Source organism: Meles meles, chromosome 4, assembly GCF_922984935.1.
Source record: "Meles meles chromosome 4, mMelMel3.1 paternal haplotype, whole genome shotgun sequence".
Classification (NCBI taxonomy): Eukaryota; Metazoa; Chordata; class Mammalia; order Carnivora; family Mustelidae; genus Meles; species Meles meles.
The window spans coordinates 64248771-65360660 of record NC_060069.1 but is presented as its reverse complement, the minus strand read 5'-3'; the positions used below and the strand labels follow the sequence as shown (position 1 = coordinate 65360660).

Sequence of the window (1111890 nt, the reverse complement as noted above, 5' to 3'; positions counted from 1 at the left end):
TTGGCTGCTGCCTTCTTTCCCAGTGAAAGGTACAAGCTGACAAGTACCATGCTTCTTCTTTCAACCCTCCAATAGCTTTCTCCCTCTGGCTCAGGTTGCTCAAAGCACAGATCCCCTCTTTCCCATTCCCAGGTTTGAAACACATAGCCTCATTTCAAAGTACAGCCAGCATCCCTCTACTTTCCTCTGGAAGATAAAAAGTGGGGGTCAAGGGGGCGAAGAGGGCTCTCTGGGCCTCCCTTACCAAATACACTACACTGCCCCTTCTCCCCCTCATCAAGAAAGAAAGAAAGAAAGAGAATCATTTAATTGCTTCCCACTACAGTTTTTTAGTATTATTATTTGAAGATTTTTTTGAATCTTTTTCTGGTATAAGTAATGATACTTATTTTGCAGAAACACATTTTTCTGTAGGAGAAATTAATTTTAGAATTAAGATAGAGGAGATACAAAAATAGTTTAGAAATACATTTTCTACTTTTTCAATCAGGTTTGAATTATACTTATCGAAGATTTACAGGTTTCTGGAATTGAGAAATATTTGAAAACTGATTGTATATTAATTATCCACTAATATTTTCCTACTTAATCTCTGAAAAAGAGAACCATGAAGTCAAAGGAACTGCTTGGAAAAAATTTTTGATGTGTCTCGAACTTAAAGCCATACTTTTTAAATTAGTAAGTTTCACAATCTGAATCTGCCAAAATGTATCAAACTATTTGGTTACATGTCAGGTTCTGCTATGGTGGAGAGATGTAGTAGTTTGCAGCAGATCATAACTTTTCTTGAGAGCAAACAGAAAAACAGTATAGAATACCAAATTGTCTGAGAGTATTGGGATGCTGGGAAGGCAATGAGAAACAGAGAGGGTATAAATTCTATACTGAAGTGACTTACAGCCATTTTTATCCTGGGGGCATTTGCCAATTGGGCATAGGGAAGGAACTGAGAATCTCAGCATTGGAACTGGGGAAGGAGAACTTGGGTGATAAAAAAAAACCAGCACAGCTTTGGGTAGGTATCTGAGGGGCCTCAAATACAGAGATGTTTATCACTTCAAAAAATGCCAGTTTCTGGGCCTTCATGGGGCAGACTAAGTGGAAAGACTCTGAAAAGCAATGCAAAATTTGGCAGTCTTGAGAGAAAGGGATGCAGAAGGAAGGGCCTTAGAGAACATCAGACTTTCAGCTGAAAATTCTTGAGAACCAGAGTGAACCATACATAGAGGTACACTCTTTCCAGGGCTTCAACCCAGCCTCAGTATGGAACAGTTCATGATTAAATTATGATGAACTATCATGTTATCTGCCTAGTGAAGAGAGGGATGAATTCATTACAGAGGAAAATGCAACATTGCATCCTCTATAATATTCTATACATAATTGTCAGTCTTTAATAAAAAATTAAGTATGCCCCCCAGACTCCCCATGATAACATAATCAAGAAACCAAAAGAAAAAGTAGACAATAGACATGCATCCATAGATAATCATGATATTGGAGTTAGCTAAGGAATTTAAAATAACTAACATAGTCAAAACAACATAAAGAATTTTACCAGAGTATTAGAATCTGTAAAAAAGGATCAAATAAAAATTCTAGAACTGAGAAATACACTGAAATTAACTCATTAGGTAAATTAAATGAACTGATTTTTAGATGCAATAGAAGACAGAATTAGTAAATTCAAGGAGCAGTAGAAAATATCTGAATTTAAGCAGAAAAGTAAACTAATGAAAAACGTAGGAAAGAACTTTGGAGAAATGTGGAACACAGTGAAAAAGTCTAACAGCAGTCTAGTTGGAACCCCATATGGAGTACAGAGTGAGAATGAAGAAGAAGTAAGGAAGAACTGCAGTAAGGAATGAAGAGTAATTGTAAAAGTAAATATATATGTATATATGATAATATATACATAAAAATGAATATTGTCAACTGACTGTATAAAACAATAACAGAAATGTTTCTACCAAATTTAAAATGTATGTAGAATTAAAAGAATGGCAATAATGATACAAAAATGGGAAAAAGTAAAAGGAATTAAAGAATTCTAATACCCTAAAATTAGTAATAATTGGGTAAGAAGAATCACTTAGATTGTAATAAGTCAAGGATTCATATTCTAATCTTGGGGGTAAATGTTGAAGACTAGTAAAAGAATGCATAACTCATTAGGAAAAAACTAAATATTTCTGATTAATCAAAAGAAGAGGCAAGAAACAAAGAAAAAGGATCAAATAAAAACCAGGTTAACAATACAGTAGATATCAACCAAGATGTAGCGCCAATTACTTTAGATTTAGAAGTACTAAATATTCTAATTAAGAGTCTAAAATTATCACACCGGAAAAAATACAAACCCCAGCTATATTCTGCTTATGATAGATACACCCTAAATACAAGAACACAGGAAAGCTGAAAATGTAACTGTGCAAAAGGATACAGCATGGAAACATCCACCAGGAGAATGGGATGGCTCTAACTCCAATCAAAGTAGGCTTTACGGCAAGGGACATTAAGTAGACAAAAACTGTGTGCTAGTTAATAATTTATTGTCTCCTAACTCCAGAAGTACTCCCTCACCCTGTAATTACTGGAACTGAATTCAGCATACTACATTTCTCTTTTTCCAGCTGGCCACCAATAGAGGGTACTAGAGAAACACTGCAAAGCTGCAAAAGAAAGGACTTTCCTTTCAAGGGTTTGTTTCAGCCAGTACCCTGTGGATCCAGGCAACATTTTCCAAGAGTCCAGGCAGCATTTACTTCTGCTGTTGTGGCCCTCACAGTTAAGCAAAGGTGTCCTTTTGGCAAATTTCTTCATCACATCCTCACTGTTCACCCATTTTCCAGGCAAAGGAATCTCATTTTAGTTACTATTTGTGGTAACTAATAGTTAGTTACTATTAGTTAGTCACTGCCCTATTAGAAGTCCCTAGTGACTTCCAGGGGCAGCTATGTCCTTAGCCTTGCAGCACCTCCTCTAAGGTTCCACATTCCTTTTCTGTTTACTTTCTCTTAGCTCTAAGAGGTGTAGCCTACTTGCTGTGGGTCCTACCTCTGTAATACTTGGAGTTCTTTTTCTACTCTTTTTCGCAGTTAGCCACTATTTAATTCAGTTAACAATTCTTTGTAGTAAATCTGTTTAATGTAGTTTCTGTTTTCTGACTGTAGCTTGATTGATATAAGGTATTATATACAAAAAGGGGATTAGACTAGGAAAAGGTAATATAATTCTAAATCTGTATTCAGTCAATAACATGATTTCGAAATACACAAAGCAAAAAATTCACAAAAATAAAAGGAGATATTGACAAATCTCCAATCATAGTAAAAAATTTTAACACACCTTTCTCAATAGCTGATTGAATTGCAGACACCCCTCCTAAAAAAATGAAAGAGAAGAAAAAGGAAAATAAAAAACCTCTTAAGGGCATAGTAGTTATGGGTAACACAAGTAGTGAACTGGGCCTATTTGATATATGTAGAATCCTCCTGCATCATCAAAGAATATCAGAATGTGCATTCTTTTCCAAATGTACCTGAAATCTTAACCAAAATTGAACATAACTTAATCGTAAATCAAGCCACAGCAAACTTCTCATTTTATATGGAAATAAAAAGGGCCAAGAATAGCCAAGATAAACTTGAACAACAAAGCTGGAGAACTTAAACAATATTAAGAGAATTATTATAAAGCTATAGTAATTAAAGCATTATGGTTTTGATGAAAGTATAAACAATTAGACCACTTGAACAGAATAAAAAGATCAGAAATAGACCCACATATAAATAGACGCACACCAATTTATGAGAAGAGCGACCCTATAATGAAATGAGGGGAATTATGGTCTTTTTAATAAATGGTACTTGGCTAAGTCAAGTGGAAAAAATAAATTTGACTCCCATCTTACATAATACACAAAAATCAATCCCAAATATATTGAAAAACTAAATGTAAAAAAAAAATCAAGTTCTTAGAAAAAAACCAAAATATTTTCATGACTTTTAGGTAAACAAAAATGTCTTAGGCAGGACACAAAAAATAATAAATTGGAGTATGTTATAAGTAGTAACTCCTGTTCATCAAAATACATCATGAAGAAAATGAAAAAAGGCAGTTCATGGAGTAAGAGAAAATATTTATAATACATATATTTGACATGGATTCATATCCAGAAGGACTTCTATATATGAAGGACTTCTATAAATCAATATGAAAAAGGCTGACAATCTAGTAGAGAAATGGACCCGAATATTTAGCAAGTGTGTACACATGTCATAAAAGAGGATTTCCAAATGGTCAATGGTCAATAAACTTATTAAAAAGTTGCCAACTTCATTAGTCATCAAGGGAATGCAAACTGAAATCCCAGGTCAGATGCAATCACAAATCCACCAGAATGACTAAAATAAAAAAGACAGACAATACCAAGTGTTGGAAAGTACATTATGTAACTGGAACTATTACAGATGGCTTATATGAATTAAAATTTGTACAACCACTTTGGAAAACTGGCAGCACCCCCTTCCTCCTATACTCTATATCTGGGTAATCTTTTTTCCTCCTATAAGCCCAGCGGAAATGCATACTGATGCTGAAAAATACACATGGACAAGAATGTTCTCAGTAGCACTATCCATAAAAGTAAAACATTAAAAATATTCCCAATCAACAGTAGAAAAGATACATAAATGGTGGTATATACAATGAAAAAATATTAAATGGCAGTGGAATAAATGAACTATAACTACAAGCTACCACATGAAAGAATCTCACAAGTAAAATGCTGAGTGATACAAAAGAATATACACTGTATAATTTATTTTTAAAAGGGTCAAATGGCAAAACTAATTTATGATGTTATTAGTCCCAATAGCGGTCACACTTGAGAGGGTCAGTAGTAACTGAAACGGACCAGGAGGGAGGTCCTGGGATTATGGATATCACCATTTTTTATCTATCTCTCATCTATCTACTCATCTATCTCTATCCATCTATCTATATTGAGCTATATATTTACAATTTGTGTGGTTTATTTATTTTTGAAATTTTATTTATTTATTTATTGGCAGAGAGAGAGAGAGAGAGAGACAGCAAGAGAGGAAACACAAGCAGAGGAAGTGGGAAAGGGAGAAGCAGACTTCCGGCCAGCAGGGAGCTCAATGCAGGACTTGATCCCAGAACCTTGGGATCATGACCTGAGCTGAAAGCAGTCGCTTAATGACTGAGCCACCCAGGCGCCCCTGTGTAGTTTATTCAATACACATTATACATCAATAAAAGGTTTACATTAAAAAAATGGCAGGCCAGGACAGCTTGAAATTTCACATATTAAAAACTGAGTTTTCCTAAAGCAAGACTTTCCTAAACACATGTTCTCTACTATCCCACCTGTGTTCTCTGCATTGTCTGTGTGTTAGAGTGATAATGCAGATAATGATAATGCAGAGGAAGAATTTGATACAAGGTGTTTTTCTGCAAAATGCATGGCCACACAAAACAAATAAAATGCAGTTCACACAAGTGGATTGAAAATTATTAGATTGTGTGTGTGGTGGGTTAAGTGGAAGAGATTATGTGTTTCTGAAGCCCCTAAAGAGCCTAAATAAACTGCATTGGACATGGAACAATTTTTTGCTATCATTATTACAACTTTTTAAAGTTTAGTTTTGGTTAAAGAAAAAAGAAAACCCCTCTGTGCTTGCTCACTCATGACCCAATCTCCCTACAACAGTTTGCTATATTAATTGGTAAGTATGAGGATCTGATGAGCAGATCAATGACCTCAGGACCAACCTTATTTCAGTTAACACTCAATCCTAATGAAAAGGTGGGAAGAAGGATGTGTCAATAATTAGGACCGGAGGGTTTTTCAAACTACAGCTCTCTCCCTCCACCCTCACCCCCAATTCCATCCCATTATTCTTGAGAGCAAATTGTAGATAAGAAAGATCTGAAAGAATAAGAAAAATATTGGAAATTGGGGAGATGGAAAGATAAGTGGAAAACAGAGGCAGTCACCTGCCATTTGAAGATAAGACTAAAGCCAGATGACCAGTTTAGTATGGGTAGTATTGAACAAATTCTGTAACAACAGTCACTTGAAGGCCCACGGAAGATAGAATCTCTGCAAGGAAAAGGGGGAAAATGGCACCTGCATAAGAAGAGAAGTCTTCTATTAACTGCAGATTATCTGTACGTTTATGGAATTTGTCAGTGAATGTATGGGCAACACCTGAACGGATTCTGTACATAGGTTGAAATGTATAAATTCATAAATTGTGTCATTTTAAATGTATCTCAAATCTTGTCCCTTAGGCTGGTAATGACCCTCATGTTTAACATGATGTTCCCTCTACTGTTAACTACACTAGTGTATATAAAGAATACAAAAGATGGGGACATTAACTGAGATCTGAACTTTTGAGAATGTCTTGCCTCTAGTACTTAAGGAGATTACATGTCTTCAATGTGTTCCTTCTTCTATTCTCCTCCTTCTCCGAGTTAAGAGTCCATGGACTTTCAATACACACATGTGCACACACACATCTTCCTAAAGTAGAAACTAGGTATGTTCAGCCTGGGAATATATACTGAGAGCTGATTGTGGAGGCCATGGTCTATTGCAATCCCACCCCCCTGCTTTTGTTTTTTTTTAAGGTTTCCAAACGTCTGCTCAGCAGGGATGTGAAGTGGTTATCATGTCACAGGTTTATTCCTAATACTTTCACATTAACAAAATTGAGCTGATTTCTAACAAGTTAAATGCATGCTTTTTTGGGAAAGGAGAGGGGTGACAATACAATGTCTTCCCAAGCTATGACTTAGGTGATCTTTAAAGACAGCATTGAATTCTTCTGCATGAGTTATACTGGCTAATAGGAATTTAAGTGATAACTAGTGGGAGAGCACTGAAGCATTCACGCATGTGAAATCAGATGAACACCCACAATGTGGAATTTCATAAAGAAAATTATTCTAGCAGAGAAATACAGGCCTAGGTTGAGTGCCAGTAACTTTTAAACTAACATGTGGAGCTATCATCCTAATGATAAACAACTAAAGGTGCCTAAAGTAAAGCAAGACCAACATTTTCAAGTCTGTATTTTCAAACACACTTAAAAAACACCAGCTTGAATGGAATTATATACAATTCCCTTTCTCTGCTGAAGGAAATTTAATCTTACTTTCTAAATTTTGGTTGCATATATTAATGCTTACTCTTGAGAGGCACATGTACAACTTATTTAAATAAATCTTAAATAAATAAAGCTTATTTACTTAAATAAGTGATATTTATTAACAAGATTTATTATTTAATAATCAATATTTTACTTATTAAGATTTAATAACTCTTATTTACTTAATAGTCAGGTAGATCAACTAATTCACCTGTGCAAAGAAACGGAAATCAAGAGCTCTGATTTGTATTAGTGATTTTTATTTCTACTCAGTAATTATGATACTAGTCTTTCTGAAACATTTTAAGCAATCTGCTTAAAACTATTTACTTAAAACTATTCTACTTAAATCAATTTATTACTTGTCATGCAATTCAATTCTAGATTGCAATGTGACCTCAGCTTTTACTCATCAAGGTTAAAGGGACATGTTCTAATACACATGTCTAATACACATTTGACATGTGTCGAATCAGCTCAATTACCTTTCAGAGTTGCCTGAAATTTTTGAAATATTAGTGATTCAAATACAAGAATCCTGAATATTTCATACGAGTTGTATAGCACATTATATGGTATGTAAATAAATGTACCCCCAAGGCTTCTAAAATATAGAGATAAAGCTGAATCTTTGCTATCATGCTTATTTTTATCTTGCTATCATGCTTATTTTACAACAGTTTCTCCCATCACATAATTTAGAATGATGTATATAATAATAATGGCCATTGGATCCTCAGTTTCCTCATTTACAAAATGGTGTTAATGACAATATCTGCCTCATGTGGTTGTTGAGAAGAGTAATAAAAGAAGGCTGCCTGATAATAGTAGGTGCTAAGTAAATGTTAAGTATTATAATATTATTATTGTCATTATTATTATTGCTATTATTGCTCAGCAATTTTTTTTTGCTGTTATTGCTCAGCATTTTTTTTTTAAGATTTTATTTATTTATTTGACAGAGATCACAAATAGGCAGAGAGAGAGAGAGAAAGAGAGCAGGAAGCAGGCTCTCTGCTGAGCAGAGAGCCCGATGTGGGGCTCGATCCCGGGACTCTAGGATCATGACCCGAGCCGAAGGCAGAGGCTTTAACCCACTAAGCCACCCAGGCGCCCCTATTGCTCAACAATTTAAAAAAAATTAGACAATTAGGAAAACAACCTACTGGATACATGGATCATGCTGCTTTATCATGTACATTTTTAAATTTAGCCAGAGTGGTGATAAGTCATAGTCATTCTTTAGTGATCTTCCAGCTAGACTGCTATAGTATTGCATTAATATCCCTGAAAAAACATTCAACAAGGCTCTTCTTCATGGGTGCAAAATGTTATAACTTGAATGGTACTTTCCAGAAAGATGACACAATATATTTTATACTAGTTAAGAGACAATATTCTGGGCTCCCTGATATAAAAGGATTTAAAAACCCTTGAGCATTCGGTTTGTATGGCTTTAGTTACCATAGCCTATCTTTATTGGGCACCTATTTATCTATTTTTAACTGATGTGTCATATAAAGGGAAAAAGAAAAGACAAATTGCCATCAAATTCTAGAGAGAATGTGGTTTTGGTAGAGAGATGTGGTTTTAGTCATTGTCTTAATTTGAAAATACTCTCCTGCAGTAAGGAATAAACTGTGAGTTTATGACTGAGATCAGTGTAAGGTTCTCTATCTCATGATTAGGATTCATGTTCATTCATTTTCTTCTTTTAAGTCATAATCAATATCCAATGTACTAGTTTCACTGCTCAGAAGATGAATAACTTTGTGAATTTAGGGCAGTTTCTGTTACAAGCAGTTACTTTCCATTCTGAACAGTGGCAAAAAATAAGAGGCATTTTTTCCTACATGGCTTTTAAAATGATTTCTCTTTGGAAATATCTTTGAAAATGACCAGATTGGAAGTTTTAGCCATTTGGTTATAATAACACTGATGAGTAATAGATTGAGCAGTGTTGAACAGTTACTTAAAGGTCCAGTTTAGGAACAAAAAAAAAAATTTTTCAGTTCTATCTTGATTATGTACTTGTGTTGCACACCACGACAACTCACCAACTTAGGTTGGTTCTATGCACTTGAAAAAGAGGCTTAAAAATTATTTAAACCTCTGTGAAACACCACACAACACAATCTTGCCTTCAGTTGTATCCCCTTCTCCCATATTATTCAAATCAAGACAATCAAGAAAACTATAAAATGTGTACAGAGTTAGGCAGTTTGAAGGATTCTGACCTGTCTCTCACTCCTAGTACACTCTTTCTCTCTTCTTCCTTTATTTACCTTTCACTTTATAAAGCTATTTGAGCTCCTGCCACACATGAAAAAAAACAAAAACAAAAACATAGCTCTGTAAAATATTATTATTGGGTCCCAATCAAATTAATTTTTCCATTTGGAGGAAAACAGTCCACCAGCCTACAAAAATATTTAAGAGAGCACCTGAAAGGCATCCAGGATCTTACTGGTGAATTGTGAAAGATCCAAAGCCTTTTGGTGTGCATAACAACATAATCAGCACATTAAGTTTAATCATAAGGGGTTAAACAAATTTATCAATACAAATAAATTTTCATGCATTTATTTCAAACTAGTGGCTTACTGAAAATGGCAAACACTTAGCTGGTGTTTCAAAAACGAAGACCCTTAATTGATAATCTATAAATATTTTATAGAGGAGGAATGTGAAATTTTAAACAAGGTTGACAACTATTTTTCATTGCTCATGCCAACCACCTTTGCATGATGGTAGGCTGCTTGTGAAAGACATTCATTCACAGATTCACTCGCTCATACATCAAACACCTTATTTTATGCCAGGCATGCTAGAACACATGAATTGAAGACAGTAGTCTTGTGTCTTCGAGAAAGAGAGCTCAGATTGTCTCTCTATCCTACTCAGTAGCACTCAGTATCTTCAGTCTACAGCAGTATCACGAGTCAAGGAAACAACAGCTCATTCCACATTTTTTTTTTTTTTTTAAATTTGGACTCTGAAATAGTCACCGTCTTTCACTTGATTAGAGGTAGATATCCTCAAATTATACACTTTACTGAGGAATACAAATTAGGGTAAAACAAAGCAACAAAAACTCTGTTACTCAGAAACCAATTAGGATCCTAGCCTTCCCTTTCTCGTCAAAGTGGGAATGAGATAGGACTTGTCCTTGAAGGGGCTAGGCTAGGGAACCACATTGGAATTCTCTACCTTCTAACCGCCCGCAAAAAGTGATTTCTAGGCTACTTATTAGGGTTATCTATAAGCAAGTTCCTTGTTCCTCTGTGAGCAACCTTCCTTGTTCCTCAGGTGGGAAGGAATAAAAGGAATTCTGGTTTTCACCAAGTTACTAGAACTTTCTCGGGAGGGCAGCACCTTCGGTCCCACCCAGCCACGAAAGATAAAAACTGGGAATTGAGCACACGTGAACCTCCTCCTACCTATGCAGTCGAGGCTCAGCACAGCGGGGCCGGAGCGAAGCCCTGGACTGCTCCCAGCTGCTTCATCTGCGCAAGCCCAGGTCCAAACGTCCCAATCTGAGGCCCCGCGGGTCTGCGCGTGCGGAGGCGCGCAGGTTTGAAACGTCACAACCCACGCAACTCCGCCTTGTTCCTCCGCTCGCGGCCCCACCCACCATCTGTGGCAGCTGCAGGCTTCTTGTTGACTTTTCTGCAGTGGACACGAATTTTTTTTTTAAATCTCGGAAAAAAACAAAACAAAAAACTTTGTATTTTTGTTTTTGGATTCTAAAAGTAATATGATACTTAAGTATAATTTGGAAAATCGAAAAATATGTACATAAAGTACAAACTACCTGTATACTAAAGAGAAACACTAAGAACATTTATTGTGTATCTTTGTGGTCTTTTTACTACGAAAAGATAGATAAAAATGAAATAGATCGTGGTGCTTCTCGGCCTCTAACACATAAACACGCAGAGATGATATACATAAACTTTACAAAATTTTGTACATCTTTTTTAAAGGACAATATTTTTACTCTAAAATATACATATGTAGGATTTCAAAACCCTGTTTGTATATATTAAGGAGAACAGCCGTGCATCTTTTCACACATTTTAGGAAGAATGTTAAAACATTTGAAGAAATCTATGTACCCTTAAAGATTGCGTTGTTCTTCTAATCGCTGTTATGAATTGTATGACAAACATTCCCTTGCTTTTCCTTATAGTTTAACAAATCGTATATGTATCATTTTTACTGAAATATGGCAGACGTACAGAAAAATTAATTACACTGCAAATGTGTTCAATGAATTATCACAAAGTGAAAACAGAAGGCAACCACCACCCAAATAAAAGGAGTAAAGCATTCCTAGTCCTAGCACACCAGAAGTCCCTCCTCATCATTACCTCCCCTCCCCATTTTTTTTTTTTTACTCCCCAAAAGTAAGGACTGTTCTGGCTTTTAACACAGTGGTTTAGTTTTGCCTCTTTTTGAGCTTTATAAAAATAGTCCAGTCATGGTTTTAACTGTCTATACTGACATCGATTATAGCTATCGTTTATAAGCTATCTTTTACAATATGATGACTTAAATTGGAAGTCTACTCTGTCTTCCTTACCTAACACTAAATAGTATTCATTTTCCATTCTGCTAAAAAATTGTTTAGTTTCTGCATATTCTACTGAATGGGTATACCATAATTTTATTTTTTTAGACGTATAGGTGGGTTTTGTTTTGTTTTGTGTTTTGGTTTTTGCCAGTTTTTCCCAAGCAAGTATGTATGTTTGTGCACATCTTTAGATGTGTATTTTGGGGTTATTTCTTTAGAATTATTCTTATAAGTGGAATTTCTAAGTCAAAGAGCATTAACTTTGTAATGGTCCAGTGTCCTGCTGTCATGTTGATTTACTAAAGAATGATGCTGGTTTATATCCTGCTAATGTTGTGTGATGGTATATCGTTTTGACTTCCCCAACATCAATTTTTCTCATCTTTGTTAATTTGGTAAGTGAGATATATTTTCCCATTGATGTTTGTATTTGCACTTCCTTGATTACCAGTAAAGTTGATTATACATGTCTACTATTAATTTATATTTCTCTAATTATGATTTGTTTATACATCTTTTTTCCCCAGTCTTTCCAAGTTTTGATTTGGTTTCTCCATGAATAGGGAGCTGCTCTGCTTGAGTCCCTTTGAATCAATCAAATGATCAATGAATCGTGGTACTTAAGTCAATAATTAAGTCAATAATTGGGCTAATCATAGGAATTCCTTCAGGGTTTTTAAATATCTGTTGAATTCCCTTCCACTCCCCCCTCCCCCATAGATGACAGGATAGCATTGGCTGGCTTCGATTTTGTTACCTCACTGCAGTAACTAAGTGTGAGGTAAGTCAGGTTCTTCTGTCCTCATATACAGCTGAGGAAAATTACTTGTTCCATAAATGGCTTGTGCAGATTGCTGAATGGGGATTTGAACCTGCATCTTCCCATTTAGATCTCTACTTTTAATAATCTTGAACTAAAAAAAAATAATAATCTTGAACTAAAAGTCTTCCCTCTGTCATCACAGATCAAACAGTTCAGCTTTTGTTAGGTATGGAGTCTATGTATTTCAGATTTGGAAAAAGTTTGCAAAACCAGACAAATGAGTAAGTAATTTCTGAAGAATGCAAAGCACATGAGATTGACTCATATTCTTTAAATAATTAAAGAAAATGAGCTCCCAAAGAGATGATGCCACCATGCATGGCCATGCACGTTGTGTATGGTACAACTCCAGAGTGGGCATCATCCACATCCATTATGAGTGGTATGGAAGCATCCTCTGGGATTGTTCAGTACCACACCTGCATAAACCGAGGCAGCAACTTCTCAATATTTATTTAACTTTTATAATCACAAGTGATTTTCAAGCACAGGTCAGTGTAACCTAAAAATAGAATAAGTGATATTAGATTAGAAACCTCTTCCAGAACTTTGCTTTTGGTTATCAAAACAATTGCAAACAAAAAATTTGATGCACCAATGGTCATTGTTCCAGAAAACATCAAATAATATTAAGGACAAAAACTTTAAAGCAATGCTGTCCCTGTAGAAATATTGTTAAAACACTTTCTGTTGGTGTGTATAAAGACCTCTTATGCGCCAAAAGAAAGTAGGACTTTTTCTTACAAATACTGGGCAAATGCAATACAGATTCTCTTAACACCAGTTACCTGGTGAGCCAGTGAATAGGAAAGTACTCCTATGGATAAGAAAGAGACCATGCAGTTAGTGATGAGCGTTTTATAACAGAAGGCAATTTAGAGACCATCTTGTCTTGCAGTTACCAATTGAGGTTACTTGTTCAGTCACTCAGCATGAAGTTAGGAGGAATGATTACTAGTGTTTAAAGATTGCCCTAACTGAAACTACTGCCTGAGGCTTTCTTGAGTTGCTGTAGGTAGGTGTCAGGATAATCTAGGCATTTTAGTGTTTTGTTTTTAGTTAACCTGCTTTTCCCTCACTCCACCTGAATTGTTAACTATATCACATACTTTAATATTTCATAAATTCAGTCAATAAGTACATAGGTTATTTTGTTTTCAGGGGAGAAGTGTATCATGGTCCTGGAAAGAATACTGGATTCAGAATGAAAAGATGGTACTTAAGCTCTTCCATTTAGGCTTTGAATTTGTAGCATGTAGGTTTTGAATTGATTACTAATTTTTCTCCTCTAAAACTCTATGTGTATATGTATATATATGTCTGTGTGTATATATATGTGTGTGTGTGTCTATATATATATATATATATATGATTTAAGTACATATTTTTAAAAAGAAACATCAAAAAGACTTTCAGGGGTGTCTGGGTGGCTCAGTTGGTTAAACATCTATCTTCAGCTCAGATCATGATCCCAGGGTCCTGGATTGAGTCCTGAGTCAGGCTCCCTGCTCAGCGAGGAGTCTGTTTCTCCCTCTGCACCTCCCCTGTACTCTTGTGTTCCTGTACTCTCTCTCCTCTCTCTCTCTCTCCCAACTAAATAAATAAAGTCTTTTTTTTTTTTTTAAAGTCTTTCCCATTAACTGTAAGTAGAAAACACACACACAAAACTATACCATACATCTCTTTCTCTTTTTTTCAAGTTTTTATTAAATTCTAGTTAGTTAACATACAGTGTAGTATTGTTTTCAGGTGTACAATACAGTGATTCAACACTTCCATACCTCACTTGGCGCTCACGACAACAAATACCCTCCTTAATCTCCATCACGTATTCTCCCCCCGACCTCCCTTCTGATAATCATCAATTTATTCTCTATAATTAAGAGCCTGTTTCTTGGCTTTCCTCCCTCCCTCTCTCTCTCTTTTTTTCCCCTTTGCTTATTTGTTTTTTTTCCTTAAATTCCACACATATGTATTTGTCTTTCTTTGACTGACTTCACTTTGTGTAATACTCTCTAGCTCCACCCATGTTATTGCAAATGGCAAGATTTTATTCATTTATGGTTAATATTACCATGTATGTATGTATGTATGTATATATGTATATATACACATGTATATATAAACACACATATAGAGTATATATGTATACATGTATATACATGAATATATATATACACACACATATACACATGTATATATATATATATATACACACACACATATAGTATATATGTATACATGTATATATCTATACCACTTCTTTATCCATTCATCAGTAGATGGACATTTGGGCTGTTTCTGTAATTTGGCTATTACAGATAAGGCTTCTGTAAACATCGGGGCACATGTATTCCTTTGAATTAGTATTTTTGTATTCTTTGGGTAAATGCCTAGTAGTGTAATTGCTGGATCTTAGGGTAGTTCTATTTTTAACTTTTTGAGGAACCTCCATAATGTTTTCCACAGTGGCTGTGCCAGTTTGCATCCCCACCAACTGTGCACGAGGATTTCCCTTTCTCCACACTATCGCCAATGCCTGTTGTTCTTATGTTGTTCAATTTCAGCCACTCTGACAGGGGTGAAGTGAGATATCTCACTGTAGTTTTGATTTGTATTTCCCTGATGATGAGTGATGTTGAGCATCTTTTCATGTGTCTGGATGTCTTCTTTGGAGAAATGTCTCTTCATATATTCTGCTCATTCTTAAATTAGATTATTAATTTGGGGGGTGTTGAGTTTCAGAAGTTCTTTATATATTTTGGATACTAACCTTTTATCAGATATTTCTTCTCCCATTCCATAGATTGCTTTTTAGTTTTGTTGATTGTTTCCTTCACTGTGCAGAAGTTTTGTGTTTTTTTTTTTTTTTGTAAGATTTTATTTATTTATTTGACAGAGAGAGAGAGCACAAGCAGGAGGAGCGGCAGAGGGAGAGAGAAGCAGGCTTCCTGCTGAGCAGGGAGCCTGATGCGGGGCTTGATCCAGGACCCTGGTGTTCATGACCCGAGCCAAAGGCAGACACTCAACCAACTGAGTCACCCAGGTGCCCCTGTGCAGAAGCTTTTTGATTTGAAAGTTTTCCCAATATTTCATTTTTGCATTTGTTTCCCTTGCCTTGGGAGATACATCTAGAAAAAAGTTTCTATGGTTAATGTCAAAGAAGTTACTGCCTGTGTTGTCTTCTAGGATTTTAATGGTTTCTGGTCTCACATTTAGGTCTTTAATCAATTTTGAACTTGTTTTTGTATATGGTATAAGAAAGTAGTCCAGTTTCATTCTTTTGCATGTTATTATCTAGTTTTCTCCCAGCACCATTTGTTGAAGATAGTCTTTTTACCCATTGGATATTTTTTCTCACTTTGTCAAACATTAATTGACCATATAGTTGTAGGTTCATTTCTGGGTTTTCTATTCTGTTCTACTGATCTATATTTCTATTTTTGTGCCAGTACCATACTGTTTTGATTACTAAAGCTTTGTAATATAAGTTGAAGTCCAGAATTGTGATGCCTCTAGCTTTCATTTTCTTTTTCAAAGTTGCTTTGGCTATTTGAGGTCTTCTGTGGTTTCATACACATTTTAGGATTGTTCTAATTCTGTGAAGAAAACTGTTGGTATTTTAATAGGGATTGCATTAAATGTGTAGATTCTTTTGGGTAGTATAGACATTTTAACAATATTTGTTCTTCCAATCCATCAGCATGGAATCTTTCCTTTTCTTTGTGTCATCTTCAATTTCTCTCATCAGTGTTTTATAGTGATCACCTCTTAGGTTTATTCTTAAGTATCTTATTGTTTTTAGTACAATTATAAGTGTGATTGATTCCTCAATTTCTCTTTCTTTTTTTTTTTTAATTTATCTATTTGACAGAGAGAGATCACAAATAGGCAGAAAGACAGGCAGAGAAAGGGGGAAGCAGGCTCCCCGCTGAGCAGAGAGCCCGACTCGGGGCTCGATCCCAGGACCCCAGGATCATGAACGGAGCTGAAGTAAGAAGCTTTAACCCACTGAGCTACCCAGGCGCCCCTTAATTTCTCTTTCTTCTGCTTCATTATTGGTTTATAGAAATAAACAGATTTCTGTATGTTGATTTTATGTTCTGCTACTTTACCAAATTCATTTACCAGTTCTTGCAGATTTTTGGTGGAGTTTTTCAGGTTTTTTACATATGCATCATGTCATCTGCAAAAAATGAACATTTTACTTCTTTCTTGCCAATCTGAGTGCCTTTTATTTTTCTCTTGTTGTCTGAGTACTGTGGCTAGGACTTCTAGTACTATGTTGAATATAGTGGTGAGAATAGACATCCCTGTCTAGTTCCTGAGCCTGGAGGTAAAGCTTTCAGTTTTTCCCCCACTGTGGATGATACCAGCTGTGGGTTTTTCATATATGGCCTTTATTATGTTGAGTTATGTTCCTATCCCTACTTTGTTGAGGGTTTTTGTCATGAGTATATGTTGTGTATTTATTTCTGATAATGTTTTGAGGAACCTCCATAATGTTATCCTTAGTCATTCTTTTATATATCCTTTGTAAAATATCTATTATATTTGTAACAGTAAATATAATAACTTCTTATCAAAGCCAAAGAGATTAACCCTGTCTTTTGCACATACAGGGTAATCTCATAATCAGACTTGTCTTTAAAGTTCCTTATTATGATTGGCAAAAAATTTGATACAGAAAATACAAGAACTGTCCTTCCTGTTCTTTGGAATAGGCTTAGCAATCGCCTCCTGCTAAAGTGCAAAAGCAATTATCTGTTTTCCCTTGCAAACACAGATTTTTTAAGGTTTGTCCTTGTCTTGAAGTTACAGGAAAAGCAAATTAGTGAGCAGGTTTGATATTGTTGAGCAAATTCAGGGCTACTCCTGAGAATGCAGGCCGAAGCCTCATTATTACATCTGGGACCTTCACCGATGTGTGGGTGCCCTGTGGAGCCTCTGAGGCAGTTTTGCAAATTCCAGGTATAGCTGTGCTTGGTCAAATAGCTATTAGTTTCTGTTTGGAAGTGGGCAACGTTTAACCTTTCATCCTTCTTGTCTGTTTTGGCATCTCTCTCCTGCTCTCTGCCCCAGCTGCAGTTACTACATTTGGGACTATCGGAGCTAAAGTTTAGAAACAACAGTCCTTAGAACAGCAAACACAGGATTTGAATTTTTCAAAAAAGAATTCAGGACGCAAACAAAATAAAAAAAAAATGTTCACATTAACAGAGCATTGGTTTCTACATATTACTGAAAGTTCACACGCTGTTTTTCCCTTCCTCAAACTAATTTGAAATAAACTTCTTAGATTCTACTCCAAATTTGATTTGGATAGGTAGAGCTGAGTCTGGGGAAATTATGCCAGACTCTTCTTTCCCATTCTACTTCTGGTTCTGCCACCTCTGCCCCAGTGAATCCATCCTCTGGCCCCAGGCCATCTTCTTGGAAGGCATCCCAGGCCTATTGGTCTTATACTGCCCTTATCATGTTTCCTCTGCTAGGTTTTAGGTAGTGGGCGGTGCTGTGCCTATATACTGGCTCTTGGGAAAACAAACACACAAACATTTATCAGTAGGGTGTCAATTTTCATGTATAAATATTTCTACCATGGCCCCTTTTAAGTTACTCCCATGAGATCACTGCACATGTCATTGGGAAGAGAGGTGTATAATTTCCTCCCGGAAGCCAGTAAGAGTTGGCTCCAACACACTGTGTCTGTTTGACTTTACAGACACCTTCTGAATTTCAGTCCTAGATGTCTCTAGGCTTTTTGCCCATGATCCATTTCTTTCTTCGTTAATTTTTATGAATTACACTTAGTAGGAGACAAGATTTTTTTTTTTTTTAATTGGCTGGTTAGTCCCAAGCCAGGTTTTTTGCATGGTCGTCGTTGTCACTTGATCCCTCTAATTATGCCCCTGTCTACATCTCTCCAGCCACTAGCACAATGTGAACCTGTTATTCCTTCTTGTTCAGAAGCATATGGCTGCTTGCTAAATTCCTTCTTTCTTCTTAAGGAAAGCTGCCTATTTTTAGCTCACTTGCCGGACAGACAGCAGACAGGTTCTGAGTTTTATGCATGAGGAAACCTTTCTCTGCTCAGCATGTTATTTCCATTGATATCTTTTGATGACTGCATCCTTCAGGAACCTGGGGGAAGGGAGTGTGATCCTGAGAATCATATGCCTGAGATTTTACAATATTAAAATCATATTGCACCTTAGGAAAATATAAAAGATGTCATACAGAGGACATTTTGCCTGTGGGGGAATAGAGTGAGGGTTCATGGGAAGAGCAGACCTAGGCTTGGAGCCAACAAAGGCAGTTGTCTTGGCACATAAGAAGTTTAATGTGTTCATATGTACATGTATCATTTTATGTTGATTGTTTTCCACTGTACCTTCATATTCATAAGCTGTGCTACATATAGCCCATCACTGGGATATAAAGGCTCCTGTACAGTCCTGAGGAGAAACCATCAGGGTGTCCAGGGGCTTCTCTGCTTCCATGGACTCGTAGACACCTCTACTTGTTAAGTGTCTTTTCTATATCTCTGCACCTCCATACCCATATTCTTATTCCTGATTTACCCATTGGTTTGCTTAGCATTATATTGCATGCATTTCAATTAAATGTATATTTATATGAGCTTTAGACTTTCTGAGAGAGGATCAATAAACTTCTCCCTTCCAACCATGCTGTATTTTGTTAGTAGTATCCTGAAGACACCTCTTTAAAAACAAACAAAAATTGTCTAAGACCTTTAAAATACAAGGCTTTTAGCTAATAGCAACAACAACAACAATAAAACCAGAACTCCTTGCAGCTCTGCTATTCCATTACTTTGTGTCCTTGTTCAAGCCATTGAACTCCGAGCCTCTGTTTCCTCAATGGAGAGTGAGGAAGCTGAACTTGGACTTGGCCCTGGATCACTATGCCCTTTCCTGCTGTATATCTGAGTTGGTAACTTTCATGGTGGGACTTTTGGGGTAGAAGGATAAAGTGGGGTTGGGGGCTGATGGGATGTAGCTGGTGAGGAAATGGAAGGTGGTTTTTGAGATGGCCTCTTTCTGATGACAGCCCCCCACAACGAAGGTTGCTAGATTCAGCAAATAAAATAAGAGGATGCTCAGTTACATTTGAATTTCAGATAATCAATGAAGAGTTTTTGGTATCTGTATATTACAAATATTGCAGGGGACATACACTAAAATTAGTCATTGTTTATCTGAAATTCAAATTTAACCTGTTCTGTTGGATGTTGGATGTTGTCTGGCAACTCTACACAACAGCAGATAGCAACATAGTCTGTGTCAACAAGTTGGACTGGACAAGTAGGGCATTTTAGCAAAAAACAGAGCATCAGTTTGTAAAGACAGAGGTGGGTAGTCATTTAGTGCATATGAGCATGGTGAGGGTGGGGATGGGGGAGTGAGGAGGTGTTGCTTTTTCTTTTTTTGCCCAGGTTGTAATACCACTTCTATGATTAAAAAAACAAAAAACAAAAAACAAGACCAGAAAAAAACTGTGTGACATTTTAGTACTGACATAAGAAGTCACCAGGCTAATCCCTGAATAGACCCAAGAACTCTGCATGCAGGTGTGGTTGGAAAGATCAGTTACCACAAGAAGAGAAAGATGAAAGAAATGCTATTCGATTTTTACTTAAAGCAGAAAATACTAATGTTACCTTTGACTCAGGAATTGAATAACTTTGTAGTTTGCATATGAAAATAAAGGAAGAAAAATCATCATAGAAGAATTTATAAGTTTTAGCAAGAGTTAAATAAGTGTCACATTTAATCGGTGCTGCCACAGTATTTTCTTAATCTTCAGCTGCTTGGAAAAAAAAGTCAGTTATGCATTTCTGTAGAAGATTATTGCATTGCTCTCTTTTATTAATCTAATAGATATTTAGTAGGTAGAACCTATGAACTAGATAACAGAAGCCACACAGTAGAGGACTGTGAATGCTGACATTTCTGTTGTCTACCCACTGGCTGGCAGACCTTATGACTGACAGTAAGCAAGAGATGTCCCAGCTCCTGACCTGCCCAAGTACAACAGTTGAACCACATCCAGATTCCATAATGCTCTGCTTCTCATGCTGAGAGACTCTCATATATTTCAGTTCTCTGTTTTAAAATGGATATATGCATTCATCTACGGAGGACACATACTTTACCTTCTCTTCCATATTTCTTTGGGAATTAATCATGTATAAAGTATAAATAATTGTACAACAAATACCTAGCTATGGGATGACTTCATTTTTCATTCATTCAAAATTGGTAATGTAGCCTTTGCTCTGGCCTTGCCATATTGCTCGTGGGAGAAAAAATAAGTCAATAGAAGATCAGATGCAGTATATGTGTTAATAAAGGGCTAAAACACAGGCTACTGATGCATCACTCTGGGGACTACTAACCTATTGCACAAAGTGCATCAGAAAGGTTTTCTGCAGGTGATCATCTCCAGCTAAGGCTGAAGAAATAGGAGGAGGGATTATACAGAGGAAGAGGGCAGCTGAGTAGGTAGACACACACACACTCTAGACAGAGGTATCGCATGTTCTAAGACTCAAGAGGAAAGAGAACATGACACTTTGGGGGTATTTCAAGGGATTCAGTTTGACTGGGAGAGTGGGTGAAGGGGCTCTCAGTGACAAGAGACGAGATCCAGGGCTGAGCTGGGTCCAGACTGAGATCATCTTGATGTCATGCTCAGTAGCTTAGAAATTCCTAAGGACTATGGGAAGGGTTTGGAGTATTTAAAAAGGAGATATGTGTTTTAATATAATCGCTCTGGCTACAGGCTACAGTTTGCAAGAAGGTAGGGAGACAAGCATTGATCCTGGCATGACAGTGGTGTGAATTAGGCAAGCAGCAGTGGGCATGGAGAGAAACAGATTCAGGGTATATGAAGAAAGAATAACTGTATGGATTTTGTGTTTAATGAGAAATGATGTCAGAAAAATTTTATATGTATCAGTCTTAATTTGTACATATATACATACATACGTTTCTGGCTCAAGAAAATGGGAAAGTTTGGGATGCCATTTATGAAGCCAGGGATATTTCCAGAGAATCAGGAGAGAATATATGGGTTTGCAACAGGCCAGATGTGAATTCCAAATGAGTTATGCTCTGATCATGTGAATTTTAGGACTCCGCTGCCTGTCCCAATGGAAATATCTCATAAACAGTTGTTTATATGGGTCTGAGGTTCAGCAGAGAAAACTAGGCTCTAATTCTGGAAGATTTTAGCAAATAGATGATAAATGAATCTATGTCAGCGGTTTAAACCATTCAGGGAAAATATTTAACTTAAGAAGAGAAGTCGGGGGCACCTTGGTGGCTCAGTGGGTTAAAGCCTTTGCCTTTCGCTCGGGTCATGATCTCAGGGTCCTTAGATTGAGCCCCACATCGGGCTCTCTGCTCAGCAGAGATTCTGTTTCCCCTTCTCTCTCTCTCTGCCTGCTTCTCTGACTACTTGTGATCTCTGTCAAATAAATAAATAAAATCTTAAAAAAGAGAGAGAGAGAGAGAGAGAGAGAGAAGCAGGCTTAGGATGCAGCCTCAATACCTCCCTTAAAGGGATGAGCAGAGCATCTTGACTGGAAACCTAGAAAGAGCACTGAACTTTGGGAGAGGAAAATCAGGAGAGTGTCGTGTCATAGAAGATCTAAAAAGGGAGAATTTTGGAGAATGAGAACCAACAAAAGGTGCACGTGGAGCCAAAAGATGGAATGTAAGATTAAGAAGCATTTATTGGAGGGCGTCTGGGTGGCTCAGTCAGTTAAGCAATCGCTTTCAGCTGAGGTCATGATCTTGCGGTCCCAGGAGGGAGCCCGAGTCCTGCTCTGCACTCAGCGTGGACTCTGCTTCAGACCCTCTCCCTCCACCCCTCTTTCACACTTCTCTTTCTCTCCAATGAATAAATAAAATCTTTAAAGAAAAAAAGAGGGAGTATTTATTGGTCAATGAAAAGAGATCATTAGCAAGGGAAGTTTTAGTAGTTGGAGGGTGGGGTGAGATGCAAGGAATTGAGAAACAGGTGGGAGGAGAGTAAATGAAGTGGCTGGTATAAGAAAGGTCAAGGAAGTTTATTTTAACATGGGTGAGGCTTGGGAGGGTCCGTGCTGGCAGAAGAGAAGCGGTAAACCGAAGAGCGGTATTGAAGAGTTGGGGAGGGCCTGAGAGGATGAGCAAGTTCTCTGAGGAGGTCAGACACCTGGGGTCCCGGACACAGTGGGGGCCTGCGAGGGACAGGGAGAGGGAGAGCTCAACAACAAGGAGGCTCTCGAGGCTCTCTCTCTCTCTGAACAAGAGGACAGGTCTTACGCGGGGAGTGACAGATCCGGACATGGGGGCAGAGGTGTGAGGAGAGGGAGAATGTTCGAGATCGGCAATCTGAGATTAGGAGAGTAGATGCTCAGGGAAACCCAGAAGGTTTACCAGGCAGGTGTGAGTGCCCTGTGGGTGTGGGAGCCATAAACTGGACTTGGAATCAGTCTGAACAGTTGTGCGATTTCCTCCATTGGAGCTCAGAAGTGGTTGATGTAAAGGCTGAGAAAGCGGGCAGGAAAATTTATTTAAGGCTAAGGTGTGCCAGGTGGTGTGATAAAGGGCAAAAAGCTCCTGGCCAGAGAGGAAGAACTAAGGACCATGGAGATGAACCTGCCATCTTCAAATGAAGAATTGAGGGTTGAGAGACATGGAGAAGACCTTCACATCTTCAAATAAAATGCCCCTGAAAGAACTTTGGTTTGCAAAGACAGGTGCTTGCCAAGACTTTCTTTTGAAATTTGTAAAACTAGAAATAAATTTGTTATAAATTATATTAGCCATGTTTGAAATACTAAAGGTCTGTAGAAAAATGGTGTATATTGCACGAAAATGGCCATAATATCAGTGGGAATTTATAATGCATAAACATATTTGAGGAGAATGTAAATGTAGCACTTTCCCAAGGAAGGAGCATGTATTACAGATAATAAGAAATGGATTTTAAAAATTGCTACAAGATAACTATTGAAAGCTAGCCAAGAAATTGTAATTGTTCGTTTGTAATTTGTAAAGTCCTTTATCATTTATAAACTTCAGTTATGAGCATAAATATTTCCTAGGATGTTTGGAGTTGGACAAAAAAATAGGGTTACATATGGCACATAAAAAATAAATATTTTTACAATCATTAAAATAAATGACATTAATAGCAATCCACTTCTGAAACAGTTTCACTATTGTCAAGATTATGCATATTCCATATTAGAAGCAAGTGCATTTGGAGAAAAAACATATCAAACAGAGAAAAATCATTGGATCCTCTAGACTCTTTATACATATTACTGTTAAATTTCTTGGTACAAGAACAGTATAGAAATCTTAGTTGGAATGTATAATTATTCTTATATAAGTGCACTTTAAATGGCAATCAGAAAAATACTAGCGAGAATATAATTGCTTAAGTCTCGTAACATCACCGGGATAAGTCACTCAGATTATAGTGGGCTGCTTTTCACTGTTTCACTTAATTTTTTTGCACATTGTAGAAAAAACTGTTTCTCACATATTTTGAATGTCCCAGAACAAAAAGGGGAAAATATACCTTGGCAATCATTCAACCTATGAATATAAATCTGACTGAACTATATTTTAATTCAAATTGTTATTCAACATCCCTAGGAGTTCTATGTTCAGAAATGGTATACCGTTCATATTGGGCAACTTCGTTTCAGAAATACCTTACTGCCTCTAGTGTTGAACACCATTAAGGTCAATTATTGCCCACAAACAAGGCCATGTGCCCGGAAATTACCTTTAAACGGTTTAGAAAAATGAAATAGGAAGTAGATTGTAGGGCATATGCCAGTGGTTGGTGTCTTATTTTGTGGGTAGTGTTGCAAAAACTCTTATTTCCCCTAAAATCTCCTGTTCTGCTGTAATGCGGCTTCTGTTTACATGGTCTACAATCTACACCAAATTTTCTGGGATCTGGAAAGGAGACACTGTCTTTTGGAGTCCACTGATAAACTGCTACCAGAAGAGAGGCAGGTCTTAATTCTTCCTCTAAAAGCCCTCGTCCTTTTGGGTCTATAACATGTACATACAGATATGGGCGCCTTTTTCTCACCGTGGTTGAGTGCAGAAAAGGGAGAAGGTGATAGGAGAGAGGACATCTGTACTTCCACAGTAGCAGCAGACATGGGTGAGTGATAATGAAGAGGGTGAACCACGGAAAGTGGAGGAGGGATGAAATCTAACTAGTCTATTTTACAGTTTTGCCTAGAGGTAGCTACTATCCTTTGGTGCATTAGAAGAAAAAAATGCAAAGTCTTGGGGGCCAAATATGACTTAATATTTATATAAGCTTTAGAGTTTACAAAGGATTTTTCCACAAAATATTTCTATTGGGCAGCATCATAAGCTAAATTACAGATTAGATGACTTACCGAGGTCTTATAGGGCAGAACAGGCATCTGAATTCAGATTTTCTGATCTTAGAATTTACGCTCTTTGCATTGCCTGAGAATGTCCTCTAAAATAAATGCCTATTAGAGTAGTCCAGCTTTTGCACAAAATATAAAAGTTAACTTCATTTAATTCTCCTTCCCCACTCTCATTTCTCCTTTCAGCTCTCTGTATTTAAAGCTTCTATATCCGAGATTAATACCATCCTATTAGCATAATATTTTTGCAAGTGCTTACCTTAATTCTAGAGAGAGAAAAAGAGAGACAGAGAAGAGGAACTTTCAGTGAAACACTTAAAAATTTGTAAGAACACTTTTCAATTACACATAGGTTTTAAATTTTCATTTTAAATAAAAGTTTTCTAGGGTGTAAAACTCATGCTTTATTCTTAGCCTTGCCATGACTCATTCTTTGCCCTTGGACACCTCACTTAACACATTGTAACCTAGTAAAATTTTCCTTTTTTTCAAAACTAGATTGCGTTTGAAGAGAGAAAACTTTAGTTTTCCTTGTACTGTTCTTCTGTTTTCCTAAAGTACTTGAGATTCTGGGTGTCCTGCTGTGACTTGTTCAAGCAAAATTTGTAACAGAAATAAGATTGAAATGTTCCCAGACTTCGTGTGAGGATCTCTTCAAAGAGGCATCTTTAAAGTTGAAGTATGGCTAACCTATTATTTCTTTTCTATTGCCTTGCATTGGGTTATCCTACAACAAGATAACATGTAGACCCATCCATTACCCATGCCCCTGTGAGGCTATACCACCATCTTGCTATGAACAATGAGAACTTAACCACCAACATTTTAACCAAATCTTTGCTTCATGAGTGGGAATAAGATTAAATTTTGATTTTCATTTTCTAAGGTTTTTTTAATTATTTAAGACCTTCTATGACAATTTTCCTACTTATGTTCCATGTCCTTTATCACTGACCCCTTAGATTTCCCCCCCATATTTTTGGGAAATGTCTGCACCTAGGAAATTAGACATTCAATGTTGTGAAAACTAAGATCAAAAAGGTTGATCATTAAATTTGATTTCCCTAAAACTTCTTTTAAATTCCATGTGAATTTTGCAACATGGTCATCATTGATTTTTATGCATTATTGATTTTAATTGGTGTTTTGGTTTTGACACAAATTGTTTAGACATTTGAGGATCCAATAAAAATTTCATTGTATTGGAATACACAAAAGAGTCAGTATATTCAGTAAATTAGATCTCAGGTGGTTGTAAGTTAAAAGTAGATTTAAAGGTGTATGTTTTGTTTTATTTTTGTATAAGTCCTTTCAGATGTTTTTTTGAGTGACATCTAGATGCCAGGCACACTTTGAATGATGTAAATACTTTGGAAAATCAATTCCTGCTTTTGATGTACTAATAATCTAGCTGAAGAAATATTACATTTATATTAAATATCAGTGGGAGTTGAAAACAATATTCACATAAGAGTTGTCACAAAATAGTATGTGATTAACTGTCAAATGAGTGATACAGCTAATAAAACATCACTTTATGAGCTGGGAAGCAGAGAAGGCCTAGGTGGAAGAGGTGGGACAAACTGGATCTTGAAGGGTCTTGAAAATATTTGTTAGGAAGCTGGAAAAAGGGAAAGCCAAGCAGACATGCCAAATAACCTGAGTAAAGGCAGGGAAGTGGCAAGGAAAAGACCCATTTAAAGAAAAAAAGGCTTCTTTGGGAGGGTAGTAGATAAGGTTGATTAGTAGGATAGATCAAGAAAACAGCTAAGGGGCTGTCAGTAAAGAGCCTAAGAAAGGTTTTTTGAAGAGAAATACATGATGAAATTATTGCTAATGGAGGAAAGATCATTTTAAGCCACACAGAATTAAATAGAAGAGATTCATGGAGGGCCATTCAGTTGAGTAACATAGCAATAAAGACTCAAGGAAAGATATGCCTTTAAGAGTGGTAAGTGATTTATATAAATGCTACATTCACTTTCTTAAAAATGATGTGTTTTTGTCATTGTGACAGGCAACTTATAAAATGCCCCCCAATGATTTCCGCCTCTTAATCTTTGGGTAATTCCCTCTCCTTGAGTGTTGACTAAAATAATGGTTCTTCTAATGAGTGGGGTGTGGCCAAAGTAATGGTATGCCACTTTCAAGATTAAGTTACAAAGTGATTGTGGCTTCTGCTCACCCTCGCTTGCCCTTTTTCTGGTTTGCTCAGGGAACAAACCAGCTGTCACATTGTAGAAAAGTCCATGGGGCAAGGATCTGATGATCATGACCAACAGCCAATGGAGACCTCAGTGAGTGAGTGAGTTTGGAAGCTTATCCTCCTTCAGTTCAGCCCTTGAAGTGACTGAAGCTCCAGCCAACCCCTTGGATGCAGGCTTGTGAGAGACCAGAAGCTGAAGGCACCCAGCTAAGCCGTACTGGGATTCTTGACTCATAGAAACTACAAGCTAATAAGTGTTTATTGTTTTAAGACACCCAGTTTTAGGGGCGCCTGGGTGGCTCAGTGGGTTAAAGCCTCTGCCTTCAGCTCAGGTCATGATCCCAGGGTCCTGGGATCGAGCCCTGCATCGGGCTCTCTGCTTGGCGGGGAGCCTGCTTCCTCCTCTCTCTCTCTCTCTCTCTGCCTGCCTCTCTCCCTACTTGTGATCTCTATCTGTCAAATAAATAAATAAAATCTTTAAAAAAAAAAAAAGACACCCGGTTTTAGGGTAAGTTACACAGTAGTGACTAGTAAATCATTACAGAATTGTGTATTTTTCTATCTCTTTCAGTAAAGCTGATCAAATACTATGAAGGACACTCCCACTATAATACAGCAATAATTCAAGCTAAACACTGATTAATGTGTTAGTTGAATCACTAGAATCACAGACAGTAGGATATACTTTGGAGGATGAAATAAACTGGAATCTGAGAGTAGAAATCATACCCTAAAATAAATATTGACTTATTTCTGGGAATAGGGACAAAGACTGTGTTTCACTGTGAAACAGGAGATCAGAAGAGATCTTTAGATGAGGCTAACATGGTCTCAGGTCAATAGTGCCCCAGAAAATACCCCACTCAGGCCTTTACGGTAATCCCCCCAAATTAAATTTAAAAACTACAAACTCACAATTGAAATAAAACCAATAACAAGCAAAAGGGAAACAAGCAATCACAGATGGAATTAATGCTGAGATATAGATCTTCAAGGACTTTAGCAATTGAATTTATCAATAAGTTATGCAAGTCAAATGTTTACAGAATTCATAAGGAAATAAAAATGGAATATAAATAAGCAAACAATTAAGGATCATTAAAAACAATCAGTTATTCTTTAAAAAGAGTAAAAAAACTTTAAAAATATAATCACTGAAATTAAAAAGTAAAAAAATTTTTTTTTTCAAAACCTCAGAGGTTATATAATGTAAAGTAAATCGCTTTTTCTGCCTTCCTTCCCTAATCCCTAGAAAGAACTGTCGACTCCCCAGTCTTAAAGAAGGATTCAGTTCACTTAGTCTGCGGTCTTTTTCTTTTGCCCCATCCCCATGTTTCTATTAGTCATGCTTTTCCCCTTAGGTCTCTTAGTTTAATTGAAAGAGTTATTTAATATATTAATCCTTTGTCATCTGTTAATGTTAGACAGCATTGTTTGCATTTTCACAATGTAAGTTGAGAAATTTAAGTATTCTTTCTTCTTTTCCGGTCTCCTCCAATTCTCAATTACCGAATGCCACATCTTTACATTTTTACCATAATTTTTCTGTTCTTTCACTACATCTCAGTCTTCTTTATGCTTATAGGTGACATATAAAAAGAGAAACAATGGCCGACATATGTAAACTCAGAACTACGTAAATGTTCATCACAAAGCCAAAGTGAATTTGAACCTTTTGAAAGAAGATGCTGTGCTCTGACTTCACAAAAATCTATGCTGCTCAATCAAAAAGGAACAGCGCTAACAGGAATGAGTGAGATTGGGGAGGATGGTGGGAGGGTACATGCAGTAGAATATAATTCTTGTATTTTACGTATTAGAAGATGACCTTTTTGCTCTTAACATTTGAGCACCTGTACGTTTGGGATGCCTCTTACAGTGATTGTTGGCCAGGCAGCAGTGGTCATCTAGTTGTTATTGCTTGCTCATGTGAAAACTTGACCACAAGTACTTATCATCATTATTTTAATTGAATGATTCCCATTATTGGTACTACATTCTTTGAATTTAATTGCCATTTTTTTTTAATTTTTATTTCTTTGACAGAGAGAAATCACAACTAGGCAGAGAGGCAGGCAGAGAGAGAGGAGGAAGCAGGCTCCCTGCCAAGCAGAGAGCCCGATGCGGGGCTCGATCCCAGGACCCTGGGACCATGACCTGAGCTGAAGGCAGAGGCTTTAACCCACTGAGCCACCCAGGCACCCCTTTAATTGCCATTTAAAATATCATCAGGAGGAGTACACTATAATTCAATAATAATACAAAGCTTTATATGCATAAAAGGACAGGAAACAGAGCAGTGCATATTTGCTAAAATGTATGTATAAATAAATCTAGACAAGTTAATGCAATGAGTATAAAATAAAAATTCTAAATAATAAGAAAGCATTGTGCTATGGTTTAATAGGAACTTTTTTTCTTACTGGTTATGATAGTAGTACATCTAATAATTATTGAACTGATAGCTCTATAAAGTCAGTGAAATATGATTTAAAAATGTGTGTATTATAATATGCCTTACTTCTTAGTAAAATCTTTCAGCTTCCTTATTTTACTATTTGTTATAGTGAATCACTCTCTTCTTGATTTTTGTGCAAAACCTTCTAAAAGCCTGGTTGAATGTGCTTTGCAGACCTCTGACAGAAACAACATATGTTCTACCTCTTTGGTCCCTGTATATATTACCCCTTTCTAGAGTAACAGAAGTTTTAGCTGGACACATTTTCAATTTCCCTTGCAACTATGACAGTGTGACTATGTTCTGCTCATATGATGCAAATGGAAAGGATATAAACAATTTCTGCCTTGTGTATAGAGAATAAAAGGAAATTTTCCTCCATCTCTCCCCTTACCACCTTCTTACTTTCCCTCTTTATTGAGGCTGGAAGGTAAATATGGTGGGAACCATCTTTGACAATGAACCCAAGAGCAAAAAAAACCAGGAATTACAAAATAAGAGTAAAAAATAAGTTCTAACATCACTGAGTCATCATCCTAGCATTGGATCATCTGTGTTCACTGACCTATGAGAAAAAAATAAATTTTTATTTTAAGTCAATGTGTTTTAAGAGACAATAGGATTGCTCTGTTAGCATGAGGTAGGATCACAATAGTTTGAAGGAGTAACCTTAAAAACAGATAAAACATGTCAAAGTTTAACTCCATCTTTTTAATAATTTTTCCTGGAGATAGTTTTTGAGGATTAATATAAAAATCTCATTATCTGGTAAGTGTTACTGAACTCTAATTTTGGATACTAGGGAAAAAGTGTACAAAAATAATTATTCCACATGTGAGTATGGAAACCTGAAACTATACAGTATGAGGAAAGCAACAAGACTCCTGCATTCATTAAGGTCAATGCCAGCTACTGTATTAGATACCCCCTGAAAGCTCAGAAACTTGACAAATGTTTAATTTCTTGCTAATGTCAAAATTTATGTTGTGCTGGGGTGTAAGGACTCTTCCCTTGCAAGTTCTTACAGCTCTTTCTATACAGCAGAAGAGGAAAAGGAGTGAGGTGATGATCATACATGGGAAGGTATAATCAAAGTGACATTCATCTCAGGGCACTGGGGGGACTCAGTCAGCTAAGCATGTGCCTTTGGCTCAGGTCATGATCTCAGGGTTCTGGGTTGGAGTCCACATGGGGCTCCCCGCTCAATGGGGAGTCTGCTTCTCCCTTTCCCACTGCCCCTCTCTCTCACTCTCTCTTTCTCTCTCAAAAAAAAAAAAAAAAAATCTTTAAAAATGACATTTATTCCTTCTGCTCATATTACCTTGATCAGAACTTGGAAATATCATGTTATCAGTTAGAGTCCTACTAGATAGAAACCACTTTAAGGATCCAAAATAAGGAGCTGGTTTCAAGAAATGTAATACAGGAAGTTACACAGGTAATAAAAGAGCTGAGAATTCTAACAAGGGACACTAGGCACCTCGGGAGCAGGAAGCTGTTACCTCTAGTTGGAGCAGGTTGTGTTACCAGAATCTAGGTCAGGTTACTTACTGGAAGTGAAAACAATGGTGGGGCTGTCTGGTGGGACTGTCTGCAGAGTCTAGCGCTCTGCTGGGGATGTAGCCACTAGTTTAAACGCCATCCTGGTCTTTCCCTACCTCCCACCCCCAATATTCCTCCGGTATTTCTCACTTGTGAAATCCAGCTGGGAGCCACTAGTGCAAGCCTGAGGAACACAGGCGGGGTGCAAGGGTCCACGTCCTAAAGTGCAGAGCTGATCAGGGAAAGGGGACCACCTCTAGGTAAACAGGTCACAGTGGACACGCTGGCCCACCTTACTACAAGGATGCTAGAGAATAGAGACTGTGTGCCTGTGAGCCAGAAATACCCAAATTAAAGGGAGAGGTTGAAGACTTCTAAAGCCAGCTAGCAAATCCTATTTTAAGAAGTACCAAGTCCACTGTTGATAATTCTGAATATATGATTTAGTCTGCCCAAATCAGCAGTTTATCTCCTGCATTTTAAATAAACTTGGCAGATTTTTTGTTTCTTTTTAATAAGGTTAGTAATTTTGCAGAAAACACTGGGCTATCAAAAGGGCAAAGGTTTCCACTTGAGTTGAATTAATTGTATAAAGTTCAGTTTGTAGTGAGTGGGGCAAAAAAAAAAAGTCTAGAAATATTAATTTCTCTAATCTTAGCACATCTCAGTGTCTTAAATTTTAGATTCTATAGCTGAAATCTCAGTGGTTTCCTACTTTCAGCTAACATCAAGGCTTCTGTTAATATTTGTTAGAGAAGCTAAGAAGGAAAATTTTTTCAGTCTCTTCCCTGGATGTTCATTGCAACAATTTTTTAAAGTATAAAAATGGCAAATTATGTTTTTGTTTCCTCTATTGCTTTCTCTGACTCTATATTACTCTCATTTCATTTTTCTATTTTACTCAGATGACCACTGCATTTTTAATTAACAATTATTGGCATTAGTAAACTGATCTGCAACAAGGCATTGTTTCTAGTTGAGAAGACCCAAGGGCTATTATAATCTAGTAAATAGGTCACCTTAGAGATAAAAGAATTTAGGTTTTAACGTGGCAAGGAATTAGACTAGAGATGATTAATCAGCCACACATATAACAAGAACTATTCAGAAAGTTGACTTTTCTGTATCAACAGTACATATTAACATTGTGAATTTGGGGTGGGCATGATTAAGTTCTCCAAGGAGGAAATAGTGCTTAAGCAGTAATTATTAGAAAACAGAATTCTTTGATACCATAAACAAGTAGATTTGATTTTAATTTCATTCCAGATATTTGAGAGAACCTTAGAATTATGTATCACTTTAGAAAACTTGTGGTTCTTTTTTGTTTTTTTTTTTGAGTTTGCTAGAGGTGGGCAAATACATTTTGAAAGTAATAATGCCTCACTGTTCATGTTCAGCCTATTTCACCAAATGTACTCAAAAAGCCTAGCGAATAGTAATTCATTTTAACTCACATGGTCTCTGTGTCATTTGAAGCTGGAAGATGCTATGATGGTTTTAGTGCTGCACTCCTGACTCCTTGATTTAAATCATAAATATTACTCTCTCATGTTATAGCTATAGAATCCAGATCAAGCAAGGTCACACTCAATGGAAGTTTAGAACAAGGATGGCAGATAGTTTCATCTCACCATCCATGATGAAGTGGCTGTTCAGTGCTGTCCTGAGAGATTCTTTTTTTTTTTTTAATTTTACAACTTTATATTTCTTTTAAACAGAACATAATGTGAGAAGGCAGAAGAGAACATTTTTAAATGGATGCTTAACAGCAGAGTAAAACTAACCACGTGCAGCAACTGCTTGCTATTAAATATACCTAAACAAGCCAAGCTCCAACACTCAGGCAAAAGACTTGAGGTCAGAAGCTGTTAGTCCCTCTTTTTTTTTTTTTTAAATTAAATATCCTCATTTTCTAAAAATAAGCAACCAGAGCTTGTCAACGTTTTTTAAAGTTGATTACTACAAAACCATTGCAAAGTTAAATATACAAACCATAGTACATCAGAGAGACACAATAATGAATGTATAATCAAATGTACTATTACTGATCACAATTTATTTTAAAGTCATGAAAAGCCAGCAACAGTCAGGCTGGACAAATACTTGATTGTACCCATGTTTCCATGGGATGTGGGCAGCGGCACTGAGTAACACAATGAGAGCAACATTTACTTCCTTTCCACCTTCCTGGCAAAATTTTTGTTAGATAAGGCAAAGGATGGGCAGCTATGAATCACTGGTGGTTTGAACCATGCAAGAGCATCAACAACAAAAAAGAGTAATAGGTGTGCAATAAATATCTGATTGCTGAATCCTGGGCTGAAAAGGCAGGGGGAAATATTTTGTCACAGAAGGTAATGGCTGAAAGGCACTTCAAATCAGAATTTTAAAAGATTAATGCCAGAAATAAGCTTTTTTTAAATGTCTTCCTGCAACCTTTGTACAGGGCTTTGTACAGTCCCAAAGACAATTTTCTTTTTTCTGTAATTTTTTTAGGTTGATCCAGAGTGGTCTGCTTCACCCTCTTTTGTTCCACATGAGAGGGGAAACACATAACACTACCGAAATATCTTCCTCTACAGCTCTGGATTATAGAAATGATCAACAAATAACATTTATTTCACACCTAAACATAAATAGCTAAAATGAAGATTACTGTTCACTTTCCTCTTCCATTATTTCAACTCTGTGAGGCCCATAGAGTAAAACATATGCTATGTGCCAGTCTCCACCACAGAAAGCCGTAAGATATCCTCTGGTGTCACGATGCTGACCTTATCATCATCAAACTTAATCCATTCATCTTGTTTCCTTTTCACCCATGATACCTAATGGACAGAAGAGCTAGACCTTCTCTGATGTGTTAACACTGCTTGTAAGTCATAGTATCCAAAATTATTGGAGCCAATGTCATCAGCAAAAGAAAAAAGCTCATATTTAACTTCTTTCTGGGGTCTACTTTTTTTGTCACTTGTCTTTGGCTGCTGATTCACTTTTTTATCTTCTAGATCCTTGAATTTTGATCGAAAAGAGACCATTTTCTCCTCAAGTTCTGAGGTACACAGGTCATATACATCCAACATAAGAGGAAATTTTACATCCTTAAGAACTTTAGCATTCACAGATTCCTTCTCTTTATAAAAAAATCGAACCTCTAAATAGTCAAGGAAGCCGGTAGTCAGCTGATCTTAGAAGATTTGATATATAAAGCATTTCTTTGCAATGTTGGAGACTGTTTAGTGATTTCTTCCTGAAGTCGCAATTTAAGTCCTGTAAAAAGACACTTGACTTCTTGATTGATAAAACAGCTAAGCTGAAGCTGATTTTCCTTTCCTTTAGTGACCTCTTCTTCTTCAGATTCTGTACATTTCATGGTAGTTTCAAATTCAACTCCGAAGAACTGATCAATTAAGCTTTTCTTTTTAGAAGGTGTCACTGCTGATGCAGATGAAGAATCTGTCTCTTTAACAGAATCATCCTCTGTGGCTTCCAGTTTCTGTTGCAATACTCGCATCATTTGTATCCAACATTCATTAGCATCCTGTTGAAGATATTGGCCTTGTTCACCCTTCTCTGCAAACCGTGGAAAAGCCATGTGCAAAAACTGCAGTAGAATAATAGGTGGAATCCTAGAATAAGTTTATCCATGGACTCAAACAAATCTCTAAGGGCTGCAGTAATATACTGTGCTGAAGCCATTTCCCCTGAAGCTCTCAAGGCACCTGCATACCATTTAAGGGCATCTTTGAGTTCAGGCACAGCACGCATACCTTGAACCATAGCATTCATGTAGCAAGTGTTACCAAGGTTTGTCAATCCACATGGTAATTCCATCGCAGGTGCTAACTGTTCTTCTGTCATGTCTTCTACAAAGACAGTTTTAGCTGAGGGTTCCTCAGGAAGAGCATCTGCTGACCCCATCATTAGTAGAGTCATACCATTTTTTATTTTGAGGTTTCCCCAACCATCATCCTTCAATGTTCCTCCTTTCACCATAACTTTCTGTCTGGCCGGCTGGACTCCAGTGAGTGCAAAAAGCTGAGCCTTGAACACCATTGGAGGTTCATCGGTGTTCAATTCTACACCTTCAAATTTCTCCTTTCCCCATTTCACAGTAACGGAATAAAGCGGCATGGCGGCGGAAGAGGCGGCGGCGGTGCAGGAAGGCTGGGCCTGGCAAGAGCGACGAAGGGAAAGGAACGCGATGTAGCTGTGGCGGCGGCCAAGGCAGAGGCGCGTCTGTCCTGAGAGATTCTGAAGCTGCACCTGGTTCAGCAAGCTAGAGTGTGGTGATTAATATTGATGTCTTCTACGCACATGGGAAGGGAGGGGATTTGCCATTCTTGTTTCAATCCTTGAGATATCTGAATTTCTGTTCTAAATGGAAAACTAGAGGAAGTTGGTGCAGATTTTCAGTGGGTAGTACCACACAGATAGCTTTCAAGTTAGCCAAGAAGTATTTATTGAACGTGAAGACAACAGAGTTCTTTCCACTTCTCTAGCTGCGTATAATGGCTTTTTTTTTTCTTTTCCTCACTGCTCCACAAATGACTCTTCTAAACATTAACTATAGTTGAGAAAGGATAATTTTCCAGCTATGAGGTAGTGCTATTCAATCACCAGTATGCAAGTGTCTGAAAGCCTGTTGATAGGACCAATAAAAAATGTATTGGATTGCTACTTTGTGTGTTCTCTCATTTTGTTTCCTGAATTATGAGACAGAGAAATCAACAGAAATTGATACTCAAATAAGCATTTTGTTTGCATGTTTTGCAAAGAGTCGTAAAAAATACGTGGTGAAGAAAGAAAGTAGGACATAATGGAAAATGTGGAAGTTAAATTTATTGCTGGAAAATGTGGTTTTAGAACCTTCTGAGGGCTGGAATTATTTTTAACCCCAGGTGTTTTAGCGTAGGGCCTGTACTTCCTTATTTTAGTGTAAATGCCCCTAATAAGCTTTTATTGATTACATAATGTGTGCCAGCCACTAGGAATGATGGAATATTCACAAATTTGGTGTGTCTGCTGAGCCTATTTTAAATTTTATTGTAGTGCTGGAGATACGAATATGAAGTCTGTTGGGGACTAAGCAAACAGCAATCAAAGACAATTTTAAAATATCCTAATTGAAAGCCTTTTATTCATTGGTCAAATTACTTTTTCTTTCTTCTGCAAGAATTACAGTTTCCCACTGATAATAAATAATGTTCCTGAAAAAATTTCTTTTTATCTTTTTTCTATTGTAATATAATTATTATACAATCAAATGCACATATCTCAATTGTTCAGCTCGATTACTGATTACGTTGACAATTGGGTTCACCATTGTAACCAACTTTGAAAACAAGATATGGAACATTTGCATCACTCGTGGAAAGTTTCCATGGGCCCTTTTTCGGTCAATTCATCTCCCATCCTTCTTTGTTTGACAAGTCATTTTCTGATTTTTTTTTTTAATCCATCGTTAGTTTTTTCTTCTGGATTTCCTTATAAATGCAGATATTCAATGTGTACTATTTTGTGTCTGGATTCTTTTGCCCAATATAATGATTTTAAGATTCATCCATGTTTTTACATGTATCAGCAACTTATCATCTTCATCATCATCATCATCAATCATTTTTTGCTGAGCAGTATTCCATTATATGAATATACCAGTGTTTGTTTATTCATTCTGTTGGTTTATTTCCAGTTTTTGGCTCTTATAAGCAAGATGGCTATAATAATTCTTACAGAAATATCTTGGTGGTCAGAGATTTTCATTTCTTCTACCTAGTGTTTAGGAGTAAAATATCTGGATTCACAGGGTATATAAATTATAAACAGTCCAGAAAATTTCCCCCTAGTAATGGTATCATCTTACAAACCCATATTACAACAGTCATTATCTCTTCTAGTAGTTTGTCCCATTCTTTCTTTCATCTTTTTTTGGCTGTACAATTTATATGTTATACTGTTTGATATCATTCCTCATATGTCAGATACTCTGTTCTTTTTAATTCCTATTTGTACTTTTTCCCTCTTTGTGTCTGCTAGGAAACCTTTTTTGATCTGCTTTTAGTTCACTGATACTGCCCTCTGCTTTGCCCAGTCTGAAGTTAAATCCATCTTTTTTTTTTAACTGACCTACAGTTGGCACACAATGTTACATTAATTTCAAGTGTACAACACAATGATTCCACAACTCTTAGATTACCCTATGCTCACCAGAATGTAGCTACCATCTATCGTCATACAACACTACTGCAATGCCATTGACTGTACTCCCTATGCTCTATGCTTAATCCCTGATTTATTCATTACATATCCGGAAGCCTGTAAGTCCATCTTGTATCATAATTTCTTCTTAAAGATTATTTATTTATTTATTTGACAGAGAGAGAGAGAGAGAACGAGAAAGGGAACACAAGCAGGGGGAGTGGGAGAGGGAGAAGCAGACTCCCCGCTGAGCAGGGATCCCGATGCTGGGCTCGATTCCAGGACCCTGGGATCAGGACCTGAGCCGAAGGCAGACGCTTAACAACTGAGCCACCCAGGCGCCTCCGTATCGTACTTTACACATGTAACATTTTATTTCAATCTCGTTTATAATTATAACTTTATAATTCATGTCTTTGCAGACACTTGCCAATTCTTCATGCCTGTTATCCACTGTTGTCACTATGTTATTTAACTTTTTAAAAATCACGGTTATGTTAAACTCTCTGATAATCTCAATGTTTGAGCTATCTGTGGTCTACTTCTATTCTTTCCTCTCTTGTCCATTGTTCATATATTTTGCCGTTGTTTGCCTTGTGATAATTCATTGTTTGCCACACATTTCATATAATAAGTAGAAGGAACTGATATTAAGTTATATTTCCTTCTAGAAAGGGCACACTTTTTAATTACAAGCTACGAGAGCAGGACCGAGTCAATATGATCTAGTTGAGCTGGGTTTGTGCTTTCTTTCGACATTAGTTTAATTTTGTTTCTCATTGTTTTCAAAAGCTTTGAGGATGGAATAAGGACTTTCCTTTTTGCTGAGTTTGGGGCCAAAGCACTGCCCAGACTCCAGAGATCTATCTGTACTTCAACGCGGGAGCCACCAGCTTTTGAAACCGTGGGATATCTCCATCGTTTACAACCTGGTTGTCAGATTGCTAGATCCTTGGGGACTTTTTTCCCAATCTTGCCCAAGGGTTTCTGAATCGATGGGTGATCTCTTTAGAGATCTGTTACTCCTGTTCCCTCTCTCCCAGCCTTTGGAGCACTGTGGCTATACTCCATGAAGATGCAGAATGCCTTAAAAAGGTTTCGCTTTAGCTTTGGTAATTGAAAGCTGACCTGTTGTTGTCTGCGAGCGCAGGCGCGTGCGTGCGTGTGTGTGTGTGTGTGTGTGTGTGTGTGTGTGTGTGAACTCTCTGACCTCTCCTGCCTTTTTCAGATGATAAATTTCTCTGCTTCCTTCCCCAGTTACCTTCCTCTGAGGGAGATGGGCACTTGAAAAAGGCCCTGAACTTTCCAATGGGGCTATCTCTTAGCTCTCATTCTTTGACACCACCTTCCCCTGTTTTTAGGGTATTATTGCTTATACTTGGTGAACACTCCTGAACTAGAACTGGAAAGTGGATGCATATTTGGTCTGCGCGTGGGGTTCCTCCGAGTTCTACTCTGCCACGCCAGTCTTTGTGTTACCGTTAACTTTTAAATCTGTATCTAATTTCTACCTATCCCCTTCACCCCCACCCCATCCCACTTTCATGGCATTTTCTTTCTCAGCAGCCATGGGTCTCGTCTCTTCCATGAAAGACTTGGAACTTTCTGGATATGAGTTTGTTTAACTTTCATTGTATCCCCAACTTTTCAATGAGTTTTAGGAACTATGATTTTTATAGCTTATCTAACTTTTTGTTATTATTGATTGGGTGAGAGTAACAGTCTCATAGCTTTCTAATCTGATTAGAAAAGAAACTCCATTTATTATATTACTATTATTTTAAAATTTGAAATGCCCTCAGTGTGCATGGCAATCTCTGGTATAGGTACAAATGATGCATAATACAGAGAAGTTAAACAATTACAACTCCGTTTCCACTAAAAAAAATGCTTATAGAAAATCAGATGTTTTTATTCTTCTCTGAGTTTAGCAAACTGGATTTTGTGGTAGTTAAAACATGAGGGAATTCTGGAGCAGGGCATCTCAATGACTCATGCTTTCCTTCTGGTTTCTTGAAATTCAGATTTGGAAACATTTAGCAGAAATATTTTGCTGCTCTGAACTGGTGATAGTATATAGGTCCCTAATTGTCAGTGACTCATTTCACAAAAGACTTTTTCCCTGCATTCTATTTCCTACTTTTCAAACTTCCAAGAAATATTTTTGATAATTAAAGAAGTCCTGTAATTTCATATGTTGTTCTTATTTTACTTTGCAAATTAAGACATTTTTCATAGTCATGGCTGCAGTTTTTTTCAGATATTGCATATTGTAATTATGCTCTTACTCTTTTTATTTCCAAACTTCATATATTTATTTTTGTCTTTTCTTATAAACCAGTGCCTTTAACTGTTTAGTTACTTTCACTGTTTCTTGAATACAATTCAGATTGTTTATGTAAAATTTATCCAAGCATACCCAAACATATTTATTGCGTATGTGTGTGTGTTATGTGTATGTATATATGTACATATATATACACATATATGTATACATAATATATACATATGTACTAATACACATGCGCACATGTTAAAAGAACTTCTGTATCAACATAAAGCTTTTCATGTTCTATTAATATGATTTAGATTCTGAAATTCTGTAACTTGTTTCTTTCATTCAATATCCATAGATTCTTATATATATTGATAGCCCCTTTTTCTTTCTGTTATGGGAATTGTCATATTCATAACTTCAATAGATCATCACAGCAATTTGATAAGGCACCTTGCCCTGATTGAATTCTGCCTGGACAAGGATTAAGTAGCAATTTGACATACGTTTACTTTCCTTTGGTGAATATAAATCTTCCACTCTTGGAATGGAGAATGGGTGTCTTCTTTAAATTACTTTTTGTAGTACTTGTTTGCAAAATCTTCAGAGTAGTTCCTATTCCTAAAATCTCTTTTATTGGCTTTGTATTTTTTGAGCTTTATTAGAATAATGGAAAACAAAATTGCATAGAAACAGTGATGTACAGCTTTCTTTTCTTTTTTTATGCTTTAAGTGTATTTTAGTCTGATTGTCCAGTGTTAGACAGGACCCCATGGACACTCTACAGAGCTGATTTACTCTTCTGGGTTAACTGAGTACAGTTAAACTTACAAAACTTTACTGAGTAAGTTTTGAAATATGACATACCGAAAAAAAAAAAAAGAAATATTACATACCATTGTCAAACAAACTGGACAAAAGTAAATCGTATGTAGAAGCCTTGGTTTAATTAAATTTGAAACAACATGGAGGGATTCTCAATCATTTGGAATTGGTTGCTTCTTCGACAGATGCTCCTCTGACATTGAAAATAACCAAAAACCCTAAACTCTTGACCTGGACAAAAGGTCCCCTTCCCTGGACTGGCAAGTTTAGATATTTCTGCACAGCACAAACACACATAAAAATACAAAACACAGACAAAAACAGGGGTGGCTTGGTGGTTCAGTCCATTAAGTGTCTGCTGTTGGAGCAGGTCATGATTCCAGGGTCCTGGGATCTAACCCTGCATCACACTGCCGGGAACCTGCTTCTCCCTCTGCCCCTCCCTCCACTCATGCTCTCTCCCTCTCCCTCTCTCAAATAAATAAATAAAATCTTAAAAAAACAAAAAACCTACAGAAAAAAACGAAAGAAAAACTACTTCTGTCACCTGAGATCTGCCACTAAGCACTGTACAGCATGGCCTAACGCCCTAAACATCTATTCTTGTGGCCAATTCTATTCAGGCTCCAGGGAAAAGCTTCTCCCTGTCTTTCGTCTCATGTCCTAGATATCATAAGAGACAGCCTCCAGATGTAGTGAAGATTTGAGGATTATGCCTTTGAACATCAGAAAATGACACTGCTTTATAGTACAGGAAGGATTTGAGAGACAGAAGTGCTTTATTGGCAGAAAAGACACATTAATTAACTTGTCAAATGTTTTCTTCCAGTAGCTTGACTGCAATAGATTTTGTAGTATAATAAAGTATTGTTTCTCAGTAGTGATGAGAGTTACTTATTTTACTTATTTTCCTGTTTTAATTCATGGTTTTGGATGTGCTAATGAAACTGCAAAATTTACAACAGTTGCACATGATGATTGAAGAATTTTTACAATAAGAAACTGCTGGTATTTCCTTTGAAATTTGCCAATACATAGATGTAGAGGTAATTGAGGTGTCTTGTGACATCAGATTTTTACATTGTCAGTAAGAAGGCATTGAATGCAAGAATTGAGAATAGTTGTGGTTTTATGAAAAAGTAATGACTTAATTAGATTTTCAAAAAATTAAATATCAGATTTAAGCAATGGGTTTACATTTCAATATTCATGAATTTTAATATATATTTTACAATTGTAATAGGTGACATAATATTTTATAAGAAAAAAACTTGTTTAGAAGATGTAAAAATAATTTTGAATTAAAAATTTGGCAGCATTTGGGACACCTGGGTGGCTCAGTCAGTGAGCAACTGACTCTTGATTTCAGTTCAGGTCATGATTTCAGGGTCACAGGATCGGGTTCCACTTCAGTCTCTGTGTTCAGTAGGGCATCTACTTGAGATTCTCTCTCTCTCCCTTTTCTGGAGGCCCTGGTCCTTCCCCCTCTCATGCACATGTTCTGTCTCTCTCCAAAATAAATAAATAAATCTTTTTAAAAAATTGGCAGCATTTGATGACATATATATAAATTTTGTATACTTTTGAAAATGACATTACTTTTATTTATTTACATTGTTCCCATTCGTAGAACAAATTATGTTAAATCATGATCATAATGATAAAAAACAGTGTTTCTCCTGGTGAAATAAATAAACATAAAATTTATGTAACAAATACATTATTTATTATGTATATCTGTATTTTATTACATATCCAAATATTATTAGCTAACCAAGGAACACCCAGACATAAGTACCAATGGTTAAATTTAGGCTTCTTTTGATATTTTTTTAAAGTTTCAGCCAAATAAAAACTATAACTGTGCACATATTTTTCAGGTTTTGCTATTATAAAAAGGTGTATTTGTCAAGGAAGAAGGGTAAACATAATATATCTAATAATTTATCAATTTGATACATAGTTTAAAAATTATTAGTGGTTAAATATTTAGTATTGTTTTAAATATTTAAATATGGTATGTGAGTCTATTTGTTCTCTGGTCCTGCTAACATTAGAGGTAGAACTGCCGCTAATTCTAAAAATACTAAATGTGGACCAGCCATTATTACATTAAAAGTTAAAAGTTATTAATTATACATTAAAATTTATTAATTTTTTATGTATAAGAATAGTATGCAATTAAATGTCGACTTTCTGGAAATAAACTTACAGAATTATTTAACAGTCGAAATAACATAATGTCAGAAGTTGCTTTAAAATATGATCAAACAAATAATTATAATTTTCCTTGTTTTTATTATCTTTGCTGAACTCTGTTGAAAAGAAAACGAGTAGGATTATGCTCCATTTGTAAATTAGAGTTTGGCAAAATAAAATAAAATATAAAGTCTCTTATCTTATTTGGTCAAGAATTTTATTTTCATCTTTACCTCAGAAATTATTTTGGAAGTCTTTAAAAGGGCCTGGAAGCACTAGAGTACAGAGGTTAAAACCATGCATTTTAAAATGAGTTTGACTTGAATTTCAATTCTACATTTTTACTAGCTTTTTGACTGTGGGTAAGTTGTTTATCCATCCTAAATCTCTAGTTTCTCATTTTAGAAATGACAGTAATACTACTAACACTGATCTCAGCATCATACCCAGGATTAAACAAAATAACGTATTTTGCTTAACACAACGCTTGACACAGAACAAGCAGTCAGTAAGACGCTAACAACTTAATAGCATCAGCAGACATTAGTTTTGGATTATGAAACGATTTAGATATGAAAGTGGTTGTTTCTCTGAGTTTATGGAAACAGATTATTGACAATGTTTATAAAGTATTTTTTTCCAGACACTCAGTTAATTGTAGCTTTAGTTAGAAGTGCAACTTTGTATCAAGATGGACGATACTGGAGGAAATTACACTGAGTGAAATAAGTCAAGCAGAGAGAGTCAATTATCATATGGTTTCACTTACTTGTGGAGCACAAGGAATAACACGGAGGACATTGGGAGATGGAGAGGAGAAGTGAGTTGGCGGAAATTGGAGGGGGGAGACGAACCATGAGGTTGTGGACTCTGAGAAACAAACTGAGAGTTTGGGAGGGGAGGGGTGGGGGCATGGGTGAACCTGGTGGTGGGTATTAAGGAGGGCACCTACTGCAAGGAGCACAGGGTATGGTGCATAAACAATGAATCTTGAAACACTGAAAAAAGTAAAATTAATTTTTTTTAAAAAAGTGCATCTTTTCTTTCTTTCTAACTCAAGTTCCTAAAAGGGAAGTTAGCCTCTCTGGTTTGGAGATGGTGAAACTCAACAATGCTGGGATTCTCAAACTGGAAGCTTGTGACTGAGAAGACATCATTGTCTTCTTGAACTGCAGTGGCTGGTAGTAGGAGAAGAGGGATGAGGTTGGATGGGGAAAGGAAAAAAGGGGAAGGGAGAATAAGAGAGGGGGCTAAAGAATTAAAGGAAGAATACTAACTAACGCTTGGCTCTTAAAAATGGCAGACCATAGGAGAAATGTTCAGATGTTTAAAATAATTAAAGTCATCAAGTTACATAAGTCATATTTAGTATTAGAGACATATATGTATGTACATACAGAGAGAGACTGTAGAGCCAGAACCAGAGATGATAGGTTACACACACACACACACACACACACACAAATACATGTATACATCCATATTCAACAAACCAATTAATCAACATACTAATTGGTAAGGCAGTAGCTTTTATGGTTTTTCTGTAGTATGACATAAATATTAGCTGAACAACAACAAAAATGCTCCAAATACTCTTAGAAAAGTTACATGGGGTTAAGCTACTCATTTTGGATGTCCACTGAGTGAGACTCCCGGACTTTCTTCATATAACACTATACTTCTCAGCTAATACCGGAGGCTCCAAAGCTCTGGGACGACTAGAATAATTCAGAATAGACTACAATTTTAAAATTACGTGAGCTATATCCTCTTGCTTTTCTGAGTTAAAACCTTGGAGTTACTTTCAGTACCATTCCCTCAACCTCACATTCCAGTCCTTAGAAGACACTTGCATCATACCCATGTCTCCTTCGTAATTACTGACGAAAACTGTAACCTATTTATCTCATGCTGACAGTCTTTTCCAGTATCAATTTCTGTATATCATGGGAGAAGCAGGAAAGGATACCAAGGCAAGAAAACAAGGCAGTATAGGTTACTGTGTGGACCAAAAGCCTGTGAGAGAGGGTGAAATCTGTTGCAAGGCTCTGTTGGATTGTCTCTGTGGGTGAGGGTACTAGAGATAGGGTTAAAATCTTGTTTAAAGCTAAACCACAGCAGGTTTGCTAGTTAACAAGTAGGAGAAGACGAGTCTTAAGTAAGTAATAAGTAGCTTTCCGTCTGAGAACAAGCGCTGCAAAGAGGCAATTCCCACACAATTTATAGGGAGAAATACATTAGGGGAGCTGAAGAATTGCTCCCGAGACCCATTACATTTGAGCATGATGGCACCTGTTCCAGTGATCTATAGGTTATGTGCCGTGCATGTATTTTTGCTTTGGATGATCATTGGCTGTGTGTGCCGCAAATGTAAGTTCATGTCCATGCTGGAGGAGCAGGTGAAAGGAAATCTTTGGCAAATGTTCTCTTATTAAAAGGGTGAATTCTTTCCAAACAGGTTGGAAGAAATAAGTCAGATAGGCACAGAACAGAGGAAATCAATGACAGGTTTGTGAATGGAGGTTTGTAACTCAGAGTAAAAAGTAGAAAAGAAAACAGTAACAGCAACAAAATGCAGGGACAGAAAACCTTTCTACCATGGGAGTTTTATCCCAGTTAAGAGGATTTTCTTATATCAGTGTGTGGGATCCCTTGAAGAAACCATGTCCTAGGAGAATCATTGGCTCCACCAGCTGGGAAGGATCTGTTAATAACCTGGGAGGAAAAGACTTAACATGACAACCCTCCCATGATGGGTTAAGAGGCAGTTGTTGGTGGGCTTGACAAGACTGTGAAGGAGGATTTTCATTTCATGTTTAACACGGGAAAAACCAGAATGAAGTGGGACACTATTACTCCCTCTTTGCATCTTTTCTTTTAACTGTCCACAGCTGGCACATAAAGATCTACTCAGGTACCACTCGAATTCTAGCTCACTTTCTTCAGGTTTGCCTTTCTTTCATCAACTTGAAATTTTCTCATTCATCGAGATTGTTTTGCATCAATGCCTGATTCAACAGTTTCTCCCATACTCACACTAAGGTCTTGGTGTCCACCGTTTGACTGCATTTTCTTTGGATTAGGTCACCCTTTCTCAGGCAGTAGATCATACACCCACATAAAGGGTTCCTTCCTTTTTATTTTAATTTTAAAGATTTTATTTATTTATTTGACAGAGAGAGACAGAGCAAGAGAAGGAACACTGAGCCACCCAGTCACCCTTAATGGGTTGCTTCTAGCAACTGCTTCTTGGTTCTCTAACTGCCAGCATGGGCACAAGGTCCTGAAATTCTGGGCAGAGACCTGTTCCCTGGGACACAGCTGGCTGGATCCATAATTCCACTCAGCTTGCTGGCACCAGACTTCAAGGTGATAGAAGTAAGAACAGAAACTTGTAAAAAAGCAAGTGCTGTTATAGAGGTACAAACTAAGTGCTGTGGGAACCCAGTGGATGGAGCAGACTAGGTTTATTTTTATTAGGGTCTCTGAAAAATAAAAAATATCTTACTCCCTCCCATGGGCAAGATGGGGAAAAAGATGGATGAAAAAAGTGAGGGGCTTTTGTTTTATCTAGTTGGACAGCTATCTCCAAAGTAACCAACCATGTTGATTAATGAAGTGAGTGGAGGAAATCCTGAATCACAGCACTTAATAACGAGCAGAGTGGAGCCAACAAGCAGTGACATTGACAAGGACTAGCACTCAGGAGAACAACAGCAGTGGCCGCTACCACTCAGAGACAGCAGAGCTCTACTGGAACTTTGCAGTCATGGTATCAGTTAATCCTCTCAAGAATCTGTGAGCTAGGCTGTTCTTCTTTAATAGATTCCGGAAGGGGAGGAAACTGGCCCAGCTTTGCACGGGCAGTGCGAAAGAGCCAGGCTTTCAACCCTGGTCTGTCCGTGTGAAGGTTGCTTAACCCTTTCCTGGGTTAACTCCTTTTATTCTCACAACAACACAGGGAGTTAGATTCCGTCATCATCTCCCTTTTACAAACAAGAAAATCGAGGCAACTGTATCTCCAAAGTTTGGCTCACCATTAGAATATACTGTTAGTCATAATAATAACAGATAAACGTTTGGTCCAATCTAATAGTAAAAACCTGGTTAGAATAGAAATTAAGGCTTGAAAAAACACACATGATTTATTCTTTTGTGGATCAGAAAAGAGAAGACCTGGGTGGTAGTTCTATTTTACCATTTATTAGCTATATGCCCTAGGGCAAGTGCATTAAAATCTCTGTACCTCAGTTTCATTATCTATAAAGTGTGGAAAATAATACCAGCCTCCATACCTCATAAAGCTTTGAAAGGAAAAGAAATGAGACAAGGGATATGAAATTGATTTGAAACTGAGTGTTATGCAAATCTATGCTTTTGTTTTTGTTATTGTTTTGAAAAGGCAACTTACAGAAAAATACTCAATAATCTGAAAATGGTGCAATAAAAAGGGCTATTTTATGCTTATATGAATTAAAATAGTGCAGTCACATGATTTTAAGGATCCAAGGAGATAGAAGTTTGCCTTTGTAATGAAAATGAAAATTTAACACACTTAAAAGCCAAACCTAATAAGATAACATATGGGCCTAAAGGATAGCAGTGCCCTTAAAATTCCTAAAGCTTTTTACTCCTTCAATTAAAGAAAAGCAAAAATAATGAAGCTTGTGAACAAGGCTACCAGTGGGTAGTCAAAGCACAGAGGAACCCCTCACTAGACAAGTATACAGAGTATTTTAGAGTATGCTCTCTGACTCTCTGAAGTGAGTACAAATCTATTTACGGAATTGCAAACCCACTTAACCAATCCTATTATCCAGCCACAGGATTCCTAAAAGAAATATTATTATCAACGAAGTTTTGACTTCCTCAGGATCAGGGAACATACAATAAGAGGGAAATTAATTAAACACCAATTATGTAGATCTTAAAATTTTTTAATTTGAAATAAAGTTTGAATTTGAATTGTATGGTTTCTTTTTCTTTTAAAATATGGGATCTTTTATTTATGTTTAATAATTACATTCCCACGTTCCTGGGAAAAAAACATCAACTTTTCTTTTTGTTTAATCTTTATACCTACCACAGAGATGACTGTGGATTAATTCTTAGAATTTATTCGAGACAATCTTCTGGGTGTTTTTGTATTTTGAGCCTTTTAAAATTAGGCCCTTCACTCCTATCGAATAAAGGAATTTCCAGTATTGAATACAAAGGGAGGGTCTGTTGGATCCATAGTGGATACCAAGGAATGAGAAATCGATGTAAAATTGGCTACATGCGTCATCTTTCGAATGAGTCAATCTCAGAGTAATCTCTCTTTCAGAGATGTATAGTCTAAACCAGAATTTCATTGTTTCTTTGTTTGGGTAGAAGAATACAAAGAAGGAGTCATACTTCACAGAAAAGCTTATGAAAATTCCAGGTTGTCTCCTATTCTCTAAAACGCTATACATATATGGTACTTAACCTCCTACTATTCCTATTACAAGGGATAAATGAGATTTGCTTAACTATTTTATCGTACACATCTAATAAACATTAGCTATCTTCAATATTAGCTTAGAGGACTCTTTTGCTCGTCCTGACTTTTTTCTCCCTTCTGTGCCTTTCCTTCTCTGCTCCTAAATACACACTTCCCCTCCCAACCTAACTCCTCTGGAGCCAGTTTGTCCTCATCTTCCTCCGTTAGCACCGTAGCCCCTTGCAGATCGTGGCTGCTCTTTTATTCCTGCTGTATTTCTCTCTACAATCTACCAGCACAGTTATAACTTTTCTATGTTTTGACCTTTTCTGCCAGTTCTGCAACGCTGAAATCCAAAAAACTAATGTGGCAACAGCAGAAACTTCCCTTAGAGGGCTGGAGGGGATCCAGAACTGAGCAGGTGAAACCACAGCCCTCCAGCAAACAGAGAGAGAAAAGATTGAGAACACGCCCACTTCAACATACACAGGAGGAGGAAATTAAGTTTTTCCTAGCCAGGAGGGATAAGGCAGGATGCTGACATTTGAGGAATGTATTCTGAATGGAGGCCATTTAATCCTCCCACAGCTCTGTGAGACTAGTATTATTGCTATCATCCTTATGTTATAGATAAGGGATTCACACGGCAGTAAGTCATGAATCTAGGTTGTAGCTAGAAACTTTGGTTCTAAAGACCCTATTATCACCCCTTAAATGTGCTAGTTCCCCCAGCTAGGGAAGAAGATTATCTGCAAAGCCTTGGTAAAAGAAGTTTGAGTTCAATTTGGGAGTTTTCTTTCTACCAACATGCATTCAAAATGTTTTTATTGAGTGGCAACTATGTATCAAATATTATTCTAGGTATTGGACTACTTTATAAGACCATAGCAAGTTTACATCCCCATAGAAGAGAAGGAGGGACGAATGAAGGGAGGAAGGGGGGGGGAAGGAGGGAGGGAGAGGGCGGAAGGGATAAGATCAATGATAGATTCAGATGTACAATTATAGATTAGGTGGTTGGAAAATCATTTTGATAAAGAGAAGTTTAGATTTTATTCCAACTGTGATGGAACTTTCTTTTCCAAAGACTCTTGGGTTTTCAAGATCACTAGGTGACCATACTTCCTTCAACATTGGCAGCAGACTGGAGATTTATGATCCAGATGGGTTAGGTAAGAGGGAATCTGGGGTTTTGGCATTAGGTCAGATGAATATTTTGGTACTGTACTGAAAATAAAAGAATTCAGTAAAAACCTACTTAGTAAAAAATGCAACTGTCCACTGCCATTCCCCTGTGGCTATCCATGCTTATATGCTTAGTGCATTCCCTACTTTCTCCACCTACAAAATATTAAGAGATTTTCTTTGGATAAGCAAAGTAGAAAAGTGACAATACTGTAGATGCTAATTATCATGACTCCCATTAGATGTCTGAGTTTACGTCACTACCTTAGAGTGAAGCCTGCCACTCCCCAAGTTTGTCCATAACCACAAAGTCTCCTCATCTATCACAAGAGTCAAGAGATAATACCGAAAGCAAACAAACAAAAAGAAATAATAGTTTAATTAGGTTTTTAAAAATGAGGTAAATGTTGAAAATAGTTAAAAAGAATTGAAAATGATTGTCTCTGGGAGACAGAAATCAAGGATGAAAAGGATTGTCATTAATTTAAAATATTTATAGAAATATTTGACTTTTATAATTATGCATGTGTCTCACTTTAATACACATAGAAAGTTAAATTTAAAGAATGAACCATTATGAAAATGTGCCCAGATTCATACAGAAGAGACTATTGATAGAACAACTTTTAAAATCGAAACAGAAACTCACTGAGAGGACTGATGAGAAGTCTATCAGGACAAACAGGATTCCCTAGGTCGATGAAGGTGAGTATATGTAGCTCTAATGAGCATCAAGTTTACATTGTCTAATACATAGTTCTCTGTATTTAGAAAAATGACTCTGGATATAGACAGAGGAATATTCAAACTTGTATACACACACAAATAGCCCATAACATTATTTTGCTCTTCCATGAGAGAAGCAGCAATGCCTGATGGTTAAGAGCTCAGGTGAACCAAAACCCTTGGTGTGAAGCCTGTCTTTTGCCATGAATTAGCTATGCCTGATTCCCATCTGTAAAGTGGGTATGATAATAATACTCAGTTCATGGCATTGTTTTAAGGATTAAATGAGTTAATACTTGTAAATTAGGCTAGTGTCTGCCCCATAGTAAACATTACATGAGATTTTCTTAATTAAATAAAAATCAATCATGTTTATTTTTAACATTAACTTTATTAATGTTAGAAGCCCATTCCAACTTTGTTTTAAATCTAAATATTCTAAATATTGGAAAAATCTTTTAAAATATTTCTTATATTAAAGCTCACTGCAACTTATTAGAAGTATCTAGTTTTCTATTTTACCCATGCATATAAAATTAAATATACATATATAAAGCACACATATATCTGCATATGCATTTGAATAACAGTGTTAGTGGAATAAAGTTATGGACAATTAGGTAAAGTAGATAAGCAGTAAACACATTGGATATATTTAAGATAGAAAGCTTTACACTGAAAAGCAGTGTTAATAACTTTTCAGTGTCAGTTTAATTATGGGTTTTTTTAACCTCTTCCCTAATGGTAAAAGTTAAAAGGCATAATAGAGACAATGTAACTGAGAATGGACACCGGAAGTGGAAATTACTATGGGATTAACATTTAATGAAAAGTAGACTTGAATTGGATCCTTAATGGCAACTTTTAAAAGCATTGTGAATCTGTCAGCATGTGGGTAGTATCTGTAGTATTTGTAGGCACCTTCACAGTGTCCCTGCTCTATCTTTTCCATTAAGAAAAAAAAAAAAAAACCCTCTTCTTCCATTAGACAAACAAGAGAAAACGCTATGGCTTACATCAACAAATATAATTGAGCACATGTGAAACTTGTAAGGCATAAAAGGAAAATTGTACTTTGTCTCTGGCCTCGTTAGGGAGGTAAGGCATAAACTGGAGTTAAGCAATTCAGGAAAAGTTCACCTGATATTATAAAACCATAGGACACTTAAGTGAAAATAAAGACTGGTATAAAAAATTAAAAAGACTGGAATTCAGTCCTTGATGGAGAAAGTGGAATGCAGTAGGTCCTTGGGAGATGGATACAATTTGTGGATTCACAGGAGAAAGGAGAGTATATTCTGTTCATGGAGGGTGAAATAGGGCAAGATCTGTTCAGGAAACAAATTTGGTTAAGGGAATAGAGAAGTTGAAAGGACCAGAAATAGGGCTTCTAGATTTCCTTTTTTCATTTAAAAAAAGGTTGGGGGGGGGTGGCCAGGTACAGTGACTTAAGCTTAAGTTTCTCAGGGTTGAGCCCTGAAGGAATTATAAGCATGATCTATGACTTTGAAGCATGGAATCAAGAGGTGTCCCAAACAACTCCAAGGACAAAAACAAATGAAAATCAAAGCCTAGAAAACCATGTCTGTAGTAAAATAACCATGTTCTGGAGAGCAGGATGAAAGGAATAAGTTCAGATAGGCACACAATAGACCAATGCTGGGGAGTTCTCCAAAGTGCTCCTACGCAGAGTAGGGATGCACTTAGAACGACTTGTGACCTCATCTAATGTTGGTGTTGGAGATGTGAAGAACACTGTGCAGTTTCCAACATAAAGTCGGAATGCTAGTTTGGGACCAGATCATCAGAAATCATAAATATTAGGGCAGGCATGAATTTTACTCTGGAAGCAATGATGTTCTCATGGAGACTTGGGTAGAACTAGTTACTATAAGAAAATAATACATTTAAGAAGACCACTTTGGTTATTCATGTATTCCGAGGTAAATGGTGATACAATGTAAACCAGAAAATTAAAAACAGGAATGGAAAGGATGATAAGCATAGAAGAGGTATGGAGAGAGAAGCATTACTAGGTTTCAATGATTATTTGGCTTCTAAGAATCAGATCAAGAAAAAGAAATAAATCAAACATAACCCTAAGGACTTGAAGATAGGTGACAGGAGGAATCTTCTGGGAGAGCTGATAGAGGAGAGGGAAAGTAAAGATTACATTGTTTTCAGCCAGCAGGTGTTAAAAAGGAAAACTGTAAAGATAGTTATTTACTGAATTTAATCAATGAAGAATTCACAGACAACTAAATTTCTTAGGCTTTGCTATTAAAAAAATTTTTTTTTAATCTTTGTCCATTAACAACTGTCGATTCATAATTTTCATTAACATAAGGGTCTCATGTTATTTTCCTTACAAGCTGATAGACGATATCTGGTATTTGAGTCAGCATGAATTAGTTAAGCTTGCCTCTAGTGGGTCTTGATCTTCGTGGAGACAGATGTTATATCACTTTCAGCAGTATCGTGGAGCCAGCTATGAGGATGGAAAGGATCTGACTGAAACCTAAGTTCACTCCATCACAGAAAAATCTTCAGGTTATGGGCCAGTTGTGGTCCATCACACCTTTGAAAGTTTTATAGAGTTGGAAGAGGAAGAGACACTAGAAAAAGAAACAGCAAGATAGTGGCTCATGAGGTAGGTTGATAGAAGAACCAACATAAGATTTGAGAATAGTGTTTCTGAAACCTTAAAGTGCATTCAAATTACCTGAGAGATTTTGCTAAAATGCAGACTTTGATTCGGTAGGTCTGTAGGTCTGTGAAGAAGCTTGGTACGCTCATTTCTAACGTGCCTCCAGGAGATGCTGAAGTTGCTGACCCTTAGACCACATTTTGAGCAAGGCACTAGAAATCAAAAGAGATTTTTTTAACTAAGGAAGGTTTCTGTGCTGCACACTTTCAGTTTGCCTTTTCAGAGCTACTCTCCACCCTTCTCCACCTGACACTGTACCTCTGGAGGCTGACATTTTCAGAGTACATCAGTGAGTCCCCTCACCCCTACCCCGGTTTCCTGTTGGGTTTGGTTAGTGAGGGGAATTGGTTGAAACTGGAAGGAGGGAAGTGAGTGAGATCTGGGTATTTACAATCATTTTGCTATAACAGAAAATCTGAGGTCCTAAAAATCACCACACTGTGCCAAATCATGCAATTAAAACTATAAGGCTTTGGGGGAAGTGGGATCAGGGAAAGAGCACTCAAAATCCTTGTCACACACACACACACATACACACACACACACACACACGCAGGGAGATGGATGGGAACCTAATAAAAACTATAGCACAGTTTTACACACATTAAGTGATTAACACACACACACACACACACATTGTATTAGGTATGGCATTTTACCTTGAAAAGGACTTGTTTGGTTGTAGAAGGGGCATTGTAAAAGTTGCGGAATGTGAATTATTATGAAGTGGTAGAAGGAGGATTATCCAAAATTGGAAGGAAAGCTGTAACACCAGATGTGGATAGACGAGCCTCATAACACACAGCAATAGCTGGTAGATATTTGAGGTGTGTGCATGTGTATGTTTTGTGTTTTCCCTCTCAGCACAGTTCAGCTATGCAGTGTTCTCTGTTCACTTGGTATTTCTTGTGGGTGAAATTGTGCATAAGCAAACATCGAATTCAGTAATGCTCAAATTGTTCCCTAATATATTAACCACATTAGAACAAATGCGTATTTTCAAAACAAGGGTTTTGCTGCAGGTTGCTGCAGATTGTCTGTATTTCTGCTTAGAAATGTAACTTTTGTAGGCATCCTTTCATACAGCTACAGAAATTACTTTGGGTTCTGGTAACCACCATTTACCTTCCCCTTTCTGTGCTAAGGGTGGCAACAGCTGCCTGCAATTCTCTTTCACTTTCAAAGATGTATTTATTCATTTGAGAGAGAGAGAAAGCAAGAGGTAGGGGCAGAAGGAGAGGGAGGGAGAGTCTCAAGCAAGACTCCATGCTGTGCATGGGGCCTGATGTGGGGACTTAATCTCATGACCCTGAGATCAGGACCTGAGCTGAAACCAAGAGTCAGAAGCTTAACCCACTGCACCACCCAGGCCCCCCAGCACCCTGCTACTTCTAACTGTGGGTGATTTCACCACTGACTGTTAGTTTCACTTAAGCTTGCACAAAACTTTGTGTATAGTCCCTTTAATGCATGGCCATCAGTTACCTACGCAGGTTGAGTTTGCTATATGTGTCTTTCCAGTCCTGGACAATGTTTAAATGTGATTACTGATGTGAAGAGATGGGGGAGAATGATGGCATAGTGGAGAACTTTGGATTTAATTTATACTGGTGTCCATTAACAGATATTTTAATGAGCTGGTTCTGCATGCAGCCACCAGAGAGTATAAGAACCTATTTAGCCAGAGCAACTCCATCTCGGTTAAATAGCCATTTTGTTGTTTGTGCAGTAAACTTAAACTGACTCTCCCCCCCAGAGAAACTTACTTAGAAGCAAGTCCAGGAAACCAGCAAAATGTAGTCAGCTAGTTCCTGATAACAGAGCCCAGAATACAAGGACGAGTCAGGCCAGATAGAGACATCTAATCAGTATGAAGTAGTGTTTGTAACAGTGAGAAGGTCTTGCCCAAACCAAAATGACTCCATCTTGGGAAGGATGACGATCTTATTATTCACACTGAATATGTTAACTGACTAAGCCTTCCCAGAAAGTACTGTTTGTAACGGTTCCTGGTATGTGGTAATCTTAAATAACAAGTCACCAGACCGGATGGAACTAGCCAATCAGCAAGCAATACACAAACCCAGTGGGTTGAGATACCAAGATATGGGTTGCAGTTTCACCCAATAAAAGGTAGCCTGCAAGATTGGGAGGGGTCGCTCTCTTCGGAGGCAGCCCTGACCGGTCAGTCAGTCAATTCTTGAGTCTGTAAGCTGGGGGTGGTCGGTCTCTTTGGAGATGGCCCTGGCCGGTCAGTCTGACTTCTAATGCTTGGCATAGAATGAAACTTTGCATAACTTTAACTTTGTTTCAGTCTCATTCTCCTGGCCAATCAGTCTGATTTCTAATACTTGGCATAGAATAAAGCTTTACATAACTTTCACCTTGTCTCAGTCTCGTTCCTTTGATAATGGACCCTAACAGAGAGACCCTTGAAAAAGTAAGTCATATCAAGTAATTCCCTTTTGCAAAACCTTACAGTGGCTTCCCTCTACTCTCAGAACAAAAACAATGGCACTTTCAGTAGCTTAAAAGCCTGATTTCCAGCTGCATCTCTGAATTTGTAATTTTGCAGTATCAACTTGCCATTTTGATAACTTTGTTCCAGAAACACTGGTCAACATATGGTCCTGGGACACAGTAGGTGGGCTTTTCAATAATGTAGGTGTTTGTGGAGGCATCCTAGCTAAAGACATTTGAAGGCTATTTTCTGAGTTTAGATTATGAATTCTAACAGGGAAAAAAATCTCTAAGTATGAAGGCACCTCACTCTTCTGACTGAGTCAGACCATTCATCTGCTGAAAAACTAAGTGATATTGGTCAAATTAACATGTTTTCAAGCTATGCAACTACAACTCTAATGAAAGGGAGAGCTATCAAACTACCTTAGGCTCTTGGAAATCATCCACGAAGTCCAATGTTTGACCAGGAGGGATCATCATCCCTGAAGCTGGTCATCCAGTCATGGGCTGGAAATACGTTAGATCCTCTTTTACATCTTACTAGGATTCAATTATAAATCTTTTTTTTTTTTTTTGAGTGAAAAAAAATGTGTGAGTCTTCCTGCCCAATACTTCGTGTAGGCATTATGACAATAAGATACTATAATTTGTTTCATTAGAAGCAAGATTTGTGTGTTTAAGTTTCATTTCTAAAAAGTTCTGAAACTCAGCAATTCTTCCTCACAAAGCCCCTTCCAGCTTTGCCTGTAGCCTGAACATACCTAGAATCTTGTCTACTCTTCAAGATTTATTTATATTTTGCTGGAAAATGCTCTGTTTTACATTCTTATAACTATCAGCAATACCATATGCTCTTAAATGATTTAAGGTAGACAAAGGAAGGAAGCTCTATTAATGATACAAATAAATTATATTTCATAGTTTGAAAGTTTAAAGAATGGCTTTTTCTTTCTTTCTTCCAACATTCTTAGCTTTGGCTAGGACAGACAGAGTTGCAGTTTCAATATGTTCACACATAAGAAAATCAAGGGATTTTACTAACCCCCCCCCAAAAAAAACAAACCAGAAAATCAAGGGATCTATTTTCTTATATTCTTATATTCGTATCTGAGAATAATTGTTATTGAACTTTCAGGACTAGTTTAAGACTAGTTTTATTAAATTGAAGTCACTGAATTGGCTATAAGACAAGGCTAACTTTTGATTATGATGCATAATTATACAAAATATTTAAACTAGGGACCTATTTTGCTTTTCCTAATTAAATGGTTCAAAACAAAGATGAAAGTAAAACTAGTATGTTTAGAACAATTTTTGTAAATAACACTGATATAAATTCTTATGGAAGATTAGTAGAAAAATGATATCTAAATCATAACAATATTCATTCAATCAGTTTTCATTTATCCAATTTTTATAAAGCATTGATTATGTGGAAATGTACTAAATTGGCAATGAAGAGTGGCATTTACACTACATTTCACATTTCACAGTTTGTATTGAAGGACACATTAGCCTTAAAACTGGTAGATGATGGGCCTTTAGGCAATTAAATTACAGTTTTTGCTTGTTTGTAATGAAAATCTTACCTATATAGAGGATGTTCAAAGATAAATGCTATTCTCCAGTTGTTTACAGAATACTCATCTATGTCTCACTGACTAGAAGCCAGACACTTGAAAAGCAGGAATCTTACAGTTTTTCTGTGTTCCTCAAGTGCCTACCAGAAGTGTAAGGCAGGGAGTGGAAACTGAATAAATACGTGTTGAATGATTTAAAATGATTCATGTAATCATGTGAATGTTTAGTGACTTGAACCAATGAAACATCTGCAAAATTGGAATTTTTGTTTATGTAGATGTTTCATTACTCTTTGTTTTTACTTTTAAATAGAAACAAGCTTTTATTATAATCATATAAATTCTAAGTATTGTGAATTATAAATACTATTATCAAGTTTTTGCGAAAGTTTGATGTGGGAAAATCTTACACAGGAATTATTTCTCTTCAGATATTGTGTTTTCACTTTCAGAAAAGTCAGATGCCCAGGAAAGACACTAGAGGAAAATACTACAGAATTTAGAAGACAAAAAAAAAAAAAAATTTTTAAAACCAGTGACAATATTTTTAGATAATTACACTAAAAAAGAATCAGAACAGCCATTGTATAGTTTGGCCAGGTAGGGGATGGGTATAAAAGTGACATGGAATGAAGTAATTTAATATCTTCATGACAGCTGGCTAAACAGTGAGGCGGGTGAGCAAGAAGATACACTCTGAGGAGGGCAGTGACGGTACTGGGATTAAGCGAAGATCAACAGAGACTCACTTTCTATTCTTGTGTAGAAACAGAAAACATGCAGTGATGGGTGCAACATCTGTTGAATTGTTTTTAATGTGCCAAGCTAGAATGGGTTTTTCAGTTTGAGAAACAGGGTTTAAAAAAAGAAATAAGGAGAAAAATATGGCACAAAATTAGAAAAGAAAATATTTATGTAAAGAAATCTTCACAAGATATACTGTAAATTCCTGACTGAAAATAGGTTGACAGGCAGGTTGATGGCCTAGCTGAGGAAGACACACAAGAGATTCTGGGTTTCATTTTTTCATACAGTGACAATTAAATGCAACAGCAATTTGGTACAGTTGGGCTTTAGGGAAGACATAATTTTTGTCACACATGTTCCTTCTGCTTGCTGATTTATGGGAAAACAATGGCTTTGAGGAAAAGAATAACAGTTATCTGGCTAGGATGAGGAATGTAGCAATTGTAGGGAGGTAGCAGGAAGCTGACAGAGGGTAGTAACTTCTCATTCTCGAAAGTCAGGGAGGATTTAACATCCAACACAGAGCCTCACTGTAAAGAAATAAGAGCACAGAACACAAATGATGTGTTTATAAGAAGCCTAGGGATGATGCCAACTGACATAATTTCTGGGCCAAGCTGAGTATAAATATATGTATAGCCATCTAGGAACCTAATCCAAACTATTTATGTTCGATTTTTTTTTTGTTAATTATTTTTTAAAAGATTTTTAAAATTTATTTAGTTTAGAGAAGAGTGAGAGGGAGAACATATTGGAAAAATGAGAGAGTCTGAAGCTGAGAGCCAGACACAGGGCTCAGTCCCAGGACCCTGAGATCATGACCAGAGCCGAAGGCAGACGCTTAACTGACTGAGCCACCCAGGCGCCCCTATGTTCGATATTGAATACAGATTAGTACCAACGAGTATTTCTTTGTCTTCCTGTCTAACTCTGTTGGATTCAGATCACCATATAATTAGTTGGCTATGTATTCCAGTTAAGTATTGATCAGCTAAGGTCCTTTTACAGTGCCAAACACTATTGTTGACTGAATCTAATCCTGTTTCTGGGATAGTCAGTGAAGAGAACTAGGGTGAATATGAAGAATGAACAACTCACTAAAGGCATTATCTATATTTCTAGGACCTAAAGCTACCAAAATAATGTCTTCTTTATTTCTTGGCCTTTGAAATCCTTCTTTCCTTTGAGAATAATCCAATACATTCATTATAGGTCTTTTAAAAAACCCGTTATTGAACAATTATTAAACAATGGTTTCTGTGTAGTCTGCATCTTGTTTTGTATTTATCAGGAATTCAGAGGTTTTGAAAGAAAATTTGTCTTATTTCCATGAATACTACAGTTGCAATAGTCACATTCATTCCATGCTATGAGTGAAATAGTTTCTGGGAAAAGTAAATCCAAAAAACATTTTAGGAAGGAAAATAAAACAGTTAAAAATCTGCTGGAAATACAAAGCAAAATAGAAACACATTAGTAATGAGATGCTTTATTTTACATGTTACCATCCACATACATACTAAATAACATAATGACAAGGCATATGTAAAAATCTGTACCTTTGAAAGCATATGGATTATTCATAAAAATTACAAAACTAATCCTAGTTAAGTTCCATAACCCAAATGGATCAGTTGCTATGGTAAAAACAAAGGAACTTTCAGAAAGCAAATAGTACACATCCACCACCCTCCACAGCCCCCAGTTTTTTTTTTAGGTAGTGTTAAAAGGGCACTCCATTAAATCTTTAAAATTACTGTATCAAAAGAGGAAAGTAATGTGATTATCTCCATAGATTCTGAAAGGTATTAGATAACATTTAATATAAAAAATGAGAATCAGTTCTTTCTAAAGTATAATGATATATGAATAAACATCTTCACACTATGATAAAATAGTGACATACATTTCTGTAATATCTTAAAATTAGAATATATGACATTTTCATAGTTGTGATATAATGTGTTAACCAAAAGTTGGCACCATGCTTTAGCACTAAAGACAGGAACAAGTTAAGAATATCTACAATCATCTTTATTATTTAACATTGTTATGGAGGTGGTAGCCCATGCAATTAGACAGGAGTACAAAGCAGGATGTTTAAAAATAGAATGTAAAAAGGACCATTGCTATAAGAGAAAAGTGGGTGTTTATCTAGAAAACCTAAAGAACCAGTTAAAACACTATGACAAGTAAAAATTTAATAGATGGCTATGTATAAATTTAATATACAGATAAAAATAAAATTCAATTACAGAACTAAAATTAGAACTAGTTAGGAAATATAATAATAGAAATATTCCATTTACAAAAGCAACACAGTGATTGTAAACATAGAATTAAGTTAGTTAAAAAATATATTTAATGGACAGAAGTAAGAAGATAAATGGAAGATCCATAATCTTAAAGGTTGATTTTGACACATTTCTTTCTGACAATGAATGACCAAGGCAACAAAACCAATTATTGAGAACATTAAAAATTCAAACAGCATAATTAATAAGCTAATTTGATGATATATAATGAACTTGCATCCATAGAAAATGGTCACTCATTTCCAGAACACATGGAACATTTATGAAAACTGAGCAAGCAATAGAACCCAAAATAAGTATTTGCAAAATCATAATTATGCATTCTTTATTTTATAATATCATAGCAATGCATTTAGAAATTGGGAGAAAAACCTTGCTATTACTATGTTTTTAGAATTTAAAACAAGCAAAAAACACCTTTTCTAAGAAATTTATACTCCAAAAAAAAAAGAAATTATAATGTGAGTTATGAAATAATTATAACTGAATGATAAGGAAAGTAAAAATTTGTTAAAGAACACAAACACTTTTACACTTAAATTCATATATTAAAAAGACAAATCAAGAAATGTAATGTTCAACTCACAAGCTTAGAAAATGAAAAATCACAAGGATCAATACAGGTAGAAGGAAAGAGGTAAAAGAAAAGAATGATAAAATCTTTAAAAAAAGAAAAAGGTGGTGGGGTGCCTGTGTGGCTCAGTGGGTTAACGCCTCTGCCTTCGGCTCAGGTCATGATGCCGGGGTCCTGGGATAGAGCCCTGCGTGGGGCTTTCTGCTCAGCAGGGAGCCTGCTTCCCCCCCAACCCACCCAACCCTGCCCGGCCACCTCTCGCCTGCCTCTCTGCCTACTTGTGATCTCTCTCACTGTCAAAAAATAAAAATATAAAAAAGAAAAAAAAAAAAGAAAAGATTTTAATAGAGGGAAATGGAGGTTCTATAAAATCAAACCAAAAGAGTTTAAAATAAAATAGTCAAACAGGGACGCCTGTGAGGCTCAGTGGGTTAAGCCTCTGCCTTCGGCTCGGCACGGGTCATGATCTCAGGGTCCTGGGATCTAGTCCTCCATAGGGCTCTCTGCTCAGCAGGGAGCCTGCTTCCTCCTCTCTCTCTCTCTCTCTGCCTGCCTCTCTGCATACTTGTGATCTCTATCTGTCAAATAAATAAACTCTTTTAAAAAAATAATTAAACAATCTGATAAAATTGGTTCAAAAAAACCAAAAACAATGAATAGCAAAATTGAACAATATTAGAAAAAAAGACACAATCCCAGATTCAAAAAATCTTTACAGTAGCAAAACAAATTTATGAAACAAATAATGTTTAGAATAAATTTAAATCAGAAAAATTGACACAAAAAAGAGAAAACCTTTAGATTTACAGCCATTAAAGAAAACTGAATTGGTAGTTTAAAATGATCAATTTTCATTATTCACAGTAGATGTATTTATTCTATAAAGTCACTGTGAACACTGAATGAAGAAATATGAACCATATTCCTAAAGGAAAATATGAAGTTAGATTTCTGCAAGCCTCTGGTCACTCCTATTTCACCAACGGGTGAATACACTGTCTTACTTTATGTGTGTTTCTCTTAAAGATGCCATTTATAATATAATATATACTGTTGACTCATTAACATTGAGCCCTCACAGCCAAAAATGTTATAACATGCTGAATGAAGTTTATCTAAACCACATATCCTCTTTGTCAGGTACATCACAGCCTTCTTTCATTTAGAAACACTAAGGCAGTCTACGGCCATACCACCCTGAACGCGCCCGATCTCGTCTGATCTCGGAAGCTAAGCAGGGTCGGGCCTGGTTAGTACTTGGATGGGAGAAACACTAAGGCAGCATTTCAGCCTTACATTTGGGGGCCATTTTAAACAACACAATCATCAGCTAAAAGTACAAAAATGTGAAAAACACAGCAGCAAATAGACCACAAAAAAAGACACTTGTGTACAATATGAGCTTGGGAACAAGATAGCAGAGTGTCACCTTGTTTGACCTTAGGTAGGAACATTCTCATTGGGTGACCAAAATTTTTTTAAGTTCTGTGCATGCCTGAGAATGACTGAATATTCACTAAAACTCTAAAAACACTGAATATTCATGTTGGAGTGAAAATAATTTTATGGGGTTTATTGGGGTTAAAAATAAGTTTTAATGATTTGCAGTTTCAAAGATACAGCATTCACTCACAATGGAGGTTGACCGTATATCGAAAAAATTACAAAGCCCAATTTTTCTTCATAGGAAAGATATATAAAACTTCCAACAAATTGATCATCTTTATCTTTTACAAGCTATTCTAGAAAAAAGAAGAAACAGAAATCTTACCTAATTTATAGGCTTAATAACAAAACTAGATAAGGAAGAAACTTTATAGATAGGTCATTTAATAACATAGAGGAAATATTCAAATAAAATATTATTAACAAATCAAACTAGAAAACTATCCAAATAACCAAGCAGATATGAAAGAATAATTTAATAGTAGAAAACAAATAGTTCACACTGTTCACGGATTAAGGAAGACAAATCCTATGAACATCTCAGTAAATGTAGAAATAAACAGAAGGATTGCATAAAACAACACTTTTTTGTCATTAGAAAACAAAACATAACAAAGCAAAACCCTGTCTTTTATTTTCATAGAGCAGTGATTATCAAACTTCAGCATAAATCCAAATTATCTAGAGGGCTTGCTAAAATACAGATTGCTCTGTTCCATCCTTCGCATTTCTGATTCAGTAGCTCTGGCATGGGGTCAGAGAATCTTCATTTCTAATAGGTTCACAGGTGTTGCTGATACTGCTGGTCCAGACAACACTTTGAAAACCACTGCCATTGGGAATTTAAGCCCAGTGTAATCACTATTCTGATTTCTCAATAACAATCAGAATTATGGACTCATACAAAATATCCTATTTTTTAAAAAGATTTTATTTATTTATCTGACAGAGAGATCACAAGTAGGCAGAAAGGCAGGCAGAGAGAGAGGGGGAAGCAGGCTCCCCGCTGAGCAGAGAGCCTGATGCAGTAATGGATCCCAGGACCCTGAGATCATGAACTGAGCTGAAGGCAGAGGCTTAACCCACTGAGACACCCAGGTGCCCCCCAAATATCCAATTTTTAAAAAGATTTATTTATTTATCTTAGAAAGTGAGAGAGAGAGAGAGCAGAGGGAGGGGTAGAAGGAGAGAGGGAGAGAGAATCTCAAACAGACTTCATGCTGAGCACAAGACCCACTTGGAGATTGATTTCACAACCCTGAGATCATGACCTGAGCCGAAACCAAGAGTCAGACACTCAACCAATTAAGCCACCCAGGAGCTCCCAAAATATCCAATTTTTGAAAATGCTGGATAGCCCAGACCAATTATGTTTTAGGGCAATATGTAATGTGTGTATATCCTTTGAAAATTTAGTGATAGATGTTTTGCAGTTTGTAATTTTCCTGCCACTTATGTCTACCTCAGTTTATATTTCTATTGAAGGAGTCCTCCAAAATTATTCTATCGTTCCTACTTAATCATCAGCTGCTTTGTGATTATCAATTTGATAGATGTGTAATTGGTCTCATATCAATGCTTCTAGTAGGTTTACAATACATCCAGTTGGACCGTGTGCTGTTTTCACCTATTTTACCTTTTCCTTTCTTTAAAATAAAATAAAACAATCATTGTGAACAGGAAAAAAAAAGATTTTTGTGATATAGATTTCTGCTCAGTGGAATTAATGCTTCATTTTTATTCAAAGAAGGAAATAGTGCACATCAGAAGTGGAAAATAACTTCGTGTACCTAGTTAGTGTTTTCAGTTATTTATGTGGAAAATCATAAGCAAGAATAGAAATATGTTAAAATGAGGGAGCTTGGTCAGTGCATTAATAATCTTTTTTTAAAGTCCACTATACATAGATTTTATTGTATGTTTCTTATTTCCCCATGTCTTTTCTATGTTACGTTTGTTGTTCCTAATATTCAGAAGTAGAATTTAGCATATATTTAGATAGGATAATCATCCCATCTCTGCAGGTCTAGAGAATACATAAAAACTTTCTGTTCTTTGGCAACATGCTAGTTGATTTTTGTATAATTATTTCATTCTGAAGATATTTGTCACAATGATACATTTGGAAATATATTTTATAGAGCTTAAGTTAATATTTAAAAAGAAACAGTGGTATTTGTAAATCTGCCTCATCAAAAATTTTCACAAATGAAAACTAAGTATTCTCCTTTCAATTTAGTATTTTATTTATTTATTTTTTTTAAGGAATGGGGTAGATTTTACTGTACGAGTAAGTGATTCATGAGTAAAGTAGGATAGAGGATAGAGTAGAGTGTAGAGTAGGATATACTTATGGTGCAGTCCGGAAATGGGGTCCAATGCATAGCTGCACAGAGTGCCAAGGAAACACCAGGCTGGCTCCCAGTGAGCCTTATGTTGATGAGAACTGTTTCTAAAATGCAGAACTCTTAAAGTATGATCAAATATATTTATAATGTACTATTTTTTTCCTGTCTACATGAGTAAATCATGTAATTCCCAAATAAAAATTTGGTAGTTTCAAGAAGAAAGTTGGTATTTGGTCTAAGTTGGAGTTAATCCTTTTCACAGGTGCTGAAAAAGCAGTATTTTGAAGAAATAAGAACTCAGTTCCTTTATGAAGAGAAAAACTGAAAGCTGGGAAAAGAAATAAGTGGAATAAGACATGTTAGAGTGAACAAATTTCATTCATTTCCCTTAGCTTTTTTAAAGGATGAGTTTTCAAGATACAAAGCAAAAAATGACTTTGCATTTTGTATGTAGAGTCGATCATTTGCATCCTCAAGAAATTTATGTTCCTTTCTAATATCTGAAGTAAATTGTATGGATTCCGTGGATTACTGTAAATTCTCAACTGTCATTTAGACATCTTGTACTTGGGGGGAGTTCTTTATCCATGGAATGCTTTTTAAGTAACTTACATACATGACTTTAAAACCTTTTTCCTTAGTTCTCTCTGAAGTTCACTTTTAAAAATTTTATTCTTCTTCCACCACCACAGAAATCTATGCTTTAGTTTTATGTTCTTTTTGTATTCCCACATTTCTGGGTTTCCTTGGAGTACTTTCTGATATCTTTTGAATTTCTGTATCACATCAGTTTCATTCTGACAGATGCAGCCTCTAAAATAAGCTGTGTGATGCACTCAAACCTAAAATAAACCATTATTTGAGGGTTAGGTGCGTCATACCTGCAAATAACCTCATTTATCTAGAGAAATGTATTTAATGCTTATTGTATAAATACCAGTGTTTCAGCGTGCTCTCGAATACCATCTGTCACTTCTTTTCATACAATACATAATTCAATGTATCCCTTATTACATTTTTCGAGATGCAGAGTTCTTGCATGTATCTATACCGACTGCGACAAGAATCCAGGTGTATTATGAAAGTTACATCAAATATTATCCAAGATAAAATTTTAATGCATGCTGAATCAAGTACTTTCTCCGTTGCTAAGATATGCATCAAGGGAAGCTTATATCATTGGCATCTTTCACCAATTTCATTTAAAGTATATTTTAAATGCAATGTTCCAGAAAGTAGAAAAGTAACTACTATTTCTATTAGAGAAATGTCTGTTGGTCTCTGGTTATGCCATGGGGGTTCCTCTGCTGGAGAAGCAGAAGGAAAAAAAATGATAACATTAAATGCTAACACATTGTTGGGAAATGGCATGGTTTTTGGGTGAAACATTTTGTCTTTCCAGATAAAATATTAATTCAATGTACAGTCATAGGAACACAGGTCTAGAATATATGGCACAAAGAAGTTAGAGTAACAAACATTGGTTTGAGTGAATACTAATTGCCAGACATGAGGCTAAGTTGAGGACCCCGAGATAATCAGATCCTCTCCCAAGGAGACAGACACAGCAGGACTGGCTGGAGCATTGGCAGTACTGGCATAATAGAGGCACGCCTGGGGACAATGAGTGCTGAAGGAGATGCCTGATTCAGCCTCTGCAAAGAAGGAGGTACCTTTCAAGGAGGTTTTACCTAAGCTTCATTTTTGAAGAATGAGTAGGAATGAATTGTTTAGGTTGTTTTTAGATCGTGCATCATCTAAGCAGTTTTAGGAAGCAGAAATTCTGAAATCATCTTGCCATGCTTAGTTCTGCAAGTTGGATCAAAGTAGACAGCTCATATGTCTTGTCTTGTCTTTTCTGCCTTCTTAAATGCATACATACACACAATTTTTTTATGTGACTTTACTATCAGGTATATTGCTTTATAATTACAACTATATGATGTGTATGTATGTGTGAAACTAAATGATAGGAATTTTGTATTAGATAATCACTTTAATGTAGCTAAAACTTACCCTCTAAAGCATAATTGCATATTTCTTGTCAAACTAACTTTCTCTCTAAACACAAAGAATAAGTATTCTTAAAACATGACAAAGTCTCTTCAACAAATAGTGTTGGAAAACTGGACTGTAAAAGAAGGAAACTGGACCACTTTCTTTTCCCATACACAAAAACAAACTCAAAATGGATCAAAGACCTAAATGTGAGACCTGAAAACATAAAAATCCTTGAAGAGAGTGTGGGCAGTAATCTCTCTGACATCGGCCATGGCAACATTTTTCTAGGTATGTCTCCTGAACAAGAAAAATAAAACCAAACATAAACTATTGGAACTACATCAAAATAAAATGTTTCTGACAAACCATAAATGACTCTTAATCTCACAAAACAAACTGGGGGTTGCTGGGGGGAGGTGGGATTGGGAGAGGGGGAGGGGGCTATGGACATTGGGGAGGGTATGTGCTATCATGAGTGCTGTCAAGTGTGTAAACCTGGCGATTCACAGACCTGTACCCCTGGGGATAAAAATACATTATATGTTTATTAAAAAAAAAAATTTTGGAAGGGGAGGCGAACCATAAGAGACTATGGACTCTGAAAAACAACCTGAGGGTTTTGAAGGGTCAGGGGTGGGAGGTTGGGGGAACAGGTGGTGGGCAATGGGGAGGGCACGTTTTGCATGGAGCACTGGGTGTTGTGCAAAAACAATGAATACTGTTATGCTGAAAAAATCAATAAAATGGAAAAAATAAATAAATAAATAAATAATGGCCCCCCCCCCCAAAAAAATAAAATGTTTCTGCACAGTGAAGGTAATGATCAACAAAACTAAAAGTCAGCTCAGAGAATGGGTGAAGATATTTACAAATGACTTAACAGATAAAGGGTTAGTATCCAAAATTATATATAAAGAACTGATACAGCTCTACTCCCCCAAACAAATAATCTAACTAAAAATGGGAAGAAAACTTGAACAGGCATTGCTCCAAAGAAGACAGACATCCAGATGGCCAAAATATATATGAAAAGATAATCAACATCACTGGGCATCAGGGAAATGCAAATAAAAACTACAGTGAGATACCAACTCTCACCTGTCAGAATGGCTAAAATCAACAACATAAGAAACAAGTGTTGCTGAGGATATGAAGCAAAAGGAATGCTTTTGCGCTGTTGGTGGGGATGTAAACTGCTTCAACCGCAGTTTGAAAGTGGAAAATGATATAGACGTTCCTCAAAAAATTAAAAATAGAACCACCCTACAATCCCATAATTGCACTACTGGGTATTTACTCAAAAAATACAAAAACACTACATTGAAAGGATACATGGGCCCCTTTGTTTATTGCAGCATTATTTACAAGAACCAAATTATGGAAACAGCCCAAGTGTCTGTCAATAGATGAATGGATAAAGAAGAGGTGGTAATGGGGCACCTGGGTGGCTCAGTCAGTTAAACATCTGACTTTGGTGCAGGTCATGATCCCAGGTTCCTGGGATTGAGCCCCACATCAGGCTCCCTGCTAAGCGGGCAGCCTGCTTCTCCCTCTCTTTCTGCCACTCGCCCTGCTTCTGTGCTCTCTCTCTCTCTCTCAAATAAATAATTTTTTTTTTAAATGCAGAGGTGGTATGGAATGAAATATTACTCAGCCACAGAAAAGAATGAAATCTTGCCATTCACAACAACATGGATAGAGCTAGAGGCTACAATGCTTAGTGAAATAAACCAGTCAGAAAAAGATAAATACCATATAATGTCATTCATATGTGGAATTTAAGAAACAAAACAAATGAGCAAAGGAAAAAAAGAGAGGGAGAGAGAGAAGCAAACCATGAAACAGACTCTTAACTCAACTCTAGAGAAGAAACTGATGGTTACCAGAGGCGAGGTGGGTGGGGGGATGGGTGAAGTAGGTGATGAGGATAAAAGAGTTCACATGATGAAAATAATAATAATAACAATAGAATAAGAGTGAAATATATGTTGAACAATAACAACGAGAACACGATACAGAAGCTGGCAAGTCTACTGGCTATAGTCTGCACGGACAACCTATCTCATTACTGCAGCAGGTTCTTTTTTATTACACAAGTCCCAAAAATGAAATTAAGGGAATAAATACATGCTTGGCCCAGTTTATATTCCAGTTTCTACACTTTTCTATTTCACAACTTTGGAGAGAGGATAATCGGTATCCTAACACACGTATCTTTTTGTCTGATGATGAGATACTCATTTTGAAAATATGCCTGTTGCTATAAACCAGTTTGGTCTTACACCTGGAATAGGTGTTGCTTTGGCTATAAATTTAGTTTTATCATGGATAAATAAAATATTTTAGGAGATGATTTTAATCAGTATGATATAGAAACCTAGAGAAAGATACTCCCTGTGATGAGATATTTGGTTATCTTCAGAGAAGAGCCTCTGGCAGGTTAATAAGGACAGCTGGAGATTCATGAATAGTGAACAACATTTTTCACGATTTATTCTTGAAAGACTTTTTATTGATTCTCCTAAGATCTGTCATTCTAAACTCTAACTAAGCCAGCACAATCACTTCAGGCCATAACATTCAATACATTTTTTCCTTATCCAAATGGATAGTTTCATGGTGTTTTACTTATTTTGCTTACTCATCTTTATTATGATATACTTCACACTTCCAAAAAATATAAAAATAATACACTATTCTCCCTTGAATCTACTATGCAGCTTACCAAGGAAAGCATTACAAATATAGATGAAGCCCTTTTATGTGGCTCCATGATTTCATTGCATAGATCAAGCCTAAAAGTAACTATTATCCTAGAGTGTCATTTAACCTATATGTTTTCATTCTTTTACTAATTAAGGGTATATTGTTTAATATGTAATATCATTTTGCATATTTGACATCATATTTTGCATATATTCTGGCAACTTATTTTTTTTTACTGAACATTATGTTTTTTATTATTTTTCCCATATGTGACTCTCATTCATTCATTTTCACTGCTGTATGATGTATCATTTGATGATTTCACCACAACTATTTTCCATTCTCATGTTGATAGTTTCCAAGTGTTTGCTATTGTCAACAAAGCTACTGTGAATAATTTTGTGTTTATCTCCTTGTGCACGTGTGACATTTTCTAGGTCATGTTATCACAGTGGAAAAATTGCTGATTAGAAACCATGTGCCTTTAAAACTATGAAACATTGGCAAATTGACCTCCAAACCCTCTTGTACCAACTTGCTCTTCCACCAGCAGTTAGGAAAAAATCTGAAAAAAAGACAAATTCATCTCTTTCCTTTTTATTCATGTTGAATGCATGCCTTTTTATTCATAGTTAAATGAAGTGGTCTTGTTTCTGAGCTTGAGGGAAGTATTCTGTTCTCAACCTGAAGTAGATATTAGTTGTGGAATTTTATGGATGCCCATTATTAAGTTAATGATGACTTGATCTTTGTTTCTGAGTATTCATGCAACTGATTGCTTTGCTCATGGGTCACAACTTCCTGCATCATAGACTTTCTAGTTTTGTTCTGTTTTGATTGGTTGCTAGACATTATGATTTTATGTTTCTGAGAGCTCAGATTTTATAATTCTCCTTTAAAGATTATAGTGATTTTTTTTAGAAGACAGTTTAATTATCATTGATCAACTTGACCCTTTTTAGTTTAGTTTTTTTTTATTTTAATTTGATAGAGTAGATATTGAGTAGTCATTTACTCCAGGAATAAATTAGTCTCCAATTACTGTCCTAGTGATCATCAAGGAATGACTTTCTTTCCTGTGTGAGTTCTGGGAATTCTGCAGCTAATAGCACCCTGGCCATTATTACCTGACCTCATGGCGTTTTATTGTATGTGTGTACAATTTAGTGGTTAGCCATTGGCTCAAAGGGATTTTTATACAGATTCCTGGAGCTGTTTTTGTTTGTTTGTTGACTAGTTTCTCTCTCTCTGGAATTCTGCCTTGCAACTTCTACTTGCCTTAGACTTACTGAACTGAAAATATTTTTCTCTTCATAGTGATACTTGCCATAACTGTCATTTTCTTCATTCCATATACTCCACATAATCCATTTTTTTTTTCCCCTCCGGGAGGAGAGATGTTATGCTTGTGAGAATCCTTTCTTTCATTCCCCTTTTTTAGAGATCATAGTTTTACCTATGTATTTTCCAGTATCTAAGAATACGTTTTTACTATATTTTGTCCAGTTTTCTAGTTGTTTCCTATAGGGTAAGTCCAGATTAAGTCCTTTTATTCCATCATGGCTAGAAGCACAAGAGTTACTGTTTTATTTTTTTAAAATAGCCTATTTTTTGAGCAGTTTAAGTTCAGCAAAATTTATTAGAAGGTACTGAAATTTCGCAACATCCTTCCACCCCCACATTTGTACTGCCTTCCCTATCGTCAACATCCCCCACCAGAGTAGTAAGTTAGCTACAGTTGATGAACCTACAATGGTACATCCTTATCACTCAGAGTCCATTGTTTACATTAGAATTCACTCTTGGTGTTGAACATTCTGTGGGTATGTATCCGCCATGTATCTACCATATGTCAGACAGATCTGTTTCAGGGCCCTAAAAATCCTACCTATCTATCTCTCCCTTCTCCATAAATCCCTGGAAACCACAGATCCTTTTACTGTCTTTGTAGTTTTGCCTTTTCCAGAATGCCAAATATTCGGAATCATACGGTATATAGCCTTTTTAGATTTGTCTCTTTAATTTAGTAATATGCATTTATTTTATGTGTGTCTTCATGGCTTGATAGTTCATTTCCTTTTAGGGCTAAATAAGACTCCGTTGTCTGGATGCATCACAATTTATCCATTCACCTACTGAATGAAGGACATCGTGGTCACCTTCAAAGTTCTGGTAATTATAAATAAAGTTGCTACCAATATCCATGTGTAGGTTTTTGGGTGGACAAACATTTTTAACTCCTTTTGATGAATACCAAGGGGTATAATTGCTGGATTATATGGTATGAGTATGTTTAGTTTTGTAAAAAACTGTCAAATTGTCTTCCAAAGAAGTTATACCGTTCTGCACTCCTTCTAGCAGCCAGCAATCAATGTTAGTTCTTGTTGCTTCACAAACTCAGGAGTATTTTGTGTCACTGTTGTGGTTATTGGCCATTCTACTAGATGTTTGGTGGTATCTTGTTGTTTTCATTAGTATTTCCCTGATGACATATGATTTGAAGGATTTTTTCCCCTGTGATTATTTCCCATGTACATATATTATCTGATGAGATGTCTTTTCAGATCTTTGACCCATTTTAGAATCAGGTTGTTGGGGCGACTGGGTAGCTCAGTGGATTAAGCTGCTGCCTTTGGCTCAGGTCATGATCTTAGGGTCCTGGGATCGAGCCCCACATCGGCTCGTTGCTCAGCGGGGAGCCTGCTTCCCCCTCCCTCTCTGCCTCCCTCTCTGCCTGCCTCTCTGACTACTTGTGATCTCTCTCTCTGTCAAATAAGTAAATAAAATCTTAAAAAAAAAATAGAATCAGGTTGTTTGTTTTCTTATTGTTGAATTTTAAGCATTCTTTGTGTATTTTGGATAACAGACCTTTAGAAAATGTGTCTTCTACAATTTTTCCCCCCAGTCTCTGGCTTGTCTTCTCATTCTCTTGATGTATTTTACACAGCAGAAGTTTTTTATTTTATAAAAGTCCAGCTTATCCATTATTTCCTTCATGAATCATGACTCTAGTGTTATATCTACAAAGTCATTAACATGTCCACTGTCACCTAGTTTTTCTCTCATGCTATCATCTAGGAGTTTTATAGCTTTTTGTGTTAAATTTAGGTCTGATCCATGTTGAGTTTATTTTTCATGAAGGATGTAAGGTCTGTGTCTATATTCTATTTTTTTCTTGTTTTGGGGGGGAGGGGCATGTGGATGTCCAATTGCTCCAGCAACATTTGTTGAAAAGACTCCTTACTCCATTGTATTACTTTTGATCCTTTGTCAAAGATCAGTTGACTATATTTATGTGGATATTTTTCTCAGGTCTCTATTCTATTTTAATGATTTATTTGTCTTTTTTTTTTTTTTTTTTTTTAACCAATACACACTGCCCTGATTACTATAGCTTTATAGTAAGCATTGAAGTCAGGTAACCAACTTCATTCTTCTCCTTTAATATTGTATTGGTTTTTATGGGTCTTTGCCTTTCCACATAAACTTCAAACTCAGTTTGTCAATATCCACAAAATAACCAGTAGGATTTGATTCAGATTGCATTGATTCTGCAGATTAAGTTGAGGAGAACCAGCATTTTTACAATATTGAGTCTTCTTATCCATGAACATGGAACATCTCTCTACTCATTTAGTTCTTCTTTAATGTGTTCACAGTTTTATAGTTTTCCTCATATATACAAATTTTGTTAGATTTATACCTAAGTATTTCATCTTGAGGGGTGATAATGTGCATGGCATCATGTTTTGTATTTCAAATGCCACTTATTCATTGCTGGTATGTAGGCAAGTGGTTGACTTTTGTAAATCGACCTTGTATCTTACAGCCCTGTGGTATTCACTCATTAGTTCCAGTAGTTTCTCTGTTGATTCTTCTGCATTCTCTGTATAGACAGTCATGTCATCTACCAAGACAGGTTTATTTCTCTCTTCTCAATCTGTATATCTTTTGTTTTTCTCTCTTATCTTACTGCATTAGATAGGTCATTCATTACAATGTTCAAAAAGATTGTGAAAGGTGGGCGCCTGGGTGGCTCAGTGGGTTAAGCCGCTGCCTTCGGCTCAGGTCATGATCTCAGGGTCTTGGGATCGAGTCCCGCATTGGGCTCTTTGCTCAGTGGGGAGCCTGCTTCCCTCTCTCTCTCTCTGCCTGCCTCTCTGTCTACTTGTGGTCTCTCTCTGCCAAATAAATAAATAAAATCTTAAAAAAAAAAAAAAAGATTGTGAAAGGAGACATTCATGCTCTATTCCTGATTTTAACGGGGAAGTTTCAAATGTGTCACCATTTAGTATGATGTTAGCTGTATCTTTTTTTTGCCGGTAAACTTTATCAAGTTTAGGAAGTTCCCCTCTATTCCTAGATTACTGAGATTTTAGATTCTAGATCTAGGAACCTAGATTCCTAGATTACTGTTACTTTTAAAAATCACATTTTACTGTTGCTGATTATAGAAATTCAACTGAGTTTTGTGTATTAATCTTCTATCCAGTATTCTGGCTTAACACCCCTCATTGATTGTAATAATTTGCCTGCATATCCCATCAGTGTTTTTCTGTGATAATTACAGTTTCAGTTTATTTTTCTCCCAAATCTCATAGATTTTAGCTCTTGCTCTTGTCATCCTGGACTGACAAGAACAGTCAGTATGCTACTAAATAGAAGCAGTAATGGCAGGCATCTTTGTCTTAATTTTAATTTTTAAAGGCAATGTTTCTAGAATTTCAACATTAATTATGGAAATCATTATAGGTTTTTGTCAGATAACCTGTATCTCTCATGAATGTGTTCATTTGTAAGGTGACAGAAAATGTGACAAGAATCTAGTATCTCAAACACATAGAGGTTATCTTTTCTTATGTAAAAATAAACCTAGATGTAGACTTTTTCCTCCCCCTCTCAAAATGCTTGCTATAAGTTCAGCTACCTAGGCCAAAACTCTTTCAAGGCACACTGGGAAAGTGAGAGTTAAGCTTTCCAGCTTACATAATGAAAGACAGCATTGGGAAAGGGGTTGGAAATTTGTATCAGATTAACCAAACCATAGTGTTTGCACATTCATTTTACTTGGGTTAAGGAAGTTCCCTTCTATTTCTGGTTTGATAAGGTTTTTTAAAAAATCTTAAATTGGAGTTCATTTAAAAGGATGTGGTTCTTTCTGCGTAGACAAAAAATATACCCTTTTCCTTTATGAATGTATTTTATTGCATTATGAGAACTTTTAATGTTGCATCATTCCTAACACTTTTAAGATATACCCATTCTGGTCATGATTTATTTTTTAAATACATTGCTGGTTTCAATATGCAGATATATATTTTTAGGAGTTTTATGCATATTTGTAATGGGTTACGGTCTTTTTTTGGACCCAATAATTCAATAAAAACACAATGCATTAATGACACAAAATGGCTTCACTGTTGTTTAAAAACTACTTAATATAATAAGTAGATAGATGCCTGAATGATGATATGACCCTTCTCATTTTTTAAATGCATAAATGGAAGGGAGCTGAAGATTTGGGCTCCTTTGATGTGTTGAGTTTCTGTTCCTGCTCTCTCTTCATTAAAAACAGAACTTAGGAAGAAACTTGCTAAGAAACTAGCCAAGAACTGGGGAGCTATATCTATTTTCTCACTCATGTCTTTGTCTCAAATATTCTGTGTTTCTCTTGTTTACTGGTTCAACAGGACACTGAAATGAAGGTCACCATGTATTAGATTTTGGTCATCATTCTTGGCAGTCTTCAAGCTGAAATCAAACCATTTTGTTCTAGCCTTATTCTATATTAAAAGTGAAATTGGTTTATAATTGTTTCTTATATTGTTCTTTTCTGATTTTGACTCAAACTTATATTAACTTTATAAAATTACTTGAGTGGTTTTCTTTTCTTTTCTTTCTTTTTTTGGTGAGTTTGGTAGACATGCCAATAGAATTACTTATCTTTGCCCTTTTCGTATTTTTTTGTGTGTGTGTGTTTGTGTGGGTTGGAAGGTAGATTTGTATCTACTGATTCAATTTCTTTAATGATCATTGGTGTTTTTAGCATTTTTTTCTTTTTTCCCAAGTTAGTTTTGGTAAGTTATATCTTCCTAGATGATAGGGGTTTTTTTCCCCTTAAGTCTTCAAACTTATTTTTTTTTAAATTTAGTTATAGTGTTATTTTATTTGTATGTCTCTGCTATAATTCCTTATTAATTTTAACTTTTTTAAGAGCCTTCACAAATTTTTTTCTTGATCAATCCTGACAGTAGTTTTATCTCTTTTACTTGTCTTATCAAGAGACTATTCTTTTGGTTTACTGATCCTTACATTGAATTTTTTATTTCTTTAAATTTGCCTTCTTTCTTCACTATTTTCTTTCTTATGTTTTATGTTCTGTAGATTTATTTCTCTCCCTCCCTTGCTCTTTTTCTTTCTTTCTTTTTTTTTTTTTTTTTTTTTTAGTTTTGAAAGATGGATGACATGATAATCATTCATTTATTGCCTCTCAACTCCAAATTCATGCTTTTTTGAAAAGGAGCTTGGCCTTATAAATATTTCTCCTTTGCCTGCCAGAAAAACCTTAAGGGGCATTCCAAAATGGCTTGCTCACCAGATGCCTGGAGGATGTGTTTTGTTTTTGCTTTTGTTTTTGTTTTTTGGTTGTTTGTTTTCCCCAACTGCTTGGTCTGCACAGAATCCCTAGTGCTAGGTGTTTATGGGGATCAGCTTTCTCCAGGATTGGTTGCTATGTCCTTTCTGTAGTTCTTAACTTGGGCAGCAACAGCACAGCTTGGACTGGACACCATGACAGCATGGTGCCTAAGCCAAGATCCCTGCTCCTTATACCCTTCCCTCAGTCCTTCTGGCACTGTGCTGGGGCCTTCAGTGGGCTTGCCATTTAGTGGAACTGCGGCCCAATTTTCATCCCCAGTAGCTGACCCAGAATCACTCAGGTCAAGCTGCATACAGGAAGAGCACTAAATTTCTGCAGAGGGAGGTTTACCCAACTTCAGGTTCCAGTAGCAACATAAGTAGTCCCCACTTCCTACCTGTACCCTTTGCACTTTCCACCAATCTCCCATTGCCTACCTGTCAGCCCAGCTTGCTTATGTCTTAGAGGTTTATTTCCTATAACCCTCCTGCTGTGAGCCCAACACCCTATCTCTCAAATCCACAGTGATAGCTGTTCAATCTGCCACCTGCTCAATTTGTCTGAGCTCCAAAGGGGTGTTCCTGATTTTCTGGCAAGTGGGGACCAGTCCTGGCTTGGTAATCTGGCATACTTCTTTGTTATCTAATTGGCTTCAACTACACCTCCTTTAACAGGATTTGAACCACCCTTTCAAATTTGTGTTTCCTTAGAAATTCTCCCTTAGGAATAAGATTGTTCCCCTTTAGGGTTCTCTATCTTTACAGTAACTCTCCTATCATAATTAATAACTCTTTAAATCAAAATTATATAAAACTTCCTCTAATTTCTTTCTCCTGATTGGACCCCACTTATATAGATACTGACTAAATTTCCTCATGTTTTCTAATAAAAATAGCAAAGGCTATTAATTCCCCTCTAAGAGTGAAGTTTTGCACAAGATAAGATTCTTCTGCTGTAACAAAGGTTTCTAGAATAAGAATTAGCTCATGGGGTACCTGGGTAGCTCAGTTTATTAAGGCGTGGACTCTTGATTTCAGCTCAGGTCATGATCTCAGGGTCCTGGGAACAAGCCCTGAGCCAGACTCTGGGCTCAGCAGAGAGTCTGCTTGAGGATTCTCTCTCTCCCTCTCCCTCTGCCCCTCCTCTTGCTCCCACAACCTCTCTCTCTCTTTCTTTATTTCTCTCTCTCAAATAAACAAATCTTTAAAAAAATAATTCATGTGTGATTTGGAAATAAGAGAATGATGACAACATAATGCACACATTACATTGATTATACATTTTTAAATTGTCAACGTGCCAATATTTTATTTCACCAAAAGTAATAGCAGTAAAACAGAAAGTACACTAAAATAGAAAGCACACTAATACTGCTGAATGTTGCCAGTTGTGGGTGAACACAGTACTGTAGGTGCTACCTGTTCGCTTCATGTTTCTCCCCTGGGCTTATTTTAGTCAAATTCTTCCCCCTGGAATTACTTATTGTGTGATTATTCCTCATTTTTGTGCACTTCCCCTTCGCTCTAATTTAGCTCAATGCTTCCTTATGTCTTCTTATGTTTGCTTATTTAAAAAAAATAAGGTTTCATAGTTACTATAGCATTTACTTAAAGCTAAACCTATCTTTTTAACTGTGATTTATTATTTTATTATGATTTTATTTTACAAAATGCATGAATTTTAGGTGTTTTACTTCTAGATCTATCTTTCTTCTGATACACTGTTATTTTTAGTGGGTGATTTTGCAGAAATCAAAGTTTCAGAGGAGATGTCTATATCATCACACACAGAACATCTATGTTTTCATTTTCTTTCAAGTTCAAAGTTTTCCTAATTTCCTTTGTAACTAATATTTTGACCCAAGAGTAATTAAAACATTTGTTCTTTAGGGGCGCCTGGGTGGTTCAGTGGATTAAGCCTCTGCCTTCGGCTCAGGTCATGATTTCAGGGTCCTGGGATCAAGCCCCACATCGGACTCTGCTCAGCAGTGAGCCTGCTTCCTCCTCTCTCTCTGCCTGCTTCTCTGTCTACTTGTGATCTCGGTCAAATAAATAAATAAAATCCTAGAAAAAAAATTGTTCTTTAACGTCAAAAGGTATAGAAATTTTTCTTTTATTAATGATTTCTAATTTAATTGCACTTTGATAGAGAATGCGGTATGAATAATACAGATTTGTTAGATTTATTGAGCACTGTTTAATGGCTCAATGCATTGGATATTTTTAAATAACTGTTTTCTATGTTCTCATGTGTTATAATTGCTGAATTGAAGGTTCTGTATATGAAGTGCTGTAGACTAAGTTTTGTCCTTCCAAAATTCCTATGTTGAAGCAATGTGACTATATTTAGAGATAGGGTCCTTCGGAGGTAATTAAGATTATGTGAGGTCATAAGAGTGGGGCCTGATCCCATAGAACTACTGGCTTATGAGAAAAGGAAGAGACACTTCTCTCTCTCCATCTGTGCCCAAAGAAGAGGTCATGTGAGCACATAGTGAGCTGGTGGCCAACTACAAGGCACAAGAAAAGGTCTCAGAAGGTAGCATTCCCATTGGCGCCTCGGTCTTGGATTTCCCGGTCTCCAGAACTGTGAGAAATAAATGTCCGCTTTTAAGCATTCAGACAATGGTGTTTTGTTATGGTAACCTGACCAGACTAATACATATACATCAGGCTTATAAATTGTTCAAGTCTCTTTCTCTTTCTCTTTTGTTTGTTTTTTTGCTTGAGCTCTCAGTTTCCAAAAGAAGTGTATCAAACTTTCATACAGGATTGTGTATTTGTCCTCTGTAAATCATTTTGGTTTAATAGTTTTGAGGAATAAATTGCACAAATATCTAGAATTCTAAGAGATTCCTGGTAAGACACATTTTTTAAATTATAAAGTAAATCTCTATAGTCATAAAAACTCTTTTGATGTCAGATTCTGTTTAACATCTATAAAGCCATACTAGCTTACACAAAAGCTTACTTTTTTTTTCACATTAACTTACTTTTAACTAGGAATTTTCTTATATATAATTTTCAACATTTTAATTGCAGCCTATTTGCCATTAAGTTTTACACGCACATTTTGTAGGCAATTTAAAAAAATATGTCCTTGCTATTTCTGCCATGTACTGTCAATCCTGACATATTGTAGGTTTTCTGTTTATCATTCTTTTTCTGTGAGTTGTTTTACTTTCTTGTTTATCTTTTGGTATATCATGTTTGTCTTGTTTTTATTCCATTTCCTCCCTTGTACAGAATTTCACATTTATATACATTCTTTATAGTCCTTTAGTGACTATCCTTAAAATTGTAAGTGATACGTAACAAACTCACAGTTACTCAGTTAACCAGTTAATCTCTACTTGTAAAAAGATGCAGAGATCTTATAACACTTCATTTCTAATTTCTCCTCCAGTCTTACATGTGACTAGTGCCATTTTTTTTAGTTCTATCTTGGTTCATAATACTTACTTAAAATAATTACTGTTATTATTTTTGTTTCATTCAGTCCATGTTTTGTATGTTTATTCACACTTATCAAATTATTTTTTTAATTAGCCCTTGATTCAGTTTCCTTCTTTTTTTTTTCTTTTTAAGATATATTTATTTATTTGACAGAACACAGATGTTCTGTGTGTGATGAAACACAAAGAAACACAAGTGGGGGACTGGAAAAGGGAGAAGCAGGCTCCCCGCTGAGCAGGGAGCCCAATGTGGGATTGGATCCCAGGGCCCTGGGATCATGATCTGAGCTGAAGGCAGACGCCCAACGACTGAGCCACCCAAGCATCCCAATTATGTTTCCTTCTTTCCGCAGTATAATGTTTAGAATTATTGAAGGTCCATTGCGTCTAAATTTTTCCAAAATTTTTTTTCTACCTTGAAAAGTCTTATTTTATAATTGTTTGCAAAGACAATTTCATCAGATATAATATTCTAGGTTGATAATTATGTTCACTCAACACTTTCAAGATACCATTCAACAGTCTTCTATTTTTCTTGGCTTTTGATCTACCTGTCATTCCTTTATATGTTATCCGTTTTTTAACTACAACTGCTACGATCTTTTCTTTCTCCTTGCTGTCCCAAAGTTTATAATTATACTTCTGGGTTTATATTTATTTTCACAGACATCAGTAATGTATTACATTCTTCCTATTATTTTTCTTTAATATCATTTAGATGATATTGAACCTTGTTATTCTATTTTCCAGATCTGTTACTTTTGTTCATATTTTCCATCTCCTTATTATTTCTACTACATTCTGTTTAGCCTTTTTAGAGGTATCTGCCAACTTGCTATTCTCTGTTCACCTCTGTCTGTTCTTCTGTTTAACCTGCTTATTGAGTTTTGTGCTTAATGTAATATTTTTCATTTCTGAAATTTCTGTTTTGTTTCCTTCAACTCTGCTACATATTATTTTTAATGGTATCATGCTCTTTTTTTTTAAAGATTTTATTTATTTATTTGACAGACTGAGACCACAAGTAGGCAGAGAGGCAGAGAGAGAGGGGGAAGAAGGCTCCCTGCCGAGCAGAGAGCCTTATGAGGGACTCGATCCCAGGACCCTGAGATCATGACCTGAGCCAAAGGCAGAGGCTTAACCCACTGAGCCACCCAGACGCCCCCTTTCATGCTCTTTTATAATCTTTTCATAACATTTTAAATGCTTTATATATTTTAAACATATAGTGTATTTAAGTCTGAGAATTCTATGATTTGATATTCTTAGGGGCCTATTCCAGCTGTTTTTCAGTTCTGTGGATTCTTCCTCAAAAGAGTTTATTTCTTCATAAGCTATGTAATTTTACTTTTTAATGTTTTTTTATTATTAACATATAATATATTATTTGCCCTAGGTCTGTGGATCATCAGTCTTACACAATTCACAGGGCTCACCATAGCTTATACCCTTCCCAGTGTCCATCCATCACCCAGCCACCCCATCTCTCCCACCCCCCTCCACTCCAGTTATGTAATTTTAAAGGCAAGTTCACATTTGTTGAGATATCCATGAAAATCATCTGAGGCTTGTTCTAAGATGTGTCTTAAAAGGAAAACATGTTTGTTTTTTTTTTTTTTTTTAAAGTGCAATTGATTTCTACCAACATGGAACTTCTTTATGTTATAAGGTTATCTGGATCACATAAGTAGTTAAATTCAGACCTATGCAAGGGGAACCAGTATTTTTCCTCTTATGCAGATGCTAGGTAAACTCAGAGAAGTTTTTTCTTTTCTTTTTTGGATATCTTTGTTGACAGATAGATTTTTATTTATTTTTATTTTTAGCTCACTCTTCTTCAGGGTATGGCCTTTAAGGATTAAGCTATATGTGAAGGCTTTAGGTCCAATAACCCAACTTGTGTGAACCCTATGTCATATTTCCTGTCTCTGTGAGGCCTCTCAGTTATTGAAATCAACTAATATAGTTTACCATTCTGGTTTTCAGCCCCATAATCTCCCCAAACACCAGTTTTTTGACTCTTCAAATTACATTGCTTTCTTGTTTGCTCAGTTATGAATTTAAAAGATGTTTGTTCCATTAAATCCAACATTTTTAAACATTTTTTATTAGAAACTCTTTGAGGTTATTTAGTCTGCTACATTGTTTAAGTCAAAGTCCACTAGTAATTTTCGAAGGTTTCTGTAAGAAACTTTCACTGAAACATGAATTATTTTTTCACACCTGATTGGAAGGAGAGAGAAAGAATTAATATTTACTGGGTGGCTAGTAAATATTAATGACACTTAGAGAAGTAGTTGTTTCAAATGAAATTTTTCTAAGTTTAAGCGACTGACATCTTGTGTCTTTAGGATCTAACTATAGCCAGCAAAAAGAAAGAAAGAAAGAAAGAAAAAAAGAAAGAAAGAAAGAGAAAGAAAGAAAGAAAGAACAAACCATAAATTAGAAGGAATTTCTAGAAAATATTGTGCTAAATTTTGGAGACCCTGTAAAATCAGTACTGAGAGAAGAATATTGAAGACAGTATTAATTTAGTTCCCACCTGATTTTAAGATAACTTTATTTTTCACTGGGGCTCAGTTCTCTCCATTTCTTCATACAGCTTAGCTCTGATATTGTATTTGGGTTGACTTAATTCTCTGACATGATTTTCTTCATTGTCACAAAATGGCTGCTATACTGCTACTTTTTGCAGTTTTCCATAATTTCAGGCCCAGTGGAAAAGAATGTAAGTCTCTTTCAATAGCTTTTATTCTGAGATTCATTCTGGTTGGCCTCATGGATCCCCTTCTCTCCCAATCATTAGGATTAAGCAAATCCGAGATGCTCTGATTAAATTAGGACCAAGTGATGTGTTCCAACCAGTGCGTGGGGTAGAATTACCTCCAGCAGGAGAACATGGACTGAGAGTGACAGATTAAAATATAGAAAGGTTTTTGGTATCTGAAAATGATATATTTCCTCTACTACCTGACTAGTTGACTATTCCATGTTTGCTATACATATCTATCTGTCTTAATCTATGTGCTCAAAGTGTTCATGTCTATATTGAATGTCCTCATCCTGTCTGAAAAAGCAGATAACTGAAGTTTTATTCAATGCTAAGTTAAAAATCTCTGAATAATATGTATGTCTTGCAAGTCAACTCTAATTCTAGATCCTTGTGGCTTCCTTCACATGGATAATTGGTAAAGGTATTTATTTTCCAAATACTCACTATAAAATGATGGAAAATTAGTGTGATTATTGCAATAAAAGTGTGAATGGGAAACAAAACACAGAGGTTATATATAATAGGTAGCATCCTTCTAGAAAGGCATTACAAAGAGCTGCTGTCCTGGAAGAGGATTGGATCAATTAGTTTGCTATATTCTTTTTTTTTTTTTAAGGTTTTATTTTTAAGTAATCTCTACACACACCCTGGTGCTCCAATTTATAACCCTGAGATCAAGAGTCACATACTCTACTGACTGCGCCAGCCACATGTCCCTGGTCTGGTCTTGAAAGGACCTTCCCATCCATGGTCTTCTATGGTTATTTTGGGGGCAATCATTAGAGTGCATTCTCCAAGTGGAGAAGAAGCATATTAAGAACCATCTTATAAATTTACTGATTCTTCTTCATAGCAGTTTACATTGTTCTCTCCCTCTATTAGACTCTAAATGTCTTGAGGGTAAGGACATGCTTTATTTGCCATTTATTTCCAACATGAAGTACTGCGATGGGTATAAAATAAGCACTTAATAAGTGTTGCTGAAAAAAGTGAATGAGTGAATGAATGAATGGTCTAATAAAGTGATTGAATAACAGTGCTAATGCATTCCTAGGCATGATATGATTCTGCTGTATTTTAAGGAAAATAAGGATAGTAGAAGGATAATAGAAGACCAAAATAAATATTTATTTTATGCAATACAAAGTTTGACATGTTTTGTTTCACATAAAATTACATTTTCTTCTGGGATAACTATGTTTAATAAAGAGCAAGACCTTGCAGAAGAATCCAAATCAGATTTCTCATGTCATAATCCTGAAGATTTTGAAGCACCTTGAGGAAACGCATTTACTTTTTATTTCCAAGTCAATCAAATATCTGATATCATATAAAGATTTAATCAACCATACCTTCATGAGGCTATTATATTTGCTTGGCATTTTTGAAATTGTTTTTTCATGATTGTAAAGAAAGATCTGCAAAGCAGTTGTCCATTTGTAAATCCTATATATGTGTTGCTTGTTTATTCCTTATTCTTTCCACAAAGGTCATAGAAAATTGAATAAGATTATCATCTTCTTCATCATTTTAATAACTCCTATATGAAAGAGAAGGCTAGATATTGACTTGAATGGCTTTTGGACAATCGCCACTTTAATTTGATCCTCACTGGGCTTGGTAACAATTATAAGACCTGCTGAGATTTCAGCAATGTTCTGGAAACTTTCTCTAGTCTTTTTTGGTAGATAATTTCATGATTTTTATTACTTTCAGAGTCATTCCTCATCTTTGAAACAAACTTTATTCTAAAGCAGTGTTTCCCAAGCTTTAATCATTTATAAACTACCTTTATAATTTTTGCAAAATCTTGGAAACCACTATAACTTTACTATTTTTTCTTAAAATTAATTTACATTTTTATTTAAATGTCTTTTATTTAAATACTAAGAACTTTATCCTCTTAGTGAAATATAAAAGCAGTATATCTCTTCATATATAGCTTACTATAACCACAAATTCATCAGAAGCAAGGAAAAATCATTAAACTCTAGCTAGGTATCACTGTCTCTTAAAGTATGGGAACTTGAAATCAAACTTTTTAAATCGAAAAGTAAAGATTAATTCACATTAGAGAGATGTTAAGTAAAATTTAACCTTAAACTGAGGCTTCCTCTTTGGCATTGTTAGTTTGAAAGGAAAGGTAATGATGTTCTTGCTATTTAAATGAATATTATTTTTACCATGTCTTATTATCAAATGACATCTCCAATATTATCTAAAATCATGTCTCTACTGCTCATATAGTTCTTGTTTACCAACTTTGGGAAAACCATTCCAAAGAAATATCTTCAAATACATTTACATGTACATGCATGTATATATGCATATATGTGAAATTTGTGTGTACATAGGGATATGAGATACCAAAAGCTGATAGCATATATATGTGTGTATGTGTGAAAATAAGGGTTAGGGGGGCACCTGGGTGGCTCAGTGGGTTAAGGCCTCTGCCTTCGGCTCAGGTCATGGTCTCAGGGTCCTGGGATGGAGCCCTGCATCGGGCTTTCTGCTCAGCGGGGAGCCTGCTTCCTCCTCTCTCTCTCTCTCTCTGCCTACTTGTGATCTCTGTCTGTCAGATAAATAAATTAAAATAATAATAATAATAATAAGGGTTAGGCATGTAGGACCCTTGGTTTGGGCGTGGGTCCTGATCTCAGGGTCCTGAGATGGAACCCCCTGTGTGGGGCTGAAGGCCCTCTGAGAGGAAAGTCTGTGGAACTTTTTCTTACCCTCTCCGTTTGCCCCTCCCCCCACACGTGCTAGTGCACCTGGGTGCTATCTCCCTCTCTTTTTTTCTGTCTCTCTCTCTCTAGGATGAGTAAAAAAATCTTTAAAAAAAAGAGAAAAGAAAAGAAAGAAAGAAAAGAAAAGATCTTCTTGGTTCTGCTTTAAAACCCACCATCATTATGGTTTCCCCCATGCAGTTTAGAGTAAAATTCCAGCTGCATGCCTCAACTTCTAAGACCCTCCCATGATTCTGCCCCTGCTGATCTCCTGGGGCACCTCTCTCCTTTAGTTCATCAAAGAAGTCACTCTGGCTTCATCTCTGTCTTCATACAAGCCAGGTATTTCCTGCTTTAGATCTTTCTCTATTTTTTGTGAGTTTGTCTTTCTTTCTCTTTTCTTTCTTTCTTTCTTCCTTCCTTCCTTTCTTCCTTCCTTTCTTTGTTTCTTTCTATCTTTCTTTCTTTTCCCCTCCCTTGGAATTGTCTTCCCTTGGGGCTTCACTTGCCTGGTTCTTTCTTTTCCTTAAGTCTCAGATTAAATGTCTTTCAAATTGTCCCTGCGTACCATTTATAACTGGATATTCCCTTTATGTACTATTCTCAGCCTATTTCCTTCTCATACTTACTATTTTGGATTATACCTGTATCTCTCTCCTTGTTCATATTCCACTTCCCTACTGGACTCCAAGCTCTGTGAGGGTAGGGCTTATGTTATTGGATCTGGTTGCCATGGCCTGTGCTGTTCCAACACCATTTTTGGCACATGGAAACACCACATATATATTGAGTGAAATAATCCTCCTCAAAGAGCTGTTTTATTTGTTTGGTAGGCTTCCTTGATGATAATCTCACTTTTAAATAATGACTTTGTTGGGAACGGAGTGTGTGCTGTGTTCCGTATTCAGCAAGAATAAACAAATGAATGAATAGTTTCCCTTAGTTTGTAATAATGCTTAAAACTAATCATAGTGACTGAGCATAAGGGGCAGCATAAGCATCAAAGATATATGGTTTTGGAGCATCAAAGGCAAGGCGGCAATACTGTTTTAAATCTTCTTCTAATGATCTCCTTATAATTATGAATCCCTAAGAAGAAATTCAACTGCTTTCTATGTTTGAAAATCTGCTTAACTATGCTTAATTCTTTTGCTTTGGCTCATCTCCAGACTCTGAAACTTTCTTTGCCTAACTAGAATTGCATTTGGACTTTGGGAGGAAACTGTTATTGTTATACATTTGTAGGTGTGAAGCACCAGCTGCTTGTGGAAATTTGAATTCATTATACATATGAGTTCATAAAAAAAAAAAAAGAAAGAAAGAAAGAAAGAAAACTGAATCTGTGGCTTGAGCCCAAAGACCTGAACTGAATTCTACTACTGGTTTACTATAGAAAATTTAAGCAATGTCTCAAATTTTTGTTGTGTTTGTTACTTCATTAATAAAACAAATACATTTTTTCATTCTTGTCTGGTTTCCAGATGGACCTGACTTAAAAGTTCTGGAAAACATCTGCAAATGCCAATATTTGTATAGGACCCCCACCCCAAACACACACACACACACACACACACACACACACACACACACACACTTCTTTTTTTTCATATTTTGTGTTTGTTATTGTGCCAGATATTGCCGACCGGCTATTAACGATTTGTTCATTGCCACCATTGTGTGCAGTTGTTGCTGGACAATGGCTGGCCCTAAGGTGACTTCATTTCTCAGCCACTTTCCTGTGCATCCCCATGACTGGTGGAACCTGTGTACCTCCAGGCTGAGATAGGTAAGCGTGGGACATTTGATCCCCAGTGTTCTCTTCCCTTAGAACTGCTGGTTGCATGACGCTGATGTCTCTTCGAGCGGTGGAGCCAGACAATTGAAACAGGTTCCTGAATCACAGCTTGTAGGTGGGCTGCCCCAGTGAACCACCCACAAGGAGCACCGATTTTGAATTTCGTGGGAGTGAGAAATAAACTTTCATTTTGTTGTGCCACGAAGCATCAAGGTTTGTCTATTACAATATTTACCCTGATAAATAAAATATAAATTTATCATATGTATGCTATAAATGCATATATGTGTAACAGGCATACATACATTATTATGGAGCTAGTTTAATGTCTGTTTTACCTATGAGGAAAAAGAGACCTTACATGTGAGGAAAAAGAGACCTTGAGGAGGATTAAGAAAATTTACTCAGGAGGTTAGGTTACATTAATTAACAGATAAACTAAATCCAGAGCTTTAGCCATTGTAGCAGACATCAACAAACCATGGTCCTCAAGTCAAATCAGGCCTACAGCCTGTTTTTATAAATAAAGTTTTATTGGAACACAGCCATGCCCATTCACTTACATAATGTCTAATGCTGCTTTCTTGCTACAATAGCAGAGTTGAGTAGTTGTGAAAGAGGCCATATGACCTATAAACCTTAAAATATTTACTATGTGGATCTTTCCAGAAAAAGCTGGCTGATCTGTGCATTGTACTATGCTTCCATCTAGTCTTCATGGTAACTCTGAATACAGGACATGATAAAAAAGGTAGGCTCTAAATTTTATATCCCTCCCATATTTGTGGGAACATAGCAAAATCGTTTAACTTCACTTCATCTTTCTAGTCTTTGTGTTCTTTCTCCCTTTCTATATTTACTTGATGAACAGACTTCACTCTTAACTACCATGGGGAAATGGATATCCAACTTCTCCTCTTGTTTCCAATACCATATAAGACAAACTATAAGGAGGCAGGATTTCAGAGTGAAGTGGTGAAAGAAGAAAACATGCTTTTCCTTTTCTCCTCCATTCCTACCTCAATACCGGGCCCAGGGACATGCCACTTAACGTATTACCTCAAACTTTACCTCAAGATGTCTTGTCAAATGCCCAAGAAAGCAAGAGACCTGTATTTCTACTAAATGCGAAAGATGTTTTTCTTAGTTTTTTTTGTCTATAAAGATTCCATATTTTCTACAGAGATGTTTCTTAACATTTTTACACATTGTCACTGAGGTCATGACCCATGTTTACACTGATAAGGTAGAATATAGACACTATTCAGTTCCTATTTTTATACATATGCAATCCCATCACATTCTTTCCCACTTTACAAAAACAAATCAGAATGTAAGAAAAAGACATTTATTAGAGGATGAAACTTAAATTTATTATACCTCATTTTAAAAATTATATAAGAGCATTGGAAATTAAATTATCATTAACCAAAAATATTTGCCCCATCACTCATAGCAAGCTGCTGTAACACCATGTAAAGATAATTGAGTCTACGTGAAAAAAAAAACCAAACCAACAAAAAGAACTGAGAAGCTCAAAATAGGAAATTCTGTTTGTTTCTGCATTGTAAGTTGTAGTAAAAATCGATTTAAGAAGACAAGACTCAAAGGAAACAAAACTCCTTGGAAAGTCCTTTTGAATTTATTTTAAGAAAAGTCAGATGAAAAACTGTGTGGTACTCTAAGTGGACTTGAGTGAGAATCCAAAGGTAATGTTATCAGAAATCTTGTAGGCTAAGCCATCTTTACGGCTGATAAGAAAAAACAAAGAAGATGTGTGCCAAATAACAACTGAAATGTTTCCAAGACATTGTAACACCAGTGGGCTACAGTTCCAACTTTTCCTCAGTTCCAACTCTTGGAATTCCTGCCCTGGCTTGAAGCTGATAGAGTCTCTGTTCTAAAAGCCAGAGAAGTAGGGTGGAGTTGGAAGGAAAATTTCCTATTCCACTACAGCAAGCATGGGGCATGTTCCAGGCATTTCTTGAAAAATCAGTAAGTTTCTAGAGAATTCTTGTTACATATATGCCCTATAATTGGTTCCATAATTCTTGTATATCATGAGTTAAATGTATTTCTCCAGTTAACCTGAGAATATATCACCATGGAAATCACTATGAATCTGACAAAATGCTTTCAGATAGTGACTTAAAAATGTGTTTTAAAATCCAACATAACACACACACACACACACACACACACATACACACATACACACACACACAGAAACATCCTCTTATGTATTAAAAATAAAATAAAATAAAATAAAATAAAAAAGTAAATACAACTGAATGGCAAGTTAGAGATTGCCTGCACATTTTGCTTTCATAATGAAACAGTGTGCCTTACAGAATGGTTAAGGCTGGGTGGGTCAGTCTTGGATGCCATCTAAGCTGTATTTGCTTAGTGACAAAATGACAACTATGACAACAAAAGCCTTTTATAGATAGTTTCATATATAAGTGCATAGGGCGAGAAGAGGAAAAAGTTTAAGCAATTTAATTATGATGGGTCTGCTGTTATGATTTTCTTTGCATTATCCTGCTTGTGCTCAGTTGAACTTCTTGACTCTTAATTTGGCATTTTTCACCAAATATCCTTTTGCTCATGGTGTTTGACAAGAGTGAATCATACTGATAGGAAGACTGGCTCATTCTTCCCAGCTCAGCATTAGAGAGGTGGTTCCTTCATCTTCCCCCAAGAAACTGCTTCAGAGAAGATAAGAAGGAAGGAGCTTTTTGGAAAGATATGGGTGACTTTGATAGCTTACTCTGAATCTAAGTGGGGAAAAGGGAGAAAGGTAGAGCAAACTTGGTTGAAATCCAAAGAGATTCTATTTTTCTTGATTCTTCATAGGTCCTTCTACAGTAGCTGTGCCCTCCATGGAAGAATTTCTTATCTAAATATCCCAGAGTCTCTACCCTTGTAGCAGGATTATGTTGGTGAGAATGGCTATAGACTATATTTGCATCAGTCCAGGAGGTTGCCCTCAGCACCCACCCTCTGGACAGCTTTGAATTCACCCACACTTTATAATAAATAGAACATTTGCCCACAGATTCATTTTGCTCTAGTGTCTTAATGATCTTCCCCCGGTGCCTCTGATAGACTTAAACATAATAGAAACCAATTTTGACTCTAATTCAATGTTCTCTGTAGGAGAGGATGACTGAAGTTTAATTACAATTCTTTTATACTAAATGTGTGTGCATTCTCTAGCATTTGATGTGATTCTTCCAAAATTTCCATCTCAAAATCAGCCCATCAGTAGAATAGTCACATGCAGCCCAGTTAATTATAATGGAATGTGGTGGTTTGGGGCTGTATTCCAAACAAAATGCCATGGCATCTACAAAAATAAGCTTATAAAAAACTAATAAGCTGAGGGCTTTTGTGCTATTTCAAATGTTTGTTTTATTTTGTTTTTCCTCCTTATCTACATATATTGAAGAGGGACTAATAAAAAAATATTTCCCCCTTATGTAAATATATTGAAGAGGGACAGCCCTTTTCCATCTCTGCAGTCCATTTCATTGCCCCAATCCTCCCTCTCTCCGATGTAAAGCTAGGGACAAAACTCATAGCTCCTCTGAGACCCAGAAGTTCAAAACATATTCTAGACCATGGTGGATTTAAAGCATATCCACTGTTACTTTTAAAGAATAAATTTCCCCAATATAATTTATTTTTGGAAGAGCACATATGGTGGACTATGTATTGAAGGCAATAACTAGGTTTTATGTTTATTTTATGTCTCTTAAATCACAGACCTGAATGAGAGATTCTAAACAGTAAATTATATTTCAAAGACTAAATTGATATTTTGTGTATTACAATGTATGTTTCATATACATATATGTGTAGTGCAATGATTTGAGGCTGTACTCACAAACAACACAACACAGAGAAGTTAACAGAGAAGTCAGAAGATGTCAAATGGTCTTGAGCAACTTCCAGAGGTGTTATAAGAATGGAAACAACTCTGATGGAAATCTTATGAAATGGACAAAGTTCTGTTTATTGGAACTGGTCTGGTATAGGAAGAATGCAAACATATGAACATATTTGATGAGCTGCTTGGCACTGAAGGTGGGAACCAGACTGTGTGCTTGAAGTATGGCAGTTAACAACTGCCTCTGAGGAAGACAAATCTGGTGAACCAGAAAGGTTTTAATTTACTGAATGATGGTGTGAGGATTTTTCACCAAAGCTAAATTTTTAAGGAAAATACAGGAGAGGCTAAGCCCTAAGAAAGTGTTCTTTCTTCTCCATCCTTTTCTCTGGTGCTGTTTTATCTCTAAATAATTGCCAATGAATAAAGAATTTCAGTTTGATGGAGTACCATAGTATGTCCCTGCCTGAGAAGCTCACATGAGTCAATGCGCCTAACCCAGTGTATGAAACAATTTAGCCTGATTAAGGACTTTGGTTCTAGTTTCAGAAGTTGATATAGAAGCAAATTATTTTTCCTTTAAATGAATGTGCTCATACAAAAAAATCCAGAATCATGGGTGAGGATAAATCCCAAGAAAGCATTAATGCCTCTTCTTTCCACTGTATGATCAAAAGAAAGGTCAAAGTCCCTAGTTTAAAACTGTTAACCAGTTGCTGCATTGTGTGAATGGAGGTCTTGGTTCTTAGATTCCCCATGAAAAGATACAATGTGGATCCAGGCTCTGTTAAAGACAGCTAGAAGGAAAGTGGCAAGCACAAAGCAGCTTATCAAAGCAAAAAGTACACTCAAGGTGGGCGAGCAGGCAGGTTCCGCAAGGTGGAAATTATCCCTAGGTTGTTTTAGAATTGGATATTATTGGGTCTCTCTGGACTGGGAGGAGTTGTGATGTACAATGGGGTGGTTTCTAATGGAGACTGCTTTCAATCATTTGAGAAACTCACCCCCACAGGTTAGGAAGGGAAGTTTTTGACACTGCAAGGTTTGCACCCAAATGTCATGGCAGCCTTTCTTCTTGGGGAGGGTCAAGTGGGGGAAGGGGCAGGGAGATATAACTGCGATGCAAATGTATTATATTGAGTCTAGGGGTTGCCCTGGGCCAGAGTGGAAGAGGAAAGGACATGCTTCACACCTGAGACTGTTTATCTGTCAGCCGCAAGGTTTTGGAAGCCACAAGGTCAGGAAGTTGTACTCCTGGGCTTTTAATGGGTAGTTTATTTATTACTGTCCTTGTCTCCAGCTAAAAGTCTCAATCATTGCCCTTCAAGGACTTGGGACTCTGCCTCAGGGCATTCCTTCCGGGCTTTAGTTTCTACCTAACACAAGTATCAGCTAAAGACACTGCTCCAAATGTAACTCAGTGAGGAAAGTCCTGAGGGGGTAGAACTCCGGGATAGGGTTGAGAAAAAAATGAAATCACTACTGTGAGGATTACTGATGTGAATGATTTGGGGATTAAAAGTAGAGAAGTTGCTTCATGTTAGTGTAGGTAAGCAGGTCAGTATTTTGTAGATAGGCCCATGACCTTGTTTTGATAGAAGAAAACCTAAAATTTGCCATAAGGTTACATTGTTTTCCAAGATTTTACTTTGTGAATTTGTGTCCCTTTATTAACTCCATTAATTAAAATTATGATAAATATCTTTTTTTTTTAATATTTCTTATTTATTTGACAGAGAGAAATCACAACTAGGCAGAGAGGCAGGCAGAGAGAGAGGAGGAAGCAGGCTCCCTGCAGAGCAGAGAGCCTGATGCGGGGCTCGATCCCAGGACTCTGGGATCATGACCTGAGCCGAAGGCAGAGGCTTTAACCCACTGAGCCACCCAGGCGCCCCAAAATTATGATAAATATCTTACTTGTAATAAAAAACACTGCGGTGTATTTGTATAGTCTTTTACATTATATGGAGGACATACACACACGTGTGTACAAACACACACATATGTGTGTGTATATAAAATATATGCAGATTCATTTATTACATGGAATTTAAAATCTCATGAATACATGATTTTTAAATCTGTAATACACTCTAGCAGATATATATATCTAACCTAGTTCTAGTTTTACAAGGTACTATAATTTTTTCAGTAAAAAGGCCATAATTGAGTTTAATCATCCAATTGTTATATAGGAAAATTATATAATATATTGACATTAAACAGAATTCATTGATTATATGACTATTATTATGATAAATGTAGACAGAAATATGTAGATGTACTATTTTATACTTTACTCTTTCACAATGTTCACACTCAGTTTATAATTCAAACCGTTGCAGTTAGTTAATGAAGTAATACAAATTATATGTAAATTGTTTCACCTTTTCCCCTACTTATGGGAAAGTAAAACTGCTTCAGTAATAACCCTTAGGAAGAATATCAAAAAACAGCTTACGTAACTAGTATTGGCTTTGGGTATTTATTAGTCTCCTTTACCTCATTCCTGTGTGATACGAATGAAAGAATTTCCCTGAAAAAGCATAGACATGACCGCATGAAGGGCTTACAAGGCTAAACCAGGTTCCTGAATGCTTTACCTCTTGACCTGTCATTTCCATCATTAGAGATTTATTCCTTTGGGTCTTGAGTATTTATTACAAGAGAAACTTACTGAAGTGTAAATATTCCTAGGAGAAATAACATCTTAAAATATAGTCTACTGATGTTTAACAATTAGCTACGTATAAGGTTAAGAAAAGAAATGAGACACAGAATACTTTGGAGGTGGAAGGGGAGAACAATAGTTTGAAAAAAAGGTCAGAGGCATCAAAGATAAAAGATATTATACCCAGATTTTATTTAAGACCAATCATATTGTTCTAAAATTTTCCAAATATATGGAAATTGCAATTAGATAATTGATAATTGAGCTAATAGATAATTGTGTATATGTCCACACTTGGGATTCTGATTATGAACCTCTTACTATGTAAGTGAATAGTAAAAAGTAAGTTTTAGAATCCATGAAGAGAAACTGATTTTCTTCTTATGAGAATTTGCATATACTAAAAACATCATGTTAATCTAGGCAATTTATTTTTTTGGTAGCCCCAGTCTTCTGTATCCTGGCTCAATATTTCCCCAGCTGAAATATCCTTTTCCATTTCTCTACCTCTTCACCCATAGCCAAACTGACCCTTTACTACTAATCTTTAGTTTCCAAAACCTCCCCAGCAGGAAGTGATCATACATTCCGAAATCCTAGGGATTCAGAGAGCAACAAAAAAGAGAGAATCTGGTCCATAGATAACATGGAGACAAGATGCTTACGTCCCTACAGAGAAATGAAAGAAATGAATTTCTAATTTGTATGTGAATCATTGTATTCATTTCTATGAATTTTAAACATCTATAACTTTGTGAATTTTAACATATGTATATATTTGTGAAATCACCACCACAATCAGAACACAGATTCACCAGTGAAACTAACTGGGCCTAGAGATCTGATTTTTGGAAGTTTTTTAATTGTTAATTCAATTGTTGTAATAGTTACAGAAAATTTTGTGTCATCTGTTTCATCTCGAGTGACATTAGAGTTTTGGGGTTTTCAAGCAGTTGGTCCATTTTATCTAAGTGATTAAATTTATATGCATGAGATTATTTGTTAAGTTCCTTTAATATGCTGGGGTAAGTAATGATTTCCCTTTTCATTATAGTATTGGTAATTTACATCTTTTTCTTAATCCTTTGACAATCTTGATCAAGTTTTATTAGTTTAATAACTTCTACCCTACTTCCCATTGATCAAAATTTAACACAGTCATACCTGACTCTGAAACTGCATGTATTGTCCAGTTAGGTATGTGCACATTAGCTAAATATGGAGAGTTCTAGAACTGAAAGGAAGACAGTTTATATTAGGAGACAGAATTCTCTGTCCCAATCATCTTCTCATTCCTGCATTGTTCTATTGTTGTATTGTTCTCCACCTGATTGCAGTAGGATGGGGGGGGCGGGCTGGGGTGGAGGAGGTGGGGTGGGTAACCTATATAGACAAGATGCCAGGCCTGAGGGTTTTCAGGTAGAAGTTCCTGTACCCTAAGTATGTTAAGGAAGCAGCAAAGTCAGAGGACAGCAGCAGACTGTTCTGGCTTGGACCATGAGTAATTAATAGCAATAGTGTGGAGTAGAGTATGGAAGGCTTTGAGTATAAGATCCTGGCATCCTGTCATGACCAAGATGGGACTAAATGTCTCCGAATGACTGATAAGGAAACCCCGCTGGGGCGATGTAATCAAACTTAGGTTGATATAAAGAAAACAAACAATTTCAAGTTTTGTTTTAACTTCTAGACTTTTCCTTGCAACCCAGTTGCAAATAAATACCCACTACAATGGTCCAGGTTTTCTCTGGGAGGCTGATCATATGCATGCCTGCATTTGAATATGATATTCTTATTGAACATGCTGTATCCTTTGCAGTTGAATGTGGCTGAAGAGTTGAGTTTTGGCTAACTTTTCTTTGGTGGCTAAAAGAAAAAAAAAAAGGTATGTAAAAAAGAAAAAAAATTCTTTTTTGACTGCTAAAATTTTTGCTCTCAGAGAGCTGCTAAAAGTTTGGTTAAAAGAGATTCATTTTGTAATAAATGATGCTGACATTTTATTGCCTAGAATATAGTGGACCCTAATAAATATTTGTTGATTATGTAGTGGCAACTACATCTTTATATGTAAGATTGATTGACAGTAATTTTATATTCCTGACTTTAGTAATAATATCTAACTGAGGGCTTACTGCCACAAGGCCTCATTCTTATTTTTTTCTTCTTAAGATTTTATTTATTTATTTGAGAGAAGAGAGAGCACAAGCCCGTAGGGGGAGGGGTGGCAGGAAAGGAAGAAGCAGACTCTCAGGCTGAAATCCATCCCAGGACCCTGGGGTCAAGACCCGAGAGGAAGGCAGATGCTTAACCCTTAACCAACTGAGTCACCCAGGTATCCCAACACAAGGCTCATTCTATCAATAAGTATTTTACATGCCTTAACTTACTTAACCCTCAAACAATTGAGCGAATTGGGTATTATTATTTTTTCCATTGTCCTGATGAAACAGAAAGAGATTATGTAGTTAACCTCAGGTCGTAAGCGGCAAAACTGGAATTCAATCCAGGCAGTCGGCTCTTCAAAGCCCATGCACTTAACATCTGCTCAGGAAATTCTAGAAACATGAAATCTGTACTCTTTTAAGAAAGAAAGAAAATTATATTATGATATTGTCTACAACATTCTCCCATGTCAATCAAATATTTCAAGATAACTTCTATAGAACGGCATTAGTTAAATAACTAGTGTCACCATAGACTGTTAAATGTATGCATTTGTACTGGGGGGACATTTGAAGAACGGACCTCTGTAGAGAATCTTTAATCCTTTTAGAAAATCCTTTGTTAAGACATTTCTATTTAGTGATTGATTTTGTAATTTGCATAACACAGATTTGCAAAACAAATTGGTTTAATTTTCAGGTGTGAAAACTCTCTGGGACTTTGTCGCTTTTCCTTGATTTAGCAGATATTTTGATCACAGAGACTAACATTTCAAATAACATCTCTGCTTTCACAATCAGGGAGCTTTATTTTATAAAGCCAATAAGATGTAATTACATCAGAGGTGTTATTGAAGGAAAAAAAACCCAGCAAAATTAATTTATGTTGCAGAGGGCTCTGGAGAGTTTCACACTCATGTGTATCAACACACAGGACTTTAAGCAGAAAATATGAAACAATTCTAAAAGTTGGACACTTCAGGAACCTTGCCATATGATGAAAAGCAATAGTTTTATCACATATTTTAAGAAAGCAACAAAGAAAGTATTTTACTTTTCGCTTTATCATTTAGCCTTTGCAGCTTATTTCTAAGATATTTTACAGGTCCTTATGGAATGTCTTAAAAATCCTGCATACTTTCCTGCTGCCGCTATAAAAAATTACCACAAACTTTGTGGCAACAACACAAATATGTTATCTTACGTTTGCAGAGGTCAGAAGTCCAAAATCAGTGTCGTAGACTGAAGTCAAGGTTTTGACATGATTGTTTCCACTGCAGGTTCTTGGAGGGAATCCATTCTTTGCTTCTTCTAGCTTCTAGAAACTCTTGGCATTCTTTGACCCATGCATCGTTCCAACCTAGCTAGACCTTGCTTAAACTGTCTTTGACTTTGAACCTCTTGCTTCCCTCTAAAAGGACCCTTGTGGTTATATGGGGCACACGAGGATGATCCAGAATATTCTCCTCATCTCAAACTCTTTAGCTTCACAACATCTACAAAATCTGCCATGTGAGGCAGCATACCCACAGCCTCAGGGCACTGGAACGTGGGCATATTTGCTAGGCTATTATTTAGCTTTCCACAAATTCTAACCTATTTTTTGTATTTTATTTTACTCTGTTCTATTTTTTTCTATTCCTTCATTTTCACCTGTTGAATAGTGTTATTATAAGCTATATTAAAAAGGTTTTTTGAAATGTAAATTAATCATCGGTTAAGTCTGGTCATCCGTTTGTACACAAATATTATGGCCCAATACGTTTAGCAGTCTTCCTCTGCTTTGCTGTCTTGTCCTCCTTGTAACTATTTTCTATGACCCAGAATTGGATAAATAGACCCCTTTTAAAATTTTTAAATAGTATTGTGTTGTTTGGCATCTATCTCTCTTTTTCTAGAGACCTCATGTCTCTCTCTATATATTATATTATATATTATTGTATAATATATAATATTATAATATTATATATTGTATTATATGTTATATTATATATTATATAATATAATATATAAAATACATAATATACATTTATTTAATTTTAACAAGCCTCACTTGTTAAAAGATTCTGAATGCATATAAGAAAGTAATATCTTCAAAAGCTGCCAGACATAAAATATAAGAGTTTCAGGGCTGAATAAAAAGTAAGTAAGAAAAAACCTAATTTAGTTAATATATGACAGAACACTGGGATAATTGTGAGCCAGGAGAGCTAGTCAAGAACAAATGACAGAGGTGTTACGAGCTACTTAGATCATGGATAAGTGTGGCTCTAGGCTCACGCCATCTGCATGTCCATTAATGAAACCTGAAGAACACCTCCCCCCGCCCCTTCCCTTCAGAACTATATAGGAAAAGAACAAGTAGTTTTGTTTATTCATTGAGCATCCTGTAACAATGAGTAATGCTTTGCAAAGGGCCACTGTGGTACAGAAAGAGCAAAATACTGTTTTTTACATTGCTGGGAAAGAAATTTGTACAAAAATAAAAGAGTGGCTGTTTTTTCAAAATCTTTAGGTACTAAAGGTGTTTTGATTTGTTTTAGGAAGTGGGGATGGTGTTGTGGATTTTTTTTTTCTTTTCTGTATTGTGAATTTGAAAGGATCTTTCTGGTCAGAATAAAAGGATGTGCCTGTAATTACCAGCAAAGTGGGAGAAAAATGATGTTTGGTAAATTAGTGAGTCAGTTGAATCTTACTTTGTATCCATTGGTCTGAGAAATAAACAGTTGGAAGAGAGGTTTGGAAAGAGTAAGATTTTACTGATATTCAGTATATGTTGAGACGAGGACAGAAATAATTAGATAATGTATACAATTATGTACCGTGTAATTGAGGTTGAAACACATAATAATAGCACCTTGAAAGAAAAGTCCAGATTTTGATTAAATGAATAACATTTTGATGCTCCCCTATTTGTTTTCTTATTACATATTTTTTAAAAAATCACTCTAAACACATGGAGGGCACATATTGCATGGAGCCCTGGGTATGGTGCATAAACAATGAATTCTGGAATAAGAAAAGAAGTTTAAAAAAAACAACAACAACACATTCATTGAGTGCTTAACACGCACCAGGCAATCTGCCATGCCCTAAGTCAACTAAAACAAAGACCTGCCTTTCTAGGACTTAAGGTCCATTAGAAAAAGACATATGTTTAAATAAGTGCTGTTCTGCCTTAAGATGATAGGTTGAAATTGCATTGCAGAATCTCCACTTTTCCAACACCTTACAATATGAGAAAGTGTAAACTGCAACAATAAAATAATCAACAGTAACCAGATAAGAAAATGAGCATAAACTCATGCAATAAAATTGGCAGTCATAGGAAGAAACATGATTCCAGAATGGAACAGAAAGACTTACCAAGGCTCTGAGCAGTATAGGTAGACCAACAAAGTACTGAATTATGGATACCTCCAAAGTGGAGAGAAGCAAATGTGAGTCCATACCCTTTTATTATTTTCACTGTCCATATCCTTTTATTATTGTTACTGGAGGATAATAAAAACAGCATTTGGGAAGAAACAAGTAGAATTGAGACACTAGGCTGGGTTGGATGCTTTTGAAGAAAATAAAAACTCTACACTATATACTCACTTGGGGGAATACTTGAAAGGACAGGGCACCCTCTGGCACAAATAGACAGAGTGAGCTGTAGTATAGCATATGAAGGTCATGTATTCTGACAGAGTACCAATCTACCTCAGCTAAGCTCAATCCCTGCTCCTGTCAGTCTACAGAAACGACTTCCCATCCCTGAAAGCTACCTGGGTGATACCAACGTGCAGCCAGGATTGAGAACCTCTGGTCTAAGGGGAAGAAAACGTAACCCCCCAAACTCCCAAACAGTCAAAGTGTTACCTCACAGGTGAAAGGACTTAGGGAAATCCAGCCATTCTGGAACCACAAAAAGGAACCGGGGAAGGCAACGCTTTGGAAAATCTTATATATAACCCACTAACACACAGAACTACTGTAGGACAGGCTGCAGAATAAATGGCCTGTGAGCTTCAAAAAGATTAGGATTGGAAAAGACAAAGACTGAGGGTCTGTTCAAGATTAAAGGAGAATAAAATGACATAACATCTAAAGGCAATACTTGATCCTGGATCAGAAAAAGGATATTAGTGAAATAATTGATAATGTCTGAACCAAGTCTGGACATTTAATACTACTTTACCCATGTTAATTTCTTGATTTTGATAATTGCACTGCATTTATATAAGAGATTGTCCCTACTTTTAGGAAATGCACACTGAAGAGAGAGAGAGAGATCATGAGAATACATGTATGTATACATGTATGTATGTATACAGACGTACCTTGTATGCATTCCTCATACAAGGAATGAGAATTCCTTGTACTGCTTTTGCTTCTTTTCTGTATATTTGAAATTATATCAGAATAAAAGTTTTTAAAAATATTATGCAAACGTTAAAACCTGGACAATATTAAATTAATAATATAATTAATGAATAGGGAGGTAGAAGGAAAAGATAGAATTATAAAGGCATTAGAGTTTTCATGTTCCATAGCAGGAAGTTAATGAATACTGTCTGAAATTTAATGTGTTTTGGGAAAGAAAACCAGTCCAAGTGCAGCCTCTTAATGCCTTTTGCAAACTTACTTTGCAAACTTAGAAGTCTTTTAAATAATAATATCTGTTACTGTGAAGACCGATTTGCTTGGTTAAATAGTTTCTTCAGATGTTCTTTAGTTTCTTTTTTTCTTGCTAAAATCACATAACTTTTATCTACAGTATGGCTCCTTTTAATAAAGTCTCAGCCAAACTGGCTTCTTCATACTATCTCTACATAAGCTTTGTATGATGACTTGCATAATAATTACGAAGTGTATTTCTGAGTGATCAAGTTCTGAGTCTTCTTAACACTCATTTTCCTGATTTTCAGCACTATTTGAGTTATTTACAATGTTTGCTTATTTATTTATTTATTTATTTATTAGGGGGAGAGGCAAAGGGAGAGGACTAGAAGAACCTCAAGCAGGCTCCATGCCCAGCGACCCTGAGGTCATGACCCAAACTGAAAGCAAGATCCTGATGCTTAACCTACTGAGCCATCCAGGTGCCACAAGCATATATCATTTTAAACAAAAGTGATTTTCTTTAAAAATACAAAAACCAAAAAAATTAAGATCAATAAATCTTTAAGTGGTTGATTGGGGATGGAAGGAATATAAGTGGTTGCTATTCTCTTCTTTGCATTTTATGTGTTTTTAAAATTCACCATATTTGAAAGAAACCAAGTAATAATGAACAGAATGCAAGACAATTTTACAGACATTGCCTGACAAATGCATATAGTGCACAGTGGGATAAGATACTGGGAAGTGGTCAATTCTGAAGGGCCAGCAAATGCTTCTGATGGATGATGATACCTATGCTGTCTCTAAAAGGTGAGATGTGATGGATAAATGGAAATAGGACCCTGTGGGGAATACAGAAGGAACCACACAAGAAAGGGCCATTTTCTTGAAGTAACCTGGTACATAACCAGTGGGCAGGTGCAGACAGTGTGTGGAGCTGGGGGCTTGGAGAAGGAATTGGAGGCAGAGGCGATTTAGTGGCTGGAAGGGTGGTGCCAAGTAAGAGATCAGGACAAAAATATTAGGAACAGGACTCTGGAAGGCTTAGTATGCTGTATTAAAGGGTACAGACTTTATCTCATAGGCTAGTGGGTTTAAAATTAAGCTCTTCAAGAGGAAACCAGTAGGTAGAGGGCAAAAGGTATTATCTAGAGGGCCGGGACAGGCAGAGGAGAAAGCAGAGTTCCAATGATCGACCCAGATTTAACAGGAGCAACTCCAAATTTATCTGTCTGGCATACTGAACTCCTGCTTTTTTAAGGTTTTATGTTAACATGCTCCAGAATCCATACCTCCATGGTCTCTAATCTCTTGGGGGCAATTAAGACAGACAGCATTTGGCTCAAAGTGTCTTAGAAGGTCTTCTTGGCCAGATTATATTCCTTATCCCATGTTGTCAGAGGGCTAAGTCTGACAGAGAGAGAGGCTTTCACAAACATGTTGGTAGGATACCATTATCATGGCAATCCCCTTTTCCTCTTTTCATACAATTTCAACAGCTCACATCAATAAAAAGGGAAGGGATGGCAGTTGGGTGGTAGAGAGAACCTTATGAAGGTAGGGTGGTGGGGATATTCTGCTAATTTAGCTACCTTTGCTTTTTGTGCTAAGAGGTTTGATATCTAACATAGGCTATCACCATTCCTCATTGTCCCTTAGCAAACAAACAAAAACCCTTATTTATGTAGACCATATATGAGAAAACATATTCTTTATCTTTTCTCAATTAGTCGGGAAAGAAAGGAACAAAGGAGGAATCAGTTAATTGTTATCTGGCCATTCAAAGCCATTCCAAGATAGGGCTCTGAAACGATATGGAGAAAGGGAAGCAGGTTTGACATTTTCTGCTTTACATCAACTCTACTATAAGATTAGATGCTGAAAGATTATTATTACTTTAACAAGTTCCTGACATCTCTTTCTCTCACCCCCAATATGTGAAACCAAGTCTCGGGGTCATGAAAACTCAAGGGAGATATTTCAGGGGGAAATTATAGGACCAGATTTGCATTTGGGAATCATTACGCTGGGTGAAATGATAACATTTCTGTTTTACCAAAATGATGTGAGGGGCACAAAATGGATTATTGCAACAAGAAGATGAAGGACTGAAATGGAGATGCTGCTTCTAAAATACTTGCTAAATGAATGGGTGTAGGCGGAAGAATGAAAGTCTGCACTGAGGCGATGGGAAAGAGCATATTCAGATCATGGCTGCAAGGTCTGTCACAGGGCTATGCAACGTGGCGCACAGACTAGACAGTGAGAAGAAGACAAAGAAGAGAATCTGAGTAGTGCCTAGGATTCTGGCCAGGCCACAGAGCATCATGATGATACCTTTGTTTCTCTTTTCTCTCGCCTTCACTCTCTCCCTTCTCTTCCCTTGCCTTGTCTTGCCTTGCCTTTCTTCCCCTTCCCCTTCCCCTTCTTCTTTCTTCTCACTGGCTTTTCTTTTCTGATGAGTAGAGAAGGAAAGGTGATACACTTTGTTCTAGATGGGTTGCTTTTGAGATGAGCATGGGAAATCTGAGTAGAGGTGTTGAATGGGCTCTGTGAAAAGAATTGAGGAACCATCTAGACTGAAAAGAAATATCTGGGACTCACCAGCATGGGGGCTAACTGAAGCCAATTACAGGGGTCATGCATAGCCAGAAGCAGAGGAAAGAATGCCAAGGAATACCCGTTTACAAAGAAATCAGAGGATGAGGAGCGAACAAAAAAGCCTGAGAAATAATGATCCAGTAGGCAATACATTCTACTCCACACTTACCACAGTGTGTGTTTGTGTGTCTGCCATGCTTTCAGATGCCCATCCTTTCAGGAGGGGAACCATTTCCCATTTTTACTAAACACCTAAAATAGGACAAATAATAGATGATAAATAAATGTTGCCTAGGTGAATACCTATGTTTTCATTAGAACACATATTTTTGATAACTTTATACAAGTTATTTCCCTATGTATTTGGTGGATGCTCATGTTTATAACTTAATAAATTTATCCATTCTTATGTAGCACCTCAATCATTGTAATTATTACCCTTACATAATTGTGGTTAGAGAAACATTAGCCTACCATGGCTAAATTTTGGGAACATTGGCCCGAACAGTAGGGGCACATAACTGGAGACAGCATGCCCACAATACCAATAATGCTCACAGATTTTTCCTGCTTTTATAAATCACTAGGAAGCCTAGGTATCTCAGCAACAACAACTTGACTACTGACATAAAATACTCCTGCAGAGAGTAGGAAAAAAATACTTTTCTTCTGTAAAGGTATTTAACATTCTGAACCGCTCTTATAAATTAATTTGCAGTTGAAATAATAGCATTTCTACAGATGTATTCTGCATCAGTGCAAATCTGGATCAAATATTCAGGAACATCATTTTACATTGTTAATATTATTTTGAGCTATAGACTGTCTGGCTGACATGAGGGGCCTACAGGGGTGATTTCAGAAGCACTTGAAGAGCCCTCTGCTCCCTTCAAATAGAGTCTTCATCTGCTCTCTGACCTTTCTGATTTCTTTATCTTGTGAGATGGCTATTAGATTTAAAGACTGCGATCTAAACACCCATAATAAAGAGGCCATAGCGGCTTTATTCTTCAATAACAAGTTATGAGCTAATCTGAATTGGAAAAAAGAACAAGCACATATTTGAGCATTGTTTTTGGAGGAAATTTTTAGCACCCACAGCATCAATGAACTCTTGTCCATTACAGGAAAATATATTCATGCAATCAGTTTTTATAGCCTTTTGTTATTGATTCTCTTAATCTCAAAAAAATGCCATCCTGGCCATTAAATTGTAAGCTTTTTGAGGGTAGAGACTGCCCCTTGTCACAAGGAGCTAACAGGGACGTGAATACAGAGGGCAAAAAGGGAAATGAATCAATACATTGCTATCATGAAGGGTATATTCTAGAGAAGGAAATGGATAAAGATAAGGCAGTCAGGGGACACCAAAAATCAATGACCTATAAAAATATGTGATACCATAAAATAATCTGGAGAAGAAAAAAAACAAAAAACAGAAGAAGTTTCCTCCCCACCCCCTTGTTTTTGAAGATCTTATTTATTTATTTGACAGAGATCACAAGTAGGCAGAGAAGCAGGCTCCCTGCTGAGCAGAGAGCCTGATGTAGGCTCCATCCCAGGGTCCTGGGATCATGACCTGAGCTGAAGGCAGAGGCTTATACCACTGAGCCACCCAGGCACCCCAAAGTTTCCTTCACTTGAGAGACTATGTCCAAGATTCTTTTTTGGAACGGAGGCTTTGCCACAGCTAAGATGTTTTCTCCACAACGCACAGGAGAACAGCAGACAATAGAAGAGAAAGTTCAGGGAACACTAAACATGATGCTAAGTTTATGCATCATGCTTTTTCGGCCAGAGTAACATCTCTTTGGAGTCCTGGGTTTAGAGGAAGTTCATGGGACTAAAAGTACATGTGACATGTTCATTATTCAAGAAAAGTAATCCATTTTTGAAATTAGTGTGTTGTTTTGCAAACGGAAGTCTAAATACCAACTGAAGGAAGTCAGAAAAACAAATTTTTAGGGAGTGTCGGGGGTTGTCTTTCACAAAGAAAACTGAGTACATTTGATTTAATAAAAATAAACATGTAGCTTTAATTTTACTTTATTGTAAATAAAAATAAACTTTCCAAAAAGTAGAAAGAAATTGTTTGAACAAGGCCAGGTTTTTATCTCATCAACAAATCACTGCGTACACCCAAGTTTCACTAAACCTTTCAAAATTACTATCATTTTTACCTTGGCAGACACAGAAAAGAGAAGATTGTACTTTCCAAATGAGGACAAAGTCATCTCAATAAATATAAGCCATTTATATAAAGTCATATTTCATATATATAAAGTAGAATTAAAATACATAAAGTAGCATTTCATTTAAGGAAAAAATTCACAGGACTAATATTAAAATATTGATGTGATTTTACATGTCAATGTATATGAGTTGCAAAGGAATGTTTACATGTAAACATTGTACAGTGTCAAGTAATGTTTACAATATTTATCTTCTCCAAGTTTCACATGACCCACATTTACAGGTGGATCACCAGTAGGTGGTAATATATTTATTATCTCCAGAAATGAGTTGAAAGGGCAAATGGTAATATTGAATACAAATATACAATGGAGATATAAAAGACTTTTCTTATACTAATTCAACTTTTTATAAGCAAAATATTAGGATACAGTTATGTAAATTTTATATTTGCATATTGGAAACAAATAGCAAATAGAGCATTCTTCCACTAGCATAAGATTATGCCTAAAACATTAACATTTAAATTGCATGAATTTTAATAATGCTTCTAAACAATGTGTTTTTTTGGCATTTATTCAGGAACTGAGTAACACACACTAAAACTTGTTCTGGTCAAAAGATTTCTGGGAACTCTCTTGCCGGTATGCTTATGTCTTCTGAAAACTATGGGATAAAGGAACAAAGAATATGCTAAAATCAAACACTGATTATTAGCCCACCTTAATTTCTTTGTGAACATTAGATATAGAGCTTGATAAATATTCTCAAACTTCATAAATCTGTGTAACAGTACACAGATCAAACAATAGGAAATTACCAGCCCCATATAAACCTGCCCTTACTTCCATCTCATTACGCACTCCCTTCTCACCGTTACCTCCCAAGGATAACCACTTTCCTGATTTCTAACAACATGTTTTAGTTTCTTTTGTTTCTATACTTTAGAGTCACATAGTGTATATTCTTTGTGTTCATCTTTTGCTTAACATTACGTTTGTGAGAGTCATCTATAACTATATGTCATTCATTCTTTTTGTTAAATGGTTTTCCTTTGTGCAAATATATTATGATTTAACTATTCAACTGTTGATGATCTTTTGTGTTGCTTCCAGTTTGCAGCTGTTGTGAATACTGGTGTTATGAATATTCTATGACAAATCTTTTGGTGAACATGTATATGCATTTTTTCACTGTAGACCTAGGAGTGAAATTGCTCAGTCATAGATTATACCTTTAGCTGTACTACAATAGATACTGCTGAAACACTTTCCAGAGTTCTTGTACCTTGATTTTTAACCAACCACTAAGGTGGCCTATCTACATGGGTTCTGTCTATTTACTGCATTTCTGATTCAGTCTGAAATTACAGGCAAACCCTCAATTGTTTCAGATGAAATTCTTTGAGGTCAAGTCTTTCAGACTAAAATAAAGTCCTATAGATTAAGAAATTATCTAATCTACTCTGTGTATCCCCACATAAATGATTCTTGTATTTTTATCTTGGTGATGTTTCTTGTCCAAACAAATGCAACAGGTATAGTATGTCTAGGGAAATGATGATTATGGCTACCACTACTCTTTGTGTACATTTTATTTTCTCAGTACTTTTCACAGGAAACTCAGGTATTATTATCTTCATCGTATATGTAAGGAAAACCGAATCTCAGAGAGGTTAAGTGACTGCCCAAAGTGTGGGGCAGTTCAGGGATCCAGTCTAAGTTTTTTCTTTTCTTTTTCTTTCTTTCTTTCTTTTTCTTTCATTGGTGGGGAGGGGCAGAGGGATTCGGAGAGAGACAATCTGAAGCAGCCTCCATGACCAGCCTACAGCCCAACACAGAACTGCATCCTACAACCCCAAGATCATGACTTGAGCACAAATCAAGAGTCAGATGCTTAGCCAACCCAGCCACCCAGGCTCCCCAGTCTAAGTCTCTTCTTATCCCAATACTCAGACCTTCCACTCTCAGACCTGACAGCGCCATGCCACCTGGTGACTCCTTTTCATGCTGCCTGACTAAATACTGGCCCCTCCTGCACATGGAGTTAAATGTGAACCTCACTGTGGATTGATTCCGCTGTGTTAATTAAGAGTGGTTGCTTTCTGGTAGTTTCCCATTACCTTTCATAATTAAAACATATGCAATATGAAATATAATTTGAAATGTTACATGATCTACCCCATATTGATGATATATAAGAATGAGGTATTTTAGACACCACCAAACACAGACACAGAAAAATGCTCTTCTGTTTTGTTCTTTGTGTTTTTAATAATGCTCATAATGACATATTTTCAAATATTACAAGTAGAAATGTTAATTTTGTGTTTTCACGATTTCTTCCTCTTGTTAAAGCTATAAGCACAGACAGCTGCTATCTGTGACCATGACTTGAAAGGCTTTCTTCCTTAACATTGAGGCTGCATGTTGATTTATAACTGGATTCACCAGTCCTTTGCAGAAACCTTTACAGATTGCCATTCTTTCTCTGCCCTTGTAGTCTCACCATTTTGTTCAAAATGTACCATTTTACTTGTACTTGCCACATTCCAGGCTGCCTCTGTGTTTTAAATGTTTCTACTGCATACTCACTCTACTTCATTTTATCATACAACTACTGCCTGAATGTCCATCCTTTGCACCCATCAAACTTGTGGAGTTTGATGAAGCAAATAATATTAGTAGACTCCAATGTCAATACTCTGGCTTCATTCCATGACCTCCAAGTTGGTGATCCTCTCTTGCTATTTAGTGCTAATTATGACTTTAAATGATGTAGGTGAGATGTTCAAAGAATTAAATGTGATTAATATAAAAGATCCAAATCTCTCATGGACATATAAAGTAGATTACACAGTAGCTTCATTCTATATGTCTTTACTTTGGTCTGAAATAATTTCCTTTACATTTTCATTTTTATCATAATTAAGAAATTATGCTGAATGGCCACATTTCCTCTAAGCATGAATAGAATTAAATCACTGTGCTGTCGTTCTCCCCAAAGAACAAATCTTTGCCCTTGAAAAGGTATCCATTGAGTATCAAAGCATTTTGTCCTTGGCCCTGCACAAGTCACTATTGTCAGCAATGTCTGAATGAAAGGATAAGAACTTCTTATACACTAAGAAGTATAGTAAATTCAGTAATTCAGGATTATGATTTAAAATTATTCTAGGAGGCTGGAATACTTTGTTAAAACAAATGGTATAAAATGTAAAATAGAAAGAGAGAGAGCTATGAATTTAAATATAAATGATTAACTGTGTATGCAGAAGATGTGAATGCCTGACAGAAAGAAAGTCCTATAAAAATTTGGCAGACTTAGTTATTTAGTTCACCTGGAATGAATTACTAGCCAACACTATGATGATAGTTCAATCCTTCTCCATTTTATTTACTGTTTTCAAGCATTACTATGTAGCTGGCATTTTACTAGATAATTATACGTGTTACCCGAAGAAGATAAATAAAAACACTTTGAGTGGTAAATCCTTACATCTTGCTTAAAGTTAAAAGCATATCACATAGAAGTAATTAACTGAAGGTATTTCTTTAGGGAGTTTAATGTATTCCAAGGACATTCCTTTCTGGGCATCTAATGAATATACGAATATAATAAAGAACTCTGTGTTCACTAATTCTTTCTTTGACTATATTCTTTTATATTCCATTTGTTTCATCCATGGTTTTAGCAGTCTTTGTTATTTTATGAAAGCATTTTCTGACACAGTTGATTTGTCAATTGTTAATATTGTTGAAGAAATATTCCTAATTCCAACTATACTGCTGAAGAAACATTCCTAAACACCTGTATCTGTAAGTTGCTCCTGACAGATCACAGAAAACTTTTCCTCAAAGAAATTTTCTTTTTAAATACACAAGTTCTTTGTCTAGTGTTTGACGGAAACTGTGGGGTTATGCATCAGAAACAATAAAAGAGATGATTTCAACCTGGAAATGTTGATAGCTATTACTCACAGGATCCCTCATCTATAAAAGAAGCTTACTGTTATCTCTGTCAAAATTTACAGGTGTTAGTAGAGTTGCACCCTATGAGTGTGTCAGTATGAGCATACTTCAGAATATGTCTCTTAAGGTAGGCAAATAAATGTATCCATGGTACACTGGAGAGAGTTATTCAACCTTAGCTGGGACCACCGTTGGTAGGAATGCTGTAGAAATGACTCTTGTCTTGGATCTCAGATTATACATGGTAAGCTCTTTAGTCTCAGAAAGGGCAAGATTCAATGATTCCATATTTCTGGGCCATTTTGAATATGATTAAATGTTAATTACTTAAGTTGCACATATTGGTATTAAAGCTTTCCTGGTTTCCATTTACATGTGTTAATCCAACAAAACAAAAATTGAGTCTCTTCATAGATCCAGTGGCATATTTGAGCACTTGAGTGGAATGGTGTTTGATGATTGTTAAATGTGAAAAAGGATGAATTCTTAGCAAAAAAACTTAATATTCAGTAAGTGTTCTAAGGCATGTCTTCTACTCTTATCCAAGGGAATGGGATTTTTGTATGCATCTTATGAACACTCTGAGGATGGCCCTTAGGGCCCAGTGAATTTGAACAATTTTTGGACAATTTCTAAGAAGTTTTTACAAAGCTACAAAAATTATTCAAAATTGATTTTCTTCAGTATAATGTAGACATCTAAGAAAAGGAAGACTGGAAATAAAATTTTATTGAATTACTTCCTTTTGGACTATTTTAAAATTGCATTGCAGCAACTGTATTCTCCTTCTGGAGTATGTAGATAAGAAGGGTCACAATTCCCATCTCTTTGGAATCTAAAATGGGTTGTCATAAAGGAATAGTGAGTGAAAGTTAGAGACCATGTAGTCTGAGAGGCTGTAGTTCAGAGATTAAATCCATCCTTAGTTCAGGAAGACCAGGGCTAACAACAGCTAAATACTGAAGGAGGCATGTTTGAAAATATGCTGAGGCTAGGAAGTTTGAGTAGGGGAACTATGAGAACTGAAGCAGTTCATGAGATCCTAAGCACATATAAGATACAGGATGTTTTACAAGAATGAGAACATAGCATTCTTCTATGAGCATTTGGCTTTCCCTTACCAAAAAAAAAAAAAAAAAAAAAAAGCCATACATTTCTTTTTCTTCTTGTACATGACCTGCACACTGAAAACAAAAATCTTTATATTTCTTGGAAATACTACCTCATGCCCACATTAAATTTTGTTTGTTTGCTCTTACTTTTTCTTATTTCAACATTAAATCTTTGAGTTCCTTTGTAAATAAATCTCAGCTAGGAAAACAAGGACACTTTTAGTCAGGTAAATTTATACCTACCTTTTAGTCCTCTTTCACTCTGGAGAAAATTTGCCTACAAAATTTATGATATTGAAATTTTTGGAGTTATGTGTTAAATGAATTCTTTTTCATGGGTACTCACACTCCTTATTATAAAAACAAATAGTTTTGACTTTCTCTTAACTAATTTTATATTTGAGCATCCTGGAATCAAGGCCTCTTAGGCTTGGAAGGAACATTAAACATTATATAGCTCATTTACTCTTATATTACTGAGTCTACAGCATTTCAGTTAAATATCTGTGTGGCCTGAATCAATACTTAAGTGAATGGGAACATATTACCTTTTGAGGTGGTCTATTCTTTCTTTGGAGAGTCTGATCTATTAGAAAGTTATTATTAAACAAAATCTCTCTCTGACAAAATTGGGTGTCCACTTCTCTTCAAGTGTTTGCATGATCGCCATCAGACCCCTACACTGCATCTATTGAGTCTTTCCTTCCCCAGGTCTTTCTGGAATCAGTAGGTCTTTCAATTGCGTATTGTTTTGATTTTTTCACTACTTTTGTCTCTCTCCTCTGGTCCCGGCTATTGGCATATATTATGTTAAGTGTGACATCTGTACCTGATCACAACTGTCTAGAACAAAGTAGAAAGGAATTGTTATTTTGCTGGTTCTCTTAGAATAGCCTAAAATGCAATTAGACTTTTGGTGACCCTGTTTATTCTTGCCTTGCATGGTGCTTACTGTTTACTAAAACCTTCAACCTTCATATTACTTCCAATTCCTAAGGCATAGCTCTTATCCTCTACTTGTTAGGTGCTCAAGCAAAAATTTGCCAGAAATTGCTATTCAATGGGCAATTTGTGACTATCAAGTAATCTTTCCTACTTTCATATACAAGTTATTGTGCCCAGATTTAAGGTTGGAGGGACAGAAAAAATAATTCACTTTGCATTTGTAGTTTTTTCAATTTTTATCCTCTGTGGTGGGTTAGAAAATTTCAAAGAAAAGCTAAAATAAGGTCATTGAAATACAAATAAAAAGAGTATGCATTTGAAAGAGTACCTTTAGCTAGGTATATATGCCTAGTTTGGACTAAAATTACAGCTTCTTTGACATTTCCATCAAGTGCAAATTTTGAGGAAACTTCATTTCTTCTACTTTCTGTGCTTTAAGACACATATAAAGACAGCCCTAAAAATAGTGGCTATTATGGGGGAAAATGTAACTTTTGAAGTTTTAGTCCTAGTCCTAGTTCTCTCTCATTCTGCATCATACCTGGATGAAAGTATGTTATTTTTTGTGGTCTTTCTTTATAACTATTATAATTTATAACTAATGTTAATTTTATATGTCCCAAACTAAGAATAATTATATCATATTTATGTATGCTGATGTGGTTGGTCTTTATATCTACAACCAAAATAAAATCAATATTCTTAAAGTAAGTGGAATGATCAAGTGAAAGGAATCGCTTTTGGTGATTGTGATCCTTCCGGGATTTTTCAGGTTATTTTAGCAAGAATTATCTGAAACAATGACTCTATTGGCTCAGAAATACCAGAGCCATTATCAGCCACAGCAACTTCTTTCAAGATATGTCTCCAAAGGCAAAGGAAACAAAAGCAAAAATGAACTTTTGGGACTTCATCAAGATCAAAAGCTTCTGCACAGCAAAGGAAACAGTCAACAAAACAAAGAGGCATCCACGGAATGGGAGAAGATATTTGCAAATGACAGTACAGACAAAAGGTTGATATCCAGGATTTATAAAGAACTCCTCAAACTCAACACACACAAAACAGATAATCATATCAAAAAATGGGCAGAAGATATGAACAGACACTTCTCCAATGAAGACATACAAATGGCTATCAGACACATGAAAAAATGCTCATCATCACTAGCCATCAGGGAGATTCAAATTAAAACCATATTGAGATATCACCTTTCACCAGTTAGAATGGCCAAAATTAGCAAGACAGGAAACAACGGGTGTTGGAGAGATTGTGGAGAAAGGGGAACCCTCTTACACTGTTGGTGGGAATGCAAGTTAGTGTAGCCACTTTGGAGAACAGTGTGGAGATTCCTGAAGAAATTAAGAATAGAGCTTCCCTATGACCCTGCAATTGCACTGCTGGGTATTTGCCCCAAAGATACAGATGTAGTGAAAAGAAGAGCCATCTGTACCCCAATGTTTATAGCAGCAATGGCCACAGTTGCCAAACTGTGGAAAGAACCAAGATGCCCTTCAACGGATGAATGGATAAGGAAGACGTGGTCCATATACACGATGGAGTGTTATGCCTCCATCAGAAAGGATGAATACCCAACTTTTGTAGCAACATGGACGGGACTGGAGGAGATTATGCTGAGCAAAATAAGTCAAGCAGAGAGAGTCAAGTATCATATGGTTTCACTTATTTGTGGAGCATAACAAAAAACATGGAGGACATGGGGAGATGGAGAGGAGAAGGGAGTTGAGTGAAATTGGAAGGGGAGATGAACCATGAGAGACTATGGACTCTGAAAAACAACCTGAGGGTTTTGAAGGGGGGGTGGGAGGTTAGGAAAGCAGGTGGTGGGTAATAGAAAGGGCACGTATTGCATGGAGCACTGGGTGTGGTGCAAAAACAATGAATACTGTTATGCTGAAAATAAACAAATGAAAGAAAAAAAATAACTTGTAATTCTAAAAGAAAATAAAAATCTTCTAAAAATGTGAAAAAGAAAAAAAGAAATACCAGAGCCATTAAACATAAAGTACAATCCAAATCATGTATTTACTCTGACCCACTGGATCAACAGCAGCTGGCAAAAAAAAAAAAAAAAAAAAAAAAAAAAAAGGACATATTAGCCATTAGTGGGAAGGCCAGATCTGAGAAAAGACTTGGAAAAAAACATGTATTTACATAGACAAAGTTAAAAAGTAGAAATTATAGAGAAATGCAAGAGGAGTTTTCTATGATATGCCACAAACATGTAATATCTTTCCTTAAAGTCACATGTAATAAAGAGTGCCATTACCAATCTTAAAGCACATATCTAAATCCCTGTGTGTAATACATTTAAATGGCACCTTTGAAATACCCAGTTATGTGCTATACTGACACATTTTTCTCTTAAATTAGTGATTTACTCATTTAACGAACGAATAAGGATGGTTCCAGTTCTAAATAAGTACTTTTGGCAACTCAAAAGACATTTAAATTCATTTGGAAAACAAAAGACTAAATATAATCTTAACATTATCAGCATTTTAACTTTAATGTATTTTATTTTAATCACTTAATAACAACTAATGACAGCACTCACCATTTGAATAAAATATTGCTTTGTTTTGACAACACAGGTACAAATATATCATAGTTGCATTAAATTTAGACAAAATCAGCGATAGTGACTCAGAAGAGTGGTTTTTAAATAGTGTCAGGACCTGATATTTCACTTAATGAGTGTAAGTCCCAAGGTCTGACTCTACTGTAGTTCCAAGGTAGTTCATATTTAAGTAATAAAGCAAACAAATATATAATTCTCAAGTTTTATTCATGAATTTTGTTGTCATTACAGGAAAAAAGTAAGGCACTTTTACTATTTTGCCTGTAATAATATCACATACTTACATAGCATTAATTGCTAAATATTGTTATATATATAAAATATGATTATATACACAAAATTAGTTACCTAAAAATATGATGAATTAAGTGTTATTACTATCATCCCATTCTCAAGATGAAAAACCTGAGGTACAGAGGGCTTTATGCTGGCATTTGTGGTATTAATATGAGTGCTTATACTTTTCCTGGATATTTATAAGAATTGCTAATAAACATGTTGATTGTAGTCAAGGGCTTGGGAACAGCCACAAAAAAATACAAAAAACTACACATTTTTTGAACATTACTAATAAGAAGGGAGATTTGGGAAAAGTCAAAGAGACATCAGACATAGATTAAAAAGCTTCAACTGTATTGAGGACCTAAAGGTCAGAATTAGCCTCAATAAACCTACACTTATGGTCAATGCTCATAGTAGGTGCTCTTTGAGAGCATTAATTTTATTGTTTTCTTGACCGTATTGTAAGATTACATTAGTCACCTAGGGCTGCCATGACAAATACTACAAGCTGGGTGGCTTACAAGAAAAATTTATTTTCTCACAATATAGAAAGTCTCAGATCAAAGTGTTGGCAGGTTTAGATTCTCTGGAGGAGAGATTTGGAATTTTCCTTTCTGCTGTCCCACTGTATCTTTACATGGCCTTTTCTCCTTCCTCTTCTTGTAAGGACTTTTTATAATTCTATTGAAATAGAGCTTCACTTCTATGACCTCATTTAACCTTAGAGGCCCTATCTCCAAATAAAATCACATTGTAAGTTAGTGCTTCAACCTATGAATTTTGGGGTTGGGGGAACACAATTCAGTCTATAACAGACATTATGACAAAAAATTTAGGCCCTGGTTAATGAACGTAGCTTTCATGATTTTCTCAATTCCATTTTATTGTCCCTTTATGTAACCATCCGTTAATATGCAAACATTTTAACTATCCATATTTATAGACTGGTATTTTTCTTCCATTTTTAATCTTTGGAGTTTTCTTTTTGAAATAGTAGGTTGTATGTTTTCTCCACTTCTTTCTTCTTTTTCACATAGGAACTGAATTTTGGTGCTTAGCCAAGATGAAATATGAGCTATATCACGTTTCAAAACTGTCTTTGTTAGCATTTTTTAATAATTCTTATCAAAGCTTGAGGTCATCTACAGTCATTTCTCTCTTTTTTATCTATTTATATCAATTTAGGAAACATTAAAGAAATTTTTACCTATCTCTGTTGTAACTGTTATTATGCTTATATTATTTTGAGATGGCAATGTTCTCATGTTAATGAGACAGGAAAGGAGAATCAGAAAAACTGATTCAATCTAACATCTCTTCTACTAACTTCTCCATCTCTGCCACAAGGAGATGAGTCAAACACAATTGCATGAATTTTATAAAAATATTTATCATCTAAGAAATATTTGGATCTTCCTATAGAAATGTACTTTATAGCCTACTTTCTGCCATCAGTGGTTACAATAGAATATGTCTGGCCTAGATGATCCACAATAGTCCCAAATCCCCAAATCCTTTGTTTAGAGTTGTAATATGCTTCACTTGGTAGATAGACGATATAGATAAAGATATAGATATAGATATATAGATTCTGATTTGCCTTTCAACTTTTTAACTACCTCCTGCCATAAAGATTATTATTTATGACTTAATTGATCAAAAAGGCATTGTGAACAATGGTGAGAAATCAGTTATAGCAGCGTAGTTTGTAGATAATTAGGAGTGGTAGGTATTATTTAAAGACAGAATGTATTATGATTAAGTTCCAATTATGGTAACAAAAACCCCCAAATAACAGTGGCTTGGGCAATGTAGAAATGTAACTTTCCTTATGCACGAAAAAAGTTAAACACTCCAAGGCCAGCATCGTATGCCACAAGTGTCACAGACTAAGGCACCTATCCTAATACTCCACCGTACAGAGCCTAGCTCTTTAGTCCAAGATGAAGAAGCCTACAACCCAAGAAGAATGATGGTGTATGGAACCAAAAAGAAGAGGGAAAAGAGATTATGTGCACTATTCCTTAAAGAGGATTCTTGAGAGCTGTTATTTATTTCTTCTTCAGCTCAATCGTCAGAACTGTGTCTGACAAACGAGCTGCCTTAACAAGGCATGATTGCTCCAGAGGTTGGAAAATAAACTCTATTCTGGGCAGCTGTGTGCCCAGCTAAGAATCACTGTATTCTGGAAGAAAGGGAGGATGGATGTGGGGATAGCTGGCAATCACTACCACTGTCTATCCCTTCTGCACTTGAATATCTATGTACATTGTTTTTCCCACATACAGAATAGCCGTACAAAGAAAAATGACCCAAAACTCATCAAGCTACTGTATCCAGTTCAAAGTCTATGTTTCTTGGTAGTGTGTACTTTTCTCTTTGTAGCTGTGTTTTGTCATAGTCCAGTGAATTAAAATTAAAGGTAGATTATTTACTTTCACATATCTAATACAGAGTGATAGATGTGAAAGTTACCAGTTTCTTGGCTCTCCACTCCAAATTCATTCCTGTTGCCTGCCCTGTGAAATGTGTATGAACCCTTTAAATATTTTTGTTTGGCCAGCTGTCACTGAAGCTGTCAGGAAATGGTACTGGAGAGACATCACAGGAGATGAACAGTTTCCCTTGCTCGTTCTGGGTGACTGAAGTATGTGTGGTCTTCTCCAGAACCTTGCTCCTTTAGCTCTGAGCTTCTTTGTGGGCTAGCTCCTACAGCTCCTGCATTGTGCAGTGGCCAGAAGCACCCAGCAGCCAGCTGCTTCCTGTGGCACAGAGCCCCTCTCAAGTGGTTTTGTAGCAGATTGTCTTCAGTTACTGGGTATTTAGGGGGGCAAGTAGGAGACTCTGCCACATATAGCTCCTGTGATTCATACATATAGACCAATATAAGAAGGTTACGTGTTTATAGAAACATTGTAAATTATAAAATAACACAGTTTTTGTCCTTGAACATCATGAAGCTTCTTACTTTCAAAATAAGAGGCTGGTTAAAATTTACCAAGCACTTTAAAGCAATATTGGAAGAAATCATCTTTTTGAGAAAGAAGCTCTTCCATTTGTCTAGTTTCAGAAAGTAATTTCCAATTCTTTTTTAAAAAGATTTTTATTTATTTATTTCAGAGAGAGACAGAGAGCACAAGTATGGGGGGGGCAGAGGAAGAAGGAGACTCCCTGCTGAACAGAAATTTTTGGGGGGGGAGTAGAGGGGCTTGATGCAGAGGCTCCATCCCAGGACACTGGGATCATGACCTGAGTAGAAGGCTGACACTTAACCAACTGAGTCACCCAGGAACCCCTAATTTCTAATTCTTGTTTTATGTTTCAAGAATTCTAAGTAACTACTGTGCAGCAGGGGTTGAGACCCTTTTTTTTTAACTTTTTTTTTTTTTTTAGATTTTAATCTCACTTAGTCCCCCAGAGACTATGCATACTGAGATTCTCAACAGAAGAGAGAAGAGAGAGAGAGAGAGAGAGAGAGAGAGACAGAGAGGGAGAGAGGGGGCTTTTCTTTAGTTTAAGAATAAATAAAAGGACAATTTAATTCACTTATTCACCCAAGGCCATCTTACTAAAAGTTGGTGACAATCTCTTGTTCTTTAAAACCATTTATGACTGTGGTGTAGTTCATACAAACAACATAGGGAATCTAAGATGAGTCATTCAACATTTTAATATGTACACTGCCTGATGTAACTGAGTTTTACAGAAACTGGTAACACTTTGACAGTATGTATTTTTAAAAGCATCTTTTTACAAAAGTCTCAAAGCACTTTGCATTTGAAACATTGAAAGCTCAAAAGAAAAAGTTAGAAATCTCAAGCAGTGGGAAGCATAGATCAATTTGGGAGTAATTACTTCAATTATTTCTAATAAAATCATTTTGTATTAAGTGAAAATAGTCTTAAGTTTTAAACATTCATTGAGGATTAAGAATGGCAAGCTCAAACCTTTATAATTCCACTAAAAATGAGCCCTATTATTCATATTGAGTTAATAGGCTTTTGTAGGTTGGGTTTTTTATTTTTGTTTTTGTTTTTGTTTTTTCTGAGAAAAAAGAAAAGTGTATAATTGCTTGGACTAATCAAGAAGGACAGCCAAATTAATTTTTTCTTAAGTCCAGTCACACTGAAATCATCAAAAACCTAAAAATATAGATGACAATTTCTTCCATTGTTCAGAAATTTTGCATGGGATTCCAACCTATTATTTTTAGTTCAGTGTAATACTGTCTACCTTCATGTACTTGGGAATGATCTTTAGACTTGTAGTGGTTAAGAACACAGATTCTGGAACCAATTTCAAATCTCAGCTCACAAACTGTTAAGCTATGTGATCTTGGGTAGTTCACTTAAACTTTGTGTCCCAATTTCCATCCCTGATTAATAGGAATAGTAATAGCACCCAACTTGAAGTATATATTAAATATATATAATAAGTATATATATTAAATAAATCTATATATTTAAAGTATATAAACCAGCATTTGTCATATAGTTCGTGTTATTTGATTTTAGCTATTGTTATTAGGTTTTTTCCAGCTCTAAGGTTTTATGATTCTGTGATCTTCTCTACAGCCTTCTTTATATGAAAATATACGCTATTGATAGATGCTTTGTGTTTTACAGCATTTTATAAGCATTAACCTCATGCTGCAAATAATGTAACAGCTTATGATTTGTAATATGTGGTTCACACAGTAAGAAATTTCTCTTAATAGAGCACCTTCTGGGAAAGGTTCTGTTTAACTGGAAAGCTTGTAATAATCATGTAAGAGCCACAAGTCCAAATATCTGTAACAAATAGGTCATTTCCCCCCCAACTTTAAATACATGTGTGTGTGTAACGTAAACATACATATGTACATATATAATAAACATACATACACACATGTATATAAACACACGTATACATGTATATATGTATATGCTGGTTAATGATATATAGATAGAAATGTCTAATTCCTCCATAATGAGTAACTGGTGAAAATCTTTAGTCAAAGGAGGAAGACAGAACTCTCTTCTGGAATAGCCCAAGTATAAGAGATTTTTTCTTTGTGAACAGTTCAGATTTTAGTAATAATTTTTTTATTGTTTCCTAGGGCATTTTTTTTGCAAATATCAGCTGGGTATCTGTATGAAAAAATTTTGTGCAAATCTTTTGTACTAAAAAATATGGACAAAAAAATTTTAGCTACTCAATCTAACATCGTTTGATGTTAAAAATTTAAGGCAGAGATTTTGTTAATTTTGTTTTTGTTATTCTGGGTATTTCTATATGTAAGAAGTTTCTATTTTCCCTAATGTGCCTTTTAGATTATTGGGTAAAATCTCTTTTACCCTTGGTTAGAATAATTGATTCAAAATATAGTAATTCTCATTTTAATTTTGAACCATGCAAGTGTGTCACCTATTCAAAATATTTTAATCAATAATTTAAACATGCAAAAGAAATAAAAATATTTCCTAAATTAAGGAATTTGTCTTCATGTGTAAGGCAGTTTTAATAAAATATGAATTTTAAATGAAGTTTTAATAAAAGCCTCTCCACTCAAGACTTTTATTTTTAACTATTTTGTCCTCACATTCTTATAGTCCCTATGACCCAAATTTAAAAAAAAAACTAAATTACATTGTGTATGATAAACTTTTCTTCACTTTCTTAAAAATGTTGTAAATCAAGTGGATGTTTAGGCTGCAGAGTGGAAGCGTAACTTGAACTTCCATCCAGTGATAGTAAAACTTGAAGGATGACAAATTCCCTCACAATAAAAAATGGATCCCAAAGAAGCTGATACAATGTCTGAAAATCTTACAATTAACATTATCCCTTGAGGGCTTTGTGGAGACAACCATTTTAATTAGGTTAAGGCATTATATTTCCTGGGTAAATCATTTGCTACTCAAACACAATAGCATGGATTTTTCCATCTTATTAAAACTCATTAACACACAGTAGAACCCCAAGGAAATGACATGAGATAAAAAAAAAAAAACAAGCACGTTTCAGAGAAATGAAGAGGTACAGAAAGGTCAGATTCATAAGAATTGCCGGGTGCAGTGGGCACTTTTAGACCAAAAGGGAGTATCATGAGGTTTCGGCAATCTCTGTGGCTTCTCCTAAATTTTTCACCACATTAATATTATTTGCATTAAGACTTCTTTTGTTGTTTTCCATTTTTGTTTTTTATTTCATTGGCTTTGATAACTGGTTCTTTAAAACAAGAGCCACCCACAATTGATTTGACCTTGTATTGTCTCTATGCTGGTTAGCCATGATTTCAAATTGTCATTCTATCCTTATATTGCTGTAAGAATTTGGTTTTGCAATACATATCTGCAAGTTCCCATTGACTATTTTCAAAAATAATAAACAAAAACAAATAAAAAAAAAACTGTAAGCAAGATAATAGTAACACACCAATGCATGGAACCCTGAACATGAATAATAAACAATAGCAATTGATGGAGAAAAATCATTTAACAAAATTCAACACGTCTTCATGATTGAACTTTTAGAAAACTGGGAATGGAAATACACTTTATAAATTTCATAAAAGCATATCCAAAAAAGCTAAAGCTAACAAAATACTTAATGGTGAAACACTGAATGCTCTTCCCTTAAGATCTCTTAATGGTTCTTCCCTTAAAGAATAAGATAAGGATATATACTCTTGCTACTTCTATTTAGAATTGTACAAGAAATCTCAGTCAATGCAATAAGAAAAGAAAAATAAATGACATATGGCTTGGAAAAAAAGTAAGTCTCCCAGTTCACAAAATGCAGGCTTATCTATATATAGAATCCCGAGCATGGGAAAACAAAACAAAATACAATTCTTAAAAATAATAAATGAGTTTCCAATGTAACAAGATACAAGGTCAAGATACAAGGTTTTTTTTTTAATGAAAAAACCAACAATTATATGTCCTAGCAATGAACAAAAGGAAACCATTTTTAAAAATAGTATTTACAACAGCTGCCCCAAAATGATATATAGGTATATAAGTAACAAAATATCTAGAAATATGTTGAAAATTACATAATTTTGATTAAGGTAATCAAAGACCTAACTAGAGAAATATATATTTATTCATAAATTAGAAGGTTCAATATAGTAAAGATGACAATTTTATTGCAAGTAATTGGGAGCAAATTAGATGTTGCAGAAGAAGGTACAGTAAACTTGAAGATGTAACAGCATAAATTCAAAATGAAGCAGAAGAAAATAAGGACTACAAAAGAAATTATCAGAACCTCAGTGATGTGCATGGGAAACACTGAATTGTGCAACATACATTTAATTAAAATCCTAGAAGAAAGAAAGGTGTGAGGAAGGAAAAATATTTGAGGAAATTAGGTCTGAAAAGAAGGTGAAAACTACAAACCACATTTCCAAAATACTCAATGAACACACATACACTCTCTCTTTTTCCTTTTCTCATTTGTTTTGTTTCTTAAATTCCACATATTAGTGAAATCATATGGTATTTGTTTTTCTGTAACTGAATTATTTTGTTTAGCAATATACTCTCTAGCTCCATCCATGCTATTGCAAATGGCAAGATTTCATCCATTTTTTGTAGTGAATAATATTCCACTACAGATATGTATCACATCTTCTTTATTCATTCATCTATTGATGGACACTTGGACTGCTTCCATAATTTGGCTATTATAAATAATGTTGCTATAAAAATAGGAGTGTATGTATTCCTTTGAATTAATGTTTTTATACTTGGGGGGTAAATACCCAGTAGTGTGATTACTGGATTGTAGGATAGTTCTATTTTTAATTTTTTGAGGAACCTCTGTGCTGTTTCCCAGAGTAGCTGCACCAGTTTGCATTCCCACCAACAGTGCATGAGGGTTCCTTTTTCTTCACATCCTTGTCAACACTTGTCAGTGCTTTTGTTTTTGGATTTTAGCCATTCTGACAGGTGTTGAGGTGATATCTCATTGTAGTTTTCATTTGCATTTCCCTGATGATAAGTGATGGTGAGCATCTTTTCCATATGGTAATTTTGTATTTTTGAGGAAATTCCATATCATTTTCCACAGTGGCTGTATCATTTTTACATTTTCACCAACAGTGAACAAGTTTCCATTTTCTCCACATCTTCACCAATACCTATTATTTTCTGTAGTTTGATAGTAGCCGTCATAATGTATGTGAAGTGGTATCTGATTATCATTTTTGTTCACATTTCCCTGGTGATCAGTGATATCAGGCACTTTTGCACATGTTTACCATTTGTATATTTTCTTTGGAGAGATGTCTATGCAAATTCTTTGACCATTTTTTTTTCTTTTTTGCTTTTCTTTTTCAAAAATTTTTGGGACATTCTAGGTAATTTGTATTTTTTTAAATATTAGGAATAGCTTGTTAATTTTTTCAAAATAATAGTGGGAGTTGGTTGGTATTGCTTTGAATATATAGATAAATATGGGGAGAATTGACATATTAACATTATTGACACTTCTAATTCATGAAATGCACTATATCTTACCATTTATTTAGGTCTTTATTTTCTCTCAGGAATCTCTTGCACATATCTTGTTAAATGCAATCCAAAATATTTCATTTTTGTATAACATTATGATATGAAAATGACAGGTTTTAAATTTCAAGTCCAATTTTTTTTGCAGCAGAATATAGGACAATTGGATTTGTATATTGACATTTTATCCTGCAACTTTGTTAAACTCATTTATAATTTGGAGTTATTTTTACCAAAAAGATTCTTTAGGATTTGCTACATAAATGATCCTGTCATCTATAAATAAAGATGAATTAATCTCTTCCCTTCCAAAACACAGGCCTTTACATTCTTTGTTAAATAAAGTGGTGAGAGCCAATATCCTTTTCTTATTCCTGAGCTTGAGGGAAACACTTAGTTTTTCAACCTGCAGTAGATGTTAGCTGTAGAATTTGATAGATGTTCATTATCAGGTTGATAAAATTACTTTCTAATCTTAGTTTCTGTGAATTTATGTGTTACAACATTGTTTTGCTTTGCTTATTTTTGTTTGTTTTTTTTTTCAAGATTTCACTTATTTATCTGACAGAGATCACAAGTAGACAGAGAGGCAGGCAGAGAGAGAGAGGGAAGCAGGCCCACCGCCGAGCGGAGAGCCCAACGCGGGACTTGATCCCAGGACCCTGAGATCACGACCCGAGTCGAAGGCAGCGGCCCAACCCACTGAGCCACCCAGGCGCCCTGTTTGTTTTTGTTTTAAGAGAGGAAAAAGAGGGGCGCCTGGGTGGCTCAGTGGGTTAAGCCGCTGCCTTCGGCTCAGGTCATGATCTCGGGATCCTGGGATCGAGTCCCACATCGGGCTCTCTGCTCAGCAGGGAGCCTGCTTCCCTCTCTCTCTCTCTCTCTGCCTGCCTCTCTGTCTACTTGTGATCTCTCTCTGTCAAATAAATAAATAAAATCTTTAAAAAAAAAAAAGAGAGGAAAAAGAGAGACAGAAGAGGGAGAGAAAGATGGAGGGAGAGGGAGAGAGAGAGAGAGAATCTTTAGTAGGCTCCATGCCTAGCGTGGAGTCTGACACAGGGCTGGATTTCTCAACCCCAAGATCATGACCTGAGCTGAAATCAAGAGCTGGACACTTAATTGAGCCAACCAGGTGCCCCTACATGTCACAGTTTCTTACTTCTTGACCTTTCTAATTAGCTTTGATTAGTTGCTGGATATTGGGTTTTATGTTGTTGAGTACTTGGATTTTGCAGTCTTTTCTTAAAGATTATTGTATTTTTTCTGGAAGACAGTTTAATGATTATGAATCAGTTTAATCCTTTTGAGGCCTGTTTTTAAGATTTGACAAGGTAGATATTGACTAGTGTTTAGGAATAATTTAGTTCTACTACTCAAGTATGGCTTTCTGGGGTCTCTACTGACTTCCCTAGGGACTATCAGACAGCTCACTTCAGTCAAGTTGAGTGTTTCCCTTCCCAATGTGAGCTCTAGAATTCTGCAGTTAACAGGTCATTTTTTGCCTAGCTTCGTGGAGTTTTGGTGTATGCATGTACAGATTAGCTATAGCAATAGACTCAAAGGGACTACTATGCAGATTTCTAAAGCTCCTTTTTTTTTTAACTTTTTTTAAATCTCGAATTTTGCCTTTCAACTCCTAGTTACCTTACATTTCCCAAAGTACTTTTTTCTTCACTCAATGAAATCACCATGCCTTGCTTGTGATTGTCCTCTTTCTGCTATCGTCCTGATTGTGCCTCCAGAAGAACCATGGTGCTCGTCGGGCTCATTTCTATTCATTTCCCTCTTTTTCAGGGATCATAAGTTTACACTCTATATTTTCCAATATCTGAAAACAGGGGTTTGATGTATTTTGTCCAGTTTTCTGGTTGTTTCCAATAGGAAGTTCAGTACAGATTCTTCTACTTCACAATGGTTGGAAGCAAAAATCTTGTTACATTTCTAAAAATAGATTTTAGGGGTGCCTGGGTGGCTCAGTCAGTTAGGCATCTGTCTTCACTTTGGGCCATGATCCCATGATTCCTTTGGCTGGGATCAAGCCCCACATTGGCTTCTCCTTCTCCCTTCTCCCTTCTCCCTCCTTCTCCCTTCCCTCCCCTGACTCATGCTTACTCTCTGTCTCTCAAATAAATAAATAAAAATCTAAAAAAAAGATTAATAAAATTAGATTTTATTTTTTTAGAGTCATTTTAGGTTCACATCAAAATTGAGTTAAATTAGAAGATTCCTCATATACTCCTTACCCCATACATGAATAATCTCCATTATCAACTTCTTCCACCAGAGTGTACACTTGTTATAATTGATTATAATATATATAATATAACTTACATGAACAAATCATTATCACCCACACTCAGTAGTTCACATTAGGATTCACTCTTGGTGTTGTACATTTCATGAGTTTGGAAAAATATATAATGACATGTTTGGTGTTAGTGATTCAGATTTAGGCATTTTAATAGGCGTGTAGTGATATCTTATTTTAACTTGTATTTCCCTGATGGCATACGATGTGGAGCATCTTTTCATAGGTTTATTTACCACCTGTATATCTTCTTGGTGAAGTGTCTGTTAAACTCTTTAGCCTGTTTTCTTAATTGAGTTGTTTAGCTTCTTATTGTTGAGTTTTAAGAGTTCTTCATATATTTTGGACAACAATCCTTTATCATAAATACCGTTTGCAAATACTGTCTCTCAGTCTGTGAATTGTCTTCTATTCTCTTGGCATTGTCTTTAGCAGAGTGGAGGTTTCTAATTTCAAAGTAGTCTAACTTACCAAGTTCACAGAAAGAGAGATTGAGAGAGAGAGGGAATGAATATGTGTGTTGAGTCCTCTTTGAGTGACTCTCATTTTTACAGGGCTTATATGCAGGTATGTGGAATCACCATTAAGCAGCATATTTATTAACATGCACATATGTTTTCAAGTGGAAAGAATAATATGGTATGAAGCTATGTACACAAAAAGTCAGATGCCAGTCTTTCCTTTAGTTCTGTAGCACTGGACGAGTTTTTTACCATCTCTCTTTTTTGGTTCTCACATCTATAAATTAGGAATAATAATAATAACCTCCTAGAATTGTTGAGAGATTTAAATGAATTATTATTTGTAAAGACACTTAAAGTAGAGCCAGGCAGGTCTAAAGCTTTTCTACAAATATTAGTTGTTGTTTTTCTCTCTGTCTTTGCTGTACTCTAATTTCTGATCTTTCTCCTCTTCTGATCTTTAATATGTATATGTATGTATATAACATACATTATATGTATATATAATATGTATATGTATGATCTTTAATATGTATAACTTGTGTGATACAAAAATTATAAAAAATTAAATTTGAAAAATGCTGGGAGAGCATGTAGAACAGGTACAAATACTTCCTAAAAATGTAAAAGTCCCCACATTTTTACTAAACCGTCAATATTAAGGTTATGAATTGTTGTGGCTACCGTGATATCTTTGCAAAAGGCTGAGAGTTGGGGTTGTGTGCAGGACTCTGTGTGAAGAGACCTATTGCTCTGGATTAACAATTAACAAGCTTTGCAGGGTGTTGGGGGTTCTACTGAAGTGCCTCCAGGGTTGGTGAGGAAATAGAAGGAGAATGAGTGTGAGTGGGGTCCAGTCTCTCCTCCTCCTTTTTTTTTTTTTTTTAAATTTTGGCAACTTCATTTTTATCAGTTTTATGTAGAACACTTTTGAAAACAAAACAAAACAAAACAAAACTGAAAAAAAAAAACCCTGCAATGGATCAAATGGAAATGTCTACAAATATTTGAAGCACATCAGACCTATGAAGATGACTCATTTGAACATTAAGAAAAAATATGTGCAATGAGCAGAAAAGACTTTTTGTGGAATAAACACTACTTGTCAATTTCATGAGAATGATTAATGAGAATGTTTTTTAATAAGACCAAATACCATGATGACCCAAGATCCATTAATTATTGTAGAAAACTTCTGAATTTTATGGTAACTCTCATCAATTTTCTTAGTCTATGAACAAAAAAATTGTTATCAGATCACCTCTCATGTTCTTGGGATTTCAAAATTTAAGGAACCCTGAAGTATGTCAGTGCCAGTTTTCACAAGACAACTCAATTATAAAAGAACTTCTAGAATTTGTTGTCCTAAAAAGAGAGGCTTTTCCAGACACGACTCACTGAAACTCATTTGCCAGCTCAAGTTGGAGTCTCAGAGCCTCTTTGTGATGCTAAGATTATAAACCAGATGCCTCCAATCAAGATCAATTCCAGGAAATGCTGGCCCAGTCTATACTCAAAAAAAAAAAAAAATGCTCAGAACTTTTTGGACTATACTCATCTATTCATGGTGACTTAGAATTAGAAGGAAAAGGATCTTTCTTTAGAAATCATCCAGTGTTTCTCAAAAATCTTTTGCCATACCATGTTTATTTACCCAGGAAGTAGGAATTAAAAGTGGATTTATAGAGGTGATGATTTTGCAGGGTCTCTTGATTCAGGGAGGCCTTGATAAGTGGCAGATGCTTTATCATGAAGGTTAGTGGGCATGTTGCAGAAATAGTATGTTTTCTCCCTTGTACCAAGTAAGTACCTTTCTGATGATACAGCTTGGAAGTTCCTCTTCAAATCAGAATGATGGGATTTTCTTTTTCTTTTTTTTTTTTTTAAGATTTTATTTATTTACTTGACAGACAGAGATCACAAGTAGGGAGAGAGGCAGGCAGAGAGAGAGAGAGAGGAGGAAGCAGGCTCCTTGCCAAGCAGAGAGCCGGATGCTGGGCTCGATCCCAAGACTCTGGGATCATGACCTGAGTGAAAGGCAGAGGCTTTAACCTACTGAGCCACCCAGGCGCCCCAGAATGATGGGATTTTCTAAGTGGCAGATAAACAACTCATTCTATCTTTCAAATAATCAGTTTTAAACAACCATAGAGAGAAAAACTCAAATGGAGTTTTAGGGCCTAAGCATAGAGACATGACAATAATATGGGTAAGCAGTGAGCTTAAAGGAAGCAACAGTAGTAAGAACAGAATGTTTAGGGGAATTAGAGAAGAGCAGAACAGTCTAATAGCACAGAAAGCAGAAAAGAAGAAAAATGAAAAAGAAAGAAATCTAATTAGAAACAATATACACAAGAAAATTCTTGTCTATCTAAAGATTAAGTTGCTCACAAAGGTGTAGCACAGTTTGCTGCAAATAATGCTGTAAAAAGAAAAGTACAATTTAGTTAGCAAGAACAGGGACCAAGAAGTGAAGGGGTAGCCTGACACAAAGACCTAGTCTCCATACCAGAAAACGATTTCCAGCTCTCTAAGGTAGAAGGAATAATGGTTAAAATGAACTCTAAAGTGTACGTTGTCTTATCTATACTTGTAATGAAATTGAGTACATTTGATTTAACTGCTTGTTTTGATAATAATTTATTCATACTTCAGCGACCAAGAAATTCTGAAATCATTTTTATCTAAGCCCTTGTTTAAGAGTACTAAAATCGCTATCTGTTTTTAAGGATGCTGTCATGTTGCTGCTAATAACATTTCTATTTGTAATAGAAACAAATGAATACAGTGGGGCCCAAGCTTTTGCTATGCTCTAGAATATTGACCATTTACTTTTACCAGAATTAATTTCTGTCCCATTCTGTTGAAGTAACTAGGATATTTTATGTAGTGATGTTTTATTGGTGCCTGAGACATTCTAGACAATAAATGTTTGTGGATAGAGTCAAAGATTGGTTCATTTCTCAATGACCTGCGACATTTCCATACTACATATAAGCAACTGGTACTTAACAGATCTCCAAAAGATTACTAAATTTAAATAAAAGTAGTACTTGTGTTTTCCTTCCTGATAGTTTTTCTAGTCCAGAAAGGTAATTATTTTATTTCTATATGAATGTAAAAGACTTAAAAAAGGAAAATCTTCTTGCATTTTCATAATTTCAACCTATTTCCAAAGTTCACATTGTTGGAATCAACTAACTAAAAGCAAATTGATGCCTGGCCCAAGTTAACTTGAAATGCTTGATTAAAAAAAAAAAAGTAGTCAAAATAGCACAATCGATTGTAAGTGTAGGCATAGTTGATAATTGCAGAGTTTAAAGTCTAATCTTAAATTTGCAAAGGGTTTAGAAACAAAAGTAGAAAAGCCACTAATTATTAAAAGCACTGTAATTCAAGGAATGGTGTTTCACCTATCAGTTTAGATGATTAGGGAATAGTGATCCCCTCATTGTGGTAGCTGTCCAGATAATGTCTTCTGGTAAATATAACTTTCTGCAGTGTTACAAGGTGACACAATCATTTCAGAATGTCAATAAAATTATATTGCTTAAAGGGAAAACTAACCAGGGAATCTTGCATGTCATTCAGCCACATTCACAGTAGATAATTTGCCATCAAGGTCCTACTGCTTCTTCATCACCAGCACAGTACCTCTTACCTTTGTCTTCACATATTATTCCATTCTGAAATATCTGCATTTGTTGGCTTCTGCATTCCTGGGGGAAGAACTACTACCACAGTGTGCAATCTCTCTGAAGAGTGGATGTCAGTCAACGGCCACAGAGTCAAACATTCCCCCCCAGTTCCCTGTCTTGACATTATGACCCAACCTCCTCAAGGATCATTTTCATACAGTTGGAAATGTTTCTACTTTGAATAAAGCAGGGCTTGGCACTGGTGCCTTTGTTAATGATTTTCCCAGTTTTCATCACTCATAGCTATTTTAATGAGGGACATAATTTTAGGTGCAAGAAGCTTAATGCAAAATCTACACTATCTGCCAGTATTGTAGTTTCTCTCACCTGGCACAGCCTCTGTGCGGCTCTAAACTTTGAGGTCTTTATATGCTAACATATTGATATTTTATCATTACCTAACATATTGGTATTTTATAATGGTGCTAATTCAAAGATAATTAAAATCACATTGTTGCATTTAATTATGGCCAGAGGCTCATGAACAAACTCAATTTTTGTATTAAATAATGAATTAATTTCAGCAAATAATATAAATGTTCTAGGTTATGCAAGTAACATTGTGTTTGCAATATTAAATAAATTGTCAGTACCAGTTTGCTGTCATTTTTATCAAACAAGCAGTTATGAATCATTGCACTAATAGATTTTGTTTTTGAGTATGGGATCAGTATTTAGGGAAATAAAAATGTTGATTAATATATGAATTCTATCCTCGGGGAACTTAGAATCTAGTAAGTAGATACAGCAAGTAAACTAAAAAAATGCAAAGATGAAACAGAGAGACCAAAAAATGGGTGTAAGAAATCAAAATTATATCTGCTTTGAGGTTTCAAGTATTAGTGACCTAGGGAACTGAGCATTAACAAAACAAACATGCCAAAAGAAGGAACTGGTTTGATGGGAAGGAGGGAAGGATGAGTTTGGTATTGAACATGTTTGACAGGGTTTGACGTAATTGTTATCAAAGTTTTTGATCTTGGAATTCCTTTGCTCTCTTAAAAATTAATGAAACCTCTGAGGAGGATCTTTCTTTATATGAGTTTTATCTATCAACATTCACAACATTCACAAGGTGAGAAATTCTAGAAATTTATATTAAACAATTTAAAACAACAATCAAGTCATATCAATATAATTAATATATTTTATGAAAATAACCACATTTCTGAAAAAAATGTTAGGGAGTAGAGTAGTAAGCATTATTTTAAATTTTTGAAAATATCTTTAACCAATGGATTAATACAACAGTTATTCTTTTTTTTTTAAAGATTTTATTTATTTATTTATTCATTTGACAGAGAGAAAGGGATCACAAGTAAGTAGGGGGGGGCAGGCTCCCCGCTGAGCGGAGAGCCTGATGAGAGACTCAATCCCAGGACCCTGAGACCATGACGTGAGCTGAAGGCAGAGGCTAAACACTGAGCCACCCAGGCGCCCCAGGACAGTTATTCTTATGTATATTTCTGCAATATCACATGTAATGTAGATTCTGGAAAACTCCACTGTAAACTCTTAACAAAATGAGAATGAAAATAAGGGCAAATAGTGCCCAAGTATGATTATGAAAATAGTTTTATCGTAGTCAGATGTTGGGGTTAATGTAGAGGCTAAAATCAGCCATAACACCTGGCTTGCTAAAAATGTAACATGGGGGTGGGGGAGGACATAACAGAAGGAAAATTTCCCAAAGGCATGGGCCTTTGGAATGCAGAGGCCTGAGGCTTGTGGCCTGTGGCCGGCGGGACCACTCGGCCATTGGAACTCTCGAGGGCGTTGCCTTCCCAAAGCTTTCTTTTTTCTTTTTCTTTTTTTTTTTAGATTTTATTTATTTATTTGACAGACAGAGATCACAAATAGGCAGAGAGAGAGACAGGGAAGCAGGCTCCCCGCTGAGCAAAGAGCCCGATTTGAGCTAGATCCCAGGATCCGGGAGATCATGACCCAAGCTGAAGGCGGAGGCTTTAACCCACTGAGCCACCCAGGATCCCCTGACCAAAGCTTTCTTAGCCCAAACAGCCGCCTTGTGATCTAAGAGATGCATGCCTTGTCCCTTAGGCTATGCTTAGTAAAACACAGAGATTAGCATATCTTTCTAGTAAACAGATCCTCCCAGTTTCAGTAAGACCACTTGCCGCACATTTCCATGCTTTAGAAACAGTGATAAGGATTTGTGATTAAACAGTGATAAGGATTTGTGATTATCCTGAAGGACCGAAGAAAACCGGTGCAAAGAAGAGCAAGAGTTTTTGTCTCTGAGACCGCCTTGCCTTCTCCAATCCTTCACAGCCAAGTTTGTAGTAATCTTTCAACCCTGGGTACAGGGATTGCTGGTCATTCCAGACAGTCAGAGAACATGCTTTATATAGCTCGAGTCCTTCATATATGTTGATACTTGTTCTATTGCTCAGAATATGGTTTATTTTTATAAAATTTCTATATGCATTTGAAAAGAACATATTCTTTTGTATTTATGTGGGATTTTCTATAAGTGCTAATAGGTCAAATGGTTCATAAGAATGCTCAAATCTCTATTCTTACTGATTTTCTGTGTAATCATTTTAATCTATTAATTATTGTGAGAGGGTTTTTGAAGTATCATTGTAATTGCGGATTTATTTTGCTTTGCAGTTATCAGTTTTTGCCTTGTGTGCTTTGAAGCTCTGTTACTAAGTTGTAAGCATTCAGGACTGTTAAATCCTCTTAAAGAATGTAACTCTTTATCATGAAACGACCTCATTTACCCTTGCTATTTCTCGCTTTGAAATATTAAATTGATAGTAATGTAACCACTCTGGGCCTTTTTAAATTAATATTTGCATGGAGCATCTCTTGTCCATCTTTTAAATTGTAACCTATTTTTCTTATATTTAAAGAGTGTTTCTTGTTGGCAAACTTTAGTGGTGAATTGTTTTATATTCAATCTGATTAGCTCTCTTTCTTATTTGAAATATTTAGACCACTTTCTTTAAACATTTTTGGTTGATGCTGTTAGGTTTTAATCTATCATTTGCTATTTGTTTTCTGTTTCTGCCATCTGCTCTTTGTCCCCCACATTTTCATTTTCTGTCCTATTATAAATTAATTGCATGCTCTTATGATTCTATCTCCTTTGTTAAATTATTACCTATAATTCTTTGGTTTTTTTAAATGTTAGTAGCTGTTTTAAGATTTATAATATGTAGATTTAACCAATCATAGTGTGTCCTCAAATGTTGTCAAACCACTTAATATATAGTAGCAAAATCTTACAATAGTGTATCACTTTCTTCCCTCTTAATCCTTACTCTGTTACTAAGTGTTTTAGTTGTACATACGTTATAAACCACTCACTATATTATGATTTTGTTTTGGGGGCACCTGGGTGGCTCAGTCAGTTAAGAGTCCGATTCTTGATCTCAGCTCAGGTCTCAATCTCAGGGTCATGAGTTCAAGCCCCACATTGGGCTTCACGGTGAGTATGGAGCCTACCTAAAAAAAATTTTAAAAAGCAATTTTATTTTAAAGAGATTTATACAAAATTACAAAGTACTTATATATTTATCCACATTGTTGCCACTTTCAAAAGGTGCTTGTCATTTCTTTGTGTAGATTCAGATTTCCACCTAGTATCATTTTCCTTTTTTCTGAAGACTTCCCTTAGTACTTGTAGTATGATTCTCTTGGTGGTGGAGAACTTTAGTTTTTGTACATCTGAAAAAATTTTTACTATTCCTTCATTTTTGAAAGGTATTTTCATTGATTATAGATTAAAAGTATATTTATTTCAGTAATTTAAAAACATTCTCCCTTGTTTTCTAGCTTGCATTGTTTCCAACAAGAAATCTGCTTTCTTACTTATCTATGTTCCCTTATATGTAGTGTGTTATTTTTCTCTGACAATGTAAAATGATTTCTTTTTTCTTTTTTCTTTATTTTTTTTTTATCACTGGTTTGGTTTTTATATACTTTGGTATAGTTTTCTTCATATTGCTTGTGTTGCCATTTGTTGAGATTCCTATATCTGTGAGTTTTTAATTTTTATTTAAATTTGAAAAAAGTTTGGTCATTTCTTCAGATATTTATTTTGTACCTCTCCCCCAACTTCCCTTAGATTAATATTGGCTTTCTTGTCATCATTTATACATTTAATAAGTGGCTTGGAGTTGTTCTGCAATTCACTAATGCTCCATTCATTTCTTAAATGCTCTTTTCTCTTTTTTTTTTTTGTTTTGTTTTGGATAGTTTCAATTACTTCATCTTCAAGTTCACTTAATTTTTCTTCTGCAGCATCTAATCTGCCATTGATCCTATACTTTATTTTTATATTCAGGCATTGTGGTTTTCATTTTGAGAAGTTCAATTTCATCTCTGTTATGTCCTCCATGTCTCTACTTAACAAGTTCAATCTTTCCAATATGTTCTTGAACATAGGGAATAAAGCTATAATAACTGCTTAAATATCCTGATTTGATAATTATTATAACTCCACTAGATGTGGTTTTGTTTTGACTAATTCTTTTACTTACTATGGGTTATATTTTCGTGCTATTTTGCCTGGCTGATCATCTTTTATTGGATGCTGGACACAATGAATTTTTTTTTAAATATTTTATTTGTTTATTTGACAGAGATCACAAGTAGGCAGAGAGGCAGGCAGAGAGAGAGAGGGAAACAGGTTCTCCGCTGAGCAGAGTGCCCGATGCGGGGCTCAATCCCAGGACCCTGAGATCATGACCTGAGCTGAAGGCAGAGGCTTTAACTCACTGAGCCACCCAGGCGCCCCCACAATGAATTTTTTTAAATAGGATGTCAGACATAGTGAAGTTACCATATTGGTTCCTGGATATTTTTGTATCACACTATATATTCTTTTTTCCCAATTACTGAGATTTAATTGGCATATAACACTATATAAATTCAAGGTATACAATGTAATGATTTCATACATGTATGCATATATTGTGAAATTTTTATCACATTGCAATAAGTTAACACATCTTTTACCTCATATAATTACCATTTTATTGGTGGAATGGTAAAAATATGAAAGCTATTCTTATAGTCACTTTCAAATATAAAACACACTATTGTTAACTATAGTCACCATGCTGCACATTAGATTTTCAGAACTTATTTATCTAATAACTGAAAGTTTGTACCCTTTGAGCAATATCTTCCCAATTACCTTACCCCGCAACCCCTAGTAAACCTCATTTCTATTGTAATCAACTTTTTTTTTTCTTTACATTCCATGTATAAGCAATACCATGAAATATTTGTCTTTCTCTGTATGGCTTTTTTCACCTAGCATAATGCCCTCCTAGTCTATTCATGTAATATATATCACATTTTCTTTAACCATCTCTCAGTGGACACATAGATAGTTCACCTGTCTAGTGCTGCAATGAGTAAAGGAATGTAGGTATTATTCCAAGATAATGATTTTATTTCCTCCAGATATACACCTAGAGGTGGGTTTGCTGAATCATATGATAGTTCTATTTTTAATTTTTGAGGAATTCTCATACTGTTTTCTACAGTGGCTGTACCAACTTACATTCCCATCAATACTCCACCAGCATTTCTTTTTTTCCACATCCTCACAAGTATTTATTATCTCTTGTCTTTTTTATAATATCCATTCTAACAGGAATAAAGTGGTAATTTGTTGTGATGATTAGGGTTGATGAGAGATATTGAGCTGATGAATTAGAGATGTTGACCATCTTTTCATTTATTTGTTGGCTTTGTAGGTCTTGAAAAAAAATGTGTATTCAAGTCCTCTGCCCATTTTTGAATTGGACTGGGTATTTTTAGTTTCTGTTTTGTTTTGTTTTTGTTTTGCTATTAAGTTGTATGAGTTATTTAATATGTTTTAGATATCAACCTCCTATCAGATACATGACTTGCAAATAGTTTCTCCCATTCCATAAATTGCCTTTCATTTTGTTGATTGTTTATTTTGCTGTGCAGGAGTTTTTAGTTTGATAGTTTGATGTAATTCCACTTGTTGACTTTTGCTTTTGTTGTGCTTTAGATGTCTTGTCCAAAAAGTCATTGCCAAGACATATCTCAAAAAGCTTTTTCCCTAGAATGTATTCTAGGAATTTTATAGTTTCAGGTCTTACATTTAAGTCCTTAATCCATTTCAAGTTAATTTTTGTATATGGTATAAGATAGGTGTCCAATTTCATTCAATATCCAATTTTCCAAGCACAAAATATTGAAGAGACTATCTTTCCCCATTGAGAATTCTTGGCTTTCTTGTCAAATATTAATTGACATATATATGTGGATTTATTTCTTGGCTTTTGATTCTGTTCCATTGGTTTATATGTCTGCTTTTATGCTACTACCATACTGTTTTGGTTAAAACAGCTTTTTTTTTTTTTTTTTAGATTTTATTTATTTATTTGACAGACAGAGATCACAAGTAGGCAGAGAGGCAGGCAGAGAGAGAGAGGAGGAAGCAGACTCCCCACAGAGTAGAGAGTCTGGCATGGGGCTTGATCGCAAGACCCTGGGATCATGACCTGAATTGAAGGCAGTGGCTTTAACCCATTGAGCCACCCAAGCGCCCAGGTTAAAATAGCTTTTAATAGAGTTTGAAATCAGGAAGTGTAATGATTCTAGCTTTGTTCTTTTTTGAGACTGCTTTGGCGATTTGGGGTCTTTTGTAGTTCTGTACAAATTTTAGGATTGTTTTTATATTTTTGTGAAAATGCCATTGGATTTTTTATGGGAATTCCATTGACTCTATAGATGGCTTTGGGTAGTATAGACATTTCAACAATATTAATTCTGACCATGAACATGCAATATCTTTCCATTCATTGTGTCTTCTTTAATTTATAAATATTTTGCTTTTTTTTTTTTTCTGGGAAGCAACTAAGTTATTTAGAAAGAGTTTGATCTTTTGGGGTCTTCCTTTTGAGGTTTGTTAAGCAGGACTCTAACTGTGCACAGTCTAGCGCTAACTATTTTTCTATTATTTAGGCAAGGTTATTCTGAATACTCCATACAATACCCTGTGAGTAATGAGGTTTTCCAATCCAGCTGTTGGAACAAGCACTATTTCCAGCCCTATGTGACTGTTGGCTCTATTATTTTTCAATCTTTTGGTTGTTCCTTCCTCAGCTACTGAGAGTTTCCTCATTCATGTTCTGACTAACACTCAGATGAATACTTGATGGGTATCCTCGGATGATCTCTGGAATTCTCTATTTGTGCTGCTCTGTTCTCTCTGGTAGTCATCCCTAGCAGCAGCTGTCTAATGCCTTCCTAGACTCTCAGCTTTATCTCCTTTGTTAGGGGGATCCAAAGGCAGGGACTCAATTCCTTTCCCCAAGGTAACAGCCTGGAAAATATCTTCATAAAGTGAGCTGCAGCAATTGTAGAGCCCACCTCATTTTTCCCCCCACTTTGTCAGGGATTGTCCTTCATTGTCTGATAGCCAGTAGTCTTGAAAATTATTGTTTTGTTTAATGTTCCCACTTCTTTTGTCCTCCATTCCTCTTTTAACTTAAGGTGGCTACTTTGACATAGGAAACTTTTTGGTACAAAAGCAGTACCCTTAATCTCATTTTTGCTAGCAGTCCCACAGAAATTTCTGTGGCAAGACACCCATCCTATCTCTTACTATTGCAGCTCCTTTCAATTGCTGTTCCCACTTCTGGAACAAACCATAAAATTGGTTAGAGGCCAGGAGCTCAACAGGCACTATTCTGGTTTGTTTATGGAAAAGTGGTTACTGATATAATTGAGAGGGTTAGAGAAGCAGGCTCTAGTGAGCACCTAGTAACAACTCTTAGACCATAGTATAACATCATTTCTATTTGACTAGGAAAGCAATTGTTACCACTGCTGAGAAATATCAAGTCTGGAAGTGTTAACTATGAAGTCAAACTGCATGTGCCATAATCTATATCAGTAAAATGGATTTCTCATATTCAATGTCTCCTTCCCTCATTTTGAATCCAATTCATAAGGTGTTTAATTGAGAGATGATTTGACATAGTGATTATGAACATGGAACTTAGAGCCAAACATTCTGGATTTAAATTCCACCTTCACTACGTTGCACCTTTCTGTGCTTCAGTTCCATTGTCTACAAAATATTATGCCTATTGTATTGTTTGTGAGGATTAAATGTTAAATGCTTAAACAGTTTCTAGAAATCACAAAAAATGCTAAATAAAGATTAGGGATTGTTTTATTATTGTTGTTAGAAGCAGCATCGATGATAACTTGCTTTATAGCATTTTCATCATAAAAAGATCCACAAATAGGATGTCAGACTGTTTATCCCACCCGTGGAACTGGGCCCAATTGTTCTAGATACCAGAACAGTTATAGTCATTGATGTGATGTAAGTTTCTCATAGCTGTGGATTTAATTTGGGTACACTTAATTTATAATACCCAAACAGATAAGTTTTTGAGACTAAAACACTGTGGACCACTACGTAAACTATAATGAACTCATCACAATCATATTATTATGTGGAGACCTATTCCTGAGGTGGCACTTTGAATATCTTACTTTCTCCTTCCCTTTAGGCATACTGTATATAGGTGAGGTAGTGTAATAAAATGGAGTATGACTGAGAAGAATAGGGAGATGAAAAGAACTGTAACTCTGAATACAAAAAACAAACTTAGAAGGGGTGGGAAAATGGATTAAAGGACAAAAGTCTATATGGTTTTAAGAATACACATTTCTGTGTTAACAGACACATGAAAAAATGTTCATCATCACTAGCCATCAGGGAGATTAAAATCAAAACCACATTGAGATACCACCTTACACCAGTTAGAATGGCCAAAATTAACAAGACAGTAAACAATGTGTGTTGGAGATGATGTGGAGAAAGGGGAACCTTCTTACACTGTTGGTGGGAATGCAAGTTGGTGCAGCCACTTTGGAAAACAGTGTGGAGATTCCTCAAGAAATTAAAAATAGAGCTACCCTATGACCATGCAATTGCACTACTGGGTATTTACCCCAAAGATACAGATGTAGTGAAAAGAAGGGCCATCTGTACCCCAATGTTCATAGCAGCAATGGCCATGGTTACCAAACTGTGAAAAGAACCAAGATGCCCTTCAACGGACGAATGGATAAGGAAGATGTGGTCCATATACACTATGGAGTATTATGCCTCCATCAGAAAGGATGAATACTCAACTTTTATATCAACATGGACGGGACTGGAAGAGATTATGCTGAGTGAAATAAGTGAAGGAGATAGAGCCAATTATCGTATGGTTTCACTTATTTGTGGAGCATAAGAAATCACATGAAGGACATGGGGAGATGGAGAGGAGAAGAGAGTTGGGCGAAGTTGGAGGGGGAGATGAACCATGAGAGACTATGGACTCTGAGAAACAAACTGAGGGTTTTGGAGGAGAGAGGGGTGCAGGCTTGGGTAAGCCCAGTGGTGAGTATTATGGAGGGCACATATTGCATGGAGCACTGGGTGTGGTACATAAACAATGAATTCTGGAACACTGAAAATAAATTTAAAAAATAAATACAAATTTAAAAAAAGATATACATTTGTGTAAATTAAATATTTCCAGTTGTGTATTTAACAGTGGAAACTAACATAATTCATTGCAACTTTGTATGATGATTACCATTGTATTATACAAGATGCAATGGAAAGAGAGAAAAAATGTATTTTATCTTCCTGAGGGAGACAGGACCAAGTACACACAAAAGCAGCTCTTAGGAAAGATAGTCATTGGTTTTGAGGAGCTTAAGGATCTGTAGGGTTAAGGTATTAGAAGACAGATAATTATTAATAATGAATTTGTTGAAGAGAATGTCAGATAAAAGAAACTAATTTTTTTTAGGCAGGAAAAATAAATACAGGGATCAAGGAGTATTTTAAGGTGTGATGCAAGAAATGTCACAAGTAGTGCAAAAATAATTGCTAATGCAAAGAGTTGCGTAGTTCAAAGAGTATATATGTGTCAATGTTGTGAATAGTTTTGACTTCTGTTGAGTCATTGTAGAGATACAGTGACAGGCAAGGTGAAATCTAAATAATGAAAAGAAAAACCAAACTAAAAAAATAAATACTGTTTAAGTGCAGAAAAGTCTTTTATCTTAAAAAAAATTTTTAATACATGACAATTGACCCATGCACACATTATGACAATAATATAAAGCTGTCCTCCTTACCAGCTGCTGAAGATCTTTTGCTCTTTTTACATCTAAAAGGTTAAGGGCAGCAAAACTGCTAGAAAATAATAGCCAGTGGGGAATAAGTTTAAAGATTGCTATTAAATCATACAAGGTATGTTTAATCAAATGTAAAAATGTTTTCCTCTTTCTGGGAAGAGTATATAAATGATGCAAATGAATAAATTAACATATCCAATCTAGCATAAATAACCATATAGTGACTTATTGTGGTGAGGACTGGCAGGCAAAAGGCAAAATATTTTTTCTTAAAATAATTATAATCACTAAAAAATATATTTGAGTATTCACAACATGAAAAATGTTAAAAGTAAGGAAAATTATTCCCCCTCTCTCTTTCTCTCTGTCAGAATTGAAAGATTCTTCTCTCAGCACAGATTTCAAAGCTAGAGTAATGTTAACTTTGGAGCTAGAATTGGTCGGGAAAGTGTCTACTTCATTATACCTCTCTGTACACTATATAAGCTTACTCATAGTACCCTTTTTTCAGATTTCTAAATCCGCTAGTTAGATCCTATTCATTATTTACCATTTACTTTATTTTTCTAATTATAATTTTTTGTACATAATGACAAGATTTCACTGTCTTTCCAGGTTTTCTTTTTAATCTGGTGGGCACTTTTAATCATATTGATGGTTTATCTCACTCTCTCTTTCCTTCCTTTCTCCATATGTCTTTCTTCCCTTTAACACAAATGTTAGACCTTGTCTGTGGTTTCCTGCTCTCAAGTCTCTTCTGTCTCCTTTATTTGCACAAAATGTTGTTTTTCTCAAATTTACCTAACTCTTCAAACAAGTTGTCACTTTTGAGCCATGATTTATGTAAAATATTATGCCCAGATTGATGAGTTTTAATAATTGTATAAACTTGGGTAACTAAATATAACTCCAGGAAAGACAGAGATAATTTCACCCTAGAAACTAACCTTATGCCATTCCTAGTCGTTTTACCACTGAGAGGTGATCAAGAAGTATTCTAAAATTCTAAAACTATTCTAAAAGTATTGTTAGTTATGCGTGTTCTTAGCTTTCATAAAAATAGAGTCAAATAGCATGTGCTTTTTGTGTCTGGATTCTTTCACTAGTATTATATTTTTGAGATTTATTTCTGTTGTTGACATTATTAGTACTTTGTTCACATTTATTCCCGAGGAATGTGTCATTTTGTGAATATATCATAATTTGTTATCCACTTAACTTTTGATGGATATTTGGGTTGTTTCAAGTTTTAGCTATTATCACTGAAGCTGCTATCAATATTCTTATATAAGTCTTTGTATAAACATATATGTTCATTTATCTTAGGTAAATACTTAGTAGTAGAATTGCTGGATCATAGGTTATATTTATGTTTAACTTCATGAGAAAATTTCAAATAGTTCTCAAAGCAGTTGCACCATTTTATACTCACACCATTGAAGAATAAGAGATTCAATTGCTTCACAAATTTGTCAAGATTTATATTATCATTTTTCAAGTGTTAGTTATCCTACAAAATGTAAAGTGATGTTTCATTGTGAGTTTAATTTGTGCTTTCCCAAAGATTAATGGTGTAAACACCTTTATGTGTGTTTATCGACCATTTTGTATCTTTTGTGAAATGAAAATTAAAGTCCTTTGAACATTTTTTAAAAGTTCAAATCACGGGGCGCCTGGGTGGCTCAGTAGTTTAAGCCTCTGCCTTCCACTCAGGTCATGATCCCAGGGTCCTGGGACCAAGCCCCGCATTGGGCTTTCTGCTCTGCAGGGAACCTGTTTCCCTACTCTCTCTCTGCCTGTCTCTCTGCCTACTTGTGATCTCTGTCTGTCAAATAAGTAGATAAAATCTTTAACAAAAAAAAAGTTCAAATCACAATAAAAATATATCACCTCACACCTGTTAGGATGTCCATTATCAAAAAGATAAGAGATGACAGATGTTGGTAAGGATGTTGGAAAAAGGGAACTCTTGTACAATGTGGGTGTAAATATAAATTGGAAATAATGATAAATATGATTAATAGTGTTATGGCAAATATAACATATGGAAAACATTGCAGAAGTCCTTCAAAAAAATGGAACTACCATATGATCCACCAATCGCACATTTGGGCTTGAATCTAAAGGAAACAAAATTTCTATTTCTAAGAGATATCTGTACTCTTATGTTCACTGCAGCATTATTTACAATAGCCAAGATACTGAAAATATCTAAGCGTCCATTGATGGATGAACGGATAAAGAAAATGTGATACACACACATACACACAATTGAATATTTTTCAGCTGTAAAAAAGAAAGAAATTCTGCCATTTGTAATCACACAGATTGGACTTGGAGGATAGTACGTTATGTAAAATGAGTTAAACACAGAAAGAAAAATACTGTATGATCTCACTTATGCATGGAATTGAAAAAAGTCAATTCCTTTTCAAGAATTTTCAATTCCTTTTCAGAATGACTGTGAGGTGGTATGGGGGAATTGAATACTGGTCAAAGAACTTTTAGTTATGAAAAGACTATGTTCTGGGGATCTGCAGTATGGTGACCAGAGTAAATAATACTGTATTACATATTTAAAATGTGCTAGAGCGTAGATCCTAATTGTTCTCCCTAACTCCCAAAAAGGAAGGTAAATATGTGAAGCAATGGTCATGTTAGTTAGCTTGACTGCAGTAATTATTTCACAATGTGTTCATATATCAGATCATTGCATGTCTTAAATATCTATTGTTTTTGTCAACTATACCTCAATAAAGCTGGAAAATAAAGAATATATAAGAATTCTTGTATTTATGATCCCAAACCTTAAGCAGTACTACAAACAACTGTAGTGACAAATTATGTGTTTTATGCATTTTCACCAAAATATTAAATCAAGTTATACATTTTATGAATTTCTACAAAATATAACAAGTGCATTTCTACAATATATTCAAAATATAATATTTGTTTCAGGGGTACAGGTCTACGAATCATCAGGCTTACACACTTCACAGCACTCACCATAGCACATACCCTCACCAATGTCCATCACCCAGGACTCCATCCCTCCCACCCCCCCTTCACTCCAGCAACCCTCAATTTGTTTCCTGAGATTAAGAGTCTCTCATGGTTTGTGTCCCTCTCCGGTTTCATCTTGTTTCACAAAATTCTTATATTATGTGAGATAATGAGAACTTTGACAACAAAATAGTTAATGCATGCTATTATTTCAAAGAATATTTAAGATTAGGTGTTACACAAGAAAATCTGAAATGTTCTAAAGTCTTACAGGTCTTAAATAAAACTGAGTAAGTTTTTTTCCCCCAAATTTAAAAGCAATCCTAAAACTTTATTTGACATTACTAATAGCAGTTTGTGAAGCTGAAAAAAATTTTCTAAAAAGCCAAAAATTGAGATTGTTTTTATCAAGCATATAAGAGGAAAGTTTAAATTATCTTTGTATTTTCCTTATAGAAAAAATTGCAAAACTGTCTTTTGAGACTGCAATCAAACTGTTTGCAGTTAGAAAATATTTGGGAAAAAGATTTGTATAAATATGCCAAGAAGATAATTAATGATGGGTCTATACAGTGTTAGTTTCCTGCGTTTTGTGATGTTTGTAATATTTATCTGCATTTTGAAATTCATTATTTATTTTATTCCTATTTTCATTCTGAATAAATATATCCATTCACACTTAAAAAAAAAAAAAATTCTGCCTGCCCCAAGTTCATAAGGCTATTTTCCTATAATTTCTAGTAGAATCTTTATGATTCCAGCTTTTACATTAGGTCTAAAATCCATCTAAAATTAACTTTTATAGGGTGAAATAGGGGTCCATTTTGTTTTTCATAGAAATCTCCAATTTTTCAAGCACCATTTATTTGTTAAAGCAAACAGACAAAAAACAAAACTCTTTTTTCTAGTTGAAATAACTTCATGCATTGGCAAAATTCATATGTGTGTGTGGATTTTATGCATATTTTCTGGGCTCTATTAAGTTGATCTTTATATCAATTCTACATGTCATGATTACAGTAGCTTTACAAATTGCTTCAATATCAAGATTTGTAAATCCTCCAAATTTTTAATTATGTGATCTTTTTTTTCTGCTTCTTTTTAATCTCCAGGTGGTGCTTCCTATTGACTGATCTCGAGCCAAAGTCAGTGAACAAAAGAAACACTTAATACAGACAATGATGTTGGTCTAATGGGTTATAGACCAGGGTGGAGAAGATCAGAAAAAAGATGTGAAGAGGCAAATAGAGGATATTCAGCATGAATTACCTTTGTGATTTTTGTCTTAGCCATTTAAAAACAGTTATTCTCATAAATAAACTGGTCTAATTCTCTAAGAATCCAAAGATTTTGTAACATATGATAAACTCAACCATCCTACAACTCCATAGTTCTAAAAATACAGAAGTGTCTCAATTTATACATGTTTTTATTTCAATACATAATTTTGAATATATAGTCATTTCAGGTGTTTGTTCATTCATATTATTTAAAGTAGAGGGGAAGCTTTATAAAGTCAACATTAAGAACTTAGCCTCTTATTTTTATTTAGTGACTCCTCAATATATTCAAATAACAATAATAGATATGTTTTATTAAGAAATGTCTGTATAAGGCACACGGTATAACACTTACAGTTAATTTTCTTGTTTAATTCTCATAATACCTATAAGAGAATTATTTTTATAACTAATTTCTTGATGAGAAAACTGAAATTAAACTGATTAAGTATATTCACAGGCATCATATAATGAGTAGTTGTACTTGGATTCAAGTGCTGGGCTTTCTGACTCAAAAGCCTTCTCTCTTGTTACCTTTTTCTGCCTTGATAAAAGAACAAGAAACAACACAAATTTAAAGACTGTCTTTATTGTTAGAATCCAGGGGGAAAAATGAAGAGAAAATAATTCACATTTTCAATTCCAATGTGAAGGTCAACCTAAGTGTTCCTTCAGGCAACTTGCCCAGACTCTACTGTTTCTTCTCTGCAACTGGTTCTTTCACTCATTTGGCACCACTCTCATATTGAATGAGGAATCCACCTTCAACATTTCTGTTTGTGAGAGAGGGAAAGAGAGTATTGAGTTTCAAGCCTTTTATTTAGTTACAGTTATTGAAATATTTGCAGGGATAAGGTGGCAAATCTGTACTCAGAAAAGGGTTGCTTGGTATTCAAAATGGTACCATCTATGTGAAGATAAGAGCATGCTGTTTACAAATCTTTCTTGAGACAAATGCATATGATGTTTTAAGAATTCCTGTCACCTTAAAACCAAAATGCTTTTACCTGTTTTCTATCTACTACTTCATTAGAAGTGACAAAAAATTAAACAGCATGAATCTAGCTTTGACTGACTGGGCATTGTTAAATACAGATGGATAGAAGCCAGCCCTTTCTATATTAGTTAACATTATATGACCTTATTGATCTACTTAATGGTGCACAATATTTCTTCTATTTGCTGAGAAGAATCTGCATGTGTGTGTGTGCATGTGTGTGTGTGTGTGTGTGAAAATTAGAAATAAAAGGAAGATAACAGGGTAGATAATGAATTGGAGAAAAAAAGAGAAAACAGCCCCCTTTTTTGGATCTGTAATCACAGAGCAAGGAGAAGGAGAGGGGCCTTTCATTATCTTTGCAGTAAAGTCTCTAATAGTTATCATCTTAAACTGACATCAAAATAAATGTCTCAAACCAGTCATAAGACCGGATGCCAACAAATAGGCACATAGATGCCATTAACGAATTCTCTGTCATGGGAAATGTTCTAGAATTGAGATGATTTTGAAATATATTATTCATATTGTACCAAAGTAGAGTTTTAATGAAATTCACTCAGAGATCCCTTAGAACTCTGTTATTTTATGATCTTAAGAGTTGTAAGGGTTAATAAGTAATTCCATCTATACAACTATGAATTTATGATGCTGAGAGAAATTTCTGACCATCACTAAAACAATGGTGTAAACAGCATATTCCTGGTCTTTCTATTGCAATTCACAAAAGAAATAACGTTTTAGAATTGTGATATTTAAATATCATTATGTTAAGCAATCCATCTTACAAATGAGAATACAGAGACTCAGAGAAGTGAATTGACTTATTAAAGTTCTCAGAGCTACCTAGTCATAGACTTAGTCATTAAACCATGGGTATTTAATCCAGTGCTCTATCTTCTACATGCTAAAGATAGTTTGTAGTTATAGTGTGCAAGAAAGAGCTGTGAAGTTTAATACTTCTTAGAACATCACTAGATTACATTACCTATTAATATTTTATTCATTTAATTGCTCCACCAATACAGTGAATAAACTAATATCTTTTCCCAGAAGTCATATAAATGTTGCTTCATATTTATAGTTTTCAAATGATCATATGGAAAGAAATTCATATATTTCTAATATTTTACACTTTATATATCAAGAAAGAGATAAAATAGATAATTTTCAAAAACAGAGCATGGGCTCGCAAGAAACTTAAAGTTTATTTGGGTATTTAATAGGTTGTACTACTACTACTAAGTGTGAAGAATATACAATCTCATAATTCAGTTGCATTAATAACTGGTTATCTCTAAATGCTTCACAGCAATAGGTGATTTCAAACATTCTTAGTTGTAGACTTGGTTACCTGAAACAAAGCTTCTTTATAATTCATGATAATCTGCAATCAAAAGCATCAGCTGAGAAGCACTCCACTCCTTGGAGTTCTACGTACTGACTATAAGACCTCAATTCAACTCCATGACTTAAATCCAATACTCTCCCAAGCTTTCTTCAGATATGCAAGAGATTCACAGTCTCATAATGTGCTCTATTACTGGATCTTCTACTTCCACATGCTACTCTCTTACAACATGCAACTCTCTTGCCTATTTCCACCCACAACCACAATTATCTACAATGTCTGCTTCTCACAAAATATCCACAAATATGGCATGACTAAGGTTTTCTGATGTGTTGAAGAAGCTGAGCAAGGAGAAGGATGGAATGGTTTCTGCCTTTCATGCAGGCAAAACCTGTAAGATTGAAATTTCTGTAGTTCTATGGGTTCCTCTCCTAGCTACCTCCCCATCACAGCAGTTAGTTACTTCCTAGGTCTCTCTCCTCACTGTCCCCTATTTCCTTTCTGCACTCCTTTTCCTTTATCTCTCTGAAGGATAAAAATAATCTTTGCTTATCCCTAACAAAGAAGTTCCATTCTTTGCTTTGAGGTCTTAGGAGACCCTTGAGAGTGACACTAAGTAGCTATGGTATTTCTTTTCTAACTTAAACAAAGGCAGTGCTCTTTAGCAATTCTGAGGCATATTTTTAGGTAATCAGTTATTTGTCTGTTTTCCAACTCTAAAGTAACTGCAGGGAGGCTACAGGGAGGTTAGATATCTGGAATCAGCTTATGATAGACCCAAAACCACCAGGAGGCTTTGCTAGAGCAAATTCAGAGCCTCTGGTTCTAGATGAGAAGAGATAAAATAGGGTTTGCAAATGCAAAAATAGGGTTTCCATTCCTCCTTGAGTGTTATTCGAGGTATAATTTAATCAAGGTTATTGTGTGTAAAATTTTAACTTAAATAACCATAATAATGAAAACTACAGCACTTGAGAGTTGTTAAGTCATTTTATAAACATCATTTCAGTTGAGTTTCACAAAAACCTTCTAAGACCAACAGGTAGGACATATCATTAGTTCTGCTTTATAGATGCCAAAAGAATGAGTAACTTTAAAAGTGGAATTTTAACTTGAGTCATTCCACATTTGATTACTCAACTTTACCTACTTTTCCATTTTACCACTATTTCCTAAGTGGTTATCTCCCTCCTGTTTTGAATTTCTCCAGTTTAATACTGACTTTGCAACCAAAGGGGTATTTTTAAAATCCAAATCTTCTCACTTTATATTCTTTATTAAATTGCTTTAATGCCTTCCCATTGCTTGCCAGGTTAAACTCAACATGGCTTATAAATCCTCACAAGCTCTGTCTCCAAGGCGCTCCCCAGTGTTTTCGCCTTTCTAGGGCAGGTACCATCATGCAATTCCTCAATTACACCAACTCTGTCCCTTTGTTCCAGAACTTTATACAGGTTGTTCTCTTTCCCTAGAAATTGTTCACTTCTAATCTCCACCTCCTCTACTCATCATTTTATCACAAATTGCTTCACTTTCCAAGTGTGGATTGGGTCTGGCAGACCATACGACATCATGGCACCACACACTGTGGTGCAACTACTTTTTTGTTCATCTGTTTCAGTTACTTTCATGAAGGCGGTGACTTTATCTCTTTAAAAACACCTGTTGAATGATTTAATTCAGGTGTCAGCAAATGACATTTGTGGGTTACATCTAGCCCACAAGCTAGGGAGTTTTTAAATTTTAGCAAGTTTTTAAATTTTAGATTTTAGCAAGAAAGAGAGCAAAAGAGAGAACAAGAGGGTGAATGTGAGGAGAAAGGGGACATACATGGAACTCGAAGCTAAAGAAATAATTTATTATCTGTCCTTTTACGGAAAAAGCTTGTCCTCTGAAATCTACATGAAACAATTAAGATTATTTTGATTCCAAATCCTTGACTCTTCGAACAAATCAGGGTCCTCCTTAAACATCTTCCAAATACCTTTAAAATCTTTTGATTACAGGGAGAAAATCACTAGGTCTGTTATACGCACATTCTAATGTTAGTTCACCTCATTGATTAATAGCAATAATAAAAACTTCTTGTGTGTATTGCCAGGTAAGAGTGGCTGCTAGTAGCATTAATCGGTTTCATGAAATAGATTCAAAAGAGGTGTCTTAATTCTGCCAAAAGTATGATGAGCTTGGCAGACTACACAAAAAGTGGAAGGAAACTGTTTTTGAGAGCAAAATCAACCTGGTAATTTTGACTCTCTTATACTTTGTTTCCCAAAATATTTTATACATCAATTGAGAACCCATATGCAAAAGAGAAGAAACAAAGCTTTCATTTTAGTTGGCGGCATATCCTCTACTGTTTTTACAAGAAAAGTGTGGTCTAGGTAGTTGTTAAAGGAGGAAACAGTTTTTTACTTGTGCTGCCTTTTAATATGCTTTCAAAGTTGCTATTTAAATAGCTGGCATTCTTAAGGTCTATTATGCATTCAACCACATAGAGTTTTATGTATTTTGCCCCTAGCAACCATAGTCTTTCTTGTCTATATCAAAATGAAGATACTTACGCAAAGGTTTTCACTTTCCAATCTCTCTACTTAGCAAGTTTGCTGCATGCTTGCTGGTTCTTGAAAACATCAATTTACAGATAGGGTGATTAAATAAAATAGGCTCATGTTGATAACTATAATTCTATTTTGAAAACTTTTGGCCCCAGGGCTTTTTGTAAAATCCTGTAAAGATAAATTAATGTACATAGCCTTTTCATGATGAAGGTGTTTTATAGGCATTGAACAATAAATTATGATAGTTATTTCGTTAATTTTCTTTATAATATGAATAAATTTACTTACAGAAGTCATGTCACTGAAAACTATAGCCCAACGGTTTTACAGTGCAATTTGTGAAAATGTGTCCTTTGTTCACTGGGTTGCCTATTGAAAATCTATCAGTTTTAGGATATGGTTTATTCTCTGTTAAGTAACAGTAAGACCTTTCAAAATGATGGACAGCAACCCAGTCAAATCTGGGCTATTAGAATTGGTGGGGGGTGAAAGGGCAAGTTATTTGAGAAGAGGGATGAGATAGACCCTTTTCCGAAAAAGAACAATTAATTTACTTTTTAAAGTGGGAGTAATTAAAATATCGATTGCCTGTAGTCTTAACATATAGTCAGCTAATAAGAAAAATAAAATAAGAAATTCTGATTCTCTGTTAATTTCTATATATTACTTGCAATAAGCAGTATGTTAGTCTAGCCCTGAGACATTCTTCAGTTTCCTTGAAATATCTGTTACTGGGAAAGTAATAGAAAATGCAAAATCTATTACTGATTAGTTCAGAGCTCTTAAATCATAGATTCACCATTGAGGGAATTAGGTGCAAATAGGGCTCAGAATACAGTAAGTCACTTTTTAGTAATTCCCATTCATTTACTTAATCACGTAACATTTTGGAACACCTAATACATACAAGATATTTCAAGATAAATAAGATGCTGTCTTTTATCAAGGAAGAGTTAAATTAGAGCAAATTGTAAATATTATCACTGCAAACAGCATTAGAATAAAAGTATGAAAAATGGGCCATTGAAAAATGCAAACTAGGTAGGAAACAAGTCTATCTAGTGAATTCCTTACAAGGTTCATATTGACCAATCACCAAATAACTAATGAAAGGATAGAAAGAAAACATGTTTGAACTTAACAACAACAACAAAAAATACCTCATGATTTTCCAAAAAGAACATTTAGACACTCTAAATATTCTTTTGTTGTTGTTGTTGTGTTTTGCCCTTGGACATGTAATAATCTAGATTAAGGACTAGAAAGAGCTGGCTGATTACAAACTTAGTTTGTAACTTAAGTTCTTATGATAATTTACTGTACACATGTTTGTTTAGTAAATTGATTTCTAGAATTAGTGATGCAGCCCTGTTGATGTGAATGAAATAGTTAATAATAATAAAAATACTACTATTGTCTACTTTTAACTGAGCTTAATTTAAACTGCTAAGTGTCTTAAATCTATTTTTTTCCATTAAATACTTTCAACAACATGTTGATACTTTTATTATCACCACTTTACTAAAGCACAGAGATAAGTAGCTTGAAGGGCAGATAAGCAAGTTTTTGGTCAGAGGTGATGACTCAAAGATATTCTTTTTTTTTTTTTTTAAAGAGTTTATTTATTTATTTGACAGAGAGATCACGAGTAGACAGAGAGGCTGGCAGAGAGAGAGGGGAAAGCAGGCTCCCTGCCGAGCAGAGAGCCCGATGCGGGACTCGATCCCAGGACCCTGAGATCATGACCTGAGCCGTAGGCAGCCGCTTAACCCACTGAGCCACCCAGGCGCCCTCAAAGATATTCTTTTAATCACTGTATTTTACATAGGTAAAGGCAAAAGTAACTTAGCATGCTTATATCTGAAAAGTCAATAACAAAGGACTTGGGCCCAGGTTTGATATACTATAATCTGGGCATATTAACTCATATTTATTTCTTTGAAAGTAAAATTCAAGACCTTTTGTGTTGTTTTCTCTGAACTGCTAAATCCCAACTGTACAATTTTGCTCTATTTATGTACTCATTTGAACTTGTGTCAAACCAGGAAGGGGTAACTTTAGGATAAAGTGGGAATTCATTGTCCAAGACAAACCCAGATGGAGATTGATTAACAATAATCAAATGTTAGGGACAGAATATTTCTGGGTTAGACTATATGACATAGATTTAAAGATACTAGCTGATAAAGTCATTTTCTCCCCTTGTTTCTCAGAAAAATTTATATATAACTGTTGCCAAGAGTCACAAACTTGCGCAAATTTTGGAGTTAAACATTCCCTTTTTTTTCTCACACACGCTTCTTGGACCTCTTTTAGGAGACTGTATGTCCTTAGCACCTACCCCCTTCAGTTCCTTTTAAACTTTGATTGTAGGATTGCCATGTGTGATCTATCGTATCATGCATTTTGTCTGGACTTCTTGGGGCCTCTCAGGACCCAGACACTTAGTTTTACATTTTCATCAAAAACTGAATTTTAACTATAGGATCTGTATTAATTTCCTATTGCTGCTATAACAAATTACCACAAATTTGGTGGCTAAAAGTAACACAAATTTATTATCTTGTGCTTCTGGAGGTCAGAATTCTGAAGTGGGTCTTTTGTGTCTAAAATCAAGATGTCGGAAGAGCTGTGGTTTTTTTCTCAGAGTTGTAGGGGAGAATCTGTTATTTCTTTATCTAGCTTCTCACAGGTTGCCTGCATTCCTTGTCTCATGGCTGCATCATTTTGACTTCAGCTTCTGTTGTTATGTCTGCTTCTCTAACTCTGACTCTTCTTTCTATTTTCTGTATAAAGACCCTTGTAATTACACTGGATCCATTTAGATACTCCAGAATAATCTCTTCATTTTAATACCCTTTTTTAAAAAAATCTATTTATTTGACAGAGATTACAAGTAGGCAGAGAGGCAGGGGCAGAGAGAGAAAGGAGGAAGAAGGCTCCCTGCTGAGCAGAGAGCCCAATGTGGGGCTTGATCCCAGGACCCTGAGATCATGACCTGAGCCAAAGGCAGAGGCTTAACCCACTGAGCCACCCTGATGGCCCCATTTTAAGATCCTTAACTTAATCACATCTACATTGTCTTTTTTCCAAGAAAGGCAATGGGTTCTGGGATGAGGATGTGGATATCCTTGGAAGAACCATCATTCTCTTTAATAGTATCTTTTCTTTGGGACAACATGTGCGCCAAAACTATGTGGCAAAGTTTGCAAGAAAAGCCAAGCTTGCAACAATTTGTAAAACATGAATAACATTCTTTTCAGTTATAATTGGCTCCAAATAATCACTCTAGTTCTCTCTGATTTTTTCTTTTCTCTTCTTTCTTTGTTTCAAATATCTGGAATAAAGTTATTGAATATGAGAATATAAATCAAGTAAATTTACATATTAAATTATTTTAGTCTTTCCTGTCTTTAGTGCTTTTTTATTCACCAAGGAAAACTGCTTCAGCATCATTATAGAATAAAAGAGAATGAACTGTAACATCCATCCCAATTATATGTCTGAATTACACATGTCTTAGGAATTATTTGAACATCACAGTCCAGTGAAAGGCACGCAGCAAGCAAAAACTGAAGTTTTGTCTTGCTTTTTCAGACCTTTCAAAACATAGTCAAAGTTTGAGGAAGAAGTCCATCTGTTCTTGAGAATGACTCTTGGATGGTCATTTAGTCATTCAAAATGTCCATCTCAGAAATTTACATTGAATTTGGTATTCACTGAAATTCTTGGATCTGCTCAGTTCTTGACCAGAGATGACTTCAGTCTTTCACCAGATGGTACATAAAGAAAGATGAACAAGTTTCATACTCTTGATGATGTTCCTAGAGTTGGCATTATGAAATGGAACTTGAGCTGGAAGATTTTGAGGTTGGGAGTAATCAGAGTAAAATCTATGGCATGTGGGGGTGCCTGGGTAACACATTAAGTTAGGTGTCTGACTCATGTTTTTGGCTCAGGTCGTGATCTCATGTTCCTGAGATTGAGCCTGAAGTCAGCCGCCTTGATCAATGGGGAGTCTGCTTGAGAATTTCTCTCTCCCTCTGCCCCTCCCTCTATACACACTCATGTGCACGCTCTCTCTTTCTCTCTCATAAAAAAAGTCATTTTAAAAAAATCTATAGTGTGGAACAGCATTCAGTTCAAAAAATGAACTGTTCCTTCTCCCTCTGCTCCCTGCCTCTACAAAAACACATTTCTGCACAGAAAACATGAAACAAAGAGATGCTTGCTTTGGGTTGGTTGGTGCTCCAACATTCACTTACAGTTCATAAAATATAATTTCATTAATCCTTATTTTCATTTTCTTAGGAAATCATTGACATGTAAAAGCCATTTTATTATTATAGAAGAAAGTGAGAAACTTTTTATTCCAAAAAATAGGGTTATAAAAACATATTTTATTTCTATCTTTTCAATTTTAATTTAATTATTATTATTATTATTTTTTAGGGAGAAGGGAGGCTGTGGGAGGAGAGGACATGACCTGAGTTGAAATCGATAATTGGATGCTTAACAGACTGAGGCACCCATGTACCCTATCTTTTTAATATTTTTTAAATGAAATAAGGGACATCTATGAATAATGGTTTTCATTTTATTTAAAAAGAAAAAGATTAACTTAGCTTCTTTCTATGAGCTATTGTGCCAATGAACCCTTATCAACTGAGCACTATGAGACCGTGATACTTACATCTTGGAAACTGTCTAGATTTATCATAAAAGAATCTCAGCATTTACTTAGCTAGGTTCAATCAACATCCATTTAATGCCCTACAGTGAACTAGGAATTGCACTACAAACTAGAAGTGCAAATATAAATAAGATATAAACCCTGCCTGCGAGTTGTTTCTATTTCAGCACAGCATTCAAATTCTACTCAAATATAAAAAGAGTACTCCTGCCCAGCGGTAACACTACATAAATAAGTTTGTTTCCTGTCCTGAGGAATTCAGAAGCTAATGTGGAAGGCAGGCAAGTGAATAAGAAATGTGTATTAAGTGAAAGAACTTTAGTATGGACAGGATCAGCAGGCAAATGGCCTTACAGAGTTGGAAGGTATGGACAAACTTACTACAGTCCAAAGTGTGTTTGTCACCCTTGTAGGTCCAGAAACTGAACGATATCAGTGTAATCAGGGGAGATGATCAAACTCTCAAACAAGGAAATAGTAAATTCTGGACACTAGCGAATAAATCACTAAAAATATTCTTTTGCCATGGTCAGAATTCATATTTCCTTTCCAAGACACTCACCTCTCTAATTAACAGGAATAATACCAGAGACTTATATAAGTCGGGGTTACTCTGGGTTAGATATTTACTCATTGAATCCTCAACACAACCTTATGAAGCAGGAAATAGTATCCTCATTTTACAGGTAGGCATAATGAGATGTAGAAAAAGTTAAGTAATTTGCTTAATTTATGGCCAAGAATCGAAAGAACCAGGGTTTTTTTTTAAGATTTTTAAAAGATTTTTAAAAGATTTAAAAAATTTATTATTTATTATTTATTATTTTTTTAAGATTTTTAAAATTTTTTAAAGATTTTTAACAGTTTATCTTTTTTTTTTTTTTACAATTTTACTTATTTATTTGATAGAGAGATCACAAGTAGGCAGAGAGAGTGGGGTAGAGCAGCTCCCTGCTGAGCAAAGAGCCTGATGGGCTTGATCCCAGGACCCTGAGACCATCCTGAGCTGAAGGCAGAGGTTTAACCCACTGAGCCACTCAGGTGCCCCAAAAGAACCAGGATTTTGAATCAGTATATATATATATTTTTTTTCTGAAGTTCTCATTTGTAACTCCTATGTTGCTTAAAGGGTCTTTGGAAGAAACTGATTTAAAAAATGCTTTCTTTATGGGGGTTACTATTACTGATTAAACTGTAATTAACTCTTAAAAAGAGACATGTCTCCCCAAATTATATGTTATTTAAGTAGTCTAAACTTCCACAGCGAAATCTTATTTCCCTGGGTCTTATTTCTTGTACGACCAGATATGCCTTCCATAGAGGCAGGATAATAAAGATGTGAATCAAGTGTTGAGACAAAACAGATGATGTAAATGTTTTAAAGCCTTATCAACAGACATGTGAATTAATGAGTTCTCATCTCTATCATTCCTACATGGTTTATAGTAAAATTCCTCCAAGTGCTGGAGGTGATAGCATATATTGATAAGAACATATTTAATTTCTCTCATTTCAGGATTTATCTGAAAATCTCTCAGTGCCATCCAGTTGTAAAAATGGTTATGATTCCATAAAGAACCCTTCCATTTCCTTGTGTATATAAAGTTTTTGTCTTAATTGCAGAGTTAATGTTATTTCCCGTTGTAGCTATTAGCATTCATCTCTATGTACAATTTGCTTATTACAGTAAAGCTTGGCTATCTGAGACCAGGCATCCTAAAACCTCAGGCTTTGGTCCAATTCTGAAGACAACTGGAGAAAACATGCACACACAGCATCACCTCTGCCCATTTCCTTTTTATCATGGAGACTTGTTTCCTGTATACTCTTGAAATAAACAAATGAACAAGCCTGGATAAAATGAAGACTTGAATGTTACAGCCCCATTTGGTAATTGATTAGTTCTTCAACAGGAAAAAAAGGAAGATTAAAGTCTAGATAAAATGATATTTGTGTGTGTGTGAGAGAGAGAGAGAGAGAAAAGGTAGCATATATTATGTAAAAGGAAATAATGAGATAAAAAGGGAGAAAAGACAAAAGAAGGGAGAGAGCAATGGAAATTAGTAGCATCTTTTCTCTTATTGATGCTAAGGAAAATGAGAATGAGGAGAGGAGGGGTCCATAACTGATTCAGGGAATCCTAATGAAAAACAATGTAATAACGCCAGAGGGGCAAACTAACCCAGGAAATCTTAAATAAAAAAGTTCTAGATGCTAACTATGAGTGGAAGATTAGGAAAAATGTTCAGTCTCCAAGAATTAGAGGCCAAGATCAAAACCAGTATGGATACCAGCATTGAAACCAGACAGCGAGGAGAAAGACAAGTAAACTGATCTAGAGTAAAGGAAAGAGTTTTGTATAATCCTTTACAACTCAGTAGTACTTGGGATTTCCTTTTGGGTCAGCAGTAAGTTCTTGCAAAGGTGGGTAAATAAGTTTTAAAAGGTCAGCCATGAGTTTACCTTTAGTTGTGATTACATATAAATAAAGTGACTGAAGGTTTTGGACAGCAGATACTGAAACAATGATGAGCAGAGATAAATTTTAAAAGGTAATATGATGAAATATTTCCTAATTCTCAAATTTCCATTTCCTAACCGTATAGTATATTACTGTGTGTGTGTATATGTGTGCATTAGCAGCAACAACGCATCAACACTACAGAGTTCCTAACATCATTGACACTTCAAAGCAAGCTACTTTGAAAGTGCTATGTCTCCATTAAACTGTTGAAACCGCCCATCACACGAACCATCGACTCAATGAAGGGTAAGATCACATGTTCAGTAACTACGGCTTAAGACCATTGCCCTATTAACTGTGAAGTGCCGCAAGGCCTGCCTAATTTCCCACCAGCCACCCCAGACTATATCATTACCCGTATTAAATCCTGTATTTAGTCACTATACTACCTCCTTGATAATCACTATACTACATGCTTGATTCCCCTGGATTCTCTCCCTTCATCAATGGTAAAACTACAATCCTAGTTAAATCCAACTCTGTGGCAGCTTCATGCCTATCTCTGGGTAGCTGAATGTGGTTGAAGAAAACACATAACTACACTGTGTTAAAATCATGACTACAACCTCAACTGAGTCCTTAATACCATGTCACAATAATATTACACTTCTGTAATTAAATTACCTTCTCACACTTCAAAGTGAGAGTCATCTAAATCCTTGCTATTCAAAGCATGGTCCATGGGCCTATAGCATCTTTACTACCTGGGGGTGTTTTAGAAAAGCAAAATCTCTCCAGACAATTCTTATGCACATTGAAGTTTGAGAAGCACTGATCTTCTGACTTCTCTCTTATTCTGTTCTAATCACACTGGCTTCCAGCTGTTCCTAAAACATAACCAGGCACACTTCTGCCTCAGAATCTTTGCACTGACCATTCCAGCTGCTTAAAATACTCCTCTCTCAGGTATCCACCTGCTAATTTCATCATCTCCTTCAAGCTTTATTCAAATATTACTATCTTATTGAGTCCTAACCTGACCATCCTCTTATTCTCATTCTTGTCAGAGCTGACAACCCCTTATATGCTCTATAGTTTTCATTTCCGTTGCACTCATCACTTTCTAACATACTATGCTATCTTATTTGTTATGTATAGCTACTTATCATTTGTTTATTTTCCATCTTACCTCTCTTGAACAAGTCCAACAGATAGACATTATTATCCTGTATTACAAACAAAGGAGTCAGGGCTTTGCAAAATTAAGTCATGTGTACACATACATGTGGTAAAAGTATAGTGGTATAGGTGGTACACAGAACTATTTGCTTCTCAATACATTATTCTGAAGGCCTTCAGTCTATCATCCTTGGGCATGTGGAATTAAGAGACACCAACTCCTTCCTTGAGGAGTTCATGGTCTGGTAGAACAGTAACTATATCAGGACAATAATATAGGCTAAGGTAAGACAGAGTTAAAGAGTTTGTTAAAGGAGCACACATATGAAGCATCTTGCCTGATGTTTTGGACTAAAAGTAATAAAAGATTTCCATTGCAGGTGAAGACTGTGGCAATAAGTTAAGCCATGAAACAATTTCATTAAGTCTCCCTCTCTTTCAGGGCACCTGGGTGGCTCAGTTGGTTAAGCATCTGCCTTTGGCTCAGGTCATGATCCCAGGGTCCTGGGATGGAGCCCCGTGTTGAGCGCCCCGCTCAATGGAGCACTTCCTTTCCCTCTCCCTGCCCCCCCACGCAACCTCCCCCACGCTGGTCGCTGGTGCTCTCTCTCACGCGATCTCAAATAAATAAATAAATAAATAAACTCTTAAAACAAACAAAAGAAAACAACTCCCCGTGTCATAAAATGCTCTGTGCACAAGCAGCATACAAGTTAGGTATCTCAGATATTTAATTCTACACCAACAATTACAAAGAAAAAATGAAGAGCCAAATGTTAAAAAGATTGTGCTAATTTTGAAATCAGAAAGGAGAAAAGCAAACCAAGGAAAGAAAATCTGTACGAACTTTAAAATGGTTACTGTAAAAAACTGATCGCAGCAAATAAGTAAATAAAATCTTAAAACCAAAAAAACAAAAAAACTGATAGCAGGAAGAAAGGCTTTCTATGAGAGTGAAGAACAGGCCAGTTCTTAGAGTCAAACAGAAGAGGTTCCAATCCCATTCCTGCAGCTCCCTCAGTGGATGAATTCTTCAGCATCTCTAAGCTATGTATTGAAAAACAGCAACAGTCATGAATGCTTAATTGTACTACCACACTCAAAGGGTTACGGTGAGGATTAAGAGATATGGTAACATGTATTTTGCTTAGCAAGTATTCAGTAATGACAGCTGTTCTTCTTAATCAATAAAAACTATATCTGCCCAATGCCAACATTCTTTAGCTCTCTGTCAGAAGCTTTTGGAAGCTTTAGTTGTGAAGATTCTGAGTCGCTGTGGGTCTGGGGTCCAGGACAGGCATTTGTATTTTTTTAAAAGCTCTGCAGATTCATGCACGATAGCATAGAGTTACTAATGCAACCTCCATGTGCACACTGATTTTCAACTTTATGCCTAAGAAGCTCCCAGTTAGCACCTTGGAAATGCAGATCCCCAGGCCACACTCTACAGCATGTGGGACCAGCGGATGTGGAGCGAGACCCAGGAATGATACCATGAAGCAGGACCCAGACCATACTTTGAAATACACCGGTCCCAACTGTACTTCATATTAATGGTTCTGCATAAACAAATTTGAAGATCCGGCCAAAACTCACTAAAAGGGTAAGATTTTTTTAGAACCCATGTGGTTTTTGATAGGAGAAGTTAGTGATTCAGACAGACACATAACTCCGAAAGTCAGATTTTGCTATTCTGAATCATCCAGAAAAGTATGATTCTGGGACCATGGTATGTTTTTTTCTTCCCACAGAAGTCATTTCTACCTACAGTCTCCAGGAAGCACAAATAGCTAAGCAGTAGAACCTAGGTAAGGGAGACTGGAAGCAGTATCAGGTGTGGAATCAAGTAATCAGGACTCCGTGTTTTCTGTGCAGAGAGGGAACTTTTGTGAGGTAGGACTCAAATGGGAAGCTCTAATAAAATTCTGTTGAACAGAAATGGACCAAACTGCACTCTTCCTGCCAGAAAGCTTAATAAGCTAGCTTCTTACTGCCATAGCACAGTTCAGAGGGGCCCAGAGAGAGTCAAAAGGCACAGAGAAGAGAGCATGCAGAGCAGAAAGGCCATTCCCAGGCAATAAGAAGCTGAGGCTGGCATTTTTCAGAGCTTTCGGAAGAAGAGCAAATCTTCTTAAATCCCAGAATTGTGCAGACAATGGAGTAGCTACAGGTTATAGAAATACCACTGATAAAGCTTCTGAAGAATGTGAATGTAAGACAATTCTCTCCAGGGAGTTTAAGAATTTTTTGCTATTAAAATTAATAACCTTGGTTCTGATCTAATGTGGGACATAAAAAGTGTGAGATGCAGAAGAGGTCAGCAGATGGCAGCACTGGATGAGGAGGAAGACAATCCCTAGGGCCCGAGACAGAACTTTTTCCCTTACCCCCATCCCTGGCAAAAGGGTGCACCTGCACAATGTGATCGTATATAGTTTTTTATTTTCATCCATACAGTGATAGCTTTTTTTTTTTAAACATTTTTTTGGCTCTTTCTAAAATTCCCATGTTCTGTTAGCTTATACTAATCTTTTTGTTTCCTCACATATTTCCATGTAGATGGTTGGTTACCTTAAAAAGCTTATTCCTTGTGAAGCATGCTACACCTTACTCAGGTACAGCCCAACTGCGGAGCAGTTTTACAAAACTGACTAAAGTAGTCTGTTTGGATATTTTTAAAGGGAGAAAGTAATTGCCTTTCTTTGTATGCAATTTTTGCTTTTAAAATTCCATACTCTTATTGGTAACTGTTAGAAAGTATCATTGTTCTAGAACTTTCAATTATGGTAAGTATTTTTAAGACTCTTGGTGACTGTTCATGAAGTTTTCTATGATGGTGGCAAGGGTGGTGATGAAAAGGAAAATTATGAGCCATTTTATTTAATGTGCAACAAACAGAAATAACCAGGAGGTCACTGGGTGACAGCAGGAAAAAAGAGTGGTACCAAATATTACACATCAAATGAAGGAAGATTTTGCACTCCAGAGAAAAAGTAATATATCTAGAGGCAGCAATGGTGAGCTAAGAGATTGCTAAAGTGTCTTTTGCTCTCTGAGGTGACAGAACTGAGGTGAGTATGAATAGGCAGTACCTGACAGGTCTTCAGGGGGAGCTATGCCCTGTTAGTATAAGGAAGTTTAAGGAAACAATGAGTGAAAAAAAATGTAGATAAATATATTTACTACAGAACTAGAGTTCTAGAGATGGATTGGAAGGAAAATCAACTTGGAAAAAAAGAGTCAAAAAGAAGAAAACACTGAATTGTATATGGATAATGAGACTGACAAAGTAGTTTACTATGGTGTCTTGCATTGGTTCAGTGACCAAAGTTAAAAGTTGTAAGGAACATATTGAAAAATGGTAGTCTTTGGGGCGCCTGGGTGGCTCAGTGGGTCAAGCCGCTGCCTTCGGCTCAGGTCATGATCTCAGGGTCCTGGGATCGAGTCCCGCATCGGGCTCTCTGCTCAGCAGCAAGACTGCTTCCCTCTCTCTCTCTCTCTCTCTCTGCCTGCCTCTCTATCTACTTGTGATCTCTTTCTGTCAAAAAAATAAATAAAATCTTTAAAAAAAAAAAGAAAAAAAATTAGTAGTCTTTGAAGCTGCCCTTTCAGAAAAGTATGGCTATTAGATTCGGCATACAGATAGTATATTCCTGAATTCTTCTGCTGTTTTGGTTAGGTGTGGTTTGGTTTAGGGTTTACAGGGTTTTTTTTAATGGTGAATTCTCCTTATGGCTAACACCAGGAAAATATTTGGCTCTTAATCTTCAAGTGTAATCTTTGTTGCTCAATACTATGAACAAGTTATTGAGGTCATTGAAGTTAGATAAAAATGGTCTTTAAATACAATATTTTGTGGGTGCTTGTAGGGTATTATTCAATCCTGAATTCTTACCTCATTATTTCATTTAACCCCTAAACAATCCATCAGTTTGTATATCATTATCCATTTGAGTGATGAGGCTAAAGTAAAAGTTTCATCAGGAGAGACCTTCAAACATTCCCAACCACTTCTCAACAGGAGGAAGACACGGGAAGGCAATCACTTATGACTGGAGTTCTACTCAGAGCTGGATTTAAGGAGATTCTGAAGAAAAGCGTGGCCCACTGTCATATCAGCAGTAGTACAATATCTTCTTCAGAGAGTGATTAAGGAAGGCTTTGATAGTTCAAGAATATACTTTTCTCAAAACACTCTAGCAAATGTTTGAAATAATGAGGAATATTTTATTTTCATATTCATCAGAGAACACATAAATTCAGATAAGTATGCAGACTGATAATGAGGTAGATGGTCATTGTGCCATTGACATTAAAATTATTGATACTTTTAAAAATAATGACAGTAAAAGCCCAAGGGGTTATACAGCAACTGTGAAGAAGGTGATTGTCTAAAGAGTAAGAACAACATCACTTGGCAAGATATGGCCCTTTACTTGATAGCTAAACTTAAATTACATTGCCCAGAAAGTCATTCAGCTTTATGCATTATTAAATCTTTATTTTAAAAAAGAGCAAAAGATCTACAATATGACATTAGACGGGAAGAAATTCCAGTATGCTGTCAGACTTATATCTGGCATCATCTGCAGTGTAGAGGGTTTTTTCCCCCCATCCATCTCCAGCTGCAGTGGGTCTTCCTCAGCTGTGCGCTGGGGGTGATAGTCTGCTGCCTTTCCTTCAGTGACTGATGGCTTTTGTTCTGCAGGATCTGTGGTCTAGGTGGGGCTTCCAGCTTTTCCTGCAAGACCTCTTCCTTCCTCCAGGCCTGCACCACTGAGGGAAGCTTTCTGCGGTCACCAACCCTGCCAGCGATCTTTCTCATTAGCCTCTGTTGGAAGTCTGGAAAGAAAAGACTTGTAAGTGGGTGCAAATTCCCCTTGTGTCTATGGCTCCCAGATTCTCTTACAGATTGCCTTTGGCAATTTATGAATATTTTTAAAGATTTTATTCTTTACAGATTGCCTTTAGCAATTTTTGAACATTTTTAAAGATTTTATTTATTTGTCAAAGAGAGAGAAAGGAGAGAGAGCACAAGTAGGGAGAGTGGCAGGCAGAGGCAGAAGCAGGCTACCTGGCGAGCAGGGAGACCGGTGTGGGACTCTATCCCAGAACCCCAGGATCATGACCTGAGCCGAAGACAGGCGCTTAACCGACTGAGCCACCCAGGCATCCCCATTCATGAACATTTTGGTTGAATTCTTCTTTTTTTTTTTTTTTTTTTTAATTAATTTATTTATTTTTATTTGCTTATTTACAGCATAACAGTGTTCATTGTTTTGGCATCACACCCAGTGCTCCATGCAGTACGTGCCCTCCCTATTACCCACCACCTGGTTCCTCAACCTCCCACCCCAACCCACCCCCTCCCGCCGCCCCTTCATAACCCTCTGGTTGTTTTTCAGAGTCCATAGTCTCTCATGGTTCATCTCCCCTTCCAGTTTCCCTCAACTCCCTCTCCTCTCCATCTCCCCATGTCCTCCATGTTATTTGTTATGCTCCACAAATAAGTGAGACCATATGATACTTGACTCTCTCTGCTTGACTTATTTCGCTCAGCATAATTTCTTCCAGTCCTGTCCATGTTGCTACAAAAGTTGGGTATTCGTCCTTTCTGATGGAGGCATAATACTCCATTGTGTATATGGACCACATCTTCCTTATCCATTCATCCGTTGAAGGGCATCTTGGTTCTTTCCACAGTTTGGCCACCGTGGCCATTGCTGCTATAAACATTGGGGTACAGATGGCGATCTTCTTTTCACTACATCGGTATCTTTGGGGTAAATACCCAGCAGTGCAATTGCAGGGTCATAGGGAAGCTCTATTCTTAATTTCTTCAGGAATCTCCACACTGTTCTCCAAAGTGGCTGCACTAACTTGCATTCCCACCAACAGTGTAAGAGGGTTCCCCTTTCTCCACAATCTCTCCAACACCCGTTGTTTCCTGTCTTGCTAATTTTGGCCATTCTAACTGGTGAAAGGTGATATCTCAATATGGTTTTAATTTGAATCTCCCTGATGGCTAGTGATGATGAGCATTTTTTCATGTGTCTGATAGCCATTTGTATGTCTTCATTGGAGAAGAGTCTGTTCATATCTTCTGCCCATTTTTTGATATGATTATCTGTTTTGTGTGTGTTGAGTTTGAGAAGTTCTTTGTAGATCCTGGATATCAACCTTTTGTCTGTACTGTCATTTACAAATAACTTCTCCCATTCCGTGGGTTGCCTCTTTGTTTTGTTGACTGTTTCCTTTGCTGTGCAGAAGCTTTTGATCTTGATGAAGTCCCAAAAGTTCATTTTTGCTTTTGTTTCCTTGGCCTTTGGAGACATATCTTGAAAGAAGTTGCTGTGGCTGATATCGAAGAAGTTACTGCCTATGTTCTCCTCTAGGATTCTGATAGATTCCTGTCTCACGTTGAGGTCTTTTATCCATTTTGAGTTTATCTTTGTGAACGGTGTAAGAGAATGGTCGAGTTTCATTCTTCTACATATCGCTGTCCAGTTTTCCCAGCACCATTTATTGAAGAGACTGTCTTTTTTCCATTGAATATTTTTTCCTGTTTTGTCGAAGATTATTTGACCATAGAGTTGAGGGTCCATATCTGGGCTCTCCACTCTGTTCCACTGGTCTATGTGTCTGTTTTTATGCCAGTACCACGCTGTCTTGGTGATCACAGCTTTGTAGTAAAGCTTGAAATCGGGTAACGTGATGCCGCCAGTTTTGTTTTTGTTTTTCAACATTTCCTTAGCAATTCGGGGTCTCTTCTGACTCCATACAAATTTTAGGATTATTTGCTCCAGCTCTTTGAAAAATATCGGTGGAATTTTGATCGGAATGGCATTAAAAGTATAGATTGCTCTAGGCAGTATAGACATTTTAACAATGTTTATTCTTCCAATCCAAGAGCATGGAACAGTCTTCCATCTTTTTGTGTCTTCTTCAATTTCTTTCATGAGTGTTCTGTAGTTCCTCGAGTACAGGTCCTTTACTTCTTTGGTTAGGTTTATGCCCAGGTATCTTATGGTTCTTGGTGCTATAGTAAATGGAATCGATTCTCTAATTTCCCTTTCTGTATTTTCATTGTTAGTGTATAAGAAAGCCACTGATTTCTGTACATTGACTTTGTATCCTGCCACGTTACTGAATTGCTGTATGAGTTCTTCTTACCCGTTTGTGTGAGAAGGCATCCACCTCTACATCTCCTCACACTCTTGACCACAAGTAAAGCGTGTTCAAGTCCTGTCTCCGTGTGGAGAAACCTGGCTTTCCTTAGAGTTTATGCTGCTTTTTGCCCAGAGAACTTAGCTCTTTGATAGGTTCAAAGAGACAAGTTAGGTTCAAAGGTTCAAGACAAGTTATGATTTTGCAGTTTACCAGGCATTTTCTTGTTCTTGGGATAGGAACAACACTCTCCATATCTCCATGTCCTAGGCAGAAGGACCAGGCTCTGTCACTTTTCTCAATATTTAATATTTGCTAACTTGCTTTTTCTCTTCTATGTTTTAGGTGAAGTCTTCAATACTGCCTCTGAATTTACCCAGTCTGGCATTTTTTATTTTTCAGTTATTTTTAGTAGTTATAGTTTTCTTCCAGGACCACTTACTTCTCATATGTTTTTGCTCTTCATTTATACCTGATTATTTTTGTCTTACTCTTTAATTTTTATGGCATTATTTCTTCCTCTATCACCTTGACAATATTAAATATACTCAGGTTAAAGCGATTTTTAGATTGCTGTGTTATTTTCAATTTACTGTGAGTGTATTTGTTTCTTAGATTGTAATTTTTGTTAATCGATTTTCTCAATAACAGTTCAATTGTTTTTTGGAATACTAATTTGCAGCCTTTCGGGAGTAGTTGATTTCTCTGTGTGTGTATGTGTGTGTGTGTGTGTGTGTGTCTATGTCTGTCTGTCTGTCTGAGACCATTGCCTCTCTCAAGTGATTTTATTGGTCTCTTTATCTCTGGGTCCTAAGTCCAGAACAAGATCTTATTTTTCTAAAATGGAGCTCTTCCTATACATATAGCAATATTGTGTATCTCATTTCCAAGCCAGGGAATGGCTTGACCCACATCCAGGTGGCACAGCTGCCTCGCACCCTAACGACAGAAGGGAATGTAGGTAGAGGTCACCTTTTTTATCAGTCCTAATCTCTAATGCCACAACACAACATGGCTCTGGTCCTTGGCTGTATGTGTAATGCTTTTAGTCCCTTTTGTTTGCAGTTGAGTTCCTCATGGCTTCCTGAGTTCCTCCAGACCAAAAAGCCAGCGGCTTTGGCTTTAACCCTTCCTACCATTGTATGTTTCTCTTCTATTTTGAACTAGTGGAGATATTTATCATGTCTTTGATATTACTACTATATTAGTGTTCTCCAGGGAAACAGAAACAATAGTTATTTCTCTCCTTGTGTATATGTATGTCTATGGATTTATTATAAGGAATTGGCTCATGGGATTATGGATGTTGAGGACTCCCAAGGTTTGCTGAAGACCCCAGAGACCCAATGGTATGGTTTCAATCTGAGTTTGAAGGTCTAAAACTAGAGAGGCTAATAGTATAAGTTCCACTCCAAGTATGAATCTGAAGGAAGGAGAAAGCTGGTGTCACATCTCAGTGACAGTCAGGTAAAGAGGGGTTATTCTCTCTTACTCTTTTTGTTCTATTCAAGCTTTGACTGCATTTGATGAGGCCCACTCATACCTGGAAGGAAAATCTGCTTTATGATTCAAATGCCAATTTCTTAACATTTAAAAAATATATGTTTAATATGCTAAAAATAATATTTTGTTATTGATATAAATTTGATGCAGGGAGAAACACTTAAACATTGAACCCATAGTGCCATTTTGACCAAAAATCGAGATAAGATCAATTTTATTTCAATTTAGTAACACAACTTGGATAATTGTACATAGCAAATAGTGTATGGTTAACAACATAAATAAATACTTGGGCCAGTAATACAAGTTGGATAATGGTACATAGTAAATAATGCAGGAGATTTTACCACAAAGGTTATGAATATATATTTACAGATAGAGATAAATAAAGATCCCAATCCCAGCAATTACTAATTCTGTGGTAGTTTATGACTTTTCAAATCTTTTTCAAGTTCTTTAAACTCAGTACCTCAGTCTCTTCAGAGATGTAGAGATGGTAGTAAATAGTACTTATTTCATAGGATTAATGTGAAGACCATACCAGAAACCTTGTATTTTTTTGCCCTGTACTTTAATTTCTTTATCTCAGCCATCCTGATTGCAAACATTGTGCACTAGGTTCTTTACATGCTAGCCTTACAAATCTAATTTCATAAACTGGTCAAGTCCATTCACACACACACACACACACACAGAGAGAGAATTACAATATGCTTATTTATAATATTATGTTTAGTGTTTAGTTTTAATGACTATTAAATAAGAATATTTATGCTATTTAAAAAATTAATGTTTTGGTCCTTTGTCCTTTCTAACCTTCAGTACTGCTCTATAATATACACTTTCACACACAATTTATAGATGTTTTTGAATCTTGCATCACAGAACAAATAAAAACCATCAGTCAGAAGCTCTTTTGACTTCCCAGGAAATCTACGAGTTTACCTGTATCTGCACTTATCTCTTAGTTAGAAAGGTGGTATTCTTTCTCTTAGTTTTACTTTGCAGGCCCTTCTGCCTTCCTTCAGAACCATGTTAATCTCTGTTATCATAAACCTGACTATCTCTACTAGCTTCTTTCCATCAACATTTCAAAATCGTCTCTCCAATGATAAAAGCAAAAACCAAAAAACAAAAGCCCCTCCTCTGACCCAATTTCCTTCTTCAGCTACAAATCTATCTCTCTCCTCCTCTTTAGAGTCAAACTTCTTGAATGAATTTTCCATATTTATTTAATTTTCTCTCCTCTTTCTATTAAACACACTTCAGTCTGGTGTCTGGTTTTTGCTCAGATTATTCCACAGTAACCATTTCCACTAAAGAAATCAATGTCCTGACAGGACCCTGTCCAGTCCTTATTTTGATCCCTCTCCTCAATCTGATGCTTCTCATCTCTCTGCCCCTCATCCACTCACTACCCAGTTTCCCGATTCCTCTCTCACCTGCACTCTAAAATGCAGTTGTTCTCCTCTTCTAGGGCCCCTTCTCTTTCCTTTTTACAAACTGTCCCTAGTGATCTCTCCCAGTCACTGGACAGCTCGATCACCATGCATGTGCTGACAATTCCAAAATATATATCCACACTGTCTCCTGGACTTCAGATCCATAATCAATCCCTAGCTGTTTTTTTTTTTTTTTTTTCCCCACTTGGATTTCACAGGCACTTAGAATTTGACATGTCCGAATGGGATGAATTATTTTCCTCCTCTGATACTGGGGTTTCTTCAGAATTACCTATTTTAGTTAATGGTACAATCAGCTGCTCATTTTCTCAAGCAAGAAATCTGGAAGTAATATTGAATTCTCCCTCTTCCTCACCTTTTTCTCCATGCCCTATCAATTCTATCTCCTGAATAGCTTTCACAATTTTCCACTGACATCCATTTCCACTTGCCACTACCCTAGTATATACTACCATCATCTTGGTTCTAATACATTTATTTTTCTATATTTATTATATTACTTATTATTCATTTTCATGTATTTATGTGTTAAAAATGTTTATGAAGTATTTATATGTGTGAGACAACCCATGCACCAAATTTTTTAGAAAGAAAAAAAATCTGCAAATAACTTTACCAATAGGGTAGATGAGAAACTCATAAAAATCACTATGAATCAGTTAGTGATGCCTGCAATGACGGTTTTACAGATACAGTGCCAGAGAAGTTCAGAAGAAAAGTGTTACTTTCATCATGGGGGAAAAGGGAGGAGGATTCATGGAAGAGGGGATATTTGAGCTGAACTTCACACATTTTGTCTTGAGAGTATTGGGTGGGAAATGATCAAGGGAAGGAAGTGCATGGTAAGGGAATGCTCCAGGAGGAGAAAACAGAAGGAAGTCAGACCTATAAGGTGCAAAGTATGCAAATCACTAAGTCTGGCTACCAGGCAGGGTGTTTGAAGGTGTTGAATAGAAGATGAGCTGAGAAATAAAGCCTTAACTTAATTCATGGGTGTGCATTGTTTCTACATTCCCTCCTCCTCTGTACACTGCATTTTACTGGAAATGCATAGAGATGGAGAGGGCCATATTTGTAATTCTTAGCAAACTGATGGAGGGAAGAGATCCCACTGGCCTCTGCAAAGATGAGGTGTGACCCAGAGTAATGAACTGACCCTTCAGTGCACATTAGTCACCAAGTCTAACAACTTCAGAGTTATATTTTACCTGCTTCCTCCCCCCACACGCAACCTTTATAAGAGAAAATTTCTATCAGGGAATCCTATGCTTTACATTAACTCCCGAATCTGTAGGGGCAAATATCTAACACCTTCTAGTGATCCAAATGTTGTAGTTAGCTCGAAGTGGCTGTTACATAAATAAACAGAAATCCTAGCATATATGTATATGGTAAGGTAAAACCTAAAAGATTCCTTTTCATAATTATATCACAAATATCATGTTCTTCTAATGCATTTTCCATTGTGAGAGCATTAGAATAAATATGAACCTGCTACTTCAGGCTTGCAATCTGCTTCATGAATTTAAAAATTGTAATTATTATTTTAGGTATCGAATATAGTACTTTTATTTCTCTGAAACAGAGAAAATAAGAAAGAAATGTGAGAGGGCAATTATCTTCAACTTGAATCTTAAGATACTTAAATCATCTCTTTTTCCTTTACATTAAATATTTATATTGATTTCCTAATACTGTAAGGGACACTTAACACCTCTATTTATATATAAATGACTGGAAGAACACTTTTAAACTTTCGACTGAAGTAGATTATTAAGAAATAGGCACTAGATATTATATGAAGAAGTATTTTGTTACTTTAATGTAGTCCATAAATTACAATTGAACAGATTTAAAACAAACCACAGTTATCCATTATAAACAGGAAAATCCACTCTGAACTAATGTTTGCCATTTTAAATTTAAACCCATCACTTAAAGAAAGGTATTTTCCTATAAAATCTCTTGATTTGGTTTCCTAAGTCTTTTTAAGATCATTTTTTTCTTAAAAGATTTGTCTTTAAAACTCTACTTATTTTCTGTATCTCATTCTTCTTGACTTTTCTAGACAAAAATCTTACATCTAACCAATTTTTTTCTTAATGAATTTAATATATTCCACTTCATATTTCTCTTCTTCAAACATGTTCAATTTCTTACTAAATTAAGGAAGGAAGGGGGGAGGAAGGAAAGAAAGAAAAGGAAAGAAAAGAAAAGAGAAAAGAAGAGAAAAGAAAGGAAGAAGGAAGGAAAGATTTCTTGACTTCACTACTTTTTAGATTTCAAGCCTAATCTTTCTTTTTTTAGATGATCTAAAATTTACATGCTTTACCTGTCTCTTCATTTACATCAGCTCATTCATTTGTTCATCGATTTAATTCAAAACAAATATGCACTGCATTTCAATCACTTTTAAGAGCCAACTCAAATACCTTCATTTAAGCACAGCCTTTTCGGAACTCTATCTCCCCCTTTTCTCAGATGTGCTTCATCTTTTCCCACTGGAATTACCTTTGTTCTTTGTATTCAGTGCATTGTTTTGTTTCATACTGTGGTTATTTGTATGTGTGTTTTCTCTAACCTTCTAATCAAAAGCTCTTTGAGGTTAGTGACTCTGCCCTGTGTGTCTTCTTGTCTCCTGAATGTCTAATGAATTACTTAGACAATTCCCTACAATGAACATTCATTAAGCACCTAATATATGCAATGCATTAGTGTCTAGAATTTATATTTAATCAGGCAGGTTTAGGGGACGAACTCAAAGTAGCATAAACAAACTGAACAAAAGACTCAGAGATTGGGAAGCATGAAATGTGGTTTTGGAATATCTACTCCACTTTTGCTAGATAGAAGGAACTGGAAAAGACCTAACAGGAGAAAAACTGAGAGCAGCATGCGGCAAACTATCATTATCGCTACAGTGTATGTTTGCCCAGAAAGGTTTTTCATGTGTCTTCTTCTGGTAACCATCCTAGGTTCTTCCTACATCAGCCTCTACTGTATGTGTGAATCTTGGTGGACTCTCTTACCTGGTACAGAGGTAACTCGTGTGTTCTGGGCTTGATAAAGCAAATTAGCTCCATTGTCAGTGACAGAAAGGAATGAATTATCCAAGCAAAACCACTTGAAGCCCTTCATAAAATTTCTTTCTGGAGTTAACAAAGTAATTTTCCCTGAGGATGCCAGGTTGAAAGGGAATATCTGGTGTTGTATCTTGTCCCAAGAGTGAAGAGGGGCTGCCTGAAAATAAAACTGAGGCAAACCGAAGAATCAAGAAAAGATGAGAGAAAAACTTAATGACCTCAGTTAAGCCTCTTAATATACACTCATATACTTCTCAGTTACATAAATCAGTTAACCAATAAATTATGTTTTTGCTTTTCAGGAATCTGCTTGTTTTAGTTAATCGGGCTTGAGTTGAGTTTCTTTCAGTGTCATTGTAAAGAGAGTGGATTATGTTGAAAGGTAGTCAGTGTTTTTACCATAAAAATGAAAAGAAAACTGAAGGTCTTGATAAATGTATTAGGTATTGAAGTTATACCTGCATTCTATTTATCCATTCTCTGATTAGTCTTCTTAACTCCAGAGGTCTTCCCTTCCCCTTTTTCTCTACTCAAACTGCTTCCTGCAAAAATGCTGCTAGATTCAATGGTCCTTTCTCAGTCTGCTTTTTTCTTTTTTTTTTAATTTTTTTTTTAAGATTTTATTTATTTATTTGACAGAGAGAGAGATCACAAGTATGCAGAGAGAGGAGGAAGCAGGCTCCTTGCTGAGCAGAGAACCCGATGCGGGACTCGATCCCAGGACCCTGAGATCATGACCTGAGCCTAAGGCAGCGGCTTAATCCACTGAGCCACCCAGGCGCCCTCAGTCTGCTTTTTTCTTGATTTCATTACAGTGTGTGATGATACTGAGAATTTATTCTCTCAATAGAGTGTAAGGCCAAAAAAAAGTGGGGGTGTTGGGGGACTTTGTGCCAGACTCTAATTTGAATCTCGTTTTACTGTGTTTTAGTTGTATGATCTTGAACAACCGACTTAAACGTGGGCTTCGGTTTCCTTATCTATAAAATGAGGTTAGTAAACCCACCTCAAAATTTATTTGTGAGGATTAAGAAAGATAATAAATGGAAACTGGCAGAAATAGATTGTTCAATGTGGGGTAGTTATACGGTATGGAAAATAAAATGTGTAATTTCTCACTCTGTCTCAACAAGTAAATGCTGATAAAGTATTCTGGGTATATGCTTTCATATCTTATTTTTACATTCATGTGTAGCATTTTTATTTTTTTCTTTTATTAGGGAATAATATCCCAAATAATTACTTTCTTCCTTTGAAATGTTTCAGATGTATCTTTACTTTTCCATTCCAATTGCTACCATGTAAGGCTTGACCTGATGACCCAGAAAGATTTCTTAACCTTTATCATTTCCTCTTCTCATCTATCATTTTCTAGAATTTCTTATCTGTAAAATCATAAAGCAAGCAGTCTTTTGTGTTGGACATCTTCCACTTAGTGTAATGTTTTTGAGATTTATTTTTGTAGTGTGTGTGTGTGTGTGTTAAAGATTTATTTGAGAGACAGCAAGTGAGAGTTTGAGTGTGCAAATGTGCTCTAGGGGGAAGGGCAGTGGGGGAGGAAGAGAGAAAATATCTCAAGTAGACTCCCCATGGAGCATAGAGACAGACTCAGGGCTCCATACCAGGACTTTGAGATTATGACCTGAGCCAAAATCAAGAGTTGGCCACTCTACCAACTGAGCCATCCAAGTGCCCCTACAGTGTGTTTTTTAATACTGTAGTCTTTTTTATTGCTGTGTAGTATCTCAAAATATGGATGCAATACACCTTGTTCATTCAACAGTTAATGGACATTTAGTGTGTTTCCAGTTTGAGGTCGTTATGAAATAATGTTGCTTTGAACATTTGCATAAGGATCTTTGTGTAGACCTATGCCTTTATTTCTTGTGGTAAATGCTTAGGAGTAGCATTGCTGGTTTCTATAGTAAGTATATGTTTATCAGTTAAGGATCTGAACTCTTTTCTAAAGTCGGTGCACCATTTTGCATACCACTGGCAATACATGAAATTCCAACCACTGTTCATTACTCAAATATTTTTGGCTCCATTCTGTTGTTCTCCTTTTGAGATTGCTTTACACTGTTTATTTTCTTTAAAATTTCTCTGTTCTTTTCATTGGATGATGTCTATTGTTCTATCTTCAAGTTTCCTGACTCTTTAGTCATTTCCATCATTTCACTATTAAGCTCAACCAGTGAGTTTTTTTAAAAAGATTTTACTTATTCAGCCCTTTTACGAAGATGGCGCCGAAAGCTAAGAAGGAAGCCCCTGCCCCTCCCAAAGCCGAAGCCAAAGCAAAGGCTTTGAAGGCCAAGAAAGCGGTGTTGAAAGGCGTCCACAGTCACACACACACACACAAAAAGAAGAAGATCCGCACATCACCTACGTTCTGACGACCCAAGACTTTGTGTCTCCGAAGGCAGCCCAAATACCCTCCAAAGAGCGCCCCCAGGAGAAACAAGCTTGATCACTATGCCATAATCAAGTTCCCCCTGACTACTGAGTCAGCCATGAAGAAAATAGAAGACAACAACACGCTTGTGTTCATTGTGGATGTCAAGGCCAACAAGCACCAGATCAAACAGGCTGTGAAGAAGCTCTATGACATTGATGTAGCCAAGGTCAACACCTTAATCAGGCCTGATGGAGAGAAGAAGGCATACGTTCGACTGGCCCCTGACTATGATGCTTTGGATGTTGCCAACAAAATTGGGATCATCTAAACTGAGTCCAGCTGGCTAAATCTAAATACAGTTTTTTCATGATAAAAAAAAAAAAAAGATTTTACTTATTTATTTGACAGAGAGGGAGAGAGCTCACAAGTAGGGGGGCAGCAGAGAGACAGAGTGAAGCAGGCTCTCCACTGAACAGGGAGCCCTATGTGGGGCTTGATCCTAGGACCCTGGAATCATAACCTGAGGTGAAGGCAGATACTTAACTGAGGCAACCAGGTGTCCTAATTTTTTTTTTCATACATAGTATTTTTAAGTTCTAGAATGTCCTTTTCATTCTTTTTATTGTATATATATTTCTCTGTTTAAATTTCCTATTTTTTAAAAAAAGATTTTATTTATTTATTTGTCAGAGAGAGAGAGAGAGAGAGAGAGCAAGCACAGGCAGACAGAGTGGCAGGCAGAGGCAGAGGGAGAAGCAGTCTCCAGGATGAGCAAGGAGCCCGATGTGGGACTCTATCCCAGGACACTGGGATCATGACCTGAGCGAAGGCATCCGCTTAACCAACTGAGCCACCCAGGCGTCCCTAAATTTCCTATTTTTAAAATTTGCTGCAAGTATATATTCTTTTACTTCATAAAGGACAGTTTTAATGGCTGTTTTAAAATCTTGATTGGCTCATTCCAACATTTAAATAACCTAGGGTTGGGGTGCCTGGGTGGCTCAGGTCATAATCTCAGGGCCTGAGATTGAGCACCACGTCGGGCTCTCTGCTCAGTGGGGAGCCTGCTTCCCCCTCTCTCTGTCTCTGCCTGCCTCTCTGCCTACTTGTGATCTCTGTCAAATAAATAAATAAAATCTTTAAATAAATAAATAAACAAATAAATAACCTAGGGTTAGGTCTCAGCTGGTTTTCTTTTTTCTTAAGAGCACATTCTATTTTCCTGAATTTTTGTATGTCAGATAATTTTGGGCTAAATCTTGAATGTCATGAATATTAAGTTATGGGAACTCTGAGTTCTATTGTTTTTCTTCCAAAGAGTATTATTTATTTTATTTTAGCAGTAACTATCTGATTTGGTCAATGACTCCAATACTAATTCAAATAAGTCCTTTGAGTTACTATCAATCTGTTACACACAGATGTGGTTTAAGGGTGAACCAAAGATGTGAGCAGACAGAATCTGAGCATCTTCTGTATGTCTATTTTATCTTCCCTGAGATTTTCCCTCTTTCTCAGTTTCCCCTGGATTCAGTCTTCAGATTCCCTAAAGCAAGGAATCACTGGTTTTCCCACTACGCTGACTCCTCCTGACCCCAGGCTAATATCTGCAAAAATGAGAACTCTCTTTGCACAATTTCTCTTCTCTGTGTGTGGATTACCTAAAAGAATATGCAAGCTTCTGTTTGCTTTAAAATGCCTTTTTGTAGTTTTGTGTGTGTGTTATGTCCAGAGTTCAAAAAAATCTTTGACTTTATAGTTGTTGTCTTCAGGAAGGCTAGTCTAATTAGATCTTATTCAGCCATTTCCAGAAACCAATCCTTCATATTAAAAAAAAAACAATAACTAGTGTTTATTCAGAAGATGAATTTATTCAAGCTATTAGCTCTTTATCCTTTCCTCCACATATTTAGTCAAATTGATCCTAAGTAGAAATTCAATCCTCAATTGAGTTTTTCTTGCTGTAGCTTGGATTGTTTCTCTCTTTCTCTCTCCTTTTCTCTCCCTCTCACGTTTTTTCCCTCTCCCCTGTATGTTTATCGATGTTTTACACAGTTCTTGATATCAAACATACTTCTTCTAAAATTAACATTACAGAATACCTAAATTTCAGATATTTACCAGTAATCTCCAGCTCAAATTATTTTTTTCCTGAACTCATATTAAATACAAACTTGAATATTTGAAAGTCATATTCTCATACCTGTTCATTCCTTCTAAGTTCAAGCGTATAGTGTGAAATGGTGGTAAGTTAATTGGATTTGGAATCCTCTGGTTCCATAGTTTCAAGTTTGAACTGTTTTACTTGAATTTAGTAATTTTACACTGAGTTTTAGATTTTCCATCTTGAAGGAAGTATACCAAAAAAATCCCTATTTCATGAAGTTGGTATAATTGGCAATATCATTTACCTAGTTGCTCCAGCTTAAAAATAAAAAATAAAAAAATTAAACTTTCTGTAACATTCCATAGCCAATCAGTTTCTAAGTTTTGTATGAATGCACAACTCTTAATTTCTTTTTGCTGTTTTTGTTGTTGTTGCTACATCGTTGAGAGGCCCGCATCTCTTTTGTGTACTATTGCAATAATTTTGTAACTGGCTTCCCTGACTTTGGTTTTACCTCTGCTTCTCAAAGCATGGCCCACGCTGCTATAGACAGACTTTTCTAAATGGCAAATGTCATCACACAACACTGCTGGCACTTCCCAAAGGTCAGATCAAAACTTCATCACCTGAAACACAAATCCCCTCATTATCTGACCCTGCTTACACACAAGCTCATTTCTTGCTACTCCTCTATAGACCTCCCATGCTCCAGCTAAACAGAGATGCTTGCCTTTAATAATATATTTTGCACTCAAGTGAGCTCATGCCTTTATACATGTTGTTCCTCTACTGGGAATGTCCTTCTCTGGAAAACCTTTTTGTATTGTACAGAAAATCACTATATTGTTTAGGTATGACTCTATCTCACAGATACTGCACAGGTGGAGAAGGACCATGTCTATAATTCTTTTAATCCTTTAATAATAAGGTACTAGGTAGAGAGAGGCACTCAAAGGATGGGTGAGTAAGAATTCATTTACTCAATAATACAAAGCAATCTTGACTTGTTTAAGAGCTAAATACATGGTATATTATAAATGTCATTTTAGGTTTTCATAACTGCTCCTATAAATTTCAAATGTTTAAATAGTTACCAAAAAAGAATTTTAGAACCTTTGAAAAAGAACATTACCTAGATACTGCGTTTAAAATGGTTAAAATCTGGGAAATGAGCAAATGCAGCATTTGAGTCATGCATAATAAAATGCCATTGGCTCTTAAATGAACAGCATATTTTTGGAAGTATGCTAGAGTATCACTGCTTTATGAACACATTTGGGGTTAATATATGCCCATTCTAAACATTATCTCAAAAAAGTGGGGCCTGTGTCCTGTAATTAAAGCTTTAATGTATTTTAAGTAAGACATATATTTTTAAGAAATGTCTTTCAAGAACATCTGAACAAATTCTTAAATCTTTATGTTCAATTGTTGGCTGCAGTTAGAGATAGTAATCATGCCTCCAAAATTGCTATCAGTGAATCAAATTGACCACATTCATTCATTTATTCATTTGTTTAACTATGTAACTATGTACTATAATGCATCAGGCACAGAACAGTACACAAAAGAGACTAAGTCTGTCTATGATTTCATGACATTTACATGATGTGAAGAAGCAAATAACAAACAAATAAGTATAATTAGGTTATAATAAGTACACTAAAGCAAATATAAGAAGTTAAGGAGACAGAGTGAATGAGGAAGAGAATGGTATTTTTGATAATAGTCAGCAAAGTCATCTTTTGAAAGCGACATCTGAACAGAGATCTATAGGAAAGAAGAAGTCATATAGTCATCAGGAGGAAGAGAGAGTCCAGGACAGAGGTAACTGCGAAGGTCCTGGAGTGAGAGATTGGTACCCTATAAACAAGATAGGACAAACCAAAGATCTAGAAATAATGGTGACACAAGATAGACTGTGCAATTGCATTATGGAAGGTACACATTACTTATATTTAGAGTAAGGGAAAATAATTTCTGGCTGAGAGAACCTTTGAGGTAGTATTTTTGAAAGTTTTCAGTAGGTAGTGAGGGTGATTTGGATAGCCCAAGAGAAGAAATGTTGAAATTGAGCTTGGAGACCAGAGAGTTATATCTTATAGGGGAAAAATAGAGATTAGGTAGAGAAGTGATGGGAGAGAAAGCTGAATAAAGGTGAGTGGAATTGAGAATATGTTAACTTTGGATTTTGAGATAAGAAGTTTGTATTTCACATGATAGGAATTACAGATTCATTAAGGATTCAAAAAAAATGGTTTGATTTGGTAAAGGCTAGATTAAAAAAAGATGAATTTGACCATGCTGTACAAACTGCATCAGGAGAGGTGCTTTGCGGATAGACCAGAGTTGGAGACCAGATGGACTGTGGCCATATAGATACTATATACAACCAGGCTATGCCGGTACTCCTCGAAATTAGGATCTGTCTTTTCTGTATTAATAACATCTATATCTTTTGTCTAGATTATAAGAAAAAACTTCCAGGGAAGTATGTAAGTAGTATATTTAGCAAATGCCATAAATTGATAGATTATTCAGCTCTACTTTTTATTTCTTTTGGAGTTGAAATATGAACTTCCACTGCCCCTATAAAATCTTTCACAGTATATTATTTATTTTTAACCCATTTTAAGTAAAATAAATATGGTTTAGGAGGAAAGTTGCAGTAAAATTTCATCCAAGCATGATATTTTATTAATACTTTCCCTTCTCAAGTCTTTTGGGAAAGAAAAAGAAAAAGGTGCTAATCTCCTGCTATGAGTCTTTGGGATTTTCCAAAGAATGAGTAATACTTTTGCTTTTTTTTTAACTTTAGGAGAATATGCCATCTAATTTTCTTTATATATATATAATTACTGGGGGAAAAGATCTTCCCACTTAATGCATTTCTGGACTGAAAGCAAACTGAGTCTATATACTATTGCACCGAGGTATTTGAAAATACACCATAATATATACCTTCAAGCCTAACTTCCTTCCAATATTTTCATTTTTATTTCTGGAAAGGAAATTTTACCATCATGACAATTAGGTCATAAAAATATACTTATAAAGCTGATTTCACTATTCCTCTAGTGATATTTTACCTCACTCCTACTCAATACACTGGCTTTTTCAGCCAATATTTTCAGAAAATGCTAATATGTTATGTGCTACATTCAAATCTCCTTCCCAATCTACAAATAAGAAGATGCATTTGGGCTAATTCCACAAAGTTTTTACTTGTATTTGACCTTACAGAGAGTTCCAGTATTTATTCCAAACAGTATCTGGCCAGTTTAAGGCAGCAACCTCTAGCACAGTTAATTGTCACAATTTAGAAGATCACATGATTGGCCATGTGAATTGAATTCAATTTCTTACCGTTTTATTGATGCCTTCATCCCCTATTCATGAGTTTAATGTTTTCTTTTCTAGCTTGTTATTGACATTTATATGATCCCCTATACTGAAATTAGTTAATAGAACACAGATACAAGACCGTAAGAAAAATAGAAGGCAGGGAGGGTCTAGCAATTACTCTGTAATCACTAATGACTTCCATGCTATGAATGCAACTAAATTTCATCATCAGTTTTTAATGCTAAGCACAAATATCACTACATATACTGATGTTTGAATCAGAAGAGGAAAAACATCACACAGATACCAAAAATAGAGTGAACACTGAAAAGTAAGTTACTCATGTGCCAAGCGCTTTACATGCATTATTTTGGATAATCCTCACAACATCCCTACAGAGTAGGTACTGTTATTATCTCCATTTTGCAGAGGCAGAATTTGAGGTTTAGGGAGATTAAGTAATATGAACCAGGCAATAACAAAGTCAGGGAAGTTCCAGGATTCAAACTCAGGCAGTTTGATTCCAGAATCCCAGGTCTTAACTGCATACCAACAAAAAAAGAAAAACATAAAAAACAAAACTTCTTGCTTTCATTGTTTGGACATCAAATGGTATAGGGTGGGTTTATTTCCCTCAGAAGGTTTGATTGGGAAAGTGGGAAAAATGGGCAAAAGGAGTGTGGCTCATTTGCCTGTATTTACAGGTTGTGATAAATGCTATTTGTAAGGCGATTCTATTTTTTAAAAATTCTTAGCTTTTTTGTAAGACTAACTCATAAAAATGAGATAATAGTGCTCAGCTGATAAGGTGTAGATGTGAAAAGAACAATGAAAAAAGGGGCGCCTGGGTGGCTCAGTGGGTTAAAGCCTCTGCCTTTGGCTTGGGTCATGGTTCCAGGGTCCTGGGATCGAGCCCCACATCTGGCTCTCTGCTCCTCGGAGAGCCTGCATCCTCCTCTCTCTGTCTGCCTCCCTGCCTACCTGTGATCTCTCTCTCTCTCTGTCAAGTGGATAAATAAAATCTTAAAAAAAAAATGAAAAAATACAATAGAACCTATTTAAAATTAATCTCATACTGTAAGTACCAAATATTAGAAATGAAAAAATATTCAGTTATTGTTACCTTTAGGGTTCTGATAGCAACCTCAAGTGATGCATTTAGAAAGTGATTCCCACAGCCTTGGGATATAAGAAAGTATACAAAACTTTGTATCTGTAAATTACAATAAACAGTTTTATCACATTATCTTCAATTCTTTTTAAAATGTTTGATTCTGCAGTTTTTATAATGATGCCCTGTACCAGGCTACCCCAACTGTAAAGTCTCATGAAAGTTGGAAGGATTCAATTAGGCATTTTTATTGATACTGAAATAGATCCTCAGTTCTTATTTTTCTTAGAAAATTCCAGTGAATTTTAGAAATTTCAGAGAACTATTTAGGGTTTAGACAAACTTGCACAAGGTAGGTCTTTCACCAAGAACCAGACAACGCATGTTTTAGTTGAATAAAATTTTACTTTCCTAGGAGGAATATTGAAATCTACTATTTGTCAACACATCACCTAAAGGTCACTTTAAAAAAAGAAAAAAAAAAAAAAAAGACAAGATGGACTGAATTCGAAAACTGTCAGAAAAATGTGGTATTAAATTCCTTTGAAGAAAAAATTATGTCATATGGAAGATTACTTTATAAAAAAATTTGATCACATGCTGGAATCTTAGGTTTCTTATTGTTATTAATTAATTAATGAGCGACATTTCTGGGCAACCGCATTCTAAGTGTTGATTATTTTAAAGTTCCTTTCTTCTACCTAAATTTTACAGATTAAAACATACATGAGATTAAGAAATATAAGGCAAGCTTTTATACAGTAAGAAAAAAAAAAACACCACTTTTCTAGACCAAGCGTCACTGATTTCTTCTGGCGATTTCCCACTGGTGGATTTTCTGGGTTTTTATTGTTGTTGTTTGTATTATTACACGTTGGCATGATTAATTTAATGTTTCTGTTGTCAGGGCCCAGTTCCCCAACTCACTAGTCTTTAGGAATTCACATGGAGTAGCTGATCGGAGGTGGTTGGTGTAAACAAGGTGGTATACTGAGTCACACCCGTCACAAAAGCCAACACTGATGAGCTACGATGAATTTAAAAAAAATCACCTATCCAGTGGCAGAAGATGCGGGAACAGCCAGGAGCACGAGGCCAAAGGCAGTGGCATTTCATCTACACTATCCCACAATTGGGGCTACAACACAAGCCACGGCAGGGAGCCTCCTCTGCCTCTGCCTGTTGGAAACAGAAAACAAGGGGGAGTTTGGTAGCAACAGCTCTACCAAGGAACAAAAACTAAAGAGGCACGCTACAGGCTCGCCTCTAACTCCGCGCTCAGTTACCAAGACGAAGACGCAGGGAAGCCGAACATAATGACGCTGAGAACAGAGAAACTCGTCGCGTCGCGGCCTCGCGGCTTGGCGGCCCGGCCGTTCACTCACACGCTCCTCTGAGTGGTTTGGTGAACGTCCCACGTGACGCCCCGAGCCCTTAACCCCTCCTGCCGCCTCCGGCGCGAGCGGGCGGAGAAGGCTTGGTCGCTGGGGGGAGGAGGAAAGGAGGAGGGCGGAACTTGTAAAGGGAGGGACCACCACCGGCATCACGTTTGCCACCTCCGGACCCGCACCCCTGAAAGCCCACCCCACTGCGATCGCTGCTTGGGCCCGGGGGAGGGAGGGGTCGTGCAGAGGAGGGCATGCTGAGCAATAAACCGGGAGAGGAAGGGGTGGCGGGGGAGGGAGTCCTGGCTCTGAGAGGGCAGGACGGGGTCTGAAAGATGGGTCTAGCTTAATTCAGACTCCTGCACCCGGCAACGCCAAGAAGCGGGGGGTGGGGGAGGAGAGGGGGTTGTGCTGTGTGTGTGCGCGTGTGTGTGCGTGTGTGTGCGCGTGTCTACAGGTAGCAGCGGCGGCGGCGGCGGCGGCGGGGACCGGAGCAGGGGACGATCTGCAGCCACCTCCCCGCCTGTGATTTTTGGAGGCGATTGCTCACTTGGCTGGCGGATCTGTACCCTCAGGAGATCTTCTCATCCTCTCCATTTCCACGCGTCTTAGGCGTCTTCCAGTTGCAAGTGTGTGTTTGGGGTATTTTATTAATTTTTTTTTCTTCTTCCTCTAAATCTCGGGAATTCTGCATATTGAAGCAGGTGGCTTCTGATCAGAAATCTTTGGATGTATTTGGCTTGCCAAGTTTTTCTCTTCCCCGTCCCCTCCCTCTTCAGAGGCATCTGTGGTGCTTTTCTTTTTGGATTTATATGCAGAAAACGTATATATGTTTATATACCGACCGCATAATATGTAAATACATAACATGCGTGTCCAAGCGCTTGGTTTTCATCTCTCTTCCCGGCAAAGCGGAATGTTTCGGAGCCGATGGATAACGAGAACAGTATTAACATTCTTTTGAGCCTGTTTTTTAACAAGGGGAGGGAGCGTGAAGGATTGTTTAACATTCGGCCATCGTTTGGCTGCACACTAAGCATCACGAAGTATTTATGGTTGCAGATCAGGTGCAAACGGGGCTTAGAGAGAAAGGTAAGGGAGCTTCCTGCGTCCGCCGACCTCCGGCGTTTGTCTTAATCCCGGGGATTGCCGAGAACTTCCTACTCCCGGCCTCTCCCTCCTTTTCCCCACCTTCCCCCCAACCCTGCCCTGCTCACTCTCTTCGGTAAGCTTAACCCCTTTCCAGTTCTGAGGGGTTGGGGGTGGGGGGGGTGGGGTTGCGAAGGTTTAATCGTCTGGTAGAGTTTAAATGCTTCCGTCTCTCTCTTTTTCCCAGCCGAGTAACCGAGTTTCCCAGACCCCCTTTAGCTGTTTTAGGAAACCCATTTTGTCTTTTCGAAAAATGTTACCTAGATAGCTGTTTTAAACATCTCATGGTGCCCACCCTTCAGCTCTATCCTCTGACAAAAATAAAAGCAATAAAAAAATGATGAACTTTAATAAGCTGGGTGGTATCTTTAGCACTGGGGCTCGTGGACCCTCCCAAACGCTTGTTTTCATTGAAAAACAGACCAATACCTCAGGAGGAGTCCGCGGTGGAGGAAATTCAGCTTCCGTTTTTGCATTAAGCCCATTCATTTTACTTGGAGGGTCCTTTACCAGAGTTGAAAGCGTTGGAGCTGAGTCTAGTGCAGGAAAAACTACACGACACTGAATTCCTTTTTAGATCCACCCTTGACACCATGACTCGTCCCTGTTTAACTCTCTGTTCAGGGGACGCATTTTTAGACTCGACCTTTGGGGAGAGGTGGAAACTTGCCCTTATTTTTCCCTTCAGCCTCCTTCCCCTCGCGCGTACCATCTCTCGCCCTGGCAGTTTGTAAATTGGCCGTTTTGCCCATCCCTGCTGGTGGGTATTTTCTGCTCTTCTCCACTCCTGCCCCCTCTGTCCTCTCTTCATTGGCGCTTTCGGAGCAGATGCATCTTCTCTCTTCTTGGGCTCTCTACCCCGCCTCTGCCCGCCCCCCCCCCCCCGGCCCCCGCGCTCCCCACCTGCCCCGGCTCTCCTCGCTCCTCCTCCCCGCCTCCCCGCGGCGTCCTGACCCTTCAATCCCGAGTCCCGGCCGGCGGGCGGGGGGCGTCGTGTCAGTGCGCCGACGACCCCGCGGCCAACGCCGCGCGGAGCTGGTGTGAGAAGACGCCGCAGGAAAAGCGAGCGGTAGTCGGGGGAGGAGAGGCCGGGAGAGCCCGTCCGAGCGGGAGAGAGCGGAGAAAGGGGAGAAAGCGAGTGTGAGGCGCGCACGCTTCCCGAGCTCTGGTGGACCAGTGCAGTCGCCTACAACGCCTTAGAGCGGCGCCCCAGTCACTGCAGCTTTTCAGCCTAGAGCTGTGCCCAGGGACCACAGAGACCGAGAGCCGGGAAATCGGCAGAGAGGTACTAAAGAAATGAGGAAAAGATTACGAAAGAGCGGGGAGGGTTTGCTGGCGAAATACGGAGGCAGAGCAGATGGAGGAACAATGCCGCCTCCAGAAGAAAACCCTCGCCAGGAGCCCTGGCGGAGCGCAGAGGAGCTGCCTTCAGCTTCCTGCTCTCCTCCGGCCTCCGGCTAGTCCAGGGGCTGGTTCCGCCTCTTAGTTTGACAGGGATAAGAAAGTTGCTCTTCCCCGCATTTCCTGAGAAGAGGTTTTCAGACCTGCGTGCTTCAAGTGGAGATGTCACTCCCTAGATCCCCTGCGACGGGCAGCTAATAGATTATGCGTTATTGGGCAATAAACTCCCCCAGGAAGAGAAGGTAGTCCCAACATTTAAAAACGTTCTCCCCTGGCTCCTGACTGTCCAGCACAATGCTTTGTGAGTAGAAATGAAAAAACAAAAACCAAAAAACCACCCGCAGTGGATTTAAAATTATTTAGGTTGAGATTTTGAGTTGAGGATAATTTCTTCCAGTGGAGGTTGTTAGTGGGTTGTGGAGATGAGGGAAATTGTGTGTCGAACATTCGGTTCATTTGTGGTTATTCTAAATTACGAGCGGTTGGCCTCCCCAAAGGTATTATACTATTTCCTTTTCATTTCCAGGACCATAGAGATACGTATAGGATTTAGGAAACAGGAATTCAGATAGCTAACCCTGTATCTGTTACTCTGCATCTTTATAGTACTTAATAGTCTCATTTTTCTTTTTTTATACTGAAACTACAGTGGATTATTTTCGCTTAAATAGATTCTTATGCTGTGTATGAAAATTCCAGGGTCATAATGCAGTCCTGAAAAATTAATTGTGCTTAATTTTAAATAGGATCATAGATATAAAAATATCACTAAGGAGAGGTGTGGGTACATGAGTTTGAGTGTAAAGCTTTAAAATGTCTCGGCATTTCAATCAGCCATTGCAACCTAGCAGCTTTTTAAATGAGCTCAGAAGCAAGGGCCAGGCAAATATTTAAAATATTAAATGTTAAGTACAAAAACATTAAGTTTACTGTGCCCTTGGCAGAGAATGAATTTAAGGCTACCTGCACTGCTGAGTGATTGAGTGATTTACAGAGAAAGTGGAAATTAATCATTACTCAGGCCTTCTGATTACATGGTTTGATTAAAATAAGTAACTGTTTTCTGTAAGCCTGCTATTCTACAGTTAGTCTCTCCAATCCTCTTAACATAAGCAGAAATTGAGGGAGTCAATCTTTCAGCAGACTGTCCTAGAGTTCCTGCAGCGTGGGGTGAAGGAAAGCCTTGTTTAGCCCCCCTTCTTTCCACAGTCTCCCTCCCTTCACCCCCAGAGTACTTTCTGTCAATCTTATCTCTGTTCCCACGGTGGGGTTTCATTTGTGAAAATTCTCTTTTATGTCTAGGTATAACATTTTCAAATATAAATGTCTGAATTGTTTTGAAATTGACAGTGGAATATATACTCACAGAAGGTAGGCAGAGAGCTCAGTTTGCTGCAGGTAGAGTGCTTGAAGGTTTGATGACTCTTTACAAGGCTGGTGACTTTCCTGACTTTTCTAAGTCTCTTCCAACTCTGAACTTTTCATATTTTTTTTCCACTTTATTATTTCCACATAGTTTTGCAGGGACTACATCTTCCTTCAAATTTCCTTAAATTAGTTAGTTAGGATTTTTTTTACAAGATAATTAAATAGCTGTAACTAGAGAGTACAGATGCAAATCTAAGCTCTCTGAGTTAAACATTTTTCTTCCTTATAAGTTTTAATGTTTTTGACAGCTTTGTGTGGGGTGATATTAATACAGATTTAGGTATGATTAACAAATGCCTCCCTGGGTTTCCATGTGTTGAAACAAATAATTTTGAACGTTTTTAGCAAAACATAGCCATTGTTTATTTCTAGAATCCCTTTTTATATTTTTGCACAAAGGAATTATTTTATGAATTACCTAACAAATACTACTTTGTAGTTTTTATAAGCAAAACACAATTGGAATTAGCAGGAAGATTTGAAAACACAACAGTTCAACAGTACACTTTTGTCACATTTTTAAAGTATTTTGAAGTGAAGTTTGATGTCTGTTTCCATCTTATTAGATTATAAATAGGAAGAGAGGATTCCTCAGTTATATTTGAATTGTTTTTAAATGAAATCACCCATGTGTAGCTCACCAAACTAATTTTTTTTTCCTAAAACACAGGTCTTGCTGATCTCTTGTTAACAATGACTAATACAGCTTGGATGGTAATGTCCTGGATGCAGATGACTTTCAATTCTTTGTACAATTTACTGCCCCTTACTTTTTAGATTAAAATACCTTCCATCTAGAACTCCTCCCCACTTTTACTCTTTATTCCATTCTCAAGACTCTTACTTGTTATTTTCCCCAATACTACATGCCATTTTATGCTTCCTTCTGGCCCCCCCCCCAACTGTAGGACAGAACATTTTATCTCCTTAGAGTGGTCTTTCCTCCACCATCCTGCTTCATTCCTGTATCCGTACTCCGAACTCCCACAGCACATTATTTCTACATCAGGAGTAGCCCACCTTTTACACTTCCTGATGCTTGGCTTCCTCTGTAGATAGTGAGTTCCCAGAGATAAAATACCATGCCCAATTTATCACTTTATTCAGAATGTTTCACCCCATGTCTGAGCATAAAGTAGACCATAAATGAATGATAAACATATTATTTAGAAATACAGTTGGCTGTGAGGCAGCAGAAAACCTGGCTAACAGTGGTTTAAGCAGACAAGGATTTATTTATCTCACATAATAAACACTCAGGAAGAGAATTAGACTTCTTTCTTCATCTTGGTACTTTTTTGTTATGGTCATAAAATCTTGCTGTGCTTCTGACATCGTGTCTGCTTTTTAGGCCCAAAGAAAGATAGGTCAGAATTTTTTAACTGGCACTCTTGTCATTTGGGCCAGGTAAGTCTTTGTCTTTTGGGGGATTATCTTGTTCATTTTAGTATGTTTAGTAGTGTCTCTGGCTTCTACTCACTAGATGACAGTAGCACACCCTACCTATACAGTTATGATGAGAACTAAGAATATTTCAGACATTGCCAGATGCTCTCAGAAGTAAAATCTTCTTGGACTGGCAATGATTCGTCCAAAGTCAGAGCAAGACAGTTCCTTGTTTCCTACTTCTTCTGTTTGCAATGGTAGTGAGGATCTGTTTGATTTTTTGCTTAATAAACGGTAGAAGACTCTCTGTGTGATTGTTTAAAAAGAAAAAGAAAGAAAGCAAGAAAGAAAAAGGAGAGGAAAAGGCCAAACAAGCCTTCTCCTTGAGCATTGTTTTTTTTTTTTTGTGAGGTGGACATTCTCCCTGTAGACTTCCCTTCTCATGTTACTGCCAGAACTGTGTCAGATGGCTACTTCTAGGTACATGAGAGGTTGGAAAATACATTTTTAGTGTGGCATAGCACGACCTTGGAGAAAATCAGAATCTGAAAAAAGAAGGGGAAGTGGATTTGCAGTTGGAAACTAGAGGTGTTTAGCACTGTCACAGAATAAATGAATATGTAAAATTCACCTAAAGATTTTAGGAAGGAGAAAAGCAAAAAAAAGGAAAGCAAACAGTCATAAAAGAGGGTAGATATAATTTTTCACATGCTAAATTTTAACAAAATGACTTGGATAATACTGTGCTTTTTCCCTCTAGTGATATTTTAGTTGGAAAATACCTGGGCAGAGTGGAGGCATCTTGCTCTTCCTAAGGTGTGTGTGTGTGTGTGTGTGTGTGTGTGTGTGTGTGTGTGTGTGTGTAATGACACCTCATTTCCTTCAGTCTACTGAAGAAAGCAATAAAATTCGCTATTCTTATTTATAAATTAGGTAGTGGTCAATAGTGAGAAGTGTTGTCAAAGAAGACAAAAATGCACATCTAGTGTTTTAATACTCCTTTCTAATATTTGTATTTATAAAGCACATGCTAGTGATGGCAGTAGGTAAAATAATGATTTCTTGTACAGATGTGGTAGCATGGACCATAGTAACTTTAAGTTAGATTGCTCAAGGAACATCTGGGTGGCTCAGTTGGTTAAGCATCTCTCCTGATTTTGGTTCAGGTCATGATCTCAGGATTATGAGATCCAGCCCTGTGTCAGGCCCTGTGCTCATTTTTCTTCCTCTCCCCTGCTCCTCCCCCTGCTTGCTCCTATGTGTGCACTCTCACTAAAATAAATTAACAGTGGATGTGAGGGAGATCTTACTGCGACATCTCTCACCCCATTGATCACCAGGGTTGATTTGGTTGATCTGGCTGGGTAGGCGGGTGTTCCCTTCCTCCCTCACCGCTCCATGTGTGTCCCTCTCAAAGCTGGGCACTGGGTCGAAGAGGACGACCTTCCCCAATAGAGGAGAGGACCATTCTTTGGTCAAGGGTATACGAGTAGCTGGCTCCCCTGTTAGAACCTCCAAAGAAGCTCTCAGGGTCCATTTGTAGGAGAACATAGGGTAGTCAAGATTTCAAGACTCCAGACACATCCAAATGAGGCGCTGCACGTGGCAGTCTGCCTTCATAAAAAAAATAAAAAGAAATAAATAAACGAATCTTTACGAATTAGATTACTCACTGTGGTAAAGAGGTACTACTGGATGTCATTATAGAGAAGAAGTCTATCTTACAAAGATATATCAACATTGCTGTGATGGCCAGTAGTCTTGCCTGATTGATTATAATATTTTTTTCCTGCTTCTTACCTTCGTCATTCATTCTCTGTGATTCTGTCAAATGCCAACTTTTGCTCAGATGTATGTAGAATATAGAAATATAAAATATGGTGTCTGTTAAGAAACTTTTGCCCTCAAGTAACAATACTCAATTAAAGGCTTTAACAGTAGTGACTTGTTTCTCATAAAACAGAGATTCTAGAGGTATGTTGGTCCAGGGTTAGCTAACTCAGCAGTTCAAAGATGTCAGGGCTTGAAGACAACCTTTCCGGTATTCTCTTGGCTCTCTGTCTTGGAAAGAAGATAAACAATATGGTTACCACAGAGCCAAATAGTCCCACTCAAAGCAAAGAGTGTCAGTCTTCTTATGGAAATGAGAAGAAAAAGTTTTCTAGAAGATTTCAGTAGACTTCCTTTTATGCCTGATTGACTAAAACTGCGACACATCCCACTCCTAAATGAATCGTTGGCAAAGAGATAATGCATTGCGTTTATGATTTGATCAATCATGGTCCTTCCCCTGGGGCTTGGAGAAGAGGTCCTCTTTCCCTATGGATATGGCAAAGTCATAGTTAAAATCAGAGCTTTTGTTAATTGGGAGGAAGGAGGCAGTAGCTGTAACCTAGGGTACCTAATAGGGTGTTCCATACACATCATGTTCTGTCTTCCTTAATTTTCTTATAAAATGAAAGGTCTATATTAGAAAACATACACACACATTAAATAGTCTTTGAGTCCATGGACATACATGTCAGGCTGCATGTTTCTGATACAGAATGATTCCTTTCATGACGTTCCAGAGATTTAAAAGAAAAATACTACCTGGAGAATCAGAAAATGTAGGAATGGGCCCTGGGTAGAAGAATTACAAACACTAAATTTGCTACATTACATGTCCAGATCCTAAACCCTTCCTTCTCAACTTATACCTTTATTATATAAAATAACCATAGTTAAACTGGAACATTTCCTCTTTACTGAATAGATTATTTGTGTTTGTCACATGATCTTATAATTCAGGAATAATGTGAGAAATGACTGAACTCTTTTTGCCAGTTGCACTCTTGAAGGACTTGATATTAGTTATGCCCAAATTAAAATGACCTTGCTGCTTTTGATAACTGCTTACTTGGAGGGCCTAGGGGAGGGTTTTCAGTTCACATGCCAGTGAGTGTCTCTCTCATTGAACATTATGATTTTTTTTTTAAACAAGGAAAGCTTTATTTTCGTTCTTTTGTCTGACTTCATGGAAGCACAGAGCCAATTTTGTGTTCAAGTGAAAAGGGGTTCTTAACCATCTCCTTTTACCCTGCCTCATTATTTGAATTTATGTTTTTCACTTAAGCTTTGCTCTAAGATTTTATTGTATTTGGGTTTTTTATCATAAATAATTTGTGCTTCAAATTGTTTCTGGAAGGAGGAAGAATATATAAGTATATATGCATGTACAAACAAATGCTGTCTTGCATTACTCAGTGTCTTGTTCCTGAATGAATGTATGTTCAGAAATTAGGCAATATTGTGTGCAATAAACTGCTGAATTATGCCCACATTAACACGTGCAATTGGATTTTAGGAAAAGGAGATACCAGGAGTGTTTGAATCATTTTGATAGAGATGAACATTGTAGTTCACAGATTGATGGTAAACTAAGGCAGGGAAGGTGGGAAAAGTATAATTAAGCTGAATTCATTACACATATTTTGCTTTGTGATCAGATGGAAATTGTTTTTCAACTTTTTTCCACCTCTGTAGCCTGAGAATTTTTATAACCTCCTTCCTACCCAATAACTTCCTCTCCAATATAAATGAGCAAATAAGCTTTAACACCAAAGCCACCATGTAAAACAACCGTGAACTAGCAAAGAATGGATTTGATCTGTCCTTGTTTCAAAGCAAACTTCCTGATGGACATTGGCTATCTTCTTGGTTAACCATGAGCATTTTATATTGCATTTCCAGCTTCTCATCTTTCTGTTGCCAGTGCTCTATTTTTGGGCTCCATGCTCAAAGCCCTTTCACCATAGCACCCACCACTGACCTGGGCTGCTCACCTCCAGGGGAACTAATATTTGAATCAAACTTAAAATGATAATTAGTAACTCCATCTGTGTTTAGGGTCAGAAACAGATGCCTCTCCTTTTTGTTTTAATAGAAGGTATGTTTGAAAGTGAAAACATAGTGAAATTTGGTGTTAAGTGGACCCACATTTTAGTGGGCACTCTTGTATCAAGTGAAGACCACCGGGAGAGCCTGTTTTCCAAGTAAGCATTTTGTCTCTCTGACTTTCTCTCCTCTAGACTTGGGCAGTATCTCAGACTTCGACATCCACTGTGAAATAATTTTGGTTCACAGCATTGACCCTAGATATTGCAAGTTCCTAAAGCTTCTCTCAGGGAATAAAATGGTTAATTATATACCAAATACACCATGTTTCATCAAAAGTAAGGAACAACTGGTTACAGGGCATAGCCTTATTTTACATACACCTTTGAAAGAAGAAACATCTCAATTAAATCATTACTCAATTCTTTCCTACCACTTAGAATTTTTATTTTATACTTTTATGAAAAGCAACCTAGACTTAACTAGATGTATATTTTTATACTCTATCAATCTTGTACATATATAAAAAGTGTAATAGTAATAAATACATTGGTTTAAGAATGCAAAAAACCTTGTTCTATTTAGATTCTCGCTCTTCTGAATCATTTTTTTCTGACCCAGAGCCATCAATATCCATGTTTTTCCTGACAGAAGTCTCTGTGTGTTGGTGATATGTCATTTTTTCAGAGTGCTCCATGATTGTGTTCAGCATTTCATTCCAAGCAACTGATACCTTCTGAAAGGTTTGATGCTGGTGTTTTGTTGATAATACTGGAAGGTGACAATTGAGAATTTTCAGATGACCATCTTACATTTCTTTCTTAAATTGTCTGGAGATGTCAGGAGCATGGTTGTCTGGTTATGGCAAGAGGAACACAACGAATTTTTACATACAAAAGTCAATGGCAGCTATGCCTCCACTATTGCTTGGCTATAGGAATTATAAAATACATCCTGATTTCAAAGATGTTAAAGGTTAAAAAAAACATGTCAAAATCAATGAAATGTGGCAAGTTTAATGATACATGTGTCCTCAGTTTTTAAGCGAGCTAATGCAGTAATGATTATTAATTAACCAACTATTTAATTAATCTCTACGCATTTGGATATGAGAGATTGCTACGTACTTCTTAGTATGATTAGAATCTAATTCTGTCCCTTCTTATTCTCCACTTAGCCTCCCAGTTTGTAACATATAAGGCATAGCTGGTCTTCCAAATAGGTAATGGTAGCATGAAAAAGCACAAGAGTAGGAATCCAGGGACCTGTGTTTATAGAGCAGGTTCTTCTAGTAACTGTCCCTTCCTATAATGCATTTAATCTCTCTGGACCTCAGTTCCATGTTTAAAATGTACAGTTAGACTAATTGAAATTAAATGTGTCTTTTGACTCTTAGAACTGTTTGGGGTAAAGATAATCAGTAATGAAGAATGTTCATAATACTGATATATATTTAAGCTGGTATTGTATAAACGTAATGATAAGTGTTATTTTAAACTATAAGTTTAATATATATAATAGATATTGTGTAACTTTAAGATTTATTGCATAGCTTTAAGATTTTACACTTTTGGGGGGTTTACCCCTGTATATCTTATTTGTTCTCTGAAACAGCTGTAAGCAGTGCAGAGGGTACAACAGAGCAGTGAGGATTTAGGACCCTTCTCCAATATACTGGATGAGAAAGATTACTGAATAAATTAAAGCCAAATCAAGAATGCAAAAGTGGGACGAGGCAAGGAGAAAATGCATTTTCCATCAGGAACAAAGAAAACTTACGCAAGGAATTAACTATCACTATATATAAATGTTCTGCTTAAAAAGAGAGTCATCAGTAAAAAGCAAGAGAAAATTGGCAGGTAAAAATGAAGTTTCCTTTTTTTGTTTTATCATTACTCAACCACATACCACTGATTAAAAAATATGAATAAAAGGAAGAGGAGTCTTGGGTTACATCAGTCAGATGCTACTATTTGTGGATATATCTTGACAGTTCTTACTGTGCAGTTCCATAGACAACAGTGTTTCTTCTCTGTATTGTATTTGAAAATTGCCACTGCTCTTAAGTGGCCAGAAAGCTGGGTACTTACTTTCTGATGAATAACAAGCTCTCCAGAGGTATGCCACTCTGCTTTCTCTCGTTGTAGTATAGTAACCACAAAGAAAACACCGTTGCCTCTCTCCTACCTATTTTGCCATAAAAGTGAGGTTTTTAGAGCATGAAGAAAACCTTTTCTTTTGACTAAAATTCTCTAAGCTAGCTCCTCTTTAATATAATTAAAGTATAGAATGCATAGTATTGCAGCAAGTAAGTAGATTTTTATTGAATTTAATTAAATTATTTTAATCCTCTATTTAGGCTGCTTTGTCTATTAGAAAAATATCCAGGTTTGTCTGGGTGGCTCAGTGGGTTTAGTATCCAACTCTTGGTTTCAGCTCAGGTCATGATCTTGGTGTCCTGGGATCCAGTTCTGCCTCAGACTCCCTGCTCAGTGGGGAGTCTGTTTGAGATTCTCTCTCTCTCCCTCTGCCCCTCCCCCAACCCATTTTGTATCTCTCTCTAAAATAAATGAATAAATCTTTAAAATAAAGAAAAGAAAAATATCCATGATACTAGCATTTAAGATGGAGAATATGGTTTAATGGTTTAGAATCTTAGATCATTAAATAGGGTTTTGAGATTATATTCACATTGCCATCAATATTTTATGACTGAAGGGGAAAAATCATAATTTTTGACCCCAGAGAATATGTAAAACATGTTGTAAAAAGGAATAATTCCTTTTTAAAATGTTTAAATAAATATCCAGGGGTGCCTGGGTGGCTCAGTGGGTTAAAGCCTCTGCCTTCGGCTCGGGTCATGATCCCTGGGTCCTGGGATGGAGCCCCGCATGGGGCTCTCTGCTTAGCAGGGAGCCTGCTTCCTCCTCTCTCTCTGCCTGCCTCTTGCCTACTTGTGATCTCTCTGTCAATAAATAAGCAAAATCTTAAAAAAATAAAATAAAATAAAAAAATATCCGATAGTATTTACATCTGAGAAGTTGAAAGGGTCAAAATGTTTTTTTAGACAACTATAGGGCAGCCTCCTTACTTTGCAAGTGACAAAGTAGGCCAAGATAAGAAATGTCTTGCTAGGCCTATACAATGATTGAACTTGAACCCAAACATCCCAGTCCTCATGTAATGCCTTCATGCATCAAATTTACACACAGGACATTGATACATATATCAGCATTATATATGATTTTTTCTGTGATTATAGAATTATTAGTTTAGATATATAGGGATATAATTGACAGAAGCTATAAAGAAGGGTGTTTTATTTTAAAAAGGTTTAGTAAAAAATAGATAAGGATATGAACACATGGAGAAAAGGGAGCAAAGCATTGCTTGAAGAAAAGCAATAAAAATTAAGAATAGGACATGTAGCAGAGGTAACTGATCATTTAAGAATTTTTCAAAAGTAAAATAAATAAGTAAATAAGACAATCCACATTAAAAAGTACTATTATAGAAAAGAAAGGTATTTATTGAAAAGATACATCTCAATCTGTGCTTAGTAGTTTGGCTTAGGACATCTGCAAATCAGAAATGTCAATTATGTATTTACCTTGAGATAAGCAGTTTCTCAGAAAAATTGGTTCATATTATTCACATAAGAAGAAACTCAGTTTTATCAGAAAGCAAATTAAATGATTTGAAATGGAAACTATAACTTTCTGAGTATATGTCTATTAATATAACTGGTTAATACTAAATCAATTTGAGGTCATTGATTGATTATCATTAGGCAAGGAGATTCTTTTTTCCATAGCCTGTCCAGAAACTATTTTCTAACCTGGGTTGCCTTTCCCCAAAACCTACTAGGAATGCTCTGCCATCCAAAACATCTTTCCCCTCCGCTATAGTGCTCTATCTAGTCAGTCCTTTCAAAACTGCTGATTACAGGACATTTATAATCAAAATGTCCCATTTGCTTAAGGGATTAGAGGCTCTAGTTGGTGCTAACTTGTCCTTTAACACCCAGTGATCATCCTCATCATTACTTAAAAAATTTCAACATTTCTCTGGCCTAAGAAGTGCAAATTCAAGCTAGATATATTCCTCTGTTTCTACTAAATTGAACATGAAATCAACACGTCCCTTCCAACTCTTGAATCCACTTTTTATAAAAACAGCAGCTCATTTTGGGAATCAGTGCCTGGAATAACCAGTACCTGGAGAACAGAGAGTGAATCAGAAGGGCACGAGCATGTTTTCTATAGAACTTTATAAACATGGCCATAATTTCTCATGAATCGGTACATTTTGACTCTGCTAGTCAGAAATACTCTGGGAATAGTCCCAGTATTCAGGTAGAATGTCATTCCCTCATCCATCTGTCTTCTCTAAAACTCCAGAGAAGCATGAGGCCTCCCAGGACCACATCTCATGGGGCCCTTTTTCTACTGTGCAAGCCTGAAAGGAACAAGAGAGTAAGGTGATGCTACTATAGGGCAGAAAGAAGACCTAGTCACTGGCATAGAATCATCTATCAGGAAGATATAGACAGTATAAAGAATATCTTTAAGTTTGCAATGTCCTTTAAGTCTGCTACACTCAAGCTTGCAAAACAGTTATATATATGTGTGTGTATATATATATACATAATATGTTTACATATATAATATATTTTATACTTATTATGTGAATATGTTTGTCTGAATTTTTCCCTTCCCCATGCAATGCTCAGCTAAAATGAATGAAATGTGAAATAGAAAGTTATTGATGGGGAAGGCCAGGAATATTAGTTTAAACCAGGACCATTGCCAATGAGATGAAGCCTTGGTTCATGCCAATTGCTTACCAGAAGGATGCTTTAGAGTCCCATAGGGAAGACAAGAAACAATTCCTGGAGAGGGTGGGGGGGGTCGAGAAACTGTGTCGTGAGAAAGAAGACTGAAACAAACAAATTTGTTCTGCCTCACTCTTTAGCCCAAAAGGTGATCCTGTTGCTAAGATAACATTAGAATGTGTGATTCCGTGTAGTCTTCAAGTTTTCTTTGATTTTTATGTATCTGTCCAATAGGGGTGATAATGCCAGTAGGGCTTTGTGGGATTAAATGAAGTAATGTATTTAGTACCTTTCCTTGGCACATAAATGTCTCAGAGTATTCTTGTTATCATGATAACCCTCCGCACGTGTACACACACCCATTCTCTGCTCACTCAATAATAACAGTTTATTCCACACTCTTTATATGCCACGTGGTGTTAGGCACAGTGAAGAAGGCAAAGATAAGGCAAGCCTTGTCTCAAAGATCCAGGGGATACTTGTTTTTCTCCCCTCTCCTCCTTCCCCCTAGCCTTTGAAATTAAGGTATAGAATGCTCTACATTCCTGTTTCGGCTAATGGAAGGAAGGATAAAGCATTTAGAAATGGTGAAATTGGCAGCTTTAAAAAAATTCAAGGACTCTATCAGCATTAGAATGTGAAAACATTTGAGTCATAGGCCTGCTAGGGAGTGAGTATTTAATAGGCGCCTTTGTAAAATCTCCCAACTAAGCTGTATCATTTTCTATACATGCTTAAATCTCTTAATTACAAAGCAACTTTAATTATACATAAAGTATGCCTCTTCAATCATGTTTTAATCACACATGAAAAAAATTAAATTTATACCAAAGTTATATTCTGCCTTCCAATTCTGGATTTTTAAACTCTGGCATATTCCGAACCAAAAAATTGCATTAAGCTAATGTTTATGCTTGCACATAATCCCACACTTTCAAGGCAACACTTAAAATATTCAGAAGAGCTTCATAAGAGGGAGTAGTTTAATTCTGTTGTTGACTCAGAGCCATTGTTCTTCACAGTTACAGCTCCGCTGGCATAGGCTACATATGGTCACTTGTTTTCTCAGTGTACAGAGTGATAATGCATTAACATTCTGGCTGGCGGTAGGGGATATGCTGTGTTTTAGAGAAATAGATCAGGGAGGATGTGCTGTCTCCTGGGCAGAAAGGAGGACAAGATCAACACGGAAGAGCCTGCAGATTCCCTTAAATAATCCCTGTGGCTCTAACTGTGGTGACTGACCCAGGAGCCTAGATTTCAAACACTGCTGTCTTCAGGTAGGACTAAATAAAGAGTGGTCATTGGAGATAACTGCAGATCCCAGCCATGGAAGGGGATTTTGCCTGCTTCTTCTCCAAGGCCATTCAGAAATGCTGTTCTGGACCCTTTGGTTGCCTCTTGCAACACGCGTTTTATGACTTCACATTGCTCTAATTGCAGGCCATAGGTTAAAGCGAAGTTTGGGGCTGGTAACTGATGGACTCAGACGTCCATTAGAAGTACTTAAGTAGTTTCTTAGAGCATTGTTTAAGTAGTTTCTTAGGGACTTTGGCCAAGGTTTTAGTGAATATGACTTTTCTTTTACCTTTTACAGTTTCCTTTGGCATATATGAAATGAAGAAAAAAGGCCAAGGAAGATATTGTATCTATTCTTGTATCATGAAAGATGTCACCTTTCATCTAATTTTATTCCACGTGGAATTGTATCCCAAGAGACATTTCTAGTAATGCAGGCCCCGAGGGCTTCTCCTTACCTTTCCCAGCTAATCTGCTTTACTTCTATGATGGTGAATAAAACAAAACAAAACAACTAATACTAGTAGCAGCACCAGAGGGAGCCACTTACACAGCTTTGTCTCAAGCATCTGCAAAGCTAACCATAAGGGTTGAAATGCAGAAATATTAAGATTTTTATTGTGTTTTCTAAAAAAGAACGGCAGAGAAGTTGATGATATGTAAAATCTGTTAGCAGCAATTCCAAATTATGGGACTAGTAGCAACCACTTCATTTCTCCCACTAGAAATATTTGTGAATGGTAATTGCCTGGCTGCAATCCAGAAAGTAAATCATATTTCAAAATGTAAAATTGTATTTGGAGCAAGAGGTATTTTCTCTGATCCTGTCATTGTCCCTTTGCAGAATACTATTAGCAAGTTTGTGTGTTTGAAATTTATGCCAGTTTATTGTTTTTGTAATGTAAATGATGCTACCAAAAATAAAAATGAATAAAACTCTTTAGATGCATGTGCCAGTGCTCAAACACATTCTCTCTTTCCTTTCTCTCTGTCTCTGTTACACACACACACATGCACACACACGTACATATTTGCACTAGTATTTGTGCAAAGCAGTAGAAAAAACATTACTGTAGAGACATGAGGTAAGCTTGTCTTTAGATCCCCTTGCAGGAAAGAGAAAATCAGTAACACCTATAGAAAATAGGCACATGTCTTTGTTAGCACACTGACCTTTTTCATGAAGAAGCAGTCAAATGCATAGTATCCTAGGGATACTCTTCTAATTACCACTCCAACAGAATATTTCAGGGAAATCTATTGATTCCAACTGTCTGTTTTTGGAAGGGAGGTTTCTAGGTCTTCAGTTGTTTTATCTTCACTAGTTCTATCTTAAATCATAAAAACATTGGAAAGGCCATATTGCTATAGTTCTTTAAATAAAAGGGCTTTATTCTTAATACTCCTCAGCCTTCTAGCTCTGATAGAATCAAGTAAAACTCATGATACACAATCACAAGAAAGAATGTTCTGTAAAATAAAATGATCTCCACTGGCTCATGTAATGGCACTTCATTGACCTGATTACAATAAAATCTGCAGTGCATAATGTCGGCAAAGAATGCTTTTTTAGGTTCCTTTCCATGTAACAGTCATTCTCTTCCAGAAACTACTTGATTATTTGTGGTTTGTGCTACAGATGGAAAGGAGAAAATGAGAGTGAAGATTAGTTGCACTTGACTCTGGCAGTATTTATCTTTCTTTCTTTATAACAGTCTTTCATTCTTTTCCTGCATTCCACCCAGCCAAACTGCTCCCCTGACAAACTGCCTGTATCTAATCTATTTGTGAGAAAAGTGGTTGTGGGAGGGGAGTAAGGGGCATGCAGAGTAACTGACCAAATGTCCTGCCTATGGGACTTCAGGTATACAAATATGCCTCATGAGGCAAAGGAGCATATATTGTTTATTTTTTGGTTGTTTTATCTTTCTTTCTGTCAATTTATTCCTCCATCCATGCATCTATTTTAGATTTTTAAAATAGTACTTCTCAGTGCAGAAAGAGGTACCATTACTGAGAACAGGATCCACAGGAATTTTGCCAACTGCTAGGAGTCTGGCACGCATTGATTGGCACTTCTTCAGGGAGGCCTGGTCCCTAGATGTCTAGAGAAGTGCTGTGTGGGACAGTGGGTCAATTGGGAGCCCTGTACTTAAAGATTTCAGTTGATCTGCCCACTCCATGGGCAAGAAGGTAGAAAAATAACTGTTCTCTCAGGGAAGAAGATGAGGGAGGAGGCAGTAGTGGTAGTTGGTAGTGGTGTAACAGGCCACCATCAAAGGCATGAAGGGGTCAACATGAGCTTTGCACAGGGAGGGTGTCCCCCAAGTGCCTCAGTGGCATATCCATACTTCTTTTGCATTGGGATGTGATATATTCGAGCAGGAAGCCCAGAGAGGAGAGGGGCATGTAGGACCCGAAATGGTTATTCTCATACTGTTGGCCCCAAGCTGTGTCTGGCAGCAACATCGTAGCCATATCACTGGCTTAAAACAGAGGGCAATGCCTGAAGTTTGACTTGAGCGTGAGAAAGGAGATGTATATGCTACTTGTCTTAGTTCATTTGGGCTGCTATAACAAAAATACCACAGAGGGGGCAACTGAAACAACATATTTTTTCCCCTCATACTTCTGGAGGCTGTAAGCCCCATATCAAGGTATTAGCAGATTCGGTGTCTGGGGAGAGCCTACTTCCTGGTTCACAGTCAGCCATCTTCTTCTGTGTCCTTACATGAGAGAAAGAGGGAGAGACCTCTCTGTGGTCTCTTGAAGAAAGGCACTAATTTCATTCATGAGGGCTCTACCCTCTTGACTTAATCGCCTCACAGTTTTCCACTTCCAAATATCATCACATTAGGGATTAGGTTTCAACATATGAACTGGGGTGGGAGACCCACAAATATTCAGTCTTTAGGAGTACTCTTATTGGTAGTACTGAAGAAGCTAGGGAAGGGCAGGGGACAGGGTAAGTAGAAGGTCCAGTCCTCCGCCCAGGAATGATTAAGTGGGTATACTTCCATTGGAGTAGAGAAGGAGCAATCCCCAGGCAGCTAGGACACCAGTGAATTTAAGGGGTCAGTGGTCCTTTCTTTGTAATATTCCTAGAATTACCACTAAATTTTGGGTAGCAGAAGACACATAAGGGCTTCGTTTGCCACCTCAAAGGAAATCAGAGCCTTCTGATAAGAAATTAGAAGAGCATTGTGTATTGTGTAACTTCTCCATGATTAGTTCTCTCTTCCCCTCTTTATTTTCCTATTGCGATTAAGAGTAAAATCCTTGAAGGCAAAAAGACCTGAACATTTGTGTCTTTAGGTGGAACAAGGAAGGAAGATTTAGGGAGCAACATCTCACATTGAAGTCAGATTAGTTGAAGCAGGACCACAAAAGGTGGAGTGAACGGTGTTGAGAAGGCTGAAGGTGTAGGACCTGAAAAGATAAACAATGAGAATCAGTCTGCCATGGGAATGGATCCTGGGACAGAGCAGTGGAGAGGCCCTAACATCAGCATGTAAAAAGCTCTACCAAAAAGTCCACCTGGAACCCCTAAAAAAGAAATTGAAATAAGATCTCAAGGTGCAGAAGAAGAGCAGGGGCACTGAAGGAGGAAACTGCAAAGTGAACAAAACTTTTCCTTGGTCTTTGATTCGATGTTTATCAAGCAAAGTCAGAACATTTGGAGCACCTTGAGAACCATTTGTTTTTCAAGCTAATTGTGATTAAAGGGTGATTTCAAATACTTAGATTTAACGTTCTCCAAATAATTAGAGTAACTCAATGGTGTATGGTTAAATTCTGGACCTTCAAGCAGTGCTTTCAGTGAAACCTCTTTTGTCAGCTGCAAAATAGGCAAATTTATAGCTCCCTATTACACAGGGATTGCGATTTAAATCAAAGGACATGGCAGGGGTGGGAGGGGTGATTATTTAAGGCCATTGGCAGGCATTATATCTATTTCTCTGATTCTTATGTTTTTTTAGTCCTCAACAAGTAATTTAGCAGTATGAAGACAAATCTTGCTGGTTTCTGGAAGAAGGATGGAAAAGAACTTGGTGTAGGGGATAGTACACTGGACTTGAAGTTGAATGATGTACATATAAGTTCTCACTTTGCCATGTGTTCAGTTGATGATTGGTGGAAGCTGCTTAACCTGGGTCAGTCTCAGTGGTTTTACCTATAAAATGGGAAACACAGCAAAACTTGCCTGTTTCGTAGTATAGTTGAATCAAATAAGTTAGAGTTGGAATCTGAAGAGGGATTTTATGTACTATTAAGTTCTATATGAAAATAGGGTGCTGTTGAATATGGCAGAGCAGAAGGCACCTTCCTATAGAGGAATCAGGAAGTGGAGGGAGTCAGAGCAGAGGTCTTTCAGTAAGTGGAGCCCATTATATGAGTCCCAGCTTTACCATCAAATTATTTAGCCTCTCTATGCCTTGGTTTCCTTATTTATAAAGGAAGATAAGGATAGCTCTCCGTTTGGGTATATTGGAAAGTAATGAAGAGTAAAGGAGAATGTACATACAATGCTTGGTACAGAACCTGACACATAAGGATGCATAAATATTAGCTATTACTAGGTGTGATTTTTGTGGTTGATGCCACTGAATTTACTTATCTTAGAAATAATAAACCCATGAACTTCACAGAAGGAAATCCGGTAGTCCAAGCACTGTATTTTTATAACACATTCACATCAATTTACCTAAGAAACTTATCTAATTTATTTAGGTTTGAAATATTGAAAGAGAAATCTGTATATTTTATAGCTAATGATGTATAGGAAGTACATTATTATTTTTTTTTTCACTTGGGTGATTTGGTTTCCCAGAATTTAGCATTGCATTGTTGGGATCAATCTATTATCTATCTAGTTCGGTGGATTGCTGCAGCCTTCGGCCCTCATCTCTTGTGTCACATGGTCATGAGGAGGGTGAATGAACATCTGTTTGACCACAATGAAGGAATCCTGAGAACACCTCTTTCCCATGCTATGGTCCCAACCATGATTACTAACACTGTGAAGCAACAAAATCCAATAGTTCACAGATGCTTTACAAAAGAGAAGGGCAAGAAGTGTTTCTTTTTTCTCTTTGTATTTCTACTTCTACTCTCTGCTATTATCTACTTTTAATTTTTTTGTCTTTTTCTTTTCTATTCTTTACTTGGTCCTGTCCACATTTTGCCCATCCTTTCTCTTTTTCCCTTTATTATTAGCATAGATAATTTTCTTTCAAGGACCATTGTAAATATTATTGATACAATTTGAATACCTATAATTGTTTGCCGTTAATTTTTTTCTTATGGCTGCTCATGACTCTGACAGGTTTGCAAGCAAATACTTAGACATGTAATGAATGCAAAATTTATTTTTTACCCTGATCTTTGTTGACCGCTTCTAATTCCCAGCCTCCGGAGTTATTTCCCAAAGCTAATGTAAGTGGAGCAGTAGCTAGAGCTGTAGCTAATAGTAAAATCCCACCTTACTTTCTGACAGTGCAAGGACATGTAGTAGGTTCATAAAGAGCTCTGGAATTTGGGGATGCCACAAGTTAGTGATAACTTGACTTTTGGTTGGCTTCTGAGGCCGCATTCTTATTTTGCTGTTCTCAGTTGGTGAATGGATATCTGCTGGGTTCCTTGTAAGTAGATACTTTGACAGGTCATGTGCCCCTGGGCTTTACCTGAGAGACTGAGGTCCCACTACCTGCTCTCAGCACCCCTTCAAGCTAACTCTTCATCTTTGTGATGATATGCGCTTCACACTTTCCTGTCACCACGTCTGCCCTAGCACTGGATATTTTATTGGCCTTGATTCCTTCCCAGCTCTGTGCCATGCCCAAGGCTGCACTCTCAAATGTCACTCTGAGCTTTTGCAGCCCATTGTCATCTGTTTCTGTCATTCTATCCAGACTCCATGAAAGGGAGGCACTGTGGTCCAAATGTTTGTGTCTCCCCACCCCCAAGTTTGTATGTTGAAATCCCAGTGCCCAATGTAATGGTATTAGGAAATGGGGTCTTTGGGAAATGACTAGGTAGTGAATGTGGAACCCCCAGGAATGGGAGTAGTGACTTTATGAGTCCCCAGAGAGCTCCCTTGCACCTTCCTCCAGGTGAGGATACAAGGAGAAGTCTGTGACTAGGAAGAGGGCCCTCACCGAATCAATCTGGCACACTGATTTCAGATTTCCAGCCTCCAGACTGAGAAATTTCTGTTGTTTTTAAACCACCCAGTCTGTGGTATTTTGTTATAATAGCCTGAATAGACTAAGACAGGAGGACTTGTGGTTTTTTTGCTCTGTATTCCAAGTATCAAGCAGATTGAGATCTTAGCCCTGGTGGGTTCTCAGTAAATGTTTGAAAGACTGTTGGACCACTCTGATGCCTCCCCCACTGGTTTGTTGCCATGCCACTGGAAGACTTTTTTCAACCTCTGCTGGTGGGTTTGCATAGACAGGGTAGTAAATGCGGTGTTTGATAAGTGCAGGTGATGTTAAGTGATAATGTGACAGGGAGGGGAACCTGAATTCAGCCTCTAAAGAAGGGTAGGAGTTTACCAGTTATTGGGGCCCTGGAATGGGATATTAAGATAAGTAAAAGCATGGCTTTATCTAGATCTGTATGTAGTATGGTAGGATAGTTTTGTTTGTTTGTTTGTTTTTGTTTTTTGTTTTTATTCCAGTTGTCTTTGGCATTTGACTCCAAAATGTTTTGCTTTGACCTATGGCAGAGAAAGGGTATTGCTTTTTGAACTGCACGAGTTGAGCTTTAGAATCAGATAGAAATGGTTTCTAAACTAGTCTCTGTTTCTGGCCATTTTATGGTGTCATTTAACTAACTTCTTTGAGCATCAATACATTGCTAAGTGTGCAATATGTTGGTGGGGGGGGGGTCAATAAAGATTCATTCCCTTCCTTTCTTTCTTCCATTTTCTATTCTATTCTTTTCTTTCTTTTTCTTTCTTTCTCTCTCTCTCTTTCTTTCTTTCTTTCTCCTCACAGCTTTTCATTCTTAATCCTGCTTTTCATGGACAGATAATTGGCTTGTTTTCCCAGAAAGTTTGTGATACATTTTACCAGTATTTTTTTTTAAGATTTTATTTATTTGCGGGGCACCTGGGTGGCTCAGTGGATTAAGCCGCTGCCTTCGGCTCGGGTCATGATCTCAGGGTCCTGGGATCGAGCCCCACATCGGGGCTCTCTGCTCAGCAGGGAGCCTGCTTCCTCCTCTCTCTCTGCCTGCCTCTCTGCCAACTTGTGATCTCTCTCTCTGTCAAATAGATAAATAAAATCTTAAAAAAAAAAGATTTTATTTATTTGCGAGAGAGGGAGAGAGAAAGAATACAGAGGGAATGGGAGAAGCTGACTCTCCACTATGTAGAGAGCCCGATGCAGGGTTTGATCCCTGAGATCACGACCTGAGCAGAACGCAGACAGCAGACGTGTAACTGACTGAGCCACAGAGGCACCCTTTACCAGCATTTTGATAGACTATTTATTTCAGGTGATGTGACTTCTACACTTTATCTTTTATTCTTATTCCCCTGTACATTTTTTTCATGATCCAGATCTTAAAACATTAATTTTCATGTTGTGGGCATACATCTTTGTTGATAAGCCATTGTAAATACTTTTTCTGTTTATCTTTGCATTTATTTTTCCCTACTATTTTTTTCACCAGATTTTTTTCATACTTCACCATTTGACTTTTATTTTGTTCTTCTTCTCATATATTCTTATTCCCTAAGATTCATATAAGATAAAGAATTTAGACCTCAAGATGGGATTCTCTGGAAAAAATGGCTGATAAAAATTCAATGAACCATGAGCATATTTTCATATTATGATTTGGATTGACTAAGACATGGCATGTTTTTATGAAGATTCCATTGCAGTTGAACAATCAGATGGTTATAGAATTTGTGGTAGTCAATCCAGAGATATTTAAACTCAGGGAAAAATTCTTCTTAGGGAGAAACAAGAAGGAAAGAGGTGTGGTGAGATCAGATTGATAGTGAAAATTGACTAGAACCTAAAGTTAGATTGATTTGTCCATTTTGTCCAAGATATTTATGGTGCTAATCTCAGTTCTAGACTTTTGGACTATAACAGTGAACAGACCAAAATCCTTGTGCTCATGGAACTGGCAACCTACTTTACGGGAGATAGACTATTTTTATCTTTTTTGTTTTTTGAAGAAAAATGTTTTTTGATATGTTTTTTGAACATATCATTATAATATGTTCAAAAATGATGAGGACGATGGAGAAAATAATAAAGCAGAGAAGGGGTGTGGAGAATATTGGGGAGGAAGAGTATTTCGAATTCAAAATCAGATGGTCAGAGTAAGCTTCACTAACAGGTGACAGTTGAAAAAGACTTAAAGGAGGTAAAGGAATAAGTCATATGTGTACTGGGGAGAAGAGCTCTTCAGGTGGAGGGAACAGTCAGTGCCAAATTCCTACGATTGAGAACATGCCTGTTGTGGGCATCAAGGAAGTGGCTAACGCTGGAGTTGGGGAGTTGTTGGGAGTTGTTGGCATACAGATGGTATTTAAGCCTTGAGACTGGATTAGATCACCAAGAGAGTAAGCAAAGATAAATGCCTCAAAAATGTGCAATTTTTTGAAGCTTAGGCAAGTTCCTCATCCCTCTAAGTCTCATTTTTCATCTATAAAGTGGAAATAAAAGTATTTTCCTCATAGTATGGGAGGAATAAATGAGATAGTGGATATAGAATATGTGGCACTTCACTGGTCTGGTTTCATTCTGTTCTTTCGATGATAACCCAACCTTCCGAGATGGCAATGGAGGACTAAAGTACCAGTACACCAAGGAGCACTTTCTTCCATTCCATGAATTCTCTTCCTTAACTCACATTTCTTCTGTTTTCCAAATTTCTAAATGATTGGTTCAGTTAAGAAAGTATTGCCTTTGATCACAAAGCAGGTATTATCTGTCAGGTATAATCTTGAGACCTTGCCTAAGCAAAGCCGTGTAAAAGTTTATATGCAAAACAAAATATTTATTGCTTACTAGGCTATCATACCAGGGCATGTAGGAATCAAGATCAGAAATGAGGGGGAGGAGATACAAGAAAAGTCAAGTGTTTATTTTGAAGTCTACAAATATGTTCTTGGGATTTCTATAGAATAAATTCTTTTGTTACCATGGATTGAACTGTAACATTTCACCTGTCTGTTTTGATTCCATGTCCATGTCCATATCAACATATGCTCTTATGATTGTAAAATTAAGACTTTTTGTGAGTACAGACTGGTGACCTTGGGGATCCATTATTTGGAATTAGTACTTTGTGTTATTTTTTTTGTTGATCGAAAATGATCTTTTTGTATTAGGTCTTCAATGAGAACATATTCTTCCATGTTAGAAGGTATTCCCCATGGCCACACAAATTACATGGCATTAGTCATTTATGTCATTGAATTGTAATTTCCAAAATGTCCAAGAGAGAAAATCAATTAAAAATAATTTTTCTCATGCATTTTTTAAAAATTGGTCTTCTTCCATTTTAAGACTGTAGAATTCAACAACCATGTAAAAGTTCACTAGTTAAAATTATTTTAAGTAGTTTTTGATATGGGGTCACCTGTGTGGCTCAGTCAGCTAAGCATTAGACTCGATTTTGGTTCAGGTCCTGATCTCAGGGTCATGAGATGCAGCCCTGAATTGGACTCCAGGTTCAGGACTCAGCACCGAGTTGGCTTGAGATTCTCTTCCTCTCCCTCTACCCCTCTCCAGGCAGTCTCTTTCACTCTCTCTCTCAAATAAAAATTAATCTTTAAAAAAAGAGAGGGAGGGATTCCTGGGTGGCTCAGTCGGTTAAATCTCTGCCTTCAGCTCAGGTCATGATCCTGGGGTCCTGGGATCAAGCCTGTTTCTCCCTCTGTCTGCTGCTCCCTGCATGTGCACTCTCTCTCTCTCTCTGACAAATAAGTAAAATCTTAAAAAAAAAAAGAAAAAGGGGGAGGGGAGAGAATTTCATGCAGACTCGGTACTGAGCCTTGAATGCAGAGCCTGAGGTGGGGCTTATCTCAGGACCCTAAGATCTTGACCTGAGCCAAAATCAGGAGTCTGAGGCTTAACTGACTGAGCTACCCAGGTGCCCCAATAAAATAAAATCTTTAAAAAAATTTTTTAAAATATTTTATTTATTTATTTGACAGAGATTTCAAGTAGGCAGAGAGGCAGGCAGAGAGAGAGAGGAGGAAGCAGGCTCCCTGCTGAGCAGAGAGCCCGATGCGGGGCTCGATCCCAGGACCCTGGGATCATGACCTGAGCTGAAGGCAGAGGCTTTAACCCACTGAGCCACCCAGGCGCCCCTTTAAAAAAAATTTTTAAAAAGTTTCTTGATATGATATTCAACTCAATTCTAATAATTAATAATAATTAAATAATCTATTTATATTTAAAAAAGAATGTTTTCCTATTCTCCTTAATTATCTGAATCATATAAGCATTTCTAATTTTATGGAAATAATCAGTCTATAAAATTAGTAATTCATATTTTATCATTATGTAGATACAAATTCTGTTTTAGAAAATATATATCAAATACTAATGCTAATTCTTTTGGGTTGCTTAGTTTTATTTTATGCACTACACAGTAATGTAAACGTTTATAACAGTTTGCTTGCAACAATGACTTGCAATTTTAAAGATATGATGTTGGATCTCTATCAGTTTTATAGTTCTTTTGTAACTAAATGCTTCTGCATGGAAATTGCATAACAGTTATTATAATACAAAATATGAAGAGAATGCACAATATGAAAAAAGTAACTACATTCTTTAGATGCTTCATTTCTTCTTTAATTAAACTTTTTTTTGGTAAATTTTCTCCTTCCTTATGAATTCTTAGATTTTCCCCACAATTTATTTATTTATTTTAGAGAGAGAAATAGCAGGGGAGATGGGCAGAGGGAGATAGCATCTGAAGCCGACTCACTGCTGAATGTGGATCCCAACTTGGGGCTAGATCCCAGGTCCCTTAGATCCTGACTTGAGCAGAAATCAAGAGTGGGCAGCTCAACCAGCTGAGCCACCCAGGTGCCCTCACACACACTTTTAAATACAAATGTGATCTGTTAATGAGCAGTCATACATTTATTTCTCATATTTATATGTCAAATACTGGATGACATAATCATTAGCTCATTGTTTTAATGACATAATTTAACAACTATATGCATTGCACGGTTGTTTGTTTCTATAGGGCAATTCTTGATGGGGAATTTTTGGGGTGAGGGATATGCAAACTTTCAATCCTTTGAGTATATATTCCCAATGTGCCCTCCCTACTGGTGGTGGCTATATATAATCCCTCTGGCAAAAGTTCAGTGTGCCCTCTTCAAGACTGGATGTTATATTCTTTTTAGTGTTAGCTAATCCAGTAGGTGTGAACTTCTCTCTCATTGCCTAAATTTTCAGAACTGATTATTAGTGATTTAAACATTTTTCAAAATATATTGATTTGCCAAATGAATCCCATCTTTTGAGACTTGCCTAATTTTTCCAAACTGGTGTCTATTTATTTTGTTTATGGGAATATAGATCTCCTTTATGGCTTTTTTCTTTGACATTGGGCTTAGATTCTGTTATGCCAAATTACAAGTATGTTATTCTATATTTTTGTTAGATACCTTTATGTTTTGAGCTTTTTACAATAAATTTTCATTTCATCTGGAATTTATTTTGTTGTGAAGTATGAGATAAGTATCTAAATAGCAGTATTGAAGAGCCCATCTTTCCATAGTAATTTGAAATGTTTTCTTTATTATGTACAAAATACTTACATGTACTTGTATCTTCTGAACTTCTTCAGTTTCATTAATCTGTTTATTTGGAAAAATGTTACATTGTTTTCATTTATCATATATTCTAGCATTTTATAATATTGAGCAATACAAGACCCGTGTATTAATCTTATTTTTCAAATATTTTCTTACTATTTTGTCCATTCATTCTTCCAGGTGGAGTGTAGGATATTTGTTAAGTTAAAAATACTATTATTATAATTTTATTAACCAAGTACATTTTAAATAATCTTTGTACTGTTGAATTTTCAGAACAGAACCCAGTTTATCAATTTTTTCAAATCAGTTTTTGTCAAAGACTTTTTATTTTGAAACAATCTTAAACTTATGAAAAAACTGCAAACATAATACAAATGCCTATTTTTCTCCTAAGCCATTTGAAAGTAAGTTGCCCATCTCCTCTTCAAAACTTAAAAAATAAAGATATTCTTCTTCCTAATCACACTATAGCCATCAAAATCAGGAAATTAAGGCTGATACATGACTCTATCTAATTCTCAGTTTTTGTCAGTTTTCCAATAATGTCCTTTATAAATAACAAAGGATTCAGTTTAGAATCATGTTTTTAGTTGCCATGTCTCTTTAACCTTGTTCAATCTGGAATAGGTTTCTCAATCTTTCTTTGACTTCATAAACTTGGTACTTTTAAGATTTAGAGGGCAGTTGTTTGGTAGTCAGTTATTTTGGGTTTGTTTGGTGTATATTATATTTAGCTTTAAAGCATGCATCTTTGGGAGGAATATCACAGAAGTGAGGCTACACTCTTCTCATTGCATCTTCACAGGTGCTGCTTGATTAAGGTGATGTTTGCCAGTCTTCTTCCTTGTAAAGCTTTTCTTTTCCTTTTTGTACTTTTAAATAATTAATTAATTAGGTAATTAACTATTTTTCATCAGGATGTACTCATGATATTCAATTGTATTTAATGGTTATGTTACTCTCGTTTTTTTTTTTTTTTTTCCTTTTCATGATTGGAGTTTCCCATATTTGATTAGTGGGAGCCCTTCAGGGTGGATCTTGAGATCCTTTGACATGTCCCTATCATGCTTGGAGCAATTCCTTGCTTTCTGGCACAGTAAATGCTCCAGGTTGATTTTGTACTTTCATTTCTCCAGTCCTAGAACCAAGCATTTTTCCAAGGAGTGCTGTTTCCTTTTATTCATTATTATTATTATTATTATTACTAATTTGGTTATTTATACTTCATTCTGTTTCTTTCAGGAAAAGAACAGTTTGCAGCAAGTAGAGAGCTAATACCTGGTTTTGTCCTACTAGCTTTTTTATCAAATCTAGTGAGTATATGTACAGGTTTCCCCTACTATCCAAAAGTAGAACATTCCTATGAAAACTTTTGTAATTGAAAGGGCGTATAGTGAAGGATCAGTACCATTAATTGAGTGAAAAAGTTTTTGAGTGTTCCCTGACTCCAAAAATAACCTCTCGTAGGCTTTTCTGATACCTTAGGATAAATCTTGCTGATGAATACACAAAATAATTTGAGATAACACTCGGATTCTCACACAGTTTATCTTGGCTTGATGCTGGGTATAGTTCGTGGGGAGGGAGTTTGGCAAGGCCCCTCTTGCTGCAGCAGTACTGCTGTCTCTATAATGGCTCTCTGCAAAACAAACACTGAATGTTATTTTCACTTGCATTTTTCATAAAAGCAAAAATCCTCTTCAGGTTCTTTTTGATTAATGAACACAGTTACTAATACAGGTCTTTCATAACAGTGAATGGACATAACCTGAACTTTTGAAAAGTGGGGGATACCTGTAATATACAAAATATTTCATATATATATATAAATGTTTTTATTTGCACAGCATATTTGGTGACAAGTCTGATTAAATCAGTATCTGTAAGTTTTTCTTTTTTCATTTCAGTAAATAATTCTTTTTGCATGAATTTCTTTTTATAAAATAGATTGATTTTTGAAGTAGTTTTTGTGCAAAGTTGAGTGGAAGGTACAGAGATTTCTGATATACCCTTACCCCACACGTGGATAACGTCCCACTTTTTTTTTTTTTTTAATTTTAGAGTAGGGAGGGCCAAAAGGAGAGGGAATCTTTTTTTTTTTTTTTCCATTTTACATTCAGTATCTGCCCTATTATTTATTTTTAAAAATTTTTTAATTTATTTTTTAAATTTCTTTTCAGTGTTCCAGAATTCATTGTTTATGCACCCACCCAGTGCTCCATGCAATACGTGCCCTCCATAATACCCACCACCAGGTTCACCCACCTTCCCACCCCCTGCCCCTTCAAAACCCTCAGATTGTTTTTCAGAGTCCATAGTCTCTCATGGTTCATCTCCCCCTCCAATTTCCCCCAACTCCTTCTCCTCTCCACCTCCACATGTCCTCCGTGTTATTCCTTATGCTCCACAAGTAAGTGAAACCGTATGATAATTGACTCTCTCTGCTTGACCTATTTCACTCAACATAATCTCTTCCAGTCCCGTCCATGTTGATACAAAAGTTGGGTATTCATCCTTTCTGATGGAGGCATAATACTCCATAGTATATATGGACTTAAGCAGGCTCCCCACCCAGCGTGAAGTTACACAGAGGCTGGATCTCACAAACTGGAGATCGTGACCTGAGCCGAAATCAAGGGTCATATGCTCACCTCACTGAGCCACCCAAGCTACCCAACCTCCCACATTATTAACATCCTCTACCAGAATGATACATTTGTTAAAATCAGTGAATATAAGTTGAAAATCATTATTCCCCAAAGTCCATAGTTTACATTCTGTGGGTGTTGTGCATTCTACGGGTTTTAACAAATGTGTGGTGATGTATATTCACTATTGTAGTATCATACAGGATAGTTTTACTGATTTAAAAAACCTTTATGCTTTGCCTATTCATTGCTTCCTCCTTCCTAACTTCTGACAACTGGTGATCTTTTTACTGTCTCCATAGTTTTGCTTTTTCCATGAAGTCATATGTTTGAAATTATACAATATATAGAATTTCCAGAATGTCTTTTTTCATTTAGTAGTATGCATTTTTAATTTTTCCATGTTTTGATAATTCATTTCTTTTTTATGCTGAGCATGATTCCATTTTCTGAATATGGTTTATTTATCTGTTCTTCTACTGAAGGGCATCTTGGTTGCTTACAAGTTTTGGCAAGAATGAACAAGTCTGCCATAAACTTTATGTGCAGGTTTTTGCATAGATCTAAAGTTTTTAATTTCTTTGGATCAATATCACAGAGCATAGTTGCTGGATTGTCTGGTACGAGTATGTTTAGTTTTGTAAGGAACTGTCAAACTGTCTTCCAAAGTAGTTGTATCATTTTGCATTCTCACTAGTGAAGAATGAGAGTTCCTGTTGTTCCACATCCTTAACAACATTTGGTGTTGTCAGTGTTCTGGTTTTGGCCATCTAATAGGTATGTAGTAGTATCTCATTTAATTTGTATTTCTCTGATGATCTATGATGTGAAACATCTTTTCTTGTATTTATTTACCATGTGTATATCTTCTTTGGTGAGGTATCTACTAAGGTAATTGGTCCATTTTTTAACCTGGTTGTTTGTTTCCTTGTTGTTGACTTTTAAGAGTTTTTCATATATATTTTTTATATATTTTGGATAACAGTCCTTTACTAGATGTTTTTTGTAAATATTTTTCTCCCAATCTGTAGCTCGTCTTCTCATTCTCTTGACAGTGTGAATGTTCTGCAGAGCAGAAGTTTTTAACTTTAATGAAGTCCAGTTCATGAATTTTTTTCTTTCCTAGATTGTGCCTTTGGTGTTGTATTTAAAAAGTAATTACGATACTGAAGGAGTGACTGTTTCATTGTAGAGGAAAATAATATTTAAAAGCCAGGATCTGGGTGCTCGGTGTTACTGCTGGAGTGGCACTCCCTGTAGGCTTCTCGATAGACAGAGCTGGAGAATACATATTTACACAAAATTTTTTTTAAGATTTTATTTATTATTTGACAGAGAGAGACACAGGAAGAGAGGGAAGACAAGCAGGGGTTAGTGGGAGAGAGAGAAGCAGGCTTCTCCCACTGAGCAGGGAGCCCAATGCGGCTCGAACCCAGGGTCTTGGGATCATGACCTGAGCCAAAGGCAGACCCTTAACGACTGAGCCACGCAGGAGCCCCATATTTACACAAATTTACATCAATATTTCTATATCTTTCTGCCTATCTACTTAAAGCAATGAATTTACATTAATACTTCAAATTCTAATCAAACAGCACAGAATTCATTTTGGTTTTCTTCCTTTCCATATTTATAAATTTCTTATCTGTTAATCAGGAACATGACTCCCAACTTTTTAAAGATATTTACTCATTTGACCAATTCTCCTTCATGAACTCAATATCCCGTTGCTGCCACCACTCCTTCCTCTGAATAAATGTCCTCCTTCTGCCACTTGAGTCCTCGCTGGGTCCCCTTCCCCATCCAGTTTGGGCCCCAACAGCCCATGTCTGGGTCTGCCCCTTTGTAGATACCCTCCTCACCTTGCTTATCTCTTGGTTCCCCACACTGGGTTGTCTCCCTGTTAAACTCTTCCTTACCCTGCCAACGTCTGACACTTTGCTCTTGGCTCTCTTGGATCCATGCCCTGCCCTATGAGGATGCTATTTTTACTCTGCCTTACCTCATTACTTGTTTAAAAAGGAAAATAAGGGGGTGGGAAGAGAGTGAGATCTTTTATGTCCTTCAATAAAATTTATACTTTGTTGTTAGTTTTCTTGTCCAATTCTTAGCTGTTTTATTTTGTTTATATTGTGAACATTTATTTTTTATTTTCATCTAATTTTTAGTTTTTTTATAGTATTTTGCTCCTTCTTCATATGTATTTAATCAAAATTTTCCTATAACATTAATTTCCATATCACTGTATGCATAATTCAATTGATAGAGTCTTTGCATTTGGGAGGCTCTTGGTTTAGTTTGTGTAATTTATATTTGTAGAAAAAAGTTATTTAAATAAAAAGGTCTGTAAAATTAATTGTTTAGTATTAAGATATTTCTGATTTGTATTATGATTAATATGTTATTTTAAAATATAGAGATTGAGGAAATTTAAAAGAATTAGGGCCTTTTAAAAATATTTAAGAATCAGCTAACATGCTAATTGATCTTTAAGCTTAGTTTTTTTCCTTTCAGGCTATAGAAGCAGAAAATATACAATTACAAAGAATTTTAAAATTGACTCTAATCCAAAATCCTTAACCAGATGGTGACCAGGTAGGATGGGAAATTATGAAAACAAAACAATTTATTATTGTTGATTCATATTAAACAATTTTAGGCCTACTTGAATTACTCCATATGTTCTTCCATCAAGTTTCCATTCATTCCCTAAAAATCTCCTAATGTTACCAAAGGCAAAATAGATTCTAATCCTCATATCCTTTCTTGTGAAATAATACATGAGCTCTTTGTAGCAGTGGTTTTCAAATTTTAGCATGCATATGAATGACTTGTGTATGGGGGGCTGGGAATTTGTGTATGGGGGCACATTAATCAAACACTCCAGGTGGTTCTAGAACCATGGGCTTCATTTAAGAAACATTGATTTAGAGTGAGACAATGTGTAAGTCAGTATTTCAACTGGTTCATTTTTGTTCCACATGGAGACAAATAGAAATCTTTTTCTTTCTAGCGAGGACACCAGAATTCAGTGACTAGAGAGCATCCTGTGGTCACAGCTAACGGCATTTATTTAATTTACTTCCAAAGAGTCTGTTGATGTTCATCATTCCTCTAGGACCAAGAGCTAAGTTCCTTGAATGTTCCTATCCTTTCTTAGGTTTTTAGTAAAATAATACCACATAAAGTAGTCTAAAAGGAGTTTCAGAGCTAACTGCTTTTAGTTGTTTACCCAATTTTCAGGGTTTACGAAGCTTTCTTCCAGACAAGAGTAAGTTCAGAATTACCTGTAAATAGCTACAAAATAGTGGTTGTTCCTTGTAAGCTCCTAAGTACAGCACATGTTTTGAGGGAAATTATTTGGTCATTTGGACTAATGCAAAACTGAAAGGGTGGCCTGAAGTTTGCCCAACAATTTAAAATATTTTGGTGTTCAATTCTGCATAACTAATACTCCACTTTCTCTGTTGGTCCCTTTGCTTTCTGTCACTTCTGAGGACCAGAACTGTGAAGCTTGAGGCCACTCAGGTTCCAAATTTGTGACAAATCCCCCAGGGCTCATTGGACTGGCAGTAAGTTCTCGCAGTTTGATTTCCTTTCAACCACTGAAGTGTTAGAAAAGTAACAACAAAGGCTCCCACGGAAAACAGTTGTTTCCTGACTGTCCTCCGTAGTCATGACTTATCTCTTTTCTTCTATGGTTTTTTTTTTTTTTTGTCAAATAATTTTAATCTTTCTCCATATAATATATGGTATGGTTTTCACAAACTGGCATATCCTTTAACTGTGTTTTGAGTGTAAGCCACTATTTTTCACATTCTTCTTCCTTCTATCCCCATCATCTGCCATAGAAAAGTTGATTTTATTTTTAAAAATTTCTTTAGCCTTTTAAGCTGTTATTTTCACTTTAAATATATGGTGTTTTATGTTACAAAGTTAGATCCTCTTTTAAAATAGTATAGATATGTATAAAAACCTCATGTTCACTGAAACATTATTTTGTGATATTTTAGTATCAGTTCAATAAAAAAAAGTCATTTTAGGGGAAAATGTAGTATAGTCTATACCATGCATTCACTCAAGAAAGGAGGCTAACATTTTAAATGAGGGAGAGATATTATGAGGAGAAAATAATGGCTTTGGGGCAGACAGAAACACCAGTACCAAACTGGTATTGCTTTTTATAACTATTATCCAAAAATTGCTAAACTAAAAGATAAGGACAAAGTCAAACAACACATGATCTCCCTTACTAGCAATATTTTCTTACTCCTCTTTTTGTTCTTACTTTTCAGCATGTCTAAAACTCCCTTTTTACTTTTATTATTTTTATTATTTTTTAAAAGATTTATTTATTTTAGAGAGAGGGAGAGCAAGAGTGAATGAGAGCACGTGTGTACACACATGTGACTGGGGGGAGGGGCAGAAGGAGGGAATCCCAACTCTACTCCCGGCCAAGGATAGAGGCCATTGAGGAGCTGGATCCCACTACCCATGAGATCATGACCTGTACCAAAACTAAGAGGCAGACGCTCAACTGATTGAACCACCCAGGTGTCTCTAAAACTCCATTTTTAAATCAACTTATCAAATCCAAAGTGAACCCAGCACTTACTGAAAAAAAAAAAAAAAAAAAGGAAGAAATTATAATTATATAGCCTTTGGTGAGAAAAAAAATCAGTTTTAAATGACCAACATTAAAAGCAAAACAATTTTCATTGTTACTATTCAAAATGCTAATGAAAACATCTAGATATATTTCCCAATATTCAAATTATTTCACAGTATTTAGAAGGAAACAAAGACTGCTATTCATTACACATTTTCTCTTTGCTATGATTAGTTGCTCCCATTCCTTTGCAAATAATGCATGGCACACATAGGAGTTCAGGAAGAAATTTTAATAACTCTGAATGTCCTACCACTTATGACCTATCTCTCATAATTCAAGGATTTCATGCTATAGGGAAGACAAATGGAGAGCATTCTATATTTGTGGCCAGGAGAATTCATTCCCAGGCATGGTTTAACTCTGTGTCCCAGTAATGCTATAATGTATCTACTAGTTATTATCTGTTTGTGACCCCACCCTACCCAGATCCACATTCTGCCTTTTTCTGCCTTGTACTGTCCCCTGAGAGGCTGACCTTGACTTCTATGAGCATTTACCCAGACTGCCTTGACAGCTAGTTTCCTGTTTAAATCCAGTGCATGAAAGTCAATTGCAGGAATGAGAGGTAGTAGGAGAGACAGCTTGGTTTGGGTTGCTTTTCCACCGTTCTTTCCCACCATGTGCCATGGTTTCTAGTAGTGACTGCATCCTCCTACGACTGGCACTTCAGCTAGTCATGGGTCCATCCCTCCTGTACTCCAGTAACACTTCCCCCCCTCTTGCCCTAGGACAAGAAATAACTTTCAGTTGCTATTCTCCAGGTGCTGAAACATTCCTTTTTGGTTCCCTTCACCCTGTCCTTTCTTCTATAAGTGGTCCTTTACTAAAATTCCCTTGGTTTGGCTTCTGATTTCTGCATGACTGACATAGCTTGTAATAGCCATAAGAAATACTGTATAACATATTTGATTGGCAAATTCCATTCTTGGATATAGAAATAAGGTGGGAAACCTAAGAAAGATCCTTAAGATGTGATCTGTCTAGAAAGTACTTGTATTTTTCTCAGCTCCTCCTTTTCCTGTTACTGCAACCAGCTTCTTAGCTGCTGGCATTACCTATCACCCCCAACGCCACTGTGTTTACTGTGGCCATAGCTACTCTTTTACATTCACTCTTGTTGTGAGGACCCCATTGCGTCCCCTGATCAGAAGGTTTTTTTTTTTCTTTTTTTTTTTTTTAAGAGAGGGAGAGGGGAGGGGCAGAGGGGGAGAGAGAATTCTAAGCAGACTCCATGCCAGTGCAGAGGATGTGTGGGGCTCTATCTTAGGACCCTGAATTCATGACCCGAGCCAAAGTCAGGAGTCCGGGTGCTTAACTGACTGAGTCACCCAGGCGCCCCAATCAGAAGCTTTTTAAGGTGGGATGAGGGAAGAGAAGGCTTTTTCAGGAATGTAAGTGAAAGACAGTGGAAGTTGCAGTAAAACATTTGTTGGGATTTATCCAGCACTCCTCTTACTCTGGACCCTTGATAGATATGATGTTTCTAATCCCAGTTGTGCTCTCTGGCTCTAGCTTGTGGCTGGCTTCTCCTACTCTGATTTGACTCTTTTTTTAGCTTATTGGACTGACTTCCTTCTTGTTTGGCTACTCATTTTTGATGCCCTTTAAATTCTACCCTCAGGCTACAATATGCCAAGTGTCACCCAGGAGCTACTATCTTTGTCTCTTCCAGCTCCTGCCACTATCAGTCTTGGTTTGACCTCTGCTAATCCCCTTACTTTGCCCTTCAGCACCTTAACCCTTCATACCTTCCTCCAACTCCACCACACACACCCATGTGCCACCATTTTGCTACTGCTTGGTTTGCCGTCTTTGCCTTCCTTGACTCTGCCTTCCCTATTCAACCACTACGCCATTATTACCACCAGCTCTATTTTCCACCAACTGACAAGTGAATAGTTTGATTCCTTCTCTATTTCAGCCCTTACACTGAGCTCCCAAATATCTAGTCCCCACACATGATGAAGTTTGGTATTTTGAACTGTAAGTGTATTCCAAAAATATAGATAGAGGAGCTTAGTCCTCAAGGATTCATTAGTTTGGGGATTATGGCAGATGTATATGAATATACTTTTCTCTTGAGCAAATAGGAATATACCTTTGATCACTTGGTTATTTCGAAATAAATTTCTTTTAAATGGTGTTTTATTATTTTTTTTCTTCCTTTGGACTCCATTTCCAAACCAAAACCCTATTTGACGATGGAGAAAATCTTATATCCTGAATTCATAAATGCTTTGAGCAGTGAAGTTTCTATAACAGAAATCCAATATCCTGGTTAAACTAGGAGTAGAGTTTAAATAAGGTGATGAAAAAAACTGAGTCTTATACATGTTGTTCTTTCCTATTAAAACTATATAAAAATTATCACAACTTACATGTTTATCTCCTACAGCTCCGATTTGTGACAATGACTTGTTCATTGGGATTCTAGTAAGAAATGACTGGTTAAATTACCTCCTTATCAGCTCTTCAGTGTTGATTTGCTTATTTTCCCCTCACCTTTTCTCTGACACCATTGATTTCAGTCAAGTTATAAAATTAAAAAAAAAAACAAACCTTAAACATTAAAACATACACACACACACAATGAAATGAAGGAAAGAACCAATTGAGAGTTCTGCCAACTTTCTTGAGAAAAATTTCTCCAGATTCTGGACTATACCACTTATCCTGGGATCACAGATCCAGTATGCAGTCTTTCTTGAGCAGTGTGCAATGTAAAATTCTTACTTAAAAATAAAATCAACATGATCATGAGAGCTTTCAATTAAGTAGGAATCATTGAGAAAAAAATTGTTTATTTTTGTAGTTTTACCTTTCAAAGTTTAAGATTACCATCTTTAAGAAAGTCATACAGACACACACACACACACACACACACAAGAAAGTCATATACAAACTAAATTACTTAGGGACCGTTAAAAGTGAAGAGTTTGAAAATGAAGAAAGCTTAAAGGAATTAGAATTATTCAGTAGAGAGAAAAGATGAAGGTACACTTGACTTTAGGGGGTTAATGAGCACTAAATGTTCCTTTTTCTTCCTTGAATGTTAAGAAGAGGGAACAGTGAGTAGTATATGTCACTAAGAAAAGTAAAAGGCATAGTTTCTATGTAAACATTTTTAGAATTCTCTTTTCTGAAGTTCTTCAAAAATAGACTTACCTGGAAAATTTTTCCAGCATTTCCCAATTTACAATTCAGCAGAAACTGTTTTTCAGTTATACTTATTTTTCCAAGGTTTCCTTGATCAAAAATGTTTGGGAAATGTTGCATATCATATTCCCTTCTTGGATATTAGCATTACACTTTCCCATATTACAGGCTCTGAGAAGCTCCAGAAAGATAGGAACTTCTTGAAGTCTGTTTAATGGGTAGGCAACAAAGTTTAATTGTATGTGGAGAGAAACCTCCCCTCCCCCCACCACCCTTAGTGCAGACCACATTCTTTAGTTTCCTCTTAAAGAAGAATTGTTTAGGAAACACTGATTGAAAGCTTGGAGAATGAATTTCCAAACCTGATAAGGCTCCTGATTGACTGATTGACTTTTAAGACTGTATTAAGAAATGATTGTGAACTTGTGGAATTAATGGAGTTAAATGAGAAATATGTAGGAAGCTGTAGAAAGGAAACTATACAAAGGAATTAACTTGAGTTTGAGTAAATGCTTTAGGCTTCTCTTCCCATGAAATGTGTGTACCAGGATGTAAACACAAGGGAAAATGTACTGTTTCCACATATTTGGAGAACCTGATGTTTATTTTACACTCTTAGAAGTATTCTTCATGCACCTGCAAAATAATGTATATGATGTGTATGTTAAATCTGTTACATTGCCAGGCCATGGTGTGAACGCCTGGATGCCTTCTGCATTAATCTTATTATTCTGAAATAAACCTCAAAGAAATTTTTATTATAGAAAGTCAAGGTGCATCTTAGCCCTTTTAACTTCAAAATCATGACAGTTGCATTCAAATTATGTAAAAATATGTGTAAGCAGTAATTAACTTAAATTTGGAGAATGAAAGTCCTTGTAGGTTGGAAAAATGCCAATTACATGTGGGAGCTTAATTCTGTTGCTGGGTTTCCCTCATGCAATGATTTTTGTTGAGTTCATTGTCAATTTACTCTTGCTTTTAAAACCATTAAATACTGAAAATTGTCATGCTATAAAGAAGTAGAAGGGATTTTGAATACATGAAGAGTCTCAAAACATTGTAGTTGTATTTAAAGTTTGTTGAATGGTTATTTTTCCCTTTGAAATACTAATCCTATCCCATCTAATTCTTTCTAATTATTTTAATTCTAGTGTTAACTTTAGTCCCTCCTTTAAATAAAGTAGACTACATTTTTCTTGTATCTAACTAAAAAGAATGCATAACATTCAAAGTGTGTAATCCAAGGGAGGATAGATGCCTATAGAACAATTTTTATAACTCTACTTTGTTATCACATAAATGATTGTGTACAGCTGTCTGTGTCAAAATGTTTAAATTTCATTTATTTCCTTATATATTTTTAGTAATTAATGAGTCTTAACCTTAAGTTCAAAACAACTATAAGATATTATTTTCATGACTATAATGAAACTTCAAAAAAATTTACATTCCTTTTGTTTGCTTGTTTTTTGTTTTAAAGATTTTATTTATTCATTTGTCAGAGAAAAAGAGAGAGCAAAAGCAGGGGGAGTGACAGGCAGAGGGAGAAGCAGGCTATCTGCTGAGCAAGGAGCTTGAGGCTGGACTAGATTCCAGAATCCTGGGATCATGACCTGAGCTGAAGGCAGACGCTTAACTGACTGAGCCACTTATGTATCCCAAAAATTGCATTCTTTCTGAAAGGTGCTTGATTCATTCTGTTAAATTTCTACAAGATTTCATGATAAGGACTATGGAAGATAGTTAGCCAAGAGATCCTGAATCTAAGGATATTAATAACTTGGCAACTTGGCTACGAGTAGTATTTAAAACATCTTTTAAAATTTACAGTCTGCCAGATTAATTATAGTATGACTTGGTTGAAACACTAAGACATACACGCGCGTGCACACATGCATGCACACACGTATATATCTTTGATTAAGCCAGCAACCTTCAGTATTAATAAAATATAACTTTGTAACTCTATATAACGAGTTTAGAAGAAATGATAGAGTGGTCTGAAGTCAGTGTATAATAAAGAATTTGCATCACTTATCTTTATAGAGAAGGCAATTAGTTGTATATTTTAAAGTGAAAATAAAAGATTTAAAATTGAATGCCAAATTTTAGTCTTTTCCCTTTGATAACATAGTGTTCATGAAGGGATAAATTGAAGCTTTTGGTGACTAAATTATTATTTTTTGAAAATGTGCTTTACTCCCATTACTGTGTTACACAACTTTATCATGATTTCCATTGCTTTGAAATTTTTCTAAACATTACTTTCTAATTAGGAAAGCTTTTAATGAGAAGGGAGAAAAGAGTAAACAACATACATTTGTAATTGCAGTATCCTTAAGATTTGGCCTCAAGTCTCCATAGATCACGTGGTTGACTACTTAGAACCACTATGTATTTGCTGGTTTACAGCAGATTTTTAAGCTTACTTTTAGACTTGGACTTTTGATATTTAATTTCCAAATTTCATCAGTATTTACTTTTCTCAATTTATGAATTTTTATTGCCTTTAGGAGGAAGTGTAAACATTAGTGTTAGGTTAGAATTTTTTTCTAGTGAACAATTTCATTGTCTTTTCTCAGTGGAAACCACTAAGTATTAAAAATTATAATGCTATAAAGAACTAGAAGGGATCAAATTTTTTCAAGTAATACAATTTTGAAATAGCTCATTTATACCTTCTCATACTTATTCATTGACAGCATGTCACTCTGCTAAATAACAACTCACTTAACGGACCAGTGAACATACTTTCTTGGGTAATAAGCTATATGTGATTATATTGACACTGGTATTTATTCCCTTATAATTTATGTTCCAGTTTATTTTTGGTGACATCTCTATGATTTTTAATTGAAAAAAATCTCCAAAAAATACGGTTTGAAAATACAGCACATACAGGCACCTTTTTAAAAGTCTTGGCATGGGGCGCCTGGGTGGCTCAGTGGGTTAAAGCCTCTGCCTGGCTTAAGTTATGATCCCAGGGTTCTGGGATCGAGCCCTGCATCGAGCCCTGCATTGAGCCCTGAATTGAGCCCTGCATCGAGCCCTGCATCAGGCTCTCTGCTCAGCAGAGGCCTGCTTCTCTCTCTCTCTCTGCCTCCCTCTCTGCCTACTTCTGATTTCTGTCTGTCAAATAAATAAAATCTTTAAAAAAAAAAAGTCTTGGCAACATTACAATACCAAGATTGTGGAAATTCAGAATTATAGTCATGTTTATAAAAGTCTGACTTAAAACATCTTTTCAGAAAGTTCAATGTCTGCTTTTTAAAGGTTATTATAGAACCCGTTTCGTATTTGATATTGTGTTGTATGCCTCGATAAAACGATTGATAGATTTCTGTGGCTACCTGTCAGTATAGCAGGTAATTCTGCTCATCAAAATGGATAGGCTCTAATATCCATAAAATGGAAGATAAAACTTAGGCTTCTGCTTGAATTAAATGAGCCACTGATGTAATTTCATGCAAGTCCAATATACGTTTATTCCACCTTTACTTCTGCCATTCTTTTCTTCCGGACTTGACAAGGTAACTTTTGCATAGTTGATTTATGATCTGGATATTACAACTGTTACTTTAAGTGCAGATGTGTAGATTTTGCTCTTTAAAATCTGCCTGCCCCTGATTCTTATTATTTTGTAAAAGTAAAATCAAAGACCAAAAAGTCTATGTTCTTTTTTTTACTTTCTTCAATTTGGTGGTCTTAATGAAAATGGATAATGATCAGAAAGGTTCAAATTTGAAAATACCCTTTTCATATTAGTTTAGTCTTTATTTTATTTTATTTTAGTTTAATTTATTCTTTATATTCCCTGCCTTGAAAGGCTAGATGTTCACAATGATAGGCTGTAGAATCATACTGAGATAATTACTTCATTTTTCATACATATACATATGTATTACCTTTTATGGTTCTTTAAAATTATAAAAACCAGTTTTCGGTATTTTATTCTGCTGCTTTAGAAATGCAAACTCCAAGGAAATATATAAAAAGCTCGTATGAAGAATCATTATTTGTCAATAAGTACCTTTTCTTTTATCTGATACTGTGGTAGAATTATCTGTTACATATGTATGACATTCCCAGGTTAATTAAAGCTTAATTCCCAGATGCGAGAGAACTCTGCAAAGAAGTCATACAGGTTTCAAATTATAGAAGCAAAACCTGAGACTTGGAGAGATTAGGTCATTTGCCAATGATCACACAGCTAGTAATTGGCTAAACGCAGTCCAGTTCTAAGCTTGTTGTCCTCCCCATGTGTTGAGCTCAGTTGTTACCCTTTGCACTAATACACTAATGCTTTTAGAACCTGCTGAGGTATGTTAGACAGTTTTCTCCCACACTAAATGGCTTCATATGGCTAAACCTTTGCATTGTGCTTTTTATAGATCAACAGCCTTCTTCCCTATTCTTGGTTGACTCCACTAGGATTTATTTTCTTTATGCTTACACAGGGCAGCTGAGCACTGTAGGAGGAAATCAGAAAACGGGGAAGTTTGGGAACACTTTAAATTCACACTGACCAACTACAGCTGAGCCCTCAGCACAGTCTAGCGATTCTTCTGCCTTTCTCTGGTCTCCCCCTCTGTGTAATGAGAAGTTCAACTTTTCTGCCTTCAGCAAACATTTGATTTATTCACCTCCCCTTACTATGAGCAGATGACTCCTCTTCTGCTTTACAGAGAGAAGAAAAGAAATCAGATAGGAATTTGGTCAACTTTCTTGCCAGCGTTCACATTTAAATTTTCTTATTGCTGCCTTAAAATGAAAGTCATACTTTGTTGAATACTTACAGTAGGAAAACTTTGTTCTAGAGGTTGTGTACAGATAGGAACAAGACAGGATATTTTCTTGGTCTCATGGAGCTGTCTGTCATTCTATAGTAGAGACAGACAGTAAACTCATACACAAGTTAAATATAAATGGTAATTAAAAAATAAGTTCTTGGAAGGGTAAAGCAGGTGATATGAGACACAGTGGCTGGGGTGGGACAAGGCGGCATTTACTAGGGTGGAAAGGGAAGATACCTTTTGGGATGCAATATAATACGGTGATTAAGAACACGGGCCGACATCTGGTTCTACCACTTATAAGCCACATAACCTTGAGCAAGTTACTGAAACTCTTTCTGAGTTTCATCATTTGTAAAGTTGGAACTTTAACAAGACCTTTTTAAAGGGGTTAATGTGAAGATTAAATATATGCAATGTGTTTAGAATAGTGCTTGCTTTATAGAAAACGCTCAGTGATTGTATCTGTCAAATATCACTTAACATACTCAGAAGGTTCATTTGAAGAGGGTGTTAAAGAAGGGGCCATTTACAGAGGTATGGGCTTAGCTAAGAGAACCAGCAGGAGATGGCAATATTGGGAACCCATTGATTACTACTTTTAAGTCTGAAGAGACAAATAAAAATAATGGTGTTATTTACCAGAGCCTGGGGGGCAGGAGCAGTAGCTGTGGTAAAGAGGATCCCCCCACCAACATGTGCTATGGTCGTGGGGAAACTTGGCCACTGTCTAAAGAGTGGCTTGAAAAGGGAGGACCTGGGGAGGGGGAGCATGGGTTCTCTCCTCCTCTACTCCAACCTTTTAGCAATGCTTATTATCAGGGCACTCTAACAGAATTCAGAGAGAAGGGAGTCTAGGTAGGGTAGTCAGTGGAGTTCTTCCTTCCAAGGCACAAAAGAAGGAAGAAAAGGGACAACAGTAGGCGGTCAGATATCATCAGATATTTGACCTGCGGCAGGTCATTCAGAGATCAGGGGGAATAGTGCCAGAAAGAGGGAACATCAATGTCCTGAAGCAAGTTTGCTACATGTTATTGTGAAGATTTTGTGCACATAACTCTCGCGGCTGGCATTCTTAGAGACTGTGTCCACAATGACAGAGGGAGGAGTGTAGTTCAAAGAAAATAAATAAGGGATATGGAGGGAGAAATGCAACTGGAGAGATAGGCAGGACCAGGTCATCTGGGTCTTCATAGGTCATGCTAAGGAGTTTGAATTTTACTTTATATGTAAAGGAAGGTCCTAAGGATTTTCAGTGAGAAAGTGGTTTGATCTGATCTGTATTTATCAAAGACAACTTTGGATACTACCTGGAGATTGAATTGTGGGCATGCAAGTGTAGAAGCAGAGAAGTTGTCACCGTAGATTTAGTGAGAGATCACGGTGGTTCAAACTAGAGTGGAGGTCATGGGGAGAGAAGTGGACTGAATCCGGATGTGTGCAAGTAAAGCCCCTAAGGCTTTCTGGTTAACTGCCTATGGGAGGAGTTAGAAATGAAAAAAGAGTAGTCAGGATGGTTCCAGACTTTTGGTTTAAGCAGCTAGGGGTATGAGATTGGCATTTGCCAAGAGTTAAAACCTCAAAGTAGAAGAAATACATGTGTTTTGCGTATGTGTGTTGGGGGCATGGAGAAGTTGGAGGGGGTGATAGGTGGTAATTACAGAATCAAGAGTTCTGAGGTGTCTAGGAGGCAAACAAGTAAACATATTAAAGAGATAGTCCAGCAGTCAGTGGCCAGTTAAGGCCTCAAATACACATTAGGTGTCATCAGCAAGTTAATGGTATTTAAAACTGTGGAGAGTATAGTTAAAGAAGAAGGTTAAGGCTTGAGCCCTGAGGTCTACCTCAATGTTGACAGATCCAACACAGGTATAACCAGCATAGAAGGGTGAGATGAAGCTGAGGATGGAAGGAAAGGAAGAAATGTAGGAAGACAGGAAGGAAACCAGGAGGGCTTGTGACATGTAAATATATGCATATATAAAAGAAAGGGTTTCAAGAAAGATGGAGTGATAGCCTGTGTCCTGTGGAGGTGAACATACCACTTTCTGCTTTTAGTCAGGAAGCTTACCTTGAAGATAATTCTTTTTCTGTATTATGTATCTTCTGCCCTATATTGGATCCTTCCAGTCATCATTTAAATATATTCAAATCTTTCCTTTCTTAAAAACAAAAACCAAACCAAACCAAAAACTGCACATCTCTTCCAGAACTCCAGATCCAGCAACCTCCCCATCCCTCAGTATTGTGGTCATTTTCAAGAGCTGTCTAAACTCTCAGTTTCCAGTTCTTTATCACTTAGGCAGTTCTTAATCCATTTAATTGAGTTGTGATTCTTTTGGTAGCAAGTTACAAAATGCCCAGCTAAAAGTGACTTAAAAATGAAGATTTAATTTTCTATGTAAGAAGAGACTACATGTTTAATTCAACAATTCAGGGATGTTGAGGCTCTGTGGTCTTTCAGGGATGGGTACAAGGCAGCTACAGCAGTTCTAAGGGTATGTCCTCACACAGGAGGACATGGAATGTTTCACCTTTCATTAAAAGGAGAAAAACCTTTCGAGAGCCACAGCAGAGGGCACCCAGGTTCAACTGGCAAATGCTAGAAGTTGCAAGGGAGGCTGGTACAGCGGGGCTTTAGGATCTTCAGCTTGAGCGGTGGGAGACAGGCTCTATCATCAAGAATGAAGAGGACAGTGACTGTTAGGTAGGCAACAGAATGCTGGCTGCCACACTATTCCAATATTGCTTCCACTAGATCCCTCCACTGAAAGAGCTCTCACATCGATGAATGATAGCAGGTCCATTGTGATTTGTAGTTCTTACTTCACTTGACCTCCTTTTTTTTTTGGAAAAAAGCGTCTTTTGGATTCAGGGGTACACTCTCTGCATTCCTTCCTTACTGTCTAATTCTCAGTGTCCCATTGTTCTTAGGATAAACCCAGATCCCTATCTTAGCCTGTCAGCCTGTGCATGTTTCATGACTAGATCCCCTGCCATTCCTACTCTGCCAAAGACATCACTCCATGACTTCTGCCCTCCAGCCATACAGATCTTCATTCGGACTCTTGAAGTAGGCACCCTGCCTCCCGCCCCAATCCCAACCTTCGAGCCTTCCTACATACAATTTGTTTTTTTCCCCTGGAATTCTTCCTATCCCTTCATCTAGTTTATGCCTGCCTTCCAATTTTAGTTCAAAAGTCACTTTATCAGGGAATTACTTCCTAATTCGCTCCAACTGATCTGTCCTATATTGCCCCCTCTTTCAATATTATAGTTTCCTGTACTTTTATTTTTCCCTTTCATCAGTTTGTATATTTATTAGATTGCAAATGAATGTCTGTCTCTTCACTACTTGATCTTACAGCAATGTCTGTTTTGTTCACCACTTCATTCTTTTTTTTTTTTTTTTTTTTTAGATTTTATTTATTTGTTTGAGAGAGAGAGAGATAGTGAGAGAGAGAACGAGCAGGGGGTTGGGAGTGGAGGGAGAGAAGCAATCTCCCCAGTGAGCAGGGAGCCCGATGCAGGGCTGGGATCATGTCCTGAACTGAAGGCAGATGCTTAACTGACCAAGCCACCCAGGTGCCTCGACACCCACCACTTTATTTTAATGCTCAGCTCATTGCATAACTCTTTTTTACTATATAGCTGTTTAATGAGTGTATAAACAAATTCCATATCTTTCAGCTAACCACACCCACAGTTCTTCTTCCTTGTTTCCACTGTGCTGGGGATTAAGCAGATCCCAGGTCCTCTCAGGTGTGTGTGTACTCACACATATGTGTATGAATGTCATAGCAAGTAAGCTTGGAAAGAAGTATTAACAAATCTCTTGTATAACTAATGCACAAACTCTATGACATTTATTTGGTTGATCAGAACTTAACATACTAATTTTCTGGTTCTTAAGTTTGTTATGGTAAGCAGTGATTAACAGGTGGCTTCTAGATCAGTGAGATACTATTTAATTTCTTATTGAGAATAAGATCATGGGAGATTGTGGAAGAGTTTTCTTTTCTCACATTTTTTTCCTCATAACTGAAATATTTTGAAGAAATTACTGTCTGATTGCACTTAAAGAAGAAAAATAAAACTATTACCATTACTATATTTATGATAATTTTATGCTATAATGATAAGCCATATACAGACCCATTTCAAGAGAGTCTTTATAATAGGTTTGAGTGAGAGCAAGTCCTAAATAATTTGGAGTTAAATATTCTAATAGCACTCTTTGTAAAGGTGTCACATACATATTTTAATTTTATTTAAAAAGCAATTATAATCAGGGATTTTATTTATAAAGCTATTATCCAAGGTTATTGGAAATTTTTGAGGTTTTATTAAAATAAAAATATTATATGAGAGGCAATTATTTTTCTAGCATATGTGGATGAAAGTTGGCAACACAATTATTTTTTTGCAGTAAGAATTCTTAAATACATACCTTAAACAGTAATTTTAAAAATCAATATTTATTAATTAACATTAATTAACACATATTTAGAAAAATACTAATGTAGTCTAGGTACTGTGGCAATAAGTGTTGATTACAAAAATTAGAGTAGAAATAGTTCTACAAATCATGTAGGAATTTTTATGTGATATAATTACCCTTAGGACGAGAATATTACAGGTATTCTTAGTGATTTGTGAAATATTCCTAAGATTGACAAAAACAGACCAAAGGAAAGAAACAAATAATATTGAATTAAAGGATCCAGCATGTTTCATAACTAAGACAACCAGTGTGGCCTCCAGAAAATTAAGGGGGCTTAATTAGTTGAGGAGAGCAGACAAATATAAAAATGACAAAAGGGGCACCTGGGTGGCTCAGTGGGTTAAAGCCTCTGCCTTCAACTCAGGTCATGATCCCAGGGTCCTGTGATCAAGCCCCACGCCAGGCCCTCTGCTCAGCGGGGAGCCTGCTTCCCTCCCTCTCTCTCTGCCTGCCTCTCTGACCACTTGTGATCTCTGTCTGTCAAATAAATAAATAAATAAAATCTTTTAAAAAAATGGAATAGTCAAAGAAAGTATTCTCTAATCTTTATCCTTTCAAATATTGGCATCTCTTCCTCTTGTACCAGTTCAACTAGTTAAGATTGAAATATTAAAATGTTGGATGATGTGACCCAAATATTACCTCAGAGCTCAAGAACTCCAGGTTCAATTTATTGATTATTTCCTGGGAAGCAGTAGAAGTAGAAGTACTTATCAGGGTCAGCAATTGACTGTTAGTATTTTTTTTTTTTTTTGCGTTTATATTATTTGCCAAAAGTTAGATGTAGTCTATATTGCAGAATTTCTGATTTCACGGCCCAGATGGAAGGATAAGTAAATTTTAATTTGGTTGTAGTCAGATTTTTTGATGTCTACATGACAATAAGAGAGAGGTTTCAGGGATAAATAGTTTTGGGGGATAAACACTGGTTCCGGGTGACTTTGATTTTCCCACAATGTAAAGAGCTGTCTAGCAGTTCTCTGTTTCTAGACCTAAAGCATAATTCTGTCCATTCTGTCACCATCTTACTGATGGGTTTGGGTTTGACAGGGACTTAGGAGTTTCCCCAGAGACATCTCTATGGCATCCCCACACATAAAGATGAGAAAGACAGCAGTATGGAGAGACATGAGTTTACTCTAGAAATTATTGAGCTCCAGGGAGGTCCATTACAAGCAAGTCAGATACATCTCCCAGTCAACTCCAAGCAATTAACACCTATATGAGCTCTGATGTAAGGAAATCAATCAAACAGATTAAACTGTCTATGCATGGCTGAAATCCTTGATTTTGAATTAAAAGGATGGTAAAGTACCAAATTCAGTTAGAGCTTTTAGTGGGCACTTGGGGAATTTTACACTCTAGCCAACCGTATAGGTTTTTAGTCCACTTGGGAAAATAAAGGGTCCTGAATGCACTTGTACCTACCACCTCATTTATTTCTGTTTCCATTTCTTAAGCCCTTGCATTACCCAGACATTGTGCTGTGTTTTACATGGACCACATCATCTAATTCTCAAATGGGGAAGAATGACCATTATAGAGATATGGAAACTGAGACTTAGAAAAGTTGTTAGCTTTTCACCCAGTTAGAATATCACTTGACCCCAATGCCTGTTCTTTCTGTGTAGCACCATTTCATAGGTGTAGTGATTTTTCAGTACATATTGGAAGAAAAGAATAATCACTCACAAGTCAACATTAATACCATTCTTCTAATTTTCAAGTTGGTTTTAGATTTGCTCTATAAACATTTGTGATTTAGTCCACAAATATCATCAAACAATGTGCCACACACTTACAAAAGAAACTAGAAAACTTCTTTCCTCATGTGACGTTTTCTTTATATCTTGAAAGCATACTGTAATATTGCATGAAGAATCTCTCTTCTTCCCTTACTGCTCCTTTCTTTTCTTCACCGATTCTTCTAAATTTTTAAAAATTATGTAGGTTAGATTTCTTGCCACTTGATAGTTCATCATTGTATGAGTTTCTTTGGTGCCTCAATTCTTCTGTAAAATGGGCATAATAATAATACTCCATGGTATAGCTATGAGAAATAAATTAGATAAAGCATGTGAAGTTGTGCCTTTCAGACCAGCAATGTTGAAGTACCAGTTTTGGAAGGGCCATTTTCTGTAAGTGAAATGAAATTAAAAAATAAAAATTATAATTAAATGTCAAATTTTTATAAAAATTCCTCAAAGCTTACTCTCATTTTTATAATTTTTTTTTTTGCAGACTAAAAGACAATAATTCCCTGAATGTCAATAGTTCATTGGCCCTGTTTTGAGTAACACTGATGTGAAGTCCCTAAAAGAGTACCCAGTGTATATTAAATTCTCCGTATGTATTTGCATTTCCATTGAAAACAAACAAGGTACCTATGGCACTCTTACTTCGTACTTTTCTTGCCCTTTGTCATCCAAACTATTCCTTTCTTCCTTAGTTTTTTCCCTGTAGGCTTTTACCACTTCCCTCTCAACACTTTTATTGCTCTTGCTCATTTATTTTGAAAGTTCTTTAAAGTTTAACCCTTGGATTTGAGGTTTGTTTTTTTTTTTTGCATGCATTTCCTTGAGTTGTTCATTTCATTAGAATGTCACTTCTAATCACTCCAGGTGTGATCATTAAATCACTCCTCCTGGCTTCTACTTCTTCCTCCCCTGGTTTTGTGTCTTCTCATACTCAGTCTCCAACTCAGGTAATTCTAATTCTTTCTCCAAAGTGACTTTAATCTTTAGCCTTATCTATTGTCTTCCAGATTAAGGCAACAGTCTCCTACTGCTGTCTCTACCATCATTGTATTTCTGTTTTAAATTATTTTGTATGCAGTTATTGTTATTCACCATTTTAGTACCCCCTTTCTGCTTCAAATGATTGTCGTTTATTTATTCTTCTTTATTCCTTGTATTTCTGTCAGGAGTTGATAACTTGGTATTTCCAAGGAAATTCCAAGAGGTCTTTGTTCTTCTGAGGTTTATTTTAACTCCAGCAATAAGTTTGGTAACTAGCTATTCTGTTCAAAATTCAAAATCCAACTCTTAGCTTTCTCCACCTATCCATCATTCATCTGTCACATTTGCTGTTAAAACTGTTTATAACGCTGGTCATACACAATTGTTTTATGTAGGAAAGCCATACTCTCCACCTTGCCCTAATCCCACTGGGATAGTTTCTTTCTTAAATCTAGCTCTGTGAAGAAATTTATCTTTCCCAAACTATGAGCTAAAGATTTCTACAGAGTGCTTGAATTTTTTCCAGGTCAACTGTGACTCCAAATGTACCCCCAAAATTGGTATTACTGATTATTCTGAATAATTAAAACTCTATATTCACTAATAAGGATTATCTTTCTCAAAAATCTCAGTAGAACATTATTCATTCTAAATAATTTGAAAACAAATCATTACAAACTATAAATCAAAGTACGCTTTTTTCCAGTTACATTCAGAAGGATTCATATTCCACATTTCTTCTGCCCTTGAAATCCCTAATTCATCTCTAATTTTTTCTCTGTTTTGTTCAGTACAAATCTATTACTCCTGCTAATGTAATCTTATGATATTTTACACTGGGCACCTTTAGTTCCAAATTTTAACCTTAACCATAGATGTTACCACTGCCCAGAATATGCTCTTGCAGCTTTTCTCTGATTAGTATTCACTTATTATTATTATTACTATCATTGCCATCTTCTCCATCATTGAATAGACCTATGACTCACTTCCTGGGGAAGGTATCTTGGTTAACTTTAGGCAACAGCTTTCAACATGTGATCTGAGAATCCCTCAGAATTCCTGATATCCTTTCAATTACATAGCTGTGGATAGCCAGCTTTTTTCCTAATATATCAAGGAAAACAGCATATCACAGCAGATCAAATGCAGAGACATATAGGGTAATACAGCTATCTTACATTAAGCCGAGCATTAAAGACACACAGAGGTGTAAACCAATACTACTCTTCTCACTGAATATTTTTGTTTTTGAAAAATATTATTTTATCTAAAATATGTTATTAATATTAGTATGAAATGGATTCATTATTGTAATTTAAGGATAAAGCAACATAAATATTACACATTTTAAAAAATTTAGTTTCTGTTATGGTAAATATTCATACACTCTGTATCCAAAATAAAGAAAAAACTCTTTGGAGCACAGGCATACCTCATTTTATTTCACTTTGCTTTATTGCATTTTGCAGATATTGCATTTTTTCAAATTAAAGGCTTTGGCAATGCTGCATTAAGCAAGTTTATCTGCACCATTTTTCCAACAGCATTTGTTTACTTCATATCTATGTACCATATTTTGATAATTCTTATAATATTTCATACTTTTTCATAATTATATTTGTTATGGTAAACTGTGATGAGTGATCTTTGATGTTAATATTGTACTTGTTTGGGGGAACATATAAAACAGTGAACTTGGTAAATGTGTGCGTTGTGACTATTCCACCAACTGGCTGTTCCCCTGTCCCTCTCGCACTCTGTGGGCCTCTCTATACCCTGAGACAAAACGAAATTGAAATTGGGCCAATTAATAACTCTACAGTGATCTCGAAGTGTTCACATGAAAGGAAGAGTGACCTGTCTCTAACTTCAAACCCAAAGCTAGATATGATCAAGCTTAGCAAGGAAGGCATGTTGAAAGCTACGATAGGCTAAAATCTAGATCCTTGCACCAGTTAGTCAAGCTGTGAATGCAAATGAAAAGTTATTGAAGGAAATAAAAAGTGTCACTCCAGTGACTACAGAATGGTAAAGAAGCAAAATATCTTACTGCCGATTTGGAGAAAGTTTTAGTGGTCTGGATGGAAGATTAAGCTAGCTATAACATTCCCTTAAAACCAAAGCCTAATCCAGAGTGAGGCTCTATCTTTAATCTGTGAAGGCTGGGAGAGGTGAGGAAACTGGAGAGGAAAAGTTTGGAAAGGTTGGTTCATGAGATTGAAGGAAAGAAGTCATCTTCATCACATAAAGTTCAAAGTAAAGGAACAAATGCTGCGTAGAAATTTCAGCAAGTTATCCAGAAGATCTAGCTAAGATTAGAAGTGAAGATGGCTGGGCGCCTGGGTGGGTCAGTGGTTTAAGCCGCTACCTTCGGCTCAGGTCATGATCTCAAGGTCCTGGGATCGAGTCCCGCATCGGGCTCTCTGCTCCACGGGGAGCCTGCTTCCCTCTCATTCTCTCTCTGTCTGCCTCTCTGCCTACTTGTGATCTCTCTCTGTCAAATAAATAAATAAATCTTTAAAAAAAAAAAAGTGAAGATGGCTACTCTAAACAGATTTTCAGTGTAGATGAAACAACCTTCTATTGGAAGAAGAGGCCCTCTGGGCATTGCATAGCTAGAGAGAAGTATATGCGCACTTCAGAGCTTCAGAGGACAGGCTGTCACTGTTAGGGGGTAATGCAGCTGGTGGGTTTAAGTTGAAGCTAATGCTTAATTTACCATTTTGAAAATTCTGGGGCCCTAAAGAATTATGCCAAATCTACTCTGCCTGTGCTTTATAAATGGAACAGTGTAGCCTGGATGACAGCACATTTCTTTGCAACATGGTTTACAGAATATTTTAAGCCCACCATTGAGATCTACTGCTCAGAAAAAAAAGATTCCTTTCCAAATACTATTGCTCATTAACTATGGTCTTCCAAGAGCTCTCAAGGATATATACAATTAGATTAATGTTGTTTTCAGGACTGCTAACACAACATCCTTTCTGCAGTTCATGAATAAAGGAGTAGTTTTGACTTTCAAGTCTTATTATTTAAGAAATACATTTTGTTAGGTTATAGCTGCCATAGATAGTGAGATTCCTCTGATGGACTTGGGGAAAAATTGAAAACATTCTAGAAGAGAGTCACCATTCTAGATTCCATTAAAAGCATTTGTGATTCATGGGAAGAGGACAAAATATCAACATTAACAGAGTTAATGTTCTTCCAGACTTTGGAAGAAGTTAATTCCAACATTCACGAATGATTTTGAAGGATTTAAGACTTTAGGGAAAGGAGTAACTGCACATGTGGCATAAATAGCAAAAGAACTAGAATTAGAAATGGAGCCTGGAGATGTGACTTAATGCTGCAGTCTCATGATAAAACCTTAATGGATGAGTACTTGCTTCTTATGGATGAGAAAAGAAAGTGGTATCTTGAGATGGAAACTACTCCTGGTAAAGATGCTGTGAAGATTATTGAAATAACAGCAAAGAATTTAGAATATTATGTAAATTTAGTTGAAAAAGCAGTGACAGGATTTCAATGACTCTAATTTTGAAGAAGTTCAGCTGTGGGTAAAATGGTATCAAACAGCTTCACATGCTATCGATACATTATTTGTGAAAGGTTAAGTCAATCGATGTGGCAGACTTCATTGTTGTCTAATTTTTTAAAATTGCCACAGCCACCCCACCCTGCAGCAACCATCAGTCTGATTAATCCGCAGCCATCAACAATGAGGCAAGACTCTCCACCAGCAAAAAGATTATAATTCACTGAAAGCTCAAATGATGGTTATAATTTTTTAGCAATAAAATATTTTTAAATTAAAACATGTACATTATTTTTTAGATATAGTGCTATGACATACTTAATAGAATACAGTATAATATAACTTTCATATGCCCATGAAAACCAGAAAATTTGCTTGACTCATTTTATTATGATACTCATTGTGATGATCTGGAATTAAATCCACAATATTTCTGAGATATGCCTGTACTCAATAATTTTTAAGGGTCTAAAAATGTCCAGAGACCAATAGTTGAGAACTATTCCTTTGGACATCAAGACGTAAGGGACATTTTGTTACTATATATCTGCTTTTACTTCCTAGCTTCAAGTATAATAACAAATATCCTTTACTGACAGTACTATAGAGAGTCATATTATATACATTATTTATAATCCACATGGTAATCCTGTGAATTACCTTTCTTATTCTAATTTTGCAAATGTGGAAACAGGTTTAGAGAAATTAAAGAATCCCTCAAGTTTTCCCAGAAACTAAGTAAGTAGTAGAATCAGATTGCTGGTTGACCCCAAATTCCTAGTATTTTTTTACTATTTAACACTATTTTTTTATAAATGCATGTTATTCCTGAAACTATTTCCTGGACTATCAGCTGCAATTCTATACACAAAGAGTTAATGAACAAAATGATTATTGAATAGATATGGACAGCCCATATTTTAGGAGCCATTAATGGCAAAGGTTAATCTTCAAATGATCTATTTATCTTTAGAATTATTTTTTTTTCTGAATTATTTTCAGTTCTGGATTGCCTCATGTAGGCAGGGAGATATTGGTTTTGCAAATCAATAGGTTTCAAAGAATGAACACAATTCATTCAACGTCTACTTAAGGTAAGCCTTAGGAGTTTAATTCTATATTAATTCGCCAGTAGATCCTTCACTTGATCTGGAAACATTGCATAATTCCATTTCCCGATAATATACTTAGTCATTTCTCCACAGAGGAATTAAAATTTTCATAGTTATCAGTGCATAATGAAGCTTTGTTCAATTAACTGGCCTGTTGCCATGCTTGCAGGGTGCTGTGTCCTGCAACTCAGGAAACTGACACAGCATCACAGAGGATGCTGGCTTTTGTAGGCTGAGCCAATGTTGAAGACAGAATGCTTAGGGAAAAAAATGAATAATTGATTTTATTTGTTCCTGAGAACTTCTTCGAGGAAGGAGCTCTGCAGGACAACTGACTCATCTTGTAGCAACCTTGTATAAACTTTGTGCTGGGAAAGATCTTGGTAGGTAAGACCTACCCTGGAAGCAGAGAAAAGGGAAACAGCCCAACTTAGCATACAAAAACACAGGAGTCATCTGGGGAAAGGGATTTGTTTAAAAAAAAAAAAAAAAGGGTAATAAATTTGGTTTTAGTCGACTTTGGTGTAAAGGCTAGATGTTTTCTTTTCTTTCTTTCTTTTTTTTTAAAGATTTTATTTATTTATTTGACACAGAGAGAGAGATCACAAGCAGGCAGAGAGACCCTGGGATCATGACCTGGGCAGAAGGCAGAGGCTTTAACCCACTGAGCCACCCAGGCGCCCCAAGGCTAGATTTTCAAATGGAAGTGTCAAATAGGCAGAAATTCTGACTGAGCATAGGGAAAGAACAAGATGGAATTTATAGAAGGAAATGTTTTAAAACTGGAGGTGAGAGATGAAGCCATACTTTTTTTTTGAATGGAAATCACAAAAGGAATAAGCTTAAAATGATGATTGCTAAATCTTGTACAAATCCTATGTTAGACTGAAGAAAAGAAGCAAAAAATGGCAGAAAATAAAATGTGGTAGAACATGAAATTAGAAAATGTGAGTGCTTCCAAGGTCTATTGAGAAAGAAGTTTCAGAAAACAATATTCCACCAACAGTATAGAATGTTCCAGAGAAGGTGGAATAAAGAGAGCAAGTGAATATCATTCTTGTTAATAAGGAGGTAATTGATGACTTGTGGATTGTTGGTTTGGGAGCTAGATCCTATGTCAGGATCACGCAAGAAGAGAAATAAGATGATAGCTTCAGGAACTAATGGAAAAACAAAACAAAACATTATAAATGAAGAGATGAAAATAAGACGACAGGTTCCAGAGAAGACTGATAAATGAAGCTAGCATGATGCATGGATGACTTGAGAAAAAACTTCCATTTTCAGGTTGTGTGTAAACACATGAATATTCATTGAGCACCTATGGCATACAGGCACTGTTCCAGGTACTTGGCGTACATTAGTGAAAAATGTAAACCAAAATCTCTATGCTGTGAAGCCTGACATCTTTTTTGAATACTTACCAAGCTCTTTGCCCTAGGCTAAGTAAGCACGATGAGAAGAACCGTACTGTTGCGTATATGCCATGGTGTACTAATAAACTGGGGAGAAAAAAAACGAAAAAGAAAAAATAAAAAAAACCCTGCTATGTGTTTGAGGACTTCCTAAGGGTAAATATTCACTTTGGTTTCTAGGTAAAATGTGACACCTTGCTATCTCCAGGTCCTGGCATGTCCTGATTTATGTTTTTAGGCATATGAACATATTTCTGCCTTTACTTGATTTGTCTGTAAAATGGAGAGACTTTTTTTTCAGTAATTTTGAGGAGGAAGTTTATTGTTGAATAGTTTTGATAAAACCAAAAACTGGAGAAATGTAAGCTATCAAAAAATCACCATAAGTCATAGATCTTTGTATGTGAAAACAATTTTAAATTAGATGTGAAAAACCACAGAAAATTAAAAAATAATCTCACAGATGGTAGACAACTTTTAGAAATACTGTAATAACACCTCACTTATCTAACATCATCAGGGAATTAGCTATTTCACATAACTGAACTGAATTTTCCTATTAAATAGAAGTCACAGATCTAAACACCAGCACTTTTTAATTTTAAACAAGTTGATGTGGAAACTTTTCAAAATTGGGTTAGAAAATTCCTTGCCTTCTTTATTTTTATAACATATATTTTGAATTCAAAAATAATGCATGATTGTTATAACATTTTAAAATAGAGACATATAACGAAGGAAATAAATTCTCATTCTATTATCTAAAGGTAATTAATATTAACATGCTGGTTTAGTTCCTCTCCAACTTTTTATTTGCATTCATATTTTTGAAAAACTGAAGTATTTTGTATCTGGTATATGTCACATAAGTTTATTTGTGAACATTTTTGCACATCATTAGCTATTCTTGGAACATACGATTTTTATGGCTGCATAATATTCGCCAAATAGATATATTGGAATTATTTTAAATACATGCATACTGTTAGTCATTTAGGTTTTTCCAATTTTTTATAATCATAGTTTGTGCTAAATGCATAGCTTCATATATCTCTGTGTATATCTGTGACATTTCTTTTTCTTTTTACTAGTTAAAGAAAAATTTTTAACATGGTGGATGATTTATCATGTCAATTGCTATTTCTTTAAAGTTTTTATTTAAATTCCAGTTAGTTAACATGCAGCATATTAGTTTCAGGTGTACAATATAGTGATCCAGCACTTCCATACAAAACTCAGTGCTTGTCACAGCAAATGCACTCCTTACACCCCATCACCTACTTCCCCCATCCCCCTCCCACCTCCCATCTGGAAACCATCAGTTTGCTCTTTATACTTAAATTTCTGTTTCTTGGTTTCTCTCTCTCTCTTTTCCTTTTGCTCATTTGTTTTGTTTCTTAAATTATGTGTACGAGTGAAATAAGGTGGTATTTGTCCTTCTCTGACTGACTGACTTCAGTTAGTATAGTACTCTCTAGCTTCATCCAGGTCATTCCAAATGGCGAAATTTCAATCTTTTCTGTTCCTAAGTAATATTCTAATATGTGTATTATATATATATATATATATATAACATAGATGTGTGTGTGTGTGTATTTATATACACACACACAAATACACATAGCATCTCTTCTTTATCCATTAATCAGTCATTGGACACTGGGCTGGCTATCTCCATAATTTGGCTTTTCAGATCGTGCTGCTATAAACATTTGGGGGGTATCTATCCTTTTGAATTAGTATTTTTGTATTTTTTTTTTAAAGATTTATTTATTTGCTTTAGGCAGAGAGAGAGAGTGTGTGTGTGTGTGTGCACATGGTGGGGGCAGATGGGATGGACAAAGGAGGAGAGAGAGAATTTCAAGCAGACTCCCTGCTGAGTGTGGAGCCCGATTCAAGGCTCCATCCCAGAACCCTGAGATCTGACCTGAGCTGAAATTACAGCTGACTGAGCCACCCAGGTGCCCCTGGAAAATGTTTTATAATATAATAAAATGTTCTGTCTCCATCATAGGGTTATCAGGCTTAGGTGTAAGAAATAAAAAATGTTATCCATATGGACATTGGGGAAGGTATGTGACATGGTGAGTGCTATGAAGTGTGTAAGCCTGATGATTCACAGACCGGTACCCCTGGGGCAAATAATACATTATATGTTAATAAAAATAATTAATAAAAAAATTTAAAAATGTTTTCCAAACTTAAAGTAATACTATTTTATTAAATAATATACTATTTATACTTTTTGTAAAGTCTTAATTTGTAATCATCTAATTTTTCTAGCTGCCACTGGTTTGGATATATTAATTTATTCTTGACCTTTCAATAGATATGCATCTTTAAAGTAGTTACTAAAATATCCCTTCAAAGAGAACAACTTTTTCAATTTCCAACTAGGCCTTTGATTGGGAGTAGACTAAGAGAAACATAGCAGTACCTCCCTGATTGTCAGTTAGTTCTCCTATGTCCACTTACACTGATGGTTGTCTCTTCCTCTCTAATGGTTCCTGAGGAAGTAGTCCTAACATAGGCTATTGTATATTTAGTTAGCCAATTAATAATTGTGGTGTTTTAAAATTCTTCTGGGCTTAAAGCACTTGAACCTGTAACCTTTAAAGATTCAGGAGAATATTCCTAGGATAGGTGGATTGGAGCTGGTACTTGGGGGATGTTTGTGAAGTGGAATTAAGTCTTCAAAATGTGAGTATATATACTCTAAAACACCTTTTTTTTCCCCCAAAGGAATTCAGTGGCATTTTGTGCATTCACAATGTCATGTAACCACCACCTCTATCTAGTTCCAAAACATTTTCATTACTCCAAAGTAAAAACCTTTTACACATTTAAGCAATTTCTCCCTGTTTCTCTTCCTTACCCCAGACTCTGGCATCTACCAATCTGAATTCTGTGCTTTGTAAAACTTTCTATTTGGAAGTAATTTCAAATTTAAGAGATGTTGCCAAAAGGACACTTACAGACACTTTATTCAAATTCATCTATTGTTAAAAATTTACCTTCTTACTTCCCTCTTTTATACACACACACACACACACACACACACACACACACACACATTTGTGTGTATATATATATTTTTATTAGTTTTTAAAAATTCAAATTCAATTAGTTAACATATAATGTACTTTTTGTTTGTTTCAGGGGTACAGGTCTGTGGTTCATCAGTCTTATGTAATACGTAGTGCTCATTACAACACATACCCTCCCCAATGTCCATCACCAAGTTACCCCCATTTCTCTGCCCACCTCTCCTCCAGCAACCCTCAGTTTGTTTCCTATGATTAAGAGTCTCTTATGGTTTGTCTCCCTCTCTGGTTTCATCTTGTTTCATTTTTTTTTTCCCCTCTCTTCCCCTATGACCCTCTGCCTTGTTTCTTAAATTCCATATATCAGTATCAGATAATTGTCTTTCTCTGATTGACTTATTTCACTTAACATAATACTCTCTAGTTCCATTCACATTGTTTCAAATGGCAAGATTTCATCTTTTTGATGGCTATGTAATTTCCATATATATATGTATATACCACATCTTCTTTATCCATTCGTCTGTCAGTGGACATCTGAGATCTTTCTATAGTTTGGCTATTGTGGACATTGTTGCTATAAACATTGGGGTTCAGGTGCTCCTTCAATAACTACATTTGTATCTTTGGGGTAAATACCCAGTAGTGCAATTGCTGGGTCAAAGGGTGACTATTTTCAACTTTTTGAGGAACCTCCATTCTATTTATCAGAGTCGCTGCATCAGCTTGCATTCCACCAACAGTGTAGGAGGGTTCCTCTTTCTCTGCATCTCTGCGTCCTTGCACTTACACATCCTTGTCATTTCCTGACTTGTTAATTTTAGCCATTTTGACTGGTGTGAGTTAGTATCTCACTGTGTTTTTGATTTGTATTTCCTTGATGCCTAATGATGTTGAGCACTATTTCATGTGTCTGTTGGCCCTTTGGATGTCTTCTTTGCTGAAATGTCTTCTTGTCTTCTGCCCATTTCTTGATTAGATTATTTGTTCTCTGGGTGTTGAGTTTGAGAAGTCCTTTATTGATTTTGGTACTAGCCTTTTATCTGATCTGTCATTTGCAAATATCCTCCCATTCTGTTGGTTATCTTTTGGTTTTGTTAACTGTTTCCTTTGTTGTGCAAAAGCTTTTAATCTTGATGAAATCCCAGTAGTTCATTTTTACCTTTGTTTCCCTTGCTTTTGGAGACGTGCCTAGCAAGAAGTTACCGCTGCTGAGGTCAAAGAGGTTGCTACCTGTGTTCTCTAGGATTTTGATGGATTCCTGTATCACATTCATCCATTTTGAGTCTATTTTTGTGTATGGTGTAAGGTATATTAAGTTAATTATATGTTAACTATAAACATGTTTATTTTTATTTATAATTGTATGTATGTATATAGGGATAATTTATTTTCTGAATCACTTTGGAATTAATCATCAGACACCTGTGTGGTGTGGACAGATTCAACCTGAGAACTGACTTTCCTTCTTTCACAAGCCACCAGGGCTGCATCTAGAGCTCAGATATGGCTGTGTCTCTCATATGCTCAAAACCTAATGAAGACTCCTTTCTTCTAAAGAGTAATTACAAACTGCTTTGCAGGGCATTCAGAGTGTTTCACACTCTGTCATGAATCTCCTCTCCCACCTAGTCTGCTGCCCCCACTCCCTGATCTGTCATCAGTTCCTCCTATTCTGAGCGGCTTCTGACTGGCCATGTCTTACACCATTTTTCTGGGGATTTCTTCCTCCAGATATAACCATCTCTTTATCTCCTTGTCAAATTTATCCATGACTCAGCTTAAATATTTTTGTTATGGCTTTCCTGACCTTTTCCTCCACTCACTAATACAGATAGCACTTAGAGCATAAGGACTAAAGCATGGATTTGTCTGGCTGAATCCCGGCTCTGTCACTTTTTAGCCTTGTGAGTTTTATCAGTTTCCTTTCTTTTTTCTGCTGCTCGCCTGTAAGGTGAGAATAACAGTATCCACCTCCTGAAGCTGTTATAGGATTAAATGAGATAGCACTTCTAAATGTCTGGAACAGTCTATGGAAAACAGTAAGCATTCTATAACGTGTTAACTACAATTTTTGTAGACATACCTCAGTATATTTTGATTAGTTGTTAATGTATCAGTCTTCCATGGCAAAGTATGAACTTCTTGATTGTTAAAACCCTTGTTTATTCATCTTCTTATCTCTAGCTCAGCCTTCAGTACAGTTTACTCTTGAATCATAAATACTGCTAATTCTACAGGTAATGCTTTTCTTAGAATGGATTACAAGATGTATCTCAAGGCAACACAACCTAAAACAAAGGTGATATCTGCACTGAAGAGCCTTTAGCTCATAACTGCTTATGTAGTCTGTAATGAGCAAATAAGAATTGTAATTTTTTCTAGGAAAAAAAAATCAAGTGAAAGAATAAATTGATCTCCAGAAGAAGAAATACAAGCCCTTGTCCTAGCAGCAATTTACTGAGGGAAGACTACACTTTGGGATACATGTGTTGGTTCAGGTCAGCCCCAAGGAAATAAAGGCAATTTCTAGGAAATGACTCTTGTGCAGTGAATGTGGCATAAATGCCAAGGAGGCAGACCACAAAGAATCACATCCATTAGAATAAAAATTCACAATAAATCAGTAGCACTTCAGAATCAGATAGTTACCAAGGTCAAAATGTATAATGGATATATTAGTTTTCTAGGGCTGCCATAACAAGATACCACAAAAGAGGTTGCTTAAGCAACAATTTATTGTCTCAGTTTTGGAGGCTGGAAGACTGGGATCAAGCTGTTAGCAGGCTTCAATCCTTCTGAGGGCTGTGAAGAAGAATTTGTTCCGCCTCTCTTCTAACCTCTGGTGAGGTCAGCTGGCAATCTTTGGTGTTCCTTGGCTTGTAGATGAGGCACACATCTCTCTGCCTTTGTGCTTACATGGCATTCTCTCTATGCACATGACTGTGTCTAAGATTTCCCTGATCATGAGGGCACAGATCATATTGGATTAGGGCCCCAATCTACTCTACTATGACTTAAATTCATCATATCACATCTGCAAAAACCCTATTTCCAAATAAGGTCACATTCTGAGATTCTGGGGGTTAGGACTTTAACATATAAATTTTGGAGTGACATCATCAACCCATAACAATAGACTTTAGAGAACATATTTAAAGTTCATTGAAGGCAGAATTTCAGTGTATTTGATTTTTGTTCTGCTGAGCCACCAATGAGATTGTTTTTGACGCTGCTTTTCAGAGCTCAAGTGCTAAAAGTAAACAGTTATTGTTTCTAAACTTGCATCTATGATATCTGATATTCCTGTCCGAATAGGTCGGCTTATGATTGCTTAGAGATCATGAACCTGAACTTTGCTGAAGCAGGCAGGTTTGCAAATTTTAGCAGTGTTGACATTCCAAGAAAGAAGATAATGAATTCTGGCTTCCAGAAATTCAGTCTGGTTATTAATGCAGAAGTGTTTTGGATTGTTATAAAACTCACCTAAGTAAAATATTTAGAGGAACTGTGGAGGTCTCATAGAATTTAGGGACTTGGGGAACATACAATCTTTCTTTTAAGGAAAGATAATTACATCCAAAGAAAGAACATAGCATTTTCAGTCCCTAAAGCACAGAGACAGGATGCTGGTTACATTAGTGTATAAGATAAATTTGAAAAAGCTTGGCTTCTCACTGTGCCCAGTGGTAAGAGCTCATAAATTTGACTACAAACTTAAAAGTATGTCTCTTTCTTTTTCTTCTTTTTTCTTAAAAAGAAAATAAAATCTCTATCCTTTCTATTATTTCTTCCTTATTTATAATATCTTTTTGAATAGTTTCATTGTTTATCTCCTTAAATCTTGCCCTATACAGAACATTTATATGTGAGCTGTACAGGAAATGATGTCCTTCGCCCAGAAAGGACATTTAAGAGTAAAATTTGTAGTTAGGAATTATATTAAGTAGTTAAAATGGAGAATAGCTTCATTTAGCAAATTGTATTCTAGTTAACCTTGAAGAATTCCCAGTATTTTGGATTGCCCCTTGGGTAGAAGGAATTTATTAATATTGTCAACTCCCTTGGACTTACTAAAATTAGAATCTACTCAATATTTTTATCTAAAATAAATATTTTTCTCTTTTATTATTACTAATAAAGGAATAGTCTTTACCTGGAGCATGAACACGTAAAAAATGTCACAAGAACACAAGTAATTGGTAAATTTAATTACTGTGCCTACAAGTATTGTTCTTAGCATTTTCAATCATCAACTTAAAAAAATTCCATTGTTTATATAATATTAAGGCATTTTTTTCAACTCTGAGTTGTTTTTTTTTTTAAAGATTTTATTTATTTATTTGACACACAGAGAGAGATCACAAGTAGGCAGAGAGGCAGGCAGAGAGAGAGAGAGCGGAGGAAGCAGGCTTCCTGCTGAGCAGAGAGCCCGATGCGGGGCTCTATCCCAGGACCCTGAGATCATGACCTGAGCCGAAGGCAGCGGCTTAACCCACTGAGCCACCCAGGCGCCCTCAACTCTGAGTTTTTTACCCAAATAAGATAACAAGTTGTTTTTACCATCCTCTTGGGAGTCTTTTGGCTTGATGGATCACTCATCATGAATAATTAAACAGAGTTGGATTGTAAATTCCATCAAAACACAGTATCTCAGAGATTGGTATTTATATCACAAAAGACAGATATGCTGAGGAAGCAAGTCTGCCAGCTCTATATAAAGCTGATTTTCAAGTGTGTAGTATGAAGCATTTTCCATGTAATGAGAAATCAAAATCCTCGATAGCCAAAGAGTCAGTAAGCACACACAACAGAAATCCATGAAAGGTCTGTTATCCTTTCTCATGTTAAGATCTCCTATGAAAAATTCAAATGTCCTTAAGTTTGAGAATTTAAGACATTACAAAGTAAAAGAAATATAAAAAAAGATGTATTGGGGCACCTGGGTGACTCAGTCTGTTGAACATCCTTGCCCTCTTGGCTTCTTCTCAGGTCAAGATTTACCCGCAGGGTGCACCCTGGCCAGCCTAGAGTCGGCTCTCCTTCTCTCTTGCCCTTTGCTCCTACCCTGTTCAGGCACATGTGCAGGTGCTCTCCCTCTCTTTCAAATAAATCTTTTTTTTTTTTTTAAAGCTGTATGTATGTATGTATGTATGTATGTATTTATTTATTTATTTTTAAAGATTTTATTTATTTATTTGACAGACAGACCCGGCAGAGATCACAAGTAGGCAGAGAGGTAGGCAGAGAGAGAGAGAGAAGCAGGCTCCCCACTGAGCAGAGAGCCTGATGCGGGGCTCGATCCCAGGACCCTGAGATTATGACCTGAGCCAAAGGCAGAGGCTTAACCCACTGAGCCACCCAGGCGCCCCTGTATTTATTTTTTTTAAAGATTTTATTTATTTGACAGACAGAGATCACATGTAGTCAGAGAGGCAGGGAGAGAGAGAGAGAGAAGGTGAAGCAGACTCCCCGCTGAGCAGAGAGCCTGATGCAGGGCTTGATCCCGGGACCCTGGGATCATGACCTGAGCCAAAGGCAGAGGCTTAACCCACTGAGTCACCCAGGTGCCCCCAAAAAAGCTGTATTGATAATTACTTCAGAGTGAAAATCAGTACTGTTTCAGAAAGAGTACGTGGCCTTCCTGGAATAATGAAGCAAATTCAGAGAAACTGTTGTTTTCTCTGTTCATTTTGAATGTTGGCCATTGGGTTAAAAGTAGAGATTAATTCTCTAATGTGGAAAGTGAGCATTGAAATTCTATAAATGCTGATTTGCAGAAAAAATGTTTAGAATATACTCAGCTTTCTCTACCTTGACCTTCAAATATGGACCTTGAATTCCAGGAAGAAAAAATTATACACCTGAAACTTTAGTGAAATAATTACCACTTAAGGAATCTGAGAGTGAGTACTGTTCCTTTCAGATAGTGATGCAACATAGTTTCTTCCAAAACACTCTCACTTCTTTCCTTCAGTTTCCCCACTTTCAATTGTCTGTTTGTAAGTAGAATTATTACATAATAAAATAATGGATTTCTTTTTGCATTGGGCAATAATTCCTAGTCTTTTTTAATGTGTGCATTCCCTAGTCACTCCCCAAAGACATATTCTTAAGTCAGCTTCTCAGCATCTTTTTACTGGTCAGGAGGACAAGCCTGTGGTGTGCTGCACAGCTGTAGGGATGCCAGCAGGCTAATAACACAGCGCTCCCTTTAACGAGGTGGCAGGTTTCCTACATCTGAAAATTAAGAATGTTGGTCTCTGTGGTAATTTGGCACAGGGTTGCCTTTTCCTTATAAAAATTCTTCTAGTAACGGCAAAAAGAGTGCCACTGTTAGACTCAAACCTAGAGCAAACTGGAAGTAAAATAATGTTATGAACCTAGGCAGGTCTCCAGTGAAGTTCAGTGTTCTGTGTATAATTTTTCTTCTTCATCACCTCCCCCTTCCCCTCCTTGATCATCCTCTTATTTTGAAGTTGAGTTTGCCTTCAACTAGCATGAGGTAAGATCTTTAGTACTTTATAAAATAATTGTCCTTCTTTTACAGGAAAATAAAATAAACCTGAATTAATACTTTACTCGACACACTATTCTGCAATTCGTACACTACAATTCTGTAGAATACTGCATTATCCTAAAACAATTAATTATATTTAATTAAAACAAAATATGTATATCTAGGGCACCTGGGTGGCTCAGTCATTAAGTGTCCAATTCTTGATTTCAGCTCAGGTCATGATCTCACAGTCGAGAGATCTAGCACAGCGCTGGGATCTGAGCTGGGCGTGGAGTCTGCATGGGATTTTCTCTCTCTGCTTATCCCTTGGCCACTTCCCACCCCCATGCATGCTCTCTTTCTTAAAAACAAACAAACAAAATCTATATCTATCTTCATAGATATAGGTATTACCATATAAGGGTAGATATAGATGATACATATTTAAATATATATATCCACACGTAAAAATATACAACTTTAATGTAATGTTCAAGATTATTTTTAAAAATAGAACAGAAAAACTTGAGAATCAGTTGCTTAATATAATATTTTAGAAGTTATTCTGCCATACTTTAATATGTACATACTGATTGTCACAGCTTTCCTTGATTGTGTATTTATATGTTTGTATATACATAATTTATTATATGTCCTTATGAAATGGCATAAGTTATGCATAGCAAGTTAACATGGCTTTTGATATTCTGATATTATATGTAATCTTTATTTGAGATTTTTATTTATTTATTTAAGAAAGAATGAGAGTATGAGCAGGGGGAGGAGCAGAGGAAGAGGGAGTAGCAGACTCCCCACTGACCAGGCAGCTGATGTGGGGCTCCATCCTAGGACCCCAGGATCATGACTTGAGCTGAAGACAGATGCTTAACAGATTGAGCCACCCAGGCATCCAATATGTAATCTTAAAAAATAGTTTTTACATTATTTTACACACAGAATCAAATTTACTGAAATGAAGTTACACCCTGGCTAATATTATTATTATTAATATTATAACAATATTATATCTATTATTATCTATTATTATATATAATATTCTTATAATGTAATAATAATATTAATTTCCAAAATAATAGAAAATAATACACTTTGTTTTTTACTAATTAATATAAACTGTCAGATGGTCACCTCTACAATTACTAAAATTTATGAAAAATGGAATATGCTTGCAAATGTAATATTGCAATAATTTGTTAGTGTGGTCAATGCTATTTACATATATAACAAGTTACATGCCTAATGCTTTAAACTTTTTCTTAAATGAATTATTCTGTTGTTTTCTGATGAATTAATAAAATACTTTATGTGAGATAACTATAATTTCTACATGTATGTATGTATATGTATGTATGTATTTATTTATATATGTATTTATTAGCATCTGATTTCACAACTGACTTACCTGCTATTTAAATATGTAGAGTTGTTCATTATTGTTTTTATTTCCAAATCTCAACAAAATGTGGAAATTAGAATGAACTGGTCAAAGGAAAACATCTCATATGCTATGCTAATTTTTGTTTACAAATTTGACAGTGTATTAGAACAAAACTTTTTGGGAGCAAGTACTACATCTTGTCCACCCTTGACTCCTCTGATCTTGACAGAATGACTGATATATGATGAGAATTTTACAAGTATTTGAAGCATACATACTGAATGATTTATTTACTTAGTAAACAAAAATTATTACTAGTCATTTTTCAAATATATGTTTCCTCCTTTTTGACTAAGCACATCACTCTTAGCAAAATTAGAAAATTTTGAAAGTGAGGTAAATACTTTAATCTTTGTATCTGAAACAGTTTCTAAATAAACCAACTGCTAAATGTTGTTAGAAATCAGTTAATTAGGTACATTTATGAACTAAGCAAGCATTGTGCTTTAAAAGAATTGGCGTTCAGTCCAGCTAATGGGATGAAAAGCAGGAAGGGAGTCATTTTCTTCTCTGAGAAATTAGTGAAGCCGACATAGTGTTATGATATTTTATGACTGTAGTTCTCTGCCTCCAGTGTCTCATAAATATTGATTACTTGAGAGTAGAGTGAGATAAGCTGGAGAATTACCTCAGGAGAAGGCCAAGAAGAGAACAAAAACCCCATGTGGCCGGAAGACATAATTCAACTCAGAAGCAAGCTGATGTCTCCCTTTGACCAGCAGAGCACAGCCTGAGCAGGGACTTTGTCCTCTAGAGATGGCAGTAATACTAAAAATTGAATATAGGTTTCTAGGGAGGTATTAGCAAAAAGTCAGAATTTTATAATAAGCTATACAAAATTATTTTTAACCTATTAATTTGTATGTGGAAGAAAGTTTTGGATAAGCTTTATATTGCAGCTTTTAGGAGTTAAAATTATTAGGCAAGATAACTGCATATATAATTACAAATCTATTTTTCAACTACTTGAAAAATTATTCTAAAAACTGTGGGGTTTTGGGGTCTTCATGAGACTGCTTGACTCTGGAAGGGGGTTCCAAGAAGAGTAAACAGGATTGATAAAGGCATAAAGGCATGCAGCAAAATGGGAACTGGGTAATAAGTGGATAGCACAGGTGATGCAGATGAGACTGAAGAAGAAGGGCCAGAAGATGAAAGGGCCTGTAGGCTAAATAAAAAATATGTGCCTTATCCATCATTGAAGTGGGGTGAAAAATTAAAGTTGCATTTGTAAGGGTCATTCTCTGTGGAGGGTGAATGGATAGGGCTTTACCAGAGATAGACCAGAAATAAAATACTGAATGTGCTAGAAGAGGTAGAAAATTTATTTATTTGCATGTAGAAGATGGAATCCATAGTACCGATTATGAATTGGAGAAAGGAGGAGGGATCTAAGGTGTTACCTGATTCAAGGTCATTGTGGGAATGGGTACTAAGATAAGGAAGATAAGGAAGAGAGAAAGAACAGGTTGGGAAAGAGTTTGGCAAATTCATGTTTTTATCTGTTGAAGTGGAGGTATCTGTGTAACCTCTGTGTGGAATGAGCATTGGCAGCCAGTTAGACATATTGCTCAGAATTCAGGAGAGGTCTGGACTAGAAACATGGACATGGGTGTCATTTACAAGTAGGTGGGAGATGAACCATGGAAAGTGAGGTGAGGCCACTAATGAAACACTAAATAATGATACATTTTAAGGGATAAGCATAGAAAGGTGGCCCCTGAAGGGACCTGTGATTGAATAACAAAAGAGGAAAAGCAAAGAGAATGGAAGCATGAAAGACAAAGGCAGAGTAAGTTTCAAGAAGTTAGTAATCAACAATGTCATGTGTTAGAGATAGGCCAAGTAAAACAAAGACAGAAAAATGAAAATTGGATTTGAAAAATAGTATGTTTATTTTGACTGTTGCAAAATATATTTCAACAGAGTAAACAGGGTTGAAGCCAGTTTAGGAAGTGGAGTAAACAGGTACAGACTATACTTTCAAGAAGCTTACTTGTAAAGGAATGTAGAAAGAGAAGGAAGTAAATAGAACAGGAGTATGTCATGGAATTGTATGTGTTTGGATGCATTAGAAAAAATGCATCATTTGAAGACATAAGGAAATAAAGGCTATGATGGAATGATTTGGTGTAGCAAAGTTCCTCGGGAGATGGAAGGAATGCAATCCAGAACCAGTGAATATATGTCTAGACTTGGGTAAGGGTGAAGGTGAAGGAAGTAAGAAAATAATGGAGGAAGGAAGTGGGAGGGGGGAAGAAGGAGGAGATGGAAGTGATATATATATAATAAAATTTAACCCAAAATATCACAAGCAAAAGAAGGGAATTTATTGACTCTCATACTTGTCACACTTGTGTATTTCAGTTGAAACTGGCTTCTATAGAGCTAGATCCAAGGGGTCAAGTCATTGCAGCTTGACAGTCATGGTTCCTTATGGTTTATCATAATTTGGTGGTCACTGAGACATCTAAGATTCCACTTCTCTCGTTTGAGTAACCTCACAGGAAAAGACTCTTCTACTCCTAGATTTTGAATATCAAGCCAGAGAAGTGCTCTGCTTGACTTTTCCTGGCCATATGCTTGCTCCAGATCACAGACAACGTGTAGGTGGGGAACCATGTTTGACAGCCCAGTGAAGACTACAGGGGATGGGATTGGGATGCGGCAGGAACCATCAGAACAGTCTGGGACAGGGAAAAATCTGTCCTCAGTGAAGAAAAAGATTTGGTGTGATTTGAGAAGAGGCTTTAGATTGAGGTAATGAATAAACAATCATCTGTATTTTCATTTTTTGGTTTTTGTATATGTGAAGTTAAAAGAGAAGCTATAAAAGTGAGGCAGACTGGAGTCAAGTAGGGGGCAGTGATGGAAATTTGCAACTCAATTTGCAACTGAAAAGAACTAGAAAAGAATCTGACCTGGATATGTAAAGTGAGGGACAAGTTGTAGGGTGTTTATTATGTAAGATAGTTGAAAAGATACCAGAGTTGTTTCAGACGATTCCAGTATATCCTCATGCTGCCACATACTTTTTTTTTTTAATATAAATTTAGGCAACTCCTCTTCTCTGACCCATTATTATTTTCTTTTTTCTTTTGTACAATTGAAATGTGCAAAGCATGTGAATCCCAAGGCTGGCTGCAAACTAGGTATTACCTTATGGATTTGCAGACGCAGAATCAGATGAATGACATTAAAGCGATGTAGAGGACAAATGCATGACTTGCTTCTTGGAAAAAAAAATGAAGAATAGGTTTCTATTTGAAATTAATATCTAACTTCCACTGAAGAGAAAATGTAAAATAAACCAAAGTTCACTTTCCCTTCTCCAGTTTTGAAATTTATTAAAGATCAATCTGCTATGTTGGTGATGCTCTACATATAAGCACTCAGATTTGAATAAACCGATGTAGAATATAGGAAGAGGACTAGGTCCAAGATGTTACTGGTGGGGTCCGGGTAGATACTAAGACAAATTTATAGCAGTTCCTTTACTTATCTCATTACATAATTACCCAATCAAGGACACCAACAGGATTTAGTCTGATTAAATTTGTAGTAAATGTAGTAAATTTTCTAATTTATCAATAGGAAATCTCTAGATAATTTAGCTAGGTGATAGTTCTTGCTTTTTAATTATTCCACTTAATTAGTCAATCACTTATCTAGGTCTCTAAGCTCCTTCAATAAATGTTAGTTGAATTCAGTAACTATGGAGTCTTTGAAACTACCTAGACCTCAGCCAAACTCCAAACTGTTTAGTTCGTTTGTTCATTACAAGAGAAGTAAAGTAAGATCAATTGAGTAATTAGGTAATTAGTATTTCATGAGCACAATGAGCTCGTGTGTGCATGTGCGTATGTGTCTGGGTGTACACAAACCCTTATATCTTATTTATTATGTGTCAGTTTCTAAATACTTCACACATATTAACTCACTTAAATCTTCACAAATATGCCTTGAGATAGTTGCTAGTGTCATTATTATTAGTCTAGTAGTAATATTCTGATATTTCAGATAAAGAAATTGAGGCATGGAAAGCTAACATTTAAACCAAATCCAGAATCCATGCTCCTGATGACACAATAATTATGTTCTATATATGCTATGTTAGAGAGGTTTTATATACAAAATTTCACTTTTTCCACAACTGTTAAGATTCAGTAATGATTCATAACAACTAAAGAAATATTTGCAGTGGAATAACTCCTATTTTAAAACAACATTTATTATTTTTCTGACTACAAGGTCATATGAATCATCATGGAAAAGATATAAAAGAAACTAAATATTACGCATACACTGTTGTGCAGAGCTAACAGCTATTACCGATTTGTTCTATTTTGTTCTGGCCTTCTTATTAAGATAGCAACTTTTTTATTTTATGAAATTTGAATCAAATTTTTAAAGAAAATTTGTTTTGCTTTTTTCATCTAACATTTGATGAGAACCATATATATTTATATGGCCCTATATACTTTTCTAATCAAGTATGTTCTTGTATATAACGTTTTCATATGGTTGTATCATGATGTATTAAATTAGTCTTTTGTCGTTGGATATTTTACGAATCCAGTATTTTATTAACCTATATAATAATGGGATGATGATTGTTATGTATTTTGAAAACATTTTAAAGATAGTTCCTTGATGGGGCAGTTTGGGTGGCTCAGTGGGTTAAGCCTCTGCCTTTGGCTCAGGTCATGATCTCAGGGTCCTGGGATTGAGCCCCACATCAGGCTCTCTGTTTGGCAGGGAGCCTGCTTTCCCCTCTCTCTCTCTCTGCCTGCTGTTCTGCCTACTTGTGATCTCTATCCCTCTGTCAAATAAAAAATAAATAAATAAATAAATAAATAAATAAATATAGTTACTTAGGTGTTGAATTGCTCAGTTAGAATATATGATTTTTAAGGCTCTTGGAAGACACTCCCAAATTGCTCTCCAGTAATATTATTATGCCAGTTTACATTCTCACCAGCAGAGTGTGAAAGTACTCATCTCATCACGCCCTAATTAGCATGAAAAATTTCAATTTAAAAATCTCTAGCACTTTGATACATGACAAAATTAAATTTCATTGGTACTTTAATTTTCATTTCTTTGATATTAATAAGATGAAACACTTTTTCAACATTTGTTAGTCATTTTTACTTCTTGGATGAATTGCTGAGCCCTTTTATTATTTCTTTTTCCTATAAATTGAAACATAGTGACTTTGTTTTTCAGATCCCTTTCTACCCTCTCCAAATTGTCATTGGTCTTTCTGATGCTATTAGGTGATGTTTCACTTGTCGTACTCAAACCAAATGGACATTTATGTGTTGCTTTTAACTCTGATGACATATACGGAAATGTCTTTCTTACTCTTAGACTATATTCATCTATGTACATGTCTAGTGGTTTTATGTTTTCATTTTTATAATTAAACTTTAACACGCCCCAATTTTTCTTTTGTATAAGGTGTGAGGTAGAGCTTGTATTTTGTTTCAAAGTACTTTTGAAATTACTGACCTTTCATGCAATGCAATATTTCATTATATGCTATTATCCCCCCCAGGGATTTACCTGTCTTTTCTGGTGTGAATAATCTTTTGTATTCCTAGCCATCATTGCCCCCATCTCCGCAGCTTCAATACATTATCCAAACTCTTTGAGGTATTTGTATTTGTATATAGGCTTTCCTGTACAAGTGAATTGTAGAAACATTTTTCTGTTTTCTCAAAGTATCACATTGGGATTTCAATTAAAAAAAATGTGTTAAATCCCTTGAAATTTTGAATGAGATCTATTGAATTTTAATGTCTCTCTTGGAGGATGTTTTAGATAGAGTGGTCTGGGAAAGTCTCTCTCCCTCCCATTCCCCTGGGAGTATTGCCTACTCTCTCTGGCATTCCTTTCATGGATGGCTGAGATGACAATCCCAGTTAGCCCCAGTCAGCCAGGGAGTGAGAGAGTATGTGAACCATAAGAAGTAGAATGAAACCCAAAAAACAGAAACTCACAGAAAGTCTATCTTGTTCCACAGAATAAATCCTTAGGTCAAGGCTTCACTCTTTTACCCAGAGGAGAAGCAGCATTAGGAGTTCATCAGTTCAGGGAGCCCATGAACATATGAAATGGAATGACATTTGGTATATCGAAATCTAACTGAATTTTAGCATTTCTTTAAATAATGAATGTAGACATTATTGCAATATATATCACAGATGTTTTCAATGATAGCTATCACAGTTTTCATGCCATTTATAGTTGGAGATAACCCCAACATTATTTCTGCTTGTTATTTTTGAATTACAATAATTACTAGCCAGTAGCTATCATATTTGAGGTCTTATTTATTTATTTAAAAAAGATTTTATTTATTTATTTGGCAGAGAGAAAGACAGCAAGAGAGGGAACACAAGCAAGGGGAATGGGAGAGGGAGAAACAGGCTTCTTGCTAAGCAGGGAGTCCCAAGCAGGTCTCAATCCCAGGACCCTGGGATTGTGACCTGAGCCAAAGCAGATGCTTAATGTCTGAGACACCTAGATGCCCTGATGCTTTTTTTTTTTTTTAATGCATACATAGTGTTATATCAAGAGTTTAAAAAATATTTTGATGGTTGAATTTCAGTTTAACTTCTTTCTTTGTAATGCTATATATTTTATTTACTGTATTTTTTGATATTTTGAGATACGATTTATAGGCTTCAGGGCACCTGGGTGGCTCAGTGGGTTAAGCCTCTGCCTTTGGCTCAGGTCATGATCTCAGGGTTCTGGGATCAAGTCCCACATCAGGATCTCTGCTCAGCAGGGAGTCTGCTTCCCCCTCTCTCTCTGCTTACATGTGATCTCTCTCTCTGTCAAATAAATAAATATAAAAATCTTAAAAAAATAATTAAATAAAACTTAAAAAAAAAAAAGATTTATAGGCTTCACCAGACTATCAAAGTTGTTCATTGCACAAAAAAATGCTAGGAGCCTTAGGTTGTAGTTATCAGTCTAGAGATTTGCAGCAAAAGTTGTGGAGAAAAGTTCTGGAGACTTCATAAATCTCATTAGTTCCCCTTCTATTTTTTATCCCTCCAAAAACAAGGACTCTGTACTACCTGCTACTCTTTTTGGATACTTGAACTAGAGCTCTGAGTCACTGCAGCTCTGAGAAGAGGCATTGTTTAGCTTTAGGCAGTGGTAGGAGAGAAGCAAAAATATAATTCTAATCGTTCCTCGTTATTTAATCCTCCCACACTCATGGCTGGCTGTTTCCTGTTGAAGATTTATACCTGAGCAAAAGTGCCCTTTTCAGTTTTGGAGTTTCTGTTTTCTCAGTTTCTTTTTTAATAATCAACTTTTGTCTAACTTATTTTATTTTAGCTAATTTGTATATTTCATTAATTTCTGTTCAAATAGAATTTTCTTCCTTTCATAATTTCAAATTAATATTATTTCTTAAAAATATTTGTAACATAATAAGTTAGAAATTTAGTTTATTTTTAACCTTCTTTTCTGATATATGCACTTAAGCTTATGAATATGCCTCTTAGTACGGCTGTAGATGTATCCAACAAAATATATGTAGCATTCTTATCATTTCAACTATATATATGTGGTAATTACCTTTGTGATTTCTTCTTTGACCCATGAATTATTTAAAAATATATTCATAAATTTTCAAACCATTATAGGGGGAACTGGGGATTAAGATTTTGTTATTTTGTTCTATTTTGTTGCACTGTGGTTTGTGGAATATCAGTCCTTTGGAGTTTGATAAGAGCTGCTTTGTGGGCAATTTTTGTAGATGTTTTATGTGGATTTGAAATAATATGAACTCACTAATTTTTGTGGCTAGAGTTTTGTCCTTATCCATTAGATAGAATTATTTGTTGTTTCTAAACCCTCCATGTTCTAATACTGTTTTCATTTTGTCTGACAAATACTGAGATAGTTATGTTAAAATTGGCAAATTCAGTTTTCATTTTTGTTGCTTTCTCCTTGTAAGTCTTGCAGTGTTTTTAATGTATTTTGTAACAATGTTACTGGGAACAAAAATGTGAAATATTATTTTGCCTTTCTAGTGTATTGTTCTTTTCTATCATTATATAATTACTCATTTTGCCTCTAGTATTTATTTTTCTCATATAATGTATTTTCTCTGAAATCAATATAACTGGGCCAGTTTTCTTTTTTAAATATTTGCCTAATTTCTTTTTTCATTCCTTTCTTTTACACTTTCTCTGTTATATGTTTTATTTGTTTCTTTTTAAAACAGTATACAGCTGCCATTTTAAACTCATTGTAAGAGTTTATATCTCTGAACTGATGAATTTATTTTAATGTATATTAATCATGGTTACTGACTCATTTGAATTTCTTCTTTTTCTACCTATGTGCTTTATAATTACAAGTTTTTGTTTTATTTTGTTTTTGTTTTGTATGTGTATGTTTTGTTTGTTCGTTTTGCTTTTCCATTCTTCTTGCCTGTTTTGTGTTTGGTGACATTTTTTTTACTCTGTTTTGTATACTTTACATTTCTATTTCATTTTTCAGTATTATACTTAAAATTTTTAACATTCTTACTTGCCAAAAAAGTGCCCAACATTAAACAGTAACTATGCTTTTCTTTCTAATAATGTAAGAATCTTAGAATACTGTTTAACTTTAATCACTACTACCTCACCATTTTATGTATTGTTTCAAGTTGTTTTAGAATTTTAACTCCTTTTGGTAGATGTATACTTCTTATAAGTCATTAAAACCATATTTGAATGGAGAAAGATGATGAAAATTATAAATGATAGCATTTGTTACTATAAGATTTCCTGTGTATTTGGATGTTTTCTAGGCAAGGTTAAAATTAGAGTGCATATATCTGGTTCATGTTTCTACTAAAATTATTAAATTATAAAGAGATTAGAATACGGTAGTGAATTAGTCAAAATTACATATTAAGAAATATAATTGGAAAGGGAAGATTTTTAAACACATTCAATCAGAGTTATTGCAAATATTCACTGTATCTGAGAGCCAATAGAGAAGTAAAAAAGTCTGGAAGAATATCAAAGAATAAAGGAAAACACTAACATCTGATTAAATTATTTGCACTGAATTATTAAAGAAAATGATTGCATGAATAAATTGTTTTTTTTTTCTGCACTAAGCAACTAGACAACAAGAATGGTGTTTTTCCAAATTTGTTGGTAGTAAAACACACAGACTTTTTTTTTTAAATATACTCACACCTCTCAAGATAAATATACTTCATTTAAAAATTCTGGAGAGGAAAATAAATTACCTAAGAAGATGATATCAACCATACAGTAATAAAATATTCAAACAATATTCATATAAACTGTAGTGTTCTAAGCATAATCCTTCCATATTTCTCAGGAATTTATTTTCAGTCATTCCATATTTCTCTCTGCAAATTACACAGCCTTTTGGCTTGTTTTATAAAAATAACTTAGTAAAAATGAAGATACAATTTTCTATATCTGAAAATTTAATTGTGTTAATGAAACCCTCTGTTTTGGGCTTAGAACTTGGAATACTGACATTCTAACATAGCAAATATGAATATCTCTCTACAGGTCCTGACAGAAGGAACTTTATGGATCTTTCTGCCTTATCCTCTAGCTGCAGGTCATTGTCTGTAGTCCCTGAGGCATCTTATTATTATAATACATAAATAAATATTTCCAAGTAGTAAAAAAATAAGAATTCCACTTACTGAATCTGTATTACATGCCATTCTCTGTACTAAAGTTTCACATATAGTAAATTTCATTTATTCCCCAATATATGCCTATGGGTATTATCAACCTCATTTACAAATGAAGAAATTGAAGTTCAGCAACATTAAATATCATGCCCCAGGTTACACAGCTGTTGAGTCACTTGTCTGAGAATTCAACCCAGTCATGTTTATGAGGTATGAACCACAGTCTCTGCCTTCTGGATATGTGCCATATTTTGCCCAAGTAGTGAAGGGATTCATTTTTACATGCTCCCTGGTCCAAAGAATATAAAATGGCATAATTTCAGCATCTAATAACAAAGTTCAATTTGTGTTAATCAGTTGAACCTGCTAATAAAAATGGAGATCAGTTATTCAATAACTTTAATGTGTATTCTTCTCTGTTGCAAGTATCTATGGAGCAAGTGATGTACATGAATTAATATATGTGTAGTAATAATATTATAAAAGCTAATGTTTTTAAATATTTACCTTGTGCCAGGCAAAGTTAGATGTGTCTTACATGCATAAACTCTTTCAGTGTTTACAGCAACTACATGAAAATGGTACCCTCATTACTCATATTTTAGATGAAGAAATTGAGGGATAATGAGGTTAATTATCTTGTCCAGGTCCACACAACTAGTAAGTGGAAAACTGGAATTACAATTCATGCAATGAAGCACAAGAATTTAGATACCCAACCGCTCTCCATAAAACAAGTACACATAGAAAAAGATTTATTTTTTTAAAAGATTTTATTTATTTATTTGACAGAGAGAGACACAGTGAGAGAGGGAACACAAGCAAGGGGAGTGGGAGAGAGAGAGCAGGCTTCCCCGGGGCAGGGAGCCCGGTGCGGGGCTCTATCCCAGAACCCCGGGATCATGACATGAGCGGAAGGCAGATGCTTAACAACTGAGCCCCGTAGAAAAATGTTTAAAACATGAATAATGAATGATTAATTGAAATATATGAAAATCCAGCATTTCCTTTGGGTTCATATTCTTATTTTTTAATTTTTTGGAAGTTCTAAAGATTTATAAAAGTTGTAAGATAACTATAACAAACTTGCATATTGTAACTTCCTAGGTTCAATGGTTATGATGTCCTCCTATACCATAATGATTGATTCATAAAATGTTCTATGAAATCCAGACTCGTCTGTTTGGTGGCTTGTGTGTGTTTTCAACTTGTTCATCTAATTCCTGTTTTTTCAATTCCTTTGCCTCTTTGCCAATATTTACTATTATTAGTTGTGTGTATGTGTGTATGTGTGTTTGGTATTTTGTCATTATTTAATTTAGTTTTTGTCATTCTTTAGTGGATTTAATTTGATTAATTGTAGTTCTAATTTTTAATGTTTTCTGGCTGATGATGTTGAGCAATTTTTCATGTACTACTTGGCCATTTGTGTATCTTTAGAGAATTGTTTTATTTTAGGTCATTTGCTCATCTTTTTATTGGTTATTTGTCTTTTTATTATTGAATTATAAGTGTTTTATATTCTATCCTGCATACTAGTCTTTTGTCAGATATGTTTCACAAATATTTTTCTCAGTTTATTTATTTCCTATTCATTTTCTTAGTTTTTTTTTTTTTTTTTTTTGAAATGTGTAGAACTTTTTGATCCGATGAAGCCTAATATATCTTTCATTTTCTCTTTTGGTTTGCTTCCTGTGACCTACCTAGAAATTTTGACTATCCCCAAGTTATACAGACATTCTGTATATTTCCCTAACAACTTCTAATTTTAGATTTTATGTTTAAATATATGGTTTAATTTATTTTTATGCATGATATCAGATAGGATCTGAAGTCATTTTCTTTTTCCTTATGGAAATGTAGTTATTGTAACACCATTTACTGAAAAGGGTTTCCTCATTTGGTTACTTCTGCATATGTGTCAAATATTAGATGACTAAATAAGTGGAGATTTATTTCTGGTCTTGTTATTCTGTTCCATTGATCTATTTGTCACTTCTTATGCCACTATCCTATAGCCTTGATTACTATAGTATTATATGAGCTCTCAAAATCAGATGGTGTAAATCCTCTCATATTGTTCTTTTACTCAATTACTTGGACTGTTCTAGATGTTTGCATTTTTTTTATAAGTTCTATAAGTAGCTTGTCAGTTGTTTTGGTTGTTCATGTCCTTTGTATATACATATACAATTTGTAATCTGCTTTCAATTTCTGCAAAAAAGGCTGCAGGGATTCTATTAAGGATTGTATTAAATCTATGGAATAATTTGGGAAGATAGATATCTTTTAATTTATGAACATGTCATATTGCTTCATTTATTTAGAACTTCTTTAATTTCTGTGAACAATATTTTGTGGTTTTTGTTGTCTTGCATGGATCTTACACATCTTTTGTTAAATTTATCTTTTTATATTTCATATAGTGATGCTATCATAAATGGAATTATGCCATCTTCATGCTCTCCCTTTGCTGTGCTCTGGTGCACTGGTATCTTGGAAGGAATTTTTTATACTTAGTCTAGCGCCCTGATCTTTGTGACTACCACCCAGGGGTGGGTGGCTCTGGACGTCCGGGAGCTTGAGTTCCTGGTCCATGGGACTGTAATAATTGATGTCACCCAAAAAGGATCTTATACCTCTGTTTGGCACTACAGTTTTTGTGGCTGCTTCCAGGGGACACTTATATATTGTTTGGCTTTGGAGGCTAGTGATGCTTATGTCTATGGGTCCCACAAGGCTATAACCAATGGAGAAAGAGTTTTTAAATAGCTAGTATCCCCAGGGCACAGCAAGAGGCAACAGAGCCAGGAGCTTATCTTTCTCTGAATTAAACCTATTAATTAATCATCATAGCTGAAGCCTGAGGGGCAGGCTTCTAATTAAACATGCATCTAATGGCTGACCTTAATCCTTTCAGGGACCTTGGAGGGCAGGCATTGTCTTTGCACTCTCCCTCTGCCATATTTCTGCCACTGTCTCCTGGAGGGGAGCCTTATGTATGGCTGGTACCTTGGTTTTTACATGTGGTGCTCCAGTGTTTGCAGCTGTTTAGGGATGCCCCTTAATTACCTGGCTCTGGTGGCCAGCAGTGGGGAGGTGAGTTTAAATTTCTATGGCTATCAGAAAGACAGTTCTAGGCAAGCTACCTCTCCTAGGACACTGCCCAGACAGCAGATCGAGTCCCAATTTTTGCAACTTTCATCCAGGGAACACAGCTAGATCACCTGGCCAGAGGGACTTATGCTTGTAGTCCCATAGGACTGTATATGTTTGCATTATGAGCTACTGTCCGAGGGTCTGGCTTCCAAGCAGCCTGAATGTTGGTGTTGAGATTTCCTCCTAAGGGATACTGACTGACAGGTCTTGGCACATCCTCAACTAATGGAAGCCTTTAAGAATATAATAGGCTGCTTGGATAAACACAGAAGTTTGAGAGACAACAAAGAGTTGGGACAGGGTTGGAAGACAAGTTTAAATTACTACATAAGGCCACTTCTTCAAGATTGGGAGAGATGGTTGTTTGATCTTCTATAAGAAGCTATGAGAGTAGTTTCTTAGAGAAATGGAGAAATTTCAATGGAGATATGGAGGAATATGTTCTAAATGAAAAAATGGATAAAACCTCATTAAAAAACCTTGATGAAACAAAGATAACTATCTGATAAAGAGCTCAAAGTAATGTTCATAAAGAGTCTCACTGAACTTGGGAGAAAAATGGGTGAGCACAGTGAGAACTTCAACTAAGATATGGACAATATAAGAAAGTACCAAACAGAGGTCACAGAGCTGAAGAATACAATGACTAAACTGAAGAATAATCTAAAGGGATTCAACAACAGACTAGATGAAGGTTCAGTTCACTCAAAGACAAGGCAGTGGGACACACCCAATCAGACAAGCAAAAAGAAAAAAGGAAGGAAGCTATGTGAGGATAGCTAAAGGGCTTATAGGACAAAATCAAATACACTAACATTCCCGTTATATATAGGGGAATGGAGAAGGAGAAGTGAGAAAGGGACAAAAATATTGTTTGAAAAAATAATGACTGAAAACTTTCCTAGTCTGGGGAAGGAAACAGACATCCAGATCTAGGAAATTCAGAGAATTTCAAACAAGATGAATCCAAAGAGACCCACATCAAGACATATAAATAAAATGCCAGAAGTTAAAGATAATGGGGGAATCTTAAAAGCAGCAAGGAAGAGGCACCTGGGTGGCTCAGTGGTTTCAAGCCTCTGCCTTCAGCTCAGGTCATGATCCCAGGGTCCTGGGATCGAACCTCCCTTCGGGCTCTCTGCTCAGTAGGGAGCCTGCTTCCCCTACTCTCTCTCTCTGCAAAAAACAAAAACAAAAACAAAAAGACAAACAAACACACACAACAAGGAAAAAACAAAACAAAACAAAACAACAAAAAAAACGTGTTACGTACAAGGAAACCCTCTCCACCTCCGTAAGACTATCAGGAGATTATTCAGCAGAAAACTTGTGGGCCAAAAGGGAGTTGCAGAATATATACAAAGTGCTAAAGAAAGAAAGAAAAAAAGAAAGAAAGGAAGAAAGAAACTTCCAACCAGGAATACTCTTTCCAGCAAAGTTATCATTTAGAATTGAAAGAGAGATAATGAATATTTTAGACAAGCAAAAGCTAAAGGAGTTCATTGTCACTAAAGTGGCTTTACAAAAAATGTTCAAGGGTCTCTTTTAAGCTAAAAAGGAAAGGTACTAATTAGTAACAAGGAAACATATGAAAGAATAAGTTATACTGAAAAGGTAAATATCTAGTAAAGGTAGTGGATTAATCACTTATAAATCTAATATAAAAGTTAAAAGACAAACTTAGTGAAAATAACTAGATAAAAATCATTTGTTAAGGAATATGCAAAATAAAAAGATGTAAAATATGACACTAAAAACATAAAACATGGCAGGGAAGAATAAAATTTGAACTTCAAAATGGGCTCAAACTTAAGTTATTAACTTAAATAGACTGTATAAATAGAAGTTGTTATATTTAAGCCTCATGGTAACCACAAAGCAAAAACCTATAGTAAATACACAAAAAATAAAGAGAGAGGATTTTAAGTAATAATACAAAGATAGTCATCAAACCACAAAGGAAGAGAAAAAGAAAAGAAAGAGAGGAACTATAGGAATAGTCCATAAACAATTAACAAAATGGCAATAAGTATATACCTATCAGTAATTACTTTAAATATAAGTAGATTATATTCTCCAATCAAAAAACTTAGAGTGGCTTTGGAATCAGAAGAGACCCCGAATTGCTAAGGAAATGTTGAAAAACAAAAACAAAACTGGCAGCATCACGTTACCTGATTTTAAGCTTTACTACAAAGCTGTGATCACCAAGACAGCATGGTACTGGCATAAAAACAGACACATAGACCAGTGGAACAGAGTAGAGAGCCCAGATATGGACCCTCAACTCTATGGTCAAATAATCTTCGACAAAACAGGAAAAAATATACAATGGTAAAAAGACAGTCTCTTCAATAAATGGTGCTGGGAAAACTGGACAGTTATATGTAGAAGAATGAAACTCGACCATTCTCTTACACCGTACACAAAGATAAACTTGAAATGGATAAAAGACCTCAACGTGAGACAGGAATCCATCAGAATCCTAGAGGAGAACATAGGCAGTAACCTCTTCGATATCAGCCACAGCAACTTCTTTCAAGATATGTCTCCAAAGGCAAAGGAAACAGAACTTTTGGGACTTCATCAAGATCAAAAGCTTCTGCACAATAAAGGAAACAGTCAACAAAACAAAGAGGCAACCCACGGAATGGGAGAAGATATTTGCAAATGACAGTACAGACAAAAGGTTTATATCCAGGATCTACAAAGAACTCCTCAAACTCAACACACACAAAACAGATAATCATATAAAAAAATGGGCAGAAGATATGAACAGACACTTCTCCAATGAAGACATACAAATGGCTATCAGACACATGAAAAAATGCTCATCATCACTAGCCATCAGGGAAATTCAAATTAAAACCACATTGAGATATCACCTACACCAGTTAGAATGGCGAAAATTAGCAAGACAGGAAACAACGTGTGTTGGAGAGGATGTGGAGAAAGGGGAACCCTCTTACACTGTTGGTGGGAATGCAAGCTGGTGCAGCCACTTTGGAGAACAGTGTGGAGATTCCTCAAGAAATGAAAAATAGAGCTTCCCTATGACCCTGCAATTGCACTGCTGGGTATTTACCCCAAAGATACCGATGTAGTGAAAAGAAGATCGCCATCTGTACCCCAATGTTTATAGCAGCAATGGCCACGGTGGCCAAACTGTGGAAAGAACCAAGATGCCCTTCAACGGATGAATGGATAAGGAAGATGTGGTCCATATACACAATGGAGTATTATGCCTCCATCAGAAAGGATGAATACCCAACTTTTTGTAGCAACATGGATGGGACTGGAGGAGATTATGCTGAGCAAAATAAGTCAAGCAGAGAGAGTCAAGTATCATATGGTTTCACTAATTTGTGGAGCATAACAAAGAACATGGAGGACATGGGGAGATGGAGAGGAGAAGGGAGTTGAGGGAAAGTGGAAGGGGAGATGAACCATGAGGACTATGGACTCTGAAAAACAACCTTAGGGTTTTGAAGGAGCGGTGGGTGGGAGGTTGAGGAACCAGGTGGTGGGTAATAGGGAGGGCACGTATTGCATGGAGCACTGGGTGTGGTGCAAAAACAATGAATACTGTTACACTGAAAATAAATTAAAACAAACAAACAAACAAAAAACAAAACATAGAGTGGCTGAATTGTTACAAAAGCAAAACCCATCTATATACTACCTACAGGAGACTTACTTTAGATACAAAGGCATACACAGTGCTGAAAGTGAAGAGAAAGAAAAAGATAGCCCATGCAAATGGACACCAAAAGAAAGCTGGTGTAACTGTGCTTATCATAGACATAATAGACTTTAAAACAAAGACATCATAGGAGGCAAAGATAGGTTTTACGTAATAGTAAAGGGGTCAGTTCAACAAAAGGATATAACATACAGAAATATTTGCACTCACCATAGAAGCAACTAAATGTATAAAGCAAATATTAATACACCTAAAGAGAGAAAAGAAAGCAATACAATAATAGTAAGAGATTAATACCCCACTTGCATTGATAGATAGGTCATTTAGACAGAAAATCAATAAGGAAATATTGGCCTTGAATGGCATGTTAAATTAGATGGATCTAACAAATACATAAAGAATATGCCATTCAAAAGTAGTAATGTACACATTTTTCTCATGTGCATGTGGAACATTGTCCAGGATAGATCATATGTTAGGCCACAAAACAATGCTTAATAAAAATTTAAGAAGATTGAAATCATATCAAGCATCTTTTCATCACAATGATAAGAAACTAAAAATTGATTATGCCAAGAAAACCTGTAAACTTACAAAATGTGGAGATCAAACAAAATGTTACTGAAAAACCAATGGGCCAAAGAAGAAATTTAAAGAGAAATTTAAAAAAAATACCTCCAGACAAATGAAAATGGAAGTGTAATGTACCAAACTTTGTGGGTTGCGGTAAAAGCAATTTTAAGAAGAGAGTTAATAGCAATAAATTCCTACCTCAAGAAAAAAAGAAAAGTCCCAAATAAATAAGTTAACTTTATGCGTCAAGGATCTAGTAAAAGAAGAACAAATGAAGTCCAAAGTTAGTAGAAGGAAGAAGAGAACAAAGATTAGAGCAGAAACAAGTGAATTAGACTAAAAAGATGATAGAGAAGATCAATGAAGCAAAGATCTGGTTGTCTGAAAAGATAAACAAAACTGACAAACCTTTAGCTAGACTCACTAAGAAAAAAGAAAACTCAAATAAAATCAGAAAATGGAAGGAAATTTCACAACTGATTCCACAGAAATACAAAGAAAGGATTATAAAAGACTACAATGAACAATTAAACTTCAACAAATTGGACAACCTAGAAGAAGTGGATAAATTCCTAAAAACATACAACCTACCAAGACTGAATCTTGATGAAATAGAAAACCTGAGCAGACTAATTGCTAGTAAGGAGACTGAATCAGTAATCAGAAACCTCCCAACAAACAAAAGCATAGGACCAGATGGCTGCACTGGTGAATTCTACCAAACATTCAAAGAAAAATTAATACCAATCCTTCTAAAGCTTTTATAAAAAATACAAGAGAAGAAATCTCTTCTAAACTAATTTTCTTAGGCCAGGTTTACCAACACCAGACAAGGATGCCACAAACAAATAAATTATATAACAATATCTCTGATGAATGTAGAGGCAGAAATCCCCAACAGAATATTAACAAACTGAATTCAATAATATGTTAAAAGGATCCTTTATAGACCATAATCAAGTGGAATTTATTCCAGAAATGCAAGGATGATTCAACATCTGCAAATCAGTGTGACATGCCACATTAACAAAATGAAGGATGAAAACCATATGATCATTTCAATAGATGCAGAAAAAAATTTTGACAAAATTCAACATCCATTTATGATTAAAAACTGTCAACAAAGGAGGCATTGAGGGAACATTCTTCAGCATAACAATGGCTGTGTATGATAAGCCCACAGCTAATATCATACACAGTGAAGAGCTGAAAGCCTTTACTCTAAGATTAGTAATAAGACAAGGATTCCCTCTCCCATCACTTCTATTCAACATAGTATTGGAAGTCCTCGATGAGCAATTGGCAACAAAAATAAATAAAAAGCATCCAAATTTGGAAGAAATAAAGCTGTCACTATTTATAGATGACGTGGTGTTGTATATAGAAAATCCTAAACACTCCATCAAAAACTGTAAGTTTGCAAGATATAAAATCAAAACACAAAGTATGTTTCATTTCTATACATCAGTAACAGATTATCAGAAAGAGAACTTAAGAAAGTATCTCATTTATAATTGCATCAGAAAGAATAAAATACGTAGGAATAAATTTAACCAAGGAAGTGAAAGACCTGTATATAGAAACTATAAAACATTCATGAAAGGAATTGAAGAAGACACAAATAAATGGAAAGATATTCTCTGGTCATGGACTGGAAGAATCAATGTTAAAATGTCTATACTACCCAAAGCAATCTACGGATTCAGTGCAATTCTTATCAAAATTCCAGTGGCTCTTTTCAAAAAACTAAAGCAAATAGTGTTGAAATTTGTATGGAATCACAACAAAACAAAACAAAACAAAAACAAACAAACAAACAAAAAACCCCAACCACCGTTGTGCCTGGGTAGTTCAGTTGGTTAAGCAACTACTTTTGGCTCAGGTCATGTTCCCAGGGTCCTGGGATTGAGCCCTGTGTCAGGCTACTTACTCAGCAGGGAGCCTGCTTCTCCCTCTCCCTCTGCCTCCTACTCACCTGCTTGTGCTCACTCTCTCTCTCTGTCTAATAATAAACAAAATTAACAAAACAAAACAAAAAGAACCCAACCACCACCACCAAATCCCCCACTCCCCTGCAAGAAATCCTGAGTAGCCAAAGTGTTCTTGAGAAAGAAGAATAGCACTGGAGGAATCTTGCTGTCTGATTTCAAAGTATATTACAAATCTATAGTAATTAAAACAGTATGGTATTGGCATAAAAATAGACACAGATCAGTGGAAGAGAATAGAGAGCCCAGAAATAAATTGATACATACATAGTCAATTGATTTATGACAAAGGAGCCAAGAATATAGAATGGGAAAAAGACAGTCTCTTCAATAAATAGTGCTGGGAAAATTAGAGACCCAAATGGAAAATAATGAAACTGGACCACTGTCTTACAATATATACAAAAATTAACTCAAAATGGATTAAAGAGTTGAATGTAATATCTGAAACAATGGAACTTCTAAGAGAAAACATAGGTGGTAAGCTCCTTGATCTAGGCCGTGACGATGATTTTTTAAATTTGACACCCAAAACAAATAAAAACAAAAACAAGTAAGTGGGATTACATTATACCACCAAGCTTCTGCACAGCAATAAAAATCATCAACAAATGAAAAGGCGACCTATTGAATAGGACAAGTTAATTGCAAATTATATATCTGACAAGGGGGCTAATATCCAACATATGTAAAACACTCATACAACTCAATATCAGAAACAAAACAAAACAAGCAAAAAACAATCCTATTACAAAATGAGCAGAATATCTGAATAGAAATTTGTCTAAAGAAAACATGTAGATGGCCAAGAGGTACACAAAAATAGGCCCAACACCACTAATGAGAGAAATGCAAATCTGAGTCACGATAAGCTGTCACCTCATATGTGTTAGAATAGCTATTATGAAAAAGACCGGAAATAACAAATGTTGGTGAGGTTGTGGAGAAAAGGGAACTCTTGTGCACTTTGAGTATGTAAACTGTTAGCCACTATGGAAAACAGTACTGAGGTTCCTCAAAAACTTAAAAATAGAACTACCATATGATCCAGCAATTCTGCTTCTAGATATTTATCTGAAGGCAGCAGAAACTAACTTGAAAAGATATGTGTGGGGCGCCTGGGTGGCTCAGTGGGTTAAAGCCTCTGCCTTCGGCTCAGGTCATGATCTCAGGGTCCTGGGATCGAGCCCCACATCGGGCTCTCTGCTCAGCGGGGAGCCTGCTTCCTCCTCTCTCTCTGCCTGCCTGTCTGCCTAGTTGTGATCTCTCTCTGTCAAATAAAAAAAAAAAAAAAAAAGATATGTGTGATCTCATGTTCATTGCAGCATTATTTACAATGGCCAAGATATGAAAACAACCTAAATGTCCATCAATGGCTGTATGGGTAAAGAAAATGTGGCTTATGTATACAGTAGAATATTATTCAGCCATAAAATAGAAATCTTGTCATGGACAGTGACTATGGTACGTACTTTTTTTTACTACTTTTAACATTAGGTCTATTATTAAACTCTCAGCCTATGAGCATGTATCTTTTCATATTGTCTAAATTGAACTTCAGTATTTAATAATTAAGATAAATAATTATTTATTTAAATTGCCATGCAGGGGCGCCTGGGTGGCTCAGTGGGTTAAAGCCTCTGCCTTCAGCTCAGGTCATGATCCCAGGGTCCTGGGATTGAGCCCCACATCGGGCTCTCTGCTTGGCAGGGAGCCTGCTTCCTCCTCTCTCTCTCTGCCTGCCTCTCTCCCTACTTGTGATCTCTATCTGTCAAATAAATAAATAAATAAATAAATAAATAAATAAATAAATAAAAAATTGCCATGCATACTAGTGTACACACACACACACACACACACACACACACATTGATAATCAGTGTAAAATAGAATTTTAGGTCATTTTTGAGTTCCTGAAAAGGCTCATCATTAAATACATTGGCTTTTGTTATGTAGGAATTATGTTAACCAATCTGGAAAAAATTCAGTGTTTTACTGGAATTTGTTAGGTATATTGTAGTCTCTTAATTCAGTTACTTAAAAAAATACTTTTAGAGGATGCTTTGAAATTAGTGGAAATTATTGGTTCTAAGTATATATTTGTTAAAAAAACAACATTCCATATCTCTTTGAGTGTAAAGCTAAACTTATAAACTAAGACATTTTGTATTCATAGACTCTATAAGAAGACAAATAATGTTCAGATATCCATGAGCCTACTTAATTTCTTCTTAGTTTTTTCACATAATCTGAGAAAAATATATCAAAAATTTCAACTATTGTTGTATAAATGACCATATTCCCCTCTAATTCTGTTCATTTTTGTTTCATAAGTTTTGATGATTCCTTATTAGGCCCAAACATCTTTAGGAGTGCTTTGTTATCCTGATGAAGTAACTCATTTATCGTCAGTAAGTGTATCCCCAGTAGTACTCTTTTGAGTTGAAGTCCATTTGTCTATTATATAAAATCCCCATTATGCTTGTTGTTTGCATGGTCTATTTTCCTGTATCCTTCTATTTTATATTTAAAGTGTATCGTTTGTGGCTAGCCTTTGGTTGGGTCTCTTTTATATACATTTAGGTAAACTTTACCTTTTAATTGGGGAGTTTAGTCCATTTTATTTGATGTAATAATTATTATGGTTGAATCTGTCCATACTATTTTATTGTATTTCTGTTTTTCTTCACTTTTTTGATCCTCTTTTCCCTCTTTCTGACCTTCTAGATTATTAAAAATATTTTTAGATTTTTAAATTTAATTTCTTTAATACTTTTTTTAGTTAAATCTTTGTTTAACTTGTTGTGTCTCTAGGGATTCAAATATCTACTTCCTTAATGTATCAGTCTGCTTAGAGTTAATATTGTGTCATTTCACCAAAAGGACATAAATAACTTGAATCCATATAGGTCTATCTACACTTAGCCTCCCACCCTTTAGTTAGTTTAGTTTAGTTGTCGTATATATCATATATACATATACTACAAACTCCACAATGTAATGATGTAATGTTTACTTAAATAGTTATATGTGTTTTAAAGAAATACAAGGAAAAAATGTCTTCTGTAGGTACCTAGTGTCAGTGCTTTTCATTCTTTCCAGAAGATGCGTATATCCTTTTGGTACCAATTACCCTAACATGGAGAACTTTGTTTAGTATTGATTTTACTGTTGATTGGCCAGGGAATTCTTCTTAGTTCACTTTTATCTTTGAAGGATATTTTCAAGGGGTATTCCTGGCTGACAGTCTTTTTTTTAAAAGAACTTTAAAGATGTTTCTTTCCGGTTTTCTGGCCAGTATAGCTTCTGATGAGAATCCAGTGGTCATTTGAATTGTTTTGCCCTGCATGTAATATATCCTTTTCCTCTATCTACTTTGGAGACTTTTTTTTCTATGTGTGTATGTGTGTGTGTGTGTGTCTATGTGTGTGTATGTTTAACAATTTTTTTAATATTATGTCTTGACATGGTTTTATTTGTATATATCCTGTTTGTGGTTTGCTAAGCCAAGCTTTTGAATGAGTAAATTTATGTCTTTACTGAATTGTGAAATATTTGGCCATTAATTCTATAATTTCTGCCAGTCTCTCTACCTTCTGTCCTTCCTAGACTCCCATGCCATATATAGGTCCTTAGATATTATTTTCCATGAGATCCCTGAGGCTCTCTGTTAACTTTCTAAATATTTTTTCTCTGTTATTTAAATTGTATAACTTCTATTATTCTATCTTCAAATTTACTCTTTTTCCTGTTGTCTATGTTCTGCTATCCAATAAGCTATTTTATCTCAGATATTTTAAATTATTTATCCTCAATAGTTTATTTTTTCTGACAGTTCTTTTCTTTTTATCAGAGTTCTTTTATCTCATTGTGTATGGTTATAATAACTGCATTAGATTCTGCTCATTTCAATCTTAAAATCTTCTCAGTATAGATCTTTTTTTTTTTTTTTTGGAGAATGGGTTGTGTTTCTTTGTCTTCTATATGTTGAGCTATTTGGGGTTTAACTTGGACACTGTAAATGTTATGTTGTAGATTCTTGAGTTTTATATCATAATGGAAGTATTGTTATTTTTGCATAACAATATAATAATGATGTTACAGATATGTGAAAAATGATGATAGTGGGAAGTGACTGCTATGGATTTTATTTAGAGTTTTCTTTCTTTAAAAAATTTTGTTATTGAGGTATAGTTGACATAACATTATATTACTTTCAGATGAGCAGCATAGTAATTTGATATTCATAGATTGTGAAATGATAAATGGTTTTCTTTTTAAATGCAGAGTAAAAAGTATTTTCTCAGTTAATACTCAGGTTATCAGCTGGCAACTGATTGAGGGGGAGAATCATTATCTGGATATTCTCATTATGTTTATCACTGGTGAAACTCAGTCATAGTTCCTTTTGTAGTTACTCAGCCAGAAATGGTGAGAATTGAGACCTTGCCATAGACCCTGCTTTCTTTATATCTGGTATAGAACTTAAAATTGTACCTTACTTTCTGAGGCGCTGGTGACAAATGGTGGGTCGACGATTGTTTCTATGTCTGCTTATACTGCTATTTTATACCATCAGAAAATAATTTAATTGCAAAAGTATTACATGATATTATGAGTAAGCAGAGTTCTTATTGAACCCAATTCTACTCCTTCATTGTTGGCAGAGCTATGTCTGACATAAAGCGATAATTGAGATTACAGTTACTCTTAGGTACAACTCCTCAACAATACTGTACTTGGTAAAAAAAAGCAAGTGAAACAACAAAAAACCATTTTCTTAGATTATGGAGAATATTTTGCCTGCTATTTAACTAAAATATGCAATTAACTTTTCTTCGATCCTAAGTTCAAACATTTCCTAGTCTCTGGATGATAGCTGATAAAAATATTTTATCCATTCTCTTTGTACCATCTGCATGATTTAGGACAGTTCTACATGCAACCCACCTTTCCTTCTAAATGTCTTTGCATGTTATAATTTGATGTTGGTTCAGCCCCACCTTTTTTTTCTTTTTCTTCTGCTCCTCCATTTTTGTCTTCACTATATTTTCTCTCCTATTTTTCTTTATTTTGCAGAAAATTAGAACTAAGTAGGTGATTAGATTATTAAAGAAGTAAATATTTTTATCCAAACATGGGAAAACCTGAGATACATTGAACTCATCAGCAGTGGAGAGACTGACTATATGGTTCTTCAATCAGGGGCACATTAATATTTAGCCTTTCTGGTGTTAGCTCATCACAACTGACAGACATGCTTTGGTTGTGAGTTTGGAATATGAATATAAATGTGGCTGAGGGAGAGAATGAATAGAGGATTTTTCTGAATGAAAATATCTAAAACTAGCTTGGTATAGCTAATTAATATTATGCATATGTTTAAACAGAACATAGACTTAATTAGAATAAGGTTTAAAGAAATATGACTTCTTGTTTTAACTAGAGGTCTTATTAATCTTTATTGATTACTAAATCCCTTCTTAATCCAACTCTGAGATTTTGAAGGTTTGGGGTTTCTGTTACTCTACAGCAGCTTTTTACAGCTTTTCTTATTCTATTCTTTAATTTTTTTTTTAGTAAAGAGTAACAATTTCTTCTAAAGTGGCAAGGAGAGAAAGTTATACAGACTTGTGAGGGCACTGTTCTCCACAAATCATCGTGAATACGTTTTCTTTAGACAAAGGGTGTTTTCTGACTTTGTCATTGTTTCTCCAGAAAGCCTGCTTTATATCCTATACTGAACCTCTACAGATATTCGGTAAAGCAGCAGAATCCACTCACAAGATAATTGGGACACTTCTTTTTATGAAAATCTTGGGATTAAAATTATACATATATGTGTATGTACCTATTTTGTAATATAATTTTTAATGCACACTGAATTTGTTAAATAGTCACAGATGATTTGTAAAGTCCAAAAACTCTTCAAATCATTCCTCATCTCTGGAAAAATCTTAAATATGAACTGATCAGAACTTCTGACAATTTGTAAATTGGCATTCCATTAAAATTCAGTCACAAAAATGAACATTTCTATTAGAATAAAATCTGCATTCAAGGCCTAAATAGCCTAAACTCTTTTAAATGTTTGCTTTAAAATAATGACGTTCATTAGCTATGGCACTTGTTTTATTTTATGGTGTCTAAAAAATTAGTCTACATAAACAATGCTGCAATAAATATATTTATGTATATAAAGATATATCTGGTAATATTAATAATAAAAACTCCTTTGTTGGTCAGAAGCTAGGTACTTTTTATAAGGCATTGGCTCTTATTAACACCTTGTTTCTTTTTAAATTTGCAATAATTTACAATTCCCAGCCTGCAGAGTAGTGTGTGCCAGTTTTCTTAAACCCTCCCCGCAGAAATGAGTAGGCTCATTCCTTTAAAAACCTTCATAGAGAGCTTTCTCTAACTCTCAAGCTTGGGTTTAATCCCCTTGCTACAAGCTCCCATGACAGCCTACACTCATCCTTCCACAGGTTCCAGTAATAATTACATAAGAACCTAAGAAATATTAAAAATAAGCAAACAAATAAATAAACCAAAATCTTAAGTCTACTTTTCACACGGAACTTCTTCACCATATTGTAGCAGTTCTGTTTACTGTGTTCCATTTATATTACTACTGTTGTTAGTGATTTTTAATGAGAGATTTTGTGCAGTTTTGATAGATGGGGGAAAACATGTGAAATTGAAAATAATTCCGAAGATGTTAGAAATTTATTTTTATGTTCAGTTCATGTTAATAAAAACCCTCGTAATGTGAAGAATAGATATAGGTATAAAATTTTTATCAAAAGAAAGTGGGTTTCTCCTTAATTCATTAAATAAATGCTGAACAATCATTTAAAGAATATTGGTTGGAAGAGTTCCAAGTTATTACCCTACACGGGGCACTCATATACCTCGGTATGGTCTTGTCTTATAAGTAATAAGGCCGTGTGCCTAAGTACCCACGGTTTGCAGTTCAGTGGTAGATCCCAACATTGTATCCTCTCACTCATTCTTGATATAATAATACCTGTCATGACCTAGACTTTGAGGTGACTAGACATTTACGACTTTATATTTTAACTCAGGCTGTAGTAATTTTTTTCCACAAATATTTTTGCAAGTTTAAATATTTCAAGTGGTGAGTAGTTCAGTTTGACAGCAATCAAAATCTATTATCAAGAGTGGATTTCTATTCTATTCAGTCCTGAAGTGATTATTAATTTTTTTGGCCATAAACATTTAAGTATAGTTCTTGGCAATTTTCCTAGAGACTTGGGAAGAGAGTATCTTACATCTCAAATCTCTGAAGTATATAAATAAATCTCCAGGTCTAAAGGAGTAATTTTGATGAAATGTGATACCTTTATTCATGTGTGAACTCTTAGATGACACAAATTAAGTTGATTTGAGGTTTGTGCCATGTCAAGCTATGTATTTAATAAATGCTTCCAGAGAATATGAACTACTACTCCGATGTTGCCATGATTCTCATTTTTTTATAAGAGAACTACATACTTTTCTAGCTGATTTTTTCTTCCATGTGCACAAATTTTAAATTCATTTGTGTGTGTGTGTGTTATGCCAAATATTTAAATATATTCTTTACGCTAAAAGTGTATGTAGGGATTTTTTCTTTTTATTCTGTGAAATCAGTCACCTGCAGGAGAGGTATTGATAATTTGGTGCAGCATACAAATACTAAGTGTAGAACAACGGGGGAAGAGAAATAGCAAATGGCACACATCACCGAATTTTAATTGACACCTTGTTCCCTGGCAAGACTTATAAGTTCCCATAAGACCTTCACAGAGGGGTTTCTTATTAAAACATTGAGAGGAAGCCATGATCAGGTTAGCAGTAGAAGCTAAAAATGCACTTCCAGGTGTTGGAGACTGGAGCTTTTATAAACAAAAGCTGAATTACAAATGATTGCAATATACTTATGAATTATATAATTTTATAGACCTTTTACAACTTATGATGTCTTATGTAAAGTATCTCCTTTTCCCCCACAAATAATAGAAGATATGTGTGTGTATGCATATGTATACACATACATATATAACAAATGACTATAATTAATCCTAGCTTACAAATGAGAAAATTGACACATAAAGACATCGGATGGCTAACTTGAGGCTTCACAGCTATTAAGATCCATATATAATAACTTGGATACTTAGAATCCTGGGTGAAGCCTATCAAGTAAGTATATAAGAAGCACGATGGCAACAAATAGAACAAATCCATTTGCAAATATTTGCAGACTGCCTACTGTGTGCAAACAGGGAAGGCACTCCATTTTTTCATCGCTCAGCTGCACTTTTTAAACCCGTTGGCTGTTTAATAGTTGCATTTTCATCATTATAAAGGCATGACCCTCTTCTGGGCTTCAAGCCAAATACCGAACAGCATGAGATAATGTGGAAAGGCTTATTCTTGTCATCTGATAATTTGTAAAGCAAAATTGTCCATAAGAAAGATTTCTATAAATATGTTTTATATGAAATAATTTGTAAGAGATTTTACTTTTTGAATTAAACCATTTATTTTCACTTATATTTTAAGATTGTTGATCATTTTGGCCTAAGTTGTTACAGAAGCAGACATTCCTAGTGCCTGCTGTTCTTCCTGGGAATGCTTGTCACTTTGTGGGAACCACGTTATCTTTTCGAGGCCACCTGGGGATAGTTTATTAATTTGTTGGTTTACCAGTCTCTAATTACCCTGAAATACTACTACCATTTCCAAAGGTGCTGCAGAGGAACAGCACTGTAAATCTGATACTTGGTAGTTTTCGCTTTGTGATATCTTTCATGGGAAATTCTGAATGCATATCTAGAAGGGAGCCCTGGCTGGAGTTCTTTTCTCCGTTACTTATTATCCCTGATTGAAGACACTTTGTTTCTTTGCTCACTGAAGAGAGAAAGAAATAACACGCCTGAATTATTGGCAGCAAAATAGTAAAATAGTAACATGAGAAATGTGGTAATTAGGAGGTCTGCAATGGCACATATCTGTCATAAACTGCCAATTAATCTTGATGATAAGGGAGGTAGTCAACTTATTTACCAATAATTCCTCTTTCCAGAAGATCTTGGCAACTGTTAATGGCCAATGCAGTTTCTAACTTTTCTTCTGTTTCATTGAATCACTATGGGCACATCCTTTTTACCTCACTTCAGAATTTTCATCTGTGGACTATAGGGAATATTATTTCTAGCTATTGAGCAAAACCCATGTATTTGCTTATTTATACATTATATAGAACATGCATATAAAACATTGGATGAATTCATAAAGAAATGTGTGGAATATATTCCAAGATTCTTAAACTGATAGCTCATATTGTGCCTCAGCCTTTCCAGAAATAAGTGTTTTAATTTTCTTTGCATGAAATTTATTTCAAACTCATTTGTTCATCAGCTTCAGTAATTTAAAATGTAGCCTAAAAAGGGGAAGAATAGAGTTTGAAAAGTGCATATCTTGCAGTTCAAATGTTCTGATGGTATGAGGACCCTTGAAGTCTCTTGACCTCACATTTGTTCTCTGTCCTAGTCTACCACCATTCACAGCCCAAGGTTATGAAAGACTTGTTTACACCATTTCCATTTCTCCTTTTCCATTCACTCTTCAGACTACTCCAGTCTGGCTTCATATCAACTCTACACCAAAATAGATTTGATCAGACCTTGATGTCACCAAACATCATCTTTCATTTCTCCTAATTCTTGATCTCTCAACAGCATTTGACCTGACTAGCCATTTCCTCTTTCCCTTATCTTTTCTTCCTATTACTTTCATTTTTTTTCTTTTAGAATTCCCTGCAGGCTTGTCTTCTAAAATGTGACTGTTTATTTTCAAAGTTCCTCAAGACTGAAATATACACGTGTGTGTGTGTGTGTGTGTGTGTGTGTGTGTGTGTGTGTGTGTGTGTGTATGGCCCCAATTCTAAGCAGTAGGCTCAGAAATCTATGAACCTGCTTGACATCTCCAGCTGGATGTCTCATAGATGTCTTAAGTTTACCAACTGTATAGCTGAACAAAGTATACCTTCCTCCTGTGTGCCCTACCTCCCTTTAAGATCCAACCTTTCTTTTATGTTCTGAGTCTCAGTAAATGGTATCTCTTTTCAGCCATTACTTGAGTCAGAAAACAGGGAATCATGCTGTCATCTATCTCTTTTTTATCCCCTTTATCAAGTTACCACTTTTAATTTCTGAATCTACCTTGGATTTGCCTATTTCCAGTTTGCACTGCCATAACCTGAATTCATGTCACTCTGATCTTTTGCCTGGGTAAGGTTCTGCATTGGCAGATTCTCACTGAGTATCTGTATCTAATCTAGCCACCACATTGCAGCCAAAATGAACTCTTAAGAACACAGATCTGTCATGATGCTGCCTTACTTAAAACTCTGTTTTGGCTTCCCACAATTCTTAGGAATATGATTTCACATTTAATATAGCCCATGATGCCCTACAGATTTAATCCCTACCACTTTTCTAGCTTAATGTTGTGCTATTCTCCTTTGAAGTGTCTTTTACCATACCAACCACCTTTCCATCTCAGGACTTCATCACATTCTGTTCCGTCAATGTCGATAATTCTCTGTACCCGTTGAACCCTATCTCATGTCCATTTACCAGCGAATGACTATGTATTTTTCAAAACTTAGTGAAAATGTTAGTTCACAGTGGGTTAAAGCCTCTGCCTTTGGCTCGGGTCATGGTCCTAGGGTGCTGGGATCGAGCCCCACATCGGGCTCTCTGCTGAGAGCTTCCTCCTCTCTCTCTCTTCTCTCTGCCTGCCTCTCTGCCTCCTTGTGATCTCCATCTGTCAAATAAATAAATAAAATCTTAAAAAAAAATGTTAGTTCCTCAGATGCCTTCTCTGACCATTCAGGATTCTCTTGTTTTGAAGTCTTATTGGCAGCATATTCCTCTCTATTTTTGAATTTAGCACAATCACTAAATAATGGCTGAAATAACTACTTGTTTGAAGTCTTTCTCCCCTGTTATAATATATGCTGCATGGGATTTAAAAAACTGCATTTATAATGCTCTTGCTGTACAACATTCAAATAGTACCTTGCCATGAAAGCACTTTCATGTATACTTAATTAATGAATGATCTAATGAATAGTGATGATTTAAATAATAACTGATACTAGGTATGTCTAAAACTACTGGCACATAATAGGTACTTAATAAATGTTTATAGATAAATCAATGAGTATAGTTTTTTTAAAAGATAACTTTTTGGCTTAAATAAAGGATGTTCCTGATAAACATTGAACCCTGACCAGATTATAACTATGGACTAAGCCAGACAGGTGCCTCGTGAAAGCATGCTTTTCAGAGAAAATAATTTGAATTCTTGGATGTCAACATATTAAAGCTGATAGTTACCATTTTATGTCTAGGAAGTTTCTTCCTGTCAGTGTCTAGATATTTTAGATTTTAGATATTTTAAAAATGAGGTTGAATAAAATTTTCTGCAGCTTTTAGGTTTAACTTACTTGTTATCGTATTATTCCAGATTTTTTTTAAGCTCTCAGAAGTTCGTGGACAAATTCAGTGTCCTCTGCTGAATAGTAGCATTTCCTTTAGTGATGAGTTTAGATAACACACACTAGTACAGCTCTGTGACTTAATTAACTACAGAATTTAAAAACTTTTTGTATTATGTTCTAGTTGTTGCAAACATTTCAAAATATAATTTTGGGTAACCTCTATTTTGAAATTATGGTAGTTTGTTTTTGACTTGCTACTGTATTTTGTTACTTAATGAGCTAATATGCACATAAAATGCCATATTATATATTTGATTAATTTAAAATATTGATGACTGTAGGATTGGTTCCTTTGGAATGCTATGTGTATTTAACATGAATTTTAAAGCATTATTCTGGGAAGAGGACCTTAGGTTTTATCAGATTGCCAAGGGTTCCGTATCACATAAATGGTAAAGCACTCCTGCATTTTATTATTATTTGGTTGTGTCATTCATTGTGTTTAGTGTTCATTTAGAAAAACTCTTGAGGGAGGGGACTACAATCTTCAAAAGAAAGATCGAAATGAAAAAGAATGCCACAGGTCCTACATTCAAATTCAGTTGTAAAACCTTACTTTTTCAAATTCTTTTGTCGGTAAGTTCCTTACCTTAATATGCAATGTTCTTTTCCATCTCTCTTTTGCTTTGTGCCCAAACTCTACTTGTTTCAGGCTGGAGCAGGTTTTGAAGTAGAGCTGGGTCCCTGAACACTTGCTACTTCACACCTCTCTGCAGGGAGGTGATTCTTTCGATTAAATTTTTCACTTCCACTGTAGGGAATAAATACGTGTTTGTTGATGATGAGAAAGAATTAACTTCAGGCTCACTCTATTCTGGGCCACACAAATCTATGCTTTTGAATAGAAGGAGATTGCAAGAAGCATCCTTATCATTTTATCACACTGAATGTGGAGGAGTTGGTAGAGAAACCTCTTCGTGGCTGGTAAAGGACAATCAAATCTATCCAATTAAAATGAAAAAAAAAAAAATGAGAGCACAATTGCCCTTCTCTTTTAAACTCGATTTTGTTGTTGTTTGAACTGAATTTTCCATTTCTTATGGCTACTAACCACCCAATAAGAGATAATATATTTGAATTCGAGGATTGCCATTGAAAGTATTGTTCCACTTAGTATTTCCACCATGATATATTGGCCTTAAATGAATGAGCAATTAACCATTTGTTTTAGTGAAATTTATAAGTAGTTATTGATTATTTTTGTACATGTAGAAATTTTGTTTCATATATTTATTGATGAAGTTTTTAATTTTTTTAAAAGATTTTATTTATTTGTGGGAAGAGAGAAAGAGAGAACATGAGCCAGGGGAGGGATGGGCAGAGGGAGAAGGAGAAGGACAAGCAGACAACCCATTGAGCAGAGAGGTTGAAGTGGGCTCCATCCTGGGACCTCAAGATCATGAACTGAGCCAAAGGTAGCCACTTAACTGATTGAGCCACCCAGGCCCCTGAAGTTATTTCTAAATGTTTTATATCTTTCCTCGCCTTTATATATACACACATACATACACACATCTGCATTCTAAAAATGATTTAATTATAACAATAAACACTGCATTCTGTTAATTATGATCCACTTTCTCTGACATTTTCAGATTACTAATAATGACAGCAAGTGTTGGAATTGGAAAGGACAATTGGCTTGAAGCAAGAGAGCTGGGTTTGTTTTCTGGCTCTTCTGTTCAGTATATAGTTTTGGAGTCATGGGCAATTTATGTAACCACAGCTCAGTTTACTCAACTGTAAAAAGAGGGTGTTAATACTACCTCATTAATTGAATGAAATAGTAGATGCACATTGAGAGGTACGTATACTTAATAAGTGGTAATGATGGTATTAGTGTGTTGTAAAAGTCTGTCATCAAGACAACTGAATACTTTGTGTTTTTTCCTATATGAAAGGTCTATTCTAGTGTACTTTTGTCTACTTTTAGTGGCTAACATATTACTGCTGAAAATGTATTTGTACCTTGTAGCTTCTTCTTTATCCAAGCCTTGGCCTTTTCTTCCTCTCTGTAATTTTGGTTCATATTTTTTAGTGCTATGATCAGCAGTTCTATCATTTTATAGATAAGTGTAGCACATTTGGTCAGTGAATTAGTGATTTATTTTATGATGCATGTGATTATTTTTTTCTCACAGATCCTAATTGTCTTTTGGATGATTTTATGTTTGTTTAGAGGCTTTTCTGTTTGGTCTCTTTTGAGATAATGGGAACTTCCATGAATAGACAAATATAATCAGTGCTGGTTTCCTATGTAATCTTAAATGTACCTTAGGTCTGCAGGTCACAAAGCTAAGGGGACATCTTTCTATCTTTAGGCATGCCAGAGGACAGTGCATTGGGAAGGGGTGCATGATTTTTCCTGTAGAGTTTCCTTTAACTTACAGTTCCTCTCCTCTGGGGCACACTGCTCCTGCTTTCCTCTGTGACTCTGCTGGAGCTATGGGGCATTTTCAGTAGCTCACTAAGAGAAAAGTCCACAGCTCTTCCATTTGCTGCCCCAAAACAGGGCTCTCCAGTCACCTCAATCTCTTCTCTCTAAGGAAGACAGCCATGGGATGAGGTTGAAGGAGGCAGTATAGGTTCTGGTGGGGTTGAGCCCAACTTAAACTGTATGCTTGGATGGACAGCACATTCTGGCACCCTGACCTCATGGCTCTAGTTCAACCAGCCCATCTCCACCAGATGTCTTCTCACTCATTTTCTCACAATTTTCCTTGAGAATCTTGCTGACTTCCTGACATTCTTACTTCATAGGTCCATAATCCCGAGTCCATCAGAAAGATGTTGCTTCTGAAGTAGGTTCAAATCTCTTTCCCAAAGGTCCATATTTAAAAATATTTTGAGATAAGAGGTTCATCAAATATTCTATAATAGGGGCGCCTGGGTGGCTCAGTGGGTTAAAGCCTCTGCCTTCAGCTCAGGTCATGGTCCCAGGGTCCTGGGATCGAGCCCCGCATCGGGCTCTCTGCTTGGCAGGGAGCCTGCTTCCTCCTCTCTCTCTGCCTGCCTCTCTGCCTAGTTGTGATTTCTCTCTGTCAAAGAAATAAAAAATTAAAAAAAAATATTCTATAATAGATTCCCCTCCCTCTCTGGCCCCCAATTCCAAACAAGGCTCAAAGTAAAATTCTAATATAAACTTCAGCTCTAGCCAAGCCAAACCATGCTGTTACAAAAATAAGTTTGGCAAATCTTGTTGGTTCAACATTTAGATATTTTGAGAAGAAAGATTTTGAAAGTAGTTTTTATCCTATTTGCCATTTGCTATCCACTTAAAATTCACTGTTCCCATTACCCTGTCTTTATGGATTTGCTTTTCTTTTAGTCAAGTTTTTTCTATCAAAAATATAGTTAAATTATACATAGTGTTTTTATGTTAACAAATTTTCCATTTTTCTTTTCACCAACAAACAAAAAATTTATCTAAAAATTTTATGTAAATTTGTGAACATTAGAAATTCTACTTTATGTGAAAATATAAGGTTCATGTAGAATTTTTTTTGAATTTTAAAAATACCATCATATACTTTCTTTTTCTCTGAATTCATGAATTGATTGTATTGATGTGTTTTTCATCAACAAGTTAATCTTGGGGAATAGATTTGCTTTAAAAGGGTTGTGAGAAATATTTGACTTTACTGTTCAAGTGACCTGTGATGTGAAGGAAATAAGCACAAATAAGTTAGGCTTCAGTACACAGAACAGAGTTTTTAGTCCTAGGAATAGATTTGGTAGGAATCACATTCAGCTGTATTGGGAATTTATATAGGGAGAAATGTAGCAAGGTAGATTCCTCACTTAAGAGATCAAAATGTAAAGCAGCCTTAAATAGCTTCTAGTTTGCTTCATTATGATTATGGTGTTAGTTTATCACCATTTGCTCCTAACATTTATTTTATGGCTCTACAGGAAGGATAGATTTTGTTGTTTGTTTGTTTTGTTGTGTTGTGGGAATCTTTTGCAATTATTTTTGGTAAGCTCTTTATTTCTTAATGCCTCACAGTTTCATTTTACAAGCATTTATCCCATGCCAAATCTGGAAAAGGCTTTGTGAGATACTATTGGAGTGACAGAAATGAATAAGATATGAATTAGCTCCTAAACTACTGAGGCAAAAGGACCTATAGACAACTGATTCATCTAGAGCAAAGGAATTGAGAGCTGTAGCAAGTATGCAGAGGGACAGTTTTAAACTGGGTGTGGAGAGGAATATTTCTGGATTTCATGAGCAGATTCTTAAAAAAGAAGTGGGATTTTTGGTTATTGGACCTAGCATTCCACTAATAGCTTGTGAATAATATGCATTATTATTAGAGAACTGGTTTTTGTATTCAAGAATGATGAATGGAAAGAAATTAAACATTTTAAATCTAAAAATTGTGACAGATGAAAGGCACACATAAGCTCTGTATGACATGTACTTTTCTTTGGGAAGCAATAAAAAATCAGGTCAGAGAATAGGGAAGTGGCTTCATCTGCAGGGTTCTTCTAGGAATCACTAACAGTTGAATTAAAATTAGATAATTTTTTCAAATAAATACAGCTTTCATCCCAGTGACTGTATTTAACTCTTAGGCAATCTGTCTAGTCAAGAGAAACATGAAGTTTCACATTTGCTAGACATAGGGAGACACTCCATAGTTGCTCCTTCTTGCTACTGTTTGCTGTTTTGGACAAAACTGGTTAACTGAATCTGGAAGTTTTTGTTTTAATTTTTATTTATTTACTTTTGGGGGAAATAAATCCAATAGATTTTGAATGGCTTAGGCGAAGACATTTATTTTTATTATGAGCTTAATTTTCTGTAAGATGCTCAGAGTGTTTTATGGGCTTATTAGGACATATTTAGAAGTCAAGCAGGGAAAAGGTTTTAATAAAGCCGTGTTTCACAGTATCTTTCTAAATCTCTCACATATCCATTAGCTCAGTTACCAAAGCTCATGCCATTCTGTGATTGTGGAACTTTAATAAAAGTGTTCCCATTCTCCTCTTTTAATTGTTGGGTCTGAGCAAAGTGTTAATTGTCATCAGTACTAGAAAATTTGCACAAAATGGTAAGTCATGTGGCTAAATCCAGGGGAAAAAAAGTAACAAAAAACAGAAAAATAGAGCCATTCCTTAATATTCTGTCTTCATACTGTGGGAGTTTAGCATACTCTATTTATTTCTGTACAAATTTTATAAATCTGTATGCTCTTTTGGTGGTAGAACTACCTTTCTGTTCCTTGCAATAGATACATGGTCTTTGCATATAAAAGATACTTGATAACTATCAGACTGAATCATGTAAATTGCTATTTGTCTAGAGTCAGATACAATCAAATACTAGTAATGTCAGATGGTTCAATCTAAATTCAATGAATGAATGAATTATTCTTTCAACTCATTGTCTGTGGATTTTTATCATATAGCCCAGAACTTTTACTAGATAGTGCCCCTTACTGAGTCTTTTCACTCTAGAACATTGCTCTCCAAGCTCTTGTGGTCAGGAACCCCCATTAGTAAAGCATGCTTAAAGTGACACATCCAAATACGTATTCTTATTATAATTTATATGCATATGTTTTATTGCAATACTAAGGTATTCATGCAATCCTGTGCATCATCCATTAATCACCTGGGTTCAAGAAACACCATTTACTGATGATTTTTCAGATTCCCTCAGACAATTACAAGTTTATTTTCACTGATCTTTAAAATCAATACTTCCTAATGAATTTCATCCAAAAATATAATTTCTGTGTAAAGATTTGATGATGGATTCCAATCACAGTTGGGAATGGGGCATTTCTCACATATAAACACATTAATTAAACAATGAAGGGAAGCCTCATGCGTTCAAGCAAATTCCTCCTCTTGCAAATCTGTTTATTTATTTATTTATTTAAGATTTATTTATTTGAGAGAAAGAGAGGGAGAGCAAGCAGGGGGAGGGGCAGAAGGAGAGAGAGAATCTCAAGCAGACTCCCTGCGGACCACAGAGCCCCACCTGCGACTTGATCTTGTGACCCTGAGATCATGACCCCAGCCAAAATCAAGGACTGAGATGCTTAACTGATTGAACCATCCAGGTGCCCCTGCAAATCTAATTTGAACCATCCAGGTGCCCTGCAAATCTATTTTAATGCAATTAAAACAGCCACTTTTTATTCCAGGTTATGTAGTTTCAATTTGTATCTATTGAATCTTCCATAAATTGCAAGATATTCTATGTAGAATTTATGATTTACAGTTTATTCTGCCTCATAAAATGTTATTAATACTTTAGCCTACATTTATTTCTCCTTAGAAATTCTGATACCATGTATTATCTAATTTATACAACCAAAGTAATCATCATACACTGTTTTTATTGGGAAATCTAAGGTAGGGGTAAAGGTTTGAACTGAATGATCTCCTAAGTTGGACTGTAAGATTTGGTGCTTCTTAGTTTATGAAGGCTTTAAGTCTTGAAAGTGGCCTTTCTCAGTCTGTGCAAGCAATAACCACATAATCAAAATTATTTTTCTATTTTTTTAAAAAGGAAAATAAACAGTTGCTGGAGGACAGTTAGAGAAACGGAGAGTCCAATTCTTCCTTTAAAATTGGCTCCTTTATTCAGTGTGATGATTGATATCACTCACCTATCATTTAACTTGATACTCTTCTCTTGGCAAGGGTTACTCTCCATTAGGCTCAATGGGTGATATCATCACTGTCCATATGATTAAATGACACTTAGTAATATGGATTTCCCAAATTGTGTAATATCTTCCTACTATGTCATCATGATCCCCTTTTTATAGCCAGAACACAGGCAAATTTGGCTGTACAGTGATGAGTTCAGATAGATAAATATAAGAAGGGGAAGTTTTAATTTGGCATTGGCATTGTTTAACATTCATAAAAAATTGTTTTACTGCCCAGATGTTGGAAATTTATTAATTATCATATTGACTCTTGGGCCTGGTTCTTGCAAGAAGTATAGTAGATGCCAGAAGCTAAATAACCTTTTGTCATTCCACTGAATAAAGGATTGTTTGTGCTCTCCAGTTGATGAATTATCTCTCTGCCTTGTCATTATAAAAAGAAACTCATCTTGTTCACTGGCCTGGCAGGAGATGAGAAGGCCCTGGAGAGACCACAGAGAGTTTTTCCTCTCACAAATCATATGTAGGATAGATGCTGTGGGTCCTGTCTGGAAATGAATGTGGAAAGAACCCAGGACAAAGCATAAAACTAGTTAGTACTAGTTGATATATGATAGATTATTATAAATTTACAGAATTAAACATCTGCTTTTACCCATATTAAGTTATTTTAAATCTAGCAATCAATTTTAGCACAGACAAATGTACTTTGTGTGTGCTTTGGAAATAAGGGAAAGCTTAAAATGCTATTGAAGTTAAGACAATACCAGTCGTTTTATAATTATTTTACTAGTTCATGACAAATTTATGGAAACATTTGTTATCAAAGTATATTGTGTATTGAAGAGAGAAAACTAACATTTCTGTAAATTACTATGTTGCCACTTACAGAATGTGTCAAAATCTCCAATTGGATAAACTGTTTTGCTGTTTTTTTTTTAATTAATGAGTAAACTTTATTTTTTAGAGCAGTTTAGATTCATAGCAAAATTGAGCACAAAGTACAGAGAGTTCCCATATATCCTTTGTTTCCTTGCACGCACAGCTTTTCCCACTATTGGTATTCTGTCCCCACACATACATAGCCTCACCTACTCCTGATACCCCACACCACAGTGGTACATTTGTTATAATCAGTGAACCTACACTAACACATAATTATCACCCAAAGTCCATAGTTTGCAGTAGGGTTCACTCTTGGTGTTCATTATGTCAGTTTGAACATATGTATAATGGCATCTATCCACCATTGTAGTATCACACAGAACAGTTTCATTTCTCTAAACCCTCGGTGCTCTCCCTATTCATCCCTCCCTCCACACCCCCAATCACTGGCAACCACTAATTACTGTCTTTATACTTCTGCCTCTTCCAGAGTGTCATATAATTGGAATCATAAGTATGTGGCCTTTTCAGATTGGCTTCTTTCACTTAGTAATATCCATTTAAGTTTCTTCCATGTCTTTTTAAGGCTTGATAGCTAATTTCTCATTGTCTGGGTGTACCACAGTTTATTTTTCCATTCACCTGCTGAAGGACATCTTGGTGGTTTCCAAGTTTTGACAAGTATGAATAAAGCTGCAAAAACATCCATGTACAGGTTTTTATGTGGACATGTTTTCAACCCCTTTGGGTAAATACTAGGAGATATGAGTGACAATCATACAATAAGAATATGGGCAGAATATATGAACAGACACTTCTCCAACGAAGACATACAAATGGCTATCAGACACATGAAAAAATGCTCATCATCACTAGCCATCAGGGAAATTCAAATTAAAACTACATTGAGATACCACCTGACACCAGTTAGAATGGCCAAAATTAGCAAGACAGGAAACAACGTGTGTTGGAGAGGATGTGGAGAAAGGGGAACCCTCTTACACTGTTGGTGGGAATGCAAGTTAGTGCAGCCACTTTGGAGAACAGTGTGGAGATTCCTGAAGAAATTAAGAATAGAGCTTCCCTACGACCCTGCAATTGCACTGCTGGGTATTTACCCCAAAGATACAGATGTAGTGAAAACAAGGGCCATCTGTACCCCAAAGTTTATTGCAGCAATGGCTACAGTCGCCAAACTGTGGAAAGAACCAAGATGCCCTTCAACGGATGAATGGATAAGGAAGATGTGGTACATAGACACAATGGAGTATTATGCCTCCATCAGAAAGGATGAATACCCAACTTTTGTAGCAACATGGATGGGACTGGAAGAAATTATGCTGAGCGAAATAAGTCAAGCAGAGAGAGTCAAGTATCATATGGTCTCACTTATTTGTGGAGCATACAAATAACATGGAGGACGTGGGGAGATGGAGAGGAGAGGGAGTTGAGGGAAACTGCAAGGGGAGATGAACCATGAGAGACTATGGACTCTGAAAAACAACCAGAGGGTTTTGAAGGGGCGGGGGTGGGGGGTGGGGGGGGTGGGGTGGGGGTGGGAGGTTGAGGAACCAGGTGGTGGGTAATAGGGAGGGCAGGTACTGCATGGAGCACTGGGTGTGATGCCAAAACAATGAACACTGTTATGCTGTAAATAAACAAACAAACAAAAAAAAGAATATGTTTAGTTTTACAAGAGACTGTGAATTGACTTGCAAAGTGTCTGTGCCATTTAGCATTCCCACCAGCAGTAAATGAGAATTCATGTTGCTCCACTTCTTCCTCAGCATTTAGTGCTGTCACTGTTTTTTAGTAATCCTATCTAGAGGCCTATCAATTTTTTTATCTTTTCAGAGAATAAGCTTTTGGTTTTGTTGATTTTTCCTATTGGTTTCCTGTTTAGAATTTCTTTGATTTTTGGCTTTAACTTTTATTATTTCTTTTCTTCCGCTCACTTGGATTTGTTCTATGTTGTTGTTGTTCCTTTTTAGTTATTAGAAGGAAGTCTAGATTATTGATTTTAGATATTTCTTCTTTTTGAATATATGTAGTCAATGCTATAAATTTTCTTCTGAACTCTGCTTTCACGGTGTCCCATAAATTTTAATAAATTATATCTTCACTTTCATGTAGTTCAAAATATTTTAAAATTTCTCTTGAGATTTTTTTGTTTTGGCCGATGTGCTATCTAGAAATGTATTGCTTAATCTCCAAGTATTTTGGAAGTTTTCCAGCTATCTTTCTGTTACTGATTTTTTTTTTTTTAAGATTTTATTTATTTGACAGAGAGAAATCACAAGAGAGGCAGGCAGAGAGAGAGAGGAAGGGAAGCAGGCTCTCCGCTGGGCAGAGAGCCCGATGCGGGACTCGATCCCAGGACCCTGAGATCATGACCTGAGCCGAAGGCAGCGGCTTAACCCACTGAGCCACCCAGGCGCCCCTCTGTTACTGATTTTTTTAAAAGATATTTATTTATTTATTTATTTGACAGAGATCACAAGTAGGTAGAGAGGCAGGCGATGGGGAGGGTAGAGAAGCAGGCTCCCTGCTGAGCAGAGAGCCTATGCAGGGCTCTATCCCAGGACCCTGAGATCATGTATTGAGCCAAAGGCAGAGGCTTAACCTACTGAGCCACCCAAGTGTCCCTCTGTTACTGATTTCTAATTTATATCCACTGTGATATAGAGCAGGCATTGTATGATTTTTATTCTTTTAGATATGTTAAGGTATCTTTTATGGCATATAAGGTGCTCTGTCTTGGTGAATGGTCCATGTGATCTTGAGGAAAATGTGTAATATATTATTTTTGGATGAACCAGTCTGTATATGTCAATATATCCGATTGAATGATGGTGCTGTTGAGTACAACTGTATCCTTACTGATTACCTACCTGCTGATTCTGTCCATTCTGATAGAGGGGTGTTACATCACCAACTACAATACTGGATTCCTCTATTTCTTTTTGAAGTTCTGTCAGTTTTTGCCTCTCGTATATCTTTGCACTCTGTTGTTAGGCACATATACATTAAGAACTGTATGTTTTTTTGAAGTATTGACCCCTTTATCATTATGTAGGACCCCTCTTTATCCCTTACAGTTGTCCTTGCTCTTCCATTGTGAGTTTGTAGTGCCTAAATGAAGTAATGAGGAGGGAATCCAGAAGTTAGAATAGGAGAGCTATGAAGCCTTTAGTTGGACACCACGCTCACTTATTCCTCAACCAAGTGCAATTGTGAATTCTGCACACATGACCCCCTGATGAAGTTGCTTGTCCTAAATCCAGTGAGTTAATTTTTAGTCCTTATTTGTTCCCTCAACTGTATTTGACACATACAGGCTACTTTCTTCTTTTTGAAATATTCTCTTCCTTTGACTTTTTTGAGCAATCTCCTTATTCTCTAACTCTTCCTGCCCACTTTTATCTGTTTTAGATATTTTATACTCTCTTACCCCATAAACTGTGATTCCCTTTACGGCGTTACTTTCAGTCCTCTTCTTTTCTCCCTTTGTACACTTTCCCAGAGCAATCACAGTCACTTCCACAGTTTAGATTTCAGTTTTTATAGTTAAAATTTTCACATCTCTACTTTCAGTTTAGGTCAGTCTCCATAAGCTACAGACCACCATATTTGGGTGCTTACTGGAAAGCTCTACCAGGAAATCTTTCAGACACCCTAAACTCGATGTGTAGAATATTAAATTCAAAGATTTTCTTTATAACTTTAGTCTTTTTTCTGTATTTCTAATTTTGGTGCATGATATCAGTCACCATATCATGTTGCTCTAGTGGAGAAATTTGGAATAATTCTTAACTCCTTTTCCTTTTCATTTCTAATATCCATTCAGTCACCAATTTTTGTATTTGAACTCATCAAATATTTTGAATCTGTTCAATTACCCTATCTTTTCAAATCCTTGTTATTATCATATTTCATATTTGAATGGGATTGCCATCATTATCTCCTAATTGGTCTTTGTTTCTCCAGTCTCTCTACTTTCAAATAAGTGACCTTTATATGACCTTGTTGAAGTTTCAACCATTTTAATGTTCATTAAAATAAGACGATGGGTTTTCTGTCCTGTCAGTATATGCACAGGTTGTTTTCCTTGAATGGAACTCATTCTTATGATCAGTTCTCTCCTAGTCATCTTTCTTGCAGCTTAAATGTTGATTTCTCTGGAAATCACTTTATGGACATGCAAAGTGTGTGTGAGGGGCTCCTTCTACAACTCCTATATCGACTCTCTTGTATATTCTGTAGTATAAGACTTACCGCACGATTCCATTAGTTGTCTGACTAGCTGTCTCCTCCACTAGACTGCAAACTCCATGAGAATACAGACCTTGACCTTTTTCATTATTGTGTCCCTTGAATCTAACACAGTGATTGGCATGGAATAGGTGGTTAAAAGCATTTTCTTTCTTTTTTTTTTTTTTTGACATTTTAAATTTATTTATTTATTTTTTCAAAAAGCATTTTCTTTTTTATTTTAATTTCTTTTTTATTTTTTTGTTATGTTTTTTTAGTCACCATACAGTACATCATAAGTTTTTGATGTAGTGTTCCACGATTTATTGTTTGTCTATAACATCCAGTGCTCCATGCAATACGTGTCCTCCTTAATACCCACTGGGCTAACCCTTCCCCCCACTCCACTCTCCTCTAAAACCCTCAGTTTGTTTCTTGGAGTCTGTAGTTTCTCATAGTTTGTCTCTCCCTCCAATTCCCCCCGCCTCATTCATTTTTCCCTTCTTTCTCCTCATGTCCTCCATGCTATTCCTTATGTTCCACAAATAAGTGAAACCGTATGATAATTGACTTTCTCTACTTATTTCACTTAGCATTATCTCCTCCAGTTTCATTTATGTTAATGCAAAAGTTGGGTATTCATCCTTTCTGATGGCTGAGTAATATTCCATTGTATATATGGACATCTTCTTTATCAATACATCTGTTGAAGGGGATCTCAGCTCTTTCCAGAGTTTGGCTATTGTGGACATTGCTGCTATGAACATTGGGATGGATATAGCCCTTCTTTTCATTTTCTTAATGGAGAAATAAAAACTGAAACAGCAGTCAGAAAGCAATATGAGTAACTGCAGGGAATTTTATTGAATTGTTTGCATTTTTGAAGTTCTACACAAAGATTTATAGTATTTAAACAGAAAGAAAGGAGAGGCTACCTTTGGAGATGTTTGGAAGGAAGGGAAGGAAGAGGAGCAGCAGGAGAATGCTTCTTAGGAAAGAGGTAGGAAGAAACGAATTTGAAAGAAGGCATATCTCTTACTCTAAATACTTCAATGTTTTTGTTTATTTTCTTGATCTAATATATACACATGGTGCAAGATTCAAAAGTACAACAGAATGTACAGTGAAAAGTTAATCTTCTGTGTCTCCTCTCACCCAACCATCATTTTCCTCAGCCTTGGGGATAGTCACTGTGATCAGTTTTCTCTTTATCTTTCCCTACACACTCTATATATTTCTAAACACGTATATGTTTATGTGTGTGTGATTTTAAAAATAAATCTTTGGGACAGAAGCATAATACACACTTTTCTGTTTTCTATTTTGCTCCTGCAATTATCTTTATCTATCTATCATCTATCATGTCCTCATGATAGATGTTAATAGTATAATAATATAACATTATATTTTTATTTTTAAACCATCATGGAGCTCCATTATATGGGTGGGCTGTATTTTATTTACTCTGCTCCACACTGATAGAGACTTCTGTAATGACATCAGCACCACAATGTATACTCTATACAAGGATCATTTTGTTCACATGACAAATAAATAATACTTAAAATTAGAAATGTTAGATCAAAGGGTATATATATTTTTAATCTTGAACTGCCTTTGTTTGAAGCTGTACTAGTTACCCTCCCACCAGCTGCATCTTCAACTGCCTTTATATAGGCACTGCCATTAATGCAGTATGTTGCCAGACAAGTTTATTTTTGCCAAACTAATGAGTAAAAATGTCTCATTTTAGTTTTAATTTAAATCCCTGCTAATATGGCTGGGATACAATGTCCTTTTCTATGTTCAAGAGCCATATATTGCTGATTTTTAATTTTAATTTTTTTTTTTTTTGGTAAACAGTCCATATACTTTGAACAATATCTTTTAGTGGGATGGGTCTTGTGATGATTTACGTCAAAGTCATATAGTGTCATAAATAAATAAATCACAAGTCATAAATAAGTCATAAATAAATATTTATGTATATGACATATAATTTTGTTCAAGCATTTATAACTGTAACTGTAATTATTATATAGTTATATATATATTTATAGTTACATGTCACAAAGGTATACATATATGTAGGTGCATTGCCTGTGATATGAGTTGAAAATATCTCCCCCATTTATCTTTAACCTTTCAACTTTGTTCATGGAGTTTTTCCTCCCTTTGGAGAATCTTTTAATTCTATATAGTCCTATTTATCGGTTTTTATTTTATTGCTTCTGAATTTTGTATAATTCAGAAAGTTATTCCTAATTCTAAATTATGTTTTAAAAATTCTCTGTTTTATTTGAGTCATTTATTTATTTTTATATCTAATTATTTAATTCAGTGGAGCTTTGTTTTGTAGTGAAATATGTGGTCATATCCAACTTTTTTTCAGATAGTGTCCCAGATTGTTACAATACTATTCATTGTATGGTACATATTTTCTTCACTGATTTAAAAATGTCATTCTTTTCATATGTCACTGATCATTTGCTAAGTTTTCATCCGTGATTTATTTTTATTTATTTATTTATTTTAAAGATTCTATTTATTTATTTGACAGACAGAGATCACAAGCAGGAGAGAGGCAGGGAGAGGGAGAGAGGGGGAAGCAGGCTCCCTGCTGAGCAGAGAGCCCGATGTGGGGCTTGATCCCAGGACTCCGAGATCATGACCTGAGCCGAAGTCTGAGGCTTAAACCACTGAGCCAACCAGGTGCCCCTCATCTGTGATTTATTTATAGGATTTCAATTCAATTTGATGTGAATCCTCTTCCTTTCTACTTCCTCGCAAGGGAATTATTATAGCCTTATATTTTGATATTATAATAAAGATAGTTCTTTTTCATTACCCTTTAGTTTTTGCTAGCTAGTCACAATTGTTCATTATCCTATGTGGTCTTTAGAGTAGTTTGTGAACTTTAAAAACTTCTGTCAAATATTTTTATTAAAGCATATTAATTAAATAGATTAATTTATGGAATATTAAGAACTATCTATCTTGACAATAATATAGTTTCTATTCTTTTAGTTTTCTTTTTTCCTCAGAAGTTTTAGATTTTTTTCCCTTATTTAGAACTTGCCTGTTTCTTATCATTTATTCCTAAATAACTGGGGTTTTTTTTTTGGTGGGTGCCTGTATGAAAGTTACTGATTTCTGCAATTATTTTTTTCACTGTCATTAATGATTTTTGGGTTTCCAGACAAAATAATTACAGCAATATCAAATGATACACTCATTACCTTCCTTCCAATTTGTATTTCTTTTCCTTATCTAATTGTGTTGGATAGTACCTCGCTACTTATGACAAAAAAATCTGCGAAAGAGTGGACATTGTTATTTTGTTTCTGACATTAAGGAGGATGTTTCTAGTGTAATCTCATTAAGTGCATGTTGTGGGCTTATGATTTCAGATAAATATATTTCATCACATTAACAAAAGAATTCTCCATCCCTTCTTATTAAGAATTGTAATTATCATTAAGAATGGATTATGATTTACATAATATGTAGTATACTATGCAATCTAATATCTCTGTATGTAGTAATAAGAATAATCATATGATTTTTCACTTTTGATCTATTATTATGGTAAATTATACAGATAATATTTTAATATTTAAGCTTCCTCCTCACATTTCTGGGAAAAAATCCTGCTTGATCTTTATTTTTTTTTCCCAAGATTTTATTTATTTATTTGAGAGAGAGAGACGGAGAGAGAGCACAAGCAGGGGGAAAGGGCAGAGGGAGAGGGAGAAGTAGACTGCCTGCTGAGCAGGGATCCTGATGTGGTCTCTCTTGATTGGGATCATGGCCAAAGCCAAAAGCAGATACTTAATGGACTGAGCCACCAAGGCACCGCTCTGCTTGGTCTTCTGATATGCTGCTGAATTCTATTTGTGTTTAGACTATTATGATAGGAATAGATACAAAGTTATGTTGAGAGGGGAACAAACAAATGTGCGACCTTATTATTAATAAACTTGGTCATTTCACTGAAGTAAGGGAGTGATAATCTTTTTTTTTTTAAGATTTTATTTATTTATTTGTCACAGAGAGAGAGAGAGAGAGAGATCAAGAAAGCAAGCACAAGCAGGGGGAACAGCAGGCAGAGGGAGAAGCAGGTTCCCTGCTGAGCAAAGAGCCGAGTTGGGACTCCATCCCAGGATCCTGGAATCATGACCTGAGCCCAAGGCAGTTGCTTAACCACTAAGCTACGCAGGCATCCCAGGGAATGATAATCTTTTTAATTACTAAGCATTTTAAAAGCTCATGCTACAACAAAGTAGTGTCTATTGGAGTTAGGAAAATGAGGAAGACATTATTCCTATCTTCAAAGACTAATACATAGCCACGTGTGAGAAAAACATTCAACAAATCATAACACAGTGTGATCAGTTCTTTTACAGTGATAGCAACTCTGGGGCCAGGACAACCTGGGATATTTGAGGGAGTTGGTGGGGGGGTGTGGGGTGGGGGGGAGGCTCACAGGTGGTGACACAGAATCTAGTTTGGAAGGGCAAGTTTAAGTTTTCCATGAGAAGTGGAAGGAAAGAAATGCAAAGCAGAGGGTGGCACATGGGATATTCTCATCATGATGACATGCTAGAGGTTGAAATCTTCATGTGAAATATATCTGGAACATCAGCTGGATGTGGTTTGCTAGGAAACAAAACAAAGAGATGGATTCAGGTAACCCAGACATAGAAAGAAGTACCAACTTGAATTTAAAGCATAAGCTTTTATAGAACTAAGTTCACTAGAATTATTGAGTATAAAGGTGAGAAGGAAACTTAAGACTCATTTCACTTATATGCATGGCCACCTTGGTTAATAGAGAGGGCTACCTTCTCTAAACTGAGAACTAGGGATTGAGAGAGTATTAGAAGCAACCAGGATATAAAAAGGCATGGCAGAAATCAGTAGGTGCAAGAACCTAAGGAGTTTTAGAACATCATGGATATTTAGCCCAGAGAGGGGTAAGAAATACTTCACTACATAAAGAGAGACATTGAGAATAAACACATTTTGATGGTATGAGATGAAGAAAGAAATGAGATAAGGAGCCTGTATAGGTAGTGTTTAACAACCACTTGCTGAGTGCATGCCAGACACTCCTATATATAACATCTTCAAACTTCACAGTGACCCTGAGAAATAGGTATTTTATAAGTGAAGCATCAGATACACTATAGAATATGTTTAGGTCACAAAGTTGGTAAATGACAGAGTCAGGATTAGAACCCATGCCTGCTTGGTTCTGAAACAGAGTGAGAGAACAAAACCACAAAGCACAACACCACAAACTTGAAGCAATGACTTCTGATATCACAGTCCTATGTATGACTGTGCCAGTGTGGGACTTCTGGGAAGCCAGAGATCAACATAGAGAAGTATTTAAAATCTCCCTGGAGGACTAACCTTTCATCCCTACAAATTGCATCTGTAAGAGCACAGTTCTCCTTGTGGCTACGGTGTGCCTATAAGCATTGGACACCTATATGTGACTCTCAAAAAAGGTGGTAAAGCCTAGAATCAGTATACTTATGGACTGGTCTCTTGTTCTACACTAATGTTTAAGGTCATTAATTCTTGGCCCCTTTTCTGATCATCCTAGTTGTATCTGTTTTTATAGAAAACTTGACCTCTATGCTTTATATGCAAAGTCTTAAGCATGAGGACTTTGTTATTTCCAGAACCTCCCTTGGAAATTGTGAGCCTAGTAATAGAAATAATAATACTTGTGTGGCATTATTATTTGCTTGTCACTGTTCTAAGCACCTTACTTATTTTAACTTATTTAATGCTCACAATAATCTTATGAGGTAGATACTATATCCTCAGGAATTGAGTCACAGAGCTTCTAATGGCAGAGCAGGATTAGGACTCAGATTTTCACGATGAAATTAATTTGTTGAACACTTCCTACATGTCAAGATGTACGAGGCTCTCTACCTGCATTGTTAGCTCTAATTCTTTCATTAACTCCGTGAGGTGGGTATTTTTATCCTCATTTATTAAGTGAGAAATTTATGCATTGTAGAGGGTAAGCAAATTGCTTGTAAGTGGTGAATCTGGGATAATTTAAGCCCAGGCCTGTTTGACTCCCAAAACCTGTGTTCACTCCCTCGGTGCCTGGAGCCTGTCTCTCATTCTAAGCCAGCTCCACACATCCATGTCAGGTCAGGAGAGGAAGAAATAAAGGATAACGATGGGTTGATGGGTTCAATGTGCTGTCATCCTGGATAATGAAGAGAGAAGGTGTGGGTATGAATGGACGAAGAGGCTAAGCTTCCCTAAGGGAGAAATCTTCTCTCGGCTGGGAATAGTAGATATTATTCTCACACACAAAAGCTATTTATAAAGGTAATTTCCAGAGGTGAGTTTAGTTGGATTACTTCCAGATATTAACCATCTGAATGAATTAAGAATTTCTATCATCTTTACTTAATTTAGCACTTTTGACTGAGAGCTGTTGGTGTTGGTCTTTTATCAGCAGAGAAAATATTGTTGATTTAATTGTCACTTAAGGTGTTAATCTGCTGGTTCCTTAATTTCTCACCTTTCTACTCGTAAATCTGATTTGATGATAAGCAAATGCCTACTCTTATGTTTTAATTCTGAAGATAGGGTCTAAATAATTACTTCGGAGACTATTTCTTTACACTTCATCACTTTTCCTTTGTCATTTGTTTAGTGAATAATTATATTTAAAATATTCTTTGGTTTTAGTTGAAATTCTTTTCACTTCTTGATGCTCTTTTTAAAAAAATTAGATTTGTTAAAGTATTTTTGATTGTCTTGGGCATTGACATGACATTCCACTTCTCCAGGTTTTTTGAACCTTTAGAACCTTTGAACCTTTGAACCTTTTAAACCTTTGAATCTTTCTTTTTCCTTCCAAAATCCTTGCTGTTGTTTTTGGCATTCTGTGACTTATACTGCTCTTCACTTTTTTTTTTTTTTAAAGATTTTATTTATTTATTTGACACAGAGAGATCACAAGTAGGCAGAGAGGCAGGCAGAGAGAGAGAGGAGGAAGCAGGGTCCCCGCGGAGCAGAGAGCCTGATGCGGGGCTCGATCCCAGGACCCTGAGATCATGACCTGAGCCGAAGGCAGCGGCTTAATCCACTGAGCCACCCAGGCGCCCCACTGCTCTTCACTTTTAATGTATATTATTGTGTTACAGAAAAATTATGTGTTAATCTATAGTTTTTTGAAACCCACATACATTCCAAAAGTTTTATGTTTACATATATAAATCTAGATAACTATTTGACTTTGCCTTCATCATTTTTTATTGCTATTGCTATTTTTCCAAACACCTTAATGTCAAGATATTTGTAAGAAAATCAGTGAGAATATATAAGGGTGTACTTCTTGCAGAACTTGATTTTTTAAAAATAATTTTGTTTGGTATAAACTTAGAAAAATAGTAAAAAGTATAATAACACTATACTGTGATGGGTATTCCAAAAACTTTCTAGAATTTCATATTACTGCTTATACTCTAAGATATTTAAAGCACAGAACTTTTTGGTATTCAATTTTAAGAAAAAGTTAGATTTTAAAAGTTTTTTTTTTTTAATTTTATTTTGATTTATTTGACAGAGATCACAGTAGGCAGAGAGGCAGGCAGAGAGAGAGGGGGAAGCAGGCTCCCCGCTGAGTAGAGAGCCCAATGTGGGCCTCAATCCCAGTACCATGGAATCATGACCTGAGCCGAAGGCAGAGGTTTAACCCACTGAGCCACCCAGGTGCCCCATATTTTTAAAAGTTTTCTTCCTAAGTTATTTCTAGTTCACATGATAAACTTGATTTTTATTCTTTTTTATTTTTCCTAAAAATTTTATTCATTTTTACCTGTGTGAAAAAATACATACATATTTCTATAGAAATTGTGTTATTAGTCAGTCGAGTTCTCATTTCCTTTATTCCCGCTAAACTTACAACTACCTGTAAATCCCATGCTTTCTTTCATTCAAAGTCAAGGTAACCAATTATTTAAACATGTAATTCTCAATAGATCAAAGATTTTATCTTTGATTGGCAGCCAATCTAAAGCTCTGCCTTACATTTTATTCCTTTAAGCCTCCAGATAGGGTATTTGATCCTTGTCTAAGTCCTTTGCTCTTTTTTGCCCTCACGCCACTCATCTCCTTGTAAAATCCTGCATTTCATTATTAGCTTCACACAGACCCACAAATGGCTGTTTTCTCTTATTAACTTTCCCTGGGCTCTTCAGCTGAAATGGAACTCTATTTTATAGAAGTACATTTCTACTCATACTATTACTATTGCCCTTCATTCATTGCTTCAATTTTCTCTTCACTAGATTTCTTTTGAATTTTCTTTAATTTGGTCCTTTAACTCATGAATTCACCAAAGCTATACTTCCAAATGTCACTAATAATTATTTCTTGTTAAAAACCCATATATTTCACTCTGTTCTTGTAGTTCTTTCCCTCTTGATTGCTTTAGATATATGTAAAACTCTATTTATTGCTTATGCTTTTTCTCAGCCCCAGGACCTATGAATGTTAGATGTTTGATGTCATCTTCAGATATGCCTTTCAAAGTTTTTTTAAACCATTTATATCGTTTGGTCTCTTGAGGACCAACTGTGGATTTTTCAAGGTATAGCTGAGCCTTCTACTCTTCTATTTTCAGGAACTAGCAAAAAGAAGGATAATTGGGACTACATTTATATTCCTAATGTTCTGTGCTTTTTCTTTGTTCTATATTTTCTCATTGCCTAGAGGGTATATACACTAGGATAGCCATTTGTCCTGCTGTATGTGTGTGTTTCTAGAGGAACCTTAGTGATTCATTAGATACTATGTATTGTCTGTATCACCATAATTAGCAAAATCTTCTCTGTCCAATATAGTAGCCAATAGCCATTTGTAGCTATTGAGCATTTGAAATGTGGCTAGTGATTAATTTCACCTATTTCTTTTTGCATTTTTAAATGTGGCTAGTAGAAAACTTAAAATTTCGTATTTGGTTCACATTTTTTTCCCCCCTTGGACAGTGCTGGGCTAGGATAAAGTATAGTCACAACCACAAAATCTTGGTGACTTGTAACTACAAAGGTTTAATTCTCCCTCATGCTACATGACTATTGCCAGGTTGCCTGAAATTTACATTCTGTATCCCCTCACTTTTAAATTCAGCTTGATGGAGCAGCCACTATCCAAGTCAGCCAGTCAGTGAGAGAGAGAAAAAGAGAACTCGGAGGGCCTTGAACAAATCATGAAATGCTCTAACTTGAAAGTGACATTTTATACATCTGCTCTGGATTCATTGACCAACATAAATACATGGTCCAACATGGCAACAGTAGGATCAGAAATTGTGTCTAGAAGATAGAGAGCAAAACATGGCAAATGGCACTAATGAATACTACACAACCTTTTGAAAAGTTCTTCCTGATTGTTTTTTCTCCATTGCTTATAGTCTTTTAATTGCAAAATGGCCTCAGTGTCTGTTTTTCTATAGTTGGGCTATTTGGAAATGTTTTTTGGCAACTATACCATTATTTTTTATAGCATGATGATATTTGTTAGGTAATCTTTAGAGGTAGCTTGAATTATTTTCAGTTTCTGATTATTGCATAACCATTGTTGGAAAAGCCATGTAAAACTGTCATAGTTCAGACTAAATAGGTATTTAAAAATTTAGAAAAGCAGACATTGGAAAGTTACCACTTCTTTTCTTTGTTTATGTATTGCTTTCTTCCTGTTTTTTTTCCTCAAACATGAGGATTTTGTATTTTTCAGAATGCTACAGAGCTGTGTTCCCGTGTGGCAGAGACTTCATAGCAATTCACACACTGTCAAGATCTGTAATCACTAGAAGAACAGAAAATACTGAGTTTGTTGTTACCCCATTAGTGTGGGGGCAACCACTCTTTATATAAGAAGCTGTTGGTGTTGGTGTCACTTGATTCTTCGGGAAAATAAAGCCTGTATTCTTATTTATTCAAATTCCCATTATGACTTTTTCAGAGAATCAATGTAAAATCCTATGTGAGGGGGCCACTCTCAATATTAACAATTAAACCACATTTTTGAATGGTCACCAAAAAAAGATCCTATAAGATACAATTATGGAGAGAGGCAAAAGATGATAGTGAGAGGGGTACAGACTTTGGAACATGGACTTTGTAGCCTGGAAACATCTCTATGCCATCATTTGCTAAGTGACTTCAATCAAAGTATTTAAGCTTATTAAACCTCATCTTCAGCACTGGAAAATGGGGATAATTCTTATCGTATTTGATTGTTATGTATCTAAAAGGCTTCTGAAACATTAATTCTATGGCAAATGCTAGTTGTTATGAGAAGAGCCATAATGTAGCTTCATATCCTAATTTGTGGCAACAAAAAGGGTATATTATTTTTCACAGAATGATTCCTTTGCAAAAGCAGTGTTCTCATTAATAATTTCTTCCTGATGGCATTTTCATTTTACTTTGAAATTTTACAGTCTATTCCAATTTGTCCTTCAACTGGAGTCGTAGCTTTACTATGTATTCTTGAACACATTAGGTAGCCTTTCATTTAAATCACTAGAGGCTTTTCTTTAAGCTGACCCCACATCTGGGTCTCTGACTTTGATCATTTTTCTCTCTGTTCCCCGTACCCCATAACGCTTTGCATATGCCACCTTCAAGGCATTTGTTACATATACCCTTCAACTATAGTCTTGTGTACATGACTTAATTGCTCTATAAATCTTAGAGCAAGAATCTTAGAGCAATCTTAGGAAAGAAACGCTCATAAATAAAAATCAAATAAAAGTAAACAGAAAACATATTCTGTATGAAGTTCTCTAATGCCTTCATGTCAAGTTAAATCTCTAAAAGACACCAAAAGGTCGATGCTATGTTATTCCTGTTTTATTGATAAGGGAAATTGAGGCTAAGACAATAAATACCCAAGGTGACACCAAAAGGAGGGATTTAAATCCAAGTTGGCCTCTGTCTAAAACAGATTCTGAATACTGCCCTCACCCTGCCCACTCCTTTGGAACTCTCCACCCCTGCAACACCCAATATAGTGCTATGATTCATGCTTTTACTTGATTAATACATAAATTCAAATTTTCTTAACCACCAATATACTTTTTTAAGTAGGCAACTCTTACTTACTCATAAAAAATGAGGTATCAAAGTATTCATAACTTAAGACCCACAGAAACCTGTCTCCCATTATCTTAGTGAAAAAAAAAAAAAAGACGAACCAAGGACATGGTGAGAAGGTGTGTTTCAGCTGGCCAGCATCTACTTCCTAAGCTGCAGTGCCACTGTCTTGAGATTTCCTCGTGGCTACATTGTAGGTAACATTCCTCTTTTGTCTCCCCTTTTCTCATTGATTGCCTACCTATTACTTACACTTTTTTAGCTTGCCTATGTTTTGAGGTACCTCATAAAAATACATACAATTTAACAAAATAACAATGAATAGGTGAAAAAGATTGGAGTAAAGCAAAATGAGAGTAGAGAAAAGAGTTATCAGGGTTTTGCTTTGCTCATAAGGATGCAAATCATAAGACCCTGGGCAGGGAGTGGGAAAAGACTGTAAATTTGATGCTTTACACCAAAGTAAAGTAGAAATATAATCATGTATAAAGTTTAGTGTTGCTAATATAGAAAAGACTACTCACTCAAGGAAGCTTTATCCTACCTAGGCATGTTTTGGTATAGTGAAAAATATCCTGTATTACATTCAACATTACTTTTTTCCATGGCTACTTGGTAAGTTTTGCTTTGTGACACAGTAGCACAATGAAACTTACTTATTAAACAGTGTGTGTTCTGTCTTTCCACCAAATACCCATGCCCATCTTGTACTCTGCCACATTTGGACATCAGGCTACAAATGACAGGACTGGGGAGGACATTTGAGTCTTAATGAGATATAAAAAGAAGGGAAAATATGTAGGTAGGGTTGTATTTAGGCTACCGAAGTTACAAGAGGCCAAAACTGGAATGAGATGGTCAAACCAATTTAGGTAGTCACCACCACAAGCATGGGACTCATTTATTTTTGGTGATAATGGACAAGACCTATTTTCTATAACAATTACATATTTTTTAATACTTCCTAACGTTTCAGTATTGTTTCTCCAGCAACCATTGCTAGTCTTTGGTTTTCCATTATCAAAATAACTAGGAAAACAGAAGGTTAAATGGCTGTGGCATTTTTAATAAAAATTTCAAAATACAGCATGAGATTTCAATGTAGCCAAGGGCATATACAGATGAATTTTGACAGAACCGAGAATATATTTACAGTCATCAGGTCAACTGTCATAATCTGAAACTGATTAACTGATTTCCAGAATCATGTGGCAAAAGAAAAGAGGAGCCTAGGTCTCAGAATTTTTACAAAGCAAGGCACTGTGACTATGCAGCAGCAGGCAATGGCCCACAATGAGGCGGGAGAATAGAAACCATGTTTCTTCCTGGAGTGCCCTTTTTGATTGATGTTGTGGCCATAGAAAATTTGATTGCCTTGGTGAATCCCTTTCTCCTTGGTCCCATTTGCCTCTCCTGGACATGTCTGTGGGTATGGGAAGATGGTCATTGATCAGCTGGCATCTTATCTATCACTTGAGTTCTTCTGAAAGATGACTAGGCATAACCCTCAACTTCCTTCTATGTTTTAATCACAGTCAATTTTGGGGATGGTTAATTCTTCCTAATAATGAGGATTTAATTCTAGTTTAAGTGTGATTTTGACTTCCTCTTAGTTTCCATATTTATTACTGTGTTTCTCAGAGAGTTAATCACTCACTGATATGTGAGGGACAGAGTAAACAATCTTTTGACTCTGATGTGTAAATAGTGAAACATTAAGGCAATATTTTCAGTGTATCCAAAGATTATCTATCTCAGAATATCTTCATGTTCCTGTTAAAATGCAAATTTCTGGTTTCCACTCCAGACCTACTGAAGTTTGAGAACTAGCACCTCATATAAATTAGCATTAGCAAAAAAGTAATTCTTACTTAATCATTATGGTTTTAGTTATTTAATGCTTTATTCTGGTATAACAGTGTTAAAAAAATGGCTAGTTGTCTTTCCATGAATTATCATACTCCTTATGGGGACTATAGTCCAAGTAGGTTTTCTCATCTGGGGCTCCACAAGGAATTAAGCCCTGATGACTTAAGACTTCTGTTATATGTAAAGAATTAGCTTCTCTCTTATGCCTCTAGACTCATACTCCTTATGTACCACCTCAGGAGAATGGAAAAAATAATTACTCAATTTTCCGTGCTCTGAAGCTCAGAGGAAGAACTTCATTGAAGAGAATTAAAGTCATTTCATTGATTTTATATATTTGGCATTAACAAAGAAAAGACATTTATATTACTTAGGACCAATTAGAAGCTTGCTATGTCTTTTGTTGTTTTAAAATGTCTTATTACCAAAGTAAATCATGCACATGTGAAAAGAAAGTCAAATAGCATTTTTTAAGTTAACTTTTGCTGCAGTGACAATAATTCCAAAATTTCAGTGGCCCATAATATCAAAGGCTTATTTTTAGTCCATGCTGCATATCATAAGTTGTCTGGGGACTAGCTCTGAAATGTATATTCTCCTTCTTGTACTTAGGCTGATGACTAGCCACCAAAGTTCCTGATGAATATTATAGAAGGAAAAAAGAGAGGGTGGTGAATTGTATACTGGCTTTTATGGTCTTTACCTAGAAGTAGTGACATATGCCACTTTCATTCACAAGTCATTATCCATGACTGGTAATATAGTTCCATACAGTCTCACCAGGATCAGGAAGTGCCGTTCTGTCATGTTCTCAGGTGGCGGAGAACTGGGAATATTTGGTGAATAACACTAATAATTACAAGTTATGTTGAAAAGCAAGTGCTGATTGTCAAAGTCCTCTCTCTTTCCAGGCTCTATCCTCAAGTGACAACCATTTCTATTTCTGTGTTTAGATCTTCTGATGCCTATTTTAAAATGATATATTGATATCTCTTTTTTAATATAAAACATCTACTTATACATTGTGTATTAACTTCCTGCTATGAAAGAAGAGTGTAGTTCATTCACACCATCAACTTTATCCCAGTTTCCTGCTCAGACCCCTCCCCTCTATTATCTTGGCCTCTGAGAAAGTTAACTGAAGATGTACTAGATAGTAAGAAGAGGGTATACTAAGAGAGATGAATACATGATATCAAGGAAAGAATGGGTTTAACTTAGAAGCACAGTAATATGCCATTCCTCTATGATAGTTAGATTCTATCTTAAAGTGCAGTAGGAGAGCAAAATGTTTTGGACAGAAGGCTCTGGGAAATAAGAGGAATCTATAAAATATAAAGAATGATTCCAAATTGTACAAAATTGAGAATATGGTAGAGGAATTTGGTATGGAGGATTTATTTTTTTTTTTTAATTTTTTTTTTCTTTTTTTTACAGATTGAGAGAGAGAGAGAGATTACAAGTAGGCAGAGCAGCAGCCAGAGAAGGGAGGAAGCAGGCTCCCTGCCAAGCAGAGAGCCCGATACGGGGCTCGATCCCAGGACCCTGAGATCATGACCTGAGCTGAAGGCAGAGGCTTAACCCACTGAGCCACCCAGGCGCCCCTGGTATGGAGGATTTAAAGAGAATTCATTCTAAATGACACAGAAGGTATTTTTTTATGGAAGTATTGGACTTCTAGGGGATGAAATATAATCCTAGTTTATGACTCAAGGTTGCAACAAACTACATTTGCAGCAACAGCATCATAGTAATAATATTTATTAAGTTTAAACATTTGGAACTAATCTGTGTAAAGATGGAAGTAAATTTAAGGCTATCAAAGCTTGGGTAGAGCAGAAGAAAGGATGAGGAGAGGGTGGGAGTGTTAATATAATTTTTCATTTGGCAAAATAGGGAATCAGTGAGTATTGTCTATGATTCCTGGCATTTGAAATGGAGATTTACCAATGCAGTTTGAAATTGCAAAGGTATCAGTAATCATAAGTGGATGGAAAGATTAACAGATTAATTTCTAGGTAAGAAAGCAAGAATGGAAAACTTCCGGATTCTTTGCATTTCTAAAAATGTTTTTATTCTACTTTCATAAGCAATTGATAGTTTCATTTTACATAGAAATCTATTTAAAATTTTTTTCATTAATAGTCCATTATTTTGAAGGTTTTCTTCTCTTTCTTTTCATAATTTTATTATTACTATAATCCAGTCTAATTCTTGTTTCTTTATTGGTGACCTTTTTTTCCTCTTAAAAAGAATTTGTGATCTTATCCTTGAACTTCATGTTGTTCATTTTTACCAAGATATATCTAGATTATTTTTTCTTTTTTCCTTTTTTTTTCTTTCTTTTTTGTTTTTTTTGCTGGGCACTTCGATGGGCCCTTTCCATTGAAAGGTCATATCACTCAGCCTGGGAATTCTTCTGATACTTCTTTGATAACTTTTCCATTCTTCAATTCTAGGTGACCAAAAAATGAACATCCTTGTTTGACATATTTTTTACATATTTGACATATTTCCTTCCATTATGTATTTTCTCTTATTTCATATTTTTTTTAAAGATTTAATTTATTTATTTGACAGATAGAGATCACAAGTAGGGAGAGAGGCAGGCATAGAGAGAGAGAGAGAGAGGAGGAAGCAGGCTCCCTGCCAAGCAGAGAGCCGATGTGGGGCTCGATCCCAGGATGCTGGGATCATGACCTGAGCGAAAGGCAGAGGCTTAACCCACTGAGCCATCCAGGTGCCCCTCTTATTTCATATTTTTAATATATATATATATTTCCTTTCTAGAATAGTCCTTAAATGTGACTTTGATTTCTTCTCTTGAGTTTTTATTTTGGGGAAAGTTTGCTTTTTCGAGGAATCCTTTCTTCTTCTTTCCTGGCCCTTTTTGTTGAATCCACTACTTTTTCTATGTATGCAATGTCTTCCTAAATCTTCTTCCCAGATACTAATGAAAGCATTCTTAAAAATCTTATTCTGATCTCTCAATTTTTTTTCTGTCCCTTTTGGAGTTCACTTTTCTCTTTACTTAGTTTGATCTTTTATTTTTTTCCACATTGCTTGTTTCCCTTAAATGTTCATTAATCATTGGTTACCTTTAATGGTTAGAGATAAAGTCAGTAAATATTTCCTGGAGGCTCTGTGTATGTGGACAGAATTGACCATCAGTTTTCTCTTTATGATGAACAGTAGTAAGCCAGCCCTTATACTGGGGTATGGGAAATATCAAATACTGAGTTTTCTTTTAATATTTCCCTTAGAGAAGAGCCATGTTTTGTTTTGTTTTTGTTTTCTACCTTAGATAAGTGATGAACTACTAGGTATTTTGTTATATCAGGTCTTCTATTTAGAGACTGTCATTCAGTCCCCCATTTTTTTTGGTTTCATTTCTTATTCCTCAACTCTAATGTGATTTATATACGTTTGCCCTTTAATTTAAAGATACCGTTAATACAAATGTCAACTAATACTCTAAGTTGACATTACATGCTACCTGAGTATTGTCCTTTCCATTCCAATAACTATCTTTTTGTCTAAATAATTATAGCTGGTCTTAAATGTCTCTAGAATTCTGAATATTTTCTCTAACCTTACTCCATCATGTTCGGATGACCTGTCTTCAACTCTTATTTTGCAGTGGGTGGTCTAGTAGAATATATTGAAGAAAAACTTGGTATTTACTTACAACATTTTATCTACTTCTCTTGCTACCCTGGTTTCCCCACCTTAGATGAAGGCATTACCCAGCTTAATTCTGTCTGATTTCTTGATTCTGTTTGAGATAGCCATTATTGATTGTTTTTCTTGCACACTAAAATGTTAGAAACTATGTCTTTGAACTAGAATTCTTCATCCAGGAAAAACAAAAAAACAAAAAAACATTGCTTATATAGCTTCCAGCTAATTTCTCAACATATGTTCTGATTTTCTACTTTTGTTTATTAGCATAGAACTTAACAGTGTTCTACAAAGATAGCAAAAACGGATATACTGCTAATGAAATTTGTCACTGGATGTGGGGCTTTGCTGGCAGGACTTGGTAAAGATCTTTGAGCTTCTTCAAGAAAATGATTCACTCCCAGCAGTTTCTGCCTATTTGAAGCAATACATGAACTCCTGATATATAGTTATGAGCATATCCATTAACATAAAACCAGTTCTTGAATAATTGTTTTGAAGATTTTTGATAACTTTGGTATGTGTTCCTTCAGTGAAAAGTATATCTGAAGATAGCAAACATTTTATTATCTTATATTCTGAAACATGGCTAAAACAGATTAAGCAAAGTCAGATATCATAAGTGAAATTCTTGTAAGAGTAGCCAAAGAACCTTGGATTTCTGAGAATAAGACATTATTGATAGGATTGATGATTCATTAATTTATATATGAAATTAAAAATGTTTATTGAACTCAAAAATCTATACTAGTCACTATACTAGAAGCTTGAAATAAAATGGTAAAGGAAATAGGTGCAATCCTTGCCCTCATGAAGCTTTGAGGCAAGTAAAGAGAGAATTATAAATCAATGTGATAAATGCAACAAAATATTACTTGAAAGGGGAACACCGATGAGTGACAGTAAACAAAAAGCTGGCGGTCAGAGAAGTCCTCCCATTTTAAATAATGTCTTAGCTGAAGTCTAAATGAGGTACAGAAATTAACTAAGCAAGAGAGTTAAAACATGTGTATTTTAGAAAAAGACATGTAGGAAATTCCAAAGCATGGGTAGGAAAATTCCAAAGCATGGGTAGGTATAACTGAGTAGCAGAATAATTTTGAGTGATTGAGGTATTGTGTTGAATTGGGTGTGAGTGTGGACGTGGGTGTGAGTTTGATAAGTCACAATAATTGCTAAGTCATAATAGAGACGTTGTCTTTATCTGAAAAGTAATAGGAAACCCTTACCTGATTTTAAGTAGGAAAGTACCATGATTTGTGTATGTGTGTTTATTACCCTGGCTGCTGTGAAACAGCAAAGAAGAGCAGGGAGACAGAGGGCTATGCATTTATTTGTGTAAGAGATAAGGAAGTGTCAAAGAGGACAGAGAAAAAAGTAGATGTCATAAAATTTGTACATTCTAGTAATTTATTGGATGTAATGGATGAGGAAAAAGGACTCAGGATGCAGCATATTTACTTGGGCATTGAAGTGGTTATCAGTACCATTCTCTGATAAAAAAGGAATACACAGAAAGGACTGGATTTGAAGAAATCCCTTGAGGCTAGTTTGAGATATATGGAGTTTAAAGTACTTGTGAAACATCCAAATAAAGGTATGTGGTAGGCAGTTAGAAAAATAGGTTTTAAAAAAGATTTGACCTAGATATGCAGACTTGGAAATTTTCAGTATGTAGGTGGCAAATGAAGCCCTAGTCTTCATGACACAATCTAGAAAGAGACTGTAAAGTGGAAAGGGAAAGGGTCCATGAGAGGAAACTGAGGAATCCCAACTTCGAAGAGAGGGGAAAACCTAAAAGACTCTAGAATTAGAAGAAAGAACAGGAAGGAGCCCTGTCACAGAACTGGGGAAACATATAGATACAGGAGGGAGGGCAGGCATCATCAAGAATGTGAAGTGCTACTGACAAGCCAATATATGATGCAGTGTACATTATCTTTTAGATTTGCTACAAGATGGTCATCGATGGCTTTGCCAAGTTTTTATTGTCAAAGATGAACAGAAGCCTTGGAGGTAGTATACAGGCAGAGATAGAAACAAAATACATTCCAGAAGACTTATAACTGAGAAAGTATGAAAGAATTGGCTTTCTTTGAAGCCCTGTCAGGGAGGAATAGAGAGTTAAGGTAGGTTGATAAATAGATTAATTTTAAAGTAAATGTGATGCTTTCTCACAAAATAAAATAAAAGAAAAATGCAAATAAGTTAGATTTCACTAGATTGCTGAGGTCCCTGATTCTTGTCAGGCTATAGTTGCATGACTCCATTATATTTCCTGTCTGTTATGCATGGCTACGATAAGCCTTGGCAGTTGGGTTGTGCTATCGAATCTCCGCATTATTGTTCAACTGACAATGGAATATTAACAAATGTCCAGCATCATTCCTTTACATATTCTTTTACTTACACGCATAAAGTTGAGCAATATATACAAATCTGCAAACGAAAAATTATTTTGCATCTTAAGTAAAGAAAATAATTAAACATCTTACATTCCTTAATGTAATGATCAATATGCTTTCTTTTAAAATAATATTTTAAAATTAATACATGAATATGCTTAAAAAAAACAAGTGGTACAAAATTAAAAGGTATAAAATAAAAATGTAACCTCTTTGTGTAAGCCCCTCACTTACTCCTCAGAGAAACGATCTTTCAGAACTTTTCCCTGAATCTATAAGTAAGATATGCATTCAGGGGAGTTTATCCACATTGGGGCACTTATAATTGAATCTGGGGCCAGAGTGACTTGAATTATTAAAATTGTCCTTGGGTACAGATTATTATTTCTCTTGTGAATATCTCAGTGAATATCAGTGCGAATCTCTCCCCATCTTCTTCTTTTCATACCAGAAGCCACCCCACCATCAGCTGTCAATTGTGTTCTCTCTCATTCTCAACTATAGTCTTGTAAATCTTTTATTCACTCAACAGGATTAGAGCCCATACTTTGAAAGAAGTACTTCATCCTAATTAGTTCCACAGGTGCCTTTCTTTTAAAGGGAAATAGTTTCCACACTGTCTCCAAAAGAATGTTTTTGGGTCATTATACCTTTGATAAATGAACTCACTGCTGAGCTGGGGTTTCCCTGAAGGGTCTCTGTGATGCACAAAAATGCTGTGTTATAACTTTTGATCCATTATTGCCCCAATTTTCTCGATTTATCCAATATTATATCCAGATATGCAGTCCCAGATCTCCAATGAACCATACTGATGCTTCCTTGTTGGTTTTATGTACTTATTTTTCCTCAGGTTGCTACTAAACATAAGTTCTTCTTTTCATACTAGGTATTATGTGTCAGCTTTTGCAGAATTAGATTGTTTATGGCATTGGTATGAGAATAAAGTACTTACAGACAATAGATTAGTGGTTTGAATTCTTCCCAGGCTATCAGTAGTCGAAAGTTGTTAGTACTCTCTTGGGGTCTATATAAAATGAAGGTGGTCTGATTACAATTCCAGGCTGGCAGGAAGGAGCATGATTCCTGTTACAAAGGGCAGGAACAGAAGTTTTGGTAAGGAGACCAGATGTCTCTTTTGAATGGCTTATAAAAACAAAACCTGAACACATTTTAATTTTTTTTCCCAAAAGCTCTGTCCCCAAGAGTAGTGATAATGTTTCATTCCCGCCCACCAATCATTTCCTCCCACTATAGTAATTCTTTAATTTAATAACTTACTCCTTTACTGCTTTCTCCAACACTCAAAAGCTCAAAAGTTCTTTGAAATTGTTTCTGTTTACCTTGTTCCAAAGTAAGGCCCACCAGAAGCACCTTTGTCCCCTCACTTATCTGCAGACACCTTGTTGCTAATGTTTCTCTGGACCCCATAGCTTATCACCTTGTGAAATGGGAACTGTAAATCTATCCTGCTTCTCTAAAATTAACTGGTTGGCCAATATATCAAAGGAAGCTTTCTGCACATTTGACTGAGTCAAGCCAGGATATAACAATAAATATAAAATGGTTCTTAAATGCTTCCTGCATGAGCTAGACTTTCAAATTTTGCATGCCTTAATATAATAAAAAGGTGAAAGAGGAAGTGTTGAGGAAATAAGAGTAAACTGAAAACTGTGCTTGAAAACCACAGTGTTTATATGAGACCAGCACCTAAACTTTTCTATCTGGATCATGTGACAGATCTGCAGTGATTATAGAAATCATATATGATATGTAATATGATCTGCCTGTAGAGATAAAATTAGTTAATTTTAAGACAATTCTCTGAAGAAAGGCACAATATATGATTTAATTTTTGGTGATAAAGGCAGGGTTTTAATATTATTTATTGAAGCAGTTTCAAATTTTTTTGAGCAGGGCCTACAAAAAATGTATAATTTTATATTAGGATTCAGTATACAACAACACACTGACACGTGTGTGCATGCATAAAAAGATATATGTATATAGATAGATTTGTATGTAAATATAAATGATCTGAAATAGATTTCATTAAATGATCCTTACTCTACTATCTGCAGCACCCTCCGATATATTATATTCTTTTCTATTCTGCTGTGTACCATTGAAAAATACCTGGCCACATCCCATTAGATTTATTTTATATCCAATTAATGGGTCATACATTGCAGTTTGAAAAACACTGATCTATTGTGACTCCTTGAGAATTGTGAATATATATCTATGTTATGTCCTTCCTACCACAGTTGCTTTTATTTCAGAAAAAGATTTGTGATAAACAGTATTATGCATTGGAGATTTTTTTTAAACCACTAACTGAATTTCTTTTAGATTAAAGGTAACCACATTTTATGAGTGAAGACTAAAAATATGTTCAACTATCATTGTGGTACCAAATAGTCTGTAACTATCCCTTTTTTCACATGACCATAGAATAAATCCAGATAAATTATGTGCTTAAAAGGAGTATCAGGATTTTTCTTTTACTTATGCTTATCTGTTTCCTGAATAAATGAAAGACTACTTTCTAGAATATTATTCCAGCATATTTACAAGCTCTAAATGTTCCTTAGCAAAAGACAAAAGAAAACATTTTAAATTTTGGTTAAGCAAAGTGATATATAGTATGTTTCATTTTGTGTACCTATTTTAATATAGTGTCAGTGAGTCATACAGGTTTTTTCTCTCTGTTTACTGGTCCATATTCCTGTGTCAATAAAAAAAGTTGCCTCTCATTTTATACTAAAATTTACTTTCTCCCCAAATGAAAACAATGCTTCCTTTTTTTTATTAGATTAAGTTATTTACAGGAGGGATGGTAAATCATGCAATGCTTGTGATAAAAATTGTTTGCACCAGTTCTTTATGATGCTTATATTATCGGTGGAAGATGACTGTGCATATTTCCGAACCAAATTGAGCCAGCTGACAATGTTAACCCTTAGGATTTGGAGGAAAGCCAATCCTTTGTAAATTATATTCATATTTCCTCTGGCTACAATTTACCAACATTTTTCACTCTATTATAGAAGTCAGTCACATAGTCTTTTCTAGAAGCTAACCTTTCCCAGTTAGCCATTATTGGTGACATAACCTTATCTTCTACTTCAATGATGAATTCCACAGGTCACTGGCAGGTGATGGTATTCAAAATGCAGAAGGAGATGAGGAGATTAGGAGGATCTGTGTCACCTGAGTTAGACTCCGAAACCTAGAAAGGAGCCCTAAGTCCTATATTGTTGGCTCAGTCAAGATTTGGCTTTTAATATCTCAGTTGAACTTATCCATGGTGTCTCTCCCGAAAAGTATTGCAATTTGTTGTAAATTTTTCTTTAGCAGTCTTCCAAGTGAAGATTTTTTTCCAAGTGGAATGTGAATGAAAATTATATTTGAAAAATGAAGGTGGATCTAATTTTGGTTTTTAATAAATGTTTGCAGAGGTTTAGAGCAAAGATCATCCATGATGTTCTCTTCTGCCCTTGTTAAGGTATGGGATCCAATATGTGCCAGGCTTGGATAAACTGTACATGTAGGCACACATGCATGTCCAGGTGCCAAAGAAAGGGTCTTCTGTTGTTGTTATATCCTCCTCAGTCTTCACAGAGGATTGAAGCTCAAGAAAATAAGAGAGTAAACTAAAGAAAAGGACTGAAATGAATTCATCAATAAGAATTCTGTTAGATATTTACCTTACATTTCTCTTCACACTCATCACCTAAAATTTGCAAATAACCTAGCAGGCAGTCGAATTATCATATGGCCACTTGGTATTTAAGTGTATTTCTAAAGCTATTGAAAAAATGGTGAAAGTATTTGCCAAATTCTCAGAGTTTACAAACCTATAAATCACATTTGTAACCTGCAATGTGTTTTGTTTTGTTTTAGAAAAGCATTAGTCAGCATTTAACGAAGCTCCATCCACCTGGCTTCATGCTACCAGGGCACAGCTCCATCATGACCCCAATCTTGGGCTTCTCCTCAGCTTTTCTACTGAGGAATTTGGCCTTCATGACGACAGGCTGTTTCAGGAACTTTCCCTTCCCCAAAACATTTTTAGTAGCCCAGTCCATCACATCAATCATAGGAGCCCCTCCAATCTTCTTTTGGGAAGCATTTACGCGTGTCTGTTCCTAACAAGGTCTACAGTTTATCAAGGTTGACAACTGGGCAGAAGCTCTGGTTCCTCTCTAAGTGGTGATGCCTCATAGCAACTTTTCCAAAGTTTAACTTGGGTGATATTTGTCAAAGTTGATCCTGTGGTGATGTATGCCACAAGCATTACCCAGGTCTTCTGGGTGGTTCCAGCACTTGTCTCTGTGGCTGTGGCCATGGCTCATGTGGCCCTGAAGTTTCCGGATCTTCCTCAGTCTGGATGGCATGTTGGCAGTCTAGAGGAAAGAGCTCTGGTATGTCTTTTTGAGACCATTACACTAATACTTACTGAAGTTAATTTTACTAAAACAGACTTTAGTGGTAGACCAGTGACTTGAACAATACAATGCAAACTGCAATATGTCATGAAACATCTTGACATTGAGAGGTTCTGACTCATTAAAAGTTGCACCATAATTTAGTCACTTATAGCTATATTCTGTAAGGAATGCATTTTTACTTTAATTCCCTGACAGTCTTAATTTTTTCTCCCTACATGTAATGTCATCTTCTCTTTTCTCATCCCAAGCGTTTCTCTGGATTTAATCAGATTTTTTCCTTTACTGTACTATCACTTACTCTGAAAAAGGTCATTCTAATTTTTCTAATCACCTCCACATTTGCCCTGCCCTCATCTATGACTTTTATAGCACAGGACTCCCAGATGGAGTAACAGGAGTACTGTTGAAGGAGCCTCTTAGGTAAAAGGTTTAAAAAATGAAAGATCTCAGAAGAATAACCTTAGAGGTGACTTTCAACTCTAAAATTCTAGGATTTTTCCTCTTGGGTACTAAAATGCCTGTGAATAATTGGATATATATGACAAGTGAAAAGAGAGCTGTTTGAATGAACATAAGTAGAGGTTAAGTTTAACAAGTAATACGAATAATCAGCTACACTGCCTATGCAGATTTAAGAGGCAAATTACATGTTTAACAAAACAGAGAAGGAGAGGTGCTCTTAGCTATTTTGTTAAGGACTTGGGAAGTCATTCATTGAGCCCTCTGCTGGCTGATAAGCAGGGCAGCACTGATTTTTAGATAGGAAAGGAGACAAAATTTCCCCCTTGGGCATAAGTTAGTTGAAATTTGTATATGAAAAAGGTAGGAAGAAAGAGCAGGGAAAAGTTGATTAAGATGGCTCATGAGAGCTTCAGCTTGTTTGAGTCTTGGGAATTTATTTTTTACTATCTTTGTTATAGCAGTTGATTCGATCGTGCCATATGGTGACACTGGCAAATAAATTTTACTTATTTTTTAACAGTAAATCAACTTTATTTCCAAAACCATGCTGAGAATTATAATTCTATAAAGCTTTAAAAAGTATAATTAATTAAGAAATATTAGTTTCCTAAACTAAAAATGAAATATAATTTAAAATTACTTTAGAAGAGAAACAAAACCATCTAAAAGTTTTTTCCCTGGCTCAAAATGTTTTCAAGTAGGTTTGTTTAGGACTGAATCAACAATGAAAGTTAACTCACTGTTATTTTCAGGGTGTGGTGGTGATTTTGAGGGAAAATCCAGCACATGAGGTAAAAATACTCCGTATGGAATATTTCTGCCATCCCCAAGTGGAATATTTCTATTATCCCCCCCAAATTTTTATTGTGTTTTTATTCTAGTCAGTCTCCAACACCTGCACATCCCAGGAAGCTACTCTTCTGAATCTAATCACACTTCAATGATCATAGGTTAATATTAGTAAGCAGTAGCATGATTAGTAATCTATACTGATCAGTAAAGATTAATATAATCTTTTAGGATCATTAATATAATCTATACTAATCTATTAGTATATAATTATCCTAATCTGTACTGATTACAGATTAGTATAGATTAGTTTAGATTAGTATAGATTAGTATTAGGCAATACTAAAATAACTTCAACCTAAATTGTATGTTTAGGGGTTGGGGGGTGGGAAGTTGGGTGAGCCTGGTGGTGGGTATTAAGGAGGGCATGTATTGTATGGAGCACTGGGTGTGGTGCATAAACAATGAATTCTGGAACACTGAAAAGAAATTTAGAAAATAAAACTTTTTTAAAAAGAGAAAAAAAAAAGTGTATGTTTGACTTCTTTGGGTCTGAAAGATTTATCTGGGTTGTTAACTTTATCAGTATTGTGTTCCTTTTTTTTTTCTCTTTTTTTAAAGATTTTTAGTTATTTATTTTACAGATAGAGATCATAAGTAGGCAGAGAAGCAGGCAGAGTGAGAGGGAGGAAGCAGGCTTGCCACTGAGCAGAGAACCCCATGTGGAACTCATCCCAGGACCCTGAGATCATGACCTGAGCCGAAGACAGAGGCTTTAACCCACTGAGCCACCCAGGCGCCCCAATGTGTTCCTTTTTGTTGACGAGAAGTATTCTAATGCATAGCATTCTGCTATTTATTTGTTCTCTTGATAATGAACATTAAACTTGCTTTATGTTTTTGGCTTCTATAAATAAAACTGCTATGAATTTTTAATTTCTCTTGTGTAAGTAGGAGTGGAATTCTGGCTCTTAGGGTAAATGTGTAAATATAAAAAACTGCCAAATTGTTTTTCATAATAGCTGAATCTTTCTATATTCCTATAAGCATTGCATGAGAGTTCTAGTTGCTCTACATCTTTGCCAACATTTGATATTTTTAGTCCTTTTAATTGTAGCCCTTTTAAATTGTATTTCCTTGTGGTTTTAGCTTGTGTTATTCTAATGAGTAGTGATGCTGAACACTTTAATGTGTGCTAATTGGCCATTCTTCATGTGTCTTCTTTAGTGAGTGGTCTGTTAAAATATTTGACCATTTTTTAATGTGCTATTTATCTATATACTGTTGATTTCTTAGTATATTCTAGGTACAAGTCTTTATGAGATCAAGAAAAATCCCTGTTACTTTGTTTTGCCGATACATATTTTTAAATCACAAATGGGTATAGGATTCTATAAAATTATTTTTCCATCAATTGTAATTTTTATATGAGTATTAACCATCAATTGATGAATTATATGGAATTTTTTTTAATGTTAAGCTTCCCTTTAATTACTGGGATAAATCCTCCAAATTAAATCTTTTCTATGTGTAGCTAGATTCATTAGGTAATATTTTGTTAACTACTTTTGCATCTATGTTCAGAAGGATTATTAGTGAGTATTTTTTTTCTTGCGATATCCCTATCAGGTTTTGGTATCAGGATGAGCTAAAAAAATGAATTAATATGAGTGACATTACCAGGTCAACTCCACCCACAAAGATGCTGAAAGAGTATTCCCTCACTTTAACTTCCAGGCAGAGGAAAGAGCTTGCACTTTCAGATAGTTGGGTTTATTTGTGGATTTATGCCTAGCAGAGTCCCAGAATCTAAGGTGGTGGAAATACTGCATGATATTTCTCATCCACTGCTGCATTTTTGGAGAAGTACATTTTGGAAAAATTCAAGAGAGAAGAATTGATGGCCCAAACAATGTGTTTTAGCATTTGGATCTCTTTCAGATCCCAAGGCCCATGCTGTTGTCTAAGGCATGGCTGATTTTGACCTTATCTCTGAAAACTCTGTGGCAGACCCACTGTGTGTCTGCCCAGACAAGCATTTAACCCAATGCATAGCAGCTGCTATGCTCATGGCTACCTTATTCAGTGTTTGTTCTTGTCTGGAATTTGCTTTATCAAGGTTTCTTAGCATCCACCATGCTTAACCACACAGAATATTATGATTTTTAATTTATCTTGTTTTTCCTTATTATTTGGTGGTAGGGAAAGTGTTTGATTTTTCCACATTGTATTCAGAAGTAGAAGACGCATCAGTGAGTAAATATTTTATTTTATTTTATTTATTTTTTTAAAGATTTTATTTATTTATTTGACAGACAGAGATCACAAGCAGGCAGAGAGGCAGAGAGAGAGGAGGAAGCAGGCTCCCCGCTGAGCAGAGAGCCCGATGCGGGGCTCTGAGCTGAAGGCAGAGGCTTTAACCCACTGAGCCACCCAGGCACCCCAGTGAGTAAATATTTTAAATGAAACTCTTTCTCTGCAGATATCAACAAAGACAAAGATATATAGAGAGACTTAGGTATACATTTAAAAGAAGGTTTTAGCTTAATAAATGTTTTATGTTCTAAATGCTAGATGAATCATATATATTATATAACTAAATATATATTAGTGGATTTTAATATAATATATGAAATATTTTCTTTCATGAAGAGAATACATGTGATCGTTAATGAAAAACCTTAAAGTATATTATTATTTGACTTCAGTGATAACATTACTTTGTCTGGGTCAGCTTTAGAGTAAATCTGAGCATTAAGACTTTTCTTCTAAGTATCTAAGTATAGAATTTTTTATTTTATTTTATTTATTTGACAGAGAGAAATCACAACTAGGCAGAGAGGCAGGCAGAGAGAGAGGAGGAAGCAGGCTCCCTGTGGAGCAGAGAGCCCGATGTGGGACTCGATCCCAGGACCCTGGGATCATGACCTGAGCCGAAAGCAGAGGCTTTAACCCACTGAGCCACTCAGGGGCCCCCTCTAAGTATAGAATTTTAACAAGGAAATTGAGTGAAAGAAAGAAAGAGAGGGAAAGAAGGAGGAGTGGGGGGTGAAGGAGAGGTAGGAGGGACAGAGGGAAAGGCATTGGGAGAAGAAAAGAAAGAAAGTCAGAAGGAGGGCTAATTGGTTATTTACCCTTGTAACTTTAAAGCATTCAGCAGATTGACTTTTTTTTCCCCCACTGTTTAAGTATCCACCAGGTGTAGGTCAGTATTAGCTTTTCTGCAGACCTTACATTTTGGACTAGACTTCCACTTAGAAAATACAATAGCAGGCATTAAATATGTTTGGCAATAATGTAAAATCAATTGAAATTAGAGACCAAGTACTGTATCATAAGATAAATAATAGTTGTTGAAGACTTTTCTCTGCAAAAGAAGCGAGACATTGCTCAAAATAAACATATGTTTATTATTTTATTCGTTAACTGATTCATTGAATTATTAAAAAAATGCATTGAGCCTGTATGACATATTAAGCATTAAATTAGGTGCCATGAGAAATACAGAGATTATTTAAGACATCTGTCTGTAAGACATTTAACCAGCCAGCAGGAGAGATGAAACATGTACATTAACAAGGATAGTACAAGGTATAATTTGCTGAAGGCTATAAAACATTGCCGAACAATGTTTTAATGGTTCAGTATTTTAAGTGGTGTTGCAAAAGGATTAAGAAGTTGGACCATGGGAAGTTAGCACAGTTGGAGCTTTTAAAGAGTGAAAAGGATAAAGACACTTCAGACTGAAATGTGAGCTGAAGAATAAAGGAGAGCCGTGGAGAAACATGGTCATGAAATGAGAGCTGGTGCCATTTGACCAGATGCTAGGGAATGTGGAGGGGTACAGTTAGGGATAATCCTAGAGAGAAGTAAACAGGAATCAGAGTGTGTCCATGTGTGCATACATGTGTGTTTTAGCAGTGGAGAATGCTGTAAGTGGGCTTAATTCAGCACTAAAGATGACAAGAACTTAAATGTATGTAGCACTTTACTGTTTATGAAGAGCATTTAGGCATCATCTTATTTTATCTTCCCAGCAGTGACCCTCAGTTGTCACTCCTTAGTCTCCTTTGTGGTTTACTCCTCCTCATCTAGACATTTTAACACTGGAGTGTCCTGGGGTTCCGTTCTTGGATCTCATCTTATGTGCTTACACTCACTTTTGTGGTTATTTTATCCAGTCTCATGGCTAAAAACAACATCTATATGCCATCGTTTTTTCAAAGTTACATCATTCCCAAGAAGTTCTTTTAAATTCCTGATTCATATTAGAAAAGATGAATCAGTACTGCATTCTGGACATCTTGACTGAGATATTTAATAAACTTTACCTAACAAATCCAAAGCTAAATAAAATTTTTCTCTTTACAACCTGCACACACACACACATGCGCGCGCGCACACACACACACATACCAAGCCTATTCTACCCACAACTTTCACTCCCTGAGATGATGGGGATTCGCCATTCCAATCATTCTGAAATGTTGCAGTGGTAGAGAAGATTGTTTCCAAACTGGGTCATCTGAGGACATGAACTGGTTACAGCACAAGCCTGCAGCTTTGCAGTCCTCAAACATTGTACAATGGAACACAATGCACCTGCTCTGAGTGAATTACTGTTAGATACAAAATCACAAATAGTATGGGATTATTGATAATGAGCATGCACTTATTGGTTGAAAAACATCAACAGGGTCTTTTAGAGATGCCCTACCTTTACCTGAAAAACGAATGCTTGAGAAATTCATAAAAAATAAGTATTTCTATAGGGAAAGCTAAGGGAAGTTCAGTAAGTATAGGTAAATGTACACCAAAATCCCCGGAATGACTTAAATTTACCTACCATCAAGTAATAAAATTATGTTGCTGAAAAGATAAGAAAAGCCACAACTTTATCTAATTAGGGATCCCTAGCATTGCCAGGACTTCTGATTCTCTCCAATCTGCTTCAATTTGTTTGCCCTTAAAGAGATTTACATTTTACTGAGATCTTTGAAAATGTAATAATATTATGCAACAAAGTTACAGACCTTAGAAACATGCGTGGGTCACTTCTTTTTCTCACACCCTCATATGTTCTTTTTGGATCTATCTTCAAAATTTATAAGAATCCTATCCCCTTCTCCTCATTTCCATTACTGTCACCCTAATTAGAGTCATCAGCATTTCCCATTTGGATTTCTGCAATAGGCTTCTCACTGGTCTTTCTGTTTCTACCTTTGCCCCTCTACATCCACTTCACCAAGCAGCACATTGAATCTTTATAAAATATCCTGCAAGGGGTTTCCATCTCTCCCAGGATAAAAGACAAAATCCTTATAAGAGCAAACGAAACTCTACTATCTACCCTTATTACCTGTCTGATCTCATCTCCTGTGGCCTCCCCCCGCCCCGCACTCTACCCTCTGCAACTGCATTGGCCTCCTTCCTGTTCCATAAACATACAGGCACACCAGGTATTTCTCCCTGCACCGCCAACCCCCCCCCGCCCCCCCGCCAATGTTTGCTTTTTCATCGCACCTTCTACCTATTGTAGGCATAGGTTTCTGTTAAGTGTCTGTATTTATCTCTATGCTTTTTATAGACCTGTATGAAGAGAAAATATAGGGACATAGGATTAATAATGAAGAATGCAGATTTCTATCCATCCTCCTTGTTTAAGTAAAAAAAAAAAGTAAGTAAGAGTTTGCTGATCTTACTGAGAAATTAATGTTTAAGGATATTGTACTTTGTTACCAATTGTATAAAACATGACTAGTTCTCATCAGGATTTTCAGTTCTCTGTCCAGGGTCATGGGAGGATTACACTTCCATGCCCTCTTGAAGACTGATTGTCACATATAACTTATTTTGTCCATATAAGGAGATGTTTACAGATATGCTGTTTGAACATTTAAGAGCCAGTGTGCAATTCTCAGTGTCTCCTCTACTATGTGAATTCTGGACTCATGAGGAGATAGCAGCATCAAAAGTTGGTCCCACCCTCAGTCCCTGAACGCTTCAGTGATTGTGAAGACCAGAATCTCTGCTGAATCATGTTGGACATGGGCATGCACAAGAAATCAATCTCTATGGCTACAAACAATCTGAGATTTTAAAGTTGTTATTATAGTCTAGCCTAACCTCTTTTGAATGATATACTATTATTTTAACCCTTCTATCTTGTTTTACAAGAATTATCTCTTATGAAGAGGTCAGAAAGCTAACAGGAATTTATGAATAAAATCCATTCTTTCACTCAAATTAATATGCATTAGCTACTTCTATTTTTCAGAAATTAAGAATATGGCGGTGGGCAAAATTTCCTGCTTTCATGTAGCTTACAGACTAAAAATAATGGGGTCAACTGTTGAGCAGGAAGAATTATGGGGCCAACTCCTGCTGAGAGGGAAGCCCAGTATGAAGAAGATGAGAGACAAAGAGTGCAGGACAGAGCTGGAGGGGATGTGAGGCTAGGTTATAACAAAGGTGAGGCTGAAAGGCAACAGAGGAGTGTAAGACCAGTCCTGGTAAATGGGCTCTGTGAGGACGAGGAAGAGGGCACATGGCCAGACAAAGAATATAAGAGTAGTTCCCAGGTCTCCCAAATAGACTAACTAGAGTAAGATAGGCTGCCTTACAGATACAGGGCAAAGAGGATGTGAAGGTGAGAGCAAGTATCATGCACTGGGGCAGCATGCAAGTGGAAAGAGGGAGATTTTCTGAAAGTGACTGGCATTGGGAACTGAACACCAAAATTATATTTTTCACACTCTCCTAAATCCCCAAACCTGGACTGCTGAGTTCTCACTCATTCTACTTCGCTGAATCTAGAGTGCATTCAGAAAGCTGGCGCCTACTTGTAACAATTCTGTGGGGCCTAGAGGAGAGCAGGTATCAAAAGTGATAGAAGAAACATAGGCAGTTCCCCAGAGAGGAGGTTTATTACTTGTCCTAGGGAAATAGAAGGCAATTTTAAGATACCTGTCACCACAGATGAAGACGGAGTAGTTCCAGAAGCATGGTCTTGGAATGTGGCTCTTCTTCTTGGTCATATGTATTACCACATGAAGATAAACTGATTTATACTACCCCTGGGTGCTTTGACAGAAAGAAGTGTTCTGACAGACCTGACAATTTCAAATTCAGCAGATTTAGTTGAAGATGAAGCAGATGTTACAGTAAGAATTTTATTAGGACTATAGATATAAGTATTGAAGAACAGTTATTTTGATTGAAGTAAAACAGTATCAATTAAAACTTTTAAGCATATTAGAATTTAGTGAATGAAATTGATTTTTCCATTAATTGTGAATAGAGATTTAATTCCTCACTATGTTGATCGTCTTCAAACTCAAAGCGGACAGAAGTATTCATAGAGAAAGAAGAGGGGCTAAGAGTAGTAGTATTATGTAAAGAATGGGCGTATAAAGGTTGAGGTGTAATGGAGAGATAGAAGACTATAATTAATGGCGCTAACAGTGGCTGATGTCAGGCAGTTATTACACAATAGTACTTTATTATTTCAAATTAATCCGAAGAGACCCTGAAAATATCCATCAATATATCTGGTTAGTAAATGAGTCTTGATTTCATGAGTCTTGATTTCAGTGAGAAGTAACTTCAGGATGGATGTTGAAGCTACAGATTCTAGCTTCTCCTCTTGGCTTTTAATTGTTAGGCATTGCTGACATTCCCTAACTTCAGCTTCAACAGCATTCAAACAAATTGCTTCTTTATATGAATTAGCAGGTCACCAAAACATGTATAATTAAACAAACTGTATGATATCAAGACTAAATTATTTGGGAATTAAATAGCCCTTGCAAAATTGGATTCTTTAGTGATATCCATTAATAAAGTTCTATGAAATCCTTAACTTTGGAAAAAGAATTTACTTTCTAAAATATTATCACTCTCTGCCCTATATCTTATTAAATGCTACTCATCCTCCAGATTTGGCCTTTCTCAAGTACTTACCCCAAACTTTTTAGTCTTTATACCCATCCCACAAATGAGTCAACATTTCCTTATTTGTGTATTATCAATATCTCTGCCTTAGCACCTAACACATGGACTCATACCGCTTTATTTTTGGGGTGTCTTCCTTCCTGAAGTGCAAATCCTTTGAGGCTGAACTGGATCTTAGGCATCTCTTTGTCTCTGGGACTTGGTAGACTGCCTGGTGTGTCTTCAAGTTTTTATGAACAAATGAAATTTAAAGGATTAAAATATTCTCAAGAAGACATACAGATGACCAATAGACACATGAAAATGTGTTCAGCACTTCTGATCATCAGGGAAATGTAAATCAAAACCACTATGGGATATCACCTTATACCTATCAGAATGGCTAAAATAAAAAAGATAAGAAATAATGAGCATTGGCAAGAAGGTAGAGAAAAAAGAGCCCCTGAGCACTGTTGGTGGGAATATAAATTGGTACAGCTATTGTGGAAAACAGTATGGAGGTTCCTCAAAAAATTAATAATAGATCTACCATATAGTTCAATAATTCCACTACTGGGTGTTTACCCAAAGAAACAAAACTGCTGATTCAAAAAGATATATGCACTCCATATTTATTGCAGCATTATTTACAATAGCCAAGATATGAAAGCAGGCTAACTTATCATTGATAGATGAATGGATAAAGAAGATGATGTGTATATATATAATGGACTATTACTCAGCCATAAAAAGGATGAGATCTGGCTATTTGTGACAACATGGATGGACCTAGAGGGTATAATGCTAAGTGATATAGATCAGAGAAAAATAAATACCATATGATTTAACTTATATGTGGAATCTAAAAAACAAAGCAAATGAATAAATAAACAAAAAGCAAATTAGACCTATAATAGAACAAACTGATGGCTGCCAGAAGGAACCAAATTTTCCTGCATTCTTAACACCAAAAAAAAAAAAAACCCAACCCAAACAACAACAACAAAACTATCCTCTGTAAGTTAAATGTATAATGAATGATTTTATTAAGTGTGTCATGAGATGATGCAAATGTAGAAGAAAGGGTTGGAAATGGGTTTCATTCTTTGCCCCAGTGGAATCTTAAATTCATTTAACCCATTTATCCTTATCTATTGAAAAAGATGATAATTCCTATAGCATCTATTTCTTTTATAGTACTGATTTCCCTTATCTACTTTAACCCTGCTTCATGGTTAAGAGAATTGAATAAATGCATGTGTGTGTGTGTGTGTTTGTTTGTGTGTGTGTGTATTTTGAAAAACTATAAAGTGATTTAATCAGTCATGCAGATGCCATAAAACCCCAAAGGATATGGGGTTTGGAGAATTTCTGGGTTGATGGGTACCTGAAGATTTGGGGGAGACTGGTACACATAGAGAGGTCCTTTGCCACACCTTGCCCCATATATCTCTTCCATCTGGCTGCTTCTGAGTTATATCCTTTTATAATAAACTGGTGATCTAATAAGTGAACTGAACAAAGCAAAACATTATAAATATATATGCAAGTTTCTATTTCTACATTAAATATGGTCACTATGGGTAAGATGAGATAAATTAGAGAAAATAGATTCAGCAATTTCAAGACCCCCATTTTATGTCAGAGTTGAGTGTGTGAACCACATATACATTTTACTACTAGTTCAAAACTGAATCAATTTCTTTTCTTTTGGGGTACTCTTAATCTCTGTAAGTTTGGGATACTGACAGGAAAGAAGGGAAATTCTGTTATTTTTCCCTCTAAAAAATCTTTAGAAAATTTAGAAAACTCCCTCTAAAAAATCTATTTTTCCCTCTAAAACAAAAAAAAAAGTTTTTTTTTTAAAGATTTTATTTATTTATTTGTCAGAGAGAGAGAGAAAGAGTGAGCACAGGCAGACAGAGTGGCAGGCAGAGGAGCCGGATGTGGGACTCGATCCCAGGACGCTGGGATCATGACCTGAGCCGAAGGCAGCCGCTTAACCAACTGAGCCACCCAGGTATCCCTAATACAAAAAAGTTTTGTTCTTTTCCAAAATTCTTCAAATTCAAATGTTGGCATTTTTATGTAATTTGAATAGGAGCACAAATTTAATTTTGAATACTGTTTTCTTCACTTACTTTGTATCCTGAATATTTTCTCCTGTTTCTGTGTAATCTCCTAATAATGTTTATCAAGTATATTACCATATTTTTCTTAAATATTTTACTAATTCTGTATATTTTGACTGCTCCTAATTTTGCTATTATAAATTATATTGCAATGAGCATCTTTTCATATGTGGTCTTTCTTCTTTTGGGTTATTGCTAATCCATAAAAGACATAATTAAATCACTGCTCTAGGTTTACCTCCAGCACTCACGAATAAAGGAAAAGGGAGATATTTTCCTTCTTTTTTTTTATTTAAAGATTTTATTTATTTATTTATTTGACAGAGAGAGAGATCACAAGTAGGCAGAGAGGCAAGCAGAGAGAGAGGGGGAAGCAGGCTCCCCACTGAGCAGAGAGCCCGATGCGGGGCTCAATCTCAGGACTCTGGGATCATGACCTGAGCCGAAGGCAGAGGCTTTAACCCACTGAGCCACCCAGCTGCCCCAGATATTTTCCTTCTTAACAAAGAAATCTATTGGGCATCAAAATCCTGAAGCTAAATTATTACAAATAACAATTTAAGATATTTCATGAATAGTCAAAACTATTAAACAAAAAATTGTTTAAAAAAACAAGTTAGGGAAATAAATATAGCTTCTTAACTAAAAGGAATTTCCAAGACTTATTTCTTCAACACTGTGTTTCTTTTCTGAGTACTTTTTTGCCCAAGGTGGAAAATGCAAAAATACAATGGAAATCTTATGGTTTCTAAAAAGTACAGTAAAATTATTCTCCAACCAAGAATATTTTACACTAATAATGTACTGGATTATCCATTCAGTTTTATGATAGCATTGTGAAAATATTTTATTAGACATAATTTAATAAAATTATTATACTAAATTATCCTTAAAACAATGTAAATAAAAGAAACCAAGGGAAAACATGGAATTGTGAACCTGCATATAAATGTTTCTTCATTATGTATTAATTCTTAAAGGAGGTATTTTTTTTTACTTCATCTTTTGGTTTATAAATCAATCTGCAGCCCATGTGTATTTGGTTACTCAGGGCTTCTATTACATAATTTCATTTCAATATTTAAATTCTATAAAAGCTCTTTTTTTCTTATAGATGTATTTTTAGAGAAACCTGTGTTTGTTTTCTTAAAATAGCAGTCCCTTGAGCCTCATTAAGAGTAACAGTTTAAATTTTAAAATATCTATTTTTTTCTTTTGTTTCCTTAAATATATTTCCTACCCGTTTTTTTTTTTTTCCTATTTATCTATTATTCCTTTTTAATGCTATTGGTTTTCCTCAAACCCTTGCTGTTTCTGGTTTTCTGTTCAAATTTATGAATAAAGGATTAGATTGTTTAATTATAGGTATCTGGCAAGGTTTTTCTTGGTGACAGAAAGTTCTAGAGCTGCAAATTAGGAGGTGCTGAGGATCATGGCTGCCCTATTTTCTGGCAGCATGATATAGCATATGCAGCCAGTTCAAGTGAGGCTTGCTTCCCTGGAATGTGTACCACACTGTACCACATTCATGCTTCTCTATAAGAAATTACTCAGAAAATAGCATTTATTCATTCTTGCATTTCTTGTTTATTGTGACACTGAATAGGTTAAAATACTGGTGAGTAAAGGTAGAAAATGTCAAGACTCTCTCCTTCAAAGAGCAATTAGTGAAAGTACAAGTGTGTTAAGAGATAAAGAAAGGCATAGGTTAACTAAGTGTACTACCTAACCCAGTTTGGGAGTGGGAGAGGTAAGGAGTGGGGTGGAGTGATAGTGAGGGGTGGGGTTGGTGGGTAGCATTATGGAGGGGTCTCTAGAGTCAGTGCTGACTAAAGTAAGATTTGATGGATCTGTGGAAGTTAAAAGGGTGAATGGGTTGGGAAAGAGGGCATTCAAAGAGAGAACTTTCCAGACAGGGAAAACCATGTGCAAAAGTTTAGTGGTTAATAAAGAGCATGGTAGAAGCAACTAGACGGCTCAGTTGATTAAGCGTCTGACTCTTGATCTCAGGGTCATGAGTTCAACCCCCACATTGGGATCCACACTGGACAGGGAGCCTACTTAAAACAAAACAAAACAACCCCAAAAACGACATGGTAGATTTGAAAAAAATCACATGGAGGTTAGCACATTTGGAAAAGTAATGTATGGCGAGAGAGTAGCCAGACAGGAAAGCAGGTGAGCAGCTTAGAGGTGGCGGACAAGGCTATCTATACCCACATGATCTAGAAGACATTATGACACAGGAGAAAGAGCACTTGATTAGGAATCAGGAGACACGAAGTCACTAATGCTGTGAGCTTCTTGGCCAAATCACTTGATTTCTGAGACTTTTGTTCAAGCAAATGGTTTTGCTGTGGTGCTGCAAGTTGCCCTGCTAGGGATTGCTGCCAGTGGAAATGGAGGAGCATGGCTCTTGGTCCCTGCCCCCTTCCCTTCTACTATATCAGTTCCATTTTTACCTGAAGTATTTCCTTATAATCTCATGTTTTGTTGTTGTTGTTGAAAACTTAAAATTGTTGAAAACTTGAACCTCCACAAAACTGTTTTGATAGCTACAAGAATAGTCTATCTGAGGTTTTTCTGCCAATTTAGGGAAAAAAAAATAACAATATGTACTATTAGAAGGAACATCAGGTTGGAGGTCCAAGGTTTGATTTTCAGCATGTGGCAAAGCACTGAGCAGCCCGAGAAGTCAGTTTTCCCCAATTTCTTCAATCATAAAAAGGAACAAATATTATCTGCTCTCTTGTCTCAAGAAGTTTTCCTTTTAATCGTCAAATTAAAATTAGACCTATTGAAGTACTTATTGAACTGTATTTTATAAATGATTGATAGATTTAAGGAAAGTATCACCTATGTCGAAAGCACCCATGTGCTTCTATGTATGAGAATCTTACATCAAAGTGCCCTTGGCATGAAGAATCTGGTGATTTAATGGAAGTGTCACACTTCTTATGTCAAACTTTTCTTGGCTCAAGTTCCTGTACCTAGATATGAGATAAAAATCTGGGGCACCTGGGTGGCTCAGTGGGTTAAAGCCTCTGCCTTTAGCTCAGGCCATGATCCCAGGGTCCTGGGATCGAGCCCCGCATCGGGCTCTCTGCTCAGCAGGGAGCCTGCTTCTTCCTCTCTCTGCCTGCCTTTCTGCCTGCTTATGATCTCTCCCTCTGACAAATAAATAAAATCTTAAAAAAAAAAAATCTTTGTACTGGGCAGTTTTCTCCACAGATTTCAAGGTGTATCAGAATGAGTTTTATTAATAGAAAAATTAGTATTAGTGAACATTATATAATTCACTGGAAAGTGATAGTTACCCTACATTTCTACTAATTCACTCTTTGAACATGTATAAAATTGAACTACTATGTATCTGTTGTTCATTGTATGTTCCTCACAGAGTTCTGGAGAGTAGGTTTAGGTGTTTGGTATTCTGTTGGTGGTTGTGCTGTTTATTTAATAGAGTATTTACAAAAGCAGTAGCCCTTTCTCCTGTTAATCCCCAATAGCAAACTTAGACACGTGTTAAAGATCTTTCTCTACACAGAAAGAGTAGGAGAAGGACTAAAGATTGTAGGAAATAGATAATTCTGCCTTCCCACACATATTGTAGCCATTTCCATATGGTAGATGAAGAAAGAGAAATTCAGAGGGAATAAAGTGTCATGAGCAAGTGAAATATTTAGGAATTGAATTCAGATCCATCTGAAGCAAATCCTACACTTATCATTTAAGAAAGCTTTGTTACAATTCTTTGGCATCTAAAATGTACTCTCTAGGTCAGTGTTCTTAACTTGGGCTATAGATAAGAATCATTTGGGAGTGTTTTAAAAACGTTGGTGACCCAGCACTCATCTCAGAAATTCTGATTTAATTGGTTTTTAGGGAGCAGAGAGGCAGGCCCAAGCAAGTACTGGTATTTTTAACCTTCCCCCTTAAGTGATTCTAGTGGGCAAATATGGCAAGAAACACTAATCCTGGTAATAATACAGAAGTGTTTCAACTAGATTTATTTTAGAAACAGATTATTTTGGTGTCTGTGTGAAGGATATACTGAAAGAAAATTAGGTAAGGGGAGTGGAGGCCAGTGAGGAGGCTGGCACAACCATGCAGACATGAACCTATATGGGTCCATGTCAAGAAATCCAGTGGTGGGGCGCCTGGGTGGCTCAGTGGGTTAAGCCTCTGCCTTTGGCTCAGGTCATGATCTCAGGGTCCTGGGATCGAGCCCCGTATCGGGCTCTCTGCTTGGCAGGGAGCCTGCTTCCTCCCTCTCTGGCTGCTGCTCTGCCTACTTGTAATCTCTCTCTCTCTCTCTCTCAATCTGTAAAAAAAAAAAAGAAAAAAAAAAAAGAAATCCAGTGGTACTTGCTATTTCTGGGTAAAGAATCTTGCTGTTACCCGGTCCTCTATAATTTATCTCCCCAAACTTAGTTGGCTCTTCTGCTGTCATAATCTATGCTGACCATGCTTTCCTGGTGCATCTAGCTACATCTTTCAATGTTTGGTCTTGGCTTTGGTTTCTAGGCAGCATCCTTTCCCAGATAATCAGGGAAACCAACTCTTCCGCTAGCAAACCAGAGTGTTGGCTGTGGCAGCCTGGGTGTTTTCTCTCAGCTGATTGGTCATATAAAGAGGTTTTGCTAACTGCTCCAAAGTTGAGTGCTTGGCAATGCCTTCCTTTTGTAGAGCCTCACTGCAGTACATAGGTCTGTCTTCCCAATGGGTGAAATCACCATGGTGTCTTGCTACAGGAGACACCCTTACCCTTTACTGCTCTCCAGGACAGTCAGCAGCATTGGCCCTATGTGAGGCAGGGACATTGAAGCTAACCTAATCCTGGCCTAATCCCTGCCTCTTGAGAAGTGCATGGGGCATCCCTTTACCCAAAGGTAAGCCCTTCTCATTTTGGGAGTCACTACAACTGACCATTCCCTTTATATGAACTCCTGAGTACTGAGTCATTTCATTTCTTCAGTGTCCATACTCACCAGCTCTGAGCTTTCTTCCTGTCACAGTGAAAAGGAAGTACAAAAAGCTTGGATTGATTGATTCATTGATTTAAAGATTTTATTTATTTGAGAGAGAGAGACATAGTGAGAGAGGGAACACAAGCAGGGGGAGAGGGAGAAGTAGGCTTCCCATTAAAAAGGGATCCCGACGTGGGGCTCCATCCCAGGACCCTGAGATCATGACTTGAGCAGAAGGCAGATGCTTAAGGACTGAGCTACCCAGGTGCCCCAAGAAGCTTGGATTTAAATTTGAATGCAATTTTAGCTTAATCCCTTTTTAGTGACAGCAGGTCACTTTGTGTTCTTAAGTTTCTGTTTTCTGTAAAAGTAGGAAAAATTATATGTACCACTCAATTTGAAATATATACTTAAGAATAAGAACCAAATACAGAAGATGTGTAGATATGTCAAACAAATTAAAGTTGACAGTATTTTTGTTATGATTGTTAAATCTTCGTTCCTTCAAGAGTACTCAGGAGCAAAGAAGTAGGTAAAAATGTTAGTCTTTGTGATAACCACATGGGACTATGTATATCCTTATTTGTATATCATGTATATTTTATGATATGTGTATTAAAATATTTAATATATTTAATATAATATGTAATTATACTATATATAGTATTATATGTTTATTAAAAATAAGAGAGGTATAAAGGAGAAGAGAGAATGAGAGGAGGGAGACAAGCTATATTGAGACTTTATTCTCTTTTTTCTTTCTATTACAATTATTATTATTATAATTATTTTGTTATATTGCTTCCTGGTCTACTTCTTGGTATATTTGGGGAGAGAGAGGATAGGGAAAGTTTATCTAATTTTGCCAGGATTAGGAGTCAAAAAAGATTAAAGAACATTGCCATTACATCGTTAAAATTGACTTGAAATGCATGCCACCAAAATTAAGATTGGGTATTGAGTTGTATTTTGATTGATTGATCTTAAATTTAGATTGATTTTGAAGCTTTTATTAAAACTACTCTATTTACAACCCAGATTTCTTTGCAATCCAATTAAGTACCACCAATAAGAAATACCTTTTAATAAAAATATGGCTGATTAATTAAATAGAAATATTTATATTAGTGAATAAATTGAAAATAAGGAGACCTTGGTTTCTATATTGCAATAGAGGACACACAGAAAATTTAGAGTCAAATTTGATTAAATTAAATTAACATTCAGTTTAAAATTTGCTACTTAAATACTTTATATCAAATTCCTTATTTATAAATAACTTGAAAAAGCATCATTGAAAAGCACAATTCCAAAAATAGTCAATGGCTTTAAGTAATCTATTTAAAAGTCCATGGTCTAAGGCAGGCTTCTGCTAAAGCATCTCATTCATACCCATCATTAGACTAATTTGTTTGATGGAAAGGCCTTATTACAAAACAAATTCTTTCAGAAATTTTAACCCTTAAAAATGGAGAAGAGAAGTAAACATCAAAGAACATTCAGTGGATGCTACACAAGAATGATTGTTGAACTTTCAAAGGATCTACTCAACTACATCCAGCCTATACTTCACAATTTTATCCAGAAGAAAATTATGAGTGGTTTTTTTTTTTAATAAAGGGCCTTGCATGAAATCAAAATAAACAGTTAAAACTACATTTTTGATCTGCTATTCCAGTAACTAATAAAAAAGATTTTATCCTTACTTGTCATGCATTTAGTGAACACATGTGAGCATGGGTTCTAGAATTTCGGTTAATGTCAATAATAGTAAACATCAGTTTCTGGACTTCTTTTTTTTTTTTTTAAGATTTTATTTATTTATTTGATAGACAAAGATCACAAGTAGGCAGAAAGGCAGGCAGAGAGAGAAGAGGAAGAAGGCTCCCCGCTGAGCAGAGAGCCCTATGTGGGGCTTGAGCGATGACCTGAGCGGAAGGCAGAGGCTTTAACCCACTGAGCCACCCAGGCGCCGCCTGGAATTCTATTTGAAAACCAGGACAGTTAACAATTTTTATGGCACTTTTCCATGGTGACTCAAAGATATTAGATACTAGTTCTAAAAACACATCTTCAGGTATTTTTAGTATCCCATTAGGTAACTGATTTGGACCTGGAATCTTAAAACTAATTTAAATCACCTTCAGGCTTTCTTATCATTTTCTCACCATCATATTTTTTTCCAGTTCAAACATCATTCTTTTCTATGGAGAAATTGGAAGCCAGGGCTTAATAGTTCTGCTTTTCTCTTGGTCATTTGTTCATATTACATAGTTAGCCCCAAGCAATGTCATTCTTATCCTATACTTGGTTATCTTTTTGCTCTGAAAATCCAGAGATTATTTTTTTTTCTATTATCTTTAGCATTTTTCACAAACATCAGACAACTCAGTATCATTAGGTAAATATACTCTTCTTTCATGTTATTCTTTTGTATAATTCCTTTTTTGATCTTTCTTTTTAAGTATACATCTCAGAAAATTGGCTGTACAACCATCCTGATTTTTTAGATGCCTTTGTGTTTCTTAATCTAGATTGTTATAGGTAAGAGAATATTAGAATCATCTATAGAATAATATATGAATTTTCTTTTTAATTTGTTTCTTACAGTCTAACGCTGTGCTATCCAGTATGGTCATCACTAGTCATATATGGCTACTGAACTCTAGAAGTGGACTTAGTCCAAACTGAGATGTTCTCTAGACACCTACTCAGAAGACTTTTATAAAAAATAGAGAATATTTTATTAATAATTTCCAATAGTGATTACATATCAAAACAATTTTATTTTTATATATTGGGCTAAAGAAAATATGTTAGTATATTTAATTTCACCTTTTTCTTTTGTTAAATTATAGATTAGAAAATCTAAAATTGCATATGCAGCATCAGATAAAGGGCTAGTACCCAAAATCTATAAAGAACTTATCAAACTCAACACCCAAAGAACAAATAATCCAATCAAGAATTTGACAGAAGACATGAACAGACATTTTGGCAAAGAAGACATCCAAATGGTCAACAGACACACGGAAAAGTGCTCAACATCACTCAACATCAGGCAAATAGAAATCAAAACGACAGGGAGATACCACTTCACAACAGTCAGAATGGCTAAAATTAACTAGTCAGGAAATGACAGATGTTGGTGAGGATGCCAAGAAGCGGGGGTCCTCCTACACTATTGGTGGGAATGCAAGCTGGTGCAGCCACTCTAGAAAACAGTATGCAGATTCCTCAAAAAGTTGAAAATAGAGTTACCCTATGACCCAGAATCATACTACTGGGTATTAACCCTAAAGATACAAATGTAGGGATCTGAAGGGGCATGTGCAGCTGAATGTGTATAGCAGCAATGTCCACAATAGCCAAACTATGGAAAGAGTCCAGATGTCCATCGATAGATGAATGGATAAAGAAGATGTGGTATATACATACAATGAAATACTATGCAGCCATCAAAAATAAAATCTTGCTCTTTGCAACAATGTGGATGAAACTAGAGGGTATTATACTAAGCAATCAATAAGAGAAAGACACTTATCATATGATCTCTCTGATATGAGGAATTTGAGAGGCAGGGTGGGGCCTCACGGGGTATAGGGAGGGAAAAAATGAAAGAAGATGGGATCGGGAGGGAGACAAACCATGAAACAAACTGAGGGGTGCTGGGGGTTGGAGGAGGGATGGGGTGGCTGGGTTATGGACACTGGGGAGGGTATGTGTTGTGGTGAGTGCTGTGAAACATGTAAGCCTGATGATTCACAGACCTGTACCCCTGGGGCAAATAATATATTATATGTTAATAAAAAATAAAGTTAAAAAAATTGCATATGTAGCTCATATTATGTTTTTCTTGGGCAGAATGGATTATCCATAAAATATTTTTAATATTTTTAATTAAATGTATTTGCTTCGTATTGCTGCTCTAACAAATTACCACAACTTCAGTGGTTTAAGACAATACAAATTTGTTAAGTTGAAGTTTAGGAAGTGAGAAGTCTAAAGTGAGATGGCAAGGGCTGCATTCCTTTTGGAAGCTTTAGAGGAGAATCCACTTTGTTGCTGTTCCAGCTTCTAGAGGTGGCCAGCATTCCCTGGCTTATGGCCTTTCCTCCATCTTTTAAGCCAGGAGTGTAGCACCCTCAAATCCCTTTCTCTCCATTTATCTGCCTCTGATTTCTGCTTCTGTTATCAAAACTACTTCTCTGACTCTGAATCTCCTGCCTTTCTTTTAGAGGACACCTTGGGCCCATTTCAAGATCTTTCACTTCATCATATTTGTAAAATCCTTTGTGTCATATAAGGTAACATATCCATAGGTTCCAGGGATAGGATGTGAACGTCTTTGAAGCACCATTATTCTGCTCATTATTTTAAGTATGTTAAATGTGCTTTCTTGGTTGGTTAGTTGGAATATTTGAAACTTGGGTATGCTCAAATACTTTAAGAACAGTGACACTTTAATACCAACAACCAACCAAACAAACAAAAAGGCAAGTCTAAAGTGGCATGGTGCAGTGGTTTCTCATCTAGTAGTGCCACTGACCTCAGCATGGCCTTGGTGACTTTAGTCACTTACTTTCTTAGGTCTCTTTCTGTTTAGCAAAAGGATATCTGTGGACTCTACAGAAGGACTATAAAACTGTAATTCTTTGGGCCATAGTTCAAATGGATTCTACTTGCTTTAATGATTAGTTCGAATCCTGGTAAAACGAATTTCAGCCATTAGATGTTTTCTGTATCCTTTATCAGACTTGTACATGATGAGGATGTGAACTGTGAATTAGGCTTAATACATTACAGATAGTCAAGAATTATACTCTTGTTGGATCTTGATTTAATAGGTCAACTTTCTATTAACATGTAAGCTATTTACCCTGGTAATCTATCAACTTTGTGACATAACGAATCTTTCTTTGAACTTTTTAAGCATTACTTTCTCTGAATAATCTCCTTAATTCTAGTAAGGTTTGGGAAATTTTTAGAGAAAAAGCCATAGTGCTTAGGCTGAGAGTCATGATTTTCAGAATGGATGCTGGGAAGATTGAACAGCTTCTTATGCATTGAGTATAATATAGTTTGGCCATTCTCTTTTTAATATATCATTATAATATGGCTACTTCATTCTATTTTTTTTGTTTCTGTGTCAGCAGGAATAATTTTTATTCAAGTACAATAAAAATAAACAAACTCTGAAACCAAATACAAGTGATTTTAGGAAAATTAGTCCTTTTGAAATATTTGTGACATTATTTCTGATTTGATGTGATAAAAAATTAAAGAGGTGGATTTATGTGTTCAGAGATTCTTAGAGAGAGAGAGACAGATAGAGTCGAAGGGAAAGAGAGAGAGATACAGATACATGTACACACGGGGAGAGAGAAAGTTTGAAAGAGAGAGAGAGAGATCCATTCCTTTTGAAGATGTGATTTAAAGGTCTCCTTTATTTAATATGTTAGGAAATTATGAATCCAAATATTTTGGGATAGGTAGATGATGCTTATCAAATCACTAATTGAATAAAAGTGAAAATTCAGGCTATTGTTTATTTTTAATTGTGTAATTAACATAAAATTATCCAGAGAAGGAATAGTACTGACTCGTGTTATGTGAAGTCAGTGAAATGGCAATGCGATTGGGATGTAACAAAACTTTTTCTTTTCTAGATTGAATTACAGATCTTTAATTTTCATGTGACTTTTCCATAATTAAGTCAAAGTTTATGGTAAATTTTACTAACACTGGAAAAATTGACTCAGATAAACTAAAATAAAATAAACTTCAATGGATGTTGTACAATAGGATGGTTTTCTGGTTGTATTTATTCAGTGCCAACAAAATCCTTAAGATCATTTTATATAATTTAACTAATTCTAGGCCACACTTCAATGGATTAAAATCAATCATGGTATAATGGAGTCAAAAGCAGCTAAAATAGAGAATCTGCTATGAAGTTATTAGAGGATTGGTATAAATATTATTCAATTTCACAAATATATAAAAATCTGCATTCTAAAATAAAATATTGTGTAACATAATAATGTAGTAAGCTATTAATGGCTAAAATCTTTGAAGATGAAAATTTACATATTTTTAAGTAAAGAATAATTGTACCGATTAAATATATATTATAGATGTAAAAAAAAGTGCTACTTCAAAAAGAAACAGAGCAGATTCTTAATTATTAGCATAACAGTACTAAAGTTTAGAAATTTTTAACAGTTCATAATGATTTAAATTTGTTTCAAAAAGCTAGATTTATTTCTGACTTAGGACCCTGAACTTTGAACATATGTTTTGGAATCTCTGACTAATCTTCTTAAAGCCCCATTTCTCTAGTTGACAGTCTCATCCTAAAATATCTAGTCTTGATCATTACCTCCTTGGTTTCCATTACAGGTCTTCAAACCATGAAATATAAAGATGCATCTGGTAAATTTAGCATTCAAGCAGGTGTGTTCTCCCAATACATACCTGAAATATTCAGTATCAGTCAAGTGTTTTAAGTAGTCTTTTCTAATTAAGCAGGATTGTCTGAACAGATTCTTCCCTGTAGAGAGAACCTCTTATGAACAGCTACCTTTGCAGTAGTTAGGCCTGTGATGTTGCAATACTTTTTATTTTTATGCCTTTCATAATTCCCAGTTGCCATTCATTTAGATTCAAGTCTTGAGCACTTAAAATGAGGGTACATCAGGGGAGTTGTGAAGATGGTAGAAGAATATATTTTCCCAAGACTTGTTTTAGAAAATCTGTTTTACAGTATTTTTGAAGTTTTCTTTTTTTTTCCTAGACATAGAATACCAATCTCTCATAACATCTTAAAATGTTTACTACCAGGCAGGACTTAATTGATTTGACCTGGTCACAAAAGATGTGCTGTTATATCAATTATCTCCCGCACCCCAAAATCATAACCCTCTTTTCATAATGACTGTTGTTGTACTTAAAAGCAATAATTAAATACTTTGTTATCTGTTTTTTTTTTTTTTAGTAGAACTATGCCATTTCTTTTCATGATCCATTTGGCGTTAATTAATCACTTGTTTGTTTGTTTGTGTAAAGTGCCGAAACCAAAATACGATGTGTAATTCTACCATAGGTTTTAGCAGAGCTGAAATTTTAGTGACAGAATCAAATTGGAATCCCATATTCCAACTGGCACTCAAGTTTGCCAGTCTTGGCCTTTCATTTCCCATTATTGTTAGTCATAGTAATTTTTTATTTTCCTCCTCTCTTAATTTCATTTTCTGAAGAGATATTAGCAAGCCTTTCCAATATAGAAAATAGATTTGTTTTCTTCATGTACAGACTAGCTTCACACTTTGATCCATTAAGGCATTCATTCACTAATCATTTGTACTCTGAGGGATACAAAGATTAAGTAAGTTTCTATCTTGTCTGTAAAGTAAATCACCAGGGAGAGAAATGAGTTTGATTCATATTTTTATCCTCAGTCTTCTTCCTTTCCTCTGCCATGCCTCTTCCTCTTCTTGTTTTACTCTTTTTCCTTCAATGACTACCTTATCCCGCCATATCAGTTAGTACTTAAATACACTGAAAATGAACTTTCAATATTATATTAGTGTATAATATCTCATTTCCAGCATAGATGGTTAAGTATTAATTCAAAATAACTACTAACTGTTTACAATGAACAAATCAATTATCAATTGCTAACTATGGGTTTATGGTGGTTATTTGTTTTAATGTTAACTCTCTTGTGAAATTCTTTGTCCTATGACCAGTAGGCAGGAGGTATTCAACAAGTGGTTGCTGAAAGAATACATCAGCCTCTCCAAATTTTGGATATGACATCTGCTTCTTCCCCCTTGTTTATTCTGTCACTGAAGGGCATTAAGTTGTCCCCTCTCCCTTTCTTTATTACAAAGCTGCTTTGGCTATTGCCTAGGGATGCTGTTCTGAAAATTGATTGATGACTTGTCTAGGAATCTTTCTGGAGTTCAAAGTGAGTTGAGTGAGTTAACTGCTAATCTAACTCATTTTACTTCTAACATTGGGCCCTAAAAAATTCTTTCTTATATTTGATATCTTCTCCAGTTTTGAATGAATTATGAAAAATATTGTCTGATGATTTTGAAATTTGACTTCCAGTTTGTATTTCATATCAACAAAACCTCCTTGCTTGAAATTACATATGTATCTGAAATATTCTGGAGATACTATCTTTTGTGTTGTAGTTTGGCTTAGGGTTATTCTGGCTTTGGTGGTTTCCAGGTAACCAATGAGAACTGAACACAATCAACTGATTGCCTGTTTTACATTTTCAGAGATGTGGTTACTCCATGTGAGATCAAAGGAAAATACAGGAAGGAGCTTATTGAGAACTACATTTTCCCCCTATTTCAACCACATTTTTCTCCATTTAGGTGGTGGTTTTTGCTTGCTAGCTGGAAATTTTCATATCTGTTATAGAAACAAATAAGTATTGATCCATTTCCACTTCTTAGAAATAAAAAGTACTACAAATTTTTAAAAAGAAAGCACATGATGAAATTCCAAAGTCCCATACTATTTCTTTTCACTTCTACATATATTTATCCTATTAGAAAATTTTCTAATGCTGTAAAGGGTTTATGGAGCTCGTCTAGTTTAAATATTTCATTTTAATGAAATAGTTCAGACATACAAACAATTTGTATGTAATAATATAAATGTCTATAAATATCTGTGTACTCAAGATTCAGTCTAAGAAATAAAGCATTGAAGATTCAGCTGAAGTTTCCTAGATGTCTTCCCAATGTCATTAACCTCCATTCTTTCCAAAGATAACCTCTACCGAGAATTTCAGGCTTATCATTATCATGGATGTTTATATATCTTTCCCACATATAAATATGCTCAACAATATGTAATTATTTTTTGTACATTTTAAAACTTGATACATAAATGGTATCATCCCACAGGTATCCTTCTGCAAACTGCTTTTATTATTTCTGCTCCAGATTGCATATTTGAGATGTCCATGCTAACTCAAATAGCTATAGTGCATTCATTTTTCTTTTTATTGCTTCTTGTGTCACAGTATGTGATTGTTCTATAAGTGCTTGCCCACTTATTTATCTAAAGGTGTTTATATTTTTTCCTCCTTTTTCTTTTTTCTCTTACAAGTAATTTTGTAATGGTTTTTTTTCTGTGTGTGTGAAGAGAAATACACAGGAGATGAGAGACTCAATTTTAGGAAATAAGGATCTCCAACAATCTCTAAACTGTTACTGTTCTAATGTGCTTTCCATGGTCTCTTCATATTCTCATCATTCTTTCATATTGCTGGACTTACAAATTTTTGCCAATTTCATACCTATGATATGGTGTCTCATCATTTTAGCTTATACTTCTCTAATAAGTAAGGTATCTTTTTCAGATATTTATTGGCCATTGAGAATCCTTTTCTGCCAATTGACTATTCAGCTTGGTTCATTTTATCCTATCATATTTTTTTGTCTTTATATGTTTGTAAGAAAGCTTTATGTACTTAGATACTAATCCTTCTTTGGTTACATGAAGAGCAAATATCTTCTGTCAGTCTATGCCTTGACTTTTTTGATGTGCATAAATTTTTATTTTTATTTATTTTTATTTTTTAAAAGATTTTATTTATTTATTTGACAGAGAGATCACAAGTAGGCAGAGAGGCAGGCAGAGAGAGAGAGAGAGAGAGAGAGAGAGAGAAGCAGGCTCCCTGCTGAGCAGAGAGCCCAATGCAGGACTCAATCCCAAGACCCTGAGATCATTACCTGAGCCGAAGGCAGAGGCTTAACCCACTGAGCCACCCAGGGGCCCCGATGCACATAAATTTTTAATTTTAATATATCAAAATAACATTTTTTTCCTTTATAGACTTAACTTTTTATGTCTTAATGTTTAATAAACCTTTCTATTCCCATCTACCCCAAATCACAAAGCCATTTCTCTCTAAAAGGTTTTACGTTTTGCTCTGCATCTTTAAGGCTTTGTCCTGCCTTAAATACATATTTAGGTATGAATTATAATTTTTTTCATATGCCTATTTTATTGCCTGAATAATTCACTTTTCCTCACTGCTCTCTCATGCCTCCTGTTATTTATCAAGTTCCCATAAATTCAGAGATATATTTCTGAGCCCTCTATTCTATTCCATTGGACTAATTTTATCCCTGACCCAAAGCTACATTGCCTCAGTTACTGTCATTTTCTATTTAGTCTCAATAGTTAATATGAAAATTATCCATACCTTATTCTTAATTATATTATATGTAAAATTGTATTGACAAGTTTGACCCTTTGTTCCCACAAACACATTTTAAGATTAACTTTTCAAGTTCCATGAAAAATTATAGTGGGCTTTTAATAATAATTACATTATTCATTTATAACATTGAGTCTCCCATCTAGGAACAGGTATGTTTGTTCATTTATTTTGGTTTACTCTTCAATTTTAATAGATAAATTAGCCATGGGCCAAAAAGTCACATAGTCAATTAATAACAAAAACAGTAATAGAAGGAAGGTTTCTTGACTCCTTAATAGCTCATACACTAAGAAGGCTTAATTATTTAGTTTAAGAGTGGAGTCCTTGCAACCATTGCACGCACTCATGAAAGTGAATTCAACTTCCCAAGTTTACTAAGTCCTTGATAATCAGGATGTGGTCAGAGGGCTTGTTAAAAATGCAGAATCTCATTCCTTCTCTTGTCCTACCAAACCAGAATTCTCCTTTTAAAAAGATTCCTGGGTCTTTGGTAAGCAGAGTAAAGTTTGTGAAGTATTGCTTACCAAAAGGGAATCTTGAAATTCATTGCATTGGCTTTTTCTCTAAAACCCGTCAAAAATGCTAGTAGTAATCTTGAGAGGATTGAATTGCTAAGGGTTCAGATAAGCAACATTGAGAACTATATAATGACCCTTCAGTCTTGCTTTTTGACCACAGGTTCATAGCAGCCATCATCGGCTCTGTTGAATGAACATCAAAAGTCTAAAATGAGAAAAGATTGTATAAAAAATATGTATGCATAATTGTATAAGTTTAAAGAAAACAAAATATTAATTTTTTTTTTTCTGAAAGCAGCATGTCTCAGGTAGATTGGGGTTTCTTTAGGTATCTATAGTTATTCAGGGAACAAATATATTTGCTTTGAAATCAGTAGCTGCTCCAGACTGGCATTTTAACTACTAAATGCCATTGGGGAAAACTGTTGAAAAAGAGATGGAATACTGGGAGACAGAAGCACAGGAGATTCAGTCTTTAAAACAAAGAAGAAAGATCAGACGATCTTCTCAAGTAGTCGTATACTATTCCTGTTAATCCCTGTTCAGTCTTCTTCTTAACTACCATAGCAGCCAGTTATCTACAGGGCAGAGGGGGGGAAATAGGTGAGGAGAGGGGATTTAAAAAAAAAAAAAAAAAAAAAAAAAAAGTGAGATTCCCTGCAATATCACTTCAAGCCACTAGGGGTATCTTTGTACCATTTTTCATCCTGCACCGATTTGGAGTAGAAACCTATATTAGGGGAAAACCAGGGTCCTCGGCATTTTTTGCGAGCAGTGCACCCTGAATCCAAAAAGATTTTTTAAAAAGAGGAAGAAAGAAAGAAGCCACAGTTCTTTCGATCACCCGAACAGGGCTACGAAATCGCTTTACTGGACATCAGCGCCAAGGATTCATTTTTGAGGTCAATTTCCAATCGAGATAAATCTATTGGATTAGTAGGATTATCTGATTGCAGCCGAAAGAAGTAACGTTGTTTGATCATTTGTATTTCTTGCCTGATGGTTGGATTTACATGGAGGTGGCTTTGGGTCCCGAGAATTCTGGATCGTGGTTTCATTTGGAGAGAAAAAAGGATCAATCGACACGTTTTGGAAGTGTCCGTGGGTGAATAAAAAAAGGGGGGGGGGGGCAAAACTGGGGTTGCGGCTGCTTAAAGAAGAAAAATAAATAATAAAAGGAAGCATCTTGAATTCTGAAACAAGAATTACTAGTGTTCAAGATTAGAGAAAAGCGTCTAGAAGCTGATAAATACTTTGACCAATTCAGCTTGAATTTGACGGTGAAGTGTTGTAGAACTGTCTCCTTGAATGATTGGAAGGGGACTAGGGGAGGATGAGGGGGCCCCCTCTGTGGCTTGATCCTACTGAGGGTAAGTTTGGGGGTCTTTTATTGGGAGGGGGCTGCCAGGGTTTGTGTGCCGCTGCGCGGTAGGTTCTGCGGACACGGCGCCGGTGAAATGGGGAGAGAAAAGGGGATGTAAAGCCACCTCGCGCATCTCGGGGTGGATCGCTGGGGAGCTGTCTAGATCGAGCTTAAAAACCTTATTTTGTGGCGTTGGCGGGGAAGCCAAGCAACCCTCCGAGGTCTCAACTTTGCATCGAAAACCTCTCCGCTGGGAGATAACCTCTTGGATCCAGTGCTTTCCTCCTAGTGATACTTTAAAGAGAGGTAGCGGGGTGCCTTGGAAAACCTGCTTGTGCAGGGGAAAGCCCAAGTAGAAATCGCGGCTGCTTCGGCCGCGGTTTCAGCGGCTGTCTTGGCTTCTATGGGAATTTTGCAGGGGGAATTGGTTGTTGTCGTGTTATCTTGTTCTCTCCCCCTCCCCCTTCCCCTTCCCGCCTCCTCCTTCTCTCAGCTGAACGCTAAAGGGTTACAGGGTCACTGCATTGGATAGACACAGAAGTGGGTGACGGGCCACACAGGTTGTCTTGTAATTCACTTGCAAGACTTTGCATAATACAGTCCGAGATAACTTTCCTGGAGTTGGAAGAGTCCAGCAAGGCGTTACAGCCTTTATGCCGAGGGCCCGGGCTGGCGAGTGAGCCAGGCAGCCGCTGCATTACCGATGCATCCCTACCCTGGCTGCCTCGCCACTCTCTGCCTTTTCTTTCCAACTGAGCGGTGCGCGCGCGTTCCCAGACATTTTCTTGCAGTTGAATACAAGGATTTTTTTTTCCTTTTTATTATCTTATTTTTTTTTAGCTCTCAAGAAAAGCTCATCATTATTTGCAGAAGGATAATCAATTTCAGCAGATATAATTAAAATTAATCACTCAAATCTGTAATATTAATTGACTTAGGAAACTAAAAGTTGCTTTGGAATCCAGAAAAGCATATTATTCTGAACTAATTTTGGAACACACATAGGTTGTTCTGAACAATAACATATGAAAAACTGATTCACTTAAAATATGTATATAGATACGTTAAATAGACTAATGACTACCCCCCACCCCTATATACCTTCAGACACCTCAGCATTATAATTTTAGCAGGCTCTTCCTATTTAAGTCCAATTCGTTAAATTTTAAATCTTCAGACAGCCAAATATATTAGGATAAGATGGAGATAGGTAATTGCTAAAATATAAAATAATGATTTTTTAATACAATTTTATCTTTTAAAGAAAGGCTTCAAATATTTTTGGGGGGTTTCTGTTTACAGATTATGATATGAATGTAGATACTTTTATGGCTTTAGCATTCAAGCCTCTCCATTATGTGTGAACTCATGAAAGGCAACTCTTCAATGTCATCTGAAACACTCATCATCCCAGTACTTATTTCAGGAATTCCAAATTCATCTGACATCCTGGTATTAAAAGGGGAGTCTTGCCAAACTTTCTTCCTGGTTTTGTGTGTATATGTGTTTCTTAAATCTAAGTTCTGAAACAAGCACAATGACATCCTTTTTTTTTTTTTTTTAAGATGAAATGGCAAAATAGAAAACTTTGTCTCCCAAGGATTCTGTGGTGGAGAAGTTAAATATTTCCTATTTCTGCAGATTTTGTGTAAGCTTGTTTAGAGGTGACAAAAATAGCAAAAAAAAAATAGTTTTTGTAAGCCCAACTGTTAGTTTTAAGGAGATATCTGAGAGGCTCGATTTGCCTTTCTTTTATGCAGCTCTAAGTCACGTGGTTCATGTGCAGGGTGAGCTAGAAGAATGGATGTTCTGTGTATTGGTACATTCTAGCCACTGATCTTGGCCGAACAGTCCAATAGTTAACATCTTTTTTTCAAAGTTTAAATTAGCAAAAAAGAGTCAGCTAGTAAATAACACATTAAATGATGATAGTAAATAATTAATGAAGGTGAATGGGAAGTGAGCTGAATTTTTTTTTTTTCTGGGCTAGTAGAGAATGTAGCATTGCTATACATAGATGGAAGATATGAAACAGGAGAAAGATGGTTCTTTTAAAAGTTATTTTGTAGGGGCACCTGGGTGGCTCAGTGGGTTAAGCCTCTGCCTTCGGCTCGGGTCATGATCCCAGGGTCCTGGGATCGAGCCCTGCATCGAGCCCCGCATCGAGCCCCGCATCGAGCCCCCCATCGATCCCCGCATCGAGCCCCGCATCGGGCTCTCTGCTCAACAGGGAGCCTGCTTCCTTTCCTCTCTCTCTGCCTGCCTCTCTGCATACTTGTGATCTCTGTCTTTCAAATAAATTAAAAAAAAAAAATTCTAGGATACCTCGTTTCATTTTGGGAAAAAAAAAAGTTATTTTGTTTATTTCACAACCATTGAATTGGTGATCATGGCATAGTGCTAAAGCAAAAGATTCAACTTCAAGTGCCTCTGTCATGGATAAGCAGTATCTTTCTCTGTCAGGAATCATCAATACTTTTTACTCCTTCATTTTACTCTCTTTCATCAGTTGATGAGAAAAAGGAAGGCTTTGTCTTATTCTTTGGTTTCTATAAGCAGTTCCTGCACAAAACTTTAGTAACTTTGTAGGTAGTAGATCCACTTTGGAAGGTCAATAATGACAGAAATAAAAGTAAAATTACATACCACAAAAATTTTTTAAACTGTAGCCACTAAATAAGAACAAGGTACCCAGTAATTGAAATGCTCTCTACTAATAGAGTAGATCACTTTAAGAACTACTGAACAACCTGAGAGTTCACTTAGAAAATCAATGACATTTTGCTCTACCTTATCCAAACACATATTTTTGGTCGCGATTATTAAAAGAACATGGTGGTCTTGATTAGCTCTTCCAATTTTGATTCAGAATAACACAAAATGTGGTAGCTCAGGATGAAGGGATGGAAGCTCTCAATGACCCTGTCCAGAAAATTGCAAAAACAGTTCATGACATATGTGACAAGAAATAGCATTGGATTTCCCAAAGCTTATGACTATGGAAAAACTGATGTTGCATTCACTGGAGCTTAGTTTGACAACTGCACCTGTCCCTCAAAAGCCTTCTATGTGTTCTAACTGAAATACCGTACAGTAGGAATTAAGATATTTCCTACAGTTTCCTTCTATGATTTTGAAATGATTAAATACAGTTACATGCTATTCTATGTTAATTGATTTTTTTTTGAAAAAAATTGCTACACACTGTTAATTGAAAGTAAAATGAAAAGGGCAATAGTTTTGAATGATTTGTTGAAATTTAACACATGGCATCCAAAAATGTAAATTTTCCATCTCTTTTGCTCTCTTGAGATATATAAAAACAAAGCAGAAGTTTCAGTTAATTTAAAATTTTAATTTTTTAATATCTCAAATTTGCAAAGCCCAGAAAATTAAAAAAAAAATAGTGAACATTCATGATGAATCTAGAATGTCCTTTTTCTTTTTAATACCTTTTAAAGATACTTTAAAATATTTTGAGGTAGCTAATCTGTTAATCTTGTAGGATAGCAACATTCTCAACTGTTTCTAAGAAGAGTGATTCCTTAACAGCTACATATTTGATTATTTTGAGTTTGTTATTAATGGAATCACATTAATGATTTTGAGTATTACTATGTTGCTATAAAAGGATATGAGTCCTTTTTGCCTTTAAAATTCTGCCCCCCCACCCAAATGGATAAACCCACTTATTTGGTAGTAAACCTGTGTGAGAAAGGTTACCAATTCTAAGCATAACTGAAGTCAGAAAAAACTAGTAAGTCTCTTCAGGCATTTGAAATTATTAGACATTAAATTTTGGGGGTATTTTATATGAATTCATTTTATAACAGTCAATATAATTTTTCCTGTGCCTATTTCCGTTGCATGTATGAGAAATTCCAGTCAATGGCACAACGCTTTACTGCTGCCATTACTGCAGACTTTATAGATCAGAGATGTGTCAGCATGTTAGCTTTAGCAGTAATGCCTCTTTTGTGTGAAACCTTATGGGCCTTGCAGGCAGTCTCTCATCCTGACACTCATAAAACGTTCAAGTCCCCATATTTATTATTTAATTTTCTTCCTATATATAGCAACAGAACACTTCAGTATATGAATGTGTAGCCAAAAGATGACAGGCAAGCGTGAATGGGACTAATGAGTTTTAATAATACACATATTAGGGACTGCTAAAGGAAGTTTAATTAAGAAAAACAAGTTGAGCATGAAATTCATTTTGGAACAAAAGCAAGTTAAGTTACTGCTACAGATGTAAAATCAAAAACCACAGTGGTGCATCACAGGAAATGAAGTTCCAGCCCAAGACTAGACCTACTTAATGCAGTTGACATCTTAGGACCTGACTTGAAGTTGATGAGCTTGGGTTTGACTCATGAAATTGAAGGATATGTACTTTTTCACTTTTCTCTGGTTTCCGTAGCATTTTAGTTTAGTGTTTTAACTATGTATCCAATCACACTTTTCTTACACAATGCTAGTCCCCTTGGGACAGGCCACACAGTAACCTTTTCTTTTTCTGTAGTCTTCTCTAACAGCGCATCTGCAGGCGGTTAGAGCTACTTGACCATGCCCAGGCCATCCTTGTGGGGGTGCTGTAAGTGGTGCTTCAGTAAGAAATCTGCCTCCCTCTCAACTTAACTGCACTTGTAATTCTGTTTAATTTTTGACATAATTTAGAAAATTAGTAGACATATTTATTTGTTTGGTTATTTGTTTATTTGGTAGTGCCAATGGGGAGAGAAAGGGCAGAGGTTGGGAAGCAGGTAGAATATTGGGCAACTCTTTTCTTAGAGTGTGGTTTTCTTACATTTTGTCTATATCTAAATAACATAGTTATATTCTGAAGAGAGCAAAGATGTCAGGCAATTATATGAAGGTTTTATGTATGTTCCTCAACAACTTCCTTTTTTGAAACAAGCATCTAATTGATATACTTATTGTTTTATACAGATGTTTGGGATCACTTAAACATAATGTTACTTTTTTTCTTCCTTGACACACATGGTGGATGTTGAGTCTTAGAAAAAGAAGAGATTAATCATAACCTTTAACAGTAAATTGAGAATTCTTGTTGCCTTTTAAAAAAACGGTTATGGTGGATACTTTCCTACTGTCCTATGAAATACTCACTGTGCTTGGAAAATCAGGAAGGTCCCACCCATGAAATCAATTAATATTGATTCGATAAAAACTAACTTGGGATTGTCACTAGTATGGGTTTTTTCCTTAAGATAACCACTCCACTTGTAATAGAATTTACCAAGAAAATCTTGATTATGGCATATGACATTGACCAACAGTTGTCACAATATTCACACCTAAAAATAGTACTTGAGCCATTTAATAGTTAACCATAGCACTACAAGGAATAAAGTTTCCCTTCAGTAACCATTATGTTTCATGTCAGTGCATCTGTCATTTTTAATTTGAATCTATATTACTTAGCTGTCCAAAACTTTACACACAAGTGACAGGTGTTATCTATCCTTTTTCTTATGGGTAAAAAACAGCCACAAGTTATATTACCTCTTTAGCTATGCCAAGTATTCTAATGCATGTATTATTGTGAGTATTGATACCAAAAGTTCCCATTATTCAGACCTATGGTCTTTAGTAATAACTTCCGGGGAGTTGTTGAATATACAAAGGTAAAATATATTGCCCAGTGAAATAACACAGTAATAGTAGTCTATGATGGCAAGGGTTTTTATCTTGTGTTTCAAAACTGTACCTGGTTGCATGCCTGGGTGGCTCAGTTGATTAAGCGGCTGCCTTCAGCTCTGCTCATGATCCCAGAGTCCTTGGATAGAGCCCAGCATCCATCGGCATCAGGCTCCTTGCTCACTGGGGAGCCTGCTTCTGTCTCTCCCTCTGCCTGCCACTCTGCCTGCTTGTGCGCTCTCTCTCTCTCTCTCTGTCTGTCAAAGCTGTACCTGGCACATTACTGGTGGCCAATAAATATTTATTAAGTGAGTAAAGAGACAGGTTCTAGCCTTGGATGTTAACAACTAACTATGTAACCTCCTGCTTACTATGTGGTCTCTTCATTTTTGCCTTTTTTTTCTTAACATCAATCAGTTGTTATTTGAATTGACAGGTATTTTCAAGTTATATGCAAAATTCCAAAGGTAGAAAGGAATATATTTAAAATATTGAATTTTAATCAAAGACAAATAATAATTGAAACTTTGTAGTGATTTTCATACTTCTTTTTTAAATTTTGATAAATTATTTTATAAGACTTATAAGTGCAATAGGATTATTTCTGGTTATAATTTACTAAAACGTGCAGTAGAGTTATTTTCTGCTATGAAGAAAATGTGATTGCCAAGGAACTTTGGAGGGAGTAAAAGTAAAAATTAGTCAAACACTTACAAACACTTAGAACATAGACAGTAAGATCTAAACTACAATGAGTTTGCTGTTTTGGTCATTATTCGAACACTTTTTTCTTTTTTTTAACACTTTATAATGCCATACTCCCTATTCAATTTCATTTAAATGGTAAACTCAGTTAGCAACTTATGTTCCATGTATATGTTAAATTCTTGTGAATATTTATTCATTGATGTTCTGTTACACTAATGCCCTGTAATTAGAGCATTGTTTTAAATTTTGTTATTATTAGTAGTAATAGAAGTGTAATATGAGGGTGCTGGGAATGGCCAGCAATCCCTGTACCGACGGATGAACGATCACTCCAGACCTTGCTGTGGAAGAGAGGAGAAGGAAGGGGGTCAGCTCTTAGAGCTGAAGACCCTTTGCTCTTTGCTCTCACTTTTACCTTCAAGATAATCACATATTCTTATCACTGTTTCTCAAGCACGTGATGTGTGATAAGGAGTGTTACTGAAACTGAGAGGATCTGTTTAGGGGAAAGATAAAATATGCTAATCTGCGTGTTCTACTAAATATAGTCTAAGGGACAAGGCATACATCTCTTAGGTCACCGGGTGGCTGTTTGGGCTAAGAAAGCTCTGCTGGGAAGGCAACTCCCCAGAGCGTTCCAATGGCAGAGGGGTTGCCAGGCCTGGGCATTCCAAAGGCCCACACTCATCTGAAACCTTCCTTCCTTCACCCCCAGGGGCCTCTGTGTTATGTTTTAGCAAGCCAATTATTATGGCTTATTTCATGTTCTACATTAACCCCAACATGAAGGGAAAATAAAAGATGTGGATGTCTGAAGAATATTGCAAGTGTAATATTCTTTCCCCTTTGGGGTACTGGTTGAGCTCTAAGCCAGGTCAGGAGTGACAGGAAGCCATTATCATTGTTTGGGGCTTTATGTGAAAGGAGTTGGTGGTCTTAGTCCAGTTCCTAGTAGACAGTTACTCCTTAAACAATAGTCACTATAGTGTTTGCCAATTCCAGCAGAAGCCTGGAGCTGAATGGGCACAAAGGTTTAACCACCCCCTCTCTGCTAATCATCCTCCAAGGGGTCAAGATTGACACACCCTGGCACAAGGCCATACTGAGAAACTTAGTGCTGCCTCTGCCAAGTTTGTAGCTATTCTCTGGCAACAAGGGATTTTTAAAAGAGGACTTTAATTAAGCAGGGCACCAGGAATGGCAATTCTCCACTCTTCCCAGGCACAGCAACTCACTAGAAATGAAAATAAGCTTAAATAGTGAATTGAGAATATAGCGCTGCTCTTAGGTTGTTCCATCTTCTCTGTAAAGATAGTGGTGGCCATAATTAAGTTGCTTCTGGAAGCAATGACTTGTGACTCAAGAGTGGCCCCTTTTAGACAAAAGCATCCATTTAATATCAAGGGAAATAATCAGCCCTACCTTGCTGTCTCTCCTGAGCTCTTGAGTGATTATTCATTTTCTTATGGGGGATCAAGGGTCGCCAGTTGGTTTTAAAAATATGTCCTGCAGTATTTTACATATACATTAAAACTGTTACCCATACCTCTTTTTTTTTTTTTTTTTAACTGTTATGCAAGAGTTTTCGGGTCCAAGAGACAACCAAGGAGCCAACACCGATGCAATCACACGAGGGTTTATTTGACAAGCTTAAGCTTGGGCCCAAGTATACCCGACATAGTGGAGTAGGGACTTGGACCCCAAGCTTAGTTAAGGCAGGGGTATTCATGGGTTCCTGTTACTAAAGCAGGGTGGGGATTTCTGGAACCCCAGAAATCCCAGAAACACCCTGAAAGCAGGGTGAGGGTCTCTGGAACTAAAGCAGGGTGGGGCTTAGGGGCTTACTAAAGCAAGGTGGGGGAAAGTTCAGCCCTTGGGCACAGGGGTCTGAGATGGCTGCCTGAGCTAAGATGGCTGAACCTATGCTAAGGCTAAACCTGAGGTGGGATGGCCTTAATTTTTCTCGGCCTCCACATAACATCCTATCTTATGAACTTATAAATTTCTGTCCCTCTCATCCCCTTCACCTTATTCATTTGAAAGTCAAGACTATTAAGTTAGATTTTAGATTTAACAATTAATAGGGAGATTCTGAGAGCAAATGTAGAGTAAAACTTATTTTATGCAGTTAAATGTTAGATGATTTATTTCAGCCACCCCCCCACAAAACAGGAAACTCTCCAATACTCAGCCGTTAGTTGTAATGATGGCCATAGCAGAAATATTCAGATGTGAATGCAGAGGAAATGCTGTCACTTTGATCTCTTTCTCTTTGTGTTGTCAGAAGAGCTATGACATCTCAGAATCCCCCCCCCCCTTTTTTTTTTTTTGTGCCAAACAGTGATGGAATTAGCAACCGTCTATATGGCTATCCATGTACACCCTTGCATAATAAGGAATTTTTATTGTATTTTAATTTGTTTCTTTCTCTTCTGTTTTACCCTCTCTTGCTGTAACTCCAATTAAAGTAATGCCTTCACAGGGTCAGACATCACAGATGGATAAAATCTGAGGGTAGGGTTAATTGATGAAAAATAATATAATAAATGAATGGGTTATTCTCAAAGACTAAGGCCAACCTAATTATGTCATTATTGTGATTATAATTCTTCTCATCCTGCTTGGGATTAGATCTTACATTCTTAAAATAGCCTAGAAATTCTTGAACTTTCAGCCCCTATCCAGCCTGATACCCTACCTTGCCCTCGAGCTACTTTTAATCTCTTTGTCTTGAAAAGACCCAGGCTTCACAGCATTTGGGCTTTATCTTGCCTCTGTCCCGGCACTGGTCTTCCCTGCTATCTCCTACTCATCCTTCAGAACTCAGTTTACCCATCTCTTTTTCAGGAAGATACCCACTTTAGTCCAGACTCATTAAATCTCCCCTCAGAGGGGTACCTGTGTGTTTCAGTCAGTTAAGCATCTGACTCTTAGTTTTGGCTTGGGTCCATGATCTCAGGGTCATGGGATCCAGCCCTGTGTCTGGCTCTATGCTCAGAACTCTTTGCTTTGTGTCTATGCTCTCTCCCTTCCCTCTCCCTCTGCTGCACTTCCACACTCTTTCTCTCAAATAAATGAATAAATCTTAAAAAAAAAATCTTACCTCAGAGCAACGTGCATTATCCTTTTCGGCAAAGCATTTATGACTAAATGTTATCTGTATGACTGATTTACATCAAGTGGGTCTTCCCCATTGAAATTTCGTCTCTGTGAGAGTCAGCTCTATGCCTATTTTGTTTATGTGGGCCTTGCCAATGGCTGCCACTAAACAATGTAAGAGAATGAAGAAGGAGGCTATGCTTATAAATTGCCGTGATAGAAACTACTGCAGATTCAGTTACAAGAAAGGTAACAGGTGCTTTGAGAGTTGAGGGAAAGGAATATTTTTGTGGCTGGAAGGATCTGAGAAGGAAGTACTGATATTTGAGCCAGGCTTTGGGGGATGCTAGTGAGGGTTCCTCTAGGCAAACACTGCCCAAGTGAGCACTTCCTAGGAAGGAAGGTCTTGGTGAACAAGTTGGGCTCAGTTCACTGGCTACTGCTCCCAGTGCTGTGTGCTGCCTTCCATTAGTCTTGTTTTTTCACCAAGATAATCTGCTACTGGGTGTAACCTTGGCAACAAACTCATGATTTTTTCCTGCTGATCTTTGAAATATTATGTTGGTAAAAATTTTTTTCTTTTATTACTGTCAAATTTTAGTTTGCCTTTTCTCCTTAGCAATCTATTCTCTCTTATTTTTTTACATCATTGTAGAGGTTCATTTAGAGTGGAAGTAGCTTAAGGAGAAAGAAAACAAATACAACTGCTTACGTTTTCTTCACATGGTGGGGAGATTGGGATGTGACTCTGGGAAACTATTGAAGCCTACCTACCCTTCTCTGAAAAGGAGGCTCTGGAGAAAAAACTGAGAAGGGGGAAGGGTTTATCTTTAGTCTATTAATTCAGCCTTATCTCCTTCTATCTGTGACAACTCACTGCATTCATAAAACTGTGATCTTGTTTTATTGAAAAATGTTTCAGTGGCTTTGTGCTTCTGATCTTCCATTTAATTATCTGTTACAAGGAGATGGTAATGATCTCTACTTTGTGGTGTTTAGAGACACTTAGATGACGCAGTTAGCTCACTGGCCTCAGTCTATGCTCAACTGGAGTTAGCCATTAATCAAGTTATTAATTAATGGTGGTCATGGCAGAATATACTTGTCACCACATTCCTTCTCAGTAGTTACTTGGTGGTATGGGCATGGCATGGGCCATGGAATCTCTTGAACCTCTACATGATCCAACTCTTGAACTTTGATATTCCTATCTCACAGTAGACCTTTAATAACCCTTGGTTCTATTTCTCACTTTTTCTCCTTGTAAGCCTGGTACTGCTTACCTTTCTACCTCGATACAATTTATCTATTCAACACTAGAATTGCCATTTCTCCTAACCTTTGCTCCTTGAAATTCTAACATTCTTGACTTGCTTATCCCCAGTCCTAACTTATTTCATCTACTCTTTGGCCTACATTATGGAATGTTGTTGGAGGAAGTCTCAATACCACAGTGCTTGGAGATGCTCTAAATTGTGCTTATTAATTAACCCCAGCAAGATGATCAACAACCTTTTTATTTTCTTCCTGTTAGTGTCCTGTGTGTTTCACTTTCCCAAATGTTCAAACTGAGCATATGGCTTGAGTTGGTCTCACTGGAGAGCAAAGCAAAATGTCATGTATCATAAAAGTTCAGGCATGGTCTTTGGAGTTAGGCAGGACTAAGCTTGTTTCTAGGGTCTCCCTTTTCCTATCTTTGTGGGCTTTAGAAAGTTATCTAAACACCTGAGTCCTCATTTTCCTCTTCTCACATAACAGGACACAGCTTAAAAATTTGTGGTGGGAAAAAAAAATTGGTGGTGGGGACTAAATGACATGAAACATGTAATGTAGTTTGGACAGGGCTGAGTGAATAGTTGATTATAATGTTAATCAGTTTGGTGTATTCACCTATATTTTAAACTGAACATGACAACAAAATTGTTTGTGGTTTCTTTCTCACCATTTAATTCACTAATTAAAGTGAGGTAGCAGTCCCCACATTTTTGTGATGATACCTTCCCATGGTTATGATAACCAAATCAAAAAAGGATAAAATGTACATACAACTCCTACATAAATATCTCTATCATCAGATTGCAAATCACACACAGAAATAGACATTAAAAGACGGAAAAGATAAAATCAGTGTTTTTAGTATCTTTTAAATCTTTTTTTTTTTAAATATTTTATTTATTTGACAGAGAGAAATCACAACTAGGCAGAGAGGCAGGCAGAGAGAGAAGGGGAAGCAGGCTCTCTGCGGAGCAGAGAGCCCGATGCGAGGCTTGATCCCAGGACGCTGGGATCATGACCTGAGCCGAAGGCAGAGGCTTTAACCCACTGAGCCACCCAGGCGCCCCAGTATCTTTTAAATCTTGATGCCTTCATTCCATCATTCATTAATATTTTAAGACGTAGAGATTCCAAGAACACAGTTCACAGCTAATGAACTGGATATAACTCTGTATTTCAAGTTAGTTTCTTGATATTTTGAAAATTTTTGATGTAATTGTATATTAGATAGCCATAGTTTTGAGTCTTGCCGTGTAGCTGAAGAGCTTGTATTAGAAGTTTTGTATCTGCTTGTTTCTTGTTCTTATGATTGTATTACTAGTATTTACTTTTACATATATTTATCTTGTGAGAAAAATTTAATTCAGTACTCCTTTTTGTGAGGGTTACTTTAATTACAGGATGACGAAAAATGTGTTAAGTCTACTTATCCAGTGATGCTACCAGTCAAGTTAACTCTAATATATCACTGTATGTTGGAAAGAAACAGTAAGAACAAAATCATCTCTGCTGGCAAACCCACCATGTTATAGGGCTGTAGGATTTCCCAAGAACATCTCAAGGGCTGTACGTATCACACAACCATGTGGAGACACTGGTATTTAAGCCATATATTCATATTAGCACAACTTCATTTCTTTCTCTTTAGCTTTACGTAAAAAAATTATGATACATAGTTCAGCGGTTTACTTTCCTTCTCTCATCTGGTCATCTTGTGGTAGGGTATGAGCACAGGGCTTTGGAGATCCCTGCTCCACAGCCCTGCCAGATTAATTTTCTTGTGAATGAATTTGATAATATTCTTCCCCTGCTAGGAATATTTAATGGCTTTTTATCATCCTGTGAATAAAATCCAAACTCTTTAGCCTTTTAATAAAGGGCTTGCTTGATTTGGCTGTAACCTGCCTTTCTCATCTCATTCAAGGCTGAACCTCATTTACTCTGTGCGCTGGCCAAACTAAACCATGCCCTCCTCAAGCATTACTACTTCTTTCCTTGCTGTGGTAGGTCAGGTTTTCCAGGGGAAACATAAAACAAAACAAAACAAAATGAAACATAAAGACTCTGAGATGGAAGTTTACCTGTGGGAAATTTATTGGGGCTTGTCACTGGGAAAAACACCTGGGAGGGAGGGAGGGAATCACAGTCAGCTCCTCTCTCTGCCCCTTTCCCTAAGGAGCTTCAGGGCCAAGGTGGCCCCTGGTCTGCATTAGGCAATAAGGCCAGCCTTCCACTAGTGTGGACCAGTCATGGGAATGTGAGACATTCTCATGGAAACTGAGCACTACAATATCCACTACATATATTTTCCATGTTTCTAGAGTGATTCTAGGATGTGCCCTCTGTCTGGGATCTCTTCCATGGCCACTGATGTTTGTTCAAATCTGTTTCCTAATCTATTAACTAGAGGTAGGCCTGTTTAATGTCTAATCATATTTTTGTGTGATTGCACTCATTTGTTTATTCCTTCTATTTTTAAGTACTTACTATGTGAATTAATTACACATTAGTTACTTTAAGTGTTCAGTTACTGACAGGACTCATGGGACTCAAATAGTTTATACTCCTTGGACAGCTTTGTTACAGGCAAATAGTACAAGAGAACAACAACAGGAGAAGGATATGCATCCAATGGGGTCTGGACATCTCAGACTCAGGCTTCTTTGTTTGCCCAGTGCTAGGTCACACAGGATACTCCTCGTCTCCAAGGTCTAAACATCTACACTGTTTATGTGAAACATCTTGGTATAGGAATCCCATATCTTTTGGTGGTCAGATTCTCTTACAGTGAACTAGTCACATAAGCATATTCCAGCTACATGGGTGGCCTTGGCCATTGAGAAGACTGCACTGAAACCAGTTACTAGTAAATGCAATAATTATTAAATTATTATTAGAAAATCAATTCCTAAAACCAATGATTATTACTGAGTGCTGGTGGCAGGCTGATGATATATTCTGACCTCAAAATGACTCTTAGATCCATAAGTATAGAATATTATTTACTTTTATTTAATACAGACCATCTTCATTATTCCTGAGTCTGTATTTTCAAATCTGTCTATTCACTAAAATTTATTTGTAACCCCAAAGTTAGTACTCATACTGCTTTTGCAGTCATTCACAGATATGAGCAGAGCAGCAAAAACTTTGGGTTGCTCTATGAGCACGTTTCCAGCTGAGGCTATCCAGGGAGATATTCTGCCTCCTTGTTTCAGTTCTCATATAGAGATGAACAGAGAATAGAAATGGTAGGGGGAATGCCGTGTAGTGCAAGAAGGTCCAGCTCTGGGGCCAGTTGGAGGGACTTTGAATCCCAAATCTGTCATCGGTTAGTGGCGTGGCCTCAGACAAGTCACTCAACACTTTTGAACCTTGTTTTCTCTTTTGTAAAGTAAAGAGAATCAAGTCTACTACAATGAATTGTTTTTAGGGTTTAAGATTATAATTTACAACTATGTGAATAATTTATAACTATTTAATTTGTAACTGAGATTATAATTTATAACTATGTGAATAATTTATAGCTATTTCCCTAGGAGCAATGGATCCATGTTCCCTAATTTGGTGTTTGCAGTGACTTTATAGAACATAACTATGGTAAATAACAACAATCAGCTGTATAGCCCTGGGCAAGCTCCACCTAATGCTGGTGGTTAAGTCGGCGTCAGCTGCGGTTTGCCTGTACTATATAAGGATTGTCAAATAGATTTTATGATGGCTGTGAAGCATTATTTAAAAACAACAAACATTAAATCCTTGCCCTTGAATAAGAAATTCAGTAGTGAGTGTTGGGGGAGCTGGGTTCAACATTAAAACAAATAAAAAGAAACTAAAATAAGCAAGGTAGAAAAGAAATAGGTAATAATTTTATTAAAAGACATGTAATAGACTATGTAGAGTTGTAAGTCAGAACTTTCCTGTTAGTTCCCACCTCCCCATTCATCATCCATTTGTTGAACACATGTCACATTCCAGCCTGCATTAGAGACTTTTTTTTTTAAATGTGGCTTATTACTTTAAAATATTGTAACTACTTAGAAGCAAAAACTCAATTGTACTCTCATAATATTTAGCACAACAGCTTATATGTTGTAGATACCTATTAAATGTTTGTTGAGTGAATAGAAAACTGGATGACTGTGCCACCCACTGTGATTATCTAATGTTCCAGAAAGTTCTCTCTACTCTCTCAACATCATCTCTTTGATCTGGGTTACTCAGGAACAAAACTAGTTCCAGTTATTATGATGAATTAATGCAAGTGAAATACTACCATCTGTATGCCTTTTAAAATATGATTTATTTTGTATTTTATTTTTCTCAGTGGTACCGCATATGCTTCAACCCAAAGGGAGAAATTTTTTGAACTAGCATCTGTACTAACCGCAGTGTTCGATAGAGCTAGTCCTGTATGATTTATTAGACTCGTCTACTTGTCTGGACTGCTGAATAAGGCTTTCTGATTGTGTTATTTTCATGTATTTATTATAAAATATTTCAGACACATGGAAAAACATAGAGAACTGCATAACAAAGGTGTAGGGGTGTGTATGTGTCATCCAACACTGTCAAATCTTAGATTTATAAAACTTGCTGTAGTTAATTAATTGTGTTCTTTTAAGGCCTCACCACAGGTTATCAATCTTAGTGCCAATTAATTACCAATTAATTAATTAATAACATTAATTAATTAACTGCTGGAGTAATTTCATACACTTTCCTCCTTACCCAGGGATGACAAATATTCTGTTACTACATATTTATGAGATCTGTGAATAATATACAGCTTTGTTTTGCATATTTTATGCTTTATTTAAATAACATTTTACTGTCTTTGATCTGCAACATGCTTTCTTTAAGACTTTTGAGATTTATCTAAGTTGATAAATCTAGTGATTTTTTTTTGAGATTTATCTAAGTTGATAAATCTAAATAAAAATTTAGGTCTGGGTCCTTTATTTCCACTGATGTATAGAGTTCTGATTTGTGTATACATCATAATTCATTTATCAATATCAGTTAGTGGACATTTAGGCTATCATGAAGTTGGAATTTTTTGTCACCCATTATTATTTTAGCATAATCCTGTGTAAACACATATGGACAACCAGTCACTGCATTTGATGTAAAATAAAAAGGTAAAAAATGTCAAGTAAAAAAAGTAACAAAATTAAATCTAAACTTCCAATAAGAACAGGGTAACCATTTAAATTTCTGTTTCTATGAAATTGTCAGAGTATTTACCTAGACTCTGTCCTTTCAAAGGAACATGAAACACTTTTACAATTCAATTTTAAGTGCACTAGGATCAATTTTTTAAAAGTGTTAATTGTGAAGTGAGAGACTGATACCAGGTGCAGTGATCAAGAGGACAGCTTTTAAATCAGATGCCAGTGGGCTCCTGGATCTGTTATTGATTTGTGAGAGACCTTGGGCCGGGTGTTTAACCTCTTTAAGTCCCAGTTCCTCTGAGTAAAAAGGGGATAACTATTGAACCCTTGTTATGGTTATTGTAAATGAGATGTAAATGCATAAAAGCAAGGAGTTTGGCATACAGTAAGAAAGCACCGATAAATAGGAAATAAGCCTGCCAACAAATTTGAGAGACTTTATATTTAGATACACACACATATATGTATGAAGACTTATAATAGACTTATTTACATATATGTTTAAAATTTCATTAATTTAAGCAACCCATATTTTTACATTAGACTTGGACAGCTGTTATTATTATAACAAAACTTCTGAGAAATCTTTGGGATCAGTACTGTAATTCTCCATACAGGTAAGCCCATGTAAAATGGGGTGTTTTTGTGAAGCCCAGAAGTGAAACATTATTGGAATTTGAAAATTCACCATGGCATGCAGAGTTCTAATCTTTCACAACTGTATGAAAGTATCACATCAGTGGGCAACAGGAGCCCCTTTCTTTTTAACATGGTTAGGGATTTGTGAGTACAAAAGGAGCATTATTTTGTTAATAATGAAACAAGTGCTTTTTAAAAAAAATATTTATAAACATATAATGTATTATTAGCCGCAGGGGTACAGGTCTGTGAATCGCCAGGTTTACACACTTCACAGCACTCACCATAGCACATACCCTCCCCAATGTCTATAACCCCACCACCCTCTCCCTACCCCCCTCCCCCCGGTCACCCTCAGTTTGAAACAAGTACTTTTTATTATTAATAAGATATCAAGTGTATAAAAAGGCAACTTTTGGAAATCACTGTGCATGGAGATTGGGCTGAATGAAAAATGGTGATGAAGACTTTCAAAGTGCCACCACAGGTACTCTTATTTTGGGTGTCAATATGGTGCTTTTTGTTGTTTTTTTAATTTATTTTTTTATTATGTTCAGTTAGTCACTATATAGTTCATAATTCGTCCTTGATGCCATGTTCAGTGATTCATTAGTTAAGTGTAACACCCAGTGCTCATCACAGCACGTGCCCTCCTCAATACCCATCATCCTGTTACCCTCTTCCCCCATTCTCCTCCCCTCTGAAACTCCCAGATTCTTTCTCAGTGTCTATAGTCTTTTGTGGTTATCTCCCTCTCTGATTTCTCCCTTTGGATTTCCCCTGTGGTCCTCTGTGCTATTGGTTATGTTCCACATACAAGCAATACCGTATGATAATTGTCTTTCTCTGTTTGACTTACTTCACTTAGCATAATCCCCTCCAGTTCCATCTATCTCGATGCAAATGGTGGCTATTCATCCTTGCTGATGGATGAATGACGTTCCACGGTGTATATGTACCACATCTTCTTTATCCATTTGACATGGTGTTTTTTAAATCTTATATGAGACTGGGAAAGACTCCATCATGTTGTGGCCCACCACGATTCTGCACAAGAGTAAGCGTAGTCTACTCTTAACAGAAATGGGTTTGTGTAGCTAAATCTTCAATGCTTGCTGGAGTTCTGGCACAGGAATGGGATGGGTCTAAGCCTGTCTTTTGTATGTTAATGAGCTTTCACAGCAAAGGTTTATGAATTAACACAGATGGAAGTACTCTTGAAGAAAGATATTTATCTCCTTATTGCTTCCTGTGATGGATTGTTCAGAGCTAAGGGAACACCAGGCCTGAAACAAATCTCCTGCTGTCCTATATAGTTTGTACAATCTCCTTTCCAATAACACAGAGTCAGGGCAGCCCCACTGCCAGACCAGCACTTCTTCAGGAATCTTCTTATAATATGACAGGATAGAACCATCTGTAATACAAATCAACACTGGTATTTTCTAAGTAAGCACTTTAAGAGATTTCTTGAACAAGAAAACATGAATTTGCCGAGTTGTATGCTAACTTGGAGTTGAAGTAAGAGTACACCATGAATTGCATTGCCCTGAGTGTTACATTTTATCCTGATGTGTTTTAAGTTGAACTGGGTAAACAGTGTTAGATGTTCTATTAGTGTTAATATTGCAGGATGCTGTGTTTAGGTATAATTATTTTGTAAAACTACTGCATTCTATTTTTTATTGCTCCTTTGATCTCTAGCAGGTAGTGAAAATGAAATTTGTAACTTAAGATATGTTGTCTTTGATGCAGAAATTAATTTCATGTTGCAAATATACTGATTTCTAAAACGTTATAGCTGGATGGTGGAAAAAGAAACCTTTAGTCTGCAAAAAAATGATGACACTTTCTGTTTCTTTTTCAAATGTTGTCTACAGCCATTTTATCTTTTAAAGTTTTGAATCTTAATTTAAGGTTAGGGACCTATATCCAATGACTTGATGCAGACTTTTGAAAAACAGCAAGGAGGTTAAACTTAGAAGGTAGTTGTACTTAAATGATCACCGTTGAACTAGGATTAGTTTTCTTGTTCTAGCACTAGCTTTGTTTTCTTCTAGATAGCACAGGATTGGGGACTACCTCCTTGTTGGTTTGTTTTTAAATATGTATATGTATATATCCACTCTTACAGTTTGTTTACATTCCACTAATTCCCTACCAATGATTTTCAAAATATTTTCTGCTATGTAATTCTAATATTTATATGTGTGCTGATTAGTTCTGTGGTTCCTTGACATGATTGAAGACTATCAATAAAGGGGCAATTTCACATATAACCTTCAGTATTTTAAAAAAATGGTATACTGTGAAATGCTCTTGAAACCATGTATTTTGACAAGGCCTGCTTCCACTTAAACATGTATAAAATCAGCAGGCAAATTTCTCAATAATCTAATAATCAGTTATTTCACCTGTCATCTCACATCAAGCCATAATTTTCCTATGGTAGCATTCAACTTACCTGACTCTAGCCACTGCTTATGTATTTCTGTAGCTTGTAAAACGTCTAGTTATTGCTCTGTCTATTTTAGCTCATTCGTTCTAATGATTTATTTTCATTTTCTTTAGGATGCAGGCCTGCTGCTAACTGGATTTGATTTATAAGAGGGAAATCTACAGTCAATGGCCACTCTTGTCACGTTGCTACTATGGAAAACAGAATGGTCAATAGGATATGGTCTGATAACTAGTGATGATTGAAGATGCTACTTTAGTCCATGTGAAATCGATGGGAGATAGTGGCTGCATAAAGAACTTCCTGAGCTTTTCTTGACAAACTCGCCTTGAAGAAGTCGGAGGTGTATTCTACCATTATACGGTCTTTCTCAAGTGGATACAAATACCTTTGCCTCCCTGTAACCAGACAACTACACAGCTAATGTGGGACCATGGCACTGCCCAGATGCATGTGGCCAAATTATGTTTGGAGAGCAGTAATGGCATGCTTGGTACACAGGGGATTGGGTGCCTCATTGACTCTCTGCGTGTTGGGATGCTTACTTCAGGCTGCCCATGTACTTTCCCAAAAATTGGATGATGCAGACCCACTGGTGACTACCAACTTCGGCAAGATAAGGGGGATTAAGAAAGAACTCAATAACGAAATTTTGGGGCCTGTTATTCAATTTCTTGGGGTTCCGTATGCTGCCCCACCCACAGGGGAACATCGTTTTCAGCCTCCAGAACCACCATCCCCCTGGTCAGATATCAGGAATGCGACTCAGTTTGCTCCTGTGTGCCCCCAGAATATCATCGATGGCAGATTGCCGGAAGTCATGCTTCCTGTGTGGTTTACTAATAACTTGGATGTGGTTTCATCATACGTGCAAGACCAGAGTGAAGACTGCCTATATTTAAACATATATGTTCCAACTGAGGATGGTGAGTTTACTGCAGGAAAAGCAGGGAGATAAATTTATATTTTCTTTTCTATTCTAAGTTCTAACAATATTAATTCACGTGTACTGGTAGCATGCATGGCTTTTCCTGTTGGCATGTAGACATACTTTACATGCTTGCATGCCGCTCTTTTTGTTTATGTGTGTTGGTGTATCTGTTCTTATTATTTTCCTGTGCCTACTCATTTTCTTTCCTCCGCAGCACGCGTATTTAGGTAGAAATGGGCTCCTAATTTCCATTTCCTACCGAATGACTTCTGAGAAGATGCATCAACATGTCTCCATTGCATGTGCAGGCTCAACGAACTGGGGATCTTTCGCACTCAGTAAATGCAGGAGCATATTAAGTTAGATAGTGGTGTTGCATGTTCCGGCGGTCTGTGATGGAGCGCCATGTTATTTTCTAGTCTTCTATTCATTTTTCAGTAAAAAGAATATCCAAGGAATGTGCCAGAAAACCCGGCAAGAAAATATGTAGAAAAGGAGGTATGTATAAAAGTGGAAATAAAAAATGGGGGAAAAAGCTTACCGAGGAAGAAGATACTCTCCCTAAGGATGATTTGCTGATGCTGGAAAGTAAATGGTTAGGTGATATTTGGAATTTCATGAAGCCTGTCAAGGAATAGAAAGATGGTGAAGGAGAGCTGTAGCCGAGTAGATAATATTGACGACGCTCAGTGGTGGTGCCTTGTGTTCTGGTGCTGGTAGCATCGATAGGAATTGAATCTCTGCTCTGAGTTTGTGTTTAGAGGAAAAGATATTTAGGCTATGACATTGCATGCAAGGAGTCCAAATGATGCTGCCTTGGCAACTGGTTGACTTTTTCTCCGAACCCTTTCTCCAGATACAGATTTCTGTTCCTCTTAAAACTGATCAGTTCAGTCACAAACCTAGTTCTTTGCTTGTTTATTCTTAGCTACTTCTGAATGCCCTATGAACTTTCTCATATCAGGGTAAATTTGCCATGACTGTTGGGCAATTACCATTATTAAGTAATGGTATTTTTTTCCAGATAGTGTATATTTTTGGTTACTCTTCAGAAAAGAATGAGGTTTTGCAGATTTTTATACTAAATATTTACAGTCTTAAAATTACTTTAACATTTTTGTATTTATGTTAAACAATTTAAAACATAGGGAAGAACATGATTCAGAAGCTACAATTAAATCAACCTTCAAATCATCCTCTAGCCAGACTGAGTAAATGTAGACACTGACAGCTGCAAGCTTGCATCTGAATGTAGCTTGTCCACACTCCATTTTTATATAACATCCAGTAAATCACTCATAAGAGAATATGATTTTCTAGGGTAGTAAATCATCCAAGTGTTATTTTGACCTTATTCATAACTTTGTAGAATTTCCAATCTTCATACAGAAGTCGTATTAATATTCTAGTGGTGTACATTCTATCTCTCTACGCACTTCTAAAGCTGGCTGGACCAAGTCAGATTTCATTACAACATCCTTGTGGGGCAGGGAGTGTCTAAGCTGTTCTGTTTTACGAGGATTGCATTATATGGAAGAGCTTCATACAACAAAATTCCCAATTGTCGATCAGAGTATTTGCATTAAATTGAGTTTTTTTGTTTTGTTTTGTTTTATTTTTATTTCTTTGGTCATACCAGTAGAGTGAGATCTGACCTTTAGTGTATTACTGATGCCATGATTTGGGTTAAAGGCGCAATATACTTGAGAAGGTGGATATAGAGAGCACAAAGTCTTTTAAACAACTAAAACAAAGTCTCTTGTTTTTCCCCAAATGAGAATAACTGCAGTAATTTACATGCCTTCAACTAATGTATAATACTGCAGTGGTTATTATTATGCAGCTTATCAAGCATGTGTAATTAGCTAAGTGACTTTCACCTCCTATCACAAAGATGTTGATTCACAAAGTCATAAATAAAGATGCTATTGAAGATTGTATAAATAGAACATAATACATGAAAATATGTACAATCAAGAAAATGAAAGGATACTGAAAAGGTAAGCTAGTAAGTGAGAAAGTGACCTTTCCTCTCATACAACTTCAGGGGGAAATAGATTCATTAGAAAATTCTTTTTACTTCTTCTTTGGATTGTTGGTTCCATCAGCTGTATGAGAGAGTTGGGAAAGAGGTGTGAAAGGTTGTGCTTTTTACTTTGGCAAACTTTGAACTGATTTCTAATTAGCCAGAGGATAAAATCTGTAGATACTCACTTCAGTATGTGTGGTTTCTAGTCCAAATCTATTGTGCTTTTATGTTAAGCGGTTTAAAAAATTATTTTGCATTGGTATTTAATATATTCTATTATTACTAAATAAGTTTGTTCTTTTATTAGCTGTCTGTATGTTACCCCAAAGTCTAAGTAATGAAGATTTTAACTGTGGTCTTCTATATAAATAACCTTCTTTAAACTAAAAACCGAAGTTTAGAGCTTGACTTTAAGCAGAGTAGAATTTTTTTCCCAAACTTTTAACTTTTTTTCCTTCTTTATCATGGAGAGTCTCTTTTGGTCATTTCAAGAAATCCCGTTATTCTGGTTCAAGAAAATAATAGTCATTTCATATCTACACATATACCAATATGTATTGTGTATGGATTATAAATTCTCCAGCAGAATTCTAGAAGTTTATAAATGATGGTTCAGGAATGATAGGAATAGATGTGTTGCATTTTATAGTTGTTAAAGATATTTTTGCTAGCTATTATTTATCTCTTTCTTTTTAACTGTGTATGATTACCTTCCAAGGCAGATGAACCTCCCACCACCCCTGTGCCAAGTACACTATAATCTGTGTATACTGTATTAATCCAAACCTATTTCTTAATTGCCTTAATCATTTACTCTTCAAGGGAGGTCAATAATGAATGAAACAAAGATCCTTTTTCCCATAGAACTTATATCGTAGCCAATGAGATTTATCCGAGGCGCGATTATTGCTAATTGAAACAAAGAACAAAGCAAATCTTTTACAAAGAAAAAGAAAATCTTTTACTTCCCCAAGAGATGCTTTGCTATAGTTTTTTCTTAAATATTTATTTATCTGTTTGAGAGAGAGAGAACATGAGTATAAGGGGCAGAGGGAGAGGGAGAGAGAGACTCTCAAACACACTCCATGCCTAGTGCGGAGCCTGTCAAGGAGTCCGAAATGGAGTGAAAGGCAGAGCTCGGTCTCATGACCCTGAGATCACAACCCTGAGATCACAACCTGAACCTAAACCAGGAGTCCGATGCTTAACTGACTGTACTACCCAGGCTATAGTTTTTAGATAGAGCTTTTATAATATTTTCTTGTGCAGTTGAAGGGGAAAAAAAAAAAACATTTTTATCAATAGGCTTCCTCTCATTTAAAACAGGTCCCAGTTGCACTTTTCAATCTATCTTTTTATATTTCCCATGATAGTTTTAGCCATATGTTAATTACTCTCTAGATATTTCTTCAGGGTTTTATCCTTTCAAAATTGAAAGATGAGTGCTTAAAATGAGATGGCTGTCAACACTGGGCCAAATAGGCAGATAACACGTGACAGAAACTGGTATTTGGATGTAGAAAAGATATTACTATCTATATTTTATAAATAAGGAAGTAGGTTCTGAGGTTAAGTGTTCTGACCCAATTTCTATTGCTAGTAAGTGGTAGTTAGGTTTGGTCCTAGTTCTTGCTAATATTAGATGCATTTCCATTATGTTAAATTATCTCTAATAGAGATTTCTATAGCAGAGGCTCACATCTCTCTACCTTCCTGATCTCCCTTTCTTTTTTATCCTCCCTCTCAAATATATTATGAATTCTTTTTATTCTACCTGTTGATTCTATTTTAGATGAACTTAATGCTCACTTTAATTGAATTGGGTCAAGTCCATGATAGTAACTGATTTCCAGAAAACTTGCTAGTACCCATTTTAGTCACCATTCTTAAATCCTACACATAATTTTCTTATTGTCTAGACCAAGATCCCAACATATTTCTCTTGGCTACTATCAGGAATAGCTTTAATTTGCTTATGTTTCATTTTGTTTCTCTAGTTTGCTGTCTTGTGAGAGTTGCCAACAAATAGAAGAGTGGTCAAATATTAGGCAGTAAACACGAGAAGGAGGAACAAGGGACCCAGAGAATCCACAAACAAATTGATTGGCTCATGGATACCCTAGAGTTGTGCAGCTTTGCATTTCTCCAGCACTTTGACTATTATTTGCATAGCTCTTCTGAGATGAATACAGAAGTGATTTTCATTTCTTCAGTGTGAGAAATTCTTAACCTACTTTTCTCATTTACCCCAATTTTTAATGTATAGAAAATTGGAATCTTAATAGATGCCTCTTGCATAATTTTTTACTCTTTGAGTATTTTATTCCTGATTTTCATATGCATTTTACTTTTACATTTTCTATTTAGTCGTCATTACCTGAGATAATATAGACATCATTCAAAAGCCCTTTCCACAGATTTAGGGTCTCTTTGGTTGTTAGTTGAACATAGATACTGACTTTTCCCTAATTAATTATACATAACAATACTCTCTTTGCTGTCAATGTGTTTAAAAGGAGATTATATCCCAGAATGCTCCTCCTTCTGGCTGACACATTTTAAACTAATCTATTCATCTAACAAATATTTACTGAGTCCTTACTCTGTGTTGTTGAGATTACTGCTCTAGGACCCAGAGATACAGCAGTGGGGGGAAAAAAAAGTTCTTGACATCCAGGAGCTTACATCTAGTGTGTGGAGACAAATTGTAGACAATAAACCAATCAACTAAAGCTAAAGTTAAAAGATGTAAGAAGATGAGAAATCAACAGAGTGTGGTGACTCAAGGGTGCTGGCGTGAAGGATAAAAGTCATTTTAAATAAGATACTTAGCATAATCCTCATTCCAACAAAGACCTGAAGGAGATGAAGTGAGTATCTGGAGAAAAAGCAGAGTGAAGACCTAGTGCAAATGCATTAAGGTGAGAGTCTGTGCTGTGTAGTTAAGGAACAATTTGCACTATAGTATACCTGGAAAGGCTAAAGAGAGAGAGGCAGTGAGACTCAGAATTATCTGACATTTTATCAAAGAGGTCATACCACCACAGCAAAGGAAACCATTAACAAAATGGAAAGGTAACCTACTGAAAGGGGAAAGATATTTGCAAATGATATATCTGATAGGGGTTAATATTCAAAATACATAAAGAACTTATGCAATTCAATACCAAAAAAAAAAAAACCCCACCCAAATAATACAATATAAAGATGGCAGAGGACCTGAATAGACCTTTTCTGAAGAAGAGATATAGATGGCTAACAGATATACCAAAAAAATGCTCAACATCAGTGATCATCAGGGAAATGCAAATCAAAACCACAATGAGGTATCACCTTATACCTGTCAGAGTGGCAAGTATCAGAAAGATAAGAAACGACAAGTGTTGGCACGGAAGCAGAGAAAAAGGAGCCTTTGTGAACTGCTGGTGGAGATGCAAACTGGCACAGCAACTGTGGAAAACAATATGGAGGTTCCTCAAAAAAAATTTAACAAAATTATCGTACAATGAGGTAATTCTGCTCCTGGGTATTTACCCAAAGAAAAGAAAAACACTAATTCAAAAAGATATATAACCCCTATGTTTATTGTAGCATTATTTACAATAGCTAAGATATGGAAGCAACCTAAGTGTCCATAGGTAGATGAATGGATAAGAAGATATGGGAAATATATATAATATTATTCAGCCATAAGAAATAATGAGATCTTGCCAGCTAGAGCAACATGAATGGACCTAGAGGGTATTAGTGAAATAAGTCCTCTAGAGAAAGACAAGTGCTATATGATTTTATTTACGTATGGAATCTAAACAAGAAAGAAACAAACAAAACAGAAACAGATCCATAAGTACAGATGACGAATTGATGGTTGCTAGAAGGGAGAGAGGTGGGGGATGGGTAAAAATGAACGAAGGGGAGTGGAGATACAGGTTTCCAACTATAGAATAAATAAGTGATTGGGATGAAAAGTTTGGCAAAGGGGGAAAAAGTCATTCTGGCTGAGGTATTGAGAGTAAATTGCAGAATAGTATGGAGAGACTGGGAAAGCAGATAAGAGGCTATTTTAGCCCAGACAACATATGAGCCTCGTCCAGGCTCAGTCCAGGGTAATAACAATGGAAGTGGTAGAGTCTCAATGTTTTCTGAAGGTCACATTTTTTCTATTAATTTGTTATGAGCTGTGAAAGAAAATGAGTCAGAGAATATTCCTAGATTTTTGATCTGAGTACTTAAATTAATAGATTTGCCATCAAGTAAGATGAAAAAGGAAAACGTAGAATGTTTTAGGGGGAGGCACAGTGGAAAGATGTTGCATACTTTTGGACATGTTAAATTTAAGGTGACTTATAGACATTCAAGTTCAGACCTCAAGGAACTCGTTTGAAGTTCAGGAGAGAGGTATAGGAGGTATAAGTTTAGGAATCACTATGGTACAGAAGGTAAAGATTTGAGGTAAAGTCATGAGGCTGAGTGAGAATAAAAGTAACTGAAAATAGAGAAAAGAAAAAAGACACCAAAGACTAATCCATGAGACCTTTCATTAAGAGGGCTGGAAGAAGAGAAGGAAAACAATGGAGACTGAAAAAGTGTTATGTGTCAAATGGGAGGTAAACCAAGATTTTTTGTTGTTGTTGTCCTAGAATCTTAGTAAAGAAGATGCATCAAAACAGAGATGACATAGTAATCAACGCTACCAAATGAACTTTTGTGGAGTGTGTAAGTCTGACCGCTGGAGTGGGCTAAGAGAAAGTGGGATATTTGGAGTTCCTAAGCATAAATAACTATTTTAAGGAGTCTTGCTATAAGACATATCAGGAAAAAATGGGTACATAAGGAAAACAGAGGTTACTTTTATTGCTGTAGGTTAAGATGAGAGAAATAAAAACATGTTTGTATAGTAGAAAGAGAGCAATGGAAAATAAAGAAGACAGTAGACTGACAGAATAACATTTTTATAGAAAGATGGGATCTAGTACACAGTTGGAGGTTTTGGTTTAAAAAGAGCATAAATAGGGGCACCTGGGTGGCTCAGTGGGTTAAGTGTCTGCCTTGGGCTCAGGTCATGATCTCAGGGTCCTGGGATCAAGCCCCACATTTGGATCTCCACTCAGCAGCAGGTCTCCTTCTCCCTCTCCCTCTGTGATCTCTCTCATCCTCTCTCTCAAATAAAAAAATAAAATCTTTAAAAAAAAAGAGCATAAATAGATAATTTAACATTAATGCTAAGAAGAGTACATGAGTAGGAATCCTTGGGTAGAAGTGGTAGTGGGTTTCTATTTTTATCTGATTGCTTTTATTTTGCTTGATGTGTAATATTAAGAGGAATGGAGATAGAATTAACATTGGTGAGTTCTTAATTTATTCTAGAATGGGGTGCCTTGCTGGCTCAGTCAGTAGAACATGCGACTCTTGATCTCAGGGTTGTGAGTTCAAGTTCCATGTTGGGTGTAAAGATTACGTAAAAAAAAAAAAAAAAACTTAAAAAAATTTGTTCTGGAATTTAGCCTTATTAATTTACTATAACAATCTTATGAGATTTTTATTACCACATTATAAATGCAGGCATGGAAGACCAAAGAGGTTAGGTATCTTGTCCAAAGATACATAATTTGTTTGTGACTGCTTATATTTCCTTTGAGGTAATTTTTTGAACAAGGAATAAAATAAAACAATACAACAGCAACAACGGCAGTCTTGTTTATGTGGGATCCCAGATCAAAAAGAAAATGAAATTGGTTGCCAGTTTGCTAGTAGACAAAAATCACTGCATACTGGAATGATTGCCATGTCAGGTTCATTTGGGGGTTTGAAGATGAATGGAAACCAAATTGCACCAGAGATTTGACTCCATATTTGAATTAGTAATTTGGACAGATGTGGTTAAGTCTTCTAAAAGCTAAACAGTTTAAGTTGGAACTCTCAAATGAAGTAGATCTAAAGGGTTGTAAAGTTTTAAAAGAATAGCATCAATTGTTCCATTGTTTACTGACAGTCAGAGAGAGTCCTCTGAAGCAGATGATTAAAAGACCATTATAGTTGTCCAACTCAATTTCTCCAGAGAAAAAATACCTTTTTTTCTTACAGAAACTGGGGTTGAAGTTGAAAACATTTAAGACTTATGTAACCAGCAAAGAGAGTTCTACCACAAAATAAATCCTTTGTAGAAACTGCTTTTCTTTCTCCTCTCCAATGTATAATAAATAATGTACTTTTTAATGTCTTGTTTTCACATATAGGACATGCTACTAGCTTAATAATTATGATGCAACTGTTGCTTTAAATTACTTCTGTATTACTTAGCATTACAGATTTTGCTGATAATCTTTTGGCTTTCAATATTTCTCCTATGAGTGCTCTTTTTCCTCCCCGTTGAAGTGGTACATGCTAAAATAGCCTAGGAAATGACCAATTTCAAAAATCATCAGCATATAAATTCTCTAGTAACAATTATATAAACTCATTCTAGATTTGATAACCTTAAATTCTGGACTAGATGTGGAAGCATAATTTCTGATCGTAAATTTTCTCATGGCTATTTACAAGAAGAGGACAGAGTACTTCATGTAACATTTCCTGTATTAGTTTCCTAGGGCTGCTGTAACAGATTGAACAAATTGTGTGGTTTACAATAACAGAGATTATTTATTCTCTCACAGTTCTGGATTTGAAAAGTCCAGAGTCAAGGAGTTGACAGGGTGGATGATTTCTGTAGCTTTTGAAGGAGAATCTCCTGGCCTCTCTCTGAGATTCTGGTGGTTGCCAAAAGTTCTGGGCATGCCTTGGGTTGTAGATGCATCACTCCGATTCTACCTCTACTATCACATGACTTCTTCCCTGAGTGTCTTCTTGTGTCTCTGTGTCTTCATATGGCTTTCTTATAGGATACCAATGACAGCATTTATGGGCCATTTTGATGCAGTATGACCTTATCTTAATTACATTTTCAAAGCCCCTATTTCCGAATAAGGTCATTATATTTTGCTAGGGCTCATTGTATTTGCTAGTAAAAAATCATCACAAACTGCATGGCTTAAACAACAGAAGATTTTTGTTTATGGTTCTGGAGGCTAGAAGTCTGAGATCGAGATGTTCACAGGGTTGATTCCTTTTGAGAGCTGTGAAGAAGAATCTGGTGTAGGTTTCCCTCCTCAGGCTTACAGATGGGTATCTTATCTCTGTGTCTGTGCACATGACATTCTCCCTGTATGTATGTCTGTGTTTAAATTACCCCCTTTTAAAATCTGTTTTTTAAGTTGAGATATAATTGACATATAACACCATATTAGTTTCAAATAAACAGCATAATGATTTGATATTTTTATGTATTGTGAATTGATCACCATACCAAGTCTAATTAACATCATCACCATACATAGTAATGCATTTTTTTTCTTGTGATGAGAAATTTTAAATTTACTCTTAGCAACTTTCAAGAATATATATATATTCTTTTCTCTCTTTCTCTCTCTCTCTCTATATATATATATTCTGTTAGATATATTAGTAACTGTAGTTACCAGCTATTACATCCTCATGACTTACTTATTTTTGACTGGAAGTTTATACCTTCTGACCTCCTTCACCCATTTGCCCACCCCTCACCCCCACCTTTGGCAACCACCAATCTGTTCTCTGGATCCATATGCTTGTCTTTTGTTTGTTTGTTAAATTCTACACATAAGTAAGACCATACAATATTTGTCTTTCTCTTTTGGACTTATTTCACTTAGTATAATGCCCTTAGGATCCATCTATTTGTCACAGATGGCAAGATTTCATTCTTCTTCATGGCTGAATAGTATTCCTGTGTGTGTGTGTGCTTGTGTGTGTGTACTATATCTGTGTCACATCTTCTTTGTCCGTTTATCCATCAGTGGACATTTGCATTGTTTCCATTTCTTGGCTACTGTAAATAATACTGCATTGAATATAATGAATAAATCTTTTCTAATTTTCATTTTCTTCAGGTAAATACTCAGAAACAGGATTTACTGGATTGTGTGATAGTTGTATTTTTAATTTTTTAAGGAACTCTCACTGTTTTCCATAGTGGCTGTGCTATTTATATTCTCACCAACAGTGCGTGATGGTTGCCTTTTCTCCACATCCTCAATAATACTTGTCATTTCTTGTCTTTTTGATACTAACCATTATGGAAGATGTGATGTGATATCTCATTGTGGTTTTGATTTGCATTTTCCTGATGATGAGTGATGTTGAACATCTTTACATGTACTTGTTAGCCATCTGTATCTCTTTGGAAAAATACCTATTCAGATCCTCTGCTCATTTTTAAGTCGGATTATTTGGTTGTTTTTGATTTTTGAGTTGTCAAATTACTCCTTTTTTTTTTTTTAAGATTTTATTTATTTATTTATTTGACACAGAGAGAGAGAGATCACAAGTAGGCAGAGAGGCAGGCAGAGAGAGAGAGAGAAGCAAGCAGGCTCCCCGCCGAGCAGAGAGCCCCATGCAGGGCTTGATCCCAGGACACTGAGATCATGACCTGAGCCGAAGGCAGAGGCTTTAACCCACTGAGCCACCCAGGCACCCCTAAATTACTCCTTTTTGTAAGGACACAAATCAGGTGGGGTAGGGTCCACCCTAATGATCCCATCTTAACTAATAACATCTGTAAAGACTATTTTTAAATAAGGTCATATTCTGAGGTTTTCAGGGTTGGAACTTCAACATATGAATTTTGGAGTAACACAATTTTTCCTATAACGTCACATTCTGAGGTTCTATTTGGACATAAATTCTTGAGGATCTCTAAGCACACTTCCAATTTTTTTTAAACTGAATCTCCAGAAAGGTTTCAAAATGGTATTATCATTATACTCATTTCATAGATTGAAAAATTATTGCTTATTGAAGTTAAATAACCTACCCAAGATCACATGGCTGCTAGTTAAGAGTGCTGGGGACTCCTGTTCAAATGAGGACTCAAATGTGAGGGATACCTGGGTAGCTCAGTTGTTAAGCTTCTTCCTTTGGCTCAGGTCATGATCCCAAAATCCTGGTATTGAGCCCCACATCAGGCTCCCTGCTTTGCAGGAAGCCTGCTTCTCTCTCTCCCACTCTCCCTGCTTGTGTTCCCTCTCTGGCTATCTTTCTATGTCAAATAAATAAAATCTTAAAAAAAAAAAAAAAGAACTCAAATGTGATAGGCCCTCCAACAGTTACAGATTCTTTCTGCTCTCCTGGAAAGTTTCCTTAATTTGTTTTTTAGGTATTTTTCTATCAAGATAGGGTGGTATGCATTAGTTTAGATATTTTTGAATATGTAAGTATTTGACTCTGTGACAAAAAGATTCAGATTTTTTAGCTTTCCCTGAATTTTAAACATTTTATCCGGATGGTTGCTTATATGCAAATATAGTTTTAGTAAAAATTAAGATCTCATCAATTTAACATTGTAGTAGCATTGATGTTCACTACTGTTTCATTTGTCATATATAAGCAATTAAACAAAGATGTTTTAAAAATAATTTTTAATTTAAGACTTATTCCTTTGTTTGCTGTAATTCTGTTCATCTGGTATTTACATAATGATAGCATTAGAGCGATTTAATTATAGCCCTTAATTTTCATTAAAGCATGTAAAATGTTGCAAGAATTAGTTTTAAACAATGGCAAAAGATATCTTAATAAAAGGAGTTGGGGTCATTGCAGCCATAATTATGATTTGGAGAATCATAAAATCAACAGTCTTAATTTTCTGCTCCTCATTTCAGGACTAAAAAAAAAAGAAGTATTCATTCTTTTCATCTTTTTTCTTTGAGGCGAAGACTTTTGGAGCATTTAGGCCAAAAAAGAAAATGGCCACCTGTTGTCTCTTAGTCTTAGGAGGATGATACAAAAGCCCTTTCTCTCTCTGTTCTTTCTCTCACAAGAGTTCCTATTATGTTTCCCACAAAACTGCAGGGCTCCTCTTCTGGAATCTTCCCTCTAACTTCCTCAAAGTAGGAGTGGGAGGAGGAAGAAAGGGCATAGAGGGATAATGAATTCAAGGCAGGTATGACACGAGGACAAACGTAACTCTGCCAAGTAGATCAGAAGCATTTGTAAATAGAGCTGTTCTCAGGAAAGGAGGAGGGAGGCCTAGGTAGAATTATTAAGAACATATATGCTCCTTCTGATCTGGATTCCTGGGCCTCTCAGGAACAGATATGTCCCTGTGAAGGGGATCTCTGAAAAGAGGAATGCCGATAGCTAGTGCTACTTTGCCTTCCTGTTAAGTTCCCATTCATCATCTTCCTCCACTGATCCATCTCGTCTTTCTAGGCAGTGAGCAAGTCTGGCCTCAGTTTGTAGCTCTAAGCTTTCATCAGGAGGAACCGATGTGTCCCTTTGGCATAATAATCTACAAGCCAGGCAGATCCTGAGGTTTCTGAGCTGTCTCTGAGCAGGGCAGTCAGGTAGCCCACCAGTGCCTCTGTTGACCTGCTTCCAAGTCCCCATCATCACAAGTCCCCAGACTCTCACACATCTCAACACCACCAGGACAGCTTGGATTTCATTCCTTACACAAATAGGGAAAATCACACTTAGAGTGCCAAGATTTCCTTTAGAAAAAAGAAAAATAAGGTGGGGGGGAGATATCTTTGTTTTAAAAAATGAGTTTGACAGTCATTTTTTTTAGGGAATTAACTATTTCAGTGAAAACTGGAATATCTATAAATCTGGATTCTGAATAGAAATTTTTTTTCTATAATAATCATTTAAACTATTTTGTATTCCAGTTCACTCTGAAAGGTCAAGGATGAGATTTGGGGTTTTTTCCTCTTTGTGTTGTGAAGACCTTTCTTTGGCCACTTGTGCTGTTTAGCAGACTGTTTTCAGGGGAAAAAAAACAATACCTTGTAGAATGTTTACTGGGGCCTCAGACTGCCATTAAGTGGAATCTTTGACTATCAGAGTGATGCTTTTCTCTCTTTCTCTCTTTCCCCCTTCTTTCCTTCCAATCTCTCTCTCTCTCTCTCTCACTAGTTCCAATGTTGCTTTGCTCTGGTTTGTATTCTATGTCCAGAAGGCACTGCCTAAAATTTCCTACATGGCTGTTCCCTCTCTCTCTCTTGAGCCTACTGTAGGCCAAACATCCTTGTCCAGAACTACGGGAGACTCATTTGGGCAGGACATATTTATTTTTTGCCCTCAGGGAGCTTACTTTGCAATGATAGCCCCCTGGGAATAAGAAATCAGACACTTTTGTGGTGGCTATGTCTGTATTACCAAGTAAATGTAAGTCTTGTTTGTATTAAAATCTCAGAACAAAATGAGGAAATGGCTGTTTCTGTGGGGGGAAGAAGAAAGGTAATGATGATGATATTTGGCACTGTGTTCTGTATAATAAAACATTTAATTAAATCTTTAAATGTGTATGGAGCACAAAATATGCACATTAGAATAAAACACATCAGGCATAACCAAAACTATAATTATATCAGCCCTGTGCCTGAGCCCACCTTAGTTGCTCTGCCAAGAAGCAATGCTTTAAAACTTTCTATCCATCTGTTTAAAAAAAAAAAAAAAAGCCTGTGCTGTACCTATACAAATCTCTGGAAAGCCTGAGAATGCTTTGGCTACTGATAGAGCAGCTGCTGAGTTATGGGGCTACAGGCTGTCTCCTCTTCTGGAGGTAAATGAACAGCTGCTGCTCTGTAGTTCTTTCCACACTTCTGTTGAGTGTCTCCTCAGTACAGGGCCCTGTGGTAGGCCCCAGACACACAGAGATTAAAAGGGCATTAAAGAGCTGCCCTCAAAGGGCTCGCTAACTCTTGGGGGTAACAGATTCAGAAACAAAAAAGAACAAGGTAGTAAGCGCCCCAAGGGAGGGAAGCAGGGATCATGATGGGGATACATAGGAGAGATGTCTATGGCTTAGAGATGTCTTATGATAGACAATTGTCCCTGATGTGAACAAATATTGTAGTCCTTCGATGTGTGGCGTGTGGGACCATTTTACTGAGTTACTCCAGATTAAATGATTTCTGTGCTTATTTAAAATGTATGTGTGGGGGAACCTGAGTGGCTCAGTCAGTTAAGTGTCGGCCTTCTGCTCAGGTCATGATTACAGAGTCTCTGCTCCGTGGGGAGCCTGCTTCTCTCTCTTGCTCTATCTACTATTCCCCTGCTTGTGTGCGTTCTCTCTCTCTCTCTCTCATTGTATCTGTCAAATAAATAAATAAAATCTTTACCAAAAAATAGTAAAATAAAATGTGTTTGTGTGGGTGGGTGGGTGGGGGGTATGTATGTATGCGTATCTATATGTCTCCTCCTTTGCCAAGGTATCAGTTGCCTCCTATTACTGCTCTCACATTGCCAGGCTCTGGAAACACTACTGCTCATTTCTGAAGGGGCTGAAACTGTCATGGGTTGGAAGACCGAACAACCACATTTTAAAAACACACAAACAAAAAAAAGTGTTTGTGAAAGATGGGATTGGGAGGGAGACAAACCATAAATGACTCTTAATCTCACAAAACAAACTGGGGGTTGCTGGGGGGAGGTGGGATTGGGAGAGGGGGAGCGGGCTATGGACATTGGGGAGGGGAGGCGAACCATAAGAGACTATGGACTCTGAAAAACAACCTGAGGGTTTTGAAGGGTCAGGGGTGGGAGGTTGGGGGAACAGGTGGTGGGTGATGGGGAGGGCACGTTTTGCATGGAGCACTGGGTGTTGTGCAAAAAGAATGAATACTGTTACGCTGAAAAAATTAATAAAAAGGGAAAAAAAAAAAGTGTTTGTGAAAGAAAAATGAAGAGGCTTAAATGAGTTAGAGACAATTTCATGAGTTGTCCCTAACAAGTATATAGGCTTTGTTCAAAAATCATTTTTTTAAAATATTTTATTTATTTATTTGACAGAGAGAGAGAGAGAGAGATCACAAGTAAACAGAGAGGCAAGCAAAGAGAGAGGGGAAAGCAGTCTCCCAGCTGAGCAGAGAGCCTGATGCGGGGTTAGATCCTAGGACCCTGAGATCATGACCTGAGCCGAAAGCAGAGGCTTAACCCACTGAGCCACCCAGGTGCCCCCAAAACTCATTTTTTAAAATGTTTATTTTCTCCTTAACTGAGGCAGCTGAAGAGGTTGCTTTTGAATACTTGAAGTGAACACCTCACATGATTTTGAAGCTGATTGGGCTTTACTGATTGTGAAGCTCTAGGAGCCAACTGTCTCTCTTCACAAGGTGACCTCTCGGGGGGTATGTGCAGGCATTGCTTACCCCTGGTACTCAGGATGTTACAGACATTATCCTTCCACCTTGGTGTGCCTATTCCCTTCTTCTCCACTTCCTTCAACTTCACCTGGAGCCTCCATCATTTCTTATTTGAACTATGGCAATAGCCTCACACCAGGTGTTCTTATTTCCATTCCTGCTCCTGAATTTCATTCTACATACAGAGCCAGTGGGACTTTTTTTTCTTTGATGTCTGAAATCAAATCATAGTGCTCCTTTCTTTTTTTTAAATAGTAATGCCAATGATAACCTGTGGGTCTGCTCACTTTTTTGTTTTAAAGATTTTATTTATTTATTTGACAGAGAGAGAGATCACAAGTAGGCAGAGAGGCAGGCATAGAGGCAGGCAGAGAAGGAGGAAGCAGGCTCCCCACGGAGCAGAGAGCCTGACACGGGGTCATGACCTGAGCCAAAGGCAGAGGCTTAACCCACTGAGCCATCCAGGTGCCCCCATTGTGTCCCTTTCTTAATCCATAGAAGAATTCCTGTTGCTTTTAGAATAAATGTAGGACTCCTGACTGTGGTCTACAGGATCTTCCATAAGACTCCTGCCCATGTCTGCAGTCTCCTTCCATCTATTTCTCCCTTGCTCTCTACATTCTGGTCTTGCTGATCTCCTTTTGGATGCCAATCTATCCTACCTCAGGACCTTTGAACTTGCTGTTCCTTCTAACTTGAATATACAGTGTCTACCTCTTCTCCTGTCCAAGTTTTCTAATTCAGGACTTGGCAAAATGCCACCTTGTCAGCCCTTCATTGAGCACTCTGTTAAGGTAACCTCTCTTCACCCAGGATTATTCCTTCTATTACATTTTTACCTCCAGATGAAATTATTTTACTCATTTATGTGCTTACATATTTACTCTCTGTCTGCCCCAGAACATTTCTCTTCTTCACTGCTATATCCCCAGTACTCACAAGGGATTCAATAAATATTCATTGAAAACATAAACAGCCTAAAGAAACAATGTACTTTGTTGGAGAGAGCCTTCATCTCCCACCATCTGCATTTATTTGAGTAATACTACACCTGCTATCATTTCTCACCAGACATAGCAAGTAAGAATATATCTCTTCCTCTCTGCTCTGCAGTCACTATTTGTTTATGGCTCCCCAAATGAAGAAAATTTCAAAGCCAACATCAGAGTCCTTAACTAAGAAATAACAATGTTCAGTGGTTCAGTGTCTGACAGATATAACCTGGACTCTGTTGCAAGGGCCCTCAGGGCCGAGTGGCTGCCAACAGCCGAGGCTCTTGGCTCTCTGCCTGTGCACGTTACTGCCAGCCTTATTGCCTCTGCACTGAATTTATATTTTAATACAGGACGCCAACAACGCATTTGTGTAATAGAAGCACAGAGAATGATTTTCCTTTTCCAGGCCAGAAGCTTCATTTTCCCTTCCCACCTTCTAATTTAATTTCCTTTTCCTCTTACCTAACCCCAATTTCCCTCCTGTGACAAATATATCTTCTTTTATAATTATACTTTCTTTTGTCCTTGTTATGCCATCTACCTCTGTAATGGAACTTCTTTCCACTGTTTCTGCTAAGGCATGTCGTTTGGGGTTATGAAACAGGCAGAACGTGAGTACTAGATGATCTAAGAAGAAGTCTAACTAGATTTGTTTAAGGGATTTTCTATATAGCATGAAATAGTTCCTCCAGTCTTCTGTGCTTATGATTTAGCCTTTAGTTGGTTCAAATCACCATAAACATGTACATGTATCCAGGGGGTCATTTTGTTATGTTCTTCTATTATTCGATATTAGCAACTACTGGCTTTTCCAGGAAAACCAGAAGTCACATTATAAAATGGGGCAAACAAGAGGATGAGATGATATTGTATGTATAATATGGACCATAGACAGAGCTTGTGAAACATGGTTGGTGCCCAATCAATGGTTGATAAATGAAGGAGCTTTTTGAGCATGGCAGATAATGGGCAGCTTAGATTGCTGAGATAAATGGAGAAGATATTGGCTTTTCTAGTGGACAGTAGAGGCTGGATTCTGGACAGTTCAGGCTGGAGAGGGATAGTAAGAGCATTACAGACGAATTATCTCTCAAGAGATAAATCCAGTTGGCAAGAGAGGAATCCAGCAGTAACATAGACTAGATCTGTCTCAAAACACATTGCAGTGATGATGGAGAAGAGAGTGTTAGATTCTTGGCAGGGCTGGCTTCATGGGAGGGCGATCCGTGCAGTCATACTGATCCCTGTACTGAGAATGGCTTCATACTTGGTTAAATGTTCCACTGTCGCCATCTTGACATTCAGAATTATTTTTGAACAAGAGATCCTACATTTTCATTTGGTACTGGGCCCCACAAATTCCACAGCCAGTTCGCCTTCCTTTTTGCTGGTATTTCCCCATGCTGCATACCCATTGATATTCATATAATTCTGAGAGATAGAAAAATAGAAACCCTCTGTGAATGCTGGAAAGTTCCATTAAAACTTTCAACTCAAACACTATGAACATTTGTGTTTGTACTCTTGCAGTCCTCTTCACATTTAAGGGGAACAGTGAAAAAAAGATGTATTGTAACTTAGGGAAACAAAATGTCTGTTTTTCTTATTCCTATTTTTATGCATTTGTTCATTTTCTCACAAAACAGTTATTAAGCATCTAGTATGTCCTAGAGACTATTCTAGACACTAGGAGAAAAGCAACTGGATGTGGTGTTTACCATAAGGGGCAAGCAAAAGAAAATAAAAATAATTATTATAATAGCTATCTATTATGCAATACTTACCAAGGACCAGCCGTTGTTTTAAGGGTTTTATACAGTAGCTTGCTTAGTTCTCACAAAAGCCCTATGAAATCATTACTATTAATATCTCCATTTTGCTATTGAGAAGTGTGAGGCACAGATAGGTTATATAAATCATATACATGCCATAGCTAGAAAATGGCAGAGCCAGGATTTAAAACCAAGTAGCAACTTAATTGACTGTGCCCTTAGCCACTAAGTACAACAAATGATAGAGGTGCTGTGAGGGAAGGAGGCAACGGTAATGCATGATAAGAGACTGCGCAAAGGAGGGAATTTCTGGTTTTATCTTGTAGGGAGCTGGTGAGGAAGGTTTTGTCGCAATAATCTTGCTTGAAATGGACTGTAAGCATGGGGAAGTGGCTCTCCACTGATGAAGAGAATGAACTGGGACGAGGTGGGAGGGGCTTGGCTTGGTAGAGATCAGGAAAGTGAGCCTGGAGCCCTGGTAAGCTCCCAGATCTTGTGTCTGAGGAGCTTAGAGGTTTTATATCAGTGATGGCAAGTCATGAAAATTTTTAAGCAAAAACTTGGACATAATCAGGTGAGCACTATGGAAGGAACATTCTCTCCAACAACATTATAAACGGTAGAATCCAAGGATAAAAAATCAAAGGAGAGACAAGTAGAAGATTATTGCAGTGGTGTGTCAGTGACCCCAAGAGCCTTGCTAAAGACAGTGGCTGGGAAGTAGAAAGGAGGAAATGAAGGATAAGTGATTTTTTTTTTTTTTTTTTTTTTTTTTTTTTGCAGCTCAATAGAATTGGGATATTGACTGGTTGTTGGGAGGACTGAGGAAGGCATGAAGCCTACGATGGCTCTAGGAGGTCTCACTGCCCAGTGCCTTCCTTCTTGACTTACTGTCCTTACTTCTCCTAACCAGTCTTTTCCAACATAGCTTCTTCACCAGGACTCAAGAAGGGAGGAAAAGATAGAGAATAAATTATAATAAAGAAATGAAGTCTGAGAAAGGGAAGGCGTCCATGGCAAAGGAGAAAGAGAAAAGGAGGGGAAGGAGAAGATGGAACAGGACAGGATGGAATAATGAACAGATTTTTAATCTCTCATATGACAGATTAAGATAAACTCTTGAAAATAATGCCACATATATGTATTTATTTCACTAAGTCATCTTTTAAAAATAGAACTTGAGGGAAAGATAATTATGTCAGAACAAGAGAGACAGGTGACATGGATGTGTGGCAAAGAGAGGAAAGAGTCATAACTCTGTAACCTACCTTTGATTGGGGCAAGCTTGAAAATGAGAAGGAAGACATGCATAGACAGCAAATCACAAACTGTCAGCTGGAAAGAAAGCAAAATCATCTAGTGAAATGTAAATTGCTAAAAGGAACAGACAGGTGCCTAATTTATGTAGATTTGTATTAATGACTAGACAAATGAACATAATTTTTCAGAACACTGGTAACTCAGAAAATATATGTTGATTGAATTCAACATGTATTTTCAGAGCATTTAGCATGTGGCATGCTTCATGCTACATATTGGAATACAAATCCAGTCTGTGGGTATTATAACACACACAGATACAGACATAGACCCGCTGAACTTAAGTACTTAACATCTAGTATGAAGACGAAGACAAATTATGAATAATCAAATGTGTATACTCAAAGACTGGGGAGGTCATTAGGGGGATGAGATGTTATATGTCTTAATAAAAATGCAGGAACTCATTGAGTGTGAATCAGAAAAGTTCCCTAAAAGAGGTAATATTTTGTATCAGTTTTGAAGGACTGGTAGGTTCTCAGCAGGTAGAGGCATAAAGGCTTTTGTCCTGCCAAAGAAAAGGCAGAGCAGTTAGCAAAGTCTGGGGACAGTAAAGTGTCTTGTTACTTGGATCACAGAAAATACTGAACTGTGATAAAATGACAGTTGTAGTGAAATATTAGAAGACCAAGATGTGTGGTTTTACTATGAACTGTTATGCATTAATAATGTGTGTGTGTGTGTGTGTGTGTGTGCATGCGCACGCATGCACACACATGCACGTAAGGGATTCTGATAATGAGAAATGTGGTTTCAGAGTATGGTGGGCAAGGAATAGGAAGGGCAGAAAACTTAATTAGATTTTAGGAAAGAAAACTAGATAGGAGGTAATGACCCTATAGTTCATATGAAGAGTGGTTGACAGTGGAAATAAAAGATGATGGATTTGAGAGACATTTCAAAGCAGAATTAGCAGAACTGGAAACTGATGGCAGAAACAGAGAGGTGGACAGAGAGCAGGGAGGCACTGACAAAGTTGAGGGTAGATTGGAGACTATATGGTTCAGAGGAAGGTGATGCTGTTAATAAATCATATTTATAGATCTACTTGAGGGGTAGATGAGTGGGTGAAAATTTCAGCAAAAATCGATCGTGTGAATGAATTTACCATTCTTTTATTTCTTCTTTTCACTTTGAAGGTTTAAAAAAAGCTCTTTATGCCTTTGTAGTGTGTTCAAATAAAATAATAATTTCATCAATACGCACATATACAAACACAAATGCTCTGAAAAAATCCTACATTCATTTCTTACTAAAGAGGAGAAAAAAGATGATGCATTCTCTGCACTAAAATGCTCTATTACTGTCATTTCTAAGCTGTGTATAGCTCTAGATTTCCAAAAGAAAAATGAATAGCGTACATAATAGTATTCTCAGAGAAAGGCCACCCACTGCCATATACTGTGTGAGTATGATTCTCATTGACAAGCCAGGATAGAAGAATGTATATAAGGCCAATTGCACAGACTCAGTCTGTTTTTCAAGCTATTTAGCTGTTCACATCAAGTACTGTGTTTATTTGCATGGAAGTGGAATAGACCCCAAGAACCTGAAAGCAGCGAAGCCACATACCTTGCTGTGAGAAGTGCAGATGGGACTGGTGAGGGTTTTACCTGAGACTCATACACCTAGATCATTAAAACTGCATAAACCTCAGAGAAAGACTGAGAATACGGAATGTGGGACATCAAGTAGAAAATTATCTAAAGGAGTGGCAAGAACATCTGGCAAGATCAGAGCATGACAGAAGGCTCAAATTGTTTTTTGATGCTGACCTGCTGCAAGGAGAGAAATCGTCCCAGGAACAAGGTAAAAATATCAAACTCATTTTGAAATTTTAGGGAAAAAAAACTTGGGGTGATCATGCTGATCCCTTTTCATATTGTGATTCAAATAGGAAAACGACTGATTTAGGGAATTTCAGAAAAATAAAGAAGAGAACAAAGTTACTAACCTGACCCAGTTAGTAAACACAGCAAGTTGCCGTATTTCCTGCCCAATAACAGATGTAAGCCTTAGGGGAGCTGCACGCTGCCTTCCAGATCGCTGAACAAATGACTTCTTCAGTGCACTGATTATGCTGAAAGAGTTAAAAGAGCCTCTCACTGCATTCTGCACCCAAGGGAGGGTTGAGTCCTAGGGGAGCGAAGCTAAATGAAGCACCAGACTCTGACTATTCCTGAAACCGAAAATGCCAGGATGCCAGCGTCTTGTCTCATCACCATTCTATAGCAACATCTGACATTTATTCTTCACAGTCCACCTTGTTAGCCATGTCCATGTTGGTGGCCTGCCTCTCACGTGACTCCCACATAAAACCTCAGTGAAGGTTAACCTCACTGAATGTTAAATGCTTCTCGTATCTTCTGTGCTTGAAACGCTTTCGTGTGGAAGTCGACAATACTGAGTTAATGTTGTCAGCAGGGATGCCTAATGACTGTGTCCTCAGGGAGCTTAGGAAAGCTTGGGAAAGAAAGTTAGGACAGGTTACATCTATAATGTAAACGTAAAGGAGTGAGATAATCTTCACAAAGGCAAAAAAGCAGAGTCTGTTAGGGTTAAAAGGAGGGAGGGATGATATCTCATCAAGAATGTGTTTTCGAGGAGTGCCTGGGTGGTTCAGTGGGTTAAAGTCTCTGCCTTCAGCTCAGGTCATGATCCCAGGGTCCTGGGATCAAGCCCCACGTTGGGCTCTCTGCTCATCAGGGAGCCTGCTTCCTCCTCTCTCTTGCCTGCTTCTCTGCCTACTTGTGATGTCTCTCTGTCAAATAAATAAAATCTTAAAAAAAAAAAAAAGAATGTGTTTTCCATGAGTTTAGAGAGTGGACAGTCAGAAAGTGAGAGGATTTAAGGTGACCTGACATAATGCAGACTTGTGCGGATAGATAGGGGATAGAACAGCATCGGCAACAGGAAAGCATGGGGAAGAACAAGGGTGTGACTGTCACGTGGTTGGAGTTAGGTTGGGAAAGAAGTAATGAGTACCAGGAAGGAAAGATCGATTGGGACTTTTGTGAAGGACTTTGAATACCAGTGTTAGGATTTCACAATTAATTAGGTAAGCAAAGGGGAGCCACCAGATGTTTGTGCATAAGAGAATGACATGATTAAAACTGTTTTAGGAAGATTAATTTGGCCGTTGTCTTTGGTTAGATTGATGTTGCAAGAGGATGGTGCTTGGAAAAAAATAGTTAATAGGCTTTTACAATTGTGTCATCTGACAAGAAGTTGATCAGTAATTTTAAAAAAATTTATAAATATTTAAATTTTCCTGAAGTCCCATCAATATCTATTTAAAAGCCATCGAAGATTTGGCAATAAGGAGCGTTATTAGCTTGCTTGCTTTCCTCCCCTTCCTTCCTTCTTTCCTTCTTTCCTTTCTTCCTTCCTAAGGGGGAAAAAAAAGTATGCTGGAAGAACCAGTATGTAAGGTTGAAAGGGGTAATGTGCTCCACCCTCCAGTTTCCTGCCTGCTTATCAGCTGTGGAAAGAACCCTGGATGCCTGGTGTCCTGTTCTGGTTCTGTCCTTGCATTGCTGTGTGACCTGGAGCAAATCACACCTCTTTGGGCCTCAGTTTTCATTTGGGTAAAATGAGATTTAAATGAGGAATAGCCCTCTAGAGTCATTTGAAGATTTCATATTTTCAGATTCTTCATAGGAACAAAATGAATTGCAATGGACGAAAGGGTTAATATCTGTCTGCATTTTCTTCTGCCTATTTTGCCAACTCCCCAAGAATTCTAGGGAGGAGGATGAGTTGAGATTTTAGTTCATGCATGGATTTAAGGTAGCATGAGCTTGTTTCATTTGTTGTTTAAATACCATCTTTAATGCTCTCTTGTCATGCTACTGTTGTTTTTCCCTGTTTACGATAAGCTAAACTTTTGCGGATGCCTGTTCCCAAGTCTTACAATGAATTAAGGGTATATATTCTTCTTTGTATTTAAGAAGACTTGGAATATCAATTTAAATAAATCAACTGTGATGTAATATTGGTTTGTCTTACTTTCATAGGGAATAATTTAAATCAGCTAGATGTGCTGTGTATTTAAAAAATTTAAAAAAATTTTTAAAAATTTGAATTTAATTTAAAAAAATATGAATGCAGCACAGCTACCAAATGCAGTAAGAACAAACAGAAGCTATTGCAATCAGTTGGCTAATGAGTTTAATATAATGATTATAACAGAACATAGAGATTATTAAGTAACCAATGGTAGTGTTTCCAAGACTAATTTATAGCTCACAAGTTGTCCTATTGTTCTTAACTAAGAAGATGATAAGATTTATAATTCTCCTTTATATTCTATTCACTCTGTCCATTTGTATTTTTCTTTTGTGGGGGCTTCAATATAGTTTTATAAAAGGCTTATGAGGACACGATGGTCAGTATATTCCTGTGAGAATCTTCTTGAACTCTGCGGTAACTGTCAGACGTTTTATCCATGTCAGTTTGGTCAGGGAGATGTAGAGAATGAGTTAGTCAAATATTCTTAACTCTACCCACTTACCATTTGCCTGATACTAATTAGATAGTCATCAACTGTTTCTAGATTTGCTCTATTATGTTTACACAGCATTTAACAGATAGAGTGTTAGTCATTAGGAGGCTGGGGATACTGCTGTTAAATGTGCTACTCCCTGTTCTGTTTTTGTTTTTGTTTTTTTTTATTTTACAGAAAAATGGACAAATGAACTAAAATGGTAAAGGATTTGCGTAAAAGCATGTCATCCTGTAGATTAGGGAAAAATACTCTTGTTATGGATTTTAGAGATAATCAAATGACTTTTATCAGTTACTAGTGAAAACTCAGTACAAAATTAAAATAAACCTGTTGGGACTATAACTTGGTTATAATATAAAAGATGATAGAAACATCTGAAACTTAACATGATTTAATTTTTCTTGTAGCTAAAAATATAGCTTTGATAATTGAATTTATATTAGCATTTATATCAACAATACATTCAAATATATGAAGTCTCGTTTGTTTATAGCCTGTAGATTAGTGCTAATAGAACCTTCTGCAGCTGTAGACATATTTTATATCTATTCTGACTGATATGGTAGCCACTAACTACATGTGACTATCAAACACTCAAGACATAGCTAATATGATTAAGAAACTATTTAATTATGTTTAATTTTTATTAATATAAATTAAATTTTAAATAGCTGTCTTTGATTCGTTCTACCAAAATGGCAGTGCAGCTAGAGGATGAATATTAGTATCACCACAGGAAAGATATAACCAGGATTTTCTAATATGAGTAAAAACTTCGTGTCTGTATTTTGGTGATTTTTGAATTTAAAAGGCAATAGCTAATTTTTTATAAGAAAGTAACTTACTCAAATACACTGTGTCACGTATGACTATTTTTAGTTTCATGAATTTTTTTAGAATTGAACGCTCTAAAGTTAACTAGTTCTTGGCAGAATTTTTTTTTTTGCTGAAAATTCTCAGTTTTTCAAAGTTAAGACAAAAGGCATTCAGAACAATTTGTTACATCAAGGACTATTTTATATATAGCAAGTGTTCTTGATAATATTTTTTCAGATAATATTAAATAATATTTAATTCAGAAAACTTTTTTCGTTGTTGTTTCTGGAAGTAATGTTCACCATATTTTCTCCCAAGGATGTATACTACTGTGGGCCGCATACCCTCAGCTATTCTAGAATTGATCCCTGACAAATGACTTCATCATTTGGAAATATTTTTATTAGCTGTTTTTTTCTGACTGGGCTTTCAGACTTGTCACACAGTTTGTTTTTAGAGATTTTAAACTGACCATTATAACTATTGACTTTCCAAATCCTTTTCTAAGACTGCACTTATGATTCATAATCTGTTCTTTATTTTCAAAAACTATGTCGCCAGAAATGGCAAAGCTATCCCAGTGGGAAAGAAAGGTATATTTCCCTTGGGACCTCTTGAAAGTCACTGACTGGGAAACAAAAACATTTACATAAGACTGGCTCATGAGTAAACTGATGGCTTCAAAAGTTATGTATTCTTTCCCTTTTTTCTTTACGCTGATCTTCTATGGTTTTAAGCTGAACACATTATACAGATGCATTTGCAGCTTGTGATTTTCTAGCATATTAACCTCAGAGCCACAATATTTATTATTTGAATATTGCATCATCTTACCTAGTATTGGGTGTTTTGTTCGTTTGTAGCAAACGGTTCATTCTAGCTCTTGGTACAAAACTTCTTACTTTTAAGGTCATTTTTATTTCACTCATGATTTTCTTTTCTTTTCTTTTTTTTTTTTTTTAAGATTTTATTTATTTACTTGACACAGAGAGAGAGATCACAAGTAAGCAGAAAGCGAGGGGGAAGCAGGCTCCTTGCTGAGCTGAGAACCCAATGCGGGGCTTGATCCCAGGACCCTGAGATCATGACCTGAGCCAAAGGCAGAGGCTTAACCCACTGAGCCGTCCAGGTGCCCTCACTCGTGATTTTCTTAATAGCAACTTGAGTTTTTCCTAATCTTTAAGAAGATATATCTTACTTATTTTGTGTAGGTTTTTCTCACAAGGACTCATACTTTAAGTTATTCAAACAGCTGGCTCTATATTTCATCTTATGTGAGACATTTTCTTTCTAATTTCCTGTTTTCTTTTCAGCAAAAAAAAAAAAATCATTCCTGAAAATCTATATGCATTGGTTGAAATCTGCTGTATTCCTGTGAGGTTTTTGTTGATGTTGTACTCGATTCTACTATTTGTCCATTGAACCTCTCTGTTTTATCCGTATTTTTCTCTTTTATGTGAATGCTTGTTTCTCTTCCCGACAGATATTGTTCTCATTTTCTGTCATTTGTGTGGTGAATCAGGCAGTAAAAACCAGTTTTTACTTACCTGAGCCTGGCTTTCCTGGGTGGGCAAGCTTTCTGGAGCCCCATGGTCATCTGAAAAGGTTTGACTCCTCAGCTCTGGGATGACCTTTCTCCATAACATTCTCTTGGTAGCAGAAACTGTTTTCTGTTCCTGTTTATAGGTCTGAGAATGTCATTGGGCATTAACCTTAAGGTAAGCTCACTCAGGTGGGGAAAAGAAAACACACACACATAACCTCTCTCTCTCTCATTCTTTGATTATTAGTGATTTTTTTTTTTTTTACGCCAGAAATTCATGTGGAAATGCCTTAGGTTTTGCCTTATAACAATAGTCATTGAGCATCCAAGCTACACTGAGCAAAGCATTGGTCTTTTGATTGGTTAGAAATGAATAAATCCATGTAAATACACACATAAGGAAAATTCAAGTTTTAAATATACTATCAATATGTAAAATATTGTATAGTTTCTATCTAATAAAACTAAGAAACATCTTAGATACTTTAAGCTACATCTTCATTTTTTAATAAAATAACTTGTTTGGTGCCTGATGTAACTTAAGATTTTGTCCTAAAAAGCTGAGTGTAATATTTTAATTGTTTACTCAGTGAGGTCAAAGCACTTTGTGTAGCATTATACAAATAACCATTTTTACGGTATAAGCAATATTAAGAGTCCTATAGTCTTTTTCTTTTTCTTTATTCTTTAATTTGATCATAATGGTGAGGGACATACCTGAGTCGTAGAATATCTTGTTGCCTTTTTTTTTCTTCAATGAGTCAAACAGGAGGATCTAATTATTTCTTAGTGCATGTGCTTGGACCATATCCCCAGAGTGGGGTTGATCCAATGTTAATTAGATTGGCAAACACCATCACTATGTTCCTAAAAATTAGACTTCCAGAATAGCAAAATGATCAATAGACAATTGTGTTTTAATTCAGCAATAGTTCTCAAATTAAAAAGAAGTATTCTTTATTCAGAGTCTTAGCTTTAGTTATCATTAAAAAAAGAAAATAATAATTTAGGTTCAAAGGAAGAGCCCCGTAACAATAGGTTATAAAATATCCAGTAAAAGGTTGTTTGAAACTTGGGAATCCTTAGATAAAGGACTTTCTAGCAAGTTGTATATCAAGTTTCTATTAGACAACTCTCTTTGAATCATGTATGCATAACTAATCCCTTATCTCCAACCCCTTCACATCTTGCTTAATATTGCTGGTTTAATCATCTGTACCTTCAGTGCTTGGGAAAAAAAAAAAAAGGCTTGACTGTGTTAAAACATTGAAGAAATCAATGTCTATTTCAGACTTTATCAGACTTGTATAATTATAGTTGAAAAAAGCTTGAAAATTCAATCAATTCTTTTTCTAACCTTTATAAAAAGGTTTTTTTTTTTTTAATACTGCATACCAAAAATTTGGAACTTAAAAAATGCTGAAGGTTAAAGAAGGCAGGAGTTATCTGAGAATGATTTTCTTTTTCACAGATAAAGGAAAAGAAAAAAATCCATGACTTTAGAGTAAACTATGTTTCTCGGTTGCTTATGAGACATGCCTGAGAAAGTGAACAAAGGCACAGCCAGTAAAGTGTAATTGGGAAACTAAGCTATTTTGGAAGGTATTACCAAATCTACACAGACAAGGAGAAAAATATTTTCACTGAAGTGCTTAAATGGCTGATATTCTCTCTAAAGTATGAGAAAGATTTCCAAGGTGCAGAACTAATATTTCTTCCTATTGGCATCATGAGCAGTGAACAGTAATCTTTTTTTTTTAAAGTAATGTCCATGACATTCTCTAATCCCTAAGTATAATTATTCACACTCTTACCTGATTTTCTTTAATTTGGGAACAAGCCTATTACATTTAAGAAGATAGAAACCAAAGGCCATTTTCAAAATAAAGCTGAATCTAATCAATCGATCATCATCATTATTATCTCCTCAGAGATGCTCAAGTTGTTATAACATGGGGCTTCCCAGCGGGTGGTTGTGAAGACATTTGTTTTGCTTCATTTCTTTCCCCCAGAGTGTCTGGGAAGTTTAGGTATGAAATTTTAAGGAATAGAACAAAGAGCGTCATCTTGCTTCCTCTTCAAAAATTTGGTACATCCCAGTCTTGTGGAAAATGTCTGAAGTCATCATGAGCTTATTTTATTTTAGAAGATGCTTTTGTTGATGGTCTATATATACTACATATATATGGTATATATACAAGCTCAAAGAATTGCCATTAAACTAAGTGCAGCAGGAAAAAATGACCTTGGTTTACTTTAAGGTCTGTCATTTTGTGCTTCATGCTCAGGTGAAGGTCAGAGAATTGAGTCAATCAGTGATTAGATCCTTGAATACAAGCTGGGTGCTTGAATATTTGCATGCCCTGCTTTAAGGAGGTAGGACTTTTCTTATAGCTGACTAGGATCCCACTGTCCAGTCTTTCTCTCTTGAGATTAAAAGCCAGGGAAAACACCCCAGACATTTGTGTTTCTCCAATACTGTGGGTTCACCAGGCACACAGACAGGATTTTAGATGTCTACACAGGGTTTGCCACGAGGGGTGGTTTTTGTAATTGTTACCTTTTATAAGAAGGGTGGAATGAGGTTACTTTTGTAGGATTCTCAGATTAGTAGGAGTCTAATTTAGCTCAAGAAAATTTTTTTCAGTGGTCAAAAGTTTGCTCTTAAAATACTTTTGAATTTTGGAGCACCTGGGTGGCTCAGTTGGTTAAGCAACTGTCTTTGGCTCAGGTCATAATCCCAGAGTCCTGGGATCAAGTCCCGCATTGGGCTCCTGGCTCAGCGGGGACCTGATTCTCCCTCTGACCCTCTCTGTTCTCATGTTGTTTCTCTCCCCCCACCCAAATAAATAAATAAATAAAATCTTTCAAAAAGTACTTTTGACTTTTGATATCATGAAATATTTGTGAAAGAGATTTGTGGGAATTAAAATCTGAGAAATGGGGATCCAGATCATAGAAAGCCTTGTAGGATACTTTAAGGACTTAGCTTTTATTCTGTTTGAGATGAAGAATCTTGAAGGGCTTTGAGTCAAGGATTGACATAAACTCACTTTCACTGGCTCCTTTCAATCTTAATACCACAGCCACAGTTGATATCTTAGCATGACGTCTTAACATAACCTGACTGGTTATTTGATCATCTTTTCATAGAGTCCAGTTAAAAAGCCTTCTGTGTTATTCATTTCCTTTGTAAAATATCCTCCATGGTTTGGCCTCTGCCAGCTTTTCTAGTTTTATCTGGTTTCCATACTCACCTTTGCTAACTGGACTGCAGTGACTTTGTTCTTCTTTTAGCATTGTTAATGTACTCTTCCCTAGAGCTCTTGGCTTTTCTCTTTCTCTCTCTCTCTCTCTCTCTCTCTATATATATATATGCCCTTCATATCATTAACTGACAGAATGGATGTTTATAATTAATCTGTTAGGAAATGGGAGATTTTGTAAGCTCCTGAAAAGAGGAACTTTGTAGCTCAGGAGCTTACACATGGAGGGAACCTCAGAGGTACATAATTCAAACATTTACCATATCATTCAAAATGCCAGTGTCGGTTCTATGCAGACACCTCTAGTGACAGGCATGGGAACTGCCACCTTCAAAGGAAGCCTAGTCTTCTGAGCTATTAGAAACACCTTTTTGAGGAGAGGATTTCTGGTGAAGTCTTTTAGATGAGGAAAATTAGACTTCTAGGGCCAGCAACAAAAATAAACTTTCTGATTCTTATCTTATAATTCTCATTTAACAGTACAGTATTTATAAGAATAGAGAATATATTGGGCTGGATTTTTTTTTTTCTTATAACCCTTTTGGATCCCCCATAGCTTGTTAAGCCTCTTATGTATAATCCACTTATATTAGCTTATACTTGCAACAGCACCGCAAGGCATTGTTTTGTTGCCCATTTTAATAGAACTTGGAGATGGTGTGATAAATGACAACTTGTCTAAATAATTCCCTGCTAGAATGAAGACAATCTACTCAAGGCTTTATCTGCCAATAAAGGTAACCTTGCCTAAATCCATGTTTTTAATTAAAAACAACATAGGCTTTTACATTTTTCAAATCGCCAAAGAAATACATGTTCTCCGTTTCTTAAAAAAAGCAGACAGTATAGTGCAGGATAAAACAATAAGTCAGAAGTCCTGTTGGCTTCTTTATCTCACTCGATAATTTTTGACAGCATACCTAAAAAATATGGTTAAAAAACAACAAAAAGTAAAGTTAAACAAAATGCCCCTGATATCTCTTATAAAAGAAATGAATGAGTAAATAAAATTTCCTCCTACATTGTCCCTAACCTCATCACACAGATATGATCACTGTGAACAAATTCATAATCCTAAATATATTCACATATGCTACTATGCCTCATGTAATATGCTTTTATATACATATTTCTAGTATCTTTCATATGAATAAGTGTATAGTTCATTATTTTACAAAATGGGGTGAGGTAAGAGATGTTATTCAGCAATTTGCTTTGTTAAAAATTAACAATACATGATAGATTTTTTTCCCCACAGTAATAATGTATACTTTTTTAAAACTTTTTTTATTAATTTTTAATACATACTTAAGAGGAGGAATGTAGCACGATTAATTTAATCATCCCTGTCTTGAAAATATATTTTTAAATACATGCTAAGTATTATTTTAGTTAGTGCATTTATAATTCAGCTTATTTACTATATTTAACAGGAACTATGCTTTAGTTTAGAGATTGTTCCATCATCCCCGTCCAGGAAGAATTAGAACTGAGAAAGTAGGTGTACAGGTACAGTAGTAATATATATTTTTTTTCCCTGTGATGATCTCAATGAGATCTTTCTCTGAGATGAAGAAAGATGGAGCAGGATGGGGCAGAGGAGGGGCTGACACTGAGATACGGAGGAAACACAGTCTGTGAGGGAGCCCTTGAGATGGCGATAGAACATCTAAGTGGACATGGGGAAGACAAGAAGAGAGTGCTTTGCCAGGAATGTTACTGTGATACAAGGATAGATTAACTTAATTTTGGATCTCCTTTAAAATATAACACACTTAAAAAGCTGAAGTTATTTATAGTAAAATTCTGCTTTGCTTTTACAGAGTCCACGAACATTTATTTTGCCTAAAAAACTAAGTTACATAATACCATGAATAATAAGTTATCTGTAGGTTATTGTATGTTCTCTCCTGCCATTTGCTTCTTATACACATACCATCCACTCTCTACAATCCTCTTGTGAGACAGTCATTGCTGTCCCTATTTTATTTTGTTTATGTGGCTCAGAAATACTAAGTAATTTAAGTATATAGGGAGTTATTATCTTTGGAGTTATACTGCTTCGGCAGATAAGGACAAGGGAGCTCTGTTTACTATATCAATGCTCACCAGTTCTCTAGTAAATATGAAATAAGGCATAATGGCATAGAAGTAGAACTATTATTCTGCTGTTCAGTTTTGAATTGAGAGTTTGGTTTCATTTTTTTTCTCCTTGTTAGAAGAAAAAAACAATCACAAATAACTAGTGTCTTAACTGTATTTTCAGTAGGAATATACAAGATTTTTCTGAAGAAAATTATTTCGGAAGATACTTTTCTGGAAATGAATGTTCCTCAGGCTACTCAAGGACTGACTAAAATTTGAATTCTCTTTCTTTGTTTGGGGGCTTTCTATATTTGGAAATAATTTTCCTTTATTTATCTTAATTTTCTCTCTTTACCATTGTTAATTAGAAGACATGTTTTATATCAGTGAAAACCTTGAAATGTCATTCATTTTCCCCCAAATTATTAGAGACTGTCCCTTGACTGTGGGGAGTTAAGTTAATTGGATAAAATGTTTTTGAAAGGACTGGATTTTATGTTAATAAAAGGAGACTCACATTTCTATTGAATTCTTTTACACTTGATTCTGTTAATAAGTAGGTATGGAAGAAGATAGTGACTGAGAACATTGGGCAGGCTCCTGACATGCTATTCTAAGCAGAGGAGAGCTGGTGGTTTACTTACTGGCCCTGCCAAAAAACACCAAGGGTGACAGTGTTTTATATCCAGCTTCTAAGTTATTTTAATTTGGTATTTGGTGAATTGCCTACCTTAGTTTCTATATTTCTACTAAGTAAAAAGTAAGAAAAGAACTTAACAATTTATCAACTTGTTGTTTAGTTGAATATAATCAGTTGGTATAAAGGAAAAATTCCATATATAAATTGTATCAGTGATTCCTCCTACTTCACCGCCACTTTCCTGCATAGATAGAATTTCACATTGGGTCATTTCCTTATGGCACTTCCAGCACGGCTAAAAGAGAAAAGAAAAGGAAGAGGAAAAAATGCTTCCTATCAACCACCTTTCCCCCTGCATAACTAATAGAGCTGCGAAGTGGTTCTTTTTCACTTACGGATATTGCAGAGCCCAGAGAAAAAGACTCAAGATGCAGGAGTTGAAAGGACGCGATAAATCCCTTGTCAAGGATATTATAACCATTGTCTAGATTGCAAAACTGAGGATCAGAAATGAAGTATCTTCCCTACAGTCACAGTTTATCCATGGCATTTCTCTCTCTCTTTTCTTTCCTTCCTTTCAATTTGTATTGTTTTATTAACCAAGACACCCTTCATTCCTCATCCTTAGTTTTTTCTTTTGTTTTGTTTTAACTCTTCACACTGGAACGTTCTTTAGTATAACTAAAAATTTTTAATCCAAGAGAATTAGATTCATGGTCTGAAACCTCAGAGCGTGATTATTGTAATTGTTCATTCTTAAGACTAGCTGGAAAATAGTTCTATGGGGATTTAATGTTAATCTGACATAACTTTAAGAATGGATGGAAGTTGTCTTCTAGAGAATACTGTGACCCTCATATTTCTCTTGAATTTGCACACTATTGAGGCCATTAATAAGCATAGATTATAGTAAGCAAAATTAGAAATCTGAAATAAAGAATTAGGATGAAAATGACTTCTAGTGAAAAGAGGTTAATAGGGTGCCTGGGTGGCTCAGTTGGTTGAGTGACTGCCTTCACCTCAGGTCATGATCCTGGAGTCCTGGGATCGAGTTCCGCATCAGGCTCCCAGCTCAGCAGGGGGTCTGCTTCTCCCTCTGACCTTCCCCCTCTCATGCTGTCTCTCTCTTTCACTCGAATAAATAAATAAAATCTTTAAAAAAAAAAAAGAAAAAATGTTAATAGAGGACATTTGGGTGCTTCCTGACAGTGCTGTGCCTAAAGCAGTGTAAAAAAATGAATAAAATCTCTGCTGTTAACTTCATGATTTAAAGTACAAATAGAAATACAATAAATTCTAGGAAATTTTTTTGTTTCTTTATATTAGTCTAATAGTGAATAAGATAATTGAGGTAACTTTATGATAAATTCATAAGTGAATTATTATCTTGGCTGAACAGCAGACACTGGGTTGTATGGAACACTATTCCCAGCGAAGGACTTTGCTACCTAGGGACTCACCTATCTGCATAATCTGAAGGTCAAGGAAAATAATTAAAAAGGCCAGTAAGATGTTTTAGCATATTATATATGGAATGATTTCATAATTGTATCTAACAGTTTATAATAAAATATCTTAGGAAATACACAGTTTAAAATACTGAAGATAATTTTGGTTTCCCCTTTTTCACTTGTTTTGCTATGAAGAAAGACAATGATCATAATAGTCCATAATTGGCATTTGAATAACATGCAAATTGAATGACACACACTTGATGTGAATAATATAGAAAATTGTTATTGTTTTTTAAAGATTATTTATAGATTTATTTATTTATTTATTTATTTATTATTTTAGAGGGAGAGACTGCGCAAGCAGGCTGAGGGGCAGATGGAGGGGAAAGAGGGAAAAGCAGACTCCCTGCAGGGCATGGAGCCTGACAAGGGGGATGGGCTCAGTCCCACAATCCAGAAACCACAACCTAACCCAAAATGAAGAGTCCAGTGCTCAAAAAAAAAAAAAAAAATGAGTCCAATGCTCAACTGACAGAGCCACCCAGGCGCCCCTAGAAAATTATTTTTACCACTGTTCTTTCATATGTAATTTTTTATATTCATTTGTTTTATTACTATAAAATGGTGAAAGTAATATTTTAAAAAATTAGTCTGGTAACATTTTATTTACTTAAGGCTGTCAATCTAATCAAAATTTGATTTTTATGATCCTTACTGCTTTCACAGGCTAAGATAATTAAGTTAAGATTTTGAGATACTGTGACATTATGAAGCATGTCTAGACAGCACAGGTGTCTGTTCTCCCGTAGCTGAGCCCAGAAAGTTTCTGTGATGTCTTAAAATACAGAACTGAGTTATGGGTGAGAAGATCATCCTGTATTATTATGTAGAACCATGAAAATGTTTTCTTCGGTGCCTAGTTACTATAGTGTGTGCATAGGATATAAACGTCAGTGGGTGCTTCTGCTTCTCGGTGTCTGTTTTGGGTTTAGCCCGCTGGACCAAGATAAAAAAAAAACTAGAGATGCTGTTTCATTCTTTACGTTTCAACATTTGGAAATAGAAAGTTGTGACCCTTTGATGGTAAACCACTCACTGAAGTTGAAGAGGTATGCTAGCTAGTAGGTACATCTGTAGATTTCAGCAGAGACGTTTGCTTTCTCTACATCTTCCAGAGATCTAAAACTTGAGATAACAACATTTTTTTTTAATCCAGGATAAAACTCTGTTTTTATGCCATTTCATGTTTGTCAGTACAGTTCTCTCTCTTTTTTTATTTTAACCAACGAATAAATGGGGAAATGCATTTGTTAGAATATTTCTTTTATGTAACCATAAAGCTGAAAAAGCCTAGCTGTGCCTCTGTTTTGATGTTGCAGGCTGAGAAAGTGTAATTGTGGCTGTGAAATGAAGTGGGTATAAAATGAGTTTGATGGTTCACTCAACTTCAGTAGACAGATGTTAATTTTATCCTTTAGTTTTAAAAGGCAGTACAAAAATCATTATGAAGTTAAAAGGACAGGGGCACCTGGGTGGCTCAGTCAGTTAAACCTCCAACTCTTGATTTAAGTTCAGGGCCTGATCTTAGAGCTGTGGGATGGGGCCCTAAGCTGGGCTCTGTGCTCAGGGAGGGGGGTCTGCTTGAGATAGTCTCTCCCTCACCCTCTGCCTCTCTCTCTCTCAAAATAAAGAATAAATCTTTTAAAAAAGTTAAAAGGATGAGTTGCAGGTTTGTGAATATAATTTAAAAAAATATATATAAGGAGTTTTAAAATAAAATTTGAGATCATATTTTTTTATTTTTATTTTTTAAAGATTATTTATTTATTTGATGGACAGAGATCACAAGTAGGCAGAGAGGCAGGCAGAGAGAGAGGGTTAAGCAGGCTCCTGCTGAGCAGAGAGTCCCGTGCAGGTCTCGATCCCAGGACCCTGAGATCATGACCTGAGCCAAAGGCAGAGGCTTATCCCACCGAGCCACCCATGCACCCCGGGATCATATTCTTCTAAATATTTTGCTTTTATATTTTTAACAGTTCTCTCCCATTACCCATTAAGTATGTGATGTTAGGTCTTTTAATCCTCTGGTATTGTTATTTCTCATTTGTAAAATGACAATGATACCTACTGCACAATTCATGAGCAGCTAGATGAGAAAAAGTGAGAGGATTTTACCTGAAACCCCTTGTAATGAATTATTTTATCAGAGATAGAAGCTCCATGAATGAAATCTTCTTTATGGAAATACTGATTTAAAAAAAAAATCACTTATAATTTCATGGTTATATGGTAATTTCTCCTGTGAAAGCACTGGGAGAAGTAGCCAGAATCACTTAGGAGTAAGGAATTTTTCTCATGTATTAATTTTCATGTACTAATTATAGACATTAATTACTTTCTGAACCGATAGAAGCTATGCATGTAATACAGGAAGGTCTTACCACACACTGAAGGAAATAGTCCATAAATTGGAGAAATATATTTTATAATATTAAGAACTCAAAGAACTGAGATTTAATGAAAAGTCCAAACTTAGTTCCAGGTTTGATACCATCTGTACTTTTAGATTCTACCATACTCATATTTACTATTACTGAAGGGGAATTATTTCATATAAAATGAGATTATGAGATTTTTATTTTTTAATAAAAAATGGATTACAAGATTTTATTTTTTAAATAAATTCATAGAATGAATTTTTAAAATTATAAAAATAGAAAAATAAAATCAAAACTTTAAAATGAATAATTGTTACACTTTTGTATCATTCCTAGCCTGTTTTGTGTACCAAATAGGAATGCTGAAATGATCATGAGTGCTGTAGGGATGGGGGAGGCATTATTGTTGAGCTTTAATCTGTGGTATAAGATACTTTACCAAGTTAGAATTTTATTCATTATATTTGCATTCTGACTCTAAATGTGAATGGGAGAGGACATTAAGAATAAAATATCTAATCGGTAAACACTTTTCTTGGCCAGTATGTTCTTTCTGGTCCACTCCAAATGTTCTTTGTAGTAACCCACAATCAGTACTCATTTCAGTATTTTTTCATAGTTATATCACTTGAAACATTTTAGGAAGAATATTTTCAAGGTGATGTTGTTCACCTTTACCAGAAGGCAAGTAATATCAGGGTGTACTATTACTGGTAGCACTGTATATTTGGCGGAAAAATGCTATGTATTGGGAGACTTGATTAAGATATTGCCCATTGTACCTCACCACTGAGATACTGGGGTGGCACTGATCCAGCTCAGAAGTGGGTAACTAGGGCGCATGAGCCAAATCCAGTCTTCTTCCTGTTTTAGAAAATAATGTTTTGTTGGAACACTTACGCTCAATTGTTTACCTGTTATCTATTGCTATTTTCATACAAAAATAGTAGAGTAGTTGCAAGAGAGACCATATGAACTATAAAGTCTAAAATATATACCCTTTGACCCTTTACATGAAAACAAAACAAGGCACAAACAAACAAAACAACCTTTGATTTAGATGCTTTTAGTGGACTATTAGGAACGCTTTCTTTTTTTAATGTCATAAGTTTATGTCTCTCCTGACCAAAATGAATAACAAAGACTGGATTTACCTCCTGCCTGGAGTAAGCAAAAAACAAAACAAAATAAAATAAGATAAAGTATATGAAACAAGTGGTTATAAGACCATGTATATTAGACAATAAAAATGAGAGAGCAATCCCTAAGAAACAGGAAACAAGCAAAGTGAGTCCTGTAACTGTCTCAACTTACTGCTGCTTGGGAGAGTTTCCAGACCACAGAATAGGGAAGAAAAACCCAGACAGAATCTAGCCAGTTCTCAGAGTTGGAGAGATGGAACACAAGAGGTCAAGGCAGCTCTAAGGCACAGAGGTGAGAGAGCTTCACACATAGAGAAGTGCTCAGGTCTTCACAAGGCCTCCCTCAGGTTTTAGCACAATAGTTAGAGGACGTATTGTAAGTAAGCTATCAGAGGGCAGGAAAAAATTATCCAAAAGTATTAAAGTGAACAGCACACAGTGTGCGCACAGAACTAGAGTCAGTGCGTGTTGCTACCAGCTAGACTGGTAAAACTCATACTCTGTGAGGCATGGAGAATGTAGAGTACATAGGAATGTCTTGTATGGGTAGATGTGGAAAATAATTAGCCCTACATTAAGCACTGCTCTGTACCTACCTAACACTTCCTAAAGCAAGACATCAAAGGACGAACCTGTTTCCAGGTAACTTAACAGAAGCCTGGAACAAAGCTCAAAAATATCTAATAGGACTACAAATGTGTTAAGTACCAAACAAAGTAGAATTAAAAATGTTTGGTGTCTAATCCAGGATTACCAGTCATGCAAAGAAGGAAAACATGACCCCGAATGAGGAAAATTAAACAACTGACACTGAACTAGAGGTAGGTAGTCAAGATGTTAGAACTGGCAGATAAGAATTAAAACAGTTACTATAACTGTATTCTAGATGTCTAAACAAAGTTAAATGGAGACATAGAAGATATAAAAGATCCAAATCTAACTTCCAAAAACTGAAAACATACTGTACGTAAGATGAAGAATACGTTGAGAGATAATGGCAGGTTAGCCCTGCAGAAGAAAAGTCATGAACACAAGACACAAGAATAAAAACATAAGAGTAGAACCTATTCAAAATGAAACACCGAAAGAATTTAGAAAAATGAACTGTGTTATCAGTGATCTGTGGTACAACTTCAAGAGGCCTATCATGTATGTAATTGGAGTCTCTAAAGCAGAGAAGAGAGAAGGGTTACAGAAGAAAACATTTGAAGAAATAATTGTCGAAAATTTTCCAAATGTGATAAAAAATATAAACCTGCAGATCTGAGAAGCTCAATGAACCCCGGTCACAAGAAATATATTAAAAAATGACACCAAGTGCATCATAATCAATTGCTCAAAACCAATGATAATAAGAAAATATAAAAAAAGAATCTGAGAGGGGAAAAAAACCCTTGACATACAGAAGAAAAAGAGGGTGATATCAAGCAGAATTTTCATTGGAAAAAATGCAAGTAAGAAGACAGTGAGCAAAATACTTCAAAGTACCTTTTAAAAACTGTCAACCAAGAATTTTCTATACCTAAAAAAATATACTTCAAAAACTAGAGTGAAATAATGACAGCTTGAAGAATTTAATCATCAGTAGGTACTATAAGAAGTGATAAAGGAAGTCCTTGAGCAGAAGAAATATAATACCAGACAAGAACATGAGTCTACACAAAGAAGTGAAGAGCACCGGAAATAGAAACCACATGAGTAACATGTACGATTTTTTAAATTATTTAAATCTCTTGAAAAGGTAATTGACTATTTAAACAAAACACTTGAAGCGTTTATAACGTGTATATAGATAAAATGTATGAGAGTGATAGCGTTAAACCCAGGAAGAGAGAAATGAAAGTACACTCTTAGAAGATTCTTACACTGTACATAAAGTTGTATAATGTTACTCAAAAGTGGACTGCAGTAAGTTAAAGATGCATGTTATAAACTCTGTATCAATGACTAAAATAGCAAAACAGAGTTATATCTAATATGCCAACAGAAGACATAAAATGGAATTATAAAAATTTTCACTTAATCGCAAGGTAAGCCAAAAAGGAGGCAAAAGAGGCTACGGAACACATGGGATGAACTGAAAATATGTAAGATAGAGTCAAACCTAACCATAACAATTATCACATTAGAGGTAATTTAAACATCTCCATTTAAAAGACAGAGATTGTCAGATTGGATAAAAAAAAGCAAAATTCAAATAGTTTTGGTGCCTAAAGAAATACACTTTACTATAAAAATATAAATAGTTTAAAAGATGGGGAAAGATATGTCATGGTAAGACTAGTTAAAATAAAGTTGGAATGGCTGTTTTAGTATCAGTTATTTATATAAGCAATGTCAGTTTGAGAACAAAGAATATTACCTGGGTTATGTAAAAGCAAAATACAAAGGGCCTAATTCATCAAGAAAATATAACAAGGCTAAACATTTATACCCCTAATAATAGTTCTTCAGAAATACATAAATCAAAACCTATCAAATTTTAAGGAGAACGAATTCAAAACTTGAGTCAGAAATTACAATACTCAAAGAAAAAAAAAAACCAAGCAGTTATGATACTCTTCTCTTAATAGCTGATGAAACCAGTATGTGGAAAATCAGTAAGAATATAGAAGAGCTGAATGATACTAACAACCAGCTTAATATAATTGACATATATAGAACATTTCATCCAACCTAGAGCAGAATAAATTTTTTTCAACTTCATGCAGGACATTTACCAAGGCAAACCGTATTTTGAGCTACAAAACAAGTCTCAATGAATTTTAATTTTTTAAAAAATTTAATTATTTATTTATTAATTTTTATTTATTTATTTATGAGAGAGAGAGAGAGTGGGCGGAGGAGCAGTGGGAGAGGGACAAGCAGACCCCAGGCTGAGCGTGGAGCCTGACTTGGGGTTCCATCTCAGCACCCCGCGATCATGACCTGAGTAGAAAGCAAGAGTCAGATGCTTAGCTGACTGAGCCAACCACGCACCCCCTAAATGAATTTTTAAAATAAAGTCGTGCAAAGCATATTTACTGACTTTAATGGAATTAAACTAGAAATCACTAAAAGAAATACTCTGGAAAATTCCAAAATATTTAAAAGTAAATAATATTCTTATAAATAACATATGGGTCATAACAAATCAAAATGACTACTAGAAGGTATTTTAAACTGAATGCAAATGCAGTATATCAGAATTTATGAAATGCCTCTAAAGCAAATATAGGGGAAGATTTATAACAATAAACTCTTATGTTAGAAAATAAAAGAGGCCTCAAATCCATGGCATCAGCTTCTGCTTCACGAAACCAGAAAAATAGGGGAAATTCTACCCATGTTTGACATCAAAACACTTAGGGGTAAATCTTCCAAAAGATATTTAGGACATGTATTCTAAAAACTGAAAAATATTGCTGAGAGACAGTGAAAAAGACTGAAATAAATGGAGATATCCCTTGACCATTGGTCAAAAAAGAGTCACTGTTGTTAAGATGTCAGTTCTCTCACTGATAATAGATGGATTCAATGTAATGACAATGAAAATACCAGCAGGTTTTTTTTTTAAAAAATAGAAATTAACACCTGATTCTCGAATTTATAGGGAAATGAAAAGAAACTAGAATAGACAAAAACAACTTTGAAAAAGAACAGAGTTGAATTAAAACTACCTGACTTAAAGAAAAAAAAAGTAGTAAGTTGGATTTCACTAAAATTTACAACTTCTATTCACCAAAGGACACAACTGTTAAGAGAGTGAACAGAAATGCCACACATTGGGAGAAAATATTTCCAAATAATAACTCTGTAAAGGAATTATATCCAGAATATATAACAAAAATCTGAAATTGGAATAGTAAGAAACCAAAACACAAAAGCTGGTCAATATATTTGAATATTTCTTCTAAGAAGATTTAGGGGTAAGCACATGAGAAGATACTCAACATAATTACTCACTGGAGATATTCAAATTAAAACAGCAGTGAGATGCCACCACACATATATTAGAATGGAAAGTTAAAAAGACTGACCATGACAATCAGTGGAAGGTGTGAAAGAATGAAAACTTTTGTACATTGCTGCCAGGAATATAAAATGGTACAATGTCCTTGGAAAACAGTTTGCAGATTCTTAAAAATGTTAACAGACATCTGTTTGAGCCAATCATCCCACTCCTAAAAGGTTCATGAAAAGGTTTGTATGTGCATGTTCTTGGAGCTTTATTTGTATTAGCCAAAACCCTAAAACAACCCAAATACCCATCAATAGATGAACAGATAAAAAATTGTGGAATATTCCTAAGATGGAATATGCCACTCAGTAATAAAAAAGAAGAAACTATTGATATATAAGCAACAACATAAGTGAGTTTCAAAATAATTATGCTAAATAGAAGAAGCCAGACTCTTCTCACTGAAAAGAGTATGTAATAGATAATTCCACTTATATAAAACTTTAGAAAATGCAAACTAATCTGTAATTACAGAAAGAATGTGTGTGGTTGCAAGGGGTGCAAGGAGGGGAACTGGAGAGGAGAGAAAAAACAGAAGGAAGGATTATAAAGGAAAATTGTGGGGCGTGATGAATATGGAATGCAAATGATCAAATTGTATGTTTTCAAGTATATGCAGTTTATTGTAGGCCAATTATACCTAAACAAAGCAGTTCAAAAACAATGTCGAGTTCACATTACTGTCTCAAATTCAAATGCAATGCCAGGATTCTTTCTCAACTTCCCCCATTCTGTGTTTGTATTTTCCTTCTCTCATAGTGAAAACTGGTTCTTTACAAGATCAGAATAGTTCATCTAGTTTTCAACAGAGAGAGAGAGAATGAGAATTTAGGATCACATCTGTACCCCTATTACCAAAAGAAAGCCAAAGAAGTTAAAAGTTTAATCCTATATCACTGGTGCCTGATAAGCAAAAGCTGGTGGTAAATATTTGCTGAATGAATTAATGAATGCAATGATGGAAATCATAAACCTTCATTAGCACTCTCTGTGAATTTTCAAATTAAAACATAATTTCACCTTAAAAAGTAAAAATAAAAAAAATTTTCCTGTAGTTCTTTTGGTCCTTATGATATATACCCATTAAGATACACTGAAGTGTACAATTAGAAAACTGTGTTTAATTTACTTAAATTATTTATTTTACTTTGTGCAATAATGTTATACATTTGATATTTAGATATGGTACATTTGTTTGTGCTTGGATTGAATTTTATGATTTGTGTCTTTCCAACCTCTTTAATTTAATTTTAAATATGTAAAACATTTATGTGGCCCACAAGGTAGAACTGAATGAAAACATACTCAAATCTTTGTTCCATAGTAATTCCCTTCACCTGCATAGAAAGACAATCATTTTCCTAATTTCTTTTTGCAAAAGAAACAAATGTATATGTATGTGCATGTATGTGTCTCATTTGTATTTCTCCTTTCTTACTCAAAAGGTAGCAAATTCTATAATATCTATATACTCTCTTGCAGTTTGCTTTTTTGCTTAGTAATACACCTTCCATGGAACTAGAGGGTAGTAATGCTGAGTGAAATAAGTCAATCAGAGAAAGACAATTATCATATGATCTCCCTGATATGAGGAATTTGAGAGGCAGCGTGGGGTGTTTGGGGGTTAGGGAAGGAAACAAGATGGGATCCAGAGGGAGATAAATCATAAGAGACTCTTAATCTTACAAAACAAACTGAGGGTTGTCGGGGAGAGGCGGGGTAGGGATAGGGTAGTTGGGTTATGGATATCGGGGAGGGTATGTGCTATGGTGAGTGCTGGGAAGTGTGTAAGCCTGACGATTCACAGACCTGGACCCCTGGGGCTAATAATACATTATATGTTAATTTAAAAAAGGTAATAAAAAAATAAAACACCTTGCATGTAACATTCAGTCCTTTGACATCTTTTTCATTTTTTTTCAGCTATATACTTTTCTTTCATCATTTTTCACTCCAATCCGTTTCCTACAGATGACATTTAGATGGTTTCCCTATTTTGCCTTTGCAAATAATGACAAAATGAATAACCTTTTGCATATATTGGTTTTTAGTTTTGGAGGTTTATTTCAGGATGAATTCCTAGAAGTGGAATTGCTTTCTCTGTGGAAAATATTACCAATTTCCCCTCCATGTGGTTGTATACTTTACACTCCCACCAGCAATCTGTAGACTACCCATTTTCTTACAGCCTTGCCTTTGTGTGTGTTGCCAAACTTATGAAGTTTTACCAATTTGACAGATTAGGAAGGTATCACATTTTAGGTTAAATTTGTACTTTTCGATTGTAAGATTGAGCACCCTTTAACATGATTGCTTTAAAAATGACTACCCACTTGTCTCAACATAATTTGTTTAGAACATCTTTTTCCCATTGATTTAAGGTAGTATTTTTACGATACACTAAATTTCCATATATTCTTGAGTATATTTTAAGATCTTTTCTTTTATTTCATTGGAGCAACATCATATGGTTTTAACTGTAAGGTTGTAAAGTAAGTTTTCATACCCAGTAGGACTGGTACTCAATTATTATTCTTATCTAGGGACTTCATAGTTATTCTTACATGTTTTTTTCTTATATAAACTTTATCATCAACTCATTTAGCTCAAGAAAATGAAAACAACATTTTTGTAAGTATCATGTTCAATTTATATATTGAACATGGTTGATTAGAGATAGCTGAACATTTATGAAGATGGAGAGGCTAATTCCTATTTCCTTGAATCTGGGCTGTCGATAGTGGCTTGCTTTTCTAACAGAATGTAACAGTGTGATATCTGGACTTAAAGGCTAAGGCAGAGAAAGCTTAGATACTTTATAGGTAATTTACAGGTCTCTTGGGACCTCTTGAGATCCAGACACCATGTTGTCCAGGAATGTTGCTGAGGAAGTCCAGGCAGCTCAGTTGAGTGGCCACATGGATAGGAATCAGAAGTCCTTGCCAACAACCTGGCTGAATCAACAGTCACTAGCAACTAACTAGCCATATAAGTGAGTTTTCTTACAAATGGATTCTATAGCCCAGTGAAGTTATGGCAGCTCATGCTGTGTGGGGCAGAGATGAATCATCCCCCCTGAGCCCCCTATCAAATTGGAGAATTTTGAAGAAAATTAATAATTACTGAAGGTCATTGCTGTTGTGTGTGTCTTTTCTTTAAGATTTTATTTATTTATTTGACAGAGATCACAAGTAAGCAGAGAGGCAGGCAGAGAGAGAGGAAGGGAAGCAGGCTCCCCGCTGAGCAGAGAGCCCGATGCAGGGCTTGATCCCAGGACCCTGGGATCATGACCTGAGCCGAAGGTAGAGGCTTTAACCCACTAAGCCACCCAGGTACCCCGCTCATTGCTGTTTTAAACCACTAGAATTTGGTGTAGTTTATCACATGGCATTAGATTGCCAGAGCAGTTATGTTTCGGAGAGTTAAATCTAGGTCGATAATATTTTAGCTTCCCACCTGAACTAACATGGCATTGTAAATTCTTTATATTTTTGTTTCCCTACTTTATTTTATTGAAAAAAATTGTTGGGAGGATTGTGATGTAGTATATTTAAATAAATATTTTACCTTAAACACATCAACAATACTAGTGACATCTTATAAAACATTGATCCTAAATAGAATAACATGATTGTCTTAATAGAAAGAATAATTTCTGGGGCGCCTGGGTGGCTCAGTGGATTAAGCCGCTGCCTTCGGCTCAGGTCATGATCTCAGGGTCCTGGGATCGAGCCCCGCATCGGGCTCTCTGCTCCGCAGGGAGCCTGCTTCCTCCTCTCTCTCTACCTGCCTCTCTGTCTACTTGTGATCTCTCTCTCTCTGTCAAATAAATAAATAAAATCTTTAAAAAAAAAAGAATAATTTCTAAGAGTTGAAATCAATGTGTTTATTACTTTTATCCTATTTTAAATAAGTATTCAGAGCAGTTAAAATGTTATATGTAGGTCAGGTTCTTGTTATAACAAAATAGAAAGTGAAACCTATAAAAAGGAGAAATTAAATGATTACCCCCCCTTTTTTTTTAAATGGGCATTAACAAAAGCTATATTACCGACACTGAACAATTAGTAAATAACATTTTAAGGAGAAGTCAGGTGGGAAATAAACCCAAGAGTGAGTTAACAATGTGAGTTAACACTTGTGAAAAATCATTATTTAGATTGTAAGCAATATATTTTTTTTATAAACATATAATGTATTTTTATCCCCAGCGGTACAGGTCTGTGAATCGCCAGGTTTACACACTTCCCAGCACTCACCATAGCACATACCCTCCCCAATGTCCATAACCCCACCCCCCCTCTCCCAACCCCCCTCCTCTCCAGCAACCCTCAGTTTGTTTTGTGAGATTAAGAGTAATTTATGGTTTGTTTCCCTCCCAATCCCATCTTGTTTCATTTATTCTTCTCCTACACCCCTAACCCCCATGTTGCATCTCCACGTCCTCATATCAGGGAGATCATATGACAGTTGTCTTTCTCCGATTGACTTATTTCACTAAGCATGATACCCTCTAGTTCCATCCACATCGTCGCAAATGGCAAGATTTCATTTCTTTTCATGGCTGCATAGTATTCCATTGTGTATATACACCACCTCTTCTTTATCCATTCATCTGTTGATGGACATCTAGGTTCTTTCCATAGTTTGGCTATTGTAGACATTGCTGCTATAAACATTCGGGTGTACGTGCCCCTTCGGATCACTACGTTTGTATCTTTAGGGTAAATACCCAGTAGTGCAATTGCTGGGTCATAGGGTAGTTCTATTTTCAACATTTTGAGGAACCTCCATGCTGTTTTCCAGAGTGGTTGCATCAGCTTGCATTCCCACCAACAGTGGAGGAGGGTTCCCCTTTCTCCGCATCCTCGCCAGCATCTGCCATTTCCTGACTTGTTAATTTTAGCCATTCTGACTGCTGTGAGGTGATATCTCATTGTGGTTTTGATTTGTATTTCCCTGATGCCGAGTGCTGTGGAGCACTTTTTCATGTGTCTATTGGCCATCTGGATGTCTTCTTTGCAGAAATGTCTGTTCATGTCTTCTGCCCATTTCTTGATTAGATTATTTGTTCTTTGGGTGTTGAGTTTGCTTAAAAAAAAAAAAAAAGAAAAATAAAAGAAAAATAGGACTGACAACATTGTAATAGGGTTTTTTAAAATAGCTGCTATTCATTTAAGGGAACTCCTGTTCCCTTACGTGTAGCATCTCTGTAGCAAAAATGATAGGTGCTTTTGAAAAGTTTTCAATCCCTTAGAAAGTTCCAAGGTCTAAATATATATATGAACTTTTTGTATTGTAGCAAGTTGTTCTGTTATGTATACACTTAGTACAGATGGCTATTTTGAGAGAGTGTAAGCAAAACTGATTATAACAAATGAATTTTGTATTCCCAAGATTTGTTTTTCTCTCAGTATGTTATCATTTTAAGCTACGTTTTTGGAAGCATATATGACAGGTGTACTTACCAACTGTGCCTGAAAGAATTATGTTTTGAAAAAAATCTACCACTGCAAATCTCTAGCTCCCTGTCCTTTCTTCATGTTGAAATTATTCCTGCATGAATATGTTTACTTCGTATTTCTCAGGTGTATTTATTTATAATTTATACCCTGCCTATTTCCTGAATGATTTTAAGCTAGCTTTTTAAAATTCGTGTATAATAAGACAATTAAAATAAAAATAGCTCAAACTCACATGAGTGTATATGAGGGAGGGGTTCTCAGTGGAAAAGTACATATGCCTTAATTCTTGGTAATTTATATTAAATTTAGTTCTGAACTTCCTGGTAGGCAAGATAAAAAGGAGCACTGATTGATAGAGGTACTATTCCAAGTTAATTAGAGATGATAACTATTTTCTTTTTCTTGTCCTACATTCTGGAAAGTATTTCTTGCATCTTTACCTATCCAGGAAAAAATGTCTTCTAAGGAACTTTTGCAAAAGCTGCAGAGAGGTTCCTCATATCCCAGCACACCCTTAATAATGTCTTTTTAGTAAAAATGTTAGTTTATTTGGGGTTTGGGGTCATTTTGTTTGTTTTTGTTGAGACTTGGCTAATGTAGTCCAGTTGTATTGCCTTCTGCTCTGATGAAAATTAAAATATTTAATAAAGTGTTTATTAAAAGATGGCCATTTTATCACCTGTACTTGAATCACTTGAATAATGTGTTATGTATTTGTTAGTTATTCAGGACCTCATCTCCATCTTCCTCAATCAGAATCTTTGGGACTAGGTTTTTTTTTTTTTTTCTTTTCAACATAACAGAATTCATTGTTTTGTTTTTTTCCCCAGTGTTTTATTTTTTGTTTTTTGTTTTTTTTTTTATTTGTTTATTTACAGCATAAGTGTTCACTGTTTTGGCATCACACCCAGTGCTCCATGCAGTACATGCCCTCCCTATTACCCACCACCTGGTTCCTCAACCTCCCACCCCCCCCCACCCCTTCAAAACCCTCTGGTTGTTTTTCAGAGTCCATAGTCTCTCATGGTTCACCTCCCCTTCCAAGGGACTAGGTTGTTTTTTTTTTTTTTTCCATTTTATTTATTTTTTCAGCGTAACAATATTCATTCTTTTTGCACAACACCCAGTGCTCCATGCAAAACGTGCCCTCCCCATTACCCACCACCTGTTCCCCCAACCTCCCACCCCTGACCCTTCAAAACCCTCAGGTTGTTTTTCAGAGTCCATAGTCTCTTATGGTTCGCCTCCCCTCCCCAATGTCCATAGCCCGCTCCCCCTCTCCCAATCCCACCTCCCCCCAGCAACCCCCAGTTTGTTTTGTGAGATTAAGAGTCATTTATGGTTTGTCTCCCTCCCAATCCCATCTTGTTTCATTTATTCTTCTCCTATCCCCCTACCCCCCCATGTTGCTTCTCCATGTCCTCATATCAGGGAGATCATATGATAGTTGTCTTTCTCCGATTGACTTATTTCACTAAGCATGATACTAGGTTGTTTTAATTAAGCTTCTCAATGTGTTGTTATGAGCACCAACGATGGCAAATCACTTTCTTGGAGAAGTAGAAAACCATTAGTCTTGCCTACTGGAGATATTGTGATGATTACATTAGATAACAAATGTAAAAATATTTGAAAACCATGAAATACAAAAAAGTGTTTTTGTTACTGAAAACATATGGTTTAATAATCTAACTACTAAGGAAGCGGTATGGTGTGGGAGCTTTGGGATCTCACGGTGTCTTAGCTCCTGAATGCCACTCACTGTGGTATCTCAGGTAAGAGCCTTAAGTTCTGAAGATGAGGGTATCTGGGGATCCTCCTGCTTCTTAAATCAATTTTCAAACAATCCTGCTTTTTTTAGACTTGGACTCACCACCCTTCCAGTTACTTGTGTTGCCTGTTCCTGGGACATTTGGAGTTCTGCAGTGCAAATTGGATTGGTTTTTTACCTTCTCTACTGCCAGTTTAGGAGTAAACTTTCTTAGCTTAGTACTTTACTTCTTGGTTTTGTTTGTTTGTTTGTTTGGTTTGGTTTTTTGTTTGTTTGTTTGTTTTTTGCATTTAGCTTCCAAAATAGTACTACTGTCTGCTCTCTCTTCTTTTGTTATAAGATTTTGCCTCTTTCAAAGAGTCTGAATTGTCATTTTATGGCATGTTGGGGTGTACCGAGGATTGCTAATCCAAAGTTTTTGCTTTGAATTTATTCTTTTAAAGTGTAAATGCCTTCCTTTAAAATCATTAGTTGGAAACCTGATTTCACACTCTTATCTTAGAGTGTTTAAAATATGGTGCATATATTTTGCTTTCAGCTAAAAATATTAGAATTATCCCACTCAATCCAAAGTCCCAGGTCCATTCATTTCACTTTCAGTAACATTAAGTAAGTAAATAAATAAAAACACCAAAGCTTTTCTGAAAGAAGGGGCCATGCATAATGGATGTCCATATTTTGAAAAGTCCTGGATGATGATCCTTGCTGGCGATCTTCCCAAAAGTTTCTTATGACTTCGTGTTGTTTTTTTTTTTTTTCTGTAAAAGCTGATAAATGTGATAGCAGATGTATGCCTGAACCTACTATAGGAGTGATAAACCTAAGTTTGAAAGTGAATAAACACTTTCATCGAAATCTAGTAAAGGAGATCGAAAGAAATTAGATTTTATCCACCCTACCAATAAAACAGATAATTAAGGAAAGAAAAGTGGTATAACTTATATGTCTAAGTGAAATTACCTTAGCAGATACAGTGACGACGTATGTATTAGTAGATGCTGTGGGTGTACATATTTACCATAAGTCCAAAATGCCACATCGTACAACTGTTAGAAATTAGGAGGATCTTGGCCTTTGCAGAGCCCCACTGTTTCTCATTTTCCTTAGGTCTGTTGCTACCAGGTGTGTGATTAGGAGGCTATAATGACCTAAAATACTCTTTCATTGACTCTCTGTTGGGTGTAATTACATTAATTACTTTATGGAAAGAGAAGTCACTTGGGACAGACAAGTTTTGATGAGAAATAAGCACTCTGCATTCTTTTTTTTTTTTAATATTTTGTTTATTTATTTGGCAGAGAGAGATCACAAGTAGGCAGAGAGGCAGGCAGAGAGAGAGAGAGGGAAGCAGGCTCCACTGAGCAGAGAGCCCTATGTGGGACTCAATCCCAGGACCCTGAGATCATGACCTGAGCCGAAGGCAGCGGCCTAACCCACTGAGCCACCCAGGCGCCCCAGCACTCTGCATTCTTAGGGTGGAATCCAGGATAGTGACCTACAAGAATCTAAGGGTTTTTTTTTTGTTTTGTTTTGTTTTTTTTAACGTGCTAGGGTAATCTTAGTCTAATCTCTATACTGAAATATTGTTACCACTCTAACCTTTTTGGAAATAGCGTGGAACCCTCCCATTCCATCAGATGACTTCTGATGTGTCTACATTCAGTTGTGTATACTCTTGCAGAGCCAGCGAAAATCAGTCAGGGTGAAGAAGAAGAAAGTCAGTCAAAATCCTCTTCCTACTTCGCTTTGATTCAAAGCTAAGGGTGCTGCTAAACTAAGACTTTCTTGTGCATTATCCTGCTACCCATTCCCCCACCTTCCCCAGAGCCCTCTGTCAGTGTATGAAGGCATGGTGTTGATTCTAGTGCTATTAAACAGTGGTCTCTAAGAGGAGGCCCCCAGTAATCCACTGGGCGATAATATCTTTGTGGTTTATAATGTGCACTGTAGTCTGCTCTCCAGGTACTACATCTATGGGATGTATACACATGCAGGGAATGGAGGTCCATTCTCAAAATGTTTGTAGAACTATTTTATAAAATTAGAAAGCAATTCAAAGAGAATAAATATCCCAGGTAGCCTTATTTGATGCTTCCATGAAGACAGGCATATGATTAGCATAGTTCTTTCACTCCAATAGAAAAAAGTAACACTAGAATTTGAAGTCTGAGGGTGTGTCATTAAGCTGATGAATGCTTTTATTGCTTTTTTATATATATATATATATTTCAGCATAACAGTATTTATTGTTAATACTATTAACAATAGTATTGTTAATAGTATTAACTATTAACACTATTAACAAACATTTAACACTATTAACACGTATGTGCTCCATGCAATACGTGCCCTCCCTATTACCCACCACCTGGTTCCCCAACCTCCCAAGCCCCGGCCCTTCAAAACCCTCAGGTTCTTTTTCAGAGTCCATAGTCTCTTAACCAAAAATTCTTGGCTTACCATTAGGGTCATTGTGAGCAATAAGCAGGGAAAATAATAATAAAATATGCAGTGAAAATAAAACACAAATATGGAAAAACCTTATAGAGTTCAGAAGAGTACCACATTAAGATACATGTATTCTCATATTATATTTGATGATGATGTATAAACTGTTAAAACCAAAGCAGATGAAAGAAAATGCATTTGTACTATATATATATTTTTTTCGAATAAGCAAGTGGAGCTTTCTAAGTCTGTTCTATTTGCTGACTCCTCTTTCTGCTGAAGTGTCAACTCTGTGAGAGCTGAAATGACAATCACTGCATGACATAACCATCTACCTGGCGTATACAAGGGTATGTCAGAAATATTAACCGTGTGGGAGCCATTTAAAAAGCAAGTAAGTTGACCAGAATCATTTAGCTCTTAGAACCTTCCAGAGCAGCAGTTTAAAAAATAGCCTTGGACTGCAGGGTCTTCTTTGCCAGCTAACATATTGGGTTTATTATATAAAAGGGACATCGTGATGCTTTGATCCCTGATTCACACATTTTAGAGCATTGCTGGCTTCAAATCTTGATGTGCGTACTGTTGCTATTTATTTGTGACTTTCTGAGCTTGTTTGTCTGCCTTTTTTGGGTGTCTTTCCTTCACTGCTTTCATCATTTGCATGCTTGTGTTTGTTTTTAGCTAGAGGATATATTTGTGTGGTCCTATATTTTGTCAAAATCCCTTATGACACTAGGCCCCCACTTCAATATCAATCTTTCAGATTAAGTATGATGCCTGAAATTCATATATTTTTGTTCTGAATTTACTTACTTGTATTTAAGTGATAGATCAGCAGGTTTCTTCCTTTTGCATTCTGCTGGTCTATGTAGGTCATCTGTCCTAAATATATAGCAAGAGAAAATGTGGGATATGTTCTAGTAAAATGAGTGTTATTCTTGCCATTCTGTAGAAACCTCCATGACTTGAAAACAATGGAGGCAGGTGAATTATGTTTCACTATGTCAGCCCCAAGCTAAATGGAGCTTCATCTTTTCCACACAGTGAAAGCATCTAGAGGGAATGCAAAGTAGTTTCCATTGTACAATGAATCACTCATTAAAGTTAATTGACATCCGTGGAACACTTGTTTCAGATATCACAGCTATTGGGGCAAAATCTGGTTATCAAAAAAGGCAGAAAAGGGTAGGCCCCCCTACCCCCCATCTGCAGGGTATACATTCTAAGAGCTGCAGTGGATGAAACTGAAACTGCAGAAAATGCTGAACCCTATACATACAATGTCTTTTCCTATGCATAAATACCTAATGATAGTTTAATTTATAAATTAGACACAGTATGAGATTAACAACAATAATAATAACAGACAATTATAACAATATACTGTAACAAAGCTTATATGAATGTGGTCTCTCTCCAAATATCTCAGTGTACTGTACTCATCCTTCTTTCTCTTGTGATGACGTGAGATGCCTACATGATGAGATGTCACAGTGCCATAGCGTTAAGCTAGGACGTAACGTTAAGTTACTGTTGACCGTCTAAGATTACTTCAGTAGGTCATCTGCTTCTGGACGGTGGTTGACCACAGGCAACTGAAGCCACGGAAAGTAAAACTGGCTAAGGGGCTACTACAGTACTTTTTTAATTTTTAATTTTTTTTCAAAGAGTTTTTCTCTTTATTTGAGAGAGAGAGAAAGAGAGGGAGGGAGAAAGCACTGGGACCGTGACAGGGTAAAGCAGGCTCCCAGCCCAGAAGGGGGGGGGGGGTCTAGAACCCTGGGACCCTAGGATCATGACCGGAGCTGAAGGCAGATGCCCAATGGCTCAACCAACTGAGCCACCCAGGCTCCCCTGGACCAGTTTTAACTTGAACCAGTTGTTTGACTTATCGAGGTTTTACGGTGGAAGGGAAATACTGACATATGCCTCTATTGCTCATGGAAACGAGAGAAGAAAATATGATAAAAACGACTTGTAAAAAAAATGTGAAAAAAGTAATTTCATATGCTGTAAAAAAGAAAGTACTTGCATATATAGGAACTGGTGCCAAAAATAAATAAATAAATAAAGTACATTGGAAAGGCACCTTAAAGACTATGCTGAACAAAAGAAGCTCCTAGGGATATTAAAACCACCCACAAATGAATTGGAAAAAAAGTTGCAGTTGAAAGATGACTAGAAATGTATTGGAAGTTGAACTGGGAGCTATTTCGACATGCTGCATTTCTAAATGTGCTGTCTTTTCTGCACTAGTCCGGTAAGGGTCAGTAACTGTGACCAGAAAATGTTCAGGTGTAGAGCAGTGATCGCACAGACTCCTGAAAGCTAAGTTCGTTGAAAATTATCGTTTTAAAATCTGTAAATCAGTGCTGTTCTTTTCCATTATGAGTAGTCTTTTTCCCAGAGGAATCCTGCCTGATGAGTAGGAGTGCATTGTTGGAAAGAACTGAACAAGTGTTTCTTAGGTGTTTTTCCCCTTTAGCAAACCATTGGGAAGATGGAGGAGTATACAGCATGAGGCATGCTGTCATTATATTTATTCTGGGCCTTTTCAGCACTGTAATTTATTTCTGTGCCAAAACAATATGAATTGTTAAAAAATGTACTTCTTCACAAAATGAAACAATTGGACTGGATTCCTATTAAATTATGCACATATCTTACCTAAGAGAATGGTATTTTCTGAATAATAAAAATCATATCTTTTTGCAAAAACAAAATACTTAAAATCCTTAACAGTATATTTTTAAGGGCTGCTCTCCCTGTTAGACCTAAAATGAACTTTTGAAAAATTTTAATTCCCTGAAAGCTCACTACCTCTAATTTAGAACAGATTATATCCTCTATCTCTTGTCTTTATAACTAAGATGCTTCCTTCTGGAAATGAACACTAAAATGGAATCAGTGTCTAGTTTTTAGCAATACAAAATCATTTTATTGCACATAGAGACTTATAGAATAAGTATGGCCGGATCATCACTTTTATGAAAAAGAAATGAGCAGCTTGGGTAAGGGAACCATTAAAATTCTCAAAAATGAGCACTAGACAGAATTAGCAATTCCCTGTCCTGTAATCCTAAGGCAAAGGGTAAGGAAGTTTCCAGTCATTGAGCATCCACTGTGGATAAAGCCCATTTCTCACTCCTTCACATGTGTTTTCATGGACTTCTCATAGCCACCGTGCAGGGTGAGTGGAACTGTATGGTATGTGTATATCTCATGGACGAGGATACTGAGCTCATTCAACTAGTGAGTAGGTCTGAGTTTGAGTTCAAATGTGAAGGCCTCTAAAGTTTAATGCCCTTCTCTCTAAATCACACTGCTTGCATTATTTATTGTTCTTTTATGGTGTTTCTATTTAAACACTTACCAAACGGCTTTAAATTTTCACTGCTCTCTGTGTGCTTCAATGTCAGAAGCCACAACATGCACATCTCAGTACTCATCAAATATTCAGTATTAGTGACTGGCAGGTGGTTGATTCTTACAAATATTTGTTAAATAGATGCCAAGATGGAAAACATTCACCAAGTACATCTTCCTCCATTTGTCAAACAAAGATGGTAGTATGGCATACCTGTCAAAGCGTTTAGATATTCTGAAGATCAATGTTAAGTAAATGTGTAGTTATATTTCTACTCATGCAACAAGGTTTACATAATTGACACTGAAGGCACCAACATGTGTAAACAGTGCTTAACTTCTGTCTACTTGAGTCACCTTACCAAAAAAAAACCAAAATCCTTTAAGTACGTGTTCAGAAATAGTATTGTCTAGAACAATGTGGGAAAAATAAAAAGATACATATTTCAAAGGAAAGCATTGACATGTCCTCTATGTGGTGAGTGCATTTCTTAATGTGCAAAGGGAAAAATAAACTGTAAGTGAGATTTAAAATAGTAGGACCAAATCCTTTTGGTAAATTGTTTCCATAATATGAAGTTATAACTATTCACGTTTTGGGATTCATAATCGGTATTAGTTTCTAGTTCCCACTGATATTATAATGGAGTGTTGCCCAAGTGTTTTGTTTACATGCCTGACCTCTTCTCCAGGAGCACCTGGAGGGCTTAGACTGACTATTCATCTTGTAGCCCTGCAGGCGGTTAATGGGTGAATTCATACTTTACTACGCATACTGTTGTGTGTCATTGAGGATGCAAACTGTGATAGAGTCAAAAAGAATTCATACTTTACTATGCATACTGTTGTGTGTCATTGAGGATACAAACTGTGATATAGTCAAAAAGAAAAAAAAATCACACCTAGACTGGAGACACTAGCCCCAAATCTTTTCTTCAATGTCTCTTGACTTTGAGTTCCTGATAAATAAAATTATAACATTGCAGTAGTTAAAAAAGTCTTTTCCTGCTCTGACAGTGATATTCTATTGACATAGGTAAACATTAGCTTAAGGATCCTCTTTCTAAAAATTAAGTTTTCTATTAATAGGATACACTGATGCAGTTTTGGACCAAATCATAAGCTCTGACCAAAATGTGTATCACTTTATTTTTTATTTTTTAAAGATTTTATTTATTTATTTGATAGACAGAGATTGCAACTAGTCAGAGAGGCAGGCAGAGAGAGAGAGGAGGGAGCGGGCTCCCTGCTGAGCAGAGAGCCCGATGTGGGGCTCGATCCCAGGACCCTGGGATCATGACCGGAGCTGAAGGCAGAGGCTTTAACCCACTGAGCCACCCAGAAGCCCCAATGTGTATCACTTTAAATGAGCTATATTTAGTGAGAGTTAAAAGTTATACTATGAAGAGAATTGAAAGTATGCTTAGTGTATTCATGTTAAAACAGTTTACTGTTTTTGAAGGAAGATTGTGTTAAGTTAGAAACAATACAGTTCTGTGGATGTCAGAGTTTAAGGATCTTTTCTCTTGCACAGATTTATGATTAATAGATCAATCATTCCCTAACAGGAACTCTCTTGATAATGCAGACTTTCTTTGAAAATGATCCCAGCTCTTTTTGGATGTGTCATAGATTCATTGCTATCCTGAGGGTGAACACTCTGCTCAAGTGACAAATTAAAAAAAAAAATTCTGCATTTGAATGACTAATAACTAAAATTATAATAAAGATGAACAACTTTATAATAGTAGTTTTTTATTATATCCATCACCAAACATCTTGAATTTTAAAAATGATGTAGTTTTTAATTGCACTATTAGAACTATTGAAAATACACATTAATGAACAGAAGTGTCATTATCCTAACTCACATAGAAAGCAAATGTTAACATTTTATTGTATATTGCTTAAGATCAGTTCCTTTGCATATATTCAAAATAGAAACTCTTTGGACTAGAAATATAAAAATTAAAGAACATGCACATAAAATAATAATTACATTGTATTTTACACAGCAATAGATTGCAAACATCTATGTATGTCAATAAATCTAAAGGAAATATAATTTGCATGACTGCATATAGCCTTTTATGGATATAACATAATTATTTGTTGGACATTTAGGTTATTTCCAAGTTAACTTTTTAACCAATGCCATAATGGCATACTCACACACACACACACACACACACACACACACATATACAAACATGCACATACACATATACCTTTGTGGGCTTTTCTGATTATTTCATTGGAGTAAATTTATGGAATTAATAAGTATGCACTCTTTTTTTTTTTACATTTAGAAGTATAACTAATTGAAGCTTATAATACATTTCCTGAACAGCCCTCACCCAGCTTCCTTTAACATTAACATGTAGTATAACTATAATGCACTTAACGAAACAGAAAATTACATTGGTATGATACTATTATCTAAACTGTAGGAGTGCCTGGGTGGCTGGGTCAGTTAAGCATCTGTCTTCTGCTCTGGTCTTGATCCCAGGGTCTTGGGATTGAACCCCACATTGGGCTCCCTGCTCAGCAGGAAGTCTGCTTCTCCTTTTCCCTCTGCACCGCCCCCATGTTCTCTCTCACTCTCTCAAATACATAAATAAAAATCTTAAAAAAAAAGAAACATTTTTAACAAAAATTAAAAATAAAAAAAAAGAAACTGGAGACCTTAATTCAATCTCACCCATTTTCTCTTTCTTTTTTCTGTGCTAAGGTCCTGTATGGGTTCCCAACCTACATTTAGTTGTTTCTCTTTAGCATGTTCTAATCTGTGACACTTCCTCAGTCTTTCTTGTCTTTCATGATTTTGAAACTTTTTGAAGACTACCAGTTATTTCATAGAATGTTTGTTCCTCAATTTAAGTTTGTCTGATATTTTCCTATGACTTGGATGAAGTTATGCATTTTTGGCAATAACTCTGGAGAAATCACATTGCATCCCTCACAGTGCAAAGCACCAAGGGTTCTGTGATTTTCTTAGGTCTTACCAGTTGTGATGTTATCCACCTTGAACATGTGCATAGCGTGGTGTTTGCTGTGTTTCTCCACTGTAAAGTTACTATATTTACCTTTGTAATTAATAAGTATCTTCGGGGCGCCTGGCTGGCTCATTTGATTAAGTATGTGTTTGTTGATCTCAGGGTTGGAAGTTTGAGCTCCATTTGAATGGAGAGATTACTTATAAAAATAAAATCTTAAAAAAAATAAGTATCTTGGAGAATATTATACAAATATTCTATTTTTCCTCATTTTTTGCCCACTAATTTTGGCATTCATGAGTGAATCTAGTCTGCAACAATTACTACTATGGCATTTCCCCTGTGGATATTTTTCTGTTTTCCCTCTAACTTGATGCTACACTTTTTAAATAATTTGTTTTTTATTTATAATTGTGGATATTTCAGAAGTAAAATGTTCAAAAACAGTAAAACAAGTATGTATGCATTCCTAACCTGATTTAATAAATTGGTGACATTTGGTACATTATTTTTGCACATGGTTTTTTTGTTTTGATATTTTTTTAGAAATAAAACCTAACAGATATGGGTAAATTCCCTTCTTTTGTCCCTTTACTCTCCATTCCTCTCTGAGAAGTTGGCATTTATCAATCACATGCACTTTTAATTACATACATGCATATATACTTAATCATAAATATTATAAAATATTAATGTATTTCAATTTTTTAATCTCAACCTTGTCATACATATAAAACTACATATACTTTCTCTACTTGCTTTTTATCCATCAACATTATCATTATGTCTTTCAAATTTATCAGTGTTGAAACATATAGGTCTGGTTCATTCATTTTAACTGCCAAATAATATTCCATATATTCTAGGAAATAGAATTATTAAGATTCAACATTTATTTAACATATTTGTTAAGCAGTTACGCTTGGGTTAGAGAATATTCTATTCTCTGACATTAGAGAAGATCCATTAAAGAGAAAGAAGATTTAAATTTTAAGACATATATTGTAGCATTGTTTATAATAACAAAAACTTGGAACAATGAAAACTTCTTAATTATATGTTATGTTTTCACCAAAAAGAAAAAACAAAACAAAACACGGTAAATAGGTGAGGTGATAGCTATGTTCACTTGATGGCAGGAGTCCTTTCACAATATAGTTGTACATCAAATGATCAAGTTATATGCTCTAAATATCTTATAATTTTATTTATTAGTTATGCCTCAGTAAAGCTTAAGAATAACGTTATATCTCATTCATTCATTTATATAATCTACAAATGTGTATTTATCATCTGTTTTAGATACTAGGGATACAGTGCGCTTTCTTTATGAAGCTTATAATCTAGAAGAAAGATACAGGCTTGTGAATAGTAATATACTTGTCTAAATACTATAATTGGCATCTTTCCAGATTATCATGAATTCAGAACAAAGGCAGTGATCTTCAAATTTTCCTTAAGAAGAAATTAACTAGACTTCACAGATGTGATAATTACCAAATCTCAGATATTGGAAGATAGCTCTCAGTTTGATTGGGCTTTCAGGAGAAGAAAAAAGAAAAATAAGGTGTGAGTAGAAGTGATGCGGAGAGGCACACACAGTTAAAATGAGCGCATGAAATGGCAGGTAGGATAGTGGGAAGGATGATGCAGGATGAAGAAACTATACTGAGGTACAAGACATATAGGAGGGGACTTTCCTTTCAGTTCTTGTAGTTTCCTCATGATGGCTAACTGTGCGTGCCCTGGAGGATAACCATGAGTGAAAATCTGGCTTGACCCTTCTTAACTGGTGTGATCATAGGTGGTCCACTTCCTCACTAAGTCTTGTGTCTTGTTTTTTAATCTCTAATATTGGATACTAATACTTGGTTCAGATGGATGCTATGAGAATATAATGATATGAGTAAACCCCATGCGTAGCCCTCAGTAGGTCATCATAAATATCACAGCTATCACTGCTATATTTGCATGCTATGTTTAGTTTTTTCCTATCAACATGAGGAAGTCATTACAGTTATTTTAAGCAACAAAATAATTACCTTTGAAAAATTGGGATGGGGTAATGCTTTATTTTCATTTTGAGTTTAATTGAAAAAAATGATTTCACCATTTTTTCATTACCTTACATATTTATGCTTTTTGTTTGTTGGTTGGTAAGAGCGTAAGTTCTACTTTGGTAGAAAATTTCTATTCTAAAATGCAGTATATCAACTGTAGTCACCATGTTTTACATAGATCCTTAGACCTTTTCATTTTACAGTTTTTATTTTATTTTATTTTAAAGATTTCATTTATTTATTTGACAGAAATCACGACTAGGCAGAGAGGCAGGCAGAGAGAGAGGGAGAAGCATGTTCCCCTCTGAGCAGAGAGCCAGACGTGGGGCTTGATCCCAGGACCCTGAGATTGTGACCTGAGCCGAAGGCAGAGGATTAACCCACCAAGCCACCCAGGTGCCCCTCATTTTACAGTTTTTAGAAAGAAATTTATACCCTTTTACCAACCTCTCCCTATTTTCCCCACATCCAGTCCCTGGAAACCATTTTTTTACTTTATTTCTATGAATTTTACTTTTTTTTTTTAGATTCCACTTATAAATGGGACCATACAATCCTTTTTTTTTTTTTTTCATCTGGCTTACTTCATTTAGCATAATGCCTTTAAGGTCCATCCATGTTGTCACAAATGGCAGGATTTTCTCTTTCCCATGGCTGAGTAATGTTCTATTGTATTTATATATACCACAATTCCTTTATACGTCTGTTGATAGACACTTAGGTTGTTTCCTGTATCTTGGTTATTGTGAATAATGCTGCAATGAACATTAGAGTACAGATATCTTTTCCATACCCTGTTCTTATTTCTTTGGGATACAAACCAAGAACTGGGATTACTGGATCATATGGTGGTTCTATTTTTAATTTTTTTAGGTATCTACATACTGTTTTCTATTGCGGCTACACCACTTTACATTCCTGGAATTACTGCATTCCTAATTTAAGATGGAACAGTGTGGTAGCGATTTGCATAATGATTTGAGGGACTTAAGAGACAGTAAGACTTCTTATGAAGGGGTTACATTTGTTGAGTGTGTAAAGGGCAATGTGGTATAATATGTTAACACATTGTATTAGTTTCCTAGGGATGTTGTAACAGAGTACCATACACCGGATGGCTTAGTTATAACTACCAGAAATTTATTTTCTCACAGTTCTGGAGGTTAGAAATCAGAAATCAAGGTGTCAGCAAGATCTCAGCAACACTCCCTCTGAAGGTGCTAAGAAAGGATCTAGGTTGTGGTCATTCTTTAGTTCGTGGCAGCCTAACTCCAGTATTCTTTTCTTTTTTTTTTTTAAAGATCTTATTTATTTGACAGACAGAGATCACAAGTAGGCAGAAAGGCAGGCAGAGAGAGAGAGAGAGAGGAGGAAGCAGGCTCTCCGCTGAGCAGAGAGCCCAACGTGGGGCTCTATCCCAGGACCCTGAGATCACAACCTGAACCGAAGGCAGAGGCTTAACCCACGAGCCACCCAGATGCCCCAAACTCCAATATTCTTATGGCATACCCCCTGTATCAATGTCTGTGTCTTCATGTGGCTTTCTTTTTATGACACCAGTCATATTGGATTAGGAGCTCATTCTACTCTAGTATGACTTCTTCTTAACTGATTGCAACTGTAACAACCTTATTTCCAAATAACATCACTTTCTGAGGTGCTGGGGGTTAGGACTTCAACATATGAATTTGGAAAGACACATTTCAACACATAACATTGTTCTTTCTGACGTCAGGATTAGATGGTTCTTTCTAGGTCTTCCACAGGACGATGGTAATGATTACAAGTAAGAATTCATAACTACTTTTCAGTTCTAATGTAAGTTTTGTAGTAGAACCAATTGCCTCTGCTCATTGGTGCTATCTAAAAACAAATGTTACCATTCAAATATTGGGCAAAGGTGGGATGGTATCTATAACTTCTCTTTGTTGATACATGTAGTTCTTGGATCAGGTAATTTAAAATTAAGTGATGTCAGGTTTTTAACAAAACAAAATACAAATATTGTTTGCAATATAATTAAAACCATGTGAGGAATATGCATGTGTATATATGTCTGAAATTTGACATGCTAAAGATTAATGTTGTTCTTATTATGATTTTTTCCCCAAATTGTCTTTTGGTTGATTTTTCCTATAAATAAGGAAAAAAGGCAGATAAATCCAAAGTATCAGCTGATTTATTAAAACTGATAGTTTTGACTCAGATCTTGATTTCTATACAGTTAAAAATTACCATCATTATTCTGAGCATTTAGAAAAAGCTTAGAAAGTGCTTAGAGTTGTGATGTGACTATAAATTCTACATCTCAGATGCGACATGGAAAGTGGTAGAGTACTGGGTTGTTTTACTGCATCCATTTAATTTTTATGTTAACTATTGGCCCATTTCTTGATGTTGAGAGAGATAAGTTTACATTTTCTTGGTCTCATTTTAACTAAGAGTAAAGATGAAAAGTGATGTGCACCTCATTCATTTATATGAGGATTATAAGGTATCATGGCAGTTTCTTCTTTCTGGAAAAATACTTTTGGACTCAAAAAATACAGTGCTTTTGAGTGTGATGAGATGAGAAGTAGAAGCATGCCATTTGTTAATTATGAGTTATTTGTGATGTTTTCAGAAATTCCATAAGTACCTCAATTTAAAAATTTAAAAAATGGGCAAAGTGTATGAAGTCATTTTGGAAACAAAATGTCATTACTCAAGGTGTATTTTTTCATATACTGAACTAATAAATAGTTCAGAAAGTCCTTTGCATATTTATCAAAATGTCATCTTCAGGTACTGGTTTGGAAAATTAGTAACTGCTGGAGTGAGTGACTGTTGAAAGGTGTTACTATATGCAGGGGCGCAAGTTTTTAGCTCTTGGCATAAAGCAAAGATGTTAATCATAAGTGCTGAGATTTAAAATGTCAGAAGTTCTAAGCATAAAAATAAAGGCCAAAAGTTAAGCATCTATTGTACTGTAAATCCCAATGTACAAAAAGAAAACACAGTATTCTAAAAGTACTTAAATAAGTATTTACAATATTTACTATAATGGCTAAGAATGACATAGCAAACAGCTTTATAGGATATAATGGCAGATTCCTTAATTTTATTCTTATAAGATGGTTTGCCTTGGCTTTTGGATTGCCTGAGGAATAGTGTATTGTTAGTGCATACTTCACACCTATACCATTTATTCTTAGATATATATGCGGCTATTAATATGTTTGGGAAATGACAGTTTTGTTTCCCTGACTAAATTCTTAGCAAATGGAAGAAGTAGCATAAAACCTCTAATGAAATTATATAGTACTGGATCATATCCCTTAACATAACCACATTGGAAGAGAGAAGACCTGAGTAAGAAATGACTCCATGCTTCACGAGATTTGTAACAATATTTCTCCTGTGACTTTATATTCAGCTTTTTGCTCAATTTTCCAAAATGTCACATATACTTTACCCATTTGCTCCTCCCCATGATGCAGACAAACAAGGTAGAAGAGCCCATTTGATCTGTGAGGAGTCTGAGCCTCTGATATTTGTAGTATCTGATCCAAGGGCAAGCTCTAGTGAATGCTTGAAAGACCTGGGACTGGAATACGGGTCTCCTAGAGGTCGGTGCTCCACTAGAGAATTGTACAGAAAATGATACTTTGAATGCAGATAAGGATTTAGAGTTCAGCAAAGTTCAAACAAGAAAGGAATGATTTGTTTCTAGTTATGAAGTTGTACTTGTCTTTAAGGTTTTCACAGATTAACACTTGAGATTTATATGCTGCCTTTCTTCCAAAGAGAATAGAAGAAATGTTCAAGTGTTATTCATCTATACCTGTGGGATAGCACAGAGTGGTATTGTAGTGAAGAAAGACTGACCCAAATGCTTAAGTGACCTGCATAAGGTTGCTATTTACGGAAGGGTCTGTTCTGATGCCTGATGATGGAGAAATCCTCCATGGGTGCAGGTTAAATCCCGACTGAATTCTCCATGACTTTGGACAAGTTATTAAACCTCTGATAATGTCTGTGCTTCATAGTACAATGAGATTCTGGTGATACCTCTTGGATAGAGTTGACCTAATGATTAAATGAGAGAACACATGTAAATTGCCAAAGAGAGGCCTGACACATTTGAAAAGATAGACATACTCTTTCCCTCTTTCTCCTCTCCCCACCACCCAAGACACTTTATTATTTCAGCCTAAGTTGTGTTACTTCAATCAAATCTATTCCTATTTACCTCATTACCATATTTATAAGTATTTTGTAGTTTTATCCTCAAGTTTAAGCACCTTTTATAGTATACCTCTTTCCTTGTGTTGTTTTATTACCCTTGCTGAAAAGTAGAGGTCATCGTCACTATATAACCGCACAAATGGTTATATATTACTCATTATTCAGGGGACATTTGAGAAGGAGACAGACCTGTAGGGACTCACTATAGGTTTTGCTCATTTTAGGCTTGTCAATAAACAGTTGATATCATGGAATAAAGGAATTTGGAATGACCTGAGTGATATTTTTAAGAACTGAGTGATATTTTTAAGAACCAGGGAGCTGGTTTGTGACAGATGACGTTTTTGTTTAAAGATTAAATGGAGACTTTAGGAAATTTTATGTGTAATTTCAAAGATTTACACTATCTGTATCGTTTTTTTTCTCCAAGCATAATATAGAATAACTGTACGTGATCAAAATGGCATTTTCTTGATGCTGTGAAATGTATCCCTAGGTGACTGAGCAAAATAAGTTGCCAAAACATGTAATGAGCAGTCAAATTGTAAAGAATGTGTTCAAAAACAGTGATTTCAGTGATTCCTATTGAATCATTTCTTTGGCAATGATTAGGTACCAGTACTAGTTAACTCCTGATGCAACTCTTAGTATATAGTGATGTGTCATATCATAGAGGAAGGTTTTGTCTTCCCCTTTGCCATGGTAGATCCTTCCCCTTTGCTATGGTAGATCCGTATGGAAAAGGTTAAGTAACTTGTCCAGGATTATGTAGCTTGGGGTTGGACCCATGCTTGCCTGATACAAAAGCCTACAATCTGATACTATTCTGAATGCTAATATCAGAGCATTAGGGTATATGTCAAGAGAAGAGCCATTAGAATATAGCCTATTTTACTCTTTTTAAAATACTGGTCTGGTCTGTCATGGTAGCATACCTGTTGACTATAATTTTTGTGGTAATATGAAAATACAAATTTTTCAGAAAAGGAAGGGAGTATCGAACATGGTGCCAAGTATCTTACCTACATTATTGCATTTAGTTCTTAGAACAACCCAATAAGCTCAGTGGAAGTATCTCATTTTACACAAGATGACACTGGAGCTTGGAGAGGATGAGCCTCTTGTTAATGTCCCATAACTAGTTAGCTAGGCATCAGAATGCAGTCTGTCAATGACTCTGATACCCATTTGGTTGTTTTGTTCTCTTTCGATTACATGCAGTCAGTCAATAATCATTAGTGTTTAAAGATCTAGGCTAAGGTGATACAGGTTTCTTTCATTTTCTGGAGTAATAAGAGGGAAATGAAAAGTATATGCAAAATAACAAACTTCTTTTGTCAGATCTCTGTAAAAGATGAAAGAAAATATAAAAGCAATCAATAGTAGAATGGTCTTGTCTGAAATGTACATATTTCACACATGAATTACTATTTATCTTATCAAGCATATTTATTGATCCCTTACTGTATACCAAGAGTTATGCATTGGCATTATTATCCCAGTTTTACAGATGAGGAAATGGAGGTTTTAGAAGTTTAAATAACTTATCCAAGGTAACAGCCTTGAAGAAGCTAAACTTTGAATAATGTCTGGATAACTACAAAGTCTGTGCACTTAATCACTGCCATATCTTGGGCTGAAGAGGAAACCCTATAGGGAAAAATGTGGTAAATTTTGAATATGTTATTCAATGCTATAGGAAAATTTGTCAAAGAAATAAAAGACAATCCTTTCAGAAACTCTGTATCTGCATAAGAAACCATTACTGACAAGTTAAGATGATAGTATATTAATGATGGAAGCCCACGAATTATTAGAATAGCTTCTAAAATTTCAAGTGTAAAGACCATTTCTAAAATTATTTTTTCCACCTTAAGGTAAATAAAGACATTATAAAAGAATTAGAGAGTGCCAGTTGAGATGAGACACAGGTTTATAAACTTGGAGAAAATGATCCCGACTAGGATAGATTTTTCTGGCTCCCAGGAGTTTGTAAAGTAAAAGGGATTTGAGATCTATTTTATTATTACAAAAAAACTATTCTTTTCATGCTTTTGCATGATGATATTATTTAGACTAACTAAATTTCTTTGTTTTTTTTGCTTACATTTAGTCAGCATGGTAGCACTGTCTTCTCCATACTGACTAGAAGTTTTTCATTTTAAAATTATATATGTATGCGTGCATGTATGTTATTTTTATGTCTTGTTTTATTTAAAAAATTTTAAATTATGATAGGAAAAACTTAATAGAAAATTTGCCATGTTGTCAAAACCAGAAGTTTTGATTAGCACATATATGCCTTTAATTTGTACAATACATTGATTATTTATATATGTGTTTATTAGTCTTTAAGAATACAAAGTTTTGTATTTGGGACGAGAGGTTTTGTATTTGGTATAAAGGAGGAGAGGAGCAGTAAAAGAGAAGAAATACTGTTGATTAAGGGTTTAGAAATGATTGCAATGATGTCCATGTGGATCTTCATGAAATATTTTTATTGTAACATAGATAAATGTTAGTAGAAAACCTTTTTATTTTTTTTTTCCTTTTTTGGTCCTCTAAGTAGCTGATTTTCAAAATGCCAGAATCTCAGTCGCTTTTCATTGCACATACATCTCTCAATTGACCAGCCACCTCAGTCTCCAGAACTGACCATTTTAATGCATTTAGGAGCTTCAGGTAATAATCTGAGTAATTTATTAGAACAAACAATAAAATAAATCTCCAAGAAACACTTATATAGAAAACCTCCTTTAAAAATCAAAGCATCATAAATAAGAAAAAAGTGATTATAAGTAGGAAGGGTATCACTTTACTCAAGGGTTTTAACCAATTCTTTTATTCTTGGTGGCTGCTAATACTTTATTAACTACCATTTATTGATGTCAGGAATCAAGCTAGATATTTTGTAATATGTAGTTTAATGTTTGCCAAGACATTTGAGGTTGGTGTATACATGGAAAAGGTTAAGGAACTTGTCTATGATTATGTAGCTTGGGATTGAACCCAAGCTTGTCTGATGCAAAAGCCTATGATCTTTCCTATTATGTCATTATGCAGTGTACTAAAAGATAGAGCAATGGTTCCATGGCATACCACTCAGAAATAAAAAGTAATGAATTATTGATGCGCTCAACAACTTGGATGAAACTCAAAAGAATTATGCTGAGTGGGAAAAAAAAAAAGCCAATCCCAAAAGATTACATACTCTGTGATTCCCTTTATATAAAACTGACAAATTTTAATATGTCAAATGTTAATATGACAAAATTATAGAAATGGGGAACAGATTAATGGTTGCTAAGGGTTAGAGATGGAGTGAAGGTAGGAGGGGGCAAGAGGGAAGTGAATGTGGTTATAAAAGAGCAACATAAGGGATCATGTCGGGGATGAAATTGTTCAGAATTTTGACTGGTATAGGATACATGAAACTATAAATGTGATGAAAGTGCATAGAACCACACATACAACACATACACACAAACAACACCACATAGTAACATGTACGCGCATACATATATATACAATACACGCATACACAGAAGTACAAGTAACCTGGGGAAATCTGGATAAAGTCAGGGGATTGCATGAATGTCGATATCTTGCTTGTGATATCATACTATAGTTTTACAAGATGTCACCATTAGGGGAAACTGGATAAGGAGTAATGGGGTCTTTCTCAGTATTTCTTTTGATTTCATGTGAATCTATAATTACCTAAAAAAAAGAAGTTCAGTTTTAGCGGTGCCTGGGTGGCTCAGTGGGTTAAGCCGCTGCCTTCAGCTCAGGTCATGATCTCAGGGTCCTGGGATCGAGCCCTGCATCGGGCTCTCTGCTCAGCGGGAGCCTGCTTCCCTCTCTCTCTCTCTCTGCCTGCCTCTCTTGTGATTTCTCTCTGTCAAATAAATAAATAAAATCTTTAAAAAAAAAAAAGAAGTTCAGTTTTTAAAAAGAACAGGAAAGGGAGCCTGGAAAGAGAAACTTTCAGTGAGCTTTGGGGCCTGTTGGGGTCTTCCTTGCTTTTTAAACAGCCAGAGTGCTGAAATAGTGATGCCTCTGAAAGATTGTAGAATCTGAGCAGGCTAACAGGCAGATCAACAGGACTGAACATTAGCAGGGCACAGATGGAAACTGGAATGACCAAGAAGGCCTGGCAGCGGGCCCTGCTATATTCCAAATCAGTGCAAATCCCATGTGAAGAATTTTAGCCAGTCTACCCTTCTTGGCCCTTAGAGTGGCCATTCAGCCCTCGATAGATGCTAAAATATAGAGATTACATATGCTATCTTTTCCAGTTAATATAACATTTTGTGTGCTTTTTTTCTCTAGGTGAATGTAGCATGTTAAATGTATGACTGATTTTATGTGTATACCTTTGATGTATTTTTCATATAAATTTACATATTGCAAAATGCACTTAATTCAAATAAGAGTTTTATTTTATGTAGTAGTCAGTGTAAACTGATAGTGAGTAAATATCCCTCCTTAGTGTTAAAAATGCCCAAACTTTCCCCACACATTTCAACATACTCCAAACAAAGCTATTGTTATGCTTTCCTATAATTACTTGTTTTCATGTTTCTTTCTTGACTAGACATTGAGTGCTAGAATTGTAGAACACATCTTCATTTCTTTGTGTCTCTCTTCTTTTTACCCTAAGCCCCAATGTCTAGCATAATGCCTTGCAAATAGTGATGCTTAATCAATGTCTATTAAAATAATTTAAAAATGAATTGGGAGAAGAAGTCAGGTTCTATGACATGCCTGACTGTTCAGAGCATATTAAATTTCTACGGGAGGTGAAGCCTACAGAATCAGAACTGAAAGTTCTGAGATCAGAGAAAGAATATTTCTGTAGCTGTCAGACAAGTACTTTGTTGAGGGACCAGAGCAGGAGTATAGATGTTCAGACAACTGTAGAGTGAAAGGCAGCTGACTGTAATCCAGGCCAGAAGAATGACTTGGAGATGAAGATTCACTCTAGCTATACAAATAGGAAATCAATTGATTATACAGGATGCTGTCTTCCACCAGACCCAAAGGTAGTGCCATCCTTCATCTGCTGGAGCCAGATGCTGGAATATTTTTCTGAGATCTGGGCTAGTCCAGAAACATGTACAAAATGTAAGTTTTACTTGCATGTAACTCCATGTATTTCATATTTCTTTTGTCTGCTTTCATTGATCTATTTTCATTTGCTTTAATTTATTAATAAGTTTACCATTTAAAGTCTTCAAGTGGCCTCTAAATTAAAAACATAAGTTAATTTTGACCTCCTTAGCAACATTTTTTGTTTTGACCTGGAGCAGTTTCTTCACCAATGGGCAGAAATATTGTTGCCCACAGACCACCATACAGATTTGATAACTATATAACTGATATGTAAAGCTTATGCATTCTGAGCATATGTTCTTTAAAAATTAATATAGATAGATAGAAATAAAGCTGTGGATATATAAATATTTTCATCCATGAGGAAAAAAAAACCTACCATAACTGGACAGTTTTACTCTCAGCCAGACACTATGTGCTAACCATTTACATAATCTTCAAAACAATCATCCTTTCATTGTACATTAATGTCCACATTTGGTAGATACAGTAATCGAACTTTGGAAACAATAAGCCGTACACAAATACTTGAGATGGGAGTACATTTGATGGCTGACTACAAAATCCTGTTCATTCTGTGACACCGAATGGCTATTTTTAGCTACTACCCCCCCAAAGACCTAGGGTTATATAATTTAATTTTCAGTTATATACAGATTCTGGTCCAATTTTTTTATTTATGTCCAGCTCTGTGAGTGGAATTGTATATGTGTATCCCTCAGCTTGTCCCTTATCTTGCTATATGTGGAAGCAATTCTGATACCAGCTATTGAAACAGTTTCTGAATTGAAATATAATATATCTAGGTTCTTTCCATAGTCTGGCTATTGTAGACATTGCTGCTATAAACATTCGGGTACACGTGCCATCATCAGATGAATGGATAAAGAAGATGTGGTATATATACACAATGGAATACTATGCAGCCATCAAAAGAAATGAAATCTTGCCATTTGCGACGACGTGGATGGAACTAGAGCGTATCATGCTTAGTGAAATAAGTCAATCGGAGAAAGACAACTATCATATGATCTCCCTGATATGAGGACATGGAGAAGCAACATGGGGGGGTAGGAGATAGGAGAAGAATAAATGAAACAAGATGGGATTGGGAGGGAGACAAACCATAAATGACTCTTAATCTCACAAAACAAACTGGGGGTTGCTGCGGGGAGGTGGGATTGGGGGAGGGGGAGCGGGCTATGGACATTGGGGAGGGGAAGCGAACCATAAGAGACTATGGACTCTGAAAAACAACCTGAGGGTTTTGAAGGGTCAGGGGTGGGAGGTTGGGGCAACCTGAGGGTTTTGAAGGGTCAGGGGTGGGAGGTTGGGGGAACAGGTGGTGGGTAATGGAGAGGGCACGTTTTGCATGGAGCACTGGGTGTTGTGCAAAAAGAATGAATACTGTTACGCTGAAAAAAATAAAATGAGAAGAAAAAAAAAAAAAAAAAGAAATATAATATATCTAGTCAACCTGAGTACCCATAGACCTTTAATGTGACAAGAGCAGTTCATTCTCAGAGATTCTGTTGTATCATCCAACAAACATATACTAAATGCCTACTATTTATTATTTAGTACTTTTTCTATGTACTGGGGAAACTGAGATGAAAATGACATGGTTACTTGCTCTTAAGAAACTCATAAACTGGTAGGAAGGGTATGCAAGAAATAGTAACAAAATAATTAGCAGTCTAGGTAAGAGAAAAGGCCATTGGTTATACAAAGAAGGAGGAACTTACCTTTGCTTAGTTATTATGAAGCCATGAAAGAATGAGGGCAAACTTCACAAGGAAAGTGATTCTTGACCTATGAATCAAGAAGTAGTAGAAATTATCAGATGAAAAAAGACCAGAATCATTCCAAATCATCCAAATAGATTACATGGAGGTTTTAGGGCTACTTTAATAGTTTACCATTACTATAGTGACTGTAGATGTAGAAGTGAAGGCCATAGCTGAAGATAAAGTTTAGAAAGGGATGCTGAGGCTAGATTTTAAAAGATTTTGTATACTAACCAAGGGATTTAGTCTTCATTCTCATGGTAATGAAAGCCACTCCTGGGTTAATTTTTTATTAGGATAGTGATGTGGTCAGATATAAATTTCAAAATGATCACTTTGGCAACATCATGGAAAAAAGATCAGAAAAACCTGAAGGTGAAATACTAGCTATGGGACCATAGACCTAATCTAGGTGAGAAATATTGGGGCCCATCAACTAAGACATTGACAGTGCAAATTGAAAAGATGGACAGATTTTTAAGATATATGGGAGAATGTGTTGCTCTATAACATGTTGAAGTCTATGAAAAGCCTATAATAACTGGGTGGTTCCATTAACTGGGAGAGAATATAGTTAAGTAGAGCAAGAGTAGCTGGGAATTAAGTAAGTTTGGTTTAGATATGTTGTTGAGTTTGAGTATGCTCTGAAAACCACCAGTTGGTACTGACCCAACCTGTCAGTACGAAGATTTTCATTCTGCTATGTTCTGTAGCCTAGTTGCAAATTATATACAATTAGATTTTAGAAGCAATCTAGAGTTGATGAAAGAGAAGTAGCAAATGAGGTTATTGAGGTTTGGGGTTAGAAAAAATGTGATTCACTGGGATAAAAAAGAATAAGAACAGAAAGATCTGAAGATCAGTAGAAGAAACCATTAGAGGAAGGAATAAAGAATAGTATAATAAAATATGTTGGCCTCAAGGAAGAAAGACTTTTTCAAGAGTAGATTTATTATATTCCTACAATTGAAGCTGGGGCCAGGAGAATGCCTGATGCAGCCCCTATGTCTGAGTCTGTAATCATTACACCATGAGAAACCAACTGTATGAATACCATGACAAGACACTGACCATGGATGACTGAAACATGGAAACCTGCTCCATGTCCTAAATAGTATGGCAAGTTCTATAACAGAATTTCTTTGGAAAGTACATGCTCAGGGAACAATTAATTATGATTAAAAGAAGAATTCAGGGAATGTTCTACAAAAGAGAAAATATTGGACTAATACTTGGAAGGCGTATAAGATTGTGGTCATGGGAAAAAGAGGAAGGAGTCAGAGGGAAATATTTTGGGATAGCAGATATTTTGAGGCTAGAATGAAAAACGATGAGGATGGAAAGACTTTATCCTGTACAGAGAGTGAGATTTTAAAAGCTTTTTGTTTTTGTTTTGTTTTGTTTTGTTTTCCTTAGGAGGGTTATGAGTTTTGTGCTAATTTATGTGAATTATGCTGCAGGTTTCTTAGAAATTTTACTTATTTTTGCTTATTGATAAAATAATTTGTCTTTAAGTAATCTAGCACTGATTTAAAAAAGAAGATGCTATTTTAGGGATGATCAGAAATACACTTTCAATATAAAGAAATCATCACTGTCATAGTTCTAGAAAATCCTAAAAGTAAATGCACAGGTGAAAGGTAATAATGTAATCATTGAATTCCTTTTAAATATAATCATCAGTTTTTTAGACCAATGTTCTCTGAACATTGTAGGTGGCAAATTTTTAAAATTCTAAACAACTATATTCATTTTAAATTCTAATACCCTGAATGTCAAGTGACAGGATGAATCAAGGTTACGATCCTTGTGTTTGCTCAATGACACCATTTTATGACAATGAAAATATTCCAGCATACATTTGAAGGGTGCAATGCCAAGTAATTTAGGTGGGGGGGGGTTTGGTTTTCAATTCAGTCAGACCTCTGTCATTGGGGTAAGGAAACTGAAGTAACTTTGGGGGTTGAATAATATATATAGCATATAAATATATATTACATATATTTTTATCAGAACATTCTTTGAACTGACTAGTATGTATATATATGAACTTATATATATCATGCATATTGAATATATGTATGAAATATATATTAAATATATGTTATATATTTATATTATATATACGTTTGATATATATAATGTAAGGTCAGAGAATGTTCTGAACCAAGAACTAAAACAAATGCTCCATTTCTGGTTCCAGCTTAAGCAGTTTGATGCCTTAGAATTGGGAATTGAGACATGAGAAACTGGGCCGGGTTTTCTTTCTGCTTCAGGCTACGTTAAAACAACGACAACAATAACAACAACAAACTAGAACAATTCATCTTAAAGATTGCCTGTTTGCTTCATGTTAAGACAATATTTTTCAAGAGAATAATGTTTACTAGTAGGGATTTAAGCTACATATTTTCATTTGAAATTTGTTAGGCTATCAAATACATGATGACAGAATTGACTGTTAACTTTGTATATGTTCAGACTACTTTCTCTTCAGACTATATGCAACATTTTTGTTCTGTGGGATGAGATAAGCAGAAGTTGTTTTATATGCTGAGCACTATTTTTTTTTAATATGGCAAGGAAATAGAAACACGAAATCTTTGCTCCAAGCCAAGGTAACAAAATGACTTTATGGTCAGTGTTTGGATATGAAAGAGGAATAGAAGATTGATGTTTTGATGGATAATAATTGACTCTTAGCTGTTTTCTCATTCTTCTAAAGCAAGGATGAATTTGCACTGATGCTTCCTTGCTGTCATTCTAAATAATATATTTCTGTGGCTCAAGCTGTTATCAGTAATTGTAAGTAGGTATTTTTGTGACAGTCAGTCCTTTGGAGTCTGCATGATGAATCTGTCCTTGGCCTCTACAACTCTCCCTCGCAGATGTGCTTGAGGTTTGCATCTCTGCACTCCCTCTTCTCAGGGGAGATGTGCACGGTCTTTCTGGAACTATTTTTATGGGTTACTCCCTGAATAAGAAGCATTCTAATGGTCTGATCGGTGCCCAAGTACTTACTTGGGCACTGGACTCAGACTATCAGTAACTACCTACTTGATGGATGATTAGGGCAAGTTATTCAAGCTCTCTATACCAGATTCCTACACCGAGAATGGAAATATTGACAGTAACCTACCTCACAGGGACATTGTCAAGTTGAATGATAAGGCACATAATGCCCTCGCTATGGTGGTAATAAGTGCTCAGTGATGGTTCAGTATTGTACTTGCTATGATGTTTGGAAATTCATTTAACTACTTCAGTCAACCTCCTTATTTCCAAAACTATGTGAAATGTACTCACTAGGAACTAAGAGATGGTATAATCCTTGTTTAGTAGGAAAATGAACTATTAAGTTTGTTGGATCTGATTTGAACCTATGCCATTTACTAAGGTTTGTCTGTGGACAATTTGTTTAGACTTCCTTTGCTCTTGTCTTCATTTTCAAAACAGTGATAATACTAATAATATCCACTTCATAGGGTTTTGAAAGAATTAGATGGGAGTGTGTATATATACCACTTTGCACAGTGGCTAATAGAGTGAATTCAAGAAATGTTACCTGTTGTTATTGCTAATATTATTTTGAAATTTTTCATTAAATGCTTCCCTTTATGACATCATCTCTGCCCCTGTAGAATAATGATAGCTACTAGTACATAGAAAATCATGATTTTCCATATTTAAGAGATGAAGCCTTTTAAATTGCTGCCTGAGGTGTCAATGAATTATATACCGGGAAGACATAGATGTTAAAACCTGAGGTTCATATCAAATTTAGATATCTCTTTAGTTGAAAAAAATCTACCGAAGCTATTGTAATTTAAGGAGTTTGCTTCACCATGACAGAATATTTAAAGATTTTTATTAAATTGTCATCCTGTATAAGTTGCTGTTCTTGCAACTGTTGACAGAGATTAAAGCTGTGCTTTTCATTGCAGGGCATTCTGTATACAGCATGCATATTTGTGGTTAGTTTTACAAAAATAAATTTAAATGTTGCTTCCTTCCATTTAGTATTAATATGCAGCTGGCATGTATTTATAAATGATGTATAAGTAGCTATTTTTTGCTCCTTTTAAAATACAGAGATTTCATTTGATTTGCTTTTCTTTCATTTTTATCCCCTTGTGTCCTCAGTGGAAGAAATGATCATCCCTACAATTTCAAGTCCTCCTTCCCCTTCCCCTCCTCTGCTCCCCATGACTTTAATACTGCTTCATGCACTGTGTGTGTGAAAACACCATGCTTAGAGAGTGCTGGTCCTATCTTTCTGGGAAAATTATTTGACATTTCTCCAGGTCCCACCAGGCTTCCCTCAGCCTGTCACAATTGAGGATGAGGAATTAACTCCAGATGGGGGGCAGGGGGAAATCTCCCAGTGACAAGACAGTAACTGTTCCTGGGACTTGTAAAAGGTAAAGAATGAGAAAATACTGGGTTTGATGACCTAGAAGTAGTAATTCAAAATAATATTTCCCTGCCCTTTTTTTCTCACTCCCTATTTTCATGAAATATTTAAATTATTTAACTTCCAGTTACTTATTTTTTTTTTAAGATTTTATTTTTATTTATTTGTCAGAGAGAGAGAGCACACAGGCAGGGAGAGTGGCAGGCAGAGGCAGAGGGAGAAGCAGGCTCCCCGCTATGCAGGGAGTCTGATATGGGACTCGATCCCAGGACACTGGGATCATGACCTGAGCCGAAGCCAGCCGCTTAACCTACTGAGCCACCCAGGCATCCGCTAGTTACTCAACTTATTGTGAACGAGTAATTTATGCTCACTCAATCTTAGATCCCATCCATACAATTAAGACATAGTCATTCCCTTTACTTGGTTAATAAGACCAAATAAAATAATACATACGAAGGCCCAGGATAAACTATAAAGTTAATAAGGGTGTGTTTTGTATTATGCTTTGTACTTTGCAAATGCTTTCAAATATCATCAGTATTTCAGGCTTAAGAGATGCCTCTTGTCACCATTTTGTAGATGAAGAAACAGAAGCGAAGGATACATGCTAGTAACTGTTTATAGAGTTTGAGTTAACCAAGATCCAGCTGATTCCAAAGCTGGTGGTTTTTATTTTTTAATCACAATATGCAAATATAAGATATTATTATCATTACTTAGTTTTATATAACAAGAATACTTTATTTTACTCAGTGTGTTAAAATTCAAGTCTGCCAAAACAGATAATAATTTGGTGTGATTATTAGCTTTTCAAAAGAATTATTTGCTTTGAAGACACAATAGTGTCTTTTTAAACCGAACTTTTTTTTTTCTAGTGCAATTAAGGTACAATTTGTTTTTTTAGAGATTTCATTCATGTACAAATTTCCAGCAACATGTGTTTTGGCTAGATCAGTGCCCCTCAGTTCCTTTTCACTCTGAGCTCAGGCAATAGATGAAGCACATTTGACAAGGATACATGTGAAGGTTAAAAGTCAGAAGTTACATAGTATACTTTCCATGTCTTCACAATAATGTAAATCAGAAGCATACCTGGGTGATAGGATGTGAAAGATGTTTATTGCCCTCCTTTACTTATAGGCAAGTCGTTAGCTCTCTAAACATCTGGGCTTTGAAGAATCAGACCAAAGGAGAATATAGTTGTGATGTCCCCAAAAAACTTTTTTTTTTAATGTGCTGAAGTCCCATTAGATCATTACGCTCATGTGATGTCCCATTTAGAGCATATTGGAAATGACAGTTACTGAATCAGGTTATTGTTTGTTTCTTTGTTTTAATGTTACATGTAGAGGATTTACATGAAGTATCTCTTGGGGAAGATATTTGAAATTTGAAAGTTGGATGTAGTTTAATTGATTATCTATTCATAACAATTTAATATTTTCCTGGTCATAGTAGTTAAGATCATAACTAAGCTATTCTAAAACGTAATCAAATGAACAACGGAATGTTATTCTAAAGCCTTTAAAGGTAAATAATCCTTGTCCTACATCTGATAATTCAAAAGTTATTATTTCTAATAAAGTCCTTTTGTGTTGTGGATAATATATTATTTCATACTGATAGAACTTAATTTTTGTCCCCATTTTAATCCTCTGTTTCCCAGTGTGATGCCAGATGATTCTTTCCATGATATTAGCCCTTATTATTAGACCATCCAAGGGCTTTTCTTTTTCATAATGGGAACTCATTTAATAATGTATGGTTTGTGCAACATAAAAGATAATTACAGGATACCTAGTAGTTGCTCCAGTTGAAAAACAATTTAAATAAGTTGCTCCCAGTATTATAATAGACACATATGGTTTCACTTATTTGTGGAGCATAACAAATGACATGGAGGACATTGGGAGATGGAGAGGAGAAGAAAGTTGAGGGAAACTGGAAGGGGAGATGAACCATGAGAGACTATGGACTCTGAAAAACAACCTGAGGGTTTTGAAGGGGCGGGGGTGGGAGGTTGGGGGAACCAGGTGGTGGGTAATAGGGAGGGCACGTGTTGCATGGAGCACTGGGTGTTGTGCAAAAACAATGAATACTGTTATGCTGAAAAAATAAATAAATAAATGAAAAAAAATTCAATATAAAAAAATAGACACAAAATGAAGCTTATTGGTGGTTACTAATTATGAGACAAAATCATTAAGAATCCCATGGACAAGAAGAGAATAGATTTGAATCATTTTTATGTATAGTTAAGACATGTTCCCAGGTTTTATGAGCTATGTGGGTTGAGGTTACTAATACCTTAAGAAAATTAAGTGCTAAATGTGTCTTAAATACATCAACAATTTAAAGTGTCTTAAACACTATGGTAAAAATGATCCCAAGATTCCTACTCAAACATTTTGAGACCTTAAGTTAATAGGTTTCACTGTTATCCCTCACTCCCTGCATAGAACACGGGCTACCAGGCAGATGTCAAATTTTAAGAAAAGAGGATTTAGGGTCCAATAATCAGAAATAGGCTGGAAGTCAATGATTCAAAATGATGAGCTCTAAGTTGATAGAGCAGGAAGATGGCTGTGTCAGGCAAGAACCCAAATCCAGGAAATTCAGTAAATCAACCTGAAAGTATCAGGATCGGGTGATCATGGGTGTTTTTATATATGCTGTATCGAAAACGTAACCGTGATGAGAAAGCTTAATGTGAGCATGGACAGAGCATTTCCTATTTCTTTCTTTTTAAAGATTTACTTATCTTTAGAGTGAGAAAGAAAGAGATTATGCATGAGTTGGGGGAGGAGAACAGGGAAAGAGAGAGAATCCCCAGCAGACTCCCCTCTGAGTCTGGAGCCCTTTGTGGGGGTTGATCTTATGACACTGCGACCATGACCTGAGCCAAAACTAAGAGTTGTATGCTCAACCAACTGAGCCACCCAGGTGGCCCGTATTTCCCATTTCTCAGCCACAGATATCATCATGTGACTAAAACCAAATTAATACCTGGTTAAGAGGATTAGAACCTGAACTCATGAGGTGTGTGTGTAAAGAAGGGGAGTAGACTGTATCAAGCTAAAAGGTAGAAGGAAGAAGGAGGAAATGAGGCATAACAGATTCCAGCAATCATTGAACATTCTCACTTGTGAAGGTGCTAATGACTAGCAGGTTATCACCAAATCTTAAAAAATTTTATAAGGAAATACACTGACTTAAAACCCAGGACCAGTACTTGTTCTTTTGGTCACAGTACACAATTGATTTTTCACAGCATAACTCTGGAACAATACTGAGATAACTGTGAAGCTGAAGAAATTTTAACTTATTCTTGAAGAGAACTTCAGAGTTCTCTTAACACTATACTGTGATGAGGAACGGAACACCAGGTATTTGGCTAAAACAAAACAAAATAACCCCAACAATGTAATCAGTAAAAATGACTCATTTTTCATTTCAAAAAGGGATTTTCAACCTTATTTTTATTCAATTGCTCTGCTCTTTGAGTCAGAATTACTGTACTCTTAAAATTTTTAAATTCAAATTATGCTCCCTGGTGATTTCCTAAGGATGGTTAATTTTTTGTTTTCATCACTATGTAAATTTCTGCAAACTTCTAATCAAAGGTATGCTGTTGCTTTATCCATGCTTCTCCCAGCTACCATGAGCAACCCTGCTGTCAGTCACCTGATTTTCCTATATGCTAACTGAACTCTTAATAATCTTCTAAAAAATAAAATACAAACTTCCCTGCAATTATAAAATAGTTGTATTGTAGGAGAATGCATTTTTTTATGTTAAACTGTGAAAAAATAAAATGTTTTATTATTGATATGTAAAAAAGAGTTAAGATACCGGCTTCGATAACTGTACACAGTTTTCCTGCTTATATCTGTCCAGCAAGGTACTTGAAAGGTAAGTGAGATGTCGGGTAATTCTTCCTTCTACAGGATTGTTTTTGAATGCAGAACATCCAGCAAGTAGTGCCTAACAATCAATGAGAGAACCTCCCGAATTAAACAAACAAACAAAACACAAGCTAGTGGACACAACCACTGTAGCTGAGAACTGTTGCTCTATACCAGTGTACTAAGTTTTTAAAATCTTGATTAAATTTCAAGAAATATTTGGGGCGCCTGGGTGGCTCAGTGGATTAAAGCCTCTGCCTTCGTTCGGCCCAGGTCATGGTCTCAGGGTCCTGGGATCGAGCCCCACATCGGGCTCTCTGCTCAGCAGAGAACCTGCTTCCTCCTCTCTCTCTCTCTGCCTGCCTCTCTGACTACTTGTAATCTCTGTCTATCAAATAAATAAATAAAATCTTTAATACAAAATAATTTCTAAAGAAAATTTCAAGAAATATTAATTCCTTAAGAAGGGTCTAAAATAAAATAGAATGGTAGAGGATGTAATAGTAAGTCAGGCTAGCATCTAAAATGCCTGATATTCTAGACATTCTGCAGTTTATACATAGAAATGTATATATTTTTTGGTTGTAGACCTAAACCAAATCTGAGTGAGACATTGCTGGCCATGTGGCTTGACTCTTCAAAGCCCTTTTCTGTTAAATGACGCTACATGACATATTGTTATATGGACATGCTTTGTGAACTGCTAAGCCAACTATGAATATTAGCAATTTTCTTATAGAGATTTCCTTAAATACTGACATAAGGATTTGTTAATGGCTCCTGAGAAGGCAATGAGATCCTCTTAATTCATTTGCTCTCTTGGGGTGGTAAGTTTAAGTAAGCTTAGACAAAGTTAATGATTCATTAGGCTTTGGATTTTGGTCTCCCAAAACAATACTGTTTTCTTAGGACTTTGTGTTCCACTGAATGCTGCATGGCTGGGCAGTAGAGAGCGACTAAAAGGTCATTTACATTTTCTTTTTAATCTTTGCAATACACAGGAATCAAACAATCATAGCTATTTAGACAGTTCTTTAATTGTTTCAGTCATTAAAATAAAGTTGTTCATCAAACACTAAACATATGCCAGGCACTATTTATAAAAGATTAAGTGTAGGCAAGTTCCATGGTCTGACTCTTACACTAACTGGACGTGTAGGAAAACTATTTTACTGGTTAGAAGTTAACTAAGTGTTCAGGCTGTTGTAAACATTCAGAATTAGTCTTAAGAATTTCATGGACATATTGCTAATTTCTGAAATGAAGTTTTCTTAAGGTCGTTTATCTCTCTAAAGTGATGTCAGGGAATATTTGGGAAGGCATTATGTATAAGACATGGTGAAAGTTGAGTCTCCATGTCACCATCCTGTTGTCACATTTCATCCCTGCACTTCCATGTAGGTGTAGCAATAATTTATGACTGACATCTGCAGCTGGTACAATTTATATTTTGCTGTGATAGACCTTGATCTGCTCTGACTGGTGGTTGCCTTTGCCTTATTTGGTTCCAAGAAATTCAGACCCTAGTTTATGCCCTGATTCACTTCATCTCTTGCTTTGGATTCCTCTCTTCTTCTTTTCCTCTGGTGGACCACATAGCAAGCCTACTGGTTCTCAGCTCACTATCTTGACCATATGGCATTGTGCTTGCAAGAAGACAAAATCAAACTGAAGAGCCTCTCTTTGCTTGATTATGCCTTTGTCCAAGGGTGTGAGATTTAGGTGTGTTATAGGACAATATAGAGTAGCCCATGAGGTGGCTTCCTCCCAAAGCTGTAGAAACTAGAGTAATGTTAGATGGATAGTAGAAGCCCAATCTGCTTTTAAGCTTTTTCCCACTTACTTGATGCCCCTCCCTATATTTGGACAAATCTGGGAAACGCAAGACACACATCTGCTGAAATGGCTCTTTCACTTTCCTTTCCTTCTTCCCAATAGTCTCTGAGGCAGAAAAAGGAGAATGGGATTTTGTCCTACAGTCTCTTCCTGTTGGCCCTGCCAAGTCTGCCTCTTGTTATAATAAAGGAGGAGCCAAAGGAGTTTCGACAATTATCTCTCAAGATAATGGCATGGCTTCTGAGCCTCATATGTGCTACAGAATCCTATTTTCAGTACAAAAGCTGAACTTTATCTTGACTTTCTTTCTCTTTTTGCATTCCATCTGTAACAAATTCTAATCCTCTCATTCTACCTTGTCCTGTCCATTTAGGTATGTTGGGTGAACTATAAGAAAAATTTTCTGTTCTCAGAAATGCACAATAGAAAAGCATATTAATAATTTTCAAAATATATCCTCAGGAAACAAGGCATTTAGGATACAGAGGTGGAACGGGGAGATATGGTCTCTACCCTTATTCTATTTGGAGAATGGGTATAAGATATGGAAATACAAATAAAATAAATTAGAATTAGTGTTATAAAAAAGTAAACAGAATGTTAAGGTGGGAAATATTGGAGGGTTTGAGAAATTGGGTGGTTCCATTCTGGGTTTTTTTGTTTTTGTTTTTTTGTTTTTGAAAGATAGAGAGGGAGAAGCACAACAAGTGGGAGATGGGGAGAGTGGCAGAAGCATAGGAGGAATTTTATGCAGGCTCTACATCCATCACAGAGTCTGATGCAGGGCTCCATCTCACAACCCTGAAATCATGACTTGAGCCGAAATCAAGAGTTGGACACTTAACAAACTGAGCCACCCAGGTGCCTCTATTCTTTTTATTATAGTTGAAGAAACTGAGACTTGGAAGTTTCCAAAGAGTAATCCTTTAGTTACTGTGAGAGTCGTGAGTGGAGGCTTGACTCTAGAATCCTTGCTAAGTGGACCCATTTTACAGGTGATACTTAAAAAAATAATAATAAAATAAAATAATGCTTCTGGCATAAGTCCAAGTCAGACTGGCTTTTATGAAATGTTATGTTATAAAATATTCACAGAGCCTCAGCTCCAACTACCACCTGCACCATGACCTACTTACATGCGCCATTCCTTTGAGTGTTTTGTTTCTTATTCCTAGAATATCATCTTCTATCACTTCTAGGCACTATAATATTTTGCAGGTCAGACACATACTTATTTGTGAATTCAACTCTGATTAACACATCTGCAAATAAGCTCTCAGCTCTTGAAATCACCTGCTTTGACATTTTTCACATACTGTCTAAGTTACAGTTCAGTTTTCCACTGAATTGAAACCTTCTTGTGGTCCAAATACTGTATACTGTAAGTGTATATGGTGCTTTGCTCACAGTTATCAGGGAATATTTGGTGAATGAATATATAAAGTATGTGGTAAAATCCCAGGATTCTGATTCTAGATTCCATAAAAATCCCTAGTATATAAATGGTTCAAGAACCTCATAATCTAGTTAATGAAGGACATGGTTTCTGCTTGTTTACAGCAACACTGAATGCATGCAAGAATAAAAACACAATGAAGCATAAAAATAGGTATGTGACTAATTTTGTATATGAGGATATCAGAGTCAAGCGTGGGTAGTGAAAAGAGCCAAAGGCAGAAAGATAAGACTTTAAACCATTTTTGAAGTATAGGTTGAACAGGTTGTGTAACCTTAGGGAAAGTGCCTTAGGAGAAGCTGTAGGAATTGCAGAAGTTGTAGAAGGGTGAGCACTAGTTCTGTGTAGACTATATTAAGTTGATATGCATAATAAGTATTAGCTGCAGAATTCAGGGAATGGTTGTGGGAGACGGAAGCGTTGAAGCCTGTAATTAGGAGTTTTAATTACATTCGAAGGATAATCGGGATCCATTGTAGGCTTCTGAGAAGGGGAACTTAAAATCACACTTAGGTAGTATTTCTGTCTTTTGCTCATGCTGTTCTCCCATCTGGATGATTTCTTTTCCTTTCTTCTCAACTTTGGCTCACTTTTTCCTCAAGGATTAGTGGAGGTCTTTCCACCTCTGAAGGTTTTCTGATGATTCTAGTCAAAGCACTCTTTCTAAATCTCTCTCTCTCTTTCCATTCTCTCTCCCCATACCCTCTGTATTTATTACATTCACTACAAAATTAGTTCCCTTAATTCTTTCTCCTTCATTATAAATTAATAATAAATTGACTCTAAAGTATTTTTTTTGTCTTATTCTATGGTCTTACTCAGTAGTTCAGAGATTCTTGTGTCCATATATGAAAAACAAGGTACGTGCAGTTAAGGACCGTGTATCTTGAATACTCCAGCTAGAACAGACCTAGGTTTGTGGGTGTCTAATATGTATCTTTAACTTAAAGTGAGAGAACGTATGACCAGAGTATCAATTCAGAGATAAATAAAGTTTAGAAATTAGAAGGGACCTCAGAGTCCTCTGCAGAGCTTGTGTTGAGATCAAATATAAAATCAGTACTCATGGTTTGTATCATATTTTGACCTTCAGTGATGTTATCTAGCTTGATCATAAGCTAGACTCACCATACTTGTCTCTGAATGATAGTCATCTGCCCCCAAAAATATTCCCTCTAGGTGAAATGTTTTCACTATTGAAGATTTTTGACTATTGTCAAAGTTATTGACTTCTATAAAGTAACTTAAATATAGGTTAAATTCTATTGCGGAAGGACTTTATTTATGTGAAAGCCAAGATTGTCAACCACAATACATCATTTTGTAAATGTAAAATTAATCTTATCGCTCTTAGGTGCACATTAATATCTTACTTAAATACTGTGGCCTTAATATATCGGAACTTAGTAGAATATTTATTTTTTCTGGTTGCAATAATCAGTAAACAACATTCAATGTATGGATAAAATTCAGTGTACTATGTATTCTATCAAATTCTGGCATCATTATAATTCCCTTTATGTTTAGTTGCCAGAGATAGGAAATTCTCATTTAAAATTAACATTTTTTTAAGCCCTTTAGTATTTGAAGAAGAAAATTGTTCTCTTAATAACTTGGTAGATGTCATTACATTACTTTCTTGAGTAGTCACTATCTTTTCAGGTATAAAAGGAGTAAGCTTGAAACCTTATTTGGCACCTGTCACTTCTCAGCGCATGGAAGAAGTCATTTTTACTCAATTTTTTTTTTAAAAAGCAATGATATTCACTTGCATTTGTAGCATAATGATTAACTTACAATTATTTCTACATGCCCAAATACCCCAAGACTACTATATAATAAAGCAAGTGATCAGTTATATCTTTGAAAATATGATACTATGTAGGGGCAAAATAAGACTTTTTCAATCACATTTCTCTGCAATACAGAGGTAAGATTGGACTTAGGAAATATCTACAGTGGGTGTCGAACATCCTTGGTAACATTCTAGTTTAACTTTTATATTGCGTATTTTAGAAATGTGTTTGAAAGCTGAGATTTGGAAGTGCAGAGAAAGCTACCGAGCCCTGAAGGCAAAGATGAACTGCTTAAATTTAATATGAACTAAAATGATAAATGATAATACTTATTCTTAAGAGCTTTTTTTTTTTTTTTTTTTTGCGAGATACTCAGGAGTCTTCAGCTGTATTAACTCTAATCCTCAGAGTACATCTGTGAAGATGGTCTCTGTGAACAGGGTTAAATGTATTGGAAAGGACATGGACAGAAATAAAGAGGGGTCACTTTCCCATTAACAGCTACTGTATGGAGTCAAAAGTACGTGCCTGATTTCAGAAAGAGCCGATTACATAAATATCTTCTCCACCAGTGGGACAGTTCAATCAAATCAAGTATCCGTGCTGCTTCCGTGTGGTACAAATTTGTGGCCTAGAGAATTTTGTTACATGATTTCCTTGAGAATACACTGTAAGTGAGAATGAGCACAAGATTCATGAGAAGGTGGCTAAGGAAGCTTTCTAAGGTAATTTTATAGAAAAAATAATACTGATTTGAAATCTTGAAACAGAATGAGATGAAATGTTGAGGACCTTGTACCATTAGAGGCAATATTTTGGATGAGCAACAGATCATCTATAGTCAGTCCTATTAAGGACTGAGAATGCATTTTAATTACAAAATTCAAGGAGGAACTAAAATAAAACTTACCTACCTAAAAATTTACCTTCTGAAAAATTTACCTACCAAATAGTAGAATTTAACTACTTCTTGAACCTCCATATCTCCAGTCAGGTTATAAAATTTACCTATTTGCCATTATTGCACATTCCTTCATTGACAGCTGGGTAGCATGAATATACAACTCGTCAGAATAAAAGCACAAAGGAGAATAATGGAGAATGTGGGGAAACAAAGAGTAAGTGATCCCTCCACAGGTATTCAAATCCAACTTACAGTTTACAGCTGGACCAGAAGAGCAAACGTTTGCAGGTCCAATTTTAGTCCAAGCTTGCTGATATATGTCAAAGGGTTCACCAGAAATACTGGCTATAATTAGCAAATAATATTTAATGGAGATTCTAAACCAAAAGCTCAAACTTGACCGAAACTTCAAATACAATAAAAAAGTTACTTAAAGTATTGATGTATTTATTAATTGAGTTATCTATTTATTGAAGAGAATTTCCCTCTCCCACCATCACTTTGACAGCTAGGTTATAGTCATATTTTATTAGAACTTTAGCTCATATTAACCCTACTCCCCTGAATTTGGAGGCATGAATTAAAGATACTGTATTCCCTCTAATGCTAGCTGTCTAACAGAATCACAGATAATGTTTGCAGGGAGAAGATGGCATGGAAATTTATGAACAAAAAGAAAACAGGACAATGTGGTTAGGGAGAATGAGAAGGGAAAGTAAATTTCCAAAAAAGTTTTTCTTGAGTTTGTTTAGGGTCTCTGGACTATTCAGATCAAATGATTAGAAAACTATTAATATGGAGGTATTAGTTTAATCCATGCTACAGGATGGAATTTGTAGAGAAAGCCTAAAAGAACGTGCTTTAAGGACAACATACTGTCAAGAATAGAAAGATAAAGGAAAATAATGGGAAGAGAACAGCCCTTGGAAAGCTGCAAAGAATCCAGAGGAAGCTGAATTCTAAAGTATCAACATGAAGTGCTATGAGATAGACCCACCCTGTTAGTGATTTTTGTGGGGAACACACATTCGTTGCTCCTGGTTGCAACTGTTATGAAACTCTGGAGCTTTTCTCTTTGTGCTCTGAATGAAATCAGATCCGTTGACTGTTATATTTATTCTTCAGGGTGTTTAAGTCAAGGATCCATTGTGGGCAGGATAGGAAAATGATACGATAAGATGAACCACCAAATAAAACAGTACATAATGTATAAAAATGCATAATGTTAGAGGTGCTAAACAAACTGAAAATGGTTTGGACACTTGGGAGCCAAGTGAGGTGCTGAAAGCTTGTGACCAGTATCAACAAGTTCCCATTTAAAGTCTCAGTGTGTTGTGTTATGTTATATGGGATACATTTATGGCTATCGTTGAGGGCTTCAACTAAATTGATGTGTGAATTAATTCAATGGGACATCTTTTGTGTGTTAAATTGTTTTGTGGTACCAAAGAAGCAACATTGCATAAGTTTCTGTTCCTCTGTCAGAGTATATGGGTTGGATAAATAAGACTTCCTTTGTGCATAGTTTCTGGTATTTAGAGTGAAAACCTGACATTGCATGGACACCATTAAAAATACTATTTGCGTGATAGACTCCAGCCTTGATTTTAAATTGAAAAGTAAGATTATTAATCTAGGGCCCACAACATACTATGCAGTGCTCCTGATCAGAATATATCTCCTCACTTTTTAAGTAATGGTAGGAAGACTTTTAGCATGGCTATTTGCGCCTTTTCCAGAGACTATTAGCTACCTATGTTGAATTTTATAGTCAAGGAAGGACTCCTATTTTTTTTAATTAGTCAAATTTTTAAAAAATCATACGTTTTATGGCCTAAATAAAGTAGCCCATAAAGAATTCACTTTAAGGTAGTGAATTCACTTTTTCAGGAGAAAAAGAAAAAAATATATACCTTCAGTGCCTAGAAGTACTTTGAAAATATGACTCTATAATTTTAAGTGTTCTAGCAAACTGAACATTATTAGAACGGTCAGTCCCCAAGTTTCGAGGGAGTTGTGTTCTAACATTCACTTCTTAGTCAATAGCTTGGAAATAAAAAACATGTTTTATGTAGGAAATGGTGGTTAGGTTCCCTGACTGACCCACAAAATCCTCCTCAAAAACAGTTCCTCCCACAGGGATACATTCATACCCGGGCTTTTATTACCACCCATTTATTGTTCTGGATTATTGACACAGTTTTAGTGGTAAAACTGGTCCTCATATTCGAATCTTTTGATGCTGTTATTTTCCAATGCTATTTGAGCCAGTACAGTACCTTTAAAAAGTTTTGTTTTTTAAATCTGATACCTGTAACTAGTTTACCAGTCTACTTGATAGTAGATTTTCTCCAAGCAACTATTGTGGGAAGCATATTAGGCTTAATTCAACTTAGTTCAACTTTGTCTTCTTGCAGTAAAACCTTGGACAAATTATTCTCTCTTTCATTCGGTTTTTCTACTGTAAAATGCAGAGAATAATATCTGTATCATAGGATGTCTGTGAGCATTACAGAAAGTTTGGTGCAGCGTCCTGTAAACATTGAAATACTCAATGTGTGGTAGCCTTTTATGTGCAATTCTTTGTGGTACGTGTAAAGAAACTAAGTTCCAATGGACTTTACCAAAGAATGGAAATCTACTGGATAATAAAGCAGTGGCATGGTACAGGAGCCACTATCACCAGAAATAACCACAACCAAGGATTTAAACTCTCTCTCTCTTCTTTTTTTTTAAAAGATTTATTTATTTATGTATTTTTCTTGAGTAGTGGAGGGAGAGAGGTAAAGAAAGAATCCCAAGCAGATTCCCCGCTGAGCATGGAGCCCAACAGGGGAGGAGAGAGGCGCTCCATCTCAGGATGGTGGGATGGTGACCTGAGCCAAAATCAAGAGTCAGACTCTTATTCGACTGAGCCACCCAGGCACCCCTAAACATTCTCTCTAGATCTTCATTTCTTCCTGTCTCTGTATCTTGACTTCCACGATTATATTACTGTCTTTATTCACCTACAAGGAGTTCTGCAGACATTATGAAGTTACGGGCGCCTGGGTGGCTCAGCGGGTTAAGGCCTCTGCCTTCAGCTCAGGTCATGATCCCAGCGTCCTGGGATCGAGCCTCGCGTTGGGCTCTCTGCTTAGCTGGGAGCCTGCTTCCTCCTCTCTCTCTCTGCCTGCCTCTCTGCCTACTTGTAATCTCTATCTGTCAAATAAATAAATCTTTAAAAAAAATTAAAAAAAAAAAAAAGAAGTATCTTGCCAGATAAGAACACACTGGTTGTGAAGGAAGACAGTGTTTCTCTTGAGAATGGACAGTCTGTTGTAGCCACAGAGCAAGCCAAAGTTTGTATCTGGCTGCAATCGCCAATGCCAATCTTCTCATATAATTTAAAAAAATATCATTACCCTACTAGTTTTGGTCATGGAGAAATTTAAAGGTTTCTCTTCAATTTTTGTGCTGTCTCCTGTTTGCCAACCTATAGGCACATTTTTAATTACAGTTAAATTTCCTAGGTATCCACAGAAAAACCTTATCAGGGTTAATATGACATAGACCAAAGATTTGAAGTGGGTCAGAGCAGGGCTCAAGTCTTTTTTTTTTTGGTCAATATTTTGTTCTATGTGTCCTCAAGCACTGAATTTTTTAAGACTCTGTTTCTATGTCTGTTTAAAAAGAAAGTGGAGCTATTTACCTTATACAAAAAGAAAGTGGAGTACTTACATTATAAGACCTTTTTTTGAAAATTAAATAAATAACGCCTACAAATTATTTAGCATGCTGTATTTCAGTATAGGTTAATGATGATAGAGGTGATTGTAAATGAATTAGCGGCCCTTTTTATCTTTTGTTGTCTGCTTTATGAAGATTTTAAATAAGGTTAAGAGAGCAACATGCGAATGTCTATATTGTCTGTTAGAGAGCTAGGGAGAGGGAAAAAGATTTTCAATCCAACTTTTATGCCAATTCTCCCCTATAGGTTGGACCTTGTCTGTGATTAGAGAATTAATTACTCACTTTTTAGTGGCATATTAATTTTTTCAAATTACGGGGGCCATTTTGTAAATGTGTGCTCTAGTACATTGAGGAGTAACCAGTGACCTAAAAGCATTAAGGTAAGGCTTAAAAAGTGAGAAAAAAAATTTATATGCTTTATTTCTTTCTGCTTGCTCATGTTTTAGTTTATGAGGTCCATATATCCTTAAGAAAATGATTGCTTTGTTGATTGGCTTTGTTGCCAAAGTTTGCTGACTTGTGGGGCTTTGCAGTCAAATGCTGTACCACTGAGCAATAACTCCTGACTTGTGGGGCCTTGTCCTCCATTCTACAACTATTAGAAAATCAGTAAATTCTGCTTGATGAAAATGGTGCTCTTGTTGTTTTTTCAAGATATGGAAATTCAGGGAAAAAAGGCATTACATTGCAATATTAAAATATTAAATGGAAGATCCCCCCCCCCCCCATGCAAATGAAAACAAAATCAGGGCTCAGGTGTTCTTCCAAATACCTATTCTTCCACTGATGAGAAATAAGAGACCTCCCAAACCACTCCATTAAATAGATTCTGATTACCTAATGGTTTCATGAACTTTCTAATGGGAGAACAACCATATTCCCTTTGATTTGTAAGGGTTCACCCACTGATGGCAAGATACCTTAAAATGATAGTTGCATTTCAGATTCAATTGGGTACAATGTTTATTCAGTTCTTAGCATATATCTTGTTCTGTACCAAGCCCTGTGGAACATACAAAAGAAATACGTGTTCTCAAAGAGCAAGATGTTTGCTAGATAATTTTTTCCTATATTACCTAAAAAAGTCTGAAATTCTGACTCTGTTGCCCACATAAACAAGGCAAGCTTTCCCAAATGAATGAATGATTAGTTTCAAAAACTCACTTAGGACTCCTGGGCAGCTCAGTCAGTTAAGCCTCTGTCTTCAGCTCAGTTCATGATCTCTGGGTCCTGGGATCAAGTCCCACATTGGGCTCCTTGCTCAGTGGGGAGCTTGCTTCTATCTCTATCTTCTATCTCTATATGCTTCTCATCTGCCTGCTCCTCTCCCTGCTTGTGTGCTCTCTCTCTCTCACAAATAAATAAATAAAATCCTTAAAGAAAAAAAAAGAGAAAAGAAGAAGCCTTCACTTTGTTCTCTCTTGGTATTAGTTACCTCTTTGAGGTTAGGAGAATGCCAGTGATGGAATGAGAAAACTTTTGGACATACTGCAGTTAGAAAACTGAATTCTGGGGCACCTGGGTGGCTCAGTGGGTTAAAGCCTCTGTCTTCAGCTCAGGTCATGATCTCAGGGTCCTGGGATCAAGCCCCACATCGGGCTCTCTGCTCAGCGAGCAGCCTGCTTTCCTCTCTCTCTGCCTGTCTCTCTGCCTACTTGTGATCTCTCTCTGTCGACTAAACATTAAAAAAAAAAAAAAAAGAAAACTGAATTCTTAACAATAAATATCTAGGACCCTCTGTCCTCTTAATCATGGCAAAACCATTTCTTAGATTACTATTCTATTTGGTCCTACCCGTAACAGTGATGAAATCCTTGCAATAGACAATCTTAGGAACATCTATTCATTGTTTCATTGTATAAAAGTGAGAAAATTAATCCAGTTCTAAACAACAATTTTAGATGAATTAATTATTCAGTGAAGCTGACAAATATGTTTTGACTGGAATTATAGAATTACTTTAGTCCTATGTGTACTTAGCTTAATAATAGTATGACTTATATCACTTGTCACAATGCTTCTTATAATTAATTGAAGGTAATTAATATAAAATTAATCTAAATTTTCTTTTATTTGGATTAATAGCATTACATAATTTGTAAAACACATATGACCTCACTACTGCAAACTTTAATATGTTGGTTTTAATTTTTGCTTTTATATGCACCTTCTACTTTTCTACTTTCATTCATAATTGTAATCAAGACTGATAATGGTGTGAATACTAAAATACATTTCCCTTCTCTAAATAGGACATGGCCTTAAAAATATGGGATACCTCATTAAAAAAACAAAAACAGGGGCGCCTGGGTGGCTCAGTGGGTTAAGCCTCTGTCTTCGGCTCAGGTCATGATCCCAGAGTCCTGGGATCGAGCCCCGCATCGGGTTCTCTGCTCCGCAGGGAGCCTGCTTCCTCCATTCTCTCTGCCTGCCTCTCTGCCTAGTTGTGATTTCTCTCTGTCAAATAAATAAAATATTTAAAAAAAAACAAAAACAAAAACAAAAACACCTTACAAAGCCTTACTTCAAAACAGACATATGTATGACTCTGATTTAAAACTTAATGGCAGTTTGAGCATCATAGAGTTGTACATACATAGATATTTTCAACAACTTGATTATTAATTGTTATAATGTATGCTGTTTTTTATTTCCCTAAGTATGAATAAGCATTTTCTGAGAAAGGAGAGATTTAAAAAGTAGGTATAACCTCTATCTTAATTTTATTCTGTATTCTGTCTACTTTTTTTTCATTTCGAAGCCCAAATTTCATGCTGATTTACCAAGTACGAACATAAGATAAAAGAATCCAAACTAAATATTAACAATACAGTTTAGAAATGTACATTTCTAAATTTTAGGGCAAATCCAAAATCAACCTGACATTAGATACATTAGCCTCCTCTTGTCAAGCTCTTTTCTCTTGGTTTGCTTTGACCTAAATTTTCAACCTGATATTCTTATTCAAATGTGTCATGAGGGCAGCCAGATGGCCTGATTTTTTCAGGGCAGAAGTAAAAACTGTTCTGCTTTCTCATGGATTATTTGAAATATTTTGCTCTTGCAGTGAGTATAAATGTAAACTTCCTGTCTCTGTGAACTAAGCAACAGAAATAGGTTTAAAGTCACAGATCTCAGTTCTGTGTCTCAGTACTGAGTCACAACATACCCTCTGTGGCCTTGACTACTAGTTTTCCTTTGTGAAAATGGGAATTGTAATATAATGGAGTATTTTATGTCTTAACGTTTGGGGGAAGAATAATATAGAAAGGTTATAGGAGTAACAGCAGGCAATTTTTTGAAGAATGGGTAATACAGATGCTGTAAATGTTTCCCAAAAAATGAACTCTTTTCTCCCACTGGTGGGGAGAAAATTGCCCACCAATGGAGGGTTAGATGATAAGAAAAGAAAAGAAACAAAACAGAACACTTTGCTGGCCACAGAGGTACCATTTAGAAGTAATAATTTATTAAGTGGACCTTTGTGGCTAAAAAGAGCCAACTCACCTACCAAACTGAGCAAATTTACATTCTTTCTATCAGAAGGATGAAACTCCACGTAGCCAGTTATTCATCTTTTGGGAAATAACTGGGTAAGATATGGGCAATGGAGTAAATCAGCAAAATGAAATGTATTCCCAATTGCCAAAAACCACAGACTCCCGGGAAATATACTAAAATATTATTGTTAATTGTATATCTACAAAGGTTCTTGTAACTGCACTCATGTTAATCACTACTGTGGAAGTGATATATTTCCTTACTTTTTATAATGTTCCATTTCTTGGAAAAAAACAAGATAATTTTAAAAGCAATCAAAAGAACCAGATTAGTTCATTTTAATTAAATCTTACAGAGAACTGCCTTGTTATAGATGTGAATCCTTCTTAGTGGCTTTCTTGAGGTGAGAAGATATACCCAGACCTCCCTCTGTATAGCTGTAATGTACTTTGTACTCTACAGGTAGAAACAAATTCCACCATCATTAGGACTGTATGAAGAAAGCTGAACAGTAGTGGTTTATGTTTTCATAATGAGTTTCTTGTGTTGAGTGCAGAACTTCTGTCATATTTTCATGGAGTTTTCATAACATCTGTACATAATGAAATGCCTATTTTCTCCTCTTTGATGAATCATCTTCAGGCAGAAACCTTCATTTGTGTTTTTGAAGTGTAACTATTACCTGAATCCAATCCAGTCTCTAAAGATTTCTGTCACATTTATTTTCTGCATGCAAAAGACTTTCTATAAAAGCTATGACTGGTGTATAGCAAGATAAGCCAATTACTGAGAAGCCAGAGAAGAGTGCTAATGTGTGTGTTTGGGAGTGGCTAATGGGAATCTTAAAATCCAGACCTCACGGAGGTGCCAGAAAATCCCATTAAAGTTTATCTGAAGTTTTTCTGAAGCTATAGTCAGAATAATGGGCCCACATGCTAATCAGGGGAATTTGCAAATATGTTACTTCCTATGGCAAAAAGGACCTTGCAGATATGATTAATTTAGGTGTCTTAAAGTGAGGAGGTTATGCTGACTTTTCTGGGTGGAACAAATGTAATCACAAGTGTCAGGAGAGATCCAGTCAGAGAAGGAGTGAGGAAGGAGGGAGAATGCAGTGTGGTGCTTTGAGCCAGGAAAGGGGGTAGCCCCCAGAAGGTTTAAAGAGCAAGGAAGTGATTCCCCAAATCCTCCAGAAAGAATGCTGTCCTGCTGACACCTTAATTTACCCCAGGGAAACGGATTTCAGACTTCTGACCTCTAGAACTGTCAGATAATAAATTTCTGGCATTTTAAAGCACTAAAATTTGTGGTAACTTGTTAACAGAAAACTAATACGCAATAGTTTATATGACGTTTCAACTTTAGAATATGGAGTTCTGAAGTTCAAATTAGAACACAGTGATTCAGACTCAACCCTGAGTCATACCCTTCATCCTTTTCAAATAATAGATCTGGAATAAATTGTAGTGATACAAGCCTATTGCCCTTGAGTAACTATAGCCAGAGGAGATAAGTGACTTGCTTAAGGTAATGTAGCTAGTTAGCAAGAGATGAGACTAAATTGTGGGTTACATAAGGCTCTCAAGACCACTGTTTGGTTATTTCTGTCATACTGCCTCTGTCTCAGGGTATGAAAATATTTGCATTCAAAAGGTCAGTATTTAAGAAGTGTTGTCTTTTTATTCTTTTCTTTTTTTTTAAACTTTATTTTTTCAGTGTTCCAAGATTTATTGTTTATGCACCACACCCAGTGCTCCATACAATATGTGCCCTCCTTAATACCCACCACAAGGCTCACCTAACCCCCCAGCCCCCTCCCCTCCAAAACCCTCAGTTTGTTTCTCAGAGTCCACAGTCTCTCATGGTTTGTCTCCCCCTCCGATTTCTCTCAACTCACTTTTCCTTTCCTTCTCCTAATGTCCTCCATGTTATTCCTTATGCTCCACAAGTAAGTGAAACTATATGATAATTGACTCTCTCTGCTTGACTTATTTTGCTCAGCATAATCTCCCCTAGTCCCGTCCATGTTGATACAAAAGTTGGGTATTCATCCTTTCTGATGGAGGCATAATATTCCATTGTATATACGGACCGTATCTTCCTTATCCATTCATCTGTTGACGGGCATCTTGGCTCTTTCCACAGTTTGGCGATTGTGGTCACTGTTGCTATGAACATTGGGTACATATGGCCCTTCTTTTCACTACATCTGTATCTCTGGGCTAAATACCCAGTAGTGCAATTGCACGGTCATAAGGTAGCTCGAAGTGTTTTCAAATGTTGTGATAAGGAGTAGGGGTAAAAGTGGACCTGACAATGAAGGGATAGAGCCAGAGAAGGGTCACTTCAGAACAAGAATTTATATATGTCTCACTAAATTCCAGACTAGGCAGACAGTCACAGACTGACTAGCCATGGCCCCTGCCCTCTTGGTACTTGTTAGTTAGGAAGGCAAAATAAACCAGTGTAATTATAATTAATTGATAACTAACAAGGAACAAGATTCTGCAAAGAAGTCTTTAATCACGACGTCCAAGGAATTTTCCTTATTATCTATAGGTCTTTCAATAAATGATGACCAAAAAAGAATTTAGTTTCATTAAGAGATCTCTGTGATTTTGAGCTGTTGTTCTTGCTCTTCAAAGATTTAATAATTGTCTTTAATTTGGGGGAAGGACATATACATGTGTTTTTCAATGTCTATGGAAACATACTTGTGTGTAGTTTCGAAGCCCTGGTTTGTTGATGACACTTTACTGCAATTCTCTCAGTTTCTATGGAGACACTAACTATTGTGCAGTTAGGGAAAAAGAAGACTCCTCCGCTTCCCTGTGGCTTTAAAAATGTTTTTACTTGTTTTCTTATTCCACAATTTCAGAAACAAAATTAAAACGGTTTTCTTTCAACCAATATTATTTGAATGCCAATAGGATTCTCTTTTATTTCACAAAGACTATAAACATTTTCAAATTAAATACAGTCCAGCAGAAAATGAAATCTTTCCTGACCATCCCATTCTAATGGCAAAGATAGTGTTTTCTCTCTGTGGTTTATAAATCTAGAATTTTCTTGGCATTACATTACTTAAGTTTTTTTTAATAATAACATACATTAAACACTACCAATAACTTCAACTTTGGTATTTTGCACAGCTGTGGTGTGTAGATAACTTCTATTTATATTAACTGAAGTTACATTTGCATACTAGTAGGAAAGTACCCTTTACAGAACCAAATTAGTACAAAGCCATGTGAAAGAACAAATCTTTTCTACTTAGAAGAGGCATGGCAATTCTATTTAATAAAGAAATTTTACATTAACGTTTGTTTCCTGAATTCTGATGGGTCCATTCTGTCTTCCTTTGCATCATTCATTTTAAATAAGTTTTTAAAAAAACGTTTGGTAAACAGCAGATAGGATTCCATGCTCTGAAATCCCTTTTTACACTGGCTTATTTACTGGTTGGGTTTTTAAAAAAAAATTCATTTTAATTCCTCTTTAAAATAGGATTCTCTGCCTTACTAAGGTGTTTTTTTTTTAAGTCCTATAAAATGCTGAATTACATACATATCAGTAAATATTACAGTTGGCAAAAGGTTAAAACCATTCCTAAAAATAGTTTTAAGAAACGAAAAAAAAAAGCCTGAATTTATACATCCAAGTGTATTTCAATATCAGAGTTAAATGTTAACAGTGAATCCATGGAGATGGTGTAGTACTTTGCAGTCCCAGTACTTTTAAGTAGCACAAGGTCTTTCAAGATAATTAGCACAGAATATTGAACCCCACCAGAAATATGGGATTCGTCATTAAATTTAGAGGCTTCCTTATCTTTCTGAGTCTAATCATGTGTGCAGAAGACTAATTGTTATTGGCATGGTCTTTATTGCTCATAGCTTTCTTTTATTTTAAATGGAATGGTCTGCTTTGTGAGAAATAATTAGGTTTTATAGGCCTACCTGCATAGAGCCTTTTGTTGAATGTCTTATGGTTTTGCCAATTCAGATCCTGAGAGCAATTAGAGGCTGTGGCAGAACTGTTCCTTAAATCACACACATATTGTGTTATTGCCTGCTTTTTATTTTTTACCTGCAGTAGCAGATGCAGAAGCTTCAGTTACTTGTGAGTACACAGAGTAATTGTGAGCCAGTGCGAAACTTGGTTTGGGAGGTATAAGCTATGGAGAAGAAGATATTATGTAAGTCTGGCACATGGCAGTGGGTCCTGATGTCTGACATTGTCCCTAAAATAATTATGTTCTCAATTGTAGACGAGAAAGTCTTTATCCATTCTCTGAAGTGACGTGGTAATTCCATTGTCTAAAAGAATGGTCAGAAATTGGCCAAACTGTAGTCTTTTAGTGCGTATGGATTTGTTCAACTAGAATAATTTATTTGCTATCAATTGCCAGTTGGGAATTATTTGTTGCTCAGTGAGGTAAATAATAGAGACACTTTTCAAAAGTGCTCATAACAGTTGTAGCAATCATTTTGTTTATGAGCGAGATCAATTTATGTGATGAGTCAGAGACTCACTGGTGGGATCTGATAAAAGTAGTATCTAAAATCTTACAAATTAAATTTTTTTTTTCTTTTGGAGAGAAATGTGCGTCGGAGTGAAAGTTTTACTGAGTTGTTTTGGTCACTTTGCCTGCTACCTTCCCCATGATGCAGGAAGACTCAATCAGATTACTGTGAACAATTTAATGATGATGAAAATCATTGTCATTTCTATGTTGGGAAGCCCCTATAAAGTGCACATTACCTTGGAGTTTTCTGTCAGAGAGTGGTGACGGACAGGTATTCATTTTTCCAAAACTCTTTCACCAAGTGGCAGCGAACTGTTTGAATACTGTTCCATTGGACTTGAACTTAACAGTGTTTTACTCTCTGTATCTTCAACATGTTAGCCAGATACCATTTGCTCAGGCAACTCTAATCCTGCTACCATATCATCAATAATAGTCAAAGTGCTTTCAATCTTGACAGTTTTCTTTACTGAAAAATTCCTTTGCATAGGCTTTTTCCCATTCCAGTTGACAAGCCATCTTCTCTCAAATCTATGATGTCAGACATTATCAATCCCCAAAAGGCACTGACAACCTTAGACATATGCATGTACAAGTCGATATTATTTTTCAACTAATATCCTTTGGAAACCTTATTTTATTTATTTATTTATTTTACTGAAGTAATAGAAGCTAGAAGAATTTGTGACCTGAATCTAGTGGCAAACCTAAAGCTAAGTTTGGAAAAATGTCATATGAATTTTTAGGATCCACAGTGAAATATACTGGAGAGTAGTTGGGTGGGCATGTCATTTTGGATATATAGGTCATTATGAAACTATTTTCATAGCAACCAGTGGTACTAGGATGTTTTCTTCCTGAACCTCTTTTCCTTCCTTCCTTCTTTCCTCCCCCCTTCCCCTTCCTTCCTTCTTTCTTCTCACCACCCCTGCCTTTCTCTCTCTCTCTCTTTCTTTCTGTTCTTTCCCTGGATAAAAGAAGAAACAGGGAAATGCCTTTATATTACCTGGAAGATTCCATTTTGAGTAATGGATTTCAGATAAGGAAAAATGTGCATTGTTGCTTTGAAGAATATCTAAAATTTTTGAAATCCTGAAACGGGTTTACAGTTGTATAAGAAATTAGCTAATTTAAATTTTATTAAAAGGCAATTTGAGTGATTTTTTTTTTATGGAAAAGAGATGAAGAAGATAGAAAACCTAAGAATAAACTTAACAAGTAGAAAGTTTTATTTAAAATAATTTTACTTTCTTGTCATAAAAATGAGTGGAATAATTATTCTGTCATGGAGAAAACCTGGCTTGTTTTTATTTTGTCTTATATGAGTGTAGTCTCCTTTGAGAGCATGATCCTTTAAACTTGTCCATGCTGTTCTGGACATTTTGGCCACAAAAACCTCTTTTGTATTCAGGTTATGTAGGCTTTATGAAAACCAGTTGTAGTAGTGCTGTTTTGTGGTCTCCAGATCAAATATAACCAAGGAAAAAAAACCTAAATGACATTGAGTAATTTATCACTTTTATGCAATAGGGTTTGGGAAGAATTATGTATTATGAATTATGACAACTTACAGTAACTAGACTTAAAATAATTAAACTAGAAATAATTTGCATACTCCTTGGAAATATTCAAGAAGTATAAGTATTAAATAGAATTTGAAAGTTCCTTGTAGTCCTATTTTCAGAGATAAATATTGTGTATGATTTGATGCAGACCTTTCCATATTTTTGTGCATATGTCATTTATTTTATCTACTTAAATACAGGCAAACGGTATTTACTGTCCTATCATTTGTTCTCTTTATTTAATATAATGAGGATTTGTTAATACGTGTAGATCTATCATTTTTAGAAATAGATGTACTGTAATTTATTGAAACAATTCCATGTGTTTAAGATTTGGACTGTTTTCAAATTTTCTCCATTATAAATACTACCTTAATAAATGTTCTTATTCATACATCTTTGTATAGTTGTTCAATTATCTCCTTAGCATAGGTTCCTGGAATTAGATTTGCAGGCTCAAAGATGTTCAGGCAGCTAATACCGTTTTACACTCCTACCATCAACGTTTTAAAACATCCCTCAGTCACATTGCCTTTAACTATCTTTTTTTCCTGTGTTACTCTGATAGGCTAAAATGTATCTGATTATTTTTTAAATCTGCTGTTCTTTGTTATTAGTGGGCTAATTGTCTTTTCAGCCATCGGATTTAACCGGTATTAACGAATGTGTAATGTATATTTACCTGTAGATCTAGATCTAGGTCATAGATGGAGATGTAGACAGAGATATAGGTACAAACCTAGGTGTAGACATAGGCAAAAAATACCTACTTCCTATTACAAGCATTTGTTGATGCCATTTCATTTACATAGATTTCTCCCTCTTTACCTTGATTCGTTCTGGAAAGCTAAGCTCATATTCCACTGTCTCTACTAAGCCATAGCTTTTCTTTGATTGCTCCTTTCAGAAATTTTATCTCCCTCCTTAGAGCATCTGTGATACCTTGCACGTCTCTGGGACACTTACCTCATTCTCTTTAATTTGACTTAGATGCCTCTTCGCTTCAGCATTAGTAGGTAATAGTTTCTGGTTTCTGGTTTCAGAAACTATCTCTTGCCCATTTGTATCCTCCAGAGATACCTTATGATTTGACAATATTTATTGATTTGGGGAGGGTAGGAAGTCAATATTGTGTACTTATAAATTTTCATTGTTGTCTGCCATAAAGGGTATGATTTTTGTGACTATGGTGTTCTGGTAAAGAACATGGATTTAGAGTCAGAGAATTTGCCACTTAATGTCTTTGTGACTTTGGGGATGTTCCTTATCTTCTATGAAACTCAGTTTAACTCTGTGAAATGAAGGTGATAATAATATAGTTCACAAAGTAGTAATAAAGAATAAGCAATATAGTAGTTTGACAAGTGTTTTGTACACTTTTATATAAACATAAATATTATTATTAGAGCTAAGATGTGAATTTTTATGTCTGTAGAAGATAAATAAGAAGACCAAGTTCCAGGGCGCCTGGGTGGTTCAGTGGGTAAAAGCCTCTGCCTTTGGCTCAGGTCATGATCCCAAAGTCCTGGGATCGAGCCCCGCATCGGGGTCTCTGAGCCCTGAATCTTGCTCTCTGCTCAGTGGGGAGCCTACTTCCACCTCTCTCTCTGCCTGTCAAATAAATAAATAAAATCTTAAAGAAAAAAAAAAAAAAGACCAAGTTCCCCTCTCCCGATGTGTGCCCAGTGATGTGATTCTTAAGAATATAAATAGATAACAAAATTTTGTATGTAAATGTACAACCATATGCATCGATCAGAAATTGTTTAGTAAATGCAGAAAGAAAAATCAACTCGCAAAAGGGTTATGCTTACATTCTTGTATGATAGAATAGTTAAATTAATGACTAAAACTAATTAAGAAACTGAAAAATTATAGCATGCCTGTTACCAATACTAAGCCCAATGAACTGTGAGATAGGGATATGGCAACATTAAAAATTACCTCACCATTGTTGAATATTAAGGCAATTTTGCTACCTACCCTTAGAAATAAAATAGCCCTTGCAATTATGTTTCAAAATTTGTTATTGGTTCAAAAGTTAATGACTTTTATTGTAATAAATGGATCATCACAGGTGACAAAGCACAGTTTTAATTAACAGTGACAGGTAAAACTCCTTACCATCAGATGGAATTTATATTAGCAGTTACAGAAGAAATTATGTTTTGATCATCACAGTTTTACATTGATGTTAAGAGTACTAATTATGTAGTCCTGTCCTTAAAAGTTTTGCGGGGTATGGGAAAACATGTAAAAATTGTAGAATAAGTTTGAAACTGTTAAATATGTTCTCCTGGACTATGTTGATAGATATACTTTCTTTCTTTTTTTTTTTTTTTTTAAGATTTTGCTTATTTTGACAGAGAGAGACAGTGTGTGTAGTAGCAGGGGAAGCAGCAGACAGAGGGAGAGGGAGAAGTAGGCTCCCTGCTGAGTAGGGAGCCTGACACAGTGCTCCGTCCTAGGACCCTGGGATTATGACCTGAGTTGAAGGCAGATGCTTAACCAATTGAGCCACCCAGGTTCCCCAACAGATATGCTTTCATAATAATCTAGAATCCCAGTTTTGATTTTAGAATTCTACTCAACGTCCACATTAGACCTTGGCAGAAGAGGAGGCCCCTCACTTGTTGCCTGATCCATTACCTTTCTACTGCAGGCTCAGTGCTGTACAAGAGATTTATGTACTTCACCTCTAGGGAATCATACTTCTTAGCCCCTCAACTTGCAACTCCCAGCCACAAGAGTCTGTATCTTGGCCAACCTTCTGATCTGGGAGATATATACTTGTTGAGTATTTTACCTTCAGGAGGATGAAACAGGAAAGAGGCCTGCACAGGCCTTGTATTGGGCTCAGGAGTCATTAAGGCAGGAAATGTCAGAGTCTTAAATACCTGGAGAATAGTCTAGAAAAGGTACTGGACACTGAAGATGGACATATCTATTTCGTTCAGTAGTCTCTTTGTCCCCTGAGGAGTGCTGGACGGCAGGGAACCATAGTGAGGTCTTACAAAGTATAGGGCCCAGTACAGGGTCCATCTTACCTAAGTCTAGGGGTGGTAATGATCATATGTGAAACACATGAGTATATTTTAGAGTTGTCAGTTAGATAATGGCACAAATATCTCAATGATGATAATAACTCAAATATGCTGATCTTAATTTATGTGCACTTAAGGGAAAAAAGGCTTTATATTTAAACCAATGAGTAATTCAGTATATTAATTTTATTTTAAGAACAGGGTTCTCAATAACATAATTTCTGTTGTATTGTGGTATTGTTTCTTTTTTAATGTATTTGTAGGGCATGTAGATATTGAGAAATCTAGTTTCTGTATGCCAGAGACACAACGCATATCAAATAATCAAAACAGACATAGCTATAGTCATGAGTATATGCATTGGTTGGGAGAGTCTAGGTATTTGCTAACGGGACCAATAACCAATTCAGTATATTGCACACATGCATATATCCAGAAAAGAAGAAAAATAGATGCATATGCACCAAATTGTTAACAATGGTTTCCTTTGGGGTGGTGTCTATGTTTTTAAAACTGTGTTTGCATTTTTAGTGCCTTTGTAATGTTTTTGAAACTATGGTGTTAACTATAGGCTTTAAAAGTATAAATACTTAATGCAATACTTACATGTTGAAAATTAATATATTTGTCCATCTAACATTAATTTTGCTTTCATGCCATGCCAAACTGGTGATAGACATCTCTTTAATTAAATTTGACATTAGATAGACACAACTAATTATGGATTTTTCAAATTTTTAATGAGTAAATATATATCTAATCTGACAATGTAAGAAAGTTGAAATGAACATACTAAAGATATAGTGGAAAATATTAGCCATACATAAAATAGAAAAGGACCAACAAGGTACCCAGCGTGCCCTTCTTGACGTCTTTGGAACTATAGATTCTGGAATCTCATTACTGCCATGTTTAACCTGTAATCTAATACTCTATTATTAGCTGTATTCCTACTCACATTAAAAAAAAAAAAACTCCCTGCATAGATTTTCCAGGATTAATTTCATTCTTACGTTACTATCTAGCACAGTCTAGTTTTTTCAGCATTCAAATATCTAAACTCAGTTTTAAATGCAATGTTTCTGAATTATTTCCAATTGTTGCATACTAAAAGTAAGTAATATTGCTTAAAAATGACTTAATTTTCTAGAACTTGGTTTATGAGTGCTCTCTAAGTCTATGCCTACAATGTCCATTGAATGGCCCACAGCACACATGTGCCATGCCTCGAATAGCAGGGCTTTTGTTAATGAAATTTTAATATTTAAATTTTTAATTGCCCCTGTAAACATTTTGTTAACTCTCTTTTAACAACAAGGTTCCTTTATATCTTAGACACCTTGGAGGTAATACATACTTTGGAGGCATGTAGTTCAGGCTTAGCAAACTCAGAAACATAACAAGAACCAATCAGTTACCCTGAAAGAACAAATTGGGTAGTCCCTAGGCAAGTCAAGACTCATGGTTCCTGTAATGACCTGGGAGTATGTATACCTCTTAAGGGCATTCAAGTTAAAACTAATATTTTAAAGTTCTATGTCAGTGAAACTAAACACTTGTATGGGCAAAATTTGAATATCTGGCTACAAGTTTGAGACTCTAGAACTCAGATTCCCATTTATTATACACATTTATTTTTCAATATTTAGCTACATGGAAGGCCCCGAGATTGCCATATTGGAGAAATAGGAAACATATAAGCTCATGAGATAAAAATAATCAAATAGCATTGATTTTTATGTTGGGTACCTAGTTTTGTTGAGCTCCTTCTTGCCATCTTTTTGGATTTAAATGATTCAGGGTAATATTTTACAAATACTGCAATTTAGGTGCTTTCTGTTCGAGAACCCAACAGTGGGCTTGTTTGTTTCTGGTGACAATAGAAGAAAAATTAGTGCGTATTTGCTTTTCAGGTCAAGGGCACAAAAGGTAATCTCCCAAGTTGGAACATAAAGAAAGAAGTTCCCTAGTGAAGCACAAAATGTTAAAGCTACTACTTCTGCATGTCTGTGTTTCCTGTGCTAATGTGTGAAGGCCGCAAGACTCATTATTTTTCTATTTCTAAGGTCAGGTCAACCAAAGGCTTAAAAGAAAAAAATGGAGGCTGAGGGGACTTGCTCTTTTGCCAGGTGTATGTCTCCCTGTCATCCTTGTCTTCTACCTGCTCTTAGGAGTGCCCACTTAAGTATTGTCGTTGCTTATACTCGTTACTGGAATTGGGCAACCAAGTTGATGCTGAGTCCCCATGAAATGCCAGCCCAGCTACCCAAGGAGGTAAGGATGAAGAATGGAACCCGACTGGCAGTGAGGCTCTTTGAAATGCCATCCGACATATTGAACCCTTTATATTTCCCGAGAGGAGGGACAGTACTTTTTCCAGCTTGGAGTGGCACTGAGACCAAGCTGATCACTAAGTGAGTCAGAGAGTGAGCAACAGAAAACTGTGAGGGCACAGAGCAAGTCATTTTACTTCTGAGTCACTTTTGTTAAGAACCACAGTGTGCTATTTGGTTCCTGCTTTCAAGCAGCTTTGAAAAGTGAACTCAATACAGATCAGGAAGTACATATTCCTATGGCTGTGCTTAATAATAATTGATAAGGTATGTAATATATGCTAACCACTATGTTGAATGGTTTTGTTTGTTTTTCACTGGCTCACTTAATTCTTACAGTGCGATGTAGGTATATACTGAGACCTCCAGATGAGGAAACTGCAGTTTAGAGAAAGTGAAATGCTTGCCAGGGAACACTTAGCTAGTAAGTAATATCAGAATGATTTTCTTAGTGTGATTCATCTCGCTTATTAAAGAGCTTTAATGTTTGAGAATTTTGTTTTGTACTGTTACAGAATAAAAACAGCCAAAAGGGACTAGGTGAACTATTTGGGAGAAAGGTTTTTATATCCCTTCTATTACAAACAAACTTGGTTTCACTTTTCTATTTTCTGCCCATCAGACGGTGTACAGAAGTTCTTATTTTGCTGCCTGATATTACATTGCTAAGAAAAATTAAATTACCTAAATAAGTAGCATCCATCGTTTTTGCAGAAAGACAGTTCATTAGTCAAGAATATATAAACCGTTCCACACACTGCTTCTGTTGAATGTTTAAATGAAAAAAAAAAAAATCCTTATCCTGTTCACAGTGTTCTTTATATCATGACACTAGGAAAACAGAGTTTCAGACTTTTTTTTAACAAAATATTTCTTTTTTATATTTTGATTGTTTTTCAACTTCTGAACAACAAACATTTAAATAAAAATAGCAGAGTTGCATGTTATTTGAAGGATTTTTAAATGTGCCTAATAACTGAACATGTTTACAATAGCCAGTGATATTCATAAAACAATTCTACCGCTAGTATAAAATTTTTGAGTTATTTTGCAAAACAAATTTGAGTGAGTCTGCCTTTTTACTGGTTTCCTGTCAAGACTGACTGTATAAAAGAGGTGGCAGACGCAATGACTTCGAAGTTTTAGAAGAGGGATTTAAAGGAATTAATCTTTAAAGCCGCTGCCTTCGGCTCAGGTCATGATCTCAGGGTCCTGGGATCGAGCCCCGCATCAGGCTCTCTGCTCCGTGGGGAGCCTGCTTCCTCCTCTCTCTCTGCCTGCCTCTCTGCCTACTTGTGATCTCTCTCTGTCAAATAAATAAATAAAATCTTTAAAAAAAATAAATAAAGGAATTAATCTTTAGAGACCTTTCTAATTTCTGAATTGGACTAAAATAGTTCTCACTTTCTAGTTGGAGGGGGTCATGATTATGTAGATATATTCATTTTACCTAAATACACAAGTGTTTCTCAATAAGATAATTTTTGTTCGTGTGTAAAATCTATATCATCTATACATAATGTCTGCATTTCAGTTTGAAGCACCAATATATAACTTGTCATAAGTTATAAGTCATAAGTCACTTTCTAGTGACTTATTTAAACTCTGGTCTCCCTCTTACAACAGCCTAAGTGTTACTAATGTATAGGAAATAAGAGGCAGCAGGGTCTTCGCCTCCAGAAGACCTTGGGATCGCACCCCTTCGGAGCTCATCAGAGCCCATTCAGGTTTATCCTGAGGGACCACTTGATGTACTGCCTGATACTCCTTCTTCCCAGGGGCTGAATGCACAGTTTCCGCGAGACACCCAACTCCTGCTGGCTTGAGAAAAGTGTTATTTTAATGATGATTATAATGAGCTCCAGTGTTGCTGGGAGCCAAATGTATCCTTAAGTCCAAGAGAGAACGCTGCAATCAGGATGAAGTATAATGTAGCTTAGATTATTATTTGATAAATTGGCCTTTTAATTAGGATTTTTTCCTCCTTGAATGCTCATTTATTGCCTACTTTTCCAAGGTGAATAATTGCTATGTATCTTTATGAAGATATCATAGCAACGGAAGCACACTGAATGCACTGAAAGGAGGGGACTACCTCAGACCACTTATCCTGACACATTAATCAATGAAACTGTGCCTTTGATCCCAGCACCTGAATGCATTTCTAGTATTTGATTTCGCCTCCAGCAACCATTACAAGTTACTTTTTATTAAGTGACTCCAGCCTTAGCAGATGGTTTTTAACCACTTCTAAACCCATCCCTGCACTGTATTGTCATGAGAAGTTCATTAAGGAAGCATCTAACAAAAGAAACTTCGGCTAGACAATTCCGTATGATGATGCTCTAGCAGCCCTTAGAGTTAGTGGACTTCGAGCATGGACTTTAGTCTTTAATAGAATTTGATGTAATCTGCTCTGAAATTGTTGTTTATTTATCATCTGCCAGAATTTAATATGATTGAAAGTTTTATGAAAAAAAGAATAGAGTTAAATATTTTGTATTTTTAAGGCTGTTTAGATCCCTTAGGGGAAGCACAGTGCCTTGATAGTTGCACATTTCCATTTTTACAAATAAAGTATACCAAGTCAGATAATGTTGGGAATGCATGACAGGAGAGAAACTAAAGGTTTTGGTCCCAGCTTGCTATGCAACAGCCCTTGACCAGTGACTTCCAAACTGTTTAGGCACTCATCCGTAGTAACACATTTTGCCTGGTGACACAGTATACACAGTGTATGTTAAGCACTGGAAACATGTTTCCCAGAATTGTATCCTTTGTGCAGACCATGACTCTATTTTCTATTCTATGGTATGCTATTTCACTCAAAAGAAATGCTGGTCACAGATCACTACGACGATTTCACAATTGACAAACAGGTCCCAGTTTAGAGGGAGAGAGATATACAATAAATTTCTGAAATTTCCTTTCAGTTGTAAAAATCTATAACTCTGACTGGAAAATGCATGTAGATATGACTCTCATGTGTTAGATTCAAGTCAGTGAATAGCCTGAATAGGTCAATGGATGCATTGCTTGCCTACGTGATCCCATTCAGTGGGTGGCTCTATTTGATGCAAATTGTTTCTAAAATAGATGGTGAGATGTAACAATCTTACAAATTTTTATTTACTAATTATCAAAAAAGTGCTTATAACAATACCTGAAGCTTTCCGTTACCATATGGTAATGGGAGAGTATTAAGGTTGGTGAACTGAACGTGAAAACCTTTTCTTAAACCATTAAAATTAAATAGTTTCCTATATTGCTGAGCCACAGTTGAAGGTAATTTATGTAATGAGATCCACTTTTCATACCATTGCTATTTTCTTTGCCCCTAGAGTAGACTGGGCTGGCATGGAAACTTCATGAGGACAGAAACCATTCATGTCTTTCAGCCTGTTGACCTTTTTTGCCCCAAAGGAAAGCACCATTCCAGGTCCAGTCTGTACGCTTTTTAGATATTTGTTGATATAAATAGAAATGGATGGGCAAATGGATGAATGAGTTCATTATAATAAGGCTTGTCCTAGGTAATCTGGAAATTGCAAAGTTTTCTTTTCATCTCTGGCTTTTCTTTCAGTTCTTCTTGGACTTGGTCCTCTTAGTAAGTACACATATTTTGGTCTCTTGTTTGACCTAAACTCCTTTCTGTGTCTTCCTTCTTACCTCAACTTTTTAGAAATTTAAAATATCTGCTAGTATTTGGTTCCTGAACCATTTAGTTACACAGTAATTAATTCATGTCAAAGAATGAAGAAATCTCAGTAATGGCTTATAGTATATAAATGCTTCCAGGAGAGTGTACATCTCAACCAGCCTTCTGGGACAAGTCATCATCTTGGATGGTGGTTTTACTAGTCCTGTCAGAAACATATGGGAAAGTTAAAAGAGGATACTTTTTCAGTGGCTTGTTAATAACCTCAAAGAGTGATGTTTGAACTCTCTTCAGAAAATACTGAGACTTATGCTGGGGACAGAGGTTAATGAGAAATAGTGAAAATAGCAAAGCATTCACATATATGATATCATGTATATATCCTTTCTATAGTTTAGGAGAGAGTTTTCTCTGGATTTTGGGGTGCTTTTAGAAAATGCCAATTTCTGAGTTATAGTCCAGACCTATTAAATCAGAATTTCTGAAAATAGGAAACAGGAATTTTTATTTTGTTTTTTAAAGATTTATTTATTTATTTTAGAGAGAGTGAGCATGAACAGAGGGAATGAGAGAGGGAGAGGGAGAGAGTGAATCCTCAAGCATACTCCCCAGTTACTGTGGAGTCCAACATGGCCAACATGGCCCAACATGGGGCCTAATGCGGGACCTGATGTGAGGCCAGTCCTACAACTGTGAGATCATGACCTGAGCTGAAATCAAGAGTGAGGTGCTTAGCCACCCAGGCACCCTCAGAAATCTTTATTTGAAAATAAACTCTCAGCTGATACCTATGTATGTTAAATTGAAGATCCAGATTAAATATGTTTTTCATGTTGAAACGTGTCTGTGATAACTTGTTTGAAGGTAAGCTCCAATGTCCCTTTATCCAGGTGACCAAAAAGTCACTTATTTCTTCTTTTGCATTATGAATGGGCCTTGGGACCGTATGCCATGGAAGGACAATTAAGCCAATAGGAACTCCTAGAGAATTCTAGTGTATTTATCAAATATCCACCTCCATAAAAAGCAGAACCAGCGGGGCACCTGGGTAGCTCAGTGGCTTAAAGCCTCTGCCTTCGGCTCGGGTCATGGTCTCGGGGTCCTGGGATCGAGCCCCGCATCGGACTCTCTGTTCGGCGGCGAGCCTCCTTCCTCCTCTTTCCCTTTCTGCCTGCCTCTCTGTCTATTTGTAATCTCTGTCTGTCAAATAAATAAATCTTTAAAAAAAAAAAAAGCAGAACCAGCTTCCAGTGTATCACAAATTATTTGCTTAAGAAAGACAAAAGATTTTAAATGAGAACATAGGGCAGATGTCTTTTGAATCTTGCTTCAGCTTCAGAAACAAAGAAACAAATAAACAAACAAAACCAAACTTGCATTATACCACACATTATTAGGAAGCTAATTTCACTAAGAAGAAAACACAACACAACTAAATGTATTACTTATATTTTTATGCAAATACATTTTGGATTTTCCGTTTGAGTCTCCCTGTAAGCAAGGGTAACAGAGTTAAATTTATTCCTTAAAGAAATATTATTACTGAAACCTACCAGACAGCAGCCATACTGCTAAGATCTGGAGATGGAGGAATAAACAAAGACTTGGTGCCTGTTCTCAAGGAACATTTGATAATGCTGAGGAGATAACTATTTGTGAAATTAATTTTTAATGATATCTAAGTACAGTTGTAAAGAGAAGTATGTGAGCGGCAGATCAGGGTATCTGATCCAGCTTTGGGGATGAGAGAAGGATGCCTTGAGTAACGATATTTAATCATAGTCTTGAAGAATAAACAAGAGGCAGTTGACCAGGCCAGGTAAAGCCTTTCAGGCACAGTGACAATGTGAGTGAAGGGTCTGTCCTTTCATTCTTCAAAGGTGTGTTTATTTGAGCATTCTTATGTAGCACAGCTTATATTTTCCAAGTAAACTATAGTTTCAGTTGTACATAATTATTTCTTTATTTTTTACTTCCAAATTTTTCACTTCTGGCCACTAAACTCTAAAGTAAAATACGAGTATTTAATATTTGTAATAATAATAACACCAATAATAATAATAAGTTCAGGGTACTTACCCTGTGCAAAGTACAGTTCTTAGTATATTTATGAATTATCTTATTTCATCTTTACAACAACTCAATAGGCTTTTCTAAGGTAAAACACACAGGATAAATTTGATGTAATTATTTATAGAGATTATTACAGTAGGCCTGGAGATAGTAGAGAATTTTAAAAGCAATAAAATATGTTTATTGCTGCTAGAGGAATTATAAAATAATTTTGTATCATCTCTGCAATATAGCAGTCACTAAAGCATGGCTTGCTCTTCACTCTGCATAGCCATTTAATCATCTGAACAGATTGGAAAAGTGGTCCCCATTTGGCCAGGATAAAGTAGCAGGCATGCATTGGAGCTGAGTGGGAAGCTGCTGTGATTTGATGGACATCATGAGTATATGCTGGGCAAAAAAAAGTTCCCAATGGCCCTGAGTTAGGTATTTAATTATTAGGGATTTGGAGTCCTTCACATTCTTCTAGAGTCTGCTACAAAACTATAAATGCCCTAAAATGGAAAGACACCTTAAGCAATGGCACCCCTAAAGAATTAGTAAAATAACAGAATTGATTGTAAAATTGCTCCATAGAGCCTGAGACTGGGTGGTAGACTTTGCTATCGCAACAGCAAGCTCTGTGATAGCTTTGTGAAAGCCATTGTCCTGTACAAGTTTTGCTTTCTTTAGCTTCATAAATGGCCTCAGACCTGCACTCAAATAGTAAGCCATGTGAGACAATAATAAGAAACGTTCACTGTAGACACACCAAATCCAAGGCCACTCATGTACTACCTGCGAGACCTCAACCTAATTACTCAGCCTCTCTGTACCTCACTTTCTTCATCAATATAAGGAGAATGATAATATTGTCACTATCAGTAATAATTTCAGTTAACTATCATAAGATTTTTGTGGAGGTCTACTTACTCATTTATTCATTCAACAAATTCTTAGCACACCTACTGTGTGTCAGGAACCATAATGCTTTTTAATGGAGGAAAGATAGCCAATAAATAAAAGAACAAGAAAAGTATAAAATATAGAAAAATTAATTTGAGAGAGACAGAGATATTTTAAATAAGATATGTAGGGAAAACTTCTCTAATGAGGTAGCATTTAAGTAGAGATCTGGAAAGAGCAAACAAATGAGTCCGACAGGTGTGTATGCAATGGGAGCATATCAGACAGAAGGACCAGCAGAAACAAAGATCTTAACATGAGCATTCATGGCATATTCAAAGAAATGCAAGGGGGTCATTGCAGCTAGAGCTATGTGAGCAAAGGAGAGAATTTTCAGAGATAAAATCAGAAAAGTATCAGGAGAGTAAGAGCATATAAGGGCCTTTAGAACATTCTAAGTTCTGGCTTTTACCATATATCATCAAATTTAAGACACTCTTGAGTGTTAGCTTCATCATTATTGTATGCATACCTCAAGGGAGTAAAAAAACCTTTCCATGTAAGCAATGGCATAAGACTTTCTAATCAAATGTAATTTTTATTTTGTATTTACTTAAAGAGCTCATTTAATCTTATTTTGACAAAAATTTTTTTATAGGCCATGCTAGTCTGTCACTGTCCCTTTGCACACACAATAACTTCTCATTTCAATGTCAAATCACAGTGGAAACATCTTGAAGACATTAAACTCAAGATGTTTCAGCAATGCTTGTACGTCGACTGAAGCTGTCCAAGCTGTATATGTGTAAGCAGTGACACTGCCATCCTGGCTGACAGCAAATATAAGACACTTCTTAACTTCATATATAAAAAATAAATGTGTATTATAGTAAGTTAAATGTGTAGTGTAAATGAGATAGAAATTCAGAGAAGGGTTTTGAGAAAGGGGGTAGCGATTTAATTCAGACATCACTCTTGCTCCCCTGAAGATAGACTGAATGAAATGAACCACGGCGGAAGCAGAGAGTGGCCAGGGCACTTATTTTTAAAAACAGTAATTCAGATGGTTTGTTTCAAAGTTATAGTTCAGACATGGTATGACACGGTCAGGTTCTGATAGATTTTGCATGTAGAATGGACATAGTTGCAGATAATTTTATGTAAGGTAGGAGAAAATAAAGAAATCAAAGTGGTCCTGAGGTTTTTGGCTTGAGATGGGGAAGACTGTGGGTGGATGGATTGGTGCCCATAGAGAAGGTCAACAGTCTGATTTTGGACATGGTACATTGAAATTGCTTACTATTCATTTAAGTGGAACTGCTGATCAGGCCATCAGGAAATGAGTCTGGAGTTCAGAGAAGAGGTACAGTCTAGAAATATAAAATTGACATCAAATGACTCCATCCTGGTACAGAGGCTGTTCAATACTATACATTAGGAAGACATCACCTAAGGTGGTGTTTCTCTGTATTTTTGGCCACTATCCACACTTAAAACAACATTTTACACCAAAAGCATACACAAACTTCACACTGGACAAAGATGTATTATTTCATGTAACTTTATCTTACCATGTATGATAAATTTTGTTTTGTTTCTGCTTCTATTTTTGTTCAAAACCCAAAAGTTACTGCATGTTACTCAGATTGAGAAATGCTGCCTTAGACTGTGAATGAGGATAAAGAAGAGAAGAGTTCCCAGGACTGAGCCTTGGATGCTCTGACATTCAGAACTCTAATTGATATCATATGTACAAAGATTTCAACAATGCCTAGATTAAAAAAATTAAGTGCACAAAACGTGTAAGTTAGAAAATGTAGATTTCTCCCCCAAATATTCCTTGACTTATTTTTATCAGTTTTGTAGTTAGAGGGCTCAGGCTGTAGTATACAGAAAAAGAAATAGGTGTTGTGTTTGTTTTCTTTGATGCATTGCGAACTCCCACAAACTGAGCAGCTTAAAACAACATGCATTTATTATGTCAGTTTTGATGACTGAGAAGTCTGGGTACAGTTTAGCTGAGTATTCTCTTTTAGGATCCTGCTAGGCTACACTTTAGATGCTAACCATGGCCGTGCTCTCATCAGAGGCTTGACTAGGAAAAGATAGAATTCAGAACTCCTCATGTGTGGGCAGCATTCATCTCCTGTATGTTGTAGGACAAAGGTCCACACTGACTTGCTGACTGTTGTCTGGGGGTTACTCTCATTTCTAGATGCCACCTACTGCTCCTTATCATGTGACCCTTTTCCTAGACGATTCAGAGCATGTCCTCTAACTTCTTCAAGGACAGCAGGAGAATCTCTCAAATGTCAGTCAGCTAACGTAGATATAGCGTTATGTAATTATGAGACTGAAAACCTGCCACCATTGCTTTATAGCATAACTTAATCAAGAGAGTAAAATCACTTTTGTCAGACTTTACCGGTTAGAAGGAAGGCATTTGTTATAATCACTCTCAAGGGGAGAAGACTATGTAAGGGTCTGATTAACTGGGGGACATTTTAGGGTGTGTCCTCCTGCCTTTCTCCAGCTTTCTTCACAGCTTGGAACTTGTGGTAAAGTGTGAAATTTCTGTTCTCATCTTGCTTATGAAATAGAATAGTACAGACCAGGGGTAAAAAGTCACGAGCTCTATTCTTAGCACTCTCACTTTTATTATGTGAAGGTAACTAATCTGTCAGAACTGTTGGGTCCACCGCTTCAGGAATGCAGGAGGAACAATAAAAATGGCCCCGTCAGGCCATTATCTTCCAGGCCGCCCTCTTCCTTTACCCATGACTCTCCCACTGGAAGGATGTATGCCCAGGACACGTCACCATAAGTAAACCAGTATCTATGCAGGAAACAGGAACATCAGGACTCCCCACTACCCTCCAATCACCAATTACCTTACCTTATATGGCTGTGAACCTATGCCCTGTCTTAACCCAAATAAAAGACCCACTCAACCCTCTCCCAGGTGCGACTTCCCCGACTCTCCTCTCCTGAGTTGCGGAACCTCGCCGGAGGGTGCCTTGTGCCTATCTCGCCTGGTGTCCTGTGTATCTCGCCTATAAAACCTTACAAGAACCTCAGCTTTCCCATCTTTAAAATGGTGATGGCAAAAACAAACAAACAAACAAGTAAATAAAATGGTGATGGCAGCGTCTTTCCAGAATCTTTTCTCACAGGATATTATTCTCTCAAGAATATTATATGAGGGGCGCCTGGGTGGCTCAGTGGGTTAAGCCTCTGCCTTCAGCTCAGGTCATGATCTCAGGGTCCTGGGATTGAGCCCCGCATCTGGCTCTCTGCTCGGCGGGGAGCCTGCTTCCCCCCCTCTCTCTCTGCCTGCCTCTCTGCCTACTTGTGACCTCTGTCTGTCAAATAAATAAATAAAATCTTAAAAAAAAGTTACATGAAATAATTTATATTTTGATTTTGAGCTATAAAGTGATAACAATATAAAAAACTTTAATCTGACATTGTTCTTTATTATGATGGCTATACTATGGTACTCTGAGCTTTCATTGACTATTAGGAAGGCTATGGCAATGTTATGAATGGTTTATAGCCTGTCACCTTGCTCTAAACCTTGTCTATAGCAAGGTCTCAGGTATTAATTGAATGAATAAACCGTATTTTTCTCCATTTGGTTTATGAGTAGTTCTGTTTATCTTGGGAGCCATAGATAGTTTTACCTTACTTTATAAAAGCATGTTTGATTTTTAAAACCACAAGTTTTGCACAGTTTGTACTAAAGGACTACTTTATTGCTTTTTTTATTACCTGAAAAATGCAACCAAAGTTTTAAATTAATAACACTCAGTAACAGGGAATAGGGATAATAAAAGTTATATTCCTTGCTTCAGAAGCAACTCACTTTCCACTTCCTTATAAAAAAAAAATCAGGAAACTTTTGAGTGGTTTATCAAGGAATTTTTTTTTTTTTTTAAGGAGAGAGAGAAAAAAAAAAAAAACTTCTAAACTTTTCTACTCAGCATCTCTCCACTGAGAGCAAGATTGGAGATTTTCTTGATTTGGATGGTTCCTCAACTCCCAGAAGACCCATATCCATATTTGGGAGGAGAAAGCAGTGAAAAATCAAGGGGAAAGCAGATTTATTAGGACATAGCAAATCCAGGCACCATAAGTATTTCATAGCACCATGTCAGTTAGTCAAAGTGACAAACTTAAATGGCCATTCCCAGATAATTTAGAATAATATACAGAGTTACATACAAAGCTTACTTTCCAGGGGGCATGGGATGGTGGCAAAAACGTGTTTCTTTGCAGACCAATATCTATTTTGCAATTATCTTATTTTAAAGATTTTATTTATTTATTTGACAGACAAAGATCACAAGTAAGCAGAGGGGCAGGCAGAGAGAGAGAGAGAGGAGGAAGCAGGCTCCCCGCTGAGCAGAGAGCCTGACCTGGAGCTCCATCCCAGGAACCTAGGGTCATGACCTGAGCTGAAGGCAGAGGCTTTAACCCACTGAGCCACCCAGGTGGCCCATCTATTTTGCAATTATTTAAAAAAAAAAAAAAAAAGAAAAACTTTAATAAACACATCCTCTAGTGCTTCTCATTTAAAATAACAGAGTCTTGCCAATATCTTCTATTTATGCCTGTCACCAATCATCTAGAGCTAGAATTTTATCTCCTTTTAGCATCTCAACTGATCACCTAGAAACCATATTGACATAGTCCAGACTTGCCTTTCACCATCTGCTGGATATTTCCAAATGAATATTTTTTCAATTGAAATTCACTTTAGTAAAAATTAATTTCTAACCTACAGCCTAGCTGTTGCCCAACTAGTTTCCCTTCTTTATCTCCACAAGTGCATCAACACTTTGCATATGTGCGGCCCACAATGAATAAATATCCAACCTCTTTATCCTCCATTCAGACAAGATATTCTCATACACTTACAAACCCTTCCTACCTTGGCACATTAGTGTAAAGTGCCTTTCGAGATGAAGGCAGAATTATTCTGTATATTTTTTGATGTTGCTGAGAGGGAATTTCTGTAATTACTTCTTCCAAGCAAGAAGTGAACAAGGGCACCTAGGCTTCCTGAAGATGAGGTTTCTTATTTAGTTATAAAAGAAAGTACATTTGGGTAGGTGAGTCAGCTCAGATCATAAACGTCTCTCCAGTTGGACTGAGGAGCTTAGATTCTACCATAAAAAATGGGGAAGAGTGCCTGGGTGGCACAATAGGTTAGGTGTCCAACTCTTGGTTTTGGCTCAGGTCGATCTCAGGGTCCTGAGATGGAGCGTTGTACTCAGCACAGAGTCTGCTCGAGGTTCTCTCTCTCTGTCCTTCCTGCTCATTCTCTCTCTCTCTCAAATAAATAAATAAATAAATAAATCTTAAAAAAAGAAAGAGCCACTGGTGGCTTAGTGATCATGCAAAAATGTGAAAAAGATTAAGAAATTAATCTCTAGTGGTTTGTGTTACAATTCAAATGTGTTGAAGCAGTTGTTGCTTTAAAGATGATTTAATTCATGCTGGTGCTACAGTTAGGTAGAACTAGAAGTGAAAAAGAAAGATGTTAGAGATATGTAGGGGAGAAAAATTACTCGACTTAGTGCCGGGATGTAAGTGAAAAATGCCTAAGATGTGGCTAGGCTATGTAAGTCCTGAGAAAAACAAAACATACAAAAACTTAAGTAGAAGCTCACTTAAGGCACATTGTGAAAACTGGAAAAATTATATTTTTCTCATTGCAGGTCTAGGTAGACATTGTTTGTAGGTACAGAAAGACAATACATAACTGAGGTGACTATCTCTTTTACATTCCTTTTTTTTTTAACTTTTCTCTTATTTTGCTTAAAGCCACATGAGCTTTAGAACTTGTTAAAAATATGTAGTGGCTGAATAGTGCCCCTCCAAAATTCATGTCCACCCAGAACCTGAAAATACAACCTTACTTGAAAATAGGGTCTTTGTAGATGTAATTAGTTAAGATGAGTTATGCTGGGTTAAGGTGCTCTGTTTATCCATTAACTGGTGTCCTTTTAGGACAAGGAGATGCTTCACAGAAATACATATACATGTAGGGAAGAACCCCATGTGAAGACAAAGAGTTTGGAGTGAAGCAGCTATAAGTTAAGGAACACCATGTATTGCTGGGATCCACCAGCAGCTAGGAAGATGCAAATGGTGATTTTTATCTGGACCCTACCAGGGAAGCATGGCCCTGCCTGCATCTTGATTTCAGAATTCAAGCCTCCAAAACTGTGACAGAGTAAGATTCTCACATTTCAAGGCACCAAGTCTGTGGTAATTTGTTGTAGACACAGTTCTTAGTGCTTTATTCAAATGAGTTCACTGAAGTCTGTGTTGGAGGCACAATTATAGTATTATTATTTTTTTTTAAGATTTTATTTATTTATTTGACAGACAGAGATCACAAGTAGAGAGGCAGGCAGAGAAAGAGAGAGGAGGAAGCAGGCTCCCCGCCAAGGAGCCCAATGCGGGGCTCGATCCCGGACCCTGGGATCATGACCCGAGCGAAAGGCAGAGGTTCTAACCCACTGACCCAGGCGCCCCTATAGTATTATTTTTAAATAAGCAAACAGAGGCTTTGAAGGATTTTCACCCAAGAACACTTGCTAGTAACTAGTGGAACCATGGTTCTTAAAATAGCCATTGGACTAAGACCCACCAAACAATGTATCTCTCCTCCATTCCTTCAGGTTCTGAGCAACTTTTAGCAAATATATTTGAAGCAGCTCTGAAAAACTCTTTTTAAACATTTATTTATTTATTTATTTATTTGAAAGAGAGAGAGAACGAGCACGCTCTCAAACCCGGGGCGGGGGGGGGGGGGAGGCGGTGGGTAGCGGGGAGAGGGAAAGGGAGGAGAGAAGCCAGACTAGGGACTTGATCCTACAACCCCGAGATCTGACCTGAGCTGAAATCAAGAGTCTGCCACTTAACTGACTGAGCCACCCAGGTGCCTCAAAAGACATTTTTTTTCTTAAGTAATCAGATTCAGCAGTAGGTCACGGGTTCCTGCCCCAGCTAAGACATTTTATTTCTTTGTTTAGATTTCTTGGGCTTCCTGTCAGCCATTGGGTCTTTGGGGATTACAGTAACTTCATTCTCTTTCCAACTTTCCCGATTCTCCAGACTTTTGTATCTAAAGAATTTTATAATCTTTCAAATTTTTTGCCCAGGGACATAAATTGGGAGGGTGGTTTAAAATACACACACTTCCAGGGTGCCTGGGTGGGTCAGTGGTTTAAGCCTCTGCCTTCGGCTCAGGTCATGATCTCAGGGTCCTGGGATCCAGCCCCACATCGGGCTCTCTGCTCAGTGAGGAGCCTGTTTCTCCCTCTCTCTCTGCCTGGCTCTCTGCCTACTTGTGACCTCTCTCTCTGTCAAATAAATAAATAAAATATTTAAAAAAAAATACATACACTTCCACAAACTTGAAATCACAGTGAAGCAATATGCAAAATATTTGAGCTTCTCTAATGATTCTTTAATTTATCATAATGTCTTTGATGGAATGCAGATCTGCACTTCGGAGATTCTGCTGTTCATGGAAGTGGCAAGTGAACTTCTTGTCTTTTGAAGGAAGATCCCAACAACATTGAATAGAAAGCCTTACAAATATCTTTGAGCCACCCAGGTGCCCCATGTTTGTGAATTTTAAAGGTGAATGCAATTTTAAATTTCTAGGTTGCCCACATTACAAATGTATGCATTGTTGGACTCATAACAGAGTGGTTCTGTAATCTGATCACATACAATTTTTATTGCCAATTTCTGTATTATTATAAATATTTCAAAAGTCAAATTTTTCATTTGTCTCATTTCCATGTCTCTTTGTTTCAAAGATTTCATTGGTGAGACTTAGAATTTCTTTGTGGGACTGGGAAACATATTCTCCTCCACTTGCCCGCTAACTCTGAAAGGTATCTGGTGTTGCCTAAACACATTGGTTTAAAATATAGTCAACAGTTATTCATTGAATGCCTACTATTGACCAGATGCTCTTCTAGGTGTTGAAAATACAACGTTGAACAAAAGAGTAAAATATGTGAATATGCTTATGTATGTGTATGCCTAAGGGATAATTTTACCAATGTATGAGAAATGATAGGGCATAAGGGAAACAGTAAAAAAAAATATTTTAGGAAATATCTTCTAGATAATATCAATGACTTCAGACCCAAACTGTTATGTCTCATGCTTTGTCTAACACAATGCTGTCCCAAATAAATAGAATATTAGCTACAAATTTCAGGCACATAAGTAACTTAAAACTTTTTAGCAACCACATGAAAAGAAATAAAGAAAAATAGGTGAAGTAAATTGTTACAATATATTTTATTTAACTCAGTATTTCCAAACATTACCATTTCAACAAGTAATGTAAAAAGAGATTTTACCTGTGTGTGTTGTATGAAATTCTGTGCTTATTTTACACGTATAATACAACTCAATTCAGACTAGCCATATTTTAGGTGTTCAAAGCCACATGTGTTGACTCTAGTGGATGGTACCTATCTAATGCCTTAATTTTTTTCACTTGCCTTCTACATTTGAATTGGGGACATTGGTTAATTTATATCTTTCTTTTTTGTCCAATAGTAGGCAAATGAAAAAGATGGTGAAAACTTAAAAAAAAATTTTCTGTTATTGTCTGAAATATTCCAGTAAAAAAGCAAAATATTGGACTTATTAAAAGGACTTTTTAAAAATATAAACCTAAAAATGTTCAGAATTTACTTGTAAGAATATCAAATTTTGATATCAGGAGTATATAGTAAAATCTTGGATAAATTTGCTTTCAAAATAATTGAGCAAACAATATTTTCTAAGTATAGAAATTTAGAGAAAAAGCAAACATGGATAAATTTGGAAAAGCCTTCATAAAAGCCATGATATGTGCCTTGAGAGATCCTTTGCCAGCAAGTAAGGGGTTCTGTCTCTTGAAGCAGCTCCGCAGAGTAATTTTAACAAATAACCTGTGACTATTTTCATTCCAGTATCTACCACATTGACTTTTAGATGACAACTTCTGTTTTCCCCCTGGTAGAATTCAGTGCTATTTTATGCATAATTTAGATTATGTTTTTACTAGACAGTTTTAAGAAGAAATAGAGATTTTGTTTTTGTAATTCTTAGTTTCATTTCATTCTCGATGAGTTTATGTTTTGCTGAGTTTTATACATTTGTTAATTAAATTTGATAGTGAAACCTAGCAATGAATTCCGGAGACTGAAAAGAGAAATGAAGCTACTTTATAATTTTACTTCTAATATTTTGTAAAAATCATTTAAATACAAGATGGACTATGTTCAGTTTTTAAATCTTTACTTCAGAGATGCGCAAATAGTGAAAAATGTATGAAGTTTGGCTCCTGAGTCCCATTAGGATTATGAGTTTTCTCATTGTGAGATGAGAACAATACTACCTCCACTGCAGACCTATTTAGAGGATTAAATGAAATAAATATGTGAATAAAAATGAAATAGCATGTGTGAGTATTACAGTAGGTTCTTAATAAAGGTTAGTTAGCCTTTCTCCCTTAACCTCAAATTACAGCTTATTTTTCTGTTAAAAAATAATAAAAAAACACCAACTTCTTTCTTCAGTCTGAAAAACAGCAGATGAAACATTTTTCATTTTTACTTAAGAAAACTAATTTTAAAAACTAGGTTTAAAAAAATACATCAAGAACAAAATCCGGCTCCTATAATTTATGTAGGTGTACCAATGTTAAAGTAAAAAATGCAAAATAGCATGTATTTAGTTTCTTACATTTTGAAGTACTCAAAACAAAAATTGTATATTTTTGAAATGACCATATTGTTCTTTACCAACAGATTAGTCAAAAGATAAAATCACTGAGGAATTAACTCAATAAGAATCATAAAAGAATAACGATTCTGGTTTAAGAATAGCTAATGTATGTTTTTATCAAGGGAAGTACAGACTAAATTACTGTTTACACTCATTCTTATGCACACCTCCAATTTATCAGTGGTTAGGATAGTATTTTAAGCTAGTTAAGATAAAATATTGTCTGTCATTTAAATTGCTTAAATCCCCTTCACTAGGACCCTAAATGCCCCAGTAGGACATCTTAGCATAACTAGATGTTTTCTGTCTTTTAATTACTATGACTAATTTTTTACAGCTCAGTTACAAACCCTTGAAAATAATGAATATGGTGACACAATCTTAATTATAATGGTGCAAATAACACCACTCTAATACAGTGTGAGGCTTACATTGAAAAGGAATTTCCCCGGAATTGAAGCTCCTCTGATTGCTTTCCACATCACGTTTTAAACAAACACTGTGGTGCTTTAGCCATTACTTGGTTGCCTAGGATACACAGTTAATGTAGCCCTAAGATGCTGCTACCAGTTAGGCTTTGAGGCCATGCCTGGAAGTGCTGCATATAGCTGCTTTTTAATTAATTAGAAGAAGGTAACAGCCGCACTTGGTGGGCGGGGGGGGGGGGGGGGGGGGGGGAGTGTTCATTTTGATTAATGAAATAAACAACTGTTTTTTGAGTACTTAAATTAAAAAGTTACTTTTATTTCATTTTAGTTTGATTTTCTGCAAGAGAGCTAAAAGTGACTGTTTTTAAAACAAATACAAAATTGAGTCAGTGACCTAATTCTAAGACACATTCTCCAATAATATAATTTTTTGTTATTGAAATGCTGGAAAAGGTAACTAGCTAAATCACAGGGAGTCATTTCTGTAAGCTTCTTCGTTGGATAGTGGCTTTTATTGTTAGATTTTTATTTTGTCTGTGTGATTAAAACAGACCACAGCTTATTTTTATTAAGGAGTTGAAAAGTTCATATATTATCATAAAAGCATTATTACAAGAAAAATAAACATTAGCAAGACACTGTTTGTAACCTAGTAACTAACGAGAGTATTGATGCTGAACCACAGAAACGGGTCTAAATGTCAATATTATGTGTATAGGTTATTGTATCTTTCACATTAACAACTTATCGTTCAATTCCTGTAGTAGTGCCTTTTTAATGTTTCACCCAAAGTTGTTTTGAGTTTAAATGTGAGATGGAAATATAAAGCTAGTTTTAAATCTTAGCTGATTTAAAAAATCAGTAGTTGTGCCTTATTTATTCCTATGAAGAACTGAATTGTCTTCTTGGCTGATTGGATTGGAAACCAAACGGGAATTGTCTTTGAGTAAGTGGGAAGATCCAGTGCTAAACCAGCAGGTGGTGCTTAAGTTGTAAGTGCATTTAGAGTAGGATCTCCCTCTCTCTCCCCCCCCCCTCTCTCTCTCTTTTTTGTTTTTTTAAGTCATGCAAAACCTTCAGGAATGGTTGCTCTTGTCTTTATGTATTACATAGGGGCATCACATTTTAGAGGGAAAAATACTGAGAGCTTCTGAATTGTCATTGGAATTGATTGGCTTAACTCCTTTGCATTCTCTCAGTTTCTCCCTTCCTCTTTTTTCGGAATCTCTGTTTCCTGTTCTACAGTGACTTTCAGCAGCTGTATGGTCAGGGAGAAAGGACGACATGTTTTCTCCGAAGCAGAGCACCTGGGTGGTGGAAGTGGCAATAGATTGTTTCTATAGTCAGGTTACAAGGAGGTATAGATACAGTCATGTTACCTGCGCGTGCAAAAACTATCTACTTGGGAGAGTTTCCAGGAGGTTCCTAACTTCACCTTGAAAGCTTGGTGCATGTTTATGGTTCTTCTTTTCAAGTTCACTCTTTGGTGCCTGCTCTCATTTTTTGCCTGTGTTTGTTGGCATGCAGAGTTCTTCATAGTGACTTCACTTTCTTTCTTTCTTTTTTTTTTTTTTAAGACTTTATTCATTTATTTGACAGAGATCACACATAGGCAGAGAGGAAGGCGGGTAGGGGGTGGGGAAGCAGGCTCCCTGCTGAGCAGAGAGCCCAACCACGACCACGTGGGGCTCTATCCTAGGACCCTGAGATCATGACCTGAGGCGAAGGCAGAGGCCTAACCCACTGAGCCACCCAGGCGCCCCGTGATTTCACTTTCTTAAGTCCCCAAAATACGTGTGGTCTGAAAGGTAACAAAATTACGTCGTTTGACATTTGTCACTGTATGGGGATGGTATTTATGTACTAAATTCTCTTGAGAGGAGTTGTTCATTCAGGCAAATTTAATAAGAAATCAAAAACCATTGCTTTTTGATGGATTGTACATTTTCTATTTAGAACTAACTCTAGTGAATGAGTATAGAACCTAAATGCTGGTTAGGAGCGTTAATTCCTTCCATAAGCCTACCAAGGATAGTCTACTAATTATACTTAATTATTAAATATTAAATCTTTAAAGATTTAATCTTTAAGATTATCTTTAAAAAGTCCTAGATGTCTATTATTTTCACAGAAATAATCGGAGAGCAGATTATATCTATGTTTCTTAACTTTAGAGAATCCCTTTATTGGTTGCTTTTGGGACAATATTTTGTTTTGTAGTATTGACAGTTTTGAGGTCCTAGGGTCTAATTTACTTGAACCACCAGATTTCTGATGCTTTAGTTTAGGATGATAACTACCTCATATTCCTAAAGTGATAGGTGTGCTGTTTCTCCATCCATTCTGAATTATACTACATAATAATTCAGTTGTGTGGATAGTTAATTCATTTTAAGAATCCATCTGAATAAATCACCTTTTCCCCTCAAAAAAGCACATTTTCTCTTATTTTTTGCTCATTAGAAATATTCCCTGCAAGAGTTAATATTTTTAACCAATTATTGTAGTGTTTTCTTTCTGAACTCTGGTTCAAAGTGATTAGACCAGTTGGTATCAGCAATGATAAAATGCATAAAATAATAGACCTTTCCTTAGATTATGTACATTCATCTTTTTCTATGATTAACACAGTATCACATCCTTTGCTGCAAAGATTTTTCTTTTCCCTCTAAGAATTAAACTTAATACAGTATTTGTCAATTAAAATCAGGCTATGCAAATAGGGGTCTGCTAGGTCTCTGATAAACGGAATGAATTTTGTTTGCCTGTGTGCGATCCACTGGTTTTCGTATCATGTGAATATTCCAGTTTCCATGTTCTTGTGATTATGAATAAACATTAGATGCAAAATGTAGCGATGATTTATTCAAATTCCAACTGCTGTTGAGAGAAATAATAACGAAATCCAAAGTCCAAATAATTTTGGACCCAGGGAGTGAATATTTTGCTGTTTTATACATGGGAACTTATTTTCACATCCTTTCTATGTACGGGTCTTGCATATCAGAGCTAGTGAAACAAATGTCTCCTCTCCCAGTTCATCTTTGGGCATTTGATTTTATTGCAGAACTTGAGACAAGAAATGTAACATACCGATGAAACAATTCTATCTTACGTCCCAGAGCGCTGCAAATCAAACTCAGAGGATTAAGAAAACGACTCCTCTTACCGGTTTATAAGAAGGACTAAAATTTCTTACCAGTTCATGAATTATATTTAACTTTTGAGTCTTCGGCAGCATAGAAAGCTTGTTTTCAGCTGGCTGATTCCTTGCTCACCAGGCCAACTCTCCTGTCTCAAATCTGCATAGAGATAAGTTTTGAGAGGAGCAGAGTCCCTTTGGGGATGAAATTTGCTTTTGCTATTTTTGTTATTCCTTTTTCACAGGAGGCTGTATAATAATTTTCTGCTCTAGGGTCTTGAAATAACATTAAAGATTGACAATTCAGTTAGACTTGTCGCTCTCAGGGCCACAGCTGACTCATATTGCACAGGGAAATGGTGACGTCCACATGATTTTTTAAAAATACATTTTACATAGAAATATTATTTTCCAGTTATAAGTGGCATTTCAAAAATGCTTTCCTGTGTTGTGTGTCATTCACATACTTTATAAAAATATGTTTTATCTTTGTATACCCATACTTCCCTCAGGTAGACTTCGGTCTTTGGAGTAGGTCTTAGAAACTACTTTCTCGGGTGCCTGGGTGGCTCAGTCAGTTAAGTGTCTGCCTTCGCCTCAGGTCATGATCCCAGGGTGCTGGGATTGAGTCCCACATAGATACCCTGTTCAGTGGGGAGTCTGCTTCTCCCTCTCATTCTCGCTCGGTGCTCTCCCCCCACCTCAAATAGATAAATAAAATCTTTTTAAAAAGGAAAGAAAAGAAACTTCTTTCTCAAGCAGACACAAAGCAGATGGAAGCCCAGAAAAAAATGGAAGACTTCATGTTTGAAAGATAGGCAGGGATTGAAGGTAGTAGACTCCCTTGGTTAGAGATATGTAGAATTTAAGAAACAAAACAAAAAAGCAAAGGAAAAAGTAAGAGGGAGAGAGAGAGTCAAAACAAGAAACAGACTTTTCAATTATCGAGAACAATCTGCTGGTGATTACCAGAGGAGAAGGGGTGGGAGGGTGGGTTGAGTATGTGAGGGGGATTAAGGAGTGCACTTGTGATGAGCACAGGGTAATGTATGCAACTATTGAATCACTGTATTGTACACCTGAAACTAATATAACACTGAATGTTAACTAACTGGAATTAAAATAAAAACAAAACCAAAAAAAAGGGATTGTGGGAATAGAGTGAAAAGAAACTCAGCTTAATTTACTTGTAGGCTTTATATTGGCTACTTAGTACTACATACAAAAACAAGAATGCTTTCTACCTACCTTCGATTCTTTTTGCCCTTCCTTCTCTTCCCTGCCTTTTCATACGTGAAGATGAAGTTGCTCACTAATGTCTGTAGCTGAAGGAGGAGGAAATTTATTCTGTACCCCACCCTCTTTCCCCACAGAGTCCTACAAATGTGATCACTGAGCTTAGAAAAAGAATATGAATTCATTATGTATATTTTATATATAATGTGCTGGGAAGGGTGATATCCGGGGGACATGATTTACATACAGGTATGCAAAACCAGTATCAAAGGGATGGAGGAGAAATGAAGACCAACAAAGGGACCAGAACATAGTTATATCTTGTGACTAAGCCTTCTCCCTTTTGTTTTTATTTCTGAACAAAATGTTTTCTTTACCACTTTTGCAGGAGACTTCTCCTTTTTAGGAGTGGGTGGTTGGGAGCTTGGGGAAGACAGCAATGTCAGAAAGAAACCAGTAGGTTACCAAAATGAGTTTTCCCTTGGAAATCCATGTACTTATGAAATATTTAAAGATGCTAGTAAACCATTTATTAAACTATAAAATAATTTTGTAATCTCAACTTAATACATCTACAGTATAATTGTGAGTTCAAATTAGAAATACATCTGTATATGTTTCACGTACATATACCTTAGTATTGACTAGAAATACTCATTATTGATAAATCAGCACTATAAACATTTATATAACATTCTTGTTTAATAATGAGCAATGTTGGCGCATAGTTCATTTTAAAGCTTATCTGAAATTTTAATGCCTAGCAGTAAATCAGAGGACCTATTTATGATTTCATTTTGCCTACTCTAAAATGGCTATTAATTTTTACAAAGAATCTTTCAAATCATAGCCATACAACTAAACCAAACCTTTTTGAATTAGCAGATCCTATGATAAGCACCAAAGCCAAAAACTACTGTGAATCCATTTGAAATTCAGATTTCTTTTGCTTGGAGGATTAGTATGGATCTGTGTTAGCTGACTTGACACACTGGTCAACAAAAGATAATTTCCTGCACTGTAGCATGATTGCTGATATAGAATATTTAAAAAATGTAATAGCTTTATTGAGATATAATTCACATGCCACACTATTTTAAAATGTATGATTCAGTGGTTTTTAGTATATTCAGAGAGTTGTGCAGTTATCACCCTGTCAACTTTAGAACATTTTCATTATCCCCCCAAAAAAACCCCAGATGCGTTAATAGTCACTACCCATTTCCTTCCGAACATGGCCTTCCTAGGCAATCACTGATCTAATTTGTGTCTATAGATTTGCCTATTCTAGGCATTTCATATGAATGGAACCATACAATATTTAATCTGTTGGCTTCTTTCAGTTATCAATTTTTCAGGATTCATCAGTGTTATAGCATGCATCAGTACTTAATTCCTTTTTATTGCCAAATAATATTTCATTGCATAGATATGCCATATTTGATTTATCTATTAGTAGATGGACTTTTGGGTCCTTCTGCTTTTGGCTATTATAAATAATGTTGCCATGAATATTTATGTACAAGAGTTTGCATGGAACACATGCTTTCATTTCTCTTAGGTATATACCCCAAAGTGGAATTGCTGAGTCATATGAAAATGTTATATTTAACCTTTTGAGATACCACCATATTGTTTTCCAAAGCTGTTGCACTGTTTTACGTTCTCATCAGCAGTTTATAAGGGTTCCAAATTTTCTGTATCACCAACCTTTGTTATTATCTGTGATTTCAACTCTAATCATCTTAGTAGATGTGAGGTGGTATTTCATCATGGTTTCAATTTGTATTTCCCTGATGGTGAATGATGTTCAACATCATATTTACTGCTTATTCCATTTGCATATCTTCTTTAGAAATAGATGTATTTAGATCTTTTGCCCACTTATAAATTTTTTTGTTATTTTTACTACTGAGTTGTAAGAGAACTTTCTATATTCTAGATACAAGTTCCCTATAAGATACATCCTTTCTATAAGAGATACTTTCTTCCATTCTGTGGGTGGACTTTTAATCTTCTTTATACTATTATTTGCATCACAAAAGTTTTAATTTTGTTGAAACCCAGTTCACTGATTTTTTTGTGTGTCATTTGCACTTTTGATGTCATTCCTAAAAAGGCTTTGCCAAACCAAAGTCATAAAGATTTGCTCATCTATTTTTTTCCAAGAATTTTATAGATTTGCTCTTATATTTAGGACTATGGCCCATTTTTTAGTTAATTTTGCATGTGGTATGAAGGAAGAGTCCAGCTTCATTCCTTTACATGTGAACACCCAGTTGGCACAATATCATTTGTCGATGAAAGTATTCTTTCTCTATTGGATTGACTTGGAAATGCTTGTCAAAAATCAGTTATTGCAAATGTGACAATTTATTTCTGGATCTTAATTCTGTTCCATTTATCTATATTTTTATCCTAAGCCAGTACCACATAATCTTGCTTGGTGAGTAAGTTTTGAAACTGGGAATTGCGAGTCCAACTTTGTTCTTTTTTAAGATTATTTTGGCTTTTCTGGGTCCCTTGAATTTCCATATGAATTTTAAGACCTGCTCATCAATTTTTGTAGAACAGGTGGAATTCTGGTAGGAACTATTGAATCTATAGATCAATTTGGAGATCATTACTGTCCAAACAATATCAAGTATTTTGACCCATGAACATGGGATGTCTTTCCTTTTATTTAGGTCTTCTTTAATTTCTTTCAATAATGTTTTGGTTTGTTTGTTTTAGTTTTCAGAGTATAAGTTTTACCACTGTTTTGTTAAATTTATTTCTAAATATTTTATGATGACTCATTAGTATTATAAAGGAATTGTTTTCTTAATTCTTAATTTCTTAATTCATTTTCTGATTACTCACTGCTGCTAGTAAAAATTTATTTTTTACGTTGATCTTGTAGATTGCAAAATTTACTCATTTACTAGTTCTTTTTTTTTAAGTAGATTCCTTAGGATTTTACATAACAACATATATCATCTACAAACAGATATAGTTTAATTTCTTTCTGGTATGGTACATTTTATTTTACTATCTTGTCTAATTGTCATGGTGAAAACCTCCAGGCAAATGTTGAATAGAAGTGTCATGAGCAGACATGCTTGTCTTGTTCCCGATCTTATGGGAAAGCACTACTGAGTGCTTGCAGTAGAAGTAATTGAGAACATATAACTTCTCTGTTCTTTAACACTGGATTCTCATATTCATTATCTTCTTAGGTGAGTTTAACAGTTAAAGTTTGGATTATCTTTGCACATAGCACAGAATGAACTGTGGCTCTATTGATAAAGTCAGGACCTGCCAATTAAAATGATACCATTATGATGTCATTAACTCTGGGTATTTTGTAGATGCCCTATGTAAGGTTGAGGAAGCTCCTTTCTATTCCTAGATTAATTAGTGTTTTTATCATGAAGAGGTATGGGGTTTTTCAAATACTTTTTCTGGATATATTGAGATTTTCATCCTTTGGTTGGTATGATGTATTACATTAACTGAATGTAAAACAAATCCAAATTCAAATTCTTTTTTTTTTTTAAACAAATCTCAAATTATTGGGATAAAGCCTACTGGTCACGGTGAATATTCCCGGAATATCTTGCTAGTATTTTGTTTTGGAGCAGCTTTACTTCTACAATACAAATCCTGTGCAAAAACCAGGCTAAAAGATATAATCAGACCATGTATCCACTCTTGCCTTATTTTTATTCTGCATGTTTGGCATCAGCAGCAGAAATGAAGAGATACAAATTTAAAGTATTTGATATTTTTAGCACACATTTACATTAGTGGCATGGCTAAAGGAATACCCAAAATACCAAAATCATGCCAGTACTAACCATCTGGTGATGGCCAGAAAACAAACAAACAAACAAACAAACAAAAAACCATTTTGGATCTGAATCTTGGTATCCCAGAAAGATGTCCCTGTTTCCATTGTGAGGTAAGGGGGAAAATAATTATAGATCTAGAACTATCATCTACTTATCTTATCAATTTATATCTATCTGTTTATCTATTGTCTATCTGATCTCAGAAAATTAAAACATATTTGCTAAGAAATGCCATTTCCTAGGGGTTTAGCCTTTACTTGGTAGGTGATACAGAACCATTGCATTCTTTTGATTGAGGATCTGCACTAGTAGTGGTTGTAAAATGTGGTTAGATGGAAAGCACATGTATGGGTAAATGTTTTAACCTACACAAAAGGCTACCTGCTAAAGGTCCTGGCTCTGACAACCAGCCTAGTAGATCTTCTGGAAAATAAAGGGAAACATTGTTTATCTTGTCAATAGAAGAGGTTTGCTTATATTAATTCAGGATTTAATAGCAAGCTAAGCCATAGGGAGCTGCTGTCAGGATGAAAAACGCCACTGGAATCCTCCCGGAAAAGGTACTTCTGATGTAAAAGACCTCAGGGAAAGGTTTCTGGGGAATCCATAATTAAATGTCACATCACAGCAAGGGCAGAGGGGGAAAAAAATGACTCTACTTGGAAAATGGTAAAATATGAATGTTTGGTCAAAATATTTCTATACTTTATAAAAAAGGCTGACTCTCTACCTGGTGGTTCTGGACTTCCAAGCAAGAAGCCTCAGTGAGCAAACTATTTGTTAAGAAAACAAAGGTAGTGAATACACTTCAAGACATTGTTTATCTTGATAATGGTGGTGGAAATTCCTGAATTCTAGGTGGAATTCTTTCATTACGGATTGATGGTCAGAAGAAAAGTGAACGGGATGATATAACAGCGAATTCTTTCCTAATGGACAGTTTAAAATACATTGGAGATTAAGTAGTTGTTGCTGCCTCCTATATATTCTCTAATTTAGTTTGTTCATTTAAAAAATAAAAAAGCACAAGGGGAAAAAAACTGCTTTGGCTTTTGGTTGTGTAGTCTGATAAGATAGTACTGTGATTCAGAAACAATTCATTTTTCCTGATGAGTCCAACTCACTGTGATAAACACATAAAACACGAAGGTAAGTAAATTAACACACAGCACTACCCCCTAGGAGCTGCCATGGAAGCCAGATAATTGAAATTGCTGGGCATCAACTGAACGAGGTGGTTGGAAGGAGTTCAGTGATTTTGTACTATACTGGCTCAATCATATAGGAGAAGTAATTGAGAATGCATAACTTCGTTGTTCTTTAACATTGGCTTCCCACCTTCATCACCTTCTTAGGTGAGTTTAACACTAAAGAACGGGTTATCTTTGCATGTGGCACAGAGCAAACAGGGCTCTATTGATAAAGTTGGGACCTGCCAATATAAAAGTGGTGTTCTGGTCACAGCTTCTCTCTAATCCTTCACCCAGTTCTCTTTTCCCAAGAAACGATGATTGGAAAGAGAGGAAAATGAGTTATAGACAAAAAGAAAGAAAGGAATAGAAGGAAAAAGAAAATTAAGTGAGGTTTACAAAATGGAGAACATGGAAAATAAAGTTATGGTGACAGGCAATGACTTCTAAAATTGAAAGTGCTTCTTTTGCCTCATATCACGGTTCATAGGCAAGGAAGCATCTATATGTTTTAATTCTTGGATAAAAACAGATTTTGGAATTAAAGGAGAAAAGGAAGAATAATTGTGCTCAAAAACCTGAAAAACTATACATAAGGTGGAAGCAGTGAAGGCTAATGACCAACACTGACAAGAATAACCAAGTAAGAGTAGATGAGATATGAAATTAGGAAGAATTTTTATTATATTCTGTGACACTTTCAACACCTATGGAAAAACAGTTTTGACATTATAAAACACACATTGTAACTATTAACATCCAAAAGCAAGTTAGCAGATTTATGAAAACGCAGCATCTAGATATGTAGTTATAAGGATGGTTAAATACACAGAAAATTGACTTCGTCAATGTTTTATAAACTAATAGAGCCTAAAAATATAAGTACGTAAGTATTGCATCTTAAACATTGTAAGAATCAATGCAGTAATAATCCATTCATTTGCTACTTGATTTTCATTAACAGCCACCAGCTGTGTTCTTGTGCTCAACACAATGTCTGGCACATAGCAGGCAATCAATAACTATTTCTTGAGTAATGTATCAATAACTTCTACTCAGGGCCTTCATAGAGAAGATATTATTGGACCAGCAAATATTTCTTACATTTTTACTGTGTGCCAGAATAAAGGGACCCACAATGTTCCAAGGGGATGATAGTCTTTCAAATGAGCTCTTTAGCCACTACTCTATTTACTGTGGGTTTTGTTCTTTTTTTTTTTTTTAAGATTTTATTTATTTACCTGAGAGAGAGAGTGCACACAGAGGGGGAGTGAGAGGCAGAAGCAGACTCCGCACTGAGTGTAGACCCTGATGCAGGACTAGATTCCAAATCCCTGAGATCATGACCCGAGCCAAAGGCAGATGCTTAACCAACTGGGCCATCCAGGCGCCCTACTGTGGTCTCTTATAACAGCTTTCCAACTCATGAAAACATAGTCATGATCAAGCTAAGAAAGCCCAGCATACAAAGGCTGAGAAAAGTGAGAAAGTTTGTATCCCTGAGAAAGTTAACTGTGTATCTATATACTACATGCCTCTAATCCATGCTCCATTCTTAGAAGCCAGCATCCTTATTCCCTCTAGGCCCTCTGGTGAGCAAGTAGAGCTGGTCTTACATCAATCAGGTCACAGAGATGTCTTAATTCATCCTATGATGTTCTCATCCTCTCTGTAATGTTTATTTCTTCCTCCTTTCTCTTTTTTCCAGATCTCATTCTACTTCCTTCTCTCCAAAGGTAACTATATTACCTCTTCTTAGGGATGCACAGTATATCTATTTTCCTTTTAAAGGATGCTGACAGTTTTAATGAAATTAAAGACAAACAATCATCAACAGGAACACTAAGGAAGACAGAGGAGATAGAAGAACTGAGATTCTCTTTTCATATTAGACCAATGTCATTATACCAAGTAGTAAATACAGAATTTTTCTACACCTCAAGTGACTAAATGCAATTAATGCCTTTTCTAAAGTACTGTTTTTCTTAATGCAAGAAAGTGGGGGAAATATTTTCTAGCTTCTACTATGTGCTGTACATATACTACTACATGCTACATATATTTTATATGCAATATCTTATTTAATCTTTACAGTGATCTTTTTAGGTAGCTAGTGCATTCCCTTTTTACAAATGAGAAAACTGTCACAAAGACTAAGAAATTTCTTTATGGACTCCTAACTAGGTATATTATAGATAGAGCTCTAAACTCTTATGTTCTCTTTCATAAAACATACTTGGCCATATAAGGAAACTAACTTTTTTTTATATGACATATTGGTGCAACAAATTCTACCTGAGTTCAGGCATACATTTCTTCATTTTGACTTGTGCTAGATTCCTTTGCTAGAAGGCAAAATTTGTGATTCTGTTCTCATGAAAGTAGCACCTGGTTTCCCGATTTTAGTTGAGGTTTTAGAAACCTGTTCCCAGGGGCGCCTGGGTGGCTCAGTGGGTTAAGCCTCTGCCTTCGGCTCAGGTCATGATCTCAGGGTCCTGGGATTGAGCCCCATATCGGGCTCTCTGCTTGGCGGGGAGCCTGCTTCCTCCCCTCTCTGGCTGCTGCTCTGCCTACTTGTAATCTCTCTCTCTCTCTCTCTCTGTAAAAAAAAAAAAGAGAAAAAAAAAATAAATAAATAAATAAAAGCCTAGAAACCTGTTCCCACTGGTCATCTCTAATATAAGAAAAGCAGAAAATATACCTAATATTATTCTGAATAAGTTTTCCCTCTAGATTTGGGGTGGATTGTTTGTATTACTTCTATAAAATTACTTGAACATATTTTTTTTCAGTGTTTCAAAATTCATTGTTTATGCACCACACCCAGTGCTCCATGCAATACGTGCCCTCCTTAATACCCACCACAAGGCTCACCCAACCCCTCACCTCCCTCCCCTCCAAAACCTTCAATTTGTTTCTCAGAGTCCATAGTCTCTCATGGTTTGTCTCCCCCCCGATTTCCCCCAACTCACTTCTCCATCTCCCAGTGTCCTCCGTGCTATTCCTTATGCTCCACAAGTAAGTGAAACAATATGATAGTTGACTCTCTCTGCTTGAGTTATTTCATGCAGCATAATTTCCTCCAGCCCCATCCATGTTGATAACAAAAGTTGGGCATTCATCCTTTCTGATGGAGGCATAATACTCCATTGCATAGATGGACAATATCTTCTTTATCCATTCATCTGCTGAAAGCCATCTTGGTTCTTTCCACAGTTTGGCAACTGTGGCCACTGCTGCCAAGAACATTGGGGTGCAGATGGCCCTTCTTTTCACTACATCTGTATCTTTGGGGTAAATACCCAGTAGTGCAATTTCAGGGCCATGGGGTGTCTCTATTTTTGATTTCTTAAGGAATCTCCACACTGTTTTCCAAAGTGCCTCACCAACTTGCTTTCCCACCAACAGTGTAAGAGGGTTCCCCTTTCTCCACATCCTCTCCAACACTTGTTGTTACTATCTTGTTAATTTTGGCCATTCTAACTGGTGTAAGATGGTAGCTCAATGTGGTTTTGATTTGAATCTCCCTGGTGGCTAGTGATGATGAACATTTTTTCATGTGTCTGTTAGCCATTTGTATGTCTTCTTTGCAGAAGTGTCTGTTCATGTCTTCTGCCCATTTTTTGACATGATTATCTGTTTTATGTGTGTTGAGTTTGAGGATTTCTTTATAGATATTGGGTGTCAGCCGTTTGCCTGGAGTATCATTTGCGAATATGTTCTCCCATTCCGTGGGTTGCCTCTTTGTTTTGTTGACTGTTTTCCTTTGCTGTGCAGAAACTTTTGATCTTGGTGAAGTCCCAAAAGTTCATTTTTGCTTTTTTTTTTTCCTTTGCCTTTGGGGACAGTTCTTTAAAGAAGTTGCTCTGGCCGATGTTGAAGAGGTTACTGCATATATCCTCTAGGATTTTGATCGATTCTTGCATCATGTTGAGGTCTTTTATCCATTTCGAGTTTATCTTTGTGTCTGGTGTAAGAGAATGGTCAAGTTTCATTCTTCTGCAGATAACTGTCCAATTTTCCCAACACCTATTGAAGAGACTGTCTTTTTTCCACTGTATATTTTTTCCTACTTTGTCGAAGATTATTTGACCATGGAGTTGAGGGTCCATATCTGGACTCTGTACTCTGTTCCAGTGGTCTGCGTGTCTGTTTTTGTGCCAGTACCATGCTGTCTTGGTGATCACAGCTTTGTAGTAAAGCTTGAAATCAGGCAACGTGATGCCCTGCATTTTGTGTTTCTTTTTCAAGATTTCCTTAGCAATTCAGGGTCTGTTCTGGTTCCATACAAATTTTACAATTGTTTGTTCCAGCTCTTTGAAAAATGCCGGGGGAATTTTGATTGGGATGGCACTGAAAGTATAGATTGCTCTAGGCAGCATAGACATTTTAACAATGTTTATTCTTCAGATCCATGAGCATGAAATGCTCTTCCATCTTTTTGGGTCTTCTTCAATTTCTTTCATGAGTGTTCTGTAGTTCCTCAAGTACAGATCCTTTACCTCTTTGGTTAGGTTTATTCCCATGTATATTATTGTTCTTGGTGATGTAGTAAATGGAATCAATTCTCTCATTTCCCTTTCTATATTTTCATTGTTAGTGTATAAGAAAGCAACTGATTTCTGTACATTGATTTTTGTATCCTGCCACATTATTGAATTGCTGTTATGAGTTCTAGTAATTTGGGGGTGGAGTCTTTTGGGTTTTCCATATAAAGTATCATGTCATCTGCAAAGAGAGAGAGTTTGACTGCTCTTTGCCAATTTGAATACCTTTTATTTCTTTTTGTTGTCTGATTACTGTTTCTAGGACATCTAGTACTATGTTGAACAGTAGTGGCAAGAGTGGACATCCTTGTCGTGTTCCTGGTCTCAAAGGGAAGGCTATCAGCTTTTCCTCATTGAGGATGATATTTGCTGCCGGTTTTTCATAGATTTTATGAAGTTGAGGAATGTTCCCTCTATCCCTGTACTTGGAAGTGTTTAATCAGGGTTAACTCTGTATCTTGTTAAATGCATCTTCTGCACCCATTGAGAGAACCATGTGGTTCTTCTTTCTTCTCTTACTGATCTGTTCTATCACATTGATTAACTTGTGAATGTTGAACCACCCTTGCATCCCATGGATAAATCCCACCTGGTCATGGTAGATACTTTTTTTAATGTTGGATCCTATTAGCTAGGATCTTGTTGAGAATCTTGGCATCCATATTTATCAGGGATAGTGGTCTGAAATTCTCCTATTTGGTGGGGTCTTTGCCTGGTTTAGGGATCAGAGTAATGCTGGCTTCATAAAAAGAGTCTGGAAGTTTTCCTTCTGTTTCTATTTTTTGAAACAGCTTCAGGAGAATAGGTATTATTTCTTCTTTGAATGTTTGGTAGAATTCTCCAGGCAATCTGTCAGGTCCTGGGCTCTTGTTTTTGGGGAGGTTTTTGATCACTGCTTCAATCTCCTTACTAGATATTGGTCTATTCTGGTTGTCAATTTCTGATTCAGTCTTGGAAGTTTATAGGCTTCTAGGAATGCTTCCATTTTGTCTAGGTCGCTTAGCTTATTGGCATATAACTGTTGATAATTTCTGATGATTGTTTCTATTTCCTTGGTGTTAGTCATGATCTCTCCCTTTTCATTCACAATTTTATGAATTTGGGTCCTTTCTCTTTTCTATTGGATTAGTTTGGCCAGTGGTTTATCAATCTTATTGAACATATTTATATTAAATACATCTTCCCCCCAAAACTTCACTGTCGAAATTGCCTGGCTAGACCTATGTTATAATAGCATCTGCTTTGCTACTATGGATCAATACAGGGCAAACTTTGGTTCCCTCAATACAGGATGCCTACCAAAACTTGTATACAACTATTATTGAGACATTTCTCCAGATGGACTTTCTCAGCTGTTGACCCTTAAAGACTCATAATAAACTCACACTTCAGCAATATGTGGTAACAGTTGAGTTTGGTCTAAATTTAATTTATTATTAATATTTGATAACAGCTTTAATATTTAAAATCACACAAATATCTAATAAGGAGTGGTGATACGCAAAGAATCCTGAGTAGCTTGTCCTATAGTGTAGTCTAAATTATGTTCTCTACAAGAATGATTTCATAATGACTAAGTACTCATCAGCTCAAGGGACAAATACACCATTTACTCTATCATGTTATATTTCCTCCTTTGAATGGCTACTACTTTTTATTCATAATACTTCATGTCAGTACTTTGTATTTTCAAATATATCATGTCAAGTGCTCACATCTTTGTTTTCTTCACGCAGATTTTGAGAAGAAAATAGGACTTTTGTTTTCTTTAGACTTTCCTTTTCTTTTCTTTTTTCTTTTCTTTTTTTTTTTTTTTGTCAGCTTTGAAGCAGTATTGCCAACATCCCGTTTTCTGTGTCTTAGGGAAAAATGTTTTATCCTTACTGGGATGGTAGAGGTGAAATAAAAGAGACGTAAGCGGGCGCCTGGGTGGCTCAGTGGGTTGGGCCGCTGCCTTCGGCTCGGGTCGTGATCTCGGGGTCCTGGGATCGAGTCCCGCATCGGACTTTCTGCTCGGCAGGGAGCCTGCTTCCCTCTCTCTCTCTCTGCCTGCCTCTCTATCTGCTTGTGATCTCTCTCTGTCAAATAAATAAATAAAATATTAAAAAAAAAAGAGAGACGTAAGCTACTGGCCTCTGATTGGGCCATTCGATGAGGAAGAAGAATAGACTCTGATTCTCTGGGTAGGTTCTCTGTCTCACCTCGGGGTTAACTCCAGCATATACAATTTCTTTGCCTGTGATGTTCAGAGAAAGACAGTCAGGTTTCCTTTGTTATAAGTTTAATGTTTAATATAGTAAAACCTGTCAAAGGAGGCAGTTGTCAACTGTGTCAGATTTCTGAATACTGAAACATCACCATTTAAAAAAAAACTTAAAATAAGCTAGTTAGGAATTCAGATACATTTCTTTAACATAAAGAGGCAGCATGATATAGGAAGGGGTGGTGGAGAATACATAGATTTAGGTCCTGACTAATCAGGTTTGTATCTGTGCTCCACCCACTTTAGTTATTTAACCTAAGGCCATTGACTTCATTCTCCAAGATTCAATGAAATAGAAATAATAGGACTCACCTTGGATGGTTGTCATGAGAAATACAGAACACATCAGGACAATGGATGCTGCACAGTAAGTGTGCAAAGGTGTTTTGTTCGCTTCTCTTTTTTTCCTTTTCTTTAAACAGACATTTATTGAGCCCCCAGACACTATGCACAGGTTTACGGAACAATGATAAGCCAAAGCAGATAGACTGTCTGCTCACAGGGAGTATGTAGCTGGTGGAGAGAAGCTACAACAAAGAATAGTCGTGCATACTCTATCCCTGGAGCAGGTTCTGCAGAAGGGAGGGAGAGGTGAGCATGTATTTCAGAAGAATTTGAGCCTGTCAAGAAAGGCTGGGAAGACTTCTGTGGGAAGGTGACAATTGAGTTAAGATCTAAAATACAGGTAGGAGTTAACTAGGCAAAGTGGGGAGTGAAGAGCTGTCATCATTGTCATCATCATCATCATCACTACCACCACCATTATAAAATAGGAAACTCTTTTAATTGCAAATCCACCCCAAATTTTGTAAGTCATTGAATTTTGCTGTGCATGCACCTCACATCCTTGTCTTTCTTTCTACTTTTCCCTATGTATGTCCCTGCCTTTGGTCACTTCTGGAGACCACTGATCAGTCGTGGCACTGAAGAGCCTGTTATTAATCTTTTGTCTTCATTGCTCTGGTGGGATGAGACTGATAGATCTCCATCTGCTATTGCATTCACCATCCAACCAACTAAAAATCTTTCTGTCCTTCAGCAGAGTCATATCAATCACTTTTTGCCCACATTACCAACTCCAGATGTTCCCAGTACTGTTAACAGGCCACTTGTAAAACTAAATTGAAACTGGGAGGTACAGTTGGATCGGTGGTGTGCATTCTTAATGGTCCATTCCTGACCAGGGCAGATGAGCCCTGCGTATGAGCAGACACAATGACAGTTCTCTTCATCTACCGTGAAATGTCTATGGGACTTAGTGACTTGATAATTTAGCACTTATCGTGTTTTCTGTGCTTAGAGTTGCCTTGCCTTTGACTAATGACCTTATTACAGTTTGAATGAAGAGAAAAGAGAAATGAGAAACAGACAATAGCTTTTTCTGTGCACTGAAAGAACATTTTTTTCCTTCCTTATCTTCTGTGCTCATCCAAATAATGTGGCCAAATACCATTTCTTTAGGTAGTAAATCCTGGGAGATCCTACCTAGTTTATGTTTAATTGGATTAACATTTAGTAATTGGCTAATTTAATTAAATAAATTAATGATCTTATTTTCTATATAAGTACACTTAACGTTATTTTTTTTCACAGGAAAGAGTTTATTTGTATATTTATTTATTTTAAACAGGCATAAATTCAAGCAAACGTGGAACTTCCTGAGTTGCATCAGAATAAAAATAGAGAGGAAAATAATTTGCACTATTTAAGAACTAAAAAGGAATTTTAAAGATCATTAAGTCCATACCTCTTGTTTATAAATGACATCATGTGGCTTGCCCAAGATCACTTGGCAGGCATTTATGGGGCTCTCCAAGCATCAGGTTAGATGTTTGGATGCAATGTGATGAAGTTATGGTGTGGCTTAGTTACCTATTACCAGGACACAGCTACTCCAGGGGGAAAAAATAAAAGAGCCGGATTTCTGTTTCTTTATTTACTTCTACCAACAGCTTATTTCAATACTGAACTATTAGATTAAAAGAGATTTCAGAGCACTTATAAATCAGACATGTTCACTTCATAGATAAATAAACTGAGACTCAGAATACTGTAATCACTTACCCAAGGCTATACAACTGATTTGCAACCAGGGTACTGGGCTTAATAAAAACTAACTAGTATCCACTGAATGGCTTCTCTAAGCAAAGCATTGTCTTAGACAGTGGGTTGTGCAAATAATTATAAGGTTTGCTCCCTGAGGACAGACATCCTGTTTTCCTGATTCCTAGCCAGCAGAAGAGTGGAAGGCTTATACTCATCCATTTAAAAGTTGATTTCAAGTTAAGGGGACTCTAAAAAAATCCTTCAATTTGTTTCTCATTATTCTCAAGATGAAGTTTAAAATCCTTAATCTAGTATCTACCTGCTCTTCTACAGCTAGCCCTTCCCTTCCTATCAATTCTGACTCATATTTTAATACAGTTCTCTCCACTCACTGGGCTCTAGCCATGAAAACTTCTTCCCTCTCTCTGCTCCTCTTAGGACTTCCACATGCTATAGCCTCTACACTAGCTCCTTCTGACTTGTTTTCAAGTCTGAGTCTAAGTGCCCCTCAGGGAAACTGTTTCTGTCTACTCTATATTAAATCTGATTTGTTATATATGCTCTTATGAAACATTTCAGTGTGTCCTTTATAGTCACAGATGTAATAATAGTTATTTATGTAATACTCAAGATCTGTCTTCATTAGTAGAAGATAAATAATCCCTATGAAACACAGTTCATATCTTTTTATGCGGTATGTCATCCCTAGCACGTAGAGTGGAATGTGGCACATAGTAGGCCTTCAACAATTATTTGGCAAATGTCTGAATAGATGAAAGAATCTCTTAGGAAGATTTGTCAGTGCTCTATTTGATTGGCAAGGGAGAGTCCCATTCTAATTTCAAACATATGCTTTCCATAACCCCTTCTAAATCCTTTAAGAGATGCTTCTTCATGGACTCAATCATTCATTGACAGATTTACTTGTTACCTACTGAATAAGGCTGAGTATCCAAAAACAAATAATATAGCCTTTGTTGCAAGGCAGTTCACAGTCTTACTCATTTAGGGCATGTTCTAATGATATGTGCAAACATTGGGGTATAATAAGTCTCTAAAACAAAATCTTTTTTCTCTTAAAAACATATTTAAGAACCCCAAAGCACATTATTTGTTGGTACATTACTGATGTAGACATTGTTTTATGTTTATTGTAAGAATCACAAAACATTCCGTCCTGAAGGTCACAAGTAATAGGAAATTTCAAGTGCAGAAGAGAGAAAAAAGTTCATTTCTGAGACTTACTTTTGCTGCTGGCTTTCCTGTTTTCACAGGCAGAACATTATATCTGGTCACATGGGGAAAGTGGAAGTAATAATGAAGGAAATGGTTTCCATCTATTATGTGTAGAATAATCTTTGACTCTTGGTGACAGCTTCTGGAAAGAAAAGGCAATGGTAGGAGGGGTTTCCCTCGGAATTATTCTTCAACGTGTGTGAAATAAACTGGTTGAATTTTTCATTTCTTTATAAACATTGACTGTTTTCCTCCCCATATCTAAATGAGAAAAGGAAAATAAGGAAAGGATGGATGTGAGGAATTAGCTTCGTGGCAACAGGATGTGTCTACATATTATCACAACACCTAGATGTAAAGTAAAATATATATATTATATATATAATATACACATATATTATATATATTATATATATTATATATATATATATCTTTTCCCATAAGATCAACCATTAAGTATTGAAAATTACTTGACCATGGCTTTATGATTTTTACTTTCCATCTAGAGTGTTTAGTTATGAGGACATCTACCTGTCTGTAAATGTGGCCATGATAACTCTGGAAAAGATGTTTAAAACAGTTACAACACAGCACTGGGATATTGACATAAGCTCTGAGAAGTAATTCTGATGGTAGCTCCAAATTCAGTGTAGGTGTGTTAAAGACTTTTTCTGTATGAATCTATCAGAGCTAGATAAACTACCATTATTTACTAATAACACTATTGTCTGATATTTGAATTACCTTTGAAAGTTTATTGAGTGCTTTTATATATGTTTTCTCATTGAATCTTCACAATAATTCTCTGAAGTATGTGAAAATAAATATCAGAATGTTATGCTGGCAGAAGTTAATAGACATTATAGTAGAAACTCAAATCCGGATTTTCAGATACCAAATCTTATTCTCTGGGTATAATAAGTCTAAGTCATTAAATATATAGCCATTTATATGGCTATAGAGAGAGAGAGAGATAAGCTATATATAAATATATAGTCCATTAAATATATAGCCAGATAAAAAATAGTTTCAGAAACTTAGTGTATAAACTTTTAAGACACATTGTGCATTCAGATCCTACTGTTGCTCAGATTGCCCCTCCTTAACATCAGTATCTGTCTTGTCTTCATTAGTAGAAGATAAATAATCCCTATGTATGTAATGTAGTAATAAAGTCTTTAGACATAGCTTAGAAATATTTAATGTGCATATGCATTTTAATTTGGTATAATTCTTTTTAGTATTTAGGTCACATTTTATGTATATATTTAAAAATATAATGTATCTAAATATTATATATGATATATAATATATATAATTTATATGATTATAATCATATACTATAATAATTATAACCATATATTGTATATTATAATTATAATATATGTAATATATAATTATTATATAAATGATATATAATTATATAAATGATAAATATTCTATTATATATAATCATATAAATGATATATATGTAAAAGATAAATATTATATATAATATATTATATAAATATTATATATATGTATATTATACACATACACCCCCACATACACACACTGTCCCCCTTAGAATTCATATTTCGGTATCAGTTGCTGTCTTTGGAAATACTTTAAAAGTTACAGGTGAAAACACCTAGCTAATAAATTCAGTTTATATCCAATATTTAATTTGAAATAACTTTTATTAGCATTTAATGCTCATCTCTTAATTAAATAATTATGTGTTAAAAGTATTACTCTTTTTTTTTTTTTTCCCCTTTTTATTTATTTATTTTTTCAGCGTAACAGTATTCATTCTTTTTGCACAATACCCAGTGCTCCATGCAAAACGTGCCCTCCCCATCACCCACCACCTGTTCCCCCAACCTCCCACCCCTGACCCTTCAAAACCCTCAGGTTGTTTTTCAGAGTCCATAGTCTCTTATGGTTCGCCTCCCCTCCCCAATGTCCATAGCCCGCTCCCCCTCTCCCAATCCCACCTCCCCCCAGCAACCCCCAGTTTGTTTTGTGAGATTAAGAGTCATTTATGGTTTGTCTCCCTCCCAATCCCATCTTGTTTCATTTATTCTTCTCCTATCCCCCTACCCCCCCATGTTGCTTCTCCATGTCCTCATATCAGGGAGATCATATGATAGTTGTCTTTCTCCGATTGACTTATTTCACTAAGCATGATACGCTCTAGTTCCATCCACGTCGTCGCAAATGGCAAGATTTCATTTCTTTTGATGGCTGCATAGTATTCCATTGTGTATATATACCACATCTTCTTGATCCATTCATCTGTTGATGGACATCTAGGTTCTTTCCATAGTCTGGCTATTGTAGACATTGCTGCTATAAACATTCGGGTACACGTGCCCCTTCGGATCACTATGTTTGTATCTTTAGGGTAAATACCCAGTAGTGCAATTGCTGGGTCACTCTGGAAAACAGCATGGAGGTTCCTCAAAATGTTGAAAAAAGTATTACTCTTAAAATGAATTTTACTTAGGTATATATGTGTTACATATTTCTAGGTTATTACTTGTGAGTGTTTAGCAGTGGAGAATTAGCTGAAGCATGTACTTTTTGCACATACACAAAGAAAAATGTGGCGATTTAAACTGAACTATCTAAAAAGCCTTTATGGTCAAGATGGAGTATAAATAAGTAAATAACTAGAGAGATAAATAAATACATAAATAAATATAAAAATAAATATAGATTCATGCAAAGTAGAGACTGCATTAGAAAAGTGTCAAAATTTTACCTTATATACATGCTTCAGTATTTTTCATACAATGCTATAGCTCATAGCCCTTACATCATTATTTGAAGGAATGGCATAGCCCCTGGAAAATGATAAACTTCGGACTCAGACCTGTGTCTAATCCCCAGATTCTCACTCCAAAAAGTTTGACCTAAAGGAGCATTTTATCCCTTCTATGAAATAAGGATGATTGATCGCCTGGAATGTTGGAGGAGATGAAATGATTTGTGCATATGTACGCATGCACACATATGGTGTGGTAGTGCCCAGTATGGTGTCTGATCCATACTCAGTACTTAAAATATATGAAATTATGTCCAACTGTCTTCTGTTTAAAGGCAAGGAAGAAAGTAACATTCTTACAGCAATAGCAAGGAGAAGGATCTTTTCACAATGTAATACAGCTTACATCTTACTATGATAAATACATTGCTAACGGTTTATTAGACCTGAATTCTCACATACACTCCAAATTCAAGTCTAGCACAAATTAGCCCAAAGTTCTAGCTCCTCATTCCTAATGTTACTGTTCATGCATGTGATTTAACCTACTTCTACAGTTCTCATAAAGAAAGGGTCAGGAGAAATTCCAAAGTTTCTATAAAGGAGAGGATTTTGGCAGTAAGACAGTTGGAAGAGTGGGAGTTTGGTGTCTAAGTTACCTCTGAAAACTACATTTGTAGATCAAGTCTATTGTTAGAGTAAGATCACTTATTTATTTGCAGAAGTTCAGATTGAGGTGCAAAAAGGCTAATTGAGATAATAAGGTGGCTACTCCTTCCTGCTGCCTCTAGGTATTTCGAATCCGGGTTATTTGTGGCCCTGTGGTTGCAAACATATGAAGTCATGATGTGCATTAGGCATGATTATGAATGACAAAAACAGATTTGCTTAAATGCATGCTTATGCTTTGTTTGCATCTATGTAGCATCTTCTCTGTGGTTGATGTCATCAGATATAAGTGAATAGAATATCTGGGCATCATTCAGTTACAGGTTCTGGTACATGGATTAATTCCTTCTGGCTGCAGTCCCTGTTTTGTCATCTAATTGGATCTGTGGTCATCTTTCCTGGTCACCCTCTTTGACATTAACTTTCTTTCCTTTTTTTCCTTTTTCTTTTATTCATCTACAGTCCTTCTGTTTGATTTCTTTCTTGAGAAAACCAAAAATGCTATAATAGAGAAAGAAAAACATTAGGTAGACTGAATTTTATTTTATGCCTAATTTGTTCTAATTAATCAAAGATAAAAAAGTGAAGGTAAAAATATAAGGTGGAGAACCCTATAATTGAATTAAACGTACAGCTTGCCTTTGAAAAATGTTTCTCTCGTTTGCTCTCTCTCTCTTTTAATCTAAGCATCTTTTTGTGAGAATTTAAAAAGCAAACTTGGCATAAATTCACAGTGCAAAATAATATGATTTACAGCCTGCTAGATTTACAAAGTCATTTTTCTTTATGATCAAATAATTTAATCAAAAGATTATTGAACAGATATTAGGAGCCTTGTTGTCCTTGGGTGGATTAGTTATCTTTCTAGGTCTAGTTGCCTCATCTGGAAAAAAAGATGGTCCTGGCTGAAAGATCGCTAAGGATCCCTTCTCAATGTAACTTTATATATTTCATGTTGGGTTACATGACTTGAGAATTTGACATACTGCTGCAAATTTTAATTCATGTAGAAAAATAACATAATTTAATTAACTAGAAAGACACATCCCCCTCTCCCCTAAATTCCAAAATAAAAGCTCAGCTTTCTAGTTTGAAACAATGTCAGTGATCTCCATTCCACATGCAATACAACATTCCCTTGACTTAGGTTTCTTCTCCAAAAATCAATTGATAGTAACATGTATCTTCAAAACATTTCTCTTCCAACAAAAGATTATTATAACCCATTAAATCTGACTGTCGCTGTGCATGATGACCACTACATATTAACTAAAAACAGTATGAAGTGTTCCTCCAGGATCCGATTTTCTGGGAAAAACTCTGCTGGTGAAAGGTTAATCATATTATACTAAAAACTTCAAAAGCTGTAGTAAGATGTCTGGACAGTGCCGATGTTCTTGCCAAATGTTTGTATACCCTTTGTCTATTCATGCTCAGTTGAAGTAAGTGTCCAAACTAAGGAAACCTGAGGAAGTTTGTCCCCAGTCTCCTGCCCTGTGTCTTCCTCTACTCCGGTCAGAAGTTTGTCCAGCTGGAACTCTGGAGACTAAACTGAATTGATTCTGTCACCCCCTCAGAGGCTTCCAGAATGTGGAACCTACCTTGCCCAGGTTTGGCTTGTACCAAAGTAATCTTCCTTATCCATTGCTCTTCTTCACATAAGCACACCTGTTGTCTCCTTCTACCTCTTGGAGCCTTGCTTGTTACTTTGGACTTCCTGCTGTATTCTATTTCGTGTTATCCAGTTCTTGTGACTTTATTTTGCTCCATACTTAATGCTGTTTTATCACCACACCATCACTTTTCTCATGCCTTAGACAATACCCTCATGCTTCCTAGATTTGTCTTAAACTCAGGTAATAAGATTTCTGGCGAGGGTGTTTCACTGGATGGCATTGCCTCTGCCAATTGAAGGTTATTGAACTAAGATGGAAAACTAATTTCCTTGGCATAGTCAGAGTGTTATCTTTTGTACTAAACAAAACTTAACAAAATATTAGCTTACAGATTGAATGGGATTTGCTGATTTTCTAAGAACTAGAACAAAATACAGTACAAGTAGTAGATCTGTACCAAAATAATTTTATATCTATTGAGAATTCAGAATGCACTTCCGTGCCTCAAAGGAATCATTATGCACACTAATTATTGTTGTACACTGCAGAAATAGCAGTTAGTAGAGGTTTCTTTTGATAGAAGGGAAGATAAATCAACTTCCCTGTAGTTAATTCTTTAGATGGTGCATAATCCTTTTATGTAAATACTGGTCTTCCTGCAGTTTACATTGAGGTCTAAACTCCAACAGAGTTATGATACGTGGACGAAAATTCAAAGCCAAAAAAGTTCTTTGTAATGTACTTGACCCTGGGATCCTTAGAACATTTCAGTACAACTCAGCTGCCTGGAGAAAGAATAGTGCTTTAGAAGCGCTTCAATTATGGCAGTTGGGACAAAAATCACAGTGAGCATATTAGTTCCAGAAGAACATGTTAGCAAAAAAACAACTGAAAGGCCAGGTGTTTGAACATGTGACAGATATGTGCCTTGAAACTGAATTCTCGTTACACACTATGAAATTGTAGTTTTGAATTTCAAAATATGATTCCGTGATGACCAGAATAGAGGCATACCTGTGAAAGGACTGTACTAGGTTATAATAATGGTTAGTGCAAGGAAAGATCATTTGTTTTTTGTTTTTTTTTTTGAAAAGGAAATAAGTGACATGATTCCATTTCAAATGGACTAAATACTCTTCATTTTCACTTGTTTCTTGTCAAGGAGGATCATATAACCATATAACACGTTTATTGATTTTCTCATATACATAAAAATAAAGACAGTGGTCATAACTTGTCAGTTGAATCCAACATTTGTTGATTAATTTTTTAGTCCTGAACAAGGTGGCTTTACCTCAATCCATCTTTATTTGCTGTATGTTTTTGTAAAAGCATGTAAGCATAGCGATCACATCTCCCTAAATGCAGGCGTGTCGCATCCATTCATTTGATTCATTCAAACAGGCCTAAACTAAATTATCTCTTTGAGTAAGGGTCTGGTGTGCAAAGATCAGATGCAGATAAGAGTCTTCAGCCAAGTGGTCAACAGTGTAGATAAGCAAATCAGCAGTTCTGTTGTATATAGACAAGGAAGACCATATCCTTAAAAGAACAGCAGGAGCAAATGGAAGTGTGAACAGTTAAGGGGATTTGGGAATAAACTATAATAATAGCTACTAAGCACTATTCTAGGAACTATGCTAAGAGCTTTAACTATGGTATCTAATGTGAGTCCCGCAACTATCCTCCAAGTTAAGTTTACTCTCCCAATGTTGTAGATAAGAGCCTAAGGATTAAAGGGTTAAGTACTTACCAAATTGATACATCTGGTAAATCATGGAGCTTCGCTCAGAATCTTATTTTCACTCGAAGGCCTATGCTGTTAAAACTCTGTTAATGCGAATGGTTTGGCACAGCTGGAGAGAAGCATTCTGGGAGAAGTGGCAGAATCACAATCTTTACCACACTGATAAAGGCCTTAGGGACTGTGTACATTCTATTTGTATTTTTCTGATTCTCAAAATTTTGTTCGTAAATGTAAGCTGTACCCAGGATTATGATAACACAAAATACCCTTCCTGCCAGACTTCTGAGAAGAAAATAATAAATGTTCCCTGGTGTCTTAGAAATATGGATTTGTATTCTTGACTTAACTTCTCTTAAATGGAAAACATACCTAATTTTTAATATGTAAACTGTTGACCTCCTGAACGTTTCTCATTTCTTTTTGCCCTCCACCCTATTATCAGTCACTTACTCCTACAGGCACACCCTAAATCTTGCAATGTCTTGATGATCTTGCCTTCAGGCATTGCATTCTCCAACAACTAGCTACTTTTTTCCCCTAGATGCTCCAAACATTACATATTCTTCAATCCTACCCAGCAATACAGTTTTTGATTCAATCAACTCTGGTTTTTCATCCCATTAATATCTTCTTCTACCTGCTTAGACAGATTACATATTCTGCTAAACATGACAGGAACAGTCCCAACCATGTTGAATGGTGTGCCACTTTAACCCACTGAGCCACCCAGGCGCCCCTATTGAGTGGTGTGCCACTTTAAATATACTGCCAACTTCAAGGGGCTGCCAGGCTGCCCGTAAGTATATTACAGTTTCTCTGTTCACTCTCTTCCCTCCTTCTTTGGTTGATTTTTCCTCCCTTCAGATCTTCAGTAGTTCCTCTCTTGCCTTCCCTTTAAGCTGATCACCTTGCTTCCTATGTCACAGAACAGAAGCAATGAGAAGAGATTGTCCATTCTCCTCCCTCTACTTACTACTGATCCCCATCTCTGCCCTTATATTCTAAGAAAATGCCAAACCCTGGACTTGTTTACAGGACACCATAGCCTTTGACAGCTCTCGGGAATTGTTCCAGAAAATCTCACCCAACCCCCTTTATAGCACCATCCACTAACCTCTTTTAGATCATTTCCATCAGCTTCTATGCATACTACAGGGCTCAATCCTTAAACTTCTCTTTAAAGTTATACTTACTCCCTTATTAATTTCATCTAGACTCTTGACCTTAAGTATTGCCTATGAATTAATAATGCTCAAATATAAATTCTGCTCTAGGTCTCTCCCTCAATTCAGATTTGAATATTTTTTTGCCTATTCTCCATCTTCAGGTGAATATCTAAATATTCAACCCAAACTTAACATGCCCAAACGATTCTTCCTTCTACACTTGCCTCTTGGTCTTCTTCATCTTAGTTAAGAGCAACTCCAAATTTCCAGTGGCTCAGGTAAAAAACTGGCAGTCACCGTTGACTGATTTTCCTCTCACATCCCATATCTTATCTGCCAGTAAATTGTGTTGGCTATACCTTCAACATGTATCTGAAACTTAATCTCTTCTTACCATGTGTACCCTGAACCAAACATCATCATCTCGCACCTGGATTTTACTTTCCTTCCTATCCTTGCTCCTCTATACCTATTCTTAATTCAAAAGCTGCAGTAATTATATTCAGCCATGAGTTATATCATATTATTCTTCTCCTTAAAACCCCTCCATGGCCCTTGTTCCCCTCCAGAATAAAAGCCAAAACCACACAGTGGTCTATAAGGTCCTCCACAGTTTAACTTCTGTTACTTCTCTGCATCCCCTGCTTACTCTCACTACACTCCAGCCATACTAGCCCCCTTGCTTGTCCTCAAACCAAGCAAGCATACGCTAGTGTTAGGATCTTTGTGAACCTTGATGTTATTTCTAAAAAGAATGCTCCTCCTCCATTGATCAACTAACTTTCTCATGTTTTCACTAAAATATAATCATGTCATAAGTCTTTTTCTAATTATGCTATATGAAATTACAATGCCGCTCTCTTCAAATACACCTTATCATTTCTCTGCCATATTTTTTCTCCAGAGAATGTATCACCATCTATAATACTCTGAAATTTACTTATTTATATCATTTATTATCTGTGTCCCATCAATAATTTTGTTAGTGTAAGAATTTTTTCCCTCTCCACCCGCTGATATATCTGGGCTTAATATGTATTAGGCATGCAGCAAATATTTGATGAATAAATGAATAAATCTGTAGGAAAATAAATGATAGTTCTGTCACAAATACAAATAGTGCAGGAAAATATTCAAAGATGTTGTCCAAGTCTTAGCCCAAGATAGTACCAAGCCTTCTTAAACATTTAAGAGTTGATGAGAAAAAGTTCTTTGTCACAAAAGAATTCTGTAAATAAGTATAGAAGATGATATAACTAGGAAAAATCAACATTTTTGCAATACCAAATGAAGTCACTGATTAAAGTAGAATCATCAGTAGTTAAAACCATTGGATGAAAGATTAATGGGGAACCAGATGTCACCATCTTGACCTACTTTTCAATCTTAGTCTCATTAAAAGTGGGGCAAACCGACATTATGTAACACATTCATCCTGATATGCTGGGAAATGAACTATATAGAATCACTCATGAAATATTCCTGCAAAAAATAAAAAGTTGTACCTGAATCTAATGAAGTCTTTAGTCTTAACTGATGATTTGGAAGAAATACAGGTGATTGTGGGACCAATTAAATGACATTATAATAAAATGCATGCATGTAGAATATAGGACATTCTACTGAAAGAAATATAATTCAGTTTCTCAACTGAGCTAATGATAGGAAAAAAGATGCGGGAAGACAGTTATATTAAAAGAAATTTAAGATATATAACAAATGGCAATGTACAGGCATAGTTTATATTCTAGTTTAGACAAAGCAACAAATAAATGATTAGTGTAATTTGAAAATGGTCTGACTGTTAGATTATACTGAGAAATTTTTGTCAGTTTTATTAGGTGTGGAATGGCCAAGTGCTTATGTAAATAAAACTCTATATATTTTGAAATTACGTACTGAGGCTTATAGGTATGAAATAATATGATGCCTGAGATTTCCTTTAAAATACTTTATATTTTTTTTTCTTTTTTTTTCCCTTTTTATTTATTTTTTTTTTTCAGCGTAACAGTATTCATTCTTTTTGCACAACACCCAGTGCTCCATGCAAAACGTGCCCTCCCCATCACCCACCACCTGTTCCCCCAACCTCCCACCCCTGACCCTTCAAAACCCTCAGGTTGTTTTTCAGAGTCCATAGTCTCTTATGGTTCGCCTCCCCTCCCCAATGTCCATAGCCCGCTCCCCCTCTCCCAATCCCACCTCCCCCCAGCAACCCCCAGTTTGTTTTGTGAGATTAAGAGTCATTTATGGTTTGTCTCCCTCCCAATCCCATCTTGTTTCATTTATTCTTCTTCTATCCCCCTACCCCCCCATGTTGCTTCTCCATGTCCTCATATAACTAAAGAAGAAATAGGATATATGATTAAAGAGTGGCAAAATTTTGATACTTATCAAACTTGAATGATGGGTGCTATGGACTGAATTGTATGTCTTTCAAATTCACATGTTGAACCCCTAACTCCCAATAAGACTATATTTGGAGATAGGGATTTTAGGAGGTGATAAAGATTAAATGAGATTGTGAAGGTGGCTTTAGGATTGGTTGCTTTATAAGAAGAGGAAGAGAAAGATCTCTGTCCTTCACATGCATGCATGCACCAAGAAAGGGCCATATGAGGGCAAAGCAAGAAGACAACTCTGCAAGCCAGGAAAAGAGTCTTCACCAGAAACTGAATCAGTTGGCCAATTGATCTTAGATTTCCTAGCCTGCAGAACTATGAGAAATAAATTTCTTGGAGACATTCAGTCTATGCTATTTTGTTACAGCAGCCCAAGCAGACTAAAACAATGGATATATGGGAATTTATTACATTAGTTTCTCTAATTTTATGTACTTTGAAATTTAAAAAAAAAATCTTCTGCTGAAAGTTTCTAACCTATGTCAATAAAAATAAAATGTTATTTGAAATTAAAATTATGCTTTTGTGATTCTGCCCCCTAGCCCCCATCCGTCTGATCTTGTAACTTTCCTGCTACAGTGTCATCTCACAGCACTTCAGCCTGCGAGAGAAGTCCAAGACGTGCAGCCAGCCAGGCTTTCCCATAATTGAGCTCTAAATGAATCTTTCCAGAAATGTCTCCTTCTGTTCTCTGTAACATATCCTTATACTTCAAGTGAAAGAAAACTTACATCATCATAAAGCCCTTTTTCCATTTATATTTGTAATGATTCTTCTAGTTCAGCTCAATTTTTACTTGAAAATAAAACATAACTAAACAGTTATACCCAGTTATACATAGCTAACTAAATGAAGGTTCTGATATTAGCCCTCAATTTCTCTTTCCTTGGAAAGTGGTCAGCAATTTGAGGGATTACTTCGGATACAACTGTAGGTCCTCTCCCATGACTGTCACACTAGGAGTGCCACTGATGTGGGGTGGTTTCCTAGCTTTAATGCCCTTATTGATGAGTTCTTAGTTTTGCACTTAGATACATGTAAGACGTTCAGCCTATACATATTGTTATTTTTCTTTTACTTTTCACATTTTCCTCCCCGTTTCCACCAGCTACTTTTACACACCCCCAGGATCTTGGTGTTGGCTTGCTACTTTGCATTCTTCCATATTCTTTCAATTCATGTAATTACACACACATGCACGTGCACATGCACACACACCCACATGAGTTTCATCTCTTTGTTTGACTTACAAAATAGCAATATTCTGTCTATACTTCTCTGTATCTTGGTTTTTCTTATTTAACAGTTCATTACACAACTCCATCCACATCACCTGACAGAGATTTGACTCGTTTAAAAAAAAATAACTTCATAACATTTCTCAACAAAGATAAACCACAACTTATTTAAACATTTTCTTACTATAGGCATTCACTTTTTCTTTTCTAGTTTTGCTACCAACACAGTGCATCAATGAACATTCTTGAATATAGTAGTGGTTTTACTTCTTGGGAGTGAGATCACTGGTATAGGTGTTTGAATTCGAACACATGCTTTCACATTGCATTCCAAAAATTCCGTGAGACAGCATTTCTTTAAGCAATGTGTGAGAGTACTCTATTACATGGGAAGGATGTTAGACGTTATCACACTTTGACCATATGCCATCCACTTAAGAAAATTTTTGTATCTCAAGATTACTTTCATCTGTATTTCTCTCACTCTCTGAGTGGTTCATCATACTTCCATTATCTATTGGTCATTTTGATTTTCTCTGTAAATTGCCTGTTCTTATTCTTTGGCCTGTTTTTCAACTGAGATGTCAGCTTTTTGTTATCAGTTTTAAAAGCTTTTAATCTATTAAATATAGTAACACTTTTTTATTATCTGCATTACAAGTATTTGTTTCCTTATCTGTTATTTTTTTAATTTTTTATTTTTTTATAAACATATAATGTATTTATATCCCCAGGGGTACAGGTCTGTGAATCGCCAGGTTTACACACTTCACAGCACTCACCATAGCACATACCCTCCCCAATGTCCATAACTCCACCCCCCCTCTCCCGACCCCCCCTCTCCCGCCAGCAACCCTCAACCCACAATGAATACTGTTACACTGAAAAGAAATTAAAAAAAAAAAAAAGTTAAGAAAAGAAAAAAAAAAAGTCACTTATGGTTTGTCTCCCTCCCAATCCCATCTTGTTTCATTTATTCTTCTCCTACCCTCCTAACCCCCCATGTTGCATCTCCACTTCCTCATATCAGGGAGATCATATGATAGTTGTTTTTCTCCAATTGACTTATTTCACTAAGCATGATACCTTCTAGTTCCATCCACGTCGTCGCAAATGGCTCCTTATCTGTTATTTATTAACTTCTTAAGATATGGTTTTCCATATACAAATTTTAAATGCCTATGTAGCAAATATATTCATTTTTTGTTTCCTAGCTTCTAGGATTTTTGTCTTGTTTTTAGCAAACACTCAAATATCTAGGTTGTATATATAATCTCCTAAATGTCTTCTAAGATTTTTATTTTCTTATAATTGCACCTTCAATCAACAGGACTTGGGAGTGACTGGGATCCAGTATATTTTCTTCTAATGGATAGTCAGTTGTAATACCCATTTACTAAATTAGACGATTCTTTTCATATGAACTGAAATGCCTCCTCAGTGATCCATTACATTCTACAGTATACTGTGGCCCATTTCTGAGCCACATGTGCTTCTCTGCCAGTGGCTTTAAAATTTTACATTCCTGTAAAATCTTCTCTCTGACAAGTTGGAAGTTCCGTCTTCTTGCTCTGAGGTCCCACAGCACTTCATTTTTACTTCTCTTAAGGCAGTTACCACTTCCTACCTCAAATCATGGTTCCTTGTGTACATGTCTCCTTGATTTCACTTCTAATGCTTGAATGGAAATTTCCCATCTGACTTACCTTTGCACCCTTCAGTTTTTTGGGCAACTTAGGAACTTCTGACATAGCTATTGAATGAATGCACTAATAACTAAACAGAAACTGTTAAAACCATAACAGTTTCACACAATTTTATTTATTGTTTGGGTGATAATTTAGTATTTCTTCTGCTCTAAAGAAAAGCACTCTTAGTTCATGTTTATCTGAGTTCCTTTTCTCTACCTCCAGAGAGAATGATCAAGGGTCAGACTCATTTTGTTGTTAAAATTTCATTCTTGGGGGACGCCTGGGTGACTCAGTGGGTTAAAGCCTCTGCTTTCGGCTCAGTTCATGATCTCAGGGTCCTGGGATCGAGCCCGACATTGGGCTCTCTGCTCAGCAGGGAGCCTTCTTCCTCCTCTCTCTCTACCTGCCTCTCTGCCTACTTTTGATCTCTGTCTGTCAAATAAATGAATAAAATTAAAAAAAAAAAAAGAACTTCATTCTGGGTTTCATGAAATGGCTTCTAGGATCTTCCCTGCAGATGTGGTAGAAATTTAAGAAGTTTAGGCTATGTATTTTACTTTTGCTTGACAGATATCTTTTGTTTTATTTAAGTTTTTTTATTCCAGTATAGATAACATACAGTGTTATATTAGTTTCAGGTGTACAATACAGTGATTCAACAATTCTATACATTACTCAGTGCTCACCGTGATAAGTGTACTCTTAATCCCCTTCACCTATTTCACTTATCACCCCACCAACTACCCTTCTGGTGACCATCAGTTTATAGCTAAGAGTCTGTGTCTTGGTTTGTCCCTTTCTATTTTTTTCTTTGCTCATCTGTTTCATTTCTTAAATTCCACATATGAGTGAAATCATATGATATTTGTCTTTGTCTGACTTATTTTGCTTAGCATTATACCCTCTAGCTCCATCCGTGTTGTTGCAAATGGCAAGATTTCATTCCTTTTTATGGCTGAATAATTGTCCATTATATATTTTGTACAGATATATATAGATCTGTATATATCTCACATCTTCTTTATCCATTCATCTATCAGTGAACATGGGCTGCTTCCATAATTTGGCTGTTGTAAATAATGTTCCAATACACATAGAGTTGTATGTATCCCTTCGGATTAGTGTTTTTGTATTTTGGGGGCGTATATACAGTAGTGCAATTACTAGATTGAAGGGTAGTTCTATTTCTAACTTTTTGAGGACCCTCCATACTGTTTTCGAAGGTGACTGCCATTTCATACAATTTTAGAATCTCAACGTGACAGTGATTATAGTCAGGATGTGGTAAGTCTTTGTTCTTGCCTCTCTTTAGAAGTTCTTGTTACAGTGAACAGAGTTAAAGAAATTTTATTTATGTAATCTCTCAGTGTTTTATTCATTAGTACATAAATCCAGACTATCCCTTCATACATAGTACTTTGTACTGTATGAACATTTAGTGGGCAGTTCATTTAAATTTAGTTTTGTTTAATATATTTTTCTACTTATTAAAGCCATAAGTGATATGGGTGAGTTCATCGGTCTGCAAGATCCAGAAAACTTTGATAATGTTAAACCAAATCAGATGAAAGTATATAAGAGGTGGTATTCACTTTTTCCTTATTCACAGCTTTTGGGATGCCAATTTTCCTATAATACAATAACAAATGAAGATTATAGCAACTAAAATTTCTAACTCATTAATGTGTTGGCATTACACAAATCATGATATTCAAGTCAGCAAAATAGGGCAATTAATAGATGTTTACCTGTAGCTACCTAAAATCATGCAGCTTTAACTCTGGCCTATAACAATTTGTAGAAGAAATGTTTGCGGTAGCCTCTGGGTAAAATAAAATGGGAAATTATGCTTCATTTCCAGCCATTTTGTGCAGTACCCTGAGAAATGCTGAAAGCTGACTCAGTCTTGCCCTTTTGACATAATGTTTTCTTTCTTTATTATATTTGGCATATAAACTGAATATAAGCCAGTGTGCAATAATTTTAATACTCAAATTAGCATGTAATGATAACCCTGAGTTGCAGTTCTTGTGTAAAAAACAAAACAAAACAAAACAAAACAAAACAAAACAAAACTAAAACCTGAAGCACTTGTTCTGATAGGGTACTCGAAGTCCACTGGAGTAACACATTATTTTCCCTTCTGTTGAAGAGTGAGAGAAGCTGTCTCCCTGCAGGCTTGCGAGAGGAAAGTTTGATCAGATAAGCTGTGCTTAGTGGCACTGACAGATAGACAGGGAGCCAGGGTCAACAATCGAGTGTGAATCAAAAGTGTAGTTGCACCAGGGCAAAAATTGGGGGTTTCCGATGAGCAAGTCCATTGGAAAGTTCCACCTTTTAACTATGGTTATTTAATTTTGGGAAGCTCCTTCTGAGATTTCTTATTAAATAGTCATCACATTTCTGACATCATGGGACCCTAAATTTTTTTAATAGACTTCTTCAATGACCTTTATTTCCTTTAGAATTATTTGGTCTAGTCTGGTGGCTCCAAAGTTAGCCAAACAAACAAGGTTTTGGTCACTACTGTATACATTGGATAGATGCTCTTTTTATTCCCTTTACTGTTTTTCTCTGATTTAAGCTTCTTTTTTTTTTTAAGATTTTATTTATTTATTTATTTGACAGAGAGAGAGATCACAAGCAGGCAGAAAGGCAGGCAGAGAGACAGGGGCAGGGGGAGCAGGCTCCCCGCCAAGCAGAGAGCCCGATGTGGGTCTCGATCCCAGGACCCTGAGATTATGACCTGAGCTGAAGGCAGAGGCTTAACCCACTGAGCCACCCAGGCACCCCTGATTTAAGCTTCTTAACTGAGGTAGATAATGGAAACTTTTTACTAGGAACAAATCAGTGACAGAATGCCAACCTAATAACAATGAGCCAAGAATGATTAGGCCAGTATCAAAGTCTTTGATTAAATCCTTGGAATGGGCCAATAGTGACATCTAGTTCTCAGAGTTCAGAGCAAAGAAAAAATACCAGAAAGCAGTTGAAGGATTAGAGGAGACTGTAGGAGCAGGAATCTATGGCCTGCTAGTAATTTTAATACTAATCAGTAATACTAAAGCATTATTCTGATTCAATCCTGATTATTTTATTTATTTCTCCAGGACAGGAAATAAGCCAAGGGTGGCTTGGGTGGTCCTGAGCTTAGAGGAGAGGCAGAGAAGTGACTCCCTTGGCAAGAAGGGAAATAACAGAAGGTCAGTGTTAAAGTAGACCCTGGAGAATGATATTCTCTGACAAGCAGACATGCTGGGTCTAACTTGCCTTCCCTGATAATGAAGCACTTTTCTTGTTTTTTAATAAAATGAAAAGCAGTTTACCATAGCAGTGGGTTGCTAAATGTGGTATCCATCATAAAAGTGGTGATGCACATAAAAGTGATACAAACAAATATTTGTACCTTTTAAAAATGATAATACATAAAAAGAAGTGAACAACAAAGGGTTTGAGTGATTAAAATATAAATGAGACAAAATATACTAGAGCTATATAAAATATGCAAATGATGTGATCTTTTTCTTCATTTACTATGTCTTAATGGTGGGGGAAATAATGTACTTCCAATTGATACTAAAAAGCAAGTGTTTTATTATGTTTACTACACAATGAGCCTGCCTAAGGCATTCTCTAGTTATGTTATACATTATTAACTGTTATAAACCATTACTCTGAATAGCACTCAAGAGGCCTGAAAGTTAATGTATCTCTTTAAGTGCTCAGCTCACTACAAGAGAGTAACAGACATTGAAAAGTGACTGCTTGTTCATTAACTCTGATTCTGCAAAGATTAGGGTAAACTTTGGGGTGGGGTTGGAGCATGTCAAGAAACATAAAAGGTAGAAGAAAGGAAGGGGTTAAATTTGTGAAACAGAAATTGCATACTGGTTTTATGATGCTCTAGGTATCCATTTCAATAATTACCACAATTTCTCTAAGTAATAGGAGAGTATGTCTCTGACCACACACACACACACACACACACACACACACACACACACACATCTCTTTGGCAGGAGTGAGAAATGTGGTTTCATGTTTCTCTGGACCACAGCCTGTTCCCTGCTATAGCTGTTAAGAAGTAAATAGGAAAATGGGCAAAGTTTGGGGAACTTACTTCCTTCTTTATCTTCCCCCCAATCTGTTAAACTTATGTGTTAAGAACATTTGTCTGTGCTTCCTATACTGCTAATAAAGAGATAATTAACTGTCAATTATTTAATGACTGCTGTTCTAGGGCATGATGTAAGGGAAGCTCCCTTTCCTTTTATGTTCCAGCCTCCACTAAGAATGTATAAATATATATTCTCTTGTCTGATTGAATTTATTTCTTCAACAAATATTTATTCATGTATCTACTATGTGCCAGATAATATGCAAGGGGCAGGGGGAAAAAAAGATATATATCTATGTCCTTTTGAATAGCATTGGAAAATTAAGAAAAAACAAGAGGGAAATTAATGGTTTGGGGTCTTCTTATAATTAGAGTTTTGGTTTGATAAGGCATTTAGTATTTTTTGGATTACCTTACTCTATTTCTCATGCATTATGAATTTTTTCTTGATTCAGGAAGCATTTTTTTTGATATATAAAATTCCTTATTTCATTTGCACACATGACGTAGCTAAAAGAATTTAATATTGGTTAATGGTTAATATAACTGGCCCGTGCCTTCAACTCTGTTCTCCCTGAACTTCCCAGTGAACTCTCCTCTCTTGTATCATAGAGATACAAGAAAAGGCAGAGAAATGAGGGAGAAAAAAATTGAACAGGGAACACAAAAAAAATGGAAGAAAGTGAGATGAAAAGGAGGGAAAAAAATAATATGTAAAAGGAAGACAAAGACATTCAGAAGTGGGAACACAGGGCACTTAGGGGCTCAGTTGGTTAAGCATCTGCCTTTGGTTCAGGTCATGATCCCAGGGTCCCTGCTCCATGGGACCTGCAACTCTGCCTGCAACCTCCCCTGCTTGTGCATTTTCTCTCTCTCTCTTTCTCTCTGTAAAATAAATAAAAAAAAAAAAAGAAGTGGAAACACAGATTCAATAATGTTAAAGACAGAAGCAGACTCACACTAATTTATCTTTTATCTTTCACACATCAGGCATAGTCACTCGTGACTTCCTCTAGGTAAATAATCATTTATAGCCACATATTTATAAGAATATCTTTACTCTGTCCAATACTCTAACAAATGTCTGAGAGACTGCATTTAAGAAAATATAAAAAATGGATAGGAGCTATGATGGCAGAGTAATAGGGGGATCCTGGGTTTGCCTCATCCTTGGAACACAGCCAGATCAACATAAAATCATTCTGAATAACTAGGAAATTGATCTGAAGATTAAGAAAACAATCTGCACTGTTGGAGGGAGAGAACGTGTCAGATTAAGGTTCAAAGACGTGAATCGGGAGAGAAAGCTGCAGTGACTCCAAGGGGTAGGATTCCATTTTGCAGAGAGTTCAAGGAGAGTGGGAGAAAGCAGGATAGAGAGCAGTGTAAAGGGTAAGGTAGTGTTTGCACAAGGTGCAGTTGTATGAGGATCCCCTTGGGTGGCACAGGGAGATAACACTCCCGTTCCTGAAGTATATTGGGAAGAGGGTGTATTGCCAAGGACAGAAGTCCTTCCAGGTGCCATCAAGTGGCCGTTCAACAGCAGGGAACAGAGGCACAAGTGGAAGGCAGGTAACCAGGTTGCAGCTTTTCACTGTGCTTCCCATAGACTCTAGGCACTCATGTAGGCATAGGACTGTTTTTCTGGGATAGGGTGCCATGCTGGGAGGCTCTCTTCCAGAAGAGGGGAGAGGGTCCCAGCATTGCAGGGTCCTTTAAAATTTGTTGTTTTGAGTCCCAGCTGCTGGCTGGAGATAAAACACAGGAGACCTGTGATGCTGGACATGCTGACAGCAGGCACAGAGTGGTTGAGGGCAGGGATCTGATGAAAGACTGTGACACAGGAGAGAAGATTGCTTTTCTGTGAGGGCTTTCTGAACAGTGATGGCCACAAGTTCCCCCCCAGGGGAAAAAGAGGGCCGGTGATGCCATCTTCCACCTTCTTGTTCACCAGCACTGTGGGACTTCAGAGAGAAACACAGTGCCTCCAGTGGAGGCTGGAGTTGCTTACACCAAACCTGGGCCCCCTGGGCCCAGCAGGGGCATCTTTAAAACAGCAGGTCTGACTGTGAACCAGGGCAGAAAGCCTCTCCCTCAGAGACCAACACAGGCCCTCCTCATGCATCAAGGCTACTGATCACAGAGTGCTCCAAAGCATCAGCATCAGTTCTGGTGGAAATTGGATCAGGCCTTTTTTCATCGTTTATCTGTTTTTTGGGGTTTTTTTTTTCCACACTATTTTAAATTTTAAAAATTTCTTAATTTTTTAATTATTTTTTCCTTGGGAATCAGGTTTATAGTTTTTTGTTCATTTGTTGGTTTGTTTGTTTCCTTTTCTCATTTTTTGGGTAAGGCTTTTTTTTTTTTTTTTTACATCAAGCTTATCTTAACAAACAAATCAAAGCACACCTAGTTAAAGGTCCAAACACTCCCCACTGGAAGAAAGGAGGAACTCTGCTGAGGACTGACCTGTGGGAAGAACAACCAGAATACAAAGCAGAGTGCACACAGCATATACAGAAACACTTCATGTAGTGCCAGGCCTTGGATAGTGTAGGATGCTTTCTTAACACAGTATTACTCTCAGAAGCAGGAAACAAAACAACTTTCATAACCTGAAAAAGACAGAAACCTAGACATAATGACAAGATGGAAGAATTCTCTCCAAAAGAAAGATCAAGAAGAAAACACAGCCAGGGATTTGTTCAAAGCAGATATAAGCAATATATCTGGAAAAGAGTTTAGAACAACAGTTATAAGAATACTGGTTGGGCTTGAAAGAAGCATAGAAGACACCAGAGAAACCCTGGCTGCAGAGATAAAAGATCTAAAAATTAGTCAGGCCAAAATAAAAAAAATGCTATCACTGAGATGCACAACCAACTGGATGGAAGAAGCAGAGGAATTAATAGGTGACATAGAAGATAAAATTATGGAAATAATGAAGATGAAAAGAAGACAGAAAGAAAACTATTAAATCATGAATATAGACTTAGGAAACTCAGCAATTCCACAAAGCACAGTAAAATCCATATCATAGGAGTTCCAGAAGAAGAAAGGTGAGAAAAGAGGGCAGAAGGTCCTTTTGAAAACATAGTTGAGATCTTCCCTAATCTGGGGAAGGAAACAGGTATTTAAGTCCAAGAGGCACAGAGAAATCCCTTCAATATCAACAAAAACAGTTCAACACCAAGACATATCATAGTGAAACTTGTAAAATACAAAGATAAAGAGAAAATTCTGAAAGCAGCTAGGGACAAAAGGTCCTTCACCTACAAGGGTAGATACATAAGGTCAGCAGCAGATTTGACCATGGAAATATGCAGGACATGGTATATTTGATGTACTGAATGGAAGAAATATACAGCCAAGAATATTATATTCAGCAAGGCTGTCATTCAGAACAGAAGGAGGGATAAAGAGTTTCCAAGATAAGCAAAAACTAAAGGAGTTCATGAATACTAAACCAGCGCTGCAAGACATTTTAAACGGAACACTTTGAGTGGGGAAAGAGAGATCAAAAAAGCAGCAAGGATAGAAAGGAACAGAGGCAATCTACAGGAACAGGGACTTTACAGGTAATATAATGGCACTAGATTCATATTTCTCAATACTTACTCTGAATGTAAATGGACTTGATGCTCCAATCAAAAGCCACAGGGTATCAGAATGAATAAACAAACAAGACCCATTGATAATGCTGCTTACAAGAGACTCATTTTATTTATTTATTTTAAATATTTTATTTATTCACTTGAGAGAGAGAGAGAGATAGCAAGTGAATATGAGTGGGGGGAGGGGCAGCATAAGAGGGAGAGGGACAAGCAGACTCCCTGCTGAACAGAGAGCCTGACATGGGGCTTCATCCTAGGATCCTGAGATCATGACCTGAACCAAAGTCAGATGCTTACCAGACTGAGCCAGCCAGTTGCCCTACAAGAGACTCATTTTATTTTATTTATTTTAAGATTTATTTATTTATTTATTCGACAGACAAATCACAAGTGGACAGAGAGGCAGACAGAGAGAGAGAGGAAGAAGCAGGCTCCCCACTGAGCAGAGAGCCTGATGTGGGGCTCGATCCTAAGACCATGGGATCATGACCTGAGCCAAAGGCAGAGGCTTTAATCCACTGAGCCACCCAGGTGCCCCAAGAGAGTCGTTTTAGACCCAAAGACACCTCCATATTAAAATGGGGAGTGGAGAACCATCTATCATGCTAATGGACAACAAAAGAAAGCTGAGGTAGTCATACTTATGTCAGACAAACTAGATTTTAAACAAAGACTCTAATAAGAGATGAAGAAAGGCATTTTATCATAATAAAGGGGTCTCTCCAACAAAAGGATCTAACAATTGTAAATATTTATGCTCCCAACTTGGGAACAGCTGAATATATAATATATAATAATACAATAATAGTAAGGAACTTTAACACCCTACTCACAGCAATGGACAGATCATCTAAGCAGAAGGTCAATAAGAAAACAATGGCTTTGAGTGAAATACTGGACCAGATAGACTTAACAGATATATTCAGAGCATTTCATACTAAAACAGCAGAATACACATTCTTTTTGAGTACATATGGAACATTCTCCAGAAGAGTTCACATACTGAGTCACAAATCAGGCTTCAATCAGTACAAAAAGACTGAAATCATAAGATGCATATTTTCAGACCACACACAGCCACAAGAAAAATTTGGAAAGACTGCAAATACATGGAGGTTAAAGAATATCCTACTAAAGAAGGAATGAGTTAACCAGGAAATTAAAGAAGAAATAAAAAAAATAACATGAAAGCAAATGAAAATGAAAACATGACAGTCCAAAACCTTTGGGATGCAGCAAAGGCAGTCAGAAGAGGGAGGTATATGCAATACAGGTCTTTCCTAAGAAGCAAGATAAGTCTCAAATATACAACCTAACCTTATACCTAAAGGATCTGGAAAAAGAACAGTAAATAAAGCCTAAAACCAGTAGAAGAAGGGAAATAATTAAGATTAGAGCAGAAATAAATGACATACAAATTACAAAAAACAAAAACAAAAAGCAGTAGAACAATCAATGAAACTAGGGACTGGTTCCTTGAAAGAATTACAATTCATAAACCTTGGCCAGACTTATCAAAAAGAAAAGAGAAAGGACCCAAATAAATAAAATCACAAATGAAACGGGAGAGATCACAACCAACACCACAGAAATACAGTCAATTCTAAGAGAATATTATGAGCAAGTATATGCCAACAAATGGGGCAATCTGGAAGAAATGGATGAATTCCTAGAAATATGTAAACTATCAAAACTGAAACAGGAAGAGATAGAAAAATTTGAATAGAGCCATAATCAGCAAAGAACTCGAATCAGCAATCAAATCTCCCAATAAACAAGAGTTCAGGGCCAGATGGCTTTCCAGGAGAATTCTACCAAACATTTAAAGAATACTTATTCTTCTGAAGGTGTTCCAAAAAATAGAAATGGAAAAAACAAAACAAAACAAAACAAAACAAAAAACTTCTAAATTCATTCTGGAAGGCCAGAATTACCAAAACCAAGACAAAAACCCCACTACAAAGGAAAATTAGAGACCAATATCCCTGTGGACATGGATACAGAAATTCTCAACAAGATACTAGCTAATGAAAACTAACACCACCTTAAAAGGATTATTCACCATGATCAAATAGGCTTTATTCCTGGGCTGTGGGGGTTGTTTAATATCCATAAATCAATCAGTGTGATACACCACAATAATAAAAGAAAGGATGAAAACCATATGATTTTCTCAATAGACACAGAAAAAACATTTGAGAAAATACAGCATCTTTTCTTGATAAAAACCCTCAAGAAAGTAGGTATAGAAGGAATATATGTCAATGTCATAAGTCCATCTGCAAGAAACCCACAGCTAATATAATCCTCAATGGGAAAAAACTGAGAGCTTTTCCCTGAGGTCAGGAACACAATGGGGATGTCCACCCTCACCACTGTTATTCAACGTAGTACTTCAGTCCTAGCTTCAGCAATCAGACACATAAAGAAATAAAAGGTATCCAAATCAGCAAAGAAGTCAAACCTTTACTCTTCACAGAGGATATAATACTCTATAGGAAACCTAAAAGACTTCACCAAAAAAAATTTCTAGATCTGATACATGAATTTAGCAAAGTCGCAGGGTATAAAATCAATCTATAGAAATCTGTTGTATTTCTATACACCAATAACGGGTTTTTCAGTCACTATGGAGGAAAGTGGATAGACTATTCTCTGTTCATAGGACATGATCAGAAGAGTGAGGAACTGTCTTCTGTGAGATTCTGCTGATTAAGCAAAATGAGGGCAGAACCAGGGAGGAATAGCATCTCTTCACTTATCTGAAGGAATGTGGAATAGGTATATTTTTTCCTGTGGCCCCAAGGGGTCAAGTGAGAAGACTATAAAAAGCATATTTTAGCTCATTTTTCAGGGAATCATCTCATAATTAGAGATGCCAATAGTAGATTGGGCTATACCAAATACCACTAGTCATAATTAGCATAATATGGATAAACATTGGGTAAGAATTTTGTTGAAATGACTTAGTCATCAGTCATTCACAAGTTAAATGAATTGATTTCTATGTCTCTATTCTAAAACACAATTTTCTGAGTAAGACTAGAAAACAGAAGTATAGAGTTCTCCAGTTTTCCTGGAATAAATAATTTTTATTACCTTATGTAATGAACCCATTAGTCATTTATATTATTCTTATAACACTGTTGCCATGTGATGTTTCTTGTTGAATAATTTTGTCATATTCAGTTGAAAATTATCCTTATGTCCATCATTAGGGTTTTAAGATGGATAAATGAAGACATGTGCCAGAAATTTCACAAGTCGATAGGTGTATACAGATACATTTATATGGAAGAGGCTATTTATTTAGATTCCTTCTGGTTCATGAGGATTAAAAAGAACAACAACAACAAAACCCAACAAGAAATCTGGGGCAGCAGAGAAATTTTAATTTAGTGAAGAATAATATAGAGAACAAAGTGTTGTTAGAATCTAAAATAATGTGAAGAGAAAGTTCTATTGACTTGATAATAAAGGTAATTGACTGGACAGACAAGAGCTATTTCTGCATCCTGGCCTAAGGAGATTGAGGAAAACCAGTGATAATGTCTCTTAAGGAGATGGTAAAATGTCAGGCAAAAACAAAGAGAAAATTTCCCAGCAAGACCAGAAGAAGAAAAAGGAGCTAGAAGTCCTTGTCTTCCTAGAATTGGAATCTTTCTTTCTATTGCCCTCTCCTTTCTCTAGAACCCAAAAGAGTCAGCAAGCAACTTGGTAGGAATGGCATCATGCTCCAGAGAACTTTATATGCACTCTTCAAACCATAAATTCCATTGGTCAAGTCTTTACCTTTAACTTTGTTCAGTTTCCTTAGATTACTAGATTTTTGAAATGACCACTGATACCTTGCAGAGGCCTACACTTACACCATGCCGTAAGAATACCAAGAGAAGTTGTTTCACATATTTTTATTACTACTTCAATGAGAAAAAAAAAAAGTAGAATGGCTTCCATTTCTTTTCAGCACATTTTATTCCAATATATATTTCCATCATCCTTGTGTTGCATCATTTAGTTCCTTTGGGGATAGGTCATGTTTAGGGTTTTAGTGGCATAGAAAGACTTTGTGGAGGAGGAAAAAATCTTCTATTTTCTAATCACTACATACATATTATATAAATGCATACACACACAGAAACACTTAAATTTCATTATGTTTGTCTTTTCTTCTTTCCCTTATATTTTTCTAAATCATTGTATTTTCTTTCATCCTCTTATTTTTATTAGTAGCAATATTAGTAATTGTATTAGTAGCAGTAGCAACAGTATTATAATCTAGTATTGAACAATGACCACACATTAACTGTGTGCTTGTAATCTCACATACATTATGTATAGTCTAAAAATAACCCTACAGTGTCATTATTTCTTCGTTTTATGGTAGTAGAAACAAAAGAAAAACAGGTTAAGTCACATAGTAGGGCAAGGACTTTGCATGGAATTATTCTAGGAGTCAGGGTAGCATTGAAACTAAACATTCACAATTTATAAAGTTAAGAACTGGCCTCAAAGACATTGAAAGGAACAAAGGGTAACATATTTTACATATGCAAATAATAATAAGTAATTTTCATTTGCGTAATTTAGAAATTAGTTTATAAATTGAGGCAGGGTATACGCTAAGTCTTATTTATAATTCTCATCTTGTGTAAACAGTATCAGTAACTAGTGAATTAATTAAAAATTATTATTACCAAATTTTTATTTAAATAAATAATGATTTTAGGATTTTGGATTAAAAGTTATCTGTTACATCTCACCCTAAAATTATCTCCTTCATCGGTGCTCCATTCTCTAGATCAGTAATGATAAAATAAATAGTAATTAGAGTTTATCTTGAGAGGGTAGTTTAAAACTTCAACTATATGTGGCTGTAAATGTTTAATGTGTAATTATCATGTGGAAATAACTTAGTAACCTGGAAAAACAAAAGAAGGGGCTGGCGTGTTTTCCTTCAATGTTGAACATGTGTCTTCTAATAGACACTGAACCAGAAATGTGATTTGGTACTTAAAGCTATACCATAAGCCTAAAGGGATTTCTTACATTTAATGACCAAATTATATTTATAGCTTGCTTCTTTCAATAAGGAGACTGTAGAACATACCTGACACAGATTGGCATTGAACATATGTTGGTGAATAAATGAATAATGGACAACATTGACTGATAGTTGACTTATACTTGGAATAAAAAGTGTTTTCTTGTATATAAGGAATGATAGCCAAAATCTGGGAGGGTACAAAGGTATTTACAAAGGAGGTGGGTATTTTTACTGGAAATAAATGAAAAAATAAGAATGCTAAAGAATTATTGGACAGTTTTGGGTTTTTTTTAAAATTATATTTATTTATTTAACAGAGAGAGCACAAATAGGCAGAGAGGCAGGTAGAGAGAGAGGAAGGGAAAAAGCAGTCTCCCGCTGAGCAGAGAGCCCTATGTGGGGCTCTATGCCAGGACCCTGAGATCATGCCCTGAGCCGAAGGCAGAGGTTTAACCCATTGAGCCACCCAGGTGCCCCTTGGGTGTTTTTTTTTTTTTTTTTTTTTTAAGATTTTATTTATTTATTTGACAGAGAGAGAGATCACAATTAGGCAGAGAGTCAGGCAGAGAGAGACAGGGAAGCCCAGCTCAGTCCTAGGGCCCTGCGATCGATCATGACCTGGGCCAAAGGCAGAGGCTTAACCCACTGAACCACCCAGGCGCCCCTTATTTGGATATAAATACTGAGTCTTCAACATCTCTCCATGATAAATGTGTTATTTGGTTTACTTTATCCAACTATTAGTTTGTTTTAACATATAAGTACATTGTTTACTAAATAAGAATAAACCCAGAGTAAACAATAGTCACCCATTCAATTTGGAAGAGGAAGGCACACATTGATATTTTAATTTTATGTTTTAAAGTGGGTTTTTTGGTATGTTTCTTTGTTTTCTCTATGTGATATGTGATAGTTTGTGTGATAGTTTCAAGATCGGGGAAACTAGTTTAGAAAAATCAAGTCATTTGTCAAAATTCAACAGCCTTCACAGTTGATGCAATTCTATCCATAATCACTTTACTTTATGCCTTTGGATAATTAAATTTTGTAATTTAAATTGTAATTTGTAACAGTTTCCTTTGAACTTTTAAAAATTAATTTTATTTAAATTTCTCAGTTAATTTCAACATCTCAGAAACAAGTTGCTACATTGACTAATTTTTTCCTACCTCAGATTCTCTATCAAATTTATATGTATTCATCAAATACTTAGAAAATTTAATTTATCCTTTAGAAACTGGAAATTAGGTAAGCCAATATATAATAATTTGATTTTCCAATACCTGAGTTTGACCAAAAGAAGAAAAGTTTTTGTTTAGCGAACAATACTTCACTGAGTTTTTAGAGAATATCTGACTGATAGGGTATAAGAGCAGAGATGCTTGCTGTGAAGCTGTCCTTCTCTCTCTCTCTCTCTCTCTTTTTTTTAAGATTTTATTTATTTATTTGACAGACAGAGATCACAAGTAGGCAAAGAGGCAGGCGGGGGCGGGGGGGGGGGGGGAGCAAGTTCCCTGCTGAGCAGAGAGCCTGAAGCTGGGCTGGATCCCAGGACTCTGGGATCATGACCTGAGCCAAAGGCAGAGGCTTTAACCTGCTGAGCCACCCAGGTGCCCCTTATTGAGAATGAATTTACTTATCAGTCATCAGCTACTCAAGATGGTTCAACAGGAAGTGAGAGAAAAATTGCTGAGACAATTAATGCACTAAGAAGTTTATTAATGCGTAGGTGAATAGCCCCCTTCCCCAATCCCAATAAATGATCTTGTGCAGATTTGCTGTTTAGGATCTTGAGAAGATTTTTATCTCAAGGATACACTTAAAAAATACTCAAACTCTTAGAATGGTCATTCATCAGCTTATACCTTACATATTACATGCCAAATATTTCTTCAAGGTGACCTTTTAATTATCTCTTCCTAGAACCTTATATCAAAACAAAAATTCTATTAAACTGTATTTATGTTTTAATCAATTTTCCTCCTTTTATACATACACACACACACACACACACACACACATATATATATAATAGCCAATTAAAAATAGTAAATTATTATTTTAGACAAAAGCAAAACAACCCCAAAACCAAAACTAACATTTGGTTGATCTAAATAGGATTCCATTACTTTAAGAATCTTTAGCCCCCAGATAGTCCAAATTAGGAGGCATAGTTTTAGAGGCACTAATAGCTCCTCCCCACCCCCAGTCTATCTTTTTCACAACTGCCAGTATATCAAATTTACCATAAACCCCTCTGCCAAAAATCTTTCAATGGTTCACTCTTTCTTCCAGGAGAAAGGCCAACATAATTAACATGGTTTACAAGGGCAGCCATGACCTGGCCCATTCCTCATCTTCCACTATTGCTTGAGTTGTAGCATGTGCTCAAGTGACTCCAAATCATATGCTTCCTGATCCACACTTCACCTCCCAACATTCTCCCAAACACATATTGTATGCTGTGTGTTTCTTTCCCCTTGCACTCCTCCACAGAACCCAACATTCAGCTCAGGAATCTCTTTTGAACTTTTCGTGATGTGCTCCCATGACAATACATGTCTGTGTCTGGAGCCATACATGCAGTGTGTACAGCTGTCTGTCCCTCTAGGTGCTTAGCTCTTTAATAGATGGGCCTGTGTCTCAACAGTCTTCTATTTGTGGTGATTCATCCAGTGTCTGGCACAATAATAAAGGACTAGAGGTCGGCTCTAGGCTGGTAAAAATGATACAGACTGAAAGATAGAAGAGTATAAGGTTGAGTTCATCAACTTAACTTTATTCATATAAAGGAAGATTTTATTGGTTTTTATTTCAGCTACCTAAAAGAAGAGTTCAGAGTCATTTAGCTATTGCTATACTTTTCCTTCACACACCCCACTGGAGATATCTAAAAAAAGGTGACATTTCCCCTGAGAGACGCTAGAAAAATATCCAATATTCATGCTGTTTATATTTTCCACATACAAAATTGACAATTTTCAAAGATCAAGGCAGTTAATGGAGTTTTCTAGTTTTTATGTGTTCCAAAGATACAACAAAATTTGGAAGCTACATTCTCTTCCTGGGGTTCTGTGAAATGGTATACCTTCTTAGAGGGAATTCTCAAGTTGGTGGGAGCCTAAAAAGAACTAGAGCAATTCCTTACTTTACAGATGAAGAAATATTTGTTCATTTATCCATCATCCATTCCGTGGTTGAACATGACAGGAAATGTGTGGTGCTGGATCAAAAATGAGTCAGCTTGCTCTTCAGGGAGTTCAGTCTTGTTAGAAATAATGACATGTAATAATGTAATGATACAAGTAAAGTATTTACAGAACTTGGCCCGAAAGGGGTGAGTTGATCTGCATGAAGTTGCATCCACAGATAATTGATGGTTGGTCTAAAATACAGAGTATAAATGAGCATTCCTAACTCCTATCCTTTGCTCTTACTAAAATTAATAGTTTTTAAATTTTGTAACCTATAGAGTGATTTTAAATATTTTAATTACTTCATTGCTATCTCCTGATATGTTAATTTTGGGGGGTACAATATTAAGTCAATAGTTACTACAATATATATACAACTCTAGTTTAGTTCCCATTGATTACTAATTCCTTTGAGAGAAATTACGGTGTAATGATAAAGAGAATGAGCTTTGGAATGAAAAAAATTGAATCACAGCTCTGGTCCACTGCTGACAAGACGTATAAACTCAGACAAAAAATCCGTGCTCATTCTTTTGCTTAAGTTATATCCTCAACTTGCAGTGGTTTTCACCTCTGAATATCTATAATTTTTCAAGTTTCAACTCAAATGCTCTTCTACAAAGAAGCCTTCACTGAGACTGCACAGAGAAATCTAATCTCCCATTTCTTTCCCATAGTGGTTTGTTATCATCACTTTTAGATCACTTATTGCAAACATTTTGCGTTCTACATGTCTGTCTTTCCGTAATACAAGGAGATCTCTGAGCATATGGGGAATGGTTAGCACAATTTTGTACATAGTAGGTTCTTTTTTTAAAAGAAAGGTCTGTTGAACTAAACTAAAAAGAAAATGAGTAACTTTATTAATTTTGTGATTCATCTTAATTTTGCAATTGTATGCCATCATTTAAAATCAAATATATAAACTGAAAAGCAGATGTGGTATTTAGAGCACTGAAGAATATTATAATTCTAGAAAACTGTAGAGGAAGTAGTTTGTTTTGACTGGAACACAATGATAAATTCACTCATTTTTAATTGGTGGAGCAAAAATAATACTCCTTGAGAATTGGAATTTGCAAGGTTTTTATGTGACATTGTATTTTTAAAATAATAAGCTAGTAAACACAGAAAATTGGATCGTCATTCATTCATCCATTCATTTTTTTCAAATATTTATTGAATCTGAAAAACTACTAAGACTTTACACTCAAGAACTCAATATTGTTAAAATGCGGTTGTTGGTTACAGTGTTCACACCTGATTTTTATTTAAATAAATATTTCTATTTGTTAAGCAAACTTATTTTGTACATGCTGTCTTGTAAGTATAGATTCCTTTTGAGAAGATGTGGAAACAAAATATAATTCTAAATATATATGTATACATATATACACATGTATTTATATATACATCTTCAAATGGCTGAGTATTTTAATTTTAGCATTAATGCTATAATTAACTTGCAATCTTTCCGTCTTGAATGTAACCAAAAAAAAAAAAAAAACCCAGAAGTGTAACCTTATTTTAAAAAAAATTGTAATTCCCTTTGATTAATGTACTGATCATTACGATTGACCAGAGAGGGAAAAAACCGATGGTACATTTTTGTTAGTCACACAAATGTGTTTTTCAGTAATCTAAAGGGAGAAATGAAGAAATTTAAAAGATTACTGGCTCTTTTCCATTTTTTCTTGTGTGGATGTTAAAGTTCTTGACTAAAGTATTCTCACCTTAAACTGTGTACCGTAGAGATTTTTTTTTAATTTGAAAGAATACTTTTTATTATAATGAAGTAAAAATTATTTTTTCACATTTTTTTATATTATGTAATGAACTTTTAGAAGGTATCTAGTTTAACATTGTAGTTGGGGAGTCGTAAATATAAAATACACATGTAATTCCATATATAAATGTATATGATGATTTCAGAAGTTGATAAGTACTATGAAATAAACAAAACATGTTAATGTTTTGACTAGGGTTTGAAATTAGATGAGTTGGGGGAGAAAAGGCTTCTCTATAGAACTGGCATTGAAGGTGGATTAGAAAATGGAGTTAGTCACGAGAAGAGCAGAGACGAGAGCATTTTGGTCAGGGAAAGTAGCACATGCAAAGTCATGAGGTTGTGGTATGATTGCATGTCTAAGAAAGAGAAAGGACAGTACAGCTAGAGAACAGCAAGGAAGGCTGAGAATGGTAGTTTCATTCGGATAGCAGTGCATGTGGACCATGATGAACAGTCTGGATTTTTATGTTTTAAGTGATTGGAATAAACTGGAGGGTTTTGAACAAGAGAGGGACTTAAAGGTATAAACTGAAGTTGTTACAAACAAACCTTGGTGTGTGATTACCCTATTTATAAGTCTATTAAAATAGACAAAACAAGAAATGTTAGTGGCTCAAACAAAACCATTAGTAGTAGAGATGGAGAGAACTTATATGAAATGTGTGTCAGAGAAGAGAATGCATCCTGAAGAAAGGGTGCATCAGTAGGCAATCTCCTGCCCCTGGTCAGTCCCTAGTCTTCCTTTATACTTTAAGCTGCCAGGTCATCCTATCTTTTCAACACAAACTCCTTATTCAACCTTATTTTTTTTTTTTTTTTTTTTTTTTTAAAGAGGCAGTGACTCCTGTTTCTGGTCTGTTAGGATTCTCCAACTGCTCTTAATTATCTTATCCCAAATAGCTAGTCTGTGGGTTGTCAGGATTCCCTTCCACTTCTGGTCCTTGCTTAGTGTTGAATACTCTTTCTGCAGTAGTTTTCTGTGAACATTTTGCTAGTGGTTTCTTTGTTCAATCCAATCTTATCTACTTTGATCTTTCCAGGCTTTCTTGATGAGTCTAAGTACATTGGTAGTCTTAGTCTATTGTTTTCTTGGAATATCTAAGTATATAGGAAGTGAGAGAGACTCTAGCTTTTATTTAATCAACTACTGTGACCTCAAACTCCTCTGGTATAACCCTCCCAACACATACACATACACACACACACACACACACACACACACACACACTATGGCTTATCTTATATTGATTTAACATTTTCCTTACTGCTACAGTATTTAAACCCATTCAAACCCTTTACTACTAGTTTTGAAAAATTTTCAAATTTGGTACTTTAGAGCTGAGTATTCCTCAGTTATTAAGAATGTTGTTTAAGCTTTTATCGGTGCATCAAATTAATGCAACCTTAAGTCAATAAAATATTTTTAATTACCTATATTTCCCATTTTTTTCATCACAGTGAAAGTTTACATAAATGAATATGCTTTTATTTTTGAGTATTTACAAGAATTACTAGGTTTTCTAAATCTGTATTGAATTTATAATAAATAATAAAATTACAAATACATAAATCTTTAAAATATGATTATATATACAGATTATATAATTTAGATTGTTTTATATCTTTATAATCTTTGCTATTCTTATATTATAAGTATGAAAATACATGTATTTCTTCTTGTGTGCTCTTTAATCTTTTAATGGGAATGTTTTGCTCTCCCTTAAGTCTTTGGTCTTTGGAATTGAATCCTAGTCTGCCATTCTGTGACCTTGGGTAAAGTACTAACCTCCATGATACTTATTTTTCCCATCATAAAGTTGGGATCATGACTGCTGCATGGGGTTGTGCAAATTTGCAATGTAGCATATTTAAATCTCCTTTTACAATGTCTGATTCTCGGTACTTTGTTACCATTGTTCTTATTGATTCCATTTGTAAACTATATCAACTGGTTTTAGGAAACCCCCTTAACTAAATATAAACAATATAATAATAAATGAAATTTAATTAATATGGGTTATATGAGGAGTTTGGTAAAAAAAAATTAAAGGAATTATGGATTTTTTAAAATTACAATTGCAGGGGCCCCTGGATGGCTCAGTCGGTTAGGCATCTTTCTTCTGCTCAGGTCATGATCCTGGGTCCTGGGATTAACCCCTGAGTCAGGTTACCCACTCAGTGGGGAGTCTGCTTCTCCCTCTGCCCCTCTCTTTGCTTGTGTGCTCTCTCTCTCTCTAATAAATAAAGTCTTTAAAAAAAATTATAATTGCAACTGTATTCCTCTCTTAGTTTTAATATTTAACAATATTACCTATTTGAAGAGATTTTGTTTCCTTACTGTTAAGTATAATCAGTGGACATTGATGATAAAGTTCAATCTATTCTAGTGTTGACAACCTAATATATCTGTGATTACTCCAGCAGTGTGTGTGGGATATCTATCTATCTCCCAGCAATTGCCTTTGAGTATCACATTTTCAGTATTTTAAATGCAAAAGAAGGAAGCCAATTAAATGATTAAAGAGAATTCCCTTGTATATGATCATTCCCTGATGGTATATCAGATTCCCCTGGAAGCAATATGAGTGGTGTGGCTATTATATGTTTATTTTCCTTTATATACAAAAATAATATGGATGACTCTTGGTGATTCTCCAACAAGAGTGGCTGCTTTTGCCAAACTCAATGCAGATATCTCTCTGATCCTTTCTTATGATTCATTGAAAAATAACTCTGCGGGAAAGTCGGATAGATGGGTTTCAGTAGCAGTGGAATAGACATTCATAGTGCAACATCAACTGAACACAAACCAAACTTATGATCCTGATTTTATTACTGCCCTAATCTTGTCGTCCAATCCAGCAAACTGTGTGGACTGTTCAGGTCACACATATAGTTGCTAATGAATTCAAATTTTTAAAAATAAAACCCAGTCAAAATAGAAAACTATGTAACTGAGAAGGCAATAATAGTGATAAAAACTAATATATAAACTTGTCATATAACTAAGTTGTACATCTCAAACTAACATAACTTTTTGTGTCAACTATATTCTATATTTGTTAGAAAATCCTATAATACCTGTAAATTCAGGTTATCTACTCATTGGTTTTGTCAAGTTACTTAATTCTTTTTAGAAGTATCAGTTTATTTATCCATGAAACGGGGATAATAACAGTACCTGCCTCATAGAGTTATTGAGTATCATAAATGAGGACATCCATGCAATGTTCTTTCCCCAGTCCTGAGAATATAATAGATAATAAATGTTAGCTTTATTATATTTTGTCACAACCATAACCCTGACTATACAGTTAATCCTTCAACAATGCTGAGTTTAGGGGCACCAGGCTCACCCAGTCAAAAATCCCTATATAAACTTTAACTCCCCCAAAACTTGACTACTAGTAGCATTCTGTTGACCAGAAGTCTTGCTGATAATACACTATTAATACATATTTTATATGGTGTATGTATTATATACTATATTCTTTTATTTTATTTTTTTTAATTTTTAATTGAAGTACAGTTGACATATAGCATTGTTAGTTTCAGGTGTACAACATAATGATTCAACAATTACATATATTATAGTATTATTGACTACATTCCCTATACTTTACTTTTCATCCCTGTGATTTATTTTATAATTGGAAGTTTGTGCCTCTTAATCCCCCTCACCCATTTTGCCCAACCCCCACACCCCTTCCTTTGGCAATCACCAGTTTGTTCTCTATGTTTATAAGTTTGCTTCTGTCTTTGATGTTGTTGTTATTGTTGTTTTCTTATTCATTTTTGTTTTGTTTTCAAGATTCCACATATGAATGAAATCCTGTGGTATTTGTCTTTGTCTGGGTTCTTTTATTTAGCATAATACCCTCCAGATACATCCATATTGTCACAAATGTCAAGATTTCATTCTTTTTTATGGCTGAGTAATATTCCATTATATATAGTGTGTATACACACACACACACATACACGATATATATATATATATATATATATATATATATATATATATATACCCCACATCTTCTTTATCCATCATCTGTCAATGAACACTTAAGTTGGTTCCATATCTTGGCTGTTATAAATAAGGTTGCAATAAACATAGGAATGCATGTATTTTTCTGAATTAGTGTTTTTGTTTTCTTCAGTAAATGCTTAGCAGTGGAATTACTGGATCATATAGTATTTCTCCTTTTAGTTTTTTGACTTCCGTACTATTTTCCCTAGTGGCTACACCAGTTTATGTTCTAACCAACAGAGCACAGGTGTTCATTTTTCTTCCTATCCTTGCCAACACATACTATTTCTTGTATTTTTGACACTAGCCATTCTGACTGATTGATATCTCCTTATGTTTTTGATTTGCACTTTCCTGGTGATCAGTGATATTGAGCATTTTTTCATGTGTCTATTGGTCATCTGTATATCTTTGATTTGTGCTATATTCTTACAGTAAAGAAACCAGAGAAAAGAAAATGTTATTAAGAAAATCATAAGAAGGAGAAAATACATTTATAGTACTATATTGTATAAAAAAATCCATGTACAAATTGACCCACAAGTTCAAACCTGTGTTGTTCAAGGGTCAACTGTACTTCGAATATCCAAAGTAGTGATCTAATAGATTCTGGAGTGAATTTTATAAGTAAGTGTTAAACTCTATTACTGAACACTGAAATGACTGCTTTGAAGTCATTTTCCAAAACTCTTTTCCAAATTGCTGGTTTGTGAAGTTTCATACAACTTTCCCAAGTATTTATTTCATATATGAAAAATCTAACACATTTGTGATTGATAACAAGAATAATCATTTCATTAAAAAAACAACACCAGTGGTAATAGTACATTCCTAAGGAGTATAAACCTATGAAGCATTAATCAAACTCACTTTTCATTAGAGGTGTTAAAGTTCATCTCTAGTCTCTAAAAGGCCATTTTTGATATAGAGACTGGGATTGCTAAAATATATTTTAAAATAGTATACAATTTCTTTAGTGTCTATTTTTATTTACCACCTTTTTTTTAAGGAAATTTTTTAGGATTTTATTTATTTATTTGACAGAGAGAGAGAGAACATAAGCAGGGAGAGCAGCAGGCAGAGGGAAAAGGAGAAGCCTGCTCCTCGCTGAGTGGGGAGCCCAATGCAGGGCTCCATCCCAGGACCCCGGGATCATGACCTGAGCTGAAGGCAGCCACTTAATGGACTGAACCACCCAGGTGCCCCATTTTCCACATCTTTAAATGGCCTGTAACTACACAATTATATTTAAAAATATGAGTGTCTTGTTCATGTGGGTCCATTTTATCTTTCTAGTTTTAGGAATCTCTTATTTAGTTTGAAATTAGAATATACATTGCCCAAAGGAAGTACCTCAGTATACTTATCACTGTTGAAAAGTGGAGAAGACTAGAGCCTTGGAAAATATGCAGCAGACTTTATTAGGCAATGGTTTTAGGAAACAGAAGTGAATTTTTTGTGTGTGCCAATATTTCTATCTTATTACAGATGGCTCTTTCTGGCAGAGGATAAGGGCAGAGGGAAGCCAATAAATTTGCCATCTTTTCCTTAAGAATATATGAATAATATAGCATATTGCTCTTAAAAATGAATTTTTGCCTTCATTCTCTTAAACATGAATTTTTGCCATTATTCTCTACTAAAAATTGTTTCCTTTAGTTCCTCTACAACCTTAAGGTTGTGCTACATAGATAATAATTAACTTCCATATTTCTTGCAGGAAAAATTGTAGATGCTATTGAGTGGATTTTGTCTCTAAGTCTTTCCTTTCTTAACAATGAAGTGAATGCTCCAAGAATGGATGGCAAAATCAATTTTAACTGGCAGTTGATGTTTATTCAATAAGCAACTTAAGTCACTTCATGTTCTTTAAAAATAAGAAGAAAAAATAGAATTTAGGGTTACCTATTACAATGAATAATATGTATGGGTAATTAATTGATATGATCAAAGATTATGACATAGTTTAATAATTTACAGTGGTAAAAATTATTTTCATGGAGTAAAAGGAATGCCAAATTATACAATTTAATTTGCATGTCTAATACATCCCTGATATAATAACCAATTAAGATGAGTGGGCTAGCATCACATTTAATGTTTTATTAATTAAAATAGCAAATATTTTAAATAAGAATATTCTTTAAATAAGAGGTAATCATACTTATATTCTACATCAATATTCTTTGGAAATAAATAATTAGACTGTAGAAACAATGAAAGTTTGATAAGCTAGAAAACTTTGAGTTTGGATTTTCTGGTTAATTAGATTATTAGTTCAAAAATTCATTTTCTTTTAACACTTTTAAAATAATCTCTCTAGAAAATATTTTTTTTCTGTCTTTGTAAGTACACTGCATTGAACACAGACAAAATATTTTTTTTCTGATTTTATTTTTACCTTTATATAGATATCTGAAAATCCTCAGGATCAACATTCTGAATATCAATGAAAATTACAGTATATGGTACCTGTAACTATTCATAAAGGAAGAGATTCACTGGAATGTTTAGAATATTTGTTACCTTGCCCCCCCTTATTTATTTAAGAAACATTTACTGAATTCTAGTTGTGCCAAACCCTGGGCAGTGACATCAGGTATAAAGATGAATTTGACATGGTCTTTCTCCTTCAAGTGCTCAAAATCTAGTGGAGAAATCAGACAAGCATCAAACCAACTGAAAGCAGCATGACAGGGATAATTAATGTGGTTTGAACTAACTATTATGGAGCATAGGATAAATCTGCATATTACCAAAATTATAGAATTAAGCTTATTTCATTTCTGTTAAGGAGATTTTGAAAAGACTTGTCAGCTGTATAGGTCCCATGCACCAGTTAATAGACCTTAAAGATGAGTAGCAGAATATGGAGTAAAATAATGAAAAATATTTTACTGATTTTCCCTCATCAATGACTATTTTTTTCAAAATTATGTAAAATGTTCATAAATTGACTCTTCATTTTATAACTTCCCATAACCATTTTTCCATTTCTATCAGTTCTTATCTTTGCCAAAAAGTGCTACCCATTTACCTACAAGGTTTCTGAGTCAGGGAATTAAAATACATGAATAGAATTTCAAAATTGCTTGCATAAAAACAGCACACTTTCTAGACAGCTGTCCATGGAATATATCGGTTGTTATTTGAAAAGTCTGTATTTAAACTTAAGGTTGGCACTTCGTCCTTAATTCATGCTGCAATGCTTCTAACTTCCCTGCATAATAACGTGAGTTAAGGAATCAGTGATTGCTATTGCTGTCACTTGGTTCATATATTTAGTGATTAGTCTTACATGTTTCTCTCTGGATACATAAACACATGCATACATGTCTGTGTATATGCCTGTTGGGATCACAAATGAGTTAAAATGTTATGCTTATGTCTAAAGTATGAACTTCAAATCAGATTCAATAGTTTATCAGCTGAAATGATTTCTATGCAAAGTGGAAATAACTGGAAGACTTTAAAGGTTTAGAAAGTGTTTCATGAAACATATACTTTTGAGTTGCCCATCTGCACCTTCAGTCTCACATCCATTGATAACTGAGACAATGGCATGTGTCTTGCTGATCCAACCAGAATGTCGTTCTGAGTGGCTATGTTATTGATGAAGTAAAAATCCAATGCATTTATCCCTGCAGTTTAAGCTCCCCTAGCTTTATAATTAATTGGAGAAATTAAATATTTACTCAAAGTCAATAGAGATTTTGACAAAAAGTCAAAGCTTCAAAGACCAATGAGTAATCTAAGAGAAGCAGACATTTAAAGGTATGTCTAGAGTGTTTACTTGACATGTCCCAAGTTTAATAGCAAGTTAATAATTCTGACCATATGACATGATCCCAGGATCCTGGGATTGAGCCCCACGTGGGGCTCTCTGCTCAGCAGGGAGCCTGCTTCCCTTCATCTCTCTCTCCCTGCCTCTCTGCCTACTTGTGATCTCTCTCTCTTCAAATAAATACTATCTTTAAAAAAAATAATAATTATGACCATATGAGACTTCAATAATAAAAATAATACACATTCATGACTTTAAAAAATGCAAATATTGAGTGTAAGTGAAAAAGTCAAGGTCCAACTTATTTCCCCATATGACATACTATACTCACTTTCTAGAGAAAATGACTTACAACAATTTATTGTATATCCTTCCAGGAAATTTCTTTGTATATTTAAGCATTTGTATGTTTAATCCTTTTTCTATATAAATGGGATGATGCTTTTCATGTTATTATGAAATCTCCCCTTTTTCTTACTTCTATGTCTTAGATAACTTTAATATCAAACACATGGATCTATCTAATTCATTTTAACAAATGCACAAGACTGAATTTGTTCACTGCTATGGATGGATGAACTTGATGGACATTTTAGTCGCCATTTTGTTTTTTTATCATATCCATTTTTGGACTGACTTAATGACTAAATTGTTATCAAGGCCAATTATTCATTTCTGGATTTGAGGATAGGTTGCAATGGTTTCTATGAAAAGCGTTAGGTCAGACATGAGCAATAAAGTTGCAATTGCCACCAGTAGTTGGTGATATGACTTTAGATGGGACAGATTATCTTCCAGTGTTTCCATGATTAGATTTACAAGATGGATCTATTTCTAAAACAGCAACATCAATCCTTGACTTACAAAGTGGTTAGAATACAGTGAAGCAATATCTGTTGAAGTACTTGTTTTTAATGAAATCTTTTTGAAATGTAAAGTAGATTTACCACCCATGCTCTTAGTAGAGTCATAAAATAAATTATCAGCTCAAACCAATGTTACATGACTTGGTCATGGACAAAGAACTTAAGGTACTTCTATAGACTTAACTTGATCTGAGATCTAAGGGAAGTTTGAGATCTCTGAGCAGTGGGCAAGAGATAGAGTGGTTGAATCTGCCTCTCCTTGCCCCTTTGTTTACTGTGAACCTCACAAAAGCAACTCTACTGCGAGGGAGGCTTCGGAAGATTTTAGTTATCCTTGCATATTGTTGTCTACTGCGTATTGTGGATAAGGAGGATTAAGGCAAATCAGACATAGCTCTAATTGTTTTTCTGTGGGACAACTGGGGAAGATGACATATTGAAAGAGTTCACCAGGTTAATGTACATACAATACCTCACAACATTCCTGACAGGCTCATAGGTGCTCAAATGTTTAATTCTCTGAAATAATATAGATAAGCAAATTAACTGTACTCTAGTAAAGATAATGGGTAATGGAATTATAGTAAAGAATATTCTCAGCAAGATACTTTGTTTTACTATAAAACCATAAAAAATTATTGTAGAAAAAACGGAGTGTGTGTGTGTGTGTGTGTGTGTGTGTGTGTGTGTGTGTGTGTGTCTTGGTAACAACTTAAATTGGTAGTTTGAGCAGTGCATATTTTCAAAATGTTCAGATCCTCCTAACAGCTCCTATTTTATGAATGTTTGTATTCTATGGATTTTTGCCCCTGGGAGTAAAAAGTAAAATAAGTGTAGATATTTTATCTATTTGTTCCATGCCTCAGGCAGGCCTTGGGAAGTGAAGAAAGGGAACTGGTGTGGCCTGACGGTTTTTACTGTGTGCTCAAAGTTCACCTTGGCCCCTCTCTTTGTGTTGTTTGTCCCTCATCACCCATGAATTAAAATTGGTATGGTATTGCCTTATATCTTTTTGCTAAGCTTCATTTTCCCCCTCTGATTTAAGTGTTCACAACTAATTAGATTCTTAAAAAAAATCTGAAATCACTGTGCAGCTATAAAAAAAGATGAGGAAGTTTTTCATGTACTGATATAGAAAGATCTCCCGGATATACTGTTAAGCAAAAAGAAAAAAAAGGAAGGGCAAAACAGTGAATTTAGAATGTTATCTTTTATGTAAAAAAGAGAAGAAATTCAAATATATATATAGTTTGCAATTACTGTGTCTATATAAATAATTTCCTTGAATTTGCATAGGGAATATGGAAAGGACACACAAAACCAAAGAGTGCTTACCTGCAGGATCAGGAGCAGGGGAGCTAGAGGTAGATGAGATGGCCCTGACTTTTCAATATCCCTTCGTATTTATTGATTTCAGTGTTTGACTTTGTAAGTGAATTATCTATTCAAAAGATGTGATTAAATGAAAAAAAATGTTTTAAGTCCATAGCGAAGGCGAAACACACTGGAAAAAGCAGGGTGTGGAGTGTGGAGTGTTGTAGCACATTAGCTACTGTTTCCTGTAACTTAGGACGGGTCGCTGAAACTCAGACTCCCTGCCTTCAGTGTCCTTACCTGCTACAGATGAAGAGGTTGCAATAGATTATCTTGTGCTCTAGCTGTCATTTTGAGCTATAATTTAATTGATCTGAGACGGCACATAGTCTAGAGCTACTAAATTAGTGCCACAGGCCACTGAAAGCATGGAAACATATGTTCTAAGGTATTTTTCCATCCAAAAAGCTGTCCTAATATTTCCTAGAAAGGATCCATTTTATACTGTTCTTCTAGCCATATTTTTAAAAGGTAGGAACATTGCATGAAGTAATCTCTCTTAAACTGTTTGATTATATAGCACGTTTCCTTAAAGGATTTTAACTTTTCAACAAAATTTTAGCTTAGAGATATGCCCTGATAAGAGTAATAGAATTATGGAGCACCAACTATGTGCTAGGTAATGTCCAAGGACCTTTGCATCTATAATTTTCACAAAAATCCTACAAAAAAAGGTGTTTCATCATCATTTTTACTTGAGGAAATAGGACTTAGAGACATTTAGGTCACGGAATAGATATTTGATGTGTAAAACTTGAGTGTCAACAGAATATATTAGGAAAGGTAAGGAAGATGAGTATTAACATCTCCCTGTGGAATATGTTTGCAGTAGCCCGGTCTGGAGGCAATAAAAGATTAGATAATTTCCTTGAGTCTTTTCACTGACAGACGGGGTTTGAGAGAGGGTATATATCATGGGAGCTTCTCATCTGCCTAGTCTCCCACAGGCATGCTCAACAGAGAGACAGAGAAAAGTGGACACACTGACACACTCACTTAGTGATGCTCAGGTAAATGGGAGCAAACAAGCAAGAAAAACACACACATGCCATACCCAGAGGCACAAAAAGAAAGAGACAGGGAGAGATACGTAGGGATACATGTAAAAACAAAACACGTGCCAACAGAACAGATATGCAGAGACACCCACTATAAAGCCTCTGATATGGTAAGATGATCAGGGAGGCACAGAAAAAGAAATACACGAAAAATATAGATAGACTGGGACACCAGGTGTCAAAAACACTTAGAAGCAGAAAAAGAGAGACTCATAAATGGAGACACAGAGACATATATACAACAGATAGGAAAAAAACCCACACTTGGTCAGAGAGACATACAAGGCAAAGCAAAGTATGCAAATAAGCGGCGAGATATAATTGGGCGGATCACATATATTCAGAGCCATTTACACACAAAGTGAATGATGTAGGTCCACAAGAATGAAATATATGCTTAACTAGACAGGAAGATTCACACACATTCATACACAAAGCAATACACACACAACAGTAGACGTGACAACCACACACAAAGAGATGCACACACCCAGAAACAAGGAGAGAGACACACGGAGCTTGAAGACAAAAAGACTACGACTTGAGTTCTCACTGCTTCCCTACTTCCCTGGCTCTTGCAGTAGGCAAGGGGCCAACAATTCCTCTTGGCCCAGGCCACAGATGGTGCCGCCACCCTTGGATCACTGTGCTGTGTTTTTATTGCATTTTTATACTTCTGTTTATTTCATTATGTTCTAGGGAGCATATTTCTCTCACTCTTTGACATTTTTACCCCTTAGATATTTCTTGATAATTTTTTCATCTTTCCTATATTATATTCCTTAATTTTCCTCGAAGTATGTTCTGACTACTTCAGGTTGGATTTATTGCTTTATCTAAAAACTATTTCTTCCGTCCAGACTTAGTTTTAAGGCCTAGTATAATATTATATGAGCTGGGAAGGTGCATATTCTTGATAATATGTGGACCTCAAAGAATCTAAACTATGGATAGGATTAAATATATTTTAAACAAATAGAGTGTACAATATTTTGAGATAGAGATTATTTCTTGACTAGATTTCTGAACACTAAAACAAAGGGATAGAACCATTTAATATTTTCAATGACATATACATGTCATATGTGGGTTTGTATATATGATGTATATGTTGGTATACATGTGTATATATACATATATCAATCTGCTATATCTATCATCTACCTATCTATCCATCTAATCTATCATCTAAAGTATTGTCACAAATTATAGCTTTATTTGTTTTTGTTTTTTTTTAAGATTTTATTTTTACTTTATTTATTTATTTGACAGAGAGAGAGAGAGAGAGAGTGAGAGAGGGAACACAAGCTGGGGAAGTGGGAGAGGGAGAAACAGACTTTCTGAGCAGAGCGGGGAGCCAGACACAGGGCTAAAGCCCAGGACCCTGGGATCATGACCTGAGCCCAGGGCAGACGCCTAACAACTGAGCCACCCAGACACCCTGAAACTTTATTGGGAATAGGTCACTGTGTTTCTTCTAGGCATTTTCTTCTCAATGAGAAGGCCCTGTGTCAGTCTCACAAATATTTCTAGCTGATGTATGTCATAACTAAACATGTACATAGTGTTGTCAATTTCAAATATTTATTTAGAGCTTTTCATTTTACTCCCTAGTGAGAGTTAAAATAGGAAAAGATTCAAAATTCCCCAAATAGGAAAAGGGGCTAGATCCCAAGTTTTCTTCAAAGTGTGTTCTAGACCTCATTCAGCATTTCATTGTTGAACTCTAGACTGAACCCTGAGCAATCTCAAAGGGAAGGGGAGGTAGGAATTGTCATTTTTAATAGGATCCCTGGGTATTTTTTATGTATACTCATGTTGGAGAAGCACTGTCTAAATAACTGAATTTTATTGATTTTCTTACAGGGATTAATCTAAAAAAATATGTTCAAATATAAAGGGAGAGCCATGAGGGAGAAGTATTTCACCAGTGAATTTTGTACAATGTAATTGTCCTGAATATTTCTATCTATTCAGTTTTATTTCTTTCCTTTTGTTTTTCTAGATGAACCATTTTAGTCTTTTTATGTACCTGTTCTCTTATGAGTTTTCTTATTGCTCTTCTGCTTAAAAACAAATGTCTATAATAATTAAACTCCCTGCAGAAGCAAATTTCTACTCCATTTCAACAAAGTAATGTTGAAAATCATTCATTCTCAGTGACAAGTTATCTTTAGATGAATCACAAAGGATAAATGAATTCTAATTATAAGCAATGAAAACATTAGATACTATTTCTTAACATGAACCAGAAGAGTGGAGTTTACTACTAAATAAAACCAGATGCATTCATATTCAAAGGAAAAAAATTTGGAATGATAACTTAGAAAACACATATTGGGGTGATTATTCTCTTATAAGAGGGATTTATTTATCCAAATAATTCACCACAGGGTGCCAACATTGCAGCCTTTCTTAGTGTATTTCAGATTTAGAAACATTGATTCATGTGCAAATTTTTGAAACAAATATCTTGCCTAAAGTCAACTGCATATTTTTTATTGCTTTAAATTTTAATATAGCTGTCTCTAGCTTTCTATATTAAAATAAAAATTCTGTGATATTCAAGAATTGGCTGTTTATCTAAATCTGAAATATTTTACAAAATCAGAAGTGATTTCTATATATATTTTTTTTCACTTTTTAAAAATTTCTTTTCAGCGTAACAGTATTCATTGTTTTTGCACCACACCCAGTGCTCCATGCAATATGTGCCCTCCCTATTACCCACCACCTGGTTCCCCAACCTCCCCCCCCCCCCCCCGCCCCTTCAAAACCCTCAGGCTGTTTTTCAGAGTCCATAGTCTCTCAAGTGCTTTCATTGTAAAAATACTAGAGACTTAATGCAGAAGTTTTCATATTTATATAAGTAAATATTTTTTTTCAAAGGCAATCTTGACTGCCAATAGCAAAATATTAGTATTGGATATGTTATCTTTGATAAATATTATTATTCTGGACTATCTTACAAAAAGTAGCTTGATTTGAGGCATTTTAATAGCTTAAAGAAGAACGAAAATGCAGGGAAGGAGAAATCAATAAAACATGGAGCCTCTTATCCCATATTGATTCTTGTAATCCAGCAACCATTAAATACTTGAAAGATAAGCCCCTTTTAAGATGGCATGTTTATATTTTAAAGATCAAATACCTTAATATTGCTCATGGGTTTCCCAAAACACAATTCATGCACAAGATAGAACATAAGCTTTCCGTGGCCATGTTTCCTATTGCAGGTGTTCTTAAACTGAGCATCTTAAATGCACATTGTGAGTGAAATCACCCTCAAGCAATGATTTCTTATAGTGCTGGTGCATATAACTACATTTAAACAGTACTGCCAATTCTGAAAATAAAGCTAGAACATCAAAGTTGGTAAATAATAGAATTAGAAAAAATATTTTAATATTGATATAATTTAAAAGTATAATTTCATCCAGAATATCCCTTTTGCCTTTCCATGAAAGTTTTTGGTGTTTTAAATGGATAAACTACTAGAAATGCTAACTTGTCCCAAACCTGTCAACTCTCTCCTTAATGAGTAATATTATAATGGAAATAAAGAGCTGCTATGGCATTTTGCTTTTAAACTTTTCTGCACTTTAAAAAAAAATAGTTTATTTATTTATTTGACAGAGAGAGAAAGAGAGCAGGAACACAAGTTGGGGGAGTGGGAGAGTGAAAGCAGTCTTCCCACAGAGCAGGGAGCCCAATGTGGGGCTCTATCCCAGGACCCTGGGTTCATGACCTGAACCGAAGGCAGACGCTTAAGAACTTAGCCACCCAGGAGCCCTGCACTTTTTTTTTTTTTTTCTAATGCTACAAATTCAAACTTGATATTTTGTCAAAAAAAGAAAGTGTTTTTAAAATTCTCATTAGCTGGGTAATCAATTTTAAATCTATAATGACTAATTATTAAACATATTATTACATTCAGAATCTTTACTCTTTTAAGGACACCAAGAAAATACCTATTTTTTCTTCTGAATTTGTCTAATGTCAATTATTGTAGTTTTCTAAATGTTGAATTTAGTGTATTTTAATAATTTTTCATATGTATTGTGTCCTTAAAATATGCCAGACATTGTTCTACGAGCTACACATATATTACCGCCTTTAATCTCGTAAACACTGCTATGTTATGAGCTTTTTTCTTTTTTTAAGTAAAAAAACGCCTCCTCACTGAGCATGGAGCCCAACACAGGGCCTGAACTCAAGACACTGAGAGCACGGGCAGGATGCCTAACCAAATGAGCCACCGAGGCATCCCACTTGGTATTTCTGTCCTCAATTTACAGATGGATAAATTGAAGGCCAGAGTTGTCAAGTGCCTTTCCAAAAGTCTGACAATGGGGAGGATGGTGGAGTCAGAATGTAACATTCTTGATATTTTCTTGATAATGTATTCTTGATAGGCACATAGGGATCAGGAGGATTTTAATTAAAAAATATGTACATGTATATGTACATATGGACTTGGTTCATTAAGATAATATAGTATATTTTTCTTTTGAATACATGATGCAGCCAGTCCTTTAGTCAGTCATGATCTTTGTAATTAGCAGTCCCCACTATTTCCACTTCATTTAATGCCCATAATATAAAGCTTTCACAACACACAGGAAAAGCTTTTTGCAGTGTGTTCACAAACACCGTATTATTTGATTTTACAACAATTTCCTGAGGTGGCTAGAAGACATTGTCTTCCTTTTTATAGCTAAAGGAAGGCTCAGAGATATGAAGCGACTTGAATTATATCATATACCTTATCATCTAGGTAAGTGGCAGTGCTCAGACTAGAAGCTAGGCATGTTACTAATTTGGGTTCTTTTACCAGAGAACTTGGCAGCTGTCACTCCGAAATGAGCCTGTTATTGTGGGAGAAACTGCCTCACAGCTTCACCATTTGGGCCCTACTGGGCCTGGGGTCCATACACCTGAGACTAAGTAACAAACTGAGGCTCAAATTTGATGTTTTCCTTTTGAATGAATCACATTTCCTGCCTTTTTCTATGCTTTCTTGCTCCCCTGAGTTAATTTGATACTGCATCCCCAGTGCTTCTGTTAGGGACAAGACATTTGTAAGACTTGGTCCTTCTGCGATCATCTTACTCACATGTCATTTTATCTTATTTTATTTGTCGAATTCTGGATACACAACCTTGCTTCTTTTTCTTCATACCATAGAAGAGTTACCTAGCATATCCTGTTTTGTACTTCCCCACATTTGTAATTGTTTCATCTCCTTTTCTTCCTCATCATTTCAATGAACATAATGACATGTAATACATTAGCAAGCAAGTTTACTCTAAGTGATTAGAGTCTCAACTATACATAGCTCTGTGTGTGTGTGTGTGTGTGTGTGTGTGTGTGTGTGTGTATCATTGAGACACTCTTAGATTTTTAACTGCTTTTCTATTAATCCCCTGAAAGGGTTGTTGGTTTTTGTTTTTGTGGGGTTTGTTGTTTTTTTTTTTACATTTTTATGATACCGTGTGAAAGCTCAGAATAGTCTTAATGGTGTGACTTTCAGAATAATACAGAACTTGTCTCACATCCTGGCATCCGTACTTATTAGATAGAAGATATTGGACAAATTCATAGTCTTTTTTAAGCCCCAGATTACCTCTCAACCCATCCATAAATGGTTATTATAATAATCCTGAGATTTCGAATAGTTGTGAGGAGTTAGTATAATAATCTTTGTGGAGTAGTTGGGGCACCTGTGTGGCACAGTCAGTTAAGTATAAGACTCTTGGTTTCAGCTCAGGTCTGATCTCAGGGTCATGAAATTGAGCTGCACATCAGCTCTGAGCTCAGCGTGGAGTCTGCTTGGGTTTCTCTTTCCCTCTCCCTCTGCCCCATTCCCCGACTTGCACACACACACGCTCTCTCTCAAATATATAAATAAATCTTATTAAAAAATCTTCATGGAGTGCTTAACATAGCATCAAGTTTTTTAACAAGTTCATTAATTTCTCTTTCCCAAACTATTAAATGACTATAATCACTACCTATCTCGTAACAATAGCTAATACTTGGCTTGACCATTCACGTTGTATCAAGTAAGCCTTTTGGTATATTGACTAATTTCATTCTTACAGCCACCCCATAAGGAGGTACAATTATTAATTATATTTATTTTACAAATGAGGAAATGAAGACAGAGAAATTAAGATCACAGAGCTTATAGTAACTACAGACAGGATTTGAAATCAGGTAGCATAGCTTTAGAAACTACAATTTTATGGGACTGACGCACTGCCTACTGCACTAAGGAGGCAGGTAGAAAACTATAATTTTAATCACTGTGTCATATTCCTTGGCTTAGACTTATAATTAAAAATATATGAAAATCCATTATATGCTCAACTCATGACTCATTTGGAAAAGTTCTTTCTACCAGATTTTCATTGTCAAAATATGGAGTTATGTATAACTAGCTGTAAAACCATTCTTGGATGAAGAAGTACTTTAACATAATCTTCCTGGAGATCATTGGTGGAAAGTAATGTTTATATAGTCAACTATTGCTACACGCCTTCTAGGAGGCTTGGTGCTCAGTAGACTTCATAAAGCATGCACACTATTACCTTCTGAGGAATATTCTGGTTAATTTGTATCAATACTTCTCCAAGTGACTGTGAAATACCATAATTACCTTTTTGCCAAAACACTCTGGTGATAGATTATTTGGGGAGAAAGACAAAATATTAGATTCTAATTAAATGTTTCTACATTAAACAGTAGGGGACTAGGTCAAATATAGAAGTTCAGTGAAAATAGTTGTCATACCTTAGAAATTAGTACATATTAAAGCAATTTAATGTCACATTAACACAATTCAGTGATAATTACCATTATTATTATTGTATTCTCTTTATAGATCAGGCACTGAACTAGGTATTTCATTTCCTTGATCTTGAATCCTTATGATATAGTCCTGTTATATGGACAATATGATATTGTCCAACTTTACATTTAAAGAAACTGAATAATACAGACGTTAAGAAAGTTACAAAAATCACATAACTAGTAGATAGCTGAGTGGGAACAACCTAATTCTAAAGTCCTTTTTCTTTAGCACACATTATACTAGGAGGTGTATGTGTGAGTGGAGGGGTGTGTTGTGTGGACGTTTTAAGATTTGATTTGAAGCAATGCATAAAAGAAATGTGAAGGGCAAACAAATATTTAATTGTGCGTCTCTATATTAAGCATTTTACTAGGCACTTTGAATTATTATTATAACCATATTGAGCATGGGGTGGCACTGTGTTCCTGACTCTATGGAGTTAAAAAACATGTCCAAGATTAATACAACTATACATGTGCTGCTTAGAGAGAGAGAGAGATCTGTTTCCAAACCAATTAGCACACAGTCACAATATGAAGTAGTACTAATATATATTCAAGAAAATACATAAAAATACATTTTTAGAGTCATAGACTGCTAGGTTTGGAAGTGTCTTTGAAATTAATCTGGAGGGAATATTAAAATACTAAAATAGCCTAGAGAGGGTATCACCTATAGCACTCTAGGTGGGTGCTGGGAGCCCCTACTATGCCAAACATTAATCGTTTGGTTTCTTAATTATGGTACAGTAAGGGGACCTGAGGAATGGTTAGAGCCAAAGTATCTTAGGTGCCAGAGTAAAGGGATTTCAGGGCTTCTGGACAATAGTCATTTAACCGGTACAGAGCATTTCACTATTTCGTTGGCCTCTATGGCCATATATTCCGCTTAGCTATTGTTTTTCTTTTTTTTTTTTAGATTTTATTTATTTATTTGACATAGGGAGATCACAAGTAGGCAGAGAGGCAGACAGAGAGAGAGAGGGGGAAGCAGGCTCCCTGCTGAGCAGAGAGCCTGATGCGGGGCTCGATCCCAGTGTCCTGGGATCATGACCTGAGCAGAAGGCAGAGGCTTTAACCCACTGAGCCACCCAGGGGCCCCTATTGTTTTTCTTTTAAGTCAAGTTGATTACTTAATTTTTTCACACTTTAATTATTTCACATATCACTCAGTTTAATAATATATACTACTGGGAAATTGTTCCTCTTAACTGTTTTTACTTAATTTGGTTTAAACTCTAAGGTCTTTGTTCTTCCAACTCTTGGTTTGTTTTTAAAGTTTTTCTGTGTTTTTTTTCCTTTTTAAAGAAAATATTTTTTTTAAATTTCAGTTTTAACCTCAATGACATCTAAATAAATGTTGGTTAGAGGAGTACTAAAGGCTTTATAGTTATAATAATGGTGGGCCTTTTGGATTGTGGTTTATTTAAATGATATTTATGCTACATGGGATACCTCCACACCCAATTTTTTCCCTTTCTCTTCTTGTCTTTATTGTCATGTGACTTACTATAAAGGAGCAAACAAGACAGAATGATAAGAAACCTGAGATCTAAACTGAGCTCTGCTTTTTTTTTTTTTTGGATGAGCAGAGATCACAAGTGGGCAGAGAGGGAGGCAGAGAGAGAGGAGGAAGCAGGCTCCCCGCTGAGCAGAGAGCCTGATGTGGGGCTCAATCCCAGGACCCTGAGATCATGACCTGAGCCAAAGGTGAAGGGTTTAAACCACTGAGTCACCCAGGTACCCCCTGAGTTCTTCTTTTAACTAGCTTTGGAGCCTGGGCAAAAATCAGTTAATGTTCTTTTTTTTTTTTTTTTTTTTTTTGAGGACATGTGAAATGACAAAGTTTGATAGTAAGGTCTTTTCCCAGCTCTAACATCCTATGAATCTGGGCATATAATCACTGTATTTATAAGTATTTTTAAATAATATCTAATGTAAGCTTATCATTTATTGTACCAGGCAAGAGGGAGCACAGGAGATTGCATGGTTAAGAGAGAATCAATCCATGTGAAATGGAATGCATGAGGTGGAAAGAGAGTGAAACAGCTTCACTGAGGACAAGAGATATTTAGCAAGGAGAGTTATGTTTGAGACTGGAATCCATCAAGATGTCACTTTAGGGAAACCCACACAGTTAGTCTAGCTCTTTTAGGACTTTAACAGTAGAGGTCTGGTCTTTACTGACTTATTTCCCAGAGAGACCCACTTAGAAAATAATATCTTAAAAAATTACTAGCTCAATTTATTTATCTCACTTATGGAGATAAAATGTAGTAATACCCAGGAATTAAGGTATTTTCACAGTCAGGTCTTGCTGAGCAGTACAGAACTATCTCTGGTTCATAGCTTAAAGACAACAGCAGGCCAAAACATATAATAGAACTCTTTTTTTCCAATGTGCAAAAAAACTTACACGTTGTATTAGAAGAGATTCCCTATTCTTATCATCCTTCTTTCCTTCTCTCTGAGGCAAGTTGATTATAACTAGAACTTTAAGAAATCAACTCTATACGACAAAGAACACACAATGTGAGGGTGAGATCATTTTTGTGCAACAGTGAGAAGACTCACAACCGAAAAAGATATATTCTGGATTTTGTCTCCTCCATACTTTCTTTTCTTTTCTCCTTCTTCTTCTTCTTCTTCTTCTTCTTCTTCTTCTTCTTCTCCTTCTCCTTCTCCTTCTCCTTCTCCTTCTCCTTCTCCTTCTCCTTCTCCTTCTCCTTCTCCTTCTCCTTCTCCTTCTCCTCCTTCTCCTCCTTCTCCTCCTCCTCCTCCTCCTCCTCCTCCTCCTCCTCCTCCTCCTCCTCCTCCTCCTCCTTCTTCTTCTTCTTCTTCTTCTTCTTCTTCTTCTTCTTCTTCTTCTTCTTCTTCTTCTTCTTCTTCTTCTTCTTCTTCTCCTTTTTTAATGAGAGCATATAAGTTTTACAGCTATAGCAAATTTCAGTTATACAATACAATGTTATCAACTATGGTAACCATGTTATGCATTTCAGACCATATCTATTTTTTAAAATATTTTATTTATTTATTTGACAGAGATCACAAGTAGACAGAGAGGCAGGCAGAGAGAGAGGAGGAAGCAGGCTCCCCACCGAGTGGAGAGCTGATGTGGGGCTCGATCCCAGGACCCTGGGATCATGACCTGAGCCGAAGGCAGGGGCTTTAACCCACTGAGCCACCCAGGCGCCCAGACCATATCTATTTTATAAATGAAAATTTTTACCCTTTTACACCAAACCTCTTCCTGTTTCACCCACTCCCCAGACTCTGGAAAGCACTTTTCTACTATTTCCATGAATATGACTTTCATTTTCTTATTTTTAACTTTTTTAGATTCCACATATAAGTGATACCATACAGTATTTGTCTTTTCTGTCTAGCTTAGATCACTTAACATAATGTCCTCCAGGTCCATCCATGTTACTAAAGATGAAAGAATTTTCAGTATGAATAATATTTCATTGTGCATATATATGCCACATTTTCTTTATCTATTTATTTGCCAATGGATACTTAGGTTGTTTCTATACCTTGGCTATTATGAACAATGCTGCTGTGAACATGGGGGTACAGATATCTCTTTGAGATAATGATTTTATTGCCTTTGGATATATAGTCAGAAGTGGGATTGCTAGATCGTTATCATGTGGTAGCTCAATTTTTAACTTCTTGAGGAACCTCCATACTGTTTTCCACACCAGTTTTTGTCCCTATCAGCGGTGTACACGGGTTTCCTTTACTCCATGTTCTCATCAGCACCTGTTATTCCTTGCCTCTTGATAACAGACATTCTAACAGAGGTGAGATGATATCTCATTATAATTTCGATATGCACTTCCCTGATGGTTAGTGATGTGGCGCACCTTTTCATTACCTATTGGTCATATATAGGTCTTCTTTAAAAAAAAAATGTCTATTTAGGTTTTGAATTTTTTTTAATTGGGCTGTTTGGAAGGGTTTTTTGTTGTTGTTGTTTGTTTTGTTTTGTTTTGCTATGGAGTTGTATGAATTTTTTGTATATTTTAGATATTAACCTCTTATTGCATACATGGTTTGCAAATGTTTTCTCCAGTTCCATAGATGGCCTTTTCATTTTATTGAGAGTTTCTGTAGTGTGTAGAAGCTTTTCAGTTTAATGTAGTCCCCTTATTTATTTTTACTTTTGTTGCCTTTGCCTTTGGTATCAAATCCAAAAAAAATTTTTCTTAAGATTTTTATTTATTTATTTGACAGAGAGATAGGGAGAGCACAGGTAGGCAGAGGTGCAGGCATAGAGAGAGGGGTAAGCAGGCTCTCCGCTGAGCAGAGAGCCTGATGTGGGGCTTGATCCCAGGACTCTGAGATCATGACCTGAGCCGAAGGCAGAGGCTTAACCCACTGAGCCACCCAGGTGCCCCTAAATCCAAAAACTTAATGGCCAAGGCCAACGTCAAGGAATTCACTTACTATGTGTTCTTCTAGAAGTTTTATGACTTCATGTCTTACATTCAAGTCTTGAATATATTTTGAGATTATTTTTGTGTATCATATAAAATAGGGGTCTGGTTTTATTCTTTTGTTTGTGGTTGTCCAGTTTTTTCAGCACCATTTATTGAAGAGACTATACTTTCCCTACTATATATTCTTGGATCCTTTGTTGAAATGTAATTGACCACACATACTTAGGTTTATTTCTGGGGTCTCTATTCTGGTCTGTTGATCTATGTATCTGTTTTTTACACCAATACCATACTGATTTGATTACTATAGCTTTGTAATACAGTCTAAAATCAGTAGGTGTGATGCTTCCAGCTTTGTTGTCTTTTCTCAGGATTGCTTGGGCTATTTGGGGTCTTTTGTGGTTTCATACAAATTTTAGGAATGTGGATTCTATTTCTGTGGAAAGCACCATTGGAATATTGAGGGGGATTGTGTTGCATCTGTAGATCACTCTGAGTAATACAGACATTTTAACAATATTAATTATTTCAATTTAAGGACATCAAAATGTCCATATCTCTTTCCATCTATTTACATTCTCTTTAGTTTCTTTCGTTAGTATCTTATTGCTGCACAGATCTTCTGCTTCTCAGTTAAATTTATTACTAAGTATCTTAACCTTTTTGATATTATTATAAATGGGATTGTTCTCTTAATTTTTCTTTCTGATATTTCATTTTTATAAAAACACAACTGATTTTCATATATTGATATTTTTCTCCTGCAACTTTTCTGAAATTGTTTATTAGTTCTGACATTATTTAGGTGGACTCCTTAGGCCTTCCTATATATAATATCATATCACCTGCAAATAGAGGCAATTTTACTTCTTCCTTTCCAATTTGGACACATTTTATTTCTTTTTTCTTGCCTAATTGTTTTGAATGGGACTTCTAGTGCTATGCTGAATAAAAGTAGTGAGAATGGGCACCCTTGTTTTTTCCTGATCTTGGAGGAAAAGCTTTCAGCATTTCATGATTGGATATGATGTTAAGTATGGACTTATTATTTATGGTCTTTATTATGTTGAGATACTTTTCCTCTATACACAGTCTATTGAGAGTTTCAGTGTTTTGTCAAATGCTTTTTCAACATCTATTGAGATGATCATATGATTTTCAGCCTTCATTTTGTTAATGCAATATGTCACATTAATTTATTAATGGGAACCATCTTTATATCCCACTTCATCATGATATATGATCTTTTTAATGTGATGAATCCGGTTTGCTAATATTTTGTTGAATATTTTTGCATCTATGTTCATTGGAGATATTGGCCTGTGATTTTCTTTTCTTGTAGTGTCTCATTAGGCTTTGTTATCAGGTAATACTGCCTCATAAAATGAGTTTGTAAGCATTCCATGCTCTTCAATTTGGGGTAAAACTTTAAGAGAAATTGGTATTAGTTTTTCTTTAAATGTTTGGCAGAATCCAGAAGAAATGTATTTTGGAAAGCAATGGAATGAAGAGGTAAAATCTGGAAAGAACAAGGAGGGTCTTATGGTTCAATCTGGGGCATTTAGTCTAAAATTATAAGAAAGCAGACAGTAAAAATTTTTATTTAAGTAGTGAAACAATGAAAGTGATGTTTAGTGAACACTAATCTGAACTGCATTTTTTTAAAAAAATATTTGAAATGACTTGTTTCCATTTTGAATAAAAAATCTTTTTTTTTTTGCTCATGAATTTCTAAAACATCAAAATGAGTGTTAAACTATATTTAGTTTTCATCTGTCTCGTTATAGCTATTTTAAAATTCACAGTACAAGTTTTTTGTATATGCTCTTGAGTTCCTGTTCCCTTGGAATGCTTGCAATTTTAGTCTTAGAAGGAGTTGAATGTGTGTACATTTTAGCTGATGGTGATTAAATCTTTTTCTTTTTGGGTTTGCCACTATTATTATCTATAGCTTCAAAAACCTATGGTGCACAAAATGGCTTGGGAGATGGTCTAGAGTCTAGATGACAGTGAGAGCAACTATGAGGTTACAGCAATAATTCAATCATGTGATAGTGATGGCCACAGACAAGGCCAATAATAGAGAGTTCTGGGAAAGCATGACAGAAATAAAATTGGAGAAGCAGTGGGAAGTTATAACTCTGAAAGCAAAACCTTTTTGAGGGGTAAAATTGGCTTTGAGGTAGACCTGATGGGCATCCCTATTATGCTGAGAAAGGGTGAGATATCCAAGTTGGTGTCACTCACGGAATATTTCTTTGTATGAATATAAAAGTGGTTAGGATATGTTAATTCTCATCATGTTAAATCTTAGGCAAAATAAATTTAAGTTTAAATATATGTTTAATAGAAAACTTTAAAATACTCATAAAATTTTTAGATGTACTGGCGACTTAGATTTTTCTTTTTGATGATATTCATTTTATTTACAAGCAGAAAATAGAGGAGAGTTACAGACTCCTTTTCTATCATCTCATTTCTTCTCATGAACTATTTCCATCTGATAAGAACATAGTGCAGACCTCTGTGTGAAGTATTCTCTGCCCTACGATTTAGAGTGACCTCACCTCTTTGTGATTTTCTCTTTAAGATTCAGATAGGGCTCAATTTGTCAGTGTGTGCTTAAACCCCTTAAATGACTTCCTATTGATTTCAGGGTTAAGACAAAAATCCCTAGGCTAGAGAAGCTGCGTATTCATCCTCATCTCCCACTACTCTCTGTTGTCCTTTGCCAACCTTACCAACCTCCAGGCTCCCTCTAACGTTAGGGCCTTTCTGCCCAGAATCTTCTTTCCACCCTACCTTCCCAACCCCAACCTTGTTGCTTGCTTTGTACTGAGCTGTCTTTCAGTCCTTGGGCTCAGCTAGGTTGCCTTGTATAACTTCTCATAACCCCAAGACTTTTTTTTTTTCTTAACACAATCTGTAAGTATATGCTTATGTGTGTGATTATTTGCTTTAAGGCTCTTTCTTTGACAAAATTAACTTTCTTGAGGGCTGAAGTCCTGCCTGTGTTGCTCACCATGTATGCTGGTGACCTAGCATAGCGTGTATTTGGAAAAGCTGGACGACTAAATACTGGCAACCATACCAAGGAATCTGGGCTACTGAGGCCATCGCAGACTCATGTGTTACTAAGAGAGCTCTGGGATCTTGTGGCACTTGAGTCCTCACCCAAGTACATCTCTGGATAATGTTTGGAAACCCAGGTCAGTTCAGAGTATGTCTTCACAGAGTACTACAGGATTGATTAAGCATATGGAACATTGTTCCAGATGAAAAGGGAGCATTATCCTGACATTCTTCATGATATAAAACACTGCATGTGCATTTATTAAAAAAATCAAACAAATGTAGTGTTAAGAAAATAATGAGCTTGTGCAAATTTGGTGATGCTCAGATTAAGAGTTAGCCTATTTTATTTACTTTTTAATCTACTTAAAAAAAAAAAAAATTCCCCAGATCCTATCACTTTTGTTCTAGACAGGATTGTTTTTGATTTCAAAGTGTTGTAATAAAGGTAATTTTATGAAAAAGCAACTTGTTTTTCTTATAAATATGAATGAGCTCTTCTCAGTGTACTGAATCCAAGATTTCTCTTTCCTTTTTTCCTGACCTTAACATCAAATTTTCTTTTCCCCAAAAGTCATGTTTTTTTTTAATTTTTATTTTTTCAAAAGTCATGTTTTAAGCTATGCTCTGTTTTTGAAGAACTGAGGGAGTGTGTTTTTTTTTTTTTTTTATGCAGGTGTTTTCTTCTAACACAAAAATAAACACAGAGCTTGTCTGCTTCTTTTATACCCTTGGAATCTGGTCCTTTCTATAGCATATGTACATTTAAACCACTAGCCTAAATAGGCAGCTCTCCTAAGAGATACTGAAACATCATCCATGACATAGTAGTGCCACCAAGATTTGCACAGATATGGATTCTTTAAAAACCATGAATTCTTCCAAAGTTTGCTTCCAATATCTCATCACAGCAGTTTGCATTATATTTTTATTTTCTCATAATGCATAGTTATGACATTGCACAAGAATGCTGTCTTTTAATTGAAAAATTACTAAGAAAATTATTCTCAGCTATGATTTCTTTACATATTAACAAAATCAATGGTTTAATAAGTGTAATAACCTTTAGTTAATAAGTATAGTCATAACAAATTAATGAGTATTATCCCAAATCAGTTGCTTTCACTCATTTCTGTATCCTCAAGAGTTGTGTATTGTAGTTCTATAAAACTCACGAAATTTCAATAGGTAAAATTTACTACCTTTGCAATGACACCAACTGTCATGATATCTGATTTCTTTAAGTCATTGTATTTTAATGTTTATCAGTTTGGAAAAAATCAAATACAGTAACATCTGCTACTTTTATTTGTTATATACTGAATTCCAGCATTGTCTTCTATACAGAGCAGACATAATCAGATTTTTACATCCTTGATTCTAGTTTTATAACAGACTAAGAACATTCCTGAAAATATTTAAATCTTTTTAAATCCAATTGCCCCAGAACAAGTAGCAACATACTTGTATTTTCCCATTCTGTGGAAATAGCCTTAGGAATCCCATGAAGTCAGTTTACCCCAAAGTCTGGTGGGGAAAGAATAGAGCAAGGTCATTAGCTAGGGCTGTCCATGTATCACAATGGAACTCACAACAGCTTAGAGCTCTAAATAATCCTAAAGTTTTTCAAAGACTTGCTCTCTTAAGAAAGCCACATTTCTCATGGCCAGCTTTCTAAGTCAGAAGCTAATAATACCCTCAACCTGCTTGCCTTTTGCAGATATGTGTGACACAAAGTACAGATAATTTCTGCTGAATTGAACACGTAATGAAGGAATTTATAATCAGTTCTAATGTATTTGAGACCTAAAGTATATTAGCCCTTCATCAAAGAGAAGGATAAAAAGCAGCATTAATATGGGTGGATAGTAATTATTTCAGGGCCTCATAATTATTCTCCAGTTAACTACGGAGAAATGCTGATATTTTTATTCCTTTTTTTAAAAATAAAAGGCACTGTGGTCAGATCCTAAAATGTAAGACTGCATCATAAGTCCTTTGTAAAGGCCAACACTTTGAATTATGCTTATATTAATGGCATAGAAACTCTTGGGATTTAAATGAGTTCAAAGTTCATGGTTAGGAGCTCCCTTTACCTTCATGGTTAGGAATTTCCTTTACTTTCCTAGTCCTGTTGGTTCACCACTGAATCTATTTATTGCCTATAGGAGATATAAAATATAGTAATTACACTCACTCCCTTTCAAAATGACAGGAGGTCCACTTTCCTATTAACTCTAATGAGAGTTATGTGTGCATTCCTCAAGGAGGACAGATCCTATAGTTTCAAGGTAAAATAAATCACTTCTCCAGGTTTAGGGGACTCATTCGCTTTATATTTTGGTGCTCTAAGATACCATTTAAACTGCTTAGTACTGAAAATGCACTGTTTATAGTTTAAAAGAAGTATAAGCTATGGTTGGAATGTTGTTAATGATTACTGTACATTTTTGTTGAAGGATAAATGTTTTACCCTTTGGGGAAATAATGTTGATCACTCTACAGGAAATATGGTCTCTAAAATGTAGTTGTCTATGGGGCGCCTGGGTGGCTCAGTGGATTAAGCCGCTGCCTTCGGCTCAGGTCATGATCTCAGGGTCCTGGAATCGAGCCCCGCGTCGGGCTCTCTGCTCCGCGGGGAGCCTGCTTCCTCCTCTCTCTCTGCCTGCCTATCTGCCTACTTGTGATCTCTCTGTCAAATAAATAAATAAAAAAATCTTTAAAAAAAAAATAATAAAATGTAGTTGTCTAATTTTTGCAAGAAAATTAACGACAATCACCTCTTACTATATTTTCTTTCAATTAAAAAAACTTTAACATTTGTTATTATATCAAATTATGTCAGTGTAGAATAAATTAAAATGAGCCGGATATCCTAGATGTCTTAGAAAGAAGGAAGCTCAAAGCAACAGGCTATTTTCCTTCCAGCCTGGGAATAAGGAATCTTGAGATCATGTAGGGATCTCTTTCTGTAATCCACAAGCATATGTTTCCTCTGTTTGAGGCTTCCTTAGAGAAGCCAATGTTGAGTTTTTCAATTTGCAATGCCAGACCTTCTCAGGTATTTGTTTTTTGTGCCTTTAAGCATATGAGATAAAGGAAATCTGGGGTTTTGTTTTCTTTTTATAACCATTTTGGCCAAAAACAGTTATCAGCCCTCTTCTTCCCAGGGAACCTTCAAAAAATCAGACGTGTAAACAATTCTTGATGTTAAGAAAACCCAGTTATGCTGAAATTATGAAGATATTGCTGGAACCCATCCTATGGGAACAATTTAATATCATACAGTAACAGATTTTGTTTAGTATTCAGTTAAGTGTACTTCTTTAGTTGGGATAATTTGACTTAACCTTTTTCTAAGATAATGATGTCCCATCTATTTATGATGCTGAATATCTATATCTATTTGTAACTTTTCAGATTTTCTATAGTAAAAGATGTTCCATCTAGTGCATGTATGTGATCATTATCCCACCTCAGTTAAGAGGCATGCAGTTTCCTGATTAAGACTGCAGCAAAAAAAGGTGGTTCAACGATTCTATCCATGGAAAAGTCATCTCATGGTATATGCAGTATCATTTCCATGGCTTCCTTATTTATGTAGACCCAGAGTCAAATAGCAACTGAGAACTATGTCCCATGTGCAAACAAGTGGCAGATCATGTTTTCATAAAAATTCTCTTGCTATCATATCTTGTGCAAACCCAAGAACCAGCAATAATTCTTCTTCTTCTTCCTCTTCTTCTTCTTCTTCTTTTAAGAGTTATTTAGTTATTTGAGGGGGAAAGGGGCATGGAGAGGATGAGAGAGTCTTAAGCAGACTCCAGCCTGAGTACAGAGCTTGGGGCAGGGCTGAGCCCAAACCCAGAGCCGGTCTCGGTCACTTAACCAACAGCACCACCCAAGAACCAGCAAATTCCGTGTGTGTGCGAAGTATGTAAAACTACTGGCTAGGTTACTGTAGAACCTGAATGATTTCCTGAAGAAGTCCCATGAATTGCCTCGGGTATCCTAGCACAGGAAAGAAAGACACTTCATCTGAATTTTTCAAAAGAGGCCTGAACAAAAGTGATGAGAGTCAATTTAATTGTGATGGGTTTTACATATGTCTCCAAATGTTAGTGAACTGATGATTCAGCAAAAAAAAATTTCTTGAACTCACACTAATGGTTTCTTAATAGAGCCAGGAATTAAGCAAATTAAGTAATTTATCGAAAATTGGAAAGTAGATAGTGGTTTGAGTAGCAATAAATAATGACGACTGCACTTAATCTGTGTTGTCTATTAGTAAATCTATTAGTAAATAACCAATTTCTATACAGCATCCTTGAAAATAGAAATGCAAGAAATAATATTTGTTGAGGTCTGTTCATTTACTGTTTAAGGTAGTTAAAAGAAAAATAAAAAGCTTGAAAATAATTTTCCAAACCTAATATTTTGCGTGGTTTTAAAACTGGAAATATTTCAAATATAGTTTTTGATACAGCAATTTTTGAATTTAAACACAAACTATCTCTATTTTTCAGAAATGTAGCTACATTGTTGCATGGACATCCAAAAACATTGAGGGTATTTTTTGCACTAAGCAGGGTCATGTTAAAGAAATGTAGATTTCTGTGAACTTGCAACAGAGTGTCAATTAACATAGACTTGTTTTCATCTAGGTTTTCTCTTAATGGAATGATTGCTTACAAGAGTGACTATAAAAGTATATCACTCAATTTATTGTGTACAGCTCCTCTGTTTATATTTGGAATGACCTTGAAACCATGACCTTTCAACGAGTCGCTTCAGTTACATCATTAATTTCTCCAATTCCAATCTTTTGATCTTTGCCAGTTAGTACTATTTTTCAAGGCTGTTTCTCTGCACTGATGAAACATAACTGGATTATATCTCTTTTTTTTTCCCCTTCCATTTTCTGGGATGGTGTTTTCCAATCTTTGAGGGTTCTGATAATAGGTATAGTTTGAATTACAAACATAATGCACAGTAATCACTGAAAAGACTCAGAAGACTTTCTTGAAATGTTTAACAATCCTTATGAAGTGTGCTTACAGTTAATGCCTGCCTCTTTTCTATTTATATTATTGAAATCAATACATGACTTTCAGTCTTTTTTTCCCCTTCCTTTTTCTATGACTGTTATTTTATGCATGACAAAATTCTCTTGCTTACTGCTGTGTTTGGCTGTCTTTTAACTTGAGTGTCCTGTGTTTGTAATGATTGCTTTTGCATGAGGATTATGAAATGTCATACAAATTAAATGGTTGTGGAAACGAAAAGAAATGTGGGGCTTCACTTGCTTTTTTTTGTGTGCTGAATATGTCAATTATGTGACACTTAAAATTACTTTCAAATGGCCTTTGACTTCCCCTTTGGTGTGCTTCTTTATTCTAGCAAATTAATATTGTTAAGTATAATAAAACATTTATTAAACATTCACAGTGTTTTAATATAATTATTATCCTAAAAATGATTCCTTTATAAATAACTATACTGAACGTGAAATTGCAAGAGGACATAATTCTGTTATATTACTAAATTGTTTATGAAATGTAAGCCTTGACTCTGTAACTAAATAAAGCTTAATAACCAAACACTGACTTCTATTGATGCTACCATTGCTCTACAGAGTGATGAGATTATCTGTTCATACTTTTTTGCAGGTTGCAAATGTCTTAAATCCACAGCTAATATTTAATTAAAACACATGGGGAAATATTTAATGACAAGTAATTTTAAAAAGTCACAGTTTTGAAAAATGTACGATATAAAAAGGTGTAAAATCCAAGTGTTAATGCTCTTACAAAAAATTAGGAGGAAAAAAAGAAAAGAAAACACCCTAAAAATGTTCATATCTCTGTTTTCCCTAATGTTATTATATTGTCCCAAATTAAAGATGAGCTTGGCCTACTTTCTTTATTGTTGTCACCAATTCAAATTAGAAAAGACACTGAATAAATTAAGTTCTTTCAGCTAAAACTGTTTACTTTTTTTATGCAGTGAATATTTAAAAAAAATCATTTCCTTTGCTTATGATTTGAGTTTCAAACCATAATGTATTTTTTATGCTGGATATATTCACAAACCAAATCTTCTATATGATATTTTGGGGAGAGGGATTCTTTTTTCTTAAACAAAATAGATAATCAACTTTGACTTAACCACTTCCCCACTCTTTTTGGAAATACCCTTGAGAATTTTAGTATTTACATTTATTTTTTTCCCCTCAGTCTTGTTTATTCTTGAATTGTCTTTTTTTTTTCCCTCCATTTCTCCGTTCTCAATCCTAGGTCCCCTTACAAAGAAACAGACAGATGATTTAGGTGATAATGACGGTGCTGAAGATGAAGGTATTTTTTTTCCCACCAAATCTATTTGCATGACAAGGGCCTCAATCACTTTTTCCACCCCTTTCTATTTTTTTACTTCTTGTCTTTTTTTGAAGAGTTGTTTTTAATTCCCGTTTTTGCTGTGTTTTGTCTTCTTGCTTGTTGTTACACATAAATATACATTTTTAATTTTTTTAAAAAAATGAATGTTAAGTTTTACATTTTGATGCCAACCATTAAAATGTTTTAGAAAGAGGGGCATTTTTTTTGTTGTTGTTTTCTTGAACTGACTTTTGATATGTTCCATCCCATGTTTTGACTGAAATTTGTCCACATTCTTTGAACTAACAATCTCTCCCCCTGTAGTCTTTCGGTACCCATTTTGCATGTTTTCTAATCTATGTAAATATTTTACCCAATATCAAAATGTGTTTCATTTTTACCTTTGACATTTGTTTAAAAAGAACCCCATACCCAATAAAATGAAGGACAACCAAAGGCTGATTGATATAAAGTGTTTCTTGAGCAATATAATTTATATGACAAAAATGCTGTTTTCTATTGATTTGCTTAAATATTATATAAATAAATTCAATTGTGTAGATAAGACAGTCATTCCACCTATTTAGATAACTGTAGTAAACACTGTGCAATCACTTCAGTACTCCAGGCAGATTTGATGGATATCCTTTCATTTCAAAAGCACATAATTTCTAGCCTGGGTTATGGAAGTGTTCTGATTTTCTGGGTATTGCCAACTATAAGCAATAAAATATATACTACTTTCCTAATATCAAAATTATTTTCTCTTTCTAACTTTCTTATGACATACAATTCTAATATACTCTGTACAAGTAAGTACTTGCTAGATTGCTTTGACACTTCTCATTCCATTGTGTACCTTTACCTGGTGTTAGGTGGAGAATCCAGAGGGGCCCACTGATATTTTCAGTTCACCTTCAGTCCACTTAGTACTTTTTTTTTTTTTTTTAATGCTAACCTAGTTAAGATTTTTCAAGTAGTGACAAATGTTATCCCAGGTTTAAAAAGTAACTCCCAGAGCCCTAGAAATTAAATCTCATAACGATATCAATAATATAGTATGGATGGCTTTCCAAAATAAAATAACCTACAAGCAGTTCAGCAGAAATGCTAGTTACATGACTTACAACTATGAATGAATATGTCCTTACTAAACAACTTGAATTATCTTCATTTAGATACTTATTTAATAAACTACTTCACATTAGAAAATTGAATTATAGAGGTGAAGTTTTGATTAAATGAAATTTATGATCTCTGATTAAAAGCACATTTACCAGGTCGTCTGGATGGCTCAATGGGTTAAGCCTCTGCCTTCAGCTTAGGTCGTGATCTCAGGGTCCTGGGATCCAGTGGAACCCAGCTCTTTGCTCAGTGGGGAGCCTGCTTCCCCCTCTCTCTCTGCCTGCCTCTCTGCCTACTTATGATCTCTCTCTGTGTCAAATAAATAAATAAAGTCTTAAAAAAATATATATGTTTACCATGAACCCCAACAGTGAAATAAAGATTAAACACAAAGCAGTCATTAATATTTGAAATAAATCATTATAGCTGTCCATGAGTTATCATTTTGAATGTTAAATAGATTAAAAATAAACTTATAATATCAAAATGCAAATTGTGTTTTTTAAAAATGTTGTTGGGAATCAGAAGTTTTCAAACATTTGAGACATTTGTTGACTGTGTTCTCACAGCTTTAAGAAGACTGCTTCCACTTAGGGGCTTTGGGATTTGCTGATCCCTTTGAAAATCCTTAACTCCTAGACATTTGTTATTTAAATAATACTTAAGTATAAAGAATTTCTTAGTGTGTCACTTTGTAAACTCTAAATTTTCTGAAAGAACTCACAAAGTTAATATACATAACTTTCTTATTTAAAAACTACTTTGCTGATTTAATGCACTTCTTCTCTTTTGATAAATAGCATCAAGTAAGACATTTACAAGTTTACAAAAGATACTTCTGAGCCACCATAATGAGCTAAACCCCATAAATTTGAATCTGTTTTACAGACCTCTTTCAATGCACATTTAACATTTTTAAATAGCTATTAAAAATGTACTAAAATCTCTGTTTAAACTGGCAGGTAGTATTCAGGTTAAGTACTAAGCCAGTCAGTCACAAGACTTACCAAATCAATATATATTTTTAAATGCTCCGAAGTATAGAATGTAAGAGCAGTCAGGTCAAGTTGAGTCCACTCCTCTGTGCTGTTGTTTTGGATGCTTGTTAAAACAGCAAAGACATGAAAGATAAATTCAAATATTCTTCAGGATAAAAACAAAAGCAAACAAACAAAAAACCTTTGTAGAAAAGTCTGACCATCTTCTATTCAATTCCTTTTACAATTATTTTGTAGACATGAGTGTGAATAAAAACCAAGGCCAATTTTCATTTTTGATTTGTTCCAAATTATAAATCACCATCACTAGACATAAAACAACAAATATAAACTACTTAACAAATTACTTTTTACTCTAGTCAGAAGTCAAGTTACTTATTCTCCGTTATTCACTGATAACTGAAATCTTTACTTGATTTCTCAGCGATTGAACTCAGAGGCTACCAGGGATATTGACTGGGAGGGGCACCTCATTCACTTAAACTAACCTAAGGCTTCTTAGTGGAGCTCTATTCATTACTTCTAATTCTCCTCTGTGTCTTTACCGTTAGTTATTCTTTTGCCATCTTTAAGCCAATCACAATTTTTATCACTTTTCATGTGTGTTTTATAATAACCAAAAAACTACATATTTCATAAGCTATTTCCATAGTTTCAAAAAGACTAATCTGAAGTGATAAAAATGGGTCAAAGCAACACTGTAGATTCTACCAATTTATTTTGGGAATTTAAGAGATATTTAAAATTCTTTTAACTGTGCTAGGAATACCTTAATATTAATATTTCAGTATTCAGATGCAATTTTATATTTTAAATATAGCCTTTTAAAACTGCTCTTAAAGACTTTTATATATTTTTTAACTAAAAATTATATTTAGTCAGCACTTCTATATTCTTTTGCTGGTTTGGTTTGGTTGGTACCTGAGGTTGGTAGAATTAGTAAAGGGGGACACAAAAACATCTTGAAATATGTCAGAGAACATTTTAATTGAGGCAATACTCCACAATTTAAAAACTATTAAATGCCCAAAACTCTCAATTATTGGTGATTAAGAACTTAATGAGGTTTGTTTTTTTTTTTTTCTTAAGAAAAGGAAACCAGTAAGCATATTTAAGGAGTTATATGACTAATAATTATTCATTATGACCATTAAAGGGAGTTGTGATTCCCAAACCCCGGTTGTCAGGCACAAATAAATCCCCATTAATTGCTCTAGATCTGTTGACATTTGCTACATTGACTTAAAATTTTGGTTTATCAGGAAGATAAAATAGTTACTAAAATTTAAAATAGCGCTCTCTACTCAGATTCCAAGTCTATTACTTTTTTAACTTGAAAAGCTACATACTTTCTTACCCTAAATAACCAGCAGTGTAGTACTTCCCCCTTAACCATCCACTCTTTTCAGAGACTTAGATGCTTGGCAAGGCCTTAAAAAATGCACATAACAGAAAATATAAACATGTTTTATGAACTTTTATATTTTTACTGTACCTGAACTAGTGTTTTAGTCTCTGAGAGTGGTTTTGATTTTAGTAAAGTCAGTAGCAGCTGCTTAGGCAAAGTCAGAAATATTAGGTGAAATCCACATTATTTATAGAGAAAAATATGAGACAAGATTTAGAGGGATGACTTGGCTCTAATAAATTCATCATAAATTACTAAAGTACAGCTAATACATTTGCAACAAGGACATAATGGTTCCTCAAAATTTTATTAAAATGATGACATTAGCAGATGGTATTCAATAGTAGGCTATCTGATATATTATTTAGAAAGATTCTGTTTTTTAAAAATAAAAGTAAATATAGATATAATTTACACTGTTTATATTTATTATTATACTATTATATTTGAACTATTTACTATTTATATTCACATTAAAAAGACCTATATACTATGAAGAAAATAAAGTCTAGGATAGACCCCTGTGATAAAAACACCATCATAAATAGAACTCCAATTATCCTGTAATAGAAATATGACATCTTTCCAAACTTTATTAGCAATTTTAAAGGTTGCTATATGCAAGAATTTTACTTATTTTGATAATTAGTATCAAAATTTGGTAATTTTCATGATGGGACTTTTTAAAAATTTTTATTTATTTATTTGACAGAGAGAGAGAGAAGCAAGTAGAGTAGCAGGCAGGGGGAGAGGAGAAGCAGGCTTCCTGCTGAGTAAGAAGCCTGACTTGGGGCTGGATCCCAGGACCCTGGGATCATGACCTAAGCCAGCCGAAGGCAGTTGCTTAACCAACTGAGCCACCCAGGCGCCCCTAAAATTTTGATAATTACCCCATATAGCATAAGTTTCAGGAGTACTTCAAGCAAAAAGAAATATTGTTCAGAACATAGGACTAGAATCATACATAACTTTCCAGAAAAGAACTGCTTGGTATATTAAGTTCTTAGACAACGTTGAAATCTTTGAGAAATTTGAAAAGACAAATTGGAAATTAGAATCAGCCCAAACTATTCTTAATTCTTTCAAGTCTAATTTTTCAAAGAAAAATAAAGAGATACCACTCAAAATAGCTCATGGGATGTATTGTCATATTTTCAGTGTTTCCTGACAATGTCCACTTCATTCTGTTATTAGGTATAAAATGTGGCAAGTTGTCTCAATGTGTGCCTGTATTGTTTTCCAGGTGAACAGAATGGTTCTACCAAGATTTCATTACAGTTCACAGTTGGTGCTTTGTAATTCTATGTAATTTTAATTAAAGAAGAATTCTGAAACAGCCTCCCTCTGTGCTACCTACAAGCATACAATTAGCAGAGTACAGTGTCTGCTGTGAACAGTCAGTTAATGATTTCAGTTTAATAATTTATTACTGCTTCTTTGGTGCCAGCCATCCTAGAAAAATAAGCTAAAACTGTATGTAGCAAACAGACATTTAAAAATGGAAGATAGTTAAGAATTTCAAAAGGATTGTTTTCTCTGTGTAAGCCTAACATCTCCTCAAGCCCCCACATCTTTACAAATGAGTGAATACCATTTTTCCTCCTAAGGATTTAAGAGAAAATAAAATTAAGTTTTCCTTCTAAATGTAGTTGTGTCCAATGGATAGTTTTGATGTCAAAGTATCCTCCTCTTACTACTTAAAAATAAGACACTCTTCTCAAATACACTCTTGGAGAGGAAGGAGGGGATTATGGTAAATTTATATACTGGTATTAAGTTAAATTTAAAAAAGTCTCTGAATTCTGCAGTGAGCTGTTTTCCTAACTTGAAAATCTGGACAAATGAGTTGAGCTGCCATTTCTGATCCTAAAAGGATTTTTAATTTAGAAAAGTTGAGACATTTATGTTAGTCACCCTTTTCATAGGAAATGTAAAGCAGCATCTAAATAATGACCAGATTTTTCAATGAGTTTATATTATATTAGTCCATTCTGAAAGCTGAAACCTCAGTTGCAAAGAGGTAGGAGATTTAAGTTTGATAAAAAATGCCAAAACCAAAGAACAAATCTACACTTTTAAATGGTGTTTTTAAATATTGTCATTAACAAGAAGAAAATACACTCAATCTAAATTAGTTTCAATTGTGGGTAAAAGACATAATGGGCTATTATAGAATAGTAATGTTTGATGTGTGTATGTATGTATTCATAATCATATACATACATTTATAATATTTCAATATTAGATAGTTAAAACCATGCCAATATAAAATTAAGTACCTACCTCTCTAGAAATTAGGGCATTTTTAATACCAGTTAAAATTATCTTATGGTTCCCTTATATATTATTTCTAGATCCTTATTGAAAATTACAAAATTTGGGGAAAATATCTTAGAAAATCAAACGCAGTCGATTAAAAGAGCTGTCGAAGTTACTTTAACGTCATCCTAAAATTGGGTACTTTATACCTGGTCTTAGCTGTATTTTATTTTATGTCTACATGACAAAATCACAGAGCCAAAATGGGACTAAGAAGAGTATAGGAGTTACACAAAGAGATGAAAAATATAATTTAGTTTGTTTTCTTCTTCCAGAGGGCAGGGTTGGTGGAGTGAGCAGATAACCCAGACTTAACGAATAAATACCATTGAACTGACAGTACCCTACGTACAACAACAAAAGTACAGACTGTACTGCCTAAACATTCATCTGCCAGTTGGTACTTGAGAAGTGAAATGAAACTTTTGGAACCTAAGACACGGTGTCGTAATTATGTTCACAAATTAGAGCATAAATTATTCAATATAATTATGATGCATTCAATAAAATCTTTATGGTAAATAAGAAATAGAGAATCAGAGTGTTTTATTCACAATAGCAGTGATAACATTGTTCTTAGCCTATGGCTCATAATTCCATATGAGGTCTATGACATTGAAAAAAAAAATAGTTCTAAGACCCATTGTAATTCCTCCTTTTTGTTCTTCAGTCACTTTAGAAATCAATCAAAAAGCACTAAACTTCACACCCATTTTCAATATGTCCAAGTTTTATAATTCAGTTTATAATTTTAAACAAAATTTTTAGCTAGAAAACAGTGAATACCTATTGCTCTTTTCATAGTAGCTTTAATATGAGTTGCTGAAGAAACACTTTAACAAAACAGCAATTTGAAGAACTATATTAAAATCATTCTCTTTTGTCCCTAAAATGGAAAATGTATTCTCTGCTTGATTATGTGTGTTTTTTGAGGATAAGGACAATTGCCAACCATTTGTTTTTCAGATATTCGGGACAGTGGGGGTCCCAAACCAGTGATGGTGTATATCCATGGTGGCTCATATATGGAAGGTACTGGAAATTTATATGATGGGAGTGTCTTGGCAAGTTATGGCAATGTGATCGTCATCACAGTCAACTATCGACTTGGGGTACTTGGTAAGAAATCTCTTCTTTTCACCATTAATCCATGAAGTATGTGGTTGATTTGTTTTGTTTTCTTTGCTTTGTTTCACTCATTGTTCTATGCTTGTTGACTTTCTTTGAACCAAAATTTTTGATATTTTTAATAAATTCTGTGTGTTCATAAATTACTTGATGGAAGACAGGTAGGGTTGATTTTAAAATTTGAAGGTAAAAGATAGTGAAATTATTCACATTGTTGAGTGATGTTTTCTCGGGTTTCACTTGATAGCCCTGTGAAAGGCAACAATTGCAGGGCCTTTCTAAAGAAGAAAAAGTCCCTGGACAAATTTTTCCTTCCACTTTTTTTTTTTTTTTTACAATACCATAAAATTGCCTGAAATTTGACATGAGTTTAAAAACAAGTTTATAAGTCTCTTCGAGAATATACTTATGGACTAGCTTTGGGGAAACATTGTCTGTCATTGTGGTATAGGTTTGGGTTTTTAAAAGATTTGTCAGGTAATTTATTTGTCTAAATGTATTTACACTGAATTATTTGATTTGGAAAACATGTTGATTTTATAAGGTGATAAAGAGTTCAAGTCAATAATGTATACACATGTAAAACAAAATCAAATTGGATATCCTTGGTCTTGAAGGAAATTATAGGGAAATATTATTTGTAAAATATCAAGTACTCTGAAATAGGCATATTGTTTTATGTAATAACCCATTATTAAAAGGTAAACTTGATATTTTACTTGCATAATTTTATTTTTATAGTATTGCCATAATTACGGGACTAAAATTACTTTATCATTTAATAAGACACTTATATTATGGTATTTTAGTTAAGATTATTTGCTGACAGAGTAACATTTATCACAAAAGATTTCATCTTTTTAATCTTAATTGTTTTCAGAATCTTATCACATACTATATACTTTTTAAAGGTGTATAATTTATGCTGTTATTTTCAACAAAAGGGCACCTCACACTTTTAATTTCTGAAAGAGTTTTTAAAAAGAATTTATGTTTACTTTATAGTAATTGTTCATATCATATACTTTGGTCTTTGAGGAGCAGTTATTTTTCCTCTTCAGTGTTAGCTACTTCATGTAATTATAAGCCTATTTTCATGTCAATCTTAAAATATTTTAAAAAAAGCAATAGCTTTTGTCGATCAAGTTTGTATGTCTTGGGGAAGAAGATATTTTAGCAATGCAAAGTGAAATCTGGATATGTTTCTACTTTGTTATTTTGAATTTGGAATGTGGTGGTTAATGGATATACTATGGCAAATGTAGGTGTAAAATATTTCTGTAACATTTTTTAAGTACGCTTTAGTTCCAAATAGTGTCTGATCAGGCGTTGCTTCAGATGTTCTTACAATCTCAATAGGCAAGCATGAATGTTTTCCCACCAGTGAAAATTGTATATTGGAAAGTTGTATGAAGAGATATTCATAATCATCTTCTTAATTTTAAATATCAGTGTTGTCAATTGGTTTTTATGCAAGACTTTAATGTGAGAATTTTCAATATTTTAATATATTTTATTTATAGTATTCTTTAGAGCCAGTGGCTTTTATTATTATTCTCATATTTTTCTGAATTTTTTGAGTTAAAAATCCTGAAGCAGTGACTAGTTTGCCAATTGAAAATTTAAAATTAAATGCCACATTCTGTACAGTAGTGTTTTCAAGGACTTGACCATCCACTTAATCATATGTATTTATTTTACCAAAAATGTCTTTTAGCCAGACCTTCTTATGTTGCCTCATTTGTTAGCAGTTGTACTCATATGAAGTAAGATTCCATAAAATGAACTGTTACATTAATAAAGCTTTTTAAAATAAATATAAACCTATATTTATATATAAGTATATAAATATAAATTTATATATAAATATATAAATATATAAAATAAATATTTTACTAAAGTATATAAATTTTAATAAATATAAATAAACAAACCTTAAAAATAAAGCCCATTTTTTATGTATAAGTGACAAGGACCTGACTTCGATACAATTTGAATCCTATATTTATGTTCATATTCTATCCCTAAATACCACGCCCTGAATGACTGAATTGCAGGACAATAGACTCAATAACTAAAAATGAGGAAATCAGTCAGTCAATTGCTTGGTCTGTATAATGTCAAGCAGAGTTGGTGTTGATGATGGATGATTTTCTCAGTGATAGCTCAATATTTGTTCTGCTCTACTGCAATTTAGGATTTAACTTACAGTTTGCTCCTTTGTTGCTCTTAAACCTATCATATCCTGATAACCAGCATTAAGGACCAGGTGTCCTTTCTAGACCTCTCAACATGATAAAGTACAAAACCCTGTTAATGAGCATTTTTAAGTACATCTTGGAACACTGGTTCTGGAAGAGGTGTATGTATCTGGTCACTTTCTTCCTCAAATGTGTATTGGGCTTTGTGAAATATATTTAAATGAATTAATTCATGAGAAATAAATTATTGAAACATTTGTTTCAGCACACTTTACATGTGTGGTATACCACAACCAGAACAACAGTTCATCTGACAACAATAAAGACTATAGGGTTCTTGCTGTTGTTAATAATTTGTCTGACAGTAGCAAGGTAAGCCAAGGTTTCTTGGGTATGGGATCCAAAAGTATTGCTGTTTAGTTTTCATTTGGGCGAGTGCTGGAAAAGAGTCGAAAATAAGATTTGGTCCCACATCAGCGGAAATCCTGAGCTGTGTTTTGATTTGGATGCTTTGGTGTAAAGAATATGAACTTGGGGGTTCAATGTACAATTTGTCTAATTACAAGACCATTGCTCTCTGAAGATTGACAGAAAAAAATCAAGATGTCTGAAACAGGTAATGTAATTAGTGTTGATTTGAATTTGCCATCCTAGAGGAGAAATATTTCAGGCTTTATTTGTTTGTTTGTTTTAGCAATAAGTAAAAACGTGATAATGTTTTAGTAATAAAATTCATACAGCTATCTAGAGGCAAGATTCCAGTTTAAAGCATTTCATGTTGAAAAAAAAATTTTGTTCACTGCAAAGTAGAAGTGATATAGAAGAAAAATTATCTCCTATTACAGTATTGTTCTGATGAACCTAGGAGCAGGTAGGAGTTAGTTGGTCAACTGAGACCTTTTGTGATTTCCTTTAGAGTGGTGACATAGACTACCCCTATTATAATATTGGAAATGCTATTAGTGATCATAAAGAAAGCTGCTAATAAGGTTGAAAAAAGGAAAGGGGGTACAGGGCACTGCCTGCTAATCTCACTTCCCCTGTTTTGTCTGAGCGGTCTCTGTAACTGTACCTTATTCAGGCTTATCCATCCAGCAAACATTTAGACTTTCTTTCACCTCTGATTGTATACATTCTCTTTCCTCAGCCAGTTTTAACTCTCATCCTCTGTTATTTAGCATATTGTTACATAGGTTTTAAAATTACATTAAAACATAATTGTTAACAGAATTATTTTTAAAATTATATCACATAGTTACTAAAACTATCATAATGGAAATTTAGGGAGAAATGTCTTGATTATATGCCCTTAAAGGAGGGAAATAATGTTGAATATTATGGTTGCAAATGGGATAAATATATGTGCTTATGGACAAGAAGTGGAAGGAAATAAGAAATAAATTGCTCACCATTAGGATGGGATATTGTGCAATTAACAGTTTTGAAAATAGAAACTATCCAAACATTATGTTTTCAAATCTCAAAAATGAAAAAAAAAATGCATGAACTAATTTTGCATTAAAAATGTGTCTCAACTGCCTCTTTAAATTTAGAATAAAGTTAATAGTTATTTTTAGAGAAAATGAAAGTCTTATACTACTGTTAAGAACTAATTTAGGCAAACAAGACTTTTATCAGATGGAAATTTAATGTTTCTTTTATCTTGATATGGATATTTTAGAGACAATTATGTGTTCATAATTCTAGCCCATGTGATTTGGAAAATTTTAGGAGTCTAGTGTTGTAGATTAATAATCTTAATTATCTAGTGGCTATACCACCCCTCTCTGGGGAAAAAAAAAAATTGAAGTTCATCTACTTATATTTGAAGAATTATACTTTAGCTTACTTTATAATGCTATATAGGGCTAAATCATTTAAAATAAGCTTTTTTTCCATATTTGAATCTGAGCAGTTCAGCAGCAAGATTTGTAAAGTCTAGGTAATGCTTATGATTAAAAAAGAAAGCATATTAACTTCTGAAGTGGCACAATGTTTTGTCATTATTCTTGGTATTTGCTGTTTTTTTTTTTTTTTTTGCATTATTTTAATTTCTGTTTGGCTCTAAGTCCTAAAACAGACAAATAAAAATCTTTAAATGTGACCATATATTTGGGAGTAGTATATAATAAGATACTTAATTTTTTTTAAAGATTACCAAAACTAGAATTTAATTCTTTTTTTAAATTTTTTTGTTTTGTTTTTTTTTCTTTTTTTTAAAATTCGTTTATTTGTTTATTTACAGCATAACAGTGTTCATTGTTTTGGCATCACACCCAGTGCTCCATGCAGTACGTGCCCTCCCTATTACCCACCACCTGGTTCCTCAACCTCCCACTCCTCGCCCCTTCAAAACCCTCTGGTTGTTTTTCAGAGTCCATAGTCTCTCATGGTTCATCTCCCCTTCCAGTTTCCCACAACTCCCTTCTCCTCTCCATCTCCCCATGTCCTCCATGTTATTTGTTATGCTCCACAAATAAGTGAGACCATATGATACTTGACTCTCTCTGCTTGACTTATTTCACTCAGCATAATTTCTTCCAGTCCCGTCCATGTTGCTACAAAAGTTGGGTATTCATCCTTTCTGATGGAGGCATAATACTCCATTGTGTATATGGGCCACATCTTCCTTATCCATTCATCCGTTGAAGGGCATCTTGGTTCTTTCCACAGTTTGGCGACCGTAGCCATTGCTGCAATAAACATTGGGGTACAGATGGCCCTTCTTTTCACTACATCTGTATCTTTGGGGTAAATACCCAGCAGTGCAATTGCAGGGTCATAGGGAAACTCTATTTTTTAATTTCTTCAGGAGTCTCCACACTGTTCTCCAAAGTGGCTACACCAACTTGCATTCCCACCAACAGTGTAAGAGGGTTCCCCTTTCTCCACATCCTCTCCAACACACGTTGTTTCCTGTCTTGCTAATTTTGGCCATTCTAACTGGTGTCAGGTGGTATCTCAATGTTGTTTTAATTTGAATCTCCCTGATGACTAGTGATGATGAACATTTTTTCATGTGTCTGATAGCCATTTGTATGTCTTCGTTGGAGAAGTGTCTGTTCATATCTTCTGCCCATTTTTCGATATGATTATCTGTTTTGTGTGTGTTGAGTTTGAGAAGTTCTTTATAGATCCTGGATATCAACCTTTTGTCTGTACTGTCATTTGCAAATATCTTCTCCCATTCCGTGGGTTGCCTTTTTGTTTTGTTGACTGTTTCCTTTGCTGTGCAGAAACTTTTGATCTTGATGAAGTCCCAAAAGTTCATTTTTGCTTTTGTTTCCTTTGCCTTTGGAGACATATCTTGAAAGAAGTTGCTGTGGCTGATATCGAAGAGGTTACTGCCTATGTTCTCCTCTAGGATTCTCATAGATTCCTGTCTCACATTGAGGTCTTTTATCCATTTCGAGTTTATCTTTGTGTACGGTGTAAGAGAATGGTCAAGTTTCATTCTTCTACATATCGCTGTCCAGTTTTCCCAGCACCATTTATTGAAGAGACTGTCTTTTTTCCATTGAATATTTTTTCCTGTTTTGTCGAAGATTATTTCACCATAGAGTTGAGGGTTCATATCTGGGCTCTCCACTCTGTTCCACTGGTCTATGTGTCTGTTTTTATGCCAGTACCATGCTGTCTTGGTGATCACAGCTTTGTAGTAAAGCTTGAAATCGGGTAATGTGATAGGGATAGAGGGAACATTCCTGAACTTCATAAAATCTATCTATGAAAGACCCACAGCAAATATCATCCTCAATGGGAAAAAGCTTGCAGCCTTCCCGTTGAGATCAGGAACACGACAAGGATGCCCACTCTCACCACTCTTGTTCAACATAGTATTAGAAGTTCTAGCAATGGCAATCAGACAACAAAGAGAAATAAAAGGTATCCAAATTGGCAAGGAAGAAGTCAAACTCTCTCTCTTCGCAGATGACATGATTCTTTATATGGAAAACCCCAAAGACTCCACCCTCAAACTACTAGAACTCATACAGCAATTCAGTAATGTGGCAGGATACAAAGTCAATGTACAGAAATCAGTGGCTTTCTTATACACTAACAGTGAAAATACAGAAAAGGAAATTAGAGAATCGATTCCATTTACTATAGCACCAAGAACCATAAGATACCTGGTAATAAACCTAACCAAAGAGGTAAAGGACCTGTACTCGAGGAACTACAGAACACTCATGAAAGAAATTGAAGAAGACACAAAAAGATGGAAGACTGTTCCATGCTCTTGGATTGGAAGAATAAACATTGTTAAAATGTCTATACTGCCTAGAGCAATCTATACTTTTAATGCCATTCCGATCAAAATTCCACCGGTATTTTTCAAAGAGCTGGAGCAAATAATCCTAAAATTTGTATGGAATCAGAAGAGACCCCGAATTGCTAAGGAAATGTTGAAAAACAAAAACAAAACTGGCAGCATCACGTTACCTGATAGTTAATTTTATATGATGTTCCAAATATTTTCCTAGGAGGTAGACGATGGAGGCAAGCTGTCCTTGACAAGTCAAAATGTCTTCATGGAATTGGTTTTATTTGAATGAGATCATGAAAAGCAATTTATCTCTGGGATTAACTGAAGGGAAGAGAGAGGCACTTTCTTTCAGTTTCCCTTTATTTATTCATACTTTTTCTACTTCAAAAAAGTGGAGATAATTTGTGACAAAAGCACACATATAAATAAATTGCATAAAGGAATACATATACTATAGAGAAAAGATACAGGAACTTAAGCCATGAACATGCATTGGTATTGAATATAAATATATATCTCAATTTCCTAGAAGAAAGATAAAAAGCATAGTGAACTGAATTTCATAATTGTTACATCTGAATCAATAAAAAGTGCACAGCTTTTTCTCAGTATACTTTAGCAAAATTTATCATATGGCTTGTTTTTATTTGGAACAATGAACAATATGAAACCATGTGATAGTTTTGATGTCATTAGGAAATGCAGATATTCTCAGTATATGATTGCTTATATTAACCCTCTGAAAAGCCAAGGACTTAATAATGAATGCCCACAATTTCTATAATGTCATTTCAAAAGACCTAACCAAGTGCAATTCAAGGAAGATATTTGGTGATTTCACTTATAATAGGATAGAGCTAAAAACCAATTGAGAGCAATGGACAGTTAACTTGGTCCATAGACTTATTTTCTCAAATATCTTATATAAACTGGGTTTTAATAAGGGCTGGATGGTAATCAATTTTAGATTGACTGCTAAAATGAGCTACTGGAGTAGCAATATCGTTTATCTCTTGGAATAAAGAAACTTAAGACAAATAATGTTACAGTGTAAAGTAGACTATTTTTTCACTATTTTATATGCTTCCTCCCAAATGATTTCAGGTGGTTTGCAATAAAAGCAATTATTTAGTTATGCCACCAACTTAGAAATAAACTGAAAGTAAGCACGTCAATTAATGTAGGTGTTAATTAAAAGAAGTTCTTTTTTTTTCCCCAAAATGTATTTTTGGTACAGTCGTGTAGTCACTCATTAATTTATTCATTCATTCAATATAAACTGAGCAATATTATGTATCAGGCATTCTACTAGTTATTAAGGATAATGTGAAAAACATGATAGGCATGATCCCTGCCATCCAGTAAATTACTAACCATTAGGGAAGAGAGAAATTAAATTAATAATTATACAAATGATATCTTTTACATAGATAATGATTTAATGCAAAGTCAACTTTCTTTACAATTACCTGGATGATAAGTACTAGAGAAATGACAAGTGCTAGCCTATTCTAGACACTCAAAAAAGGTTTCTCAAAGGAAATGACACTCAAGTTTCGATTTCTTATATTCTACTGAGAAAGCCTTTATCAAGATTCCCAAGGACCTCCAGTTTGTTAATTCCACTGGCCACTTCTCTGTTCTTATCTTACGTGATCTCTCCATAGTGTAGGAGACAGTTAACTAGTCCCTTCTTAACATGCTTGTTCTTGGCATCATACCAGGATTACTTTCTACCTCACTGTCTGTGCCTTCTCACTTTCCTTCCCTCCTTCTCCTCTTACCCCATCTCTAAATGTTGAAATGCCATTAAGCAGAATTTTTGGCTCCCTTCCATTTCCTCTTTTCAGTGTCTCCCCAAGGGACTTCATGCAATGCTCTAAATCTCCAAATACTATCTCTTTGTAAGTGACTTCTAAAACTGTATCTTTGGGACTTCCTATTCCTCAAACTTCAGACTTATGTACGTCTTTTTAAAAAGATTTTATTATTTATTTGAGAGAGAGAGAGAAAGAATGCCCACATGAGCTGGGGGGGAGGGGTGGACATAGGGAGAAGCAGATTCCCTGCTCAGCAGGGAGCCTGATGTGGGGCTGGATCCCAGGACCCAGAGATCATGATCTTACCAAAGACAGAAGCTTAACCCACTGAGCCACCCAGGTGCCCCCAGATTTATATACTTCTGCCTATCAACACCTCCATGGGACTATCTAATGAATATTTCAACTATAGTGGCTAAAACATGTTAATTTTCACAGGGGTGTATTTCATTATCTTCCAATCTAGATTATTATAATAATTGCAACAAGAGCAATAATAATAGTAGCCACAGTCATTGAGGATTTGTTGTATTCCAAAAGCTGTTTTAAGCGGTCTATATTATTGGCATTATTAAATTTCCACAGTAACCTATGAGGTAGAGTTGTTATTTTCCCAGTTCCGTAAGTGCAGAAACACATGAGTAGAGAAGTTAAGTGACTTATTTGCAGTCATACAGGTCAGATGGCATTAAGTGGTGAAGCCAGGCTTATAACCAGGCAGTCTTCTCTTCCACACAGCACTGTACTAATGGCTCTGGCACTGCCATCCTTCCGTATGATCAAGTAAAAACTGTAGATTTTTCCTGATTTGTCTCTCATCTATGTTCAATAACCAGTTTAGCGCCTCTTACTGAATTGTTCCAACATACATCCTGGATCTGCCTCCTTCTTTCCATTTCCCCCTTTACCAAACTAAGCTGAGTCTCCTTGAACTTCTGTAATTTTCCTCTTTCATTTTTGCTCCATACCTATAATCCATTCTCCATACAGCAAAATCAGATTATCTTTTTACAGTATAAATTATACCAGCTCACTTTTCTGCTCACCACCCTCCACTGGCTTTCCATTAGTCACTTAAAATAAAATTCAAACTCCTTCCCTGACCTATCTAACAAAACCTTTCATAAATCTGTATCATGTATCTTTATCTCTTTGTCTGTTCCTCTTGTACCTGTATCTTAGTTCATCTCAAAATGCTCTACATCTCAGTTCCAGCCATCTTTTGTTCTTTATACACACCAAACTCATTCTCTTTTTAGATATTTTATACTTGCTGTTCCCTCTGCCTACCCCAGAGCTGTGTTGGGACTCATTCCTGCCCTTGTAACCTTGGCTTGAACATCTTTTCTCAGAGCAACCATTCATGTTCAACCAATCTAACAAGAGCCACCATGTACTTTATGTACTTCATGTACTTTAAAAAAAAAATTCTTTGCATTACATTGATCATACCTGATTATTTCCTATTTATATTTGGATTGTTTGATTTATTATTGTCTGGCTCTCCAAAGCCTAAAACAATACCTGACACATGAGATTTGCTCAGAAAATATTTGTTGAATGGATTTAATGGGAATTCAGACAGTCGGCAGGTTTTAATCCAATGTGGTCATTGAGTGGAGGGTGAGGCTGAGTTTTAGGCATAGTGAAAATCTGGGAAAAAGCCAGAGAAAGAGAGAAGTTTGGTGTGTTAAAGGAGCTGAGCAAACCTGGCTGGGATGCTTGGACTAAGACATAGGCAATGTCAGATAAGGTTGAAAACAGGCAGCAGACCATGCAGAATCTCATTAAAGATGTAGGACTTCTAAGAACAATGAGAAACAATAATAAAACATTGAGCAGATAAGTGACATGATTAGATTTGCATTTCAGAAAGTGTGTTGAGCAGGCCTAGACTTTGGTCAGAGTTGAAAATCTGCTACAGGTACAAAAAACATGACTTGTGCCTTATTAAAGTGAGATGCTTGGTAGAGGTGAATCAGGCAGATACTTTGCTCACAGAAGATTGAGGGACCAGCTGAGCCTTGGCTGACTAAGGTGACTATGGGAATCTGTCTTTTATATAAAAAGCAACATAGAAATTTTGCCAATAGTGGAATGAATGAAAATAGAATGAATCAAACCAGCATTTTGCATTTTTACCACAGTTGCTTATTTAAATGACTTTTTTTCTTCTAATCATCTTACATCTCTTCTTTTTTTTTTTAAGATTTTATTTATTTATTTGACAGAGAGAGATCACAAGTAGGCAGAGAGGCAGGCAGAGAGAGTGAGAGGGAAGCGGGCTCCCCTCAGAGCAGAGAGCCGGACGTGGGACTCGATCCCAGGACCCTGAGATCATGACCTGAGCCGAAGGCAGCGGCTTAAACCACTGAGCCACTCAGGCGCCCCTCATCTTACATCTCTTAATAATGGAATGAATCAAACCAGTATTATGGAGAGCTCTTTTGAATTCCTACTTTGAAGGAGTGTGAATCAATATGATCTGTATTATTGCAGAGACTGGCCAATATAAGGTATCACAATAAATTACTGCATTATGATGTCTCCTTATTTGTCTTTCCATGTTATTAATATGGCCTTATTTAAGCTCTTAGTTGTCTAAAAAGGAGTTTTGTTTGTTTTTTATTAGTTCTGGGAGGAAGTTGGGAGTATATGGTTTATGATTTTCTTGAGGTATTAAGATCAGTCGTTTGGAATAAGACCTCAGAACTTGGAATAAAAATTTCCTTCATTCCTAGTCAAGGTGTTCTTCTGGATCCCGAATTGGACAACTATTTTCCAGCACTCAAAAGTCTGCAACTAACAAACCATAAGTAAAAAGATATTCAGTTTCCTTTTCAGAGCAAACTCGGTCTTTCATTTATTCATTCATTAATTCACAGGCATTTGATAAGTGCCCACTATCGGTTCCCATTAGTTTGGTGGGGGGTGGTCTGTGCTCATAGTGTAAAACAAAACAAAACAAAAATCAGACTCAATCCTTCTTTTCTGGAGAAATATTGACATAAGGAGTATTGACATTAGACAAATTAACAAAACTATTGGTACAAATTTCGATAAGTCGTTTTCAAAAAGATCAGGGTGTTAAGAGAAAGAATATTTATGAAAGTGAAATGTAGAATGAAGTCCTCAGGAAACGTTTCTTTGTACCTCTCACACTAGCATAGTTGTGGTTTTTGTTTTTTTTTGTTTTTTCCCCCATGCATTTACAAAATTAAATATTAAAAAAGAGATAAAATTTTTTGAAATAGTTTTAAAAGATGCAAGATTAGAAGCCAAATAAGCCATTTAAACAAGCAGCTGTGGTAGAAATGCAGAAATACAAACAAACAGACCACCCACAAACAACCAGGCACAATTCTCTATTTGAATTTAATGAGCAAAACTGGTTTGTGAAATACATATGCGCAGTGAAAGGATCCCAGAGGAGTGACTAGTCCTTCACTAGTGGATCTATCGAATGAGAATATAACTGTAGGACTTTCCAGAGACCACTGAAGGTTTTCGCCCTCACCTGCCCTGTGTTGCCTAGAAGAGCCATGCAATGTAGTAAGTTAGTCGTGTAACTGATTTTTTTTTTTTTTATGGAGATACAAGTATCTTCTCCTAGTGTCAGATTTTTTCCAGTGTGTTCCAAACCAAGTGAGAGCTTGCATTTTGCTTTTTAGCTTAGTTTTCAAAGGATCCTTTCCTCCCTCTGATGATCCCTCAATATGAAACCAAAGCTGTACTGTCCCCCACCTTCCCATGACCTAGTGCCATGATCCTTGATATTCTATCCACTTTCACTACTTTGCATTAAAAAATGTACTGCAATTTCATCTTCCAGGACACCCTATAATGTCTTTCTCTTTCTAAAGTTCTTCCTTGAATAACTTACTCCCATGAATATTTGGATATTGTTCCTTTTTCCTTTGTCTTTCTATTTTTAATTGACACAGTTCATTTTTTAAAAAATACCTTATATTTGTCTTCTTATTTCTATTCCTGTTGCTACTAACCACTCACCTTGATTACAGGTTTTCTGGCTAAACCCTGAGCCTCCAGACCCAAACTTACATGCCCGATTACCTTAAAAATACCTTAAAAATGTAACAGAACACCCGCTTTCTTTAGTTTTTCTCTGCTTCGTAGCTCTAAATATTTTTCACCAACTCTGGGACCCATTCCAGATTTTCCTGCCATTTTAGGTCTGCTGAAGTATATTGCTTCTCTTCTTAGCAAACTGTATCTTCTATTAGTTTCTGGAAAGTCCCTTACAATCAAGCCAGGCTAGCCTCCTCACCAGGATCATTTCCAACTTCTTCGTGGCAAAATATACCCATCTTGCCCAATCTACATAGCCCAGCTCTTGCCCCACCTTCTACAAAATTACCTCAAGCTGGATTCATCTATTTCTTCTGTCTACCTCCATAGCTTACACAGCCTACCCTTCACTTCTGCATGCATAAAACCAACTCCACTTGTTATTTTGTGTGTATTAACTGCTTAATATTGTAGATGCCTTGCCACCCAAACTAGAAAATAAAAACAAAATAAATAGAAATCTGGTCTTCCAACTTCCTCAAGACTGGCACAGTGCTCTGCATACCTAATTCAAAAGTCATCAACAAACATGCAAGTTAATTCACTTTGTCCTATTCTTAGCATATGCATGTCCTAGGATACAGAGTAGGTACGAAGAGTGACTGATAGTGGAGAATGTGGGTGGTAAAGAATACCAGTCATGCTCATGCCAGGCCACATGTCTAGTCCCATGTCTAGTCCCACAGTAGATGAGGTGAGGTCTTGTTGATGGTAGTAATACTAGGCCCCCAATAACACTAAGCACAAAATGTCCTTGATACTCTGGAGAGATGCCTTGGGTACTGGAGCTGTAATGCATGACAACAGTAATTTATTTTAAACTGAGTAGCAATTTTGAATTAATCATACCTTGATGATTTGCATTATTCTGTTTCCTGTGTAGCATATGATGTGTGAATATGTTGGTGCTCATGAGCATTAGATAAACATGAATATAGTGATGAATGACAAGTCTGAATTAAAATATGTACAATATTAAAGAAAGGATAACTTGATTTTATGTATGGAATGGGCTGTGAAATCTGCTTTTAAACTCAGTTTACAGTTGTTCTTTTGCAAAGTCAAGGAAAAAGGAATTTTGTAGTTTCTTTAATTTTGCCTTTTGATACTTTACTTGTTTTGAATTTAATTACAGGTGCTCAATTATTGCCACAAACAGAGGTTGGGGTGAGAGATCTTATACTGACTGTTGATTACTCACATACCCACCCATTTTATCTAACAGAACAATTAGGACTATAAATTTAATTTTTTTTCTTAGAAAAAATTTTCAAATATAAGACAAGTTATATTTCTCAACTGATCTATGTATGGACAAAGTCACCATTTAGAAACTTCTCAGAAGAGCTGAGGCATATTCCTGAGAAAGACATATCCAAGAGAGCTATTAATTTCTGTCCTGGTATTTGCTAGTTTCTTGCATTTGAGCTTTGCAAAGAGTACATTTTCTAGAAGACTCAGTTCTCTTTTTTTTTTTTTTTAATTTATTTATTTTTATTTGTTTATTTACAGCATAACAGTGTTCATTGTTTTGGCATCACACCCAGTGCTCCATGCAGTACGTGCCCTCCCCATTACCCACCACCTGGTCCCTCAACCTCCCAACCCCCCCACCCCCCCGCCGCCCCTTCATAACCCTCTAGTTGTTTTTCAGAGTCCATAGTCTCTCATGGTTCATCTCCCCTTCCAGTTTCCCTCAACTCCCTCTCCTCTCCATCTCCCCATGTCCTCCATGTTATTTGTTATGCTCCACAAATAAGTGAGACCATATGATACTTGACTCTCTCTGCTTGACTTATTTCGCTCAGCATAATTTCTTCCAGTCCCGTCCATGTTGCTACAAAAGTTGGGTATTCGTCCTTTCTGATGGAGGCGTAATACTCCATTGTGTATATGGACCACATCTTCCTTATCCATTCATCCGTTGAAGGGCATCTTGGTTCTTTCCACAGTTTGGCGACCGTAGCCATTGCTGCAATAAACATTGGGGTACAAATGGCCCTTCTTTTCACTACATCTGTATCTTTGGGGTAAATACCCAGCAGTGCAATTGCAGGGTCATAGGGAAGCTCTATTTTTAATTTCTTCAGGAATCTCCACACTGTTCTCCAAAGTGGCTGCACTAACTTGCATTCCCACCAACAGTGTAAGAGGGTTCCTCTTTCTCCACATCCTCTCCAACACACGTTGTTTCCTGTCTTGCTAATTTTGGCCATTCTAACTGGTGTCAGGTGGTATCTCAATGTTGTTTTAATTTGAATCTCCCTGATGGCTAGTGATGATGAACCTTTTTTCATGTGTCTGATAGCCATTTGTATGTCTTCGTTGGAGAAGTGTCTGTTCATATCTTCTGCCCATTTTTTGATATGATTATCTGTTTTGTGTGTGTAAGACTCAGTTCTCTTAAGAGACTATGTAACATATTCAAACAGAAGTAAGTTATTTAAAAAAAAATTGTGTTAATATCATTATAATTTGCAGCATATTTTTCCTGGCAGAAAAGAATATGTAATGATTTTTTTGTCATTTAATTATGCTAGAAATAAGTTTTTGACTTTGAATGAAAATAAGCTTTAAGAAATATGCATTCTTCCCTTTTAACATAAATAAAAAGATTGCTTAACTAGATAGTATTTTCCCTTGAAATATACCAAAGTTGAATCTGTTTAAAGTCAATAAGAAATATGTTTTTCAGAGTATATTTTTGACCCTTCTGTTTTAAAGCTCATCTGTAATATTTACAAAAGCAGAGAGTTTATAGTCTACAGTTCATATTTGGGTTTATTTTCTAGAAGATGTTTAGAGGGACCTCAGGCATGTGTAATTTTTCCCTGGTCCCAGACCATTCTGCTTGCAAATGAGTACTATCCACATATTTTCTTAATAATATTTTGTCATAATTTGTATAATTGTGATATTTAGAAAGGTAATTAACTGCATATTTAATAAACTTACATATTTTTACCCTTCCATTTTCCAGAAAGTGTTTGTGACAGGTTATGAGAGTATATACATTAAAATTACAATAAAAATGAATCAAGTCTAGAGAAAAGAGAAGATCTGGTAAAGACAAAAAACATAAACTCAAAACATTTCTAGAGTTGATGATTTGCACTCTGATTTGGAAACTCTGCCAAGAGTTATTTATTTCTCATTATCAGGAGGGATGTAAAACATGACAGTTCTTCAGAGAAATCAGAGGTATTCTAAGCACTAATTTTTTCAAAAGAATTTTCTCATGTGGGAGTTCATATTAGGGGACAATTATAAAAATAGTATTCTATGATGAAATGCTTAAAAATAAGCAGCCAGAATCCTGTTGTGTAAGTTTGGTCATGCATCATACTTAAGTGTGTTTTATTTACCTGTAATCACATACCCTATGGGTTACCTCTTCTCTGCTTATTGCTGGAGTCCAGTAAAAGGGATCTTTCAGATTCAGAGCAGATGGGGAGAGGGGAGATTGAAAATAAAGCCATGTAGAAAAATGGATTTTCATGCTATGCTATGTATGTGTTCTATTGGTAAATTTTCTAATCGGATATTTGTTTTGTATGAGAAAACTACCAATTATTTTACTTAGTTAACTGATAAGTATGGAAAGACTGAGTCAGTAGATTTTTTATAAAGAAGAGATTTTCTGTGGCTGGCCCAGATCATCTGCTATTTTTAAGAGGAGAGTATACTTTACTATTTTCTTTTTAAAAAATGGAATCATATGATCAAGAACCCAAATTTGTTGTTTTCTGTCACTCTCTTAAAAAGATCAACTTGTTATATTCTTCTTTTCTCTTTCCTGTCCTTTGCTTTTGGTCCAGTTTTACATAGAAGCAAAAAAATCTTTTTTTTTTCTCAAATAGAATTAAAATTGGATAATTACAATGTAATATCATGGGAGTTAACTCTATATGTCAGTGGTTGCAGTAAGCTCTATAAAACCCAATAAAAAATATCTTCACTTTTTGTTAAATTTGTGTGTATATGTATACCTTTTATAGTTTAAAAAAATTGATCTATTATTCTAGTCTTCAATCTTACAAAACTTACAGACCTAATCTTTATTCCTTTTAGAAACCTCCCTATTCACTTTGCTTCTGGACCAGATGTCCAGTAGAAATATAATGCAGCCATACATGTAATTTCAAATTTTATAGTGGCTACATTAAAGAAAAGTAAAAAGAAAGACAAAATTACTTTTAAAAATTATTTTACTTATCCTAATATTCCATTCAGCCAAAATGTCATCAATTTTAGATGGAATCAACATAAAATTATTAATGGAACACTACACATTTTTCACTCATTAAAATACTTTTATACTTATGGAACATCTCAATTCAGATGCTACATTTCCAACAGAATAAAGTGGTCCTGCAAAAATAATACAGTTGTGTCAGAAAACAATGCTTGACACTGCTTTACTCTTAAAATTTTAAATCAATAAAATTAAATAAAATTAGAAATGCAGTTCTTCCATCACATGGGTCACATTTCAAGTACTCAATAGTCTAATGTGGAGAGTGGCTACTTACTGGACAGTACAGCTCCAGACTGTAGTTACTTTGCTTTTTTTTTTTTTATTATGGTCACCTGTTAGGTGAATTTTTGAAGCAAGAACCCTCATGAATATATCTATAAATTATATTCTATATACCATGGTATTAATTGATTATATATTATAAAAGTACACAGAAGATGGACATTTTGAAGATGAAACAGCACTTTAAAATAATGGGTTTTCTTACTCATCTTTTTAAAAATTATTTTACTGAACTAAAGTTGACACATAATGTTACATTAGTTTTGGGTGCTTATTCATCTTTTTAAACACATCTTTTTAATTTAAAGCTATATGTTTAAACAGACCTTATTATTTTTAAGATATTAGTTTTACATTATGTTATCCAGAGATTTGGAAGACTGTTTCTAATATCATTTAGTATTCAGTTTTAATGACTGTTAGAGCTAAAAGAAGATGATTTAGAAAGACACCAAAGTACACATTTAAGGAGAAGTTCAGTGTTATCATAATATATTTTAAACCAAATAACAATCTTCTTGACTGTTCTGAAGACTAAATTCTTGTCAGATAGGATTAAAGTGTCATAGTTTCCACCTTAGAAGTTTGCTTTGAGCTCATTCTTAACACATTCACACACAAAAAGTTTCAGCTTTGTCCTTTTTGTGACTTATTGGTACCTGTAACATCTTCAATCTGTGGTTTATTTGCAGAAATCTTTTGAAGCCACTGCCTCCCCCACCCCGTAAATGTGAATGTTATTGTAATTAGATAACATAAATGATACATTTACCTAAGCTGACTCATGTAATCTGCAACATGCCTTACAACAATGGAATTAACACCTCAATAAATCTAGTTATTATTTGTCATCATATTATTGACTATATTGCCCAGACTGTATATTCCATCCCCATGACTTATTTATTTGATAAACGGAAGTTTGTATTTCTTGATCTCCTCCACCTATTTCATCTTCTCCAGTCTTTTTCTCCAGTAGTAATCATCAATTTGCTCTATCTATGAATGTGGGTTTTATTTTGTTTTGTTGATTTGTTTTGCTTTTAGATTCCACATGTAAGTGAAATCATGCAGTATTTGTCTTTCTCTGTCTGACTTATTTCACTTAGCATTAATATCCCTAAAACTCATCCATGTTCTGGAAAATGGTGAGATGTCATTCCTTTTTATGGTTGTGTAGTATTCCATTGCGTATATGTAATCATTCTTTAGTCGTTCATCTATCAGTGGACACTTCGGTTGTTTCTGTACTGTGCCTTTGAAAATAATACTCCAGTAAACATAGAAGTACATATATCTTTTTGAATTTAGTGTTTTTATTCTTTGGGTAAATATATAAGAGTAGAATTGCTGGATCAGGTGGTAATTCTATTTTTAATTTTTTGAGGAACCTCCATACTGTTTTCCGTAATAGCTGCGCCAGTTTGCATTCCCACCAACAGTGCATGAGGGCTCCCTTTGCTACATGTTCTCAACAGCAGTTAACATTTGTGTCTTTTTGACAGTGACCATCCCTTGGTGTAAGGTGATATCCCATTATGTTTTTTTATTTTCATTTCCCTAAAGATTAGTGATGTTGTGCAGCTTTTCACGTACCTGTTGGACTTTTGTATGCCTTCTTTGGAAAAATGTCTGTTTAGATCCTCTGCCCATTTTGTAATCAGATTCTTTGGGATTTTTATTATTGAGTTATATGCATTCTTTATATATTTTAGATATTAACCCCTTATTGGATCTATGATTTGCAAATATCTTCTCCCATTCAATAGATTGCCTCATTTGTTGATGGTTTCCTTGGCCATCCAGAGCTTTTTAGTTTAATGTTGTTCCATTTGTTTATTTTTGCATTTGCTGCCCTTAACTTTGGAGTTAGTTCCAAAAGACATCTCTAAGACCAAGGTCAAGGTGCTTACTGCCTATGTCTTCTTCTAGGAGTTTTATGGTTTCTTAAATTCAGGTCTTTAATCCTTTTTGAGATAATTTTTGTATAAAGTATAAGATAATGGTTCACTTTCATTCTTTTGCAGGTAGCAGTTCAGTTTTCCCCAAATCATTTATAGGAAGACAGCTGTGTTTACCACTACACCACCAATATACAAATAACACCATTTATTTAAGCGATTGTCCTTTTCCTATTGTATATTTTTGGTTCCACTTGCATAAATTACTTGACCATATATGCATGGGTTTATCTTTGGGTTCTCTATTATGTTGCATTGATCTATGTGTCTCTTTTTATGCTAAAACATACTATCTCGATTATTATGACCTTGTAGTATAGTTTTAAATCCAGGAACATGATACCTCTAATTTTGTTCTTTCTTAAGATTGCTTTCAATGTGTCCTGTCTTTTGTGGTTCCATACAAGTTTTAGAATTATTCATTCTACTTCTGTGAAAGATGCCATTGGAATTTTGATAGAGGTTGCAATGAATCTATAGATCGTTTTGGATAGAATTGGTCTTTTAATGGTATTAATTCTTCTAATCCATGAGCATGAAATATCTTTTCATTTATTTGTGTTTTCTTTCATCGATATCTTTATATTTTTCAGTATACATATTTTTAACCTTCTTGGTTAAATTTATTCCTAGGTATTTTATTCTTTTTGATGCAATCGTAAATGGAATTGTTTTTTTGGATTTCTCTTTCTGATATTTCATTGTTGTTCTATAGAAATACAACAGATTTTTCGTATTAGTTAGTTGATTTTGTATCCTGAAACTTTACTGAATTCATTTATTAGTTTTAATAGTTTTTTTGTGGAGTCTTTAGAGTTTTCTATGTATAATATCATGCAGTCTGCAAATAGTGACAGTTTTACTTCTTGCTTTCCAATTTGTATGCATTTTCTTTCTTTTTCTTGCCTAAGTGCTGTGTCTAGGACTTCCAGTAATATATTGAGTATGGGGCATTCCTGTCTTGTTTCTGATCTTAGAAGAAAAACTTATAGCTTTTTATTTTTGAATACGATATTAGCTGTGGACTTGTCATATATGACCATTATATTGAAGTACATTCTCTCTCTATCCCCTTTGTTGAGAATTTTTATTGTAAGTGGATGTTGAATTTTATTAAATATTTTTTTCTGCATCTATTGAAATGATCATGTGATTTTTATCGATCATGTGGAATTTTGGAAGACAAGTATTAAATCGTTTTTGAATGTTTAGTACAATTTACCAGTGAAGCTGTCTGGTCCTGGACTTTGGTTCATTGGAAAGTTTTTGATTACCGGCTCAGTTTTCTTTTTAGTAATTGGTCTATTTAGATTTTTACTTCTTCCCGATTTAGTCTGGAACATTGTATATTTCCACAACTTTATCCATTTCTTCTAGGTTGTTTGGTTTGTTGGTATATATTTTCTCATAGCAGTCTTTTATAATCCTTTGTATTTCTTGGTATCAGTTGTAACTTCTCTTTTATTTCCGATTTCATATATTTGAGCTCTCTCTCTTTTTTTCTTAGTGAGTCAAACTAGATGTTTGTCAATTTGTTTATTTTTTTCAAAGAGCCAGTTCTTGTTTCATTGACCTTTTCTACTGTCCTTTTAGTCTCATTTCATTTCTTTCTACTCTGATCTTTATTATTTCCTTTCAGTAATTTTGGGCTTCATTTGTTCTGCTTTTTCTAGTTTCTTTAGGTGTAAAGTTAGATTGAGATTTTTCTTGCTCTTTGAGTTAGGCCTGTATTTCTAGCTACTTCCTTCTTAGAACTGCTTTTGGATGTATCCCATAGATTTTAACGTGTCTTTTTTCTGTTTTCATTTATCTTTACTTATTTTAAATTTGCCCTTTGATTTTTTCAGTGACCAATAGTTGTTGGGTAGCATGTTATTTAATTTCTTCATATCTGTGAGTTTTTCAGTTTTTTCCTTTCATTTGATTTCTAATTTCATACTTTTGTGCTCAGAAAAGATGCTTGATATGACTTCAGTCTTCTTGAATTTATTAAGACTTGTTTTGTGACCTAACATGTAATCTATCCTGCAGAATGTTCCAAGTACCCTTGAAAAGAATATGTATTTTGCTGCTTTTGAGTGAAATTTTCTTTATGTGTATCTATTAAGTCCATCTAATCTAATTTGTTATTTAAGGTCAGTGTTTTCTTACCGATTTTCTGTCTTAAGAATCTACCCATTGATATAAGTGGGATATTAAAGCCACCTAGTATTATTGTATTACTATCAGTTTATAGCTACTCTCTTTTTCTTTCTTCTCTTTTTCTCTTCCTTTGTGGTATGATGTCCTTCTTTAGTGCTATGTTTAGATTGCTTTCATACTTTATTTTGTGTATTTACTATAAAATTTTGCTTTGCAGTTACTCTGAAGTTCACATATAATATCCCATGTATATAGCAATCTATTTTAAGTGGATAGCAACTTAAATTTAAACACATTTCAAAATTGTACATTTTTAAAAAATGTTTTATAAAAATGTTTTATAAAATATGTTATATAAAATATATTTTATATTTTTGGTGTTATAGTTTACCTCTTTTTATTTATTATCCCTTAATTAATTTTATACTTTTAGTAAATTTTACTTCTTTTGTCTTTTAACCTTCATACTAGATTTATGAGTGACTTCTCCATCACCTTTACTATATATTCACCTTTTCCAGGGATTTTTTATTTTTGTGTGTTTTCTTGTTGTTAATTAGTACCATTTATTTTCAGCTTAAAGAAGTCCATTTAACCATTTTTTACATGACCAGTTGAGTGTTGATGAACTCCTTTAGCTTTGGCTTGTCTGAAAAACTTTTTATCTCTTCTTTAATTTGAATAATTTGCAGAGTACAGTATTCTTGGGTAGAAATGTTTCCTTTTAGAACTTTCAGTGTGGCATGCCACTTCATTCTGGCCTCTGAAGTTTCTGCTGAAAAATTTGGCAATACACATAGGGACTTCCCTTGGACGCAACAATTTGTCTCTCTCTTGTTTTTAAGATTTTCTTTATTTTTAAGTTTTGACATTTTAATTATAATGTGTCTTGGTGTAAATCTGTTTGGGTACAGTATATTTAGAATGCTCTGGGCTTGAATGTCTGTTTCCTTCCCTGTATTAGGGAAGTTTCCAGCCATTATTTCTTTAAATAAGTTTTTTGCCCTTTTGTCTCTCTTCTGGGAGCCTTATAATGGGAATGTTCTTTTGCTTGATGTTTTTCTATTGGTGGGTTAAGTCATCTTTAGTTTTTGTTTGTTTGTTTTTAAGATTTTATTTATTTATTTCACACAGAGAGATCACAAGTAGGCAGAGAGGCATGCAGAGAGAGAGGGGGAGGCAGGCTTCCTGCTGAGCAGAAAGCCTGATGCAGGGCTTGATCCCAGGACTCTGGGATCATGACCTGAGCTGATGGCAGAGGCTTTAACCCACTGAGCCACTCAGGCATCCCTGTTTTGTTTTGTTTTTAATTCTTTTTTTCTTTTTACTGCTTTGGGTGAATTCCAGTGTTTTGTTTTCCAGTTTACTGATTTGTTCTTCTGTTTCATCCAGTCTGCAGTTGAACCCTTCTAGTATATTTTTTATTGCAATTATTATATTCTTTATTTCTGTGACTTGTGTTTGGTACTGTCAAAAAAAAAAATGTGTTCTCTTTGCTGAAATTCTCACTGTGTTCATCCATTCTTCTCCCAAGTTTGGTGAACATGTTTAGGACCATTACTTTGAATTCTTTATCAGACTGATTGCTTACCTTTATCATTAAAGATCTTTTTCTGAGGTTTGTTCTCATTCTCTCATTTGGAACATATTCCTCTGTTTCTTCATTCTGCTTGACTCTGTGTTTGTTTCTATGTGTTAGGTGAAACAGCTACCTCTTTGCATCTTGATGTGTGGGAAACCTGAACCCTGTCGGTCAGGCTGAAGCTCCAGCATAAGTAACCAAGCCTTTCTCAGAGGAAGACTGGGAGCATGTTTCTGGCTATCTGTGCGGTATCCTGGGTGTGTGGCCTGCCAAGACTTTTTTCACAATGTCGTAGGCCCTTGGAGCTCAGAATGTCAACCCTCTTTGCCACCAGGGCCAGATGAACATGGAGCATCCTGTGTGTGGTTTGTGCATGTCTGTGGACTTTGGCAAGGCCACTGGGAGCAGGGCATGCTCACCATCATCAGAAAGGCAACAGGAAAATGCCTTGGTTGCACAGACCCACAAACTTCAAAGTGTTGCTCTTTCTGTGTGCATGTGCTCACCCAGTTTGGGGGCAAGAGAATGCCATGGCTATCTGTGCTCAACCAGCCCAGCCCAGGAGCAGGGGATGACTGCAACTGCCCATGTTCTCCTGCTTCAGGAAGGAGGCAGGACAGTACAATGACTGCTTGCCTCTGCCTATCCTGGCAAGGCAGTAGAAGTGCTTTGAGTGCACCTGCCTATACTAGCAGGGCAGGTGAAGAGCACACAGTCAGTGCCTCCATCTCTGTAGAGAGCCCCAGTTGTCTCCTGCCCGCCCAGCAGATGCCCCCAAATCAACAAATGAATGTCCTTCAACAGTCTAGGGGCTTTTCACACTGATGCTTTTGCTCTGGATCCTCAGGCGAGTCAGGCCATATGTGAGCTCTTTAAAAGGGGAATCAGTTTCCCATAGCACTTTGGGCCCATAGCATATCAACCCCACTAGTTTTCTAAGTCAGACATTTTTCAAAGTTCATCTCTCCAGTACAGATTCCAAGGGTTAGGATGCCTAATATGGGGCATCAACCCTTGTTCCCATCGGAGAAGTTCTGCAGGTAAGACTCTTCCCTATGTGGGCCCCAGTGCCAACAATAGGGTTTTTTGCTGAGATTGTGTCTCTCATACCCCTCTCAGAGTAGTCCTTTAATCCTTTGTCATGGAGAGTATTTCATCTAGTTTTCAGATCTTTTTCAGAGGGAAATGATTCATATGTAGCTGTAGATTTGGTGTATCTGTGGGAGGAGGTGAGTTCAGGATCTTCTATGCCTCAATCTTGGAACCCCCTCAAACACCATGATATTCTTAAAGCAGATTCAAAACTTTATATGGATTCTTTCAGCTTTGTGAATATATAAAAACTCCATCCAACAATCTGGCAGTCTTAAAGTAGGCCCAAATAGCCACTTAGACCTCCTCAAACTGTGCCCAAGAGAAGAGTACAGAAAATTGTGCCAACTAAAGAACAAATGTAAGAGTGGGGGAATTAAGATCTCTATTTTAAAAATATTCCTCATTTTCATTCACTTCATAAGAATTCAAAGTATGCTTTATTACATTTCAGACTATGACACTCTGCTGAAAGGGACTGAGAAAGCTTTTTAGCCAAAAAAAAAAAAAACAAAACAAAACAAAAAACAAAACAGTTTTAAGGAATGCTTAAAATGTTGGTAGTATGATTAATTTTTATTTATTTTTTTAAACTAAATTCAAAGTCTGACCACTTATTTTTTTTTTTTTCTGACCACTTATTTTTAAATAAGATGATAATGACTGATAGGAAAGATTTTTTTCATATATTGTGATAGGAAAAAACATAAAAATATTCCTTTTTTTCTATTTCAACTTGATTGTGGGTTTTATATCATTTGTTCAGCCTTGCTATTTTTGTAGTGGCTAATATCAGTAAAATATATTCTATACTTAAAATTTTCTCTTTTATTCTATTTTCCCCCCAAATATAAAGCCTTTTATTAGTCAAAAGTAATTGATGTTTACACCCTGTTCTCCAAAGCTCAGGAAATTCCCAGCCAAATTAGTTGGATGATGATCTCTATTCAATGTGATTTTTATTTACATGGTGCTTGGTATGCTGTCTTCTGCTAATGAGAAATAGATCAGCGAGATTAGATCTAAAGAATGGTAAAACTGAGATCTCCATACTCCTCTTTTTGATCTTTTATATCAGATCCTAAAAGGCTTGAGGTGTTCCAGGTGAAAGATTAGTAATCTTCAACTATAATGTATTCTCTAAGAGAGCCTGATCTTAATCTGCGATTTTGGCTTTTTAAATAGGTCTGTGGTAAAGCAAAATATAGTGCATTTGAGTCACAGCTCTGATGGGAATAGGCAAGATTACCCCACCTCACTTAAGATGGTTGCTTATCTCCTAGTTCTCTCATATACTTGAACCCATGAGACATATTATTGCACAAAACTGATAAATGCATGCAATTTAAGTTAGAGTATAAACAAAAAGCACATATTGTGTGTGTGTGTGTTATGAATAGAGGGATGCTTGCCTCTTAGAATAAGTTATATTCTGCTGCAGGAATAATAAATTCAAAATATTAGTGGTTTAATATGACAAAATTTCTATTTTCTAACTAAAATTCTTCTAGTGATACAGACAACCCTCTTATCAGCTGTCCTCCATGTGACATTTCTGTAACTCAGACTGCCTCGATCTTCCTACTCATTACCCAAAGAAGAGGAAGATCACAGAATTGCACACAATCTTTTCATTGCCTCAGCTCAAAGTAAATGATGGCATTGGCCAGAACAAGTGGTATGGTTCCACCTAACTACAAAAGGACTGGTAAATATGGGGAAGCAGTAGTTTGGGTTATGGTCATTATTGTTATGGGTCATTACTCTTTCTGCAACAGTGCCTTAGTTATGGGTCATTACTGTTTCTGCCACAGTGCCTTAGTCATTTAAAGCAACATTTGAACTTCATGTGTCTGATTTCTCAGAGGTTTATTCTGAGGTTCCATATGAATATTTTGTAAAATCTAGTTTTTAGTGTTTTGAAAATAAGGGCTTCTGGCAAAGGTTTTAATAATGATTCATTCCTTTGAAAAACTATTACTAAATAATTAATTTATTCTAGGTAGACACTGGGGATAAAGATGAGTAAGCCTTAGCTTTCTGCATTCAAGAAGTTTGCTTAGGGGCGCCTGGGTTGCTCACTGGGTTAAAGCCTCTGCTTTCGGCTTGGGTCATGATCCCAGGGTCCTGGGATCGAGCCCTGCATCGAGCCCCACATCGGGCTCTCTGCTCAGTGGGGAGTCTGCTTCCTCCTCTCTCTCTCTCTTTCTGCTTTTCTGCCTACTTGTGATCTCCCTCTGTCAAATAAATAAAATCTTAAAAAAAAAGAAGCTTGCTTATTTGTGGAAAGCATATGTACACCTATAAATTATATTGATAAATACATTCTCTCATTTATTCAACAAACATTTATTTATCACCTATTAGATGTTGAATCTTAAAATAGGGATCAGGACAAATTCTATGGTTTATGATGACTATGGGAAGAAGTATATAGGGAGTAAACACACCAGAAAAAATTTACATTAGAGAGTAATAAGTATTGTGAGGAAAATAGAAGATTATGCTTCTTAGAAATGAAGCTAGAAAAAATATTTTATGTTAAGTAATCAGAAAAGAATGACCTAAAATAGGGCCATTCATGCTGAGACCTGAGGAACCAGCCATTCTAATATCTAGCAACACAGGATTCTATGGGGGAAGACCAGAAAGGACCAAGTTTCTTAAATTGTAATTAATTAGTCTGTGGAAGACTGACCAGAGACACTGAGCATAATATATCAGGAGTAAAATTGTAGGGAATGAATGTGGTGATGGAGGCAAAACCCTGATCTTGTAGGGATTATAAATGGAAGTAAGGATTCTAGAGAGGAGATACAAACAAGCAAGTTGGTCCTATATTCTTAGAGTTGGGCAGGGAGTCAATTAGAAAAACTATTTGGGAAAGAAGATGGATGAGCAGGATTTTAAAGAATGGAATATGAGTCAGCTGGCCCAGAAGAGTTGAGGGTCAATACGTGCAAGGAACAGTATACCACACATTATTTTTAGAATGAAACTGAGAGGAATGGAATAGTAAAGATATATCTGACTGTGCTGAGAATTTGAAGGCATGGACAGCAAAAAAACAGCACCTTAAGCCCCCCATCTTACCTTTCTGTGTCCCACAAAAACATAAGGCAAGCAAAATTGTATCATTTCACACATTAACATTTCACTTGCCTAAAAAAAAGAAAATTAAAGGATATTTTATAATTTTCATAATCTTGAGTTTGCTCAAATTATTTCATTTCTATGACTGGAGCTTCATTATATATATGTACAGTGGCATGATTTGAGTTGCTGTCATATCATATAAGTAGACACTTATTTAAAGTTTATTAATTTTGACATTGCAGTTTTTTTTGTGCAGTGTGAATCTTGCCACATTTTTCGGGACTTAAACAGTTTTGGAGGCCCTTTAAAAACTTATGAGGTTTTTAAAAAAGGGGGGGAGCTGCTGAGAGTATATGACTGGAAACAGAGACCCTCACTTCTATGTAAAAAGACAGGTGCTTCCCAAGTAGTAAAAACTCTTCAACATTCAACCCAGGTCACAGGATAGTCTTTCATGATAGATACTGTTAGATTTAGGGGACACAGAGGCAAATCAGAGGCAAAATTCTCTTCCCTGTTGTGCCTCATATCCTAGTAAGGAGAAAAAAGCAATAAACAAAATAAAATATAAATAAAATATAGAGTATGTTAGATACTGATAAGTGGTAAGGAGAAAAATACATCATAGAAGGTAGATGGGAAACTTGGGGGGAAAAGTAACAAATTTTAATAGGGTAGCCAGAGAAGGCTTTCAATAAAGATCTGATGGAGAGACTATACCAACAGACACTTGGGAGAAGAGTATTTGAGGAAGAGGAAAAAGCAAAAGTCGGAGAGATGAACTGAGAGGGACTCAAGTGTTCAAGAAACAGTGACTGAGACTGCAAATGAGTGGGATAAGCCCTGGAGAGTAGCTGAGGGCAGATGAGGTACAGCCATCTTTAGAAGGATTTGGCTTCTTCTTCTTTTTTTTCTGAGTAATTTGGGAAGGCACTGAAGAGTTTTGCAAAGTAATGTCATGACCTGAATTACTTTTCATCTGTTATCCTTTGGCTTCTGTGTTGTGAACAGATTGGAGGGGAACAAGAGTGTAAACAAGGAGGCCAGGTGGAAGGCTACTGTAATAATCCAGGCAAATCTAGTGGTGGTTTGGACCAGAGTGGTAAGTGTTGAGGCTGTGAGAAATGGCTAGATTCTGCATGTTTTTAAACCAGAGCTGACAAGTGCTGAGTAGAAGAGTCATGATGGTTCCAAGGTTTTGTCCTTAGCCACTGCAAGAGGGACTTCTCATATTCTGAGAAGAAAATGGCGCAAAGAACAATTTTATTTTGTGGTGGTAAAGCAGGAGCTCTGTTTTGGAGATCAAGTTTAAAATGTCTCATAGGTATCAAAGCAGAGGTTTCTACTTGGTAATTGGGGATACAAATCTGGAGTTGAGAGGAGAGGTTTGGACTAGAGGGAGAAAAATTGGGGAAATTATTGGGTTTCCACAATCTAAATAATCATGACTTTCAGGGATTGAATTTCTGGGTAGAGTTTAACTGATATGCTTTCTCAAGTCCTTTTCATTTAGATTTCCATTTATTCTTCTATTCTAGCAGTTAATATTCAGTCCTTTTTATTTAAAGTTTGGCCTAGAACATAAATCATATATCTAATGATTTTTAAAAACTATGGTAACATTTTCTTCTTACATGTAGAAAACAGTTAATTCTTCCCAAGATGCCCTGCTGAGTGGTCATAATATTTTCCAGATGAGTTTTAGCAGGTTATAGAATTACTGGAGCTGATATCAAGTCTTTAGTTTTAATCAATTTATCAATATATTTCCATGTGTTTAAATTATGTTCACTTGGACTTAATCTGAACATGTTAAAAAGATACCTTTTTAGTATGGTAAGCTATGCATACAGTCCAACCTGTACTCATCAAGATTTATAATTCCCTAATTTCATAGGTCAGTTAATAGGATTCCCATTCAGCTCCCAGGCTGTCATAACTTATGACATTCAAGTGTGTGTTTTGGTATGGTTTTAGCCAAGGGAAGTCATGTAGCTAGTGAAGCAGAGAGAGGAAAGAAGATTGCCATACTTGAATCTGTACCATCAAAATGACAAAATGGGTCTATAATAAACAATAGGTTAGTGCTTGATATGCCTACAGCATCAATTGCAATGCACAACAGACAAGTTATTTATGAAATGAGCCTCTTGAAAATATATAGCTCTTATAATATGAATCTCATTTCTATGTCTTTTCCAACAAAATAGATTGGCATTATCCATCTATTTAGAACACATGGTTGCTTTATTATTTTTTAAAATATGATGACATCGTATAGCTATAAAATATTGAAGAAATCTAATCCATGTAACAAATGGAACACAACTTTTTAAAAAAATCTCTGTTGTGATATTCGGGTTTTTACAATTTAGGAAAAAATGTAATTTTCTAGAACACAAAGCATCCTATTAGTGTTATTTGTATATTATTTGCATTATATATAGAAATAATACTAATGATGAATTAACTGCCATATGCCTGTATTGGCTATAAATGTTGGTAAGTATAGCAAATACTCTAGGAGGACCATGTAAATAACTAGTCCATGTTTACCTTGTATTCCTGAGATCTTTATTTACTTTTATATCTACATGAGGATTGAAACTCAGAACTTTCAAGGAGACTGATGCAGAGTAACATCAATAAAGGATATACTTGATCATGAGCCTTCTTTCATAGGAATAGACAGATCATTTCAGATTTTATCTAGAGTTATAATTCCTAACGTGGTCCATTCCAATATCCTTCTGAAAAACCAAAGCTTGCAATCATCCTTACCTGTCCTAGAAAAAAAAAAAATCATGTTTAGTATTGTATTACCTACTTACATATACTTTTTTAAAAAAATATACAGCAACCACATTTTCTATCTATAAAATAAAAGACATAAAAGGAAAATAATTTTTAAAGAAATATGTGTTTCAAAGTGCAAATTTTGTATCAGGACCATGCTACAAAATATGGTGAAGAATTCGTATGTGTTCCCCTATATGTACAACCACTGTGAACGTACAACTACTACGAACACACAGCCAGAAAGGCAGGCTGATAGAGCTGGTGTCTCAGGCACGATTAGTGGCATTACCTTTGGGTGATGCCGTTTTCCAAAATAGAATAAAAGTCTTGATAAATTTTCAAATAAGGCAAAGTATAATATTTGTACTCTGTACAAAGTATCATAACTGTTGTTTTCTTTGCCAATAGGGCATTTTTCATTTTTCATGATAGTGCCATGCGGTGCATGGTTATCTAGCCCACAATATCAGTTAAAAATATATTTACAGGGCACCTGAGTGGCTTAGTGGGTTAAAGGCTCTGCCTTCGGCTCAGGTCATGATCCCGGGGTCCTGGGATCAAGCCCCGCATCGGGCTCTCTGCCTAGCGGAGAGCCTGCTTCCTCCTCTCTCTCTCTCTCTGCCTGCCTCTCTGCTTACTTATGATCTCTGTCTGTTAAATAAATAAAATCTTAAATATATATATATATATATATTTACAAATTTGTCAGATCTTTAAATTGACAACACTTGATCTTGAACTTGGGGGAACTTACTACAGGTTCTTGCTGCCTGCCACAGCCGTACATCATTTATTGTAATTCAACAGTAAGACATACACAATCTGAACAGAAATACTTAGATTCCCTTTTCTTTTTGTTGTTTTTCTTATTTACTTTAGAATGGCCAACGCATCTTTAATTATCAATAGTCTTCGTAGAGCTTGCTCTACGTTCTACTTTATTCTTAAATGAAAGTGATTTCTCCTGACCATTGAATCATTAAAGTTCTCGTGTTTCTTCCAACATATATGCAACATTCTACTAAAATTGGAAAACTTGCCTTACATTGCCTATTCAATTTATTGTTTTTCCCTATATTTCACTACATCATTCCTCCTCAGTTCTTTACCACATAATATAGGATTATTATCTTCTATTATTTGCTACTCTTTAGTCATGCCAGTTCTTGTATCTTTACCCCTACAAAAAGAAATCCCTCAGTTTGAGACTAAAGTTTGCTAGAACAGCTTATATAAACATTAAAAACTAAAAGACATGTGAAATACTTACCTCCTTTTAAAGAACAGAAAGATTATTCAAGATATAAAGTACCACCGTTAGTCACCAATACTAGTACTTTTTTGAATTAATAAATTTTGTTAATTAGGCAAGTATGAAGAGAGTTAACTTCTAAGCCACATTAAAATATATTATTATAATTAGTTTTTATTTTAAAAGTAATTCTTGTATATAGTAAAAGAAATAAATAAAGATTAGAAAAAAAGTTCTGGGTATGCCTCGGTGGCTCAGTCAGTTAAGTGGCTGCCTTCGGCTCAGGTCATGATCCCAGCATCCTGGGATCGAGTCCCATATCAGGCTCCTTGCTCTGCAGGGAATCTGCTTCTCCCTCTGCCTCTGCCTGCCTCTCTGCCTGCCTGTACTCTCTCTCTCTGACAAATAAATAAATAAAATCTTTAAAAAAAAAAAAGAGTTCTGAACAGAGTACTTCCTTTTACCCCGGATTCATAATCTTTGACTTAAAAAATTTTTTATATAGTCAAATTTACATTTTTTTCCTTTGTGCTTTCAGTGTTCTATGTCTTACTTCAAAAACCAAGGTTATTTGGCCTGTTTTTAAAATTTATTTATTTATTTATTTGAGAGAGAGCATACATATGAGAGTAGGGGAAGGCAGAGGGAGAGAATCTCAAGATGACTCCCCACTGAGTGTGAAGCCCAGCATGGGGGTTGATCTTATGACCCCAAGATCGTGACCTGCGACAAAACCCAGAGTCTGATGCTCAACCATTTGAGGCAGCCAGGCACCCCATTTCTTTTTTTTTTTCCATTTTATTTATTTTTTCAGCGTAACAGTATTCATTCTTTTTGCACAACACCCAGTGCTCCATGCAAAACGTGCCCTCCCCATTACCCACCACCTGTTCCCCCAACCTCCCACCCCTGACCCTTCAAAACCCTCAGGTTGCCCCCAACCTCCCACCCCTGACCCTTCAAAACCCTCAGGTTGTTTTTCAGAGCCCATAGTCTCTTATGGTTCGCCTCCCCTCCCCAATGTCCATAGCCCGCTCCCCCTCTCCCAATCCCACCTCCCTCCAGCAACCCCCAGTTTGTTTTGTGAGATTAAGAGTCATTTATGGTTTGTCTCCCTCCCAATCCCATCTTGTTTCATTTATTCTTCTCCTATCCCCCTACCCCCCCATGTTGCTTCTCCATGTCCTCATATCAGGGAGATCATATGATAGTTGTCTTTCTCCGATTGACTTATTTCACTAAGCATGATACGCTCTAGTTCCATCCACGTCGTCGCAAATGGCAAGATTTCATTTCTTTTGATGGCTGCCTAGTATTCCATTGTGTATATATACCACATCTTCTTTATCCATTCATCTGTTGATGGACATCTAGGTTCTTTCCATAGTTTGGCTATTGTAGACATTGCTGCTATAAACATTCGGGTACACGTGCCCCTTCGGATCACTATGTTTGTATCTTTAGGGTAAATACCCAGTAGTGCAATTGCTGGGTCATAGGGTAGTTCTATTTTCAACATTTTGAGGAACCTCCATGCTGTTTTCCAGAGTGGTTGCACCAGCTTGCATTCCCACCAACAGTGGAGGAGAGTTCCCCTTTCTCCGCATCCTCGCCAGCATCTGTCATTTCCTGACTTGTTAATTTTAGCCATTCTGACTGGTGTGAGGTGATATCTCATTGTGGTTTTGATTTGTATTTCCCTGATGCCGAGTGACGTGGAGCACTTTTTCATGTGTCTGTTGGCCATCTGGATGTCTTCTTTGCAGAAATGTCTGTTCATGTCCTCTGCCCATTTCTTGATTGGATTGTTTGTTCTTTGGGTGTTGAGTTTGCTAAGTTCCTTATAGATTTTGGATACTAGCCCTTTATCTGATATGTCGTTTGCAAATATCTTCTCCCATTCTGTCAGCTGTCTTTTGGTTTTGTTAACTGTTTCCTTTGCTGTGCAAAAGCTTTTGATCTTGATGAAATCCCAATAGTTCATTTTTGCCCTTGCTTCCCTTGCCTTTGCCGTTGTTCCTAGGAAGATGTTGCTATGGCTGAGGTCGAAGAGGTTGCTGCCTGCATGCTCCTCAAGGATTTTGATGGATTCCTTTCTCACATTGAGGTCCTTCATCCATTTGGAGTCTATTTTCGTGTGTGGTGTAAGGAAGTGGTCCAATTTCATTTTTCTGCATGTGGCTGTCCAATTTTCCCAGCACCATTTATTGAAGAGGCTGTCTTTTTTCCATTGGACATTCTTTCCTGCTTTGTCGAAGATTAGTTGACCATAGAGTTGAGGGTCGATTTCTGGGCTCTCTATTCTGTTCCACTGATCTATGTGTCTGTTTTTGTGCCAGTACCATGCTGTCTTGATGATGACAGCTTTGTAATAGAGCTTGAAGTCCGGAATTGTGATGCCACCAACTTTGGCTTTGTTCTTCAATATTCCTTTGGCTATTCGAGGTCTTTTCTGGTTCCATATAAATTTTAGGATTATTTGTTCCATTTCTTTGAAAAAAATGGATGGTATTTTGATAGGGATTGCATTAAATGTGTAGATTGCTTTAGGTAGCATATACATTTTCACAATATTTATTCTTCCAATCCAGGAGCATGGAACATTTTTCCATTTTTTTGTGTCTTCCTCAATTTCTTTCATGAGTACTTTATAATTTTCTGTGTATAGATTCTTAGTCTCTTTGGTTAGGTTTATTCCTAGGTATCTTATAGTTTTGGGTACTATTGTAAATGGGATTGACTCCTTAATTTCTCTTTCTTCAGTCTTGTTGTTGGTGTACAGAAATGCAACTGATTTCTGTGCATTGATTTTATATCCTGACACTTTACTGAATTCCTGTACAAGTTCTAGCAGTTTTGGAGTGGAGTCTTTTGGGTTTTCCACATATAGTATCATATCATCTGCGAAGAGTGATAGTTTGACTTCTTCTTTACCAATTTGGATGCCTTTAATTTCTTTTTGTTGTCTGATTGCTGAGGCTAGGACTTCTAGTACTATGTTGAATAGCAGTGGTGATAATGGACATCCCTGCCGTGTTCCTGACCTTAATGGAAAAGCTTTCAGTTTTTCTCCATTGAGAATGATATTTGCGGTGGGTTTTTCATAGATGGCTTTGATAATATTGAGGTATGTGCCCTCTATCCCCACACTTTGAAGAGTTTTGATCAGGAAGGGATGCTGTACTTTGTCAAATGCTTTTTCAGCATCTATTGAGAGTATCATATGGTTCTTGTTCTTTCTTTTATTAATGTGTTCTATCACATTGATTGATTTGCGGATGTTGAACCAACCCTGCAGCCCTGGAATAAATCCCACTTGATCGTGGTGAATAATCCTTTTAATGTACTGTTGAATCCTATTGGCTAGTATTTTGGCGAGAATTTTTGCATCTGTGTTCATCAAAGATATTGGTCTGTAGTTCTCTTTTTTGGTGGGATCCTTGTCTGGTTTTGGGATCAAGGTGATGCTGGCCTCATAAAATGAGTTTGGAAGTTTTCCTTCCATTTCTATTTTTTGGAACAGTTTCAGGAGAATAGGAATGAGTTCTTCTTTAAATGTTTGGTAGAATTCCCCTGGGAAGCCGTCTGGCCCTGGGCTTTTGTTTGTTTGGAGATTTTTGATGACTGTTTCAATCTCCTTACTGGTGATGGGCCTGTTCAGGTTTTCTATTTCTTCCTGGTTCAGTTGTGGTAGTTTATATGTCTCTAGGAATGCATCCATTTCTTCCAGATTGTCCAATTTGTTGGCGTAGAGTTGCTCATAGTATGTTCTTATAATTCTCTGTATTTCTTTGGTGTTAGTTGTGATCTCTCCTCTTTCATTCATGATTTTATTGATTTGGGTCCTTTCTCTTTTCTTTTTGATGAGTCTGGCCGGGGGTTTATCAATCTTATTGATTCTTTCAAAGAACCAGCTCCTAGTTTCATTGATTTTTCCTATTGTTTTTTTGGTTTCTATTTCATTGATTTCTGCTCTGATCTTTATGATTTCTCTTCTCCTGCTGGGTTTAGGGTTTCTTTCTTGTTCTTTCTCCAGCTCCTTTACGTGTAGGGTTAGGTTGTGTACTTGAGACCTTTCTTGTTTCTTGAGAAAGGCTTGTACCGCTATATATTTTCCTCTCAGGACTGCCTTTGCTGTGTCCCACAGATTTTGAACTGTTGTGTTTTCATTATCATTTGTTTCCATGAATTTTTTCAATTCTTCTTTAATTTCCTGGTTAACCCATTCATTCTTTAGAAGGATGCTGTTTAGTCTCCATGTATTTGGGTTCTTTCCAGCTTTCCTCTTGTGATTGAGTTCTAGCTTCAGAGCATTGTGGTCTGAAAATATGCAGGGAATAATCCTAATCTTTTGATACTGGTTGAGACCTGATTTGTGACCCAGGATGTGATCTATTCTGGAGAAGGTTCCATGTGCACTAGAGAAGAATGTGTATTCTGTTGCTTTGGGATGAAATGTTCTGAATATATCTGTGATGTCCATCTGGTCCAGTGTGTCATTTAAGGCCTTTATTTCCTTGTTGATCTTTTGCTTGGATGATCTGTCCATTTCAGTGAGGGGAGTGTTAAAGTCCCCTACTATTATTGTATTATTATTGATGTGTTTCTTTGATTTTGTTATTAATTGGTTGATATAGTTGGCTGCTCCCACGTTAGGGGCATAGATATTTAAAATTGTTAGATCTTCTTGTTGGACAGACCCTTTGAGTAGGATATAGTGTCCTTCCTCATCTCTTATTATAGTCTTTGGCTTAAAATCTAATTGATCTGATATAAGGATTGCCACCCCAGCTTTCTTCTGATGCCCATTAGCATGGTAAATTGTTTTCCACCCCCTCACTTTAAATCTGGAGGTGTCTTCGCGTCTAAAATGAGTTTCTTGTAGGCAACATACTGATGGGTTTTGTTTTTTTATCCATTCTGATACCCTGTGTCTTTTGATTGGGGCATTTAGCCCATTAACATTCAGGGTAACTATTGAGAGATATGAATTTAGTGCCATTATTAGCCTGTAAGGAGGCACCCCTATTTCATCTTTATAAACCAGTCTAAGATAATTTTTCAAATAGTATTTTTATAAATAATTTCTTAAAAGTTTCATAATTTTTATGGTTTATTTTTCAATCAACATAATTGTTCTAGGATTCATTTTGGCATATGGGAAATAAGATTTGCTTTAAAATGTGGAAAATAAAGACCAAACTTTTCCCCTAAAAATCATGTTTTCCTCAAATGGTAGACCCAGTGTCATTTTTGATTACTTTATCTTTTTCCCTTTAATTAAAAATGCAAACTGTTCATATTCCAAACTTGTATTATGTTCACAGATAAATTCATATTCTGGACTTTCTGCTCTGTTTTTTAGATTAACTGTGTATACATATGCCATACTGAAATTATTTATTGTAGTTCTATTATATATTTTGAAGTTGGGCATAGCTAGTCCCTGTCCATTATTACTTTATTATTATTATTTTTTAGAAAACTAACCTTTCCATGTAATATTTTTCTATATGAATTTTTGACTCATCCCATCTAATTTAAAAATTTTATATTTTTATTGGGATTGCATTAAATATTTACTTAAGAAAGAGCACCTTTCATGATGTTGAGTTTTTCTATAGAAAACAGATGTAGTTTTCCATTTGTTCAAGTAGAGCTTATTTGTTTAGTGGATTTTCACATTTCCAAGTGACCTAAAACTCTGCATTCTGTAGCAATGATTATCCCCTTCAGGGACGTGTCTTTTCCAAACACCATGCTACAAGATTTAAGCATTTTATCTCATTTAATTCTTGTACCATGTATTTACTTAAGTGAGGAAATTAAGCATTGGAGAAGTAACTTAGACATATTCACAGTTAAGTGGGAAGCAGTGCTGATTATCAAAGCCAGGTCTACATGAACTCCAAGGTCATGCTCTCCCTTACTACACTAAACTCTATTCAATCTCTCTCACTTATCAAGGGGGAAAAAAAGGAAAAGTGTATCTGCAAACTGATGAGAAGATGTAACAAAGAAGAAATCTTGTGGATTTCACTTGAGAAAATCACTATGCTCTCCATTATACCAGAAGCAAACCAGAACAAAGGTCAATCATCGCTCTGTAGACAAAATATATAGGCTGCCCTATTCTGCCAGTGGATACTTACCTGAATTTTCTGCTAACCAATAATCTCCCTTAATATACCCCAGGAGGAAATATTTCTTACTAATAAGAAGAGTTTTCCCCTACTATATTTGTCTATTTGTACCACTGTTTATCTCGAAGTTGGTAGTGATTTTTCAGTTGACTCTGAACATTGTAAATATTCTATCATAAAAAAACATTGTTATAAATGTTTCCTGTACTTTCATATGTGGTTATTGTTTCACTATCATATCAAAGAAGAAATCATAAGTATTGGTTGTACATAGACAAAAAGAATAGCTCCTCAGTAAAAGATCTGTTTAATTTATAATTGATAGTTTTCCTTGCTAAAATTTTCCTGGAGTGGTAAGTTAATTTTGCAACAGAATTTAAGTTACAAATATTTTCTTTGGGAACACATTTCATTGTCAGTGGTCTAAGTCAATGGATTATTCATTTTTGTAAACATATATATTGAATAATACCTGTTATTGTATGCAATATATAAATAGAAGATAACATATTCAGTGTTTTACACATGCACGCAGACACACACATACACTATTTCATCTATGCCCTCATCTGTCCCCAAGAATAAGTAAAATAATATTTGGATGCAACAGATACATAAAACTTGAGTTTTCATTTTATTTATTTTAAAGATTTTATTTATTTATTTTGAGAGAGCAAAAATGCACATAGGGAAGGGCAAAGGGAGAGGGAGAGAGAATCTCAAGCAGACTCCATGCTAAGTGGCAGGGCCCAACCAACCAATGTGGTTGAACATGGTGTTCAACCTGAACATGAATATGTAATTACTTGCTAGATTGATCTAAAGGCCCTATATCAATCTACTGGGTAACATGATATTTATATCTGAAAAACACCATAATGTGTATTATGAAAGTCATCTAAAATATATTTGCATAATAGATGTTAGCATCTCCTTTGGAACTTCTGATCCTTTTTACATATTTACAGAATGGACCAAGAATTGAAAAGTTGTGTGTTGAGAAAACAATTTTCTTCTTTCCCCCCAAACTATACATGAAAATATAAGAAATAGGAAATTAAGAGTATTCCATTTCATGTTTAATTCACCTTCTTGCTAGTTCATACTATAACTAGTTTATTTTCTGAGGACAAGGAGGTTTTTAAGTTCTTAATGCATGTAAAGTTAAGTAAAACCATACATAGAGTTTAGAGTAAAGTTCTACTAATTTTTACAAGTTTGAAATGTACATACATATTTAAATGTACTCATCATAGAAATTATAGAACAAAGGAAAATCTGCTTCAGGACAGAAAACAAGTCTCCATTCTTTCTGAAGCAATATGAATTGTAAAAGAATGTCTATTATAAAAGAATCCGAAGACTCTGAAAAGCCTTTGTTCCATAATGATATTCTTTAATATAAAATATGTTGAGCAAAAGGAATAGCTGTCACCTGTGGTAGACTCTGGTTATCTGAACTCAGCACAGAAAAACAAACTCAGTGACATGCTGAACATTCAAATTCAAATTCCACTGTATAAGATGTTCTACATTTGTATCCATATATTGAAGTGCTAATTACTTCTCTCAACTGCAGAGCATTTCCCCAGCATACATTAGTATACATTTAAGTCATTTTTCTCTTCAACTATGGCAAATCAGAAAAATATGAAAGAATAACTAAACCAAAATGTGTGTGGCTATGGTGAGTTTCCATGCAGAAGAAGGAAATGGGAAGAGAATGGAGAGACAACAGGTATTCGTGATATGAAATTTTTATATATTTTCAAAGTCATTAAATCAACTTACATCTCTGAGCAGCTTTATTGAGGTATAATTGATACACTAGAAACTGAGCATATTTATTACATACAGTTTGATGTGTTTGGACAAATGCATGTAACCGCAAAACCATCACCACAATCAAGGTTATCAATCAATCATATCCACTATCTCCAAAAGTTCCTTCCTTCGTGTCCCATTTTTATTGTTGCTGTTGTTTGTGGTAAGAACAATTAATATGAGATCTAACATCTTACTAAAAATTTTAAATGCAGTAGGCACTATACTGTACCACAAATATCTAGAACTAATTCATCTTACATAACTGAAACAGTATACCACTTGAAAAACAACTCTCCATTCTCCTCTCCCCCCATCCCTAGTAACACCATTCTAGTCTCAGCTTTCATGACTGACTGTTTAAGGTACCTCAAATAAGTGAAATCATATAGTAGCTGTCCTTTTGTGATTGACATTTCACATGGCATAATGTCCTCCAGGCTCATCCATGTTGTTGCAAAAGAATTTCCTTCTCTTTTAAGGCTAGATAATATTTCATTACTTGTATATGCCCCATTTTCTTTACCCATTCATCTGTAATGGACACTAAGTTGGCTTTGGCTGAAAAAAATTTTACTGCTTTGACTTAGATTTGACAAAATTGGAAATAATGCTACAGGGGTAAATTATAGAGAGTGAAGGCAAAATTGAGTCTAGAACCAGATTTTTTGATTCCCAAGTCAAGGCTTGTCCCTTTATACAGTGCTGGTTAACCTGAGCATTTTGCTTAGTGCAAACATTTGAAATTACATACCACCTGATTAACCTGCTAGTTACACCAGAAGAAATTGAAAGACTTATTTTAGTCATAGACTATGTAAGAATAAAATTTTATTTTTTGTCTGTTTTAACATCAGATTTAGCCAAGTGTATGGTCTTATAAAATAGATATGACCTCCAAATTTTGGATAATTTACATTTATCATATTTTATATAATTTATATCTATCAAATTTTGTTTGACCAACTTCAAATTCATGAAATACTTTATTTTGAAAGTTAACTTTTGCCCTGAATGTAGTGGTTTATTCAGTTACTGATTTAGGTTATCACATTTAGTAAGTAAAAATTTGCTTAGTAATTTTGTATACCCTTGAACAATTAAGTTCTTGGTTTATTACAATAAATAACTTTTGCCAACCCTAAGCTTAAAGTCATTCTGCTAGAATGTATATTTAATACGAACAGGGTATTTGTCTGCTTCATTCACTGCTGGATTCCCAGCCTTAAATTCCTATCATACAACAACCTTTCAAGAAATATTTGTTGAATGAATGAATCATTCACTGCTGCTTTTCCATGGAACTTGTGATTTTTTTTTAAAGTGGCTAATGATGTTGGTAGAGTTTCAGAATATTTCCAAGAACTTCTGAATTGCTTAGAGAGAGAGAAAAAAATTGGGGCTTATGATTGCTGAGGCAATGGATTCTATACTCATAGAATGAAATTGTCTCTATGTTTGGAATCCTGAGAGTGTGCGAATAAAGATGTGATGTGCAAGCAGTCTGGTTTGACTGATGTTTCCCATGAAAAGTCTTACTGATATTGAACTGTATTTTTTTCTTATGCATTTATTCATCTAGTTCAAGATCTTAGAGTGTATGTGTTATTTTTTGTTTGGGAAAACATTTTTCTTAATTTAATTTCGTATTATCAAGAATCACATTTTGAAGAGAAAATTAAACCCTCACATTATTCTTTCTTTAACCTCTTCAATCAGATGACTACTTTTTTTTTTTTTTCTAAACAGATAAGGATACAAGCCAATAAGTCATTTCACCTTTGGTTAATGTAAATAGAAAAAAAAATATCCATCAACATTTTCTTAATTTGTTAAGCTTAAATCGTATAAAAACTATGGTCATTGCCCTGTCATTTTGTTACTTGTTTTTTTTTCCCCCTAGTTTCAAGTTAATTTAGAATGTCTACATGTACATAAAATTGTCATATTCTTAAACAATGAATTTTCACCCAGTGATGATCTGGGTCAAGTCATCGCCAGGATGAGACCCTGAAGACCCTTTGAGAGGGTTTAAGACTAGTGTGCACTCTTTCTTTCTTTCTTTCTTTCTTTTTTTTCCCCCAGGAAGAACATTTAACATGGTATCTACCCTCATAACAAATATTTTAGGCCGTGTGAATAATGTTTAAATCATCCAAACATTAGTGACAATCAGGGAGGAGAAAATGTAAATGGGCAGATAAAACCAGTGCATCACTTCAGGAAATGTGTTATTATGGCTGTAGTTAATAGCTATTATTTCCTCCCTACTTAACTGAAAAGCAACTGAGGCACAGAAAAATAAAAGTCACTTGAAATATTCATATTGCTAGTAAGTGGTGGATGTGGATATTTGAGTCCACAGACAATCTGAGGCAGAGATTCCAACCTAAATACCATGTTGTTTTACAAATTAAAACCTGTTTAGGGTGTATCTTAATACTTAAGTTGACAGACAAATTGATATTGGAAATCTAGTGACAGTTTTTGAAGCAAAAATATATGCCTGGACTGTTATTAAGAAAATAATGGTAGATAATAACTAGGTACATAATGGTGGGAGATGATGAAGAGAATACACAGTTTCTGCAAAGAAAATTAGGAGGGTTGTGCTAAGAAAGTAAGCATGAAAAGGAGGGGAATCTGTCGCTTGTGAGACATTAGAAGATACCTCAAGAATAGATGGAGGAAGGAGGAGCCAAATATGAAATTTTTTTGATATAACCCACACAGTTGTTTAATATTCTTACTTGACTTCACCTTAATGGTACAACCTCATTTCTTCCAGCATTCCTGTATCATAGATGTCATCCCACTCTAAAGATTATAACCATGCAATTTTACACTGTGAGCATAATTTGTAATTATTGCTGCCCACTTTTTTTTTTTTTTTGAGTGTATACACAATTCTAAAGTCCTGGGAAATATTTGAAAACTCTACCAAATTAGTTGTATCTGTATCTCCCAAATCAAATACCTATCAATCGTGATAACTGCATAGTAGTCCATGAAAATTGCTTGTTTTAATATTATAAGGGGATCATTATTTCCATTTGTTTTGAATGGGAGTATATTTTTCCGTTAAGGCATCCTGGGAAGTTTTGAATTTAGCGCCTGAAATAGATGAAATTAGGATTGTCTTGGCATTTGTCAACTGTGTGGGACAGGATAAGGTTGTTCTAGGGGAAATGAGAATTTGTTCAGTCATTAGCATGCCCGTAATTTTAGTTTATAATGAGATAGTGAGGTGGAGATATGCAGTGAGCAATACAGACCAACACTGGTCTGTAATTCAGGAAAGAGCTATTGGCAGAATGTGGATGGCACCCATAGAGAGCATAGCTGAAGTCTTGGATGCAAGGGAAACTGCTGAAGGAGAAAGACTGGAAACAAAGTTTATCAAAAATAGAAACTCTGGAAAAGCTATAGCCGTAGAAGGAATCACAGCAAAGAAGATGGATCAGCAGCAGTGAGAGGAAACACAAAAGCTGAGGGATAGCCAGAGGTTGAATATTATGAAAAAGAGTGATTGGTTTCTTTTTAAGAGTTGTTTCTGTTTTAGAAAAGCCATCTTTTCTAAATTCCAAATTTCTAAATTCTCCACTTAAAGTTCCATCCCGTATTGCCAGGTAAAGCCTCATTGAACAGAAAAGCCTGTTCCCACTAGGCCTGGTTCTGTGGCCTACTGGGGTTCATCCTTGGCAGATAATAGATGACCCAGGGCTCGGTGTTCTCAGATAAGGTAAACTGGTCCTGGTATTTCAGGGACATTTCTGAGGGACACATTCCCAAGTAATTTAGGATGGGAGTTAAATACAGATATAGGGAATTACCTGGGTTGACAGGGGTCAGGGAAGATGGGAGGAGGATACAATGGACCAAAGTCCAGGAATATTCATTAAGGCCACACCAAACATAAGTTTCTTGATTCCCTTGATGCTACATTTAGGACTCTTACCTGGAGAGATGGGGAATCTGACTTCACTGTATGCCATCCTTTTCCATTTCCACGAATGTTCTGAACCATAGAGCATCCTACTGGGGAGAGACTGATATTTTACTTCACCAAGGAGGAAATTGAGACATGGGAAACTAAATCATTTGCTCTAGGGTAAAATGAGTTAAGTGTGCTCACAGTTCTACACCAGTCTGACACTCCTTAGCATCACTGAACTCACACCAATATGTTCCTCTGCCCTCTATGTATTACTAAATTAAATGGAAACTTTTCTCTTAATAGCCACATATATAGTGGATAAACACAGTCCTTATGTCTAAATGAATCAGAAACTACTCTAGAAAATATGTCCCTGAAGTGTTAGTAATTTAAAATTTTTAAAGCCTTCCTTCAGTTATTATTTTTTTCTTTTCTACTGTTCTATATATACACAAGAAAGGAAAATGTTAAATTGCCCATGCTGCTTAATTCCACAGTAGTTGCCTTAAAAAGTGTATTAAAGGTACCTCTCTTACATGTCTTCCTTTATCTGATTAAATGTTTAGAGAACAACTGTTTGAAAAGATGAACTTGCAAAAGACAGTTAAATATGTTCTTGCTTAAAAAAAAAAATACTGCAATGGGAAGGTTGTTTAAAGATATCTTGGGATTGCATTCTGAGATGACAACTGATGAATAGCTTTGTTTTGCTCTTTTTTTTTTTTCCAGAAAGACTGTTCATACATTACTTAGATCTCTCAGTGCCTTTTTCTCACATCTTAAAGATGGTAGGGTTTTTATATTACTTACCAAATGCAAATTAAACACAAAGGGAAAACAGACGTTTTAATCAAGTCCTCAATTCTTCAAATAAATGTTTCTGACAATAACTGCTACCGGCTGTATTACAAAGATCTTTAAAGAGAGTGGTTTATTCCAATGAGAAGTTTTTTAAGAGCTCTATTATTATCTTATTTTAGGCGCCCCCCAAAAGTATATTCATTATAAAACCATATTATAAGTATGTAGAGAAAAAGGTAAATCTTTCTTATATTATGAAATTCCTCCTACTTTCACCTTTTCTTACATTTTTCTAAAATTCATCCTTGGCTGCATGGGCACATTTTTAGAAATGACAAAAAGGTAACTATACCAATTAATTCCTTACAAATGATTTATTTTCATTCAACCAATGAGATAAAAGGAGAAAAACGTACATGCAGTACTATTTACTAGTATAATTTGAACAGTTAGTGAGGATTTGAAGCAGGTTAGGCAAATACAGTGTCAAAGAGATAAATGACATTCATTCAGTAAACAAAAGTTTTCTGCCCACCATGAGCTCACAGTTCAATGAAGGAAGTTAGTAACAAACATGTATATTAGTTTCTCCTGTACTGAACATTTACTCTATGCCATCTGTCTTGCTAATGGAAGAACATGATTTCCTGACTCATTATCACCCAGATTCAGATTATAGATTCTCCAGTTACTACCTGGGAGACCTTGAGTGTGTTACTTAATCTTGCTTTCCTTTCTGTAAAATAGTGATCGTTGTTATATCTAATGTAGTTATGATAATTTAATAAACCGATGAGGCTAACAATCCGAGAAGAGTGCTTGGCACACAATAAGCATGAAATCAATATTAGCTATTAATAACTTGAATCATTATCCACATCTATGAGGTAAGTGTCATAATCTCTGACAGACAGAGAACTTTAGAGAGGTCAAATCATTCTCTCAAGGTTGTATCCTAGAGAGGGGAGTATAATTAAGCTTCATGTACGTTCACCAGACTCCCAATTGCACTGGTCTTTACACTGGTTTTCAAAGGAATTTTAATATTTAGAAATCTTCCAGTCATTCATCTTACAAAGTTTCTTTCCTACTGCAAACGTCATCTTTGTGAATGCTAAAATGTCTTATTTTGCCATTGCTTTTAACATTAAACACACACACACACACACACACACACACACACACACACACACCCCAAAATGCCATTTTCCCCTGAACTGCTAAGAAAGAGAAGATTTGAAATAATCTATCAGCCTTTTAGAATACTGGTCTGTATTTATTGAAGTATAAACAATCATCTTCTAATCTGAAATACTTTGTTGATTTTCTCAGCTGTTTTTCTTCTATTTTAATTGATATTTTATGTAATCTTATTGGGAATTTTTTGCCTCCTCCCGGGTTTTAATAAGATTGATTATTTTATTTTCTAGTTGTTATAAAATTAAAAAGTATCTGTTGATATTAAAGTTAATTAATATTACCTGCAATAGATTTTTTTAATGTATTTATTTTTTCAGCGTAACAGTATTCATTGTTTTTGCACAACACCCAGTGCTCCATGCAAAACGTGCCCTCCCTATTACCCACCACCTGTTCCCCCAACCTCCCACCCCTGACCCTTCAAAACCCTCAGGTTGTTTTTCAGAGTCCATAGTCTCTTATGGTTCGCATCCCCTTCCAATTTTTTTTTTTTTTATAAACATATAATGTATTTTTATCCCCAGGGGTACAGGTCTGTGAATCGCCAGGTTTACACACTTGACAGCACTCACGATAGCACATACCCTCCCCAATGTCCATAACCCCCTCCCCCTCTCCCAACCCCACCTCGCCCCGCAACCCCCAGTTTGTTTTGTGAGATTAAGAGTCATTTATGGTTTGTCTCCCTCCCAATCCCATCTTGTTTCATTTATTCTTCTCCTATCCCCCTAACCCCCCATGTTGCTTCTCCACGTCCTCATATCAGGGAGATCATATTATAGTTGTCTTTCTCCGATTGACTTATTTCACTAAGCATGATACCCTCTAGTTCCATCCATGTCGTCGCAAATGGCAAGATTTCATTTCTTTTTATGGCTGCATAGTATTCGATTGTGTATATATACCACCTCTTCTTTATCCATTCATCTGTTGATGGACATCTAGATTCTTTCCATAGTTTGGCTATTGTAGACATTGCTGCTATAAACATTCGGGTACATGTGCCCCTTCGGATCACTATGTTTGTATCTTTAGGGTAAATACCCAGTAGTGCAATTGCTGGGTCATAGGGTAGTTCTATTTTCAACATTTTGAGGCACCTCCATGCTGTTTTCCAGAGTGGTTGCACCAGCTTGCATTCCCACCAACAGTGGAGGAGAGTTCCCCTTTCTCCGCATCCTCGCCAGCATCTGTCATTTCCTGACTTGTTAATTTTAGCCATTCTGACTGGTGTGAGGTGATATCTCATTGTGGTTTTGATTTGTATTTCCCTGATGCCGAGTGACGTGGAGCACTTTTTCATGTGTCTGTTGGCCATCTGGATGTCTTCTTTGCAGAAATGTCTGTTCATGTCCTCTGCCCATTTCTTGATTGGATTGTTTGTTCTTTGGGGTTGAGTTTGCTAAGTTCCTTATAGATTTTGGATACTAGCCCTTTATCTGATATGTCGTTTGCAAATATCTTCTCCCATTCTGTCAGTTGTCTTTTGGTTTTGTTAACTGTTTCCTTTGCTGTGCAAAAGCTTTGATCTTGATGAAATCCCAATAGTTCATTTTTGCCCTTGCTTCCCTTGCCTTTGCCGTTTTTCCTAGGAAGATGTTGCTGCAGCTGAGGTTGAAGAGGTTGCTGCCTGCGTTCTCCTCAAGGATTTTGATGGATTCCTTTCTCACATTGAGGTCCTTCATCCATTGGGAGTCTATTTTCGTGTGTGGTGTAAGGAAGTGGTCCAATTTCATTTTTCTGCATGTGGTTGTCCAATTTTCCCAGCACCATTTATTGAAGAGGCTGTCTTTTTTCCATTGGACATTCTTTCCTGCTTTGTCAAAGATTAGTTGACCATAGAGTTGAGGGTCGATTTCTGGGCTCTCTATTCTGTTCCATTGATCGATGTGTCTGTTTTTGTGCCAGTACCATGCTGTCTTGATGATGACAGCTTTGTAATAGAGCTTGAAGTCTGGAATTGTGATGCCACCAACTTTGGCTTTCTTTTTCAATATTCCTTTGGCTATTCGAGGTCTTTTCTGGTTCCATATAAATTTTAGGATTATTTGTTCCATTTCTTTGAAAAAAATGGATGGTATTTTGATAGGGATTGCATTAAATGTGTAGATTGCTTTAGGTAGCATAGACATTTTCACAATATTTATTCTTCCAATCCAGGAGTATGGAACATTTTTCCATTTCTTTGTGTCTTCCTCAATTTCTTTCATGAGTACTTTATAATTTTCTGCGTATAGATTCTTAGCAATAGATTTTTTCTTAAACAAAACTCATAAAGAATTGAAAAGCCATTTTCTAGGCATAAGGTGTGTGCATGGGGGCAGTGGAGAGTTGCATATGAGATGAGAAACTAGTTGCAGGGGTGCCTGGGTGGCTCAGTGGGTTAAAGCCTCTGCCTTCAGCTCAGGTCATGATCCCAGGGTCCTGGGATCGAGCCCCACATCGGGCTCTCTGCTAGGCAGGGAGCCTGTTTCCTTTCCTCTCTCTGTGCCTACTTGTGATCTCTCTCTCTCTCTGTCAAATAAATAAATAAAATCTTAAAAAAAAAAAAAAGAAAGAAACTAGTTGCAGAGTCCATAACCTAAAATGCTACAGAGAAGTATGATATATCTAATGATTTAAATACAGCTTATCATTAATTACCGTTGAATTATAGATGTTTTTCAAAATATATTATAGGAGCTTTACAATAATTTCCATAGATGATGAAAGGTTGTATTGTGAGGGGAGGGATGGGATTCAGAGAAGTGCTAAAGATTTTCTTCCTTCAACTTGATAGACAACCATTTTATTTGAATGACTTTATATGCAGTACCAGCTAGAGATGCACTTAATTTTAATTCCTATTGTTGAGTCACTTTCATAAGTCGAAGTTTATAAACATTAAGGGATAAAATGTTTGAGAAACCCTGGTTGCCTTCTCAAGACACCAGAATGCTCTGTGTGACAGTCATCAGAAATAGCGTCAGATGAATTAGGCAAAGCAAGAGACTGCAGAGTGACTGTGATTCAGTGATCTGAATGTGTTTGAACAACCTACAGACATAGGTGGGATTTACATATTACTAGAAGTTTGTTTGACAATTCATCCATCTTATGAATACCAAATCTGTGGTATGCAAAATGTGAAGTTCTTTTTTAGGATTAGTAAAGTGTCATTTAGGTATGAGTTCCATGCTGTCTTAAAATCCTGCTTAAGCCATTGCTAATTGCTTGTCCTTAGTCAAGCACTATGCAACAGTGTGGGAACATGGGACAAAACTGTGATAGAGTGAAAAGAGCACTGATTTAGAAATCATTTTTGTTCTGGCTTTAGCCTCTAGTATGGATTTAGGTGACTCATTTCGACTACTTGAAGCTCTTTCTTCATATATAAAATTATGACAATTAAACAAGATAACTTCTATGTTCCTCTACTGGGATAGAGTTCTCAGATCCTGTGATGATGAAAAATCTCCACTTAATAGATGTGTTCTTTCAGGAGTGTGATTCATTGAAACTGTCAAGTGTATTTGAGTTCAAATGTAATAGAGTTATATTTATGAAATGAAATATATTTATACTTATATTTATCTGAGCTTAATGTTTTCTCTATATTAATGTATTTGCTTTAAGTACATATATAACATTTTCATGCAAGTGTAATACTTGCTGTAGAAAACTCAAATAATGCAGGAAAAAAATATAATGAAAAGTATAAAGATCCCTGGAGTCCCTTTTGTATTTTCTTGGGTCTCTAGTTTCTAGATTCTCTTTTCTCTTATCTTTATCTTTTAAATTTTAAATCTTTTAAAAATTTGTCTTTTAAAATCTTTTAATAAGTCTTTTAATAAATCTTTTAAAATTTTAAATTTATTTATCTTTTAATTTGAAATTTAAATTTAATACTACGGTATTTTTATTTAGCTTTATAATACGCTTTCATATCTGATGAGTCGAGACCACTTTACACATATCCATTATTTTAGTTCATCATTTTCCTAGCTATGTTATTTTTTCTGACAAGTTTTAGAATATTTCATCAAATCTAACCTCCTAAAATTCAGAATAGGATTATCATTAAGTATGTAGTGAATGTGAACATAGTAATGAATAAACAATTTTTAGAAAGTCAAGTCATTCATCTCTAAGAATAAGGTCTCTTCTATTTTCAAGTCTTTGATGTTTATTTCAATAGACACATATATCTAGGTCATATAAATTTGTGGTTATATTTATTCCTCGACTTTCAGGCTTTTGGTTACAGGCATATTTGAGGTTTTTTGTTTTAAAGATTTTATTTATTTGACAGAGATCACAAGTAAGCAGAGAGGCAGGCAGAGAGAGAGAGAGGAAGGGAAGTAGGCTCCCCGCTGAGCGGAGAGCTCAATGCGGGGCTCAATCCCAGGACCCTGAGATCATGACCTGTGCCGAAGGCAGAGGCTTTAACCCACTGAGCCACCCAGGCGCCCCTGAGTTTTGTTTTTTTTTTAATTGTGTATTACAAATGGTTACTTTTCTAAAGTGACTTATAACCAGTCATGTTAAAGAATAATCTTATAATTTCCAATAACTTTTCTAATAACTTATATTTTCCATGTAAACAACTGACAAATTTGAAAATATTACTAATGCTATCCCTTTTCTTTCTCTACTTCTGTTAAATACATCAAGACCAGATTTAGGTCTGTTTACTAACAGTATTATCCACTTCATTAATAATACCAGTAACCTGGAAGATACTCAATAAAAATCTGTGAATGTGCTGAAGATTTGTATCTGAGGGTATTACTTAGGATTTAAACAAGAAAGGGAATCACCCTTATGTTGTGCTTAATTTCAGGAATGCTTCAAGAGTTCTACCATTAAGATAGACTTAGTCTTTTGGTCAGCATAATAACCTACTCATGTCAAAATGTTAAAGAATCACTCATCCATTTCCTATGTGTGCAGTCATTAAAAATAAAATTTTGGGGGCGCCTGGGTGGCTCAGTGGGTTAAAGTCTCTGCTTTCGGCTCAGGTCATGATCCCAGGGTTCTGGGATCGAGCCCCGCATCAGGCTCTCTGCTCTGTGGAGAGCCTGCTTCCTCCTCTCTCTCTGACTGTCTTCCTGCCTGCTTGTGATTTCTGTCTGTCAGATAAATAAATAAAATCTTTAAAAAAAATAAATAAAATTTTGTCAGAAACAATTTTATATCATTTAGCACTTTTCCCCTTTTTTATCTTTAATACAGTAAGTTAGAGTACTTCCAGTTTATGTAGGGTCTAAAACTTACACACTTTGAAAGGCCCTGAAAGTAACTAGTTATTCAGAATGGAAAAGAACAGCTGCAGTGGGAGGGTCCCTTCAGAGTAAAAGATACTGACTATAAAGCTTCATCAAATTCCCAAGGAGTCTGCATCTTGTGGTGAATTATTGAAAATTTCTAATACTTAACTAACCTTGTACTTCTGAGGCAAATTTTGTTGGTCATGATACTATTTGTGGGGTGACCCAATCAAGTGGAGGCCAGTGACACTAACAGTGAAAGAATTCTTCCATGGCAGAACAAAGGAAATGGAAGTTTATTGAATACACTACAGAGGAACAGTGGGCAGGACAGCCAAGGAGAGATTGCTAGGAGGCAGTGGTGGGGGGCTGTTGCTAAGAGAAGAAGGTAAGGAATATGGGCGTGGATGGACTGTTCCCTTTCTGGTACCCATGCCTGGTTCTAAGTAGTTGGTAAGCTAGGGCTGGGGATATATTGAGGTCCCTCACCTAGTGGACCTGTTCGCATTCAACCTGGTGGTCACTGTGAGCCCTTTTACCTTACACAGGCTTCCATTGCTCAAGCTTGTTGCCTAGAAGCAGGCCCTATACTATTCATTAAATATCTTGTTTAATTCTAGTTATTTACAACTTTTGCCTCACTATTCATGTAAAATAGTTCTATAGCATCATTTCTTTCTAAGATACGCTTGTGAATGGTTTTTAATTCAGTGACATGTTGGTTTTGTAAAACCAAAGAAGAATTTTCCTTTTCTTTCTCTGTATTTTCTGTTTTCCAGTGGAACTCAGTGTTCTTGCTTAAACCTAAAAGTCTTTTATATTCTTGGAATTATCAATAACAACTTGACTAGATCTGTTAAGGGATTTTCATAAATAAGAACAACATCATTTTACTTTGAAAAAGGTCATGTTTTTAGTCTTATCGCACTGATGCAGATAAAGCATAAAGGTAAAGATGTTTCCAGTAGTCTCAAGTGAGCTTATTTGTGCCTCTATTATTGCTATTTCAATATGATCACTGATCCCAGACCTACACATTTATACCCATGTCTTCTTCACTTTGCACACTATTGTATTTTTAAGGCACTATCATAATCACATATAACCTATCTCATTACTCAATGCTCTAGACTTTTTCCCAGATTGTAGGTATGGGTTGTCAGCATGGTGGTCCCATCATTGACAGGATAGCAACAAATAGTACCTTTATAAGGCTGGCAGGTAGTAAATTATTTTGTAGAGTGGAGAAATATTTATCTATTTCATACACTCATTATGCTCCCATTGTTGATGCTTCTGGGGCCAAAAGAGAAAAATTAAGTATGAACTTCATATAAAATAGTTTCAGCACATCAGAAAAGTTAAGAAGTGTAGTATGACCTAATTTTTGTACAGTGGTAACTACATTTTTAAATAATAGCCTTAATAACTTCCTCTTCCAAAGCTAGTTGCCTTTTCAGAGGATGTACTTTTGTATTTAAAGTAATAGATCTGGCATTAGATCCAATATAAAAATAAGTATAACAAATACACAATAGAGTGTCCAAAAACTCTAAGATGAGGGAAATTTTGTTTTTACATTGTAGCATGATGATAGCTGAATTGCATAAATGGATGGAATTAGACTGATTCACTTCTTGTATGTATTTAGTAAGTGCATTTTTACTGTCTTTGACATTGTACTAATACGTCTTTTGACAAGCTAATATAATCTTAAAAACTTGCTTACTTAAAAAGAGACTATATAACTTTCATGGTTTCTGCCGATTTTTAGTGCCTTTAAAAATATCATGATTTTAAATATCAAAATAATCTTATAGTGTGGTAGGAACTCAGGGTCAGCAATAAAAATGGTATCTTTTTAAATTTTAGTTAAAATTACTGAAATAATCATTTTATGAGTAGTTATCAAAATGTGTATTTTTTGAAAAATATTTATAAATATTTATTTATTTATTTGAGAGAGAGCGCACACGTGCACATGAGTGGGGGGTGGGGCGGAGGGAGAGGGAATGGGAGAGAGAGAAACAGACTCCCAGCTGAGCAGGGGGCCCCATGCAGGGCTCAGTCTCAAAACTCTGAGATCATGACCTGAGTCGAAATCAATAGTTTGATGCTTAACTGACTGAGCAACCTAGGCACCCAAAAATGTGTGTGGTTTTGATGGTGTTGTATCTTGTTTTATATAACTAATATGTAATAATATATAATTAATATAATATAATTAATATATTATGTAATGTAATATATCATCACACTCCAAATATTTTTACTCAATATGTAAAACACTATCTCTTTGTAAATGTTAATTATAAACACCCTGATCAAATACTTAAGAAATGTAAATGAAAAAAAAAAGGAGGTAAACTTTACCATTCAAATATCTAAATTCTCTTTTTATCACTTTTATACTTCAGAATTTTGTTAGGTTTTTAATTTTTTTGTTCAAATTCAATTAATCAGCATATAGTACAGCATTAATTTCATATATAGTGTTCAGTAGTTCATCAGTGTTCATCACATGAGTACCCAGTGCTCATCACACCACGTACTGTTAAGTCTTTTAAAGTGTACATTTAATATGTTAAAAATAAATCTCTCCACCCATTATTCAAATACCCATTTTCTTTTGCAAAATACATCAATATAGCTTTTAAAAACAATAGCTACTTAGGAACTCATTTAATTAAAGTAATCAAATTATATTTGCTACCTAAATTAAATGTCCTATAACCACTCTTCCATTTCGATATATAAATAGCAAAACAGTGCAAGAATGCCAACTGTAAGCTTTATTTTTTGGCTTTTCCCAGGAAGATCATTTCCTATGAAGCACATACGAAATTGTAAAGAAGGAAGGGTGGGTTATATGAGTATGAATCTGCTCTAACTTTCTCTGTGTAATACTCGCTCATATCATAACCAGAGCTAACTTCTCTTATCTATAAGATAATGAATACTTCAATTAACTTTTTTTAAATCAATGTCTACATTCATTATTTTATTATCTCAGTGACAGCTAAAGAAGAATTTGCATAGTAAATTCAAAATTATTGACTGATTATTAAAAAATATGGAAGTTTAGGGGTAGAGTACCAGTGAAAGTGATATTATATTCACTGGGGAAAAGATATGGAGAAACTGATAACTGATCCGGGGCTCAAAATATAGCCTTAAAATAGAGGGAGACACAGACAAAGATATTATTACAATTTGCCAAGATGAGGTTCAGCAAGCTTAAGATACCTTCTTAGTTATAGCCAGTGGCTATAAAAGTCAACAAGAACAACAACGGCAAAGAAAAAATAACCCTCAGATCCCCACGGGCTATTTTTAAATATATATACACCCTAAGTACAGGATCAAAAATCAGAACAAGAGACACTAAATATTTTGTTCAAAATCATGAAGAGTTATTTTTGGTAAAACAAAGTATATGACTACTTGCCTGTTATGTATTAATACAATATACCACATTTTTTACTATTGAAGGAAAGAATAACAAGTTTGTCACTTTAGATGGTTTAACAAACAGTATTTGTCAAAATGTGGGTGAATTTTTAAAACCATTATTATTAATGGTTGATGTAGTGATATTAAAAACTTACATTTTAAAATTTGGTCTTATCTGCACGTGATACCAAGTTAATGACCAAAGCTAACCCTTCTGAAGGAAAATTACAATACAGCTAATGTGAAAACATTTTCTGCGCTCCCGTTACTTTTCTTAGGATGTTTACATATTGTCAATCATGTGTGTAGGTCCAAATAAAATAAAAATATGTTAAAATACTCATGAAAATATTTTAAATTTTTACAAATAACTGTAGTCTATTGTCTTATAAATGTTCATTTTGGTAAATTAAGCAGAAGCCAACTAACAACAAAAAATTCTTGATTTTTTTAAGTTGAGAATATGTACTTGGCAAAGGAGTTTTATGCACTAAGCCCTACATATTTGAAACATTAATTTTAGATGCCTCTATGGCAACATAATGTATTCTTGTAGTCTTCCAAGACATGCGACATTTTGGAATCTTTCCTAAGAGTCACAAACCAAGAGACATGTCATAAGCAAAGTAAAGGATGACCATGGTTGTTTAAAGAATTGCCAGGACTAGCACTTTTAATACACTTCTGTTATTCAACATGTATAATTTGAATGTCAAGCAATACTATAACTATTTTTAACATGAAATCCTAAGTAATTCTGAGTATTGCCAGTCGCCTCCAGTAGAGGCAAGGCAACATCTTAATTCAACTCTATAAATAAATATGCCAGATCTTTTCTAATCTGTATCATTAACAGTGGCCAGGCTGTAGATTGGGACCATACAGTGCCACATCACATTTAAGAAACCACTTAACTCTAGTTTCCTACATCACATTATTAAAAATAATAGAATGGTACTGTTGAGAATCTTTCCTCTCCCTGAATCTTCTTTACTAGGTCTTATTTATCCATTAAGAGAAAAAAGTCAAGATGTTATTTCTGTCTGTTACTCAGTTGTGTCCAGTATGGTGATCTTGAGGCATTTCTCTTGGGGTACTTTTGTCAAGTGTATAGCTTCTTGCTTTCATACGGATTGAAAACAGAAGCTGCTTTCTGAATGTTACAGAGACTTTGCCTCTAGGGAGTGTTGCTGCAACATGTTCAGGCTGTTGCAGCAATGGTTATAGTAACATTACTAATAAGGAATTTGTATCATTTTGTAGCTCTTTTACTACATATTATGTACTGTATCCTGCACTTTGCCCAGGTTACCTCATTTAATCCTTGAAACTACCTGGGGTATAGGTGGAGTTATACCTATTTTGCAGTTGAGCATAATCACACTTTCAAAGGGTTTAAAAACTTTAAGTTATATAGTCGAGATGGGAATATAAGGCAGATCTCTCTCAGGTAAAACCTATCTGACCATAAATAGATCACAAACGATATTTAGTAACTGTTTGCCAGTAAAAACTCCCTTTGTAGCCAGGAGCTATTGTCCAGCAAAAGCAGAAGTGATATTATATATTGCAGGTGTGACAGCTTGGTTCAAGCTGGGATTCAGAACCAGCTCTGCAAAAACTAGGAGGCTGATGATCCTTCCTGGAGTTTATTTGCATAAATCCATATGCATGGAGCCTGTTCCAAGGAGAGTCTGAATAAAATGAGAGTTGTTTCCTACAAGGAGGTCAACGGAGTGATCGAAGACCAGAGTGTGAAGCAAATGGCATGAAATCCAAATATCACCTGAAAGGCAGACAGATACAATTTCACAGTAGGCTTTGTGAGACTCAAGGTAAAATGAACTTCAGGGCCCATGTTCAGAGGGAAGTACAGACTGCAGGGGGTGGAGTCACCATTCTTCCACACAGAACCTGACAGGGCCTTGGCTCCCAGAACACCGGGGAGTTGGGAATCTAGAAAAGGTTCTTACAGCATTTCCAAGGGCATTAGTTGAAGAAGGAAGAGAAGGAGAAGAACTAAAAACAAGATTCGTCACACAGCTTATGTTCTTATTTAGGACTCCCTCTTGAGCACAAGAGGATTTCATGTTAGAATTATTGGCAAATGTTCTAGAAACATGTAAGAATAACTACCAAGGTCTTTGAAGTTGGCCTTGGGTGAGGGTCCTTAAGTCAAGCAAATGGAAACTGAGAACCATGATAATTTGGACAAGAATTTTATTGTTGGTCAAATTTGAACCCACTGACTGCTGATGCCTGGGATTTGGGGCACTCCCACACCATTTGTGACCAATATCCTAAAAGATGAGAGGACTTGATGCCTGAACATCCCCTAGTTTCATGATTTATATAAAGAGGGTCTTCTCAACCTAAAACTCCCTCCTATTTCTGTCTGTGAGATTTTATCATTTATTTTTCAAAACCTAAGTCAACGCCCAATTTTCCTGACTGCCCTGACTGATTTTCTAGCTCCCCCACTTTCCCATCTTATAGAGTTGATACAAAATAAATACTTTTGGAACTGGCAATAACAATATTTAACAAGCTTTGAAAAGTGACCCATAAGAACAACAACAACAACAACAAAATACAGGAAATTGTATTGCAACCTTGGAAGGAGAAAAGAGATTAAAAAACTTAGAGACTGGACCTACAAAATGGATTCTTTTTATTGGCCTATACCACGTAACTTCAGGATGTTAACTATTTTTTCATTTTACCATCAAAGAACTTCAAGATCCCTTTATTCCCTATCCCAAGCACATTTTATAAAATTGAATCAATAATGATCTAGAGCTAATAATAGAAATAATATGAAAAAAATCCATTTAAAGCTCAGTATTATCTTCATGCAAAAACAACACATCTGTGAAAAAATGTATTTTTTTTTTTACATCTTGCTATTTCAATGACCTCATTTTGCAATTACCTCTTTGTTATCATCTCCACATGCACAGTGAGACTGGAAAGAGATTTTCAACCTCTTCTCTTCCATTTTGAATTCCCAGAGGACAATATTGTGCTGGATTTTAAAAGATGCATGAGTGAAGAAAAATGAGCTCTGTCAGATTTCTCTGCTTTGGCCAGAGTCATATATTTTCCCTATATCCATATGCCAGACAAAACAGAAGGATAGAATGATTTGTCATTTCCTGTTCTGGAATGTTTAATTTCAGATACCTTCTTCAAGGTCTGGAAAAACAGTTACCTTCTATTTTAAAATTATAATCTAGTAATCAAGCCTTTGTAGGGCCTTGGTAAAATGCTATGATTTGATTTATTTCAGGGAGCACTTCCATTTGAATAGGTTTCCAATTTCTGAACTCTCTTATTTATCAGAGTGGTTGATTAAAATGGGTCATGATTTCTAACTCTGGTTATCCCATTGTAAAAACAACTTTAATATCAAAAGGAGTCGGCATAGATGGTTCCCATGATAATTCCTAACTCATACATTATTTGATTTCATTCATTTGGAATGCCAGTTTCAAACCTTTAAGTACTGAGCCCAAATGAAATTTTTATATGAGACTCTTTATTCATCATTAGGACCAAATTGCATGTATAGTTCATACAAGTAGCTCTGGGTTTTTCATTACTAGAGCATCCCTGAAAAATACTTATTCTAGGTCTAAAAATGATCTTCGGATCATTTATTCATGTCTTCACAACCACAGAAACTACACTGGTAATGTCAGTGGTTAATTGAAATCGTGGATCATGTCTTAGTTTGAAAATGTCTGTACTGCTTTCGTCTACAGTAAAGCCTTCTACGGTTTTGGATTGGAGAACATCATAGTATATGTTAAGGCTGTTTTTCTTATTATTAAAAATACATATATTTGATATTCTAGTTCAGTGTGGTTTAATTTTCTTTTGTTGTTGCTGTTGCCTTGCTTTGCACAGCAATGAAGTCTGAAATACTTCAGGGAAAGAATAAAAAAAAAAGGAAAGGAAATCTTCTCAATTCCAGGGATTTGATATTTTGTCTAATTTGACTGTAAAATAATGAGATATTCTAGGCATCTTCCTAATAACTAACACTGTGAAAACTGTGTCAAGCTCCAAAGAATTTACAATCTAGGTCTACCCTAATGAAGTCAATGTCTTCCTGTTTGTATTCTAAGAAGTTTGCTTTTGGGCCTCCTTTTTTTTTTTTTTAGTCTCCCGAACATATATAACTGTGACCTAGCAAATTTGTGTTGATTTGTTTGTTAGTCAATTTCTTTGTACCAATATCCATTGGTCCAGACCTCATTGCAGGTAGAAGTCATGTATTCCAGACTTCCTTGCAGGCCGGAGTCATTGTGAAAGGCTCTTATTTTACTCTTTAGGAAACTATGCTGTCATATGGTGTGAACTAGGGAGGTAACAATAAAAGAGACACTTGATAATATATTTTAATCCACTATACAGTAAATAAAATCAGTTAATTAAAACAGCTTTATCCCCACTGAAAAATTGAAATTTCTTTGGGTTACTGGTGGCTCAGTTGATTAAGCATCTGCCTTAGGCTCAGGTTATGATCCTGGGTCCTGCTCAGTAGGGAGTCTGCTTCTCCCTCTCCCTCAGCTCCTTTCTCTCCTACTTCTGCTCCTCCCCATCCCACTTGTACTCTCTGTCTCAAAAAAAAAAAAGTTAATTTTTTTAAAACTTGAATTTTCTTCTCTAGTCTTTGTTTTTTTTTCACCTGTATATTTAGAGTTGAACCAGATAATGTACAGATCTGGTCTCCTAGTTTACATATTTGAAAGTTTGCTCAAGATGTCATATGGAACAAATACACTTTCTATTTCATTCAAAATTTTAGATTTAGTTGTTCATGGTTTTCTCATGGTATTGTACCAATAGTTACTTTTACTCCTTTTTATTGCTAATCTTTAAAAATTTGTGCTTCTTCTTTATTTTCCTAACCAATTCTGCTAGGAATTTACTTATTTTATAAGTCTTTCAAAGAGTCAACTTTTGGTGTAATAAATTCTCACCATTTTGATTCTTTGTTTTCCTTATCATTAGTTATATTTTATGTTTACTTTTTGTTTCTTTTTATTGTTTGATGTTTATTTTGTTGCATTTTATAATTTTTATTAGAACCTTTATTTATTAGTTTTAGTTTCTCTCTCTTATTAGGTATTTACCATTACTAAATATTTTATTTATTATGTAACATTAACCTTTAGGTGTATCCCAAATATTTTTATAGGTAATATTCATTATTAAGTTCTAGATATTTAGAAATATTCATTATGGTATCTGCTTTAATCTATCCACTATGTAGATGTGTTTTTTGAGTATCTAAATTTCTGAGAATATTTGATTACTTTTAAATTTCCTATTTGATTAGTTTTTCTAATTGCAGTTTGCAGGCTATCAATTATTTTGCATTTGTTCAAATTTCCTTTCATGGCCCATTGTAGAGATACAAAGATTACTTCATTCTCAAATAAAAAATATTTTCTAAAATTAATGAATCAAGGTATAGATACAAAAATAATAGCAGATGGGGCGCCTGGGTGGCTCAGTGGTTTAAGCCGCTGCCTTCGGCTCGGGTCGTGATCTCGGGGTCCTGGGCTCGAGTCCCGCATCGGGCTCTCTGCTCGGCAGGGAGCCTGCTTCCCTCTCACTCTCTCTGCCTGCCTCTCTGCCTACTTGTGATCTCTCTCTGTCAAATAAATAAATAAAATCTTAAAAAAAAAAAAACAAAAATAATAGCAGAAGGGAACATGAGTGTCATTAGTACATTAGTAAAAATGCATTTAAAAGGGCAAAGAAACTGCCTTTGCCAGCGATGTGATCAGGTTGATTTATTAAAAATTCCAAAAGGCAGGGATATTTGCACTCAACCTTCTATTCTGTTATAAAAAGATCTGCTCTCTAGTGAGATGAAATGTAAATAATTTTAATTAATTATAACCTTGTTCTTAAAGAAGGATCTTCCTTAATGTCTGCCTGCCTGTTCTGCTCTGTATTAAAAAATTAAGGAGGACTTACCCATTGATATGATTTAAATGTACACATTCCTAAGTAGGAGAGCACATTCAAGAGACAGGCTTGTGGGATAGAAGCTTATAAGACTGTCAAAGAAATCCATGTTAGTTGCCTATACAAGTCAGAATGAACATAAATGGACAGCCAAAGAGTAATTAGAGTTGGCAAAGTTTTGATAATGTGGATTTATATTTCCTTCTCTATAGTTCAATCATAGCATATGATTAATACATTAATGCCATTGATCTGTTTTTAGTTTTGTTTTGTTAAATAGTCTATTGTAAGTGCTAACTGAAAACATTATATCTCAAAATTTAAAATACACATTTTAAACCTTAACAATATAAAATAATTATAAAGTAACATAAATTGGATAAAAAAATGAATGAGAGTTTGAAAGAAAAGTATTTCCTCTTGTCTTTCATAATATAAAGTCAGTAGATATGTTATTTGGGTAAATCAAGAAAAATTAGTGAAAGTGCAAAAATCTTAAAGTCCTTATGGCAACCCCTACAGATTAAAAATATATATATAATGATAAAACAAATAACAGATCTAGAGTTGAGAGACGCAGAGGAGAGGAGCGATAGTGTTTAGTCTCCTACTAAATTCCTTATTTTTCATACTGATAAGTTAATAGATATTGTTAGGAGTTGCTAAGTCAAGTGATTGGTATATATGTATGTGTAGGTTGTATATATACAACTATAATAATTTAACTATACAACTATAATAATTATAATATTTAGCAAATAGTAATAATAATTAAAATGATTGCCAACAGAACAATTGAAAACATAAACATTAGGATAGTAGAGATGAGAGACTGGAGTGCATGTGTGTGTGTATGTGTGTGTGTGTTACTGAACTTTAATTTTATACCCTTCTATGTAGTTGAAAATATTTAATCATGGACATGACTTATAATAATTTATTTAATATCCTATATTCAATAAAGGAAACACTTCAGATAAATAATTAGCTGCATCTGTGTAGCTAATTGATAAGGAAAGAGAAGTACAATGTATTTATACATTGTATTGTTTATTTATAAGTAAAATAAACACATAATACATATCATTGTATGTATTATGTATTCTGAGCATTTAAAAATGGTAAATATGTATATGTTTGTATTAATAAATGCATGGAAAATATCCAGAAGGGAATACATTGAACTAGTAACAGTGACTGTGTAGAGTTTTATTTTGTATTCCATAGTATTGTTTATATAAATTTTTCACCACTACAATGCATTGATTATATAATAGAATTTTAATAGTAAAAATAATTGAAATCCTAGATAACTCTGTTGACAGGATATCCAACATAACCTAATTACTCTGGGCCTCCAATGTTTAGGTTCTCAGGTCTGTGGGTACAGAAGTTCTCTGTGCCTTGCTCACTGTTCTAACTGCCCAAGTTAGTCCTTAAACCCATAACTACTAGCCCAAGTTAGTCCCCGAACCCATAATACAAACCTTTAAATATTTCTGGAATGAATTAATAAATGTAAACAGAGTGCTTAATATAATATGTGACATATGGTAGGTATGCAATAGATGAAAGCTCGTTTTGTTACTCTGTATGAGCCCAATAAGAATTAATAGCTTTTAGTAATTAAAATTAAAAATCAGATAGCCAAGTGAGTGAAGCTTGATGAAAAATATTATTTTTTCTACTATTTTTCTGTCTGTAGATTTTAACTCATCTATTTCTACACATATTCCATTTTTTAAATTAAAAAGCTTTTTAAAAAAGTTAATGCCAGCTTGTTTCAGCTCAAGATTAAAAACCAAACGTTCTCATTTGTGCCTTTATATTTTTCTCAATGGCATATACCTGTCTTTCTTTGTTGTTCAGATTTAATCCAGATTTCTCCAAAATGGATAACACATTTCCTAAAGCTTCTTCATTATCATCTTTCATATCAGCAAAGCAACGGCAAATCTTTGCTTACTTTTAGTTTTCAGAATTCTAATAAGCAGAGCAATGCTTCTTTTTTCTAAGCTCTATCTATAATAAAATCCTGTTGAGTACAAGATTCTATAATGGCATTTACTTCCTCAATTAATTTCATTGTGAATGTGCTAGAACTTGTGTCAATGAAGTCATTCTGAATATCTTTAATAGACAATAAGCCTCAGTCATGACCAGAGTGAGGAAAGGGAAAAATATGCACAGGGGCTAATTTGATGGCTATGGCTTCAGATGAGTTTCCATTTCCCCTTCAGTGTTTGGACTCAAGCTGAAAGCAAAAGTAAAATCCAAGAAGCTAAAGAGACTTCCCTGTTCTGACTTAGCTTTAAGCAAATCAGTTGTATTACTGGATGGACTGGCACTTCACAGAATGGTAGTGACCATGTTACTAAAACCTAGAAGATGAGGTCTGGAAGTCTTTGGGGAGAAGAGAACGCCATCAGCTATCACTGATGATAGCTTCATCTTTCTTACATTACTGAAGGGAAAGTGATCAGTCTAATTCAACACAGGCAGCTAATTGTCCCTTCAAACCCAGAGTACAATAGCTGCTTCTGATATTTGGATGATGGTGGTGAGAGGAAAATGGTAAGAGTAATGATCTGTCTCAAATGAAAAAATTATGATTAGAAAGGGAAAATTTAACCATTTGCTTTGGTATAAATAAAGTTGTCAATCCAATAATAAACCACTGAATGGCTTGTTTAAATGCAGGAATTTAGTATCATGTTCATGAAATACGGTATTATACTCCTTAGTTTCACGAGCATTAAATATGACAGGAAAAATAACCTCTTGTCTCCATTTTAGAAATGAGGTATAAGTAACATATTATAAATTTGTCCTAGTTCATGGATGTGACAGCTAATAGATGCAAATATTGGCAATTTGCTTAGTAGATTATCATTTACTGTCACTTTTTTAATTAGAATGTGATCTTCCATTGTCTTTAATCTATTTACATCATGGATGACAAATTTCTTTCCCTTAAGCAAAATCTTTATTTATCATAAGGCAGTTTTACCAAAACTGTTACATGAAGGGGAAACCATTATAGGAATCATTTAACTTCTGAATTTTCAGACTACTTGGTATCTTGAAAAAAATAATAAAAAATATTTCATTTTCAATGAGAATGAGAGAATATGAATGTTTTGGATAGGCAAGTGTGCAAAAATAAAATATTTTTTTCTGTTATCTTAAATATATAATTATTTTGCCATTATTTTTGTAATCATGCCATGAAAAATTTGAGTAGACTTAGGCTTTGTTTATGTAAACAACTAAAACTGAAATGCAGGTTAATTCAATATTTCTAGTTAGCTCCGAGGGCCGGAATCATCTCCATGTTTTTAACAGTGGCACATAACAGCTCTTTAACCCATAAAGGGGCAATTCAAGTAAACAGTTCCACTGCTGATGAGTTATTTGTAAAGGAACTTGAGAATGTGAGGAGGAGAGAGATGGGAAAAAGGAAAGTCAAGCAGTCTGAATTGTCTTTTGGGAGAAAAAAGATTACATGGCTTGATATGATTTGATATCTTCCTATCAGCTTCTGTTGCAAGTATAACAGAAAGCATATATAGATGATGTTTAACTAATGAAACTTTGTTTAAATTATTTCTGATTAGGACTGTCAATTTAATGGTATAATTAGCCGGTACTAATTCCAGAGTAGGATTGTGAGTTTAGTATGGTATTTGTCAGAATAAAGTGCTGCTCCATATTAAGTGACATCTTTATTTTATTTTACTTTTTTAAGATTTTATTTATTCATTTGAGAGAGAGAGAGACAGAGAGATCACAACCAGGGGGTGAGGCAGAGGTAGAGGAAGAAAGCAGACTCCCTGCTGAGCTGGGAGCTTAACATGGGGCTCTATCCCAGGACCTGGAGATCATGACCTGAGCCAAAGGCAGACACTTATCCATCTGAGACACCCAGGATCCCTCTTTAAGTTTATTTTAAATAAATAATAAAATAAATAAATATGACCTCAATTGCACTAATTCTTCACTTTTATTCCTTATAATAAGTATAAGGAATATAATAAATATGAGGAATAAAAGTGAAGAATGAACACAATTGAGGTTATATTTATTTATTTTATTATTTATTTAAAATAAAGATGTCACTTAATATAGTCTAGTTTTTAAAAAAGTCTCCTCAATTTTTAACTTACCTTCCACCCTTTGATCCCCCAAGGTCCTAAAATCCAGGTGTATTATGTGATCAGGTATGTATTATTGTTTCAGGGTCCTCAGGAGAGATACTTCCTCACCTCCAAAATGCCCCAACCTTAACCACTTGCTTGGTTCTTAAGCATACATCAGAATAGTCAACATTTATTGGACATATTATGTGCCAGAACCATTTTTTTTTCAAAAAGGCAAACCCCTGTTTTTTAATTTATTTTTAAAAGATTTTATTTATTTATTTAAAATAGTGAGAGAGAGCGAGAGCGAGAGAGAGAGCGAGAGCAAGAGCACAAACAGGGGGGAGGGACAGAGAGAGAAGTAAACTCCCTGCTGACCAGGGAGTCTGATGCAGGACTCAGTCCCATGGTCCTGGGATCATGACCTGAGCCAAAGGCAGCTTCTTAACAAACTGAGCCACCTAGGCGCCCTGCCAAGGACCATTTTAAGTGCTTTATATATTTATTATTATTACTATACCTGAATGCATCCCTATGAGACAGGTACTGTTAAATTTGCAAGCTTATAGATAAAACCTGGGGTACAGAAAGGTGAAGAAATGTGGTCAGGGTAGCCCACCTGAGTAGTGGAAAAGTAGAAAATTTGGGGTTTAAATCCAGGTAGTTTGACTCTAGAAACATTGCCATGAATCTTAAACATGGAACTTTGATATTTTGAACTATCCTTCTTGGAAGGATAACCCCAAATGTAGTTATTAGACATTATTTATACATCCTGGGGAATGACATAGAAGAAGCCTTTGTCGATCATACATTTCACACTGGAAGAAATATGACAAGGAACCAAATGCTAAAATCTTAGAAGGTGAAACACTTACTTCACAACTTTGATGAGAAAAGTGTGTAAAAGCTGTCCTATGCTGTTAGCCATTCAAGTCTGGAGTCAGAAATTAGATGTAGCAGGAATCCTCTTCAGCTGACTGGTCTAACAGCATTAGGCATACAGAGGTAAGGGAGCCCCCTAAAGGAACCAGACACCTATGACCATGTCTGCTATTTTCCTTAGACCTGACATCTTTTCCTTCCTCAGGGTAATTTTGTAGTTTGAGAGGATGATTGCAAGAATATCTTTGTGGGATGTTCTGCAGGTAAATAGGCAGCTCATTACTTTGACAACTTCTTTTTTCTTTTTTGTTTTTCTTTCTTTCTCTTCTTCTTCTTCCTCTTCTTCCCCTCCCCCTCCTTCTCCATGTTCTTCTTCTCCTCCTTCTCCTCTTCCTTCTTCTTCTTCTTCCTCTTTTTAAGTAGGCTCCATGCCCAAAATGGTACTTGAACTCACGACCCTGAGATCAAGAGTTTCATGCTCTACTGATAGATCCAGCCATGTGCCCCAATTTCTGATGTTGGGCACACAGTTGAAAACAGTAATGACAGTAATTAGATAAATAGTGATTATTTTTCTACATTATGTAACTTATATGCTAATTAGCTATAAGCTAATGTATGTTGCTTAGTATATGAATGATTGAATGAGTAATGAGAGAGGGAAAGAGAGGGAGCATAATAATGTTTTGTTGAGGAATTGGTCATATGTTTACTGTCATCTTTTATGATTAAAACTGTATTAGAAATTGAATTTTTGGCAATTGTTTTACATAGAGTTGATTTTATATTCTTAACTGAGTTTTAGTCAGTATCAAATTTGGAACTTCAGCAATACCCAATTGCCTTGTTGGTTGTAAGTGAAAAAGAATCTCACAGAGGATATAGCACCTGTGGTAACACATAGCCAGTGAAGAGACCCATTTTTCAATAAAGCCATGTTTTCTGATTTAAGAATATCTACTAGGTTGGCAGTAGAGATTTATATAGTGGCCGTGTTAGTTACATAGCACCCATCTAGAGATAGCTGTCCTCTGGGACTTAGACACCATAGGGTTTAGCTTATCCCAGAAAGATGTGTAATATTTTTAAAACTTTATGGGGAAAGAGAGGTAAAAATGGAGAAGAGCTAAAACTTAGAAAATTACACCACTTGTAATTCTAAATTTCAGGCTGTAATTCTTGAATGTTTATAGATAGTTTAGGTACAGTAGCATCTTCTGACAGTACAGTCTGTCTGCACTACTAGGAAGATCTGAGCAGCACTTTACAGTCTTTTTGTGATCAGTTAAGCTCTCTTAAAACTGATTTATATAGAAAGTGTCAAGTAAAATTTAAAATGTAACCCTCTCCTGACCAAAATCTATGGAGATGTTATCAGATTCCTGAACAGCAGTCAGTCACTTGTCTCTTCTAAATTTAGTTTCAACCTAGCAACAAATGTATTCCCTGTATTTAACCAGAAAGGAGAAGCATTCATGGCTGATAGCTTGAGTGGATACATCTAGTAAACAGGCTGTATTAGATGAAAATAAGTACATTTTTCTGTATTTGCTAATCTAAAATTCTTCACACAAGATTATTCACCCTGTTAATATGTGTCACTTCTAAGATGTCGCTAACCTTTGTTTATCTTTATTTCTAGGTAATTGATTTTTATGGTAATTTACTTTATGGATAATTATTTTTCAAATATAAATATTATGAGTCTACTCTCCAGGAATTAAAAAAAAACCACTATATCAGTTATTAAAGAAACACTCCATGTTGGTATATTTTCTTACCTCATGGTTTGTTAGTAAATTAAAATATTAGTTACTATTATCAGACAACTACTTATTATGAACATTGTGAACAAAGGTGGTTTATCATTATTATGTGATAGTGATTGGTAGGATACTTAAATTACTTTTAAAATTTTAATAATGTAGACACATTTGACTCCTAGAAAAATCACCTGAAAGGCAGAGTGATGGGGACATATGGTAGGTTGAGAGGTTTCAAATTCACTAACTCAGAATACCTAAATGTGTATGTATGTGTTTCCAAGTGAGGTGGGCCACTGATTCATTTGTTTTGAATTGAGAATTACACTTGCTTTAACTATACCAACTATACCCCTAGAGAATGTTCTGATGTGGCTCTGCCGTTCAAAAAAGTTACTTACTGTCCTAAAGCCTTGATCCTCACATGGACAGTAGTCCAGATCTTGGGGCATCTGGGTGGCTCAGTCGGTTAAGCGTCTGACTCTTGGTTTTGGCCCAGGTCATGATCTCATGGGTCCTGGGATCAAGCAAGCCCAGGATCAGATCAGTCTCTGTGCTTGGCAGGGAGTCTGCTTGGAGGTTCTTTTCCTTTGCCCTTCCCCCTGCATGCATGAGCTCTTTCCCTCTCTCTCTCTTTCTCTAGAGTGAATAAATAAATCATTAAAAAAATAGTCCAGTTTTAGTACATATCTTCTCTTTCTCATGTGCATTTTGAAAATGTAACTTTCTAATATTTCCCAATTGCATTTGTAAATACCATCCAATTCATACCTGTGGTTTCTTTCACAGCAATAATTGGTAAATGGTTAGCAGAAGTCCAACAGTTGGAGGGTCCTGAACTTTTAATCATTTACAGAACTCTGTTGGTCTGATGATTGAGGGTAGGGAGAAGTAAGTGAAGTGGGTGTGTCTGGGCAATGGAAAAGGTGACTGGAGAACTATGGGAGCTGGGTAACCAGAAGGTTAAGGGAAGATATTGAAGTCAGTAATATTTTAGTTGTTTGTGTATATATGTTCAATCAATGACTCTATCTATATCAACATGATTTAGAGGCCAAAAAACACTGTTTTAGCTACCAGAGATTCTGGTATATATGACATCATTGAGTTTACTCAGATTGTTGTTTTCAAGTCATTACAGTACAGTTAATCACAGTATAAAGTTACACCAGTTACAATTTATTTATTAGAGAGTAACAGTGGATTTGGACCTTGTGGCCCTTGTATTTGTGGTATCCACATCTTTGAGTGAGAATAAAATGATTCCCATTATGGTGAAAGGAGAGATTCAACCATGTATAAGGCCAGGTCTGACTACTTAGAAGCTTTACATAAAGAAAGTCTAGAGCTGTGGCTGTCAAACTTTACCTGGCATATCAAACACTGGTGAAAATGTGAACTTACTGGGATCCTACCCCCCAAAAACTGATGCAATAGTTCTGTTGGGACCCAAATTTTGCATTTTAACAAGCAGCTCAGGTGACCTAAGGCAGGCAGTTCCACTGATCGTATTTTGAGGTAGCCTAGTTCCTAGCTGGACTTAATCCCATAGTATTTGTGTGAGATGTTTAGAAAGTATGACGAGAGAGGGGGAGAGAAGAAGTGGGAGTGAGAGAGAGAGAGAGAGTGCGCGCACAAAGAGAGAAATAAAAGAAAAACCTTGGAAACACCCTCAGTTGAACTAAAAGGCAGAAGTTGTCACTCTACACAGAAATAGATCAGAAAAGTTAATTCCAACTGCCTAAGATATCACTTGGCCACACCGTTATTGTTGTTTTTAAGTGAAGATAAATGGTGAATAGCATTAAATATGAACTTTCTAGTTTAAATGGCAGCGTTGTGCACTGCTACTGAAATTGCAACCAGATTTGGAAAGAAATAAAAGTAATTCCTTTCAATTAGTAATTGCTCATATGTGATGAAAATGAGCTATTTTCTTAATACAGAAATGAATATATGCCTTTAAAACTAGTTCTACATATAAAAATGCTACTAAAGAAAATCCATAAATTTAATAAAAAATATAAGCTATCCTTAACTTTGTGATATAATCATTTTTAGGATTTCATATGTATGCTAACTAATGGCCTATGGAAATGTTGTTTGGTTTTATTCCCTGGACATGAGAAACCCATAATCTTTTGTTATGAGGGAAAATGAAGGTTTGCTTTAAATCCATACCCAGAACTACATTTAAGAAGACACCTTATTTTCTATTTTAAATCAAATATATGCACTACAATTATATTATATATAATTTCTATTATAATTTATAACATATATTGCAAACAAGGCTCTAATTCATTGTCTTTTTGACCGGTGTTTTTGTTGCTGTTTGCATCAGATGCTCAACAGAGAACAAATTACAATTTCAGTCTGTATCGAGAATTCCAGCAGCCAGAGGCATCTGATTCAGATAAATTGAGCACACATTTGAAAGAAAGTCTTTTATTCTAGACACGGCTGACTTCATTGCTCGCTGTGATGTTCAGCAATAGATCCAGAGGCTGGAGGAGAGGAAATGCTGACCAGTACAAATACATTTCAGTGTGTGAAGCATGCTAGATTATCAGAAAGTCTGTTCAGAGCAAGTCCTCCTAGGTTTTAGTAGAGATCCTTATTTTGTGTCAAATAACTGTAGAAATTATTATACACGTTATCACGTGTCTCTTCAGACCTATTACTAAGTTGCATATTTATACTTTGCCATTAATTTTTATCTTATTTTAAATTTGAGGTTTTAAAGAAATTCTATAAACATCTCACCTAGTTGGTGACTATTTGTTGAAGGAGTGAATACTTGCTTAGTTTGAGGCAGTTTGAGAAATTAAAAAGAACTAAAAAACCAGAGATTTAGAAGCTGGTTTTAGATAACAAAATTCAGAACTTAATTTACCTCAGAGTTTCTGATAGTTCTAGCAAAATGGGAATGGTTTTGGTTTTGCTCTCTGTTTAAAGAAAAGGAGCATCCAGGTCTGGTTCTGAATTTAAGAACAGATCAACCTCGAATATAGTTGAAAATATATCATTTTTCAAAAGGGACAGAAACAGTCTTCATGCTTCTTATATTAGCCCACAGTGAAAAAGAAGAATGTGAAATTATGTGTTTACTCAGTGAGGATTTTACACTGAGGATCCACCAGAAGCAGGAAGATCTTTTTGATCTTTGTTTCCCTAGGATTTAGCAAAATACCTGGCACATAAGAGGATTTCAGTAAATGTTGCTTGAATTGACATAGCACAATCTCAATTAAAAAGCAGATTGGAGGGGCGCCTGGGTGGCTCAGTGGATTAAGCCGCTGCCTTCGGCTCAGGTCATGATCTCAGGGTCCTGGGATCGGGCCCCACATCGGGCTCTCTGCTCCGCGGGGAGCCTGCTTCCTCCTCTCTCTCTCTGCCTGCCTCTCTGCTTACTTGTGATCTCTCTCTCTGTCAAATAAATAAATAAAATCTTAAAAAAAAAAAAAAAAGCAGATTGGAGATAGATCACTGTTTTCAGTTCTCCAAAACATAGTAGAGCCCTACTAGCAGCTAAACATATATGTGATACCTGAAACCCAGAAATGGTATCATAGGGCCATGTTGGGACCACAGGCTCCATAGCATGTCCAGATAAGCTTCTGACTGAGTGAAGCCTGTATGTTACTGCTTTTGTCACTCTTCCTCTTGTAGAAGAATGGTCCAGAGGCCACAGGTGCATGCCTGCCTGTCTGCTTCAGGTAATATGTAAAATGCCCAGTCATGGTCTTGATCCAGCCAGGAACTTCAAGGACACTGTTTAGGATATAAATATTTTAAAACTTTGGTGGCATTCGAATGACATATGAAATATCTATTATTTATAGGGACTTTTCATTTTCAAACACTTGTGGCAGTTAACTAGAATTCATGAGAAACAAGTTACTGCATGCCACCTGTGGTCTGTAATTGAAATAAATGAAGACAGGTTGGATGAAGCGCCGCCGGGGGTACGGGGTGGGGCTTCGCAGCAGCAAGAGTGGCTGGGTAATGAGACAGGAGAGGGCGATTGCGTGCGCAAGGGCATCTGCCCTTGCCTCCCTCTCAGGCACGGAGAAGGGGTGGGGTAGCGAAGGCAATCCCCTTCATCCGCGCTAAACAGGCAGGAGGACAATTTGATTTGACTGACTGACTGACTAGCCATTTAAAAAAAATGCTCTAAATTGAGCGTGCGGGCAATGGAAGGTCTCTAATGTGTCTCCAGTGCAGGCCTGCGCTGGTGATTTGAGCGAATGTGATTTATATGGCAGTGTCGTTGAACGAGGAGGAAGTGTAAGAGCTGGAGCTACAAATGGCTTCTGGACTACCTCTGCCATCTTCCCTTTATCTCTGCGGGGGCAGACAGGGCCTCTGGGAAAATGCCTGAATGCCCCCTGGATTGGCCTAATGTTGTCTTAACAAAACAAAGTTGTTATTTTGGGGATTTTGGGTTTTGTTTTGTTTTTATGGAATTTACTTTTCTGTTACTTTGACTGTAGGAAAGTCTCTCACCTGGGGTGTGTGTGGGGGTGGGTGTGCTCTTGCCCTCTTGAAGCTCCTGCGTTCCCTGAGGCTAAACAGAGGCCTCCCTGGAAGGAATCTTCAGTGTTTCCGGTGAGCCCAAGTGGCTTCAGGGCTATCAGAATGACTGCTTTTCCTTCCCACAGAGGCCCTGAAGCTTGCTTTAAGGGTTTTAGTGTTCTGTTTCTATTTGGCTTCTCTAAATGTTAAATTCTGAAGTGAGTTTTAAAGCTTATAATCTCACTAAGTATCTGTAGTTTGTATCTCTGCACAAAGGGCTTTCATTTGAATAACGTCTGGAACTTCCCTTCACCCTGCTGCAGCTTTGTCTTTTGTTCTTTATTACACAGAGAGACAGAGAGGATCTAGGAAAAGTTACTGAAAGGAGAAGTGAGCCAGTTCTTAGAGTCTGATAATATGATGTCACCCACACCATACCACCACCAAGTGTCCCCAAACCCCAGGTCAACAATGTCTCACACATGAAGGAACTCAATAACAACTTGGTAAATGTAGGAATGCATGCGTTATGAATCTTAATATATTGTACTTTTAATCTAAAGAATGCTTTAACATTTTTTCTATCAATATAATGAAAATTAACTTCTAACTACTTAAAGTTTTGCCTATAAACTATTTAAAAGATGGAGCTATTTTTAATTCTAGATTTTTTTTTTTTGCTCTGTATTCATAGAAGAACAAGAAATAAGAATAAGAAATAATTTAAAATTCTTATTTTGTTTCATTGTGGAATTTTTTTTCCTTAGTAAAATATATTCATAAATTTTGCAGATGTTTCTGAAGTTGTCTTTCATTCAAGTTACTATGGAGTGGTCATCTATAAAAGTTCAATCTTTTAAAATTATAATCCCCTGAGTAGAAGCCAGAGTATGCCAAGATGCTCAGTGCAGGGGTATGCCGGCTGGGCAAAATGGAAAGATGCTCAGCATCACTCGTCATTAGGGAAACGCAAATCAAAACCACGATGAGATATCACCTCACACCTGTTGGAACATCTAAAATAAAAATGACAAGAAAACAAGTGTTGATAAGAATGTGGATGAAAAGGAACTCCCATGCACTTAACAGGAATATAAACTGGTGCAACCACTGTGGAAAATAGTATGGCGTTTTTCTCAAAAGTTAAAAATAGAAATACCATATGATCCAGTAATTCCATTACTGAATAGAAAGAAAACCAAAACAGTTAATCAAAAAGATTTATACACTGCTGTGTTTATTGCAGCATGATTTACAATAACCAAGACATGGAAGCAACCTAAGTGTCCTTAGATAAATGAATGGGTAAGGGAAGTTATCCCTTATCCATTAAGATTTTTTAGAAGTGAAGAAACCCTAAGAGAGCTATCAGACTCCATTAGGAAAGCCAACATAAGAATTTAAAGGGTATACTGGAAGGAGGGAAGTATACACACACACACACACACACACACACACACACACACACACAGAGGAATATTACACAGACATTAAAAAAAAAAAAGATGAGATCTTGCCATATGTAACAACATGAATAGACCTAGATGTTGTGCTAACTGAAATAAGTCAGACTGGGAAAGAAAAATACCATATTATTTCACTAAGTTGTAGAATATAAAAAAACAAAACAAGTGAATAAACAAGCAAATAAAAAGCAGTATTTATAAATACAGAGATATGACAGACCTATAAACAGAGAACAAACTGATGATTACCAGAGGAAGGATGGGCAAAAGTGGGTGATAAGAATGGGAGATACAGGTTTCCAGTTGTGGAATGAGTAAGTCATGGGAATGAAAGACACAGCATAGGGAATATAGTCAATAACATTGTATTAGTGTTATGTGGTGACAGATGGTAGCTACAATCGTGGTGAACATAGCATAATGTACACAGAAGTTGAATCACTATGTTGTTCACCTGAAACTAATGTGTGAAACATTGTGTGTCAATTATACCCAAATGAAAAAAATAAGTAAAAATATTATTACCTGGATTCAGACATGGTATTTTCTTCCCTCAGGTACACATCCTGCTTCTTGGATTGCAGACTTTGGAATCATAGATTTTACAAAGGGGGGTGGTTCTTTTTGTGTGAGGATTGGCTTAATTTTCTTATTTTCATGTTTCCTGTCTTTGCTCTAGATTTTTGTTTTGTGGTTACCATGATAAGATCTGCATAATATGTCTCATAGATAAAATAGTCCTTTTTCTGCCAATAGCAACTTACCTTCCTTTGCCTATACAGGTTCCATTGTTTTCCTCCTCCCCTTTTATATTTTTATTGTCATAAGTTATCCCTTTTTATGTTATGAGCTTGTTACTGACTAGCATTAGCTATAGTTATTTTAACCCTTTTTTTTCATTAACCTTTATGCTACAAAGTTGAGCACCCTATTCTAAAATAGAGTTATAGTTTTCTGATTCTATCTATTTAATGCCTTCCTCAAAAGTTTTAGTAGTTTTGGTTTTTGTTTGTTTCAGGTATAAGAGCTCCTTTCAGTACTTCTTGTAAGGCATGTCTCATGCCTCATGGTAAACTCCCTCAGCTTTTGTTTCTCTCGTAAAGCCTTTATTTTGCCTTCATCTCTGAAGGATAACTTTGCTGCATAAAGTATTTTTTATTGGCAAGTTTTATCTCTTAATACTTTGAATACATCATTCCAAACTCCTGGCCTGTAGAGTTTTTACTGAGAACTCTGCTGATAGTCTAATGGGTATTCCATTGTAGATTACTGCTTCCACCACCACCACCCCACCCTGGCCACCTTTAAGATTCTTTCTTTATCCTTGAGTTTGAAAGCTTAATTATAATGTGTCTCAGACAGGGTCTTTTTGCATTGCAATAGCAACATGATCTGCTAGCTTCAGAGACTTGTATGTTTATTTAGTTCTTTCCCTAGGTTTGAGAAGTTCTCCACTACTATTTCTTTAAATAACCCTTCCTTCCCCCCTCCTTCTTTTATCCTCCTTCCAGTATACTCTTTAAATTCTTACGTTGGCTTTACTAATGGAGTCTGATAGGTCTCTTAGGGTTTCTTCACTTCTAAAAAATCTTAATTCTCTCTCCTCGTCCACCTGAATCATTTCCAAATTCCTGTCTAATAGACCTAGTATTCTTTCTTCCATCTGATCTGCTCTGTCTCCAGTGCTTTCTAATTTATTCATTTCATTTATTGAGTTCTTCAGTTTCAGAATTTTTGTTTGGTTCTTTTTACAATTTCAATATCTTTGGTAAAGTACTCCCCTCATTAGTTTTATTCCTCAGTTCATTGAACTGCCCTCCTGAGTTTTCTTGTAGCTCATCAAATTTCCTCAAAACAGGGATATTGAATTTTCTCACTTAGATTCCAATCTTCCATGACTGAGTTTATTTGTTGGAGAATTGTCATTTTGTTTTTGTGATAATGTATTACCATGATTTTTCATGACGTTTGATGAGATGTGCCTCTGCCCCTGCATTTGAAGTAGCAAACACCTTTCTTATTTGGGTAAAGTTTTTGCTTACTTTGGTTTTAGCTGTTCAACAGGTTGGCAATTAGAAGCCTTTCTTGTATTTTCCAGCAGATGGCACTATAGCACAAGTTTTTGGTTTCTCCTAACAGGAGTTGCCTGGTGGCTGTGTTTGGGAGCCTGCACTTTTCACACTGTACCCCCATGCCAGAGGGGTTAGCACTATTCTTGCTGCTTGTACCACCAGGGTTTGCGGGGTGGGGGGCCACTGCCAGGGTCATGGGGTCTCTGGTATCATTGTGCGAGAATGTAGGGTGTCACAGGGACTGCCAGCTCTGCCAGGGTCATCAAGTGTCATAGTCCCAGCTGTGACTGAGGTTGACAGGGTTTCAGGATGTGTCCACTGCTCCTGGACTTCCCCAGTCGCACTACCACCATTAGGTCCATCCACCCACTTTCAGATGTACGGATGTAAGAGTCCTGGGATTCTGTGCAGAGGATCCTTTGCAGGGCTATGGATGTCCTATGGGCTGTAACTTAAAAGGAAGAGACAAAGAGGAAGAGTGACTCAGCTGTCATGATGCTGATGTCACTCTTTAAAAGGCAAGGACTGGAGACTACCTAATAGGATGTGCTTTTTGAATAATGAATTTTCAGATTTGTCCCTTCTCTCTTGGTCATTTCCCTTTGTGATTAATGGTATGTTTCTGGAACATAAGGAGGGAGCAATATAATTTTAGATGGAAAAAACCTGATTTCTAAGAAAGTTGCCCTTTTAAGTGAGTGGCTTCGGAATTAGGGAGTGTGCGCACTACAGTAAGTACAACTACTCCTGTCTAATCACTTTAGCAAGTCATCAGGCTTTTGGTTGTCAAAGACACAGTAGTACTGAGGATATACACCATGCCCCCTTGGTTACTTCTAGAGCAAAGCAAGAAATTTTTCACATGCCTCCTCATGTCCTCTCAGACTTTGACATCCAGGACATGACCATTGCAAAGAGTAACACAGAAGGTGTTTGGCAGCTACTGGGATGTGTGCTTTGGTAGGGCAATACTCTGGTCTGAATGTTTGTGTTGTTATCCCCCACCACCCCAAAATCACACTTTGGAAGCCTAATCCACCAAGGGTGATAGTATTAATAGACGGGGACTTTGGAAGGTGATTAGATCATGAGGGTAGGGTTCTCATGAATGGGATTAGTGTTCATATAAAAGAGATCCCTCAGGGCTCCCTAGCCCTTTCGCCATGTTAGAGAACACGAAGACTGCAACCTAAAAGAGGGCTCTCTCTCAACCATGCATCCTGAGCTTGGACTTCCAGTCCCCAGAACTGTAGCAAAAAAATTTATCATTTTATAAGCCTCCCAGTCTGCACTATTTTGTTATAGCAGCCCAAAGGGACTAAGATAGGCAGCAGAGAAATTGTTGAGCCCATAGAAATTGATTGTTGTATATGCAACAGTGACTTTCAGCTCCCTCTTACTTCCATCCAAACCTCACTTGTTAGGCAGAATCTGTGCCTGGAGTCTCAATTCTAAGGGTCTACATTCAAGTCCTGACTCTGCACTGAATTTCTCTCACACTTAGCCTTTTCATTTATAAAATGCACATAATAAAAATACTTGTTTTGTGTTCTAAAAAGATTTGTTTGAAGCATCAGATGTAATAATACATGCAAAAGCCTTTTATCATAAGTTGTGAAATGCAATGCAAATACAAGGTGATAATATGATAATAAAAATAAACATTCCAAACATTGTACTAGCAAATGAAAATTAATGTAGCAAGATCTTTTATTTATTCAAAACAATTTTAAACAAAAAAATGCACCACTATTTTTTAAATGAGAATGCATTTTAATTTTAGATCTCTAATCCAAATATATTCCTAGTAATGGCCTATATTTTAATAGTTATGCTTTCAATAGGTTTTATGATATTAAACATGATAGAGTCCCTAAGTGTAAGAAAACTTCTGACTCTGTCAAATTCTAATGAGAGTTCAGCATTTCAATTCAATTTCAATCTAATGACAGACTTTTATTGGCATACGATTAGCATGTAGAACCTCTAATATGTTTGTAAATGAATTCTAACTACCCAGTAAGAACTTAGGCAATGATTACAAAGAGTTTTGTGCATGTCAGGCTATGGTAGATAAGACTTTTTAAAGCTTACCACATGCCTTAAAAGCCTCTCCAAAAAATCAGAAAATTTTAAAACTGAAGATACCGATTGATTAATATGATCACATTCTAAGTATAGTAACAGTGATAAAGACCTGAAAAATCAAATTGATTCCTCCTGGAAAGCAGTAACATATTAAGAAATGTCAAGTTGGTAGGGGTTCTTAGAGGAAACAAGATGTATAATTTTTGAACAGAGGTTATGATGGCTGTAGAAGTGGGTAATTTTGACAGCATATTGCATCAGAACAGGTTAAATCACTTCTACAAAATACTCTTTCTTCCTCATAACTCAACCTTCAAATATTTATATCTCACAGTTTAAAATATTTGGGGAGTTTCATATTATTTTAAAAAATTAGCAAGCATTAATTAATCCTAATTAATTAAAATAATGTTCAGGGTTTGCATGCATCAAATAATTAACAAGGAGACTTAAATTCAACAATAACTAGAAATTTTTAGAGGGATACTGTTGGTTTATATTGTGAAAGAAATATGGAGTATTGCTAAAAATAGTGTGATTTAAAAGCATTATACAATTCCTGGGCACCTGGGTGGCTCAGTCAGTTAAGCATCTGACTCTTGATTTTGGCTTGGATCATGATCTTGAAGTTGTGAGATCAAGCCCTGAGCTGGGCTCCACAGTCAGTGTGGAGTCTGCTTGAGATGCTCTCTCTCTCCCTCTATCACTGCCCCTTCCGAGTCTCTCTCTCTCAAAATAGATTTTAAAAATAAAAATAAAAGCTATTATACAAGTCCAGAGCTGGGACAGGAAAACATAAGATAAGCCTAGGGCATCTCATGTTGCCAGAAAATAAGAAAAGTACTAAAAAAGGGGGTGGGGGTGCTCAAAAGGCTTAGTAACTAATTAAAAGAGCTCCAAATGGCCACAGTTGGACCAAGTTAAGGAACAAAATGAATAGCAAAACTTAAATACATAAAATAAATGAACAAATAAATAAATTTTTAGATTATACTCCCAAACTGAAGTAAATACCTATGAATCCATACCGACACAATTACATAAGTGGACCAATATATAAATGGGGTTGACTGATGTGGTAGCTGTTCCTAAAGAAGAATTCCAGTGAATAAATGTAGAAGGAATGAGAGAAATAGAGCATCCCCATTAAAACACCAAAGTAATAATGTCTTTACTCAAGATCTACTGATGGATGACAAAACGAGTGAGTAAAAATCTAAACAAAAGCTAGGTATATGCAGTCTCAAAGTATCTCCCTCCCCAAATGTATAATTACAAAAGGAAAAAATAACATTGCAATGAAGGCTTAGCAGACACTACATTAACCAAATGATCAAGGTTAAATTCACAGGTAATATACATCACTATGATGTACCCCAATAAGATGCACTGAGAAGGGCACATCACCTTTCTGATATCTTTTCCAATAATATAAGAATTCAGTCTAATAATAAGGAAACATTAGATAGACTCAGATTATGGGATTGTATATGAAATAACCGATCATTCCTCTTCAAAAGTTTCAAGGTCATAAAGACAAGACTGAGGAACTATCACAGATTGGAGGAGACTAAGGAGACATGACAAATAAATGAAGTGCAGGGTTCTGGAATGGGTCCTTGAATAGGAAAAACATGTTAGTGAAAAGAATTGGAGAAACTTGAATAAATTCTGCACTTTAGTGAATATTAGGCACTCGGGTTAATTTCTTAGTTTTTCATAAATGGTCTATGATTATGTAAGATGTTAACATAAGGGAAACTGGGTGAAGGATACATGGTAATTGTACATTTTTGCAACTCTTCTATTAAGTCTTATATTATATCAAGGTAAAAAGTTAAAAAGTAAAAGCTTTGATAACAAAACTTACATATAAAATTGTAAGAGAATGACTAACACTCAAATAGCAACATGTGTCAGGCATTGCTTTAAATGCCTTACATATATTAACTCATAATGTTTACAATGTTACCTTGATAGCTGTTATTTTAATTAATTAATTAGTTAATTAATTAATTTTATAGCTGTTATTTTAAAGATGAGAATCCAGGCAAAGAGAGGATCCCCCCCCCCAAAGTCAGTTAATAATGGAGCTAGGACTTTAACCCAGGATTTTAACTCTAAAGTGAATATTCTTAACCACTGTCTCATGCTCTCCAGGATAAGTGACTGACATATAGTGATGTTATCTTTGCTTTAAACACTTGGTACTTGGTACTTTAAACATACTTGGTATTTTAAACAACTTGTTACAAATTCAGAATTTGTAACATTTCCTTTTGGATATCCTGAATATTAGCAAATGCTTGTCCTTTGAGAAGGTATTTGCTCTTTAAAAACCATTTAGGGCCAAATAAGTGAGGTAGTTTGAAATAAAAAATAAGGTGTGGTCATGTAAGAATGACTCTGTCTTTGTCTTATTATAGGTTCTATTAAATTATAAAGAAAAGGTTTTAATATCTCTCTCTATTAAATACATAATATGTATACACTGTTTTGCAACTTGCTTTTTCATTAAACACTAGATCATGGGTATTTTTCTGTAGCTATAAATACCCATCTGCCTCTCTTTTTTTTTTTTTTTTTTTTAGATTTATTTATTTGACAGATAGAGATTACAAGTAGGCAAGTAGGCAGAGAGGCAGGCAGAGAGAGAGGAGGAAGCAGGCTCCCAGCCAAGCAGAGAGCCCGATGCGGGGCTCGATCCCAGAACCCTGGGATCATGACCTGAGCCGAAGGCAGAGGCTTTAACCCGCTGAGCCACCCAGGCGCCCCTGCCTCATTTTTGATATGAAGAACATTTAATTCTGTGAATATATCAGATTTCATACAATCAAATATCTGTCTTTGGGGATTTGGTTTTATTTTTTGTAAAAAACAGTACTGCTATGAACACCCTTGTATATATGTTCTTGTATCATTTTTTATTTATACATTTATGAATTTATCTATCCTTTTTCTCATTCATTAATTCAAAGATATTTATTTTTCCTTCTATGTGTCAGTCACTGTTCTAAGTACTAGAGATATAGCAGAGAACAACAACAAAAAAAGGCTTCTCTTGCCCTCAAGGACCTTATATTGTCTAGGGTAAATTTTTGGAAATGGTATTATTGAGTCAGCAGTTAATATGCATTTACATCTCATGGCCCACTTGTCACATTATTGCCTAAAGAAGTTGTAATAATATACAATCCCATCAGAAATACTGGAGAGGCCAGGTCAATTCATTCCTCAAAATGTCCTCTGTTTACTCTTTAGATTGGACATTTTCTGTTGATCTTTCTTCACATTCACTGAGTCTTTTGGTATCTTCAATCTACTGTTGACTCTAGTGAAATTTTATTTCAGATATTGCATTTTCTAGTTCTACAGGTTCATTTTTTACAAGTTCCTGTTTTTCAGCTGATGTATATATTGTTGCATTAATACAGACTGTAGTTTTCCTATATCCTTGAGCATAATTACAATGGCTGTTTAAAATCCTTGTCTACTCATTCTGACACCTGGGTCACTTTAGATTTGTGTTTATTAGTTGTCTCTTTATTGAGTATAGATCATGCTGCTTATTTCTTTTAATGTAATTTGGATTATGCATGGACATGATGAATAATATAGTGTGAAGACTCTGATTGTGTTATATTCTTCCAAAGATATTTACATCTTCCTCTAGAATCTGCCTCTTCACAGCTGTTCCCCAGTGTTTTCAAATCATTTTGCATATTTCCCCAAACTTATAGTTATCATTTTGGGACATCAGCAGGATTTATTTGGCCATGATCAAAAATATAATTCCATGTGAACTGATTCTTGAGAGCATCTGTCAAGTGTATTTTAAAATGCTTTGAGTGTCAGAGTATTATTTTTCAGGCAGACCATTACTGGACATATAAATTCTTTGGGTTTTGTTTAAATTTCATTACTTCGTGGCTGTATCTTATAAGTAGATATACCATTTTTTTCTTGCTCATTTTTAAACCTATTAATGTGTTTGATAATCCAAAGAGGTTTTCTTTCTCATAGATTAAATCAACATTAAAAAAATAATAAATTTACTTTGGCTTTGCTACAAACTCTCTATTCTGTACTTGATAAGAATTCTCTGGAGGAGACAGAACTACTTTTCGTTTTAAAAAATTTGAAAATAAGGCAGAAAACTCAAAGACATCAACTTCTATTTATGACTTTTTTTCCTAAAGCTTAATTTCATATTTCTGGACATGTTCAAACCACCTGTCCTAGTCTTAAAGTTTTATCCTTATGCACTATTTGTAATGAGGCACAGTAGAATATAGATGGTTTCAGATTTATGGCGTGCCCTACATCTGTCCATAGTGATCTTCATGTAGGAAGAATAAATATAACATTTCTGTACTATCTGCTAATACACTATTTTAACAGTGAAGTACTGATTTAGGTTATTTAATAAGGACTTACATACTTGAGAATCAGTTGAAGTTTTTAATACCCACACATACCCATAGAAAATAAAAAAGGAAGTCTCCTACATATGCATATGCATAGGACCCTAGATTCTATCTCTGTCTGTATACCTATTTTTATCTTATATGAATTAAAATCAGATTAATCAATGATCTCCTAATACAGTAAGATTCAGGTAAATTGTCATGATGTTTGTGGATTCTGAGGATCTTCCCTGAGGATTCTAGCAAATATCAATGTTTCACTGTGAAATTGTGTTATACATTTTTCCCTGTCCTCAATTAAATTATTTAACATAATTTTTGTAATCATCTCCACACATAATTTAGAACAATACTCATACTCTGTATTCTGTTGTTTTTTTTCATACATTATGTCCAACTCATTTGAAGTACTTTATGTAAGTGAAACTCAAAGTACTTGTGCTAGATATAGTACATGGTAGAGAAGTAAAAAGAATAAGTTATTTATTGTCACTATCATATTAAAGGCAAGGAAAACATTTTAAGACATATTCTAAAACGAAAATACTTAACATAGTGTTATTAGTTAATCTAGAAATAGATCCTGTTACATATAGGAATTTGATATACTGTATGTTAAGTATATAATAAATAGCATTATAAATCACTGATGAAAAGGAAGGTCATTCAATAAATGGTTAAGGGATAAATGTTTATAGGAAATACAATTTATAATTTATTCACTAAATATTCAGTTGAACGCTTGAATATTTCTGAACTGCTGAACAAGAAAACAGGAAACACAAGGAAGAAATAAACTGTAGGGAGAAAAAAATTTTAATTATTTGAGACATCATTTTCAGCAAATATTAAAAAAATACAAATATCTATTAGCTAAAGGATTCATAAATACTGAAACTATATCAGCACTCAGTAGATAAATGGACACAGACAGGAAGTGATCTTTACAAAACATGTAATTAATAAAGCTATAAAAAACTAATTAACCCTTCTTGTATTTAAAGAAATGTAAATTGAAATGACATTAAAGATCTATTTCCAATCCCCAAATTAGCCATCGTTAAACAATGATACAGTCTTTTATACTATCAGTTGTATTTCGAATGGTAAAAATTTTTTAGAAAATAATTGGAAATTTTTTTAGAAAGCAATTGGAAGTTACATAGTAACATTATTTTTTACTCTTTCCTTGATGAAGAATGTATTAATAAGAAAGAATCCAAAATATGAAAACAACACACCTCTATAGGGATGTTTGTTTCAGTATTATTTGAGATGGAAGTATTTTACACCACCTGGAGGCTCATCAATAAGAAAATATTTAGGTAATTTACGGAACCGCCACACAGACTCTCATGCAGGTATTACACCCAATGGTCACTTGAATCCTATAATGTCATGGCAACATGTTTATTGTATGCTGTTATATGAAATATCACCATACAAAACTATAAAAATGGTCTGATAATAGCTCTGTAAAAGAAGGACACTTATGAAAAGAAAATGAAAGTAAATGCTTCAAAGTTCTAAGATGATATGCATTATGAAAGGACAATGAGTAATTTTTGTTCTCCTTCCTCTACTCCTCAAAGTTGCTGTTATCTGAATATTACTTTTTAAGTGCAAAATAAATGTTAAGGTATAAGAAGAAAAAAAATGCACATCTTTAATACTAGAAATACCCTAATGTGTATTCTACATTTTTAATTGTTTCATCAATTTTGCTAGTCACTGTTTTTCTTTTCTTATAAAGACAAAATGTTTTCAGCAGGGGACAAGTGCAAGCATCTCTGGTTCTCAGGATTTCTATAGTTCTTAAATTATAAACTGAGCCCTTAAACTGTATATAAGGTAAAATATTTTAAAAGTAAAATAAAAAATAATTTTAATAATGCATTTTACCAATAAAATCTAAAATATGGATGACTGTAAAAATCAAAAAAATGGGTGAAATACTTTGGTTATATGAATATCACCCTGGTGTTTCCTTTTTTTTTTTTTTAAGATTTTATTTATTTATTTATTCGACAGAGAGAAAGAGAGCACAAGCAGGCAGAGCAGCAGGCAGAACAATAGGCAGAACAATAGGCAGAAGGAGCAGTAGACACCCCACTAGCAGGGAGACTAATGTGGGGCTCAAACCCAGGGTCCTGGGATCATGACCTGAGTCGAAGGCAGATGCTTAACTGACTGAGCCACCTAGGAACCTCCATCCTGTTGTTTCAACTCAGGAAATTTCTATGAAAAAAGTAGCCTCCTCACTCCTTGGGACATGTAATATGTGCATGACCGTAGACCACTGAAACCAATAAAAGTAACTATCAAACCATCACATGTCTTTGTAACCACACCACATTATGATTCCCATCATACTATAAAATAGACTAGATATAGGAGAGTTTAAAAGAATGGCTTTAAAATGTATGGCTTTTTGATTCGATTTTACAGTTTGTCAGAGGCAAAATATTTCTGCATTTCCTTGATATCAGAGGTAGTCTTGAGATTTTCAGCTTCCAGCGTGTAAATAAAAATTCACCATTGCTATTAATTTTTTTAAGGCATAACTTTTTCATGTCTTCTGGGACAGAGTGTATTTCTTTATATTATAATATTTAAATAATGTGTGTGTGTGTGTGTGTGTTTAAAGCTTGTAGATATCATTCAGAGTGGAGATATATACCTCTTATTCTCAGGACTTGATCACATTTAAGAAAGTTGGGTAGAGGGCAGACCTCCAGTTTTGTTTCTTGGATCATAATGGCTCTGGAATCCTAAATAGTCCAGAATTCAGATCTCAGACATCTGTTATCAGATAATTTTGTCTTTTGAATTCTTGCACCATTATAGCTAAACACTTGATGCAAAGATAAACTCTTGTTGAAATAGGAACTTAACATTTTTAACATAGTGATTATGATAAAGAATATTTGATAAATTTTATCTAAAGCATCAAATAAATATTTTATATTTAGAGCTGGAAAAACTCTTGAAAAGTGTCCTCCAATTCCCATTCTCCATCTCACTAAAATTGAAAACTTTGACTTGCTTTAGGGCAACGGCTAATTAGAGGCAGAGTTCTGACAGAAAACCCATCTCTCATCTCCTGTTCTATGCTCTTTCCAGTACATAATATTGTTATTGAGGATAATTTTAATTCTAATGTTCCATGGTTAGTTTTAAAACACAGTCATTTTCTAAATATATTAGTGAAACAAAATTTTTGCTTTCTAAAAATAGCCAGCTCTGAAAGCTATCATTTCAAGCTTTATTGTTATATTAATAACTGGTTTTTAAAATTACCAATTTGTATTTGTAAAAATTTTATTCAGAAGATTCAAAACAACAAGCACAACATTTAAAAAGAAGTGTCACCACCATCACCAAAATGTGGGTTATTTTCAAGGAAATAATTTATGAATTTCAGTCACAACTTTTTAAGTGATTTTTAACTGATATTCTAACTGCATCCCATTTCTTAAAATAATACAGATATTTAGCATAATAGTTGCAAGTGATGGTGGGACATGTTGGTGCATATGATCCACATACATAAGGCAAGGAATAAAATTTTCGTGAATCACAGTACCTTATTTTATTCCCAAGACTCTCTATTATAAGCATATCTAAACCTTCCAGTCCAATAACAATTGATTTAATAATAGATATCCTAAAGCAAAAGAAGATACTGAGGTGCTTCTGAACCTCAGAGATAAACTAAATAGTACTAAACCTATTTTTACATTATGCTCATTTCAATATAGGTGACTCTTTTGAATACATAATGAATGTATGTTATATTATGATAATTTGTTAATACAAATTTTTGATTCCCCAGAACTTCTACCCAATATAATAGATTGGAGAACATTTATTGTGAAGTGTGTGTTTTTTCTACCCGTAGATTATATACCCACATGATTTTTTTTTTCTTTTTTTTAAGTGTTGAAGAGGGCAGTACGATTTTTTGGAGCATTTCAACTCTGCAGTGTCCCAATTAAAACCAAGGCTCAGAGGTCCTCATTTTGTTACCCTTTTTGTCATTTGCATAAGGACTATTGACAGCTCACCATTTACAAGACATGCACAAAGACAGGCTTATTATGATTTAGTTGTTAATTAACTGTTTTGGCTGGAAACTTTCCGTTGTTAGGGTAGAATACTACATTTCAAACTAGCTATAGAAATTTTTTGTTTGTATTCACTATTTGCATGCAGAATGATTTTGAAACTAAAATTGAAGGCTTCTAATTTTATGCAGAATGACAGCTATGTATTTCCATAAATGTATGAGCATTTTGATATGAAACTGTTATTTCTCATCTGAAGTCATAATTGTTCAGTGTGAAAGTAGGCCATGGGAATGAATAATAATAATAATTTGCCTTTTTGAGATCATGGCAATAATAAGCATAATTTTCAGAGCTGCATATAAGCAGAAAGAGCTTTGCCTGTAGGCAGCATGACATGATGGTTTTTGAGGAAGGAGGATTGTGAATTGCTGACAGGTGGATTACCCATCTTTGCAGCCATCTTGCTTCTCTGCCCTGTCTTTCTGCATAACTATAGCCTCTAGCTAGCTACCTGCCATTGCCTTGCTGAAGACTATGACAAAGAGAACAAAATAGAGGTCAGTGTAGGAATCCCAAGGGGTTAATACCTTTTATTATAAAGTTCCATGGCATGACCATTTAGTTGTGACATGTTGTTTTTAAAGAAATCTGTTTCCTTTTAGAAGAATCAATTTCTCTGGGTTGTCAAGAAGTAAAAAGGTTTTTTGTTGTTGTTAAATGATGTTTTAAAATCCTGTCCAATTTATATTAAAGAAGGTAGCTAGGATGGTTGAGACTGAAAGACAGTGATACATGAAAAGGAATAAAAGAACACAGCAAACATAAGGTCTGGCAACAACCATGATAGTTGTTTGGCTGCCAACAGCAGTAATAAGAACTAGTTGTGCTGGTTGAGAAAGCTGTTTAATTCAGATGCATCCAATAAAATACACATTCTTCAAAAGAGATACGGTGTATGGATTCATACTTTGAAAAGCACCATCACCAATTACTTGCTGAATGACTTGCAAAAAAAACACTTAATTCTTCAAACTCATAGACACAAGAAAGAATGTGTCAAATTGTGGAAAGCAGTAGAGATTTTCCAGAAATAAAGGGCTTACTGTTCATGCGTATGCATTTATGTGTATATGTGTTTGTTTGATTAGATAAGATCACATGAGTTCATTGGGGCTCTGTAGCATTTTCTCGAGACCTAGTCATCATTTTCAGTTACCCCACTTTGCTGTAGAGTACAGTGGAGGGAAGCCATTCTACTTATGTATTAACCTGGCCTGGGAGAGGAAATTCCCTTAGAGAAGCAATGATATTATCATTTAACAGGGGACTCTCTCTCGTGTGTTTGGACCATAATACTAACCATTATTTCTAGGACCTCCCCCTCAGTTATATTTCAGATAATGGTGAGAGGTTTGTTCAGAACCACTCACACACATTTGTCTAATTCCTGGGGGACCAACAGAATGCATTTGCGAAAAAGCTTGCCTAGATCAGAAATGCAGCTCATGTGCCTTTGGTACAGAGATTCTTCTTGGTGCAAAATCCTCTGGCCTTTATGGATATTGCATTAGCATCATGCACAGAACGTTCACCTGCCTTACTCTTGAACCCTTTTTTCTGACCCTCAGCAAATGCTTTTTGGAGATATAAATGTGTGAAAGGTGGTCATTTATATAAACCTGGAGAAATACAAGGAGATAGCATTGGAAGAAAATTGTTATTGCACTCTGATCTTGAAGGAAAATTGATTTATTATTATGAAATAACAAAGTACTCTTAAGGCTAAAACCTTTTTGCCCTACTTCAACCTGACAAAAAGGTTTACTTCCAAGTTATAAACCCATCCAAAGCATGGCCTCTAATGGAAAATCGGAGAGCTCCTTCACAATGGCAATAGAAGCCACTGTGCTAATAAAAGGCTTCATTAAAATATGGTCAGAATCTGTGTGTGATGGCAGTTTTCAGCTACAAATTGAAAAAGAATTGGTTGCACCTGTAATGAGAGAGTTCAATTACATGATCTTGGGAAAAAACTAGAAGGAAATTAAATATTGACTCCTTCATCGATGAGTGTTTATCTTGATGGGAATAATGTATGGACTGGAGAGGAGAGTAGTGGGGATTAGCAGACATATCTTGTCCTCTGTTTACTGTTTACTGCTAAGTAGCTGTTTTCCAACCAAATCATTTATTTCTCCTTGCATGTTTAGTTCCGTGATGACATAAGATGACACAAGACCACTTGTTCCACACTACACAGAAATGTCAGAAAGGTTAACAGGTGAAGCCATAAAAGAACTATGAACTCTTTTAACACAATAGTAATATTATACACTGCTCATTCTCTCAACTATTGATCAGGTGCAATGGCCTCAATAATGGAGAAGAGCAGATACATACCTTGATCTCTCAGTCCCCAGCTGGGAGCATTGTGGGCTAATAACAATATCTCCCTAGATTCTCTTTAACTTGATGTGGTTTATTGTTGGATTTTCAAGTTACCTGAATAATCCGAAAATCATTTAAGATATTTATAGAGCAAAGGGTTTTCAAATACCTTCAGAGTATTTCATTTGATCAAAGCCCAATCCTAAAATAGTTTCTCTTTTTCAGGTGTGCTCTGCCCTTTGCCCCGTACATCCTTCCTCCCCTGTATACTTAGATTGACTTTTATTTTTGCCTCTAAAAAGTCCAAATCCAATTTTGCCTCGCTGAAATATCCACAAACCTTGAACAATGAGGATGATTTACTTCTGGCCAGTGTCCAGGGCCATTCTCCAACCTCCCCAGCACAATCTCAAAACTTACCGGGACAGTAGGTGTGAACGGCCCCCACAGAGGGATCCTGGGGACTGCTCAAATCCAACATACTCAAATTAGAAAGGTTGAGCCTTTCTAATACCTAATGCTCAAATGAAATCTAATTATACTATCCCTAAATAAACCCTCCAGCTCTGTCCTAATCAAGTCACAATAATGCCCATCATGCAGAAAAGACAAAATTGCTTCTAGCACACTGCCTCACACCTTGCAGTGAGTAATAAATACTTGATGAATGAATATGTAGAAATGTGCACTAAATGGCAGAATGTATATTCTATGGCCAAGGTCAGAGCAATTATGTTTTTGAAGTGGGCTTCATGGGGAAGTAACAGGTACCTGAATCACTGTTCTACTTAAATATGTAAATGAAATGGCTTTATTTCAAATGGGTATTTGAGAGAAATCATTTTTACTTTATTAGTAAAGTACTTTTACTTTTAAGTATATTTTACATCAAGGCAATATTTAAATGCTGCAATTCTCTTATTTTTCTGTATCTTCATGTTAGTTTCCTTTTTATGTTTGGGTCTGTGAGAACATACTATTTTATGAGTCTCTACATCATATCCTCCAACAGTTCCCTCATCTCTGTTCTCTGTTTTCATATTATGCAGCTTTTTTTTTTTAAAACAGATATGTTGTATCCTTTCTAAATGTGGTTTGGTAAGATGGAAAGTGGGAGGAACAAAACATTATCGAGATTTTCCTATGCATATTTGGTGTGCATCATTTTCTTTTCACCTTCAGAATAGCACTTTTGGATATACATTAGCTGCCCCAGTTCACAGATGAGAAAACAAAGTTTCAAAAAGTATGTAACTTCCCAGCAGACTGATAAGTCTCAGCAACAGGAAAAGATAAAACAAACAAAAGGTGACCATAAGAAATGAAAAAATAAGAGATAATCTTAAAGTAACCTTTTTAGAACTACAAATTGGGACATTTGCTATGATTTTCAGTTGCTGGACACTCGAAGGGTTCTGCTCAGCTCCTTATCCCATACCATCCCAGTTATGGTTCAGGAACTATAGGATAGGAAAACAGGAGGCAGCAGAGGAAGGTGACCACAGCAGGACAGGGGAAGAGGAAGTGAAGAGTGCCTAAAATTTGCGACCATGACCCCATGGTCAGGTATTAAACTGACTCTAGGTAGGTTGCCCTTGACAGCCGTCACGGTAGGTGGTGATATTGTACTATCTTGGAGATTTAGGGAAGCTTTCTTTTTTTTTTTTTTTTAAGTATCTGAGGTTAATCTGTAGTAGAGTTGTGTATTTCCTGGGTTCCTGCTTCTTGTATACCTGCTAGTTACGTTAATTTTTGGCCCCGGCATGAGAAATCAGATCCAGAAATCTAAGAGCCCTTGGCCCTCCACCTAGATGTCTCCTGCACTTCAAATCCAGCATGTCCCACATTGAATATATTTCCAAACTCTGGTTATTCATCTTTCTTTTTTGACTTTTTAAATGAGTGGTACCCCCATCTACCCAGTCACCCAAACCAGTAACTTGGGTGTAAGCCTTGGAAGGCAATGACATAGTGGCCAAGAGTGTACAACTTTTGCAGTAGATGGGTTCTAAGGTCAGTTGTTGGAGTTTGAAAATTTGGCTCTGATGCTAACAAGTGTAACTGAAAAATTTTAAATTTCAGGTTTTTTTCACTGATAAAACAGATATAACAATCACACCTTTTTCTTAGTGTTATTGTGCAGGTCACATAGTATAATCTAAGTGAAGTGCTTAACACAGTGACAGGCATCTGTTAAGACCCAGCAAAAATTAATTATGGCAATGACTATGATGATTAATAATGATCTTTGACTTTTGCCTCAACCATCCTTTAGGAAAAGTCACCAAATCCTGCACATTCTAAGCACTTTCAGATCTTCACTTTATGTCTATCACTTTACCTCAGGCTCTAATTATTTTTTGCATTACCATTATTGTATGGGCTCCTAACCTGTGTCTTTATTTCTTACTTAACCTACCTCTATTTGTCCTTCATGCTGCATCAGAAGCATAAATGCAATTTTGTTTTCCTCTGCTTAAAATTCTGTACTAGTTTGCCTAGTGCTTATAAATCCCAAACTCCTTTTTATGTCATAGCAAGTCTTGCATGATATGGACCCTGGATATTTATCTAACCCCATCTTTGGCCTCCTGCCACTCACACCTTTGATTCCCCATTTATGCAAAATATGAATGAGAAGGAACCAAAGTCATTTCACTTCTTCATGCCTATACTTGTACCCTTACGTACGCCTGAACTGTCCTGCCATTCTATCGAACTTTCAAACTCCTACACACTGAATTCCCATGAAACACCTCCGCCTCTACTTTCCTACCTTTCCCAATCTGTAAAAATAAACTGGCTGGTTTCTCTTTTATGACATGCTATATTTGGTATAGACTTCCATTACAGCACTATCACAGCTTACTGAGATAATAACCTTTCAACAACAACAGTAATAATAATTATATATCTAGTCTGATCCTCCTGGATGCCAACATCTATCATACCATCTAGCAGAAATCTGAGTGGAAGTCTTGGGGAGCCAGTGGAGAATAGTGGTTGATCCAGAGGAAACACGAAGGCATCCAAGATAGTTAGTTCATTCATTTCCAGAGACTCAGGTTTATAGGAATGGAAAAGTCTTTGGTAGCTGGCAAGTTTTGGGGGTGGGAGAAGGAGTCTCCAAATCATTCATTCCCCTGGAAGATTATATAAGTGGATCCTCATTCTTCTCCGATGTTCATTAAAGATACACTCTCATAGACACTTCAGAGTTTATAGTATATTAGCTTTCCATTGTTGCCATACAAATTACCATAAATTACTAACTCAAAATAATATACATTTATTATTTTAAATTTAAGTCTGACACAAGTCTCACTGGGCTAAAATTAGGTATCAGCAGGATTGCATTCCTTACTGCTGGCTCTGGGGTGAAATCTGTTTCCTTGATGTTTTTAGGCTGTTGACAGAGTTCAGTTTCTTGAAGTTGTAGGGTTTGTGTCCAGTTTCTCAGTTGGCCATCAGCTGAGGGACATCCCTAGCTTCTAGAGGCATCTGACATTCATTTTGAATTGCTCCTGCTTATGTTCCCCTCTTGTATCTCTCTGACCACAGTCTTTTAAAGAACAAATATGATTGGATTGGGCCCATCTGGATGTTACATCTGCAAAGTCCCTTGTGCCATGCCAGTGACATATTTACAGGTTCTTGGGATTTGGACATGGTCCACTTTGGGGCAAGGCATTATTTTGCCCATTCTCTGTAGAACCCAGTAACTGCTGTCAGGCTGATCCTTCTGAGAGATATGTAGAATAAAAGTCTCCCTGGTTCTGGGAAATAGCATATTTCTTGTAAGTTGAGTCCTTTGCATATCTTACTATGATGTATCTGAAAGAATGAGGGAGATACTTGCATCTCTATTGTTGCAAGATCTTGAGAGTGCTTGAGTGAGTTTCTCATGCCCTAGGAAGGGATTTTACTTCCTTAGTATTTAGGACTTTATTTGGCATGTGTTATTTTGATTTACAAGATATAGGCCTGTGGAACAAAGTTGGTATGTCTCAACTAGGAATTCTCTGACATTACCTCTAGTTTTTTACTCTCCTTTCCATTCCAGTCTCTGATTACAGTTCCCATTACCCAACAGACATTAGCATTCTTCTTCATGAAGTGCTCTCCAGCCCTGAAATCTCCAGATCTCTCATTCCAGCCTTCCAATCTAACAACATTCCCAACCCCTTTTCTCACCTAGTGGGAATTCATCTTCTCCCTCATCTAGAGACCATGACTCTCAATTCTCATTTCACTCAAATAAATACTTCCTTCCTTGTCACACTTCCCCCCCCACTTCTTTGAACTGGTCTGTCAATTGGTCTTCCCAAAATGCCTTGATTCTCAAACCTACAGCTAACTACATCCCATCAAATCTTCACATAAAGTACTCTGAAGTCTTAGCAAATGCTGTTTCCAGGATCCCCAGAGATCTTCTTTGTCAGAATCAGTGTTTTTTCATCTAGGAGCAATTCTTTCTTCTCTTCTGCAATTGGCTCCTTCCCTCTTGAAACTGCATTCCACTGACCCCATGATTTTTTTCCCTCTTCCAGTTTTCATACATTTTTAAACTCCTTACTATCTTTCTTGATTTTTTTGTCTCATAATAAGATCTCCCAAGATTCAATTCTATTACTTTTCCTTCTGGAAACCCTCTTAGAGGTCATCACCTAAATAGCACCTCGATGCCTTTGTAACAAAATCATCAAGCACCCATTATCTTCCTAAATAACCACTACATTAAATTGAGGTGGTGAGATTTGGAATCTCCCCTTAAAGGGTACTTTTCCACATTGCTGCTGCCTTCTTTAGTTCCTACAGATCTATCATTAAACAAACACCCTGGCTGTTGCCCACTGCAGCTTTGTAGAACCTTGAAATTCAAATCTAAATATGAATATCTAAGATTGGAAAAGTTGTTTAACTACCAAGTATAGTCTCAGTCACCACCAGACATGGCTCATCCTAATAAGAGATTTTATTTTTGGAGAGCACCCCTTAAATCCAGTGGCAATTTACTTTTCTATCTCATTATGTCTAGGTTAGGTATAATGTCATCCTGATACTCTCATTTGAATGTAAAACAAGTAAAGCATTCTTGCTCTAATAGAGAAGACAAGATAAACAATAGCTATCTTAAAAGAGGAAAGCCTTGCTCACTGAACTGGATAAGCTTTAAGGACTCAGTTCTTTAAGGAAGACATAGATTTTTTTTTTCTCTCCTTGCTATGAACATCTACCACTCATATCACAAATCAATATTAATGGAATAGCATGGTGTTCTTGCCCCCTTTAGACTATGTGAGTCATTACAATCAATCAGATTTGCATTCATAAAACCATGGTGACTGTAAAAAGTTAATATTTGGGAGAAAAAAGTTAAATCATTCATAAAAGAAATGCATTTTGAGATTATACTTGAGTTTCTGTGAACATAGAAAGGAAAAATATCTAACAAAAGGTTATATCTTAAAAGTAAGTTCTGCTTACACTTATAAATGATCATTTCTCTGCTAAATTTCCCTCTCATTGTATGTAATAACTTTAAATCTTACTAAAAGATGTAAACTGTCAAGACCTTTATTTGTAAGTTATCTTGAAGATGTGTTTTAAGTCCAATATCTTGCCATATTTTAATCAGTTGGAGGATTTTCTTTTTATTGTATTTTTGTACCATTATATTTCACTGTACATTGTTACTTTACATTTTGCTTAAGTCAACATTGGAAGGAGTTTTTCTTTGCAGTTTCTCTTTTAGACATGAGCAGAAAAAGTACTAAGATTTCTTGGTACAGTACCAGACAGTGCCGTGCTGAAGCTAGCCCAAACTGGCTTATAAGAAGAGCCAATAGCATGCATATCTTTTCAGTTCTGCATTCAGAGATGGCACCTTGGTGGCTTAAAATGGGCCATGGTTGGGAGTATTCACACAATGGAAATCAGCAAAGGCTATAAATTATAGTTTTTCTCCCCAGAAAGCTGGTTTTAAGCATTAACCAGCATACCATTGATACTGGTGTATATATAGCTCTTCTAACAACATAGTTAGCCTCTATGTCAGAACTGGCCACTTGTTCTGGTTCCTTGTGTTTGTTGTTGTCGTTGTCATGTGTGTCATTGTTGTTTGTTATTTGGCTCAGTTTGTGTTGCTGCTTCTTTTGTTTGTTTTGCAGTTAACTAGGGACTTACTTATTTCTGCTGTAAAACTGTCACTATGAACCGTGAATCCTTTTTTAGGAGTAGGGTTGCGTAGTCCTTTCAGAAGGCACCAACTGCAAGTAGTCACTGTAATAAACATACTGTCAGCCACATAATCAATACACTATCAGAGAGACCCAAGGACACTGAGCATACTGAACCTAAAGAAAAAATAAAATTGTCCTGTGGGTCATTCAGATAGAGCTTTAAGAGAACATTAAAAGTGATTGCAGCAATAAAAATCAAGTTTGATCAGCAGAGAAGTCAGTTGTTTCCAAAAATGATAGAATTATTTAAAAAGGGTAACTGTTAAAATAATTAACATAGAGAATGATGAAACATATGCATCTTTGAAATTTTTAGCAAAATAATATTGCCAAGCAGCCAATTCCATTCCTGCTACTTTTCCTTCAGTGCCTCCATTTCAATCAACATCAAACGTGAATTTTGGTTAGTTGAGCAGAAGCAGAAAGCTGTAGAGGCTTGGGGGTATATAAGCTTAAGTAATCTAAAGGATAGTCTCAAATATCAAAATTTTGCTGAACTTGATACAAAAGTCAGAATAGAGTCTGCATTTATGATTCTTGTAATTGATATGAGCACATTGAAGGTTTTCAAACTGATTGTTTAAAAAATTTCACAGCGACGTGTATCAATTGGTAGGATAATTTAATGTTTTCGCAGAAACATTTTGAATAAGCCTAAAGTATATTTCTTTTCTGAAACTCTTTAATTGGGAACATAAGTGAACTTTGACCACTATTGATCAATTCCTAGTCCAACTAGACTGGCTAGGTTAAACCAGGGCCTGACAAACTATGGCTGGTAGGCCAAACCTGGCTTACCAGGTGATTTATAGGGCCTCTGAATGAAGTATGACTTTTTATGTTTTTAACTGAGAAAAATCAAAAGAAGAGTATTTTGTGACACGTGAAAACTATATGAAATTTGACTTTACATAAAGTCTCACTGGAACATTGCCATGCCCATTCTTTTACATGTCCTTATGACTGCTTCCAGGCCATAATGGCAAAGTCAAGTAGTTGCAACAAAGATTATATGGCCAGTAAAGCTTAAAATATTTACCAAATGTCCCTTACCAGAAGTTTGCTTAAGCAAACTTAAATTACACTTATTTTTTATTTGGTCTTTGCTTCCATTCCTTTGACTTGAGTCAAATTAACAAGATCGACAATTTTCTGAAGGATATCAAAGAGCTACGCAAGTTAATTATGAAACATAAACAAGGAAATAAAATGATGTGTATGCAGTCCACTGAGGTCATAACAGATCGTGTGGTCAGATTTTCCATTTCCTCTCAATTGTCTCCAGACAGAGGCTCTTAAGCAGCTGGTGGATCTTCTCCTCATGTTCCCTCCTCACCAAAGCACAGAAGATAAAAGGGCAAAGCTTTTTAGAAGTATTTTTAAAAGGTCAGTAAAAATAATGCTCAAGGCAGAGATAATAAAGAAGAGACCTTGTAATTATATTGTATTTTATTTTCTGTATAAGCATTAATTTGTCAAACATATACTTTTAAAACATACCCAAGTTTTATAAATTCAATTTTTGGCATTACTTCATTTTTTTAATACAATAGCCTCAGATCAGGGCCTTCTCAGAGACTGGCCATAGCTTTGAGTGCATCTGCTACAGTGTAGATGTGAATATACCCCAATGTCATTTGTCCTGCTTATATGCAAACACAGGTAACCAACCAGAAGAAGAGAACTAATTATCTCCAGATTAAGGCTAGCCAAATATAGACAAAAATGGATTTTGAAAAATCATGAACTTCTCCCCATGAATCCCTTTTTATTACTTCCCTTATATTACTAAATATGGTTTTTGAATAATTCTATCTCCATCTCTGTTCCGTGTAGGTTTTCATAACTGTGGGAAAGGAAGAGAGGCAATCTAACTCCTCATTTTTAAGAGGCAAGATTTACTTAGGATTACCTATCCAAATCTCAAACTATCTTGAGATCTTCAGAGTTTCAAGGGAAGACATATGCAAAGTACAAAGAATCGGGGGTAGAATTGACACTGAGGCAGGGCAACATTCATTTTGACCAAGAAAGTAATCCTAATATATCAGTAAAACAATTCAGGTTTAATTATCATTTGCTTAGCATTTTATCCTGTTAGAAGAGCATGTGGTATATCCCCCATATTGTGGCAGAGACAAGTAGGTAGTTATGAAGTGACTATTTGAAGGTCACAAAAGCAATAACTGACATAAGCCCTGTTTTAAGACTGTCTTCTGACTCCAAATTCGTATCTTTTGCAACTGCTTTTCAATTCTGTGGTGCAGAATTTCAGAAAAACACCTTAGGAATTCTTAGGACGTTTGACATCTGATTTAAAAATAGTCAGTTGGGGAGCCTGGGTGGCTCAGTGGGTTAAGCCTCTGCCTTCAGTTCAGGTCATGATCTCAGGGTCCTGGGATGGATGGAGCCCTGCATTGGGCCCTCTGCTCAGCAGGGAGCCTGCTTCCCTTCCTCTCGCTCTGCCTGCCTCTCTGCCTACTTGTGATCTCTCTCTCTGTCAAATAAATATATAATAAAAATTTAAAAATCTTTAAAAATAGTCAGTTAATGTCATTTGGCCTATCAGAATCTAGAATATAGGGCGCCTGGGTGGTTCAGTGGGTTAAGCCGCTGCCTTCGGCTCAGGTCATGATCTCAGGGTCCTGGGATCGAGTCCCGCATCGGGCTCTCTGCTCAACAGGGGGCCTGCTTCCCTCTCTCTCTCTCTGCCTGCCTCTCTGCCTACTTGTGATCTCTTTCTGTCAAGTAAATAAATAAAATCTTTAAAAAAAAAAAAAAGAATCTAGAATATAGATTTACTTCTCCTTGCTTCCCAGGAAACCCTTCTCCAGGGTTTAGCATGACACTGTGACATGACATGACATGAATGCATTAGGAATTCACATGTGAAAGCTCTCTTTAAGATGTATATGTAATGTACTCTGTGTAGCTTGCAGTGTTATGTGGAGTGTGGAAGGGAGAAGAACAGTTAATACAGAGACTCCCTTCTGAAATCAATAACCAAAATAGAAATGAAAACAAAATATTTGGAAGCCAGTATGATATTTCTGTTGTTGTTTGTGCGAATTTTTAAAAAGAATGTGTTTTCGTTCTGTGGCATTTCTTGCTGTTGCATATTAGATTTGAATAATGTAAAATTGCATTTAAATTTGTTTGCAGTCTCATTTTACAGTTTACTCTATTGGTTAGCTGCCCCCTGAAGAATATTTCTTATTTTGTTTCTTCAAGATTTGCATATTCTGTATATAAAATTTACGTAAATGAGATCCTCATTTCTAAGATTCCCTACAAAATAATAAAGAATTCTATTCTGCAAAACTGAGGTATGGAAGAGTGGTAGCACTCTTCATGGCACTCAAGACATTTTGAATTGAGCGTTTCATTTTGCAAACTCTATTGGGAAATGATCTGTATTTACACAGGGGGCTTAATTTCTTTTTGTAGACGAAGCCTGAAAATGCTGTAGAATTTTATTGATTTACTTTGAGAATCACTGCACTGTCCTTCAAGAAATCCGAGCCGAATGGGAAGGACGTACTACAGTTGCTGTGTCAGAGATGGAGCCATTTGTCTCACAACATTACACAGTATATATTGAAACTTCAGATGTATTTTGCTTGTCTAAAATACAACTTTTATACTTAAGTCATTTTAATGACAAGCTAGAATAAAAACTAATGATCAGATCTTCTGCTGTAGATTTTATTATGGCAAGTTTGCACTTGGCATCTGAAATTTGATTCCTTACTCAGATAGCCCTTGACTGAAGATTATCTGATTTTCCTAATCAGTGTTTATGCTTTTTAAAGAAAACTTCCTATGCTTCCCATTCAGCCATATCCCATATTTTCAACTTCTTATAGCTTGGGGACTTTTTCTTTAGGTTTTTCCAAGTCTCATAGTTTTCCTCTTCCTCTTGTTTAGGACCCATGACAGTTGGTTTAGGGATCTCAGCTTCTGTCTCTGGGGTTAACCTTCCTATAGGAATGGACATATGCCTTGCCCATATCTTCACCTCTCTCTTTGATGGGTGAGGATTTCAGGGTTGACAGAGAAATAAATAGCTGACCCTTGGCATGAAAAATGTGATTTTTAGAGAGTTTGTATGAGGCTAAAGAAAAATGTGACATTTCACATTTACAGGTCAGCTTGATTCCTAGGAATTATTTGCATTTGGACTTGCTTTTCAAAAGGTGGAAAATTTTAAGATTATATTTATTCTTATCTATGACCTTTCAGTAACCAGTGGCTACTCAACCTAGTGTTTAAGCTGGCAAGTCTCTGGCAGCTATATTTTCCTATTTGATCATCGGATATTTTAACAGACTAGATAACTTTACTCTTTGTGTTTGCTTTGTTTGTTTCCATTGAGGTGAGCATCGAGTAGGCATGGAATGGTGCCTTCTGGCTTGTTTCTAGGTCAGCTGAGAACATGATCTTAGTTGCATTCAGTTATAATTATTCTGTGAACCTACAACATTGAGTCTAGAGATGATATCAGGAGCAGCTGTATAACAAATGTGTGTTTTGTGACTGCTGTGTGCCAGGCACTCTTCTGGTGTGGGAAACAGAACATAAATCTCCGTACATGTAGGAAAGGTCTTCCATAGGGTAAGACAGATAACCGCAAGTAAAATACTGTGGCTAGTGCTATAATAGATATACTATAAGAACTCTAGGGTTTGTCCCATAACTTTGTTTTATTAGATCAGGACATTCTATGCAGAGTAAACGTCCTGTGTAAAGGTCTCGACAAGTTTAGCATGGAGAAGGGGCTTGTGAAGGAAACAGTGGCCAGGTCAGGAAGGGCATTGCATGTTTTATCAGGGAGTTATCCTGGGGACTGGGGAGTAGGGGGTGCCACTGATGGGCTTTTAGGAGGACTATGGCCTTATCATATCAGATCTGCAACAATCAGGGAGATTGGTGATTTGATGTAAGGAAAACAGATTGCTCTGGAGAGAAGAGGATGGTTAGGAGAGAGAACAGACCAGAATTGGCTTGGCTACTGATGGAATGAGAGGTGTGAAGGAATCGGAGGAGTTGAGATTTTGTTTTGGGGAAGAGCATACAAGCCAGGGGAATGGCAGGCAGAGAGAGAAGCAAACCTCCACCCCCCCACCCCACCGCCCGAGTAAGGAGCCCGATGTGGGACTCAATCTCAGGACCCTGGGATCATTACCCAAACTGAAGGCAGGTGCTTAACCGACTGAGCCACCCAGGCATCCTGTAGGAGTCAAGGTTAATTGTGGCCTGGGTGGATGAGGAATTTTACCTTAGGAATGTGTGCTCTTATGTTAAAAAACTTCTGCATGATAAAGATGATTTAATCTTTGTATTTTGACTATTTAAAATATATATATATAAATATTTATATAAAATATAAACAAGTTTCTTTAAATTCTTTAACAAGGAAAGCTCTCTACTACTGCATTTTCATATTTCCTTGCTGAAAGGGACAGATGGTAGGCACAGATCGGGAAGAGGTGATTAAAAAGTGAGAATTATCTATTGGTGAGGCCAAGCCTACCTCATCAAGGCAGCCGTAGTCGAGGTAAAGGATCTGAAAGAGAAGATAGGAAGGACCCAGTACCTGTGGGTATATACCTTCTGAAACAATGAAGCGACTGCTGAAAGCTGGGACAGTTTGTCTTCTATTTTAAAGTCTCAAATGAGAGTCAGTGTCAGTCTCAGCCAGATTCCTTGAAATACTGTCATATATTTCAGGGAGCTGTAAGGAGATCTTTTATTACATCCTTTCAAATCCTGATGTGCCCTCTAGAAGTTGGCTTTAAAATACTTGTAGTCTTTTTTCTTTCCCCCAGCGCAGACTCAGAAGGCTTTTTTTTTTTCATTTTTGAGTAGCTACAAAGTTTACTTTTGAAATAGAAATTTGCTTTTCCAGGAAATACTGAAGGCCTTCTATATGACAGTATAATTTGAACTTTAAGAACTTTGTAATATATTCAACTTACATGACTTTATGCTGCCAGTTTTATTTTTTGGAAAGTCAAACTATCCGAGGTTTTTAGTCTGCATATAAATTCTTGTGGGTTCCTTCAGGAGCCATCCATTATTAGTTATTGCATGGTCTTTTTAAGTAAAAGAGGTATGCTGTAAAAATCTCCTCCTTATTTTTTTTCGTCTCCTTTTCTTCTTATCTCTCTCTTTCTTCTATTCATTCAGCCCAATGAACACTTATTCTTGGGATGATACATATGAGGCATTGTTTTACCCTGGAAACTTGAAGAGAATAAGAAAGCTATTCCTATTACCACATTAGAAGAATCTCTCACCCGCTTCTCTATGTTTAACTTTCACCTTTTTTATTTAGCATTTTGATTTTTTTTTCTGTCTTTGTTTTCTCATAAATGCACTATTACTTATATGTGAGTGGAAAGCATTTTTTTTTTACTTTGTTTTCAAGTAGGCAAGCACAAATGTGTGATATGTGGGTCCACCCAAGCTTCTCCTCTTCAACATGGCAGCTGGAGGTAGATGTGGAAGGCAAACCTTGTCATTTCTTCTTCTGGATCACGTCTCCTTCTGGGAGGGAATGTCTTGGATGAGCTCTGACCATGTAAAGACATATTTGCATTTGTGGTCTGCTTGATACTCAACAAAGTGATCGTGATAACATTTGACAGAAATATGCCAACAGACGCAGAACAAGACTGAGCTGTGGTTAGGTAGGTAAAGGATAAGCTTACTAACCCAGACTGCCCAAAGCCGGAGATACCAGGGTATTCCCAGTGAGAAGGCCAAGCTACCCTGGTTTTCTAGGCCCCATAAAGACCCTGATATTACTTCTTCTGCCATTTTCTTGAGATGACGATCCTATAAGAACTTTGGGAAAGCTCTGCTTTCCAGCTTCATGGGATTTTGAACCCCTTTGTCTCCTCCTCGCAATAAAGGCAAGTTCTGGCTACTGCCCACAGCAAGTGATTGATAACAATCCCAGAATCTCCCTTTTTACTTGCCCAAGCTCTCTTTCCTCCAGGGACCATCTCTATTGTGACTTAGTCTCAGATCTGCTGAGGTCTATTCCTACAAGTTTCAAATTCTGTGATTTTATTTACAGATGAGGAACACTGCAAATTCCTTGGTTATTTTTTCGTTCCTATTTTGTCCAGTTTGAATTTGCAACTTCAGCCCAATTGTTAAAACTACTCTAAAGCAAGGAGAGCCAAAGATTTCATGCTAACTTCCAACCCCAGTGTGTACTGCCTGTATAGAGCAACATTAAGTTATGTTAAGGAGAATTCCAAAGCTTCACGCTGGTTCAGTGAGTGAGAGCGAGCTCTGGTCGATCAGGGATATATTCCACAGGCAAGGGAGGGGAATAATGGCATGTGTTCCTGACATTTTCCATCCCTGGCCTAGCACTATCCTAAATCTTAAGAAGAGAGGAAGACATACCTCTCCTGTGGCCCTCACAGGGGCATACATGGGCCTGTTGGATGCTGGCTGTGAGTTATAGTACTAGGTCTGCCAGTGACGATGGATGCGATACAAAATACATCACTTGGGGCATTTCAAGCAAGCACAGAAATGTCTGGTAAAAATAACAGAAGACATGGATCCAGCAGCACTTTCTATAGCAGATTTGCCTCTATGATTGCAAGGAAGCCCCAGTGCACAGCCTTTCCTTGCAGCAAAATGATGTCACCGACATGGTAGGATTTGCAGGGTTCTGAAAACTCTTGCCCTAAGAAAAATAAAAATTTATTCCATCAGTTTGTGAGTGGTGCTTGAGATTTAATCACCAGGAATGTATCCCTGTGGTACACTGAGGAGACTGAACTCTGCTATGTAAATAGATTGTAGAATCAAACAACCCTTGAAGTGAGAAGGGATGCTAGGGACATTGATTTCACTATTGTTGTTTTCTAGTTGAGGAGACAGAGGCACCCTGACCAGTTGAGTCTCTTTAATTTCAAGGGAAAGAAAACTAATATTTATACTCTCATTATTCCCAACTGTGTTCTGGATTAGGACACTTAAATGTAGAGAGTTTGAGTCATGTGGTTAAGAGCACACAGCTAGGTTAATAGCACGGTCAGAATTTGAATCCAAGTTGGTCTGGCCCTTAGACCATATGCTCTTTGTACAAGCTCACACTGCTCTCCATTTTATTATGATTTTTACCATCCACTCCCTCCACTATCCAATTCACCTATGTGTAGCTTACTCTACTGAAGTCTGATTTCTACTTTTAAGCAGACGATAAACTAATTTATGTCTGATGTTAATACTTAGTAAGACTCCATGCCTTATAACACTTATCGTGAGCCTACTTTGTGGTAGTCCCTAGAGATATAGAAGAGATATCACTACTGTCCTGAAAAGTTCCCAAATATTATTACACTGCCATCCGTCTAGACAACCCACCACTTTTTGTGAACAGGTTTGTGATAAATTATAGCTGTATTTTCCATCATTCCCAACATTGAGCCCCTGTGTTTTCTGGGCGATTTGGCTCTGCTTCTCTGTCACACTATACTTCTTTCCTTTCTTGCTCTTCTCTTTATGAAATATTAAGAACGTCCACCTTATGGAGGCTCTCTCTGATTAATTAATAATTGCTTGAAAAGGTCTTTGAAAACCTGAAATAAAAAACAAACTGTAAACTATTTTCTCCTATAGCTTTTGGCATTTTTTCCCTCCCTAGGGCTCGTGAAGGTCTTTCCCATTGTCTGGGTCTAGTTATCATTAAAACCCAAAGAAGTGTAATTGGTGGCATGAATGATCTACTTCTTATCGCATCTGGTCAGGATCAGCAGGCAGGAAAGATTCAAAACCCAGAAGCCCAGAGCTGTGCTTCATTATAAAGAAATGCCACCACCGGCATTTCTCCCATCACTTTCTGAGAGGATATTTGAGTGGAAAAGGTTTGTTATTGTTGTTCTTTTGGTTTTTTGTTTGTTTGTTTGTTCCCAGAAAGTCCTTGTTATTCACACTGAAACATAATGTCAGGGGATACCCTCTGACTTTGAGACACCATTTAAAATATGCACCGTCCCTTCCAGTTGTTGAGAGCATTTACGGTATTTCCGGCATCCAGATTCCACAGAGGATTTCTTTAGCCCACTAGCACCAGGGACAAACACTCTTCTTTCCCACGTCCCTACATTTCTGTCTTAATCCACTGAGCCACCCAGGTGCCCCCCTACATTTCTGTCTTTAAGCTGAGTTGTTTTCTCTCTTCTTATCCCATATGAAGAGTTGAGAGTGACAGTAAAAGGGTTTCTGAGAGAAGGTGTAACTTAACAGTTGCTTCCATTATTTTTCACCTTTCCACCTCCTAGAGAACCAAAAAGAGAAAACAGGGAGCATGCTATGGACATATTGATAAATATATGTTAGTTAAAGCTATTAAGATAAGGAAATAAGGGGATATTTATATCAACGAAATGGGGGGACATTAAATGTTGATACCCAGGCAGGTTTGCAGAGAAAACATCATGCTCTGGTAGTTGTTCTCAGTTCAGGGCTGTCCATTAGACCCCAGCAGGCAGTTGTTGTGACTTAGGAATGGGACTTCCACTCCCAACTCTGAGGCCTGGAGCAAAACAGGCTTTTTGAAAGTCATTTTCATAATATTTAAAGGGCTCAAAAAACGTTTGCATTTCCAAACCTCCTGATCTCACTTATGGTAAATTGTACTACAGAAATAATTCAAAATAAGGGGAAAGCTACATGATAAGAGTTCACAGTTATTTATTGTGAATAAAAATTTAAGCAGCCTAAATATTTAATGGATGATGGTAATTTCTGTCCCCATCACCACCCACCCACCAATATAACACCACCTGCCTGGGTTGGGTTTGAAGCCCATCTAGTGCAGAGCTGGCTCTGGAACCAGGCCGAATGCAGCCTGCTGGCGTCAGATTATCTGTGACTCTAGTGGCTCTGGCAAAGTCAGGGACAATTGGTACTGATGTCATGACTGAAATTACATTTTAAAAAGTAGACATTGCTTGTAAATGACCAGAAGGAAATAAAGAAAAATAGAAAGGATTTGGTTTGTAGGAAAAGCAAAATTGTGTAATAATTATTTTTCTTTCATTTTTAATTCTGTTAACATAATTTCAGTGTCTGTACAAACATTTTTAATGGGAACTATTGGCAGGCTAAAGAGATTTTTTTAGCTTTATTAATTAATCTAAAGATTAAAATGTAATAACATCAAGTGGCCAGAGTCAAGTAGCTTAAACCCAGTGCCTTAAGAATCACCATTTGTTTCAACCATCACAGAGTATCTCTTCCTACCACTGGGACAGGAAAATGGATAGTTCTTCCATTACTGGCACACATTTGGATTAAGACATTGTCTCCCAGGATTAATATTATTCATTTTCAGGAAATGACTAGCATACGCATTTAATTATATTAGCTAGTTACTAAATCAGGAAGTCCTTATGGAATGATTCAAGGCAAGAAAGATTTGATGGAGGGGAATAGAAGAGGCTTCCTTAAGATATAGTAAAAGCCCAGACTCTGGGAGTGGCTCAGTGGGTTAAGGCCTCTGCCTTCGTCTGGGGTCATGATGTCAGGGTCCTGGGACCTGCGTGGGGCTCTCTGCTTAGCGGGGAGCCTGCTTCCCTTCCTCTCTCTCTGTGCCTCTCTGCCTACTTGTGATCTCTATCTGTCAAATAAATAAATAAAATATTTTTTAAAAAAAGAAAAAAAAGCCCAGACTTTGGCATCTGACTCCTGCAAAGAAAAGCTTTGCAAACTTTAATTTAACCCAGGGCTTGACTAGTTAACAGGGCTAACAGGCTGTTAGTCTTCTGTTCCCTTCCAGATACTTCTGTTGATAAATTGCTCCCAGGGGCCTGCACTGCAGATCGCCCTTTATCATAGGACTTGCCCAAGCAAGGTATTGCATGCTTTGAAACTTTCCCTTAACAAACTTGAATTCAAAAGGGATTGTGTGTGTGTGACACATATTTTGTGCTTGGTATAGTCCCCGACATCCTAGACTTTATTATCTCACATCAAGACTCAATTGTTCCATCTCCACTATCAAGCAATCAATTCCCTTGAAGATGCTAATTATTGCTAATGGATGATATTGTTGTCTCATCTATCAGGTCAATGGGTGGATGAGAGACAGGTTTTGATGTTCTGTATTTTTCTTCTTTTCCTTCCTGATTATTGGTAAAGGCTCTAGTGAATGAAGTACTTCTGAAATATTGGAATGTGCATTAATCATCCAGGATCCTACTAAAATGCAGATTCTGATTCAGGGTGATGCAGGGGTGGTGTCTGATTCTGCAGTTCTAACAGGTCCTTGGATGATACAGGTTGTGTTGCTTATCCATGAAATAAACATGCCTGGAAAAGGATGGACCAGGGAATGGACACACCCTGATGGCCGTCGGAGGAGAAATATAGTCTTTTCCTACAACCATATGAATCTCAGCCTTCATCCCCCACCTCCAGTAATTCAAGTTTAACATTAGAAATTTGCTGCTGTTCTACTCTGCTCTACAGAGATTTTCTTTTTTCTTTCTTCTTTGCTTATCTCATATAAGAAAAATTATGGGAATAATAATGCAGAATTTTCCTTAAATCACTTGTGTTTTTTAATATCCTTTTATCTAGGTTCTCTATGTGGTATGCAGCTTTACATACAACCTAAGTGTGTGTGTATATATATATATATATATCTATATATATATATATCACAGGATTTAAAGTTTTAAAATTACTGAATTTTTATAAATAATATAATGCTTTCAGCTAATGTGTCTATTATGTAACTACTTAGGTGCTTGCTTAGAAAAAAGAGACAATTATTTTGGTAAGGATGTAGCGTAAAGAATCTATATTTGGAGTCAGATATTCGATTTTAATTTTGGGCTGTTTTAATTTCATTATAACTTTGGCAATGTTCTTATCTTCTCCAAGTGTTCTCCATCATGTGTAAAATGGGTATGATAACAACGTGAGAGAGTGTTGAAGATGAGAAGAGAAAATTTATGTAAAACACCTTGTAAAGTGAAAGTGTTTTACATAGTTGCTAAATGTTAATTATTATTAAGTTTTCATATACCTTCTTTGGAATCTCAGTATGTTTTGTTACATTTCACATGCCAATGTCAATGAATTGTATTAAATTTAAGTAAAGAAATAGAGTAAAGAAAAAAAAAGCCACCTCCTAAACTCAATTGTACCTCTTGAAAGAAAAGAAACTGTTACAATATCGACAGAGAATTTATTAAGGAAGTAATCCTCTAAACAATAAAAATGTGCTAATTTTTGAAAAATAATTATTTAAGCTATTACAAGCTCCAGTGCTTTTATAGCTACACTTTTTCCCTCTAGTTTTGCTAAACCTAGTAGTTTATCTCAATTATTAAGTGACACTAATACATAAGTATCTAAGAGGTGAAATAAATCCCTATTAACCTTGCGTAGAAGGGTTTCTGAAACAATGGTCAAACTTTGTAAGAATGCAAAAATACTCCTTAAATATACTAATCATTCAGAAACAGTGACACGTATCTAATGAGTGAAAAATATTAATTTCCCTTTACTCTCCCCCAATATATGTAAATGTTAGCAAGCCTGCTGAAAAGGTTGAATCAGAGATTAGCTCAAAACTGTCAAGGAGAATATCAAAACGGCACCTTCTAGGGCATGTAGGCAAACCAAATACTTAGTGGCGACAGGCTAATTTATCATAGTGCAGTTGCCATGGCAACAACAGTTCTTGGAGCCATGTGACCTAAAGCAGTGTCTGTTGACTGGCTCTGACTGACTGTCAGTTCAGCAAAGGTTCCACTGTTCCCAGTGAAAGGGAAGAGAGAGCATTGATACTTGTTGAAAAGGCATAATAATAATAGTGTATCTCAAACCATGAAAGCATCCCTTTGTCTCCTTGACATTTATTTTTATTCTGGTTAAAGGGACCCCTCTAATTTTTGTTACACAAAAGCCCCTTATTTAGTCACAGATTAAATATGTGTTTCCCTGTTTACTAAGAATTCCATCTAAGCCAATAGAGTTACAAACAAATATTTAAAATCTTCTATGGTAATATTTTATTTACAGTGTGCTAAATTTTGAACAGCATCTTTTCCAGTATTTTTCATAAAATCATAAGAAATCTGCTGCATGAAGTAATAACTAAATTTCCCTGCATATAATTTTCTCAGATATTAAAAAAAAAAACAAAAAACAGAGCCTGACAGTGCTTCCCTCTGATCTGAAAGAGCATGAGATCTTTGGGAGGTAGACAATAGGTATGCACATAATTTTTCTTGTCACTTTGTCACTGTTATTTTCATTGATGGGTAAGTAACAAGGCCCACAGAGATATAGTCACACTCTTTGATTCAACAATTCCACTCTTGGGAGTTTATCTTGGGGAAATTCCACTAAATAAAGAGTTCTAGACCTACAGGAGAAAGAATGAGATTTGGAGTCAGATAGATATGAATTTCAAATCCTGGTTCTGTCACAGGCTCACTGAGTGCCCTTGGGGAAGTATTTTACCTCGAGGAGACTCAAGTGCCTTCATTTGTAAAACAGACTTGAGAGTATCCTCCCTGAATGGTGATTGGGGGCCTTATAAATCATATGTGTTAAGTGTCTGGTCTACACCTTGTGTATCTATCAGAGCTCTTGGCATGTGCTACTTCTCAGTGCGGCAGCATCTATTAAACAAAACCTCAGAAACAATTTGTAGGCCCCAGTTAGAAATAGGAGCTAGTAAATTCTGTATTCCTAAATTAGGTCTATCAACAGAATAGTATTGCGAATAGCAGGGGTGTAGAATTATGGGCTGCATAATACACTATCATTACACAAAGTGTAATGATATGAAGAAGGTAATTTGCCCAGTGAAAATGGTATAGGTTGTATGGTCATCGGTGATTTCTGTATTAATATAGAGCACCTCCTTTAAGGCACATTACTATCTTTTCAATTAAAAAAGATAATGAAAGCAAAGAACAGAGAGGTTGGAATCGTGAGGTGAGCCCCTTCTGGAATCTACAGCAACTAGGAGGCATCCTTAAGTCCCTCTTTCTCCTTTACTTAGGAAAACTCATTCACCCAAGCTATGGGAGACACTAAAATGTACTTCTGCTAACACTTTTGAACATTTCCTTTATGTCCCCAGAGCAGTACTGCTTCAAGTGAGAAACAGAAAAGAATTTGTAAGAAAGAATCCATGTGTGAAAGAATTCCAGTTTATGCACCAAGGAGATAGAATAAGTGGAAGAGAAGTGGAAGAGTGAAAGCAATTTGCAAGGTTGCTTAGAAGGTGTGGTTTGCATTTGGAATGTATTTTCTTTCGAATTTCAGATTTAGACCTTAGATAACCTGGCATATGGGAAGAACAGCTGTACGTCCATGTTCTCGCGTTTTCCACAGGACTAAAAAGTTCATTATAGCCTCAAACTAATGATCACAGGAATGAAGAGACACATGATTTTCTAACTGAGCTTTTTTAAGTAGCAGTAGAGCAGTTCACTGAGTGCCAGGTTCAGTGCTGACAGCCCAGGAAGGAGTGAGGAAGACAGATAAGGAGGCATTGACAGAGGCAGCTGGGTAAGTCTCACAGTGAATGCTGACATGTTCTCCTCTCTCAACATTCTAACTAAACTGGCCAGAGTCCAGGTACTATTATCTACTCTGGCAAGGACAGGCCACATTTCACTTCATGCAAAAAGTATGTCAAGCAGAAGAAGTCAGTAATAGCCAAAGAAAAGTGCTTGATGCTTTTTTCTTTCTTTTTTTTTCTTTTTTACAGAATTCTGATCATGACTGCTCTGCTTTAACCACGAGGTGATTCTTAATATACATGAGGAGTGTCAGTTAATTTGTTGTTGTTGCTCTTTTAAAACAGAAGAAAATACATTTTGAAAGATTGAAACTATAGACTGAAACCCTCTCCTGGGGGTGAAAATTCCATCTCATTCATTGTTAGGGTCCTCTCCCTAGACCAGCTACACACCACACTCCAGTGGACTTACAGGATATAATCAAAACAAGAACCCAGTATTAGCCCTCAGTCAAGTATGGCTGCCACTAGCATTCTCAATGACAAGCCAAAAGGGCCTCTTGAAATTTGGCAGCTTTGTACTTCTTTATGGTAATAAATGGACTATATCTTTGGGCTGTGGTTTTTGTCTCCCTAGTTCACCCAAAGATTCATCTCTGAGATCTCATTGCTTTCTGACATGTAACTAAATTCCGACTGTAAGGCTAGCCCCAGACTTCTCCCCTTCCCCCAATCCTTGGGCAAATTACTTTCAAGTTCGAGGGAACCTCTGCTCACTTCAACCTTTCCCATTCCCTTTGCCTCTCTTCAAAATGTTTAGGCTTTTGCAAAACAGAAGCTAGTGACGCTTATAGGCTCTGTCTAATTTGTGGGCAACTTTGTATATCCCCAGAGGCAACAAAAATGGAGGCAAATAGAATAGAGAAAAGGAAAAGAAAATACAGGGAGAGGATGAGGATGGGGGAGAGAAAGAGAGAGTGATCTCTCTCTCTCTCTCTCTCTATATATATATATATATAATATCTAGATATATATATATATAGAGAGAGAGAGAGTATTATCCATTAAGGTGCACACGTTCATGGTCCAAGGCAAAGTACAGAGTAAAAAGTTGTGTGTGCGTGCATGTGTGGTTGTTACTGAAATGTGAAAATGAAAGCATGGAGGCGTAGAGTTGTTGAGACAGGGAGAGACTGAAGCAAACCTAAGCTGGTAACTACAAGCTCACCAGGTTGAGTGGAGTAACGATTCAAGTTGCCTGATACAGGTCCTGGGCACTTGTATGCTAGGTCAGCTCTAGAGATCACTGTTTTATACATCAATAACTATTTCAAGATTATTTGTTTTGACTTTGTTTTAGGTAAAAAGAATGCCGTATCTTGTTTATGATGATGTTCATTAGATGATGTGCCTGTATTTGGATGTGGCATGAAATATTTATAATCTTTGTGCATTTTAATTGATGAAATTATTAATAGCATTAATTGTAACTTTTAAAATCATTTACTCCTTCAATTTGACTTTGGCCCTTTAGATTAGCTGGTTTGGGAAGCTTATTAACAGGGCCAGATCACAGGCATGAATTTCTTGGGACCTGGCTAACTTGACTCCTCCATTCCATGATTATAAATTGTACTTCTAACCCCAGCCTGCCAGTTTTATATGCATTTTTCTGGTCTCAAGGAGTATTTTCTAAGAGTATGTGAACAAATCAATGAAAATTGATTTCTATTGGGAAAAAAAACTCAGATATCATGACCGACATCTCCTGTGTAGCCCGCAACTTTGCCTATGGAAGACATAATTAATTCATTCATTTTCAAGTGTAGCTGTCTACATGGATATCAAGATTAAACAAATTTACATTAAAAACATTGTTTACTTTTGACAGATCTGTAGACTGAAGTCTACATCTGCAGACAGAAAGTTCATTGCTCTTGAGTGATATCCAATTAAGCTTTCAACATTTTCCAAGAGTTTTCAAGAAAAAAAAAATATGTATGTATTCTCCTGCTAATGATCCTTTATTTTACAGTTAACAGGATAACTTCTAGAATTATTTTCACCATTGATAATACAGTCTATTTAAAGTAGTAAAACAAAGAAGGCCTATTTTGTCTGTTAAACGATGCAGATACTAGTGTGAGTTGGAACAGATGTGTCAGAAATAGCAATGGAGAACTGCAGTTCATGCAACTTGTCGTCTGCTGCTCCTCTATTCTGGCCTTGACTAACATTTTATTTATCTTTTTTTTCAAGAATCATAATGCTTGTGTTTTTGTCTTATTTTACTTCTGATATCCATGTAGATTTATTTTCCCCAGATTAATGCTTATGTTGGAAACCTGTTCCCATCTTTCTTATTTTTTTGCTGACTTCTTTTTTGGATTGTAATATCATTTGAGGCTGAATCAAGATTGTGTGGGAAAGGCAACAGAGTTTAAAACGTGGATGTTACGAGCCTGTTTTTAACTTTTCTGAGCCTGTTAAGAATGAGATCAGATAAGCACACTGTATAAACTAATGCTGTGTTAACATGTAGCATGTAGTAAAAGTAAATGTGATTCACCTGTTGTGATTATTTCTTTTGATCATTAGACATTGGGGGTATGCATCCAATTGCCTTTAGCTACCTCACTGTGGCTGACTTTAATGAACAAACTATTGAGAACTATAATGACACTTGACAGCTATGTCATTTCATGTTGTAGCACATCATAAAGCAGTAAATAAGTACAGTTAAGATCCCATATGGCATACATTAAAAAGATTATAAATCCCATACTTTGGAAGATATTAACATTGTATTGAAGATATTATGTTTGTTGTATGATGGAACTCCAAATCCAGGTGGTAAAACGCACCTGTGGCATCCTAGAAATATTCTGTCCATTAATGAGTCATTCACCTGTTGATCACCGTAAGTGAAGAGACCTTGGGAACAAAGAAATAATAAGCTCTAGTTTGAAGAAGTACATAGGGGAGGCATGTAATTACAATGCAGTCTAATTACAGTTGACCCTTGAACAACACAGGTGTGAGCTATGTGGATCCACTTATACATATTTTTTTCATAAATACAGTAGAGTACTGTAAATGTATTTTCTTCTACTTATGATTTCCTTAGTAACATTTTCTTTTCTCTCTTAATTATAAGAATTCAATATATAATACATATAATATAAAAAATAGGTGTTAAGCTACAGTTTATATCACATAGGTAAGGCTTCCAGTCAACAATGGGCTATTAGTGGTTAAGTTTTGAGGGAATCAAAAGCTGCCTGCGGATTTTTGACTGTGGGAGGAGTGGTCAGCACCCTTAAGCCCTGTGCTGTTCAAGGGTCAATGGTTTTGTATTTAGTATAAAATAATTGGACACATGTAAAATTTCTTTGTAAACTTGTCATAATAGTGACATAAATAAAGCATTGCATGAAGGCCATTAAATATGATAACCAGTTAATTACTGGTAATTTTCTGTACAACAGTTTCTGTGGAACAGTTTCCGTAATGCTGTTTTTCCTTATTGTGAAGCCTAAAGAAATGCATATTTTATTGAGGAGTACCCAAAATATATGGAAAATGGAGAAGAAGCTACCTTTTCATAAATGTGCTTGAATTTGATCAGGTTATAATATAGAATGAATGTTTCAGTTTATCCCCAAAGGATATCCTAATCTTATGAGGTTGAGGCCTCATTGCCTCCTGGAGAATGCTGAGAACAAATCTGAAATGCTTTAATCAGAATAATTTTTTTGACGATAAGAGCAAATGAATGGATGGTTTCAGTATTGGACCAAACTGTCAAAGGAAGCAGAAAGCAGGAAAGCAGACTTGTTTTGTGACATTTTGGGTGCTGTCCCCCCCTTCCAACTTCGGTCTACAGTGGCAGAATAATCTGATGTTCAGCATGCCACTTAATTAAATAAATAACTTAGAAAGGGAAAAAGATACACATTGCTTAAAAAATAGTTCTAGAAAAAAAACCTGAGTAAGTGCACTCCAAAGGAAATTTGAGAATATACATGACAGAAACTAGGGCCAAATTTAGAGATGAAAGATCTAACTTGCAGAGTCGGGTACTGCCTCACTGTATGAGGAAGAATTTCGTGGATTTCATCATGAAGGGAGCTTATAAGGAGGGAATAGTCTTTTGGATTATTTTATTTTGTCATGACTATTGGAGTCTGTCCCACCTGGAATTAAATTAACTGTGTAATTATGGACAAACTCTTTGAGGCTTAGGTGCCTCTTTTGTACAAATGGGAACATTAAAATACTTAAAATATGATCATGATGGTGATTGGCATAAGACTAGGCACAAAATCAATATTAATTTAATATTACTTTAATGTTACTTCAATTTCTTACATAGACATTGGTACTTCACCTCTTAAGAAATAACAAGAGCTAGAACATAAATTAAATACAAAAGCAATTTTATGTAAAATTTTTAAAAAATAAACATATCTTTTTTAACCTCTAGATTTTTCTAAGCTCTGACCTAAATGCCAGTCCTGAGTTCTCAACTGTTAGGTCAGTTGCTCCCTGTTAAAAAGATGTTCAGACCAAACGTGAGGCAGAAATGGTGGCGTCCCTGATGGCCTTCACCTTGCTCAAGAAACCACATCTCTAGGACAGGTTGAAATACTATTATCTGAAGTCAGAAAGGAAGCACTCTATAATTCTCACAGAGCAACCTCTTGTTCTTGTTTTGTCTTTCTTTTTGTTTTTTTGGTCTCTTATCTCCATTATCTTTGGTGATGGACAGGGGATTTTAAATCAACAGACTATCATTCAAATTCTTTCCCTTTCTTTTGTTTATCCTTCTGCAAATTAAAGACAAATTTAGTCCCTTGTCTATAAAACTACAGTGTGAATACCTATCTGTAAGGTTGGTTCCAGAATTAAATGAAATTATGTAAAATGCTCATCTTATTGGCACATTGTAAATGGTCAATTATAGTAAATTTTAAAATTATTTATTAATACAAATGATACATTATTACCTATCAAAATGTGAGATTTGTAACTTCTAAAATGTATTTTATATAGGATCTTAACTCTACTTATTTACTGCTTCATGATGTGTTACAAGATGAAATGACACATCACAGTTCTCTGTAGTTTGTTATACATCTCTAAAAATATTAGATGCCACAATTTTTAAAATGTATAGAGCAATAACTTCTAACTTAGTCTAGTTTTCACTGATTATATCAGTTTTCCATTGCTGATGTAACAAATCTCTGACTTAAAACAATGTAAATTTATTATCCTACAGTTTGGAGATCAGCAGTGCAAATATCAAGGTGTTGGCAGGGTTGCACTCCTTCTGCAAACTCTAGTGGGGGATGTATTTCCTTGCCTTTTCCATGTTATAGAGGCTGTCTGCATTCCTTGGCTTGTGACCCCTTCTTCAACTTTCAAAACCAGTGGTCCTGCACCTTCAAATTCCATTTCCTCTCTCTGACCATTGCCTACTTCATCACGTCTCTTCTGATACCCATTTTCCTGCCTCCTCTTTTCCCTGACAAGGACCCCTATGGTTTGTTTTTTTGTTGTTGTTGTTGTTTTTTTTTTTTTTTTTACTTTGTCCATCCACGTAATCCAGGATAATCTCCCCATCTCAAAATCCTTACTTTAATCATATCTGTAAGATCCCCTTTGTCAGTTAAGGCTATGTATTCAAGATTCTGGGTTTTAGGATGTGGATATCTTAGGGGAGCCATTATTTTGTCTACCACAGTGAATTTAAAGGAAAGGTATTTATTTCTTAAGGTCATTAAGGACATAAAATGAAAAAGACTCAAATTTAAGGTTCATATTTTCCTTTCCAAGTGTAAATCAAAAAGGATATAGCAGAAGAAATTTTATTGGATTTTTACCCTATGACAGAATTGTGCAAGGTAATTTACATAATTTCATTAAGTTATTTAACCCACATCCACTTTATTAGTTAGTTGGCTTTACCCTATTTCATAGAAGAGGAAATAGGATTTATAGGGCAATTTGTCCAAAGTCACTCTAATAGTGGTAGAATCAGGAATTTAGAACAAGTCTAGCCCATTTTTAAAATTTACATTCTTAGCTAGATCATGCTCTGCCTGCAACTCACTAGAGAGGTTTAAGGAGATTCCTAAAATATAGATAAAATTTTCAGAGATTCCTATCTTGCTTTACATGGCTAATTACTTCTCTAATTCACCTGTGATTTTATCTTTTCCTAAACTAAACATGGAAAACATGCAAACAGAAAATATTGTTCTATTACATATACAGCTATTAAATATGAATAGTTTTGCTAAAAGACTAATTTTTCTTTCATAATAACTAATTGATACTTTTTACTAAGATATGTATAAATCTTGGAAGATAGTCAATCAGAATTAAAAATGTTAATGTGGATGCTGAAGAGCTTTGTAACTTTATTTAATCAAACAAATATACTGAGATGCTATTAATTTTTTAAGGTTTTGTAGAGGGACCCTAGATTGCAAACTGCCCAGAGTAGAGAATGAGGCATTGAGAAAAGAGACTCTGGCAGTTTCAGTGTTGATCTTGTGATCTGAAAAAAGAGGCTAAATACAAGTACTTTAAGGGGAAATGGAAATAACATAAAGTAATTGAATTATTACTAATGGTTTTCAATGTCCTACTCTACCTATGTAGTAACCTAGCTTACTAATTTTTTTTAAATGCCAAATGAATGACCCTTTGGATTGAATAATACATTACTTCCTAAAGCAAATGTATTAGAAAGATAGTAGAAATATAAGTATTACTTCACCATTGAGAATACTCATATGATAATGCGAAACACAATTGGTTTAAGTTAGAGTTCATAACTCTAACTTTATGTTCCTTTCAGATCTGGGCTGAATGTATCTTTTTGATACAAAACAACCAGAAGGCACAGTCTAGTAGAAAGGCTATTCAATGTAACTGGTGCAGACTGTTCCTTATTGAAGGAGCAGCTCTGCTGTTAATACCCAACAGCTCATTGATTTCAGCCTCAGTCATCTTAAAACCAACAGCTATTTTCAGCTTCAGCCATCTTCAGACTTGTTAGAATATATATGTGCCATCTCATTTGTTATAACTACCTACCAAACTCAAAATATGAATCATTAGTTCATCTCACTTTCCCAAAGATTTGTCAATCTCAAGCCCCAGCTGTAGATTTTAAACTGTTCACAAATTTATTTAAAAGCAACCTAAATGAAGGAGGAAAGATTATAGAGAAAAGGAAGAATTAAGTACTTCAGACCTCCCAACATTTTAAATTATTAGTTTGTTTTGAATAAGAGAGATGGAAGGAGGGAGGAATGTCTGAAAAATCATTGTTCTACCACTTCATAACTGGTTGACAAGTGTATAAACATGTTTAAAATTATAAGCTTGTAGTTTCAAATATTGAATTATAAACTCAAGGAACATAGTATATAAAAATGAATTGAGTTTCAACATATGTGTTTCAATTTCACGATCTATTGTTGACTCATTTTTCAACTAAGATGCTTTCAAGTTTTGAGAATTAAAATGAGTTCAACTTGAAAAATCCTCCAAAGCAACTTGGAATTCGTATAGAATTCATACCAATAGATTTCATTTTAATTTGATGCTTAAGGCATATACAGTAAAAATGCAGTTGACTTTAGTTATCTATTGTTTTGTTTGTAGTGATTTATTTTTTTACTGTGTTCAAGTTCAGTTGATACTGGGAATACATTTGGAGATGTTTAAAATGGCTTTCTTTCATCAGTGTAAAGGCTTAGTTTCTTTTGTTTTGATTGTAATCAAATCTCATTTATTTTATTCTAGGAAATAGTTTATTGTTCAGCAATTCAAATTTAATTGAATTTATAACTATAAATTTTCAATTCAATTAAGAGATTATCAAAGTGTTTTTCCAATAGGATTGTATTATTCTTGTTGAAGGAAGCAGTTAAAGTGTGTATGAATTTTATGATTTGTCCCAAATCATATAGTAAGTGACTGTCGAAATGAGAAAAGAACCTGAAGACTCTTAACAAGTAGTGTGTATTCTCATCATGGTGTTCCTTCTTCTCTATATAAAAACTTGGACAATACAAGAATCAGAAATTGACATCATGATGAATTAGTGCTATTGATCATTACTAATTGTAGTAGGGTTTTTTGAATCACTTGATTGACTGAAACAAACCCTAAGGACATTACTTATTCTTATTTGACACTCATTTTCTATCCTAAGCAGAACATTTTACCCTGTGCCAATGCATTATACCAACAGCTACAGCAAGACCAAATTCAGGGCCTTAGTAACTAGGATGGTGCGAACCACTTCCTAGTCTTATTTAAAATGTGTTGGTAGAGATGTTCCTTCATTATTTGCTAAATTTATCACTTACAGTATAATGTTGTAAGGAAACAGGCCACATTGATCCAAGTGAATACAACCAGAAATCTTTAGGGAAAAATGTAGAAATGGATTTTCTTTCTGACTTGGAATATAAACCAGGTTGTATAAAGAACTAAGTATATATGTTTTTTATCATTTTGATCAATTTTCATTAAGAAACTTTCTTTGGACTTCAAATGGAAAGGATCAAGCAAACGTAGGTTATTTGTCAAGCGTGATAGAAGAAAAAATATAAAATAGTTCAGGCAATATGCCTCCAGTTGTATGTTTATTAAAACAAATTCAAAGAGAATTATTTAATCATTTGTTTGCACGGCATCTTCAAATGAGTGATTTAAAGTGCATGGCCTAAAGGTTTGGAGGAATTGTCTCCTGGAAGAATACAGTAACTAGATTTTAGGGGGACTGGGCACACAGGAGAATTTGATGGCTTGTTAGACATGTTTGTGAGAGGTAGATTGGAATGACTAAGCAATAAGGCAATGATTTCAATGCAAGTCATTGTCTTCAGATTAAAAACAAAAACACATTGAATTGGCAACATGGGCTAATCAAATGTATATCATGTGGCCAGCAAATTATATTAAGTAACATTTTTCAATAATTTGATTCATATTTTCATTTTAATTTTTATCTAACATCAGTTCAAATGATAAAAAAGCTCAATATGAAGAAAAGAAAAATACACTCTATTTGCAGAAATCTTCTTTTAAACAATATAATCAAGACAATGAAATAATTTAAGACACCCAGATAAATGATCTTTTGATAAAAATTTCTAGATAATCAATCAATCCTGGAGGTCAATGGGCTACAGAACTATATATCAAAGGTCACAAACTCGAGACGCACAGATACAATGTTTGCGTACCCAACATTGTGCCTGTTCTGATTATTGATTCCTGCATAACAACCCAATTCAAAGTGCAGTGGCTTACACAACAATTTATTTTTGAGCTGTCTCTTGGTTCTGAGATTGACTTGGGCTCACCTGGGTGGTTCTCACTGGTTCTCATTGTTTTTAGTCAGGTGGTCTCTGTGGTTCTAGTTCTCTGAACACTTGAGTGGGATTAATGCCTAAAATGGCTCTTGCCTCAGATCAGATGCCTCTGTGATCCTCTGTGAGGCCACCCTCACAGCGCCCTGTTAAGGACACTTAACACATGGACTTCTTAACAGGAGCCAGAAAGTAGAGGTTCCAAGTCTTGTTTAGGTCAAGCTATGTAATTTGTGAAGCCCAGTGCAAAATAAAAATGTGAGCCCCACATTCTACCATCTTTATAAATTTTAAGTTGATGAGAGCAAAACAATAAGCCAAATATGGGACCCTGTAATGCATAGGGTCCTGTGCAAGTGCACCATTCACATGCTTCTGAAGTGGGCCTTGGCTCTATTCAAAGACATGTCTGCTGCTGTGTCACTTGTGCCCCCTCTCTGTGGGGGGATGTCATGTATTGATAGGGCATAAAGAATTTATAGCAGCCATCTTGGAGGTAAGCAAATATGGTCCTTTAAAAAGAAATGGAATCAATGGCTGATATTAAAAAGCGATTTTACATTTTTTAAAAAATCCATATTTCTCTCTCCCATTAACGGGAAGCTCCAGAAACAATTATTTGTAGCTGAGAAATGGTTAGTTCTTTCAGACAGATCATGAAAGTTCCATTCCCCATACTCTGTACCTGATGCACTTCATACTCAAGTTACTTCCATGGCCAGTGCAGGCGTTTGGGTTTGAGACCCTTTTGTTTTACCAGCATAAAGTGTTGTTTTATGTTTTTAATGATGTAAATATATATTCTAGTAACTACTGTATAAAAAGCATGTGTATATTATGCTATTTTTTGTGTATTTTAAATTTTGATTTTATACATCTTTTCCCTTTTGATGTCACATTGTTTTCCTCTTAAGATAAACTATGGATTTAATTTGTAAATATGCAAATAAGTAATAAATAATAATTAATAAATAAGTAAATATCATTTACTTAGACAAAACATGAGTAAAGTACAAAGCCTTGTATTATCTAGCAAGGGCTCATTCATACTTAATTTCATATAATAAGTTTTATCACAGTGGCATAGATTTTATATAATTATTTTAATTATGGCTGGTCTTATTTATGGATATTAACCCATAACAATATAATAAAAGAGAGGGGCGCCTGGGTGGCTCAGTGGGTTAAAGCCTCTGCCTTCGGCTCAGGTCATGATCCCAGGGTCCTGGGGTCGAGCCCCACGTCGGGCTCTCTGCTCCGCAGGGAGCCTGCTTCCTCCTCTCTCTCTGCCTGCCTCTCTGCCTAGTTGTGATTTCTCTCTGTCAAATAAATAAAATATTAAAAAAATATATATAATAAAAGAGGCAAATAGGCAAGAGAAAAAGTTCTGACCAAGAAACATCTTACAAATCATATTCTACAGATTTTTCAGAGCTATTTGATGTGGTGAGATAATTAAAAGAAACCAGGATTTGGGTACATTAAAGCTAATGTTGCTATGTTAAATAATCTTTGCTAATGCTAACAGTATTTATGAAGATTTCTTACCATAATTAATTTAGCAATAATATTCATTATATTTTTAAGTATTTAATTATACCTTCAAAATAAAAATTTCTGTATAAATCTTAAGGAGCTGCATATATTTCTTTAAACATTTAACAATATGGAAGCACAATACTTTCTTTTTGTAACTTTAAGCTAACTATAATACCCACATGAGGGGCGCCTGGGTGGTTCAGTGGATTAAGCCGCTGCCTTCGGCTCAGGTCATGATCTCAGGGTCCTGGGATCGAGCCCCGCATCGGGCTCTCTGCTCCACAGGGAGCCTGCTTCCTCCTCTCTCTCTGCCTGCCTCTCTGCCTACTTGTGATCTCTCTCTGTCAAATAAATAAATAAAATCTTTAAAAAAAAATACCCACATGAATAATTAAAATTGAAAATGCAATCCAATTAAAATTGATAAGAAAATGAAACATCTTACAAATGCTACATCATTCACTTTAAAACCAATCAACTCATAATTTAGTTGCTATGGATAATTATTTCTCAACAAATTTTCATATATAATGTTGACTTTATTAATAAATAAAGCTCAAAATAAAAATAGAGCCCTTTCTCTTCATGCATGCAAACATATTTGTTCACACTCTAAAACTGAGAGGTTATGCTAGGAAATAGACAAAGATATTAAACATTATGTTTTATAAAAGTTATTATACTTTCATAGAACTATTCAAAATGTTATCCCAAGTGGGAATTGGTCAAATTTTCCAAGCTGGCTTATTTATATTAATTTTGCACTCTTTAAGAGCTATAGAGTTTTTTCTTGGAAGAGGGAAGATGGCAGATTTGGGGTAAAGTAATTAGGAAAAGAAAAGATGCTAAAAGTTCTTTATGGGAAACAACCACGTTTTGCCTTATTTTCTAATACTGTGCATCTTCACTGGCAATCAATTACAAAGACCAATAAATGTTTTTATTATGGGATAGTGGTAGGTGTATAGTCACAGCAGGGATTTCATACTATGCCTGGGATTTCATACTATGAGCAAATCACCTAGCCTCTGCATTCCTCAGTTCCCTCATCTGTAAAATAGAAAGAGTAATGGTGCATACCTCAGAAGACTTTAACAAAGTGAATAGATTTAATTAAGTTAATGTTTGAAAAGCTTTTTACTACAATGACTGGCACATAATAAGCATTACATAATTGTTGTCTGTCATCATCTTTATCATTATTGTGGTGTCACATACATTTTGTTATTTTTTTTCAATAGACCATTACCTAAAAAGCTAAAAGACAAGATTGATGTTCTAATCCAGTATTTTCAAATTTTATCTCACCATACTTTAAAAATTTAACCATGAAACTTAGAAATGAAGAGGAAAAGGAGGCTGGAGGTGGAAAAAGTCAATTCACAGCCATGGTTGCTAGGGTCTGTAAGAGAGGGCAGAGGAGAGGACAGGTGGTAGAGATTGGACTCTTTCACGGAGGGTCTTGCTGGTTGGTAACTATATTCTTCAAACTAAACTGGCAAACCTCTGGAACGTCCAAGATTTCCCAAAGGCTTCAGAACCAACACTTCTAAAGGAATCAACATCTGTCTGAATCCCAAATGGTCACATATGACCCTAAGATAGATTGGCCTGACAATATGCTTGCTGTAGAAGTATTGTATTGTGCTCCTTTTCTTCCTTTATACCCGCACTTCATCAAGGACGGCATCCTTCTCTCGATCCCTAAAAATCTCAGGGTTAGGTTAAACATTTTCCAAGATGAAGCAATCTTGAGGAAATATTTTTAAAGTTTTCTGAATGATACATGATATAATCTCTCTCTTCTAGCTCCTGAAAGCTTTAGTATGTATCCGATAAATGAATGAAAACAAAACAAAAAAAAAATCTTGTCACACAACAGAGAAAATTTAGGAGATCAGTAATTGTATTGAGAAAGAAGATGGCTGAATAAAAAAACTCTTTTATAAGTCAATTAATTCCCAGTTCTTTCTTTTCAATAAATTTGAAGGTGATGTTAATTGAGTTGTCAGCTGAGAGATCATTAACAGTAATTTTTTATTATAGATTACAATGTGATTTCTGGCACATAAATTGGAAGGAGTTCAAAGAACTGAATGGTATTTTATAACAAAACTCCTTAGATTCTCATTTTCTTATATATGTGAATTAGTTTTCTCAGGATTGACATATATAAAAATAAAAACTAATGATTAAATTGATGTTGAATACTGTCTTAATATAACAATAAAAATAGATATGAATTCAGTTGAAAATTCAGATATGAACACAAGAACTAGTTGAGAAAGTTCATTTGTCTCATTAAGAAATTAATTTCTAGGGGCATCTCGGTGGTTCAGTCCTTGGGCATCTGCCTTCAGCTCAGGTCATGATCCCAGGATCCTGGGATCGAGCCCCACATTGGGCTCCCTGCCTCTGCCTGCCACTCCCCCCTTCTTGTGTTGACTCTCTCTCTGTCAAATAAATAAATAAATCTTAAAAAAAATAAATGAATATCTAACACATCTTTGTATTTATGTTTAATAATTATCAAAACATTGTTTTGATCAAATATATATTTAAAAATAATGCTAAATCTTGAAGACAAATATTAACACTTAGATTCTCATGATCACAGAAATTTTTTAAGTTTTTATTTATATACATATTTTCAGCAGAAATTTATGAGAGGATAATCGACACAGATCTTTCAAATAAAAAAAATTATTCCATTAAAATACAGTGGTGTGGGAGAGGGAAAATAAAAGTTCAAAGAGAAAAAAGAACAATGCACAGTATTTTAACTGGTCAAGCAAAACTTGTTGATGTATTTTACTTTGTAATATATGGTGGTGCTTCTTAATGTGGTGCCATTTATAATCAATTGGGTACAAATAAAAGTTGAAAACAATTATTTTCACCTGCCGATATATGAGGTATATTGGCAATTATATATTTTCAAATATTAAATTTATGAGAAAATATTTTAGATGTTAAATGTATGAGAGCACATACTTTTTAAAATATTCTTTGGGAAGGTATATGGGCAAAAAATGCTTAAGAACAACTGACTGGTAAAAACTTGAAAACTTCCAAAGGATCATCTGGTTCAAATATGACATGACTATTTTGATAATGAAATATTTACTCCATGTATTTCACAAAATTTTACCTGGAATCTTATCTAGAATTTCCTTAGAAATATTTAGTGTTATGTTCTTTAAAAACCTATTTTTGCAGCACTTGAATGGCTCAGTTAATTAAGCATCCGACTCTTGATTTCGGTTCAGGTCATGGTCTCAGGGTCGTGCTGTCAATCCCCAAGTAGGGCTCTGCGCTACGTGAAGCCTGTTTAAGATTCTCTCCCTCTCCCTCTGCCTCCTACTGCCTGTCCCTCTCTAAAACAATAGCAGCAACAACAGAAAACTATTTTTAATTTTTTGTTTTTGCTTTGTGGAAATTCTCTTTGACAATTTGGTATTCTTCCTAAAAATTAAAAAAGAGATAAGACCACACAACACGTTGAAACACACAAAGGGCCAGACCTTTCAAAGTTTTTGGGGAGGGTGGTAGGGGGAGGAGGAGAAAGCCAGGGATATTAATTACAACACTATTTAGTGTACTACAAAATTCTCTTTTGTAAATGTTAATAATATAATACATTTTAAGTACTTAATTAAAAAGTGACATTGTAGAAAGCTGTACATGGATAATAAAAGTAAGCCTTTGAAGTTCTTTGGGAGATGTTGGTATTTTGATGTGAGTTTTGGGCTAACAGTATTTTGAAGAAAAAAATAGGTCATTTATAAAACTCACAGTGGACCTTCATGATTGACAAACTAGCTCAATGCATCTGAGAATGAGGACAGAAATTTCTGAGGCAGTTGCTTTTATTTCACCAATTCAGAATAATTAAAAAGGCATCTACCTGGACCAAGTATTGAGTAGTAACACTATTATTACCCAAATGTTTTCTTTAGCTGTCTGCCTTACAGAACAACCATGCCACTTGCTGGCAGCTGAAAACTGGAGGACTTACAGTCCCATTTGTGGATGCAGAACAAAAAGATAAGAAGAGCTGCTTCCAGAGCAAAGCCCATCTGCACACTAGGGGGAGATAATATTAGATTTCCATCCCCAAATGGATCTGTTGACAAAAATCTATTTATAAATATATTCTAAAGAGACAAATTTGAAATATTTCTATCTTCAAAATCTTTATTTTAAAATATACCACAGATATAAAAGGATGAAAATATATATTCATAGCTTGCGTAATAAGTAAGCACCCAGATTAAGAAATAGAACATTATGGTACCTTTAAAAATGCATTTCTTTTTTAAAAATAGCATCTATGTCATTGTTCTGACTTCTCCAGTTCCACTTAGGATGCACAATTTTTCAAAAATTATAAATGTCATTCAAAACTTCTTTAGCTGTCATTCATTCTTATTTTAGTGCTGTCATTTTCATTAGAATCAAGCTATACTAAAAACTCTAAGAGCTTACTATAATCTAATTCTATCTAAGAAAAATTTCAAATGACTGTGCAATGAAATATCTCTAAATCTTCAAGTCTAACCACTTTTCTAAAAGTACAATTTCATTCTTTAAAGAGTGTAGGGTTTTTTGTTTGTTTTCATGCTATCTATGAAAAAACAAAGAACTGTGTCATAAAAGATACCTCCTCTATATAGAAAAGAGTTATCTCTGCATTCTGGAAAAGACATTTTAGTTTTACTAATTGTAACTTAAGTATACAGTGAAGAAAAAAGCTAGTTTCCCCTAGATTGCTTTATTTCATTTTCCCTTTCTAATGCTAAAATCAAAAGAACAATTTGTAGCCTCTCAGAGACTAAAGATCACCTGAGTATGTTTTGTTGGTTTCCTGCAGATGGATCCCAATCTTATTTCCCACTAAATTCTGAGAGTAATCTGCTTCAAACAAACTTACCTGTCTTATATATTCACATATCATTCTCTACCACCCATCTAGATTCTATCCACATTATTTTTTTTAATCTTTTTTTTTTTTAAGATTTTATTTATTTGACAGAGAGAGATCACAAGTAGGCAGAGAGGCAGGCAGAGAGAGAGGAGGAAGCAGGCTCTCTGCTGCGCAGAAAGCCCCATGCGGGGGCCGATCCCAGGACCCTGAGATCATGACCCGAGCCAAAGGCAGAAGCTTGAACCCACTGAGCCACCCAGGCGCCCCAGGGAGCTGGGTGTGGGACTTGGTCCTGGGTCTCCAGGATCAGGACCTAAGCTGAAGGCAGTTGCTTAACCAACTGAGCCACCTAGGCACCCACCCTATCCACATTAAAATAGTTCTCTTCCTAGATTCATACACAGTAAATTTCATTTATTTGATCACAAGAAATTTTTATTACCTGTACTATCTTTGGTACCTATCCTATGTTGTGTCTTGTATATTCTTTTACATTCCATATGTATATATGGCTACGTGCTCCATAAGGTGAGGGAGCACATGCATACTAGACATTTTAAGAACCTGTGTTTGGGAGGTGGGTGGAAGCAGTGCAGGATACATTATCAGTCCAGATTTTAATATAAGCCTTACCCTAGTGTAACAAACCCAGTACCACCTTCAAAATGTCATTATAGCTGTATTACTCTTTTAGTCCTTGGGTTGATTTTGGTTGGGATAAGGAAAAATCCAACTGAGTCTTTCTTATCACTTCCCCCATTAATAAACTTCAGCAACTCATTCTGTTCTCCACATAATTTAAAAATTCCTCATAACTTTTCCATTCTGTGTAATTAAGTCTATGAATTAATGAATTTGCTTATTTTTAGTATTTCAAGTCTAGTATAGTCTACTGTCACAGCTAAAATATCTCAACAAATTTGAATTCTTCCTTCTCTGTCTTTGAGCCTGAACCAAGCTCAGAAACATAAGGGTGTTGGGGACACAGTCAGTTAATACTGTACATCTCTCTCCATTCAATGTGCTACTGCTGGATGTTCCTGAGCTGCAAAAAGTGAAGAAGAAAAGGAGAGGAAATGGAGTTAGAAATACCTTCCTTGGAACCATGAGCGTTTATACATTTTTCAAGAATGGCCTTCTTTTCAAGTTGGGGGAGACAATTGGGACCATTGAGGGGATCTTGGTCTCCCGCTCTCATTCCATACCTATATGCACATAGACACACACGTGTAAAGACTCACATGTAAATATGAAAAAAACATAGAGACATGCATGTTCATATGTAGTCATTCTGGTGTGCCACCAAGAACAGCAATGCCTTTCTTTATTCTGAGCCAGGGAACATCGGCTGTGGAGCCCTACCCCTTGTGTCCCTCTACCATGCTTTTAGAGTAATAGGAAGAGGGACTACCAAGAGTTTCATACTTCTCTGAAGACCTTATTATGTCCAGCATATGCCTGATATATAGGAACTATAAACCCTTTCCTGAGTCCCAGTATCTCAGGTCACACACAGATTTCTCAGAATATACCAAGTATAGATAGATTTCCATTCCTTATTTTTATTATTGTGACCAAGGAGAAGTTATTCTAAACAACTTCAGTATAAAACCAGATTTGGCATCCTTAGTTACCTACTGTTAACCTTAAGAATTGGAGGGGTGCCTGGGTGGCTCAGTTAGTTGGGTGTTCGACTCTTGGTTTTGGCTCAGGTCATGATTTCATGGGTCAGGAGATGGATTCCCATGTTGAGCTCAATGCTCAGTGGAGAGTCTGCTTGAAAGATTCTCTCCTCTGCCCCTCCCCCCACTCTCTCAAATAAATAAGTAAATCTTTAAGAATTGGATAATGTTCTTTTTTTCTCATACATGGAAACTGACAGTCAGAGAGGTTAATTAATTTGCCTAGTATCAATCACACACTTGTGACAGAGCCTTCTGATCCTTTGTTCTTTGTGGTTACCAGATAGCCTGTTTCAGTAAGCTAGTTAAACGTTGATAATTTCCCATTTTGGCTTATGAAGAAAGCTATGAACCCCTGCTGAGTGGTACATTACACTCTGTGATCATGGACAAATCATTTGAACTTTTTGAATCTCAATGATCTCATCTGTTAAAATAATCTTAATAATGACTACCTCAGAGACTTCTTAGAGTAATCAGATCTATAATACCTAAGGGCAGGGGTTATATCACATAGTGCATGACAGATAAAAGATACTCAACATTGTTTGAATTGAATTAAATCTCACAGATGATAAGAAGATTTTTGCCTTCATTTTCAACTTCATATTTATTTTGTTTTGTTGTTCCTCTCTCTCTACCATCAGTGGAGTGACATTTAGAGGTATTCACAATAAATAATGTATAGTAACTTTTGAGAGAAATACGATTTTATTTTTTATTTTTTTTTCAAAGATTTTATTCATTTATTTGACAGACAGAGATCACAGGTAGGCAGAGAGGCAGCCAGAGAGAGAGGAAGGGAAGCAAGCTCCCTGCTGAGCAGAGAGCCTGATGCGGGGCTCGACCCCAGGACCCTGAGATCATGACCTGAGCCGAAGGCTGAGGCTTTAACCCACTGAGCCACCCAGGCACCCCAAGAAATACGATTTTAAAAGAAGAGGTCAATTATTATTATAAATCTTATTCCTATAGAATTTTGTATTAAAGAACTTGTAGATTTTCTTATGAAAGTCAAGTTCTATATACCCAAGCCAGAGGTCTTATATCAAGTTGGCAAATGAGATACATTCCACTTATTCCATGTTTCATGCACAAAAGTTCCATGAAGTTTTTACTTTTCTCTGATTTGAGAGGAGCAAAATGCTCCTTGCATAATTCAGTGGCTCACAATGGCTTCAGATAGAAGAAGAACTTGTAACAGTTGCGAGATGATCAGCTATCTTTTTGTCATCAGGAGTTTACAATCTGAGCACCATATGGTTGGTGTCATTTATTTTACACTCCTGCATATTCTTTCTTTCTTGCAAATTACCAGCTAAGTTGTATGTTCACCTTAAAGGAATTCAAAAGTATATGGCAGATTGTCAGATTTGCCCACACAGTATCAGATGTCAGACCACCCACTGAGAGTTTTAATTGGAGTTACCTTTTGCTGAGTGGATGGGAATTATGTGACTTTTGATTTTGCAGTTATAATGGAATATTTTATAGATGATCACTGTCATTTACAAAAAGACAAGGAAAAAGAAAAGAGCAACTTAAAATTTCCTCTTCTGGGAGGAACAAATCTTTTTATCAAAGTGTAAGTCTGTCTGATAAGCTCTTTCAAATTAATTCCTCCCTAGAACTCCCCCAGATGACACCTGCTGGCAAAAGACCTAGTAGGTGCTTTCATGGTGAGAAGAGACTATCTATCCCAGCATCTGCACTTGATGCTTTTAGAAATGATGAATGTTTTCGCTAGGAAACCACTCCTCCTGGGAGATTCATGCTTCAACGTCATCTATCAAAAATGTAAATTGCGTATTACTTCAGGTTGGGGCTGATTATTCTAATTATTATTATTTATAATTTTTGAGCACCATCAGTGCTGCACTGGGTGACTCTGGTGGAAATGTTCCAGTTAGAGGAGGAACTGTTATTTTCGTATTTCTTAACCGACATCGATTTGTATGGCTACCATTTTAGCAATAAAAAGCAAAATGTAAAACTGCAGCCTGCTGTGAAGGGAAGTCTACACATTGAATGAACACTGCAGGGACATACTCATAAATATTCATTAAACAGGGTTTCATTGAAAATAAAATTTAAGTACTTAAGGTAATGTAATACAAGTCAGTGAATAGCTATTCTACCTCAGCTAAGGAAGCAGGATAGAATGAGATAATCTAAGAAAGGAGGATAAAGTTTAGACCATGCCTTTTGTACTCTAAACTATGACTTAAGAAAATGGTGATTTAATTCAATTGTCATATCCATCCGGGTGCCTCTGCTGTCCAATCTTCATATAGAAAGTAACAGTGTTTTTTAAACATGCTATCACCATATGAATTGGGGAGATGGTTTGAAGGTCTGGAGAGTTCCTGTAGAAGAGGTAATGACATGTAGTGTCCTGGAAATAGCATCGTTCAAACACTCAAGGTAGCCTGCTTCTTAAAATCTGTGTGCCTATAGTAAGTCACTGAACTCTGTGATGCTGTTTCCTACCTGTAAAATGAAAATGCTGCTGCTCCTCACTCACATGCTTTTGTTAAGGAGAGTGTGTATTTGCAGAGGTGTTTTATAAACAATAAAGCACCATGAAATTATCCATTGTTATAATTCCGTAGTATTCATTTCAGTATACTTGTGGAATGTAGTTCCAGTCTCTGTGATTGCTTATTTATACTGAAATTTTTACATTCATTGCCTCTATTCTCTTATAAAAGATGAATTAATAAGTGAATCCAAATACTTGATCAATAAATATTAAATGAGAGCCGTTTATATCCCAAGCATCATTCTGGAGGCTCAAGACAAAACAACAAACAAAACAAATAAAATAATCCCACCTGCGTAGAACCAATGTTTTATTTAAAGAATGTCAAGATGCTAACATAATAACTACAGAGCAGATTAAATTTCTTATAGATGGGAAGTGGGTTGGAAGAAAATAGAGCATGGAAATGGAATAGGGAGTATGGAGGGTGGCAGAGGTAGAGAAGGGGAGCTGGGCACAGTATTTTTAAAATAGACTGGCCATGGAAGAATTCCATATGGAAATATTTAAAGACATACTTTGAAGTAAGTGAGAAAGCAAGTTTTGTGGATACCTAGGAAAGAGCATTCCAGGCAGAGAAAACAGCAAATGCAAAGGCCCTGTGGCAGAAGTGTATTCCTGGTGTGTGAGAAACATCACTCTCTCCTGAGAGACTAGAAAGAAGTGAATGAGGAAAAGAGTAAGTAGAAATGGATCAAAGAATAGGAGGCCAAATATCATTGGGACTTTTAGGTCACTGAAGAATTTTACCTTTTACTGTGCATGAGTAGAAGAAAGAGAGAGTTTTGAAAGGACATGTGACAAGACCTGACATATATTATCAGAATCAGTCTGCCTTCTTTGTGGAAGAGATAGGTAGCCAGTTAAGAAATTCTGTAATAATTCAAGTGGGAAAAGATGTTAGATTGAAGAAGGGTAGTGAAACTGAAATAGTGAGCATACTAAGATTCTAGATGTCTTTGAAATTTCTGCCAAAATAATCTGTTCATACCTTGGATGAGTGATGTGACAGGAAATGGAAAAGAAGAAAAAAGAAAAACAAAAAACAGGGTCAGGATAACTCCAGGTTTCTTCACCTGAGCAAATGGAAGAATTGGTTTCTGTTACGTGAAGGCAGATTTTGTTTTGCTTTCTTTTATTTTGTTTTGTTTTTTAGTGTGTTTGTGTTTGGGTAAGCATGTGGGTATATATAAGGTCGATATTAGATAAGTTACTTGCTTATATTTTTCCAGTTATTTGTAATGAGTTTTTCTGTTCCTACTGTTATCAGGCAAAAAGTGGTAATATTTCAAATTGATTTATGTTGTTATGGCAATAGGTTAGTCCTTAATATTGTTTTTTTTTTTAAGTTGATTCATAAGAAACAAATTGGGCTATAACTCCTCTTTCTATATCATTTTTTGTTATTTATTGCTTAACTATGTATGTATAGGGAAAATATGTTGGTATGTTTTGATTAATTCCAGTATACTGGAGAGCGATGAGTTATATCCAGTCAGAAAATAAACTCATCCTCAACTCGGCGATCTGTGAGAGAAAAGGAAAGTGCATATTATTTAAAAAGTGTGATCAGATTTTTCTACAAATTAAATCTGGGAGAAGAATAGGAAGACAAAACAGTGGCAATATTACTGTTCAGGGAAACCGCTGAGATAGTAACATCAGCCACAGTGACTGAAGCTTGGTGTGCGAACAGATTCTTTGGGGAAGTTGGGGGGCAGTGGGTGGAGGAACTAAACTGCTAAACGGGTGGAATTCCTAAAATGTTTTTTTCTTCATTCACTGTGATTTGAATGATGGTTTCTTCACATTTCTTCCAGGCTAAAGAGAATGAATGAGTTTAGCTCTCTTGAAGGCTGTCTGTCTGGGTAACTGGCTGAGGACCAGGGAATGACTGATATACGTGCAGGATGAGTCAGGTAAATGTGACTCATGCCAGGCACTGGGTGCCTCAGGGAGCTGCTGTGTTGTAATTTTAACTTATGTGTAAGTGTGGGAGTATCTGTTAAGGTTCTTTTGGTATAAGCCACACAAAGGCAAGGAAAATTAACTTGAGCATCAAGGTGGCTGGTGTGATGGGTGAGGGTACGATATATTGGGAGGACAATCAGAGAATCACAGAAAGTCCCAAACAACAAAATCCTGAGAAGGACAGGTGAGAAGGAAGATCAGGGATTCCAGGGACCAGATCTTGGAAGTCACTGAGTGTGTGAATGGAACACGTAAAAACCAGTGATCAAAAACATGAGAAGGAACACATTTAAATATTCAGAAGGATATTGGAGTCATCCAGGGCAATTATAGAACTTAGACTAGAAAGGACCACAGATGAGATGGTGAAGTCTTTAGAAATTCAGTAAATGGCACGAGAAAGGGGCACAGAAAAGTGCCTGTTGGGATGCTGCATTGTGGAGAGAAGGGACGTGACTTGCAAGTCAGATAAAAATGAGCCTCGTTAGCAGAACACTTTACAATAAACCACATTTTGGCTAAGGCCAGAAGTTAAAAGGAACTGTGCATTAAGGGAGTTTGATGGCTACAGATGGGGATTCTAGAGAGAGGGCATTGGAAAGGAAGTGATAAGGAGGAGAAGAATAGCTATCTTGGATGATGAATAAAGAAATCAGGCATTTGAGACAGTTTATTTTACTTGCCACAAAATTACAAGTGATTCGGACCTACTGGTGCTCAGGAGAACCCCAAGCACTTTAAGAGGAGTCATATTTAATATAATTAGTTATTGCTCCTCCTGGCCTTTTCTATTTCCTCTTTCAGAAACGTATGATGAGATGATAATGACTATCAGATAAATCAACTGAGCTTTCTTGTGATATATTATTTACTTTCCCTTAATGTAGACACAAATCCCATTAGGCTATTTCTGTGTTCTGAATAACATCAAGCAAACTCTCACTGCAATCCATAAATGTTAATCTCAGATATTTCACCAAATCTCAAAGGCTCAGTTTGCTTCTGATAGATTTTCTTTCTCTTAAGATATTTGTCAGATCACGGTCCTTTTTTATAAGTATATATTGTAATCGAGTAAGGATGTATTGCTAAGAACAATAGAATAAATAAATATTTTATACGCTGAAGGAGAAATGTTTAACAGCTAAATAATGCACAACACTGCTCTCAATATTAAGGAAGGTGCAAAAAAACACTGGACCGTTTTCCAAGGCCTTATAATATCCTTAGAGAAAAAACATATACACAAGTAAAGCAACTGTATATAAAGAACAGTTTTAAACGACATCTAACAGTTTACGAGAATCATGAAGGAAAAGGTTGAGGTGTCTTATATTCTGTGGCAGAGAAATAAAACAATGAATACCGAAGTTGCTCATTCTACTTCGTGGTTTTTTGAAGGGGTTGCCAGAAAAAGTTAATAGCTATGTGAATGGTAAAGATATGCATTTGAATTATAAGCAAATATTTTTATTGATGACATGCTAACTATAAGTTGCATTAATATTATGATAAAACTCAAAAGGGTTTTTATTTTTTTAATGAAGGATAAGAATTACTCTGAGCAACTATTCACTTCTCATTGGGCTGTTTAGTTCTTTTCTGTAGCAGAGATCACATGGTACACTTTATCTTTATTCCCAGTAATTAAGATTTTCCCCTTATCTTTTATATCCTGGAAAAACACACTCTATAAATAAGTAACAATTTTCTTGATTTTAATCAGTATTCTCAATTTTTTTTCCCCCCAGAAAACCTCTTAATGGGTCAGTCTTGATCACAAAATTAACCTTTTAGGTAAAGATCAAATCTCAGGGAGGGTGGAGGAACGAAACTGCTAAACGGGTGGAATTACTAAATGTAATTTGCCACCAACATGTCCTATCTAATTATCTGAGGAGGTTGATTTAAAAACTTAGGAATAGCTCTTTAAAGAGAGAAGAGATTATGCGTGCCTATGGTTAAGTTTTCCAGTAAAAGAGTCAACACTTAGTTAAAGACTCATTGCCGTTCCCTTTCCTAAGTAAATTTTATTTTCAGGATTTCATTGCTCATAGCAACCTTGTGAGGTGTATATTGTTATTTCCACTATACAGATGAAAAAGTGAGGCTTAATGGTTATGTGGTCTATCCTAGACCTTACTCATAAGCAAAACTAATTTTTCAGACTAGCCATTGCTCTTAAACTCTGGGCTAAAGTCCCTTCCTTTTAGAGCTCTGGAGTCTTTTCCTCTTTAATCCCAATGCCTCATCATTTGGCGTCAAATCCAAACTATTTCTCTAACACAGAAGTCTTTCATGATCTTGCCCATATCAGCTAAATGATCCAAGGCTTTAAAAAGTCAAGAAACTTGCCTAAAGTCAGATAGCCAAGAAATATCAGAGATGGGATTTAGCTGCTACTTAGTGACTGAGAGATACAGTTCTTAGTTAAAATTTTGGGACAAGAATCAATAGTAAAAGTCTAATCTAAAACTTTTCCTTTATGCAGTCCAGCATGAAAATATGGATTTTTGTACCTGCCCTAAAAGTCAATAGATGCTAGTTTTATTGGAACCCAGGAGAAATGAAAAATCCAATAATGCCACTCTTCCACAGAGTCGGCCAAGTTCTAGTCCCTTGAAGTTCAAAGATGCAGGTTCTAGTTGTTATGAGAATATGGAGTTTACATAGTGCTCCCATGTGTAAGTGTGCACATGCACAGAAACACACAGACACACTTTTCATTAAATTGGTTCAGACCCCCCCCAAAAAAATCTTGTTAAAACCAGAAACTAGATTTTAGATAGAGCAATTAGTTTGTTTGAGATTTTATTTTGGGTGTTTGTAATATGTGTTTAAACCTTTTTAAACCAACTTTTAGTCTTCAAAGGAATGGGTTTTTTTTTTTTATTTTTTTGGTTTCTTGTTTTTTGGGTTTTTGTTATTTATTTATTTATTTATTTATTTTTTAGTAACCAGGACACAAAAAATTATTAGAATTTGTAGACTAAAAGAAAATATTGAATTATACCATGTGGGAAGGTTATGACTAATGCAGATCTTTATTTATTTTTATTTATGTTTTTTTCTAAAGCAGAGTTTTAGACTCCAAAGACTTATCAATCCCCCCAGACAGTGTAAAGCCTTCAGCAAATTCTGTTCTGAGCAAGTTAAATTTTCTTAAGCATATTTTTAAGAGTAATACCTCAGGGAAAACATTGAACTAGTTGCCAAAACTTCTCCTAGACATTGATTCTGTTGTGTGAAATTGTCATTTACTTCGTAAAGATTTTTGGATTTCCACATTACTATTAACCCTGTAGAAAAATGGTTTCCTCTTTTTTATCTTATCTTTTTCAAATGTTTATTATTTTTACTTGCCATTAACAGGTACATAAAGTGTGCAATGTGGTCTCTGCTGCAGATTTATTTTTTTAAGAGTAGGACCATCATAAGGATCAGCAAAAGCCACGCTATAGGTCAAGTCTAGGAGGTTGCCTACTTTTGTATGGCCCTCAAACTGAGAACACATTTTACATTTTTATATGGTTGAAAAAAAATCAAAAGAATATTTAAGACATGTAAAAATTATATGAAATTCAAGTTTCAGTGTTTACATACTAACTTCTAATGGGACATAGAAATATTTATTCATTTAATTATTGCTTATGGCTGCTCTCATGCTAGAAAGGCAGCACTGAATAGTTGAAAAGAGACCCTGTGGCCCTCAAAGCCAACAACGTTTAGTATTTGGACTTACACAATAAAAAATTGCCAAACCCTAATCTAAGACAATGATTTTTAAGTTTTCAAAATACTACCAATGTGAAAGACAGCTGTGTCCCTTTTCTCTGCAGGTCTCCCTCAAGGCCTGGAGTATTCATTATATCAGTAAAGTTGGTAACTTCAGCTATCAAGATGATTAAATAGTTAAAACAAGGACATTTTCTTGCAAGTAAATTTTCTAAACAGAGGCCTCTGTTGAAAGAAAGGTTCTGGAAATCTCATTTTTTAAAGAAAAAAGTTGCTTTTCCTCAGGCTATATGTTATAATCAAAAGAATATGAACTTTGATTCAAATCCTTGTGTACGATATTTAATCTGATTAATACAGTGAATGGGGGTAATTATACCAACTTCATAGGTTGTTGTGAAGTATAAATGTAATAATGAATCGAGTTCTGTGGATAAAAACATAATATTTCAGCTTTGTAATAGATAGCAAATGCATTTTAATCCTCCTTCTCCTTGTCTGCTCAAATGCTGGGTGGGCTCTCTGACATCTTAAGGCAAAAGCTAGATCTAGAATCATGTATTACCGCTTTCACAAAATGGGCTAGGAGTGAGTGGCTGGATTTTGTAGTTTTTATATGTTTCACTCATTTATTCTGCTTTTGTAGTTTGTAAATCCACTCTACATTTGCTTTCTCCTTAAGGGTACCATTTTTCATCTTAAGCATGGCCATGTAGGTGTCTACCTCCTACACTTCCTGATAAGTACCATGCATTTCATGTTTAAGACAGTGTATTTAATTTGCATTAGTTCAGGTCCCTACACCATGAGTTTAGAGATTTCAGGTTAATAAACGCTATAAAAATTATTTCTCTCATTTATTCTGGCATTATAAGGGTAATTACATCTAAGCATGGTGACACTATTTTGAATCTGTATGGATGACCAGAATTATAATGGCAGATGGCAACCCATGGACATTGTTATTGTAGCTCACTGCAGCATTTTCACAAATTTTAAATTGAAATTCTCAGTTGAAATGGTATCGTAAGATTGAAGAAAGAATCTTAAAACAACAGTTGCATAAGCTTTCATGAGTTAGTATATTGAGACTGTCATTTTTTATAAGGCTTGTTTTGTTGTATGACAGTGGTTACAGTATGGCAGCCTGGAAATAAAGACTCTTGCCTCAGGTTTTCATTTAAACATTGGTACTCTTGCTTCAGCATTCACCATCATACATTAGGCAGTGAGTATATTAGCAAATTACGAGATTTTGAAGTGACTCTAGTTTTACTAGATCTATCTTGAATTAATACATTTCATTGTTTAAAATGTAATAGAAAATAAAATGTTTTTTTTCCCTTAATTGCAGTATCATGTAAAATCATGTAAAATCGAACTCATGTGAACCCGGGGACATGCATAGAAACATAATGCAAGTTTTATGAATTAACTTATAAGATAAGCATTCAGATTATGGAACTAATAACTTTCTTTATTCCTTTTCCATCTGCTTCCTCTGATTCCATAATGCAGCTCCCAGACCATATAATGAGCACAAGACCATTGAGATTGTTAGAGATAGGAGCAAATTTAGGAAACATTGACTCTAAGTAAGGACATAAGCTATTAGTTATGAATACATAATCTTCAGTTAATGGACTGTGACTACATTAGCTACTCAGGTGCCTTTTTTTTGTTTTAATTATAAACTGAATTCCTGACTACTGAGTTTATGAAATCATTCACCCACCAGTAAGGGGTATTGAGATATGTACAATGAGATAAAGATTCTGGTTCACAGGACAAAAATCAATAGACTTTATGAACTTCAATAGTGGCTTATATTGGGAGACATGATTTATCAGAATCCACAAGTTCTCAATAATGATATTACAAACAGCAGGCATACCTTGATCAGATTTTTATATTGCAAGTGGTTTATTACTACTGAGGATTAAACATCCAAAGTTATGAGGGTTTTTTTTTTAATGAATTAGAATGTAAAGAAAGATAGGGCTAGTATACAGGAGAAAGCATATAATCTGTGACTTCTCTCATCTATGCCATATCCTTTAATAAGCAATTGCTAGAGATGAACCACTAAAAGTTACTATATGCTTGATAAGCTATTTTGTATCATCTGTATTTATTTATATTTCTGTAATGTTGGGATATTGTCAAAGTGTGTTTAGCCCAAGATAGGGTAGTAGGGGAAATGTCTTTCATTAAATAATTTGAAGCAGTTACTCTGGTCAATTAAGAACATATATGTCAGTGCTTACATTTTACAAAGTTATTACTAACTGCTCTGTTAACACTTCAAAATTTGAAATATAATTTTTATAGATGTGATCCAATAATACAGTTGCTCTGATGTTAAAATAGCCCTTCTAATAAAACTGTATATATGTTTAAAAAAATAACCCTTCTAGGGTTAATATTAGGTAAATAACACTGAAAACAAACATAAATCAGTCATTAAGTTATCAAATGTTTATTGAGCACCTATTTATTGTCAAACACTGGGATACAATGATGCTTAAAAGAAGATGCTTGTCCTCAAGGGGCTGACTCTCTAGCATGGCAAACAGAAAAAAAGAAAAAAGAAAAAGAAAAAAAAGCATACTATTCTGATTATAATTGAGTAGTCACAAGTGAGGTTCATAAGAATTCTGGTTCTAAGCTCAGAGTAGAATTACACTCCCCAGGCCCACGAGGTTAGGTGTGGCCACATGAATAGTTTTAACTGATTAAATGTAAGCAAAATTGTCTCCCCATAGGAGAAAGTGTAAGAGCCAGAGACCACAGTCCCTGCCCTCCCATGTCAGACTGAGCACTGAAGCATGTATTCCTCATAGGACCTCAGCCACCGGGGCCAAGTTACTAGAATGAGCAGGCATTTTGGTGATCTGCATTGGACATGTATAATGACCAAAAAATACTTATTTGTTGTGTTAAGCCACTGAGACTTTAGAGTTCTTTGCTACTGTGGTATAACTTAGCCATCTCGGCTGAAACTATTACATGTAAAACATTAAGGAAGCACAATGAAGGAAATTATCAGCACACTGTTCCAGCTTATAAGAAATAGAATGAAATGAGTAATTAATCATTAGCTTTGTTTCTCCAGTGCTGTAGCTTGATGGGAGGACTAGAAGAAATACTTTCTAGATTGGGCAAGTCTCCTACCTCTCTCTCTCTCTCTCTCTTTTTTAAGATTTTATTTATTTATTTGACAGACAGAGATTACAAGTAGGCAGAGAGGCAGGCAGAGAGAGGGGGAAGCAGGCTCCCTGCTGAGCAAAGAACCCGATGCGGGGCTTGATCCCAGGACCCTGAGATCATGACCTGAGCCAAAGGCAGAGGCTTAACCCACTGAGCCACCCAGGTGCCCCCCTCACCTTTTTAAATTCTGCATCCTGGCTGACCAACTCCTAGAAAGGCAGGTGCTAACAAGTGTCCTCTCAGGAGCTCACAGCATCAGTGATTTATGATAGATGTATGTGGTGCAAAAGCAGAGAGCTTGGGGTGGTGGTCTATACCCCACGCAACTTTTACCTCCCAGCTGAGTCAGGGGTATTTCAGGGTGAAATGAGTGAATTAGTGTTTCCCAAACCTAGCTCATCAATGCAATGGCCCAAGGAACAAATTTTAAAAGTTAAATTTCCTGGGGTGCCTGGGTGGCTCAGTGGGTTAAAGCCTCTGCCTTCAGCTCGGGTCATGGTCTCAGGGTCCTGGGATCAAACCCCACATCGGGCTCTCTGCTCAACAGGGAGCCTGCTTTCCTTCCTCTCTCTCTGCCTGCCTCTCTGTCTACTTGTGATCTCTGTCTGTCGAATAAATAAATAAAATCTTTAGAAAGAAAAAAAAAAAGTTAAATTTCCTTTTTTAAGTGATAGGGAACACAAGGGAAATTCAAGCCAAACCAAAAGGTTTTAAGATAAATAGGATAAATCTCTTCCCTCACTAGACTGTAAACCTTACTCTAAGAAAGGATTAGTGTAAATAATTTTTTTATATGTTTCAAAATATGCACCATATTTATGTAAGTCCAGTGGTTGATCATATTGGAAACTCCTGCAGTAGGTAATCTATAAGATTCCTTTAAGTTCCAAGAGTTTTAGATTCTAACATGTGTCCACAAAAATATAAAATTGCAGCATGGTCCCTGGGTTCTTCATCTAACTACCATCTATTTAATCTTGACAATTAAATGACTTTGACCATGGATCTTCTTTGTGCTGTTCTTTAAGGTAGAGAAGCATTTTGTGGGTTTTAAAATGGGCTTATAGAGTGAATTATTACCAGAATATTTTGTTAAAGCAAACTCCAAAATGCCAAATATGCACATAGGACAAAAATTACTATCCACAATATAGCTTAAAATTTTAGCTAGAAATGTTTATCTAACAGTTCTTGTAAGCAGAGCTCAACTGTGTTGGTCTCAACCAGCAACACTGATTTTCCATGTTCTTCTCCCTTCCGCTGAAAAGAATCAAGTTAAATCTGTAGGGAATGAAAACTAAACAGCCCTTAACATGAAGGTCCATGTCCTATTGCATTTCTCTTGTAGGTTAAAAACATTCATTGATCGCTAATCACCTGTGGTTGTTTACACACAACAGGTTCCCTGGATAGCACAAAACCACAAGGAGGATTATACGTACCACAGGAAGCAATCAATAAAAAAGGCTCATAATGATCTTCCTGAGAGGAAACTGAAAGATTTTCCCTTTGTGACAGTCTGTATATGTGTGATAGGATTGTCAAAACAGACATAAGGGTTTCCAGCTGGCAGGAAAAATGTTTTTAACATTTTGCTTTCATATCCACTTTTCTTGTCTATCTATAATGATATTAAAAATGAAAAAAAAAAACTTTTGAAAATTTCTTTTAATGGAGAATTCAATTCATGCTTTGAATTTTTGCCCAAATAATCATGACACAGGCCTTTGGTCGCCTTTGCAATATTACTGGGTTGTTTTGTTCTTGTTTTCTGCCTTGCTACTGTCTAAAGCATCCAATCGAGTCATTTTTTTATCATCTGAAAGAAGCTGGATGATATTTATCTTAGGGCTTTAAAAGTGGTTCAGTGCATCTTCAATTCAAAAATGATTATTTGGTCTTAAACATAAAGCATGTTGTGTGAAATCAACTAAAATATATTGAAACTTGTGCTTCGAGCACTGGTCTAGGAACACCAAAAAACCCCCAAAGCTATGTATAAATTAAAACTCATTTTTAAAATTTTCACATTCCAATGATTTTATCTTATAGATTCTGGTCTATTGTATGTATTATATCTAGTTCTTTGGAGGAAATAATGGAACCCATTATCTCAATCAACATGAGTTTATCTTTCCTGAGTTTTGTCCTCAAACTGTTAGCAGTTTAAAACTGCAGATTTGATAATGCTCCATTTTGAAAAGCCTATCTGAACAAATTAAATTTTAAAATGAAGTGTTCACTCCAACTACCAATAAGGATGAAGAAAACTGACCCATCTGTGAACAGTTGTGCCCAGGGAGACAGAATATCTGATTTGAAATTCCTTGAGAACTTCCAATAATACCCTGTTATTTCCTGATTTCATAAAGTAGCCTCACAATTTCTCCCCAGATGACACTTGATAGTCACATAATTCTCATAAACAGTCTAAGATTATTGAATCTCTATGAGTATTATTAACCAACCAGGTATTCTTAAAGCTGGCCAGCTGCTTATTATTATACATTCATAATGATATCAAGTAAATGGTGACCACTGATGCCATATAGTCAGTATTTGTATAATATAAATACTGACTATATGGCATCAGTGGTCACCATTTACTTTCCCTGCTTCTGAGACTTCACAGGTCTCACCACATTTTCCATAATTACAGAAAGTTTTTGAAGTTTTAAATGTTACACTTGGTATAGTTTGATAAAGGGTCTTTGGACGAGCTTTCAGGGTTTAATTACGGGGAGAAAGCAGTGGAAGTTCTCTAATTGTTTAAATGTGTATAGACTCTGAGAGTGAATGTCAATATACGCATGCCAAAAAGTTTCGCTTGCTGTTCCAATTATACTAAGATCACAGTATGGAATCATAATTTGCTCCCCAACTACCCAGGCCTTCCAGAACACTGCCTAAAATGAAATCTTCTGCTTATGCATGGCTTATGAAAAATTGAATGGCAGTTCATTTTCACAACACATGACAAACATAAAAGAAATTATGAATTAATTTTAAACCCTGCTTAGCAGCGTCTTATCAAATTGATGGCACCCTTTGTCTCACTGAAGTCAAGCATCAGAGTTGATATGCTTAATTAGAATCAGCCATCTCTGAATGTTTTTGAATGACGGCTCAGATCATCCTGTTGGCCCCCGCCTCCCCATGGTTTGAAGCCTAAAACAAAACAATTGGCTTAAAAGGTTGACTGGATATGACTCTCACTTCATGCACTACATTAAGCACATCAAAATGTATTATTATACTAGATGTTCAAATAAACAAAATCCAAAGACTTTTGAGGGCTTCTTTAGACGGATGGATAGAGATTAGGTAGGTAGGTAGGTAGGTGGGTAGGTAAATAGATTGGGTAGATAGATTTGAAAAGTCTCGAGGGACTTGTGTGTCCTTGGCTCTCAAGCAATTTTTCTTTAGTTTGTTTCAAGAGAAAACAAGATGGAGTTAGAACTAACTGTCCTTCTGCAATAATCTTTGGATTATTCAGAAGTTGACTATGCATTCAATGCATTATTTAGACTTTGCCTCTCCCAATTTGACCATTTCATTATTCATTACATGTCATTGTCACCTTCTAATTGACACTTTGTCATGAATACACCTGTATTATCCATCATAAAAGCATCCTACTTCCTTTTCAGGAACAACAAACACCCTCAGGTGCTATGGGGCACTGGTTTATTGTTCCAGACAGTGTCTCTGATAGAGAGATCTGCCTGCTCTTCCACACCTGGAGAGTTTTGTTGGTCTTTCTTCATCCACTAAGTGTGTTTTGGGGTTTGGATCATTTTTCCAGGGAAACATTATAGTCAGGAATATTAGGAGGTGGGTGGGAAACTATACCTATAAAATTATTATATATATATATATGTATATATATACATATATATGTGTATATATGTATATATATATGTATATATATACATATATATGTGTATATATGTATATATATATGTATATATATACATATATATGTGTATATATGTATATATATACATATATATAAAACACACCTGCATTTTTAGCAGCTTATAATGACTGTTCTACCGTTCTTAGAGCCAAGAGCTATGATGGGTAAAGTTCAGTCACATCTGCTTCATTTACTCGTTAAAGTAACACCAGAAAGAGAAACTCATTCTCATGGTATTGGTTTGAGGCAGAAATTAAAAAATGTAAATATGAAGTGTATTATTCAGCGGGAACTACCCAGTAGCCATTATAAGATGACCGTGAGATAGCTCGGATTAGCTCAGGTGACTATCATGTGGTTCAGATTTTATTGTATTTCCAGCATATTCCAATCTTGGAATAGCACCAACAATTACTGGAAGTGTGCATGGGCTTTATAGCTCAAGGTTTAGTTTCATAGCTTTTTTTATTTTATTTTTTCCAATTTGGAGGGAGGAAAATGTTTTTATCCACTGAGAGCAAAGGTGATCAAAAAGAGATGTGAAACTCTCATGCCTATGAGAGCAGAGTTGTGCTTGTTTCCCCTTGTTCTCTGTACTTTATTACGGCTTCTAATATTACCTTACATGACTGACTTAATCTTCCACAAAAATAGTTGTATTCATGACAACCAGGAATGATACAGATCTGGGAGTTAGTGGTAAAACTAAATTTTCATATATTAATTTGATTAAATTTTTTTTCTACTCAAATTCTCTTTTTGGACTGACAGTTTAGCATATAGGTAGCCCTGACAGTAATAAGAGACATACGATACCTAAACATTTCTCCTTTGGAACCACTTCCTTATTACTCTTTTAAAGGGACCACATACATTTCTCTACTTCTTGTAACTACAACGTAATCCTTGCTGATTGACGCATTCTTTCTTTGGATTTCAGAACTAGACAGTTCTTTAGGTTCTGCTCTGATGGAAAAAACAAGGCAACTCAGGAGTTACCTTCAGTGAAAGGCCGTCCCAATCAATTACATTGGAGCTGTTCTTCCTTCCTTAGGTACTTGAGTATCTGTTCCTCCTTGAGTTGGGGAACATTTTGTGTCTCCTGCTTTGTAAGGGAACTCTAAGAAATTGAAAATGAACGAATTATTTAAGTTTTTGAAAGAATTCAACTTTTGAGGTTAGGGGGTGTGGTTTGTGCTTTTGTATTTTACAGGCAAATTTCCTTCCCTGCCATCTTATTTTTTTTTCACATCTCCTACTATTATTGCCTATAAAAGTGAGAACAGCATTTAAAAGAGCCCAACAAAGCTTTCCAAGTGTGAAGCTGTGACATTTTGTTATTCCAGAACCACTTCAGAAATCAATGTTGTATTTCTACTTAACATTTAATGTTTTGCAGCTGCTAAAGAATTATTCACTAAGTAGTAAAACAGAGGAAAATCAATCTCTTTCTAACATTATTAGTAATAAGTATGTTTGCTTATATTTTCCAAGAGAAGTGACAGGAAACGTAGATAATAAGCAACTCTTTGACAGACATATATAAATATGCCAGCCAATATTAGAAAAAGCAAAATATGAAATAAGGAACTGAAACATTTTATCATTTCATATTTAAAAACCTCATTTCAAGTGTCCAGTTAATATTACAGAAATGTGTGGGTCTCTGTGCAAGGAGAATTAAATTAATATCCCAGGAAGGAAACACTGTATCCCCATCTTAGAAGGAAATAGTCCTTGTAAGAAGAATCATGTTCATATTTTAGTTTTGATAATTCCAAATTGAGCCCAATTAAAATGAATTGTGAATGAGCATATGGAAGAAAAATACCATATTAAAAAAGGACAAAAATTGAACTTTTATCTAAAGTGTTGTTTACACAGGCAGTGAGAAATCAATGGAAACCTTCCCTGCAGCATCTCCTAGTACTCGATGTTGGACTGCACGGAGAAACTGGGAGGGACAGCCTTCTCTGGTCCTGCAAAAGTTGACTGGGATGACATGTTAGCAGTCACCTGTCCCTCTCCGAAACCTAGGGTGTCAAGGGTGGGGTTTGCTGGCAAGGCTAAGGTGGGAGTGAGATGCAATTCAAGCTACAAAGGAGGATGACCCCAGTCGAATCCCACTGAGTTTTCCTATTATCAATTCAGGTTTAGCTGGAAAGTTGTGAAAGTCCCTTGCAAGGCAGTGTTTGCCTTGCCCCATCATCCCCCTGCTATTTGATTGTACATTGTTCCTATCCAGTGCTTTCTAGCTTGACAGCTTGATACACTGTATTGTTTTATTTATTTGTATTTATTTATTTTAAATATTTTATTTATTTATTTGAGAGAGACAGAACGTGACCTGGGAGGAGAGTTGGAGGGAGAGAGAGAAGCAGACTCCCCACTGAGCAGGGAGCCCGACATGGGCCTGAATCCCAAAACCCTGAGATCATGACCTGAGTGGAAGGTAGACACTTAACCGACTGAGCCACTCAAGGACCTTGAGGCACTGTATTTTAGCCATTTGTTTTGTATTATTGTTTATCCTCCTAGATTGTTAACTTCCTGAAAGGAATGACCATGCCAAATTCATAGTCGTTGTCCACAGTTGTTATTCAGTAATCATTATTTGTATAAGTGAATATATAATAAAAAGAAGAGTTTAACCAAAACTTTTAGTTGCTCTGTCTGAGAGTTCTCTGGGTAACTTTATATTTGACAAACTTTGATGGTGAAGTGAAAATGAGACAGAGGCCACTTTCTGAATAATTTTGATCCTTAAATTCCCTTTACCTGGATTTAAATGGAAATTTGATTGGATTGCTTTCATCCAATCTGGGCTTCATTTGACCTGATTTGAAAGTCAGTAACGTGATCTGATAGAAGGACTCTGATCTATGCCTCATCTGCTTGATTTCAGCAGTCTTTTGGAAATTCTGCAATAGATGGGTATTTTCCATCAGATCGCTGCTCTCTTGGAGGGGGTGGTGGGAACGGGGATCAGAAATCTCTCTGGTGATGTTGGTTGCATCTGTGCAGCTAGCAGCATTTCCTCCTACACCTCAATCCTAACAAATACGTTTTTTGATGTGGGTGTAAACCTAATTTCCCTGTGCATAATGTTAGTGCCTCTGGAGTGTACAGAGCTGGCTGGAATCTGCACTAAGTGGTTTGGGAATAAAGGCTTTCCTTGTCATTATTTGCACAGTCTGTAGTATTCAGCTGCCAGCCCATGCCATATTATTTGTGTGATGCTCGGTGACAGTCTGTGTTGAGTTTTAGCTATGATTCTTGACATAATTTAATGAGTTGGAATGCTATTTTCCCCTGTAAGAAATATGCACATATTTTCAATGCCAGTGAAAAGTTGTTTATTTTACACATACATTGTTTTTCCGAATCCAGGATTTTGACTCTTAACACGTATTAACATGATACATTCAGTATATAAATGTACTTTTTTCCCACTTGCATTTCTGAGATGTTTAGTCTTCAGCATAATTGAGGGAGAAAAATGTACCCACTTGGTTGCGCAAGGCTTACTTCTTTCCTTCTTTTCCTAATTAGCTTTTAACAAGCTGTCAGTCTTCCACTCTATATGTTGCATTTGTAAGGAAAAGACAAGGACGAGTTGCAGTCTCCCTGTGAAAGCAGACTGTGCTTCTTAAGGGAAGCATCTCTGGGCTGTCAGGGTGAGTCTTGGCACGACAACTTTGAGTCAAATACAATATGATTTTTGCCGGGTGCCATACGCCCATGCTGAGTACATATTTATGTGTCTGTGTCATCTGTCCCTTTCCTTAGAGATGTCACCAGCCTTTTCCACACAGACCCACTTTCACATAACAGGAAAAGGCCCACTCCATGTTTCTCCTTTTCTACCATTCGATTTTTAAAATAACATTTTTTTCTGTATGATAATAGAAGTAATATTCATTCAGTCTAAAGAAAGGTAAGTGATTCAAAAAATTATAGTCAGTAAATCAAAATAACTTGTTAATCTCCCACACAGATAACCAATTTAATACTTTGGTGCACTCCTTTTGTGAGTTATGTGAGGGCTTTTGTAGGGTTGTATATGTATTTACCTGTGTATCTATATAGAGATATTTATTGTTTTCTTCACAGAAGAGGTAGCATTTCATATAATATTTTTGCAGCATGTATTTTTATTTAACAATAGGTTATGAACATTTCCCGTGTCAGTAAGTATTGTTTGCAGTATGATTTTTATCACACTCTTCCACATGGCATTGGGATGATTTACTTAACCTATCCACCATTAACCGATATTTAGCTTAGTTCTCAATTTTTGCTAGGTTTAAATTACCTCTGTGCGTTTCCTGGATCAGTCTTTTAGGGCAGATTCCTAGACATGGAATTACTAGACTGATGGCTGTATACATGTTGGATCTTTTATATCTATCACAAATTGCCCTACAGAAAGATGAACTATTCTCACACTTCCACGGGCAGGGAATGAAAAACTCAACCTGTGCACAGGCTTCTACTCACTGAGACTCACATTATCTTCAATCATTACCACTATGACAGGTGAAATATGGATCCTTTTTAAAATTTACATTGGTGAGCTTAAATGGGTACCACATGTTTAACGCTCACTTCAGTTTAGATAGGAAAACTCGACTTAGGTAGCAGCTCAGGGCTGTCTTTGGAACAGCAATCCTAAAGTCTGGTGTCCCAGTCCTCTGTAATGGTGCACCCAAGTCGTGTGACCTGTGACAATTGCCTTAACTTATCTAAATAATGTGGATAACAGTAGCAACCATCTCACATATTGTTAAGATTCATATATTCCCACATAGAAAAATAGTAAGTGGGGTGCCTGGGTGGCTCAGTGGGTTAAAGCCTCTGCATTCGGCTCAGGTCATGATCCCAGGGTCCTGGGATCGAGTCCCACATCGGGCTCTCTGCTCCGCAGGGAGCCTGCTTCCTCCTCTCTCTCTGCCTTCTTCTCTGCCTAGTTGTGGTTTCTCTTTGTCAAATAAATAAAATATTTTAAAAAAGAAAAATAGTAAGAACAGTCATGATGTTAGAAACATCCATAGAGCCCTTACTATGTGCCAGGCACTGTCCTTAGTATTTTATGTATGTTAACTCTTCTACTATATTGTGAAGGTATATATAAAGCATTTAATGCAAAGCATGGTACATAGTAAATCCTCATAGTAAACCTTCATAGCTGTTATTTTTTTTTAATTATTATGCTTTTCTCACAGTGTGTACTGCACATGGACTATTATGAATGAAAAGTAATTTTATGAAAACGTCTTCAAATTACCCATATAAAATTGCTTTACAATATCCAATATAGACATTAAATAATGTGAGTGACAATTTAAAATTTATTTCAGCTTACTAGAAGACAAATTTATGAAAAGAATGGATGCTTAAAAATAGGTTAGTAAGTAATATGATTATTGTCACTATATCAAGTGCGATATTCAATGTTCATACTCACTGCTACATTTGGAATACATGGATTAAATGAAAAGAATCAAGCAGATATTAGTGAACTGGAATGGGGGAGGCAACCTATCCGAATAGTTAAAGCAATGATTTCACCAGTTTACTCAATTGTAGTATGTTATGGTAAGAAATCAAGCAACTGAAAGTTTAAACACTTAACTATGTTCATTTGCCTCTCAATGCCTGATGTGTGTCTTCAAGTTGAGATGGGTGACTGTGTTTTAAAATTATCAACATATATGGTTCCGTGAGACAATGGGGAGGCAGCGTAGAAGTTGCCTCTGAGCACAAATTTTGTTTCAGGAAAACCTATCTTCAAATCTCAGGTCCACCACTTAGAGTTGGCTAGCACTGGGAATGTTGCTTAAATTCTCCAAATTCTTAGGATGCCTGGGTGGCTCAGTAGGGTAAGTGGCTGCCTTCAGCTCAGGCCATGATCCCAGGGTCCTGGGATTGAGTCCCCCATCAGGCTCCTTGCTCAGTGGGAAGCCTGTTTTCTCCCACTGCCTGCTGCTCCCCCTACTTGTGTGCTCTCTCTCTCTCTCTTTCTGTCTCTGAAAAGTAAATAATATCTTTAAAAAGAGAAATCTTCAGATTCTTATTTCATCTACAAAATGAGGTAATTACCTGAGAGGCTGATGTGAAAATTAAATAAGGAGGATAAAGCACATAACACAGGCACATAAGTAAACTAAATATTCATTGTTAATTTTATAATTCCTGCATGGACAGTGATAGATTATCCAACATATGTTCTGCTGATGTGTCAAGATTTGACTTTGAGGTATCTGCAGAACATACATGTGGAGAAGATGAGGAGTAGTATGTTTCCCAGCAACTCAGAAGAAAGATCTGAGTTTGAGAAGTCAGTTTGCTTATCATGAGTATATGGGTGAGTAAATGAACAGAGTATAAGTTTTTTTTTTTTTAAGATTTTATTTATTTATTTGACAGAGAGAGATCACAAGTAGATGGAGAGGCAGGCAGAGAGAGAGAGAGAGAGAGAGAGAGGGAAGCAGGCTCCCTGCTGAGCAGAGAGCCCAATGCGGGACTCGATCCCAGGACCCTGAGATCATGACCTGAGCCGAAGGCAGTGGCTTAACCCACTGAGCCACCCAGGCGCCCCGAGTATAAGTTTTAAGAGAAGAATGGCCCCTGAAAAAGTGGGAGGGAATACGATGACAAAGGAAGAGAACATCTTCCATAGGTAGGAAGAATGACGGACAGCATGTGGTTGTGACATGAGAGGAGGCAAAGGTGAGTGCAGACAGATGCATGAATATTTATATGATATTTGTCTTAAACTGTTCTGAAACCCCAGTACCTGTTCTTATGAATGCGGAAAAAAAAAATGTTTTCCATCCTGATTCTTCCTAAAGTTTTATTTTAAAGTGATCCTGTGTCTGGAAGTTTTAGTCGATTATAGTCGATTATAAATTGAAATGGAGTGGCAACCCAGAGAGATTCCTGCTAAAATAAAGGGATTTGGGGAAAATTACAATTAATGTGTTTTAAAAAAACATTTTTTAAAAATGGAAGACATAGTTTGTTAATTTTTTTAAATCATGGTTTTATATGCTAGGGATGATTTGCCCTATGTTAGACACCTCTCTTCACTCTTTTAATTTTAGTCAACTCATGTAAAAAATGGTACTTACTCAGAAAGAAAAAAAGCTAAACAATTAGATAATCGGTATAAATTGGCATTTGGAAAAATAGCTCCTAGCATATTCTCTCCAGACGTACAGTTCCCTTTAAATAAGGATAACATATTCTTTAGATATTTTATTATAGTTGTAAATCTTCAAGGTATAAATACTTTTTCTGAGTGTATTCTTAATTATTTTAATAATTGGTTGCCAAAAGGGGGTGTGCTTTAATTAAGCATGATGCAGCCCTTAGTCATTTTTTCTTTCCTAGCACAAATAATACATTTAAGAAATGTAAGACTTCTCAATCTACAGGGTAGGAAAGAGTAAAACTGTACATAAAACATAATTAGGAAGATTTATCTTTCTATATGACTTGGGGCATTTTGTAAGTTCTACTCTGCTTATTTATGTTTTCAGAAAAAACTTCTTAATAGCCAATGCTATAAATGCCAATTTATATACTCTGAGGTAAAAGAGGCATCTGAATTGTGCTTTTGAAACCTTGTCTTTACTACTTTCAGACTTAATATGATGAATTGTGAAACAGTCTTCAGTTGGTAAAACCAAGTCTTAAAAAAATGAAGGCATCCTATAAATATTCAGCTTAAAAAATACTAAAAAATATATTTATAATATTATGTCAGAAAGTGAAGCGTGACATGGCAATAATCCTAAGATGAAAATTATATAAAACTAGAATTTATAAGAATTTATTACAGTAGATTTGCTAGAGTGTTACTAGACTTGAAGGTGTCAGGAGGAAATCATTATGTCTTGCATTTCTGGATCAATTACTTTTGTGGCTTCTCATAAATTTTGTCTTCTGATTTTGATGGATGTTTAGCCATCTGTTTCTAGAGCGATTTCTGTTTATAGACCTGGAAAATGCTTCAGTGGAGTGCTTATTAAGTGTTAGCAATGGAAAGATGCAAATAGTTTTTATGTCGTTACTGTGGCTAAAACAACTGTTAGGACCATATGACCACTTTATATTGAGCCTTGATATCCTTTTGTTGCTAAGAAAATTAAGGGAATTTGGTAAAATTATTGTTTTCCTCTCTTGTCCATAAAATGCTCCAAAGAATAGTTAACAGAGTAATTTATGCTAAACTTTTAAACTATATTGAACAAATGGGACAAATTGGTAAATACTTTGAAAATTTGTCTCCATGAATGGTAAGACTTTTATGTAGCCATGTTGTTTGGCTTCATTTATAAATGTTTAGGTAAACATTTGCTGAAATAAAAATATAATTACTGAGAACTATAAAATATTTTTTCATGGCTAAAAAATTATCTGGAACTAGAATGCTTAAGTGTATATTGTAAATTTAATTTTATTAAATATATATATTTTATGCAAGGGAGAGTTTAAACAAATATAATCATGTTCAAACTTATTCTTAAGTGGTCCTAAATAATAAACATGTTATTATTTATAAAATTAGATTTTAAAAGAAACTGTGTTTCTATCTAACCGGAAAAAATAAATATTAGGAAAATTTTCTTTGGAAAATTTGTGGTAGTTTTTCAGTTTAATCAAATTAGTCTTATCTACATATATATTGTCTGCTAAAATCAGACTGTAGCTAAGACTTCCCCTTGGCATTTTCAGCAGTATTAGTTATACTAATAATGCTGAAGCCACAACCTAGTTGATCTTATCTCTTCCTCTTCCTAACAGAGTAAATTTTTTAAAAAGATTATTTATTTATTTATTTATTTGAGAGACAGAAGCAGAGATAGCTAGAGAGAGAGCAAGGGGCAGGGAGGAGAGGGAAAGCAGACTCCCTGCTGAATAGGGAGCCTCAGACAGGGCTGGATCCCACGATCTTGGGATCATGACTCTAGCTGAACGCGACTGAGTTACCCAGAATCCCCCCTTTTTTTTAAAGAGAGGGAGAGAGAAAGGGAGTGGAGGAAGTGTAGAGTGGGAGAGAGAGAGATCCGAAACAGCCTCTATACCCAGCCTGGAACCCCGGGGGCTTGATTGCACACCCCGAGATCATGACCTGAGCCCAAATCAAGATTCAGATGTTTAAATGACTGAGCCAACCAGGTGCCCTGAGATGTAACATTTTTTAGAGCAGGTATCAATCTTTATATTCTATATGGTATATCCTAGCAATTTTGTACATTTTAGTGTATGTCTTTATAAACTCACATAATTTCACCACAGTTTAATGTTAAACCATGTTATGTAATTCTTCCACAGGATAATTCCTGCACAGTGTATTAGAACGTGCATGTGTCTGCAAACAAAGGCATACTGTGGTGGACATCTAATATCACACCAGATACGGTATCTGGCCTGATTTTCCTTTCTTTTCCTGATGACACTATTTTGGCACGGGCTTCGGGTACATTAGGAAAAGCACTTCTTTCCCATTCCATACATTTTAGGCATGGCAACTTCCTTCCTACAGACCCCATGATGGGCATGTGATCCAGACTTAGCCATTCCACCCCACAAAGATAGGTTTAGGGATGGGCACATGTCCCTGTCAGAGCCAGTGAGCCTCTTAAGACCCAGACTTTGGTCTGACTTTTTCCACTGAGTCACTGAGATGGAAAATGTAAACCTGGAACTGTTGGCAGTCAGACTGTCCACAAGAGGAGAACTGCAAGGATTTTTGTGACATGGTTTGATTCTTGAATCCTACCTGATATTAATCTGGGGCTACCCTTGATTTTCCTTTAAGTCAGCTAATAAATGACCTTATTTTTGTTTAAACCTGTTTGAGTTGGATTTATATTTCTTGGAACCAAAAGGGGTCTGATGCAGTATTCTGTGCTGTAATAGGTATAGTGATCAGCTACAAAGCAAGCGGCTGGCATGGATATTCCATACCATCCTTATTAGAAGACAAAGACTACAACCACATGGACTTGGTTACAGAGAGCACATATGTTTATTACATCAGAAAAACCATAAGTATTTTTTGTTACCCTTCAGTTTTTTATCTTAAGTACATTTCAAATACTTTATTTTTAAGGTTCTTAAAATTTCTTTTTAACTTCCATATCTTTCAATGATTAATTATCTATTCTGGCATTTATTAGAATTCAGAGTAGCTTAGAATTATTTCTTTGAAAAATATGAGAAGGCAATTAATTGTATTTAATCATGTAATTGTGAAAGGAAGCAATTCATGTTCATATATCAGTTTATGGTACTAGGTTCTCTTACCTAATATTTACCCAAATCTTATTATCATTATTTAAGTCATTTTACCACAAGATAAATTTTGTGTGAACAATAAAATGCACTTACTGTTTTACAGAAAGATTTTCATAAACAAAAGGAAAGACACTGTCATTCTCTGAAGCAAGTTCTGTTAATTTTTAGAATTGTTACCAAAATAGGCATGAGACTAGGTTGATATCCTGATTAATGATGGACAGTTTTGGATTGCCTGGGTCTGTTTCAATTTATATCTGTTTTTCTGATGCAGTTATTAGTGGTTCCTTGTTTTACTATTAAAAGTATCCCAGGGGCACCTGGGTGACTCGATGGGTTGAGCCACTGCCGTTGGCTCGGGTCGTGGTCCCGGGGTCCCGGGATCGAGCCCTGCATCGGGCTCTCTGCTCCGCGGGGAGCCTGCTTCCTCCTCTCCCTCTGCCACTTGTGATCTCTGTGTGTCAGGTAAATAGGTGGAATCTTTAAAAAAAAAAAAAAGTATCCCAGTTGGAGAAAATTATGTGCCATCCCAGTTATGGCTACCAAAGATACCCTAAAGTCAAATGGTAAAGGAAACAGGCTTGGTGGGCTTTCTGCCAATAAAGGAGGTAACAGAAAGACATTTTATAGCTACAAATAGTGTATAAAGAAACATTTGTATATTTTAAAATATAATCATCATTATACTGCTGTAATTTATTGAAGAGAAGAAATGTATATGCTTATTGCTGCATTTTGCTCTCCTCACTAATCTTCCACATACTCTTATTCTTAAGAACCAAAAATCAAATAGGTGATTGGAATTAAGGAGTGCACTTGTGATGAGCACTGGGCAATGTATGGAATTGTCAAATCACTATATTTTACACCCAAAACTTATATAACAATGTATGTCTACTATATTGGAGTTAAATTTTTAAAAATATTTCAAAAATACGGATGGATGACAAATAGATATAGATAACAATGAAAAAAGAAAGAAAGAAAGAAGTAAGAATCAAGTCTGACCCACGGATGGTATGTGGTGTATCTACATCAATGCATTCTATAACACTCTTTATTCCTTATCTATACCAGTAGTCACCACTAAGATCTTCCTAAATTGTCAGTCTTAGATAAATATAAAATAATATTATTGCTATTATCTTTGAGGTACAGAGAGTATAACCATTGTCACTAGAAGTCTGCATTTAAAATTTACAGGAAATTTGCTTTACAAGGTGAATTTCACTTTTAACTTCCTCAATAAACTGTCAAGTTAAAGCAGAATCAGCATTTTGCTACATCTGTCAACTAAGCCAAATCTTGCTCCTTGAGTCATCTCTTCTTTTGTATACACCCTCTATATATATTTATATTCTTTGAGTAGAAACAGTCTACTTCTGAAGCAATAAGAGAAACAATAACTAGTTATTTAGAACTTATTTATAATTTATCATTTATATTAAGCTGTATTAAACTAAGGTTCAGACGCAGAGGACAAACTGAAACCAAGGCTTCTGTTTCTGGACTCTCCCTTTAAATATATTTCCATCATTTTATTCAGATTACCATATCTAGCCACATACATAAATACACACAAATACAGGAATAGTGGGCTAGCTTACAAATATGACAGTTATTCATTGAATCTGGAAATAATACTGAGTAATTTCAGGATATATGAAAATTCCCAATCAACCCACCATAGAGAAGAGATTTGCAAACTTTTTCAGTAAAGCGCCAGATAGTAAATATTGTAGGCCTTATGAGTCATATGATCTCGGCTGCAATTATTTGATTCTTCATTGTAACACAAAAGGAGCCATAGCTAAAACGTTAACAATGAATATGGTTGTGTTCCAATAAAACTTTATTCATGGATGCTGAGATTTCATTTTCACAGAATTGTTACATCATGAAATAAAATTTTTCTTTTGAATTGTTCCAACCGTTCAGAATATAAAAACCATTCTTAACTCATAGGCCACAGAAAAATGGTCAATGGGCTGAATATGGCCTCTGAGACATAATTTGCTGACCTTTGTCATAGAACATTAATACTGTGCCCTATCCAGAGTTTTTAAAAAAAAAAAAAAAGGTAGAAAATTGTGTGTGGCATTCAACAAACTTTTCCAAGTGTGCTTCAAAGTATATGTAATATGTCTAAAAAGAAGTGCTGCATTTTTTTCTTCCCTTAGAAAATACAGATTATTATAGCAGTGAGAAAATTCTATAAAAACAAGAGTTTCTAATTGGTTTTTACATAAAGAGCTCATGACAAATACATTGTCAAAAGAATGCTTTATTATGCTGAGATATGATGTCAGTTTCATGTATAACCAGCTTCCTTGCCAATCAAATAATGCTATAGATAGGTGTGACATCATGTCTGGGCATAATCACAGTTTGACTGATAGGTTGGAATATGGAATATAAACAGGAAACTGGAGAATAATTGCTTGACTTAAGTTTCAGGTAAAAATAGTTGAAGAAGAATATTACTAACATATGAATGTATTGGGAATTATTCTAAACCTATTTCTTCTATAACTCAAGATATGATCTAATGATGAAAAAAACAACCTTGGAAATATTTGATATCATTTAATTTATGTTTAGTCAAATAGTTCATTTTGAATACATTTCTGTTACATATATCAATACTATTAATGTAATTAAAGACCATTCAGAATGCTCAAGAATAAATATGGCTTACATATGAAAGTAAATTTAATGTAATGCCAGTTAATAAAAAATAGAATTTATATTATATTTTTACTAGTGATGTTAATTCCCTTTTTAACATAAAACTACATAGAAAATGCTTTTGTAGAGCTTACAGAGATTTTTTTTTAAGATTTTCATTTATTTATTTGACAGAGATCACAAGTAGGCAGAGAGGCAGGCAGAGAGGGGGGCAGGGAAGCAGGCTCCCTGCTGAGCAGAGAGCCTGATGCAGGGCTGCATCCCAGGACGCTGAGACCATGACCTGAGCCGAAGGCAGACGCTTAACGCACTGAGCCACCCATGTGCCCCAGCTTACAGAGATCTTAATGACAAAATAGAATTACCCAAATTTGTTGAGACAGAGTTCTTTTTTAACTTTATTACAATATTATTATCTAACCTACAGGTCTTATTCATATTTTATCAGTTATCCCAAGATATATTTTTATTTTTTAAATGCATTATCTAATATTTGATATGCAAGAATACTTGAAAATCATTAAGCATAATAAAACGATCATCTGTCAACCAGCCATTCAACTTAAGATCTAGAACAACGGTCAGCAAACTGTGTGCTGTATTTATGTAGTAGGTTGAATCCAGCCCACTGCCCGTTTTAGGTAAATAAGGATTTATTAGAGCTGTCACTAGATGGGGCAGAGGTTAAATGCTTTGTTACATTATGTGGTTTGTCTAAGCCCTTCTTCTTAGAAACAAGATTAAGCAGACATGCAAAGAGACTTATTTAAAGCTAAACAGCAAATTCGTGGCAAATCAAGAACCCAGTTTTTTTCCATAACAGTATTCTAAAAGCAAAGGAAGCAAAATAATGCCAGCTTGTGAACTGAGGAAAGTAACAGTGTCTGAAATTGGCCAAAAAGTCCTTCGTTGTCATCATCTCCTTTTTCTTCTTCCTCCTCTTCCTCCTCCTCTTTCTTTTGTAATAAGCTAGGTGTAAGTTCTTAATGTTGTAATTTAAAACAAATTAAATATTACTTGTAGTTATTGCTATCGTACAAAAATATATTTTATATATTCTCAATTAAACTGTATTTCATGAAACGTTAATTCCTACATGGTGGTCCTGACTGTATATTTGAATATTCCTGAATATTTCTAACACACTAAATGCTCTTACAGTGTAGTATTCCAAATAAAACATGATATTGAGACTTCTTATTGATAAATAACATTAAATATAATCCTCTTGCTCATGAATCCTAAGGAACATTAGTAAACTCTTGCATAGTAAATAGCTTACAGATTTCTATGGGGATGGGAAAATTCATTTTCCCCACTGATTTGAGCATATGGCAGACTTTCTTTTCTTCAGAGAATTCACTATTTCCTACAGAGCTCGATATGCTTTTTAATGAGTTGAAAATATGGTAAGCATCATGAAATGCTGATTTTAGACATCTGTGAAAGGTTATCAATAACAAAAAATATTAGAGATATGGCTATAAACTGTGATTAATGCAATAAAATTACCAAAAGATAACCATTTTAATGAGAGTTAAATACTATGTAACACAAATTTTAAATATCTTAGCTTTAAAAGTCTATGTCTTTCTGAGAGAAACAAATGTGTTATTTATTTGTATGGGTAAGTTGTTTAGGTTAAACCAATACTCATTAATCATTGTCTACATTAAGGCAAAAAAGGCAATATTATAAAAATTTTCTCCCCCAAACAGATGCTCAAACCCTACAGATCATAATGCATATATAAATATCAAAGTTCATTATATTTTAGATAGGTATAGTATATTGGGGGACTTTTGAAATATTGTTCTTTTGTGCTCATGGGTTAAAATCAAATACTGACGTGTGAAAGAAATGGCATCTGACACATATTGCTGTTTCCCTAATATCCATGCTTGTCTTCTTGGAGAACCCCTGATTTTTAGCCCAGAATAAAGGCTGTACTATTTAGATTCCTAGACAATCAATAATACATTTATTGATTCCTAGACAATCAATAATCATAATTTCCCTCTAATGGGACATACATAGACCTTTTTTTTGGTCTCCCTTCTGTGGTCCTAGATATATGTGTGGTAGTGAACCATGTTTTTTTCCAATCAGAAGCAGGAAACACTTAGGATGACAGAGTAACAAAAGAGAAGGAATCTGGACTCCCTAAGGTTGAGCCACCAAACAAGCCCAGACTGAGCATGCTTACCTTGATACATGATACATGTTTTTTATACCTAACTTTTGTTTTATCTATCAAGATGATCATATATTTTTTCTTTATCTACTGATAAGGGGAATCACATGGATATTGAATCCCAACAAATTTTGCATTCTTGAAATAAACTCTACTTGGTCCAGTTTACAATAAATTCAGTTTGCTGTTATTTTATTTAGGCTATTTATATTAATATAAAAATGTGATAACAATCTGGAAATTTTTCTTTTTTAATGTTTCTATAACAGAATTATGCTGGATTCATAAACAATTTTCAGAATCTTCCATAATTTCCATCCTCCTACATAATTAATACATCAGAAGAATATTGGTTTCTTGAAAGTTTGAAAGACATTGCTTTTGAACCATTTTCATCAACATGTTTGCCAACTCGTCTAGTTTCTTCCATAATTATTAATATTCCAAGGATTTTTATTGTGCTGGTGGTTTTTGGTTGATTTTGGCTAACCACCTATATCTAGAAAATCATCATTTCACTGAGATTTGTATGTTAGAATTATATGGATTTGTGTATCACAGGCTCAAACTTCTCAGACTTTGGATCTTTTTTTTCTTCCAAATTATTCTCTTTTTTCCCCCTTCTTTTTCTCAGTATTACATAATTTACAGAAATTTGTCTGTATTATTACTTTTGTCAAGTAATTTTCACTGATTTTTTTTTTTTTGGCTTTACAATTCATTAACTTATTCAGTGCAACTCATGTCTCTCCCTAGTTTCCTTGTTTTTTTTCCTTTTATTGAAATGATTTGTCCACTTATTTTTAGTTTTTCTTGCTTAGTGATAAAACATTTGCAGATAAAATTTTAATTTCTGGTTAAACCTTTGACCATGCCTCAAATTTTTAATATGTACTATTCTCACTGTGATTTTTTACTAATATCTAAATGGAATTTTTATCTCTCTTTGACTACAACAGTGACTTTATGGAGTTTTCTGTTTGTTTGTTTGTTTTAATTTCAGGGGATTTGGGGAAGATTGCAATTTTGTAACTAATTTTTACTTTTACAGTGTTGGGTTTTAGAGAATTTGACCTATGAGCTGTCTACTAATGGAGATTTATTGAGTTTTTATTTTTGGTACTTGTACATGATTAATGATCATTAATGATACATTTGCATGAGGTTTTAAAGCAAAGACATAAGATATATCTTTTAATTATAAACTATGAAAGGAGAAATACATTACATATTAGCATCCTTATCTGTTCAGACTTAAAATAGTGAAGCAAGTTATTTTTTTCCCTTTATTCTAATGTTTCTGTCCATTTTTCCCTTGAAGTTATAAAAGATTTTTCTTTATTTATGTAAATACAACATTCTTGATTTTGTAAATACTATGTCTGGTCTATCTTTAATACTTTACAGCTCATACGTGTTACAGTATCAGTATCTGAAATACCACTTGAGTTTACCATATTGTGTTCCTTGTCTTCACATTGAATTTGGATGATTTATCCTTAACCATTATTTTATTTTATTTTAAAGATTTTATTTATTCGACAGAGAGAGAGAGAGAGAGAGGGAGAGAGAGAGCAAGCACAAGCAGGGTGAATGGCAGGCAGGGGAGAAACAGACACTCCCTGAGCAAGGAGCCCAATGTGGGGCTCAATCTCGGGACCCTGGGATCATGATCTGAGCTGAAGGCACCCTCTTAACTAACTGAACCACCCAGGCACCCCACCATCTTTTTATTTTTATTCTTCTTGTGCTCATTCTTTAGATGTGGATTTATGAATAGCGTTTGGATTTGGTTTTGTAAACCAATTTGATAACCTAATTTCTACGTTTGTGATTCTTTGTTGTTTCATATATATAGTTTACGTTATTTAGCTATATGAACTAGAATATAAATTCCATCAGTGAATCAATCTATCAGTCTGTACTTTTTCCAACCAATCTTCTGCCCCATTACTTCTTGCCCCCCCCCCTTTTTTTTTTAAAGGAGAATTTTTTTTTTAAAAGATTTTATGTATTTATTTGACAGAGAGAGATCATAAGTAGGCAAAGAGGCAGGCAGAGAGAGTGAGAGGGAAGCAGGCTCCCGGCCGAGCAGAGAGCCTGATGTGGGACTCAATCCCAGGACCCTGAGATCATGACCTGAGCCGAAGGCAGCGGCTTAAACCACTGAGCCACCCAGGCGCCCCCCCCTTTTTTTGAGATGTATTGGCTCTATATGAAGATAGAAATATAATCTGATGGAAATAATTAAAGGGGAACCTCAAAAAATCAGTATCCTCTCCATACACTTAAGATATGTAGCAGATCTTGGGTTTGGGAAACCTTTAATGTAGTCCCAACTTTACCAATCACAACATAGTGTAATTTGATTCCCCTTCCATCTCAGGGCAATTTAGGAGTGCTATGAAAATATTGTTTGTACATATAAACTATTTTTTAAAATATTACTAAGTAGATTAGTCATTTGTAATAGTCAGAATATATTCACATATGACTAACTCACTTTCGTGTACTATTAAAGCTGACAGAGAAAACCATTAGATATAGATGTTAAGTATAGGGTGGGTGTAATTTTTGTGAACCTAGAAAAAACCCTATGACAAGGACATAGGACTCAAAGTACAGCAGAGATGGGGATGGCACCCTGTATGCTGCCGGGGAAGGTTAGATTCACACTGAATGATGGGTCCAAGGATTCAGGCTTCTGATGACTCTTCCTCTCCTTTGAAAGAAAATAACTTCACAAGCTAACCCCAAGTTAAAGAAGCTTCATCAACCACTTCTACTTTAAACCTTAACAAGAGCTGACTTTACTATCTACTCAGCTATTCTGAGCTCCAGAAGTGACCCCCAGCTGCTCTGTCATCCGTGGAAATCTTCCTTAACTATCTCTTCTGTTTCTTGCTTCTTTTTTTTTTTCCATTTTATTTTATTTTATTTCTTTTCAGTATTCCAAGATTCATTGATTATGCATCACACCCAGTGCTCCATGCAATACGTGCCCTCCTTAATACCCACCACCAGGCTCACCCAACCCCACACCCCTGTCCCCTCCAAAACCCTCAGTTTGTCTGTTGGTCTGAGTAAAAAGTTAACAGGGAGATGGAAAAACAATAAGCTGTTTTGAAGAGCCTTGAACATTTGTAGTGAGTTCAGGAGCAGTTTTACCTGGGAAGAGAGTTTTTAAAAATGAGATCGGACTTTGAAAATCAAACACAAGACACTGGGTTTACAAAAGGTGAAGTTCAGAATAATATGCACATATTATTCTGAACAACACTAATAATTATTATTAATATTTAAGTATATCAAATATTAAATATTCAGAATTATCTATCTATCTATATACATCTTTAATTTACCTCAATTAAAAGTTAGCAGGAGTTAACTCCCATAGTCAGGCAATTGATGTGTCAGGCATAGTTTGGATGTTAGGAGAGTTTTGTTTTCCCTGTCTTTGGAGGCCTTTTGGGGTCATTGTATGGAGGTGTCAGTAAGTTTCTTAATCAGGTACCATCTTACATTGGAAGCCCAATGAAAAGAGAATTTTGCCTTCTCTTTTACAACACAATGTGTTAAGTCAAACATCCTTTTCAGGCTGAGCTTACTCACCCCAAGTATATGCTTGGTGAAAGCTCTACCAGGGGCTATCACATTTTAGTCAAAGCTTTCCACCCGAATGCTTTGTGTTTGCTTTTACCTGAACAAATTGGAACACAATCTAGTGTGTGGATCAAATATTTCCCAAATAGTCATTTGTTATTTCAAGTGCATAATTTAGTCCCAGAGGTTAAAGTTCTAAAGTGATAAAGAATTTACTATGCAATCAACTAGGAAATTTTCTATTAATACCAAGGCACGTGTTAGTTTCATTAACTAACAAACACATTCTTGGATTTGACTCAGTAACTGCAAAGTTATCTTTCTGATATAGAATAGCCTAAGGGTGACTTCTAATTAAAATTTTGAAAGTTGATGCTCAGTATACCATATCTGTCTGAAATTCTAAATTAAGCTTGGATCTCTTATGTTGAGTTAGTCTATAATCTTTCCTTTCACTGCTATGTAGCCGTTGAAAAATGCTAATTTAGTAAATCAGATCAAGTTCAACCCTAAACTATTATTACTATAGTAAATAAAGTTAGTGGTAGTTATGGTTGAGTTACAATTTATGGAGCCTCATAACCCTACTGGTAATAAAAATAATAATTCCAGCAATAATAATATTCTACCATTTATTACACCCCTGCTGTGTTCTAGGCCTTTTAAATGCATTATCTCATCTGACTCATGCCACAACTGTGTGAGAGAGTTAGCATTTCAATTCTACAGTTAAAGCAGCTGAGGTGAGAAAAGAGCATAGTTTTAACTAATGCAGGGTTGGGAGCCAGGGAGTTAAGTGGGAGGTAAAAGGGGTAGTTAGGAAAAGGGGTTCATTAAAGAACTTTTAAGATATTTCAAGTAATGTTTGTAGGTTTACAAATTGCTTTAGTAATGTGGGTATACCTTAGTGTGGAAAGGTAAAGGAAAACACAGAAGAAAATAAAAATGACCAATTCCATTTTGCACATGTTATACTTAACGTGAGATTTCCAGAAAAGAAATTAGTTAGATGTATTAATTAAATGTAGGGATTTGGAGTTCAGGAAAGGGGTCTGGATTTTAGCTTTGAAATCATCAGTATATAATAGAAGTTGAAGTTTTGGGTACAAATAAGTTATTTTTAACGAGTTTTACAGACTGAGAAGAACAGAAGGCAAAAGATAGGATGTGGAGAACATTAATATTTAAAAAACAGTAAAAATTAGAGATGATATGAGAATTAGGACAAAGTGCTACCACCAAAACTAATAGAAGAGGGATTTTATGATATAGAAAATAGCCGGTACTGTTGAATTCTGGGATCCAGCTTAAGAAGGTAAGGTTTGAAAGGTGTCCATTGGGTTTTACCTATCAGTTCAAAAGTGAGCAGACTAGAGGTAGGCAGGCTTGACAACCCAGTGCTCTAGTGCATTTGGGAGTGAATGGTTGGTGAGTAGGTGAGGAAGTAAATGGGAACTTTATAGAAGCCCATGTATGCAGAGAAGCAAGCAGACTAAGAGGTCAGGAGAAGAGTTTTACTAGAGAAATTGAGACACATTCATCTGGAGAGAGAGAGAAAGAAAGAAAAGAGTAAGACAGAGAAAAGAGAGATGATACCAAAATGAGGTCTTGATGAGTCAACAGGATATCCTGAGAGGGGCAACCCAGATAATCATATAGGGCCCTGAGTGGATGGGATACCGGCTGCTGAAATCAGCTTGAGCCTTGCTTGGCAAATCATGTCAGCTGGAGAAAGAATGCTTTTTTGTTAATAGTCCCAACAAATGTGGCTTCTTTTTCTATTTGGTCTTCTCAGAAAGGACACCGTTTACAATTTACCGTCCCAGGAATAGACCTTTTTTTTTTTCCTAATTTGCGCAAATATTTGCTAGAAGCAGCCCAAACTTGAGCGCTAGGCTGGCATTGTTTTATGTATTCTGAATAGTGATTGACAACTAAGTCTTGCAGTTCATCTCATTACCATACTGAAATCATAGAATGGTGAGAGGACCCCCAGGTTACCTCCTGCATCCTGGAGCACATTCAGGAGGCGGTGGAACTTGCCTAGCACCAGGCAGCTAGTTGGGGCAGAGCCAAGACCAGGATTCACTTCTGATTTCCAGTTCAATGCTCTCTCCACTGTACCAGGAAACAAAGACTAAACTTCTGGTTTGGATGGTAGAATGTCAAAGCACGTTTTGACAGCATCTTGAGTATTGAATTCACCTGATACGAGGTAGAAGCTTGAAATATATTCCTCTTACTTTCTAAATTTGCCCTACTTGCAAAAGATGTATGAATCAGCTACAATGCTGACTTTTAACTTTTAATAATGGTTCTTTCTAAAAGCATTTTTTTAAAGGCATGGTAAAAAATATGGCAGTTCGGTTTTTTTGTGACTGTCTTATACATGTATATATCCTTGAATCCAAATAATTATCATTTTGGGGGGAATTTTACGGTAAGGTTTTTAAAAAGTAAGAATGTTGTTTGAGTTACAGTAAACATTTTCAAGAGGATGGGATTGACAGTCACACAGATCAGATTTAGAGAAAATTTTTGGACTTTGTAGTAACTGTTTAGATATGAGATCTGCATGCCTATGAGTAAGAACATACATAATCATAAAAAACTATACAAAACAACCCTGAAGAGTGGCATGCTGACATCTTGGTTTATAGTTTCAGCTATTGTTTTCCAAATGTGTTTCTTAAGTTATTGATAAGTATTCTCTGCACGAGTCAGTGCGTGGTTAAATGGTGCCATATTTTAGTATACTCTCCCATATCCCATTGTGAAAATATGTAATGCAGAATTAAAGGCCTAAACAGTGTTATAGTAAAGAGCCCTATTAGCTTTGTTGAATCCCATTTTCCAAATTTGTCTGACCACAATATGTTTGTTTTCTGGAACATCTATTAGCATCCCAAAGACAGAGTGATTTTCACTTCGGAGAAATTTTTCAAATTTTCTTAAGTTAGAGTTTTAAAATATTAATATGTTTAAATTTTTAAAATTTGTTTATTTATTTTAAGTAAGTTTTATTTCCAACATGGGGCTTGAACTCAAGACCATGAGATCAGAGTTGCATGATCTACCGACTGAGCCAGCCAGGCACCCCTAAGTATACATATTTTATATAATAAACATGTGTATACGTGTATGTAGATGTTTGGGGGAGCGAAAAATCAGTACAATTATCTGTCTTTACTTGGTCTTTTAGTCTTGCAAATGCTTCAGTTTTGTAAATTTTGTAGTATTTACCTTATCTTCTTTATGAGAATGAAAGATTTTTGACTTTGGATGGCATCAACCGATATTTGGTATAATTATAATTTCCATTGGAATTTGTTTTTTTGTCCCTTTCAGTAACAATAGTACCAGTGACCTATTGCCTGAAACCCCTCCTTCACATACTTACTATCTGATCAAGTAAAAAGTCCAAAGCTCTGCGTTTCAAAGTTCACTTTAGTATATTCAGCTTATAGGTGATAGCATGTTTTTTAAATTTATTTTTAAATCGAAAAAGTGTATGACATGTGGTTAACCTGAAGATGCCAAGACATGTGTATTTGTTTTGATTTGAAATACTGTGGTGAAGAAGTTCAATTTTAAAGGGGCTAGTATCAGAAACAGATATTGTTATGTTATCAAAGGACATATAAATCATATAAATAATAAAGTAAGAGCGCATGGGAATTATTTGCTTTACCTGTTTTTTACATTGCACAAAAGAATACGGGAACCTTTATAAAGAATCACACTGACACCTTCAGTGGCTTCCCGCAGCCTGCCAAATGAAGTCCCTGCATCTAAGCCTGGCATCAAGAAGTCAGCCCGGGGGTGCCAGGGTGGCTCGGTTGGTTAACCATCTGACTCTTGATTTCGGCTCAGGTCATAACCTCAGGGTTTTAGGATCCAGCCCCACAATGGACTCTGTGCTGGGTGTAGAGTCTGCTTAAGATTCTCTTTCCCTCTGTTTCTGCCACCCTGCTGCCCTTGTATGCGCACACGGGATCTCTCTCTCTCTCTCTCTCTCCCAAAAAACAAAACAAAACAAACAAACAAAAAACCAGTCAGCCGCACCTTTCTAGTCATTTCCCATGCCTTCACCTTTACAGATCCTGGGCTCAGTAACCATTGACTCTCCTTCTCCTAAAAGATCCTAAGCCTTCTTATTTTTAAACTTCTGCTTATGCTACTCTCCTCAACAAATCTTTCTCCTACCAAGATTTTACCTAGTTTTCAAGCTCAGTTGAATTGTACCTCCTTTTTTAAGGATTCCCTAAATCATCTAGCCCGAAGTGAGAATTCACCCCAAAGATCTCCCACAGTTCTCTGAACTTACAGAACATCAAGTTAATTGTGTCTTAGCTCTTAGACTGTAAGCTCTGGGAAGTCAGAAACAGTCTTATTCCCCTGTTTCTTCATGGTGTCTGCTACTAAGTTCTCAATAAAGTATATTATATTAATGGTCTCCCCAAAGAGCAAAGTGACGCAAAGTCATTAGGTAAATATAAGGCCATTATTTGCGTTCCTACACCATTTTACCTTACTCAGATCTTCTTTACCTTCAGCCCTCATTCTTCTACCTTCTTAAGGCCTCATATCTAATTTGTCAGTGAAGGCTTTAACAAGATTTTTAATTCCCTTGTGGTGCTTTTATGTTTAAAAATCCTTTAAAATAAGGTAAGTAAGCCTTGGTATTGGTCCAAAAAAAAAGAATATGGGAACCTGTTGATACTAATTTAAGAATTAAAGGTGGTTGCTAAGTATATATGCAGTCCATACATTGACTCCATCCACTGTGTCTCATCAGTCTTAGTGATGAACAACCTTTATGAGTTGTAATACTTGCTTGCTTAATCTGAGAGATTTATCTAAAAGACAAAAACTGAAAAGAACACTGTATAAAATAGATGAAATATCCTCTTAAAATAGTGTCACTACTGCAGTCTTGGCTGTAAACCTTGGTAAACCCCCGAATTAAAAGTGGCTTTGATGACCTAGAGTGTATTTTACAAGGTATACAGAATATATACAGAAGATACACAGAATGACATGATCCAAACATTTAGGTTCATTCAAAGAGAAAAGCCTAGGACTAACTAACTGATAGCAATGCCAAAATTTCTCCACTATATGCACTGAAGACTAATATCTTAAAAAAAAAAAAAATCGTACAGTTCCTGGAATAGTTTCATCAACTTTGCCTACAAGTCATACTTAACATCTAATGGCAAGACAAGGTCAACAACAGCAGGATGCTGGGACATCAGCATGGAAGTCAAGCTCACTGAAATTCAGATACATTGGGCCGGACATGTGTGGAAGATGGGTAACAGCAGGGTGGCGAAGCAGCTGATAGCCTAGCTGAAATGGAGTAATTGTAAGCACAGTAGGCAAAAGAAGTTCTCAAAGGCCTTTAAGCGATGTGGCATAACTCCCGACCGCTGGACAGTGATAGCAGCAAACAGACCATGCTGGTGCACAGCAGTGGGACCCCGTGTGACTTCCTTCTAGTGACTGCCCTGGAAGCTCTAGGACTCTTGCCTGAACTGCAATAAGGTGACTTTACAGAGATAGGTAATGGCATGCTTGCTCTTTGAAGTAGTTTAAATATAGATCAGTCTTTATTGTATTGATCTGAACACAGCTAACATTTCCTCTGAAAAAGTTCTTCTCACAGTCTATGCTTTGGCATCCTCTCAGGTGCCTTTTATCTCTCTTCAGGCACCCCAGATTTGTCAATAACCTATGTTTAAGTTTTCATATTGGTACAGAGTTCAGTGTCTTCGAAATGTTTACTGACTTTTTGTCTCCTACAGCATCTTCATAATCCTTACATCTTGCTTTCAAGGTCTACTATTATTCTCAGTTCTTCCGAAAAACATTTCATCCCATTTCCCTCTGTCTTATCCTGTCTGTGAACTTGCCAGCCACATGAACTCTTACTTTCATAGGAGCTGAGAGGAAAATACAGAGGCCTGTAAATACATATCATCTTATTTCATCCTTGTTTCCATTTCTCTAAATACTTATTTTATTTTTTTTTTATAAACTTGACATAAAGCCTAAGCCCAAAGCACAGTTGATTCGAACATGTTCAAGTTCATGTTTCATGCACTAATGAAGCCAGGGCTCAGGGCCTTGCAAGCTTTGCAGGTAGGTGACACATGCCCTAGTAACATACAACTCCAGAGTGATGGTAAGAAGCTTGCTGGAGTTTCAACCCTTACTCATCCCTTAAACGTTGAGTGGTTCACACTTGTGTTTGTTTCCTGTAAATGAATAAATAAATCAAGTGTAAAATTACACTTTAAATATTCCATAATCTTTGAAACACCTTGGATACTTTCAGTTGCATAATGTTAGAATAAGTCATGTAACTTTCAACATTCATTTGTCATGACCACCATATCTGAAATCTTTTTTTTTTTTTTTTTTTTAAGATTTTATTTATTTATTTGACAGAGAGAGATCACAAGTAGGCAGAGAGGCAAGCAGAGAGAGTGAGAGGGAAGCAGGCTCCCTGCCGAGCAGAGAGCCCGATGCGGGACTCGATCCCAGGACCCTGAGATCATGACCTGAGCCGAAGGCAGTGGCCTAAACCACTGAGCCACCCAGGCACCCCCACCATATCTGAAATCTTATCTAGGAACTATCCAGGGCATCATTTCCCACTACACAAATGCATCTTTTAAATACTGACTGAATTCTGAATCTCCATTTTACCTGTTACATAAGCTATATGGGTTATTGGACTTTTGCCTTTCAAATATAGTTCAGTCTAATTCTTTTTAACAGTGAGATGTAAGATATACCTATATTTCTATTTCTGTATCTTTCTGTATTCCTCAGTTATAGTTCTATAGACAAATTCAGTAGTTTTGAAAAATGAATCAGTGACAATGTTTACTTCTTTGACACAATACTTACTGACACTTGTAATAAACTGTGTTAACTACACACAAAAAAATCCCTTTATATCCAGAAGATATTCAATGAATGCTTCATTGAATATTAGGCTTTCTGAAAAATTATTACAGTATGAACTTTGATGTGTTCACTTTCTCTAATACTCTACAATTACTTAGAAATAATTTTTGATATGACCAGATTGTTAGCTGGATAAAACAAAAATATATAAGGAGATTAAAAAAAATTCTTGTTATTGCAATTTGTTGATATACACTTTTCATTTTACTTATTTTTCTATCCTACTACTAGTCTAAAAGAAAATAAAATTGAGGATGATATCAACATCAAAATATGACTAAACAAATGGAACCAAAAATAAATTTTAAGGAGTTTTGGTTTTCCTGTAGTCACATACTCAAGGATATTATGCTGTGCATTATGATTTCAATCACTTGGGAAAGGATACATACCAATTCATCTAGAAGACAGATTATTTCCTAATAAATTTTATATGGAGTTTATCATATGAAGCCTTACAAGGGGTCTATAAGTGACATAATTGGCAAATGTATTTTGCAGAAGAGAGTATTTCTTCAAATGTTCTTATATCATTCATTTGTAGAAGCCAAGAATTAAATACAATTGGTAAATATATTTGGTATTATCTAAAATTTAGGTAGTTTAGATTCTAAATTAATACCTGGACAACAAATAGAAAACTAGAATTACCCTGTCCCTTGAGCAATCTGTCTCAAATATCCCTGATTTACATGAACATGTTTTAGGATTAGGCTATAGTCAGTTCAGGGCTGGATTCAGTGACAAGTCTCCAAAGTACCACTGTTCTATGATGTTGATTTAATAGCAATCATATCCTTTAAACGTGAGATGTCAGTAGAGAACTAACAGTTGTTATGAAAATTTGGGAACTTGATTTATGTTCTCACCACTTTTGTACAGAAAGATGCCTATGGGTAAAATACAAATTGCTACAAAAAGGAGTTTTGACTTATCCTAAGTAATTGCCCAGTAATTTATTAGAAATCTTAGAGTTCTGCTTCATGAAGCAGATGAAGATATTTGTGCTAAAAATTTTTAATTATAAAATAAAACCTTTTAATAGCCAATTTTATTAAAGCACTATAATATTTTACAAGAGCTACATAGTCATTTTAATGTATTAAGTAGAATAGAAACATTTCTTGTGTTTCATTTCTGACAGAGTTTTGATACCTAAAACAGTAGGAGCAATTAAGATTGGCTTTTCCAATCTCTAAATAACATACTCCAGTCTACTGAGCACCTTTGATAAGGTAAACACCGTCCTTTTCGCTAAAGACCAACAGAGCACTCATTTGTGTTTAGTGGAGGGCAAGACAAATTAAATGCAATATTCTGTGGTAAATTCTACAAGAGAAACTGTTGAGGGTGCTTTGTGAGAACAGAAGAAAGTCATCTGTTAGGCGATGAGCATTCGAGATAGAAAGAATGACATTTTAATGAGAATTGAATCCAAATGCAAGCATTCAGTGTGGCTGCAGTCCACTGCTACCTATGTAGGTAGGAAGAGATTAAGTAGGAAGGGATGAAAGAGCCAGATAATGAAGGGCTTTGCTTCTAATGGAAAGAAAGTTGGATTTTATCTGAAGCTATAGGCATGAATTAAAGCTTGAGGTTTTAAAGAAGGGGTAGATTCCAGAGCTATTAGAGGAACACAGCACAGCATAGTGACTAAGAGTACCCATCTAGATCTGGGTTCAAATCGTGACCTTGTCAACTAAGAGTTCTGTGATTTGGGCACATTATTCAACCTCTGAATCTAAGTGCCCTTATCTACAAACTACCTACCTGATACATAGTTACTGTGGAATAATACATGGTAGTTTTTTGCTACTGATGCTACCTGAGACTTCTCCTTTTTAAAAACTGGGATGAAAGACTGCATGCAAGAGATAAGGGAGGAATTGTGCTACTGGAGAATTGACTGGAAATATAGGAAGAAGAGTGGGTTTGGAGTTCAGCATTTTAGACATGTTAAATTTGAGATAGCAAGTGAAATGCTAGCGGAAATCCGTTTATGAGTTATTGGCAATGGTGTGGTGAATGGTGAAATTGCCTGGGAAGAGAATATAGACAAGAAGATGTCAAAGGTGAAAACCTGGGTACATGCTCTAATATTTGAGAAATGGTATCGGGGAAGAAATGAAGTCTTTGAATTAAGAGAGCGGAAACCATAAAGGGAACTACGGAAATGTGGAGTCACAAAAGTCAAAGAAAGATTCCAAGGAAGGAAATTGCTTATATGTGGATTGTCAAAGGAAGTTAGCTTTGATAAGGGCTGGAAAATATCCATAAAGGCACACCTGGGTGGCCCAGTCGGTTAAATGGCTGCCTTCTGCACAGATCATGATCCTAGGGTCCTGGGATCAAATCCCACGTGGGGTTCCGCGCTCAGCAGGGAGCCTGCTTCTCCCTCTGCCTGCTGCTCCCCTTGCTCATGTCCACTTTCTCTCTGACAAATAAGTGAAATCTTTTTAAAAATATATCTGTAGAAAAGAGCAACTAGGTAGTCACTGTCTACTTTCAGAGAGGAAGAGGGACTAAAATCAAATTTCAGTAGGATAGAAAGTGATTGAAACATGAAGAAATGGAGAAAGAGTACAGAGATTTGACTGAAAAAGGAAAGAGAGAGAGGCATGATGCTGAGAGGGGAGGTTAAAGATGTGTTTTATTGTGTTTTAATTTGAGTGTGTTACCATACATAGAAAGAGCTGGTTAAAGGGAATAAGTGTACAAGAAAGTGATGAAAAATTTTGTGATAGAATTCTATGTGAAAAATTTCCCCAAAGCACTGAGAAACAGTACATGTAAAATTCTAAAATGAGGCACCAGACTTTTTGTAGAAATGTCAATTTAGGTTTTTTGGGCTTCCCTGGGACCATGATACGGGTGTCTGCCAGTCATAGCGCACAGAGGACTTGTATCCAACTCATGCCAAGAAAGTTAAGACCTCCCTCTTCTCATCTAGAAAGAAAGTACTTTCCAAGAATTTTTGAGGGCCAAAGATGTATAAAGATTACTTCTGAACCAGATATAGGCTACAACAGAGAGCTAGCATGGTCTCATTTTGATTCTGGCTTAAATAAACTCCCTGGGGTGGTAAAGGGGTAGGTCTATAGGGAGTGGACTTCCAGAAAATCAGAAGCCAAACTAGGAGCAATTCATTGGTCACATCATAGAGTTGAAGTATGAAGTGCTCAGCTGAGGAGCTTCTGAAGAACCTAAAAATTCCCCCATGAAGAGAGAAAAATCAGCTTCCAACATACAGTAGGGCTGGAGAGCATAAAGCGTCTTACAACAGCATTAATCAGCTAAGAATGTTGCCCCTTCCCTTTCCTAGTGAGAGACAGGAGAGTAAGAAACACGGACTACCCTCTTCCTTTCCTTGATGGCAGGAGATCTGCCTGCCTGCAGTAGGAAAAGCTTTAGCTGGATAAAACTTCAGATTTTTGATTATTTTTTTAGGACTAGATTATTAGTTAGTGATATTCTCTGCTACCTACACATGACCAGAAAAGTCATAGGACTGTTTGAGTTTTTATAGTGATAGTAGTCGAGGGGAGAGAATCCACTGAATAAATGTAAATGGACAAGAGAATACACACAAAAAGTTGTGTTTTAATGATCATAAGTCATGTTTATTTGACATACTGGTACATGTGGCTAAATAAGGTCCTCAGGGAGTGTGAATGATGGAGTCCACATTTAGAAAAATAGACATTGAACAGCAAACTTTCACAACAAATGTGGAAGAGAAGGAGATAATGAGAGAAGATAATGATAGGACTGAATTGGAGGAGGGCAGTGGGAAAGTGGAAAGGGGAGAAATTTGACTTACTGAGCCTCATTTTCTCTAGGAAGTGGTGAGCTTCCCTACTGAGAATTAAGAGTTGTGGAGCTGGTGGGCATGCAGGAGGATTGAAGAGACTGAGGGGTTTGCAATATGGTAGAGCAGTGGTTCTTAAAGTGTGATCTATGGACTAGGAGCATCAGCACGTCTTGGAAACTTGATAGAAATGCAGATTCTCAAGCCCCAGCGAGACCTACTGAATCAGATACTCTAAGGACAGGTGTGTGTCTTGACGATATAGTAAAATGCGTTTGAACAAACACAGCTGGTGATTCTCCTGTGCATTGTAGAGTCAGAGAGCCACTGGGGAAGAGAGGTTTAAAAGCACAAGCTCCATGTTTACATCCTGGAACTGTCACTTATTAATTGAATACCTCTTGCAAATTATTCAAGCTCTTGGTGCCTCCGTTGCAAAATGAGGATATCTAATTACCAATTCATAGAATTCTTGGAAGGTCTATATGACTCAATGCACCTAAGTCTTTAGAACAGTCTCTGGTATATTGGCACTGCTCAACAAAGGTCAATAATTATTACTTTTATAACAGGAAAATAGAATAGAATAGTTAAGTACCTCAGTAAGAATTGGTAGTTCTGATTAGTCTGGTGTACTGTGCTTTGTGACATTTGCCCCCTTAGTGGCACAGGAGTCTATGTTGTGGTCTCTTGCTACAAGACTCTGAGCCCAAGAGCTGTGTTGTCTTTCTTTTTGTGCAGTGTCTTAGCAGCATGATACATGTGCTCAGGGACCGCTTGATGAAAGAAATCAAGGAAGGAAAGGTGGGAGGAGTGAAATAATGCGTGCAGAGCAATGCATGTAGAATTAGTCAAACTCTGTAAGGGTTTTGGATAACTATGATAACTAATTTTTGAGGAATTAAGGTATTTTTTTTAAACACTTAAAGTATTTCTTTGAAGAAATATTGCTAGGAGACCATCAAATGTAGTGGTCTGATGAAGGACAATTTCTGTGTTGACTAGAAAAGTCTGGTTTCTAGTGTATTTGAAAGGAAATGTCAATTCGCACTGATTATTTTTCCATTTACTTAGATCTACATGGCTTCATTTTTCAAATGTTTAATAATGTTTCCCAAGACCCATATCCTTTGATCTTAATGTTAGCCACATAGATGAGTGCCTGGTAGTTCTGTGCTTAGTAACAGTGATAAAACTGCATTTGAAAAATCTCCTATTTGTCTTTTTCTGGTTACTCTCTAATAGGCTGGAAATGTGTAATAAAATACCCTAATGACTACACCTTGAGAACTAAACCCCATCTAATTGTTTTGATGGTTGGGCTAGCAGGATAATTGATTGACACTAAGACCACTCAGTAAACAGCCAGCTAAAAGAATTAGATTAATGAAAACGTATGGTAATTACAACTGTGCAGAACAACCTAGAATCTACAATGTAGCCTCAGGGTAAATAATCAAAAGTCTGATCAAAGAGCAATTAGAGTTAATAAAATTCTTATTGTGCGATTAAGATTAAGAAAGTCTGAAAGATAAAATTGTTAAGTTTTAGGAGGGTATTTGAAAAAGATTTACTTCATTCCTGAAAAAAACGTTTTGGTATTCTAGGGTGATCATTGAATTTTTAAGAGAGAGAATTATCGTGGTTTTTTCCCTTTCAATTTTGCTTAAGAAACATCGAAGACTTTTCATACTGAATTCATATTTTTTATAAAACACATGTACTTTTATTTAAATGAGTCCTCAAACTTTGACTCATTCATTCATCTGACAATTACTAAGCATTTACTATATGCAAGGCTTTAAATAAAACACTGTTGAGAAAAAGTAAAACAGTCACAAATCCTGACCTTTAAAATTGGTGAGGAACCAAAATGTGTTTTTTAAAAATCTATGATTCATGGTGAAGAGGAGTAGAAAATTCTTTAAGAAAGGTACAGATAAAGTACTTGCAAAGTTAAAAAGAAATGGAGCACTGGGTGTTATACACAAACAATGAATCATGGAATGGTACATCAAAAACTGATGATGTACTATATGGTGACTAACATAATATAGTAAAAAAATTTATGTACAAAGCTGCTACAAAAAAAAATAGAGATTTAATATGCCCATCAGAAATAGCATAAGAAATAAAGGTGATTTTTTTGTGGGGACTTCAGAGAAAGCTAAGGATTGCTCCCTCATTCTTAAAAGTTTGAAGAGTCTGTGTTGGCAAAGATAGGGATGTTTTGTTTCACAGTACTCCGTAGGGTGGGCCCTACTTTATGTTTTGTTGGCCTGTGTGTATTTTTTTTTATAACTGAAAGTGTATATGTTTGATTTTATAGTCTCATCTTATTTCCTAGATGAGTGAAACTAGAAGTAAAGCTATGCATCATAAATCATGAATATTAGGGTTTCCCCCTCTTGTTTTGATTCAAGAACAAATAATGCTCTTCTTGGGGCACCTGGGTGGCTCAGTGGGTTAAAGCCCCTGCCTTCGGCTCAGGTCATGATCCCAGGGTCCTGGGATCGAGCCCCGCATCGGGCTCTCTGCTCCACAGGGAGCCTGCTTCCTCCTCTCTCTCTGCCTGCCTCTCTGCCTAGTTGTGATTTCTCTCTGTCAAATAAATAAAATATTAAAAAAAAAAATGCTCTTCTCACAGGCCCCCAGCCCCGAATATTTAAGATTAGGTTCAATAAGCTTGAAATATAGTGTGATCCAAGGTTATACTTCTCTAGAGAAGAAAGAACCCTGGCTAATGGGATTTATACATATCCAGGGCTGAGACTGAGGTGGTGTCAGCATTGCAGTGTACCCACTTCTGAGGACGAATCTGTTTATAACTTCAACTTTCTTTAGATACAGCCATTGTTTCTTCCTGCATGCCTGGGGCTAAAAATAGTCTAGTTTTGGTTTCATCAATTTGGGGATTCAGGATGTGTAGGGGAATGAGTTTATATGGATATTTGATGGATGGGGCTCAACTCAGGGTCTCCTTCAAATCTCTCCCTCTTTGCTCCTCCACTTCTATCTGCCTCCTCCCTTTCCAGTCAGTAGAGAGTAGTTGGTTGGGAAAAGAAGCTGTGGAGGGGAGAAAATGACAAGACAAGAGTTATTGATCAGAAGGTGACAGTTTGATGCCATGCAAACCATGGGATAATATTGATTGCAGAATGGAAAGTTTTTTGATTTCCAAAGAAAGTGAATATCCTAATACAAAAACTTAAAAGTATAATAGTTCTTTGAAGTATGAAAAATAAATATAGGATATCTTTGAAAAGATGAGAAAATGGAGATTCAGACAGCATACCTGACTTACTCAGGGTTTCACAGCTAATAGAGGCTATTATCTAGAGATAGTATCTTATGACTTCTCTTCTGGTGCCTTTTTTACTCTGAAACTGAATGTTCAGCCCTTTCCTGACCACCCAGCCAACTTCCTCCCACCCCACTCAATGCATTATCCTTTCTCTTCTTTTTTGTGACATTTTGTTTTTATATCATTATGAGTGATTTTTCTTATGTTTGCATATTTATTCACTGTTTTCCTCCACTAGAAACTAAGTATCCTGAGAACAATATTTGTAGTTGTTTCTAAATCTGGTTATCACTGCTGTATCCCCAACACCTGGTACACTATTGGTAAATCCATAAGAAATATTTATTAACTGACTATTTAATAGTGGGTATATTATTAAATACAATATATGATATTATAATATATAATACATATTATATTATAAATTATTATATTACTAAAGTGGGGTAGATGGTGATACATCAGGATGATCCCCACTGAGTAATATACATTGAGTGCAACAGGAGATATGAAACTAACATAAACATTCAATAATTCCACATTTGGAGTTTTTATTCTCTTATTTAACTATATTATAAAAGCTTTTGCTCTTCTCCCCCCAGAAAAATGCACATCCAACCTACACGTAAAATTTGGCATGTATTTTTATAAGGGATTTATTGTCTGAAGATATTCGTAAGGGTATGCTATAAAATAAACAATTCAACTGGGTTAACGGTACAGTCCACTAGCCACAATATCCCACGGCAGACCCTGGTGAGTATAGCCATAAGTAAGACGTGGTCCCTTCCTTTGAGTAGTTTATAGTCTCATTTCATGTAAAACTCTTCTGGAACAACAGAATCAGAATTTCAGAACTTTATTACAGAAGACATTATTGATGAAGAAGTCATGGTCAACATATTTAAGTGATTGTGCCACTCAAACTGAAAGAAAAGAGTAGAGCTAGCACTAGAACACAACTTTTCTGGTTCTCAGTCAGTATTTTTTCTACTTTGCAAGACTATGAACTCTAGTTATTCTTTTACTGCTTCTCTATCATAGATAAGTGTGCCTTATTATGAGACAGTTTCTCTAATTTTCTTAATTTCAGTAGTTTTCCTGGGGTACACTAGAGTGTGATTCTGTAAGCCAATGATTCTTTCCTGACATGTGCCCTTAAGGAATCTATGACCTTTTGTGCTGCTTAACTGTCATTTTCTCAAGTAAACATTGGCAGTTCTTTTCATCTTTTCTAATAAATACTTTTCAACCTCTTGATAATTTGATTTTTTTAACCACTTGCTAATTTATTAAGTATATATATATTTTTTATATATATTCATTTTACTGATTTGAATCCAGGTTCAAATACAATATTCCAAACTCAATATTCTGAGCACTACAGCAAAGAAATTCAGCCATTTGCTTCTTCATGCAATCTTTCATTTAAAAAATTTATATTGCATATTTACCATGTGCCAGGTACTATGCCAGGTACTATGGATATAACAGTGAGAAAATACAGTTAGAATCCCTCCTTTATAGACTTTCCAGGCAAGCAGGGTGGAGGGGACATATACAAATACACACACACACACACACACATTTACATCTGTGATGTGCACTAAAATAGAAAACTATCCAAACTATGTGAACCTAAGACAGGGCTATATGACATTGCAAAGTACATCAGAGAAGGTTTCTCTGAGAAAATAACACTTGAGCTGAAATCTGAAGCATGACCAGTTGGTAATTAGACAAATAAAGGAAGGATGATTTCCAATCGAGATGCCGGGGAGGGGGGTAGTACACATGCAAAGATTCAGTGATGGGAGGGGGAAGGAAAGACAAAAGAGCAGTTTAGTAGCATAATCAAAAGTGCAAAGAGTGATAGGGAGATTTATCTGATTTGACAAATGGATAGAGATTGGATCATGGTAGGATCATATACAACATATTAAGGAGTTTCTTAATTCTAAATGAAATAGGCAGCCACCAAAATTTTCAAAGCAAGAATTAAATTTTTTTTTCATACTATGAAGGTGTCAAAGATGACTTTGGTGATCTGATTTGTACTCTTGCAAATCTAATGGTGGTATTTACTGCTATTAGGAATAATAGACAAAGTTGAGACTCTGGGAAAGTGGGGGAAGGAAAATCGTATATCAATTTTGGCCATGTTGAGTTTGAGATGTCTTTTGAAATACCCAGAAAGCAATGTACGGTAAGCAGTTGGTTATACAAATATGAAACTCAGAAGAGGTGTTATTGCCTAGAGATATAATTGTATGAATCAGTTGTAACTGGATGATAATTGAATCTGTGAGCATGGATGAAATCACACAGGGAGAAAATATCAAGTGAAAAAGGAGAGACAGCTAATGAGCAATCTTAGTGGAATGTCAGCATCTTGTGGCTTGAAGGAGGATGACCATGCCAGAAGACTAGAAAGGAGAAGCATGGAGGGGGAAAAAAAAAGAAACAGAAAGAAAGAAGAAAGAAAGAAAGAAAGAAAGAAAGAAAGAAAGAAAGAAAGAAAGAAAGAAAGAAAGAAAGAAAGAAAGAAAGAAGGAAAGAGGAAAGGAAAGGAAAGGAAAGGAAAGGAAAGGAAAGGAAAGGAAAGGAAAGGAAAGGGGAAAGGGAAAGGAAAGGAAAGAGGAAAACCAAGTGACAGCTATCTTGAAGCCAAGGGAAGAGAAAGTACCAAGAATATCAGTAATTATGAGAAACTAAGCAAGGGATAAAGGTCACAAGTCAAATAACAAATAAGTGATATTTATTGATTCTCTGGTAATTATAATGTCTGGTACTGATCAGACAATACCACCAAGAACCACATCTCTTCTTCTGCCTTCTATGACATTGACTTTATCTTTATCCTGATTGATTAGATGGAAGGATGAGTGATAAAGGAATATTACAGATGGATCCCAGATTTCAGCTGTACATCTGATCATATACTGGCATTATTAAGATGAATGATACATAGGAAAAATGGTTTGGGTGGGAGATTTTTAGTTTAGTTATGGGCATGTTGAGTTTGAGAGAGATGTGAGACATCCAAGGTCGATTTTAAATAGGCAGTTAAAATTAAAAGAAAGTGCTAAGTCATGAAAGTGCATGGAATTACCTATAAAGACATAAAGAAACTGGAGAGTGCCTAACACCTAGCACTGAGGGACTCCAGAATGAAGGATTAGGTCCAAATGGAAGAACCATCAAATAAGAATAGAAAGAAACAGTCAGAAGAAGAAATATCAAAAGAATATGGTGTCATTGAAGCCAAAGAAATAGATTTTCAAGGAAAAGAAGTGGCCAACCTCACAAATACTCCCAACAATCAAATAAAATGACCATGAGTAAAATGAAGAGAACTGCCAATGAAGTGAAGACTCCAGTGAGACAAACAACCATGGTTAGTGTAATCGAGCACCAATATCTAAAAACTGTTCTATTACAGCATAATTTGTGCTAAGCCTCATAAAAGGTGGAGAATTTTTCAAGATAAGCATGGGACTAAAAATCTTCCCACGATTACTGGAGGGACACGTCATCCTCCTATATAACCATGGTACTTTTTGTGTCCCTATTCTACTTCTTTCGGCACATCCTTTCATTGATTGCTTATGCATCTGTCAAGATGAGTCCAGCATATGAACCCCTAGAATATTCCTTTCTTTCCTCACTTCAACCACACCAAATATTTTTGAATATAAGAATACTCAATAGTGTATTCGATGGGTTGAAATGAGTTTTCCTATTGGACATCTTAATAATTACTATATCTGTCCCTCTGAAGTTGATCTTTGGCTCTTAGGTAGCAGCAGTGGCATAAATTTACTTCCATCCCATTTTCTGGGTTGAGGCATGGCATTCTTAAAGATGCAGAGATTTAGAAGTAGTGTTGCTCCTCTTTCAAACACACCTACTCAATACAAATACAGTGAAGTGTGATGGCCAAATTTTAATTACTTGGAAAGTGAATTTGAAAAATTATTCTGTAGCATGAACATATAAATATTAATATATTATTAACATATAAATAATTTAAAATATTTTCTATTAAATAAGAAATAATGTATAAAAGACTACATTGAATAAAACAACATTATTTTAAAACATGCATTCTTCTTTTTAAGTTCCCCTCATGTTATTTTTGCCTTTAATTCTTATTTATTATTATTTAATCATAAAATGTTATATCTCATTTTACTTTCCATTATATACTAAAAGTATTCCATGTTGCTATATAGTCTTCATATTTATCATTTTTAATAACTGCACAAAATGCTGCTGGCTTGATGCATTATAATTTACTCAGCTACTCCTCTTTCGTTTGACATTTAGTTTATTTCTATTTTTTCCTCATTATACCTTAATGAACATCTTTGGGAATATAGTTCATTCTTATTGGATTGTTTCCCTAGAATATATACCTATGAGTGAGATTACTAGATCAAAAGATAAAGACATTCATGCAGATGTTGAAACACTTTCAAAAAAAAGATTGTATAATTCCATACTGTTCCAGACTCCTCTCATCTTTGCCAACATCAAGTATAATTTTTTTTGTTGATTACATATGAAATGGCACCTCTGCTTTAATTTGCTTGGTCTAGGGGTGGGAGGTATTTCATATTAGTGTGAATATTTCTCTATTATTTCTGTACTATTAATGTTCCATTTATATTTTGAAGAATATAAATTATTTCTTATCAATTTATTTGAGTTATTTTTTTGAGAAATAAATTCTTTGCAATTTTATTCACATACTTTCTCCAGTCCATACTTTCCCAATTATTGTAATACAGTTAACTCTGGTATATACAACTCTACATAAAATATTTAATTAAATAGTTATATCCCATCTCAACATAAGTCTGTATTTCAGAATATATGATGGACTGAGACCCTAGGGATTGTCATATAAAACTGGCTTGGAAGTCCAGCTCTGAATCCCTAATTGTGCTACTGATGACTCCACTCAGAGTTTCCTCGTTTGGGGGTGATAATGACTACAGTATATCAGTTAAGGATTAAATATAAAATATTTCAGTGTTATGTTCAATAGTTTGGCTACTCAATAATTTAGATTGTCAACCAAGCAAGTTAGGATAACTGATTTTCTTTTGTTTTATTTTACTTTTATCATTTTGTTGTAGATTCAGCAAGAATTTCAGTTGATAGTGTTTGGATGGTTTCATGGCAAGAATGAAAATATGGAATGGTAAAATCTTTAGTGGGAATGATGACCAAATTCCCATATAAGGTTGTTTTAGCTCAAATGCAAAGAGTTTAGGTCATTGCTCACAGGTGTTACTGATATATCATATAACTCCAACTCTTTCTGTATTATATTAAAGCAAGGATCTCAGGGCGCCTGGGTGGCTCAGTGGGTTAAGCCTCTGCCTTCACCTCAGGTCATGATCTCAGGGTCTTGGAATCGAGCCCCACATCGGGCTCTCTGCTCAGTGGAGAGCCTGCTTCCTCCCTCCTCTCTCTCTCTGCCTGCCTCTCTGCCTACTTGTAATCTCTGTCTGTCAAATAAATAAATAGAATCTTAAAAAAAAAAGAACACTTAAAAAAAATAAAGCAAGGATCTCATTGCATTCAGTGGATTACATCTGCTGTGCAATGTCATTGGCTAAATAACGTCTTCTGTTTCTTATGTTGCTACATAAGATTATAGTTTGATGTGCTATTTGTTTTAACATTCTTAGGCTTATCCTTTTTTAAATATAGAATTAACATACCTATGTAATATTATCTGCTCTTTGTACTGAATACTTCTTTGTATTCATTATGGTAGCAAGCATATGTTTACATATAATCACAGTCTAGCAATAACATGCATATTTATATAGCCGTTTATAATTCTCTAAGCATTTTACAAGCATTCATCTTCTTTTTGATTAATAAATGTTGTTTGACTAAAGTTATACACATATGAATGTCATAATACAGAAATCAACTAAATGCCATGCTGCTTTTTTTCTTGCTTTAAGTAAAATGATTTTAATAGCTGATATTTTTGAACCACATTTATGATTTTTGAAACACCCTCACACTCACATTAAAAGATGTCTTTGTTTTGATTTTTATCTCAAACATATAAAGGATAGAGAAGAGATATTAGTGTCCTCAATTTATGGATCGGAAAACTAAGACTCCAAGACATAAATGACATGTTATATAGTCCTATGAATATGAGGTAAAATAACTGGGACTAGAGCTCAGCTCTCTAACCATTAGCTACATTCTAACCATTCATTCATGTATGCCATTCTTTGGTTTGATATAAATGTAAATGCCAAGAGAAGATACTCAGATTTCTGAGGATTAAAAGAAAATAGATGATTGTGCTGAGAAATGTGCTAAGAAGCCTTATCTAAAATAATAAAGAAAAAATAAGAAATTGAAATTACATAATTATTCCATGGTTGTTTTGGTTTGTTTGTTTTTGCTAATGAAAACAAAAAGAAGAAGAAAAAAATGCTTTTAGGATAAAAAAACAGAAATCCAATAGCCTCTCTCTCATTCTATCTCTACCATGTGTCTTTAAGTGCTTGGTCCATAGAGCTAAGAAAGAGCTCACAGATAAGGAGCGGGGCAATGTCATGGATAGTAAGTTTAGAGCATTTATCAGGTGAAGGATTATTGATCATTCTAGAGAATAAGAAAGTTTAGGAATGATAATAGTGAATGAATTGATGGATGGTCACAGCCAGACATACCCTGTATCAATTTCTGAGTCCAACTGCTGCCTGTCATATTGGTAAGGTTGATCCAGTTTTCATCTCTAGTGCTGCTGTGAGTCTCATTGACAACAGTGCTGACATGTACCTACAACAGTTAAGTAGCTCATAAATATCAGACTCTTTTCGAAGTTAAGTTTTGATTGCAGTTTACTTTAAAATATATATTGCAAATTTTGGATCATGCATTACAGTCCCTTGACACCACCAAACTTTTCTTTGTTGCATGGCAACAGGATGGCATTCCATACCCAGGCACCCATCTTAAAAAAGGTATTGGTCACTAGACAGATGAGTAATGTGTGGGCGGTCATCTAAAAATACTGGATAGTGTTAGAATGATAGAGAGACTATTATTGGGCTTTTACTTTTTTCCTTATAAAAAACATTTTTGTTTTTATTACCCTTATTCTTTCTGAAGGAAAAAAAAAAGGAACCTAATACAGAATAATTGAATTTAAAAGGATATGTAATCGATTTCTTTTGTTTTTTTTTTCTTTAGTATTTTTGGATAAGCATCATAGAATGTTTTCCATAAGTGTTGTCTATTTTCTTTTATTTCCCTTCATATTTGAAGGGCAGCTAACATTACAGATTTCCCCTGCTATCTGAAAGTAGAGCATTCCAATGAAAACTTTCATAAGCTAAAATGGCATCAAGCAAAGAAGCAATTACCATTAATTTATATGGAAAAATTTTTTTAGCATTCCCAAACCCCAAAAATAACCTCTCCTGGGCTTTTCTGATAACTTCCAGACGCATCTTGCTAATGGATGGACAGAATAAATTGAGATAAAGCACAGATGCTCATAGACATGATTCAAAGCCATGGTGGCTTGATGCTGAGTGTAGCACCTGGGAAAGAGCTGGGAGGCATCACTATTGCTGCATACTTCCTCTGTAATGGCTTGCTGCCATACAAATGTCAAACACTGTTTTTACTTTTTGTCTTTTTTCCATAAAAGTGTAGGCCCTCTTTGGGGAGCCTGGGTGGCTCAGTCAGTTAAGTGTCTGACTCTTGATTTCAGCTCAGGTCATGATCTCAGCATCATGAGATGGAGCCCTGTGTTGGGCTCCACACTGGGCTGAAGCCTACTTGACATTCTCTCTCCCTCCTCCTCTACTGCTTCCACATGTATGCTTTCTCTCTCTCTCTCTCACTCAAAAAAAAAAAAAAAAAATTAAGTGTAAGTCCTCTTTGGATATCTTTTGATTAGCTAAACCAGGTACACATGTATGTCTTTTGGGAAAGTGAGGTGGCATAATTTGAACTTTCACACCTGTCCTCGGTCTTACATGGGCATGACAGGATGCATAGCCAATTGGCATGTACTGCATTGACCAGTAAGTTACTTTAGACCAAGCTTGACTGTAGAGTGCCCTTCCTTTAAATTTCCTTAAGTTAGTTGATTTATTCCTAAGTTGCCCTAGATATATGGACCATGAGTGGAGAACCATGGTCCCTCTCTACTCAGCAAATGCTCTGTATTTTGGTTTTGAGTCATGTATGTCCAAAGGATTAGTACAAAATTTTGTTAAGTGCTTTTCATGGATCACCTGAATCAGAAACACCTGGATCTTTGTTTGAAAGGCAGATGCCTGAGTCTGTCTCACACTTAGCAAATTGAAATCCTTGCTGGATCCCAGGAATCTGATCTCAATGCCTATTTCTCTTCCTACCCTTTGGTCTTTATGCTCCAGCCTCTTTTAGTCTCTGACTCATGCCTCTCTCCAGTAGAAGCCATGCATGCCTCTTCTTCTGCCTGGGTTTCTCATTTCCCAGTTTCAATGAGTGGCTCCTTTCCTCCTTCAGGTTGGAATTCAGCCAGTTTGACTGTCACCTCCATAGAGCAGAATTCAGGGACTACCCAAAGCCCCTTACCCTCACAAGATTTTCTACTCATCAATATACTTTGTGTATTTTGAAGTATTTGACAGTGTCAAATTTCATTTTTTTACTTATTTCTGAATAATTTTTAAATTTGTCTTTAAATTGTGAGCTATTATTTAAATTTAATTATTAAATTAAATTCCTTTCTGCTAAAATTGAAAGTCCACTAGCACAGGAATATTTCTCTACTTTGTTCACTGCTCTTTTTGCAAAAGGTGCTCAAATAAATACTTGAAAAATAAATGACTGAATTTTAAAGGACAAGCTCTCTAGGTTACTGTCACAGATCTTCAGATTTAACGTCATAGGGCTACTGGATATCTAAGGACTAGCATCTGTTTCTTAATTAAGAACAAAACAATGTGATGGTTCCAGTTCTGGACAAGCAAATCTTCTCAGAGGCTTATCAAATCTGAAACCCCCAAGAGTACTCAGTTATGTGCAGAAGTCCTATGGCTGTGTGGAAAATCACTGGCAGGGGGTCAAGACTTTGGTTTTGGGTCTTGGCTCTGATCATTTATTATGTATATTTATTTGGCCAAATAACCAATGATTGTTAGGACTTCTCCTCTCCTTTGAGACTCCTCTGAGACTATCTTCAGAGTCTACATTTCTGCATATGTAAAACAAAGGAATGAGACCACATTAGTAACCCATACTAGATTCTACAGAGTGCTAATGCTAGTGAGCTAAATATTGACTCACTGAAAATAATGCAAGAAATTTCCAAAGTTTGTTAGTTCAAAAATGTAGGAAATTCCAACTACTATATAGCTCTTTCTTGGAGATACACAATACACATTTGCCATTTTAAAATACTAAAAAACCCTCTGGAAGTAAACCTGTTTACATTTATTTATTTAGCATTCATCAAACTTATCTGATTACAACATTCCTTTTATTCTGCAACAACTATGAATTCCACAAAATTCAGGGTGAGAAATGCTGGAATAGAGCATCCCAAAGCTATCTTCTGGCTTATGTGGTCCCAAATTGTCTGGCATCACACTTCAAACATGCTTGCCATCCACTCTATAAACTCAGCAATTTTCATCTGTCTACACATCTGCAGTAAGAAAGAAATATGGAAATTTGAAACTTTCTGCTTTCTATGCTGAACTCACTTGTCAACATCTGCAAAGCTTAGAGCCATCCTGGATGAGATCAGCCCCTTCTTTTGGATTATGTGTAGGCAGCCCTTCCTACTCTCCATCCTGGACCTTCCCGAGTCTCAGAAGCCATGCAAAAATTAAAAGGTTCAGGACAAAAGAACATTTATCCTGGTGGCAGAAACCCATTCTTGTGCCAGATAATGGATTAACAAAGAAACTTTTGTCTTTTTCTGTAGAAATTATGTGTTGGAAAAACAAAGAATTTGAAGTTTCCCTTGACTATCATTTATACAGTATTGCCATATTTCAGATGACTTGAATGAATGTGCTCAAGAAAAGTTAGGTAGCCCTGAAGTTGTGCATTTGGGAATAAAGTGGTTTTGAAAAGAAACTGTTAGAGTCCCTTATGGGTTGTATTGTGTCATCTCAAATTAAATGTTGAATTCCTAACCCCACTACCTCGGAATATGACCTGATTTGGAAATAGGATCATCGTAGATGTAATTAGTTGGAAGTTAGGTTGGTAAGTTAAGATGAAGTCATACAGAGTAAGGAAGAATCCTAATCTAATATAATTGGTGTCCTTATCAAAAGGAGAATTTGAACACCAAGGAAAACATGCACAGAGGGGAGGTGATGTGAAGAGATATGGGAGTAAGATGGCCATCTACAAGCCAGGAGAATTCTGGAATAGACCCTGCCCTCACAGTCTCTCAGAAGGAATCAACCCTGCCAACACCTTGATTTCAGACTTACAGCCTCCAAAAATGTGAAGCAATCATTTCTGTTCTTTAGCCTACTCAGTCTGTGGTACTTCAGTTGCCCTAGCAAACTAATACAGGGTCTAAATGTTGGAATCAGGTCTCTTGGTCCTACATAGACATTTATCCAAATGACAGATAATTCTTCTCTCCAGAATTCCAAATGTCTGAGTAGTCCTAGGTCAGTGAGCAATCTTGCTCAGACCACTTTCTTTAGTACTTGTGCCCTAGAATTACTGGTATGGCTCAAGTCTTGGAGTAGATCTCTTAATGACATTTCAGTAAAGCCTTCCTTTACTGTTCTAGTGTATTTTGCTTCAGTCAAAATAAGCAAAGATTGGAAGAAATGACAAATATTTAGAAAGATAAAAAGCAATGAAATTACTTTGAAACCTGCTTTGTACAACTCCATAAGGTTGAACAAACAACATTTTGGGCAAAACTGCCTAGATTTTTGAAAGTGGATGTTAGAAGCAGGTAATACAGAAAATTGAAGTGAATCTTTCTGAAATTACTGCTACCACTGCCAACATTCTTTGAGGATTGGTCTAATGCAACTCCTACCTCTTCAGCCCAACACAGCGAGGTCAGAGCTTTAACATGGCACTTGTGACAAAGGAAGGAGTCAAATTGCTCTTGTCACTAATTAGTTCAGCTGTTACTTCAAATTCACTTCGGCCTGTTACTGAATCAAGACATCTAAATCCGAGGGAATCAACTGTGAAAATGCTACTAGTTGGGAAAATGAGATCACCATTTGTATTTTTGCAGTTGGAGAAAGAATTTAATTCCCTTCTTCATTTCTATTTAGCATTAATCTCAATATAAAGCAGTTGACAAAAATATGGAAATAATTATAATATGAAAAGTATCAAGGTTTGAATCCGAAAGTCTGTACAAATTACATGACTTTTCCTATGCTTCGATTCTGTGTTTGTAGTTCCTTCCCATACCTGTTAATACAGCTCACTGAGTAATTTCATCACAGTACCACCATCATCATCTTTACCTTTATGTTCACCAATAAAACAGTCGCTCAGTGCCTTACCCTCTTAAACTTGTGCAAAGAGCAATGTGCAGACCCAGCTCTGCCCTGTAGTTATTTATAATTGTATTGCTGTATTGAGACTATGACGTACTGTGATTCAGTTGGACCTAGTAAAGGATTTAATCATTCTTTTTGGTTTTATCAGCAAAGGAAGGTCTTACTTCCTATTTCTCACTTGTTTTGAGAATTGAGATTGCCGATTAGTCATGACTTTACTGTCAAATGTTCCAAATGCCTTTTCTTATCAATGCCAGTAATTTAAAGTGTATTTACATTTTATTAAAGCTAGTAGTTTCTACTCAGGTAGTGTAAGAGGAGCAACCGTAAAGAGGAATAGCTACATTTTGGGAGAGCTCACTTTTTTCTACCACTTAAGTAAAAAGATACCCAACTACCGAATAGGCCCACTTCTGAAATGTAGCTTCATATGCTCAAGAATACATTTCGTATTTCATTTCCAAATATGTAAGAGATTTGGAGACACAAACATTAAAGTAGACAGGAACAAGTCCATCAAGTAAAGTATAATCTGTCTAGTCTGGAAGCTCCAGTCGGGGGTCTGAGACTCAAGTCATCCAGTTGGCTTTTCTCTGTTGGAAAAGTTATAATAAATGGCCGTCCCTAGTTTAAATGTTTGTTCTTTGTGTGGAATAAAGGCTCTGCCTGAGTTAGGGGCAAGCTCATTCTCTATAATGAGGTAAGAGTACAGAGTCTTTTATTCTCTCTTCTACCATGTTTTCATCAATCCTTTATAATAACCGCTATGTCTTTGCCAGGGCTTCTCATGGCCACTATTTTCAACTGATTCTATGATGAATGAAGGAAAAAACACAGATTGCTTTGACTTTAGCAGGAAAAACCAAGATAGAAACACTTTACTTTCTTAGCACAAGTCTACCTATCATGATTTCCAAGAAATACTAATATTTGTTCCAATAATTATTAATAATGCTTTCTGGAATCACAAGTTTCCAGGCAGAAATTAACCTTTTCTCCTCTACCTTCTTTGTTTCCTACTCGACTTTCCTGAAACCCCTATACCAATAATTCTGTTCTGAAAATATGTTTATCCCAAATAATGTTTATCTATCACTGTCTTCAGTTGAACTGATCAACTCTACTTTAACTTCCTTACTAAATGCAGACCTCTTTTTTCCTTGTCTTTCAGTATCATTGCTCTCTCCTAAGCATCTTATAAGCCTCCTGACATTACACCCACTATCCCCATCATATTACTTCATCATCTCTCAACCGCGTTCTCTCTGGGTCCATGTCTATTGCCCTATACACTTTTATTTTTCTCACCTAGAATGTGGAAGACAAGATAAGGCAGGAGAGACCAGCCAGCTGATTGGCAAGAATCTTCATGAAGTGAACTTAAGGTGGTGACGTCACTAGGCTGTGGTTCAGCTCACTTCATTCTGCCACATCTCTTATAGGTTATTACTCATTAACTAGACCCACAGAGCCTGAGGTATAAGGCAGTTGCTGTCCTAGAATGAGAACCCCAACAGTCACACCAACTCCTGTAAAACATCAGCACGACTTACATGTTCCTTACTGTTAGACAAATCTACATGGGAAGTCACCTGCTGTACTCAAATCAATATGAGTCAGGTTTTCTTAAGGAATGATCTTCAGTTAAGAAAGCTTAAAAAACTCTCATCCACTATAAAGATAACTTTGACAACAGTATCATAATACTTCAAGTCTGTTGCCAACATTCTCTCTTCTATGGGCAGTACTTGAATAGGCAGTTGGGGTTTATTTTTTTTTTTTTCTGTTTCTTTTTCTATATTTCCATATCTGAGCAGTCTCCCTTATGATTGACATTTTTTAAAATTATATTGATGCACTGAATCAAGTTATAGTCTAATTTAGGAGTCTTCTGTAACTTTAACACTACTTTGCATACCTTTAATCTCACCCACTATAATGGTTAGAACATGTTTAAGCAAAAATAACCAAAAATTCCATTCACTTTAGCTTAAACTCTAAAGACATTTAAAAAGAAGCCTGAGAATTTGTAGTCTCAGGGCAAGTATAACAAGCAGTTCAACTATGTCATCAATGACCTTCTCCTACCTTTCCTTTCTTCCATGCTCGGTATTTTGGTTTTGCGCCCCTGATCCTCACAGCTACTAGCCCTCATGGAACATCACACAAACCAAGAAGGGAAAGAAGAGGCAACAAGGCCTCATCTTGGAGCATTGTCTTAGAACCATTCTGGCACTGCACCTCATCCACGGTCTCCCTCACATTTTATTTCTCTTCTGGCAGACCTGGATCACCATCTCAGCTCTAAACAAATTACTGGCATAGAAAAGTAAGAGTGACATAACTGGTTTAGAATAATCATGATCCTTCCTCACTGGCTGAGTACATTACCCAGGATGAGGGACGAGGATGGATTCTCTTAAGAAGCAAGTAAAAATGTCTATTAAATAGTCCAACAACAATGACTACCATACCAAACTCCACTGGGTGACTATATACTTATACTTTTAGGAAAATGTGACCTTCTTTATTTCTAAGTTTTTAGGGTGAGAGGCAACCTAACAAGTTTCTCCATGTGCTGCTTATATTACCTTTCTCTCTCATTTAGACTCTACCTGCAGACTATTTTGTTTACTTCCTCTATCATGAGTGAACACATTTAAAAAGGGATAGGTCAACAGTAACTTACAGAAAAATATATTTTGGTTATACAAACATACTGAAGATTGCAACTGGTTTGAAAGTTTTGCAAATAAGCATGCAAATTTTTATGACTTGCATAACAATTTGTTTACAATGTTCCATTGCCTTAAAGTTTCATTTTTCAGAGGATCTTAATCTATTTTGAATACTGTTTGATGCAGCTAGTATCACGAAAGTTGTTTACTCTATTGGCAAGTTGATTATAATAGCAGTTCAAGCAGTATGTGCCTTCTTGAGATAATGTCATTATAATTTAAAGGGAAAATTAGTAAACAACTCACAGCTGTTTGATATGAAATGTGTGTGTACAGTTATGAATATTCATAAATATTTTATCCTAATAAAATATATTAATTTTATTTTTTCCTAAGAAAAATGGTTAATGATAATAGAATATAAGAAATGCTTTTTGAACCTGTTTTTTTTTTTTTTCCGATTGGTTATCTTTTTAATGAAGAGTTCCTTAAAGTCTTTTGCTTATTTTTCTGTTGAATTCCTAATTCATATTCATCTGTAGAAGTTCTTTATGTATTCCAAATACAAGTTCGTGTATACAAATATTTTTTTTTAACTATTCCTTGGCCTGAGCGTATCATGCTTAGTGAAATAAGTCAATCGGAGAAAGACAACTATCATATGATCTCCCTGATATGAGGACATGGAGAAGCAACATGGGGGGGTAGGGGGATAGGAGAAGAGTAAATGAACCTGTTTTATTTTATTATTAAAATATTTTTTCTACGCATATATTCATTTTTTAATAGACTTGATTTTTAAGAAGAGTTTTGGGTTCACAGCAAAACTGAGCACAAAGTACAAAGCTTTTCCTTGATCTCCCAGCTCCCCACAAATAGAGCTTCCTCCATTATCTACATACTCCACCAGAGTGGTACATTTGTTACAACCGGTGAATGTACACTGGCACATCATTATCATCCAAAGTCTGTAGTTTATAGTAGGGTTTAGTCTTGGCATTATAAATTTGTGGATTTAGACAAATGGACAATGGCATAGGTCTACCATTATAGTGGTATTCAGAGTAGTTTCAGTGCCCTGAAAATCCTCTATGCTCTACCTATTTGTCCCTCCCTCACCCAAATGTTGATTTTTGAAATGTTAAAAAATCTGAATAATTGGTATAATCCAACAGAAAACAATTTTTAAAATCAATAAAAATATATTGTCTGTGGCTTCTATACATTTTAGATTTGTATGTAATTCAGTATCCTAGATTTGTATGAATGTATCAATGTCAAAACATAGTGTACCAAATTCTGTAATTCATTGGAAACCTCTAGAGTAGGGCTGTCCAGCTGAACTTTCTGCCATAATAGCAATGTTCTATATCTTCACTGTCCAATAAAAGAGCCTCTAGCCACATGGGTCTTGAGCACTTGATATGTGATTATTTTCACTAGGGAAATGATTTCTTACTTTTATTAAATTTTAATTAATTTACATTTAAATAACCATATGTGGCTAGTGGCTACTATATTGGACATCACAGATCTAGAAGGAAGTATGACATAGAAAAAAAAAAAACTTCTTTTATATATATTGAAGGGGGTGAAGACAGCCCTTCTCAGTGTGGAGAGGGTCTTTGGTACAATAAACCCAAAATATCAGGATACAGAAGAATTACTTGGAGAACGACTTTTGCACAAAGAGGCTCAACACAGAAATATTTGATCAGTAGGCTTTGAGTGGAGGCTAGGATCAGCTGATCCCAGTGTAAGTGGTCTGAGAACCAGACTTTGAGAAACAGTGTCCTAAGGTCTGCCTGTCTCCTTTTCCCTGTCCAGCATTAGCAGCTGCTCCCACTTGAATAGTGACTTTCAAACATTTTTTGCTTCTTGCCAGCAACTTATAGTATGAAATAAATTTATCATGTCCCAGAACACACACACACACAATATATATATACGTATGTATATTCATGTATGTTTATATAGTATATGTTTATACATATGTATATTTATATGTATATGTTTATATATTACACATAAATAAATATGCATAATGTATTTGCATATATATATACAAAATATATAAATTTCACAAAACTGTATTCACTTTTATTAGTGCAATGAACTCTAGTCTTTTAAATTATATTTCTCTACTAATTTTTTTTTGAATCTGGTGATGACCCATTAAGATAGTTTATGACCCAGTAATGGGTCAGAGCCCAGATGGACAAACATTGTGCTGGATAGTCATGATTCATGCCTGAAGCGGTACATAGGACCTCAGGGCAGAGGTATAGAGATAGGAATTGGACAAAGCTTTTTTTCGTCTGCTCTGTACTAAGCTGTGGGCACCCCCTCATGACTAAGAAATTTCTGATTCAACAAATGCACTGGTGGCTTTTTTTTTTTCTTTTAAATGATTCAAGCATAAGCCACATCTTTATGGTCTAATTGCCAGAAAAATCAAACACACATGTCCCATGTAAGAATTATTTTCATAAGTGAAATAGCTTACTTTTTAAAATGTGGTGATTAATTTTTACAAAAATAGATATTGTGGTGACTTTTTTTTTCCATTTTATTTATTTATTTTTTTTCCCTTTTTATTAATTTTTTCAGCGTAACAGTATTCATTCTTTTTGCACAACACCCAGTGCTCCATGCAAAACGTGCCCTCCCTATTACCCACTATGGTGACTTTTTTTATGCTGAACAGTAAATGAGTAGTTTTAACACACTCTCAGGGTATGTTATGTTAGTTTTTAATATATTCCTTCATTTCTGTAGATGCAGAAAGACAAGCATATATTAGTGGCATACATGTAATCTACAATTCTGTTTATTGTACGAACCCAAATATTTATCTTAGACCCTTATGCCAAATAATTCAACAATATTTGTGCTTATTTGTTAAAAAAAATAACCTGGAAGATATTTCTTTTTACAGCAATCTTAGTCCCCTTATGCCAAATAATTCAACAATATTTGTGCTTATTTGTTAAAAAAAAAATAACCTGGAAGATATTTCTTTTTACAGCAATCTTAGTCTATTTTCTAGACTAGTCTAGACTAGTCTAGACTAGTCTATTTTCTAGACTAGTCTATATTTCTAGACTTCCTATAGGTGACAATGGATCTTAATTTTATCCATGTGGGTTACAAATGGGAAGCAATTAAAATTAATGATTGCATAGTATAACAGGACGAGAGGCTGTTCAATCCCTAGGGATAAATGGCTCTTTGTTATCATTTATTATTCTTCCCGTTTCTGGTTAAAATATGTAAATAAATAGACAAGGGACACGTTATAGGCATTTTCATTATTTTGATGTCCCTGGGACATGTTCAACACTCTCATAATACGTGGTCTCATCACGGTTGGATCCTATATTTAGTGATACAACATTCTCATTAAAATGTCTAAACTTTGTTGTGGAGCATGCAAACCATCTTGAAAATCCAGTGCTCCATGGGTCCATTTGTATGTGGCCAAGGCAACTCACTCATTTAGTTATTCATGTTGCTACTTTTTGTTTGTAAAGGATATAACATGTGTGCCCTAAAGGGTCCACGTTGTGTGCTAACTGTATTTGCGGCCTAATGTCAGATCAAATTTGTACATACCATTCATGCTCCTTGCACAGAGCAGACACAAGTTATCACAGCATGAAATGAAAAGAGCTACTAGTAGTTAGGTCAAACGTTAAGTGAGAGAGAGAGAGAGAGAGTGTGTGTGTGTGTGCACGCACGTGCATGCTTATGTGTGTCTTTGTGTGTCCCAAGAATGCCATAGTAACTTTTGGTCAGTAGATGGAGTTGCAGGTCCCAGGTGGTATTTTTTTTAATACTTTGGTCTACTCAAAGAAGAGTATCCACAGATGTATATAGTTTAGGGACCAACTAAGAGTAGCTCAACTTTTGCATTCAGTAATTTCATAGTAAAATGTGTGCGTGTGTGTGTGTGCGCGCGCGTGTGTGTATGTATATGCCTCCAAATTAATTTAAAAAACACACACACACATTTTTTGTCTCCTATTATTGTAGGTAAATATATTGTCTCAATCAATGTAGATATATTGCCACAAAGGATTTTGCGTGTTTAAATTCTATGGAATAAGAAGAAAATAAATTTTAAAATAAATTTTAAAAAATGAGTGATTTCATATTTCACTTAAAAAATTGTAAAACACTTGGGACGCCTGAGTGGCTCAGTCAGTAAATTGTCTGCCTTCCTTTGGCTCAGGTCAGGAATTCAGGATCCTGGGATTGAGTCCCACATCTGGCTCCTTGCTCAGTGGGGAGTCTGCTTCTCCCTCTGTGCTTCCCTCCTCTTCCTTGCCCCCCTTGGCTCACATGCTCTCTCTCTCTCTCACTTTCTCCTCTCAAATAAATAAATAACTTGCAAAACACATAAGTTGATATGTTGGTAGATATTAGTTAGTGAGAGATTCTTCTTTGTGAAAATTTCTATATTTAACCTTGAGAAAAAGCAAAAAAAAAAAGAGCTTAATTAGTAATGCATTAACTGTGTTTTAAAACCCATTAAAATTTAGTCTCTATCTTGTATCTGATGGCAAAATTTTGAGCTCACATGTGATTCATGCCTCTTTTACAGTGAAACATTTTGTTTCACAAAGACACAGGCAAAATTAAGTGACAACATTAATCCTTTATTTCTCTCTACCAGCATCTAATTTCTTGGCTTTAGGTTATAATCAGGGACAAGTGCTTTGCCTAAAGGGGACAGATATTTTTGTTTTTAAAATTCTGAACAGTTTTTGGAACACCATGAGCTCTTCACAAATGTCAAATAATTGTAATAATATAAAGCAGAAGGCTAGACCAACATCAACAGCTTTCCAGAGGAAATGCCTGAAACTTTATCCCTGCGAAAGAGGAAACAGAAGGAGAGAGAAAAAAGCTAACAGAATTAGATGCCAAACTTTCAAATACTATTAGATACTTTAAAAAATAATATTGACTTTAACCAAAAGTTTCTAATATTTATGTCTATTTTCCATTCGTTACATGTTTGCTTCTGTGGATTGTCATGGAACAAAGAATTTATCTTTCCTATTCCTGGTTTCTTAAAAATTATCTAGCAAGCAGACTATGGTTTGCAGTGTTTGGTTGCATATGAGAAAAACTAACCAGAGCTGAAAGGAGGTTTTATTAGAAGATTGTTCAAGAACCGTGAAACCCAAAGGCCAGAATACCATTGTTCTCAAGGAAGGAATTGCAACCAGTGACTTAGAGCCTGATGGAACTTCTGCTTCTCTCTGTGCCTTTCTCCATTTTTTTCTGTAGACCAGCCTTCTCTCTTTCAAAGGCACATGTTACTCCTTAGCTCCTGAATTCATATGTTTCAAACCCAGCTGCATAAAGACAGAATGAATAAATCTCAATGAATCCCAATCCCAAGTTCCTTAAAGGGAGAATCTGAGCTGGAATAGATCAGGTGCTCCTCGTGATCAAATCAAGTGTGCCTAGGTGGCATCCCATTTTACAAAGTGACTGCAGAGGACTTTCTACTATGAATGAAGTGAGGATTAAGAAAAAGATGTTTGTGAATTGATTAGACTTCCAAAACGACCCTGATTGATGGTAGACTGTTTTGTGTTTTGTTTTTAGTCATAATAGACTTTAATTAGTTCCAAAATACCAACAAATAATATATTGAATTCCCGTGTTTTGTTGTCATTTTTTAAATTGAAAGTAACATTTAGAATCTCAAATGGTGTCAAATAGAAAAGTTCTAGTTCCTACTTTTATTCAATGGTTGTGGCTAGGTATCTACAATTTACACAGTGCTTTCTTTTTTTTTTTTAAAGATTTTATTTATTTATTTGACAGAGAGAGAGAGAGAGATCACAAGTAGGCAGAGAGGCAGGCAGAGAGACAGGAGGAAGCAGACTCCCTGCTGAGCAGAGAGCCCCATGCGGGGCTCGATCCCAGGACCCTGAGACCACGACCCGAGCTGAAGGCAGAGGCTTAACCCACTGAGCCACCCAGGCGCCCCTACACAGTGCTTTCTTACCATCCCCCAAGTCTTAAATTATTTCCACTTCTATTCTGAGGTCCTTATTGCCTACGTAACAGCAAAGAAATGTTATTTTCTTGAATTGGTTCTTTTCAAACTTTCTAGTGCATCAGAATCACCCGGAGTATATGTTAAAATACAGATTGTTCAGCCTTACAACAGAATTTGTCTAAGTTTCCAGATTGTGTTCTTAATCATTATGCCACAGCTGCCTCATAGCATAACTACCTCATGGCACAAACAAACAAATAAAAATAGTGAAGGGTGCTTCTGCCAAGTGGCTATCCAGTGAGGGCTACATTGTCCACCCATACCTTTGCGGTTAAGTCAAGTAATATGATTAGTTCCCATGGTAGTTTGAATAATGGGTCTCCAAAATTATCTGCTTCCTATGGAACCTGTGAATGTTAATTTTGTATGGCAAAAGGGACTTTGCAGGTGGGAGAAAATTAAGGACCTTAAAAAAAAAAAAAGGAAAAAAAATAAACCAGTTTTTAAAACATCTTGATCAACTTCAACCACCTAATTTAAGAAGGAGACTTTTATACCCCAGTGCACCAAAGTAGTGGAGCCAGGCTCTACAGCTGCAGGAGGTCCAGAGCTAAAATCGGGATCCACAGTTGGTTCGTTTGGTGTTATTCCCACTATGTAAGGATTCAGCCAAGATCTTGCCCATTTAAACTATACTTTGACAACTATGTCCTGGTGGGCAACATAATATGGTCAGTACAAATCTCTCAACGATCTGAGCTATGCTTGAGATTAGTTAGTTGAGAGGATCTGCCAAACATCCTGGTAGGTGCTCTTGCTGTACTCATCTTTATGAACGAGGAAAGTGAAGTACAAGAAGGATACAGTTTTCCTGGGTTACCTTTTCAGTAAGAGGCGCACGCAGGCTTTCCACTCAGGACAGCCTGCCTCCAAAGCATATACCCTTTGTACCTCATCCACTGACGTTTCTTTTGCCAGGTTCTCCATTGTCATGTTTCTTTGCATTTGGATAGTCCCACTTCAGAGGCAGCTTTCCCATTTACATAAATAACATTATCTAAGTTTAAGGCACCTTCTTACATCGTTAGAAAAATTCTGTGTGCCTTGACTTCTCTTTAGCAGGTGGCTAAACTACATTTAGAAGAAATGGTAAAGTGTAGTCTCAGAACCAGGCTTCACTTGACTATGTATATGAGATAAAAATATCACTTTTATTAAAGCCCAAATTATGACAATTTCATCTCTCCCCTGCCCACGAGGGATTAGCCACCTATAGTCCAATTGCCTCAGAGTACCCAGAACTCTGATATGATGGGTTCAGGATTAAATCGACCTACACTGTTTTATTCTCATCAGGGAGTCACTGCCTGTCCTACCACAGTTCCCTTTGAGAAAACCAATGGCCCTACTTATCTCAGTACAGGCAACCCCTGAGATATTGGTCTGATTCTGAGCTCTGGACAAAGAGAAAGGGAACATCATTCATTTATATGCACCCTCCAACTGCGCTCTGAATGTTATCACCTGAATCTGAAAGTATTATTACTCATAACACAAGTCTATGGAAGGTCTCTTGCAAGTAGGCTGCGGCTGATCTTGAGCCCCTAAATTCCTATCAGTGGTTCTACACACAGGTAAAGGAAACATGATTACTTCTACAATGGCCAGCAATAGTCTTCAGACATAGAGAATGTGTTCTCCATACTTAGCAGCCTGTCTCTATAGGAGTCATTATTTCCAGAGATGCAGTGCAACTCTGCTTGCTCCATAAAATAACCTTTGTTACTTAATGGAACAGTTGAACTCCTTAGAGATGCAACTGACTAGTTATATCCATTTCAGAGGAGGGTGGCTGCTTGATATTCTCATAATAGAAAGTCTAGTTGGTAGTTTTCCCAGAACACAAGAACAATCTGCCCCAAAAGGGATTTCATAGAGTTTTAAAGAAACTTTTGGATGACATTTTTTTCCCAACTTCTACCCAGCAAAGTTTTAAAAATTCTAGGACTGAATCTCATTTGAAATACTTGGTTGTAGATAACATTAGAGAAATTCTAAGAGATGATCTTATCTTTGATATCTCTGAATCTATGTTGTAAATACCCAGAAATATAATTTCATCTATACATCCTATATTTATGGAAAACATTACCAAGAGTAAGATGACACAAATAATAGAAATTTTATAGTCTATAACAGTTGAAAAAAAATTTTAAATCAGTAATTAAAAGAATTAATATAAAACTTTTCAAGAGTTATAGCTGAAGGATAATTTGCCTACTACCACTTTATATTTTAAAATCCTAGTAACATTTTGGGAGCTTACCTCTTCATTTGCCTTTTGAGCCAATTTATAAGACAAAGAGATCGTTTTCCTTTCTAGTTACACCTCATTTTCGCCTGAAGTTGGTATTTCCCAGCATGATCACTATTTTATTCACAAAAGTAGCTTCAATTGACATTTAATTAATTCCAAAGAATTGAATCCACCCTTGAAGAATGAAGACATATCACTAATAAGTACACAAGGTGAAACATTTCAAAGTACAATGGCATCTCCAAAAGAAAAGCAAAACTTACTTTAAACAATGTGGTAATTGCATGGCTTTCTAGAGTTATTAATGTGAAGAAGTAACAGATGTTTTCTTTAATAATATGGCTAGATCTTTAAAAGCCTATTAAAGCAGGGGATCATAATAAGGAATTGCATCAATACCTTAAATATTTTATCCCTAAACATGTAAATACACATGTGACATTCTTTTGATGTAGGACCAACAACTTGAATTTGTGTCCTGGTCCATTGGTGGGAATTCCTCTCATTCTTTCTCATCTATAATAAATACCCCAACAGCAAATTCTCAGCTTCCATTTCTTTAAAGAGGAATAAGTTTTCAAGAAATTTGCTCACTAATATGAGGAAAGAAATTACTTCTAAATTTTTCCTATTTTGAATTGTGTACTGCCATGCCTAATTCACAGCAACTGACTTGATTTTTTTAAAGCATTTAAGTTAGTTTTAATAGTAATGATTCTTTCTATTAGTATTCACTCTTATTGTTAAGAGAAATAATTTATTTATATACCTAAACATTTCAACTGGCAGAAATAATGTCTGAAATAATTTTGCTATGCAGACAACTCCACTTGGGAAAGCAGAAGTGAGTGAGTGAATCAGAATAAATACTACCACCTCTCAGATCCGATAGGTGTTTGAGAGCAATCAATTAAGTTTCACAAAGATAACAGAGAGTTGCTTAGTACATGGAGTTGGTTAAATCAATGTTAAGAAAATTCTAGTATATTTGTTAAGAAATTGTCTATGTGTTTTATATAAGGTAATATATGTTAAGCAACCAACGTGAGAGCTGCACAGTAAGGGTAGGAATGCAAAGGAGAGAGATCTCATTGGGTGGAAGTGGATAGAGAAGAGATCATGAACTTAGTGAAACTTAAACAACAAGTAAATTTAAATGCTTGAAGTGAAGAAGGAAAGAGATGTAACTGACCTGAGAGGGGCAATGTGGCAACATGTGCAAATCTAGACATGTGTCAGATGTATTCAGTAGTGGGCCAAGATTAAATTACCCTGGGATGGGATAGGGGAGAATGGGGTGGCCATTGGTCTCCCCTTGGGCTCTTCCAAATTCCTGATGATCCAGGGAGCCCAGTCGAGGACTGCCTCTGTGTGCTATGCAGTACTTCAGCCTAATGCACACTCTCCCTCTCCCCTTGCCACACACATAATTTAATTATACTTTGTCAGTCTTAAAGGCAAGATTTCAGTATACTGATATATTATACAGTATATCAATGATTCATCAGCAAAAGGTGTTTGTAAAGCACACAAATCCAGTATCTTTCATGGAAGATAAAGTTAGAAAAGCAGATTGGGGGGCACCTGGGTGGCTCAGTGGGTTAAGCCGCTGCCTTCGGCTCAGGTCATGATCTCAGAGTCCTGGAATCGAGTCCCGCATTGGGCTCTCTGCTCAGCAGGGAGCCTGCTTCCCTCTCTCTCTCTCTCTGCCTGCCTCTCTGTCTACTTGTGATCTCTCTCTGTCAAATAAATAAATAAAATCTTTAAAAAAAAAAAAAAGAAAAGCAGATTGGGGACAAAATTAAAATGCACATCCGGGGCATCTGGGTGGCTCAGTGGGTTAAGCCTCTGCCTTCGCCTCAGGTCATGATCTCAGGGTCCTGGGATTGAGTCCTGCATCGGATTCCCTACTGAGCAGGGAGCCTGCTTCCCCCTCTCCCTCTGCTGCTAGCCCTGCTTGTGCTCTCTCTCTCCTTCTCTCACTCTCTGTCAAATAAATAAATTCTTTAAAAAAAAATGCTCATCCAAACTGCCATGCTAAGATTTTCAGGTTTATCTTTCAAGGTTATGATAGAATGATTTGAACTGGCTATGTCATGAGTTAAAAATCCAGGTTTTAAAAAGATTTATCTTTTTTTTCCCCCTAAATTGTACGAATTTCCACCGGCATCCTTAGTAAATGCAGATGCTGTACTTGATTTTGGAACAGTTCTAATTTTCTTTTTTAATACATTATTATTCAGTGTATTTAAACTAAAACAAACAAACAAACAAATTGCCTTTCTCTCACCTCTACTTCTACCTCTGGGAACTACCAATCTGTTCTCTGTACCTATGAGTATATATGCGTGTGTGTGTGTGTGTGTGTGTGTGTGTGTATGTATGTGTATGTTAAATTACACATGTAAGAGAGATCATTGTGATATTTGTCTTTCTCTGACATATTTTACTTAGCATAGTACCTTCAAGGTCCAACCATGTTGGGGCACCTGGGTGGCTCAGTGGGTTAAAGCCTCTGCCTTCAGCTCAGGTCATGATCCCAGGGTCCTGGGATCGAGTCCCACATCGGGCTATCTGCTCAGCAAAGAACCTGCTTCCCTCTCTCCCTCTGCCTGCCTCTCTGCCTACTTGTGATCTCTCTCTGTCAAATAAATAAAATCTTTAAAAAGAAAAAAAAGTCCAACCATGTTAGCAAGATTTTACTTTTTTTATTCTTTATAATGAAATAATATTCCATTTTATATATAACATAATATGTTATATATATATCACAATTTATCCATTCATCTATCAATGGACACATTATTTTCACATCTTGGTTATTATAAATAATGCTGCAGTGAACATAGGGGTACCCATAGCTTTTTGAATTAGTGTTTTTGTTTTCTTCAGATAAATACCTAGGGGTAGAATTGCTGGATCACATATTGTTTCTATTTTTTACTTCTCAGGGGACCCTCCACAATATAGCTCCACAACAAAGAATTTTCTGATCCCAAATGCCCATACCGCTGGGGTAAAAAAAAACCTTAATGAAGAAGAAATGCTTTAACATGAGTAAAAAAGATGTCTTAGAAATAAAAATGGGGGAGTTTGGAATGAAAGTGAGATAAGTTCATAAAAGCACCTAACTATATCTTTGAAAATACAATGCTTAGGCCCCTCCCAGTAGAATGGAACTCTGGGAGTGAGGTTGGGGTCCAGGAATCGGTGTTTTTTAGTGCTTCCCAAGTGATTCCAATGGTATTGCAAGGTGAGAACTGCTGGCCTAGATGAGACCACTGATGGGTAGAAGGAAGTATGAAATTGAACCCTAAGTTTTTGTTCCCCAGAAGCAGACAAGTGTTAAAGGCCACAGAATTTCCCATTAAATTTTCTGCCTGGTGAGACATTCTACACCACCTACTGGAAAGACGCTTAGAGAAGCAGTGGAGGTGTGCGACATGGTACTGCCCCAACTTGTCTCACTTATGGCTCTGTTTGGGTCAGAAGCATGACTATTCATAGCAAGAAGTTGTTTTGTGACTTCTTTGTTTTTATAGGATTTTAAGGTGAGTTGGGATAAAGATTTTTTTAAAAAAGACTTTATTCATTTATTTGACAGACAGAGATCGCAAGTAGGCCGAGAGGCAGGCAGAGAAAAAGAAGGAAGCAGGATCCCCACTGAGCAGAGAGCCGATGCGGGGCTCGATCCCCGGACTCTGGGATCATGACCTGAGCAGAAGGCAGAGGCTTTAACCCACTCAGCCACCCAGGTGCCTGGGATAAAGATTATTGAATAATCCCTTTAAACACAAAATGTCAATACTTCAGTAAAAGGAAATTGGAGAAGTATATAAAGACCTGTGTCCTAGCTCAGGATGCTTTAACAAAATACCAAAAGCTAAACAGAAATATATTTTTTGGATGCTGGAAGTCCATCATCAGGGTGTCAGCAAGGTGAAGTCCCTCTTCCAGTTCCAAACTTGTATAATGAAGAGCAAGCAGAAGAAGCAAGCTCTCTCAAAACTCTTATAAGGGTACTAGCTTATCTCACTCATTAAGGTACCACCCTTGTCACTTCCCAAAGATCCCTCTTACTAATACCATCATATGTGGGGGAAGACTTCAATATATGGATTTGGGAAGGACACAAACCTTCAGTCCATAATAACCTTAAAGGCCTGTGAAGAAGACTATAGCATGAAATCCAAGAAGTAGCAGGGAATTAGAGGAGGAGTGAGACTGTAATGACAGTCTCTGAATGGAGACAAGTTGGTGAGCCCTTGTGGAGAGGAAAGGCCTCATCTTTGAGGTAAGGAGGTGGGAAGAAGGCCTTAATGTTTCAAAGGAAATATAGTGACATTATTTAGAAGAATAGTATCTGAAGTGCTAAGGACTTTCAAAGAACAGAAAATTGCAAGCGTTCTTTTCTCTTTTTGAGAATAACTTCTTTAATTTTATATGATATGTTTAGCAGGAATTATTTCAGAATAATTGATAATGTTAGAAAAGCACAGTTCTTTAAATCCTTGCTAGTCAATGAGTGGTCTGTGGACCAGAAGCATCAATATCACCTGGGAACTTGCCAGAAATGCATAATTTGAGGTTTCTCTCCAGATCTGCAGTGTATTGTATGCACATTAAAATTTGAGAAGCACTGCTTTGAATTATGGAGTAGATGTATATTAAAATAAAATGATTTTTGAAAACCCTTTATTTTATATTCCAATTCCAGCTTGGCCTGAAAACAATTTGATAAGATTATTTTATCTAATAGGTACTTTTTCTTACAAAAATACATAAAGAATATTTTTAAACTCTAACATATCTCTTTATGTAAATTTCAGTGTAAAAATAGGGTTTGTTAAAAAGAAGCTGGATGGAAAATAAGATTGTTGAAGAAAAAAAACATATCTGTCTTTCTTATCTGTAAAGCCTAAATGATTAGATGCCTTTCCGTGAGTTAAGATGATAAGAGGTGATACTGTTTCACAGTGGAATTTATCAAGAAAATAATTTTATTGAGACTCAGATTTTAGAAATACTTGTATACAATCAATGGTTACATATACTGTATTTAATGGGATTTGTTTGCTATAAGCAAGCTCTGTAATAGTTTACACTTTGCATGGAATCATAGTATTTTAGTGCTGGAATGGATCTTACAAGTGACCTAAACTAATTCACATTCAGTTCTGCAATTTCTTCCTCTGTGTCTATAAAATGAGGTTTTGATTATCAGTGTCACTTAAAATACATTTCTCAGAATTGAATCAAGAACCTGATCCACAAGCCAGGTTCACTTTCTGTGATCTGGAACCTATAGTTCAATTTGTGTGGCCAAAAGATTCCTGTTAGCTTTGTTTTTATTATGTCTGTATTAACATTGTTAGTACCATTGTTTAGAACTATAGTTAATCAAAACTCTCAAAATGTTTTCCCATAAATCCTTGCTAAGAAAGTTCTCTACCAAGCTAGGCTTCTACAATTGATTTCCCAAAAATATAATCGCCACATTACCAGTAGTTTGGGTTTAGGATTAGCTTGATAGTATTTGTCAAGATAAACTTGAATCTTGATTCTATTATTTCTCATATGAGTTATCCTTCCGTGTTTGGTGTCATCTATAAATTTTACACAGTTTTTATTGCGTTATTGAATTAACTGACCAAAATGCTCAAATCTAAGGGGGTGCTCTACTAAAGTCAAGATCTCCTTTGTCTCTGATTTACTAAAAATAACAACTATATTAAAATCAAATGAGTTTGGAAGAAGAGTCTGTGTGATCTTTGCTGTCTTCTATTCAGTTTGTTATTTTCTGAATGCAAAGATGCTAATTTATAAGCAATAGGAAAACAGTATTCCTACTCTACCTTTAAAATGGAATAATACTCATTAAGATATGTACTCAAAATGCAGAAACACTTTAATATATTTGGTCAGACTGCAACTGAGTCCAACTATTAGCATCTATTGTTCAAACAGAGTAAAAGGCTACATGGAGAGAGGGTGAAGTGTGGGCAAGTATCGCTACTGCGGGAGTCATAACAGTGTCTTAAATTATGTTCGTGTTAAATCTCAATCATAACATCATTTTACTGTAAGATTTTTTTATTTAATTAACTTCTTATTTTATAAATTATAGCTTTATTACTTCTGGAGAAAATGATAAAAGCCTGTAAAGATTATTGAATGTATTTAAAATAACAAGCCTGCCTGGGTCAAATCCAATAATTAATATTTCCCTAATGAAAATAAAATGAAAATTTCTTATTATTAAACAGTATTGTATGCTATCTTCATTTATTAATATTGCTTCACCTCTCCAATGTACTTTTTATTCAAAGATATAAAAGTCTGTTATAATTTGAACTCTATTTCATTGATGGACAAACTGGGATATCAGAGGTGTGATGACTTTCCTTGAATTGTATGTCCCATTCATGATGGAGGTAGTTTTATTATAATCTATGACCTCTGATATCAAATAAGATTCTTTATCAAACTGCTGATGGTCCCTAAAAGTGTTTCTAGCTGGAAAATCCATAAGTTCTGGGGCCAGTTCTATATTTTTTTCTTCCCATCATATCTTTAGATTCTAGCCTTAAGTGCCTAGGATGTAGTAGAGGTTCAATAAATATTTTTGAATGAATGTACCAGTGAGGTTTAATATTTATGATGCTTTCACTTGGGAAATGACTCATATTGTGAATTCCAAATACATAAACTTTAACTATTCCTTCAACTTGTTTCTGTTTTATATCTTCTGATGAGCACTCACATAAACCCTCTGCTGCATTTGTGCTGATCTCAGTGTCCACACCTCCCAGCTCTATACACACGAACACATGCCTTGCTCAGTCTTGCCCATATGAAATTACTCATGCTTGACTTGCCACCCAAAATGAATTTGTTTTTGCCATCAAGCAAATTAATAGAGAGAAACAAAACAACAGTGAAATATGTGTATCATCGAATTAGATGCCAGGGTCAGATCTAGCTCTTTGATTTACTAGGTATGTAACATTAAATATGATATTTTACCTAGATATCATATTTTCTCCATCTGTATACTGAAGATTATAGTAGTTTTTACCCCATAAGGTGTTGTAAAAATTAAGTGACCCAATAGTTAGCAAAGTTAACTTATTATATTTTCAACTATATGTAAGACCTTGTTTTCATATTCCCCTGTGCTGTTCAATCAACCTTCCTTGCCAGTCTCCTTCATCTCCTCCATAACCTACCCCTGCTCTCTTCTAGACTGATAAGATTATCAATATTTTCCCACTTACCGAATCTAATGACCTTTCTTAGAACTTGCTCTTGTTTGCCTGATACCCAGTTTTAAAGACCCCACTGACATTGTAAAATCTCCCTTCTCTAACTTCATAGCTTGCTCCAGGAGTTCTTTCTACTTCTCTAGACTGTATTTCTTTTTTATTTTTTTTTTAAGATTTTATTTATTTATTTGACAGATAGAGATCACAAGTAGGGAGAGAGGCAGGCATAGAGAGAGAGAGAGGAGGAAGCAGGCTCCCTGCCAAGCAGAGAGCCCAATGCGGGGCTTGATCCCAGGACCCTAGGATCATGACCTGAGCGAAAGGCAGAGGCTTTAACCCACTGAGCCACCCAGGTGCCCCTCTAGACTGTATTTCTATTTTCAGATCTCCTATTTTTATCCACTTCAAGATCCTAAAATTTTTGTGGCCATTGGTATATAGACATCCAGTCTCAAAAGCAAAATCAGTTATAGTTTTGTTTTCATTGTTTATTCTGTCTCACATTTCCTCCCATATGTATGCCCTTTCTTCCACCCCCAGTGGCATTATCTTTAATCAGGTCATTGGCTGCCTATATTTGAAAACATCTGTCCAATTTATCCTAGTCCTACATATCTCACCCACAGACATGATCCATCTAAATCATGTGTTCTAATTGTGTGTCCTTCTCTTGATCACAGATTTTCAGTTCTTTCCAGTTACCAACCAGCCTCTACTGTTTTTGGTCTATTCACCTTGTTATGGACTGAATTATATTCCTCCCAAAATTCATATGTTGAAGCCCTAACTCCCAGTACTGAGAATATGAGTGTATTTGGAGCTAGGTCTTTCAAAGAGGTCATTAAATTAAGATGAAGTCATTAGGATGGGGCCCTAATCTGATAGAACTGGTGACCTTATAAGGAAAGGGCACTCAAAGAGACACCATGGATACATTTGCACAGAAGAAAGATCACATGAAGACAAAGTGAGAAGATGGCCATGGGCAAGACCAGGAGAGAGGCTTTAGGAGAATTCAAACCTGTTAATACCTTCTTGGAGTTCTAGACCCCAGAACTGTGAGAAAATATTGTTTAAATCACTCAGTCTGTGGTATTTGTTATGGCAGCCCTAGCAAGCTAAAGGCCCCCTTAACCAAAACTAGTTATTATTTCCCATTCTGTGATTTTAATCATACCATTTACTGATCCTCAAATGCTATGACTCTCTCCCCATCAATTAGTAATTTCAAAAACTTCTTCTTTGTGGAACATTTCCCAAATCTGCCCTGAGTCTGACTTCTCAGAGTGCTTTGTTTCACACTCCTTGATGGCACATGTTACTTTATGTCTTGGGATAGGTTATAACTGATCATGTATATATTTATATCCCCAGCTAGGAAGCAGTCTCCCTGTTGACAAAAAGCACGTCTAGCAAAATGTATTTGTATGCATCATCCTCTAGAGTTGCCATACCAACTCTGTGGACCAGGCAGTGCTTGATGTAATGAAATAGCTGCTTGCTCATGTTCCCAGGGTCTCATATGTGAAATCCCATCAATACTGTAAGCCCTAGAAAGTAGGAGTCAGGTCTTCTCAAAATACATATCTGGAGATACAGTTAAGTTATATGTGTGTGTGTGCGTGTGTGTGTATAAAAATCAATGTGTACACACACATACCCACAGATATTTGTGAACATATGAACATACACAAACAAAATGATACTGCATAGGTGTGTAGCAGTTGTTAACTACTGAGTTCTTCAGATTGAATAGAAAGTATAGTGAGGACCTTGACTGGACTACTCTTGGCTAATCTTGAGATATGTGCATGCATGTGTGCGTGTGTGTGTGTGTGTGTGTGTGTGTGTGTATGTTTTACAAGTGCAGAAGAACTTGCTGGGGGGTTTTGCAGCAAAATTTAATTGCCCTAAGACTGAGTCCTAGAAGAGTTCTATATCAGTCAGCTTTTGCTGGGTTATCGTATAGTAATAACCCCCCAAATCTCCATTCTTGCAACAATAAAAGTTGTGGTTTCATTGTGTCTCTGTTCCAGTACCCTCTCCATTTTTGCCAGAAAAATGTCAGGTTGGAGGAAAAAATCATCAAAGGATCTCACAATACATTCTAAAGCTTTTGCTTGGATGTGACATATGTCCCTACTGCTCACATCTCATTGGCCAAAGCATGTCACATGCCTAACCTGATGTCGGTGGTCTGGGAATTTTGTTACGCCTGTAGAGAAGCCCTTTATCAGTAAGGCTTAATTTTTAATACTTTTTATAGTATATAATATAATATATATATTTATATTTATATATAAAATAATAATTTCAAATAATTAAAAAAAAATACGTGAGGGGTGCCTGGCTGGTTCAGTTAATAGAACAGGTAACTCTTGGTCTTAGAGTCATGAGTTCAAGCCCCACAGTGGGTGTAGAGCTTACTTTTTAAAAACGTGAAGGGACACGGACTGGATGGCTCAATCAGTTAAGTGTCTTCCTTCCTCTCAGGTCATGATCTCATGATCTCAGGATACTGGGATTGAGCCCTGCAACAGGCTCTCTGCTCAGCAGGAAGTTTGCTTTTCCCTCTCATTCTGCCCCTAAATCTCCATCTCCCCTGCCCTGCTCCTGCTGGTGCTTTCTCTCTCAAATAAATAGATTAAATCTTTTTAAAAATGTGAAAATCAGGAGAAGTAGAGAAAAATCCTAAATTCTGATTGCTTCCTACCCCAACATTTTTCCTCCCTCTGTTTTCTTCTGTTTACTCCTCATCTATCCTTTTTCCTAACCCCACAGCAAAAGTGATTCATTCTTGGCTCTTTAGGCAGGCACTCAGGGTTATTTATACAGGCATGCCCATCATTAGGGGAAGAGAGTGTTCCAAATGTGTGCAAAATGCTGATCTTCACTCCATGGTACAAATGGTGCTTTGCAGAGTGAGGGAGAAATACAGATTAGTATCAGACAAGGGGAGCAGGGATGTACCTTCTTCATATAATCACCTACCAAATGAGGAAACAAATTTCCTTCATAAAACTTAGGGTCCTTTCACAGTTTTAGATGTTTGGATAGTGTTTCTTAGGAAGAGTTGAAAACCCCTTTTTAAATCAAAGCCTTTTTTTCTTCATTGACTTAATTTCATTAATTTACTCAGTTATTCATCCATGAGTATTGAACATCTGCCCTGCATTACTACATTTAACTATGAAAGATACCAAATAATTATTAATTAGAATATCTATCAAAGGCACTTGTGTGGCTCCGTTGGGTAAGCATCAGACTCTTGATTTTGGCGCAGGTCATGATCTCAGAGTCATGGGATTAAGCCCCATGTCAGGCTCCTCACTCTGTGTGGAATATGCCTGGGATGCTCACGCTCTCTCTGCCCTCTCCCGCCCTCTCACTGTCTCTCTCTCTCTAAAATAGATAAACAAAATCTTTAAAATAAAATATCTAACAGCTACTGGCATTTATTATGTGCCAATCACCATGATACATGCATTACAAGATGCACGATTTCTTTAAATTTTTACAAAACCTGAGAGATACATGCTACAATTTCATAGTAGAAAAGAAAAAAAGCTTAGGAAGGTTACAGGTTACATAACTTTACCATACTCGCTCAGTCAGAAATTGGTGGCATTGTAGCATGACTCATGGTCTCTGACTTCTGAACCCAAACTCTTAACCACAAAGTATACATAGTTTACTTTTTGAGGAATCTTATTATCTAGTTGGTAATGAGTAGAATCAGGAATTTCTAAACATATAGGTTAAATAAAAGTAGTATTTGTAAACTGAGTTCCATAAAAGAATAGAGGAACATGGGAGTGATTAAGTCTAACAGGCAACAAAGGAGGCCTGGGAGTTCGTCAAGAGGGCAGCAGCTCAGCTGAGCACGGAAGATGAGTAGGAGTTCCATTGGCAGAGGGCATGTGTATCTCCTGTAAGGTCAGAGAGATGTGGACAGGACAGGGCTCAGATCTGGGTGATGCCACATAAAGATACTTAGTGGGTTAGAGGAAGTTGGGATCACAAGGGACCTTAGAGGAATTTGAACACTTCTATGGGAGTTAACGGGGAACTACTTCCCCACTGAATCAACTTTTCTATGGTTATTATAGGAAATATGGAATGTCAGCTTTAAAGATGGCTAAAAAACAAGACTTCAAATAAAAATTTTTGTAATCAAAACACAATTCCTTGAAAACAAATTCTGTGATGCTTAAAGCCAATTCAGTCTTTGAAGTCAAATGAGCATGAATGGAATGAGCTATTTGCTTTTTTAAAATGAGGATAGATCTGTCTAATGTAGCTTATAATTTGCCAATTGTATGTAAATTATGTTCCCCTGAATATCACTAAAATTATACAAAGGGAAGTTCCTTTCAACATATTCAACCCACATACTGACATTGTTTTTCAAAATATTATTTGATTTTTTAAAAATTTACAACATAATACAAAGGCATAAAATGCCTCAATTGAATTAAATGTCATTTAAATGATTTAGGAACAATTCTGTTAAGACATCTACACATACTATTTTCTGTCCCATACAGATAATCTGTCCCATCCCACATTTCTTCACACATGTAGTCACAATCCTTCTATCAGATTTTGCGTAACGTTTGAATTGCTTATTAGTTAAACCTTTCATAGCAGGTAAAATGTTATATGAAAACATAAATGAAAAACAGGTAAAATGTTAAATGAAATGAATTTGTGAATTAAAGTTGGGATTCCTCAAAATTTCTTGCTTCTGTATGCAAATGGATGAATTTGTTGATGATTCATTGTATTTTCCATTCAGAAGCATTTTACCTAGTGCCATTAGGTTAGTGTAAAAAAAATATAAAAGGCTAGAAAAATTAATACCATGTCTCTCTCAAGTTTGATCATGGGACAAGTAGGTAAAATCTGAATCTCAGCCTTCAAGGTCAAAAAGAGATTTCTTGCCTGATCCAATTACTGCTCAATTTGATAGCAATAAAGGAGTTAAGAGCATCTCCTATAATTTGGCTAGACTTTCATTATAAAAATAGAACACATTAACAGGAAACCATTAAATACAATTTACGTGTGAATGGCCCCCTCAGTGGAAGCTTTGTTTCTACCATTTACAGGATAAAGTAAAGGTAACTGTTTCACATCAATTACCAGTCACTGCAGACAACATACTTTTCTTAACTCTGTGGTAAAAGCATTCATATTTATATTTCAAGAATGACACAAATCCATTCTTTTCAGTATTAATCCATGTCCCACACAATTACTACCCTGACATTTATTGGAGTAATAAATTAGCTTTAGTGTTTGTTGGCTTTTCCCCTCCTTTGGCCATCCTATTTTGCTGTATTGTATAATGTGCCTTCATTTTTTAACTGACTAGAGAGAAAATGGTTTCAATTTCACATTAGTGAATGTGGCCCATTTATTTTAATTTCCTTGGTACCCCTAAGAGAAAAAAAAAAAAAAAGTGTCTGTGTTCAGAGTTTCAATTCAGAACAGTAACTACAAACACAAAATGCAGACTAACTTTGCAGTTTAAAGCTTCTATTTATTGTCAAAGCTTTAGTTTATGTTTCTTGGATCCATAACTGTTGAAGTGAAATGGCTATAGCTGTGTGCAATGAAGAGACCCAGGTTCAAGTTTAGACTTCTTCTCTCTCTCTCTGAAACTGTAGGGCCTTGGCAGTTCTGTTAACTTCTCCAAGTCTTATGTCCTCATGAGTAAAATTGGGATTCTAATACCTCCTTTCAGAGTTATTGTAAAGGTGAAATAAAATAACATATATTCAACAATATTCATTGTTGTTGTTGATATGTTGTTCCAGACACTGCTCTAAGCACAGATCACAAACCTAAAAAGATCTCTTCTCCTGTGGACCTTATAATCTGTCACATAGAAAAACTGCAATTTTATGGTATAGAGTAGGTTCTAATCATTTCCAGACCTTTTCAGACTATGACTATAAAGTGAGATGGCATTTCCTTTAAATGCCAAATTTTGATAGATGTCAGACAAAAGCTTCTCTTCAAAGCATCATTCAGTGCTTCTCTGAGCCCCCAAGGAGCCATCTGGTATAAACTCAGAGAACTTGCTCACATTTTCTTCCTCCCTCTCCCTCCTCAGGTCACTATGACAGTTAGTTTGTGCTGCTGAACTCGTGCTTCGTAGAGCCCTGTACACCCACTTTTCTATCTTATCTACACCGCAGCCTCAGGGAACACCAAGCCTGCATTACCCTATTGCCCAGTTGACAGAAAAGAATTTACCCCAACTCCATTGTCAATGAGGCTCATTTCTCTAGTTGTTATTTTCAATCCTTTAATTTAATCTCTCTCTCTCTATCTCTCTCTCTTTTCAGTATGAATGTCTGGGAAATCTCATGGGTTTCAGAGGAAATAACTTTTCCTACTCAAAGGAAACATGCCCTTATCCTCAGCTTCTGTCAGAGCAATTAGCAGAATATAACAGAACATCCTTTATCATACATTCCTGACAAATATTACCACGTGTCTCTTGTCCAGTCCATATCCTATTTACATGTCTCCTCCAGTGAAGGAGTTCTACAGTTCTTCCCACAATCCTTGCCTCAATTTCTTAGCTTCAAAGTCAACTACTTAAAGATTTGCAATTCTTTTTTTTTTTTTAAGATTTTATTTATTTATTTGACAGACAGAGATCACAAGTAGGCAGAGAGGCAGGCAGAGGCGGGGCCGGGGGGAGGGTGGGGGGGTGGGGGGGTGGCAGGCTCCCTGCGGGGCTAGATCCCAGGACCCTGGGATCATGACCCAAGCTGAAGGCAGAGACTTTAAGCCACTGAGCCACCCAGCTTCCCAAAGATTTGCAATTCTATCTTCACCATCCTAGTTTAAAAGAAACTGGGGTCAAAATTTGGTCATAGCTTAGCCCTAAGATAAGAGCAACAGATGGTCTACTCCCTTTTATAGATCTTTGTAATGTTTAATAATCTTTTTATTATGAGGTTGAAATTATAGGTATCACTTTTTTTTTTAAGATTTTATTTATTTGACAGAGAAAGAGACAGCGAGAGAGAGAGAGAGAGAGAGAGAGAGAGAACACAAGCAGGGGGAGTGGGAGAGGGAGAAGCAGGCTTCCCATTTAGCAGGGAGCCCGATTCCAGGCTTGATCCCAGAACCCTGGGATCATGACCTAAGCCCAAGGCAGACACTCAAGGACTGAGCCACTCAGGCGTCCCTATTGGTACCACTTTCAAGGGATGTGGTAGAGATGCTAGATTTGGGTATAACAATTAATAATTAGCCAAGGGTTCTTCTTCAGTCTTGAAGATTTTTGATATGCTGTTGTAGAGGAGGAAACAATTTACCACTACCTTTCTGAGCTCTTAGTTGAAACCCTTGTAATAAAAGATTAACAAGAGAAAAATAAGCAAGTTGATTAACAAGTATACATGAATACATGGGATATACCAGGTGAAAAATGAGTAACTGTTTTAGGTGGCTTAGAGTTCCACTTTATACAGTAACTTTAACAAAGAAAAGTAAATCTGTGAAGAAATGACAGGACAAAGAAAAGCAGTTTTCTGCTTCAAAGGACAGAGATAAAAGCTAATTAGTAAAGTTTGTTATGTAAATTCCTCTGGTTCCTTCTCCAAGCTGATCTCCTCTAAAGTTTTCTCTGGGGACTGATTTTTGTCCTTGGTAGAAAAGGGAAGAAGGACATCTGCTTTTAGATGTGAATGTATATCCTATTTTTAGGCAAATGGAGGAGGGAGAAAACTATTTTTTTTTTTTTTTGTATCTACTTTTCCTCAATTACTTTCAGTTCAAAATAATCCCTAGGCCAAAGTGGAATATTTGGGGGTGGCTCAATCCTCAATGGTGCCTTGCCCAATAGAGCACAAAGTTTAGATTAGATAGTGAAAGTGAATCAGATAGTGAGAAGGGAAAGCAGGTACTCTATTGGCACTTATACATGGGGAGTAAATGCCTCAAAATGGTCATCTTCAAATATAAAGAGCAGCTTTTTGCAAAAATGTGAGAGGATACTAAATTCAGAAATGAAAATAGCTTTAAATTGTGATGCACATGACAGGTGAAGTCTTTCAAATAACTCCTCCAGATTTTCCATAAAGCAGTGCATATTGAATGAGTCCAATTCTTGATTAAGGGTATTGGGGGGGGGGATGATAACAGGTAGTTGGAATTTTGAGTGTTCTTGAATAAACTCTTTACTTCCAGCAGTCCTTGCACTGTCAGGATTTTATTATGGAGGATCTGAAATTTTCTAATGCTGTATGATGCTGTATAATACCTCTTTCCCTTGAAATAACAACACAGATAAATTTAAGACCAATATGTTCAAAATTGGCTGAAATCATTTTTTAAAATGCTAAGATAATAGTATTTTATATAATTCAATAGCAATTATATCAGTGAGTGAGTTTATCTTTAAGAATATTAGATTCAGGGGCGCCTGGGTGGCTCAGTTGGTTAAAGCCTCTGCCTTCGGCTCAGGTCATGATCCCAGGGTCCTGGGATCGAGCCCCGCATCGGGCTCTCTGTTCTGCAGGAAGCCTGCTTCCTCCTCTCTCTCTGCCTGCCTCTCTGCCTACTTGTGATCTCTCTCTGTCAAATAAATAAAATATTTTAAAAAAAATCTATAAAAAAAGAATATTAGATTCAGTACAATGTTGTGAACTTGTAATTAACTATAAGGTCATCTAGCAGTTGTTTAATATTGTTGGTAATTGGATATAACTTAAAATTCCACACTAAAAGACAGAATTCAAGATTGAGTGATGCTTTAAATACATTCTTTAAGCCAGAGAAAGCACCTATTTTTCTATTCTCATCTTCAACTAATGTTTAGTGTTTTCTAAAGGTATGGTTGATACACCTACATGTTTTAACTGAAATGAAACTTTATCAAAGATCCTTAAAGTATTGAAAAGTTAACAAGATAGTTAACACTGCTTCTCAAAATTGAAAGCAACCCAAGCCCCATGGGTGGGGGGGGGGGGTGGAACATGGAAATATCTTAGAATCGGTAAACCACGGGCACCTGAGTGGCTCAGTCAGTTAAGTATTAAACTCTTGATTTCAGCTCAGGTTGTGATCTCAGGGTCCTGAAATTGAGTGCAGCATCAGGCTCTGGATTTAACCTGGAGTCTGCTTCCTCCTTCTCTCTCTCCCTCTGCACCTCTCCCTACTTGTGGGCCCTGTGCACTCTCTCTCTCTCTCTCAAATTAATAAATAAATAGGTAAACCACATTGTTCTATGTAAATGTGCAAACATATGATTTATTATTTTTTCCCACATAATAAACCATACTTACTAACATACTAAACTTTTTACTGTATCATCCCAACCTACCTTTTCAGATTACCCCAAATTTTGATTAAGCTTAAATTGCATCTGGCATTTGCTTGTCCTTGAACCCATCTGTATCATTTCTCCCTTTTTACTATCTGTCAACATTCTACTTATTGTTCAAGGCCTTATTTAAGTAATAATACTTTAAGAAGAAATAATCACCTACCTCTCACCTGATAAACTTGGTGCATACTTATATTAAATACTTATTACTATATCCCCATATGATTCCATTTCCCTCTTTACCTTCACGCATTATATTATTATTTTCCAGAGGAAGAGATCATGCTGTATCCCATTCCTTAATCTCTTAATGTCATGAAAGTTAGAACTTCGGAGCCAGACAAACAAGGTAGAATTTTGAATCCTAGTTCACAAGTGTTATGCCCCAGAGCAAGACCCTCTATTTGCTCATCTATAAAATGAAGGTATTAATTTATCTCTTAAGCTTGTTATGGCAGTCAAGTGAGATACCATGTGAAGTCCTTGGCACAGTACCTAACCCTGAGTAGAGGCTTAATAAATGGTGTCAGTATTCTTGAGGGAAGGGGAGTAGAAGGGAGTTCACTTCCAAGTCTGTCAGAGCAGGGGTGAAAGTGAACATGGTAAATTGGGACAGGGCTGGCAAACAAACTGGAGCGCTGAAGAAAATTTCCACCAACTCACATATTTGAGCACTTCTCACAGGGACGAAAGCATAATCTTATTTATTCTGTGTCTCAATAGGACAGTTTTAGTATTATAAATTACAAGTTTGCTCTTTATTCCTATAGTTCTTAAGATGAAAAAATGTTAAGCATTTATTTTAATTCTATGTCCATCAGTTTAGAAATAACACATTATATTCTTACAGAATTATATGCTATATAAAAAAATTTGAATATTTAATCATAAACTCAATATAACTATAGATCGATCTTAAAGGGACCTAGTTTTTATCTATCCAACAGCTCACATTGTAAAAGTGAGAAAACAGAAGACAGGAGAGGTTATGTAGCTTATCCAAGGTCATTACACCAGATAACAGATGAAAAGAACTGGAACCTTGGGTTCTTTGAGCCTTCATCTAGTGTTTTTAGTGTGTAAGTAGCACAACGTAAGTGACACTTGTTCACAAAACACTACGGAAGCACATGCAGAGTTAGAATAAAGAAAATAAAAGAGAACAGAAAATTTTGGAGGAGGAAGAAGAAAGGATATGACTAAGAATGATCATCAGAGGGCTGGCAAGATATTGGAAAACTGGAGAGAAGAATGTTTGAAAGGCTAAAGCAGCCTTGAAGGAATAGCAGATGTGACCATGAGATGGAATACTATTTAAAGCAGCAAGATCCCTGACCTTCCAGGAATTTATAGAATAGAGTATTAAGTTGCAGTAATATGTCCCCAAGAATTCTGAATAATGACCAACGGTATAAGTAAAAGATGCCGCCATTTGAACCTAAATTACGTTTATCTTAAGTTTGAGAAATTGTTGAAAACTTAGAAATGTAGGTTTGTCAGAGGACCTGGAGAGTGAGAGTCAGAGAAACTTCTGGGTTATAACTTACTCTAATGTAAAAGAGTTTAGACTTATATGGGACAGAGTCCAAGGGTACAAGTCCAAGCCCAACTCAGACTGTTACAACCAGTTCCCTATGGAGTCATGTCTTATTCACCATAGCAAAGTAATGAAAGAGTAAGTCGCAGAAAGAGCTGTCTCATGAAAATGACCATGGGACATTGAGTGTACAAGACTGGAGCTGGCAACTGTGACTAGAGCTGGTTATGTTGGCATAGACACCAGCACCCTCATTATTGGGCATCTACAGAAGAGGACATGCCAGAAAAAAATGGCAGCATTCTCTGTGGATACAATAATCGAGTTGCTGGTTTGGGCATTGAAAGCTATAAAGAATACTCCACTTTAGGGCTCAGCAAGAGAGGAGGACATACCTGAAGCCGCATAGCAGCCAAGATGAGTTCCTCACAAAGAACAGTAGAAATTCCCAGGCCACTGGGGAAGAATACCACTTAGAGTCTTATTTTGCCAGGGGCTTTGAGCTGTGTTGGGAAGGGAGCAGAGAAGGGAAGGATAAAGGAGGTGGAGCTAGGACAATATTGGCACATGACTTATTTTAATATGAGGGGCTGAGAAATAGCTTGACAGGATCTGGGGAACAGAAGATGAAGCTCTTGACAACAGAACACTAACATTAGAGGAAGAAGACCTATGAATGAAACAAAATATATTCAACAATTAACTAACTCTTACAAGGCTATACCGGGGGAGGAAAAATACCATTTTATTCCACCCTTCTAAGTTCCTGGCATAGGACCCTCTAACAAAAGAAAGACAAACACAAAAAAGTATATATGTTTATTTAATATAAGTTTTACATGACGTGGGAGCCATCTTAAGGAAATGGAGACCCAAAAAAGTTGTTGACCTGAGTGTTTTCATGCTAATTTTGATGAAGAATGGAGAGTCATAGAAAATGTGGTAGGATGAAAACGGTATAAGCTACGTGTAGTAAACTGAAGAAAAGAGCAAGTTCTGTTTGTTCAGATTCCTCTTCATGTGTTGGAGATAAGGATGCTCCTTTTCTTTGGGTCAAGGAGGGCACTTCTCATGTCAGGGTTTTATGATCTGTTTCACGGAAAAGTCAGAAAATCCCTTCTGTACATGGCATTTCTCAAATTTCTCCACCTTAAAATATTCAGTGTGCCCAATTGCCAGATTTGGGAGTTGCATGTCCTGAACCCTGTCATCTGCTACTCTATTGTTAAGGGCCTTGAAAACTTAGGTATTTCTTATTTGAAGGACGAATTCAGTGGATAGATGAATAGATCGTGGGCTCAGTGTTACTACATTATTTAGCTTTTTAGCTAATGTTGGGTCTAGAGCTGTTTATTTTATTTTTTGAAAAGCTGCTTATTCTCCAGTGTTGTTGAGGACTTTAGCAGAAAACAGTGGTTGTTCCATGGGCATTTTATTCAAAATCAGATTCATGATGCAGATACACATATTTAATCTCCGGAATGTGTATAACAAATCGTTTCTTTGACAGACTGTCAGAGCTTTCTGGTTGGTTTGAGAACCATTCATATGAGTTGTCTCTTTAGCAGAATCATAGAAATCGGTACAATTTATAGTCATTTTAGAATGGACTCATTTAGAAGGTTCTACATGATGTCTCAAGCCATAGCTTCATCTAGAAACATTCTTAAAACAAAAATAAAATTGCCTTTAGAGGATATACACAGGGTTCTCCATTTACATTTATGAAATAGTCAAGTGATCTTGACTAGTTTCTCCCCTTTTTCTTTTCCTCTGCAACTTCATATTCAGACTAGGAAGCACAGAATTGAGAATTACCTTTAATTAAAGTAGCCAAATATTCCAAAGTATAGTTTAGATCCTATACAATATGGATTGTGTGTCTGTGTGTGTGTACATGTGTATATTAACCTCAATACCATAATTTTTAAAGATAGGACCAAACCAATAAAAGTGCATATGAATTTATTTTGGAATGTAAGAAAGAAAAGCTGAAAAATAGTCCTAAATATAAGCAAATATTTGCTAAAAGGATGATGGCCATCATGCTGTTTATAGTTTCAAAATAGAAAACTTCCAAATGTCATAAAAATGGGGTCTTAATTAAAACATATATTCAATAACACAATATATATATATATAAGCAGTAGTAAAAAAATATCTTTTTGAATTTAAGCAAGGAAATGTGTTACCAATATATCTTTATGTTATACAACTAGTTTACAAAGTTATGTATATAGTATGATACTATTCTTTTGCAAGTAAAAACTTCCAAAAATGCAAATATACTAGGTAGACAGAAAGGCATCAATCTCTTCACAGTGAAAGGCATCAATCTCTTCCATTCTAAAAGGACTACAAACTGGACCAATCTCTTTGAACGTCGCATTTTCGGTGATTGTTGTGTTGTTTTTCTTCTTACTCATTTAGGTTTCTAGCATGAATAGGTATCACTTCTTACTGGGAGAATGGGAAAAGGTAGTTTTCACAAAGAAAAAATCTCCAGGGATGCCTGGGTGGTTTAGTCATGTAAGTGTCCCACTCTTGATTTCGCTCAGGTCATGATCTCTGGGTCCTGGGATCCAGTCCTAGGTTGGGCTTCTCACTCAGTGGGGAGTCATCTTGTCTCCCTCTTTTTGTCCCTCCCCCCAGTGTGCAAACACTCTCTCCCAAATAAATTGAAAAAAAAAATTATTGAAAAAAAAAAAAGAAAAAACTCCAAAGGCTTTATTGTTTTTCAGTATTTTATTTAAACTATTTGCATAGTTATGGGCTAGAGCAAATGATTGACGGCTAACATAATAAAAACTGGTAAATAGCAAGCATAATAGAAACCATTCAAACAATAAACCTTGATTCTCACTATAACTCAACGCTCAGTGTGTGTGTCACTAGATTGTATATGAAGAGTTTAACAGTGTTCAATGGCTTGCTCCTAAAACTTGAAAGAATAAAGCCTCTAGGTTAGAGAACGCCTGTTACTGAATTTTGTGCTGTAATATATTGTTATGTTAACTTCTGTTCCTCTGGTATTTTAATGCACATGTCTTTTTGAAATTTCTGTTAAGAAGACAAATATCTTGGATAACATAAGTTCGTAGGTCACACATCCATCTGAACCTGTCATTTATCCAAATTGCAAAGCCATCATGTGTAATTTGTCTCAATTAGCAACTTTATAGTTTGTAATTAACTTTACTGTTAATTGATTCTCTCTGTAATAAATGCTTGAGGAAGTAAAATGAATATGATGTGATTTTTTTGGTCAAAGAGAAAAAATTTAACTTGAGGTTTAAGCAAAAACTGCATTGCCTTGGAAGGACAAATTTTCTTTCTTGCCAAAAATGACTCCAAGTGATTGATGGGAATTTGTACTAGCTCTTTTTAAAGATTGGAAATTATGTAAATGATTTTAGTATTGTTTTATTTTTACTTTTTAATTTTTTTTCTCATTAGAAATGGAATTTTACATAATTCTTTAAACACTGATGTCTAGGTCTTGTTGGACTGCTCTTCCTAAAAGATGTAATTAAATGTAGGGGCACCTGGGTGGCTCAGTGGGTTAAGCCTCTGCCTTCAGCTCAGGTCATGATCCCAGGGTCCTGGGATCGAGCCCCACATCGGGCTCTCTGCCCAGCACGGAGCCTGCTTCCTCCTCTTTCTCTGCCTGCCTCTCTGCCTACTTGTGATTTCTGTCTGTCAAATAAATAAAATCTTAAAAAAAAAAAAAAGATGTAATTAAATGCACTTTCAATAGGAAATCTATTACAGTAACAGTTTGAGGAAGCCTGTATAAATTTGTAAAGGATTAATTTTATATTATATCTGAGTCATTCACTAATGCAAATGCTAATTTGAAAGCTTGGCTTGTTGTTGAATGACTGAATCTATTTCAGTACAGCAGTTTGGGTTATGCTCTTAAGCAGCCGGAGAAAAACTCAGTTTAAAGACCTCATTATGCTTATGAATATATATAGGGATGGGTAAAATGCAATTAGAAAACAATACCAGCAAATTAGCATATGTATCCTTACATGAATATTTGGAATTCAGAAGTAATTTTGTATCCTTTAAGTAGGGCTAAATGCCAAGATCTAAGGGTGTGGTCTGTGTTTTTACATTGTTCAACAGATTCAAAGACAAGAAAGGATTCAAAGTAGTACTCCAGAAAGAGATGAAGCACATGTAGGGAGGAATACATTTTCCTCTTATGGTCCCAGGCTGGGTCTGCAAATTAAACTGACAAAGACAGATTAGCAGGAGAAAAGCAACACATTTATTTAATGTAAGTTTACGTGGCACCGGAGCCTTCATGAGGAAATTAAGACCTGAAGAAATGGATAGCCTGAGCATTTTTATTCCAGATTTGATGAAGAGTGGAAAGTCATGGAAAACCGTGAGAGGGCAAAAGGTAATGGCAATGCACCGGGGATAACAGCAGGGCTTGTTCCTTTGGATTCCTCTGGACTTCTTCCAACTTTGGAAATAGCTACTCCTTTCCTCTGAGGCTAGGGAGGGCACCTTTAGGGAGGGACCCCGTGAGGGTGTTCTGTCCTGCTTCAGGGGACAAAGGGGAGTCAGAGAGGCCTCTCGGCACCTGCCATTTCTATGACCTTCAGGGCAAGGGATTTACGACAATTTAATTCTTTTGAAAGCTCTACTTTTAGGCAAACGAGTGAATTCAGGAACTCAACTGCCTTCAGTTCAAAATAAAACTGTGAAAATGGCCTATGTTGGGGTGTCATATCCTGATCTCCTTGGAGCTTCATTCTTTCCCATAACTGATTTTATCACTGAGTTTATCTCTTTACCCAAACATTGCCCCTGTTTTTCCCCTTGATTTCTTTCTTTTGATGAACTTCTCTTGGCTCTGTTCTCTGGTAGCTAATGAGTTGAGAAGACTGGGCCACGGTGAGGACAAGAAACTTAAAGTAAGATTGTGGAGAGAGAAATACGTGCACAGTGCAGGTCCTCGCAGCTGCAGTCTCTATCTCTTTGTGTCTCTGAGCAGTGATTTCCAAGGACTGATGTTGGTCAGTGATTATGCGTTCATGGGTCAAATGGAAACAAAGTAAGGGCACTGTAATAAAGTTTTCATAAAGCTAAACGTATTCAATTTTAAAATGGTATCCTTTATTTTGAGATTGCAAAACTCTCCCCTTTTGTGAATTAAAAACATCCCTTGTTTAATGAAATGATGGTGTTGGTAGAAGAAAGTTTTCTTTTGTTTTTCCTCTTCTGGAGAAAGCAACATGATAGAAATTCTTTCTTGGTCTTCTAAGAATACATATATATGAATACATATATATGTATTTTAATTTTAAATTGGCTGTTCTACAAAATATAATAATCTTGGAAGCAATGTGATGGAAACCAAGAGAATACAGTTCTTTTTTTTTGAGAATACAGTTCTTCACAGCATTCAGGTGAAAACGTATACCTGGGAACCGCCAACCATGAAGTTTCTAGCCTTGTGGATAAAGCAGATCTAAGAGAATAAATCTGTATGCAGAGAAAAGCAGGGAGAGAGAGATGGAGAGGAAGAGAAAGAGAGTGGGCATGAGAGAGATTGACAGAGAGATTAGGAAAAAGATTAAGATCAGTCGTCATCACATTTCTGGTTCCTGATCTCTGAGTCCAGCTCTTCTCTTAATTTTAGTTACCCGAAATAATTTATTTCCTTTTTGCATATGGTAGTTTGAATTGGGTTTCAGTCACTTGCAAAGAAGAGTGTCCAGGTGAAGGAGTTTCTGGAAAGGGCAATTGCCAGCTCTTTGTGGTGATGGGTCTTTGAATATTCTCTTTCAGAACAATGCCTGCAGGCAGATATGGGAGTGAGAATTCCAGTCTGGATTAGAGGGCACAAGTCTGAGGGGAGGCTCCCCTACTGCTTTTCTCTTACTTCTATAGGCTCCATTGCTTGGTGTCCTGCAGATGGCTAATAGGTAGGTGGTAGAGATCTCTGCCACCTTTGACAAATTTCTGATGCTCCATTTTCTCTAGGTTTCTTGATGAATGCTTGGTTGATTTTCACTTAGAATAATAGGTCTCCTTTAATTCAAGCACTCCCTGGCAGTCAGGTGGGTAGCTCATGTCGCTCCTCAACCCTGATAAAGCATCTCCCTTTGTTTATTCACTTTGCTTTACATAGGGTTTTGCTCTGGGGCTGAGTTGAAATTTAACATATGTTTGTTACAGTGGTGTGAAACAATCTAGAAGATTCCAGAATTGCAAGGTGAGAAGGACACACGAACATACAGCTTTTCAAAAGCTATAAATACAGGAACAAGGAGATTCAAGGCTTATATGATTTGGACACATTATCTTCATATACTTGTCTGAGATCATGTCTTGGAAATCCTTGATTAAAATAGGTCTGGAATTACTTCCATTTTTCTGCCTTCCCTTCTAATGACACATAGTTCTCATATTTCTCTTTTTTTAGGTCAGTTAAATAATAAATCCTCCTTAATTCAGATTTGAATAGTATATAATTTGCACTAAGTCAAATAGGGAATTTTTTGTAAATTTATGTATCTTTTCCTTCATGAAGTAGAAAATGCATTTTACAGAAAAAAAACAATACTGTAAGCATGATTATTAAGGTAATATCTAATTTTGGAGTACTTTAAATCTTCATGTACATGCAAATAATTGATATGCTAATTTTAGAACATTCAAACTTATCTTCTGATGTACCTTTACTTGATAGCACACTGGTAATTATGTATGCCTTGTAGTAATAATTAAAATTTAAATTTTTCAGTCATTCTTACTGAGTATGCCGCAGATAGAGCTGAATTACTAGGGTTGCACCAAAACAAGATTACACCACATAAAAATCTTAGAGTTGTTTTCAAAATTAATCCTGATTGTTAGAGATTCTTCAATTTTTTTCTGAAATATTTAACAGTGTCACATCACAATACATCTCTAATGAATGCCATTAAGCCAACATTTTTGGCCAGCAGTGGGTTATATTGCCTCTTGAAGGATTAATTTCCCATTACTAAGATGCCATTTATGGAATTGCTTGTAGAAAGATGGAAGAGAGAGTCATATTTTTTATTTATTTAATTTTTAAAAGATTTTATTTATTTTGAGAGAGAGCATGCTCACAAGCATGAGTGTTGGGTGGGGCAAAGGGAGAAGCAGTCTCCCCACTGAGCAAGGAGCCTGATGCCGGGACTGGATCCCAGGACCCTGGGATCATAACCTGAGCAGAAGGCAGATGTGTAACCAACTGAGCCACCCAGGCACCAGAGATTTATCTTTTAAAAACATGCAAGAGGGACTCTTGGGGGCTTAGTCAGTTAAGTGGCTGCCTTTGGCTCAGGTCCTGATCCCAGACTCATGGGATCGAGTCCCGCATCAGGCTACCTGCTCAGCTGGGAGCCTACTTCTCCCTCTGTCCACAGCTTTCCCTGCTTGTGTTTTCTCTCTCTGTCAAATAAATAAATAAAATATTTTTTTTAAAAAAAGGAAGAATGAAAGAAAGAAAGAAGAAGAGAAAGAAAGGAAGAGAAAGGAAGGAAGAAAGAAAGGAAGAAAAGAAGGGGAAAAAAATGAAAACAGCCAAGAATATGGACTCTGAAAAGTCAGAAAAGAACTCTTTGGAGTGGAAGTCCTCAGGGCAACTGTTGAAACACTGCTGACCATGAGTAGTAAGGCAGAGGTAGAAACAGGTTGGGGAAATTATGGCTCTAGATTTTCTTCTGGAAAAACATTCATTTGACATGTCATATATTACTTGTCCCTGGGTACAAAGTTTCTCAAGATATTTTGAAGTTGTTAAGTATTTTCCAGCTTGCGATTGCACTTTAAGAATGTTGTAGAACCTGGAAGGGAGCAGAAATGGGCTTCTGGAGGTGCTCCTAATGGTCTCTTTTAGATTTGGGTGTTGGTTTCACAGGTTTTTCACTTTGTGAAAGTTCATCAAGCTATAATTTAGGATTTAGGTGCTTTTTTAAGTTTATAGTATATTATAATTTCACTTAAAAAGGAAAAAAGTCTAAAAGGAAGGTCTATTTGATATGGAAGAATTACACCCATAAATTACTGGGAGAGGGAGTCATTGATAAATAAGGAGGAAAAGGAAATTTAAAAAAAAAACAAAAAAAAACGTAGAAGAGGCAACATGCCATTGTCCCAGCATGGCTCCCTGCTGCAGCCCATATTTACTGAACATCTACTGAGTGCCAGGAATCTGCTCTGTGCAATCCATATAACATCTCATTCAGTCATCTGCAAAACTTGGTGAGTTAAATTAATCATCTCCATTTTACAGATTAAAAAAAAAAAAAAAACCAAAAACAAGGAGTTCAGCCAAGTTATATGATTCTAGGATCACAAACCTGGTATCTGCCAGAGCTGGGGGTCTGCCTGGAGACAGGCTCCTTCTCCCAGGATATATACAGAGCTTTTCGGTAATGGTAGGAGCGCCCTCCTCTCAGGCCTGTAAAACGCTGGCATCTGCTTGCTGTTTGCAAGGCTGAGGAATGGGATACGGGCAGAAAGGCAGAGAATGAGTATCCTGAAATCTCAAGGGGATTAACGCCCATTACTTCCTTTGAGGTGGAAATCCATCATCACAGTGTGGAGAGGCACTGCTGTTAAATTCTCTGCCCTCTGCAAACAGCCATCTGTCTGAGATCTCCCCGAAGTGGCTGCCGTCCAGCATGACTATGTTGCTGCAGTCTTCAAGTGGTTGGAGCACTGTAATGTCTATGTTAATCGCTGGGAAATAGGAGCCGCAGCAGCCAGGCCACTCCAATGGAACAATCCGAATCAGGGTAAGTTTGATTGAGCAAAAAAGTCCTGCTGACTGTGTGATGAAGAGGCAGGGTGGGTGACACTGACAGGCCCCGCAGTCAGCAGCTGCGGATTTTATGTGAAGGTCAGACGGATCCGGAAAATGGGAAGAGCCAACCGTCAATAACATCTTGGGAATGTGGGGGTTCAGGGCATCTCCCCACACTCCTTGTATACCACCCATCACAGGTAGAAACTTAGGAAATAAAACACACTTGTAACATCATCATAAGGCGCAGGTGTGTACATGTGGATACTGATGTAGAGACAAGAGAAAACTCGTTTTTACTGCAAACAGCCAAACAGGGCACCGGGGGTTTTCTTTGTTCACTCCATCCAGAAGTTCATCACTCCCTCGGTGTTCCTAGCATCCCTATTACAATAACGTGAACTTGACTGTAGTTAAACTGCCACAGTACAGAGCATAGATCATCGATAAGTCAGCAAACATTTTTTAACTGTCTACTGGGTATGAGGATTGGAGTGTTAGGTATCTGGGGGAACAGAGAGAGATCCCATGATGCCTGCCAGTAAATGTTAGCCTGCTAAATGAGTAATACTGGTAATGAGCTTTATAGGAGCACCACATCTCTCTTCAGGAAAATAGGTTATCTGCTGGGCAGAATTAATTATGTTTTCAGGAATGGGAAAGAAGTGAGGACTGGGGATACTTGAAGTTTATGGTGCATATGTAACAACTCATAGAGTCACACTTTCTATATCCCACTGAGAAAAATTTTCTTTTTGTACACAAGACAGTCATTTGTATCTGGCCCTCTGTAGGCCATCGCAGGGTATTTCTGACAAAAATAAAATAAAATTTTAAGTTTTCATTCAGAACCATGGAATAATCTGAAGTCTTCTACCACACATCGAAGAGGCTGATAAATGTCAGATTGCCCACCAAAGGGTCACCACGAATCAAGTTGAAAACATCGATGGCTCCCTGAATCCTTTGATCTGCTTATTGACGATATAAGATGACCACTGTGCTGTCAATCTAGCTGTCATTAAGTATTTGGCTCTGTAGTGATGCCATTTGGATTTTGTGGCATCTTTCACTTAGAAATCTTTAAAGAGAAAATAAGTACATTTCATTTTATCAGCATTTCATTGTATAAGATAAACAAATACAAATTAAATGGCCATCTCTAAATCACGCCCATCATTTTTCATGAGCCCATACTGTTCCTTCTTTCTTTGGCCCTTCTGGCCAATAATACCTCTCCTAATAGTAATAATGGTAACAGCTACTTAGTATGATACCTCCTGTGGGCCAGGAATTAAAGATGCTTTACCCATATTATTTCATTTAACTACATTCTCAGGTCTGATTAATAATAAAATTCTACAGAGTTTTCTAGAAATTTAACTTTGAAACACTGATTAACAAGCATGTAGCCCAAACTTAGATTTTCCAAATGAGGATACCAATATTGAGAATTATTAAATGCCTAGTTTATAATCTTGATTTACTGTTACAAAAGTATGACTTATACATGACTCAAAAAACATAACCAAGACTACAAAACATATGCAAAAAGATTAAGATTTTCTGGTCAAAGAAGGATGTTATACCCAAAACTAAAATAAAGGTAGGCAGGTTAACTTGAAAGTAGGTATATTCAGCATCTAAAATTGATAAAGGGAATTGTTATCTTGAATATACTAGGAACTCCTTCAAATCAAGAACAATCCCAATGACCCCAAGAGAAAAATGGGTGAAGTATTCAGAAAGGAAAAGTGCAGAAAGAGAAGCCCAAAAGGATGAGCAAATAAAAGGTGTGTAAATTCACTAGAAACTGGGAAAAAGTGCAAATTAAAACAATGAGAAGGCATTTTGTATCAAATTGGCAAAAACTGGAAAAGTGAATAACTACCAAGATTGGTAAGGATGTGGGAAGCTGGGCTCATTTGGGCTCTGCTGATAGCAGTGTAAACCTGATTAGCCTTTCTGGAGAGGTTATCATCAGAAAGAAGTATTTATAAGACTGCCATACGATGTTGGTTACACAGCAGAACTTGGCTCCACCACAGTGGCTTAACCAACTGAGCCACCCAGGCGTCCCAGTTTCAAACTTTTTACTAGAAATTGAGACCAGTAAAAAAAACTGAACATTTTTTCCCAATATAGTTATATGTTTAGAGAGAGTAAGAAAGAGAATCTTTTTTATTTTTTTTTTTTAAGATTGTATTTATCTGAGAGAGAGAGAGGGAGAGTACAAGTGGGGTGAGGAGCAGAGGGACAAGCAGACTCCCCCCTGAGCACAGAGCCCAACACAGGGCTCGATTCCAAGACCCTGAGATCATGACTTGAGGTGAAGGCAGATGCTTAATGGACTGAGACACCCAGGCACCCTGGGAGAGAATCTTAAGCAGCCTCCATGCCCATCATAGAGCCCGACACGGGGATTGATCTCACAACCCTGAGATCATGACCTGATCCAAAACTGAGTGTCAGATGCTTAAGTAACTGAGCCACCCAGGCACCCGAGGAGATAATTTTTAAAACCCTTAATATCCTATATGTTCATATAACCACATGGTTCATCTAGAAAATAATGAGTTAAAAAAAGAAATAGAAAAAAACCTCAGATAAAATATAAACTACATCATAAACACTCGCCATATAAATGAAGAATAGATGAACATACAACATTATTCTATATTTTACATGCATAGTTCAGGTCATACATCAAGCATAATAGAGTATGAGGTGGGGGGGTTTGGATAAAAGATGGTCAGGGCTAAAAAGGAGGGAATAAATGAATAAATAAATAAATAGCATTATAGCACTCATCATGACATGTGCTATGAACTTTTAGCAATAATTAACCCAGTTCTCTACACTTGAGATCCAATAACCAAACAAAGTCCTCCCCATTATACAGCTTTTTAATAGCAAAGGCAGAACTTGGAGCTAAGTTACAAGACTTTCAGTCCCTAATCTTACCCTCTTTCTGTATTGTGTATTGTTCTTATACTAAATAATGCCACACTACATTCATGCAATAAGGGTTATTATAATATAATCTAAAGACATTCGTTAAGCAACAATTCTGTGCAAGAGATTGATTGATTGAGTCCTAGGTGTTCAAGAAGAATATAGCTTAGAAGGATATGCCGAATAGAACTTGTCTGAGTTAGGTCCAAGTCCATTTAAAAAAGGAAGGAAAAAAAACACCCTAAAAATAGAAATTGCTTTTCACTAACCCTTTAAAGCAACATGAGCTTATCCTAAAGTTTCTGCATAGTATAACCACCCAGAAGGAATTCCCAAAAATGTTATTTACCTGGTTGTGTGCCCAACAGCTATTCATCCTGACATCTGCTCCCTCCAAAACTCATCTCCTGTATTCTCTCAAATCTCCAACCTTTCTCTCTCACACCCTCTTCTCCAACTTTTGGATTTGTTTTAGTTTTTCCTCTTCCTGGTATAGTTACTTCTATTTCTTATTTTGAGCTCTTCAGCTCCACTTATAACCCTAATCGGCAGAACAAAAAGCTAGCAGGCAAGGTCCAAGGGGGAAAGGTTATAAATACTTATACAGGACCACAATCCCTTTGAACCCAGAAGTATTTCCGTATTTCAGATTTTTCAGGCTTTTGGAAGAAATATGGTACATAAAAAATACCACTAAGGCGATTGGGCTGCACTAAAGTAAGAACGATTACAAAATTTTTTCTCTAGCAGAACATGAATATTCACACTGAATGGGATAGCAATGTCAGTTTGAGTCAAGTTTTGGACCCAAGTAAGTTCAGATTGGGTCAAGTTTTGCTGTAAAATGAGTTTTTAAGAGCTTGATTTTTATAGCTTTTTGAATTATGAAATTGAGGATAAGGGAATGTGGTTCTGTACATCAGTCTCAAGGCTCATAATCATGAGTTAATTTGTCTAAAACAAGCACTCAGATGCTTTTTCAAGACCAGAGGAGGCATAAATAAAGAGGGGTGGGGTGGGCAGAGAGATACAAAGAACAAATGTAACAAACAGAAAAGGCAGATAGATACTAACCCAACATTAAGCAATAATTACTTCAGTGGCTAATGATCTAAGCAGACCAGTTAAAAGACAGGTTCTGAGAGGGGATTAAACACACACATACACAGACACACAAGATTTTAATATATGTGTCTATAAGAAACCTATTTTAAATACAAAGACTTAGTTCAAAAGTTAAGGAATGGGGGAAAACATGCCACAATAACCATAATCAAAAGAATGTTAGAGTAGCAATGTTAATTCTAGAAGTAGGCAATTTCAGGGACGCCTGGGTGACTTGGTTGGTTAAGCAACTGCGTTGGGCTCAGGTCGTGATTTCCGAGTCCAGGATCCAGTCCTGCACTGGGCTCCTGGCTCTGCAGGGAGTCTGCTTCTTCCTCTTCTCCCTTCTCATGCTCTCTCTCATTTTCTCTCTCAAATAAATAAATAAAATCTTAAAAAAAAAAAATAAAAGGAAGCAGGAAATTTCAGAACAAAGGAGATTATCAAAGAGTAAGAAGAGTATTACATATAAAGCACCTGCTATGAGTCTAACATCTTGACAGATCTTTTTCACTTAAATTATCTCATTTATTCCTCATAAAAGTCCAATTGGTATATAGCATCTGCTCCATGTTTGAGTATGAGAATTAATAAAAATGCAAAAAAATAGCTTTGCATCAGCTTCCTTCTATTAATATATTGAAATAGCAAACAGAAAATCAGCACTTGAAAAGTGCAAACTGGCACTCAACACACATTATGTTTGTTAGTCTTGTATTACATTGATTATTGTCACATGAGCCTATTGAAAACTGCTCACCCTGCTTGCAGGTAGGCAAGAGACCTAGGGAGATGAGTGATCAGCAGAACCTTTCACACCAGCCTGTTGCCACATATGATATGTGACCATCTTGCTTCATAGGCTACCCTTTCTGGTGGCAATTTCCACTGTTTCCCAGTGGCCTGATGTTGTGTTTACTATGTGCTTAGTACATTTCATCTGCCTGCCAGGTTTGAGTTTGCTCAACTTAATGCAGCTCCTGCCTTGTTTCCTGCTACCATTTATCATCCACAAACATCTCACCCTGCAGAGCAGAGCTAGGAGGAGTGTGGCTTCAGTGTTGCTGGGCTGGCTGGAATCCAGGGTCTCGTTGCCAGTGATCTGCAATTCTACTTAATAATAGAAAGGGCTGATGCTGCGGCTGGTGGAACTGCCTGAGAAATTCACATGCTGCCTAGTCTACATCTGTTATCACTGCCCTGTACTTCAGTATTTCGGGCTACTAACCTCGTTCATGGCTACCTGACCCTTTGGGTCCCCAATTTTTTATACTTCCCATTACAAAGCAGACAGCATATTATTTGGTCTGATGTGGGAAATAGCATGGTTTTGGATACTTTTATAATAATGAGAGAGGTGATGTCTTCTCCTTATTAAGTATACTTAGCAATTCATTAACTTATGTAAGAAACCAAAACATTAATTCCGTATTACAAATATTATTTTAAAAACACTGTCAATCAACTGTAGAATCTTAGCAAATAATACCCAGATCAGACTTCAAAAACAAAATGCAACAAATAAGCAAATAGTTTAGCCTGGATATTGGTGCTGCAGGCCTCCTCTACTCTTCTTGGCCTGGGATTTTTGCACATATTAGTTTTATTTAACACACTCTTATATTGTGATTATTATATGCCAGTTACTCTTTTAAGTACTTTGCATGTATGAACTCATTTAATGCTGTGACAACTGTATGGATCAGGTACTGTTATTTCCCTGTTTTATTGACAAGGGCACAAGACGCTGAAGTAGTAACATATGGAAGTCACACAGCTACAAAGTGGCAGAGCGGAGAGTCCAACGAGGCTGAGGTGCTACATATTTGGAGTTGTAAACATCTCTGTGTTATATCATCTGACACACAATAGTGTATCCCAAGTGGTGAATTTCAGAACTACTTCAAGCCAAACTCTGACTCCTATAGAAACCTTGTATTACTTTCTGTAACAAATCATGAGGATACCCTAGATGTTTACTAATTGCAGAAGTAGAGCTAGACAAGGCCAAAAGGAGTTCAGGTTCCATCCCAAACTAACAATTAAGTGGGGCAGTGAAGATTAGTGAGTAGCTCACAGAAGCCAAATGAGATTTAGAGTGCTGAGAGGAAAAATCTGATAAAAATTCTATTTCCCAGAGTCACACTGACTGGACCCCTTGGATGAACTTCAAAGAACAACAGTGTTAGCTGAGTGGGGCAGCAAGGCAGAGATGAAAGACAATAGACTGGGGATCACAAGTACAAAGTTCTAGTCTTTATCCTATCCTGGAATAACTATAATGGGGAGTCAGCATATAAACCTGTAGTTTCTGGAGTCAGACAAACCAAGTCCCCAACCTGGCTTCCCCATTTCCTGCCTGTGCTTCTTTGAAGGGTGTGAACATAGCTCCTCACCTTCCTTTCCTTCTACCATTTTGAAAATTAACTGACAACATCCAGCTGGATGAAGCAACTTACTTAAATGGAGTTCCTTTCCCCTGGCAGCCAATGAAATTACATGTAGCTAATATATATAAGTACTAGCTTTGTAACTAGGTCCAAGGCTATCTTCTGGGAATACAAAGTGAAGGAGTCTAGGTTCCTGTCTTCAAAAGCTTGGTCTAGTGGGAAAGATAGATGTTTAAGCGTCCTGAGATGGAGATAGGTCAAATTATTAGAGGCTGATAAAGAAAAGTAGTATAGAGGAAGCTTCACAGGGGAGATGTTGTTTCACCTGGGTTGAGAATGAGTGGAACTGCGGGGCCCAGTAGAGGGATGAACAGGATCTGAAGATACACGTGGGAGAAACTGTGAGATCAAGAAGTCTGTAGAGAGATGGATAATGGAGGGGGTAATCCCATGGAATATGGAGGTGTCAGCTTAACCACTGGGAAAGATGAATTTATCAACGGTCCTCAAGGTGTGGTCTGGGCAGCCTCAGCATCACCTGGGAACTTGTTAGAAATGCATTTCTCATGACCCACATCAGATCTACTGAATTAGAAACCCTGGGGATGGGATCCAGAAATCGTGATTTCACAAGTTCTGCAAGTGATTTTGATGTAGGCTAAACCACTGACAAGAAGCAAAAAGCAAAGCTCCTGAATACGCCCTTTTGTAGGACTCCTACTCTCTCACTTTTCAGCTGGCTCTTTCATTGTGTTCTTTTTATGCTAATAGAGACTAATAGGTAAGCCCAGCCCTGATTAAACATGAGGATGTCTGAATCAAATTGTAAGTATGGAAGCTAAGAATTCTTAGGAGAAAAACTAGGGAGCAAGACAGAAACAAATTCTATCTGGCGATTCTGAGTATTTATGGAAAGAGGTTTTGAGCTGTAATTCACATTGTATAGGCATGCGTTCCTTCATCTGTTTGTTTCAAAACTGAGTATTCTTAGTGATATTTTCTCTGCACGCTCAATTCAGAAACAAATGTGCCACCTTTCTGTCAAGTGGGATGACCTCCACCAGTGTGACTAAGTTTGGGAAAACTACCTCTTGATGTTAGAGATCACCATGCTGATGAAAGCAAAAGCAATGGAATGTTCCTCTGAGCCAAAGGCTCCATAACGTAGAACTCATGGAACAAGTATTTTTAGACAATGCCATCACACAGAATATTATGTATTAATAAGCATGGTGAGGAAATAGGAAGGGTAACTATTTAGGTATTAGGTAAGGATCTTAGTTAAGGATGAACTTGATTTACTGTATGGTGACTAATGTAACAATAAAAAAATACAAAAAAACAAGAGCTAAAGAAAATATTTTTTGAAAAAGGATGAACTTGATTTGAGTAGCACAATAAATTTTTGTTGTTGTTGTTTAATATTTTCATTCATTTATTTGACAGACAGAGTTCACAAGTAGGCAGAGAGGCAGGCAGAGAGAGAAGGAAGGGGAAGCAGGCTCCCTGCTGAGCAGAGAGCCTGATGCGGTGCTCAATCCCAGGACCCTGAGATCATGACCTGAGCAGAAGGCAGAGGCTTTTTAACCCACTGAGCCACCCAGGCACCCCTAGGGCAATAAATTTTTTTAAGGGTAAACATATCACTAATGATATTTTTTGCATTTGTTGTATCTTTTGTTTCCTCTGGGGTAAACACATGAAGAGAGTAATTAATAGCAATAGATAAAGGCTGAGAGTGGTTTTGAGCATGTTAATTGGGTAGTAATTTCAACAATAACAAAGTACAATTGACAGTGTGATGAAACATTATTGAAGAAGGGTGTTATGAGGACTGTGGTTTTAATAGACCGAAGGAAGGAATTATTGATGCAAAAAGTAAGGGCAGAGATGACGCCTGATATTAATCCTTCCAGTAATGATAAAAATATATTGAATGAATTTTATGGCACAAATACATTCACAAATACGGAAAATTATGTTTCATATTCAAAGAATGTTATGAGGCATGAAGCCTCCTGAAGAATATTAACTAAAATAAGGTAATAAAGAGAGAACGTGGTAGCTGGTGTGAATCTAGACAACATAATTCTTATCAGGTCTTAACTCCGTAAATCTCATTTGGCTTCTATGAGCAAGTCATGGAAACTTCGCTACACTATTGGATCGTTTTCTATGCAATGTCTAATTATTCTGTTACTAGTGGACAGTTTTGTTTTGTTTTTTTCCCACCCCATGTACTAAGTGAACTCATTAAGGTGTAAGCTGTTCCATCTCCCCCTTGGCTCTAAACTTATTCACCCTAGCAGTAAGGAATTAAACTATACACTTTGCCCTTGTGATGTAGGAAATGGACTCTACTTGAAATACTTCAGAAAAAGGTTCTCCACAGTAGCCACTTCCACAACTTATCCTACAGATGGTCTTTGCATCATGTATGTAGTGCATAATAATAATGAAGTTTAATGCCAAACTTCTTTTATTTTTCTTCTACAAGTACCAGATCTTTCCTGCATGTGCCTTATCTTATGGACTATTTCCCCTAAGGATACCTAGTGAATCTATTATTGGACAATATAAGAAAATCCCTTTCTCCCAAAAAACTAAGAATAGCTACTACAAAGAGTTAAAGACTTGTTTTTGGGAAAAAAAAATATGTTCTGGGTCTAGAGTAATCCTAAATCTCTAAAATTTCTTTCCTGAGTGTCCAGGTTACTTTTCATAAGTCCTACTCATTCTTCTTCTCCTTCTTCTTCTTCTCCTTCTTCTCCTTCTTCTTCTCCTTCTTCTTCTCCTTCTCCTTCTCCTTCTCCTTCTCCTTCTCCTTCTCCTTCTCCTTCTCCTTCTCCTTCTCCTTCTCCTTCTCCTTCTCCTTCTCCTTCTTCTTCTTCTTCTTCTTCTTCTTCTTCTTCTTCTTCTTCTTCTTCTTCTTCTCCTTCTCCTTCTTCTTCTTCTTCTCCTTCTCCCTTCTTCTTCTCCTTCTCCTTCTCCCTTCTTCTTCTTCTTCTTCTTCTTCTTCTCCTTCTTCTCCTTCTTCTTCTTCTTCTTTCTTCTTCTTTGAGATTTATTTTAGAGATTTATTTTAGAAAGAGAGTATGTAAGTGGGGAGAGAGACTGAGCATGGAGCCTGACGAGGGGCTCAATGATGGGTTTCAGTGAGGGGCTAAATGAGGGGTTTGTTGTGGGGCTCAATGAGGGGTTTGGTGGAGGGCTTGATCCCACAACCCTGAAATCACAACTCCAGTGGAAACCCAAAGTTGAATGCTTAACCAACAGAGCCACCCAGATGCCCCAACTCTACACATCCTCAAAGAGTTCTTCCTTCTCCTTTTCTAGGAAGCTTGAAGAACTAAGGAAATATACTTCAGCCCCCTCTATCTTTTTCTGTCCATACATGCACTACCCAATAATACTTGCGTAATTTGCATTTTGAGTTGTTTTTAATTGTTTAAAGTACCCAAGTCTTGAGGAAAAAGGCATGTGGCATTTTTCTTTTATAGGCTCCATGCAAACTATAATAGTCTTGAACATCAAAAATTGCTCATTGAGTGTAAACATAATTCTCTTGGATAGCTCTAGTTTCAGCTGAAGTTGTTGCACATAATATGAGATTCCTTGGGTACCAGAAAACAAGAGAGGATCCCTTAAGTCAGGTCATTTAGGAAGGAGATATCCAGTTTCCAGTGCCAGTTACCTCATAGTTTTTAACCTAAAGATCCTTGAGATAATTTTTTTTTTGCCTCAAAATAGGTGATCTATGGGAAGGACTCTCTAAGATCCTTAGGTTAATATTTGTGTTTTCAAAGTCTTTTCATTGGCTCCAAATGACTTCTTTTTGCCCCTTGAGGATGAAGCATTAAAAGGCATTAGGTAAAAAAGATAAGCCTCAGTAAGTTGGTGAAGCCATTGGAGCTTACTCCTTGCAAAGGACAAAATATAGACACCTGAAAAATGAAAACAGCAATAGAGTGCTTTCCAGGGCCAACAAACTGCTGGGGTTCCTGGCAGTGAGGGTGCCGAATGCCTGGAATCATTTGTGTTCACTGGGCCTTTGTAGGCTTGTGACTGCCTGTGCTTAGGAAGATAAGGAACATTGAGAGGTAACAATTTCTGCTTAAGAATGTGAGAAACTAAAGTAAAATAGACAGGACCTTCATGTTGCAGGAGCGGTAGCTGGAAAGTTTGTTGAATTTGAGCTACTGATAAGCCCAGAATAGAAATAAGACCAAACCTCTGATGTTCCAACCATTTTCCTGAAGGTGATCTTTCTGAGGTCCCTATTCAGAATTCTCAAAATTCAAAGGCATTTTTTTCTGTCCTAATTCTCCTTGACTTGCCATAGCATTTGACATTAACTCCCAACCATTCAGGAGACTCTCAGTTGACCTGCTGCATTCTTCTGTTCTCTTTCTTTTTGTCTTCTCCTTCTCCCTTTTGAGAGACAAGAGGCTGGGGACCAAAATTGGCTGCATGTCCACATGGATCTACTGATGAGCTCCGTGTGTTCTGAGGGAAGTAAGGGAAAAGGAAGTGTGTCACTGGGTGATGTCAAGTGTACCCTTCAGAAGAAACTCTGGCAAGTGACTGCCAACCAGTACAGGGGGATGAGGAGTTGAAAGTCAGGTTAGAGAACCTGAGTGGATTCTAGACTCCTCTGAAAGGAGCTTCCTGTGACTCTGAAGGGGAACGCGGGTGAAGTAAAGGATGAAAGAACCAGCGCTTACTGGAGATCAACATTGTGCAGACCATCTCATTCATTCAGTATAAAAGGAAGAATTGATAAACTACATCAAAATGTAAAACTTCTGCTCATGAAAGGACACCATTGAGAAAATGAATAGGCATCCGCAGAGTGAGAAGAAATATTTGCAAAATATATGTCTAAGATGTCATTGTTTCATTTTATCTCTGAAAAATTCTTTAGGTAGTAAATACAATTCACCCTTTGCCAGAAGATGAAAGAACATCAGAAAGTTTTCATTTTTTCAACAATTTTTATGAAAATATCCAAACACCAATAAGGTTGAAAGAATTTTACAGTAAATATTCATATATCTATTACTATTTCCCCCTTTTTATTGTAGAGTGTATTCTATCCCATTATATCACAGTCTATTTACTAATTCTTCTGTTTTTGTTTTTTTTAAGTAGACTCCCCGCCCAACATGGGGCTTACACTCACAACCCTGAGATTTAGTCTCGTGCTCTACTTACTGAGCCAGCAGGTGCCACTCATTTTCCTGTTAATGGACACATATGCTATTTGCAGTTTGAGGCCATCATGAGTAAAGCTTCTATGGACATTATTGTACAAATCTTTATATAAACATACATATTCTTATCTTACTTGTGTAAATATTTAGGAATGAAATGGCTGTGAGAGATTTCTTCAAAGTGACTGTACTATTTCTATTTCCTGTAAACAATATATGTGAGCTGGAATTGTTCCACATCCTTACCAAAATTGGCGTTATCAGTTTTTTGATTTTATTTTTGTTTGTTTGTTTGTTTTGTTTTTTAATATTAGTCTCTCTGGTAGATTTATGTATTAGTATTGCATTATGGTTTTAATGTTCATTTCCTGGTGACTAATGATTCTGAGCACTTTTTCACATACTTATTGGCCATTCCTCTATCTTTTCTTATTAAAGGTCTGTTCGAATATTTTTGTTCATCTAAAAAATTAGTTATTGGACTTTTATTATTAAATTGTAGAATAGCTTATATCCAGGATACCTGTTCTTTTTTTTTTAAAGATTTTTTAATTTATGTATTTGACAGAGAGAGAGAGAGAGAGAGAGAGAGATCACAGGTAGGCAGAGAGACAGGCAGAGGGGAAGGGGGAAGCAGGCTCCTTGCTCAGCAGAGAGCCCAATGTGGGGCTCAATCCCAGGACCCTGAGATCATGACCTGAGCCGAAGGCAGAGGCTTAACCCACTGAGCCATCCAGGTGCCCCCAGGATACCTGTTCTTTATCAGATATGTGTTTTGTAGATGTTTTCTCCCATTCTGTTACTTACCTATTTATTTTCTTAATGGCATCTTTTGATGAGCAAAAAATTTTAATTTGATGTATTTTATCACATTTTCTTTTATAGTTATTGTTTTTCTGTGCTCTACAAAACTTTTGTCTAGTCCAAGTCATTCAGATAGTCTCCTGTATTTTTCTCTAAAAGCTTTGGTATTTTAGACTTTACAGTGGGATAATATCCCAATTAATTTTATATGTGGTGTGAGGCTGGTGTTGAAATTTATTTTTTTTTCCATATGGGTATCTAGTTTTCCATTACCTTTTGCTGAAGAGACTTTTCTTTTTCTACTGTATATCTTTGGTTTTTCTTAGATACTTCATTAATTTTTTTTTTTTTAATTTGAGATAGAGAACGAGAGAGTGTGAGCATGAGGAGGCACAGAGGGAGAGATAGAAACAGACTCTCCTCCAAGCAGGGAGCCCGACGTGGGTCTTGTTCCCAGGACCCCCCAGACCATGACCTGAGCTGAAGTCACTCAACCAACAGCCGTCAGGAGCCTCTCTTCTTAGAGACTTTTAAACAAATTACCCAAGACTTTACTGCTAGTAAGACAAGAAAACAAAGAAACAAAAGCTAAAGTTCAAATTTGACTAGAAAGGTCATTTAGGTTCTTTCCTCCCAAAATTGTGGCTAATGAAAAATAATGCTAATAAATACAGCCAAAAATTAATGGTCAAGTTTTTAAGCATATATTACTCATATAATTTTTAAATCACTTGTTAAATAAATATTTATTGATACCCACTTAGAAATAAAGAAATAAACTCAGAGTGGTAAAATTTTCCAAAGTCAAACAGCTCATAAATGACAAAACCAAAAAACTTGACCGCATGTCTGTTTGAATCTCTAAACTGCTTTCCTAACCAGTGTGTTCTATTGTCCCATAATGAAGATCAGACATTATGCCTGGTGGGAAGTGACTTAGCACCAGCATTGTTTCTACTACTTAGGAAACAGGCATATTTGACCCTACACACTACCTTGAGAAAGCTATAATTCAAACCAGCATTATTCTAAATGGTATCTTAATGTCTTTCAAGACCTCTGTTTTTATCCTTTCATTATGTCTTATCCTATATTTTACTGACAGTGTTTGAATAAATTTACTTGCAAATGTGATTAAAAACTATGTAGCAGAGAGTAAGTATGGAAAGCTAAGCTTTTAAAATTCTTTTTTTCTTATCAGTTGAAACAAAGTAGGCTTTTCAGTCCTCTGAAATGATTTCTCTAACAGGAGTTCTGATTTCAGATCAGATTTTCTTCATTTCAGGAACTCTGAAAAAAGACATCCTGATGTAGAGTACTACTAGGGTAAAAAATGCATGTCTATTTGTTTTGAGAATGTTTGGACATTATACTCTCTGTGTTTCAACAATAACCTAGAGAAAAAGGTGCTCTCTCAATATGTGTGGGATTTATTGCAAGCACATTAGTAAGAACTGTACCTACTGTTTTGCAAAAGCATGTGAAAAATTGAGGGTCTATACTATATTTTCTTAAATATAATTTAGCGGTGACTTGAAATTGCCTTATATGTAAGAAGATGACAATAGTATTTCTTCAAATGGACTCTAATACAAGAGTTTTGTACTTTAAATAATGGAAAATTGAACACTGGCAGAATAACACATTTTGTCTTTAGTAAGAGCAGGTACTATTGGCTTTAATAGAAGCAAAAAGTTTTTTTTAATTGTTTTCCTTTGCTTGCTGAGGCATCCTGTAGCTCTGCATTGGTGCATGGGAAATGGGGTTCTGCAGAAGTTGTGGGATTTGCTGATCATCTTATAGGAACAGTGGCTCCAGTGTGACATGTCTTGGCCTCCATCTACCTCCTGTTTTTGTGTTTGAGCCGGTATTACCAGGTGCAACAAACATGCTTTTCTGTGCTTACGTGGAATAAAGAAAACAATTTCAATGCAATTTTGTATCTGTTTCCCAAGTATGGTATCTTAGGAAATATAGACATACCTTGCTTCATAAGGTGATCCCTACACTCATGCTGCCTACTTTATAATACTGAGGTGAAGATCAAACAAAATTGTTGAATTAATTGTGGGTCTGTGAAGTAGCAGAGGGTGAATTCCACTGTTAAACAAGGTATTGGGCTTTCCTTCCTTAATTCCATTTACTGTGGCTTTCATGCATTCAACAATTTTTATATTAGGAGCTAATAGTAAGTAACTGAAATTTGGATAGTATACTTAAAGGATTTTTTTTTTTTAAGTTTTAAAGCGAAAAACGAATCAGGCTTGAATTTTAAAATATAATTAAGATAGTTATTGATGATAAATAGGTAGGATTTCTAAATTTTTAAATATTTTTACCTTCACATTGAAAGAAATATTAAAGAATAAAAATAGATGTCATTGGATCATAGAGTCTCTGTATTTTTCTACTTAAGATGTTTTCAATATTTAGCCTATATTAAGCACAAATCAATATTGATAATATTCTGAATCTTAATGTGCATTTTAAACATCATGTTGTCTAATTTTAAATACTGGATGCCTTGTATATTTTTAAGAAGTGCACATTTTTCCACTTCCCCCATGTTGGTGAGAATACAAGGATTTCATTAACAGAAATTTATTTTACTGTAAACCCTAAGATTACATATCTATTCTGTCAAGTAAAGGGCCAAGGCCAGACAGACAATTCTATATGTAAGTGAGATGGTGACTGAGAATTGAGATTTAAGTTAGGATTTAGCAAGATTGAGATTCATCCAAATCCACTTATGGAGTTGCTACCATATGCATATACTATTTTATTTGCTTGAGAAAGTTGCAAAAGATAAATTTAAGACAATTTCTGTCCTAGAGGATTTTACAAGCTGATAGGAGGATATACAAAAATGAATAAATCTTAAATACACACACACACACACACACACACATACACAGGTACACAGCAATATGTATCAAAAAATATAAAGAACAGCCAGAAAAGACATGGTGTGCTACTGCGAGTCTAGAGACCTTGTGTCTAGTTCAATCTCTATCACTATTTTACTTACATATTTTATATTTTTATTATGTTTTATTCACCCAAAATATTCAACGTAGTCCAAAAATAGATAAAATTTGCAAGGTATTTCTTAAAACAAAGATGATTGATGAAATGTATGTGAAGGGAAAATTTTGGTGGGAAAAAGTAATTTGAAACCAAAAGAGTGGGTTGCCTGGGTGGCTCAGTCAGTCAAGCATCAGACTCTGATTTCGGTGTTGTGAAATTGAGCCCCATGTGGGGTTCTGTGCTGATCAGGGAGCCTCTGTAAGATTCTCTCTCTCCTTCTCCCTTAGCCCCTCCCTGGTCTCCCCCTGAAAGGAAGGATGGAAGGAAGGAAGGGATGGATGGAGGGAGGGAGAGAGGGAAAGAAAAACCCAAAAGGGACAGTAGCATTCAAAGTAGAGGCTCAGAGGTATTACATACTTGCTATATGTGGACAAAAACTGGAACATGAACTTTCTAGAAGGCAATAGGAAGATCTGATCAAGTTTGTCACAGAAAGTCTAATTAAAACATTGCAAAGGAGGCAACCCATCTATTCTCAGAACTCAGCAAGGAAAGAAATGATTTTTATCTGTCTTCAAGAAGAGAACATTGTAGGAGAGAGTCAACATCCTCAACACATTATTGTTATAAACACAACAAATTTTATAGAATTGTTTTAAGACATCCTCTCAGATGAGCTGCTGGTTTAATATTAACTTGAACTGCAGATCAGTTGTATTGTGTAATTTTGGACTGGTGCCTTGTCCTTTCTAAGCTTTAATTTTCCCATGTGCACACTGACAAGATCAGATCGATTAGATGATTTAGAGAAGACATTTTGGCCTCATGTGCCAAAGAGAAGTGAAGTCATTTGTGTCAATGATGGAAAGGAATCTCGGAGGAAGATGGTGCTCAGTTTGGTCACATAAGTTGACATCCTAGCAAAAATTTTAAGGAGTCATTTAGAAACAAGGCAACAGAGAATCATCAGGGCTGAAAGAAAAACAAAAACAAATAACCTTGTAGGTGAGTGTCTTGTGTCACGAGGTACAACTATGAGCAAAAGAACTTCTCCTGGAGGGTATATGTGAGTAGGAAACAAGAACCAATCCATGGGTTGGATGTACTAATCCATAAGGAATGCCAGAATTAAGAGATGAAAGAGGAGCCAACAATAGTGATACAGAAAAACAGCGTTCAAGAATTTAAAGAGGATACAATGATAAATGATGATTTTATGAATTGTAATGAAAAAGAATACTTGAGGATAAGATACATTAAGTATGATGAAATATAATTAATGAATTCAAGTTACATACATAGAGAATTTCTATTAGATAAGTAATTATAGATGTTAGGTAACACTGAAGGTTTTGTAAAATATAGGCCAAATAGTTATTGCTTTAAAATATCTTGCATGTCTAGGAAAAAATTTATATTCCATGAATATATTCCATTCCATGAATGAAAAGTGATTAAAAAAACAGAATGTAAGTTAAACTATCATAAATGCCAAAGACAAGTATAATTTTCTGCACTTTTGAAAAAGATAGGTTACATATAGCTAGCAGATCCAGGATGGAATTCATGGAAGTAAAATATTCAAGATGATCCCCAAGGAACAAAGTGAGAAGATTAGATCAGAGACAAGTGTTTCTGAGTATCAGAAGAACCATGCGCAAATACTTGGAAGTAGGATAGTTTGAGGCTTTCAGGTCAGGAAAGAACTAGTAACTGTGTTGGTGAAGTAGAGTATTAGAACATATATAAAGCAGTCATTGCTATATTTGAAAAACTTAGGTTGACACCCTCAATTGCTGATGTAAGAAAAGTTCAATTTAATTTGCTGGACAATAAGAAGCTATTGAAGGTTTATGAACCAGTAAGTGTTGTGACCAGAGAAGTTCTTCAAGAAGACACATATGTCAGTGGCAGGTTGGGAAAAAAAAATTAGGACAGAATTCAAGCAGGGAGAGTCTGGGGTGGGATGTCTTAGTAGGAAGTCCAGTTATGGTGCAGCAGGGGTGGCCTGAACTAGGGAGTTGCAGTGGGAATGGAAGGAAGAGGACGGAGAGAACTAACAACCTTGGCCAGCAATTGAATGTCAGTTTGTAACTACTGGAGAATGACAGTGTGACTCAAGGCTAATTCCCTATCTCCAGTGCCATCTTTCTTACTTAGGAAAAATGGATTACGGTGTTTTGCTTCTACCTGTCTCAGAAATGCTGTCAGAATCGATTATACGTATTTCCCTAAAGTAATCTAAAGGGCTTTAATTTGCTGGAACTGGGCAATATGTAAATACGATTATTCATTATGTATAAAAGAGGATACGGAATGATGGATGTGCCAGGGCAACACGAGAGAACTGTTTAAGAATATTGAGAGAAAAAGAAGCTAGATAATCAATATGATGCTTAATGTGGACGGCTAAAGACAGTGGTAGAAGGATACTGAGTAAAAGGGAAATAGAAGAGGATAATGTGTTTAGGAGTTAAGAATAATGAAAGAGGGCTATGTTACTTTAAATAATTTCAAGAGAAAAAGTGAGTATTTTAGGTTCACTGTTCAATATTAAGCAGGAGAAAGGTGTTTAAAAATTTGAGGCCATTTATAAAAAGGAATCAAAAAAATTCTGCATATAGGTGTACATTCTGAATTCTATACCAAAAATGATCGGTATGTCTATGTTCAGCCGCACTATAGAATAGCATTGTATTTTAAAGACTAATCACTAGAGCTCTAGAGGTCACTGACTAGAATTCAAAAGGATGGGCACTGTTATAAGCTATTGTGGTATTGATATTAGGGGTTAGGCTCTTGGAGTGCCCAGAAAAATCACACTTGGCTCATACCTACATTGATGACCACAAAAAGAAACAAATCTCACTCAGTTAAATTTGGATTTTGAAACTTTTTTTTTTTTTTTTTTTTTTTGCTTTTTCCTAGCATGATTATGTGTCAGATTGACCTACTATTTATCATAGCCTGGAAGTCTATGATAAGCCATTAGAAAACAGTGCATCATTTTTCATTAAATAAGCTATGGCTCAGTTTGACAACTAATGTGGCTTAGTGCAGAGAGAAGGCTCTGCTTTGGTTTGAAAGATGAAGTTGGTCTCTAGAGCCTTTCCTCACCTTTACAGGAACCTTACCACCCCAGCTGTTTCGTCTTTTCTTTTTTCTTTTTTTTTTCTTTTTTTTGTTTTGTTTTTAAGATTTTATTTATCTATTTGAGAGAGAGTAAGAGCTAGAGAGAGAGAGAGAGAGACACCACACACAGAGGGAGAAGGAGAGAGAGAAACAGTTTCCCCAAGGAACAGGGAGCCCAATGTGGGACTTGACCCCATGACCCTGGGATCATGACCTGAGCTGAAGGCAGAGGCTTAACCAACTGAACCAACTGAGCAACCCAGGCATTCAGTGTTTGGTGTTTTCCTCACCAAAAGTTTCTTTAAAACTTTTCTTCTCTCAGCTCATAATATCTTAAAGGGCAACTCATGAATATTGAAGAAAATTCTTGAATCAGAGGAGGGAAGCTACAGTGTTAAAATGGGGACTAGCGCTATTTATTGCTCTAAGGGTTAGAAGTGTTACTTCTATTGTCTCAGTTGATCATGAGGACTCAGCCAGAGACACGAGATCTCTGGGCTGAGAGGTCAGATACTGGAGAGGGTTTGGCTGGCTAGAATTCTACAATCAGTGAAGCATTGTCAAGGGATGCCTCCAGCAATGCTTGTAAGGATGTTGTCAGTACAATTCCTGGAAACCACAGGGGCATTTCACAGGAGGTTAGGATTTCATGGGCGTGTACAATTACCGAATCCACAGTTTTCAGAGTTCTGTGACAGTCTAATGTTTCTTAGACTTGCCTTATGGCCAAATGCAGGAAGTAAGAAACCAAGTAGGAGGGCCTCTAGTTCCTGCCTTCATATTCTACCACACCAACTCTACTTTTACATGTTTTATAACTCTACTTGGGGTTCCAGGTTTTAGGAAACAAGAGATTCTACTCTTCAAAGGTGTTTTCTTAGATAAAGTAAGTGGGATTCAGGGAGTCACCGTGATTCACCTAAAGTTGGTTTCTGATTCCAGGTGCCATTCACAATGTTATAGGGCTGATCTGTGAAGAGTTCGAAGTGGATTCAATTTTATAGCCCCAATTTAAAAGACACTAAATGAAGATTTGGCACATCACCTCTCAGGGGTTGCCAAGTCTGGGGTTTCAGTGATGAGATGTTCCATTCTCTCCTTTGTGTGCTGGTCAGCCACCACATACACCAAAGAGAGCTCCCATTGCTTTGTGTAAATTGGCTTTTGCAGTAGCAGAATTAACTGGCTGCAAGGCAGATTTCTTACAATCAATTTGGAATGGCCCTGACTTTCTTTACCCTTATGTATGGCAATCAACTCTACATGGATGCCTGGAGAATGCTTCAGGGATTGGAGGATATGAATGGGACTGAAAAGCTTACAAACCAGGGCATGTCAGAAAAACTGAAGGAAGAGGCTTATTACAGAACTTGGGCTATAGGGGGAACTAATGGGATCAAACTAATAAAAGGAGATGTTCCTCGAGAGGAAGTGACATTAACTTGTGTGAGAGCCTCAGAAAGACTGTGGAATTATGCTTTGTGTCACTAAAATTTTTATCCCACCCACCCACAGTGGAAAGTACACCCCTGGCAGACTGTTGAACTTCACATGCTTTGGCTCTATATAATTTTCTGTTTGTCTGAATAAAGATGCAATGCAGTACTATTGAAGAGAGATGTAGATTTATGGGCTTGACAGTAATAGCTCTAGACACTTGGGTCCTCTGCCTTTCCGGTGTTAATAAGGATCCTCTTCCTCTCTGTGGAGAATTTTTTTTTTCATGTAGCATAATCTGTTTTAACACATAGCTCAAGGCTCGCAAACTCCAAGCAATTCTTCAGTAAGATGTTAATTTCTTCTTTTACTTGCAGCCTCACACTCATATTGAGATGTCACTGGGCTTGCTGCTGCTTCTTTTTTTTTTTTTTTCTGTGAACCAGTTTATGAATGTTCCAGGTGGAAAATGTAAAACAACAGTATCATTTCAAGCTGGGGCAAAGGAGGGCATGTGTTGCATAGGGACAAAATTGCTCAGTTAGTTTGTAATTAAATTACTAATTTAATTTGTAGTAATGTGTAAGACTTGATGTAATTCTGGGTTATTTTGATAGCATGTTCTACATGTTCTACTTTTCCTTTTTCTCAATAAGAATATTATTTTCTCTGGAAATTTTATTAAAGAGTTAACAAGAGAATTGATCAGTTTTTCTTTTAATTAAGCAAGGGATTTTTTTAGAATGCATAATTTATAATAAATAAACATCAACACTTTAAAAAGCCATGAAGCAGAATTCTGTGGGACCTGCTCATTTTTCAGCTTGAATACATTTTTGCTAATAGCCATATTTTTATAGCACATATTTCAATGCATTAAATGGGGTGATATACAGGTATATTTTAATATGGCAATAAAGATCAAATGGAACTAACCAAATTTATGTGATGGGGAGCCTTGAGGCTAATATTTTACTGTATCATTTATTTAAACTCTTATCTTATTAGTCTTTAATAGGACTAAGGTGAGGTAATTGGGTGCTTCTATTAGAGGGTGTAGAGTTTTAGCATCTGTGTCACTGATATTGATGGGAGAGATCTGTGAGATTTTTAGTACTGTGTATCTGACAACAAAATTCACAATCAAGAGACTTTTAAGAAGATCCCCAATTTGGCTTAATCAGTAGAGATTATTATATTACATTGCTAAATGCTTTACGCAAGTAGCAGCAATGCTTACTCTATCAAAAACGCTTCTGACAAAATAGATGTGGCAGTAATGTTTTATAGTTAACTAATTGCTACCTTATCTGGGGACAACCATTATGGAATGGGATTATTTATACTCCATGCCTATCTTCGTGCAATTCCCAAAGCACATGTATAGGACTTTTTAGATTTATTGCATTCTGTCAGATTAATATTACCTTTTAGCAGGATGGTGGAGTGTTGAAGAAAATGCCCTGAAACTGACATTAAAAAAGTTGGATGAGTCTCTTGCCTTCAAGATTTAATATCATGTAATTAGGGCTCAATTCCTCAATATCTCTGGGTTTCAGTGTGTTCATCAACAATATAAGAGTAAAATTCCTGGAAAACCAAATATGATGATGAAAATGGAAGTATTTTATAAACTGTGAGGCAAGAGACAAATGATCATTGTTATATATTTTTTTCTTTTTCTTTTAAAATTTTTTTTAAAATTTTATTTCTTTTCAGTATTCCAGAATTCATTGTTTATGCACCACACCCAGTACTCCATGCAATATGTGCCCTCCTTAATACCGACCACCAGGGAGTCCACAGTCTCTCATGGTTTGTCTCCCCGTCCTGTTTCCCCCAACTCACTTCTCCTCTCCATCTCCCAATGTCCTCCATTTTATTCCTTACGCTCCACAAGTAAGTGAAACCATATGATAATTGACTCTCTCTGCTTGACTTACTTCTCTCAGCATAATCTCTTCCAGTCCCATCATGTTGATAGAAAGTTGGGTATTCATCCTTTCTGATGGAGGCATAATACTCCATTGTATGTACGGACCATATCTTCTTTATCCATTCGTCCATTAAAAGGCATCTTGGTTCTTTCAACAGTTTGGCAACTGTGGCCATTGCTGCTATGAACATTGGGGTACAGATGGCCCTTCTTTTCACTACATCTATATCTTTGGGGTAAATACCCAGTAGTGCAATTGCAGGGTCATAGGGAAGCTCTGTTTTGAATTTCTTAAGGAATCTCCACACTGTTTTCCAAAGTGGCTGCACCAACTTGCATTCCCACCAAAAGTGTAAGAGGGTTCTCCTTTCTCCACATCCTCTCCAACACATGTTGTTTACTGTCCTGTTGATTTTGGCCATTCTAACTGGTGTAAGGTGGTATCTCAATGTGGTGTTGATTTGAATTTCCCTGATGGCAATGATGATGAACATTTTTTCATGTGTTTGTTAGCCATTTGTATGTCCTCTTTGGAGAAGTGTCTGTTCATGTCTTCTGCCCATTTTTTGACATGATTATCTGTTGTGTGTGTGTTGAGTTTGAGGAGTTCTTTATAGATCTTGGATATCAGCCCTTTGTAGTGTCATTTGCAAATATCTTCTCCCATTCTGTGGGTGCCTCTTTGTTTTGTTGACTGTTTCCTTTGCTGTGCAGAAACTTTTTTTTTTTAAGTTTTTTTTTTACTTATTTCTTTGTCAGAGAGGGGGCGGGGGAGAACACAAGCAGGCAGAGTAACAGGCAGAGGCAGAGAGAGAAGCATGCTCCCCGCTGAGCAAGGAGCCCGATGTGGGACTCGATCCCAGGACCATGGGATCATGACCTGAGACGAAGGCAGCGGCTTAACCACCCAGGCGTCCCTGCTGTGCAGAAACTTTTGATCTTGATGAAGTCCCAAAGGTTCATTTTCTTGTTGTTCCTTTACCTTTGAAGCCATGTCTCGAAAGAATTTGCTGTGGCTGATGTTGAAGAGGTTACTGCGTATGTTCTTCTCTAGGATTTTGATAGATTCCTGCCTCACATTGAGATCCTTTATCCATTTCAAATTCATCTTTGTGTATGGTGTAAGAGAATGGTTGAGTTTCATTATATTTTTCAAAAGTTTATGCTTTTTGTGGTCTTAACACAATTTCATTAACTATAAATGTGCCATTTAAAACTGGCTCCAAGGGCATCTGGTTGGCTCAGGTGGTTAAGTGTCTGCCTTTAGCTTGGGTCATGATCCTGGGGTCCTGGGATTGAGTCCCACTTTGGGCTCTCTGCTCAGTGGGGAGCCTGTTTCTCCTTTTCTCTTTCTCTCTCTCTCTCTGTCTCTTATGAATAAATAAATAAAATCTTTAAAAAAATAAAAAGACTGGCTCCATATTTATATATGGTTTGACATCTTAATTGATTGTACTTTTTCATCTGGCTTTATTGGACTTATATTAGTTTGAAACAATTCCAAGTAAACCTTTGTACACTGTTGAAGTCATGTTTTGATGGAATCATGTATGGAAACAGAACAATAGGGAGTGGGTAAAGCTAAATGATCATTGAACTCCAAGTGCTAACATTTAAGGATTATTTCCCTTTTAGCTTTGGCCCTTCCTTTTTCTTTATTCCTCCTAGAGCCATCTATCTGTATTCTCTTTTCTATTCCCTAACCCTTGTCTTTCTTTCCCCACCTTTACTCTTTAATTCCTCCTTTGTTTCGTGTTGCTGATTTCTCCTTAGGTGTCTAGTTATTAGAAAAGAAAATTCACAACATTGCCTAAAATTGATTAAAATTTTTGCCTTCCTTTGTATCATTTCAAATTCTGAAACTCCAATATAGGGAACATATTTATTCCAAACCCCTTAAATATTTTTTTCATATTTAATACAAATGCAAACAGCTTTCTAAAATTTAAGTAGTCTTAAAAAGATCCCTGGAACTTGTAGGGGCTAATTTGTTCAAAGTATGGCTTCATTGTGAACTCCAGGTATGGCTCCTTCTTCTTTGTCCATTAATATGACTTGACAGTAGAGACAGTCAATTTCATGACCTCTCCCCAGTGCCTAGCTTGGAGCTCTGAGTTACTGAATGAAATGGAAGGTTGACTGGTCAGGTAAACCTACGCCAGAGTTTTACAATAGCACTAATGCATCAGGAAAGCCTCAAATGCTACATGAAGACTAACTAAACTCTTACTATGTGGAGTAACACATGCCCAGATAATTCTATTCAAAAGCATTTGACAGCACAAACCTGGACAGTTGTGAGGAATACAGAGATGTCTAAATTAAAATCAGTCATTGACAAAGAGTTTATAACCCCAAAGGGAGAGATTAAATGAGTTCTGCAAGGAAATTTTTCTGTTGATGATCTGATCTTCCCTTTTCTCTCTTGGTTTCTTGCCATCCCATCTTCCTTTGTGTCAGATGTTCTAAGTCAGTGCTTCTCAAACTGGGTTGTAGGACCTGTTGCTTTTGTTTGTTTTATTTCTAATCCAAGTGGAGACATCCATGGTCCTACTGCACGTGATTGGACACTGCTCATGCCATATGTCACTCACTACATTAGTTCAACAATATAAGAAGTGATCTACACCATATTCAAGGCAAGTGAGTCCACTGATGCATTCATGTCACAACAAGGTCAGTTTCCCATAACTGTTGCTATACACTTACTCCCAATCTCTGAATTTATTTCTTGCAAACAGTCTGCCAGTGAGGTGGTGGATCACAGTTTTAAGCAACACTCTTTTAAATTAGTTGCAATTTGCAAACTGTGTGGCACCCTCTGCCATTCCACTTGTGGTTTCTCCTTCCTGGAATGAGCCTGACTTCTCCTGACTAATCCCTGACTTGCCTGTCAAAACCAGAATGTCAAGTTACCTCTTCCAGAAATCCTTCCAAGGCTATGATTCAAAGCCCCATTACTATGTTTATCTTCTGCATATATCACTTGCATTTGACCAAGTAGGTTCATTTTTCTGAGTATGATCTTCTTTTTTTTTTTTTTAAAGATTTATTTATTTGACAGAGATTACAAGTAGGAAAGTAGGCAGAAAGGCAGGCAGAGAGAGAGAGAGGAGGAAGCAGGCTCCCAGCCAAGCAGAGAGCCCGATGCGGGGCTCGATCCCAGGACCCTGGGATCATGACCTGAGCCGAAGGCAGAGGCTTTAACCCGCTGAGCCACCCAGGCGCCCCTCTGAGTATGATCTTCTTAAAGGCCTGTTTTTCTCTCCAGAGTCTGAAAATGCCTCGTGGTCATCATTGACATTTAATATGTAATAACTGAATATATGAACACTAAATGAACCAAAGAGCATATAAATGGCTCTGGCAACACAGAATAGGGAGGTTTTAGTTCTGGTTGAAGGAAGTAGAGACAGTTTCATTCAAGAAACAGTATTTGAACTAGCCCTAGAGAGAAGAAGAAGGTGGAAGGCATCAGAAGGAGGAACATATTTTAGGCTGCAGAAATGGCAAAGGAAGAAAAAGAAGCATTGATCATGAATTTATGGTCTGATCAAGAAACTGTGACTTGTGCAGCTAGAATTGTGGGCCTCTGGCAGATAGAGCTAGAGAAAAATCTGGAGAAGGAAACATTTGGACTTAACTTGTAGGATGTGTGAAAACATTAAAGATTTGGGGCACTTTAGAAAGATTCATTCATGTGTTCAGTTCACAACTCTTAAGCAACAACTAAATGCCATATACTATGTTCTGTCCTGCTCCTAAAACATAATCCCCATCCTCAAACAACTAGTGGAGTAGCCAGACAAGCAACGATGGAAATTGTCTCAAGGTTTGTGCTGAGAATTAGATGATTTAACATGTGTAAAACACTGGGCACACTGTAAGCATTCCATAAATGTTACCAATAATTGATTGTCCCCATTCTTGACTTTCTCCCCCTTAATCTTATCAATAAATTCACAACATTCTTAATGTCAGGTACATCTATTCAGTAAAATTGGACATTGCATTTGCTTTGTTTGCCACTTTTAGAAGTAGGTTAGAGCCAATTGTATCTGCCTCAATAAAATCTGTGTATAAATTGTGTTTTTCAGTAAGTGCTAATGTGTGTTGAGAGCAGATGACATGCCAAGTATTGTGCTCAGGGCTTTATATGTGTCACTTCTACGATTTAATCCTCACATCCCTATGAAGCAAATATGACTACTTTCTTTTTAAAGATGGGAAACCTAAAGCTCAAATGAATTAAGCTCAAATGAATTTGCATAAGAGAATTTGAACACAGGTCTCTCCCCAGACATCAAGCCCATTTATCCAGAAATACATTTGGATGTATCATAGCGATATGATAAGTATATTGGGTGATTCCTCATGCCTGTGTTTTCATGCTTCATTCTCTTTGAAATGTATTTTCTTGCTAAGAGCAGAATAGGTTTGCTTTCTCTCATTTCCATACTTAGGTTCTGGGGGTTCTGAAGGCAGTTCGTATGGATGGGAAGAAAGTTGAACTTGAACTCGCAGATCTTTTTTAATCTTTTCCTTCTAGGAATAATTTTTTCTCTTTATTGAATTATAGGTAATATAAAATTATTATGAGTCACAAGTCATTTAAACAAATACTCTCTTCGGGTTCTCTTTCCTATGAATTCAGGGTTATTTTACTTTTCTTAAAAAAATGAGTAAACCTTAAATCTTTCATTGGAGAAGGTTTTACTTACAGCACCAAGAAGAATTCAAAACTCTCACCATAGACGTTCTCTAAGACCAGTACATATAATGGGATTTGTATAGTCACTCCTCAAAGATAAATAGCCATTTCTGGCTATTTTAGTTTCCTGTAATGAACCATTTAATAAAACATTAAATTTCTGTATGTCACTTGGAAATAAGCTCAAATGCTATATTTCAGACTTAAGGAAACCATTCTCCTTTCAGGTGGTTTTAATAAATTGAGAAGTCTTGTCAGTTATTATGGTAAACATGAACTTGACCAAATTAATAATAAAGAGCTTCCGATTCATCTCTGGATGCTTTCATTCCCCTGGGGAATACAGTTTTTATAAAATGACTTTTAAGCCATGTATATATTTTTTCACCATTTTTCTACCTTAAGATTAATTACTTGTTGATTGACATTTTGAGTTGGGTCCTATTTCCCTACCGCCTAATTACATCCAATCATTTCATTATCCTTCCATAATTTCATGACAATTCTACTGAAAGTATTGTGACTGTAGAATGATGATCCACAGCTTCTTATATTCTTGTAATTTAGGGTCTATTAATGGCAGACTGGGGAAAGAAAGCCCAAGAATTTAATTGGTTTTAAATTGCCCTTAGATTGTAATTAGTGGAGAAGAGAAGTAAGTCATAATTTAGGTATTTTTTATCACAATAAAATGTAGAGGTGTTGATCTGTCAGGGCACTGTTTTTGGTAGGGGAGAGGGAACCTCCTGGTAATTAGACATGTGTTAATACTGCAATGCTGAGCAGAAAAAAAAAAAGCCTAGCACCTGTGGACATGCTGATGAGCTTCAATAATGGCACAGGGGACTCTGGGGCACCCCATGCTAGCAATCCAGTCCCAGGTCTTGGGGTGGCCAGAAAGAAAGGTAAAACTATAATTGTATATACATGTGAAAACTTTCACCAAGCCATTAGGGATAGAAATGAGTCACTTGGCAACTGGGTTTGAGGAATGCCCCTCCATAAAGTCTTCTAATTCTTCTAATTACAAGAAGAAGCCAGCTCTGGCTGAAAGTAACATTGATCCTGCCATGGTCTTGGTGTGGACGTCAGTGGCAGGGAGGGTAGTCTGACTGCCATCTGCTATGTCTATTAACCGTTGATTTTCACTTGCTAGGTGGGGTCCCTTTTTTCCCCCTCAACTCTCCATCTTGCATCCCTCCTACAACTCACTCCAAATGGGTAACCTTCCCATAGAGAGAAGAAATCATCTTCAGGCAAGGGAACTGAAGTTGTTGAACTCCCTGAGTATAATTACAAAACCAGCTTTGCTTGTGGAAGGTCAACCATTTCCTTTAATTTGCTAAGTCCTTCTACTTCTTTTACAATAGGAAGGAGATACTGTTAGATGTAGAAGAGAAATCTTTTTGAAGTCAGATGTGGAAGGAAGAGTAGAAGATTTGGATTGGCATCATCCCAGGGCATTGATTGTGATTTCAAGGGAAGAGAGAGTTGTAGCTAAGATGATTTCTTTACATTTGCAGTGAAGTGACTGTAGAATGCAGTAACAATACAGATGGCAAGTGGTAACAAGGCAGGTAAGAATATATTTACCAGTACTTTTTATGCCTCCTTTTCAAGTGAATGAATTCAGAGCCTTTTGTATTATTATTCATGTATAAGCAGTCTGTGCATGGGGAATTAGCCAGAGAGGCAGTTTTTATTTTCACAGTTGACTTTCTAGAATTATGAAAATTTAACTGCTTTAACTCCATTACCTGTACACTATTTTGACACCTTCTGTAATGAAATTTTGTGGCAAAGTAAAGCACTTATACTGAAGAGCACCTGTTTCAGTTAAATTAGATAAAAGTGCATGAATTGGACACACTTCCCATCTCATTGCAGATGAATCTCACTTTCACAGATTTTGGAAAAGAGCATTAGGAATGCCATGTTACAGCACTAATAGAGAGATTCATGTACATAATCCTGCCTCTTTCTTGCCATTTCCCAGGGCCCGTCAAATTTCCTGAAACACAGGAAAGAGATATTCACATATTTGTTGAAGAATTCATAAGTAAAGAGGTGAAAAATGAATCAAAAACTACTTAAGGATTTTGTGCCATAAATCCACATGCATATATATTTTAAATATTAACAAACATCTTAATAAATATCTTATGATTAATTTTACCTGACCTACCTTTGCCAGAATATGTAAAAATAGTTCAGAAGTAGGCATGTACTTTGTATGGTTATTGTGAAAAAATGTATGACATATAGGAATCACTACCATTTTCTTAAGATTTTAAAGCAGTAGGGGCACCTGGGTGGCTCAGTGGGTTAAGCCTCTGCCTTCAGCTTAGGTCATGATCTCAGGGTCCTGGGATCGAGCCCCACATCTGGCTCTCTGCTCCGTGGGGAGCCTGCTTCCTCCTCTCTCTCTGCCTGCCTCTCTGCCTACTTGTGATCTCTCTGTCTGTGTGTCAAATAAATAAAATTTTTTAAGAAAAAAGATTTTAAAGCAGTAAATTTCTATGCAGGAATATATAAAGGAATATATAAAATTTGTTGATATCCCCTTGTCTGTAGATAACTTTTATTGCCAAAGGGTCAGCATTTTCTAGTGCAAGATGTCGAGAACTCTTCAAGCAAATGCCAGGTCTTTCACATTTAGCCTTGCAGGCTTGAGGATGAAATGTGAATAATCTCATCTACAAATATCTTTACAAATGTGTGCAACAGCTGTATGAAGAGCAAATGTGAACAATTTCCCTTGCTGTTTCATACATTTCTGAGCTGCCACAATGTGCCTGGTGCTAAGTGAGTACCTCAATTATTCTCCATCTCTGCTTGCTGCCAAGGCTGCCAGCCATCATACTGCTTAGGACCCAAAGCCAATGGCAGAGAGCCTGACAGGGTAAATGGTGCAATCTAGTATTTCTTTTCAGGCTAGTTTAGCTAGTTAATCTAGTAAAGGGATCACTAAGCATTGACTTAGACTATGAAATAAAACCATGAGTTTTCATGGCCCTCAAAGGCAACTTTGCATGGAAAAGATAGTTTGTTACAATTCCATATAAAAGTATTTTCAGTGCCGATGGGAAGAAATGGCAAAGAGGGAAACTACCATAAAAGAAAGGTTTTGGGGGGAATGTGGAGGAAACTTAAGTCTTCAAGTTTTTGGATTGGATAAAGAAAATGGGGGTGCCTGGGTGGCTCAGTGGGTTAAAGCCTCTGCCTTCGGCTCAGGTCATGATCTCAGGGTCTTGGGATTGAGCCCCACATTGGGCTTTCTGCTCAGCAGGGAGCCTGTTTCCTCCTCTCTCTCTGCCTGCCCCTCTGCCTACTTGGGATCTCTATCTGTCAAATAAATAAATAAAATCTTAAAAAAAAAAAGAAAATGTATCAGTTTCCATAACCAATTTTACTCCCTATCAAAAAGTGTATTTAAATAAGATGGCCTTTTCCTCAGAAAACCATACTTGCTCTTTAAGCTGATAGTCATTTTTTTTTTTTTTTTTTTTTTTTTTTTTACCTATTAGGACTCTTGGTGAAAATGTATGTCCATGACTTCTTGCAATATTTGAATCAAGTCATATGCTTTATGATGACCGCCAATACTATTTAAAGAGAATCCATTAAGTAGTAAGCTCTGTGCAAGAAGCTCTATACGGATTAGTTCTACATGCTATTACAAATTGACAGGAAGGAACTGAGACACAGAGAAGTAATTATGCTGAATTCACATGGCTGGCGAGTACCTGAGCTGAAGGTGTGAACCTGGCTATGTATGGCAACATAACCCACATTCTTATTTTAGTGTACACACTGCGTCTAAACACTGCAGGACTTTATGAGTTTAGAACCAGTTTTTGTGGCTTCTGAACTCTCATCTTTTCCTTCTGTAAAACTGCTGGTTAGTGTACAAATTGGAGGAGAGGCACCTGTAGAAATTACTTGTCATTTTTTAGGCATTGAGGATGGTCATCATGGTACCACCAATGTTAGCCTGGAGGTCTTCAATTCAGAGACTCTATTATTTTTCAATTGTGTCTTCACATGGTTCTCTGTAAATACTCTATAATAAAAATTTGAATTGGGGGATGAAAGTTTAGGGCATGCGGTGAATTGGAATGTTTCCCCTTTTCTAATTAACCCTGAACAGACCTCTCTGTCCCTATGTTAGTAGATCACACAATCTCAGTCACGTGTAGTATAACTTGGACTTTTTGAATTGATGTGAAAAATAGAGTAAGAAGAAGAAGAGGTAGGATAGGAAAAAGAGAAAATGGGAACCAACCCTGCAAGTAATTTAAAATTCCAAAAAGAAGAACCAGATGATGTGTTCTCCTTCACTCTCTTTGAGCAATAAGATTGAAAGCAAGAGGAACTAAACTTTTTCTTGAGACTCTTTCCCTTTATGCTCTTCCTCCTCAGGCAAATATTCATTCTTCTTGAAGGAGATTACTGATCAGAATCACATTCTCCCTTCTTCTTTCTTGGCACATCCCATCCTGTCCTGAATTCAACTTGCTTGCTCCTAGGCCTTCAAGATTCCTTCACATTCAATCAATCATTTGAAGAGCTCTGCTGTAATTTTGTGCTTTTCACATTCTTGACTTACTTTACAATGGGATTTTGAGGTGCTTTTTTATGGCTTAAGCCGATAAGAAAAAATATATAAAAGTGTTGGCTTCTTGAGCTTACATCAATGTTGTGAAGTATATAATGAAACCTGTCTGGGTTGGAATTCTAAAGCTATTATCCTTCCACTACTGAGATAGGACACCAAAGGAGCCATTTAGGATCCCTTAGCCTTTTATAGCTTGAGAAATCAGATTCTTTTCCTCTAAAAAAGGTTTGTTGAGGGTATTCAACTTACCACATTGTCAATATTTTGCATTATAAGCCCATGGGAGACATACTGAATCCTAAGATAGGATTTCTCCATAAGGTTATTTTGCCTCTTAAATAAGTTCTCATATCTATTCTAGTGGTGTTTGAAAAGTTTTCACTTGGGATCTTCTGTGACCTTGGTGTTGGGTGCCATTTGTGCATCATTAAAAGGTTGTAATGAAGTTCCGCTGCACACAGATTGTAAAAGGTCAAGCAGAAAGTTGGGAGCCAATGAGGTTGGGAAGAAAAATTGTGCTTGCTGCAGAATTTGAGGGATTCATTATATTGATGCTATGGGGTTTTCAGCAGAGTAATAACTGGGTTAGCAATAGAATGTAAATCTTCTCAGCCACTTAGTCTGAATCTGCTTCTTCTTGATTTGTGGGGATATATTTTTAACAGAGTACAAGGAAAGTCATTACACTCAGAGGAAAGCCAGTGGAATTGGTAAATGCACTGTAGACGGGCCAGCCAAAAAGAAAAGTTGAACCAGAAGGATAAAGCATATCAGCCTTCCTGGTTGCCAGTGTAAGAAGTATTGTCAACCCATATGAAATAATTGTCTCAGAAGAATGTCGCATAAAGGATTACTTTAATTCTTAAAAGGATATACAGAATTGTTTTTAGCTTCAGTGGTTCAGAATTGTGAGTATAGCTAATTAAAATGTTTAAAATAGCTATCAACAGAATTAATTAAAAGGATTTAAGATAAAAATAGCATCAAAATAGCAACTGCTTCAAGCCAATTTCTTTAGTTAAGGACCAGCAAGGTAAGCTAGTAAGGTCTTGACTACTCTAAAAGTGGAGGAAACTCTAAAGTTACTGGTTCCCCATTGAATATTCCTTGGATGCATTTTCTTAAAATGGAATTCTAGAAATTATGTGCAAAAGTGCAGCAGTTGATTGCACATCTCACAAGCGTACATATGGAGTGAGATAATTTCTTCTTTAAACAAGCCCCAAACCATCTGTTGACTTAAGTCAACTCTCCGAATTTTACTTGGAAATAATTGGAAGCCTAGATATTGCACAAGACTAGTTCAATGTGTTTCTTTAATTTATACATGGGCTTTTAGGAGTACTTGTGAAGGGAGAGGGATAAAAAAGCTTTTTCTAGAGAAGAATAAGGAGTAAGATATGTTTATAAAATTAACACTATTATTAGGAGTTTCAACTTGATTCAGCTCCATTGATCTAAATTAAGTGATACAAATTTTTAAAAGAAAATTGACTTTTTAGAAAGCTTTGGAAGTTTGGAAGTGTGGGACAATAAGATATTACTGATAATTTTATCCAAAAGCTTATTTCGTATTTATCAAGTGTTAAAGCCTATAATTAAAAATAGAAGAACTTCATATAGTTCTATTTTCAATAGGTGGCATTCTATTTTGTATAGAAATTGATTTTTCTTTCTTTAACAATACCGTTAAATGACTTCCTTGGTCCAAGTAGAGTTTGAGTGCCTCTTACTGTTTTTCGCATATAACCGTCCCAACATTACTCAAATTTTTGTTTTCTAAAAATTCTAATTGACTAAATATCAACTAAGAAAAAAGTATGATTTAGTGGCTTGAAAGTATTCCTTGAAAGCAAAACAATAATCATATGAACTGGAATGTTATAGGACAGATCTTTGAAACCAGAATGATATCTGTATGTCATTTATATCATTCATTCATATGGTCTCATTTTTTAGGGAAGAAAATAATTTTTCTATTTTTTTCTCAGAAATGTAAGTTTCAGTGAAATCACTACCTTTATCATGACAGAAACATAATTATGTTTAATATATTATTTTTAATCACTTTAAAAACTGCCTTTTCTATTAAAATAAACATACTAAAAACATGCTGGCTGCTAATTGGACAACAATTCAAGTATGATAACAATGTGTAATAAATATTACATTTATTGGGGCTCCTGGGTGGCTCAGTGGGTTAAAGCCTCTGCCTTCGGCTCAGGTCATGATCCCAGGGTCCTGGGATCGAGCCCCACATGGGGCTCTCTGCTCCGCGGGGAGCCTGCTTCCTCCTCTCTCTCTGCCTGCCTAGTTGTGATTTCTCTCTGTCAAATAAATAAAATTTTAAAAAAATATTACATTTATTTTGTTTTCTCCTAAGTATTACTTTACATTAGATACTGATAAGAGCATCTAAGATCTTTGTCTTGGCAATAGTATTTATCTCACTCATTCATTCACTTATGCATCCAACAGTTTCTTAACAATTATTGTAAACCAGGCTGTAGAAAGTTTTCTCTGTGAGTAGAGCCTCTTATCTAGTTAAGAAGCAGATATCTAGGAAAATAATTGCAATCCAATATGATAATGTATATAATAGAAATGTATACTTGTATGTATATCAAGTAGAACAGTTACCAAAGGGTTCTTTGTTTTATGGAGGAAATCAGGGTGACTGAGGTATAAGTGTGATAAGTTAAGGGTATGGCATTCAGAAAACACTCAGGGCTTTAGAATGAATTGATTCACCATATAAATATTTATTGAAGCTCTTCTATGTACTACCTGCTGTATGAGACTCTTTGGGTGTAAAAGTAAAGAAGGCCAGCTTCTTGCCTTCACAGAGCTTACTGCTAAGTAGAAGGGGTGATAGAAGAATAGAGGAAATAAAACATTACGATCCAGTATGATAAGTGCTTCAGTAAAACTATGTATGATGTTTCGGGCAACTTGGAGTCAGGGAGACTAACTCACTTCTTAAGGAAGTGAAGGAAGGAAGAGGAAGAAGAAACTGGTGTAGAGGAAATGGGTTTTCTGGGCAAAGAAAGTTGATCCAAGGAACAGAAATAAAAAAAATATACCAGTAAGATGGTCTGAAAAGGCATGCCAAGGGAGTTTAATATTAGAGTGTGAATTTCAGGGAGATGTCTCAGGATGAGTTAAGAGACAGGTAAGGTTTATCATACTATGAAATTCCTTAACATATAGACATGCAACTCTTCAGAAGGCGGAGCTCTTTCATTTTAATTTCCAGTCTTGAAGATTTAAAATAGAAAGGCAGATATTTGCAACAACATGGATGGACCTAGAGGGTATTATGTCAGGTGAAATAAGCAGACTGAGAAAGACAAACACCGTATAATCTGACTCATATGGAATCTTAAAAAAAAAAAAAAAGACAAATGAATAAACAAACAGAAAGCGGTACCAGACCTATATATAAGTAGAGAACAAACTGGTGGTTACGGGTAGGAAGGCAGGATGGGGACTAAGTGAAATGGATGAAGGCGAGTGGGAAATACAGGCTTCCAGTTATGGAATAAATAAGTCATGGGAATAAAAGGGATAGTATATGGAAGAGTCGATGTTATTATAATAGCATTGTATGGTGACAGATGATAGCTACACTGTGGTGAGCATAACATAACACGTAGAGAAACTGAACCACTATGTTGACACCAGAAACTAAAGTAACATTGGGTGTCAACCATACTCAAATAAATTAAAATTTAAAATAAATAAATAAAATAAATAAGACCTTAATATGGCATTCTTTCTCTAAGGACAAAATGACATAGAAATAAAAGAACTAAATAACATAATCAACTACCTGATTATCTACTATTATATTGATATAGTGAAATTTACATCATGATAACAGAACATATACTTTCTCAGGTGCTCTTAGAACATTAATAAAAATTGACCATTTATTGGATTATACAGAAAATTTTAGTGTGCTACATAAAGTTTTAATAATATCCATATTTTCTTATCAATACATAACAAAACCAGAAACCAGCTTAAAAAGGCTTGTTCTACCTGAAAATATAAGAATTATCTATTAAACAACTCTTGAGGGAAAAGGAAAATATAAACTGTAATTTCAGAATTTTCAAAAGTTAATACTATTATTCCACATATTCAAACTCATATACAAATAAAGCAGTGAACAGAGGAAAACTCATAACCTTAAATATTTGTACCAATAAAGATGAAAGAATGATATAAATTAATTTCTCAACCCAGAAAAGTAGAAACACAACAACAAATCAAACTGGGGGAAAATAAAGAGGCTGAAGCTAATTAAGTAGAAAAGGGAAATAGTAGAAATAATAAATACATTGAAAGTTTGGCATTTTGAAACATCTACAAATTAACTAAACCACTATCTGTCTTGATTGAGGAAAAATAGGATAATAAAAAATAAAAGAAGTAAGATATATCATGTTATATATTGAAGCAAAAAAAACCTAAAAATTAAGAGACTACTTTGTCTAACTCTGCAAATAGATTAGCAAACTGAGACAGCATGGGTAATTTGCTAGAAAACACAGCATGAATGAACTGTTGCACATTCACACAATGGGGTACTATGAGACCATGGAAAACAATGAGAAATATCCCAGTATAAAGATCCAGAATTGTTTCTAGGATATATTTTAGATTTAAAAAAAAAAGTTTAAAATTGGGTTTTTAAAAGTATTTTTTTAATTCATTAATTTATTTGACAGACACGCAGAGAGAGAGGGAACACAAGCAGGGGGAGTGGGAGAGGGAGAAGCAGGCTTACTGCGGATCAGGGAGCCCAGCGTGGGCCTCCATCCAAGGACCCTGAGACCATGACCTGAGCTGAAGGCAGACACTTAGCGACTGAGCCACCCAGCAGCCTTTAAAGTGTATTTTTAAAGCAAATTTGAATAACTAGATAGCATAATGACAAATTTAATAACTAAATAGGCATAATGAGATCTTCAAAGGACTGTTACAGCAGACTTAATGCTAGCTTCACTACTATACACATGATTCTTAGACTAGGTATTCACAGACTTCCTAATAAAAATTTGCAAAGGCAGTTAGTTCTTTATTTTTTAATTCTGTTCCCCTCAATTAGAATACATAACCTAGTAATGAAAGTAACTTAAAAGTTGTGGACAGTTTTTTTGCTTTTATTTTTTAATGCCAGAATTGTCTGGTTCAAAAAAAAAAAAAAAATGAAAGTATATCAAGATAGGGTATTTGACCTCTAGTCAATTTATTTCAAATATGTTTAAGTAACCTGTCAGTTTATTCCAATTTATTCCAAACTTTTTAAAAAGTTCCTTATTTAGCTTTTGCTGTTGACTCTGATGTCAATTTCATCTAAATACAGCTTTTAAATGAGTATATGGATACACACACATACACACATAAGCATCTCATAATTTTGGTTGTTTTTAGGTTATAGATAATTCTAATGTAGTGAAATAACTAGTCTTGTCAGCAAAGATGTATTACATGATCTGAAGGTAAAATCATGTCTCTGTGACATACTTTTTCTTTAGTTGATAAACTCAAATTGGTCCTTGCTAGGAGCAAGGTGTGTTTTGGCAGGACTTCATACCTGAATGATTTGTTTATGTGGGAAATTATGACCTATACACAAAGGATCAGAACCAGCAATCTGTTCAAATGACTGTTCTGGTGTTAGAAGAGAGATTTGATAGGAAGTAAATTTCTCAAATATTCTCACTGACACTAATGTGTTTTTCTCAGATTGTGATGCTCTTGGCCATAAAAATAATAACGCAAAGAAATGTATTGACACACTTAATCTAAAACCCTTTTATTCCCTGTATTTCTGAATTCTTTGCTTAATAAATATTGTAACTATTTCTTTGTTTCACTGAAAGAAGTTGCCTTAAGTAACTCTTTCAGATAAAGGGAAAAAACAACAACAACAACACAGTCACAAAGGAAAATAGGTAAATAATGATGCTATCTTTAAAATTGTCAGAGTTGGCAAATCTTGATCTTTTTTTCTTCTGCTGCTGGGAGAATAAAATAAATGTGATAAATCTACCTTTCCACCTCCCAAACCCCATTAAATTAATCATAATGCAAATGGGAATTTAGTAAAACTTAAAATGTATTTTGAGGATGTATTGTTACTGACTGTCGAGGCAATCTGAAGTATAGTAACTTTTGTTTCTATGGAGTATTTAGAAATAGTGGATCAATAATTATAAATTCAATATCTGGAATTGATTTTCTTCTGTTATATTAGAGGTTTACAATGGTTTTGTTTAGAAAATGTGACTTAAAAGTCTACGTGGTGTTACTTCTTAGTAACATTGCTGAATTAGATGTAGCTTTAATTGGGTTGACAAAGGCAAATCTAAGTAGAGTTCTATGAAAATAATTATTCTCAGGTCTCCTCTACACTGATGAGCACACAATGTTCTACTAGAGCAATTTCGAATTTGTTATACTGTGCAGACCAGCTCTGTTGCTGAGTTTAAGTTATCTGGTACTACAGGGTGTAGAAGCCCCCAATGTCTACACTCAGACACCCCTAAAGAAATGGAACCATCGCATTTGTTTATTTGAAGAAAATAGTTTGGGGCATTTGGGGGAAAACTCAAAAGGACATAACTATTAAAGAAAGTCAATGTGAAATGTTCAAGTACAGAAAATTATCTTGAGAATCGGGACACAAAAGTCCTGAATAGCACACCCTAGTCCTTTACTTTGAAGCTCCACTGTATTTCTTCTCAGCAGGCTGGCCCGAGGCAGAACTGGGAAATAGGTGAGGTTTGAGTACTTTTTTTCCCCCTTGTCTCATTCCTTCTAGCAATGTATGTGCATTTGCATTTTAACTGGGCTCTTGCTTTAAGTACTGGAAATTGGCATTCCTGGCACTGTGAAAAGAGCTGAGAGGAAAAGTGTTTCTATGTAGGATGACTTTTAGAGCTCCTCTAAGTTCACTATACAGTGTCTGCTTGCTCTTAGTACTCTAGGGCCACATGTTGATGGTAAGTTATGTAGCACAGCAAAAAAGTTGTATGAAATGCAAACATTGTATGAAATACATAGACATCTACTGGCAAGATTTGTCTGTCCCAGGCAGCTACTATGAGCCCAATGTACTAGATAAGCTGACCTCTGCATACCCTCCTTTCTAAACCATGTGTGTGATTGAGTTGAACCTAAGTCTATTTTGCACTTAGAATTAGCAAAACATTATTTGCTTATCAGGAATGTTCACCTTACCCTCATTTTACTTGTAGGCTTTCTTAGTTCTTTTTAAAATTTTATGGATTTAGAAAATGTTGATGTACCTGAAAAGTTATGTTTGATATAGAAATGATCGAAGTCACAAGTTTACTTTAATGGGCCTTAATTCTGCTTCATTTGAACTTTTTAAAATGATACAGACCTAAGATAATAGATGGAGTAAAAACATATTTTTGATTTTTAACGTGAAATATCAAACTAAAAACGTTTTGTTGAACAAGTAAATTCCAAATTAAGGTGTGTGAAGATAGCATGGTGTGATACTAGACATTTACTTACACCTATAACATACCAGCTATGGAGAAAAATGAGTAGGTGGGGAGAAAAGCATTATTGCTGTACGTATGAATGCATATGTGTGTAATTCTGTGCTAAACTGTGGGATGGTGTCAAGAAGGATGTGGAATTTCATAGAAGGTCACATTGGAAGACAGGAGACTTGCATGAGCTATGGAGAAGTAGAAAGAATGGGGCTTAGTGTTTTGCAAAAAGTATAGAATCAGTAATATGTCATCTGTAGCAAAACCTCATGGGGAAGTAACGTTAAATACTTGGGAAGAACTTAGTTGTCTTAGATGCTAAGCTAAATCACTGAAAGTGAGTCCTGAAGGTTGTAAGCCTGGGTGTAATATGATCTTGGTGTAAGGTGTAATAGTACCTTGGAAATGTAACTCTGACAGATGGAGGAGACAAGTTAGAAGGCTATCATAGTGACTGGACCAGTGGTGATAATGGGAATGAGAAGGAAAGGAACACTCTGGGAGACATTTTGAAAAAGTAATTAATGAGACTTCTGTTTATATAAATACAGCACGTGAAGAATTTGGAGGGAGGCTATGATGTCCCTAAGGCACCTACTCACATGTGTAGTGTACATTTTCTTCCTATATATGGTGAAAATAAAACCTTTACTATCTAAACACACATTTTCTGAAGCAAGAGAATACTTTAAGGTTGGATTGAAAGAGAAATCCAACCAGTTGAGTTGGTAGTAGTACCTGGAGGAGACTATGTAGGGAGCGCACTGATGTTGCAACTGTCCAGATAGCTTTTGCATGGAGATCAGGAGAAGATAAAGAAACCATCCTAGTGTGCCAGGTAAGTGACAGGAAAATAGTTTGAACCTCAGTCTTGTTATTTCTGAGAAAGCTATATAATAGAGTGGTTATTAACATAGAATTTGGAGGCTGAAACCAGGTTTTGAGTTCTCATTCTAAAACTCACTACTTAAATGACCTGTGTTGAGTGACTTAAACATCACTGAATCTCGGTATCCTCATCTGTAAAATTAAAACACAATAAAATAGCCCTACAGGGTGATTAAGAAGTCAAAATAAGGCAGCTAATGTGCATTACTTACTGTAGAGTGTGGCATATAGTAATTGATCATTAGACAAATATTAGTTATTACTGTGGTGTTGTTACAATATGGACAAATAAGCAAAAGCAATGACTTTGTAGGTGGTTAGAAGCAATGTGGAAGTCTGACTTTTTCTGCAACTCTCAAAGAAAAATAAGACTGAAAAGCTGAATTAAAAAGAACCTAGATAGAATAGACTGCCTAAGATTTTTTTTTTATTAAATTGAGGACAAAGCACTGTAACTGTGCCTTGTAGTTGGTTATTATTTGCTAGATAATTTATAACACACACCTCACAATCTCTGACATTTTAATATAGAAGTTTGTACATTAAATATCAGAACATTCATTTAAAACTATTTTTATTAGAATGTCAAGAATGGCTAAATATATAAACTGATAAATTGCTATGAAGTTGTACTCATTAAGAGTAAAGGACATGGCTAAGATATGAAATTTTTTTTAAAAATGGAAGTCTGAATAGAAAAACTTTTTAATCTATTGGTGACTAGATAGGAGAATGACAGAAATTCGAGGAAACTTTCAGTTTTCTGTTACTATATCATTTGATTTGATTTTTTTTAAGGATAGCTGAAATTTTTATCTTGAAAGACAGAGAAATATTAATCGAAGATTAAAGGATTTAGGTGTGTAGGGAAATAGAATCAATTAAGGCAGAGGTGATGAAAATTTAGTTTTGTTGCGTGGAATTTAAGGCAAGAATAGACCATTCCTTCTAAGAAGGTATCAATTGGGCATATGGAAATATAAGTCTGGCAAGCAGGTAAGAAATATTCTTAGTTCATTCAGTTATTCTTTCTTGGAGAAACCATACTGAGAATTTCCAAAGATATAGAAATCTTTTTCTGCTTTTAAGTAGCTTATACACAGGTTAGATGTAGTTACAGAATCAGGAAAGCCTTTTAAAGGAGTTGGCAATGAAATGACTTCAAGAAAGATTTTGATAGGAAGAGATTAGATAGCATTCCATGTAGAAGGGGTCTGGATGAATAAAAGGGTAGAAGAGGTGTGAGGTTGTTAACAGGAAAGTAAAAATAATTATGCTGTTTGGCTGCAGAAATGGACAAATATAGCATATTTGGAAAGTAAGTCTAGGATAAGAAAAAATACTTTCATATTATTGTATTTAATCCTCACTGTTACACTGAATGGTAGATGCTTGCTCTTCATTATACAGATAAAAAATTTGAGAGCCAGGGAATCATTGATTTATCTAAAATCACTTAAGCAGAAAGTATGATATGAGAACTCCCAATCCTGAAGAGAGATTTTATGTCCTTGGGGAAAGGATCAAAGGAGAAGAAAGTTTTGATCTTGGGTAAACTGAAAGATAGTATTGTTATAGAGAGACGAGAGAAAGTCAGTGGAAAACTAACTTTGGCATGATGACGAAGAGTTTATTCTGAGCTGGTTATATAATAGATGACACTAGGACATCCAAACCAAGATTGGAAAATGTAGACGTAGGAGTTATAAGTTGACAACTTATAATAATAAAACTATGAACGTAGTGGACACATCAAGGTCACTGGTGGCAAAATAGAGGACTGTGTTACAATGGTGGTGTCTAAGCTGAAATTGGGCAACACCAACATGAATGCTGTCTAATTGCTTCCCACAGTGTTTGCAGTCTGCCGCAGGAACATATAAAGAAGACACTGTGGGTGAGGGAAGGGTATTGGTGTGCCTGCTTTGGCAGAAAGTAAAGGGTCAAGTATTGGTTTGGGAGCCCCCACAGAAGGAATTGACCATGGAGTCCAAAATGAGTTCATGACCAGAATAGCTGTGAGGAAGCTACTGGTATATGAGTAATTCGGGAATAGACAAGTGAATCACTAGTATTATTCAGTTTTCATTCTGGTGCAGTGTATTTGAAATATAAATGACTGAAATTGAAGATGACATTAAGATATATTGCTGCTCCCAGTTTCAAGGGTATTACACTCTCTTAATAAAGTAAATGACTGAATGAAATATGCTTCCTTGTATGGAACTTTATCCAAGTCAAATGGCTTCATTACGTAAATAATTCTTTCAGTTACATTTGTATAATATTAATATAAAATATATAACTCAACTGTTTAATTCTCAGAGAATAGTGGGATCTCAAGAGAGATTCTCAGGAGAATAGAGAATCAAGAGAATAACAAATGAATAAAAAATTTTTAGATGTAATGCATTTAAAAAACATTGGCTGTCAGAGCTGGACCTACAAAAATTTTAAAGCAGCTCTCTGTTTTGTTTTGTTTTCAAATAAAAAAAAGCAAATGAAGTTATATTAGGAGTATAGAGGACAGTTCTTTCATACCAAATAATGTTCTAATAAATTATAAAGCTTATATGCAACTTTTACATATTTTAGTATTTTATTTCATTAAGATTAAGAATTTATGCTGCAAATACTTCAGTAACTTTTAAAAGATAGAATTTCAGAATTCTTAGATGTGGAAGCCACTTTAGAATACCTAAATTCAGTCAGGATGAAGGTTTAAGAGCGTGTATTTTGAGCATAGCGCTGATTAGATTTACCTAAAGTCGTTTCCTCCACTAGTAGAAAATTCTAGACCTTGAAATCACTCCTTTGGATTAAGACACTTACTCTCTGCTTCAGTTCTCTTCCTTCTAGAAATCTGTGTAGGTAGCAGTGAAGCCTAAAAGATTATTTTCAATATTATGGAAATCCTCATGAAAACCTTAATTTACTTCTTCACATTTGGTCGAAAGTATAGCAAGCCTAATTTCATGCTAATGAGAAGCTCAGATAACTTTAGTGATATCACCTAAAGCTCTGGGACGTGGCTGGTGGAGCTCACACACTCATCTGAATCACATGTCTTGTCATCACAGCATCTATTCTGATCAATTGCTTCCACGAATATTAAAAGTGTTAGTCAAAATCTTTCAAAACATAAGATCTACGGCTGAAAGAATAAAGCAATCCTTTATAGTTTGAAAAAAAAAATAAGAACCACTATTTTTAAAATATTCATAATATCCTGACTTAAAATGTGAATGTTGCCTAGATTGAAGCAATGACGAACTATTGGCTCCCACCCAATTTAAAAGCAAAGGTTGGTTTACTCCACAAACTAGCAGGAAGCAGAGATGGATGCAATATGCAGAAAAAAGTGTCAGTAAAATTGGAAGCAGTGGGAAAGGTCAGGAACAGGATTCTTCCGGGATCCTGTTTGTAGCAAAAGTTTGTTTGGAGCCTGGTGCAGAAGGAGCATCTCAAAATAGGACTTGATTCCAAATGGAGGATTGAGAGTGTAAATGACAATTCTCAGATGCTTCTGCTTAGGACTAACTTTGCTTAAATACTTGGAAAAATAAAGAGAATTAAGCAGATCTTAGGAATCACAATTATTGCCCATTTCCTATTAGCAAAGATGATGGCATACTAATATTTATGATTAAACTTCTATGGTTTAGGTGTTCATGATTATAATTTTCACAGTAATTAAATGGTATCTATTTTAGTAGAAACATGGACATGAAAAAGGAAATATTTAGTTTAAAGCTGTATCTCATAGTTATAAGGAATTAAAAGATGAACTCTTCTGAGGTATTTCTTATTTTCTTGTCAAAAACATTGAAAATATGGAACAAAATGCAAGTCAGTATTTAGGGTCAGACATGGATTTAACTTCATGCTTTAACTTCTAGCAAATTACACGAGGTTTACTTTTTCTAAGCAGTAGAAAGTAAGGTCAGCAGAGTCAGTGTTGACAGCAGAGAATCAGCAAAACTAACGTAAGCTCCTGGGCCTCCCCAATGAGGTATTTTAGTGGAAACAATTGTGGATGATTCTCAGTGAGTAAGGTCACAAAACACTTTCGGAAAACGCAACCATTCCTTTTAGCCCAGCCTAAAAAACACCAGGGTTAAGCAGGCTAAGACATAGCCTTGCATAGATACATGCCTTTGACCATCTACTCCTGAGCCAGGAGCTTTTAATCAATCTTAAGATTATACAATGCATTAATATTATTGCAAGTGTATAAAGTTGTCTTGTTCACTTAATTCTGATCAAACTTCTCATCCATGACTTCCCAAGATTACTTCACCGGAACTGAGTACATTCCTAATTTTAGCGCTATGGAACTCGAGTAAAGTTTAGCTACCAACAGGTCTCTTGGAGTGAAGCTAATAGATCTTGGATGGGCTATAAAAGCTATTTGACAGAAAAATATGGACTCTACTATATTTGGGAATATTCATCCCAAATTAGAGTGGAATTTAGAGGGTCTTTTTACAGTGGTCTAACTTAATTTTTAACTTGTCTAAAAAAATGCACACACTTTCATTATTATTTAAAAATATATAATAAATAAATATTATATAATATATAACATATATAGAAATTAATATTTAAAAATATATATTTCCATGTCCTAGGATCTTAGGAAATTTAAGATAATCAATAATTTGTTTTAAGGATGCATACTGTCAAGATAAATTATTACATGAATACAATGATTTAAAACCCCGTAATATTGGCTAGTCGTATTCCTTAATCAATTGATAAACAGCCAATCAATTTAAATGATAATCAGAGCCCCCAGATTAGACACAATTTTGATTAAGTGGTCCTTTAAAGTAAATGCCAGACATGATTGAAAATGTCACAAAATTTATTTCTGATACTTATGCTAGCAGTATAACTTGTTAAAGAATTACACATTCTAGTTGAGGGCAGAATGGAACCACATCAAGTAGATATTTCTGGAAATTAATATGACTTTTCCTTGAGTTTTTACTAATAGGCCTGGTAAGCATTTATTCATTTAGGAATATCTTAGGAAAAAAATACAGTTTACTTCAACATAAAAATTTTTTTTTTTTTTACCATTAGAGCTAAAACTAAAAGTAAAGTGGACATAGAAATAATCTATATGTGGGTTATTGATTCTTGTGGATATCAGTTAGATAAAAGCCTCCATGGAACTGTAAATAAGCTATTAGTATCTTAATTTCATTGCTTTAATTAACTTGATCAGTATCAAATCATGCATAAAAATAGCTAATTTATACTAAGAATATACGTTACATTATTGTATGAAGAATCACTGTGGGTGTAACAGCATCTGAGATAGTAATTAAACTAAGCAACAGCATTTTATTTTACATCTCTCTGCCCACACTGTACCGTTCAATTAGCTTGTAATTGCTAACTCAATTAATTTATAATTTATATTACCTATAACATATTATACATTTTATTATTTGTCTACCATGTATCATATCCAAAATTTGACTAGCAATTTTAAAACAAATGCTTTATAATTTTAAGAATAGTTTATTTTCAAGTGAATATTGTTTTTAGAAGTGATATAGGAAATGTTATTCTGAGTTTTAGAACATATTTAACATATTTAAGATCTAATCTTCAATATTTAGACTCAGTCTTCTTTTATTCTTTCAGCTGCTTTGTGGGCATACAAATATAAAGCTTTAGCCTTCTTCTCATCACCCTATTCAAAATCAGTGAAAAATTCACAATGGCTAGATCTACGCCAGATTATCATCATTCAAGATAGGTCAGAGAAGACCCAGACATATTTCACCGTGTTCAACCAAAGCTCTCATCTCAACTGGAAATACTGTGCTATGTTCTCTTTGCCTAACAAACTCTTATACATCTTTTGAAATCCATTTAAATTTTCCTATCTTCTATGAAGCTGTTTTTGAAGCCACGAAGGAGAGTTAAGGGTTCGTTCCTTCATGATCAAATGATCAAGTGTCTCATGCTATTGCAACTGAGCCAACAGGTGCTCCTTATTTTTCTATTCTAAATAGACATTTATTTTGCGCCTAAATTAGGGTTTTCATTTTTTTTTTTTAAGGAAAGTACCCCAAATAATATAAGCGGCAGGCACCACCAAACTTCCTCTTTTGAAACTGCAAAGTCAGTGCAGGGGAGGCAGGCAATGAACTTGTGAGCAAGCTTAGCGTTTCTTTTGCACTTATCACTACATTCAACAGCATCTCAGTGGGTCTTGCCACTGAGGTCCCACATTAGAACTATGAAAGTCTTTGATTTTCTTTTTATTTTCTGTTCATATGTAATTCTTGCAAGGTGAAGTTTCTGAAGATTCCAAAATAAAGACATCGTAGTAGGGAAGAAACAAACACACTGAAGTCAAGGAGATCAACCGTCAAGGTCCAAGTCCCACACCTAACTTTCATTAGCTGGTATAATCATAATTACAGTCAATTTAAAATTTCTAATCTCTTATTTTTGCATGTGTGAAATGCAAATACAGTATCTTTCTAGCAGAGTTTGGGGAAGATTAGAAATAACATATTTAAAATATTTCATATATTTACGTAATCAAAGCAAGTAATCAAAAAATAATGTAACTGCCTTTGGGATTATTTATTCTATCAGCAAAACATGTTTTGGGACATGGTTCTGCCCATTTCCCTTTCATAGTTCTAAGAAAGAATCTCAATTTTGTGCTAATAAACCTTTAACAGCTCTCTTAATAACAGGTAGCTTCTGATCTTATCCAATAAGGAAGAACCACTAAGTTCTATTTTGATAAGAAAGACCTCTCATAGCATACGATATTTACTTTACCCACTGAGAAAATACCAAGGAGAAGGCTGGCAGAGGGCGCAGAATATTTGAGACCAAAATAATCAAACATGTGAGTCAAGAAGATTTCTTGTTTAATAACACTTCGTCTGCCTAGATGGCTGTACATTTTGGATACAGGAGAAGACTAGTGTATTCTATCTGCGTTCCCGTTCCCTGTTAGGAGCCTGGTGGTGGGTATTAAGGAGGGCATGTATCGCATGGAGCACTGGGTGTGGTGCATAAACAATGAATCTTGGAACACTGAAAAATTAAAATAAAATTAAATAAATAAAAAAAAGCACCACCACTTAGCTGTGGAGGCTATGAGATTGTTGTAACCCTTAGAAGTCATGGACGGTGGTACCCAAACAATTCAAATTTCTCCTCTCCAAAGCAGCTCTAGGTATGCCAGCTTACGGACAATTAGCCTAGAGAATTTGCTGCAGCTATTAATAAACGCTAATTTGTTCAAACAATGATATTTTACAATGATTTCCAGGAGAAAGCTTACTTTATGTATCTTGTATGCTTATTTCACTGCTAAATCAGCACTATCATGGGCACATCAAGTGACAAATTACAGGGAAAAAATGGATTTTTTTCAAGACAAAATATCCCTTCCCATTTTTGAAATGAGTTTATGTAGAATATATTGTGGGAGGAAATGAGGCATTATACACTTAGAAAGTGTTGCTCCATAGAGATCGGAATGCATCAACCTAGATATCCTAACTTCACAAGAATCTAGTGCAGTACTGGAACAGTGAAATCTATTTAAAAAAGAGAGAGAGAGAGAGAAAAAAAAGTTCACTAACTTGGTTTTTAAGTGAAACTTATTTAAGGGAAGCAGTTTACTTTCTAAAGTTATGTTAATATAGCAGGTAAAACTGATTATATAGACAGTTGCAAATGCTAAGAAAATATTCATGTACATAAAATAGTCACATAATACAAAGGTATATTTAGACATTTATTTTCATTGCTCAGTTTCTTTATTAACAATATTCATTTAAGGAAGGCATATTTTGTATAGCTCAAAATAGCAAACATTTGGTCTCTAGAGAGAATGAAAGACAGAAAAATCTCACAGATGGGCGGTTACTCTCTAATGAATTATAAGGCTGTTTCCTAAAGCTGATGTACTGAGGGTAGGGAACAGGGGAACAAAACCCAATAGTTAAACATTCATGCTGTTTATGATTTACACACATAGGTATGCTGCATATGCTATATAGAGACTGTGTACAGAGAAAGATATTGCTAAAAACCTCTTCAATACATTATTTTAAAAATCTAATATAATGACTCCCTTGAATTTTTAGAAAAAGAGCTACTATATAGTGAGGTTTTCAAAGGAGAGCAACATATGTAAGACAGGCCATTTTGCTAATTGCATAGCATGTAATGTTGCTGAAGGATGACTAGCATGTGTTAGATTCATCACTTTTGGAGAAAAGTGTGAGGACACCCTATTTTGTGATGTCCTGAATGAGCACAATTTGCCCAATGAGGAAAGAGAGGAATTCAACAGTATTAATAATGATCAATTGTCGATTGGAAGGGTTGTGGGCAGAAATTTAGACCATGTGGTTTCTGAAGTTCTATGTTTTCTTAATTTTGTTTTTCTATTTTATATAGAAAAAAATATATATATATACATGTGTTCCTCTTTACAAGAATGCATATGACATTTCAAACAAACAAACAAAAAGGTAATAGCCTAATGGAAAGATCTTACCTTCTGGGGTCAGAAGAAAGACCAAACTTAAATTCTGATTGCCACTTCCAGTCTAACAGGACTCTAGTTCTTTTTTTAAAAGTTGATCTTAAGGATGGAAATTACTTTCCCAGTTTTGCATCATAGTATCTGAAAAAGAAAAGGACTCGCAATTTATTTACTGCTGTTCTACATTAGAAGTGATACTGGTTTTGTTATTTGAAGAGAAACTTCATTTCAGTCACTCTTTCCAACTTCCTACTCCAGGAGCATCTTGTAAAACCTTTTCCCACCTACAAATCTAAGGAATGTTTATTTCTAATATTAGCTGGATTTTTTTAAAGATTTTATTTATTTGTTTATTGAGGGGTGGAGGGGCAGAGGCAGAGGGAGAATCTCAAGTAGACTCCACGTTAAGTACAGAGCCCAACTCAGGACTTGACTTCACAACCCTGAGATCACGACTGAGGCAAAACCAAGAGTCGCACACTTAATTGACTGGGCCACCCTATTGGCTGGGTTTCTGAAAATGCAGATTATATTACTTTAGCAAAACAAAATGCCATGGTACAACTATGGGTGTATGTGGGTGTGTGTAAATGTAATACATTGTTCTTTCTTCCAGCTTGCAATGTTAGTGCATTTGGCTTAAGACTGTGCATGCTCTCCATATATTACCTCTGATTCTTTACACTCTCTTGGCATAATCTGTGTCCAAACAACTGTATCACCACTGCCTGCATCCCAAATGTATAGATGCTCAATCATAACAGGCAAAACAAATTAACTCTTGTCTATAGTTCTTGTAGAGATCAAATGCCAGAAATCTGGTTGCTGTGTTGGATGGGCTCTCGAGTGTGACGATCATTTTCATCAGTAGGTGGGCTGCGTCTTTCTGCGACGTACTTAACCATGATTTATAAACTGGATGAGAAAAAGTCGCCATTGCTCCATGTTGGTGTGCATTGGAGGGACAAAGGCACATATGATATCTATTTATGACTTGGGGAAAGAGGGACACTTAAATTATAAGTGCTTATCTTGAGTTATTTAATCAAATTTAGGGATGTTTCTACTTCCCAGTTTAGCTCATACCAGAGAGCAATTGAGGGTTCCAGTATGAGCTATTTAGGCTGGAAGACTAATGCAGAAAAATGTACAATGGCTACAGTATTATTGTTATTACTTGACTAGTGATATGCATTAAAATGAGGGTCTAAGAAATGGATTTCATTATTCATATTAAACTTGTGTACCTCTTTCTCTATTTAAAGTGAAAATATTAAGAGACTTTAATAAAAACTTCAAGTTGGGGATTTTCTGATGAGGCTAACCACACATTTTTATAAGATATATACATATATTACCAATGCTTTCTTGATATGACTACCCATTCCTCCCTTTTTAGCTATCCAAACATTCTTTTAAAAAATATATTCCTTTACCTAAGACCTTATTTACATCAGATCATTGGGCCAGCGAGACATTAATTTTTTTTTAAAAAGTGGCAGTTTAAGGAAAGATGGTAGATATTTTCAGCCCTGTTCACACTACCTGTAGCAGTTATTTTTCTATGACTTTTGGTTTAAAATTAGACCACTATGTAAGTAATTGGTGACATGTTACTCCATCATTAAAAATAATGATCAAAAGGACTACAAAATACATTGGGGAAGAGTTTATGATACAGTAGTAAGTTGAACGAAAGGATACATAAACATTTTTTTAAAAGATTTTATTTATTTGTTTGATAGACAGAGATCACAAGTAGGCAGAGAGGTAGGGCGGGGAAGGAAGCAGACTCCCTGCTGAGCAGAGAGCCTGATGTGGGGCTCTATCCGAGGACACTGAGATCATGACCTGAGCTGAAGGCAGAGGCTGAACATACTGAGCCACCCAGGTGCCCCTGAAAGGATATATAATACATACCAAATATGATTTTAGCTTCGTGTTTTAAAGTGCTATGAAATTTTTTAAAAATAAGAAAGCGTAGCAAAATACTAAGGTTTTTTTTGGTTTTTGTTGTTTTTTTGTTTTTTTGTTTTTTTTTTAATGTATGTGGCAGAATTTCTGGTCATTTTGTTTTACAATTTTTTTCTATTTATTTATAGCTTTCCTTAATGAATATAGCTGGATTGAGCTTAAATGGTGATTCCTCTTCAGCAAGTTGTTTTAGCTCTCCTATGTCTGTTATAATAACAGATGTACTGCTGCATATAGAGCAATTAAAACAGTGTCTATTACATAGTTGATAGTCAACATTGTTAGCTATTATTATGAAATTTGTAGTTAAAAATACGTTACAAATTGAGGACAACCTAACATTCAATGTTCTCTGAGATCCTGTAACTAAAATTTAGAATTTGATTTATACTATTCAGTTATACCCTGTATTTTGAGGTCACTTCCTTAAAGTCCTTAATTATTTGGAACATAGTTAAAGAAATGCATGTTAAGTCTTTGAATATTGAAAAAAAATAGATTCAGAAAGTTCATATACTGATGCTAATGTAATCCATTCTTTAAAAACTCTCAAGCCTTGAGAAGGTTTATTCCTATTTTCGCCCAGTGCTAATACTCTGGTCACAGTCTCCAGCAGAGCAAATAAGGAGCCAATGAAAAGATGGTGGCCCTTAGTAACAGGCTCTCCAATGGGAATGAGGAGAGACGACCAATAGCCATATAGTGAGGACAGAGAGATAGCAGCTGTACATTATGAAACCAAGCAAAACAAAACAAAATAACAACAAAAAGCCTAAGAACCAGGGCACCTGGGTGGCTCAGTTGGTTAAGCGACTGCCTTCGGCTCAGGTCATGATCCTGGAGTCCTGGGATGGAGTCCCACATCGGGCTCCCTGCTCGGCAGGGAGTCTGCTTCTCCCTCTGACCCTCTCACCTCTCATGCTCTCTCACTCTCTCTCTCCTCTCTCAAGTCAATAAATAAAATCTTTTAAAAAAAAAAAAGCCTAAGAACCATTCATTCTGTAAACACAAAAAAAGTGATGCTTCTGCTAACTTCTGCTGACTTGTTATCATTAAGTTGCAATTAGAATTCACTATTTCATAAAGCAAGAACTTTTTCACACATTTTAGAAGATTTTTTTAATTTAATACTCTGTGTGGGATGGGGTGTGGGAAGAAATAATTACATGAAATAGCAGATTCCTTAACAATTTCAGATAATTGAGTACTAATACAGAAATTCCAAACCACAGTGGTTGTTGGTTGGTGGTTTTGGTTTTTTTTTTTTATGTTTTCTCCTTTCGAGTTTCTCATGTTTTTCTAAGTTTGTACAGACACTTATGTTACAGCCATAGTCAATTAATTTAATGTAAAGTAGTTCTTGAAGAAGATTTATTAATGAGTGGATTATAATGAAAATTTACATATCTTCTCATAGGCTATTTCTCCAGATTTTACTTATTTTATTTTATTTTGTTTTGTTTTATATATATATTTTAGCAGGCTTCTTTTCACTCTCTGGAAAGATGGTACAGACTGAAAAATGAGGGGAGGGGGAGATCCACAGTGATTGAACATATAAATTATATTCTCATGTTCTTTGTTCTCTAAGAATTCAGAATACAAAAGAACCCAGATAACCAAAATAAGGGAGTTATTATAGTTGTGTTTATGAGTATTCAAAAGTTAAAAAATCATGAAAAGGATTGTCTGGCCTAAATAAAGGGGTAAGGATGTCAACCTGTTAATAACTTCCCTGAGAAAATACTGTTCCTGACATTTAATGCTCCAAATTCTTCCTGTAATCTTTTCCACTCTTTTATATGCCATAAAAGTCTATTCTTCTGTAATTCAAACATGATTCATGTTTTTAATACTGGAATGATGAGTTGCAGTCTTGAAATCTTGCTAAAGTTAACTCCAAATATTTAAAAATTGTGAAATAACTCTTTTCTAAAAATTTAATGGGAAATCTGAACTATAACTCATCTTTTTTTTTTTTTTGGTCAAAACTAAAACTATGTTTTCTCATTTATAGAAGGCTTGAAAGAATCATCACCAAGTTTAGAAACAATCTTTTAAAGAAAAAACACCTCTATCATATTTAACATATATGTTGTTCATAAAGTGCAATTCAATTTCATGAAAGTTACCATTATAAACATATAAAAATTACTTCTTAAAATTTGCTCCTTAGGAAGGGGTAGATAGATACATAAGTGATAAAGCAAGTGTAATGAAATGTAAGGTGTAGTTGTTATATAAATGCTTATATAATGCTATATATTCTTTTGACTGTGCCGTGTATTTGAAATTTTTCCAAATAAAATGTTGGGAGAATATAATTCTTAGAATAGAGCAATTAAAAACTCCTGATTCAAATTAAGAAAAATAGCATTTATTAGGCTTTCAATTGCTTCACTGAATTTTCTATTATAACTCATTTATGCATATATTTTCATAAAGTTGTATCTCATAGATTAAATCTGATCCAAGTCATTTCTTCTTTTTTTTTTTAAAGATTTTTTATTTTATTTATTTGACAGAGAGAGAGATCACAAGTAGGCAGAAAGGTAGGCAGAGAGAGAGGAGGAAGCAGGCTCCCTGCGGAGCAGAGAGCCCCAAGCTGGGCTCAATCCCAGGACCCTGAGATCATGACCTGAGCCAAAGGCAGTGGCTTAATCCACTGAGCCACCCAGGCGCCCCTGATCCAAGTCATTTCTTGAGCAACATGTAGGTCTTTCCAGTGATTTTGCTCTTATTCATTGGGACTTGTTCAAACTTCCTTCTTCCCTGGTACTCAATACCCCACAGAGGATAATTTTCATAACATGTAGCTCTTTTCTTATAAGTTACCTCCCACGTTCTACCTGTAGAGTGGGCATTGTATCTAATTCTTAAAATTTTGAGGAAAGATTCTTTGTATTTTGTCCTCCATAGCAGAGAATTACAGAGTAGGAAGAAAAGTTAGCCTGAAGAAGAGAGGAGAGAAGACATTTTTTTATTCCTTCAATTAAACTTCTAATTGGTAAAATTTTAATTTTGACCTATTGTTAAACAACTTATTGAAAAATGAAATAACTAATATACCTGTTTGTCAACAACAAATAGATTTTAAAATATAGCTGAATCTAAGTTCTGTTTTTCACAATGAATTTCTTTATTCTGTAATTTTTAACATACATTATTTGAGGTCCTACCAGAGTCAAGAAAAATCTTGACTAGAACATTCTTCTAATTTCCATTACAATAATAATTGTCAACTGTTTTTAACAAAATGAATACATTTTTGGATAAAAATTTCTTTCTAATTAAATGTACCAAGTATCTCACCAATCTCCTACCTCAACTACAATCATTTTTTCCTTTCATAAATATTTGATGAAGCACATATATGTATATGTTTATATATATGTATAGAGTTTTGAATTAATATGTGATTGTTAAACAAGTGATTTTTAATTTTTCCCCTGATCTTGAGATATAAATTATTAATAATTTGAATAAGCACTCTTAAAAAAGACATATAATGCAAAAATATTCATGACAGTCTTCAATACAATAGGATAAAAAGCAATATAAATTTTATAACTCTATATAAGCCATACACTTACTTAAAATAATTGGAAAGGAAAACTGAAAAAAATAAGTTTTTGTTTTAATAATCCTGAGCTCATCATGACACATGTACTCCTTAACCCCCATCACCTATTTTCATCCATTCCCCCACTACCTCCCCTCTGGTAACCATCAGTTTATTCTCTGTAGTTAAGAGTTTGTTTCTTGACGTGCCTCTCTCTCTCTTTTTCCCCATTTTTGCATTTGCTTTGTGTCTCCAATTTCATATCTGAATGAAATTATATGGTGCTTGTCTTTCTCTGACTGACTAATTTCAGTTAACATTATACTCTATCTTTGACTGATTAATTTCACTTAATATAATACTCTATCTCCATCCATGTTATCGCAAATGGTAAGATTTCATTCTTCTTTCTGTGGTAGAATAGTATTCCATTGTGTATATATACCACATCTTCTTTATCCATTCATCAATTGATGGGCACTTGGGTTGCTTCCGTACTCTGTAAATATAGGGGTGCATGTATTCCTTTCAGTTAAGTATTTTTGTATTCTTTGGGTAAATACTCAGTAGTGCAGTTGCTGGATTGCAGAGTAGTTCTACTTTTAACTTTCTGAGGAAACTCCATACTTTTTTCCAGAGTGGCTGTACCAGTTAGCTTTCCCAACAACAGTGCAAGAGGGTTCCACTTTCTCCACATCCTCATCAACACCTATTATTATTTTTTTTAATTTTAGCCATTCTGACACATTGAGGTGATATCTCATTATAGTTTTGATTTGCATTTCTCTGATGATTAGTGATGATGAGCATCCTTTCATGTGTCTGTTGGCTATCTGGATGTCTTCTTTGGAGAAATGTCTGTCCGTGTCTTCCCCCATTTTTTTAAATTGGATTATTTGGTTTTAGGGTGTTGAGTTTTCTAAGTTTTTTTTATATTTTGGAAACTAACTCTTTATTGGGTATGTCATTTGCAAATATTTTCTCCCATTTCTTAGTTTTCCCTTTAGTTTGTCTATTGCTTCCTTCTTTCCTTTCTTCCTATGCAGAAGCTTTTTATTCTGATACAGCCCCAAGATTTTATTTTTGTTTTTGTTTCTCTTGTCTCAGGGGACCTAGCTAGAAAAAAAAAAGTTGCTATGGCTGATGTCAGAGAAGTTACTACCAGTGCTCTTTTCTGGGATTTTTGTGGCTTTAGGCCTCACATTTAGGTCTTTAATCTATTTTGAATTTATTTTATTTATAATGTAAGAAAGTGGTTCATTTTCTTTTGTATGTGGCCATCCAGTTTTCCCAAGACCATTTGGTGGAGAGACTGACTTTTTCTCATCAGATGATCTTTCCTGCTTTGTTGAAGATTAATTGACCATATAATTGCAGATTTATTTCTGAATTTTCTATTCTGTTCCATTTATCTATGAGTCTGTTTTTGTGCCAATACCATCCTGTTTTGATTACTGTAGTTTTGTAGTACAGCTTGAAGTCTGAAATTGTGATGCCTCCAGCTTTGCACTTCTTTTTCAAGGTTGTTTTGGCTCTCCGGGGTCTTTTGTGGTTCCACACAAACTTTAGGGTTGTTTGTTCTAGTTCTGTGAAAAATGTTGTTGGTATTTTGAAGGATTGCATTAAATGTGTAGATTGCTTTGGGTAGTATAGACATTTTAACAATATTTGTTATTCCAATCTATGGGCACATTTCTTCATGTCATCTTTAGTTTCTTTCATAAGCATTATAGTTTTCAGTATAGGTCTGTGACCTCTTTGGTTAGGTTTATTCCTCAGTATCTTATTATTTTTGGTGCAATTGTAAATGGGATTGTTTTCTTAATTTCTATTTCTGCTGCTTCATTATTGTTATGTAGGAATGCAACAGATTTCTGTAAATTGATTTTGTATCCTGCAACTTTACTGAATTTGTTTATCAATTCTATCAATTTCTTGATGGGGTCTTTTTCTGTGTATAGCATCATGTCATCTGCAAATAGTGAAAGTTTTACTTTTTCCTTGCCAATTAAAAACAGAAAATTTAATACCCTCTGTACCTTTGTGGTACAATTCATGGATTTTTTTCCCTCTATGCTCCCAAAAAAGTCTCAAAGCCTTTCAAAATTCAAAGTATTACCTTATTTGAAATAAACATTTGAAAAATATAACCTGAGATAACTTATAACATAGGAATCCAGTTTTTCTTATTATAAATCAAGATATTTTGGCAGAATCTCTATGAAATTAAGTTCATACTTTGTAATTTTTTTTTCTAGTTACACATCCTGAGAGATAAGATTCAGGATATCTTTTAGCAACCAAATGTAATCAATCTCACATGTGATATAAAATTTTTTCTAAGGATACTCTTATCTTTTCATAGACAAACCATTGTTTTTGTCTTTGTTTTTAACAATCAGGTAGGAGCTTGTTTGAAGCACCCATTTCCTATGGCCATTTTGTTTTATATCTAGCATAGCAAAAAACAAGCTGATCACCTTTCTCTGGTAGTTCAATATAAAATTACAAAACTGCCAATGCATACATAAATTGCTAAAGGCATAAAATGCCTTTATTATCTTGAGCCACAGAGATAGCATGAAAGAAAAAAAGAAAAGTATGCTGTTGCCAAGTTTTTAGTGATTTACCTACCAAATATGCCTTACTCTCCCATTCTCAAAAGCCAGACCCAAATATGAGCTTTAGAGCTTTTCATACACTCGTTCTCTGGGATTTTTAATGACTGTATATTCTGACCTTTAAATATAATACTAAGTTCTGTGCCACAGCTATACCTACAGTCGCTGCAAAATTAATGTTAGCACGTTCCTATTTGCCCATGTTCTTATAATTCTCTTCATAATTGATTGTGAATCCATTGCCCCATGCTTTTCTTATTTGAATAGTTGTGAGTTGAGAATTGTGGTGATGTGTGGAATTCTCTTAATCTCAGGCCATGTAACAGGGAGAGAAGGCAAATGGATTTTCCATCTCAGGAAGGATTTTTTATTGTCATCTTTGCTTTTGTATTCCTGCAGTCTGGTACCATTTGCTGCTCAGGGCAGAGACTTTTAAATCATTACGAATGCAAGAAAAGTTTTAATAGGTTTTACTGCATGATATATATTTAGCATTCATTACATTTTGTGTTTTTCCCTATAATGTCATGATGTAAAATAAAGTAATATCATAGAGTAATGGAAAAAGACACCTATTTTGTTCAAGATTCATTTCATATTGACATTAATAACATAAGTTAATGTTTCATTTGAAGAAGAATAAGCAGTTCATTCCAGGGGCCAACAAAGGTTCAGATACTTCAAGAGAGAAGGCAGTAAGATTCAGAGGCAAGTGAAAGTAAAAAGGTGACTAAAAGGGAAAATAGATTACTTAGAGGCCTTGAGAGAATATGCAAATGAAAGGCACATTACAAATGCCCATTTTGCAAACTTTATTATCACAATCCAGGACCTTGTTTATCAAATTGTCAAAAGAAGGAACTGGGGAGGGGGATAGGGAACATCATTAATCAAAGCAAGATTTTTTTATGTCCTAAAATTAAACTAGTATCCAAATTTTTCAAGACCTATTAAAGAGGGTGCCTAAAATGCACCACCAAGTACCAGACCCTCTGCACTGGGTACCCATTTTATGACAGATCTGAAATAGAAGTTATGGATAACACAGAATAGGACTACAATCTCTTTTTAAAAAATCAATAGCTTTTAAAATCCCGAAAGCTCTCCCTGCTGAGATTAATAAAGACCGAGAATCCATCCTGAACACACACGATGACTTCTATTACAAAAGGAAAAATGAAAACGTGGCTATTCCTGACACAGTCAATAGATCCCACCTTAGTGTATACTGTACTTTCTAGATTTTTAATTTAAATGCATATCATTCCAGGGACTGGAGCATGATCAGCATTCATTCACTTCAGAGAATAATGGAAGATGTGGAAGTTTGTCCCATAAATAAACACATAACCTGTTTTGGGGACCATTTGCTTAAAATATTTTTCCTGGAAACTTATCTAGCTGTTCTCAGTATGTGGTTCTTCTAGCCTGCCTTTCATTACTGCTTTACTTCTTTCAACTTGAATTTGATCAGAATATCATGTGATTTGGCCTCTACCTCAGGTTGGAGGACATGTCATATAGAGTCCATAGAAACAGAAGCCTTGTTTAAAAATAAGAGAATTCTTCTCCTATCCCCCTACCCCCCCATGTTGCTTCTCCATGTCCTCATATCAGGGAGATCATATGATAGTTGTCTTTCTCCGATTGACTTATTTCACTAAGCATGATACGCTCTAGTTCCATCCACGTCGTCGCAAATGGCAAGATTTCATTTCTTTTGATGGCTGCATAGTATTCCATTGTGTATATATACCACATCTTCTTGATCCATTCATCTGTTGATGGACATCTAGGTTCTTTCCATAGTCTGGCTATTGTAGACATTGCTGCTATAAACATTTGGGTACACGTGCTCCTTCGGATCACTATGTTTGTATCTTTAGGGTAAATACCCAGTAGTGCAATTGCTGGGTCATAGGGTAGTTCTATTTTCAACATTTTGAGGAACCTCCATGCTGTTTTCCAGAGTGGTTGGACCAGCTTGCATTCCCACCAACAGTGGAGGAGGGTTCCCCTTTCTCCACATCCTCTCCAGCATCTGTCATTTCCTGACTTGTTAATTTTAGCCATTCTGACTGGTGTGAGGTGATATCTCATTGTGGTTTTGATTTGTATTTCCCTGATGCCGAGTGACGTGGAGCACTTTTTCATGTGTCTGTTGGCCATCTGGATGTCTTCTTTGCAGAAATGTCTGTTCATGTCCTCTGCCCATTTCTTGATTGGATTGTTTGTTCTTTGGGTGTTGAGTTTGCTAAGTTCCTTATAGATTTTGGATACTAGCCCTTTATCTGATATGTCGTTTGCAAATATCTTCTCCCATTCTGTCAGCTGTCTTTTGGTTTTGTTAACTGTTTCCTTTGCTGTGCAAAAGCTTTTGATCTTGATGAAATCCCAATAGTTCATTTTTGCCCTTGCTTCCCTTGCCTTTGCCGTTGTTCCTAGGAAGATGTTGCTGCGGCTGAGGTCGAAGAGGTTGCTGCCTGCATTCTCCTCAAGGATTTTGATGGATTCCTTTCTCACATTGAGGTCCTTCATCCATTTGGAGTTTATTTTCGTGTGTGGTGTAAGGAAGTGGTCCAATTTCATTTTTCTGCATGTGGCTGTCCAATTTTCCCAGCACCATTTATTGAAGAGGCTGTCTTTTTTCCATTGGACATTCTTTCCTGCTTTGCCGAAGATTAGTTGGCCATAGAGTTGAGGGTCGATTTCTGGGCTCTCTATTCTGTTCCACTGATCTATGTGTCTGTTTTTGTGCCAGTACCATGCTGTCTTGATGATGACAGCTTTGTAATAGAGCTTGAAGTCCGGAATTGTGATGCCACCAACTTTGGCTTTGTTCTTCAATATTCCTTTGGCTATTCGAGGTCTTTTCTGGTTCCATATAAATTTTAGGATTATTTGTTCCATTTCTTTGAAAAAAATGGATGGTATTTTGATAGGGATTGCATTAAATGTGTAGATTGCTTTAGGTAGCATAGACATTTTCACAATATTTATTCTTCATGGGGGGGTAGGGGGATAGGAGAAGAATAAATGAAACAAGATGGGATTGGGAGGGAGACAAACCATAAATGACTCTTAATCTCACAAAACAAACTGGGGGTTGCTGGGGGGAGGTGGGATTGGGAGAGGGGGAGCGGGCTATGGACATTGGGGAGGGGAGGCGAACCATAAGAGACTATGGACTCTGAAAAACAACCTGAGGGTTTTGAAGGGTCAGGGGTGGGAGGTTGGGGGAACAGGTGGTGGGTAATGGGGAGGGCACGTTTTGCATGGAGCACTGGGTGTTGTGCAAAAACAATGAATACTGTTACGCTGAAAAAATAAATAAAATGGAAAAAAAAATAAAAATAAAAATAAGAGAAGACTGGGGTGCCTGAGTGGCTTAGGTGGTTAAGCACCTGCCTTTGGCTCAGGTTATGATCTCATGGTCCTGGAACCCCTGTGGTGGGCTCCCAGCTCAGTGGCAAGTCTGTTTCTCCTTCTCCCTCTGTCTGCCCCAGCATGTGCTCTCTCATTCCCTAGCTCTTTTTCTCTCAAATAAACAAATAAAATATAGACAAAAAATAAGAGAGAGCTTTAAAAAATTGGCACTCAGACTTTCATAAGTTCAAAAATTGTACAGTTTTATAAGCACACAGTGTTTCCCAGGTACCTGAAAATATTTCTTACTCTTTGTGTTTATGAGCCCTTGGGGTAAAAAAGAACCTCTACTTTCAAAAAATAAAAAAGAAATTAATACATATTAATCTAAAAGATCTTTTAGCAGCACTTTTATTCTTACTATAAAGGGTGAGGCCACCAATAAATCATTCAAGAAGGCTCTGGATCATTCACATGGAGTGTGCAACAGAGCTATTTAATCCAATTAAGCGCAAGAAGTAATTCTCTCACTGATAGGCATCCAGAATTTCTATGGCAAATTCACAAATGCATTCAGAAAGCAAAATATGCTATGTAATATTTGCCGTACAGACTATATAAACAGACTTTTTTTTTTCTTTCAAGATTATGTGTAGTAGACCCAGGTTCTTGTAGTGGTGCATTCACTACATCTAGATTCACCATGACTTTTATTTAACCTGCTAACTCTTTATCAGCCGAAAAGCAGTTCAGTAGATAAAGATATGCTTTTCATTAAAAATTGGCCATCATTTGCCTCATAACATAGATTTCTACTCAATGCATTAATCTCTTAAGAGAGGAATAAAGAAAAACAAGTCTATGCATTTGAGATACACTAGATGTACAAGTGAGGAGAAGTCAGGCTGCCAGTTATAAGAGCATGCATTCCTATGTGTAGTCATTGGGTTCTGTGTGAGAACCAACGAAATGTTCGTATATTTAATGAAAATTATTTTGTGTTGGAATTTTAAATAGAAAACAGGAAAAAACTTAAGAAAGGAATTGTGTATAGCTTTAGAAAGGCTCACAAAGATATTTTGGGGGGAGAGAACACTTGGATCAATTCATACAGAATTAGAGAGTTGGTCATTTGAGAACCAAACTAAAAGGAATTCTCTATCACCAAACCAATAGAATTCAGTTTGAACATAGGGCCACATAAGGACAAAAGCCCTAAGAGGCTGGCAATATTTGTACATGACCCACAGGGAGATTTAAGAGAGCAGATTTTTATTTATTTATTTATTTATTTTTTTTTTTTTTCAGATTTTCTTAGCAATCTTCCAGAAACCTCAGAGATCTTTGGCTCCTTTCTACACTGTGAGGTCCTCAGACCAGCAGCATAGACATCATCAGGGAGCTAGTTAGAAATGCCAATTTCAGGCCCTAGGCTGTCCCATCCAGTTGATTCTTACTCACTCTAAAGTTAGAGGAATAATGTTTAGCTCTCAAAAAGACTTGCTTTTCCCTCCTGATTTTCACAATTGTAAATAATGCTGCAACATTGCTAGACCATGAGCTGTTGTACCCTGAGGAAGAAGAGCGCTGAGGTGATGAGATAGAATTTCTCTTTTCCAGGCAGCTATGACCTGTGCAGAGCTAATGATTGATCTTGGTTGACCTGGCACCTGGAGGAAATTAACCTGGAGTTGTGAAGCCAAGACGAAATTTGTGGTGATCCCTAATCAATCTGGCAAATGGATGATTCAGGGGCTTCAGTTGTGGTCGTATCTAGTTAAACCTTTTAAAACAGCTATGGGTTTTTATAGCTTTCTGTTTTGGTCACCAGTGCTTCATGTGGTTTTGATATTTATTTAGCAGTTACAGAATATATTTCCTATGAATTTTTAAAAATTTATTTAGGTGATTTATGTTTAATTACACCTGATGATAGGAAATACTTTCCAATTACTTAAAGGACACCTCACATTAACAATAAGCTTGCCTTCAAACCTTGCGTATTGCGAAAATACCTTCTTTAGCTAGCATTGTATAATATCTAGCCAAGGACCATGCTAGATGTAAAACTATTCTTTGATCTTTCACCATGTTTTCTTCTTTAAGATTGACAAAGAGCTCATGCTGTGGTTACTATCATTTTTAATCCAGAAATATCATTCTTTAACATTGCTCGATGAATCGTTTATTTTTTCTTTCCATGGGAACTGGGAAACATATTTGTGAAAGTGTTAAACTTTGGGCTTCTAAAAGGAAAACATGTATGGGTTTGGGGGGGGGGGTTGGGGAGAGGTTCTTTTGCATTTAGGATATTATAAAACCTTATGAAGCTTATCTAATTCCAGTTAAATTTATGGATAGATTTAAATTTATATTTACTTATGAATATTTATGAATATTATTTATGAATATATGAATTTATTTATGAATATATTTATATTTATATATATTATATTTATAATACATTAATTACAAACCAATGACTCCTCTGCTTCTTTCTGGATTCCAGACTTTGATAATATCACTCCCATTATCAGCCTCCTCAAATATGGCCAAGTCCCCCAAATTAACTGAATCTAAGAATACTGTACTAAGGAAACACATTAGTTGAAAAACAATTCCCTATCTCTGAGCTTATAAATCTCTCATATAAAAGGACCAACAAATTTATCTAAATTATAATTACAAATAAAAATGGATTGATATAAATAAAAATAAAATTAATATGTTTTGTGCAAAGCAGTCTTCAGGTACCCATAGCCACGTGAATATGTGATATAAAGTAGAGTTGTTCTGAGAAGAGATCAAAAACAGGTGACTCCTTTGAGTTTGTAAGAATAGTGGACTAGCAAATGAAAGAAGGAAACTCTGGTCTGGAGAAAGACACCTGAGATAAACCAGAGGCAAGAGGGTCAGCAGAGGAAGATACACAAATATGGAAGGAAAGAGAGAGAAAATAAATTCACAAAAAATAGAGGACCGGCACCATGGTATGACAGACACGATTTGTTGGTTTTTTAGCAATTGTAAGAGAAAATTTTGTGGGATCTTATGTGAGAATGCCAGCACCTCAATATATTTCTTTTTTCCATAGGTACTTCAAGAGCTGGGTTTACCTCCCTTCAAGAGCTATTATCAAAATAAGTTACAATTTGATAATTTAGAGAAACTAAATGAAACTGATACCAAGCAGTGGATCTCTGTTTCACAGTTTTTAAACAAACCAGAAAGTGACATTATTTATTATATTTTTTTTCACTTCAGAGAGGAAAATGGGTCCCTGGAGTCAGGTCTGTTGCCACATAAGCACTTTAATGCATGGCAATTCTGGTCATCTCATGAAGATAATAGTTAGTCCAGTGGTGGTGTCCCTAAAGAGAACGTGAAATTCAGCTTTATGGTTATTCAAAAGTTATGGACAATTGCCAGTTCAAATGTGGCCCATGGATTCTAACTTCAAATCTGTCATCTTTCTTCCTTCCCCCAATTTTTAATCTATCAAGTCTTTAAATTCTCTGTCATTATCAAGATGAAGGAGATCTGTTCCAGGATTCTAGAAGGGAGCAGCCCCATAGCTCATTGTTATTCCCAGAAGCCAGCCAGTCCCAGGGACCATACCTAACAAGAGTGAGTGTAAAAGTAAATCAAACTCTGGGATGGCTTTAAAAAGCTTACTTTTCTTATGAGAATGAAGCTTTAACCTTGCCCGGCACATCAGGGATCTAAAGGAATACAGTCCTCTATTTATTTGCATTAACCAGAAAGGGATTGTGCCAACACGGAGCCTTATTTTCAGCACACATAATTTTGCAGAAGAGAAGGAAAGGGAGAATTGAAATATCTATCTGAAATAAATTTAACCAGATGCCAAAATCCAGTTATGACTAAAAAGTGAAAGCAATAAAGATACATGTTTTCAGAATAGTGCTTTCTTTAATAAGTGAGATCCCATATAGCCTGTTAGAAGATGAGGGTGTTTTAGAGGTACAGTTTCCAACTTAGCAGCTGCGAATATCCCAGCTGTATGTGAGATACTGGATAGAGAAAATAAATAAAGACCAATCTCGATGTAGTTAGGAAAACAAATTAAAACAGTAGTTTGTCTCTAAAGCAGACTGATTAATAGTTACACACAAATTCATCACTAATGCTAATGCCTAGGAATAAGTTAATGCTGCACATTAGCCAATTTGATATCAATGAAGTCATGGGAAACATTTACTTAAGGTGTGTGTTTGATAGTGATTGCCTCTTTTTCAAATTTGACCTTATAACTACATAACACTTCAAATATAATTTTTTCTGCTAGTTGGTTTGCAGGTAATACTTAGATGATCCTTATAGCCAATGTCAGAATAATTTAGTTAATATCCACTATTACAAAGATTGAGCTTGTTTCTTTTCATCCCTGACATATAGCCATTCTCAAGTATTTTATAAATATATTTCTTTTTCTTGCTAATGATCTTTATTCTTTGTGTTCTCATATCTCTAAAGAGAATAATATAATTAAATTTAGTATCATGGTCTTGGAGCTTAAGTAAGGAAATTGTGCTTTCTCCTGGAATTAACCTGAGGAATTTATATTTATTATACAAATGTCTAAATATAAACATTATCTAAGAAAGTAAAATCTATATCCTAGTGTTCTGTATAGTATAGACTAGATTCAAAGAAATGGCAACCCATACTGAAATAGGGATAATGGGAAGATATTATATATTTTTAAAACATTTTAGATATTTTATATATCATTGAGGTACCATTTGATTGTCTAAAAAGCAAATTATTAATTATATCCCCAAAATAGCATAATGTAGAAACATAATTTAAAATGTTCCATCTATATATATGATATATATTTATATAATGTTACTGTAATATATATTATATATTTATATGTAACTTCATATGCAAGTTTATATAAATTTTATACTTTATATAAATAGTACGTATTTCATAAGTAATTGTTTTCCATCTAATATGTATAAGCATTTGTATTTTAAGGACTCCTTATTTCTTCTAAGCCTCTATAGCTACCAGGCAAAATTGCCATCTTGCAGCTTGATGGAAGTGTGTGTGGCTTGAGTCTCAAGTCTTTCCTTGTCAGTTTGCCTTCATTTTCCCATATAAGAATTGAGGGTTACTATTATACCATTGCCATTAGGATTTGACAGACAGCCGTTGGGTTTTGTTTTTGTTGGGTTCACATTTGAAGGTTACATCCCTATTAATCCACAATAAATCCTGTGAAAAATTCTACTTGAAACTTTCATTGTGAAACATTATTACCCCATGAAATAAAGGTGGAATTTTGGTAACATCTGGGCTATTTTCATCTGCAAGTGTAATGTCCCAAGCAGTCTTCTCTCTGAGCCCCAGTTTCCTTTTTGATAAATAATAATAATAATAGTAACAGTTACCTCCCTAGATTATTTTAAGAAAAAATGGATGTGTAGAGAGCTCTTTGTAAATTGTGAAGTTGTGCTGTGTCTGGTCATCAATAATATCACTCTAAAGATTACTATTGCCAATTTTTTTTGTGTTATAAATAGCAAACAAAACTTTGTGTTCACATTTAAAATGGAAGATCTTAAAAATACGCACTCCCTTTGGTTAGTATCTCCAAATACATGGCTTCCATATTCTTTTAAAGATTTTATTTATTTATTTGACAGATAGAGATCACAAGTAGGCAGAGAGGCAGGCAGAGAGAGGGAGAGAGAGAGAAGGAAGCAGGCTCCCTGCTCATGAGCAGAGGGCCCGATGCGGGGCTCCATCCCAGGACCCTGGGATCATGACCTGAGCTGAAGGCAGAGGCTTTAACCCACTGAGCCACCCAGGCGCCCCTGGCTTCCATATTCTTAACCACAACAGAGTTCATGTGGATGCCATCCCCCCATCTCATAGCACAGATCTGCTTATGATGAAGGGTTACTCCTGCATTTTCTTCAATGGACTCCTGCTCTGCTTCATTTAACTGAGATGCTTCAAAAATCGGAGGAGGAGTAATGTCTGTTAAATGCAAATCAGAAAAATGTTTATATTTTCAAAGGAGTCCTTTGTTCTTAGTAAACTTCCCTCCTCTTTCCAGTCACTGGACAAAACTGGCTTCTTATTTGTTACATACTTTACATGTCCATTTAGAGATCTCTGTCATTGCAAACTTAACAGATCTACTAATTTCATCTCACACTACATTGTCCTTGCATTCCTACATTTGACAAGCTTTTGTAGGCCTCAGGTTGTATGTGTGTGTGTGTGTGTGTGTGTGTGTGTGTGTGTGTATTCTTTTTGCCTAAAGTAATCTCTGAATACCCAGCTCCTTCTTATCTTTTGGGTCTCAGAATAGATGTTACCTCATCAGAAAGGATGTCTCTGACTACCGAATCAAAAACCCGTTCCCCTATTTTACCCTTTCACTTTAACATCTCATTTGATTTCATTTTGTATCTACCTGTTTATCTACTTATTTGTTGTTTGCCTTCTCCAGTTGACTGTGAACTCCATGAGAAAAGGTTACCATGTCTCTTGTTCCTCTCCATGTACATAAAAGAGCTCCTGGTTCCTAGAAGACACCCAATAAATACCTATTGATTAAATGAATACATTAATGAAGAGCAGGGGATATGTCATTTTAAGTATCTTTTTGAAAATTCCATTTGTCCAGACTCACCATCTCAGATGATTGGATTGTATCGTTTTAATGGCTGATGGAACATCTCCTTGTGGAATTCTTGCTAACCTTTCAGGTCAACAAGATGTAAGCTCCTCAGCTCATTATTTCTTTCCACCAAATTGGCTTATTCTCATGTCCTGCCTGTACCCCCTAGTCTAATAAGAGTAAATTTGGGGATCATATTTAGGTCCTTCATCTTCTTCACTCTGTACGTCCAAATAAATTTCCCCATCTGAAAATCTCTCAGATTCATTCATTCATTCATTCATCTCTCAGATTCATTCATTCATGTTTATTTGTCTCTGACCTGAAAATCTACATTAACTTCTGGCATATGTCCATGTCTCCTGTTCCTCCATTCTTATTTACATGCTAATGTCTCCTATTAAATTATAAAAAACTTAAGGGCAGGTATTCTCTTAATTATCATGGTTCCTAATATGGCGACATACACATGGCCAATTCCTGCTGAGCGTTCACTTACTGATCCTAAGATTCAGTAGTTTCCACATTTCTTTGCAAAGCCAAGTTATAATTTCTAATAATTATGACACATTAGAAAATTTACTTTAAAAAATATAAAAAAGATCCTTAAATCCTTTGTCTCATTATTTAGCTGTAATTTTGTAATCATTCAAACATTATCATTACAAAATCTATAGAGCCTCATTCTTCCCTTTCTTTCAGGCAATCTGCCCTGAGGGTATAAACAATAGTATCTATTATTTATTCTTTAGGATTCCCTTGTTATACGCTATTAAACATCTATAAATATTCTCTCTGTGTGTTTATAGAGAAAATGAATTGCTTTTCTGTTCAACATTCCTTGGCTCCATGCAAAAAAAAAAAAAAAAAAAAGTGTATATTTTCAGCTAATAAAGGGAAACGTGATAAGGTGAGCCCATCACAAAGACTGTAACAAAATCTCAGCGGCTTTGGGACTTGGTTAGCAATAGTCCCTCCTTCTGAAAAGTAATCAAAGTGGAAAGAGTCAGAGGGCTGAGTCTGATCAAAGATTGATGCCTAGAACCCAACTATTTCTCTCTGCCCTGGGGAAAGGGCAAAGAGAGTTAATCAGGGGCACAGCCATTGTATTAAACGTTCTGGACCCCTTTCGGGTATTTGCGTATTTATGACTAGACAAGCCTTTCTTTTTTTTTTTTTTTAAAGATTTTATTCATTTATTTGAAAGACAGAAATTACAAGTAGGCAGAGAGAGAGAGGAGGAAGCAGGCTCCCTGCTGAGCAGAGAGCCCGATGCGGGGCTCGATCCCAGGACTCTGGGATCATGACCTGAGCCGAAGGCAGAGGCTTTAACCCACTGAGCCACCCAGGCGCCCCTAGACAAGCCTTTCTTGCTTCAATCCCCTTGTAAAGTTGTTTTTTCACAGTCATCAGGACAGATGTAAGATAATGTATAAGGATCACTTACTTGACAGGGTCTGAAAAATGGACAAATAGATCTTGAACCTGATGAGGAAGTTTTAAAAGTAAGAGTTATAAAGGTGCTATGTGGGAAATAAATTACATGGGTATGGAGCTAGATTAAGTTTAAGAAGAAAAACCTAATTTTGGTAACAAACAGGTAACCAATGAAAATCAAATTAAGGGCAGTCCTCACGCATCTTATAGATTACCTTCTTGGAAAGTCACTAGCAGTTGCAGTGATGCATGCTAAATCAGACTGTATGCACAGGATAGGAGAGTCACTCTCTGTGCAAGACCCATATGTGTATATATATTATATATTACATATATGTAATATTTTACAGACAGTACCATAAGCACTACATACAAGGAGTGAATTTTCAAACATTTTTAGCAGTAGTTTTCATATGACATTTTTAATGGATCCTGAGCATATAAAATAGATAAAAATGGAACTACTGTGATTAAAACAACTATGAGAAAGATTTGGGAGCCCCATACACTTGGTCTTTGCCCCCATCTCCCATGGTGACCCTTGAATGGTCTTCTATGCAACATGGGATGATTTAATCAAGGACAAATAATATAACATATACTTTAATATTGTAAAACTTCCTAAAACACACTTACTATAATCTAGGAAATACTATTTAATAGAGCGTTAATTATCTGCATATTGCTTACCTTATTTTTGCAGCAGCAAACCAGGGAGTAAATAAATATTTTCACAAGCATTATTGAATTCAGGGAAGTTTTGAGGGAAATTTAGCAAGTGTTTTGAAGAAAATGAGGCACATAGTGACTTCATTCTCATAAATTTTCCTCGGAGGGCATGGGCGTTGAAGATCAAGTGGTTCTCTGCATCTGGCATCAGACCTTCCATCACCCAGAACTTTGGAGGCATACATGTTGTCATCATAAGATCACAAAGAATATCACATGTGTTATGTCAGAGTTCGGTGCATTCACAATGACCTTAGATTAGGATAGTTTCAACTTAGAACCAAAGAAGACCAGATCGTACAACTAGGAAATGCTGTTTTTCTCAAGTTGCTCAATGTATCTAGCTCTACTAATCTGTAAATACCCAATGTGGGGTTCTTTGGAAATTTTACCCAGGTAAACTTCTATTAATATTTAAAGGTCTGAATGGCAAAGCTTGATCACAAACACTCTAGAGGGAGGTCAGAATTGATTCTCATCACCTCCACTCCCAAAGAGACAGAATTAAATGAGTGGGTTTGGGGAGTCTCCAGGGAACAACAAATACTTGAAGAGAGAGACCATTGTCATATTGTCACTATAGCCTGATCATTTATCACAATCCCTGGTTCATTGGAGGCTCTCAATTTTACATTAATATAGAAACATTAGTTTTATAATTGGATAAACTCAAACCGTGCCCACAAATAGCAGTCTTGATAAATAAGCCCATCAATAAAATTTTTTGGAACAGGGTGGCACTAGTCTTGTATGCATCTGCTTGAAATTACACTCTACCCTCAAATACTGATGGGAGAGCAGGTAAACAGATGGCATAGTTCCCCCATTCTGTGCCCAAGAACCATTCCTAAGAAAGCCAGTTCTCCTATCATGGCTACCTCCTACAATCACACTCACTTATTCAGATTCACTTTCTTTCTCTTACAATCCAGATTTCCAGATAACAACTCATCTGATAGACTAATACATAATGATTAATAGATAGGTGTTAATACCAACGAGTAGCTTCATAACTGGGTCTCTTTCATTCATAGAGAGAACACATGCATTTAAAAATTACCTGTTAAGACGTACTTAAGAGTAATCCTAACTGGAATATTAGGGGCCATGGAAGACAATTGCAAAAGATGATGACTGTATCTCTACTTTACAAAAATAGATAGGAGGTCAGTTTGAAAGTGGATAAATTATCAATGTGGAAATTTCCAAATAAATACCTAAATCATGAAGAATGAACACTTGACTGAGATAGGGTTTCTAATAATATTTTGTACCTTTTTTGAAGAACAGAACTTATAACAATGGAAAACCAGCTAGTCCTTTTTATGTTGTTAAGGTTTTTGTTAGGAGTAATTGTGTTTTGAGAGAACTTACTGAAATCTATTATTTTGGTGAGCACTCTCAAGATCATTCTTCTTAATGGAGAATATTTGTTAGAATTTTTTAAAAGTGAAATTGCTTTTGTAGAAACCTCAGTGACAGTGGTATTTAGAAACCCTGAGACTTTCATAGGTGGTACCTGAAAATGCAAATAACATCTTTCTGGATATCCTGGAGTGAATTAAGGAAGTGAACAAATTGTGTGTGTGTGTGTGTGTGTGTGTGTGTGTGTGTGTGTGTATGTGATTTTTTTGAACCAATGACTTTTGCCACCACCGATTTGAAGGGATTTTTTCTGCCCCTTGGGAATGATTTGAGGGTTAATGAGATAGTGGGTCTATGAGCACCGCTGTAGAAAGATGCTAGCTACATATAAATGATTATAATTATCCAATTTTCTGAATGTTTTCTTAATAAGCAGATGGGAAATTTCCGTTCATGGCAAGGAATTTCAAAGGCTTAGTCATTTCATTTTTGTAACTATTCAGAATTTCAAGTATAGCTCTGCTTAGAACTCAAATCACTTTTAGAAATCATTCATATTTATTCCTCAGGGCAAAAATCAGTGAATGGATGCGAATAAATTTGGATGGTCTACACACCTAACACCAAAGTGAAAACTTGGCTGTTGTTCAATTGGTTTGAACAGTATAGATTGTCAGATGGAATATTCATTGCCCAAAAGGGAGCTTTTAAAATTGTTTGGATTTGAATCTGCAAAGAATTGTTTTTATATATTAATGTAAAGTACGTGAGTCATTTCTATCAAGTTTCTGTTAAAAACAGATAATTCTGCCAGTCACTCACCCAACCTTTTGAATAGTCAATCCTTAAATCCCAAATTATTTCAACTGATATGAGTATAGGGCACAATTATGTCGTGTTTTGGAATCAGCGTAGCCAGCTGTGAATAAAAACATAGTACATAATGGAGAAGATCTTTGCTCTGAGTTTACAAAGAAAGCAATTACAAAGAATCCCTGAAAGAGCTCCGAGTTTCTTGGAAAGTTGGAGTGCTGATGGAAGTGGTCAGAGGGGTGGTGCAGCTCTGATTAGCCATAAGGACACCCGCTCGTTATCAATCCACACCACTTCCCCCTAATAGCCAGTGAGTGAGTGGTGCGGTTACTGGTAACTGCCCACCGTTTAAGGAATGTAACTCTAAGCATCTGTCTGGATTAGCCGTTTTATCTGTCTCTCCTCCAAGTCCTTTCTCTGCAGCATATGACTGAGGTGGTATTAACCTTCATTTGATAAAATCAAACCAGTTCCCCATAAATGTCGGACCAAAGCAAACACAGTCACAGGAAATATAAAAAGGAAATTTAAATACAAATCCCTTTCATAATGTGGCTAATTTGTTGCTACTTACAATAAAGCTCTTAATGAGATTATCAAGGATTGGGCCTATTTCCATTGAGAATTTCATTAACCTCCCCAAACATTTTTCCTTAATTTATGGCATGTGCTTAGTATGTTGATTATCTATATTTCACATCTCTTGTAATTCACAGTTTTTGCAAATCTGCAAAATCTGTTTTTACGATAACATGAGAAAATTCAAGTAGTTCTGTGCATGATAAAAATTTTCTTTATGTACTATATATATGTCTGTGGCCATTTGCCTCTGTAGCCACCTAGCAGATTATTAGGTGAGGGTAAAAGGAGGAGCAGTGGGGAACATTTTTATCAAAGTCAGGAAACCTGCTACCTCAAATGCTTTTTCAAGTATGGTAAGCAATAAGAAGATGTAGACGTGTTGGATGTCTGGTGGTCTCTGCCTTCCGTAGATACATTCAGCAGTGATACGCTGTTTAAAGTGAGTACAGAATAGTATTTCTCAGACTTTCATGTGCATCCAGATCACCTGGGCACCTTATTAAAATTCAGATTCCAATTTAGTCAGTCCAGTGTGAAGCCCGAGTCTCTGCATTTCTAACCAAATCCCACAAAGGCTACTGGTCCGTAAATCAGTCGTACTCTGAGTAGCCAGAGTATGGCATACTCAACTATTAATAGGTAGAATCACATCCAGTTTAAAGAGCTGAATACAAAACAGATGAGTGTTACAACAAAGACCCAAAAAGAGAGTAATCCCCAAAATACATAAGCCATTAGAAAATTCATTAAGAGGAGCCTAGTTATGCATATATCAGAAACTTTAGCTTTGTTGACTTAAACAGGATCTCATTAAATGAATGAAAATGCCACAAAATGAAGATATCAACTAAGCCAGGTTCCCTGCCGTGAAATTCTGATAGTTGGTCATATTAAAGATAAATTACTTTATTAAAACCGGACATTTCTATTAAAACCAAAAGCAGCCCTTAAAAACAACCGTATAAATCAAAAAGTGATGTCCAGGGGAAAAGAGTAGGAGTTACCGAAGCAGACATTTTATCCCAGGTCTGCCAACTGGAACAGCTTTCTTTATCTATAAGTAGGTGATGATAATCATCTGGCTCCAATCTCGTAAATATGCCATGAGATGAGAATATGATAATCTGCATGTACGCAGTTTGAAATAACTTATAACTTATACCTACAAGATTTTTTAAATTGCAAATACTATTTTCTGCTGTAGACAACAGATCGTGATATAGGCCATGCTAGAGAGTATGCTAATTTGCAGTGTTTCAGTTTGCTTATGATCTCCAGGTTTCAATATATGTGAGGGAGAGGGCGGTCATTTTTATTTTGTAGTGCACTTTTTTAAGTGCCCTGATTTCACCTGAAAAATAATGCTTATAGTTTCCATAGGCTCAGATTTCATTCATTCATTCATTCAGATTTTTTTCTTTCAGTTTATTTGAAAAATAACTGAAAATAAGCACTGTATAAATTTAAGGTGCACACAAAATTGCTTGACTTACATGTATTTTGAAAAGGGATTACACAGTAACTTTAGGTAACATCCATCATCTCATTTAGATACCAAAGAAAAGTTGTTTTCTTTGCGATGAGAACTTCAAGGATTTACTCTCTTAAGAATTTTCAAATCTATCCTACAGCAGTGCGAGCTATAGTCATCATGTTGTAATTTCCACCTCCAGTTCTTATTTATCAGAAGTGTGTAACTTTTGACCACATTCACCCGATTCCTCCTCACCTTCCCACCTCTGGTAACCACAAATCTGGTCTCTCTTCTCTCTCTCTTTTTAGATTCTACATTCATATAAATTAGGTCACACAGTTTTTGTCTTTCTCTGTCTGACTTTCATGTAGCATAATGCCTTCAAGGTCCACCCAGGTAGTTACAAATGGCAGAATTTCCTTCCCTTTTTATGGCTGAGTAATAGTCCATTGTGTATATATCCCACTTTTTCTTTATTCGTTCATCTGTCAATAGACATTTAGGCTGTTTGCGTGTCTTGTTGATTTTAAATAATGCTGCACTGAATATGGGCATATATCTGTTCAATATAGCAATTTTGTTTCCTATATATGCATACATATATATATATATATAGAAGTGCAATTGTTGGAACCTATGGTAATTCTACTTTTAAACTTTTGAGGAACTTTCATAATGTTTTCCTTAGTGACTACCACTTTACAATCCTACCAACAGGACACAAGGAAGCCCTTTTCTCCACATTGTCACCAATGTTTGCTATTTCTTGTCTTTTTTAAATAGCCATCCTAACAGGCTTGAGGTGTCTCCTGGTGTCTCCTTGTAGTTTTGATTTGCATTTACATAATTACCTAATAATTAGTGATGTTGAGCACTTTTTCATGTACCTGTTGGCTATTTGAATATCTCAAAACCTGAATAGGTTCTTTGCCCATTTTCAAGTGGGGTATTTATTTATTTATTTATTTATTTATTGCTATTGAGTTTATTGGTTATTTGGGTATTAATCTCTTATCAGATATATGGTTTGCAAATACTTTCTCTTATTCTGCCTTTTTATTCTGCTCCTGATTTCTGTTGTTCTGCAGAAACTTTTTAGTTTGATGTAGCCCCACTTATTTATTATTCCATTGTTTATGTTCTAGGTGTCACAACCAAAGAAAAAATAATTTCCAAGACAAAAGGAACATTTTCCTTTTGTTTTCTTCTAGGAGTTTTATGGTTTTCAATTTTACTTTTAATTTAATTTAATTTAAGTCTAATTCATTTCAAGTTAATTTCTGGGAGTGGTAAATAAGAGAGGGCTTTACTTTCATTCTTTACATGTGGCTATCCAATTTTTCCAACACCATTTATTGAAGAAACCATCTGCTTCTTCTTTTTTTTTTATTAAATTTATTTATTTATTTTTTCAGCAAAACAGTATTCATTGTTTTTGCACAACACCCAGTGCTCCATGCAATACGTGCCCTCCCTATTACCCACCACCTGGTTCCCCCAATCTCCCACCGATGGAGAGGAGAAGGAAGTTGAGGGAAATTGGAAGGGGAGGTGAACCATAAGAGACTATGGACTCTGCTTCTTCTTTTTTTAAAGATTTATTTATCTATTTTAGATAGAGCAAGAGTGTGTGTGTGAGGGGGGAGGGGCAGAGGGAGAGAATCTTTGAGCAGTCTCCCAGCTGAGCACAGAACCTGACATGGGGTTTGATCCCACTACCCATGAGGTCATGACCTGAGCTGAAACCAAGAGTTGGACACTTAACAAAGGCACCGCTGTCTGTCTTTTCTTCATTGAGTGTTCTTGGCTCCCATGCCAAATATTAGTTTACTATTAGTTGACCATTAGTTGACTGAGGTTTATTTTGGGGTTCTCAATTCTGTTCCATTGGTTTGTGTGTCTGTTTTTATGTCAATTCTTTTTTTTTTTTTTAAAGATTTTATGTATTTATTTGTCAGAGAGAGAGAGAAAGATCACAAGTAGGCAGAGGCAGAGGGAGAAGCAGGCTCCCTGCCGAGCAAGGAGCCCGATATGGGACCTAGGATCATGACCCGAGCCAATACTGTTTTGATTACTCTGGGTTTATAAACTAGCTTGACATCAGAAAATATGATGCCTTCTCCCCCACCTCACCTCCTAGTTTTCTTTGACTTCAGGATTGCTTTATTTATTTGTGGTCTTTTGTGGTTCCATAAAAGTTTTAGTATTGTTTTTCTACTTCTGTAAAAAAAAAAAAAATGCCTTTGGAATCTTAATAGGAATTATATTGAATCTATAGATGGCTTTGGGTAGTATGGGCATATTAACAATTTTAATTTTTCCAATCCATGAACATTGAATAATTTGCTATCTGTGAATTCTTTGATTTCTTTCATTCATGTCTTACATTTTTTTAATATAGAGATCTTTCACTTCCTTGGTTAAATTTATTCCATAGTACTTTATTGGTTTCAATGTTGTTATAAATGGGATGATTTCCTTTATTTCTTTTTCAGATAATTTGTTGTTAGTGTACAGAAGAGCTACTGATTTTTGAATGTTACCTTTATATTTTACAACTTCACTGAATTCATTGATTGGATGCAACATCAGATTCCATTTAAATATGTGGGAACATTAGTTATTATTGAAGGTTCTCTCTGGAGTCTGGGATTACAAGAGAGAATGCAGTTCTGTTTCTGGGTAAACAGCTACAGAAGATGATTAAAGCATGGGGTGCCTGGGTGGCACAGTTGGTTAAAGCATCCAACTCTTGGTTTCAGCTCAGGTCATGAGATTGAGCCCCTCATCTGGCTTCACACTCAGTGCAGTGTCTGCTTGGGTTTCCTCTCTCCCTCTCCACCTGCCCTTCCCCTCCTCACCTCTCTCTCTCTCTGTCAAATAAAGAAATAAATATTTTTTAAAAAGAAAATGATTAAAGCTTATTCAATGGTAGATATCATTGATTATTCTGACTTGCATTATAGGTGCCATCATTTTAACCATTTAGTACTATATGTTAAAAACTTAAGAAGGCTTAATTAATTGATCTCTGAAGTAAAAGGTTTAAAAGAATGTGATAGTATGAAATAGGCTCTATTGTGAAAAGAAAATGTATTGTTAAGCAGCTCTTAAAGCTCAAAAACCGATAAGCTCTGAAAATACATGTAGAGCTAATTATCTCAGGCAATGAATTTTTGTTCCAAAAGATGCAGTGTTTCTCAATATTCACTTACAGGATGGGAGGCAGTTCTGACATTCTTGCTGAGTCAGGAACATCTCAGGGCAATGGTCATGGTAGATGCATCATCTTTAAAGATATGCCTTAAACCTTTGCTATGACCCATGTTGACTCTTAGACATTTCTGTGGCTAAGAGGTATAATTTAATTTATTCAAGGTTTGCACTGAGTGTGGGATTTGTCTTCCTTTGTGAGCAAAAAATGGGAAGAAAAACTTACCTTGGTTTTCCAGGGTTTTTCCTGAAGTAGAAATCCATAATGAGACTTATGGTTGTCTCTGTCTTACGGTGCCACGGGAATGCAATTTAGGAATCTTTCAACGTGGCTTCATATTTTGCATGAATCAACAAATTCTTATTTTAAAAAAATTTATTCTCATTGCAGTTATTATATTATGTCCACCATAATGTATAATTGTTTTCATGAATTTAATTTAACATACTTTTATTAAGCTTTGTCTCACTGCTAGACTCACCTTCCAAAAGTGCATAGCTAATCTTGTCTCTCATTGAGAGTCCTGCAGTGGCTCTGCCTCCCATAGCTTTTGAATGAACAGCTTTTGAATAAAGTCACAACTCTTTTTTTTTTTTTTAAAGATTTTATTTATTTATTTGACAGAGAGAGATCACAAGTAGGCAGAGAGGCAAGCAGAGAGAGTGAGAGGCAAGCAGGCTCCCTGCCGAGCAGAGAGCCCGATGCGGGACTCGATCCCAGGACCCTGAGATCATGACCCGAGCCGAAGGCAGTGGCCTAAACCACTGAGCCACCCAGGTGCCCCTGAAGTCACAACTCTTAAGGGTAGCATACAAAGCTCCTTAGGATCTGGCCACCCCTACTTGATTATAACCCAATTTCTAGAGTCTCACATTTGACTTCCAGCCATGTTGAATTCCAAGATTGTTTCTCCCAGTGGGCCATTCTCTTTCAAGCTACCAGGCCTTTACACAAGTTGGGTTCATATTAAAAAGTCATATAAAAAAGTTTGTATTCTTTTTCTAAAATCTTCCAGTTTCAGTTTAGAAGTCATCTCCTGCCAAAGGTGTTCTAAAATCCCTCTAAAGGGTAAGAAAGGTGCCCCTTCTGTGTGAGGCCACTATTTTTCCCGTTTTACTAGGGACTCTTAATTATGTTTGTTTTCTCAGCATTCCACTTGGGTAACTAACCCTTTACCTCACAAGACAGTACATTGTTCTAATTTGGGTAGTATGTTACAAGGCCATCACAATTCTACAGATCCCCTTGTGCAGCTAGTAAGAGGCCAAGCGCATGACTGTTTTGAAGCCACCCACTTTCACCTTCTATCAACTATATGATATGAACATAGGTACTTACTTAGCTCTCTTTGGCCTTAATTTCCTTATCCATAAAATTGGAGCAATGATAGCTTACTTATAGTAATTTGTGATTTTAAATTTAATTATGTATACAAAGTACATTGCTTAGTGAGTGCCTGGAATATTGTAGGCTCTCAATGAACATCAGCTTTTTTTTGTTTGTTTGTTTGTTTTTCACTTAATAATAGCGCTGTGTGGTTACTTCATAGGAATGTGAACTTCTTCAAGATAGACTTGTGTATGTCTTTTATCTATTTTTCTTTGAGACCTATTGCAGTCGCTGCCATGTTACAGATTCAAAATAAATGTTTATCAAATGGATGAATGACTAAAAGAATGACTGACTCACTGAATGAATGAATGAATGAATAAATATTACCTTCCCTGAAGAGAAGAAAAGTGCTTTCACATTAAGCCGTAGTATATATCAGAAGTGCCCTAATAAATAAAAGATAATGTGAGTAGTGAAGAAATTGCACTTATGTCTACTGATGCGATTAGGGAGTAGTCACAGAGAAAATGGCACTTGAATAAAACTTTAACATGTGGAAAGGTGTGAGAAGAAACAGTATTTCAGACAGAGGGTATGGCCACCAACATTTTCATTATACAATGACTATCTTAGTAAATAAGATGTACTATAACTTAAAAAAAAACACACACACAACAAAGAGTTTCTAAACTTGAAGACAAAGGTCAGAGTTTCTACCCTCTGAAAGCTTTTGTGGTTGCCATTCTTTTGGATGACAGAGGTGTTGCTAAATATGATTTCTCCTGTGTTGATATGCAAATAAAAAAATCACAGTCAGACTCTTTTTCCTCTTGGTTTAATTGTTGAATGTTCATGTATGTGTGTGGTGGGGGCAGTGAAATGTTCATTTCCCCCCTTTGCTTTTTAATATGATAATCATCTCTTAAAACTACAGTAGAAATTAATAAAGATCTTTTTGCTAAAATTAGAAGGATCTATTTGCTTTGACAAGTTCGAACTGTTTATAGTGTCAGCTTATTTTCAAAATATTACAGATGTGGAAAAGGGGTAGAATTAGTTTTGAGTAAAATTATGGCTTGTCGGCAGACAACACAATCAACCTTTCAAAAGCAAACACCTCTTTCCAAGTAGTATAGTTGTTAGGAAATGAAAGCCTTATTCAAATGCTAAATAAGAAAAATGAAGATAGGAATAGAAACTCCTCTGAAGAAAAAATTAAAGATGAGACTTTAAGGCATGGCTTTCAAAGAGGTCCCCTCTTGCCAGAGCTACCTGGTTGTTGCTTGGTTGATTCGATGGCCTTGATGATGTTGACAGCCCATCAGAGTCGGGAATTCCAGCTAACGGACAGCTAATATCATGATTGAATGGTGTCTATCTATTTAAGGATGGAAAATCAATAGTCTATTAGATTCGCAGTATTTGCCTTCATCGCCACGGCTACACTAATTAAGCACCACCTTAGGATGAAGAGGAGCCTGGAGAATTGGACTGGTAATGAGATTCGGGCTTGAAGTAAATGAAGCAACTTCACCATAAGGCACCCTGACAGACAATTAAACCTCTTTATCAATGCAGCTTTCATCCAGAAATAAAATCTCATATGGCAGCTATAAAATAAATGGGGGACTGGGAAGAACTGTAAATCTTTTTCGCAGCTTGCAGTTGTACTTATAACTTCAACACTGTTTTGACATGTGGTTTATTTGCATTAGAAGTTAGTCATAGTGAGTAACATTTCATTTTTCTACATAGAAGTTCCTGGTGTGTCACATTTGTTGAAATGTTTTAAGAAAGGTTTTGATTAAGCATAAAACTGGTTAGAGATAAAAAGCAATTTCCTCCAAATTTTTGGACTAGAGAGAGAGAATATTCTAAAGAGTAATAATTGCCGGGGCGCCTGGGTGGCTCAGTGGGTTAAAGCCTCTGCCTTTCGCTCAGGTCATGATCCTAGGGTCCTGGGATCAAGCCCCGCATTGGGCTCTCTGCTTGGCAGGGAGCCTGCTTCCTCCTCTCTCTCTCTCTATGCCTGCCTCTCTCCCTACTTGTGATCTCTATCTGTCAAATAAATAAAATCTTTAAAAAAAAAAGTAATAATTGCCATAAACATTTAAAAAATCCTTTCAAAAACATTTCAAAGTCGTTAATTTTACAGATAAAGACTCATTCCTGCTTATCCAAATATCACCTTTTCCTCAAATTAAAAATTTACTGTTGGGAAAGACCATCACAAATAGCCAGAGACTCTTCTCATCTGAGTATCCGGAACTGGAGCAGATTTTATTTTAAACATATGATGGGATTTGGCAGTTAAATGTTCTGTTGAATGGGCCATTATCAAATACGGTATTACAATATAGTAAAATAATATAACCTACCTGCATTTTATAAGAAAATAAGCCTTGGAAAAATAGGCCTTTTGTTATTTTGCAGTATATTAGTGGTGTGTTGAACTGCTGTACATAACATAAAAAATATTATTACCTATTAGAATCATACTTAAATCTCTTACTTCCAATGTTCTGGAATATGGTTTGTCCCATATGGCATAGCTGTACATTTACCTGTTAAATTTTATACACACATTCTAAGATTTTGAGGGGGAAATGACCAGAACATAACTTCTTTTTCTTTTTTCGTATCTCCATGAAAACTAATTCAATGTACACCACACTGATATTTATTGTTTTGCTTTTCCTACCTGTAGGTTATTAGTAACATTTCCTAGTTTATCTTTTGAGTAAAGGCAGAAACATAAAAAGACCTGCTGTTTCTTCCACCTCCTAGAGTAATGATATTCCGCTTTATCTTTTGTTTACACTTATATATTTACTACCATTCTCCGTTTCAGTCTTCCACAATGGCTTCTCATTTCTTCTTAAGCATTAGAAATCATCTTTCTTTAGCCTTTATTTCCTTATTTCTTTTGCAGTCGCTTGGTTATTTTTCCTTCTATCCATGTTCTATGGCTTGGCTTTTTGAACTTCAAAAGTATTACAGCAATACTTCAATTGAATTTATCATGTGGACTTTAGAAATATTATAATAATATTTTACTCAAAGCTATTTTACTCAGCTTTTACTGAGTACTTATTAGATATATTGCACTGGGGTGTATTTGTAGAAGGACACAGATGTGTGCAGTCCATTCACTCATTTACTCAAAAAAATCCGTTGAACATTTAAAACTGGAAGTTCCACATGTATCTAATGCCTTGGAACATACTGGAAATTCAAAGATAATCTTACTAGGCGTAGATCATGTCTTTGAGTATTTCTATATTTTTAAAAATTCAATACATAATATAACATATAATGCAAGTTAGACATATGAAAATTAGGCTTAATCCAAATAAGAATAAAAAATAATATATATTTGATGAGCTATAATGGCACATAAAAAGTTGAGGGTTTTGTTGTTCTAACTCAGATTAAAAGGGACTTCAGGGAGGAGGAGTATAATCTCGCAAATGAGTAGGATTTTTGTAAGTGATGAAGAAGTAGAGACATATTCATGTTAGTGAAGATGTGCGAGTCAGCAGAGTTAGAGGTAATAGTTTCTTTTGGTGGGATCACAGATTGTGTTGAGATGGGTGGCATGAAATTAGGTTCAGATCATACAGGGTACAAAGCTCCATGATGAGGAGTTCAGAAATTATTCTGGAGCCATGTGAATTTACCAAAGATTTCTTCTGATCAGGAAATTTCATGACTCGATCTGAATTTTTAAATTATGACTTGTGCAAGAGTGGGAAATAATGACTAGCACAATACATATTCTCAGATTCTAACCAGCATCAAGAAAGAAAAAGAATGCAGATTCACAGATTTTGGTGAGGAGGCTATGACATAAATATGGGTAAAAAAAATAACATATACTTGTATTTTGGAAAGTAGGGTAGAGCTAAAGAAAAGGAGAGACCAAAAAGTAGTTTAGAAAGTCTAATTTGTAAGACTCAAGTTTTGACTCTATGTGGAAGGTGCCAAAGGGAGAGGAATTGAAACTGAGCTTCTAGCTTGATTATTTGGAGGGTTTTGCTGTTCGCTTAAATAAGTGACATCAGATCATTTTCATTCTGGGCAAGTGTCTTCAATATATTGAGGAGATTGTTTTGTTTTGTTTTCCCTTGGGTTTATATAACTTTCTCTGACTTCTGTTATTCCCACCTTTTTTACTTTTACCTAGTGAGTTCCTGCCACTTTTCCAATAAAAAATAATAGTACAGAGGACACCAGGGACCCGTGGAAATGTTTATCATTTGTGATGTTGATTTTGGAGCATTGTATGAATGGATACAATATCTCTTGGCCACAAAATGTGGCTGGGTCACATTGGTAATCTGCTCAAGAAGGTGGAAGATTAGTCTTCGCCTAGGATGCTTGAATCCCTGAAATTAATGTAATAACTACCACTGATTGGGAATCTGTATTGTACCTGACCCAATGAGAACTTCCCATAAAATATCTCATTCATCTGTTGATGGACACATAGGTTGCTTCTGCGTCTTGACTATTACAAATAATACCGCAATGGGAAAGACAAATACCATATTATTTCACTCGTATATGGGATCTAAAAGACAAAACAAATGAATAAACAATCAAAAAGCAGTATAGACCTATTAGTACAAAGAACAAACTGATAGTTGCCAGAGGGAAGGGGGTCAGGTGTGGACAAAATGGATGAAGGGTAGTGGGAGATACAGGCTTCTGGTTATGAAATGAGTAAGTCACTGGAATGAAAGGCATGGCATTGGGAATATAGCCAGTGATATTGTAATAGGGCAATATGGTTACAGATTTGTGATGAGCATAAGGTAATGTATAGAGAAGTTGAATCATTATATTATATAACGAAACATTGAGTGTTGTCACCTATGCTCAAACAAAATAATTTTTACAAAAACCAATATTTTCGCAACACATGAACTCATGCACGCACACACACACACACAAATATCTTATTCAATCCTTGATAAGAATCGTTAGTCTTCTTTTACAGATGAGGAAAATGAACTTCAAAAAGTTTAAATCATTTAGCCAAAGTCTTGAAACTAGAGTCTTGGAAGAACAATTTTAACTGATGTTCAAATCTTTAAAAATTATTTTACTGCATTTCACTTAAAGAAATTAATAGCCCTGTGATTTCTGTAATGAAATATTTTTAATTAAACATTTTACTTGAGATAATTGTAGATATACATACTGTTGTGAGAAATAATACAGAGGGATCCCTTGTTGCCTTTACCCAGCTTCCTGCCGTGGTAACATATTGTGAAACTACAGTAAAATATCACAACCAGGATATTGCTATTGATCCAGTCAAGATAAAGAACAATGCCATCACCACAAGGATCTCTCATGTTGCTCCTTTCTAGTTACACCCACCTCCCTCCGGCTCTACCTGCTCCTTTCTCCCTACCCCTTGGCAACCACTGATCTATTCTTAGTCTATAATTTTGTCATTTCAAGAACACTATATAAATGGGATCATGTAGTAACTGAGATTGGGATTGGCATTTTTCACTCAGACTAAACCCCTTGAGATTCATCCAGATGTGTGTGTGTGTGTGTGTGCACGCGCGCGCATGTGTACACATGGTTTTTTTTTTTTTTTTCTTTTGCTAAGCTTTTAGAAATAACTGGTTGATTTGGAAAATGAGAAACAAAAAATGAATAATAGCATTATGTAATCTTAAAATAAGTATCTTCTAATTATCCTAACTATTATTATGTTACTTTGGGGCTGATTTATCCTTCTGGAGGAATTTTTTAAAAATAATAAACTCCCAGGGGTACCTGGGTGGCTCAGAGAGTTAAGCCTCTGCTTTTGGCTCAGGTCCTGGGGTCCTGGGATCAACTCCGCATTAGGCTCTTTGCTCAGCAGGGAGCCTGCTCCCTGCCCTTTTTCTGTCTGCCTCTCTGCTTACTTGTGATCTCTCTCTCTCTGTCAAATAAATAAATAAAATCTTTAAAAAATAATAATAAAATAAAATACTAAACTCCCTTATTTAACCTTTCAAAAGTATTTTCTCCCACATCATTTTGCAGCCTCTTGTTGACTATGCATAATTTTTTGTGCATCACTTTCTAGTTTGGATTTGACTAGCTTTGAAAAGTCACTGTCGTGTGCTGCCAAATGTCCACTATAGCTTTTTGAAGTTGCTTCTCAATTTTTATTCTCTGTTCCTAATTCAGAAGGACTCCATCCTCTTTTTTGACCATGCACATTTTATTAAGCCACCTAACATTCATAAACATTTTATTTGTCCTATACTGTCAAAAAAAAAGTTATCTCTTCGTTCCTTTGATGGTATTTTTCTCCCTATTGACCTTAAGGCTCCATAAAGAAACTAATATATTAAAAATATTCTTTTATCCTTCTTTATTTTGGTTTCTTTGAATTTTTATCCAGGGTGGAAGAAAGTATTGGCCATTAATGGGTTGTACCTTATTAGAATATTTATGATAAGCAAAGATGTGAAGATATTTTAAGCATCTAAAGATCCATTCCCCAGGTTACATTTGGTGTTTCTCTCTAGGAACAAATCCTTTGAAATTTAAATGTGGATTCATGTCTGCTGATGCAGTAACATTTATGTCTGAAGTAAAATCAGAAGCTGTCATGAGTTCCTAAACCACTTCTTGCTTGGTCGATTGAACAGGGAGAAAATGCAAAGACCTTTTTGTGAATTAAAAACATGCTAAAGAACTACAAAAACCTAAAACACTGCCTTCATTGAGTTCTGTGGTTCCACATTTTTTGGTTTTCAGAGTGGTATGTACTTGATTTGTCATTTTTAGAACATTCTGCCAGTACATACTTCCCCAGACTTGCTAAAGCCTGAAACTACAGATGTTCACTTGGGTGGCTTCTCCTTGGCGAACATTTCCCAGATTTGTAGTTATTTAATTCTCTATTCCATCGAGTACCGCGCTACATTTCCCTGTAGATTTGTACTTTCTTTTCCACATCTCTACCTCCCTCATGAACTGATCACCACATTCAGTTTGGTCGCTTGCATTTTTACTGTAACTTGATTTTATTTCTTTCTACCTTTGAAAGGGATGTTTATTTCCTTCTGTTTTCTCAGATAAGGTTTGATATTACTTTTGTTGTTCAGTCCAAAATCTAGGAAAAAAGCATAAAAACTGGAAAACAAATGGTTTTGTTCTTCACTAATCAGCTTCTCAAGTGTTTTTCCTTTTGGTTTAAGTACTTTGTAAAACTGAATGTTATCAAAACAGAGTTAGCTATTAGGATGATGCCTAGCATGCAGTGAATACTCAAGAAATTTCCAGCATAAGGATCTTCCTTAAAAAGTTAAAAATAGAACTATCATATGATCCAGCAATTGTATTACTAGGTATTTAGCCAAAGAATATAAAAACACTAATTCAGAGGGATATATTCACCCCAGTGTTTAAAGTAGCATTATCTTTAATAGCCAAATTATGGGAACAACCCAACTGTCCCACCAACTGATGAATGGATAAAGAAGATACGATGTTTGTATACACATACATGTATTTCATGGTGTATATATACAAAACCATACATGAATACTGATGAATGGTTAAAGATATGGTATGTGTATATATATATATATATATATTAGTTGTATATATATATATGTACACACACACACACATATATATATTCCATTGTGTATTATACACACATGTAAATATGTGTGGCTATATATGGTTATATATGTGACTATATGTGGATATATATGTATATGCATATATATACCATGGAATATTACTCAGAATTAAAAAATGAATGAAATCTTGTCATTTGCAATGAACTGGACAGAACTAGAGAGTGTTATGCTAAGCAAAGTAAGTCAGTGAGAGCAAGGCAGATACCATATGATTTACTCATAAGTGGAATTTAAGAAACAAAACTAGCATAGGGGGAGAAAAAGAGAGAGAGAGAAACCAAGAAAGAGACTCAACGATAGAGAACAAACTGATGGTTACCAGAGGGGATGTGGGTGGGGGATGGGTAAAATGGGTGATGGGGTTTAAGGAGGGCACTTGCTGTGATGAACACTGGGTGTTGTGTGGAAGTGCTGAATTACTGAATTGTACACCTGAAACTAATATAACATTATACGTTACCTAACTGGAATTTAAGTAAAAACTTTTATTTGTTTATTTGTTTGTTTGTCAGAGAGACAGAGAGCACAAGCAGGGGGAGCAGCAGGCAGAGCAGGCAGAGGGAGAAGCAGGCTCCCTGCTGACCAGGGAGCCTGATGTGGGATTCCATCCCAGGACCCTGGGATCATGACTTGAGCTGAAGGTTGAAGTGAAGACACTCAACTGACTGAGCCAAAAAACTTTAAAAAACTTTTAAAAACACGTAATTTTAGGTGCTCCTGGGTGGCTCGGCCTGTTAAGCATCTGCCTTCGGCCCAGGTCCTGAACCTCCGATCTAGGCCCGCCTTGGGCTCTCTGCTCTGTGGGGAGCCTGCTTCTCCTTTTCCTCTGCCTACGCCTCTGTCTGCCGCTCTGCCTACTGTGCTGTCTCTCTCTCTACCAAATAAATAAATAAAATCTTTAAAAAAATAAAAATGAAAAAATACATAATTTTTAGTAGGAAAGAAAAACATCCAGCATGTCAACAAATGAAGAGTTGTAAGGGATAAAAAAAAAAAATGTTTGCTTAATGTGGACGGCCAAAACATGTCATTTTGACCAAAGAATTATTTTCCTGATATCATGACTCTCTGCTTAAATTATCTGGATAAATGCCTCAATTTTTCAATAAATTTTGACTATATAAACATAAAGCCTTAGAGCATTTTCTTTTAACCCAGGGAGACCCAGGGTAAAATGTAGATAGGTTAAACAAATTTAAAGCACTAAATAAGAAATACATTATTCCAGAGAACAATCCTTTTCTGGCTTTTGGTAAATAGTTACTGCTGCTTTTTAAAGGTCACCTTCAAAAACACCCAAAGCAAGTGCTGAGAAGTATTTGTTGTCAGTCTTTCTTTTCTTTTTTTTTAATATTTAATTTATTTATTTGACAGACAGATCACAAGCAGGCAGAGAGGCAGGCAGAGAGAGAGGAGGAAGCAGGCTCCCTGCTGAGCAGAGAGCCCTATGCAGGGCTCAATCCCAGGACTCTGGGATCATGACCCGAGCCGAAGGCAGTGGCTTTAACCCACTGAGCCACCCAGGTGCCCCTGTTGTCAGTCAGTCTTATACACCCTTGGGCACCACCTGGCACGAAGCAGCAGTAACTTTGTCCTCATGGATCAACCATAGCAGATTATTTTTTAAAAATTTTTTAAAGAAAAAGTCATTTTAAAGAGTTGAGACTCTATGGTTTTCTTAACTAGTAGGTATTCCTTTTGTTGATTTCTGGTCAGCCAGTCTAAGAAAGGACATACCAACTTATATTCCATAGAATGAGAGGTGAGGTAGTGAGATTGACACGTGGTGGGATGTAGCCAATGGTGTGGCCTCAAAATCACAGTCCCAAGGGAAAGCAGTAGCTGCCTCTTACCTCTGATCAATCACATGTACAGATGCGGACCAAATATCTCCAGATCTTACAACTGCTTAAGAGAACTTTGGATTTTTAAGAGAACTTTAGATTTCCCCCAGTCTTTAAATGGTGGCGGTTATTTCCTGTGTTTTTAAATCCACTGTGACCAAAACCAATGAATTAAAGGCACATGCAAAATACAAAGTAACTTAGCAATATATTAAATGAAAAATAGAATCCCCTGGGGTGCCTGGGTTGGCTCAGTGGGTTAAGCCTCTGCTTTCGGCTCAGGCCATGGTCTCAGGGTCCTGGAATCGAGCCCCAAATCAGCCTCTTCGCTCAGCGGGAAGCCTACTTCTCCCTCTCTCTCTGCCTGCCTCTCTGCCCACTTGTGATCTGTCTCTCTGTCAAATACATAAATAAAATCTTTAAAAAAAAAGAAAAATAGAATCCCCAAATATTTAATTTAGCCTTTTTACCTTTTTGTAAAGTTAGTAATTATAAAGTCTACCTTTCATAAATATATGCATATGCAATAAAACTCCAGAAAAAGGAAAGCAATGGGATGATGAACACAGGGGATATAGAATGGTAATTGTATTTGTTGGAGGAAGGAAAAGAATGAATTATTGGATACAGGTTACTATTAAGGACCTATCTAATGATTTAAGGGGAGGGTTCCTGAGTGTATTACATTATTAAAAACAACCAATTAAGTGAGAACTAAATAAATGAGTGCCACACATGAACTTATAAGGAAATCATGTCATGAACAGGGATCAAATTCTGTGCATAGTAAACCTAATTAAAAATATATTAGATCACACCAAATACATGTACTGTTAGATTTACCAGTGAACCCAGTTCTAGAATCACCAATTTTCAACTCCTGTTCTAAGAGAAGGACCCAGCTAGCAAGATGATTATTACGCAGGTAAGAAGTTGATACGTAAGACAAACAACAGTTTAATAGAATGACCCACGAAATGTCACAAAGTAATACCTGAACAACTGACAAATTAATGTATAAACCATTCATACTAGATCAGGAATTAGGGAAATCTTTAATGGCCCGGAAAGATTTCTAAATAAGGTATAAGAACTAAGTCTTTTGATGTATAGGTAGCTCATATGTAGGAAATTCACAGAAACAAGCTATCCAATTGAAAAATAAAGTCACCTGGATGTTGAAATAGATAGATTGATATCAATTTACACTTTTTTTTACTCTATTACCATATCTATAAGTAAAAAAAAACTTCCTTATACTTCAGAAGACTGTTATGAATATGAGAATTAATTCACAAAACAGAGTTTGAATTCTTGCATGAATCGTTAAAATAAATGTGGGAGAAGTCAGCATTATTATGATGATTTTTCTGAACTGATCGCTGCAATTTCTATTTCTTTTTTTTTGACCCAGTGCCATTTCAGTGATATTTGCCAATACCGCCCTGTTCTGCTCACTGTTCAATAGATCCACGACACAGATTAATGGTCCAGGTTGGATGCAAAATGTACTTTATATCTACGGTTGTATTGAAAAGTCATTCTAAAATGTCACTCATTACTCCTTCTTCTCTATTAAAATGATGATTTCAAACACTAGAAGACAAAAGTAAATTGATTAAGAAGTCCTTATTTATAAGCCAATAATATCACATTTTTAAGATATGTTAGACTTTAAAGATTTTTTTTAATTTTTTTTTAATTTTTTATTTATTTATTTGACAGAGAAAGATCACAAGCAGGCAGAGAGGCAGGCAGAGAGAGAGGAGGAAGCAGGCTCCCTGCCGAGCAGAGAGCCCGATGCGGGACTCGATCCCAGGACCCTGAGATCATGACCTGAGCCGAAGGCAGCAGCTTAACCCACTGAGCCACCCAGGCGCCCAAGATATGTTAGACTTTAATACAAATATGATTTCTCCTTTATTTGGGGCCTATTCCTGGTGCATCTTGAATATGGCACAGTGGCTAGCATATAGTAAGCACTCCATAAATAGTCAGTGAACAAATGAATTAATGGGTTGGCCTTTTTTTCCTTTAATTGATCCTCAAAACAACTTGATACAAATCACAAACTTTTATGGCCAAACATAAGCATGGATGTATGTATGATTTTTTAAATTAAATTTTTTTTCAGTGTTCCAAAATTCATTGCTTATGCACCACACCCAGTGCTCCATGCAATATGTGCCCTCCTTAATACCCACCACCAATCTCACCGCCCCCCACACACACCCCTCCAAAACCCTCAGTTTGTTTCCCAGAGTCCACAGTCTCATGGTTTGTCTCCTCTTCTGATTTTTATAGAATATGTGCATAAACAAATATGCTGACATGCACAGAGTATCTTCTGCATTCCTTTCAAGGAATATTAGTGTTCCTTTCAAGTAATACTAACGTTTTCATTGGATAGAAGCATTAGTAACAAAAGGAAGGTGAGAATAGTCAAAAAAGAAATAATCCCACCACTCTTACAAGATTTTTGGTGTTTACTTTTTATATTCCATACCATGAATGAGTGCTTTGACATTTTGTCCTTGCTTGGATGCATCATTCCTAAGAGTATTTGCTTATCAACAGGATATAACCTCCAAAAGACACATTTTCACATGCCAGTAGATTAGGATATGAGTTTCATACACTTTCAAAAAATTGATCTTAGATCAAAAGAATCAATACCGTAAAGTGATTTTGAGCTTCAAATGTTTCTGAAAAAAGATGATAAAGTAAAAGCAATGCAAAAAAAAAAAAAAGGATAGGCTTTATTTTCAAAACGAGAAAGTTTTGTGAGACATATTCTTTACTATTCAATTCAAATATATTCTATGCTAATATTTATTAGGGGAAAGTGTCAATAAGAGGTGATTTAAAACTTTGTGGTAGTGCAACTTTCTTTTCATTTTTGTATCCCTTACCTAAATTATATAAAATAATTTAAATTCCTTTTTGTCTCAAGGGCTTTGTAACAATTACTGTCATAAGGACAGCAACTGGAGATGCTCTGTGTTGTTTCAGATCTGGTAATAAGAATTAATGAGCTTAACTTCTACATAGTTAAACAATTGCATCTGAGAATCAACCTATCTAGATTTCTATCCTATTTAAGCATTTATTAGCTGTGCAACCTTGGAATAATCACTAAACTACTCTGGGCCTCCATCTAATTATTTAAAATGTGAATGCAAATGACAGTTATGCAATAGACCTATTGTATACATTTAATAAGATGACCTGTACACATCTTATGTGCTTAATATTTAATAGATACATAACATATAATAATCCTTAAAATATTTCTGAATTTTTAAAAAGATTTTATTTATTTATTTGACAGACAGATATCACATGTAGGCAGGAGGTGGGGGGGGGGGAGCAGGCTCCCTGTCAAGCAGAGAGCCCAATTTGGGGCCTGATCCCAGAACCGACCTGAGCTGAAGGCAGAGGCTTTAACCCACTGAGACACCCAGGTGCCCCAATTTCTGATATTTTGATAAGCACACTATTAAGTTTATATATCAGTAGCTGAACATGGATGAATCGACTTAAATCTTAAAGGCTGAAAATTTGAAGGGTCTATATCAGCCCCTTTTACAGTCATACTATAAATCACTGGAAGTCAGGATTTATAGCATCAGCTCAGACAGAACTTAACTATAACCCAGCAGTAGTGGGTGCCACTCTAATAGAGATAATTTTTCATTTTGCCAGAAGCTTTCTTCGCCAGCTTTATCTCCCCCTCCTTCTCTATTTTTAGATTTAAGTGGTACAAATATTAGCTAGAAATATAGTCAACACGTGTTAAACGGAACTACTCTTATGTAACAAAGATGTGTTTCTGCATCATATTTATTTAGACGGAGGTACTGGTTTTAATTTTTCAGTGTTGTGCATACACAAGCTTTGGTTTTTATGCCACGTGATCCAAACTGCTGTGTTTCCTGGCTGTTTTCACCCACATGGCTTTAAGGGTACTGGGAAGTATTTAGGCATCTACATTCCTAGAAACACAGCTTGCAGTAACAACCATATGTCATAAACATTAAAGGGGAGACTTTATGTAACTCGTTAAAATACCAATCTACAAATATCAACATAAAGCCCCTAGTAATATGACTGAAGTTGTAAAAATGATCTCTTCTCTCATTTTGCATAATCTTCCATTTTAAAATGGCATATAAACAATTCCAAAACTCCCAGGAGTGCCCTGAATATTGTAAAGTGGATGCTTCATACCAGTTTATCTGATGCCTCATTCAATGAGGCTTTCAGTTTCAACTAGACCAAGTCACAAATAATTAATCCGTCAAAAACAAAACCAAACAAAAACCCATGACTCCCTGCTTTCAAAATCTGTCTCCTCTTAAATTACAAATTTGGGAAACACGATTTTGTTCACCTAGCTTCTAGTTACGTTTGTCACATTTTTATTATGCTCTGTAGTTTCCATGCGCTTGCATGCAATCTGTAAGGGGCTGTTGTCTTTGTCCACCTCAACAGAGGAATCCTGAAAATGCATTTCTCTCTCTAAGGCCCATCTTTACCCCAGCTGGAAGGTTCCTTGCAAAGCTTTAAGTCTCCTCTCTCATCCCTTACGGTCTCATGAGCCCTCTGTCATCTCTGGCTCTCCAGATTCCTTAGTCTCAGAAATGTCTTACAAAATAGTAAGCATCTGGGTGTGCCTGGATGGCTCAGTTGGTTAAGCATCTGACTCTTGTTTTTGACTTGGGTTATAATCTCGGGGTGGTGAGATCCAGCTCCACATCAGGCTCAGCTCTCAGTCTGGAGTCTGCTTGAGAGCAGACTCTCCCCACTTGTGCTCTCTCTCTCTCCTTCTTTCAAACAAACAAGTAAGCATCATTATTCATCTTCTCAAGGCAAGGAAACTGAGGTTCCTCAGTATAATCGTGATTCATTCACAATTATAAAGCCAAAAATAAAAAGCAAAATTTGGACCAGAACTTGGGTTTGAGAACATCCATGCTGCCTGGTTAGCAAAGGACTAGTAACTACACTGATATTTAAAGTGGTCCCAAGACTATGGACTGTCTCCTATGATTGGGGTTTTTCTTACCTACAAATTAAAAATCAAAGTCAGTGGAGTTTGGAGTAGAGTCGTACTTGAAGTGAGATTTGGGTTCAGATCCTTTAAGGCTGCTTGCTAGGTCTGGTCCTGTGGAGAGTGATTTAATGGCCAGAGTGTACTCATTTGCCAATGAAAAGATTAAATGATTAAATTTAAAAGATTAAAAGATTAAATGAGTACTAGAGTACTAGAGTACTTAGTTAAGCCCAAAGATTGACATTTAATCTCAATAAATGATAGCCATTATTTTGTAAAAAAATTAAGTACATAGGAAAATAGGTTTAGATATCAGCCATTGTTTAGGCTCTTTATGTCCCTCACTGCTGCCTGACCTTGAGCAAATCTTACCTTCTGGATATTGTTTTCTTCATCTGTTAAACAGATATATAAAACCATATTACAGAATCCAAATAAAGATAAATGATTCATGGAGAAATCCTTGAAGCCAAAGAGCCTGGAGGTCATGGAGATAACTTTTGAATCCCTGATCCAAGAAACGCAAGGTATAAGAGTCTAGGACTGGGTGATAAGAGAAAGGTTGAGGACTGGACAGAGATAAAGGAAGCCTGGGGCTATTCTTACGTCCTCAATGATGTAAAGAAAAAGACACAGCCCTAGATTTAGAAGTGGGGACTGTAATTTCTCCTCTACCACTAATTTGCTATGTAGCCCTGAAGATGTCATTTAAGTTCTCTGATCTTCAAAGCCCCTTCTTCTCAATGAAGAGGTGGAACTAAATGACATGAGACTATGGTCACCTCTAGCACTAAGATTCTATGTGTCTATTCATTAGACAAGAGCATCTTACAATATATTCCACTAAATACTTAATATTCCACTTGATGTTTTGGGGTGAGGGAATGAAATATTCCCATAGAAAATTCTGTACAGGCCATCCACCTTCTGAAATTTTACAATGAAAACCTCTGGGGAATATTAAACCTCTAGGAAGTCCAGTATAAAAGGAAAGTTATTAACCCCTCAATTTCCAAATTTAATAGCCTCTGTGGAGCTTGTATATTCACTTTTATAAATGCTGTACTAGATAATATAAGGGCTTTGTACAAAATGTTTAGACAAAAGAGATTTTTATCATCACCATCCTCATCACCATCCTTTCCACCGTCATTACAACCATCATCATCAAAACATCAGCATTACTATCATCTTACATTTATGGAAACTAATTCTATATAGTGCACTATGAATTGAGACTTGTAATATTTTGGAACTACATGAGCAAAAATAGAATTTGGGAACTATAGACTTACATACCAGGAAGGTAAATGTTGATTTTGGATTTCAATATTAACTCGGTGCAAGTGTAGAATTCAAATACTCTTAGATAATGGCAATTGAAATAGAAGGCATATGAACCATAATCCAGTTAAAGTTCATTTTAGTCATGAATGACTTTCACTTAAAATGTTTTCTCATTTCTTCAAAGAATTAACAAAGTGATGTATGTAAAGTGATTTCTATTCCATAGAGGGGGAAACTGTAAGCTGGCATTGACAGCCTTATAATTTAATAATACACAATTCTCAAAGCACTTTCACATCCATTATTTTATTTGATATTTGTGACAATCATATGAAAACAGGCTTGGAAGATACTGTCTTCTACATTTTATGGACAAGCAAACTAAGGATAAAAGAAGTTAAGTCACTTTTTTAAGGACATAGATAATTTTGAATTTTTAATGATCATTAAGTTTTAAACTTTACATCCCATTTTGTTGTACTACCATTCCCCTCAATTACGTTACCATCTCTAATAGGCATTTATCAAAAAGCTGGTTCCCGTGAAAGAATGAAGATTTCAAATGACAGTAGATCAATGTTTCTCAAGTTTTTTATATCATGGCACACAAGGAAAATCACTAGGACAAATGAGCCAGCCTGCTTCTGTCTGGTGAGGAATGGCCGTGAGGGTTGCAGGAGGTCAAGATCTAATACACCTGCAATCTCTTTGCAACATACTATTGTGCTGCTACCCACCAGCTTGGAAGCTCTGAAACCCCTACAAAAGATGTGATTGATTTAACCAAGGATTAGAAGGAAACTCTATTACCTTCATTTCCATAGATTATTTTATTTTATTAGACATTACAAATGCCCTTTATTTAACATATAATCTCAACGCATACTCAAGTTCAATGTTTCTTTTAGGAACTGATTCTAATCGGGCTTCAAAGAGAACAAAGAAATCCTATATGCAGAGAATGAATACATTTGTTTCACAAGGAGGGTTTTCCTTTTTTTTTTCTTTTTCATTTCTCTTTCTCTGATAATTAAGGTCGTGTCATTAATACTTATTTTCCTTTTGTTGATTTTCATCTACTTTTAAAACTGCTAATTGCCTTCTTTTAATTTAGTTTAATTTTTAAAATTCATAAATTGTTTGAGGCATGACCATTTAACGCTGTTCGGCAATTTTTTTTTTCAGGGGGAGAGAACAACAAGTATTTTCTCTTAATTCCTCTCAGACCCTAATCACTTTCTGCTTCATATCATACTTATTTGTATGCATTTCATTAATTTTACTAGAGGGAGCATCCATCCCTTTTTCGGCCTCAGAGCCCTCAGAGAGCTTAGTAGAGTACCTTTCACGTAGCATCCTCACTTCAAGACCAAAGCCATCCATTTCCTGAACAGTTAATTGGACACTTGCTATGAACCCTGCTGTATGCAGGCTCTGGGAATTAAAAAATAAAGATGTAATTTAAAGTGTATATGATTAGAGCTAAAGTTATACAGTAATTTCAGTGCATTGGAATAAGTTCTAAGGTGTAAGTTTTTAAAAGCATCATTTATTCACTTGTAGTGGAGAAGGAGCTAAGTCAGGAAACACTTCACAAAAGCGTAAAATTCTGAAGTTATTCTTGAAGGATTCTTAGATGTTCAACAAGTACGTGGGGGAGGGCTGGGGAGCAGAAACAAGGATGTTTCTAGCATTTGCCTGCCTATGTGATCTAAAAGAAAAAAAAAGAAATCTAAGCATTTGGAAGTTTCTGGAAAGAAGTTACACACGTGTGGAATGCAAAGTAAGGTACTGGGGGCTTTGTGTTCCACACCAAAAACAATGCCGTGGATTTTCCTACTCACACTCCTGGCTTGTAAAGGGTACGTAGTTGGATGTGAGCAATGCCTGATGCTTTCCAGAATCTACAGTAAATAACCCTATGCATTCTCAATATTCTCTGTAATCTTTTAAAAGACAATAATAATTGATATTCCATCTCCAGCCAAGGCAGAGCACCTGGGAAAAGAAAATATCTGGAATATGTTGTGTTCCTAATGCTGAGAATGTGTATGATTCAATTAAAATTAGTACAAGAGTAGTGCATGGCAGTTATGGAAACCTCATAAATTCTAAGATTATTAGAGTAAAACTGAACATCTTCCTTCACCCACAACTCATCATCCCATAGTTCACCCTTTCAGCAGACACCTTTGAGTAGTTTTGTATGTGTATTTCCAGACCCATTTCTATGTATTTCTAAATGCACATGTTTCATAACATTAAAGCTCATTATAAAATGTGCTTTCTTCAGTCTGTTTCTTTCTCACTTGATAATACACCATAGCCAATCTCCCCTGCAGTACACATAAGTCTTCTTCACTCTATTTAACCACTTCATAGTACTACATAGCTTGGATTTACTATAATTTATTTTTAAATCCTTTGTCTTAAAATGTGCAAACCCATTAAATTAGACAATATTCTAATTTCATGTGGCTCTGGAAAGCCTTGTCATGTACCTGATTTTTCCATGGACTTGCATTAGCGTCCTCTTTCTATGCCACGTGCTCTTGCTAGGGGCTCTAAAACTGCTCCAGAACAAGCATTTCCTTCTAGAGTGACTACAAGATTACTATATGACTTACTTAGAAGCAACCCTCACTGGGTAGTAAGCTCTTTTTGACTTTGAAAGTGCTCTGGGAGTATTTGCCAAGAACTCATCATTCTAGGGTTTATTTACCTAGATTAGAATTTCCCCAACTGTGCTCTGTGGAGTACTAACATATCACAGTAAGTGCACAACCACAAAGAATCCTTTGTCATATAACGCAGTACTACCCCCATTCTCCTTGGACGTTCATGAAGTACCGACTTATATTAAGAGTCAGGAAGTTCCTCTCATAAAGAAACTTATTTATCTCTGTTTAATCCAGCTTTTCTTAATATGAACGCTAAACCTTTTTTAAAAATAATAGCTCTATCTCTTGAAATATTGTAGTTACAGTTTGAAAACCACTGGTCGAGATGCCTACGTACTTCACAAAATGTCCATTAACATTAAAAATAACAAACACTGAGAAACTAGATTCCAAATAACACAAAATAATAGAGCTAGGAATATCATTAGAGGTATGGGGGTGGGAGGTGCCAGATGGTCAACTCAGAAGCACTGTGGGGAACCAAGGTGTCTTATAATCTGTGGATGCCCTACACTTCCACAGGCTTGGGCTGGCTGCTGCTGCCCCTGGGTGGCAGCATACAGAGAACCATAATGGGGCTGACAGGGTAAGAGAGGGCAGTATCAGGCCCCGTGGCCCTGTCTGAGCCATGCCAGAAGGATTCATTTCTGATGACTGGTCCATTATGCTCTGACTGCCGATTACATAAATCTTTTAACTGTGATGGAGCTGAGCACTCTTCTCAAATATTTTGACTAGTGATTTTTAGTTTTGTTTTCAAGAAAAAACAGAGATGAACCTGAAAAAAATTGTGAGGATTAAATGAAATGATGATATGAAGCAACAGGACATCAAGCACACAGCAAGTGTTCCAAAAATGCTCTCTTATCATTATTAGTTCTATCTATCTGATCATCTCAAAGAATTACTTAAAAATTTGACTCTAAATAATATGTCTCAGTGACCCACTTTACCTTCTTTAAGAATTTAAGATTTACCTTGTGGCATTGAATAATAATTGGACATTTATTTTTTAAAAAGATGCATTTAGGGGCGCCTGGATGGCTCAGTGGGTTAAAGCCTCCGCCTTCGGCTCAGGTCATGATCCCAGGGTCCTGGGATCGAGCCCCACATCGGGCTCTCTGCTCCACAGGGAGCCTGCTTCCTCCTCTCTCTCTGCCTGCCTCTCTGCCTGCTTGTGATCTCTTCCTGTCAAATAAATAAATAAAAATCTTAAAAAAAAAAAAAGATGTATTTATTTGAACGAGAGAAAGAGAGAGAGGAGGGGCAGGGGAGAGACTCTTCAAGCCGACTTCTTGCTGAGCCCAGAGCCCAACATGGGGCAGATCTCATGATACCATGACAGAAACCAAGAGTCAGAAGATTTACCCACTGAGCCACCCAGGTCCCCCAATAATTGGAGATTTTAAACAAGATATGGCATGGTCAAGTGTCAGTTTTAGAAAAATCTCTTCATCCCTATCTACCCCGCCCCCCCGGACCCCGCAGAGTGCTGGGTGAATTGATAGAGGAAATTTAAACCCCCCAAAGGTAGAGTTTTAAGCTTCAAAATATCAAGTTTCTTGACTAAGGCATCACAACTTAAAAAATGCTAGCAAAAACAATGAATACTGTTACGCTGAAAAAATAAATAAAATGGGGAGAAAAAAAATGCTAGAACAAAGACTAGAATTCAGACCTACTGAATTCAAACAGACTTCACTTACTGGCACTATGGTGCCTTCTTTGGGTAAAATAGAGCCCAGCAGCCATTATTTGACCTTCAGTATATCTGAATCTGCTTTTGTTCTGCTTTGGGTAAAATAGGGCCCAGCAGTCATTATTTGACCTTCACTATATCTGAATCTGCCTAGCAACTGGCCTTGTTGTGTTAGCTATTCACTTCACTAATCTAAATAGTCTGAGGCTTTCAAATTCCTGTAACTTATGCACTAGGAAGTACCTCAGAGCCACAGAAATGCAAGTTCAATTTGAATGATACCTTCAGAGTCAACTGGGTAGCCTTGCATGTGCCCTTCAGTTGGTAAAACATCGAGGGTTCAGGCCAAGCGCCTCTGCTCATTATTTCTGCTGTTTTGGAGCAGAGACTAGTGACAGCATTTGAAAGAACAAAAGCAGTGAGTTCTGTCTGAGAGCCACTCGACCTTTTCCACTCTACTTGGCCTCCACTCTGTCCACAGGTCCTAAGTGGAATGAGTGTGCCTGAGAGTGCTATTGTCTACAGTAGCATTTTATTTTGAGATCACTGACCAGACACATTTCCACCCAATAGGGTGACCTGTGCTTTGTGTGAAAATGCTGTGTGGAGAGCACAGGGCAACACTGCCACATTGATCCACATTTGTATTCCAGACAAGCTGGCAAGTATATGAAATTCATGCAAACAGCGATTAGGGCTTGAGCTTCAAGTAGCCCTAGAAATTAGTTCTAAGGTAGACTTTCAGCACAGTAAAAGGAGAAGGAGGAGGAAAAAAAGAAAAAAAGCTTTGTTCCATGGCTAGGGAAATGAAATTTAGTTCTGAATAAATCCATTTCTAGATGCTCAATCTCCAGTTCTCACCACTGAATTTTTCATCAAATATAAACAACTCCTACACCTCCAGGATCTTACACAATGAGAACTATACACCCATATATTAAGGCACTCATCATTTAGGATACATAAGATTTTATGGGGACAAAATCATAAACTAGAATATACTACCTGAACATATGTTTCTAATTTCTTTACTTTGTAGAGCTGAGCCTACACGTGCACGTAATGAGAAACCAAACTCACTATTCTTGCACTTGTCATTTTCTTCTTGAAATCAAGCAGGCTTTCTGGCTTCTCATTTATACCCACACTCTCCTCCATCTATTCTTTTATCCCATTTTACATAGGATTTTCCCATCTTTTATAAATAAAGACGTCTCTTAAGCCTCTTTGAAATCACTTCACCTCTGGAATGGCTCTTGATCATGCTGCCTTGAAATGGCCTATGGAATTAAGGAAAGAGATGAAAGGTAAAGTGAGTAAATGTATTTCCCAAGCCCAGTGATAGTGCCCATTCTCAATCTCTGTAGAAACATTTTAAGTTATTTAATGCCACTTGCAACTAATTATTTTTCCTCTTTTAAGAGGTAACCTCCTTTAGAGCAAAATTTTTCACTTGAAGTTTTAACCCATTTTGAAAATTGGATTTTTGCATTTCTATAAGAACTTGAGCATGAAGGCTTAATAACCATAACATAAAAATAGCAGGGTCATATAAAGGAAATGTAACCTTGCTGCATTCTTTCTGCTTTAACTGAAAGAAGGCTTGTACCCTCTGTTAGCTGAAAATCCACCAGGATCCCTTAGTCTTTTATTATCTTCTACCTAGAGGGGAAGATTATTTTTTTCTACCTCTCTGATGACATTTTCAAAATAATTCTTGTTCTTTAATAACCTCTACAGGGAGAAGGGAAGAATGCAATTTACAACATCCCTGTGATTATCATGTGGCAAATTTGCCCTTCAGATAGAAGAATGACATTGTTTTTCAACCAAAACCTAGAACTAGATCTCTGAAAGCAAAGATCCCTTGCTGTGGCTTCTCCTTCACATGGAAAAATCATTCCTAGCCTTGCCTATTTTATGGTTTTTTAAATAATAGGAGAGAGATTTCTCTCCCTCTCTCTCTTTTTTAAAATTGCCAGATCTGTCACGCCTGTGTGCCCTGGTAGCTTTCATAGTCAGAGATGCATAAAGAAAATTTGTTTCAGCACCATGTTATTTAAAGACAAAGAAATAAATAGATAAATAAACACACATATAAATAAGTATCCCATCCTTCAAAAGAGATAAAGAGGAAGCTTTTTAAGATAGTGAGCATACATGGTTGAGTCTTGAACAATAAGGGTTTGAACTGCACAAACCAAATTATACAGGGATTTTTTTTTTAATTTTTAGAAACACAGTAAAGTGCTGTAAATATATTTTCTTTTCCTTTTGATTTTCTTAATAATATTTTCTTTTCTCTAGCTTACGTTCTTGTAAGAATACAATATATAACACAGATAACTGTGTTATCTGTGTTATCTATGTTAACTATGTTAACTATGTTAACCAACTGATTATGTTTTCAGTAAGGCTTCTGGTCAACAATAGGCTATTAGAAATTGAGTTTTGGAAGGGTGTCTGGTGGCTCAGTTAGTTAAGTGTCTGCCTTCTGCTCAAGTCATGATCTCGGGATCCTGAGATCGGGCCCTACATCAGGTTCCCTGCTCAAAAGTGGGGAGTCTGCTTCTTTCTCTCCACCCTCCCCCCACCCTGGCTTGTGCTCTCTCTTGCTCACCCTCTCTCTCTCAAATAAATAGATGGAATCTTTAAAAAAAAAAGAAATTAAGTTCTGGGGAGAGTCAAAAGTTATATGTGGACTTTTGGTATCCCAACCCCCATGTTGTTTAAAGGTCAACTATATTCAAATAACCATTCATATTTTAGCACAATCTGGAAACAGCTAGGATGAGAATATTAAATGCTACCTGTTACACATTTAAGCAGTGGGCAAATGGAACTGTAGACAATTGACCTTAATTCAAGGTAAGTTCTCCTAAAATGTGGCTCTTTAGTGTTGAATCCAACTGTAAGGGAAAACTATTTTTCTCCTCTTTTCTCTATTTCTGATAACAGATTTGTAGGGATTTTCCCACACCAAGCACTTCTCAAATTCTCAACTGACAACAACTGGATGTCCTACCAATTTAACTCAATTCTTTTATCTTCTATCTGGAGAGAGCATCAGATCCTACTGGTTAGGGGATAGGTCCCACAAGACTGCTCCCAATGCAGGTGCCAATCACCAGTCTAGTTTCTCACCAATCAATACTTCTGACCAACCAGCTGTAAATCAAGATTCCCATCATCCCCTCCCTAGGTTTGATAGTTTTCTAGAATGGCTCACAAACCCAGGGAAACATTTAGTGATTTATTATAAAACAATACAGCTCAGGAACAGCTAGCTGGAAGGCTACACAAGGCAAGGTTTAAGGAAACCTGAGTGCCCCATTCTCAGTACTTCCATGGCCCAGAAGCTCATTAAATCCCATGGTTCAGTATTTTTATTGAGCTTCATCTCTAGCTTTTTCTGCCCCAAATTCCTTCCCAGAGATTGATGGGTGGGCTGAGAATTCTACCTTCCAAACACCTGGTCTTTCTGATGATCAGCCCTATCCTAAGTCATTTCATTAACATTAAATTCAGATGTGCTCCAAAGGAACCCCTTCTAAATAACAAAAGACACTCCTGTCACTCAGAAAATTCCCAAGATTTTGAGAGCTCTGTCCCATGAACCACGGACAAAGACCAAATATATTTCTTATATACCATACCAACTCATCAGGATTCCCAGCTAGAAATTCCCAAGTAAAGAGAGAACTGTTTGCAGGTAGGTTGGAAATGAACACCAGTAGCAAAAGTCAGAAAAAAAAAGTAATGGTCACCTGAGTAGGCAGAACAGTGAGATTTGTTGCTAGTGAATTATAGGAGATAGAGAGCTGAGAGCCCATAAAGTCAGTGTGGTGGTCAAAGATTTCTGCCTGTGAGTAGTCAGCGCTGAGACTGTAGTCAAGTGGCTGTTTTCTTTTGTTTGCTATCATTTGTTGAACATTAAAAAAAAAAAAGATCCATCAACAAACATTTACTAACCATCTATTTTGTACAAGACACGGTACTAGGTGGCGGGGATACACCGATACTGATGAGTAAAACCACCATAGTTTCTGTTCTATGGAGCGATCTTCAGGGGAAAATGGAAAAGAAACAAATATATTATACAATATATATTATACATATATCGTACATGTTATATTATGAATATATTATGACTATGCTAAGTGCTAAGAAGTAGAAACATAGAGTTCTCTGAAAGCATATTAAAAAAAAAAAAAAAAAGACCAAGCTTAGTCTAGAGGTTCCTGGAGTTTTCTCTGAGAAAGTTTAAACTCAAATTTGCAGTTTGACTAGGAATTTATCAGGTAAAGATATAGAAGGGACAGTAGGTACAAAAAGCCTGACCCAGGGAGGGACTTGGGGCTTTTGATGAAATGTGGATTTCTCAAGGATGGTCTAGCTGAAGATTATTGAAGGTGACAGAGAATAAATGGTATGAGAGGAAGCTGGAGACATATTTAAGTGTCGGATTACATTGTAGGCAAGGATTAAGAATTTTGTCTTTATTTTAAAAGCAATGGAAGTCCATTAAATGGTTTAAAGTAGAGGTACGGTATGAGTAGATTTTCGGTTTTAAGAGAACTTTTTAATGACTATGTGTAGGATGACTTGGATCAAAAAAGAAAAAGTATATAAAATTCTATAGTTCAGTCTGGAGGCAAAGTTGGCTTGCACAAGAGTGCAGTGAGGGTGGATAAAAAGTCGAAGTTTTGATTTAAAGTATATTTAAAGCATATTGTGAGAAACTTGACAGTCAGTTTGATATGGGGCAAGGAAATGAGGACTCCGAAAGACGGCACCTGTCTGTCTGGCTTGAACAAGTAGGAGGTTGGTGGTGCCATTTACTAACAAAAGGAAAGCAGAGGAAGAGAGGGTTGAGTCAGGGAGTCAGTGTGACGTAGGGAGTTCAAGGTGTGGGCATTTTCCCATTGGGATGCCGGTCAAGTGGAAGGTCCAGTGGAGTTTTTAAACAGGCAGTTGCATAATCCAGTTTGAGACTCAAAAGAAAGGTCAACTTCTGAAATGTCTCCTACGGAGTTGTTGGAATATGTATGCCTATGTTCCCATAGGATATGAGATTGAACAGAAAGAAAGTATACCATGATAAACGAAACAAACAAAGGCCTAGCGCTGAGCCATGAAAAAATCAGAGTATCCGAAGAGATAGAAGAAAAACTTCAAGACTAGATTGTCAGGCCAGAAGGAATGAGGTTGTTTCAAGAGAGTTGTCAGCCGTTACCTTGACCACAACTACTACAGTCCGATAATGTGAGGCAGGGAAAAAAGTGCCCTTTGAAATGAGTAACATAGGGGTTTTGTTTGGGGCAGACACCATGCAAAAGTGCTTTACATCTAACTGTAATTCTCACGGTGCCACGGTGGTGTTGCCCCGGGATGGATGAGGAAACAGACCCAGTGTTCAAGGGCGTGCATTAGGAAGTGGTGGTGAGGGGCGCCTGGGTGGCTCAGTGGGTTAAAGCCTCTGCCTTCAGCTCGGGTCATGATCCCAGAGTCCTGGGATCGAGCCCCATGTCCAGCTCTCTGTTCCGCGGGAAGCCTGCTTTCTCCTCTTTCTCTGCCTGTTTGTGATCTCTGTCTGTCAAATAAATAGATAAAATCTTAAAAGAAGAAGAAGAAGAAGAAGAAGTGGTGATGAAAATCTAAGGTTCAAACTCAGGTCTATGATGGAGAGATGGAGCCCTGTATTCCTTCTTTGTCACTCAAGCCCTTGACTGAACCAGCTCTGTTGTTTCTGTTGTTGCTGTTTGTTTGTTTGGGCATTAAAATCAAGGGCACAGAACTAGGGTCTGTTCATTTTTTTATTGCTTTATGTGTATGCAGTAGCCTTGCCTCTCCCACTAGATTTATGAGTTCGCTAAGGACAAGCACCAGAGCATAGTGTAGGGGGGAAAGAAAATAGACTTTGCAACCTGACAGACCTGGGTCAGAGTTTAAAAATTATAATGTCAATGAAGTGTCTTGTGGAGTGACAGATACAGATGAGCCAAGTGTTGAACGGATGTGATTTTTATGATTTCTTTGTATCCCTTTCTGCCCAATGTGCTGTGTAGAAAAGATTAAATAAATACCAGATTTGATTCTTGAGATATTGTTAAGTGGTAATAAATTCTTCATCAGTTAATTGTACCCATCATAATTGCTAATATCGTTTAGGAGTCAATCAATTCCTGGTAAGGAGAACTTGCCTTACCCTGGGACGGAGAAGAGAATAGTAAATGAGATACTCTGCTTTCCGTTAACCCTGTGCAAATGCCACATTGGAAAACTAGGCCCCTGAAAATCATGAACTCCTCAAGGACAAGTTCTGTGATTTCTCTAAGCTGCCATTTCCATTGTACTTAATCTAGCACCAGGCACATGGTATTTACACAGTATTTCCTAAAATAAAGTAAATAAATTGGATGTTGATGAAGAGGAGATTTCTTGGCCTCTGAAGACATTAGAAGTTTTCTTTCCTGAACTACAAAATGTCATGTGTTAGCACGGCATTCTAGCTCCTTCACTGCTGCTCTAAACTCTATTTGTAATATTGTTATATATAGTTTCTGTGCATATACAATACGCTATATCTTACCATCCTTTCCAAAAATGTCATGGGAATTATATGACTTCAGAGGTTATGCTTGACACACGAACAAGCTAAAAATATTTCCTAGACTGAAGCCAGGGCTTAATAAATATTTTCATCATGATGACTCATCAAGCTTAATATGTTGGAGTACTGTGTGAGAAGTCTTATTTAAATGGTTCGGTCATGCCCAACCAAGCATGTGGGAATTTATGTGGGACTAAATACTGTAGACATTTAAAAACTTCTCAATCGTCTGTTTCCCTCTTTTTAAAGCTGTACAAGTATAGTAACAACCACATAATCCAAATGTGTGCTCATTTTCTATTATTTAGGCATTACAAGAGCATAATATTTTAAAACCACTTGATTCTATGTTATCGTTCTGTTATTTTCTGGAGTATTTGTTGACCTGTAATAGCTAATTCTGTGCACAGAGGGACAGTAGCACCTTCTGACTGTGTGTAGTGTTATGAAATAGTGCTCCTCCTTCCTTCGACCCATGCTTCTGCCAAGCTGGTCTCATCAACACTTTTGAACAGTCCAGTTCTGCCACCTTCTCCAGACATGTCACTTACCTCTAGCCCACCACCCCCCCCCCCCCCGCCCAACATACACACACATTCTCTTGTGGAAATTCCACTTCTTTCCAGGCTCAAGTCCAAGACTACCCTCTCAGATAGGGTAGCAGCTGCTCCATAGAGGCTTGAGTTGAGTTTAATAATGGCAATTTTCTTCCTAAATTAACCCCTCACGTACTATTATTTGGAATGAATAAATTTGGTCCGTCAAATATCAAGAATAGGTGTGTTTGTGTAAGGTGTGTGTATTGCACGCATCACAAAAACGAATGTTTACAGGGATCAGGAAGTTAAGGTGGAGGAACACGGGAGGCCTGGTATTCAGAATGTGGGCAGGGGCAGGTGCTATGGTAAAACAGAAAAAATAATGCACTTATATACAGAAGTAGCCGCTGATATTTTTAGCTGATTTTTGCCAGATTTTGTTCTCTCATTTTTCTGAATGCCTAGAAATGTGCCTGGCACATAGTACAACCTCAATAAATATGGTTGAATGAGTGACTGAATTAATGCTGAAAGAGAAACCAATGCTTCCAGATCTCCCAATTTCTCAATAAAGAAGAGAAATCCAACATTTTTGTTGGAAGCATTCTGAATTTTTAATTTTGGTGATGACTCCATCAAAGTGAAGTCTTTTCTAACCAAATATATCCACAAACTTGATCCGAGAGCCAGTAATTTGCTACACATCCTATATTTGTTTTTTTTTTTTAAGAGGGCATTCATTTCTAATAATTTTAAAGGGCAATAACTCAAATATTACTTCTAGCTTCTCTCCAGCTGCAATGCTAAAATAATACTAAGTAATACTAAAATAATAGGAGAAAAGATAATGCGTAGGATAGAGAGGAATTGCATTTAACATTTTCTGAAACGTTTTTATTCGGATTTGCACTTGATCTTTACAACAGCTCAGTTAAATGGAGAGAAAGTAGCTTTCAACTCCATTTTACTGCTGTTGAATACACCCAGTATTTCCACTGCTGTTCTGATTGAATGATGATTATTTATTGACCCATTTTAAAAGCAGCTCCAAAGTCCGTGTAGTTCTCGTCTTTGTACGTTTAGTCAAACTGACTGACCTCGGAGAACTCAAAGTGCAGAGCTTTTACCTGCTCAGTTGGTAGCTTGTAACTTGTCCATTTTGGGATGAGCTATTTCAGTGGGCTTCACAAAAGAGCCACCTGCCTGGACATTCAGGAAGGCTGGGTTTTTAGATATGGTGCTGCATCCAGCAACCTGAAAAGAACATCACAAAGCATGTCCTGATTGTTGCCTTCCTCCGGCCTCATCTGGAAGATGTGTCTGCCTGCCAAATACAGCAGGCTCAGGAAATCAAAATAGAAACGGGAAACAAAGGAAATTAGAGACAAATTTATTTTCAGAGTGTGTCCTTGTCCTGTGAAGAGCACGAGAATGCTGCATCTGTTTGAGGTCATTACCTAGACATTATAGGTAGCAATCTTCAATTCAAACATGTCCAAGTATGTATAGTTAGCCTGCTGTGAAATCTGGAGATGAGAGACCTAATACAAGCAGACAAATATCATGTAAAAGTGAATGACTTTCCACTCCTTATTAAGCCTTCAAGTGGTCATGGATGTCTTAGGCTGCGGAAATTATCTATCCTGTACCTTCAAGACTCGAAGTAGTGGAGCCCAAACAATCAATTTTTTGGTTTAAAGAGGTAGGAATCCCAGACCGTTGGTATGGAATGGATAAATAAATGTGTTTCAACACACCACCTGTTTCTCCTATTCCCCCTACCAGGTACACAACACACAAACACATGCACACACAAATGCACACATTCATTAATTCCACTCTATCTAACTAATAAAAAGTGTTAAGTGGAGCTGGAAATGCATATATTCTTAGGAAATGAGGATTTTCCTAAATTCACAAAGATAAATTTAGCAATCAAGGTGCACGGGACATTTGGATTAAGATGGTCCTTTAGGTTCTTTGAGGACTTTGACATTTTTATAATTTATGCTGGCTAGACATGAACTGTGCCCTTGGCTAGGTGGGGGACCCTAGCCAATAGAATGGTGTAACTTTATCTTTAAGCCTAGGACTGGCAACTATGTCAGTCTATACCACTATGTATGTAAAGAAACATTTGTATTTAAATTGTTTAGAAGCATGAAAAAATAAAGTAGCCAATGTGCTTCATAAAACAAGGTACCTAAATATAAGTTAAATTGTCCTACGTATAATTTTTCAATGTCTGCTCCAACACGTTTGCCAGTCAGAAATCATGTGTAATCTTCCTAGTCTTTTCCAGAGTGGCTATGTGCAACTGACGAATCACTATATTCTACCCCTGAAACTAAACTGAATTTAAATAAAAAATTTTTCAAAATGAAAAAAAAGTCATGCAATTTTCAAGTAAATAATGTCTCTAGATTTACTACTGATCTTACTATGTTGATCATCAAATCCACATTGTCTGGTAACCATCAGTGTCTGCTAGAGCCTGCCCGTTACTAGTCTGCAGAATGCAGCTGCAGTGCACACCAGGAAGGAGACAGAACATCAGGGGAAAGGGCAGACGACATTTTTCTGAGGTCAAATCTCTGTGTTGCAGACCCACCACGTGCCCCTACAGCTTTTTCCAGTATCCAAATGAAAATCTGTTCCTTTTCTGGCAGTATAAAACCTGGGGAATCCAAAAGGATCACATCAAATATAATAAAGAAAAATGAATATATGCATTCATGCCTTTATTCATTTAGTCTGGAGAACTGTGATATGTCAGGTATTGTGGTATGCATGAAACACAAAGATAAAAGAAAAAGCTGAGAGATGGTGGGTAGGACACAACGTGGCAAAAGTGTGCCAGATGGAGCAGCCAAGAAGAACAAAGGTTAAAGGGATAGGACGATATGTTAGCAGAGTTGTGGTCATTCATGGAGACAGGCAAATGGGATATAAGAAACAGAAAAATGAGAAAAGACAATAAAACTGAGTCCAACAATTTGATTTTTACACTGAAAGTTTAGAGCGTATGGAATATCCCTCAGTCAATAGCAGAGAATACCTATTCTGAATCTACTTGCTAGTAATGGTGTTTTTATAATGTCTGGCATTCAGTTCCTGCCAAATGCTTTCTGAAATAATATTTTTAAAATTGTCATGGGGATACAGGCATATATTGAGAAAGATCTTCATGTGATTCTTATTCCTAAGAAGGAAAAAATAGTATAATGAATGTATTAATCATTCATTTGTCAAACTCCATCTCAATATGAAGCCAGGTCACCAAGAAGCTTTTTAGCGTCATCATCCATTTTAATTCCTCCTGTAGGTATCACGATACCCTGGCCTTTCTCCAAGGCTAATATAGGAAATAATCAGACATGGGAACATCTCTGCATTGTTCAAACTATTAAAAATAAGTGTATTGTCTACTACATTGTCCAAAATGATTTCTATGTTTTCACACATTTTCCTGTTTGTTCTACAGTTTCTTCTATTGACCATGAAAGCTACATAACCCAGTGTTTACCTCTTTATTGTGGATGAAGAAAGCCCTGAGCTGTTTTGATTTACACAGACATAAAGTTTTTTTCCATATTAGTTGTATGATTTGAAACAAATTACTTAAACTCTGAGCTTCAATTCTCTCATCTGCAAAATGGCAATAATAATGATAACATTAATAAAAGTAATAATAAATAATAGTACCTGTTATGCTTCTTGAAGATAATTTGCTTTTTAAAAACTCTGCTTAAGGAGGGCAAGTGTTGTAATGAGCACTGGATGCTATACACAGCGAATGAATTGTTGAACACTACATCAAAAGCTAATGATGTATTATATATGCTGGCTAGCTGAACATAATATAAACAAAGAAATAAATAAATAGATCTTAAAAAATAAATAAATAAGTGCATAGAACCTAAAAAAACAAACAAAAAACCCCCCACAAAACTCTGATTAAGTCCTGTAATACATGTATGTGTGTGACTGTTTAAATAAAATGTAAACTATTCCTAGCCTCTGAAAGGCCTTAATCGGGAATCCATATCCCAAGGTAAGCACTTCAGTTATTACTGTGAAACTACACCAGAAAGTTTACCAGTCAGGAGGAAGGATGTTAGAAATCTGTATAGTGAAATGACAGGTATTTAAAGTTCACTGTTGCCTGGAAAGACGATAAGGACATCACTGCCCTTTCTTAAACAAGTATTAGAATACAAAAAGCCCAGCAGCTCAATAACTTTCAAAAATGTGTTTCAGATCTGAACTTCCATGTAGCATGTGTCATTCCCATTTCACATGGTGTATTTTATTGCCTGACCCAGCCCAAAAATTGGCTGGTCCTTCCTTTGCTACAGAAGCCTAGAATGTTAAAAAAAAAAAAAAAAAAAAAGGATTTTTTTTATTCACAGTTTTTTCTAAAGTTCCTCGCGACATAGAGAAGGGGCTCCCTTGAACTTACAAGATACAATGTTTGTGTCTGCTTGCCAATTAATCCTTGTAAAAATGATTTGCTATCATTGCAATAAACCACCTGGCAGCCTGGAGATCTATAGAACTCCACTTGTCTTAGATTAGTAGGCTAAAGATATTTACAAAACAACTAGACAATTGATGGTGAATCACATCTAGCTTTCTGGTATAATCATAGAAACTAAAAAGCAATTTATGATAAGAAAATATTCTAAAAACTACATTTAGGCAAAATAAAATTAAATAGTCAGGTTTGGACAAAACAAATTAAGCAGAGAGCTAAATATGCAGCAATAAATAAATTAAAATGTATTACAAGTAGTTGTTCTTAAGTGTGTATTGTCTGATTTAGCAATTCTACTTCTAGAACTTTTATATGAGGAAAATAATATGAGTATATAAACACTGAAATACGGAATGATCACTGTTACATTGTTCACAACAATAAAAACTGGTAACACCCTGTTACTTTCAACAAATTATTATTTAGTAAACTATAGTACATCTGTACAATGTAATAATTTCCACCATTGCAATAACAGTATGAAACTGTATTATTGACACAGAAAGATGTCTGTAATATATGTTAGGTGAAAAAGCAGATTACAAAAACAGTGAAACAACATTATTGTGTATTTCTTAAAATATGTATGAATAGAAAAAGTCTTGAATGTTGTACACTACAATAATTGGAAAAGAATATATCTGGAAGGTATAATTAAGTGATATCTTTATTATTCTTTTTTATAATTTTGCATGTTTTGCTAATGATATAATCAATATATATACTCAATAAAAATAATAAAGGAAAACTTCATATTTCTGTCTCAAATCATAGTTCTGGAAAATACGCTTGTGAAGTCAGGCTGATGAAGCCACTTGGGTGACCCTCACTCACAAACTCAGGTTTGCAGATGAGTTGTGCTTCTTAATGATTAAAGGATCTTCCAGTCCTTTGTATTCATTCAATTCTTGATTTAGTGTTGAAATGATCTGCACTAGATGTTGAAATGCTGATCGTGTTGTTAGTGTTGAAATGATCTGCACTAGAGGAATTAAGAAATTCTTTCCATTTTTGAAGATATCAGTTGGTCTTTCTAATTAAGTTACTTTTACCATCTTACTATTCAGACTTCAAAGGTATTTACTGTTCATTTATTCCCCCACATTTGTTTCTTGTTTGTTAGGTGATTCTAATATGCCTATTGTCAAACCGTTTCAGATTCTTTTAAAATAAGTACCAACAGGGGGCCCTGGGTGGCTCAGTGGGTTTTTTTTTTTTTTTTAAGATTTTATTTCATTTATTTGACAGAGAGAGAGATCACAAGTAGGCAGAGAGGCAGGCAGAGAGAGAGGAGGAAGCAGGCTCCCTGCGGAGCAGAGAGAGCCTGACACGGGGCTCGATCTCAGGACCCTGAGATCCTGACCTGAGCTGAGCTGAAGGCAGCGGCTTAATCCACTGAGCCACCCAGGCTCCCCGCTCAGTGGGTTTTAAATAAAGCCTCTGCCTTCAGCTCAGGTCAGGATCTCAGGGTCCTGGTATCGAGCCCCACATCAGGCTCTCTGCTTGGCGGGGAGCCTTCTTCCCCCACTCTCTGCCTGCCTCTCAGCCTACTTGTGATCTCTCTCTGTCAAATAAATAAATAAATAAAACCTTAAAAAAAAAAAAAAAAGGAACCAACAATGGATGAAGACGGCTATAGTGTATGTGACAAACTATGAAGGTTATCCTCTTCAAACTTACTTAAATCTTTGAACTAATTTTCAAGTATCTTTTGCATAGAAACAAATATGTTCTGCTAAGTGCTCAACACATCCCATCTGCTATCTATTTATTTTTATGCTGATCTGGAGGTTCTCAAATGAGTTCAAGACTAAAACATTTCTATTAATGGTTTGGCTTCCTCTTGTACTTCCTCTAGGATATCACTTAACTGTGTTTATGGTAATAGTAAAAAGTGCTGAGTAATCCCCAATGAAACAATTGATTCACTAATGGATTACCAATGGATGCTGAAACCATTAAGTGAAAGTTATGGTGGTTAACAGAATAATTGTAAGGTTTCAAAATATTACCCTACAGATTACTTTTCAATTACAAAAGGGAAAACTTAACCTTTACTGAAAAATCTGGTGGAAACCACCTTAACCAAGAGATCAAACTTAACTTCATTAACAGTGGGAGGAGCTGGTATTATGTGCCTTCTGAAGTAATAGGAAGTACAAAGGTACAAAGTACTGCCTATAGAGTATTCTTGTCAAGACTGTTTCACTTAAATCTAACCAAGCCTTTAGATAAAACTTTCACTTCACATACACAGAGGACAGAGTAACAGGTTACTCAACATCAGGAAGAAACAATACGAGAAATGCAGATTGTAGGCCTCTACAAAGCAATTGCCCTGGTCTCTTCAAAAAGTCATTGTAATGAGGGGGGGAAAGTGGGAGGTTGCTCTAGACAACAAACAAATACAAAATGGGAAGATTTATTGGATCTTGGTTTGAAAAAAAAAACTATCATAGATATTTTTGGGACAATTGAAGATATTTGAATGTGAATTGAATGTTGAATGACATTGCAGAATGGCTAAATTTTTAAGTGTGATCATGACATGGCTACAAAGGAAAATACACTTATTCTTAGAAGGTGAACACTAATTTAGTTGTGGGGAAGACATGCTCCTCTCAAAATGAGAGAGAAGAGAGCAAGAGGGAGAGCAAGCAAATACAGCAAAATATTAATAATCGTTGAATTTACGTGGTAAACATGTGAGCACTCATTTTACTATTATTTCAACTTCCTGTTTGAAAATTTTCAAAACAAAATGGGGGATAAGGGAAGGTTAAAACCAAAAAAAAAAAAAAAAAAAAAAAGATAAGCCCGTTATATGAATACTTGGCATTCTGAATGCATTCGCAAACCCATATCATGAAGTTAGGATATGTAGAATTTTCCTTTCATGGTTCTTTTCTTCTGAAACTGCTTCAGAGAAAACAGTTTGAATACTCTTGTAAGGCTGGCCCTGTCTCGAGGGATTTATGGATTTTTTTTTCTGTCTGTTTATAACCTCCTGTAAAGCTTCTGGAACCTTTTGGATTAATCATCAATAAACATTTACTAAGCACTTCCCAGAGATCAAGGCACTCTACTAGTCACAGTGGGCTTAATAGTGTTCAGAGTAGACTTAGTCACTGCCTCAGGTGTCAGCAAAATGATCCTGTTCTTTATCTGGTAATGAGATTATTTTAAGTGATCTCAGCTGGGAAATTCAATCTAACAAATGACTGCATATGTCCCAGGAGAAGACTCAGTGCTCTCTGGCAAGGGTGTGGATGAGATTGCTTAAATTTAGGTCATGGAGGTTGAGAGAGTCATTGGGGAATGTTTACTAAGGGTGGGATTCAAAAATCTGCTAGGATCACTCTGTCCTTTGGCCACAGATAAATCAGGCTCAGTCTTTACTCTCTGATTTGTGTAAAGCCCATGGCCTCCCCAAAGTTGTTGTAAATTCCTGGGTGCCACAGATTCTCATGGTCCACTCAGACTCTGCTCCCCTGATGGTGAATTAATTCAGTTCTTATTCTGTTCATATCAGTTCAATCCCACTCCTCGATTTTTATATATTTGTTAGAATTCAGGTGGACTGCGGAGACCCGTGGGCCAGAGGCCTCCATCCCTCCCATCCCCAGGATGTTACCAAAGGTTCTTGGTCCCCTCACAAGAAAAAATTCAAGAACAGGCCAGACACAATAGTAGAGTAGTGCAAGTAGGAAAGCTTATTAAAGTGAGAGTACACTCTCAAGGTGTAAGAGTGAGTGAGCTCAAGGGAGAGCTGTGTGCCCAGGGTCTGGGTCTCAATCTTTTACAGATAGTTGTTAACTAAAAGGGAGAATATTTATTACTTGAGCAGGGAATTTCTTTGAAAGCAGGGTTTCGTGCCTTTTCTTCTTTACTTGGTCAAGGTCTCTGCTTTCTCTGTCTTGGGCTGTCTGGTTTGATCAGGCTTCTGGTGACTTTGCTTTTGGAGTGCTGCCAGGACAGGTCTCTAACTTTCCCAATAGCTCACCATGACTCTTCCCTTGCTGGACTCCTGACATTCTGTTAAAGCCAAGTAATTGCCTACTCCAACAGTAACATTAATATATGCAGGAAGGGGTCATATGTGGCCAAGAAGTTAAAATCTTCCCAGGCCATACAAAATTCCAGATTCTATCCTACTTCCTTAGGCACTTCAAGTCGAGCTTTTCTGGGAAAATGTCTTTCTAATCTTTAACATCTAAATTTCTAATGACCTTTCAGGAAACTCCATCCATTTAATCTCTCCTTTAGGACCCATCCCCTTTTTCCCAAACAGTAAAAGTCCCCAAATCTGCGAAGTTCAGTGTGAATTAATGCCTGGCTCATCTGCCAGTCAACTTTTAGAGGGCTTTGGCCCTTTGAATCAAGCACAATTTTGACTTTTGATGAGACATGGGGAGGGGAGAGTGTTCTTCTAGGGATTCTGGGCCCAAAAGTGGAGGAGAATGTTCTCCTACACGCATCACCAGCAGGCATCAGATTCCACAGGGTAAGGGTTCAGTCCTACAAGACTGCCCTCCCCACTCTCCACTTCAGACACCAGTGGCAACCGCAGGCTGTTTCCTGTGCCTCTGACAGACTGGCTGTAGATCAGAGGTTCTCAGGAATCCTCCTCAGGTTTGATTATTGCTAGAGGAGCTGACGGAACTCAGAGAAACATTTATGTACTAAATCACCAGTTTATTATGAAAGGATATAACTCAGGGAAAGCCAGATGGAAAGAATGCAAGGATAAGGTATATCATCATAAGGGCACAGAGCTTCCATGCCCTCTCTAGGCACAGCCATCCCCCTGTATCACCACATGCTCACCAACCCGGAAGCTCTCCAAACCCAGCCCTTTCAGGTATTTGTGGAGGCTTCATTACATAGGCATGATTGATTAACTCATTGGCCTTTGGTTACTCAGACTCTAACCCCCCTTCCCCTCATCAAAGGTCAGGGTATGGGACTGAAAGTTCTAACCCTTGGATCACATGATTGGTTCTCCCAGCAACCAGCCTCTTATTCTAAGGTTATGCAAGAGATTTACAAAACTCACCTCATTAGCACAATTGAAGACACCTTTATTAAGTGAATGAATGAATTACAAATAAAGAAAGAAGAAAACTTAATTGTTCTTACCATAAGAAGTTCCACGTGTTTTAGGAGCTATGAGCCAGGAGCCCTGGACAGAGACCAAATACATATGAGAAATATATTTTGGCCATCTGAATGACAAAATATGTATTTCTCGTAAGTCACAAAATTACAGGTATCAAGGAAATGGAGGATGGGGGAAGAGGCCTTGGTATTCCCAATTAGGCAAAATAGTCTTCGGTGAGCAAGCCCTCCCAGTTAGTCCCCCTGAAACTTTTCCCACCAGTGTGAACTGAACACATTCTTAATTACCGTTCTGACTGCGAGATCGAATTCACATACTTCCCAAAGATAAACAGTAACTTTTTGGAGGCAGAAGTTCAAATCCCAAGAGAGAAAATCTTTCCCTGCCTGCCTTTTTAATTAGCAAGGCCATCTTTCTTACAGTGGAGTGAATCTATCTCGTTATCACACAAAACAGTGATATTTTAAATCTCTGCCTCACCATACCCACCCACCCCCAGGAGAGTGTGCGCACGTGCGTGTGCGTGCGTGCACACACACACACACACACACACACACCTTTTATTTGAGACTTTTTAAGAACTGGAAACAGACCTAGGTGACTCTCTTGTTTCTTCCTATACCTGGACAAAGCTTTGAAGCCAGTACTAATAGTCTTAGTCTTAGGTCTTGGACAATGAATTCTTAGGCAAGGCCTTCCTCCTCCTCAGTTCTGAACTTGAACAAAGAGGACAAATTATATTTTATTGTAATCATGAGACCAAGAAGGAATGGTTGTTGTTAAAAGACAGAAATTGGAGAGTAACAGACTAAGCAGTCAATAGACTAAGAAGAGAATCAAAAAGACCATTTTAGAAAAAAGCCAGTCTGCAAAATATTAAGGAGTGAATAGAACATGAGGAATTGGTGAGGTAAAAACCAATAATGCTTTTTTTTTTTTTAAGGTTTTATTTATTTATTTGAGACAGTGCATGAGCAGGGGGCGGGTCAGGGAGAGAGGTTAGAGCAGACCTGCCCTTACTCCCCACTGCTGGGTAGGGAGCCCCAAGCAGGGTTCAATTCCAGGCCCCTCAGATCATGACCTAAGCCAAAGTCAGACGTGTAACTGACTAAACCACTTTTACACTTTACACTTTTACAAGATCTAAGAGTAAAGCTAAAAAACATGGGAAGGCTGCATGACCCCTGTGTCTGGTTATCAGTTCAAACCTTTCATGTGCATAAAGCAATTTGCTTAACCAAAAGATTAAACAAATCATTTAGGGAATCTTTATAATTTAAATTATATCTGCATTTAAGGCTTTGAGGATAAAAAGTTCATAAGTCTTTGTGAACCTGAATGGGAGGTACTGTCCCCTTCTTGTCCTTGTACTAGGAGGCTGAGAGATCAGCCCTATGGTGGGTGCCCAACATGACGTTACATAAAGAGGCTGAAGCATGTGAAGTAGTAAGAGAAGTCTGATTATCCTGATATTTCTACACAGCCCCAAAGGAGTCTGCAGCTTCTAAGTAAATGATTTCACGACCCGTCGTGTGGGCCCTAGCAATTCTGAGGAAACACTCAGGCCAACAGGGGAGCGAGCACTGGATCAATTTATCATACGCAGTGAAATGCTACCTGACCAGTCGTGATACAGCTGGGTGCCCAGATGAAGGCAAAAGCCAGGGTCTGTCTGATCCTGCCTTCCCACATATCAAGCAAATTCTCCAAAGGGTAGCCAAGACAGATCCAGGATTGTGCCCTTCTGCGGTTTCCCTGGAGTGCCTGGCACCTTCCCTGTAAAAGCCTGCTATCCTATTCTTTCTTTTTAGAAGCAATTGCAGCTACTTCTGATACAGAAAAATGCAATTTAACGTTCTGCCAAAGTTCTGAGATTATTAAAACCATTTCCCTAATGTCTTTATTATAATAGCTATCATTCTGATCATCCCACATGTAACATTATTGTTTCTTAAGGTTTCTAATGCATCTTAATCAGACATTTCATTTCCTAAGTTAACCATTTTTGAGGCAATTTCATACAGATTCTATTTCTCAGAATCTTTATTTTAAATCATTTATTAAATAAATGTCTGAAAATACTGAGCGAATGAGGTAAAACTTCTATTATTATTATTTTTTTGACAAATAAAATGGTGAGCAGTTAGCTAGAACATGTAGTAGGATTGTTTTCTGTTACATCCTAATGACAAGCCGATGACAGGAAGGTGTGTAAGGTGTTTCAAGGTAAACAGTGTTAAATGAGTTGGAGAAAGGTGGTAGTTGCCTAGACAATAATGTGGTTTTAAGCAAATATTTTTCTGTCAGAGGGTTTTAATGATGTCTATTAATAACCCAATTATATTTCATTATTCACTCTAGTTCTAGGTACATGGGTTTAAGTTCTAACAGTGTTGACTTTAAAAGTGTATTCTGTCACTTCCAGATCTTCTCTGGAACAGAACGGGATTCAAAATACAGCCTGTAGGATACCAGTAAATATGAGAGCCAAAGCTGGAATCATCACTGTGGTCAGTGGCTAGAATAGCTTCATTTAGAATAAAAATCTTTATCTATTGTTCAGTATGTAGCAAAAGAACTATAGAACATGAACTACCTTGACTAAGTAATTCTTAATTATTTTAAAACAGTAGCTTCTGAAAAAGTCATTTCTAAGATTCAGACCTAGATCAAAGCTGGTGAAATAAATAAACTACTGTTAGTATATCATTGAAAATTAAAATTCAATAAAGTGAAAAAGGACTATCATTTACAGACTATTGTTTTTAAATTTTAAAATTCTACCCTTCTGTTTTCTCACCAAGCACAGCTTAGTTTCTGTTCCAATAGGTTTAGAGCTATACACACACATAGAGAGATGGCTTTGACCTTTACTCAATCTTGAAAGAGTTCCAAAAAGTACAAGACTGGGATAGTCTTCAGTTACTGAATATTTTGCAACTCGTGGGATATAGCAGATGTCTGTAAGCTACAAAAGCATTTCTGATGTATTGGCGAGATGTTCGCATTAATTTTCAGAACAGGAAAACAAAGGCACATAGCCATGCATGTTATGCTATGTTATGTTATGTTATATTTATTATTGGCATTTGTTACCTCTACTTTTTAGATAGTGTAGGAAGGTACTAAGTGAAATGAATACTGAAGCCTGTCTTCATGAACCTGTTTTTTTTTTAATTAACATATAATGTATTATTAGCCCCAGGGGTACAGATCTGTGAATCGCAAGGTTTACACACTTCCCAGCACTTACCACAGCACATACTTTCCCCAATGTCCATAACCCAACCACCCTCCCCTTCCTTGCCCCCACAACCCTCAATTTGTTTTGTGAGATTAAGAGTCTCTTATGGTTTGTCTCCCTCCTGATCCCATCTTGTTTCATTTATTCCTTTCCTATCCCCCATACCCCCCCCCACGTTGCCGCTCAACTTCCTCATATCAGGGAGATCATATGATAATTGTCTTTCTCTGATTGACTTATTTCGCACAGCATAATACCCTCTAGTTCCATGTCCTGGTATTATCAGATTTGGTCTTCGAATTGTCAGGTCACAAAGCCAGGTGAAATCCAAGGAGAATTTTGCACTCTTTTGGGGTGGACAGAGCAACATTGTTCTGACAGTGAAAATTACCCAAATGTAATGTTTTAGGAAAAGCATACCTCATATAGACCATCTGATTAAGAGGAAGCTGAGGAGGGATTCTACTGAAGGCAGAGGAGAAATACTGTTTCCTTGATATTTTTCATTAGGTTCAGGGTAAACAACTCAGTTTACTATGAATAAACTAGCTCTCTTCCATTTGAAAATATGTCTGGTCCAGACAGGTCCGCATGAGACTTGAGGGCAGGGAGTTGGGGTTCTGTGTTAGGCTGAGCCCTTTAGGATCCTTAACTATCTCTGGATCCAGAAACTACCAAATAGGGCCAATCATTTGTAATTGCAATAGCACCAAATGGCCATTTTGGCCCTGGCTCAGACTTAACCACTAGCATAGATTACAGTGATCTATCCCTGCAATTATCTTACTGTGCAACTGAATGCCTGAGGATTAAATTGGATTAGATTGTGTATTAAGGCACTGCTTTTCAACTTTGGGTGAGAGGGTATCTACTTGCAAACTTATTCAGGGCAAACAAACTGTGAGAAGAAGACTGTAGGAGTTTTCACCTGAAGATACTATTCACTCTCTGGTCTAATGAAAAAACGGTTAAATTATACTGGAAAGAGCAGGATCAATTGTACACTCATTCATTCAGTCCACAAATGTCTACCTGTGCTAGCTCTCAGTCAAGTTCCGGGTACTGTGTGGTAAAGGAAATCCAGTGTCTCCCTCATGAAGGTTAGAGGTTAGTCGTAATATTCTGTGTTGAGGGGCGCCTGGGTGGCTCAGTGGGTTGAGCCTCTGCCTTCGGCTCGGGTCATGATCCCGGTGACCTGGGATCGAGTCCCGCATCGGGCTCTCTGCTCAACGGGGAGCCCGCTTCCCCTCCTCTCTCTCTCTGCCTGCCTCTCTGCCTGTTTGTGATCTCTCTCTGTCAAATAAATAAATAAATAAAATCTTAAAAAAAAAATATTCTGTGTTGATGTGAAGAACGTTATACTCAGTGTTTGAAGATCCCCTTGCTTTCTACCATGGAAGTACTCTTCAAACAGTGTACTGCCCCCAGACCTACATGTACCCTTTGGATTTATCTTACTTAAAAGGTGAGTGTGTGTGTGTGTGTGTGCGCACGCACACGTGTATGCACGTGTAACTCTAGTTTATCTTGTCAACAGTGGAACCAGTTTTCTCCTGTTCAACCTGGGAGTTCACCTGAGAAATGTGATTGTTGGCTATTCTTTTGTTCCCTGTCAGAATAGGATGCGTTTGTAGTCTCATCTGAAAAGAGGAGAAAGATCTCAAGGTTAAAGCTCTAATCTTTTTTTTCCATTTATTTACTCAATACTAGGAAAACTACTACAAATTGGTTATAAGTTTATTTTTACTCTTTATGTAATAGCATTTTACTCATAGCAACTCAATGAATGTCTGGTCATTGTATTTATGTAAAGCTTACCACTTTGTGTCCAGCTCTTATTAGTAAGAGGTAAGAGGATGTGTTAACATATAGTCCCTGCCTTCTGAGTGCTTGAAATGATGAAAATTTTATCATTAACACTAGAGAAAAGTTAAGGCTTTAACTAGAAAAAGTAAAGTTAAAGAAAAAACTATAGTAATTTATTTTTCATTCCATTTTTATTAAAGCAGTATTTCAGAAACTGTTCCAAAGTGGATTATACATTAATTTATTCTATGAGAAAAGGAACTAATGATGAAATCAACTTAGGTTATAGTATAAGTATACAAAGGATATGTAACAAAATTAAACAGGTTGCTTTACAGCAGGGTTTAGTACATTGTTCAAAGGGTGCTAATGTGCTAGATTTCCCAAACTAATTTAACTATAGAATCTTATTTTTCTAGAATGCTTATTAACTTTAGTTTCACAGAACACTTGTGTTCCATTGAACACAGTTTGGAAAACACTACTATAAATTATATTTCTTTGAATACTATCTCCTGGAATATGCTTTTATGTAATCTAAAAGAAAATGATAAACACCAGCAAGCAAAGCAAAAATAATTATAAATAAGTATGAATGACACAGTTTCCCAAGGCTGCTTAAATATTGCACTTCAACATTAAGAATGAAAACATCATTTTGTAGTTCAGAGGATTGGTTTAGTAGTCTAGGTCTTAATCTCGACTCTGTCTCACTTAGAACCATATGAACTTGGGAAAGCAGTATAAACTCTGAACCTCAGTTTCATCTATTCTATAGGAATACTATCTATTTTGGCAACCTTGCTGGATCATTGGAAATCTCAAGTGAGGTCATGAATATGAAACAACTTTAGAAACTCTAACATGGAAGGACTATTATTATGCTCCACCAGAAATACTATGTGTCAGTTAATGCCCTGGGCTACCAGAACACTGTAAAGATGCATAATGAATGGGTATAGACATGGTAATTTTGACATTTCTCTGGGTAAAAAATATACATACTTCTGAATTATTTCAGCTGTTTTACATGTGGGGAAACTTAAATACTGAAAATTAAATTATTCCCTCTAGTCTTCTTGGGCAGAAAGGGGCAATACAAGCTCCTGGTTTCTAGAGAGATAATAATGGGCTTTATTTGTACATTATGGTGTCCAAACTATTTAGGATCTCTTGTTAATTAGATTCAAGTTACTGGAAAAGTTTTTATCTTCTCAGGGTTTAACTCTAAGTTGTAATTTAAAATGAATGGTATCATATCCCACATTGGGCTCTCTGCTCAGCAGGGAGCCTGCTTCATCCTCTCTCTCTGCCTGCCTCTCTGCCTACTTGTGATCTCAATCTCTCTCTCTCTCTGTCAAATAAATAAATAAATAAATAAATAAATAAATAAATAAATAAAATCTTTAAAAAAAAGACATTTTTCATGCTGCATGTAATTCTAAACGTTTGGTGCTAAAGGTAAATAAATAAATAAATAAATAATCTAGCTGTCCAATTAATTCCAGGCAATAAATTTGAAACATTTTTGTTCATTTATTTGAATTTGATTCTCTAGTTGTTTTATAACCATGCTAAAGAATATGTAGGCCAAATACACTTTTAATGCCTCATTTCAAATTCTTGTAAGACTAACTAGATTCTGTATTCCACGAACATTACCATATATTACTTAGTCAATATGTACATGTGAGATTTTTTTTTTTTTAATTAGTAGACTTCATGTTTTAGAATGGTTTTAGGTTCACAACAAAATTCAACAGAAAGTCAGAAGGTTCCCATTAACCCCTGTCTCCACTCATGTGCACCTCCCTCAACTACAACATCCTGCACCAGAGGGGTGCATTTGCTACAACTGAGGAATATACATTACTTCCCTAAGTCCATAGTTTACATGAAAGGTCACTCTTGGTGTCGTGCATTCTATGGGTTTGGTCAACTATATGATGACATGTGTCTACCCCTGTAGCATCCTACACAATAATTTAATTGCCCCCAAACTACACTGTACTCTGCCTCCCTAATCCCTGGCAACCACTGTTTTTACTGTGTCCATAATTTTGTTTTTTTCAGATGGTCACATGGTTGGAATTATAGGGGTGGAAACCTTTTCTTTTTTTCCCTTCTAGATTCTTTGGCTGGTCATAATTAAATTGACATAATATCAATTAACAGTAGAAAAAAAATTAATTTCATACGTATGGGAACCTCAAAGAAACGAGGCTCCAAGAAGTGACCAGTATAGGCAGCTTTTATATCTTTTAGGCAAGGAAACAATACTTTTGTGAAGAATTGACAAGACAATGAAGTTTGGGCTTACGGTGGTACATTAGTGAGGAAGTAACAAGGTTTGTCTCTTCAGCCTTCTCGGCCTTGAATTCCCGATCTCTGGCAATAAGGATGCCTGCTACTCTCCTGGTATATGAAGGATACCTTCACGTGGGAGATTTATTTTCTGCTTCCGGGAAGACCAAGGAGTGCCCTTCTCACACCAGCTGTTTCCCAAATAACTTTCACTTAAAATAATTAATATGCCAAAGTGGAGTATTTGGGGTGGCATATTCTACTCCCCTCCAGAATCATAAAGATATATAGCTTTTTCAGATTGGCTTCTTTCATTTAGTAATATGCATTTACGTTCCTTCCATGTCTTTTCATGGCTTGAAAGCTCATTTATTTTTAGTGTTCTGTAATATTCCATCATCTGGATTTATCCCAGTTTATCTATCCATTCATCTCTGAAGGACATCTTGGTTGCTTCCAAGTTTCAGCAATTATGAATAATGCTGCTATAAATACCTGTATGCAAGTATTTTTGTGGACATAAGTTTTCAGTTGATTTTGGTAAATATCAAGGAGCATAATTAATGAATTTATGAGAAGAGTGCTTTAGTTTTGTAAGGAACTGCCAAACTGAGCTCCAAAGTGGCTTACCATCTTGTGTCAGACGGCAGTGAGTGATGTTGATCCACATCATTTCGAGCATGGGGTGTTGTCAATGTTTTAGATTTTGGCTATTTTAATTAGTGTGTAATGATATCTCATTATTGTTGTAAATCACAAATTCCTGATCTTTTCATATGCTCTCTTGTCATCTACGGATCTTCTTTAATGAGGTAGCTGTTCAGGACTTTTGTCTGCTTTTTAATTGTGGTGTTTCTTTTCTAATTGTTGGGTTTTAAGCGTGTTCCTTTTTATATTTTGGATAACCATCCTTTATCAGATATGTCTTCTGTAAATATTTTCTCCTAGTCTATGGCTTGTCTTCTTCTTCTATTGACCAGATATTTTTCTTCTGTAGAAATATTAACTATATCTATAAGGTGATTTGTCATATATTATTTTATTTTATCCAACTTTAAAGAGATTTGATTTTGGACAAGCAAGATTTATTATAAGACTTTACACATCAAAGTGATCTGTGATTTTTTGCAAGATGAATTTGTATGCTAAATTGACTATTTCTAACATATTTTCCAAGTTTATTTTAGACCGCTCATTGACTAGAGTTAGCTTTAATAAATATTTTGTAGGGTACCCATCATTTCTTTCACACAGAACTTAAGCATTAAATAAATTAATCTTTATACTTAAAGTTTCATATTTTACATAGGTAGTAGTAAAATGTATACTATATGCTGAAGGTGTTACAGATATTTTATATACATTATTTCATTCAACCATCAAAATCCTTGAAGACAGGAACTATTATTATTGTCCCCATTTTATGGATAAGGAAACAAGGCAAAGAGAAAGTAACTTTCTGAAGGTTATATAACTTGTGCATGGGTGGAAATAGTATTCAAGCTGAAGCAATATAGTCTAGCAACCTGGACTTATCCATTACATTTCATTACTGTAGGTCATGTTTTTCCTCTTTGGAACATTAAAATTAATGATTGCTGTTGGCTAGTGGTATCTCCTTCTGTTTTCTATCATGTAGATTATTCTTTTTTAAGAAGAAAAACAGAGAAAAAATCTGGGTTTTTTTTCTTTTTTACAGAAATTAAATTTTGAGGAAAGATCTAAGGAGGAAGATTACCACCCCAGTTAAAAATAAATACATTTTTTCCCATAAGTGCTCATAAATTGTATAGCCAGAAATTTGGTGATTTTTTTTGTAACTTGGTGATTGGGGAAAAAATTGTATTAGCTAATGACTCAATTCTTGAGAACGATGTTAAGAATTTATTTTTAATTTCTACATTAAAGTATTATCATTTATTATTTCTAAAATAATTAAACCACCAAATAGTACCATTTGAGGCAAAATTAAGATAAAGGCAAAATTTTAAGATACATACGTTAAATGTTTAGTGGCTTCATAGCTCATTTTGTAATTGTTGTTACACTTCGCTTAACATTTTTTTTGGTCTTTCTTTGGTAATTAAGTACTTCAGGCTTTTCCGTGCCATTTAAGTAATAGTTTCTACACTGTTTTTCATTAAGAAAGTAACAAAAAAAAAAATTCCTTTAATACAAGTAAATTATTTTTCAGGCAGTTAACTGGAATAGTATTACGTTCTCTAGGAAATTTACAAGTAATTTTCCTATCCAGTGGTGGGATAGATGAAAGGAGGGTTGCTGAAGCACTTCCTAATCTTTCATCTTGTCACATTAGGATTCGTTAAAGGCCAAAATTCAAATGCATCTGGGGAAGAAAATAAAGTTACACGGGTCGAAGGACAGCTGTACAAGAAAGAGCAATGGGTACGTGTACAGGAAAGTCAGTTTGATAAGAGAAAATGGTTTGATTCACTAAAGATACGTGATGTTGAACAAATCCAGTGAAAATGTAAGGCCTTGAAGAGCATGATACATATATATCTAAAAATGCCCCCCCAATACTCTGCATTTAGTTTATTTGTAAAACATATCTGCTGGAAATGACAAACAAGTATATGTAGTGCCTACCAAGTATGAGTCACCCTCCTCTCTTGAACATTGAACCAAAGAGACCAGCTGCCAGCTTTTGTGAAGGCCGCAGTCTGCTAGGGAAAGGGGGAGAGATAGACAATAAGCCGGTCGTCAATAACTGAGTATAGTAATTTCAGATAGTGATAAGTTATAAGAAAATAAAACAGGGGCACCTGGGTGGCTCAGTCTGTTGAGCATCTGCCTTCAGCTCAGGTCATGTTCCCAGGGTCCTGGGATGGAACCCCACATTGGACGCCCTGCTTAGTGGGGAGTCTGCTTCTCCCTCTCCCTCTGCCTCTCCCCACTGCTTCTGCCCTCTCTCAAATAAATAAGTGAAATCTTAAAAAAAAAAAAAGCTTTAAAAAAGAAAATAAAACAAGATGACTATAAAAGCACTGATGTCCTATTGGTTTAATTTAAAATATTAAACACATAAAATGTCATTATTTAATACTCTTAAACTATTTATTACATGTATATACCACATATGTAAAACTAAAACACACGGGTTCTTAACATCTGGATTCAGAAATAAAACATTTGAAACCTCTACGTACCCTTCTGATCTCAACTTCTCCCTCACTCTTACCTCCAGAATTTGACACCGTTTAAAATTCATACAAATTGTCATTTGTTTAGTTTCCCTAATGATTTTACCACATACATATGTACCTGAAAATATATTATTTTGTTTTCTGTATTTAAAATATTATAAAAATGAAAAAAGTAAAATATTACAAAAATGAAACCAGAGCTATTTTTTTTAATTGGCTGGCTTTTTTGAGTCTACATTTTGTTGTGATATTCACCCATGTCAGTGCCTCTTCATTTATTTTCAATGCTGTGTGTTAAATTTCAGTGTGTGAGTTCATTACAGAGTATTTATCCATTCTGCTCTTTATTGGCATTTGGATTGTTTCCGGGTTGTTTGTTTTCTGTTTGTTTGCTATTACAGCAAACATAGCACTGATCATTTTTTAATGATACTTTTAATCTGATACATATGTGTTTCTTTATGGATAATGTGGCTAGATGTGGACTTCTGAGCCACGGGGTATGTTAGTATTCAAATTTCCTAGATACATTTTCTGTTCTTTCAAGTAGTGGTACGTAGGCACACTGGAAATGGGATTCTCTGGATGCAGACTATTCTACACAAAGAGAATAAAGCAAAGACCCTAATGTTGGGTGAACTTATTGTTCTAAGAAGCGAACGAAGGGCCAAGAAGCTAAAACACAGCAAGAAGACTAACAGCAAAGGGCTAGATCAGAGGGGGTCCTATAGGGCATTTGAAGTAGTGATCAGGGTGAGGAGCACAAGATTTTATACTCTACACCAATTGTTGGTAAACTTCAAATATATATACATTTATTTTAATCAATAATATATACTGATGATCTATTAATGTATAACAATATAGTATATAATGTAGGGGTGCCTGGGTGGCTCAGTGGGTTAAGCCTCTGCCTTCGGCTCAGGTCATAATCTCAGGGTCCTGGGATCAAGCCCCGTATATAATGTATAACACATATTTATGTGATATATTGATATACGGTAATTCATAATTTATAAAATATTAAATTATTGCATACATGTGTAATTTACAAGCTGCTACAGACTACACAGAGCAGGGGAGAAATATGTAGCCACCATTACCTGCTGAGAAGTTTGTGTTTTATAAAATAGGTTCAAGTTATGAAACCAAAGGGAGGAAAACCACAGAAAGCAAAGGCATTCTGATTGGTGTTTGGCCATAACTTTACAGTCATTATTCCTCCAACATATGATGCAATCGATCTCCCTCAAGATGTCCCCTCTCATAATCTCTCTGCTCCAAATGGACTCCATGATTGCATAGCCTGGCCATGAAGCAGCCAGTGGAAGAGACTGATATTAGATTAAAACTTACTTTTCTTTATTCAGGGTTGACTGTGAGGTGCTAATAGGGATGACTGAGGTCTGAAGCGTCTCTGCACAACACACCCCTTGGCACAATCCCAAAGAAACAGCTTACGTATGAAACTCTGGTCAGTTATCTGACTCCAAGGTGTTTATTTTTCTCCATCAGAAGTGAGTTCAGGATTTATTTTTTTCCTTAGAGGTTTTGTTTATTTATTTGTCACAGAGAGAAAACAAGCAGAGGAGAAGCAGATGAGAGAAAAGCAGACTTCTGCTGAGCAGGGAGCCTGACGTGGGACTCAATCTTAGGACCCTGGGATCATGACCAGAGCTGAAGGCAGACTCTCAACCAACCGAGCACCCCAGGCGTCCCGAGTTCAGGATTTGTTAACAAACTTTTCACAACAGAAATTAATTACTGATTAATAACATCTACAGAGCCAAATAAAGCAATGTCACCTGATTAATGAGCACACCTTGGAGCCACAGAAGAAATAAGGTGTTGAAAATAAAACAGCAGAACAACACAGTTAAACAAAAAGGCACTGACATAACCTATATTGCACTTTTTTTGAGCCGTCAGTCCTGAATCTCTGACATTGCTACTTGCATTCTGTAACATAATGATTCTATTCCAGTAACATTCTCCTTTTTGTAAGACTAGTTAGTGCCCTAAAAGCCTAACGTATGATCATCATTCTTAGTTTGTAAAGTTACAATACATTTTAGTAAGTTTTTGCCCTGGAATGCTAAAGGAACTTAGTGTGTCTAAAAAGATGTTTAAATCTAAACTCCACACCTACCTGAAATAAGAATATCATTTCATTAAATATTATAAGCTTTAATAGGAGAAGACAGTAGGCAATAGTGCAGTGGCTTTGAACTTTTTTGATCAAATTTCACAGTAAGGAAAAAGACAACACTCCTAGAGTGTCCACACACATATGCACACACACACTCACACATGCACAAACTTAAAAGTGCATAGGAAGTTTCAGAATCAAAATTTACTATTAATATATGCATGACCTAGATATAACCTTCTTTTTTTTAATATTTTATTTATTTGACAGAGAGAAATCACAAGCAGGCAGAGAGGCAGGCAGAGAGAGAGGAGGAAGCAGGCTCCCTGCGGAGCAGAGAGCCCGATGTAGGGCTCGATCCCAGGACCCTGAGATCATGACCTGAGCAGAAGACAGAGGCTTTAACCCACTGAGCCACCCAGGCGTCCCTAGATATAACCTTCTATTAATCTATTCTACTCTACTGTCCTCTGCTCTGTCCTTTCTTCCCCCCTTTTTTCTTCCTTCATTTCTTCTATCTTTCTCTCATGCTGCTGCAGCGGTTAAGAACATGACTCTGAAATCAAACAAAACTGGTCTCAAGACTTGATTTCACTACTTTGAGACCTCAGGGAAGTTATTTAATTTCTACTTATAAAATTGGGATAATAATAGCACATACTTCATGTGCTTTTGTGAGATTAAGTGAAATAATGCATGTAAAGCAATCAGCACAATTTTATAACCAATAGTAATTACTCAATAAATGTTAGACATCAGCAAAAGCGTTAGTAATTTTAATTTTAAATCAAAAGCAAATACTTTCAGATGTTTAAGGATGATTCAAATAAAATTTTGTATAAAAGAGCTGATGCGAATCTGAATTACAATCTGGATCTTTAACAAAGTAATCTGTAATGTATAGTACCACCCTTTTCCTTAGTAGGGTTTATATAAAACCGGTTTATGAGAACAGAAAATTCATGTCTTAGAAACTGCCTTTTAATAAGGGTGAAAAACACCTTTTTAAACAGAGCTGAAAACTTGTTTCTTCAAGATAGCTTATGGATATCGTTAACCAATGAACTCCCACCCCCATAGTTGAGATCAGCATTACCATTCATCTCCAGCCACAGAAACAGTATTCTAGTTGTCACCAGTATTTTTTATTCATGCCAAACTACAGCTAAAGCCATAGACGATCCAAATGAACTGGGCTGTGTGTAAGGACATCAGGAGTAGCATCCATATACGTTCCTGGTGTCTGGAGACGCCCTCTGTTGGCCAAGAGAAGACAAGTCATGAAATCAGACGACAGGGGCCCTACCTAGAGGCTTCCTGAGCTAGCATGAGCAAATTGTTACAAAAGGAGCTGAAAATCTGAATTTTGTGGAATAGCATTCTATTTTTAGATTCTGGCAAATAAATTCTTAAAAAATTAAACACTGCATGAGCAAAACATATTGCTGGCTTGATCTGGCCCATGAGGTGCCAGTTTATAGCTTGTGATATAATTCAGCCTAAAGAGTCACACTTGCTGAAATCAGAGGAAGAGAGGTGTGGGCATTAATTAGATTATTGTGAATAAGAGTTTCTTAATATATTTGGAAAGACCTCTACTTCAAACACTGCATATGAATAATACATGATAATGACATGAATATTATTGTACTTTAAACATAAATGTACCACCACATAAATTAAAATAGCTTCTAAATCCTCCTCTTGTTCTTAGTTGCAGAACAAATTTGCATGCCCCAATTGCCAACATTCTGGTGTGGTTTTAGCAGAACACTTCTACAAGAGAATGTGTGTCATTCAGTGAAGAATGTGATATAACAGGGTTTCCAGCTTCTAAACTGAACAATGAATTTTTAATTTTCGTCAGTGACAAACATCAGCTATTCTACAATTTGATTAAGGAATATTGGTGTTTTCCCACTTGTAGATGTTGCATCCTTTTTCTGATTAAAAAAAAAAAAAGAACTTAGAAAAATGTGTCACTTATAAATATGTTGGTTTCCTGTTCAGTTTCACTAGTTTAGATTACATTCAAAAGTGACATAATATGTCCTGGATAATACATTCTTACAGAAGCTGTACTTACCTGTGGAAGCGGTAGGGTATAAGTAATTATTCCCAAATGGTAGGTACTTCTCTAGGTGCATAAAGAAATACATCTAAATAAGCAACCCTTTTCACCTTGCTAATTTAGAAATGCATGCCAAATTGCCACAAGCTTATAGCTTTCCTTTCTTTCCTTTCTTTCCTTTCTTTTCCTTTCCTTCCTTTCCTTCCCACTCTCTTGCCTATATTTCTTTGAATCCATTTTCAGTAACAGAATTAATACCCAACAGCATGACGGATGTTACTAGTATCAGTGGTGTCCTCCCACTGAAGTATATAGATCTGTCTGATACAGACGCCATTTACAAGTATACCTGTATTCTAAGAAATTTTACATGTTATAATTCAAGTAAGATTATTAAATAGGAGTAAAAGATAATAAGCTATGGAGAACCGCTGCAGACTCTGTAATAACTATTTGTGTGGTTTCATCCTTTCGTTTATCCATCAAATGTTTACTCAGCACCTACTATGTGCCTGACCCTAGTATGAGGTAGACAGCACAGCAGTAAAGCCTTTATTACTTGCATTACACATTTCCACAGTTATATTATTCTGTTATTATAAACCCTGTACAGATCTACCAAATGAAGTACAAGTCGCCAAAGTATACCATTCAAAACCTGTTACAATAGTACACAATGTCTTTCTGACAAGATTCCCTACTTTTCTTCTAAATGTACTAATGACCGGATCCCATCTTATCATATTATCAATTTGAATACGTTTATTTGCAAGGACCTAGGGAACAAGAAAGCTCTAAAAGTATGACTTCATCCAGCAGTCATGACCTCCTCATCTAGCTCTTACGCTTTTATATTTAACAACGAGGTAAACTTTCAGAATAACCCTAAACCCACCCCAGAAGTCCCCCCAAGATTCCATTGGTCAGAACAGGATCACCGTCGTGCTCCAGCCAAAATCATTGAGTAATCCACCAGCAGTGTCTGCCACAAAGAGTTATTGTCACCCAAACATAACCATTTTTCTATAAATCTTCATGTTCTCTCATCCTGTTCCTTTGAAATATCTTCTTCCCCTGACATCTCGACCTGTGAAGAGTCTGCATTTCAGTAGCTGACTTTACCCTGAAGCCTCGTTCATCCTCCTTCCCAAAGAGGAGTGACTCTTCTGTTTTGAATGTTTAGTCTGTCCCTATCTTCCTCTCTAGCTTTTCTGCTTTGTTTAATAGTTATTAGCATGCGTCTCTTCATTTGCTTATCAAATTGTAAACATCCTTCAGTGTGAGGGCATTTAGGTTCTTATTTTTTATGACCTTCGAACCTTTTATCGCTTTCTTAAAATGATATAGGCACTGAACAAACATTTGATAAACTGAATAAAATTCAAAAATTTTAACCCATAGGTCTCAAAAAATATTTGAAGTTGACTTACAAGTCACAACTAGAACAATATGTGATAGTGGTAAACGAAATAGAGACTAAAGAAAACAAAATTGGGTACTACAAGGAACCTGGATAAGCAGATTGCTGCAGATGGGTAATAAATTTTTTTAAGAGCTTTTGAACAGCTAGGCAGGAAAAGGAAACCATGCTGAATTACACAGATGTTGCATACTGTCAATTGTGACTTATAACCTCGTCTTTTCTTGTAAATGAATTCAAGACATGGCTATTTGATACATGGTTAGCTTTCAATCCTCATTGATGAACAACTCTACTCTTTTTCCAGGAAAACTTAGAAGCATTTTCCCCCATCTTCTTATACTCTATAACTGAAGAGGAAGAAAATGGTCATAATGTAATTAACAATGTAAAAGAAGGAACACAGCTAGTAACTTGGGATATATGTAGACTGGACAATCCATTAATAGAAAGTTAGTTATTCCTCTAAAGTACAGAAATCAGGCCATGTATTGTTAATATTTTAAGCATAGATATCTACTAACACCTACAAAAATAAATTCCCCTCCCCCTTCTTTTTCATACTGAGAGTCATGTGTTTTGGCAAAATTGATGCAAAACGAATGCCCCTAGAGCAGAGTTTCTTCTCAGTCGCAGTATTATTGACACCTTGTGCCAACTTAATTATTTGTTGTGGGGGGCTGTTTTTGCGCATTTCAGGATGTTTAATGACATCCCTGACTTCTGCGCCTCTCCGTTGTGACAACTGAAAATGTTTCTAGATCTTGTCAATTGTCTCCTATGGGATAAAATCGCTCCTGGTTAAGAACCACCGTTCTAAGCCAACCCTGTGTTCCCAGGGTTATGTTGGGAGCGTGGGCTGCAGGTAAGCCAGAACTAGGAAAGTCACACAACAGAGCATAATACAAAACTATGTGACACCTAAGGCCCCTTATATAATTGCTGCTGAAGCTCTACTTAAAGGATATGGCCAGAATCTACCGAGATTGAGGAGGCATATCCAGGAAGAGAGGGTAGATCACTAGTTCTGTTTGGAGCTGGATGGAAAGAGATTAGAAAGTTCTAATATCAGTGAATGCAATGGCATAAGAAAGGATTAAATAGTCAGTGATTAAGTTCTTGCTAAGCAAATTCTGAACAAAAATTAATTCTGCTGTATGCTACTCTCTTATGACATCAGTTATGCCTCTTAACATAGTCCTCTGAAACTAGCAGGACTTCATCTGGCAAGTTATTTTGCCTCTGGTAGCATTTTCCGTCTTGCAAGTATTCTCTGCCCTCGAATTCCTTGGTCCATAGACATGTTTTTCACCAAGTCTGGAAACATCTCTGTTGCTCACATCATTCCCTCTTTCTTTCTTATCTTAGTGTGTATGTCTAACAGAACTGCCGTGTCATAAACTGACAAGTGATGGCCTTTACACATAGAAAACAATGGAAACAATCTTCCTTTTGAAACACTGAGTTATATAAAAGAAGTTAATTCCTTACTCTCATTTAGTCAAGGTTTTCAAAAGCTGTTTTGTATCATAACTTGGAAAAAGGTGTTTATTAAACACGGAGGTTATTAAATAGAAAGTTTACTATCTGTTGGTTGATCGATCAATCTATACTTGTACTAATGTAAAATTTTACTTTTAACCTTTATTACCTCCTGACAACCTTTGCAGGTTGAAATTATTGTTGTCATACTAAACAAGATAGTCACGTGCACTGCAATTTAAAAAATTCCTCTGACATCTCTGTCAGAGGATGTGTTTGTTTACGTTTCTCTGGAAAGTTGAATTGTTCTCAGGCCTCCAAGTTAGAACATATTTATGTTCCCAAATAAATTTCTCATAAGAACTTATCACAGATAGATTACATTTCCATGAATCTCTAGCATATTTGTTCTTTGTAAACCTTTACATGGCCTTCAGAAAACAAACACAGCATGCTACAGATTTATTCCCATCATTGTTATGTTGATGGATTTCCTTTGTGAAACCTAGTTCTAAAAAGGTTTTGGCATTAAGAACTGATTGATTTAGACCAAATATGTTACATGAACCATTTGTGTATTAAGTGAGATCCAGATATTCCTCAAGTATTTGAACTGTCAGGAGTTCCTCCTCAGCTTTTTAACTGATTCTCACATTACAGATGGAACAAAAGATTTATTTCAAAAATCCACTTCCAAGTTAAAAGTTAGCTGAGGAAGAATATCTCATGAACGCTTATTAGCAATTTTTTGGACCTCATAATGTGAATAGAAATGAAAATGGCTATGAGGGAGAGAATACCAGTCCCTGAACTCCTCTGTATATCAGTTCTCATGTCAAAACATTGTGAAAAGGCTTTAATCACAACTCACATGCAAAAGCAGCCAACCAGCATATGATTTTTGTGTTTTTCTCAATTGCAAAATACAATGGTAGGAAATAAATATTATTAACTAAAACTCTGAAGTGTTTAAAGAAAGCAGAAGTAAACATTTCATCTTATTTGTCCCAAGTGTACCATATACTATTCACATAGCAAAATTTATATATAAAATGTACATGTCTACCTGCCTGTCTGACGGTATGTATAAATATACCGTCAGAATCATAACATATTTAGGATTCTTCACCAGAAGGAGAGAATGGATGTTCTCAATTTCAATGAAGCAAAATAATTTAAAGTTGAACGGTACTTTTCTTATCAACTATATTGGCTTTAAAGGATATACCATTTAGGCCTGCACATAGTATTCCTTGCACCCAGAGAGTTCTACTATATTACGGGAAAGCTGTTTTTTATTTCACATTCAACTAAGAAATCCGATAATGAATATAAGTGAATATCCTAAACCATTTACTTCTGCTGTGTATCACATGCCAGCACTCTCCATTATCCATGAATAAGCCTGTCTGATCATTTCTTAAAGTTTATCAAATTATTTTATTCTTTTGCCTTTAAGACTGCAAGAGCATTAAGAATAAACCACAAATTCTGTTTCAGCCTCTGCTAAGCGCTGTATGATCTAGCCCTCACCTACATTTCCAGCTTTACCTCATGTCTCTCATCTCCCTCTCACTGTGCACCAAGCAGCCTTAGAACATGAGCTTCAGTCCTCTACATGGGCAACTGCACTCTTCTGTTAGCTCACCTCTCCATCTTCAAGTCTTCATTTGAATGGCGCTTCCTTGAAGAGATTTACCTTAATATGTCACTAACTTATTAGTCTTCCTCAGCACTTCATTGAACTTACCACGATGTATAATTTTGACACTTGTGATAGGTGCACTTTGTAGAACAAGGGTCAGTGTGGTAAGTATACTTAATGTAAGCAAGGTTACACTTCAAGGACAATTTTAACTGCCATTTCCCTCAGGTTTGAAAAAGAAATGGGAAAGTAAACATCGTGATATTCACTCTCCCACACACATTTAAAATACCCATAGGTATAGATATAGGTAGTACCAGTCAGCAAGTAGTACTGAAAATGGCATACGATTTGGCTAGAGGTCTTACCTCTTTTCTTAATCTTTAATGTCAACTCTACAATTCAATTCATCACATTCATATTTATACTTAACTTTTTATGATTTAAAAAAATCTTGGAAATGCTTATGCTTCTATTAAATTTAAATTGAGTTAAAGTTGGCATATCATCACAACATAAAGCCATAATATGTTGTACTATATATTTTTTAAAATCAGCTGCATTTTGAACCTCTGGGATTTTAAAATTTTACTTAAACATTGTCTTATATTTTTTATTATTGCATTTCAGTTACCAAATGTCATTTTTAAATTTCTTAATTTTTTAAAAAAGATTTCATTTGTTTATTTATTTGAGAGAAAGAGAGAGAGTGAGAGAGAGCATGAGCAGGGAGCACAGCAGAGGGAGAGAGAGGAGAAGCAGACTTCCCACTGAGCAAGGAGCCAGAAGCCAGGCTGGATCCCAGGACTGTGGGATCGTGACCTGAGCCAAAGGCAGATGCTAAACTGACTTAGCCACCCAGGTCCCTCTTTAAAGCTTTTTTAAAAACAGTACTACATTATAATGACTTGAAATGTCTGGATATAATCAAATTATGAAAATAATTTGAATAAAAAACCATGGATGAATATGATTTAACTAATAACTGTGGATGATTTGAGTGAATTTTTTTCCCCTTAAAGCAGTCATTATTTTTCCAAATGCCAGGCAATTCAAAATGGCTGCCTATGGCTTTTTTCTATAGGTGTTTTCTATTGTCTTTGACATTTACGAAAGTATGAACCACAGTGTAATATATATGTAATATATACAATAATAAACTAATATGCTATAAAGGAAAAATGAGATTGCATTTCTGTGGAAGCAAGCGGCAGTCTTTCCAGTCCAATCTAGGGCTTTCTATCCTCAAATAAATTGTTCTATAGATGACATAAAGTAAGTGGTTTCATTCTTTCTACACAGAGTTTTTCAGATCAAGCTTTTATGAAGGAATATTACTACAAGGAATTTTACTGAAGCAGAAAGTGTAAATGAAGGATAATTGATGAAATGTGTTGAGAGGAGAGCAAAATGGGAAATGCTTGCTGAACTAAAATGAACTTTGTTTTGTCTCCAGGGCACCCATGACTTAATGAAATACAGCTATGAACACAATAAATCAAACTTTGTGCAGAAAGTGGATGATGAAAGCAGTTAAAAAGAAACTGTAATGCCCCCAAATAGAATATATTTGCGTGTATCTGTTTGTGTGTATTGTATATGTTTGTGTGTATGTGTCTCTGTGTGTATACATATCTATGTTATATATATATTACATATATATATAATTTTTTTCATTTTCCCTTCCTAAATACATCTGATATATTAGGAACATTTTTAGGAACATTTTTGCTCCTCAGCTATTGAGAGATCAAAAGTCTGTCATTTTAACATCAAACAGCATAATTTGGACTTTTTTTATTAAAAAAACTTGCCCTTACCTTGTCTTTTCTCAAAGACAAGACATTGGTACTCTAGGTGGAGGCTGTTTATGTTTCTTTCTTTCAAGAGAAGCTTGACAGCTGCTCCCTAGAGAGGAGCTCGGACTCTTTAAATTTTTATTAGGCTATGGTATTTGAAATTTGGAGAGTAGACATTAGCCTTTGAGGTGCAGTGTTTGATGGTATGAATCTTTTAAGCTGTAGTACTGCAAAAAAGATTTTAGAGATTTGCTACAGACCATTTGTCAGGGGACAATGAAGCATTTGTGAACAATATATAGTGAAAATATGCTTGCAAACTTTTCATTAAACAATATAGGAAAATCTTACTGGTATGTTTTTCAGGTTTCAATGATATGTCAAATAACATAGCTACTAAGGGTGTAATGGATTTTTTTTTCCATTTAGTTCTCATTTTCAGACAAAAGCAATGTCTCCCTAGCTAGAGTTGCTTTATATTATAGAAGTTGTACATATCATAAATTGCAATGAAAATAAGCAAGAGCATACAGTGAATATAAGGAAGTATCAAAACGAATAAAGAAATAAGGATGGCAAGAACTGGAGTGTGTATGTGTTCACAATTTATTTTTATTTTTATTTTTTTTGGTAATGTAAAAGAAACCTTGCAGGGTTTCCAGAGAGCATGGTAGATCTTAGAGAAATCCCTTTTATAAGCCGTATAGGAAATTATACCTTTAATTTTTTTTTCCCTTACAAGTGTTTCTGTCTCATTTATAATCTAGCTACAATACTTTGAAACACCTTTCTATGATAAAGTAAACTGGCAGGAGGCCAAATTTCAGGCACATGTTGATTATTTTAAGTAGCGTAGTGCACTGGCCATAAGAAGAAAATTTACCAGCTTTAACCAGTCAAGGCATAAAGAACAGTGGTAGACACTTTGGTGAAAAAAGCTATTTTTCTTTAATAATAAACATCATGCTCTGCCTTTTTTTTTTTTTTTTTCCTGTGCTAGGGTCTATATGTCATTATGGCAGCTGAAACTCATTGTTTGCTGGCCATGACTTTAGGGATTTCTTTAAGCCAGTCAGCTGCCTTAATGCTGTAGTAAACTTTTTTAACAACTATTCCCAGAACAGTTCATTTCTCCAGGAAATCTGTCTAGGAGATATTTCAATCAGGGTATTTGGGCTCCCAGAAATATGTTCGTCCCTGGGGCCTGATATCTTAGCTCAGACTGCCATAACCAAATAATCACAAACTGGGTGGGCTAAACAATAGACATTTATTTCTTACAGTTCTGGAGGCAGGGAAGTCCAAGATCAAGTTCACAGCCAATTTAGTTCTCTGATGAGGTTCTCTCACTGGCTTGCAGCTGGCCACCCTCTCATCTGTCCACAAGTGGCTGGAGTGGGGAATGGGGGAGAGGGAAAGGGAGTGAGGAAGGGAGTAAGAAAAGAGCTGTCTGGTGTCTCTGCTTAAAAAACATAAATCCCATTATGAGGGTCCTATCCTGATACCTCAACATAATAATCTCCCAAAGGTGCTATCTCCAAATACCATCACACTGAATTTGAAGAAATGATGCAGTCTAGTCCAGAGCACCTGGGGTTTTCCTTTAGACCTATTCTGTTGTTTTGTTCTTTTAATGCTCCTAGTTTTTTGAATAAAATAAGATGATCTAATTTGAATGGAATATTCGGAAACCCCTTTCAGTGCTTACTTCAGCAGCACATATACTAAAAATTAGAAACTCCTTTCAGTCAATGACTTTTTATAACTACTCCTCTGTCGACAGAGTGAGGTTTTCCTATAAAGTTGTGTTAGGGATTACATAGTTTTGATACCTGTGTATCAAAGGCAATTGTCTTAAGAATGATGTTAATTAGGACAGGCTAAATATAAAACATGAGGAGGTATAGCTCACTTAAGGAATCCTCATATTTAAGAAGTAAATACTGTTTGCAATAAGCAAATTTGAAAAAGTGTGATATCAATAATATTAACAAAGTCTAAGTTTCCTACAAAATACACAAGTAATTAATGCCAAAATTTAAAACAAAACCATCAAAAATAAAATAATTGCAAAGCTAGCTGACCAAGTGAACTATAAACTATATATTACTACTCTATTTCTACACTAGAATACCACTTGAGAGAGGAAATAGAAATATCTCATTATTATGTTCAAACATTCATTTTAAACATATGATTTAAAAAATTAAACTCTATGTTCTTTCAATGAAATGGAAATGCCCTGTATTTTAATTACACATTACATAAACACAGGAACTTAAAAAACACTTGGTGAGAGGTAGACCTGGAGATGCATTGGAGAGAAAATGGATGTTTTACTCCAAAGCCAATTTGACCAAAGTGCTGTGAAGATGAATTTTAGGTCATTTATATTCAAGGATGCTTCCTAACAAGATGTTTATTTAATTGATAACATAAACACAATGAGGAGCATAACTGGTAACTTTAAAACACTTTTTGTTTTCTCTTTCACATTGTGCATTAGCATATTTAGAAAAATAGTGTAGTACATGTTTATATAATATGTATGCTTTTGCTTATTAAAAAGCATTACAAGTAATATTATTAAATATGATTGATAAGAGTTCTTAAAAGATTTCTCTCCTATCACTAAGAGATTTAGATAATTCAGATATACTTTTTAAAAAAGATTTTATTTATTTGGGGCGCCTGGGTAGTTCAGTGGGTTAAAACCTCTGCCTTCAGCTCAGGTCATGATCCCAGGGTCCTGGTATCGAGCCCCGCATCGGGCTCTCTCTGCTTAGCGGAGAGCCTGCTTTCCCCCCTCTCTCTGCCTGCCTCTCTGCCTACTTGTAATCTCTATCTGTCAAATAAATAAATCTTAAAAAAAAAGATTTTATTTATTTATTTGACAGAGAGATCACAAGTAGGAAGAGAGGCAGGCAGAGAGAGAGGGGAAAGCAGGATCCCCGCTGAGCAGAGAGCCCATGCGGGGCTCATCCCAGGACCCTGAGATCATGACCTGAGCCAAAGGCAGAGGCTTTAACCCACTGAGCCACCCAGGCACCCCTCAGACATACTTTTAAAAATATATGCTTTGAATTCCCCCACAGTCGATATAACACCCTCCTCCCTTGCAAAAAAAGTAAATAAAAAGAGACAAATGGGTGATACTCAATAAATGTTAAATAATCATTGTGAAAGTAGAGCAAGCTTTTTAAAAATTGCATAACATGCATCTATATATAGGTAGATATACATGTGTGGGTGTGTGTACGCGCACGCACATATTACTTGCACATTTATATATATTTCTACTTCCGTGTTTGGACTCGATAATGTAAATGTCTCTTACCTCTAAGTGATCCTGAGAACCTTTACTTCCAGCCCAAATCCCTCCACTTCATGGAAATAGATTGCCACAGTCATGATTTCCAGCCATCTCTTCAAGCACAGGGAGGAAGCAAACAGAGTTCTGAAAGGGGATTAAATACAGAATGGGAGCAGGGAAGAAATAAATGTTTTTGAAGAAATGTCATAAATGTTACTGGATATCTTTTTAGATCACATTGGTTTTTTTTTCCCTTGTCTTCCCCTTACAACAGTCTTATTCACGTCTAGATAATTTTTCCTCACAGCTCTTTAGCCTTAATCAACAATCTAAGATTATAATACCGCTCATTAAAATAGCTTCTTTGTCATTGCCCTAAGTACAATGCACATTTTCCAGGGCCCCAGATCATCTATTGTGGGGCTTCTGGAGGATTATAAATGGGAGAGAATATCTGTGATGAATAAAATGCTATGTCTGAATGGCATTAAAATTAGACAAAGAACAGCGCTATGTTTTGTCTTTACTGACTTGGTTAAGTGCGTTTTTTCTCCTCAAATAATAACAAGGATTATTCTGCTCTTACTTTAAGGTACAACCCAACAAAATTTCACACAGGAGTTTCTCTTGTGCAAAGAAGAAAATTTTTATTCAAAGATTGTGTAAATACAAAAATACAATTTAAAGTGTAACTTATTTGAGCATGTGTTCATTGAATGCCTACTATGCATCTGGAATTCTAGGTTATTGACCTTAAAAAAAAAAAAAAGAAAAAGAAAAAAAAAAGAAAAAGAAAAAAAAAAAAAGACCGAGCTATTTGTCAGCAAAATGAGTTTATTTGCGAATAGCAGAGAATTGCAATTCAAAACAAGTAAAGTAGCGTGAACCATAGGCAAGTCAGGAGAGAGGGGCTTGCTTTTACGGAGGAAAGGAGGAATCTGGGAGGGGTTGTTTCAAAGAGTTCAAGGTGGTGATGGCCGCTCATTGGCAAAGTGTGGCAGTTTCTCATTGGCTGGACTGTTAAAGGAGAAATTCTTTCTTCCTCCTTCTAGGGTACGTAAAGTAAGCTTTTTCCTATTCGGGTCTGAGTGATGGCAGGTGAGAGGCTATCCCTTCAAGGCTTCCCAACTCTATTTTTAATGTAGTTTCCCTTATTTGTTTTCACAATGTATATTATGTGGTGATAAAATGTAAGTAGAAACCAAATCCCAAATAGTTTATACATTTGAGAAGGGGGGGGAGGAGGTAACATTTATAATCATATAAACAAGAGAGACAGTATAAACTACAAAATCACCAGAAAGTCATTGTGATATAGAACCTTGCTACTCAAATTGTTGTCTACCCACTGGTAGCCCTAGACACTCTTAGATGCTTATTACAAATGCAAAATCTCAGACTCTGTCCCAGATCTACTGAGTCAGAATTTGCCATTTTTGCAAAATCCCCGAGATGACTTGTATACACATCATTGTTTAAGGAACACTTACATAGAACAGTATTTTCTTATGTGGGTGGTTATGTATTTTGCAAGGTGAGGGGCTGGGGAGGAGGAAGGGGGATGAGGAGAGCCAGGACAGGACACATGACTGTAGTGTGAAAAAAGCCGTTAACCAAACTATCAAGGATTCCTTAGTACAGACATCAGGCTCACATCTGTGCTCCTGAACACCACTTAAAACAACCTCCTTCACTCTTCAGCCCTTTCCCATCACCTCTGTGTTAATCCAGGCCATCGTAACAGATGTTCACAAATACTGGGTGTCCTCATCTTCTTTTAGTCTTCCTTTCTAAAATCTTGCTTCTGAAGTCTTCACAATGTATGTGAAAGATGTAATTTTTTTTTTCCTATAGGGTAAAGAATTCTTTATTGTATAACCTCTGGGTTGACTCAGGAATAGCCAGGCTGATCTGCCTCCAGTAGGCACTGGGTACCACTGTATCTGCTGTAAAATAGCTTGACTAGCTCCCTAGGGACCGGCACTACCACAGAAGTAAGACTTATTCTTTATCCACAGTTCTCTGAACTCATGGTGCTCTGAGGTAATGTGAAATAAAATATTTGAGAGATTTTTACTCTTGGTATCTATCCCTACGTACTGTTTTTAATTTTTGATCCATTTTTTTTTAAACTGTCACTCAACCACCAACCAACTAAAAAGCAACAACAACAACAACAACAAAAATCAATAAAGGGCCAAATCCAAGGCAATAGCAATTTGGGGGCAATTTAATTACAAGAAACATTTTAAAACTTCAGCTCTAAATATAAAATAGTAAGGCTCACGTTGTAGTCACCAAATGCAACAACTCAATTTCTGTTCTGTTTGTTCTGATTATAAAGACAGGAATGGATAAGAGAGAGACAAGCAGGATCTAGTGAAAAGTCAGGAGACAGAAAAAAAAAAGCAAGCCCAGGAAGGAATGAGATTTTCTAAAAGAGGTGGAGAGACAAGAAAATTTACAAAGAGAAGATCACACAGGAGAGAAAAAATTTGGAGGCAGCAAGAGATGAGTTCCCTAGACTATGGGGTTGATGTGTTAATTAAGTTAGGTTGCTGGTCTGATTCCACAGTTTATTTGTAGGATAGTCATCAAAGTCAGTTATCACCTATTCTCCCCATCCTTTGAAATTCCAATGAGCTTTTGAGCAATTATCCACTAGCCACTACTATTCATATGCTTAACCTTCAGTATGCATTTAACAAGATGCCCTGACAGCTCCATGGGGGATTGATTTTATTCTTAGATGCAGCATTAGAACCATAGCAATATCATTTCATAAGTACTTGGAATGGGCCAGATGAAATCAATTTCTTATGGGATTTTCTTTTTCATGCAAAACACATCTTCATTTTGTTCCCTTATTTGTAGCATGGATCTCTTCCTTTCACCCAGCTCCAGAATCTTCAAATAGACACACACACCACACACACACACACACACACACACACACACACACACAAACACACACAGGGCTGGCTCTGCAAACAGTAACCATTACATTTTTTTTTCTTTTTTAACTTGTATTTTAAAATAATTTCAAATTTACAGAGGAGTTATAAGAATTATACAAAAAACTTCACCGAGATTTTTCAAATGTTAATATTTTACCACACTTGCATTTTTTCTCTCTTAATTTTTTCCTGAGCCACTTGTGAGAAAGTTGTAGACCCATTCGTCCTGATTTCCCTTTCTCTTATATACTCCAGATTTTCCCTCCTTCCCTCCCTCAAAAAAGAAAAGAAATTCTTTTACACTTAACCACAGTAATCAGTTATCTAAAGGCTCCTTCTGCTATTTAATTATAATTATTTGGCATCCTACACTACGAATGTCTAATTTACAATAAAATCAGGGGTTAAAAAACATCTTTATTTTGTGTATTTCTTTCCACAAGAGCATTTTTTTTTTAATTTGCTGACATCTCATTTCTTCAGATTCATTCTTATTCTTTTGTGAAGTATTTTGGAGGAGATGGCTGCAAAGCATAAAACTCTCAGGAAACTCTTGGCTCTCCCTCTAAATATTTATTTCCACCTCCTTCTTAAATTGCAGGCTTGACCCTACAAATACTTCAATACTAAATCACTTTCAATCATACTAGTATAATATACTATGCATCTTAACAACGGTGTCTTGAAGAACTTTAGAACAATGTTTGGTGGTAAGCATTGTATAAGAGCTACTATTTTTATTTTTATATCAGAAAAATCTTCAAAACCATCTTTCCTTCTGTTGTTCTCCTACTACTCTCTATGGTTATGTATATTCTTAGCTACATAGATTCAGTTTCTTAGAGGGATAATCAACTTTCCCTTCCAGTCCTCTGCCACCTCATTCCTACTCCTACCCCTGGCCAAATGCATCTAATTATTTCTGCTTTTGTAATTGCATTTTTTCCTGTCATTACCACTACCTGCCTGGGCCGGGCCTCACCGTACCATGTCTCCCCCATTTAGTCTTTCTATACTATATTTCCAGGTTACCTCCTGTAAACACTGCTTGGAAACAAGGCATTTTACCTCAGTTCCTTCCTACCCCAATACTCCAACTGGCTGTAATCTATTTCTCTTATAATCTATCCATTAAATGAGAATATTTGTGAATGTACTTTGTAAAGTATATAAAGTTCTCTGTGGAATGTTATTGTCATATTACATTTTAACTTTAACATCTCTGGTTTTTAATCAGTTGTTAGGAAAATATTCTATTTATTGTATTCTATTTAGTCTACTTATTATTCTATTTATTTTACCTATAAAATTCCATTCTGGAACCAATGTGACAACACTGAAAACTATTGTGTCCTTAAGGTGTTAACTGAATGTCAATTGTAACACTTTTGATACATGCATATATATAATGTATGTGTGTATTATATATTATATATATAGACACTTCCATTTTCATGAAGAAAATAGTGACCTATTTTTAAACAATCTGATATTGTAGATTTGTGTTTTCTTTATCTTTCCCTTTTTCTACTCAGTTGAGTAAAACATTGTGAAATCAACTCTGAATCTGAAATGGAAAACTATATGAATAATTTTCAGGCAATGGGTCTGAATAACAATCAAAACAATTCACCTGAAAACCATAACTCACTGTCAGAGTTTCACATGTCAGAAAGTACAGTATTTACTCAGGAAGGAAAGGAATATTTTATGTGGACTTCACATACACTTAGATAGTATCTACATTGAAACTTCTGGAGGAATCAACAAAGAAAAAATATTTGTTGAGTACCTACTATGTGTTCAATAAATATGTGTGCTTGTATGTGCTTGTGTAAAAAGTTGTTTCAGTGTGATTCAAGATTTTCATCCTTGTGAGCCTCAGTTTCCATCTGCTCCCACAAAATCAAGAATTCCGGGGTTGGGAGGGCCTGGGATGGCTGGTCCAAATATCCATCCAATACAGGAAACTCCCATCATTTATCAGTTGGCCCCCTCAGAAGTCATATGAAAAAGCAGACAAACCTCCCTCTAGACACATTAGTGTCTAAATTGAGGGACAACTTGGTTCCCCAGGATCTTGTACCCTGGGTACTGACTATGACTTTTTGAGGAATATAGACTACATTGTACCCCTCACCCACAAATAGAAACAAGAACGTTCATGTTCTTCTTAGGTTCTTTTTGTCCCCCTTTCAGTGACTACTTTAGTCAATTTTTCTGTGTCTTACTAACATGATATGGTGTCCAGACTCTAACATTGTTCTTTAGTTTGTCAAAAGGAAACATCCAGAGACACACCAAGTAATCCAGGTATGGATTGGGTTTGATGGGACTTAAAAACCATTGCCATTCCCCTAAAGCAGCTGCTTTATAGTTTTTCATTCATTAAGAAAGTGATTGACAGGATGACCCCTTTAGTCTCAGTAACCAAACCTCCCAAAGGGTCAGGAACAAGGGAGGTCCAGGGTGAAGATACTGAGTTTACTACCATAGGAGGAAGGCCTAGGAGGAGACCACATTTTTACCCAAGCTAGAAAATATTGCTAATAGTATCTCTTCCCTGGTCAATGGGATTACAAAATTATTGTAGTTTCAAAAAAGAAAAAGTGACCAATAAAACCATTATTTTTTGTTCCGCTTTTGAAGGTCAACTCTATCAACTGAATTATATCCGATTCCATATTGTACAATTGATTTCTTGAATTTATTCAGGATTTTTTATTTGCTCTTGTAAATTTTAGTTTACCCTTTTCTAAAGAAATAATTAGATTGCCCTTAGTGAGAGAATGGGTATGGATACTGACTATGGATTTGCACTAAGAAATAGGACAAATTTAAAGCATCCTTCTGGCTATTCTGCCATCTTATGAATATGCAAGCTCCCTATGACTTCACATCTAGGATATTATCACAGCCTATAATTCAAGGAAGAGGCATATAATTAAATCAAGATGAGGGAAGGGAAAGAAAAAAGATACTTTAAGTCTGTGTTTTCTCTCTGTCACAGGATTAAGCATAGGAATTCAGTTTTTATTGACACTAAGAGGTAGATATTTAGAGATCTATTTCTTTGTACTCTGCCAAACTGGATTTAAAGTCCAGAGACTTAGACAAACATCTTTTTTTTTTTTTTTTAGATTTTATTTTATTTATTTGACAGAGAGAGAGATCACAAGTAGGCAGAGAGAGAGGAGGAAGCAGGCTCCCTGCGGAGCAGAGAGCCCGACGCGGGGCTCGATCCCAGGACCCTGAGATCATGACCTGAGCCGAAGGCAGCGGCTTAATCCACTGAGCCACCCAGGCGCCCCAGACTAACATCTTTTATTCACCATTTGCTAGCCATGTGTTTTCAGCCATGTGTTACCAGCCATGTGCTACCAGCCATGAAACTTCATCGTGAAGTGGAGAGTAGATGAGATTAAACTTTACAAAGAGAATTCTCATTAATAACTGCTATCCATATTAAGGTTATTAGTAACTACAGGGCATCTCTAGCTGGTGGACTAAAATATTTTCTAGGTAGGACTGGGAAGAAAAGCATGACCCTTCTGCAGGTTAGACAGTTATTTTTTTTTTCTTTTTTTTCTCCTTTTACGAAAACATCATTTACTACCAGTGGCCATTTTTAAACCCAATCTCTTAATCAAATTTGTGCTATTTCTTTAAAATAGGCCAAGTAAATTTCCATTTGGATCTGAACTTAGAAAACATTTTGTTTTTTCTTCTATGTCACCTTAAAATTTATTCAATTAGTCCATCAACATTTCTCATCTCCTCCAACCTTTGATACCATCTTTTAAAATGGAGACAATGGGGCGCCTGGCTGGCTCAGTGGGTTAAGCGACAGTCTTCGGCTCAGGTCACGATCCCAGGGTCCTGGGATCGAGCCCTGCGGCACGCTCCCTGCTCAGTGCGGCGCCTGCTTCTCCCTCTCCCTCCGCCTACTACTCCACCTGCTTGTGTGCTCTCTCTGTGAAATAAATAAACAAGAGTAAACAAAATAAAGTGGAGAAAGTACATATAGAGAGAGCGAGCTTTACTTGGAAATTTTAGTTCTTCCAAAGCCACTCTGATTTTGTTCCCCAGTCATGGTGTATTACAGAGCACAGTGGCCCATGGAAGATCCAGCGCCGTAATCCATCAGCAGGGCTCCCGGCTCCACGATGGATTACTGTATTACATCACCAGCCCAAGGGCTGACAGGAAAGAAAGTACTTCAGACAGACCTCTTTCATAGGTTGTTTTAGTCCTAATGAAAGGAAAAAAGGTTTGAAAGGGTATGGATGAGTAGGAAAACTCACTATACCTTTCAGCTGTATATTGAATTATATACATGAGAGAGCAGGCACCAAATTTTCTTGGTTCACAAGATAGAATTTTCTTTTCATTTTTAAAAGTATGATATCAGTTAATGTGCGTAACGGTGACCGCAGGGTTTGGCAACGTCCTAAAGGGACTTTGGATAGATCAGCTGAATTAAAGAAAAGATTTAAATAGTACCAGTATAAGTTTTAAAATATGTGTATTTTCGTTCTTCAGTAATGTAGTCTTATTGCTCTATTAACTCAAATGTTTAATTAATTACGTGGTACGTTTTGTACCCTTATCAGATGACAGAATTATCTCTGAACTTGTGTGTACCTATTTACATATTTGTTTACATATTTACATACATGAAAAATGTGAAACGGAAGACCAGTCATGAACCCTGTTATCCATTTACTCAGTATTTGACATTTACTAGGGTTTTAATAAGTTTGTTTAAAAAACAGACAAATACATGATTAAATCTCTAAGTGCACTTCTCTCTTTAAAAAAAAAAAAAGTTCAGTTTGAAATGTATAGCAACGCCATGTTTCCGAGAGTAATAAAATAAGTCAAATATATTTGCAAATAAATTAAATGAATATCTTATACAACTCTGAAAAACAATTTAAAATCAGGTGTCACTCTTGGTAATGATTAGAAAGTTGTGCAGAAAACATGGGCTTTGAAGGACTTAATGTGTATTTTGCCTCCGCTGTTCTTTTTTGCTACTGAATTAAAAAGCATCATGAAAGAAATGAATTTGAAGATAAAACCTGCTATATCTATTATCCTGAATATGCCCCCTCTGTCTTATTTTTCAGTGGATTTGCTTTTCAAAAACAAATAGGGGCACCCGACACTATGGGCAAAGAGAACCCTGATCTAGAATATGAGCTTTTAAACTTATTTCCGTCCTTTTCTAATAACTCATCCAGTGTTTTAGAGAGATCTTTTATGTTGAAAAATTAAATATTAAAGTCTTTAATTTCCTTGTGAGGCCACTAATAAAACTGTGTAAAATGAGTTCATAAGCATTTTCATGGAGCTCTCGTAATACTGGCACCACAAATCATATCATACTTTGGGACTTTGAATTTTTAGGTATTACTTTACTCTCAGATTGTGAAACATTTAGTTACATCAGTTAACTTATTTAACAGTCCCAGGCCTCTCTACTTGTCACTGATTGGCCCACCTTTGGTTCTGAGATTTGACCTTGAAAAGCTCACGTTTCACCTGTCACTCAATCTTTTTATTCATCTCTCAAGTTTTAATTTTTCTGTCAAACTCATCATCCTGGTTAATATAATAACTTTTTCCCCAATTCACTTGCTAAGCCCCAAGTTCCAGTGTAATCCTTAGATAGGATTTAAACTCAGAACTTTGGATCTTTGGATCTTTGGATCCCAAGAGCTTTCCCCAAAGCCTTCTCTATCATCCTAACTATCCCTTATGATGTTCTCCTGATCTTTAAAATATCCACCCCTACTTTAATGGCACGGATTTTGCATGGAAAGTTATTAAATTTTTACTCCCAGAACCCTGTAACATCTATTAACCCCTCCACCTCTCATGTGCAGAAGGCTTTAGTATTTATAAAGTGTCCCGATATTTAGTTATTTTAAAAGATTTGTGCGGTTCCACAGATACGGTTCATCATTTTCAGGGTGAGGAAAACAAGACTCGAAGAGGGGTAAATATTTGCCCGGGGCAATCCTGGTAAACAGCCACACTAGCCCTGTGGCTGCGTGCCAGAGAGATCACAGAGCCTTCAACTCCACCACGCCCCCCCCCCCCCCCCCCCCCCCCCGTGCGATTGCTGCTGACATCATTTGGGATTATTTCTCTTCTCCCACCCATGGTGAAAATATTAGAGTTGTTCTTCCCTTTCATCCACTGAGCAAATGTTTTCCATATTAAATCCACATCCACTGGCAGTTCAAAGAACACATTACCAAGAGGATTTTAGTACTTACCACACATCGGCGAGTTGTCGCCCTGTCAGATTTCCAGCTCTGATATCAGATTTGTTGAATCATATATTTTACTATGTAGTTTACAAGTCATGTTGGGAAATGGTAACATACAGTTGTATATTTTTTAGCATAAAATATTCTCTTTTTACTTCAGAGTATCCAGTGGAGCCTTATTAAATATATTTCTTTTTTTTTAAATGTTCAGTTAGCCTGCATATAGTATTTGCAGTATTTCTATCAATTAAATATAGACAGAGAGAATCACCTAAGATTCTCCCTAATTCTGTTACCTATACAAACATTCGGGATTTTTATAATAAAAATCTTCAAGAAATGTTTAAAAGTTTATTGTCTTTTGTTACCTCTAGCTTGTGTAGATATAAATGAAATAAGTCACCAGTGGCATTTTAAAAGTTCCTCCCATAATGTGTAGAACAACAAAAATTTGCATTTACCGTGTGTAGCTTTTCTGTGGGTATCAGATATAAGTTTCCGTTTGTTCTACTGAGTAGTCTGCCCCCTTGGGAAGGAGAGAACCATTACAGCTTAATACTCTGAACTTTTTTTTTTTCTTGAGAAGGATTATAAATTGTTCCTTGTGTTCAAGTGTAGGACAGTGAAGAAACGGTGGATGACTTTGTGATACAGATTACTGTCCAAAGAGAACAGAGAGAGGCCAGTAATATCATTTTAATTGGAGCTAAAGATCAAAAGGATATTATTTCTAAATATGAGTGTGTCCATGCAAACATACAGTCACTCACATACTACAGTTCATATAATTTGGCCATAATTTAGATATATTACATTCGGACAGAAAAGAGAGTTCCTGGTAATATGTGACTTGCCTCAGCTGAAAGTTGCCTTAGTTTTGATAACTCTGAGAATAAATCCAGGCATACTTCTAATTTTGAGGTGCTAAATTTTATGGAACACACCAAATCGTTATCTGGTCAAGGCCTAGACTAAGAGATGTTTTGTAATCTGCCAAGCTATAAATCTAACTTAAAATGATGCTATTTAGGGGTGCCTGGGTGGCTCAGTGGGTTAAAGCCTCTGCCTTCGGCTCAGGTCATGATCCCAGGGTTCTGGGATCGAGCCCCGCATCGGGCTCTCTGCTCTGCGGACAGCCTGCTTCCTCCTCTCTCTCTCTGCCTGCCTCTCTGCCTACTTGTGATCTCTGTCTGTCAAATAAATAAATAAATAAATCTTTTTAAAAAAATGATGCTATTTAGAAGATAGAGTTAATTTAGAAAACACGCTGTTATAATTTCATTGTGTCCCTATCTATGTAAGACACTAAAAATTTGGAAACCAGTTCAGAATTTTTGACTGTGTGAACACTTTGCTTTCATAACAAACAATTCCTTATTAAAATATTCATTAAAAAATTTTAGAAGGAAATATACCAACCCATTATTTTTCTCCAACTGAGGGTATTATTGTGATTTTTCACCTTCTTTTTCTCATTTCCTTTCTCGCAAGTTTCCTATGTTAACTCTATATTTTATAGTTTTTTTGTTTAAAAAGTTATTTTAGGAAATCATTAAGCTGTGCAAAATTTTAATATTTACTGAAAAACTTAACACTAATTAGTATTCCGATTAGAAGTTATGACCATATGATTGATGATTAATTCTGTTTGATTCTTTTGTTTTCAATCTCCATTATTGGTTTTACATAACATATATGATAAATGGGAGGAAATAACTGATTAAAATCAGTGTCTTCAGCAAGGGAGAACGTTACTGAAGTTTATGGAACAGGGTTCTTTTCATTTTTAGGAGAAATAATCATTTGGATTCTAAGAAAAGGTTGTTCCTTGATTATCAAGTCTCAATATAAACAAAAATGTAAGGTTTTTAAATTCAATTATACTTGCCTACAGTCAAAATATGATCATTTACTCATGACCTTTCATTGTGCTATATTCTCAAGAAACAGAAGTAGTCTTGAGAATAGACATAAAAGCAAAGTCACAATTAATAAACTTCTGATTTATCCTTCCTGTTGGAATCGGTCTTTAACCATGATGTGCGCAAAGCCCACACTGCGGTATTTGCTCCGCGATGCACCTGGCTCAACAAGGGAGCAGAGGAGAGTGAGGCCTCGAGACCACAGACTCCAGAGTCAGGCCCAGGATGGACTGCTCATTCCACCACTCACTAGCTTTATGAATTTAATCTCCCTTTGCCTCAGTGTTCTCATCTGTAAAATGGGAGGCGAGCGGTAAAGTGCTTAATAGCGCCTGACACGGTGGGGAGTTCACGATCAAGATGAACAACTATTATAGTTATAATCAGTGATTTCTACCAATTATAGTTGTTGATAAAGGAAACTCACTCAGATCCTGTGACTTCTTTATGAATTATTTCTAAACAGGAGTGCATTATCTGTTTTTATATTAGCCACATAAAAGGCCATCTCTGTACTCCCAGGAATAAGTGGAAAGGAGAGCAAACTATCTAGCTAATCTAGGGCAAAAGCTTTTTCTCTTGATTTATTCAGATAACTGACCCCTGAAGTATGCTTGAATTATAGTTATAATTTTCTCCATTCTCCACACAGTGTGTGTAGTCAGCCTAGGTGTTATTCAATAGACCTGTTCCAACATCTCCTGTGATTGATTTATTTAGAAATACCTCCAGGCCAAAATGAGAATGAAAATAAATGGAACAGATGAAAGTGCCCTGCTGCAAGCAAGAGCTACAGATTGAGGTTAAGAGTAATTGCTTTGGCATAATTGTTATTTGTAATCTTAGAACAAATGCAAATCTCCCATTAGGAGCAGTAAATCTGGTGCTTAAAGTAGAAGATGAGTATTTCACTGCTGAGCAATGGGAAGCCATAGCTGAATGCTAAATGCGAGGACATAAAAATTCCCTCTGGTCTTTCATTTTGACTAACAATGCCGGGGACATGCTGGATACGGGAGGACCTCAAAAAATGAATATCGAGATAGGATTTATTCGCTCTCTGCATTTTCTTTTTCCAAGACACTTTATAAAAACTTTATCTTTGCATTTACAAGCTCTTTGTGTGCTCTCTTTCATAAATATATTTATACTGAGTCTGGCTTGCAGAAAGCCTGATGTGCTTTTTATGGTTATTAGTCTTCACACCTTCATCACTGAACTAGGTAATAAGGTGAAGTCATTATCTTTATTTTAAAGAGATGAGAATAGAAGTATAGAGAGGTTCAGTGACTTTCCCAAGGTTATAAAATCATTCTGTGATATATCTGGGAAGAATATAAAGAATACGTAATTCAAACTCATCTTAACTACCGCATTGTTTTTCAGATTATTTTTTAAGTCAGTAGGTTATTAATGCCAGTGGAGGTTATGATAATCAGAGTGATAAACCAAAGGTTCCTGTTAGAATCCTCAAATACCCAATTGCTGGGCCAAGATTATGACACAAGAAACACCATATTTATTTTTAAATGAATTGTTTGCCTCACCACAGGCATTTTAAACATTAGTTAAAGCCTAGATAGGATTAAATTGAGTTGGTTAGTAGAGAGTTACCTTGGTGGTTTTTTTAATTATGTAGACAAAATGAGATTCCAAGGTCTTTATGTACCTGCAAGAATATTTAGAAAAATGAGAAGTTGCAGGAAAAAAGATAGGTAAAATTGAATGTGTATATTTGAGAAAATGATAGGTACAGTAGGAAAGAAATATATTGTAATGTTGCAGTAGATGAATGAAAAACATCAGAGTTCAGTTTCTGATGCATACTTAGCCAGGGTCAAATATCAAGTAGATATTTTTAGTGTCTCTGACTGAGATGATGCTACCTTAATATTATATGTTAGATGTTGGTAGGATGAAAGTTTAGTATGGTATAGATGTATTTTTAGCATACAACTTTTATTTCATTTATTTTTAAAGACTACCTTGTCCACCCTGGAGAGGCAGGGGGACAATTCATATTCCTTTGCAAAACCAGAGTGGTATATACCGCTTTAGACAAATGAGTATATTTGAACTTTAGAGAAATTGAATATTTCTGGAGGTTATTACCCTAAAACTGCTGTCCAAAGGTGATCTCTGTTTTCTCACAGACTTTCAATAGTTTAAGAACAGAGTTTTAATTTGGAAATCCATTTCTAAGGAGCAATGTCCACAAAGCCACTCTCTAATATGTTGTTTTAACTTGTGACCTTCCATAGAACCTACATAATGACGCTTTTGATCTGAGCTCCTAGTTAATCATCTGCGGTCCCCTGGACTGGGAGGAACGTTCCTTCCAAAACAGAGACAGAATTATAGCAATATAATCCCAAGCTGATTCAGTGAGACCATCTATTTTTCTTGAATAAAATAAAATAAAAGAGCTGTCAAACACTATTTATGCTCCCTGCTGCCATTTCTATAGGAAAGGAACGCAGCCCCTTCTTTCGATTTAGTACGGAGGTGAAAGAGTCACAGAAGACCGCGAGATTAAAGAAAAATTAAACACAATACAAAAATGAGAGTACCTAACAAATAACATGGAGGACATGGGGAGAGGGAGTTGAGGGAAACTGGAAGGGGAGATGAACCATGAGAGACTATGGACTCTGAAAAACAACCAGAGGGTTTTGAAGGGGCGGGGGGTGGGGGAGGTTGAGGAACCGGGTGGTGCGTAATAGGGAGGGCACGTACTGCATAGAGCACTGGGTGTGGTACAAAAACAATGAACACTGTTATGCTGTAAATAAACAAATAAAAAAAATAAAATTAAAAAAAAATGAGAGTACCTGTTAGCACACATTAGGGAAAGGAGAGTAAAACAGTGAAGATATGGGTATTGCTGCCAACCAACCCTTCCCTCACAAAAAAGAGGGCCGGGGACAGAGAGAGAGTTTGTAGCTTTATCATTCCGTCTTTCTTTCCTGTAGGCCACAATGTGTTGTCCAATTTTAATATGAAACGGACCTAGTTGAATGATCGCATCTAGCTAACAAAGAAAATTAACAAGTGCAAATTTAGTTTTGAACTGTTTATAGAGAAATGTCATGCAATTATAGGAAAAGCAGAAATGGAAATATTTTACAGGTTTTCACAAGAGGTCAAAGGTTGTTAATCTTCCCCTTCTCCCCATCAAAGCTCAGTATTAAGTCAAATTATTTCTACATCTGAAGCAAATTTGGGGAAAAGGCTCACTTTTGATTTTATTCTTAACAGGATGGTAACTCTCACCTTTATTCCCAGTTACCTACCTAGGCTAGTAATTAAAAATCCAGTTAATTTGAGGTAATAAATCCACCCTTTGGGTTCCTCCTCTCTACCAAGCATGATGTCAATAACTGAGATATTTATAAAGATGCATAAGATAATATTCTTTACTTCCTAGAGATCATAAGCAGGTAGAATCCTCAGATTTTAAGATAGGAAAAGCGCAGTCTGTGAATAATGAAGGTGAAAAACTTTGGAACTATAGAAAAGGGAGCGAGAATATAGGTTAGCTTCTTTAAACAACAAAACAAAACAAAAAGAGATATTTAAATGGATTTTGAAAGATCAGCGGGATTCTAACAAGTGATTGGAGTGCAGAGTAAACATGTAAATTTGATTTACTTTATTGCAGACAAGGAACAAGGATAAGACTAAGTTGCTGTGTTTTCCTTGTGCGAGACATGGTTTGCAAGAAATTACTGTGTACTTTGATCTGCAATAACTAGATCAGTGAAGCTTTATAACATTATTTACCTATGTTTTTCAATATAGCAAACCTCCTGTTGGACTGCACACTGCTACCCCATGGAACAACATAAATTTACTGAATAAACCCGCCATGCTCTCTCTCCCGAGCCTTCCCTCCATGGTTTCCTTTGTGCGTGAAAGTCCACCCCTCTCTCTCTTTTTATCCACTGAATATATGCATCTATACCTGGCTATTTGTTAGGTTTGAGGAGTGATTGTGGGAGTCCCTTCTTCTGAGAAGCATCTTCTGAAAACATCCATCCCAAATCCAGGTTAATACTCCTCCTCAAGGCCATGTTGCCCATTGTTCTTCCCTTTATCCCAGCACTTCCTTCATTCCCTTCCAGGTCCCAGTTTGTTTTTCTACTCTTCCACGATCAGATGAGCCTTTTTACCGATGACATGTGGAACAGAGCCTGCCCTGTGAGAAGGCACCAACTCAGTAAATATTTGTTGACTGAGGACAAAAATAGAAAAACGTAGGGAAAAAATGTCTGAATAAAATTAGAATCACATCCGATCTTCAGTTGGCCAGTAAAATCGGTACGTGATGTCCTCATCCCCCCACTTACCCTATACTTCTCTCACCTTCACTTTTTATATCTGTAATTATCAAACCCACCAATCTTTCTTCCTAAGTATTTCTTTTCCATTGCCACTTCTTTTTTATCTCTACTATCTTTGCCTTAATGCAGAACTTCATTTGTCACCTAGACAATATTGCAATCATCTCTTAACTGGTCTCCCAGTTGCAATAAATGTCTATTAAATTGAAACGGTTGAATCATTTAGAGTAACACTTTTATTTTGAAAATAAATCAGCGAGGAAGTACCTGCTGCCCACCTACAAGATGTACAATTATGTGCTTTCGGGGAGTCAAAAGACACAGAGCCTAGAAACTACTACTCTACACCCCCCCCCCAAAATTACAGTGTGGGCCAGAGAACGTGCTTCTCACATGCATCACGCATACAGATCCCCTAGGAATCTCACTAAAATATCGTCAGAATCCTGAGATTTTGCATTTCTAACAAGTTCCTAGGTGATGCAGGTGCTGCCGGCCCATGAACCATCTTTTGAATACAAAGACATTAAAACTCATGAAGTGCCTAGAGTGGCTTCATAGTGAAGATTTGAAGGGCAGACAGACTTCAGGGCAGCAGCAGGAGATACAATGAAAATCTGCCCATGTTGAGGGGAAAATGTAAGCTGAGAAGACGGACATCACTTCCTCATCCTATAAGGCTTGACTCACTTCCTCATCTCCTCCCCAAAGACTTCCTGCCACAATCACACTGCTGCTCCTCTTCCTAACCCCCTTAATGCCCATCCTCTAAAGGACACTCAGAAGGATCTTTCTAAAATGCGAATCTGACTCGGCTATCCTGGGCAGAAAGCGCATTCGTGTCCCTCCATCACCTGCTCTACATACACCAGACTTGAAGGCCCTTCCCACACGGGCCCTCCCCAGGTCTGTCACCTCCCTGCAGCCGCTGCTAGCACACATAATCTGTACTCCCGTGGGCTTCGCCACATGCTTTCCCACCTCTGCTTTCCACAGGCTGCTGCCTTTGCCTGGTAAACTCTGTCCCCATTGTCTAGTAGGCCAAGGGTACTCATCCTTCAAGGTAACTTCCCTCTTTCTGAGGCCTGCCTTGACAAGGCCTGGCAGAGTTTGGCATTTCGGTATTCGTTTTAGTCCCATAGCACGTGACATCTGTTTTATTTCCACCACTTACATATGAACCTGTATTTGGAAGGATCTGAATCTCATCTTTCTTTTTATCTTCATCCTATTGGGTTATGTTCAAAATATAGAAGGTGTTTCAATAACTATTGCTGAAAAAATGAATGTGTTCCTTACTGAGGAAGAAAAGGTTGGGCAAAACAGCAGTAGAAAGGGAGAATAGAGGAGAAAAATGCTAAGAAACACTGCAACAAGGACGGAGAAACATTTATAATGCACATGTTAAGTCACTGCTCCCCTGCACGCACACACATTCATAATTTATGCTGCCCTAAAAAATCTTAACAAACGTTAGCCCCTCTCCAGAAATCAGCAGAGTGTTACTTCTTTTCAAGTTACTTCATTATTTGCCTGGTCCTGTGAATTGTGTCTCCAATATTGGACTGAACTGAAATGGAAGGCCTCACGGTGAGAGCAGGCGTGTTCCTCCCATTTGCAGGTGGCGTGTCTGTGCGTATGGGCAATGTATGTGAGCTGTTATTTCTTAGTTGAAGGCAAAGCTCAACCTTGGATTTCAGGGAGCAATTCAAAGATGATCCTGAATGAAAATAAATCATGCCCCATAGCAACTCATGAGAAAGCCACATTTATGGCATATGTTTAAAAAGGAAGGATATCTTCACAACTTTTCTAGACCAATGCTCAGTATAAAAATATGAAAGTCAGAAAATGCTAGGCAAGGTAATAAACAGTCAAACAGATGGAAAGTTTAAAAAATTACCTGTCATTTACCCTGAATAAATTATAAGAATTATTGTTACTCAGAAATGTTGCATCTTTATGTAAATAAAAGGAATTTGGCAATGAATAAAATGATCTAAAATATGCATGGCATGCCTGAGTGGCTCAGTCAGTTAAGGGTCTGCCTTTGGCTCAGGTCATGATCCCTGCGTCCTGGAATGTAGCCCCACATCAGGCTCCTTGCTCAGTGGGGAGTCTGATTCTCCCTCTCTGCTCATGCTCGCTCTCTCTCTCCAATAAATAAATAAAATCTTTACAAAATCAAAAATAAATAAAAAATTTAAAAAAATTCATTGTATCTCACCCCAAACAAAAACCACTAAAACCAAAATAAATATGCATAGGAAACATCAATGGATGATTGGTTGGTCATATTGTAAAGAATAGTGTCACATTACATAAGGATTAACCTCAGAATTACTTCACATCATTCTTCTATGGCAATTAAATGAATGTAATTTAATCCCCACTCTAAATTATTATAGAACTTTTTTATATCACCTTTGACTTTTTTTTTTAAGATTTTATTATTTATTTGACAGAGAGGTCACAAGTAGGCAGAGCAGTAGGCAGAGGTAGAGGGGGAAGCAGGCTCCCTGTTGAGCAGAGAGCCCGATGCGGGGCTCGATCCCAGGACCCTGAGATCATGACCTGAGCCGAAGGCAGAGGCTTAACCCACTGAGCCACCCAGGCGCTACTATCATCTTTGACTTTTATCTTATTTTTATCCCCACTATCTTAGCACACCTACCAGGTTATAAATTCTGTATGTACTGAAGTTGAATAAAAATGATTTATAATTAGTTGCTATATAAACCAATCAGATCATCTACCTATATGCCCTGAGGAAAAGAGAAGAAACAGAGGACATGACATGGGCTCTGTCTACCTTCTAGGGCAGTAAAGTATAGTCAGAAGTGGGAACACTGAGGAGCTGTGGAAACCGGTATATAATCTCTCTCATGTGGCTCAGAAAGAAATTGCTTTTGGGATTCAGTGTTGCAAAGTTCTACAGTTCAGACATGGTCTTATGGGTCGGGGGTGGAAAGATTAAAACAATGTCAGGAGGAACCAGGCGTGAAGTTGAGAGTGACGAGAGATCAGGAGCTGTAAAGTTCTCCAGATTTAGGAAAAGGCATCATCACAGATCCGAAGCAGGAATGAGTGTGGTCCATAGCATGGCACCTGAAGTACAACGAAGACACCAGTGGGACTCCTGAGTTGTGCCATGTACAACCTGCCAACTGGATTCACAGGTCCTGCTGTACAACTCTGTTAACATGTGCTGGCCAATGTGCTGTGTTAAGCCTCTTTGAACTCACTTGGTTCCATCCCTTGAGACCCAAACGTTAACGGCCTCTGGGAAGCCTTTCCAGATCCTCAAACTTCCATCATACTCTGTCCATCTATTAACAATTTTCTTCATAGGCCATTATTATATCTTATATGACCAACTTCACTATTACTCCCCGCACACATATTCTAAACCCACACTGTCCAATAAAACTCTCTGTGATGATGAAAATACATCTGCAATGTCCAACACGGGAGCCTCTAGCCACACTGGCTACTGAGCACTTGAAATGTGGCCAACATTTCAAAGGAGATGAATTTTTTGTTCTATGGAATTTCAGTAGATTTAAATCAAAATTTAACTCACCATATGCAGTTAGCAGCTACTGCATAACAGACAGTGCAGTTCCAGCTTCTTGGGGGAAAGAATTATCAAGTATTATCATCTACATGCCTCAGCATATTCGACTGTGGTATGTGTTCCATAATTTTTTTTTAATTTTATGTTTTATTTGAGAGAGCAAGTGAGAGAGAGAGATTGAGCTGGGTGAGGGGCAGAGGGAGAAGCAGATTCCCCGCTGAGCAGGGAGCCCAATGTAGGACTCAATCCCAAGACCCTGGGATCATGACCTGAGCTGAAGGCAGATGCTTAACCAACTGGGCCACCCAGGTGCCCATGTTCAATAAAGTTTTATTAAATAAATGAATGATCAAAACTGAGCAGATCCCATTGTGTATTTGACAAAGCAGTGAATATAAATAAATGTTAGACTGCATGAAAAAATTACAAATTTTAAGGGCATTTAAAAATAGTTACTGAAAGGAAAAAAGGGTAAAAAGTAATGTGACATGAACCAAGTTTACATTTAAGAAAATATTGGTAGGTAGAGGTGTATGGGTGTCTCAGTCAGTTAAGCATCTGACTCTTGATCTTGACTCAGGTCTTGATCTCAGGGTCATGAGTTCAAGCCCCTCGTCAGGCTCCATGCAGGGTGTGGAGCTTAGGAATGAAGGAAGGAAAGGCGGGAAAGAGAGAGAGAGAGAGAGAAAATATTGGTAATGGTAGTCTAGAACAAAAACTAAAAAATCTGCTGAAATTCTGATGCTCTATATTATTTCTGTGTTTATGCTTTATACTGCAGTTTTCCCCCTATATCGTACTCTCTTCATTGTGTCTAGGTCTTCCACAGTGGACTGTGACCTCCTGGAGAATAGGGATTTCCAATCTCTACTGTATCTCCAGTTCCTAATATAAAGTCTAGAACATAGTAAGAACTCGATAAATGTGTATCGTCAAATGAAAGATGAAACAGAAAACAAACTATTTTAATAAAACTAGCAGAGTTGATGTTTAGAAAGAAAAGAGCATTATTGCAAAGGCCCTAAGTGACTATAATCAATAAAACATCTGCAACATCTACTTTATACATGCATTTATGTCTTGAGCTTGAGAAATCTATAAATGTTACTTCAAAAATTTTCCTAGAACAAAATCACAATTGCTTTTGTCCCCTCTGTCCGCTCTCTGTTGTTCTATACAGTCCCATTGCTTTAGTTTTACACTTGATTTCAACCATTTTGGCTCTTCCACTATTTTCTTTTACTATTTCCTGACCTTAAGAGAGTGATGTGGAGTCTCTTTTACTTTCTTATGGTAGGAAGTTAACAGTATGCAAGGAAAAATGTCATCAAAGACAAATCAGAACAAATGCAGGCGTTTTGCCTGATGCTTCTTCTCCAGACCTAGCATGTCGACCAGCACATCCAATTTATCATTTCTGATCGATGAGAATCTGGTGTATATTGGTCAACCAGTGTTGTAGAGTTTAGGATGGAGTCTCTAACTGATGAGTTTCTTCGAAGTCAGGAATGACATCAACTATTCTGAGTCCCACTTGACCTGATGGGCTCCTAGGAGAAGTACTCCCTATCTCTAACTTCCACCAGGGTTTTCTCATTGGGAGATGTAATAATTGCAGGTTTGCTGGGACAGTTGGTTGTTACATGCCTGGGGCTGTGCTTCATTTACCATACTAAGCGCAACTCTGACTGCATAGTAGGTGATCATTCCGTATTTATTGAACGAATGAGTCAGTCGACATAGTATTGAGTGAGCATATTCTGTAAAATGTTTTTTCAATAGCTACCTGAGTTCTATAATGTGTACACTTAAATGACATTTATCAAAGAGAATACGGTTTTGAAGCCAACACTAACAACCGCTAAATGATTTTAATAATGAAAGGAACATTCCGTGGTAACATCGTCACATGTTTGTAAACTTGATGCTTTTCTAAAGTTCTTTTGGATATCTTTTCTGGCTTTTAGTTTTGTATTTTGTATATTTATGAATTATGGTATATTTGAATTTGTATAAAATAAGTATCTGTTCACCCAGAGTGTTTGGAGAAAGGAAAATGTATAAAATTGTAGCCGATAATAGTAAAAGTGGTAACAATAAGAACGCCAAAAATATGAGCTACAATTCATTGAGCAGGTGCTATGTTTCAGCCAATACAGTAAATACTTTTCATGTGTCATCTTAATCATCACAACAAATTATATGAAATAGGAACTATGCAAGCTCTCCACTACAGTGGGTGAAACTCATAATTAGAAATCTTAAAAGAATGTCAAAGATCATGCAGCGAGGAAATAGCAAGACCAGGATGGAGCACAGTCTGTCTGCCCCCAAATTCCATATGCTTAATCATACATTGGACTGACTCCCCAGTCCTAAATAACAACAAGAAGAGCAGCAATAGTATTTATAAACTCATCCTATGTCCCAAGTATTGGATCTCCATTATATTCCGTATCCTCAGAACAAAAACAGGAAGTTGTAGGTTTGGCTATCCTATTTTCCAGATGAGAAAACTGAGGCTTATAGAATCTGGGCTGGTCTCCCATGTTTCAAAAGCTAGTCAGTGATAGAATGGAGAATGAACTCAAGGTTACTTCAAAGGGTCAGCAGGGTTCTTCATCACCACCTTGTACTAATGGTAATTAAATATTCTGGTTAGGAGAAAATTATTATATTTAGATTATGTGAGTTTTTACTATAGCTAGAATAAAATAACGTACATATACTTAACATTAAAGTCATACCAAATATAATTTCCTCTTCCTCCAATGATTAGAAGGTACTTCAGAATCTTGAAGTGCCTTATCATTATGCACATAATTAGCATATAATAGTATTTTTAAAGTGTGGGTATTTGAAACTTGGGGCCATTTAGCTTCTGAATATGTGGGAGTTTGCTTGAAACATTTTCCTTTTCTGTAACAGTGTCTGGGTAAATTATTTGAAATCAAGTCTGAATGGAAAACACAGAACAAAGAGTACTTTTTTTTTAATCCTGAATCTTTTTTTCTTTAATTTTCTTTTTTTTTCAGTGTCCCAAAATTTTTAATCCAAGCACTACACCCTAACATGAGAGAAAAAAAAAAATACCACTCTTCCCTAGTGGGATGGAAGCATTAAAGGGGAAAGAGAACATAGCTGTAGTGTTTTCAACCTTTTAAATTACTCTTCAACATCTATTTCATTTCATTAATAGTGAATTCAACTACCACCCTATTTGAGTAATTGCCAATAATCAGAAGAAGTTTCCCCATCCTTCAGATCTATTTCATGAAAGAAAAATTTTCTCTACATCATAAGAAAGGGAGGAAAAACTCAAGTTATATAATGTGAAAATACTTCCATTTCATTTGAGGTACTGGGATTTAAATTATGTATATGTCCATCATTCTTCAGCATGTTTCAAAATCTGCTGTGTATTGTCGTTTTTTTTTTACAACTAATAGAACTCATTACACTAATAGTCTAGTATTATGTAAATGTATTTTATCCAAATATCTAGTATCCATAAGTAGTTTATTCTCTATATCCCTAATGTAATATATCAAACAATAACTCATTTGTCAAAGGGAGACAGTTCATTAAAATTCAACAACCATTTGGCCAGGATAAAATAGCAACAGTATAAAAATTGATGTCGCGAAACTTAACAAATGAGGGAATAAGGAAAGTGCAAATCAGGAAATTGCAGGCCTGCCCTCTAGGGCCATTTTTGGGTCACTTGTCTGAATTTTAATATTACAATTGTTTTACAAAATAGTCTCCAAGTTATTAGGCTGGGAGGGAAGCCAATTTACAGCTAGGTGACTTGAATATCAGGGCCATTCAATAAATGAGAACATGATGCCACTTGAGAGTTAAGAGTAGAAAGGTACAACACTTGAGCACTGTGCTACAACTCAGTTTTTAACAGTGACTTATTATATGATTTTGAAGGCACATTTCCTACTGTGTTGAGTTGTATTTAAGTAGCATGCCAAGTAAGAGTTTAGACCCTTTTGTTTATGATTTCAAATGCAATATTTTTCTCCATACTTTTTAAAAGAAAGAAAATTTCCAGTACAGAAATAGCACCTACCAAAATTTTGCACAATTTAAAAAGCAAAGAAAATGAAACTACTGATTAGCTGCCCCTCACCCTATTGTGAAACTCACAGCATTCGGAAAGGTCGTCAAATGGTTAATATTTAGTTTTAGAAAAAAATGAAAACATGTAACTTTTTAAGGTACTCAGAGAAATGCATTTGTTTTTTATGATATATCTATGAAATTAGCTTAAAATTCACAAAAAAAATTTTAATTATAAAAACATCAGGCATGTTTGATGTAGATTATGTTCACTAAGATCATTTTAGTCTAACCATGAAGATATTCATGTAAGCATATATACACACTTAAGAAATTTCCTTCTGGTTACACATGAGTCCCCATTTGCACATGTGTACACATTCATTAGTTAGCTGTATTTACACATGTGCACACATCTATTAGTTAGCTGTATGTATCTATTACCTAAGTAAGTTCCCATCTGAGGAATTCGTCACTTCATTGTCATCCACGCGCATTGGAATCCCTTCCCTTGTGTCAAAACAGGCTCTGTTTACACACAGTCATCAGGAAGTGTCATATTTGACACTTCATGTAGCCAAAGCAACTAATTTTCCAGAAATGTATCTTTCCAAAGGCAGATATTATAGGTTTGAATGGGGGCAGGAATTTCTGATATCTGAGATTTTATTGTATTCTCTCCCTTTTCTGTTAATATCTATATAAACATATATACATATGTATGAACATATACATTTAAAACTATACTAATTAATATATTACTCATAAAATATATATTATTTATATATCACTATATTTGCATATTTTATATTTATGTTTAAGTAACAAATATGCATCTTTTATTTTCTTGCATGTACCCAATATATGCATTTGTTCTTCCACTTAACAGAAGCCTTGGCATATAGGAAATATGGCCTACATTGTGAAAGGAATCCAGAGTTGCCAGGCTTGTTTGGCCCATCCATGGATCTAGTCGTCATTAGAAATCCATCTTCTGGTCTCCACAAGTTTATTATAAGGAGGTTTTCCTATGCAAAGAAGCAGACCTATATAGTATCTCCCTGACATAGAGTTGCTCTTTCAAAATTCCACCTGCTGTTAAAAAGTAGCATTTGGCGTCACAACCACTGCTCTGTTATACACATGAAATGAAGTGATCAAAGTAAAGTGTGTGTCTGTTTATTAGTACACAGTGGAGTGCTACAGCAATGCTTCTTTTAAGCTCTTAGTCAAATCATACAGCTAATAAGACAAATGAGCAAAGCTATTTTTGTTCTCCGGTTTTGCTCTTGACAGAGATCAAGGAGTGAGGCTGGCTTGCAACTCGATGACCTGTCATTATGTGAAAAGTGTGTCTCTTGCCAAAAATGAAACTACAAATCACTTGTCGTTTGATAGTGTTCATATACTTGTTGGAACAGGCCACCTTGTTCAAGCTATGAAGAAAGAGTGCTGACAGGTGTTGTCTGCTTAGCAAAATTATGATTACAACAAAGCATCAGGAAGTAGAATCATGAAGATTACTTAAATGCTATATCCCAGGCTCTAGGGCTTGAACATATACTTTCAGATTTTTTTTTTCCATTTTTCAAAGGTCTATCATCAAATATAATAATCTGAGCTGCAGCATTTTGCTTATCTATAAAGTTTACTTTAAATGGGTTTCATACTCAGTTCTGCAAGTGAAGTCCATTAGAATTTCTTGTCCATGCTCTTTGACAGAAGTTTATTAGAACTAACAAAAATGACTGTGGCTTATTCAAAGCCAATAATACTGATACTTCATTTAGTCTATTGAGCCCAAACCCCAAAAACACTGTTGTGCATTTACCATATAGCAGGATACCCAGAACAGACATATATGTTTTATTTTTGACAGTGTCAGAGGGTGAAAAAAAATGACTTTATTTGAAAAAAAGAACATAAAACATGTGCCATAATAGGATTTTTTAAACAGATTAGAGAATGTTATCTTAAAAAATTCAAAATCTTAAAGAGAAAATCTGTTTACACTAAATTTAGTTTCTGAAAAATGAATTCAATCAAGTATATGAGGTATTTTGCCCACTTGTTGACTAATAATTCAGGTAACATTGCCTTTTCAACTAGTTACTTTGATATCCTATTGAAGATACAATTAAGAGAAAATTAAACTCTTACAGAAATCAGTGATACTGTGCAATTGTTACAGCTCAGAAATGCTGTTCTCAACAAATTAACGAAGCAAATATATTTATGTATTGTATTCTGTCTCCATTCTTTAAGTGTCTGCTCTGAGCTTAGCACTGAACTAGGCTCCCAGAAATACACATGCATAATGCAGACAAAGTAGCTCCTGGCATGATATTGTTGTTTAGTTCCTGTGTGTTCTTGTCTTGTCTTTGTCACTGGCCAATAAGCTCTTGGGGAAAGCTATATAGTCTTCTATGTTCCCCAACCAGTTTCCCACAAAGAACTCAATTAATACATTTTTGGTTTTTTTTATTTGCCAATGAGAAGGATGTGTTATGACCTGCTTTCCTTCATTCATTTCCTGCTAGTCTCTTCCCCTTACCCATGGAACTGCTCCCTATTCCCCAGACTGACAGGCATTTCCACATACCTAGGCCTTTGCTATTTCTAAGTTCCTGCTTTAAAAGTTCTATGCCCCTTTGTCCATAAATTTGCATATGCCAGCTTCTACCCTAAGTACATTAAATATGTTGACTTTGTTGGTCTTTACAACAACCCTATAAGTAGGAACTGTTACTGCAATTTCACAGATGAAGAAAACTGAAGGTTAAGTGGCTTTCCCAAGGTCATCCAGATTGCAAGTGGAGAAGTAGAAATTAATCCCAGGTGGTCAAGTCCCAGAGGCTGTGTTTTTTTTTGTTTTGTTTTGTTTTGTTTTTTTTTTTAAGATTTATTTAACAGAGAGAGAGATCACAAGCAGGCAGAGAGGCAGGTAGAGAGAGATGGGGAAGCAGACTCCCTGCTGAGCAGAGAGCCCAACATGGGGCCCGATCCCAGGACCCTGAGACCATGACCTGAGCTGAAGGCAGAGGCTTAACCCACTGAGCCACCCAGGCGCCCCCCAGAGGCTGTGGTTTTAATGAATATTTAGTTCTGTCTATTTAGAAGAGGTTTTGGTAACATTTCTTGCTACTAAGGATGCATGAATGGCAGGAAAAAAAAAATCACTCTCCTATTTAGCCATGACTTTCATCTGGAATATTGAGTGGTCCACGCCCACAGAAGGTGGGAAAGTTTTAGGTACCCAGTGTTGTTGTTGTTTTTTTTTTAAGATTTTATTTATTTATTTATTTATTTATTTATTTATTTATTTCACAGACAGAGATTACAAGTAGGCAGAGAGAGGAGGAAGCAGGCTCCCTACTAAGCAGACAGCCTGATTCAGGGCTCAATCCCAGGACCCTGGGATCATCACCCGAGCCAAAGGCAGAGGCTTTAACCCACTGAGTCACCCAGGCATCCCAAGGTACTCAGTTTGATAGATTTGAAAAGGCAAGGACAAATTTCAACAACATAATGTGCTTGTTGTGTTCTAATGACAAGCCCAAATTCTTTGTATGTCTTGAAACTAACTTATTAGTGCTATGAACTAATAAGTTAATGAGTTTTTAATTTAGCCATTTCTTCAAGACTGTAGATTAAATACAAGTGAAGTGATCTCTGATTGCAAGCACCAGAAGACAACTCAGGCTACCCTAAGCAGAAGGAAATGTATTGAAACAATAGTGGGAGGCCATGGAATCATAGGAAGGCTGGAAGACAAGCTTGGAAACTAGCAGGACCACGTAATCTTGGTGAAGAAGGAAAGCAGAATTACATGCTCAGTTTACATCAGGAACAGAGTGGTCAAGGGAATCATACCAGGATGAATGAATTCTAAATATTTTCAATCCGTTTGCTGCTCTACTCAAGTTCTGGATTTAATTCTAATAAAGGAGGACCCAATTAATCTGGCTTTGATAACATGACTCTTCCTTGGCTCAGACAAGAAGGAGACTGGAACACAATAATCCTGCTAGAGTGTGTTCAGTGAGGACAATATACCTTTCCTAAAGACAATGAGCTTGCTGTTAGGAAATGGAATAGACATGTGCAGTCAAAATTCCACACATATCCATATTGCAACCTTCAAAACAATTGCCATCCTCTTAGTGTGTGTGTGTATGTGTGTGTGTGTGGTCGTTGTTGGCGAAGGTGTGGTTTAAAACAATCTATTGCAAAAACTACTTTAAAATCATATTTAGTCCAGGGTGCCTGGTGGTTGAGTCAGTTAAGTGTCTGACCCTTGGTTTCAGCTCAGGTCATGATCTCAGGGTCATGGGATCGAGCCCTTTGGGCTCACCACCCTTTGGGGGATTCTGTTTCTACTTGGGATTCTGTTTCTCTCTCTCCACTTGCCCCTCCCCCCACTCATATGCATGCTCTCTCTCTCTCTGTAAAATAAATAAATAAATCTTTTAAAAATCATATTTAGCCCATTTTTTTTTCTGATTATAAAAGTAACACATATCCACTGTAGAAAATTTGGGACTCAAAAAGTCCCCTATGGTCTCTAGAACTATCTAGTATTAACATTCTGATGTTTTCTTTTTTTATTTCTACATATAGATATACATGCACACATATATCTATGAACTGTACAATTTTGTGCTATACATTTGTCACTTAGTTGATTGTTGTCACTTCTATACATCATTAATTTTGGAAAACATGATTTCATTAAATAGATGATTATCTATGATACAACCATACCACATTGCTATGCATTTAGGTTAAAAGGTAATAATGATAATAGAGAAATAAAAATAAAATGGCAAATATTCATTAAGCGCATATTGTGTGTCAGACATTCTGTGGAGGGCTTTACATACAGTCCCATTTTATAAAAGTAGAAACTAAAGCTTAGGGAGATAAACGTCCCAAAGGTCAAAGAGCGCGGGACTATAGATTGGCATTTGAACCCAGATGCTCTTTTGAGCCTGTGTTCTTAGTTGCTACCCATAACTTTGTGTTATTATTAAATATATTATGATACATATCTTTACATATCAATATTTTGTACGGTTACCTTCCTTGAGATAAATCCCTAGATGGGGAATCATTGAGTCAAAGAATATGAAAATGTGCAAAGCTCTTGATATATTTTTCTTCTACCAATAATTTTTACTCTTCCTGGCAGAATACGAGAATGCTCATTTCATAACACTATTACCAGCACTGAAAGTTATTATCTAAATTTTCACATTTGAGAATTTTAAAAATATGAGATCTTTTTTTTTTTTAAAGATTTATTTATTTGACAAATAGAGATTACAAGTAGGCAGAGAGGCAGGCAGAGAGAGAGGAGGAAGCAGGCTCCCAGCTAAGCAGAGAGCCCGATGCGGGGCTCGATCCCAGCACCCCGGGATCATGACCTGAGCTGAAGGCAGAGGCTTTAACCCGCTGAGCCACCCAGGCGCCCCAAAATATGAGATCTTTTAATTGCACTTTTTATTAATAGTGAGACTGACTATATATATCCATTAATTATTTTTATCTTTATTGTAATTAAGAGACATTCACTGAATTATAGTTGTCTTGTGCCCACACTTTCTTCCCCTGGGGTTTATTTAATGACAAAGGTAATGTGCATGGAATCTCTTCCGATGTGATCATATGCTGGATTGCATACTGTTATGCTGATTTTATGGAACAGCTTTGTGGGAGTCAATTTAACCTTGCTACACTGAGAGTATGTAATGCTGTGACAAAGGGATATAAACCTTAGGTTCCTCATCTGTAAAATGATGATAAGAATTGCACATATCTCATAGGTTTGCTTGAGGATTAAATGAAATAAGACAGAAAGGGCTTAAGACAATGCGTGACTTACTCTAAGTGTTCACAAGTGTAAGCTACTCTCAGAAGTAGTAGCTGTCATAGTACGAACAGTGAAGGTGGATGTGTGGCTAAGGTGATCTTTTCTTAAAAACAGTATTTTCTAATTCTGGTTGATCAGAACTAACTTACAAAGAGAAGCAAGTCTGGTCAGGGTAGGATTGTTGTGATAGAGCTCAAAATGTAGAAGAGCTCTTCTCAGGAGTGTCCTCTTGCTGGGCAGATACCTGTGTCAATGAATGAGTATGACAGTAGGTGAGTTTTGACTTGCAGTTAGGGCTGGAGATGGAGGACTGCTGAATATGTGCTCTGAACCATACATACATATTGAGGTGTGAACAACAGTAACTGGTACATAGAGTGGAAAGTGGTAAATGCTTCAATAAGACAGATTTTGGAGAAAGTGCTATAAACATTGAGGAAAGATTTCCACATTATCATTGTCGTCCCACAAATCCCACCGTTTCACTTCTCCTGCAGAAATTCAGATTCAGATGGCATTCACGGAGCTATCTACCGTGTGCCTACACGCTGTTCTAGGAGTTTTTCAAGGATCTCATTTTAGCTTAACACAAAAATATACTCAAAAGGCACGAAGGAAGTAGTGTTATTTACAGAGTGGTATTATTTGCAGAGAAGGGAACAAATGCCATAGGAGTTTAATATCAGCCCAAGCCCACAGTTATAGCCAAGTTAGTCTGGCATTTTTGTCCTTACTAGTGGCTTCTTGTCATCTAGGCATGGAGAGCCCTCCCGCAAGTCCAGATTTAACAGAGGAACTTTTGTAATTACTCGTCTGACCAGCAGGCGGGATCTTGAGTCCAATATTAATGAACTAGCTACTCTGAATTTGAATTCAGCCCCTCTGTCTCTGCCCTTTACTCATTGTGGCACCTTGGGCAAATTACTTATTTCCCTGTTTCTTCATCTGCAAAATGGAGAGAATAATAGCTAGCTTGGGATATTAATTCAAGGGGAAAAAGCTAACTGCTTTAAAGATCCTAGCACATAATAGCAATTCACAGTTATTATTAATAATTACTGAAACACTGGTCATTCAGCTTCTGAGGCTTGAATACTGTGTTCTCAACTCAATTTCCTCAAAATTAGCAATAAGAGATAAACTCAAAGCTGAAGTCTTTATATATCCTGTCCCAGAAACAGACCTCCTTCACTGCTTCTATGATTTATACACCAAATATAAGCTGAATGCTTAATGTGCAACACAAATTCTATCTAGGTGCTGTGGAAGGCATTCAGATTAACCAGACAGATTCTGCCTTGAAAGTCCTTACAGTCTAGCAGACAAGATGGGGTGTGAACATCAACAACTGGTGTACATAGTAGAAAGGGCTAAATGCTTCAATGGGATAGATTTCAGAGAAAGCCCTATAAATGTTGAAGAAAGATTAATTTCAACAAATACAGGTCACAAGGTCGTAATATTAACAACCCTTTCCTTTTATATGGGCTTTTATCTGGGACTAAAATCTCACTCCAGCCTCCCTCTCAGCTGTTAAATTGAGCAACTTTAGCTTACTCGATCCTAAACAGACCACTTAGCCCTTCTCACACCACTCACTCTCCTTAGCCATCTGGCAGTCATATTCCGATCGCATGGGGTACGAAGCACTGATAACCCTTTCTTCTCACCCTGGAGAAATAACACCTTCAGAATCTACACGTGTGTATTTTCCGAGGGTAGAAATCGGCTCCAGTTTGTTCTTGCCTCTCCTAAAGTCTCCTTTTGTTAGTGGCACCGCTGAGATTGATGGCACGTCTCCTGCCTGTCGGTTCCACCTTCTCTTCACTGCGCCACATCACCTCCCCTCTGCGATGGCAGGTCGCCAACAGCCTGCTCACCCAAGGGTAGGTGGGTTGAAAATTACAGGCTGGCGATGCAGGAACCACACGTTTGATTGGATGTGGTCTAAGCAGAAGTAAGGATCAAGATGTCAGAAAATTCTCCAGTGCTTCTCAGAGCTTACATGTAAAAGGAGAGGACAACATCGAAAGAGGTTTCTCATTCAGGAAAGTCTCCCACTAGGATTGCCAACTGCTTCCAACTAAAACGTGTGCTGTGAGTGCGAGGGTGTTAGGGAGAGAAGCGTCATTCAGATGGACAAGATATGAGTCTAGGATGATGGTAACTTGCCACTGCACCTGCTTCTCTCCATGGCTCCCACTTTACCAAATGTTCCCAGACCTTTAGGGTGAAGTTTCTTATTTAAGGCAGGAATTTTCTCTTTGTGTTCTCTCTCTTTTTTTTTTTTTTTAATTTAAGCTTTATTTTTTCAGTGTTCCAAAATTCATTGTTTATGCATCAGACCCAGTGCTCCATGCAATACGATCCCTCCTTAATACCCCCCAGACTCACTTTTTTGTTGCCCCAAATTTCTTTTCAATCAGTTTTCTCTCCCTACTTCTAATTCTTTGATCATTCTCTCTGTCTCCCTCTCTCTCATGCTGCTTTTACTTCCCGGTTCTCTCTCTGTATTTCTTCTTTTTTCTTCTTAATACTGCCAATCCAGTCCTTTCTTCTCATTTCACTATCCTGACATGTCCCTATCTCTTGAGGTCTCTCTGCTTTCTTAAAAAATCTCTGCCCATTGAAACATGTCTTCTGTACACAATACCCATAGTACCTGAAGAATTTGAGATAAGATGATCTGGGCCTAAATACAAACCCTCTTCTCTGATAAAGTAAACACAGGGAGTTTGGTATTTCATTTTTGTTTCCTGCTCCTCTTAAATAGCCATTTCTATTTCCAAAAGAAAAGATGGCTAATGATCTAGCCCGTTCACAGTGTAGATGGAATCCAATTATCTGCTGTTCGGTGCACGATGGCCTTTGTGTCTGCCCACCCGTGCACCAGGTGGTGAAAATAGCATGCTTACTTTGTTCCTAAGCACAAGGATGTTTTTCTACTAAAAAACAAACAAATAAAACCTGAAAAAGAGTTCTGAAACAAAGAATTTTATCTAAAAGATTATTTATCAGAGATTCAACAGAATTCTATTTTCTTTTTCTCATTACTGAAGTTGGCATTTTTCTGTAATATTAGCTGTGGAGTGTTTTCAACCTACATTCTCTCTGTCCCCTACTATTAGAGTTTGCCTTAAACTCATAATCCTGCCTGCTTTTCAGAATGTTCATTTTTCCATGGCAACAGAGATGCAAATGAAGAATTCTGGTGTTACTGCGGGGAAGAAGTAGAAGAGAACCTGGGTGTGACTCATCCAAAAATCTGTTATTCAAGAATAAATATCTGCAGCAGTAATAATAGAGGTCAGCACTCACAGGAGTCAATGAGTTGCACATGAGTGGCCGAGGGCAGGATTCATAGCCCTCAGTGAGTGCTGAAACATGTCAGTCAAGTAAATTGCCCTTAGCTTCTGTTAGAAGTTCTGGATTTTATTTCTTGTAAAAGGGGAAACACTTCCTTTACAAGTTTTATGGGGCTTTAGGGGGACAGATTTGAACGTGTCACTGAACAGATATGTCTGTATGAAGGGCTTTCTTACTGAAGCATACACTTCAGATCTCTTTTCCTATGATATCGGAGTTCTTGGCCATGTCTACCCACCATCTCAGATCCCTGACTTGTAGAAGCTTCCTCATGCTGCAGTGACCTAGGCAAGAGGAGGAATTTTCTGCCCCTGTGCAGTCTGGTAAAGGTTACTACTGCAGTTGTTACTAAGGGTTTCTTTCACTGAGAGGTGTCTAGAATTCTCGTTGGAAGGTCCTGGAGTGGGCAGAAAGGGGGGGGGGTGCATAGGCATTCACCCCTACAGATTAGTTGGTTGCACATTTGTTCTTGGACAGTTGAAGGCTAATGGATCTTGGGAGAAAAGAAAGCCATCGTAAACACACTCTCCTATAGTGTTTTGTCTCGGGACTTTCTTCTCTTGCCCAGGGCACTGTTATTCCATCATCAACCATGCTGCTTCATGGCAGATGTAGATCTGCAGAAGGCTGCGGAAGCTGCAGAAGGCAGATGTAGATCTGATACATCCAGGGGACCCAGATGTATGGAGGAAATGGATGAAAGACCAGAGTGCCCTCCCATCGCCTCCTCTCCAGCATTATAAACATAAAATGCCATATAGACTACCATTTGTAGTTAATGAAGCAGGATCTTAAAAGAGGCAGATTTTTTAAACTCTATTTCTACAGAATTTCTACAATCAAATGATAGAGTTGTAGCTATTCTGTTATTATTAGAGACTTAATCCAATCATTGTTTATTAAAAAAATCCCATAGCAACACAGGCACAAAATAGATTTCCTAAATAGATATTATAATTTGATTCAGATAATATAGAACTTCTATTAGAGGCATTTTAAAATAATGGTGATTATACAGATGTTTTTCTCAAAGCATTAATATTAACATTTTTAGGGAAAGGAACTCATTTTTATAAAGGAATACATTTTTATATCTATTAAACATAAGAGACAACAGACAGGTAGCTACATAAGTAATATTAAATCAGATAATAATTATTAATTAAATATGAGTTATTTCTCTAAAACTCTAATTTTTTCACAGCAGTAGGGGTTTTGTTCTGCTTTTTTAAAAAAGTTTATAAAATTAGCATATCTTTAGCTCAAATCTTTAATAACCTCTAATGCCAGAGTAGTTTTGTTGTTCTTCAAGGACAATGAATCAGTGTATTTTCACATTCCACAATACACTTGATGTGTTTCCAAAAGGAGACATATCCTTGCATAGCAAAAAAATGTTTTCGACTTAAAATTTGATTATGCAAAAGCATAGACTAATTGTGTTTCTGCTGATGTAAAGAACTCTTTATTGAATGTTCCAGCTGATCAATCACTGGCTTAGTTCATAAGAGAAACATTAACATGAATGGTAACTGAATTCCTTGTGGTCTCAGTGGAGTGTGTCAGATTCTGCTGGTATTCGCTCTACTACGCATACGGGTTTTTTCTTCTTTTTTTCCCCCCTAAATTAAGAAGTTTAGGGCGAAAGTTCTGAGACAGCATAAGCTCACCAAGAAGCAAAAATGTAATCTGATTAGCCGGATTTGTATCCAAGCCTGGTAAATTATAGAAGATCGTGGTGTTTCTGTGACTAATACCCAGAAAAGCTTGAGAGATGAAGACTTTGGTTGTTAATGTGGGCCCTCCTTTATCTCTAAGACAGCTTAGTATGCCATCTACCACAACTTTCCAACTTTTGAATCCGTAGGCAGGAAAGACATAAAAATGCATATTAACTAAACTTCAAACAGGTTTTTTTTACGACGCCACCTGTAAATCCTTCTGGATTACCCACCTCCGGATATCATATTTTAGCCTGCTGTGGCTTATTAAGGAAGGATTTAAACGTGATAGCCAGCAATGAGTTGGCAGAAAGGGAACGCAGAAAACTAATCACGTGGTCGTGTGGCCGCAAAGACTCTGGATCTGGAATTTATGTAACTGTGCTTAACACAAGTAGTAAGCAAATTATTGTGGCACTTTTATTAATTTCAATATGACTCCAAATAAAAGCCATTTTTACATGTTCAACAAATATCTCAAGTGACATGAAGATATAATTGTGGTAATTTTACCCTTAGGAATCCACTGAATTTCCCTCTTTAGAAAACTAAGATATTCAAAACAAAGCACTTGAAGATTTAACATTGATTCTGTCATATTCCCTTTTCAGAATACAATTAGCCTGAGGTTAAAGCTAAATATTATAGCATTTCAATTTTCACAAAGACAGGGGAGAGGTTTAAATTCCATTGCTCACTATTACTTCAGCACTTCTTTCAAATTACAATTCTCCAGATTTAATACCAAATGAAAATTTTAACTTCACTTAACATTAAAAAGTCAAAGTAGCTGGATTTTTGTTACTGAAAATAATATTTCAATGCTTATTATGGCAGTCATTTTTAAAGTTTTCAATTCTTCAGGACCTTTAGTCTCCAGTTTTATGGTATCCGTGTATGCGCAGTTCTTTTGCATTTCTTTTAAAATTGTGTTAACAAAGTCAATTGGAAGTTAAGTTTTACAATAGCAAAGTGATAACTAAATCAACCAAAAGATATAAATTAAAAGATATGTCCTTCTCTCTAATTTCTGTGATTTTGTATTTTAAAAAATACTGAGATAAGTGACTGTAAGTTGTGTATTTTTTTAAGAAATACAGTAGCACTGGGGCACCTGGGTGGCTCAGTGGGTTAAGACTCTGTCTTCAGCTCAGGTCATGATCTCAGGGTCCTGGGATCAAGCCCCACATAGGGCTCTCTGCTCAGCAGGGAGCCTGCTTCCCCCTCTCTCTCTGCCTGACTCTCTGCCTACTTGTGATCTCTGTCCGTCAAATAAATATATAAAATCTTTAAAAAAAAAAAAAAGAAATACAGTAGCACTTAAATTCTGATTAGAAAACGTGTGCTCTTTTAATTTTAATGTTTCCACAATATATTCTAGAGAAAGATTCTACAGTTTTAAAGGCTGTGTCCCAGAACTTCTAAGTTCAACCTTAGAAGGTTCTTGTGAGGATTCCTGAGATAACTCCACGCAAATACCTCAGTGCAGTGCCTGATACCTAGTGCCCAAGAAACTTCAGTCACGATTATTTTTATCAAATATTTTAATCAACATAGATGGAAGGGATATGAAAATCGTGTGGTTCCTTTGGTCATTCTAGAACCCAAAAAACAAATGGAGCAACTGAGCAAACATCTCAATTGTTAAAGTCCATATGAGTCTACCAAAACCCTCCAGGTAAGATGACCATGTTTGTTTCAAGCCAAAAAATGAGAACACATGATTTGATTTCAAATAAAAAAAAATAGTCACGGGGGTGCCTGAGTGGCTCAGTGGGTTAAAGCCTCTGCCTTCGGCTCGGGTCATGATCCCAGGGTCCTGGGATCGAGCCCCGCATCGGGTTCTCTACTCAGCAGGGAGCCTGCTTCCTCCTCTCTCTCTCTCTCTGCCTGCCTCTCTGCCTACTTGAAATCTCTGTCTGTCAAATAAATAAATAAAATCTTAAAAAAAAAAATAGTCACGGATCATCCCCTGAGTAGGGACTTCCTTTTCGTTTTTTCTTTTTAAAGATTTTATTTAGTTATTTGACAGACAAAGATCACAAGTAGGCAGAGAAGCAGGCAGAGAGAGAGGGGGGAAGCAGGCTCCCTGCCAAGCAGAGAGCCCAATGCGGGGCTCGATCTCAGGACCCTGAGATCATGACCTGAGCTGAAGGCAGAGGCTTTAACCACTGAGCCACCCAGGCGCCCCTGAGTAGGGACTTCCTAAGGCCTTAAAGAGGTATCATGTTCATTTCTTCATTTAATCGCTTCTCTGTCTATGGCAAGAGGAGAGAAATCAGATGGTGGCTCAAAGGTCACATCAGCTTTCAGCCACCAAGATCAAGAAGGCAGGTGTAGGTCAAGGAGGCATTATCAGGCACCACAGAAGCGGGGTCAGTCCTTGGCAAAATCATAAATTATTTTTTAGCCTGAACAACTTTCCATTTTTCTGGAGAAACCCCCTCTTTCACCTCATACCACTTCTTGTGACTCACAGGTTTCCTCCCAAACCTTTGATTTGCTCAAGAGATCTCATCATTGCTGGGTCCCCACCCCGAGATAAAGAAGAAGTACCCTGTGTGTAGACTCATCCCCTTCACTGCTCATGTTTCAGACTGCTCTGGAAACCTGTCAGTGCTTTGTAGGAGTAACTTCATGGAATTTCTCAGGCTTTCTTTGCATCTCCTAGTAAATAATGCAGGTAAAGATCTTCTTTGCTGTGTATTCCTTGGTAGACTTCTCCGTGATAACTGGCAATCTGAAGACCTTGTAGAATGGAAAAGGAGATTTAGAACACAGGCAGCACCATATGTTCCTCCCCTTGTGAATATGACAGGCTTCAGAAGGCAGAGATGTACTTGTTTTTACCCAGAGAGACCTAATGCAGGGTCTGGGGGAAAAGGAAAAGAAAAAAAAGAAAAAAGAAAAGAAAAGGAAAAAAAAGGAAAGGAAAGATCCCCAATTGGCAATGTCATAAGCCTCCCAGTTTATCCAAGAGAGCCTATTTCTGGTTGGGAGTGTGAAGTATGATCTCCTGCACACTTGCCTTATCCTCCCTTTCCCCAATGAAAACACATACACATCAAAGACTCAACCAGGGCTAAGATAACCCTGCCCAGCCCCAAGGGCTGCCAGTTTACTTTTGTGAGAAAAGTAAAAGGATATTAAAAATGCTTTTTCTCTTTTCCCTTCTTCCAGAGTGAGATTTAAAAACTGAATGGTACTTATGTTTTGAGGGTTTGGTGGGGTCTGAAAAGAGCAGAAAGAACAGTAAATAATAAATACCTGGCCTAGTAGGTTAGTGTAACCTTGAGAGATCTGGGGGTTCATGCGGACTCCACACTGTTGTGTGATGAAGATGGCAAGATCTGGGAACAAAAGGTGCTAACAATGAATAAAGACAAAGTACTTGGCCAGAGCACCCCACTACTATATCTCCTGGTGTAAGGGCTCTACCCAAACCCTACATAACGTGATACTACAACAGGTTCTTCAGCTGTAGGCTCTGGGCCTGATAGGTAGTTAAGCACTCAATACATACCTTCCCAGCAAATACACAAAGATCCAGACAGAATGCAGTTCTATTCTCAGCTCAATTAGACATAAAATGATTATATTTTTCTATTATAAAGAAATGGATTCATACTCTCCTGCCAAGCTAAGTGTGTGAACTGATGGATTTTATTATAATCCAAATGTATATGGTTCCTATTCGTGGATGCCAGAGGCTATGAGAAATTTCCACTATAAGGCTATTTTCCATTCCAGGATTCTTTTCTCATTCTATTCCTTTGAGTAAGACATTCAAGATTAACAATTCCCAAAGACATTTTCCTGTAACTTTTCATAACTATTAATAATTCTCTGTGTGTCTTGCTGCCTCACCAAACCATGATCTTTCTCCTCTCGGAATCTCTCATTGTGCCAAGCATAGAAATTTGCACATTCTAGGCCTTCAGTGAAAGTTGAATTAATATTCTTGTTAGAGATGTACAAATGATTTTTTCTTAATTCAAATATATGCAAACTAGAGCTGCTTGCCAAATTCTAATTGGTAAATAATGCAAACACTGCATGTGTTTGCCTTTCTTTCTTGAATACTGCCTATACTTTTCAAACCCCTTGACACACTATAAAACAAAGCTTTAGCAAAAGGCAAATCAATTTATTTTAGCAGAGACTTCTTAAGAATGCCTTTTGGGGACATGAATGAGTGATATAAAAAGGGCATCCACTCCCCATTATTTCCCAGATCATGAAAATATCATTCATTTCCAATTCTGTGCTTCCTGCATGACCACCCAAAGGAAAGCAACAGCCTGACTTTGTATTCTCATTTTAGAAGGAGAGTAGTCTGTGGGAGATGGGGAGACACAGATGAATACAGTCAGGTTAAGCTTTATTTCTGTTAGCAAAATTTGTACCAAACCTGGGAAGCAAAGAGCAGAAATGGGGGTTGGGGGAGGTATCTGATTTGCTGCCACAGCTTACCAGTGAGTTTATTCATGCAAGAAGAGGAAAGAAATGGTATGTCAAGGTAGATGGTTCATCATTAGTATAGCTAACATGACCCCCATTTCAAACACCTGATTTCTATGTAGTCAGCATTACTTCAGATAGCTAAGTCTGGGATCAGATAGTCTAGACCCTCATGGAAAGTCCCCTAACCCTCTCTAATATTGCTAGCATACAGCCAGCCTTAAGTAGCTTGCATTTATATATCTGACAGCCTATCCATATGTTGCCTTCAAAGGTGTACCATTACTACAATATAATGCCATTATAGGGGGAAAAAAACAATGATAATTTATCAATGATGAGAGCCAAGAAAATAACCACAATGCCTAGAACCTCAATTCAATCAGCAAAGGCCCAAAGGAAATCAGTGTCAGACCTAAAAGAACTGAATACTGACCCTTCTTTCTTTTTCTGCATTTGTGATGGTAATTAGTATATTTCCAAGAGGGAACAATGTGTGTCTTAGCCTAGTACATAGGAAGGTGGTAATTCTAGGTTTTCAACTGAGTTGCTGCTACTTTTATTTTGATGATTTGTTAAATCCTTTCTTCATCCTTGCCTGTGATGGCAACAGTCCTCTGTTTCTTTCTTAAATTTCATAAATTTAAATGCTAAGATGTCATTTCGCAGTATCAACTCTGTCATTGAACTTCTAGGTGCATTCTCTTAGCTAATTTTTTAATCCTCAGGTGTGCATGTTAAAACAAAGACACTGAAAAGAACTACACTGATTCTGTTTCACTTCTAAATGTTGGATCATCTTTTTTAACATTTTAGAATAAAATTCTAAAGGGACTATTGAATTAAAGTTATGCATAATTTCAAAGTTACAATTTACTTTTGAAAACCACTGCATTTGCTGGTGATGATTCATAGTGTCTGTGTCTCTTAGGTAGGTAGGTGGGTAGGTAGATAGATGGATAGATAGATAGATAATTAGACTGATTATTTTTCTCCCTTAGATTTGAATTTAAGGATGAAGCATTGGCTTTGTGGTGCTATTTTACCAAAGCTAATTTACAATTATTATCTTTTTTTTTAAATTCTATTCATTTATTTGTCAGAGAGAGAGAGAGTGAGCACAGGCAGACAGAGTGGCGGGCAGAGGCAGAAGGAGAAGCAGGCTCCCTGCTGAGCAAGTAGCCCAATGTGGGACTCGAGCCCAGGACACTGGGATCATGTCCTGAGCCGAAGGCAGCCGCTTAACCAACTGAGCCACCCAGGCATCCCTACAATTATTTATCTTAAAGGACTTTTTCTTTTAAGGATTAGAAAGTTAATATATGTAAAACATCTTAACCCTTTAACAATAAATCATTTATGATAATGTTACTTAGAAGATTTGACTTACTTTGGAGGGTTGTTTTTTTTTTAATGTTACTCTAGCTTGTTAGCTATAGTTTTGTATCTTTTAGAATATTTGCGATTTGTTTTTACAGACACAAATCAGAATACAGTTTACCAGAAATGAAATTTTGCAATGCCTGTTCTGTTCCCAGTATTTAAACATTCCCATGATCTTCATTGTTTCCTAAGAATCATTATATTTGCCATGTATTGAATTTCTGAATTATGTGATTATTTATTTGAGTTTGCATTAGCTGTTCTGAAATGCTTAATAAATTGCTGTGAAATTATCTTATAAAAACAGACTGCTTTTAGTGAATTCTTAGCTTTCTTTGCCATGCAACCACAGTTGCATGTTAAAAGTATTAATAACTACTTAACATATTTATGGCCACACATTATAGTGTTATCTTCTGAGATAAACCTAGGTGCCTCTTTTGCTAATCCAAGATGGCAAATTCCAAAACTTTCAGTTATTGAGTTTTTAGAAAGCTTTCTGCTTTTGTTTTAAGTATAGCAATAACACAGTGTATAGTTAGAATTAGTTTTTTTTAAATTAATTAATTTATTTTTTCAGCATAACAGTATTCATTGTTTTTGCACAACACCCAGTGCTCCATACAATACGTGCCCTCCCTATTACCCACCACCTGGTTCCCCCAACCTCCCACCCCCGCCCCTTCAAAATCCTCAGGTTGTTTTTCAGAGTCCATAGTCTCTTATGGTTCGCCTCCCCTTCCAATTTCCCTCAACTTCCTTCTCCTCTCAATCTCCCAATGTCCTCCATGTCATTTGTTATGCTCCACAAATAAGTGAAACCATATGATACTTGACTCTCTCTGCTTGACTTATTTCACTCAGCGTAATCACTTCCAGTCCCGTCCATGTTGCTACAAAAGTTGGGTATTCATCCTTTCTTTCTTTTTTTTTTTTTATAAACATATAACGTATTTTTATCCCCAGGGGTACAGGTCTGTGAATCTCCAGGTTTACACAGCACTCACGATAGCACATACCCTTCCCAATGTCCATAATCCCCTCCCCCTCTCCCAACCCCACCTCCCCCCAGCAACCCCCAGTTTGTTTTGTGAGATTGAGTCATTTATGGTTTGTCTCCCTCCCAATCCCATCTTGTTTCATTTATTCTTCTCCTATCCCCCTAACCCCCCATGTTGCATCTCCTCGTCCTCATATCAGGGAGATCATATGATAGTTGTCTTTCTCCGATTGACTTATTTCGCTAAGCATGATACCCTCTAGTTCCATCCACGTCGTCGCAAATGGCAAGTAGAATTAGTTTTAACTCTATGTGGTCTAGAAAACCCAAAATAATAGTGGCTTATAAGATAGGTGATTGTTTGTTTCTCAAGTAAAAGAAGTTGAAGATTGATAAGTAGGGTGAATCTATGTTTACTAGGGACCCACGATTCTGTAATTCCAGCCTGGGTTCCTTGAAAGTCATCTAATAGTCCAAGATGGCAACTTCTTAGAAAATGCACCAAACTCTTACGCTTAAATGTTATTGTCCAAAACCTACCTGGGAAATGTAGTTTTTTGGTTGGATGCATTGATGCTGAGAACAAAATCAGGAAAAGAGAAAAATGAATATTCAGTAGCAATGAGCTTTTTCTGTCATGCTTAATTATTTAAACTATTAGAAACTGATGGCATTGACAGAGTTCAAATCCAAGTCAAGACTTCTGAATTTCAGGTCCAGGTATTATTTATTAGTAGCTTTCCATCTACACTTGAACCTAAAATCATCAACTGACTGAACAGTGAATGTAACTTGGGTGTCTTCCAGTCCCCAAATTGAATAATTTTACAATATATTGCAATTCCTATTTTCCTGTTTATGTAATATCTCTCTATTGGTCTAAGAAACAAAATTAGGGTTGGATTTAGCTATTATCTAATGTAGGCTCATGGTATGCTCAAGACTTTGAGCATAGAACTTTTTGGAGAGCCAAGAACTTCTTGGAGAAATATTTAAGGGCACAGAGTGCCACGTGCTATCCCACTAATAAAAAGGTGACACTTCCAGAAGCTGTGGATAAGCCTCAAAGCAGAGATACCTGTTTTGTAAAAGCCTATCTCCTGCCTAAGATTGAGCCAAGACACTGAATGCTTTCCTTCATCTGAAACTTTCAGGGTCATTTGCACATAAGGAGTATAAATCTTAGCTAATCCAGCAGGAGGGAAAGTATTTGTTCTGTACTGAGAAAATTTTGTTTCAGGCGGAGTGAAGATATTTGACTGATGATTGTCATCTTTTATATGCCTTGTAACTGTGATAGATGGTCTTGAGCTTCAGTGATTCATAATGGCATTTGGAGGCATGTAAAAAATAAAGCAGCTAATTCAAATGAAGCAGTCAGTAAAACATCACAGCAAATGTAGGTCACACAAAACCATGGAAATCTAACAGAAGGGCAGTGTGTTGCCAATGAATATACTTGAGGACAGTAAAAGAAAACTATTTCTACACTCATCACTGTCTCCAAATAAAATGGTGTTTTTATCTTTTCTACTGCAGCCTCCCGGCGTGACAACTTTCCTCCCTCCGTTCCTTTCACTGTTCCAAACCCCCTCACCCCACAGAACCAAATGGCTTTATGCTTGCTTCCTCTTAAATAGTCTAATCTCCTTAATACTCCGTGGAGAAAAATGTGACCCAGAGGAGATTCATGACAACCCCACGGGGTGAGTTTTTGGCAGTACAGAGATTAGAAATCCAATTTTACTGGATTTCCAATCCACTTTCAATTGCATTACTGTGTTCTTTAATAATTCCTGTTAAATTGTGTCCTGTCCAGGTTTGGGTCTGGTTAGTAGCTGAACTGAGGCCAGAATCCCGACTTCTCCCACTGTCTCCCTAATACCTCCTTCTACACATGCTGTCACCAGCAAATCTATGTTCTAAGATTTTCTTTTTAAAAAAGCTTCATGATGGGGCACCTGGATGGCTCAGTGAGTTAAGTCTCTGCCTTCAGCTCGGGTGATGATCTCAGGGTCCTGGGATCGAGTCCCGCAGTGGTCTCTCTGCTCAGCAGGGAGCCTGCTTCTCCCTCTCTCTCTGTCTGCCTCTCTGCCTACTTGTGATCTCTCTGTCAAATAAATAAATAAAATCTTTAAGAAAGCTTCATGGAACCAGTGAGAAAGATAAACAAAGGAGCATGGGGTCCCCCAGCAGAGCACCCATGAAAACACAAAAAAATGGTGACCCCTTGTCATGAGGATAAGCAAGTTCAGGCTTTCTGGATGGATTATTTCCTTCATTCTTTCTGGATGGATTATGTCATTCATTCTTTCAAGTAGTTTTGAACACATACTTTGTACCATGCATTATGCGAGGTGCTGGGGAATTGAGGGGAAGAAATAAGTCTCTGTTCTTCCACCTTCCAGTTATGTTGCCCTTGAACAACAGTGTAGATGTAAACAAGTGCCCCTTCCTGAAACTGTATGAGGAGCCCCTGCGGGCGGAGGGCAAAGATGTACTGAAGTACCTGATACTTTAGACTCTCTACCAATGAGAACTACCTCCCCTGCCATGTCCCTCTCTGCATCTGCAACATTTAGGAACTGAAGTCCCACAGGATAGTTGAAATGTTAGGTTGTGATGCTGGGTCAGAAATCAGAATTTGTCATGTGTAACTGGTGGATGCCACACATCCCTTTCCATCTCAAAATACCTCTGCCATTGACCTGTCAGATCGTTAGTAGCATTGCTCCTGCTATGTCATTGTCTACTGAAGGCCTTATTATAACAGACGTATGTAAGTTACTCTGAAATAGCATTTGAACAAGTTAGACTCTATGTTAGTGTCCTAGGGCTGCCATAAACTCTGCTGTTTAGAACAACAAAAATCCACCCTCTCACAGTTCTAAAGGTTAGAAGTTTGAACACAAGGTGTTCAAGGTCATGTTCTTTCCAAGGCCTCTAGATGAGGACACTTCCATGTCTTTTCCAGCCTCTGGTAGCTGGTGGCGACATACCTCCATGCTCTGCCTCTGACATCTCATGGTGTTTTCATTCCATGTGCCTGCTTCTGAGGAGGATTTCAGTCGTATTGAATTTAGGGCCCATGCTAATCCAGAATGACCTATGTTAACTAGTAACGCCTGCAAAGACCCTACTTCCAAATAGGGTCACATGCTAAAACAATGGGGGTTAGGATTTCAACATATCTTTTGGAGGGACGTAATTCAAACCATAACAATTTCCACTAATGTATTAAGTTGTTTATCAGGTTAGTGAGACCTCATGTAGCAGGAAGGAAGAACCCTTAAAAAATTATAAATAGCACAGAAAAGTTTTTATGAAGTGAAGGTGGACGGTGAGAGGGTAGAACAGCAGCACGAAGGATGCTGGGCCCAAAGGAGGTGTAGGGACAGCAGTCCAGAATCCACATATATAAATAGCTGAGGCATCAATGGGGAGAGGGTACCAAAAGATTATGCCAGCTAAAGGAGTGAGGAGAGCTGAGGAAGACAAACTTTACCTACTTCCTAAGTTTGCCTGGGCCAGAAGATAAATGAACTTTAGAAGCAGAGTTTTGCAATTTAAAGTAAATTAAGTTACTGAATAATTTCCTCAGAAAATTGTCTTTGGCCCTCTCACAGCTCTTTTATGGCTTACACCATTTTTTCCTGGGAAAAATTAATGCTTTAGACGAGTTGAATCCATACCACTTAAGTTCCCTTTAAATAATCAAGCAAGGTTAAAATGAGAATATTCATGGTAATAGAATCTGCCACCAGGGGAATATAGCTTACCAAAAAAACCTATGACTAATGTCATTCATTGACCACCCCTTACCTTCCCGAGAGTAATAAGGTAAAATTGCATTAGGGAGGATTTAAGACAGATAATAAAAATGCTCCCAGTATAGGTTTTTGCAGTATTGCTGCATCATCTTTCCTCGAGGGAGATTAAGAAATAGGAAGGAGATTATCAGAAATGGTTTAAGTACAATGTTGCTTTACTTCACTCAGTCTTCTAAATTTTTCTTAGTTTAACCAAAATCTTTCCTCCTTTTCTTTGCCTTGCTGCAAAGAAAAGGGAGTAGCTTTTTCAATAAATAGCACTTATGTCCTTGAGAACCTTACTCTGTGATAGTATCATAGCCAAGGTCCATGCTGTGGACCTCCTTCAAAATAGGACATCCTCATCTTTGGAACACTTTTGGTTGGAGACTAACATGACCCTTTAAAATAAGACCACTCCGAAGAGCGGTGTCTCAGAACAGCGTAAGTGAGGCATTGTACATTGAGTCTGTATCAGATAAGTAACCTACATTTCTCAAGCTTTTTCCCCCCGCCTCTTGGGCTTCATTGTAATTGTGGTTTCTTGGTCTTGGCATTCTCCAAGTTTCCCACTCTGTTCAGGGATCTGGCTGACAGTAGCCCATTTTCTATTGTTTGAAAGCATTTCATCAGTTCCCTAAAGTGCAAGGATTGCCTCTGGGCTGTTATTGCCATTTGTCAAGACTGGGATGATGCTCTAGTTCTGACAGGACAATCCTGGTTTATGTTCAGCTGGTGACTCATCCTGACCTAGATCATTTTCTGCCATATTTGTTCATACTCAGTTCATACTCTTTAAAATAAGTATGAAATGTCCAAGTTTATTTCAGGCAACTTGTCAAGATATCCAAAAAATGGTTCTCTATTTTCTAAAATGCTGGAAAATGCTATTATATTAGTGAGGGTCCCCCAGAGAAACAAAAATAATAGGAGAGATTACATGTATATGTATGTATATATGTATATGTACATACATAATTACATGAGCCTATACATGAGCCTATATATATATTATATATATAGGCTCATATAGTTACAGAGGCTGAGAAACCCCAAAATCTGCAGACTGCAAATTGGAGACCCAGAAAAGCTGACATGTAGTTACCATCCAAAAGCCAGCAGGTTCAAGACCCGAAAAGAATCAATGTTTCAGTCCAATACAAAAGACCAGGAGAGACCAACTTCCCAGCTCAACAGTCAAGCCTTCTTGCTTGGCTTTTTTATCCTAGTCAGGTCTTTAGTTGATTGGATGAAGCCCAACCCACACTGGGGAGGGCAATCTGCTATACTCAGTGTATGATTCAAATTAATCTCATCCAGAAATACCTTCCCAGACACTTCTAAAATAGTGTTTGGCCAGATGTCTGGGCACCCCATGGCTCAGTCAAGTTGACATCTAAAATTAACCATCACAGCTGTCAATAGTACCAGCTACAAGTATTATTATACAGATTGTCTGGGAGGCCACTCTGGAAGGGGAATCACAGGTAAGAGTCTCTGTGAAGGAGTAGAGTGGAGTGACAGTGGTTTTTAAGCCACATAGATTGGGTTTGGTTCATGCCTCTCCCACTCTTTGGTTGGGAAAGCTACATTACTTTCCACTCTTCTCCAGTATCTTCATCTGTAAAATGGGGATTATATAACCTACTCCATAGAGTTGCTATGAAAATAAATCTCAAGGCAGGTTCCTCAGATGATCTGCTACATAATCCCATAGTCATAGGTGTTGTTTGCTTAAACAGATTCCTTGACCCCATTCTTGAAGATTCTGATTTTAAAAATCTAGAATACAGTGCAGATCTTTGACAATTTAGAAAACATCCCAGAAGACCACCAAGTCTGCCAAGCCTAGAGAATGCACAGCTGGGAGATTTAAAGGTAAACCTCCTACTGCTTAGTAGGAGTACAACAAAACAGATCTATCCTCAACAGGCCATTGTCTCCTTGAAAATAGGGACAGTGTCTGTTCACTTTCGAATCCCGAGTAGTCCAGTGCCTTGGCACAATGATACCTGCTTTAGTAAATATTTGTTGTTATGGATAGTTAGAAATCACAGGTCAGACCTGGAAGTGAAAACCGGGAGGGTCAGGGGAAGTTTGGTTCAGGGGAAATAGCATAAAAGCAAGACACACCATCAGAAAATAAGCAGGACCGGGGCACCAGGGTGGCTCAGTGGGTTAAGCCTCTGCCTTCGGCTCAGGTCATGATCCCAGAGTCCTGGGATCGAGCCCCGCATCGGGCTCTCTGCTTGGCGGGGAGCCTGCTTCCTCCTCTCTCTCTCTCTGCCTGCCTCTCTGCCTACTTGTGATCTCTGTCTGTCAAATAAATAAAAAAATAAAATAAAATTTTAAAAAAAGAAAATAAGCAGGACTGCTGGCTGCAGTTCAATTTTCCCAGATAGCAGCATTAGGTCAGAATGTCAGCTGCCAGAGATCAGACAAGTAGGAGTCATCTGGAAGGTAGTATAAAGAAGACGTTAGAAGACAGAATGGGCACTGTAGCAGGAAGAGAACAGGCAGAGAGATGAAGCCACAGTAACAGTCAGGACTAAGGTGTCCACAGAGTCTGATGGGCAAAACACCACAAGCTGGAGAGCAGAGATGTTGTCCACAGAGCCTGAAGCAGAAAATCTGGGCAACTTACTGAGTTTGAGAATTTGTGTGGAGATTCTGGGGAACACCTCCCCAAAAGTATGTAGTTTCAGGGTATCCGAATAAACCAAAACTAAAAGCATGTCGTATGATAAAATCAGATGAACTGAGCAGACCTACTCAATGAAAATAGTGGATGTAAGTCGGTATGGAGGTCTCCTGAAGAAACGCCCATACTGAGACCCTGCTTCACACACTCTCCTTCTCTGATCTAGACCTAGGAATACACAATTAATGTTTTATAACTGGAGCTAAATGTTTGTTATTGGAATCACAACCAAGGAGTGATGAGGATATTCTGACACAAATAATTCTTTGGCTACATATACACACACTTGAAGACAACTTCAGGCAAAGATAGCATTATTTCAAAATAATAGTGAATCGGGACACCTGGGTGACTCAGTCGGTTAACCATCTTGCCTTCGGCTCAGATCATGATCCCAAGGTCCTGGGATCGAATTCTGCATCGGGCAGGGGAGCCTGCTTCCCCCTCTGCCAGCTGCTCCTCCTGCTTGTGCTCTCTCTCTCTCTTTCTCTGACAAATAGATAAATAAAATATTTAAAAAAAAACAGTGAATCGACCGTGTAAAAATGATCTTGCAGATTTGAGAAATATCCCTGACACATGTATACATAAAGTTTTATTCCTCTTTCATTTTACATTTGATTACCTCAGATATTATCCACAATGAAGTATGGTTCTATTTTCCTAGTGTTAACATAATACAGTTTTCTAGGACATCGTGATATTTATGACTCTGCTTTCTCAGTATCTGAGCTGTAGCCTTCTATCTTATTATACATATGAAATATCTAGACAACAATTAGCCCAGCAACTCAGTGTATTAATTACTTGCTCTTTGGAAAGTCACATGCCAACAGTCTACAAGGAAAATCACAGAATAGTCTATGGCAATACAGGCATTTGTGTGTTGTTTTTTTTTTTTTTTTTAAAGATTTTTTATTTATTTATTTATTTGACAGAGAGAGATCACAAGTAGGCAGAGAGGCAGGCAGAGAGAGAGAGAGAGAGGGAAGCAGGCTCCCCGCTGAGCAGAGAGCCCGATGCGGGACTCGATCCCAGGACCCCGAGATCATGACCCGAGCCGAAGGCAGCGGCTTAACCCACTGAGCCACCCAGGCGCCCCCATTTGTGTGTTTTTACAGATAAGTCCATTACATAGAGTCATTTATGGGGAATAAATGGCAAGCAAAAATAGGATTTATCAGAGTAGAGCCCTAAGGGTTGTAGAAAACACAGGAAAATCCAATTAGAACTGCAGGGAGTTGGTTCAATCTCTTAATCGGCACTGCAGCACAGCAGGTTAATATTATTGCCTACTCTTTAAACTTTATTACTCCATTTTTCTGTCTGTGGTCCTCTGCTTTGCCAGCCCACCTTGAAAAGATGGCAGGCAGAACCATATAATACTTTTTATGGCCTTGGCATCAGCACTGTTTTGTGGCTTGAAAGATAAGTACCGTTCTTAGAAAGGATGAGGTGAGGAAGCAGGCGACACTAAAGTTTGTTTTATAAGCCAGAGTGTGGGGCTGTTTGCCCTGCATTCTAATCACGAAAGCCATCAGCGCGAGCACTTTGCCAGCTCCTACTGACTGACAGCAGAATTTACAAGAGCCATTTTTCTATAGAATTATCCTTGTAAAGTCAGAGGCAGCAAGAGACTGTGACTATTGCGAAGACTTCGAAGAACTGGTGGTCTTGGGTTCCAATGACAGCAAAGATGCATGTACCAAATGACCTCGGGCAAGTCACTCCACTTCTTGGTGTCTTGAACAATTCTTGATGTTTATTAAAGCTTTCTGAGTAAGCAGTACTTATGTGAATATACCTAAACATTTCATTTTCTAAAATAGTGGGTATTTTACTTTCCTTGGGCCCCCATAATAAATTACCACAAACTGGGTGGTCTTAAACTGCAGAAATTTACTCTAAGTTCTGGTGGCTAGAAACCAAAGTCAAGTTGTTGGCAAGACCATGCAGTCTCCTAAGGTTCTAAAGAAGAACCTTCTTTGCCTCTTCTGGTGGCTCCCAGCAATCTTTTACGTTCCTTAGCTTACAGCTACATCAAATGCCAATCTCTGGCTCCACCAGTCACATAGCTTCTCCCCTGCATGCTCATGTCTGGATGTCCCTCTCTTTTATAAAGACACTAATCATTGGATTTCAGGCCCACCCTAATCCAGTATGACCTTATCTTAATTAATTATACCCGCAAAGATCATATTTCTAAGTAAACTCATATTCTGAGGTCCAAAGGGACATAAATTTTGAGGAGATTCTATTCAACCCCCTTCAGTAGGAGAATTAAATTTATAGCCTTAAATCTTTCAATATTTTGAGATGACTAGACACGAGTATTCAAATAATTTAAATCCCAAGTATTTCATTAATGGGTTATTGCATATACATATTATACACAGACACAGTCTTCTTGATTCTGTGGTATGTTAACTTATGCAGCAAGCATTTTTTTTTTTTTACTTGAAACCTCTTAGATAGCTATAATAGAAGCAGATTGTATAATTCTTTCTCATACTTTATTTTGTGACTACTTCAACTAAAGACATCTAGGGCTAAGAGTTCATTGTTTTGCTCTATGCAAAGATTCAGTAGACAAAAGTTAATCTAATTTAAAGTTTAGAAAACATAAATCAGAACGTTCTTCCCAGCCCAAATCAATGCACACATTATTTCATACAGTGAGCAGAGGTAATACGTGGCTTGCAAAGCAAATAACTTACTATTTGACTTACGATCAACGTGGTTCTCTCTCACTTAATCATTTTTAGAATAAAAGGTTCCTAGGTTGGGCTTGGGGTCCATTTTGCATTGGCACCAGAACTCATTAGATTCAGCTCAGTCAATATATCTGGCCAAATAAGATTCCTGTTTGGGCAAGCAAAGTTTTCTTTTCTCCGAGTTTGCAATTCTCTTCCATTTTTCAGGTTCACAAGACACATGTAAATGTAATCTCCTTTGCACACCACTGGCTCATTTCCTTCATCCATTTCTTCCCAGGTGTTGATTAGACCATCCTAGCTGCTGTTTGTATCTATTTTACCATATGGAGTTATTGAATTGATATAAATGGAAGTGTTTATTTGAAAACACATCTTTTTTTTTTCCTTATACATTTTCTATTCTAAGGTTGTACTTTACTTTTTGAAATGTGCCACTAATTTTTTCACATTTTCAAAATCAATTCTCACATTTCATCTGATTTACTTGTCTAGATTCTTGCCTGTTTTGTGCCACCAGAGAAGAGAGTAGCTGATCAGAACTCCTTCAGGGGCTTTATATGTCTTTTCAGTAAATCACTGAAAATACTTTCCCTTCTGCTAACAGGGTTCTCACGTTGATCAGAGGAGAGCTGACAACCTCACATTGTTCTTATCCCTCGCACCACCTCCCACATCTCCTCCTACGCTTGCCGTCCTAACCAAATATGTGCTTTCTCTATCTTCCTCTCCCTTTGTGCCAAGTTAGTGTGCCTATTCTTCTTTTTATATTTATTGTTCGTCTGGCCAGTGTCGTTTTGGTACTTCATGCTAAGTTCCTACAGGGAACTCTGTTAAAATCTATGTCATTTTCTTGGCATAAATCCTAAGTATCACACACAATTAGCTTCCTAACAAGCTCGGTCTTCTCTCTTAGCTTGCAGGACACCTTCCTAGTTTCTTTTCCTGTCTCCTCTTCCTCTGTCTTTCCCTTACTTTTGGTATGCTCCAGGGTTTCTTCCTTCTCTCTTTCCTTTACTTAATCTCACCCACTCATCTGCCTTCCACTAACCCGCCCACTGGCAACTCTCAAATTATTGTGAACAGCCAGATGCCTTTTGCTGACTTCTAAATACGTGTCCTAAGTTGAGAACAAGTACTTTGTTGACAACTGAGTATCTCATGAGTACTTCTTTAAGAAATGTTTTTCAAACTTTCTTGACCACCGCCCACAAACATAAACAAATTTGGCATCTTAAATCACAAAGAGTACCCAAAGATACCAAAGGGCCACATGACTTGGTGTCCCCAGAAACACGACCATAATGTAACAAATCATTACCTCCCAAATTGCTCCTCCTTCTGTATTTTCTCTCCTGGTTAATGAGAACTCAATACAAGAAATTTGAAAGTTAGTTTGGACCCTCCTCCCCCATCTTTCCTGCCAAGTTAGCCATGAAATCATAAGCATTCTATCTCTTGACTATCTCTCAAGTTTAATCCCATCTCTCCATCCCACTGCGTAGATACTCAGTGCATGACAGTCCTGACATTCTGCTTGCCTCTTATTTGTTTCGTGAACATTTAACCCGTCTTCCATACGGCTGCACCCATTATTTTCCTTTACCTTCTGTTTATCTTTCTCCTTCCATATAAAAACTACTTCCTAGGTTCCAGCGATGGGCAGGAAATAAGGCCTCTGTTAAGTTACTGATAATCCAATGGAGGAAATAGAATTGTAAATAATTATTACTATACCATGTGTAAAGTGTTCTCCTAGAAGTTTGAGCAGTTTCAACATCTCCGAAAAAGAATGACGTGAGCATCCAAAAGAGCCGCTTAACGTAACTTAAAGTCGCTACCTTGAAGATGTAAATCTATATACTCACTTGGCATCGACCACCGCCACCTTTCCCTTTAGGAAGTGCGTGAACCTCACCCAGCTTTTTTTCACTAGTCTTTCATCTTGGGAGGGTCACTGAAATACTTCTCCAGGCTTCTCCAGTCCCCTTAGGACATCAAGGAACATGTTTTGAACATCACTAATGTAACCCAACTCATTCTGTTTAGAGACAAGGAATCTGACATCAAGATGGAACAATTGATGAGTATAAATTTGAAGAGCTCGTGGGTTAAATCAAAAGGAAAATTCAAGCCTTCTGAGTAATAGCCCATGTTTTTATTTTGGGTTCAATACAGTCTATCCACTCTCCTTCCTGCCCTTTTCCTCTCTCCCAGCACAAAGAGAGACAACTTTCCTATTTGTCTCATAAATTCCATACCTGGGTTAGGAAGAGCTATCTGTGCAGCCTGAGGTGTTAGTTATACAATAATATTCTTAAATAATCCCGAAACAAGAGTTTGGAATCTCGTTTGAAATTTTAATGAAAAATATGATCTTTTGGGGCATCTGGGTGGCTCAGTTGTTAAGTGTCTGCCTTCAGCTCAGGTCATGATCCCAAGGTCCTGGGATCAAGCCCCACATCAGGCTCCCTGCTCAGCGGGAAATCTGCTTCTCCCTCTCTCACTCCCTCTGTTTCTGTTCCCTCTCTCGTTGTGTCTCTCTCTGTCAAATAAATAAATAAAATCTTTAAAAAATATATGATCTTTTTCTACAGACAAAAAAATATGTCTGGAATTTTAAGGATTTTCTGATCCTGGTAAATGTTTTCAGGGATCCCTACCCTCAGGATTAATGGACATTCATTTGGTGTGGTAGGCAAGGGGAGGAGAAAATTCAACAACCAGCATCTGGCCCAACCCAACTTGAAACACGGATAACCAAAATGATACAGCATACCTTGTACTATATGTTTATCCCTGTGCTATTAGATTATTCTTGCAAATCAGAAATATAGGGATGGAGAAAAATAAGTTTTATAATTAGGACTATGAAGTGTCTTCACTTTTTTGGGTAGTTGGGGTTGTTTTTGTTTTGTATCGTTACAATTAAACTCTAGGGTAGCAAGGCATACTAAACAAGTCAAGGAAAAGATTTCTAGAACAGAAATAGCAATGTGAAATATAGCAAAAGAGCAGAAGGATCTTTTTTATTAAAATTTATACAGACATGATCACAAATTCTACATAGTTTTCTCCTTTATATTGAATGTCATGTTTCCTATATGAAATAACATTAAAACTCGCTAATGGCCGCCAAGACTTAATTATCCCCTGGATCATCAAAATATGTTCAAAGAGATGATTAAGAGACAGATGGCTGGAATTGTCTCAGCTATGAAGAAAACATGGAAGTTCTTTATGAGTACAGCTAGGAAATAACTGTGGATGCCAAGAAAGTATATGGTTTCTAATTAAAGGCACATACTGCATCATAGAGGGAAGAGATGGTCCATTAGCTGCTCCCCCCAGGTTATCTAGGTGTTATCTGTGACCATTCATCTCTCATACAATGCAAAACTCAGTATGAAGAACTAAACAGGTCACGATTTCAGAGTGATTTTCTCTAGAGGTTTTTTTTGTTTTTTCTTTTTTTGTTTTTGTTTTGTTTTGTTTTGTTTTTCTGCTTTAATTAGCATGACACTGAAGCGGTAATTTTAATTACAGTTTGTGGGAGATTTCCATATTGCTGTAACATCGGGGCGCTATTAAAGACAGTCTACGTATAAGACACTTTTTAGGCTGGTTTTTATTGAACTTAACTTTTACTAGACTCATGATGCACTGAATTTTATTGTTACTTCCTCTACTTTTTAAGTATTTTATGACATAAGAACTAGGTGCAATATGTCTGTTACTCAATCAATAAGGGCTATATACCATCCACTAAAATTTAAAACAACACTAAAATGAAGAAGTGACTTGCTGAAATCGTCTTTTGTGAATATTTCCCCTATTTCTTGGGCTGCCTGATTACGGCCATTCTATCTAAATTGGCAGTTCAGGGATTACTCACTTCTGGAGGTGATGACTTTTTCCATTTGTCCCGGCTACAAAGGAGCACATGTGGTTTAATGAAGTTATATCTTCAAGACCTGATCATTCATTACCAGGATACGAGAAATGAAAGCAAGTAGAGATAGGATCCTTGATTTTTAGTGATTTTGAATATTAAAAATAATCCTATACCTGGTTTAGTAAGGTTTAAATAGGCAAGTCATTAAAAGTAATGAGGATTAATTTCAAAGGCTTTACTTGAATTTATAAATGGGAATGAGCAATCCTTGTACTACCTGCCAGGTTCACATAGACTTTACATGAAATACAAAAATCAATGTTTATTACCTGTACAAGTAGCTAACTGAACACTTAGGTAATTTTAAAAACAATGGATTCATTATATTAACCAAATTCTTGTGAAATTGTAAGACTAAAACACAGCCACCTGAGGGAATACTTACTTTTCCTACTTCCTGGGGGGGAAAAATTAAATTTTTTACTACCATCTCCATTTTACAGATGAGGAATCAAAAGCTCAAAAAAATTAATAGAAGGTGACAAAGCTCATCAGAGTTACAACAGGTATTCAAACACAATTCTCTTCTATTCCTTAATCTCTTCTTGATTTTTCTAAGCACACGGTAGTCTTACCACTTAATGTAATTGTTTTATTTTTACTTATAATCATTTCATAATTTATCAGTGCAGTCACATTCATTGAGTATTCTTCTGTTCTAGATGAACAGAATTCATCTAGTTCAACCTATTTATTTCACAGATGAGAAAACTGTGACCTAAAAAGGCAAAGAAAATGTCTTAAAGATTAATAGGTGTCTGGTGGAAAATGTGTCTGTATTGTGACCCAGATTTCAACAATCTTTCAAAAATATGTATTAAATAGCATTATTAAATTAATCCAAGTGGAATTATATTCCACATACAGAGATGGAGGAAGAAATTAATGTCATCATAATCTAATATGTATTAATCTTATTCAGATATATCAAGTGTATTAAAATTTTAATTTGGCTAGTTGCCTATAAATTTGGCCATTGTGTGACCCCAAAATAACAGAATCAAACATGACATAATTTGCACATTATAAATGCTTAAGTGATATTTGATGTATATTTGTACATATACTTAGGAAAGTTTCTATACCATATATGATGGTGGGGAATAGTCCATTATTAGCTTAGAACTATTGTGTTTTGTCTCTTTCTACTTCCTTACATTGAAATCATTTCTCAATTGGCTTTTCCAAAGAGAATTCCTCAGTTAATTATGTAGGTATTTATTAAGATAATTGGTTCATGAAATTAAGATTACCTTTGTTCATCTGATTTTGGAGGAGCACTACTCTAACAAATAAACAACCTTGTCATTTGCTACTTTTTTTCCAGTGAGTGCTCATGAAAGAAATTAAAATGATAGATCATCAGTGTATCTTCCTGTAAAGTCAAATGGAACAACTTTTGCAAATCAAATGGCATGCAGTTCCACATAACAGAATTTGGCTCAATTATGAGTCTAATCATGGTTCTATTAGCATACATCATTTACCTTAATCCCCAAAGGCATGCGTTTGCAGGATACTACTATGTGATAGAGGCCAAGGAAACAGAACTAGAGACGCCAATATTTTTTCTTCACTGTGGACATAAGCGGAAAAGGGACATTTCTAAAATGTCTTTTAGAAAATAAGTGTGGCATAGATGCTGTTCAGCACAGCAACTATATAGTTGCATTTTAATTCCAGTGATAATATGCTCCTGCAAATAAAAGTCCATTTGTTCTTTATCTACATTAGGTGAAAAAAATTTCGTTTCAAACTATAGCATGAAACAAGCCCTTTCTTTTCACAGCTCTTCTACTGAGTATGGCCTGCCCCCAGATGAGCATTTTTGTATGAAACTACTGATGAGATAATAACATGGTGTTTCTAGTCTATCAGGTTTCTGTGGGGACCAAGAAATAGTACAAATATTCATCATGTAAATAGACTATTACATTATATCGATTGTAAAGCAGACATTGATCATTTCCCGAATGGTGTCACATAGCAGAAATTAGGCTGTAATGTCCTATTTCCACTGAAGTTCATTGATTCCATCTATCCCCCTAGCATGGCAAGTGGTAGGGCGGTGTTAGGATTCAGGGTACAGACTCTCGTCTCAGACCGCCTGAATTTGTTTCCTAGCTCTGCTGCTTACTAGCTGTGTGACCTTGAACAAATTCTTTACCTCTCTGTGTTTTAATTTCCCCACAGTAAAATAGGTCATTATAGTTCCCATCATATAGAAGTATTAAGAAAATTAAATGAGCTACTAAATCTAAGACTGTAACAAGAGACAAAAAGTGGACTAGAAAAAACATGGGCTTCGGTGCCAGGCAGAAGTAGGTTTTAATTGTGAGTCTGCCATTTATTAACTGTGAGATTTTGTGCACGTTTTCTAAAATGTGGGTCTCAGCTTCATCATCTAAAAATGAGACTGAGATATCCATCAAGACTGGCTCATAAAACACACACACCCTATTCTCTTGACCTTTTCTTCAAGTTCTGTTTACAAATGCAACAAAATCAGATCATGTAATGCCAAAATTAATAAAATTCAAATGGTAAGTTTATTTTACTGGCTTGATTTGAAGCAACTATATTTCTTTTTTTTTTTTAAGATTTAAAAATTTTTTTTTTGACAGAGAGAGACTCAGCGAGAGAGGGAACACAAGCAGGGGATGTGGGAGAGGGAGACGCAGGATTCCTGCTGAGCAGGGAGCCCAATGCAGGACTCTGGGATCTTGACCTGAGCCTGAGGCAGCCGCTTAACGACTGAGCCACCCAGGCGTCCCACATTCTATATTTCTTTCAGGTCTTTTTCTTAAGTAAAAGTTTTCTGCTAATGAATGCTTTAAAAAGAAAAAAACCCAATCAGATATACATAATTGTAGGATTTGCTAAATCTGTTTAAAATATTGTTGGAATTTTGGTGAATTCATTTAAGGCAGTGTTCAATTAGAACACTGAGTTCTAATTAGAAAAAGTTCTAATTAGAAAGAGTAGAATAATTTCCATTTTATTGTTAATTGTGATTATGCGATGTCACTTTTAAAAGGATTTCTTAGGTGTGGCTTACATAAACCTGTTACCATTACCGTTCCTTGGCCTGCATTTGGAGATTTGCGTATATATACCTGTCTGAACAGAATACACGAGAGCCTCCAATTCTTGTGTGATACTAATTTCACAAGAAACACACTCATCCCAAATTGATAAATTAAAGGAAGTTCAGAAAACTCCTTAAATTCCTTCTCATGAAGACATTTTTTCCCATTTCACTATCATCTTCAGATACATTTTTCTAGAGGAATTTCCTACAAATGAAACACTTACACGTTCATTCATGGCAATATAGTGAAATGCAAATAGGGCTCTCACCCGTATACGTATTGGACATCTACTGTGTGCACAGCACCTTCCTAAGTGCCTTATGAGACCCTATCATTAGAACGTAAGTATAAAATTGAGAAAACACTATGTTCAACTTCAAATGATGACTGAGAACTGAGGTAAGTGTCTTCCTGGGAAAATTTCAATCAAGGAACCTTAAATGTATTCGTGCACATGAGGAAATTTGCAGCCTCATTAAGAAAAAATCAAAGAAAATACAAATTAAAAGAAAATGAGCTGCCATTTTCCCCCATGAAATTATCAGAGATGATTACAAAACTTATAATACCTAGTGCTAAGGGTAATATAATGATATGGATTCAACATTCAATAGTATTCATGTGTGAGTGATATAAAGTTTCTTGAAAGAAATTTCACAGTAAATATCTACCTTAAAATATGAGTAGAGTTCTCCCAGTACTTGCATTACTACTAAAAACCTAAAGATGATCAGAGTAGAGAAAAAAATGATGTATGCACAGCAGCATTCACCTCGGCATTAGTCGTTTTAGTGAAATATTGGCATCCATCTAAATGTCCCAATATAGAGAAGTTATTAATAAATTATAGTGCATTTATAAGACAAAGTGTTATCCTGTTACTACATGTTATTATTTTGAAGTGACTTTCGTGGTATAGGGAATTATTTCTGATACAATTTTAAGTGAAAAAGCCACATGAAGGTTGTACACATTGTATACATAAATATAAGGAATTCTCTTATTTAACAGTAGATATTCAGGTGAAGTAATTATGGGTGATAATTATTTTCATTTTTTTACCTTTTCTTTTTCCTAATTCTTCAACAATGGCATGCACAGCTATTAGTCACTAAATGCCTTTTAAAACCACAGAAATTTAAAAAGGATATAAAACATAGCAAAACACTTTAAATATTAGCCTAAGGTTGGTTTTTGAAAATTAATTCGTGCCCTAATCCACAGGGCAGGAACTTTTCTAATGAATTCCAAGGAAAAAGCATTTATCCCTCTGCTTTCGTTTCAATCTGCTGTCTGGCAGTAACACCCAAAAGCACATCTGACCCATTTCTAAAGTATACAAGGCTCATGCTCTAAGGAGAGCTTGTGAACCCCTCTGCCAGCCCGATCACAGCACAGCTAGGTGGATGGACTGTCCTGCCCCTTTAGCTCTGTCCCTCTAGGAACTGAGAGGATCAGGAAATGTCCAAAGTGGGAGCAAACTAGAGCCACAGGAAGGTGCAGGACATTGAGAAATCTGGAAGTCTGGAAGCCTCTCTATGCTGGGTAGTTTTATGTCTGATAGTCATGGCTGGACAATTTTGCATATCTGCCCTCTGTTTTCCAAAAAATAGATTGTTAGGATTCAGCAGGGCAGTTCTTAAAAGTTGACACTTTGGACATTCTGTGATGTTTCTCCTTTCTACCTACAAATGACTTCTCTGTGAGGCTACCACCAGTTTCTTAAAACTAAATTTAAAACTTTACCTGGAGAGGCACCTGGGTGGCTCAGTGGGTTAAAGACTCTGCCTTCAGCCCGGGTCATGAGGGTCATCAGCCCCGCATGGGGCTCCCTGCTCAGCAGGGAACCTGCTTCCTCCTCTCTCTCTCTCTGCCTGCCTCTCTGCTTACTTGCGATCTCTATCTGTCAAATAAATAAATAAAATCTTTAAAAAAAAAAAAGAAAGAAAAGGTTACTGGAATACTTTTGGCTTATTTACACCACCTCTCTAGATATAATTGTTAATAATGTCCCCTTTCACTCTCGAAAACGTGCAGATTTGGTGAAGGTGTAATCCCTGATATCACACAAATAAACCTCAAAGAGTAACAGACTCAACTCTTGTTATGTGAACCATCTAGTATTTTCCCTTCTTATTCTTAGGGCTTTAGGTTTAGTTGACATCACTCCTCACTAAGAATAATCCAATAATCTCTAAAATAGAATTTTCTCCCTCTAGGCTTATACTTCCCTGATATACTTTCCATGTTGCTGTCAAATTGATAGAAGAGTCATGCAACCTCTTGTTTCCCTTATGTATGAAAGCCCCGCCTTGAACTTTGATGTCAGATTGGAAGATCAGCTTTCAGCATCGCCATGTATGAGCCTTCATAATCTGGCTTCCACCAACAATATAGAAACTGCTCAATAAATGCCAGCTTTTACTATTATTATCCCACAAGAGCTAGCTATCTTGGGGCATCTGGGTGGCAGTTAAGTGTCTGCCTTCAGCTTAGGTCATGATCCCAGGGTCCTGGGATTGAGCGCTGGGAGCCTGCTTCTCCCTCCCCCTCTGCCTCTCTCCCTGCTTGTGCTCTTTCTCTCACGCACTCTTTCTCAAATAAAAAAATCAAGAAAATTTTAAAAAATAAGAGCTAGCTATATCATTTCCTCCAGGAAGTCTTCCTAGGTTGTGTGTGTGTGTGTGTGTGTGTGTGTGTGTGGTTTTTTTGTTTGTTTGGTTTTTTGGTGCTACTTCTCTGCTTTCTAGATTTTTCTATTGTTAAACTTTTCATACTGTATTTTATTACATGTCTGTACTCTTTACTGACCTGCAAAGACTGGATCTCCTTTGTCTCTGTATTCTCAGAGTGCCTAGGAATAGGTGCTCAAAGACATATATTTAGTCAGATGGAGTTTCATTTTTTATTAATATTTGTCAGAGTCCCTCCAAGGAAACTGTTTGCCATTTATTGCCTATATATGGAGATCCACATGCTGAGGAATGATTTGTAAGGCGAGGTGGAGAAAATTAGGGTCCTAAGAGTCTAAGATATGGAGAACTAGCTCATGACAAGCGGCAAGTGCTGATGGTAGGAATGAGGGAGCTTAAGCAGTCTGGACAACAGACTTTTCCATGGTTTTCCAAACCAGTGTTCCTCAGTGTTGAAGATTACAGGCCACCAACAGGACTGGTGTTGAGGGAACAGAAAAACAGGTGGACTTGCCTTTGGTAGTTCCCAGTTTTTCTGCATGGTAGCACTCTCCCCAATCCAGGTGCCTCTGGACTCCTGATTCCCAATGTTTGGGGCTCTCTTGCCTTTCTTTCACCCCAGAATGCCCAACTAGGATGCTGCTTTCAAGTTAAGCTGGCCTGGCAGATGCTGACATGCTCCACACCTGACTCTTTTCTCATCTTGCAAGGTTGTTCTTTCTGGTGGCCACATGGAGAAATGGCATTGCCTTTCTCTCTGGGCTAGTCCCTATAAAACCACGAAGTCTCACATTCCTTGATTTTATGGCATAATGATAGTGGAATATTTAGATGAGTATCCTCTGGAGCTAAAGGAATGATTTGCAAATTGGGGGGATTTCCACAGAGAGAGTGCTGCCCTGAAGATGGTATTTAATGAATACCAAACCTCTGAGAAGTGGTCACCATTACCACTCTCATCATTTAATTCTTTAGTAATAACGCAAAGTCAGTGTTTATTACATTCAATATTGTATGCTAACTTCTAGCTTACATTTGGTTATGCCTATGACTATGACATATTGACATATAGTTTCTTTTTCCTTTAATTCTTTATGTGGGCATTTAAACTTTAATTTCTATAGTTCTTTTCAGTAACCTACTTTAAGTTCCATATGAATAAAAAGAATATGAAATTTAGTCATTCCACACTAAATCACTCAGTTATGCTTTTAGCACCAAATTAATGTAAAATAAAATTGTGCAGTTTATAACCTCAATTTAAAAATATATAAGAAAAATCTTCTCTTCCCAAAATTATCTTATATCTTGAATTTTAAAATAATTTCTCTTCACATTTCTTCTCTTTGGTGAATGTTTTTATATTCTATCCTTTTGGGCTTTGTTTAAAAAAAAGAAGAAGAAATTATTGCTCTCACTGTTCTAATGATGGCTAGTTCTTTTGTTTGTTGTTTTGTTTCGTTTTAGTACTAACATAAAATGCAACCAAGCTGTAGAGCATTTGACCTAAATTTTCCCAACCTTGTCACCAAAATTTCATATGTCCTGAAGTTTTAAGGATATCATCACCAAATACATTTAGAAATCTACTCAGGAGAACATTTAGCCCAGGAAAACAGGAATTGAATAAGAACTGTCACTTCCTTTCCTCTCTTTGGAATATGCAAAGTATGTAACTCCCAGTCCTTCTACTGCCCTTCCCTTGAACTTTCCCTCTGAGCTAAGACCTCAGTCTTGGGGAGTGGTTATAATTAATTTCAGTGACTCTGGTGTGAAGAAAAGTGAATAACGGAGAGCACATACTTCTTAATACAGTTACTCATTCACACTCCAGTACTCCTCTATATCTGTGCAAGATAATGAGTCTAGCTCCGTGGTTTAACAAACCTTTTCAAGTACATGTCACCCAGTTATTCTTTTATAATATTCTGGTCAAATGCATCGTAAGGTCAGATTCCAAAGACCCAGAGAAAATGAAATAGGGAATCTGTTTTAATTAAAAATGGAAAATCCTCCTTAATAGGCTTGATATTTTATTGATTTAAGTTCTTTATGGCTACAAATAGGATTTATGGTTGCTACTTGCATATTAAAAGTGTGAATTTGTTAACTTTCATGTTATGGTCAGATATCTTGTGTAAAATTATAAAAGGCTTAATTCTAAACAGAATAGCGTTGTCTTAAAGAGCAGAACTAAGAATAGCTCAAATTCCCCATAAGTTTGAAAAAAAATGACCTCTAAAAAAGCAAGAAATAAAATAAAATCTTCCAAAATCTTCATCCCTAGTTCCCCTTACCTTTCTTTCTTTTTTAAAAAGCTTATTTATTAGAGAGAGACACAGTGAGAGAGGGAACACATGCAGGGAGAGTGGGAGAGGGAGAAGCAGACTTCCTGCTGAGCAGGGAGCCCTATGCAGGGCTGGATCCCAGGACCCAACTTATCATTGGATCATGACCAGAGCTGAAGGCAGACACTTAACACCTGAGCTACCCAGGTGCCCCCTTTATTTATTTCTATACCCCCTTTCCACCATCTGACATACAATATATTTCTTGGCTTGTTTGTTTATTCATGTCTTTCCCCTACCTAAACTTAAAATCCAAAAAGTCAGGGAGTGGTCTGTATTGTGCACTAATGTATTTCCAATGCTTGGAAGAATGCTGGCTCGCAAGAGTCAAGTACTGGCCCTCAATAAGTAGTAATAAATAACTGAATGCATATATTTTTTAAAGATTTTATTTATTTATTTGACAGAGAAAGAGAGAGAGAGAGAGATCACAAGTAGGCAGAGAGGCAGAGAGAGAGGGAGAAGCAGGCTCCCTGCTGAGCAGAGACTGATGCTGGGTTGGATCCCAGGACCCTGAGATCAGGACCTGAGGCAAAGGCAGAGGCTTAACCCACTGAGCCACCCAGGTGCCTGAATGAATTTTTTTTTTTTTAATATTCTCTCCATTTTATTTATTTTTTCAGCGTAACAGTATTCATTCTTTTTTTTTTAATTTTTTTATTTTCATTTTATTTATTTTTTTCAGTGTAACAGTATTCATTCTTTTTGCACAACACCCAGTGCTCCATGCAAAACGTGCCCTCCCCATTACCCACCACCTGTTCCCCCAACCTCCCACCCCTGACCCTTCAAAACCCTCAGGTTGTTTTTCAGAGTACATAGTCTCTTATGGTTCGCCTCCCCTCCCCAATGTCCATAGCCCGCTCCCCCTCTCCCAATCCCACCTCCCCCCAGCAACCCCCAGTTTGTTTTGTGAGATTAAGAGTCATTTATGGTTTGTCTCCCTCCCAATCCCATCTTGTTTCATTTATTCTTCTCCTATCCCCCTACCCCCCCCATGTTGCTTCTCCATGTCCTCATATCAGGGAGATCATATGATAGTTGTCTTTCTCCGATTGACTTATTTCACTAAGCATGATACGCTCTAGTTCCATCCACGTCGTCGCAAATGGCAAGATTTCATTTCTTTTGATGGCTGCATAGTATTCCATTGTGTATATATACCACCTCTTCTTTATCCATTCATCTGTTGATGGACATCTAGGTTCTTTCCATAGTCTGGCTATTGTAGACATTGCTGCTATAAACATTCGGGTACACGTGCCCCTTCGGATCACTATGTTTGTATCTTTAGGGTAAATACCCAGTAGTGCAATTGGTGGGTCATAGGGTAGTTCTATTTTCAACATTTTGAGGAACTTCCATGCTGTTTTCCAGAGTGGTTGCACCAGCTTGCATTCCCACCAACAGTGGAGGAGGGTTCCCCTTTCTCCACATCCTCTCCAGCATCTGTCATTTCCTGACTTGTTAATTTTAGCCATTCTGACTGGTGTGAGGTGATATCTCATTGTGGTTTTGATTTGTATTTCCCTGATGCCGAGTGACGTGGAGCACTTTTTCATGTGTCTGTTGGCCATCTGGATGTCTTCTTTGCAGAAATATCTGTTCATGTCCTCTGAATGAATATTTTTAATCTGCTTTTTGAAATCTATAAAAGTTTGAGTCTGTTGTATAATCAATTTTCGTAAATATGAGAGAGGTGCTTGAAAAGAACTTGTAATCTCTATAAAGTGATTGTGGTTCCATACAGGGTATGTTAATTCAACCTGTAATCTAAACAACAGGGAATTCAAGTCTTGTAATTCAAATACTCTGTGCCCATATATATGTCAAATGCCCAGATTTACATAAATGTCTCTAAAATAATTGTGCTTCTATCAATGTTTCTCTTATTAATTTTTTAATTGTTGTATTTCTAGGAGCCTTGTTTTACATATTTTAATGTTATTCTCTTCATCATGTAAAGATTCATGACAACTATTTTCATTGCAGGTTATAATTCTGATCTGAACATTTCCCTCTTTAGAAAAAAAAATTAAGTTGTTAAATATTTTCTTTCCTGACTTTTAGTCCGTTTAAATTTAATACTGCACTCAGTGATTGCTTTTGGTTTGCATTCACTTTGCAAAGCTTGTTCATCCATTGAATTTTACATTTTTAAATGTGTGCTTGCAATCACTATTTATTTGATTTTGCTTCCTATCCAGTCAGAAACTCTTTATCTTTTAAAAGAAGAATTTTTCCCATTTGTATTTATTATCTTTGCTACTCTTCTTGGTCTTCCTCATTTTTAACTTTAGTTGCTTTGTTGTTGTTGTTGTTGTTGTTATTGTGGTTGTTGTTTTATCTTGGTTGTAATTTCTGGCTGCTATCTTAATTTTCTTTGTTTTTATTATATGGACTCTATGAGTTCATTTTTACTCCCGGTGAGTACAACTGTTTTCAAATCTATAAAAGTAAATGCATACATATACATAATGTGCTTCTAACTCTAAGAGTAGTAAGTTCATTAATTCATTCAACCCGTTTTTATTAAATACCTACATGTGCAGAAATGGTTGTAGGCAGTTGAGGTATGTGTTTAGAACTAACTCTTACACTAATTTTTATTTATACCTTATACTGCTTTTGTTTCAGTAATGTGTTATGTTTTATTCATTTGCCAACCCAATTCTACAATTATTAGAACACTGATTGTGCTTAACAATTTTACATCGCCCTAGTCCTTTAGAGATACAATATCCCTATTTTTAAATTCTGAGTTTTAATTCACTAGTCAGGTGAAATGCATCCTTAAATAATATTTGCAAAATGGGCATTATTTGCTGAGCCAAGCATATCTGAAGTTATCATTCCATTGTTTTTGTTAGAATAAAAATTTTAAGTCATAAGTTGATATCCTGCCCTGAAAACTCTATAGCACCTTTTCTATTGTCTCCAGATATTTGTGTCTCAAAGGAGTCAATTTCTAGTCAGATTTTTATTCCTTTATGGACAGCTTTTTTACCTGTATAGTTGAGAGAACTATGTATTAGTTATCCTTGTGAATATAAAGTTTTGTTCACTAGGTATCCATATATTTGTATCTTTCCATGTTAGACCATTGGAATACTCAGTTGTATTGTTTTGTTTTGTTTTTAAATCAAGTACAAGTATCCCTGTACTTGTTTTGTTTTGTTTTGATACTTTGTACCTCCTAATTGCATACTTTGTAACTGCCCTGATTGTCTTCTTCTGGAATGTATAGCTATAACACGAAGGTTACAAAGCCATTTTCTCAATATCTAATTTCTGCTCTTTCCTTGTTTTTGTATCTTTGTCCTTTTATTATCTATTATAGAGGCTTCCTAAGTTTTCCTTTCTCCTTACAGATTCCATTTTCAATGCAGGCTTTATTTTATTCTTATGACTTTCAATCCAATTTCATAAACTATATATTTTTGTACCCTACAGAGAATGCAAAATAGTGCTGTCTGTATTTGTTTTCCAATCCCTGTAGTAAATAATTTTAGAGATAAAAACTCATTCTCAGTCATGCAGATAATTCTCTCTCTCTCAATTTCTCTTTAATTTTCTTTACTTATCCTCAAATGAAATATCATCTACATTGACTGTCTAAATGCTACTCAGTAGTGTGGGTAGAATATTTTGGCTCTGATCATTGACTGTCTACCTGGGAGCTAGATACCTATTTCATACTTATAGCTAAAAGGCAGAATGGTGTGCTGCCTAAATCTGAGTATTTACATCTTTGCATTTAGTATGTTTGCACTGTACCTATCTTTTCTTGGCCCCTTGTATCTAGAACTTATGCAAGAGAGGGTCCTGATACTAGGGGTTAAACCCTTGGATTCATCCATGCCTGATGCCAATAACCTTTTAGTTTATCATATATTCCAATAAATTCCTTTTATTGTAGTGTTCCTCCTTTTTGCTTGATTCATTTTAATTTTTCCACTTTTATAAAAGCAATAGTTAATACTTTTCTATGCATTTTAGCATAGCAGAAAGAGAGCTCATAAAATTGTAGATGCTAAAAACAGGGTTAAGGGGAGTGTACATCAATCAGTTAACAAATCTTAGATCTAAGAGGATTTTGCAGTTGGAAAGTCAAAACACATAATTTAACAAACTCCGGGTCCAAATACCATGTTCAAGTTGGGGGGATGAGAAAGAAAAACATCAAAATATTAAGAAAATGATTTCCTATTTTAAAATATTATCAAGCAAGAGAAAGTTATCATACAAAAAGAAAAGCAGACCTCTGGAAATGATATAGAAACTAGAGTATAATTTTAGAAATTTGATATTTTCTTAGAATATATAATACATTACCTTTGAAACAGAGGTATAAATCAACTTGGAGAACACAGATTGAAATAAAAGACAGCAGGATGATATTAAAAAATGGGTGGTGAGATAAGGAAAGCTATCAAGAGAATTAAATAATAATGACAGATTTTATATCCAAAATGATTGATGTCAATTCACTGATATGGAGGTCATACTTTAAAACCTTACTCAGGATGTAGAAAAACAAAGGAAAAGAGTGTTGAAATGAGGAGCAAAAAATAATACGTAAGATATTAAAAATATAGGGATGCCTGGGTGCCTCAGTCAGTTAAGCAGCTGCCTTGGGCTCAGGTCATGATCCCAGAGTCCTGGGATCAAGACCCGTATCGGGTTCCTTGCTCAGCGGGGAGCCTCCTTCTCTCTCTGTCTCTGCCTGCCACTCTGCCTGCTTGTGCTCGCTCTCTCTCTCTCTCTCTCTGACAAATAAATACATAAAATAAATAATTAAAATCTTTAAAAAAAAATAAAAATATGGAAAACTAACCTTAGAAGAGTTTTTTAAGAAAGATATAAAAATTGGAATAGAAGCATAATGAAATGTATTATGGAAGAATTTTCTTGAGCTGAAAAAATGCCTCAAGTATCCAAACTGAAAGAGCTTTCATTATAAGCAGTGACTTAAAAAAAAAAAAAAAAGATACCCACATTTAGGTAAATCTTAGAACATTTTTAGTTACAAAGAATGAAAAATACACAATCTCATTTTTCCAGCCGCCCCCTCAAATAAATCCATAAAGAAAACAACTAAACTAACACACAATAGTATACCTAGAAAGGAAAAAAAAAATTCACTAGCCCCAGCCCTCTCTGGAACATCATTCCAGAAGATGACAGAGCAGTCAGTAGCCACACAGTTTCAGGCAAAAACATTGTGACCTGAGGATATTATTCACAGCAAAATTTATGTTCTCAGATATTTAAAGGCTCAGAATATATACCACACCTACATTCATCTTGAAACAAAAGTTAGGGATTCAAGCACAAGGTCTGTATGTGTATACACACACACACACACACACACACACACACACACATATATACACACACACATACATATATATATATACATACATACATATATACATATGGATTTATATGAGGATTTATGGCTCTTTTCATACCTTTGTTTGGTCCCAACTCAGGAATCCAGGTGGATTATGCCTTGTCAAGGGAATTCTGCAACCCGGGGAGATTACTGAGATCTAACTTTTTCCTCAGCTGTTTCTCTTCTACCTCCACACTCCCATCAATTTCCGAAAGGTGTTTTTTGTGCCACGTCTTCCATTTGACAACTCAAATGGCCTCCTGACTTATTTGGTGACCACTTAAAATAACAAGAGCTATCCTAGTCTAATACTCGCTAATAGCAACAAAACTTAGTTTTGAGAGCTACATGCCATTTTGAAGACTAAAAATTTTTTTTAATCCTCCAGTTTCCTTCCTGGAAGAGCAGAGGTGAATAAAGTTTGATTTTAATAACTGTGAAGTTTTTTTTAAGATTTATTTATTTTGTATATAGAGAGAGCACGAGCACAAGTGAGAGGAGGGACATAGAAAGAGAATCTCGGGCAGACTCTCCCCTAAGCACTGAGCTCCACGCAGGGCTCCATCTCACCACCCATGACATCATGACCTGAGCTGAAACCAAGAGTCGGGAGCTCGACTGACTGAGCCACCCAGGGACCCCTTTAATCATTTTAATTACTAGGAAATTGGATCATATCTCTCTGTATCTTTTTAAGTTTCTTATTTTATAACCTAAGTTATTGTTTTTCTAGTATGAACTAATTTACTTTTTCTCTATTTCATATTTTTATTTTTGTTGTTTTCCTTTTCAGTTTTCAGATTTTCTTTTGTTTACTGTTTTTATGACTAAGAAAACAATAAACAATTAAAATTTTTAAAAGCCGTTCTCATGCAGTAGAAAAATGCCCAACCAGGTGTTGATTTTGGACTTTTGAGCCAGGAATCCTTGGAAAATATTTTCTAGTCATCGTACAGACATACACTTACCCACTGACAAAAATTCTTTGAACACCTTTCTGGTATTTAACATACAGAAGAGAACAAAATCAGCATAGCTGTGGTCCACAAGGATCTTGTGTCTTTAGGGGAGACAGGTATTAAAACAATAAACCTATCTGCACACATTCTTGCCAATTTGGGTGTGTGCTAACACAGCACAGCATCTCTGTTCCCCAAAGTAATCCTTTATCTAGTTTCTCACAGCGGCAGAATAGAGGGGTTTTGAGAGGACTTTGGAGTCAGAGTATCTGGGTTCAAATCCAAGCTCTACTACTGAACAAGTTGTGTGAGCTGATATTAATCACAATAATACTGACCTGATAGGATTAATCAGGTTTGAATGAGTCAGCATTTGTAAGTTGCTTAGATTGCTTGGTACCTTTCATGGGTTCTATAGATGCTAAAGAAATAGAATCCAGCTTGATCAACTTCACCATCAGTTCCAAGTCCTCCAAGATGCTTATTATAGTATGACTCCTAGCCTTGACTTCATTGTCATTTCAAGCTTTTTATCTATCTGTGTGTTTTTTATTATTCCAGGGGAAGATGAGAGAGTGTATGTTGGGGTTTAATCACATACTGTTTTCATCACAAATCTTGCAAAGCTAAATGGAATTATCCAAACACGCCCAAGCCACTGGTGTATTTAAATATTTACTCACAAACATTTCTATTTTCTCAAAAAAAAAAAAAATGATGGGTTTTGCCTATCGCTTTGATAAACCTCTGCTTCAAGAAATCCAGAGATCATATTAAATTTCTCCTTTCAAATGTGTCTATCTTCCCAGATCCAGGGCTTGCAGAATAACTTAACATGGCTTTCAGGCTCATGGGTGGGCAGGCTGGAGACTTGGTCACTATGGCAATGACAGGTTTAAATAAACAGTGTCAGCAGTATAAATAAGCGGCTGCCACAAAGCAAGACTTCTAAACCAAACACAGAACCACATTTTAATGACTGTAAGTGCAGAAAATTTCACCTAATATTAAATTATCTGGGTATTTTCTTTCTCAAAATCTCTTTAAAGTCAAACTCTGTAATTCTTTTTCTATCCCAACTTCTTTTTAAACCTGCCTACTATGTTCTCTAAAAGTCCTATTAGGTTGGTGGTATCGCAGGTGCTCACTAATTACAAAATATGTGATTCCTTACGCTTAGAAAAAGGACCATGGAATCTTGTTCAGAGAGAAACAGATAGATATATCTCAGAAACATCTGAGAAATTATTCTGGTGTACTGTTTGAAAATGTACCCTCCAAAAATAACTACTGCCTTTAGGACAAAGTCTGCATATGCTAATACATTTCACCATCACAACAACCTACTGAGGTATTGTCCCCTTCTTCATAGAACCCTGTTTCACAGAAGTCAAAATGTTCAACCAAAACTCACACAACGAGTAAGTGGTAGAGCTCACCTTAGAACACAGATTTTCTGACTTTTTATTAGGTCCACATTCTTTGACACTTCCATCGTCACAGGGAAAAGGAAAAAGTCAACTTGCTTCAGTTGTGTTTAATTTTACTCTTTTGTCTCTAAGAGGAAATTACTAAGTAGACCATTTTCTTTCCTAATAAAATAAATGTGAGTTGCTTTATGTTTCAGTTTGTTTTTCTTCAAATAATAACTGGAGAATAGAAAGGGATGGTTTCAACAAAGGTATTTTTAGTTCTTTTCTTTAATTTACTGTTTCTTAGCCATGTCTCTAGACACTTAAGAAAGTACGGATTTGAGAACAGATAATCAAGTGGTAATCCTCCAGCTTAATTTGAAGAGAGTTTAACATATTATGCACAAAATTTTTTCTTCATGATGATCATCATCTACTAAGACTTAAAATTGTAGTGTGAGGAAAACAGTAATTAAGAATCTGGTTTCTCTTTACTGCAAACACCACATTTGCTCATTGTTGAAAGTTAGTAATGTATGTTCATTGAGGTGAAAATACAATATAGAACATTTGAATAACAATGTTATCCCAAAAAATGTCTTTTTGTTTTTACTTTGCTGAAGAAAATGTCTTCTAATGCTAAGTAAAACCAGAAGAACTGAAATAAAACAAAAAAGTGTAGGCAAAATAATAGAAAACATAGGAGATGATTAAAACTGATTATTACCACAAAACAGTTGTGGTTTAGGGATTTTAAAACAGGGAAGTCGTAGATGGGTAAAACTGGCATATTGAGTCTTTTAAAAGGCAAATTTCGAGTGTTGCTAGTTTCTGACCAGATATTAGGACAAGAGGTGACAGAGAGACACCCATTAAAATGCTTGGTGAGCACTCCAGAGGCCGCCTTTGAGTTAATCGGTAATTTTTCACAGACGACATCTAATCTATGAGTATAAATTACTTTGCACTCTTATTATTCCTTAATTGAAGTGCACCAATGTGAAATTGCCATAGATGTTGCAGGAATGATTCTAGCCTCAATTAACTTGGGTGGAATTGAAGCCCTTTTTTCCCTGAACTGGGACTATTGTCTGACATCTTGTATTTATTTAAATTGTTGCTAGAAAATTAGAGGGAGACTGTGTGTGACTAGGTGTTTTATAAGGATGTTCTGGAGCCCAAAGAGCATCTACACAATCTATTTCTATTTTAATGTGTACCCTCTGATGCAGCTGTTCTGTGTGACAGATGTGCAGCCAGCAGTAGCTCCGTCTCCCCAGGTTCCATTTGGGAAGGGTGGATTAATGGTACTCATTTTTTTCTCCAAGTGGCATTTACAGGCTCTGTGATTTTTTTATTCAAAAGGAAACTACCTCAATTATTTGTTAAATTAATTCTCCTACATAGCTGCTGTTGTTTAATACATAAAACAGGTATGCTTTCTGTCTAGATGGTGGGGAAGGGCAACAGAAGTGAACTCGATACTAGGCATTCCACTCTACCAATTCTAAAAACTGCTGGAAGAGCATATTGCCAACAGCTGATGAATAGTAATAGGGGACTGGTTTAAAACTATGTTCTTCTGTTTTATCTTGACCAGTATCACTTGGAAAAATATTCCTGGTTTATTCATTTTTTTCCTGGAGTTAAAAACCATGAAGGCAATAAATCTGGTCTCCAAACACAATGGTAACTAAAGAGATAGAGATACAATTAACTCTATGAAAATTATCAAGTGATGATGAAATTGACCCCTAGTTTTCCCCATTATTAGTAAATGATATTGATACCAAGGATTATACCTCCAGGTGTTTTTCTAAAATTAGTGTTATAAGTTCTTTATAAGAACAAATTGATCGACTTATGTTTTTGATTAAAAACTCTACCCAGTTACTTTTCACATTCTTAAACGAATAACCAGGTCTGAATGTTGTCTCCAAGAGTCTCCTGTTATATGAAAATTTTACCTCATATGGTCACCTAATATGATGCCTGATATAGCACCTAACTGGCATTACTTAGAGACTTATGTCAAAGTTGATTCTCTAGCCTTGACAAAATTGTGCCAATTTTTAGTTCAATGGAGTGTATATTTATTGGGTGCCCTTATGCGGCAAGCCCCAGGGCTATACATTAAGTGACTCCTACACATTCAGTGTAGGATTATTTACATAGTCCCAAAACAAATATTTTAGGAATGAGAGTGATAGTGCTGGCCCTGGATAGCACTGGATACCTGTTGAGGCTAGAAGAAAGCAGGCAGATCTAAAAGAAAGGCAGAGACGTCAACATTCCCACCACACTCTTGCTTATTTGCTTTGCCTAAGTTTAATGAAAATGAAGTCATTGATCTTCCAGTGTGTTGGTTGCTCTACATATGATCTTATCTTCAAATCCATCTGATGATCTTTGCAAAACCAGCTTTCTACACACAGACAAAATTTTGCAGGAAAAGTGAGCAAGAGCATGCTTTAGAAAAATCTCACTAAGATAACCCTAGATTCATTTTTAATAAGACTCTTTTTTGGACCCGAGAGGAAATACACTCACGAGCGAATGGGTGACTAAGTCCCTTGCAGTAGGGAAAAAAATGGCTCATGATAATCAGCAGATGTTCACACTGATGGATGAGATCAGTAAGAACCAAAGGGAGTACTGTTGTAAGAAAGTGACTAGTAAATTGAGCTAATGCAACTTAAATGCCCATTGATTCTTAACCTTGTTATATTAAGGGTCCGATGGACTTATAGAATAAAATAATTCTTTTTTTTGTATCTTTTTTTAATTTTTATTTATTTTTATTTTATTTATTTGACAGAGAGAAACCACAAGTAGGCAGAGAGGCAGGCAGAGAGAGAGGAGGAAGCAGGCTCCCTGCTGAGCAGAGAGCCCGATGCGGGCTCGATCCCAGGACCCTGAGATCATGACCTGAGCTGAAGGCAGAGGCTTTAACCCACTGAGCCACCCAGGCGCCCCTAGAATAAAATAATTCTTAAGAAGCAATAACACAAGAGCCTATTTAACTGGAGTGTTTCCAAATCTCAACACTAATCCCTCTTAAGCATTCTCTAACTTATTGTGAATCATGCAGTAGGGAAGATCACATATGCCTCTCTCTCTCTTTTTTGATTTATTTATTTATTTGAGAGAGAGAGAGTGAGAGAGAGAGCATAAGTGGAGTGAGGGGCAGAGGGAGAGCAGACTCCCCGCTGAGCAAAGAGCCTGATGCAGGCTTTCTGCCAGGGCTCAGTCCTGGGGAATCTGGGGTCATGACCTGAGCCGAAGACAGACAGTTAACCGACTGAGTCACCCAGGCACCCCTGCATATGTCTCTTTATAATGTCAACAAAATGTATGAGTTGTCATTGTTTCTTTGGCATTAGAGATCAATGTGGAAGGTGATGCTCTAGTCTTGACAGTACTGTGGCCATTTTCAGTTCAAGTGTGTGTACACGTATTAAGAGCCTATTCTGTGGTTAGCACTAAGAGTACACAGCAGCTGAAAACCGTAAAAATAATCCTTGCCCTCAAGGGGCTCACCACTCAGTGAGTTTCTTCTCAACGTGAGTTCTCCTTATCTGGCAGAGGGTATATTCAATGTCTGAGAGAAAAACCCAAGCTTCATTTCTCTGTTAAGAGTCTGTCTCTCCAAACCTGTATGGAGCTCCTGGTGACGGGTCTTTCTTGTTCTGGCGATCTCCTGACTCCACCTCTTACTCAGACTTCTCATTTCAATGATTTGATCAGGGCAGCCGAGAAGCCTCTGCCATCCTTTAACTTTACTTACAGTTATCTATCGCCCCTCAGCAGTAGACAGCTGTCAGCGAGACCCACTTGCATTCATCATTCACCAGTCAAGCAGCGCGGCTCCGAGATGAGATGGAGAGCCTAAGCCAACGGTCCATTACTGCTATCTCAGTAAGTCACGGACAGCCGTCTCCGCGGGAAGCCTCCCCGGCTGCGAAAGACCAGCCGTTTGGGCTCCACGGTAACGGCCACTGCTCCGCTTTGCTCCCACGTCTAACCTCATCTGAATAGGGGCCAAGAGTGCCTGTAAAGCTGCCTGAAAACCTGCAGATGTGTGATGTATGTAAATTATGGATTCTTGGGGAAAAAAATAATCATCCACAGGACATATTTTTAGCCTGTGTCTGTACACAAGAAATAAGCAGACCAGGCCTGACTAATTCATTCATACCGGCTGTGTTAGCGAATGATGTGGTGATGTGGATCCCCGCACAATCAGTTCAGCTTCCACACTGGCCGGCACCAGACTTCCAGCTTCTCCTTCAGATTTGCAAGGAGAGCTCAACTCGATCATTAGGAAGTGAGGGATCGCAGAGCCAAGACTCCATTTGGGGTTAGGAGAAATGATACCCAAACTCAGTGATATATTCTGCCATTCTATAAAATAGGACCTACTGTGTGCTATAGACTGGCAGGGGATACAAAGATGAATTCTTTTCCTCTCCCCTCAATCTCCTCCAAATGTTTATAGTCTAATATGGAAAAGAGTGATGCACATAACTACTTATAAAGATTATTCCCAATAAATACATGTCTAGTCACCGATTCAGCGAGTACTTGCTATTTGTTAGGAAGTGTACTAGGGACACTTATTATATTATATCATAAAGAATTCTAATATAAAGATTGTATCTCAGATCATAATGTGGAAGGTTAGAATTAAAGTAGGCTCTATAATTCAATATACAATGTTTATATTAAAGTTCTTTATATTATATCTGCACTGTCATTTTCCCACCCTTTCTCCTCTGCCCCCTACTTCCATGTCCACGTGACTTGTAATGCCCCTACATACAACTGAAAATTCCAGATAAGAGTTGTAAGAAACCCTAAAGGAAATATAACAGTTGTGTTATGGCCCACATGTCTGTCTCTTCATGTGACAGCCTTAGTCTCTTAATAAGAAAATGCACACCCGAAATCCTAGTTTCTAGATGTCAAAAAATATACCTATTGTAATACTGCTCTTCCCACGTCTTTTATATTATGTCACTGCTCCATTATGGATAGCAATAAGTAAGAACTGCATTTCTGCCTTCATTTTCATTAAAATATGATTGTTCTATGCCTCTCCAAACTCAGTGCCTAGTACTGTGCCTGTCATATGCTTCCACAAATCTTCCGTTGAATGAAACTATATGTTCTGAATATCATTTAGGACACCCGGCCCCTGCCCCCTTAGAACCATCTGGTCCGAAGTTATGAAGAACAGAGCACTCAGGGAAAAGAGCCAATGCCCATCTCTTTAAGTTTCATGACCAGGGAACATGGCCCTTTCTTGAAATAAAACTAGACAGTTCTGTCCCCAGGAACTCTGACAGCCCGCTTTCTTCGAGATGAGTGCTCAGATCAAGTGGAGCTAGTTCACATTCCCTTTAAAATTAATGTAGAATTGAATGAGTACTTTATCCACTTACATACTTTATGAAAAGTGAGTCCTATTCTACTTAAATGAAGACTGAAGAAACCACAAGTCATTAGCCTGGAAATAACTTTTGATGAAAGACAAATTTTCTATTGAGTTATGTTTAAAACCAGAGTCGTTTTCTCTCACTCTCCTTTTTTTGCTTAGTTATTTTTCTCTTCTCTGATTGTGCCTTTGTATTATAAGAAGGAGGCTGCTGTGTTTCATTGTCACAAATGGATCATACATTTGTTCCAGTGTGTGACCTATGGAAAGGAGAAGATTATATTATCAAGGAATAGAAGGAAGTTATGTAGGCTGGATGATCCGTTAAGGGGGAAAATGTTAAGTGTCCTGAAAAGAGATGCTTAGAAGCCCAGAAAAGGTCTGTCTTTTATGTTGCTACAGCAGATGAATATTTTGCTTAAAAAAAAGATCATACAATAAAGACACACTTCATTATCAAAATATTAAGTGCATACTTTTTTTTCAGAGCAAAGCCTTTAGGCCTTACTTTGTCATTAACTCACCAGATGACCTCAAACTCTTATCTACTATTTAGGGTTATTATATGGGTTAAATGAAACGTGGTGCTCCAAGTGCTTAACCAAGTGCCTAGTGTAGTGTGAGGCTCTCAAAAAATTCCAGTCATATTACATAGGACTAATCACCATTATTATTAATTGTTACATTAATGAAATAGGCATTACTAAAATCATTCAATTATTCCATATTCTGGAAAGACTATGTACATGTACACATATAGTTTTTTATTTGAATTTATTTTTTTATTGTTAGGCTTGAAATAAGAGGTTTATTTGTATTCAGGGAAAAAGATTGTAAAGGAAAAAAAATGATCGCTTGAGGAATGAGAATCTGATGCAGGGAAACTTTAAAATGGTAAAGTAAACACAAGTAGAAAGCGTAACCGAAAGCCTAGAGGAAGACTCTGGAAGAGAAAGGATGAAAAAGTCCACCCTGGCTGAATCAAAGAGGCTGAAAGAAAGAGAGGGAAAGGAGGGCATATTCGGGGAGTAGATTTCATCCTAGGCCTCCAAGCTGAGTTTGAGAAGTTAACATTCCTTACTTCTGATCTTAAATAATTTAAGAACTCTGGCCCAGCTCAGGGAAAGGAGCAGCTGTGACCTAGGATATATGGATAATCAAATATGCATCATCCCTTCTACCCTCGGAGCCTTACTTGTTTCTGGGAGCGAAGTTTCTCTGGACAGAATCTGACATGCTGTTTTAATAAAGAAAGGGACTTTTTTTGTTGTTGTTTTTCCATTGAGTACTGTCTTGTTATACTAGCTCAGCTTAGTAGGAAATCAAGCTTTGCTCGATCGCCAAACTTAGAATCAGCCTACCAAGTATGCTTTTGTAGAATTTTTCATCTTAGATGATAGCACTATTCACTAACTCCAATTTAAAAACAAAAAGAAACTATGTACAAAATAGAAAGCTGCTAATTTTATGACTCTAAAATAGTCACAGAAATGGTTAATAAGAAATGAAAAATTTTCAAATGATGGCTATTTAATGTTGGACCAATTTGTAGGATACAATATATGACTTGTGTTTTTTCTTCGTAAGAATGGTGGGTCTCAACGTCTAGGAGAAGAGGCTAAGCCTGTTGACAAGCAAATCCAGTGCCAAACATCTGGCAGAAACTTGTTGAGGACCTTTTGGACCGGCTACTACAAACTCTACCTTTGTGTAACTCTAATAACTCTTTACCTTTGTGTGAATTAGAAAAAGTCGCTCCCTGCAGGCTGCCTCCCGTGTGCCATGATGATTTCCTCACCACGAAGTTGCTTATAGAAACCCTGTGGCACCTGGTATAAAACTGGTCCGATGTCTACCAGCCAGCGTTTCCTCTTAGATAGCTAAAAGAAAAAAAAATTCTTAGCATGCTGCATAATGATATTTCTTTTGGCATGGTTAACAGATGAAAAGCCTAAAGAGCAAATTATTTTCTGTAGAATTTATTAACATTGCTTTTGTTATAATTAACTTTATTCAAAGAAATTACAAATTAAACGACTATAACTTGGCTCCGATCAACAAATATCCATCTCCATTATGCAATTTATCCATTTATATAAGAGTTGGAGAGTAGTTCCATACAATGTAGACAAAAAGGAATTGAATTGTTTTGCCTGAAGAGTAAAGATTTTCCTTGAATATCCTGCCAGAAGAACCTGCCAGATGTTTTCCATCTTCTCTAAGCACAGAAGAAAGGAAACTGGCTTAAGCTACATGGATACTTTGGCTCTGAAAAGAATTTCCTAGCAAAGAGAATAATAGAATTAGTTTATAGGAGAAGATTTTTTTCCTCCCCAAAGTAGTTAGAACCTTAAAAGTAGGATTAAAGATTTTATTGTCTCATATTTTAAAGTCCAGTTTTTCCTTTCCCTTTGGAAATACAAGGATTATTTGTAAATAAAAATTAGCAGTTTTAACTACAGGAGAAATTAATAAAGGTGTACAGAATAGGCCTCACATAATCATTTTTTGTTGTGGGAGATCTAATTTTTGCATGGGAAAACACTCTTGCTTGTCTAGATAGTTAAGGGTGGATGAAAGGTAGTCTGGAGAAGACTGGTCAAGAAAGTAGAGAGTTTCATATACCAAACTTTTGTCATCATAGTCCTGAAACACAGAATTATATGGAAAGAGTTGATTAGTAAAGCAAAACAAACAAACAAACACACACACACAAAACAAAAAAACCCCAAGAAAGAATATATACAATGTAATGAATCATTTGAATAAAGAAATCCAAACCAAAAAAAAAAAAAAAAAAAAGAATGTATACAATGTAATGAATCGTTTGAGTAAAGAGCCAATTTCTTTCTTTTTTTTTAAGATTTTTATATTTTTATTTTGAGAAAGAGAGAGACAGAGTGAGAGAGAGCATGAGAGGGGAGGTCAGAGGGAGAAGCAGACTCCCCATGGAGCTGGGAGCCTGATGTGGGATTCAATCCCAGGACTCTGGGACCATGACCTGAGCCGAAGGCAGTTGCTTAACCAACTGAGCCACCCAGGTGTCAGCGAAAGCCAATTTCTTTTAAACCAATTTCTTACTTTAGAAGCATTGGGCTTAGCAACCAGAAAACTGGGGTCCTAGCCAGCTGTGTGCCACCAGGCAGTTTATATTCTCTCTGGTCTTCAGTGTTCTCATCAGTAAAATACGTGATTGCACTAGTTCAATGAAGTTCCTTCCAGCCCTAATATTTTTGGTCAGAAATTCTTGCATTTTTTACCTTTAAGACATCAGTTTTCAAATTTTAGTTGCATCAGAATCACCTTGGAACTTGCATATTCCACCCCAAGACTCTGGTTAAACAGGTAGAGTCCAAGGAATCTTTTTCGTACACTCTCTCCGTGATGTGATTGCAGGAAGACCAAGGAATACGTTCTAGAAACATCCAAACAAAAACTAACTTTCTGAAGAACAGAAGACACATCTTATTAGTCTTATATATTGAATAACTAACAGAATGCCTGGGAAGAGTAGGTACCCTCCAAATGTGGATTTAATGAACCATTTTTCATTAAAAGGTTCATATTTGTGATATTAATTGGTCTTCATGATTATTTGAATCCCTAAGAGAAAGAAGGGTTATTTCTAATAGGGGGGGTCATTGTCTAAATACAGGTTCCTTGGGAAGCACAGTGATGAGAAGTGCTTTGTAGGTCAGCAAATTAAAAAAAAAAAAAGAAAAATCATGCCTTCTCTTCAATATAGCACCCCTCCAGTCCTCAATGTAAAGGAAAAAAAACTGAATTCTGCACTTGTATGCCTTTTACTAAGTGCCATAATGACAGGATGCTCTTTTTATTCTGAAAAAGGACTAAGTCTTTCCATTAAAGTGCTAGAAAATCAAGCTGTCACTTCAACCCACGGCAGCTGTCTCTTGCACCACCTCTGCCAAATGTCACCCTTCCTCTGTGGGGTTTGATTCTGCACTGGATCTGGGGGAGTATGCCTCACTGCACAGCTTGTAACATCAGTCTCCGTGCCTTCGAGTCTCAGATTCTTTCTCATTTCACCTCATGTATATTAATACAGAGATTAGTTTCACTTTTTTCTTGAATAGCTAATCACTTGGCAGCCAACATCCTACTGTGGCATTGCAGGTCAAATCAGCTGAAAAGGACAGTGACTTCAAACTGGAAAATATAATGCTTAGTGAAAACTGCACCCAGAACAGGACCTCAGACTTGTCACCCAGACATGAAAGATTTATTTTCAATTACAAATCCAAGCTTAATGTGAGGGCATCCTGGGGGAGATTCAGATCACTGCTTCTTCTAAATTGACCTTCTACTTGTTTCAATATTTCCTTCCCTATTCAATAGCATTCCCTGACCCTCTGAGCTGAAGATCCATATTAGCTACTGTAGGAATTGCTGGTCTAGGAAAGCTTTTTGAAAAATTTCTCCAACTGAAGGCCAAGTTACATGAGTGATACTCTCCTTGGTGAGCTTTCACACATTAACACAGCAATAGATTTAGGTCTCCAGACAATACTTCCAATGGATTGCAGGGGCCAATATCCCCGTGTTATTTAGGCTTAAGTACAACCCAAAAAGTTATTCCAATTTTCGATATTAGGTGGATTTATTGTTAACGTCTAAGTAAGACCTATGACATATCCCCTTGGCATTAGTGAATGAGATTACCTGAGGCTAGCTGCTGGTGCTACCACAGCAGTCTCTGAAATTGGTTTGCCTCAGGATATTTTGGGTCAATTCTAGGGCCTTTATGTGTACTTAGCAGCTGCTCTAAAAGGCATACCATATGGCTCTAATCTAGGTAGGGTTCACAAACTTAAGTATCACTAATTGAAACTTCCTAGGAAAAGTTGGTTTAAAAAAAACAAACAAACTTTGTAACTTAAAATTTGAGAGTGAGAAATTTGGATTATCATTCATTATCAAAGGTCTATTAGGAAGTAGTTTAGATGCAATTTTCTTTATATTGTAGCTTTTGCTCCTTTATATTATAGATTTTCACTATAGGTAACTCATATTACTATGCTCTTCTCATAATCTATATACTTTGGGGCATTAAAATATTTTTAACTAGGGTGAGTCATAGATTGTTATCACCATCATTTTTGCTTGGTATGTAGATGTGTGTTTGTGTTGTGCAGTGGTATGTCGGTACTTCATATGTGGTGTTGGTGACATTATTTAGTGTTGTTCCAGATTAGTGGTTTCAACCTCATTATATGACACTTTTTCACAAATGAAATATCCCTATGCCCCAAAATTCAAGAATAAGCTTCCATTTCTGTTTTTTTATAATTACTAATTTTTCCATAATTTTAGTAATTGTTATCATCTTAACTTACTTTTACTAAATTACTTTTAAAATTTAATTTTATAATTTACTAAGAAAAAAATAATTAATTTATATATGAAAAGACTACTCAAAAATTTTAACCAAAGGGAAGTCTAAGACCGCAAGAGTTTCTTGCAAAAATACTATTTTTATTGTGCCAAGGAGAAGTAAGGATGTGCTCAAAGATGATAGAGACATGTCAAGATCACATAAAGACCAGCTTGGAGAGAATCCCACTGGCCAAATAAGGGACAATATAAGCATCAAAATAAATGAAAGGAAAATATTATAACCCCTAGAATAAAATTTAAAATCCTGAGTCCATGATGATACAAATAAATGAATGAATACAAACTGGGGAGAAGAGAATCTTTTTCTTACCGCCAATTCCAACTAATAATAAGATAAATGATAAAATTAATATTTGTTTAAGATAAGAATCATAAACAGATGCCGGAATTAGTAATGACCGTGTGACAGGAGACAGGATATTTACATAGTATCAACATAATCTGCCTATCTTATATTTATTAACTGCAAAGGGAAAAAATAGTAACTTAATAGTGGGGAAATGTAGAAAATTACCACCTTAACCGTGGTCATGAGAGAAATCAACATTGTATGCCTGTTGTTTTGATGAACTAAGATAAACACATTACTTCTATGGTCCTTCTTGTCAAAAATTCATAATCTGAGGAAATGCAATCATGAAGAAACATCAGACAAATCTTAATTGGGGGACATACTACACAATAACTGACTTGAATTCTTTGAAAAAAATCAAGGTCAAGAAAAACAAAGAAAGACCAATGAACTGTTCAAAATTAAGGAGTTTAAAAAGGAAACTAAATTCAACATGTGATTCCAGATTTGATGGGAGGGGGAGCAGGGAGTGAGAGCTAATAGAAGGAAGGAAAGAATGGAAGAAGGGAGTGAGAAGGAAGGTAGGAAGGAAGGGAGGGAGGGAGGAAGGAAGGGAATGGGAAGGAGAAAAGGGAGGGAGGGAAGGATGAAGGGAAGAATGGAGAAAGAAAGGGAGTGAGAAGGAAGGGAGAAAAAGAAAGGAAGATGTTAGTATGTGGGAAGTCTGGGTGTCAAGTACCTGGTAAATGTTTGTACTATTTTTGAAATGTTTTGGTAATTTTGAAAGTTTTCAAAAACAAAGTTTTAAAATCACTGAATCGGGCAGGTTAGCTTTTAATAGAGAAGAATATAATGAAAGTAGCATTTAATGACTGTCAAATTTTTCTAGTCATACCTTAAGACAATATTTATCTTCTCAAAAAATCCTACTATGATTGAAATAAAATACATAAAACAATCTTGTTTTGTCAATATTCATATGAAATTAGTTGTCTTAGGTTAATTAGTTAAGTTTATTCACTACCCAGACTTTATCTCCCACCCTTCCACCTTTTTTTTTTTTTTTAACTGTGTCATTCTCAGGGGCAGCTAGTGTGGGATTGGGAACACAACATTCCAACATCCCTTCTTCCCACCCAGGTCTCAGGTTGTGCAGTTGACTACTGCTGCCTATAATAGTCAAAATTATTCATGTATCACTCATCTTTTTTTCTGCTATTTTTTTTGCATCTTAAAAAAATGTACTACTAATATGTTTAAGCAATTTCACTAACTATTCTAAAATAGTGAGTAATCAGCAAATCAAGACACAATGTCTTCTATTTAATCATTGTCACAGTATTTTGGCTTATAAAACTATTCTCATTGCAAAACAACCCAATTAAATGTTTGAGTTGAATTCTAAGGAAATATGTACAATGAGCACAAATATGCTTTCTACACTTAATAGGATTCACTAAATGTGTTTATTTCATAACAAATATCCTCACTATCTGATTAAAGTTTAGAGGGAAATATACATAGTTCTTGCAAACTATAGTCTGCTTAACAATTTCAAAACCTCTGTGACAGAGAACAGACTGGTTATTGCTAGAGAGAAGGGGGTTTGTGGGCTGGACAAAATGGGTGAAGGGGATTAAGTACAAACTTGCAGTTATGAGATAAATAAGTTATACCTGAATGTAATGTATAGCATGGGGAATATAGACAATAATATTTTATTAACTTTACATAGTGATGAGTGATAACTAGATTTACTGGAGTGATCATTTTATAATGTATACGAAAGTTGAATCACTACATCGTACACCTCAAACTAATATCACATCTTATGTCAATTATATGTCAGTAAAATAAAAAATAAAATTGGGACAACTGGGTGGCTCTTGATTTTGGCTCAGGACTTAAGTTGTGAGGTCTAGGCCTACGTTGGGCTCCACACTGGACATGGAACCTGCTTAAAATTCTCTCTCTCCCTTTCTCTTTGTCCCTCCCCCACAACGTGCTCTCTCTCTCTCAAAATAATAAAAAAAAATAACAAATAAAAATAAGTGGCTCCTGGGTGGCACAATCAGATATCCAACTCTTGGTTTCAGCACAGGTTGTGGTCTCAGGGTCTTGAGATGAGTCCCATGTGGGGCTCTGTGCCCCATGATCAATGTGCTCAGCATGGAGTCTGCTTAAGTCTCTCTCCCTTTCTCTCTCTCTGCCCCCTCCCCTGTTCTCTCTCTCTCAAATAAATAAATGTTAAAAAAATAAAAAAATTTAATTGTAATAAACAGTTAATGAAATAAAAATAAATAAAAATAAAATAAAAACCTCTGTGGTAAATTTGACCTTATTGTCTATATGCATACATTTAACTTCTTTGTAATTAAAATTTTTTTAAATTCTTTTGACATTCATATTTTTTCAAGAAAGATGGAAAAACTTTTTTCACAAAATAAGTGATGATAAGGAAAATGCCAAATTCAGTTGATTAAAACCAAAGCAGTTTAACCTAACATATATTAAGCCCTCCTGTGTACCAAGACATTATCTTTTGTTTTTGGTCAGAGAGAGAGAGAGAGCACAAGCAGGAGGGGCAGCAAGCAGAGGGGGATGCAGATTCCCCACTGAGCAGAGAGTCCAATGCAGGACTTGATCCCAGGACCCTGAGATCATGACCTGAGCCGAAGGCAGATGCTTAACTGACTGAACCACCCAGGTGCCCCAAGACATTATCTTTTAATAATGATAACTCTGTAGGGTAGGTGCTACTATTAATATTGTCTGTTAGGAACCTGAAGTGCTCACACAGTAACTTGCTTGTGTTATGAAAAGAGCACCAACTTTGGTTAACCTGACTCAACCAAATCTTGACTCAACCAAAGTTGGTGCTCTTTTCATAACACTATTGAGAGACTCTCAAATGGCTCTCAAACTTTGTGTTCTTAGGCCAATAATCTGGGCCAATATTGTGGGCCAGTTTGCTTGTCGGTGTGTCCTCTTCTTCCTTTGGGAGGGCCCTACCCAGTATAGCCCTATTTTCTCTCTTTAAGACTGCTACTACCCAAAAGCATTTTCCAAATAGATCAGCTGCTGAGAGGATCTTAAATTCCTACCTCATTGCTGTCATCAAAGAAAGACATAGACCTCTCTCATTTGGAAAGTTTAATTGTTGATCTCCGTGTTGTAACAGAATTGTAACGTGTTAATGCCTGCCTTCATTCAGAAAACACATCCAGAATGGCCATTTGGGAGCAGGTGGAGTCCAGAGAAAATAAAGAAAAGGAGCACATCATAAATACAAATGATAAATTACAAAATACATATACACACATTAAGACAGGAGCACATAAGAGAGACCGAAATATGCATTAGACAGATATTTGCGATATTTTTACAGTCCTCACTGCCCTGAAGCTATGTAGTTCTGAACTGTATAGTTGCTGAAGGTTTGCTTATACATAGCCATTGTGGCTCCATGAATTTCATGCTTTGAAGCAAATTATTCTTTTAAATCATTAGACACATTCCTGCATAATCAGAACAATTACAAATTAACAATGCGATTTCTTTCCTCTGAGTAGCTCTTTTAGAAGGGAGAGGTCTCTTTTTCATTTATCTGTGAGAGCAGTTATTCAGAAATTGCAGGAATTTTATCAATTTTGATACCAGGTCTGTTTTCCAGATTCAAATAGACAGGAAGTACACAATAGTCGAATTCAGGGAACGTTGCATAAGCATTTCTTGACATGTAGACCAAGGCCTGTGTACATTAACAGCCTCAGGTTGGGGTGAAGAATAGAGGTAATGGAGTGGAATCTGGGGCTGGGTGTTATTTTTTCCTAAGTATTTTGGGCCATTCTTGAAATTGGAATAGTGTACACAATTCAGAGCTAAGCAAACCAGTGCCTTTTTCCTCCATTACTATCTGTGGGGGATGGAATCACAAATGTCAGCATTGGCTATGATACAGAAGGATCAGTCTCACCTGTTTACCTTGGAGATGGCAAAAATATGGGACATTTGGGGATTGAAAAATAGAGAGGCATCTACAGGTGTCTTCTTTCCAGGCATCTGTTAGCAGTCACCTTTACCTTCCCGGTGTCCAACTGTCAGCAATCAGGAGACTTGGCCAGTAATTCAGTTTACTTCTCCCAAAAATGAGCCATTAAAAAGCAAATTATCTCACAATAAATAAATAGATAGATGATAGATAATCAATAGATAAATATGTGAAAATATAAAATTTTGGAAATGCTGCCAAGTTATATGATATTAAGATATCAACCATTTCGGTGCAAGTTTTTTTCCCAGACGATACATATAAAAAGGAAATTATTTTGACTTTATCCTTTGTTGTTTCTAAGAAGAATTAGACAATAGCTCTCAAGAGAACATATTAGTAAGGAAGTTAGCTTGAGGTGATTAGTAATTAAATGATATCATGTGTGTTCCTTTTCCCTACACAGACTCCAGATTGTCTAATTTGAGAAAATTTAAACCATTGTATTTTAAACAATCTTGACTCAAAGGGAAATGAAGGGAAACTGTCCAGTATGTGTTAACATAGGAGTGTTATTTTGATATAACAGTGTCCACCATTACAACACAATATCTTTCAAAAGTGATTCTGGTGACAGAATAGAAGGTAGATTTGTTTGCTGGAAGTTTGGAGGTTGAGCGACTAAGAAGGATTTCATGAGTCTAAGAAGAAAAGAGGAAGACCTATAATAAGTCAGTGGAAGGCAGGAAATAGAAACAGAGCTAAGATTCGGTAGCTAAGAAGATAGGGTGAGTTAGCACATGGGATTTTCAAATGGATTTTTAGTTGGGAGGATTTGAGACATTGATCCCATGTTGGCTTTTTTTGTTTGTTTATTTTATGTTTGAGATGCAAAATCCTTAATGAGTTATTTTTCTGATCTATAGTCCCCGGTCCCTAGAAGAATATCATTCAAAGTCTCAGGTCAGCAAGTCTGGCTCTTTGATGCTCACTATGGGCTCTGTTTTGAAGATTCTTATCAGTTTGACTCAAAGACCAACCACATCCATCTGTATCCAGGCAACAGCATTGTTAAACACAGATTTCTTTTCTACTTCTTTATAGCATGAACACATAATGAGGACTCGTTAAAAAAAGAAAAAAAATATATATATATACATATACACACACACATATATATAATATCTAGCTATATATTTATATATTTTTAATTTATATATATTTTATTTTATATATATGCACACACACGCATACACGCACATATATATGAACTTTCAGATATTAAACACTACAAGCATAAACATTCAAATTTTCCCTCCTCCACCTAAAAAGGAAGCAGTCCTATAGTGTAGAGTCACTGACATCTTCAATTTCTGATATTCTAGATGTCATCTCGAATGTAAACAATCTGCATTTTTCCTAGTCTCTGTTTCCCCCTTGAATATGTTTCAATCTTTTTTTGGCCGAGAAGCACCTTGCTTTCCTTTTGTTTTACATTCTAAATATGTTGCCTATGTGGTTATTCTGTAAGAGACCTGAATATAGATTGGGTCAACCCATCAGCTGCTGAGTTGCTGCTGGACAACTTAACTTAGCTTCTCTTATATTCCTTCAGGTCTGCCCATCTGAATTTGGTGGACATCAGCAGCCCAACCCAGTACCTGGTTACAGTGATTATCTGTTTTTATTTATTTTCCCCTTGCCCATTTATTGTATGCCTGATCTGATTTTTCCATTCCAAGGGCTTGTGGACCCATGTTCAGTTGCTTGGTTTCTCACTAACACCTGAAAGCAATCCTACTTGCCAGATGAGGTAAACATCACATTGATGCCAAACCTGCTCAGTAAATTTAATCAGATCAGTAGAACTAGTAGTCCATGTAGGAAAAACAATGTTTGGAGATGTTTTTTAATGGACAAATTTTTAGGTGGGAAGAATGATGTTAAATAAATTCTATTTGAACACACAGTCAGATGAGAATTGTAGTGTATACATGAGCCCCTTGAAATAATTCTTGGCATACTTGTAATTATGAATTTTGAATGTTTACCTTGAGTTCCAGAATAATATTTTTTTCAAGGTTTTATACTCATGAGTCAAGTAAATTAGACAGTTGAATATTATTTTCTGGAAAATTCTGTTGCTATCTCCCCCCAAAAGAGAAGATCATGTAATCATTATTATTCTGTCTTACAAAAATAATGTGTCATTGTATCAGGACATCAATTAGTCATACATTCTAGGAGCTTACAACGGAAGGCCAGGAGAGGCAGATAAATGAGTGGCCATAGGGAATGACTTAAGTGATATTAAGGGAAAAATCATCTCCAAATTAATGATGATGGTAAGCAACACTTTAGGATCTTTGTAAAATTCGGTTCTGCCATGCTGGACTGCAGTTGGACAGTCCAATGTAAAGTTCCAGCTAGAGTGGTCTGAAATAATTCTACTGTTAAGGACACAGCTGCTACGTCAAGTTTAAAGAGAACTTTAAATGACACTTCACTGGGGAGCAAAGTATAAAGAACTCTGCCAATGCACATCCCTCGGATAATTAGCAAACTGTGTCTTTTGAGGCAGTGATTTACTCAACATTCATTTTTCACCCTTGGCTGAACCACAAAGTTTTGTTTGAATATAGCATCAGAAATCAAAGAATTCATACAAACATGTAGTATTACTTTCTCGGGTCTTAAAAAGTAGATTTGATTGGTTGGCTGACGTTAATAAAGACAGCAAATACCTATGATTTTTTCTAATCGAAAACCCATAGTGTCTCTCTGTACTCATACTAATGATCACTTGCTTTTAGTTGGAACACACATAGATAGGTAATAACTAGAGAGATAGATGACACAGATAGATAAGTTACAGCATACACATGAAATAAAAATCAATAGTGAAGGAAATTCACGAGTGAAAGGTAAAAATGAAGTTTGACCGAGTAGCTTGGACACTCCAAGTCTACTTAGGACACAGTCTTTTACCTGATGATTTACTCCATTTTTCATGCTATGACTTAACAGTGCAACTTTGAATAGAATTAATTTTATTCAAATTTTTTTTTCTTGAAGATGCTACAAGATTTCTTTAAATTATATAGAAAGTGGACATTGTCTTTCAAGCAACTGACATGCTTTTACAGGTTGGTTATATAAACACAAAATAATTTGACCAACCTACCAGAGTGTTTTAAATGATGCTACTAAAACTGGAATTATAGAAGGGATATTTTTTTAGTTAATGTAGAGATAATCATGTTATGACCATGGTTCTCCACATGCTACATATTGAATTATGATTATTTTATTGGTAGTCAATTTTGTATGAATATAGAGATTCATTTAATATTACTGGAATTATTCAATATTATTTCAAGAGGAATTAAATACAAATCCTGGAGTTTGCAATGAGTAGCATTAGCTATATTCAGAAATCAAATTTCATCTGAATGTATTTGTGATATAGAAATCTAGATAATAAACTGGAGTGTGCTTTCATTCTCACATTCACTCTCTCTCTCTCTCTTTCTCTCTCTCCCTCTCTCTATCTCACACACACACACACACTTATACTTCTTTTATCCTTTAAGAGTCCTTTCTATCTAACATACGGTAATCCTCCCATAATGTTGTTTTCAAGGTTCATGTTATGAGTCTATGTTTATAGATCAAAATATTTATAATGGATACCTTCAGGAATTTAAACCAATGGTTCTGTCTTATACCAAAATTCACTTAACAACAAATAAAGTTAAAAGAGTTCTATTCCATGTTTCTGTTTTGTATTTTAATAGGCTCTCATTTTTATGACTGAGTGTTTGAAAGTGCTTCTTTTTTTCTCTGAAAGAGAATGGGCACATGAACAGGGAGAGGGGAAGGGTCAGAAAAGGAGGGAGAGAGAGAATCTCAAGCAGACTTCACATTCAGTGAGACGCCTGACAAGGGGCTTGCTCTCAGGACCCTGAGATCATGACCTGAGCCAAAATAAAAAATCAGCTGCTTAACTGACAAAGCCACCCTAGTTGCTCCTGAAAGTGCTTCTTTGTAAGAAGATATCACAAAGATTTCCTTAAATTGTTATGTAGATTAATAAAGAAAAATAAAAGCAATGAGTATGACCAGGAAGATGTATTTATTTGGATACTGTGTGTTAAAAGTTAACCTCTGTCTCAAGGATGATTTATTTCTGGTGTCACACACACGCGCGCGCACACACACACTGGACTAGAGGTTGTGGTTTTGTTTCATACACCTTTTGGTCTTGTACAAAAGAATGACTAATCATCTTCATTTTATTTTTTTTTTTTTGCAAAGTTATTCATTATTCGTCTTCATCTATTGCTTCCTACTATGACCCTAAAGAATTTCTTTTTTTTTTTTTAAGATTTTATTCGTTTATTTGAGAGAGAGAGAATGAGACAGAGAGAACATGAGAGCGGGGAGGGTCAGAGGGAGAAACAGACTGCCTGCTGAGCAGGGAGCCCAATTTAGGACTCGATCTCGGGACTCCAGGATCATGACCTGAGCCGAAGGCAGTCGCTTACCCAACTGAGCCACCCAGGTGCCCTCTAAGGAATTTCTTGCCCCTGTATTCACTTTGGGTATAGATTGATTTATTCAGCTGATAGGTACTATTATCACAAATATAACTGACTTTTTGGTTTAGTTACAAAATAACTATATTCAATAAATAAAGGTGTATTTCAAATTGAACAAAATAAGTTTTACTTTTTTTATATTGAACTTCTATAATGGGTCTGCAATAAGAGAATATCTCTAATTAAAAAAAAAAATTAGTTCTGGAACACCTGGGTGGCTCAGTGGGTTAAAGCCTCTGCCTTCAGCTTGGGTCGTGATCCCAGGGTCCTGGGATTGAGCCCTGCATGGGGCTCTCTGCTCAGCAGGGAGCCTGCATCCTCCTCTCTCTCTCTGCCTGCCTCTCTGCCTACTTGTGATCTCTATCTATCAAATAAATAAATAAAATCTTTTTAAAAAATTAGTTCTATAAACTTGGTGGATTGGAAATTATATCCCTGAATATAATCACTTCATATAGTATATCTCTAAATATTTTCTACACAATATGTGAATAGTCAATAAAATGGAATCTTTTATGAATTACTTTATACTTCCACATTTATACCAAATGTGGAAATATATTAGAGAGTAGATATTTGTTTTATAAGTTATAATGAACATTATGAAAGCTATTAAGTCAGTTAAATGAATGAACATGTTTAAAGTATTATTAAAGTAATATCTTTGACTCCTCTCTAAAACAAATTCTATGTATGAGAAATTCACTCAGTTCTTATAAGATTTTATTTTTTCTCCTTTTTTCTCTTTGCCACTTTGTCAGATCAGATCCTTGTAACCTTTCCTCTACTTCCTTTCTTTTTCTTATGCAGCATATATGCCTCCTGATTTTCAGATTTACTGTAAAGCACAGCTTTAAACATTCTAGATATATGAGTCTGAATCTTTCAAAAATCTCTAATTATTCTATACTGTTTTCTCATTAAACCAATATGCTTAGTTTAGCATTTAAGGTATTCCAAAATGTGGCCCCAAATTACCTCAAACACAGTGACTCTTTCTTAAGCATGGGCCATCTTTGATAAAAATGTACACATACATCTACATGCAAAGAGTTGCATATAATTTTATGCACAAATGTTAGAAAAATACCCCTGCTCTTCACCCTCACACCCTGCCACTTTGCAACACATTCCTTAAATTCCAACCACGTCAGACCATGAGTGACTGGTGGACTGACACAGTGTTTTATGCAAAAGCACATTCTCATATGCCCCATGGTACTATCCCAAATGTCTCTAAGTAATCTGGCTGGTAGAATGTCTCCCCTGAGGTTTTTCAGAATGTTTTTTATTCTCTTTATCTGCCCCCTGTTACCTGTTACCTGGGTAACCTGGGGAAGGTAAATGTCATTCTTCAGACTTCAGTGTCTACTCTTCTTCCTAAAGTATATTCTTTTTTTCTGGTGGGAAATAAGTTTTTACTAAAGAACTTGGACTCTACTCGCCTTGGTGAACACAGGCTTCAACTGTATTTAAACTGAATGTCTATTTATTCATGTCAACTAAAAAGGTGTTCTAAGGTATCTTTTCATTTTGATCTTCCAGGTTTCTTGAGCACAGGGGATCAGGCTGCAAAAGGAAACTATGGACTCCTTGATCTCATCCAGGCTTTAAGATGGACTAGTGAGAACATTGGATTCTTTGGTGGTGACCCCTTAAGAATCACTGTTTTTGGATCTGGCGCTGGGGGTTCATGTGTCAATCTCCTGACTTTATCCCATTATTCTGAAGGTAACCGTTGGAGCAATTCAACCAAAGGTATTATGCAGGTTGCAAATTTTGACAATTTTGGTGTCTGCATGCCGCCACCATCAGTAGTATGTGATGCTCTGTATATATCTCTCTGTTCAAACTGAGTGTTAGGTTGAGCTCAATAACTGTTTAAAATTTTGTTTCTTCAGCTTTTCTATGCATGTTTCAATTTTTGTCAAACTCTTTTCTTTGTCTCCCGTGGAGCTTGGTAAGGATGCCCTTTCAAGCACACTTCAGAACAGTTAGCATTACAGTTCCTTTTCTTTCCTCTCAAAGGGTAATTTTGGGGAAAATCAAAGATGTTCACAGTTGTCATCTCTGTTTATTCAGTAATCAAAAATCAAAGACAGGTTCTTTTTAAATGCAAAGATTGTTTATAATTTATTTTCAAGACAATAGATGTAAAACCCTTTACTGGTAAGAAGATAAGGAAGCAGGTGATAAGCTGGTTTGTCTGGAAACAAGATTTTCACTTGTTATCTAAGTACAGAATGGATGTTTGATTATTTTGCATGCATGATCCAAAATTGTCAAAGCATCAAGGTCACTAGTAGAGCTTTTCCTTAAAAGGAAAATTAGGTTTGAATCTGTGCTTTTTCTGTTTTCAACTTCAAAAGTGTTTATTCCACCCCCTACCCACCCAAAGCTTGGCTTTAAAGCAGCATGGAGGACTAAGGCTGCAAAAACCCATGAAATTTTTTTTTTGTCTCCATGTTCTGGCCTTGACACCCTTTTTCCAAAGTGCCTGACCAAGGCTCATCACGTTGGTTTTTTTATGGATTCCCATTTTACCATGAGTTTAAGTTACTCATTCTAATCACATTATTCACTTGAAATATCCACCAGAACAGAAGTGTTTTGTTGGAAAAATCTGTAAAATCAAATACTTTCTCTCCATTATACATCACAGATAGGAAGATGGAGAATATACATTAACATAGACCATTTTGTGTTTTCTGCTTTTTTATTGTCATTTTATATATATGAAGGAAGTATATGCTGCCAAGTGTAATTCATGAAGCATCTTGATTTGTAAGACCGAGTTTTATGATGTGAGCATCAGACATAGAATATTTGTTTTCAATATCAAAGATATACTGATGTGTTATTTCTGAAGAACAGCCTATCATTAAATAAGTATATATATTTGGAAATCATATATTATCATAGACTTAATTTATAGATATAGCTTATATAACATCTCATTTATGTTAGTAGAGCTCTGATTTGAGATGACAAAATGAAACATATGAGAACATTTCCAATTGTATAGAGATCTTGGTCTGTAATTAAGTGGCTTATTTTGAAATAACAAAATTTGTTGTTTAGGTTTTTTTCATTGAAGAGATTAGATTGTTCTAGCTGAGGACTGTATGGACTAATGCCAGTCTTTATATAGTTAACATTAGACAATCTGTTCAGACTTCATAGGGTCATTTGATCTCAAATGTTATTTCTTCCTATTTAGTCTAAAAGTTTTTCTAGATAGAGAGCAAAAAAAAAAAAAAAAAAAACAAACCGGGCACCAAAGCCAGTCAACTAATCTAAAACTAGCAACTGATAAAGAGATAAGCTAATTAGTTCATTGGCTAGCACTGCTATTCATCAATTGATGATTCAGTAAACAGTGGCCAGTGGCTATGCCAACATTTGAAAATATAATATTCCATCATGCTCTTCAAGGAAAACTGTCCCTGTGGGGCCAGAGAAATGGACTTACATTTGGCTTAGTCTTAAGCCTATCTCCACAAAAAGGCTGCTTGATTTTTTTTTTCTACCAGAAGATGCCCCGGAGACATCTTAAAATCATCAGGCTAATTCTGTCGCCGGTGCAGACACAGATTTAAAGTCCATAAAACCCCAGAGCTGCAGCAATGCTTAGGACTGTTTATACCAGGAGTCCACCATGGATTATATATACATAAATAGCATTTTCACAAATGATAAAATATATGATTTTTCCAATACTACCTAGATGGCACATTTCAGACTATATTTACTATGATGTAAATTTTTCCCAATTTTTTTTTTTTGGTATATTTAGTTAATATCATTGAGCCCCTGAAATGGGAAATAATCACCAAGTTTACCTTAGTTGAAAAGTTTTGAATTAGTAAAATATTTCTCTGAGCAAATGTTAACAAACACATAGCCTATGTAATTTTTAGAAATTGTCTGTATTTATATCATTCGCTCTAGCATACTTGGCTCTGGCAAACCAAAAATACGTTCATAAAGAAGTCGGAAACCAAAACAAATTTAAATTGGTACTGTTTGACTTTTTGAATATTTTTAGAATATCTAGGAGCATATTATAGACATTTTGAATAAATATACATGTTTGGAGAAAAATCTAAAACTTTGCTTCTAGTTCAGACACTGCTTTAGCACCTTAGTGAAAAGAATTCATATCTCATTAACACATATGAATAACTGAGCATGTGTTTAAATAACTGAACTACAAAGCTATATTTGGAAATTGATAATAAATGTAATTTTTAAAGAAAATAGGTAAATTATGTTTTTAAAACAAGAATTTTATTTGAAAATACCTTAATGGGTAGATAAAGTACATTTGTAAATTTGAATGGCATGCAGCTCTTATCAAACTGCATGTGGGACCATGATTTATAATTCTTAAATGCAATTAAGTTAAAAGCAGTGGACCATGTATTTTTCATCTTTTATGATAAAATATAGCAGTGCACATTCAACAGTGGAAAAAGTTAAATCACCCCCCACTGAATCTTTCTGCTGATGCTTTTTTCTTTAACCTAGTGAAAACACTTCAAATGTTATATCTTCTTCCGAAAGATGAATATTCAGCATACTATGTCTGAAATGAAGAGCTGGAAAGAGTATGTCTAAAGTGATATTCTGTTTTGTGTGCCTTCAGGGCCATCCCCAGGGTATTAGCAAATCCCCAGCCCCAGTAGTTGCATAAGCTCCCAACAATCCTTTTTTTAAATAAACCTGAATAAAACAAACATACAGAGCCATTTTAAAGGAAGATGTGTACAGCCAAATTGGAAGAAATATTCTCAAAAAACAATATAAAGTCTAGTGAGGAGTTAAGAGGGAGAGAGCCCATCTGGTTGACTTTTATAATAACATGAGTGTTTACATGTGGATTGAAAAAAATATTTGGGACTTCTTACCACTAATATTTACACATTCTCCCTCTCTCCTTGCTTATTGCCTCTCTGAGACACCAAACAATTTAGACCTCTTGCTCCCTAAAGCAGTTGCCACTCAAAGCGCAAGACTCAGTCTACCTCTCTGACTCCTTATACCCTGGGGATGACTTTATGTACCTTCTCTTAAGCAAAAGTGTCTCTATCTTCCTGTTTCTTGAGTTGTATATGGGTTTTTATATACACATCTAAAATATCAGATGTTACTGTTTTGCCACACATTATTCAAAAGTCATCTCAAATTCTTTGTTGTTTTTCCCGTAGGACTTTTCCAACGAGCCATAGCTCAAAGTGGAACAGCCCTTTCCAGCTGGGCTGTTAGTTTCCAACCTGCAAAATACGCTAGAATGTTGGCCACAAAAGTTGGTTGCAATGTTTCAGATACGGTAGAGTTAGTGGAATGCCTACAGAAGAAGCCTTACAAAGAACTTGTTGACCAAGATATTCAACCAGCACGATACCACATAGCCTTTGGACCTGTGATTGATGGTGATGTAATTCCAGATGACCCTCAGATATTGATGGAGCAAGGAGAGTTTCTCAACTATGATATAATGTTAGGAGTTAACCAAGGGGAAGGGTTGAAATTTGTTGAAAATATAGTAGATAGTGATGATGGTATATCAGCTAGTGATTTTGACTTTGCTGTTTCCAATTTTGTTGATAATTTATATGGATATCCTGAAGGCAAAGATGTTTTAAGAGAAACCATTAAATTCATGTATACTGACTGGGCTGACCGTCATAACCCTGAAACCAGAAGGAAGACATTATTGGCTTTGTTTACAGACCATCAGTGGGTGGCACCAGCTGTAGCTACAGCAGATCTTCACTCAAACTTTGGTTCACCTACATATTTCTATGCCTTTTACCATCATTGCCAAACAGATCAAGTTCCAGCTTGGGCTGATGCAGCTCATGGAGATGAGGTTCCCTACGTACTAGGAATCCCCATGATTGGACCTACAGAGTTATTTCCTTGCAATTTCTCCAAAAATGATGTGATGCTGAGTGCAGTTGTAATGACATACTGGACAAATTTTGCCAAAACTGGGTATGTACCTAAGGAATAAAGTTGTCTGTAATTTAATAAAAATATCCTTGTAAGCATTTAAAAATAATACACTTTTTGTGTCCAAGTGATTTCATTTAATAAATTTATGTCAATAAAGTATTAGGTTTCTTTATTCAAAATTCTATATAGTGCTATTTCAGAAATCATTGCTTTATTAGTTCTTATTTTTTAGAAGTTTAATAAGAAAGCCTTGATACCTGTTGCATTATTCAGTAATTAAACTTATTTTGTGTTTTTTATTACACAAGACTTGTTATTGTTATTTAGTAGTGATGAATATTATATAGTGCTTTCCACTTTATAGTATTGTTTGCCCTCTGATCCTTCTACCTTCTTTGTTAGATGGACAGGTTGGGTATTGTTAATCAATTTTGCAAATAAGGGACTGAGGTGATAAGAGGCTAGCCTCAAATAGATATTCATATGTCTTGTATGTTGCACTATTAGGACTTAAAACCTCATAAGCCAATTCCAAAACTCAAGTCTTTTCCTCAATCCCATGCTGTCCTTGTTAGTTTGCCTAGGAGACAATGCATATGTATATGAATTTTTATATCTTTGGGTAGATAGTAGCCCATCTTTAAATGGGCAAAGAGAATGAGAATGTGAGGCTTACTCTCATTACATTATCGTCCATCTAAGCTGCCTGCGATAGGATCTGTGTTTCTAAGTTGACCCAGTTATTATTAACACAGTCTAAGGCCTTGCTAACCTGCTAATTTACCTCTCCAATTCAATGTTAAACTAGTACTCTTTTGACTAAGAAAAATAATAAAACAATTTTGTTCTCATAGTGCTTTTTTCTTTCCTAGTGACCCAAATCAACCAGTCCCTCAAGACACGAAATTCATCCATACCAAACCCAACCGCTTCGAAGAAGTAGCATGGACCAGATATTCCCAGAAAGATCAACTTTATCTCCATATTGGATTAAAACCAAGAGTTAAAGAACATTACAGAGCCAATAAGGTGAACCTCTGGTTGGAGCTGGTACCTCATCTGCATAATCTCAATGACATTTCTCAGTATACCTCGACAACAACTAAAGTGCCATCAACCGACATCACTTTCAGACCTACGAGAAAGAATTCTGTACCTGTCACATCAGCATTTCCCACTGCCAAGCAGGATGATCCCAAACAACAACCAAGTCCATTTTCAGTGGATCAAAGGGACTACTCCACAGAGCTGAGCGTCACTATTGCAGTTGGAGCATCATTGCTGTTTCTGAACATCCTTGCCTTTGCAGCCCTGTACTACAAAAAGGATAAGAGGAGACATGATGTTCACAGGAGATGCAGCCCTCAGCGCACTACTACCAACGATCTGACCCATGCACAAGAAGAGGAGATCATGTCCCTCCAAATGAAGCACACTGATTTGGATCATGAATGTGAGTCCATCCATCCACATGAGGTGGTTCTTCGGACCGCCTGCCCCCCAGATTACACACTAGCTATGAGGAGGTCACCTGATGATGTTCCCTTAATGACACCCAACACCATTACAATGATTCCCAACACTATACCAGGGATTCAACCCTTACACACATTCAATACATTTACCGGAGGACAGAACAATACTCTGCCCCATCCCCATCCCCACCCCCATTCACATTCAACAACCAGGGTATAGCCAGATAAGAGAAACAAACTCTATTTTTTTGATGGATTGCAGTAAAAGATTACTGAAGATTCCTTGGCTTTCAACCTACAAGACTCTTACTATTTAAATAAGGAGGAATATTATGTGAATATACATATCAAGAACTTTGGGGGTTTTGAAAAAAAAAATTGTACATATATACACAAATCAACTTTAAAAATGAATTTCAATTGCTTGAAGCAATTGTTCTGAATGATACTTTTTCATTCACATTCAAGAATTAATTTTTTGAAGATTTATGTTACATAATGGAATTAGGCATGTGGAACACCAAACAGGAAAGAACTATGTCTGAAATATAAAACATAAAAATAAAAAAAAACAACCATGAATATGCACAAGGGACACACCAATGGAATGTCAGATAATTTTCACCAGTTTTTATTTGGAGGCGTTTTATTGTGTAGACCATATTTACATATTTGGATAAGTACACAAAGCACCAATGCTGTTAATGGCCTTAGCGGAGGCTCATGCTGAAATTTGCCAGTAAAACAAAGAAGTTTAAAGACTGGCAGGTACAACATTATCACATAAGTGCTGTCAGTATAAAGTTGTGGGGATAAAGGAAACTGGATATTTTTAGCACGATGTGCATGATAATTTATATGCTTGGTGGCTGTGCTGCTGATTAAGCCGTAATTAAAATTCTTCTCATCCCATTGGAGTCTTTAATAGAAGCTTCCTCTATCAATTGGCAGAACCTAAAGAAGATTTTAAGGGGCAAAAGTAATTAGAAGTAAATAATTCACAGTAGTTTTGATAATAGGAGGAATTAGTTATTAAAGGTATTTGAAGAAACTATAGGCATAGTGGTGAATACTCGCTGATACGAATCCCAGGAAAAAAGAAATTCCTGTGTTTTTAATGTTCTTTTCATCCCAATCTAAATAATTTATAGAAATACAACCCTAATTGGATATGTGTTACAGGATCTATAATTTGCTGTGGTTTTTGTTATTCTGTATTTTGTTCCTTTTGGTAAGGTGAAGTGTGTCCAAAGAGTTACTTGCAACAGTCTTCTATGATATGAGGATGCCCCAAATTACCACTCTGATTACAGTTCTCAGTTAATTGATTTACTCATGTTGCATGACAAAATGTTTACTAATAAGAATTCAATATACAGTTATATCCCTCCTCATATCACTTATCTTTCTCACTGAGGCTCATTCATTGGAATTTACTCACCCAATCTCAGTAGAGTACAACATAGATACAGAACCTAGAAGGAGAGTCAACACCTGGAGAATTTTAGTCTTACACGTATGTGTGATTTTAAATGAATACTTTAAGACCACAGGAAACTCTTCATCCCCCTGTTGTTTACCAGTAACAGTATATCACAGACCTTTCCAAATGTTTGTATATGTAATCAGATGTACATTTATATTAAAAAAATTGAGATGGACTTAAAGAGCACATCCTGATAAATACTTTCTCTCTTACCTGTACTATATTTCTATTAGACTAAAGTTATGTGATTTTTTTTTACATTTTTTCAGATGACTAGCAATTTTGATAGTTTGTAAGATAATGCAAAGAACTTTCTCTGACAAACTAACTGCAGTAACAGAAACCTTTCTTTTCAGTTACTCTTTTTCAAGAATGAAAGCTTATTATACAAAAAAAAAAATTGTATACTACTTGATGGAAACAACTTTGTACATCTTGGCCATGTCACTGGTCATTGCGTGAAATAAAGATAATCTGGATAATGACTATTAGTCCAATGCTAAGAGACATGATCTTTGCTCATTAAAGAGCTAAAATGTTTATTGCTGTTTTGTCTTTTTCTTTTTAATAACAAAAGAAATATGACTGTCTCAGAGAGTCATTTTTCTAGACCAGTTGGGTTTTTGAAGACATATAGATAACTTCTATAGAAAACACACGTGTATTTAAAGGCAAGTCTCAGCTAAGATGAAACCGATGAAACTTTAATATTATGAATTTATAAGCCCGGGAACTCATGAAAAATGTTAGCTTTGTGTTTTTAAATACCTCTTATGTGAAAGTGTTGTAGAAATAAAATGTGCCAGTTCTTTTCAGTTAGAAACACAGGTTCTGATTTTCATCGTCAAGGAAAAGGCCTATTGGAAATAAATGTGCAATATTTCATGGGATGAGAATTGCTAGGTTCATAATATAAGGGTGATTAAACTATCATAAAGTAATGGATAGACAGTTATCCTCCTAAGAGAACTAAAAAATGCTGAGAGACACATTAAGCTGACACTATAGATAAAATCTTCTGTATCAAGAAATTTTTTTACTTGTAATTCCCCCTCCCAATTATTAACTATCAATTAAATGTCAATAGAACTCTATAACTTCAAGTAAAAATCTCTGTTGAGGCAAAAAGTCTTCAAAACCCAGAGCGGTCTCCATGCAGTTTTTGCTTAATATGGTTATGCTTTTAGACTGTGAACTGCCAATGTAAACCAAGAAAAAGAATTGCTTAACATCTGAAATATTGCTAATCACAAAACTGTCTTTTATTACACCAATTAAACAAAAGATAAAAGAAACAGAAATGGCAACAAATAAGATATGAGTGAAATCTTTCATATGCATTACTTCACTTGGCAAAATCAAGCATTCTCTTCTATCTTAATGATGGCCATATTTATATCTTTATGCATACCTGTTGCTCTAAATTAATCTATCAATCTACCTATAAATGCCATAACTGACATCTGTGTTATATTAATTTAGGGAAATGATTTAGGAAAACAAACAGAGTCCTAGTCTTTTTTCTAAATTAATGTAGTATAACTTTGTGGAAGATAAAAAGCAGTTCTAGGTTTTATTACTCTTCTCAAGTTGTGATAAAGTCATTGTGAATGAGTGTTAGTTGTTAGTTTTATAATTACAGCAGCTAGTTTTCTGAGTGTAAATGGTTACCCACAATAAACAGAACATTAAGAACTGTTTTTAAAGCTGAAACATAATTTTTAAATGCAAAAATTATTTTGAATATTGTTACATTTTAACCAATATCTTTAAAATGTATTTATTTACACAATTTTCTTTAGAAAAAAGTAAGTCACAAAATTAAAATGACATTTTTGGCATTACCTATTAAAATGATATTTTGGCATTTTTGGCAGTTCAGATTTTCCTCCCTCAGAAGGAAATAGCCAAGGGTGCTTAGAATTTATATAAACATTAAGCCAAAAACGGACTTTATTTCATTGTTTTGCTATTATATAAAATTATTACCAGGTGTTGTATGTATGTAAAGTATGGGGTTAGAAATATGAACGTAACAGATTTCGTAGATTTACATTTCTATTGAATATGTTGACTATGAACTAAATCTGGTTGAGTACTACAGATTTATCAGAAGGCTCATCATTAGCTTTATGGAAATTGGAAAGTCATTTGCTAAAGCATTAAAACTATCCACTTTGAATTTGGAGAGATCATGCTCACAGATCAAAGAAGAAAATCTGAGTAAAGTATAATTTATTTCATCCTTCATTTCAAATTTAAAAGTTGACCATAATGATCTTTTAATTCAAATTTTTTTTATCTGTACAAATGAGCACAGCAACCAAATTTTTAAAAATAACTAACCATAAGTGATATGAAAGAGGAAAACAAGGCACTAATTTTCTTACAGAAAAGAAGTGCCAAAACTCATTGTTATATCTATAATATATTCTTCTCAAGTTATTTTGCCTGTTGACATACTCATACCGACATACATATTAGTATCATGAAAAGATACAAAGAATGTGGCAAACACGTTTCAGCTCTAAAAACACTACTACATAGAAATTACTGGGATTTTTTTTCCTTTGGCGAGTTTCACCGAAAGATTTTCACAGGGCAAAATGATGAATGGAATTTTCAGGAAGCTATCAAATATCATGGCAATCCTTTGATGTTTGTTTCCTTCTGTGTTGTTGGTTCAAAGTACGGGCCTTTTATTTAATTTCTAATAATTAGTTGTTATAGACTATCAGTTTTTAATTTGAGTGAAAATTAGACAATTTGGTTATATTTGTGAAAACATGCTCCCAAATAAATTCAATTAATGGGCATTTCCCTGCTGAGATTTTGTTATCATTCATTTAATTATCTTGTCAAGCTTTACTCTTAAAGACAATTGTTTTGGCTTTTTAGTCAATAAACAGGGAATTTCTCCAACAGCCTTATACCTCTCCTGCACTTGATATGATAACATACACTCCAAATTTCCATCCGAAGCCTCTAAAGAAATATCCTACTGATATGAAGCATTTGGTAGCCAACTGGATTCTCTTTCAAAAGCATTCTGATTTGAATTCATTCTGGCATTTTGATGTATTTGTACACAGGCCAGAAATCAATTCCATTTGATAAAGGTTACAGAGTATACAGACTAGAATAACTGTGTGCAGGGTATAAGTGCCTTTCTGGGATTTTATTTATAAACCTTATTGTCTTTTTTAAATCTGCAGATCCTGATAATTCAATTGAAAAGATACAATAGGATGACCATGTTACAAATTTCCAGTAAGAAAATTTTATTTAGAAAGGTCTTTTCTTGCATTTAACTTGATTTTTTGTATGACAGCAAATGGATCCAAACTATTCCTAGAAAAGAGTAAGATGAATTTTTTGAAAACAACAAATAATTATTTAGGCATCAGATTTAATAGTATTCAAGGGTAGCAACTTAAATCTCTAACAAACTTTGACTTTGTTCTAAATAGGTAAGTTTAATTTAAAAGGAGTCTGAAGTTGTTAGGGACAAACATAAGTTAGAAAGTATATCATTTTTTCTAGTCAACCATTATATATACCACATGGTATATATTTGATATGTGGTTTATTGGATGTCTGTGATGGCCCTTTCAGACTCACATATTTACAAATGACTTTGTATACCTTACTGCATATGTACTAATGTCATAGAGTTTAATCTTCTGTAGAAGGTCAAGCCAAAGTGCTAGCAGTTTTGTGTTGAAATGAATGATAACAATTAAAGCTTTAAAGAAATCTGTAAAGGTCTAGTAACAAAAACTCAGCAGATGAAGTTAAAGTAAAGGGACTATTTTTGAATGCCATGTCTAGGGTTGATGTCTATTATTAGAGGGTATGTTTAAAAGAATTTTAGTGGTTTTGATTCATCTTTTCTGCACTCATATCATTTAGAAAATTAATGGGACATATGTCATGGTTTTTGTAAAAAAAAGAAAAAAGGCCATTGGGTGTCATGATTCAGTTTGTGTTTGGACATCCGTGGCTTTCATTAAAACACGTTTATTATCATGAATAAATATTACCATGTTTTCCAAGTTGTGTTGACTATTTTTAAACTCAGAAATAATTTCTTCTCTGTGTGACACACAAAAACATTTCCAAGATAAATGTTCCTTTCCAACTTCTATATATTGCCCATACATGTGCTGACAGTTCCAATTTGATGGAAACAATGACAGGTTCTGGTCTGTTCACCTCTGGTGAATTCAGGGGAAAAAATCTGGAGAGTAAATTTCAGGAACTCAGGCACGCTCATTGCACAGCTTTTCATAAAAGAGAGGAAAGAGGGAGGAGAAAAAAGAAAGGAGTGAGGAAGTGAAGGAGGGGAAAAAAGGAAGAAAAACTTCTCAATTTTAAATCAGTGACTTTTTGCCTCCAAATAGTTCTTTCGTAGAGATGTATGGCAGCTTATTAAAAAAAGAGAGAGCAGAGATTTAAATAAATCTCTTTAACCCATAATCCATTGTCCTTAGAGAATAAGATTAATAGTATTTAGGATGAGACAATGAATTTAATCCTTGATCCAGGCCTCGCGCTCATTGTGTCACTGGAAACAAACAAAAATAAAATCTAGAGTGATAGATTTCTAGTCTTGTTCTATTTAATCAATACTGATCTCAGTAGGGAGGACCGAATGAACTATGGGCGTTGCTCATCTGTACATAGCCCCAGGTAAGAATACAGTTAAACAAATAAGACATCATAGAATTTCCCAAAATATAGCCTAAAGGTCACTATTTCCAAATTGCTAAATAAAAGAACTGTCATTGTTTTTGCAGGTCTCTGTGGCCACACACAGCCATCAGTACCACATTAACAGTTTAAAAGAACATTCAAAGAGTTTCACATTCCACAAAAGGGCTTAGATGTTTTATAGGGTTTGATGTTGTTTTACATGATTACATTTTTTTTTACTACATTTTTACATTTCCTTACAGGTTACCGAATGTTATTTCTGAGTTCAAAAAAGAAACCACTCCCAAGTATATCCTATAAATGTTTATATGAAAATAGCATTTTCCGATGAAGTGCCATAATTTGAAGTACTTCCTATTGCCCCAATTTGGAAAGTTTCCTTGAATATCCCCTTAAAGCATTTCTCTCTCTCCCCTGAAAATATTCAGCCTCATTCTTGGAGTTGACTTCACCTGCACCAAAGGAGAACTTTCTACTGCCTCCTGCAGCTTCTCTTTGCATCCCTCTCTCAATGTTCTTTATGCCTTCTTCTCTAAGAAGGCGGAATTTGTGGGGAATGTGTCCAGGTAATCTAAATAAGTGGTGCTTTTCAGGAATTGGCTTCCTCTGTTCCTCGGGCAGGTTAGTAGCTAGCATACATCACTCGAGCAATGATGAGAATTAGTCATTCATTTGTTCAATGAGTCGTGTTCACCATGAGCCAATGGGCTGAATATTAGACACTTACCAATAAAATACAACTATTGCCACGCTTGGAATAGGTCTAAACACTTAAACTATTCAGATTTCCTTCTGTATTATCTGGTGTACCAAATCATTACACCATACTTTATTTCAAATTTATTTTATATGTGTCAAAATAGTAAACCTAAAACAGTACTTGCTGAGGTCACAGCAATATTAGTTCAATTCTATTGATGAGTCCACCAAAAGCGCAGGTGTGTGGCAATCCTTCCCAGTAACAGATATAGCCCTATCTGAAGCCTCACTGTACTATGCCAAAATAAATCAAACATGAAATGTCCAGCTTAAATTTCATCGGATCCAGCCACTTAACTGATTCCTTAATCCTCTACCACAGTCCCAATATGTGGCTGTGAAACTTACTACTGCACAACAGTGGTCTGGAATTCTAAAACAGGTGGCTACTTTTGAGATCATCTGGAATTTCTTCCTTATATCCACCTGTCATTCCCTCTTTTCTTTTGAAAGTCATAAAGTCTCCATCTCCTGACTTTTCAAATATTTGAAGATAACTGTCGTATCTTCCCTGAGTCATTTTCTTCTCAAAGAAAAATTCCCATTTTAATACAAAATAGCTCAGTCTTCACCACTCTGATCACTGGTTTGTTTTTTTGTTTTAATAGTCTCTTAAGCCTATATTTCTTAAGATGTGTGATGTCTAGGACTGTATATAATAAATAATAATTTATTATTATCTACTGATCCCTACCTAGTAGAGCACTACTAACAACTTCCTCATTGTAGAAACTGTATTCTTTTAATATAACTTGTCTTCTTTGGTGGCCATAGCACACCAGTAATTCAGATTGAGACTTACTCCCTATTAAAACTCCTTGAAATTTCTACAAGTACTGCTGTTAAGCAAACGAATGCCTTCATTCTGCCCTTGATCATTTGAGTGTTATTTCATCTTCAGGATATTGGACACTATTAAATTCCACCTTCATTAAACTCATCACATTTTTCTAGCCTATGAAATCTTTTTATCCATCCCAGAGTAATGAAATCTAATAAAGTGATAGACATACTTTTTTTATCATCACCCAGATAATTTACAAAAGATACTATGTAGAATCAGGTTGAGGACAAAGTTTGGGACTAAGGACAATGGAAATAGTATGTACAATACTGAGAAAATCAACTGCTGACATTTACTGAGCACTTACTATATCCTAGATTCTTGTCATACCCCACAATAAACCACTACATACCACCTTCAGAATTTTATCAATACATTCAGACGCACTTATTATGGACCTTTTATTATATGAGTCTCTGAGCTACCAATGATAGAAAAGCGAAAGTTTTTGTTCTTTTATTACCATTAGCATCTGATGAATTCTTCATTTTGTCTATACACATAGCACAAGAGACATTATCAGATAAATTTGAAGAATCTGTTTTCTTCCTTTTAAAATATTTTAATGATGTATTAGTCATCCTAAGTAAGAAAATTGGAATAATTACTTTAGGCCTTCTATTTAGAGGTTTCTGAGTTACAGGTACTTATTAAATGAAAGAAATTATGGAAAAAGAATGTGACTCTGCCACTATGACATTTTTCCCCAATTCTTACATCAATCACCTGTCATAATTAAGATATTGATGTAAGCCAGTCAAATGCAGTCATCAAATGGGATTACTTAAAAGAAAAAGTAACACATGCACAAGGTTAAAAAAATCCAAATACGATAAAATATTTTACAGTGAAAAGTAAACATCCTTCTCACATCAGATCCTAATTTCTTAGTTCCCTTCCCCAGACACATTGACAGTTGCTTATTTGTATATCTATTTCTACAAATATCCCATAAGATGTGCAAATATGTACTGTCTACATATATATATGGGCATCATTACATATATATATTCTTTATGAAGTTCATCTGGACATGTTCCATGAAAGCACACTTTATGTCTGCTTTATGAGAAAATTGAAGTAAATAAAAATAAGTCTCAGATTTATCCATAAATCCAAAGTTGTCCTAATCAAAATTGCCCCAAAGTATGTTTGTGTGTTTGTGTTTAGACTTTAGATGGGTAAAGGTCAAGAATGGCCAAAATCATTTTGAAGCAAAGAATAAGGAGCAACTACTTCATCTATAATATTTCAAAAGTTAAAACTGTGTAGTATCAATTCAAAGAGAAACAAATGAAGAATAAAAGTAAACTCATAAACAGACCTATGAAAAAGGAGAAATTTAGTGTATACTAAATATTACAAATCAAGAGGAAAGGATAAATTCTTCAGTTATCTCCATGGGGAAAATGCTCTCTGTGTCAAACTACACATAAAAATTAATCCTACATAAATTACAGCTATAAACATGAAAAGCAAATTTTAAATGTTTTAGAAGAGCACATAGGAAAATACTGCTATGTCCTTGAAATAAGAATTTATTAAACAAGACACAAAATCACATAAACCACAAAGGAAAGAATAAGAATTGAAATGAAAATCTTGATAAATTAAATAATAAGTTTTTTTACATGACAAGTACATACGAAAAGTAAATATTTATAATATGTGTAAGCCATGAAAAATTAACATGAGTTGGATAGAAAATTATAAATCAATAAGAAAATACAATCCATAAGAAAAATAAAGCTGATTAAATATTGTGATTGAAAACATGTCTTTGTTTCTTTCCTCTCCCTAATCCTCACAAAAATATACAAGGGATGAAAAAAATACTTAAGTCTATCAGAACAAGAATAGAAGATGAGGTAACAGCTAAGGAGTTCTAAAATATTTTTAGAAGATAAAAATTAAATAAACTAAAAGATACTAAGGAAATAACACAACCTATAAATAATAACATAAATCAGAACTAGAGAAGTTAAGAGATGCTTTAACAAAATTAAAGAAAGAATTACAAATGAAAGAAAGAATGATTTCAAAAGCAAAGATTAAATTGAAAGGAACACAAGACCAAAGAATGCCTTAAGAGACTTAAAAAATACCTAAAGTGAAATAGAAGGTAAGGAAGAGAAAATGTCAAAAAAGAAAAAAGAAAGTAGAAGAGAAAGAATTCAAGAATACATGACTAATAAAAAGATAGACAAAACAGACTCAAATATGTATATATGGAAAAAACCAAAATGGGATGAAGAGAATACAATAAAAACTACAATTCAAGAAAACTTTCTTAATGTAATAGAAAAAGATTTAAAATTGCATTTCAAAAGGGTGCCTTCAGTATCTGAGAAAACATTTAATATGACTACCATTAAGACATATTCTAGGAAGATTATTGAATATCAAAGAAAAAATTATTTGGGCATTCACATCCAGGTAAAAAGCCAAGTCTCTTATAACAGAGACTGTCATTATATAATTAGGTTATCATCTCGACCTCTTTGAAAACAATACTTTGTGCCAGAAGAAAATTGACTAGCATGTGCAAAATGCTTAAGAAAAGAGAATATGAGCCAATGATTTTTTAATATTCAGCCATAAATTAACTTTACTTAGAATACAAATATAAAGGCCCCAACACACTGTTATCAACATTCAAGAGCTCAAGTAATACTGTTGCTATGAACACTTACAGAGAAATTTAGCAGAGAGTGACTTCAGACAAGCAGAAAGGTGACGCTGATGTGAAGACTGGCGATGGACATTTAAAACATATTTGCTCAAAGAACTATGCCTAAATGAGGGTTGTAAGGTGGACAGTACTTATACAATGGCTATATGCTTTGACAATGTAGACACAGCACAGCTATTTTAAAAATGTGAGAATAGGGGGCGCCTGGGTGGCTCAGTGGTTTAAGCCTCTGCCTTCAGCTCAGGTCATGATCTCAGGGTCCTGGGATAGAGCCCCTCATCGGGCTCTCTGCCCAGTGGGGAGCCTGCTTCCCCCTCTCTCTCTGCCTGCCTCTCTGCCTACTTGTGATCTCTCTCTGTGTCAAATAAATAAATAAAGTATTTTAAAAAAAATGTGAGAATAGGGAAATCATATGCAAAAACTGTAATTCCCTCCAGTCATACTGGTTTTGGTAATAGTGTAATTGCTACTCTGAGACCGTTACCTGTGTAACAAGGATTACAGAAGATGAGGAATATTATGATATGCTAATCCTGTTATTTCCACTGTCTTGAGAACCGGCATTTTCAATGTGGAAGAAAGGATATTCTGATGCAAGATAGAAAAGGTTAAGTTAAAACTCCATGGCTTGGATTTTAAAATGGAGGTATCAGAATAAAACACTAAAAGATATTATGCAAACATGGAGCACTGGGTGTTGTGCAAAAACAATGAATACTGTGCATGGAGCACTGGGTGTTGTGCAAAAAGAATGAATACTGTTACGCTGAAAAAAAAAATAAAAAGGGAAAAAAAAAAAAAACAATGAATACTGTTATGCTGAAAAAAATAATAAATAAAAAAAAATTAAAAAAAAATATTATGCAAACAATAGCCAAGTCAGTAACAAAGAGCATCTCCAGGGCTCAGACCGTGGTCTTAAAATCGCATTCCCTATGCCTGTGTGCAAACACACACACACACACACACACACACAAACACACACACACACACACACAGTGAGAGAGAGAAAGAGAGAAATGAGGAACAAACTCTACAAGAAGAACCTGGAACATCTTGTCAAAGACGTCTTTGGATATATAAAAAAGACTCAGAAGTCAACTTGCAGATCTCACTATCTAAAGAAGGGACAGTTTGAGCATCATTAAGTATAATGTCTAATAATTGAAAGAAATCAAATTAAAATTAATAACATAATAATTGTTAAAAAGAATATTCTGTCACTTACTGAGGATAACTGGAATTCAACTCATTGTTTTGAAAGCTGAAAAATAAAAGTAAGCACTGAAGAATTCATCCAACTATACCTCTATGAACTATATAACTAAATAGCCAAATAGTAGATAAAGGGAATTTACTCCTTGTAGAATTATTTCACCTAATAAAAGAAGGAATCATTTTATTAGAATTTTACCTTATTCCTAATGAATTAATAGATGTAACTATTGAGCATCAATGGCTGGTATCATGATAAAAAACAACCAGTTACTATATCCTTCCTGAATGCAAATATACAACACTACCTCAGAAGAGGCCTTGCACCCCAACATGAATCTGTATGTAATGAAGTTTGTAGGTCCAACTATCAGGAAATACACAGGACAAAAGAGCAGGTTAAAATACACCTTGGGGATGAAATCAACAAAATTCATACTGCAGGAAATTTTATCAATTAAATGTCTTGTTTCTTCAACAAATAAATAAAAGAAAAATATGGTGGAATAACTTGTAGATTTAAAGAAACTTATAAAAACTTTTTAAAAAATATAGCCTAAGGAAGTACCTTTGGGTGATAAAATTATAAAGAAAAGCAAGGTGGGTAACAGGCCTACAAGATGGTGATTATTGTTATAGGAGAGGAAAGATGTGATTGAGATGGTGCCTATGGAAGGCTTTGGGATGATTTGCCAAGTTTTATTTCTTAATCTGGGTGTTTTTTCTCCAGAGTATTTCTCTTATGATGATGTTTTAAAAACCAAACGTTTATTTCATAAGGTTTTTCTGTACCTGTGTTATATTTTACAATAAAATAAAGAGGATTGTAATATAAGAGATAATCCATAAAAATGTTTTGGACTTAAAAGATAATGAGTTTATTAATTGGAAGGGCCTTCCAACTGCCTACTAGAATGGATGTTAAAAGCACCCTATCTACCATCACGAAATGTCAGGACATCAGAAGGAAAGTTCCCACATCTCCCAGAGAGGAAGAAAAGGGGTTCTCAACACCAGCCCTGAAAGCTCTAAGAATAGATGCCTTGAATAAAGGTCACACATTTTAGGGAAAATTATGATCAACCTAGAATTTTTATATCTAAATAAAATATGAGTGCAATGTTATTAGTCCAAGGAGACATGGATCCCGGAGAAGAATTCAGGGGAACACCCAGAATGTCTGATCAGGAAGCCAGAGAACAATCACTCCAGCTTCAGAGTGTGATGCTGGGGACCAGGTGGACATGGCTCTAGAACAAAATGGAAAGGGACAGAGTATCTGACATGTTGCATCACGTGAGAAAAATGTGATTCATATGGGTGTTACAACTCTTGCTGAATTGGGGACGGATGTGAAAAACTAAGCCACAAACAAAAAGATCATTGTTAATCGGGGAAAAACAAAAATTACTATGAACAATGGAATGTTATCCTTGAACATGTATTTGTGCACATGAATGGAAATACATTTAAGGCGTAATTCTTACAAATAGAAAGGTTGGAACAAAAGGTGTTTCCTCTTTTTCTTGACTATTTCCTGATTTATTTTCAAAGATGTTACACTAATTTACTCTCCCACCAATATTGTATTTGAGTGCCTGTTCCCCTATACTCAGGCCAAAATTGTAATTATCACTTTTTTATCTTTCCATTTTAATATAAATGGAATGTCATTATTGTATTAATTTGCATTTTTAAATTTAGGTAAAGCATCTTTTCTTATGCTTAAAGCCATTGTATTTCTTTTTATATTAAACGTCTTCCTTTACTTTGTATATTTTTTCTATTTGTTTTTTAATCTCTTATGGAATTATAAGAGCTCTCTATAGATAAATAAAATCAGTACTTTTTGTCATGTGTGTTGCAAATAATTTTGCTCAATTTTCCTTTGAATTTTTTGTTATTTTGTGCAGGGCAGAAATGCTTGCGTTTTATCATTTAAATGTATCGGTGTTTCTTTCGCGTTTTCTGGATTTGATGTCTTGCTTAGAAAGATGGTCCCTATTCCAAAGTCTTAAATCTAATCATATTTTCTTCTGTATCAACAGCCTCATTGTTTATAGTTAAATCTGAAATTTATGTTGTCATAACAGGTAAAAAGAAAGTTAGCTTTATCTTGTCCCAAATAAGTCAGGATTTTAACACATTTCAGACCTGAATAAAATGGATGTATTTTATTGTAAAGATAAGAACTTTTTCTTTTCAGCCATTGAAGTCTACAAGACTGTAGAAGAGCGAGATGCTAACTAAACCACCAGCTGATGATTACTACCTCTGCCTGTCTTCTTACAGGCCTATGACTGAAACCTGCCTGCCCTCTTAGTTTGTGGCATCTTATTTCCAAATAGGAAACTGCCAAAAAGTTTAAAATTATCCAGCCAGTGAAGGGGAAGTCCTCCGGTTTATGATCCCAGTTTGCTCATGTGTGCTCCATGGGGCTTCGGGTTATAAAATATATTCATATCTAATGACCTTATTTTCTAACTGCCACTCAATGTAAAAATAGCTTAAAATAGCAAGTTGGCTGAGTCCCATAATCAGAAAATCAGCAACAAGAAAAGAACTGTAATGGGTGAGTGTTTTGGTGGAGACTGGAGTCAGGAAAGAGCAACAACAGTAAAAGTATACCTCCACCTGCCCCTAGACTTACAGACCTAAACCAAATGCGTGGTAAATGCCATCAGAGTCCTGTTAGGAATTTCTACCAAGTACAGTATCTTAAAGACAATAGTGGTTGTCTTGACATCTTTTAAGCATTTTCTTGGTGGTCTTAGGTTTCCTCCCTACTCTATTGTAAAACAATAGAGTAGACAGTCTTCTGAGTCCTTTTTCTCCATTACTGAAAGAGATCTAATTTCACTCTGCCTAATTTCCTCATCCATTGCCCAGGACATCTATTGTATCTCGGATTCTCTGGCCATCATTTTTTTTTCCCTTAGGTGAGTCTCAAGGCCCACACTTTGCTACATGACTTATTTTTATACTTTTTCACTCTAAACCTTAAAGAGCCTAAGAACAGCTATTAATAAAAATTAGAAGAAGAAGAAGAAGAAGAAGAAGAAGAAGAAGAAGAAGAAGAAGAAGAAGAAGGAGGAGGAGGAGGAGGAGGAGGAGGAGGAGGGGGGGGGAGGGGTAGGAGGAGGAGGAGAAGGAGGGGGGGAGAAGAGGGGGAGGGGGAGGAGGAGGAGGAGGAGCTGAATCTAAAAGAAAGTAATGAAAGGAGGCACATTAGAGCTGAAGAAAATTTAATGGAAACTACTTTTGTTCAATTTTCCATGAAGGCTTTTAGCAAAGATGAATGAGTTCATGCTATAAAGCTGTGTATGTTTTAAAAAGTGATAAAAGTTTAATTGAGTACCATGTGAGCAAGATTGTATATAGAGAAATCTTTCAGTTGATGGTCCAAATACCCTTAACATCCGTCTATCTTATGTCTACTTCAGGTTGCCATTCTGCACAAAGTCTACACAAATGTAGAGACAAAATTAAAAAGCTTAGCAATGTGTGCATAGTTTCCAATAAAATGTTTTTGGGAGGGTAAGGAGAAAAGAATTGGTCTGTCCAGCAGATGTGAACACATGTATTAAGGAGGGCGAACTGTATCTTTTTCTTCTTTCTACCAAAAATTCTTTGAATAATAAGCTGATACATTTATTTCAGGGGCTATAAAAACTACATGGGGAAACATGGAGAAAGATTGAGAGCTCTGATAATCAGAGCTAAAGCTGAAGGAATCATTATTTACATAAAAAAATCTTAAGAGGGAAGAAGCAATCATCAAGATAATAGTCATCAGTAAGAGTTAATCTTGTCAATTTCCGGTTGGATTTTCCACAGTTAAATTAATTTTCCAGTGTTAAGGGTGCCTGAGTGGCTCAGCCAGTTAAGCAACAGCCTTAGGCTCAAGACAGGATCCCAGGGTCCTGGGATTAAGCCCCATATCTCAGCAGGGAGACTGTTTCTTCTTCTCCCACTGCTGCTTCCCCTGCTTGTGTTCTCTCACCCTCTGTCAAATAAATAAAATTGTAAAAAAAAAAAAAAAAAAAAAAAAAATCCAGTGTTAAAACTACATTTCCTTTCCCTCTCCTAAATTAGAAAATCCTTTTCACCCAAAACCAAGAAATATCAAACTGTACTTTTATATACATTTGACATGAAGGGAGCTATGCTCATCTATTAGGAAATATGATATCCTGTCTTTGCTATGTAGACCAACAAAACAGAAAACTAGAGAGGTGATTTGAGACTCAAGAGATTGCTTCTTTCTTATGAGGATTCAGCCTTAACTATCTTGCCCAAATCATCGACTCACTCTTCTGTACATTAGGTAAAAAGACTCATCAAATTGCATTTACCTTCTACCTTCTACCTACATTTGTCTATACATGCCTCTATTATACAGAACATATTGCAGACCCTGAGTTTCCTAAGTTCCTCCCTCAACCTTAATTTTTCTATTTGTTTTATCCTTTCTCTTTGGATATACCACCTTGTCTTTCTGACCTTGGCTTTATTCCTAAGTAATTTTTCATTAGTTCTCTATAACAATACATTCATAGAGACCCCTTGTGGTAAAAGCCCTCCATAATAAACCGGGTTTGTAGGGATTCTTCTTTTACATAGTTCTTACCTATCTATCACATATGTATTCTCTTATTAATCCTCATTGCCATTTCATAGTTTTGACCCTCAACCATTCTGATCTGGATGTTAAAATAGCAGCTTACCTAGTCACCAAAATCCTGTGTGACCCAAAGGCTGTTTACATCAATAGACTTCTTCATCCTCTTCCCATAAATCCTAGACTCTCACCATAAAGAAACTTTCTTCTTCCTCAAATGCCTTGTGCTCTTGGCCTCTCTGCTTTTTGTCTCTCTGCACAGACTCCTCCATCTTCCCTCTCTTTACATGGCCAACTCAAAATCATCCCTCTGGACTTAGCTTAGAAGCCACCTCCTCTGGGTAGCTCTCTCTGGTCTTTATGACTTCTAGGCTAGGTGAAAACTGGATTCTGTTTCATCTCTACCACAACATAAATCACACTTTACTGTAATTATCTGCTTCTCTGTTCCCTTCCTAAGGCTGTAAACGCCTTGAAGTCAGGGACTGTCTTATTTGCAGTTATGTTCTCTGTGCTTACTGCTCAGTTCTGGTTTGAGGATAAAAATAGCAATGTACAGTCCCTGAAAAAGTCTTGATTTTTCTACCTCCCTGATTTTGCACATGCTGGTTTTTTTGGTCCGAATTTCATCCCTACCAGTTTACCATCCCTCCAGCCCTATGTACATGCCTTTGTCTATTTGTAAGCCTGCTTATTCTTATAGGTCAGATTTAGGTGTTTTCTCCTGCATTAACATTACCTTAATCAGAACCACTAAAATTGATCTGATCTATATTCTACCTATGTAGTATGAATCACACATTGCTTCGTAATATTTCAATATCTGATTTTTTTTCTCCCAAAATAGATGGATTAAAAATAAAGACTATGTCTTAAAATATTTGAATTCCCTATATCATCTATCACAGGGTTTTGTAGTCATTCTTAATATATACTGAATGAATTATTAGGAAATAATTACCCAAAGTTACAAACTTTGGGTAAAGTTACAAATTTTCTCCAGAAAATATTCAGTAATAATACTTTCCCACCTCTAAATTTCTTACTCTTTCCCATTCTAACAAGGAAGTATGTGATTTATTTCTATATATTTTCCCTACCAGACTGCAGCAGAAATCCTTCTGAAGACCTGGTGAGAGCAACAGAGGTGTGTGAATAATTCTGTTCAGTAGAAGTGAAATTGAATTAGAATTCACATATCTTCGACTTATGTTTCAAACCTTAAGATCTCCAACAGGAACTTTTTTCTCCTCTACATAAGAGTGTGGTGCAGTATGTATCCTTTTTATGTTTTCTCTCATCACCAACATGGCAAAAGCCCAACTACCCATCATTAGACACTCCAGCTCAAATCAGAGATCGTTTGTGTTTTTCTTGCTTTCTCTAAGCTCAAACTATTCCCTTCCAGCACTGTATACACACAATACTATATATCTCTCTTATGATAGTCATTTCTTTCCGCCTCAACTTTTTGTGAATATTTATGTCCATGTCTTATATCCTTTCTAAAGTGTGAATTTCCAGAAAGCAGAATTTGTGCCTGATTTTGCTGTTCCCTTTTTGCCCATGGAAAAGTGTCTTGCATGTACTTGTTCGTCTTATTGCTTATATTATCTGTCGAATGGCATATGACATATACATAAAAAGAGTATGTATATGAATGTAATATGTTTATATAGTACCCATATTTATAACTTTGGAGTATAACTAATATCTATATGAAGCCTATCTGCTCATCACTGTAAAAGTAAATCAGATTGATTGATTTTATTGGGTCCTAAAATGCAATACCAAACATTTAGTGTCATTATTCTCCCTCCTAAAATGTAACAAGAGTCTCAAATAGAATTTTAATCACGTCCTGGATAGCATTTCTTTCCAAGGCCTTCCCTGATCCCCAAGGGTTTACTATAGCTTTTATTATAATTCCATAACAGCAATTATAGTATATTTTACCTGCCCACTCATTTAACTGCTTTGTCTTTGATGTTCTTAAAGGCAGGGACTGTATCATCATACTGACTTTTGTGTTCACACTGCTTAGGAAGATAGCTACGATAGACAGAATAATGACTCTCTCAAAGGTGGCCATGTCCTAATCCCCAGAAGCCATACATATGTTACCTAATGTGCCAAAGATGACTTTACAGATGTGCCTAAGTTGAAAAATTCAAAATGAAGACACTATCCGGGATTCTCCAGGTGGGACCTAAATGTAATCACAAGGGTCTTTATAAATGAAAGAGAGTGGCAAGAGAGTTAGTAAGAGAAGATAAGACAATAGAGGACAAGTTGGAGCAATGTAATTGATAGCTTTGAGGGTAGAAGAAGGATACAAGTCAAGGAATTCAGGTGGCCTCTAGAAACGGAAAAGTCAAGAAAACGTAGCCCCCTCCTCCCCACCCAGAACCTCCAGAAAGAATGTGGTTTTGCCTACATCTTGATTTTAGCCTAGTAAGATCTATTTGGACTTCCAGTATCCAGAAGATAAAATAATAAAGGTACTGTTTAAAGCCACGGTATGTTGTAATATATTACAGCAATAATATGAAACTGATACAACAGGCAACACATGGCAAGTGATTAATAAATATTCGTTCATTAAAAGAACCACAGGGGGCTGCCTAGGTGGCTCAGTGGGTTAAGCCTCTGCCTTCGGCTCAGGTCATGATCTCAGGATCCTGGGATTAAGTCCCCCATCTGGGTTCTCTGCTCAGCAGGAAGCCTGACTCCCCACCCCCCTCTGCCTGCCTCTCTGCCTTCTTGTGATCTCTCTCTCTGTGTCATGAATAAATAATAAAAGGAAAAAAAAAAAGAACCACAGGATATTTGTACTAAAAAATATCAAAGAAGTAAGGGATGTTGGTAACAGTTGATGGTGGACTTGAGGAAGAAAGGCAGGTAAAGGAAAAATTTCCCATTACTAACTAAAGGTGGGCTTAAGAGAGAGGTATAGGTAAAAAACAAAACAAAACAAAAAACAATAAAAAATAATAATAAATATAAATAATAATAAATATTATATAAAATATATATATTTATATATATATTATATATATATTTATATATTTATATTTATATATTTATAATATATAATATATAATATATTATATTATATATATAATATATAATATATAATATATTATATTATATATATAATATATAATATAATATATAAATATATTTATATATTTATATATTTATAAATATATATATTTATATATATTTATATATATATAAATAAATATAATAATAAATATTATATAATTAAATAATTATATTATTAAATAATAATAAATATTATATAAAATAATAAATAAATAATAAAAATAAAAAATCCCCCCTTTCCTGGCTTAGAAAACTTAGTAGACAATAAGAAATATATAGAGAAAGCTTATATTCTTAGTTTTGGATATGTTCGATATTAGGGTCACTATGGAATAACTAGATAGAACTATTCAGGAGACACTGGAAAATGTGGTCCAGAAACTCAGGACATGTGATTTAACCAAACAGTCTGAGGATATAAGAAAAATAGGAAAATAGCTAGACATAAGCCTAGAAAAGCAGCATAATATTTCTTAAATGCCAAGGGAAACCAAACCTAATTTGTCAGAAGGAGGATGGGATGGCATTGAAGGGATTTGAGCTGGGAAATGATATAATCAAAGTGATGCCTTAAGAAGATTAATCTGGAGACCTTATGTAAAAAAGATTGGTAGGAAGTGAGACTTAAGACAGAAATCCATTTATACTTTACAGATCACTTTTGAAGACATGTCTTATTTGATCCTCATAGCAATCTTGTGAGGCAAAGCATTATTAAAATCTAACTTTTTTATATCATCATAAATCATTTGTATTATATTGATAATCATTTTAATCTACTTTTAAAGCTTTACATATAATTTGCAATGTTCTCTATTTCTTACCACTTTAAAACACTATATTAAGGGTTTTGGTCAAATTTCTAGCCTTTAATGTTCAGGAACCATCTATCAATAGAAAACTAACAGAAGTAAATTAAATTCATCCATACAAAGTGTTTCTATCCTTACATATGCCTAATCATCTTGAAGGGAAGAAGGGACAACATTGTTTTATTATTAGATAGAATAATAAGATATTCCTGTAAAACCAGTTGGATCAAGTACTTTCATCACAATTAACCATTGTTATGATACAGCCATATTAATCCAACATTATGGCAGAAAAAACATTTGGATGAACCATGGCAAACCTTCTCTAGAAGGTCTCTCACACAGCACTTTGTGATTTCAATATTGACTCTCATATCCATCAGACCAGCCTTTAAAATCACAGAGCTTAAAAAAATCACATACTATAATGAAAGAGTCTCTGGGGCTAAATTTAGGTGCTATTAAATCACTGGGAATGATTTGGTCAGAACAAGAGAAAGATAACTGAGAGAGTGCCCAGGTAAATCAGGTTAGGAGCTCTGAATTTCTCACCATTACAATTCCCAATTCATTTCTCTTCATTTGATTTATAGAAAGCTGCTCTGAAGCATTCAAATGAATAATTCAACACTTACAGACATGAGAAACCGTGTAGAACCTGTCTTCATAAAAATTAAAAAAGATTCTGAAGCTGTTTTCACTGACTCAAACTCACCCAAAAAGTTCATTTTTGACTCATTATTTGGCTCCCCACCATTATTAATCCAGACAATACCACCAGACATGTTTACTGCTGAAAATACATTTTTTTCAAAATGCAAATATTAGTAATTATTTAGGGGACCTCAGTGTTTCAGCAACCCAGAAATGGTCAACATAGTCTAAAGCTTTACTGTTCAAAGAATGGTCCTTGGACCAGCAATATCAGCCCACATGGGTGCTTGTTAGGGAAGGAAAACCTGGAGAACTCCCAGGGACCTACTGAATGAGAATCTGCATTTTCACAAGATTCCCCAAGTAATTCATTTACATGTTATATAAACTTGAGAAGCTCTGATCTAAAGCACATACATTTCAGAAATTGCTTTCCATAGTATTTCCTAAAGTCCTCCCAGCAAACGTTTTTATGACATTACAGGAATGCCAACCCTTCTAAGTTTCCCATTTCTTTTATTTCTTCTGACCAGTTTCCATGAGAACATATAAATAGCCAATTATCTAAAGGGTTTTCTGACTCGTACTGGAACATAGTGGTTATATGGGAGAGTTAATTTTTTCATTATACACACTTCTAGCTTGACTATACACATGCCACATTTCCTTTTGTCCAACTTAACTTGTACAAATCTTAATAAGGAAAGAAGAGGGAGTGCAGCTAGCGGAAAGTATGTGTTGAGATGAGTGAAATGTTTTACAGCTCAATATCTATTTCTTGAGTTGGCCTTAAATGACAGGTTAGAGATGACTAGATAGAAGAAAGAATTGAAAAGAACTTGAATGGTTTGTCATTTCAGTCATGCCTCCTTGCCTGACCCAGTATGCCTGAGTGGAATTGTGCAAACAGTCTTGAACATCTCTGCCATCATGAGTACGTAGCACCCTGGTTAAGTTTAAAAACACATGAAATGAACCATGCTACAATGAAATAGAGTGTTTTTCAGCTTGGTCTTTAAAGTTCCTCCTTAGCTATTTATACCTTCTCTCCAAAAGCTTAGAACAAATTTAGGTTCATGCCATATTTCACCTTTTTCTTTTCTTTTCTCTAATATTTCAGTGTGAATAGTGAACTTAAGGGTAGAAAATCTGAGAACTTATATCTGAATTTTAAGGATATTATTATGGCATCATTCGTTCTTTACAAACGTATGCACTTAATTCAAGAAAAAAATAATATATAATATTAGAAGAATTAAGTAGAAATATAATGAAACTGATTAAACTAGTTCCTAAGTGACTGTTTAAGGATAATACTGGAACAATAACTAAATGATCTGAAAAATAAATGAACATTACTTAAGCATATATTAAGAACTATTGGTAAAACAGAGGGTGTCACCTTTGTGAGGGGGGGATCCTGGTGATCAGACCTGAAGTGATGGGGGGACTACTGACTGATGATCAGTAGATGTCTTTATTTCTTATAATCACTTCTTTTATACCTTCCACAAGATCTATTACAAACAGGATATAGATTTATGTGCAGGGCGTGGGCTACGTGTGAGATGTGTTTTATAGGCTGGCAATCAAGTGAGACAAGTGAACAACAACGATTATCTCTTAGCTTTAAATGACAAGAGCAAGTTAAGGATTCTCCACACTTATCAGATCTATCTAAAGAAGGACATGAAAATACTCCAGAGATCCTCCCGTGTTTAATCTGGGCATCGGCCCAGGAAGACTCTTGCCCTCCATCTCCTGGAGTTTTCTCACAGGATTCGACACGACCCCAGTCACACTGGCAAGGATCCAGGTTGTGTTCCAACAATAGGGAATTTTCATGTTTGATCAATAATAAAGTTGACTAATAAATCTTTGCTATATTAATAGGCAGTTTGTTTTTAAGATTTTATTTATTTATTTGAGAGAGAGAGCACGTTAGTGCAAGTTGGGGAAGGAGTAAACAGAGAAGGACAAGCAGACTTCACGCTGAGCTCAGAGCCTGATGTGGGGCTCAATCCCACAACCCTGAGATCATGACGTGAGCATTTAATCCAAAGTTGGACGCTTTATCAACTGAGCCACCTAGGCGCCCCAACAGGCAATGTAATTACATTCAACTTTTTTTTTTAAGATTTATTTATTTGACAGACATAGATCACAAGTAGGGAGAGAGGCAGGCAGAGAGAGAGAGAGAGAGAGAAAGGAGAAAGCAGGCTCTCTACTGAGCAGACCGCCCGATGCAGGGCTCGATCCCAGGACCCTGAGATCATGACCTGAGCCGAAAGCAGAGGCTTTAACCCATTGAGCCACCCAGGCGCCCCACATTCAACTTTTAAATAATACTTAGCTGTTCAGAAAAAAATGACAATTTCATTGTTTAATTATTTTTTAGTCTCTATTTTTCACTTCAGTAATTGCATTTGTAAACCTGAGTCCAAGGTCTTTAAGCGTTGGCATAGTCCAATCCCTTTACTAGCAAGTGGGAGAGAATCTGCATATGGGTTGTAACATCTGCAAAATGCAGACCATCTAGATGGAAAATAAAATTGATCTAAGGAAACCAGCTTAACTATCCTAAAGACAACTTTTCTGTTACTGAGGTCTACTTCTTCCCCTAAACACCAGGTGGGATAGTGAGCATAGTTCATTAGAAGAGAAACCCAGATTGGGGGCCTGCCAATGAGCTGGTAGGAGAATAATTAGATACTCCAAGGATTTCCCAAGTACACCTAGTCAAAACTGAGAGACTAAAACATGGCTGATGCAGAATATGCAGATACAGAACATGCACACCCCTCACTGACAGCTCAAATGTGGGCTCTCTATAAAAGATAGCTCTTCCTCCCCCAATGACCCATTCTGCCAGGAATCTTTTCCATATCTCTCCACAAACCCATGTCAACACCCTCTATCTTTTCCCCTGTGTCTAGATGTCCATTTTCATGCACTACTTCATCCAACCAGGGCTCCTGGAACCTCATCAAGGTCATAGCCCAAGTCAGCCAGGGTCAATCAAGAAAATAGAGTCTTTGACTAGTAGTTCAAAGGGGACTTAAGTATATATATACTTGAAGTCTAGGGATCAGTTACAAAGAAGTTGGAAGAGATGTAAAATGAAAAGAGGTGATAAAAGAACCTTTAGGTTAGCAATAGCAGCTATCAACACCCCTTGGGTTGCAGGGATTAAAAAAAAAAAAAAAAGAATATGGAATTATTAGAACCCAGGAGCCAGGGATGCCAATAGAAAATGAGACCACAGAGGAAAAACAGAGTGGTAAGCTAGTACCACAAAAAGAGGCATGGCCAGTACCATAAATCTCTCCCAAGTCAGTGTACAAGGGAATAAAATTCTGGCTACTTGACTTCTCTGCCTTCCAACTTCCTGCCAATTTTCTCCACTGGCCAAACCAAATGGAAGCCAGCAGGGTCAAACCTTTATGATATAAAGCAGAGCAAAAGAAGGCTGGAAATAGATGTGAGACCAAACACTGAATGGCTGTCCTAATCTGTTTTTCACCTAGAACTGGAGATCAGGCAGTTATTTTACACTCCTTCTCTCCAGGGGTCTTCAGGATGACATCTGGGATCCACATACAAGAACATCTTGGAGTAATATCTTTCATGAGCCTCTCTGCAACCTTAAGTGACTAATTTTTCTCTGAACAACTGAGATTTACTACAGAGTTTAACTGTGGCAGCTTCTGAAAGCTCTCTCCTAATTCTGTCAGCGAGGAACCATGATCTAATCACTGATGTGGAATCCACTCTCTCACTTTAGAACTCAGAACCCTCATCCCACAAGTGCCTCTGAAGTCCCTAATGCCATCGTAGTGATTCACTGTGGACCTGAAGATCTTCCAGTTCTTTCTCTCAATCATACAGCATTTAATGAGGATAATCATTTCTAGATGCCATAATAAAGATACATCAAATTCTCAGCCTCAGTGGTAGCCTAACATAATAAAGATCTATTTCTCTTTTGCACAAAGACTGATTTGGGTCAGGATCTCTCCCCCATCTTGAAGCAAAGTCATTTGGATCACATGGCCTCCAAGGCAGCTCAGCCCTAAGTTGCAGCTTGTGACAATCTAGGATGAGATGGTCACTAAGGACATTTATCAGCTTTGACATGAGGCAACATCAATGACAAACAAAGTTATGCAATTCTTGTACCTCAAACAAGAGCAAGAATAGAATGACAGAGCAAAGAAAGAGGACTTGCATCCCATATTCACTGGTGCCAAGATTCAGAAACATCCCACAACATAATAGTCCAAACCTTGGTCATGTAAGGTTAATTTCATGTTGAAATTGATAATAATTCCCATTGATTTAGATGTAGAGAGCATTTCAACCACTTAGCCATATCACCCACCCACTGCCCAAGCTACTTAAAGGTCCAGTGTCTGCTCTGGCTATCACCAGACTATGCTTTTATTTTTGTTCGTTTTTTCTTTTTTCTTTTTCTTTTTTAGAAATCAAGGATAAAGCCCTTTAAATGTATATAACATTTGGAACACAAAGAAGTGTCATCAGGATTCCCTCTCCCTCACCGGACCTTGTATTTTTGTTGAACAAACAACAACAAAATCAAACATAAACATGAGAATAGATAGCAATTTCCCCCTTACAATAATAAAATGTGAAGTATCTCCCTGCATTCCTCTACCCTTAATGGTCTCTGGTCTCTTGAACAAGAACCAGTAGTTAGTATTTTAGATTTCTAGGATATCCACAGCCTATCCATGAAACTAAGGTATATAGAGACAATAACCTTTAGGACATAGTAAGTCAGGGGATATCTGGTTTAGTGTCTGCCTTCAGCTCAGGCTATGATCCCAGGGTCTTGGGAACCCGCATTGGGCTCCCTGCTCAGGAGGGAACCTGCCTCTCCCTCTTCCTCTGCTGCTGGTGCTGCTCTCTCTATGTGAAATAACTAAATAAAATCTTTAAAAAAAAAGACACAGTAAGTCGGGGAATACAACTACTGATTTCATTTAATTTATGAAATGGCCAAAGTCATGTAATTTTCCATGAATAAATAATCTTGTATTACTTCTTAAGAAAGATTGAATTGAGTGGCCATAGAGAATGTTGTCCCCTCTCCTGACACTCAGATTCCTTCTGTTTTTTATCTCCGACTTACTTCCTCATATGTCTGGGGTGATTGCATTCTTCACTGACGTAATGCATTTTTTTTCCTTATACATGTAAATAAAACTATTCCAGCAAATTTATCATTGGGTTTTCCAGTTTCATGAAGAATCTAGCCATCTGATCTCCCAGTTTGCCTATTTGATTGTTTTCCTTTTAAAGTTATTGTTTAGTTTTTGTCAAAGTAACATATTCAGAGGGTTTAAAAACTAAAAAGTACTAAAAGTCATATAAAGAAAAATAACAGCCACTATTATCAGATATTCTCTCTAGAGACAATCAATTTAACTCTTTTGATTCCTTTATGGGTGTTTAACTTCATATTTATAAATATATTTGTATTATTTCTTTTACTCTCCAATTTTTATTTTCAGAATTTTCAAAGCCATAGAAACATTGAAAAAATGGCACCTTTCACAGAGATTCACCAAAATTGGGGCAAAAATTGTTAACATTTTGCCACATTGCTTCATCCTTCCTTCTCTTTTGACTAAACTACTTGGATATAAGTTGCACATATCATGACACTACAAATACTTGGGCACATACCCTTCAAAATTAGAGTATTCTTCTCCGATGTCCCTGGCTTTTGTTGACGTTGTTTAGGGAACCCACAGGCTATCTTAATAAATCCCCTACTTAGAAATTAAACTGATGGCCCAGTGGAGCATATCCCTTGATCTGTATTCCTCTCCTGCCTACTAGCACATTCCTAGCACAACTACCTTGACACCATAGAATTTGAATATGGCTCCTTTCATTCATTTACGCATAATATTAGCTTCCACAGAGGTTATAACTTCCTTTTCCATTGCTTTCCTTCAACCTTCAGTGCCACATCTGCCTTTTACATCTACTAATAACCTCTAGATGATTTGTACAACCAGTGACCTAGGAGGATCTCAAATATACCTGCAATTGTGTAAGAATTACATTAGCATGGTGTGAGACGCTCCTTGGGCCTTCCTGCATATCTACACTTAAGGAGAAAGGACTAAAGATGATAGAAACCTCTATCTTAATAATTCTATTTATCTTTCTCCACAGGCTTATCCATACCATTGTTCATAAATGTGCTTATCCCCAGGCTCCAGGGCCCCCACTGAATGATACAAGATAAGAAACTACTGTGTTAACCAGAAATGGTGTTCTCTCTAATGGTACAACCTGTTATTCCTAGAGGACCAGGAGTAAAAGTCCTTCTCCTTCCACAGTTTGGAACACCCCATTCGAGGACTAAAACATTCCACAAAGAAATCTGATTTCTGTTGTATCTGGGAAGGGATATGAGGAAGTGGCATATGAGCTAGCGTAGGAACCCAGAGCTCTCCTTTATAGGGCAGAGGTCCAGGTACCTCCTGAGCCATCCTTCCTCTACATACTCAGCAATCAGGGCAAAGGAGGGGGCCAACAGAATCATGATTCCAAGAGTCCAAAATACAGCCTAGTGAAAGCAAGAAGCAAAGGCTTATCTGGATCTGGTCTGAGACCAGATAGAACAAGAGGAGGTAGGATGTGCAGTTGGGATATTTAGGAAAGTAAGTTGAAAATTTAAGTCTCCAATGTGAAGGCTTTTCATTTGGAGTCCAGCATGGGCAGCCCAGACAAGAGTAAATCCTTAAGGGTGTTTTACAAGCAGAAAAATTCATCTTCGGTTTTCATTTTCCTTTTGGAATGTTTGGTAACCACACATCTCGGTCACTCAGAGTTACATTTGTGGTCAATAGCGATCCAAATCATTTAAAATGATGCCTGCTGAGAGTGTTTTTCAATGTCTGTTTAGACTTTCTTTCTTTTTTTAAAATTTTGTTTTGTTTTATTTTATTTTCAGTGTCCCAAAATTCATTGTTTATGCACCACACCTGGTGCTCCATGCAATACGTCTCCTCCATAATACCTACCACCAGGCTCACATAACCCCCCATCCCTCTCCCCTCCAAAATCCTCAGTTTGTTTCTCAGAGTCCACAGTCTCTCATGGTTTGTCTCCCCTTCCGATTTCCCCCAACTCACTTCTCCATCTCCCAATGTCCTCCGTGTTATTCCTTATGCTCCACAAGGAAGTGAAACCATATGATAGTCGGCTCCCTCTGCTTGACACTACAGGGCTGATATCCAAGATCTATAAAGAACTCCTCAAACTCCTCAACACACACAAAACATAATCACGTCAAAAAGTGGGCAGAAAATATGAACAGACACTTCTCCAAAGAAAACATACAAATGGTTAATAGACACATGAAAAAATGTTCATCATCATTAGTCATCAGGGACATTAAAATCAAAACCACATTGAGATACCACCTTACACCAGTCAGAATGGCCAAAATTAATATGACAGTAAACAACAAGTGTTGGAGAGGATGTGGAGAAAGAGGAACCCTCTTACACTGTTGGTGGGAATGCAGGTTGGTGCAGCCACTTTGGAAAACAGTGTGGAGACTCCTTAAGAAAGTAAAAATAGAGCTACCGCATGACCCTGAAATTGCACTGTTTAGACTTTCTTGAACAGGAAAAGCTTTCATCTCTCTAGTGAGAACCCCCGCTTCCTTACAACTTATAAAGGAGACATTATTAGCTTTTCCTCATGATGATCATTCTACTCCAAGAATTTTGGCCAAAGGTTAGCTTAACTTTTAAGTCTCCCCACTCATCTTTCATCTTTCTCCTTCTCTTTTCTTGAGCAGAGTCAAAAGTGGAACTAGAGCACCTAAGACTTTCTCCACCATAAGAATAATTTTCTAACTTTTCATCAACCAATGAGAGGAATGTCTTTTTATATTTAGCTGTTTACTTTTTTCTGAGAAACCCAAATTTTATCTCTTCCCTCCCAGAGAGTATTACAGCTATGCAATTAATAACCTTAAATAATAATTACCATAGCAAATGTAGACAGGAACAGAAACAATGCCTTGCTAGAGCAAACATCTCCTTAAAAAGGTAATAAAACCACAATTTATATAAGAATATAACATCTAGGTTTTACTTACATCAAACTTAAAAATCATTTAAACTAAGAACGAATGTAGAATCATCATGAAGGAAAATGGCAAATGGTGTTACATTGATGAGTTCTAAATACTTACAATGAACACAGAGTGGGGGGAAAAAACCTTAAAAGTGGACTTCACATGAAACATTTTCCTTTTAACTTCACTGAAATACTTTGAAACTCTAATATGAATTTCTACAGTCATGCTTTTTAGAATGGGCTCCACAGATCAATAGCCTCAAAATTTTCAGTACATGTGTTTAAAATGCACATTCTTGAGCTCTATCTTAGATGCTTTCCCAATGATTCTCATCTGTACTAAGGTTTGAGACCTATTATTCAAGAGAAAAAAAAATGGAGTAATTATTTGAGAGGAAGGAATTTACAATCATAAAGCACCAAAGATAACTTAAAAATAACAATAAACATCCATATAGTTGGAAATAAGTACTGACACCTAGTTCAAAAGAAAGGACATGGTATCCAGGTAAGGCATTAACTATCCTGAATTGCTCATTTTGAAGGTGGGTGATAGAAATATGGAGCCATCATTATTCTACCTTTATACATATATTTTAATTTCCAATACTACAAGGTCTTTAAACTTGTTACCTATGATTCCCCAAGTGAGGAAGAGACATTGGCCATAGGGTGACTTATCTTTTTCACCTGATGAACTAAGAAAGATTAATTCTATGTGCCCTGAAATCATTCAGTGTTCATCTGGTATTTAATCTAGTTGTAACTGAGCTTGATCCAATTAAGTACACATCAATTTGTATTTGAAAGTATTTTTTCTTTTGAAAACAACATTCTAAGTTATAATAGTCATTTAAAATTATGTTTTTTTACCTTCTTGACATTTCTTACAGTGTTTCCAGTAGCACTTATTAATTAGAACTACTCTGTTGTGACATCACCTTTCATTTTCTGATCTTATTCTTTCCCACATGACCCTGTCTCTCTTGAAAAATAAAACTCTTACTTTGGAAAAGCAACTTTAATATCTGGGATCAGTGGAAAGGGTCATGTCTCATTTATTAATGTGTTGGAGTCTTTGTCCCTTTAGTCTTTTTTGATCTGAAGAAAAATAACTTCATTTTTTTCTACTAGCCCCAAATACTCTGAGGTATTGAACTCTTAGCCTCTCTATGCCCAGCAGCTGCTTTTTAAAGGACTAAACTCTTCTTAGATTGGTTTGTACAAGTAAAACAATTGAAGTACATCCATAAGTTTTATGAGATCAATAGTCTGGTCTACACAGGAGATGGCAGAATGGTACTAAGATCTGTCCAAGCCACAACTTTCTTTCAAGTGGCTCAACAATCTTTCTACGCATCAGCAAGATTGAATTAAACAATATCTGCAGCTTTTGTGAATTACACTGTTGTGTAGACAAATGACAATTAATTAGCTTAATCAAAGTCAAGGTTGGAACAGTCTACAGTCATGAATGTAGAAATAGCTCAAGATGTAAAAACAAAACAAAACCAAAAAAAACCCATCATTATGAAACTATGTTTTCACATTTATATCCAGTGACATTTTTAAAGGAGCAGAGAGATTAAAAGGAGGAATCAAGAGAAAAAGAGCCTTGGGGTGCCTGGGTGGCTCAATGGGTTAAAGCCTCTGCCTTCGGCTCAGGTCATGGACCCAGGGTCCTGGGATCAAGCCCCACATTGGGCTCTCTGCTCAGCAGGGAGCCTGTTTCCTTCTCTCTCTCTCTACCTGCCTCTCTACCTACTTGTGATCTCTCTCTCTCTCTGTCAAACAAATAAATAAAATCTTTGAAAAAAAAAAGAGAAAAAGAACCTAAATGAGAGAAAATATTGTTTGAGTACCAATTAACTTTCTATTAATAAAGGCAAAGCTAGGCTGGTTTGAGGGAATATGGCTTGCCTCTTGTACTGTCATTGGATCACACTGAATTGATCAGTACTGAGAGGTGATGAGCTTGGCTTCCATATACGCTATATCATTTCTAGCCAAAAATATATTGCCCTCGTAAACAAGCAAAACTAAATTCTCTTGTTTAGCAATGTGGCCTGTGGTGTTAAAATTATAAAGCAAAACAAAGACGTGATTACCATAGAAGCTGGATTAGTGGTTCCTTCTCAGAGGGAGACAGTTATAATTGAGGAGTGCACAGAGGGCTTTAGGGGCAATAACAACATTCTCTTTCTGGAACTGAAAGGTGCTACACAAGTGTTTGCATTTATAATAATTCATGAAACTATATATTTATGTTTTATGCCCTTTTAGTATACAGTATATTTTACAATTAAAAAATGTTTAAATGAAACAGCTACTCAAGGGGCAATAATTTATACATTTGACTTGCTCACCATGGTTCTGACTAATCTAGAACAGAACCAAACCAGAATTTCCAATAGGAATTTCCCCATTAAAAATAATATATAGAAAGATATATATATATGTATAAGTATATATGCATACACACACATTTTGTACATTGTTTTATTTCTTCAGTTAGAATGTACTGGAAGCAACATTTCTGGCATCTGGTGAAATCTAGAGGATCCTACTTTCAGCTAATATTTCAGACTAAATCTTTTGGTTTGAGTACCATTAGAATCTAAATCTTTTTTCAGCTTTATATTTTTCATATTGGGAATTATATTTCCTAGCCATCTTCTCTAGTCTGTCTTTATATGGTCTCTAACCAAATTACAAAGGCCATCTGGTGTTCGATCACTAAACATGGGATAATGTGACTTCTAGAAGTCTTCCCAGGCACTCCCCAGTCTGGGCTAAAGTAGAACAGAAACTAAAGCTCAAATAGCATAAGTGACTTACACATGACTACAAAACTAGAAATATGTTTTTTGAGGCCAAAAGTAGGACGGATATCGTATCATAACTTCAAATAAATCTTATTTGAATAGTCACATAATTCATTTAATTCTAGGTTTGACCTTTTCTAAGAATCAATATCCATATCAGTTCAGTAGAATAAGTACTATTAACATTCTTAAACCTGAACCCAGACACTATCAGGGAAATCTTATCCCACCAATAATCACACCAAATAAGAAATTTAAAAAGATGAAAGCAGGAGAGAGAAAAATACTGTGTTCTAAAGAATGCTGTATTTGTAATTGCAGTGGGAGGCTACTAAAATGAAAGAGAAGATGTGTTGTGTTAGCATAGGGCTGGACTAAGCTTAGTGACACAAGTTACCACTTAGTTACTACTCACCGCCTTAACAACATCTCCTAAGCATCTGACTTGGTCCCTGTTCCCAAGTTGCCTCCAAGCTTCCCACAGCCTCTTGACTCTAACCTTCCCACATTCTATCCTTCTCATGGAGTCAGCTTCTCTCTGTTTTCCCCAATTCTTTGCTCAGTACTTTTTTTTTTTTTTTTTTTTTTTTTTAATTCTTTAACTCTCAACACTTTTTCATTTAAAGCTACTTCTGGACTAAAAAATAAGACCTGTCTGGAGCCTGGATTCAATTCACCCAAGGAAATAGGAAAAATGTGGGGATTTTAGGGTAGGGAGTGTGCCCAGGACAGGAGTGGATGGTTACCAACCCAGTTTCGTTATGGAGGTTCTACCCGCTCTGTGGGTGTGGATTGACCAAGGAGTTGAATCCTGGCACAAGACAGCCTAGAATTCTTGGAACCCAGGCACTGAGAACGTAGCCACACAAATTTCAAATAAATTTAATATTTTTAAAGTCCTTAGAGAAAAATCCTATTCTCCCAAAATGAGATCATGGTAAACTGTTGTAAACAGTTTGCTTGGAAGACAAAATATTTGTCTGAACCATCAGTAGAGACAAATTACAGAAAAGGGCCCTTGGTGGTATATGGTGGGGAACTACTGCTCCAGATAATAGGGATTTAAGCTATTTATATTCTGAACAAAACCTAACATATATGAGAACTCTAAAATATATATTTTTTGAAAACTACCTTTCAGAAGTGATATTATGATAAATAGCTGATCCTTTGAAAGTGATTAACAAGGAGTCCTAAAAGAAATAATTGATTTTATGCCATTACAGAATGCTACTGCAAGTAGGCTCTGTATTTTATCAATTGAAACATTTTAATACTATTGTTACAAGCCTTAAAAGACTTCAAGGAAACTGAAGTGCCAGTTGCTTCAGTGCTGGCAATAAACTTTGTTTATGCATGGATATGTTAATTGATTGTTAGGAATTGGTTAGTTTGTTCCAGTAAGTAGGATACATTTGCTTTTCTTCTCATGGCTGAATGAGAAGCTTCATAAAACACACTCAACAGACAAGTTCCTAATAGGTTTTCTGTAAAATGTACCCTGGTATGACCTGAGTTCAACGAACACCTCTCCTATACACTTGAACTGAGTGATGCTCGGAAGTTGCTTAACTTCTCTGACCCTCTGAACCTCTTATGATGAAAAATAATAATATGAGTTGAAGACAAAATGTGTGGGGAAAAAAACTCATGTGAAAGGATTTTGCAACTATTAGGACAAAATTTTTATAAGGAACTGAAAAAAAAGCCATTATTTTGATACTATATGAAACCGTTGTTTTCTCCCTATGAATTTCTCTTATATTATTAAATATGCTATTATTCTGGTCAGGTTCAAGAGAGAATTATCAGTACGGTTTGTCATCAAAATGGCCTGTGTCAATTACATCAGAGTTACACATATTTAAATTCCTTGGATATAGTTGGGAATCTCTATTTGTGATTAGTAGGAATAAAGCTTTGCCCAATTAGATATGTTAAACTTAAATAGAAGGCAAGGAATAAACAGGTATAAGCAAATGCCTTTTCTGGCAACAAACCAGAATAAATAAATTTAAGATGATTTCAGCATACAAATATTAGATGAAGTGTGTAAACACTTAAAAATTAAAATGAAAGCAAATTGTCTTTGAAATCTGTTTGAATCAAATAAAAATACAATATTACACATTGATTTTACAAATTTAAACATGCTTTGATTGCTATGGGCTGAATGGTATCAGTAAGTGATTGATATATATCAATTTTCCAGACTTTCTCCTTTTCTTTTTTCCTCTGACCTGCTGTCTAAACTTTTTCTAAAAATTTTCTAAAGTCTTTTGTTTCACTAGGGGAAACAACAAAACAACAATATCACATTCTGAGAATTAAAGGGTCAGCTACTTGCTTTATTAGAACAGAGGCTTATGCTTAAAATGTGATCCTTCTCTAGAACACTAAAATTACTAAAATCCATATTGCTCTTGAAGAGAAAAATAAAAGCAGTTGCAAATAGGTTGAAAACTGACAATTTCTGTGTTAGTTGCTCTAGGGCTATGGTAGGAAATTGACTTTTGTAATGATGTCTTCATTGTGATCATGTCTTCAAACGTGGGATTCCTTGTTGTGCCTCCTGGGGTTAAGACATGGATGTCACTCTCTCCTTTCAAAACCTCATGCTTCTTAAAATTGTGATGGATTTTTGAACTCAACATTTAAAGCATACAATTATGTCTAGCACATATTCTTATTGATTGGGGGATATTAAAATATACCCGACACACAAATATTTAAATCCATTAATTCATTCACTGATCCAAGAAACATTTACTGCTGCCCATAAACCATCAGACACTGAGCTAGGCACTGTAAAGACTAGATAAGATGGTACTTTCAATGTATTCACAATCCAGGATGCTGTGTATAATTGTGTAAGCAACTATTAGAATGAAATGTGATATGGATAACAATTGAGAAGGGTACAGAGAAGAAAAGAATTGCTTAATGGCCCACAGGCATACAAAGTCAAAACAATTATCATAAAAGACATATACATGTCAAAACATTCATTTAAAGGCCCATCACAAATATGTGGAAATTAAACAACATATTCCTGAACAACTAATGGATTAAAAAAATCAATTAAAAGAGAAATTAGAAAATATCTTGAGACAAGTAAAAATGAAAATACAATGTACTAAAACTTAAAGAACCCAGCAAAAGTGGCATTGAGTGAGAAGTTTTATAGCAGTAAGAACCTGCATAAAAAGAAATGAAAGATCTCAAATAAACAATCTAACTTTATACCTCAAGAAACTAGAAAAATAAAAACAAATTAAGCCCCCTGTTAGCAAAAGGAAGGAAATAATAAAGATTAGAGCATAAATAAATGAAATAGAGAATATGAAACAATACGACAAATCAATAAAACTGAGTTGATTTTTTTCAAAAAGATAAATAAAATTGACAAATAGACCTACTAAGAGGAAAAAAAGACTCAAAGTCAGAAATAAAAGAGAAGACATTACAACTGATGCATCAAAAATAAAAAAGGATCCTAAGAGACCATTACAAACAAGTATAAGCCAGCAAGTTAGATAATCTAGAAGAAATGAATAAATTCCCCAGAATATACAATATACCAAGACTGAATCATGAAGAAATAAAAAGTCTGAATAGATCTATAACAGTTTGAAGACTGAATCTCAAGAAAAAAAATTCCAGGACATGATTGCCACACTAGTTAATTCTACCAAACATTCAAAGAAAGATTAATGCCATTCCTTGCCAAATTTTCCAAAACATGAAGAAGAGGAAACACTTTCAAAGTCATATTTTATAAGGCCAGAATTATCCTAATAGCAAAGGCAGATAGGAACACTACAAGAAAAGAAAACTATTGGCAATATCCTTGATGAGTATAAATGCAAAAACCCTCAACAAAATATTAGCAAATTGATTTCAACAGTATGTTAAATGAATTACACATGATGACAAAGTGGGATTTATCCCTGGGATTCAAGGATGGTTCAACATATGCAAATCAATTAATGAATTACACCACAACAGAATAATGGTTAAAAAGTACATGGTCATCTCCATAGATCCAAAAAGAAAGTGTCAAAATTCAACATCCAGTCATAATAAAAACTCTGAAAAGATTAGAAATTGAAGGAAAGTACACCAATATAACAAAGGCATTACACAAAAAGCCCACAGCTAACACCCTACTTAATGGAGAAAAACTAAAAACTTTTCCTCTAAGATAGGAATAAGGCATTTGTTGTATATACAACAAGTGCTGTATATACCACTTTTATACAGCATAGTACTGGAAGCTCTAGCCAGAGCATTAGGCAAGAAATAAATAAATAAATAAAAATCATCTAAATCAAAAAGGAAGAAACAAAATTATCTTTGTTTGCAGATGGCATGATCTTATATAAAGAAAATCCTAAAGATTCTATTAAAGGAATGTTAGAACTAAAAAATAAATTGAGTAAAGTTACAGGATACAAAATCAATTGCATTTCTATTATACTAATGATGAACTACCTGAAATGGATATTAGTAAAACAATCCCATTTCCAATAACACCAAAGAGAATAAAATACTAGAGAGTAAGCTTAACTAAGGAAGCAAAAGACTCATACACTGAAAATGATAGAACACAGACAAAAGAAATTAAGCAAGACACAAACAAAGGGGAAGGTGCTATATGTTCACAAATTGGAAGATTTAATACAGTATTTGTCTCATATCTTGGTTTCTCTTCCTGAGGACTAAAGTGGCAGAAGGAATGGGAACACTTCCAATCATATTTTCTGCTTTGAGTTAAATGGAAAAGACAGAGATTGGTAGAATGCATAAAAACACACAATCCAACTACATGCTGCCTATCTAAAGAGACTCTCTTTAGATCTAAAGATGCAAATAGATTGAAAATGGAAAGGAGAAAAAAGATACTCTATGCAAATGGTTACAAAAAGAGAGCAGAGGTGGCTATGCTAATATCAGGCAAATTAGCCTTTAAATCAAAAGCATTTTTGATAGAAAAAGAAGGACATTATATATTAAATACAGTTATATGTTTTAAAAAGTAAAAGGTTCAAAACAGCCAGAAGTTAAAACAATCATAAAAATGACAGACCATCAAATCTATGAAGCAAAAACTGGCAGAACTGATAGAAGAAATAGACAATTCTACAAAAATAGTTGGAGACTTCAATCCCATGCTCTCAATAATGGATAGAACAACCAGACAGAAGAAAGGCAAAGAACATAGGACTTAAAACAACGCAAGAAACCAACAGATCTAGCCCACACATGGAACACTCTTCTCAACAAGACCATATACATTCTTCTTTCCAAAAAGACCATATATTAGGTCACAGATTAGGTCAATAGATTTTTAAAAGAAAATGTGTATCACACGAAATATCTTCTCCAACCACAATAGAATGAAGTTAGAAAGAAATGATCAAACCATAAAAGACACAGAGAAGACTTACATGCATATTGCTTAGTGAAGAAGGCAGTCTGAAGAGGCTACATATTGTGTGATTCCAAATATATAACATCCTAAAAGGCAAAACTAAGCAGTACAAATATCAGTGGTTCCCAGGGGTTCAAAGAGAGAGAAAAGTAGGTGGAACATGGAATTTTTCTGTCAGACAAACTGTTTTGCATGATACTCTAATGATGGACACTTGACATTATTCATTTGTAAAAGCTCTTAGAAAATACAACACAAAGAATGAATCCTAATGTAAACTAAGGACTTTAGTTAATAATAATGTATCAGTTTTTATTCATTATTTGTCAAGTGTACCAAACTAATGCAAGATATTTATAATGAGGAACACTGAGAGGGGTAGAGGTATTCTGAAAAAGTCTCTGTGTCTTCTGGGATATTTTTCTGTAAACCTAAAACCTGTTAGGACAATTAGGACATAATCTATTTGTATCTACAATCTCTTTATAATCTAGTTGTGTACAGGATATAGTAAGAGTGGAGAAAGAAGTATATTTAAGGCAGCCTGTTGGACAGGGAAGCCCTCAGAATGAGAAGACTGAGTTGAGACTTGAGGGAATCTTGGGAATTATCCATTGAGCTCAAAACACCAGAAGAGCAGAGACACCCAGTAGGTGAAGATATAATGAGCCACTGTTAGATTCAAAGAGCTTATTACTTGCATTGGCAGTAAAAGGAAGAATGGCTGAAATGGCCAATTCCCTGAGTCTGTGCTACACACCAAGAAAGGATGACGTGAAAACAAAAGAAGCTGTGGACTGGAATGGGAGTTGTGGGTTACCCCATTGCCAAGGATCCACTCCCAGACTGCTGCTAAATGGTGTTATGGTCTGCAGCTGGAGTCTGAAGGAGACAGGACAGAAAGCCCCATACCTCATCAGTACGTGGAAGGTGATGAAAATAGGGAGGTGATTGAGAGATGACCTCATAGAAACTCCTCACAAACCTCCCATCCTCTCACATCCTGGAAAGATCACAAGGCATTCTTCTAAGCTTCAGATCAGCTGTGGTTCAAGCCTTTGCCAGCACAACCTATGTAGGTGTGTGCAAGGCTGCCAGAGCACCATGACAGAGCCATTCTCCTCCATGGCTGAGGGAGACTAAGAAGAAGACATCTAAGAAAATAGAACAATATGCAGAAAGGCAAAGGGGTAAGACATCTAGCTAAAATATGGCAGGGATGTGGCAGAAGCGTGAGATAGGAGACTTGAAAAGTAGGCACAGGTTAACCGTGCACAGCCTTATAAGTCATACCGAGTTTTCCATTTGAACAAGTTTCAGGAGAGAAGTGCATCACCTTGAGAGTTTAGAAAGGACCCTCTGGCAGCACTGTAAAGGAAAAATTGAAATAAGGAAGAATTGAATAAATTTGGATTGGAGGTGAAGTTGGGGCTGGGTTGGAGTAGGCGCGTCTTGGGAACCAGGGAGAGAAATAATACATCATCCAATTGGTGTATTCTCCGTTTATGGCTGGGAAGAAACACTCAACAATCCATAGCACGTGGTCACCGTGGTACAGATAGAAGGCAAAGAGCTCAATGTTACATGCCCCTATTCCATTTGTTAATAATCCTTTCTGCCATTCCTTTTTGTGTTGTGAATTTTGACCCTTTAGGGTTGTTGTGGTTTTTTTTCCACCTTGTGTTAATTAAATGGAACTCTATCACTTGGTCTTAAAAATAAAAGTCCCAATGACCAATGAAGATGCTCTCAGCAAGGAGGAGAAACTGTTGAGTATTCCCATGACCTACAGAAAACACGGTACTATCATGTGTTCATAGAAGTGTTCATGAAGAGGTGCCTGGGTGGCTCGGTCGGTTAAACATCTGCCTTGGACTCAGGTCATGATCTCAGGATCCGGGGCTTGCCCCCTCATGTCTCCCAGCTCAGCGGGAAGTCAGCTTCTCCCTCTCCCTTTCCCTCTCCCTCTGACCCTCCCTCTATCCCCCACCCCCACCCTGCTCATGCTCTCTCTCTATCAAATAAACAAACAAAATCTTTTTTTTTTTTTTAAAGTGTGCACGGAAATGTGATTTCTAACAGAGGAGTCTGGCAAACACCCAGGCTAGGTCTCCCTGCCTGCCCCCAGGCCTTTGCCTCCTTCTCACTTGACCACCTGATTTGAAATTGTAATCTTTCCATGCCCTCTCAACCCTGCAACATTCTCTATCTCTCTACAATTCTTCTCCATGATAATTATCACCATCTAACATATATCTTATTTATTTTATTTTAGGTTTATTTCTTTTTTTAATATTTTATTTATTTATTTGACAGACAGAGATCACAAGTAGGCAGAGAGGCAGGCAGGGGGGGGGGGGGGGGAAGCAGGCTTCCCCTGAACAGAGAGCTGGATGCGGGGCTCGATCCCAGGACCCTGGAATAATGACCTGAGCCGAAGGTAGAGGCTTTAACCCACTGAGCCACCCAGGGACCCCAAGGTTTATTTCTGCTAAAATATATTCCCAGTGTGTCTAGAAAAGTCACATTGCTATTTAATTTTTTTTTTCAAAAAACATATACTGTGTGATTCCATTTATGTAAAGTTTCAAAACAGGAAAAACTATTCTTTGGTGATAAATGTCAAAATGGTGATTGCCTTTTGGGGAGAGAGCTAATGACAGGTAAATTTCATGAGAGGTGCTAATAATATTCTCTTTCTTGATTCAAGAAGTGGTCACACAAATGTGTGCTGTACTCGTGATTTCTACACTCGTGATGTATAACAGAGTTCTACATCTGTTATACTTCATCTAAAAGTTCATCGAAAGAAGAGGAGAAGAAGGCAGTTCTGCCTAGCTGCTGTGCATCCTTCCTGCTTTTTTTAGGTTTGTTGCCTTTATGGCATGACCATTCAAGGTGGCTGTTCCCCCTTCAGGTGGTACTTCTGCATTCCTCCCAGGGAAAGGACTGAAAGGGAAGGAGTGAAGGAGTTTCTCTCATGACATTTTGTTTTCCATTATGAAAGGAAGCCCTCCATGGGTCTGTTGCCTACACATCACTGAGTTACACATTAGTCCTGCCATCAGTATTTACCTTCCAACGTCTATACTGGAGGGATATTAGAAATGGATTTTCAGGGGCCAATTTGTATTATCTCTACACATTCAGGAATTTGAGAACAATATAAATACTAGTAATCATGAGTATTTGTAAGGTGAAAGAAAGATATCAGGACCCAAATGACTTAAAACTACAAATCATTAACTAATTCCACAGTTAGTACAGATGTATACCCAAAGCTACACAAAGGTATACAAAGATGTATACCTTTACTTCCAGCTGTTGCTTGGATCTGAATCTTCATCAGGTGTCTGATGAAGACAACTGGACCAGGTACAAGGATCCATGCTTTATGTACAAGGCTTAGAGCAAAGACAGGCTAGTGTGACCCTCACTACTCTTTCCTCTGGACATACCCAGGCTCTTGCATTTCTCACATTCTCTCAGGTCAACACTATCACATGTCACAAATGCCAGTGAAAGAAATCAAAGAACACAGTGTAAGAAAGATTTAAGAGGGCCCAAAGAGGGGTGTAAGAAAATGATCAAATGAATCCACTTAATTTGTTTCTAGATTTGAGAAATTTATCTGTTTGTTTCCTACCCAACTTGTTTCAGAAAATATTCAAGGTAAATTCAATTTTACTTGTGATAGGAATATATCTCTTACAGAAAATCAAGCCCCAAGCCATTGGCCTAAGATAATGTGATTGAAGTTTCCTTTTCCTATTTGTATCTCATCTAAATTACCCTTCCTGAGAACTAAAGTGGCAGTGGGGGTGGAAATATTTCAATTCCCTTAAAGATTAAATCTTGTAACCCACACTCCCAAACATGTTTTCTTCCTTGAGCTAAACCAATGTCTTTGTAAGTCTATGGTCTTCTCTGGCTGTTGTTTTGTCTCTCAAGGATTATTCCTGAAAATGGTCTGCATCTTTATGAGAATTATTTCCAGTTTTTCCTTCCAGCCCCAAAGTCATTCATAAATGCTGTTTGACATTACTGAGAAGTCAGTGAAATATTTCAAATGACCTTATCCCAGCTTATATACTAAGTCTAGCAGTCATACATAGACTATTACCAATCCTCAAAATGTTATTTGTTCTATTGTCCAGCTACACTGGAACCTTATTTATAGTTAACATTAATTAATTACTACGTGTCAGGCACTATGCCAAGTACTTTGACAGACATTAATCCATTTGACCCTCCCATAACCCTATTTAGTAAATGCTAGTAGCATTCTCATTTTATAGATTAGAAAACACATAGGTTAAGTAACTACCTCTAGTTAATTTAGCCACTAATCGAGGGGATTAGAATCCATGCAGTCTGACTCCAAAGAGATAGTTTTCCCTCTACTCTATCTATGCCCCCAAAAGTGGTAACATTTCAATCCAGATAAAGCAATATACAATTGTCTGGCACTTCATTCCTTAAATTTAAAGCTTCAAACCCTATCTGATATTCAAGCTAGTGAAATCATTTTTTAATTATCTAACGGTACATAAATGACCACTACACTCCTAGCTTTCTTCTTTTGAATCCTACTCTGAGGGTCACTGGCTAGAGTCTGGACTTCTCAGTCAGCAGCAATAGCTGTAATACTCTTCCACAATCTCCAAAATTGTATGACTTCAGCTCCAAGACTCTGTTATCAATCTTATGTTTTCCAGAGTCAATCACATAAGAATATGTTAGCACCACACCCACAAACTTTCAAAAACCCAATCAGTCCCTGAATGAAAGTAATGACTTGTAACAGCTATTAATCTACACAGTATTTCTCTTTATAATAGTATTTCTCATTCAAAAGTTGAGTAACAGATTCTAATACATTTCTTAATTTCTAGGCCAGTTATTATCAAATAATTTTTTAATATCAACATATGCAAAAGATAGTATCTACTGCCATTGGTAAGGTGGCTTGTTACAACAGTGATTTGAGGGTATGGAAATGAGCAAAGGGTAAACAAAGGATACTTCTTGGGATATGTAACAACATATAAAGGGTTGGGGGAAAAAATTTAAAAATTAAAAAAAAGAATCTCCCTACTTGAATTTATGTTCCCTTTCAATCTGAGAATCATCATTCTTCTTTTTTTTTTTTCTTTAAGATTTATTTATTTATTTTAGACAATGAGAGTGAGTGGGAGCAGGGGTAAGGGCAGAGGGAGAGGATGAGAAGCAGGGTCCCTGCTGAGCCACAGAACCTGACATGGGGATCCATCCCAGGTCCCTGAGATCATGACCTGAGCCAAAATCAAGAGTCAGCTGCTTATCTAACTGAGCCTTCCAGGCAGCACAAGGATCAACATTCTGAATACTAAATCAGAGAATTAGTGATAAAGTGAATTAGGGGAGCACACATATCACTAAACAGGGGCGAGTAAAGCTCCAAGGTCTGAATTCCACCTGGTGTGGGCCATTTGGTGCCATTTCTTCAGAAACTATCACAAGTAAACTTCCTAACACTTAGAAGATCTACTTCTAAAGGAGATAAATTATAAAATTAAGACTTCCATAGCCTTGGGTTAAAAACAACAACTCTACTTAAGAAGACATTCTTCTTTTTCAGTGAACAATTCTGTAACATTTCTCTTGAGTCAGAAAAATTGTAAGGTTTTTTGTTCTGTTTTTTTTTTTGTTTTGTTTTGTTTTGGTTTTGTTTTGTTTTGTTTTGTTTGGTGGGCAGCAAAGCAAGGCTTACTGAGGAATAGCAAAGTGGTAGTACAAAGCTCTGGAGTGGGGAGGGGACCTGAGACCATTGCCCCAAATTGGAAATTTTTAAGAAGTAGACTCTCCCGTCCTCGGCTCTTTCATCATGTCCCCTCTTTCAAGTTTTTTATATATAGGGACTTCCTGGTTATGATTAAATAAACTGGCTTTCAGGAAGGTAAAATAAAAACTGACGGATCAGATCAGAGATAACTAAAGCCCTCTTAAGGAAGACTGGTCCTAGGACTAGCAACACTTGAGTCTAATATGTATCTTACGTCCATTAGAAGACTCTGTGGACATAAATGTTGCATAGAGAAAAAAGAAAATACCCAACAACAATACAAGCAATGTCTAGGACAGTCATATTGGGCACATTCAACCATTGTTCTATTAAGTGAATGGCAATAAAACGAAACAAAATGTAGTACAGAAGTGAAACAGACCTTGAGTCCTTCAAACCTAGATTCAAATTCTGGCTCAGCAACTGCTACCCCTGACATTTTGTGTAGACTGTTCTCAGGCATTCAGTTTTTCATCTATAAAATAATACCTACTTTATAAAGTTTTGTGAAATAAAATAATGAATACGGCATGAAAAATGCTTATATAATTCCTCACACAGAGTACACACTCAATAAATGTAATGAGTGTATTTAGGCTGAATTCAAAGATGCCCCCTAAATTCCTTCTTCTTATCTATGCATCCTGTCTAATCACTTCCCTTTGCCTATGGCAAGAACCATTGAATATGATGGAGTATCACTCCCATGTTTAAGATGCCTAATCAGTTGTCTATAATTTAAGAAAAAAATAATCAAAAGGAATATTACCCTCAGTGAGTTGGGCATAATCAGGTGACATCTTTAGAATTAGAAGGATTTCCCCCTGGCTTCAAAAACTAGGTGAACTGCCATTTTGTGAGAGGAGGCTGTGGATAAGCAACTGAGCGGGAGCTTGAGGTACTGAAAGTGGCTGTAGGTGAAAACTACCAAGAAAAAGGTACCTACAAGATATGCACGGAAATAAATCCTTCCAGTAGCCAGTGATATTGGAAGAGGACCTTGAACCTCAGGTGAGGCTGTAGCACTTGCTGAGATCTTAGTTTCATTGTGGCGAGATCTTGACCACACAACCCAGGTAAGAAGATTCTTGACCCTTGGAAACAACAAAATAATAGATTAGTGTTGCTTTAAGCCACAAACTTTGTGGCAATTTGTTATATGACTACAGAAGATTAATATACATAGTACCTGTTATTTTGATAGTGTTACTATTACTTTCTGAGTCTAGTATCACTTCAACACTCTGATAATGTTGGCATCCCATATGGTTTGTTTATAAGCAGAGAGTACTGGTCAAGTGAACAATTACAGAATATATTTCCTATTTATACTTCAAATTAATTTATTGGTAACACCTGGGAAGGCACAGCTACTTAGAGTAAGGAATAAATAAACTAACAGTTACTCAATTTTTCTTACTTTTTCCATCTCAGTCAGTGATCTCATTCATATACTGATTAGAGTCTGAGGGCCAGCAAAGAGAATTAGTTTTGATCTTTGTGGTAGACAACATTTTGTGCTCAACAATATCCCTCTTGCTATTCTAAGGGTCATAAGACTTTCTACCCAATGAAATGTGATTGAAATTGACTTTAATGACTACTAGACTAAGACAATGACAAGTCCATGAACAGTCTCCATTCTTTATCTTCTCTGGCCAAGCCATCTGAGGAGGCCATGATATAAGTACAGGATGGTGAGTCCACCATCGTCCTAGGTCCTTGAGTAACTACATGAAACAATACCCCACATTAATTCTCATTAAACATGTAGCATGAAAGAGAAACAAATGTATCATTTAAGCATCTAATATATTTAGCACAACAAAACAAAGACTATACTGACTGACAGGTTAAATAAGTAGAAATGAATTGCAAGGAGCCACTCATTTCAAATTCTCTTTCTTTCTCTGCCCTCTGTACATCTTTCTTCTCTTCCTTATCTAATGTGAACAGTTTCATGCCATTGAGACTGATGGGACTTCTCACTCCCTTCTCAGTAGGAGGTAAAGTAAACCACACAACAGGGTAAGTTTGATCCTTTAGATTCACAGGTCTTCCCTGATAGCATGATTGAAGCCATAGCATACAAGAAAAGGTGTCCATTCAGCTGTCATATTTCACATGTAAAACTAGGATAGGCAGTGTCAACTACATCAGCAACTGCTGATTGGAAGAGATTAGAAGACTCCGGAATCCTGGCTATATTTTCTTTAGAAATGACAGCCAGAAGCCATCCTTATCTTGTTCATGATTTTTAAAGGCAGTCTTCTAAATGTTTCACCATTAAGTGTGACATGAGCTATTGGTCAAAGTAGATATTGTTTATGATTTTAAGTAAGCATTTTTCTTTCTGAGTTTTCTTAGAGATATTCTCAGCAAATAGCATATTTGGACTCAATTGGGATGATCATAAGACTTCTCTTCCTTGACAGTTTGAAGCAATGAATTATGTTAATAGATTTCCTAAGCTTGAATCATACATACGTTACCGGAATAAACTGTACTTGGTCATGATAGATGATTTTTTTTAATGTAGAGTTGAATTTGACATGCCAATATTTTATTTATAATTTATACATATATATTTCTAAATGATATTGGCCAAGAGTTTGCTTTGTTTTCTGTCAAGCCCAAAATTATCAAGATTTTCTAGTTTATAAAATCAACTTGGATAGTTTTCTCCCTTTTGTTATGTTATGTAACATATTATATAGTATAAGCATTATATGTCTTTTGGAGTTTTGAATAATTGGCTAACACACCATCTTACTCCAGTGATAAGCAGGAAATAATTATTTTATAATATCCATTTCCTTATATTATACCAATTACATTTTTCAAATTATTCTGGATTCAAATTTGGCAATTTATACTTTGCCAGGAAACTATCCATTTAATTAAAGTTTTCCAATTTATTAAAACTTTTATGCTTTTTGTGGCCTTTCTTAATTTTAATTTGTCATTTTTTTTTCTTATCTAAAGTTGTTAAATAACTCATCTTAGTAGTTAATCTATCAAATCAGAGTTAAAACATGCATACTGTTGTATCTGTGGCAATACAAGAAATGGCTTTTAATGTTATATGAGCTCCATTTCCAAAGCATCCACTGATAACATTTTTAATCCAAACTTTCTGCAAAAGAATGCAAGTAATGGCAAAATGATACCTTAAACTATTCAATTATAATGAGTGAAAATAACTCAATGTGAAAAGAAAATTATTTCTGGGTTGTTTTATAACTTGTGGGGTACCAAAAATCATGCAAATTATAGTTGAAATATGGAGAAATATGGAACATACTCGGCTTGTTGTCAAAGAAATCCTATTCCATGAGAATGAAATGAAATAGAGATAAACACAAACATGACTCTAAATCATGGTGCCCATTTTATATACATTCATTTCAAAACAGATATAGAGCATTTAGTAAGACCAATATGTATCATAGTTATAAAGAAAATCAAAATACAATATTTTACAATAATATTATATTTAGGTATAATGCAAAGAATAAAATGAGAAATAAAGTCTTACTAATTTGATCAAAGTATAACATAAATGGGTTGGCAACAGACACAGAAAATGATTTATTTTTCCCAGGAGAGCTATTCATAAGAACAGAGTCCTCTATAATGTCTGGCAATATCATTTATGGAATATTATCTTCTCAATATACTAAGATAGTAATTTGTAATTTGATTAAAAATGAGCTTCTTGATCTCATCACACTCTTTTCCACATCAGAAAGATAGAGACACAGTCTTGTGGGTATTCAATTTATTTTCATGGAACCAAAGTATTACAAAAGCCCAATTAAGCTATCAGAGCTATTTTCTGATATTAGGTGAAAACTTCTAAAAATACATTGAACAAGCTAAAAGATACAGAAATACCTCAGCAAGGCTTAGACTGCATACTTTCAACAAATTGAAAGATACTAAAGAATTTCTGGAAAGTTGATACAGTGAACTAGAAATTGTGATCTTTGATGTAGAAGAATCATGCACATAGATACTAAAGTATTCACAGTAATGGAAGAATTTGAAATGGAAAAGAAAAATGTATTTTGTGCATTGTCCAAAGCTCGGACGGATGTTGGACAGGAATTTGGTCAATGATAGTTCTGAGGCAGAATAAATTGGGGCATATATTTCAGAGAAGTGAGAATTTTTATACTAAGAGGAGGAGTAGTTTTTGATTACTAGTAGGGTGGATTAGAGAAATGACGGGTGCAGAGAGTCCAAGTCTATTATAATTATCCATGCAAAAAAAAAAAAAAAAAGAATCCTTGACTCGATTAAATTCAGCAAGTGTTTATTAAGCACAGACCATACACCAAGTATTCTTCTTGATGCCTAGGCTAAAATTGTGCACAAAGTAATATAACTTCCCTGCCTCCTTGTGACTCACAAAAGAGCAATTGAAGACAAAAACAATAGGAAGGGGGGGAGGAGTCAAGAAGGCGGAGAAGTAGCAGGCTGAGACTACATCAGGTAGCAGGAGATCAGCTCGATAGCTTATCTAAACATTGCAAACACCTACAAATCCAACGGGAGATCAAAAAGAAGAAGAACAGCAACTCTAGAAACAGAAAATCAACCACTTTCTGAAAGGTAGGACTGGCAGAGAAGTGAATCTAAAACGACGGGAAGATAGACCGCGGGGGGAGGGGCCGGCTCCCGGCAAGCGGCGGAGGAACAGAGCACAAAATCAGGACTTTTAAAAGTCTGTTCCACTGAGGGACATTGCTCCAGAGGCTAAACCAGGGTGAAGCCCACGCGGGGTCAGCGTGGCCCCAGGTCCCGCAGGGTCACAGAAGGATCGGGGGTGTCGGAGTGTCGCAGAGCTCGCAGGTATTAGAACGGAGAAGCCGGCTGCAGAGACAGAGCCGAGGACTGAACTCTCAGCTCAGGGTTACCTTGAACTGGTCGTGGGCTGGGTGAGCTCGGAGCGCGGCTAGAGGCTGGGGATACAGGAGTGATTGGGAGCTGTCCTCTGGGGGCGCACTGAGGAATGGGGCGCCAGGCTCTCGGCTCCTCCGGGCCGGAGACTAGGAGGCCGCCATTTTCATTCCCGTCCTGCGGAACTCTACGGAAAGCGTTCAGGGAACAGAAGCTCCCAAAAGCGAACCCGAGCCAATTACTTAGTCCGACCGCCGGTAAGGGCGGTGCAATCCCGCCTCGGGCAAAGACACTTGAGAGTCACTACAACAGGCCCCTCCTCCAGAAGATCAACAAAATATCCAGCCAGGACGAAGTTCATCTATCAAGGAAAGTAGGTTCAATTCCTAAGAAAGCAGCGCAATTCCAGAGGAGGAGAAAGCAAAGCACGGAACTCATGGCTTTCTCCCCATGATTCTTTAGTCTTGCGGCTACTACAATTTTTTTTCTTTTTTCTTTTTTCAATTTTTTTTTCTTTTTTCTTCTTCTGCTAAATTTTTCAAAACTTTTACCCTTTTCTTTTTTAACGTTTTTTGCCTAGTTTATCTAAATATATGTATTTTTTCTTTCTTTTTTATATTTTTCTTTGTTTTATTTTTTAAATTTTTTTCTTTTTTTTTTTCTGAACCTCTTTTTATCCCCTTTCTCCCCCCCACAATTTGGGGTCTCTTCTCATTTGGTTACAGCGCATTTTTCTGGGGTCTTTGCCACCCTTTTAGTATTTTATTTGCTCCTTCATATCCTCTTATCTGGACAAAATGACAAGGCGGAAAAAATCACCACAAACAAAAGAACAAGAGGCAGTACCGAAGGCTAGGGACCTAATCAACACAGACATTGGTAATATGTCAGATCAAGAGTTCAGAATGACGATTCTGAACATTCTAGCCGGGCTCAAAAAAGGCATGGAAGATATTAGAGAAACCCTCTCTGGAGATATTAAAGCCCTTTCTGGAGAAATTAAAGAACTAAAATCTAACCAAGTTGAAATCAAAAAAGCTATTAATGAGGTGCAATAAAAAATGGAGGCTCTCACTGCTAGGAAAAATGAGGCAGAAGAAAGAATTAGTGATATAGAAGACCAAATGACAGAGAATAAAGAAGCCGAACAAAAGAGGGACAAACAGCTACTGGACCATGAGGGGAGAATTCGAGAGATAAGTGACACCATAAGACAAAACAACATTAGAATAATTGGGATTCCAGAAGAAGAAGAAACAGAGAGGGGAGCAGAAGGTCTATTGGAGAGAATTATTGGGAGAATTTCTCTAATATGGCAAAGGGAACAAGCATCAAAATCCAGGAGATGCAGAGAACACCCCTCAAAGTCAACAAGAATAGGTCCACACCCCATCACCTAATAGTAAAATTTACAAGTCTTAGTGACAAAGAGAAAATCCTGAAAGCAGCCCGGGAAAAGAAGTCTGTAACATACAATGGGAAAAATATTAGATTGGCAGCAGACTTATCCACAGAGACCTGGCAGGCCAGGAAGAGCTGGCATGATATATTCAGAGCACTAAACAAGAAAAACATGAGCCAAGAATACTCTATCCAGCTAGGCTATCATTGAAAATAGAAGGAGAGATAAAAAGCTTCCAGGACAAACAAAAACTGAAAGAATTTGCAAACACCAAACCAGCTCTACAGGAAATATTGAAAGGGGTCCTTTAAGCAAAGAGAGAGCCTAAAAGTAGTAGATCAGAAAGGTACAGAGACAATATACAGTAACAGTCACCTTACAGGCAATATAATGGCACAAAATTCATATTTCTCAATAGTTACCCTGAATGTTAATGGGCTAAATGCCCCAATCAAAAGACACAGGGTATCAGAATGGATAAAAAAACAAAACCCATCAGTATGTTGCCTACAAGAAACTCATTTTAGACGCAAAGACACCTCCAGATTTAAAGTGAGGGGGTGGAAAACAATTTACCATGCTAATGGGCATCAGAAGAAAGCTGGGGTGGCAATCCTTCTATCAGATCAATTAGATTTTAAGCCAAAGACTATAATAAGAGATGAGGAAGGACACTATATCCTACTCAAAGGGTCTGTCCAACAAGAAGATCTAACCATTTTAAATATCTATGCCCCTAACGTGGGAGCAGCCAACTATATCAACCAATTAATAACAAAATCAAAGAAACACATCAATAATAATACAATAATAGTAGGGGACTTTAACACTCCCCTCACTGAAATGGACAGATCATCCAAACAAAGGATCAACAAGGAAATAAAGGCCTTAAATGACACACTGGACCAGATGGACATCACAGATATATTCAGAACATTTCATCCCAAAGCAACAGAATACACATTCTTCTCTAGTGCACATGGAACCTTCTCCAGAATAGATCACATCCTGGGTCACAAATCAGGTCTCAACTGGTATCAAAAGATTGGGATCATTCCCTGCATATTTTCAGACCACAATGCTCTGAAGCTAGAACTCAATCACAAGAGGAAAGCTGGAAAGAACCCAAATACATGGAGACTAAACAGCATCCTTCTAAAGAATGAATGGGTCAACCAGGAAATTAAAGAAGAACTGAAAAAATTCATGGAAACAAATGATAATGAAAACACATCAGTTCAAAATCTGTGGGACACAGCAAAGGCAGTCCTGAGAGGAAAATATATAGCGGTACAAGCCTTTCTCAAGAAACAAGAAAGGTCTCAAGTACACAACCTAACCCTACACGTAAAGGAGCTGGAGAAAGAACAAGAAAGAAACCCTAAACCCAGCAGGAGAAGAGAAATCATAAAGATCAGAGCAGAAATCAATGAAATAGAAACCAAAAAAACAATAGAAAAAATCAATGAAACTAGGAGCTGGTTCTTTGAAAGAATCAATAAGATTGATAAACCCCTGGCCAGACTCATCAAAAAGAAAAGAGAAAGGACCCAAATAAATAAAATCATGAATGAAAGAGGAGAGATCACAACTAACACCAAAGAAATACAGACAATTATAAGAACATACTATGAGCAACTCTACGCCAACAAATTGGACAATCTGGAAGAAATGGATGCATTCCTAGAGACGTATAAACTACCACAACTGAACCAGGAAGACATAGAAAACCTGAACAGGCCCATAACCAGTAAGGAGATTGAAACAGTCATCAAAAATCTCCAAACAAACAAAAGCCCAGGGCCAGACGGCTTCCCAGGGGAATTCTACCAAACATTTAAAGAAGAACTCATTCCTATTCTCCTGAAACTGTTCCAAAAAATAGAAATGGAAGGAAAACTTCCAAACTCATTCTATGAGGCCAGCATCACCTTGATCCCAAAACCAGACAAGGATCCCACCAAAAAAGAGAACTACAGACCAATATCCTTGATGAACACAGACGCAAAAATTCTCGCCAAAATACTAGCCAATAGGATTCAACAGTACATTAAAAGGATTATTCACCACGATCAAGTGGGATTTATTCCAGGGCTGCAGGGTTGGTTCAACATCTGCAAATCAATCAATGTGATAGAACACATTAATAAAAGAAAGAACAAGAACCATATGATACTCTCCATAGATGCTGAAAAAGCATTTGACAAAGTACAGCATCCCTTCCTGATCAAAACTCTTCAAAGTGTAGGGATAGAGGGCACATACCTCAATATTATCAAAGCCATCTATGAAAAACCCACCGCAAATATCATTCTCAATGGAGAAAAACTGAAAGCTTTTCCGTTAAGGTCAGGAACACGGCAGGGATGTCCATTATCACCACTGCTATTCAACATAGTACTAGAAGTCCTAGCCTCAGCAATCAGACAACAAAAAGAAATTAAAGGCATCCAAATTGGTAAAGAAGAAGTCAAACTATCACTCTTCGCAGATGATATGATACTATATGTATCTGTATATATACTGTATATATATATACATATATATATACATATATATATCTGTATATCTGTATATATATATATACATCTGTATATATATATATATACATATACATCTGTATGTATATATATATATATATACATATACTATATGTATATGTAAAGACAAAAGACTCCACTCCAAAACTGCTAGAACTTGTACAGGAATTCAGTAAAGTGTCAGGATATAAAATCAATGCACAGAAATCAGTTGCATTTCTGTACACCAACAATAAGACAGAAGAAAGAGAAATTAAGGAGTCCATCCCATTTACAATTGTACCCAAAACTATAAAATACCTAGGAATAAACCTAACCAAAGAGGCTAAGAATCTATACACAGAAAATTATAAAGTACTCATGAAAGAAGTGGAGGAAGACACAAAGAAATGGAAAAATGTTCCATGCTCCTGGATTGGAAGAATAAATATTGTGAAAATGTCCATGCTACCTAAAGCAATCTACACATTTAATGCAATCCCTATCAAAATACCATCCATTTTTTTCAAAGAAATGGAACAAATAATCCTAAAATTTATATGGAACCAGAAAAGACCTCGAATAGCCAAAGGAATATTGAAAAAGAAAGCCAAAGTTGGTGGCATCACAATTCCGGACTTCAAGCTCTATTACAAAGCTGTCATCATCAAGACAACATGGTACTGGCACAAAAACAGACACATAGATCAGTGGAACAGAATAGAGAGCCCAGAAATCGACCCTCAACTCTATGGTCAACTAATCTTCGACAAAGCAGGAAAGAATGTCCAATGGAAAAAAGACAGCCTCTTTAATAAATGGTGCTGGGAAAATTGGACAGCCACATGCAGAAAAATGAAATTGGACCACTTCCTTACACCACACACGAAAATAGACTCCAAATGGATGAAGGACCTCAATGTGAGAAAGGAATCCATCCAAATCCTTGAGGAGAACGCAGGCAGCAACCTCTTCGACCTCAGCCAAGCAACATCTTCCTAGGAACACCGGCAAAGGCAAGGGAAGCAAGGGCAAAAATGAACTATTGGGATTTCATCAAGATCAAAAGCTTTTGCACAGCAAAGGAAACAGTTAACAAAACCAAAAGACAACTGACAGAATGGGAGAAGATATTTGCAAACGACATATCAGATAAAGGGCTAGTATCCAAAATCTATAAGGAACTTAGCAAACTCAACACCCAAAGAACAAATAATCCAATCAAGAAATGGGCAGAGGATATGAACAGACATTTCTGCAAAGAAGACATCCAGATGGCCAACAGACACATGAAAAAGTGCTCCACGTCACTCGGCATCAGGGAAATACAAATCAAAACCACAATGAGATATCACCTCACACCAGTCAGAATGGCTAAAATTAACAAGTCAGGAAATGACAGATGCTGGCGAGGATGCAGAGAAAGGGGAACCCTCCTCCACTGTTGGTGGGAATGCAAGCTGGTGCAACCACTCTGGAAAAGAGCATGGAGGTTCCTCAAAATGTTGAAAATAGAACTACCCTATGACCCAGCAATTGCACTACTGGGTATTTACCCTAAAGATACAGACGTAGTGATCCGAAGGGGCATGTGTACCCGAATGTTTATAGCAGCAATGTCTACAATAGCCAAACTATGGAAAGAACCTAGATGTCCATCAACAGATGAATGGATAAAGAAGAGGTGGTATATATACACAATGGAATACTATGCAGCCATCAAAAGAAATGAAATCTTGCCATTTGCGACGACGTGGATGGAACTAGAACGTATCATGCTTAGTGAAATAAGTCAATTGGAGAAAGACAACTATCATATGATCTCCCTGATATGAGGACATGGAGAAGCAACATGGGGGGTTAGGGGGATAGGAGAAGAATAAATGAAACAAGATGAGATTGGGAGGGAGACAAACCATAAATGACTCTTAATCTCGCAAAACAAACTGGGGGTTGCTGGGGGGAGGTGGGATTGGGAGAGGGGGAGGGGGCTATGGACATTGGGGAGGGGAGGCGAACCATAAGAGACTATGGACTCTGAAAAACAACCTGAGGGTTTTGAAGGGTCAGGGGTGGGAGGTTGGGGGAACAGGTGGTGGGTAATAGGGAGGGCACGTTTTGCATGGAGCACTGGGTGTTGGGCAAAAACAATGAATACTGTTACGCTGAAAAAAAATAAATAAAATGGGGAAAAAAAAGAAAAAAAAACAATAGGAAGGAAGACTATGACAGCAAGAGATGTTGCAAAGATTGAGTTGATAGAACCCTCTTTGTATTGATGGTCGAGAGAAGGAAGAATTCCAAGAACATGGCCTTAAAACTAAGTAACAAATGAAATAGAAAGGCCATTGATTGAGGAGTACCTTAATCAGTGTATGTTGAATTCTTCCCAGAGCCAAGAACATTTTGAAAAAGTGACCGGTACAATGATGTTGGCAATCCTGGACAAGTTGAAATTTTGATTCAGACAGGACATCCTTGTGCAGTATTCAACAAAACAACTGAAAAGGTGATTTTGAAATTCAAGAGAGAAATTAGGCCAAGAAAACTGTGATGAGGAAGTAATTTTCCAGTTATCATCATATATGAAATTACCAAGAGAAAGAGAATAGAATAAGAGACCACATCCAGAAACAGAAACTGTTAGCACTGACATTTATAAATATATACTGTAAAAGTAAACAAAGACGACTAAGTTAGAATATTGATAGAGATTGATATAAAATATAGGAAAAGAAAAATGCTAGAATATCATCAAAATGATACTGATCTATATAAAAGAGTTTCCAAATGGATGGGGTCATTAGTCTCAAAATGAGTAGAGGTCAAGTAGAAAAAGACCAAAAAGAGAAATGTTTCAGAAGAAAAGCATGAGTCTAAGGCAAAAAAGCCAGAATACAAGAGATTGCTAGTTCAAGATTAGAAATGGGGAAAGTTCATGTGGATTACCATTTTCAGAAAACTTGGTATCAGGATGAATAGTCAGCAGGTTGAGGTAATCTTGGTTCTTTGTAGGAGAATTAAGAGATGTTTGAGTGTGATTATAAACTGAAGGTAGCAGATTGTACCAACCCAAAATAGGTCTCTTTGGCATAAGGATTATCTGGAACTAACTATTTTGAGAAACTGCATGCACAAGAGAAGTTCTGAAAATAGTAAAACTTCCCCGTTTGTAGAGGGAATTTACATTAGAAATAGAGCCTGTACAAGGAAGGGAGTTATTATCAAATATCACTTTTTTTGTTTCTTTGTTTTGGACTGAAAGACTTATCTGCATGGCAGAGCAACCTTTGTTTACCAAACATTTCCTCTTCTCACTTTCCCAAAACTTACCCCCGTACCCCACCCCCCTACACACACAGCTTCAAGACCCAGACCCCCATGCCTTTCTTTAGCTCAGGATGGTGTATAAGCCCCAATTGTCTACCTGCTTTCTGAGTCTCATATACTTGTGGGACTTTCCTATGTTACATATGTAATTAATTTTCTTTCTATTGTTAATCTGTTCTTCTTACGGTGTATCTTAGCCAAGAACCCTAGAAAAGTAGAGGGACAATTATTTTTCCTCTCCTACAAAGCTAAAGAGAAGAAGTTAGTGGTTAGACTGAAGATCCAAACGCATGTGGTGATAGAATAGTTCTCAAAAAACACATTATCATTTGGAATCTGGACCAGAGTCAAAGAGATTAGCATTAATACAGTAATGCATTAATACATTCCTTCTGTCAGGCAAGCAGAGAATGCTCTATCAATATACTTTGGGTTACAGAGAAGAAAAAAAAAACAGAGGGTGTTTACATATGAGAGCTTAGATTTTATTCAATAGAAATGGAGGAAGTTCATATTTCATGTTTTCAGGTGAAAAGGGTGATGAGAAAGGTAACGAAAATTATGGAAATTTTATAAAGTACCTCCTTAAGCTTACAATACCTTAGTGAAATTCAAGACCCCAGGAATTCAAACAAAGAAGGAAAAGAAGGGAGGAAATAGAAAAGAGAGGACATGTGTCAAGGGAGATATTGAAGGAAGATCTGAACTTTAGGGAAAAAATCTGCCTTTCAATCCATTGAGGAATTGCTTTAGAACATGTAATTAAAATAATAATGATGAAAGAAAGAAAGAGGGGTGAGGAAGGAAGGGAAGGAGGAAGGGAGGGAGGAAGGAAGGAAGGAGGGAAGGGAGGAAGGGAGGGAAAGGAAGAAGGAAAGAAAAGGAAAAAAGGAAAGAAAGGGAGAAAGGAAATTATTTTCCTGGAAAAAAGTTATATGAAAAGACAGTACCAAAAAAATAAATAAATAAACACATTGATATATATGCTACATTTTCAACCAGACTAGCTGAATTAATATATTCTAAAATTCGCTTGCTTTTATAATCTTCAAATATTATCATCACATATATTTTGAAATCAATAAATTCAGTAATAAAATCAAAAAATATTTACATGTCAAATGGAACTCTGGTTTTAAACAGCCAAGATTTTTATCTAATAGTAGAATTAGCAGGCATAAAAATGTGATAAATTTTTGTTATACTGGTTTGTGTGAATGGGTAAATAAAAGAGACGCTGGTTATCCATGTTCATTTATTACCACAATCATTGCTGCTAATGGTAATTGAAAAGATTTATTTGCATTTCACCAGGTAAGACAAGGTGGGCATTTTATATAGATTACAATTCGTAAAGAGAGTATTTTAATTTGTATCTACCACATTGTTTTTCAAAGAGTGGCAAAATCATGAAGAAAATTTACTGCATGCCTGATTGCAAATGTTAGTTGAAATGCACAAATTTCTTCTTTGAAGTGTTTAACACTTTCCAGAGACAAACAGGGTTTAATTTAATGATGGGATGAAAGACATGTGAAAATAAAATATGAATAAACTGAAGTCATTATAATTAAGAAAAAAATGAAACAATCCTACGTTCAGAGTAATTCTAAAAAAATTGTCTAAGAAAAGCAGTTTTTGGACTGTGTTGCTTATCATGGTGCTATTTTTCATTTTTCATTTCTCATTTCTCTTCATAAATCAAGACTCTAACTCTGTATTTAGACTTTAACTGATGATCCCAAAAATACAATGTCTATTTCAGCATGAGTGCATAGTCTACTGTGTTTTCTCATGTTTTGCTCCATGATCGTCATTATGTATGAATGAAAGCAAAATGCAGTCAATATTCATGATGTTTCATCTCAATGAAGAATGTGTACTATAAACCTAACAAAATTGTAGCACAGATTTTAAAAAATGACATTTTTAATGATGACACTCAAACAACATTAAAACTCTTTTTTTAAAGCAATTTCTCTAATGATATTTGATGGTATGTGGAGTTTTTTCACTGCTTCGTTTCACATCCAAAGTTGCCTTACATTAAAATAATCTGCCATTTGCAAGAACTAGATAAAGTGGACTTCAAATTTAGTTCTCAAATATTTTCAGAAATCTTAGAGTTCGCAAGTTTAAAAAATGCTGTGTACAGCGGCCCATGAGCAGCATAGGAGCCATACCAGACTGTAAGGATCACTACACAGATTTGAAACCATAGTGTTCCTTGAACTGTGTTCTGATTGGATACATAAGAATCACTGCATTTTCCTAAAAAAAAAAAAAAAAAAAAATTAAAAATTAACAATAAACCAAAAAAACTGCATTTTCCTCAACTCTCTCTGAGAGCTATTGAGCCTGAATTTCTTAGGAATGGTAGCCAGCAAGCTACAAATTCAACACTTTTCCCAGCAGACTCATCACCCTTACGTTTGGAAAACACTGCCTCGTGTTGTGCCATAGTCTGGCAATTTTCACAGTCGTTGGGAAGGGAGGATAGTGATAGATATGTAGAAACAGTTTGAACACTGAGTGAGGATTTCTTTGCTTGAAATGTAGACCATTGTAGACTTAACCATCTACATTTAGATGAAAGAGAGATACTGTCCTACCTGTGCGAGGCATAATTTTAAGATGATCCCTTCTAAGATATCCACTGCATATAGCCTGCATAAACCCTGGGACTGTGAATATGATGAATTTTACTCCCATTATTAAGGTTCTATTATATGGGACAGTTGATTTTAAGAAAGAAGGTTTATCCTAGGTGAAATTTGGTGACTCCTTAAAAGGGACTGGGCTCTTCCTGAAGTCAGAGATTCAACAAGAATCCCCATTGCTGGGTTTGCAAATAAACCATGGGCCATGTGGCAAGGTATGCTGGGAGTCTTCAGGATAGGAGTAGACAGCAGCCCCCAGATGACAGCCCACCAGGAAATAGGACTTTTGTCTTAATAACACGGGGCACCGAATTTAGTCAACAACCTCAGTGAACATGGAAACAAATTATCTCTCACAACCCCCAAATGAAAATAAAGCAGGCCAAGAATTTGGTTTCAGCTTCGCAAGATCCTGAGTGGAGGATTCAGCCATTTCTCCTTGAATTTCTGACCTACAAAACTGTGGTCTAACAAACGGGTGTTATTTTAAGTTGCTACACTTACGGCGATCTGTTTCACAGAAATAGAATTAAAATATTACTTTAATATTTTAATACATGGATATGTACTCACTTAGCCCAGAAAGTGACTCTGGCCTGTGGTGATAGTATAACCCAACCAACATGAGCTTACTCCTTGATCGGTCACAGAGAGAAACCACACCAGCTGAGTTGTTGCCAGTTTTAACTGCATTTACAGCAAATAAGATGGGTGGTGGGGTAACTTTCAAAGCTGTGACTCCCCAAGGCAGGGTGAATGGGTCCTTTTTACTTAGGATTAGGATGAATGTTGAGATCGGAAGTCTTTTTTTTTTTTTCCCCTCTGTTTGTTTGTGTTTTATTGATGCCAGTGCTCAGGCCTTGACCTTGTCCTTCAACGGCGAGTATAGCCCCTCCTTCTGCTGTTGTTTCTTGGTCTACAAGTTTTCCTTGTGCTTGTTCAGTCAGTAGCACATGGCATGTGCCTTCTTGCACCACAAGCTTCTTACCCTTGAAGAGTTTCCTGCCGTACACTTTCTGAGTCTGGTTGATGATGGCGAGAACACAGGTGACACATTGGCAAATAAGTTCGATCTTGGAGAGCTCAGAAGCCACACCACCTGCCGCTTTGGTGGTGCACAGCTGGGACAGCTCCAACTTTGGGTTTTCTAGTTGCTTAAGCAGCTTCTCCTCCTTCTTGACAAAGTTCTGGAGGCTTAATCTTGGCCAGGTCTGCCCAATCTGCCAGCCCTGCAGACTTGTGTTTAGAAATATGTACGAGGTCAGGGCGCCTGGGTGGCTCAGTGGGTTAATTACTCTGCCTTCGGCTCAGGTCATGATCCCAGGGTCCTGGGATTGAGCCCCACATCGGGCTCTCTGCTCGGCAGGAAGCCTGCTTCCTCCTCTCTCTCTGCCCGCCTCTCTGCCTACTTGTGATCTCTTTCTGTCAAATAAATAAATAAAATCTTTAAAAAAAAAAAAAAGAAAAAGAAATAGGTACGAGGTCAAGCGTGTGCCTTAAGGAAACATGCTATACATACATTGCATATTATGTAAGTCAGGCTTGTGCTCCTCCTGGGGCAGAGATTTTAGTATTTTAATGGGAGAAAGGTCATTGTCAGTCATTCCAGAAGTCATTCCAGGCCCATGTGTGCAGATGAGAGTTGGGGGTTTAGCTCAAACTGGCCTGAGTAGTCTGGGCCACCAGAGCTCTTCTCTGGACAGTTATTACTGCTTGAAGGATAGCTTCAGTTCCATCACAATATGTTATGCCTGTAGGGTCTCTTGTTAAGAGCTAAACTGGAAAGAAAAGTTTAAAGAAAATGTGGGACTAAGGTCATGGGTATAAGCAGGTGAGCAGTAAAGTTCAGGTCTTGGGGCCTTGCTGGGGACAATAGGTGTGATCTGAACACAGCCACTCTTATGCACACTTTTACTTCCCTGAACCATGCATGCGAGTGAGATTGGGGTTATGAACCAGCAGATATTACATACTGGAGTTAGGTTTATAGAATCTCCAAAATCTGCTGTTTCTAGGTTAGAAAAAAAAATTTTTTTATTAAGAAATCCTTGTAGGAAGAGCAGAATCCCCCACATTTTGAAATTCTCCCCATCAGAAGTGATTTTTAAGAACTCTGAAAAGTTTACATATTATAACCAATATTGTAAGGTAAAATAATATTTTAATCGCTCTTACGAAAGAGGCATAAGGGTTTAATTGGAGTCGATGATCCGAGATTGGGCACTAAAGCTGCCAGAACCATGCCTCATTCTCAGAACAATTCTTTTCCTCACCAAAGAGAAGCTCATGAGTTCGTCTATTCAGCCAAAATAAATCAATTTTTTTCTCTTAATGTGTCCATAAGCAACATCTACTTTCCATTATTTCTTGTGGTCATACGAGCATTTCATTGACTATTTCCATAAATAGCTCCCACATGCCCATGCCTCCTTTAATGACTTTGTGAGTCTAATAAAGTGATTAGAACTCCTTACCCCTGCTGTGGCCTCTGCTAAACGATGTGAAAATACCCCTCCTGCTGGGGTTGTCCCGCCAGCAAAATTCAAATGACCCACCAACAAGTACATCTGTTGTAATTTGACTTTCTTTGCCCTTGTTACATTTTTCTACCATTCTATAAGACCTCTAATTTTCCCCCGTGAGGCTCTAAATTCCTTTTTAATTATTTATTTGTAGAGAGTCTCTTCTACAAATAAAATCAGGTTAATTCATCTTCTAGTTTAACTCTTCTGGAGTTTTAACCTGTCACTTGCTCTCTCAAACCTTGCAGAGTCCCTAGCTAGTATGTCTGCAAACATGACAGGGTCATCTGGTTTGCTTTACGTCGTCACCGAATGTTCACTTACAGGTCCCAGATATCCTGACTCACATCTGTACAGTTGTGCTCTTGCTGAGGGGAAATGTAGCAGTGAATCTCTGCAACACCCAGTCAATAAGATTTTGACAAGTAGTTTTGCTAAACCCAGGAGGTAATTTACAATGGCGGAACATTTAGATGAGAACTGTCGAATGTTTCCTCAATCTTCAAGAAATGTTAAAAACAAAACTGGGTTTAGCAGAAACATTTCTCTTTTTTGGACTTTCTGATTTATACGTTACACGCTGGCAAAAGGACACTTGGTTCTTGGCAGGTTTTGCCTTTAGCCTCGTCCTCCTATGGTGGCACCAGTTCCTCCTTTGGGTGGGCAGCCCATCCCCATCTTCCCCCTCTGGTCTGGATCAGACAATTTTGAAACCTCTGATTCGAGGATACACCTGTGACCTGTCCTGGCTAACCGAGGCTGCATTTCATGGACCACAGTGGGAAATTCATTGCCATCGTGGGCCAATATTGTCTGGGGATTTTCATGAAATTGTTGGAAAAGATAAGCTGTCCTTTTTCCTGGGGTTTGTACATAGGGTGAGAAACCTCTGAAGCCTCTATTGACCAAATTTGCTCTTAACAGAGGAGAATCTGCCCAACGATGATAATAACCTCTGAGAAAGCAGAACTGAGAAGAGGGAGTGGTCATTTCAGTATATTCTATCCTTTGAAACTCTCCACCTAGCCATGCCTGAAGGTCTACCGTCCCCAGCCTTTTCAATTACTTGAGCCAATCAATTCCCTTTAATAGTTAAGCTCCTTTGGGCTGGGTTTTCAGAGTTGCAACTAAAAGAATCCTGCCTTATAGAAAAGGTCTCTTTCACAAAAGTTAAATTAATTCAAGACTCTACCTTTTGAATTTAGTAAAAATGACATTATAAAGCTAATTTATTGACTTAATAATTTTTGAATGGAATACAATCACACTCCCGAAATATACCTTTGGTGACCATTTTAAAGTCATAACCATTTACATCGTTTGAATTTTTCCAGTATTTAAAGGTACTTCAATGATATAATCTCATTAATTCTTACAATGTCCTTTTGAACTAGCCAGGGGACAGGTATGCTTATCTAATAATATAATAGTCCTGTTCTCTCTTGCCCTTCATGACACATTTCAGTGAAGGTTGAATAACAAAGCACGAGGTCACCTAAGTAAGCACCTAGAGAAAACAGTAATTACTTCCCCAATGGTGTAGGTAGGATATCGCTGTGGAAATCAGAATAAAGATTATAGCACAAATTCATCACCTGTGAGGAATTGTGTGGCCAATAGAACTTTTAATAATGTAGGTACATGGAGATAAAATTTATATGGCACATATTATATGCACTATATACATATTTAATTGACACATTTTAGTGAAAGCCCTTCTACTTCATTATATGTATATTCTATGTAAGATAATGCTTCTGGATCTACTAAAATATGTCAAATTATTTAAACCCGAGTGCTGTGCTTTACGAATTCAGATGGCTGCTTTTGATAGTTTCCCATTTTTTGAATTCTGTGGAATTTGTGTACTTTTCAATAAAACCTTTCTTATTTGAGTGGAATTGAGTGAGTTGCTATTCCTTATGAAATGTTTTAGGATTTTAGGAGTGTTTACAGGAGGCATTTTATTCTATTTTATTAAGATTTTATTTATTTATTTGAGAGAGAGACAGAGAGTGAGCGAGAACACAAGCGGGGTGAGGGGCAGAGCGAGAAGCAGGCTCCCTGCTGATCAGGGAGTCCAATGCCGGGCTCAACCCCAGGACCCTGGGATCATGACCTGAGCTAAGACAGATGCTTAGTCGACTGAGCCACCCAGGTGCCCCTAAGGCATTTTAATACATAGCCTTAACAAACCTGGATATAATCTACTATATGACATGTTCAAATATGTTCAGAGAAGCACTAGTCACAGTAGTGAATAACTGGAGATAAAACCCCAATATCTATCAACAGTAGAACTGGTACATAGATTTGAGTATATCCCTATAATGGAATATTACAAAGTCATGAGACTGAATTAATCACAGAAAACAATATAATGAAATTCCAAAACAGTGTTGAGTTAGTGAAGCTGGACCCAAGGCAGGTTGATGTGTGAAAGTCTACAGTAATTAAAAAAGAACAGTGGTGCCTCGGTGTCTCAGTTAGTTAAGTATCTGACTCTTGATTTCCACACAGGTCATGATCTCAGTGTCCTGGGATAGGGCCCCACATCAGGCTCCCTGCTCAGGAGGGGGCCTGCCTCTCCCCTTGCTCCTCCCCCTGCTTGTGCTCCCTCTCTCACTCTTTCTCTCTCTTTCAAATAAATAAATTAAACCTTTTTTTTTTTTTAAGAAAAGAGAACAATAAGGGGAACTTTGAAGTACTGGGTGCCAATAGTACTCTTTTCCTTGATCTGAGTCCTGGATATACAAGTATGAATACATTTCGAAAAGCCATTGAACTGTGCTATGATGTGTGTGCTTTTCTGCACATGTTTTATAGTTCAGTAAAAGTTTGCTCAAAAAGAAGGTAAAACTTAATTATCATATAAGCTTTTATATTTGTATTGAACACCTGTGTTCAAAGCACATGTGTTATTTTTCAAAAAGCACATGTATTATCCCATTTCACTCATTTGTTCAATAATTGTTTATTTGTGTGTTTTTTTCCTGTCATGATCGAGGTAGAAGGCGAGTGTCAGGGGCTGCAACACAGATTAAAGTAGACATGATCCTGCTTTCACAGAGTTGATAGCCAAGCCAACTTATGCCCACCCATAACGTTCCTGTGAGGTGGGTAGAGTAGGCATGGTCTTTTGAGTTTTGCTTGTTTATCTGTTTGTTTGTTAGGATGGGAGACAATTAAGCAGGCTTATAGGATTTGGAGAAGGACCTTTCGAGAGGCAGCAGATGCAGTATATGAGAGGGAGGGAAGGATTTCAAAGTGAGACCCCTGAGGAGGACAAGAGAAAGGAACCCAGAATGTAGGAGAAAGGAAGAAAAACTAAACTAGGAATTGTCAGGGGTCATATGCTGTTTGTCAGCAGAGCATGGAGTGGAGCCAAGAACCGGACACTTCAAGCACATTAAATCAAACTGCTCTTTATTGCTGCCTTCTAGAATGCCAACACACACACACACACACCTTAAATAAGGAGCTTTGGTTCTATGTACATAGTTCACCATCATCTGTTGGTGATGTGTTGTATTTCCCTCAAATGAGTCATGCAAGACACAGCCATGGCTTAAAACTATGGTGGAGTTGTTTGCTTTCTCTATCAGTGGGGAGAACTAGAATGGGAAAGAGGGAAATTTGAGAAGAATGAGGAAAGGTCAGAAAATAAAATAATGGCACTAACTGAAAATATGGGAGGAAATTCCCCTTTGGAACTCATTGATTTGGATAGTGAATTTCTGAACACCTTAGGATTTGTCATCAAAATGTTTCCTAGAAAAGCAAAGACCTGAGCAAGAGACAACATCATGGGCCTTGGGGAGAAGATTCTTTTATGTGTTTGTCCAGGTTCTTCAAGAAGCAGACAACAAGATGAAAGTAAATGTGGAAAATATTTATAAGAGGGAGTGTCTCTGAAAGGAAGTGAGGAGGAGGCTAGAGGAACTTGGAAGAGCTGAGAGACTGCAATATAAGTCTGACTCCTGTAGAAGAGACAGGGAAAGAATGAAGGTCAAGTAGAAGAGGCTTACGTTAGGGTGCATTTCTAAACACATTAATAATAATGTCAATGGGGAGTCCTCAAGCAAAAGTTGTCCATCAGGCAAATCTCCCATTGCTCAGGATTGAGTCTGCCTTAGTATTCCTGCCACATTCAGTCAAGTGCCTGGAGCAGCTCCCAGACTGTGGCACTGTCATAAATGTGATGTATCTGAGAGTGCAGCAGTGGGGGGTCATACATGAATTATGTTCTTCCCTAGTTAGAGACCTAAGTGAGGCATTTTCATGGCCACAACATCTTACATGTCCTAAACCTTCCATTTTGGATAAAAACAAGATGAGATTCATTTTGGGGATAAGAGAGTCTGGGGATTTTTTTTTACATTGTAAATCATCATCTGGACTCTGGGATGTCTGGAGATGATTAGATAGATAGATAGATAGATAGATAGATGATAGATATCACTATTTTAGAGAAAGCCATCATCTGATAGGTGGCAGAGAGTTGTCTCTGATAGGTGACATCAGACAGTGGCTTGAATCAAGTGAGGAGGTAATCCACTTTGGTATCTGTGAGGAAGCATTCTAGACAGGGGGAAGAGTAAATGCAAAGGTTATGCGGAGTATGTATGCTTGTCTTGCTCCGGGAAGAGCAGGGAAGCCAGCTTAGAGAGAGAGAGGGAGAGCAGAAGAAAATGAGATCAGGGAATTAACTGAGGACTGGGTGATATTGGCGTGGATGCGGTGAGAGAAGCTGTAGATTCATTTCCCAGTAACCTGGAACATCCTCAGAGAGCTCGGAGCAGAGAATCTATATGATCTGACTCACGTTATTAAAGGAATCATTCTGGTGCCTGTGTGAAGGATCAACTGTAAGCAGAAAGAGATTCCAAAATCATGTTTTCTCAACTTCTTGGGATTTCTCTCCCTATACTAATCATGGTCTCAATCCTTATGGGTTGCCTTCTTCATGGGCTTCTTCCCAATAGGTAATACATTCAAATGGGGTAACTGAAAAACATTTAACTAAGGGTTACCTATGAGAAAATGTGAAGGGTAAAAGGAAATCATTAAAAGAAGGTGATGCTTTCTATTTTCCACCCATAGGCCTGAAGAAGAAAGAAGAGGGGACAATTACCAGAAGGCAGGAAGAGAACGATTGCTGTAGAAGTGCACCACCAGACAAAAGCTATGGAGAACTTCGTCCTGCTAACCCATGACCCCAACAGAGAGGAAAGCAGAACAATGAAGACCTTGACCCCACTTTTGGACAACCTTTCATCTTCTGCTGGTGCCACCCATTGTGCAAACCTAATCCGAAGTAGAGGCCAAGAGAGCCTACTGATGCAGTTCAGACACGCTAACTTCCTGAAAGAACAGACAGAGAAGGGTACTGAGAGCATTTGCCGGGACACACAGCAATTAGTCACCACAGAAATGCAGTCTTTATCTTTGAAAAAAGTTATCTGAACACCATGAATCCCATGTGCCTCCATTGTCTTGTTATTCTCATCTCCTTCTTAGAGAAACTTCTTGAATCTACTTCCTGTCACCACCGCTTGATTTCATCTTCTTTCCTCTGTCCACGTCCATCTGGATTGCACTCCCAGAACTCATCTGAAAGGGCTCTGCCCAAGGTTTGCATGAAATTCCTGCTTGTCCCTTCTAGCAATCTCAGTCTCTATTTTATTTGACCACTTTTCAGCATTTGATCATAATAATAACACTGTTTTTCTTGAAGAGACTTTCCTATTGATCCCCTCTCTTCATCTTATCCTTATTAGTTTCCTAGGGCCACCTTCACAAAGTACTACAAAATAGGTGGCTTAAAACAAAAGAAATTTATCCCCTTACAGTTCTAGAGGTTTGAAGTCTGAAATCAAGGTGTCAGCAGGGCGGTGCTTCCTCTGCAGGCTCTAAGAGAAAATGTTTCCTTGCCTCTCTCTAGCTTCCAGTGGTTGCTGGCGATCCTTGGCGTTCTTTGGTTTGTGGATGCACCACTCCAATCTCTGCCTTCTGTTGTCACATGTTTTGTGTGTGTCTGTGTTTGTTCCCTCTTTTTAAAGAGACACCAGTAGTACTCAAATTAGGGTCTATTCTAACCTCGTGTAACCTCCTCTTATCTTGATTATATCACATTCACAAGTTCCAGGTGAAAACATGAATTTCAAGGGGACACTGTTTAACCCAGCACAGGCTCATTTCTTAGATATTCCAACCGCCCCTTAAAATATGCTTCCCCAGGGTTTCCCTCATCCCCTACTCCCTTATTCTGTACAGATTTCAATCACAAATACCTACAAGGAAGAAAATATATAACAAAAATGATATGATTCTGTTATCAGGAAAACTAACGAATACCTTCATGATAAATAGCAACTGACCCTCAGTCCACAGGTGGAACAGGTGGTGCGGCCTGTGTTTGATTGGAGTGAACTTGATCTATTCTAAAGGGGACATGTTATTCAGACTCATCTGAGTGTTGTCATTCAGAAATGCAAGCTTGGTGTTGGATTTTTATATAAAATAAGTTAGAAAATGATTCCAAAGAAATGAAAACAAACAACAACAACAACAAAAATACCAATATGAGGGGAAATCGTATTCAGACCCAACAAAAGCCATTTACATATCTGACCTGTGGGGTCCTGTTTGTAACCTCTATTCTATACACACTTCTCTGAAGATGTCAAGGGTTATTTACGATCAGCGGTAATTTGCCCTTTAGACCACTTGCCTCTTTAGATTTAGATGTGCAAAAAGAGATCATAATGGACAGTTACATTTGTCTCCCCACAAGAATATCAAACTTCAGGTATCAAATATGAATTTCAGCACTTCCCACCACTAATCTGCCTCTCTCTCATAGCTTCTTTTCTCAAAGAATGGTAAAGTCAGAATTCAGAGCGCTGTCTCAGATTCCTCACTAACCCTTATGTCTCCTTTGTTATACCTGTCTAGTGTCTGAAAAATCCCTCAGACTGATGCCCCAAGTCTCTCAAATGAACCTCCTTCTTTTTGTCCCTACTGCCTTGATATATGTCCTCTTTTAAGAGCAGACTTTATATACTAAGCACTAAAACTCTTTTAAGTAAATATCTCAAGCTTCATGGCAAAGAGTATGATAGCGTCTTACTTAGTTTAGCTTCTAAAGCAGAGATGAGAGAATGGGAAGGAAAAGCCAATAGAAGGTGCATCATCACGATTGCGGCTGTAAACAACACGGCTGCACTATCTGAGGAACGAACAGAATGCCTCCAAGGAATGGCCACTCCTAATACCAAAGTTTGGAACATATACTATAGCTGCCTTCCCCCTTATTAGAGGACTGACCCTGGGCCATTTTTGCATTGATTGAGAGGCTCCCACAGCCCAGGGACAAAAAGAGAAAAGATACACAGTACACGTTTGAGCTGGACGACTAACAGAGCAAGGTGAGCCTGAGCTCACATGGAACCGTTAAGCACAGCTGCAGCTAAATCCAAGCTAAGCCAAGGGGAGGTGACACAAGCACTAAAGTCCTCTGCTCCTCAGAAAGAACGCTTCTGGAGAGACTGCAAAGTAACCAAGCTAGGATCTGTATCCAGGTCTGACTCCAAAGCCTGTGTTTTTAATTACCACGTGCAAGAAGTTTCAGCCAACTTTAAAGTTAGAGGGCACAGTCCCCAAGACTGTCCTCAATTTTGACACCAATTACAAGTTTCAGGGGGTTCCCAGAGCCACCCTTGGTTTCACTAAAACAACTCGTCAAACTCACTGAAATTTATTATACTCATGGCTATAATTAAATAGAGGGAAAGTATAGAGATTAAAATCAGACAAAGGAGGAGACGCATATGTCAGAGCCCAGGAAAATTCCAGATGTTAACTTCCTTGGTTCCCTCCCCATGGAGTCAGGATGCATTTGTCTCCCAGCACCAACATGTGGTAATAATCATGAAGATTTCCCACCCTGGGAAGCTAACTTAGGCATCAGAATTCACAGTTTTTATTGGAGTTTCATTACAATGGACTGATTGATCGTCTGTGTGGTGGATCTCAGCCTTGGAGACGACTGATACTTCATGACCCCATATGATTAGTCTCTTTGACATAACTCTAAGGCCCCCTCACCCCCTACCCTAAGATTATCAGTTGTGACTGGCTCCATCCTAAGATGTGATCTGGTCATCCCCCACCCTGAAGTAAGGTAATTCTCTCAGGTTTGAATAAATTAACTCTCAAGCTGAGGGCAAAAGCCAGGCCTCTCTCTGGGCAATGCCATATTCTTAGCTACATACTACAGAATATGATTAATCATATTCTTTATAACTGTCTTTCCCCTCCTTGAATATTCACTGGCGTTTACCATCTTCAGAGTAAGATCTATTCTCTTTCGAATGGCACATCAGGCAATCAAGATCTGTCCCCTGTCTACCTTTCCCATCTTATACTTTCCACTCTTTTCTTGTTTGTACCTTGTAGCCCCTCCAAATTACAGGTCCATCCTCTAATGATCATCCTGTCTTCATTGGCAGCCTAAATAGTAAAAGTGGGTGACAGCAAATAGATGCTTACTCAATGCAAGAGAGAAAGAAAGAAAGAAAGAGAGAGAGAGTTGCTTTTCTTCTTTTTCCTTTGAGCAGTACAAATAGATTAAGACAAGTTTCTGTGACCTGTGAGTGTATGTAGAAACAGTCTCTTGATGAAATGTCATTTTGATGTTGTTTTGGAATATAGGTCAGGTTCGGTGGAGTGAGGTCCAGAGCCAACGACCAAGAGGAAACTCTTGTGTTGTCTTTGGTGCAAATAGGCAGTTTATTAAAGCACAGAGACAGTACATGTGGACAGAAAGAGCTGCACTGGGGTTGTGAGGAGCAATTGATTATACTGTGGGGTTGAGGGAGGTAAGGAAAATGGGAGGTTTCCAAAAGAACTTCAGCTAAGGAGTACCTACAAGATACCAGCCGCCTTGCCCTTGTCAAGTTAAGGTTGCTTTTCCCTCTAGCAAGGCATTGACTGTTAAGATAGTTGGGAACTTTGTGGAGCTTCCTCATGAGTGGGTTGAGGGGAATTTGCAGGGTGTCAGATTATGCTTTTTCCTTTTCAGCTTGTCCTTTTTCTTCTCCCTCATCAGTTTGGAAGAGTAGAGAAGATATGACAGGATAGGAGAGAAGGAGGGATAAACTCTAGTTTGGCAGGTGAGTGGCAGAAGTAGGATCGAGGCTCAGTTTCTCATCTACAATTTAGAGCACGGACAGAAAGCTCAGAGTTCTATCAAACTCTTCCACAGGTGGCCTTCTTGCCTCAGGATTTCTGCAGATGCAATAACTTCTCCCAAGAAAGCAAATACACATGCACATAATTATTGCACACAGCTCTACTTCAAGATGCAACTCAGAATGTCTTTTTGATCATTACCCCTTCCCTCTCTCCTCTCTCGTATTTACTGCACAATACTCTCCCAACAGTTATCAGGGCAGCTTCTTACTGTGGATCTGTAGATTATTCTCCCGACTATGAGTTCTATGAGAAAAGAAACTGTATTTTTTTATCTTTTCTCCCGTATCATCTAGCACAGGGCTGAGTAGAATTGGGATAAAAATTTATAAACTACATGAGCAAACAAACAAGAAAGAGAGGCAGGAAAGAAGAGCGAGAAGAAGGGAGGGAGGAAGAGAGAGGGAGTGTTGACGATTCATTTGGTTTGCAGATATGCAGAAGAGGAGTTAATGCCAAGTTTAATAGAATACTATCCCTTCGAACCCCCAATCCTCGACCCCAAGCAGCAACCCTGGTTCTGATGGCAGAGTTTAGTTAGCTTAAGGATAACACATGACATAAGCTGAATGACATTAAATGGCTCATGGGTTCATGCCCAAACCAATTCCCTCTGCAGGGAGGTAACATTTCTGTAGTCTTCTATGATACTTTTAGAATCTCTCCAGGCTATGGCAGCAGCAGATTTAGTAGACAAGAGGGATCGAGCAGCATATCACATGCACTGAACTGGAAAATGTCCTGGCCAATTAACAGCAAATGTCTGTGGCAATTAACAAACAGCCTGGGAACAAAGACTATCTATGTTGCTGTTATGCTCAGTCCTAGAATGTTTATTGTCTCTTCATGTCTTCAATTTTATAGTTTCAACATTTGAAAGATGTATATTCCATTCTTTTCCTAGTTTGTAAGCTCCCTTGAGGACCCAAACCCATCTAATACATCTTTTTATTCATACAATACCTAGCACAGGGTTTGATTCAAAGTAGAAATGCCATAAATATGTTTGAGATAAATTAAAAATTCTACCCAAACCTGAAGCTCTAATTTAAGTCTCCTGCTACCAGGGGTCCACAGTCTGGCATGGGAACACATGTTAAATACAGTGGCTTGAACATTTCTCCAGGCTTTTTAGTTGCCTCTATGGAAATTAAAACCAATAAAGTTAGGTTTGTATTAGGAAGGACAGTTGGAGGTCATTTAGGTCAAGTCTCGCTTTTGGATGAGAAACCTGTTAAATTGGCTTGTCTAGCATAATGGAGCGGGAAATATAGCAAGGCTGTAATCAGAAGCCCTTCCCCAGTGTTGCTTTTACAGCACGCCTTTTCTCATCACTTCTTTCTAGCGATCAGGACAACAGGGTGTATTTACAACAAAGCTTAAGAAAACAAAGCACTTTGGTACATTTTGGTAGCTTTCTCAGTGACACACATCAATCAGCCTTGAATCTTTGTTAGCTTATATTCAAGAGCTACTTTTGACAGTTTGTCATTAACCCTTCCCTTCTGGAAGAATAGAGGCCATCAGCCAAAGTCACTTTTTACTTCTGATTCCTTCTGATCTACAAATTTATCTAATTTCCTCTCTATTAACCTTTGAGAAAGAGGTGTTTCTTCTCCTTGTCAAGGCCAAGATTGCTATCCTGGCACTTGATCTAATTCTTGTCAGTATCTAAGAGATTTGTCCTATGGTCTATCTTCTCTCCTTCCCCAGGCTCAGACCTTTCTCTGCGTACTAGTACCGCAAATAGGCTCAACTTTCTTCCATCTTAAAACCACCTGACCCTATGTACTTGAATAATTACCTCCAAATCCTATCCTCCTCTTCTCATTGAAACATTTTGAAAGACTATGTTTGGTCTCACTTAGGTAGCATCTTTCATTTTTTAACTCATTGTAATCGGCTTTCCACCCCTAGAATGCTACTGAAGGGCTCTAACCAAGACCACAGATTGCTGTCTAATTATCAAAAGCAGGGGAAATTTCTAGTCATTTGTTACTGTCTCATTTCTTTCTTCTAAAAACAACTCCCTATTTTTTTTTATTTTTTTTTTTAGTTTCCATGACTCTGCACTTACTTGATCCCCTGATATGTTTTTGATCATGATCATTTCTTCCATTTTCTATGTAGGTTCTTCTTTTTCTGCCTACTCTTAAAATGCCATTTTTCCACCAAAGATAAATAGATATAGATATAGATATAGATATAGATATAGATAGTGATTTCAAGTACCAAATATATACTGATGGCCACTTAAGTTTTGATATTGAAATATATGTGTTCATATACCTATTTAATGGGTTCCATTTTTATGCATGATAAGCACCATAGACTCAGTATTAAAATTCATCTTGACATCTTTGGTGCTATACCCCTCCTATATAGTAGAATCCCCACCAAAATGCCAAATTTGGGGTCCAAAAATTGTGTCAGCTAAAATTCAAGGTCATATTATTGCAAGGTTAATTAAAAAGTCATGCTGTAAAATTGTAATAGGAACAAAAGTAAAGATAGTGAAACATGTATGGAATATAGATGACTATACACTGAGAATGTCTCAAAGAAGCGCATGGCACTCACTTCCCAATTACTACCTGCTCTGCATTCCTACCCCCTGATTTTTTTGCCTTCATCTTTCCCTGTTTGAGATCTAAGGCTGAGAGGAAAATTAGAACCAATCATAAATTCCATTATACCCAAATGTGCATTACTGGGTTATTTTACTGAATTCTCTATCTTACTTAATTGTACCACCATAAACCTAAATGGTACCACTTAAAATAAAAACCTGGGGCTGATTCTTGTGTCCTCTTTTCATTACTCTCTATACCCAGTTCTTGGAAATTATACTTCTTTAAAATTATACTTCTTTTAATAATTATCCTTCTTTTAAAGTCCTCAAATTTGCCTAGTGTTTTCATGTTCCTAATCTCTACCTTAGTCTTTCCCTGGATGACCAAACATCCTCTATTGGGTCACTCTGCCTCCAGCTTGTCCCACTCAAACTTTGGAATTGGTATTCCAGAGAAAATTTAAGATATTAAGGCCCTCTCCCTGCCCTACTTCCCACAATCCCACTTGTGATTTCAAAATATACCAAGATATTTCAAACATCGGTAGTTTGTAGCTTCTCTGCCTTGAATTCTGGACTACCTGATTGTTCACGTGGCAATTATCCATTGGTCTATTAAGACTCATTTCTAATTTTATCCATAAAGCCATCCCTGTCCTCTCCTTCCTCTCTCCGATGAATACAATTAACCATACCTTGTTTTTGGCATCTACTCTTTATATTCAGGCATGGGTCCTTAAGAGTATCTATAACACTTTGTTATATTTAGTCACTTACTGTTTCCACTTTTCCACTAAACTGTAAATTTATTGAAGAATGGAGCTATATGTGATTCAACACTGGGTGTGAATGGTGATACAGTGTACATACATTTTAAGCAACAGTACATTTTATGCATTATGTAAGATATCTCACAACTTTAAAAATAAAAGGAAAGTAAAAGAGATTATATAGGGCTACTAAGATCATCTGAAAAGCAGAAGTAAAGTTAAAAAGAAACGGGGTTCCTGGGTGGCTCAGTGGATTAAGCCACTGCCTTCGGCTCAGGTCATGATCCCAGAGTCCTGGGATTGAGTCCCACATCAAGCCCCTTGCTCAGTAGGGAGCCTGCTTCTCTCTCTGCCTCTGCTTGCCGCTCTGCCTTCTTGTGTTCCCCCTCTCTCTCTCTCTCTGACAAATAAATAAATAAATAAATAAATAAATAAATAATCTTTTAAAAATTAGATTAAATTAAAAACAAACAATAGGTAGGAACAAGAGAAGTATATGGACAATCACAGATAAGGCAATCATAGATAAGGCAGGCACAGTGTGTTTGTTGTCTCTCACTTTCCAAATCAAGACCACTCTTTTGAAATGAGTCTTTTGCCTTGATTCCTATTCCTCTCTCCCATCTAGAATGAAAAAAAGCCACCAATGGACAGAAACATTACACAAACACTGATCACTCTAACTGAACCTACAGCAAGAAATTAGTAAAAAGGAGCAAGAGAGAACATACCCCCCCCAAGTTTATAAAACCCTCTAAAATTGCTTCTAGTGAGTATTATTGCATACAAATGACCTTACCCATCCTTTTATTTTCTTTCAATAGTTTTTATTCCAGACCTCTTAGGGATCTCACAGAATTCTGACTTTACCCTTTTGTCATAATTTAAATCATAGACTACTACAAATAATAAATATCCAGGCTTATTCTTTTTCTCATCCTCTGGAAGTATCTTTGAAGAAGTAGAAAGTTTTTATGAGAACTAGGTGTTCCAATGAAAATATAACTAGTAGTAACTTGAGAATTTCTATATAGAAAGGACTTGGGAAAAGTAATTTGGCTGGAATGAGAGGCTCAGAGACTAATCTGAGAGATATATTGGACATATGTGCTCACTGTTTCATTGGAGTGTGTGTTTTAGGAGAAAAACTCAAGGAAAGGAACGTGGCCAATAGAGACTGAAAGGGATGCATCATCTCAAACCATCCATGTGTGCTGACACCAAACACCATGTGTGCCTGGATTGTTGGGATTTCTGGCTTTGTTTTTCATGTTATAAACGCACCAAAATACACAAAGAATTTAGAATTAAATTATCTGAAAAAAAGTCTGAATGATCACAGTTGTGGATATTTCTAAACTGGGAGAACTAAAAATGCATAAAATGACAATGGATGAATCAGGGTAAAACTTTTCTTTATATTATATTTAAAGGCACAGAGAAATCAATTAAAAAAGCCCCTCTTCTACCTCCCTCTATATTCAAGTTTTGATTGATATCAAACATGATGGTGCAATATCTCTCACTTCATGCTATCTGAGTTGCTTGAAGGACACTATTGCATATACTACCTGAGGACACATCATAAAATTGTGGGATTCAGTGTCCTAAATTTCACTGAAGTCACAATAAGATGAGTGGAATCTCTAACTTGCCTTAGTTTTTATTTGAGCAGAGTTTGAAATGTGTGCCATCAGACAACCGCACATTTTCCCTAAACCACAGTTTTTATTCCCTAAGCTCTTTTTAGTTGTAGGGTGGCATAATGTGACAGTAAGTGTCTCCAAGTACTAGTCGAACCAAATTATACTCTTGAGCCTGTGCGTGCTCTGCGTATTGATGGCAATGTCCCTGTTTTATCGTCCTTCCTCATCAGCTGTCTTGCTAAAGTGTGCAGTGAGTAATGATTACGGGGTGATATTTAATGAAAATGCTACCCATGACTCTGAGCCAAATATGACCCCTACTATTCTTCTACTATTAAAGAATAATTACCCATTCCCCATGCAATTGCAATTGCGGGCAGCAGAGATGTTGAGTTGCCAAAACATGCCAGTAAACTATTCAATTTTTAAAATTTCTCAACATACAAAATGTTAATATTGATATAGAAATACATAAGATGTAAAAAGTATGGCTCTTGGGAAAATTAAATATAAATAACCTTGCTTTCACTAATTTGGGTGAGAGTTGCAACATCTTTTTAAACTCGCTTTTATAGAGGAAATGAAATGAAGATGCCAAAGATTAATGCTGTCAATTTCAATGGCCAGCATGAATCCAAAAGGCAAACATATAAATCTAAAGCAAATAGAAGTGCATTGCTTAATTTCTGCTTATCATTCATTACACAATTGCCAGGAAGTTAACCATTACATTATCAATTCCATCACATCTTAAATTCATCTTGGAAAAGTTCCTTCTTCCATTATTGTATTGGGCTTTTATGGACCTTTGATGGCTCTCACAGTAATCAGCACTGGGGGATCTACAAGATTAACGTAGACTAAAGTTCTGAGAAGAAGAAGATGAATGTATTTTACATTATACTTTAATTTTTTTCAATGCCTCAAAACTAAAAGCATGAGCTCTTAATCTGTTACGACACTTTACTTTCACTGACCATAATTCTAGCAAGGAAGAATTAAGTTTAGTATTTTCAGTCACCTGTTACTCAATGTAGACAAAATAGTAAGCAAATTGTAATTTTTCATAATGCCCCAAACCAAATGCTTTTAACATTGGAAGAAATGGTTTAATATTATTTTTTTAAAGCAACTCTGTTTTGGAATAAATAAATTTATATTTATAAGCATCACATATATTCTCATATTTCTCATTCAATTTTTTATTCAATTCATTAGTTATTCAATTAAGGATCCCCCCCTTTTTTTTCAGGCTCTGGGCTAAATAATTGATCTCCTAGAAATAATTTCTGCCCTTAAGAAATGTGTATTTTAATAGGCCAGATAATATAGAAGCGTTGAATCACTATATTGTATACCTGAAACTAATATTACACTGTATGTTAACTAACTGGAATGCCAATAAATAAATAAATGAAGAAAGAGAGAGAGAGAGAAAGGAAAAAGAGAGAGAGAAAAAGAGAAAAAAGAGAAAGAGAGGTAAATGTAAATGAATATGGATACAAGAAAAGTTATCACACCTATAGAAATAACAACAGGTACAAGGGAAAGTAGAGGTACAGTGGAGCACATGGTCAATTTGAGAACGGAAAAGGGGTCAGGTGGGCATGGTCATGGTCCAAAGGCTCCATAGTGAAGATGACTATCAAGAGGCATCTTGAAAGATAACAGATATTTGCTATGTATGTGTGGTGGTCTAAAAACATGTCTACATTCTTTTACACTCCTTCCATCAAGAGATGGGAATCTAATTCCCCTTTTCTTGAACATGAGCTGTCCCCAGCAACTCAGCTCTAATAAACAGAATGCAGCAGAAGTAATGGTGTCTGACTTTCTAGGCTCATATAAAAGATGATACAGCTATTACCAGACTCTCTCCACCTACCAAGACCTGTATTTTGAAGGCCCAAGCCAGCATGTAAGAAGTCTGACTCCCCGAAGCTTCCATGATGAAGAGACCATTTCAAGAAACCACATACCAGATATCCAGATACCAGATGTTCAAGTCCTTCAAGCCCAGCAATAAGACAGGTGAGTTAGCAAGTCTCAGACAATTCCAGTTCCAGCACCTGCACGAGAGACCTCACTAAGCAGTAACTGCCTAGCTATGCCCTGCCAACTCTCAGGACCACCACTAAGTGTTGGCATAATTTATAACACAGAAGTAGGTAACTGGAACAGTAGACAATGGGAGCAACCTGTGAAAAACTACAGAGGCTTAAAACATCCTGGGGTTTCCAAGTGAGAACAAAAAGCTGAATCTGGCCAAAGGACAGAATACAAGTCAGGGCAAGGCAAGAGTTAAGACTAAAGGGATCAGTAGAGGCCAGGTCACATAAGTCCTAGTAATTCCTGCCACAGAGTTTGATTTTTGCCCTGGAACCAAAGGATACACCTCCATATTTTGAAACATACCTGTTTATAAAGATTAGTTCATTACTTGTGAAAGTGTTGTCAGAATATTACTTATTAACTTGTGGATACACACACACTCTATACATTGTCAGTTTAAGAAATAACATGCTCTGTAAGTGTGCTTGTTTTGTTGATATGTGTCCTCTTTAGTCTTTGGGAACTCTGAAGAACTAACTGCTTAGATTAGCACTTCACTTTCCTGAAATCAAAGCAACCCATCCTGGGTAATGGCTTGTCCAGACATATTATCAGTCAGGGGTGATTTTCTAGTCAGCAGCTTCAATGGCTCTGGCTTTATTTAGAAGGATTTCAGTGCTTCCTTGAAATGGTTCATTGAAACACTATGTGCATGGTTAACCTTTTGTGGCTATAAAGATTCCTTAGTAAGAGTCTTTAATTATAGGAACCCTGAGTGGAAGAGAGGTTAACATATTTGCCAGGCTCATACAGCTATGCAGTACTAAGGCCAAAAACAAGATCTATATCTTTTTTCAATTAGCAGTTCTTTGCAGAACACTTGACCAGCCAACTAGTGGCTGTGTTGCAAAGAAACCAGAATAAGGTAGTAAATTCCTTAATGCTTGCCTATAACTGTTTCCATAGACATATTGTTGAGTTTAGCAAATACTGACATTCTGACAATCTATAGTTGCAATTCAATATTATATTTGCAGCAGAAAACACATACCTCATGTTCATAAAAGACAACAGAGATAGAAAAGAGTTTCACAAAATAAGGACTGCTTACTTTTCATTATGTAAATATTTATTGTTATGTTGAACTTCTAGATTAAATGGGGGGCATTTAAAGAATGTGAGTAGATCTATGTAAGGTGAATTTTGGGAACTAGCATATTATAGTGAAACAACTAGGAACTCTAAAAACAATATAACAGAGTGTTAAGTGGTTTTGTCCTATTGCCTCTGAATTTCAGTTGAAGCCCCAAGAAGGAGAATAATGGGTGATAGGTAGGCCTCACTTTTTAAAAATTTAATTTAATTTAAATTAAATTAAGTCACATATAGTGTATTATTAGTTTCAGAGGTAGAATTCAGTGATTCATCAATTGTATATAACACCAGTGCTCATTACATCACATAACTTCCTTGATGCCTGTCACCCAGTTACCCCATCCCCCCACCCCCTCCCTTTCAACAACCCTCAGTTTGTTTCCTATGATTAAGAGTCTCTTCTGGTTTGTCCCCATCTCTGATTTCATCTTGTTTTATTTTTTTCTCCCTTCCCCTATACTCCTCTGTTTTGTAAATTCCATAGATGAGTGAGATCATATGATAATTGTTTTTCTCTGATTGACCTATTTTGCTTAGCATAATTTGTTTGATGGCTGAACAATATTCCATTGTACATACATACCACATCTTCATTATCCATTCATCTGTTGATGGACATCTAGACTCTTTCCATAGTTTAGCTATTGTGGACATTGCTGTTATAAACATTGGAGTGCATGTACCCCTTCTTTTCACTACATCTGTATCTTTGGAGGTAAACATCCAGGAGTATCATTGCTGGGTCATATGGTAGTTCCATTTTTAATGTCTTAAGGAACTTCTATACTGTTCCAGAATGGCTGCACCGGCTTGCATTCCCACCGACAATGTAGGAGGGTTCCCCTTTCTCCACATCTTTGCCAACCTCTGTCATTTCCTGACTTGTTAATTTTAGCCATTCTCACTGATATGAGGTGGTATCTCATTGTGGTTTTGATTCGTATTTCCCTGATGCCGAGTGTTCTGGAGCCCTTTGTCATATGTCTGTTGGCCATTTGGCTGTCTTCTTTGCAGAAACATCTATTCCCGTCTTCTGCCCATTTCTTGATTGGATTATTTGTTCTCTGGGTGTTGAGTTTGATAAGATACTAGCCCTTTATCTGATAAGTCACTTCCAAATATCTTCTCCCATTCTGTTGGTTGTCTTTTGGTTTTGTTGACTGTTTCCTTTGTTGTGCAAAAGCTTTTTATCTTGATGAAGTTCCAATAGTTCATTTTTTGCCCTTGCTTCCCTTGCTGGTGCCATGTTTCTAGGAAGAAGTTGCTGCGGCTGAGGTTGAAGATGCTGCCTGTGTCCTCCTCTAGGATTTTGATGGATTCCTGTCTCATACGTAGGCCTTTCATCCATTTTCAGGGTTTCAATGGTCCAGTTTCATTCCACGGCATGTGGCTGTCCAGTTTTCCCAACACCATTTTTTGAAGATGCTGTCTTTTTTTCCATTGGATATTCTTTCCTGCTTTGTTGAATATTAGTTGACCGTAGAGTTGAGAGTCTGTTTCTGGGTTCTCTATTCTGTTTCATTGATCTATGTGTCAATTTTTGTGCCAGTACATATTACCTTTATAAGTACAGCTTTGTAATAAAACTTGGAATTGTGATGTCTCCAGCTTTGGTTTTCAATAGATGCAGAAAATGCATTTGACAAAATACAGCATCCTTTCCTGATTAAAACCCTCCACAGTATAGGGATAGAGGGAACATAGCTCAATATCATAAAAGCCATATACAAAAAGCCCATAATGAATATCATTCTCAATGCAGAAAAACTGAGAGTTTTCACCTAAGGTCAGGAACATGACAGGGATGTCCACTCTCACCACTGTTGTTCAACATAGTACTAGAAGTCCTAGCCTCAGCAATCAGACAACAAAAAGAAATAAAAGGCATCTGAGTCGGCAAAGAAATCAAACTCTCACTCTTTGCAGATGACATGATACTCTATGTGGAAAACGTAAAAGACCACCCCAAAATTCCTAGAACTCGTACAAGAATTCATCAGAGTGGCAGGATATAAAATCAATGCACAGAAACAAGTTGTATTTCTACACACTAATAATGAAACAGAAGAAAGAGAAATTAAGGAGTCCATCTCCTTGACAATTGTACCTAAAACCATAAGATACCTAGGAATAAACCTAACCAAAGAGGCAAAGGATCTGTACTCAGACAACTATAGAATACTCATGAAAGAAACTGAGGGAGACACAAAGAAATGGAAAAGCGTGCCACACTCATGGACTGGAAAAATAAATATTGCTAAAATGTCTATGTTGCCTAGAGCAATCTATACATTCAATGCAATCCCTATCAAACTACCATTATTTTTCACAGAGCTGGAAAAAATAATCCCAAAATTTATACGGAACAAGAAAAGACCTCAAATAGCCAAAGGAATGTTAAAAAAAGAAAAACTCTTCATATTTTAAAGAAAAGTGTTAACTACATCGATAAGGGACCAACTTAAGATAGCAATCTCCGGGCAGCATTTGACCTCTACTTCCTAACTATATATAAGAGCACTATCAATGAAGTTTATTAAGGAGGTTAATCAAGGTAAAGAGTTATCAGCCTTGTTGAAGTATTCCCCTTCACACACATCAAGACTAGTCAGAATGAATAAGATAATTGGCATAAATATCAGGAGTGTCTCAAAGCAAACACTGGAAATCTCACTCCCCAGCTGGCTGCTGGCAGAACCTGATATATATTCCCTAGGGTCTATACAAACATAGAGATTGGCCCCTGCCTCTCCCCCAGGCAGTGCTAAAGGTGGGAAGATGGTAAAATGGACTTGAATGGCAAGGCAAGTAGAGAGGGCAGCCGTGGGAAGAAAACTGCACTTACATTGCTTTGTGAAACAAGTTGCTTTGAGTTTCCTCATGCCAAATGGATATCTCAGAAGGTTGGGTTTAAAATATATTGATGGACTCCAGCCAAAAGGGCATCCCACAGGAAGAAGCTGGAAATGTGCCTCGTTATAGGGGAAGTGAAATTTCAAGAAGTCAGCCAGAAAGTGAATCCCCTATGTCAGCCAGCATTTGGAACTTTGCCATCAAAAGAGAACACAGAAAGGGAAGATGAATTGCTAAAGCCTACTGTGAGAGAGACATTGCTTTTTCCTTCTACCCCCATCCCTCTCCAGATCCCTCTTCTCAGCCCTCCACCCCCACACCTAAACTCTGGAGAAGCCAACTACAGAGAAAGTGGGGAGAAGGAATGAAAAAGTCTCTGGCAACTTTATCACTTCCAATCTCTTGTGCCCATCTCAGGCCTTAGGGGAGGCAGGGGAAAAGTTCTGAATTAGGTGGATGTTTGGAGCTTGGTTTTAGGAAGGATTTGACTGGAGAACACCAAAAATCCAAAGTATCCTTAAGATGAAAGTGACTTAAAAGCTGTGTAATCTCGTGGTCAAGTAATGGGGAGACAGAAAAAAACGTTTTTCGAATGCAAACATGGAAGGAAAAAAAAAGCTGTATCCTGGTTATGACCTGTCAGAATACTGTGGTTTCTATAAGTGGTTATATACAGAGAATTCTGAATCTCAGCACTGTCACCAGATCCGTTTGAACCCAGCCCATTTATAAAAATGGGATAAGAAGACCTATGTCATAGGCTGTTGGGAGGACTAGTGAGGTAATACCTATAAAAAATGTTAACATATGTTCATAATAAAGTTCTGTTTCTTTTTCTTTTTTTCTTGGTTACCATGAAAAAGACTGAAGGCCACTTATAATCAGGTTGCTTAGTTAGAAAATGAAAATCAAAATAACAAAAAAAAAGTGAGTGGCGAATAAATCAACAGAAGAACTAGGTTTGTAAAATGATTAGACCTTGCATTTGAATTTATTAGAGACCAGAACAAAAGAGGGACAAAATTCTTATTATCTGATTAAAGAAAACTTTCTAGTTCTTCAACAGAGAGTTCTTATGGGGTGCTAAACTCTAAAAACAATTTTATTATATTAAATATGACCCAGGAGACTCTCCTCTTATTTATGCCAAAATTGAACTATTAATTCCAAAATTTATAAGCCACTTATAT

The 1111890-nt window shown here is 36.1% G+C and overlaps 1 protein-coding gene and 2 pseudogenes across 5 annotated transcripts; 2 read left to right on the top strand and 1 right to left on the bottom strand.

Moving 5' to 3' along the window:
• Positions 1-33694: 33694 nt before the first annotated feature.
• Positions 33695-35466, bottom strand: LOC123940230 (annotated as a pseudogene).
• A 136062-nt stretch (positions 35467-171528) lies between these two features.
• Positions 171529-172019, top strand: LOC123940506 (annotated as a pseudogene).
• A 168263-nt stretch (positions 172020-340282) lies between these two features.
• On the top strand, positions 340283-1037072 carry NLGN1 (neuroligin 1). 5 transcript variants are annotated; one of them, XM_046001281.1, is made up of 9 exons: positions 340283-340864; positions 359988-360800; positions 361244-361303; positions 563460-563519; positions 570357-570509; positions 1024049-1024261; positions 1027714-1028503; positions 1029337-1029917; positions 1036570-1037072. In XM_046001281.1, the coding sequence occupies exons 2-9, from the start codon at positions 360308-360310 to the stop codon at positions 1036803-1036805; spliced, it is 2586 nt and encodes an 861-aa protein (XP_045857237.1). In that variant the 5' UTR covers positions 340283-340864; positions 359988-360307; the 3' UTR covers positions 1036806-1037072. The 5 variants fall into 5 exon arrangements, with proteins under 5 accessions (XP_045857237.1, XP_045857238.1, XP_045857236.1 ...); XM_046001282.1 differs by lacking the exon at positions 1036570-1037072 and having other exon boundaries at positions 1024049-1024234; positions 1029337-1032962; XM_046001280.1 differs by lacking the exon at positions 1036570-1037072 and having other exon boundaries at positions 1029337-1032962.
• The last annotated feature ends 74818 nt before the right edge of the window (positions 1037073-1111890 follow it).

What these genes read in the sequence shown, in the direction of transcription:
- NLGN1 (XM_046001280.1), top strand. Translation starts at nt 360,308, where the DNA reads ATGGCACTGCCCAGATGCATGTGGCCAAATTATGTTTGGAGAGCAGTA. An exon ending in ATATGTTCCAACTGAGGATG is followed by an intron (nt 360,801 to 361,243) that starts GTGAGTTTACTG and finishes TTCATTTTTCAG; the next exon opens with TAAAAAGAATATCCAAGGAA. An exon ending in TGACGGTGCTGAAGATGAAG is followed by an intron (nt 563,520 to 570,356) that starts GTATTTTTTTTC and finishes TTTGTTTTTCAG; the next exon opens with ATATTCGGGACAGTGGGGGT.